Source organism: Geotrypetes seraphini, chromosome 9, assembly GCF_902459505.1.
Source record: "Geotrypetes seraphini chromosome 9, aGeoSer1.1, whole genome shotgun sequence".
Lineage (NCBI taxonomy): Eukaryota > Metazoa > Chordata > Amphibia > Gymnophiona > Dermophiidae > Geotrypetes > Geotrypetes seraphini.
This window is the reverse complement of record NC_047092.1, coordinates 122629251-123544473: the sequence shown is the minus strand read 5'-3', so window position 1 is coordinate 123544473 and position 915223 is coordinate 122629251. Positions and strand designations below refer to the sequence as shown.

General features: G+C 43.7%; 4 protein-coding genes across 7 annotated transcripts; 1 reads left to right on the top strand and 3 right to left on the bottom strand.

Moving 5' to 3' along the window:
• Positions 1 to 6851: 6851 nt before the first annotated feature.
• On the bottom strand, positions 6852 to 52240 carry SNORC (secondary ossification center associated regulator of chondrocyte maturation). The gene is made up of 3 exons (XM_033959386.1): positions 51970 to 52240; positions 13177 to 13347; positions 6852 to 7757 (listed from the first exon to the last, which is right to left on the bottom strand). The coding sequence occupies exons 1-3, from the start codon at positions 52040 to 52042 to the stop codon at positions 7648 to 7650; spliced, it is 354 nt and encodes a 117-aa protein (XP_033815277.1). The 5' UTR covers positions 52043 to 52240; the 3' UTR covers positions 6852 to 7647.
• A 26669-nt stretch (positions 52241 to 78909) lies between these two features.
• Positions 78910 to 753007, bottom strand: GIGYF2 (GRB10 interacting GYF protein 2). 4 transcript variants are annotated; one of them, XM_033959535.1, is made up of 29 exons: positions 752884 to 752953; positions 692713 to 692854; positions 674462 to 674540; positions 667790 to 667919; positions 638498 to 638593; positions 624927 to 625035; positions 575352 to 575460; positions 549184 to 549224; positions 397805 to 397987; positions 381472 to 381689; positions 362481 to 362640; positions 359330 to 359542; positions 359016 to 359221; positions 349102 to 349261; positions 345004 to 345170; positions 322580 to 322671; positions 321765 to 321872; positions 317096 to 317196; positions 290506 to 290606; positions 251844 to 252008; positions 238821 to 238979; positions 237024 to 237263; positions 184182 to 184304; positions 166261 to 166479; positions 163889 to 164094; positions 123883 to 124037; positions 104997 to 105154; positions 93531 to 93681; positions 78910 to 81088 (listed from the first exon to the last, which is right to left on the bottom strand). In XM_033959535.1, the coding sequence occupies exons 3-29, from the start codon at positions 674500 to 674502 to the stop codon at positions 81021 to 81023; spliced, it is 3879 nt and encodes a 1292-aa protein (XP_033815426.1). In that variant the 5' UTR covers positions 674503 to 674540; positions 692713 to 692854; positions 752884 to 752953; the 3' UTR covers positions 78910 to 81020. The 4 variants fall into 4 exon arrangements, with proteins under 4 accessions (XP_033815426.1, XP_033815425.1, XP_033815427.1 ...); XM_033959534.1 differs by lacking the exon at positions 692713 to 692854 and having other exon boundaries at positions 752884 to 753007; XM_033959536.1 differs by lacking the exon at positions 692713 to 692854 and having other exon boundaries at positions 362559 to 362640; positions 752884 to 753007.
• On the top strand, positions 504452 to 510391 carry KCNJ13 (potassium inwardly rectifying channel subfamily J member 13). Its single transcript, XM_033959538.1, has 3 exons — positions 504452 to 504679; positions 504902 to 505375; positions 508619 to 510391. The coding sequence occupies exons 1-3, from the start codon at positions 504607 to 504609 to the stop codon at positions 509239 to 509241; spliced, it is 1170 nt and encodes a 389-aa protein (XP_033815429.1). The 5' UTR covers positions 504452 to 504606; the 3' UTR covers positions 509242 to 510391.
• A 10393-nt stretch (positions 753008 to 763400) lies between the features above and the next one.
• On the bottom strand, positions 763401 to 869982 carry EFHD1 (EF-hand domain family member D1). The gene is made up of 4 exons (XM_033959248.1): positions 869005 to 869982; positions 799965 to 800112; positions 779177 to 779311; positions 763401 to 764304 (listed from the first exon to the last, which is right to left on the bottom strand). Exons 1-4 carry the CDS (start codon positions 869283 to 869285, stop codon positions 764170 to 764172), a joined length of 699 nt encoding a protein of 232 aa, XP_033815139.1. The 5' UTR covers positions 869286 to 869982; the 3' UTR covers positions 763401 to 764169.
• Between the last annotated feature and the right edge of the window lie 45241 nt (positions 869983 to 915223).

Genomic DNA, 915223 nt, shown 5'->3' with positions numbered 1-915223 from the left:
TTAGCAACCTACCAGTTGCGCCGATACCGGGGGAGCACCGGGGGGCCCTGCATTGCCATCGATGCCGGGGGGGGAGTGCACATTGCCCCCCCCCCCAAAAAAAAAAAAAAAAATTTGGAAAGCTGAGTCAGTGTGCCCTTCTTCAGTGGGCCCCCTGACAGTTTCAGGCCCTAGGCATGTGCCTACTGGGCCTATCCATTAATCCGGCCCTGGCTGTGGATTCAAAAAGTGTGCGGCACACTGCTGTAGTGTCACTACAGACATATAACTAAACTACTCTGGAAAGAGTTTAGGATTTGTGAAACCTGTAGAGATTTCTTTTTCGGCATAATTTCTAGAGGTTTCACAAAATAGTGTAGACCTTTTTGAAAGATGTTTGAGAAATGTTTAAAAGCAAACCATTGAATGGTTATGAGAGTACCTCTATGGCATATATGCTGTAATTGCTTTAGAAATTGTTTTAAAAGAAATAAAACCCAACATTTTTCAGACCCTACTGGTGTATCTTTTTCACTTTCATCCTTACCCTTCCTTTATTTATTTTACTTTCTGCTTTTCTAATCTTTGTATCTTTGACAGGTTCTCAACATCGGCCTAAGGGATAGTGAAACTGTGACTCTGTACTATACACTATAGAGTCTATCACTGTTGCTAGAGGTGCCAGGCTAATGCTGGCATTAGGTTGTGCACATGTTCATAGGGCATGAGCACAGGGAACAGCATGGGCACTGAAGATCAGTGCAAATAGTATGTAAATGTAGTCAAATGAGCTATTCCCTCCCAATGCCCAGAAATAGCAAGCTTACAGAAACTCTGCCCTTACCACAGGAAATCTAATGCCAGCTTGGAGCTTGCATTAGGATTGCCAAGCATTTGCCTGACCTTTGGCAAGCCACTTATGTTCTACACAGTGCTTTTGAGTTCCTCAAAATCATTTTCTACTTATTTCAACAATTTATTCTAGTCAATTGCAAAGCCCCAATCCTAACTCACCCCACATACCAGCATCGCCTGCTGTTCAATCATGTAGCAGGTGGTTTTGGCCAGCCTGGAGGGGAACAGGACCACCTGGGACTGCTGCTGGCAGATTATAAAACACTGGGCACCAAAAGGAGGCAGCCGTTGATAGTCCTGGGGATGTGAAGAGGGAGGGAAGAAGGCAGGCAGGGAATGGAGGCGATTTATGCCGCACACTTTTTTTTTTTCCATGTGGCTTTCCAGAGCCATCTGATAATGGCTGACCTCATCCCAACTCTCCAGTTTCACTGGGCACGCACACAAGAGCTTTACTTACTGCATAGATCTTGTGTGCATGAGCTAGGCAGGTTCTGAAAAATAACTTCCCGATGCTCAGCTCAAATAGTGTGCATATGATCTGCAAGTTAGTGCTGAACATTAGTAAGTTATTTTTCAGTGCTGTTCCCACAGCATTCTCCTGCTGTTCTATAGAGCACAGAACAGCACAGGAATTCTGAGCACACAGCATCCAATCCATTTTCTTCCATAAATATATGGCAGCCATGCTACCCCTTATTGACATATGATGCCACATTTTTGTTCATACATTCCCCCTGACACAAGCTAACTCACTCTCACTGGTATATTATTTTGGACACTCACTAATGTTAATTTGGCACATTCTCCAAAAGTGGTCCACAAACTGATTAAGGCACAAAGAGGTTCTAGTCAATCATAAGTATTATTTTCTGTAAGTGATAAAGAAGTGAATCGACTTACTTCTACCCTATAGAGCCTCTTCATGGAGAAAAGGTTTTCCCCCTGCAGGTCTCATAGTTTTAGTTCTCATTATGGCATTGATCTGAATGATCAGTATGGGAAGTAGGGGAGGAGTTGCTTTTGCTTAAGACTAATAACTGACTCCAGTGCCTGAGAGCCACACCAACCTCAGAATCAGTAAAAGAACATGCATGGGAACACAGGTGGGATTCAAACATGCATAGTCACCATGAGGACAATTACCCTTTTAGATGGTGAAGCAAAATCTGTAGGTAGAGTCATACACAACTTCCATCTTACTGGGCCTGTGATCTTGAAAGCTAGAAGCCTTTGAGATAGCAGGTTAGGAAGCTACAGATGCTTGTTGCTATGTAATAGTGCCTCAGACATTATCCTCATTATTTTAAGTGGGGAGGAGCAGGAGTAAGGAGCTGTGGTGTTCTGCTCTTTCCCCCTTTCCTAGTACCTGTTTTCTGTGGTCTAACTTTCACCATCTTTTCGGTCACTGTAATGAAAAACCACAGATAATTGATTTGGAGGAAGGGGCTTAACCTAGATAAGGCATTAGTAACAGATGAGAACTATAATTTTATATACCAGGCATTTCATTAAAAGTATTCAAAATGACCATTTACATCCTTGCAATGAACCATGGAACATATATTTTATGTTATTTACCAGGTCAGGTTTCTATGAAAAAGTTTTGCTGGTTTGTCTATGGAATTATCCAAACTTCATGGTCTTTCAAAAGGTGCATAAAAGTTTAAAAAAAAAAAATTGATCAATATTTAAATATCTTAATTTCTATACCTTCAAAGCTCTACCAGAAAGAACCCCTTTTGAAATTAAGCTAACAACCCTTCACCAGCTGGGGTTTCTATCTACCTAACAGCCTGCAGCAAGGGACCAGGGCTAGGCCTTGGAGAAGGAATAATAATAATAATAACAACAACAGTTTATATACCACAGGACTGTGAAGTTCTATGCGATTTACAATGATTAAAAGATGGTACAAATTGAGTGAGCTTAGCAGAGTTAAAAGCTAGTGTTTAACAGCTCTAGGGATCAGTTATTGTGGAAAAAGAATTGTAGGAATCATCCACAGAAAAAATGCAATCCCATAGACTGAAGCACAGAGTATTAATACAGGGTGGTTGAGGATCTCAGAAACCAGCTTGGCCCAAAGTAAATAAATCTCAAGGCCAAGACTTACAAGTTCCAAGTTTCAATCACTGATCCTTAAAACTTCCCCCTCCTTCTATGATTATAAATTCAATTCTTTATTTTTTCTCTCTTAAAAATGCTTCCAACAGTGGATACTTCTTATGTTCTATATAGATCATTATCCACCCAGCAAGGAAACATAACATCTTAAATAGATGCAAATGATCCAAAGCCTGACAGGACCCATTTCGCCCCTTTATAATAGGCTCTCTCAAGGTTTCAATCAATGACGCTGCATCTATTTTTAGCTGCGTCACTCCTGATAAAGGCTGGGTGCTCAATGGCTACAATCCTACTGCCTAACCTGCATGCGCTTGTGCTGGCTTTTTAAAGTGCATGTGCTTCCCTACATGAACAGCATATATTGATTCACCATTTTTGCAGTGTGTGTCTTTCATAATCAGATTGTAAGCTCTTTTGAGCAGGGACTGTCTCGTGCGTTTGATGTACAGCACTGCGTGCATCTGGTAGTGCTATAGAAATAATAAATAGTAGTAGTAGTCTATCTAGTATGAGCATCTGATGGGAACCAAAGATGCATTTGATAATCAGACGGAGAAAATCTATCTGACAATGGAAAAGTCAAAACCAACAGCTGAGGTGTTTTGCAAAGTGTCTTTGTAACTTAGAGCTTCTCACAAAAAGGAAGTTACAATAATCTATCTCCTTCGCTTGCTGAATAGCTAATAAAAAGGGTTCTAATACAATATCAAAAAGCAAAGGAGACTAACCCCTCTATGCAGACTAAAACACTCTGAGAAATATATAATATATATAATTAATATATAATCTAGCAAATTATTATTAATATATAATCTAGCAACAGGGGAGCTATACAATGCTTGAATCATTTGTATAAATCCTGACCCTATACCAAACCACTCCAATGCTTGATACATGATACCATTCCACTCGATCAAAGGCCTTCTCTGCATCCAAGGATACAGAAAAGGCCAGATCGTTTATGGATTTTGACAAATTTAACATATGTAAAGCCAACCTGGTGTTATTAGAAGAATGTCTCTGAGCAACAAATCCTGTTTGATGCATACCAATAATAGAGGGGAGAGCCTTAGCCAAGCGTATAGCCAAAGTTTTAGCTAAAAGTTTTCCATCTACATTAATTAAAGAAATAGGCCTGTAGTTTGAAACCAATGTGGGATCTTTATTTGGCTTTGGCAAAACTATAGTTAATGATTCTGCCATAGTACCTGTAATGAAATCTTTAGTAAGTTGAGTCTGATATAAATTTAACAAATATTGTAATAGGGTAATTTGAAAAGATTTATAAAACTCTACCATGAAACCATCTCCACCTGGAGTGGATCCAACTCTAAGGGACTTCAATGCTGTTTGCAATTATTTTAGTGATATTGGCTTTTCTAAACTTTCTTTTAAATGTTCAGGAATTTTTGGTCCCTTAATTAAATTTAAAAATTCTAATCCATCCTTTTCTTTATCTACATAAGGCTTAGAAGAATATAGAACTTTTTAAAACTTTAAAAATTGTTTTAGAATAGGACCAATTTGAGTATGAGTATTCCCTTTTTCATCGTTTACCGCCGCTATTTTTGTTTTTCATTTTTTTGCTTTTAGATAGTTTGCCAATAATCTTCCCTCCTTATTTGAATTTCCATAATACAATGCCTGTTGAGAAAATAAATCTTTTCCTATCAGCTTAGAAGAAATCTCATTATATTTCCCTTTAGCTTTTAAGAGGTCCTGTAGTGTAGAATATTCCCATTTATCAATCAGTTTTGATTGTAAAATCCTAATGTCTTGTTCCAAACTGGAAAATTGTTTTTAATTTGTTTTTTAATATATGCCGAAAAAGAAATAATTTGACTTAAATGAGGCTAAATTGTTGTTTTAATGTGATGTATATCATTGTAATAGATTAAGGCAGCAGAAGGTGCTATCAAATGTGGAACTACCAGTCCCAGCATGCACTAGACTATGGAACTCAGCGTTGAGTCACAGGGGCAGAACTCACAGAAGAAAGGTATTTCCACCCAGGCTGGGTTTATTCTAGAGAGGTCCCTGAGGAAGAAAGAGGAACTCTCAAGTTTTCCCTAGAGATAGGCGGAGGCAGGCCTTGGGAAAACAGGCTAGTGCCTATATGTGCTTGGCTGCGGTAAGCCAAATCCATTCTATTTTGTGTGAGGCAAATGATAACAAATAAAAATTCTCTTTATATGCAATTGTGTCTTGGCTGTATATGTGCTGACCTCCCTGGCCAGCCAGGCTAGCCAGCCAAATCAGAATAGTCTACCATAATCATTCAATGCACAAAGTTCAAAGAAGGATGCTACAATGGTGAAACAGGCCGGATGCTAAAGACTAGGATCAACTTACATAGATATCATATTAAAAATTGCAATATCAACCAGGATGTCAACTCTGTTGGACAACACTTTGGAAAGACTGACCACTGCAACAATGATTTTTATGGTGAGAATACTAGAAGGAAACTTTAAGACAATCCAAGAACGTAAGACCTTTGAAATTTAAATAATGAAATATTTTGACACCTTTGAAATTAAAATAATGAAATATTATGATACTGACCAGACAGGACTTAAAGATCTGGACTTCCTTTCCCACTACAAAGACACTTAAAACTGTTGTGTCATCTCTCCGTCTCCTGCTTACCCACCCCTCTCTTCCTATGAAACTATTACTGAAATGCTTTCATATATTCCTTATATATACTGATATTTGTCAACATTTGCTTATTTCCGATCTGAAGAACGGTGGTTACCTTGGAAGCTCATCATAAAATGCATTGAGTTAGTCCAATAAAAAAGATATTATCTTATTTCCTTTGTTTTGGGGAGTTATTTTGTTTTGTTTCTATATATTATCTCTCCTCCAAGTGTGATCTCTCACAACCTCTTAGATCAGGATCACAGTTTTGATACGAAGTCACAGAATTACAGCACAGCTACTAGAGAAGTTCCGAAGAGTGTTCACAGTGACTCCTGTTACTTCAATGTAGATACAAGGGTACAGAGTCACTGAGAGGCTACCATTGGGGAAAGAAAAAAGAGGAGGTTTGGGGAGCAAGATGTCAAAAAGTAAGCCTGAATGGGAAAGGTGGGGGAAAGAAAAATGAGAGATAAGCAATAGGAGGAAGGGACTCAGAGAAAGATGAAGGGAGAAACATACTCATAGTTAAGAAGCGAGGGAAAGGCAGAAGTGGTGGGAAGAGAAAGATTACAAAGGACAGGAAAAAAGAAGAGGTTGGGAAAGGACAAAAGGTTGCAGAAGATGGGTAGAGGAAAATTAAGTTGTACACAAGAATGATAGAGAAAAAGGCAAAGTGATTCTGGAATTATGGGAGGGTACTTGATCTAGGAAAAAAAAAGATGACACCAGCCTACATTGTAGTCATGTGAGCTGTGCTTTTGTTTGTAGCCTCTTAACTACTTGGATTTTTTTGTGACCTTTATGTTTTTATATCTAAGACAGCCAAGGACCCTATAAGACCTCCCGAGGAAGGTATTTTTATTTTGCTGAAAGACGGCCCATGTTGGGTCATTTTTATTGTATACATTATTTGGTTTCTATCCTGTATAAACCCTTTGTGGATTGTTTTTACGATTTATTTATTTTTAAAATTTGGACGCTTATTAAACTACAAACTGGTACATCCAATCTTCTGTTCCACAATCTTTTTGTTGTTTTGCTGCTTCATTTCCTTTGTGGAACCTTTTGGTGCTATTTGGATTTTGTTGTTTTGTCTAGGAAAAAAAAAAGAGACAGAGTAAAGGGGACAGATGAATCAGTAAAACAAAGAAAAACTGGCATTTCAAGATGAATAAGAATTTTTAAAAAGCAACAAAAAGAGGAGACAGAACATAGATGGAGAGGAAAAAACAACAAACAGAAAGGTTAGGAAAAATGTTTATTTACTTGTTCTCTCATTTTATATTTGCTATACAAATTTATTCTTCTATATCTTTGATCACTATACAGTTTTGCTATGACATATTCTCTGCAGTGCTTCTTAAGTTCTCCGTTCCAGCTCAACAATCGTTTCTTTCTCTTTTTTTCACATTGAATTCCTGATGTTTAGGGCTCCTTTTATTAAACTTCGCTAGCGGGGTTAACGCGCGTGACTTTTCATCATGCGCTAACTCCTGCGCTGGCCTAAAAACTACAGCCTGCTCAAGAGGAGGCGGTAGTGGCTAGTGCAGCTGGCGGTTTAGCGTGCGGTATTACGCCTGTTAAACCGCTAGCGCGCCTTTGTAAAAGGAGCCCTTAATGTCTAAGAAATTTCTAACCACTGTAGTTCTGTCAACTCCTCTAGTCCCTGGGTCTTAGACAGTGGAAGAATTAAACAAGGGATCAGGTCATTAAATTATTCCAAAGCAAGAGTGGAGGTTAAAGAAAACATCTATGCAAGGAACTGAACACATCAATAAAATAGCAGTTCCCCATTATTAGTACCTAAAAACATCAAAACATTTTCGACTAGTAGTTGCACAGGATGCACTTTGCAAGTTTGCGCCATTTGTCAAAGACCTCTGTTGTAGGACAGAATAAAATCCCTTTGTCCTTTCTAAAAACAGGTAGCAAAGAATCCCAAAGAGAGAAGTATGAAATTTAGTATATGAAAACACACATAAGAATACAAAGCCCCCAGCCAGGAGCAAATTTGGAAAAATTATTCTTTTATTGAGTTCAGGAAACAGAGAACTTTCGTAGAGTGATGACAATCAAGGCCACAATGACAGAGATGCCCAGAAGAGCAGCAATCACAATAGTAGCAATAGCTCCCGGACCCAGTGACCCTATGAAAAGAAAGTGGAAAGAGATCTGAAATCAGAAACTGTGGACAAGTAACAAAGTATCAAAATTATCTACACCCGTACAAAATATATCTAATGACATAGGACATATGCAGCAAAACCTTCAACATGCAAGACCTACCCTGCATATATCTGTCTTATATATGAACAGCTGCACAAAGTTTAGGGCTTAGCCCATATCCATAAAGAGAATATACAAAATAAATACAGAAAAGAATAATCTATTATGTATTGAGGCAAATATTCTAATAGGACCCCCAAGCAGACAAGGCACAGTTGTACACACTGTTCCTTGTGACCTGGGCAAGTCACTTAGGGATTCTTTTATCAAGGCGCGGTAGGGGTTTAACACACGGAATACCATAGAAACATAGAAGATGACGGCAGAAAAGGGCTACAGCCCATCAAGTCTGCCCACTCTGCTTACCCACCCCCTGTCTATGCCCTAATGACCCAATTTCCTTATCTTGACCCTCGTAGGGATCCCACATGGGTATCCCATTTATTCTTAAAGTCTGGCACGCTGTCTGCCTCGATCACCTGCACTGAAAGCTTGTTCCAATGATCAACCACTCTCTCTGTGAAGAAATACTTTCTGGTGTCGCCATGAAATTTTCCGCCCCTGAGTTTGAGCGGGTGCCCTCTTGTGGCCGAGGGTCCCTTGAGAAAGAAAATATCATCTTCCACTTCGACACGTCCCGTGAGGTACTTAAATGTTTCGATCATGTCTCCCCTCTCCCTACGTTCCTCGAGAGTGTAGAGCTGCAATTTGTTCAGTCTTTCTTCGTACGAGAGACCCTTGAGCCCCGAGATCATCCTGGTGGCCGTCCGTTGAACCGATTCAATTCGGCGCACATCTTTATTGTAATGTGGCCTCCAGAATTGCACACAGTACTCCAGATGAGGTCTCACCATGGCCCTGTACAATGGCATTATGACTTCAGGCTTTCGGCTGATGAAACTTCTATTGATACAACCCAATATCTGCCTTGCCTTAGATGAAGCCTTCTCCACTTGATTGGCAGTTTTCATGTCTGCACTGATGATTACTCCTAAATCTCGTTCTGCTGAAGTCCTAGTTAAAGTTTCTCCGTTCAAGAAGTACGTCCTGCATGGATTTCCGCTTCCGAGGTGCATGACCTTACATTTCTTAGCATTGAAGCCTAGCTGCCAGGTTGAGGACCAACTTTCAAATGTAAGCAGGTCCTGCGCCATATAATTCTGTAAACTGCATTCACTTACTATATTACATAGTTTTGCGTCATCGGCGAATAGTGTTATTTTACCTTGAAGCCTTTGAGTCAGATCCCCTATGAATATGTTGAAAAGGAGTGGACCCAGGACCGAGCCCTGCGGCACTCCACTGGTCACCTCCGATGTTTTAGAGAGGGTACCATTAACCACCACCCTCTGAAGTCTGCCACTCAGCCAATCATTGACCCATGCAGTTAGTGTCTCTCCTAACCCCATCGATTCCATCTTGCTTAGCAGCCTGCGGTGTGGGACACTGTCAAAAGCTTTACTGAAGTCCAGGTACACGACGTCCAAAGACTCTCCCAAGTCCAACTTTCTTGTTACCCAGTCAAAGAAGCTGATGAGATTGGATTGGCAGGACCTACCCTTGGTGAATCCATGCTGACTGGGATCCCGAAGATTCCCTTCATTCAAGATCGTGTCCAATTTGCTTTTAATTAGTGTTTCCATGAGTTTGCACACTATTGATGTGAGACTCACCGGTCTATAATTCGCAGCCTCTGCCCTGCAACCCTTTTTATGCAGAGGAACGACATTAGCTAATTTCCAGTCCAGGGGAACTTTCCCCTTACTTAGGGAGAGATTGAATAGCTCAGCCAACGGTTTCGCCAGGACATCGCTCAATTCTCTGAGCACTCTTGGGTGCAAATTGTCTGGTCCCATGGCTTTGTTCACCTGGAGTCTTGCCAGTTCACTGTAAACTTCACCTGGTGTGAACTCAAAATTCTGAAACGGGTCTTCTGTGCTTTGTGTTGCCTTCAACTGCGGACCGTGTCCCTGTGCCTCACAGGTGAAGACTGAGCAGAAGTATTCATTCAGTAGTTCGGCTTTATCGGAATCTGCTTCCACGTAACTTCCGTCGTGTTAAACTGCCTGCTGCGCTAGCCACTAACGCCTCCATTGACAAGGCGTTAGTATTTTGGCTTGCCGCAAGGGTTAGCGCGTGATGAAATGTCTGACGCGCTAACCCCCGTAGCACACCTTGATAAAAGGAGCCCTTAGGCCCAGATTCACCAAAAATAGTGACTCAATTGCTGTTGGCCAATTCTCTGGCCGATTTTCAAACAGCGATTGATTCACTATCAAGTTTGCATGTAAATGATTTGCACGGAGGTGTAAATCATTTGCATACAAACTCACCGACTCTATTGCTCAGTGAGTGATTGAGTTGGTGCAAAACCCTGACAGTAGTGACAGGAGAAGCATCCTCCTGTCACTGACAGGGCTTCTGCTGGGTTGTTTTTTTTATTTCCATTTTTCTTTAATGGCACAGATATTTTGCGTGTATTACACACATAAAATATCTGCCAAATAAATAAAAAAAAGAAAAAAGCCCCCCCCCCATGAAAAAAAGCCTCCTCCACCCAACAAAGCGCCCCCTCCCTCCCGGAACAAAAAAAATGGCAGGAGGGAGTGGGCATCCCTCCTGCCATATCAGTTTGGGGGAGGGCAATGGAAAGAGGGAATGAGCATTCCTCCTGCCATATTCGCACAGGGGGGGCATGCGATGGGAGGTGGGGGATTTTTTTTATGGAACAGGTATTTTTTTAAAAAAATCTTTATTGATTTTCTAGCAGCAACTGTGCAAAACAAATATAAATATATATATATATATATATAATAGTACAAGAAAAGCACATTGATCTTACAGATATAAATGAGCAATCATTTTAACCCTCCCACCCACCTAATAAATAATCAAGAAAAACAAATACATAGAATCTTTCAATAATTTTTCCCAATTTAAAAGAGTAGTTAAAAAAAAACCAAACAAACCTCCCCCCACCCGCCCTGGATGTGTATGATGAAAGGGCCAAAAATAAGATCAACTCAGTTATCATTCCTTACAGAATTTTGTCAATGGTTCCCAAACATCCAAAAACATCCCTGTTGTATGGCCAATCAAGACTTAGGGGTTTACAGAATATCTTATCCACAATCTTTTTTTGCTTTTCTCGTTGGATTTCATTCACTGTGATCTGTTGGGTCTCTCTTTTGTTTGTTTTTCACTGTGAAAGAATCATTAAAGATAATTCAAAAAGTAATTAAAGATAAGAACCCCCAAGTCCTAATGTGGACTTGATCATTGATAATGTGGACTTGATCACTGATAAACTATTGCCTTTGACTTTATTTGATGAGCATTTATATGCTATGTTTGAATTGGATATACTTGTGTTTTGTTATGTAAATATAAAAATAAATCAATAAAAAAAAGAACCCCCTCAAGTCTTGATTTCATAAGCCTTCACATCTTAGGTGCATCTCTCACAGCTGCTGTAACATAAGCTGATTTGAATACTTCCGAGTAGAGAATCAATGCATTTCTGTTGTATGAAATGAATTAAAAGCAAAGGTTTAAACACACTGAACACAGAGCTAGCAAAAGAACTCTGGGATAAAGTTACTCAAAAGTAAAGACTGGAGGAAAGCCATAAGAACATTTCAGTGCTTGAATATCCTTAGGGTATACTGCCAGGTCCCTCCAAAGTCAGCAGCTGTGGGTTAAGGAAGCTGCTGTGGATGGTCACTGTGAGGCCTGAGATTATTTTAGAACAGAGTTTCTCAACCTGCAGTATGCGGACAGCCTGTTGGGGGTACGTGGGCTGATTGCCACCTGCCTGCCACCGCTGCTCACCCACTGCACTTAATTACCCCCACTGCTGCTGCAACTCCAAAAGGGCCAGGCATGGGCAGCGATTGCACACCGCCAGCCCATAAGCCTTCCCCCCCCCCCCCACGTCAATTCTGACATCGGAGAGAAGGTCCGGGCCAGCCAAGCAGTGACCACTGGGGGAGTGTGTTGAGGGGTCATTACTTAATCCCTCCAGTGGTCATCTGGTCAGTTTGAGTCCCTTTTTGGCATTTAGACACTTCTATAACAGGTCTAGCTCAGAACGTCTAAATTCCATCCAGGACATCTTACAACAAGTTCAATTATCAATGCAAAACATTAAAGTCTAAGCTGACCCAAAGCCTGCCCAAAACACACCTCTAGCAAATGGAGCAGCGCTTATGTCTAGGATACCTAGTGATGCCTGTTTGCTTAGGTGCTGTTTGGTATGATATAATGGCACCTAGTGGTTAATTGACAACTGTACCATTTAAAGAAACCAGCCCATAAGGACTAGGGTTGTGCACTTTTCTATTCATGTCCACTCAAAGTGTTGTAGATTTCCAGTTGTCACCAATGATATGAAAACTGAGATTATGAATGAATCAAAATTAAGTGAATAAATTAAAATACAGTACCTGCACATTACAATTTGGAAACTCAGACTTGAGGCCTTGTAATAAAGAGATTAAGCTCACAGATTTGCATTCTCTGTCTAAATTGCTGATTCTAGATTTTAGCTATTGCTACGGAAGTTCAGAAGGTTGATTTTGTGACTCTTAAGACAGTACCATTCTTCATATACATCCATGGGGATAAGGTTTTCAGAGGAAAAGGAAACTTGGGTGTTTTACAGAGAGAATCTGTTCCTTGTAGGTTAGAACATACAATGCTAATTGGGAGGTCATATAGATGCCAGGATGTAGATGTCAAGACTAGGCTTTACTGGCTTTTTACTGACATGATTGATATTTGAAAAAGTCAGAGATCAAAAGTGATTTAGAAAGAAAAAGTGAAACACTGCCAACTGCTGGGTTTATAAACTTAACAGAATGGACTTTTAATGTTAACATTGATGTAAGGCATTTTTGGAAAGGAAGTCATGTGATCAACTGTGCCATTGTATTCTAAAGCATGATAATTATTGCAAATGATATCACATAGGGTATAAATCTGTTTGTCCTTGGTTTCTGTCTTTGAAGAGCACTGAAATTCTGATGGCTTGCTCTTCCCAGACAATGGGAGCACTAGTAATAAAACCTACTTGTTTATTACATGGCTTTTCCTCATCTGTTATTTGAATTCACAGAACGGAGTCTCTAGCCCAATCATGTGGGAGAGAGAATCCATTCTGGCAATTCTTGTGGCCTCGATGTTCAAGTCTTCCAGCCTGGCTTGAACAAAAGGTTTCTAGATCTTGAGTTCAAGGTTTTGCCTGGCTTGCTTTTGTTGTGGATTGGTACATGTCACAATGGAAAGAAGAAAGTACATTCAATGAGGTATACAAATAACTCAACATTCTATTGTACATACCGTCTCCACCGTCCAGATATAGTTGGGTGGTGTCTTCTGTTGTATAGGACGGAATGCCTGTGATATCTGAAAAGTGTGCTGCTGAAGTGGTGCTGTCTATGGGGCCTTCCCCTGATGGCAGCTCAGGAGGATCATTCCACAATGTTGGAGCCGGACCCACTGGATAGCCTCCTAAGACAGACATAATCCTTGTCAAATTTTTGGTTCATTCTCAGATCTAATTACTGCCCATCTATATAATCTATATAATCAGAAAATACAACCTCTGATTAGTGACACAGATTTCTCCATTTTTCAGCAGGGGCTTGGGGATGCTATGGTGAAAGAAAGGTCATTCTGGGCTTCATTCCAAAGAAGAATCAATCTAATTTTGGTGATTCCTGAACACAAAGTACAGTTTGGCGCCAAATCAGACCACTGGTCATCTGGGGCTAGTTCATAATTAGATAATGTAACACCAAGTGATCCCACATGGGATACACAAATCAGATTTTCAGCTTGGCTATGACCCTGAAGCCAGACATGATGGAACACCTGACTTCTGCCCTTAGGGTGGTAGCTGCTCTACACCATTAATTCCAGCTCTGTAAATAGCTAAAGTCTGATCTCTTAAGCACAAGAGTTATCACAGTGCTTGCTCATCCATATAAAGAATAGAAAGCTGGGATGTGATTTCAAGAAAAATTGCTGAAACTTTTAATCATGGACATCTTAGATCCTCAATTTTCAAATCACTGATCTCTTTGTCTTCATTTAGCATTTTAAGTAGAGGTAAAGTACCAGATTTTGCTATAAACAAAAGTGGGTGTAATGGTGCAGAATTTTTCATGGAGCTGGAAGTTAGAGAGGGATCCTGCAGGCAGGAAAAGTAATTGATCTTTTAAGATCGTATCAGCTGTTGGTTTACTACATTTCAGAATAACACATCAGGAAAAACAAAGTACGATTTGATATTTCTGTTTATGTTTTACTTTGTCCTTTCCAAAATACTCCACAGAGTCTGAGGCACCTTCTTGTTTGTGGCTGGATCCATGAGTAGATTCAATGCCCGATTGTGTGAGGGAGGCCAAGTCAAAGGCCCCAACACAAACTGCTTACATTCCACAAACCTTTGACAAACATCACGCCAGACTGAAAATGGCATAGGTCATACAAGGTCATAGAAAAGAAAAAACAGCTTTCTTAAATCGAGAATAAAATCCACTTACATGCTTCTAACTGAAAGCAGCACAATCATACTCATAACATATCACATGTATCCAGATTTGTCCTTGATTGTATTTGTGTGGCTTGGTTATCTTCTCTCTATTATTCCTTTCGGAAAACTAGCACAGAAAGTTAATGTGACTATCTCATGTTTAATTAGCAAATATGAAATATGTTTTTCATAGCTGGTGTAAAATTATGGAATTCTCTTCCAAGGACATTAAGGTTATGTACAGACCATTTGATCTGTAAGAGATGTTTGAAAACTCTATTATTGTGGATGCCTTCATGTGATATATGAAGTGAAATATTGTTATCAAACAGGCAATTTTGTTAAGAACTGTTAAGAATGAAAAGTGAATTGTAGTGATTTGGCACTATTATTTAGATAAGTTATGTTGTTTGTTTTAATATAAGAACATAAGAAGTTGCCTCCGCTGAGGCAGACCAGAGGTCCATCTCGCTCAGCAGTCCGCTCCCGCGGCAGCCCATCAGGCCCATTTCCTGAGCAGTGGTCCCTGACTAGCTCTATAACCTATCTCTACTCTTATTCCTATAACTTACCTCTACTCCTATCCCTATAACCAATATTCTGTGGGTTCTATTGTACACCGCTGAGATTTAAGCGATTTCTAAATTTTAAAACCAAATAAATAAATAATGTTTGTAGGCGGGTTAGACATGGACATCTTGCAGCGATAAACATTTTACAAGACATCCTGGGCAGGACTTATACGTTTGGAACTAGACCTGTTTTAGAAGGGACTATGTGCCACAAAGGTGCCCAAACTGACCAGATGACCCCCACATTCCCCCAGTGCTCACGGACCCCATCACACCCACAAAGATCAGAATACAAAGTACATACCTGCCTCCAGAACATCAGCATCTGGTATACGAAAGCCTAGTAGAGCTGCAAACATGTGTCTTAAGTAGCCTGGTGGATGAGCTAGTGCAGGGTTTCTCAACCTGCGATACGTGTACCCTAGGGGTTACACGAACTGCCTGTTGGGGGTACGTGGGCTGAGCACCGCCCACTCCCTGCCCACACCACTCCCTGCCCATTGCTCACTGCCCACTTGCTGCATTTAATTACCTCTCCGCTGCTGCCACAACTCCAAAAGGGCCAAGTGCGTGGAGCGATTACACGCCGAAAGCCCATAAGCCTCCCCCCCCCCATATCAATTCTGATGTCAGAGAGAAGGTCCAGACCAGCCAAGCAGCGATTTGCTGACCCGGACCTTCTCTCCGATGTCAGAATTGATGTCAAGGGGAAGGCTTATGGGCCTACGGCATGCAATCGATGCACCTGCCTGGCCCCTATGGCATTGCGGCAGCAGTGGGGTGGTAATATAATGCAGCGGGTGAGCGGCAGAGGTGGGTGGCGAGCAGCGGCAGCTTGGCGGGTGGGAGGAGGAGAAATCAGCGGCAGATTGGCTTGGAGGCAGGCAGGTTTTGGCGCGGCTTCGGGGAAGGGAGGGGGCACTAACTAGAGACATAGGAAGGAATGAGGGAGGGAGGGGCACTAACCTGGGACATAGGAAGGAGGGAGGGAGGGAAAAAAAGGGACAAAAAAGAAAGAAAAGAGAGATATTGAGAGAAAAAAGAAAGAAAGAAAGGATATTGGATGCACAGTCAGAAGGAAGTGCAACCAGAAACTCATGAAATCACCAGACAACAAAGGTAGGAAAAATTATTTTATTTTCAATTTAGTGCTCAAAATGTGTCAGTTTTGAGAATTGATATCTGCACTATATTTGTCTATATTTCTATAGTTGTTACTGAGGTGACATTGCATATTTTAAAGTCATCTGCCTTGACATCTTTGAAAACCCACCGAATATACATGATAATTAACATTTTCTCTGCATACAATGTGCTTTGTATTTTTTTAATTTTGTGGTTACCATTATGTATTAATAAGATTATATTGTGTGTATATGAAAAATAGATGGAAGAAATTGCATTACAATTAGTATTACTATTATGGGAGTGGAGTCTGTTGCAGAGTTTGGGCAGGTCTGGGGCGGAGTTTGGGCGGGGATACTCGGTTGGTCTTTGTTAGGCTTAGGGGGTACTTGGCTTGAAAAGGTTGAGAAACACTGGGCTAATGAATCATAGAGAGAAGTAGCAAGTCCCATAAGCCATTCTAACCACTACATTTATGGTGGAAAACTTGAGCTCACCAAAACACTACTCTACTGCCATATAGGAGCCACTTGCAGCCATAAGGGCTATTTGGGTTGTAGACAGGTGGATATAGTGGGTTTTGGGGGCGCTCACCATAACCTATTTGGGAGTGCTGGTGAGATGTTTATCTGGCACCCTTTATGTGAATTTCACAGCAGTGCCCTCTAAGGTGCTCCGCTGCTCTGTTGCCATGTCTGGGTGGCCAGTCCATTAAAGGACTGGCCCCTCCCATGTCCAAATGGTCTTATTCTGGGCATTTGAGATAGATGAAATTTTGTTCAAAAATGTGATCTACAGATAGACATTCTGGTGGTCTGGGTATCCCAATGGCCTGGACATCCAGATAGAAATTTTTTTCTTAATAATGGTTCATGAACTTTTCCTCTATGAATTTGTTCAAACCTTTTTAAAACCAACTACATTAACTGCTTTTACCATTTTCCCCAGCAAAGAGTTCCAGAGCTTAACTATATAGTACATGAGTGAAGAAATATTTTTTAATACCATATTTTTCCCTCCATAAGAAGCACCCCAGATTTAGAGAAGGAAAACAAGAAAAAAACCCATTCTGAACCAAATTATATACTAATATATACCTGACACCTTTAAATTCCATCCCAGCCCACCGGCACCTTTAAATTCTGCCCCAGCCCCCCCACCCCCAATCAATCATAACTTTTACATACCCTCTAGCGCCTTTAAATTCTATCCCAGCCCCCAGCCCCTTTAAATTCCATCCCAGCCCCCCCAATCAATCATCACTTTTACATACCCCCAGCACCTTTAAATTTTGTCCCAGCCCCCAGTACCTTTAAATTCTGTCCCAGCCACCCCCTCCCCCCAATAAATCATCACTTTTAAATACCCCAAGCACTTTTAAATTCCATCCTAGCCCCCCGGCAGTACCTTTAAATTTTGGAGGTCGGTGGACGGCTGCCTGCTGGTTGTCGGGGCCCGCAGCACACAAGCGCACTAATGCCTGGGCCCATGACACTTCCTAATTGTGCAGGTCACTGGTGCTTCGCTGGATGGCTGCCTGCTGATTACAGACATGTTGGGGCCAGGGGCGCACAAGCGCGCTGCTGCGTGGGTGCGCGCCACTTCTGAATGGCTGTCTCAGTTCTCATGAGGAGCTAGCAAGAACTGAGGAAACCATTCAGAAGTGGTGTGCGCCCATACAGCAGTGCGCTTATGCGTGGCCCCGATATGCTGGTAAACAGCAGGCAGCCATCCAGCAAAGCACCAGCAATTGGCACAATTAGGAAGCGTCATAGGCCCCAACAATCAGCAGGCATCCATCCACCGACCTCCACAATTTAAAGGTACCGCCCGGGGGGGGTGGGGGGGTGTATATTTGCTTCATAAGACTCACTCTTATTTCCACCCACTTTTTTGGGGGAAAAAAGTGTGTCTTATGAAGCAAAAAATACGGTATTTGTTTTAAAAGTGCCACTATGTAACTTCATGGAATGTCCTCTAGACCAGTGGTTCCCAACCCTGTCCTGGAGGACCACCAGGCCAATCGGGTTTTCAGGCTAGCCCCAATGAATATGCATGAAAAAGATTTGCATATAATGGACGTGACAGGCATGCAAATCTGCTCCATGCATATTCATTAAGGCTAGCCTGAAAACCCGATTGGCCTGGTGGTCCTCTAGGACAGGGTTGGGAATCACTGCTCTAGACTTTCTACTTTTTGAAAGTGTAAAAAAAATCTATTCATATTTGCTCATTCCACTCCATTTTACAGACCTCAATCATATCTCGCTTTGGTTATTTTTTCCCTAACCTCATTAGCCTTTGCTCATATGAGAGTTCTTCCAACCCCTTATTTCTCTGCACTTTTTCCAGATAAATTTCTCTGACTCCATATCTATATTGATGTATGGGAGAAACATTGACTGCATGATTGGCTAAGCGATAGACTTCAGAGAGTGGTGGTAAACGGTACCCCTTCCAAAACGTCAGAGGTGACCAGTGGAGTGCTGCAGGGTTCGGTCTTGGGCCAGATCCTTTTCAACATATTCGTAGGAGATCTGACTCAGGGACTTCAAGGTAAAATTACATCATTTGCCGATGACGCCAAACTATGCAACATAGTAAGTAAGAGCACTTTGCCCGACAGTATGACGCAGGACCTACTTCTATTGGAACAGTGGTCCTCGACTTGGCAGCTAAGCTTCAATGCTAAAAAATGTAAAGTCATGCACCTTGGCAGCAGAAATCCGTGCAAAACTAAATGGTGAAACCTTAGCCAGGACTAAGGCAGAACGTGATTTGGGGGTGATCATTAGCGAAGACATGAAAACTGCCAATCAAATTGAGAAGGCTTCATCGAAGGCAAGACAAATGATAGGTTATATCCGTAGAAGTTTTGTCAGCCGGAAGCCCGAAGTCATAATGTCGTTGTACAGATCCATGGTGAGACCTCATCTGGAATATTGTGTTCAATTCTGGAGACCACATTACCAAAAAGATGTGCAGAGAGTTGAGTCGGTACAACGAAAGGCCACCAGGATGGTCTCGGGACTCAAAGATCTCCTGTATGAGGAAAGGCTGAATAAATTGCAGCTATACTCGCTCGAGGAACGTAGAGAGAGAGAAGACATGATAGAGACATTTAAATATATCACGGGCCGTATCGAGGTGAAAGATGATATCTTCTGTCTTAAAGGGCCCTCGGCCACAAGAGGGCATCCGCTGAAAATCAAGGGTGGGAAATTTCATGACGACACCAGGAAGTATTTCTTCACCGAAAGGGTGGTTGATCATTGGAATGAACTTCCACTTCAGGTGATTGAGGCCAGCAGTGTGTCGGAGTTTAAAAAGAAATGTGATACACACGTTGGTTCTCTAAAGAGGTAAAATCAAGGGGGGGTGGGTCAATAGAGTGGGCAGACTTGTTGGGCTATGGCCCTTTTCTGCCGTCATCTTCTATGTTTCTATGTTTTTATCTTTAAACACTTTAAGCTAAATTCGGTTGATATAATTTTGGAAGTTTTTGTAATAGCGCTGTCTGTATACAGTACAGTCTCTTTTTCTGTAAACTGCACTGAACTATTTATGGTATTTTATGGTATTGTGGTATAGAAAAATTAAGTTATTAAGTTATTATTATTATTATTATCTTTTTTGAGATATGGCAACCAGAATTGCATTCAACGCTAAGGGGAAATTATATTAACGGAGCTTAAACTTAGGCTCCGGTGAGGGCCCTAATTGAAAAACACCATTTGAAACAGTGATTAACATTGAATTTAAAGCACCTACCAGCGCCTACATAAAAGTCACCTAGAGGCGCCTAATGCCACTATGGGCATGGCCAATGCCAGAAGAGGCGTTAGGTGCCAGTAGGCTCCTCCGGAGGCACAATTCATGGCAAAGATAAGCACCAGAAATGAAACATAGGCCTGGAAAACCCTGGCATACATTTCTGGCACCTATCTTTCACAGAGGCACGATTCTCTCCACGGTGCCATCACGTGAATGACACGCAATTGGCGGCTACTTTTTAGGTGGCTGCCAATATCGGCGCTGTATAGAGAATCCAGGCATAAAGGTGCCATCTCACAATGGAGTAATACAGAGACATTATGATATTTTAATTTATTCTCCATTGTTTTCCAAATAATTCCTAACATTCTATTTTATTTTTTTGGCAACCATCACAACACACTAAGCAGAAGATTTTAACATTTTGTCCATAGTGACCTTAAAACCTTTTTCCTTGGTAATGACTTCTAATATGGAACGTAGCATCACATAGCTCTAATTTGGGTTACTCTACCCAATGTGCATCACTTTGCATTTGTTCACATTAAATTTCATTTGCCATATGGATGCCCAATCTTCCAGTCTTCCAAGGTCCTCCTGAAATTTCACAGTGTTTGCATGTGATTTCACAACTTGGAAAAGTTTCATGTCATCTGTGAATCTGATCACCTCACTCATTGGTTCCCATTTCCAGATCATTTATAAATATGTTAAAAAGCACTGGTAACACCCAGCAAAAATTCATGTGGCACTCCACTATTCATATTCCTCCACTGCAAAAATTGGCCATTTAACCCTATCATTTGATTTCTGTTTTTTGACCAGTTTCCATTCCACAACAGAGTATTCCTGTTTAATTTACTCAGGAGTCTTTCTAAAAATCTAGATACATTACCTGGCTCCCCTTATCCACATGTTTCTTCATGCCTTCAAAAAATATTTTGCAAATTGGTGAATCTATGCTTCTTTTAGTTGAATCCATATTGACTCTGTCCCTTTAAACCATATTGTCCATGTGCTAGAAAGTTTTATATTTTTCAATAGTTTTTATCATCTTGCCCATTCCTGATATTAGGTTTACCAGTCTGTAGTTTTCCTTGATCACCATGGAATTCTTTTAAAAACTTAAGAACATAAGAATTGCCACTGCTGGGTCTGACCAGTGTTCCATCGTGCCCAGCAGTCTGCTCATGCAGCGGCCTTTAGGTCAAATACCAGTGCCTTAATTGAGTCTAGCCTTACCTGCGTATGTTCTGGTTCAGCAGGAACTTGTCTAACTTTGTCTTGAAATCCCTGGAGGGTGTTTTCCTCTACAACAGCCTCCGGAAGAGCGTTCCTGTTTTCTACCACACTCTGGGTGAAGAAGAACTTCCTTACGTTTGTACGGAATCTATCACCTTTTAACTTTAGAGAGTGCCCGCTCGTTCTCCCTACCTTGGAGAGGGTGAACAACCTGTCTTTATCTACTAAGTCTATTCCCTTCATTATCTTGAATGTTTCTATCATGTCCTCTCAGTTTCCTCTTTTCAAGGGAGAAGAGACCCAATTTCTCTAGCCTCTCACTGTACAGCAACTCCTCCAGCCCCTTAACCATTTTAGTCGCTCTTCTCTGGACCCTTCCAATCTTTAGGTACCATGAATGATTATTAATGACAGGTTACAGATTATCAATCAGAGATCTGCAAATTCATTTTTGAGCTCCTTCCAGATCCTGGGTATATACTATATGAAACAAAAAACGAGTGGGGAAGGGACACAATCAACCAAACTTAGGAGCAGTTTATTAAAAATACATGAATAAAATAATGCATTTACACAAAGGTTTGCAGGTCTAACATAAGAGTCTCTCAATCCTTATGGTACTATATGATCCAGGAGATGTGTTCTTTTCTTTAAATTTCAAATTTGGCGTATTGCATCTTTCAGGTTTATCAAAGTTTCTTTCAGTTCTTCCACCCATCGCCACCCTTAAATACCGTTCACTGGTGTATCTAAGGGGGGTGGGGTGGGGTGGGGTAGCCCGCCCTGAGTGCAGATCATAAAAGTGTGCTTTCGTGGTTGGCATTGTGGTCCCTTCCAGCTGTGGTAGACTTTACAACATGCTGCTCTGCTAGCATCAGGGTTTCCTCTCTGCTGGGTCCTGCCTTTGTGGATGCAGGAAGTAGGTGGAACCTGGCAGAGAAGAAGGCCCAACACTGACAAAGCAGCGAGTTGTGAAGGCTGACAACAATGTGTGTGTGAGAGAGATAGCCATCAAAAGGGGGGGGGAGAGAAGAAAACCATCCAATTGCAGGGAAGGGAGGGAGAGGGGAGGGGAGAGTGATGCCAGCCCATGGGGAAGAGAGGGAGGGAAAGGAAGGAAATGTCAGAGCATGGAGGGGGAGGATAGATATGCCAGGGTATGGGGGAACAGAAAGGAAAGAGACAGAGACCATCAGGAAGGGAAGAAAAGGAAGGAGATGCCAGAGCATGGAGGGTGAGGGAGAGATGAAAGGGGAAAGAGATGCCAGACCATGGGAAAGGGAGGGAGGGAGGGAAAAGGAGATGCCAGAGCATGGAGAGGGAGGGGGAGATGGAAGGAAAGAGAGATATGCCAGGGTATGAGGAAAGGGAAGGGAAGCAGACAAATGCCAGGACATGGGGTGGGATGGAGGTAAGGAAAGGAGAAGAGAGAGTGGAGGCAAAGAGAAAAATGGAGAGGGGAAGAAGCTGAAATTAATCATTTATAAAGGGAGAGAAGGAGCAAAGGACAGACAGTTTATGGCAGGGGCATAGAAAGAGGGAAGATGCCATTCAGAAGGGGGAGAGAATGGATAGTCAATGGAAGGACAGAAACAGAGGGCTGATAGAGGATGGAAAGGGCAGAGAAAGAGGATGGATACTGGATGGAAAGGAGAGTGAGAAGAATATGAGGAAAGCAGAAACCAGAGATGACAAAAGGTAGAAAAAAATATTTTTGTTGCTTCAGAATAAAGCAATATTGTAGCTGTATTGATAAACGTTTATAAATAGAAAATGGAATTAAGGTAATATTCCTATTGGACTAATTTTAATACATTTTTTTACTTTCAGAGATCAAAACCTACTTCCTCAGGTCAGGACAAGATACCGTAACAGCAGTATACTGTACTGATCTGAGGAAGAAGGTTTTGGTCCTGTAAGCTAATTGAAAAAAATTGATTAGTCTAATAAAATAGTATTTTCTTATTTTCTGTTTGTTTTATTTCTACAGTATTTGTTAATTTGTAAGGTGGCAATTGGTATTTTTCAGTGTTTTTTCAAATTTACATCTGCTATCTTTATATTTTGCACAGTATTAAGGAACATATCACTGTTTTTGTTTCTGTGGTGTTGCATTGCATGCAGAGTCTAGCTTCTTGGCGGTTTGGTTTAACTTCTATCTACATATTTCTATTTTTAGTTTGTGGTTACTTATTCCATATATCAGAAAACCATATCTTTTTCATACACACAGATATACATACACTGCATAGAAAGCTAAGCAGTTTTCATTCAGGTACTCAAGTATTTTTCCCATCTGTCCTGCTGGGCTCACAATCTGACTAATGTACTTGGGGCAATGGAGTGTTAAGTGACTTGCCCAGGGTCAAAGAAGCAATGCTGGGTTTGAACCTGCAACCTCAGGGTGCTGAGGTTTCAGTCCTGACCACTCGGTCACTCCTGCACTGCCTATGGTATGATGGTCCCACAATACAAAACATTAATGAAATTTAAAAAATCTTGTTATGATTTAGTTTTTCCTATAGATAGCTCGAGTGGGAGTTTTTATGTTTATATTTTATAAGGGCAACATAGGACACTTACTGTATGTGCCTTTATAGTGTGGCAGAGCCCCAATTTTCCTTTCTTGAAAGTGAGGAAAATTCTGGAGCCACTGCTCTTAAGAGTAATGTTTTAATGGAGCTTGAGGTACTGCATTTCCAATGTGTGGGCCAAAGTGATGTGCAATAAAAAAAATATAACATAAAACAAGCACAAAGGAACTCCAATAAAATATGAAATAAGGACATTCACTGATTCAACAAGAGTAATGGAATAATGTAATGGGATCAGACTTATGCAGTAGCATACCAAGATGGGGGGCAGTGCACCCTGGGTCCACAGCTGGCACACTGGTCTGGGACCTCCCATTCTAATCTGCTGCTGCTGCTTTCCCAAACCAGCAACAGTAAACTTTAAATTCAGCCATCGCGGGACATTCTTGCACTTCTCCATGGCTGACAGTCCCACCCCTTCGATGTTACTCCCTTGTTCCAGAGCAAAGCCGGCAGCTGCGGGGAGGTGCTGGGAGGTCCCATGATGGCTTCATTTATGTTTACAGCTACTGCTGCTGTTTCAAGATGCATACAGTAGCCGGGGGGGGGGGGGGAGTGAGAGGCCAAGATACTGAATGGCACTGGGGTGAAGGGAGAGAGAGAGAGACTGAAGGGGGAAGGATACTGGATGGAATTGGATTTGAGGGAGAGAGATGGGACAGATGCTGATGGAAGTGGGGGAAGGGAGAGAGAAGGGGCAGATGCTGATGAAGTGGGTTAGATGGAGAGAGAGAAGGGGCAGACATTGGATGCTAGTGGAGAGGGGGGAGGGGAGCAGATACTGAATGGAAGTGGGGATGGAAGAGAGAGAGGGGAATGTGCTGGATGGAAGTGGGAGAAAGAGAGAAAAAGGGGAGCAGACACTAGAAGTAGAGAGAGAGAGGGCAGATGCTGGATGGAAGTGGAGAGGATAGAGAAAGCAGCAGACGCTGGATGAAAGGGGTAAAGAAAGAGGGCACAAGAAGGAAGGAGGGGATAAATAAAAAAGGGTGCATGCTGGTTGGGGAAGAGGATAGAGTTAGTGAAATAGGTATATAATCGAAAAGGAAATATATCTAAAAACCCTCTTAAATCTGCTTTGGATGATCAAAAAGACAGGTAGCCCAAGTGCTGATAAACAAAATGGGTTTTAGACGTATCTAAAGCTTAGGCCTTTTCAGTGCTGCTGTACTCCCAGAGTGAAAGAGGCATTTTTGAAGGAGTGGTTAAGGCGGGATATGGGCTGACCTAAACTTAAGTCATCTTTTCCATGTCCTTAGTGCCCCTAGTGCCTCCTTTCCATGTCCTTAGTGCCCATTCCTATGTCCTTAGTGCCCTCAGTGCCTCCTTCCCATGTTCTTAGTGCCCCCAGTGCCTCCTTCCTTTGGCCTTAGTGCCCCAGTGCCTCCTTTCCATGTCCTTAGTGCCCCTTCCTATGTCCTTAGTGCCCCAGTGCCTCCTCCCCATGTCCTTAGTGCCCCTTCCTATGTCCTTAGTGCCCCAGTGCCTCCTTTCCATGCCTTAGTGCCCCTTCCTATGTCCTTAGTGCCCCCAGTGCTTCCTTTCCATGTCCTTAGTGCCCCTTTCTATGTCCTTAGTGCCCCAGTGCCTCCTTCCTATGTCCTTAGTGTCCCCAGTGCCTCCTTCCTATGTCTTTAGTGCCCCTTCCTATGTCCTTAGTGCCCCCAGTGCCTCCTTCCTATGTCCCCCTCACTGCCTTCAAGACTTTGTATCACCCCACCCCCGAAGCTTGCCTGCCTGCCTGCCTACCTACCTCCCTCCCTGCCACACACACACACACACAAAAAGCCTCCTTCCAGGCCCAATTTTAAAAACTCCTGGTCCACTGCTGTTGTCCTTACCTCCCTGTTGCTGCTGCTGCTAATCGCCGCCCAGGAGCCTTCTTCCCGACGTCAATTCTGATGTCGGAGAGGAAGTTCCAGGCCAGCCAATCGCTGTCTGGCTGGGCCAGAACATCCTCTCCAACATCAGAATTGACGTTGGGAAGAAGGCTTCTGGGCAGCGATTAGCAGCAGGGAGGTAAGGAGAGCAGCAGCGGCGGCGGACCTGGGGGGGAGTTAAATTAGGCCTGGAGGGAGGCTCTTTTTTTTTGCATGCGGCAGGGAGGGACAGGAAGCAATCGCCTGTACCGTTGTCCCTGCGCACAGCTTTGGCACGCTGTCCCTGAAAACAGGACATTTTGGCGTCCCAAAGCTGTGTGTGGGGACAACGGGACAGGGGATCCAAAAACGGGACTGTCCCATTCAAAACAGGACATGTGGTCACCTTACTTATGCACTTTGCCCTCCAAAGTCACAAGTTTAGGACTCGCAACTTCGGTTATTCGAGAGTTTCTAAACCTTGCCCCACCCCCGCCTCCCTTTCTCCTTATCCGGTGGTCTGGCGGTGAAGCAGGGCAGAAGCGATCTTCCTACGCTCCTGCTTTGTGCAGAGTTGTTAACAAAAATAAGAACATAAGAAGTCGCCTCTGCTGGGTCAGATCGGTGGTCCATCGCGCCCAGCAGTCCACATCCGCGGCGGCCCATCAGGTCCATGACCTGTATGTGATCCCTTAAATTTCGCCTTGATACCCTTTCTATATCCTATCTTTGCCCTTATCTGTATCCCTCGATTCCTTTATCTGTCAGGAATTTATCCAATCCTTCTTTAAAACCCCGTAGTGTGCTCTGTCCTATCACAACCTCCGGCAGCGCATTCCAGGTGTCCACCACCCTCTGAGTGAAAAAGAACTTCCTGGCATTGGTTCTAAACCGGTCCCCCTTCAGTTTCTCTGAGTGCCCCCTTGTTCTTGTGGTTCCCAATAGGTTGAAGAATCTGTCCCTCTCCACCTTCTCTATGCCCTTTATGATCTTGTAAGTCTCTATCATGTCTCCTCTGAGTCTCCGCCTCTCCAGTGAGAAGAGCCCCAGCCTCTCCAACCTGTCTGCGTATGAAATGTTTTCCATACCTTTTATCATTTTTGTTGCTCTTCTCTGGACCCTTTCAAGTATCGCCATGTCCTTTTTGAGATACGGTGACCAATACTGGACACAGTACTCCAGGTGCGGGCGCACCTTTGCACGATACAGCGGCACGATGACTTCCTTCATCCTGGTTGTAATGCCCTTTTTAATAATTCCCAACATTCTATTGGCTTTCTTGGAGGCTGCTGCGCATGGTGCCGTTGGCTTCATTGTTGTGTCCACCAGCACACCCAAGTCCTTTTCAAGATTACTGTCCCCCAGCACTGAACCCCCTATTTTGTAGCTGAACCTTGGGTTCTTTCTCCCAATATGCATGACCTTGCATTTCTCTATATTAAATTGCACTTGCCATTTATTTGCCCACTCTTCTAGTTTGCTTAGGTCCTTTTGTAGGTCTTCGCATTCCTCTGCGGTTCTAATCCTGCTGCAGAGTTTGATGTCATCTGCAAACTTTATAACTTCACACTTTGTCCCTGATTCTAGGTCATTTATAAATACATTAAACAGCAGCGGTCCATGCACCGACCCCTGTGGAACACCGCTCGTGACTCCCCGCCAGTCCGAGTATTGGCCCTTCACTGCAACCCTTTGTTTTCTGCCTGCCAACCAGTGCTTAATCCAACTGTATACATCCCCTTCCACCCCGTGGTTCCACAGTTTCCTAAGTAGCCGCTCATGGGGTACTTTGTCGAAGGTCTTTTGGAAGTCGAGGTAAATGATGTCTATGGGTTCCCCTTTGTCCATCTGGCTGGTTATTCCTTCAAAGAAGTGCAGTAGGTTCGTCAGGCACGATCTTCCCTTGCAGAAGCCATGCTGGCTCGCTTTCAGTTATCCGTTTGATTCTATGTGCTTATAGATGCTGTCCTTTATCAGTGCTTCCATCATCTTGCCCGGAACAGAAGTCAAGCTTACCGGCTGCTGTGAATTCCCATTGTCTCACGAGACTACAGCAGGAACTCATGGGACATTGGTATGGGCAGACTAGATGGGCCTTGGCCCTTTTCTGCCGTCAGTTTCTATGTTTCTATGTTTATTTTTGTAGTGGAGAGGTCCAGGGATCAAGAGGTAGGTGGGGTTGGGTCAGAATCAGCCCTAAAGTTATTCGCGGGCCGGCTCTGCCCCTAACCCCTGCAAATTTGGAGGGGGAAGTGTATGTTAATTCTGTTAGTCTCTCCTTTTGATTAAATAAACAATAACACTACTACCTATAAGAACATAAGAATTGCCGCTGCTGGGTCAGTCCACTGGGTCCATCCTGCCCAGCAGTCTGCTCACGTGGCGGTCCTCTGGTCAAAGACCAGCGCCCTAACTGAGACTAGCCTTACCAGCATACGTCTTTGTTCAGCAGGAACTTGTCTAACTTTGTCTTGAATCCCCTATGCAACACAACCAACCATTCAACCGCACAATCACCAAGCTCAAGGCACATTGGCAGCTGGCTGAGTGATGGCTCTGTATTTGTCACTAAGGGTCACAAGCTACTCTTTGTCGCACCCCTCTGTCACCCCATATTGTGAACTCCTGCTCTACGGACAGAAAAATACCTACTATACCTGCTTCAATAACTTTCAAGCTTGCAAGTGGTATATGAAAAATTAAAACAAATATTTTATGATACCTGAGCACCCAGGTGTTAAACGGATCATTATTCAGACCACGGTGGTCAGTGATTTGACTGCCACCAGCAGTATCCACAGATATTCAATGCCAGCCATGTCTGGGCGCCAGCATCGAATATCTGTTTTTATGGGATTTTGTCTTTCCATCTTGTTGGATGAATTTGAAGAAAGGTTTTAATAATGGGACTATTAATGTTTTATTTTGTTTGTTCTGTCGAAACATGTTTTAGTATTTTTAATATGTATGCATGTAATCTTGTAAACCGCATAGTATTTATGCGGTGTATAAATTTTTAAATAAATAAGTATAACTTATCCAGTAAGTGCGATATTCAAATCTTAACTGGATATTAAACTGGATAAAGACAGGAATGTGTTTTATGTGGTCCTATTTATCCAGCTAAGTGCCAAATATCAGTATTTAACCATAGAAGTGCCAACTTTGCCTGGGACCACTAAAAAAAAATAGCCATTTTGGCTTAGGCACTAACTGGGTAGTTACCCCCAGATAAGTGATAAGGAGCCTCTTCTGGCCATTTAAATCACTTTGAATATTGACACCCATAGAATATTAGCATGACAAAACCTTGTCCATGTTCTGCCATGTATAAGCTCCACCCCACTTTGCAGTTACCATGACACTTACTTCATTCCAGTGGAATAGCACTTACCCACTAAAATGTTCATTTTCTCTGCATTAATATATGCAAGGGGCACCCAACTGAGGTGCTTACTGAATTGCCATTTATTTTTCTGCAATTATACTCTAGGCAGGGCCTGTTTTAGAGGGGCAAACAGGGCCACTGCCCTGGGCCCCACAGCTCCAGGAGCCCCCATGGGCCAGGATGTAATTCTCTTCTCCCCACCTGGTTCCAAAGTCCTCCCTCACCTATAAAAATGCAAGGACGTTGCTGGCGCAGCAGCAATTATCTAACAGTGCCCAAAGCCTCCTAGGTGCTGTTCCTTTACTGCAGTCTTCCCCCCTGTGATGCAATTTCCTGTTTCTGCTTGGGCAGACTGCAGCAGAGGAATAATGCCAAGGAGGCTATGGGTAGCATTAGAGAATTGCTGCCGTGCCGACAACTTCCTTGCATTCTTTTACAAGTGACAGGGTGGGGAGAAGGGAAGAACATCCTGGCTTAAGGGGGCTCTCTGGAGCATCTAATTTTAAAATGCAGGGATGCTAGATGGGCGGTCATTTGGTGGATGGGAAAAATTGGGCGAGGGGCAGGGAGGAGAGGAATGTAGGGGCCCTCATTAATTTTTGCCCTGGGACACAGCTGACCTACAAGTGTGTTTATTCTGCTGCCCCTCAATATCTCTCCTCTCTTTTCTCTCCTTATACACCTCCTAGAGAGCTCCGTTCCTCAAATAAGCTGCTCTTAGCTGTACCCTTCTCCTCCACTGCCAATTCCAGACAAGTTTCTTTCATCTAGCTGCCCCCTATGTGTGGAATAAATTACCCGAGTTTATCCACCAGTCCCCTGACCTTTACCTTGTGTAAACACGGACTGAAAACCCACCTTTTTGATATAGCTTTCAATCCATAACCTTACTCCCCACTGCCCACCAACCTAGCCAGCAGATTAACCGTTCCCCCTTAACTCTATCCATGGCATACTGTTTGTCTGTCTTGTCTGTTTAGATTGTAAACTCCTTCGAGCAGGGACTGTCTCCTTCGTGACTGTACAGCGCTGCGTACATCTGGTAGCACTATAGAAATAATGTCTAACATATGCCCTGGCTCCAGGAAATTTTAGAACAACCTACCTTAGAAGGTAAAATATTGTTCCACATAAAATGACCCCTATGTGTGATGCCTGTATGGAGATTCTGAGAAGGTACACCACCAGCAGTATCCCCAATTTATTCAGGGTACAGTTACCTAACAGAAACTTTCAGAAACTATATATATGAACATCACTTCTAGAATTCACTAAAAGACAAAACAGTGCAGTTTAAGTTTATCTGCAAGTTAAACTAGTTTACCTTTTTTAGTTAACATGAATGGTTTTCATACTGAATGCCGGCTTTGGGTCACTGCATCAGCTTGGAATCGGTACTTTGCTATGAAAGAGATTAATAGAACAGGCCCAAGAGAAGTTGGTTGAACTCAGGGGCCAGCAGCAGACTGCCTGATTTCAGGTAGCCACAGCAGGCTTGCAGCCAAGGCCAAGAAGAAAGGACGCTTGTTACCTTGTCACAAAGTGTAGCCTGTCCCGCACTAAGATCTGCAGGCAGAGAGGAGCCCAGTGGTCATGCTGAAATGTTAAGTCAACATGTTTACAGACAGGCTGGGGCTGTGTATGTACACCTGGTCTGAGAGCAGGCTGCACCCCCTCCCTCCTTTAGTCTGGATGTGCGAGTCTCTGCCTGCACCAGAGGCAAAAGAGTTCTTATCCACATAATTAGAAGCTGAATCCTCTCAATTTGTCAGCCAGCATGGACTCCTTATAACCTTCTGCTCCTTACTTCTGCCTGTCTGAGTCTGTGTCTCTTCTCAACTAATTCTTGCCAAGGCACTAATTAATCTGTAAAAATGACAGCACTATCCCTGCTCGTTAAAGGCTTGGAAGTACTTCTTTGTTATGACTGTCGATCAGGAAGGGTGGAAAATAAAAATTACAGTTAGAAAATGTTTTAACCAGCTGCTTTTTCACTATAGCTCCTTTCTCCCACCCCTGTATCCTCAGAAGGGCAAATAGGTACACACCCTGGAGATATTTGTTTTTAAAACCTACTTTACAAAACCATGCTAGCCTTTTTAATACTGGCTGTGGTGGTAACAGCTCGGACGCTCATAAGAATTCTATGAGTGTCGGAGCTGTTACCGCGGTGGCTGGAGCTAAAAATGCTAGCACAGCTTTGCAAAGGAGGGGGTAATTTATGAGGAGGAAGTTCACTGATGCTGGGTAAGCTGAGAAACTGTTAGTGGTCACAGGGTCAGTTGTTGGAAAAATAATGGAAGTGTTGCTGAAAGAAAGGATAATGTACTTCCTTGAATCTAATGGGTTACAGGATCCGAAGCAACATGGCTTTACAAAAGGTAAATCGTGCCAAACGAACCTGATTGAATTTTTTGATTGGGTGACCAGAGAGCTGGATCGAGGACATATGCTAGATGTAATTTACTTGGATTTCAGCAAAGCCTTTGATACAGTTCCTCATAGGAGGCTGTTGAACAAACTTGAAGGGCTGAAGTTAGGACCCAAAGTGGTGAACTGGGTCAGAAACTGGCTGTCGGACAGACGCCAGAGGGTGGTGGTTAATGGAAGTCGCTCGAAGGAAGGAAAGGTGACTAGTGGAGTCCCTCAGGGTTCGGTGCTGGGGCCAATCCTGTTCAATATGTATGTGAAGGGTTAGAAGGAAAAGTGTGCCTTTTTGCAGATGATACCAAGATTTGTAACAGAGTAGACACCGAAGAGGGAGTGGAAAATATGAAAAAGGATCTGCAAAAGTTAGAGGAATGGTCTAATGCCTGGCAACTAAAATTCAATGCAAAGAAATGCAGAGTAATGCATTTGGGGATTAACAATAGGAAGGAACCGTATATGCTGGGAGGAAAGAAGCTGATATGCACGGACGGGGAGAGGGACCTTGGGGTGACCTTGGGGTGATAGTGTCCGAAGATCTAAAGGCGAAAAAACAGTGTGATAAGGCAGTGGCTGCTGCCAGAAGGATGCTGGGCAGTATAAAGAGAGGCGTAGTCAGTAGAAGGAAGAAGGTGTTGATGCCCCTATATAGGTCATTGGTGAGGCCCCACTTGGAGTATTGTGTTCAGTTTTGGAGACTGTATCTGGCGAAAGACGTAAGAAGACTTGAGGCGATCCAGAGGAGGGCGACGAAAATGATAGGAGGCTTGCGCCAGAAGACGTATGAGGAGAGACTGGAAGCCCTGAATATGTATATCCTAGAGGAAAGGAGAGACAGGGGAGATATGATTCAGACGTTCAAATACTTGAAGGGTATTAACTTAGAACAAAATCTTTTCCAGAGAAAGGAAAATGGTAAAACCAGAGGACATAATTTGAGGTTGAGGGGTGGTAGATTCAGGGGCAATGTTAGGAAATTCTACTTTACGGAGAGGGTGATGGATGCCTGGAATGCGCTCCCGAGAGAGGTGGTGGAGAGTAAAACTGTGCCTGAGTTCAAAGAAGCGTGGGATGAACACAGAAGATTTAGAATCAGAAAATAATATTAAATATTGAACTAGGCCAGTTACTGGGCAGACTTGCACGGTCTGTGTCGGTGTATGGCCATTTGGTGAAGGATGGGCAGGGGAGGGCTTCAATGGTTGGGAGGGTGTAGATGGGCTGGAGTAAGTCTTAACAGAGATTTTGGCAGTTGGAACCCAAGCACCCAAGTACCGGGTAAAGCTTTGGATTCTTGCCCAGAAATTGCTAAGAAGAAAAATTAAAAAAAATTAAAAAAATTTTTTAAATTGAATCAGGTTGGGCAGACTGGATGGACCATTCGGGTCTTTATCTGCCGTCATCTACTATGTTACTATGTTACTATGAAAAAAATTAATGATTCTGTTTAATTTGTGGAGGAGATTTTTTTTTCAGGGTTTTATTTATTTATTTTCATTATTGGGCTAGATCCCTAACTTTATTAAAAATATCTATTTCCGTTTCTAATTTTCACGTAACTGTAGCTATCCCGAAAATGGAATGAATGTAGATTGAATGGTTTGGGAGACAAAGCATAACATAAGAATTGCCGCTGCTGGGTCAGACCAGTGGTCCATCGTGCCCAGCAGTCCGCTCACGCGGCGGCCACTAGGTCAAAGACCAGCGCTCCAACTGAGACCAGCCCTACCTGTGTACGTTCCGGTTCAGCAGGAACCTGTCCAACTTTGTCTTGAAATCTCTGGAGAGTGTTCTCCCCTACAACAGACTCCGGAAGAGCGTTCCAGTTCTCTACCACTCTCTGGGTGAAGAAGAACTTCCTTACGTTTGTACGGAATCTATCACCTTTTAACTTTAGAGAGTGCTCTCTCGTTGTCCCTACCTTGGAGAGGGTGAACAACCTGTCTTTATCTACTAAGTCTATTCCCTTCATTATCTTGAATGTTTCAATCATGTCCCCTCTCAGTCTCCTCTTTTCAAGGGAGAAGAGGCCCAGTTTCTCTAATCTCTCACTGTACAGCAACTCCTCCATCCCCTTAACCATTTTAGTCGCTCTTTTCTGGACTTTTTCGAGTAGTACCGTATCCTTCTTCATGTACGGTGACCAGTGCTGGACGCAGTACTCCAGGTGAGGACGCACTATGGCCCGGTACAGCAGCATGTTAACCTTCTCCGATCTGTTCGTGATCTCCTTCTTAATCATTCCTAGCATTTTGTTCACCTTTTTCACCACCGATGCGCATTGCGCAGACGGCTTCATTGACTTGACAACCAGTACTCCCAAGTCTCTTTTCTGGGGGGTCTCTCCAAGTATCGCCCCAGACATCCTGTATTCGTGTATGAGATTTTTGTTACTGACATGCATCACCTTACACTTATCCACGTTGAACCTCATTTGCCATGTCATTGCCCATTTCTCAAGTATGCAAAAGCAGTTTTTTTTAAAGGCAAAAGGGTTAAAAATAGCTTGTTTCTTTGGTCTAAAGAAATGTGACAAGACTTTTTTTAGGTATACTATATAGTGAAAGGAGAAAGGATAGAAATTGAATTGTAAAACTGAAAGATATTATGAACCATTATGTGGACAGTGATGAGGAAAAAGCAGAAATGCAAGGTCATGCATTTGGGCTGCAAAAACCTGAGGGAACAGTACAGTTTGGTGGGTGAAGAACTTTTGTGCATGAAAGAGGATTAGGACTTGGGTGTGATTGTAAGTGATGATCTTAAGGTGGCTAAACAGGTTGAAAAGGTGATGGTGAAAGCTAGAAAGATGCTTGGGAAAAGATATACCAATAGGAAAAAGGAGGTGTTCATGCCCCTGTATAAAAGACTCTGGTGAGATCTCATTTAGAATATTGTGTACTCTTATGACATCTCTTATGCTATTCCTGTAAACTTTTATGTAATCTATGAAAACTTATATGTAATCCGCCTTGAACCGCAAGGTATTGGCGGAATAGAAATCACTAATGTAATGTAATATAATGTGTACAATTCTGGAGACCGCACCTTCAAAAAGACAAACAGGATGATGTCAATCCAGAGGAAGGTTGCTAAAATGGTCAGTGATCTTTGTCATAAGGTATATAAGGACAGACTTAAAGATTTCATATATACTTTGGGAGAGGGGAGATACGATAAGAGACATTTAAATACAGGCTTGCACGGTTTGTGTCCCTTATATGGCCATTTAGTTGAGGATAGGCTGGAGTGAGCTTTGACAGAGACTCCAGTAGATGGAACGTATGCACACTACTGGGTAGAGCTCTGGGTTTCTGACCCAGAAATATCTAAGAAAAAGAACAATTTAAATTAAATCATTAAATTATAGAGTATATATTTGGGCAGACTGGATGGACCATTTGGGTCTTTATCTGCCATCATTTACATGGCATCTTTATCTTTACTGAACATTTTATATACCGTATTTTGACACATATAACGCGCGCGTTATACACGATTTTACAAACCGAGCATAACCATGCGCGATATATGTGTGAGCGCGTTATACAATTTTTTTTTTCATTGCGATCCGGCATCCCACCTGCGAACCGGCATCCTCCCTCCCGCTCGCATCACCCCCCCTCCCCCGCAATCCTACATCCCCCCAGCACCACAAAGACATCGCTTACCCCGATTGGGCACCGGCACCAATGCACAGGACATGCCTGTGCCAGGGCCCGAAGATCCTCCCTCGCCTGGGCTGGGCTGGGCGGAGCGAGGGAGATCCTCCCTCTTCCCTGTGCTGGGCTGGACTGGGCTTTGAACATTTGCGCATGCTCAAAGCCTTCTGGTCTCGCTCTCTCCGAGATTCTCAGATTCAGAATCTCGGACAGAGTGAGACCAGAAGGCTTTGAGCATGTGCAAATGCTCAAAGCCCAGTCCAGCCCAGCACAGGGAAGAGGGAGGATCTCCCTCGCACCGCCCAGCCCAGCCCAGCCCAGGTGAGGGAGGATCTTCGGGCACTGGCACGTCCTGTGCATTGGTGCTGGTGCCGGTGCCCAATCGGGGGTAAGCGATGTCTTTGCGGTGCTGGGGGGGATGTAGGATCGTGGGGGGGAGGGGATGACGCAAACGGGGGGGAGGATGCCGGTTCGCAGGGCCAGAAGAGGGAGTAGGCGGGGGTGGCGGGAGGAGGTTTTAGCAGCATGCGCGATATACGCATGTGCGTGCTATATAGAATTTTTTTTACATAAATGCATTATTCCCGCGCACTATACACGTATGCTCATTATATGCGTGAAAATACAGTACTGCTTCTGGAAAAATCAATTTAAAGAGATTTACAATGAGCATTCAGAATTTTAGTTACAATACACACTGGACCCCTGTGTAACATATACTGCTGCATAAAAATTTATACCTTTATAGCGTTTCTTCTTCCAATGTACCTTCATAGTGGTTGGCTGCATTTTATCAGCCAATGTAGTCTGAGAAAAGAATAGTCTTTAGGTTTTTCTTGAATCTGCCAACATGTTTCCATTCTTAGTTCCTTTGGTAGGGCATTCCACCACACCAGAGCCATTACTGAGAATATTCTCAGTCTGATGCATTCATAAATGCACATGAGGCAAGTCTCTTTCTAATGAAAGGAGACTCCAGAATGAGAGGGCATAGGAAGAAGTTACAAGGAGATAGGCTCAGGAGCAATCTAAGGAAATACTTTTTTTTTAAATAGAAACGATGGTGAATGCGTAGAATAGGAGGAAGGAGTGGCCTAGTGGTTAGACCTGAGGTTGTGGGTTCAAATCCCACACTGCCCCTTGTGATCCTGGGCAAGACACTCAATCCTCCATTGCCCCAGGTACATTAGATAGATTGTGACCCCACCAGGACATTTAGGGAAAATGCTTGAGTACCTGATTGTAAACAGTTTAGCTAACCTTGATAGGTGGCATATACTGTAAATGCCTAAAATAAATAGTTTCCCAGTAGAGGTGATGGCGACAAAGACTATGTCTGAATTCAAGAAAGCCTGGGATAGGCACATGGGATCTCTTAGGGAGAGAAGGAAATAGTGAATGCTGCAGATATGCACCCTGGATGGGTCACTTGACCTTTATCTGCCTTCATGCTTCTATGGTTTCAGGAATGGAGAATTGTACCAAACAAATCTGATTGATTTTGTTGACTGGGTGACCAAAGAATTGGATAGTGGACATATGCTGGATGTAGTCTATTTGGATTTCAGTAAGACTTCTGAAACAGTTCTTCACAGGCAGCTCACAAACTGGACTGAGAACTGACTGATGGACAAACGGCAGAAGGTGGTAGTTAATGGAGTTTTCTCGCAGGATAGAAATGTAAGTAGCGGAGTGTCTCAGGGATATGTACTGGGGCTGATCTTATTCAACATATTTCTGAGCAACATTGTTAAAGGGTTGGAAGGAAAAGTTTGCATTTTGCGGATAACACCAAGATTTGCACAAAGTGGACTCCCTGGTGGATGTGAACAATATGAGAAAGGATCTACAAATATTAGAAGAATGGTCTAATATTTGCCAGTTAAAATTTAATGCAAAAAAAGTGCACTTGAGGTGCAGAAATCCAAGAGAGCAGTATATGCTAGGGGGTGAGAGACCGATGTGAATGGATCAAGATAGAGTCTTTGAGGTGATGGTGTCTGAATATGACAAGGTGGTGAAACAATATGACAAGGTGGTGGCTGCTGCCCAAAGAATGTTAGGCTGCATAGAGAGAGGCTTAAACAGCCGAAGAAAGGATATGTTGATGTCCCTGTACAAGTGGTTGGTGAGGCCCCACTCAGAGTACTATGTACAGTTTTAGACGCAGTTATCTCTACAGGGATATAAAAAGACTTGAATCGGTGCTGAGGAAAGTGATGAAAATGGTACAGGATTTGTGCCATAACACATACGAAAAGAGACTGGAGAACTTGAATATGTATATGCTGGAAATAAGAAGAGAGAGGTGATATGATAGACTTTTAAGTACTTGAAAGGTATTAATGTTCAAACAAACCTTTCAGAGACATATAACTAGAGAACATGAATGGAAGTTGCAGGAAGGTAGACTCAACAGTAATATCAGGAAATATTTTTCACAGAGAGGGTGTTGAATGTTTGGAATGCCCTTCTGAGAGAGATGGTAGAGTCAAAAACTGTGAACAAATTCAAAAATGTGTGAGATAGACACAGAGGATGCTTAAATAGGAAGAAGATCCTCCACTGCTAAAGGTATTAGAGTGTGAGCCCACCAGGACAGATAATAATAATAGCTTTATTTATATCCTGTCATACCTTTAAAGTTCAAGATGGTGTACAGAGGCAGATGGACACAATGAGATTACATTAGTTTAGAGTGGGAACATACAAGCAGTTGATTAGTGAGATACATGGGTCGTAGGATGAGGGAATGTGGAAGAGGTGGAGTTAGTCGGGGCTTGGAAGTTTAAACAAATTTGTTGAATAAGTGGATTTTTAGTGCTTTTCTGAATGTGTGGTATGACAGAGAATTCAGGAGAAGGTCACTTAAAGTATTGTTCCAGATTCCTGCTTGGAAGGATAATGTCCTGTCAAGGAATCTTTTGAATTGGCGTCCCTTGGGAGTCGGGAATGTAAATAGTGATGATCTGCGGGAGAGGCAGACTTTGTCCTGTAGGACACAGTGTCTCAGGAGGTAGGTAGTTGTGGTGCCGAAAAGTGTCTTGTAGCATAGGCAACCGAATTTGAAGATAATTCTGGCCTCGATCAGTAGCAAGTGTAGTTTCTTGAAATATGGTGTGTTTTGGATCATTCTCAGTCTCTTGATGTTTTTTTTGTGGGATCCTAGGTAAATTATGTTGCAGTAATCCAGCGAGCCTAGGATTAGAGATTGAACTAACAATCTAAATGATGCGAAGTCAAAGTAAGGTAGGGAAAAATGCTTGAGTACCTGAATGTAAACCACTTAGCCTATAAATGGTATATAAATACTACAATAAATAAATAAAAATAAGATGGAAATGTAACATGGCTGTTGAGATGTTACCTTGGGCAAGAATAGTGGGAGCCGAGGCTGATGCCGGACAGATTTGAATAGTCTGCCCTGCATATAGTCCCTTTTACTACTGTTATGCTGTTAAAAAAGTTGTAAGTTTTAAGTTGAATTATACCTGCTGTACACCGCCTGGGTGAATCTCTTCATAAAGACAGTTACAAAATCTCAATAAATGAATAAAAAAAGAAGAGTGGCCAAATCCAGCATGGGTAACATGACCATTTATTTTTTTTCATCAAAATGGGACATCTATTAATTTTCAGTCCTGCCCCCAATCCCGCCCCAAATTTCTTCCATTCATTTTTCATGTACACATAATATCTTATTAATTCATAATAGTACCCATAAAATTAAAAAACCCCACAAAGCACACTGTACACAAAGAAAATGTTAATTATCATTTATATTTGGGGGGTTTTCAAAGATGTCAAGGCAGATGACTTTAAAATATGCAATGTCACCTCAGTAACTATAGAAACATAGACAAATATAGTGCAAAATATAGACAGCAGATATAAATTCTCAAAACTGACACATTTTGATCACTAAATTGAAAATAAAATCATTTTTCCTACCTTTGTTTGGTGATTTCATGAGTCTCTAGTTGCACTTCCTTTTGACTGTGCAGCCAATATTTCTCTCTTTCTTTCTCATCCAACATTTCTTTCACAATCCAGCCCCATCCCCTTTGGGTCCAGGTCTCTCTCTCTTTTCCCTCTGTTATCCTCCCCAGATCCAGTGTCAGTTCTTTGTACCTTTGTTCCAGGTCTCCCTCTCTCTCCCTCCTCTGTTATGATCTTGCCTCTCTCTGCTCTTCCTCAGGGTCTCTCCCCCTTTGTCTGCACCTTGCATAGTCCTGCAGCTGCTTCCTGTCTTTCCCCTTTGGGTCAGACCTTTCTCTCTCTAGTCTTTCTTCTGCTTACAACCCCCCCCCCTTTCTCTGCTCTTTCTTTCACTTCCTTCCTCCCTCACTCCTTCCTATATCCCCTTCACTGCCTTCCAGCCTTTGTTCCACCCTCTCCCCCGAAGCCAGCCAGCCTACCTCCCACGCCAAAGCCAGCCTGCCTGTCTGCCTCCCTCCTTCCCTCCAGCACCGAAGCCTGGCCTACCACCGATTTAAAACACTCCTCCACCCCAGACCAGCCTTCGCTGCTGCTTCCTGCCTGCCGCCGCTGCAACTGAAGGAAAGGAAAGTCCAGGCACTGGCCCACAAGCCTTCTTCCCGACGTCAATTCTGACATCGGAGAGGAAGTTCCGGGCCAGCCAATTGCTGCCTGGGACCGTCCCGTTTTTAGATCCTCTGTCCCATTGTCCCCACGCACAGCTTCGGGACGCTATCTCTAAAAACGGGACATTTCAGCGCCCCAAAGCTGTGCATTGGGACAGGGATCTAAAAACAGGACGGTCCCATTCAAAATGGGATGTATGATCACATTAAGCATAGGGGAATGGAGCCTGATGCTGGATAGACTTGTACAATCTGTGTCCCGCATGTGGCAAGGGACAGGTGAAGATTCAGCAAATCCAGTGTGTTGATCATTTTGTAGTAATCAAAAATAGAGACAATCTCCCCACTCACAAGATAGAGATAATCTAAATACCAATCAGTGGTGAGAATAAATACATCCTTATTAAAAAGAATGAAAAAGCCTCAAAGATCCCAATCCATAGTTCATTTTCCCCCTCTTTACTAACGCGTAGCATGGGTTTTAGTGACAGCAGCGGCAGTAACTGCTCTGATGCTCATTGAATTCTTAAAACCCATGCTATGCTTTAGTAAAGGAGGGGGTTTGTTTGGCTCATGCACTACGTATGGACCAACTTTGATTCATTGGCAAAAAACCTGACAATTCAAAACAATGTACATATATTGCATTGATATTCACTTTGCAGACCGAATATATCTATATAATAAAACCGTAGGCGGCGCATGCGCAGTCTAATCCGCGTGCTTCCGTGATCCGTATGTCCGTGGCTGGCAAGAGTGCACATGCAAACTTACAACAGCTCGCACTCACGGTCTGGCTGGCTCTTTAAAGTTTTTTTCGGTGCCGGCTCATCTGCTCCGCCTTCCTCTTCCTGCCAGTCTCAGCCGGACTCAATCCTCCCCCCCTGGCAGCCCTGAACCTGTTCCTCCGTTCCCCGCCCGACGGGCCGGTGAATGCTGCGCCAGGGGCAATGAAGGTGGAGACTATCGGCGGCGGAGCCGGAGGGAAGGGGGGGTGGGAGGCACGCGAAGCTGCAAGTCGCCGACTCCACCCCCCCCCCTCTCTCGAACCGCACAAGGACTGCCGTTGACGAAATTTGCCCCACCGTTCCTTCCCTTCCTCCATCAGGTACAGTTCAGCTACGCCTATGTTAAAAGCAGCTGCTTTGAAATTGGCACGGCGGTTTCCCCAGATAGGGTAAGCCGAAAAAACTCAATCCCGCCTCATGGTCCTGCCGCCGCTCACGAATTCCCCCCCCCCAATCCTCCTGCAACAGCCGCTACCGCTCCTGTTCAAAGCGGCCTGCTGAGGTTCGCGGCCGCTGTAACGAACCTCGCAGGCCGCTCTCCACATGGTAGCACGTTCCCTCTGACGCAATCGCGTCAGAGGGAACATGCTACCGAGTTGGAGAGCGGCCTGCGAGGTTCGTTACAGCGGCCGCGAACCTCAGCAGGCCGCTTTGAACAGGAGCGGTTGCGGGAGGAGGAGGGGGGGGGAGTTTTAACAGGAGGAGTCGCCGAAAAAAACCTTCAGCCGCAGCAGGCCAGCACACGGGAAGGGAAGGGGGAGGGGCCGAACGGAGCAGGGCAGCTCAAGGTAAGAAGGGAATGGGGGGTGGGGGAAAATGTTTCTACTACTCAGCAGGGACCTGGAGGGGAAGGGAAAACCGCTGCTGCTTCTGCAAAGGAAAGTGGTGGTAGGGGAGAGAAGGGAATGGGGGGTGGGTGGGGGAAAATGCTGCTACTACTTCTCAGAGATCTGGAGGGGAAGGGAAATATCACAGCTGCTTCTGCAAAATAAAGTGGGGGGGGGAGAAGGGAATGGGGGGTGGGGGAAAATGCTGCTACTGCTTCAGCAAGGACCTGGAGGGAAAGAGAAATACCGCTGCTGCTTCTGCAAAGGAAAGTGGGGGGGGGGAGAGAAGGGAATGGGGGGTGGGTGGGGGGAAATGCTGCTACTACTTCACAGGGATCTGGAGGGGAAGGGAAATAGCACTGCTGCTTCTGCAAAGGAAAGTGGGGGGGGGGGGGGGGGGAGACACAGAAAGAAATACAGACAGACAAAGGAGGCTAGGGAGAGAGACAGACAGAAATAAAGACAGACAGGGGACCAGAGAGACACAGAAATAAAGACAGACAGGCAAAGGGTGCCAGGGAGAGAGAGAAAAAAATTGCAGGAGGGAGAAAGACAGAAAGAAAGGAAGAAAGAAACAGGAGCAGGGAGAGAGACATAAAGAAAGAAAGACAGACAGCCATATATTCTAGCACCCGTTAATGTAACGGGCTTAAACACTAGTGATTATATAAATAAATAAGCAAGCACTTATTTATCCCATTGAAGGCCCGTTTCACTAAGTGCTTTTTTAGGGGAATTATCGTGCTGCAACTGTGAAATGAAAAAACATGTGCTGTGATTTAAGCTCAGCTACGTAGACAGAATATGATTTGGTTTCCTTATCTATTATTATGTTTAACCACAATATACTTACAGCACAATAGTTGTTTTAACAGTACTTATAAGAAGTATTTGGTTACATAATAGAATGTGACTTTCATCTCTCAGCTGCGTTACTAAACCAAACACTGGCTGTTTTAAACCCACCACTAAGCCCTTGAAACACTGGCTCTTCCTGTGTGCAACGTCATGACGACATCATTGAACAAACTTTGTTAAACAAACAATTGTTGAACATTGTTGAATTGACTGCTGACAATAGAAGGTTAGACTGTCAGCAAGGGAGAGTGCTAAACAAATTGAATTGACCGCAGGGAGTGGTGTTTGGACCCGTGCTCTTCAACATATTTATAAACAACCTGGAAATTGGTACGACGAGCGAGGTGATTAAATTTGCAGATGATAGAACATTCAAGTTAACACAATATCTTGACCCCAATGAATTAAACGAATAGGTCATCAAATTGAAACTGTAAGCGTTTTTTAAAACCTTATTTTCTTTAAAAAAAAAAAGCTGTTAATATATAGACTATTCAATTAATCTAAATTCATTACAAATGATTAAAGCATCTCAATCAATTCATTCTATACTTCTTCTTAAATGATCCCATCCTTTGTATTCAAACCTTACATGTTTCTTTTTTTATAAATTGTATTTCTTCCCATTACCCATTTGTACCAGTTTGTACTAATTTGTAATAGAACAAAATGATTTGTATGTAATGTCTTATCTTATTTTATTTTGTCCACCCTGCTCTCTTTTATGTATTGGAAACATGTAATACGCATTGAAATATATGATATTGTGTAAAAATCAAAATCTATTAAACGTGAAACTTGAAACTACAAAGTTATTTAGAGTAGTGAGGATGCAGAAGGATTGCGAAGACCTGCAATGTGACATAAACATGCTCGAGAAGTGGGCTGCGACATGGCAAATAAGGTTTAAAGTGGATGTGTAAAGTGATGCATGTCAGTAGGAAAAATCTTATACACGAATACAGGATGTCTGGTGAGGAAACTTGGAGAGACCCCCCAGGAAAGAGACTTGGGAGTACTGGTCGACAAGTCAATGAAGCTGTCTGCGCAATGCGCGGCAGTGGCAAAAAGGGCCAACAGAATGCTAGGAATGATTAGGAAGGGGATCACAAATAGATCAGAGAAGGTTATCATGCCGTTGTACCGGGCCATGGTATGCCCCCACCTGGAATACTACGTCCAGCACTGGTCGCCGAACATGAAGAAGGACATGGTACTACTTGAGAGAGTCCAGAGAAGAGCAACTAAAATGGTTAAGGGACTGGAGGAGTTGCCATACAGTGAGAGATTAGAGAAACTGGGCCTCTTCTCCCTTGAAAAGAGGAGACTGAGAGGGGACATGATCGAAACATTCAAGATAATGAAGAGAATAGACTTAGTAGATAAAGAGAGAGAACAAGAGGGCACTCTCTAAAGTTAAAAGGGGATAGATTCCGTACAAACGTAAGGAAGTTCTTCTTCACCCAGAGAGTGGTAGATAACTGGAACGCTCTTCCAGAGTCTGTTATAATGGAAAACACCCTTCAGGGATTCAAGACAAAGTTAGACAAGTTTCTGCTGAACCAGAACGTACGCAGGTAAGGCTAGACTCAGGACACTGGTCTTTGACCTAAGGGCCGCCGTGTGAGCGGACTGCTGAGCATGATGGACCACTGGTCTGACCCAGCAGCGGCAATTCTTATGTTCTTATGACTGTTTTGAAACATTGCTGTTCAACAATTGTTTAACAAAGTTTGTTCAATGATGTCATCATGATGTTGCACACAGAAAGAGCCAGTGTTTCAACGGCTCAGCGGTGGATTTAAAACAGCCAGTGTTTGGTTTAGTAACGCAGCTGAGAGATGAAAGTCACACTCTATGTAACCAAATACTTCTTATAAGTACAATAGTTAGATTGTGAGCCTGTCAGGACAGAGAGGGAAATTCAATGTACCTGATTAGATTTTCAATTTAACTGTTTTGTAAACTGTTTCTAATTCCTTTGAATGATTTATAATAGTTTAATGCAATAATTAAAACCTATGAGAGGGCTGTTTTTTTTTTTTTCTGATATCATTGATTCTGGTTTTCCTTCACTAATTGTGAGTACTTAAAACCATTTATTCATATTGCATTTGTTTGCTCCAATATCTGTGTATGGTATTTTCTTTGATGCCAATTTTTTTCATTTTCCCTTTAGTTTATTGTTATCTCCTGTTTTATGTGGGAAAGAAAGGGGGATTCATGTTGCTAATAGGGTTAAGAGTAAGGGTCAGGGTCATTGATTTGCTATACCGCCTTTCTCTGGTACAACTAAAGCGGTTTACCTGTATATTTATTATATTCAGGTACTTTTTCTCTGTCCCTACTGGGCTCACAATCTAAATTTATACCTGGGGCAATGGAGGGTTAGTCAGAGATGGAAGGGTGAAGAGACGAGCACCACATATAAAAATGTTAATGTGACATAGGCATGCACACCTACACACCTTTCTATCATCAGCCCAAAGCTCATAGCACTAGGCATATTCCTGTGATCTCCAGATCAAACGTACTCAAATTGCTTGTCCAAAATAAAATGTGAGCAAAACCAACAGAGCTGATGAACACAAATGAATTAGCATTTAAATCTTTCACAAACTATCTATATAATAAAATGCTAAGCGCGCATGCACACTCTTACCGCGTGTTTCTCTGATCCTTGATCTGTCGGGCTGTATCAGGTAAGAGTATGCATGTGCGCGTCTAAGGACAGGTGGCAGGTAACTCGCCGCGACTCCCCCCCCCCCACCGCCGACCCTACCCAGCACACCATTAACACGCCGCGACTACCTCCCCCCTGCCGACCCTACCCGGCACACTAGAAACCCCCGTTGACCCTACCACCGCTAGATGGCCGACAAACCTCGCAGCTCCAGCAGCGTCCCAGGCACAGTAAACACGCTGTTTCACGGTCTTCTACTGGCCTAATTTCCTCTGCCATGTCTCTGATGATGTCAGGGTGGGATGGGAGGTTTAACGGGGGTTTCTGGTGTGCCAGATAGGGTCGGCGCGGGGGAGGGGGTTAAAAATATGCTGCTCAGGGGAATGGGAGGCAGGCAGGCAGGCTGACATCAAGGGGGAGGGAGGGTTTCAATGGAAACATGCTGCTCAGGAGGATGGGAGGCAGGCAGGCAGGCTGACATCGGGGGGGGGGGGGTTCAATGGAAACATGCTGCTCAGAGGGATGGGAGGCAGGTAGGCAGGCTGGCATGGGGGGTGAGGGGGTTTCAATGGAAACATGTTCTTCAGGGGGATGGGAGGCAGGCAGGCAGGCTGCCATCAGGGGTGGGGGGTGTCAATGGAAACATGCTGCTCAGGGGGATGGGAGGCAGGCTGGCATAGGGGGGTGGGGCGGTTTTATTGGAAACATGCTGCTCAGGGGGATGGGAGGCAGGCAGGCTGGCTGGCATCGGGGGTGGGGGTGGGACAAATTCTGGAAGATAATGATGGGGAGATAGGAAGGAGGCACTGGGGGCACTAAGGACATAGGAAGGAGGCACTAAGGACATAGGAGGAGGCACTGGGGGCAGTAAGGACACAGGAAGGAGGTACTGGGGGCACTAAGAACATAGGAAGGAGGCACTAGGGCACTAAGGACACAGTACGCAGGCACTGGGGCACTAAGAACACAGTACAGAGGCACTGGGGGCACTAAGGACATGGAAGGAGGCACTGGGGGCATTATGGACACAGGAAGGAGGTACTGGGGGCACTAAGGACGTAGGAAGGGGTACTAAGGACATGGGAAGGAGGCACTAGGGGCACTAAAGACATGGGAAGGGGCACTAAGGACATAGGAAGGAGGCACTGAGGGCACTAAGTCAGTTTTTTGGGATAGCCTTAATGAATGTGCCTGGGGCAGATCTGCATTCCTATCATCTTCATTACATGCAAATCTCTTTCATGCATATTCATTAGGGCTATCCTGAAAACCCGACTGGCTGGTGATCCTCCAGGACAGGGTTAGGAACCACTGCACTAGGACATAACAGTGAAAAATGCTTGAGTATCTGAATAAATTCATGTAAACCATTCTGACTTCCCCTGTGAGAACGGTATAGAAAATTGGCTGACAACTGGCTCAAATCTCTCTACTATTCTATGTGATCTTGGGCAAGTTACTTAACCCTCCATTACACTGTGAAATTCCTAGTGTATCTGAATGTAACTCACCTTGCACTACTACTGAAAAACTGTGAGCTAAATCCAAATAAATAATCTTATAGAAAACGAAGTTATGCATATATTTCCAGCACTTAGCCACCAATACAAGTATACGACCGGTTAAACTAGTATTCTGTAAAGTCGGTGCCTACTTGATCAGGTGCCCTATTATACCATCACCCTCTATATGTATGTCATTGACAATTCAGGAATAGAATGCTTGAACATTTACTCCCAGATTCTATATACAGTAGGTTACTTAAATTTGGGCAATAAGGGCACATGCATGCAGAAAAGGAATTATTTAATGAGTCATTAATGTTAATTCACACTAATTTGAACTTACTTTAGCATACGCTTATGTGTTATTCTATGAGGGACCTTCAAAAAGTTTCCTCACTTATTTTTTTTAACACTATTTATTATATATTTCAAGAATAAATTACATCACTACCTGCAAGGTGAGTCGGCTTGCCTGACTAGTCACATGACATTCTACGACATGCCCTCTTACATCGTCTCCTGCCCCAACCATTTCCCATGAAAATATGAAAGTGCTGAAACTTTTTGAAGAGCCCTCGTATAATGTTTGCGCCCAAAGTGTCTCAAGCGCAGCCCAAAAGGGAGCATGGCCATGGGAGGAACACAGCTGTTCCAACACCTTGATTGTACCCACAGAAAGGTGGTATATCAAGTACATGACCCTTGACCCCCTTCCAAAACTTTGGGTGCAGGGTTAACTTAAGAACAGCCTTACTGGGACAGACCAATGGTCCATCAAACCCAGTAGCCCGTTCTCAAGGTGGCCAATCCAGGTCACTAGGACCTGGCCAAAACCCAAGGTGTAGCAATATTCCATGCTACCAATACAGGGCAAACCAAAAAAACTCTGTGGAGTGACGATGTTCCTAAATGGACTTTATTTGAAAGTATCAAAGTTCCAAAGGTACACTAAAATCATCCACATAAAATAATTCCATCCACATAAAAGTAAATCATCCACATAAAAGCCTTAAAGGACCTAGTCCGCTAGGGATACAGGACCCAACACGGTCTGCGTTTCGACAAAAAGTCTTCTTCAGGGGTCCTATAAATAATGAGGGGTACATTAAGAATGCATGTAAGTTATGAATAGTAGTGGTAATAAAATGTGAAACTGTGAATGATATCTGGCATGCAAAGAGTATGAAAGATATGTGATAAAAGGACACAGTGATGTAAATGGCACTAATAAAAATGAGTTGGTGAAAAAGGTGATAAATGTCATAAAAATGTGAAAACAGAAAATATTTGGATCTATGCAAAATGCAGAGTGGAGTGAAAAACTTAATTGCATTATAAAGATGGTGGACGTGCGAAGATCATGCTCAAGAAATGATCAGTGAATACTTTTGTTTAAACTAGAAAGACACAAAGGGAACAGTATAGGACAAAAAAAGGAAGAGGAATACATACCCTGGGGGTCCTATAAAGGTATGTACGTGGGAAACTAAAATAATATTGAATTTAAAATTTCAGAAGTTAAAACCATATGTAAAACTCTATACTACTTTTTGCTATCATCTATCATCTGTATCTGTTTTAGGGTTTTAAAATATTCTACATAGCTTTGTTAAAAACATTCTATATGGCTTTGCTAATATGTTTAATCTTAAACTTGACAGTAGTATAGAGTTTTACATATGGTTTTAACTTCTGAAATTTTAAATTCAATATTATTTTAGTTTCCCACATACATACCTATATAGGACCCCCAGGGTATGTATTCCTCTTCCTTTATAATGCAATTAAGTTTTTCACTCCACTCTGCATTTTGCATAGATCCAAATATTTTCTGTTTTCACATTTTTATGACATTTATCACCTTTTTCACCAACTCATTTTTATTAGTGCCATTTACATCACTGTGTCCTTTTATCACATATCTTTCATACTCTTTGCATGCCAGATATCATTCACAGTTTCACATTTTATTACCACTACTATTCATAACTTACATGCATTCTTAATGTACCCCTCATTATTTATAGGACCCCTGAAGAAGACTTTTTGTCGAAACGCGGACCGTGTTGGGTCCTGTATCCCTAGCGGACTAGGTCCTTTAAGGCTTTTATGTGGATGATTTACTTTTATGTGGATGGAATTATTTTATGTGGATGATTTTAGTGTACCTTTGGAACTTTGATACTTTCAAATAAAGTCCATTTAGGAACATCGTCACTCCACAGAGTTTTTTTGGTTTTCTCTGGATTTTCTTCTTTGTGGATATTTTGGGGTCAATTCCTTTTGTTTTTTACCAATACAGGGCAAGCAGTGGCTTCCCCTTTGTCTTTCTCAATAACAGACGATGGACTTTCCTTCCAGGAACTTGTCCAAACCTTTCTTAAAACCAGCTACGCTATCCGCTTTTACCACATCCTCTGGCAACGTGTTCCAGAGCTTAACTATTTTCTGAGTGAAAAAAATTGCCTCCTATTGGTTTTAAAAGTATTTACATGTAACTTCATCGAGTGTCCCCCTAGTCTTTGTAATTTTTGACGGGTTATAGAATATCAGAGTTGCACACCCAGACATTGGCTTGAGAATCTACTCTAAAGTGCTCTTCTATAGAAGATGCTCAGCCCAGAGTGCACTTTATAGAACAGTGCTTGACATGGATTTTTCCCAGTGCCTAACTCTGAGTGCCATTAACTGAATCTGTCCTTAGTGGCTGCTGCTAAATGTGTAAATGCTTTGGAATATCTGGCTAGAAATCTTTCATCTAGGGATGAGCATTTGTGTGTATGGATTTGGATCATTAGCACACCTTCAAAATGTAGGTGTGTGTAAAAGCAACTTAACATGTGTTAAGTCAATTTGTGCAGGTTCAAAATTTCTAAAATATTTTTAAAATGCTTCATTAAAACAAATATGTAAAGCAAAAACAAAACAAACCCAAAATCCCAAAATAACCAAATACTGAATTAAAAATTTTTGCCCAATGCACATCACAGCAGTTTACATTTTGTTATTGAAAGTTTTGCCTTGTTCAGTGGCATATTACTAGACTACTTTTGCGGTATGCAGAGATTATCAAAGCATAGTGGCTCATTGAAGGCCCTTTTTACAAAGCTGCAGTAGCGATTCTGCTGCAGTAAATGCACCAAAGCCCATAGGAATTGAATGGACTTTGGTTTATTTACCATGACAGCATTGCTACTGCAGCTTTGTAAATCGGGCCCTGAGTGTGTTGCATACTGCCATGATCCCCCAAGTTGGTTGGTTTGACCCTAGCTTCCCTGCAAAAAAACACATCATGGCTAAAATTAGGGCTAACAAAGACAAAGAATTGCCGCTGCTGGGTCAGACAAGTGGTCCATCGTGCCCAGCAGTCCACTCTCGCAGCAGCCCCTAGGTCAAAGACCAGTGCCCTGAGACCAGCCCTACCTGCGTACGTTCCGGTTCAGCAGGAACTTGTCTAACTTTGTCTTGAATCCCTGAAGGGTGTTTTCCCCTATAACAGCCTCCGGAAGAGCGTTCCAGTTTTCTACCACTCTCTGGGTGAAGAAGAACTTCCTTACGTTTATATGGAATCTATCCCCTTTTAACTTTAGAGAGTGCCCTCTCGTTCTCTCTACCTTGGAGAGGGTGAACAACCTGTTTCTATCTACTAAGTCTCTTCATTATCTTGAATGTTTCGATCATGTCCCCTCTCAGTCTCCTCTTTTCAAGGGAGAAGAGGCCCAGTTTCTCTAATCTATCACTGTACGGCAACTCCTCCAGCCCCTTAAACATTTTAGTCGTTCTTCTCTGGACCCTTTTGAGTAGTACCATGTCCTTCTTCTAAAATGAGCTCTGAAGTATGACTACCACCAGTGGCGCACAGTGAGGGCTTTTAGTGAATCTCCAGCTCTATAGCCATGATTTTTTATTTTCTGTTTACTTGTTGCACTTTGATTTGTTGAGTAGGCAGCCTGCTCAACCAGTCAAACTGCATCAAACAAAATGTAAACAAATAAAAAAAGCAAGGCTCTTGACTAGGGCAGGGGTCCCCAAAATCCCTTTGGGGACCCTTGGACTAGGGATTCTTCAAACCCCCTGAAGGCCCTGACAGTACAGATCTGAATTTGATTGGCTGAGCAGCATCTGGATGTTGCCTGCTCAACCAATCAAATTCAGAGCAGTACCCTTTAGGGGGGTGGGGCAAATCCCCTGTAGGCCCTGACCTCATGCTACTGGCTAACACCCAAGTCACATCAATAATTAGACTACATATGTTGGAGGAGAGAAGAATATAAAATAGGTGGAAGTCCACAGCTGTTTAAAAATGATGGCTCAAGGCTCCAAGATCCCACCTTGTTTCCAATTTAGATTAAATTACAAATAGTTGGGAACTACCAGATCAAAAAGAAAAAAAAAAATCAAATTCTAATAAATCTTATGACACTAAAAATGTAAGCATTGATTCCATACCATTATTCAAATAGTGCAAGAGTATTGGGCACTTAGGCAAACCATTAGCCTTACTGCACCCCCCTCTCCCCCACACACACACGCAATTTTTCAGTTCCTAAACCATCAGTTTTCAAGCTGAGATTTTAATGATTAAACTCTACAACCATGATCACCCTACAATAATTATTATACAAACTCTTAATAGGTCATCATGTTTTTAAATAATAAAAACCTTGTTTTGAAAGTAAAAGCAAGTGCTGATGGTTCTTTTGGGTGGCTGTCAGGACATAGTGTTTTGCTTTGACTTCAATTGCTCTTTGCTGCCACCTATAACCTGCTGCTCTAGGCAACTACCTAGTCCTGCCTACTGGATGAGGCTGCTTTGTATCTATAGAGCATGTCTTGATTGGAAGAAAATAATTAAATGCACATACAACTCCATAAAATCTCCATAACCTCTAGCTCTTCAACTTCAATCCGGCCAGATAGAGTCCATTATCTTTCATCTCTCACAGATGACTTTCCAGTAGTCAGACGCAATCCTGTCCCTAATCCCAACCCCATAACACAAAAGAATGTGCCTTACGGAGTAGGTCCCACCACAGCTGTTTCTTCAGAATAGCAAGAATTGTCTATGTATAACCACCTCTCCTTCTTATTCTTCCCTTTCATCACATAAATGAAAAAAAAAATTTAAAGCAGTGCTGAAGGAAAAAAATACCTTTTTAATCCAAATAAACTGCCACTGCAAAATGTAGCCAGAAAAGTCCAGTTAATCTAAGCTACTCTCAGGGTGCATTATATGAGGTCTAACCAGAAGGGAGGATTATTAAGACTGAATAAATACAACAAAGTATGAAAAAAAGAGGCAGGTGGGAGGGGGACATATAGGAACAGATGGGAGTAAGATTTTCTGATTAATTAAATGAGATCCATTGTCTCTCTCTTCCCCTGGTGGTTAGAGCAGCAGGCTGAGAACCAGGGAAGCAAAATCCTATTGCTGCTCCTTGTGATTTTGGGTATGTCAGTTCTCCCTCCATTGTCTTGGATTGAGCTTAGACTGCAAGCTCTCAAGGGACAGGAAAATGCCTACTGTATCGGAATGTAATTTGCCTTGACCTGAGATGTGCACTGCGCTACAATCAAAATAAATCTGAGGTAAACTGTATTTCAGGCACGAAAGCAAGGGAGATAGGAAAGTTACTTTTAAAGGCTCCAATCTAGATGCTAAATAAAGTGGAAAAGTTAGTGGTTACCTGTCAGCACTGCAGAGACCAGGACCCCAAAAAGTGTCGGCAGAATCAGGCAAATAATACTCAAGTGAGACATGCTTCCTTAGGATAAGATAGGGTGTGAATGTGCAAAAAGCAGGGAAAGGGAACTTGTGGATGAAGGACTAGAGCATCAGAAGGCAAGCAAGAGAGTGAGAGATGCAGGGCCTCAGGAGCTTCTCACATACAAAGGAGACGTTGTCCAGTTTGCTGGAAATGTCTCTCGATGAGGCAGCCAGAACACACACACAGACTTCTTCTCCCTGACATAGCCCTTCTACAGCCAGGAACCTGCACCTCCTACCAAAATTCCTCCTACCCCCCCCTCCAAAAAACAAAAACAACACCCACCACAGTCACAAATACTTTTAAGTACACACATATAGAGGCTAACATTTTGGGTTAGTGAGGTCACAATATGGATACTGAGTCAATATACTGTTTTGCGAAAAGATGCAGGTTTCTCTTTAAAGTGGGTGTATTGTGCACAACAACCCAGCTCTTCATGTTTGTACACACAATTCCACTTTCCAGCAACTATTAAATTAGAAAGCATTACGAGTCTGATTTCATAACAAAATGCATATGGGCAGGGCAGGATTAACCAAAAGGCCAAGTAGGCACGTGCCTAGGGCCCGAAATGGTCAGGGGGGCCTGATGAAGGAGGGCGTCAACATTGTTTTTTCCAAACGGCGATGGGTCCCTCCAGCATCGATTGGCAACGTGCCCCCCCTCCGATCAGCAACATGGGTCCCACCCCAATCGGCAATGTGCCCTCCCCCCCCCATCAACGGAAAGTAAGACAAGCAAGCAATGTGGGTATGAAAGGCAACAGGAACTGTAATTGTGTAAGCGGTGCTGCTTGCCCAAAGCTTCCCTATGACACAGCTTCTTGTTTCCGCCTGGGCGCATGGTGGGGTGGGGTGGGGTGGGGCAGGGGCCCAGTGTACTTGTGTGCCTAGGGGTCCTCGACAAATTAATCCTGCCCTGCATATGGGAGAAGTCTGATAAGGTGCCTCTCGTAAGTCTAGAGGTAATGTCCATTGCGCTGGCATACTTTGATACTTTTATCAGTGCTCATTGACAGTTTGAGAAACAAATAGCCCCACACAACCATTAATACTTCTTTAGCTTGTTACTTTTGTTCACGAGTTGAGCCAGACTACCCTGTGAAGAAACATATGCCCATCAGGCACACTTCCCATAGATCTAGTTATCTCTTGTTGCCACTACTTGTTGCTACACTTAGCAACGTCCCTTTGAGAGAGAGATATTTTTTTTTAGAATCAATGTTACCCAGTGATTCCCATTTCTTCCAAGGCTCACCATGGTAACAATTGTTCTATAATGGCTTAAAGCAGTGGTTCCCAAACCTGTCCTGGGGAATCACCAGCTAGTCAGGTATTTCAGATAGCCCTAGAGAGATTTGCATATAATGGAGGTGACAGGTATGCAAATCTACCCTATGCATATTCATTAGGGCTATCCTGAAAACTTGACTGGCTGGTAGTCCTCCAGAACAGGGTTGAAAAACACTGGCTTAAGGGCACGTTTAAGCCACATTGGCATGCCAAAAAGGTAGGCACAGCTATTTACAAGAAGTCAATGGCTGGCCTAAGTGAACATACCTAAGTGTACCATGCAATGTGCACAACTGATAGTATTCTGTATTTGTTTGGAGACATGTTCATGTTTTTGCCCCCATATATGCTCCCCCGCCCCCTGAAAATTGCACACTGGGGCAAATTCTATAAAAGTCCATCAGCACCAATTTTTTTAGGTGGCATATATAAGAACATAAGAACATAAGAAGTTGCCTCCACTGGGTCAGACCAGAGGTCCATCGCGCACAGCGGTCTGCTCCCGCGGCGGCCCATCAGGCCTATGACCTGTGAAGTGGTCCCTGGCTATTCCTATAACCTACCTCTACTTCTATCTGTACCCCTCAATCCCCTTATCCTTTAAGAACCTATCTAAACCTTCCTTGAACCCCTGTAGCGTGCTCTGGCCTATAACAACCTCCGGAAGCGCGTTCCATGTATCCACCACCCTCTGGGTAAAAAAGAACTTCCTAGCGTTTGTTCTAAACCTGTCACCTTTCAATTTCTCCGAGTGCCACCTTGTACTTGTGGTTCCCCACAGTCTGAAGAATCTGTCCCTGTCTACCTTCTCTATGCCCTTCAGGATTTTGAAGGTTTCTATTATGTCTCCTCTAAGTCTCCGCTTTTCCAGGGAGAATAGCCCCCAGCTTTTCCAACCTGTCAGCATATGAAAAGTTTTCCATACCTTTTATCAGTTTAGTCGCTCTTCTCTGAACTCCCTCAAGTATTGCCATGTCCTTCTTGAGGTACGGCGACCAGTACTGGACACAGTACTTCAGATGTGGGCGCACCATTGCACGATACAGCGGCATGATGACTTCCTTCGTCCTGGTCGTGATACCCTTTTTAATGATACCCAACATTCTGTTCTCTTTCTTTGAGGCTGTCGCACACTGTGCTGATGCTTTCAATGTTGTGTCCACCATCACCCCCAGGTCTCTTTCAAGATTGCTTACCCCTAGCAATGATCCCCCCCCATTTTGTAGCTGAACATCGGGTTCTTTTTCCCTACATGCATGACCTTGCATTTCTCTATGTTAAAGCTCATTTGCCACTTTTTTGCCCACTCTTCCAGCCTCGTTAGGTCCCTTTGCAGGTCTTCGCAGTCTTCCGTGGTTCTAACCTTGTTGCAGAGTTTGGTGTCATCCGCAAATTTAATAACCTCACATTTTGTTCCCGCCTCCAGGTCGTTAATAAATATATTGAACAGGAGTGGTCCCAGCTCCGACTCCTGTGGAACTCCGCTCGTGACCCATTGCCAGTCTGAGTAATGGCCCTTTACTCCAACCCTCTGTTTCCTGCCTGCCAGCCAGTGTTTGATCCATCGGTAGACATCCCCTTGCACCCCGTGGTTCCACAGCTTCTTAAGCAGCCGTTCGTGGGGTACCTTGTCGAAGGCTTTTTGGAAGTCAAGGTAAATGATGTCTATGGATTCCCCTTTATCCATCTGGCTGTTTATTCCCTCAAAAAAGTACAGTAAGTTCGTGAGGCGTGACCTTCCCTTGCAGAAGCCATGCTGGCGCGCCTTCAGCTGTTCATTGTTTTCTATGTGTTCACAGATGCTGTCCTTAACCAGTGCTTCCATCATCTTTCCCGGAACCGAGGTCAAGATCACCGGCCTGTAGTTTCCCGGGTCACCCCTTGATCCCTTCTTAAAGATGGGCGTGACATTCGCTATTTTCCAGTCCTCCGGGATCTCCCCAGTTTTTAAGGATAGCTTACATATTTGGCGAAGTGTATCCGCTATTTCGTTTCTCAGTTCTTTTAGTACCCTTGGGTGGATGCCGTCCGGACCTGGTGATTTGTCGCTCTTCAGTCTGTCTATCTGTCGGAGGACATCCTCTTGGCTTACCTCTAGTTGGACCAGCTTTTCATCCTGATCCCCAGCTTTTCACCCTGATCTCCTCGGGTTCTGGAATATTGGATGTGTCCTCTCTTGTGAAGACTGACGAGAAGAACTTGTTCAACCTGTCAGCTATCTCTTTTTCCTCCTTTACCACTCCCTTCTTGTCTCCATCATCTAATGGTCCCACTTCCTCCCTGGCCGGTTGCTTCCCCTTCACGTACCTGAAGAATGGTTTGAAGTTTCTTGCTTCCCCCGCCAGTCTCTCTTCATATTCTCTTTTTGCTTTCCTAATCACTCGGTGACATTCCTTTTGGTGTCTTTTGTGCTCCTTCTGGTTGTCCTTGGTTTGGTCCTTTTTCCATTTTCTGAACGATGTTTTCTTATCCCTTATTGCCTTTTTCACTGCATTTGTTATCCACACCGGGTTTTTTGTTTGATTCTTTTTGCACCCTTTCCTAAACCTGGGGACGTACACGTTCTGTGCTTTGTGCACTGTGTCCTTGAGTAGAGACCAGGCTTTTCCTACGGTCTCCATCTTCCCTGAACTGCTGCTGAGTTTCTTTCCCACCATTTTCCTCATGGCCTCGTAATTCCCTTTTCTGAAATTGAGTGCTGTCGTTGTAGTTCTTTTCACCTTTGATGTTCCTATTACTAGCTTGCATTGGATCATGTTGTGATCGCTGTTTCCTAGTGGCGCTAGTACTACCACCTCCTTTGCGGGTCCCCCTAGCCCGTTGAGGATTAGGTCGAGAGTGGCATCTCCTCGTGTTGGTTCCGTGACCAGTTGTTCCATGAAACAGTCCCTCATAGCCTCCAGGAATTTTGTTTCCCTCGTGCAGTCGGAGTGTCCAATACTCTAGTCTATTCCAGGGTAGTTGAAATCCCCCATCACAAACACACTTCCGCTTTTGCATACCTGCCTCAATTCAGCTTCCAGGTCCTGGTCATTTGCTTCTGATTGTCCTGGTGGGCGATAGTACAGTCCCAATTTTATGTCTGCTCCATTTCCTCCTGGTAGCTTAACCCATAGTGATTCCAAGCCGTCCGCCCTTATTGTTGTTTCCATCCTGATTGAAGGAATGGAATTCTTTATATATAGCGCTATTCCTCCACCCTTCTTGTATGTCCTGTCTCTCCTATAGAGCTTGTACCCTGGTATGACCACATCCCAATTGTTGTCCTCGGACCACCATGCTTCTGTGACTCCAATTATGTCTAGGTCCTCCTTACTGGCTATGACTTCTAGCTCTCCCATTTTGGTTCTTAGGCTCCTTGCATTAGTGTATAGGCAATTTAAATCCCGGTTGTTTACCTTCCCTGTTGGTTTTCCTCGTTGTTTTGGTGCTCCTGCCAACCCCCTCATGGGCTGCCAGTCCCCAAGCCTCGTTTCGTTCATCCTCCTCCTGTGGTATGTCTGTTTCGTCCTCCTCCTCCTCCTGTGGTGTGTCTATCTCGTCCTCAGCCTGCTTCCCCATTTTTGGACGTCCCTCTGGCTCCTGCTGTTCTCTCTTCTTCCTGCTTTTTAGTTTCGTTTGTTCCTTGGGCCCCTGTATTGCATCTTTGGGTCCTTTTTCCAAAAATTCCCACTCAGTCTCGAGCCCTCTTTTACATGTTCCCGGCTCAGTATCCTTGTTTGATACTCTTGTCTGATGTGTCGATGTCAGATCGACTATCGGCTTTCCCCTTCTCCTCAGTTTAAAGCCCGGGAAATTCCATTTTAATTCATAATTTATCTTTTCCGTTGGGTCACAGCGTGAATTCTTTTATTGATTCCCGTTTTTGTTCTGTACAGTATGCTTTCTTTGATTGTGCATTGGACATGTTGCGGCGTCTGGGTCCTGGTGCGTTAATGGCAAAGGCAGATATTGAATTGGCGTTTCGTTTACTGCCGGTTCATCCTTCTTCCTTCCATTTATTAGGTTTTCAATTTGAACAGCATTATTACTTTGATAGATGTATGCCCATGGGCTGTTCAGTGTCCTGTGCCTATTTTGAGGCTTTCTCTACGTTTCTGCATTGAGCAACTGAGCAGAGTTCTGGGTTGACCGCTATAGTCCATTATTTGGACGATTTTTTGTTTGGAGGGAGTGTGGGGTCTGCTCAGTGTGGGGTATTGTTGGATACTTTTCGCTGCCTGATGCAGTTTTTTGGGGTTCCTTTAGCTGAAGAAAAATCGGAAGGGCCTTGTTCGGTTTTGGTTTTTTTGGGCATTGAGTTAGATTCTGTGCGCATGGAATCGCGTTTGCAAGCAGATAAAGTGCATGCCTTGCGCATGGAAATCGAGTGGTGAACGCCTGGAACTCTCTCCCAAAAGAGCTGGTGGAGGAAACCACCATTCTAGGATTTAAGGGAAAATTGGACGCACATCTTCTTGCAGGAGATATTGAAGGATACGGGTGACTAGTGCATTCGCTGAGCCTCCGCGTGTACGGATCACCGGACTGGATAGACCCCAGGTCTGATCCGGTGCAGGCATTTCTTATGTTCTTTTAAAGGCTTTAGAGATGACAGACTTTGGGTATCCTCGCTGTTCATATTTACTGTGTAACAAAGAAATTGAAGAAATTTAATAAAGAAATTGAAGGATTAAAAAATGAGGTGGATTTCCAACAACAGTTTCAGGATCTGCAGAAGAAAGTAGATAAGTTTAAAGAAGAATTAAGAATTAAAAAATACAAAAAATATCAAAGGGATGAAAAAGATTATACAGATGGTTTTGTATATAAATGGATGAGAAGCAATGATGATGGTAGTAAAATAAATAAAGGGATGACTACAACAGATTCTTCAGGAAGTAGTGAGGATCTTAATAAAGCCACAGGTCTGAAGCCTTTTTTAGGAAGAAGAGGCCAATTCAGGAGGGGCCATCGGAAACAGATACCGCAGGGAGGCCCTGTCACTCGGTCAGCCAAGATAGTACAGACGGAATAATAAATCTTTCTGCTAGACAGTTATCCTCACTGGGGGCACTAAAGACATGGGAAGGAGGCACTGGGGCACTAAAGACAGGAAGGGGCACTAAGGACATGGGAAGGAGGCACTGGGGGCACTAAGGACATGGGAAAGAGGCACTGGGGGCACTAAAGACAGGAAGGGGCACTAAGGACATGGGAAGGAGGCACTGGGAGCACTAAAGACATGGGAAGGAGGCAATGAGGGCACTAAAGACAGGAAGGGGCACTAAGGATATGGGAAGGAGGCACTGGGGGCACTAAAGATATATGAAGGAGGCACTGGGGGAACTAAAGACATGGGAAGGAGGCACTGGGGGCACTAAAGACATGGGAAGGAGGCACTGGGGCACTAAAGACAGGAAGGGGCACTAAGGACATGGGAAGGAGGCACTGGGGGCACTAAAGACAGGAAGGGGCATTAAGGACATGGGAAGGAGGCACTGGGAGCACTAAAGACATGGGAAAGAGGCACGGGGGGCACTAAGGACATGGGAAGGAGGCACTGGGGGCACTAAAGATATGGGAAGGAGGCACCGGGGGCACTAAGAACATAGGAAGGAGGCACTGGGGCACTAAAGACTGGAAGGGGCACTAAGGACATGGGAATGAGACACTGGGGGCACTAAAGACAGGAAGGGGCACTAAGGACATGGGAAGGAGGCACTGGGAGCATTAAAGACATGGGAAAGAGGCACTGGGGGCACTAAAGACATGGGAAGGAGGCACCGGGGGCACTAAGAACATAGGAAGGAGGCACTGGGGCACTAAAGACAGGAAGGGGCACTAAGGACATGGGAAGGAGGCACTGGGGGCACTAAAGACAGGAAGGGGCATTAAGGACATGGGAAGGAGACACTGGGAGCACTAAAGACATGGGAAAGAGGCACTGAGGGCACTAAGGACATGGGAAGGAGGCACTGGGGGCACTAAAGACATGGGAAGGAGGCACCGGGGGCACTAAGAACATAGGAAGGAGGCACTGGGGCACTAAAGACTGGAAGGGGCACTAAGGACATGGGAAGGAGGCACTGGGGGCACTAAAGACATGGGAAGGAGGCACCGGGGGCACTAAGCACATAGGAAGGAGGCACTGGGGCACTAAAGACTGGAAGGGGCACTAAGGACATGGGAAGGAGGCACTGGGGGCACTAAAGACAGGAAGGGGCACTAAGGACATGGGAAGGAGGCACTGGGAGCACTAAAGACATGGGAAAGAGGCACTGAACATAAGAACATAAGAAGTTGCCTCCGCTGGAGCAGACCAGAGGTCCATCTTGCCCAGTGGTCCGCTCTCGCGGCAGCCCATCAGGCCTAATTGCCTGAACAGTGCCCCTGACTAATTTTTGTAACTGCCTCTAATCCTATCCCTAATACCTACCTCTACTTCTATCTGTACCCCTCAATCCCTTTGTCCTCCAAGTACCTGTCCAGATCCTCTTTGAAGCCCTGTAGCATGCTCCTGCTTATCACATCCTCCGGTAGCGCGTTCCATGTATCTATCACCCTCTGAGTGAAGAAGAACTTCCTGGCGTTTGTTCTAAACCTTTCCCCTTTCAATTTCTCTGAGTGCCCCCTTGTACTTGTGGTTCCCCGTAATTTGAAAAATCTGTCCCTGTCTACTCTTTCTATGCCCTTCATGATCTTGAAAGTTTCTATCATGTCTCCTCTAAGTCTCCGCTTTTCCAGGGAGAAAAGCCCCAGCTTCTTCAGTCTGTCACTATATGAGAGGTCCTCCATACCCATTATTAGCTTAGTTGCTCTTCTCTGGACTCTCTCAAGTACCGCCATGTCCTTCTTGAGGTACGGCGACCAGTACTGGACACAGTACTCCAGGTGCGGGCGCACCATTGCACGATACAGTGGCAGGATGACTTCCTTCGTCCTGGTCGTGATACCCTTCTTAATGATGCCCAACATTCTGTTTGCCTTCCTTGAGGCTGTGGCACACTGCGCCGACGCCTTCAATGATGTGTCTACCATCACTCCCAGGTCTCTTTCAAGGTTACTCACCCCTAGCGGTGATCCCCCCATTTTGTAAGTGAACATTGGGTTCTTTTTCCCTACATGTATGACCTTGCATTTCCCTATGTTGAAGCTCATTTGCCACTTTTTGGCCCACTCTTCCATCGCTGTCAGATCTTTTTGGAGATTTTTGCAGTCCTCCTTGCTTTCAACCCTGCTGTATAATTTGGTGTCATCCGCAAATTTAATAACCTCACATTTTGTTCCTGTTTCCAGGTCGTTAATGAATATATTGAAGAGGAGCGGTCCCAGCACCGACGCCTGCGGAACTCCGCTCGTGACCCATTGCCAGTCTGAGTAATGGCCCTTTATTCCAACCCTCTGTTTCCTGTCCGCCAGCCAGTTTTTGATCCATCGGTGGACCTCCCCTTGCACCCCGTGGTTACATAGCTTCCTTAGTAGTCTTTCATGTGGTACTTTGTCGAAGGCTTTTTGGAAGTCAAGGTAAATGATGTCTATAGATTCCCCTTTATCCACCTGGCTGTTTACCCCCTCAAAGAAGTATAATAAGTTAGTGAGGCATGCCTGCCCTTGCAGAAGCCATGCTGGCTCGGCTTTAGCTGCCCAGTGTTTTCGATGTGCTCCCAGATGCAGTCTTTAATCAGCGCTTCCATCATCTTTCCCGGGACCGAGGTCAAACTCACCGGCCTGTAGTTTCCTGGGTCTCCCCTTGAGCCTTTCTTGAAGATGGGCATGACATTTGCTATTTTCCAGTCTTCTGGAATCTCTCCAGTTTTTAAGGATAGGTTGCATATTTATCTAAGTGGCTCAGCTATTTCATTCCTTAGTTCCTTGAGTACCCTTGAGTGAATGCCGTCCGGACCTGGCGATTTGTCGCTCTTTAGCCTGTCTATCTGCCTGAGGAAATCCACTTTGCTTACCTCTAATTGGACCAGATTTTCATCCTGATCTCCTTTTACGATCTCCTCGGGTTCCGGAATGTTGGTTGTGTCCTCCCTCGTGAAGACTGAAGTGAAGAACTCATTTAGCCTGTCAGCTATCTCCTTCTCCTCTTTTACTACTCCCTTTCTGTCTCCATCATCCAAGGGTCCCACTTCCTCCCTTGCTGGTTGCTTCCCCTTGATGTACCTGAAGAATGATTTGAAGTTTGTTGCTTCCCCCACCAGTCTTTCTTCATAATCTCTTTTTGCTTTCCTAACCACTCGGTGACACTCCTTTTGGTGCTTTTTGTGCTCCTTTTGGTTGTCCTCTGATTTGTCCTTTTTCCATTTTTTGAATGAGGCCTTCTTGTCCCTTATCGCCCTTTTCACTGCATTTGTTATCCACACTGGGCTTTTTGTTCTATTTTTTTTGCACCCTTTCCTGAACTTGGGGACGCACAGGTTTTGTGCTTCGTGCACCGTGCCCTTGAGTAAGGTCCAGGCTTTTTCTACGGACTCCATCTTCCTTGCGGTGTCGTTGAGTTTCTTTCCCACCATTTTCCTCATGGCATCATAATTCCCTTTTTTGAAGTTCAGTGCTGTCGTTGTAGTTCTTTTCACCTTTGATGATCCAATTTGTAGCCTGTACTGGATCGTGTTGTGATCGCTGTTTCCTAGTGGGGCTAGTACCAACACCTCTTTAGCGGGTCCCCCATGTCCGGTGAAGATTAGGTTAAGAGTGGCATCTCCCCACGTTGGTTCCGTGACGAGTTGTTCCATGAAACAGTCCCTCGTGACCTCCAGAAATTTGGTCTCCCTCATGCTGTTTGAGTGCCCTATACTCCAGTCTATTCCCGGGTAGTTGAAGTCCCCCATCACCACCACACTTCCACTTTTGCATACCTGCTTCAGTTCAGCCTCCAGATCCTGGTCGATTTCTTCCGTTTGTCCCGGTGGGCGATAGTACAGACCCAATTTTATGTCTGCTCCACTTCCTCCGGATAGCTTAACCCATAGTGATTCCAAGTCATCCGCCCTTGCTGTTGTTTCCATCCTGGTTGAATGTATGGAATCCTTCATATATAGCGCTATTCCTCCACCTTTTATGTGTAGCCTATCTCTCCTGTAGAGTTTGAACCCTGGTAAAGCCACATCCCATTTATTGTCCTCAGCCCACCACGTTTCTGTGACTCCGATTATGTCAAGGCCCTTTTTGTTGGCTAAGACTTCCAACTCTCCCATTTTAGCCCTTAGGCTCCTAGCATTTGTGTATAGGCAATGTAGGTCCCGGTTGTTTGCCTCTCTCGCTGGTTTTCCTCGTGGTTGGGCACCCATTTTTGGTTGTCCTTTTGGATTCCGTTGTTCTCTGTTAGTCCTGTTTGCCAATTTCATTTGTGCCCTGGACCCCTGCAAATTGTCCTTTGGTCCTTGTCCCAAAATTTCCCACTCAGTCCCGATCCCTTTTTTACAATGTCCTTGCTCAATGTCCTTGGCCCTGGGCCCCTATATTGCATCCTTAGGTCTTTTTTTCCAAAAATTCCCACTCAGTCCCAAATCCTTTTTCCAAAAATCCCCTCTCAGTCCCGAGTCCTCTTTTACAATGTCCTTGCTCAGTATCCAAAAATTCCCACTCAGTCCCGAATCCTTTTTCCAAAAATTCCCACTCCGTCCCGAGTCATCTTTTACAATGTCCTTGCTCAGTATCCAAAAATTCCCACTCAGTCCCTGGGGCACTAAGGACATGGGAAGGAGGCACTGGGGGCACTAAGAACATAGGAAGGAGGCACTGGGGCACTAAAGACAGGAAGGGGCACTAAGGACATGGGAAGGAGGCACTGGGGACACTAAAGACAGGAAGGGGCACTAAGGACATGGGAAGGAGGCACTGGGGGCACTAAAGACAGGAAGGGGCACTAAGGACATGGGAAGGAGGCACTGGGAGCACTAAAGACATGGGAAAGAGGCACTGGGGGCACTAAAGACATGGGAAGGAGGCACTGGGGCACTAAAGACAGGAAGGGGCACTAAGGACATGGGAAGGAGGCACTGGGGACACTAAAGATAGGAAAGGGCACTAAGGACATGGGAAGGAGGCACTGGGAGCACTAAAGACATGGGAAGGAGGCACAGGGGGCACTAAAGACATGGGAAGGAGGCACCGGGGGCACTAAGAACATAGGAAGGAGGCACCGAGGGCACTAAGGACACAGGAAGGAAAGAGGGAGGGAACAGAAAGAGATAATTCTTGGGCCTGAGTGCAGAAAGAAAGAAATGAAAGAAAGGATACACAGACAGAAGGAAACGCAACCAGAGACTCATGAAATCACCAGACAGCAAAGGTAGGAAAGATGATTTTATTTTCAGTTTAGTGAGCAAAACGTGTCAGTTTGAGAATTTACGTCTGTTGTCTATATTTTGCACTATATTTGTCTATTTTTCTATAAGAACATAAGAAGTTGCCTCCGCTGAGGCAGACCAGAGGTCCATCTCACTCAGCAGTCCGCTCCCGCGGCGGCCCATCAGGCCTATTGTCTGATCAGTGGTCCCTGACTATTCCTATAACTTGCCTCTTACTCTTATCCCTATAACCTATAGTTAATGAAGTGACCGAGCTCATGGAGATGGGGCGGAAACGGGGGGTTTTAAATTTTAGTCCTAGTAGTTTGCTGGTCCACAAAATAATTATTTTATTTCTGCCGGTCCACGGGTGTAAAAAGGTTGAAAAACACTGTAGACAGTGCAGTTCTGATGGTAACTCTAGATGTGAAATCGCTGTATACCTGTATTCCTCAATCAGAAGCACTTCAAGTAGTGAGGGATGTTTTAGATGCTCCGCCCCATCCACATCAAGTGCCTACGGAGGTTATAACCGCTTTAACAATGATTGCGATGTCCAAGAATTATTTTCTTTTTGATCATAAGTTTTTTCAGCAGAAAACAGGGGTGGCAATGGGGGCATCGTTTACCCCTTCCATAGCAAAGTTTGAACAAGACTGGATATATACATCGAGTTTTATGGTCCATATTAAAGTGTGGAGAAGGTATATAGATGCTATTTTTCTGCTATGGACCTCAACACAGGATCATCTTGAAAGTTTTTTCAATATTTAAACAGCTGCCACCCCACAATTAAATTTGAAATGAAATGTGACAGTGTAGAAATTATGTTTTTGGACGTGAAAATCATACAGGATAATGGTAGATTTGTAACATCTATCTTTACGAAACCTTCAGACAGGAATACCTTGTTGCAGTACAATAGTATGCACCCTATTACGCTGAAGAACAACTTGCCGGTGTCACAATTCTTCTGGTATAGAAGAATATGTCATTCTACTGAAGATTTTGTGAATAATGCACAATTGTTACACAGTAAATATGAACACCGAGGATACCCAAAGATCGAGGTTTGGTGCTCGGGAACAATTGTTACAATATAGACCAAAGAATGACAAGAGTGATTCTATAGCATGTGTTCTACGATATTCTGGCATATCACAGCGGCTTGGTAGAAAGATTAAATCTTTATGGCCCATGCTGCAAACTAAGCAAAACTGTCAGGATTTGGATTGTAAAATTGCATTCGCTCGGAATAGAAATTTGAAAGATTTGCTGTGCCCTGCAGATGTTTGGACGAAGAAGGAAGGAGGGAGGGTTGGACTTTTTTGGTGTAACCAGTGCACTGCTTGTTCTTTATTGAATGAGGGAGACCGAATTTGCATACCCGGCAGAAAATGCTTACGGATGATCCAGTTTGTTACTTGTGAAAGCATTGGAGTAGTTTATGCAATACTCTGCCCTTGTGATCTGTGCTACATAGGACATACTGCACGCAGTCTTAAAACAAAGCTGTTTGAACATCGTTCTAACATTTCACACAAAAGACAGGTAGATATACTTACACGACATTGTGTTGAAAAAAATCACTCTTTTGAGGAATTTAGGTGCTTTGTATTACATCATATTCCCCTTACAGCTCGTCGTGGGGATTTGAAAAGATTGTTATATCAAAGTGAACAGCAGTCTATTTTCTTTTTGAAAACTATCTGGCCTAATGGACTTAATCAGAAAGTAGAATGGTGTGCCTTCTACTGATGGTGAGATCGTTTGTTCCAGTAAATAAAGTTTTTTGACAGTGACCCCTATGAAACTGGAAGTATAAATTCCAGCACCATTCTGAGCCAGGTGTGGATGGAGCAAGAGAGAATGTGATTGCTCTGATGCCGTTGTTCGGCGAAAAAAGAGCCTTGCTGGTGACATTCAGTTCCTTGTCTTTTTTCAGCGTGAGAAGTGCTATAGCAGGAAGATCCACTCGCTGCTGTTGTTGCCATCGTGGAAGATAAGTGAACTGATTTGTTCTTTTTCTGGCTCTCTGTACACAGTGGTGGCTTTGGTCCCATTTTGAAAAGTTACATTTTGAAACGTGTGGAGTTTTTTTTGCCTATGATACAGAGTAGAACTGGCTTAAGAACTCATTGGGTTGCCGTCGTATATTGTTGATAAGTTGAGGCTTTTTCTCCACCTATTATAAATGTACTTTCATGGGGTATTTATACCACTAGGCTAATAACAACTTTTTTTGCTGATTGTATTTATATTTTTGTTATTGCGATTTGGATTCTTGAGAGATATTTAAATATCTATGTGGCATAAATGCGCATGAGGTGAGGCTCTTTCATTTGAATGGAAGCTCCAGTGAGAAGTTAAAAAGTGATAAGTTCAGGACTAATCTAAGGAAATACTTTTTTACAGAAAGGATGGTAGATGTGTGGAGATAAAGACTGTGTCTGAATTCACAAAAGCATGGGACAGGCACACTGGATCTCTTTGGGAGGAGGAGGAGATTGTGGATGATGCAGATTGGGGAGTATGTGGTGCAGTGGTTAGAGCAACAGCTTCAGCACTCTGAGGTTGTGGATTCAAACCCCTCACTGTTCCTTGTGACCCTGGGCAAGTCACGTAATCCCCCCATTGCCCCAGGTACTCTAGAGTTTGAGCCCACCGGGACATAAAGGGAAATATGATAAAGTACCTGAATGTAAAACCACTTAGCTCAGCCATTGGGGTTAGCACTTTGGAAGGCCATTTGACTGCCACTAGTTAAGAGGTTTCCCAGCTATGTAGTCCACGTTGCCTCGGCCAGCCAGCTAAGTGTGTCATCCTCTCAAAATTCACCAAGAAATGATCCAGATCATCCTGTGGTATCATTTGAGGTAATATGGGCATAGACACTGTTGTGACGTACCTGGATCCTTGTAATCTTGGGGATATCTGGCAAGAGCCCTGTGGCAGTTCCATCAGTTTTTGTAGAACCTGCTACTGCTGCTGCTTGAATGAACTGCTGCTGGGTCTATATAAATTGCTGCTACTCCTGTTGCCCTCCTGAGCTGGATCAGTTTCTCCATGTTTTACTAGCAACCCTAGAGCACCCCAAGTACAAAAAAAAAATATCATGTCTGTCCAGCACTGACTATACAGTTTCAGGTTCTTCTATCGAGGTGGAGCTAATCTCCTTAGCCCCCAAATATGGTGAAATATTAAATTCAGGCCCAGATCCTGAAGTTCATGGGGTCCACTTCTTCTGGTGGGTTTCAGCAGTATCTTACTCCTGACACAACATGTAACAGCATGAGTGGGGTTGGTTCTGGGCTAGTACACAAACAGCCAGACAAGAATAAAAGGTAAAGGAAAATTCTTTATTAATTCAAAGGAAAGGAAAATCCTGCACCCTGTTTCTTCACAGGGCCAGGCATACACGAACAGCCTCTTATTCAAAAAGTTCTGAGAGGGGCCTGTAGCTGACAGGACCCAAAGCTTGAACCATTTATTGTGGCTGCCATGCTCCAGTCTTTCAACAGTTATCCTCAGACAGGCAACAGGGTATAACCCTGGCCAGACCTTAAAAAAAACCTCACAATTGTTCAGCAACAAAAGAAAGATTGGCTTACTTTAGCCAAGTATCTAAAGGTTGTAGTCAAGGCGCATACAAGAATTACCTCTTCCTCCTTTCCCCTGGACCTCTTTGATAGTTTTGGCCCTACCTTTTATACTTTCTGATTCCTGTCTCCCTGACTCCTCCTTCCCATGTCACTTCTCCTTAAGGAAGAGCTACCTATATTAAGGTAGTTCTGACAATGTGAGGTAGTATCCAGCAGGAGGAGAGGTAGCATCTTATACACTCATTCACAGTATGGCAAATAAGACTAATATTATAAAGCCTCTGTATCACTCCATGGTGCATCCTCACCTTGAATATTGTGCAGTTTTGGTCACCGTATCTCAAAAATTATATGTCGGAATTAGAAAAGGTTCAAACAAAAGCAACCAAAATGATAAAGGATGGAACTCCTCCCATATGAGGAAAGACTATAGAGGGTGGGGCTCTTCAGCTTGGAAAAGAGACAGTTAATGGGAGATACGATTAAGGTCTACAAAATTCAAAGTGGTGTAGAACGGGTAGGAATTAATTGATTTTTTTACCTTTTCCAAAAGTACAAAAACCAGGGAACATTCAATGAAATTACATGTGAATACTTTTAAAACAAATAGGAGGAACATTTTTTTTACTCTAAGAACAGTTAAGCTCTGGAACGCGTTGCCAGAGGAGGTGGTTATAGTGGTTAATGTAGCTAGGAATAAGAAAGGTTTGAACAATTTCCAGGAGGAAAAGTCAATAGTCTATTGAGACAGACATTGGGAGCAGCAGCATAGAATGCTGCTATTATTTGGGTTTCAGCCAGGTACAGTGACCTGGTTTGGCCATTATTGGAAACAGGAGACTAGGCTAGATGGACCACTGATCTGACCTAGAATGACTATTCTCATGTTCAACTCTTTATACATATCTTTATCTTTCCTTGCTTCTCAATAAAATGAGTGCATGGTTTGTAGGGTATATTAGAAGCTAGCAGTGCTGAAGGAGTAACTAACAGGGCACTGAGTTATTAATTTGTCATTGTGAGGCCAGCTGACTCCATGTTTTGTTTCTTAAGTGTCTGTATTACTCGTGCCCTTTGCATAGAAAAAACAAGTCTCTTATAAATCTATTGTTAACTGTTTACACAGAATAGAGTTTTCATCACTATCTTTTTGCTTAGCAATAAAGTCTCTACATGTCTTGCACCATCAGAGATTTCCTTTTTTTTGTCTATTATATTTTAACATTGTTGGGCATCTTCAGATTTGGCATGGCATTCATATAACAGACCATCCTTTTTCAGAAAATGTGTGCATACTAGAACTTTTAACTCTCTGAAATAAAATGTTTCCATATCTGATTCTGCTTAGTTAGATCTCATGCTAGATGCAGAGTCTTATTTATTTTCTACAGATGCATAAACCATAGATGTAGAAATATATTCTTATGGTAAAGAGAAATTGGAAGGATAGGAAAGAAAGAATGCCTTATTTAATGGAGAGAAGCTTAATTAGGACATGCAGAGGAGAAATTAAATTTACTTGATGTACCGTAATTGCAGTATGGATATTTTATATCTTAACTATAATGTAATGTAATGTAATTTATTTCTTATATACCGCTACATCCGTTAGGTTCTAAGCGGTTTACAGAAAATATACATTAAGATTAGAAATAAGACACAGAAAATCAAAATAGGGTACAGTTTTCCCAAATAAAATCTTACCCTGTCTAAAATCAGAGCTTAAAAGATCTTCCTGAGTCTTTTCACATCAAAGAGTGTCACTCAGCCTACCACCACCTATCGGTATGTTAAAAAAATGTATCACTGGGGCTTTTTGATTATCTAAAATATCATCCAATCTATAATCACATTTGAAAATATTTTAATAAGATTTCTTGTAATATAATGGCACTCAATTTGTAATCAATTTTTTAAATGTTTTACAAATATTTTGATTATATGTCTTTCATATCTGTAATAATATATAAAGGTAGTAGGGAGATTGGATTATTAGATCTTGTAAGATGTAGGAGGTCAAAAATGAAGTAAGATATCAATACTGTAAGGAACTCCTGTAGAGAAAAGGAATTTAAATAAATTATATGTAAAAAATTTCTATGCTTTTTGTCACATACACTCAGAAATATGTAATTCAGCCAGAAGCCGAAGCTCCTATAGCCAAACCCACCACCCCATCACTTTGTATGGAAATATTAAATAAAGTGCTAGTGTGTGCTAATTCAATAATAAAAATTGTCTTTCAATGGCAAAAAAGAAATCTTCCACTTATCTCTTAAAAGTTCTCAACAGGTCCCGACATGGACAATGTTTCGCAGTTCTGTTTCAAGGAACGCAAAAAAAAAAAAAAGTATTGGCGGTTCAAGTGCCAAAGGGATCAGTGATAGTGCAATTATAACAATGATCGCATATTCTGTTGAAAAAGGAAAAGTTTTAAATATCACATCTTCTTAATTATATGAACAAGTAGCTAAATAGAATCATTATAAAGGCTACATAGGTTGTGGGTACTTGCCATATGTGCTTGATTGAAAAAGACTTCTCTGCTTCTATTTTCATATAACGGCTGTGGAACGCCGACTCAGGGAGTTATATACTGTATATAGTCCAGTGCCCATGTTTGTTACATTACATTGGACAGACATCACGTAGCATTAAGCTCAGAATTGCAGAATACCTGAGCAAAATTCGGACTAACAAACTGGAAGCTCCCTTAGTACAACACTGGATGGACAAAAAACATACTATTGATAATTTCCATTTTTCAGTTATAGAAGTACCCAGACTATCTAGAGGTGGTGACTTCTCCCGGGTCTTATGGATCAAAGAACAATGGTTGATTCTTAAATTACATATTTTACATCCTGAGGGCCTAAATAGTGAATTAGAATGGCAAGCGTTCTTATAGATAGATTCTTACAGATTTTTATAAGATTTTTTACCATCTCTAGGCTAGTCCTAGTATTAGCTTTATCTGACAGTCGGATAAAGACTCAGCTGGTCTTAATGTCACCCCGCACACCTTATTTTAAACCTAAGTCGGCGTTCCACAGCCATTATATTAAAATAGAAGCAGAGAAGTCTTTTTCAATCAAGCATAACCTATGTAGCCTTCATAATGATTCTATTTAGCTACTTGTTCATATAATTAAGATGTGATATTTAAAACTTTTCCTTTTTCAACAGAATATGCGATCATTGTTATAATTGCACTATCACTGATCCTTTTGGCACTTGAACCGCCAAGACTTTTTTTTTCAGTTTCCTTGAAACAGAACTTCGAAACATGGTCCATGTCGGGACCTGTTAAGAACTTTTAAGAGATAAGTGGAAGATTTCTTCTGTTTTGCCATTGAAAGACAATTTGTATTATTGAATTAGAACACACTAGCACTTTATTTAATATTTCCATACACAGTGATGGGGCGCTGAGTTTCACTATAGGAGCTTCGGCCTCTGGCTGAATTACAAATTTCTGAGTGTATGTGACAAAAAGCATAGAAATGTTTTACATATAATTTATTTAAATTCCTTTTTTTATATCTGTAAACCAAATCTTGATGCATATAATATAGATACAAAGATTGCTACTTACCCTACTAGAGATCGTCTGGAAAATCCAGGAATGAAGATATCCCAAATAATGCAATGATACTGGACAAAATGACTTATTTTTATAGATTTTCGGATACTAATCACAGAAATGACATAAAATGTTTTCTATTAACATATGGTTTTCCAGAAATTTGTTACATGTGCACCAACACATCACTAGTATGTGAATGTCATTCAATTTAAATCATTATGTCATTTAGCCCTATTTTTATATATTGCTTCTAGTTAAATATTGCACGATCTGATGGTTAATTAAACTGAAAATATAATGGAAATATATTAACAGTATAGATGTTTTCTGCTACATCTGTGGTGCGGTCTATCAATGTGCAAAGAAGAACCATGACTCCATGGGTGAAGATGGCCTATGAACTCTATTTTGGATGTAAAGCTGGTGATCAAGCCAAAAGCCAGGCTCCATATTTGTTGTGCATCATGCGCAGTTAATGAAATTTTGATGTCATTTCTGTGGTCAATATCCAAAAAAGTATAAGAAACACCCAATTTCATTAAAGAAACAAAAAATAATGTTATCCAGAGAGAGCTTGGATTAAAGGTTCAGGAGTGGAGAAGGGTTGTCTTCAGCTGGCCTGGGGTCACTTTCTAAAATGAAACAAAGACTCAAACAAAAATGCTGGTAAAATAAATTTTTATCTAAAAGAGTTTTGTACTTATCTGTATATTACAGAGAAACTGTGCATGTCTATGAATCTCTGATAGAAGGATGTGCAAGGATGTATATGCAAGTTCTACTGATTTTTTGATAAAATTGTTAGCTCTGGCAAAGCAAAATAAATATTTTCGCTATAGGGATCAATTTTCCCAACATTGCCAATCTTTTTATACAGAAATTTGAAGATTTGTGTATTAAACATGATTCTTTCTCTGCTTTTATTGGCATCTGGCTACACTATATTGATCACCATACAAAAGTGCATCTCATTCACTCTGCAAAATGACAGGGACACATTACAATTTATCAAAAGGGGCCTCAAAGTAAAATATAGTCAAAAGTCACGACTCTAAGTGCATAAAGTGCTGTATGGAGTACTCATTCAAACCATTGGCCCACCCCGAAAAAACAAATCAGAGAAAAAAAAAAGGAAGTCAGTCTCTGGCCAAAAAAACAGGGTCAAACAAACAGTGCAAAAATCTATCATTTAGCAGAGTAAGTAATAATCAGGTAAGTAAAAGGAAGTTCAAAAATCAAACAGTGAAAATCAAGCACTGATCTCATATTGCTCCCAGGCAATCCTTAGCTTGAATGTGTGCACACATCGATGAGTCTTAAACAAATTCCTTTACTCTCAAACGATGATTGTAATCCACAAAGGCTTTCACTGCACGGCAAGTTCAGTGTAGAGTTTTTTCTCTGGTTTGTTTTTACGAGGTGGGTCAATGATTTGAATGAGTACTCCCTACAGGCCCTTTATGCACCTGGAGTCATGACTGTAATTTGCTTTGAGGCCCCTTTGCAGAGTGAATATGAGATGCACTTTTGTATGGTGATTTAGTGATTTGATACTATTCATCTCTTCCAAGTTTCCAAGTGTTGACATCTTTATGATATAGATGGGTTCAGAAGATCAATTGATTTCTTTCCACCATTGGCTTAATTCCTGTCACTCTAACATTCAGTTTAGTATTTCTTACCATTCAGACAGGATTTCCTTTTTTGGATATGTTGATTATTAGAGATGGAGATAAATTTGCCACAACAATCTTTCAAAAATCCACCGACAGATTTTTCTGAAGTTCTCCAGTAATCACACCATGGTTTTTAAATGGAATCTTCCTATTTCCCAATTTTTTTTGATACAGGCATATTTGCTTGAATATAACAAAATATCACCATCAGAGCGGTCAGTTGTTTCACCACCTTGTTCAGAGGGGTTATCCCTTGGAAGTTCATCATTTAGCCTATAAACGGGCCAAGTTTTTGAATAGAAATTTATTTCTTGAGCATGATCGTTCTGCAGATGAAGTGATCACCTGTGTATTACAATATTCTTCAAGGATTAAAGATGTGGTTTGTATTTTGATACACCATTGGGACATCAACTTGCATTCAAGGGTTTTTTTCCCTGAGAATTGCATTTACATGACAATATAACTTGAAAGAACTTTTAAGTCCTTTTGATGTTAACATGACACTAACATGCACCATATATGTTACAACTGTCAAATTTGCAATATCACATTGGAATGTGAAGGATGGTTCATGGACTCTTGCACTGAGAAGAAGTTTTTCTTGTCACACAACACTTCATGTTCCTCCGCCTTTTTTGTATATGCAGTGATATGTCCATGTCCCAAAATATATGTGGGACAGACATCCTCATCCTTTTAAGATATATATTACACAGCACAAAAGCTGCTCGTTTAATTAAAAGCTCCTATGGTGTTACATTGCTTGGAATTCAATCAGTCTTTCTGATGTTTAGATGGTGCTCCTGACTGCTATATATATGGGAAAAGCTACATGCTGGTTAAGACCAAGATCATCAGATAAAAAAATAATAATAAATAAAAATTTTTTAAAAAGACAAAGATCATTAAGTAAATGTTGATTCGATCTTGGATGTGAGAGCACATCCACATGAGTATTAAAATCTCCCAATATAATAAGATTGAGGTATTTAATTGAGGCTTCTATTATAGATTGGTAAACTAAATCGCAATCCTGCATCCTCAATGATGGTAAACAATAAAAAATAAAATAATTTGATTTAGCTTTAATTTCTGCTAATAGTACCTCTGTATAGGGTAAACCATGTAAAGAAATTTCTCTACGTAGTAACAACACTTTAAAAATAACAGATAGTCCTCCTCCATGCCTACCTGCCCATGTTGAGGAGGTAGAGGAATAGTTCTGAGGAAGGCAATTAAATAAGTACGACACTTCTCCTGGGAGCAACCAAGTTTCTGTTAAACAGAGGAAATCAAGATGATGATCTGCAATCAGATCATAAATGAGATTTGTTTTTTGTTTCAAAGATCTACAATTAAGTAGTGCAAAAGAATATGTAGATGCAAGCATAGCTGTAACTGCAGTTGAATCCTGATTAAGATTTTTAATTTGAGTAAGAAATTATGGAAATTAACAGGTTGTTTATATGAATTAGAGGGAGGAGAAAGGCGATAGCCCTACCAAGTAGGAATAGGTAATCCTTGGATATCCATATGAATGTAAATGTTTGAAAGAGAAGACGATATAAATAATAAGTCTTTTAATATATTAATGAACTTAAATAAGTTACCTGTCAGACTCCATAATAAAATATATAAAATCATGATGAAAAATATTGGCTAAAATATTACATCCTTCATCACTTTCCCCAAGGAGTTTACCTAAGGAGTAAGACTTGCTTCTTAAGCTTGCTCCTCTCAGAGGACCCTCCAGTGCTTCCCAGTGGTCTGTGAATATTTCCACAATGTACAGATGGTCAGAATAGGAAGAAGACTGAGCTTTCATGCTACTCATGAGAGTGCAGTGTGCTGTTGAGAACTGGCTAGTCTCCCAAAATTTTAGCTCCTGAAGGGATTCTGAAATAATTCCTACCAATGCAGGTCTCCAAATGATGGGGTCCTCCCCAAGATCAGGAGCATCTCCCAGATCCAGATTCTGAAGATCCGTGACTGCAGCTAAATCCCCCAGTGTGAAAGTGCCTGCCTGAGTAGTCAAAGGCATGTTCACATCATCAGGATCAACCGAATAGTCTGTTGGCAGATCGGCCCTTGGCTAGATAAGCCTGAAAGGGCTTATTAATAAAGTCCAGGGGGAAACTCTGATCTTGAAGGATGGCTGCCTCCTGCGAGTCCTTCTTGGAGCTCTTGGAGGATCTGCGGGCTTTAGATGCAGAATTGTGGCTATGTTTTGCTAGGGATGCACTTGCACTTCTCCCCGGGTCCATTTTCATCATTTTGGCTGGCCTCAGATGGTCTGAGTGGCAGAACCCCCTGAATGGACAGAGAGGGCTAAAGCCGATGCCACTCTACCCCCCTCACATGTCGTGTGGCACATGGAACATGGATGCTTGTCTGTCAGCCATCCACCACAAACGAAGCATAAATCCAAAGTATTTTGCCCTGAGTCATTCTAATGTGTTTTCTTGCAAAAACAAAGCTTGTAGAGGCAGAAAAAAGCTTTAAATTCAGCTCTGGAAAATCCAAGATGGCCACTGTAGGAGCAATTTTACTAATAAAACTGCCTAGGAAAACTACGATGATCCTTAAAACACAACAATTTAAGGATTTTTGGGGTGGGGAGACCTTGGGCTAACTTCCAAACCACTTAAAATCCCAATTTAGAGATCCTTCCAAATGGATCTCACAGGCTGTCAGCCTGTTAATCACTGTGCCATGTTGTGTGCTGGGAGCTGTAAGATGGAAGCCGAAACAGGTTACATGGAGATTCTCTACCTCAACAAGTCTTGGAACCTGGACTGCCAGTCTTCTGACTGCCTCTAGGGCCCAATGCTCTGGCTGGAGACGTCCACCTCACAACAGATGGAGGAACACAGTTGGCCCCAATCCTGGATACACTGCCATGAAGCTATACAGCCTGCACTCAAACCCACTAGTGGATGAACCTAGGGTGAGCAACGCTCTCAAGGGAACGGTCCCTGAGACCCAATCTGTGAATACAGGCTATCCAAGTGCAAAAATCTGCAACATGGTAAGACACCCTGGAAGGTATAGCTAATATGGGAAATTATTCAACTGATTAACAGCAATGACATAAGACTAACCAACATCAAACTTGTGTTTCTGCCACCAAACACGACATCTTTGATTCAACTGATGGACCAGGGGATAATCATCATTACAGGTCGCCCGTCTTAAGATATGTGATAGCAGTGATTGATGCAAGCACGGAATCTAACCCATGAGCTGCTGAGCTTGTGAGAAAAATGACGGTGCTCAACTCTCTTCACATGGTACAGGAGGCATGGAGTCGAGTCTCATCATCGATTTCAAATTGCTATCAACGGGTGAGCTTCGTTCACTCATCTGATAAGACAAATGAAGCTGACACTTCGTCCATTGAACTTCCAGTTGGACTCTCGCCACAAGAGTTTGAGCTGTATGTTGCCGTTGACAACGATGTGCCCACATCATCTAACAGCACTAATTCTGATATCTGTATAGTCATAAAGGCCACTGCAGACAACCAAGAGTCTGATGAGGATGGAGATACTGCTGCGGTCATCACGACTAATGAAACACCTGCAGAGATTGTTTCCTTCTCGAATGCGCTGAAGTCTCTACACACGCTGTGTTGTTATCTGGAGATAAATGGATGTCACGACTATGGACAGTTTTACAGCATCAGTAGTCAGATACACAGCCTGAATCGTGCAATCTGCATGCAGAAAACAAAGACTAATTATTTCAGTAGAATGTTAGTTTAGAAAAGGTTTACAGTGTATTGCATTAGATGGAACAGTGCTGTTTCTAAAACTGAACCGTGTTAAATTGTGTGTTTTTTGCTGAATAAAAGTTTTATTGCATTTGACTACAGTACTGTGATTTTTCATGACTAAAAAGTGATACTCCGCTTAAGTGCACACTCCGTTTAAGCGCATGTTGCGGTCCGGTCCGGAGGGCTTGCACTTAAACAGAGTCGACTGTAGACAGAGGAGTAATCTTTCTTTAATGAAAGTGTGGGGGATGCATGGAGCAGCCTTTCAGATGAGGTGGAGGAGACAAAGACCATATCTACATTCAAAAAAGAATGGGATAAGCACAAATCTCTAAGCGAGAGAAAGGGATTGAGAGTAGTTGATATGGATGAGCAGACTGAATAGGTCATGCAGTCTTTATCTGCTATCATTTCTGTTTCTGATGAAATGGCACATCTTTTAATTATTTTGCTCAGACTATACTGAAAAATAAAATTAGCTAAAAGACTGCCAAGGATCCTGCTTCTCTCTAAAACCACAATTCTAATACTCACAATACATTTCCAACCTACAGGGGGAGAATGAAAAAAGGAATTTAGCAGAACCTTCAGTAAGATTCTATGTGGAGTACAGCTATTCTTGAATGACTCTGTCCAGACAGCAGTATGCCCTTACTGTCACCCTTTGGGTAGAGGGTGTAACCCAGTATCAGACTGGTAAAACCATATCCTTCCCTGGCTCTCCTAAGATCATGGAAAAAGGAAACAGCAGCAATAATATGACAAAAAGGCTTAAAGAGGCCTTATCAGTGAATGTGAAGTTATTTCACAGGTTAATTCCTAGGACTGTGAACCTACAATTTTTCCACATTCATAAGGAGTTCTTGTCTATATGAAGATTTTATAGAATTGAACCATTTTATAGAATCTCAAGGCTGAGTGTCTCTATTGGTTTTATGGTGAAAAGCCTTCTATTTTAAATCAGATGCATTTATTTTAAGTTACAATAAAAAAGTAAACAAATCCATGTTAAGGTAAACAATGACATTTCGTTTCAGGTTTTTCTCTGTTTGCTTGTTGTTTCTGACCAAGAACAAATTAGAAAAGCATGATCTATAGCTGCAGAAGGGATGGATGTAGGGTACCTGTTATGGCCCCAAAATCTTAGGCCAGGATGCACAAAACTTACCATATGCTTAACGATCATCGCTAAATCAGTTTTAAGTGATGAAGTATTGCATCTATTGATGCCCAAAATGGCAAATCATAGTTTTTTCTGTGGTCTGTAGCAGCCTCCAATAATCATATGTAAATGCGAGCTCAACAATATTAAAATGAGCACTCTAATCGATGCCCACATGATGCACAAAATGAAGCGTCAGTTTTTAACACTCCAAAATCTCTGACAGGTCTGGAGGTGCTGGTAGCGTTAAAAAAAAAGAAAAAAAAAAAGCGCTGAACAAGCACAATCTGTCGGCATTAAAAGCTTTTAAAAAAGTCTTGGTGCTCCCACCCCCCCCCCCCAAAAAAAATAAATTGGCAGGCCTCCCAGACCGCCACCATGAATATCAGCTGGAGGAATGCCCACTCTTTCTTGCCTCGGCAGCCACCTGGACCCCCCACACACTCCCAAACCTCTATTGTGAATATTGGCAGGAGGGATGCCCATTCCCTCCTGCCTCGACGGCCACCAGGACTCCCCCACACCCCGCCCCCCCATTAAAATCAGCAGGAGGGATATCCACTCCCTCCTGTCTCGGCCACCTCTACCTACCCCACCTCCTTGTACCTTATTCAGTTTCATAGTTTATTAAAATTTTGATTAAATGCTTATCATTGCATTTGAAGCATTGAAGATCGGCAGGAGGGATGCCCATTCCCTTCTGCCAGTAGGCCCGCCTCTTCAAAATGGTGGGCCTTCCCCTTCCTGGTGCATCCTGGGATGCACTGGGAGGGGCCTTAGGTGACTTGGCCAATCAGAGTCTTAGACCCCTCCCAGTGCATCCCTCCTGCTGATCTAAATAAGGTATGGGGGTGGGTCAGCAGCGTGGTGGGACCAGGTGGCTAAAGTAGGAGGGGGGTGGGCATCTCTCCAGCTGATATTCACTGGGGGGTGTTGTCCGTGAAGCAGAGAATGGGCATCCCTCCTGCCAATATTCATGGGGGAGGTGTGTATGGAGTGGGGATCTGGGTAGTCTGCCAATTTTTTTTTTTGTTTGGTAGCCATTGTTGGGAGGGAGCCAATGTCAGGGAGCGGCAAGATTTTTTTTTTTTTAATGAGGACAGATATTGTGCATGTGTAACACATGCACATCGGCGTCCATAAAAAAAAAGAAAAAATGAATGTCTTCCTGACCCGAACAACTGAGTGGCAGGAGGCTGCTATGGGACTTCCTTTGCCGCTCAGCTGTTAGGGCTTCCCCTGCTAGCTCTATGCACTTGTCAGTCGCTTTTCCAGTGAATGCATGGATGGGATTATGATGGATCTCTGTGAAACTCATTTGTATGCAAAATTGTTTCAACATCAATCACTGTTTTGAAATCGGACAATTTGCCAACATTAGAGTGACCCAACAGAATTTACTGGCGATATTAGAGAATCCGGCCCTTAGTGAGATAAACAACAATTTCATCAAAGCAAGCACCAAATTCACACTCTGATATAATACAACCAGGATTTATTGAAGATCTTATTTTTCCACACTGGCAAAGTTAAGTGGGAGTTTCAGGTTTTGTAAACAATAGAATTATTCTCTTCCTCTCTTCCCCTTTTAGAATTTACAAAGCAAAGAGGATAAGAAGACTGGATCTGTCAAGCTCCCAGACTCCTCCACGCAAACGGGTCCAAAAACTATATACAAGTTTGCAGCAGTCTCTGTATAGTTACTGTACATGACATGGAAGGAGTGGGTCAACCCTTCAACTCCTCCTCCCAAAAATATTTATTATATTTATATATTTATATATATATATTTATATATACTTTTTTTTTAAATCAAATAAAAGTAACCCAAAACCAAACTGTGCTCTTGAAGAGAAACAAACCATCCAATGCAGAAATTGAGGGGCAGAGACAGACAACTAAAGGAATAAGAATACATGGGGACAGGAGGGCAGGGGGAATCTAACACCTTCCACAATAAGTTGTTAGAATCAGAAACCAAGAAACAAACACATTGTTCACTCATGAAAGAGACGGATAATAACAGACTTATTCCGGGTTTCACACTGTACTGTTTATCATCCCAGGCACAATACAGCACTTTAGGACTGAAAGAGATAGTGGTAATTGGGAAGGGGTTTGAAAACTAAGTGCATTTGATTTTTTTTTTGGGGGGAGGGGGAATTAGAGAGAGATTGGAATAAGAGAAGGCAAAATGAAGATAAATAGATATGATGCATAAAAATATACATCTATAACTAGAACTGATGAGTAATAAGAGGTCAATTATATATTAGTCATCATCAACTCACCCCCCGTAAACGTATCACATCATTTTAATTCTGAAAACAGCAAAAACTACAGCTAAACCCCAATTCTACAAAAAGGAAAAAAAAATCACTGTTCAGCTGATAAAACAATGAAGAAAATAAGAAAGGAATTTAATACACTATATAACAATTCCTTCCATATTTTAAGGACTGAGGCCTGCTGTTGCAGCTTTTTTTATTTTCAAAATTGAAATGAGATTTCATACGAGGATGGTAAATGGAAAATGGCTGAGGAAAAAATTGTCACTCAGCTCTGAGTGAAAATAGTGAGAAGTAATCACACCTAAAAGGAACTTATCACTTGCTTTGTGAGAACCTTCTGAGAGATGTTTGGGAAGCTTGGCAACTCTAAAGCTGAGACACATTTTTTTCCTCATTCCATAATCAAGAGCTTGTCGTACTGTACAGTTATTTCAGTGAAAAATCTGGAAGGGTAGGCACAGTTTAAGATTTGGCCACTCAACTGAAACCAAAAATCAATTAAAGTGAAATATTTTGGTGCAAAAACAGTCCCAATTTTGAGACTCTGCAAAAAAAAAAAAAATAAAAATTCCAGAATGCTCTGCATGTGTTATGTGAAGCGCATCCCATCCAAATGGAAAGGAATGGTTTATCTTTTCCCAATATGCCTGGAAAAGTTGGAGTGTGCCTGGAAAAAGATGCCTTTTGACAACATTACAAAGAAAGACATATGGTTCCCCCCTCTGAGAAGAATGTGCTGGGAGATGAGATGGCTGAGAGGGGAATGCAATTTTAATTAAAAAAAATCCAGTCCCACCTCTGCCATAATTCCCATTCTGCATTAATGGGATGCCAGTCGTAAGGTTAGCTTATCCAATGCAACTTCTTGAGGCAATCAGTTGTCTCTAACCCCAGTCACAATCCTGCCTGGTCCATGTCCATTTGTCATTGCGTTCTTCTCAATGATTGCACTTGATGGATGCAAAGTAAAAAGTCAAGGTGTGTTGGAAGTAACAAGCAGTAGCTCACTGTTTTCCATCCTCAGTTGGCTTGGTATGCAACCCCACAGATTTCTCATCAGCAGAGCAGATATATATGGCTCACATAAAGAACCTTCATGATCTACAGGTACCCTATTTTCCTCCAGCCCTTAATCTCTTGTAGACTCATGGCCAGAGAAGGATTACCAAGGAGGAAGTTATCTTGGTGGCAGCTGGTTTGGTCACTTTCAGCACAGCACTGGGAAAGGGAGTTGCATCCGAAAAGTTAGGAAAATTCATGGTTAATAGACATGGGAAATGCTGGGAGGCTGTGTGCATACTCAGTAATCATCCAATGTCTCAATTTCTCCCATGTTAAGCCGTTCTGAGGATGCATTCACCGAAAATCCTGTCAAATCCAAAAGAAAATATATGTTATGTCGAGAATAAGAAGATGAAAGCTACTTCTGCTCCTAGTTTGCATTCTTTGAAAAGTGAAAAGAAAATGGTGCAATAGAAACTCATATACATAGAAGTCAATATTCAATACAATATAAGTGAACAGAAGAGGCTCGTGATAGTCAGCAACACCTAACTAGGCAGTGTCACTGATTATTGGCACTAACCAGCCATCTTAAATCCAGGCAGAGCTTGCATTTAACCAGACACTGGCAATATTAAAAGAACAATAGAACCCTTCCTTCCATCCCGACCTCCCCTGGTGGTTCAATGGGGTCTTCATGGCTCTTGCCCATGCCAGCTGCAGCTTCAAAATGCTTCTGTTACTTCAGTACCCCGAGACTACAATTATAGTTTATAGCAGCCACTTGAAGCCCAAAGTTGACATAGGCAGGAGTGACTAGTGATCACATCTTCCCTAAAGATCCCATTGAACTATCAGGAAATATTAAGTTTGGCTATAGGGGTGGGGGGAGCTTCAGGAGGGGGCCTACATCACGGGCCGCATTGAGGTGGAGGAAGAAATCTTTTATCCTACGGGTCCCACGGCGACAAGAGAGCACCCGCTAAAACTCGGGGGGCGGGGGGGGGGGGGGAGGGAGAGAAGATTTAATGGGGACACAAGGAAATATTTCTTCACCGAAAGGGTAATTGATCGATGGAATGGTCTTCCATGTCAGGTAGTTGAGGCCAGTACCACGCTCGACTTCAAGGGAAGATGGGATTGTCTGGTGGGGTCGCTCCAGAGGAATGCTTAAAAGATGGATTCTCGAGGAGGGAGGGTTCTTGAGTGGGCAGAATTGTTGGTCCATCAGCCCTTTTCTGCCGTCATACTCTATGTTTCTATGTTACTGCTCTTTGGTAGGGTTTAGAGCAGGGGTCTCAAAGTCCTTCATTGAGGGCCGCAATCCAGTCGGGTTTTCAGGATTTCCCCAATGAATATGCACGAGATCTATGTGCATGCACTGCTTTCAATGCATATTCATTGGGGAAATCCTGAAAACCCGACTGGATTGCGGCCCTCAAGGAGGGACTTTGAGATCCCTGGTTTAGAGGGAAGGAGGAGAAAGTGGAGATATCTGTATGCGGGAACAGCTGAATAAATGGAAGGATTAATATACCATATACTGTATACTCAAATATAAGCCAAGATTTTGGGGCCAAGAAAATGGCCCAAAAACGGGGTCTCGGCTTATATTTGGGTCAACACCTACCCGCCCCCCCTCCCTGACCTGTTGCAGGCCTCTGCTGGGCCTGCTGTAAGACCTGGTGGTCCAGTGGTGGGCTGGGACAGGAGGGATCTGCTGTCCCCGGCGACTCCCCTGCATACCTTTTGAATTCCCTGGTGGTTTTACAGTGGGCCAGGACAGGAGGGATCCCTCTTAGCTCCTGTCTCTGCCGACTGTAAACACTTTTACCTTCCCTGCATACCTTTGAATTCCCTGGTGGTCTCGGGGCTGACTGTGACAATTTCTCCCTTTTTCCCCCCTCCCTTTCAATGCCCTGGTGTTCAGTAGCAAACCAAGCAGAAGTGATCCTCCTGCTTGGCATAGAGCCTCTAGCTGAACGAGAGGGTACAGGGTAGGGAGGGAGGGGAGACAGGCTGCAGAGCCTGGCAGGGCAGGAAGAGAAGGGGTCTAGGAGCAGAGCCTAGCAGGGGGAGGGAGGAGGGCTGGGTGCAGAGGCTGGCAGGGCAGAGCTCTTGAATATTAACCCCCCAGCTTATATTCAAGTCAACCCTTTTTCCTTCTTTTTGGGGGGGGGGAAAGGGCTACCTTGGCTTGTATCTAGTCAATCAAATTTTCAATGTCAGTGTTTGGACATAGCTCTGCATTGCAAACCTGAGACTAATTAAGCCAGTAACTATCAGCACTTAAAAAAACGATATTGGTTGGATATATTTCAAGGGGCTGTCTTCTTAGCTACCTTGCTAAGAACTAGTTTTAGAAATGATCTTTATGCTTTTCATTAATGTTCATTTGATAAATTGAATGGGTAAGATTCATTCCACCCCTTATTTCAAATATAAACAGGATAAGGAAAGATTAGGGTACCTCGATAATCTTCTTTCTAGTAGACATACTCCATTCCTGAACCTTCAGGTAGTCAATCCCTTCTCACGAGAACTCTTGTAGGAAGCTTCATTTGCATACTATTTTGCTCCTCCTCCTCTTACTTATGGGCTGTCCTTCAGCTCCTCAGGGCGTATCAAAACAGACAGCCCTGTATAGGAGACAGAGGGAGAAGTACAGGGACTCTCCTCGAGAAACATTTCTGTTCTGCTCATAATCATAAAAAACAGCAAATACATAACAAATACTCAAATTCAAACATTCACAATACATAAACAAGGTAAAACAAAACAAACAAATCACTAACTTAAGTGCAACTTGCACAAAGAGCATGGCAGTGATGTATAGAACTTACCTGGATATGTCAACACGGTAGACAATGTCTCTTCTTTTTGAGGCTAGACCAAAGACCCAAGGTGTTCAAATTTTAGGTCTCACTGAGGCAGGAAGCAGATAAATTCTCCAATGAGAGGGTAGACTTCAGGAATGGAGTGCATGTCTACTAGAAAGAAGATTATTGACGTAAGAACCTAATCTTTCCTTCTAGTACAACAGACACTCCTGAGCCCAAAGCAGGAGAGCCCAGTGATCTGAACTTTCAGGAGCCAACAGCTAGGCCCTTTTCCAGACCTTCCTAGAGAAAAGCGAGTATCACCAAGATTTGAAGCTGAGCTCAGGTCTTCACTCTTCTGAGCACACCAAATCTGGAAACCACTCCATCTGAGTAGCCTTTGTGCACTAGTGCTGTGTGCTCAAGAGCCATGCCATAAGACCAAAGCGTTCAGATCCTGAAGGGCAACTGAATGAGTAGCTGGGGATGACAGAGAAGTTTGAGACTTTGATTCTGCTGCAGATGAACCAGGTCTGTATACCACAGATGTCTCGGCCAGTCTGGTGCCACTAGAATCGCTCTTCCTTGGTGCACTATGATCCTGCATAGAAGACAGCCTATCATGGGCCATGGAGGGAACACATAAAGAAGACATGCCTTTGGCCAGGGCTGAACCAAGGAATCCAGACCTTCGCTTCCCGATTTGCGTCTTCGACTGAAGAATCGATCTGCCTTCTTGTTTATAGCAGACACCATTAGGTCAAATGGTGTTTTCCTTTACATCAAGACATTACAAAAATGTTTATGGATCATTGAGAGGTTCCAGAGGGCCTCTTTGGGTGACCAAAGCTATGTCAAAACTCTATCCAATGGATGCACCATGAATGGTCACCCCCACCGATGCACTATGCAGGTGAAGGCTTCCCAGGACAAGCTCCACTTCTCGGGATACAGAGTCTTCCGGCTGAAGAAATCTGCTTGTACACTGTCTACTCCTAACACATATGCCAGAAGATGGGCCTCTGGCCATCGAAACAGCATTCGGGCTTCCAGTTGCCCCCTTGGTGATTGAGAGACTACCTCTGTTGCACTGTCTGAGAAAACTTGAACCTATTTGTTCTGTAAGATGCTCTCTTTCAAGAGCACCAGGTGGCTGGCCCGTAGTTTCAAGCGGTTGATTGACCACTTTCTCTGGGGGTGAAAATAGATAGAGAGATGATTCAACCATCAGACCAAGCTGTGACGGGCCTCCGTTATCCAAGAAAGCTGCTGGTGCAATGGATCCCTCTGTGTGCACCATCAGGAAAGGAGCGCCTCCTGGAGCGGGTATAAGTATGCCAGGGGATTACGTCCATGGTCACAACCATCAATCCTAGAACTTGCAAGTACTGCTAGGCCAGGGCTGCCCAATTCCGGTCCTTGAGATCTACTGGCATGCCAGGTTTTCAGGTTATCCATAATGAATATGCATGAGAGAGATTTGCCTGCACTGCTTTCTTGGTATGCAAATCTCTCTCATGCATGTTCATTGTGGATGTCCTGAAAACCTGGCCTGCCAGTAGATCTCGAGGACCGGAACTGGGCAGCCCTGTGCTAGGCTGTCAGAACGGGAATGCTCTGAAACTCCCATAACTAATACAAAAGTTTTTCCTTGCGGGCCTCTGTAAGGAACACTTGTTTCCTTCCGTTTTGAACTAAACTCCCAGGTATTTCTGCATGTCTTCACATTAGATTTTAACTGCTGGACTTTAAGCCATTCTTCTAATTTTTGAAGATCTCTTCTCATGTTTTCCACTCTCTTTGGGGTGCTACTCTTTGGTGATCTTCGTCTCATATGCAAAAAGGCAAATCTTTACTTCTAACTCTTTGGCAATGTCTCTCACAAATGTATTAAATAGAATGGCCTCAGTACCAATCCCAGAGGCATTCCATTACTCATCTTCCTTCCTTCCATGAATTCCATTTACCAACACCCTCTGTTGTCCGTCAGTCAACCAATTTCAAATCCAGTTCACAACTTTGTGTCCTAAGTTTAGCCTACTCATCTTATTCATAAGTCTCCTGTGAGGAATCTATCAAAGGCTTTGTGAAATCTAAGTAGATTATATTCAGTTCTTTGGTCACCCAACCAAAGAAATCAATCAGATTTGTTTGGCAAGATTTTCCTCTGGAAAAACCATGTTGCCTTGGATCCTGTAATCTGTTGGATTCAAGAAAGTTCACAATCCTTTCCTTCAGCAGCAGCTACATTATTTTTCCTACCACCAATGTGAGGTTTACTTGCCTGTAGTCTCCTACTTCTTCCCTGTCATTACTTTTGTGAAAAGGGACCACATTTGCTTGTCTTCAATCCCATGAAACCTCTGCCATCTCTCTATTAAATAAATCTTTAAGAGGCTCTGCTGGGATTTCTCTGAGCTCCCTCAGTATTCTGGGATGTATCCTAAACTGTACCATCAGTACATTAAGGGCCTTTTGAGAGGACTGCAAAATCATTCAGGATGGTATTGAACTAAATCTGTATGGAAATGGATGGTTGCCGCACCCCTCATGACTTAAAACACCAGTAACAAAAATTTAAATCAATGGTGATAAATAGCCAACCAATGAAGTATGTAGAAACTAGTAAAAAGGTATGCACCACATTTTGAACTGTAAGGCTGTAGCAGAGATCTTTGGCAATACATAACAGACAAAATCATAAGCCACATGGCTCATCCTCAGCATCCACTATCTCCTTCTCTCCCTAAGAGATCACACGTACCTGTCCCACGCTTTCCTCATAAGAATCTAAGATTATATCAAGTAAACATACCTCAGAATAAAGAGGAACAGTGAAATCTCCCCAAATTAAGTAGGCCAATAACTCTTTGAATTGTAATCTTGCGTGTTTAATGTACAGTGCTGCATGCATCTGGAAGCGCTATAGAAATAATAAAGGGTAGTAACCTTCACTCTGCTATGACTTTCTATGTTTTGCATGAGCAGAAAGCAACAAATAACTAATGTCACAAGATTAAATTAACTTGTTTGCTTGTCCTGTATCAGAGACATGATTCAGTGAATCCCATGGATGGGATGCAAACATACTGGGATATAATTTTTTTTGGAAAGATAGAGATGGTCAAAAAGGTGTAGGGATAGCTCTCTATGTAAAGATCGATATCCAAGCGACTGAAATGCAGGGGACCTGGAGCGAGGAAGAAGAGCTATTGATCGCTCCAAAAAGAGACGATGGAACTTCTATCTACATGGGTGTAGTCTACAGACCTCCAACTCAAAACGCAACAAATTGGTAAAGATCTGATTGCAGATATCTAAAAGTTTGGTAAAGATCTGATTGCAGATATCTAAAAGTTTGGAAAGAAAGAGGAGGTGCTGCTGTTGGACGATTTCCATCCACCAGATGCTGATTGGAAAGTTCCATCTGCGGAATCAGAATGAAGTAGGGAGATTGTGGATGCCTTTCAAGAGGCTCTGCTCAGACAAATGGTAACGGAACCCATGAGGGAAAAAGTGATACTGGATCTGGTACTCACAAATGGGAAGAGTATCTCTAATTTTCAAGTGGTGCCCACCTGGGAAGTAGCGATCATCATTTCGAGCTTCTGAACTGGCATCAATTTCTAACTCTGTTTAATAAATATACTAAATCAAACTGCCTGCTGGACGAATGTCCTTCCAAGATTTTGAAATCAGCAACACTCAATTTCAAAAGGGATTTATTCAACTGGTTAACAACTACTCTTATTGAAGGGACATACCATGAGGCCATGGGACACATACTGATTACACCTATCCCTAAAGATCAGAAGAACTCAATAGCCCTGAAGACCAACTATAGGCCAATAGCAAGTATCCTCTTATTCACCAAACTACTGGAAGGATTGGTCAACTTGGAACTAATGAACTATTTAGACAAATTTAACATTCTTAATGAACACCAATCAGGATTTAGAAAAGACTATAGCACTGAGACAGTTAAAGCTTCACTCCTCAATCACCTTTACGGTCTTTTTAGTAAAGGCACAAGTGCCCTTATCTTACAACTAGACTTCAGTAGTGCTTTTGACCTAGTTGATCACGAAATAATGTTACACTGCCTAGATGCAATGGGACTTACCGGAAAAGTAAAGAACTGGTTTCAGGGTTTCCTAACAAAAATATCATACCGTGTGGTTAGTGATGGGACATATTCTAACACCTGGAAAAATCCTTCGGGGGTACCCCAGGGTTCCCCACTATCACCCACATTATTCAACATTTACATCTCATCCATAGGACACTTACTACAAAAGTTAAATCTAAACTACTACATATATGCTGATGATATTCCTATTCTAATCCTAGTGAACAGTATAACAAACAAAACTATAGAATACATTTCTTATATTATGACTGAAATAGAACACTGAACAACCAACTTCAAACTAAAACTAAATACAGAAAAGACAAAAATTTCCCTAGCAAGCCCAATGGATAAAATTACTAGAACAACATTACATCTAGAAGATCACGAATACCCGATTTCCAAAACTATAAAAATATTAGGAGTCACATTAGACACACATTTGATAATGGTTGAACACACAAACATAGTGGTAAAGAAGTGCTTTTTTGCACTATGGAAATTAAAGAACATTAAAAAATACTTTGACCCCTTATCATTTAGACTACTGGTGCTATCTATACTAGACTACTGCAATATCGTCTACTTGGGAATACCTAAAAAAACAGTAAAGAAATTAAGAATTGTTCAGAACACGGCTGTCCACCTAATATTTGGACTCGAAAAAAGCGACCATGTTAGTACAGACTGCACTGCTACCAATGGAAGCACAAATAATGTATAAGTTTTCTTGCGTCTGTTTAAAACTGGTTTGGGGACTAGCTCCCCCCTATCTACTAACCCATTTCGTATTATATAGCCCTACAAGGACAATCAGAAATTGTAACCTATTTTCATACCAAGCATTTCTGTCTGTAAATACAAATCCTTTTTGGATAGGACTCTCATGTATCAAGCAAGCAAACAGCAATCCTGGTTAAGTAACTACATTAACGGAGCCAGACTGACCTACGACGCCTTCAGGAAAGAAATAAAAACTGCACCGTTTGATAGATTTATCTCCTAAACAGATGTTACATTAAAACTAATACTTCCTTCACGTCCTTTCTTATGTAATCTGTTCTATTTTCAATAATCTGCATATTGTAATTCACTGATTGTCCAGCTCTCTTCGGTGTGAACCGCCTAAAAGTCGTCTGATTGTGGCGGTATAGAAGAATAAAGTTATTATTATTATTAAACAGTTTGGTTCACTATAACACCTAAAGGGGAGAGTGGCCATACAAAACTCAAAGTCCTAGATTTCAAGCGTATGGACTTTAGTAAAATGGGAGAGTATCTGAAGGTAGAGCTGTTAGAAACGGAGGACATAAGAGAAGTGGAAAATCAGTGGTCTAAGCTGAGAGGAGCAATAAAAATGGCTATTGACCTTTATGTGAAGAAAATAAATAAAAACAAGAGAAAAAGGAACTGATATGGTTCTTTAAACTAGTGGCAGAGAAAATAAAGGCAAAAGAGTTGGCATTTGTGAAATATAAAAAAATCTCAAGAGGCGCACAGGACTACCAGGTGACACTGAAAGAAGCCAAGAGAGAGATACGACTGGCGAAAGCGCAAGCAGAAGAGCAAAAGGCTAAAAAGGGAGACAAAATTTTTTTCTGATATATTAGTGAAAAGAGGAAAATGAAAAATGGAATTGCGAGACTAAAAGATGCTATGAACTGATATGTGGAGAGTGATAAGGAAAAAGCAAACATGCTAAACAAATACAGTAGTACCTTGGTTTGCGAGCATAATTTGTTCCAGAAGCATGCTCATAAACCAAAGTACTCGTATATCAAAGTGAGTTTCCCCATAGAAAACAAGGGAAACTTGGATGATTCGTTCCACATCCAAAAAGACACCCCCCCACCCCCGAGGCCACTGGTGTTGCTCTCTCCCACCCCTGGAACCGACCTCACACCCTCCGCGACCCATCCCCAAACCCTTATCTCAAGCCACCCACAAGACATACACATGCTGGTGTTCAAAGAGCCTGCTGCTGATCTATGCTCGGCTGCTGCGGGGCCTTGAGCATCTGTGCATGCCCAAGGCCTTCTGGCTCCCACCCTCTCTGAGATTCTTGGAGAATCCGAGAATCTCATGAGAATCTCGGAAAGGGTGGGAGCCAGAAGGCCTTGAGCATGTGCAGATGCTCAAGGCCTTGCAGCAGCCCAGTATAGATCAGCCCTTATGAGATGGCGGGGATGTTACTAGTGAAAACTAGAAGAAGTCAGAAATTGCTTTGATAAATAATATATGAACTGACTTCGCATTCAACACAAACCTGTCTATGAAGTGTAATCAATATGTTTTAAGTTGCTCAGAAATGTGAAACTCAACAAGGGGGGAACGCACCTCCCTAGAATGGGAACAGAGTTTACCTCCCAGTCATTGCAACTGTTTCTGTAGAGATCACACTTAAAGCCAGGATGTTAGTTAATAAAAAATTGTTACAATCCTTGAAATGATATAAAGTATAGGATTTTCTCCTTTCTTCTTATGCTTGTTTTATACTTGTCAGAACATCACTTAAGCATGATTAATAGAATCATAACTTAGCTCAAATGAGGGGTTTGGGGTCCCGACGCGGCCCCGTTTCGTGTCCTTCGTCAGGAGACCCACTCATGAAACGGGGCCGCGTCGGGACCCCAAACCCCTCATTTGAGCTAAGTTATGATTCTATTAATCATGCTTAAGTGATGTTCTGACAAGTATAAAACAAGCATAAGAAGAAAGGAGAAAATCCTATACTTTATATCATTTCAAGGATTGTAACAATTTTTTATTAACTAACATCCTGGCTTGAAGTGTGATCTCTACAGAAACAGTTGCAATGACTGGGAGGTAAACTCTGTTCCCATTCTAGGGGGGTGCGTTCCCCCCTTGTTGAGTTTCACATTTCCGAGCAACTTAAAACATATTGATTACACTTCATAGACAGGTTTGTGTTGAATGCGAAGTCAGTTCAGTATAGATCAGCGGCAGGCTGTTTCGGCACCAGCATGCATATGTCCTTTGGGTTGGTGCGTGCCGGTGTCTGGTCGAGGTAAGAGTTTGGGGTGGGCTGTGGGGTGTGCAAAGCCAGTTCCCGGGGTGGGGGCTTGCATATCAAATCAACGCTCGGTTTGCGAGTCAAAGTTTGCAGGAGTGTTTTGTTCTTCTTGCAAAACACTTGCAAACCGCGTTACTCGCAAACCGAGGTTTGACTGTACTTCTATTCTGTGTTCACAGAAGAAAATCCTGGAGAAGGAACGAGATTGGCTGGCAAAGTTACATACGAGAATGGAGTAGATTCCGTACTGTTCACGGAAGAAAGTGTTTATGAACAACTTGAAAAATTGAAGGTGGACAAAGCAATGGGACCGGACGGGATCCATCCCAGAATATTGAGGGAGCTCAGAGAGGTTCTGGGAGGTCCTATTAAAGATTTGTTCCACAAGTCTCTGGAGACGGGGGTGGTTCCTGGGGAATGCAGAAATTCATAAAAGTGGTCATAGAGATGAAGCGGGAACTACAGACCGGTAAAGCCTCACTTCGGTTATTGGAAAAATAATGGAAGCATTGCTGAAAGAAAGGATAGCAAAATTCCTAGAATTTAATGGGTTACAGGATCTGAGGCAACATGGTTTTACTAAAGGTAAATCGTGCCAAATGAATCTGTTTGAATTTTTTGATTGGGCAACCAGAGAACTGGACCAAGGATATATGCTATATGTAATTTACTTAGATATCTGCAAAGTCTTTGACACGGTTCCTCATAGGAGGCTCTTGAACAAACTTGATGGGCTGAAGCTAGGACCCAAAGTGGTGAACTGGATTAGAAACTGGTTGACGGACAGATGCCAGAGGATGGTGGTTAATGGAATTCGCTCAGAGAAAGGAAAGGTGCCCTGCTCTGCCCCGACTCGCAAACCAGTGGTTTTGGGGTTTTTTTCCCTTTATTTATTATTTTGAAAATAAATGACAAGTAATACGCTTGTTTAAGTAATATGATAAGTAATAATACATAAAAAGGAAATTCAATTAAAGAAAATATCAATTTACAATCTTCTTTGACCCCTAAACATTTATGGGAGGAGAAGTCCTGAATATTGGGATTGGACAATTTTCTGAAGGAAAAGGGGATAGGAGGTATAGATAGAGGGTTACTATACAGGTCTTGGACCTGGTGGGCCGCCGCGTGAGCGGGCTGCTGGGTAGGATGGACCTCTGGTCTGACCCAGCAGAGGCACTTCTTATGTTTTTATAGAGAGACTTAATTTAAACATCAAGAAGAACAAAAAGGAAACGACTTAATGGGAACAACTCCTCAGTACATAATCACACTCTTTAAACACTGGAGATCTTCTTCATGTCCAGAAAACTCCTGGAACGAAGAATGTATATTTTGTCCCCAAATATTTAATGAGGCATTTACAAGGATATGCCAGTTGAAACATTGCACCTAAATCTTTCGTCTCTTGCCTCATTGTCAGAAATATTTTCCTCCTTTCTTGAGTTGTTTTATTAACGTCAGGGTATATCCAAATACGTTGACCAAGAAAAGGAGTATACGAATTATGAAATTAGAATTTTAAAACAGTGTTGAGGTCTTGTTAAAACACAAATGAAACGAGTAAGGTAGCGCTTTCTTCCAAAATGGTCATAGATGTTTCTAAAATAGCTGATATGTTTCCCAAATCAGGGGGTTGATTCTGAGGACCTTGAGGATTTTATTGAGTCTCACTCCCATTTTTCTTTACAAAACCAGGTAAATAGTAAATTTTATTCGAAGGAGGAATAGTCTCTGGAGTGAAACTTAAAATTTGTATTAAATATTTCCTAAACAATTCCACTGAGGAAATCTCTGAAGATCTAGGAAAATTCAATAGTCTCAGATTCAGTTTTCTATTATAATTCTCCAATTGCTCTATTTTCCTGTGTATCGTTAATTTATCTTTAGCGAGCCCGTGGGTTTAACCTGCGGGTTTAAAGCGGGTTAAAACCACGGGCTCGCGAAGTAAAAAAAAACAGTAAAGTAAGTAAAAAAGCTCTGCTGGGCACGAAAAGGGCCAGCACATGAGCAGACCATCTACAGCAGTGGTCTCAAACTCAAACCTTTTGCAGGGCCACATTTTGGATCTGTAGGTACTTGGAGGGCTTCAGAAAAAATAGCTAATGTCTTATTAAAGAAATGACAATTTTGCATGAGGTAAAATTCTTTATAGTTTATAAATCTTTCCTTTTGGCTAAGTCTTAATAATATTATTGTCATTTATAGCAAAAGAGACATATGATCAAGAAACTTGTCTTATTTTACTTTTGTGATTATGATAAACATACCAAGGGCCTCAAAATAATACCTGGTGGGCCGCATATGGCCCCGGGCTGTGAGTTTGAGACCATTGATTTATAGTCAAGGAAGATGGTCTGCGCATGCTCAAGGATCGCTCTCCAGCAATCCATGCGGTCGGTGGGGGGCGTTCCTCCGATTGCCCCCATTTGCATGCTGGCCCTTCATGAATTTGTCGGCCTGCCGCAGATTGATCACGGATCAGGCACGATCAGGCAGGTTAGTGAATCTAGCCCTAAGGCCAGTACTGGGCAGACTTGCACAGTCTGTGTCCCATATATGGCCATTCAGTTGAGGATAGACTGGGATGGTTTAGATAAGCTGGAGTGAGCTTTGACGGAGACTCCAGCAGATGGAACCTATGCACAGTACTGGGCAGAGCTTTGGGTTTCTGGCCCAGAAATATCTAAGAAAAAGAACAATTTAAATTAAATCATTAAATTATAAAGAGTGTATGTTTGGGCAGACTGGATGGACCATTCGGGTTTTTATCTGCCGTCATTTACTATGTTACTAAGCAACATTTAAAGTTAAGAACAAACCTACCTAATAAGCTGGGATCTGCCCGCACCATCTTCTGCTTCTTTTTCTTCTTGCTGACACTCTGTGCAGTTTCAAAGTTGGACTGCTGACTGTTGCTATGATTGTTCTGAAAGACTGACTGCAGTGCACTGTGGCTCATTCCCCACAAAGAATCCTGTAAGAGAAAAATTTACAATTATGGGTGTGATTCTAATAGCTACCTATGCTATGCAGTGCTCAGCAGTTCTTAAAACACAGGGCAAAAAATGTTGGATGTAATTCTGTAAGGAATTCAAGCATCAAGTACATATGTACCGTATTTTCACATAGATAACGCGCACCCGTGTAAAACGCGCACACGGGTATAGCGCGCAAAAAACACATATTTATGTACATAATTTTTTATATACCGCGCACACCCGTATACCGCGCATGCTGTCCGACTCTCCTTTCGCCCGCCCCGACTCTCCTCTGGAGACCCCGACTCTGTTTTCGCCCGCCCCGACTCTCATTTCCTCCTTGAAGTCCTGTCCCTACCCTGAAAGCCTGATGCCCCCCCCGACGTCCGATTCACCCCCCCCCCGCAGGACCGCTCGCACCCCCACCCCGAAGGACCGCTCGCACGCACCCGCACCCCCACCCTGAAGGACCGCTCGCACTCCCACCCCGAAGGACCGCTCGCACCCCCACAGCCTCCCCCCCCTCCCCCATGGAGAAGCTGTCTACCTTGTTTCCAGATGCCAGCGAGCCCAGCTGTTTTCTCTGCCAGTGGTCCCGCCCCTTCTCTGAGCCCTGCTGCGCTGCTTTTTCTTCCGGCGGTCCCACCCTTTCTCTGACATCAGAGAAAGGACAGGACCGCCTGAAGAGGAAGCAGCGCAGCACAGGGCTCTGAGAAGGGGCAGGACCACCGGCAGAGGAAGCAGCTGGGCTGGCATCCGGAAACAAGGTAGACAGCTTCTCCATGGGGGAGGGGGGGAGGCTGTGGGGGTGCGAACGGTCCTTCGGGTGGGGGTGTGAGCGGTCCTTCGGGGTGGGAGTTCGAGCGCTTCTTCCGGGTGATGAATCGGGCGTCGGGGGGGGGGGAACTATGTAAAAAATTTTTTGTACAACGCGCTCACGCGTATAACGCGAAGGGTTGCGCGATTTGTAAAAACCACGTATAACGCGCGCGTTATATGCGAGAAAATACGGTAAATGCTGGTATTCTAGTAATTTATAAATTTATATGAACACATCTGTGCAAAATAAGCAATTTCTACCTACACACTATTTAAATATGTGCATTATTTGATGATGCATATTTTGCAGATTGGCATTTACAATGGCAGAGCACAGAGGTATGCACATGAAGGGCAATTCTATGACTAGGCACCCATAGTGACATGCACCTTGCTGAGAAAAATGGCACTTATGTGCTTAGGTGTAGTACAATTGAAATTACCTTTGAATTCCTAGGATCTTATACCTGGATCAAGCTACCAACACGCTTGAGACAACCAACTATCTACTACCATTTCAGAAAGATGTTAAAGACATACCCTATATACTCGAATATGTTGATCCGAATATAAGTCGAGACCTCCATTTCCCCCCCCCCCCCAAAAAAGGAGGAAAAATGGTTGACTCGAATATAAGTTGGGCGGCTTAATATTCAAGTGCCCTGCCCTGTCAGACTCTGCACACAGCCCTCTTCCCTCCTTCCCCTGTCAGGCACTGCACCCAGCTTCCTTCCTGCCAGGCACTGCACCCAGCACCTTTCTCTCCCTCCCCTGTCAGGTACTGCCCCCGGAACACTTCCTTCCCTCCCTCCCTCCCCTGTCAGGCTCTGCACCCAGCATCCTTCCTTCCTTCCTTCCCCTCTCAGGCTCTGTTCCGAGCACCCTTCCTTCCTTCCCTCCCCTGTCAGGCTCTGTACCTAGCACCCTTCCTTCCTTCCCCTGTAAGACTCTGCACCATTCCTCCCAGACTCTGCCCTCTGTTCCCTCTCCCTGCCCTATCCTCATACATCTGCCGACCACTGGTAGAGGTGCAGCGGGCAGGAGCAAGCTTTCTGAACTCCTGCCCAGCTGCTAACCAGCTGCGCAGATCCAGTTTCTTCAGCTGAGCGGTACGAGCAGGAGCGCGATTTGGTGCTGCTGCTCGGCGCTGAGCGGCTTCCTTACTGGCTCCCGTGAATTCTCACGACAATTCGAGAGAGCCAGTAAAGAAGTCACTCAGCGCCGAGCAGCAACGCCAAATCGCACTCCTGCTTGTGCTGCTCAGCGGCAAAAGAAACTTGATCTGTGGAAGCCGGTTAGAAGCAGGGCAGGAGTTCAGAAAGCTTGCTCCTGCCTGCTGCACCTCCACCAGGGATCGGCAGAGGGCCCGCTGTACCTCCACCAGGGATCGGTAGAGGTATGATAGGGCAGGGAAGAGAGGGGCAGAGCCTGGTGGCGGCAGTCTGAAAAATTCTGGGAGGGGGCATTGGCTTGAATATAAACTGGGACCCCCATTTTTCCCGGTTTATATTCGAGTATACATGGTAACTCTTTTTTTAACTTTTTCCTCATGTCTTGTCAAATGCAGCATCTATTTTTGATCAGCATCCGCAACATTTCAGGAAATGTAGTGTAATTGTCTTATCTTGACCTAACTCTTATTGTAAGCTGCATAGATTCCTAGTAGAAATTTGTGGGATATAACAAACAATATGGTATGGTGTGATACATGCTATTCTATAAGGGCATGCATTAGTGCTGCCTGATTCAGGCAAAAATTTTTTATGCGATTCAGCCTGTTGAATCAATTTTTCGATTCGATTTTCCTGCCCAATTGCGTGGTGTTTTTTTTTTCTTTTTTAAAATATCCTGGTGGGTTTATTTTATAGCCTCTTCACCCACTCCACCCCATTTACCCTCTCTCACCCACAATGGTGCTGTGGTGTAAACAAAAAAAATAAACAAACAAAAAAGACTTTTCATCTCTCTGTTAAATCCTAGCTCATGTTCACGGTCTAATACCAGCTCTGGCAGGATACACATTTCAAATCTGACATATTGTAATCACGAAACAGAAAATAAAAATTTTTTTTTCTACCTTTTGTTGTCTCGTCATTATTCAAATCATTTTAGTCCCAGGCTCTGCGGCAAACGTCTTCTGATAACTTGCTTGACAGGGTCTCTTGCCCATTTGTCGTTTTCTTCTTTCTCCGTGCTAACCATCCATCTTCCATCTCTGTCCTCCCCTTCCGTTTCCCTCCCCTCCCCTGAAGGGCTGGCATCTTTACTTTTTTTTGTCTTTATTCCCTTAGCTGCAGCGATGAACCCCACCAACCCAAGATCCACCATCTCTCCTTTTCTCAACTACCCTTTCATCCAGTATCTCTCCCTCCTTATCCACCAGCTCTCCCTTTCTCTTTCTAGCTACCCTCCTATCCAGTATCTCTACCCCCCACATCATCCCTTATGTCCAACTTCTCTCCCTTTCTGTTCCTTCCCTCCCTAAATCCCATTGTCCACCATCTTTCTCCCTCTCCTGTTTTTAGATCCATTATTTCTTCTAACCCACCCATCTCCCCTGTCCATGATCTCCCCGAGTCCATCTCATCTCCCCTCTCCACCATCCATCCTCCCCCCTCCACCAAGATCATCTCTCCCATCCATCTTCTCCCCATCTTTCCTTCTCCAGTCCAACAACTCCCCAAAGTCCATCTCCCCTCTGCCCCATCTACCTTTATTTTGATGTTACAACATGTTGCCAGTGAAGGTAGTGATTTTGCGATCCACTCCTGCCGCCACTCCTTGCATCTTCTTTCCACTGTGGCTTGCCCATAGTGAAAACTTCCTGTTTCTGCTTGGAAGCTGAATGGAGAGAAGACGCCCGGAGTAGCAGCAGGGTAGTGAATCGCATTCGTTACCACCGCTTTTGCCTGGCCAGGGAGGAGAGGAGAAATACTTTCGGCCGGGGAGGAGAGAGCCTTGCTGCCGCCGATCTGCAGGCAGAGACCCGTTTGGGCTTTCCCTCTGCCACCGGAGTCCTTGCTTCTGATGTAACTTCCGGTTTCGTAAAACTGGAAGTTACATCAGAAGTAAGGATTCCGGAGGTAGAGGGAAAGCCCAAACAGGTCTCTAGCAAGGGGGCCAACGAATCGGTAAGTTCGATTTTTTTGCCAAAACAAATCGATTCACCCGAAGTGAATCAGTGAATCATTTGAATCGCGAATCAGGCAGCACTAGTATGCAAAAGTGATACAGCATACAAATACAAGGGGGCAAATATATGTTTTATTTTAAAAATTTAGTCTGACTCTGTACTATCTGAAATCCCAAGCAAATTCAATAAAACATACATAAAATAGTAAAAATACAAAATAAAATATATTTTTAGGGCTGTATCCAATATTCATATTCAAATTGGCTCCAAATAGTGCCCTGAATATATTATTCTTATTATACCTAATAGTAATTTAAATCAAATATGAATAATCTGGGCTCTACTGTGCTAAATCCTATTGAAATAAATATTTGATAACTGATTTCACACTGCTTCTTTTATTTATATTAAAACTCAATGTCCATTATTCATATTCAGTATTCATATTTGGCTGAATATTCTATTTTTCATTATTCATATTCACTCAAATGGTAAAATATGCTATTTGTTACAGCTCTAAAAATAGTTTTCAAATATAACACAACATAACATGATATGATGTTATTAAAAACATTAGGGACAAGATGGCGTCTGGAGCAGGACGCTGAGAGGAGCACTCCCATCTTGAAGGTGTTTTTTTCCTTTAAACTTTCCAAATAACTTGCTTCCATGCCTAAGAGAAGGGGGAAACAGAGGGGTGTCCCTCCACCTACCTCAGGATCCTCAACGCCCAGGCAGACTGTGATTACTGCATTCACAGTCCAACCTTCCATTTTGGGCGCTTCTGCTTCTGTGAGTCGGGAAACTCACAGCTTAGACGGTGAGATGTCGCTTTCGTTGAGCCCGCGAGGACCGCATACACCTCCCAAGCCCGGAGAATCATCGGCGGAGCAGAACATGCAGGAGGGCTCCCCCAGTGTTTGGAGTGAGGCGCGTTCTCTAGCCGCGATGGACCCAGAAGTGATTACAACTACGCTGACTCCGGAGTTGGAGATGCAGCGTTTGGGGAGTGTGGAACCTTCGGCTGCCAGCGGTGGTGAGGTTGCAGGAGCCCAGAGTTTGTCTCTTTTGTTAGAGGTCACAAAAAATCTGGCTGTTATCTCCTCCCTCAGCCCGTTGGTGAGACCCCAGGCAGTAACTCTGGATTTTATCTGTACTGCGATTGAGAATCTACATTTGGTATGCACTAACTTTGTTTCTATTACTTTGAATTCTACCTCCAGGATAAGTTCCTTAGAGACTTCTATTCAACAATATCAAGTGGACTTAAAAAATTTAGAGAAAGTAACAACTGAGACCAAGAATTTACTTACTAAACAAATGACAGACAAAATGATGATCTTCAGGAAGATTGAAAACTTTGAAAACCAACAGAAAAATTTGAATTTGAGGATTCTTAATTTTCCGGTTGCTAAGTTTATGCCACCTCAAGAACTGTTTAAGAACTTCATGTTGACTGTCTTAAATGTTCCAGAAGCAAGTCTCCCTTTTCAAAAGGCCTTTGACAAGGTGCCACATGAAAGGCTGTTTAGGAAGCTGTGTAACCACGGGGTGGGCGGGGATGTACACAGATGGATCAAGCACTGGCTGTCAGGTAGACTACAGAGGGTCGGAGTAAAGGGCCAATATTCTGACTGGCGGGGAGTCACGAGCGGTGTGCCGCAGGGATCGGTGCTGGGGCCGCTACTCTTCAACATATTTATCAATGACCTGGAAACGGAGGCAAAGTGTGAGGTTATAAAATTTGCAGACGATACCAAACTCTACGCCAGAGTTAGGACCAGGGAGGAGTGTGAGGAACTGCAAAGGGACCTCGATAAGCTGGAGGACTGGGCAAACAAATGGCAAATGCGCTTTAACGTAGATAAATGCAAGGTCATGCACATAGGGAAAAAGAACCCATTGTTCGAGTATAAAATGGGGGGGAGATTGCTGGAAGACACCGGACTTGAGAGAAACTTGGGTGTGCTAGTGGATCCATCCATGAAACCATCCGCACAGTGTGCAGCAGCCTCGAAGAAAGCCAACAGGATGCTGGGCATCATCAAGAGGGGCATATCAACCAGGACGCGGGAAGTCATCATGCCGCTGTATCGAGTGATGGTGCGCCCACATCTGGAATACTGCGTTCAATATTGGTCGCCGCACCTCAAGAAGGACATGGCAGTTCTTGAGAGTCCAAAGGAGGGCAACGAAACTGGTAAGAGGGCTGGAAAACTGCCCATATGCCGAGAGGCTAGATAAACTGGGGCTCTTCTCTCTGGAAAAGAGGAGGCTCAGGGGGGATATGATAGAGACCTTCAAAATACTTAGGGGCATAGAGAGGGTGGACAGGGACAGGTTCTTCAGACTAAAAGGGACGACAAGTACGAGGGGGCACTCAGAGAAACTGAAGGGAGATAGGTTCAAATCAAATGCAAGGAAGTTTTTCTTCACCCAAAGGGTCGTGGACAAATGGAATGCACTCCCGGAGGAAGTGATCCTGCAGAGTACAGTACAGGGATTCAAACAGGGATTGGACAGATTCCTGCGGGAAAAGGGGATCGTGCGGTACTGAGGGAGGTGCTGGGGTGTTGCATAAGTATAGACAGCTCACCAGGTCATGCAGGTGCAAGGCCGGAGGGTTAGGACATTGATGGGAAGATAGGACTTCGATGAGAAACCTAGGGGGCAAGGGGCCCCCTTCTGGTGATTAAGGCAGGTCAAGACCTGTTGGGCCGCTGCGGGGGCGGACTGCTGGGCGGGATGGACCTCTGGTCTGACCCGGCAGAGGCACTGCTTATGTTCTTATGTTCTCCCCCCGATACATAAAATTTATTATTTAAAGCAAATGCAAAAGGAAAAAGCTTTAGCAGCTGAAAATATACAGCTGGATGTTTCTGCTATTTTGCAATCTTCTGATATCGAAACTCAGGGGCGGGCAACATTATTGGTCTCATTGGTATTCTTACAAGATAAAGAAATGCTGTTGAAATTGTATTTTAATTTAAAACAGATCATCTATTTAGGTGAAAGGGTATATATATTTCCAGACGTCTCAAAGTGGACACAATCCAGGAGGAAAGAATTTTTGACTTATCAATCAAAGGTGATTGCTTTGGGGGCAGTGTTCCAGTTAAGATTTCCCTGTAAATGTTTTGTTTCCTATCATGGGAGTAAATATATTTTCTTTGAACCTGCCCAATTGGGTTTTTTCCTGGAGGGTAAAGGAATCTCTACACAGCCCGATTGAAACAGACTACTTATGCGGTGTTAATTTATTGGTAGGATAATATCATAATACTGCTCTATTTCCTAATTTTCTTTGGCATATGTACCCTTTCCCGAGGGGCTTTATGCGTTTTGTCTCTTCTCCTCAGATTGTGGACTGTATTAGATGGTTTTTTTATTTCTTTCATTGTTTATTTTTTGGTCCTTAGTTTTTTAACTAAGTGAGTTTATACTTTGTATTGCCTTTAACATCTTTGTAAATGGGATGTATTAAAATGATAAATAAATAAATAAAAAATTAAAAACACTAAATATTCTAATTAATTTCTTCTAATTTGTCAAGCCCAATGTATAAAGGTTCCATGCATAAAACACAGTTCTTACTGTTAACAAGGTGTTATCTGGGGACAGCAGGGAGATATTCTCACATGTGGGTGACATCATCCACAGAGCCTGGTACGAACAGTGTAAAAGTGTACTGTCACTTTAAGTTTTAGAAGCTTTAAGACTGCTCGCAGTGCGCGTGTGCCTTCTTGCCCAAAGCCGGCTTGAGAGGTTGTCAGTTCTATGCCCAAGTGAAGAAACCAACCAGAGGAGGTAGGTGGGATGTGAGAATATCTGCCTGCTGTTCCCGAATAACACATGTAACGATAACTGGGAACAAAAGCAGAGAAATTCCGTACTATGGGACGTTAGCACAGAACTGAAAAGAAAGACTATGTGATGAAGATTAAGCCATATATGAACAGTTCTGCCAGGAGCTGTGTGAGAGTTCTGGAATGAAAGAAAACAGAAGAGAAGCAGGTCTTCACACAATATATGCTAAAAAGAAAACAAAGGGGAACCAGTTGAGAAGGGACTGAATAAACAGTGAATGGGAGTTAGAAACCATTAAATGCTTCCATTGAAGCAGTAAGATTTGAAAATTAAGAGGGCAGAATATGTGCATTTTTGTTAAAAATCTGGCTACAGGCTGTACTGAAAGAAAGAGTACAAAGCTCAGATATCGGAATGTTAATGAAGAAAAATAGGACCTTTTCCCATTCAAAGAACTGGTAGAAAAGGTGCAATGAAGAGATCAACCAAGAATGTGGATGCAATCAGAAGAGGAGTAAAACCAGAAAGAAATGTAGTCCAATGGAAGCAAAGTCTGGAGTGACCTGATCGCTGGAAATGACAGTATATTGTATTACTGGATACTCCAACCTCAGTACCTTGGGTTGAGAATTTGAGCCCTGAGCTTCCCTTGTGACCAAGCACAAGTCATATAGGATTCCTTGTGCCTTCTTCCGTTTCTAAAACTTCACTCAGACATACAGTTCTGGTACTGAGACCAAACCTCCAAGGTTCAGTTTCAGGTCACTGTTGGAACATACATAATTTTCCTATTCCAAAGGCTATAACTTTTCTGTCAGATTATCTTCATAACAAGTTTTATGTGCTTGTGTGTTAGAGGTGCTTCGCAAATGGTTGAATAGAAGTGAGAGAGGAGCTTAAGATTAACAAAGAATGGAGGTGGCTATGAAGAATTTAGGTAGAAAAACCTGACAATGCTACTAGGAGTGGGACTCCTTCACTAGTATTTCTCAACGTACGCGAGCCACTTGTAGGGGGTATGTGGCACTGGCCGTCGAGAATATTGCCTGCCAAAGCTGCCGCCAGGGATCCCTCTTTCGTGCCTGCCACCCGCCCACCAAAGACGCTGCCAGGGATTCCTCCTTCCTGCCCTCTACCCGCTAGGCCAAAGCCGCCGGCGGGGATCCCTCCTTCCTGCCTTCACCTGTCCGCCGAAGCCACAGCCAGAGATCCCTCCTTCCTGCCCGCCCCCTGAAGCTGACCCAGAGGGTTTCCCTTCGATGTCAGAACTGACATCAGAGGAAAGCCTTCCGGGTCGGGAGGGGGGGATCCCCATTTATCTCGTTCAAGCCACACTGGCTCCTACTGCCTTCAGCGGCACTTGTTGCAGGCAGAAGTTCACATGCTGCATGTAGCTGACCTGGAAACCTTCTCTCCGATGTCAGAGCTGACGTCAGAGGGAAGACTTGTGGGTCAGCCACGTGCAGCGTGTGAACCACTACCTATGAGTGCCACTGAAGACAGAAGGAGCGAGTGCATGCTCGAATAAGTAAGGGGAAGGAGAATGGGAAGGAGTACGCTGGGACAAAAGCTGGAAGGGGGCACTTACTTGACACAGTAAAGGAAGGGAGGGGAATGCAGATGGGACACAGAAGGGAGGGAGGAAGTGGGCACTAACTTGGGACATAGGAGGGAAGGAATAGAAAGGAAGAATTGTTGGGCGTGAGTGAAAGGGAAAGAGATGGTGCACATGGGGAAAGGAAGAAAGAGGAAAATGACAGAGAGAGAGGTAGAGATGCATGGGAAGAGAAGGATGAGAGGGAGAAATATTAGATATGGCGGTAGAGAGGGAACAGAGGGACAGATTGAAGGGGATGCAAGGGGGAAGAATGTTGGGCATAGTGATGGAGGGAGAGATGTGGCATTGTGTTGGAGAGGGGTGATAGAAGGAGAAATGAGCATGGGGCTGGGGAGCAGTGGTGAAAAATGCTGCAAATGATCCAAGGGTTGAGAAAGGGAGAAATGCTGGATGTGGCAGTAGAGGGGGTGGAAGAGATGCCTGATTTCTCAAGACAGATGGACAGTGAGAGAGAGAGGGAGACATGTTGCTAATGGGGTTGGAGGAGAGAGGAAGAAAAGTTGGACTCATGGACGGACAGAGAGAGATGTTGGTTGGGGAAGGGAATGATGTCCGGAAGAGAGGAAGCATGCAGGAGGCAGAAAGAAATATTGGATGCACAGTCAGAAGGAAGTGCAACCAGAGATTCATAAAATCACCAGGCAACAAAGGTAGGAAAAATTATTTTATTTTTAATTTAGTGATCAAAATGTGTCAGTTTTGAGAATTTATATCTTCTGTCTTTATTTTGCACTCTATTTGTCTATTTTTCTATAGATTTACTGAGGTTACATTGCGTATTTTAAAGCCATCTGCCTTTACCTCTTTGAAAAATACCCGACTATAAATGAGAATTAAGATTTTCTCTGCATATAGTGTGTTTTGTTTTTTTAAAAATTTTGTAGTTACCATTATGTATTAATTAATAACATTATATTGTGTGTATATAAAAAATGAATAGAAGAAATTACATTACAATTAGTACATGTTGGTAAAGGAGGGGGTATATGTTGTACTCATTTTTGATTGCTTAAATATGAACGGAGACAGCCTAACCTACCTGAACAACCGATTCCTCCATATTATCTCAACCAGACACAGAAAAACAACCCCCCCCATTCACATACCCTCCAATCAAAGAAGTTAAATGGAAAAACTTTACGACAGCCTCCTAGCCACTCAAGCAGCAAAACTGAATAACCAAATCTCCAATCTTCTACTAACAATCATCAACTATAAGTTGTTTAGAAAAGAAATAAAAACCATACTCTTCAAAAAATCCCTGAAAAAGTCTTAACATCACGAATATCCTCCTTCTTCCTATCTTTTTCCTGACTCTCTGAGACTACCTGATCTATTCTTTACCTAATCTTTTGTAATCTGCCTTGAACCGCAAGGTAATGGCGGAATAGAAATCTCTAATGTAATGTACTATTATTATGGGGGTGGTGTAAGGGGCGGAGCCTGGGCAGGTCTAGGGCACAGCTTGGGTGGAGGTACTCGGTTGATATTTGTTAGACTTGGGGTGTACTTGGCTTGAAGAAGTTGAGAAACACTGCCCTAGATAAAGCTGGATATATCAGGATAACACAGTCTTATAATCATGGTATCCTGATTCTTTAGGAGGTATCTGTCAAACAAGAATGAAGCCATTGAGGAAAAATCAGACTGTCCATTACCTCCAACAGATTAAATCAATTAAGGGAAGCTGCTTCCTTGTGGGAACTCTGGAACATGTACACTGAAGGTCTTGTGAAAGTACTGAAATGAGGTTATTCAATTTAATGGTGTGATTCAATGAACATATAACATTTTACAAAAGAATAATCCTGAAATAGTACCAGCCATTACTAATACCTTTCCAGATTTTCACACATCCAAAGATTGTAATTAGACAATCTTTTATTTTTTGCATCTGTGCTACTCTGCAGGCCCTTTTCCCTGCTATCATTTACCTGCTGTCGCTGTTGGGTAGCTTTCTGTTTGGCACGACGCTCTAAGAACTGCTTGGCAAATTCCTTGGCTTCTGGGGTGTCTCCAAGGTATGCTCGGATATAGTCATGGACTTCGTAAGGTGATTCCACTTCCTTCAGAAAAGAGACAAACGTGGGAACTGCAACATGAAAAAGATGAATTGTGAAAGCAGACTGAATGTAATATATGGATTAATGTACAGGCTTGAAAGTGAGCAACAGTTCAACAAAATAGGAGTGCAGCATGAAGGAAATAGTTGATCTACAAAAAGTAATACATGTGAGAAACATGTGCCAATATATCAAACATGTATGTTTTTTTCTGGGAAAAAGTTAACTGAAGTAACCAGAAACAAAAAATGGAGGTTTTAATGAATTCTGTTAGAGCAAACAATTTATAATACAACAATCAAACCCCCATCCTTTTATGTGAAAAAAATCCAAGTTACAGAAGTTCAAATATAACTTCTTTCAGATTGCTTCTGGATCTATAAAATGAAAAAACAAAGGTGGTGTTTGAGGGCAGCAAGCCAAATATTCTCACAGCTGGGTGACATCATCCAACGAAACCTAGCATGGATACTTCCTAACAAGCTGTCGATAAAAGTTTCTAGCAGTATCATATCACACATGTGCAGGTGCCTTCCCGACAGACTGACAAGCACAAGGTAATCAGTCTCATATACAAGCTTAAATACAACTCCAAAATGATGTGGGAGGGTATGTGAGAAAATCTGGCCTGCTGACATCGGAAAACACCTGCTACAGGTGAGTAACTGCTTTTTCTTAGAAAGAGCGGCAAAGGTCAAAATTTTACATCAGCTGTGGATGAAATGTCCAGCTATCTCCCAATGTAATGTAACTTCCTGGAAATGCCCAGTTATCTTCCAATGTAATCCGCTTAGAACCGCAAGGTACAAGCGGAATAGAAATCTGTAATGTAATGTAATGTTATTCAAAAATAACATCCTGGAAGCCCAGATCAGATATATTTCATGTATTAAAAAAGGAGGAAGGGAGACCAAACAGCAGCTGATGGGTTTGACACATGTGAGGTGGAGGAAGCTATAACAGCAAAAAGAAAATCCTTCAGAAAGTGGAAGAAGGATTCGACTGAAAATAATAGGAAACAGCATGAGGAATGGCAAGTCAAATGCAAGATGTTGATAAGGAAGAGAGACCTTGAAAAGAAGATTGTGTTTGAGACAAACATGCATAGTAAAAATTATTTTATATATAAAAAGCAAGAAGCTGGCAAAAAAAAATAAAAAATCAGTAGGACCGTTAGATGACTGAGGGGTAAAAGGGGAGCTCAGGGAAGACAAGGCCATAGCGGACAGATTAAATGAATTATTTACTTTGGTCTTCACTGAAGAAGATATGTCCATAGTGCCCCCAGTGCCTCTGTCTTGTGTCCATAGTGCCCCCAGTGCCCCGTCCTGTGTCCTTAGTGCCCCCAATGCCTCCGTTCTGTGTCCATAGTGCCCCCAGTGCCTCTTTCCCTGTCCATAGTGCCCCCAGTACCTCGTTCCTGTGTCCATAGTGCCCTCAGTGCCTCCTTCCCGTGTCCATAGTGCCCCCAGTGCCTCCTTCCCGTGTCCATAGTGCCCCCAGTGCCTCCTTCCCGTGTCCATAGTGCCCCAGTGCCTCCTTCCTGTGTCTATAGTACCCCCATAGTGAGGTGCTGGTTATTATACTTGTTACTGTTCAATGTATATTTGATACTGTTCAATGTGTCAAATTCCCCCATTACATCCTCCAGTGTTAAGAGATTTGTTTCAGTTTCATCAGCATTGGATACCATTTCCAGCACCATTTTCCTTTAACAGTTAAAGGAAAGATTTATAAACTATAAAGAGTTTTACCTTATGTAAAATTGTCATTAAACTATTTTTTCTGCAGCCCTCCAAGTATTTTTTTGTCATTAACAATTAAAGGAAAGATTTATAAACTATAAAGAGTTTTACCTCATGCAAAGCTGTCATTTCTTTAATAAGACATTAACTATTTTTTTGCAGCCCTCCAAGTGTCTACAAATCCAAAATGTGGCCCCACTAAGGGTTTGAGATTGAGACCACTGTCCTAGAGCACTAATAGAATTGAAAAATTAGCTTGCAGAGCTATTGTTATTAATTTGTAATTTATCTTTAAAATCCAGCATGGTACCAGAAGAAAGACAGGAGGGTGGCTAACGTGATGCCAGTCTTTAAAAATGGTTCTAGAGGTGCTCTGGGAAATTATAGACCGGTGAGTGTGATGGTGCCAGGCAAAATGGTAGAGAACAAAATTACAGAGCTTATACATAAGCATTGATTAATGAGACAAAGTCATCGTGGATTTGGGTCAAGGGAAATCTTGCCTCATCAATCTACTACATTTTTTTTGAAGAGGTGAATGAACATGTAGATAAAAGTGAGCTGGTCGATAGTGTGTATTTGGATTTTCAAAAGATATTTGATAAAGTACCTCAGACTTCTGAGGAAATTAGAAAGACATGAGATAGAAGGTAAGGCTCTTACCTGCTCATTTTCTTTCTGTTAGCCTGAAGACAGGTATCTTTACGAATGGGTTATATACCTCACTGCTACCAGCAGATGAAGACTGAGAACAAACTTGTATATCAGGATAGCTTCCCCCCCTAGCAATCCAGTCTGCCAAATAGCCAAGCAGAACCTAGGAAAGACTTCAACTGAAAACAGTAAAACATACTCCGAACAGGAGTGTAAAAAACAACAAACACTTGTAAACAACTGTTGGAACATGTGTAGAACTAAACCCTGGTATAAAAAATATCCACACAGCTCACCAGCTAAGCCAGCTGAGCCATAGCCGCTGTTCTTAATTCTCCCAGGCCCTAGAAAATTTCTAGAACCTGCAGAAAAAACAAAATCTGCATGTGAGCAAAATAAAATCCCGCAATCACTGCACAAAGACAGATAGGGTGGGGGATTATACCGATCTACAGGCTAACAGAAAGAAAATTAGCAGGCAAGAACCTAATTTCTCCTTCTGTAGCTCCTGGTGGAACGGTATAGTCTTTACGAATGGGACGTACCAAAGCAGTAACCATCCAGGGTGGGATCCCCCAAGGGCTAGAAAGCCTCCAGGACCCCAAGAAAGTTGAGATCACTTTATCTGAATACCCCTTCTTACCTAGGTGATCCCTTTCAAGAGCCAAGCCGTAAGACAGAAGGGACCCAGATTGAACATTGGAATGAGACCCTGAGTCAGAAGGCCGTCCAAGAGAGGCAGAGGATCCGCCACTAGATGCCTCACCAGATCTGTGTACCACGGCCGCCTGGGCCAATCCGGAGCCACCAGAACCACAAGGCCGGGATGTCGAACTATGCGAAGAACTCTGCCCACTAATAGCCACGAAGGGAACACATACAACAGCCCCTCCGTTGGCCATGGTTGAAAAAGAGCATCCAAGCCCTCGGCCTGACTGTCTCTGCGACGACTGAAGAAGCGGGGCATTTTGGCATTGACACTTGTGGCCATCAGGTTCATGAGGGACTGACCACAAGACTGCAAGTTTCAAGTTTCAAGTTTAATTTTATTTGATGTATCGCTTATTACAAACTAAGCGATTAACAAAGTATAACAATCATCGTTAAATTATATAATATTGAACACTAAAGGGGTAAAATGACAGTATTATAATATTTCTTAACTAAGAGGAATTTGACACACAAAACAATATTGACAGACTATGACACATATGGAATGAACATGAGGATTTAAAGTTACAAAAATATTTTCCCTAAAAAGGGACTGCACTATCAACTGAAAGGCCACAGGGATTAGACACCACTTTCTGGGATCTAGCACGTGACGACTTAGGAAGTCCGCTTGAACATTCTCCACTCTGACTATGTGGGAGGCTGATATGTCCTGAAGATGAGACTCCACCCAGACCTGGAGCAGAGCCATCTCCTGTGCCACCAAAGTGCCCCTGGTGCCCCCCTGATGATTGACATAGGCCACTGCCATGGCATTGTCCGAAAGAACCCTGACTGACTTGCCCATCAGAAAGGACTGGAAGGCTAACAGTGCCAGATGGATGGCTCTGGTCTCTAAGACATTGATTGACCAAGAAACCTCCTCTGTGGACCAGGTGCCCTGAGCTGAGTGACTTAGACTCTGAGCTCCCCAACCGAAAAGACTGGCATCAGACTCGTCTCTTGAAAAAGATGGGAGGTCTGGAGCCCCCAATGAAGACAGCACCGAGCCAAGCCCGTAAGCGGAACAGGATGATCACCTCTGAGGTGACCACCTCTGAAGAAGAGCATACTGAAGAGGATGCATGCGGGCCCGAGACCACCTCACAACATCGAGGGAAGCCGCCATCGACCCCAAGACTTGGAGGAAATCCTGCGCCCGAGGACACCAGGATGCCATAAGCAGGTGAATCTGAGAATGCAATTTGCTTACTGGGCCTCCGGAAGGAAGACCTTCCCCAAGGAGGTGTCGAACAGCACTCAGATACTCCAGGCACTGAGATGGATACAACTGGCTCTTGGAAAGGTTGACTACCCATCCCAGCGACTGCAGAAACTCCACCACCCGAGCCGTGACCTGGATCCTCTCCTGGAACGACTTTGCATGAATCAACTAGTCGTCCAGGTAGGGATGAACTAGAATGCCCTCTTTTCGCAATGCCGCTGCGACGACCACCATCACCTTGGTGAACATCCGCAGAGCCTTGGCCAGGCCAAAGGGAAGTGCACAGAACTGATAGTGTTGCCCCAAGATCGCAAAGCGCAGGAAGTGATGTTGGGAGGCCCGAATAGGAATGTGCAAGTAGGCCTCCGTCAGTTCCAGCGAGGTTAGAAACTCCCCCGGCTGAACCGCCAGAATCACAGACTGCAGAGTTTCCATGCGGAAAGAAGGCACGTAAAGAGCCCTGTTGACCCCCTTCAAATCTAGGATGGGCCGAAAAATCCCATCTTTCTTTGGCACCACAAAGTAAATTGAGTACCAACCTGTGCTCCACTCCTGAGGGGGAACTGGAACCACCACGTAGAGATCCAACAGTCTTTGAAGGGTCTGGCGAAAGGCCTGCTGCTTCCACGCCATCTGTGAAGGAGAAGCGAGAAAATGATCTGGCAAGGAATGGGCAAACTCCAGAACATAGCCATCCCGAATCACCTCCAGCACCCACTGATCGGATGTGATGTCTGCCCATTTAAGATAAAATTCTCACAGCCGGGCGCCCATCGGAACCAAGATGGACAAGGAGTCATTGGGCAAGACAGGTGGCACCCCGACGGGCCCCATGAAAGGACTGCATGCGCTGGAAGAACCTTCATCTAGAGAGCCCATGAGACTGAAAAGAGGCAGCCCCTCGATCAGGGCGGAAGCGGCGGAAATCACGCCCATGTCCACGAGCACCACCACCTCGAGCTAGCGGCCTAGGCCTATCCTCAAGCAAACGAGACACTTTAGAATCAGTTAGTCTGAACCAACTTGTCCAAGTCCTCACCAAACAAGAACCCTTTAAAGGGAAACTTTGTCAACTTAGCTTTGGACGCCGTATATGCCGACCATGCACAAAGCCACAAGATACGGCGTGCTGCCACTCCAAAAGCCAACGACTTGGCAAAAGCTCACAAGAGGTCATACACGGAATCTGAAAGATAAGAAGCACCCAATCCAATCTTTGCCACTTCACGCTTTAGCAATTTCCAGTCCTCAGATTTACTGTCAAGCACATGCTCGGCCCTGTGAAATCACACCCAACCCACCAGCCCGCCACACATCGCCGCCTGGACCGCCAGAGCTGTCACATCAAAACTCTGTTTAAGGAGGGACTCCACCTTACACTCCCTCAGGGTCTTTCAAGGCCACACCACCCTCAACAGGCATGGTGTGCCGCTTAGAGATGGCCGAGACCACCGCGTATACCACAGGTGACTTCAGAGTGTCCCTATCCCCTTCAGGAATGGGATACAGGTGCGCAAAACGAAAGTGAGCTTCCGACACCTGCCATTGTGCAAGTATAATGTCCCGAATATCCTGATGCATAGGAAAAGAGCGGGAAGCAGAGTGGATTCCTTTAAGCAAGGGATCCACCGTACATGGGGGCTCCGACACGGTGTCTTCAAAGTGCAAAACTGAGGAGACCTGAAAAATTAGCTCATAAAGCTCTTCCCGCTGAAAAATGGGCACCACAGACGCATCTTCGCCAGCAGGGGGATGCTCGAACCCCTCGCTGGCAGAATCCAGCTACCCAAGAGGATACTGGAAATCTCCGCAAAGGTCTGGGTCCTCATCAATATCGTCTTGTTCCCCTGAGCAAAAATCCTCATCCCAAGAAACCCTCAGGGGCTTGGACGAGAGAGGAATAGAGGGGGGGGGGGCAAAACTGCCGCTGTATGGGGCCACATTGGGAAAGACATCGACAGCAACCCCCCCTCCCCCAAGAGGACACAGAACCTAGAGCCGACAGCACATAAGCTTTACATAGTGCCAACATAAACTCAGGGGGAAATCCCCCCGGCGGCCCCAAGGGACTCCCTGCTCCAGCAGAGGACCCAGCCATACCTTGCCCCTATATTTTCAGAACTGGTGGAAGGTCACAGAAATGAATGAAGAGGTTCCCGCTGAAATTGTTCCTGAAACCGCCAAAATCGGAGCTCTTGTGGCCTGCCGCATCTGAAAAGCCAAGGACTTTCCTGACGCTGAGGAACTGACCGACGCAAAAATCCTTTTCACCCTGACCGTCGGCGACTGGGGAACCTTGTGCGTGGGCGTCGGGGAAAGCCTGGGTTTCCCTGCGATCCGAAGCCCTGGCCATTGGAAACTGCTGCCGATGAGACTCCCCCACCGCTCTGGACTGAACAATGCTTGTACGGCTGCGAGTACCTCACATCTGGAGCACAATGGGCATTTTTTCCTATAAAAGTGCTCATTGTGCAGAAAACTGCCCTAGCTGTAAGAAAAGTTCTGGTTAGATGAGAAAAACAATAAAAACAGCAGTTTTAAAGGGAAATGAGCCCTTTAGACCGGCACACCTCAGGATTTTTTTTTCCCCTTATTCAGAACAGACTCCACGGCTCTCAAAGCTGGAAGCCTGACCAACCAGCAGGCCAGGCTGCCAGCTGAGGCACCTCTACAAAACTTTGGGGAGGTGGAGGAAGGTGGGGGGAGGGACCCAGCACGAGACTCGCCGAGTTTAATACCCCTGAGGTCAGACGGATCCCCAAACAGGACCCATCCAAGCTCCGTCCGGCACAAAAAGGGAACTCAGGAGTTGAAAACAAATTCCAATAGTACTAAGAGGGGAGCCAAATTAGTTTTACCACCTGCTGCTGGAGACTGAGGAAGACTAGATTGCTAGGGGGGAAGCTATCCTGATATACAAGTTTGTTCTCAGTCTCCACCTGCTGGTTACAGTGAGGTATATAATCCATTCGTAAAGACTATACCAGTCTACCAGGCGCTACAGAATATCCTGTTATGGATTCATAACGGGTTAAAAGATGGAAAACGAGAGTCGGGTTAAATGGTCAATATTCTCAACAGAGAAGGGTAAATAGTGAGGTTCAGTATTGTATATATGCAAGTAAACAAGGTCACTTTTATTCAAATATAATACACCCTTCCTTTTCTTTTTCTATTGTTATTTCACTCTCATTATAACATATACCATGATAATTGTTCATGCAAAGAGGAAAAAAAACCCTCAGATCCCCGTCCAAAGACAGAACAAATCTTGCTTTAGGACTAGAAAGTTTAAGAACCTCATAGGCTTCAAAACAACCTACCTACTTGTAAATTACTTTACATTTTTGTTGTCTTTCTTCTGTATTTATATATCTAAATGTGATTATCTTCAGTGTCTATCAGCCGTTTCTACTAAAATGATTATCAGAATCCACAAGCAAAAAAACTTATCTTTATGGTCCTCAGCACTCCTTCTTTGAGTCCTGTTGCCACACTATGTACCTTCTGAACCATGTAAGCGTTCTCCAATAACTTCCTCTGACGTTGGCCAGCCACCGTCTCGCTGTGAGCTGCGTCAGGGTGGATAAACGTGTTCCTTGCTTGTCGGCACACACTTTAGTACTCAGTACTATAGTGGCTGGCCAATGTCGGAGGAAGTTATCGGAAGAGGAGCCTTAAGTACCTGGGACAACTGGAATTGGGCAGGGCCTTAGACAATTGGGCCAACCAAGGATTTGGTGGGGGCGGGGTATTGGGGGGTCGGGGTAGTGGTGGGGGCATTCAAGGGTGTGGGGGTATGCCTTCAGCAGGAGGGCTTGGGATCCCTCCTGCTGGTTTGGGGGTCTGGGGGTGGGGGATGTTGTTGCCTTCCGGCAGGAGAGCTTGGGAGCCCTCCTGCCAGCGATCGTAGTTTTGTCCGGGGGTGGGGGGAGAGGGGTGCCGGCAGAAGGGCTTGGGATGCCTCCTGCCAGTGATCGCGGTTTCCTTGGGGGGGGGGGGGTGCACCAGCAGGAGGGCTTGGGATTCCTCCTGCTGGTGTTTGGGTCACTGGGGATGTTTGCCAGCAGGAGGGCTTGGGATTCCTCCTGTCAGGCATCGGGGGGTGGAGGAGGGCAGATCGTGACAGTTGCAGGGGGGGGGACGGACAATTACAAGATTCTATAACCTGCGTTGTTTTTTGACAGATGCCGGTTACAGAATCCTGCTTTTAGGCGAAGGACTGGCCCTTCCTTCACCTAAAAGGTCTGGGTTTGGGCGTTTGGGACTTGGGCAATTTTTTAGTCAGGAATGTGTTGTAGGGATAGACATAGTGGCAGTCTGGGTGAGTAGATTGCTGAACGTGGAGATAGGCCATTCTCAAACCCCCCCCCCCCCTCATTTTGGACTTTTTTTTGAGAATGGACATTTCCCTGCTGCCAACTTCAGCATCTAGTGACTTAGGCCAAAAGAGGATTAGATGTTTTTTTGATTATGCCCCTCTGTGCATTTAGTAGTTGCTTTTTTTTTTTTAACTTTATTTAGTTTTTAATGCCAATAAAAAGTGCAATACAATTTACATACAAATAATAATCACTTATAAACAATTAGAATCTATACAAAAGATAAAAATTCCCTCCCCCATCCATCATTACCATCAGGAATAATACCAAAACAAAAAATATACTCCCCTCCTGCTCCCCCCCCCCGGATGTGTGGGTGCAATAAAATGGAAAATAAAGATAAAGGGCAACTATAACAAATCTACAAAAGATGTCAATGGACCCCAAGCCAATTTGAATATCTTATTATGCCCCAGCAAGTCAGCATTCATTTTCTCATACTTATAAGTTAAGCATAAGCTCGCCCACCAGAAAGGAAAACTAAAGTGATCCCAATTCTTCCATTTAGTAGTTGCTGATTCAACTGTGACAGAATTATTTGAAATCTGTACCTCATTAAATTGATAAATTAGCCACATCTTATATTTAAGGATATAACTTCTTAGAGCAGGGGTGGGCAATCATGGTTCCTGAGTTGTTTTTTCAAGATTTTCACAATGAATATTTGTGAGATCAATTTGCATAAGGTGCAAGTGGAAATCATGGCATCTGCTACATATGAAATTACTTTTCGTGGTATACCGTGGATAAAACTGCTACTGTAGCCTTGGGGTTTACATAAATTCTAACAAACTTAAGACAGCAGGAGGGAGAACCTAGAACTGATGGGCTTGGAAAGACAGTGTGAGCCCACTGGGACAGATAGGAAAAACATTTGAGTACTTAGGCTATAAGTGGTATATAAATACTAACATAAATAAATAAATACTACTCAATATTCAAAAGTTATCTTAATAAGGAAATGAGTTCATTTTAGAAGGAAATGGAGCTTATGGGATACCTGTAGATAATTCCTCCTTGCTAGGGGAGGAGTAATTTGGAATGTACTGAAGATCTCTAGCATCGGATGGCACTGGATCTCTGTAACAAACAGCTCTGTGCATTTAGGATTAATCAGATCTAGCAAGCCCCCAAAGTAGTGCTGCCCGATTCAGGAAAAAATATTTCGATTCGATTCAGCCTATTGAATTGATTTTTCGATTCGATTTTCCTGCACAATTGGGTGTTTTTTCCAAACATCCTGGTGAGTTTATTTTATAGCCTCTTTACCTCCTTTGCCCTCTCCTACCCACACTGGTGCTGTGGTATAAACAAAATAAACAAACAAAAAAGACTTTTCCTCTCTCTGTTAAATCCTAGCTTAGCTCTGGCAGGATACAAATTTCAAATCTGACACATTATAATCAAAAAACAGAAAATAAAATTATTTTTTTTTACCTTTTGTTGTCTGGTCATTTTTCAAATCATGTTGGTCCCAGGCTCTGCAACAAACGTCTCCTGATAACTTGCTTGCCAGGGTCTCTTGCACAGATCCACCATCTCTCCTTTTCTCAACTACCCTGTCATCCAGAATTTTTCCCTCCTTCCCCACAAGCTCTCCCTTTCTCTTTCTAATAATAATAATAATAACTTTATTTTGTATACCGCCATACCCAGAGAGTTCTACGCGGTTCACAGCAATTAATATTACAAAAGAAGATAGCCATTGGGAATTAACATTTTTTGGAATGAACATGTCATTTAAGTTGACAAGAATTAACATTTTTTGGGGTGTACAGGTCAATGAAGTTGACAGAATATACAATGGAGTACAACAGGAATATACAAGAGTGTACAATAGGAGGGAAAAATACCGGTCAGTGAAGTTAGTTGGTTTGGAGGGTACATTAGGAGGGGACTACCTTCCTATCCAGTATCTCTATCCCCCCACCATCCCTTGTGTCCAACTTCCCTTCCTTTCTGTTCCTTCCCTCCCTAAATCCCATTGTCCACCGTCCACCATCTCTCTCCCTCTCCTGTTTTTAGATCCTTATTTCTTCTATCCTTCCCCCCATCTCCCCTCTCCACCATCCATCTTCCCCCCTCCACCAAGTTCATATCTCCCATCCATCTTCTCCCCATCTCTCCTCCAGTCCACCAACTCCCCATCTCCCTCCATCTACCCTTTTATTATTTTTTATGGTACACAAAATATTTATTGTGGTGTAGCACAATTATTAAAGATTTTAGCCAGAAAAGAAAAAGGCTTTATACTATCTCTCTAAGGCACATAAATGTGAGACACATTGGAGTGGCTGGGACAAAGACATTTCCTCGTTAAGATTAGTCAGTGTGCCACTCTCCTGTCACCACCCCAATGGAACTTCCCAATCCCCCCAAACTGTGATATCCCCTCTCCAGATCCCCCTACATCAGTAGACCTCCCCAAACCTGTAGACCCCCTGGCACTCCTAAGCCCCCCCACCACCACACCCCTGCACCTTTCCCAAAGAGAGTCCGGCAGGAGGGATGCATCTGGGAAGAGGTCTGCCGGTGGTGGTAGCGATCTACTCCTGCCACCACTCCTTGTGTCTTCTCTCCACTGCGGCCCGCCCTCAGTGAAAACTTCCTGTTTCTGCTTGGGTGGCCAAATGGAGAGAAGACGCCCAGAGTAGTGGCAGGGTTCAAGTTTCAAGTTTATTCGAAATTTTGATGAATTGCTGCTGCTTTTGTCTGGCCAGGGAGGAGAGGAGAGAGCCTTGCTGCCGCCGATCTGCAGCAGAGACCCATTCAGGATTTCCCTCAGCCACCGGAGTCCTTGCTTCCGGTCTTGCAAAACCGGAAGTTACATCAGAAGCAAGGACTCCGGTGGCAGAGAGAAAGCCCGAACGGGTCTCAAGCAAGGGGGCCAACGAATCGGTAAGTCTGATTTTCTTCAATAACAAACTGATTTGAATCGATTCACCCAAAGTATTTAGATTGTAAGCTCTTTCGAGCAGGGACCATTTTCTTGTTCTTTGTGACTCTGTGCAGTGCAGCGTATGTCTGGTAGCGCTATAGAAATATATAAATATTATATTAACATTACTAGTGTTTAAGCCCGTTAGATTAACGAGTGCTAGAATAGATGTGCAATCTTAATAGTTTATAAAATTTACTGAAAACATACCGTGAGAGCTTTAAAATGCTCTCCCCTCCCCAAGTAACAATGCATACAAACATGTAAGCATGTAGAGCAAAGTTTCAACTATCTAAAAACTCCGTCAACTGAACATAAGACATACTTCCCAGACAACATAATAAACCCTGAGTAACTCAAGAATATAAAGGAATGTTTTGTGGTTAGATACTCTCTTTTTGGTGGTAATAGTATATTGTGCATGTACAGGAATGGATTTTAAAAGTGTGTATGTGTATGTAAGGGTTTTATTGTTATTGTTAAGATAATTTTAAAAATTTGATTTTATTTAAAAATGTTGTATATCTACAAAATGTCCTTATCCTATATAATAAAAAGCTAGCCGCGCATGCGCACTCCTATTTGTGTGTTCCGTGCGCTGTAGGTCTGTGGCCGAAGGAGTGCGCATGCGCGCTTATACGTCACCAGCCGATCGCCTCCACAAGCCGGACCGCAGCCAGCCGCCGATCTCCATTCCTCCTGCACCATGGCACGCCAGGCATGTCCCTGCCTCCCCCGCCGCCAGCCTCGGGCTCCTGGGGGCTGGCGGCGCAAGCCGCCCGGCCGGTGCTGAGGCCCTGCCTCCCCGCTTCCGCCCTACACGGCGCCGCCAGACCCGGATAGCTTCCCACGAGGAAATAGCAAAACGGCCCTACATCACAGACCCGCGAGCAGGGTTGCCATGGAAACCCAGCCGGAATAACATGCAGTCGCAAGGGTCAGTGAGAGGAGATCAGGAGCTAAAGAGAGATTGAAAAAAACAAACAAACAACAGTGGACAAGGAGAGAGAGACACACAGACAGTCACAGAAGGACAGGGGCCTAAAGAGACAGATTTAAAAAATAACAAAACACAGAGGACAAGGAGAGAGAGACACAGGAAAAAAATGACAAACAGACAAACAGCAGCCAAGGAGACAGACAACAACAACAAAAAAATACAGACATACTTACATACAGCGTCCAAGTAGACAGACAGAGAGACAGTGGGCAAGGAGACAGCAAAAAAAAAAAAAAATACAAACAGCCAAGGAGACAAACAGAAAAAAATAACAAATACAATGCCCAAGGATAAATTCAGGAAAAAAAGACATACAAACATACAGTGGCTAAGGAGTTAGACTGCAAAAAAGACATACAGACATACAGCAGCCAATGAGACAGACAGACTGACAGCGACCAAGTAGACAATCAGCAAAAAAAAACACAAACACAGAAAGCAAAAAAAGAGAAACGTACAGCGGCCAAGGAGACAGGCATGCAACAAATAGGAAAAATATAAAAACTTTTAATAAATCAACCATACGTGAAGAAGGAATTAAAAAAAAAAAAGGAAGAGACACCTACAGGGAAACACAGGATCAAGAGCATACAGAGAAAACAGAAGTTTGCAGGAATCAGGAACATATAGAGAAAGGAGAGCAGAGACCCCTGCAAGAAGAGAAAAATAGCAAAGAGACTGGGGATGAGAAAGAGAGCAGAGATGCTTGCAGGGAGAAAAAGCTAAGCAGTAATGTTACAGCTTGAGAGTGCAGACTGAGGAAGAAAGCAGAGACAGCGCTACACAGGGAAATGGAGGGAGGAAAGAGACAGAAAGAAAAATACAGACAGACATAAATTCTAGCATCCGTTAATGTAACGAGCTTAACGACTCGTAAACAATATTATTTGTGAAGATTCTGTTTGAGTTTAGTAATAGTTTTCCTTGTTAAGGGCCATCTACAACTGTCATCAGAATGTCTGAAAAACTTCTAATTCTAGAAAAAGCTAAATATAAATGGCCATGGCTGAATACTGGTTCTTGTAAGTAAATGCCCACTTTTTCTAAAGTTTGGCCCTGAGATTTATTGATTGTCATGGCGAAGGCTAATGTGACTGGAAATTGTCGCCTTCGTAATGTAAAGGGCAAATCAGTGGATGTTGGAGCCAAATCAAGACGTGGAAAAAAAACTAATTCTCCTTCTGCTGAACCGGTTATTACTTGAGCAATGATGAGGTTGGTTTTTAAACCTTAAAAAAGGAGCAATCATTATGTTGCTGAGAAATCTAAATACTAAAAGAGGATTGTGCAATGGTACCCACCTCATTATTAATGACTGTCTGTCTGTATTTATTTATTTTGGTCTCTCTCATTGTCCGCTGTCTTTGTCTGTCTGTTTTTGGTGTTTGCCTCATTGGCTTCTGTATGTTTGTCTGTGTTTTTTTGCTTTCTGTCCCCTTGGTCGCTGTTTGTCTGTCTCATTGTCTGCTGTATGTCTGTGTCTTTTTTGTTGTATTTCTTATTGGCCACTGTCTGTCTCCTTAGCTGTTGTTTGATTGTCTGTATTTTTTAGCTGTTTGTCTCCTTGCCCACTGTCCATCTGTCTATCTCCTTGGTCGCTGTCTGTGCGCCTTTGTTTATTTTTCTATGTCTCTCTTTTTTTGCTGTCTGTCTCATTGGTCGCTATATGTCTGTCTCTCTCATTGGCTGCTGTCTGTCTGTCTTTTTTTCAGTATTTCTCCTTGTCCACTGTATGTCTGTTGGGTTTTTTTTTTTCCTGTCTGTCTCCTTGGCTGTCTGTATAGTTTTGCTCTATGTCTCCTTGCACACTGTCTGTCTGTCTATCTCCTTGGTTGCTGTCTGTGTGTGTTTTTGTATTTTGGTCTGTGTCCTTAGCCGCTGTATCCTGAGAAAATTGAGAATAGTACAGAACATGGCTGCCCGACTGATATTTGGGTTGAAGAAATAGCTAAGAAGAAAAATAGCTAAGAAGAAAAAATTTAAATTGAATCAGGTTGGTTAGACTGGATGGACCATTCGGGTTTTAATCTGCCATCATCTACTATGTTAGTCCCTACTATCGACTGTTACATTGGCTACCAGTAGAAGCACGAGTTATATTTAAATTTGCTTGTATTTGCTTTAAGCTGGTTTGGGGACTGGCCCCAACCTACCTTCTATCCCATTTCATGCTATAGAGCCCTACGAGGATAACTAGGAATTGCAATTTATTCGCCTATCCAAAAATTACTGGTTGCAGATATAGGTCTTTTATGGATAGGACTCTTGAATTTCAAGCAAGTAAGCAGCAGTCCTGGTTGGGTAGTTATATTAGTGGAACCATGCTGTCTTATGGCACATTTTGAAAAGAAATTAAGACTGTACTGTTTGATAAATTCATTTCTTAATTGAAACCTTATGGATAACAAAAATTTTACATTGTGTATACATAGGTAACATGTTGTATTTTTAACTATTTGTACTTTGCTGATTGTCTAGCTCTCTTCTGTGCAAACCACCTAGAAATCGTTTGATTGTGGCAGTATAGAAGAATAATGTTGTGTATGGAGACCTTTGATAATAGCTCATAGAAGCATAGAAACATGACAGCAGATAAAGAATGGCCCATTCAGACAGCCCATCCACAGCATCCACGATCTCTTCCTCGCTTTAAGATATCCCACGTGCCTGTCCCATGCTTTCTTGAATTCAGATAGCTTTGTCCCTACCATCTCTACCGGCACACTATTCCACACATTTACCACCCTTTCTGTAACAAAGTATTTCCACAGATTACTCTTGAGACTATCACCACTTAATTTTATCCTACGCCCTCTCATTCCGGAGCTTCCTTTCAAATGAAAGAGACTTGCCTCATGTGCATTTATGTCATCATAGTTATTTAAACATCTCGATATACCACTTACGAATAAAAACTTTCAGAAGTAGTTTACAATATTTAAATTTTTTTTTAAAAAATAGATGACCAGCTTGACGTCCAGAGTATATTTTTAGATTAGCGATTCTAACTTTATTGACACTTTTACCTATTCTCTCAATAGTTGAATCCACATGAGGGAAAATTACCCATGTCTTGACTTTGTCTTTAAGAAATAAGTTTAACCTGACCAGAATATTAGGGAAATGCCACTCTTGTCTGGGGAAAGCTCTTTTTGTTGTTAATATAAAACTTTTAATAGCTGGAGCTACCAGTATCATCTTTGTCACTTTTTTGTGCATAATTTCAGGATTATCCTCTTTCAATTTTCTGGTTTTCAGGTAAGGAATACAACCACCTCAGGAGCCACAACCTAGTTGGGTTTTCAAGATTTCACAATGAATATGAATGAGATTGATTTGCATACACTTCTTCCATTTGTTAAAATAGATCTCATATGTATTGTGGAAATCTTGAAAACCCGATCAGGTTGTGGCCCTCAAGAACCATGGCTGCCCATCCCTGGGCTAGGGCATGTTTATTGGTATTTTCTATACTGCTTTTCAGAATAGCACAAAGTGCTTTACAAAAATAAAAAATAATCAGAATGAGAAGGAACTCCAATCAAGTAATAGAGATAAGTTAAGTATACAAATTTATATATGCTGTGTCTTATGTTTTTCATTTGGCTGTATTTAAGTTATGTTATTTATTTATTTATTATTTGGCTAAATTAGATGTGTTTGTGTCTTTTCATTTTAATTTTACTAACATGAATTTTTATGTATTTATTTTAGTAGTCTTTTTGCTCCTAATGCAGTCCACTTGAGTGTAAAACATGGCCATGCCAGGTACTGATTTTTAAACCTCTATGTGTTGTAGTCAATAAAATAATTCATCTATAGACCATTTTTTTCTAGCATTACCCTTACAGAGGGGAGGGTGAGGACAGAAGAAGGCTGCGTAAGATGATTCACTGAACAGTTCCCAATTCCTTGGCAAGGATATAATCAAAATAGTTCCATAAACTGCTTAGCATTCTTTGGTTTGATTGAGCAACAGAGCTTCAATAGAGCTGCCATCTTATTTGTTTCAGATTTAGCACTTTTGTATATTGTCAGCTGACCCAGACTCGTGTCCCTTTCCAACAAAAGGGCAAGAAACTAAACCTCAATTGTTTTAATGCTCCATACTGGATATGATGTAAGAACTTGCAAATAATAACTAAAACAATAAGGGGCTCATAATCGAAAGAGAAAAACGTCCAAAAACCGGCCTAAGTCGGCACTTGGACGAACATTTCTCAAAAACGTCCAAGCGCCGAGAATAAAACCGGGTTTTGGATGTATTTAAAAACAACCTAGGCCTTCATAGTGCCACTCAACGTCCAAAGCTAAACGGGGCGTTTCGGGACACGTGTCGAGGGCGGGAGTTGGGCAGGATGTGGGCCGGCTTAGACTTAGTCGTACAGCATGTATAACCGAAAGTTTAACAACAGAGCCTAGACGGAACTTGGATGTTGTGACTTAGACCATGTAAAACATGGTCTAAGTCACAAAAACCCACCTAAACTCACCAGATAAGCACTGCAAACACATAACACACACTAAGTCTAAGCCGGCCCACATCCTGCCCAACTCCTGCCCTCGACACGCGTCCCGAAACGCCCCGTTTAGCTTTGGACGTTGAGTGGCACTACCCCAATGATCACCAACCCCCATAAAAATTTTATTCACAACTTTAAATTTCAGCCTCCAGACCATCATCACCTGGCTGCCTGGCATAGGAAAGCCTAGTCGTCCAGCCCAGAGGCAGCTGAAGTCGTCCTGGGGGTGAGTTAGGGATCCATAGAGAGGAGGACCCATGCCCATAAGCCCCTGTAATCACTGCATTGATACTGAAACATGTGCACTGCCCTATACACCCCCAAAACCCTTTTTTACTGGCATATAAGTGGCTCCTGCAGCCATACGGGCTATTGGGGTGGTAGATAAGTGGTTCTAGGGGATTCTGGAGGTGGTTTGGGGGGCTCGCAGTCACCTATAAGGGAGCTGTAGTGAGGAGAAGCCATGGCACCCTTTTTGTGAAATTCACAGCGGTAACCTGTAAGGTACCCCACTATTTAGGTAGCATATCTGGGTGTGCAGTCCATCACTTTGCAGACCCCCTCCCATGTCCAACAGGGCTTGTTCTAGGCGTTTTGGACTTGGACGGAATGTTGGACGGAAATGTGGTATAAAGATAGATGATTTAGCGGCTTGGACGATCAGATCGGCAGAACGTATAATTAGGTGATTTTTGAAAGTAAAAAAAAGTTGGACGTATCTTTTGAAAATGTGTCTTAGGCTCTTTTTAACTTTGGATGACTTGCGAGATGGACGTAAACGGACTTAGACGTCTCTTTCGATTATGCCCCTCCACGACTTTTAGAGCCAAAGGATCTTACTTATGATTGTGACATCCACAATGGTGCATCCAACTTTTTAAGATGAAACTCTGAGGTCAAATACATAAATCTGAAGGGGCAGTAAAGGGCCCTATATAGATTTCTCTTAGAGCCATACTGACAGTATTCATGTGTTCCACTAAATCAGTTCTTGGCAGCTGCAAACTGGCTAAGCAGCTTAACTGCTGCAGGTTAAAGCAGTAATTTCTACTGAAACCATTATCATATTCCTTTTCTGATGGAGCAGGCCTTCTCAATCCAGGGCATACCAAGTCCCATTGGGTTTTCTGGATATCCACCATGAATATACGTGAGATAGATTTGCATACCAAGGACGACATGCATGGCTATTTATTTATTTATTTTAGTTTTCTGTCCCATCCTCCCCAAAGAGCTCATGAAAACCTGATGGGATTTGGTTTGCCCCGAGGACTGGGTTGAGAAGCCTTGTACTAGAGAATAGCAGAATACTGGAGAAGGGCTGCAAAGCAGTAAATGGAAGGAACCTAACCTGGAGTTGCACGGTCTGAAGATTTTCAGGAGTTGCTGGTTATTACATTCTTTCAGTAGGAATATCAATACTGTGGAGGAGCATATGGTAATATAGGAACTATGCATTCTGAAACCATAGGAACTATGCCAGCACAGCAATGTGAAACCATCCACTGTCCCAAACAGCCTTTAATTCCAGCTTCTACCCAGCACTCCTCATTTCCCTTGTTTACATCCTGATCCTTACCATCCAAGTTGTTGGCTGTGTTTAGTGCATGCAACATCTGTTCACACCACTGAGTGAATCCATCCTGCGCCTTATTCACACCCTGGAACAGTTTCAGCACCTTTTCCTCCTCTTCTACCTTCTTATTTTGCCTGCTGCTGACACCTGTTGGCTTACTGAGAGAAAGAGAGAAATAATGTGATATAACATTCTCAAAACCATGACAGACTATGTAAAAGATCAAAGTGGTTTACTTGTAATAAATTCTCTCTGAAGACAATTCAACAGTCACAAGTGCACAGAACTTCATGTACTGTTTCCCATATTTATTCTCAGTTCTAACAATTCTGTTCAGAAGAACAACTCCAACTTAAAGTGAATGAAACTGGTGACCTGCCTTCAGAGTAGTGCTGTCCGATTCAGGGAAAAAAATCTCGATTCGATTCAGCCTACTGAATCAATTTTCCGGTTCGATTCGATTCAATTTTCCTGCCCAAGTGGATGTTTGTTTGTTTTTTTTTTTTTTTCAAACATCCTGGTGGGTTATTTTATACCCAAATATATGTTCAGGAATAATTAATTGCCCCAAGTGCACTAAACTGCAAACAGATATGAACTAATGTGCACACAGGTGATTATAACACACACTTTATAACACTTCTCAGTGCTCAGAGAATGTTTTTTAGCTTATGAGACTGTTGGGTAAGCTTACCCGCTTACTCAGCGGTCTCATAAGCTAAAAACGCTTCTCTGAGCACTGAGAAGTGTTATAAAGTGTGTTTTATAATCACCTGTGTGCACATTAGTTCATATCTGTTTGGGGTTTATTTTATAGCCTCTTCACCCCCTTTGCCTTCTCCTATCTGCACTGGTGCTGTGGTGTCCTCCAGGAATTTGTTCAAACCTTTCTTAAAACCAGCTACGCTATCCACTTTTACCACAACCTCTGGCAATGCATTCTGCTTTGTGAGGAGGGACCAAACCCTAGAGTTAGCTTGAGTAGACACTAAGGACAATATTCAAAGATTGTGATAAGGTTGTTCTATGTGAATTTTTCATTTTGCCCATGTGCTTTTTCTTCTCAAAGAGCACATATTTTTGGAGAGGTGTTATTTGGGGGTTTTGATGATAAGATTGGAATATACAGTACGTACCTCCTAAATATTTAATCCAAATACTGCTAAGACATATTTCAAGTGAGACTAAGAACACAGGAGAAAGATTTCAACTTTTTTTTTACCATTTTAAAGAAGTAGAAAAAGTAGGATTAAGTAAAATCTGATTACTATACAGGCCCCCTTTTATTAAACCGTGATAACGTTTTTTGGTGTCGGGAGCAGCGCGAGGCATTCAGCGAAGCTCCTGGCGCTAAAAAACGCTATCGCGGTTTAATAAAAAGGGGCCTTGGGATAAAATCTACTGCTACAGCTCCTTTCATTTTATCCTTGTTAGCAGGACCCAAAATCCCAATCAAATGGGAATATTTTTCTAGCAGTGGAACCACACATACCATTGCTCAGATACTCCCGCAATGCCCATAGCTGCAGATTCTCAAGCAACTGTGTAGCTGCCTCTCCTCTGACCATTTTCCCCCAAGCACTTGTAGGTGCCGTTAGAATCCATGCACCCAAAACATGCTAGCCCAAACCGATCAATCCGATCCTAGTGGGGAGGGGCATGCTTCCAGAAAGGTCACAGCCTCCTTCAAACTTGCCAATCCGACGCCTGTTGGGTGGGACATGAGGCTGAAAATGACGAGACCCCTTGAAACTAGCCAATCTGAGCCCATTCAGACGTGCATCCGGAAATGCCAATGTTCTTCCCTTCCAAAAGCTGCAGGCTTTGATTAAATGGGCGGCTTGAGTGGAAACCGGAGGATACTGCACTACTTCCTGACTGATGGGGAGGAGGGTTGGGCCCCGAATCAGCGAGGCCGATTTTTAAAAAAAATATGAATCAATTCAAATTGATTCACCTGAAGTGAATCAGTGAATTGATTCGAAACGTGAATCGGGCAACACTACTTCAGAGAATACTTCTTAAAAGTAAGAAATTTTGCTTTCTTGGAATGCAAATGGATTCACAGATACCCACAATATATTTTTAAAAAGGGCATGGTGGGGTGGAAAAGCATAGTTACTTACCATAACAGTTGTTATCCAGGGACAGCAGGCAGCTATTCTCAACATATGGGTGACATCATCCACACAGCCCGGATGCAGACAGCCTCGCAAGCAGACTTGCTTGTAGAAATGTAGAAGTTTCGAGTCAATCGCATCGCGCATGCGCGAGTGCCTTCCCGCCCAGTACAGGGCGAGTCTCCTCAGTTCAGATAGCTAGCAGAGAAGCCAACCAGGGGAGGTGGGTGGGTTGTGAGAATAGCTGCCTGCTGTCCCTGGATAACAACTGTTACGGTAAGTAACTGTGCTTTATCCCAGGAAAAGCAGGCAGCATATTTTTTACATGTGGGTGACCTCCAAGCTAACCAGAATGGGATGGTGGGAGTGTTGGCAACTTAGGAGAATAAATTATGTAATACTCTCTGGCCAAAATGGCCATCCCATCTGGAGAAAAATCCAGACAATAGTGAGAGGTGAAAGTATGAACCAAGGACCAGGAAGCAGCTTTGCAAATTTCCTCAATAGGAGTGGATCTGAGGAAAGCTACTGAAGCTGCCATGGCTCTGACTTTGTGGGCTGTGACTCGACTCTGTAGATGTAGTCCAGTCTGGGCATAGCAGAAAGAGATACAAGCAGCCATCCCATTGGAGATGGTATGCTTAGAGATTGGATGTCCCAACTTGTTTGGAGCAAAGGAGACAAAAAGTTGAGGAACAGTTCTGTGTGGTTTGGTGCGTTCCAAGCAGAAGGCCAAAGCACGCTTACAGTCCAGAGTATGAAGAACTGATTCTGCAGGATGAGAATGAGGTCTTGGAAAAAACACTGGAAGTACGAGAGATTGATTGAGATGAAATTCTGAATTTAGAATGAGTAAAGAGGACCACCTTGTCATGATGCAAGACTGTGAAAGGTGGATCAGCAACTAATGCTGCAGCTCACTGACTCTTCAAGCAGATGTGAGGGCAATGAGAAACACTACTTTCCAAGTGAGATATTTCAGATGAGCCGTAGACATTGGTTCAAATGGAGGCTTCATCAATTGAGCAAGAACAACATTGAGATCCCAAATGATTGGAGGTGGTTTGAGATGAGGTTTGACATTGAAAAGTCCTTTTATGAATCTGGAGACCACCGGATGAGCAGAGAGGGGTTTCCCTTCAATAGGCTGATGGAAAGCAGCAATTGCACTGAGATGGACTCAGATCGATGCAGACTTGAGGCCAGAGGTGGATAAATGCAAAAGATAATCTAGAACAGAAGATAAGGAGGAATCTTGAGGCTCCTTATCATGAGAGATGCACCATGTAGAAAATTTAGTCCATTTTTGGTGGTAGCATTGTCCAGTGGCAGGCTTTCTAGAAGCCTCTAAAATGTCTCTTACAGGTTGAGAAAACTGAAGAGGAGTTATGTTGAGAGGTACCAAGTTGTCAGGTGTAGAGACTGCAGGTTGGGATGAAGTAGAGATCCTTGACTCTGTATAAGTAGATACGGAAAAACTGGTAGAGGGTATGGCTCCCTACTGCTGAGTTAAAGTAGAAGGGAGTACCAAGGTTGTCTCGGCCACAGAGGAGCTATTAGAATCATGGTAGCATGATCGTTCTTCAACTCAACAAAAGTCTTGAGAATGAAAGGGAATGGAGGGAATACATAAAGAAAATGATTTGTCCATTCCAGTAGAAAAGCATCTGCCTCGAGGCGATGAGGAGAATATATCCTGGAGCAGGACTGAGGCAGGTTGTTGTTGTGGGAAGATGCAAAGAGATCTATCTGAGGCGAGGAATTGAATGTCCATTCGTGAGATTGTAGAAGACGACTCAATTTGCCAAACAGTTTTTTGCCCCTTGGATGTAGACAGCTTTCAAGAAGGCGTTGTGGAGGATTGCCCAGTCCCAATCCTTCAGAGCTTCTTGACAAAGGGAGGGAGATCCCGTCCACCCCTGTTTTTGACATAGTACACAGCGACTTGGTTGTCCGTTCGAATGAGGACTACCTGGTCAATAAGATGTTGAAAAGCTTTGAGAGCATTGAAGATCGCTCTGAGTTGCAACAGATCGATGCGACACTGACGATCCGTACTGATCCAGTGGCCTTGAGTACGGAGACCATCAAGATGAGTCCCCCAAGCGTAGGTCGAGGAATCTGTTGTAAGGACCTTCTGATGAGGGGGCACTGGAAACAGCAAGCCTCTGGAGAGATTGGAAGAGAGCATCCACCAGGGAGAGACTGTCTCAAGGAAGAAGTGACTGTAAGGTGTTGAGAGTGGGTCGCAAGCCTGCATCCACAGAGATGTCAGGGTCCACAGAGGAATTCTGAGGTGAAGTCTAGCAAAGAGTCACGTGTGAAGGCCATGCGACCTAGAAGTACCATCATGTGTCTCGGTGAGATTGAAGAGCGGGAAGACAGTGCACAAGACGATACGATATATTTTCAGTAGTAGCCCCTCAAACCTGGAATTCTCTCCCCCAATATATTAGAGACGAAAAAGATATTAGCCGTTTCAAAATTAATTTAAAAACCATTCTGTTTAAAGATGCGTTTACCTCCTATATGGAATAATTGCAGTGCAGCAGTCCTTTATAAAAAAAAAAAAATAAAATAATAATAAAAAAAAAAAACACCCTTCCTAATGTTTTTTCCTTTCATGTTTCTCTCTTTTTAAAATGATTAATATTGTAACCTGAATCCCTCTTCCCTTCCATCCAGTTGAGTCTGTTGGTCTGTAGGTCAAACCCCCTTTTTTATTATTATTATTACCTTGTATCTTAACATATGTTCAAATTTGGATTTTATAGTAATTCGCTTAATATTTTATTTGTTATGATTATTTTGTATTTTAACGTATGTTCAAATTTGGATTTTATAGTAATTCGCTTAATATTTTATTTGTTATTATTATTTTGTATTTTAACGTATGTTCAAATTTGGATTTTAATGTAAATCGCTTAGTATTTTATGTATAAGCGATTCATAAAATTTCGAATAAACTTGACAGAGTTGAGGAAGGAATGCTCTTAGTTGGATGGTGTCCAGAACAGCTCCGATGAACTGTAGATTCAGAGACGGCAGAAGTTGGGATTTGGGAAAGTTGATTTCAAATCACAAGCTTTGTAGGAACCACTTAGTCCGTTGGGTCGCTATAATAACCCCCTGTCATCTAGGTAGGAAAACACCTGGAGACCATGGTTCCTTAGAGCTGCTGCTACCACCACCAGGCACTTGGTGAACACTCTGGGAGATGAAGCCAGGCCAAAGGGTAGCACTCTGTATTGATAATGCAGATTACCCACCCGAAATATAAGGTACTGACGGGAGGTCAGAATAATGGAGATGTGAGTACAAGCCTCCTTGAGATCCAGAGAACATAACCAATCGTAATGATCTAGAAGGGGTAAAGGGACGCCAGGAACAACATGCAAAATTTTTCTGTGATGAAAAATTTGTTGAGAGCCCTGAGATCCAAAATGGGTTTGAGATCGCCTGTCTTCTCCGGAACTAGGAAGTAAAGGGAGTAAAACCCCATGTCTGCTGTTAAACTGAGTGAAATGAAGAGAGTATCCTTCTCTGAGTATTGACAGCACCCAGAGGTTGGATCCTATGGGGGGAAGGAAGGACAAAGGCAGAACGATGGAAGTTATGCTCTGTTTTAGACAAAAAGGCTGCAAAGCTTTAGGTGTAGCAGAGGTTAAGGTATCTGTTGCTACTGATTCTGCGGTTTCTTGGGAGGTGCTCGAGTGTAAGGAGCCGCCCTTGGAGTATAACGCCTCTGGAAAACCGGAGTAGGGCGTGAATGGTTTGCAGGAGCTGGCTTTGGCTTTGGTCTGACAATGAAAGGAAAAGATTTTTCATGTTCAAACAACTGCTTAGTGGCAGCCTCTATGGATTCATCAAAGAGGTCATTGCCCTGACAAGGAATGTTAGCTAGACAATCCTGAAGATTAGGATTCATGTCAATGGTGTGAAGCCAGGCCAAGTGGAGAGAAAGCAGTGGCCTTAGCCAACAGCTCAAAGGCATCATAAGAGGACTGGAGAAGATGCAATCTGAGTTGTGACAGAGTAGCAGTGACTTCTTGGAACTTGAAATGTCTATGTTGATCTAGGTTCTTGAGAAAACCTGGGAGAAGATCAATAAGGAACTTGAGATAAGACAAAATTGTAATTGAAGACTTTGGAGGACATCATAGTATTTTGATATAGACGGCATCCAAAGTTGTCCATAGGCTTACCCTCCCTTCCAGGAGGAACTGTAGCATAGACCCTGGAAGGATGGGTTCTTTTCAAAGAAGACTCCACAAGGAGGGATTGATGAGATAATTGTGAAGTCTCAAACCCTTACAATGCAGAGTTCTATACTTCGAGTCCAATTTGCCTGGAACAGCAAGTAGAGCAGAAGGAGTCTCCAGACAACGATTAAAAGCTTGTTAAAAGGAAGCTTAAGTGACTCTGCAGGAGGATGAGGTAGATGCATGACCTCGAGATACTCCTAAGAGTAGTTAGAACCAGCATCTAACTGAATTTTCAGGTCATCAGCCATTTGACAAAGAAAGGAAGAGAAAGACAGCTGATCTGCCAAGGCTCTGCCTCTTGAGGGACTCGATGACCTCGAGAACGAAGGTGAAGCCTCTCAGGAGAAGTGACAATCCAAAGAATATGGAAACTTGGAGGAGGCAATGGAAGCAGCTGATTCCTCAGGGTCCGGAAACGGTGACGTTGAGCGAGGAGTTGGAGGCCTCGAAGAACTGGAAGGTCTGGAATGAGGCCTAGACAAAGAAGGCTGCACTTTAGAAGAAGATCTGCGCCTCGATGGATGTCTCGATGAAGGCCTTGATCGGCAATGAGAGTGATGCCTAGGTCTCGAGGATCGAAGAGACTTCGCCCTATGTATGGAAACAGGCAATGCTGGTGATGAATGGATAGGGCTAGAAGTTGGAGATTGAAACACGGTGAATTGGATCGGGGAATCTCAAAGCACTCCCAAAGACTCTGCTCCTTGTATGGAATGTAAGGATTCCTATCGAGACACTCGCAAAGACTCTGCTCCTTGCGTAGAGTGTGAAACTTCAGCTCGAGGCACACGCTCGACCTCGCGTGAGACTGCTGATTGCCCAGGCTGGATGACAGGGGGCAGCGTCGAGGCAGAACCATATTTGCTCAGTAACTGAACAAATTACTGCTCCAACATGGTCTGGAGAGAAGCCTGCAAAGGTGGATCCACGTCTGAAAACGGACCACTTGCTGAGGCTAAAGGCTCTAAGGTGGCAGTGGAGATGTGCTTGGACTTGGAGGCCATGGAAAGCTTGAGAACCACCGCAGGAACCTTCTGCTTATGTATCTGACCTGAGGGGATCTCAGGGGAAGATAATGCAGGTGTACTAGAGGCTAAAGATGATTCAAATGAGGACGGTCTGATGAGGCTCGAGGTTGGAGTCGTGGAAGCAGGAGGACCTTCGCTGGAAGATGGGACCGAGGCAGCACTTGAGGTCGAGGGTGTCAGCGAAGAGTCCATGCTGAAGAGTGTTTCTACTAAAACTCGATAATGTGTAAGGGCTCAAGGTTGAAGAGTAGCACAGGGCTTGCACAGGGCTTCGGATTATGGTCAGGCCCAAGGCATTTGAGGTATCAGCGATGTGGGTCCATGAGAGAAATCGCACGCTGGCACTGGCTACACTGCTTAAAGCCCATGACTGGCCAAGTTCAACGCAGCGTGTCAAAGTACAGACTTCTCGGCTCTGCGGAAAACTGAGAACTGAGGAGACTCACCCTGTACTGGGCGGGAAGGCATTCGCGCATGCAGCTGACTCAAAACTTCTACGTTTCTACAGCATGTCTGCTTGCGAGGCTGTCCGCATCCGGGCTCTGTGGATGATGTCACCCATATGTTGAGAATAGGCTACCTGCTTGTCCTGGGATAACAATAAGACCACCAATGAGCAGTGTCACAAACCCGGATTGCAGTAAAGTGAATTAAGACAACTTTGATTGCATAACCTGCTTTTATTGTTCATGAGAGCTTAAAATTTTCATTTGGAGAGTATTGGATACATTTTATACTGTTTTGAATTAGTTTTAAATCATTCTTGGAAGTTATTTATGCAACTTTCAAGCTCTCATGAACAAAAAAAGCAAGTTGTGCAATCAAGGTTGTCTAATTCACTTTAGTGCAATCTGGGTTTGTGGTGTTGTTAACTACAGCCTTCAGATTACTTTTAAATAAGCTTTTTCTCAGGGACTTTTGGTCACTTTCATAATATTTATTGTGTTTTTGAACATTTTTTGATAGCAGATCTTACTAATTGGTCAAAATTGGACTTTAAGACCAATTGGGTGTTTTTATAATTTTTTATGTGGTTTGAATGCTTGATACTTATTTGTGACTTAAGTTTGTCCATGCCGTTTTAGGTTTTTTTCCCCCATGAAATTTTATTGAAAATTTTTTATCAAAATACAACAAGGGAACAGAAATGGAAAACATTCCAACAAAAGGATGGAGAAAGCTTGATACTATCAATTCAATAACTATAACAGAAGAAATAAATTATCCAAACTGTTCAATACAACTATTATACAATGACCATAAGAGAAAAAGGAAAATAAAAAAAAGTGAAAAAAAAGGGGGGGGGGAACAGAAAAGAGTAAATCCCCCAGAGGCCGAGGGAGAGAAAAAGAAGAAAGTAGTGCTGCAAAATATAACTAATAGGGCTATGATGGCATGTAAAAGTAAACTGAATTCAGAAAGGTTTCAAAAGTGGACCATATCTTAACTGTTTTGTTGTTCAGAGGCATGGTTGCAGAGATTAATAATTCACGTCTATGTTGAAGTAACACTGACTGCAACCAAAAATGAACATTAATCAAATCAAATGATTTCCAACTAGTCTTTAAGCCCGTTACATTAACGGGTGCTAGAATAGATGCGTGTGTCTATCTTTCTTTCTCTCTCTCTCTCCTTGGCCGCTGTTTGTCTGTCTTTCTTTCTGTCTCTCTCTTTCCTCGGCTGTCCACCATTACCCCTTGCCTGCTTCCCCTGTCCAGCAGTAGGCCTTCTCCTTTCCTTTTACCTCCCCACCTGTCCAGCAGCACCTCTTCCCTACTCCCCCTGTCCAACAGTAGGCCTTCTCCCTTCTTTTTACCTCCCCCCTGTCCAGCAGCACCTCTTCCCTGCTCCTCTGTCCAGCAGTAGGCCTCCCTTCCTGTTACCTCCCCCCCTGTCCAGCAGCACCTCCTCCCTGCTCCCCCTGTCCAGCTGAGGCGCTGGAAGCATGGAACAGGGGCTGCCGCTATTCCTCCTTGCCTGCCTTTGCGTCCCCTTGCTGCTGGGCAGCGGCAGCGCACTGGACCTGCACTTTTCAGGCCTCGAAGCCGAAGTGGCGCCCAACCTCTCGCTGGGGGCGGACTGGACATAATGAAATTCGCGGTCAACCCGATCTCCTCATCTGGCACAACCTGCACATGCGAGCCCCACTCTGCCTCCACGCAGGGGACTTGCTGCGGGGTGCCACCGACCTGGTCACTGCCCACTTCTTTCGGGGGGCTGCCGCAAGCCGCTCCAAATCAGTGCACGCGCCGCAAACTGTGTCCTTCCATGGCCGTATTCTATTTGCCAAATAGAATATGGCCATGGAAGGACACAGCTTGCTGCAGGGATCACAAAACCCTAAGTGCGCATGTGCGCTTAGTGTTTTATTATAGAAGGTTAGATAGAATTAGTCTCATAGCGATAATGAGAAGAATATTAAACAGAGCATGACTGGAATCTTAATAGAAGGAGCCTCTGACTTAAGTATGATTACACTAAAAGTTATATTGGTGTGTAAGTCAAAAATAGACCTCATCACAGACCAAACATCATTCCAATAGGTTTGTAAACAGGTACATTCAAATAGAATGTGCAAAAGGGTTCCTGAAAGTGACTTACAAATCCAACATTTGTTGGATGGAAGAAGTCTGGCTATATGAAGTTTTTGAGGCGTCCAGTTTGTTCTATGATGTAAAAGGAACATGGATTGCATTGAGTTAGCAGAAGGGATTGATCTAAGAGTTTTGGACCAAAAGTTAGATCAATTTTTTCCGGTATTCGACAATTAAGGTCCAATTTCCAAGAATTTTGTAGAGGAACAAGCGTATTGAATTGAGAATCTATAATAATAAAACGCTAAGTGCGCATGTGCACTCCTACCTGCATGATCCGTAGGTCCGTGGCTAGCAGGAGTGCGCATGCGCGCTTACAATGGTCCCACACTCGCAGACCCCAAGGTAATGTTGTGCGGTCTGGCCGGCTCCCTTACACTCCACGCCTGAAGTTTATTTTTTTAAGTTCAAAGCCGCCGCCGCGGCTTCTTTCACGAGCTGCACCTGCGTCTGAGAATGCTTCTGATGCAGGCGGGGATCATGAGAGGAGCCACCGCAGCACCTTTAAACTTAAAAATAACTCCGGCAAGAGACTAAGGGAGCCGGCTGGACCGTGGAAGGGAAGGGAACGGGGGGGGGGGGGGAAGAGGGGGAAATGCTGCTGCTGCACAGGGACGTCGAGGGGGAGGGAAATACCGCTGCTGCAAGTGGGGTAGGGGGAGGGAAATGCTGCTGTACAGGGAAATGGAGGGGGAGGGAATGCTGCTGCGGGTGCTGCACAGGGAAGTGGGGGGTGGGAGGGAAATGCTGCTGCTGCTGCTGCACAGGGAAGTGGGGTGGGGAGGGAAATGCTGCTGCACAGGGAAATGGGGGGAGGGAATGCTGCTGCAGCTGCTGCACAGGGAAGTGGGGGTAGGGAGGGAAATGCTGCTGCTGCATAGGGGGCAGGGAGAGAGACAGATAGAAAGAAAGACAGACAGACAACGGGAGGGAGGGAGAAAGAAAGGAAGAAAGACACAGGGAGAGACAGAAAGAAAGACAGCGGGAGGGAGAGAGACCAAAAGAAAGAGACAGGGGTAGGGAGAGAGACGGAAAGAAAGACAGACAGACATATATTCTAGCACTCGTTAATGTAACAGGTTTAAAGCCTAGTTAATGAATAATCTTATAAATATTTGATGCTACGTGTCCTTTAATCAACAATATGGAGAAAAGGGAAAACAATGAAGGGACATCTTTAGTGATAGTATATAAAATATTTGATTTTCTAAGCACTCTAGTGAGTTGAAGCCACTGATAAAATGCTGAGGCCAGGAGAGCAAATTTAGATTGTAAATCTGCAAAGGATAAAAGTTGTAAAAAGGAGCTGCAGATGTCTTTTATATACCAAATCCCAAGTTGAGCCCATTTGTGTTAATTAATGGTAGAGTTATCAATCAGAAGTTGTGAGTTATACCACAGAGATACAGTAGGTGCGCAGAATTACAGATAGAGGTCTCAAAAAGCTTATTTAGATCAAGGAGACATTGCACCGAGTGAGAGATTATAGAATTAGTTCATTTAAGAAAGACATCGGAAGTGAGTAGGGGCACAAGCAAGGTAGAGGAAATAAGAAACGAAAGCTCTAATTGCAACCAGAGGGGATGATACTCCAGAGGAGAAGAGAACCACTGACTAGCTTGCCGCAAAATAAAAGCTTTATGGTAAATATAAAAACCAGGCAGGAAAACACCTGTCCTAACTTTAGAAGCTTTAAGAGCTCCTTTTACAAAGGTTCGTAAAGCGTTTTTAGCGCACACACAAGATTAGTGTGCGCTGTAGCGTACGCTAGCCGAAAAACTACCGCCTGCTTAAAAGGAGGCGGTAGCGGCTAGCGCGCGGGGCATTTTAGCATTGTGCTAAAACTGCTAGCGCACCTTTGTAAAAGGAGCCCTAAGATTTTTAAGTGCAATTTTTGGAGGTTTGTGTTTCCAGATAAAAGCAGAAATATGTTTCTCCACAAATTTATCAAAAGGAGATGGAAATAAGTTCGGAATCATACTGAGTACAAAATTAATTTTAGGTGAGAGCACCATTTTCTTTGTTTCAATGCAACCCCACCAGGAAAGATATAGAGGATGCCATGATTGTAAAAGTGATTTTGTAGTATTTATGAGGTTCTCTCCATTATGTTTGATCGTGGCTGGAAGGGTAGTATATAAATCTATACCAATGTATCTTATATGAGAAGAAGACCATAGTAAATTAAATGGTTGGACCATATCCGAGTGAGAGTGGGCATTGAGAGGTAAAACCTCAGTTTTTTGTTGATTAATTTTGTGTCCAGAGAAGAGGGAATAGGTATTGATTAAATCAAAAAGAACTGGAAGCGAATGTTCCAGCTTAGCAACATATAAGAGCACATCATCTGCATAGGCCGTCAAGTTTGTAATCTATATTATTACACGAAATGCCGGATATTGTCTTGTGTGAAATGATGGCCAAAAGAAGGAGTTCGAGAGCTAAGTTGAAAAGATAAGGTGACAAGGGACAACCTTGCCGAGTGCCTCTTTGCAAGGTAAAAAAATGTGATAGATTATTATTCGCTATAATGGAAGCCTTAGGGTTCTTACAGAGTATCTTTACAAAATCTATAAACGTAGAATGGAAAGCAAACCAGCCCATGGTTTGAAAGAGGTGTGACCATTCTACTCTATCAAATGCTTTTTCAGTGTCTAACGATAGAGTGATACAAGGGTCCTTAGAAGTACGAGCAATGGAGGCCAAATGAAAGAAGAGACGAGAATTATCTGTTATAAGTCTGCCCAGCATAAAACACACTTGATGGGAAGAGATAAGTTTACCTATGACACTTTTAAGTCTATGAGAAAGAATAGTAGCATAAATTTTGTAACCAGTATTTAATAGCAAAATAGGTCTATAATTCTGGATCAATTGAGAATCTTTATTAGGTTTGGAAATGACCGTAAAGCACAGTTACTACCATAACAGGTGTTATCCAGGGACAGCAGACAGATATTCTCTATATGTGGGTGACGTCATCCACGGAGCCCCGTCACGGACAGCTTTTCAAGCAAACTTGATTGAAGATCTCAAAGTTTGCTAGTGCTGCATCACGCATGCGTGTGCCTTCCCGCTCCACTAGAGGGCGCGTCTCCTCCTCGTGGTCTTCAGTTCAGATAGCTAGCAAAGAAGCCAACCCGGGGAGGTGGGAGGATTGCGAAAATATCTGCCTGCTGTCCCTGGATAACACCTGTTACGGTAAGTAACTGTGCTTTATCCCAGGACAAGCAGGCAGCATATTCTTTACATGTGGGTGACCTCCAAGCTAACCAAAGGGGACGGAGGGAGAGTTGGCAATTTAGGAGAACAGATTACGTAAAACCGACTGGCCAAACTGGCCGTCGCGCCTGGAAAAAGCATCCAGACAGTAGTGAGAGGTGAAGGTATGAACCGAAGACCAAGTGGCGGCCTTGCAGATCTCCTCAATAGGCGTGGACCTGAGGAAAGCGACAGACGCTGCCATGCAGCGAGAGACCAGCCTGAGCGTAGCAGAAAGAAATACAAGCAGCCAATCAGTTTGACAAGGTGCGCTTGGAGACAGGACGTCCCAACCGATTAGGATGAAAGGACAAGAAAAGTTGAGCAACCTTCCGGTAAGGCTGGGTCCGTTGGATATAAAAAGCCAACGCCCTCTTACAGTCAAGGGTATGAAGCGCCACCTCTCCCGGATGAGAATGGGGCTTAGGAAAAAACACCGGAAGGACAATAGACTGATTAAGGTGGAAATCCGAAACCACCTTAGGCAAAAACTTAGGATGAGTAGGCAGGACCACCTTGTCATGATGAAAGACAGTAAAAGGCAGGTCCGCAATCAGAGCCTACAGCTCACTGACTCTACGAGCAGACGTGAGAGCAATCAGGAACACCACTTTCCAAGTAAGGAACTTCAGAAGAGCCTTATTAATGGGTTCAAAGGGAGGCTTCATCAGTTGAGCAAGAACCACATTCAAATCCCAAACCACAGGGGGAGGCTTGAGAGGAGGATGGACATTCAAGAGGCCCCTCATGAAGCGAGAAACCAGCAGGTGGGCCGAGAGCGATTTCCCATCAAGCTGCCGGTGAAAGGCAGCAATCGCACTGAGATGGACTTGAACAGAATTCATCTTGAGGCCAGACCGAGACAAATGAAGCAAATAATCCAGTACTGAGAACAAGGAGGCAGACAGAGGCTCCACGCGGTGGGAAGCACACCACATGGCGAATCTAGTCCACTTCTGGGAATAACACAGCCTAGTAGAAGCCTTCCGAGAAGCGTCCAGGACATCCCGCACCGACTGAGAAAACTCAAAGGAAGGAGTCAGGTGGAAAGGAACCACGCTGTCAAGTGCAGAGACTGCAGATTGGGATGCAGCAGCGAACCCCGACTCTGAGACAGCAGAGAAGGAAAAACAGGTAGAAGTAGAGGCTCCCTGACACTGAGCTGGAGGAGCAGGGAGAACCACGGCTGCCAGGGCCACCGAGGAGCTATCAAGATCATGGTGGCGCGAACCAACTTGAGGTGCACGAGAGTTTTCAAAATCAGAGGAAAGGGAGGAAACGCATAGAGGAACCTGCCCATCCAATTCAGAAGGAAAGCATCCGCCTCGAGACGATCTGGGGAGTAAATCCTGGAGCAGAAGCGAGGCAACTTGTGATTGAGGGGCGAAGCGAACAGATCTATCTGTGGAGTCCCCCAGCGAGCAAACACCTGACGCAGAGTCGAGGAATGGAGCGACCATTCGTGCAGCTGAAGAAGGCGACTCAACCTGTCCACCAGGCAATTCAGTTCGCCCTGGATGTAAACCGCCCGAAGGAAGATGTTGTGGCATAACGCCCACTCCGAAAGCCGAAGAGCTTCCCTGCAGAGAGACAGGGAACCTGTACCCCCTTGCTTGTTCACATAATACATCGCCACCTGGTTGTCTGTGCGCACCAGGACCACCTGATCCTGAAATAAATGACGAAAAGCCACCACCGGTCCCCCTCATCCATCAAAGGATACAAAGTGGGAAGAGAGAGCATACAGAACCTCTCCCTGACCAGGAACTTGTTCAACTTCCGGAGATCCAGGATAGGACGGATGTCCCCGGTCTTTTTGGGAACCAGGAAGTACCGGGAGTAAAACCCGGAGCCCTGCTGACAAGGGGAGACCTCCTCCACCGCCCGAAGGCAGAGGAGGGGCCTGAGCCTCCTGGAGAAGCAGGGGGAGCTGCACCCGGTTGGAAAGAGACTCTCTCGGGGGCCTGTCCGGGGGCAAGGTCCGGAAGTTCAGGGAATACCCCTCCCGGACGACGGAGAGGACTCAAGTGTCTGCAGTGATCAGCGCCCAGCGTTGAACAAAGGCGTGGAGACGGCCCCCAATAGGAAGAGGAGAAGGGCCGAGGGCGGAGGAGGCCAGCCCCCTCCCGCCGGGACAGTCAAAGGGACGGCGCTGGCTTGGCAGCTGCAGGGGTCTGAGGCTTAGGAGGCTAGGCCTCCTCCTCCTCTGCTGCTGCTGGCACCGAGGAGGAGGCCTAGAAAACGCCAGCATCAATTTCTGCGGGTAGTGCCAGGGAGGCAACCTGGCACTAGAAGAAATACAACTTTTTCTATTTTTGGACCTCAGCTCTGGAACAAACTTCCTATCTTTCTACGCGCTGAAATCTCTCTAGAAAAATTTAAAAAGAATTTAAAAAGTTACCTTTATAGAGATGCATTTGATTCTTAAATTAGATAATCTTTTCTTTTTTTTCCCTTTTCTTCCCCTATCCATACCTTTCCTGATGTTGTTCTTCCCTAAAAATGTTTTTTTTTTTTAAACAAATGTAATTTTATCCTAGTAATCCTTATGTATTTTTTATTGTCTGTGGATATGTCTTTATATCTATTGTTTAAATAATTTATTTCCCCAGATTTTAATTTTTGTAATACGCATTGAAAATATTTGATATTGCGTGTAAATCAAAATCTTAATAAACTTGAAACTTGAAACCTATAAGACTTGGGCGGATCGGGCTTCGCCTTGGCCCGGACCAAGGAGGCAAAGGAGCGCTCATGTTCAGAGAGGCGTTTGGTGGCGGCCTCAATGGAATCATTGAACAGCTCGTTACCCAAGCACGGAAGATTCGCCAACCAGTCTTGCAGGTTTGGATCCATATCTACTATGCGGAGCCACGCCAGGCGACGCATGGCCACTGCAAAGTTCAAAAGCATCATAAGAGGCCTGAAACATATAAAGCCGAATTTGCAAAAGAGTATCCACAAGCCGGTGAAACTCAGCACGGCGATGGACCGGCAAATCATCCTGGAAAGACGGCAGAGACTTAATGCACTGCTTCAAATAGGACGTGAAAGTAAAGTTATAATTCAAGACCCTGTTAGCCATCATGGAATTTTGGTACAGGCGTCTGCCAAACTTATCCATAGTTCAGCCTTCCCGGCCCGGCGGGACAGCCGCGTAGACCTTGGAAGGGTGAGACTTCTTGAGGGAAGACTCCACCACCAAAAGACTGGTGGGACAGCTGAGCCTTCTCAAACCCCTTACAGGGGACCATCCGGTACCGAGACTCCATTTTAGATGGAAAGGCCGGGATAGCATAAGGAGTCTCCAAGTTTCGAAAAAAAGTCTGCTGCAACACTGGATTCAGGGGGAGCCGCAAGGACTCTTTAGGAGGATGGGGAAGTTCCTTGGTATACCTGGAATCAGACTGGAGTCCAAATGCAACGCCTTCCCCATGTCCTGCACAAATCTGGTGAAGGAAGAAGGTCGGCTCTCAGACTGTCCCTCAAGGGGGGATGCCGAGCAGGACTTTAAGGCAGCAGAAAAGGAGGGGGAAGCCTCCCTGGAGTACTGTGCCAACAAGCATGGACGCCGAGGACGCCCCACTATAAGAACGGGGGGAGTCAACGACAGCTTGCGTTTAGAGGTCCCCGATGGAGAGGACCCAGGGGTCCGGGGCACCGAGGCCTGCTGAAGTCGCCCTGGAGAGCCCCGGGATGAAGACAAGCTTCGGGAAAAAGAGGCAGAACTCCCTGACACCGGGGCCTCACGGTGCGAAACCCGAGATTGCATGGGAGACTGCCACAGACTCGGGTCGGACAAAGTCAGGTCCGAGGGCTTGAGGGACCCTTTAGTGCGAGGGCCCGGCGACCTACCCCGCCGTGGGGAAGAATCCCTGGCTTTCTTCGCAGGCCTCCGGTACGAGGGAGACAGACGCCTCGACCGGTGCCGCAACTGAGGTTGGGCAGTGGGAGAAGCATGCCTCGAAGGAAGAGGAGAGGAATCAGTCGAGGACATGCGCCGAGACTGATGCACCTTGCCCCGAGAAACTTCGGAGCAACGCTCAGGCTGGTCCGCAACGAGCGAGGTCGAGGTCGGTGCAAGCTGGGCCAAAGCCGAGGAGAGCTGCGAGGAGATGATCACCTTCAGCATATCTTCAAACATGGGCACCGAGACTAAGTTGGAACCGACAGGTGCCGCAGTGCACTCCACCGAGGGTGACCTCGAGGAAGAGTATTCCCGTATGGTGGAGGCACGCTTAGAAGGCTTAGAAGGTGGTCTCGTTGAGGCTGGTGGGACTACACTCACCGCCTGGAGGGCCAGAGACACCAAGGGTGGCGTCTTCTGCAACTGAACTGAACCTGAAGGAGGAAGAGGAGACTTACACGAAGACGAGGTCTTCGAGGTTGGGGTCGCCGAGGCCTTCGAGGTCGAGGGAGACTTGCAGGGGACTGAGATCTTCGAGGCCGAGACTGGGGCCGAAGCGAGGTCAGCCTCCATGGCGAAGAGCTCCCCAATCCGGGCCTGATGCCGCCGAAGAGCCCGAGGCTGAAGGGTAGCGCAACGAGGGCAAGAGTCCGTGGGGTGGTCAGCACCCAGGCACAAGATATAACAGCGGTGTGGGTCTGTGATGGAAATTACCTGACTGCACTGCGTGCACTTTTTAAACCCGGTAAGAGGCTGGGACATAAGGTAAAAGAAAGGCCGCGGCCACGGCAAACCGGGATCGCTTAGTCACCAAAGTCGAAAAAGAAAAATTACATGAGTGGAGAAAAAAGAGTACAAAACACCGCACAGCGACTCACGAAGTGAAAATAAAGAAGCCTCGGTGCAAGAAAGGCACTTAGAACGCAGAGAAGAGAGACAGGGCTTGCTGGCTCCGCGGAAAACTAAGAACTTAAGACCATGAGGAGGAGATGCACCCTCTAGTGGACCGGGAAGGCACACGCATGCGTGGTGCAGCGCTAGCAAACTTTGAGATCTTCAATCAAGTTTGCTTGGAAAGCTGTCCGCGACGGGGCTCTGTGGATGATGTCACCCACATGTAGAGAATATGCTGCCTGCTTGTCCTGGGATAATAATAGCATCTAAAAAATGTCTTTTAGAAACAGTATGAGGTTGAAGAGAGTTGAATAAGGAGGTAAGTATAGGAGACATTTTACATTTAAAGAGTTTGTAGAACTCCACTGAAATACCATCAAATCCAGAAACTTTTCTAGAAGATAAATGTTGTATAGCTGATATAGAAACATAGAAACATAGAAATAGACGGCAGATAAGGGCCACGGCCCATCTAGTCTGCCCATCCCAATGACCCTACCCTACCTTTCTCTGTGAATAGATCCCACGTGTCTATCCCATTTGGCCTTAAAATCAGGCACGCTGCTGGCCTCAATAACCTGAAGTGGAAGACTATTCCAGCGATCAACCACCCTTTCAGTGAAAAATAATTTCCTGTTGTCACCGTGCAGTTTCCCGCCCATGATTTTCCACAGATGCCCCCTGGTCTTGGAGAATTCAAAGGGGTTCTGCAAAACAGCATTGTCGACATCAGAAAGTTTGGTGGAATGTAAAGAGGCAAAAAGTAATTGGAAATAGACATCGTATCAGACAGCTCAGACGAGTAGAACTGAGAATAGAATGTGTGGAAAACTTTAGAAATCTCACTAGGTGATAAGAAAAGTTGACCATTATGTTTATTAAGAACTTTATATACCGCATAACAGCCTAACAGGATCCAAGCGGTTTACAATACACAGTTCAAATTCATCAAGAAAAGAACTCCACCAAAAATAGAAAAGGAAAGATTAAGGGCTCCTTTTACCAAGGTGCACTAGCGTTTTTAGCGCATGCTACATTGCCACACGCGCTATAAGTTTTAATAGATGGAATTTGCACTTTAGTCCTTTTCTTCTTAAGATAATTCGCAAGCATTCGACTACTCTTAATCATTTCTACATAATATTTAGTATTAGTTTCAAAAATATCTTGCTGCGCATTTACACTAACAAGCTTGTTATAAGAATATTTTAGTTTATATATTTCAGGGAGCAGATGCTTATTATTAGTATCAAATAAATATTTTTCTAAAGACTTGATTTGTAAATCAAAGTTTTGTAACTCTGCATTGCACTGCTTAGTCTTATAGGCCTGAATAGATATAAGCTCACCTCATAAAGAAACTTAAAAGTTCCCAAATATACTGATTCATTCACTCTACTAAGGAATAACTCTACTCATGCCCTCTACCAAGGAATAACTCAGAAGAAAACTCGTCGCCTCCAACTAATGCAAAACACTGCTGTTAAACTTCTCTACCACGGCAAAAAATATGATCATGTTACTCCCCTTCTCCGCAAAGCTCATTTGTTGCCCATCTCTTATCGTTCTACCTATAAAATATTACTTCTTGCTTTTAAAACAAAAAACACGCATCAACCAGCCTTCATTAATAAACTTTTAATTCCTTATGCATCTTACAGAACTCTCCGATCTAGTAATCAAAACCTGCTCACTATTTCTCCAATAAGAGAACTCTTTTACGACACAACACACAAATCCATCTTCTCTGTCATAGCTCCCACACTGTGGAATGCTCATTCCACTGATTTTCATCTAGAAAATTCTTTAAATTCAAATCCAAACTTGAAACGTTCCTATTTAAAGTTGCCTTTACCTTGTAAATGCTATTCCCTTTGAAATTCGATTATTCTTTTCAGAAATTTTAAGACAACCAAAACGCTTTTTTTAGAAGCGATCTCCCTAGCCTAACTGTACCTCCCTTTCCCATTTCTCTCTTTTATTTTTATCTCGATGTATTTATTAATCTTTCCTTCCCATCCTTTCCTAATGTATCATGTATATTCATGCGCAAATGTCTCCCCCCCTTTTTTTTTCCTTTAGTTTAGATAAGCTTTATTCTTCTTTTAATTTTTACTACATATTATTGTTAACCGTTCAGATACCTGTATGATAAACGGTATATCAAAAATAAAGAAACGTGAAAGGATCTAACGAGTCAGAGTTATTAAACTGAAAACACTTGTCTATAAATTTATTAAGTCGTTCTTTGATGGACTTATCTGCTAGTAAGGAATTATTAAGTCTCCAAAGAGGGGGCCTGGATTGTACCGGTGCAGACCATTTCAGAGTAATAGAAATAGGAGCATGGTCCGAGTCTACAATAGTGTTTTTATTTGCGAAGATTCCAGATTAGGAACAAGATTAGAAGAAAGTAATCAATTCTAGAATAGCTACTGTATGGAGATGAAAAGTAAGTGTAAGCCCAGGATTATGTAGTCTCCGAGGCTCAGATAAGTTATAATGCCAAATAAGAGAATGCAGGGTAAGATTGGCTTTGGAAGGGGTAATGATGTTAGAGGAATGTCTATTGAGCCAGACATCCAAGGGCAAGTTAAAGTCTCCTGCCATTATAATAGGGAGAGGATCAAACTCAGAAATAGAATGAATGAGTTGAGTGAAGAATTCAGGCAAATCAACGTTAGATGCATATATGTTGATAAGAAGAACTTCTTCAGAGAAAATTTTAGCCATGTGCCTCAGGCCACGCCCCCAGGTGGGACCTAAGGCTCTAGGGCCTATTCTGATTGGCCCACGCGCCTTAGGCCCCACCAGTAGGCGGAGCTTTAGGATGGATGGGCCAATCCGGCCTCATTCCTTTGTTGGCTGCCTGCCGGACAGGTGGGTTTGGCTCCCGTCTGTCCGGCCAATTACCAAAGGTACGGGGAAGGGGGGTGGGGGGGTCATGGGGGTCGCCAGGGGGATCGCGGGTCGGCTGGGGGGGCGGTTGGAGGTTCTTGGGGGGGGCGGTCGTTGGGGGGGAGGGGGGTTTGCGTCGAGGGCAGGAGGGCCTGGGATCCCTCCTGCCCGTAATGTACTGCGGGGTGGGGTTAGGGGGTCGCCGTGGCCAGGAGGATTTGGGCTCCCTCCTGGCCCGATATTGTCGGGGAGTCGGCGGTCCTTCAGGGTGGGGGTGCGAGTGGTCCTGCCGAGGGGGGAGAAGAATCGGACGTCGAGGGGGGGCATCAGGCTTTCAGGATGGGGACAGACCTTCAAGGGGGGACAGGACTTCAAGGGGGGACAGGCAGACCTTCAAGGGGGACAGGCAGACCTTCAAGGGGGGACAGGACTTCAAGGGGGGACAGGACTTCAAGGGGGACAGGCAGACCGAAGGGAGTGAAAAAGCTATAAAATAAACCCACTAGCGTGTCAATGTGTTGAGAGGAAGAGGTGGTCTGGGAAATTCTGCTGAGAAAACTCCGGGTCGGGACAGCGCACGGAGAGGCGGGGCAGTGCACGGAAAGTCATGGCAGGTGAACGGAGAGTCGGGACAGCGCACGGAGAGGCGGGGCAGTGCACGGAAAGTCAGGGCGGGTGAACGGTGAGTCGGGGCAACCAGAGGAGAGTCGGGGAGGGCGAAAGGAGAGTCGGGGTGGCCAGAGGAGAGTCGGGGAGAGCGAAAGGAGAGTCGGGGTGGCCAGAGGAGAGTCGGGCAGCATGCGCGGTATACCCATGAGCGCTGTATACAAAAATTTCCGTACATACAAGTGTGGTTTCTGCGCGCTATACCCGTGTGCGCGTTTTACACGGGTGCGCGTTATATCCGCGAAAATACGGTAATAGTTTACTCATAAGCCTTGCGTGCGGAACCTTGTCAAACGCTTTTTGGAAGTGCAAGTAAATTATGTCCACTGGATCTCCACTATCTATTTGCTTGTTAACCTTCTCAAAAAATTGAAGTAAATTTGTCAAACATGACCTCCCTTTCCTGAAGCCGTGTTGACTAGCTTTCATTAGGTTGTGCTTATCCAAGTGTTGTACAATGCGGTCTTTAATCAGTGCTTCGATTATCTTCCCAGGAACCGATGTGAGACTCACCGGTCTGTAGTTTCCTGGTTCACCTCTTGATCTTTTTTTGAAAATTGGGATGACATTTGCAATCTTCCAGTCATCTGGTACTTGCCCGGTTCTAATTGACATGTTAGCTAAAGATTGTAGTAGTTCCCCAATTTCTATCTTAAGTTCCTTTAAAACTCTCGGGTGAATCCCGTCCGGTCCAGGGGATTTATCGCTTTTTAGTCTGTCAATCTGAAAGTAAATCTTGTCCAACTCCACATTTATTGTTGTTAGGCTCTCCTCTATGCCTCCGGTGAATACCCTCCCAGTGTCTGGCATTGTTGTAGTGTCCTCGTTTGTGAAGACAGAGGCAAAGAATGAATTTAACCTATCAGCAACCTGTTTGTCTTCTTTGATTGACCCTATCATTCCTTGGTCGTTGAGAGGGCCCACTGTTTCTCTTGCTGGTTTCTTCCCTTTTATATATCTATAAAAGGGCTTAAAGTTTTTGTTTTCTTGCGCTATCTTTACTTCATAGTCTTTTTTGGTTTGTATTACCACTTTATGACACTTTTTTTGGTCGATTTTGTGACAGTTCCAGGCCTCCGTCTTTTTTTCCCTTTTCCATTTTTTAAACGAGTTCCTCTTCTCCTTTACTGCAACCTTCACCTCTTTGGATAACCAAGCTGGTTCTCCTTTGTTCTTTTTCTGCCTTCCTTTGGATAACTTCGGTATGTAAAGATTCTGTGCTTCAATGATGGTGTTTTTCAGTAGAGACCATGCTTGTTCAACTGAATGGATTTCTGATTTGCCCTTCTTGAGCCGTTTTTTAACTATGGCTCTCATGCTGTCATAATTTCCTTTTTTGAAGTTAAAGGTTGAGGCTTTAGTCTTGATTGGTTTCCCTTTTCCGATGCCAATGGTAAAATTGATCATATTGTGATCACTTGTCCCCAGCGGGGCTGTAACTTCTACATCTGCTGTCTTTCCAGTAATGCCATTTATAACCAAGTCCAGGATTGCGTTTCCTCTTGTCGGTTCTCCCACCATTTGTTCAAGGAAACAATCTCCTATCATCTCTAGGAATTTGGTCTCTCTGCCGCAGTTTGACGTTCCCATTTTCCAGTCTAATCCCGGAAAGTTGAAGTCCCCCATGATTGTTACATTTCCTGATTTACATCCACTGTGAATTTCCTCCATCGTTTCTTTGTCTGTTTCTTCAGTCTGTCCCGGAGGTCGATAATAGAGGCCAATTTGTATATCTGCTTCTTTTTGTCCAGGAATCTTTATCCAGAGGGACTCTAGTTTACCATTTGATTCCGTCTCCCCCTCTCTAACAGACTCTATTTCTTCCTGGACGTACAGGGCAATGCCTCCCCCTTTTTGCCCAATCCTATCTCTTCTGTATAGTTTATATCCTTGCAATGCTGTGTCCCATACATTTTCTTCATTCTACCACGTTTCTGTTATTCCTATGATATCCAGTTGTTTATTTCTTGCTAGTTCTTCCAGTTCGCCCATTTTGTTTCTTAAGCTTCTAGCATTTGTATACATACATTTAAGATCCGTTCGTGCTAATTTCCTGAATTTAGTGGTTTTCCCACTGCTTTTTGTATCCATTTGCTCTTTTTCGTTTTCATCGCCTCCCGTAGTTTCATCTTGTTCTTCCCCTATATCTGTGTGGTTTTTTGAAGTTGCTACTTCAGGATATCCTGGTGTCCGGGCCATCGACTGGTTGTCGACTGTCGGCTCTCCCCTGATTTTTAGTTTAAAGCCTTCTCAATGAACCTCTTCATGTTCTCAGCTAGGACTCTAGCTCCCTGCTTGGTGAGGTGTAGACCGTCTTTTCTAAAGTACCTGCTTTTTCCCCAGAATGTTGTCCAGTTTCGCACGAAGTCGAAACCCTCTTCCTCACACCATCGCTTCATCCAGGCGTTTACTTCTCTAAGTTCCTCCTGTCGCATTGCGTCTGCTCTCGGTACCGGGAGGATTTCCGAGAAAGCCACCTTCACATCTCTGACCTTCAATTTCCTCCCGAGTGATCGGAGCTGGTCCTTCATTATTTCCCTATCGTATTTCCTTCCGCTAATATCGTTGGTTCCCACGTGAATAAGTACGGCGGTATCCTTTCCTCCTGCTCCGTCTATGATCTTGGTGATCCTGCTGGCCACGTCCCTCACTCTTGCACCAGGCAGGCAGGTAACCATTCTATCCTCTCTTCCTCCCGCAGTGTGGCTGTCCACACTTCTTATGATGGAATCTCCAACTATGATCCCAATCTTCTTTAGTTTGAAGTTCCTCTGGGGTCTTAAGTCCGTATCCATGGTGTAAATCATGTCTTCCGTCTTCTGTGGCTCATCCCCAGATGGTCTATCTTCTCTTCTGATTGGATTGGTGCCTCCTTCTGTATCAAATACTTCATCCTCCTGGGTTGTTTGGTTGCTGATCTCAAGCCCTGGGATTTCCACAATCTGTTGGTGGGCTTCTTCGATGTATCTCTCCAATTCCTCAATCACTTCGCTGGTACTGGACTCCACAATCAACCTCTCCTGTTTGTGCTTTTCCTCCTTATGACTGAGAAGTTCTTCGAGTTCCTTCACGGTGCCCTCTAGCAGCCAGACTTGCTGTTTCAGGCTTTCCAGCTCCCTGCACCTACTGCAAATGTATGCCGTAGTCCCTGAGGGGAGGTAGTCATACATACTGCAGCCGGTGCAGAAGACTGGAAAGTTCGTCTTATGGCTTCCGTGGGTGCTCTTAACCTGTTGCATCCTCCGAGTTGCCTGTGCTTTATATGTGAACCCCTTTTACCAAAAAGTTGTGTGCATCCTCCTGCCAATTTGTTGTCCTCCTTTCTGCTCCAAGCAACCGTCCGTGTATGGATAAGAGTTTACAACTTACGATTTGAGGTTACCAATTTATTGGCCTTACTTCCTGGCGCTTTCTTAAGGCGGCTTCGCAAAGGCGCTCTCGCTAAGGCGAGTGCCTTTGCAGCTCGCCTTCGCCGCGCGCCGAACGGCTGTGCGCCGTTGGCCCTCCCCCTTTTAAGGGGGAGGTGAGTCGCGCTGCTGGTGACGTGCAGGGGGGGCGGAGCTAACTCTCGCCTTCCCCACGCAGCTTGCAGTCCCCTTTAGCCTTCCCCTCCTCCTGAAGCTATGGCAAGTAAAATTAGTTAAAGGCAGCACTTACAGCTGAACTGCTGCCCGATGTAAACATAACTCAATCGTTAGAGCATTATTAAACCAGAAAGTGAGAACACACAGGAAACCAGGCAGTTTAAAAATAAAAAGCTGGTAACCATATCAAGGTAAGACCAAGGGACCGATCAGAGAATGGATCAAGATCCCATGCCCTGCGATTGGAGCTGATCCAGATGGGCTTGCAAAAGTTCAGGAGAGTCAAATACTTTAGTAGCATTGTTTAAGGTAATAACCATATGCACAGGGTACATGAGGCCAAAACGAGCGCCCATTGACTTTAGCCATGGCCTCATGGCTAAAAAAGATTTTCTTTTCCTGGCGGTTGTCTTGGCGAGATCAGGAACGATCAAAATTTTCCTGCTGTCGATTTGGAGTCCAGGGTGGTTTCTGGAAGCTGTAAGGAGTTGCAGAGCCTGCGAGAACAGGACGAGCTTAGCGACGATAGGGCGCGGGAAAGCCTGATTTTGCCACAGGTGTGAAGGCACTCGATGTGAACATTCAATGTCGATATCACAAGCCGGATCCCTCAATCCCTTCCTTCAACAAAACGATGATTCTCACATTGTTTCGTCTGCTCCAATTGGCTAAGTTCTCAATGTCTTGTTCTAACTTTTTCATATGTTTGTCTTACTGATCGTGATGTTGTGCGATTTCCAAGGCAGTAGCATCTGCTTCAGTTTCAAGTCTCAATTCTTAATTGAAAAGCCGATAGAGAGGAATTAATCTTGGCTAGGTCTTACTTTAGATCTTAACTTGTCTCGAAATGTTTAGCATTCAGCTCCCTTAGAGCATGAAATTGGTGGAAGTGGCAGCCTTTTTTTTCTGGCGCCATTTTTTCATGTGTTGGAGGGTCCGGTTTGGTCATTTTAAAGCCTGCAGCTTGACCAGCTGACACTTCCATTTTTGATGGTTTGGAAGCTGACATCTTCTGCTTGCCAAATAGTGATAAAAGATCCTGGCAGCGGGTAATGTCGTCGATGGAGGGAGAGAGCAAGGCTCAGGCATCCATCTTGTCTGCAGCTCTGGAAACGCCCTCCCCCTTTTCGGTTTTAATGTATTTAATGATAACCTTATTTATCATCTTACTAATAGTTTTTGTGTTTGCTTTTTTATTTAAATATGTAAGCATGCACTGTTATTTAGGGAATGAGAATTTTGCTTGATTATGATTATATGAATGTACTAACATTTTTATATGTATTGTGTATTTGCAGCATTTTATTATGACCCTGACATAGTCCTAGACGAAACATGACCATGTCAGGCACCTGCTTTTAAAACCTGGAGTGAGATAAATGAATAAAGATTTAGAAAGAGTATAGATAGAGACCAAGGGGGATTTACGGGTTCAGACAAAGATCATCGTACAGGTCATGGGCCTGGTGGGCCGCCGCAGGTGCGGACTGCTGGGTGCGATGGACCTCTGGTCTGACCCAGCAGAGGCAACTTCTTATGTTCTTTATCTTCTCATCGGCTTGATGTTTTTGCTGTTTCCATGTTGGATCTTGCTAACCAAATGCCTTGTTTTTTTCTGGATTAGGACAATAGGCTTGAACAATATTCTCTTACAAGGTGCTATTAATTGTTCACCCAAGGTGATGTTGTAGATCACCCTTTATACCTTGTAACTAAGGTGTATCAATCAATCTTTATGGCCCTCAGAGATGCCACCCAGGGATCAATATGATCATATCCCTAGGCTTTACACACCCTATCGTCATCGGGTCAATATCAAATGTGAAAATGATATAAACTTTTTTTCTTTTTTGCTTATTTTACTCGTATGTATTAAACTCTTTTTGCTAATTTTAAAACAATAAATATGGCTAATGAGTTTAAGGTAGATACTTAGCTTCACCGGGATGGTTAGTAGCTGTTGGTAAGGGATACATATGCCAACATGTTTCACCCCTAAGAAGGGGGTTTCTTCAGGGCTACTATCCCTGCAAACAAGAAACCTTGTTTAGGTGTGGAAAACGCTAAGCATAACATGTAAAAAATATCATTCACACCATACATATGTATTATCATACCTTATATGTTAATTATACACGGCTGGCCACCCGATCTAAGTTTCTTTAAGATGGCCGCGGCGTGCTTGAAAGTGACTTTAAATATCCCAAACCCCGGAAGTGAGGTGGGAAGGGGGAGGGACAGAACCCAACCTCTACACACACCCACATTTGGGGGAAGGGAAAGGTAAATAAAGTTATTCTATTTTGCTCTCCTATCCTCCCATCATATTGGTATTGGGGAAGACATTAATACTCCCAGCGAAAGATCATAAAAGGGATGACCACTCTAATTCTAGGTTTAACCCTTGGGGGATAACCGATTTCAAACGGTATATCCACTGCTGTTCCAAATAGTTTAGCCTGGCCTCCACATTCCCCTGTGTCCCCTCTGTCTTAAGAGTGTCAATGACACGCCATCTGATCTGATCTGTTTGATGTTGCTTCAACAGCCAGTGTTGAACTAAAGGTGCGGATAAGTTGCCCGTCACTATTCTGGATTTATGCTCATTGAGCCTTAAGTGAATCGCACGTTTGGTACGACCTACGTATACCAGAGGGCAGGGGCATACTATAACATATATAACCCAAGCTGATTTACATGTTGTATCTGTTCTAGCCTGGATGACTCTACCGGTACCTGGGTCCTTCCAAACATGACCCCCTATGGTCTTGTCACACCATTGGCAGTGAGAACAAGGAGCATGGAGGCCCAATGGTTCATGAACTGGTCTGCGGCGTTTCAATAGTTGGCCAATGGTAATACCCTTCGTGTATGTAATAAGGGGAGAATCAACCAAACCCCTGAGATTTTTTAGGATATGCCAATATTCCCTAATAGATCTCACCATAACATTAACCACTACCGAATATGGTAATACGCAGACCAGTTCAACCTCCTCCCGGACAGAACAAGATCCCCTGTCTGAGTCTTGGAGAAGGAGGTCCCGATGGGCAAAACGAGCCCTTACATATGCTTGATGAATGCAGTTCTCTGGATAGCCCCGAAAACGAAAACGTTGGCTAATGTCTTTAGCTATCCTCTGGAACTCATTTAGGTCTGAACATACTCTTCTGGCTCTTAGGAATTGGCTAATGGGGAGACTGGTTTTAAGTCTGTGGGGATGGAAGCTTCCAAAATGTAGCAGAGTATTTCTAGCCACTGGTTTTCTATACAGGGTGGTCTCAAAAGCAGTACCCACCCTATATATTGTGATATCCAAAAAATCAATTTGGGACCAATTATACGTAGCAGTAAACTTTAGGTTGGGGTCCACCGTATTGATCCATTGAATGAAATTAATCAATTCAATCTCCGATCCAGTCCAAAGGAAAAAAATATAAATATCGTCCAAGAACCTGAGCCACAGTTTTATATGAGCATTATAAAAACCAGATGGATAGATGTTAAGTTCTTCAAACCGGCCCACATACAAAGTAGCCACCGATGGGGCGAAAGTAGCCCCCATCGCGACCCCATGAATTTGTCTGTAGTGGGTCTGCTCATATACAAAATAATTATTTTCTATAACCCATTTGGCCAAACGCATAAGAAACTCCGTAGTGATACGTTGCGGTCCTTGTCTAGCATCCAGGGTCATTCAATGGATCAATACGGTGGACCCCAACCTAAAGTTTACTGCTACGTATAATTGGTCCCAAATTGATTTTTTGGATATCACAATATATAGGGTGGGTACTGCTTTTGAGACCACCCTGTATAGAAAACCAGTGGCTAGAAATACTCTGCTACATTTTGGAAGCTTCCATCCCCACAGACTTAAAACCAGTCTCCCCATTAGCCAATTCCTAAGAGCCAGAAGAGTATGTTCAGACCTAAATGAGTTCCAGAGGATAGCTAAAGACATTAGCCAACGTTTTCGTTTTCGGGGCTATCCAGAGAACTGCATTCATCAAGCATATGTAAGGGCTCGTTTTGCCCATCGGGACCTCCTTCTCCAAGACTCAGACAGGGGATCTTGTTCTGTCCGGGAGGAGGTTGAACTGGTCTGCGTATTACCATATTCGGTAGTGGTTAATGTTATGGTGAGATCTATTAGGGAACATTGGCATATCCTAAAAAATCTCAGGGGTTTGGTTGATTCTCCCCTTATTACATACACGAAGGGTATTACCATTGGCCAACTATTGAAACGCCGCAGACCAGTTCATGAACCATTGGGCCTCCATGCTCCTTGTTCTCACTGCCAATGGTGTGACAAGACCATAGGGGGTCATGTTTGGAAGGACCCAGGTACCGGTAGAGTCATCCAGGCTAGAACAGATACAACATGTAAATCAGCTTGGGTTATATATGTTATAGTATGCCCCTGCCCTCTGGTATACGTAGGTCGTACCAAACGTGCGATTCACTTAAGGCTCAATGAGCATAAATCCAGAATAGTGACGGGCAACTTATCCGCACCTTTAGTTCAACACTGGCTGTTGAAGCAACATCAAACAGATCAGATCAGATGGCGTGTCATTGACACTCTTAAGACAGAGGGGACACAGGGGAATGTGGAGGCCAGGCTAAACTATTTGGAACAGCAGTGGATATACCGTTTGAAATCGGTTATCCCCCCAAGGGTTAAACCTAGAATTAGAGTGGTCATCCCTTTTATGATCTTTCGCTGGGAGTATTAATGTCTTCCCCAATACCAATATGATGGGAGGATAGGAGAGCAAAATAGAATAACTTTATTTACCTTTCCCTTCCCCCAAATGTGGGTGTGTGTAGAGGTTGGGTTCTGTCCCTCCCCCTTCCCACCTCACTTCCGGGGTTTGGGATATTTAAAGTCACTTTCAAGCACGCCGCGGCCATCTTAAAGAAACTTAGATCGGGTGGCCAGCCGTGTATAATTAACATATAAGGTATGATAATACATATGTATGGTGTGAATGATATTTTTTACATGTTATGCTTAGCGTTTTCCACACCTAAACAAGGTTTCTTGTTTGCAGGGATAGTAGCCCTGAAGAAACCCCCTTCTTAGGGGTGAAACATGTTGGCATATGTATCCCTTACCAACAGCTACTAACCATCCCGGTGAAGCTAAGTATCTACCTTAAACTCATTAGCCATATTTATTGTTTTAAAATTAGCAAAAAGAGTTTAATACATACGAGTAAAATAAGCAAAAAGAAAAAAAGTTTATATCATTTTCACATTTGATATTGACCCGATGACGATAGGGTGTGTAAAGCCTAGGGATATGATCATATTGATCCCTGGGTGGCATCTCTGAGGGCCATAAAGATTGATTGATACACCTTAGTTACAAGGTATAAAGGGTGATCTACAACATCACCTTGGGTGAACAACTTGTTTTTTTCTGGGCCTCTTCTTCTTAGCCATGGCAAAAGCTATCCTCTTATGACTATTTTAACCCTTCCCAGGCTACCTGTGGGAAACATTATCTTGTCTCATTTAGCTCCATCCGTTTTTGTATAACTGTCTCAATCTCAACAATGCTCTACCACTCATCAGGCTGTCATTTAGAAGCCAATATGGGACTATCTGTTTTAGGAGCTAGCCACCTTAATTCTAACCATGATCTGACCAAATGATATATTTCTCTCCTACCAACTGTACTAATTCCTTCTTCAATTATATCATATCAACTGTTTCTATAAGTTATGACTAATCAGATCCTTAGCAAAAGTCTTAAACCAGAAGCCCTTAATATCCTTATTCATTCTTTAATTATCTTGTAGGGATGGAGATCTGATAAGTTCTGATCCAGGGCATCAGAACACAGGCAGGGTCAACACACAGGCGGTTCTGAACGCAGGCCGGGTTGGCACACCGACCTAGGCCCTGTGTGCGGATCGAGGCCTGTGTGTGGATCCAGGTCTGGGTTTGGTTCTGAGGCCCTGTTTCTCATTTCCTCTCCCTCTCCCTCCTGCCACGTATACATTCTAAGACTGAGTGTGTGTGTTTACTATGTAACATTCCTACATTATCTCTAGGCTAGATTACTGTAACACGTTGTATCAAGGAATAACACATAAAGAACTGAAAAGATTGCAAATTATACAAAACACAGCAATAAAAATTATCACCAATTCAAAAAAAATATGTCCACGTGACATCACTTCTGCAAAAAGCACATTGGCTACCAGTCTAGTACAGAATTACTTACAAAACTGCGTTATTAATTTTTAAATTCCAACAATCTAATGCCCCAATATTTCTAGACTGCCTTCTGATACCATACACCCCATTTAGGACACTCAGTCTCAGATCAACAGAACAGCATCTTCTGACCATCCCCTCCTTAAAAGTAATAGGCACTAGGAGATCTATTATTTTTTCGGTTATAGCTCCTCAGCTCTAGAATAATCTACCAAATTATTTCCGTGGTGAAACCACACTGGAAAAATTCAAAGGTTTTTAAAAAAGTTTCTTGTATAAGGATGCATTTGAGACATAGACAAGATAACCAGTTTACGGTTAAAATCTTGTATTTATATCCCAATACCAAGTTTTAATCAGTCCTCATTTATAGGACTCAAAAATAAAATTTTTTTTTTCTTCTTCTTTTTTTCTCTCCTTTATTCTCACTTTTTGCCCCCCCCTCAATGTGTTACTCATAAATGTTTCTCCATTTTATTTAACGATTGTAGTTCATCCCCCTCTCCTGTATCAGTACCAAATATGTACGTATATATATTATTTTGTAACAAACTGTCCTATGGTTTATCCATTTTTTTAACTTGTAATACATTTGAAATATTTGACATTGCGTGCACAATAAATTTTAATAAAACTTGAAACTTTATGTGACCATCTCTGGGAAAATGTGATTAAAGAAGAAGATCCAAAAATCAGAATTATCACTTGAAGGACCTCAAAAAACGTTTCATATTCTACAATCCCTTTCCACAATTATCTAGCGCTGAATTCATTGTCAAGTTAAAATGTCCTCCCATAATCGGTGGCTCCTCCTAAATTGCAACTTTCCCAATACCACATCAACCCCCCTTCTATGAGTTGGGGGCATATGATAGTTGCTACTGTAAACTTTCTCCCATTAATAGAAACATTTAAAAAACAAATACCATCCTTCCCAATTTCTATAAACCGGATGACTTTCCACCTGCAGAGGCCTAAACATAATCCCTATTCCTTCCCTCTTTTTACGTGCACCATTTACCGTGAAAAACAAAATGGTGGAAAACTGTCTACTCACTAAGCACTACTTATCCCGTTTAATAAGATGGGTTTCTTGAATCAAGAAAATGTCATCTTTCAAACATTGGCTTCCTTGATCAACAACTGCCTCTTATAGGGAAATTCGACTCCCATACAGTTAAGGTCAGCACTCTTAAGCATATGTTCTCCAAAACCCTTTGGCCCTCTGTAGCTCATTTTTTAAAGTCAAACACCCATCTAATGTCTTTATTGCACTCGCAAGCTGTGCTCGCTGCTCACCTTCCCCTTCTATCCCCTTCAAACTCCCCCTGTTCTCCTCTCCCCTGCTATCTTCTCCTTTTTTTAAAGGTTGCCTTTTTCTTCCTCATCTCAAATACTTCAGAAAAGACCTCCCTTCCAGAGACATATATACTCAATCATCAGTCCTTCCCTCATTCCTTCTTCATATTCCTCTCCTCTCTAGCCTGGTTTGTTTGTGTCTACTTCTTACCCTTACTGTCCCATGAAATCTCTGCTGCTTCTAGTCATTTGACCTCTCACAAGAAGCACTTCTTCTCAGTGCTTCATACTTGCAGGCCCCTCTTTGATCCCCACTTACCCCATAAACTTTTCTCCCTATCTTTCAAGTCTCATACATGCCAATAAACTTACATACCATCTCCCCTACCCTTACCATTTAATCCCATACAGTCCCACACTCCTGCCTTCAATGTATTCCCCTCTTCTCAGCCAATTCCCCAGTCTTTTAGACCCCACCTCTCCCATTCCCAATACTCAGGAAGAGTTCATTGGTGTCCCTTAGAACAGCAATTCTATCATGCTTCCCTATAGTGACATCCTTTAGTCGCTCAGCTGCTCAACACCTGAGTCCTGCCAGCTCTCTCTTCTGAACTCTAAATGCAGCATTGAATCATTGCGCTCTACTTGCTCAGGTGCTGCCCTGCTCCTCAATGCTTCCAGCTGTGTTCCACTTGGGTATTTTTTTAAACTTGTACCTACTACACCTGGTCATTTAAAGGCTCCCAATTTTTGCTCAGTATCCATATCCATAGCTTTTGCCTTTTCCATGTAATACAGACCTTTCTCCTCCAGCATTGCCAAGGCCTCACCCACTATGGTCACCTTCTTACTGGTTCATCTAACAATCAGTAAAAGTCCAAATGGGAATAACCATTTAGAGAACACATTTTCTTTCTTCAAAAGAATGGTGACTTTTCAAAATACGCTCCTGTTTTGTATGGGTTATTTACAAAAGATCATTAAATATTTCAATGTCTGGATTGTTCCACTTTATAGTGCCTAATATTTGGGCTTTAATTATTAGCTTTTCTTTCTCATGGAAATTATGCATGCAGGCCACAATATTTAGTGGAAAGTTTCTTTCTCATGGAAATTATGAATACAGGCCACTTATTTTCACCAATGATTTCACCAACTGATTTGAGTTTGTCTTTTGGACCACTAGGTCAGACACTAGATTGTCTTATTGCTGTTTGCACTTATTTTCACCAACATACTGGAATTAGTATTTTCCCTGCTCCCCATAAAGCTACAGTGGATTCTCCATACCACAGACTTTATCACTACATGAGGGGGTGCTGAAAAGTTCTCAGCCCAACCAAGAAGTGAATAACATGGAACCATGAAACTTACAAGTTAGTCCACATATTCACTCCTAAGTTCAACACACTTGGGACACTAGCCTGGATTCTGTATAGGACGCCCAGGAGGGGCATCCTATACAGAATCGGGCCTACACTAGCCCTGATTCTGTAACCGGCTTCCATGTTACAGATGCCGGTTACAGAATCGGGTTAGAGTAGACGCGGCCGCTACACTTATCGCGGCAAGGGATCTCCCTGCCGCGATAAGTATAGCGGCCGCCTGTCCGATTGCCAGCAGGAGGGTGCCCAACCCCTCCTGCTAGAAGATGCCCCCCCCCCGACACTACCAATCGCCGGCAGGAGGGTGCCCAACCCCTCCAGCCGGAAGATGCTCCCCCCTGACACTACCGATTACTGGCAGGAGGCTGCACTATCCCTCCTGCTGGAGGATGCCCCTCCCTCCGGACCCCCCCCCAGCGCTAACACCCGATGACCACCCCTAACCTCCCCCCAACTAACCTCCCCCCCAAACTAACCTCTAATTGTTGGCCGGCCGGCTGGGTCTTGCTACTGTCCAGCCGGCAGGCCCGCCTCATCAAAATGAGGCAGGCCCACCCCTTCCCGGCCCATCCCGCGAAGACTAAGGCCTGACTGGCCCAGGCTCTAGAAGCCTGGACCAATCAGGCCTTAGGAATAGCGGGTCTGCCCATCCCCACTAAGCATAAGGCCTGATTGGCCCATGCTCTTAGGCCCTGGGCCAATCAGGCCTTAGGCTTCGCGGGATGGGCCGGGAAGGGGCGGGCCTGCCAGCTGGACGGTAGCAAGACCTGGCCAGCCAACAATTAGAGGTTAGTTTGGGGGGAGGTTAGTTGGGGGTGGAGGTTAGGGGGTTGTCATCGGTGGGTGTTAGCGTGGGAGGGTCTGGAGGGGGGGACGTCCTTCGTTAGGAGGGATTGGCATCCTCCTGCCAGCGATCGGTAGTGTTGGGGGGCACCCTTCTGCCAGCGATCGGTTGTGTCGGGGGGGGGCGGCGTTCTGGCAGGAGGGGTTGGGCACCCTCCTGCCAGCGATCGGTAGTGTCGGGGGGGGGGGCATCTTCCTGAAGGAGGGATTGGGCAACCTCCTGCCGGCGATCGGTTGTGTCGTGGGGTGGCGGCGTTCCATCAACAATGAGAGTGTCTAATGGGAATAAGTCCATGTATTTTCAAGATCCTGCAAAACTTAAAGAGTTTCTATTACAAGAAGAACCAATGACTACATGAAGGAATATATGTTTTCAGGAAACAGAGAAAATAGGAAAGTCTCATCTGAAGAAAGAAGAAAGAAAAATGGAGATAAAATGAACAAGATGAAGATGGATAAGAAGAAAGAAGAGGACAAAGACTATTGATTGAACAGAATATTTTTAACACATTTGAATTTTTTTTGATTTCATTATTTTAATATATTGAATGCTATGACATTCTTAATTTATTAAGAAATCAAATTATTTATGGAAGTTATTACATTCATATATATTTATGCTATTATTAATTGAGATGAATGATAAGAATTTCTTAAATAAGGATATAAAGATAAGGAATTAGGTATTTGAATGGGGGATAATTAATAAAGAAGGAATTAATTTTAGACTTTTTATTAATTGATATGAAAATATCTACTTTATTCAAATACCTATTCATATTGAATTTATTGTGGATGATGATGTGTGAGAATCTTTAAAATTATTGTATTAATACTATTATCAATATAGATTAATTGTATGAAGGGGTATATCTAATTTAAACAATGAGTATTTAATATACATGGAAATATAGCTAAATTTGAACAATTTTAAAAGTATATTGAGGGGGTAATATATTACTTTAAAGAGAGGATATGTTTATAATTTTATGACTTAATTACATATAACTCTTATAATCATAAATTCACGTAGATATTAATTGATATGAATTACAAAATTGATTAAATAAAGGGTTAAGTCTAGAGAATTGGGATTTTTAAAGAAGGGATAATTAATTAATGAGCAGGTAAAGGAATATGGGATTTCTAAATGTTTCTTTGCACCTGCAGTGGGGAAAAAAGCTGGGGTTGCTGTCCAGATAAATAGGAAGTGCAATGCTGATTTCAAATTAATAAATTATGATCCTTTAGGAAGATGGGTGCATATCAAAATGGTTCTGGGAAATACAACCCTGGATTTATTTAATTTATATGCTCCTAATTCGAATCAAATGGAGTTTTTCAAACAAGTTCAACAATTACTGTTACCACTGGCTGCTTCTAATTTAGTCGTAGCAGGGGATTTCAATGCTGTAATGGATCCGATTTTGGATAAGAGACCAAGTAGAATTATGAAATCGTTAGGTTTAGATAATTTGGTTCAATCTTGTAATTTAGTTGATATATGGCGTATTCTTCATTTTAATGATCAGGAATTCTCTTTTTGTTCTCAGGCCCACAAATCTTTCTCACGAATTGATTATATATTCGTGTCTAATAATATAGCGCAGCGTATGATGAATGCAGTTATTGATCCCATTGTAATTTCAGACCATGCTGGTGTGTGGATTGACTTTCAGAATAATGATATAGTACATTTTAATCCAATTTGGAGATTTGATAATGTTTTACTTGCGGATTCGAACTTTATGGAAGATTTTAAATTAAAGATGAATGAATTTTTTCAAATTAATAATTCGGACAATATTAATGCTGAGATTTTGTGGGACGCATTTAAAGCAACAATAAGAGGAAATATTATTTCATATTCAGCATTTATTAAAAAACAACTTAAAAAACAATATGTTGATTTGGAAAAACAAATTAAAATATTAGAAAATAAATTAATTGAGAAATGGGAACATAATACCTTACAAAATTTATTAAAAATAAAAGCGAAATACAATGAGATTTCTTCTCAATTTGTGAGGAAAGATATCTTCTATAAGCAAGTTCAGTATTATGGTAATTCAAACAAAGCTGGAAGATTATTAGCAAATTTTCTTAAAGCAAAAAAAAGAAAATCTAAGATTATTGCAATTAAAGATACACAAGGCAATACACATACTAACACCAAAGATATTTTAATACAGTTTCTTGATTTTTATAAAGATTTATATTCTTCTGAATCTTATGAAAATAAAGAACAAGATGGGTTAAATTTCTTAAATTCATTTATTGGACCAAATGTTCCGGATCATATAAAACGAAGTTTAGAAGATCCTATATCTTTAAAAAAAATAGAATCAGCAATGAAGTCTCTTAGAGTTGGATCCGCTCCGGGTGGTGATGGTTATACTGTTGAATTTTATAAAACATTTCAAAATATTATCTTACCATACTTATTAAATTTGTATCAATACCAAATAAATAATGGGAATATATCAGGTACTATGGCTGATTCGGTAATTATTGTCTTACCAAAACCAAACAGGGATCCTACCTTGGTTTCAAATTACAGGCCTATCTCTTTATTAAATGTAGATGGTAAGTTGATTGCTAAAGTATTAGCAATAAGATTGGCAAAAGCTCTTCCTTTTATTATTGATGTACACCAAACAGGATTTATTGCTAAAAGACACTCATCAAATAATACTAGATTAGCATTTCACTCTTTAAATTTAGCGAAAAATATAAATGATCCAGTTTTTATGGTATCTTTAGATGCAGAAAAAGCATTTGATAGAGTGGAATGGAGTTATATGTATCAAGCTCTGGAATGGTTTGGAATAGACCCCGGTTTTATTAAAATGATTCAGACTTTGTATAGCTCTCCTGGTGCAAGATTATACATTAATAACAATTTATCAGATAGATTTAACTTGCGTAGGGGAGTTAGACAAGGATATCCTTTGTCCCCCTTACTTTTTGATGTTGTTTTAGAACCCTTATTAATTGCAATTAATCAAACTAAGGAGATAAAGGGAATCCCATTTTCTTACTGGGAATTTAAACTTTCTGCATATGCAGATGATATATTATTATATTTAAGAGAACCAGGGAATACTGTTCCAAGTTTACTTAATCTTCTAGAGAAATTTGGAAAATTTTCTGAGTATAAAATTAATTGGAGTAAATCGGAAATTCTTCCAATTAATGTTCACTGTACCAAAGGATTATTTGATTCATATTCATTTATTTAGAAAGAAGACGGGTTAAAATATTTAGGAATTATTATTAAAAATACAATTGAAGATACTGTCAAAGAAAATGAAAAACTTTTATTAAAAAAAATAACAGAAATGTGTGAGCAATGGAATCCTTTACATCTTTCTTGGTGGGGAAGAGTTCAAACAATTAAAATGATGATACTGCCTGTGGTTTGTTATCAAATGAGTATGATACCAATATTTTTTCAGGGGTCATTCTATAAAAAGTTAAACAATATTCTTACAAAATTTGTTTGGTTTGGGAAAAGACCCAGAATTGCTTTAGTATCTTTACAAAGACCAATTGTGGAGGGAGGGGTAAATTTTCCAAATTTTTATAGGTACCATCAAGCCTATATTCTAAGACAGGGTATGTATTGGATCCTCCCAGATCTCATGGAGAATGTACCAGATTGGCTATATCTAGAATGGCGGCTCCTGTTCCTATTACATTTAGAACATCTCATTAGTATAAAAATGCCTAGACGATATAAGGATAACAGAATTCTATTGGATACTTGGAAGACATTAAGATATATTAGTAATTATCACCAGAGCCAATTGCTAAATCATTAAATCAATCTATTTGGGTAAACTCCAGGATCAAGATTGGCGGATACAAAATTGTCTGGAAACAATGGATATTTGCAGGTATTCGAACATTGAATGATGTTATTTCAGAAGGATCAATGCTTAGTTTTTCACAATTGCAACATAAATTTGGATTAAATAAAACACAATATTTTAAATGGCTGCAATTGAAGCAAGCTATTCAGGAAGGGTTCTCTGAATGGAAAGATCTTAATACCCAATATAGTCTGCAGGTTCTGTGTTTCCAGGCGGATTTTTTGGGTCACCAAGCTGCAAAATGGTACAAATTGTTATATGGATTTTTAAATAAAAAAAAGAAAATTGGACTTAGGGATATTTGGAGTATTGAGATTGGTCAGACAATTTCTGAATCTCAATGGCCACGATTTTGGTCCTGGAGATTAAGATCTACAAAGTCAGCATCTATGAGTCAAACTTGGATGTTTTTGTTACATAGAGCTTTATGGACCCCTACGCGCTTACAAAAGATAGATAGTACTAGATCTAATAGATGCTGGCATTGCAGAGTAGAAGTTGGGACATTAGACCACTTAATTTTTTTTTGTCCCTGTGTAAATGCATTTTGGAAATTAATTTGGCCCCAAATTAATGAATTACTAGAAAATCATGTAGGACTCTCATATGATACTATACTATTTGGTACAGCAATGAGAACTCAGAGTCCGATTTCAGCAAATAATAACAAACTATTATTAATATTGACAGGAGTCGCCATGCAACAAATAACTCAAAATTGGAAGGGTTATACCAAATTAAATTATATATTTTGGTGGAATTCAGTCTGTCATACATACAAAATGGAAAAACAATAGCATTACAACAGGGAAATCTTCATAATTTTAGGAAAATTTGGGAACCATTGACTCGTTATTCTAATGATCAGATTTAATAGCACATTAGTAATAGTTATATTAGAATGGGGAGGGAAATGTATATTATATGGAATTAAGAAATGAAAAAAAGGGGAGGGATATATTTTATGTGATAAGATGATTTATTTGTAATCACAATTTTCATGTATTAATTGAAGATAATTTGTACAACTCATTTATTGTAAGAATGTAAAAATCATAAAAAAAAAAAAAAAAAAAATATATATATATATATATAATTGTACCATAATCTATGGCAATTAAGTTTGTGAGAGCATAAAGTTGTGAGCAAATCCTACCTGAGGTTGGCATTGTTCTTATTTTTGTTTGCAGAGTTTCGAGGACCCACATCTTTCACTGCATCATCCCAGAATCCCATGTTAGAATTCTTGCTGTCAACACTGCTCCATATGCTGCTGACAACATCTGGCGTCCACTGGCTTGTGTTACTAGCATTTATGGCTCCCCAAACTGAATTCCCAATGCTGCTGTGTAGGTTTGAGGGCTGTGAAGGATAAAGCAGAAAAGAAGTGTCTGAGAAACAATACAAGAGACTGAGAAAGATGGATGTTCAGGCAAGAGCCACTCTATTACTGGTAGATACATTTGATACAAAATTTTGTGGTTAAACATGGGAAGAGAGGGGAGCTAGATGTGAATTTAGTAGGGGATCTTGTGGACTCATCGGTTCAAGAAAAAGATAACAAAAATAATCCCAGATAAAGGGAATCTTACAGTCAAGCTTTATTGGCTAGTAGTAAAATATATCCTTGCAAAGTGGGCAGCTGGCAGGCTGGATGATCCTGGTGGTCTTTTTCTGTTATTATGTTTGTTTATTTTTATTTGGATTTATATTCCGTCCTCCCCAAAGAGCTCAGAACGGGTTAGTTTACATTCATAGTGTTACAACATAAGAGTTTACATACAGTGTGTTATAATATATCTACTTATAGGATTACTTACTGATGCTGGAGAGGTAAAGATTAAGTTTGCATTCAATAGTACAATAGATAAGGAGTTTTGATAAATATTGCATAGTTTCAGAAGAATACTGGGTAGAGTCACTTTAGACTCAGGAGAATGGTTGGGTAAGGAGAAGGAAGGGGATGCATGATACAATCTGCCCACTTTAGTTCAATGGTAGTCTTAGGGTCTAGTAGGGGTGTGGGAACTGAGACCTCATTGTTCAGAGCATGGATAAAGTTTATGCATAAGAGAACAGCATCTTCGAGTGTCAATCCCTAAGTCACAGTCCATAGAAAACATTGCTGAGCTCTAAGACATTGGCATCTTTGAGTGTCAATCCATAGAGAGCACTGCTGAGGCAACTCTGGTGGGGCAATGTGGACAGCGAAAGTTGGAGGAGTAGAGGGCTGCGGGAGTGACTAGGCAAAAACTACAGGAGTAATTTTATAAGAAACTTGAGAATGTAAAAACGGTGCTTTTTACACTCAAGCAGGTGCTTATAAATTTGCCCAAGAGAATACTGCATAAAAGTAGGTACTTATAAAACATACATAGTACAGTGGTACCTTGGATTACGAGCATAATCCGTTCCAGGAGCATGCTCGTAATCCAAAATGCTCGTATATCAAAGCAAGTTTCCCCATAGGAAGTAAGGGAAACTTGCTTTGATATGTTCCCACCCCCCACCTTCCCCCCCCCCCGAGGCCAGCAGCGCTGCTCCCCCCTCGCGATCCGGCACCCCCCCGCCGCCCTCAGGCACCCCCCCGCCGCGACCTGAGATCCCCCAACCCACCCGAACCCTCTTCTTACTTCCAGTGTAGCCTCCGCATCGGCATCGGCACAAGCATGTCCTGTGCCCGAAAATCTGCTTCCTGTGCCGGGCCTTGAGCATGCGTGCATGCTCAAGGCCTGAGAGTTCACGTTGAATGTTGAACGTGAACTCTCAGGCCTTGAGCATGCGCACATGCTCAAGGCCCGGCACAGGAAGCAGATTTTCGGGCACTGGACATGCTGGTGCCGATGCCGATGCTACACTGGAAGTAAGAAGAGGGTTCGGGTGGATTGGGGGATCTCAGGTTGCGGCGGGGGGGGGGGTACCCGATGGCGGCGGGGGGGGTGGGGGGGGCTGCGCTCGTAGAGCGAGGCAAGCTCGGTTTACAAGGCACCAAGTTTGCGAATGTTTTGCTCGTCTTGCAAAACACTCGCAAACCGGTGCACTCGTAAACCGAGGTACCACTGTATCTACTTTCATGTGATATACTGTATGTAGGTGTTCTGCAGGAAAGAGTAGGCAGAGCAGAGGTGGTATTGGCACTTATACCTGCATGTGCACTGATTTCTATGGACACATACATGCACAACAGCTATTTTTGCCACATAGCAGGTGGAAATTTGTGTAAGGGGCTTCTGGGTAGGCTACTTTCTACAGACAAATGGAGTGTGTGTGGCAGTGGTTAGATCTACAGCCTCAGCACCTTGAGGTTGTGGGTTCAAATCCCTCATTGCTCCTTGTGACCCTGGGCAAGTCATTTAATCCCCCATTGCCCCACGTACACTAGATAGAGTTTGAGCCCACTGGGACAGATAGGGAAATATGTTAAAATACTTGAATGTAAAACCACTTAGGATATAAGTGGTATATAAATAAACTGTCAAATTGTCTTAGTGTGAAATTACCTATTTCATTTGGATTGATATAACTTACCGTGGTGGTACAGGTAGTGACAGGAATGGTTGTGCCACGGGCTCGATTCTGCTGCTGGTGTTTTTGCATCTGCCTAGCCTCCTCTTGTTGGATCTCTAACAGGGATTTGGTAATACCTGCTGACTTGGACACATTCCCCCAGCTTGAAAGCTTTTGTTGTTGTTGCTGCTGCAGTTGCTGTTGGTGCAAAGCCTTCATCAATTCTCGTTGCTGTCGTCTCTGTTGTAAGAGACAGATATTTCAATCAGTTTTCTAGCACCAGTTATTCTATCATATAAACACACCCATTGTATGACAATACACTGGCATGTTGTTGAAAAACCCAACATGAGTCAGTCAGCTTGACTTATGTTAACAGTTTTTAAACCTGTCATTTGAAGCAACAGAACAATTTTCCTAATTGTTTCAGATTTATCTACTTCATTTGAAGCAACAGAACAATTTTCCTAATTGTTTCAGATTTATCTACTTCAGGAAATTTGGTACCAAATCCAAAATATAAAAATAATTTCTTTATCTCTAGGGACTTTTGGAACATAAGGGAAAATTTGTTCTTACTTGATTCCTTTCCTAGATTCCCTCTAGACAGTCAAGTTGTGCCTCCCAATTAGCAAAGGGAGGCAGAGAAATCTGACCTCTAGAAGTACCGTATTTTCACGCATATAACGCGTGCGTTATACACGATTTTTACAAACCGTGCATAACCTTGTGCGTTATACGCGTGAGCGCATTGTACAATTTTTTTTTTTCATTCCGAACCGGCATCCTTCCCCCCGTTCGCGTCACCTTTCCCCCCCCCCGCGATCCTACTTCCCCCCCAGCACCGCAAAACATCTCTTACCCGATTGGGCACCGGCACCAGCACCAATGCACAGGACGTGCCAGTGCCAGTGCCCGAAGATCCTCCCTCGTTGTTGCTGTGCTGGGCTGTGCTGGGCGGTGCGAGGGAGATCCTCCTTCTTCCTCGTGCCGGGCTGGACTGGGCTTTGAGCATTTGCGCATGCTCAAAGCCCAGTCCAGCCCGGCTCGAGGAAGAAGGAAGATCTCCCTCGTACCGCCCAGCACAGCCCAGCCCAGCAACAACGAGGGAGGATCTTCGGGCACTGGCACATCCTGTGCATTGGTGCTGGTGTCGGTGTCCAATCGGGTAAGAGATGTTTTGCAATGCTGGGGGGGGTTGTAGGATCGCGGGGGAGGGGGGTGACGAGAGCGGGGGGGAGAATGCCGGTTCGCAGGCCAGAAGAGTAAGCGGGAGTGGGAGGAGGTTATAGCAGCATGCGCGGTATACGCGCGTGAGTGCTATATAAAATTTTTTTTACTGAAATGCTTTGGACCCGCGTGCTATATGCGTATGCGCGTTATATGGGTGAAAATACGGTACATAAGAACAGTCATACTGGGTCAGAACAATGGTCCATCTAGCCCAGTATCCTGTTTCTACAGTGGCCAATCTAGATCACAAGTACCTGTCAAAAACCCAAATAGTAGCAACATTCTATGCTATCGATCCCAGGACAAGCAATAGATTCGCCTATGTCTGTCTCAATAGCAGAGCAGTGGAATCCTTTACATCTTTCTTGGTGGGGGAGAGTCCAAACTATTAAAATGATGATATTGCCTGTGGTTTGTTATCAAATGAGTATGTTACCAGTTTTTTTTAAGGGGTCCTTTTATAAAAAGTTAAACAGTATTCTTTCAAAATTTATTTGGTTGGGTAAAATTGCTAGAATGTCATTAGTATCTTTACAAAAGCCAATTACAGAGGGAGGGGTAAATTTTCCCAATTTTTATAGGTATCATCAATCCTATATCTTGCGCCAGGGTATGTATTGGGTCCTCCCAGAGCTCATTGAAAATATCCCAGATTGGTTGTGGTTGGAATGGCGACTCATGTTTCCCCTGTGATTATGTCAGGTTCTCAGTATCAAGATGCCTAGAGTATATAAAGAAAACAGAATTTTAATGGATACATGGAAAACCTTATGACATGTTAACAATTTAACACCTATCCCAATACATAAATCTACAAATCAGACTATATGTCTAAACTCCAAGATTCAAATTGGCGGGTTTAAAGTCATTTGGAAGCATTGGATCATAGCAGGAATACGTACTTTAAATGATGTTATTTCTAATGGTAAACTGCTTGAATTTTCATAGTTGCAACATAAATTTGGACTTAATAAATCACAAAGATTTAGATGGTTGCAATTGAAGCAGGCCATTCAGGTGGGGTTCCCTGAATGGAAAAATTTAAATAATCAGTATAGCTTGGAATTCATATGTTTTCAGGTGGACTTCCTGGGACACCAGGCCGCACAATGGTATAAACTGTTAGCTGAATTTGCAAATAAACCCCCAAAAACTGGTCTTAGAGATATTTGGAGTATTGAGATTAAGCACCAAATTTCTGCGTTTCAATGGTCAAGAATTTGGACTTGGAGGATGAGATGTACAATGTCAGCATCTATGAAACAAACATTTTTTTCTGTTACATAGAGCATTCTGGACCCCAATTTGTTTGTTTACAAAAGTTAGATAGCTCTAAGTCAAATAGATGTTGGCATTGTCATCTCGAAGCAGGGACTTTAGATCATTTATTCTTCTATTGTCCGTTTATTTTGGCATTTTGGAATTCAATATGGGGCCAAAATAATTTTCTGTTGGAAAATCCAGTGGCATTGTCCTATGATACGGTATTATTTGGCATGATCATGAGGGCTAAAAGCCAAATATCATCTTTTATTAATAATGACAGGAGTCGCCATACAACAAATTACAAGCAATTGGAAGAATTGGAAAAGGCTTAATTATAGTTTTTGGTAGAATTCACTGTCATATGTACAAAATGGAAAGGACATTGGCCATTCAGAAAGGGAATTTTAAGAGGTTTCACGAGATTTGGAGCCATTAGTAAAATATTGTAATGTTTAAATAGTGTTTTTCCCTTTAAATATGTACATCCGGGTGGGGGGAGGTGGGGGGATGGAATTTTGAATAACTGATATGGGGTGATTATAGATATTTTATATATGGATATTGTGATTGTTTAGGGGGAAAGGGGATATAATTCTGAAATGGATATTATAAGATTATTAAGTGTGAGATATGGATATAAATTGTTTGTATTTACTGTGACACTTATTGTAAAGAATTGGAAAAAAATATGACTCAGTGTGGTTAATTTTATGTTCTTTTTGACATTATGCTATAACTTGTGACAAGACCTTCTGGAGTCACCCTAACCTGGGCATAAGTGAAGGAAATCCAGGCTGCTAGCCAATTAGAAAATGTGCATTTGCTGAAAGCAGCACTCATCCTGTTTGAGCTATCTCTCTAATAAACTCAATTGCTACTTTGTTCCACTTTTGCTGTATTGCCTACCATTGAAAGCTTAACTAGCTTCAATAACTCAGGCAGCATATATGAAATTAAGTAAAAACAGGAGATTGCTAAGATTATTTTGGAGACCAAATTGGCCAACCAGTTTCAAAACCACAGCCAGGTGCCACCACTTTGGAGGCCATAGGTCTAGACCAGGAGTGGGCAACGAGGGTCGCAATACATTCGGGATTTTAGGATTTCCTCAATGAATATGCATGAGATCCATTTGCATATAATGGGAAGCAGTGCATGCAAATAGATCTCATGCATATTCATTGGGGAAAATCCTGAAAACCCAACTGGATTACGGCCGTCGTTGCCCACCCCTGGTCTAGACCCTATTCAGAACAAGTCATACAACATACCTGCCAAAAATGATGTAGGACTCTCTGGAGGCTGCTGGGCTCTTTAGAGGAGCACAAGGGTTATATAGCCTTTGCATATTGCCACTTGAACCCCCAGCGCTGTAGACATAAATGCTTGTTTCAGGAATACCTCCACTTTCCTGTCCTGTGAATCTAAAACTAAGCTTTCTTCTACCACAATGGTGCTCTTGCTTGTGTAAAGGACAATTGAAACAGCTGTTCTAAATCCTGCTGAGGAAGTATGGAGTATGGCTTCCCCATGTTTTCAGCATCACCTTAGGCAACTTCCACTCAGAAACAGCTATTTCCATGCACACTCTTAAGGTGAAAGAACTTGCTAAGTTTCCAAAAGGCCTCCAGAACAGGGTCACCTTCTGCCATTTATTTAATGGGTATCTGTCATCTGCAGTGAGAAGGCTTGGAAAATAAGAGGCCAACTTTTTATGACAAAAAAAAAATTATGAATAATAGAGAATTCATCTTCCTTTGAAGAAGAAAACTCTCCTTCTGGGGTGAGATTCTGCAGAAATAAAAGCCTTCCCTCATCCTCCCCAAAGTCTGTCTTTCTCCAAATCAGAGGGGGGAATGGTATCTGGGAATCTTCACTTACAAAGAATATTCTGGGATCTTTGGACACCCTAAACTTGATCAAATGGAACCCTCAGCTGCACAGGCTTCTGGAGGGAGGATTATTTTTAATGGCGAGATCCTAACAAGAACTGAAGCAGAACGAGACTTAGGGGTGATCATCAGTGAGAACATGAAGACTGCCAATCAAGTGGAGCAAGCTTCATTCAAGGCAAGGCAAATCATAGGTTGCATACGCAGGAGTTTCGTCAGCCGTAAGCCTGAAGTCATTATGCCATTGTATAGATCCATGGTGAGGCCCCACCTGGAATACTGTGTGCAATTCTGGAGGCCGCATTACCGTAAGGATGTGCAGAGACTGGAGTCGGTCCAGAGAATGGCCACCCGGATGGTCTCGGGACTCAAGGATCTCCCGTACGAGGAACGACTGGATAAGTTGCAGCTGTACTCACTCGAGGAACGCAGAGAGAGGGGTGACATGATCGAGACATTCAAGTATCTCACGGGCCGCATCGAGGTGGAAGAAGATATCTTCTTTTTCAAGGGTTCCGCGGCAACAAGGGGGCATTCGTGGAAAATCAGGGGTGGGAAACTGCACGGGGACACCAGGAAATTCTTTTTCACTAAAGGGTATTTGATTGCTGGAATAGTCTTCCACTTCAGGTTATTGAGGCCAGCAGCGTGCCTGATTTTAAGGCCAAATGGGATAGACACATGGGATCTATTCACAGAGAAAGGTAGGGGAGGGTCATTGGGGTGGGCAGACTAGATGGGCCGTGGCCCTTATCTGCCGTCTATTTCTATGTTTCTATGATCTCCATCAACCGGGGTCTCAGGACAGAAGACTGACCCAGTCTAAGGGGCCTTCCTGCATCTTTCAGCTCTCCATGTACTGCTGGCATCATCCTTTCTATCAAGCTAGGCCAGTGTATCTCAACACACGCTATGCGTATCTTTAGGGGTACATGAGCTGCTTGTTGGGGATACGTAGCACTGGCCACTGCTGAAGATATTGCCCGCCTGTCGAAGCCACTGCCGGGGATCCTTCCTTCCTGCCCTCCACTCTCCTGTTGAAGTGGCCGTTGGGGATCCCTCCTTTCTGCCCTCCTGTCAAGCCGCTGCTGGGGATCTCTCTTCCCGCCCGCCCTCCTCCACCAATCCAGAGGGCTTCCCTCTGATATCAAAGATGACATCAGATGAAAGCCTTCTGGGTCAGCGGTGGTGGGGGGTGTCTCAGTTATCTCCTTCTGCCTTCAGTGACTCTCGCTACAGGGACACGTAGGCAGCAGTTCAAACGCTGCACATAGTTGACCCGGAAATCTTCTCTCCGACGTCAGAGGGAAGGCTTGTGGGTCAGCAACGTGCAGCATGCGAATCACTGCCTGTGCGTCCCTGCAATGAGAACCGCTGAAGGCAGAAGGAGCAAGTGCGGCTTGAGCAAGTAAGGGAGAGAAGGGACATGATCTGGGACAAAGGGAGAAAGGAAGGAGTGGGTAAGAAGCGTGTTGGGACATGGGAGGAGCATGATTTTGGGACAAAGGTTGGAAGGTGGGGGGGGGGGGGCATGAACTCGGGACACAGAAGAAAGGGAGCGGGCATGAACATGGGAACACATTGATATACACTGAAGATGGTGAGTGAGACCAACTTGAAAAACTCCAAACTGACAAAAAAATCCCACTCTTCAAAACATAGGGTATAAACATGGGAGGAAAAGGATCTCAGAAACCTGCTTGGTGACAGGGAATAAACCTCAGCCAAGTCTGACAAGGTTCCACGTTTCATTCACTGATCCTGAAAAACCTCCTCCTTCCTATTTATTTATTTTTTACTTATAGTGATTTTTTTTCCCCCAAATCTTTATTCATTTTTCTATCTTACATCAAGCACACCATACTATATCAATTGAATCATATACATTACTTGAAAATTTTCCATCTATCATCATAAATACATAAAAATATCTCCCTACCCCACCCAACCTTTTCACATTATAATCAAAAATAACATACATGTATTGTATTCATAAATATTGAAAGAACCTATAATATAACTATAAACCACCCCCTTCCCATAATTATATTTATACTTTCAGTGTAAAAAGGCGTCTAATCATTACAATAAGTTATCAATGGCCCCCAAATCTTTTTAAAAGTATTATAATTCCCTTTTTGTATGTCAATTACTCTTTCCATTTTGTATATATGGCACAACGAATTCCACCAGAAGGTGTAGTTTAGTCCAGTGTAATTTTTCCAATTTCTAGTGATATGTTGAATGGCGACTCCAGTCATTATTAATAAAAGTTTATTATTGTTTGATTAAATTTGACTTTTTATTCTCATTGACATTCCAAATAGAATTGTATCATATGATAAAGCTACATGGTTTTCTAATAAACAGTTTTTTTAAAATTTTTATTTATAAAATTTTCATTCTTACGATAAATGAATAGCATAATATTTAATTTATAATAATTATAGTTGTATGTACAATATCATATCATATATATTGAATCCCTTTCCCCTGTTATTTGTTTTTTCATTTTTTCTCATATTAATTTCTATATTTCCCTCCCTAACCCTATATTATTATTCCCTCTGTTCCCTAAAGGTCGACATCTCTCTCCTTTCATATCTCTTTCCCTCCCCCTGTGGTTTTTAGCATCTCTCTATTCTCATTTCCTCCACTCAGATCTGATATCTCTGTCTCTTTCCCTGTTCTCTGGCATCTCTCTCTCATCTCTCTTCCCTTTCCTTTTCTTCTCTGGTCTTCCTTCTTTATTTTCTGCCTCTGTCTAAATTAAATTCTTTCTTATTATGCAGTCCTCAGTTTCCCTCTTTCCACTGTGTCTATCCACTCATGCCATCCCTTTCCTTCACTCCTCCACTATCTCACTAACTCTATCTTTCCCCCCCATCCAGCATATGCCCTTTTTCTTTATCCCTCCTTCCATCCAGTATGTGTTCTCTTTCTCCACTTCCATTCAGCATTTGCTCTCCCTTCTCCTCACTTCCATCATCTGCCCCCTTCTCTCCATCTCTCCATCCACCACAGGCCCATATCTCTCCCTTCCTCTCACCTTTCTTTCCAATTTTGGCAATGCCCCCCCCCCAAGATGATACTCAAGATTGGCAAAGGCCCCCCCCCCCGTGATGACACTCAAGATTGGCAACGCCCCCCCCCCCCCCCATGATGACACTCAAGATCGGCAACGGGCCCCTCCACGATGACACTCAAGATCAGCAACAGGCCCCACACTCAGTCCAAAGCTTCCCTCTGACTCAAACTGCCTGGGCAGAAACAGGAAGCTGTGTCAGAGGGGAAGCTTTGGGCTGAGCACTGCATTGTCGATATGAAGTGCTGTTGATGCTGGGGGGAGAAGGAGGCCCATTGCCAATCTTGAGTTGCGGGGGGGGGGGGGGAGGGGGGAGTCCCGATGCCGATATTTGCTGTTTGGAAAAAAAAAGGGGGCTCTCTCTTTGCCCTCCTTGAGCGGGTCCCCTAACAATTTCAGGACCTAGGCACATGCCTACTGGTCCTATCCTTTAATCCGGCCCTGAGTATATGGTAATGTCCCTAATAGCTTCCCCAGATTTACGAGGAGCCGCTGAAAAGTTCTCAGCCCAACCAACAAGAGAATGATGTGGAGCCATGAAACTTACAAGTTATTTCACACGTTTCTTGACACTTTTTGTTTCATTTGCAAAACTAAAAATATGGCTTTTTAAAGAAATCTCCACCAGGGGTCCAAAGAGTTTCAGATTAATAACACAACTCATCCAAAACAAAGACAATGCTAATGGTCAACTGCTATTTATGATATATTATCTCAGACTGTATGCATAATTTGATAACAATTTGATAACTTTGTTTAGCATGTAAAATTCCTTTTTTTTTTTTTTTTTAAATTTTTATTTATAAAATTTTCATTCTTACAATAAATGAATAGCATAATATTTAGTTTATAATAATTATAGTTGTATGTACAATATCATATCATATATATTGAATCCCTTTCCCCTGTTATTTGTTTTTTCATTTTTTCTCATATTAATTTCTATATTTCCCTCCCTAACCCTATATTATTATTATCAATGTGTTAAGATATCTGATCTTTAGAATATTTTGTCAATGGATCCCATATTTTCTTAAAAATTTTTATATTTCCTTGTTGTAATGCCAATATTTTCTCCATTTTGTAAATGTGACACACCGAGTTCCACCAGTATGTATAATTTAGCTTGGTATAATCCTTCCAATTTTGTGTGATTTGCTGCATGGCAACTCCTGTCAATATTAAAAGCAATTTGTTATTGTTTGCTGATATTGGACTTTGTGTTCTCATTGCAGTACCAAATAATATGGTATCATATGAGAGACCAATATGATTTTCTAGTAATATGTTAATTTGGGGCCAAATTAAATTCCAAAAGGCTTTTATGCAAGGACAAAAAAAAATTAAATGATCTAATGTCCCTACTTCTATTTTACAATGCCAGCATCTATTAGATCTAGTATTATCTATTTTTTGCAAGCGCGTCGGGGTCCATAACACTCTATGTAATAAAAATATCCATGTTTGACTCATAGATGCTGACTTTGTTAATCTTAATCTCCAGGACCAGAATCTTGGCCATTGAGATGCAGAAATTGTCTGTCCAATCTCAATGCTCCAAATATCCCTAAGTCCAGTTTTCTTTTTTTTATTTAGAAATCCATATATTAATTTATACCATTTTGCGGCTTGGTGTCCCAAGAAATCCGCCTGGAAACATAAAACTTGCAAACTATATTGGGTATTAAGATCTTTCCATTCAGGGAACCCTACCTGAATGGCTTGCTTCAATTGCATCCATTTAAAATATTGTGTTTTATTTAGTCCAAATTCATTTTGCAATTGTGAAAAACTAAGCAAGGAACCTTCTGATATGACATCATTCAATGTTCTTATTCCTGCATTTATCCATTGTTTCCAGACGATTTTAAATCCGCCAATTCTGATCCTGGAGTTTACCCATATTGATTGATTTAGAGATTTGGCTATTGGTTCTGGTGATAGGTTACTTATGTATCTCAATGTTTTCCAAGTATCTAAAAAGATTCTGTTATCTTTATATCTCCTAGGCATTGTTATGGTAATTAGATGTTCTGGATATAAAGGGAACAGGAGCTGCCATTCTAAATACAGCCAATCTGGTACATTTTCCATGAGATCTGGGAGGATCCAATACATACCCTGTCTTAAAATATAGGCTTGATGATACCTATAAAAATTTGGAAAATTTACCCCCCCTTCCACAATTGGTCTTTGTAATGATACTAAAGCGATTCTTGATCTTTTCCCAAACCAAACAAATTTTGTAAGAATATTGTTAAGTTTTTTATAAAATGACCCCTGAAAAAATATTGGTATCATACTCATTTGATAACAAACCACAGGCAATACCATCATTTTAATTGTTTGAATTCTTCCCCACCAAGAAAGATGTAATGGATTCCATTGCTCACACATTTCTGTTATTTTTTTCAATAAAAGTTTTTCATTCTCTTTGACTGTGTCTTCAATTGTATTTTTGATCATAATTCCTAAGTATTTTATTCCATCTTCTTTCCAAATAAATGAATATGGGTCAAATAGTCCTTTCGTACAATGAACATTAATTGGGAGGACTTCAGATTTGCTCCAATTAATTTTATATCCAGAAAAAGTGCCGAATTTCTCTAATAAATTAAGTATACATGGAATAGTAGTATCCGGTTCTCTTAAATATAATAAAATATCATCTGCATATGCAGAAAGTTTAAATTCCCAGTTGGAAAACGTGATTCCCTTTATCTCCTTAGTCTTATTTATTGCAATTAATAAAGGTTCTAGTACAATATCAAAAAGTAATGGAGACAAAGGGCATCCTTGTCTAACTCCCCTATGCAAATTAAATCTAGTTGATAAATTATTATTAATATATAATCTTGAACCAGGAGAGCTATACAATGTCTGAATCATTTTAATAAAACCGGAGCCTATACCAAACCATTGTAAAGCTTGATACATAAAATTCCATTCCACTCTATCAAAAGCTTTTTCTGCATCTAAAGATACTAGAAAAGCTGGATCATTTATATTTTTTGCTAAATTTAATGAGTGGAATGCTAGTCTAGTATTATTTGATGAATGTCTTTTAGCAATAAATCCTGTTTGATGTACATCTATAATGAAAGGAAGAGCTTTTGCCAATCTAAGTGCTAATACTTTAGCCATTAACTTATTATCCACATTTAATAACGAAATAGGCCTGTAATTTGAAACCAGAGTAGGATCTTTGTTTGGTTTTGGTAAGACTATAATTATCGATTCTGCCATAGTACCTGAAATATTTTCATTCTTTATTTGATATTGATATAAATTTAACAGATGTGGTAAAATGATATTTTGAAATGATTTATAAAATTCAATAGTATACCCATCTCCACCTGGAGCGGATCCAACTCTAAGAAACTTCAATGCTGTTTCTATTTCTTTTAAAGATATAGGATCTTCTAAACTTCCTTTTATATGATCCGGAATATTAGGTCCAAGAAAGGAATTTAAGAATGTTAATCCTTCTTGTTCTTTATTTTTATAAGAATTAGAAGTGTATAATTCTTTATAAAAATCAAGAAATTGTGTTATAATATCTTTTGTGCTGGTATGTGTGTTACCTTGTATATCTTTTATTGCAATAATCTTGGATTTTCTTTTCTTTGCTTTAAGAAAATTTGCTAATAATTTTCCCCGCTTTATTTGAATTGCCATAATATTGTACTTGTTTATTGAAAATGTCTTTTCTCACATATTGAGAAGAAATCTCATTATATTTAACTTTTACTTTTAACAACTCTTGTAATGTATTGTTTTCCCATTTTTTAATTAATTTATTTTCTAATAATTTAATTTGTTTTTCCATATCTTCATATTGTTTTTTAAGTTGTTTTTTAATAAAAGCTGAATAAGAAATAATATTTCCTCTCATTGTTGCTTTAAAAGCATCCCATAAAATTTCTATATTAATGTCATCTGAAGAATTAAGTTGAAAGAATTCTTGCATTTTTATTTTAAGATCTTCTAAGAATTTCGAATCTGCTAATAAATCATTATTAAATCTCCATATTGAATTAAATTGATCAATATTATAATTCTTAAGGTTAATCCACACACCAGCATGATCTGAAATTATAATTGGATCTATAACTGCTTTTGATACACGCTGCGCTATGTTATTAGTTACAAATATATAATCAATTCTTGAAAAAGATTTATGGACCTGAGAACAAAAAGAATATTCTCGATCATTAAAATGAAGGATACGCCATATATCTATTAAATTACAAGATTGTATTAAATTATCTAGTCCTAAAGATTTTATGATTTTACTTGGTTTCTTGTCCACAATTGGATCCATTACAGCATTGAAATCTCCAGCTACTACTAAGTTAGAAGTAGCCAGTGGTAGTAATATCTGTTGAATTTGATTAAAAAACTCCATTTGGTTCGAATTAGGAGCATAAAGATTAAATAAATCCAGGGTTGTATTTCCCAGATCCATTTTAATATGTATCCATCTTCCTGAAGAGTCAGAATTTATTAATTTAAAATCAGCTTTGCATTTCTTATTTATTATTATCGCTACCCCTGCTTTCTTCCCTATTACCGGTGAATAAAAACATTTTGATATCCATCTTTCTGTTAGCTTCCTAGATTCAGTGTCCGAAAGGTGTGTCTCTTGTAAGAAATAAATATCTGCGTTTTGCTTATGGAGAAAACCTAATAATTTTTTTCTTTTTATAGGATGATTTAAGCCATTGACATTAATTGAAAAAATTTTAATATCCATTTACTTTTGTAATTAAAATTTTACATGAAATTATATAATTATTATTTTCAGATATCCACACATTGTAATAATATATTTTCCCCATTCTCTTTCTTCCCCTCTTCCCTCCCTCCCCTCCCTTCCCCCCCAATATTAACTGTGTATGCTTGGCAACACGCATCTTAGGTCAGGTATCAAAACACTCCACAAAAGTCCATTTCCTGTTAAGATTCAGATATAAGTCACAAATATATCAAATATTACTAAATAACATTAACAATCCATATAATATTTAAACATTTTTCCTTTTTTTTTTTTCCAATGTTAAATTTAATCTTTTCAAATATTATTTTCTGTATCATTTTCATATTTTATAACTATTAGTATATCTTATTAATTCAAATAATATGAAAAATATTGTAAATTTCTTTTTTTTAAATTCATATATATCACCTTTATATTTTCTAATTCTATTTCTTTATAATGTTTTTAAGTAATATATAAGTTTATGATATGTGTGCTACTTGTACTATGTGATTTTTTCCCGTTCCAGAGCTTTCTTCCTTCATTATAGAGAGTCATACCTCATTCATATAACATACTTCCTAGTTTCATTTTTAAGATATATCAAAGTTAAAGATGTGTCATTCCATTATCTTTATTCATCCAAGTAAATATTATTTTTTTTTTCTTCCTTTCTTCTTCTTCGTATTTTTTATATCCAGAGTATTATTCATTTCTTTTCAATAGTTTGTTAGTTCCGAATAAGTTCCGGTTCTAGCGACGATCTAATTTTAGTTTATTTTGTGATCTTTCATCCGATGTAATCCTTTATCCTTTATTATCAAGTCTAGTAGTTTATTTATTCATATTTATTCATAGTTCATCCGGTTTTAAGAGTTATTCTTTACATGTATTTCCTTTTGCAAGGACTTCTGGGATTTGTAGTTCCATTGAACCCGAGAAAGGATTTTTAATAGGTTTATTCTTCCTGTATTGTCTTCTGAGAAGTGGGTTATATATACATACATCTTCATTCATTCTTACATACATTCCATAGGAAGAAAGCTCTGGACCATGATTCAATCACATAATAGTATTTAGGATCTGCTCATTACAGCATTTGTTATTATTAATATCAATAGTTAATTTATTTATTAACTTTCTAAAACCAATTAAGGGCTTATATCTCTTTTTTATATTTAAGTTCTTATTTATTATCTAATAAATATTATATTCTTCCTTGTTTAAAAACTATATTACTTTTATCTAAGATCTTGTATACTTATATGTTAATTTATCATTTGAAGAATCATTCCATTCTAGAATGTATAGTCTATCCATAATTCTAGTAAAAAGATCGTTGAAGGAATTTTTTGAACAGAGTCAAAAACATTCTATACTGTTTTTCATCTGCTAAATACTTATTATATTCAATCAATAATTTCAAAAAATACCAGGTGATATTAGCTCTTCTTAATACAATGAAAAACATATCATTTCCCCTACCTGTTTATATTATAAGACATTCAAACTTGACATTCAAATTATTTGAATTATAATAAAATAAAGAAAATTAAGATGACATTGGCATTTCCTGGTTTAGTATATATTTTTGTAGCTCTTCAGCATTATCAAAGGTTAAAGTTTTGTTTGCTATGGTTACTTTCATATTTGCTGGGTATACAAGACCAAATTTTGCTCCCAGTTCACGTAGTTGTGGTCTCAAATCCAGCAGTTTCTTTCTTTTAATTGCTGTGCTTTTTGCAAAATCCGGGACAAAGTGAATACGGGCATCTTGATATTGTAAACCTTTATTCTGTTTTGCAAGATGAAAAATTTCCATAACCTGTTGGTGGCGTAGTAGTTTAAATATCAGTGGCCTCGGTCCTTGATGCTTTTCTGACCTCTTTGTTGGCACTCTATGTGCTCTTTCAATCTCTATGGGATATTTAGTTTGTAGAGGAAGTAGTTTTGGTAATAAGTTTTCTATAAAGGTCACCGGATTCCCCTTTTCTGCTCCTTCCGGTAAACCTATCAGACGAACATTGCTTCTTCTCTCACGATTCGAGTAATCCTCCAGTTCTTTAGTAAGTGTTTCAATTTTCTTTTTTTCAGTTTTTGTGTTGAGAATTTCTTCTTCCACAGTTATCATTCTTTCTTCTAAATCGTTAGATTTTAATTCGATTAGATCCATCTTTTTATTTAATGTTGAAACATCATCTGTTAATTCTGTAACTTTTTTTGTGAGAATTGAAAGCATTTGTTTGATTTCTTTAAGTTCTTTCATTACTTCTGGATCTGCTGTTTTGGATCCTGTCTCTTGTTCGGGCTTTGCTCTCTTGCTGCTTCCAGAGACTGCGAAGTCGTTTTTATTTTGCTTTCCTGACGCCATTGAGTTTATTTTTATCATAAATTTAATCTTAATTCTTCAAATTTTTGCGACTTTTTTATTCTTTCAAGGACTTTTTATACGGAGCTCTTCTGTTAACCGACCTCCTTCATGCGTGTCCAAGCCACGCCCCCCAGGTTTTCTAATAAACAGTTAATTTGAGACCAAATTGATTTCCAAAAGGCCATGATACAGGGACAAAAGTAAATTAAATGATCTAGAGCACAGTTCTTCAACCGCCTTAGTTAGTTAGTTGCCCTAGTTGCACTCCCCTAAAACTATTCCTGTCATGTGTGACTGCATTATTCTGTTAGCATGATATTTCTGTGTAGCATTCTGTAATAATTTGGCTTGTTCAGTTTTCTTGATAGTAGAGGGGATATATGTGAAGGGGAGGGGAGACAGGGGTTTTGTTGATCCTTGCTCTGAATTATTTGTATTTATAAAATGACAATTGTACAGAATATTGATTCTTTTTATACTTTAATAAAATACATTCAATATAAAATCATAACTGAGGCTTGTGTGGATGGGATCAGATGATTTGTGGGGACCGAGCTCGCGGAGATGGGGCGGAAACGGGGTATTTAAATTTTAGTCCTAGTAGTTTGCCGGTCCACAAAATAATTCTTTTTTTTATGCCGGTCCACGGGTGTAAAAAGGTTGAAGAACACTGATCTAGAGTCCCTGCTTCCAGATTATAATGCCAGCATCTAGACTTAGAGCTATCCAACTTTTGAAATCTAACTGGGGTCCAAAATGATCTATGTAACAAAAACAACCAAGTTTGTCTCATAGATGCAGACACTGTACATCTCATTCTCCAAGACCAAATTCGTGGCCATTGAGATGCAGAAATTTGATGTTTAATCTCAATGCTCCAAATGTCTCTAAGACCAGTCTTTGGTTTTTTATTCATAAATCCAGATATTAATTTATACCACTGTGCGGCCTGGTGACCCAAGAAATCCATCTGAAAGCATAAAAATTCCAGACTATACTGACTGTTAAGATTTTTCCATTCAGGGAACCCCTCCTGAACAGCCTGTTTCAGTTGCAACCATTTAAAGCTTTGTGATTTGTTAACGACCATATATATGTTGCAACTGAAGATGGTGAGTAAGACCAACTGGAAAAACTCCAAACTGACAAAAAAATTCCACTCTACAAAACATAGGGTATAAACATGGGAGGAAAAGGATCTCAGAAACCTGCTTGGTGACAGGGAATAAACCTCAGGTTCCACATTTCATTCACTGATCCTGAAAAACCTCCTCCTTACTATTTATTTATTTTTTACTTATAGTGATTTTAATAATTTTATTAATGATTTATCTTAAAATCTTCTCCATTAAATCTTCATTAAAACTATATTCATGTGAATGGTATTCAATATATTTTCAAGGTACTTATCTTAAATGTTGCGGGCAGCCAGAGCCCGACGGGACCCATTTCACCACAATTACTGGCTTTCTCAAGGGTTCACGTAAGCTGCTGCATAATTATTCAGCGTTAGCATTCAGTCCTAAGATTCCCTGCCGAGTGGCAGTATGGCACTAAATCCCTGAAGCCTGTGTTATCAAGTGCTTTTACTCAATAATTGTGGCAAAATGGGTCCCGTTGGGTGTATTGTCATTTGTTTCTTCTCAGGGGATGAGTTTACATAATTAACTAGAGCAGTGTTTTTCAACCGCTGTTCCGCGGCACACTAGTGTGCCGCGAGATGTTGCCTGGTGTGCCGCAGGGCCGCCATCAGGGCAGTACTACCAGTCCTGCATTCAGGGGCCCGGAGCTGACAGGGGGCCCGAGGCAGGGGCGCCAGTAGCTCGCCAAGGCAAAGTGAGTCGATCACCCAGGACTCACTTTGTCTTGGCGATCTAATCTATCGAGCCGATAAGTCTTCTTCTCCCCGACGTCAATTCTGCAGTCGGAGAGGAAGTTCGGGCCAGCCAATCGCTGCCTGGCTGGGCGGAACTTCCTCTCCGATTGCAGAATTGACGTCAGGGAGAGCATGCGTCGGTGTCGGCTTTGGGGCCTGTTATCCATTGGTGGGTCCTGTTCCCCGATGGCAGCGGCAGTGGCAGTGGCTTGGGGAACAGCAGGGAGAAAGAAAGAAAGGGGGCAGGCAGGGAAACAGAAGGAAAGAAGAGAAACAGCAAAAAAGAAAGAAAGGTCAGGGAGAGAGGAAGAAAAAGTTGGGGGAGGGAATGAGGTGCGGAGGAGAGAAAGCATACAGGCTGATAGAAGGGAAGAAAGATTGGATGCACAGTCAGAAGAAGAAAGTGCAACCAGAAATCACCAGACAAGGTAGGAAAAATGATTTTATTTTAAATTTAGCAAAGTGGAGGCAGTATTACCACAGTTTTCAAAGGAATTTGCCCAAATAACTTAATAGTTAACTGGGTAAATTCCCAGAGATGAAAACTTCCCTTCACTTACTATGCACAGTTCTGAATTTATATCTGCTGTCTATATTTTACAATATGGTCACCTTTTACTAAACCGCAATAGTGTTTTTTAGCGCAGGGAGCCTATGAGCGTCAAGAGCAGCGCTGGGCTTTCAGCGCAGCTCCCTGCGCTAAAAACTGCTATTGTGGTTTAATAAAAAGGATGGAGGGTATATTTGTCTATTTTTGTATGCTATAAAAAAACCAAATACAGAGAGAGACTGAGAGCTGTTGACGAAGAGCTACGTGTGTGTCTTTCTTCGATTCCAGCCAGAATATCAGCTTTGTGTTCAGCCAAACAGGCCCAGGTTTCGCACTGAATAAAGTATTTTATAATTTTTCACTATTCTGTTTACTTAATATTTCATAATAAAGTAATTATAAAATACTTTCTTTGTGTTTATTTGATTCCTATTCAAGAGAATTACTTTATATATAGTCAATATAGGCACAGAGTTAAATTTTTTAACATTTTCTAATGGTGGTGTGCCTCGTGATTTTTTTCATGAAACAAGTGTGCCTTTGCCCAAAAAAGGTTGAAAAACACTGAACTAGAGAGATATGCAAATCCTGCTGTTCACTCACTTGTGAGCATACCTTGAATGTTAAAGCAAGTATATCCAAATAGCTTATCTTATTTTGTACCAAAATGGCTTCTCAATCAAATTTCTAACTACCAAATCATTTCATTTCTAGTTATTAATATTTCTGGTGACCTGCAAATTACACAGAAGCTTAGTCTGATGATCAAAAACTGAGCCAACTTCTTCACTGCAAGCTGTACATTAAATTCAGCTTAACTACCACTTTAACACATTACATCAATTTTAAGCAAAAGAGAATTTGATCCTATAAAAGGCATGAACCTCAAACTTATTCCTAACAGACATACCTCCTCCTGAAGCTGTTGCTCTCGTTCTTCCTCCAGCTTCTGTATTTCTGTCAGTGACAGTGTAGCTTGGGATGAACATCCTGCGGAGTTGGCCTGTTGTCCCCACGTTGATGATGAAGGAAGCTGATCAGAAATTTCAAAGAGATAAGCCATTATATAGAACTGGTGGGTTCTTGTCAGCTGCGCTGCACTTTACTACTACTATTATTTATCATTTCAACAGAGCAACTAGACGTATGTGGCACTGTACACTAAACACAAGATAGAGTCCCTGCTCAACAGAGCTTACAATCTAATCAAGACAAATAGGACAAATAAGTGATTATGGAATTATTTATGGTGGGAATGATTAAAACAGACACAGAAAACAGCTGAAAAACAAAGAGCTTCAAAAGTCTAACTGAAGGAGAGGTCAGCCACTGAATTATTCAGGTAAGATCAAAGTGATCTTCTTGGAAGAAAGGTAGGAACTAAATATTTGGTTTGCAAGATAACAGACTGACTAAATGCCTGACATAGAGCCAGTGGCACTGGTTGAATTCTGAAGTTTAAGAGCTGGTGTAGGACCAGTTGAGGTGCAAGATCAACTGCTGTCTGTTGCATTCAGTCATCATGTGTTTTGGATTAACATCAGCAGGAAATATCTGTTTGCAGAGAAGTTACTTTGCTATTAGGCCCTATGTTGCCTCGATCCAGTAACTTGTCAAAGATTTGTACCTGTGTTTCACCTGAGTGGGGTGACTGCTGATGTTCACTAGCATTACTTGTAATTGGGTACACAGGATGATGATGGTGGAAAAAAAGCCTTTAGGAAAGGAACCATTGCAGTTCTTGCTCAACATTCCTAAATAACTATTCAGTTGGTACTTAAACCTACATTGGTATGGAGCGTTCACTGGATTAAGGTCACAAAGTTGCTGTTTCAGGGGATGGAAAGTGAACAATTTGAAGTCTGTTTCAGAAGACTGTCTGATTTGCAATTTGTGTTTCTTGCAACAAAAATCTATACAAAAAAGGAGATTACCACTGAAAAATAGCTGGAAAGCGATGACCACAAATGCTTGCAGTCTAAGCAACAAAGTGGTGTCAGGTCAAAAGTGTGCCGGGACAAAGGCGCGCGCAGACAACTGAGCCATACCGGGGAGGTTCTAAGCGGCTTACAGCATGAGAAAAAAACAATACATATATACATTTTCAATGAAAATCTCAATAAAAAGCAATGCATACATTTCAATAAAAGTACAAACATTACAATAAAATTGAACACCATGCTTAAATAAGAAGCATGAAAATCAAATAGAAACATGGTTAAAATAAGAGAAAAAGTAAGATCATTATAATGTCGGCCTATTAAATAATTGAGTCTTTAGTAATTTCCTGAAGTCTAAGTAAGAAGAAGCTTCTAGCATCATTTTTCCAAGCCAAGTATCCATTTTAGAGGCCTGAAAAGAGAAAGTTTTCTCGAGGAATCTTGTAACGGCAAGATTTTATAGAAGGATAAGTAAACAACTGCACTCTGTGTATTTTTGTTATAATGACTCCAGGAAAAATGAGAAAGGAGATAACCTGGTGCCAGACCAAATGCTATTTTGTAACAAATGCAAGAAAATTTGAACAGTATTCTGGACTCCAGTGGTAGCCAGTGCAGTTTGTGATATGCTCCCATTTTTTTAAGCCAAAAATGAGGCGAACAGCAGTGTTCTGGACTACCCTTAATCTCTTAAGAATTTTCAAATAAGACCCTACATATATAATATTACAGTAGTCCAGTATACTTAAAATAGAAGATTGCACTAACAACTGAAAGGAGACTTCATCAAAATATTTCTTGATGGTACGAAGCTTCCAGAGTACCTAGTTTGTAGAGAGAAAAAATGAGGAGGAGGACTGGCCATCCTGGCCAAAAATACTCTAAATATAGCGCTACAGGACAAAACCTTCACCGCACATATGAATCTACTTGCCTGTCAATTGTCAGGCCCCACACTTAAAGGAACCCTAACCTGTCTACTTTGCTACATAACACCAGGAAAATGGAACATAGCAAAATCAGAATTCGAAGCATTTATATTTAGAAACTCCCTCACATCAACATACAACCTAATCCTAGGTGATCTTAACCTACACCTGGAAGACGAATCTTCCAACCAAACAGAAAACCTCCTCTCATTTATCAAAACCCTATCCTACAGAATCCTAGACCCACAAACCACACACGAGAAGGGCCACCAACTCAACATAGCAGCCTTCATGTCCCAACAACCCACCACACCAAAAATTCACACCACAAACGGAACATGGTCACGCACCCTCTGGTCAGACCACTACATGTACACCTTCAAAATCAACTGGACATAGGGCAAAACCAAACAAAATAACCAAAGCTTAACATACAAAGCACACAAAAAGATCAACCCACCCAAATTCTGGAATAAAGTAGACACCATGATACAAGAGGGAAACACCAAGGGCTTCATTAGTCACTGGGGCACCTTAAGCACATCCATCCTCGAAGACATGACACAACTGCAGAAAAAGAACAGAATCTGCAGATGCTCAGATAAATGGTTTGACAACGAACTACTGCAACTCAAACGACAATGCAGATGTCTTGAAAGAGAATGGAGAAAAAACAACCAAGAACACACAAAAGCAACCTGGAGAACACTGAACAAACAATACAAACAAAAGCTAAAAGAAAAAAGAAAGGCATACTACACCAATCAGATAGGCATAGAAATTCAAGACACTAACAAACTTTTCAAACTACTAAAGGAACTCACAGACACCAAACCCTACCTTGCCACCAAAACTGCCCCTCCCCCACAGCCAATCAACTGGCTGAATTTTTCAAAAACAAAATATCAACAGCCAGAAACACTGGGACCCCAAACCACCTCGACAAAATCTCGATACCACCAATAGAAAATGAGGCCTACGCAGCAGACAGAAACTAGTGCTCACTGCAGTGTTTAAGATGCTGCCTTTTCCTAGATGCACCCTCATTGTGTGACTCATGGATTATTACTAAAAATATATTTTTTTTTATATAGAGGAGGGGGTTGTTAAAATCGATTAGCACTGGCTGTCATATATACTAGGTACACCACTGGATTTAATGACCCTATTCTAACTTTACTGTTGATGTAGGTGTTGTCCCCCCCCAACACATAGACACATACATTATAAAGTATTAAATTAAAGTTGTATTATCATCAAGCAGCTTTCAAATGACATTATATCAAATAAAAATGAAATATTTTTAATACATTGCTAATTATTACCTGCATCTTTACCTATACTGTTTTGCCCTAGCTCTTACTTTGCACTATAGCAAAATAAAAGAGAAGCAGATAAAGATCAATCACACAGGTGTCCTTCAAGGCTCAGTAACACCTCTCCATAAATTATGTGGAAGAGGTCTGGAAGTGGAGATAGCATCTATTTCTTATCCTCAGTGAGACCTCAGGAAGGAACCTAGTGATCAAAACATTATTAGAGGTGTTGTACAGCCATTTCTTGTATGACTGGATGAGCTATATTTATCTTTTTTTTTTTAGTTGTTTAAATTCATGCAGAAATAAATGTTTAGATTGAACCTAATGACTTCATTAACGCATTTCCCTTTTTTAAACCTCTATACCAGTGTTTTTCAATCTTTTTACACCTATGGTCCGGTAGAAATAAAATAATTATTCTGTGGACCGGCATCGGTCCGTGGACTGGCGGTTGAAGAATACGGGGCTAAGTCAGACCCTGCCCATCTCTACCCAATCTCCACCCCAGACCCCACCCCCATGATAGTACTAATTGCACCTTGCACGTCCCGTGCTTCATCTGTAAGCCTTCCCTCTGATGTTGCAACGTCAGAGAGAAGGCTTCCGGTTCAGGCGCAGGATGCCCGTAGGAGCCACTGCCCTTGGCTTTGTGCACTGAATCAGTTAGGAAGAGGGAGCTGGCTCGAAGATAACGCCGCATCGATCACACCGTGGACCGGCGGTTGAAAAACACAGTTTTGGGCCTGATGAACGTGCTGGCCCTGTGGACCAGCAGGAAATTTCTGTGGACCGGCACTGGTCCATGGACCGGTGGTTGAAGTACACTGCTCTATACCATTTGAAAGAGGGTGAATATCTAATTATTCACTTCTAGAATTGGATACTTCTTAAATTTAGTAAAAATATTCTGGCACAAGTGTCAAACCTTAAAAAAGGAAGTCATATTGAGCTTTGGAAAATAATAATAATTAACTAATAAAAATAGTATACATTTAATTTTCCCCACTACCAATTTTCCCGCCCCACCCGGCTACTTTTTCATGCCACCCGGCTGTAAAAAATTTCTGGGCAGATCACTGAAACATAACAGGAGAAATCATCAGTGCAGACATGAAAACTGCCAATCAAGTGGAGAAGGCTTCATCTAAGGCAAGGCAGATATTGGGTTGTATAAATAGAAGTTTCGTCAGCCGAAAGCCTGAAGTCATAATGCTGTTGTACAGGGCCATGGTGAGACCTCATCTGGAGTACTGTGTGCAATTCTGGAGGCCACATTACAGTAAAGATGTGCGGAAAATTGAATCGGTTCAGCGGACAGCCACCAGGATGATCTCGGGGCTCAAGGGTCTCTCGTATGAAGAGAGACTGAACAAATTGCAGCTCTACACTCTTGAGGAACGTAGGGAAAGGGGAGACATGATCGAAACATTTAAGTACCTCACGGGACGTGTCAAAGTGGAAGATGATATTTTCTTTCTCAAGGGACTCTCGGACACAAGAGGGCACCCGCTCAAACTCAGGGGCGGAAAATTTAATGGCGACACCAGAAAGTATTTCTTCACAGAGTGGTTGATCATTGGAACAAGCTTCCAATGCAGGTGATCGAGGCAGACAGCGTGCTAGACTTTAAGAATAAATGGGATACCCATGTGGGATCCCTACGAGGGTCAAGATAAGAAAATTGGGTCATTAAGCCATAGACAGGGGGTGGGTAAGCAGAGTGGGCAGACTTGATGGGCTGTAGCCCTTTTCTGCCGTCATCTTCTATGTTTCTATGATATAATCTTTTTAGGCAGGACAGAGATGGTCAAAAAGGTGAAGGAGTAGCTCTCTATGTAAAGATCAATATCCAAGCGACCGAAATGCAAGGGACCTGGGGAGAGGAAGAAGCGATATGGATCGCTTTAAAAAGAGAAGATGGAACTTCTATCTACGTGGGTGTAGTCTACAGACCTCTGACTCAATCACAGCAAATTGCTAAGGATCTGATTGTGGATATCCAAAAATTTTGAAGGAAAGAGGAGGTGCTGCTTTTGGGAGATTTCAACCTGCCGGATGTGAACTGGAATGTTCCATCTGTGGAATTGGAAAGAAGTAGGGAGATTGTGGATGCCTTTCAAGAGGCTCTGCTCAGACAAATGGTAATGAAACCCACAAGGGAAAAAGAGATATTGGATCTGGTCCTCACAAATGGAGAGAATATCTTTAATGTTCGAGTAGGTGCTCACCTAGGAAGTAGCGATCATCAAACGGTTTGGTTTGATTTAACGGCTATAGTGGAGAGCGGCCGCACAATACTTAAAGTCTTAGATTTCAAATGTACGGACTTTAATGAAATGGGAGAGTACCTGAAGAGAGAGCTGTTAGGATGGGAGGACATAAGAGAAGTGGAAAGACAGTGGTCTAAGCTGAAAAAAGCGATAAAAATGGCTATGGACCTTTATGTGAAGAAAATAAATAAAAACAAGAGAAAAAGAAAGCCGATATGGTTCTCCAAACTAGTAGCGGAGAAAATAAAGGCAAAAGAGTTGGTGTTCGTGTAATATAAAAACCCCAAGAAGAGGAGTGCAGAAAGGACTACAGGGTGAAAATTAAAGAAGCCAAGAGAGAGATAAGTCTGGCAAAAGCACAGGCGGAAAAATAAATGGCTAAAAATGTAAAAAAGGGAGACAAAAGTTTTTTCATATATATTAGTGAAAGGAGGAAGATATAAAATGGAATTGCTAAACTACAAGGGCAGCATCTATGAGACAGACTTGGGTTTTTTTGTTGCACAGAGCTTTAAGGACCCCAGTTCGTTTACAGAAGTTGGATAGTTCAAGGTCCAATAGATGTTAGCATTGTGGTTTAGATCATTTGATATTTTTCTGTCCCTATATAAATGCCTTTTGGAAGTTAATTTGGCCCCATATTAATTCATTGTTAGAAAATCATGTTGGTCTTTCATATGATACTGTACTATTTGGTACATCAATGAGATTTAAAAGCCAAATTTCAGCAAATAATAATAAACTTCTATTAATATTAACAGGGGATTCCATTCAGCAGATTACAAGAAATTGGAAATATTATACTAAACTAAATTATATTTTCTGGTGGAATTCAGTATGCCATATTTATAAAATGGAAAGGGTGATTGCTATGCAACAAGGTAATTATAATAAGTTGAAAAAGATTTGGGGGCCATTGATTATTTATTCTAATGATCAGACATCTTAAACACCTCAGTATTGGTTAAGATAAAGGTGGGTGGGAATATGAATGACAATAATTGATAATTGTTAACTATTAATATATGGGTGGGAGGGATGGGATTCTTTTATATTTATATATTTGGAGGATTACAAATAAGATTGTCAAGTGATTAATTAATATATTTCTGAGTGATTATTGTACACTTGTTGTAATTTCTGAAAATGAATAAAGATTTTTTTTTAAAAAAGAAGAATTGCTAAACTAAAAGATGCTGGGAACCGATATGTGGAGAGTGATGAGGAAAAAGCAAATGTACTAAACTAATACTTCTGTTCTGTGTTCACAGAAGAAAATCCTGGAGAAGGACCGAGATTGTCTGGCAAAGTTACACAAGAAAATGGAGTAGATTCTGCGCCGTTCACAGAGGAGAGTGTTTATGAGAAACTTGAAAAACTGAAGGTGGACAAAGCAATGGGACCAGACGGGATCCATCCTAGCATACTGAGGGAGCTCAGAGAGGTTGTGGCGGGTCCTATTAAAGACTTGTTCAACAAATCTCTGGAGACGGGAGTGGTTCCCAGGGATTGGAGGAGAGCGGATGTGGTCCCTATTCACAAAAGTGGTCACAGGGATGAAGCGGGAAACTACAGGCCGGTGAGCCTCACTTCGATTGTTGGAAAAATAATGGAAGTGTTGCTGAAAGAAAGGATAGTGTACTTCCTTGAATCTAATGGGTTACAGGATCCGAAGCAACATGGCTTTACAAAAGGTAAATCATGCCAAACAAACCTGATTGAATTTTTTGATTGGGTGACCGGACAGCTGGATCGAGGACATATACTAGTTGTAATTTACTTAGATTTCAGCAAAGCCTTTGATAAGGCTGTTGAACAAACTTGATGGGCTGAAGTTAGGACCCAAAGTGGTGAACTGGGTTAGAAAATGGTTGTTGGACAGACGCCAGAGGGTGGTGGTTAATGGAAGTCACTCAGAGGAAGGAAAGGTGAGTAGTGGAGTCTCTCAGGGTTCGGTGCTGGGGGCTGATCCTGTTCAATATGTTTGTGAGTGACATTGCTGAAGGGTTAGAAGGAAAAGTATGCCTTTTTGCAGATGATACCAAGATTTGTAACAGAGTAGACACGGAAGAGGGAGTGGAAAATATGAAAAAGGATCTGCAAAAGTTAGAGGAATGGTCTAATGCAGTGTTCTTCAACCTTTTTACACCCGTGGACTGGCAGAAATAAAATAATTATTTTGTGGACTGGCAAACTACTAAGATTGAAATTTTAAAAAACCATTTCCGCCCCATCTCCACAAGTTCGGTCCCCGCAAACCATCTGATCCCATCCGCACAAGCCTCAGTTATGATTTTATATTGAACGCATTTTATTAAAGTATAAAAAGAAACAATATTCTGTAAAACTGTCATTTTATAAATACAAATATACAGAGCAAGAACAAAACACCTGTCTCCCCTCCCCTTCACATATATCCTCTCTACTATCAAGAAAACTGAACAAGCCAAGTTATTACAGAATGCTACACAGAAATATCATGCTAACAGAATACTGCAGTCACACTTGACAGGAATAGTGTTAGGGGAGTGCCCCCTGGTCAGAGAGAGCCCTAAGCCAGCTGGAAGCTAAAGAAGCACTGCCTGGGCTTTGCAGTCCCCAGTTATGTCTCTAGCAGGATATATATTTCAAATCTGATATTCTAATGACAAAATAGAAATCAAATTGTTTTTTTCTACCTTTTGTGGTCTCTGTTTCTGCTTTCATCTTCTTGTCACTCTTTTTTTCCCAGCGTCTGCCCTGTCTCCTCCACTGTCTGCCCTCTCCCCCTTCCATATGTATCTAACTTCTTTCTATGCCCCTCTCCCCTTTCCATCCAGCCTGTGCCTCCTCTCTCCTTTTTACATCATTCATTCACTGCTTTCTTCATTTTTTATCTCTCCTACACCAGACCTAGCTTCTTTATCCCTCTCTCATTTCTCTGCTGACCCCCTTTCCAGCATCAATCTCTCTCTACTTTCTCATTCCTGTCTCTTCCCTTTCCCTCATCTGATCTCTCCATTCCACCCTGACCCCCTTCCCCTCCTGTAATCTCCCTGCCAGCTGTTTCCTTCCTTTTTTCCTTCTCCCTTCCCTCCTTCCCCCTATCTAACATTAACTCTCTTCCTATCCCTTTCCCTCCTCCCCTCCCCTCCCAGAAGCATCTCTCCTTCTACCTCCCTCCAGGTCCAGTAGCAGCTCTCCCTTTATCCAGCAGCTTCCCAGCCTCCCAACAGTGGCTTCCTCTCCTTCCAGCAGCTCTCAGTACTTGCCTGCAGCAGTGATTTCCTTGGGTCCATTACCACCTCCGAGGAAAGGGGAAGTTGCCGGAGTGAATCACTGCCCTGGCAAGTACGAGAGCTGCTGGGAGGGGAGACAGCCACTGTCAAAGGCTCCCCATGATCTTGCTCCCGCGTGCCCTGCACATTCACGGCCCCCCCAAGCCGGCACGAACTACATTGCACCACAGGCCCTGCCGCTTAAGATGAGCCGGAGGCCCCTACCCGCCGCCCTGCTGTCGAGTCTCCAAGAGTGAGCGGCCCGCATACAGGAAAGCTCAGGGCCAGCACCGCACCACTTGCTCACCCGTGCACGCTGTCAACAACCCGGTGGCAGCCAGCAAACACAGCACAACCCCACAGCCGCATGGGCTCAACCCGCTGCACCTAGAGGCACCCTCTCAACCGCTGGGTGCATGCACGCATTCCGCATGTGGGCGGACTCTCAGCACAGATGCTGCTGATGGCCCCAATACATACGCTGACCCCCCCCTGCATGCTGATCATCTCCCTTCTATCTGCACCTGCAGCTCTCTCCCTTCCATCTGCACCTTCCCTGCTGCCCTCTTCAGCGACTCGGCAGGGGCAGTGATCAAGATAGGCTGCCAACGTCGGGACCTTCCCTCTCTGAGTCCCGCCTATTTTGTTTCAACTTCCTGTTTCCGCATAGGTGAGACTCATAGAGGGAATGCCCCGACGTCGGCAGCCTGTCTTGATCGCCCGAGGCTAGGTGGAACAGCAGATTTCCGCCAACACCACCAGGGCAGGAAATTTTAAAGTGTCAATCTCGCCGTCCCTGCGCGGACCGGCAGGAATTTTCTGCAGACTGACATCGGTCCGCGGACCGGCGGTTGAAGAACACTGGTCTAATGCCTGGCAACTAAAATTCAATGCAAAGAAATGCAGAGTAATGCATTTGGGGATTAATCGGAACCATATATGCTAGGAGGTGAGAAGCTGATATGCACGGACGGGGAGAGGGACCTTGGGGTGACAGTGTCCGTAGATCTAAAGGTGAAAAAACAGTGCGACAAGGCGGTGGCTGCTGCCAGAAGGATGCTGGGCTGTATAAAGAGAGGCATAGCCAGTAGAAGGAAGAAGGTGTTGATGCCCCTGTACAGGTCATTGGTGAGGCCCCACTAGGAGTATTGTGTTCAGCTTTGGAGACCGTATCTGGCGAAGGACGTAAGAAGACTCCAGAAGAGGGCAACGAAAATGATAGGAGGCTTGCGCCAGAAGACGTATGAGGAGAGACTGGAAGCCCTGAATATGTATACCCTAGAGGAAAGGAGGGACAGGGGGAATATGATTCACTACTCAAAAGCAATGGTATCAAGTTCCACCAATATAAAGAAAACCAAAAATGAACTTGTTGCACTTGACTGAAACAATCAGTGTATAGAGATATTTTTGAATATGAAACCCTCAGAGTCCTGCACTGCTCAATGAACACATTGAGACAGCTGGTGGCAGGTTTGCAGATTATCTTTCATTGGGTTTTCATATATTTTTTAACGAGTGATTTCTTAAACACTCTTCCAACACTTTTTTAACACCCACACAACAGTATGTGCAGAGAGAATGAAAAATATATATATAACCAGCGACACATCTTTTGTCTAGTAGCTTGGTGTTGAACATGAATGCATAGCCCATGAACAAATGGCCCATTTGAACGCATAGCCCATGAACAAATGGCCCTTTGTTTATGGGATATGATTCAGACGTTCAATACTTGAAGGATGCTAGGGTGCATAGAGAGAGGTATAGCCAATAGGAAAAAGGAGGTATTGATGATGCCCCTGTATAAGACTCTGGTGAGACCTCAATTAGAATTTTGTGTACAATTCTGGATGGAGTCAGTCCAGAGGCAGGCTACTAAAATGGTCGATGGTCTTCGTCAACATGTATAGTTTGGAGAAAATGCAGGAGAGGAGAGATACGATAGAGACATTTAAATACCTACATGGCATAAATGCGCAAGAGGCGAGTCTCTTTCATTTGAAAGGAAGCTCTGGAATTAGAGGACATAGGATGAAGTTAAGAATTGATAACCTCAGGAGCAGTCTAAGGAAATACTTTTTTACAGAAAGGGTGGTAGATATGTGGAATAGTCTCCTGGTAGAATTGGTGGAGACAGACTGTGTCTGAATTCAAGAAAGTGTGGGACAAGCATGTGGGATCTCTTAGGGCATGGGTGTCAAAGTCGGTCCTCAAGGGCCACAATCCAGTCAGGTTTTCAGGATTTCCCCAATGAATATGCATGAGATCTATTAGCATACAACGAAAGCATTTCATGCAAATATATCTCATGCATATTCATTGGGGAAATCCTGAAAACCTGACTGGATTGCGGCCCTTGAGGACCAACTTTGACACCCCTGTCTTAGGGAGAGGACGAGATAGTGGATGCTGTGGATGGGCAGATTGTATGGGCCATTTGGTTTTTATCTGCCATCATGTTTCTCTGTTATTCATCCCAGCCTCCAATCTTTATCACTATGCACATTCTTGATGCTTCTCAGTACTGTTCCATTATAATAAATTTTCTGTAGTTCCCTCAGTTTCATTCTTTTCAAGACAAATGCCTCTTATTCCAGGCAGATCTAGGTTTTCAAAGATGTAGCCCTGCTATTTTGTTTCCTCATGATCATTTTGAGATAAAAAGAAAGCACAGGGACCAAATAAACATCTTCAATAGAGGCTTGGCGCCAGATCAGCTTGCAACAAGACCCAAATACTAAAGGATCTATTTGAGGACTTCGACCCTGGATTCCTGTGCATCACAGGATCGAAAAAGACTATTTATTCACACAAAATGAACTCTGTTCCTATGGTTACCATGGCCTCTTCTCTCCCAGAATTAACCGGAAAGGAGGAGGCCTGGCACTCCTCGACAAATCATTTTTCAACGTTCAGCTCCTCGAAAAAGGTAGCCATACTTCACTAGAATATATGTTAGCTTCAGTCAATGACGAACTCCACCCCCACCCATTGGGTATCTTGTTACTATACCGGCCACCAACCCCCTGGAATAAATCCTCCGAACTCGTCCTTGAGACCATTACAGACGCTTTCCTAAAATTTCAGAGATTACTATCATTGGCGATTTTAATCTCCACCTAGATGACAACACCAGCAAGGATGCAACCGAAATCAACAACTTCCTCACTTTTCTAGATTTCCCCTCTCCTGCGTCCTCTCCAACCCACGAAAAGGGGCATACACTAGACATCATCAGCTTCCTCAACTTGACCGAGCACAAAACTTCTGCCGAAGATGCTCTTTGGGAACATGTCCCTTGGTCCGATCACTTTTTAGGTTCTTTCTGCCTCCCCATTTTCATGTCTCACCTTGGACCTCCACCACGTGCCACAAATTATATTACCTTCCGCAAAAAAATTATGAGCGAACTGTTCTGGACTAAATTTCTCAACCAGCTTCCCTCCTGTCCTAAGCCTGTTGACCCAGAATCCAACTGGCACAACTGGGTAAACCTCTCTGAGCCTACCTATTGTGCTCTTGCCCCTTTATCTACTAAATCTATCTCCTACTCCCATAAGGCCCTTTGGTATCTTCAGTACCACAGAGCACTGAAGCAGAAATGTCGAGCACTGGAGCGTAAATGGAAAAAAATCTAAATCCCCTTCAGACAGATAGTCCTGGAGGGACAATATTAAGTTCTATAACACAGTACTAAAAAAAGCAAGGAAGAACTTCTATGGTGATAAAATCTCCAGATCCAACAATCAGAGTTTTACACTGTTTAACATCTGGCGCACCCTAACCTCTAAAAACGATTCTACCATTCCCCCCTCCACCCCCATCAGCAGACGACTTAGCAAAATTCTTCAACGAAAAGATCACTACCATAAGGAGTTCCTTCCCACCAGCAGTCTCCTACAATTCTTTTGCTCCCAGTGACTCTAACCCTATCCCAGCAGACAGATCCTAGACTGCCTTTGAACTCGTATCCGAATCCCAGATCTCTAAACTCTGTCTCAAACTGAAATCCTGCAAATGTGCCCTGGATCCATTTCCTTCCTACCTATACAAGAATATTCCCACGCAGGCCATCTCATCCCTCACCAGACTTATAAACTCTGCTCTATTATCGGGCCTATTCTCCACAGAAATGGGCAGATCTCAAGTGTAGTACCGACAGTTGCTACTATAAAGATAAGTGCTGTTTTCAGTATACGCACTATCGCTGAATGTTTGATGTTTTTAACAAAAAAATCCTTAAAAATATTTAAATAACTTAAAATGATAATTTAAAAAGTATAAAAAAGAAAAAGAAATTAGTACTTTTATGTACATGCCATCAGCCAGTGATTGAGACTCTGACCTGACTGTGTATCCAGCAGCTCGCTGCTTGAATACTAGGTCTCTGAGGCTTGGCATTAAGCAGTTTGTGTACTATTACAGTGGTTGATTTTTGGAGGTGATTTTGTTGCTAACTATTTGTTATACACTTCCATAGTATTTGTTTTTTTTGGTTTCACCACATATTGCCTTGACCCCATTACTGAAAAAATCTGATCTTGACCCTTCCTCACCATCTAACTACCGTCCCATAGCAAATATCCCTCTCCTGACTAAAATGCTAGAGCAAAGAAAGGAAACCCTTTTAAATTGTATAGCCAATAGAAACTTAATCAAAATACTATAGGAATTGGCTAAGTCCCCTTGTGCCTGAGCCAGAAGTCCGTAAATGTAATAAACACTAGGAACACACCGGAATTAAGACCAAGGACATCAGTATGAGCCCGCCATAAATCGTGGGAACCTTTAGCTCAGGCTAAGTCTCAAAGGTGACTAGCACCAGACATGCGTCTAAATGAGAATTGCCTCATACATCATAAAGTCTATGATCATTTCCCGTGAAACAAACAATTTAGTTCCGAGTGACACAATACAGGCTTATGATTCAGGAAAAAGGGGAATATAAAGGCATGACACACAATTACCCCATAGAAGACTAAACCCATACAATAAATACAATAAATTGCGATAAATAAAGAAAATATGTGAATGGCAGTTGAAAATTTACACATGCATAATACTAAAGATTAACATTAAAATTAATAAATTAGTATATAACATCTAATACAATAATACCTATCCTAATAAATAGTACCTCCTAAATAAATATAGAATATCATTAAAAAAAATATTTTTATGTATATATATATATACTGTACATAAGAAATTTGTGCAAATTATGCAAGTTTGTGCAAATCTACCAGGACCCTGAGAAAAAAAAAAATAACTGAGATACAATAACTAATTGTATACTCGTGAAAAGTGCAAGTGCCAGAGTCACTCCAAAGATTCCTGTCTATAATAGCAGCAAAATCTAACTTTTGGGATAAAGTGCAATAGCTAAAGTGCAAGTAAATCACTAAGATACAAACACTATATATATCACTCATATAACCCAATTGTATTGGTTAATAGAACGTCGGCACTGTAACAAATAAATAACCAGAGTCCCAAACCATTATGAACCCCAAACACATACACACAAAACACCACTCAAACCGAATACATATCTCCATTCATCACCACTCGACAGAGCTCCGTTTCGTATCTTCGTCAGGAGCAGGATGCCAAATAAATTAATGGCCCAGTGGAAGACACCGACAACAATAATCTCAGTTGGCCGGTTGAAAAACAAAATTAAAAAAAAAAATAAATAAATAGCGTGTACAAATCAAACAACGCTGAAAATAAAAAGAACAGCATGGCGTCTGCAGGATTTAAGAACGCCTTGGAGAGCCAGCCGTGGCCACACCCAAAGATTGCGTGGTGACGCAGCATAACGGCACCCGCTGAGAGACAAACATAGTAAGGACCAAATATATCAAATAAAACAAATAAATAAATACATTAAACTCTTGTAAACTGTGCGGTGCTCTATAATTATGGAGAGGATGCAGTATATAAACTTAAGGTTTAGTTTAGTTTGGACATGTTACATAGTATATGACGGCAGATAAAGTCCTGAATGGTCCATCCAGTCTGGCCAACCTGATTCAATTTAAATTTTTAAAAAATTTCTTCTTAGCTATTTCTGGGCAAGAATCCAAAGCTGTACCCGGTACTGTGCTTGGGTTCCAGCTGCCCAAATCTCCGTTAAAACCTACTCCAGCCCATCTACACCCTCCCAGCCACTGAAGCCCTCTCCAGCCCATCCTACCCCAAATGGCCATATACAGACCATGCAAGTCTGCCTTAGTTCAATATTTAATATTATTTTCTGATTCTAGATCCTCTGTGTTCATCCTACGCTTCTTTGAACTCCGTCACCATTTTCTTCTCCACCACTTCTCTCGGGAGCGCATTCCAGGCATCCACCACCCTTTCCGTAAAGTAGAATTTCCTAACATTGCTCTTGAATCTACCACCCCTCAACCTCAAATTATGTCCTCTGGTTTTACCATTTTCCTTTCTCTGGAAAAGATTTTGTTCTACGTTAATACCCTTCAAGTATTTCCTTAGACTACTCCTGAGCTTATCAACTCTTAACTTCATCCTATGTCCTCTAATTCCAGAGCTTCCTTTCAAATGAAAGAGACTCGCCTCTTGTGCATCCTTTTTACATATTTTTTGAAGGTGCAGTCCCCAGAATTGTACATAAAATTCTAATTGAGGTCTCACCAGAGTCTTATACAGGGGCATCATCAATACCTCTTTTTTCCTATTGGCTATACCTCTCTCTATGAACCCTAGCATCCTTCAAGTATTTGAACGTCTGAATCATAGACCCCCTGTCCCTGTCCATATTCAGGGTTTCCAGTCTCTCCTCATACATCTTCTGGCGCAAACCTCCTATCATTTTCGTCGCTAGCATCCTTCTAGCTTTCGCCATCAACTTTTCAATCTGTTTGGCCACCTTAAGATCATCACAATATCACACTCAAACCCCACTCCTCTTTCATGCCCAAAATTCTTCATCCTCTAAATTATATCGTCCCTCTCGTGTTTTAGCAAGTCCTTGCATTAAATCTTAGCTGTCAAATTTCAGACCATTCTTCAAGCTTCACTAGGTCCCTCCTCATGTTATTCACACCATCAGGGGTGTCTACTCTATTGCAGATTTTGGTATTAACCACAAAGAGGCAAATCTTACTTGACAGCCCCTTTAGCAATATTGCTTACAAAAATGTTTAAAAGAAGCAGCCCAAGAATAGAACCTTGAATTACACCACTGGTAACGAAAGATTAGTTTCTTCCTTTTGCTAATCTTCTTTCTTGTAAATACATGTTCTAATCCTGGACAAGTGGAGTATGCATCCCATGTCGTGTCGTGAGACTGCTTGTAGGAACCCTCATTTACAAAATTTTTCTGACCCTCCCTCTTACCTCAGGACTGCCCTCTAGTTACCAGTTCATGTAAAATCAGACCATCACATCTATAGACGAAAGGGAGGGGGGTATAGGGAAACTCCCCGACAAATAAGTCTTATCTGCTCATAATATGAAAAGGCTTAACAGTCATAAACCAATGAAACAGGTTATTAAACAGTAGAAACCTGAAAGAAACTGTGCTATAAGGAGACACGGCCTGCACTAACAAAAGAGGGTGCAACAGCTAAGGACCCCCAAGGCAAAGTGCATAGCACATTCGGATGGCACTCTTAGAAAGGCTGCAGAAACCATAAGCCCAGCCTACCAATACTTATTAAGGCAGACAATCAGCAAATCATGAACTCCCAAGGTGTTTTCCAGGAATAAAGTGTGGATTTACAAGAAAGATTAGCAAAGGTAACCCGCTCTATTCCTGGATAAGTGAGATGTAACAGAGCAGTTCCATAGAGTTAGGGTGAGACTGATGAACCTGCTGCCAAAACAGAAGAACCAAAAGAAGCATCCTGCTTGGCCATTACATCGATCCTGTAAATCTCCTCCAAAGAGATGCCAATGACTGCCCAAGAGGAAGAAATGTCTCTAGTAGAATGAGTCCACACAACAAGAGGGGGCTTATGGCGGTGATGTAGGCAGATAAAATAGTCATATGGATCCATTTCGAAATGGTGGCTTTCAAAGCCAGCCTGCCATCATGGGCAGAACCCACCAGTATGAACAGGTGGTCAGATACCTGAAACTCATTCATGATCTCCAAATACTGCAACAAAAGTTTGCACACATCAAGCGACCTCATCCCTCAGTCCTGCTTTTCAATCCCGAGGGAATAAGTGTAGGCAGCCAGACCCTTTGGATGAAGTGGAAACTAGAGACCACCTGAGGAAGGAAGGAATGAGGGAACAGGCCGCAGAAACATGCAGTAATCTATAATCCAAAGAAAAGGATCTCTGCAGGATGAAGCCTAAAGCTCGGAAAGTCTGCGGGCTGAAGTTATGGCCACCAGGAAAAGCACAGTTACTTACCATAACAGGTGTTATCTGGGGACAGTAAGCAGATATTCTCACATGTGGGTGACATCAAGCACGAAGCCCGGTACAGACAGTGTTAAAATGTACTCTCACTTTAAGCTTTTGCGAAGCTTCGAGACTGCCCACACCGCGCACACACTAGTGCCTTCCTGCTCGACATTGGCTCACATTTCCTCAGTTCTGTAAGCAAGCTAAGAAACCAACCAGGGGAGGTGGTAGGGATGTGAGAATATCTGCCTGCTGTCCCCGGATAACATCTGTTACGGTAAGTAACTGTGCTTTATCCTAGGACAAGCAGGAAGCATATTCTCACATGTGGAACTCCTTAGCTTAGCGAAATGAGATGGAGGGAGAGCTGGCCATTAGGAAAAAAATTAATTCTGTAACACTTAGAGGAAACAATTATCTCGTAGTGAGATGTAAATGTGTGAATTGAGGACCAAGCAGCTGCTTTGCAAATATCTTCAATGGGTGTGGAACGCAAAAAAGCAGCTGATGCTGCCATAGCTCGGACCTTGTGTGCTGTAGCATGTCCCTCCAGCTGCAGCCCAGCCTGAGCATAGCAGAAGGAAATGCAGGATACCAACCAAGCAGAAATAGTTTGTTTGGTTACAAGCAGACCAAATCTGTTAGGGTCAAAAGAGATGAACAGTTGAAGTGAAGACCTGTGTGGCTTAGTCCTCTGTATGTAATAAGCCAAGGCACGCTTACAGTCCAATGTATGAAGAGCAGTTTCTCCAGGATGAAAATAAAGTTTTGGAAAGAAAACAGGAAGCACAATGGATTGATTAAGGTGAAATTCCATGACTACTTTCAGGAAGAATTTAGGATGAATTCTAAGAATCATTTTATCATGATAAAATACTGTAAATGGTGGGTCGCAAACTAACACTTGCAGTTCATTCACTCAATAAGCAGAAGTGACACCGATTAGGACAATGCATCGCAAACTGTGTTCCGTAGCACACTAGTGTGCCTCCTGAGAATTCAAGTATGCTGCAGCACACTGGGCAGGAAGAGAGGCTCCTGTGCCAGCATTTGCTAACTTGCAACTTCCTGCTGACGTCGCAAATGTATGCTGGGACTCCTGCCTTTGTGTATCTGCCGGGACTCCTGCCTTCATCTCGTCTTCGCATCCCCGGACCAGCAGCGGCAGCTCTATGTGCTTTTAACTTTGCCACACAGCTGCCGCTAGCAATAGTTTAGACACAGTTTCATGAGGCAACCTTGGGACCTTTGCTAGGCCAGCCCGCTTCGATGATGCAAGGCAGGCCAGCCTAGCAAAGGCCCTGAGGCTGCCTGATGAAACCGCAGCTAAACTAATGCTATCAGCAGCTATGTGGCGAAGTTTAAAGCACACAGATGCCACTAGGCTTGAGAGAGGAGATGTACTGCTGGAGAGGGGAGGAAGGACGGGTGAAGGGGTACTGCTGGACAGGGGAGGAGGAAAAAGGGAGGAGAGTTACTGTGGACAGGGTAAGGAGGGAAGGGAAAAAGGGAACTGCTGGACAGGGGAGGAGGGAAAAGGGAGGAGCGTTACTGTGGATAGGGTGAGGAGGAAAGGGAGAATATGAAGAGAATATGAAGAGAGACTGGCAGGGGAAGCAACAAACTTCAAATCATTCTACAGGTACGTCAAGGGGAAGCAACCAGCTAGGAAGGAAGTGGGACCCTTGGATGATGGAGATAGAAAGGGAGTGGTAAAAGAGGAAAAGGAGATAGCGGACAGGTTAAATGAGTTCTTCACGTCAGTTTTCACAAGGGAGGACACAACGAGGAGATCGTAAAAGGAGATCAGGATGAAAATTTGGTCCAACTAGAGGTGAGCAAGGTGGATGTCCTCAGGCAGATAGACAGGCTAAAGAGCGACAAATCGCCAGGTCCGGACGGCATTCACCCAAAGGTACTCAAGGAACTAAGGAACGAAATAGCTGAGCCACTTCGACAGATATGCAACCTATCCTTAAAAACTGGAGAGATTCCGGAGGACTGGAAAATAGCAAATGTCACGCCCATCTTTAAGAAAGGCTCAAGGGGAGACCCGGGAAACTACAGGCCGGTGAGCTTGACCTCGGTCCCGGGAAAGATGATGGAAGCGCTGATTAAAGACAGCATCTGGGAACACATCGAAAACAATGGGCAGCTAAAGTCGAGCCAGCATGGCTTCTGCAAGGGCAGGTCATGCCTCACGAACTTATTACACTTCTTTGAGGGGGTAAACAGCCAGGTGGATAAAGGGGAATCCATAGACATCATTTACCTTGACTTCCAAAAAGCCTTCGACAAGGTACCACACGAAAGACTGCTAAGGAAGCTATGGAACCACGGGGTGCAAGGGGTGGTCCACCAATGGATCAAAAACTGGCTGGCGAACAGGAAACAGAGGGTTGGAGTAAAGGGCCATTACTCAGATTGGAAATGGGTCACGAGCGGAGTTCCACAGGGGTTGGTGCTGGGACCGCTTCTGTTCAATATATTTATTAAACGACCTGGAGGCGGGAACAAAATGTGAGGTTATTAAATTTACGGATGACACTAAACTATACAGCAGGGTCAAAACCATGGAGGACTGCGAAGACCTCCAAAAAGATCTGACAACGCTGGAAGAGTGGGCCAAAAAATGGCAAATGAGCTTCAACATAGGGAAATGCAAGGTCATGCATGTTGGAAAAAAGAACCCGATGTTCACTTACAAGATGGGGGGATCACCGCTAGGGGTGAGCAACCTTGAAAGAGACCTGGGAGTGATGGTAGACACAACATTGAAGGCGTCAGCGCAGTGCGCCACAGCCTCAAGGAAAGCGAACAGAATGTTGGGTATCATTAAGAAAGGTATCACGACCAGGACGAAGGAAGTCATCCTGCCACTGTATCTTGCAATGGTGCGCCCGCACCTGGAGTATTGTGTCCAGTACTGGTCGCCGTACCTCAAGAAGGACATAGCGGTACTTGAGAGAGTCCAGAGAAGAGCAACTAAGCTAATAAAAGGTATGGGGGACCTCTCATATACTGACAGACTGAAAAAGCTGGGGCTTTTCTTGCTGGAAAAGCGGCGACTTAGAGGAGACATGATAGAAACCTTCAAGATCATGAAGGGCATAGAAAAAGTGGACAGGGACAGATATTTCAAACTATGGGGAACCACAAGTACAAGGGGGCACTCAGAGAAATTGAGAGGGGAAAGGTTTAGAACAAATGCCAGGAAGTTCTTTTTCACCCAGAGGGTGGTGGATACATGGAACGCGCTACCGGAGGATGTGATAAGCAGAAGCACGCTACAGGGCTTCAAAGAAGGTCTGGACAGGTACCTGGAGGACCAAAGATTGAGGGGTACAGATAAGAGTAGAGGTAAGGTTATAGGGATAGGATTAGAGGTAAATTGTAAAATTAGTCAGAGACCACTGTTCAGGCAGCGGGCCTGATGGGCCGCCGCGAGAGCGGACCGCTGGGCGAGATGGACCTCTGGTCTGCCTCAGCGGAGGCAACTTCTTATGTTCTTATGTTCTAGGGGAACTGCTAGACATAGGGAGATGTGCTGCTGGCACGAGGAGGGAAAGGGAAGGGAGAAGAGGTGCTGCTGGACCTGGCAGAAGGAGAGGGAAAAGAACGGTGGTACACATTGGAGAGGAGGGTGAGATGGTGTTTGGGGAGAGAGCATGTTGGGTTGGGGGGTGAGAAGGAGGGTTGACACTTGAGGGAAGAGGCAAGGACAGAGAGAGAGAAAGCGTGCAGGAGGCAGAAAGTGTTGGACTCATGGAGAGGGTGAGATGGATGGAGAGGAGTTGGGGTGAGGAGGGATGTTACTCGAGGGAAGAGGCAAGGACAGAAAGAGAAAGCGTGCAGGAGGCAGAAAGTGCTGGACTCATGGAGAGGACGAGATGGATGGGGAGGACAGAAAGGAGGGAAGGAGAAATGTCATACTCGGAGGAAGGGGGAGAGGGCAGAGAGTGAAAGAGAGAGAGATGTTGGTTAGGGGAGGGAAGGAGGACCAGAGGAGAAGCATGCCATGAGGAAGAGAGAAAGAAATGTTGGACTAGTGGAAAAGAGGGAGAAATGCTGGACTGGGAAAGGGGCCAGAAAGGAGGAAAAGAAGTGAAATGCACTGCAGAAAAGAGGAAAGGAGAGAGAAATATTACACTGGGGGGGGGGGGGAGAAAATTTACATCTGTTGTGTACATTGTGTGTATATGAAAAATGAAAGGAAAAAATTGCATTACAATTAGTAAGGGTGTGGGATCAGGGGCAGTGCTTGGGTAGGTTTAGGGCACAGCTTGGAAGGTCTGTGGTTGGGGGTACTTAGCTATTTGAGAAACACTGCTGTAGGCAATCAGCCGGCGCTAGCACCTCTTCTCTCCCACCCTCTTCCCTGCTGGCACCCCTTACTGGCATCTCAGGGCCCATTTGGAAGGTCTTTATGCATGCGTGTGATGCCATCATGGCAACATCCGTGCACTTCTGGGTGCCTCGAGTCGTGGCCACTACCTTTAGTGTGCCCCAGCTCGAGAAAGTTTGAGAGATGCTGGATTAGGAAGACCACTTTCCAAATGAGAAACTTAAGATGAGTGGTTGCCAGAGGTTCAAATGGAAGTTTCATCAGACTGGTGAGGACTACATTGAGATCCCAGATAACTGGAGGTAGGTTTAGTGGAGGTTTTGAGTTCAGGAGTCCTTTCATAAATCGGGAAACAAGCAGATGAGTGGCTAAAGATTTACTGTGGAAAGGAGCATGGTAAGCACTAATAGCACTGAGGTAAACTCTAACCGAAGTGGTTTTAAGTGGAGAAGAAATCCAATATCAAGGAATAGAAGAGTAAGTAGGTTTATGGGAAGATTTAGATGGTTGTGTCTTAGACTTAAACCCCGCTAAGGTAGCCCAGCTCTGATCATGTTGAGCAAGTCTTTGCGTGGCATCCTCGACTTTGTCTCCAAACAGCTTCACCTAGACAGGGAATATTTGCTAAACGATCTTGCACATTAATGTCAAGGTCAGAGACTCGAAGTCATGAATGATGTTTCATGGCAATAGACATAGCCAATGCTCTAGATATCACATCAAATGCATTGAAAGCTGATCTAGCCATAAATTTTCTGGTTTGAAGGAGGCTACAAGTAGTTTCCTGAAACTCTGGAAGTCATTCAGATGGCATATATTGTTCAAAATCAGCCAGTCTCTTTATGAGGTTTTTTTTATTTTTAAGACAGAATGATTTAAAGAAATTGTAACTGAGAACTCTGCTGATCAACAGAGTTCTGGAAAAGTCAGCACCCACACTTGGTGTGGCTTTTATGTCCTGGTGGCACAGTAGCATATACTCTTGTGCTGAAGGATTTTTTAAGAGTGGATTCCAACAACAAAGACCGGTGCTGCAACTGTGGCTTATCAAAGCCTTGACACAATTGAATTTTGTACTAAAAGAGTCTATTTTTCTTGGAGCTATGGGAAGGGTGCGAGGAGTTTCCCAATTGTTAAATATAGTTTTCTTAAGTAAAATATGAAGAGGCAATTTGAGAAGCTCTTTAGGAGGCTCATCAAAATCTAACACTTCATGGAGCTCTGCTTTTGGTTAAATGTCTATCCAGTTTAACAGGCAAAGCATTCCCTATCTGCCTAATAAATTTAGTGAAAGATAATCTTTCTGGAGGTGATCTGCATCTTGGCAGTGAAGAAGATGGATCTGATGGGATGCCATATGACTCTGGAGCAGATAATGTAGGTTAAAGATCAGGATCAGTATGGACAGAGAGATCTGAATCAACCCCCCCCCCCCCACTACACCAGGAGATTCCCTATAAGGAGGAGAAGATGGATGCTTCTTGGTTTGGGGAGTAAAATGAAGGCAAGAAGGTTGAGAGGAACTCCTGTGATATTAGATTAAGAGAAGCAAAAAAGAAAATGAGCCGAAAAGGTCAAAAAGGTTGACGGAAAGGCAACTTTGTATGGACAGAATCCAAATACAACTTCTTTGCTCTGCAGAAAATGAAGAACTAAGGAACTGTGAGCCAGTCTTGAAGCTTTGCAAAAGATTAAAGTGACAATACACTTTAGCATTGTCAGTATCGGGCTCCATAGATAACATCACCCAAATGTGAGACTATGCTGCCTCCTTGTCCTAGGATAGACTGTCTTAACAGTGAGCTCCATCAAGGACACCTGCTCCAGAGGCTTACATGGCAGACAAGACAGCGATCGGAGAACTAGTTTGAAATTCCAAGTCAGAGAGGGTAGCCACAGCAGGGGCCAAAGTCTCAATGTGCCCCTAAGAAACTGGACAACATCCGGATGAGTGACCAAAGAGAGACTGGCGATCGGAACCCTCAGAGAGGGCTAGGCCCTTTTCCAGTCCATTTTGAAGGAACGTGAGAATCAGAGGTACCGATGGTAAAGTCAGATCCTTGTGTTTCTGGATTCACTGCAATTGATAACATCTCCAAGCCTTCACATAGGTTGCTACAGTTGACTTCTTTTTGCTGCAAAGAGTAGCTATCATGCCCAAAGAATAGAATCTGCGGACTAAAGCTGTGAGCTCAATAGCCAGCCCATAAAACCAAAGTAGTCCAGATCCCAGAGTACAATCAGACCCTGTGTAAGGCAGCGAGGATGGAAGGGAAGCCTGTGCCCTTGATCTAACTGTAAACGAACCAGGTCGGCACACCACGGTCATTTCAGCCAGCTGGGCGCCACAAGAATTGCCCAACCTCCATGTGCCTTGATTCGTCTCAGCAGATGGCTTACTATAGGCCATGGAGGGAAGACATAAAAAAGGCCCTCCAGCGGCCAGGACTGTACCAGCTCGTCCAAGTCTTCACTTCCTGGCTTACGACGGCAGCTAAAGAATCGATCCACCTTCTTATTGGCTGCAGATGCCATGGGGTCAAGAGTTGGACGACCCCACCATTCCACTATGTAGCTGAAGGCTCTCTGAGACAGAGGACATTCTCCCGGATCCAAAATCTGATGACTGAAATAATCTGCCTGAACATTGTCCACTGTTGCTACGTGCGCTGCTGAAATTGCCATGAGGAGGTTTTATCGCACACTGAAAGAGAAGCTGGGTTTCCCTGCACAGAGCCACGCTCCTGGTGCCTCCCTGGCAATTGACATAGGCCACTGTCATGGCACTGTATGAGAAGACACGCATCGCCTGATTCCAGAGAAGACTCTCGAAATGCAGGCGGGCCAGCCAAATCACCCAAAGTTCCAGGTGATTGATCAACCACTTTCTCTCGGCTGGCCCTGGACTGGGCAGTCCGAGTAAAGAGCACCCCAGCTGAACAGGCTGGCATCTGTCGTCAGATCACCCATTCAGAGATCTGGAGGGGAAGACAGAGATGGAGGACTCAACCACCAGGCCAGACTGTTCCAAGCCTATGCCGTCCAAGGGAGCCAGTTATGAACAGATCCCTCTGTGGACTCCAATGGGAAATGAGTGCATCTTGAAGCGGGCACAGATGGACCCTTGCCCAGGGAACTATGTCTATGGTCACAACCATGGACCCCAGGACCTGCAGATACTGCCCGGATGTCAGGACTGGAGTCACCAGGAAGGCACATATTCATCTAATCCAGTGGTCTCAAACTCGCGGCCCGCCAGGTACTATTTTGAGGCCCTCAGTATGTTTATCATAATCACAAAACAGTTTCTTCATCATATGTCTTTTTAGCTATAAATTATAATATTATTATTAAGACTTAGCCAAAAGGAAAGATTTATAAACTATAAAGAGTTTTACCTCATGCAAAATTGTCATTTCTTTAATAAGACATTAATTATTTTTTCTGAGGCCCTCCAAGTACCTACAAATCCAAAATGTGGCCCTGCAAAGGGTTTGAGTTTGAGACCACTGATCTAATCTAAACCTTGGGTTTGTATACCCCATCATCTCTACATTTGTAAAACTCGACACGGTTAACAAGAGTTAGGGTAGAAAGGAACTCCAGTGGAGGGAAGAGGCAAAATGAAGAGAAAATTTAGAGGACTAGAATAACCAGAGAGGGAGGAAGAGTTACATTTTTGAGAATAACCAGGTTTTCAGATTCATTGGCAAAGCTTCAACTGGCATGAGTCAGGCAGAAACCACTTGTTCTATCTTGTGGCGCCCTCCCTTATTCAAAGTCTTACATCGGCACGAGGTGTTATAGGGGTGATTCCTGCTTCACTTAATGGTAGGCCTCAGACTCATGTCAAGCAAGTCATAACCATCTTTGCTGCCTGAAGCATTTTGGACATGTTTACAAGAACTGTGTGTTTGCAGTCAAGGACATGTGCCTATCCCAGTGTGTCCATCTCCTGTGTGAACCTGGAGGAAAGTTACTTTATGAACTACTAGTGTTTTAGCCTGTTACATTCGTTACAGTAACGGGTTTTAGAATAGTCTCACCTATACCATCACCCCACCCATGCCCCGCCTCTAATATGCCCAGACCCTGCCTCCCACTGATCCCAGTCCGACCACTTCATCTTTCACCATTTCCTTAGTCCTCTGTACCCTTTTGGTCCTCGTCGATCCTCCACTGCATTTATCACCCTTTCAGTCCCAGCTCAATTCCTATCTATTGCCTCCAAGGCAATTCTTCCTGCCCCTATATTCCACCCCCACCCAGCTTCTCTTCCTTTTTTACCCTCTCTCTTGTACCCCATCCCAGGACCAATTTCTGTCGTTTCTCCCCTACACCTTCCCATGGTACTGCAACTGTCCCCTTCCCCATTCCAACATCTGCCACTTTAACCCTCTTCACCCAACTGCACCCCAACACTACAGCCTGCATCAATTCAAACCCCACCCCCCAATGGTTTCCTCAGACCATTCTCTCCAGCTCCTGACTCCCCCACCTACCTCCTCCTCGGCCACTAGCACTGAATCTTTGGGCAGGCTTGCAGCGGCTTGCCCCAAAAGCTGCAAAAAAACCCCCAAAAAACAACAAAACCCTTGAATATTCCTAAATACAGTAGACTCTCAGTTATCCAGCATCCATGGGAATTGGTAGATACTGGATAACTGTAGTTTTTGGTTGCTTGAGTTACTATAAAAATATTTTTGTCTCCCTTCCCACCTCAATCTCTTCCTCTTCCTATCACCCCCACCCTATTTGTAGTTCCAGTATCTGTTCCTCCCTTCCCACTTTATCTCCCCCACTTCTCAACCCTCTCCCTCCACATCCATCCATCTCTCCTTCACCCTGATGGACCCTCCACACATACCTAGTCCACCACCCCCACAAGTCTGCCCTCCCTCCACGTGGGTCTGGCCTCCTGGACCCTCATTACTTACCCAAGGCGGCAGCAGCGGTCCTGACCTACCAACCCCTCCTCCCTCCCTCTGTGCCCCAAAGCAGTGGTCCTGATCTGCCAACCTTCTTCCCTCTCTCCAGTCCCAAAGCAGTAGCAGCGGCTGTGGCAGCGCTGTAAACAGGCTGTTCGCAGCCAGCCCCCACAGGGCCTTTCCTCTACCACATCCAAAGTGAAAGGCCCTGCCAGGGTTTGCCATGAGCAGCCTGTTTACAGCGCTGCCAATGCTGCTTTGGGTAAGGAAGGAGAAATTAGGTTCTTACCTGCTAATTTACTTTCTTTTAGCTTCTCCAGACCAGTAGAGGTTAATCTTTACAAATGGGTATATATCCAATCATGACCAGCAGGTGGAGACTGAAAACAAAACTTTGGGACAGTATATACTATACCCCCTTCTCTATTTCCCTCAGTCTGCCGAATAGCCAAGCAGAACCAAGAACTGGAAAACAGAAAGAAAACAATACTACGAACAGGAGTAACAAATAACATACCCAAATGCTGTTGGAAAATGCAGAGGAGAAATACCCGAAGGAAAATGTCCCCACAGCTCGCCAGCTAAGCCAGCCGAGCCACAGCCGCTGTTCTTTAATTCTCCCCGGCCCTAGAAAAATACTAGAACCCGCAGCAAAAAACAAAAACTGCCCGCGAAACAGCCCCAAGCACAACAACAATAGACAGGGTGGGGACCTCTACTGGTCTGGAGAAGCTAAAAGAAAGTAAATTAGCAGGTAAGAACCTAATTTCTCCTTCTTTAGCACTCTCCAGACCAGTAGAGGTTAATCTTTACAAATGGGACGTACCAAAGCAGTCCCTCACACGGGCGGGACCCCCGAAGGGCTGACACCAGAACACACACACCGAACACCGCGTCCTGACGCGCCAGAACATCTACCCGAAAGAGTCTGACAAAGGAATACAAGGAAGACCAAACCGCAGCCGTACAAATGTCCACTGGAGGCACGAGCGACGAATCAGCCCAAGAAGCCGCCTGACCCCGAGTAGAATGAGCTTTGAGAAACTCCAGAACGGGCTGCTGCCCCAGAAGAGAAGCGGAAGCAAAAGTCTCCTTGATCTAGCATGCAATAGTAGCCCTAGAAGCGCCAGCCCCCCAAAGAGGACCAGTCAGAAGGACAAAGAGATGATTTTATTTCCTGAGCTCCTGGGTCCGGTGCACATAAGAGCGAAGGACCCGACCAACATCCAACATGCTCAGCTGACTTTGCTCAGAAGAGCCCTCCCAACTACCCAAGACCGGGAGGACCACAGATTGATTGACATGAAAAGGAAAAACTACTATTGGCAGAAAAGGAAGGAACAGGCCTCAAGACAACCTGCTCCTTAGAAAACTCCAAGAAGGGAGCCCTACAAGAGAAAGCATGTAGCTCAGAAACACTCCTAGCGGAAGAAATGTCCACCAAAAGACCGTCTTCAGAGAAAGGTCCTTCAAAGAGCAGCCGCCCAACGGTTCGAAGGGCGGGTGCATCAGAATAGAGAGAACCAAACTGAGATTCCAAGAGGGAATAGAGGACCGCACGGGAGGCCTGAGCACCTTGGCCGCCCGCAAAAGCGAATCACATCAGGAATGTCTGACAAACGCTGACCCGTCACAAACCCCCGAAAGGCTGACAAGGCCACAAGCTGAACCCGGAGAGAAGCCAAAGCCAGGCCTCTATCCATGCCATCTTGCAAGAACTCTAAGAAGTTAGGCACAGAAACGTGAAGAGAGACCATTCCCCGCACCTGGCACCACCCCTCAAAGAAGTGCCAAATCCACACAGAAGCCTGAGAGGTAGAAAGCCTCCAGGACCCCAAGAGTGTAGAAATCACCCTATCTGAATACCCCTTCTTACCAAGGAGACCCCTTTCAAAAGCCAAGCCGTAAGACAGAAGGGAGCCGGGTCGAACATGGGAATGGGACCCTGCGTCAGAAGGTCGTCCAAGGGAGGCAGAGGAAAAGGATCCGCCACCAGAGTGTCACCAGATCTGCGTATCACGGATGTCGAGGCCAATCTGGAGCCACCAGAACCCCCAGACCCGGATGGCGAACAATGCGGAGAAGAACTCTGCCCACTAATGGCCACGGAGGGAACCTGCATAACAGCCCCTCTGTTGGCCATGGTTGAACCAGAGCATCCAGACCCTCGGCCAGTCCATCCCTGCGACGACTGAAGAAGCGGAACACCTTGGCCTTGCCACTCGAGGCCGACAGGTCCATCAGGGACTGACCCCAAGCCGGCATTATCAACTGAAGAGCCACAGGGCTGAGACACCACTCTCTGTGATCTAAGATGTGACTGAGGAAGTTCGCCTGAACAACCTCTACCCCGGCCATGTGAGAGGCCGAGAGGGCCAGAAGGCGTGACTCCGCCCCAAAGCATGAGCCGAGCCGCCTCCTCCGCCACTTGAGCGCTCTTGGTGCCTCAACGATTGACATAAGCCACCGCTGTGGCATTGTCCGACCGGACTCTGACCGACTTGCCCCTCAAGCGGGAGCGGAAGGCTAATAGCGCCAGAGGGACGGCTCTGGTCTCCAACATGTTGATTGACCAGGATGCCTCCTTCATGGACCAGGTGCCCCTAGACACTGAGCTCCCCCAACCGAGGAGATTGGCATTCGAGAGAAGCACCGTCCACTGCGATAGGTCCAGACTCATCCTCTGGACCAGATGAGAGGTCTGGAGCCACCAAAGAAGACTGCAGCGCGTCAAGCCACACAGAGGGACAGGGACCTCCAAACTGAGCCACTGGTGTGACCATCTACGGAGCCGAGCATACTGAAGAGACATGTGGGCCCACCACACAACATCCAGGAACGCTGCCATCGACCCCAAGACTTGGAGGAAATCCTGTGCCCGAGGACACCGGGACGCCAAAAGAAGGCGAATCTGAGATTGCAATTTGCTTACCCGGGCCCTGGAAGGAAGACCTTCCCCACGGAGGTGTCGCACAGAACTCCAAGGTACTTCCGATACTGAGCGGGGACTAACCGACTCTTGGAAAGGTTGACCACCCCGTCCAGCGACCGGAGAAACTCAACCACCCGAGCCGTAACTCGGGCGCTCTCCTGCAACGACTTCGCCCGAAACAACCAGTCATCCCAGAAGGGGTGCACCAGAATGCAGAGGGCATGCCACCGTGACGACCACCATCAACTTGGCGAACGTCCGGGGAGTCGTGGCCAGGCCCAAGGGAAGCACCCAGAACTGATAGTGCAGACCCAATATCGCCAAGCAAAGAAAGAGCTGAGGAGCGGCCCAAATGGAAACAGGCAAGTAGGCCTCCGCCAGAGTGAGAGAAGTCAGGAACTCTCCCGGCTGAACCGCCAGAAGGACAGACTGCAGTGTGTCCATGCGAATAAAAGGGAATTCTGAGAGTCCTGTTGACCTCAGGTTAAACCAAGGATGGGCCGAAAGGTCCCCTCCCTTCAGGGTCCCATAAAGGAAATGGTGTACCAGCCGATACCGCACTCCTGAGGGGACACTGGACAACTGCTTAGAGATCTAGCAAGCGCTGAAGGGTCTGGCGAAAGGCTAGCGTCTCCCATGCCACCTGACATGGAAAGGCTAGATATGATCCGGCAGAGAGCGGATAAAATTCAAGTACATAACCGTCCCGCACCACCACCAGGACCCACTGATCGGACGTGATCTTGGCCCACTTTGGAAACAAGTTGCGAAGCCGGACACCCCCGGGAACCAAAGGGGGCGCCGGCAAAGAGACATCGCGCAGGACGGGCAGCAGGGGAACCGGGGGTAAACTCCCAGCCCCCCCGACGGGCCCCCTGAAAAAGACTGCATGCGCTAAGCCAACCGACCCCGGGGAAAAACCGGAAGCCTGAAAAGAAGCAGTCCCATGCCCCAGGCGAAACTTGCGAAATTCCCGCAGACGCCCCCGGGCAATGCCAACCCGAGAAGCCGGGCGGGCACGGTCCTCAGGCAGACGGGGCACCTCCGGGCCGACAGAGTCTGAACCACCGGATCTAAGTCCTCTCTAAACAAAAAACAACCCCCGAAAGGGAAATTTTGGGAAGTTCAGTGTTGGACGCGGCAACCGCCGACCAAGCGCGAAGCCACAAGGTACAGCGTGCGGCCACCAAAAGACCCAGACTTAGCAGCACCAAGTCACAAAGAACAACCGAGAGGAACGAGGCAGTCATCTCAACCTTCACCACCTCCAGATCCACTAAGGACCAGTCCTCAGACTCACGATCCAGGACATGCTCAGACCACTGAAACACGGTGCGAGCCACCAGCCCCACACAAATAGCTGCCGGGACCCCCAAGGCAGAGACATCAAAATTATACTTAAGAAGTGTCTCAAACGTATGCTCCTCAGAGACCCTAAGCGCAGATCCGTCCATAACAGGCATGGTATGCCGCTTAGGAAGTGCCGAGACCACCGCGTCCCCCATTGGCGTAATTAAGGTAGCCCTATCCCCCTCCGGGATGGAATACCCATGAGCCAAGGCGCACACCAAACGAAACGGCGCCCCTAGGCCACTGCGCCAACACAAAATCCCGAAAATCCTGATGCACAGGAAAAGAGCGGTTAACAGGACAGACCCCCTGAAGCAGAGGGGCCCCCATACGCGGGGTCTCCGGTGGCGCAACTTCGAAAATGCAGCACCAAGGAGACCTGCTACATCAGGTCTAAAAGCTCATCCCTCTGAATAAAAAGCGCACCACGGACGCATCTGCTCTGGAAGACGGGAAAACCGCCGCCCCGCTGCCAGCGGGCGTCCCCTCTAGAGGATCCTGGAAGCCCGCCAAAGCAGCCAGGTCCTCAACCATGCCAACACGCTCCTCCGACCACCAATCCGCAATCCAAGCCCCCCCGCGGGCGCTTGGATGAGGGAGGAGGAAGAGGGGACGCCAAACGAAAAGAGGGAGGCAAGCCATAGGGGGTGCGGAGGGAAAACCACCCCCGAAACCCCCCAGGTGCACGTAGGACCCCCAAATGTCTGCACAAAGAAAGAAATTAAATTGGGGACAAAAAACCCCTAGGGGTCCCCAGGGACTCCCTGCCCCAGCAGGGGTCCCTGCTGAAACCTGCCCCTGTGTTTGTAATACAGGGGGAAGGTCACCTGAGGTTGCAGACAAAATGGAGGGGCCAGACAGAGAAAATGGCGAAGTTCCCGCCAAAAATGCTCCCTCCATGGCCTGTAGCGGCTGAGAAGGCTGAACAGTCCCAGCCGCTAAAACAGGCAAGTCGGCATCAGCTGTCAAAAAATCAGCTGAGAGGGAATCCTTCGGCGAATCCCTCCGTGGGCGGTTGGGGAAGACCGGGCTTCCCCACTGCTCCCAGCCGACTCGCGAGGCACCATCGGCGGGGAGCTCTGGGCGCCTGCAGCCGCTGCCGACGGAGCTCCACCACCTCACCGACCCAAACCGCCGAGTTCAGGCCGGCCGCGAGTGCCTCGCGGCTGGACCTAATTGTGTCCCACTCCCCCGGAGAAGGGCACAATTGCTCCATACGCGACCTAGCTAGAAAAAAGTGCCGGTTAGATGAAAAAATACAGTAAAATACAGTTTTCTTAAAGGGAAACAACCCTTCAGACCAGCACTACCTCAGGATTTTTTTTTTTTTACAGAACAGACTCCACAGGCTCTCGAAGCAATATGCCTTGCTTGATTTAGGGGGCAAGGCTTACTGCTGAGGCTCCTCTAAAAAAATGTGGGGAGGTGGAGGAAGTGGGGGGAGGGACCCCGCTCGAGACCCGCCGGGTTTGACACCCCCGAGGTCGGACGGACCCCCAAACAGGGTCCGCCCAAGCTCCGTCCGGCCAAAAACAGGGACTATAAACCCCCTAAACAAATTCCAACAGCCCTACCAAGGGAGATGGGTACAGATCACATCAACACCTGCTGGAGACTGAAAGAAGACTGAGGGAAATAGAGAAGGGGGTATAGTATATACTGTCCCAAAGTTTTGTTTTCAGTCTCTACCTGCTGGTCATGATTGATTATATACCCACTAGTGTTTAAGCCCGTTAGATTAACGGGTGCTAGATGTCTCCTGCTTTTGAACTTGGGCAGGGGCAGAGGCAGAGCCGGGGCGGGAGGGAGTGACGGTGGGAGAGCAATTTCAAAGCCTCAGCAGCGGCGGCTCCTTGACCAATCCGCGCTTACAACGTCCCCACACTTGCGGTCTGGCTGGCTCCCCCACCAAAGCCCTTCGCAGCGGCAGCCCCTCCCGCATCCGTCCCCACGTCCCAAGCCTCTCCGAAGACCGGCTCCCACGAAAATGGTACCCCTCTGTCCAAAGCCGTGGCAGCAGCCTCCCTCAAGACACATTTCAAATCTGACATATTGTAATCACAAAACAGAAAATAAAATTATTTTTCTTACCTTTTGTTGTCTGGTCATTATTCATATCATGTAGGGGTCCCAGGCTATGGTTGGCTTTTGATAACTCGCTTGCCAGGGCCCCTTCTTTCTTCTTCCCTCCATTCCGGCAGCTGAAGACAGGCACCTCCCCCCAGTGGTCTGAGACAGGAGGGAGCAGTTAGGAGAGGGTCTGAGGGCAAAGAGGGGCTCAACAGCGCACAACTACCTTTCCTTCCCTCCCTCCATCAAGTGCAGTGCAGCTCCACCAATGTTAAAAGGAGCCGCGTCGAAATCGGAGGCCTGCCACTGCCGTAGCACATTCCCCTCTGCCTTGGTCCCGCTCCTTCTCTGACATATGGGACCGCGGCAAAGGGAACGTGTTACGGTGGCGGCAGGGCTCCAATTTCAAAGCAGCTCCTTTTAACATAGGCGGAGTTGAACTGAAGGGAAGGAACGGTGGGGCCGGGTGAGGAAGGCCGCCTGCTAGGTAGGGGGACAACAATGGCGCTTATGCTCAAGCCCCCGCCGCAGCTCCTCTCTCGATCCTGGTGCGGTTCGAGAGAGGAGTCGTGTCGGCGGCTTGAACATAAGCGCGATTGTTGTCCCCCTACCTAGCCGCGAAGCTGCGGCGGGGTTTCCATGGCAACCCGATCGCGGATCTCAGTGTAGGGCCGGGTCTGGCGGCGCCGTGTATGGCGGAGGCGGGACCTCAGCACTGCACCGCCGGGCGGCTCACGCCGCCGGCCCCCAGGAGCTCGAGGCCGGTTGCGGACATGCCTGGCGTGGCATAGTGCAGGAGGAGTGATCGGTGGCGCGAGGTAGAGAGCAGGTGATGACAGTGATTGGTGGCGCAAGGTGGAGAGTAGGTGATGACGTAAAACGCGCGCATGCGCACTAAAAAAAACGGGACAGCTCAGGGAACACGTTTTTTTTAGTGCGCATGCGCGGCCTAGCATTTTATTATATTAGATTTGTAAAGATTAACCTCTACTGGTCTGGAGAGTGCTAAAGAAAGAGGGGTTGGCAGGTCAGGACTGCTGCTACTGTGCTGAGACAAACCCTGCTTGGTGGTGTACTGCGCATGTGTAGGCAGAGTTTATCGTAGTGCGCATGTGCTACTAAGGGTTTTTTTTAATTATTATTGATGCTTTGTGCTCTTATCATCTGGACACCTACCAAGGCCTCTGCACAAGAAGAAGACTATTCATTCTTGCTGTTCTGCTTTGATTGGCCATCTGACATGACATCTGACATGATCTAAGGATTTTGGGTGCTTTCTCAGAGTTAGATAATTTTGGATTTGAGTAAACTTGGATCTAAACTTGTGTTTCTCCTACTTTGCACTGTTTCACAATAAGAACTGATATAAAGATTTTCTCTTGTGACCAGCTCTCGGAGGAGAGTGAAGACGCAGAACTGTCTTTTGGACGTTAGATAGATAGTGAGCCCACAGGGACAGACAGGGAAAATGCTTGAGTACCTGATTGTAAAACTGCTTAGATAACCTTGATAGGCGGTATATAAAAACCTAATAAAAACTTGGAAAAAAAAAAACTTGAAACATATCTGAAAGTGCTCTGGTTTACATCACAAAAAGGAACTTTTGCAAATATATATTACAGCTGCACCAGTGATAAATGACCTTGTCTGACCAGATTAAGATCTACAACCTGCTAGAAGCTGAACAAAGAGAAATTCCATTCCCAAGATTTGCTGAGACCTGAATTATCTTTTATAGTCTTGCTGGGTTAGATAGAATCTTGGTTCTATGGATGGGAATGTTGGTCCCTTTGGTGATAAGCTCTAATAAATTTCTGCTAACTTATCAGGAATAAATATTGTAAGGAAGTATGCTTTGTGTGTACTTAGTAATTACTGTGTACTAATTGTGTGCTGACATTTATATATATGTATTCAGATATATTGTGAATAATTATTAGTTTGTTATTTACTGCTGACTATATGTGAATATATATTTCAGATATTTTGGGTCTCTGTCTTTCTCAAATAAGGAGGCATAAAGCATAACCTGGCTGCAGTGGTGTATCCTAGACATGAGGAGTTTATGTGAGAGATGTTTATCTGCACTAATTAGTATAGTACACCATAAATCTGCCTACAGTGTCTCTTTTGAAAGTTGAGCATCCAGCCTAGGTGTTGAAGTAGCTGAATGAACTAGTAAACCGCCTGACACACCTCTGCTTCCAACTGATGAGCCAGTCATCCAGGTACGGATGAACTTGAATTCTGAGTTTTCGCAGGTGGGCTGCCTCTACCACCATCACATTGGTGATGATCATGGGCATCATCACAAACTCGAGGGCAAGGCTGCAAACTGGAAATGCCACTGCAGAACAGGGAACCTCGGACATCTCCAGTCTTCTGGAAAAATAGGGTTATGAAGATAGCTTTCCTGAATTTGACAAAGGTCTAAGAATTCTCCTAGAGCCAATAAGGTGATCACAGACCCCACTGTTTCTATCCTGAAACAAGGGCCTTACTGACTGCGTTGAGGCCCAGGATTGGACTCCAGTCCTTGGAGCCTCTCTTTGGAATGATGAAGCATATTGAGCCATGAGGTTGTCTAAACTAGTGGTTCCCAAACCTATCCTGGGGGACATCCAGCCAGTCAGGTTTTCAGGATAGCACTAATGAATATGCATGGGGCAGACTTGCATGTCTGTCACCTCTATTATATGCAAATCTCTCTCATGCATATTCATTAGGGATATCCCAAAAAACCAACTGGTTGGTGGTCCTCCAGGACAGGGTTGGGAACCACTGGTCTAAACTGTTATCAAACAGTAATGTCCCTCTAAAAGGTAATTTACACAGGGTTGCCTTAGAGGACAAGTCACCGGCCCACTGTCAGATTCACAACATCCTAATGCACCAAAATAGAGTATGCTGAGAGCAACTTTCCCACTCTAAAGAAATCCAACAAGGTGTCTGCCACATAATCCATGCCTCAAATTTAAAAGGGGAGATCTTGGAGCACTACAGTGTCAAGGTCATGGTGAAGCTTTGAATGGTAAGCTCTGGCCACAAAAGGAGTGGCCATGGTCACTTTCAGCCTGGAGACTGCAGCATCAAAGAGCTGTTTGAGGACACAATCAATCCTATAGACCTGTGTGTCCTGTAGCACAACCCCTCCATCACTAGGGAGAGTAGTGTGCTTGGTGAGCTATGCCACCAGGGAATCTACTTTTGGGTACACAAAACACTGACATCGAGTAGAACTTGGACATGGGTCTAGCAATTCTCAGAGGACCCTCCAGCGCCTCCCAGTGATACATGAGCATCTTTGCTATGTCTGAATGATCAGGAAAGGACGAAGACTGCATCTTCCTGCATAAGAGAGCATTCCACAGCTGCTGGCTGCCCAACCTCTAATTTCAACTCTTGGAGGGATTCAGAAATTAGTCTGACCAAAGCTGAGGGCTTGAAGAATCTCTGAACTGTGGGGTCCTCACCTAGATCTGGAATCTGCATAGATCTGGATTTTGAAGATCTGTGAGTGCCGCTACATCCCCCGCAGTGGAAGTGCCTGCCTGCTTAAGCAATGGCATCATCAGGTCATCTCGGTCCTCCGTGTCATTGGCTGGTGAATCATCCCTGGACAATTCAGGTAATCAGGACCCATGACCTGGAAAGGGGGAACCTCCAAAGCCAGCAAGGAAGCCAGTAGATCCATGGTGAGGCCTCATCTGGAATATTGTGTACAATTCTGGAGGCCACATTACCAAAAAGATGTGCTGAGAGTTGAGTCGGTTCAAAGAATGGCCACCAGGATGGTCTCGGGACTCAAAGACCTCCCGTATGAAGAAAGGCTGAATAAATTGCAGCTATACTCACTCAAAGAACGTAGAGAGAGAGAGGAGACATGATAGAGACGTTTAAATATATCACCGGCCGTATTGAGGTGGAGGATGATATCTTCTTTTTTAAAGGTCCCTCGGCCACAAGAGGACATCCGCTGAAAATCAGGGGTGGGAAATTTCATGGCGACACCAGGAAGTTCTTCTTCACTGAAAGGGTGGTCGATCGTTGGAATGAACTTCCACTTCAGGTGATTCAGGCCAGCAGCGTGCCGGATTTTAAAAGGAAATGGAATACACATGTGGGGTCTCTAGGGGGGTAAAAATGTAGATGGGATACACATGTGGTATCTCTAGGGGGGTAAATTCAAGGGGATGGGGTTGTTAGAGTGGGCAGACTTGATGGGCTATGGCCCTTTTCTGCCATCATCTTCTAAGGATGTTTCTAAGGAGCCACAGATAGTGCCTTTCCTTGGCCAGAAAAGCCTGGAAGAGCATGTTAAAAGTTTCTGTGGGGAACCCCTCATCTGGGGCAGCAGTCGCCTCCTGGGAACTCTGTTTGACACTTTTGGAGAATTTCTTTGCCTTTGATGCCGAATAGTGGCTATGTCTCACCGGGGCCACAAGCACACTGCCTCTGGGGGCCAATTTTAATTTTTTGGACAAGCTTCGGCTGGAGTTAGCATCAGGACCCTCTAAAGGATTTAGAGGGACCCAGGGTCAACAAAATCTGTCTTCCTGCACCAAAGAACATGTGGAACATGGCTGCTTGCCAGACAGCCATCCACCGCAAACTCTTGAAAATCATAACAGAATTAACAATCTACGCTTAATAAACTTTCCTAAGATTTCTTCAATATCACCCAGAGAAATGATAAAATGAAATTTTCTTGAGATTCTGCAAATCCTTGAGGAATCTTTGCCCCCTCTTACACGGGCATATTATTTGCCAACATTGCAGCAAAATCAAGAGACAGAAGCAAATACACAAAGAGAGATATATCTACATTGTTGGAAGCTTCTGATAGAGAGTTAGTTACTCCGGCTACTCTTTTAATCACAATGGCACTATCTCCAGACAGAGACTGGCTGTTGAATGTTTCTTCAAGAATAGGAGGAAAGAATTCCTGGGACTGAATATTCAAGTTTTTTCCTGATGTTTCAAAGGAAACTCAAAAAAGACTTTGTTAGTTTCTTTTGTTAAAACCTAGGGTGATCCAGATCGGAGGAATTTTTTTCCTCCGTTATCCCTTTAAATGCATAGTTAGATATAAATCATTCAAATATGTTTTCCTTGATCTGAGCCATCTGACATCATTTTTATCTCAAAAGCGAGCAGAAAAGGAAGGTACTATAACAACAATCACTCATGAATAAATTTTGGGTTTCTGGCTTAGCAGCGGACATTTAATTTCTTATTATAATTTGTATTCCTGAATTGCGTTACTCAATAATTCTTGGATCTGATAATGGACTTGAGTGTGTTTAATTATTTGTAACCATACTAAACTTTTTAGTAGGTTATTCTTGCTGTTTATTAATTACTATACCTTAATTTATTTATTTATTTAACCACACTATCTGGACAAGATTTATATGCTTGGAAGTTTAATGAAAAATTGAATAAATATATAAATAAAAAAAAAATTAAGAGCTTGCTATGGCTGCTTCTTCTGATGAAGTATAGACTTTAAGCATACAGCAGCTGTGTAAGACTGACCTTTGATCTATAGAATAGCTCCCCTGACTTGAAGTGATTTGGAAGGACAGTGAACAATCAGGTTTAGTAGTGCATGCATTGTTAGGTGTGGCTACTGAATCTGATTTCCCAGTCCTTCAGGCATGATGCTGACTCTTTGATTATATAAGTTCAAAGTGGGATACCTAGCCTTTCAAGCCATTTAGTAAGAGGAATACATGAAATCTACTTGTCTGTTTGTGCACTCAGGTTCTCTGGTAAGATTAGTCTTGGTATTTCTGCACTCAGGTTGAAGCATCAGAATAAAGCTACACAAGGAAAGCAACCGCAAACAGCAAACTACCTTAGAGAATTGACAAAAATTTCATTACCCTAACCTATCCTAATAAATGAAAGTAAAGCCAAATACATCTTGAGAAAGTTAGAATTCAGGTATTCCATTTCTAAAAGAATGTATAAAGAAAGCCATTCAAGGTTTCTATGCAGATCATTGCATGCAATGAAGTTACAGGGAAATTAAACCTCCAGTGATGCTGCCCCTGGAGGGAACTTCAGAGAGCAGCAGAGGCCAAGATTAAGGCAGCAACAACCACTAAATCCCTCTGCCTGTCAGCCATTGATCCCAGGCAATTGCTGGTTCCTGTTGTGATTTATCGAGAATATGGTCCTTCTATTGCTGAAACCCTACTGTAATATCATTAACAGCTGCCTTGAGGAAGAGGGTCATTTAAGTGGGCAGGCTGCTTCCAGACAGGTCACTCCAGAAGTAGCAAACATAAAGTGGGTTCTTCTTTTGGAAGCTCCTTTGGGAATGACAGTTACTGGTAAAGCCTCATGGGGATTTAGTTGCACTGGTATGCAAGTTATCTAGCAATCTTGAAAATTAGTATTAATTGTAAAAGATTTTATTTGCAGTTTGTTGTATATCAGTCTATCTGATGGGCTCCTGATGTTGCAAGAATGAAACAGGTGAGACATGAAAGATTTTAGAATTTGTATCAAGATCATACCAATATGGAAGCGGCACCTTCCTTATGGTAGCAACACTTCAATAAAGGAACAGTAATCATCAACACAATGTGCATAACTTATATATAGCATGGGAAGAAAAAAGGACCGAGAAGATAAGTTCCCCATTCAGAACATTGAAAGATAAGTTTTTTGTTCTGATTATAACTTTTTCTTTTTCAAATTCTTATTCATTTTTTCATCTTACATCAAGTACACAATATTACATCATTTGAAACTTTTACAGATCACTTGAAATTCGTTCAATTGTCATTTTACATGCATAAATTTATTCCCTCTCCACCCACCCTTCCCACAAATATTTTAATTCAAAATATCATATAAATATTGTATTCTTATTTATTGATTATAACTTTTTCTATTTCTGTGATTTCAACATAATTTGTTTATAAGAAGTAGACTTTAAAAAGGGTTTTTTTTAGACTGATGATTTGTTCTTGTAAGGTAGTTCTAACTCATAGCAACTGTCATAGAATCTATCACAGAGGTCCTTTATTCCTCCTATGTGATACATAAGTTGCGCACATTGTGTTGATTATTCTTCTTTTATTGAAATGTTATAAGATATACTTTTTTTTAAATTCTTTATTCATTTTTCATTGTAAGATATACATTTTTATGAACAGTATCTCCATGTATTTGTGGAACCTTCCTTATGGTATACAGCAAAAATATCAAATAAAAAAGGTAAGGAGAAATTAGGTTCTTACCTGCTAATTTACTTTCTTTTAGCTTCTCCAGACCAGTAGAGGTTAATCTTTACAAATGGGTATATATCCAATCATGACCAGCAGGTGGAGACTGAAAACAAAACTGTGGGACAGTATATACTATCCTCCCTTCTCTATTTCCCTCAGTCTGCCGAATAGCCAAGCAGAACCAAGAACTGGAAAACAGAAAGAAAAAACAATACTCCGAACAGGAGTAACAACTAACATACCCAAGTGCTGTTGGAAAATGCAGAGGAGAAATACCCGAAGGAAAATGTCCCCACAGCTCACCAGCTAAGCCAGCCGAGCCACAGCCGCTGTTCTTCAATTCTCCCCGGCCCTAGAAAAATACTAGAACCCGCAGCAAAAAACAAAAACTGCCCGCGAAACAGCCCCAACAACAACAACAACAGACAGGGTGGGGACCTCTACTGGTCTGGAGAAGCTAAAAGAAAGTAAATTAGCAGGTAAGAACCTAATTTCTCCTCCTTTAGCACTCTCCAGACCAGTAGAGGTTAATCTTTACAAATGGGACGTACCAAAGCAGTCCCTCTCACGGGCGTCCCCGAAGGGCCGATACCAGAACGCGCTCACCGAACACCGCGTCCCGACGCGCCTGAACATCTACCCGATAATGTCTAACAAAGGAATGCAAGGAGGACCAAACTGCAGCCTTACAAATATCCACTGGAGGCACGAGCGACGACTCAGCCCAAGAAGCTGCCTGACCCCAAGTGGAATGAGCCTTGAGAAACTCCGGAACAGGCTTCTGTCTCAGAAGATAAGCGGAAGCAATCGTCTCCTTGATCCAGCGCGCAATAGTAGCCTTAGAAGCGCCAGCCCCCCGACGAGGACCCGCCAGAAGGACAAAGAGATGATCGGATTTCCGGAATTCCCGGGTCCGCTGCACATAAGAGTGGAGGACCCGACCGACATCCAACTTGCGCAGCTGCCGTTGCTCAGAAGAGCCCTCCCGACTACCCAAGACCGGGAGGACCACCGTTTGATTGACATGAAAAGGAGAAACTACTTTCGGCAGAAAGGAAGGAACAGGCCACAAGACAACCCGCTCCCTCGAAAATTCCAAGAAGGGAGCCCTACAAGAGAAAGCATGAAGCTCAGAAACTCGCCTAGCGGAAGTAATGGCCATCAAAAAGACCGCCTTCATAGTAAGGTCCTTCAGCGAACAGCCATCCAACGGCTCGAAAGGCGGGCGCACCAACACAGAGAGAACCAGATTGAGATCCCAAGAGGGAACAGAGGGCCGTAGGGGAGGCCTGAGCAACTTGGCCGCCCGCAAAAAGCGAATCACATCAGGAATGGCCGACAAACGCTGACCTGTCACCAACCCTCGAAAAGCCGACAGGGCCGCAAGTTGAACACGGAGAGAAGACCAAGCCAGGCCTCTATCCAGGCCATCCTGCAAGAACTCTAGAATGCTAGGCAGGGAAGCGCGAAAAGAGACCACTCCCTGCGCCCGGCACCATCCATCAAAGAGATGCCAAACCCGCACATAAGCCCGAGAGGTAGAAAGCCTCCGGGACCCCAAGAGTGTAGAGATCACCTTATCTGAATATCCCTTCTTACTAAGGCGACCCCTTTCAAGAGCCAAGCCATAAGACAGAAGGGAGACGGGTCGAACATGGGAATGGGACCCTGCGTCAAAAGATCGTCCAAGAGAGGGAGAGGAAGAGGATCCGCCACCAGATGCCTCACCAGATCCGCATACCACGGACGTCGAGGCCAATCCGGAGCCACCAGAACCACCAGACCCGGATGGTGAACAATGCGAAGAAGTACTCTGCCCACCAACGGCCAAGGAGGGAACACATACAACAGCCCCTCCGTTGGCCATGGTTGGACCAGAGCATCCAGACCCTCGGCCAGACCGTCCCTGCGACGACTGAAGAAGCGGGGCACTTTGGCGTTGCTACTCGTGGCCATCAGGTCCATCAGGGGCTGCCCCCAAGCCTGCACTATCAACTGAAACGCCACGGCGCCGAGACACCACTCTCCTGGATCCAGGAAGTGACGACTGAGGAAGTTCGCCTGAACATTTTCTATCCCGGCTATGTGAGAGGCCGAGAGGTCCAGAAGATGAGACTCCGCCCAAACCATGAGCCGAGCCGCCTCCTGCGCCACCTGAGCCGCCGAGGCATTGTCCGACAGGACTCTGACCGACTTGCCCAACAAAAGGGAGTGGAAAGCTAACAGCGCCAGATGGACCAATCTGGTCTCCAACACGTTGATCGACCAGGAGGCCTCCTCCGTGGACCAGGTGCCCTGAGCTGAGTGACCCAAACACTGAGCCCCCCAACCGAGGAGACTCGCATCTGTAAGGAGCATCGTCCACTGCGGAAGATCCAGACCCACCCCCTGAACCAGGTGAGGGGTCCGGAGCCACCAACGCAGACTGCAGCGCGCCAAGCCTCGCAGGGGAACCGGAACATCCAACCTGTGCCTCTGGGGAGACCACCTCCGGAGCAGAGCATACTGAAGAGGACGCATGTGGGCCCGCGCCCACCTCACCATGTCCAGGGACGCCGCCATCGACCCCAAGACTTGGAGGAAATCTTGCGCCCGAGGACACCGGGACGCCAAAAGCAGACGAATCTGAGATTGCAATTTGCTCACCCGGGTCTCTGGAAGGAAGACCTTCCCCAAGGAGGTGTCGAACAGAACCCCAAGGTACTCCAGACGCTGAGCCGGGACCACCCGACTCTTGGAAAGGTTGACCACCCAGCCCAGCGACCGGAGAAACTCCACCACCCGAGCCGTAACCCGGGAGCTCTCCTGCAACGACTTTGTCCGAATCAACCAGTCGTCCAGGTAGGGGTGTACCAGGATGCCCTCCGACCGCAAGGCTGCCGCGACGACCACCATCACCTTGGTGAACGTCCGGGGAGCCGTGGCCAGACCAAAGGGAAGCACACAGAACTGATAGTGCCGACCCAAGATCGCAAAGCGAAGGAAGCGCTGATGAGAGGCCCGAATGGGAACATGCAAGTAGGCCTCCGTCAGATCGAGAGAAGTGAGAAACTCCCTCGGCTGAACCGCCAGAATGACCGACCGCAGAGTTTCCATGCGGAAAGAGGGAATCTTGAGAGCCCTGTTGACCCCTTTCAAATCCAGGATGGGCCGAAAAGTCCCCTCCTTCTTGGGCACCCCAAAGTAAATGGAGTACCTGCCGGTGCCCCACTCCGGAGGGGGCACCGGAACAACTGCCTTGAGATCTAGCAAGCGCTGAAGGGTCTGGCGAAAAGCCTGCGTCTTCCAAGGAGTCTGACATGGAGAGGCGAGGAAAAGGTCCGGCAGAGAGCGGGCGAACTCCAGGGCATAACCGTCCCGCACCACCTCCAGGACCCACTGATCGGACGTGATCTCGGCCCATTTGGGGAAAAATTCGCGCATCCGGGCCCCCACCGGAACCAAAGGGGCGCCGGCAAGGAGTCATTGTGCAGGACGGGAAGCGGGGGAACGGCGGAGGGATTCCCAGCCCCCCGACGGGCCCCCCGAAAGGGCTGCATGCGCTGGAAGAACCGACCCCGGGAAAACCCTGGAGCCGGGAAAGAAGCAGCCCCACGCCCAGGGAGATACTTGCGAAACTCCCGCAAACGCCCCCGGGCAGCGCCACCCCGAGACGCAGGGCAGGCACGGTCCTCAGGCAGACGGGGCACCTTTGAGTCCGTCAGAGTCTGAATCAACTTATCCAATTCCTCCCCAAACAAAAAAGACCCCCGAAAGGGAAATTTTGTAAGCTTAGCTTTGGACGCAGCATCCGCCGACCAAGCGCGCAGCCACAAAATACGCCGCGCGGCCACGCCAAAGGCCATAGACTTAGCAGAGATCCGCACCAAGTCATAAAGTGCATCTGAGAGGAACGAGGCAGCCATCTCAATCTTCGCCACCTCCTGATCCACCAAAGACCAGTCATCAGACTCCCGATCCAGGACACGCTCAGCCCACCGAAACACGGCGCGAGCGACCAGCCCCCCACAAATAGCCGCCTGGACCCCAAAGGCAGAGACCTGAAAATCTTGCTTAAGGATGTTCTCCAACTTGCGCTCCTCAGATTCCCGCAAGGCAGAACCGCCCTCAACAGGCACGGTATGCCGCTTAGAAATCGCCGAGACCACCGCATCTACGACTGGTGATGCTAAAGTAGCCCGATCCCCCTCTGGGATGGGATACAAACGAGCCATGCTGCACACCAAACGAAACGGCGCCTCCGGTGTTTTCCACTGTTCCAGTATAATATCCCGAATATCCTGATGCATAGGAAAAGAGCGGGAAACGGAACGGATCCCCCGTAGCAGAGGGTCCCCCACACGCGGAGTCTCCGGCGGCGCATCCTCAAAACGCAACACCGAAGAAACCTGTTGAATCAGGTCCGGCAGCTCATCTCTCTGAAAAAGGCGCACGACGGACGCCTCTTCGCCGGAGGACGGGAAACCCGACAACCCGCCGCCAGCGGCCGTCCCCTCGAGAGGGTCCTGGAAATCCTCAGAAGGGTCCAGGTCCTCATCCAGACCGACACGTTCCTCCGACCATAAATCCTCGTTCCACGACACCCGCGGACGCTTGGACAAGGGAGGAGGAGGAGGGGACGCCACAACAGACGAGAGAGGCAAAGCCGCAGGGAGCGCGGAGGAAACCCCACTCCACGAAACCCCCTGGGCGCATCCGGGACCCCCAGCCGCCTGAAAATAGGCTCTGCACAAAGAAAAAAAGAAATCAGGAGAAAAACCCCCCGAGGGTCCCAAGGGAATCCCTGCCACAGCAGGGGACCCAGCAGAAACCTGCCCCTGTTTTTCCAATACAGGGGGAAGGTCACCTGAGGTGGAAGACAAAATGGAGGGGCCAGACTGAGAAGATGGCGACTTTCCCGCCAAAAAAGCTCCCTCCATAGCCTGTAGCGGCTGAGAAACCTGAACAGTCCCAGCCGCTAAAACAGGCAAGCTGGCATCAGCTGTGAAAACATCAGCTGAGAGGGAATCCCCAACAACCCGACCGTCGGCGGCTCGGGGAATCCCTCCGTGGGCGGTTGGGGAAGACTGGGCTTCCCCACTGCTCCCTGCCAACTCGCGAGGCACCACCGGCGGGGAGCTCTGGGCGCCTGCAGCCGCTGCCGACGGAGCTCCTCCACCGCACCGGCCTGAACACCGCTTGCACAGGCCGGCTGCGAGTGCCTCGCGCCTGGAGCACAATGAGCACTTTTTCCCTTTAGAAGTGCTCATTGCTCCATATGCGACCTAGCTATAAAAAAGTGCCGGTTAGATGAAAAAATACAGTAAAATACAGTTTTCTTAAAGGGAAACAACCCTCCAGACCAGCACTACCTCAGGATTTTTTTTTTTATAGAACAGACTCCACAGGCTCTCGAAGCAATATGCCTTGCTTGATTTAGGGGGCAAGGCATACTGCTGAGGCTCCTCTAAAAAAATGTGGGGAGGTGGAGGAAGTGGGGGGAGGGACCCCGCTCGAGACCCGCCGGGTTTGACACCCCCGAGGTCGGACGAACCCCCAAACAGGGCCCGCCCAAGCTCCGTCCGGCTAAAAACAGGGACAATAAACCCCCTAAACAAATTCCAACAGCCCTACCAAGGGAGATGGGTACAGATCACATCAACACCTGCTGGAGACTGAAAGAAGACTGAGGGAAATAGAGAAGGGAGGATAGTATATACTGTCCCACAGTTTTGTTTTCAGTCTCCACCTGCTGGTCATGATTGGATATATACCCATTTGTAAAGATTAACCTCTACTGGTCTGGAGAGTGCTAAAGAAAATCGTATTTTTTGATCCAGATCAGTTGACAAAATTTCCTAGTCATAAAACAAAATGAAAAGACAGTGCTTGAGATTTGACAATTTCCAGTCTGTTCATTTTTAAGATTTTTATTTGTGTGTAAATCTCCAAAAATGATTAGATTCTTACCTTGCTAATCTTCTTTCTTGTAAACAGGAATGGTAGTCTTGACCATCAGGTTAAACCCCCATCAGTCATGAAGGTTGTAGAGAGCCCACTGTTTTCATGTTCCACCTCCCATTACTCTGGGATGAGCTCCATTCCCTCAGTTGGTACCATAGCTGCTAAAAAGACCTAGAGTGCAACATAAGAGAAGGGTGCGGGGAAACTCTCCAAAACTATATGTATGTTCTGCTCTAAATGCAAACATTAAAGAAAAATGCTGATTAACCACAACTAAATGAAACAAACAAGGTGGTAATAAAAGGAACCACCTACCTGAGTGTCATCTGCACCAATAGTTCTGTGGCTCTTATGCATGAATTCTTCTTCATTCCTGACCCTACCAGGCAGATGATAGAAATAAGACATCTAAACAGGCATGTCTGAAACAGAAGGCAGGCATCAAGACTACCATTCTTGTTTAGAAGAAGATTAGCAAGGTAAGACCCTAATCTTTCCTTCTTGTGCAACAGGACTGGTAGTCTTGACCAGCAGGACATATCAGAGCAGATCCTGGTTCATAGGGTGAGACAGATGAGCCTGCTGTTCCAGGTACATTAGACAGACTGTGAGCCTACCGAGATATGGAAAATGCATGAGTACCTGATTTGTAATTTCTTTCTGAGCCCCTTTGGGAGAATGGGCTAAAATGTGAATAAATAAATAGTACTGAGGATCCAAAAGCAGTGTCCAGTCCAGCTGCCACATCCACCCTTTAAAATTTAGTGAACGTGTAAAGATTGGACCAAGTGGTTGCCCTGCAAATCTCTGCAAGTGAGGCTGCTGTAGACTCTGCTCAAGATAACATGTCACTGCGCCTTCAATGCCACTGGACACTGATTTCCACTTCCAATATAGGTGGAAGATATGGTCATCCTGATCCACCTGGTCATGGTTGCTTTAAATGCCCGTCTCCTCCTATATCCTGATGTTTCTAAATGGACTCAATTAAGAAGAAAATAATTTTTACGTTATCGTGATAAAGTGATTTCCTTGGGTGCCTCTTTTCAGTTAAGGTTTCCATGCAAGTGTTTTGTATTGTTTCAGATAAGTATATATTTTATGACCCTGATCAGCTGCGTTTCTTTTTAGAAGGGAAAGGGATTTCTTTTTCACCCCAGTGAATGAATGATAGAGTAACTCAAGTCTGTAATTAAAGCCGAAGTTAATCCGCTCTAATTTCCTTTAATAATACTGATAAGTTGTTTTCTTTCCTGGAAGAATTTCTTTCTTGTCTCTTTCCTCCTTTATTTGAGGACTATGTATTAAGGTAAATTGTTTCTTAAGCTAGCTTTGGCTTGAATTATAATTTCCAAATCCAATAATTAACTGGATGTAGTAATTTCTGTATATTTCCTGTTAAGCACAATTATGTACTTAAATGAAAATCAATAAATAAAAAAAATAAAATAAAATAAATGCCCGTCTCCCCCAACATGTCACATTTGCAAGCACGAAGAGGTGATCAGTCATATTGCGTGAAAACTGGACACAACCTTTGGTAGGAAGGAAGGGATCATTCAAATTGAAATGCTAGCCTCTGAGAAGTGAAGAAAGGGTTCCCTGCAAGACAGAGCCTGCAGCTCTGACACCCTTCTTGTTGACATCACAGACACTAAAAAAAACTGTCTTAACCATCAGAACTATCAGGGATGCCTCCTCCAAAGGCTCATAAGGGACCTTCACAAGTGCCCACAGGACCAGATTAAGGTTCCAAGATAGAAAAGGCTGTCGCACCGGAGGGTGAAGACTTAAGGCTCCCTTCAAAAATCTGGATACATCCAGACTTGCGCTCTAAAGCAGGAAAATCCGGCTTTCTGTACCTTGAGAGCGCCAACAGCCAGGCCCTTCTTCAGAAGTCGAGCACCACTGAAACTAGTATAATCACCAAGTCCAAGCAAGGGTCCCACGGCAACAAGGGGACATCCGTGGAAATTCAGGGGCGGGAAACTGCACGGTGACACTAGGAAATTCTTTTTCACTGAAAGGGTGGTTGATCGCTGGAATAGTCTTCCACTTCAGGTCATTGAGACCAGCAGCGTGCCTGATTTTAAGGCGAAATGGGATAGACATGTGGGATCTTTTCACAGTGACAGGTAGGGGAGGGTCATTGGGGTGGGCAGACTAGATGGGCCGTGGCCCTTATCTGCCGTCTATTTCTATGTTTCTAAGCACTGTCTTGAAACACTTCCAGGCTTTCATGTAGGCTGCTAATGTGGAATGCTAACGTGAAATGCTTCTTAGACCTCAGGAACATGGAAATAATTTCAGGTAAATAGCCTTTATGCCCTAAGGCTTCACGCTCAAGAGTCATGCTGTAAGACCTGAGAGTCTCATCCTTCTGCAGATGTACCAAGTCTGGCACTATTGCCGCCTCAGTCAATCTGGAGTTACCAGGATCAATCGACCTGGGTATGTTCTGACCTGATGAAGCATTCTACCTATAATCAGCCACAGGGGGGGGGGAACATGTACAGGAGCTTCTTTGCAGGCCAAGCTTGGACTAGAGTGTCTAGCCAGACACTTCTGGGCTTGTATATTCAGCTGAAGAAATGAGCCACCTTTTTGTTGGATGCTGAGGTCAAACGTCGGACACCCCAGCACCTGACTATGCAGTCAAAAGCCCTCCAAGAGAGACACTACTCCCTAGGATCCAAGGTCTGCTGACTTAGGAAGTCTGCCTGCACATTCTCTACCCTGGCTAAGTGAAAATGGCCAAGGGAAAATGCTTGAGTACCTGATTGTACAAACCACTTAGATAAAACCTTGATAAGCGGTATATAAAAACCTAATAAACTTGAAACTTGAAACCAGTGGTGAACTCCTGGTGCTTCCTTGCCTTTTTACATAGGCTACGATGGTCACATTGTCTGAGAAGATTCGGACTGCCCCTCCTTCTAGGGTGCTACATAGGGCTCACAGAGCTAACCATATCGCTCTCAGCTCCAAGCGGTTGATTGACCAATTTCTCTGAGATGGAGACCACCACTTTTGCAGTGGACATCCCTTGAAATGAGCTCCCCAGCTGAATAGACTGGCATCCATCGTCAGGACTGTCTACTTGGAGATGCGTAGCAGCATTCCTCTGTTCAAGGACTGTGGCTACAGCCATCAGTCCAGGCTACGCCATGCCTTACCTTACCACAGCAGCAGGAAGTCCAAGGTGTTCTTTTGTGGAGACCACCTTGAGAGGAGCAACTCCTGAAGTGGGCGCAAGTGCACTCTTGTCCAAGGAACCATATCTGTTGTGGCTACCAAGGATCCCAGCAGTTGAAGATATTGCCGAGGGGTCAGAAGGCTGTGAATCTCCCAAATTTGCCTCATGAGCTTCATTTTGCGTACTTCCTGGAGGAAGACCTTACTCTATATTGTCTCAAAATGGATTCCCAGGTATTCCAGGGACTGAGTCGGGATCAACTGATTCTTCCTGAAGTTGACTACCCAGCCCAACACTTGCTCTACAACTGTCACCTCCTCATCTCTCGAGAGCGCTCTTATGAGCCAATTGTCCAGGTAACGATACACCTACATTCCTGCCTTGCGGAAGTACGCTGCCACAACCATCATCATACTTTGGTAAAGGTTTTTTTATGCCGTTGCTAGGCCAAAGGGAAGAGCTTGTCCAGAATATGGAACCTCAATAACTTTCTGTGAGCTGGAAAGATAAGAATATGCAAGTATGCCTCTGTTAGATCCAGAGAGGCAAGTTATTCACCCAGTGTGACTGAGGCAATGACCGACTACATAGTTTCCATATAAAAGCAGGGAATCTTGAGATTTGCATTGACTGACTTTAGATCCAGAATCTGTCTCCGGTCTTCGGAGTCTTATTTGGGCATGATGAAGCATATGGAGTATCTGCCCAAGCCTCATTCTCCTAGAACAATGAGTGTCTGAACCATCACCTGAACCTGGGTCACCTTTTCCAGCCTCCCTGCTAGAGAGAGAGGTCCATAAGGGGCCACATTGCCATCTATTCTTGGGGGGAATGGCTGCTATTCTGGTGTCACTGCTGTTTCTTAGAAGCTGCAGAGGTATGACATCTGGACCCTTGGGATGCCTGGTGCTCCTGAACCTTTGTCTCAGGCCCTGGAATATCCTCTGATTGGAGGACACTCCCAAATACTAGTGAAAATGCCAGAAGAACATAAGAATAGCCTTACTGGGTCAGACCAATGGTCCATCAAGCCCAGTAGCCTGTTCTCATGGTGGCCAATCCAGGTCACAAGTACCTAGCCAAACCCAAAGAGTAGCAACATTCCATGTTACCGATCCAGGGCTAACAGAAGCTTCTCCCATGTCTTAATAACAGACTATGAACTTTTCCTCCAGAAATTTGTCCAAACCTTTCTTAAAACCAGCTACGTTATCCGCTTTTACCACAACCTCTGGCAATGCGTTGCAGAGCTTAACTATTCTGAGTGAAAAAATATTTCCTCCTATTGGTTTTAAAAGTATTTCTCTGCAGTTTCATCAAGTGTCACCTAGTCTTTGTAATTTTTGACGGAGTGAAAAATTGATCTACTTTTACCTGTTCTACTCCACTGAGGATTTTGTAGACTTCAATCATATTTCCCCTAAACCTTCTCTTTTCCAAGCTGAAGATCCCTAACCTTTTCAGTATTTCCTCATACAAGAGGAGTTCCATTCCCTTTAACATCTTGGTCGCTCTTCTTTGAACCTTTTCTAGTGCTGCTATATCTTTCTTAAGATAAGGAGACCAGAATTGAATGCAATATTCCAGGTGAGGTCACATCATGGAGCGATACAGAGGCATTATAATATCTTTAGTCTTGTTAAACATCCCTTTTTTAATAATTCCTAGCATCTTGTTTGCTTTTTTGGCCGCCGTCGCACATTGGGTGGAAGGTTTCATCATATTGTCTACAATGACACCCAGATCTCTTTCTTGGGCGCTAACCCCTAAGGTGGACTCTAGCATTCGGTAACAGTGATTTGGGTTATTCTTCCCAATATGCATCACTTTGCATTTGTCCACATTAAATTTTATCTGCCACTTGGATGCCCAGTCTTTCAATTAGCTACCCCTACGGGCCCCTCATGAAGATTGCAGTGATCTGTTAACATCTTAGTAATATCTGGATGTGAGGGAAAACAGGCATTCTGTTCTTTGGTGTTACTCATGAGTGAGCACCGAGCTGTGGAGGCTTGAAGCAAATCCAACTTTAGTTCCTGAAGTGCCCCCACAATCAAACTTTGCAGGCCAGAGGATCTGAATAACCTTCACACCCTTGGATCCTCTCTGAGATCCAGGGCTAACACCTGATTGTGGCTAGCCTCTCCCAGCTGGGATGCTGAATCTTCTAGAACTGAGGACCCTGAATGAGAAATTAAAGGCATGGACTCTGAACCTTCATCCTCTGAGTCCACCAGAGCTTGGGTCCCCATAAAATCTGCATGGTTCCTTGGAGTGGACTCTGCGCCTTTCGCTAAAAATCCTCCACTGATGCCCCAGCGGGATTAGGTCGGCTTTTGAAACCTAAAAAGGCTTCATACATCATATGTATGAATTTGGGAGTGAACCACAGCCCAGGTTGTCCAGAGGATCCTGGTAGATCTCCCGTATGTGCTTCACCAGGGAAGCAAAGTCCACTTTGTCAGGCTCCTGCAGGAATTTCTGGCCCAGAAAACACTCCAACTGAGCATCTAAGCTACCAGAAGCTCAAAGCTCCTGTCCCCCTTCATGCACTATGCTGAGAAAAAATGCAAATTCAAAAAATATAGGGAAGGAGATTTGAGAGATGGGGGACCTTCAAAAAGTCATTTAAGGATCTCCCTCCCCCCTTCGGTTTTTCCCACAGGCTGCAACAGCCTTACTCATTGTGCCATGCTGCTTTGCTGGAGCTGCATAGGGAAACCTCAGATCAGAGGTGAGAGAAGATTTCTGCCTCAGACAAGCCTGGAGTCCAACAGATGGCTTGTTTCTTTGAACTGCCATTCAGTCCCCCCCAACCAGAGCTGCACAACTTAGTGGGGGGAGGAACGAAGTCAGTCCTGAGCCTGGATAAACCACCACGGGATCCGCTCAGTCTGCGCTCAAGCCCACTGCGGACGAACCTGGGGCGAGATTGCTCCCAAGGGTATGGACCCTGAGCTCTACTGAGAACTACTGATGCAGACTGGCCACACAGGAATCATGCGAGGCATGTGCCTGTGGGTTATAGACCTCAGCCCTGAGAGTCTGTATTTTCTTGCAGCCAGAGATGCCCCAGGGTGACCAGGATCCTCTGCAGCATCAAAAGCCTCCGATCAGATAATAAAAATCCCAAAATAATAAAGATTAAACTCAAGCAGAACAGACAGGCTCTCTACTCATTAGTAGAGTAAGACTGAGGGATGGAGCTCATCTCAAAATGATGGAAGGTATGAAAACAAACAGCGGGCTCTCTACAACCCATGTGACTGATGGGGGGAGGGGGCTTAACCCGATGGTCAAGACTACCAGTCCTGTTGCAAAAGAACATTTATTATTGGAATGCTTAACTCAGATGTTGATATTTTGCTGATTTATATAGCCGATTTATATTAACTTCTGTATCTTTTTGATGAGTGTGAGTTTGTTTTTGCAAATTAATTTCTTTTTTTGTAGGACTGGCTGTGTTTACATTCGTGACAGCATGCAAAAGTATTACTGAAAATGTATAAATATCATTTTTTTATAATGTGGATTACACCAGAAAAAATGTGATTTTTGCCACAAAAATGAAGATTAAGTCTATGGGTAGATAAAGGAAACTGTGACGTAACTCTGTGATTTACCACAGACGTAAGGCATTACCTTCATCTGTGCAAGTTGTTGTTGTTGCTGCTGTTGTTGTAACCTCCTTAGTGCCTCTTGCTGCTGTTGTCTTTGTCTCAATAATTCCTTTTGTCGCTGCAGTTCCAGCTCTTTTCGCTTTCGGTCCTCCTCCTCCTGCCGCAATCTCGCTGTTTCCTCTTCAGTGCGTATCCTATTTTCTTCCATCAACCGTTGAGCTGCTTCCTCTTCCTCTCGGGCCCATTTAGCAGCTTCCTCTTCCTTTTCACAAGACAAAAGAAAGTTTAAGAGATTCAAGCTTTTCCAAAAATTTTTACTACTCAAAGAATGTTTCTAGCTAGAAGAAATTCGGTTGCTATGTTATATCAATCCCACCTTTAAGAGGTTCAATGATCAAGTGCAAAGTGATGATGCATGTTGGAAAGAGGAACCCAAACTATAGCTACATGATGCAATGTTCAATATTAGGAGTCATCACCCCGGAAAAGGGATCTAGGTGTCATAGTTGATGATATGTTGAAACCTTCTACTCAGTGTGTAGCAGTGGCTATGAAAGCAAATAGAATGTTAGGAAAGAAATGGAAAACAAAAATGAGAATGTTATAATGCGTTTGTATCACTCCATGGCATAACTGCACCTCGAATACTGTACAATTCTGGTCACCACATATAAAAAATATATATAATAGAATTAAGGCTGGGAAAAACCTCGAATTATGCAGCTGCTTAATGTTGATGCCAAGTTATGACGAAAGTCATGACCACTAGGCACAACAATACTGTAGGCAGCATAGTTCTTAGAGATCAAACTGGGTTTCATATCAGGAAGAAATGCATCACATAATTTCTGACCTACATTTAAGGTATCTGTCTTGTGCCTAAGGAGATGCTTAAGAATGTCCAAGGTCACTTCTGGTCCTTTTTCTTTGACCCTGTGGTCTGGCATGCTGGCAATCTTACCTCTTGATTCATTCCAAACACTGAGATCTTCGGGCTGCCAGTTGGACTGAAGTCAGACTTATCCTCACATGAAAAGAGGAGGGGGAAGGCAAAAATCACAGCCAGCACCCTGAAGAGCCATCCTGAGCCCCCCTGTGGATGCCTAATAGCCTGCACTCAAGCCCCTGCAATTTAGCAGATGAGCTAATCTACTAGAGATATAGAACCCGAGCTCCACATAGTTTTCTTCAGGCTGGTCAAACAGGCCTCCAAGGGATTAACCTGCTGGCTGCAGACCCAAGTCTACTTCCTTCTCCACACAGGCAGAGCTTTTCCTCACACCGGGGAGCTCTGGTGCACCAATAGTCACAAAAAACACAAAATAAGCCCACAAAATAATAAATAAATATACAGAGCAGATCAGAAAGACACCTTCCAGTTTGTGTGCCGAATGAAAAACTGAAGGGAGCAGCAGAGCCCTCGGCAGATAGAGGAAGAGTTGAAAACCTGGAATGGATTCCTTCTGCATAGCTCACAAGCATGGGAAGAATATCTTACTGTCCAGAATGACACACCTATTGCACTAGACTAGAAGGACAAATTAGAATGAAGGATGGAGTAGGCTTCCATAGTAACTCCAGTAGTAGGGAAGTAGATCAGTGCTGGGCAGACCTCTGTGTCCCAAAAATGGCAGGAAGAGGTATGCCAGTGTTTAATCATGAAAAAGTGGAACCTGTGCAGAGTGTCATATTCAACTCTAGCTACCTTGTTGGGCAGACTGGATGGACCTTTTATCTGTTGAATTTACTATGTTACTATCATATCAAGGAAAAGAAGGGAATCTGGCTTCTAGCTGGAAGAACAAAATCTCATTCTCACCTGTTTTCTAAGCAGCTCTTCTCGCTGATGTCTTTCCTCATCTTCTCTCCTCCTCTCCTCTAATCGCCTAAGTGCTTCTTCTTGCTGTTTCCGTTCCTCTTCCTCTCGTTGTAGTCGTAACGCAAGTTCTTGTTCTCTCTGGCGTCTTAGGGCTTCTTCCTGCACATAAGAACAAAAGAGCCAGTGCAGAAGTGTAAGCAGAATGCTTGAAAAGTGAAAAGTAACCCCAGAGAAAACTTTGTATGGTGGCGTCCTAATGACTACGTATCTAATGTTTTCAACCAGATACAAAGGGATATCTTAGAGAATGGTTGGGAAAAGCAAAGACTAAAGCACAAGTTGTTTTTTTCTATTAAAGCTCAACTTTCTGGTTGTTCACTTGGTTATAGCACTCTTATATAGTCATTTTAGAATAAGTGGGAGTCTGCAGTCTTAGGCAACTGCCTTTTTTTGCTCCGCATTCACATGACAACAATGAATGAAAGGGAGACCTGGTCTTGAGGTTATTACAAAATTGAATGTATGTAAACTAGCATATAACCAAGATCAATGTCCTTACCAAAGAGAACATTAACAATGATTACCAAATTCCAACATGAACATTTTATTAAAGTGTTATTTATAATTCCTAAATTTAAAAAAAAAAAAAAAAGGGTGCTCTCTCATTTTACAAGAGTTGTCTAAGTACATGCTGTCAGGGTGGCGGAAGGTAGTGACTTAACAATGGACCAAACTAGAGAAGCTATAAGAAAAGCAACAAATATTTATATTAAACACAGATAAGAGGAGTAAGGTAGCTAAAAAATAAAGAATAAAAAAAATATACATTCAAAACATACAAGGCATCCAAAAAAGAGGAATACATGAAGTATCTGGTAAATGAAAAGCAGAAGGTGGCAGTTAGGATGACAAAGGTATTAGTGGAAAAAAAAAAGAAATTACTAAAGAAATAAAGTTTAGAGACAATACTTTCAGATATGGAGTGAAAGGAGGAAGGGCAAAGGAGAGATTGTAAGAATAAACAGAATAGTATGTTACATAACAAAGTAAATACAAAAGAGTGGGGAAGGGACACAACACATCATACATATAACATAAGAATTGCCCAGCAGTCCGCTCCCGCGGTGGCCCTTAGGTCAAAGACCGGTGCCCTCACCTGCATAGGTTCTGGTTTAGCAGGAATTTGTCTAACTTTGTCTTGAATCCCTGGAGGGTGTTTTTCCCTATAACAGCCTCCGGAAGAGCATTCCAGTTTTCCACTACTCTCTGGGTGAAGAAGTATTTCCTTACATTTGTATGGAAACTATCTCCTTTTAACTTTAGAGAGTGCCCTCTCGTTCTCCCTACCTTGGAGAGGGTGAACAACCTGTCTTTATCTACTAAGTCTATTCTCTTCATTATCTTGAATGTTCCGATCATGTCCCCTCTCAGTCTCCTCTTTTCAAGGGAGAAGAGGCCCAGTTTCTCTAATCTCTCACTGTACGGAAACTCCTCCAGCCCCTTACCTATTTTAGTCGCTCTTCTCTGAACCCTTTCCAGTAATACTGTGTCCTTCTTCATGTATGGCGACCAGTGCTGGACGCAGTATTCCAGGTGAGGGCGTACCATGGCCTGGTATAGCGGCATTATAACCTTCTTTGATCTGTTTGTGATCCCCTTCTTAATCATTCCTAGCATTCTGTTCACCCTTTTTGCCGCCGCTGTGCATTGCGCAGACGGATTCATCGACTTGTCGACCAGTACTCCCAAGTCTCTTTCCTGGGGGTGGGTGGGGGGGGAGGGGTGTCTCCGAGTACTGCACCAGACATCCTGTATTCGTGTATAAGATTTTTGTTACCGACATGCATCATCTTACACTTATCCACGTTAAATCTCATTTGAAATATCATGGCCCATTTCTCGAGCGTATTTATGTCCCATTGCAGGTCTTCGCAATCCTTCTGTGTCTTTACTACTCTGAATAACTTTGTATCATCTGAAAATTTAATCACTTCGCTCGTTGTACCAATTTTCAGGTCGTTTATAAATATGTTGAAGAGCACGGGTCCAAGCACTGAACTCTGCGAAAACTCCACTCATGACGCTTTTCCAGTCCGAGTATTGTCCATTTACCCCCACTCTCTGTTTCCTATCCACCAACCAGTTTTTAATCCACGTGAGTATTTCATCCTTGATTCCATGGCTCGCAATTTTTCAAAATAGTCGTTGATGCGGGACCTTGTCAAACACTTTCTGATATACAATGTCGACCTGGTCACCCTTGTCTATTTGTCTGTTTACTCCCTCGAAGAAGTGCAAGTTCGTCAAGAAAGATCTTCTTTTGCTGAAGCTGTGCTGGCTGGTCCTCATCAGATTGTGTCTGTCTAGGTCAGTGGTCGGCAAACCGCGGCTCGCGAGCCACATGCGGCTCTTTAGCCACTTGAGTGCGGCTCGCGACTCTGCTAGCTAGAGCAGGGTTGCCCAACCTGCTTCCCTTCCCCGTAAAGAGAATGCTGAAGCGCCGGGCTGACCAACCTTCCCCACCCGACATCAATTCTGACGTAGGAGAGGAAGTTCCGGGCCAGCCAGAAGGGAAGTGGAGAGAGAGTGGACTGAGAACGTTGAAGGGAAATGGGCAAGAGAAGTGGAGAGTAGGGAGAAGATGCTGAAGGGAAATGGGGAAGAGAGTGGGGAGAAGACACTGATTTATAAATTGGAATTGTACAGAATATTGTTTCTTTTTATACTTTAATAAGTTCAGTATAAAACTATTCGAGGCTTGTGTGGATTGGATCAGATGGTTTGCGGGGACCGAGCTAACGGGGACAGGGACCAATTTTTTCCCCGTGTCATTCTCTAGGCTCTGCCACGAATCGATTTCAACTACGTGCGGGCGAGCGGGGTATCATTAAATGCGTGTTTTGTCATATTTTTATTTTAATGTAAAAAATGTTTTTTGTCAATAAATAAGATGATATTATCTTGGAGATCGATTTGGGGCCAAATAAATTGTTTGTTAGAAAATCCTGAGGCTCTATCCTATGATACTATTTTATTTGGAATGTCAATGAGGAAAAAAAGTCAAATTTCTGCAAATAATAATAAATTATTACTTATTATGACAGGAGTTGCCATTCAGCAGATTACATTTAATTGGAAAAACTGGAATAGATTAAATTATAGTTTTTGGTGGAATTCACTTTGTCATATGTATAAGATGGAAAGAATGTTAGCGTTACAGAAAGGAAATTTTAATAAATTTCAGGAGGTTTGGAGACCATTAATAGAGTATTGTAATGAATGAATAATCATTTTTTCCCAGCTGATATAATTGTACAGGGGTGGGGGGGGGGGAGGAAGTTTGATTATAGATTGATGGGTTGGATTTTTTTTTTTCCCCATTATTTTTTATTTTCAAATTTTACATAAAGTGTACAAAATATTAAAATACAATTGATAAATACATAGTATCACTTTTATATCTAATACATTATATATCTAAATTTGATTTTCCCCCTCTCCCTCCCCCCACCCTTTTATTACTTTAATATAATATTTTTAATTTTCAAATTTTACATAAAATGTACAAAATATTAAATTACAATTGATAAATACACAATATCATTTTTATATCTAATACATCATATTCTAAATATATTTATGTCCCCTCTCCCTCCCCCCACCCTTTTATTATTTTTCATTCATACATATTGTATAACATATTATAACATATTTTGTAAATATTATTTTCATTACCCCCCTCTATGTGCGTCATAAAAAAGATACTTAAAAGAAGAAAAGAAGAAGAGAAATCTTAATATTTATTCATTGATGGGTTGGATTAATAAAGAACAATATATATATGTAACCACATGTGTAAGAATAGGGTTGGGAGGGAGGGATTTATTTTTAATTGTGAAATTACTAAGAATAGATACTCAAGTGATATTGTATAAGTTTTACTGTCAATATGTTTATGTTTTATGTTTATGTTTATTTTATCTGTTGCACTTGTTGTTAGATGAAAAAATGAATAAAGAATATTAAATAAAAAATAAGAAATTTGGTTCTCAAAAGAAAACTTAATCGTTGTATTGCTGATCTTTGGCTCTTTTGACTAATGAGTTTGCTTACCACTGGCAAGGTCAAGGATCAATGATGTGGTCCTTTATCAGTGCCTCTACCATCTTTCCTGGTAAAGAGGTCTGACTCACCGGTCTGTAGTTTACTGGATCTCCCCTCGAACCTTTCTTGAATATCAGCGTAACATTCACCACTTTCCAGTCTTCTGGAATCCTTCCTGATTTGATTGACAGATTGACTATTAGTTGGAGTAGTTAAGTTATAGCCCCTTCCAGTTCCTTGATTACCATCAGATGGATGCCATCCGGTCCTGGGGATTTATCAAATCTACCTGCATACCTCTTTTAGACTGACTGTCAACCCTGTCAGTTTCCTGTCTTCGTTTCCTGAGTATAGCCTGTCCGCTTCCTGTATGTTATGTATATCCTCTTCGGTAAAAACAGACGCAAAAAATATGTTCAGTTTGTCGGTGATGACTTTGTCCTCCTTTAGCACTCCCTTTATTCCATGGTCATCCAACGGCCCCACCGCTTCCTTCGCGGGTTGTTTCCTCTTAATATATCAAAAGAAAGTTTTTTGCCTCCTTGGCTATTTTTTCCTCGTAGTCTCTTTTGGCCCCTCTTACTGCCTTATGGCACCTGCTTTGACAATTTATTAAAAGCATATAAATGGGTAAAACATATACAAAAAAATAATACAATAAATAAATCAACATGATTACTCAGTCCCCAAAAGCTAAGTGCAAAAGCATCTGCTAACGGCAGATTTGTAAGCTTTTATATACAAACTGAGAGCATTCCTTTTGGTCTTTATTTGTACATTGGGTTTCATAAGCACACCCCTGAGGAAGGCTTTCCTAGCCGAAAACGGACCATGTTGGGGTCCAGTACAAAAAGGATAAACGACTCTGATAGGCTTGCATTATTATTTATTAATTTTTTGTATAAGTTTTACCCATTTATATGCTTTTAATAAATTGACTGTCCTTGTGGCTGATGTGCTGTGTCTCTTTTGTGTCTTGCATTACTATACGTGGGGCAGTGTTTTCCTCTTTATTGTGTAATACAGAACAAAGTAAAAGCAGACTTGCTAAGTACATTTGTTTGGTATACACTGAAGAAAACTTTTTTTTTGTTTTGTTTAAATCTTTTATTAATTTTTCAAAGTTAACAAAAATGCAGTACAGTATTTACACAAACAGCATTATTCATATATGCATTTATAATCAATCAAAATCAATCAATCATAACCCTCCCCTACCCCACCCAACCAATATCTTGCAAGAGAATAAAACCATGACATAAATATCTCTCTCCTACCCTCCCTCCCCCTGGGTGTGTGTGCAATATACTGATGAGGCTCTTTTGAACTGGGAATGGCAGCCTATTAAAAATGGACAGCTATGTGGTGGAATGGGCAAGCATGAAAAATAAAATAGCAATTATATTTCCTTCCATTGCTCTGGATTTACTAGTTAGGCTTTGTTTATAAGATAAGGACCTATCCAAGGGCAAGGGAGGAGGGTTTAAATGGCTAGATAAAATTACAATTGGAGAAGGCAGAACACAAACCAGATAAAACAAACAGGGGATAATATATTGACCTAAATATGTGTTTTGTGCTGAGGTCACTGGAAACAGGAGTAGGCCTTCTCTCATGTCACTAGAATTAATATATAAGCTCTGTTGAAGACCAGAGAAGATACACACAGGCTGTAGCTTAGTTTTATGAAGTCCCATTGTTTCAATGTGTGCCCAGTCTCCAGAGACCTGCAGAACAGATAAGGTTTGGCTTTTGACCTAGTTGCTATAGAGATGGACTTTTCTTCTTACTACAGAGATTACATTCCAGGGAAGGGGGTTCCCTCTCCTTTTTTGCAGGGTAAAATTAGAAATGCTATTTGGATATACAAAATGCAAAATGATGAATTAAATTTTAGTAAACTAATAACATAGGGACTTTCATATTTAAGGGTTCAGATTGAAATATAATTACCTCTAACAATTGTACTGGAGGATGCATATAGGAAAATGTAGGATTTGTGGGAGTGGACTGGCCACTCCCCTTTTTCTTTCACTGAGACACGGGATTTTCAGTGCATGCTTTTAAATGACTCAGTAACATGGGAGCAGTAGTTTGACTCTTAAAGAGAAATGATTTAAAGATGTGTGAATGGATAATTTCCCTCTGTAAGTATATTATATTGTAATACTTTTTCCTGGTTTCTTCTGTACCTTTTCTTTATTAGATAAACTAGTATTAAAATGTAACTTTTAGGAATTCTTGTATGAGGGGGATGGACACTCCCCCAATATGCATACAAGCACCTTATATGGTATCAAGTATTCATGACCAATTAGATGCAGGCAGTAAAATGTCATCATGTATTAGGTATATTTAAGTGAACCTAGCAGAACAGAATTTTGAGGGCATTATGTCAGGGAAGTTGCATTTACACCCTCTGACTTGTAATATTCCTCCATTGTACAAATGAATGCCTTGAAACAGGACTGTCTGTTGAATTTTAATAAAACAAGATTTTATCTGAAATATTTGTACAATTCCCTAGGTTATATGATCCCGTAAGGAAGGCCTGTCTTGGCTGAAATGCTCTTGGAAAAGTAGAGCAGGCTGCTAAGCAAGATGGAATCGATGGGGTTAGGAGAGACACTAACTGCATGGGTCAATGATTGGCTGAGTGGCAGACTTCAGAGGGTGGTGGTTAATGGTACCCTCTCTAAAACATCGGAGGTGACCAGTGGAGTGCCGCAGGGCTCGGTCCTGGGTCCACTCCTTTTCAACATATTCATAGGGGATCTGACTCAAGGGCTTCAAGGTAAAATAACACTATTCACCGATGACGCCAAACTATGTAATATAGTAAGTGAATGCAGTTTACAGAATTATATGGCGCAGGACCTGCTTACATTGGAAAGTTGGTCCTCAACCTGGCAGCTAGGCTTCAATGCTAAGAAATGTAAGGTCATGCACCTCAGAAGCGGAAATCCATGCAGGACGTACTTCTTGAACAGAGAAACTTTAACTAGGACTTCAGCAGAATGAGATTTAGGAGTAATCATCAGTGCAGACATGAAAACTGCCAATCAAGTGGAGAAGGCTTCATCTAAGGCAAGGCAGATATTGGGTTGTATCAATAGAAGTTTCGTCAGCCGAAAGCCTGAAGTCATAATGCCATTGTACAGGGCCATGGTGAGACCTCATCTGGAGTACTGTGTGCAATTCTGGAGGCCACATTATAGTAAAGATGTGCGCAGAATTGAATCGGTTCAGCGGATGGCCACCAGGATGATCTCGGGGCTCAAGGGTCTCTCGTACGAAGAGAGACTGAACAAATTGCAGCTCTACACTCTCGAGGAACGTAGGGAGAGGGGAGACATGATCGATAAATTTAAGTACCTCACGGGACGTGTCGAAGTGGAAGATGATATTTTCTTTCTCAAGGGACCCTCGGCCACAAGAGGGCACCCGCTCAAACTCAGGGGTGGAAAATTTCATGGCGACACCAGAAAGTATTTCTTCACAGAGAGAGTGGTTGATCATTGGAACAAGCTTCCAGTGCAGGTGATCGAGGCAGACAGCGTGCCAGACTTTAAGAATAAATGGGATACCCATGTGGGATCCCTACGAGTGTCAAGATAAGGAAATTGGGTCATTAGGGTATAGACAGGGGGTGGGTAAGCAGAGTGGGCAGACTTGATGGGCTGTAGCTCTTTTCTGCCGTCATCTTCTATGTTTCTATATTTTGATTGACAAACAGCCATCTAGATAAGTGTTGCTGCGTCTTCCTATATATTTTCTTTTTCTTTGTTGAAGTTTGAAATTGTTTTTTGATATGCTAATAAAATTAGAATTCCAATCAGATATAAATAAAGTTTACATTTAAGGGTGGGATGGAGGTTTGACGTAAATGATTATGTGGCATATTACCAATTCAGGATAAGGACCTGAAATAACATATATGTTATAAGGGGTTCTATGTACTGAGCTTTCTGCCTCTATATGATTCTTCAACCTCCTAGTGAACCTATTACTTGGGAAAGTTTTCTAAAGTTAGGGTGCTGTATTAATGGCTTGAGCAGGATGTCATTTACATTGCATTAATATATATCTAAGCGTTACATTGGTGTGTATTTAAAGATTTTTTAAATACATTTTCTTAAGATCCAAAGAAACTCACTATTTGTGCTTTTGCCAGGTACTAGCGACCTGGATTGGTCACCATGAGGACGGGTTACTAGGATCGGTGGCAAGGAATGTTGTTAGTTACTAGTGACCTGGACTGGCCACTGTGAGGGTGGACTGCTGGGCTAGACGGACCACTGGTCTGACCTAGTAAGGCTATTCTTATGTTCTTTGGACAGAGGCTTATTATACCTGAATATTTATTACCATAGTACACTGCTTATATGATGAGTGGCAACAGAAAAATAAGTATTAATACAAAAGACTAAAAGGAAAGATTTTTTATAGAAAGGGATGAAGACGAATGAAATCCCTTTCAGCAGGTGCTGGGGGGCCAAATCTGTAACAGATTTCAGGAAGGCAAGTGTTAAGCACAGAGATTCTTAGTTGCAAAAATAGTGAGCCCACAGGCTACAGCAGGGGAGGTGGCCAGGTTGGTACTAGCAAACTATAACTCCTCAGAGACTAGCTATGTTGTAGCAATAAGTTGATGATAGTGAGGTAGTGATCACAAATGCTATAGGAACTTAAGAGACCAGATGAACGGCAACCACCTAGGGTGGATAAAAATCAGATTTTTAAAATTTTAAATCATATTAAAAAAAAAAAAAAATAATAATAATAATGCTTTTTTGAGGAAAAATCTATCTAAAAGGTAGTTTTCTATTTAAGATACATTATAGTCCAAAAGTTATTCACAATGAAATAAGGATTAGTTTTTAATTATGTAGCATGAGGTTGTATATTCATGGATGTTTACATTTTTTAATAAATGAATTAAATTAATCCATTCATAATGTCATGGTCAAATTTTCTATCTACAAGATATTATCACAGACGCTTGGCTTTGCATTTCTCAAAGCTGTGAATTTGTGTCTGCAAAGATAACATGCTTCTTCTTCACAACAAAAATGTTATACAATATACAGAGTTGAGAAACAGACCTTAGCTCCATTTTTCCTTTGCAAATTGATGTGCACAGCATCAACTTTTTACCTCTTGAGTGCTAAGTATATATAGCTGCAGAAAGAACTAAGTGCGAGGAGGGAGGAGCAAGCAGTAAAAAATGAAACTGAAACCTTTTGAGCAGAATATTCCACAAGTCTTGGAATCTGTGTGAGTATAGCCTGAGGTTTATCATAAAGGTGCATACATGAACATCAGATCCCTAGGCCCAAAAACTGAGATCATAAAGGACTGGATAGAAACAGAAAAACTAGGATGTCTCTTCCTCACAGAAACATGGCTAGCCTAACACTGACCCCAGAATAACGGAAGTTTGCCCACAAGGCTACAAAATACAAGTAATAATAATAATAATAATTTTATTTATATGCCGCCATACCGGGGAGGTTCTAAGCGGCTTACAGTATGAGAAAAAACAATACATACATACATTGTCAATGAAAATCACAATAAAATTCAATAAAAAGCAATGCATACATTTCAATAAAATTGATCGGAATAAAAGTACAAACATTACAATAAAATTGAACACCATGCAAATAAGAAGCATGAAAATCAAATAGAAACATGGTTAATATAAGAGAAAAAGTAAGTATCATTATAATGTCGGCCTATTAAATAATTGAGTCTTTAGTAATTTCCTGAAGTCTAAGTAAGAAGAAGCTTCTAGCATCATTTTTCCAAGCCAAGTATCCATTTTAGCGGCCTGAAAAGAGAAAGTTTTCTCGAGGAATCTTGTAACGGCAAGATTTTATAGAAGGATAAGTAAACAACTGCACTCTCTGTGTATTTTTGTTACAATAACTCCAGGAAAAATGAGAAAGGAGATAACCTGGTGCCAGACCAAATGCTATTTTGTAACAAATGTAAGAAAATTTGAACAGTATTCTGGACTCCAGTGGTAGCTAGTGCAGTTTGTGATAGAAGGGAGTGATATGCTCCAATTTTTTTAAGCCAACAATGAAGCGAACAGCAGTGTTCTGGACTACCCTTAATCTCTTAAGAATTTTCAAATAAGACCCTACATATATAATATTACAATAGTCCAGTATACTTAAAATAGAAGATTGCACTAACAACTGAAAGGAGACTTCATCAAAATATTTCTTGATGGTACGAAGCTTCCAGAGTAGTTTGTAGAGAGAAAAAATGAGGAGGAGGACTGGCCATCCTGGCCAAAAATACTCTAAATATAGCGCTACAGGACAAAACCTTCGCCCCACATATGAATCTACTTGCCTGTCAATTGTCAGGCCCCACACTTAAAGGAACCCTAACCTGCCTACTTTGCTACATAACACTAGGAAAATGGAACATAGCAAAATCAGAATTCGAAGCATTTATATTTAGAAACTCCCTCACATCAACATACAACCTAATCCTAGGCGATCTTAACCTACACCTGGAAGACGAATCTTCCAACCAAACAGAAAACCTCCTCTCATTTATCAAAACCCTATCCTACAGAATCCTAGACCCACAAACCACACACGAGAAGGGCCACCAACTCAACATAGCAGCCTTCATGTCCCACCAACCCACCACACCAAAAATTCACACCACAAACGGAACATGGTCACGCACCCTCTGGTCAGACCACTACATGTACACCTTCAAAATCAATTGGACATAGGGCAAAACCAAACAAAATAACCAAAGCTTAACATTTCAAGCACACAAAAAGATCAACCCACCCAAATTCTGGAACAAAGTAGACACCATGATACAAGAGGGAAACACCAAGGACTTCATTAGGCACTGGGGCACCTTAAGCACATCCATCCTCGAAGACATGACACAACTGCAGAAAAAGAACAGAATCTGCAGATGCTCAGATAAATGGTTTGACAACGAACTACTGCAACTCAAACAACAATGCAGATGTCTTGAAAGAGAATGGAGAAAAAACAACCAAGAACACACAAAAGCAACCTGGAGAACACTGAACAAACAATACAAACAAAAGCTAAAAGAAAAAAGAAAGGCATACTACACCAATCAGATAGGCATAGAAATTCAAGACACTAACAAACTTTTCAAACTACTAAAGGAACTCACAGACACCAAACCCTACCTTGCCACCAAAACTGCCCCTCCCCCACAGCCAATCAACTGGCTGAATTTTTCAAAAACAAAATATCAACAGCCAGAAACACTGGGACCCCAAACCACCTCGACAAAATCTCGATACCACCAATAGAAAATGAGGCCTACGCAGCAGACAGAAACTGGTCAGATTTCCCAGATACACAATGGCATGACCTAGACAAACTGTACAAAAAATACAATCAATCAGCCTGCGAACTCAACCACTGTCCCCCATACCTGTTAAAAGCCGCCAGCACTAGATTCCGCACCCACCTCATGTGGTGGATTAGTTACTTGCTCACAGAGGGTCAATTTCCACAAGAACTCGCCGAAATCATCATTCTGAAAGATCCATCCAATTATAGACCTATAGCCTCAATACTGCTATACATTAAACTAATGGAAGGACTCACAGCAAAACTTCTCACCGAATACTTAGAAACCCACAACATACTTCACCCCTCACAATCAGGCTTCAGAGGAAACTACAGTACAGAAACACTACTAGTCTCTCTCCTAGACACAGCTAAACAACACCTAAGCAAAGGCAAAAAAAATGCTACTCATACAACTCGATCTCACAGCGGCATTCGACCTAGTAGATCACGACGTCCTACTACAAACACTGGAGGCAACAGGAATCACAGGCAGTCTACAATTGGTTTGAAGGATTCCTCCGCTCAAGAAGATACAGAATAAAAGCAAACAATGAACAATCAGAATCCTGGAATAACCCTTGCAAAGTTCCCCAAGGCTCCCCATTATCATTAACACTCTTCAACCTTTACATAGCCACACTTGGCACATGCTTAGACAAACTAGGCATAATGTCATACAGCTATGCAGACGATATCACCATCTTCCTGCCTTTCGACCAAACAAGCTCCAACACAACAAACAAACTACACATTGCACTAGAAACAGTGTCAAAATGGATGAGAGATCACAAATTAAAACTGCATCAGAAGCCTTCTCTAATGCAGGTGCGGCTCGTGAGAGGAGCCGCGACGACGGCTTTGAACTTAAAAGCAAACTTCGGGTGTGGAGTGTAAGGGAGCCAGCCAGACCGCACAACATTACCTTGGGGTCCGCGAGCGTGGGGCCATTGTAAGCGCGCATGTGCACTCCTGCTGGCCACGGACCTACGGATCACAGATCACGCAGGTAGGAGTACACATGCGCGCTTAGTGTTTTATTATTATAGATGGGCATTACTGAACGACAGCGAATAGTGAGAAAACCATGATTTAAATCAAATCTTTCCGAATAGTGACTGAAATCAAATCCACCCTGAAACCACCACAATAGCACTGGTAACTAGATTATTATAACAATGAGTGTAGTGTTTCAATTGAATTTGAGTTGCTCATATACTCATGAAGGTTGAGAATAAAGAAATAAAATTGAGAAAATCTGTCTTGAGATGAGAAGTAATATCTTTCATGTTTCATGGTGGCAGCTGAGAGATATCCTTATTAGTATGAACAAGAATAACTAATCCAATCTGAATTTCTGTATCACACTTATCCAGTACAGGTTCAAGGTAATTTACAAAAAGCCCATAAGGTAGTATGGGGAATGTTAGTTGCATCTCATCAAGGAGTAACTGAGAAGACTGGATGAGTTAGTTACATTAGAGGATTAAAAGCATCACAGACTATTATCCTTGCTAATTGTGTTGATTCTCTCTTCCAGAGAACTAACCTGTTTCCGTCGTGCCAGTTCTTCTTCTTCATGACGCTTCCTCTCCTCCTCTTCCTGCTGTCGCCTTAGAAGCTCCTCTTGTTGTCTACGTAGCTCCTCCTGACGTTTCCGCTCCTCCTCCTCCCGCTTGACCCTCATTTCTACTTCTCTCCTCTCATGTTCCAACTAGAATTAAATTAGGTTGCAGTGAGGTCACAGATGTTCTTACATAATTCTTAATAGACTCCTATAAGGCAGCTGAAACTAAGAGAGGAATAAAACATGTCTCTGAAAATTATGTTCAATTTTATTTAACTGCCTTTGGTTTAATCACAGCAAAGCAGTTGCAAATAAAAACAAATTGGCAACCCAAAATCTGGCTCTAAAGAGACTCCTGCTTGAACAGGCTAGGACTAGGTCAGCTGCAAACTCCATTAGCAGTAATCCTTCCCTTTGTCAAACAATTATTCTTCCCTGAATTGAGCCTGTATTAGAGGATATACAAGCACCCTATCTTTCTTTATGATGACTCTTGCTGGGGAAGAAGGTTTTGCACCATTCAGTAAAGCACACTCAACTTGAGAAGACAATGCAAAGTTTCTTACCTGTAATGAGTGTTCTATGGAGGCAATTTAACTGGCATACAGAAGTGATGTCTTCCAATGGTCTGGACACAGAACATTTTTCCAGTGCTTTTCAATGCCTCAGTTCTGTAACTAAGCTAATGAGTTCAACTCCAGAACTGTAGAACAGAGGATGTAAGTGGGACCGGCGATTTGCAAAACTTAAATATCCATTACAGGTCAGCACCTTTATTTTCTCTAACAATCAGTTAATCTAGTCACACAGATGGGACTCTCTAGCTAAGAATTCTCTTCAACAAGAGATAGGAAGCAAAATAAAATAAAACTATGAGAGAAAATCAAAATGTAAAGACAAAATACATTTAACAGCTTTAACAGAAGTAACTAAGCAATTGAACATATCACTTTTCCACCTGGTCCCCATGCAAGATGACGCATGTTATATTGTTCAACTAGCTTCTAATTACTGCACAGAAGAAGTTTTTCGGCTGCTCCCAAAGCCAGGTGAGCACCACTTTCTTTACTTCATTATGCTTTGTCTTTTGCTCTCTGGGTGGCAGTGATACACCCATGTCTCGTTGTCAGTGACAACTCTCTCCAGAATACTTGAATTTTCTTCATACCGTCTCAGGAACTGGGTCACAACCTCTACATGCTATTGCTTGAGCAAATCAGTAAGCGGTTTGGGAACCCATTGTGTACAGACTTTCCTCTAATCCAAATCATCATGTATTATGGCAAATGCAGATCCATAGCTGATGTCTCAATTGGCTGAAAATTTGGATATCACTATCCATCAGTCTTCTTTAATCAAGGCATCTGCCCTGTCAATGTGCTCTTGTGTGTGCGATGTTGATTGGTGACCAGAATGACCTTCGTCAGTTATATCTATTCTTCCTGCTTTAAATGTTTTTATCCACTCGTAAGCCTTTTGTTGATTCATTGTGCTATGTCCAAACTGAGTCAATAACTGACAGTGAATTTCCATAGGTTTCACTCCCTCTGTCTAAAGAAAGCATACTACTGCATGTTGTTCTTTGATGGTGCAATCTTGCAATGGAGCGTCCATGTTTCTGACCTCATGGCTGCCACACGTCTAAAGGCCAAGCACTGCACTATGCATGGACAAACTATCCAACAGGCAATGCACAAGTATATATGTTGTATTTCACTAGCTCTGTTGTTTAACAATTGCCTTTAATTTTTGGTTTGCCCTCATATAACAGGATAGAACAGGGTACTCTGAAATGTTAACATGCAGAGATGTCTGATCTCTCTTATCTCTGCCTCGGTAGCATTTTACTGATTATCTTCTAAAAATTGTCAAAGTTCACAGCTATGTTTGGGGTAGGCTAACCTAAACAGTAGGCAAGACTACACAAGTGCTAAAGGCAGCCAAGAGCTGCAGTCAAAGCAAAGTAATAGGTACAGAGAAGGGCAACAAAAATGATAAAAGGTATGAAACGATTTTCCTATGAGGAGAGGCTAAAGCGGCTAAAACTCTTCAGCCTGAAGAGAGGGCTCAGGAGAGATATGACAGAGTTCTATAAAAACTGAGTGGAGTGAAATGGGTAGATGTGAATCTCTTGTTTATTCTTTCCAAATATACTAGGAGGCATGCAATGAAGCTACTAAGTAGTAGATTTAAAACAAAACAGAGAAAATATTTCTTCACTCAACATGTAATTAAACTCTGGAATTTGTTGCTAGAGAATGTGGTGAAATCAGTTAGCTTAGCAGGGTTTAAAAAAGGTTTTTCCTACAACAAAAGTCCATAAACCATTGTTGAGATGGCTTGGGGAAATCCACGGCTTATTTCTAGGATAAGCAGTATAAAATCTGTTTTACTCCTTGGGATTGTGGCAAGTACTTGTGACCTGGATTGGCCATTGTTGGAAACAGGATACTGGGCTTGATGGACCTTCGCTCTGTCTCAGTATGGCAATTCTTATGTTCTTATTTCTCGACAAATGAGTAGGACATCAACACGGAAACTATAAGTGTTTTTTTTAATTTTAATCCTCTTTTTTTTCCCTTCATTCAAAAAGATTATTAAAACTAATCTGGATCCTTATTTATTCTTTATACTAAAATTTCTACTTTTAAATAGATTAATTATTCCTAACATTACCTCCCTTCATGAAACATTTTAAAATAACCAAAGCTCTTTCTATCAATTAATTTCCTTCAGCTCTTTCTATTAATTAATTTCCTTCACAATTTTTCTCTTTTTTCTAAATTGACCCTACCCTTATGTACAAACCTTAAATGTTTTTTTATTTTTTATTTTTTTTATTCATTTTTAATTAATTTTATAAATTGTATAAATTGTATTTCTCCCTTTTACCTACTTGTTTCAGTTTGTATTAATAGAACATAATGATTAGTCTGTATAATAGTTCTATTTGTATTTGTCATCCCTGGCTTTTACAATTATGTAATACGCATTGAAATATTGGATATTGCGTAAAATCAAAATTTAATAAACTTGAAACTTGACAAACACACAACTCAAAAGAAATATCATCCTCTACTTTTACACACAGGGAGAGTGGGAATTGTCAAATACAAGGGCTGTTCAAAAAGTATCAGACCTTTATTCATAAAAAATATTCAGATTCAGATACAACAATTTTATACTAATCTCTTTCAAAGTAGTCCTCTTGGGCTGCCACACACTTCTTCTGGAAACAGTGCTGGAACGCCTCTTTTGAGATTGCTTGCAACTGGTCATAGAAACATAGAAATAGACGGCAGATAAGGGCCACGGCCCATCTAGTCTGCCCACCCTAATGACCCTCCCCTACCTTTGCTTAGTGAATAGAACCCAAGTGTCGATCCCATTTGGCCTTAAAATCAGGCACGCTGCTGGCCTCAATCACCTGCAGTGGAAGACTATTCCAACGATCAACCACCCTTTCAGTGAAAAAGAATTTCCTGGTGTCACCTCGTAGTTTCACGCCTCTGATTTTCCACGGATGCCCTCTTGTTGCCGTGGGTCCCTTGAAAAAGAAGATATCTTCTTCCGCTTCGATGCGGCCCGTGAGATACTTGAACGTCTCGATCATGTCCCCCCTCTCTCTGCGCTCCTCGAGCGAGTATAGCTGCAGTTTGTCTAACCATTCTTCGTACGGGAGATCTTTGAGTCCCGAGACCATCCGGGTGGCCATTCTCTGAACCGACTCCAATCTCAGCACATCTTTGCGATAATGTGGCCTCCAGAATTGCACACAGTATTCCAGGTGGGGCCTCACCATGGATCTATACAATGGCATGACGACTTCCGGCTTACGGCTGACGAAACCCCTGCGTATGCAACCTGGGATCTGTCTTGCCTTGGATGAGGCCTGCTCCACCTGACTGGCAGCCTTCATGTACTCAATGACGATCACCCCCAAGTCTCGTTCTGCTACCATTCTTGTTAGGATCTCACCATTAAGGGTATAAGTCTTGTATGGATTATGGTTGCCTAGGTGCATGACTTTGCATTTTTTGGCATTGAAGCTAAGTTGCCAGGTCTTAGACCAGCGCTCCAGTAGGAGTAGGTTGTGCATCATGTTGTCGGGCATTGAATCTTCGTCCGTTGTGCATTTGCCCACTACATTACTTAGTTTGGCGTCATCAGCGAATAATGCTATTTTACCTCGAAGCCCTTCTGCCAAGTCTCTTATAAAGATGTTGAATAGGGTCCCAAGTGGAGTGCCCAAGACCGAGCCCTGTAGCACTCCACTGATCACCTCCGTCATTTCTGAGGGGGTGCCGTTCTCCACTACCCTTTGAAGCCTACCACCAAGCCAGTTCCTAACCCATTTCGTCAAAGTGTCACCTAATCCTATAGAACCCATCTTGCTCAGCAACCTGCGGTGAGGTACGCTATCGAATGCTTTGCTAAAGTCCAGGTACACGATGTCCAGGGACTCCCCAACATCCAGCTTCTCCGTCACCTAGTCAAAGAAGCTGATCAGGTTGGATTGGCATGATCTCCCCTTAGTAAATCCATATTGACGGGGGTCCCGTAGATTTTCCTCATCCAGGATCTTATCCAATTGGTGTTTGATTAGAGTTTCCATTAGTTTGCTCACTATTGATGTTAGACTCACTGGTCTGTAGTTTGCTGTCTCCATCTTTGAGTCCTTGTTGTGGAATGGAATGACGTTAGCCGTCCTCCAGTCCAGCGGGACGCAGCCTGTACTAAGGGAGAGGTTGAAGAGCGCTGACAGTGGCTCCGCCAAAACATCACTCAACTCCCTAAGCACCCTGGGGTGTAAGTTGTCAGGCCCCATTGCCTTGTTAATCTTGAGTTTTGACAGCTCATCGTAGACATTGCTGGGCGTAAACTCGAAGTTACTAAACGGGTCAACTGAGTCAGCCCTTGTCTGTAGCTGAGGGCCAATCCCTGGTGCTTCACGGGTGAAGACTGAGCTGAAGTATTCATTTAATAGTTGGGCTTTTTCGGAATCCTTTTCCACATAGTCTCCGTCTGGTTTCTTAAGACGTACAATCCCGCCTGAGTTTTTACTTCTGTCACTGATATACCTGAAGAAGGATTTATCTCTCTTCTGGATGTTCTTTGCCAGAGACTCCTCCATGTGGAATTTAGCCTCCCTGACTGCTGTTTTGACTGCTTTTGACTTGGTCAGGTAGTCTGCTCTAGAGTCCTGTTTCCCCGATTGTTTGTAAGAAATGAATGCTTTTTTCTTCTCCTTGATGAGGTCTGAGATCTCTGCAGTGAACCATTGCGGCTTGTTGTTTCTTTGCCGTTTACTTACTAATTTAACATAGTCGCTTCTTGTATGGTGGCTTTCAAAGTCGACCACATTTCTTCCACGCTATCGGTTTTTGTTTGGCTTTGTAGCGCCTGGTGAACAAAGGAACCCATGTCTTGGAAGTTTGTGTCCTTGAATTTGAGGACCTTGGTCAGCGTGGTAGATTTAGTGAAACCTTTCCTAAGATTGAACCATACCATGTTGTGGTCACTGGAGGCCAATGTGTCGCCCACCGAGACCTCTGTGACACTTTCTCCATTGGTAAGTAATAGGTCCAGTATTGCCTGATCCCTTGTTGGGTCTAACACCAGTTGCTTCAGACCAGCTCCCTTCATAGAGTTTAATAGCCTCCTGTTTCTGCCGGAATCAGAGGTTAGTATATCCCAATCCACATCAGGCATGTTGAAGTCACCTAACAATACTGTGTCCCCATGTAAGGTGATATTTTCTATATCCCCGATTATTTCCATATCCAGGTCATCCTGTTGTCTTGGGGGTCTGTAAATTACACCAAGATACAAGCATTTGTCCTTCCCTCTGGCCAAATTAACTCAAGGGGATTCCCCAGTGTATTGGACATCTGAGATTCTTGTGACCTTAATGTCATCTTTAGTATATAATGCTACACCTCCTCCCAATCTGCCTTCTCTGTCCCGGCGAAGCAAGTTGTAACCCGGTATGACCATGTCCCACCCGTGGGAGTCTGTGAGCCAGGTCTCAGACGGTCTGTCGCATTCTGCATGATGTCTTCTCTTGATTGAAATCTGGTCCCTTTCAGGGACATTTTCAGCTTGGGGAAAAGCCAGAAGTCACACACAGCCATGTTGGGAGTGTAGGGAGCCTGAGGAATTACAGGTATGTTGTTGTGTTTGATCAGAAAACTCTGTATCAAATGTGAAGAATGGGCAGGTGCATTATCGTGATGGAACTGCCAATTGCCGGCTGCCCACAGGTCTGACCGTTTGCATCTCGCAGCATTACGAAGGTGACGTAGAACCTCTTGGTAGTACCCCTTGGTGATGGTTGTGCATGTGGTGCATACTCGTGATGAACCAAACTATTGGAGTGAAAGAAGACGGTTACATGATATTGCTATTGCTGCAGACCTGCCTTGCTTTTTTTGGCCTTGGGGATGTTGAATGCTTCCCTTGTGATGACATCAACTTGGTTTCTGGGTCATACCCATAAACCCAGAACTCATCGCCAGTGATCACTGTGCTGAGAAAGTTGGGATCACTATCCACAGTCTCCAGCATGTCCTGTGCGATCTCTAAATGGAGTTGATTCTGCTCGATCGTTAGCAGCTTTGGCACGAACTTTGCTGAAATTCTCCTGAAGCCCAAGTCCTCAGTTAAAATGGATGAACGGATCCAACGCTGATGCTCATCTCGCCTACAAGTTCTCTGATTGTGATTCAAAGATCCTGCATCACTAGGGACCTAACTTGATCAATGACAATCTCATTTCTGGATGTTGAGGGCCTACCTAGGTAAGTCAGGGGAGGGTACCCATTCACATATTAGTGCAGAAAGGAATTATCCTGATGAGGTGAGTCGAAACTTCGCTTCCATGTCCAAGATAAGTACCCACATTGCAAACAGTTCTTTAGGAGTCACACCGACTCGGGTAGGATACGCCTCACAGAGACTTAGCAAACACAAGATATGGAGGGCCATGTATGTCAATGCACACAGTTTAGGTTACAAAATTCTAGAATTGGAGGCTGAAATAAGGAATGCCGACCTAGATGTGGTGGCAATATCTGAAACTTGGTTCACGGACTCACATGGGTGGGATATGGCTATACCGGGCTACAATCTACTTCGTCAGGACAGAGAGGGCAGGTTAGGAGGGGGGGTAGCTCTATACATTAAAGAGGACATCAAAACCACCAGGATCACAGATGTCAAGTACACCGGGGAGTCCCTCTGGGTAAACCTGGCATGAGGCAGAGAAAAATGCCTGTATCTAGGTGTGGTATACAGACCCCCAAGACAACTGGAAGACATGGACGCAGAATTAATTGAAGACATAGAGAATATCACTCTACGAGGAGAAACTGTACTGGTAGGGGACTTCAATATGCCTGATGCAGACTGGAACTCATTTTCAGCTACAACTAGCGGTAGCAGGAGGCTCTTAACCTCCATAAAGGGAGCACGTCTCAAACAAATGGTAACGGAGCCCACTAGGGTCCAGGCGATCCTCGACCTGGTACTCACCAACGGGGAAAGCGTCTCAGGGGTCTCAGTAGGAGATTCGCTAGCCTCCAGCGACCACAACATAGTATGGTTCAACCTTAGGAAAGGCTTCCCTAGATCAAACACGAAAACAAAGGTACTCAATTTCCGGGGCACAGACTTCGCACGCATGGGAGATTTCGTCCATCGGACGCTGCAGGACCAAGCGGAGACCGATGATGTAGAAGCTAAGTGGTTAACACTGAAATCAACCATACATGAAGCAACTAGCCGCTTCATAAAATCAGTAAATAAACGACAAAGAAACAATAAACCCCAATGGTTCACCGCGGAGATCTCGCACCTCATTAAGGAGAAAAAAAAAGTGTTTCTCTCCTACAAGCGCACGGAGAAAAGAGAGGCAAAGGTAGAATATAGGACCAGGTCTAAAGCGGTCAAAATGGCAGATAGGGAGGCAAAACTTCGAGTGGAAGAAATTCTGGCAAAAAACATTAAAAAGGGGGACAAATCCTTCTTCAGGTATATTAGTGACAGAAAAAGGAACACAGGCGGGATAGTACGCCTTAGAAGACCGGATGGAAGTTACGTGGAAGCAGATTCTGATAAAGCCGAACTACTGAATGAATACTTCTGCTCAGTCTTCACCTGTGAGGCACCGGGACACGGTCCGCAGTTGAAGGCAACACAAAGCACAGAAGACCCGTTTCAGAATTTTGAGTTCACACCAGGTGAAGTTTACAGTGAACTGGCAAGACTCAAGGTGAACAAAGCCATGGGACCAGACAATTTGCACCCAAGAGTGCTCAGAGAATTGAGCGATGTCCTGGCGAAACCGTTGGCTGAGCTATTCAATCTCTCCCTAAGTAAGGGGAAAGTTCCCCTGGACTGGAAATTATCTAATGTTGTTCCTCTGCATAAAAAGGGTTGCAGGGCAGAGGCTGCAAATTATAGACTGGTGAGTCTCACATCAATAGTGTGCAAACTCATGGAAACAATAATTAAAAGCAAATTGGACACGATCTTGAATGAAGGGAATCTTCGGGATCCCAATCAGCATGGATTCACCAAGGGTAGGTCTTGCCAATCCAATCTCATCAGCTTCTTTGACTGGGTAACAAGAAAGTTGGACTTGGGAGAATCTTTGGACGTCGTGTACCTGGACTTCAGTAAAGCTTTTGACAGTGTCCCACACCGCAGGCTGCTAAGCAAGATGGAATCGATGGGGTTAGGAGAGACACTAACTGCATGGGTCAATGATTGGCTGAGTGGCAGACTTCAGAGGGTGGTGGTTAATGGTACCCTCTCTAAAACATCGGAGGTGACCAGTGGAGTGCCGCAGGGCTCGGTCCTGGGTCTACTCCTTTTCAACATATTCATAGGGGATCTGACTCAAGGGCTTCAAGGTAAAATAACACTATTCGCCGATGACGCCAAACTATGTAATATAGTAAGTGAATGCAGTTTACTGAATTATATGGCGCAGGACCTGCTTACATTGGAAAGTTGGTCTTCAACCTGGCAGCTAGGCTTCAATGCTAAGAAATGTAAGGTCATGCACCTCGGAAGCGGAAATCCATGCAGGACGTACTTCTTGAACGGAGAAACTTTAACTAGGACTTCAGCAGAACGAGATTTAGGAGTAATCATCAGTGCAGACATGAAAACTGCCAATCAAGTGGAGAAGGCTTCATCTAAGGCAAGGCAGATATTGGGTTGTATCAATAGAAGTTTCGTCAGCCGAAAGCCTGAAGTCATAATGCCGTTGTACAGGGCCATGGTGAGACCTCATCTGGAGTACTGTGTGCAATTCTGGAGGCCACATTACAGTAAAGATGTGCGCAGAATTGAATCGGTTCAGCGGAAGGCCACCAGGATGATCTCGGGGTTCAAGGGTCTCTCGTACGATGAGAGACTGAACAAATTACAGCTCTACACTCTCGAGTAACGTAGGGAGAGGGGAGACATGATCGATAAATTTAAGTACCTCATGGGACGTGTCGAAGTGGAAGATGATATTTTCTTTCTCAAGGGACCCTCGGCCACAAGAGGGCACCCGCTCAAACTCAGGGGTGGAAAATTTCATGGCGACACCAGAAAGTATTTCTTCATAGAGAGAGTGGTTGATCATTGGAACAAGCTTCCAGTGCAGGTGATCGAGGCAGACAGCGTGTCAGACTTTAAGAATAAATGGGATACCCATGTGGGATCCCTACAAGGGTCAAGATAAGGAAATTGGGTCATTAGGGCATAGACAGGGGGGGGGTAAGCAGAGTGGGCAGACTTGATGGGCTGTAGCCCTTTTCTGCCATCATCTTCTATGTTTCTATGTTATCAGAACGTGCTTCATTCTCCACTGATGTGCAGCCATTTCTGAAGCAGTTGTACCACTCCTTTATCTGTGTGGTGCCCATTGCTTCGTCCTCAAAGGCCTGTTGAATCTTGCAGATCGTTTCCACTTGGGAATCGCCAAGCATTACACAAAATTTAATGCAGTAGCGTTGTTCAACTTTTTCTGTTATTTTGTCAATAATGAAAATCCGACGTCGCTCACTTACACTTCCCTCGCTCATTGGCAGTCTGCCGGCGACTGACAGCTTCAGTAGGCGGAAAAAAATGTAAGCATTCGCATTAGGGTTGCCTGCATGTGTGCACCAAGCCATGCCTCCCCTAGCTTTATTTGTTTACGCAAGAAAAATTAAGGCCTGATACTGTTTGAACAGCCCTCGTAGTCCATTTATCCAGGTAAAGTTTATAAACTGCTCTAATTAGGTATATAAATACATTAAAAGTTAATATTTTAATGTATAATATTTATTTATGCATTTTACAAGATGGCATAGTACTGAAGTGATGATTGTTGAATTTATTGACTCTTGAGAGGGGGAACCTAGAATTTAAATCAGTGGTTCCCAAACCTGTCCTGGGGGACACCCAGCCAGTCAGGTTTTCAAGATATCCCTAATGAATATGCATGAGAGAGATTTGAATATAATGGAAGTGACAGATATGCAAATCTCTCTCATGCATATTCATTAGGGATATCTTGAAAACCTGACTGGCTGGGGGTCCCCCAGGACAGGTTTGGGAACCACTGATTTAAATGATGGAAAGGCTGGGCTGAAGATATGCCTAGGGCACTCACCCTAGCTTGGGGCAAATACATGGCCATCTCTTCTCCCTCATCTTCACAGTGGCAGTCTGTTGGGATTACAAGTTAATCAGCTAAAGCATTAGGAAGGGATGTTCCTGCTCCATGCGCTGAGATCTTACAAATGCTCAAACATTATCCACTCTGCTTCTAAGAGTTTATACTGTGGTGTTCAAAGAGTTCCAAGAAAGACGTATTCTCCTATGAATAACAGCTTAGAAACATCACATCTGTGAGAAGTGCTCTGCCCTCTTGCTAAAATTGCTTTCCCTCGATCAGTGGCAGCCCAACAGTTTCCAACCCAGTGGTTCTGGTGGTTTGAACAAAAAGGTTGTCTGTTTTCTAGTGCGAATGAAGAAGAACAAGCAGTTAAATAGTCTCTTCTCCTTCAGAATTTCAAATGAACCATTTCTTTTTTTTTTTTAAGGGGCTGATGATGTTAGAGCGGCTTTGTGAATTCCACAAAGAGGAGAGGAACTATATTGAAACAACTGGATAAGCCAACAGTGTGCAATGGCACACTGGTGTGCTTTCTACATCCTGCAACAAAAAGAGACATAACAGTGGCTCTAAAAAGTACAGAACTCCATTTTGTAATAGACATCTCTCTCCTTCCTAGACTCAGAATGGGCCCTGGTATGTAGGAACTAACAAATGGCATGTAGGGTATGAATATCTGGGCCCAGTACTATGCAGCATACACACTGCACCCAGAATCGTTTCCTTGTCCCCCTTCTGGACCAATGCTTTTCCAGCCTCTGTAGTTTTCAATGCTTTCCTAGCTTTCCCTAGCCATATGAATCCTCTCCCATGTCTACACTACCTATTTCATGTTTGCTACATAATATTTTTTTGAAGATATAGATATATCTTGGGCTTAAAAAACTGGGGGGATCAGGGGAGAAGCCTTACTAAGATGGCGTCCTGAAGGAGCTCAGCAGAATGCCATTGTGCCTCTTACTCTATTCCAATGATAAAAAGGAAATCTAAGACCCGGGTTTTTCCTTTGGAACTCAGTTCAGCAATACAGTTACCAGGTCCGATGGATGTTATCATTGAGCAAGGGCCCAGAGAAGCTCCGGATGAGAAGTCCTCGGCTGGAGATGGGAGTCAAACGGGGAACTCTCGAAATTCCCTCGAGGCTGTTAGTCTCTCCGGAGGAGTGTAGATCGCTGGAACAGCCGCTTCCCCAATTGGTATCGGATGATACAGCAAGCGACGCAGCAATGTCTGAATGCTGCAAGGAAGGAGAAGATCTCGCAGCACAATGGATTTCCGTTGTTTCAGCTTTACATGAAGCCTTGGAGTCAGCGGGGGAACTGCAGAACTCACCTCTTGTCAATTTACTGTCAGGTACTGTGAAAACTAAGGATTTCCCAATACCTACTTTGAACCCCCCCCCCCCCAGTTATTGACCTGATTTCGATATGGGAAACTATTTCAACATTACAAACCTCTCTGGGGACCCAGATACAAACTTTAACTGCTCATTGTACTGGAATACTTTTGGAGGCTTCAAAATTACAAGAAATATTGGGAAAATTCAAATGTAAACCTTTGGAGCAAGAAAATAAATTAGAAGTACTGGGAGCACAAAAATAGCTCCTAATAAAAGGTAATGGGAACATTCATTTCAAATTAGAGATATTAGAAAATGCAACAAGACCATGTAATGTGTTTAGTTTATTTTTATGATATGTTTGATTGTATTCATTGAGGAAGGATGGGTGGGACGGGTTATAATTGTTATGTTATTATGATTACAATAGAAAGAATTTCAAGTGTTATATTGTTGTTATTAATGATATATTCCTGTACACTTGCTGGAAGATTTTAAAATGAATAAAGAATTTTAAAAAAAAAGAAAGAAAATGCAACAAGACAACAAAATCTCAAATTAATTAATTTTCCTAAGTTGATTACTATTTCGGCCCTTGATTTGTTCAAGAGATAACCTCTCTGAGATTTGAAAGTGTCGGAAACTTCTTATCCACCAATTTCAAAGATCTTCTATCTCCCTTAGGGAAAGAAGAAATTAGCAGAAGATCAACAAGGTCTTGCAGTAGACACTTTGGATTTGACAAACATATTAGAAAGATCAGATGTGGAACCGGTCCTAGCTGCTATGTTGTTTGTACAATTAGCATTGGGACCTCAACAAACTAGGGGAGTGGGCGACGAGATGGCAGATGAAGTTCTTTTTGTTTTATAATCTTTATTCATTTTCTTTTGTTACAACAAGTGTTTCATATAAACTTATTAGAAACTTAAATATACACACTTGATAGACACACCTATCATCATCAAGTTTAACATTTTTTAGAAAATTAATTTTATACAAAAATTATAATATTATGCAGTAAATCTAATTCTATATAATTTCTTTTGAAAGCAATAATCCCCCCTCCCTCCCTCCCTTTCAATCAATAATATTTAAAAACAACTTTATTTGTAAATTCATTCAATATTGACATAGTGTGTAAAAATCAAAAACGAAATCCCTCCCCATTCCCCTCCAATCAATATTTTTTTTTTTTTCATGGGAAAAGTTAATCATTCATTACAAAAATCTGTTAATGGTCTCCATATTTTTTGAAATTTATTAATGTATCCTTTTTGTGTTGCTATGGTAAGTTCCATTTTATATATATGACAAACAGAATTCCACCAGAAAGTGTAATTTAACCTGTCATGTCTTTTCCAATTGAATGTGATTTGTTGTATTGCTATTCCAGTTAAAATAAATAAAAGTTTGTTATTACTTGATGATATTTGACTTTTTTTTCTCATTGTTGTTCCAAATAATATAGTATCATATGTCAAGGCTACCGGGTTTTCTAACATCCTATTAATTTGAGGCCAAATTGATTTCCAGAATGTTAAGATGAATGGACAAAAGAATAAAAGATGGTCTAATGTCCCAATTTCCACATGACAGTGCCAGCATCTATTAGATTTAGTACTATCAATTCTATGTAAACGTGTAGGGGTCCATAAAGCTCTATGTAAAAGAAAAAACCAAGTTTGTCTCATAGATGCTGACACCGTACATTTTAACCTCCAAGACCAAAGTCGTGGCCATTGAGATGCACTAATTTGGTGTTTTATCTCAATGCTCCAAATGTCTCTAAGACCATTTTTTGGTTTTTTATTTATATATCCAGATATTATTTTATACCACTGTGCAGCTTCATGACCTGTTGAATTAATCTGGAAACACAGGAATTCCAAACTGTGATAATTAGTAAGATTTTTCCATTCAGGGAACCCTACCTGAATGGATTGCTTCAATTGCAACCATCTAAAATATTGTGTTTTATTAAGATCAAATTTATGTTGCAATTGTGAAAACTCCAGCATTTTACCATTTTTTATTATGTCATCTAGAATACGAATACCTGCTATCATCCAGTTTTTCCAGATTATTTTGAAACCGCCTATTTTGATCTTGGGGTTTAACCAAATCGTTTGAGTTGTTGATTTATTAATTGGAATAGGAGTTAGATTACTTATATATCTTAAAGTTTTCCATGTATCCATGAATATTTTATGTTCTTTGTATAGCCTTGGCATCTTGATACTAATTACATGACTAAGACGTAATGGAAACATAAGTCTCCATTCTAGCCAATACCAATCTGGAATATTTATTGTGGGCTCTGGGAGGATCCAATACATACCTTGACGTAAAATATAGGCTTGATGATACCTATAAAAGTTGGGAAAATTTACCCCTCCCTCCGCAATTGATCTTTGCAATGACACTAATGCAATTCTTGGGTTTTTTCCAAGCCAAATAAATTTTGTTAATATCTTATTTAATTTTTTATAAAAAGAATTTTGGAAGAAAACTGGTATCATTCCCATTTGGTAACAGACTATAGGTAATATCATCATTTTAACAGTTTGTATTCTTCCCCACCAAGATAAGTGTAAAGGGTTCCATTGCTCACACATCTCTGTCACTTTTTGTAATAAATTTTTTTCATTAATTTTCATTGTATCTTCTATATTTTTTGTAATCCAAATTCCAAGATATTTAATAGCATCTTCCTTCCAAACAAAAGAGAATGAATTAAATAAACTTTTTGTACAATGTATATTTAATGGAAGTATTTCTGATTTATTCCAGTTTATTTTATATCCTGAAAATTTTCCGAATTTTTCTATTAGTTCAAGTAAATATGGAATGGTAGATTCTGGATTCCTCAAATATAATAGTAAATCATCAGCATAAGCTGATATTTTGTATTCTTTATCTGAATGAGTTATACCTTGTATCTCCTTTACTTGTTGGATTGCTAATATTAAGGGTTCTAAAACTATATCAAACAGTAAAGGAGACAAAGGACAACCTTGTCTAACTCCTCTTTGTAGATTAAATTTTTCTGAAAACGTATTATTAATGTATAATCTAGCAGAAGGGGAGCTATATAATGTTTGTATCATTTGTGTGAATCCAGGACCTATACCAAACCATTCCATTGTTTGATACATAAATGTCCATTCTATTCTATCAAAAGCCTTTTCTGCATCTAACAGATGAAGTTCAATGTAGAGAAATGTAAGGTCTTGCATTGGGAAATAGAAACCCGAAGTACAGCTACACGATGGGAAGGCTGTTATTGAGTGAGAGCACCCAAGAAAGGGACTTGAGGATATTAGTGGACAAGACAATGAAGCCTTCAGCAAAGTGCGCAGCGGCCGCTAAGAAAGCAAATAGAATGCTAGGTATAATCAAGAAGGGTATTACAACCAGAACGAAAGAAGTTATCCTGCCGTTGTATCAGGTGATGGTGCGCCTGCATCTGGAGTACTGCGTCCAATATTGGTTGCCGTACCTGAAGAAGGATATGGCGATACTCAAGAGGGTTCAGAAGAGAGCGACACGTTTGATAAAAGGTATGGAAAACCTTTCATACACTGAAAGACTGGAGAAACTGGAGCTCTTTTCCCTGGAGAAGCGAAGACTTAGAGGGGATATGATTGAGACTTATAAGATCATGAAGGGCATAGAGAATGTGGAACGGGACAGATTCTTCAAACTTTCGAAAACTACAAGAACGAGAGGGCATTCGGAAAAATTGAGAGGGGACAGATTCAGAACCAATGCTAGGAAACTCTTCTTCACCCAACGGGTGGTAGACACCTGGAATGCACTTCCAGAGAGTGTGATAGGACAGGATACAGTATTGGCGTTCAAGAAGGGATTGGACAGCTTTCTGAAGGAAAAGAGGATAGAAGGGTATAGATAGAGGGTTAGGTAACAGGTCTGGACCTGATGGGCCGCCGCATGAGTGGACTGCTGGGCATGATGGACCCCTGGTCTGACCCAGCAGAGGCACTGCTTATGTTCTTATGATTCTAATAGATACTAGTTATTAAAAATGTTCTTTAAACATAAACTTGTTTATGAGTCACAAAATTAGAATGTATCAGGATGTATCCAGAATAACCAAGAAGAGGAGGAAATAATTTTTACTTTTGTGACCTCAGGTCTTAAAACTGGGAACTACATTTGTCCTTAGATTTTCCCTGCAAATGCTTGGTTAATTTCACAAGTCAACACATCATTTTCATCAGAGTTAATGTTGGGTGGGTTTTATAGTATTTTTCATGCTGATTTCAAATCTGTGTTTAGTTTTCACTAGCACATCACATTTTTGTAATGAGGCTAATTATATATAATTATAAATGTTAATTGGGCGATATATCATGCGTTTATAGGATAAACCTATAAGGAGGGTCAAGAACAGTTGTCTGTTTTTTTATGCTACAGATATTATTTACAGTGATTAATATCAGTCTTTATCATGCCAAAACATTGTACTAATCATCCAGATATTTTCAGTTACGTCTGTGGTTCATTCATGACGAAAGCACATCACCCAATTACCGTAGATCTGAAGAAGGCATACAAATTGTACTTTGGCTGTCACTGGGTGACCAAGATAAGTCTTGGGCTCCACATATCATCTGTACCAGTTGTTCCAACGGACTTCGTGACTGGCTCAATTGATGAAAGACAGCGATGTCATTTGCAATCCCAATGATATGGTGGGAACCGCGAGACCATATTAAAGATTGCTACTTTTGCCTTGTGAACACAAGTGGATTCTCAGCTAAAATTAAGCACAAAATCACATATCCTACTCTGGATTCTACTATTAGGCCTGTTCCTAATGATGACTCACTGCTTGTCCCTCCACAAGATGGACTTGCTTCTGTGGAACATGATGAGGAATGTGATGATGATGCAGCAGTTGGTCACAATCCAGAATTATCTGATCCTTATGATGTGAATGATGAAGATTCAGAACCAGAGACCTTTACACAAGCAGAGCTCAATGATCTTATTTGTGATCTAAATCTTTCAAAAGAAAAAGCAGAACTTCTTGTTTCAAGGCTTAAGTAAAAGCACTTGTTTGCAAAAGATGCTAATATAACTCATTACAGAAAAAGGAATCATAACTTAACAACATTCTTCACTGTAAATGGCTCATTGTGCTTTTGTCATGACATCAATAGGCTCTTCAACAGTTTGTCACAAGTGCATTGTCCAGATGAATGGCGTCTCTTCATTGATTTTTCCACAGAGAAGCTTGAAGGCAGTGTTACTACACAACGGAAATTCCAAACCAAGTATACCAATTGCCCATTTTGCTCATCTAAAGGAGTCTTATGAGAATATGAAGAATATACTAGAAGCAATCAGTTATAAAACAAACCAGTGGAACATCTGTGGTGATCTGAAGATCATTGGCATGCTAATGGGAATGCAAGGAGAATTCTATAAATACTGATGTTTCCTGTGCTTGTGGGATAGCAAATCTACAGCTGAACATTATGTTAAGCTTGTCTGGCAGCTGAGGGATACCTATAACCCAGGGACAAGTAGTGTGAAATTTATGCCATTGGTGGATCCTCATAAAATATTTCTTCTATCTCTTCATATCAAGCTGGGGTTGATGAAGAACCTGGTAAAGGACATGGGCAAAGTAAACTTGCCAGGTTTTCAATATCTTGTTAAGAAATTTCCAAAAACCAGCACTGCAAAACTGAAGGAAGGGATATTTATAGGCCCACAGATCAAGTCTGTAATGCAGGATGAAGATTTTAAGCAATCACTCTCAGCAGCTGAGCCTGAAGCTTGGGAGGCATTCAAGTGGTTAGTGGAAACCTTTCTGGGCAACCATAAATCTCCTTCATACAAGGAAGGAGTTCAGAATCTCCTTATATCATCTCCTTAACTCATATCTCATAACTCATATCTTGACTTTTTTTCAGAAAATCTTTGTATGGTGAGTGACAAGCAAGGAGAACGTTTTCACTAGGACATTCAGTTAATGGAGTGTTGCTACCAAGGTTTCTGGAATGAGAGTATGATGGCCGACTAAATCATACTCTAAGCATTTTTGAAGAAATACTGATTGCTAAGTGACACAGTCCAGTATAATTATGCTATGCTGTGTGCTTATTTGACTTTGGACCGAAGATACTGCAACATTTATTTAAGTTTATACTGCTATTCTTAAAACCATATATGCTAAAACACTATAAACTAACATTAGTCATAACTTTAAAAGTTTACATGACTGAAAAAAAACTAACAACATATCTGAAATCAGCGTGAAAAACTGATTTAGAAAAATGTGCTGTGTTGTCAGATAATTCTGAAAAACTTTTGGGTGCCTTGTGTTTTCAAGCAGCTAGATACGTTTTCTTTGAATCTTCACAGTTGTCTAGATTTATTTTGGATAAAGAGGTAATGTCTGCTAGCATCCCTGTTAACATACAAGTATAATAATCACAGTTAAATGACTAGGTTCTACACAGGTTGGCCTATCTTTTTTCCTGTAATATGATGTAATTATTATTTAATCTCCATTGTATATTTCCATAATATGATGTAATTATTATTTAATCTCCATTGTATATTTCCATAATTGTGGACTAGCTAACAGTTCAAAGAAAAACTTTAATTTCCTTATTTTATCATTTTTCATTTGATTTTTTTTGTTATGTCGATACTTTTTTTTTAATGATTGATGTGATCATGAGAAATTGAAATTTCAATTAAAAAAAAAAATAATATAAAAAGATTGGGAGACAATTTTTTAATACAAGAATTGCGGAGCCAGATATTATAGACAGATGTTAGATTTGGGTAACTTTTATTCTTATGCTATTCTTAGATAACTGCTCAGCATTTTATAATTCTTATCATAGTATTTTAGTAAGGTGTCCTGTATAGCTTGACATGAGAGAAACACAAAGAAGACAGAAAAGGTGACCTGTGGTGCTCAATATCTTTATTCCAAGTTTATTAAAATTTGATAAAACGCCAATCATAAATTCTAAGCATTTTACAGTAAAAATGGGAGAAACATTCAAGAGACAGATCAAGACTCATATTCAATGTGTTAAAACTGATTCTGATTTTTTTCCTGATAGTAGTTACAGAGTCAGACTTGTCATCTGCTCTTTTTAATATTTATTTGCAACCTCTTAGTTAAATTTTGTTACATTACTATATGTATTATCTGGTTAGTACAGTGGAATGTGATCCTGGGATCTGGGTTCAATTCCCACTGCAGTTCCTTGAGATCCTTGGCAAGTCATTAACCCTCCATTGTGAGCCTACTAGGGACAGAGAAAGTACCTACATATAATGTGTACAGCATTGTGAAAGTCTAGAGGAGAAGAGAGACAGGGAGATGATATAGACGTTTAAATAATTGAGAGGTATTAATCTAGAAACAAATCTTTTCCAGAGAAGGAAAACTAGTAAACTAGAGGTTGCAGGGTGGTAGGCTTAGGAGTAATGTTAAGAACATAAGAAATGCCTCCGCTGGGTCAGACCTGAGGTCCATGGTGTCCAGCAGTCCGCTCACACGGTGGCCCAACAGTCCCAGGACCTGCAGGAATTTCCAGCAGGAAATTGTCCAATCCTTTCTTGAACCCCAGTACCGAACTCTGCCCTATTACGCCCTCTGGAAGCGCATTCCAGGTGTCCACCACACGTTGGGTAAAGAAGAACTTCCTAGTATTCGTTTTGAATCTGTCCCCTTTCAACTTTTCCGAATGCCCTCTTGTTCTTTTATTATTTGAAAGTTTGAAGAATCTGTCCCTCTCTACTCTCTCTATGCCCTTCATGATCTTGTAAGTCTATATCATATCCCCTCTAAGTCTCCTCTTCTCCAGGGAAAAGAGTCCCAGTTTCTCCAATCTCTCAGCATATGAAAGGTTTTCCATCCCTTTTATTAGATGTGTCGCTCTCCTCTGAACCCTCTCAAGTAATGCCATAGCCTTCTAAAGGTACGGCGACCAATATTGGACGCAGTACTCCAGATGCGGACGCACCATCACCCGATACAACGGCAGGATAACTTCTTTCGTTCTGGTAGTAATAACCTTCTTGATTATACCTAGCATTCTATTCGCTCTCTTAGCAGCTGTTGCACACTGTGCCGTCGGCTTCATTGTCATGTCCACCATTACCCCCAAGTCCCTTTCTTGGGTACTCTCATTTAATAAGGAAATTATTTTTCATGGAGAGGCTGGTGGATGCCTGGAATGCTCTCCCAATGGAGGTGGTGGAGATGAAGACGGTGATGGAAATCAAAAAAGCGTGGGATGAATACAGAGGATCTCTAATTACAAATGAATGGTATAAAATGAACTAAGGCCAATACTGGGCAGATTTAAATGGTCTGTGTCCTGTATATGGCAATTTGGTTTAGGATGGGCTAGGGAGGGCTTTGATGGAAACTCCAGTAGTTAGGAACATGAGGATAGTGCTGTACAGGCTTTTATGGTCTGTATCTCGCAATTCATAAGAAAGTTTGGATAGGCTGGAGTGATCCTCAAAGACAACTCCAGTAGTGGGAACCTAAGGACAGTACCGTGGACTTCTACGGTCTATGGCCCAGAATTATCAAAGAAGAAAATACACTTTAATCATGAATTTATAAAATGTGTGACTATTGGGGAGACCGGATGAACAGATCAGGTCTTTATTTACTTTCATTTACTATGTTAGTAGCACTACAGAAATGATTAGTAGTAGAGGAGTATCATTTTAAAGCAGATGACATACAGTTATTCTACCCCTAAACATTAAACAGATTTTATACTTAAAAACTAATTGTACAGGAGGAATTATGCCTTGGCTGAAAGTGGAATGTTGTTGAAGACTAGTACGACTTGAATTTGAATGATGTACTGAGACCAATAGATAGGCCAGTCTTTGCAGAGAGGTAATTAGGTAATATCCACTGGTAAGGAATCATGAAATTTGAGTATATTAGTTGATTCCAAATTGGCCATAAGAGCCACATTAAATTTGGACTATGCAAAATCTGTTACAAAGATGACCATTTCTGAAGCTGTGGTTGTTAGGAAGATTAAACCACAGCTTCAGAAATGGTCATCTTTGTAACAGATTTTGCATAGTCCAGCTTCTACATATTCCTCCCCCTTCACCTTTGAGTCTTATAATGCCACTTTTGCATTCTTCCTATCACTAATACATCTAAAAAATGTCTTGTCTCCCCGTTTTACCGTGTCAGCTATTTTTTCTTGCATTTGCATCTTTGCTTTCCTGACTACATGACCAGCCTCTCTTAACTTTTCCAGATATTTTTGCCTATCTTCCTCTTTCTGCGATCTTTTGTAGTTTATGAAAGCTAAACTCTTAATCCTTATCTTATCAGCTACTACTTTTGAGAACCAAAGCGGTCTTCTTTTCCTCTTACTTTTACTTACTTGCCTAACAAAAAGGTTTGTCACCCTTACAATATCTCCTTTCAGTTTTGCCCACCACATTTCCACTCCTTCTAGACGTTCCCACCCAGACAACAATTCCTTGATGTAAACCCCCATCCGAACAAAGTTAGTTTTTTTTAAGTCTAGAACTTTTGCTTTAGAATGAGCCCTCTCTATACCCATCTTAATATTAAACCATACCATGCAGTGATCACTGGATGCCAGATGATCATCCACTAACATCAGAAACACTTTCCCCGTTCATAAGCACTAAGTCCAGTACGACCCCATCCCGCGTGGGGTCCATTACCAACTGCTGGAACAGTTCTCCTTGTAGAGAATCCAGGATCTCCCTACTTCTAGAAGACCCCGCAATAGGGATACCCCAATCAACATCCGGCATGTTAAAATCACCCATTAGTAAGACTTCTCCTTTTTTAGAGATATTCTGAATGTCAACTATTAAATCTCTATCTACTTCTTCCATCTGTGAAGGAGGCCTGTATATCACACCAATGTAAATATATTCACCATTCCCTCTTTCCAAATTGATTCACAGTGCCTCTTTGCTCTGCAGATTCTGCAATTGTGTGGCTTTAATATGATCGTTAACATATAACGCGTATCATTTACACACTTGAATACAGATTCACCAAATTAAATAGGGAAATTAATCCCTAACATTATAAAAAATAAGAATGAAAACTATCATTATTTAGTCCACAAATATTTTTCATCAAGAACTAGAAATAAAGAAGAAGAAATAAAGAGAAAACAATCTCATTACATGGGAGCATTACAAAGAGGGCACTGTCAGCATTTTCTAGTGTTCCTAATATGACCATGGTTGTCGGACAGAGGAACAGCTTCCATCCTTCATTTATCACCTTCTTTCTACTATTCTGTCAAACATTGTAGTTCTTTTCATCATTTTTGATATTTATATTAGATTTGTAAAATGCTTTGATTCACATTCAGAAAGGTGGTATACCAAGTGCAGAACAAGCAAGCATTTAAGTGGCTTAATGCTAAAATTGTGAGTTTGAAATTTTAGATGAATAAGACTGTTTTGGAGATACCCTATCTTGACATTTTGATCAAGAATAAAAAGTGTGGTTTGAGGCAACAATCTAAAGGAAATCAACAGATAGGAACCAACTGTAGCATTATCAGAGACACCATACACAAGTTTTAAAGAATGGACTTCCGGTTAGTTCCTTATACTCAAAAGACACTGTTCACATGCAGATGAAGAATAGCCTTACATAAGAATAGCCTTACTGGGTCAGATCAATGGTCAATCTAGCTGTTTATCGTCTTCACGGAGGCCAATCCAAGTCACAAGAACCTGGCAAAAACCCAAATAGTAGCAGCATTCCATGCCACTGATCCATGGCAAGCAGTGGTTCTCCCATGTCTGTCTGAACAGCAGTTTATGGACATTTCCTCCAGAAACTTGTCCAAATCTTTTTTAAAACCAGCTACATTAACCACTCTTACCACATCCTCTGGCAACACATTCCAGAGCTTAACTATTTTCTGAGTGAAAATATTTCCTCCTATTGATTTTTTTTTTTATTTATAATTTTTATTCATTTTTAAATTTTTACATGAAGTGTACAAAATAATGAAATACAATTAATGAATACACAATATCACTTTTATATCTAATACATAATATTCTGAATATATTTTTATCCCCTCTCCCTCCCCCCACCCTTCTAGTACTTTCCAATCATTCATTACATATTGTATATCATATTATATCATATTATGTAAAAATTATTTTCACTACCCTCCCTTTTATGTGTGTCACAAAGAAGATATTGAAAAGAAGAAAAGAAGAAGAGAAATTCTACTATTTATTCATTATAATATTTTGTCAATGGCCTCCTATTGATTTTTAAAGTATTACTCTGTAACTTAATCGAGTGTCCTCTAGTCTTTGTAAATCTTGATGAAGTAAAAAAAAAAAATCGATCCACTTGAACCCATTCTACACCACTCAGGATTTTGTAGACTTCAATCATATCTCCCCTCAGCCATTTCTTTTCCAAGCTGAAGAGCTCTAACCTCTTTAGTCTTTCCTCATAAGTCTTTCCTCATATGAGAGTTGTTCCATCCCCTTTATCATCTTGGTTGCTCTTCTTTGAGCTTTTTCTAGTGCCACTATATCTTTTTTGAGACAAGGAGACCAGAACTGAATGGAATACTCAAGGTGAGGTCGCACTATTGAGCGATACAGAGGCATTATAACATTCTTAGTCTTGTTTACCATCCATTTTCTAATAATTCCTAGCATCTTGTTTGCTTTTTTGGCCGTCACCACACATTGGGCTGAAGGTTTCAGTGTATTGTCTATGATGACACCCAGATCTTTTTATCAAGCACTGATCCCCAAAGTACCTAGTATCCGGTAACTATGATCCATCCATCTCTCCTCCCCTGCTTGACCCTCCCTGTCTGCCCTCCTGGACCCCCCTCAATTACTGAAGCAGCAGCGGCAGCCGGTCAGCAAAGACAGAGCTAGCTGCAAAGCAGGCTGCTTGCAGCCAGCCAGTTTGATAGACATTACATTGACAAGAAAAGCACAGTTACTTACCGTAACAGGTGTTATTCAGGGACAGCAGGCAGCTGTTCTCACATATGGGTGACGTCATCGATGGAGCCCAGATGCGGACGCCTAACAAGCAGACTTGCTTGAAGAAACTTGAAGTTTTGAGTCGCCCGCACCGCGCATGCGCGAGTGCCTTCCCGCCCAGCACAGGGCACGTCTCCTCAGTTCAGATAGCTAGCAGAGAAGCCAACCAGGGGAGGTGGGTGGGTTGTGAGAATAGCTGCCTGCTGTCCCTGGATAACACCTGTTTCGGTAAGTAACTGTGCTTTATCCCAGGACAAGCAGGCAGGTATTCTCACATATGGGTGACCTCCAAGCTAACCAGAATGGGATGGTCGGTGTGTTGGCAATTTAGGAGAATAAATTTTGTAATACTGTTTGGCCAAACTGTCCATCCCGTCTGGAGAAAGTATCCAGACAATAGTGAGAAGTGAAGGTATGAACCGAGGACCAAGTAGCAGCTCTACAAATTTCCTCAATAGGTGTAGATCTGAGGAAAGCTACTGAAGCTGCCATTGCTCTGACTTTATGGGCTGTGACTTTACTGTGAAGAGGTAATCTAGTCTGGGCATAGCAGAAAGAGATACAAGTCGCCATCAAGTTGGAGATGGTACACTTAGAAATAGGATGGCCCAACTTATTTGGATCGAAGGAAACAAAAAGTTGAGGAGCAGTTTTGTGTGGTTTGGTGCGTTCCAAATAGAAGGCCAAAGCATGTTTACAGTCCAGAGTATGAAGAGCTGATTCTCCAGGGTGAGAATGAGGTTTTGGAAAAAACACTGGAAGTACGATGGATTGGTTGAGATGAAATTCCGAGACCACTTTAGGTAGGAATTTCAGATGAGTACGAAGAACAACTTTGTCATGATGGAACACTGTGAATGGTGGGTCAGCAACTAAAGCTTGCAGCTCACTGACTCGTCGAGCAGAAGTGAGGGCAATGAGAAACACCACTTTCCAAGTGAGATACTTCAGATGAGCCTTATCAATTGGTTCAAATGGAGGCTTCATGAGATGAGTAAGGACAACATTGAGGTCCCAAACCACAGGAGGCAGTTTGAGAGGAGGTTTGACATTGAAAAGTCCTTTCATGAATCTGGAAACCACCGGATAAGCAGAGAGGGCTTTCCCTTCAATAGGCTGATGGAAAGCCGTAATTGCACTGAGATGGACTCGTATAGATGTAGACTTGAGGCCAGAATTAGATAAGTGCAAAAGATAGATCAAATCAGAAGATAAGGAGGAATGCTGAGGCTCCTTATGAGAAAAACACCATGTAGAAAATCTAGTCCATTTTTGGTGACAGCATTGTCTAGTTGTAAGCTTTCCAGAAGCTTCTAAAACGTCTCTTACAGATTGAGAAAACTGAAGAGGGGTTATGTTGAGAGGTACCAGGCTGTCAGGTATAGAGACTGCAGGTTGGGATGAAGCAGAGATCCTTGACTCTGTGTAAGCAGAGATGGAAAAACTGGTAGAAGGTATGGCTCCCTTCTGTTGAGTTGAAGTAGAAGGGAGTACCAAGGTTGTCTCAGCCACCGGAGCGATTAGAATTATGGTGGCATGATCGTTGTTCAACTTGACCAGAGTTTTGAGAATGAGAGGGAATGGAGGAAATGCTTAAAGGAAAAGATTTGTCCATTCCAGAAGAAAAGCATCTGCCTCGAGGTAGTGAGGAGTGTATATCCTGGAGCAGAACTGAGGCAGTTTATAGTTGTGGGGAGCTGCAAAGAGGTCTACCTGTGGCGTTCCCCACTGTGAAAAAATGTGGGGAAGAAGCGAAGAATGGAGAGTCCATTCGTGAGGTTGCAGTAGACGACTCAAGTTGTCCGCCAAGCAATTCTTTGCCCCTTGAATATAGACAGATTTGAGGAAGGTGTTGTGGCAGATTGCCCAGTCCCAAACCTCCAGAGCTTCTTGACAAAGGGAGGCAGACCCTGTCCCTCCTTGTTTGTTGACATAATACATGGCAACTTGGCTATCCGTTCGAACGAGGACTACTGTATCATGAAGCAGATGTTGAAAAGCATGGAGAGCTTTGAGGATCGCTCTGAGTTCCAACTGATTGATATGAGACTGATGATCCGTACTGGTCCAGAGGCCTTGAGTACGGAGACCATCGAGATGAGCGCCCCAAACGTAGATCGAAGAGTCTGTCGTGAGGACCTTCTGATGAGGGGGCATTTGAAAAAGCAAGCCTCTGGAAAGATTGGAAGAGAGCATCCACCAATGGAGAAACTTCTTTAAGAAAGGAGTGACTGATATGTGTCGAGAAGGAGGGTCACAAACTTGCGTCCATTGAGATGCCAGGGTCCACTGAGGAATTCTGAGGTGAAGTCTGCAAAAGGAGCCACGTGTACTGTGGAGGCCATGTGACCCAGAAGTACCATCATGTGTCTCGCTAAGATAGAAGAGCGGGAAGACACTGTGTGACAGAGTTGAAGAAGAGCTTCCAGACGTTGTTGTGGAAGGAATGCTCTCAGTTGGACAGTGTCCAGAACAGCTCCAATGAATTGTAGATTCTGAGGGCTGAAGTTGAGATTTGGGAAAGTTGATTTCGAATCCCAAACTTTGTAGGAACCAGGTAGTCCGTTGGGTCGCTACAATAACCCCTTGGGATGTGGAATCTTTGATGAGCCAGTCATTGAGGTAGGGAAATACCTGAAGACCATGATTCCTTAGAGCTGCTGCTACCACTACCAGGCACTTGGTGAACACTCAGGGAAACGAGGCCAGGCTGAAGGGTAGTACTCTTTATTGATAGTGCAGATTCTCCACCCAAAATCTGAGGTATTGACGGGAGGCTGGAGGAATGGGGATATGAGTGTAGGCCTCCTTGAGATCCAGAGAGCATAACCAGTCATTCTGCTCGAGAAGGGGATAAAGGGATGCCAGGGACAACATTTGAAACTTTTACTTTTCTTTGACTAGAAATTTGTTGAGAGCCCTGAGATCCAGAATGGGTCGCAGATCGCCTGTCTTCTTCGGAATAAGGAAATAACGGGAGTAAAAACCCCTGTTCTGCTGTTCCAAGGGAACTGGTTCGATGGCATGGAGACGAAGCAGAGCTTGAGCTTCCTGAAGAAGAAGGGTGGTCGGGCCGAGTCGGGGAGGCAGCAGGCACCAGGAGAGAGCGTGGAGGAGGCTTAGGAGAGAGCGAGGAGGACACGAGGGAGGAACAGCAGGCGAAGGTAGGCAGAGTGGGGTAGCGGCGAGAGAAAGCTCCGCCCACCCCCCACGAGTCACCAGTAGCGTCGGAGCGCCCGGACTCCTCCTTAAAAGGAGGAGAACCGCGGCGCCAGGGCACTTGCTTCGGGCCGAGTCGGGGAGGCAGCAGGCACCAGGAGAGAGCGTGGAGGAGGCTTAGGAGAGAGCGAGGAGGACACGAGGGAGGAACAGCAGGCGAAGGCAGGCAGAGTGGGGTAGCGGCGAGAGAAAGCTCTGCCCACCCCCCACGAGTCACCAGTAGCGTCGGAGCGCCCGGACTCCCCCTTAAAAGGGGGAGAGCCAACGGCGCGCAGCCATTCGGCGCGCAGCGAAGGCGAGCAGCAAAGGCGCTCGCCTTAGCGAGAGCGCCTTTGCGAAGGAGCCTTGTGAAGGAGCCAGGCGCCCAGCAGCTACATCTAAACCACAAACTGTAGGTATTTTCTTCTCTTACTCATTCTCTTTCTCTTCCTTTTCAGGTAGCTGCACGCCAGGCACCACTTTTACACCTCACACACACTGAGAGACTAAAGAAAGGAGAAGAAGAAATGGAGGCAGCAGGCACCCAGCGGAGCTTCCCAGTCTACTGCACAGAGTGTCATATGTACGACTACCTCCCCTCCGGGAGGCAGGCGTACATATGCGGTCGGTGTCAGGAACTGGAAAGCCTGAAGAATGAGGTCGGGAGACTGCAGGTCAAGGTCCAGGAGCTGGAGGGGCTCCGTGCTTTAGAAGAACCGTGCTGGGCAACTGAGGACCCCACCAGAGACAGCCACATTGAGGAGCAAGTTAGGGAGCTCGAGAAATTCATCGAGGAGGCCTGCAGGATGGTGGGGGTACAGGATCACCAGCAAGTCAGACAGGACCCAACTGATGAAAGACAGAATCCACCAGATGGAGGACGGAATCCACCAGACGCCGGGGGAGAAGGACTTTGTGGAATACCCGAGCAGAGAGAGGAGGCCAAGACCCACCAGAACTCAGAGGGAGAAGTAGAGGACCACACCAAAGATACAGACTTAAGACCAAAAAGGAAACTGAAGAAGGGGAAATCTGCAGTCATAGTGGGTGACTCAATCCTGAGAGAAGTTGACAGTCACGTAGCAGGAGGGAGAGAGGACCGGCTAGTGACATGTCTCCCAGGGGCAAGAACGAAGGACATCACCGACAGAATCGAGAGGATCCTGGATGGAGCGGAGACAGAGGAGACAGCGGTGATAATCCACGTTGGAACAAACGACGTCAGCAGAAGAAATTACAGCAGGACTACACTAACCGAGCAGTTCCAGACCCTGGGAAGGAAGTTGAAGCTGAGGACACGGAAGATAGCTTTCTCAGAGATCCTGCCAGTACCGAGGGCAGATGTAAGGAGGCAGACCGAGTTGCAAGCCATAAACGCATGGCTGAGGAGATGGTGCGAAGAGGAAGGCTTCCACTTTGTAAGGAACTGGTCAACTTTTTGGGGTAAAAACAAGCTCTACAGGAGGGACGGACTGCACCTGAGCACGACAGGAACAAGAATGCTGGCAAATAACGTCAAGAGCACAATAGACAAGGCTTTAAACTGAGGAGAGGGGGAAAGCTGACAGTCGATCTGGTGTCGACGCTTCGGGAAGGAATATCAAAGGAAGATATTGAAAGGGAAAAATGCAAAGTAGGCCTCCAAGGCAAGCGGGAAAATTGCGAAAAAGGACTCAAAGACGAACTACAGGAGTTCAAGGAACAAGTGAAATTAGACAGCGAAAAGAAGGAAAAACAGCAGGAACTAAAAGGACATGCAGAAATGAGGAAGACAGCTGAGGACAAAGAAATCACACCATGGGAAGGGGAAGAACAAAATGGGACTCAGGGGCTGGCACCCCAAGAAGGGGACGACAAGAGAATCAACCCACAAGAAAGAACAACAGGGAAAGTAAAAAACCAAAACTTAAATTGCTTGTACGCCAATGCAAGGAGTCTATGGACCAAAATGGGAGAGCTGGAAGTCATGGCCAACAAAGAGGACCTAGACATAATTGGAATCACAGAAACATGGTGGTCTGAGGACAACAAATGGGACGTAGTACTACCAGGTTATAAACTCTATAGGAAAGACAGGACATGTAAGAAGGGAGGAGGAATAGCGCTATACATATAGGACTCCATTCACTCAACCAGGATGGATACGGCAACAAGGGCAGAAGGTTTGGAATCGCTATGGGTTAAGTTACCAGGAAGAAAGGGAGCCGACACAAAATTGGGACTTTATTATCGCCCACCTGGACAGCCAGAAACAAGTGACAATGACCTAGAAGCAGAATTGAGGCAGGAATGCAAAAGCAGAAGGGTGACGGTTATGGGAGACTTCAACCACCCTGGGATAGACTGGAGCATTGGACACTCCAGCAGCGCGAGGGAAACAAAGTTCCTGGAGGCTGTGAGGGATTGCTTCTTGGAGCAGCTGGTCCAGGAACCGACACGAGGAGATACCACTCTTGACCTAATCCTCAACGGTCTAGGGGGACCCGCAAAGGAGGTGGTAGTAGTAGGGCCACTAGGAAACAGTGATCATAACATGATCCAGTACAAACTAGAAATGGGAACATCAAAAGTGAAGAGAACCACAGCGATGGCACTCAACTTCAGAAAAGGGAACTACGAAGCTATGAGGAAAATGGTGAGACATAAGCTCAGAAACAGCTCACGGAAGATGGAGACCGTAGAGAAAGCCTGGTCCCTACTCAGGAACACGGTGCAAAAAGCACAAAACATGTACATCCCCAGGTTTAGGAAAGGGTGCAAACAGAATCAAACAAAAAACAAGGTGTGGATAACAAAGGAAGTGAAGAAGGCGATAAGCGACAAGAAATCATCATTCAGAAAATGGAAAAAGGACCAAACTGAGGAAAACCGGAAGGAACACAAAAAACACCAGAAAGCGTGCCACCGAGTGGTTAGGGAAGCAAAAAGAGAATACGAAGAGAAGCTGGCTGGGGAGGCGAGAAACTTCAAACCGTTCTTTAGGTACGTGAAGGGGAGGCAACCGGCAAGGGAGGAAGTGGGACCGTTGGATGATGAAACCAGAAAGGGAGTGGTAAGAGAGGAAAAAGAGGTAGCAGACAGGTTAAACAAGTTTTTCTCGTCGGTCTTCACGAGCGAGGACACATCCAATGTACCAGAACCTGAGGAGATTATAAGTGGGGATCTAGATGAAAAGCTGGAGCGAATAGAAGTAAGCCATGAGGACGTTCTACGACAGATAGATAGATTAAAAAGCGACAAATCACCGGGCCCGGATGGAATCCACCCAAGGGTACTAAAAGAACTGAGAAAGGAAATAGCGGAAACACTCCAGTAAATATGTAATCTATCATTGAAAACTGGGGAGATCCCGGAGGACTGGAAAATAGCAAATGTCACGCCTATCTTTAAGAAAGGATCAAGAGGAGACCCGGGAAACTACAGGCCGGTGAGCTTGACTTCGGTTCCGGGTAAGATGATGGAAGCACTTATTAAGGACAGCATCTGCGAGCACATGGAAAAAAATGGGCAGCTGAGGGAGAGCCAACATGGCTTCTGCAAGGGAAGGTCTTGCCTCACAAACTTACTACATTTCTTTGAGGGAATAAACAGCCAGATAGACAAAGGGGAACCCATAGACATAATTTACCTCGACTTCCAAAAAGCTTTCGACAAGGTACCCCACGAACGGCTGCTTAAGAAGCTGTGGAACCACGGAGTGGAGGGGGATGTATACTGATGGATTAAACACTGGTTGGCGGGCAGAAAACAGAGGGTTGGAGTGAAGGGCAAATACTCAGACTGGCAACGGGTCACGAGCGGAGTTCCGCAGGGGTCGGTGTTGGGACCGCTTCTGTTCAATATATTTATAGACGATCTGGAGACAGGGACGAAATGTGAGGTTATCAAATTTGCAGATGACACCAAACTCTGCAGCAGGGTTAGAACCATGGAAGACTGTGAAAACCTGCAAAGGGACCTAACGAAGCTGGAAGAGTGGGCCAAAAAGTGGCAGATGCGTTTTAATATAGAGAAATGCAAGGTCATGCATGTTGGGAAAAAGAACCCGATGTTCAGCTATACAATGGGGGGAACATTGCTAGATGTAAGTACCCTTGAAAGAGACCTGGGTGTGCTGGTGGATACAACAATGAAAGCATCAGCACAATGCGCGACAGCCTCAAAGAAAGCAAACAGAATGCTGGGTATCATCAAGAAGGGTATCACGACCAGGACAAAAGAAGTCATCATGCCACTGTACCGTGCAATGGTGCGCCCGCATCTGGAGTACTGTGTCCAGTATTGGTCGCCGTACCTCAAGAAGGACATAGCATTGCTTGAGGGGGTCCAGAGAAGAGCGACGAAAATGGTAAGAGGTATGGAAAACCTTTCGTATGCCGACAGACTAGAACAGCTGGGGCTGTTCTCCCTGGAAAAGAGGAGACTTAGAAGAGACATGATACAAACTTTCAAGATCCTGAAAGGCATAGATAAGGTAGACAGGGACAGATTCTTCAGACTGTGGGGAACAACAAGTACAAGGGGGCACTCGGAGAAACTGAAAGGGGATAGGTTTAGAACCAATGCCAGGAAGTTCTTCTTCACCCAGAGAGTGGTGGACACATGGAACGCACTCCCGGAGGTTGTGGTGGGGCAGAAGACACTACAGGGATTCAAAGAAGGTTTGGATAAATTCCTGAAGGAAAAGGGGATTGAGGGATACAGATAGAAGTAAGGATAGGTTTTTTAGGGCAGGGAACACTTGACAGGTCATGGACCTGATGGGCCACCGCGGGTGCGGACCGCTGGGCACGATGGACCTCTGATCTGATCCCGATGGAGGCAACTTCTTATGTTCTTATGGTCTGGGATGGACTGGAAGGATACTCTCTTGGAGGAAGCTCCGGTGGAACCTGAGTGAAATGAAGAGAGTATCCTTTCCTGATGATGGTAAGCACCCAGAGGTCGGATGTAATTATCATCCATTGGTTGTAAAAATGATGGAGACGACCTCCTATAGAGGGAAAAAGAGACAGAGACTGAACGGTGGAGGTTATGCTCTGTTGTAAACAGTCAAAAAGGCTGAGAAGCCTTAGGTGCAGCAGAAGGTTGGGGTTTCTGTTGCTTCTGAGGTTGTTGTTTTTTCAGAGGAGGGCGAGTATAAGGAGCCGGCTTTGGAGCCTTTGATAGGTTTGGCAGGAGCTGGCTTTGGTTTAGGTCTGACTACAGAAGCAAATGATTTTTCATGGTCAGATAATTTCTCTGTGGCTTCCTCGATGGATTCATCAAAGAGGTCGTTGCCTTGACAAGGAATGTTAGCTAAGCGGTCTTGAAGGTTAGGATCCATGTCAATGGTACGAAGCCAGGCAAGACGACGCACAGCCACAGAGCAAGCAGCCGCTTGGGCAGATAACTCGAAGGCATCATAAAATGATTGGAGGAGATGCAGACATAATTGAGAGAAAGCAGCAATGACTTCTTGAAACTCAAAATGCATTTGGTTATCCAAATAAGCCAAAAACTTTGGTAGAAGAGAAAGAAGAAATTCAAAATAAGTGATGAAATAAAAATTATAATTGAGGACTTTAGAGAACATCATAGCATTCTGGTAGATGCGACGTCCAAATTTGTCCATAGTTTTCCCCTCCTTACCAGGAGGAACTGTGGCATAGACCTTGGAAGGATGGGATCTCTTCAAGGAGGATTCAATAAGCAGGGATTGATGAGATAATTGTGAGTTGTTAAACCCTTTGCGATGCACAGTTTTATACCTAGAGTCCAGTTTTCCTGGAACAGCTGGTATGGAAAAAGGTGTCTCCATGCATCGAGCAAAAGTCTGATTCATAAGCTTATGAAGTGGAAGCTTAAGACACTCTGCCGGAGGTTGAGGAAGATGCATGACTTCTAGATACTCCTTAGAATATTTGGAGCCAGTATCCAATTGAACATCCAAGTCTACAGCCATCTGTCGCAGGAAAGACGAGAAAGATAGCTAATCTGCCAATGCTTTGCCTCGAGAAATACTCAAGGACGTTGAGGCAGCCTGTGTTGAAGAAGAAGCTTTGGCATGGAAAAAGGCATCAAAGGAACCTGGTGACTTGGACAAGGCAATCGAGACCGGAACATCCTCAAGATCCGGCATCGGAGACCTTGAATGAGGAGTCGGTGGTCTGGTCAAGGTTGGAGTAGATCGAGGCTTCGAGGTGGATGGTTTGTCCTGAGAAGAAGAACGATGCCTGGAAGGATGCCTCGATGAAGGCCTCGAATGGTGGTGAGAACTGTGTCTGGAACCAGATTTCGAGGATCGAGGAGATTTCGCCTCGGAGACGTAAGCAACCGATGCCGATATATGAATAGGGATAGAGGCTGTAGATCGAAGCTCCAGAGCCTTAGTGGAGGAAACTCGATGCACTCTCAAAGACTCTGCTCCTTGTTTAGTGTGAGGATTCTCTTCGAGGCACTCGCAAAGAATCTGCTCCTTGCTTTTCTTGCTTGGATGGCAGACCAGACATTCGCAGAGACTCTGCTCCCTGCAAAGAGTGTGGAAGCTCAGACTGGGGCAAAGGAAGCGGCTCGACCTCGCGGGAGTCTGCTGAATGCCCAGGCTGGATAAGAGGAAGCAGTCTAGGTCCCATGTTAGTAAGGAACTGAATAAACTGCTTCTCTAACATGGTCTGGAAAGAAGCCAGCAAGGATGGATCCGCGTCTGAAACCGGACCACCTGCTTTGGCTGGAGGTTCCTTTGAGGTAGTGTGAGTGTGTTTCGACTTAGAAATCTTGGACACTTTAATCACCACCGGTGGAACCGACTGCTGAGCTATCTGACCTGAGGAAACAGGGGAAGATACAGCAGATGACATCAAAGCAAGAGCCGCTGCAAACGATGAGGGTCTGATGTGGCTCGAGGTGGAAGCAGTAGGCACAGACGGAGCCTCAATGGAAGTCGAGGCCAAAGACACTTTTCGAAGTCGAGGGATCAGTAGGAGACTCCATCTCGAAAAGCTTGTCCACCAGAATGCAATGATGCTTGAAAGCACGAGGCTGAAGTGTTTGGCAAGGTAGGCATGACCTAGGATGATGTTTCGGCCCAAGGTACTTGAGGCAGCGTCTGTGAGGGTCCGTGAGAGAGTTCGCGCGCTGACACTTTCTACACCTCTTAAAGCCTGTAGCAGGCCGGGACATAGACGGAAAAATAGCCGCCACAAAGTCGAAGCCCTCGGGCTGCGGCCAAGCGGCCTGTCCCGGAAAACGAATGGAAGAAGAAAAATGGTTTGTTTTTTTTGACTAAAATAAAAGAAATAAAAAAACCCAGCGATTCGTGAAGAAAAAAACAAAACAAAACACAAACCGCGGATGAGAGAAGGCACAAAGTGAACAAAGTTAAATGCAGAGAGTCAAAGACGGACTTCTTGGCTCCACGGAAAACTGAGAACTGAGGAAACGCGCCCTGTGCTGGGCGGGAAGGCACTCGCGCATGCGCGGTGCAGGCGACTCGAAACTTCGAGTTTCTTCAAGCAAGTCTGCTTGTGAGGTGTCCGCATCTGGGCTCCGTCGATGACGTCAACCATATGTGAGAATACCTGCCTGCTTGTCCTGGGATAAAGAAGACTATGAACAAGGAGACATCCTGATATTTGTATAGCAGTGTCTTTCAAACTTTCTCGAGCCGGGGCACACTAAAGGTAGTGGCCATGGCTCGAGGCATCCAGAAGTGTGCAGACGTCACCGTGATGACATCACATCGACATTCTCGCATGTGCAGAGGCCCTCCAGATGGGCCCTGAGACGCCAGTAGCGGGTGCCAGTAGGGAAGAGGGCCGGAGAGGAGAGGCACTGGAGCTGGCTGATTGCCTACAGCAGTGTTTCTCAACTACTTCAAGCTAAGTACCCCCTAAGTCTAACAAATATCAACGGAGCACCCCAACCACAGACCTCCCAAGCTCCGTCTTAGGCCCACCCAAGCTGTCCCAGATCCCACCCCCTTTACTGATTGTAATGCAATTTTTACCATTCATTTTTCACATACACACAATATACACAACAGATATAAATTCTCAAAACTGACACATTTCAATCACTATATTGAAAATAAAATAATTTTCCCTACTTTTGTTGTCTGGTGACTTTATTTTTCTGTGCATTTAACTATATTTTCAGTGCCTTCTTATCCACTGACTGTTTTTCTCTCCTTCATGTTTTGCCTTGCATCCATCTTTGGCATTAACTTAACATTCAATTTTTCCATTTTTTTGCTTTCTTCTCAAAATCTACTTATCCATGTCTTCTCTTCCCTTCCAATCTCTCTCTCCTTCCCCCTCCACCCCTCGCTTCCACCCTCACATTTCCATGGTCTGACATCTCTCTCCTTCCCCCTCAGTAGTCCAACATCTCTCTCCTTTCCTCCCAGTAGTCCGACATCTCTCTCCTTCCTTCCCCCCCTTCTTAGTCTGGCATCTCTCTCCTCTCCTTCCCATAATCTGGCATCTCTCTCTACTACTACTACTACTACTATTATTTCTATAGCGCTACCAGACTCCCCTCCTTCCCTTCCATTCCCTGGTCTGGTATCTCTCCCTTCCTTTAATCATCTCTCCTCCCCCCCAGTGTAACATTTCTCTCTCCCTTCCTCCTTTCTGCCCCCTGCAGTCCATCTCCCTTCCCTTCTCCTCCGGACCTCATTCCCTCCCCCAATGCCGCTCATAACTAATATGATCTCTCCCCATGCAACATTTCACTCTCCCCTCCAGTGTGCAGTACCTTTCCTTTCTGCCAGGTCCAGCAACACCTTTTCTCCCTTACTTTTCCCTCCCCCCTGTCCAGCAGCACCTCTCCCTCTCCCCCTGTCCAGCAGTACCCCTCTTCCCTTCCCCTCCTCCCCTGTCCAGCAGTACCCCTTCTCTTTCCCTCCTCCCCTGTCCAGCGGTACATCTCCTCTCTCTAGCAATAGCTCACTGTGCTTTTAACTTCGCCACACAGCTGCTGTTAGCATTAGTTTAGATACAGTTCCATCAGGCAGCCTCGGGGCTTTTGCTAGGCCGGCCCACCTCTGTTGCTGGAGAATGTGGTGAAATCAGTTAGTTTAGCGGGGTTTGAGATGACTTGGGGAAATCCACTGTTTATTCCTAGGATAAGCAGCATAAAATCTGTATTGCCACTTGGGATCTAGCTAGGTACTTAGGACCTGGATTGGCCACTGTTGGAAACAGGATACTGTGCTTGATGGACCTTTAGTCTGTCCCAGTATGGCAATTCTTACGTTCTTATGTGCCCCAATCTAGTCTCACTCTCTCCACTGTCCTGCCCCCAGTCCAGCACCACTTTTACTTCTTCCACTATAAATCTAGCAGCCCCGAGTCCAGGAGCACTCTCCTTCTACATTTTCTGCTCTCAGTACCTTAGCACCTTTTTCTCCCTTTTTTCCCCAATGGAAGGAGTACCTCTCCCTCTCACCCTGCCTTCAGCCCAGCAGCACCTCTCCTTCTCCCTCCTCTGCCCCAACACAGTAGCACCTCACCCTACTACTCATGTCTAGCAGCACCTCTCCTTCTTTCTTTTCTACCACCAGTCCAGCAGCATCTCTCCCTCCCACCATCCAGGTCCAGCAGCACTTCTCCCTTTGCCTCTCCCCGACTAGCAGCAGCATCTCTCTCTTTCCCTTCCCCTGACTAGCAGCAGCACCCCCCCATGACTAGAAGCAGCACTCCCCTTTCCCCTCCCCTCAACTAGCAGCAGAATTCCCCTCTCCTGAAAAGCAGCAGCTATTTTTTATTGTAACTTGCCTGTACAGCCAGAGTCAGCACAGCGATTTTCTCTGGCAGTCTCGGGGCCTTTTCTAGGCCAGCCTGTCTCTGAGGAAAGAGGAAGTTGCATCAATGAAGGTGGACCCAGCCTAGCAAAGGCCCCGAGACAGCCAGAGAGAATTGCTGTGCCGATGCTGGCTGTTCAGGCAAGTTACAACAAAGACACAGCTGCTGCTGCCAAACAGCTGCAGCAGCTACAGACATTCTGTGCTGCGTACCCTCTGGGTTAACATGTACCATGTTGCTGGGAACCTCTGCCCTAGACCTTGTCCTCACCAAGTGTGATTCTCTTATCATTTCTGAGGGGTCTGCCCAGCCAGAATTGTGGTCTGCCCACTCTTGTTTCTCTTGACCTATTAAACATCCCATCCCTTCAATCCTTCACCATCTTTCTTACAGCATGTTAGGCGTCTCAACCTTACAGAGCTATTGTTAGTAATATGTAATTTATCTTTAAAATTAAGCATTCTGGTGATCGCATATCAAAAAAGATAGCAGAATTAGAAAAGGTACAGAGAAGGGTTACAAAAATGATAAAGCAGATGGAACAACCTCCCTATGAAGAAAGGCTAAAAAAGCTAGAGCTTTTCAGCTTTGAGAAAAGACGGCTGAAAGGAACTATGATAGAAGTTTATACTGAGTGGAGTGGAACTAGGTAGACATGAATTGTTTGTTTACTCTTTCCAAAAATACAAGGACTAGGGGCAAATGATGAAGCTACTAAGTAGTAAATTTAAAACAAATAAAAAATTTCATCACTCAATGTATAATTAAATTCTGAAATTTGTTGTCAGTTAGCTTAGCAGGGTTTAAAAAGGGTTTGGATAACTTCCTAAAAGACAAGTCCATAAGCCATTATTAAGATGGACTTGGTGAAATCCACTGTCCTAAGATAAGCAATATAAAATCTGTTTTACTCTTATCTTGCCAGGTACTTGTCACCTGCACTATTAGAAACAGGATACTTGCCTTGATAGACCTTTGGTCTATCCCAGTATGGCAACTCTTATGTTCTTACATTCTATGGCACTTATCTCAAATTGGAAACGTAGCACACAGAAAAATTTGCACCCATAACATAGAGAAACCAAAATTGAAAGCAATGTCATCTCTCCCAATGTGCCTATAATAATTACATACTAAAAGCCCTGCAACAAGAAGCAGTGTTTGTATGGAGCCGCTCTATGATCCCAATAATCTAGCAATCTATACCACTATCTACAGTGTCATTTACTAGGAGATTTTAATATCCCCAGACTTAGGATGAGAAAGTTTCAGTGCCAGAAATGCTACCAGAGGTAGGACATAGTCTCAGCACTTTGAGTTTAATGCTGAGACTATGTCTTCCTTCTGGTAGCATTTCTATTTCACTCACTATGTAAATCCAGGTGAAAGACAAGACAATTATGAGCTCAAATTTTCCATTTCAATAAACATTCATGATGGTAAGAGAGTTGAGATATACATTCCTACCCTAGAAAAGAAAGAAATGAGTACAATATTCACTCCAAATTGCAGACATACTTTGAATTGCTCTAAATGGTTATTTGTCAGTGGTCTATTTAGTGCCCTTATGCAGCATGTTCTCAAGGTGCTTACCTTTGCTGCCTTGGCCTTTTCAAGCTGCTGAAGCTGGCCAAGAGCTGAACTCTGAGAAGCAGTATCAACAGGAAGATCCCAAACACTGCTGCCTTCCCACACTGAAAAAACAAACAAACCAGATATTATTACAATATGCATCAAAAAGTATGTAGAGACAAGACTTGCAAAGAAATCCCATGTATATCTATTCAGCTCTGTGTCCTGAAGGAATGTCTGATCTTTTTACTTTATCAGGCAACAATAGCCAGCTACATGCATCTCAGTAAGACTAATGGTTAATAGGAAATTATTAGTTTGCCCTATATTCTTACTAGATAATTCCAAGTTTATTAATTATTTATATGCCGCCTATCAACGGCGGTTGTCTAAGCGGTTTTGCATTCAGGTACTCAAGCATTTTTCCTTATCTGTCCTTGTGAGCTCACAATCTACCTAGTGTACCTTGGGCAATGGAGGATTAAGTGACTTGCCCAGGATCACAAATAACAGCACTGGGCTTCAACCAACAACCTGAGGGTGCTTAACTACTAGGCCACACCTTCCTCTTTGTATAGGTTGTACATGTTTTCAGAACCTAAAACTTATTTTTCTTAACTAAGAAACCCTGAGGAATTTGTCTACTGCTAAAGTAAAGTAGCCTAGTAATTACAACAGAGGGCTGAAACCAGGGATGTTAGGGTTCTAATTCCACTGATGCTCCTTGACCTTGGGCATGTCACTTCATCTTCTACTGCCTCACAAACCAACTCAAGGATTGATTTACTATCATGCATTAGCATGTTAGTACACATTAAACACACATTACAGAAAATATTTTTCTTACCTTATAATTTTCTTTTCTTTAGTCCCAAAGGATTAGTTTATACTTGTGAGTTGTGCCCATCTAACATCGGGCAGAGATGCAGAGTAAATTAGAACATTGCCACATAAGGTTGCTGTGAACTAGTTCCTTTCAGTATTTAGATAGCCAAGCAGTAAGAAGTAGAAATCCTGTCTCTTTAAAATTTGTTGTTTTTTTTAAACTCTGAAGAGCACACACTAGCCTTGTGCCTAAGAAACAAGAAAATCAACAAATAATCCTAACAAAACAGGAGAAGGGTGGGATCTGGACTAATCCTTTGGGACTAAAGGAAAGAAAATTATCAGGTAAGAACTAATTTTTCTTTCCTTTGCGACTCCACATGATTAATCCATACTTGAGTAATATATAAAAACAGTCCTCAAGTTAGGAGGGCACGCAATAACCTTTCTGCAAGAACAGAAGCTCTAAAGAAGCTTCTGCCCTAGCTGTCACATCTAGATACTTATAAAATATATATGTGGACTATGTGGTGGCCCTACAAATTTCCTTTTCAAAAACAGCATGGGCTTCCTCAAAGAAAGTAGGATTATACCCTTATAAGTTGAGTTTTAAGATGGAAGGTAGTTATTTTCCCTGCTAAAAAATAGGCTGGAGAGATAGTATACTTTAATTGATGAGCTATAGTTGCTTAAGAAGCACACAAACCCTTTCTTCGAAGACAAGCAGGGGATATGCAGGCATACTTCTTGGTAAAGTCTCAGACTGAGTGTCAGTGCCCTTCCCTAGCTATAATAAGCTTTAAGCTTACTGAGCATGTGCAGAAGCCCTAGTCCTCGAGCTCCCTTCCCCTACTCCTGTCAGTTTTTTTCTCAGCCACTCCTGTACGATCGCAGCTCTCCCCTCTCTTCACTATGAAAAAAATAAAAAATAATAGTAATAGACAGAGAAAGCCAAAAGGCTTTCTTCATTCTTTTTTTTTTTTAAATTCTTTATTCATTTTACATCTTACAAGTATATCAGAAAATAACGTTCAAATTTATACAATATCACTTGATTATCTATCATTTTTAACTTAAATTATAATATTTAAACTCTCCCTCCCAACCCTACTAATTCATATGTAGTTACATATATCATATAATATATTATATAGTCTATCCTATTAATCTAAACATTTAATATCAAATCAGAAATTCCTCCCCCCCACACTTTGCAATTATACTTATTAGGGAAAAATGATATTCTAATCATTACTCATTACAATATTCTATTAATGGCCTCCAAACCTCCTGAAAGTTATTAAAATTTCCTTTCTGCAAGGCTAACATTCTTTTCATTTTGTACATATGACATAGTGAATTGCACCAAAAACTGTAATTTAATCTATTCCAATTTTTCCAATTAGTCTGCTGAATGGCGACTCCTGTCATAATAAGTAATAGCCTATTATTCTTTGCAGAAATTTGACTTTTCTTCCTCATTAACATTCCAAATAATATAGTATCATAGGATAAAGCCACAGGATTTTCCAACAAACAATTTATTTGGCCCCAAATCGATTTCCAAAAAGCCAAAATGAATGGACAACAGAACAATAAATGATTGGGGGCGTGGCTTAACGCGAGCACGAATGGAAGTGTGATCGCGACGCTCCTCATCACTAGGCAACTATTAATGAAAATTAACCCCATATTACAGAATTTTATCAAAAAAAAAATAAATTCCTACGATCCTGAAGTTATGATGGACTAATGTTGACTTTCTTCGCTGAGACGGAAGAGACGCCTGGGAGGTGAAAAACCAAGAAGCAAAGGTGCCGTTTTTTGTGTCTTGAGCAGTGCTGTGCGGAAGGCTGGAGACCGACGGGGATTGAAACTGGCGGTGAACTGCCTAGCGACAAGGAGAGAATTTTCCTCTTTATAAATAATTTATATGGTGGGCTGGTTCCTGTCAGTCAGCGGTTTTGAAGTGGCCCTCCTCTGCCGGTGATGAGGCGAGGTCTGGTATGTGTGTGAAATAAAATTGACAACGGTTTTTGAAACTTTTCCCTTGCTGCTAATCTTTAAAAAACAAGAATTGTGAATGATTAGTATTAATATTGATCTCCTCTGCTGAAATTGAGACGGATTCTGATATAGGAGAATCAAGGGTGGGATTGCCGGTTTTTTGTTCAGCGCTAGAGCAGTGCGGCTTCGGGGCAACTGACAAAAAAGACCTGAAGGGAAAAGAAAGAAAAACTGCTGGTTTTCATTGTTTTTAATATCGGCTTCATTTTTCTGTTGATGTGGCACGGTAATAAGAAAAGATGTTGAAGTTTTAAACTGTCTAAAAGATTGATAAATAGAGGAAAACATCGATCTCATTATGAGGCAATTGTCAGTTTGACTTCTAAATGCTATGACAGTTTGAAATAGCTCTCTCCTGACGGTACTGAGTTGGAGTCCTGAGAGAGATCAATTAATCCTCAGATTGAAGCAGTTTCTTGAGACATAAAATCAAGACACTTTAAAGGGAAGAACATTGAATATTACATTTAATTAATAAACAGAAAAGTTTTCACTTCAGACTGATTGGGATAGAGGGCTGCCTGTCAAAGATAAAAATATGACAGTTTGATATAGCCCTCTCCTGTTTAATGTCAAAGCAAAGCCTGAGGAAAAAAAATTATTTCTTCTATGCTGAATAACATAGTGTTGAATTTCTGCTGTTTGAAGTCAGAATCAAATTCTGAGAGAGAAAGACTTAAGAAAAAGGGGAAAAGGATCTCTTTTGTTGATTATTATCAAAGAAATTTTTATTCTGACCAGCTATATTGAAACCAAAAAAAAAGGAAAAAGATTATTCTTTGATAAAAAAGGGGATTAATAAAAAAAAAAAAAAAAAATTGAGAGAGAGGAATACATGCATTTTCTCTCAATAATTAAGTGCCGAAGCGCTGAAGACAAATAAATATCAGCTTATTAAAATAAATACTGAATTGAATATTACTTTCCTCTGACAAAGCTGCGATTGGGCTTGTGAGAGAGGAGACAGAGAAAAGGTTCAACGGAACTTTAAAAAACTGAAACAGCAAGACATTGAGAAATTGAGAGACGCTGAGAAAAAACAGAAGAAAATTGCTTAAAATTGGTCAAAATAGGAAAAATAACTCTTAAAAAGTGTTGCTCTCCTCAATCAGGGCTGCGATTGGGCTTGTGAGAGGAGAAAAAAAAAAAAAAAAAAAAAAAGAAAAAGTTCCCCTACTTCATTGAAAAAGTGAAATTGAGAAAAGAATTTTCAAACTGACATAGGTAAAGGAAAAAGAAAAGAGCTTAAAAAGAAAAATTTTTACTTCAAAAGATAGAACAAAATCTTGGAAGAAAAGAGATTAAAAACCTAAGAATACCAAATCTAAAAGACTAAATACAAGAAATAATAATAACCAAGAAAAATAAAACAATAACATGGCAAGTACCAGACAAAACAAAAATGAGGCTGGTACATCTGCAAAAAGACAGAAACAAGAACAAATAACACCAAGCAAGATACCACTTCCTATCGAAGAATCAGACACATTAAGCAAAACAGAAGTTATGGAAGAACTAAAACAAATCAAACAAATGCTCAAGGAAACTATAACTAATATGTCGGAAATGAAAGAAGAAATTTTAAATATACATAGACAAATGGAAGTTAACAACAAAAGAACAACTGAACTAGAATCAAAAATGGAAAATATAGAATGTGAATCAAAAAGATGTAAAAACGACAGCCTGGAATTAAATAAATTAAAAGATCAACTGGAGGATTACGAGAATAGAGGAAGAAGAAAGAACATCAAACTCTTTGGAATACAAGAAAATTTAGAGGGAAAAAATACTATCCTTTTCCTTGAAAATTTAATTCCAAAAATTCTACAGTTAGACTTGAAACAACCAATTGAAATTGAAAGGGCGCATAGAATCCCAATTAAAAATTTAGAAAATAAAAACAGACCAAGACCAATCATTTTCAAAATGTTGAGATACCAACAAGCAATAGAGATACTAAATGCTGCAAAAAAAGATAAAAACTTAAATTATAAAGGATCAAGATTATGGTTTTTACCAGACTTCGCCAAAAACACAGCAACTAAAAGAAAAAGACTACTAGACATGAGACCTCTACTCAAAGAAAAAGGATTTAAATATGGTCTATACTACCCGGCGAAAATGAGAGTGTCATCTGGAGACAAGTCCTTATATTTTGAGGATCCTGAAAAACTAAAAGATTTTCTCTCTAAACCAGAACCTATGATATATTAACATAATATATTAAGATGGTTTTGAAGACTCTATGAAAAATTAGAAAATATAACATATCGAAATATTTGAAGAAATGGAGGAAAACAATACAAAGAAAAGACAATAATAATTATATGAAAGAAAGAACAGAATATAGGAAAATTATTAAATAATACACTGCATATATGTTTAAAATAATTATATGTTGAAATCATAATACTAAGGAAATACAAATTAACATATTGTTAAATGGAAAATGATACATTAATAAAATGTTATGGAAAATGATTAAATAAATATAAAAGATCAATATAGATAGATAGAAGGGAAATTTGTTTAAACAATTGAATATTGATTGCCTGGAATGGGGAGAATGTTAGGATTACAGTTCCAATGTGTATCCTTAAGCAGCCAATGTATTGGGTGGGAAAGGGAGGGATAAGGAGAATATTTATTAGAATAATTAAGGGAGATACATTAGGGTTAAATATGTGTGTCATGAAGAAAATTTTTTGGATATTAAATATGAAAGAGGAGAGGAAGAATAAGATAATGAAAAGTATTAAAATATATAATGTCTTTTAAAATATATTCTATTAATGTCAATGGCCTGAATCACGTAATTAAAAGGAAAAAAATATTAACATTTTTAAAAAAACAAAATGCAGATATTTACTGTCTGCAAGAGACCCATCTTAATATGAAGGAATCACAGAAATTATCAGGTGGATGGATAAAAGAATGTTTTTTTGCTCCAGCAGTGGGTAAAAAAGCAGGGGTTGCAATCCTTATAAATAAAAAATGTATGGCCAATATAAAGGTAAAAAATTCAGATCCACATGGAAGATGGATACATATCGATATAGGTATGGGAAATGATACCCTGACGTTATTTAATATATATGCCCCTAATTCGAATCAATCAGAATTTTTCAAAAAGCTACAAAATATGTTATTACCACTGGCTGCCTCTAATTTAGTGGTGGCTGGAGATTTTAATGCTGTAATGGATCCATTATTGGATAAAAAACCAGGTAAAAATATTAAATCTTTAGGTCTAGATAATTTAGTTCGATCATGTGATTTGAAAGATATATGGCGTATTCTTCATTTTAATGATCAGGAGTATTCATTTTGTTCACAGGTTCATAAATCATTTTCAAGAATAGATTATATTTTTGTTTCAACAAATAAAGTGCAACAAGTGATTAAAGCCTCCATTGATCCTATTATCATTTCGGATCATGCGGGAATATGGATAGAATTACAATTAGATCAATTAGAAAATAATAGACCTCTTTGGAGATTTGATAATGCATTGCTTGTGGATGACAAATTTTTGGAAAATTTTAAAACACAAATTAATGAATTTTTTCAAATAAATTTAGTGGAAGATACATCTATAGAGAATGTATGGGATGCATTTAAAGCAACTATGAGGGGTAATATCATATCATATTCAGCTTTTATTAGGAAACAAATTAAAAAACAATATATGGAATTAGAAAAAGAAATAAAAATATTAGAAGCTAAATTGATAAGTAAATGGGAATATGAAGTATTGCAAACTCTTTTGAAAGTAAAAGGTAAATATAATGAATTAACTTCAAAAATGATAAGAAAAGATTTGTTTTCCAAACAAACGGTGTATTATGGAAATTCTAATAAGGCGGGAAAATTATTAGCAAATTATCTTAAGGCAAAAAAAAGGAGAACTAATATTAATGGAATAAAAGATGATAATGGTATAATAACAAATCAAACAAATATAATATTAAAACAATTTTTAAATTTTTATAAGGATCTATATTCTTCCGAACCTTATTTGGAGAAACAAAAAGATGGAAAAAAATTTTTAGATTTAATAAATGGACCTAAGATTCCTGATCATATAAAACGAAGTTTAGAAGAACCTATATCATTAAAAGAATTAGAAACAGCATTGAGATCTCTTAGAGTTGGATCCGCTCCAGGTGGTGATGGTTACACAGTAGAATTTTATAAAACATTTCAAAATATCCTCTCCCCACATTTATTAAAATTATATCAGACACAACTTATAAAAGGTAATATAAAAGGTACTATGGCTGAATCAATAATAATTGTTTTGCCTAAGCCAAATAAAGATCCTACTTTGGTTTCAAACTACAGGCCTATATCTTTGATAAACGTTGATAATAAACTTTTGGCGAAAATTTTGGCTTTGAGATTAGCCAAAGCTCTCCCACATATTATAGATATGCATCAAACGGGTTTCGTTGCTAAAAGACATTCCTCCAATAACTCTAGACTATTATTTCACATGCTAAACTTATCAAAAAAAATGGATGAACCGGCTTTTACAGTTTCATTAGATGCTGAGAAAGCATTTGATAGGGTAGAATGGAATTTTATGTATCAGGCTTTAGAATGGTTTGGTATAGGTTCTGGATTTATACAAATGGTAAAAACATTGTATAGCTTCCCGATTGCAAGATTAAATATTAATAATAAGATATCTGATGGTTTTCAATTGCAGAGGGGAGTTAGACAAGGTTGTCCTTTATCTCCTTTGTTATTTGATGTTGTATTAGAACCCTTATTGTTAGCAATACAGCAAACGAGGGAGATACAAGGAATTCCATATTCAGATATGGAATATAAAATTTCGGCTTATGCTGATGATATTTTGCTTTATTTGAGAAATCCAGAGTCTACCTTATCTTCTTTATTGGAATTAATTGATAAGTTTGGCAAATTTTCAGGTTATAAAATTAATTGGAATAAATCTGAAATTATACCCTTGAATGTTTACTGTGTAAAAGGATTATTTGATATTTTTCCATTCATATGGAAAGAAGAAGGATTTAAATATCTAGGCATTCAAGTTAAAAAAACAATTGAAGATACTGTAAAAGAAAATGAAAAATATGTATTAAAAAAAGTAATGGAGTTATGTGAACAATGGAACCCATTACATATATCTTGGTGGGGCAGAGTTCAAACTATTAAAATGATGATGTTGCCTGTGGTTTGCTACCAAATGAGTATGATACCTATTTATTTTCAGGGGTCCTTTTATAAGAAGCTTAATAGAATTTTAACAAAATTTCTTTGGCTTGGTAAAACACCTAGAATAGCTTTAGTAACCTTACAAAAATCAATTAAGGAGGGAGGGGTAAATTTTCCAAATTTCTATAGGTACCATCAAGCCTATATTCTACGTCAGGGTATGTATTGGATCCTCCCAGAACTTATAGATAATGCACCAGATTGGTTATATTTGGAATGGCGCCTTATGTTTCCCCTAAATTTAGTTCATTTACCAAGTATTAATATACCTAAAAGATACAGAGAAAATAAAATAATAATGGATACTTGGAAAACATTGAGATTTATTGATAAATTAACACCCATCCCAATATATAAATCAACTAATCAATCCATATGGATAAACTCCAAGATCAAAATTGGCGGAGCTCAAATCCTTTGGAAGAACTGGATTATTGCAGGAATTAGATCTCTAGATGATATTATTTCAGAAGGTAAACTGCTGGATTTTTCACAATTGCAACATAGATTTGGTCTTAATAAAACACAAAGTTTTAAATGGTTGCAATTGAAGCAGGCCATTCAGGTTGGGTTCCCTGAATGGAAATCATTAAACAATCAATATAGTTTAAAGTTCTTATGCTTTAAAGCAGACTTCCTAGGACATCAAGCCGCATTGTGGTATAAATTAATATCTGGATATTTGAATAAAAAACCAAAAAATGGTCTAAGAGACATTTGGAGCATTGAGATTGGACATCAAATTAATGCATCTCAATGGCCACTAATTTGGTCTTGGAGAATGGGATGTACAGTGTCAGCGTCTATGAGACAAACATGGTTCTTTTTATTACATAGAGCTTTTTGGACCCCTACTCGTTTACAAAAACTAGACAGTTCTAAGTCTAATAGATGCTGGCACTGTAATCTAGAACCAGGGACATTAGATCATTTATTATATCATTGTCCTTATATTAAAATTTTTTGGAATTCAATTTGGCCACAAATTAATAAATTAATGGAAAATCATATTGCAATATCATATGATACAATTTTATTTGGAACAATGATGAGAAAAAAAAGTCAAATTTCACCAGAAAATAATAAGCTTTTATTAATTATGACAGGGGTTGCCATTCAACATATAACTAACAATTGGAAAAATTACAACAACCTAAATTACACATTTTGGTGGAATACAATATGCCATATTTTTAAAATGGAAAGAACAATAGCAATACAAAAGGGGACATATAATAAATTTATAAAAATATGGGGGCCATTGACAAAATACTGTAATGAATAAATAATAAAATACTTTTTCTTCTTTTCTTCTTTTAGAGATTTTTTTTTTTTATGACACACATATAGGGGGGGTAAGGAAAACAATTTATATATAATATATTATAATATATGATACAAAATGTAACATATGATTAAAAAATAATAGAAGGGTGGGGGGAGGGAAAATGAATAAAATTTATCCAGAATATATTGTATTAGATATAAATATGTTATTGAATAATTATCAATTGTATTCTAATATGTTGTATACTTTTATAAAATTTGAAAATTAAAAATATTAAATTAAAGCAATAAAAGGGTGGGGGGAGGGTGAAGGGGAAAATCAAATTCAGACATACATTGTGTTAGATATAAAAGTGATACCATGCATTTATCAACTGTATTTTATTATTATGTACACTTTTTGTAAAATTTGAAAATAAAAATATAATGGAAAAAAAAAAAAAAAAAAAAGAACAATAAATGATCTAAAGTCCCTGCTTCGAGATGACAATGCCAACACCTATTAAACTTAGAGCTATCTAATTTTTGTAAACGAACAGGGGTCCAGAAAGCTCAGTGCAACAGAAAAAACCAAGTTTGTCTCATAGATCCCGACATTGTACAACTCATCCTCCAAGACCAAATTCGTGGCCATTGAGATGCAATAATTTGATGCTTAATCTCAATGCTTCAAATATCTCTAAGACCAGTTTTTGGTTTTTTATTCATAAATCCAGATTACAATTTATACCACTGTGCAGCCTGGAGTCCCAGGAAGTCCACCTGAAAGCACAAGAACTCTAGACTATATTGGTTGTTGACTCCTCAATAAACATATTTAAAAAAAAAAAAAAAAAATTTTTTCCATTCAGGGAACCCTGCATGAATGGCCTGCTTCAGTTGCAACCATCTAAAAAAAGAGAGAGAGAAATCCACATCAACAGATAAAAAACTGGAATCTGTCAGGAAGTCTGTCAAAAAATTAAAAGAAAAGAAAGAAGAAAAGAAACTTTAGCCGCTTCTAATGATTTTAAACTGCCAGCTTCTTTTATTTTGTGTTTAAATCCGGTGGTCTTTAGGACCGTGAAGAAATTTTTTTCTGCCCGGCGGCAGCCATGGATAACAGCACACCCTCAATCCCTCTTTGTGCCACTCCATCGAAGAAAAGCTTGAAGCCAGCAAAGCTTGCTCCCTCCCCCCAAGGGCCCTAATCGGTACCGTCGGAGGAGGGAAGTGCATTACCGCCACTGCAATTAATAATTTAAAAACTGGCACCAGCGGTGCCCCAAAAGAAACAGAAGCTTGCAGGGTTACAAAGAAATAACACCCCCTCTCCACCGGCATCTGCTTCAATGGCGCATTCCTGCCTGAAAGATTCAGGGATTACTTCGTTCGCTGTTAAGCACCTCAGAGGGAGCTCCCGTGGGCCCACTTTTGGCTTCGCGGTCCTCTCTTCTCATTAGCCTGCAGGATATGCTGTCAACATCAGGGGCTTCAAATAAACAGGCAAAAACCCAGGCAAAGACCAAACAGGTTGCCTCTCCAGTATCATTGAACCCTGAACAGGTACCACCTAAACACTCCTTTTTATTCTTCAGATTCTAATCAACCCCTCTCAAATTTTTTCTACTTTTTACAAAGGTTTATGCAGGATAATATTGCCCTGCTTCAACCTTCTGCCACTGCTGTTCTTATTGCTAACCTAGAATCCCAGCAGTGCCCTAGTTGTGTGGAACAGCTCCCTACTGACCGCTTAGTGAATATTCCACAGGACGTAGCTTGGGAGCTGTGTACCCCCATATGTTCCTCTCCAGTTCAAGGTCCTTCATCTCCCAAGGAGTGGTCAGAACAAGAGGATATCCTTCAGGTAGACTTGGACCAACCTACGCTACCTCTTACACAGCCAGCTATCACTGAAGAACATCCCTACCCAAAATTTTTACAGAAGATATCTTCTCTATTAAGTCTCAGTAATGATGCTACACCCACAGGTAGTAAGGATTTTCAATCTATTCTTCAATCCTTTAAGACTCCTGTGAGAGAAATTATCTCCTTACCAGTACATCAGGTCCTGCAGGATCTAAGCCCCTCTCAGTCTCCACAGCTTCTAAACTTCTGGAGCTAAAATACAAAGTAGAAAAGGTGCCTGGTCACAACCTCCTTTAACTTCCTTACCATTCTATGGTCTCAGAGTCAGCCATCAAGAAGTCCAAGACATCTAAAACTCCTTCTAATGCTCCTCCAGGTAAGGACTGCCATTTTTTAGATTCTACCAGCCATAAAGTATACCAAGGGTCCATGCTTTCATAAAAAATTATGGCCAATCAGCTTCAAATCTTACATGTCCAACATTAAATTTTACAGCAACTGGAGTTTGCTCCACCTGAGGTCATTCCCAATGTTCATGTAGCTCTATAGGAGTCCACTTGTCACTTAATCAAAACCATTTATGACACTTATGATATGATGACTAGGATGGCGGCAGTGGCTATCGCTGCCCGATGCGGCTGCGAGCAACAGACCTCAGAGAGACTGGCAGATGCTCCTTGTTTAGGAGACAGCCTGTTTGGGGCAAAGGTACAGGCCACTGTGTCACAATTAAAGGAGGATTCCTCAGCCAGTCATGAGCTTTCAGCACATCCTTCTGATCAATCTCAACACTTTTGTCGTCCTTCCTCTACTTTCTTTTCATAGAGCATACCAGGAACAGTTTTTTCAGCAATACTATCCGTGATGATGTTTTGCTCCTTACAGCAGGACAACCTTACAAAGATCTCAACCTCCTCAATATGGGCCAAGTCAACGGCCTAGAGACTGTAAGCAACCTGCTGTCACTCAACAACCTCGCTCAAACCTGCACTTAGTTTTTGAGGCTAACTCAATTCTTCTCAGCTTGGGAACAAATCACGACAGATCAGTGGGTCCTCAGCATTGTGTCTCAGGGATATCTATTAAATTTCCTATCCCCTGTCCCACCTTCTCATATCTCACTACCATCAACAGTTCCTCCTCAACACGTATCTCAATTTGCATCAGTTATCATTTCTTCTGCAGAACAGTCCCACAGAAGAGGTACCATCTCTGCAGATCAATCAGGGATTTTACTCAAAGTTTTTTCTTATCCCCAACCTCAGACCTCTCAATATTTAGCTAAAAAGAGAAAAGTTCAGAATGATATCTCTTCCTATGATTCTTCCCTTCCTCAGGTAGCATGATTGGTTAGCCATCCTAAACCTCAAGGATGCATACACCCATATTCCCATTCATCCATCCCACTGACGCTTCCTACACATTAAATTCCTCAACAGGCATTTCAAATACAAGGTTCTTGTCTTTTGGCCTATCGTCATTTCCCCGGATGTTCACAAATTGCCTGGTGGTGGTTGTGGCACATTTGAGAAAACAGCATCATATAGTGTTTCCTAACCTCGATGACTGGCTACTAGTGGCCCATTCCAAGGACCGTCTCCTTCTCACCATTCAAACCACAGTGCACACCTTGCAAGCCCTAGGCTTCATCATCAATTTCCAGAAGTTCAAGCTAACTCCAGTTCATACCCTCACATTCACTGGAGCACTCTTAGACACCACCTCTGCAAGGGCCTATCTTCAGGAAGGCATCAAGCCATAACCAACTTAGTAAGCCTAGCGAGACAATCAGCTTTTCAACCAGCTCGAATGATTTTACGCCTATTAGGCTACATGGCAGCCTCACTTTCATTAGTACCACATGTCAGGCTCTACATGCGACCATTACAGTGGCACCTGAAGTTTCACTGGAATCAACATCTCCATTTGCTGTTAATGCTGATTCTTTTGCTTTGAAACAAAGGATTCCCTCCTGTGGTGGATTAATTCTACCTTCCTGCATGCAGGATGTCCGTTCCAGCTTCCGCCACCTTGCCTTACCACAACCACTGATGCTTCCAATCAAGGCTGGGGGGCACATCTCAACAGCCGCAAGACTCAGGGTCAGTGGTCAACAAACAAAAATTACCTGCATATCAATCATTTAGAGCTCCGAGCAGTTTCTTATGCTCTTCAAAACTTCTGTCTTTAGATTTCCCAAAGAAAGATTCTCATTCAGACAGACAATCAAGTGGCCATGTTTTACATAAACAAGAAGGGGGGCTTGGGATCCCTCAAACTCTGCAGGGAAGCCTGCCGTCTTTGGAACTATGCCCTGTTGCTTCAAGTAGATCTTCATGCAGTCTATATTCCAAGAGAACACAATAGCCTGGAAGATTCCCTCAGCAGGAAACCTGACCTTCACGAGTGGACCCTAAATCCTGCTATCCTAACAAACATTTTCCAGCAAAGGGGAACTCCTCAGGTAGATCTATTCACTTCTCAAATCAATGCACAATGCCATCTCTTTTGCCCGCTACGTCCAGCTCCACGAGCACTGACAAGGGATGCTTTTTCCATTCCATGGGAGCACAATCTTCTCTATGCTTTCCCACCATTTCCTCTCATTTCCAGGGTGCTTCAGAAAGTTATCACGAACAAGTCACAACTCATTCTCATTGCAGCCAAGTGGCCCAGACAAATATGATATCCACTGCTCCTGGATCTTCTAGATGCTCCTCCAATTCCCTTAGGGGATCATCATTCTCTTCTTTCTTAGCACAATGCCCTACTACTGCATCCCAATCTCCGCAGTCTCACGGCCTGGAAATTGAGAGTTCCCTTCTAACCAACCTTCCTCTCTCTCAATCAGTGAAGACAGTTCTGCTTGCAGCAAGACGTCCTTCTACAAGAAAATTCTACTTGGCAAAGTGGAAATGTTTTTCTCTCTGGGCACAATCTCAAGAACCTCTTAATTGCCCATTGGACCATATCTTTACCTATCTCTTGCATTTGTCTGATTCAGGACTCAAAACAAATTCTGTGCGACTTCATTTGTCAGCCATCTCAGCGTACCACGCATTGGTGCAAAGTAAACCAATTTCGCAACATCCTCTCATTTCTCATTTTGTAAGAGATCTTATTAATCTTAGACCTCTGCTCAGAGATCCTACTCCATTCTGGGACTTCAACGTAGTCTTGGAACAATTGATGAAGGACCCTTTTGAACTGCTAGGGTCTGCATCTCTCACTTTCCTTTCCTGGAAAACAGCTTTTCTTATAGCGCTCACATCAGCTAGAAGAGTTAGTGAGCTTCAAGCCTTAGTCACCTATTGTCTTTATTTACAGTTTTTTACAAATAAGGTGCAGTTACAAACTCACCCTAAATTTCTTCCCAAAGTAGTTTCAGACTTCCACAACCAATCACTTTACCATCGTTTTTTTCATCTCCACACACCTCTGAGGCACAGGAACGTCTTCATTCCTTAGATTGCAAAGAAGGCACTTCTTTTTTACCTCAGGTCAACTTCTCATCTCCGCAAATCGAGTCAAATATTCATTTCCTACAACCCAGCTACCTGTAGTCAACCAGTGACAAAAAGAGCCATATCCTCATGGATTACACACTACATCCATTTTTGCTACACAAGAGTTCATATGCAGCCCCCTGGTTCAATTGGGGCACATAAGACTGTGAGCTACAGTGACTTCAATAGCAAACTTAAAGTCCATCCCAATCCAGGATATTTGTAAATCAGCTTCCTGGTCTTCTATACATACTTTCACCAAGCTCTACTGCTTAGAAAGTTTAGCTCAAGATGTTCGCGTTGGTCAATCAGTTTTACATAGCCTCTTTGCATTATAGACTGTTTCTACTTCCTGTATGCTTTTTCAGCTTGGGACTCACCAACAAGTTTGCCTGCATATCCCCTGCTTGTCTCCGGAAAAAGCAAAGTTGCTTACCTGTAATGGGTGTTCTCCATAGACAGCAGGGGAATGCAGCCATACTTGCTGCCCACCATCCCCTCATCTCTATTGCTAGAGATAAAATTGACAGGAGGAGGGGAGGGGGCTCAAGGACTAGGGCTCCTGCACATGCTCAGTAAGCTTAAAGCTTACTATAGCTAGGGGAGGGCACTAACACACCAGGCTCAGTCAGAGACTTCACCAACAAGTATAGCTGCATTCCCCTGCAGTATACGGAAAACACCCATTAATAATAATTTTATTTTTATATACTGTCAAAGCCAAAGTAGTTCAAGGCAGTTTACAATAAGAAGAGATGGACAGTCAGTGAAAAAAATAACAATGAAGTCTTTGAATACATGAATATTTGTGGGGAGTAGAGAGATAGAGTAAGAGTCGCATGTAAGTACAATACCGGGGGACATGCAAGTAGAATACTGGGGTAAGGCTTTAAGAATTCTTGGTTACAAATCAGTTAAACAGGTTGGTTTTGACTAGTTTTCTGAAGTTAGGTAGGATGAGGAGTGCTTGATGATGTTACCTAGCCAGCCGTTCTGTTGACTTGCTTGGAAAGCAAGAGTTCTGTTAAGGAATCTTTTGAATCGGCAGGTTTTTGTTATTGGGTGGCTAAACATACACATTCTGCGTGTAGGCCTGGTTCAACAGTCCAATTTAAAATGGGAGACCAGGTATAGGGGGGCCAAACCAAGAATTAATTTGAAACAAAGGCAGGGAAATTTGAACAGTACTCTTGCTTCTAGGGGCAGCCAATGGAGTTTTTGATAGTAGGGGGTTATGTGATCCCATTTTTTTATACCGAAAATCAGTCGCACTGCTGAATTTTATATGATTCGGAGTCTTTGAATGGTTTTCTTGAGAGACCCCAGATAAATGATGTTACAATAGGCAAGCAGGCTTAAAATGGAGGATTACACCAATAAGCGGAATGATGCTGCATCGAAGAACCTTCTGGTGGTTCTTAGCTTCCACAGTGTCGAGAAGCCTTGTTCTGTGTGAATATCTAGAGTGAGATAACGGTCCAGCGTCACTCCCAGGATTTTTATGGTGTCGACTATAGGGAAGTTATGTCCATTCAGGGAAATTGTAGTGTCTTTGATTTTGTCATTCGGGCTTGCCAGAAAGAATTTGTTTTTTTCAGAGTTGAGTTTAAGTTTGAACTCAGTCATCCATGATTCAATTTGATTTAAAGTTAATGCTAGATGATTCCTCGTCTCAGGGGTCAGGTTTGTTAGGCGAAGGACTATGGTGATGTCATCGGTGTAGATGTAAAATTAGATTTTTAGTTTTTGCAGTAGATTCGCCAATGAGGCTAGGTAAATGTTGAACAGAGTGGGGGATAGGGGGGAACCCTGTGGGACTCCGCATGGGTTTACCCAGCTGGACGATTGATTATTATTGCTATGGACTCGGTACGATCATTTAGTCAAGAAACCTTGGAACCATTTTAATACATTACCGGTGAGTCCAATTGTCTCCAAGCAGTCAATTAGGATGGCATGATCGACTAAATCGAAGGCACTACTCAAGTCTAACTGAAGGATTAGTGCACTAGAACCTTGGCTGAATAAGTTCAGGAGGGAATCCAGCAATGAAGCTATAACTGTTTCCGTGCTGAACCCGGAACAAAAACCTGATTGGTTGCCATGAAGTATGCTGAATTTATCCAGGTACGATACTAAATCCTGGTTTACCAAGCCTTCCATCAGCTTCACAAAAAAGAGAATGTTTGCAATGGGTCTGTAATTCGATGTCAACTTGATAGATTCCTTGGGATTTTTTACAATTGGTGTGATTAGTATCTGACCTAGCTCCTCGGGAAATGTACCAGACAGTAATAGAGAGGAGAGCCAATAGTGTAACTTGGCTTTGAAGGTGATTGGAGCGGCTTTAATGACGTTTGGTGGGCAACTGTCTAATCTGCAGTACGAATCGGCATATTTTGAGTTGAGTTTGCAGAATTGATTGTAGGTGGGGATAGAAAAATTATTCCAGTACATGTCTACCCTGGGTTCGTCAATGTGTTGGGCGACTGGGTAGTTCAAATGGTTGGATCTTAGGTGATTTATTTTATTTTTTTTAAATTCTTTATTCATTTTACATCTTACAACAAGTGTATTATAAAATAACATTTAAACTTATACAATATCACTTGATTCTCTATTAATTTAACTTAAATCATAATATTTAAACCCTCCCTCCCAACCCTAATAATTCATATGCAGTACATATATCATGTAATATATTATATATTCTGTCCTATTAATCTAATCATTTAATATCAAATCATAAATCCCACCCCCCCATACTTTGCAATTATACCTATTAGGGAAAAATGATAATCCAATAATTACTCATTACAATATTTTATTAATGGCCTCCAAACCTCCTGAAAGTTATTAAAATTACCTTTCTGCAAGGCTAACATTCTTTCCATCTTGTACATATGACATAATGAATTCCACCAAAAACTATAATTTAATCTATTTCAATTTTTCCAATTAAATGTAATCTGCTGAATGGCAACTCCTGTCATAAAAAGTAATAGCTTATTATTCTTTGCAGAAATTTGACTTTTCTTCCTCATTAACATTCCAAATAATATAGTATCTTAGGTTATTGATTTTGTGGTAAAAATTCAGCCAGAGCATCGGCTGATGGTGGGGAGTCTGTAATGGGGCAGGAAAAGGCCTGTATATTGTAAAGATTGTTAACTAGTTTAAATAGATTCTTGGTGTTGGTGGTCTATTTTTTTGCGTAAAAATTTGTGCGTTTTGTAGTTATAAGTTTTTTGTATTCTTTTAATTTTTGTCTCCAATTTGTTCTTTCTTTGTTATCTCCTGATTTCAGCCATTGTCTTTCCAGCTTTCATAATTCTCTTTTTGCTGTTCCTAGCTCAGCTTCAAACCAGCTGTCCAGGTTTTTATTTCTCGTTTTTCTTAATTTGATGGAGGCCATCTTGTTTAGAATCTGTGTGCTTATATGGTCCAAGAGTCTACAAAGAGGGAGTCTGAGTCTGACGAGATATCATAGTGTGACCAGAATTCCACTGGGTTTACCAAGCCTCTGGTGGCTGTCATTTTCCTAGTCCTTTTTGTCTCCTTGGGTTTGGTTGGGGAGCGTTTGGCTTGCCAGTTGAATTGGAAATTGCATAGGCAGTGGTTTGACCATTGAGTATCGGTCCAAGTGATTTGCTGCCAGAGCATTTTGGGACGGACTAGGTCTTTGGAAGAAAAGGTAACTAGACCTAGTTGATGTCCTTTTTGATGGGTTCTTTCTGGGGGTGGTACAAGGAAGTCTAGAGAAGCAATAAAGGATAGTAATTCTTTGGCATCGCCTTGCTCTATATGCTCTAGGTAGATGTTCAGGTCACCAGTCAGTAGGTTGTAGGGACCAGCAGTTGAGTTCGTAAGGAGGAATTCAAAGAAGGTATTCTTGGCAGTGGACCATTTCTTGGGAGGAATATAGAATAGTGTGATGATTAAGGCCTCTTTTAATTGGGCTGACCAGAGTTTACAAGAAAGGATTTCGATGTCAACTGAGGATTTCGAAGCTAAGATGGTGGATTCAAATGAGTCTTTAACAATGATGGCTAATCCTCCCCCTCTTCCCCTGCTTCTGAGCAGAGAAATGATTTTGAACCCAGGTGGGAGACACTCGCGTATGATGATGTCATTATTAGACATCATCCATGTTTTAGTTAAAAGGACAAAGTCAGGGTTTGTCTCCTCGAGCCAGTCTTTGACCAATTGTGACTTATTCCTAATAGATCTAATATTTAGGTAAAAACCTTGGACATTTTGAAGGTGGGGGGAGTCGGTTGTTTCTGAGAAGGAGATTTTCTTCAGTCTCCGCTGGTATTTATGAAGAGGTCTGTTTGGTTTATGTAAGGAGGGTACGACCGGGATTTGAAAAGGGCCCCATTCGGAACAGTCATGTATGAATCGATGGACAGGTCTCTGGGGTTCTAAGTTGGTGTAGTGGGGTCTTGTGAGGATTGAGATAGGTGTGGAGTATAGGGCATCAGCTGACCTGTTTTTGTAACAGGACCAGTAAAACATGAGAAACAATATTAAATGCTGATTTACAGAAGCCATTTTGTTGTGAGATTGTAATTGGCTAAACCTGCAAATTCTTATCAATTTTTCCAGTCAGTTAGCTAAACGTGCAAATTGGCTAAACATGCAATATTTATCAAATATTACAGGTAAACAACTTTGCTTTCTGGGCTCCAAGAGAAGAATGAAAAAAAGAACCACGTGTCTAAAATAACTAGCGACCTCCAAATAGTACAAAAGAACTCTTAACATTAAGGAGATGCCAGGAGGAAAATTCTTATCCACAATCTTCATTTTCAAAAAGCATTTGACAAGGTACCTCATGAAAGACTTGAGGAAATTAGAAAGTCATGGGATAGGAGGTTATGACACCTAGATCCTTTTCCTGGATAGTGACTCCTAACATAGAACCCAACACCACGTAGCTATAGGTCGGATTCCTCTTTCCCACATGCATCACTTTGCACTTGCTCACATTAAACATCTACAACAACTGGTGAAGGAACAAACAGTACTTTAAATACCTTTTTAAGCTTCAGTGGCGCTCAGAATTCCTTTGACCAGGAAAAGAAATTCCTCTGAACCAGGACACATTTTAAGCAGCGGTTCACTAGCAAGTTAGCGGGTTCTCTGAAGCAGCCAGGGTTGGTGAAACGCGTCAGAACCTCGCCGGGTCAACGCTAATTGAACATTCAAGATAAGTTCTTTATGAACTCACGTTTTTTGAATTCATTCACATATTGAAGAGTTATTTCACTAAATGGACATAACAATTTAAGAATGTTTTTTAACAAGCACTTTCATTACCTTTTCACTTTTAATGGTGCAATGATAGATTCTACAAAAAACGCTCTCTAGGGGTTTTGTACTCCACATTGAGGTTTTTTACTCCATCTTGGATTCTGAGTGCCACTGAAGCTTAAAAAGGTATTTAAAGTACTGTTTGTTCCTTCACCAGTTGTTGTAGTATCCATGAATTTTGGGAACAAACCCTGAGTTTGAATTTTCACCCAGTTGTGTGTATTGCACATTAAACATCTGCCATTTTGACACTCAGTCTACCAGTCTTACAAGGTTCTCTTGCAATTTTTCACAATCCTCTTGTGATCCAACAACTTTGAACATCTTTGTGTCATCAAAAAATTTAATTATCTCACTAGTTGTTCCCATCTCTAGATCATTGATAAATATGTTAAAAAGCAGTGGCCCCACCATAGTGGTCCCACCACAGACCCCTGGAGAACCCCACTATTTACCCTTCTCCATTTATAATATTGACCATTTAAACCTACTCTTTGTTTTCAGTTCTTAATCCATAATAGGACATTGTTGAGGATAAATTGAAACCCTCAGCTCAATGTGTGGCGGCGGTTTGATTCTGACTTATCAGTCTTTTAGAAGATCGGTAAAACTTATTTGTTTGATAAATGTGCATAATTAGGTATGTCATCTATACAGCAATGTCAATTCTTATCTGTCATATAAATTTGCTCTGTTTTACAGCTTCTTCTTATTGTGAACCGCTCTTAACCATGATGTATTATGGTATATAAACAAAGTTATTATTATTAGACTGTTAAGAATTATCAGGAAAAGAAAGGAAAACAAAAGATGAAAATGTTATAATGCCCTTGTATCCCTCTATGGCAGTGGTCTCAAACTAGTAGCCCAGGGGCCACATGCGGCCCGCCAAGTACTATTTTGCTGCCCGCTCTTTGCAGCATCCTCCGGCTTCCCCCCTGGCCTCCCGCTCTTACCTTCAGATAATTACCGCAGCCTGCAGAGAGAATTGCCGGTACTGTAGCGATCCTCGCAGGTTGCTGTTGTCCTCAGCAGCACATTCCCTCTGCCGCGATCCTGCCCCTGATGTCAGAGGAGGGGCGGGAACGTGTTGTGGAGGCCAATGGTGATCCTCTCTGCAGGCTGCGGTAACTAGCTGAAACTAAGACAAGGAGGCCAGGGGGGAAGCTGGAGGACGCTGTAAAGAAAGTGGGAACATGCAGGCATTCAGGGGGTGGGGTTAAGATTTATATACTATAAAGAGTTTTACCTCATGCAAAATTGTCATTTTTTTAATAAGACATTAACTATTTTTTTCTGCAGCTCTCCAAGTACCTACAAATCCAAAATGTGGCCCTGCAAAGGGTTTGAGTTTGAGACCACTGCTCTATGGTATGCCCACACCTCGAATATTGTGTGCAGTTCTGGTTGCCGTATCTCAAAAAAGATTTAGCGGAATTAGAAAGGGTACAGAAAAGGGCGACAAATTATAAAAGAGATGGATGACTTCCCTATGAGGAAAGGCTAAAGTGGATAGGTCTCTTTAGCTTGGAGAACAGACAGCTCAGGGGAGATATGATAGAGGTCTATAAAATAATGAGTTGAGTGGAAAGGGCAGATGTGAATCACTTGTTCACTCTTTCCAAAAATACTAGGACTAGGAAGCATGCGATGAAGCCTCTAAGTAGTAAAATTAAAACAAACTGGAGAAAATATTGCTTCACAACGTGTAATTAAACTCTGGGATTTGTTGAAGAGAATGTGGTTTGGATAATTTCCTAAAAGAGAAAGTCCATAGGCCATTTTTGAGGTGGCTTGGGGAAATCCATTGCTTATTCCTAGGATAAGCAGCATAAAATCTGTTTTGTTACTTGGGATCTAGCTAGGTACTTGGGACCTGGGTTGGTCACTGTTGAAAACAGGATACTGGGCTTGATGGACCTTCGGTCTGTCCCAGTATGGAATTCTTATATTGTAGATATAGTGTAAATATAGAGTTTAACATGAAAAGCAGAAATCTCCTTAGATAAAAGGAAGAGACCATATAAGACAAGACAACGCAGCTTCAGTAAAATGCAGAAAGGAGTCTCTACAAAATAAGACTTGAAGCTCTAAGATCTTTCTGGTCAAAAACATAGCTGTTAAGAAAACCATTTTTCACTTAAGATCCTAAGAGTAGCTTTGTATAGAGGTTCAAAAAGTTTTTTTGGGGGGTGAGGGAGGGAGTTGCAGAAGGCTTCTGTATTTGAGTAAAGACTCCGGAGAGGCAATCTTCAACCACATTAGACATTTTGGCCAATCCAAAGCTACAAGGATCATTTTACCTCAATGATGAGCAATGCAATGAAGATGTCTGCTTAACACTGACCACGGAGGAAAAACATATAGGTGGTCTATTTGTCACTGTTGTAGAAGAACATTTAAACCCATCACATAAGTGTCCTTCCAATGGATGAAGAATCTGCGGACTTGAACATTCCTCCCAGTTGCCATCAGATCTAGCCCCGGGACTCCTCGATTTAATCAGATGGAATGCTTTAGTCAATAACTGCCACTTCCCCAGATCCAGAGAAAGTTGGCTGAGAAAATGAACTGAGTATTCCGTTCCAACAACATGAATTGCTGAAATTAGAGGAATCTGGGCCTTGACACAGCAGAAAAGAATCTGTTTTTCTGGCTAGATGGAACAAGTTTGTCTCCCCACCACCTAATGACATAGGAAACTGTCATGTTGTCAGAGAATTGTCACTGGCTACCATCAAATATGAAGAGCAAAACATACTACATAACTAATCTACTATATTTCTTCAAAGGGGTGAATCATCTTAAAACAGAGTATTAGGCAGGTTACAATCTGGTTGATATTGTGTATCTGGATTTTCAAAAGGCATTTGACAAAGTACTTGAACTAAGGCAAGTATTGGGCAGACTTGCAAGAAAGTTATTTGGAGTAGAGGAGTAACCTCTAATGATCAGAGCAGCGAGCTGAGACCCAGGGAAGCCAGGGTTCAAATCCCATTGATGATCCTCGTGACTTTGGGCAAGTCATTAAGGAACTAAAGACAGTACTGGGCAGATTTGCACGGCCTGTGTCCTATATATGGCCATTCAGTTGAGCACGGGATGGAGAGAGCTTCAATGGATGGGATGGTTTAGATGGGCTGGAGTGAGCTTTAACTGAGACTCCAGTAGATAGAACCTAAGCACACTATCGGGCAGAGCTCTGAGTTTCTGGCCCTGAAATATCTAATAAAAGGACCATTTAAATTAAATTATTAATTTATAGAACGTTTATTGCTGGGCAGACTGGATGAACCATTCGGGTCTTTATCTGCTGTCATTTACTATGTTATCTCATGAAAGACTTCTGAGAAAGTTGTAGGATAGGAGGTAGTGCCCTATTATGGATTAACAACTGTTAAAAAAAAATAAAAATCTTTATTCATTTTAAATCCAGCATAAAGTGCAACATATTATCAATCAATTAACTCAATAGACAGCACTCAATTCCTTCTAATGATACAATAAATACATAACCACCTCCCCATTCCCACCCATCCTTCCTAAAAGATGGAAAGCAGACAGTAGGGATAAATAGTCAATATTCTTAATGGAGAAGGTTAAATGGTGGGGTTCCCCATGGGTCTGCTGGGACCACTGCATTTTTTTTTTTTACATATTTCTCAATGATATAGAGATGGGAATAACTAGTGATATAATTAAATTTGCCAATGACACAAAGTTGTTAAATCTTAAAAGGATTGCAAAAAATTGCAAAATGGAAAAAAAAACATTTAATGTGAGCAAATGCAAAGTGATGCATGTGGGAAAAAAGAATCCAAAAATAGCTATATGATGCAGGGTTCCACATTAGGAGTCATTGCCCAGGAAAAGGATATTTGTCATCATTGAGGACACGTTGAAACCCTCAGCTCAGTGTGCGGTGCCAGTTAAGAAAGCAAATAGAATGTTAGGAATTATCAGGAAAGGAATGAAAAGCAAAATGAGAATGTTATAATGCCTATGTATTGCTCCATAGTAAAGCCAAATCTTTAATACTATGTGCAATTCTGGTAACCACATCTCAAAAAAGATATAGTAGAATTAGGAATAGTACAGAGAGGGTGACAAAAATGATTAAAGGGACAACTTGGCAAAAAGCAGCTAAGGCTCTTCAGCCTAGAGAAGAGATGGCTCAGGTAAGATATGATAGAGGTCTATAGAATACTCAGTGGAGTGGAATGGGTAGACGTGAATCACTCATTTACTCTTTCCAAAAATACTGCCAAATCTCTGCCTGGACGCTTCTTTTCTCTCCCTTTCCATAAGTAGATAATACTTCTGAAAAAGCTACAGTCTTTACAAAAGGTTTTAAGCCCTCTCCCAGCTCCTGAAAGGCTTTCTGCACTGCAAGTGGGGAGTTGCTGGCCAGGTCATTTGTTCCCAGGCAGATAACATCATCAGTGTTAGCATTCTTAGTTTCTTCTCTAATTATAGTTAGTATTTGCCTGGTACTCCTGGTGGCTGAGGATCCATGAAGTCATTTCACTATTTTGGGTTTCTTGACCTGTATTTCAAGGTTAATGCCTTTGATGATGGAATCCCCTAGCAGCTGGCGGATAGGAAACAGAGAGAGTGTGTGTGTGTGTGGGGGAGTAAATGGACAATACTCGGACTAGAAAAAAGTTGCCAGCGGGGTGCCGCAGGGCTTGGTGCTTGGACCCGTGCTCTTCAACATATTCATAAATGATCTGGAAACTGGTACGAGTGAGGTGATTACATTTGCAGACAATACAAAGTTATTCAGAGTAGTGAAGACACAGGGGGATTGTGAAAATCTGCAACGCGACATAACCACGCTCGAGAAATGGGCAGCGACGAGGTTTAACGTGGATAAATGTAAGGTGATGCATGTCGGTAACAAAAATTTCACACACAAAAACAAGATGTCCGGGGCGGTACTTGGAGACACCCCCCAGGAAAGAGACTTGGGAGTACTAGTCGACAAGTTAATGAAGCCATCTGCGCAATGCGCAGCAGCGGTGAAAAGGGCAAACAGAATGCTAGGAATGATTAAGAAGGGGATCACAAACAGATTGGAGAGGGTTATCATGCCGCTGTACCGGGCCAGGGTACGCCCTCACCTGGAATACTGCATCCAGCACTGGTCGCCGTACATGAAGAAAGACACAGTATCACTCAAAAGGGTCCAGAGAAGAGCGACTAAAATGGTTAAGGGACTGGAGGAGTTGCTGTACAATGAGAGATTAGAGAAACTGGGCCTCTTCTCCCTTGAAAAGAGGAGACTGGGAGGGGACATGATCGAAACATTCAAGATAATGAAGGGAAAAGACTTAGTAGATAAAGACAGGTTGTTCACCCTCTCCAAGGTAGGGAGAACGAGAGGGTACTCTCTAAAGTTAAAAGGGGATAGATTCCGTACAAATGTAAGGAAGTTCTTCTTCACCCAGAGAGTGGTAGAAAACCGGAACGCTCTTCCAGTGTCTGTTATAATGGAAAACACCCTTCAGGGATTCAAGACAAAGTTAGACAAGTTCCTGCTGAACCAGAACGTATGCTGGTAAGGCTAGACTCGTCCTGAGTCTTTGACCTAAGGGCCGCCGCGTGAGTGGACTGTTGGGCGCGATGGACCACTGGTCTGACCCAGCAGCGGCAATTCTTATGTTCTGTTTTTGGCCTTTTTATTTGTGCTTTGGGTGTGTTTTCCATCTCGAGTTACCTTAACTGGTTCTAGTTCTACCTCAATTCTTTTTTCTTGAACATTGCAACAGTTTAATGCAGCAAAGGAATTCTGTAGGAGTAATAATTGTGATGGTGAATGTTTCTGTGTCACACGTCGCAGTCTACCAGACCTATTTACTCCTGGGTTGTTTTATTCCTTGAGGCAGTGGTGGTAAATTGGTATGATTCTGTGGAGTAATAGAAGCTACTTTGCCTCCAATTTCTGCTTCAGTTTCCAGAGCTCCTCTTTAATACTAGCAATCTTAAGACAGATGGGGCAAGCCTTCAGCTTCCCAATGGTGTGTCTTGGAACTAAAGCACCACAATGATTGCACAGAATAAAAGTCATCTTGATTGGCTGGAATGGAAATTGACTGAGTATTCTTGATTATTTGGTTACCTACATATGAGTAGGAAATCCTGGGATGGGTAGGTGTATAAGTCTTATCCAGAGAACACAGATCCAAACTATACCAATACAGTGAAGGAACAGAGGATTTAAAAAAAATATATATTTTGCAAAATGCAGTATAGGAAAGAAGGAAGAAGTTGTTGTTTTTTTTTGTTTTGTAAAATGCAGAATAGGAATGATGGAGAAGATTTGGATCTAGACATGTATAAAATACTACAATTAGATTAAGACCAGAAAAATGAGATTAAGACCAGAAATATGAAATTCTAAATATTTTAGCTTTTAGAAGTGTTCTTTCTCTCAGAGCTGGGTCTCAGGAGAGGTGCTTGGATCCTGTATAACAAACAGGAATAGGAGCTTAGCTGTATAAAAGAGGTTTTACCTGCAGGTTGGGAGGTTGTTGTCTGAAGCTCCCATATTGAGCCAGTGTCCGGCACTGACATAGACCTCGTTACAGGTGGAACAGTGTTCTGTTCAGATATTCTGCAATACAATTTAGTATAGTTACTCTCTCTCTCTCTCTCTCTGATGTTCACTGCATGAGAACAAATTGTTTGTACACTAATTCACCAGCTATCTTTGAAGTTCTTCCACTGCAGTCCCAAATATATAGAACTAGTCTTTAAGCCTGTTACATTAACGGGTGCTAGAATAGATGTGCCTGTCTGTCTGTGTTTCTTTCTCTCTCTCTCTCCTTGGCCACTGCCTGTGTCCTTCTATCTTCCCCCCCCTCCCCAAGCAAAACTGTCTGCCCCCAGCACACCCCTCCACCCAAAGCAGCCCCCTTTCCCTCTCCCTGACTGTCTATCCGTGGCCCCCTTCTGTATTCACCCCAGAGCAAAGCTGTTTGCCCCCAGCACAGACCTCCCCCCAAAGCAGCCCCCTTTCCCTCTCACTGTCTCTCCATGACCCCTTCTGTCTTCCCTTAGTGCCCCCAGTGCCGCCTTCCATGTCCTTAATGTCCCATTCAATGTCCTTAGTGCCCTCAGTGCCTTCTTCCTATATCCTTAGTGCCCTCAGTGCCTCCTTCCCGTGTCCTTAGTGCCCTTTCCTATGTCCTTAGTGCCCCCAGTGCCTCCTTCCAATGCCCCCCTCAATGCCTTTTAGACTTTGTTCCACCCACACCCTCTCACCGAAGCCAGCCTGCCTGCCTCCCATCCCCCTGTGCAGTAGAACCTTTAATTTCTACCCCCCCTCCATTCTCCCATACAGTAGAATTCGCCATTTACAGCATGTTTATATCTACCCCCCGCCCCCCCCCCCCACGCCAGTACCGCTGCCATGCAGTCGACCCCACTGACCCTGCCATCGTGAGACGAACACAAACCTCCGGCCTGCAGCAGCTCCACAGCACTCTACACTTTCCTTGGCGGTGAAAATCAAGACAGTAGAAGGCTGGAAGCAGAATGTTTACAGTGCTGTGGAGCAGGCCAGAGGTTTGTGTTCATCTGGCGGTGGGAGGGTTGGATGGTAGGCTCAACCCGTCGGGCCGAATGGTACCGTGTAGACACCTCCTTAGGCAGCAAGTTTCGGACGCGCACCGCCACGCATTTTCGTCGACCCGGGGCTTCGGCGCCATCGATGGAGCGAGCCTCTTCATCTTGTTTCTTCGGAAGCCACCCCCTCCCCCGGAGCGACTCCGACCTGTACCGGGCCCTCCAGTAGGTCACACTCGCACATCCGAGCTCTCTCAGCAGGGAATTTTGAAAGCTGCGGCGGCGCGAGGTGGAAAGCAGGTGACGTAAAACCCGCGCATACGCACTCGTGTTTCCGCGACGGGATCAGGGAACACGATTTTTTAGTGCGCATGCGCGGCCTATCATTTTATTATATTAGATGCCAAGCATCTTATCATATCAAATTTCTTGGCACTATGAATTTGAGATTCTACAGTTGGTCTGCCACTAGTGGACAGCCTCCATCCCAGAGTTTTCCTATTACTATCAACTGTGGCATATGCAGAATTTACTATTTACCCTATAAGAAGATAAAACTAGCATGCACAGTTAAACCCTAAATTTCCTGGCCAACTTAACTAATAATGAACCCTATTTACTAAGTATGTCTCCAACAGTCACAAAATGGCTAATATTCAAAGTGATTTAACTTGACAGATATGACTCTTAACCAGTTAAATTGCTTGTTTGGAGCTAGCCACTGAATATCATCACAGACCAGTAAACTCAAAGCTGGTTATTTGTGAAAGGAGCTGAGGCTGAATCAGAACTTATGCAGTTAAGTGCCAATATTCAGAAAACCTGCTTATGTTTAGCAGTTAAATCAGATCACATAAAAGTCAGTACTATTTTTATATGGTGTCACTTGGGTGGCTGAGTGCTGAATATCAAACTTAACAATGCAAGAGATATCTAGCCACGTAAAACTAGATATTCAATGCTGGTGCACTGGCATTAAAAACAAGCTCACTATTTCCAGCTGAATGTCTACCCCTTGGTAAATGGGTCTCAGAGTGGAAGATTAAGTTCTTACCTTTTTTTTTTGTTATAAGACATAGGATTCTGTACCATAGCTATTGCTTCCCACTGGTTGCGAATCTGCAGAAGGGTGTCACTCAAAACTTCGAACTCCTCCCCTTCTGCAGTGGAGAATAACTCCCTCTTCAATTAGTACCAAAGTAATAGAACTCCATTGAAACAGAAGAAAAGAGAAAGAGGAGCAGGGGAGAATCAGAGAATCAGTTGAAGAAGTATTAACGAAACGGATCCGTCAGAGTCAGTTATTGGGGCCACTAAGATAAATGGTTTTTCTATGAATTTTTGATAAGTCTTATGAAATTTTGCAACAGCATTGATTTCATCCTTCTAGATTAATGGTCTTTCTATGAGTTTTTACGAGTCCCACAAACAGAGTTAGTTTCAGTGACCACTTGAATTCTGAAAATTTCATTCATTTATGATAAAACTGCTATTTTGCACAGAATTTTTACAAGACCTTATATAACTTCATTATGAACTTTTGACAACCATATCAACTTCATTTATCATAAAATCACAAAATTCATTGATTATAAAAATGAATTTATATTAATTATTGCACTTAATGAATTATTGCACTTATATCAAAGGGATGGAGGTGGACCAATGATTGAAACCATAATGCAGTGGAACCTTGGTTTACGAGCATAATTCGTTCCAGAAGCGTGCTGCTCCCCCCCCCTGCTCGCAAAGGCCCCCCCCCCCCCCGAGAACAGGCACCTCCGCCCGACCAACTTTAACTCACCCCCCCCGGTCTGGCACCGGCACGCAGCCCACAGGACGTGCCGGTGCCGCTTGAAGATCTTCTTCCTGCCTCTTCCGGCTTTGAGCATGCATCTGCACATGCTCAAGCCCTTCTAATTCTCCCTCTTGCAGTCAACTCCGTACTCACTGTGTCATGCTGTGCTGAGAGCTGCAGTAAAGGAAGTTGAAACAGTTTATCATGAGAAGGGTATCACGACCAGAAAGAAGGAAGTCATCCTGCCACTGTATCGTGCTATGGTGCGCCCGCACCTGGAGTACTGTGTTCAATTCTGGTCGCCGTACCTCAAGAAAGACATGGAGGTACTTGAGAGAGTTCAAAGAAGAGCAACTAAGCTAATAAAGGGTATGGAGGACCTCTCATATACTGACAGACTGAAAAGGCTAGGGCTTTTCTCCCTGGAAAAGCGGAGACTTAGAGAAGACATGATAGAAACCTTCAAGATCATGAAGGGCATACAAAAAATAGACAGGGACAGATTTTTCAAATTAAGGGGATCAACAAGTACAAGGGGGCACTCAGAGAAATTGAAAGGGGAGAAGTTTAGAACAAACGCTAGGAAGTTCTTTTTCACACAGAGGGTGGTGGATACATGGAACGCGCTACCGGAGGATGTGATAAACAGGAGCACGCTACAGGGGTTCAAAGAAGCTTTGGATAGGTACTTGGAAGACAAAGGGATTGAGGGGTACAGATAAGAGTAGAGGTAGATTATAGGGATGGGATTAGAGGTAAGTTATAAAATTAATCAGGGATCACTGTTCAGGCACTAGGCCTGATGGGCCGCCGCGGGAATGGACCGCTGAGCAAGATGGACCTCTGGTCTGACTCAGCGGGGGCAACTTCTTATGTTCTTAGATCCTCTGCCTCAACGAGCCTTGTAACTGGACTGCTGATCTTCTGACTGCCCCTCTGGCATGACTCCACCAGATGGGGACCTCCACTACCCATGAACACATCATGCATGTAACCTGGTAGAGGGACGCAGTTAGCTCCGATCCAAGACACACCTCTACAAAGCCACACAATCTGCACTCAAACCCACTAGTGGACAAACTTGGTGTGAGCCAACTCCCAAGGGAACAGTCCCTGAAGGTGCAGGCTGTCCAGGAGGTGCACTTCAAAGCAGCCAACCCCCTGGGAACCTATGCAACACAAAGATGTAAAATGCATAAAAATACTGAGTAGAAGAAAAAATTAAATACAAGCAGAAAAGACTATCACTACAATCTCACTTGTAGGAAAGCAATTAGAAACCAGAGGGTAGTCCTGAGGTAAGAAGGGAGAGTCTGGAAAAAGATTATATAAATGAGGCTTCTTACAAGCAGTCGCACAACAAGGGATGCATAACCCACTTGTCCAGGAATACAGCAGGACTGTACGACAACACACCTTCTGAGTTCGCTTGCAAAAGGAAAAACTGAAGAAGGAGCTCTTCTCTACTGCAGAAGGGAAGGAGTTCAGAGTTTTGAGTGATACCCTTCTGCAAAATCCTATATCTATGGTACAAAGTCCTATGTCTTTGCTATAGAATAAGCTAATCCACAGCACTGCACTAATAGTGCCATTAAGAGCTCAGTAACCAAAGCTTCATCATAGCAATGCCAGCAAGATTCCAGAAGATATTGTGGCACTAAAGGAAAGGAATTGTGCATACTGAATTTTGGGCTCTATCATTTTAAGAACTCCATTAATCAAGAATATTGTGTCTATACACTGTCACCACTATCATGATAAAAACTGAGACTTTGTATCAGGTCAAATTGCTGTGTAAAAGTAAAATGCATGTTTACCTCATTTTCAAAGTCTGGAATTGCTGGAGGAGGAGTGCTAGCTGCTGTTGCTCCTGGGAGGAGAGCACTGATTTCTGCTGCTGGGCCAGGACCTGGGCATACTGCTGTCTTCAAATTAGGAAACAGAATCTTAGTACTCATTAAGCATCAAAGTCAGAGCACCTTAACATAAATACCACTGATTCTTTCATGCTTCATAAGTTAACCACCAACATCGCAACAAATGAATATCAAAGTTAATTGAAAAAAAACAAACATACTGAAAATACAATTAATCAGGCCTGTGCTCCTGCATTCTTTATATGTTTCAGGTCTTATCATTAGAGATACCAACAGTAATTCACAGTATGTAACACATCTGTTGAACTATCTCATTAGGGCTTTCATTCATAATCCTGATCTCTGCCCTATATTCTAGGTCAGGGATCTTCAACTCAGTCCTCAGGACATAACTAGCTAGTGAGATTTTCAGGATACCAACAATGAATATGAATGAGAAATCTACATACTATGGAGATAGGGAATACAAATCTTTCTCATGCATATTCATTCTAATTATCCTGAAAACCTGACTGGCTAGGTGTATCCTGAGAACTGGGTTTAGAACCCCTTCTCTAGGTTAATCCTATGGAACTGGAAGGCTCTGAACTCCCATCACTGAATTAAATTAATTTAATCCAAATCTTGATTTAAGGCAGCAAAGCACTAAGGAGAGCATCAATGACCTGCATTATCACCTCAAAACAATCACAATCCATTTCTGAGAACTCCTCTGTTACAGCTTGGCTGAGCAAAAATGCCTGCCTTTCTCTTACTGTATCAAAAACTGTTGGTACTGGAGATGCTGCAGTTGGTACAAGGCTGTTATTTTCTGCTGGCGGCTGAGGCGTTCTTGATCCAGATCACCCTGTAAATACAAACACACTGGAGTCACCTATACTTTAAAAAACAACAACAAACAAGCCATAATTCTTTTTTTTTTTTTTTTTTGCGTTTAAGTTTTTTATTGAATTTTTTTTCCATTTAACAACAAGTGTCTTAAATTTTCATACAATTATCTTAACAATACACTTGATATTTTTATAATATATTTTATATATAACATTTCTTGTCTTATTTTTCTTATGGTTTTATATATCATATAATCCAAAACAGTAAAAATTTTGGGTGAGATATAGGATAGTGCATTAAGTTTCAAGCAACAAATTAATGCCGTTCTTTGCTCATCATTTTCTGTGCTTCAACAAATCAGATCGGTTAAACCATTTATATTGCAAATCACTTCTTCGTCCACTAATCCATGCACTAGTTATTTCATTGATTGATTATTGTAACTCCTTGTATGCAGATCTTCCTTTGACCTCTCTCAAAAAACAAACTTATCTACTCTGACCACTGCTTTGACAATGTAACTCCCTTACTCAAACAAGAACACTGTCTACCTCTATCGGAACAGATCACATTTAAATTGCTTACTCTTGTTTATAAATATCGTTTTACTTCTTTCCCTCTGTTATCTTAGCAGATTGATCATCCCTTACCAATCCCTTCATATATTAAGTTCTGTGGATAACACTGGTCAACATTTTGCTACTGGAGTTCTGTCACCTGTACCTTAAAAAGGGCCACATGCTGACTCTAAATCTGAAACAATTTTCATCTATCACATCCTGTTTTTATGTTATGTGTCAGTTTGTGTTTATATCATTTTCGTCAATAACGCTACCGTGAAGCGTCGGTATTTTACTGTTTCTGTAATACAATATTGCATTTTAGGACATTTCATCGATCACATATACCAGTAATTTAAAATACTAAAAAGTGATTCTGTTGCTTTTTCTACCTGTGAATTTTTATATTTTGTTTGTTTTTGTCTAAGATATTATAATTATTATGAATAGGTGAGGTTGTGTTAACCATCCTGATAATTTATATTATGTCTGCAGACAATTTACTGCACACGATCAGCAAAAGAATCTGTCCAGCAAACTTCAAAGTGTATACAAACATTATTTTGGCAGATACAATGTGAAGCACCTGCCATTAGTACATCGTGAAAAAATCTATCTTCCAGCACTATTCCAGCACTTCACATAAAAATGGGTCTGCTGAAAAATTTTGTCAAGGCAATGGTGATGCATTTCAGCACCTAAGAAGTACGTTTGGTTTCGAGAAAAGTGAAGCCAAAATCAAAGAGTGTGTTTGTGTTGGACCTGAAATCCATGATGATGCGTTAAAACAGAAGCTGAACCCAGCTGAATTAGCAGCATGGGAAGCATTCATGCTGGTTGTTCAGAATTTTCTTGGTAATCACAGATCAGAGAATTATGCTGAGCTTGTGGAGAACATGCTGACATGCTACGGGATACCAGAATGTCACTTAAAATGCATTCTTACATTCTCACCTCAACTTCTTCCCAATCTTGGTGATGTCAGCAATGAGCATGGGGAAACATTTCATCACGATATCAAGGTGATTGAAAGTAGATATCAGGGAAAGTTCAATCCCAGCATTATAGGAGACTATTGTTGGTTCTTGCAAAGAGAGACAAATGTATAGGACAAGCGTAAAAGCAAGTGTGTCAAACATTGCTGAACATGCTGACATCACTTTTGTTTGAGTTAAGAGAGGCATAAATGTATGTACACGAATGCCAGAAGCTTAAGAAATAAAATGGGCGAACTGGAAGAGCTAGCAAAAAGAAAACAACTGGATATCATAGGAATAACAGAAACATGGTGGAATGAAGAGAATGAATGGGACACGGCATTGAAAGGATATAAACTATACAGAAGAGATAGGATTGGGCAAAAAGGGGGAGGTATTGCCCTGTACGTCCAAGAAGAAATAGAATCTATTAGAGAAGGGGAGACGGAAGCAAATGGTAAACTAGAGTCCCTCTGCATAAAGATTCCCGGACAAAAAGAAGCAGACATAAAAATTGGCCTCTATTATCGACCCCCGGGACAGATTGAGGAAACAGACAAAGAAATGATGGAGGAAATCAACCGTGGATGTAAATCAGGAAATGTAACGATCATGGGGGACTTCAACTTTCCGGGGATAAACTGGAAACTGGCAACGTCAATCTGCGGCAGGGAGATAAAATTCCTGGAAACGACAGGAGATTGCTTCCTTGAACAAATGGTGGGAGAACCGACAAGAGGAAACGTAATCCTGGACTTGGTCATGAATGGCATTACTGGAAGGACAACAGATGTAGAAGTTGCGGCCCCTCCGGGGACAAGTGATCACAATATGATTAATTTTTCCATTGGCATCGGAAAAGGGAAACCAATCAAAACTAAAGCCACAACCTTTAACTTCAAAAAAGGGAATTATGATAGCATGAGAATCATGGTTAGAAAACGGCTCAAAAAGGGGAAGGCACAAATCCAAACAGTTGATCAAGCATGGTCTCTTCTGAAAAACACCATCATAGAAGCACAGAATCTTTACATACCGAAGATATCCAAAGGAAGGCGAAAAAAGGTCAAAGGAGAACCAGCTTGGTTATCCAAAGAGGTGAAAGATGCAGTGCGGGAAAAGAGGAAATCATTTAAAAGATGGAAACGAGAAAAAACGACGGAGGCCTGGAACTGTCACAAGATCGACCAGAAAAAGTGTCATATAGTGGTAAGAGACGCCAAAAAAGTCTATGAAGAGAAGATAGCGAAAGAAGCCAAAAACTTTAAGCCCTTTTTTAGATATATAAAAGGAAAGAAACCAGCAAGAGAGGCAGTGGGCCCTCTCGACGACCAAAGAAGGAAAGGGTCAATTAAAGAAGACAAACAGGTTGCCAATAGGTTAAATTCATTTTTTGCCTCTGTCTTCACAAATGAGGACACTGCAACAATGCCAGAAACAGGGAGGATATTCACCGGAGGCATAGAGGAAAGCCTCGCAACAGTAAATGTGGAGTTGGACATGATATACTTTCAGATTGACAAACTAAAGAATGAAAAATCCCCTGGACCGGATGGAATTCACCCAAGAGTATTAAAGGAACTTAAGGTGGAAATTGGGGAACTATTACAATCCTTAGCTAACATGTCAATTAGAACCGGGCAAATACCAGATGACTGGAGGATAGCAAATGTCATCCCAATTTTCAAGAAAGGATCAAGAGGTGAACCGGGAAACTACAGACCTGTGAGTCTCACATCGGTCCCTGGGAAGATAATTGAATCAATAATTAAAGATAACATTGTACAACATCTGGATGATCACAACCTAATAAGAGCTAATCAACACGGCTTCAGGAAAGGGAAGTCATGTTTAACAAATTTACTTCAATTCTTTGAGAAGGTGAACAAACACATGGATAGTGGACATCCAGTGGACATAATTTACTTGGACTTCCAGAAAGCATTTGACAAGGTCCCGCACGCAAGGCTTATGAGTAAATTACTAAGTCATGGAATAGGAGGAGAAGTGCACAGATGGATCGGAAAATGGTTAGAGAACAGAAGGCAGAGAGTAAGCATAAATGGGAAATTCTCGGACTGGGAGAAGGTGACTAGCGGCGTGCCCCAGGGCTCTGTTTTTGGGCCCATCTTATTCAATATTTTTATAAATGACCTGAAAGAGGAGACAACATGCAATATAATCAAGTTTGTAGATGATACAAAACTATGTCGGGTGGTTGGCTCTCAAAGGGACTGCGAGGATCTTCAGAAGGATCTGAACCAGCTGGAAAAGTGGGCGATAAAGTGGCAGATGAATTTTAACGCTGACAAATGCAAGGTAATGCATCTGGGAAAGAAAAACAAAGAACATGAATATAGGATATTGGGTGTGACATTAGCCAAATGCGAACAAGAAAGGGATTTGGGGGTACTGATAGATAGAACCCTAAAACCATTGGCTCAATGTGCGGCGGCGGCGAGGAAAGCAAACAGGATGTTGGGCATGATTAAGAAGGGGATCACGAGTAGATCGGAAGACGTCATAATGCCACTTTACAGAGCAATGGTCAGACCACACTTAGAATACTGTGTCCAACACTGGTCCCCATACCTTAAGAAGGATATAACTCTGCTGAAGAATGTGCAGAGGCGAGCCACGAAACTTGTCAGAGGTATGGAGAATTTGAGCTACAAAGAACGCCTCAGAAAACTGGGACTGTTCACCCTCGAAAAGAGAAGACTGCGAGGAGATTTGAAAGAAACTTTTAAAATATTAAAAGGATTTGATAAAATTGACCAGGAAGCAGCTTTACTGACATTTTCAGATGTGACACGGACAAGAGGTCATAGGCTGAAACTGAGCGGCAGCAGGTTCAGGACAAATGTAGGAAAGTTCTGTTTCACACAACGAGTGGTGGGTGCTTGGAATGCTCTCCCGGAGGAGGTTGTGGCAGAGACTACTGTTCTGGGTTTCAAGCGCAAGTTGGATTCACACCTTCTTGCAAATCACGTCGGGGGATATGGGAAATCCGGGTCTTCAATAAGGAGCACCTAACTGGGCCTCTGCGTGTGCAGATCGCCGGACTAGATGGACCTAGGTCTGATCCGGCGAAGGCGTTTCTTATGTACCCTTATGTAACCAGCAGCCTCAGGGCAAGGTGTCTTGGGCCACCGGTACAAGAAAAACCTCTTGTGAGCCGCTGCGGGCAGCACAAGGAAAAGTAATAAAGCGTTTAGTTACACCACCGCACCAGGTAAGTTCTTTTTCAAAATAAACTTGAGCTTTATTCCTCAAAGTAAAAAATAAACGTAAAGCTTTGTCAGGATGTTTCTGCTTATAACTGAGACTCAATGTCCATATGGCAAAAACTAAATAAGTTGCTAAAGTCCACATTAATTTATAGTCCATCAGCATGTATCCCAAGAGAAAAGAAAAAAAAAAACCTCAAAAACTCAAAACACACAAGCTTCAGAGCTGTATCAATTCGATACAAGTCAGTGCAATTACACTGGCTTCTTCAGCAGCAGAGTGCTGGCCAGACAGTGTGCTTCGTGTGGTGTTAATCTGCCAAAAAATTGGCCCTCTATCCCACCACTATGAACACGGGGCTAACCCCACTGTCTGGGACTGGAAACAGTTCACTTTCCTCCACCAGAGAAAGAATCATAAACTTCCAAAAAGGAAAAACAAGTTCCAAAAATACAGTTCTTTGCAAAGTTCAAAAGACAACTTCTTTTGTTCTTCAGCTGGCTTAAAAATAGCCAGCACAGGCAAGCAATTAGCAAAACAAACTTTCAAAAATCATTCAATAGTCAGTCACTTGCCTCTCACACAGCATATTTCCATGGGCTGGGCTCCACTAGGCAATTCAGTAATTGTCTCAGCATTGGCTTCCAGCTCCATATCCTGTGGCTCCTCCAACAGACCAAGAGACATGTCCTCACCAGCCTCTATTAGCTCCATAGACTCTGGAGTTTGGCTGACATTCAGAGCTCTCAGCCCTGAGCGCTGTGACCTGTCCTCTCCCAGTTTCTGCTGCTTCTGACCCTCAAGGAACTGGGTTCTCAGATTCAGGAGTCTGCAGCCCCGCCCCAAACCCTCAGGAGGAAGTGATTTCCTGTTAATCACTCTAGGCTTCCGTGGGGGATGGGAATCCTGCAGTTCTGCTCTCCCACTCCCTCTACAGGACACAGAAGGAAACTCATTCAATGACTGAAATTGTGCTTTAAAAGGGGGTAATTGTGTGGAGCCTGAACTTGACTTGTGCACTGCTCTTAAAACATTCCTAGCAGGCATAGTCTGCATACCACAATATATACTGTAACATGTCTCCTTATTGTCTTTGTGTTTGTTTTCAGAGTAAACTCCTTAACACAAGTTTGGTGGGACACAGTTCATACTCACAATATTATGCCGATATGGCAAACTGTTAAAAAAATCAGTAACGTGTATCTCAGAAACCTGACATGTTATCTGAATTTCAATTACAGATCTGAAATCACCGTTATTAAATTAACTAAGAACACTTCTTAAGTTCTCAGTAGCAAAGAAAAACTTTTTTTTGTTAACCAATGTAATAATCTCCTGTCCTTGCCTCTAATCTCAGATATATTCTCTCTTCCTTGAAGTTCTCAGCATTCTGCAATGTGGGACCAAACTTTGGAATGACTCCCCTTCAATTTAGAAATTTTGCAACCTTGGAAGAATTTTAAAAAATGATTAAGACATCTCTTTCTGAAACCTTTTAGCTCTTAAAATACATACCCCAATATTTTTTATCCATTTTGATAAACTTAGATGTAACATTTTCCTTTTAATTTGTGTTTATATTTTTTATATTTTTGTAAATTAATTAATAGTGATGTTATATGTACTTTTTCTTTTTGTAAATAACTTTGGATGCCCTATTGCAAATTAGCGGTATATCAAGTGTCAATAAAGATTAAAGTTATGGCTATTTTTGCTGCTGTTATTTTATATGATTGAAAACAAAATAAAAACAGGGTCTTTCTACAACTGGACCAAAACTATGCTTAAAGTGGAAAAAAAAAGACGAGATATAACAGCTTGCTCCTCATATATCGATATTCCAAAGACAGGGACTAAAACACCATCATTTGTCAAAAAAACTCCACTACATCTATTTCTAGTTGTAGAAAATAAACCCTGGCAGGAATATATAAGTGAAAAAAAACAACAAAAGGTAATTATCCACTTAGCTTTAATGCCATTCTTCAGACAGCATATTGTAATCAGATGTCCACTTATCAAATACCCTGACAGGAAAATCTCTGTTTCGCTTCTGCTGCGTCAGGGAGAAACCTCCTGCAACTTTACGTTAGCTCTGCTCTGGAGAAAATGGCGCTCAGGATACAGAGATGCCAACCTTCTTAAGTTCACACAAAGCCACACTTCCTTCTTGGTCAGCCAATCAGACGCTGCATTAATTTCTTTGGCTCTAACTTTCAAAATGTCTAAAAAAATGTTGACCATTCAATACACACGTTTAGCCCGGTTGTTCCACTGTCTGCAAAAGAAAGATCCATTCTGTTCCCACTGTCTCGAAAGCTTCTTTAAGTCTCCCTGATGTTTTGAGAAACAGACATTTCAGAACTGTGCACCGAAGGGATTCAAATGTGTGCAACTGCTGAAGGCAATGAGTTACCTTAAGAGCTTCAACCTTATCATTCTTTAAACACAAATGATGTTCGATTAATTTTATTCTGAGAATGCGAGGTCTGCCCAACATAATTTACATGGGCATTGAATTAAATTACTCTTCTTGATTCACATTAAGACACACACTTCATCAGATATGTTTTACTTGTCACATCAGATGTAAAGGTTGCTCCTTCTAGCATAATCAAACATAGTGAACACTTCAAACACTTTTTATGGCCAGCAGTTCCTATCGTTTCTTTCTTAGTCCAAACGTCAGCACTACTTATTTATCTCTTAAATTCCAATTCTTTTGAAAAGAAAACAGCACCCTAGTATTCTATAATTCCTTGTGCACATTCAACACTGGATGGTGTTTTTTAATTATCGAGCACTGTATGATATTGAAAATTTTTCAAGTGATGTTGTATTATATTTGGTTGATATTTACTGTACACTTGATGTAAGTTTAAAAATGAATAAAGAAATTATTTAAAAAAAAAATTTATCGAGCACATCTGCTCTGATTGCATATTAAATTTCTGAACAAAAGATATCACTTCTTCTCTTTCTTCCTTCTGATACTGCAATAATTCTAAAGAATTAAATAATGCCCTACAGGGTGCTTGTTTTATTGTCTTCTCTTTCAACAAATTTATGATACAGTTCTTCAGCTTCCCTTTTGCATTTAGTATCCATACTGCAGATGAGCCTATGCCTTAAAAACAGTGCATATGGGATATTAGTTTTCATATGCATAGGATGTATGCTGAAAAATGTAAAGATAGAATTTCTGTTTGTACTTTTATCTTCCACATTCTTAACTGTCACATCAAAAAATGAAATCTCTTCTCCATTGTGTTCTTCTTCAAACTTTATCTTAGGATGACACTGATTAAGGTATACGAAAAAGGAATTAAGGTCAGATACTGAACCCCACCATAAAAAAACAAAATATTGTCAATGTAGCGTATCCAGCAGGAGATATTTTGCCAAAAGATCGAACAATAAACATATTCCTCCTCGAACTGGGCCATGAACAAATTGGTTATAGTGGGGGCAAATGATGACCCCATAAGAACATAAGAATAGCCTTATTGGGTCAGACCAATTGTCCATCAAGCCAGTAGCCCGTTCTCATGGTGGCCAACCCAGGTCATTAGTACCTGGCCAAAACCCAAGGAGTAGCAATATTCCATGCTACCAATCCAGGGCAAGCAGTGACTTACCCCATGTCTTTCTCAATAACAGACTATGGACTTTTCCTCCAGGAACTTGTCCAAACCTTTCTTAAAACCAGGTACGCTATCTGCTCTTACAACTCTGGCAATGCGTTCCAGAGCTTAACTATTCTCTGAGTGAAAAAATATTTCCTACTATTGGTTTTAAAAGTATTTCCCTGTAACTTTGAGTGTCCCCTAGTCTTTGTAATTTTTAAGAGTGAAAAATTGATCCACTTGTACCCATTCTACTCCACTCAGGATTTTGTAGACTTCAATCTTATCTCCCCTCAGCTGTCTCTTTTCCAGGCTGAAGAGCCCTAACTATTTTAGTCCTCATATGAAAGGAGTTCCATCCCCTTTATCATCTTGGTTGCTCTTCTTTGAACCTTTTCAAGTGCCACTATATCTTTCTTGAGATAAGGAGACCAGAATTGAACGCAATACTCCAGATGAGGTTGCACCATGGAGTTAGTCTTGTTAACCATCTTTTTTTAAATAATTCCTAGAATCCTGTTTGCTTTTTTGGCCGCCGCCACACATTGGGCAGAAGGTTTCATCATATTGTCTATGATGATACCCAGATCCTTTTCTTGGGTGCTAATCCACAAGGTCCTAACATCCGGTAACTGTGATTCAGCTACCACAGATCATTGCTGGTAAAATGGCTCATCAAAAATAAATTAATTTTGCTTCATTGCTTTATTAGAGAAATGGCAAGAGCTCCCATCAGGTGAAAACTAAGTATCAGCTTATTTGAAACACAGTTTATATTTTGAAAAGTAAATAATACAGTCTGGGTGGGAATTTTGAACAATCATGATATTCATTACTCCAGTAAAAACACCAGTGTACTGCGGGTTTTTGAGGTTCATCCCCCCCAGCGGCAGTAAGAGGCTACTTGCCTCCATGCAAGGAGCACACCTCAAGCAGATGGTATTGGAACCCACCAGGGTCTAGGCAATCTTGGATCTGCTGCTCACCAATGGTGACAGTGTCATAGAGGTATCTGTGGGAGACACCTTGGCATCCAGCGACCACAACATGGTTTGGTTCCACCTCAAGAAAGGAACCACTAGACCAAACACATCGACTAAGGTCCTAAATTTTAAGGGAACTAACTTTCAGGACATGGGGGACTACGTTTACAAAGTGCTGAAAAACCAAAGCACAACAGACAAGGTAGAGAAACTTTAGTCGACTCTAAAATCTACCCTGCAAGGAGCAACCAACATATACATCAAAACCGAGAGCAAACGACGCAGAAAAAATAGACCACAGTGGTTCTCCGCGGAGATCTCAGAATTAGTAAGGCAAAAGAAAAAAGCTTTTGTAAACTACAAACAATCATAATGACTGGAAGCTAAAGAAACCTATCTGGTTCAAGCCAGAAAAGTTAAAATGACAGTCAGAGAGGCCAAATTACAGATGGAAGAAAACATAGCTAGGCAAGTAAAGGAAGGGGAGAAATCCTTTTTTAAATATGTTAGCGATAGGAAGAAGAACACAAGCAGTATTGGGCACCTAAAGAAATCTGATGGCAACTTTACAGACTCAGATGCAGACAAGGCAGAAATACTCAACAACTACTTCTGTTCAGTCTTCACCTGCGAAGCACCAGAATCCGGTCCTCAGCTACAGAAAAAGGGGAATTTGGAGGACCCATTCCGGGACATGAAGTTTACTGAGAGCGAAGTCTACCAAGAATTATCGAAATTAATAGTAAACAAAGCTATGGGCCTGGACGATCTACACCCTAGAGTACTTCGAGAACTGAGGGATGTCCTGGCAGAGCCGTTAACTGTGCTCTTCAATCTTTCCCTGAGTGAGGGAAAAGTTCCCCTGGACTGGAAAACTGCCAATGTTATCCCACTCCACAAAAAGGGATGCAGGTCAGAAGCTGAAAATTATAGACCGGTGAGTATCACATCAATAGTGAGTAAACTCATGGAGAAGTTGATCAAGAACAGATTGGACACATTTCTAGATGATGAAATGATTAAGGGATCTCCACAAGCATGGCTTTACAAAGGGAAGGTCTTGTCAATCCAACCTGATAAGCTTCTTTGACTGGGTAACGAAAAAACTGGATGAGGGTGAGTCTCTGGATATCGTGTATTTAGACTTTAGCAAGGCTTTTGATAGTGTTCCACACCGTAGGTTATTGAACAAGATGTACTCGTTAGGAGTAGGAAAAACACTGACAGCATGGGTACAAGACTGGCTTAGCGGCAGACTTCAAAGAGTAATGGTGAATGGTATCCCCTCAAAAACGTCAAAGATGACCAGCGGAGTGCCACAGGGCTCGGTCTTGGGCCCGATGCTATTTAATATCTTTATTAGAGATCTAACTCAGGGACTTTGAGGCAAAATGACATTATTTGCTGATGATGCAAAACTATGCAACATTGTGGGCGGAGCAACTGGGCCCAGCACTATGGAAAAGGACCTGCTTTTTTTGGAACAATGGTCCAGTACTTGGCAACTAAACTTTAATGCCAAAAATGTAAAGTAATGCACCTTGGGAGCGGAAACCCATGCAGAACATACACCTTGAATGGTGAAAACTTAGCGAGAACCACTGCAGAAAGGGACTTGGGAGTTCTCATCCGAGAAGATATGAAAGCTGCCAATCAGGTGGAGAAAGCTTCAGCAAAGGCTAGACAAATGCTGGGTTGCATCAGAAGGAGCTTTATCAGCCGAAAGCCTGAAGTCATACTACCGTTATACAGATCCATGGTGAGACCTCACCTGGAGTACTGTGTCCAGTTTTGGAGGCCACATTATCAAAAAGATGTGAAGAGAATGGAGTCGATCCAGAGAATGGCCACTAGGATGATCTCAGGACTTAAAGACATTACATATGAAGAACATCTGACCAGACTGCGCCTATATTCTCTCGAGGAGCGCAGAGAAAGAGGGGACATGATAGAAACATTCAAATACATCACGGGTCGCATTGAAGTGGAGGAAGAATTATTTTTTCTTACGGGTCCCACGGCAACAAGAGGGCATCAGCTAAAACTTAAGGGGGGGGGAAGATTTCATGGTGACACCAGGAAATACTTCTTCACCGAACGGGTGATTGATCGATGGAATAAACTTCCATGCCAGGTGGTCGAGGCTAGTAGCGTACTCAACTTCAAAAGTCGATGGGACAAACAGGTGGGGGTGCTACAGAGTTATGCATAGAAGATGGGTACATCTGGGAGGGAGGGTTCTTGTTGGGACTTGTTGGGCCGCCGGCCCTCTTCTGCTGTCATATTCTATGTTTCTAATTTAAATTCAGTCATCCAGAGTTAAATCTGGCTTAAGATAAGCATAAATGATTTTTTATCTCAGGAGTCAGGTTAGTAAGGGGAACAACTATAGTGATGTCATCTGCATAGATATAGAATTTCACTTTTAAACTTTGCAATAAATTCCCCAATGATGCAAGATAAATGTTGAACAATGTCAGAGATAGTGGAGAATCCTGTGCTAAAAACTGCTATCACGGTTTAGTAAAAGGGGGCCATAGTGCAAAATATAGACAGCAGATATAAATTTGGACACATTTTGATCACTAAATTTACAATAAAAATTTTCCAACCTTTGCTGTCTGGTGATTTCATGAGTCTCTGGTTGCACTTCCTTCTTCTGACTGTAAATCCAATATTTATTTATTTATTTCTGCCTCTTGCATGCTTCCTCTCCTCCAGACCTCATTCCATTCCCCAACCAACATCTCTCTCTGTCCTTCCATGAGTGCAACTTTTTCTTTCTCTCTCCCTGCCCCCCCTTACTTTCTTTCTTTTTCTCTCCCTGCCCCTTCTTTCTTTTTTTTTTCTCTCTCCCTGCCCCCTTTCTTTCTGTCTTTCTCTCTCCCTGTCCTCCTTCTTTTCTGTCTTTCTCTCTCCCTGCCCTCCTTCTTTTCTGTCTTTCTTTCTCTCTCCCTGCCCCCCTCCCCTTTATTTCTTTTTAAAATTATTTTTATTTTAACAAGTTTTATTGAATTTTCACAATGGCAAATACACCAAATAGCCAAATCCACACCCCAAAACATAAACAGTCATACTGGTATTCTTCAATATAAGGCAATACTATCCAACCCCAAATTTGCCCCCTACCTCTCTTTCTTTCTTTTTCTCCCTACCCCCCTTTCTTTCTTTCTCTCTCCCTGCCTCCCCTTTCTTTCCTTCTGTCTCTCTCTCTCCCTGCCCCCCCAGCCACCGCCACCGATTTCTCCCTGCTTCCCCAACGCCAGGCCAGGTTCACAGTAGAGGTCTGCACGGGAACGGGGATCACGGGAATCCCGCGGGTACCGCGGGGGTCCCATGGGAATCCCCCCATAACCCACGGAACTCCCACGGGGACCCCCCTCTAGCCAACGGGACTTCCACGGGGATGGAAGGCTTTGGAAGAAGGGTTCATCCATATAATATAATGGACACGTCAGCCTTAGTAAAAGAGGGGGTTTATAAGTTAATTACCTGAACAGAAAACAAAAAAAAGGGTTCCACCAAAGAGATTCCACAAGGAAAACAGCAAAAGAAACTGTGGAATTGATGATCCTGTCAGAAGTAATTGCTGCTTTTTATGGCGATGGGCGGGGATGGAGGTAATTCCTTGCGGGGATGGGTGGGGACGGAGAGGATCCTGATGAGGATGGGCGGGGATGGGTGGGATTTCTGTCCCCGCACAACTCTCTAGTTCACAGCCTTCCCACCAGACATCAATTCTGACGTCAGACAGGATGTTCCAGGCCAGCCAGGCAGCGATTGGCTGGCCTGGAACTTTCTCTCCGATGTCAGAATTGATGTCGGGGGGGGGGGGGGGGGGGAATGGAAAGGCTGTGGGCCTGGCGCTTATAGGGAGAACAGAACGCAAAGGCAACACGATTGACTCGAGAGTTAATGTAGCTCATTAATGAAACTTCCAAGGTAGACTCTATGGCAGTTGTTCTCAGGGAATGCCTAGCCAGCTACTTTTTCAGGATATCCTCAATGAATATGCATGAAATATATTTGCCTATGTTTCTATGTTCAAAGACAGTACATGCAAATATATCTGAAGAATATTCACTGTAGATATTCTGAAAATCAGACTGGCCAACTGCCCCCCACTCCAAGGACCAGACTGAAACCTATGCTCCAGTTAATCTATCATGTGTAACATACTGCATTAACTAGGAGCTTAGGTACCACTGAGTGAGCATGGAAAATGACTTGGGCTGACATTAACAAGGGTCACCTACTGTCTAACCGATCTTCTCCAATGTCAGAGGGAATGTTTCTGGATGAGGCTTCAAAATGTTTCAGGTTTCAAAACCTTCAAGCCCTCGATCCTTCCTCATTCTCAACCACTGTTTCACCTCTCTCCTTGCCTCCACTATGTTATCCAAGTCTGTCCACAAGGCTGTCTCGTTGTACAACTCTATTTTGTCCTCTGCTCTGGACACCCTTGCTCCCCCTGTTCCTTGCTCTGTAAGGTGTATCAACCCTCAACTGTTCCTGCTGCCTTCAAACATTTAGTGGTTAAGCCACTTCTCAAAAAACCCTCGCTGGACCCCTACCTGCTCGTCCAACTATCGCCCCATCTCCCTTCTTCCGTTCCTATCCAAGCTACTCAAGCATGCTGTTGTCTATCACTGCCTGGGACTTCCTTTCAACTCGACAGATTCTCAATCATCTACAATCTGGCTTTTGCCCCCAACACTCCACAGAGACTGTCCTCACTAAGGTTTGCAGTGACTTATTCATGGCCAGATCTAAGGGCCTTTACTCAATCCTCAACCTTCTTGACCTGTCTACCTTTGATACTGCTAATAATAGCTTACTCCATTAATCTGTCCTCTCCTGGTTTGTCTTGTATCTCTCTCAACACACTTTTAGTGTATGTATTGGTGGGTCCTCTTCTTCTGCTACCCCATTAGTGGTTGGCATACCCCAGGGTTCTATCTTAGGACCTCTTCTTCCTCTACACCTCTTCCCTCGGTGCCCTGATCTCTTCCCATGGCTTCCAGTATCACCAATATGCTGATGACTCCCAGATCTACCTCTCTCTTTTATTTTATTTATAAATTTTATTAATTGTTACATCATAACAAACTCAAGCAAATATACAAAATATAAAGAAAATAATTCAAATTAAAATATAAACATTAACAAGTCCACATTATTGAGGGTTGACTAATCCTGTCGCCGATTTTAAATTCCAAAAAAGTAAAGTAAAGAACTAAACATCAATATTCTAATAAACTCTAACATCAGGCAATAATATTCTTCATATTTCATTCCTTCTCAGCTTCTGCACTAGTAACAGGTAATATATCCAATTTAGGTTTGTCTGAAAGAAAATTTTCTAAATGAACTGGGTCTAAAAATATATATTTAGTATTCTGAAAAGTCACCAAGCATTTACAGGGGTACTTAAGAAAGAATGATGCACCCACACCCAAGGTTCTAGCCTTCAGTTGCAGGAATTGCTTCCTCCTGTATTGTGTTTGTCTGGAGACATCTGGAAAGATGTTTATCTGTTGACCACAAAACAGGGCATTTTTGTTCAAGAAATACAATTTAAGTATATCTTGTTTCTCTATTTCAGTCATAAAAGTGACTAATAATGTTGCTCTCTTGGCTATATAATCTTTTGATGACTCAAGAAATTGGGAAATGTTTAAACTATCAGGTGAAACTAGTTGGTCTTCCCCCTCTTCTTCTGATATCTTTTTAATGCCGCTAGGCAAATAATAAAGATTATCTGGAATAAACTTTTCTAAACCAGTATAAGAAAGTACATCTTTTAAATACATTTTTAGTAGTTCCAAAGGAGAGAGAAAATGGGATATAGGAAAATTCAAAAACCTGAGGTTCCTAGATCTCATAACATTTTCCATTTTTTTCAACTGAAGGTGTAATATAGTATTATCCTTAACATGAGATACAACACGATTGCATTGCAACAACAGATGTTTCTACTTTATCCAATTTCTTTCCTATAATTGCCAATTGAGAATCATGCTCAGCCACTTTATTTGTTATTTCTGAGGAAAATTGACAAAGTTGAACTACTGTGCTCTGTAATGAGTTCTCAATTCTATTTACTACAGTCCAGACATCTTGCAAAGTGATTAGTTTATTGCCTATCTCAGGCCTAGAAATAGGACCAGTAGGCATTGAAACAGGAGATACCATAAAAGATTGTTCCCCCTTAGATATAGTTTTAGAATCCAGTTCTGAAAGTAATGGAGAGGCTGAATCTGAACCTAACATGGAAACAGAGTCTGCCTTCTCCTTTAATACTGTAAGAGGCTGAGGTGGAGGCATGCGTTCGCCAGAAGAGATAGAAGCAGAGTGGGATCGAATTTCAAGCCTACCTTCTGTAGGTGTTACAGTTGAAACGGAAAGATGACGATCCATTGGTCCAGTCACATTCAGGGAAGAAGATATAATCTTAGCTTTCCGTTTTCCCATGATAATTCCCCTTAGTGCTCCTCGCTCCTCCTGGCTCCGAAGGGGCTTCAAAGGGGCAGGTCTTGCCCCTTTGGCTACACCCCTTTGGACACGCGACCTCGGGCACGCGTCCGCGGGCCGCGTTCTGCGGCTCACACAGCTCTTATGCAGGGAGAAATGACCTCCTCTCCAAATCGGCAGATGCCGGGTGGTGGCTGCAGGGGTGCCTGACTGGAAGAAAAATCACCGGCAGCCTCAGTCAGCCCTCTTTTCTCCGCGGCTCACACAGCTCTTATGCAGGGAGAGAGGACCTCCTCTCCGAATCGGCAGGTGCCGGGTGGTGGCTGCAGGGGTGCCTGACTGGAAGAAAAATCACCGGTAGGCTTAGTCAGCCCTCCAGATCTACCTCTCTACATGTGAAATTTCATCTAAAGTTGAAGGAAAAGTCTCTGCCTGTTTGGCTGACATTGCTGCCTGGATGTCCTGCTGTCATCTGAAACTAAATATGTCCAAGACTGAGCTGCTTCTCTTTCCTCCTAAAACCTCTGCTCCTCTTCCTCCATCTTGGTAAATAATACTGTCATTGTTCCAGTCTCCTCTACTCGCAACCTTGGAGTCGTCTTCAATTCCGACCTCATTTCCTACGCACATCCAAGCTGCTAAGGCCTGTCACTTCTATCTCTTCAGTATCACCAAAATTCGCCCCTTCCTCTCTGAGCACACTACCCAGACACTGGTCCATGCTCTTGTAACCTCATGCTTAGATTACTGCAATCTACTTCTAACTGGTCTCCCGCAGTGTCGACTCTCTCCCTTGCAATCTGTGCAAAACTCTGCTGCACGACATCTTCTACCAACCTCACTATGCTCATGTCACCCCCCTCCTTAAGTCACTTCACTGGCTCCCTATCTGCCACTGCATACAGTTCAAGCTCCTATTGCTGACCTACAAGTGTGTTCATTCTGTTGCCTCTCAATATCTCTCTTCGCTCTCCTTATACATCTCCCAGAGAACTGTTCCTCAGATAAGCCGCACTTAGCATTACCCTTCTCCAATGCCAATTCCAGACTTCGTTCCTTTCATCTAGCTGCCTCTATGCCTGGAATAACTTATCTGAGTTTTTCTGCCAAGCCCCTTCCCTTGTTTAAAAGCAGACTGAAAACCCACCTTTTTGATATAGCCTACTCCTCTGCCCTCTAACCTGGGCCCGCTGATTAACCATTCCCTTTAACTGTATCCATGACATCCTGTTTGTCTATCTTGGCTGTTTAGATTGCAAGCTCTTTCGAGCAGGGACTATTTTCTTTTTCTTTTTTTTTAATTCTTTATTCATTTTATAATTCACAAGTGTGCAGTAAATATCAAACAATTAGAATACAATACCACTTGAAAATCTACCATATCATACAACAAAAAGATATAACCCCCAACCCCTCCCTCCATATACAACAAAAAATATACCACACGAATATAATATCTTATCATTCATACATATTATTAATAGAAATCCAACCCCAACCCCAACCCCCCCCCCCCCGATCCACATGTAAGAATTAAAGTTGGGAAAAGTGTAAATTATTCATTAGAATAATTTAAAAATGGCCCCAACACATCCTTAAATTTATTATAGTAACCTTTTTGAACTGCCAACGCTCTTTCCATTTTAAACACATCACATACTGAATTCCACCAGAAACAATAATTCAACCTTATACAATCTTTCCAGTTATATGTTATTTGTTGAAGGGCAACTCCTGTCAATATCATCAAAAGCTTATTATTATTAGCAGATATTTGAGGCTTAGCTCTCATCAGCATGCCAAATAAAATTGTGTCGTATGATAATGCTACAGGGACTATTTTCTTTTTCTTTGTGACTCTGTACAGCACTGCATATGTCTGGTAGTGCTATAGAAATAATTAATAGTAGTAGTAAACGAGCGGTGCTCAACTGGAGAGAAACCATCAACAGAAGTGGAGAAAAAGCCTCAATACATAGATCAGCTCTCACATTAATAGTGCACACATGCTGCAACTTATCATCGTTAGAAAAAAACCTCCACATATTGACCAAACTTTGTCTCAAAGTAAAGCAAACAGTCATTGTGCATGCAGTACTTATCTCTTCCCATGTAGGACCTGTTCAGACGTTCTTTAAATCCCAGATCACTTCACTAACAGTTTGTCAACAAGACAAAGTCCAAAAATTTAGGCCACTACAAAACAAACCCAACAAGGCTCCTTGCTTTGCCAGCCATAGCCAGCTGCTTCAGGAAATAATTACAAAAACAAACCAACATGCACAAATGCTCAGGCAAACAAGCTGGAATAAATGGCTCTCTACTGGAAGTGATTGCCTGAGTGTTTGTGCTTGTTGGTTTGTTTTTGTAATTATCCCCTGAAGCAGCCGGCCAAGGCTGGCGAAACAAGGAACCTTGTCAGATTTATTTTGTAGTGGCCTGACCTTTTGGACTTTGTCTTGTTGGCAAGCTGTTGGCGAAGTGATTTAGGATAAATAGAATGTCTGAACAGGACCTAAATGGGAAGAGATAAATACTGCATGCACAACGATGGTTTGCTTTACTTTCAGACAAAGTTTGGTCAACATGTGGAGTTTTTTTATGCCGATAATGTTAAGTTGCAGCATGTATGCACTATTAAGGTGAGAATTGCTCTATGTATTGAGGTGTTTTCCTCTACTTCTGTTGATGGTTCGTCTCTGTAGTCGAGCGCCCTCATTTAGATGTGTTGCTAAACTCTATGCTTCCCCATTCTGGGGTTCATCTGCTCCCTGCAGCTGATGCCCAAGCAATCAGGTTACTACATATCACACTCAGGTTAGCTATCTTGACATCTAACTTCATCAATGATTCCAAATTGCAATTCTGAGGGTCCTTTAGCATGACACCCTCTACTGGAGATAGGGCCTTGCAAATGACTGCTGTGATCAAGGTGTCATCATAGAAAGTTTCAGTAGGCTATTCAAGATATCTCTTGCGAGAGCAAAGAGTTTAGCCATTAAAAGAGCTACCTTAAAACTCGTATTTGAAGTCTTCATTTCTGCAGACATGATCTACTTAAGATCTTCTGGAGACAGATACTCAGGGAAACTGTGGAATCAGGGGCGTAACCTCTTTCCAGAAGATCCTCTCTACCAAGGACAATCTTACCCTTTTCAACCTTTAAAGTTTTCCAAAAAGACTATACCTACCTCCAGAGATGTTTCCTGGCTCACTAAATCTGGACAGGGCTCACTAAATCTGGACAGGCTTCCAGAAAGAGCTTTTTCTCTCCTTGCCTCTCCTACTTTGGCACTCTCCTACCTTATTCCTCACACAGCAACACAGGAATATAGGTCCTTCTATCATGTTTCCCCGAAAATAAGACAGTGTCTTATATTAATTTGAGGTCCAAAAAAACACATTAGGGCTTATTTTCAGAGGATGTCTTATTCTTTTTCATGTACAACAATTATCTCTCCCTTTCTCTCCTCCACCCCAATTCTTCCTCTTTCCCTTCTCCCTCCCCCCCATGTGCAGTATCTTTCCTCCCCTGCCATCCATCCCCTCGTGCAGCATCTTTCTATCCCTCCCTCCCATCCCCCTGTGCAGCAAAACCCAACTGACCCTCCCACCATGAGACTGACATACCTCTGCTCCGAGGCCTCCAAAAACAGCAACGGCAGCTGTTTTGGGAGGACGCAGAGCAGAGGTATGTCAAGTCTCACCGGGGTGGGGATCACCGAATTGACGAGTCCGATTTTTTTTGGCAAATCAGGCAGCACTAGTGTCAGGGATGGAGTCGGGGATGGGGCTTGATCTTAACTAGGGTTTGAGCCTGTATAGGTATGTTGCGACTCCCAAATGGAAGATTAGATTAGATTAAATTTTTGGGGTAGGGCTTATATTAGGAGCATCTTTAAAAAATCATGCTAGGTCTTATTTTCAGGGTAACAGGGTATATACCGTATTTTCGCGGATATAACGCGCGCGTTATACGCGTTTTTACCTACCGCGCATACCCCCCGCGCGTTATATGCCTGAGCGCGGTATACAAAAGTTTTTAAACATAGTTCCCACCCCGCCCGACGCCCGATTCACCCCCCCAGCAGGACCGCTCGCACCCCCACCCCGAACGACCGCTCACACGCGCTCCCACCCGCACCCGCATCCACGATCGGAGCAAGAGGGAGCCCAAGCCCTCTTGCCCGGCCGACTCCCCGACGTCCGATACATCCCCCCCCGGCAGGACCACTCGCACCCCCACCCCGAAGGACCGCCGACTTCCCGACAATATCGGGCCAGAAGGGAGCCCAAACCCTCCTGGCCACGGCGACCCCCTAACCCCACCCCGCACTACATTACGGGCAGGAGGGATCCCAGGCCCTCCTGCCCTCGACGCAAACCCCCCTCCCCCCCCAACGACCGCCCCCCCCAAGACCCTCCGACCGTCCCCCCAGCCGACCCGCGACCCCCCTGGCCGACCCCCACGACCCCCCCACCCCCCTTCCCCGTAACTTTGGTAGTTGGCCGGACAGACGGGAGCCAAACCCGCCTGTCCGGCAGGCAGCCAACGAAGGAATGAGGCCGGATTGGCCCATCCGTCCTAAAGCTCCGCCTACTGGTGGGGCCTAAGGCGTGTGGGCCAATCAGAATAGGCCCTGGAGCCTTAGGTCCCACCTGGGGGCGCGGCCTGAGGCACATGGGCCCAACCCGACCATGTGCCTCAGGCCGCGCCCCCAGGTGGGACCTAAGGCTCCAGGGCCTATTCTGATTGGCCCACGCGCCTTAGGCCCCACCAGTAGGCGGAGCTTTAGGACGGATGGGCCAATCCGGCCTCATTCCTTCGTTGGCTGCCTGCCGGACAGGCGGGTTTGGCTCCCGTCTGTCCGGCCAACTACCAAAGGTACGGGGAAGGGGGGTGGGGGGTCGTGGGGGTCGGCCAGGGGGGTCGCGGGTCGGCTGGGGGGGCGGTCGGAGGTTCTTGGGGGGGGGCGGTCATTGGGGGGGGAGGGGGGTTTGCGTCGAGGGCAGGAGGGCCTGGGATCCCTCCTGCCCGTAATGTAGTGCGGGGTGGGGTTAGGGGGTCGCCGTGGCCAGGAGGGTTTGGGCTCCCTTCTGGCCCAACTACACAAAGGTACGGGGAAGGCGGGTGGGGGTGTCGTGGGGGTCGGCCAGGGGGGTCGCGGGTCAGCTGGGGGACGGGCGGAGGTTCTTGGGGGGGGGGCGGTCGTTGGGGGGAGGGGGTTTGCGTCGAGGGCAGGAGGGCCTGGGATCCCTCCTGCCCGTAATGTAGTGCGGGGTGGGGTTAGGGGGTCGCCGTGGCCAGGAGGGTTTGGGCTCCCTCCTGGCCCGATATTGTTGGGGAGTCGGCGGTCCTTCGGGGTGGGGGTGCGAGTGGTCCTGCCAGGGGGGGGAATGTATCGGACGTCGGGGGGGGCATCAGGCTTTCAGGATGGGGACAGACCTTCAAGGGGGGACAGGACTTCAAGGGGGGACAGGACTTCAAGGGGGGACAGTGCACGGAAAGTCAGGGGGGTGAACGGAGAGTCGGGACAGCGCACGGAAAGTCAGGGCGGGCGAAAGGAGCGTCGGGCATCATGCGCGGTATACCCGTGAGCGCGGTATACAAAAGTTTTTGTACATATCATCGTGATTTCTGCGCGCTATACCCGGGTGCGCGTTTTACACGGGTGCGCGTTATATCCGCGAAAATACGGTAATTATCTGACCCTCTAAGATCCATAAACTGAACTTATTTTCTGAGAGCCAGTAATGCTTTGAATCAGCTGCACATTTACGATTAGTATGAAAGACCAGATAGTGTCCATCTCACTGCTTACTTTCATCCAAATCTTTTCTGGGTTTAAGAGTTATTAAAGCGAGAAGGGAATGCTTAAGTTTAAGGTCTTAAAATGTTTTATTTTTGTTTACTCTGTCAAAGCACTACAAATTATTAAAATTATATTTCAAGTTAATTTTGCACTTATTAATGTAAAAGAGCTATGAGGGAGGGTGGGGAGAGGGTTACATTTCTATGTTTAGATTATAATGATAAGATATGAAAGTGCTCTGATTAATTATGTTTATTATGATTGTTGTACACTTGATGAAAGTTTTAAAAATGAATAAAGAATTAAAAAAAAAAAAAAAAGTAAAACAATTGACACCTATTAGGCAATTTGTTTTCTTTCATTTTCTGTCCCTTAAGAGTAGAAGCCTAAGATTTTGGACAGAGGTAAATGGGAGTTGAATCAAGTTGGTCTGAAAAATAAACACTGAATTATTATCAAGAACTCTTGCACTTTCATCACTTATGGTTTTAAAGCTCTCCTTCACTCTAAGAAGAAAATAAAATATATTTAAAGCACTTTATATTGTAAGATGCAAAAATTTCTTGTAAACAGTAGGACTATAACCACCATAAATTATGGTGCATTTAACCTTGCCTGACCTGCCATATTATCTGTCTAATCCATGCCAACTTAAAGCATCTGTTGCTTTTGTGTACTACTTACTAAGAGAGGTGGCGGTGCTGGGCCCGGTGTAAAGGGCATTCTTCCCCACATCTTTATGATATCTCCCAGGGGCTGAAAGCTCTCATCACAGGCTCTCTTCACTAGCAAGGACATAGTAAAGTACCCAGCTTGAAACCACTCTGTCATCTCCTGGTTATTGAAGGGACCTGCAAAACCACACAATCAGTGGGAAGAAAAAACTAAAGAATTTCCTTCTATTTTTCATTTCAATGTGGATTCACCTTAAAGTGTACACGGTGAACAATGTGCTGTTTTTTATGTTCCCTCTATCCTACAGAGATTTTATCTCTAGAACCTGTCTGTATGACAAAAAAAATCCAAGAGCAATAGTTTGCTCAGTAAACAATATCAGAGATACCCTTGGCTTCTTATCAAGTTGAGAAGACTAAGGTCCCATTATGCTAAAGTCTCCTTGAATTCATTGTAATGTAATGTAATTTATTTCTTGTATACCGCTACATCCGTTAGGTTCTAAGCGGTTTTAAGAAAATATACATTTAAAATTGAAAATAAAAAGTAAGAAAGGTGCTTAATAAATTCCCTTACTGTCCCGAAGGCTCACAATCTAACTAAAGCAAGTGGCAGTGGCACTAAACTGTCTGATTTGAAAATGGCAAGCAATACTGAAAGAACTTCACATGCAAATGAGGTTCGGGGAAGCCCACAAAAATTCCTTCTGTCATTGGAGAAAGCAACGGACACATGTGCAGAATAGTCCACAGAGAGAGGCATAAATGTGTGCCAGGTCAATTACAGAAGTGCATCATAGGTGCACATTATAAGGGGAGGGTAGAGCAGCGGGTATACTATCAGCAAAAGCAGCAAATTTGAAAACGCAATATATATCCTTTTAACTGATTTCATGGGACAAGTGCTCCCCTCTAAGTGAGTGGGGCCTAGAAGCACTAAAGTCAATGATCGTCGATAAACCAGTTTTGATTGCTTTACCGACGATCGCATTTGCCGATCCGATGCACAAACGGCTCACCACATGTTTTTTCCCTCGATCGGCCATTTTTAAAACCCCATCAAACTACCCGAGTGATTGATGTACTAACATTGCTTGGCGATGCACAAAAAAAGCGATAAAAAAGGTGACTGCTCAAGACCAGACACTTACCTTTCTTACCAGCACTTTTTTTAATCCACAATATCTGCCCTATTAATTAAAAAAAACAAAAAACAACAAGAAAAAAGCACCCCCTCCCCTGCCGATGACAGTCCTCCCCGATGTTCTGGACTGACACCCCACCGCCCCCATGGCAGAGAAAATCAGCAGGAGGGATGCCTACTTCCCTCCTGCTATGCTGACCCCACCCCTCACACGAAAGAAGATTGTCAGAGAGGATGCCCACTCCCTCCTGCCAACGGAGGCCCTCCCCCGAACTAATCCCCTAACCTCCCCTTTCCACCCCACTCTAAAAAAAAAAAAAAAGCAGGATGCCCACTGCCTCCTGCCACCGGACGCTCCCTCAACCTCCTCCACCCACCCCCCAGTAACTTTTTCAGAAGTTGGAAGCAGGCATGGTCCCTCCAGCTCCAAGGCCTGTCAATCTAAAATGGAGGGCCTTCTTTCTCAGTGCAACATGTGATGCATGAGGAGGGGGTCCAAGGCCCTGACTGGATCAGACACCTTAGGCATCTGAACCAATCAGGGCCTTGGGCTCACTCCCTCTGTATCCCATGTGATGTATGGGGAGGGGCCTAAGGAGTATAAGCCAATCAGGGCCTTAGGCCCTCTCAGCGCATCAAGTGATTCACAAAAGAGGGAAGGTCCACCATTTTGGATCAGCAGGTCTTGGAGCTGGAGGGACAGTGCTTCCCTCCTGCTTCAAACTTCTGAAAAAGGTACACGGGAAGGGGGGCGGGTGTCTGTGGGAGCCTCCAGTGGCAGGATGGAGTGGGCATCCATCCTGCCTTTTTTTGAGGGGGTGGAAGGTGGGGGGGGGGCTCTGTTGGCAGGAGGGAGTGGGCATCATCCTTCCTGTCAATTTTTTCCACGCGGGGGGACGGGTTTGGCAAGGCAGGAAGGAATGGGCATTCCCCCTGCCAATTTTATTCTCACTCGGGGGAGGGGGGGAGAGTGGCATCCATCCTGCTGATTTCACTAGTGCGGAGGGGGGGAATTGTCGATCCTGGGAGCTGGTTCATCGGCGATTGTCAGTGAGGGTTGTCATCGGTGTTGGGAGGGGGTGTCTTTTTTATGGGGAAGATATTGTGCATCTGTAACACATACACAGAATCTGTGCCCATTAAAAAAAAGAAAAAAATTGTTTTCTGCTCCAAACAGCTAAATGGCAGGAGCCTGCTTTGGGGCTTCCCCTGCCGGCTCTGAGCATGTGTGAGAGTCACTCTCACAGTGATCAATCAGACAGGGAGATGGGGATTACAACGAACCTCCACCCAAATTATTTGCATGCAAAATTTTTAGTGCATCAATAACTATTTTAGAATTGGCCAAAAATCAGATTGGAGAGGGCCTACACAGTCTTACCGATCCTGTTTATTGCATCTAGCCCTAGATGCAGGAGCTATAGTGACAGCAGGTTGAGAGGTGTTTTGCTAAGGCAAAACATAAAATCTATATCAAAACTAAATCCCCGGCCATTCATCTAATTTAAAAACAGATGAGTATTTGAATACTAAGTTTAAAACAATTTTAAATCTATTTAATGCAAACGATAAATGTTTAAGTGACCGATGACAATTTTGATACATTAGTCTGCATATACTGGATAAGTTAGATTTATGCAGCAGCACTGGCTGAGGTCTGAAGATATATAACTCAGAGTTTGTGTGTCTGAATCCTCATGCAAATGGTATGGCAGCTCTCCACATGCCCCCCCTCAAATATGAATGTAGTTTTTGTAACTTCTGTTTCGCATGCAATGGGCAGCCTCTGACGCACCCACACGAGATGTGCCTTAGCCGCATTTTTAACACAATACTGGCACTTTCTGACCTGCCATTAATTAAAGGTCTTTTTTAGAATTTTTTACCAATTTTTTACCCGACCCTCAGTGGCACCACTCAGGACTCAAACTTCTCATTGTCCTGAGCTTTACGTGTCTGCTCGTCATCGGGACATTTTTCATAGAGCTTTCCGCTATTTATATTTATATTTATGTTTTTCTTATAAAGATACTTTCTTATAAAGATAAATACTTAGCTTAAAATATGGCTAAGTCTTCTTGGTTAGAGATGTCAGCACTAATAAGGGATATCAAAGCCGACATGTTTCGCCTCGCTTGCTTTTTCAAGGTTGATATCCCTTATTAGTGCTGACATCTCTAACCAAGAAGACTTAGCCATATTTTAAGCTAAGTATTTATCTTTATAAGAAAGTATCTTTATAAGAAAAGCATAAATATAAATATAAATAGCGGAAAGCTCTATGAAAAATGTTCCGATGACGAGCAGACACGTAAAGCTCAGGACAATAAGAAGTTTGAGTCCTGAGTGGTGCCACTGAGGGTCGGGTAAAAAATTGGTAAAAAATTCTAAAAAATATTTTTGAAAATCATACACAAGGTGGCTTCATAGCCTTAAATAAGTTTATATTTTGGCTATATTTATAAATTGAATGTTTGGGCACCTTGATAATAATTTCAAAATTTGTGCGTGGATTTGATTAATTAAAGGTCAGCATTTCAGTTTGTGCACCACCAGGTAATGTCTGGGCATCGCCCGGAGACCTCGTTTTAATATTAATGACCTTGTTGTACTACATTTAAAAAGCATACTCGAAGGCTGCTACAAAGCACAGAAAAGACCGCGGTAAGCCAATAAGTGCCATGGTAGATAAAATACTTTGATGCTAAATTAGTAAGATCTGGTTTAGCATTGATCATTAAAGGCACGGTGACTTTAGAGCATCAGGGCCTAAGAGTACATTACTGAGCTACCACACACGAATATAACAGATATTACCCCTGTCTGGCTCTTTCTTTTTGGACCTGTGGGGAGTTCAGTGCATTCTTTAAGGGGAATATCATTCTTTAAATGTTTTCTTTCAAAAACATACACCATTTTTTCTGAAAACAGGAAAATTTAAATCAATATCTAAGAGTGACTCACCTTGAATTTCACCTTGGGGATCCTTGTAGAACCATTTCTGCAATATTTCATGCGACAGAGGCATAGAGACTACTTTTGCTCTGTGCTCTCGGATTTTTGCTGCCAGTCTTTCATCATCTAGTGCACTGTCCTGCAGATATGCTACCATTTTTTCAGCTTGCTGCAATGGAAAAGAATTCAGCTCAAAAATGCAGGGTTAGACCCTAGCATCATTCACAGCACACAGCAAAGTTTGCAAAGAACTAGGGCAATAGCCAGGCAACTCACAGTAAACAAAAATGCAGACTACAATGAACAAAAAAAAAAAAAAAAAACAAAAAAAAAAGAGCTTGAGAGAAACTACTATATTTTTTGGGGGGGTGGGGTGGGGGGTTGGCTCAAGCCTTTTTTTCAGTTGTAGTTCAAAGTAAGTCAAATTTCAGCAAAAAATAACAAACTTTTGTTTATAATGACAGGAATTAACATGCTCAAAAACACTGCACTTTTTCTTTATAAAGTAGTGCTAGACATTCATTCATACATAGTCAAATAACTACCTTGTTCCACTAAGAACTCAGTAGAGTGAATGTCAGCTAGATCCTCAGATGCACCACTCCACGTTCAAACTGCTTTCATAACGTTAAACTTGATGTGCAAAATCTTCACCGGATCACTATAATGCCTGTTCTAAATTATTTAAATTCTTCTATCTTTTAACTAGTATTTTCAACCTTTCAGAGATAATCAGTAATAAATATTTAGTTTCAAACTTATCTTTTTACGTTTGTGGTCTCATTTTTCTAGGGACTTTCTGTAGCCAACATGTTTTGCTGGAGAAAGCTTTTTCAAGGCTGGGTCCCTATATAAAAGCAACCATGTTTTAGGACAAATACACATCACCTAAAAGGCCTTATACTTTAAATCAGACAAAGCTACATTAGTGAAAAATTAAAGATAATTTACCTAATCGTTGTACGCCATCATCTCGACCACTGCTTCTATGTGAATAAAGATAGTGGCGGCGTGCTTACACTCCCCCTATTTATATTACTTCCAGAGCGGGACAGCTGAGTGAGACGCGATCAAAACGCAGTGACGTCACCACTGCCGAGCCGCACAGGGAAAGCACAGTTACTTACCGTAACAGGTGTTATCCAGAGACAGCAGGCAGATATTCTTGACTGATGGGTGACGGCACCGACGGAGCCCCGGTACGGACAATTTTAGAGTGATTGCACTCTAAGAACTTAGAAAGTTCTAGTTAGGCCGCACCGCGCGTGCGCGAGTGCCTTCCCGCCCGACGAAGGTGCGCGGTCCCCAGTTAGGATAAGCCAGCTAAGAAGCCAACCCGGGAAGGTGGGAGGGACGCAAGAATATCTGCCTGCTGTCCCTGGATAACACCTGTTACGGTAAGTAACTGTGCTTTATCCCAGGACAAGCAGGCAGCATATTCTTGACTGATGGGTGACCTCCAAGCTAACAAAAAGAGGGATGGAGGGAAGGTTGGCCATTAGGAAAACAAATGTTATAAAACAGATTGGCTGAAGTGTCCATCCCGTCTGGAGAATGCATCCAGACAATAGTGAGATGTAAAAGTATGAACTGAGGACCAAGTAGCAGCCTTGCAGATTTCCTCAATGGAAGTGGAACGGAGGAAAGCTACAGACGTTGCCATAGCTCTAACCTTGTGGCCCGTGACAGAGCCTTCCAGTGTCAGGCCCGACTGAGCATAACAGAATGAAACGCAAGCAGCAAGCCAATTGGATAGGGTGCGTTTAGATACAGGATGACCCAACTTGTTAGGATCAAAGGACAAAAACAGTTGAGGAGATGATCTGTGAGGTTTGGTGCGTTCAAGATAGTAAGCCAGAGCACGTTTACAGTCCAAGGTATGCAAAGCTTGTTCACCTGGATGAGTATGAGGCTTTGGAAAAAATACAGGTAGGACAATGGACTGATTAAGATGAAAGTCAGACACAACCTTAGGGAGAAACTTTGGATGTGTACGGAGGACCACCTTATCATGGTGAAAAACAGTGAAAGGTGGATCGGCCACTAGTGCATGCAGCTCACTGACCCTCCTGGCAGAAGTGAGAGCTATAAGGAAGACCACTTTCCAAGTAAGAAATTTGAAATGCGCTGTGGCCAAAGGTTCAAAAGGAGGCTTCATTAAAGCAGAAAGAACCACATTGAGATCCCAGACTACAGGAGGGGGCTTAAGAGGTGGTTTCACATTGAAAAGGCCCCTCATGAACCTAGAAACCAAAGGATGAGCCGAGAGGGGTTTTCCATGAATTGGCTCATGAAAGGCAGAAATGGCACTAAGATGAACTCTGATGGAAGTAGATTTGAGACCAGAGTCAGACAAGGAAAGAAGATAGTCCAACACCATTTCCACTGCCAGAGACAAGGGATTATGGTGATGGCAGAGGCACCAGGAGGAAAACCGAGACCACTTCTGTTGATAACACTGAAGCGTGGTCAGTTTCCTGGAAGCATCAATGATAGAACGGACAGGTTGGGAAAGGAGTGAGTGAGCCGAAGTCAGCCCGAGAGATACCAAGCTGTCAGGTGCAGAGACTGTAAGTTGGGATGCAGTAGTGTCTGCTGATGCTGAGTAAGCAGAGAAGGAAACAGTGGAAGAAGTATGGGTTCCCTGGAACTGAGTTGAAGTAGAATGGAGAACCAATGCTGCCTGGGCCACTGTGGAGCGATGAGAATCATTGTGGCTCGTTCCCTCCTGAGCTTGAACAATGTCCGCAGCATGAGCGGTAGAGGAGGAAATGCATATAGGAAGAGATTGGTCCAATCTAGGAGAAATGCATCCGCTGCCAGACGGTGAGGAGAGTAGAGTCTGGAGCAAAACAGGGGCAGCTGATGATTGCAAGGAGCTGCAAAAAGGTCCACTTGAGGAGTGCCCCATTGAGCGAAAATGGACTGGAGAGTCAAAGGGTCGAGAGTCCATTCGTGAGGTTGGAGAATTCTGCTGAGATTGTCTGCTAAGGAATTCTTTTTTCCTTGAATGTAGACAGCCTTCAGGAATAAGTGACGAGCTGTTGCCCAAGACCAGATCCTTTGGGCTTCCTGACACAACAGGCGAGAGCCCGTCCCTCCCTGTTTGTTGATGTAGTACATTGCAACTTGATTGTCTGTGCAAATGAGAAGTATTTGAGGAGAGAGAAGATGTTGAAAAGCCTTGAGGGCATAAAACATCGCTCGTAGTTCCAGGAAATTGATGTGGTGTTTCTTTTCCTGGGCAGTCCAAAACCCCTGAGTTTGGAATTCGTTCAGGTGAGCTCCCCAGGTATAAGGGGATGCGTCTGTGGTGATGACAAAATGATGAGGAGGTAGATGGAACAGTAGACCTCTGGAAAGATTTGAAGATGTCAACCACCAAAGAAGCGACTGTCGAAGAGACGAGGTCACAGATATGTGCTGTGAACAAGGATCTGTCGCTTGTGACCACTGAGTCGCTAGGGTCCATTGAGGAGTACGCAGGTGGAGACGTGCGAAGGGGGTGACATGTACTGTGGAGGCCATGTGCCCCAAGAGCACCATCATGTGATTTGCAGAGATGGTAGTCTGCTGAAACACCTGCTGACAGAGATGAAGGATGGTTTGAAGGCGGTTTGATGGAAGAAACGCCCTCATCAGAACAGTGTCCAGAATGGCTCCAATGAACTGCAGTCGCTGAGTTGGAATGAGGTGCGACTTGGGCAGATTGATTTCGAACCCCAACAGGCGAAGGAAGTGAATGGTCTGATTGGTGGCAAGCAGAACAGCCTGAGGTGTATGAGCTTTGATCAGCCAGTCGTCCAGATAAGGGAAGACTTGAAAGTTGTGAGAGCGAAGATAGGCCGCTACCACAATTAGGCATTTGGTGAACACCCTGGGAGAGGAGGCCAGACCGAAGGGTAACACCTTGTACTGATAATGATGTTGGTTGATAAGAAATCGTAGGAATTGCCTGGACATCAGATGGATAGGAATGTGTGTGTGAGCCTCTTTGAGATCGAGGGAGCATAGCCAGTCGTCCTGAGAGAGAAGAGGGTGGCAAGAGAGAGCATTTTGAACTTCTCCTTGACCAAACATTTGTTGAGATCTCTGAGATCTAAGATAGGTCGGAGGTCTCCGGTCTTTTGGGGAACTAGAAAGTACCTGGAGTAAAATCCCTGACCTCTCTGGAGGAACTTCTTCGATGGCATTGAGAAGAAGGAGGGATTGAACCTCTTGAGCCAGAAGGAGGGACTGAGACTTATTGGAAGCAGACTCTTTTGGCAGGCCTAACGGTGGAGGAGTCTGAAAATTGAGGGAGTAGCCGTGGGCTATGATCGAGAGCACCCACTGGTCGGTGGTGATTACTTCCCATCGAGAGTGAAAAATGTTTAGTCGACCTCCTATGGGCTGCGGAAGAGGACGGAAGGGAGGAAGACTGGCAATGCCCTGGAGAAGGGAGTCAAAAGGGCTGAGTCGGCTTAGTCTGAGTGACAGGCTTGATAGCAGGCTGCTGTTGCTGACGAGCCTGTTGATGTTGTTGCCGTTGCCTCCGAGGTTGAGGAGGATGAGGCTGAACCGGCCGAGCAGAAAACCGCCTCTGATATGAAGGTTGTTGTCTAAAAGGACGAGGAGGAGGAGGCTTCTTTTTATTTTTCAACAAGGTATCCCACCTCGTCTCATGGGCAGAGAGTTTTTGAGTGGTGGTATCCATAGACTCTCCAAACAGTTCGTCACCCAGGCAGGGGGCATTGGCAAGGCGGTCCTGGTGGTTCACATCAAGGTCTGAGACTCGTAGCCATGCTAATCGTCTCATCGCCACAGACATAGCCGTGGCACGGGATGTAAGTTCAAAAGTATCATAGATGGAACGGACCATAAACTTCCTGAGTTGCAGAAGACTGGAAGTGCATTGCTGAAATGCAGGAAGTTTACGGTCAGGAAGATACTTTTGAAAAGAGGCCACTTATTGAATCAGATGTTTCAGGTAAAAAGAGAAGTGAAACGCATAATTACCTGAACGGTTGGCCAACATTGCATTTTGGTAAAGCCTTTTTCCAAATTTATCCATGGCCTTGCCCTCTCTACCAGGAGGGACAGAGGCGTACACACTAGAGCCTGCCGATTTTTTGAGGGTTGACTCCACCAGCTGGGGAGCATGGGGCAGCTGGGGTTTGTCAAACCCTGGTATGGGAATCACTTTATAAAGAGATTCCAGCTTCCTAGGGTCAAAAATTCTTTAGGAGGCTGGTCGAAATCCAAAGCATCAAGAAATGTCTTGGATTTTTTAGAGTCAGACTCTAGAGGGATGGAAAGGGTGTCTGACATTTCCTTAAGAAATTTGGTGAAGGACGAGTGCTCTGGCTTGTTAGCAGGATCCTGCACCGATGGATCATCCTCATCTGAAGAATAATCTGCCTCGGTACCGAGAGGGTCGTCAAAATCATCCCACAAATCAGGGTCCCGTACCGATGAAAGACGGCCTTGAGAAAGGGGAGTAGAAGGCTCGGTATGCTTGGTCTTGCGCACCAATTTACCTGATCGCATGGACACCGTACCGGGTGACTGTACAGCGGTACGGGTGTCAGAGAACAGCACCGGCTCAGAAGTTGAGTAAGCGGTGCGTCGAAGAGACTTTGGTTCTGCCGAGAGAATCGGCATAGAGACAGATTTTTGCGGTGCCGATAACGTCGATGCCGACAGAATAGGCTGTTCGACCATCGGCACCGAAGGCTCAGTAGGTACCGACACTGGAAGGTGTGGAGCTAAGAGAGCTGGGAGCAAGTGTTGTAATTGCTCCTTAAGTTGGGTCTGAAGGATGGATGCTATTCTCTCATCCAAAGACGGGCCCGATGGCACCGGTACCGGTTTTTTCTTGCTCGATACCTGCGGTGCAGCTCGACGCTCAGGCGAAGTCGATGCCGATGAAGAGGCAGTGACTTCAATGGGAGCGGAGCGTTTGCGGGGCCGGCGCGCAGTCTGCAGGACTTGACTCACTGCTTGTTCGACTGGCGGGCCAAGGACAATAGGGGATGGCTTCTTAGCCGGCTTACCTACAGGGTGCGACACCGAGGATGGATCTTGCGGTGTCGAAGTCACCGGTGCCGATTTGGAGGAAGTTGTCGGTGTCGATGTCGAGGGAACTTCCATGGCGGCCCCGAAAAGAATCCGCTGTTGAATTTGGCGGTTCTTTAGAGTTCTCTTTTGGAGAGAACTGCAGCGGGTGCACGTTTCAGCCCTATGGTCCGGACCCAGACACTGAAGGCACCACTTGTGTGGGTCGGAAAGGGAAATAGGACGTGCACACCGCTGACACTTCTTAAAACCCGGTGAAGGGGGCATGAAGGGAAAAACGGCCGTAGCAAAATCGAAGCCCGAGGCTTCGATGGTGCCAACAGGCCCCGCCGGGGCCGACCGGAAAAAAATCGGAAAAAATTATATACTGTATATATATATTTTTTTTTAAGAAAAGAAAGAAAACAAGAACGTGAACACTTCACGACAAGAAAAAATGCGCGAGCGGGAAGGCGAGAAAAAATTTTCCAACAGCCGTTGGAAACACGCGTCTTCTTAGCTCCGCGGAAACTAAGAAACTGGGGATCGCGCGCCTTCGTCGGGCGGGAAGGCACTCGCGCATGCGCGGTGCGGCCTAACTAGAACTTTCTAAGTTCTTAGAGTGCAATCACTCTAAAATTGTCCGTACCGGGGCTCCGTCGGTGCCGTCACCCATCAGTCAAGAATATGCTGCCTGCTTGTCCTGGGATAAACGTAATATACCTACTAATCCTGCCCTACTAGACTAAGAAGACTCCACTCATACTGAAAGATTTCAATTCTCTTAGCCAGTATATCACAATTACGCTTTTAACACAAGTTTATTCGTAAATACCAGTTAGAACAAAGAGCCCCATTCTAATTCTTCATTTAACCCATCCGGAGCCACTGTTTTCAAATGGTAGATCCACCTCTGTTCTTTAAAATTCAATAGTTCTACTATGTTCCCTCCTTCCCTACCCTGTATGTTGTCAATAATCCTCCATCTAATATCCCTGATGTTGTGTTTCTTAAGCAGCCAATGCTGCACTAGAGGGGCTTTAATATTCTCATTGATGAGTCTCAATTTGTGCTCATTTAAATCTCACTTGTATCGGGTGTTTAGTACATCCGACATAGACTTTATTACACGGACAGATAATAATATAGATGACTCCTGCTGTCTTACATGTAGTATTCTCTCTAGCCTTAATAATGATCTTAGTATGGATATCCAACCATTCTTCTCCTTCAATTGTATATTGGCACCATTGGCAATTACCACATTTCATATGTGAACCTGTGCCTATCGGTTCATATCTCTGTTGTTTATGTTGGGTCAAGAGTTGTCCTAAAGACCTACCCCTAGTGAAAGTAAATCTAGGTATTTCGTCAAAACCACTATGGAATCAATTGTTTCGCTGCTTCCGAGTATGGTAAAACACAGGTCATTCTCCCATCATCTTTTTGTATAGTGGATTCTTTCAGAAGAAGTTGTCTTTGTGCAAATTTTGACCTTAGATATGCTTGTTTAACTGCTTTGATCGGGTATTCACGGTTCAAAAATCTTCGTGTCAGATCATTAGCTGCTACTTGAAATTTCTCCTTTGTAGAACATATTCTCCGCAACCTCAAAAACTGACTAATGGGTAGGTTAAATTTCAGTTTGTAAGGATGGTAATTTGAAAAATGAAGAAAATTGTTACGAGCAACCGGTTTCCTATAGAGGTCAGTTATTAAATGGTTACCTTCTCTCTGGATATGAATGTCTAAAAAATCTATGGAATTTTTACTATATGTAATAGTAAACTTTAAGTTAGGATCCCGATCATTGAGCCAAATCAGAAAATCTTTGAGCTCTTCTTCCGTACCCAACCAGATGAAGAAGAGATCGTCAAGGAAGCGCTTCTATATCTTGATTTTTTGATAATATATGGAACCATACAGTTCTTTAGCCTCAAATCTACCCACATACAGAGTAGCTCCCATAGCTATACCTTGAGTTTGTCTATAAAATTTTTTGTCAAATTGAAAATAAAAGTTGTAAATCACCCATTATGCTAATTTGGTCAAAAAAGATGTAGTTATCCGTTGGTGACCCTCTCTGAAAACAGTGGCTCCGGATGGGTTAAATGAAGAATTAGAATGGGGCTCTTTGATCTAACTGGTATTTATGAATAAACTTGTGTTAAAAGCGTAATTGTGATATACTGGCTAAGAGAATTGAAATCTTTCAGTATGAGTGGAGTCTTCTTAGTCTAGTAGGGCGGGATTAGTAGGTATATTATGTTTCCCTGTGCGGCTCGGCAGTGGTGACGTCACTGCGTTTTGATCGCGTCTCACTCAGCTGTCCCGCTCTGGAAGTAATATAAATAGGGGGAGTGTAAGCACGCCGCCACTATCTTTATTCACATAGAAGCAGTGGTCGAGATGATGGCGTACAACGATTAGGTAAATTATCTTTAATTTTTCACTAATGTAGCTTTGTCTGATTTAAAGTATAAGGCCTTTTAGGTGATGTGTATTTGTCCTAAAACACGGTTGCTTTTATAAAGGGACCCAGCCTTGAAAAAGCTTTCTCCAGCAAAACATGTTGGCTATAGAAAGTCCCTAGAAAAATGAGACCACAAACGTAAAAAGATAAGTTTGAAACTAAATATTTATTACTGATTATCTCTGAAAGGTTGAAAATACTAGTAAAAAGATAGAAAAATTTAAATAATTTAGAACAGGCATTATAGTGATCCGGTGAAGATTTTGCACATCAAGCTTAACGTTATGAAAGCAGTTTGAACGTGGAGTGGTGCATCTGAGGATCTAGCTGTGAATTAACATGCAGCATATTTTAAAGAATTGGAAAAATTGGGATACATTAAATTATTCATTCTGGTGGGAATCCCTAAGTTATATCTTTAAAATGGAAAAGTTTATGGCCATTGAGAAGGGTTATTATAACAAATTTATGGAAGTTTGGGAACCATTAACTAAATATTATAAAGATTGGTTTATTTGTATAAACTGAGGGAAACATGCACATCCGGGGAGGGGGGAGGGAGATATGTTTTGGCATTTGTTAAGAAATATAGAAGAGTTGATTACAAGCATTTTTATGAGGTGTTTGTAAATTGGAAAGTGGGTGGGAGAAAATAAGTCTTGTTTTTTTTTCTGTTAAGTATATTGTGCTGTAATGCATGTAAATACATCTTCTTTTGTACACAATTGATGTTCTAAAATTGAATAAAGAATTTTAAAAAAACCAAAGTAAGTTACATTCAAGTATATAGTAAGTCCAAGTATGGTGGGTCCAAGGGTTAAATTGCCCAGTGTCACAAGGAGCATCAATGGAGTTTATGCTGTACATGAACTTTTAACTCTTAATAGGGCTCCTCATGATAAGATAAACAAACATCTGGCTGTTGAGGTCAATTTTCATAAATTACAAGTATTTATCCAGATAAATACTGATCAACCCATTTAAAGGGGATATCTGAAAATGGCCTACTCTTTATCAGGATAAAAGTAGACACATCATTACATATTATGTATACTTGTAACCATATTATGTGGCAATACACCTGCGTGTATGTAAGGGGATGGATGAAATGTACGTACTAAAAGAAGGTGCAAAATATCTGCAGATACTTTATCCCTAGGATCATAAATTGCTCTGGAATCTGCTGCAAAGATGGCACGTAAAAACTATCCAATACTGCAACAATTCAGTTTGAAAACTATTCCCCTAATGTCTCAAAAGCTTACAATATAAATATTTAAATAATTCTTATTTCACTTGTTCAAAGGTTGTATTGTCCTGCTCTCTCAAGAAGCGTGCAGCTGGTTCTACAAATTATAGAGCCTTCACCCTCTAATGTGCCACTAGAAGAATAATCTGCTTATAAAATCCTTGCCTGCTCCAGGTGCTTTAGTCCCTCATCATCATCAAGCTCAATGGGAATGTTCCCCATTCCAGGAGCCGCAGTAACTGGTGTTGGTAATAACTGGGGGCTAGGGTCATGAGTGAAAATAGGAGAAGAGCAAGGAGGAAGTGGAGTAGAAGCAGCAGTTGCATCTGGTGGTCTCTGTGACATGAGTGAAGAAGCAGCAGGTATCACTTCTGTAAGAGGGACAAAGAGAAATAAATATTCCCATGATACAGCATAACCAAGTATTCAAGCACCAATAGTATTTAATATCAGCATAAGGTATAGATGTGCCTACATACCTTCCACCTTGCTAGGCGCTTTGGGTGGTAGCGTATTCTCTAATGCATTCTCTTTCTGTACCTCTGGTTTTTCTGTTGGTTCTGGAGATCTCTGTTCTCTCTCATTAGATGGGCTGCACAGGGCCAGCTCTTGTAGCTGGGGTTCTGGAGGACTGCCTGAGCAATGGGCTGGTGATGAAGTCCTGACTTCTTCTATTACAGACAACGTTTGCTCTGTAAATTGCCATGGGTTATTTGAATGAGTGATGAGGCTGTGAATTTCTGGGTGCACAATGCATTCTGTATAAGCCCTTCCTTACCATTACATGCTGTTTCTTTCTCACTCTCATTAATAATACCAGAATAAGCAAGGATCAGCCAAAACATTAGGTAAGACTAGGCAGTCAGCAAGGGTAGCAGCAGAACCTCCCCACTTTACTTCATACTCTTTGCGCTGCCGTTGGGGGGGTGTCATTATAGAGAAAACTGAACTTTTTCCTAAAAAATTGGGAAAAAGTTAAGTTTACTCTATAATGGAGGGTTCCAACCCCACAACTCCCCCCAATGGCAGCGCAAACAGTATGAAGTAAACTGGGGGGGGGAGGGGTCCCCACTCACACCCCACGTCGGAGCTTTTTAAAAGTAACTTTTTAGATGGCGTGTTGGAGTCTTGTGCTGATTTGTCTGCGCTAAAATGTCGGCGCGCTGAAGTCCTGCGCACAAATGACTATGAACCGTTGCGACTTTGCCCCCCCTCCAAAAAAAAAAAAAGATTCTGCAGTGGGAGGGTTATAACTGGTGTTATTTAATAGAGCAGGGACTGGATGCTTGAAGAATGTGATAATTTTTAACTGCCCAATGTGAGCCGTAAACAGTATATAGGCGATATGAGGTTTTAAGGCATTATGGTCTTAGATATGCTGATTTGTTGGAGGCAAGGGATGGCAAAATGTTTTTGTGCTTAGTTTTATAGTTTATCTGTAGCAGGTTGGTACAGCATGGACAAGGATGCCTGGCGTAGACAAGTGCATTAGATTATGACATCTGTGTTTTGAATGGTATACAAAGTTGTAACATGGAAGGATGGGCTGTTGAGGGAGATAGAGGAAAAACTGTAAAAAACCTGAGCCTGTTTTTTGAAGGATGTGTTTTGTTGGGGTTTTTTCTGAGTACCATGAATAGAACTAGTGTGCATCTTTCTGCTCTGCTGCACCTGAATGAACATGTTTTCTCCTTAGTATCCTTTGACTTATTCAAGGAAGGTATTGTTTTCCTAGTACGGTAGTCCTGGGGTTATTGATGCATTGCAGTGCTGTAGAGAAATACTTTTCTAGATTATACATCTTATTGTTTGGGGGTGTATTGGGGGAGGCTTATCCTTGCTTTTAAAGTTGGACTTATAAATGTATTCTGCATTATTATTATTTTTGTATTAATAGGATTTTTATAATTTTGACATTGAGGAGGAGTATTTTAATGGTTGCACAGTAGGGTTGTGTGTACATGAAAAATGAATGGAAGAAATTGCATTACAATGAGTACTAGTATAATGGGAGTGGGGTCAGGGACGGAGCTTGGACTGAGGTACTCAGTTGGTATTTCTTAGACTTAGGGGGTACTTGGCTTGAAGAAGTTGAGAAACATTGGTCTCTAGGTGACTAGTATGGAGTTCACTAAGTAAGGGTCCCTTTTACAAAGCCACAGTAGCAATTCTCCCATGGCAAATGCACCAAAGTCCATTCAATTCCTATGGGCTTCAGTGCATTTGCTGTGGCAGAATTGCTATCGCAGCTTTGTATAAGGAGCCCTAAGGCAGGAACTACTGTCTCTGTGCTGTGTCTTAAAACACAGATTGCTGGGGATGCAAAACATTAACTGATTCAACATGAGTTTGAAGTTGGTTGAATACAGTAGTTTTGAAAGAAATGGAAGATTTGATACTGGCCAGCAGTTATTCGGAATAAGAGGATCTGCATTACTTTTTTTCAAGGGTGGCTTAAATGCTACTGGTACACTGCCTAAGTGTTAAACCTTAAAAAAGAAAGTCATATTGAGCACTGGAAAATAATTTATAACAATTAACTAATAAAAATAGTGCACATTTAGTGATCTTTTTACTAAGGCGTGCTAGCTGTTTTAGCGCACACTGAATGCTAACGCATCCATAAACTATAATGGACATGTTAGCGTTTAACTTGTGTTCAAATGGCTAGCAAGCCTTAGTAAAAGGACCTTTTCATTTTCTCCACCACCAAATTTCCCCATCCCGCCCCATCCGGCTACTTTTTCATGCCACCCGGCTGGAAAAAATTTCTGGGGAGAACACTGCAGAACAATTCACTATTACACAGAAAAGCAATTTTACATAAACACACTGCAAAAATTGCAACCCCAGATCCAGGAGAATAAATTATTTAAAGAACAGTTAATAGTGTACAGTTCCAGTAGTGCAATTCTTTATATCTCAAAAAGTTAATGAAAGCACAGGGCTCAAAGATAATACACAAAAACTGAAGACGTAATGAATTCTTCAAAAACAGAAAACCAAAGTACTTATCAATTCAGTTGATGCTTCCATCCAGCAATTACAGTTGTCACAAACTCCCTACGGGGCTCTCGTTCCATGAAACGGGAGCCCCATTGGGAGTTTGTGAGCAGCTGTAATTCTGCAGTGTGTTTATGTAAAATTGCTTTTGTGTATGTAAAATTTAAGCTGTGCATATGATAGTGGCCAGGAATGTTATATAGTCAAGTGTTGGCTGGCATTTTTTCAGCCGATGATTGAAGGTGAGCTACCCTATTTTGTGTTCTCCTTTCAGGAGTTCTATAGGGTGTGCTCTTTAAACCTGAGGCTTTTTTTCCACCAGGGATGTGCTGTGATAGTGAATGGTTCTGTATTGATTGGAGTGTATGCTGGTATTCTGCGAGTTTATATCGAATCTCCTCTAGGTGTGAAGTGTTAGTTTTCTAATAACTCATTTAACCAGATTATTCTGGTTTTGGAGTGATCATGACTAGTGATGGTGGTGCTGGGAGTACAGGTAAAGGGCGCAAGATTGAAGGTTTGTCAAAAATGTCTAATATCCTTGTACCAGTCCTAGAACTAACACTGACATTTTGGCCATTTTAGTTTATTGCTAACATCTACCACAGGAAAATCCATCCTTTGTACCTGCAGTAGCCCATTCTGTCCTCTCAGCTTCCTTCTTTACTAACTTATCAGGTTCTTTGGCTTCTTCATTGTGGCTACCTTCTGAATCTGAGTGCTCTTCTTCTTCTGAAGGCCGAAAATCTAGTTCCTGTTCCTCAGGGATTGGCTCCTTCTGTACTTTCTGCAAAAAAAAAATCAACAAGATGTGAACAAAATTCTCAAGTTCTGGGATAGGCCCAGAATCTGCAACTTCCTGACCATAATTACCTTTTTTCTCAGAAAACTGACTGTAGGCCCTCATATCCCATTATCTTATTCACAGGAACTGAAACTATGAGGTTACAATAATGTGAAAAAAACACACACCCCTCCCCATTATTGCATGTATGTCAAACTGAATGGTTTCTGATCTTTAAACAAAAAACACAAGTTTTTAAATTAATTTCATTTAAGGAATAAAGTTATCCATTTATCATCCATAGTTAAAAGTAACTGCCCCCTAAACTTAAACAGTTGCACCATCTTAAGCAGCAATAATTTCAACCAAATGCTTACTATAATTTGATATCATTCTTTCATATTGCTATTGAGTAATCTTAGCCCACCCTTTTTTGCAGAACTGCTTTAAATCAGACATATTTGTATATTTTTATTCATGAACTGCTCATTTCAGGTGCAGCCAAAGCATCTCTATGGACTTAAACTAAGTCAACTGAAACTTATCTTGATAATATCTTTTCCAGTAGTTAGGGATGGTATGCTGAATCATAGGAGTTATATTCATCTGTGCTCGTGAACATACTGCAGAAGATGCCATGCACAGCTTTTCAACTCCTCTTCCCTCTCCACAGGCCTCTGTTGTCCCACTCAGTTCATACCAAAGCTAACAACAGCCCTTAAGAAGAAGAGAGGAGGAGAGATATGGGGAATTCCCTGAAACCAAGTGTCTGACCTGCTCAGTTGAAGTTAAATCACTGAAGAAACAGTAATATAGTTAAAACATTAACAAGCCTCTGAGAAGAACAATGAATCTAAGAAAATACAAATTAATCAATAAACAAACAGCCTGAACATTTATGGAGCTCAACCGTTCCTCCCTTGTAATCCTATATACAGTCTCTTCTGACTCCAATAGTCAGACAGTGAAATCTTAGCTATGGAGCTGGCCATTATGCGTGAATAAGAAATCAGACGCCTTAGATAAATTGCTGGGCAAGGGGTTCAGCATAAAATCCCTATCTACTAGAAAAGATTATGAGACTGGATGGGTCATTTGGCCTTTATCTGCCATCATGTTTCTATGCAAGATAAGATTTGAATCTCTTTTTTCCAGTACAATAGGGATGGTATGCTGAACCTCAGAAACATACCTTAGCAGTCTCCAAACCTTAGGATGGAATAGATGAGCCTGCTCGGAGTACTAAGGAACTGATAGTGGCATCCTCCTGTGTTGCTATGTCCACCCTGTAGAACTTGGTGAAAGTATGACGGGAGGACCAGGTTGCTGATCTACAGATCTCAGGTGGAATGGCTTGTGCTTCCGCCCAAAAGGCGGCCACACCTTTTGTCGAATGCGCCTTCAACGAGATAGGTGGCAGTTTGCTGAAACTGATGTATACTTAGGATATCATCCTACGAATCCATCTAGAGATGGTGGCCTTGGAAGCAGGTCTGTCTCATCTTGCCTAATTGGTTAACATGAAAATATGATCTAAGAGACAAAACTCATTAGTCACCTCCAAGTAACACAATAGGACTTTCCTGATGTTGAAAACCTTTAAGGCCTTGTCTTTCTTATCGGACCCTGTAGGATGAAATGCAAGCAACCAAACCTTAGTTGGCATGAAATGTCAATCAACCTTCAGTAAGAAGGAGGGAACCATGCGCAAGGTCACTCTTGCTTCCATGGGAAACGGCTTTCTGTATGACAAACAAACCCTAAGATGCAGTACAACCCCAAAGAAAGAGAAACAAATGCATTTCTTCCTGAAGTGCAAAATACAGACAGGAGATGCAAATTCTCAAAATTGACACAATTCAATCACTAAATTCAAAAATAAAATCATTCCCCCTACCTTTGATATCTCCCTCCCTCCATGCTATACTTTATCTTCTGGCCTGCTCCCATCTGGCCATTTTATGCTGTCCCTGGTGTTATCTTCGGGCCAACTACCTCTTCCTCACTGATGCAGTGCATAAAGCTGCAGGCAGCACCTGCGCCTCATCTGGAAGCCTTCCCTCTGATGTTGCAATGTCAGAGAGAAGGCTTCCGGTTCAGGCATAGGACGTGCATAGGAGCCGCTGCAATTCAGCAGTGAGGAAGAGGGAGCCGGCCTGAAGATAACGCCGCATTGACAGTTTCGGGCCTGATGCACATGCCGGCCCTGTGGACCAGCAGGAAATTTCTGCGGACCGGATTCAGACCATGGACCGGCAGTTGAAGAACACTGATCTAGAGTATTTGGAAGCAAGATTCAACACAAAGTTATAGATGGCCTTTCTTCCGAAACAAGAGTGTTTTGTCTCTTCAGAGTTAAAAAGCTCCAAAAGCATGGGAATATAATTCCTATGATTCATGGTGGCAGCCACAGATCTAGTCCTATGGGTTTAGAAAAGTGATGAAATATTCTCCGACAATGGCATCTTACATTAACAGAGAGACACCAAAGGTGTGAATGCGACCCAGTAGGTAAACCTGTCGATAGCTTGGGCAGAACAGCCCTTATTGACTCTGTTAGCAGTGCATATTGCCAGAATACATAATACCTAAGCAGAGACTTTCGCAGCAGATACTCTCTCGATCCTGGAGAGTTGGAAACATCTCTCGTGGCTTTCACACTCATAACAAGCCAATGGGGCAGACGTTTACAGGATCTACCAAGGTTCTAAACTTTTACAACTAATATCAAGGTTCTGCACTTCAGCTGCTAGAAAGTGGATCTATGGGTCTGAATGTATTATTACAACTTTGACCGCTGAAGGATCTGATATATGTGTTCCCACTGCTTCCAAGATAGGCTGAGTGCTTCAAAAGAATCTCATCCCACCCCGGGCAACTGGAGCTGATAACTCAGGACTGGCCCAGGAAACCTGAGCCTGCAGATCTAATATGCCTCAAGACAGATTGGCTGCTGCAACTATCACATAAAGAGAAGCCTACTTTAGAAATCAGTAATCACGGAAGATCTTGCTCCTTTTTGTTTTATGTATGGCTCTTGAAAAGGTCACATTTGAGATACAGAGAATATTCAGAAGAGGTGACTTCTCTAGCTTCATGCTAGGAGAAATCTACTTCCACAGCATATGCAAAAAACTGGCAAGTATTTGAACCTTATCATGCTGACAGAGCAATTTCTCCCTTATGGTATCAAAAGTGAACATTTTAGATTTGAATCTACCTGAATCTTCACCAAGGTTTAGCCCTGGGATTTTTTTTTTTTTTACTAGTGTAAATCTTTATTCATTTTCATATCTTACAAGTGTATAATAATCAATCAGAAAATTTTTAAACAAATCACTTGATAATCTTACTTATAATCATTAAAGTATAAAATAATCCCTTCCCACCCACCCCATCTATTAATAATAATTCAATTAGCAATTATCATATTTCCCAATCCCACCTCACCTATATCTTATATAAAACAAGGTGTTTAAGGTGTCTGATCATTATAATATGTAATCAATGGCCCCCAAATCTTTTTAAAATTGTGATAATTTCCTTGCTGTATAGCAAGCACCCTCTCCATTTTATAAATATGGCATACTGAATTCTACCAAAAGGTATAATTAAGTTTAGTATAATCTTTCCAGTTTCCAGTAATATGTTGAATGGCAAACCAGTGTTCCCGCTAAGCTGCGCTGGCGTGCGCTGGCGCACAAAATATTACTTCGCAGCGCACAAGTTTCTCGTCACAGCGCACACACAGTCAATCAGCTCTTCTCTCCAGCTCTGGTCTGAAATGTACCTGGGGCAATGGGGGGGATTCAGTGACTTGCGTTATGTGTTTGCAGCCACTGAATTCCCCCCAGCAGCTGAGGGGAAGCAAAAGGTGCAGCTTCGGCATTAGCTTTTTCAGCCCAAGGAAAAGATATTGAGAATTATGCCCAATCTTCCAGACTCACCAGCAGCCGCTCAGCACAGCGCCATCTGCTGGCTAAGTCTGTTCGAAAATCGACTTCTCTTAATGAGGCCAAAGCTAACAGCCTCAAGGCCTTACTTCTAAGTAAGTAGAGCACAAAGGCTATTAAAATTTACCCCGCGAAGGACGTGGACCTTTTTCCTTTCTTCCAGTCCTTGCCTTCGAACCCCGGGCCGCCAGCAGCATCAGTCGGTTGGACACGCTGCCTTCTGCAGTCCCAGAAGTTTCCCCTCTGCTTCAGCTTCCTGTCTCGGCAGAGGCTGGACGCCTGCAGAGGGAAAGCTTCCGGTCCACCCAAGACAGCATGTGCAACTGACGCTGCTGATGGTCAAAAGTCTACAGACTGGCGCTGAAATATGGGGAAGGAAGGGCTGGGACTGAGAGCACCCCGCTATGCCACTGCCTTATGCATTCCTGAATCAACTCCCAGATAGAGCAATTTTAGGGCAGTGCCACTATCTTAATTTTTTTTAACTGCTGTATCACCGTTCTTTTAGGCTAGAAGGAGATGAACAGAAAGATTTTCTTTTTAAAATCCATTTTAATTAATTAACAACTCAGCAGCTAAGCTAGTCATTAACATCACATTAGAAACTTTAAAAATGACAGAAGACTTATAGATTAACCAGTTCATTGAGACATGGATTTTCAAGGACATGAGTTATCTTGTCAGGAGCTTAATTGCACTTCTTTAACAAATGAACTAACCTAAGCTGGGAGTGAGCTAATGGATGTACCCGGACATTATGTAAACGGGATTTTTCTATACAGAAATCTGAATCACTAGAAATATGACTTTTGGTGTCAGGAATTATTTTAAAAAAAAAATAATAGGTTCCATGTCAGATGTTAGGAGAAGGGCACACTGCCTCTTCTTACTGTCTGTCAGGTCAAAAAGCTTTCAGGTCAGTGACCATGCAGAAACTCTTCTTTGTGTCACATGCAAGGAGATAGAAAATTTGAATATAACAGGTTAAGAGACTTGCTCAAGGTCACATAAAGAGGGTGATAAAGAAAACATTCCAAGTTCCATAACTCTGTCATTTTATTATCTGTCCAACTGTTCTATAAAAATTATTTTATAAGCTTTACAGCTCTTTTTAGCATCCAGAGTAACAATTTGGAACATTGGTCACAACTGTGATATTAATCGGAGGCACTATAGTATGAACATAAAAATTCTATACGTAAGATGAGTACTCAGTTAAACAAAAGGAGGAGAATTGTATTAATATCTGCAATTAAGATAATTTAGAGAAATCAGAAATCATCAATGACCACAGAGAAAAGATGATAGTGAAATCTCGAAGAGATGATAGCAAAAATCCCAGAACACAAATTTTGTATCATGCAGTTTAACTAAACATTTACAGGGGAATTTTAAGTAAAAAAGATGCCTCCAGAGCAATCACTCTAAGTTTTCATTTCAAAAATTCTTTTCTTTATAATTGGGTGGCTCTGGAGACATCCGGGTGGACAGATTTAATAGTAGACATTTATTAAGATATCATTTCATCCCTACAATTTCTGTAGACTGTTTTAAAATAAATTTGAGTTTTTCTGGTAAAAAAAAAAAAAATAAAGAATTTTGTACTTTCAAGAATTAATGCGTTGTTTTGTGTTCTTAAAAATATTATTTAACGTTATTTAATTTAGCGTGTAGGCCTAAAATTCCTTTGAATACCTCGTCCTCATGTATCAGCAACTTTGACAACATATTTATTTGGCTCATAACTTGCTGGCGCCCGATATTTTTAGCTCACAGTGAAAAAAGTTTGCTCACAACACTCGCCCGCTTAGAGGGAACACTGATTGGCAACCCCGATCAATATTAATAAAAGTTTATTATTATTTGCTGAAATTGGGCTCTTAAATCTCATAGATGTACCAAATAATATAGTATCATATGAAAGGGCAACATGATTCTCTAACAATGAATTAGTTTGGCCCCAAATTAACTTCCAAAAGGCATTTATATAGGGACAGAAAAAAATTAAATGATCAAAAGTCCCAGCTTCTAAACTACAATGCCAGCATCTATTGGATCTAGAGCTATCCAACTTCTGTAAATAAACCGGGGTCCAAAAAGCTCTGGGATTCTTGAACAACAACTAGATTTATAATCCGCTCACACCTCACAGTTCAGAGTGGCTCACAGTATATCTAAAAACTGGACATATCTAGGAAATACAATAGTATTCAAAGAAAAGATTAGGAGTCGCCATTCAGCATATCACAAGTAATTAGAAAAATTACAGTAGACTCAATTATAATTTCTGGTGGAACTCATTATGTCACATCTACAAAATGGAAAGAACAATAGCTATACAACAAGGGAATTATAAGAATTTTAATAAAATTTGGGAGCCATTAACTTCTTATTGTAATGAGTAAATACCATTTTCTATTGAAATATACACCGTCTAATGTTAGGAAGGGGGAGGTTTTATATACTAATATTTATATGGGAAAATAATAGAGGGAATGATGGGAGAAAAGGGTGGTAATTTTATGTATTATAAGATAAAATAGAAAGATTGTCAGGTGATATGTGTAATTGTACTGTTTTAATGTTTGTACACTTGATGTAAGATTGAAAATGAATAAAGAATTATAAAAAAAACAAAGAAAGATTAGGTTCTTATTTAATTCATTTTCTATCCCGTTCTCCCCAATGAGCTCAGAATACAGTTAATATATTTACAAACAATATGTTCATCTGAATTCCAACATACATTTCTTCTTGATTGTACTTGAGTACTATACATTTTTCTTCATTAGTCAAGGGATTAGGTGAAGAGATAAGGCTTTTTTTTTTTTTTGCTTTCCTAAAGTTCAGGAGTCCTTCAATGGATCTGATCTGTGGGGGTAGTTGATTCCAATAGTTTGGTAAAAATTAGGAGTAGGATCGTCTTCCTGGTGTTTTGTAGGAGGGCACGACCAGACATATGAAGGAGTATTTCCTCCAGAGAGTGGAGTGGCCTTTTTGGCACATATTGAGGTAGTTTAGTTGATATTCAGTCTGGTGCCATGTTGTGCAAGGATTTGTACGCTAGTAGCAAGCCTTTACAGATGCAGTATTTAGTTATGGGTAGCTAGTGAGCAGATGCGAGAGCCTGAGAGACAGGGTCGTGAGTGTGAAGATTCTTCAGGAGTCTGATTGCTGGATTTTTTACAAGTTGGAGACGCTGTATATTCTTTGCTGTGAGGCCATTAAACAACGCGTCACAGTAGTCCACTTGGGATGGAATGAAGGCATATAGAAGTTGGGTGAAGTCCGATTCAGAGAAATAATTCCTTATTTTTCATAGTTATCTTAGGTAGTAGAATGAAGAGGAGACCACCTGAGAGATGTGGTTGGAAAGTGATAAGTTGGAGTCGAGGAGTATCCCTAAGCTGCGTACTTGGTCCTTTGCAGTTATAATAGTTGAATCCCAGAGTAGAATGGGCCGAGTGTGGGTGCATTGTTCTTTGTGGATGCAAAGGAGTTCAGGTTTTTGAGGCATTCAGTTGCAATTTATTGGAGGACATCCAGTTCATGAGTTTCATGATTTGGGAGTCGCGGGTTTCTTCCAGGGGTAGATAGTTGGATGTCATCAGTGAAGGAGTGAGTCTAGATATGGTGTTTATGGGCTATGTCCAGGACTGGTCTAATGTAGAGATTAAATAATAGAGGGGATAGTAGAGCCCCTTGGGGAACACCATATTTGACTGATTTAGGTTTTGATAAGATCCTGTTGAGTAGTACACTTTTGGGTTCTATTACTTAGGAAGGAGATGAACCAACATGGTGCTATGTCTTGGATGCCAATTTCAGAGAGCTCTCATATGATATCTAGCACCCATTGTCTGAACAGATCTTTGCCCATACCTCCTTGTACTCCGAAAGTCTTACTCCTATTTGGGGAAGCTTGGTTTCTGGCCTGGCATCACTGGAACTTCTTGATATTAGCTGCTGAGCGAGGGGTGGACGCCTGAGGTCCTCTGAACACCCCCCCCCCCCCCCGAATCTGTCAAGATCTCTGAGCAGAGGAGCCCATTGCTACATGGCGAGATTGCCTATAACCATGAAAGGAACTATGATTAATCCCTCCTGGGGCAGGTGGTCTACTGTCTAGCAATGACTTAGGACTATGACTCGCCACATTGACCGTAAGATCATCCAGCCCCTTGCCAAAGAATTTTTGTCCTTTTGAAAGGGAGCCTGCTTGAAGTAGCTTTAAAAGCAAAGTCTCCTGCCCATTGTCTGATCCAGAACATTCTTCAGGCATAGATAGCATAAGCAGGCTCCATGCTTATGACCCTAAAAATGTTATCTAGGATGTCTGCTACATAATTCGTCCCCAACAGTAACACCTTGGGGTACGCACTCTCCTCCACGGATGGAATTCAGCACAGAATCTTATGTCCAGCGCACCCCATGAAGGAAGCCGCAGCTGCCACTTTCAGACCCAGAGCTAAAGCCTCAAACTGTCTTTTGTAGTCTAAGTTCACTCTGTGTTCCTGTGCATCCTTTAAGATCACTCCTCCCTAATTAGGCAGCAAAGTCCACTTAAGTTACATGCACTATTAACAACTCCATCTTAGGTGGGGTAAAAAGCTGCTGGAACCAGAAGCTATCGAGTACCATTTTGTCATACCCTTGGTAAATCTTAGAGGACCCTCTGGTACCTACCAGTGCTCTGTCAGCAACATGGTTGTCTCTGGATGTGAAGGAAAATATGTGGATTCAATCATGGAGCTGCTCCTTAGCAAAATAGAGCAATGAAAGTCTGCATGAGCTCCAAATTTAATTCCCACAAAGTTAATGCAATGACTTCTATCAAATCCACAGGATTGAGAAATCTGCACAAAGTCGAGTCCTCTCCCTGGTCTAGGGCTGCTATAGACCCTTGGCTGCTATTATCCACCTGAGACCCGGAATCCTCTAAGCCTGAGCATTCACGCTGAAGGAGAAAAGGCAGTGATCCTGATCCCCAGTCTTTATCTGATTGGATTTCTGGACCATGTTGCAAAGCTGTCCGCTGGGGAACTGTGCACTATAAACATATCCCACCACTGTGCACAGGGAACAGAAAAAAGAACCTAGGGAAAGGTTTCACTTATTTTCACAGCTGCTAGCAATGCCAGGATCGCGATCCAACACAGTAATCTTCCTGCATGCTCGGCATTTAGAATGAAGGAGGGAACTCCCTGAAGAAACCACTTGCTGGTGAAACAAGAGCCTTGTTGGACCTGGACACTGATTTACTACCTTCATTCTAAATGCTGAGCATGCAGGAAGAGCTGTGAAGATAAGTGAAACCTTTCCCTAGGTTCTTTTTCCTGTTCCCTGTGCACAGTGGTGGGATATGTCCCCATTTTGAAAGATTACATTTTGGAAAATAGTGGAGTTGTTTGCCCATGATACAGAATAAGAAAGGCTGAAAAACTCATTGGGTTGCAGTCTGCATATAAAATAAGTTGATGCTTTTTCTCCACTTTAAATGAAATGGTTTTTCAGTGAGCATTTCCACCATTCGGCTAATAACATTTTTTTGATTGATAGTTGATTTGTTCACCGTTATTATTATTAGTTTCTAGAGAGACATTTAAATATCTATGTGGTGCAAATGTGCATGAGTTGAGTCCCTTTCATTTGAAAGGAAGCTCTGGAATGAGAGGACACAGGATGATGTTAAGATGTGACAGGCTCAGGAGTAATTTAAGGAAATACATTTTTACAGAAAGGGTGGTAGAAGAGTCTTCCGGAAGAGGTGGTGGAGGCAGAGACTGTGTCTGAATTCAAGAAAGTGTGGGATAGGCACGTGGGATCTCTTAGAGAAAGGAAGAGATAATGGTTACTGTGGATGGGTCATTTGGCTTTTATCTGCCATCATGTTTCTATTTAAAATGCAGATAGAGCAGCTTTTAAATAGAAACTGGGGGAAGGCTGACAGTCACTCAAAAGTATGTGGTTCGGAACCAAGGTATCTTTAAAAGGTATCACCAAAACAGGGAAGAGAGGTCATTCCATTAGAAAGATTACAATAGAGACTATAGTTGACCAGATGTCCTTAAATACAGAGCAGATAGATTGTAAAGATTGCAAATTATCCATGTCATCTACTGAGCAGGTTGTAAATAGGAATGAAAAACATTGTTTGAAATGTCTATATGTAAATGCTAGAAGCCTAAGGAGAGTTAGAATATATTGGACAAGTGAAAGGAGAGATATAATAGGCATCTCTGAGACCTGGTAGAAGGAAGATAACCAGTGGGAGGAGTGTACTAGTGGTTAGAGCAGTCAAATCAGCACCTTAAGGTTGAGTTTGATTCCCACTGCAGCTCCCTGTAACTCTGGGTGAGTACTTGTCTAAAACATGTAAACTGCTTTGATTGTGTACAAATTATATTACAATGAAAGAGCAGATCAAATTGGAGGGAGTTGCACTATATGTTAAAGAGGGAATTGAATCAAACAAGATAAATATTTGGATAGGGATATATATGTAGGACTGTACTACTGTCCCATGGAACAGAATGAGCAAAAAAATAAAGGCATGTTTACAGAGATTAGGGAAGCTGGTAAATTGTGCAACAGTATAATAATGGGTGACTTCAATTATCAATCACTTTGGGGAGGATATAAAACTAACTAACTAAATAAATAAATAACAGTTTCTGTGAAAAGTTCTTTAAAGGGACTTGATAGAAATATCATATAAATGCTAGTAAACCATGTCTTTCAAGTTCAAAGCCTAATGAAATTTAAAAAAAAGAGAGAAAAGTTAAACAATATCGGTGACAGAGAAGAACCCTGAGACGGCCCCCACCCCCAAAGACTACTCCAACTTAATGAAAAATCTGTATCTATTTTAACCTGCTATGAGCTAGACAGGTTCCTTTATGGTTGCTCTGACAGTAGCAGACAGCTCATCAGAGGGTCTGCATCCTCTCCCAGACAGAGCCGCCCCAGGACCATTGAGGACCTCTTGAGATATGCAAGACTCAAAATTGGATTTTAAAAAATCCAAAATAATAAATTATCAGAGCAGACCAGAAAGACACCTTCCAGCTTGCTTGTTGAAGGAAAATCTAAAGAGAAGTTGCACAGTCCACTGATGAAAGAAGCGGGGACAAAGAAAAAGTATTTGATTCGTTCTGCAACAGCTCGCAATTTGGGGGACTTAACCCACTTGTCAGAACTCGTATGCTTTTGTGTAACACAATTCCAATTTCTTCAAAAATTGCTAATAAGAGGGTGTGATCCACTAAATCAAATGTGCAAGAAAGATCAAATTGAAGGAGAAGAGCTTGTTTACCCTCAAAGAATAAGGATCAGCTTTATCGATTAGGAAGTGTTTAGAGAAGTTCTCCTTGTGCCTCAACTGGATTTTTGATTTCTCAAGTGTTTATTGCATATCCAATCCCCTCTTTACAACTCCTTTCCTGAAATTAGTGCTCAAAAGCATTTGGAGCTACAACCTTTTGAACCTCTTGACAATAAAAGATCTCACCCTTATGATAGTATTCTTGCTACCTCTCTCATACATTCATAGAATTTCTGAATTATAAGCTATTTTGTGCAAAGATTCCTTACCCATTAGCTTTACTAAGACATTTTTTAAAATTTTATTTTAAAGAACAGTTCCATCCTTATTCTAACTAGTATCTTCCTTCTATGCAAATCAAGTTCTTGTACTTCCTTACTTCTGCAGAGATGAATGTGGAGTGCAGTTTAAGTTACTGCATTTGCTAAATGTACGTCATGTGCTTCTCAAGTATCTTGAACTAAGAAAGATTAGGCTCTTATCTCAGCAATCATCTTTCTTGTAGATGTGTCTAGTGATCCTGAACGCTAGGGTCTTGTATCTGAACCAGCAAGTTGCTTGCAGACAACTGTCAATCATGTTTCCCAACTCCACCTCCTTCCCAGCCCCTTCAATTTGTAAAAAAACAATCAAGTAGCTCTGTAATAAAAGACATAACAGAAAGGAAGGAAACAGAGAAAATTCCCGACACCAGATTTCTGTTCTGCTCTGTAACAAAACATTATAACATCCAAGCTTGTGGAACCAGCACTAATTATGTACAGAGCTTCTGGCTACTCGCATGACCTGCTAACAAGCAGAGACTTAAACCAGACTAAGAGATAAAAAAGACTTCAAATCCTAAGGTAGAGGGCAGGCAAAGCCCATACCCAGTTAGCTTAGTAGGGTTTAAAAAAAAGAAGTCCATAGGCCATTATTCAGATGGCTTGGGAAAATCCACTGCTGTTTTACTAAGGATTTAGCTAGGTACTTGGGACCTGGGTTGGCCACTGTTGAAAACAGGATACTGGGCTTGATGGACCTTCAGTCTGTCCCAGTATGGCTATTCTTATATTCTTAGACACATCTACAAGAAAGAAAATTACCAAGGTAAGAACCTAATCTTTCTTTCTAATGCAATGTGTCTAGTGATCCTGAATGCCAGGGATGTACCACAGCAGCCCCCAGAGTCTAGAGCGAGCCCACTGAGCCTGCCTTCAAAATGGAGGACCTGAAAGCTGCATTTTCCTGGCTGCTACATCCATCCTATAGATCCTGGTAAAGGTATGAAGGGTAGACCATGTAGCCGCTATACAAATCTCCTCAGGTGATAGCCCTAGTCCGCCCAAGAGGCAGCAACCCCTCTACTGGAGTGTGCTTTCTATGCGATCAGATATGCAGAGGAAATTTAATCTATCTGGAAATCGAAGCTTTAGATGCTGACCTCCTTTTCTTGGCATGACTCCGCTTCTGTCCAAGCTTCACTGGATTCCGATAATCGCCAGAATCCACTTTAAATGCGCCTGTCTAGCTTTCAAAATCCTACACGGCATCCTCCCTCCCTGTATCCCTCTTTCTTGGAACTCCTCAAACCCTAATACCACCAGATCCACCCACAAATTAAAACTATCCTTCTCCTCATTAAGAGGCATTTTCCATACAAGAAAACTAGGGACCTCCCTCCCCTTCAGAATCACCAAGCTCTGGAACAACCTTTCCTCCCCTCTTCGGAACCTGAGCTCTCTCCAACTTTTCCGCAAACATCTGAAGACCTGGCTATTCTCAAAAATCTGATACTTACTCCATCTCTGGCATTCTAAGCCCTCTAAAAACTCTTCATACTTGGACCTCTAACCCTTCATTGTAGTTCCTTTCTATCCCATCTCCTGTAAACCGTTCCGAGCTCTACGAATGTGGAGATGATGCGGTATACAAACCTAAGGTTTAGTTTAGTTTAGAACAAAAAGGTAGTCTGATAGGTGAAACTCACTGGTAACATCAAAGTACTAAAGAAGCACTCGCTTTACATCCATCAAATGCAATATTCTATATTTTTTATTCAACCTCGTAGGGCAAAAAGCAGGCAAACAAACTTCCAAGATTGATGTGGAAGGCCAGAACTGGGCATAGGGAAAGCCCAGCTTCCATAATCCTAAGGAATGGCTCCCTTTAGGAAAGAGCTGGTAAATCAGAAACCCGTCTCGCCTACATAATCGCCACCAGGAACAACGACTTGACTGTAAGATCCAAAAAGATAGCCTCATGCAATGGCTCATATGGAACAGTAACAAGCCCTTGCAACCGGATGTTAAGGTTCCAGGAAGGGAAAAAGAAAATAACTGGAGGGTGCAAGTCAAGGAACCTCTTTCCTTGAGCTTAAAAACAGGAAAGGTCTGATACCTGCACTTTCAGAGAACCTACCAACAACCCCTTCTGAAGTACCTCCTGTAAAAAATCCAGGACTACCGAAATCTGAGTTCACCAGGGCTCTACACCAATTACCACACACCATCACCGAAAAGGACTTAAGGCCTAAGCACAGGCTGCCACTGTGTGCGGCTTCCTAGCTCTGAACAACGTGTTAACGACCATGTCTGAATAACCCTTGCTTAGAACATGCCTTACTGGGTCAGACCAATGGTCCTTCAAGCCCAGTAGCCCGTTCTCACAGTGGCCAATCCAGGTTCCTAGTACCTGGCCAAAACACAAGGAGTAGCAACATTCCATGTTACTGATCCAGGGCAAGCAGTGGCTTCCTCCATGTCTTTCTCAATAACAGACTATGGACTTTTCCTACAGGAAATTGTCCAAACCTTTCTTAAAACCAGCTACACTATCCGCTTTCATCACAACCTCTGGCAATGCATTCCAGAGTTTAACTATTCACTGAGTGAAAAAAATATTTCCCTGTAACTTAATCGAGTGTCCCCTAGTCCCCTAATTTTTGACTCAAGAGCCATGCTGTAAGCTCAAATTGTTCCAGATTCTAGATAGGAATCTGTCTCTGAACAAGAAGATCTGCTTGGACTGAAAGTCTGAGGTCTTCGGCCCTATGGAGAAGGCTAGTTTCGCATACCATTGTCTGTGAGGCCAATCAGGCACCTCTAGGACTACCAAGCTGGGATGGATCACAATCCTGCGGGAGAAATACGTATAAGAGTTTATTCTCCAGCCACAGTTGGACTAAAGCATCCAACTCCTCTCTTCCAAGCTCAAATCTTCAACTGTAAAAACGAGGCATCTTGATGTTAACCGCCAAAGTCATCAGATCCATTTTTAGAGGCCCCCATCAACAAACTATGGCACTGAATGCCTGTGGAGACAGTGACCATTCTTTCTCAGTCTTGCCACCTCCTCTCTCAGTTCCTTTACTTCCTTCATGAGAGATTCAAGCTGAAGGCAGCTTGCTCTACCTGGATAACATTTTTGTCTGCACAGAGACAGAAGTTGTAACCTGAGCAGCAGCTTTGATGATACAATGTTTCCCAGCTAGACTGTGGTACAGAAGCACTTACTAGTGCTGCCCGATTCAGGAAAAAAAAAATTTTGATTTGATTCAGCCTATTGAATCGATTTTTCAATTCGATTTTCCTGCCCAATTGGGTGTTTTTTACAAACATCCTGGTTGGTTTATTTTAGTCTCTTCACGCCTTTTATAGCCTCTTCAACCCCTTTGTCTTCTCCTAACCACACTGGCGCTGTGGTGTAAACAAAATAAACAAACAAAAAAGACTTTTCCTCTTTCTGTTAAATCCTAGTTTACGTTCAAAGTCTAACACCAGCTCTGGCAGGATACACGTTTCAAATCAGACATATTGTAATCACAAAACAGAAAATACAATTATTTTCCCTACCTTTTGTTGTCTGGTCATTATTCAAATCTTGTTGATCCCAGGTTCTGGTTGTCTTCTGATAACTTGCTTGCCAGGGTCTCCTTCTTTTTCCGTGCTAATCATCCATCTTCTATCTCTGTCCTCCCCTTCATTTCCCTTCCCTCCCCCGGAGGTCTTTTTTCATCTCCATCCACAGATCGACCTTTTCTCAACTACCCTTTCATCCAGCATCTCTCCCTCCTTCCCCACCATCCCTTGTGTCAAACTTCTCTCCCTTTCTGTTCCCTCCCTCCCAAAATCTCATAGTCCACCATCTCTCTCCCTCTCCTCTGTTTTTAGACCCATTATTTCTCCCCCCCAAAGTCCGGCAAAAGCACGTCTCTTTGAGCCCCCCCTTCCCTCCCTCTCTCCCTCCATGTACTCCTAAACCAGGGCCCCCTTCCCCTGAAGGCCTGCAAACCCCCCCAAAGGCCTGTCCCCCCTGAAGGCCTGCACCCCACCCCTGAAGGCCTGCCTGTTCTCCCTGAAGGCCTGTTACATCATCCCTGAAGGCCTGTGCCACCACCCTTGAAGGCCTGTCCCTCCCTGAAGGACGGCACCCTACCCCTGAAGACCTGCCTGTCCCCTTGAAGGCCTGCACTTCCACCCCTGAAGGCCTGCCTGTCCCCCCTTGAAGGCCTGTACCCCCCGGAAGGCCTGCGTATTTCCCCTGGCCTCCCGTGCATCCATTTACCTAATATCAGCAGCCTGCAGAGAAGATCGCCGGTGCTAGCAAAGACCTATGGCAGCTTGCAAAGATCGCTAGCACCGGCGATCTTCTCTGCAGGCTGCTGATATTAGGTAAATGGATGTGCGTGAGGCCAGGGGGAAGCCGGACACCAGCAGGAGGCCAGTGGGGAAGCCGGACACCAGCACTTCCCAACTGACCCTCCCCCCTTCGCCCTCTAAAGCAGGTGCAGCAGCAGCTGGCTAGCAAGAGGCAGTGCTGCCAATCCTGCTTTAGGGGGTGAGGGGGAAGGGTCAGTTACCAAATCGGGAGGCCAATTTTTTTTTGGTTTTAAATCGATTCACCCGAAGTGAATCGGTGAATCGATTTGAATCGTTAATCGGGCAGCACTAGTACTTACACCTGGAAGAATAAAGGGCAGAAAAATCCTATCAAAGTAATGCCTTGTTCCTGGTTAGCTGAAGAGTCTATAAATAAAAAAACTCTGCCTTGGGGTGGGCAAGAGGGAATTAAATTAACACCAGAGCCTTTCCTCAACAGCTATTTGTGCCCTAATCTATTATACCCTGAAATTCAACCTACAACACTAACCTAGGCTAAAACACTGTTTTGTATTAAACCCTAACAGAGACTAAAACATTTTTTGTATTAAACCCTGACAGAGACTAAAACATTGTTTTGTATTAAACCCTGAAGGGGGAAAAAAAATCACAGGGAAAGGGGTTTAGGAGGAGGGAACTTGGGCTCTGGGATCTGAAACCTCAAAATCAACTTTTAGAAACCCCCCCCCACCCCAAATTTTCTCATAGGCTTCAACAGCTTTATTCACTGTGCCATGTAGTGCTTGCATGCTTCAGCATAAGATTTCAGTTGGAATCAAAGGGAAAAGACATCTGCCATACAGATTCACTGGTTAAACATGGTCTTCTGGCTGCCAGTTGGACCAGGGTTGGACTAAACCTGAATCCCCAGAAAAGTGGACTGTAACAGGGGAATGACCATGTACTGTTAGTCCCGGCCGAGCCAGGAAAGAGCCCACACAGTCTGAGCTCAAGCTCCTGACTGAATCAGGGATGCAAGCAGCTGAGTTCTAAAAAACACCAGCAGGCTGGCTAGCTAAGTGTACCCAAGGGACTGATCCAGCTAGCAGCAGACTTCAGCTGTGCGAGTCTGCATCTTCTCCCAGGCAGAGGTCCCACCAAGAGGGAACCTCCGGGCACTGAGCCTCCAAACGCTCACTGAGAAAAAATATCCCAAAATAATAAAACGGCAGAGCAGATCAAAAACATTTCTGAGCAATTGCTTGCAGAAAACAAACTGAGGGGGCAGGAGCACCTCCTTGGGAAGGAGATGGAGTTGGAAAATATGATCGACAGTTTTCTGCAAGCAACTTGCTGGTTCAGATAGAAAACCCTAGCATTCAGGACCACTAGACACATTGCAGTAGAAATGAAATTCAAAGATTGTAGAGATTATTTGTTCTTTTAGGAGATGCAAAGAAAATGGAATCAGCTTCTAAAGCTATGATTGCTAGTTGGTACACTGAGATGATCTCTCAGCCTATATTCTAAAAGGGAAGCATCCTCCTCACAGAGTGACAGCACATTCTACCGGAGATGCGACAGCTTCTTTGGTGGAGATGGATGTGGTAATACCAGTGCATATATCTGCAAAGTAGCAACATGGTCATCACTTCATATGTTTGAAAGGTACTATAGCTCAACGTGGGTGTGTGAATGGAGGCTATGCTTGGGCCCAAAGTTATACAAGCAGGAATATCAGAGTCTCTCACCTTCCTTAATGGCCGTTTTGCTATATCCCACTTGTTCTGCACTGTTCGTTAAGAAGGCTAAGGAAGGAGAAATTAAGCTTACCTGTTACTTTTCTTTGCTTCAGACTAGAGAATGACACAGTGACAAAATTCATCACCGTTCCCGTCCCCGTAGATAACCGCGGGAAACCATCTTCATGTCATTCTTTAAGGAGAGAGGGAAGACTCAGAGTATGAATGGCCACAACCACTGACCCACAAGCTTTGCTTTGAAGAATGCTGGTGTAGAAGGATTGAGATTGAAATAGACACTAGAAAATTACATGGGATTATTTTTCGCGGTTATCCGTGGGGACGGGAACGGTGATGAATTTTGTCACCGTGTCATTCTCTACTTCAGACCTACCAGACCAGTTCAGAAACCCTCCCAAAGAGGTTTTCCCTCATGTTTTCAAAGTTCAATGTAAATAGGTCTACATATATTTTATTAATTCTTCAGTTCAGATGGAAGGGAAATGCCTGATCTCCATTGCTCTGTAATTCAAAATATTGAAAACCCAAGGCTGCAAGTTACCCTTTTAGGGAAGAACCCACAAGTCTTTATCCATTTACATCTGAACTAAAGGAAAAAAAAATTAACAAGTATGACTAATTTCTTCCTTGCACACACAGGCAACCCACAAAATGGAAAATTCTCATTTGCATTCATTATGATCATCCAGAAAATCTAATTGGTTAGTTGAATTTCCACAATTATGCTGGAAAACACTGTACTAAAGCAATTCTAGTTCTGTGAAGACTAACAAATGCTTGCTACTAAGCCACAGAATTCCCTGAATATTAAAGAAATGCTTAAGTGAAAACTTCTCTTTTTTCCATTATAATGTGGGCACAGTCAGAGAGAAAGTTATTTTAACTGTTGGGAATTCTCTCTGTAGGATGTCAAAGAATGTTTTTATTGGTTTTATTTTGAATTGCATTGAGGTGTCATATTTATTTGTAAATCACTAACACTGGGCAATATATCAGATTTATAAATAAAATATATGTAGTGCTATTACCCTTTCCTTAAATACTCAAGTACCTAGAACAACAAACTTTGGAAAGAAAAACTCTCTCCCTCACTGCTTACTTCACAATCACTTACTTTGAGATTATAAACTTGGTCAACCTGCTTTTGCTGTATGCCATTTAAATTTAAGGTTGATTATATATTTAAAATGATGTACTGTATGTGATGAACTCACTTTAGAGGGAAGGAAAGCCCCGGAGGAATCAAACGTTCCCATCTCTTCTTCTGCGTCCTCCAAGCACCATTCAGGAAGGATGTCTTTATCTTCCTCCGCACTGTTACTGCCTGACCTGACTCTCCGATATCCCCTTTCATCATCTCGTTCTCGAAAGTCAAAATCAAACCGTCTTCGCCGTTCTGCATGCTCCCGCCAACCTGGTGCACGAAGCCCATCTGATTTATAAAAAAAAAAAAAAAAGAGGAAAGAAAAAAAACCTATTATCTCAGCATTAAAACTAGATCGATTTAACCATTAACTATAAAAATTTAGAAAATCCTAGCTACCACATAACTTTTCACGTATGTTTCATCCTACTTAACTATTTAGCATGCAAGTAATGTTAGTTATACAAATCATCTGGTACTAATCAATGGTTTCATCATGCATTTCAGTGAATACAGTTAACTAAATTGTTGCTAGTTGGTGTTAAGTATAATGGGAGTGTCAAATATGTTTAACTTTTACTATTTTGATGCTACACTTAAATTTGCCTTATTTATCAGTTCCTCTTCATAGATTCATGAATTTTCAGGACCAAGAACAGCAGAGTATAAAGGATGCTAGCGCTGCAAATATGTAGCAGTTATTTCAACTGAAACCCGCCCACACACTATATCCATAGTAATTCATAGCTCATTAACACTAGTTATAGGGTAACATTTATTTATTTATTACATTTATAACGGACCTATTATCTAGGCGGGGAACAATAAAACACACATAATTAAAAAATCACTCATGAACACACTATGCATATACACTCAAATATCATAGTGTCTTATACGACTTCTACACTTTTCATTTCTGTCATCTAATATTCAAAATAAAGTGGACAGTTGGTTTTTATTGATCTATACAACATACTCTACAGTTGCAAAACAGACAGAACAATTACAGAAATATTTAGAAAACAAGTGGGAATAAGAAACCAAAGCATCTTGATTGAAAAAGTCTTTATAACTTGATTCAATACTTATTGCTGCAAAAAGGGGTTTACAATAACAGCCATAAATCATGTAGGATGAGAGTCTACCAGTTCTGAATAGCGGGATGGTGCATTTTATACCAATTCTTCTTGGTAACAGATCAAGTTTTTTTTTCAAGATGGCTATGTTTGTGGACTGCAGTTTTCTACTGGATTCAGGTCTGGGTTTTGAATGGATCACTCAAGGACATTTATTTTCTTCTTGCTGAGACACTTTATTATTGCTTTTGCTTTGTGCATGGGACCACTGTCCTGATAAAGGTGAATATTCTTCCCACTCCAAAGTCTACACAGAACATACATGTTCACAGAATCCCTCACCTTGATTACACATGGAAAATATATTCAGTCCATCAGCTAGTTAAGAATTTGAGACTACAAATTAGCAATAATTATACAGACAAAAAATGAAATAGAAAACCCAAGAAACCAGATTAAGTCATGCAACACTGAAGGGAGAGAAATGGAGAAGCAATTCCTCCAGTATTAAACAAAATGGTTTTTACCTGGATAATCTTATGTTACTCTACTATGGATTCCATATGTTTGGTTCAGTCTGAAAACTGGACTTGCAGAAGTAAGAATAATTACCAGCTTTGAGCACCTCTCACATGGAGGCAAAGCCCAGTGCATAAGAACATAAGAACATAAGAAGTTGCCTCCGCTGAGGCAGACCAGAGGTCCATCTCGCCCAGCGGTCCGCTCCCGCGGCGGCCCATCAGGCACATTGCCTGAGCAATGGTCCCAGACTATCCCTATAACCTACCGCTACTCTTATCTGTACCCTTCAATTCCTTTATCCTCTAGGAACCTATCCAAACCTTCTTTGAAGCCTTGTAACGTGCTCCGGCCTATCACAGCCTCCGGGAGCGCGTTCCATGTGTCCACCACCCTCTGGGTGAAAAAGAACTTTCTGGCATTTGTTTTAAACCTGTCTCCTTTTAATTTTTCCGAGTGCCCCCTTGTACTTGTGGTTCCCCGTAATCTGAAAAATCTGTCCCTGTCTACTTTTTCTATACCCTTCAGGATCTTGAAGGTTTCTATCATGTCTCCTCTAAGTCTCCGCTTTTCCAGGGAGAACAGCCCCAGCTTTTTCAGTCTGTCAGTATATGAGAGGTTTTCCATACCTCCAGTTATGTCCCAAATCAATCAAGCTTCACTGGAACAGAAGACAAAGAAGGAAGGGAAAGGGGAATCTCCCCGCATACAATAAAACATTCTGTTCTGTGTGCAACTGGCACTAACATCAAGGGTGCCAGAGGCTGAGCAATACACTTACTCATACCGGATTTCTTGGTGTTTAGCCATCTGGCTGACAGGGGAACTCCAGACCTGGAACACAGAAATATTCAAGGAAGAGAGAGCAGGTGATGCAGAATATACAGAGGGCAGGCTGTACGGAATCCGTAGTAAAATAACAGAAAGAAGATTTATCCAGGTTAGAACCTAATCTTTCATTCTGTTACATCTACTCCAGATTCCATACGTGTGGTAATGCACCAAAGCAGTGGCTGCCATCTAGAAAGGGACAGAAGAGTCTGCCCACAATACTGAGACTGGTGGCTGCTTCCAGCAGGCAATGTACACCAAAGAGATGGCCAAGCAAATCCCTCTAGCAATAGAGACCTTAGACGCCGGCTTGCCAAGCCGGGAGTGGCTAGTAAGCACGAACAGATGGTCAGAAAGGCAAAAGTCATTTGTCCTTTCCGAGTTCTGGAGCAAATCCTGCGGACGTCTAGCTTCTTTATAACTCTATCCTGTTTGTCAGACCCTGTGGAATGAAAAGCAGGAAGATGAACCTCCTGGTTGACATGGAAATCTGACACCACCTTTGGAAGAAAGGAGGGCACAGCATGGAGAGACACACCTTTATATGTGATTCTGGGGAAAGGCTCTCTACAGGAAAGTACTTGCAGCTCCGAGATTTGCTGTGCCAAAACAATCACCAACAGAAACAGTTTTAACTGTAAGGTCCAAAAGGGGCTCATAGTGAGACCTTTCAGAACAACATTAAGGTTCCAGGTCAGAAAGGGACAGTGGAGACCTCTAATGGAGAGCTCTCTGGAGGAATGTGGTCACATCAGGGTGAAACATCAGCGAAGACCTGCAATCTTGTGTCAGGAAGCAAGAATGACCGGCCACCTGTAACTTGAAGGAAGCCATAGCCAGGCCTTTTTCCAGCCTGGCCTGAAGAAAACCCAGGATGACCGGAATAAGAGCCCGAATAAGACCGGAATAAGAGCCCACTCCTCTGTGACCAGGGCAGTAATGTCTGGATGTGCCAGAAAGAAAGAGGTCTGGGCGTTAAAACTACTCATGACCATGAAATGGAGGACTGGGCATCCAGCTTCAATTCTGTAACCAGAACAAAAATAAAATGGTGGACAGAGACTGACCCGAAAAGGCGGCAGATATGAGGATCAACCCCCTGGTCGTGAACCAGTGAGGCCTCTAGGCTGCTGAACCCAAACAGGAAACCAGAGTCATCCAGGACTGAGTCAGAACACTGGGACAAAAGTGGCATGAAATTTGACATTCCATCTGACCCTTCGTGATCGGAAAGGTCACTGGAGCAAGGGGCTAGCTTGCTTACTTGAGGAGAAGATGCTCGACAGCTGAGAGCCCTTAGGCTGCGCCATCTTTCTTGGTCACATCAGAAAGATTCTCCACATGAGATTAACAAATTCCATGGAGAGGTCTGGTGCAAGGGAAGCAAATGAAACCTATACGTCCTCTAGCTGGACTCCTACTGGGTACTCAGATGCCATGCACCTCCACTTTGCAATCTTGCAAGAAAAGAACACTGGGCAGTACTTTCTACCCATTTCACGGACCCATAGCAGTTCTCCAGCTCTAGAGGATGAGGATGAGCTAAGCCCAAGGCTCCCACCCCTCCCTGGCATGTGTATATGGATGCCCTAGTAGCAGCACAAATTTTACATGAATTTATGTCCTCACCCCTTGAGGAGTCAATCCCAGCTGATTGGGAGCAAAATCGAGGGGTTTTGAGGAAGACAGAGGCTGTTGAAAAAAAAAAGATCATCTGAAATCCAAAGATGGCCACTGTCAGTAAAATCACACCAAAAACAGGCCATGGAGACTTTTTGAAAAGTTCAAAAACACAGAAAAAGGGGGTTTGAAGGTGGGATAACTGAACCCTAACCCCAGAAACCATCAAAATTTGGATTTTCTGGCCCACCCCGATTCTCCTATAGGAATGAGACTATACTCACAGTTCTTTGCTGTTGCCTGCCTACAGCTTTTTTCAATCCAACTGAAAAGGTGGAAAGGACTTTTTGCCTCAGATACTTCCAGTGACTCTCCAAACCAAGGAATATTAAGGCTGCCAGCAGGACCAACGCTGACCTCCACCCCCAGGGAACCTCAAAGAACGATAGGGGTGGATAAATATGCAGCCAGCGCCGATACCCCAAGGGTTCTTACACTGGGTAGCCTTCACTCAAGCTACTGAGAAACTCAGAAGGCAAGCCAGTTCCCAGGTGAACAGACCCTGAGCACAGAAGGCTGTCTCTCCAGGTCCACCCAAAGGCTTGCCCTGCAAGCTGGCTCTCCAAGTCCACCCAAAGGCTTGCCCTGCAGAGCTGCAGTCCAGCTCAGTGGAACCTGAATCATTTCCCAGGCAGATAATCCTCAAGAATGGGGTCTCAGAGCACTGAAGACTCAGAAAAATAAATTTTGGATGCAAGAAAAAAAAAACAAGCAGAGCAGATTTCTGCACGGTTCTTTTGTAGAAGAAAAACTGGAGGGTGTGCTGGGCTCCACCTCCATGTGGGAGTTGCTCAAAGGTATAGTATTCTCACTTCTGCAAATCCAGTTCGTGGGAATGGATTGATCATCACACATATGGAATCCAGAGCAGATGTAACTGAATAAAAGATACACATTTTCAAAGCTAACATATTTCATTGTCTAAAAATAAAAAATTTATCTTTGATGTATTTTTTCCAGAATGACTGTCTTGTTCTCTTCCCTGATTCATTGGCTTGTTCTCTCATAACTGCTTTTCTCAGGTCGCACATCCATTTTCTGTGTGTTCTTTCTCCCTATCTTTTTATCTTCCACCAACATTGAATCTTGTTTCATTTTTTTTCTTCATTTCACTCAGCTGCCTTTTTATCTATTTTATTCCTGTATTCTCCCTCCAGTGTTGTCTTCCTTTATTTTTCATCTTTTGCCTACTTAATAGCTTTTCACTTCTCTAGTCCAGTGTTTCTCAAATTCTTCAAGCCAAGTACCCCCTAAGTCTAACAAATACCAACCGAGTACACCGCCCAAGTTCTGCCCCAGACCCCACCCCCATAATAGTACTAATTGTAACACAATTTCTTCCATCCATTTTTCATATACACACAATATAGTCTTATTAATACACTAGTCTTTAAGCCCATTACATTAAAGGGTGCTAGAATATGTCTGTCTGTCTTTCTTTCTGTCTCTCTCCCTACCCCTGTCTCTCTCCCGCTGTCTATCTTTCTTTCTTTCTCCCTCTCTCCCGCTGTCTGTCCGTCTTTCTTTCTATCTTTCTCTCTCCCTGCCCCCTATGCAGCAGCTTTTCCCTCCCCCCTCTTCCTTGTGCAGCAGCCGCAGCAGCATTCCCAGGTAGGCAAACAGGGAAAGATTCCCAGCAGTGGCAGCTTCAGTGGGGGGCAGTCACAGATTCCCGGCAGTAGCCAGGCTGCGTACCCCCAAAGGTATGCATACCACGTGTTGAGAAACACTGCTCTAGTCCACCCATTCTCATTTCTCTTTCATTCCTCTATCAGCTCTCATTTTTCCCATATTTTAGTCAATTTCAATTTCTTCTCCCATCATTTCCCTTCTCTGTATCTTGGTCCTCCTCAGTCTCACCAGGATTTGTGGGGGGTCAAAGTTTCCTGCTTTTAACTCATCTGACTGACTCACCTGTTTTAGAGCAGTAGTTCTTAAACATGCCATTTCCAGCCCTCTTATTTTTGTATAAGAGTTTTAATTCCTGGGGAAGGATTTGAATTAATGAGACATTTGTCTGTTTTCAGGTTAGTACATATACTGGGTTTTTGGAAAAAGGGTTATTAATGGCAAATTTATAATGTTGGTGATTTTTCAGCAAATCAGTCAAGTGCATCTGATGGAGGCAAAAATATATGCCCAAAAATCTAGATGTTGGGTATATCTGGAAGTCCTTTCAGCATGGATAACAAGTGAGGTGAAGGAAGCTATTACAGCTAAAAGAAATTCTTTCAGAAAATGGAAGAAGGATCCAACTGAAAATGATAGGAAACAGCATAAGGAATGGCAGGTCAAATGCAAGGCACTGATAAGGAATTTATAAAGACCATGAAAAGAAGATTACGTTGCAGGGAAAAACATGTAGGCAGTAAAAACCTTTTTAGGTATATTAAAAGAAAGAAGCCAAGAAAAGAATCATATGGTCCGCTAGATAACTGAGAGATAAAAGTAGCGTTCAGCAGGGCAGGATTAATTCGTCGAGGGCCCCTAGGCACACAAGTACACTGGGCCCCCTGCCCCGCCCTACTCCACCATGTACCCAGGCGGAAAACAGGAAGCTGCGTCAGAGGGAAGCTTTGGGCAAGCAGCACCGCTTGCACAATTACAGTTCCCATTGCCTTTCTTACCCGCATTGCTTGCTTGTCTTACTTTCCGTCGATATAGGGGGGGGGGGCGCATTGCCGATCGGGGTGGGGCCCACGTTGCCGATTGATGCTGGAGGGGCCCATCGCCGTTTGGAAAAAACAATCTTGATGCCCTCCTTCATCAGGCCCCCCTGACCATTTCGGACCCTAGGCACGTGCCTACTTGGCCTATTGGTTAATCCTGCCCTGGCGTTCAGGGAAGACAAGGCTATAGCAGAGAGATTAAATTAATTCTTTGCTTTGGTCTCCACAGACGATGTGGGGAAGATACTAGTGCCAAAAATATTATTCAGTGCTAATAAGTCAGAGAAAATTAAATAAAACTCTAACACTGGAAGATGTAATGGGGCAATTTAAGAACATACAAGAGCCTTACTGGGTCAGACCAATGGTCCATCTAGCCAAATATCCCATCTTTGCGGAGGTCAATTCAGGTCACAAGTACCTGGCAAAAACACAAATAGTAGCAACATTCCTTGCTACCGATCCAGGACAAGTAGTGGTTTCCATCACATCTGTCTCAATAGTGGACTATGGACTTTTCCTCCAGGAACTTGACCAAACCTTTTTTAAAACCAGCTATGTTAACTGCTCTTTCCACATCCTTTGGCAATGTATTCCAGAGTTTAACTATTCTCTGAATGAAAAAATATTTCCTCCTATTGGTTTTAAAAGTATTTCCCTGTAACTTCATCAAGTGTCCCCTAATTATTATAATTTTTGTAGGAGTAAAAAAAAAAAATCAATCCAGGATCACTCAGGATTTTGTATACTTCACTCATATCTTTCCTCAGCCGTCTCTTATCTAAACTGAAAAGCCCTAACCTCTTTAGTCTTTCTGCATACAAGAGAAGTTCCATTCCCTTTATCATCTTCGTTGCTCTTCTTTGAACCTTTTCTACTTCTACTATATCTTTGTTAAGAACATAAGAATTACCACTGCTGAGTCTGACCTGTAGTCCATCATGCCCAGCAATCCGCTCACACGGCGGCCCTCTGGTCTAAGACCAGCACCCTAACTGAGACTAGCCCTACCAGCGCACATTCTTGTTCAGCAGAAACTTGTCTAACTTTGTCTTGAATCCTTGAAGGATGTTTTCCCCTATAACAGCCTCTGGAAGAGTGTTCCAGCTTTCTACCACTCTCTGGGTGAAGAAGAACTTCCTTACGTTTGTACGGAATCTATCCCCTTTCAACTTTAGAGAGTGCTCTCTTGTTCTCCCTACCTTGGAGAGGGTGAACAACCTGTCCTTATCTACTAAGTCTATCCCCTTCAGTACCTTGAATGTTTCGATCATGTCCCCTCTCAATCTCCTCTGTTCGAGGGAGAAGAGGCCCAGTTTCTCTAATCTTTCACTGTACAGCAGCTCCTCCAGCCCCTTAACCATGGAGCAATACAGAGGCATTACAATATTCTTAATCTTGTTTACCATCCCTTTTCTAATAATTCCTAGCATCTTGCTTGCTTTTTAGGCCGCTGCCACATATTGGGCGGAAGGTTTCAAAGTATTGTCTACAATGATACCCAGCTTTTTTTCTTGGGTAGTGAAGCGTAGCAAAAGGCATGGACAGGATGGTATACATCTCAGAGCACTGATAGGATTGAAAAATGAACTTGTGCAGCTATTAATAGTGATTTGTAATTTATCTTTAAAATCCAGTGTAGCTCCAGAAGACTGAAGGGTAGACAACATAATATCAGTTTTTAAAAGCGGTTTCAGAGGTAATCTGGGAAATTATAAACAAGCGAGTCTGATGTCAGTGTTGGGCAAAAAGGTAGAGACTATTAAAAAGAGCAAAATTACAGAGCATATACAAGAGCATGAATTAATGACACAAAGCCAACATGGATTTAGTCAAGGGAAGTCTTGTCTCATCAATCTACTATATTTCTTCAAAGGGATAAATAAACATATGGATAAAGGTGAGCCAGTTGATTTTTTTGTATCAGATTCTCAAAAGGTATTTGACAGAATACCTCAAGAAAGACACCAAAGGAAATTAGAAAGTTGTGGGATAGGAGGTAATGTCTTATTACGGATTAAGAACTGGTTAAAAGATAAAAAACAGAGTAGGATTAAATGGTCAATGGTAAATAAGAGTGGTTCCCCAGGGATCAGTGCTGGGACTAATACTTTTCAACAATGATATAGAGATGGGATTAGTTACTAAGATAATTCAATTTTCTGATGACACAAAGGTGTTCAAAGTTTTTAAATCACAAGAGGATTGTGAAAACTGCAGGAGGATCTTGCAAGACTGGGCATCAAAATGGCAGATGTTTAATGTGAGCAAATTCAAAGAACATAAGAATATAAGCAATGCCTCTGCTGGGTCAGACCTGAGGTCCATCGTGCCCAGCAGTCCGCTCACGTGGCAGCCCAACAGGTCCAGGACCTGTGCAGTAATCCTCTATCTATACCTCTCATATTAAACATTTCAATGCCAACAAGGATATCAATTCTTATCAGACAACAATTCCAGAAACTAGAACACTGCATCAATGATTTTATGGTGAGAATACTAAAAGGAAGTTTTAAGGGCATAGAAAAAGTAGACAGGGACAGATTTTTCAAATTATGGGGAACCACAAGTACAAGGGGGCACTCGGAGAAATTGAAAGGGGACAGGTTTAGAACAAATGCTAGGATACATGGAACGCGCTCCCGGAGGCTGTGATAGGCAGGAGCACGTTACAGGGCTTCAAAGAAGGTTTGGATAGGTTCCTAGAGGAGAAAGGGATTGAGGGGTACAGAAAAGAATAGACGTGGGTTACAGGGATAGGAGTAGAGATAGGTTATAGAAATAGTCAGGGACCACTGCTCAGGCAATGGGCCTGATGGGCCGCCGTGGGAGCGGACCGCTGGGCGAGATGGACCTCTGGTCTGCCTCAGCGGAGGCAACTTCTTATGTTCTAAAGACAAGACCTTTGAAATCAAAACAATAAAATATTTTGCCACCAACCAGACAGAATTCAACAAAGATCTTGGTTTTCTATTGTATTACAAACCATAAAATTACATTGCTTTGTCGCCTTCTTAAAATCCATCCATATCTCCCTGTCACTCATCCACATCTTCCTGTTTTCTTACCTCATCCCTCTTTTTGTTAGACTGCCATTGGAATGCTTTCATGTTTCACTTATATATTCTGATATGTCAACATTTGTTTATTTGTGATCTAAAGGGATATCTTTGAAAGCTAATCAAACAACTGCATAAGTTAGTCCAAAAAGCTATCACCTTATTTCATTTATATTTTATTTCTATATATTTCCTTTAAAGTTGACTGACATGGCTAACCACATGATTTTATTCAAGACGAACAACTTATGACAGAGCAGGGCACGGTGCTCAGGAAAGGATTTACACAAACACACATCACACTGTGTAATGTTCAGAACAAAAAAGAACTCTTTATTAAACAGCGGGGAAGAGCCTGTTTCTTCACAAGTTTCCCTTAACGGTTTGAAACAGCTATGCTTTTCAAGTTTCCCACTACTTCCAGTTTATATTCTCAGGGGGAAGATTCTCAAAACTGAAATGTGATTTAATGTGCACACTAAACTGGTTCCAGCCTGTTTAGTGTGCATATATATTAGTGGTGGATTATGAAAACGGTTTACCATGGTCTTTTCCAAATTTCCTATACTGCCATGCAAATGTAGCACAATGATGTCATTAATATTTAAATGAACACTGTGAATGATTCTCTAACCTTGTTGTGTCACATTTGCAGCCAAAATTTGCTGTCAGGCCTGAGTTGTCGTAGCCTTATTTTCTGATCAGTTCCTGAGCGCTAATTGGCTCAGGCACTGACAGGAAAGTAAGGTTTGACAGCTCAGACCCCAACCCTCATGCAAATTTAAAAAACTCAACAAACCCCAAAACAAAGATCAGCAGGAGACAGGACCACTCTCTCCCGCCATGTCGCACAATCCCCTGACACTACTACCCACCCCTATCCCACAGCAAGAGAGATGTCCACTCTCTCCAACCACGTCGCATAATCCCCCACTACTCACTCACCCCCACCCTGCAACAGGAAAAATGCCCACTCCCTCCCGCCGCACAATCCCCCAACACTACTAACTCCCCACCTGAAGCGGGAAAGATGTCCACTCCATCCCCTGTTGCCCAACCCCCCAACTCCTCCCATACACCCGATGACCCCTTCCCCTGCCCATGAAGTCTGGCAGGAAGGACACCTACACACTACCTCTTATAAAATGGTGGGCCTTCCCATTCGCGGTGCATCAAAGGATGCAATAGGGAGGGACCTAAGGCTCTGATTAGCCAATGCACTTAAGGCCCTTCCTAGGAAGGGCCTTAAGCACCTGGGCCAATCAGAGCCTTAGGTCCCTCTCCGACGCATCCCAGAATGCATCAGGAAGGCCCGCCATTGGGGGCAGTTGGGTGATGGCAGAAGGGTGTGGGCATCTCTCTTGCTGTTGGGTGGGTAGTAGTGTTAGAGGATTGTGCAATGCGGTGAGAGTGGGCATCTCTCCTGCTCCCACTGATAGGGATGGGTGTCTGGAGTTTGTGCGAGCGCAGCAGGACAGAGTGGGCATCTCTCCTCCGATCTTTGTTTTGGTGGGTTTGGTTGGGTTTAAAAAAATATGCGGGTATATTCTGCAAATGTACTGATCGCTACCACCAGCGACTCATCTCAAGTTAATTTTTGGCGAGCCTATGTGAACATCTACGAACCTCATTTGCATGCGGTGTCTTTTGAGAAAGCACAGTCGGGAGATCCAAGTTTATTATTTTCTTGATATACCATCCATCAAGCTTTCTGCTACTCTAGCTCCCATAAACCCATTCTAGTCTTTCCAGTAAACTGGAGCACTGACTTTACTGACTAAATCCACACCAGGATTTCCAGCAAATCCTGTTTTATTTTTTCCTCTTTATAGAGCGCCCTGGTAGTTATCTCCAGGGTTGCTGGCTGAGCAGGTGTCCACAGTGGCATGATTAAGACTTTCAGCACTTTCCTTCTTCTGCCTTGATTAAAGCAGCACTCAAATAAAGCAAATAACCCAAATAAAATCCTGCTTATCCAGCACTATATACATATTGTAATGTCCCTCACTATCCTTGCCTCAGGAGCTGATATCTGTTGGCAGTTCCAACAAAATGAAAAAACTTTTTATACTGAGGACCCCAGACTCTAATTGTATTTGGGCCAGTCTCTGTGTCAGAGACTGCAATTCCCCATACATGTCACCATGTGTGTGACAGAGCAGGGCACGGTGCTCAGGAAAGAATTTACACAAAACACGTGTAGTGTTAAGAACAAAAATAATAATTTATTAAACAGCCTGTTTCTTCACAAGTTTCAGTTTCCCTTAATGGTTTCTTTTCCTAAGAAACAGCTATGCTTTTCAAGTTTCCTACTACTTCCAATTTATATTCTCAGTAGGGCTTGCCATGCCCCAAACATAGTTAGCTAGCGATGCCACGGATTTTTCTTGGGCTTGTCCTCCTCTTTGGCTATGTGCGGTGATAGTGTGTGAAAATTTTGTTGAAACTGGCTCCTGAGGAAGGGAACTATCTTGAAACTGGGCTCAGTTGAGCCATCATCCAACCTGCATGAATACGCGCCAGGAATATCCATTGAAGACACTCTACTATCTGGAAATATCAATAACAATGGAGGAGCCCCTGAGATAAGTTCTTAGAAATCGCTAGTTTGAGCACTTTTTTGATATGATGGATTGTATTTTTGAATAATGTATTTACTTAACACTTGCACTTTTTGGTGATTTATATTAATGCACACGATGTATATCTATGATGGTGCTAAGGAGGCATAAGAAGTAGCCCCTTTACACATTGTTTAAGCCTGAGCACTCGGGTTTCCGAGGCCTATACCTTTGACCACTGTACTGAGATTACATCAATAATATTTAACATTTAATACTTATATGGGCACTTGCTCATTTTATTAATCATTCTTACAACCCACCATTTCAGAAAAGGAAGAGAGGGAGCGTTATTGGTATTATATATTAACCCTCTGGGACATTTAATATTGGTGCCAAACAGTTTGGGGCATGGCATGCCCCAGAAACACTTTGGGGTTTGCCATGTCCATGCCAGTTTAGGACTTGCCATGTCCCAGAAACAGTTTTATGCAGCATTCAATCATCGCTCTTGTCAGGCATTAGAATTAAGGCAGAGTTTTTTCACATAGGAGAATCTTACCTCCAGCAGATTCTATCAGCAAAACAGGTCAGCTCTTCGATTTAGCTTCCCCTAACTCCCATGTTCTCTCTGGGCTTCCATAGGCAATAAAGCTGCTCGACACATACATCCCAGATACCCTCAGCTAAGCTCTCAGTAACTGTTTCACCTTGTACAGTCTTTTTCTCTCAGCTGAAGTGGAGTTAGCTTGCCCAGAGCTTCTGCCTCAGCCACATCTAGGGGAAAGCTAGCGAGTTACTTTCTCTTTCAGGGACCTCCTTGAATGAATCAAACTGGAAAAGATATACTCATCTCTGCTTGGGTCCTGCCCCTGTGACTCAGCAGCTCTTCCATCTCTTCTCAGGTAGCTTAGCACTAAGCTGCTGAGCCCAGTGCATCCTAGGGGTTGTAGTTGCTTCTCTCTCACACCAATATAGAAAATCTCATTTACAAGGACACTACAGTCTGGTTCTACCCTGTGTTACAATGTCCATTCCACTAGTGACACTGACCATATCATCTTATAATTACATCCATGACTTGAAACTGTGAGAGGGACCCGGGAAGGGAAATTTGTCTGGATAGAAAAAAAATTCATGCTTAAAGGTTAACCAAGCTTAATATATCACCCTGCTTATTTTTATGGGATAGTATGGTGTTTTAAAATTCAGTGCAGAACTGTTCCAGGTTATCTACAATTTTCCTATTATTATGTTTACAGAAAACCTAAAGGTTTCTGCAGTATAGTAGTTCCATTGAAGAGACTAGCAATGAGGGATCCTTGGTTAAATTTGCAAAACTACTTGCACAGTTGTTTCCTTGTTAAATTTATCACTGTGTACAGAGACAGATTTATCCCAAGACATTTTAGTACCCTGGGTCACAAGGTTGAGTCTCAGATCAGTCCCTGGAGATTCCTCTGTCTTTACCTTGAAAATCAGAGCTAAAATAGCAGATAAATTCATTCTGTTGATTTTGTGTGCTATTTATTTCTTGAGATAACTAATCATGACAAACAGAGACTGTGTTCGCCTGAGGTAGAGCTGAGCTGAGCAGTTGGACTTTCTTAGATGCCCTTGACATGTTTCTATGGCAGATAAGGAATGAATAAATATTTGGTACAAGGAAGTATTGCATAAATGGGAGTCCAGGTTAGTAAAGAGCTGTAGCAGTAAATAATCATATCATATCCTATAGTGATAAAGTATTTCTATGGATGGAAGTTTGTGGAATATTTCCCCATAATCTCTAGGGATAAACTGTACCTCTGATGTCTTGCCTACTGTCTATCAGCATAACATCCAAGTTGCTGCTGGATCTTAATTTAAAAAAAAAAAAAATACACTTTGTACTTAAACCCCTCCCCCCAAAAAAAAACTCAAAACAAATTTTAGCCTTAACTATGCCTGCTATTACTTAATATTTAAGGCCAACTAAAGTTGATCACTTAGTTGAACTGAAGAACCATCCATGCTATCTTCTCCCCTTTCAGTGCCAATTTTTGCATTCTAAAAAAGTGTTTATTACAATCGTTTAAATAGGCAGAAACATATAAGCTAAGCATTATTTTAATACTGCATTCCCACTGTCCCAGTGAGAATCTGATTTCTAAGATTTAATGAGTTCATAAAACTTCTACAGTGATACCACAATTAAACTACAGAGATTTTATACTTTAAAGTAATATTTTGAAGTCCAGGTTTCATTACTATTGTACCACCAACTGCCCCAATTTTTCTAATATGCCATTTCCAAAATCACAGTAGCAAGCGACATCAATTTTTATTTAATTTAAACTTAATGTACAAAAACCCTCCTCTAGTGCATGCCTCTCTCCTTTAACCAAAGTTTATTATGGGGGTCTATGCATTAATTTGCTATAAAGATTTTCATCTAATGTTTACTGCCTAACAAATTTAGGGTGCAAAACCTATAAGTTAACTGTTAGAAACATTAAGTTTTATTCTTTTTATCAACTGGCTGTTATCTTTATTTACTAATCTTGCTCCAGGTTGTTAAAAACAGATGCTCAACTTAGCCATATTCTGCTTGTTTCAGGAGCATATAAAATTCCAATTAGTGCTAAAATCCAAGTTTGACCAACTTGGGTTGGAGACACTGATTTTACCAGTTGGCCATGTCGGGGATGTTTTTAAAAAAACAGAGAAAGATTAGTGAATAAAGATTCTTCTCAACAGCTTGCTGTTATCATTGTTTCCACGCTGGATCTTGTTAGTAGATTGCCTTGTTTTATGGGACTCTTTGTTAACAGAAGCACTCCCAGCATTTTGAAGAAGGCAGTTGTGCAGCTAAAGCAGAGGAATGATGACTACTGCATGTTAACAGTATGACCAATAATTCATAATGTAGTTTGCTATATCTTTGGAAGCTAACTGCACCACATTATCTGTCACATTGGCAGTTAATATGGAGCTTGTAACTGAATGTTAACTGCAAGGTACAGTCTCTACCCATATACCCTCAATAAGAATTTCTATCCCAGCTCACGTTAATTAAAACATTAGATATGTAACAGTTAACATGAAGCATTGTGCTTTTAACATAAACTAATGCAGCTTAGTAAACAGTACCCAATATATTTTGTGTATTTCAGATAGGCTAAAGAAGATTTTCCTGCCTTATCTCCAGTCCAGTGCTCTATGCAACAACTATAGACGCCCTAGAAGAAGCTCCTGAAGAACAAAATGGTCAAATGATAAAAATTAAGGCAGGCTGTGCAAACTCAGCAAAATCCCAACATCTTTGCTGATGGAAATCTTGACTTTGATTCCAAAGGGCTGAAGCAGTTTATCATATCTGATTATTATAGGAAAGTGCTTGGCCTTCTCTGGTAAAATTTCTTTGTTTCCTGTTAAAGAATATTGTCTATTTAAACTGGTAGTATTAACCATTAAGATGTTTAGAAATCTAAAGCCTGTTTGACTGAGATATCAGATAAAACATTACATATCAAGGAAAGTCTGCTGTCATTATAAAAAAATTTATATGTAATGCCAAATGTGGCTGAAATCCAGACAATGAATTGGAGATCAAAGACATTTAGAGTAGCAGGGCAAGAGAACCAGAATAAACTATCAGAGGATTTAAGAAAAGCTTTAATGGGGACAATACGATATGAGGGTAGACTTTTCTGTTTTCTTTTTTAGATGCCTTGATTTTCTTGGATTTTATCTTTGGTAATTGTTCTTTGAATACTATGTAAGCCATTGTGAATGACTATAAAGATGATATTTAAAAATTTTATAAATAAATCTGTAACAAGGCAGCGGTATCAAAAAGTAATAAAATGATCTGTAAAACACTACAAAGGATAATTTTCCTCTCCGTTAGCCCAAATAAGTTTTCAAATACTAAAAACGTCACGGCTACTAGTTTTATCGGTTCATTCCTTTAGGTTGTATTCCTTCACTTTCCCTGTTGATCTCATTCTTCTGTTCTCTCACCTGGACTATGAGGACGCCATCTCTCACCATCCCGTCGAGATCCAGCTAGCCGCCATACACCTCCCTCTTCGTCTTCCCCATTCAGCTCTTCTCTCAGGATTCGCCAGTTCTCACTCTCAGAGCGTGTGAACTCATGTTTCCTCCCTGTAATCGCTGTCCCACCTTCTTCAAAGGTTGGTCTCACTAGAAAGAAAGCAAGCGCATTGTTGTATGCACAACCCAGTCTTATAAAGGGGAATGAATACTCTCTCTCCAAAGCTGTCTACCCACCTGGTACCCACTATCAAACAACTAGGTTCCTTAAATCAGGTGTCCTAGACCATGTTCACTTGTTATGGGATATATTTGCTGTTTCATAGCATGCCAGATCCGACATTACCAAGAAGAAACAATTTTGTCAAGACATGGATATTATTTTAAAATGAGACTGTGTGTTCCATTAAGGAAGAGAGTCAAAGTCAGTGAAGGAGGACCCTGAGAAAAGACTACAAGGACCTTATATTCAGTCATCAACCTAAATGAACATGTCTACAAAGCACAAGTCATTCCAATGAGCTTAGAAGAGCAAGGAATAACTTCCTCATAAAAAAGACAGATTAAGATAAACCTAACATGCATTTCATTGCAGAAAATGCATATTTAATGTAACACATTTTAGAAATTTACTCCAACTCAGGCTAAATATGTAGATATAATGCATTATATATTAACAAAAGACATAAGTCATGTGTATGCGCTCTGCTCTCTGCTGTATGTATTATTTTTATATGTTTAGCCATTGACTAGAGAGGAAAAAGCTTTAGCTTTATTCATTTACCGTATATACTCGATTATATACAGAGATTTTTGTGCTAAAAAAAGGGCCCAAAAATGGGGGGGTCTTGGTTTATATTTGAGTCTACTACCATAGTTTAAGAAAATATCCAAATATAAGCCTACCAGGCGGTGGGGAAAGGAGTCGTGGGGCAGGGGCAGGCCTGAAATGCGAGGCAGGCAGCTGATTCCTCCCGCCAGCGGCCGTCCTCCATGCTGTTTGCTGGCTGCTGGGAGGTAGGGGGGAAGGGGAGTGAGGAGTCAGCGGCGCATCTGAATTGTGAGAAGTTCTACCTTTGATCCTGTCCCAGTCCTGCTAAACCGGCTGGCAATAACAAAGCCAAGCACCACAGGGGCCTTCCCTCTTGCCAAATTTCTAAAGGCTCTGCCAGTGTTAGAGGGGGTAACATCGAGACCAGCAGATCCTATAGCGATTTGGCAAGAGGGAAGACCCCCCATGGCATCTGGCTTTTTTATTGCCAGCCGGTTTAGCGGACTGATTCCTCACTCCCCCCTTCACACAAAGGCCGGCAAACAGCATGGAGGCCAGCGTTGGGAAGAATCAGCTGCCTGCCTCGCATGTAGGGCCTGCCCCTACACTGCAACTCTGCTGGAAGAAGCAAAGGGTAAAAGGGAGAGATCTTGGGTGCAGGTGGAGGAAGAGAGAGATAGATAGATGAGGCATTGGAGGAAAGAGGGGAGAGGATATGTTGGATGGAGGGGACAAGACAGTACATACTGGCTAGAAGAGTGAAAATAAAGGGGGAAAGAAAGAAAAAGAAGATGCTGGAAAGGGGGAAAGAGGGAAGAGTTAGCAAAAAAAAAAAAAAAAAAAAACCCTGGAGAAATAGAAGCAGATAGAGATGCAGAAAAATAAATAGTCCAAAACTGAAAGGAAAAGGTTAAAGTCAGATATGGGTGTAGGAGAGGACAGAAATGAGATAAGAGGCAGATAGACTGCAGACCCTGGAAAGAAAATTAAGAAAAGACAGAAGAAAGCAGAAACTGGGATAAACATGAATAAAATGGCCAGACAACAAAGGTAGAAAAAAATAATTTTATTTTTAATGTCATGAATAAAAAATGCAGTTTTACTGTAAATTTATACTGCTTTCTTTTTATTTTCCAAAGTGTAGAGTGTTGTTTCTCTTTCTATGGTATTGGCGCATATGGCTTCTTGAGGTTTAAGTTTGATTTTTGTTTGCATTTATTTAAGTTTGTGGTCACTTGTACTTGCATTTTCCTATGTAGGGGCCTTGTTGTGAATATGTTAGCTTTGGGATATATTGATCACAGATATTTGTATTATGTTTAGTGACTTACGAGGTAGCTGATGAAGAGAAAAGGTGAACAGTCTTTTTAGATTGGTTTACCTTGATAACTCAAATTTCTAACCTCGGTTTACTAACCTCAGTTTATTACCTTGGTAACCCAAATTTCTAACCTCGGTTTATATTCAAGTCAACCCTTTTTCCCCCTTTCTGGAGGGAAAAAAGGATATCTCGGTTTACTGTATATTCAAGCATACAGTGCTCCCTGCGAATTTGCAGTCCGCGGTCCCAGTCATTCACGTATTTTCCAACCTCGAAAGGGAGGCAGGAGAGGGCAGCTGGAGTGCCAGCGAGTGAAGGAAATCACTCGCTGTATGCTCCAACCGTCTCTTCCTGTACTAAAGTCAGGCCTCACCAATCAGGAGCTGCTTTGACACGCAGCTCCTGATTGGTGAGGCCGGACTTTAGTACAGGAAAAGGCTGTCGGAGTATACAGCGAGTGATTTCCTTCACTCACCGGCACTCCGGTTGCCCTATCCTGCCTCTCCAGCTGCCCTCTCCTGTCTCCCCTGCCTAAAAACCGTATTCACGGTTTCTCAACATTTGAGGGGGGTTCCTCGATTGGACCCTCCGCAAATATCGGGGAGTACTGTATATGGTAATAGCTTTCTTTTGGGCCAGTAAATTTATACCACTAATTTACTGTCTCCAGACCATCTTTTTTGAGGTTCCTTTCATATGCAAAAGTTTACCCATATAAAATATTTTCAGAAAATCATTGTATTTCGTATATACTCGAATATAAACTGAGATACCATTTGTCCCCCCCCTCCACTTTTAGGGGAAAAATGGTAACTCAAATATAAACCTCCTGGTAATCTCCCTCCCCCCCCCCCCCGTCTGCCACTGCAAACCCCCATCACCCCTCCCCCCCGAATTGGCAAACTTCAGAGCATATCCTCGTCCCTACCCCCACCAGCCAGCATTCCCTTCCTCCCTTCCAAGCAAAAATGGAAAAAAACCAAACCCAAGCCTACTGTGATTGCCTAGTGGTCTAGCAGCGCGTTGGAGCAGGAGAGATTCCCATTCGCTCCTGCCCATTCTTTCTCTGCGGTAAAAATGGCTGTCGAGACTTCCAGTGAGAATTGCTCATGCTCCAACGTGCTGCAAGGCCATCAGGAAATCACACTACGCCTGGGGGGTTTACTCTTGTTTGGGAGTAAACACAAACTGTTGGCTGGTGAGCTTGCGGGTAGAGATGCACTTACACACTGAAGTCTGCTAGTTTCAAAGGGGGGGGGGGTGGCTTGAGGCAGCGGAGGGGGGAAGATTTGAATATAAACCAAGACCCCCATTTTTGGCCCATTTTATTTGGCCCAAAAATCTCAGTTTACATTCGAGTATATACAGTATATATCTCACACACCCAGGCATAGATAAATTTAGAATTAGATTACTGTGAGAATTATTTTCAAATATTTTCAGCACATAATTGTGAACCAGAAAAGATGCATAATCCATTATTTAGAGAACATGTGTCAAACACAAAGCCCGCGGGTCAAATCTGGCCCGCCTGGCCATTTTATGTGGCCCGCAGTGATTGTGCGCCTGACACTACACTGTAGTGAAACCCTCTCTAGGAACCTCCTTGAATTCTGACTCCCCCACCTTCCAGATGCTGAAATTTAAAATCTTTGATAAGCTGATGTAAAGCCAGTCTCCCACCGTCGGCCTATCCTGGAAGTACTTCCTCTTTCCTATCTGCAGTACTTCCTCTTTCCGCGTAGGCAGGACGCTGCAGAAAGAACATTTCTGGGGCAGGCCGATAGTGGGAGTCTGGCTTTGCATTGGCTGCCCGAAGATTTTAAATTTCAGCAGCGGGATGTGGTAGGTGGGGGGAGTCAGGAATAAGGGACAGGTCGTACCGTAGGATCCAGCTGAGAGGGGAGAGCTGGGATTGGGAATGAGGGAAGGATATTCTGCATGAGCTGTGGGGGGAGCGAGGTTGGGAAAGCAAGAAGGACAGATGCTGCATGGGGCAGGGAGGAGGTTGGGAAGGACAGAGGCTGCACAGGCTGGGGGTTAGGGAGGGAAGGAAAGAGATGCTGCCGGTGGGTGAGGGAAGAGAAAAAGAAAATCCTTGGACATAGGTGTATGGAGCGGGAGGGAAAGATGGACAATTGTTGGACATGATAGTGGTGGAGTGGAGAGGAGGAGAAATGTTACACTGGGAGGGAGGAAAGTTGACTCAAAGAAGGGAGAGATGTCAGATTCCGGAGAAGGGTGATATATATGAGAGAGAGAGATGCCAGACTGCAGGAATGAGAGATGCCAGACAGCAGAAAGGAGAGAGATGTTAGACCTCGGGGGGAGGGAGGGAAGGAGAGAGAGAGATGACGGACCATAGGAGAAGAGAAAGAATCCAGGCTATGGGAAGGAGAGAAGAAAGATGCCAGATCATATGAGGGGGGAAAGGGTGAAGACAGAGTTTTCTGACCAAGGGAGAGAGATGAGATAGTGCACAGAGATGGAAGGTAAGGGGAGACAGAGGGAGGAGATGGTGCATAGCAATGGGTGCGGCAGGGAAGAGAAGAAGAAATGCTTCTTATCGATAGATGGAAATAGTGGAGAAGAAAAAGGGAGGCAATGGTACACATAGATAGTTGGGAAGGGAAGACATGGAAAAGTAGATAGATTTTGAGAAGAAAGCAGAAAAATGGAAGAAAGTTAATGCTAAAGATGGATGTATGATCCAAACAGACAGGGGAGTTTAAATTACAGTCCACTTGAGGGGAGCAATACTTTCAAAATAGAACAAAACACAAAAAAACCCTCTCATCAATACTGGGCAAGTTTCTCAAATAGTATCTTCATATAACATTTAAAGGCTTTTAAATATTTAAATGTGCTCATAAGCTCTTCAGCAAGGCGCCAAAGCAGCGGTACAATGTCGCTAGAAAGGTGCTTGAATTTTAATCATAACACATTGGATGGAGCAAGGATACTTGCTTCCACTGGAGTGGCAAATGTTATGGCTCTATAAAAGTTGTTTAACAGTAAACCACTTATCTGAAAAGGTCAGTATGCTACATCAGGAAGCCGGAAGGATGAGATTTTTATATTGATTTTATTTGCAGTGTGCAGTGCCTGAGTCCTTTGGTCTACACACTTGATGTTGAAAAATGACTGAGACAACCCTCAGAGTGGGGAAGGACCAGCTGAATCGCCCACAGCTCCAGGCGATTGATCGACCAGTAGCTCTCTGATGGTGCCCATTGGCCCTGAACCGGGACAGTCATGCACACTGCTCCCCAGCTTTTTGGACTTGCATCCAACAGTATCCCCCAATCTGAGATACTGAGCAGAAGGCCCCTGGACAGCGAGAAGGGATGTAAATGCCATGCTAGACCTTTGCACACCACCGCCGACTAGGGAAGGGATGCATGTAGCCTGCTGTGGATTCCAGCGCGAAAATAGAGCCTCCTGCAGCAGACACAGATGGACTCTGGTCCTTGGGACCACATTGATCATTGTCATCTTGGCCCCCAGAACCAGGAGATACTGCCACGCCATCAGGAATGGAGTAGCCACAAGACCTCTGACAACCTGTTGTAGCTCCTCCTGATGGGACATGGGTAGAAACACAGCTTTCTGACCCATGTGAAATTGAATTCCCAGGTACTCTAAGTTCTAGGCGGGTTCAAGATGACGTTTCCTGAACTTGATCACCCAGCATAGACATTTAAGTAATTGCACCACCTGCTGGACAACCAGATACCTCTCAAACAGATAAGGAGCTCTGGATAACCAGTTGTCCAGGGATGGGCGAACCAGGACAATTAGGGTGTGAAAATGGGCCACCACAACTACCACCATCACTTTAGTGAAGGTCCAGGGTGCCATCACCAATCCAAAGGGCAGTGTCGCAAGCTGAAAATGTTGCCCCACAACATGGAACCGCAGATACTTCTATTCGTCCGGGAAAATGCCTCCGGCAGATCCAGGGAGGCTAGAAACTCCCTTGGCACCGACGACACGATCACTGCTCGCACCATCTCCATGCGGAATCGAGGAACCTTCAGGGCTGCATTGACCCCCTTGAGGTACAGAACTGGTCTCCCATCATCAGATCCTGTCTTTGGAATAATGAAGTATTATCAAGTATCTCCCAGAGCCTAAGTCTTGCTCAGGCTGCCGCAAGATCCAAAAAATCTGCGGGCTGTGGCCTGCACCTGAACCACATTCTCAGGGCGGCCTGCAAGGGGGAACCAGAAAACACTCAGTCAGAGGACAGAGAAACTCCAATTTGTAGCCATCTTTGAGAACCTCTAGAACCCAGCGGTCAGAGGTGATGGCTTCCCATTCCACAAGAAAGGCTGACGACTGCCTCCCCACACGCAGAGGTGATATCAGCCTGGCATCAGAAATGTTTCTAAGCAGAAGCCGCCGGCTGATTTGTTGTGGACTGATGCCAGGGCCTACTGAAGCGTGGTCTGGCAGACGAAGACAACTGTTGACCTGTGCAAGGCCTGAGTACGGATGAAAACACCAGAAGGGATGAAAATTAGAACACCCAAAACTTCTAACAGGGCAGGACCTGTTCCCAGGCAATGCCTTGGGTTTACAATCTTGAACACTGGCTACAAGGTCATCCATACCCTGGCCAAACAGGAGTTGACCATTAAAGGGCAATCTGTTCAATGTAGCCTTAGAAGAGGAATCCCCAGACCATTGCTAAATCCAAAACATTCTGTGAGCTGAAACAGAATAGGCACCCCGCCTGGCGAAAAATTTCAAGATGCCATACAAGGCATCAGACATGCAATCCACTCCAGAGATGAGAAAATCCAAATCCCGAAACAACAGTTTCAGGATTATGGCACAGCTTGGAATGGCCGCTTTAACACTAGCCGTGACCAAAGCAGATAGACGCTTAAGGATGAAATCCACATGTCAGTTATGGATATCTTTCATGACAACCCCTCTTTCCCCCCCATCGCTGGAGAGAGATGTGCACTTGGTGATCAGCACCATCGAAGGATCCACCTTTGGGGAAATAAAACACTTGTTAAAGCCATCTGCAATGGGATAAAGCAGTGGTCTCAAACTCAAACCCTTTGCAGGGCCACATTTTGGATTTGTAGGTATTTGGAGGGCCTCAGAAAAAATAGTTAATGTCTTATTAAAGAAATGACAATTTTACATGAAGTAAAACTCTTTATAGTTTATAAATCTTTCATTTTAGCTAAGTCTTAATAATAATATTGTAATGTATAGCTAAAGAGACATTTGACAAAAAAGCTGTTTTATTTTACTTTTGTGATTATGATAAACATACCAAGGGCCTCAAAATAGTACCAGGTGGGCCGCGAGTTTGGGACCACTGGGATAAAGCCATGCCATGGCTCAAGCACATTTGAAGGGACCCAATGGATTATCCCAGATATCAGTAAGAATCCAAACAACGTCAGGAGTATCCAAAAGAGAGGTAAATTGTGGCCTCTGGATATTTATGAGGGAACATTCAGCAGTGACCAGCTGTTCCGTCTGCTGTTCTGTCTGGTCACAGCTCCCAAGGAAAAGGTCCCGGAGCCCCAATCAGATGTGCAGGCTGTCCAGGGGGATTACTGCTGAGCAGGAAACCCCCCAAAAGTAGGCATTCTTCAACAGTCTGCGATCTCCCACAGACAAGGATGTCCCTGCAGGAAACCGCCACAGCACAAGGGCGAAACCACGAACGAAAATTATTGAAATTACTGTAAAATCACAAAAGGAAACATAAGCAGAAAAGATAAGCTCCTATAGCCTGACCTATAGGAATTAAGACTGAAGAACATAGGAGCATGCTCAGTGGTAAGGTATGAGGGAGAGGGGATAAAAGCTTCAAAGGTTTTGAGGCTTCCTACAGATCCCTGGCAGGAGGAGGGAAATAACCCACTAGTTCCAGAATAAAGTGGGATTGTACAAGAATTAACTATAACAACTCACTATAAAATATTATATATAAGTGAGATCACAATAAAACAAAACTTCCTTTTTTATGGCTGGAGAGGACAATGCAGTAAGCTGTGCTATCCTTTAATAAAGCAGTTTACGCTTATTCTTGCACATTACACGTACTTCTGATGTAGTAAAAAATTTTATCATGGAAAAATCTAAGTAAAAACCACTGCAATGAATGATAAGAGTAGGCATTCAAAAGGCTGAATCTTTAATTACTTGAAGTTACAGAATGGACTGATATAATACCAAAAAGCAAGAAATCAAGTTGAAGAGCTACAAGAGTCTAGGCCCAGATGGAGTGACCAATTTTTAGACTAAATTATTAATATGACTTCAAGTTCTTGCAGAATGCAAAAATCAATTGGCCAGAAAGCCAGACTTAACACCACAATGGCTAAAAACAGGAAGAACATGTCTTCCAAAGGGAGATCTGAGTAAAGTTCCCAAAAGTTACAGATCCATAACTTGTCTACCTATAACCCATAAAAGCACAGTTACTTACCGAAACAGGTGTTATCCAGGGACAGCAAGCAGATATTCTCACATGCAGGTGACATCCACGGAGCCTCAATACCGACAGCTTTAAAAGTGCATCGCCACTTTAAGAACTTAAGTTTGCGAACTGCCCGCACTGCGCATGTGCGAGTGCCTTCCCACCCGATGCAGGCTTGCGGTACCTCAGTTTTGTAAGCAAGCTAAGAAGCCAACCAGGGGAGGTGGGTGGGTTGTGAGAATATGTGCCTGCTGTCCCTGGATAACACCCATTACGGTAAGTAACTGTGCTTTATCCCAGGACAAGCAAGCAGCATATTCTCACAAGTGGGACTCCCTAGCTTACTACAATGGAATGGAGGGAGAGTTGGCCATTAAGAGAATAATTTTTGCAAAACTGCTTGGACGAAGTGATCATCCTGTCTGGAATAAGATTCCAGACAGTAGTGAGATGGGAATGTATTAATTGAGGACCAAGTAGCAGCTTTACAGATTTCATCAATAGGAGTGGAACATAAAAAAGCAACTGAAGCTGCCATAGCTCAGACTTTGTGGGCTGTGACATGACTCCCCAGTTGCAGCCCAACCTGAGCATAACAGAAGGTGATGTAAGCCGCCAACCAGGTAGTGATAATTCTTTTGGATATAGGACGTCCCAACTTATTAGAATTGAGATGAAATGAGATGAAGAGTTGAGGAGATGTCCTATGAGGCTGAATACACTGTAAGAGGTAGGCCAAAGCTTGTTTACAGTCCAAAGTATGAAGAGCCGTTTCTCCAGGATGAGAATGAGGCTTGGGAAAAAACACTGGATGCACAATGGATTGAGATGGAATTCAGTGACTACCTTTGGAAGAAACTTTGGATGAGTGCGAAGTACCACTATGTCATGATGAAATACTGTGAACGGTGGATCCACCACCAGTGCCTGAAGTTCACTTACTTTTCGAGCAGATGTAAGAGTTGAGAAAAGCCACTTTCCAAATGAGATAATTAAGATGAGCCGAGGACATTGGTTCAAAAGGAGGCTTCATTAGTCTAGCAAGAACCACATTAATATTCCAAACTACTGGAGGTGGTTTAAGAGGAGGTCTGAAATTGAAAAGTCCTTTCATAAATCTGGATACAACAGGATGAGCAGTGAGAGGTTTTTCATTAACTGGTCTATGAAAAGTGTTGATAGCAACTGAAATGAACTCTAATTGATGTGGTCTTGAGACCTGAATTGGGTAAATGTAGTAGGTAATCCAATACGGAAGATACAGAAGTGGATTAAGCATCATGATGATGAAGAGTACACTACATGGAAAACTGCTTCCATTTTTGTTGATAACACTGCTGCATAGACAGTTTTCTTGATGCTTCCAAAATGAGTCTGACAGGTTGAAAAAGATAAAGGTCGGCCAACATCAGGCCAAGAGGTACTAAGCTGTCAGGTGCAATGACTGAAGATGGGATGCAGAAGAGATCCATGACTCAGAAAAGATGAAAAAATCTGAAGAGGGATTGTTTCCTTGATACTGAATTGAAGCAGAAGGGAAAACCTAGGTTGTCTGGGCTACCAAGGAGCTACGAGAATCATGGTGGCCTTCTCCCTTCTGAGCTTGACAAGAATCTTGAGGATAAGAGGGATTAGAGGAAACACATAGAGAAACTTGTGCATCCAATCAAGTAGAAAAGCATTCGCTTCTAGTCGTTGGGGACAGTACTGCCTGGAGCAAAATTGAGGCAGCTTGTGGTTGAGGAGGGATGCAAACAAATCTATGTGAGGAGTCCCCCACTGAGAGAAGATGTGATGCAGAACTGCAGAGTTGAGTGTCCACTCATGTGGCTGAAGAAACCTGCTGAGTTTGTCTGCAAGAGAATTCTTTTCTCCTTGAATGATTATTGCTTTCAGGAATATGTTGTGAGCAATCGCCCAGGTCCAGATTTTTTAGGCCTCTTGATAAACACGAAGTGAGCCACCTTGCTTGTTTATATAATACATTGTGACTGATTGTCCATGCGGATAAGAAGGATGTGGTTGGTAACAACGTGCTAAAAAGCTTTGAGAGCATTGTAAACTAAACTAAAACTTAGTTTTATAGACCGAGTCATCAACCAAGAGGAGCTCGACTCGGTTTACAATAAGGTAAAACATAGTACATATATTTGACAAGAAAAAGTAGGCTGAAATAGTTAATTTTCAAAATGTTTAGCAAACAAAAAAGTTTAAAAGCAAAAGAACCTAAACTTCTTAATGTAAGCGGTAAAGCATTCCAGAATTTGGTTAATTTAAAAGCAAAAGAATAATTAAATCTCTTAAAGGTTCTGTTTTTACCACTGAGAGAGGGAAATGTAATTTTAATTTTTGAGAACTGCTGGCAAGATGAGATCTATGAACATTTCAGTCTAAAGGAGTCAAAGTGGCAAAAATGCCAAATAGGATCTTAAATGCAATACAAATGCACTTAAATTGAATTCTGAGATACAATGGAAGCCAATGTAATTCTTTGAGCAGAGGGGTTACGTGATCAAATTTACTCTTACCAAAGATAAGTTTAGCTGCAATGTTCTGTATTAATTGAAGTATCTGCAGACTGACCTTTGAAAGACCAAAATATACCGTATTTTCGCGGATATAACGCGCGCGTTATACGCGTTTTTACGTACCGCGCATACCCTTCGCGCGTTATATGCCTGAGCGCGGTATACAAATTTTTTTTTACATATTTCACACCCCGCCCGACGCCCGATTCATCATCCGGAAGGACGCTCGCACTCCCACCGCTCGCACCCCCACCCCGAAGGACCGCCGACTCCCCGACAATATCGGGCCAGGAGGGAGCCCAAACCCTCCTGGCCACGGCGACCCCCTACCCCCACCTCGCACTACATTACGGGCAGGAGGGATCCTAGGCCTTCCTGCCCTCGATGCAAACCCCCCTCCCCCCCAATGACCGCCCCCCCCCAAGAACCTCCGACCGCCCCCCCAGCCGACCCGCAATCCCCCTAGCGACCCCCACGACCCCCCCACCCCCCTTCCCCGTACCTTTGGTAGTTGACCGGACAGACGGGAGCCAAACCCGCCTGTCCGGCAGGCAGCCAATGAAGGAATGAGGCCGGATTGGCCCATCCATCCTAAAGCTCCGCCTACTGGTGGGGCCTAAGGCGCGTGGGCCAATCAGAATAGGCCCTGGAGCCTTAGGTCCCACCTGGGGGCGCGGCCTGAGGCACATGGGCCCAACCCGAGGGTTTGCGTCGAGGGCAGGAGGGCCTGGGATCCCTCCTGCCCGTAATGTAGTGCGGGGTGGGGTTAGGGGGTCGCCGTGGCCAGGAGGATTTGGGCTCCCTCCTGGCCCGATATTGTGGGGGAGTCGGCGGTCCTTCGGGGTGGGGGTGCGAGTGGTCCTGCCGAGGGGGGAGAAGAATCGGACGTCGAGGGGGGGCATCAGGCTTTCAGGATGGGGACAGGACTTCAAGGGGGGACAGGCAGACCTTCAAGGGGGACAGGCAGACCTTCAAGGGGGACAGGCAGACCTTCAAGGGGGGACAGGACTTCAAGGGGGACAGGCAGACCTTCAAGGGGGACAGGCAGACCTTAAAGGGGGACAGGCAGACCTTCAAGGGGGGACAGGACTTCAAGGGGGGACAGGCAGACCGAAGGGAGTGAAAAAGCTATAAAATAAACCCACTAGCGTGTCAATGTGTTGAGAGGAAGAGGTGGTCTGGGAAATTCTGCTGAGAAAACTCCGGGTCGGGACAGCGCACGGAGAGGCGGGGCAGTGCACGGAAAGTCAGGGCGGGTGAACGGTGAGTCGGGGCAACCAGAGGAGAGTCAGGGAGGGCGAAAGGAGAGTCGGGGAGGGCGAAAGGAGAGTCGGGGAGAGCGAAAGGAGAGTCGGGGTGGCCAGAGGAGAGTCGGGCAGCATGCGCGGTATACCCATGAGCGCTGTATACAAAAGTTTCCGTACATACAAGTGTGGTTTCTGCGCGCTATACCCGTGTGCGCGTTTTACACGGGTGCGCGTTATATCCGTGAAAATACGGTACTGAATTGCAGTAATCCAGCCTTGACAAAATGATTGATTGAACCAATTCAGAGAAGTGTTGTTGGTGAAAAAGTGCTTTCACTCTTCTCAGAGCACGGAGGCTGAAAAACACTTTTTAATAAGCAAATTTAGTTGGTCCTTAAATGTAAGTGAATAATCGATAACAATACCTAGTATTAAAGAGGAAAACTCAATTTTCAAAGATTCTCCTGAATCTAAGATCACAGCAGAAGGGTGAGAATCTAACTTTGGGCCAAGCCAAAAAAGCTTAGTCTTTGCAGCATTTCATTTCATCTATACCATTGTCGCCCAGAACTGAAGTTTAGTAATACAATGGTTAATATTGGGTATCAAATTATCGAGATGTGGATCAACCTCAAGTAATATGAAGATATCATTAGCATATATTAGTAAAGTTTCTCGGGTATTCAAATGGTAATGTTTCGATGAACTCTTGTAGATGTTAAATAAGATTGGAGACAATGGAGAGCCCTGGGGGACACCACAGAGTGCTCTCCACGATTTTGAATTGTAGCCTTTCATATTGATTGAATAAGAGCGAGAAGATAAAAATTTGTCAAACCAGTCTAGAACAATTTGATCAAGGCCAATTTCTGAAAGCAAGTAATACAGAATACTGTGATTAACTACATCAAAAGCTGCAGAGAGATCGAACTGAAGTAAGATAGCTTCTTATTAGACTGTAGCTGTTGAATCTTAGAAAGAAGTGAAACCAGAAGAGTTTCTGTACTGAAATTTGGGCGGAACCCATGCTGAAAAGACAAAAGAGTAGAAAATTTCTCCAGATAACTTGAGAGTTGGGTGGCAACAATTGATTCCATAAGTTTAGTTAAGAGAGGTATATTAGCAATCGGCCTATAGTGGGAGGTAACAGTTGGATCGAGATCTGATTTTTTCAGAAGAGGAGTAAGATTTATTATACCCATATCATGCAAAAAAAATCCAGGTTCAAAGCATAATTGTAGATTGCTCAGAGCTCCAACAGATTGATATAGCAAAGACAGTCCTGGGCAGACCAGTGACCTTATGTGCGAAAACCATCCAGATGAATTCCCCAAGTTAGGTGGATAAGTCAGTTTTCAGAATCTTCTGATGTGGAGGTGTGTGTAACAACAACCCTCTGGAAATATTCGAATAGTTCATCCACCACTGCAGAGATTGTCGAAGTGAAGGAGCGACTGTAATGTGTTGAGACAGTGGGTTGAGAGCTTGAGACCACTGAGATGTGAGAGTCCATTGAAGAGTCCTGAGATGAAGTCTTGCAAATGGAGTAACATGCACCATGGAAGCCATATGGCCCAGTAGTACCATCATTTTCCTGGATTTAGAATGATGACAGGTGAGAAGTCTGAGTGCAAAGCTGAACTAAATTTTTTAGTCTTTGCTAAGGGAGAAATGCTCTGAATTAATGGTGGCTAGCAGAGCTCTAATGAATTGCAGATTCTGAGAGGGTTGAAATTGGGATTTGGGAAAACTGATTTTGAACCCCAACTGTTGAAGTGAGTCACCGTAATCACCCCTTGAGAGGTTGGATTTTTGATCAGCCAATTGTCCAGATAGGGGACACCTAGAGACCCTGAGTCCTCAATGTCCCTGCCACTACCACCAGGCTCTTGATGAATACTCTGGGAGAGGATGCAAGGCCAAAGGGCAGAAACTTGTATTGATAATAGCGCTGCGCCACCTGAAATCTAAGGAATTTCATGGAGGTCGGATTCACTGGAATATGAGTATAAGCCTCTAAGATCTAGAGAGCATAGTCAGTTGTTGCAATCTAAGAGGGGATATAAAGTTGTCAGGGACAACATCTGAAACTTTTCCTTCACTAGAAATCTGTTGAGGCCTCTGAGGTCTAAGTCTAAGATTGGATGCTGACCTCCCATCTTCTTTGGGGATGTGAAAAAACCAGTTCCTCTGCACAGGTGGAACCTCCTCTATAGCATTGAGAAGACAGAGGGATTCTATCTCACGAAGAAGGGACGTCTACTGAGGGTTGAAAGAAGACTCTTTTGGCGGATGATCTGGAGGTACAGTGATGAAGTGAAGAGAGTATCCCTGTTGAATGACTTTTAGCCCCAAGAGGTCTGTGGTTACCAGTTCCCAACAAGGATAATACAGCTGGAGCCGACCTCTGATTGGTTGAGGAAGAGGCTGAGAAAGAGAAACAGCGGCTATGCTCTCCAGAAGTCCGTCAAAAAGACTGAGCAGGCTTTTCAGGAACTGCTGATTGAGATTTTTGAGGGCACTGCTGTTTTTATTTTTTCTGCTGCGGTCTAGGAGGAGCAGCTGGTTTTGAAGAAAAATGCCTTCGATATGAAAAAGGCTTAAAAGATTTAGAGATTGAAGGCTTAGATTTGGATTTGGCCAAAGCATCCAATGTTTCTCATGATCAGTGAGCTTTAGTGTGGCATTTTCAATAGAGTCACCAAACAATTCCTCCCCCAAGCAGGGAATGTTGGCTAATCTGTCCTGAAGATTAATATCCATATCTGAGACTCTTAGACATGCGAGACATCTCATTGCTACTGACATAGCTGAGGCTCTGGAAAATAATTCAAGTGCATCATAAGCTGATCTTGCCATATATCTTCTAGTTGGGGCAAGGGTATGAGATATATGATGAAATTCCTGTAGATGTTGTGGAGGAATGTATCTATCAAAAGAAGATAATTTCTTAAGAAGATGCTTTACATAGCAGGAAATATAGAAATTGTAATTTAGAACTCTATTCGCCAACATGGAATTTTGGTACAGGTGACATCCAAATTTGTCAAAAGTAGGCCCTTCATGCCCTGGTGGCACTGAGTCATAGACTCTCGATGGAGTAGATTTTTTCAAAATCAACTCCACCACTAGTGACTGAAGCTTTAGTTTGTCAAAACCCGGAGAAGAAATTATTTTATACAGAGTCCAATCTTCTGGGAGCCACTGTAATAATTAGGGGCGTTTTCCAGTTTTTGTGAAGAGTCTCTTTGAAAATACCCTGCAAAGGTAGCCTGAGAAGTTCTTTAGGAGGCTCATTGTAATCAAAAGCCTCCAAGTATTCAGCACTGTCTTCTTAACTGGGAGCTCTTTGCCCAACTGCCGAATAAATTTTATAAAAGAAAGTCTTTCAGTAGGAGATTTAGCCCTTGGTGGATACTTTTGTACAGACTTTTCCGAGGTAGTGTTATAAGCCTCTGCTGTAGTCTCAGGTAAATCCTCAGCTGAGTCAGACTGTAAATCACTCACAAAAGGGCTTTGGCGAAGAGCGTCGAGAGGATCGATGCTGACGTCAAGTTCGGTGTCGATTCGATGAGGAGGAGGAGGAGGAGGATGAACGACATGACACTCTTTTTTACTTGGAAGACTGGGAAGGAGAGCGATGTTTTCTTTTGGAAGCTCCTGAAGAGGAACAATGTTTACTGGATTTGAAGCAACAAGATGAGGAGAAAGAATGATGATGCCTCGATGAATGGAGCGGGGCTTCGATGGAGAACTGGACCTACAATGATGTGGTCTACACTTAAGCATGGAACATCGATGCCGCTCTGGAGAGCCAGTGTCGGTACCGCAGGACCTGGTGGCCTTATGCTCAGGCTGAACCGGTACTGAGGGAGTCAATGTCAGAGGAGTTTAAATATATCACTCATTTGGAAAAGCGCATCGAGCTTTTTGCGGAATGAAAGCATTGGTACTATCGGTGCCGCATCCTGCCTTGGAGAGGGTGACCTGGAAGAGGATGCACACCACGATGTAGGGGAGGCAAGATGCAAGAGAGGTCGTCGCTTGGTCGGCATTGAGGGACTCGATGCAAGAATGACCTGTGAGACCTATTGGGAAGCTGGCGGCTTCTTAGCTGACTTACCAGACGGAGCAATGTTTCCTGATGCCGGTGTCAATGTTGAAGACTACAATGTCTTCTCAGTGTCCATGCCGGTGCCTAACAATTTTTCTTGTTCAAATCTCTGGCTCTTGATGGAATGTTTCTGTAGGGTAGAACACCGAGCACAAGAATCTACATGGTGTCCTGGGCCAAGGCACTGCAAGCACCTACGGTGAGGGTAAGAGATGGAAACTGGTCTCTGGCACCTGCTGCACTTTTTAAAACCCATCAACGACCGGGACATTGATGGAAAAAGCGCCTCAGCCAAATCAAATTCAATGACTGAGGAAAACGAAAGGGCCTCGCTGGTCGAAGCCCACAAGGAGAAAAAGGAAAAAAAGTTCCCCCGCTTCTTTTTTTTAGAAAACAATTCTAAAAACAGATGAAATAAGGTACGAGTGGGAAGGCAATGCAAAATTTTTTGAATGGCGTTCAAAAATACGACTTCTTAGCTCCATGGAAAACTAAGAACTGAGGTACCGCGAGCCTGCTTCGGGTGGAAAGGCACTCGCGCATGCGCGGTGTGGGCAGTTCGCAAACTTTCTTAAGTTCTTAAAGTAGCAACACACTTTTAAAGCTGTCTGTACCGGGGCTTCGTGGATGACATCAACCATATGTGAGAATATGCTGCCTGCTTGTCCTGGAACAAACTATCTACCACAAAAGAGAATATATACCATATTGACTAATAAAATCAAGTTTCAAGTTTTAGTAATTTTAATATACTGACCATTGACGTGCATCTAGCCAATTTACAATGCTAAAAAAATTAAAAGTTAAAAAAAATTAAAAAAATATATAACTAGTGTTTAAGCCCTTTCTCTGCTCCCCCTGTCCAGCAGTAGCCCTTCTCCCTTGCTTTTACCTCCCCCCCTGTCCAGTAGTACCCTTTCCCTGCTCCCCCTGTCCAGAAGTAGCCCTTCTCCCTTGCTTTTACCTCCCCCCCTGTTCAGTAGTACCCTTTCCCTGCTCCTCCTGTCCAGCAGTAGCCCTTCTCCCTTGCTTTTACCTAACCATATTCAAGATCCCATTTCCCCTTTACCTTATCTATTTCCGTCTGGCGCTATTGGGATTTGGGCTCCGGGGGAGCTGGCTTCTGCATCGTTTGCCGACGCACTCTGGGCGGGGCCTCTGCTGGGCCACGGAGAAACGCCTCCGCTTTATGCGTGAGATAGGTGCTATTTTTGAATCTTTGAACCCACCGCATGAGTGTTTTCCATCTACTATCGTTGGTTCCCTGAGGCCTATTATCTTTGCAAGGCGTTATTTCTATTTTGCTACAATTTTCAAACCGATTTTGACCCCAGAAAGAAAGAAGCAGTAATACAAATTGACTTCCTAAAACAACTTCTCACCCCGATGGTCCGAGTTTTGCAGTCAAAAATTCTGTTTTGCCTTTGTAGTTCCGCATTTCTCTTTCTCTCTAAAAATGCAGCTTCTTTTCGATCTAGGGGAAGATCCAGTTTATACATTTTTGGAAGAAGAATAGATTGTTTTCACACCGCTACTGCAGCTTCTTAAATAGGCAGTGTCTGCTAAAACTTTCTTGCTCGCCAAACCCCTCCCCACTGCCCGCCAGTCTGTTAAAAGGTATTGCGTCAGCGTTGGGGGGAGAGGGGGTTGAAATCCATCTTTTAAAAACTTAGCTGTTTTATTTTAAAATGCCGTCCGGGTTCGGCTGCCGCGGCCTGCAGCCGCCACAGCCGACATCTGCCTCGGGGGGGGAGGGAGAGAGAGAGCTTCGGGCAGCCAAGTATATTTTTCAGTTGAAAGACGCGGCGGCGCGGGCTCCTCTCAAGATCCCCGACTGCATCGGACTTCAGGCAAGGAGCACGGCCAACAGCCGCCGTGTCCAACATCCGCCTAGCGGGAGGAGAGAGTGTTTCACGCGCATGCGCACTCCTATCTGCAGTACCCTACAGCGCACGGAAAACGGAACACGCGATGGGAGTGCGCATGCGCGGCTTAGACTTTTATTATATTAGATTATAAGTGAGGGAAGAGTGAACATGGCAACAGAACAGAATAAGGGAACATATGGAACCAAGGACCAATTAATGCTGTATAAGGTCATTATGGCTAGCAATTGAAAAATAAAAAAGGCAGAGATCTCAATATAAAATGGTCCGACTATAACAAAGACTTTTACAGCATCCCACATTCCAAGATAACATTGCCTTGAAGTGTACAAAATAAACCCTGGTGTGGTACTATTTGAGAGCATTTGAAGCCACAGTCTTTATCACATAGTAAAAAAAAACCCCACCACAAAGGCAAAAGATTTAGTAATGTAATCATAAAGACATCTGTCTTCCTAACGGGCTTTTTCCAGCTCACAGTTGACCATCAAAAAGGGGGTCTGGCCTCCTGCTAGCTGAACAAATAAATATAACAATATACAAACTAACTCTGGCAAGTTACAACCTTTATCTTGCCCTTACTTGCAGCAGAAAACAGCAGCAAACCTTTTTAGGTCTTCTGCAGTTCTTTCTCTGGAAAGGCACAAACTTAGTTTTCTACCTTGCAGGCAACCAGCTACAAATTTCTCACCAAGTCTTTGCAATCCTGGGGTCAATCCTGGAGGCTCTCTCTAGTTCCTCTAGGCCTTCTCTCCAGTGGCTGTACAACTCTTTTCCTGCTGTGCATCCTAGGGAAAGGCCTCTAAGATGCCCTGGTAAGGAAAGGCACTTAAGGGGCACTAGCAGTCCTCCATATTTTCTATCAATCCAGATGTGATGCAGTACGTATTAAAAAAAAAGTCACTAGTACTAAAGAGGATGGGAAGGGATGGGTCAAAAGTGAATGGTAACAGATTAGAAGAGAATGGGAATAAGAAAGAATGGGGACAATATTATGTTGCCATGAACACCTTAACTCAGAAACTTGACACAAAAAGACCTGACCTGCCTGTGGCTCTCGAGGACTGGAATTGCCTACCCATGTTCTAAACTTATGCAAAAGAAGTATTTTTCTCTCACCAAACACTCTGAGCGTTGACCCCTCTCTCGCCAGATCCTCCCCGGACCAAGATGGCATCAGTGTGAAGCACTGAGAAGAAATGGGCCATACGGTGGAACAAATTCAGAGGAGAGTTATTGATCATATTGTGGATGGGGGTAAAGTGGAAACAGAATTTCTCAACTGGAGGGAAAAAAATGGATTTATGTGCTGAAAACAGTGGCTCTGTTGGGACTGAATATAGAAATTGAATGAGCCATCCTTTTCTGGTCTAGGAAGGTTTGATTTGGTGGGGCTGTTAAGAGGGGATGAGTATAATGAATGCTTTAGATTTCATTCTGTAACCTTGGTCCGGGGAGGAGCTGGTGAGAGAGGGGACAATGCTCAGAGTGTTTGGTGAGAGAAAAATACTTCTTTTGCATAAGTTTAGATCATGGGTAGGCAATTCTGTTCCTCGAGAGCCACAGGCAGGTCAGGTCTTCAGGATATCCAAAATAAATATGCATGAGAGAGATCTCAAGGAAGAAGTGCATTTAAATTCATCTCATAAATATTCATTGTTGATATCCTGAAAACCTGACCTGCCTGTGGCTCTCGAGGACCAAAACTGCCTACCCCTGGTTTAGAAAATAGGGATATGGAGAGTTAAAAAAGTAATTTATTATATCTCTTTTTAGGGGTATCCTTGAAACAGCGACTAGCAAAACATGTCAGATTAATTAACCCCAGACCGAGTGATTCAAGTTAAAAAAGCTAAGTGTTTGCTTATTATAAATATGGTATGTTATAAAACTGAAAGTTTAAAAGTAAGCTGGTATTGGTAGAAGCAACCTAAAACCAAGCAAATACTAAACTTAAAAATGGGTTTAGGAATAATAATGGACTAATGATGATTGGATACTTAAAGATCTAGGGCTGGGGTGCCCACACTTTTTTGGCTTGCGAGCTATTTTTAAAATGACCAAGTCAAAATTATCTACCAACAATAAAATAAAAAACAAACAAACACAAAGCACACTGTACGAAGAAAATGTTAATTATCATTTATATTTGGGTTTTTTTTCAAAGAGGTCAAGGCAGATGACTTTAAAATATGCAATGTCACCTCAGTAACAACTATACAAAAATAGACAAATATACCCCCTCCCCTTTTACTAAACCGTGATAATGGTTTTTAGCACAGGTAGCTGCACTGAATGCCCTTTGCTGCTCCCGAAGCTCATAGGCTCCCTGCGCTAAAAATTGCTATCGTGGTTTAGTAAAAGGGAGTCATAGAGCAAAATATAGACAGCTGATATAAATTCTCAAAACAGACACATTTTGATCACTAAATTTAAAATAAAATCATTTTCCTTAACTTTGCTGTCTGGTGATTTCATGAGTCTCTGGTTGAACTTCCTTCTTCTGACTGTAAATCCAATATTTCTTTCTTTCTGCCTCCTACATGCTTCCTCTCCTCCAGACCTCATTCCATTCCATTCCATTAGTGACTTCAATTCCGCCAGTACCTTGCAGTTCTAGGCGGATTACAAAAGAAGTTAACTGGACATTTCCAGGAAAATTACAATTTAGGGTGCTGTTTACTTGGTTGAGTCTTTGAAGTGGAAGTTAGGGTGCTGTTTACATGATTGAATCTTTGGAGTGAAAATTACAAGAGTTGTAGAGACTTTGGAGGGAAATTTACAAGAAAGGGGAAGGACAAGGGGATGAGAATTGATATCTAGATACATTTTTTGAATAGCAGGGTTTTGATTTCTTTTCGAAATGATTTTAAGTCGTTCGTTGTTGTCAGCATGATGGAGATGGAGTGGTCAAGTTTCGCTGCTTGCATCGCTAGTAGGTTGTCATACATCTTCTTGCGCTGAGTACCATTGAGTGTCCCTCCATAAGTCCAACTTTTTCTTCCTCTCTCCTGCCTCCTCCCCTTTCTTTCTTTCTTACTCTCTCTCCTTGCCCCCCTTTCTTTCTTTCTTCCCTGCCCCCCTTTCTTTCTGTCTTTCTCGCTCTCTCTCTGCTCCCCACCAAAGCCACTGCCGCCTATTTCACCTTCTTTCCCCGACGCCAGGCCAGGCATGTACAAGTCCCGGGCCCACAAGCCTGACGTCGGAGAGGAAGTTCTGGGACAGCCAATCGCTTGTACACGCCTGGCCTGGTATCAGGGAAGCAAGGAGAACAGAACGCAAAGGCAACACGAGACATGGGTTCCGCGATAAACTCGCGTTGCCTTTGTGATCTACTGGTCGATCGCGATCGACATTTTGGGTACCCCTACTCTAGGGCTATAAGAGTAATCGAGCCCTGAGTGGTATCACTGAGATCCTGGGAATTTGGATTTGTGAGCTCCTATATTATTTGAAAGAGTAGCTAATATGGAAGCAGCATTTCGAGATGAGATTTGGATAGTTGCACAGATCATAATCTCAATCTCTTATGGCCTTCAGCTATCAAAAACTGAATTTGATCCAAATGACCTCCCCAGTAAAGAAAGTAATCTTATAACATTGTGCAAGGAGGTGGTTACACTCACTAAGCGAGCAAAGTCATCTTTTCACTGAAGAAAACACTCAAGTAGTATGTGTCAACTCAGTGGAACAACATTCCACTGACACTGAAATCTGTGGCAAAAAATATGGAGGAGCTGCATGAAATTGCCATGGAATCAGGTGCAGACAAGCAGTTCTTAATCAAACTATAAGTAATTGACTCCTTGCTGATAGAAGCTACATAGTATGGTGTTGGAACCATTTGACAGGACTACAAAATAACTATCAACAGATACTAAGCCTTCACAACATTCAAAGGCCAAAGAGTTAATCCATCAAGTGATCTCAACAAAATATCGGCTGAAATGGCATTTGACAATTGCAAGCTCAGATAGCCATGTGATAGCATCCTTTAAAAAACTGCCTTGGAAATCATGTTGATCGTTATTTTACAGATGCAGAGACTCACTTGACAGCAACATTGCTAGATTCAAGGCTGAAGGGTCATTTAGGCCTGATGACAGTTGACACAAACAGAAAAGTGAAACCAATTGTGAGTCACCAACAAAATATCTAAACCCAAAAGAATCAGAGGCAGGGTTTTATTTTTTTTAGACTTATTCAACAGCCAGGAAATAGCTTCAGTGACCAATGAAGTTACATTACATTAGTGATTTCTATTCCGCTTGTGCCTTGCGGTTCTAAGCGGATTACAAGTTAGAAGACTGGACATTTCCAGTAGCATTGCAGTACATGTAATCAAGAATGCGTTAAGTTACAATTGTTATTCTGGACTTTTCCAGGAGAAATTGGTAGCAGATAGTAGATAGTGATAGGTTGTTTAGACGAATAGAGATAATATTGTCCGGATTCTGTTGTTTAGACGAATAGAGATAATACTGTCCGGATTCAAGGTGTTGCTAGTGGTGGTGTTAGGGTAGTCATGAGAGCATTTTCTAATACTTTTGTGAGGTTATGATGATGGGAAGTGTTTTTTGAAGAGATGAGTTTTGATTTCTTTTCGGAATACTTTAGTGTCTATTGATTTGGTCAGTAGATTGGTGATGGTAGTATCGATCTTTACTGCCTGTGTCGCTAAAAGGCTGTCATATAGTTTCTTTCGTCGTGTTCCTTTGAGAGGGGGGTGAGTGAATAGGCTCTGAGTTCTCCTTAATCTGTGTGAGAGGTTACGGTGTAGTCTGTTGTTTAGGTAGCTGGGTGCTGTTCCATGTATTACTTTGTATAGTAGACAGTAGAATTTGAACTGGGATCTTGCTTTTATTGGTAGCCAGTGTGAGTCTAGGTATGCTTTGGTGATGTGGTCATATTTGCCTAGTGAGTAGATGATTCTGAGGGCTGTGTTCTGAACTGTCTGTAATTGTTTTATCATGTAGTTTGGGCATGATAGGTATAGACTGTTACAGTAATCTACAATACTCAGTACTAGGGATTGTACTAATATCTTGTATTGATCTTTGTTGAAGAATTTTCTTATTTTTCTTAGGTTACATATTGTGAAGAATGCTCTTTGGATGATTTTGTGGATTTGAGACTGCATTGTGCAGTTTCTGTCTAGTAGAATTCCCAGGATCTTGAGTGTGCTTTGCATTGGGTACTTGATTGTATTTACTTCTAGTTCTGTGAGAGATGGTTTTTTTTCCCTTTCCAGTAGTAGGAATTTAGTTTTTTCCGAGTTCAGTTTTAGTTTATGACTTGACATCCATTTTTCTACCGTTTCCATTATCATTTTCAGGTGGTTTGTGGATAAGGGGTCTTGAATATTAAAGGGGAGGAGGATAGTTATATCATCTGCGTAGCTGAATGATACTGTGTTTAGGGCGTCTAGGGTTATGCCTAGGGATGCTATGAAGAGGTTAAATAATATGGGTGACAATGGTGATCCTTGTGGTACTCCACATGGGTTTGACCATGGGTCGGATATGTGCTCTTTTGATTTGACTTTGTATGTTCGCGTTTTGAGGAAGCTTTGGAACCATTTGTGAACATTACCTGAGATTCCTATTGCGTCTAATATCTGGAGTAGTGTGTGATGGTCAACTAGGTCGAATGCCGCAGAAAGATCGAGTTGAATGAGAAGCAGCTTGTTTCCTTTGCTGAGGTGTTGTCGGGCAATGTCTAATAGTGATACCAGTAGAGTTTCTGTGCTATGGTTGGATCTGAATCCAGATTGTGATGGATGTAGTATGTGATGGTCTTCAAGGTAGTTGGAGAGGTGTTGTGCGACAAGGCCTTCTGTTATTTTAATGTATAGTGGGATTGAAGCGATTGGTCTATAGTTTGCAGAATTATCTATAGGACCTTTGGGATCTTTTAGGATAGGTGTAATTATGATTTCTCCTAATTCCGGTGGGAAATGACCTTCACTTAGTGTTATTTGAAGCCATAGTGTGAGGCTAGCTTTAAATTTGGTGGAAGCTGTTGCTAGTAAGTATGAGGGACAGTTGTTCAAGTCACATGAGGATTTGCTGTATTTTTTGTAAAGCCTGTTCAAGTCTGACCATTGTATCTTTGGGAAGTTTGTCCATATCCTGTCTGCTGGGATTGCTTCATCTGTTTTGGGATTGATTCGCATTTCTTCTATGTTGATTCTTGAATTGTTGAATGTGGATCTGGTTGTGATGATTTTGTGTTTGAAGTGATCCGCTAATTGGGTGGCTGTGGGAGTTTGGTTTCCTTGGGTGGCGAGAAATGGTTTGGTATCAGTGAGATTTCTTACGATATCAAAAAGTATTCTTGTGTCTGGTTTTTCGGTGCTGATGAGTTTGGAGTAGTAGTTTTTTCGTTTTTCCTTCAGTTTGGTATTGTATTGTTTGATTAGGATTTTCCATTCATCTTTGATGTGATTGTGTTTTTGTTTTTTCCATGTCCTTTCTAATTGTCTGCATTTTCTTTTTAGTTGTAGAAGTTCGTCGTCGAACCATTTATTAGATGGTCTGTCTATTTTGTTTTTGTTTTTTATTGGAGCTAGTTCGTTTAGTGTAGATTCACTGAGGGTCCGCCAACTGTTTATGAATTCTTTGGGGTTGTTGGGGTCGATTTCGGGGTCGACTGTGTTCCAGAATGTGTGAGGTTCGATTTTCGGTCTGAATTTGATGAGTGTTTTCTTTGGGATGGGTTTGTTGTTATTTTGAGCCCAATTGATGGTGAATGAATATTTGAAATGGTCTGACCATAGAGTAGGGTGCCAGGACCCGTTTGAGATGTAGATGTTTTGTGTGTTTTGATTTGGAGATGAATAAGCTGCTATATCGAGTTGATGACCTTTTTCGTGTGTGGGTTCTGGGTTGAGAATTTGATAGGATAAAGTGTTGAGGTATGAGAGTATATATATACAGTACTGAGCCCATACAAGGAATTCAGCTCATCTCTTACTACCTACTGACAACAGAGGTCCCATGTATGTCTGAAACCAACATGAGTTACTTGCTACCTGCTTTATATTCCTGCCACCAGCACATAAACTGCTATTGAGACAGAATGGGAGAAGACTGCTTGTCCTGGATCAGTGGCATGGAATGCTGCTACTATTTTTTTGCCAGGTACTTGTGACATGGATTGGCTTTCGTGAAGATGGAATACTGGGCTAGATGGACCATTGGTCTGATCTAGTAAGGCTATTCTTATATTCTTGTTATTCTCAGTTGCAGAACAATCGAGCAACGTAAAACAGAATTGAGCTCTAGCTCTGTAAATGGATTATTTTTATACTGTTTGAATATTCATAAATGTTTTATTTTAAATCTATTTTATTAAGCAATAGTAAATACAAAAGCAATGACAACCAAGATATGCATTTTCTTCAAACACCCGCGGAGGTCTGGACTCTTATGCCCTCCCCGGACCCACCTCACCCCACCCCACTGCAAAGAATCCTCAACCCCCCGCCCTCCCCTCCCCATCCCCCCCAGATACAAACAACAAATGCATAAGCAGGGAACAGCGAAGAAACAATAAAGCATTGAATCAGAGGTGAAGTCTATTCAAAACACGACTACGACTCTCAGGAGTCAAAATGTTCAAATACGGAGTCCACGTGTGAACAAAGTCTCTGCTCCGGCGTCGAGAAGAACATGCCAAGCGGGCCTCCCAACCCAGAAGTTCATGAAGGCGATTCCTCCAATACCAGAAGGAAGGTGGTTCAGAGGAAAGCCAGCAACACAAGATACATTTCTTCCCCAAAATAAAGCATTTACTAAGAAATAGTTTTTCATAAGACGTGTACATATTCAAGAAAGAGAAATGGGCAAACAGCATAGACTGCACTGAGACTGGCACAGGGGTCTGCAACAAGCCCTGTAAAAAGGAGGCCAGCTCCGTCCAGAATAACTGAATCCTCTCATAACTCCAAATGCCATGAAAGTAGGAATTTACCTCCACTGAACAGCGGATGCATAATTGAGTATCAATACAACCCATATGGTAAGCCTGACTCTGGGAAGCATAGGCCCTCAGAACAGTGCGAAAATGACATTCACGTAATTCAGCACTGTATACCAAGCCCGTAGTGCGTCTCAGGACAGTTAACAAAAACATTTTCCCCAAATCCCTACCCAAGTCCCGTTGCCAGGCCTCCAAAATACCAGGGAAAACCCTCGGCGGGCAAAGATCCAGGATCCGGCTGTGTAAAACAGAGATAGAGACCCTGGAATCAGGATCTGCAGTCAAAAAAGTACAGAGCCGGGTCCCAAAATCCCCCCGCAAAGAAGTCCCCTGGAGGGAAGCCACATAGTGACTGAGTTGACAATAAGCAAAAGGAAGTCCAGTCTCAGGAACCCCCCTCCCCACTAATTCCGCACAAGTTAAGAGAGACCCATCATCCCGCAGAACATGTCGCAACTGTTCCACCCCCCGAGCCCTCCAGCGACCAAACACGGAAGGTCCAACCCCCGGAGGGAAAGCTAAGTTCCCCACCAACGGGAGAAGTACGCTAGTATGGGAGTCCTGATTCCACAACCGAAGGACTTGATGCCACACCGACCACAAGGACCGAAACAAGATACTACGCCTACAGAGACGCGGCAGTTTAGACAACGGGGCATGGAGGAGATACAGGAGATGAAGGGGATAGAAGTGATCCCGCTCCAGGGCAAGATCCGTATAAAAAGAGGTACCCAACACCCAATCACTAATATGACGAAGCAAACAGGCCTGGTTATAAACCCTGATGTCAGGCACCCCCAAACCACCCCCGTAGGCAGGCCCCACTAACAGAGACCATTTCAATTTAGGTCGTCGTCCACCCCAACAAAACCTTATCAAGAGGGAGGTGAGGGAGCGAATATCCTTCTGCAACAAAGAAAGGGGAAGAGTCTGAAGAACGTATAGCCATCTCGGGAAGACAACCATACGAAATAAATGAATTCGTCCCAACAAAGACAGCGGCAATGCCTGCCATTTAGCTAGCAACCGTTTAGTATCCGCAAGGAGTTTATCCAAGTTAAGACGATACAGTTGGGCCACATCCATAGTCAGTATGATCCCCAGATATCTAAAAGAGGAGTCGGCCCAGCGCAACGGGAAGCCATCCCCCCAACACCGCCGGAGATGATCCGAGGAAGCCAACGCCTCGGATTTCGCAAAATTCAAGGCGAAGCCAGAGAAATCTCCATATTCCCGAAGACTTTCTAACAATACGGGCAAGGAACGCTGCGGGTCCGTTAGGAAGACCAATAGGTCATCCGCAAACGCCGCCAGTTTAAAATGGGAATCTCCCAAAACCAATCCCCGAATATCCGTATTTACCTGGAGCTCCCGGAGGAGAGGGTCTAAAGAAAGCACAAACAGGAGCGGCGACAAGGGACAGCCCTGGCGAGTCCCTTGGCAAATAGGAAAAAAACCAGAGCAAGTCCCACCAACCGAAATCCTCACCTCTGGATCACTATACAGCGCCTGGATAGCACCAAAAAAGAAGGGGCCCAATCCGTACGTCCACAGCACCGCAAAAAGGTAACCCCACCGCACCTTATCGAACGCCTTCTCGGCATCGAAACTGATGAGCATGGAGGGGCTACCGTCCTGTCCCACCCTTTCCAATGCTAACAAAATACGCCTGATATTCTTAGCCACTGGCCTATCCCGCACAAACCCCACCTGAGAGTCAGAGATCACCGATGGCAAAACGCGCGCCAGGCGGGTAGCCAAAAGTTTAGCCAAAAGCTTTAACTGCGAAACATCCCCGGGCTCTCTCCACATAATAAGTGAATAAACAAAGTGCAACAATAAAGTGCAATAAAAAACACACCATTAAGTTAAGTTGAAATTTGTCTCTGTCCCCCAATCATGGGGCCAAAAAGGAAATGAGTGTCCAAATCTAACCAAGCTGAACACAAACTAGAAGAACTTAGCTTCTCCGTGTGTAGGCAGTCAGCAAGGATGGCTTCGTCCTATGGGACTCCGTTTCGGGGGTGCACACCCCCTTCTTCAGGAACTCGACTGCGCTGGGTCTCTCAGTTTCTCCGACACAGCTTGGAAAGCGAGGTAGAAAATGGCACTCAACTGGAGAGGACGCCTCCAATTTAAACTGCAGACACAAATGTAATTGGTTAGAGAAGTCAGCTGACTGAACAGCTGACATATCAAATCTGTAACTATTGAATGAGTAAGAAAATACTGAGCTAAAAAATGGTAACAATAATAACTGGCATCTGACAGGATGTGCGGACAAAAATTAAGATCTTTATGAACTGGTACTAGTAAGTATATTGCCATTCGATGTAATCATTAAGTCCACATGGAGACAAAGTTTGAAGTTCAAAGATCCAGTATTGTTCTCTACGTTGCAGCCAAGTTAGTTTGTACCCCTGGTGGTCTTCAAACCTGCTGATAAGGGCGGATCTATAGTCATACTGAACAATCATCAATATGTTACAGAAATCAACAGACATTTATCTGATACACATTTCTACTCTCTCCTGTCAGGGGATCCTACTGATTCCCTTGTGTCCACCATAGCTACTATTGTAGACAGAGCACATGAAGAAGGCCAACTAACGAGAGCTGAGACTAAATTTCTCAAGTTATCTTCTCCCAGGCGTCCGACATTTCATGTAGTCCCTAAGGTCCACAAGCAGGTCATGCCCCCACCTGGTAGACCCATTGTATCCCTCAGAGGCACGGTACTGGAGCCCTTATCCAAATTCATTGACTGGTTTCTTAAACCTCAGGTGACCAGTGCTAGGTCTTATCTTAAGGACACTACTAATTTTCTGACTTGCATTGCTAACATTACTGATGTTCAAGACACTCACATACTAGTTACAATGGACCTTGAATCTCTTTATTCTAATATTCCCCAATCAGCTGCTCTAGAATTGATTTCCAGAATTTTCATGCAAGACATACACCACGACCGGATCAGAGCAGATTTTCTTATTCAATTGGCTCAATTGGTATTAAATCACAATTATTTTCAGTTTGATCAACAATTTTATTTACAGACACATGGCGTCGCCATGGGCACGGCTGCAGCTCCAAGCATCGCCAATTTATATGTTTCCAGCTTTGAAGAACGTCATTTATATTCTTCAGCTTGGTACCCTTACATCAAAATATGGCGCAGATTCATCGATGACGTTTTCTGCATCTGGACGGGACTGGCAGAATTGTTATCACACTTCCTGGACTGGCTCAATTCTTTGGACTCCAATTTGAGATTCACTATGGAGTCAAATTCTAACCAAATATCTTTCTTGGATGTGTGGGTTATCAAATCTGATCACACCTTAACCACTACACTATACAGAAAGTCAGTTGAGGTTAACAACTATTTAAATTACACGAGCTGTCATCCGACCAAACTGAAACAATCACTACCTATAAGCCAGTTTCTTCGTATCCGCAGGTTATGCTCTGACATCAATGAGTTCCGAAACCAAGCCCGCAAGCTGTTCACCAGGTTCAAAGATAAGGGTTATCCACATCGTGTTCTTCAATACGCCTACAACCGGGCTTTGTATGCCAACAGGGATTTGTTGCTTTCTACCACTCCAGCCCAAGAGGATTCTGGTGTTACTTGCGTTTTAGCGTTTTCTGATCACGCTAGGAGGGTTGCTCAGAGTGTGCGGAAGCATTGGCACATTCTTCAGTTGCACCCAGTTTTCCAAGATCTTCCCCGTATCGCATATTCACGTGCAAAAAATTTATCAGATTATCTGGTCCATTCTAATTATTCCAGCTGTAAGGGGATTTCCAATCGTGAGGGTCAACACTCTAAATGCAACGACACATGTGACATCTGCAAAACCACTATCGAAGGGAAGAGATGGCAACATCCCAGGACCAACAAATCCTATGCTTTCAAATCAGTTACCACCTGTAAATCTAAGTGGGCTGTATACGTTATTATATGCCCCTGCAGCATGATATATGTGGGCCGGACACAGAGGATTGTTAGGACCCGCTTGATTGAACATCGTTCACGGATTAATACCCAATCCACGAGTGCCCCCATGGTTCCTCACTGTATACAGTTTAACCATGCTTTTCAAGATCTTCGCTGGTTTATTATGGAACAAGTGTTTGAAGACCACCAGGGGGACAAACTAACTTGGTTGCAACGTAGAGAACAATACTGGATCTTTGAACTTCAAACTTTGTCTCCATGTGGACTTAATGATTACATCGAATGGCAATATACTTACTAGTACCAGTTCATAAAGATCTTAATTTTTGTCCGCACATCCTGTCAGATGCCAGTTATTATTGTTACCATTTTTTAGCTCAGTATTTTCTTACTCATTCAATAGTTACAGATTTGATATATCAGCTGTTCAGTCAGCTGACTTCTCTAACCAATTACATTTGTGTCTGCAGTTTAAATTGGAGGCGTCCTCTCCAGTTGAGTGCCATTTTCTACCTCGCTTTCCAAGCTGTGTCGGAGAAACTGAGAGACCCAGCGCAGTCGAGTTCCTGAAGAAGGGGGTGTGCACCCCAGAAACGGAGTCCCGTAGGACGAAGCCATCCTTGCTGACTGCCTACACACGGAGAAGCTAAGTTCTTCTAGTTTGTGTTCAGCTTGGTTAGATTTGGACACTCATTTCCTTTTTGGCCCCATGATTGGGGGACAGAGACAAATTTCAACTTAACTTAATGGTGTGTTTTTTATTCAATTATTTTTTCACACATATTGCACTTTATTGTTGCACTTTGTTTATTCACTTATTATGTGGAGAGAGCCCGGGGATGTTTCGCAGTTAACACTCTTCTGGGTGTAATTCGCGTCAGCTTTTCCCTGGGGTTTCCCAGTGGTGGCTGTGTGACTGAGGGCTCTCCCGCTTAAGCATTCATTAATTTCTAATATCAGTTGATTGAGTGTTTAGTTGGTCTTTGTCTCTTTCCCCGAGTCATTTTCCTCTCTTGGGGTTTGGGAGGTTTTTTCTAGTTCAGTACTCTGTATTGGTAGCATGGAATACAGGTCCTCGTCGACTTAAGACCGCAATTGGTTCCAACTGACAGGTCGCAAGTTGATCTAGACGTAAGTCGGCCTATGTTAATACAGTATGTGTATCCCGCACAAAAATAAGGTACTGTTTTCTTTTTCTCAAACTAACTTAGTATTATGCAAGATTGGTGGAGTTAAATAAATAATTTATAAAACTAACTATACTAACTATTTTTTATCCCTCCCCGTGTACCTTTTCCCTGGTGGTCCAGCGGTGTATCCTGCACTGAGACTCTCCTGCTGATGTCAGCGGTCAGAAGCCAGCAGTGCACCCGGGATAGCACACGCAGAACCAAGCTTTTGAAGCTCCTGCACGGCCTTAAGCAGCTTTCTGAATGGCTGCCGTGAGAATCGCAAGTCCCGTGAGAACTGGCGGCAGTGTTTCAGTGAGCGGCACAGAGCGGGAGTTCCAAAAGCTCACTCCTGCGCGTGTCAGCCCGTGTGCGCTGTTGGCTTCTGACCGCTGACATCGGCAGGAGGGGCTTAGTGCGGGATACACTGCTGGACCACCAGGGAAAAGGTACGCGGGGAGGGGTAAAAAAATATAGTTAGTATGGGCTAGAATGGGAGATGGGGGAAACCCATTGTAAAGTCGAACCGTCGTAAGTTACATAGGTTGTAAGTTGACGAAGACCTGCACTACTCCTTGGCTTTTGGCCAGGTACTAGTGACCTGGATTGGCCACCGTGAGAATGGGCTACTGGGCTTGATGGACCATTGGTTTGACCCAGTAAGGCTATTCTTACGTTCTTATATATAAACTTACCATTTGGTCACATTTACTATTATTGGTTACTGGAAATGAAGAGTTTCAGGTCATTTATCTGGAGCTTTGCAGTTTCAGTGGTCAACAATTAGTGGAACAATTGTGAGTAGAAAAAAAGCTTCTCAGATGATATCAAGATGACTTTTGACCTGGATAAAAACTAAAGGCTATTAGATAAAGGAACTCGAAAAGGATCCTGTATGTACCATATTTTTCGCTATATAAGACGCACTTTCCCCCCCCAAAAAAGTGGGTGGAAATAAGAGTACGTCTTATGGAGCAAATAGTGCCCCCCCCCCCCTCCCCAGGTATCATTTTGTAATCCAGTGCTTCCACCGGCAGCCTTTCACACTCTCACAGTGCTAAGCACATAGGAGGATCACCCCCCATTCTGATCGGTTGCTCAGAGATTAGCGGAACTGCGATTGAGCCAGATCGCTAGCTTTTCATTCGGAACAGCTCCTGTCTCAGAAGCCAGTTCCACCAGCCCACCCGCGGAGCCATTTCCACTTTAAGCTCCTTGGCCTCAGACACCTGCACAAATCTCAGCTCTTCACCCAGGCCTTTCTCTTCTCGAGGCCCCCGCCATGCATTCCTCATCTGCTGCCTCCCCTGCGCATGCATGACTGACAATGCTGGCTCTAAGGCATTGGCAAATGACGGCAGTAACTGAGTGAGACCCGAGCGGAAGTGGCGTACGGCCGCCCTGGGATTTCGCCTAGCATGCGCTGCTCAGAGAGGACGGCTGGATGACAAGGGCGGCGGGCATGATGTGGAACAGTGCATGGGCTGCTGGACTGCGGCTCCCCCGAGCCCGCTCCTTCCTTCCATGCTGGATAGAAGAGAAGGGGAACGATGCTGGAGACCCGGGAGAGAGTCATACTGAATTATGAGGGAGTTGAGGGGTGGGAAGCAACAGTGTGATATACTAATCCCGGGGGGTGCAGGAGGAAGAAGGGGAGGGACAGGGAGACATAACAGGTGATGGGCATGGAAGAAGAAGGGATAGAGATACAAAGAGGCAATGCTGATCATATGGGGACAGGGAGAAAGAGGATGAAATGCAGGACAGGACAAGACACACACAGAAGGAAAATACTGAATATGAGAGGGCAGATGTAGAAACAGGAGGAAGAAAAGAAACAGGAGGAAGAAAAGGAACAGGATATAGAAGGGATATGTTTGGTACACAGGATAGATAAGACTGCAGGAGAAAGATGGTGGACATGGAGAGAGAGGAAATGTGAGATGGACAGAAGTTACTAAAAAGTCAAGAAAAAATAGCACTTAGGCAGCTGCTTTCATGGAGTATCTGTTGTGTTTATTTATGGTCATTTACCCTAAATCAGTTGTTACATTGTAATCACAGGGCCCACAATATCTGACTGAATGTGTATCCCCCTATATTGCGCTCCAGAAGCTGGCTGTACCATCGAGTAAAGTTAAGGCTGCAAACTGTGAGGGTGGGGGTAGGGTTACCAGACATGTCCTCCTTTTGGAGGACATGGCCTGGCATCCGGACAGCTTTTCAAAACCTAGCATTTTGTCCGGGTTTTGAAAAGCTTCCAACTAGGAGTGATGTCGATACAGCGCTGGACCTGCCACTAGGTCTGCCTACCCTGTTCCCTGTCCCAGCCTACCACTAGACCACCAGAGGGGGGACAGGGTACAGAGCCTGGCAGGGAAGGGGGACAGGTACAGAGCCTGCCAAGGAGTGTGGGATTGGGTGCAGAGCCTAGCAGGGAGAATTTGGTTCAGAATGTTTTGCTTGTTTTCCTCCTCTAAATCTAGGGTGTGTCTTATGGTCAGGTGCATCTTATGGAGCAAATAAATATGGGAAATATCTAGGAGTAGAGGAAGGGGAAACAATCAAGCTAAATCACCGATTTGATTTAAATACTTGATATACCGCAAAAACAGAAATGTTAAGAGTGGTTTACAATACTAAAAAAATATCATACAACACAATAATTATCATTGCAATAAGAGGAGACTTACTAAAATACAACTCATCCCACAGGTATAACAATACTATCCCCATATAATAGTCATTCAGTTGCAATTGTCATCAAATCCACTCATTGACAATTAAAAATCTCAATAAAAACTAAATTACCATAGTCAAATTCACATAATTTCTCATAAAATATAATTTATATAATTTGCTTCACAATACAATGCTCTCATTAAAAAGTCACATTTACAATAAATTTCAAAAACTCAAATAGCTTTGCAGGTATTGCAGTTCAATTGGCAATTTATTCCACAAGCTAGCTCTTCAAAGAAAAGGCCAGTAAAGATATTTGTAAACATTTGGAAGGGTAACCATGACAAAGGGCTCCTTTTATCAAGCTGCGCTAGCGAGGTTAATGCGCGTGACTTTTCATCACGCGCTAACCCCCGCGCTAGCTAAAAACTACTGCCTGCTCAAGAGGAGGCGGTAGCAGCTAGCGCAGCCGGCGGTTTAACGCACGCTATTACGCACGTTAAACCGCTAGCACGGCTTGATAAAAGGAGCCCAAAATGAAGAAAACAGCTAAAAACAAAAAAACAAAACAAGAAAAGCTAAAAGAAGCAGCAGCAAAAGGTTAGGACTTTAAATCAGGCATGCTCATTGTTTAAACACACCATCTTGGAAGCCCAGAACAAATGTATGCCACATATTTAAAAAGATGGAAAGCAGCAAATGATAGCAAGCATGGTTAAAAGCTGACGTATGAGACTATTAAAGGCAAAAGAATGTATTTCAAAAAATTGAACAAATATCTTAAGGAAGCAAACAAAAAGCAAAATGAACACTGTCAAGTTAGATGCAAAACATTGATAAAGGTAGCTAAAAGAGAATTTGAAGAGAAATTTGCCAAACAGGCAAAAACTCATAGCAATAACTTTTGTATTTGAAGTAGAAAACATATGAGGGAAATCAGTGGGACCATTAGATCAAAAGGAGTAAAAGGGGCACTCAGGAAGGAAAAGGTCATAATGGAGAGACTAAATGAATTCTTTGGCTTGGTCTTTACTGAGGAGGAAGTAAAATATCTACCTACACCAAAAATGATTTTCAAAGGTAACAATACAGAGGAACTGAAACAAATCTCAGTGAACCTTTATGGTGTATTGAGCCAAATCAACAATTTAAAGAGTAGTAAACCGCCTGGATGAATGGTATACACCCCAGGGTACTAAAATAACTTAAACATTAAATTACTGCTTTACAAATAGATACAGTGGTACCTTGGTTTATGAGCATGATCCGTTCCAGGAGCATGCTCGTAATCCAAAACGCTTGTTTATCAAAGCAAAGTTCCCCATAGGATATAATGGAGACTCAGACAATTCGTTGCTACTGCTGCCAGCAACCGACAAACGTAACAGAACTGGGGCTCTGGGGCACTTTCCACAGCCGAACCAACCTCACTGGGGCCTTGCAGCTTTAACTTCTTTTTCGTTCATTTTGTGCCGTGGGTGCCTATATTCATGCCGGCTTTCTCCTCTTTCTTGCCACAGTGCTCATTTAAAGCCACAGGCAGCAGTTTCTACGTGCCCGCTGCAGGCGACCTGGAAGCAATCCCTGTGCCGCGGTGCCTACCTTCATGCTGGCTTTCTCCTCCTTCTTGCCGCAGTGCTCGTTCAAAGCCGCGGGCAGCAGTTCCCACTTGCCCCCTGCGGCCAACCCTGAAGCCCTCCCTCTGATGTTGCAATTTTAGAGGGAACGTCTCCGGGCCAGCCGCAGGAGGCATGCAGGAGCTGCCGCCCGCGGCCCCGAGCGAATACAGCAAGGAGGAGGGAGCCGGCAAGAAGGCAATCATCCAGGGGCGGCAGAGGGAACAAACGCATTGCCCTCGAGCGGGCCGCAAAGGGCAGCGGGTTGGACACCCTAAAAGGCAAAACTGTAGTGGAAGAGAATCAGAAAGAAAATCTGCAGTTGGTGTGCGTGCATTGCAAGGTATGGAGAGGGGGATGCGGGATGTTTTACTTTGGGACACGCTCGTATAGCGAGTCAAGCTCGGTTTATGAGTCACAGATTTTACAAATGTTTTGCTCGTCTTGCAAAACACTCATAAACCGTGGTACTCGTAAACCGAGGTTTGACTGTATATGTAACCTGTCAAAGTCATCCATGGTACCAAAAGATTGGAGGATGTCAATTTTTTTTTTTTTTTTGTAATTTTTTATTTAAACACTGCGCCCAGACAAGTAACAAAATGCATCTCTGGGGTAGGTTTCTGGAGGTTGTGGGTAGAGTATAGCTGGGATCATAGACTGCTCTAGGATGTCAATTTTTAAAAAGAGGTTGTAGCAGCAGGAGTGAGGCTGGGCCTAGAACTTTGAAAACCACAGAACTTTGAAAACACAGAGTTTAAATGGGAAATAAAAATCACTGTAGGGAAGATTCTCAAAACCTACTGTGCCTTTAACAATAGTCACTATAGGAGGGACCTTAAGCGCCTGGGCCAATCAGAGCCCTAGGCCCTTCCCCGGTGCATCCTAGGATGCATTGGGAAGGGGAAGGCCCACCATTTTGAAGAGGCAGCCAGGGGAGATCCGGAAAATTACAGACCGGTAAGTCTCACTTCAGTGCCGGGCAAAATGGTAGATACAATTATAAAAAATAAAATTTTGAAAAACGTAGACAAACATGATTTAATGAGATGGAGCCAGCATGGGTTCAGCTGAAGGAGATCTTCTTGCCCCACCAATTTGCTTGACTTCCTTGAAGGTGTGAATAAACATGTTGATAAAGAAGAGCCGGTTGATATAGTGTATCTAGATTTTCAGAATGCTTTGATAAAGTTCCTCATGAGAGGCTCCTAAGAAAATTAAAGTGTCATGGGATAGGTGGCAAAATTCAGTTGTAGATTAGGAATTGGTTATTGGATTGAAAACAGAAGGTAGAGTTAAATGGTCATTTTTCTCAATGGAGGAGAGTAAACAGTGGAGTGCCGCTAGGGTCTGTACTAGGACCGGTGCTATAAATGATCTGGAAATTGGAACAAAGAATGAGGTGATTAAATTTGCAGATGACACTAAACTGTTCAAAGTTGTTAAAATGCATGTGGATTGTGAAAAATTGGAGGCAGATCTTGTGAGGATATTGGAAGACTGGGCGTCCAAATAGCAAATGAAATTTAATGTGGACAAATGCAAAGTGATGCACATTGGGAAGAATAACCTGAATCACAGTTACCGGATGGTTTACTGAGCCTTGATTGTTTTTTTTTATTAGACTTGCTATTAGAATTATTATTATGGAGATGTTTATTGCTTAGTATTTTAGAGAAATTTTTTTTTTTTTTAAACTTTTGCTTTTACTCATTTCCATCCTTTTTTAAATAGAGTTCCTTTCTTGATGAATGTGTATTATATATTGTACACTGCTTGGATCCTTTTTTAGGCTGTTATGCGGTATAGAAAGTTTTTTTTGTTTTTTTTTTTAAATTTCTTTATTCTTTTTCAAACTTACATCAAGTTCACAAAAAGAACAACATGAAATACTATCATATAACACTTGAACATCATACATTATATTCTTAATATGTAAATGAATTAAAAACCCTCCCCCCTCTCATCTTTCTATACAATCATTAAAACTATCATATTCCTTCAAAATTTCAATTTCGCTACATCTTATCTTCCAATCCCCCCACCCCCCTATGTATATTATCAAAGAAAAATGATGCCTATTCACTACAAAAATCAACCATCGGTCTCCATATCTTTAAAAAAAATTTATAACTTCCTTTCTGTATTGCAATTGCTCTTTCCATCTTGTAAATATGACACAGGGAATTCCACCAAAACGTATAATTGAGATTACTATAATTTTTCCAGTTGTTAGTAATATGTTGCATTATCATCAAAAGCTTATTGTTATGTGCTGATAATTGACTTTTTTTTCCTCATAGACATTCCGAACAGAACAGTATCATATGATATTTCCACATGATTTTCCAATAAGCAATTTATTTGAAACCAAATTGAATTCCAAAAATTCCTAATGCAGGGGCAATAAAAAATTAGATGATCCAATGTCCCCACTTCTAGATTACAGTGCCAGCATCTATTAGATTTAGAGCTATCCAACTTTTGTAAACGAACTGGGGTCCAAAAAGCTCTATGTATAGAAAGTTTTAAATAAACATAAACATGCTAGGGTCCACTTTGGGGATTAGCGCCCAAGAAAAGGATCTGGGTATCATTGTAGACAATACAATGAAAACTTCTGCCCAATGTGCGGTGGTGGCCAAAAAAGCAAATATGATGCTAGGAATTATTTAAAAAGGGATGGTTAACAAGACTAAGAATGTTATAATGCCCCTGTATCGCTCCATGGTGCAATCTCATCTGGAGTATTGCGTTCAATTCTGGTCTCCTTATCTCAAGAAAGATATAGTGGCGCTAGAAAAGGTTCAAAGAAGAGCGACCAAGATGGTAAAGGGGTTGGAACTCCTCTTGTATGAGGAAAGACTAAAATGGTTAGAGCTCTTCAGCTTGGAAAAGAGACAGCTGAGGGGGAGACATGACTGAAGTCTATAAAATCCTGAGTGCAGTAGAATGGGTACAAGTGGATTGATTTTTCACTCCGTCAAAAATTACAAAGACTTGGGGACACTTAAAGTTATAGGGAAATACCTTTAACACCAATAGGAGGAAATTTTTTTTCACTTAGCGAATAGTTAAGCTCTGGAACGCATTGCTTGAGGATGTGGTAAGAGCGGATAGCGTAGCTGGTTTTAAGAAAGGTTTGGACAAGTTCCTGAAGAAGTCCATAGTCTGTTATTGAGAAAGACATGAGGGAAGCTACTGCTTGCCCTGTATCAGTAGCATGGAATATTGCTACTCCTTGAGTTTTGGCCAGGTACTAGTGACCTGGATTGGCCACTGTGAGAACGGGCTACTAGGCTTGATGGACCTTTGGTCTGACCCAGTAAGGCTATTCTTTTTTTATATTTAAATCTTTTATTATTTTTCAATTTAAAATCCAAGTATTACACTTGTACAGAAAGCAAGAATAGAATAGATATCGAATACAATACAAATGTATATCCTAAATTAACAAATATACTATTTATGCTCAAGTTCTCAAATTAAGATCCAAGAATTAAAGAAAATTGGCGAAATAATAAAGAAAAATAATAATACTACTTAAGAAACTGAGAGCTATAGCAGTGAGATGAGGTAATCAATATCCAAATTATAGGGCTCAAAGATTATTTGCATTCAGACGAGACATTGCCACGAAATTTGTCAATTGTGATGGTTCAAAAAACACATATTTGAGAGTACGGTAACACACAATACATTTACACGGGTGTCTCAAATAAAAAGTTGCCCCCAAAGATAAAACCCCAGGTTTCAAAAGAAGAAATTCACGGCGGCGCCTTTGTGTCTCCCGTGCCAAATCTGGAAACATTTGTATTTTGTGACCAAGAAAACTTTTTTGTCTATTTTTAAAGTAAAGTTTTAACAACCATGTTTTATCAATTGGCAAAGCTAAAGTAATAATCATAGTGGCTGGTGATGCTAAATCCTTCTCATATCTAATCTAATCTAATCTAAACCTTAAGTTTATATACTGCATCATCTCCATGAGATGTCTCTAAAATCTGTGAGATGTTTAAGGGTTCTTGATCTGAAGATTTTACTTTTTGTTGTTGATTTTGTTCTTTATCAGGCAACTAATAAACCCGTGAAAATGGTGGTAATGATTCTTCAGGTATCTCCAAATTTTCCACTAGATATCTCTTAAGCATATCTGTTACCAACTCAAGTCTTGGAAAGTTAATTAACCTTAAATTGTTACTACGTGAATTGTTCTCAAGCATTTCAATCTTCTTCCTTAGGTTAATATTGTCTTTAACTAAAGTCTCTTGCATTTGTTTCGATGTTATAATTTCTTTTTCTATTTTTTGAATGGATGAGTTAGAAGTGTTCATTTCTTTTCTTAAATCTTTCAGTTCTTTATTATGTTCCTTAATTTTTCCTTCAATTTGTTGAAAAGTAGGAGTAATATTTTTAACAAAACCAGCCATTCAGTCCCAAATGGAATCTAAAGTCACTTCTGCAGGTTTAATCAGTACAATTGGAGTTTGTGTAAATGTGAAGTGCTCACCGTTCTGAAGTCCTTCGGGGGTTGTCTTCTGTCCTTCCCCCTCATACTGAGATGGTATTCCCCCAGATATCTCCATGGGGGCCCTTGAAAGGTGGGCCCCAACCTCCAAACTCTCCAATAGATCCTTCCTTGCCTCTGGAGAGGAGAAAACCTCTGAATCCGGGGTTTCCCCGCCCCTGGGAGAGCTGGTTGTCTGAGGCTGCGGGGGCGGTGCCCTAACATCGGGGCTTAGTGTAGTATCGGGCCCAGGAGTATCCACCACGGGTTCGCCTCCCTGTGTCCTCGGCAGGCCGCCATCCAACGTTGCAGTGACCTCCTGCATGCGCCACAGAAGATCTTGTATGTTTCTGAGACCCGGAGCTTCAGGACGCCGCGAGGCAGAAGCGGCACTCCGGCCCCGTCTCTTAGGCATCGCGGTAAGTGAATACCGCTAGAAATTATTCCCAACGAACGCAATTCTGGGACAGGCAGCTCAGCGCGTCCTGCTCTCAAATCGCCATCTTGGATCCAAACAAGCAGTAAGGCTATTCTTATGTTCTTAAGGTTGTGTATCTAGATTTTCAAAAAGCTTTTAACAAAGTCCATCATGAGAGATTCCTAAGAAAATTAAAAAGCTGTAGGATAGGATGCAATGTTCTGTTGTGGACTGGGAACTAATTAAAAAGATAGAAAGAGAGTTAAATGTTCATTTCCCTCAGTAGAGAGATATGAACAATAGAATGCCCCAGGGATCTGTACTGGGACTATTTAACATATTTATAAATTATCTAGAATAGGTACCAACGAGTGGAGTGATTAAATTTCCAGATGAGACAAAGCTATTCAAACTTGTTAAATCGCATGTAAACTGTAAGAAATTGCAGGACCACTTTTTTTTTCTTCAAATTCTTTATTCATTTTTAAACTTACAATAAGTGATATAAAAATACAATCATATACACATATACAGGACCACCTTAAGAAATTGAAAAATTAAGCATAAATGGCAAATGAAATTTAAAGACGACAAATGCAAAGTGACACAAACACTGGGAATAATAATCCAAAAGTAAAGCAAAACAGAAAAATCGGGATTCTCCACAAACACCACCAGAAAATAGAGTAGATGATAAAGGCAGGCATGGATTTGAAGCAAATCAAACTATGGGAACCACAGTGTTGTCAAAGCTGAATTACTTGACACAAGTTGCAGACTGGCCAGCATTAGGAGTCAAATTTTGTCTTGTCTTTCCTTGCTAATGGCAATGTATGTGAAACTAGTTAAAAACATCCACTGAGATTAAAAAATGGCATGATCATCATTGCAACAACTCAATTGTGTGGAAAATGGCAGCAGCAACATCACTAAGCCACTGATGCCAACACACCACACCACACATGCATACTTGTCAGTGGCTCAAGGATGCTGTCGCCCACTGCAAACTTTGGTAGATCAGGCCATCTTTTGGAGGAGGTCCTAAGCTGGGAATGCTTGGGCTCCCCATCAGCTATACAAGAATCAGGACTGGTATCAGACATGCTAGGGCCCTGGTCAGAAAATAAAGGAGAGCTCCTCTCCCCGATCTCCTTTCCTCCCTGCTTCCCCTCCGATATCTCCACCTGCCATTATCATCACACTGAGAGACCCTCACCAGTGACAGAACGGATCATAAATTACGTAGAAATAGAAAATACACAAAAATGAACTGGGAACCCCAAGAAGTTAAACTTAGCATATACTGAAAGACTGGAGTAATAAAAACAGAAAGGCATTTCCTTACTGAACACAATACAGGCATTTGCTATGCACATTTCCCAAAGATAACATATTTCATTTAAAACATTAAAAATAAAATGCTTTTTATACCTTTGCTGTCTGGACATTTTAGGTTTCCATTATGTTGGTTCTAGCTTATCTTTTCTGCCTGTTAATTATCCTCCTGATTATTCCCTCACTACACCTGCCTCTGACATTGATTGCTCCTTTTCAGCTCTTTCCTATCTTTTTTTCAAACTCTCTCAACCTTATTTTTAAAACTTCAGCTACCTATCAAGTTTCCATTTTCTTCTATCGCCCAGTTGTTATCCCATTCTCCTATCTCACACCTTCCCCAGCCCTTTATTCTATTACATCTTTAATCAAAGTAACAAAGTAAATGATAGCAGATAAAGACCTGATCGGTCCATCCAGTCTGCCCAGTCACACTCATTAAACATTCATGTTTAAATTGTCTTTTCCTTAATATTTCTGGGCAACAGACCATAGAAGTCTGCCCAATACTATATTTAGGTTCCCACTGCCAGAGTTGCCATCAAAGCCCACTCCAGCCTATCCTAACCATCCTATCACTAGAGCTTCTATCAAAGCCCTCCCCAGCTCATCCTAAACCAAATCACCATATACAGAATGCCCATTACAGGCCTTAGTTTGTTTTATACATTTAGGCCTAGATTCATTTTCTAATTAGAGATCCTCAGTTTTCATCCCATGCTTTTCTCCACCACTTCCCTTGGGAGGGCATTCCAGGCATCCAACATGTTCTTGGTAAAAAATAATTTCCTAACATTACTCCTAAGTTTCCTACCCCACAACCTCAATTCAAGCCCTCTAGTTTTACTATTTTCCTTTCTCTGGAAAAGATTTGTTTCTATATTAATACCTTTCAAGTATTTAAACATCTGTATCATATATCTCCTGTCCCTCTTCTCCTGTAGAATATACATATTCAGGTTTTCCAATCTATTCTTCTATGTCTTTTGCTGCAAACCCCATACCATTTTTGTCACTTTTCTCTGAACCACTTCAAGTCTTTTTTACATCCTTAGCCAGATACGGCTTCCAAAACTGAACACAGTACTCCAGGTGGGGCCTCATCAATGACCTATATAGGGCATCAACACCTCCTTTCTTCTGCTGGTTATGTCTCTTTCTACACAGCCCTGTATCTTTCTGCTACAGCCACCACTTTGTTGCACCGTTTAGTTGCCTTCAGATCCTCATACACCATCACCCCAAGGTCCCTCTCTCCATCTGTGCATATCAACCTCTCACCTTTCAGCACATACAGTTCTCTCAGATTTCTACTCCCCAAGTGAATCACTCTGCACTTCTTGGCATTGAATTTTAGTTGCCAAACATTAGACCACTCTTCTAACTTTTGCAGATCCTTTTTCATGTTTTCCACTCTCTCCAGAGTGACCACTCTTACAAATCTTGGTATCATCCGCAAAAATGCAAACCTTACCTTCTAACCTTTCAACAATGACGCTCACAAATATATTGAACAGAATTGGACCCAACATCCATCCTTATGGCACTCCACTACTCACCCTTCCTTCCTCCAAGTGAATTCCATTACCCCCCCCCCCCACTGGCCTCTGTCCATCAGCCAGTTTCTAATCCAGTTTACCACTTTGGTCTTAAATTCTGCCCATCAAGTTTATTCTAGAGTCTCCTTTAAGGAACTGTGTCAAAGGCTTTGTTAAAATCTAAGTAAATTAATCTGTTCCCCATTATCATATTTCTACCCTCTGTAATCACTAACTTCTCATTCATATCCTTTCCACCCCTCCTCTCTCTCTCTTGGTCTCTCTCATTCCACTGTACTCACACTTCTCACTTTAATGGGTCCCCAGCAGTGACAGATTCCCAAACACTGACTGCCACTGGCCCAGAAGCCTCTCCTCTGCCACATCTCACACACATACCTATCTGTTGCAACTTCCTGTTTCTCTGCCTGGGCAGAACACAGCAAAGGGGAGGCTTCTGAGTCAAAAGCAGGCAGCGTGTAGGAATCACTGCCTCTGCTGGGAACCTATTGAAAAGATTCAAGGCTTTGAGTCTCTTCTCATACATCCTTTCTTCTGCTGGTTATGTCTTTAGATATGCAACCTAGCATCCTTATTGCTTTGGCCATTGACTTGTTACAACTGTTTTGCTACCTTGAGGTATTCGGACACTTACCCCAAAATCTCTCATCTGAACCGTGCATATCAGTCTCCTTCTCCCTTTCACATATAAATCCTTTTCCACTCCCCAAGTTCATTATTTTGCCCTTTCTATGCACTGAATTTAAACAGCCAGATATTAGACCATGCTAATCATTTTTTCTGATCACTCCTCATGTTTACTACTTTCTCCAGGGTGTTTACTCTGTTCCAAATCTTGGTTTTCTGCCAGGTACTTGCAACCTGGATTGGCCACTATTGGAAACAGGATACTGGCTAGATGAACCATTGATCTGACTCAGTATGTATATTCTTTTGCTCTTATGTCATCCACAAAAAAGGCAAACTTTTCCTTCTAAGCCTTCAGCAATATCCCTCAAGAATATATTGAATAGAATTGACCCCAATACTAAACCCTGATGCACTCTGCTATTCACCTTTCTTTCCTCGGGGTAAATTCCATATACCACCATCTCTGCCATGTATCAGTCAACCAATCTCTGATCCAATTGACCACCTCAGGTTACATTCCCAGGGCCACTCATGTATATTTATGAGTCTCATAAGAGAAACATTATCAAAGCTTTGCTGAAAATCTCATCTGCATACACTAAATCCAGTACACGATCCAGTTCTCTAGCCATCCAAAGAAATCAGATTCATTTTACAAGATTTACCTTTGATAAAGCCAAGTTGCCTCTTTGTAATTCATTGGATTGTAGAACGAGAATGCTGGAGGTGAGTCATGGCTAGGTGCTGTGTTTTAGAGTAAGAGAAAGAAATAGGGTGAGTCCAAAAACAAAGTACAGCATTGTAGGAAGAACCTTCCTCCTTAAAGAAACTACCAGGTTGGTACAGAGATGACATGAAGCAGGAATGGAAAGGGAACAAGAGTCAGTAGTGTGAAGGCTCCCTTTGGTGTGTGTTTATTGGATGAAACTGAGGAGGAATAACAGTGATTTAGGGTGAGTGGGGACTAATTCAAGGCCACTGCCATGCTCCTAAAAAAAAGTGGTAAATAATAACTAATGCAAGTAGCTTTGAAGCATAAACATCACAAGGTCAACTGCAAGTCTCCAAGGTTAAAGAAAGGGAAAGATGTTTCAAGGAAGTCATGAGTTAAAAGTTAGTGAGGAAGAAGGGAGGGAGGAACTTGTTAGGGGGGCCTATAGATAACAGCTACATGGAGAGATGATAGGATAAACAAGACAGCGATAGTAACTTACAAGAAGAAATGTAAGTACAGTTGAGGAAGAAGTTAGTTAAACATTACGATGAAAAAAGGAGAAGTAGCCCAACAACATCATTACAATCTAGTCAGCAAATTATGTACAGGAAACCAAACACTTCATAACAGATAGCAGCAATTGAAGTAGAGTCTTTAGGGGGAAAATAGTCTCAACTAAAGCAGAAAAAGGTCAAAGATGTAACTATGCTATTGGAAACATATTGGGAATTCCAAGGAAAAAGGGAAGAAAGAGGAAGGGTGGAGAAGATAAGATAAATAAAAGAATTAAAGTTTGAGGTGTATTAAAGGCTATATATTCACTAAGCAAACCGATCATGTACCAATCGGTTTACAACCCCTTTGCGACCCGATTCCCCTCTGACCCGATTCACTAACCTCTATCCCGATCATCTTCCGATCCACGCAAGCAAATGAGGGGGAACAGCATTCAAATGATGGAAGGCAGCGATTCACTAACAAAAAACCTGCAACACCGACCCACAAACAAGCGACTGCTGGGGACCAGTCGTTCACTGCTTTCCGACTGCCATCTCCTGCTCTCTGCCTGCTGTCTACCTCGACTTTCCAGCTCTCTGCCCCTGACTCTCCTGCTCTCTGCCCCATCTCTCTGCCTTCTTCTCCTGCCCTGCTCTGCCCCGAATCTCCTGAGTGGCGCTCTGCCCTGACTCTTCTGCACTCTGCCCCAAGCGCTGTCCTGGCCTTCCCCCGCAGTGCGAACTCGTGGTTTTAACCCGTGGGTTTAAAGCGGGTTAAAACCACAGGCTTGCTTTTTTTTAAAAAGTCGCTGCTCTTCAACACATGCGCAGACCATCGACAGATGGTCTGTGCATGTGTCGGGATCGCTACAGAGTGATCCCGGCAATTGGTAGGGTGCGTGATTCCAATCGCCCTCATTTGCATGAGGGCGATTCGTGAATCAGCTCCCTGGACACAGATCAGATCCGTGCCCCTAGTGAATCTAGGCCTAAATGGCAGAGTTACCCTGAAGGGCCACAACTGACAATGAGAAAACAAGAAAAAAACCAAACCAAAAATAAAAAAAAAGAATTTGGATAATGATAATCAAAATGATATGTTCATCAAAATGATATGTTCTTTAAAGTATGGTGATAATTGGCTGAAGGAAAGAAAATTCCAAAGTTTTATATCATACACACATATTTTAATAGTTTTTTTAAATGACCAAGAACACTACTAGGCAATGAGGCTCATCTGGGCATCAAAAAATTATTCATGCAAAGTTTCAGTTATCACTATGGAAATAAATGTTTTGTCAGCTTCACAGGGAAAACTGAAAAATCAAAACAAAACTGAGACAACCCTATTGCAGTAAGCTTCTAGAAAATTTCAGTATGGAGGGAAGCTTTATTCCCCATATAGGTTCCATCAAATGATATCACTCATGAAAATGTGTCCAGCTTGACCTTCAAGAAACATACATTTTAAAAAATTATATTGCTAAGAATAAATAAGTGATATTCCTCTGTTCAGCACTTTCTCACACATTAAAAATATATATTCCTAATGGACATGTGCACCATGGGGTACAGAGAGACAAATGGCATTCCAATCTCTCCTAGCCATGGGTTCTTGAAAGGCTCACATCTAGCCATTACTGTATATGTTCTGGCCTCCAACTTCCTGAACTGTTATAAAATCCATGCCTTGTATATACAGATGCAGGCTTGTCACTTGGGATTCTCTTTTAAATCACATTCATGTTTTCCTAAGGAAAGGCATGGATAATCACAGTATGGAGCCAAAATTGCTGGCCATGAAACAAACAAACAAACAAAAAGGTTATAGCAGGTAGTATACATGGTTACCATAGTATTCTCTAAAAGAACTTATCCAAGTTAGACTGCACCTTTGCCCTGTTTCATCTGAAATGCTCTCCTTCCAGGTCATTCTCTTCCACAGCTAACAGGTAAAAGATCTGGGGGGAGGTTTGTCCTGAACTACACAAAACATTCAGCTCTCAGTCAATGATTCGGTCTACATTTAATAGTGCTAAGTTTCCTGATGAGATGGAGCAGCTAAAGGGCACCTATGAGCATGTCTGACTCAAAGCCAGTCACAATGTCTACGGAAAAATCTTCATTAAAAGCAGAGAAGGCATCCATCCAACAAAACTTAAGGTTATGTAATTTGCAGTCTCAAAGTGACCAGTCTCCCCAAGTGAGAAAAGAATGCTAGGGCACAGACCTTTGTTAACTTGTTTATATTAAGGATTTGCTACAGCAACGGAAAATAATTTTGACTTTTTTTTTTTTGAAGCTGTCAATGTTTTTCACCTTCCCTCATCCAACTGAACAAGGTTCAAGAACAGCATTACAATTACCACTCACAAGTCAGAACTGAATTAAATTCACTCATCAATGCTGTGAAATCTTTTCTGTTGCTGAGTAGATGAAGAAAATGTTCCTTTGGTATAAAGAATGGCTTAGTTTTATAACTGTTTATTGATTTTATAAAACAGCTTATACAAAGTGCAACACTGAACATAGCAGAAAATCAACCAACAGCACTTACATACTATTCTTAATTCACAAAACAATAACCCTCCCTCTGAACTCTCTCCCTCCCCCCCCCTTTCCTGGATGTGTATGAAGAGGAAAAAAGAAAAAATGAATCTGGTAGATATCCATCAAAGAAATCATCTAAATTTAAAAATGTTTGACAAAGGAATCTAATGGGCTCCAAATCTCTTTGAATTTTCGGGATTCACCTTTTTGTTCTGCCAACATTCTTTCATATCGATAATATAGAGAAAGTGTCTCCCATCAGAATGAAAAATTTAAACAATCCAAATTTTTCCAATTTCTTGTAATTAGTTGTAATGCAACTCCGGACATTATAAGAAGAAGACTATCTTTATGATCATCAAGTGGACTTTTAGGCATCAATGATGTAACAAATACATTTATCCCGTAAGATAATTGTATAGGAACCCCAAGGATTAAAGTAATTTATCTCCAAATATATCTCCAGAAAGCCAGTATCAGTGGACAATGATACAAAAGATGATCTAATGTTCCTGGATCAAGTTGACAATGCCAGCATCTATTAGAGTGTGTGCTATCTAGCCTTCGTAATCTCACTGGGGTCCAGAATATTCTGTATAGTAGGAAATATAAAGTTTGTCTCATTGCAGCTGAAGCCGTACATTTCACTCTATAATTCCATAATCTAGGTCATTGATTTGGAGAGATATTATATTGTATTTCCAGACTGCAAATATCACAGACTTATTTTTGGCTTTTTAGGTAGATATTCATATATTAATTTATACCATTTAAAGGCCTGATGCCCTTGAAAGTCCACCTGAAAACACAAGAGTATGCCACTCAGGAATCCCCTTTTGGACAGCTTGCTTTAATTGCACCCATTAAAAACTTTGAGTTTTTGATAAGCCAAACGACTGTTGTAATTGAAGCAAAGATGCCATTTTATCTTGAGAAATTACATCATCTAACGTTCAAATTCTAGCCTGTAACCAATATTTCCATAACATTTTTGAATTCCCCACTATAATTTTTTAAATTTAACCATAAGGACTGATATTTTGTTTTCTTAGTGGGGACTGGCAATAAGAGATCCAAAAACCTCAAAGTTTTTCAAGTACAGTGAAAGATCTTATTTTTATAAATTCTTGGAAGTTCAATGCTCAATAAAGAATGGCTTAGTAGAATTGTGAGATTTGAATAAAACACATTCTGAGCTTCATATTTAATTTTCATTGTGTGGTTTAAGTGGGCACTACTAAATGTAAGAGATAATTCCTTAAATTATTATTATTAGTTATTGATTTGGTATTACATTACATTAGAGATTTCTATTCAACCATTGTGGTTCAAAGTGGATTACAAAAGAATTACAAAAAAACGTATTACATGAAGAAGATATATCACAGTTACTTACCGTAACAGGTGTTATCCAGGGACAGCAGACAGATATTCTTTACGCATGGGTGACGTCACCGACGGAGCACCGGTACGGACCTTTTTAACTAGAAAGTTCTAGTTGGCCGCACCGCGCGTGCGCAAGTGCCTTCCCTCCCGACGGAGGAGTGCGTGGTCCCCAGTTAGGATAAGCCAGCTAAGAAGCCAACCCGGGGAGGAGGGTGGGACGTAAGAATATCTGCCTGCTGTCCCTGGATAACACCTGTTACGGTAAGTAACTGTGCTTTATCCCAGGACAAGCAGGCAGCATATTCTTTACGCATGGGTGACCTCCAAGCTAACAGAGAGGGAGGAGGGTTGGTTGGCCATTAGGAAAATAAATTTTGTAACACAGATTGGCCGAAGTGTCCATCCCGTCTGGAGAAGGCATCCAGACAGTAGTGAGTAGTGAACTTGTGAACTGAGGACCAAGTGGCAGCCTTGCAGATTTCCTCGATGGGCGTGGAACGGAGGAAAGCCACAGAAGCAGCCATAGCTCTAACCCTGTGGGCCGTGACAGCACCTTCCAGTGATAGACCGGCCCGAGCATAACAGAACGCAATACAGGCAGCCAGCCAGTTGGAAAGCGTCTGTTTTGAGACAGGACGACCCAGACGGTTAGGATCGAAGGTCAGAAAGAGCTGAGGGGACGAGCGGTGAGCCCTGGTACGGTCAAGGTAGTATACAAGGGCACGCTTGCAGTCCAGCGTGTGCAACGCCTGTTCCCCAGGATGAGAATGGGGCTTAGGGAAAAAGACAGGCAACACAATGGACTGGTTGAGGTGAAAAGCCGAGACCACCTTGGGAAGGAATTTAGGATGGGTACGCAGAACCACCTTATCATGGTGAAAAACAGTGAACGGTGGATCGGCGACCAGTGCATGCAGCTCACTAACCCTCCTGGCAGAGGTGATGGCAATGAGGAAAAGCACCTTCCATGTTAGAAGTTTGAGCGAAGTTGTGGCAAGAGGCTCAAAAGGAGGTTTCATGAGGGCTGATAAAACCACATTCAGGTCCCAGACGACAGGAGGAGGCTTCAGAGGTGGTTTGACATTGAAGAGGCCTCTCATGAACCGGGAAACCAGTGGATGAGCCGTCAGAGGTTTTCCGAGGATAGGCAGATGAAACGCAGTAATGGCACTGAGGTGGACTCTGATCGAGGTAGACTTGAGGCCAGCATCGGATAGCGAGAGCAAATAGTCCAGTACAGTTTCCACCGCCAATGAGGTGGGATCGTGATGATGCCGTCGACACCAAGAGGAGAACCGGGTCCACTTCTGATGGTAACATTGGAGGGTGGTCGGTTTCCTGGAGGCGTCCAAAATGCGACGGACAGGCTGAGATAGATTTTCTGGAGAGGTCAGCCCGAGTAAACCAAGCTGTCAGGTGGAGCGAAGACAGATTGGGATGCAGTAGAGACTGACGTTGCTGCGTAAGTAGAGTAGGAAATATAGGAAGAGGAATGGGCTCCTTGGAGCTGAGCTGAAGAAGGAGGGAGAACCAGTGTTGGCGAGGCCACCGAGGAGCGATGAGAATCATGGTGGCCCTGTCCCTGCGGAGTTTGGACAACGTGCGCAACATCAGAGGTAGTGGAGGAAAGGCATAGAGGAAGCGATCCGTCCAGTCAAGCAGGAATGCGTCTGGGGTCAGACGATGAGGAGAGAAGAGTCTGGAACAGAACTGGGGCAGCTGATGGTTGTGAGGAGCTGCAAAGAGGTCCACCTGCGGAGTGCCCCAGCGAGCAAAGATGGAGTGGAGTGTTGAAGGGTCCAGAGTCCACTCGTGAGGTTGAAGGATGCGGCTGAGATTGTCGGCCAGGGAGTTCTGTTCGCCCTGGATATAGACAGCCTTGAGGAAGAGATTGCGGGCCGTGGCCCAGGTCCAGATGCGGAGAGCCTCCTGACAAAGGAGGCGAGATCCGGTGCCGCCTTGCTTGTTTATGTAGTACATGGCGACTTGATTGTCTGTGCACAGGAGAAAAACCTGAGGGCAGAGAAGGTGCTGGAAGGCCTTGAGAGCATAGAACATGGCTCTGAGTTCCAGGAAATTGATGTGATGTTGACGCTCCTGAGGGGTCCAGAGTCCCTGGGTGCGTAGATCTCCGAGGTGAGCTCCCCACGCATAGGGGGAGGCATCCGTGGTGATGATCATGGAGTGAGGGGGCAGATGAAAGAGTAGACCCCTGGAAATATTTGAGGAGTTCAACCACCATTGAAGAGATCGCTGAAGAGACGATGTCACAGATATGGGATGAGAAAGAAGATCCGTGGTCTGTGACCATTGGTTGGCAAGAGTCCATTGGGGTGTCCTGAGGTGGAGTCGTGCCAGGGGAAGCACATGTACCGTCGAGGCCATGTGGCCCAGGAGGACCATCATCTGTCGGGTAGGAATGGAGTGATGAAGGAGCACCTGACGACAGAGGTGGAGCAGGTTCCGTTGACGATCGGAGGGGAGAAACGCCCTCATTAGTGTGGTGTCGAGAACTGCTCCAATGAACTGAAGTCGCTGCGTAGGAAGTAGATGCGACTTGGGGTAGTTGATCTCGAACCCCAGGAGATGGAGGAGAGAGATGGTGTGATGAGTGGCTTGAAGCACAAGTGGTGATGTAGGTGCTTTCACCAACCAATCGTCCAAGTAGGGGAACACCTGGAGGTTGTGAGACCTGAGGAAGGTCGCCACCACAATAAGGCACTTGGTGAACACCCTGGGCGATGAAGCGAGGCCAAAAGGTAGCACTTTGTATTGATAGTGACGGTGCTGTATCTGAAAACGGAGGTAGCGACGTGAAGTCGGATTGATTGGGATGTGAGTGTAGGCCTCTTTGAGGTCCAGGGAACATAGCCAGTCGTGTTGAGAGAGAAGAGGGTACAGCGTGGCAAGGGAGAGCATTCTGAACTTCTCCTTGACCAGACACTTGTTGAGGTCCCTGAGATCGAGGATGGGACGAAGGTCTCCTGTATTCTTGGGAACCAGGAAGTAGCGGGAGTATAAACCCTGACCCCTTTGGGCCGGAGGCACTTCTTCGATGGCATTGAGGAGAAGGAGGGATTGGACCTCCCTCAGGAGGAGGGGGGTTTGGGAGGAGTGAGAAGCAGACTCTACGGGAGGATTGTTCGGTGGAAGAGACTGGAAGTTGAGAGAGTAGCCGTGGCGAATGATGTTGAGGACCCACTGGTCCGATGTGATGACCTCCCAACGGCTGAGAAAGATGTGGAGACGGCCTCCGATTGGTTGAGGAAGAGGCAATGAAGGCGGGAGACTGGCTATGCCCTGGAGAGAAGAGTCAAAAGGGCTGAGAGGGCTTGGAAGGTGGAAGAGGTTTGGCAGGTTGGTTGGACTGAGACCGAGCCTGGGCGTGGTGTTGTTGCTGACGGGGCCGCCTAGGTTGTTGTGAAGACGGATTGAGCGGCCTGGCTGAGAACCTGCGTTGGTATGAGGACTGTGGCCTGTAAGGTCGAGCAGATGGAGCCTTTTTCTTGGGTTTAACCAGGGTGTCCCATCTGGTCTCATGGGCGGAGAGTTTCTGGGTGGTTGAATCCAGGGACTCCCCAAAAAGTTCATCCTCAAGACAGGGAGCGTTGGCTAGACGGTCTTGGTGGTTGATGTCCAAATCAGATACTCTTAGCCAAGCCAGGCGGCGCATGGCAACAGCAATGGCAGAGGCACGAGAGGTCAGCTCAAAAGAATCGTAGATAGAGCGTACCATAAATTTCCTCAGTTGAAGGAGACTGGAAATTTGTTGCTGGAAAAGTGGAATCTTTCTCTCTGGAATATATTTTTGAAGGGCGGACAGCTGTTGGACCAGGTGTTTCATGTAAAATGAAAAGTGGAAGGTATAATTGTTCGCCCTGTTGGCCAGCATGGCATTCTGGTAGAGCCTTTTGCCAAACTTGTCCATAGTTTTGCCCTCTCTGCCAGGAGGGGTGGAGGCATAAACACTGGCGCCCTGAGTCTTCTTCAAGGTGGACTCAACGAGGAGAGACTCATGGGGCAATTGAGGTTTGTCAAACCCCGGGATAGGGATAACCCGGTAAAGGCTATCTAACTTACGGGGGGCCCCGAGGACTGTGAGGGGATTCTCCCAGTTTTTATAAAAGGTTTCCCGTAGTATGTCATGCACGGGAAACTTGAGGAACTCCTTAGGCGGTTGTTCAAAATCCAGGGCCTCCAGAAAGGCTTGGGATTTTTTAGAGTCTGACTCTAGAGGGAGCGACAAAGCCGCTGACATCTCCCTGAGGAACTTGGAGAATGAGGATTGCTCAGGTTTGGAAGTGGTATCGGGCGCTGAGGGTTCCTCGTCCGATGAGGAGACATCCTCCTCGGTACCGGGAGGGGATTCTTCCCATAAGTCCGGGTCCCGGACCTCCGGTTGCACATGCCGAGAAACCGGGGTGGAAGGCTCGGTATGGTGGGTCTTAGATAGAGACTTGCCCGAGCGCACCGAAATGGTACCGGGAGAGGAAGATCGGTGTCGGTCCCGGTCTCGGGAAGAACGGTGCCCTGCCCGGTCCCGAGGTGGATCTGTAGTGGTATGTGAGGGAACTACAGGATGGGCACGGAGCTGTTCAGCCGAGAGAATCGGCATGGATGTATTAAGTGGCACCGATGGGGTGGATACCGGTTGTTCGGTGCGGGGCTTGGGCCGGTCTGGTACCGAAAGGAGCGGTGCCAGGATAGTGGGTAACAGGTGCTGGAGTTGATGCTGCAGCTGTTCCTGTAATTGCTTCTGGAGGATGGCCGCGATGCGGTCATCCAGGGGTGGCACCGGAACCGCTTTCTTTTGTTTCGGTTCCATAGGTGCCGCTCCACACCCCGGCGATGAGGAGGCCGATGACGAGGCACTCACCGAGATCGGGGCGGAGCGTTTCCGGGGTCGGCGTGAAGCCGGTAAGGTCGGTGCCGCCACTGTAGCTGGGGGGCGCTCGAGGGAAGAGGAAGGCTTCTTAACCGGCTTACCTGGCGCCAGCGGCGCCGATGTCGGATCGGGCGTCGTCGAAGTGGTGGGAGTCGATTTTGGTGGTACCGCCGCCGACGCCGTGGATTCCATCGCAGACCCGGTGCCGAATAGGATGTTCTGCTGGATCTGGCGATTTTTAAGTGTTCGTTTTTTAAGAGTGGCACAGCGGGTGCAGGAGTCCGCCCGATGCTCAGGACCCAAACACTGCAAGCACCAATTGTGTGGGTCAGTGAGGGAGATCGGGCGTGCACACCGCTGGCACTTCTTAAAACCTGGCTGCGGGGGCATGAATGGAAATACGGCCTCCGCAAAATCAAACCCGGAGGCCTGTATAGTGGCAATAGGCCCCGCCGGGGCTGGTTCGAAAAAGAAGAAAAAGAAAGTAATTTTTTTTTTTTGCAAATGAAAAGAAAAAAGGAACCCGAAGGTAAGAAAGTAAAATAACAGGAAAAATTTGCGAGCGGGAAGGCAAAAGGGAAGATTTCAACGGCCGTTGAAAAAACACGCGTCTTCTTCGCTCCGCGGAAACGAAGAAACTGGGGACCACGCACTCCTCCGTCGGGCGGGAAGGCACTCGCGCACGCGCGGTGCGGCCAACTAGAACTTTCTAGTTAAAAAGGTCCGTACCAGGGCTCCGTCGGTGACGTCACCCATGCGTAAAGAATATGCTGCCTGCTTGTCCTGGGATAACTGATAATTTCTAGAGAAGATAAAGAGTAGATGAGGTTGCTTTGGAGAATCGGTTATTGGGAAGTGGGAAGGAGCTAGTGGTATAGCATTAATCAATTAAGTGGCCAAAAACTGAATGTTACAGAATACATGGGAATTTCTACAATTACAAGTACTCCCAGGTCTCTTTCCTGGGGGTCTCTCCCAAGATGTCCGGGGCGGTACTTGGAGAGACCCCCCAGGAAAGAGACCTGGAAGTACTTGTAGTCCAGAGCAGCATAGACTTGGCTTTAAACTGAGGAGAAGGGGAAAGCCGACAGTCGACCTGACCTCGACACATCGGACCAAAGTATCAAACAAGGATACTGAACCAGAAATTTGTAAAAGAGGGCTCGGGACTGAGAGGGAACTTTTGGGAAAAGGACACAAAGACGCAATGCAGGGAGCCAATGCACAAACGAACCTAGCAAGCAGAATTAAGAGAGAGCAACAGGAGCCAGAGGGTCATCCAAACATGGGGGAGCAGGCTGAGGACAACATAGACACACCGCAGGATGGGGATGAACACAACAAAGCTCCGGGGCTGGCAACCCATGAGGAGGTTGGCAGGGGCGCCAAACCACGAGGAAAACCAGCGGAAAAGGCAAACAACCAGGACTTAAATTGCCTATACACTAATGCTAGGAGCCTAAGAGCCAAAATGGGAGAACTAGAAGTCATAGCCAGTACAAAGGACCTGGACATAATAGGAGTCACAGAAACGTGGTGGACTGACGACAACAAATGGGATGTGGCCATACCAGGGTACAAACTCTACAGGAGGGACAGGACACACAAGAAGGGTGGAGGAATAGCGCTTTATATAAAGGACTCCATACTTTCAACCAGGATAGAAACAACAGTAAGGGCGGTCGACTTGGAATCACTATGGATTAAGCTACCTGGAGGAGCTGGAGCAGACATAAAATTGGGCCTGTACTATCGCCCACCTGGACAAACGGAAGCACTCGACCAGGACCTGGAGGCTGAGCTGAGGCAGCAGATATGCAAAAGCGGAAGCGTGATGGTGATGGGAGACTTCAACTACCCTGGGATAGACTGGAGTATTGGACACTCAAACTGCACAAGGGAGACCAAATTCCTGGAAACCACGAGGGACTGTTTCATGGAACAGCTGGTCACGGAACCAACACGGGGGGATGCAACTCTCGACCTAATCCTCAATGGGCTAGGGGGACCTGCAAAGGAGGTGGCGGTGCTAGAACCCCTAGGAAACAGCGATCACAACATGATCCAGTGCAAGCTGGAAATTGGACCATCAAAGGTGAAAAGATCCACAGCGACAGCACTCAACTTCAAAAAAGGGAATTATGATGGCATGAGGAAACTGGTGGGAAAGAAACTCAATGGTAGCGAAAGGAAGATGGAGTCTGTAGAAAAAGCCTGGTCCCTACTCAAGGGCACGGTGCAAGAGGCACAGAACCTGTACATCCCCAGATTCAGGAAGGGGTGCAAAAAAAACCGAACAAAAAACCCAGCGTGGATAACAACTGCAGCGAAAAAGGCGATAAGTGACAAGAAAGCATCGTTCAAAAAATGGAAAAAGGACCAAACAAAGGACAACCAAAAGGAACACAAAGAACACCAAAGGAAGTGTCACCGTGTGGTTAAAAAAGCTAAAAGGGAATATGAGGAGAGACTGGCGGGGGAAGCAACAAACTTCAAATCGTTCTTCAGATATGTGAAGGGGAAGCAACCGGCAAGGGAAGAAGTGGGGCCATTGGATGATGGAGACAAAAAAGGAGTGGTAAAAGAGGAAAAAGAGATAGCAGACAGGTTAAATAAGTTCTTCACGTCAGTCTTCACGAGGGAGGATACATCCAATATTCCGGAACCGGAGGACATCGTAAATGGGGATCGGGATGAAAAGCTGGTCCAACTAGAGGTAAGCCAAGAGGATGTCCTCAGGCAGATAGACAGACTAAAGAGCGACAAATCGCCAGGTCCGGACGGCATTCACCCAAGGGTACTCAAGGAACTAAGGAACGTAATAGCAGAGCCACTTCGTCAAATATGTAACCTATCCTTAAAAACTGGAGAGATCCCGGAGGATTGGAAAATTGCAAATGTCACACCCATCTTCAAGAAGGGTTCAAGGGGGGACCCGGGGAACTACAGGCTGGTGAGCTTGACCTCGGTCCCGGGAAAAATGATGGAAGCACTGATTAAGGACAGTATCTGTGAACACATAGAAAACAATGGATAGCTAAAGTCGAGCCAGCACGGCTTCTGCAAGGGTAGGTCATGCCTCACAAACTTATTGTACTTCTTTGAGGGGGTAAACAGACAGGTGGATAAAGGGGAATCCATTGACATCATTTACCTTGACTTTCAAAAAGCCTTTGACAAGGTACCGCACGAAAGACTGCTTAAAAAGCTGTGGAGACACGGGGTGCAAGGGGAGGTCCACCGATGGATCAAAAACTGGCTGGCAGACAGGAAACAGAGGGTTGGAGTGAAGGGCCATTACTCAGACTGGCATGGGGTCACGAGCGGAGTTCCGCAGGGGTCGGTGCTGGGACCGCTCCTGTTCAATATATTTATTAATGACCTGGAGGCGGGAACAAATTGCGAAGTTATTAAATTTGCGGATGACACCAAACTCTACCGCAGGGTTGAAACCATGGAATACTGCGAAGATCTGCAAAGGGACTTAACGACGCTAGAAGAATGGGCCAAAAAATGGCAAATGAACTTTAATGTAGGGAAATGCAAGGTCATGCATGTAGGGAAAAAGAACCCGATGTTCAGCTACAAAATGGGAGGATCACTGCTAGGGGTAAGTAACCTTGAAAGAGACCTGGGAGTGATGGTGGACACGTCTTTAAAGGCGTCGGCACAGTGCGCCACAGCCTCAAGAAAAGCAAACAAAATGTTGGGTATCATTAAGAAGGGTATCACGACCAGGACAAAGGAGGTCATCCTGCCACTGTATCGTGCAATGGTGCGACCGCATCTGGAGTACTGTGTCCAATATTGGTCGCCGTACCTCAAAAAGGACATGGCGGTACTTGAGGGAGTCCAGAGAAGAGCAACTAAACTGATAAGAGGTATGGAAAACCTCTCATATACTGACAGACTGAAAAAGCTGGGGCTGTTCTCCCTGGAAAAGCGGAGACTTAGAGGAGACATGATAGAAACCTTCAAGATCCTGAAGGGTATAGAAAAAGTAGACAGGGACAGATTTTTCAGATTACGGGGAACCACAAGTACAAGGGGGCACTCGGAAAAATTAAAAGGAGACAGGTTTAAAACAAATGCCAGAAAGTTCTTTTTCACCCAGAGGGTGGTGGACACATGGAACGCGCTTCCGGAGGCAGTGATAGGCCGGAGCACGTTACAAGGCTTCAAAGAAGGTTTGGATAGGTTCCTAGAGGATAAAGGAATTGAAGGGTACAGATAAGAGTAGCGGTAGGTTATAGGGATAGTCTGGGACCATTGCTCAGGCAATGGGCCTGATGGGCCGCCGCGGGAGCGGACCGCTGGGCGAGATGGACCTCTGGTCTGCCTCAGCGGAGGCAACTTCTTATGTTCTTACTGGTCGACAAGTCAATGAAGCCGTCTGTGCAATGTGCGGCGGCGGCAAAAAGGGCAAACAGAATGCTAGGAATGATCAAGAAGGGGATCACAAACAGATCGGAGAAGGTTATCATGCCGCTGTACCAGGCTATGATACGCCCTTCACCTGGAATACTGCGTCCAGCACTGGTCGTCATACATGAAGAAGGATACGGTACTACTCGAAAGGGTCCAGAGAAGAGCGACTAAAATGGTTAAGGGGTTGGTGGAGTTACCATACTGTGAGAGATTAGGGAAGCTGGGCCTGTTCTCCCTTGAAAAGAGGAGAGTGAGAGGGGACATGATCGAAACATTCAAGATAATGAAGGGAATAGACTTAGTATGTAAAGACAGGTTGTTCACCCTCTCCAAGGTAGAGAGAACGAGAGGGCACTCTCTGAAGTTAAAAGGGGATAGATTCCGTACGTACGAACGTAAGGAAGTTCTTCTTCACCCAGAGAGTGGTGGAGAACTGGAATGCTTTTCCGGAGTCTGTTACAAGGGAAAACACGCTCCAGGGATTCAAGACAAGGTTGGACAAGTTCCTGCTGAACCAGAACCAACGCAGGTAGGGCTAGTCTCAGTTAGGGTACAAGTCTTTGACCTGCTAGGCCCGATGGACCACTGGTCTGACCCAGCAGCGGCAATTCTTATGTTCTTATAAGCACAAAGAATGTATTGTTTACAATTGACCAATTTTCACTTAAAATATTAAAGCATCAGATAAAAAAGCACAGTTACTTACCGTAACAGGTGTTATCCAGGGACAGCAGGCATATATTCTCACATGTGGGTGACGTCATCTACGGAGCCCCGGCGCGGACAGCTTTTCAAGCAAACTTGATTGAAGTTTCAAGTTTGCACACTGCACCACGCATGTGCATGCCTTCTCGCCCACTAGAGGGCGCATCCCACCTCGTGGTCCTCAGTTCCATAACTAGCAAGGAAGCCATCCCCGGGGAGGCGGGCGGGTTGTGAGAATATATGCCTGCTGTCCCTGGATAACACCTGTTACGGTAAGTAACTGTGCTTTATCCCAGGACAAGCAGGCATGATATTCTCACATGTGGGTGACCTCCAAGCTAACCAAAACAGGGCAGGTGGGAGGATGGCAATTTAGGAAAACAGATTTTGCAATACTGACTGGCCAAACCGGCCGTCACTCCTGGATAGAGTGTCCAGACAGTAGTGAGAGGTGAATGTATGAACCGAAGACCAAGTGGCAGCCTTACATATGTCCTCCATCGGAGTGGATCGGAGAAAAGCTATCGAAGCTGCCATTGCTCGGACCTTGTGACCCGTGACCCGACCCGGGGGAGGAAGGCCAGCCTGAGCGTAGCAAAAGGAAATGCAAGCGGCCAACCAGTTAGACAGAGTGCGCTTGGAAACTGGATGCCCTAATCGATTGGGATCGAAGGACAAAAACAATTGAGGGACCTTCCGATGAGACCTGGTGCGTTGAAGATAGTATGCCAACGCCCTCTTACAGTCAAGCGTGTGAAGCGCCGTCTCGCCAGGATGGGAGTGGGGCTTCGGGAAGAACACAGGAAGGACAATGGACTGATTGAGGTGGAAGTCCGAAACAACTTTAGGTAAAAACTTAGGATGGGTGCGGAGAACCACCTTGTCGTGATGAAAGACCGTGAAAGGAGGGTCCGCAACCAAGGCTTGCAACTCCCCAATCCGCCTGGCGGAGGTGAGGGCAATTAGAAACACCGCCTTCCAAGTCAGAAATTTCAAGAGGGACTTGTTGAGTGGCTCAAAAGGGGGTTTCATCAGTTGAGCCAGAACTACATTCAAATTCCACACGACAGACGGAGGCTTAAGAGGGGGGCAAACCCTGAGTAGCCCTTTCATGAAGCGTGTCACCAAGGGATGGAGTGACAGAGGGCGTCCCTCCAGAGGTTGGTGGAAAGCAGAAATCGCACTGAGATGAACCCGCACCGAAGTGGTTTTCAAGCCGGAGCGCGACAAATGAAATAAATATTCTAAAACCGAGGATACCGGAACTGATACCGGATCCAGGTGAAAAGACGAGCACCAGGTGGAAAACCTGGTCCATTTCTGCGCATAGCAAAGCCTCGTCGAGATCTTGCGGGAGGCTTCCAACACCTCCTTCACCGATTGAGACAGGTCCGGAGGAGTCAGGGAACAAGAAACCAGGCTGTCAGGTGCAATGACTGCAGATTGGGATGTAACATGGATCCTTGACTCTGAGACAGCAGAGAAGGAGAGACAGGCAGGGGAAGAGGCTCTCTGGCACTGAGCTGGAGCAGCAGGGAGAACCAGTGCTGACGCGGCCACCGAGGTGCTATGAGAATCATCGTGGCCGTGGACGATTTTAGGTGTACCAACGTTCGCATGATCAGAGGGAACGGAGGGAATGCATACAGGAACCTCCCTTCCCAGTCGAGTAGGAAGGCATCCGCTTCCAGACGGTCCTGCGAGTACATCCGAGAACAATATAGTGGTAGTTTGTGTGTCTCCGGAGAGGCAAACAGATCCACCTGTGGCGTTCCCCAGCGAGCGAAAACCTCGCGTAGAACTGCTGAGTGTAGAGTCCACTCGTGCGGTTGCAGAAGTCGACTCAGTTTGTCCGCCAGGCAATTCCGTTCTCCTTGGATGTAGACCGCCCGGAGGAAGATGTTCCGGGAGGCCGCCCACTCCCAGAGGCGAAGAGCTTCGGAGCAGAGGGGCCATGATCCCGTTCCTCCCTGCTTGTTCACATAATACATTGCCACCTGATTGTCCGTGCGGACGAGGACCACCTGGTCCTGCAATATGTGAACGAAGGCTCGAAGTGCTAGGAAGATGGCTCGCAGCTCTAGCACGTTGATATGACACTGACGGTCTTCTGTCGACCACAGGCCCTGCGTGCGAAGACCGTCGAGATGGGCTCCCCACGCGTACTCCGAGGAGTCCGTGGTCAGGACCTTGCGAAAAGGCGGAGTGCGGAACAATAGCCCCATGGACAGATTTGAAGAGTCTGTCCACCAACGCAGCGATTTCCGCAAGGGCGGAGTTACCGAAATGAGGCGAGACACCGGGTCGCACTCCTGACGCCACTGGGACGCGAGGGTCCACTGAGGGATCCTCAGATGTAGCCTCGCAAACGGCGTGACATGTACCGTCGAGGCCATATGGCCCAGCAGCATCATCATGCGCTTGGCCGACACCCTCGATAGTTGAGAGACCTGGCGGCTCATCCGTACCAAGGTTTCCAACCGCTGGGTCGGCAGGTAGGAGCGTAGGCGCACCGTGTCCAGCACCGCACCTATGAATTGAAGAGACTGCGACGGCCTCAACTGAGACTTTGGAAAGTTTATCTCGAACCCGAGAGTTTGCAGGAAGGCAATAGACTGTCGGGTCGCTGAGATAACCCCCTCCCTGGTCGGGGCTTTGATGAGCCAATCGTCCAGGTAAGGGAACACATGGAGTCCACGTGACCTGAGGGCTGCTGCAACCACCACCATGCACTTCGTGAATACTCGTGGGGACGCGGCCAGGCCGAAGGGCAGTACCCTGTACTGGAGGTGGAGGTCCCCCACCTGGAAACGTAAGAATCTTCGACAGGCGGGGTGCACCGGAACATGGGTGTATGCTTCCTTCAGGTCGAGGGAGCACATCCAGTCCCCTTCCCCCAAGAGGGGGTACAAAACCGGGAGAGATAGCATTCGAAACTTCTCCCGGGCCAGGAATTTGTTGAGCTTCCTGAGGTCCAGTATGGGGCGCAGGTCCCCGGTCTTTTTTGGGACCAAAAAGTAGCGGGAGTAAAACCCCGTACCCCACTGGTCCTTGGGGACCGGCTCGACCGCCCGAAGCTTCAAGAGGGCTTTGGCTTCGGTTATAAGGGTCGGTAGCTGCGAACGGTTGCAGGGGACTAAACTTGGGGGACTGTCCGGCGGCGAGGACACAAAGTTGAGCGAGTAGCCCTCGGAGACGATCCGGAGCACCCAAGCGTCTGAGGTAATCCCGGTCCATGCCTCCCGGAAGGACCGAAGACGGCCCCCGATAGGAAGGGGTTCCTGTGAAAGTGCGGAGGGGAACCCGCCCCGTCCGCTCAGCCCGTCAAAAGGAAGGCGCGGGCTTAGAAGGGCCCTGCGCCTGGGCTTGGGTTTGTCCCCCTCTGCCTCGCTGAGACGGACGTCTCGGAGGCGGTCTCGAGAAAGCCGGGGTCGACTTCTGAGGGTATCGGCGCGGCGGAGGCCGAAAGGGTTTCTGCGGCGGGGGCCTAGGTTTGGGGCGGACCAGGGATGCTAGAGAGCGCTCCTGTTCCGACAAGCGTTTGGTCGCCGCATCCAATGACTCGTCGAATAACTCGGACCCCACACAAGGCAAGTCTGCCAGGCGTTCCTGCAGGTTTGGATCCATGTCGAGGGTGCGAAGCCAGGCCAAGCGGCGCATGGCCACCGCGAGGGCCGACACCCTCGAAACCAGCTCAAAGGCGTCGTACACTGCGTGGAATAGGTACAACCGCAATTGAGACAGGTTGGACATAAACTTATCGAATCCTGCTCTTTGGGAGTCCGGTAACGAGTTTCGATATTGAGGAAGGTCCTTCACCATACCACGCAAATAGGAGGAAAAGGTGAAGGCGTAATTTAGAACCCTGGTGGCCATCAGGGAATTTGAATAGAGGCGACGGCCAAACTTGTCCAGGGTCCGCCCCTCCCTGCCTGGTGGAACCGCCGCAGAAACCCGTGAGGGCTGTGATTTTTTAAGAGCAGACTCCACCAGAAGAGACTGGTGTGAGAGCTGCGCCTTATCGAACCCTTTAGGGGGAATCGTCCTATACTTCGATTCCATTTTTGAAGGCACAGACGTGACTGTAAGAGGGTTTGACAAGTTCTTCAGCCAGGTTTGCAGAAGGACACTGTTGAGAGGGAGTCTAGGCACCTCCCTAGGAAGAGTGGGGAGGTCCTGTTCCTCCAAAAATTCTTTGGAATACCGAGAGCCTACCATCAGGTCAATCCCCAGGGCTTGGGCCATGTCCTGAACGAAGGATGAAAATGAGGACGGCCTAGCCTGGGGAGACGGGGTTCTCGACCGCCCCACCGAGGAGAGGGGGGAGGCCTCATGGGAATAATGAGGGTCCCTAACCGATCCCGAATCCCAGGATCCCCTCTCGAGGGCCCTCGAGGGGGAAGGGGAAATTATCCTCCTCGCAGAGCCCTTGGGTGAGGACCCAGGGGTTCGTGGGACACTCTCCCGTTTCCTCGGCGAGGCGGCCCGGGAAGACTTCCCATGAGGTGAGCGGAGGAGCCTCGGGTTGTCGAGGCGCAACTCCGACACCTGCAGCGCCTCGCCCCCGAACGACGAGGAGCGGTCGCGCCGAGGCGAGCCTCGGGGTCGCTTAGACTTCCTCGATCGACGCCCCGTCCGAGGTCGCGTCGAGGGCGAGGCGTGTCTGGAAGACCCGGAGGAAGAGGAGGAAAGACGGCGCACTCTGCGCAACTTTTCCTTGGGCCTTACACTCCGCTCAGGGGGTTCCCCCGAGGTCGAGGTCCGGGGCGGGGCCGAGACCGAGGTGACCGGGGCCACCGTACCCGAGACCGAGGTCGCCGAGGTCGGGGCTCCCGAGGGAGCCGAGGCCGGGGCCTCCGAGACCGAAGGCGCCCCGGCCGAGGTCGAGGCCGCCGGAACCGCAGCACGCTGCAACACTTCCAGGGCTCCCGACAGCTCCGATGAGATCAGAGCTCGGAGGAGATCCTGGAAGGCCGGAATCCCCACGAAGGTGGGGAGTTCCGAGTCCGGGGCACACTCCCTGGAGGGCGACCTCGGTCTCGAGTATTCCCTCGGGGTGTGCGGAGTCGAGGTCCGATGCGGGGCCGGGGTCGACCCACCCGCCTTGGCCTGACTCGAGGATGGCTTCTTTGCTGAAGGGGATGGAACAGAGGACTTACCCGAAGCTTGCTTCACTGACGACGCCTTCGAGGAAGAGGGCCGAGGTGAGGCCGAGGCCCCCGAGGACGCCAAGGCCGAGGCCAAGGCCGGGGCCGAAGCCGAGGCCGACGTCGAGGCCTTAGGTGCGTCGACGGCGAACAATTCGGCCATTCTTGCCTTACGGCGACGGAGGGCCCTGTTTTGGAAGGTAGCACAGCGATCACACGAGTCTGTCGGATGTTCGGGCCCAAGACAGACAATGCACCACCGGTGAGGGTCGGTGATGGAAAGCAACCTTTCACACCGGCTGCACTTTTTGAATCCCGTAACAGGACGGGACATCCACGAAGAAAAAGAAGAAGGCCGGGAACGTACCGACGTCCCGCGGCCACGGATTCCGGGAGCCCCCGGCCGAAAAGAAAAACAGCACCGCGAACTAATTCGAAGGGAAAACAAACTAAACGCGGCAGCTAGAAGGCAAAAACACTGGAGCTCAGATCCACAGGGCTTTCTTGCTCCGCGGAAAAATTTGAACTGAGGACCACGAGGTGGGATGCGCCCTCTAGTGGGCGAGAAGGCATGCACATGCGTGGTGCAGTGTGCAAACTTGAAACTTCAATCAAGTTTGCTTGAAAAGCTGTCCGCGCCGGGGCTCCGTAGATGACGTCACCCACATGTGAGAATATCATGCCTGCTTGTCCTGGGATAATAAGGTAAATGAAATGTTAAACAAGTTTACTTAATTTGTCACCTTAAAGTGGGAGGAAGGGTGTCATGAGATGAGATGGCTACCTATACTAAATGCTTCTTACCCCTTTGTTACCATCCAAATTTTATTTATTCTTATTTATTTATTTATTTATTCAATTTTCTATACCGTTCTCCCAGGGGAGCTCAGAACGGTTTTACATGCATTTATTCAGGTACTCAAGCAGTTTTCCCTCTCTGTCCCAGTGGGCTCACAATCTATCTAACGTACCTGGGGCAATGGGGGGATTGAGTGACTTGCCCAGGGTCACAAGGAGCAGCGTGGGTTTGAACCCACAACCTCAGGGTGCTGAGGTCGGAGCTTTAACCACTGCGCCACACTCTTCACCATCTAGTGGCATACCAAGGGGGGGGGGGGGCAGTCCACCCTGAGTACAGACCATAAGGGGGTACTCTTGGGGCCTGTGTTATTTTTTTTTTTTTATTTAGCAGTGCCTCTGCTGGGTCAGACCAGAGGTCCATCGTGCCCAGCAGTCCGCTCTCGCGGCGGCCCAACAGGTCCAGTACCTGTGCAGTAATCCTCTATCTATACCCCTCTATCCCCTTTTCCAGTAGGTAATTGTCTAATCCTTTCTTAAACCCCATTACTGTACTCTGCCCTATCACGTCCTCTGGAAGCGCATTCCATGTGTCCACCACACGTTGGGTAAAGAAGAACTTCCTAGCATTCGTTTTGAATCTGTCCCCTTCTATCTTTTCCAAGTGCCCTCTTGTTCTTTTATTTTTTGAAAGTTTGAAGAATCTGTCTCTCTCTACTTTCTCTATGCCCTTTATGATCTTGTAAGTTTCTATCAAATCCCCCCTAAGTCTCCTCTTCTCCAGAGAAAAGAGACCCAATTTCTCCAATCTCTCAGCGTATGAAAGGTTTTCCATACCTTTTATCAGACACGCTCTCCTCTGGACCCTCTCGAGTAACGCCATATCCTTCTTAAGGTATGGTGACCAAAATTGGACGCAGTACTCCAGATGCGGGTGCACCATCGCCCGATACAACGGCAGAATAACTTCTTTCGTTCTGGTCGCAATACCCTTCTTGATTATACCAAGCATTCTATTCGCTTTCTTAGCGGCCGCTGCACACTGTGCCATCGGCTTCATTGTTGTGTCCACCATTACCCCCAAGTCCCTTTCCTGTATACTCTCCTTCAATAATAACCCTCCCATCGTATAGTTGTACCTCAAGTTTCTGCTTCCCATATGTAATACCTTACATTTCTCAACGTTGAACTTCATCTGCCACCTCGTCGCCCATTCCCCTAGCTTGTTCAAGTCCCTTTGCATTTCTTCGCAGTCTTCTATAGTCCGAGCACCACTAAAAAGTTTGGTGTCGTCTGCAAATTTTATTATCTCACACTTTGTCCCTGTTTCTAGATCATTTATGAATATATTAAATAGCAGTGGCCCGAGCACCGAGCCCTGCGGTACACCACTCGTGACCCTCCTCCAGTCAGAGTAGTGGCCTTTCACTCCTACCCTTTGCTTTCTACCTTCCAACCAGTTTCTGATCCATCTATGTACATCTCCTTCCACCCCATGGTTCTTCAGCTTCTGGAGTAGACGTTCATGGGGCACCTTGTCAAAGGCTTTTTGGAAATCTAGATATATGATGTCTATGGGGTCTCCTCTGTCCATTTGTTTGTTAACTCCCTCGAAGAAGTGCAGTAAGTTCGTTAGGCACGATCTACCCTTGCAGAAACCATGTTGACTGGTTATCAGTAGTTCGTTCCTTTCGAAATGTTCATCGATGTTTTCTTTTATCAGAGCTTCTGCCATTTTTCCCGGAACCGAGGTCAGACTCACTGGTCTGTAATTTCCAGGGTCTCCTCTTGATCCCTTTTTAAAGATGGGCGTAACGTTGGCTATCTTCCAATCCTCCGGGATCACGCCTGTTTTTAGGGACAGGTTGCAAATTTGCTGTAGTAGTTCCGCTATCTCCTCCTTTAATTCTTTCAGAACCCTTGGATGTATTCCGTCCGGACCCGGGGATTTGTCAGGTTTTAGTTTTCCTATCTGCCTGCGTACGTCTTCAAGGCTCACTTCTATGGATGTTAATTTTTCTGTTTGACTTCCATGAAAGAATTGCTCAGGTTCCGGTATGTTTGAAGTGTCCTCATTTGTAAATACAGACGAAAAAAACATGTTTAGCCTTTCTGCCACTTCTTTCTCCTCTTTCACAGCTCCCTTCCTGTCTTCGTCATCCAGCGGTCCTACCTCCTCCCTAGCCGGCTCCTTCCCTTTAACATATTTAAAGAATGGTTTGAAGTTTCGTGCTTCCTTAGCTAGCCTCTCTTCGTACTCTCTTTTGGCTTTTCGAACCACACGGTGACATTCTTTTTGATTTTTCCTGTGCTCTTTCCAATTCTCCTCAGTTATGGTCTGGGAACTTCCCCTTCTAGTGGCGGCAGCAGCCTGAGCCTTTGCTGGTGTTGGGCCTTCCTTTCTACTGGGTCCTGCCTTCGGGAACCGGCAGAGAGGAAGACCTGACGCCGTCAGAGCAGCGAGTTGTGAAGGCTACCAACAATAAGAGAATGATGCCAAACCATAGGGAAGCAAGGAGGGAAAGGGAAAAGAGGAAATGCCATAGCATGGAGGGAGAGATGGCAGAGAAGGCAAGGAGAGAGATGTCAGGGCATAGGGGAAGGGAAGGAGACAGAGATGCATGGAGGGGGAGGGATAAATGGAAGGGAAGGAGACATATGCCAGGGCATGGGGGGGAAGGGAAGGAGACTGAGAAGTCAGACCATCGGGAATGAAGGGAGGGAGGGAAAGAAAGGAAAGGAGGTGCCAGAGCATGGAGGGAGAGGGATAAATGGAATGAGAAGAGAGGAGAGAGAAGGGGGAAGGGAAGTAGATGCCAGACCATGGGGTGAGTTGGAGTGGGAAAGAAGGAAGGAAAGGAGAAACGAGAGATGCCAGAGCATGGGAGAGGGAGTTGAAACAAAGAGAAAAAAGAAAGGGACAGATAAAGAGGGTGGACACTGGATGGAATGGAGAGTGAAGAGAAGATGAGGAAAGCTGAAACCAGGGATGACAAAAGGTAAAAAAAAGATTTGTTATTGTTTAGAATAAAGTAGTATTGTAACTGTGTAGATAAACATTTATAAATAGAAAATGGAAATAAGGTAATCTTTTTTATTGGACTAATTTTAATACATTTTTTTATTAACCTTTGGAGACCAAAATCCCCTTCTTCAGGCAATGGCATAAGAAAGAGGAGGCATGGGGGTTACTAAAAATATTTTATTATATGGGGGGGGGTGTTAAAAAAATGATCAGCCCTGGGTGTCACATACCCTAGGTATGCCACTGTCACCATCACACCCTATAACAGCTTTAAATTTACCTCTGCTTATAGTAGACACAAAACTGAATCTGGTGCAATATTTACCTGAAAGAAACCAGTTTACTTAACTAAACCCTCCAACACACTTGCAATTTCAAGCACCATGAGATCAGAAATGGCAGCTGAGTCACGGATGGTGGAATCAGATGTAACATCTGAATCTGGAGCGGAACCTGCACTGGTAGTGTCAAGACCTTATGTGTGAGGAGAAATAATGGCTTCAAGAGATAAATACTGATATTAAAGCCCTCCGTGCAGACTTAATATCCCTTGGGGCAGACCTTAGAGGGAAAATTGTCAAATTAGGCCATAGAATCAAGATGATGGAGGTGAGGCTCAATGAACAGGAAGAAGCTGTGACTGGCCTAAAGAAACACATTTTGGAGTTGAAAAGCATGGTGGCTGATGTGGGTGATAAGATCAAGGACCTCGAGATCCGTAACCGCTGATGCAATTTGCTCTGTAGAAGGATTCCAGATCTTCTAGACTATGCAAATTGTGAATGAAGAGATCATGCAAAAAAAGAAAAAATCTTAGCATCCTTCTCTCTGAGTCTGGAAACATCATAGCTTCTGGGTATGCACATCGAGCTGTGTGGTAAGCGGTCTAATGTGCCCCATGATAGGATAGTGTGTTTTCAAAATTTTAAAATAAAAGAACAGATTTTAAAGAAAGGAAAGGGAAGTCCAACTGTTACCTGAGACACATATGACATCACAGTATTTCAGGTCTTTGCAGCAGCGACCATGATTAAAAGGCAGGGAAAGCTTAAAAGGTTCATAAACACATCTAAAAACCCGCCTAAAAGACAGGTCATCCAAGTCCCAATAATCAAACCGAATTTCTGGACATATCAAGGAACTTTTTAGACTTCCGAATGCTGCTGTGCGCCCAGAGCTGAAAGGGGTGTATCTGGAGGAGTGGTTAGGGCGGTATTTGGGTGGAACGCGGCCGACCTAGACTTAGTCATCCTGAAGGGACAATCAAATGTTTTGCTAGACTTCCTGGACAAAACTTATACGTTGTGAGTTAGACGATGTAATAAGTGCCAAAAAGATATCCAAAGTCACCAGATAGCCACTGCAGAGACAAAGTAAAGACCCCCTGCATACTCCCCCAAAAAGATCACAATAAAACCGTACATACCTGTCTCTAGAACATCAGCACCTAGTATAGGAAAGCCTAGTAGATCTGCATACAGGTATCTTAAGTAGTCTTGGGGGGGGGGGGGCTAGTGAACTATAGAGAGGAGGACCCAGGCCCACAACTACATTCATGGTAGAAAATGTGAGGCCACCAAAACCCCTCTCTAATGATATATAGATGCCATCTGCAGCTATAAGGGTTATTGGGGTTGTAGATAGGTGGGTATAGTGAGTTTTGGGGGCTCACCATAACCTATAAGGGAGTTCTGGTGAGATGTTTATCTGGTACCCTTTTTCTGAAGTTCACAGCAGTGCCCTGTAAGGTGCACCATTGCTCTATTGCCATGTCTGGGAGGGGCTAGTCCATCACAATGCTGTCCAAATGGTCTTATTCTGGACATTTGGAATTTGGACAAATTTTTGGTTGAAAATGTGGTATAAAGATAGACATACTGGCGGTCTGGACGATCAACCGCCTGGACGTCCAGATAGACAATTTTAGAAAAAAAAATATATATATATATTTTTTTTTTTTTTTTTTTTTTTGAACGTATAGTGGTTTGCCTTTTGAGAATGAACATTTTCCCACTTTCGACTTTGGGCGTTTAGCGTCATACGTCCGAATCAGACGTAGACATACGTTTTGATTTATGCCCCTCCCAATGTTTAACAGCGTGGCTCCAGGAAGAATGAATCCGATACAGGTGGCAATTTCCCTTTGACATTTAACATTTAACAAAGATGAGTGATTGCATTGCATACCAAGTAAAGAAGAGGCAGCTCAGCTCCTATTGGTAGAGAAAAATGTCAAATGTAACCTATGAATTGACATTTGCAATCTTTAGTTTTGAAAGAAACCCAGATGGCAATGGGTCACTAATGGTCGCAGCAGACTGCATCGCTAAACCTCAGATGTCAGCAATCTAGAAAGTGTCAAGTGCTGATGGTGCTGGATGTGGATAGATGAGATCTTACTATCGGTGCAAAATGAGAATTTTGAATTGCTCAATCCTATTGTTTTCTGTGGCTTCTTTCTCTCTCTTAAATCTATGCTGTGAAAGGGTTTAATTATTTCAACGCAACCTAAAGCCTTTATATTCTTGATCTTTGTAATATGCATTGGAGGTGGCTGGGGGAGAATCACTTTCCCCCGAGGAGCAGCCTGTGCTAGGAGATTATGGCAGTCATTGAGGGACAGGGCATTGAGATTATGGCAGGGTATTGAGGGTTAAGGGACCAGCAAGTGTTTTGGGAGATTGTGGGCAGGAGGGCATATGAAGGAAATAAGCTTTGAGGAGGGAGTGTTTTGAGTATGTGAGATGATGTCTTGTCTCTATGTATCCTGCCAGCAATACATTTTTTGTTTTTTTACATTTCCAACTATTGTTTCTCTGAAATTTGTGACCATCAATGCTGAGGGTTAAACTCCCCATTTAAGAGAAAATGTCTTTAAAAAGAAGCAGCAAAACTAGTTTATTCAGGAAATGCATCTTCTAACAGGCAGAAGAGGATAATATGTGTGCAATAACAACATGTATTTTTTGTCTCTTTGGCTGCACAGAAGAGGCAGGGAGTAGGCATTCTCGTTGCAACTCTTTTGCAATGTGTGATTTATGAAAAGCAGGTGGACCCACTGGCCTGTTATCTTGGGCACTATTTACAACCTAGTCTCCATCTATTTTATTTATTTGAATATAAACTGATCCAAATATAAACTGAGGTAACCTTTTTTTCCTCCCAAAGGGGGGGGGGGAAGAAAGGTTGACTCAAATATAAACCGAGGGTTTATGTTCAAGCATAGGTAATCCTCTCTGTCCTTCCTCTGTCTGAGGTAGTAAGTTATATTTTGTTCTATCATCCACCTGGTTGCTGGAAGATTTTATAGATTTTATTTCTAATTCATGCATTAGTAATACAAATATGATTTTATTAGGGGAAGTTAATTTACATTTAGAGAAGTTTACTAATATAAAATATGTAGTGCATTTATGATTTTTAAATATGTTGGGTCCTGAATTGGCATTTATGGGTCCCACTCTTATAGAGAGACATCAGTTATATATGTAAGTTTTTAAATTTTCATCAAGGGAGGGTTACGTGATGTGCTGAGCGAGGAGAGACGTGCTCTGCTCAAGCTCCGGGGCCCCGAGATTCCTCCTACCCTGCCTAGCCTCCTGCGGCGTCTTCCCCATCGGAACTGCCTTCAGTGGGGTACATGGACAAATTTGTGCATTCCTGCAGCCCGGTCATGAGCGGTAAAACGACGCGCAGCACGAAAGATAGAGAGCTGCAAGTTTCCCAGCCTGACTCCAAGATGGTGGTGGTGTGCTTCCCCTATCAGAGGCGCATATTGAAATGCTGTCCACATCCGTGGTGCGACCTTGGATGCCCACTTTGAGCAACTGTCGGGCCAACTAACCTTACTGGAGATGCTGTTAACTGAAACCACCAGGCGCACCGGAGAATTGGAGACTCGAGTAGCGTTAGTCGAGGACGTGCATACTGTATCAGTGGCAGACCTCGCATCACTTAAAGAACAGCTCCAGTGTCAGAACGACAAGATTGAGGACCTGGAAAACCGCTCTAGACGGGAAAATCTGCACCTGGTAGACTTCCCTGAAGTGGTCCCCGACTTTCGCCTGTTATCTACCCTGGAGTCATGGCTCCAGGCTGATTCCCACTGCCGGCTGGTATGGGCCTCTACGCCTTGATCGGGCGCATCGGCTGGGCAGATGCGCGGAGGATCATACACGCACCCAAGTCACCATTCTTAAGATCCACAATTCTGCTCACACGGAGGAATTAATGTGGCACTACAAATTGAAATGCAACACTCTCACCTTTGAAAGCGCTCCAGTTCACCTTTTTCAAGACTACTCCCCTGCGTTACAGGAGCGTCTGAGGCGTTTTTCCCGAGTGTTCTCCGCGCTCTTCGATCATAAGCAACACTTCATGCTGCTCTACCCGGCGAATTTGAAGATTTGGACGGCTGCCGGGAGGAAGCATTATGCCACAGCAGAGGCGGCACAGGCCTATTTGGATGCTCTCCCTGGGGAGTCTGGACCCTCATCGGCTCCTTGATTTTCCTTGACCTGCAATGAGCATTGAGAGGGAGGTAGGTGGCTGGGTGCAGAGACAGGAAGATCAGGATAGGATGGTGTCGGTGGCTTTCTAGTGCCTCTTTCCTGGTGACTGGTTGCTGGCCCCTTCCTTGCTGGTGGTGCATCCTTTTGTATCGTCCGGGACTTATTCCTGAGAGCCCCTGAAATTCTCTGTTTCCTCTGTATGCAGGGGCTTTTTGTGGGTCTGGGGGATTGTCGGCCTGGGCGCTGGCTTCTACAGGTTTGATTCTGTGACGGGGTGCAGGTCCTTGATTGGGCCTGGGCTCTCTTCCTAGCATGCACCTAGGTTTTCTGGGCACTCTCAGTTTGTTACTATTACTTTTGGAATGTTTGGGGCCTTGGAGTGAGATTGTATGGTTGGGTACTCCTGAGGATTGATGTTAGGGAGGGGTGTATGACTGTGTGTGTGTGTGGGGGGGGGGGAGAAATGGATCCCCTGTTGGGTGACTGGTAGACATTGTAGCCCCTTGGTGGCTTGTCATTGGCTTGGGGTCCTTGCTTTCCCCCTCTCTTGGGCTGGAGTGCGTGGAACTGTATATGAGTGTAAGCGTGAAGTGGTTGGATGGGGCTTGGATGGATCATATCACATTGGGTTTGGCGGTGGTTTCATGGAGGGAGGTGGGGGGTAGTCTGGGGGCCTAGATCTCATCATTCGTGACTCCGTCGCTCCAGCCTGCTTGGCAGGATGGGGTGACAGTTGATCTTGGGATTTGTGGGGGGGGGGGGGGATTGGGATTTGGGGGGAGGGGGAGTTGGGGATGGAGAGTGTTGGGTTTGAGGGAGAGCGTGGGTTTCAGTTGGGGGGTGGGACTGTCCTCCTTCGAATTTTCTTTTTGAGTGTACTTTTCTGGGGTCTTTTCTTTTCTCCTTGTATGTTGCAACTGAGTGTACTATTTGGTACTTGTGGCCCTGGTGGAGGCTGGGCTCTTTTCCTTGTTTTGTGCTATTCTCCTTACTTACCATGTAGATGTGTACCCCTTTTCAGCTCTTTTCCTTGTTTTATGCTATTCTCCTTACTTACCATGTAGATGTGTACCCCTTTTAGGCTAACTTCCTGGAATGTAGAAGGTATAACTTCCCTGATTAAGCGCTCCAAAATCTTGACTGCTTTACCACTTCTCTTTTTACCTGAAACATCTTATCCAACAGATGGCCACTTTTCAAAAATATATTCCTGACCGCAAGCTTTCTGCTTTTCAGCAATGCACTGCCAGTCTCTTGCAGCTCAGGAAGTTTATGGTCCGCTCCATCTATGACACTTTTGAACTGACATCCCGAGCTACTGCTATGTCTGTAGCGACGAGACGATTGGCATGGCTTCGCGTCTCAGACCTTGATGTGAACCACCAGGACCGCCTTGCCAATGCTCCCTGCCTGGGTGATGAGCTGTTTGGAGAATCTCTGGATACCACAGAGATTGGTATCACGTTATCACTCTGACATCGCTTGTTTGCAAGAAACTCGTCTGACGGATGTTGAACATCTCAAGTTGCATAGATCCTGGGTGGGGGAGGTTTATTTTGCGTCCTCATCGGGGCGCCATGGGGGTGTTGCAGTGTTGGTTCGTAAGTCCTCACCGCTTGGAGTACAAGTATTGGATAAGTCCCTAGATGGTCGCTACCTTTTTCTACGCCTTACATTGGGAGACCAGAGATATTTGTTATTGGTAGTCTATGGCCCAAATTCGTCGGAATCTTCCTTTTTACGGCAGTTGGTGCAACTCCATTCGCGCAACTCGGGAGATCCTCTCTTGTTGATGTGAGATTTCAATCTGGTTTGTGACCCGGATTGTGATAAGTCTGGCCCAGGTGTAACACCATTAGGAACTAAAGGTCGCCTACTTTCTGATTTTTGTGATACTATGTCCGTGGTAGGTCCGTGATGCCTTCTACACCCAGAGATGTGGGACTTTACTCATCTTTCCCGCGCTCATAACACCTGGTCTAGGATCGACTACATTTTTGTGTCTTCGGTTCTGTTTTCTTTGGTTGTGCTAGCGGAGATTGGACCACTTAGCATTTCTGACCATACCCCGATCTGGCTTGATATCCACTTGGATACTGAGTACATTCGCTCTCCTTCGTGGTGTTTCCCCTTTTATATTGAGCACGATGTTGAGTTTCGCCGATTTCTTCAGACTCAATGGGATGACTATGTGACTAATAATATACATCAGAAAGACCCTGTCTTGTTTTGGGAAGCTGCCAAGACGGTGCTTCGGGGCCAAGTGATATCTTTTCTTTGTGCTCGAAATAAACATATTCATCATGGCATTCTTACCTTGGAGAGGGTCTTATAAGCTGCTAAGAAGGCTGCCCCTTTGGAGTCTACGAAGGAACGCTACCTCTCTACTCAGGGAGCCCTCAACTCTCTGCTTCATTCTCGCTATCAGCGATGGGCAGCTTACCATAAACATCGCCTTCAAAGATTTGGAGGTAAGCCTGGCTGCTTGCTGGCGCGCCTGGTTGATACCAAGATGTCTAGGCAACTGATATTGACTCTTCGGACTCCAGGAGGGGGCAGGGTGTCTCGTACTGCAGAAGTGTCTACGGTGCTTTTTGATTTCTTTGAATGCTTGTATGCTGCTCTAGATGATGTCCCGTCCCCCCCCCCCCCAGAGCTCTTGACGGATTATCTTCATTCATCTGGGATGCCACACCTCTCTGAGGAAGCGGTGACTACGCTTGATCGTCCGTTCCAGGCGAGTGAATTGCAGTCTGCCATCAAGACCTTACACTCTGGCAGAGCCCCGGGACCGGATAGCTTCTCTGGCGAGTTCTATAAACTTCTCTCACCTCACCTGTGTGGTCCTTTTTTGGCTTATTTTAATACTGCTGTTGATCATGGATCCTTTCCCCGTTTTGCGAACGAGGCGCTTATCACCTTGCTGTTGAAACAAGGTAAAGAGGCAGATGATCCTGGGTCCTATCATCCGATCTCCCTGATTAACGTCAATCTTAACCTTCTATCTCGTATGCTGGCTGACCGTTTGGCCCCTCATCTTCCTACCATAATCCATAATACCAAGTGAGTTTTGTTCGTGGCCGCCAATCGGTTTGCAATGGTCCTATTTGCGCTTGCCCATTGTTAACATCACCAGATCCCTGCCTTATTTGTTAGTTTAGATGCTTCTAAAGCATTTGATAGTGTGCATTGGTCCTTCCTATTTCATACTCTTGAGTTTGTCGGGCTTCCGGGGTTTTTCCTTAGGGCCGTTCGTTCCTTGTATTCTAATCCTCGGGCGTCTCTGTTGGTTAATGGCACCCGTACGGACTCTTTTCCCATCCTTAGGGGCACCAGACAAGGTTGCCCTCTTTCTCCTTTACTTTTTCTCCTTTCTTTGGAACTTTTGCTTTGCACCTTACGTCTTTTCGAGGAGGTACGGGGCCTCAGTGTAGCAGGTAGGGACTTGAAGACCTTGGCTTTTCTTGATGATATATTTCTCATTCTTACTCACTCAGAGGTCACTTTATCTGCTGTGTTAGATTTATTTTCTGAATATGGGTTTTACTCTGGTCTTTGCTCAATTTAGACAAGTCAATGGCCCTCCCTTCTTGTCCTGAAATTTGTACGCTGTGGAGGGGTCCGTTTCCTCTTTGGTGGGCGGAGACTGGGGTGAAATACTTGGGGTTTTTTATTCTACTTGACCTCTCTCGTTTATACTCTGAACGTGGAGCCATTGTTTCAAGCCCTTATCCCTCATCGACAGTTATGGCAAGGATTTCCGTTATCGTTTCTGGGCAGAGTGGATTTATATAATATGTTTGTTGTTCCCTGCTGGTTGCATGTTTTTCAGGTTCTCCCGCTTTATTTGACTTCTAAGGATGAAAAGCGATTGGCGCGTCTGGTTCAGCGATTTCTTTGGGTGGGTAAGCGTGCTCGCTTGCCCTATCACCTGGCAGCTACCCCCTGGTATAAGGGGGGTTTGGGCTTACTGAATCTTCATCATCTGACTATTGCAGTATGCATCATATCAATAATCTCTTTAGGGGTACTGCCCACTTTACTAATACTTCTTTGGAGCTCTTTTGTTTTACTAAAACCCACTTTAGTGCCTATCTTCATTCTGTGCCTTTGGTCCCATCTGAGTCTCTTCCCTTTCCTCTCACGGTCTTGCACTACCCTTTGCGGAAGGTTTGGCAATGGGTTTGTAAATTTCATTCTTTTAGTTCTACTGTCTCTCTCTTTTTGCCTTTATGTTTTAATGGGAATTTTTTGCCTGGGGTGGACGGGGTTAGTTTTGTCCGCTGGGAAGCAGGGGGGATTCATTATTTGTTTCAATTGGTAGATGATGAGGGGAAGATTAAGTCTTTTGACACGTTATGTCTTGAATTTAATATTCCTTGTACTGATGGCTTTGCTTATTTACAAATCTGTCATTATATTGCTTCTTTGCCATCCTGTCATTTGACGGCCTCTTGTCAAGAGCTACTGTCCACGGCTTTTACCCTTGGATCTCAGCTCAATGTTCCCCTTAAATTTCATCATAGACATTTGAAGGAAGAATCTCCCATGCTTGACCATATTAAACTCAGAGACGCTTGGGCTCGTGATCTTTTGGTAGTATTGCCTGATGATGTTATTCTTTGCGCTATACGCAAACTGTCTGCCTTTTGCAAATATACTACCTTTTGGGAACCACAAAGTGGTTTTACGCTTATACATCTCTCCTAAAAGGGCTCACCTTTCGGGGTTCCAAATCTCTGCTGCTTGTTCCCGTTGTGACGCTCCTGAAGCAGGTTTGGGACATATGTTCTGGACTTGTCCAGTTATCCAGTCTTTTTGGGAAGCTGTTTTTCTTTTTGTGGAAAATATTTGGAATGTTGCTATCCGACGTTCCCCATTGCTTATTTTTACCTCGATGACCAGGGACTGCTGCATTTCTTTGGTGGACTGTGGTGATAGCCCTCAAGAGTATTCTGCTCACGTGGCTGGAGAGGAAAGGACCTGATTATTCCCTTTGGCAATGTCACCTGATCAACCTGTTGATGTGGGAACGTAGAGATATACAGGACTTTTCTTCACTCTTGGGACGTACTTTTCAACGTACCTGGGAGCCATTTTGGAACACTATTGACTCCAGTGGCACGTAGCTTCCTCTTGAATTGCTGATTTATTAGTTTAATCGACTTCCCGAACCTGTTGATTATTTTAGCAGGTTTGGGACATATGTTCTGGACTTGTCCAGTTATCCAGTCTTTTTGGGAAGCTGTTTTTCTTTTTGTGGAAAATATTTGGAATGTTGCTATCCGACGTTCCCCATTGCTTATTTTTACCTCGATGACCAGGGACTGCTGCATTTCTTTGGTGGACTGTGGTGATAGCCCTCAAGAGTATTCTGCTCACGTGGCTGGAGAGGAAAGGACCTGATTATTCCCTTTGGCAATGTCACCTGATCAACCTGTTGATGTGGGAACGTAGAGATATACAGGACTTTTCTTCACTCTTGGGACGTACTTTTCAACGTACCTGGGAGCCATTTTGGAACACTATTGACTCCAGTGGCACGTAGCTTCCTCTTGAATTGCTGATTTATTAGTTTAATCGACTTCCCGAACCTGTTGATTATTTTAGCTATATTTGTTTTCTGCTCTTGCTTGGATATTTTGGGTTTGTCTAGAAGGAGGACTGGGAAGGGGGGTGGGGTGGGTGTTTTGGGAGGGGAATGTACTTTGATTGTATCTTGAGCTGCATTTGTTGTATGCTAATCTTGTTGCTGTTATTGGTATGTCTTATTTTCTATCCTCGTTGATGATACTGGGGGGTACATGGGGTTTTGTATGTAGGGGTGGTTCTTTAGTACTGTTTCTTGTAACCTAAAAGCGAGCTTGTTTTCTCTGTTTTTTGTTGTTCTTGTGCCTTCCCATGTTGAGCTCAATAAAATATATTTGACAATAAATTTTCATCAAGGGATGATATACTATTACAGGATGAAAATTGGGGAAAGGTTACCAAGTCAGATGGTTATGGTTTATTAATCTTGTTATACCGCTCGTTCATTTTACTGGTCCAAGCAGTTTACAAAATACAATCAAATTAAAACAAATTAAAAGAACTCCATTGTTAAACAGAATAGGCCTAACCCACACAAACAACAAGCATACAGGATAACATTCACTCCTAAACAAAACAATAATATCATATTAAGATTTCACAGGACTGCTAACTGAAGACCAAAATTCATTTTAAAAAACATGGGTTAGTTCAGATTGGATTGAATCTTGTCCAAATGCGTCTTAAAAAAAATGTTTTTAACAGTTTTAAAAGATTTGAATTTTTCCTCTAATCTTAACTCTAGAGGCAAATGAATCCATAGGTTTGGAGCTGCAAAGTAGAATGCTTTATTTCATGTAGACTCCCACCTAGCTTTATTCACAGAAGCTATCTTGAATTAATCTCAAAGTTCTTGATGGTGAATAAGGAATTAGAAAAGAATGCAAATAGTCAGGCTGTAAAGAATAAAACACTTGATGCTCAAGGATTAAAGCTTTAAATCATAGCAAATTTGAGTTTTATACTAAATTGGAAAGAATCTGGGAACAAGTGACCTCAGGCAATAATATTTACCACAGCTCAAGAGGAAGAGTAAATAACTCTAGGTTCAAAGTGTTAGCTGAGGGTGATGACCTACTACCACTACTAATTATTATTATTTCTATAGCGCTACCAGACACATGCAGCGCTGCACAGAGTCACAAAGAGTAAGAAAACAGTCCCTGCTCAAAAGAGCTTACAATCTAAACAACTGACCATTTGTTAAGTTCATTAGATTCATTATGCAAATGGGATAATGCGATGGGACCCAAAATGGTCCGTGTTTCAGCAGATACAGTATATGGCTTTCTCAAGATAAAACCAAACTAGGTTGGAAAGATATAGGTGTTGGGTCCCATCGACAGACTCGCCTGTCTGAATTTCTTCATTTGCAACCTTTGGATTTGATCTTTTGACAACACTGGACTTTGTTAATCTCGCCTAGGCTTGGGCTGCACCCCCAGTAGTCCTACAGAGAGGAAGATGTTTTTGTATATTTTAGTTTGTTCTAATATTGGGTGAGGACGTTCCTCACTTTTTATATACTGTATTTACATTTTTAATAAACTTTTTTTATTAATCCAGAAACCATAGTTCCACTCTTTTTGTCTTCTTTTGAACCTCCATTTACTCATTTATGTACTATTTACAAAAATATTCGCCAGCATCTTGCTAGCTGGACGAGTGCCTTAGCTAACTTATAAAAGAGGTTCTACCTCACCTTAAGGCAATATATGGTTCAAAAATTAACAATGGGTTTGTTTCTAAAAGAAAAGGGAAGAATTTTGCTTACCCCCAATTCCAAAAACTTCCAATGCTTCTAAAAATGATGTGATTAATTACACAGGCCAACAAAAAAAAACAATTTTTTCTTGGTGCCTTGGGGTTTTGACCAGTTCCTGGGGTTATTTGGGGCGCTGATTCGGAAAATTGCATTGGATAGACCGCAATAGCTCTAGTTTCTTAGATATGGTTATGGGATAGTAGAGTCAAATATGAACACTAGTAAAAAAAGATTGGCCTCCGAGGGACTATGTAGTGGTTGGAGGACAAAATGTAATCAATGAACCTTTGGCAGCACAAGATAAACTCATACTACCATTACTACATATAAAGTTAGGCTTGATGAAACAATTTGTAAAGGCTTTGAATAAAGATGATTTGGGCATGTGAAACTGAACTTACCATGGAAAAACTGAAGGCAGGAATTTTCGATGGTCCACAGATCAGACAACTTATAAATGACCCACATTTCATAGCATCAATGAATGAATTTGAATCATGTGTCTGGTCTTCATTTGTTCTTGTTGTGAAAAACTTTCTTGGCAACAAGGTGGCAGACAACAACTAACTATACACAATTAGTAGAGGATATGCTTGTTCATTTTAACAGGCCTGGCTGTAACATGAATGTTAAAGTCTATTATCTGCACAGTCACTTAGATCGCTTTCCAGAGAACCTTGGTGACTTAAGCTTCAGACATCACTCGACAGAGCACTCATTAATGACAACAGTCATTCACTACCATTTGGATCATCACAATTCTGTCCTCTTAATATCACTTGATCTTTCGTCTGCATTTGACACTATAGATCATGAACTTCTCCTTGGATGACTTGAGGTAATCGGGATTACAGATCAATTGTTGGCATGGTTCCGCTCGTACTTCACTGACCGTTCTTCCACAGTCTCATATAATAATTCTATCTCAGAAACTCTCCTTACTAATTTCAGCATTCCCCAATGTTCGATTCTTTCACTTCTCTTATTTAATATCTTCCTTGCCCCTCTGATGACCCTCTATCAATCCATAGGTTTCAGTGTGTTTGCCTATGCAGACGACATACAACTTCTTTATCCTCTCGATCCCAATAACCCCGAAGAAATCCATTCTATTAACGAAAAACTCGGTCAAATTCATCATTGGCTTGACACTAATAGGTTGTCACTCAATGTCAAGAAAACTAACATAATGCTTTTTCCTTGGAAAGATGGAATTAATCTCATCGATCCTATTACTTTAGTTGGTACCACTCTTTAAACTGTTACCTCCATCAAGATACTGGGGGTCATTTTTGATCTTTTCACGAACACATTAGCAGTGTAATTAAATCCACATTTTTCAAACGGAGACAAATTTGATCAGTATCTAAATGATTGGAACCCAAATCCCTTAATATATTAATTCACTCGCTGGTCATGTCAAGAATTGATTACTGCAATGCCTTGCTCATAGGAATCCCCCTGAAAGAGATCAGACGGTTACAACTCATTCAAAACACCTCAATTAAACTCTTATGGAAAGCAAAGAAATTTGATTGCATTACTCCACTTCTCGAGAAATCTCACTGGCTCTCAATAGCTCATCGAATAACCTACAAGATCTGTCTATTAACCTTCAAATCAATTCTCCATAAAACCCGGCCTTTATTGAATGAGTTTTAATACCTTATCTGATAACTCACACTTACTGGCAATCCCTTCTTTGAAATCCATTAATACCCATAGGCAATACATTTTCTCTGTCGTTGCTCCACAACTGTAGAATTCCCTCCCCATATATATAAGGGAAGAATGTCTTATAGACAGATTCAAAAGCAAATTGAAATGCTTTCTTTTTAAAGATGCTTTTAATTGGTAATTTTTCTTTCGTAATTTTATTACTATTTTAATTTTTACATGACCTACACGTGGTCTTTTCCCTCCTATCGTTTTACCCCTGATTGGTCTCCTTTACTGTCAAATATTGTAGTTCCTCCCCCACTTTCCTTTTGGATCTGTTTTGTTTCATTGTCTGACTTATGTTAATAATGTCGTCTCCACATACTGAGAAATGTACCACATGTTTTTAGATTTGTTCATTGCTTTGTATTACAATTAAGCGATCCATCAAATTTTATTAAAACTTGAAACTTGATTTCACCAAGACATAAAAATAATGGAAGACAGATACCAAGGAGGATGGGATGCACACATGATGGCAGACTATTGTTGGAATGTGGGATTGTCTTGGCAGATCTCACTCTCAGAAGTCTTACAAAAGAATTTTCTTTAAACTTTTGCTTTTGGTATGAAATATGTAGATTTTCATGTACACTTTTCTTTTAATTTTTGTTTCCTTCATGCTTAAAAGATATTAAATTTAAACACTAGATTAAAATATCCTGATTTTTTAATGGGCGAGTAGAGTGAAGAGTGGTATATGGCACATGCTCTGTATCTCAAAAACTAGAGCTGATAGGAGAAAATTGGTGCCATTTTTGAATCAGCAGCTCAAATATACCCAGAAACAGGTTTAACATTTGAGGCACCAAAATGAGTTTTGGCCAGTGCCATCGACCCCACTGTTGACTGAAGTTATAGTAGAACACCAGTTAATGGAATTCTTACTTAAACCTTCCATTTTGCTTAAATCTTAGAGTTTAGACCAAATACATTAGTATTGGGGAAAAAAGGTTATTTTTCTTCCAATTGAGTACCAGAGTATGATGAACCCCAGGGTTCACTAATTTCAACAATTTCACTTAACATCTTAATGGCTCCACAGGGGAAAAAATTGGAAGAACTTGGTCTAAACAAACAACAGAGACAGTCAACTCTGCACAAACAGCAACAAGCCCAATAGAAAAGAGCAGAGAGGGCCCTCGTCTTCAAACGAATCACACTTTATAGCAACCAATAGCATGCATAAAATCATCTGGCACCTTATAGAGGTGACATGGGCCATGTTTCAGCTAAAATGCCTGCATCAGGAGTCCTTGTGAATAACAAACCAGATAATGAACAATACTCATAAAGGAATGCTAGTGTGATTCGTTTGAAGACCAGACTCTCTGCTCTTTTCTATAGAACTTGGCCTGAATCCATTTATATGTGCTGATGACATCAATATTTTTATATCCTTTGGTAATGATATTCAAAATATATTAGAGAACATAGAGTAAATAGAGTGTTGAAAACCCTGGAACAATGGGCTGCATCTTTTAGAATGAAACTTAATAGGGAAAAAACTAGATTTTTACATTACATTAGTGTTTTCTATCCTGCCAATACCTTTCAGTTCTAGGCAGTTTACAAAAAAAATTGGCCTGGGCATTCCCAGGGAGATTACAGAGGTGTTAAATAAGAATGAGCTTATACGAATTGAAGACTAGCATGAGTGATGGGATCTGGGGGAGGGTTTATAAGGTTTTTATTAGCTCATTTGACAAGTATTTTTGAAAAGTATCATTTTCAATTTTTTCCTGAATGTTTTTAGTGGTCAATAATTCCTTTACGACTAATCAAACAATCTTATTATTAACACTGCAAGAGGAACAAAAAAAGATTAGTGTTTATAAATTACGAGAGGTCACAGAAAGTGGGAGACAAGCAACAATATCTGGTGTTATCGACATGGATGTCTCTTGACCTCTGCTCAATGTACCGCATCGGGGTCCCTTGGCATTGATGAGAGAACAAATACGAATCTTTCTTCAAATTGAGTAGGATCAGAGAATTTATTTTGATTTATTATCTACCTTTATGAAGAGATTCACCCAAGGTAGTGTACCGCAAGTACAATTCAACATAAAACATACAATTTTGTTTAACAGTAGTAAAAAGATCAAATATAAACAAATACAATGAGCGAGGTAAACTTAAAATTAGCAAATTGAAACTTAAGAGGATCATCATGAAAGTTTCAAAATACACTTATAACAGCACTGAAATTCATATAAAATACAATGTCAGCAAAATACTAATGAAACTAATAAGTACACCTTGGAACATAAAAACATAAAGCACAATTACTTACCTTAACAGGTGTTATACAGGGACAGCAGGCAGATATTCTCAACATGTAGGTGACATCATCTACGGAGCCCCCTAGCAGACGTTCTCGCAAGCAGACTTGCTTGAAGATCTTCAAGCTTGCAAGTGTACCGCGCATGCGCGAGTGCCCCTCACGCCCGACCTAGGGTATGTGTCTCCTCAGCGTGGCCTCAGTTCAGATAGCTAGCAAAGAAGCCAACCCGGGGAGGTGGGTGGGTTGCGAGAATATCTGCCTGCTGTCCCTGGATAACACCTGTTACGTTAAGTAACTGTGCTTTATCCCAGGACAAGCAGGCAGCATATTCTGAACATGAAAGGGAAGGTGGGAGAGTTTGCAATTCAGCAGAACAGAATTTGCAAAACCGACTAGCCAAAATGACCATCACGCCTGGAGAAAGCATCCAGACAGTAGTGAGAGGTGAACATATGAACCGAGGACCAAGTGGCAGCCTTGCAGATTTCCTCAATCGGAGTCGAGCGGAGGAAAACAGACGCCGCCATCGCTCTGACCTTTTGGCCAGTGACTCGACCTGGCAGGGAGAGACCAGCCTGAGCGTAACAGAAAGAGATACAAGCGGCCAACCAGTTAGAAATGGTCCGCTTAGAAACAGAGCGCCTCATGCGATTAGGATCAAAAGAGATGAACAGCTGGGGAGCAGTACGATGAGCAGCATCGCGCTTCAAGTAGAAGGCCAGCACACACTTACAGTCAAGGGAATGCAGAGTCACTTCTCCAGGATGAGAATGGGGCTTTGGAAAAAACACAGGAAGAACAATGGATTGGTTGATGTGAAAATCCGAAACAACCTTAAGCAAGGACTTAGGATGGGTACGGAGAACCACCTTATCATGATGGAAGACAGTGAAAGGCGGGTCCGCCACCAAGGCCTGAAGCTCACTGACCCAACGGGCAGAAGTGAGGGCAATAAGAAAACAGGCAGCAGAAGAGGCTCCCTGGAACTGAGCCGCAACAGAAGGGAGAACCCGGGCTGTCGGGGCCACCGAGGAGCTATCAGAATCATGGTGGCGTGCGTGGACTTGAGCATAACGAGAGTCTTCAGAATCAGAGGGAATGGAGAAAACGCATACAGAAACAGGTTTGTCCAATCCAGAAGCGGGGCAACTTGTAATTGAGGGGGGACGCGAACAGACGGACATCCGGCGTCCCCCAACAAGCAAACACCTGACGCAGGGTCGAGGAATGGAGAGACCATTCGTGAGGCTGCAGCAGACAACTCAACCTGTCCACCAGGCAATTCTGCTGGCCCTGAATGTAGATAGCTCGAAGGAAAATGTTGCGGCGGATGGCCCAATACCAGAGCCGCATCGCCTCCTGGTACAGGGACAGGGACCCCGTGCCCCCTTGTTTGTTGATATAATACATGGCGACCTGGTTGTCCGTGCGAACTAGCACCACACGGTCGCAAAGCAGGTGACAAAAAGTTTTCAGGGCGGAGGCGAACCATGTCCAGGACCGCTCCAATAAACTCGAGGGACTGAGACGGACAGATGTGGGACTTGGGAAGTTCACCTCGAATCCTAGCCTCTGAAGGAGCAAAATAGTCTGATTCGTCGCCCGCAGAACCTTCAGGCGAGAGGAAGCTTTGATCAACCAATTGTCGAGGTAGGGAAACACCTGCAGCCCTCAGAGACGCAGGGCCGCGGCCACCACTACCAGGCATTTCGTGAAAACCCTCGATGAGGCCGCCAGGCCGAAGGGAAGAACACGATATTGGAGGTGGAGATCCCCCACCCGAATCTCAGATACCGGCGAAAGGCCGGATTAATCTAAATGTGCGTGTAAGCCTCCTTGAGGTCCAACGAGCACAGCCAATCCTCCTCGTCCATCAGGGGATACAGGGTAGGAAAGGTAAGCATTTTGAACTTTTCCTTGACCAGAAATTTGTTCAGAGCCCTGGATCGGACATAGATCTCCTGTCTTCTTGGGAACCAGAAAATACCAGGAATAAAACCCTGTGTTCCACTGCTCCGGAGGAACCTCCTCGACCGCCCGGAGGCGAAGGAGGGCCTGAGCTTCCTGCAGAAGAGGTAGTTGAGGCCTGGTAAAAGGAAACTCTCTTGGTGGAAGGTCCAGGGGCACGCGACTGAAGTGAAGAGAGTACCCCTCCCAGACAATGGAAAGCACCCAACTGTCGGTGGTAAGACTTTCCCACTAGGGATAAAAATGATGGAGACGACCCCCGTTGGGAAGGGGGGGAAGACTCCAGAAGGAAGTGAGTCGGCAGGCTCAGACAGGAATTGTCAAAAAGACAGCCCAGGCTTCGCCAGAGCCAGCACCTGAGTCTTAGCAGGACGCTACTGCTGTTGCTGCTGTCGCTTCGGAGGCGGCGAGGGAACGCAGGAGTAGATTCTGCGGGTACCGCTGAAGAGGAATTTTGTACGGCTGAGCCGGAGGAGTCTTCGGCTTAAGCCTCACCAGAGAGGCGAAAGACCGTTCATGCTCCGAGAAGCGCTTGGTGGCAACCTCAATGGAGTCATCAAAGAGTTCATGCCCCACACAAGGGAGATTGGCCAGACGATCCTGGAGGTTGGGGTCCATATCCACAATCCAGAGCCAGGAGAGGCAACGCATGGCAATCGCAAAAGCCGTGACTCTCGAGGACAACTCAAAGGCGTCGTAAGCCACCTGAAACAAACAGAGGCGGAGCTGGGAGAGCATTTCTTCGAGAAGACGGAACTCCTGGCGCTGAGAAGTCGGCACGTCCGCCTGAAATGAGTGGAGGGCGTCAACACAGTACCTGAGATAGGACGTAAAGATAAAATTATAGTTAAGGACACGGTTCGCCATCATTGAATTTTGGTAAATACGGCAACCAAACTTGTCCATCGTACGCCCCTCCCGGTCCGGAGAGACCGCAGCGTATACCTTGGAGGGATTGGACTTTTTCAGAGAAGAATCCACCACCAAGGATTTGTGGGAAAGCTGAGCACTCTCAAACCCCTTGACCGGGACCGTCCGGTAATGGGACTCCATTTTGGAGGGAATGGCAGTAACAGCATAAGGCGTCTCCAGGTTTCGGAGAAATGTCTGCCAGAGAACCTGATGCAGCGGCAAACGCAGCGCCTCGCGGGGCGGATGGGAACACCCATCTCTGCCAAATATTCCTGGGTATAGCGGGACTCAGACTGGAGATCCAGTTGCAGGGCCTTACCCATATCGGAAATAAAACGAGTAAAAGAGGAGTGTCGAGAAGAAGACTCGTCCTTCGGAGGCGACCCAGAGCGAGATCTGGGAGCAGCAGAGAAAGAGGGGGAAACCTCCCTCAAATAATAAGCAGGAGCCTCAGAGTCTCGAGAACGAGAGACCGAGGAGGCTCGACTGAACTGCCTCAGGGGCGATGAACAATGGCCCCATGGAAGGTGAATCGGGGAGGACCCTGGTATCCGAGGCACCAGCTTGTGAAGCCTCGGCGAGGATGGAGTAAACGAAAACTCCCTTGCAGGCCTTGAGGAAAGCACCCGGGAGGTAGCCATCCGCCTACCCGGGGAAAGCGGCGAGGACGGGGTCAAGTGAGGACCAGCCTCCAACTCCGAGGCCACCACCGGCCCCGCAGTCCTCGTGGTCGGAGACCTGCCCCGGAGGGGCGGGGAAGACCGCAGCTTCTTAGAAGGGGCAAGTCTCAACGAGGGAGAGGGCGAAGATCGGGCCCCCTTCCTGGACCTCTGAAAGGCCACATGTCGGAGGAGGAAGAATCACTCGAGGGCAACCTGAGAGTCTTGCGAGTATGGCCTTGAGGCACGATGGAAGCACGCCCAGGCTGGTCAGACCGAGGCTGTATCGAGGCCGAGACTAGTTGGCTCGAGGTCAGGACCAGTTGGCTCACAACTGAGGAAATCTGTGTGGTAAGGATAGCCTTAAGCATGTCCTCGAACATAGGCACTGAGACCAGAGGATGTTGGGTCAGAGGTGCAGCAGTGCGCTCCTTCGGGGGCGACCTCGAGGAAGAGTATTCCCTATGTGAGGAGGCATGCTTAGAATGAGGTCTCGAAGAGGCTGAGGAGGCAACACTCACATGAGACTCCGAGGTAGGCTTCTTTCCCGGCACACCTGAGGAAGAAAGAGAAGACTTACCCGGGGCCGGTGTAGCAAAAGGGGGTTGAAGCCGGAGCCTTCGAGGCCAAGGGAAACTTTGAGGCTGAGGACTTCGAGGCACCCAATGACGGGGCCGAGGCCGAGCTCGAGGCCTATCCCGCAGGTTCTTGGCCATCCTCCAATGAAGAGCCCGTGGTTGTAAGGTCGCACAATGTGGGCAAGACTCAGCACGGTGATCTGCACCCAGGCACTCCACACACCAACGATGGGGGTCGGTGATGGAGATCGCCCGGTTGCACTTGGTGCAGTTTTTAAACCCAGTACGAGGCCGGGACATAAGAAAAAATACAGCCGCGGACCCGCAAAGCCAGGCGGCCTAACCAAGACTGGTAACCCGGTCAAAAAGACACAAATGAAGAAAAAAAGGATGCGAGCACAGTGACTCACCAAAAATGAAAAAGCAAGCCGCGGTACAAAGAGGCACAGTGAATACGCGCGAAGCAAGGGAGCAGGGCTTCTGGCTCCGTGGAAAACTTAGAACTGAGGCCACGCTGAGGAGACGCATGCCCTAGGTAGGGCGGGAGGGGCACTCGCGCATGCGCGGTACACTCGCAAGCTTGAAGATCTTCAAGCAAGTCTGCTTGCGAGAACGTCCGCTAGGGGGGCTCCGTAGATGACCTCACCCACATGTTGAGAATATGGTGCCTGCTTGTCCTGTGATAATATAAGAATTGCCACTGCTGGGGCAGACCAGTGGTCCATCGCGCCCAGCAGCCCGCTCCCATGGTAACCTCCAAGTCGGCCCCCAGGTCAAAGACCAGAGCCCTAACTGAGATAACAGATATGATGAATGATGCTACTACTATTTATCATTTCTATAGTGCTGAAAAGCCTATGTAGCACTGTACATGCAACATCTACATAACACCAATGCTTTTCTACAATACAGCTTATCCTATAGCCGAGGGGCCAAGTTCAGTTATCAGATGAGGACCAAGATGGGATGTACAAAATCCGTTGGGATAAACAGATGGGAGGCTAAACTCAGGCAAGTTGATTATGCAGTTAAACAAGGAACTGATTTAGTTACAATGTGTGTAGCAAGCTAGTCCTGGGGCAGAATGAGTGCATAGTCAATCACCCTATGTATTAAAGGTAATCTGGTATGTATTAGAGGTAGTCTCAAATAAGATGTAGCCCTTCTAGTATACATCTATCAAAGAAGGGAAGAAGTGTCTTCGACGGCAGGCTGACTAATCTACTGAAGAAGGCTTTAAACTAGAAGTGTTGGAGCAGGGTGATCAAAGCCCCCAGGTGAGTAAAAGCCCTCAGGTAAGTAAATTACAGAATTGTAGTCTGGATGGGAACATCTGGAAGGAGTAGAAATGCAGTGGGCAAAACTGAAAGGAGTTATTGTTAAGGGGAACAAATTTTTTATTAGGCATGTAAGTAAGAGGAAGAGGAAAGGAAGGCCGCTTGGTTCTCAAAAGTAGAAGCTGAGAAGATAAGGAACAAGAGGTTAGCTTTCATAAACTACAAAAGATTGCAGAAAGAGGAAGACAGGCAAAAATATTTGGAAAAGTTAAGAGAGGCTGGTCGAGTAGTCAAGAAAGCAAAGATACAAATGGAAGAAAAAATAGCTGACATGGTAAAACGGGGAGACAAAACATTTTTTAGATATATCAGTGATAGGAAGAAGTGCAAAAGTGGCATTATGAGACTCAAAAGTGAAGGGGAGAAATATGTAGAATCTGATAAAGAAAAGGCTGAATTGCTTAATAAATATTTCTGTTCTGTGTTCACGGCTGAAGATCCAGGAGCAAGACTGCAGAAGACAAATGTGAATAGGGATGGTGGAGTGGTACACCCTGATCAATTTTCAGAGGGCTGTGTTCATGAGGAGCTAGCTAAAGTAAAGGTATATAAAGCAATGGAGTCGGATGGTGTACATCCGAGGGTACTGAAAGAACTTACGGAAGTTTTGGTGACTCCGCTGACTGACCTTTCTAATGCTTCTCTAGAGTCGGGAGTGGTACCAGAGGACTGGAGAAGGGCAGATGTAGCCCCTCTACACAAAAGTAGAAATAGGGAATTAGAGGCCAGTAAGTCTGACTTCTGTGGTAAGCAAATTAATGGAAACGCTTTTAAAACACAGAACGGTGAAGTTACTGAAATCCAGTGGATTACAGAACCAGAGGCAACATAGAATCACTAGAGGTAGATCTTGTCAGACAAATCTGATCAATTTCTTTGATTGGGTGACCAGAAAATTGGGTAGAAGGAGTGCGGTAGATGTGGTGTATTTAGATTTTAGCAAAGCCTTTTACAGTGTTCCACACAAGATGTCAAAATGAGTGCTCTTGGGATGGGTCCCAAAGTGACAAGCTGGGTTAGTAACTGGTTAAATGGAAGATGGCAGAGAGTAGTGGTTAATGGCGATCAATCTGAGAAAAGGGATGTTACCAGTGGTGTGCCTTAAGGTTCTGTTCTTGGGTCTGTTAAACGAGATATTGCTGCAGGGCCGTCAGGTAAGACTTGTCTCTTTGCAGATGACACCAAAATCTGCAATAAAGTAGACACCCAGGATGGTGTGAATAACATGAAGAAAGACCCAGCGAAGCTTGAAGAATGGTCTGAAATTTGGCAGCTAAATTTTAATGCTAAGAAATGCAAGGTCATGCATTAGGGCTGCAAAAATCCGAGGGAATGGTACAGTTTAGGGTGAAGAGCTTATGTGCACAATGGAAGAGTGGGACTTGGGTGTGATTGTATGTGATGATCTTAAGGAGGCTAAATAGGTTGAAAAGGTGACGGCGAAAGCTAGGTTGCATAGGGAGAGGTATGGCCTATAGGAAAAAGGAGGTATTGATGCCTCTGCATAAGACTCTGGTTAGACCTCATTGAGTCGGTCCAGAGGAACACTACTAAAATGGTGTGTGGTCTTCATGATAAGGTGTATGGAGACAGATTTAAAGATCTAAATCTTTGGAGGAAAGGCGGGAGAGAAGGGATATGATAGAGATGTTTAAATAACTATGTGATGTAAATGTACATGAGTCGAGTCTCTTTCATTTGAAAGGAAGCTCTGGATTGAGAGGGCATAGGATGAAATTAAGAGGTGATAGGTTTAGGAGTAATCTAAGGAAATACTTTTTTACACAAAGGGTCTTAGATGCGTGAAGTCTCCTGGAAGAAGTGGTGGAGCCAGAGACTGTGTCTGAATTCAAGAAAGCGCAAGATAGGCACATGGGATAGGAAGAGAGAGAGAGAGGGAGGAAGAGATAATGGTTACTGCAGATGGGCAGACTAGATGGGCCATTTGGCCTTTATTTGCCATCATGTTTCTGTTTCAGTCAAGGCTAAAGGTAGAGAATATGGACCCACGTGGCACCTCACAGTTTTCCATTTTAACTATGGAAATTTAATCTGTAAATTGTACATTATATATGTATATATATATGTATTAGATCCCTAGTGTGTATCAAGTTATTACTCTACTTGTACTGAAAAAAAACTTACACTATACTAATAACTATGACAACTGTATACTAAGTATATTGGTATTAGAACCCTAGTATGTATCGAGTTAGGATAAAACTAGTATCGTAAACTGTACTGTAATTATGGGAAGTTAACCTGTTAACTGTCTTTTATGTATGTTCAACTTTTAACCCGTTCTGAGCTCTTTGGGGAACAACGGGCTAGAAAAGGAATTAAATAAATAAATAAAGGTAATGGTGTGCTATTGCTGAGCAGAACTGATTGTTGCTGTCTGACAAATAGGATTTTAATATTTTAAGTACTGTGCCACAGACACCTATTTCTGCCAGTCTTGTAAGAATGATATTATGATCCATGGTGTTGAATGCTGCTGAGAAATCCAGTAACACTAATATTGAGGCAAATTCCCTATCACGGTTTCTGTGCAGATCATCAAGAAGGGACACAAGAACCGTCTTTGTTCCATTCTCAGGTCTGAAGCCAGATTGACATGTCTAGTAAATTACTTTCATGTAGCCAGTCACTGAATTGAATGCAGACTGTCCATTCTATAAGTTTTGCCAAGAAAGTAATGTTGGAAACTGGTTGGTAGTTTTCAAACTTGTCCTCATCAAGGGAGTTCTTTCAGTAGGGGGCACATCACAGTTCTTTTTAGTGTTGTTGGCAGCTACCCTTCCACAAGCTACAAGTTAAAAATTTTAATGGCCCCTTCAGTGAGGCCTCTGGTTGTTTGTTGTACTCTCTGCTGGACAGAGGTCAAGAGGGTATGTTGTAGGCCTTAGGCCTTTCAGGATTTTTTCAAGAGATTTCTCTGTGACCTGGTTGTCTGAGTCCCAGATGGCTGTGCATGGTGGGGGAGAGAGTGTTCTCTTCATTAGCTGGCGAGAGCTTTAATGGGACCTTTAATTTTGCTTGGTAAAATATGTGGCAAAATCATTGCAAGTTAGTTGCAACTGGGAGGGCTGGTTCTGTTATAGGGTTTGCAATAGGTTGTTTACTATTTTAAAAGTTGTTTGGTTAAATTTGCAGCTTGTTCAATGTTTTTAGAAAAACACTGTTTTTTTTTTGCTCCTGTTAATGCCTGGCAGTATCTTGTCTTGTGTTTCTTAAAGTTAAGCTTGTCTTCTTCTATCCCAATGAGCGTTATTGGTGCTTGATGCGGAAGCAGAGACCACCTCAATGTGTATTTCGGCAATCGGCTATATACATTGTTTTTAGGCAAAATGTTCATACAATAGTTTTCCCACCTATGCTATATAGCAGATAACAAATTTTCATGACAAAATCTCCCATTTCATACTTTGTATTTTACAGTATCAGACACTCATTTTCTACTGATTTCTACTCGTCTATTCTTTACAATTCAATAATGGGTGAACACCTGTTTTTAGGGCACACAGTCTACTACCAAATTACCAAACCAGGGCTTTTATGATCTTGGCATACTAACATTCTGCCTGAACTTGAATCAAAATGTTCTTGTGGTTAAAAAAGAGGGGAGGGGAATTTGTTCCTGAAAAAAGGGAAAAGCAGCAGAGAGGATTTAGTGATTAAAGCAGCATTATATTGGTCAAAATTAATATTATTCACAGTAGGGCTTCAACAGTTTTCATTTGAAAACAATCAGGGTACTTGTTTCCCAGATCCTCTTATGTGCAACGTGCGATCAAACTTTTTGCACTCATAACTAAGTAAAACAGCTAAACTAATCCATCCTCATAGCTCCTTTTCAAACTGCTATCTCTAGCAATATATACTAGCAAAAGTTTAATATAGTTGGTGTCCATACACTAAAGTTTTTCACATTTTGCATCTACAGCAAAAATGTTTACTACATGGGACTTGTGTACACAACGGCAGTAAAACTCACCCCAACAGTACAGTTTTATGCAGTATACTGTAAAAAGCCAAGTTGCAATATAACAAAGCTGTATGGAAATGGGATAGGATGAGCATGTCCCATGCCTATCCAATAAGATCAGGATTATTTGGCTTCTCTAGTACAGGGTCTTATTGCTTCCCTCTGTGTTGAGCTAGCATAATACTAAAGGGAGGAGAGGTGGGGACAAGAAATGAAGATCCTCTGGGTATAGGCATGACAACAAAGCAGGTAAACATTTCTTAAGAACATTCACAATTTTCAAACAAATCCATTTTTAATTCGGAGGGCAAATGAGGATATAAAAAAACTCATACGCTTAAGCTGCTACATCAAACAAGTCTGAAATAGGAGAAGGGAAGAAGTTCTTAAAGGAAATTTATTTCTTTCACCCTGAAAAATAAAGCTTTTAAGCTAGAATAATGAATAAGAAAAAAAAAAGGTGTCTACTTCTCTACCTTTTACATGGTACTGCTTGGTAAAGAAAGCCTTTTAGGAAACCAGCAATCTTTTACACATCTTATCTAATTGATCTCTCGTCTTGTTCATAAATGTCCAATCACATCAGCTGCACAAAAGGACCATCCCATTTACATTATAAGCACAGGAAAACTCAAGCAGTAAATCCACTTCCACAAGACATTTCTCTCACCAACTGGTCTGATAAAGGAGCAGGTTTACTGGACTGAGATTAGTGTAAAGAAATAACGAAGGAGATCAGCTTGCCTTCCCTATCTTGCTTGGATCTCCATTTTTGACCTTTCCATCCTATATAAACCTGGCATACAGACAAAGTATTCTAACATTTTGGTAAGTAAATTCTGGGATTTTTGTTTTGTGATCATTTAGAACAGTGTACAATATAGCAAAAATGTAAGCTACTAAAAAGAATATTCTTATTAATGAAAAGACAGTCATATAAGCACCACAAAAGAAAGTTTTTAAAAAAACTTTATAACATCAGCCTGTATTTTATTACTCAAACATTACTACACAACACAATCTTTATTTCTTCTCAAAACCAAGAAAAAAAAAACTTACTAAATACATTTTTAAATTGTATAAGATTTCCTTTTCTAGGCTATGAGTATTGTCACATGCTGGAGCTCTAATTGAAATCACTAGTCTGACCTGATGAGAGCTCTAGAAGCATGATATAGTATAACCATGGTTTAGATCCAATATCATACAATATATTTCTAGAAAAAAATGCCTGGGGCAATATGAATCTGTTCAGTACTGCTGAGTTAGTGTTAACTAAAACTCTCTACTATTTTATCTTAATTAGTTAAGTAAAGCCACACAAGCGTTTGAAAAGCAGCTGGTAGTCTCTGAGACTGCACAGGGACTATACTAAATATTTATTGCACAGTGGAATTCTTTATATGTGAAATAGCAACAATGGCAAAAGAATTGCAGTAGGAATATCTATACCTCTAAATTAATCACCACTAAAGGGCCCTGAAAACTCAAGTCATATTTCTTATAGAACAGGGGTTCTTAACTAGTGGTGCATGTACCCAAAGAAGACAAATGAGGTACAGAGAATGGGCCTGAAATCTGAGGCAATTTACTGAAACTTCCTTGGCAGAATGAAGATAGTTATAAATACAGATTTCAAAGGAATCTGCCCAGGTAACATATGTACAATTTATGTATCATTATAATTTTAACTATGACATCTTGACATATGTAGTCATCAATAGTCACTATAGTGGACACATGGTTTAGGAAGGGGGTGTAAGGGTTCCATTGATCAATTAAAGGGGTGTGGGATCCAACAATTTAAGAACCCTTGCTCTAGAATGTAAGCATTATTCTCATGCTCTTAAAAAACCCTCTTTTTTACCATAAGCTTCTGAGACAGTAAAATAAATCACCAGAATACCTCATTCCCAATTAGCTACAGCTCAGTGCATATTTTACAATCAGCAAAATTTTCATCTTATCTCTATTTAAACCATACATAGTTGATGAAATCCTGCAAACTGTTCTTTCTATTCTATGCTTCTCTTCCTACTCTTATCTAGATTCAGTGCTTACGGGTCATGTAAGCCCTCATCTGCACTGTCCAACAGTGTCCTCACAACAGACTTTATAAGCATAAAGGTCGTTTACCTTTAACAACACTGTGCACTTTCAGTACCAAAACCTAACATCCAAATGCATTTTCCTCACAGAAGTACTCTTTCAGTGTACAGGCAATTAATATTTTTCACTGCTATGCCCATCCCTGGGGACTCTCTCCCCTTAAGTAGTATCTTCATGTATACGATACAAATGCAGCATCATTCATAATACAAACAAAAATAATAATAATAAAAATAAAAAATGCTGACCTACCAAAAATTAAAATTGCTTCAAAGGTAACAGGTACATTTCTGGGGCTTTTTAAACTTCTTCATCATTTCTTCAAGCAGCATTCTAAAATTACCAGACAAGTATCCGATAACTTCAAAAAGTATAAGGGTTTTTTTTCTCATTTTCACTACTAAAAACTTTCTTGAAGTGCTTCAACAGCTCCAGCATCTTTACTGTCCGATAACTGTACTTCCAAGTACTAGAATCCATGAAAGATTCAGTATAAGTAAAAGTATCCTTCCAAGAACATAAGAGATTCTACACACAAACAACTTCCTTTCTGAAGTTCCTCAGTAAAGCTCTGTTTACAAAAGAAAGGCCTTTTACAAAGTCTTTCTGGGTCAGACAGAAGGCACATGCTGCCCATGTGATTGAAGATTAAAAGAAAAAAATGAGGTACTGCCTAAAAACTAGATTCCAAACATACTTCAAGAATTGTGCCTGATTCTCCATTCTCCCTCTGTCCGTTTCCATCTTCCATAAAAAAACTATATTGTTCATATAACCTGTTCTTGACAGTATACTTTGCTATCAAAGTAATGCCATCACTACATACAACTTTTATTGCAGGAAAACAATTACTGGTACAACAAGGTGCCAGGTCCCTTGAAATTAACAGAAACACTATTAAGTTGCACTTAGAACTAAAGGAAACAAAGTATGCATGCACAGGAGGCCCAATATTCCCCTATCCAGAGCATTTGAAATGAATAGGCCACTGACTGAAAAGTTAATGGCAGGGAGAGGGGAGAGGAGGGATAGACACACCCATGTTGTTCTCAAAAGACTTCCTTTTCCTTCAGAAAATGGGCTAAGTATCTATGGTAAATTAGTGAAGAGCTTCCTAAAAATGTAGTATTCTTTTCATGCAAACATGAGAAAAAACAAATTGTACCGATGAGACTCCAAAACTAATATATAACAAATATGGTTCTTTAACAAACGCAGGAGATTCAAAAGAAAGCATGAAAAGTTGAGTATAATACCCTGACAGTTATGGAAAAATTGCCTGTTTTGGGCTACATGTGAAGCATACTGGTAAATGGGAATCCCTTCACAAAAGCTGCAACCACATCAAACGTTGGGTTCATGAGCAAAAATGTTAAATCACAGGATCTGTACCCAACCCTCTATTCCTGGCTATTTTCCTGCATCACTTGATGAACTTGGGCTGTCACAATGGACTGTTCATGAGGTATGAAATCTACACTGGCTCCCAATCTACCAATGGAAGCCCCCAGCACCATACTCTTCATAGCAGTTCTTCTTTAAACCAAATCTGTCCCCAATCTGGTTAAGCATTATTTCAAATTGGAAAGAAGGAAAAACATTTTGTTAAGACACATTTGTTTATGTTTCGCTGGCTGTTAAACTTCTTTCATATTTAAATACCATAGGTCCATCATGCCCAGCAGTCCGCTCCCGCGGCGGCCCCCCAGGTCAATGACCTGTAGTGATCTATTACTCAAGAGCATTTTGTCTTGTATAGTAACCCTCTAATTGTACCCCTGGATTCCCTTACCCTTTAGGAACTCGTCCAATCCCTTTTTGAAACCCAAAACCGTACTCTGCTCAACTACCCCTTCTGGAAGCGCATTCCAGGTGTCCACCACCCTCTGGGTGAAGAAGAACTTCCTAGCATTTGTTGGAACTTCCTAGCATCCTTCACATTTCAAAACAAACAGAACTAAAGATTTAGATTAACATGTTCCTTAGCAATATAGATTAACCTGTTCTGTAGCAGCAGACACACTGAAGGAAGAGAGCTTGGATTTAGAAGGTCTTACTTGGAATACTTGTTAACCTTATAGGATTCTGTACAATAGCTGTTGCTTCCCAGTAGCCATGAATTTTGCAGAAGGGTGTCACTCAAAACTCTGAACTCCTCCCCTTGTACAGTGGAGAACAGCTCCCTCTTCAGTTAGTGCCAACGCAATTGAACTCCACTGAAATAGAAGAAAAGAGAAGGAAATGCATAGGGAACACTCTCCAGCAACAAACCATATTCTGCTCTACTCTGTAACTTATGAGAAAAGAACAATGATTAATAACAATTAGCAATTACCACTGAACAAGTTACGCACATGAGTAGCTAGGAACCAACCTGTTAAGTGCAACTAGTAGAAGCCATTAAACCCCCCCCCCAAAAAAAAGAGAGAAAGGGAATAGGAGCCCTCAAGTTCCTGTAGTTTTGTCTCTGCTAAATCACAGAAACAGAAGAAGAGATCCCGAGAAGGACACCAGTAATGTCCAAGGCAGAAATCAGGTGAATCAAAGGTTTGTACAGAGCGGGCCATATAGAATCCTATGTCTTATAACAGAAAAGATTAAGAACCTAAACTTCCATTCTATAGCAAAGACATAGGATTATATACCATAGCTGACGTACCAAAGCAGTGCAGATGTCTAGGGAGGGGCAAGTGAGCCTGCCTGCAGTATTGAGGATCCAAAAGAGGCATCCTCTTGAGCTGCCACATCAACTCTGTAAAACTTCATAAAGCTGCTCTACAGACATCAGGAGAAACAGCCTGGTACTCCACCCAGGAAGCAACCTCACCTCTAATTGAATGAGATGCGATGAAGATAGGAGGCTGATTTCTACAGGCAATATAGGAAGAAATTGTCATATGAATCCATCTAGCAATCAAAACCTTGGAAGCTGGCTTGCCCCATCTCAACTGGCTAGTCAGTACAAAAAGGTGGTCGGAGAGGCAAGAGTCATTAGTCATCTCCAGATAGTGGAGTAAGGCTTTCCACACATCCAACCTCCATTACATTCTGTCCTGCTTTGCAAACCCATAGGATGAAACACAGGTAAGCAAATTTCTTGACCAACGTGGAAGGCAGAGACCACTTTCAGCAGAAATGAAGGGACCGATTGGAGAGAAACACCGGTCTTTGTAAACCTGATGAATGGTTCTCTACAGGAAAGATCCGTCTCGCTAAGACTATGTCAACCAAAAACATGGTCTTGATCATAACATCCAAGACACGTCTGGCAGGAGCTCACACAAAGTCCAAAAGATACCCTTCAGAACAATGTTAAGGTTCCAGGACAGAAACAGCCTACGCAGGGGGATGAAATCTGAGTGCACTCCTCAAAAACCAAGTGACATCTGGGTGAGAACCCAGCGACTGAATATCACTCCGAGCCCAGAAGCACAAGAGGCCAGCTACTTGTACCTTGAGAGATGAAACCATTTTCTAGTCCAGCTTGCAGGAATGCTAGAATTACCGGGATGGGAGCCCTCTCCAGTTCCACCTGCTCTTCCAGTCTTCCAGGTATTTGTATAAGCTACAAACTTAGCAGGCTTCTTTGCTATAAGGAGAGTTGCAACAACTACCCCCAAGTAACCTTTAAGAGTTAGAGCCGTGTGCTCAAGAGCCAAGTCGAAAAACCAAAGCGCTCTAGATTCTAAATAGGAACTGGACCCTAGCTGAATAGGCCAGGATGAACCAGCAGCCTGAGAGATCTGTCTCTTTGGAGGCATATCAGATCTGCATACCAAGGCCAAAGGGGCCAGTCCAGAAGTACCAGGATCACCAGCCCCTGGTAGCTCACTAGTCTGCGGATGAACAGGCCAGGGAAAACACATTAAGCAGGAACTTGATGAGCAGGTTGAACAAGGGCATCAAGCCCTGCATTGTCTGGCTCGGCTCTTCGACTGTAAAAGTGAACTGCCTTCACACTTTTGGCTGTGGCCAAGAGATCCATGTCCAGTCTTCCCCAGTGCTGCACAATGAGGGTGGATGCCTTCTAGGACAGAGACCACTCCCCCGGATCTAGAGTATGCCTGCTGAGAAAACTGGCCTGCATGCTCTCTACTCCTGTCATTTGGGCAGCTGAAAAGAACTATAAGTGAACTTCTGCTCACTGGAACAACATCTGTGCCTCCAGGAGTAGGGGAGCGCTTGTTGTGCCTCCTTGTCTTTTTACATAAACTACCACAGTGGTATTGTCTGAAAACACCCAGGCTGCCTTCCTTGTCAGGAAAGATTGTAACTCCTTCAGCACCAAATGAATGGCTCTCAATACCAGCTGGTCTATTGACCACTTGCTCTCTGACTGAGGCTGGCATCTGTCATGAGGGTCACTCATGAAGTGAATCTGAGGCCCCTTGATAAGGCATCCCCTTGCAGCCACCAACATAAGCTGAATTTTGCACCCCGAAGACCAGGGGAGCTGCATCTGTAGAGAGTGCCGCTGCGGTGACCACCTGGAAAGAAGAGAGTCCTAGAGTAGCCACATATGCGTTCTTGCCCAGGGGACAACTTTCAGGGAGAATGACATCAATCCAGGCACCTGACGGTAATGCCAGGCTATGGGGCTCGGTAGGGACAAGATCTCTCTAAGACCTGTTTCCTGAGCTTCTGTTTGTGTGGCTCAGAAAGAAAGTCACAGCCCTGTGTCATGTCGAAGCAGATTCACAGATATTCCAAGCACTGAGTCAGCTGTAGCTGACTTTTTAGGAAGCTGACTATCCAGCCAAGCTTCTGAAGAAGATCCACCACCTGCTGTACAGCATGCTCAACTTCCTGTTTTGATGGGGTTCTGATTAGTCAATCGTCCAGGTAAGGATGCACCTATATGTTCAGCTCAGCTTATTTGATATATTGCAAATATTAACAATAGAAGTTAAATCTAAGCGGTTTACAATATAAAAAGCAAGAAAGGGGACATTTCAAAAAACAGTGGACATGTAAAAAAATAAAACCTAAAACAGCAGACATGCAACAAAATAAAACCTAAAACAGCGGACAAGAGGGAAAGAGGTAGGGGAGGATTTACAAAATATTATAGGTAAAAAGATTGTTCTGGTCTAAGTAAAATTGAGATTTTGAGGATGTTGGCTCAAAAGGCATTGTAAAAAAATAGGTTTTCAATTGTGATGAAGTTTTTGAATGATGTTTCAACCCATCTTCCATGGTAAGCCACTACAACTACCAACACCTTGTTAAAGGTACAAGGCGGGGTAGCCAAACCACTATTGCGGTTTAGTAAAAGGAGGCCATAGTGCAAAATATAGACAGCAGATATAAATTCTTAAAACGGACACATTTTGATCACTAAATTGAAAATAAAATAATTTTTCCTACCTTTGTTGTCTGGTGATTTCATGAGTCGCTGGTTGCACTTTCTTCTTCTGACTGTGCATCCAATATTTCTTCCCTTCTTTCAGCCTCCTGTATGCTTCCTCTTCTCTAGATCTCATTCCCTCCCCAACTTTTTCTTCCTCTCTCCTTTCTTTCTTTCTCCCTGCCCTCCTTCTTTGTCTGTCTTTCTGTCTCTTTCTCTCTCTATGCCCCCTTTCTTTCTGTCTTTCTCTCTCCATGCCCCCTTTCTTTGTCTGTCTTTCTCTCTCCATGCCCCCTTTCTTTGTCTGTCTTTCTCTCTCCATGCCCCCTTTCTTTCTGTCTTTCTCTTTCCATGCCCCCTTTCTTTCTGCCTGTCTTTCTCTCTCCATGCCCCCTTTCTGTCTATCTTTCTCTCTCCATACCCCCTTTCTTTCTGTCCCTCCTTTCTTTCTGCTTTCCTTTTTTTTTCTGTCTCCCTCCCCCCTTTCTTTGTGTCTCCCTAATTGCCCCCTTTCTTTGTCTTTCTTTCTCCCTGCCCTCCCTCCCAAAGCCACCACCACCGCCATCAGGAGCAGGCCCCAAGCCACCGCCACCGAGTTCTGCTCTCCTTGATTCCCAACGCCGTAAAGAGGACGAAGGAGCGCTGGGCCAGCCAGGCAGCAATTGGTTGGCCAGGAACTTCCTCTCCGATGTCAGAATTGACATCGGGTGGAGAAGGCTGCTCAGCCCGGTGCTTCTGCGTCCTCTTTATGGCGTCAGGAAGCAGGCAGAACGCGAAGGCAACGCGAGTCTATCACAGAGCCCAGGATGAGCTCCGCGATCGACTCGTGTTGCCTTCGCGATCTACTGGTCGATCGCGATTGACCTTTTGGGCACCCCTGGTCTAAACCTATGCCAAAAAGTCTGTCCCTTAAAGGGACATTTGCTGAGAGTGGCCTTGGATGCAGACTCACCCACCGTCTGATCCAGAGCATTCAGCAGACAGAAAAACAGTAAGCCAAAAACTTGCTCATGACTAATGTCTTAAATTCCCAAAAATAAGAAAAGAAAGCAGAGCAGAGTAGAACACAGAAGGAAAAACTGAAGAGGGAGCTGTTCTCCACTGCACAAGGGGGAGAGTTGAGAGTTTTAAGTGACACCCTTCTGCAAAGTTTGTGACTACTGGAAAGCAACAGCTATGATATAGAATCCCGTCTTTGCAACAGAAACACTGCCTATGCAAAAGAGGATAAACCAAGGAGTCATGTTTGACAGGCAAAAGTCACCTCCTCTCATAAACCTGTTAATGAGGTGCCACATACTGAGCCAGACTGAGAATGAAACAGGCAAAGAACAAGCTAACAAGTAGCAGCTGCGTTCAGAAAGAAAAAATTATGGTTAAAGCAAGTTCAAAATTTGTTACACTGACAAGATGTTTATTTATTGGGATATATTAACTGCCTATATGAGAAGACTCACCCAAGGCAGTTTTATATCTGATTGTTTCCACAATGTACAAGTATATCTCAAAGATTCCAAACAAAGTTAAGGGTACAGTTATTAACGTGGACTACTGTTAAGATGTGTTATTTTAGAACTAACTTGTGCTTCCCCCTCTCCCCCACAGCTTCATTTTGTGCAATGAGACAGTTACTAATTGAAGTTAACAGTAAAATAAGATGCCTTAACAGTAGCTCACATTATCTAATATTTGAGACAGTTTATCTGCTCATATAAACATAAGAGTTGCCATACTGGGATAGACCAAAGGTCCATCAAGCCCAGTATTCTGTTTCCAACAGTGGCCAACTCAGGTCACAAGTACCTGGCAAGATTTAAAGGAGTAAAACAAATTTGATGTCCCTTATCCTAGGAATAAGCAGAATCTGCTAAACTAACTACTTTCATCACATTCTCCAGCAATGAATTCCAGACTTTAATTCTAGAGTAATTCCACATTGTAACATAGTAAATGACGGCAGATTAAGACCTGAATGTCAAAGGTCCATCCAGTCTGCTCAAACATACATGCTCCATAAATTAATTTAATTTACATGGTCCTTTTTCTTAGATATTTCTGGGCCAGAAACCCAGAGCCCTGCCGGGTAGTGTGCCTGGTAATGTGCTTAGGTTCTATCTACTGGAGTCTCTATCAAAGCTCACTACAGCCCATCTTAATCATCCCAGCCCATCCTCAACTGAATGTCCATATACTCAAGTCCATATGCAAGTCTGCCAAGTACTGGCCTTAGTTCCTTCAATGTATACCCATTATTTTCTGATTAGAGATCCTCTGTGTTCATCTTAAGCTTGTTTGAATTGTCACCGTTTTCTTCTCCATCACCTCCCTCGGGAGCGCATTCCAGGCATCACCACACTCTGAGTAAGAAGAATTTCCTAACATTACTCTTGACTTTACCACCCCTCAACCTCAAATTATGCCCTCTGGTTTTACCATTTTCCTTTCTCTAGAATAGATTTTGCTCTATGTTAATACCTTTCAAGTATCTGAATCATATCTCCCTGTCTCTCCTTTCCTCTAGGGCAGGGATGTCAAAGTCTCTCCTCGAGGGCCACAATCCAGTCAATTTTTCAGGATTTCCCCAATGAATATGCATGAGATCTATTAGCATACAATGAAAGCAATGCATGCAAACAGATCTCATGCATATTCATTGGGGAAATCCTGAAAACCCGACTGGATTGCGTCCCTCAAGGAGGGACTTTGACACCCCTGCTCTAGGGTATTCATACCCAGTCTCTCCTCATTCTTCTGGCGCAAATCTCCTACCATTTTTGTCATCTTCCTCTGGACCACTTCAAAATTTTTTATGTCCTTTGCCAGATAAGGTCTCCAAAATTGAACACAATACTCCAAGTGGAGCCTCACCATCGACCTGAACAGGGGCATCAACACTTTCTTTCTTCTACTGGTCACGACTCTCTCTATACAGCCTAGTATCCTTCTGGGAACAGCCACCACCTTGTCACACTGTTTCTTCTCTGGTTTGTTTTAAATCTATTACTTAGTAGCTTCATCACATGCTCCTAGTCTTAATATTTTTGGAAGAGTAAACAAGCGATTCACATCTACCCTTTCCATTGCACTCAGTATTTTATTGATTTTCATCATCTCCCCTGAGCTGTCTCTTCTCCAAACTGAACAGCCCTAGCTTTCCTCACAGGGAAGTCACTCCATCCTTTTTATAATTTTTGTCACCCTTCTCTGTACCATCTGCTATCTCATTCCATAACAAATCATTGTTTTTCAGAGGTATTGCAAAACTTGGGGCCCCTTTTACAAAGTCAGAGTAGCAGTAAATGCATTAAGTCCATAGGAATTGAATGGGCTTCGGTGCATTTATCACGGCAGCATTGCTACTATGGCTTTGTAAAAGGGGCCCTTAAATTACTATAGAATACTAGGTGCTGAAGACAAAATGCCCTGTCTTGAAAATCATCTTTTCAGCTGTCCTTTGCCTCAGAGGGAGAATCTCAGCACCCTCTTGCTTGCATAGAGAACAGTCCTAATCTCCAAAATAGGGATCACCAAAGAAACAAACATTCTTCGCTGTTCTTGTAACATCTGGATAAACCCAAATTTTTTGCCCCCTCCCTTCTGCTTGTTTTATTGGGTCTTACTCTTTAGTAATAAAGAGCAAAGATGTTTGCATTTGCAAGAAACCTATCTTTGAGACAGGAGACCATTAATATAAGAGCAACTTTTCTGCTGACATATCCATGTAAATGCCTGGTTAGCTTTGCGGGGTTTGAATATATCTTTCATTCCCCTAAACTACTGAAGGATTTTCTTGATTTAAAAAAAAATTATATGAGAGCTGTGTTGAGTCTAGAAATAGTATTAGTATGAATGGTGTCACATTAGGCTTTTTCCATATTTGTAGCAGTCTCCTTACTTTTCCTTTGGACCATGCCCCATTATTAGTGGTCTAATGAAGGGTTAAAATTGATACTTCTTGGGTATAAGTCACCTTTTTTCTATATATTTTTTTATCTCTGTGTTTCTTGTAACAAGAGTGTTGTCTTGTGAACTAAGTCTGAAATGACAATAAGGTTAAAAAAAAAAGGACAAGCAGGAAGTAAAACAAAATTAGGAGTCTAGAAAGATAAGATATTCTTGCTGTCAAAGGTACTAACGGCAAATCACTGTCTTAATATAACCACAAATAGTAGTATAGAAAGTCTCCTTACAACATATGGGGTAACCTGCTTCTGCTTAGAAAAAAATGTGTACAGAAAAAAACCATTCATTTGATTTCTGGCTCATTTTATGGCTTTTCCCATTATTTTTTTGTTTTACATTTTTATAAATAAAATTTCTTTAGTGTGTATTAACACAATTTAAAGCACCAAAATTGATGGCATGCATTGGTAATTCATACGTTTATGTATGTTGAGATAAATTTTACATACACTGAGACATGCTATCAAATGCATTTCCCTGACTAACCTGACAGCTCAGGAGTCTTAGTGAATTTTTATGAGCTTTGCTCTAATTTCCACCTCTGCTGCACATATTCCTAATGCGTCATGCAAACATACAAGAGTGATTTGAAAAGTTTGGTAAACAAAAAAAAAACACAAGATAAACTAATATTTTTAAAAACTTATATTTCTTAAAGGTCTTCATCGCAGCCTGTACACTTAGTCTAGCAAATGTCCAGTTTTTCCATCCCATAAGAAAAATAGGTTTTGTCAAATTTAAAAAAATGTTTAACTTGTTTTTTAACCAAACTTTTCAAAACCTCTATGTATGAAAAAATATGATGCCCTCCTAGCCACACAAGCAGCAAAACTCAACAACCAAATCGCCAATCTACTAATTATGACCCCAGACTACAAAACATTCAGAAAATAAATAAAAACTCTACTCTTCAAGAAATTCCTGCAAACGACTTAATACCCTAGCTCCTGCCCACTTCCCAATACCTTCCCGATTTCCCAAAGCAACCTCATCTACTCCTTATCTCCACTAGAAATTACCAGATATCTTTTTCATGTAATATGTTTTTTGCAATTCTTTTGTAATCCGCCTTGAACTGCAAGGCAATGGCGAAATAGAAATCTCTAATATAATGTAATGTAAATGGCCAGAATTTTCTTTTATCTTTAAAACCACTTCTTTGAAAGATCCCAGATCTGATTTCAAGTTTAGCAAACTGTATGACCTTCCTGTTACCACCCATTGTCTTCCAAGTGACATTAAAGGCTCTAATCATGAGTAGATTTTTCTGCTGCAAATATGAAGGCCTTGTATCCTTTCAAGTTATATTCTTTAGGCTTTTAAAGAAGTTTGAACCATAGAACAAGACTAAGCAGAAATCCCAAAAGCCAGGTCACCAGAGTCAAAACCATCCCTCACTGCAGCTGCTGCTCAAATGACAAAAGCAAGCAGCGAAATCATGCTGTCACTTCCACACAAGTACAAACAGTACAGCAGGAGGAAGAGATAGCAAAACAAAACACACACAAAAATGTTCTGTGCTGACTCAACCTCCTCACATCTATTCAAGAATCCTATCTTCTCTTACAACTGAAAGGACTGCTGTGCTATAACATCTAACAACCAGAACACTACAGAGCTCGTTCCCTATCAGAATCTGCAAAGGAGCGGAAAAAAACCCAAACAACTAAGCAGAAAGTGGCATCAAGCGACACCGAGGATAAAAAGAAATAGCTACGTATGCTACTGCAGATGGTGCTGGCCGAACTTGCTACACAGAAATTTATTTTGTTTCATGTTACATTCCTGGCTGGTAATTTATTTCTGCGTGATATATCCCAGGTTGGGAGCAGATAGGGGAAGGGGGAGGACCATGGGAAGGTATAAACATATTGCCTTCTACTTCTAGCAGTAATGAAGATAAATTCTAGTTAAAAAAAGTTTCATCTACTGGGGAAAATATATAGGCTTATGTACACAATCTACAGAAAGGATCTACACATAAGCAATTGTAATGGTTGAATTTCTTTTCCAGCATACAGAATGGATGGCACTAGCAACAAAGCCACTGCCTTCCCTCTCTTGTCTACAAGGCGCAAGAGACTGGTCACCAAGGATGGTCACAGTACACTTCGTATGACCAACACCCAAAGCAAGGGTTTACTATGTCTGCGAGATATCTGGGGTGTTTTATTAGACATACGCTGGCGATGGATGATGCTCATCTTCTCTGCTGCCTTCCTTACACACTGGCTATTCTTTGCTGTCCTCTGGTACTTGTTAGCAGAGATAAATGGGGATTTGGAGCTGGATCACGATGCCCCACCAGACAACCATACCATATGTGTGAAGTACATAAACAGTTTCACAGCTGCTTTCTCCTTCTCACTGGAGACACAACTCACTATTGGCTATGGTACCATGTTTCCCAGTGCCGACTGTCCCACTGCCATCGCCCTTCTTGCTGTGCACATGCTCGTGGGATTAATGTTGGAGGCTTTCATTACAGGTAAGAACATGAACTATTATTCCCTTGGTGTGGATGAGGAGCTCAAATCAGATGTAGCATTTAAACCTAAGGCTGGGGGAAGGGGGGGGGCTTGATAAAATTTTACTTATATTTATTTTTTTACAAGCTTACCATCACCTTTAGTGGGTCGTATTTTAAACCTTTGGTTATCCAATGGTGAGTTCACTGTGCTCTGCCCACTCTCCCTCTCAGCCCTCCCCCCCAAAGTGTTTCCTATTCCACCCACCCTCCCAAAAATATATAGATCTCCTGCTCCCAGACTCTCTCTTAAGTTCCTCACCACTAACCAGCAGAACCATAGCTGAATATGAAGGTGGTGGGGGGGTGTATCAGAAGTCTACACTCCCCTCATCCCCCTCAGTGTATGACCAGCTGAAGAGATTGCCCACCAGCATTCTCTCAAGTACTCTTGCCTCATGCTATGTGAAAACTGGTGGATAATCTCTGAAGAGAGTGCAGTGTCTTGGATCATCCAATTTTTCACTTATCTGACAATAGATCGGTCCTGTTATGTCAGATTATCAAGACTACATCATTTATAGTTACCGTATTTTTTGCTCCATAAGATGCACTTTTTACACCCCAAAAAAGGGGGCTTGCTTGCCTGGGGGGGGCTGCCAGGGAGGTGGGAGGCCTGCCTGCCTACCTGGGGGGGCTGCCAGGGAGGGGGAGGCTTGCCTGCCTGGGTGTGGGGGAAAGTCTGCCTTCTTGGCTGCCTGGGAGGGGGGAAGCCTGCCTGCCTGGGGGGGCTGCCTGGGAGGGGGGAGGCCTGCCTGCCTGGGAGGGCTGTCTGGGAGGGGGGAGGCCTGCCTTATTGCCTGCCTGGGGGTGAGATACTGGGAGGGGAGGCCTGCCTGCGTGCCTGGGAGGGGGGAGGACTGCCTGCCTGCCTGCCTGGGGGTGAGATACTGGGAGGGGAGGCCTGCCTGCGTGCCCTGTCCCTACCTGCCTGCCCCTATCTGCCCTGTGTCCTGGCCTACCACTAGACCACCAGAGGGGGGACAGGGTACAGAGCCTGGCAGGGAGGGGGGGACAGGATACAGAGCTTGGCAAGGAGTGTGGGGTTGGGTGCAGAGCCTGGAAGGTAGAATTTGGTTCACAATGTTTTTTTTCTTGTTCTCCTCCTCTAAATCTAGGGTGTGTCTTATGGTCAGGTGCGTCTTATGGAGCAAAAAATACGGTATATAGCAATATATCCATTTTAAATAAAAGTAGAAGTCACAGTTCACTCTGCAGATTTTAAGTAATTTTCTGGATACGGGAAGAAACAGATCTTCACTTTAGTGCAATACTGGTATATTACAGTGCTAGGATTCCATTCATCATTAGGTTCAGAACCCTTTAGCAGTGTGAATGCTTCAGATATTCATAACAGCATACTAGTTATAATTATTCCACACAGGACCATCCATTATAAAGTTATGAAGATTAATGTTTCTTAATAACCTACAGATTCTAATAGGATGCAGCTGCCTGTCTTCAGACATGATGCACCTCACTAAATTCCTCATCTTACCAGTAATTATAAGGGCTATCAATTTTCCTGCTGCATCTCTTATTGTGTAACACTATATACATTTTTGATGTTTTAGTTGTATTCCTGATACTATCTGAATCTATGGTTCATAGACAGTGGCGCGCAAGACACCAGCGCTGACAATTCAGCGCAAGAAAGAAGTGCGCCGCCGAAAACCACCAAAAAACATTATTTATAAAGAGCTCCGACGGGGGGTGGGGGGGAATCCCCTCATTTTAATGCATAGTGTTCGCGCTGCCGTGGGGGGGGGGGGGTGCAACCCTCCACATTGTAGAGAAAACGGAACTTTTCCGATTTTTTTCAGGAAAAGTTCCATCTTCTCTATAATGTGGGGGGTTGCACCCCCCACACACCCCCAATGGCAGAACGAACACTATGCATTAAAGTGGGGGGATTCCCCACCCGTCGGAGCTCTTTATAAATAATGTTTTTTGGCGGCTCTCGGCGGCGCGCTTCTTTCTTGTGCTGAATTGTCAGCGGTGGATTGTCGGCGCGCTGGTGTCTGGCGCACGATTATCCCGTCACCGAATCTATACATGAAAGATTTATTTGATAGATATCTGGTTCACCATGGTATTTATGTATGCACACAGGCCTGGAATCTGTAACTGGTGCAGTTGTAGGGGCCACCTTAAAAGTGGCCGCCGATCGCGAGTCAAACACGCGACGGTGCTAGGTACAGAATTGTGCCTCTGGCAAAGGTAGGTGGCAGATATATAGGCGGCAATTTATATAGATAATAAATTGCCAGTGACTACCTATGATATGAATCATGCCTCCATAGGCGCTTTAGGCTGCCTAAAGCCACTTCCGGCATTAGCCATGCCCACAGTGGCAATAGGTGGCCTAAAATGCCTACAGAGGCATGATTCCGGCGCCAATATTTTAGGTGCTGGTAGGCGCCTTGAAACTTAGTTAAAAACATTTCAACAGCTTTTTTTTTTTTTTTTTTTACTGAGTTTGGGCACCTAAAAAATCAGCACCAGTTACAGAATCCAGGCCACAATGTTTATTTCTTCATACATAAGAACTAGTAAAGTGTTAATTCTTAAATGTAAGTGCTTCAATAAAATAAATTTAATTACCAATGCTACACCAGCCCTCGAGTAGTAATTTAACTATAAGGATAGCGTAGTAGAAATTATTTTTCTACTTATCAGTATAATATAAAGTGGGATGACAAGCTGCAGTTAGTAAAAATTGCCACTTAAAACACTCAAGTGCCCTAAGGATATGTATAAGTGGTACAATGGAAAGTGCAAGGCAGCATACATGTAGGTGGAGTGTGGTGAGACATGGGTGTGGTTTCCAGTTATATGCGCCCTTTTGGCATGTATACACCCAGTTATGCTAGCTCTATGGCTGGTGTTAACTGCGAACGTGTAAATTTTAGGTGAGCTGATGCTGACTTACAGTATTCTATGTCAAAATCTGAGAACCTAGTTGCTGTTACAAAATTAGCACTTCCTGACTTCAGCACATCTAAAGGAGGCGACCACTTATAGAACTGGCCCAAATTTTTTATGCCCTCTTTTCAGAATGTTCTCAGCCTTATCCCTGATTAAAATTTTTGCATGCCATACAACAGCTTCACCTATGATTTCCAGATAAGCAATTGCCATGACATTTTCTTTCTGTAAATCAGACCAATCATTTAACTCAATTCCCCCATTCCTATCTCCTAGGTGTCTTTGTGGCAAAGATTTCTCGTCCAAAGAACCGAGCCTACTCCATCCGTTTCACAGACACAGCAGTTGTTGCACATAAAGAAAGCAAACCATGTCTCATGTTCCAGGTTGCTAATACTCGTACCAGTCCTCTAACAGGGGTCAAAGTCACAGCAATACTTTATGAGGAGCAAGACAATGACCAGCTTCATCATACCAGTGTTGACTTCCAGTTAGACAACATCATCTCAGGGGAATGTCCTTTCTTCACATTCCCTTTGACCTACTACCATGTTATTACCCAGTCTAGTCCCTTGGTTCCTCTACTTCAGCCAGAAGAACTCTCATATTTTGAGCTTGTGATCTTCCTCTCAGCAACGCAGGAGGGTTCAGGGGAAACTTGTCAACGGAGGACATCCTACCTACCAACTGAGATTGTATCAAATCACCGTTTCACATCTACACTTGTCCAAAACACCAAAGGAGAATATGAACTCAGAATGGAGAACTTTGATAAAACCATACCAGAGCTTCCAGCTGCAGCAGGCAACAAAATTCAAAACATGGCCGAGTTGGAAGTTTGTGCCAATGGACAGCGCATTGACAGCTTCCAAATATGTGAGGCAGTCCTAGCAGAATAGCAATTTATATTTGGTTTCTTTTCTCTATTATGCTTAATATTCTTTTCATCTCATTGCTATTACTCCCCTCTCACTGTTTCCTCTTCCCCTAAGTTCCATTCAATAACAGAGGTTCATATTATAGACAGCAGAATGGAGTGAGACATTGGGGCAATATCCTGACCAATATTTTTCACAATACAACATCAACAACTAAACAGTTTGGTACAGAGATGGAGTTTGTTATGTTTGGCCACTTCAATTAAAAAGTAGTTCTTTTGCCCATGGTCCATAATATACCTTTTTGTACAGAATATTAAACAAGGCTGGATTAGGTTCTCTGAGCTGAGAAGAACACACACAGCATATGTCCTAGGAAAGCACAAGGATACTGGCTGAAATCACTAGACCAAGGGGAAAAAACTGGTTTTGATTCTTAAAGGAGGGTAGATGAACACCTACCAAGTCCCAGTTCTGCAAGTTGAAGCAATCTGATGAACCTTGAAAACCAAAACAAAGTACGAGTAAGAAGGCCAAATGCAGCTGAAAACCACCACCATGAAAGTTATTTGATTCTCTGGTGACAAAAGTTGCTGCTGCTGCTGCTATCTCTTGGGGACATTAATAAACTCTTGCTATGCCAGAGGGATGTACGCATAGATAGCTTCTGGCGACTGTGGGAAAGCATTATGACAGCAAGCATCACAAGTCCCAACTGGACAGATGTTCTGTTAAAATACATATGAGAAGAAAAGGAATTCACAAAGTACTAGAACATTTCTTCTGATAACATGAAAGCACTTATAATTACAAAGAAGATCTTGAACAATTAATATTGAGTAATGATACACTTAACCACATAAAAAAAAAAAAAAAACAACCCCTTAACATCTAGATTATATTTTATCCTATATAAACCTTTTTTGTTGTTGTTGTTGAGCCTAAGAGGCAAATACAGGTAATGATTTTCCAGCAATGGATGGTCTGGCATCTCCTTTAATCCAGTGTCAAGTAACATCTGCAACCTGCAGCTCACATCGACCTCAGCTCTCCCTCTGATGTGACTTCCTGGTCCTGGGACCAGGAACTGCCGTTACAAGGACAGCCGAGACCAACGCGAACAGCAGGTTGCAGATGCTGCTTGCTGCCAGCAAAGATTTAAAAAGGCATGGGGGGAGGGGGAAACAAGGACAGGTGCCGGGATTAGAGCATGTTCTAAAGGTGAACACCATTATTTCAGTTAAGATTTGGAACTTTGGGAGGGGGGAAGGGGTCAGAATATCAGTGGTGTACCTGTACAGGAAGTCCTCAGGTTAAGAACAAGTTCTGTGTTTAAAACTGTTCTTAAGTCGGATTTGTATGTAACTCGGATCATGTGAAAATCTGTGTGTATTTATATTTTCTACATTATACAGTGATCTCTTCTACAGTATACAGTCTGTAAAAACATTACAGAACCAGTCCCTAAAATAGTTTAAATAAAAGTAAACCTCCTTATCTTTTCTTTTGTTCATCGTCGATTTGCATACTGGAAGAGCCGTGCATGACGTAACATTAGTTGGATGATGATGAAGATGGAGAGATGGCTTCAGATACAGTACATTTAGACAATCTAAAATATTTATGGGCCACAAATCTAGTTAGAGACCTCCTGATGCAGTAAGCATGCAAACACCCATAATGTCTAAAAACAAAAACCATAAATATAAAATATTAGCTATAAAGCTTCTACAGGAAAAAAAATCTGAAAAAACCAATAGTCCAGGCATACCTGTGACATCTCCATTACAAAGAGGAGAGGTCTCCCATGTCCTTTACAAGCAATGGAGGTGCAGATCAGCCCTTGGTGTACAGTACTGAACATTCTGATGTCCTCTATACCTATAGATCACTTTGGTCATACAAACTTTTACAACTTTCCAAATGCCCACCCAAGAGAGAATACAGGTCATCCACCTTTTTTCCAACAGGCTAACTCAAATGCCGGTGTAAGGCTCGGCCCAGTCTTCCTTCTCCTCCACCAACTCCATGTGCCTCTGTCTCTGCTGGCCGTCTGTGTGCCAGACCCAGTCCAGCCTTCCTTGGGTTTTGGCCAGGTACTAGTGACCTAGATTGGCCACCATGAGAACAGGCTTCTGGGCTTGATGGATCATTGATCTGACCAGATAAGGCTATTCTAATGTTCCTTCTTCTCTACCAGTGTCGCGTGCCTCTATGCCCTCTGCTTGCCTGTGTGCCAGACCCTGCCTTCCTTCTCCTTTACTGCCGCCTTCTTTCTCCATTACTGCTGCTCGCACTGCCCGCCACTCTCCTCTGAAGTGCATAAAAAATGATGTCAAATAGAGCCACAACTGCGTTTGGGTGAACGAGTCTTACGTATGTCGGACGTTCATAACCTGGGGATTTCCCTGCTATGACCTGTCAGATCTTAACATAAGAACAAAAGAGTTGCCCAGTATTGTGTTTCCAAAAGTGGCCCAGCCAGGTTACAAGTCCCAGAGTCCCAAAAGTAGCAAGATTCCATGCTACTTAATCCCAAGGTTAAGAAGCAGCAACTCCCATATGTAGTACCAGTATTTATTCAAACTTGTATATACCCAGCTACATTAACTGCTCTTATTACTTGTTCCAGCAATGAATCCCAAAGCTTAACTATATGTTGAGCGAAAAGACATTTTCTCCTATTTGTTTAAAATGTGCTACTATGTTACTTCATGAAGTGTCCCCTAGTCTTCATACTTCATACTTACCTGATCTACTCCATTCAGGATTTTATAGATCTCCGTCATATCTTTCCCTCAGCTCTTTTCTTCTCCAAGTCCTAATTTCGTTAGCCTATCCTCATGTGAAAGTCCTTCCATCCTCTTAACCATTTTGATCAACATTCTCTGTACCATTTACAATACCAGTATATCTTTTTGATGATCAGAATTGACTACAATACTCAAGATACAGCCTCACCATGGAACAATACAGAAGAGACATTATGATATTCTTCGAATTACTCTCTATTGCTTTCCCAATTCCTAAATTATTTGCTTTTTTGGGGCATCACCACATACTGAGCATTAAATTTTCACAAATTGTACAGAATATTAAACAAGGCTGGATTAGGTGCGCTGAGCTAAAAAGAACACACACGAGTCAGATTGTGAGCCCATCAGGGCCTAGATGCAATGAGAGAATATTGGTAAGACTGTGTGGGTCTGAACCGATCTGATTTTTTTGTCCAATTCAGAAAGAGCTATTGATGCACTAAAAAGTTTGCAAGCGAATGATTCACGCAGATGTTCCCCGTAATCCCTGACTCTCCAATCTGATGGATCGCTGTAAGAGCAACTTTCACACATGCACAGAGCCAGCAGGGAAAGCCCGAACAGCATGGCAGGAAACCTTTTTCTTTTCCCATTTCTTTTTTTTTTTTTAATAGGCGCTAGCGAAAATTGCCCTCCTCCCCTCCCAAGACAAAAATGACAGGAAGGATACCCACCCCCCTCCGGCAGTGAAATGGCAGGAGGGATGCCCATTCCCTCCTGTCACCAAAGGCCCACCAAGCCAGACACCCCCCAAACATCCCCCACTCTCCCTCTCTGAAAAAAAGGCACAAGGGATGCCCACTCCCTCCTGCCACCGAAGGTCCCCCTAAACTCCTCTCCCACATATACCTTTTCAGTGTTCTCCCCAGAAATTTTTTCCAGCCGGGTGGCATGAAAAAGTGGCCGGGTGGGGTGGGATGGGGAAATTTGGTGGTGGGGAAAATTAAATTATTTTCCAACCTTTTTAAGGTTCAACACTTGTGCCAGAATATTTTTATTAAATTTAAAAAGTATCCAATTCAGGATCCTGCAATCCTAACAAAAATTTTAAATAATAATTGTTATGACATAAACCAAGCATCACAAGTATTGTCGCTGTCAGGAAGAAAAGTGAAAACAATGAAAAAAAAATATGGGAAACCTAATGAAGAAAAAGAAAAAAATATTCCTCGACATCAACAGCTGATGAATCCAGAAACTAGTAGGATTACATCCATCAAGTTTCAGCTTTGGAGGTACACCTGGGCCCTCCCAGCATCCCTACCTCACCCTCTTCAAGGTAACACCTGGAAATCTCCCAGGTCCCTTACTCTACTAGATGTGGTGCCTTCTGGATTACAGGGGTTCCTCACAGCTCCTGGATTCTACAGTGGATTTCGAAATATATTTCTGTGGCTTAGGCCTCAGAGGAGAGATGCTCCTGTGGCTTTAGGCCTCAGTGGAGAAGAAATGTTCCTGTGGCTTTAGGCCTCAGTGGAGGAGAAATGTTCCTGTGGCTTTAGGCCTCAGTGGAGAAGAAATGTTCCTGTGGCTTTAGGCCTCAGTGGAGGAGAAATGTTCCTGTGGCTTTAGGCCTCAGTGGAGGAGAAATGTTCCCGTGGCTTTAGGCCTCAGTGGAGGAGAAATGTTCCCGTGGCTTTAGGCCTCAGTGGAGGAGAAATGTTCCCGTGTCTTTAGGTCTCAGTGGAGGAGAAATGTTCCCGTGTCTTTAGGCCACAGAAGAAAAATATTCCTGTGGCTTAGGCCTCAGTGGAGGAGAAATGTTCCTGTGTTTTTAGGCCTCAGTGGAGGAGAAATGTTCCTGTGGCTTTAGGACTCAGTGGGGGAGAAAGGTTCCTGCGGCTTTAGGCCTCAGGGGAGAAAGGTTCCTGCGGCTCAGGCCTCAGTTGAGCTGCGGGATGGGGGCTGTACAGTGCCATTTTGAGGGGGCAACACCTGGGCTCTCAGGTCCCTTCCCCCCTCCCCCTTGAAGACCTGGCTACCTAAATTCCATAAGCTCACTCATTCTGTGGGCGCGGGGCTACAGAAGTCTCCATTCTCTTTGGAGAGGCGCCGGTGGGAAGAGTTTGTTACTACTTTGTCACGTAGGACAACCGAGGCTGCTTCAGCCATAGTCGCGCGCGGGCAGCAACAGGCCCTTAGGGCAGTCGGCCAAGGCCCTTCCCTCCCGCCATGAAAGACGGGGTGTCACTGCAGTTGCCGGTGTCACCATGGTCAGTCTTTCTCCTCTTGGAGGAGGGATACCACCTCCGGCAGTGATTCCTTTGCCCTCACTATTCAGCAGGCCCTAGCTGAGGTTGGCCTTGGATGGGGCGCCATTTCACTGGCAGCCTAGTGTACCTTGATTAATTCCGGCCGGCTGACAGCTGGGGCTAGGCTAGTTGTGGGCTAGCTGCAGCTCTTTCTCTCTGGATCAGAGTTTTTTTCTTTCCACTCCTTCTGGGTCATTTATGTGGAGGAGTGGGCTAAAAGTTTGATCAGATATCTCAGTGTCTGATGTTGTTGCTGTATCTATTTGGGGGCTCTGGGAAAGGCACTTGTCACTTTGGGGCCCAGGTACAGTTTTGTTGTATTGTCTCTCCTCTGGCATTCTTCTTGACTTTGGTCAACAATTTGCTTCCTGAGGGAGTCCTATAGATTTATGTTTCAGAGGCCTTCAGTTAGAAGAGGAGGCTTTCCTTGTCCCGTTTCCAGGCTTGATGCCCTAGACCCTTGCGAGGAAAAGGTCTGGTCTGCGGTGGTGTTCATGGGCTTTGACATCAGCTAAGGACCATTGTCAGGCATGATGGTTCCATTCCACAGGAGGATATTTGGGGCCTGTCGGTTATGATGGGAGGCTGCTTTGCACTCATTCTATTCGTGGGATGTAGCTGTGTTTTCCACAGCATGGTGCTCTCAGGCAAGGATGGCTCCTGCTCACATAAGCTAGGGAGGATAGTCTCTGTATGATAGTAGGTAGCATACTCTCTGGAATGTAGAATCTCCTTGGACGCGTGCTACAGGGTAGGATTTGGGGGCGAGGGATTTCCCGTTCGCTTCTTTATTTCCCTTCCTACGTTTCGACTGCTTTGATACATCACACTAGTCTCTGGATTCATCTGCTGTGACTAAAGGAAAGAAAATTATCAGGTAAGGACATAATTTTACCTTCAAAGCCAACTTGCATATGCAGAAGGTGTCTTCAGTTAAATATTTATTCTTTTTTTCCTAGAGGCCCAGTTGTCTGCAGCTTTCCAATAATCAAAGTCCTCAGGATCTGGGCCCTCCAAGGAGATCAGCATGAGATTATTTAGTGTGCTTTGATTCATACGATTTCTCAAACATGACTTGATCCTTTTAAGGGCAGAAAACCTCCTTTCACATTCAGCTGTGCTCACTGGGATCACTAGCCCAATATGAGCTAATTTGGCTAAATTTGGAAATGACTCTTTGAGCTCTGATGTCGTTGCCATTTTTAGTAAAATTTGTTTTGGACTGAAGACTTTGTATGATTGACTTCTGATCATTTTTGATGCAACTGTCCATTCTTGCCTGCTACTTTCATATTTTAAAATTGGAGGGCTACCATTTTTGGAGTAATGAGCAAAAAGAATTTCAGCAGACTCACTTTAATCGTGAGTTTCTGCATTGAAAACTTTTGAAAAGCTGGAAATAACTGGCATGTCAGGGAATCTTGCATCTAGATGCTTGACAACTGTCTCTAGGTATTTATCATATATTGCAATTTTGAATGCCATTACATTACTCTGTGTATAGACAATGCAGAGATCTGACCATTCTTCTGCCAGACAAAGATGAAGGCTTTGAAAATATCTCCCAGGAGTGTCTTTCAACTGCATGATGGACAATTTTGTGGCGAGCAAAATTGGTTCAATTTTGGTAAGATTGACATCTTGCCTTTGCCAAGCCTTAGATATGTTAGACAACAAAGGTAATACATCTGAAAGCATCATCAGAGAGGAAACAAAATTGTACGTTTTAATACATCTGCTTAATCCTTCAGCTGTGATGTCATTTCATTCAGTGGCCTCTCTTTCCAGCACAGCTATGACACTCATCATGCACTGTTGTAGTGACTGTACTGCAGAGGCATGAGACAGCCATCTAGTGTCACTGGCCATTTTCAGCTTAATCTGGGGAATGTTCAGAATATTTTGCATTTCTGTTAAATCAGCCATCCTAACTGAAGAATTTTGGAAGAAATAGAACAGCTGCCTTAAGATGTCATTCAGTTTTGTTAAATAAGGTATGGCAGCTGCTGCTTGGGCACTTGCAAGGGCCAATCGATGGTTTACAGTGGCAGTTGACCAAGAGTCCAGATGTTTTATCTTTAAGCAGTTTTGCCACACCTTACTGTTTCCCAATCATAACAGCAGCTCCATTTGACCCTAGTCCAACTAGATTAGCAGTTTTCAAGCCTAGTATGTCCATAGTCTCACTCAGTGTGTTGGTTATAGTCTCCGCTTTGCCATCACTCATATTGCGGGTTGATACAAAACTAATTTTGACCTGTTTAGTGACTTGGCAAACATATTTAATGTAAATAATTAATTGTTTTACAACTGAGATGTCTGTGGTTTTATCACACAGAATACTGAAAAAATTTTCAGCGTGCATACTTTTCAGTATGTTAGACTTTATTTCTGATGCTAAGACATCCAGCAGCTCTTGCATTATTCTTTCTGAGGTGTAATGTGCATTTTTACCAACATTGAGATGTTGTAAAAAAGAACAACCCATTTCTTTACAGTATTCCAACAGCTTTTCAAACAACGTTGTATGTTTTGCCAACCAATACATGGATTTTAAAGCTCCCACAAAGTCATCTCTCTGTAAGTTATTTAACATAGATACAGATCTTTCAATTTGACCGATTCCAGTTTGCTCTAGTACACGCTTTCCTAAAAGGTCAGAAGAAGACTCAATGTGTGTTTTACTTTTTTCATGGTCCAGCAAGCTTTCTTTTTGAATTCTTGTGCATGGCACATTTACCCAAGGTAACTCCCTCCTTGGGAGGTGTTTGTTTGAATATTTCATGCACAATGAGCACCACATACCATTTTATTTGACCATTAGCCAATCAAAATATTTAAACCATTGATGTTTATGCCGGATAAGCGGTGCTTAGATTTATCAATTGTCAGAGTGTGTGCTGAAAAGATTTCCCCTGATGGAACAGCCTCTGCAATGTCTTTGTCCGAAATTGCCACATCAGCAGTTGACAATGCACCTTCATTGGTTTGTGGCGTCTCTTTTCTGAAATAACTGAGCACTGTTGTTTTCTGAACACTTTTTTTTACTCATGTCGGTAAATGAAAAGTACCTATGAATAAGACTTTTGAGTGGTAATGTGGGAGCATATTGGATATTCACTGCACACTTACACTAGGGCAGGGCAAGATATGAACAAAAAAAGGAATGGCAGATGGGTCACTTTAACAAGTACCAGTGAGTGCTACAAGGATTTTTATTTTTTGCTCTTCTGGGCTTAACCTTCCCCAAACACTCTGTGATGAACATAAGAACATAAGCAGTGCCTCTGCCGGGTCAGACCAGAGGTCCATCCCGCCCAGCAGTCTGCCCCCGCGGCGGCCCAACAGGTCATGACCTGCCTTAATCACCAGAAGGGGCCCCCTTGCCCCCTAGGTTTCTCATCGAAGTTCATCTTCCCATCAATGTCCTAACCCTCCGGCCTTGCACCTGCACGACCTGGTGAGCTGTCTATACTTATGCAACACCCCAGCACCTCCCTCAGTACCCCACGATCCCCTTTTCCCTCAGGAATCTGTCCAATCCCTGTTTGAATCCCTGTACTGTACTCTGCCGGATCACTTCCTCCGGGAGCGCAGTCCATTTGTCCTTTGGGTGAAGAAAAACTTCCTTGCATTTGATTTGAACCTATCTCCCTTCAGTTTCTCTGAGTGCCCCCTCGTACCTGTCATCCCTTTTAGTCTGAAGAACCTGTCCCTGTCCACCCTCTCTATGCCCCTAAGTATTTTGAAGGTCTCTATCATATCCCCCCTGAGCCTCCTCTTTTCCAGAGAGAAGAGCCCCAGTTTATCCAGCCTCTCGGCATATGGGCAGTTTTCCAGCCCTCTTACCAGTTTCGTTGCCCTCCTTTGGACTCTCTCAAGAACTGCCATGTCCTTCTTGAGGTGCGGCGACCAATATTGAACGCAGTACTCCAGACGTGGGCGCACCATCGCTCGATACAGCGGCATGATGACTTTCCGCGTCCTGGTTTATATGCCCCTCTTGATGATGCCCAGCATCCTGTTGGCTTTCTTCGAGGCTGCTGCACACTGTGCGGATGGTTTCATGGATGGATCCACTAGCACACCCAAGTCTCTCTCAAGTCCGGTGTCTTCCAGCAATCTCCCCCCCCCCCCATTTTATACTCGAACAACGGGTTCTTTTTCCCTATGTGCATGACCTTGCATTTATCCACGTTAAAGCGCATTTGCCATTTGTTTGCCCAGTCCTCCAGCTTATCAAGGTCCCTTTGCAGTTCCTCACACTCCTCCCTGGTCCTAACTCTGGCGCAGAGTTTGGTATCGTCTGCAAATTTCATAACCTCACACTTTGCCTCCGTTTCCAGGTCATTGATAAATATGTTGAAGAGTAGCGGCCCCAGCACCGATCCCTGTGGCACACCGCTCGTGACTCCCCGCCAGTCAGAATATTGGCCCTTTACTCCGACCCTCTGTAGTCTACCCGACAGCCAGTGCTTGATCCATCTGTGTACATCCCCGCCCACCCCGTGGTTCCACAGCTTCCTAAGCAGCCTTTCATGTGGCACCTTGTCAAAGGCCTTTTGAAAATCGACGTAAATGATGTCTATGGGTTCCCCTTTGTCCACCTGACTGCTTATTCCCTCAAAGAAGTACAGAAGGTTTGTCAGGCACGACCTTCCCTTACAGAATCCGTGCTGGCTTGTTCGCAGTAGGCCATTTTTCTCGATATGCTCGCAAATGCTGTCCTTGATCATTGCTTCCACCATCTTCCCTATAACTGAAGTCAGGCTCACCGGCCTGTAGTTCCCGGGGTCACCTCTCGATCCCTTCTTAAAGATAGGTGTGACATTCGCCAGTTTCCAGTCCTCTGGTACCTGTCCAGTTTTCAAGGATAGGTTGCAAACATGCTGGATTGCGCCCGCTATTTCCTGACTTAGTTCCTTTAGAACCCTTGGGTGGATCCCATCCGGTCCCGGTGATTTGCCGCTTTTCAGTCTGTCAGTCTGCTTGAGGACATCCTCCCGACTTACCTCTATATGCCCCAATCGTTTGGCCTGCTCCCCACTCATGAGCTCCTCTGAGTCCAGTATATTGGACGTGTCCTCGCTCGTGAAGACCGACGAGAAGAACGTGTTCAACCTCTCAGCTACCTCTTTATCCTCCTTAATCACTCCCTTCCTATCCCCATCGTCCAATGGCCCTACCTCCTCTCTCACTGGTTGCTTCCCCTTTACGTAACTGAAGAATGCCTTGAAGTTTTTCGCCTCCCTGGCCAGCCCCTCCTCGTATTTCCCTTTTGCTTTTCTAACCTCTCGGTGGCATTCCTTTTGGCATTTCCTGTGCTCCTGGTGATTTTCCTCCGTTGGATCCCTCTTCCATTTCCGGAAGGACACTTTCTTGTCACTGATTGCCCTCTTTACTTCAGGTGTCATCCAAACCGGGTCTTTTGACCGCTTGTTCTTGCGGCCTTTCCTGAAACTGGGGATGTACAGTTTTTGCGCTTCCTGCAGTGTGTCCCTGAGAAGGGTCCAGGCGCTCCCTACAGTCTCCATCCTAAAGCCGTTCCTGAGCTTCCTCCCCACCATTTTCCTCATAGCAACATAGTTCCCTTTCCTGAAGTTGAGCGCAGTCGTTGCGGTCCTCCCCACTATGGGTGACCCCCTTTCTAATGTGAATCTGATCACGTTGTGATCACTGTTGCCTAGTGTTCCTCCCACTTCTATCCCTCTTGCAGGCCCCCCTAATCCGTTAAGGATGAGGTCAAGAGTAGCATCCCCTCGCGTCGGTTCCTTGACTAGTTGCTCCATGAAGCAGTCCCTCACAGCTTCTACGAATCCTGCTTCCCTCGTGGAGTTGGAGTGTCCCGTACTCCAGTCTATCCCCGGGTAGTTGAAGTCCCCCATCACTGTTACACTTCCAGTCCTGCATTCCTGTCTCAGTTCTGCTTCCAAGTCTTGTCCTATTGTTTCTGACGCACCAGGCGGGCGATAATACAGCCCCAGCTTTATGTCTGCACTCTTCTTTCCCGGCAATTTGACCCATAGCGATTCTAGCTCCTCTGCCTTTGTTGCTGTATCGATCCCAATCGAGTAGATATAGTCCTTTATATACAGCGCTATGCCTCCCCCGTTCTTGTGGGTCCTGTCCCTCCTGTAGAGCTTGTACCCTGGCAGCGCCACATCCCATTGATTTTCCTCTGTCCACCAGGTTTCTGTAATTCCTATTATATCCAGGTCCTCCCCCTTGGCCATGACTTCCAGTTCACCCATCTTAGCCATGAGGCTTCTTGCATTTGCGTATAAGCACTGTAGGTCCCGGTGTTTGTCCTCCACCTCTGCCTTTACCTGGGTCGCCTTCCCTTGGGTCTCGGGCCATTTTCCCGCTCCCGCTTCCTCTGCTGTGCCATCCGCCTTTACCCTCGCAACTCTCTTCCTCCCCATGTCCCCTCCACCCCACCTCCCTGCTTTTCCCCGGGGAGTACCAGCCCCCTCCCATGCTATCGTCCCCTGGGCCTTGGTTTGTTCCCCCTTGCCTTGTGTCTCCCCTTTGCCCTGTGGCTCCACCTTATTGCCTTCTGTTTGCACCCTGGTGCCATCTTGTCCTCCTGAATCCCCTGTTTTCCCCTTCCCCTTAGGCTTCTCCCAGCAAGTTGCTGTTACCTGGTGTTTCCCTCGCTGTCCATCGGACCCCCGTCCTCCTCCCTGCAGTCAGCCCGTTCAGCATCTTTTCTTGATACTGCTGTCCGAAGCGTCATCAGGTCAGCTGTCGGCTTTCCCCCTCTCTGTAGTTTAAAGCCCTCTCGATCTCCTTCTTTACGTTGGCTGCTAGTATTCTTGTTCCCGCCGTGCTCAGGTGCAGGCCATCCCGCCTGTAGAGCTTGCTCTTTCCCCAGAAGGACGACCAGTTCCTCACAAAGAAGAGGGAAAGGCACAGCCAAGTCTGGCCCTAGACTTTTTTTTTCCTCTTCTGGACAACCTATTGCTATTAAATATTTCTATAGCGCTCTCAGATGCAGCAGCTGTGCACAGAGTCCCAAAGAGGGAAAAGCACAGCCAAGTCTGGCCCTGGACTTTTTTTTCCCCTTTCTGGAGGACCTACTGCTATTAAATATTTCTATAGCGCACTCAGATACAGCAGCGTTGCACAGAGTCACAAAGAGGGAAAAGCACAGCCAAGTCTGGCCCTGGACTCTTTTTTTCCCCCCTTTCTGGAGGACCTATTACTATTAAATATTTCTATAGGTGTACCAGACAACGCAGGCTGCACAGAGTTAAAAGTAAGAAAATAGTCTCTGCTCGAAAGAGCTTACAACTTTTTTCTCTCCAAAAATACCCTGCTGAAAGCACAGAAGGAAGTTAGAACCATAAACCTAACCCACCCAAAACTTTCTGCCTTGTCCGTCAGCACAGCAGGAAACAAAAGTTCCAACGTTGAAGGAGCGGATCTTTGGAGCGTGGGTGAAAATGTTTTAATAGGTCGATGTTACAAACACTATGCAAATTACCCTTCCCTGCTCACGGTGAAGGAGTAGGGGCAGGGAAGGGGTAATTTACATAGCGCGCCAAGGCTTTGGACCAATCGAAATACAACCCCTTGGTGCGCTATGCAAATTACCCCTTCCCCGCCCCTACCCACTGTGAGCAGTGGCGTGATTCACGGAAAATACTTGTAGCAGCGCTGTAGCACTTAATTCAGCAGGCTTGCTTTGGTCGCTAATGCTGGTTCTTCTGCTCATGCTCAGTTAGACCTAATCTGAGCATGTGCGGAAGAACAGGCATTATCCGAAGTTTGCGTGCTGAATTAAGTGCTGCTGAAGATGTGGTTCAGGCAGGAAAGGTCTGTTCACCTTCAAGTACGGGGTGCAGGCAAACCGGAAGAAGCAGGCGCTTGACAATTCATGCACGAACCACCGCCGAGTCGCGAGTCCGATGTCAGATCCCGAAACCGGTCCGGCGCGGTCTCTGCAGCTGCAAAATGACAGCCGGGCGCTCACTTAAAGTAGCTGGGCAGTGTGCCCGGCTAAAACACTCTAGGGAGAACACTGCTTTTTAGAGAAGTTGGAGTGAGAGGGAAGCTCAGTCTCTCCTGCTTGTAGGCCTGCCAATTCAAAATGATGGGCCTTTCCCTCCACAGTGCATCATGTGATGCACAGGGAGGGGGGTCTAAGGTTCTCTGAACCAATCAGGGCCCTAGGCTCCTCCCTCTATATTCCAGGAAACGAGGAGGAGAAGTCTAAGGCCCTGATTGACCTGACTGAGCCAATCAGGGCCTTTGACTCCTCCCTCTTAATCCTGTATCACACGATGCACCGGGGAGATAAAGGCTCGCCAATCTGAGCTGGCTGGCCTACGAGCGGGATGGACTGAGCTTCCCTTCCACTCTAACTTCTCTAAAAAGGTATTTGGAGTGGAGGAGAGTTCAAAGGGTGTGTGGTTGGGAATTGGGGTACCTCCGGTGGCAGGAGGAAGTAGTCATACCTCCTGCCTTTTTTTCTGGGAGAAAGGGGGAAGGGTAGGGGATGTTTGAGGGGGCATCTGCCACAGGAGTGGACCTTCAGTGGCAGAAGGGAGTGGGCATCACTCTTGCAGTTTTTTTGCGGGGGGGGGTGGTCATCGCCATTCCTTCTGCCATTTTATCTCACGTGGGGGAGATGGGGTCCTCATGGCAGGAGGAAGTGGGCATTCCTCTTGCTGTTTTCTCTGGTGCTGAGGGGGGTTGTCGGTTCCCAGTGTAATATGCACAGTATCCATTCACAGTGTATGTGTAATAAGCAGAGCATCTGTGCCCATTAAAAAAAAAAAAAAAGAAAGGTAAGGGACTGCTCTTGAACAGTTTGTTTTGGGGGTTTTTTTGGCTCACTAAAAGTGATCACTTTTTTTAGTGCATCGGGAAGCCATGTTAGAGCATTAATCGCTCTACTAGTTTACATGGCATTTTAATATTAATCAGCTTATTTGCATAGTCGGATCGGGGAATGAGCGATTGTGCAGAAAACCAGGCCGCGAGCCATTTTCTGCATCAGGTCAGCAAATGCGATCACCACTAAAGCTTTTTAAACAGGTTTAGCGACAATTATTGGCTTTAGTGTATCAGGGCTCAGGACAGATAGGGAGAAATACCAGAGTACCTGAATGTAAGGGGGAAAATCAAATTTAGATATATAATGTATTAGATATAAAAGTGATAATATGCATTTATCAATTGTATTTTATTATTATGTACACTTCATGTAAAATTAGAAAATAAAAAATAATGGGAAAAAAAAAATAATCATGCCTACTCAAAAAGGTCCAGAGAAGAGCGACAAAAATGATTAAGGGACAGGAGGAGTTGCCGTACAATGAGAGGTTAGAGAAACTGGGCCTCTTCTCCCTTGAAAAGAGGAGACAAGAGGGGATATAATCGAAACTTCCTTAGCAACAGCAGCAAATGAATCAGAGACCAATGGGATAGCACACATCTACCAGCAGGCGGAGATAGAGAAACTGATTAACTGGTGGTCCTATTGGCTGGCACTCCTCCTGTATCTTCAGTATGCTCTATCTCCCAGCAGGTGATGGTCGCTATTCAACTAGCTCCTGAATTATGGCTGTGACTGGAAAATTATTTTCTCCTGTTGAGGTTTCTCTTCAGTGAGACTGCCATTCTATTTCTCCTGTTCAGGTTTCTCTTCAGTGAGACAGGGGTGTCCGGCTGAACGGTGCTGGCTTTAGGGGTTACACCTGGGCCCCCCCAGGTCCCTGCCTCACCCTCCCTCCATTGCTAGAGGTTCTGACTGGGTCTCGATTTTTTTCTTCTTTCCCTTCTTTGTTAAAAAAAAAAAAAAAAAAAAAGGAGATCACAGTTGCTACATTCTGCCCTATTAGTGCTGCACAACCAGCTCTTACTGGCTTCAACCGGCCCTAACAATAAGCTTGTGAGTATGTATGTGGGTTTTTGTTGTTTTTGGGGTTTTTTACTGTTGTTTGAACTTCAGGTTCTGTTTGAGAGTCTTAGTACTGTGGGTTCGGTCAACGTATGTTTAAGGAATGGATATTTTATTGAGGCTAAGTTTTATGACTAGAAATCCGTTGAGGGAGCCGGGACTTTCCCACTCTTTGCATGCACGTGCTTGGTTTCCTTGTTGGTTACAGTGCAGCAGTAGCAATGCGATTTCATGCTCAAACTTGTTCTCCTCGTTGGGTTTCAGTGCAGCAGCAGTAGTAGTCCTGTTTATTCCAAGGCTCTTTTTTGTCGGTGTCTGTCGCGGCCATGTGCAGCAGATTGAGCAGGTGCCGGTTTATAGCAGCGCGGATGAGATGGGACATGTTTTTTCCGGCGCTGTGGGAAGCACCGCACCATTCTTCTAGTTATTCCCCGAGTCTGATTTTCTTTCTATGCAGGCCGCAGCAGGGTAAATTTTGTGGGGCTTGAATCCGACTATGTTTCTAGGAGCGTTGATGCAGTGGCCACGTGCTGGCGAGAATCAGGCACGCGCTTGGGTCTCCAGTGATGGCGGGAGAGCTGCAGCGTTCCGGTAGTTTATTTCCAGCTGACTTTGTTCAGGGTATGTTGCGGCTTCTCTCCTTTCCGGTTCAGACAAGTTGTTCATGTTTCACCAGCTTTGGGACAAGCTTGGGCAGATTTATATGTCTATTTCTGTGTTCCTGCTGTATTCACTTGAAGGAAGCTGCTAGTTTAATCAGACTCTGGGGTTAGCCCTCAAGGGGATTACCAGAGAGACTCTGACCTGTGCTAGGTCACCCGTCTCGGTTTGTCTCCGGACTGGGTCAACATATGGCAAATCATGGCACAGTGAGATCAGCTGTAAGAGGATGCCCTGTATTTCACATGGGTATCTCATTGTCTCTCTTGGGGTCCCTGCAGATTGAGCCTTTGTCTGTGGTAACTGTCCTTCTTATTTATAGGTATATCGGGGAGATGTTTTTATTCATATAGGAGAGAAACGTGTTTCTTCCCAGAGACTAGGGCGATGGGTCACAGTCTCAGATTTGCATTCTTCTTCGATCACCATGACCAAGAGTATGGGATTCTGTACAGGTTCTAGGATCAATGGTGCTGACTCTACTGGGAACTTCGGCTTGCTTTCCCATTATAATGTTACAGCAGTCGCTTTGTTCCGGTTGTTCCCGGTATCTCAGGGCTCCAATTATTTGGTGGGCTCCTCAAGCATCGCTCTGTATGATTTGGTGGCTCAGCGAGATTTCTCTTTTCAAAGGTATGCCTCAGTCTTTGCTGGACTAGCTCATGGTCACCAAACATCATGGGCTGTCGGGTTGGGGGGCTCGGTGCCTTCCATCCTCAGCTCCAGGAGTCTGGTTTTAAGAGGCGACTCAGTAAGAACATAAGAACATAAGCAATGCCTCTGCCGGGTCAGACCTGAGGTCCATCGTGCCCAGCAGTCCGCTCACGCGGCGGCCCAACAGGTTCAGGACCTGTGCAGTAATCCTCTATCTATACCCCTCTATCCCCTTTTCCAACAGGAAATTGTCCAATCCTTTCTTAAACCCCAGTACCGTACTCTGCCCTATTACATCCTCTGGAAGCGCATTCCAGGTATCCACCACCCGCTGAGTAAAGAAAAACTTCCTAGCATTTGTTTTGAATCTATCCCCTTCCAATTTTTCTGAATGCCCTCTTGTTCTTTTATGTTTTGAAAATTTGAAGAATCTATCTCTCTCTACTTTCTCTATGCCCTTCATGATCTTGTAGGTTTCTATCATGTCTCCTCTGAGTCTCCGCTTTTCCAGGGAGAAGAGCTCCAGCCTCTCCAATCTTTCAGTGTATGAAAGGTTTTCCATGTCCTTAATCATTCGTGTCGCTCTCCTCTGGACCCTCTCAAGTATTGCCATATCCTTCTTAAGGTACGGTGACCAATACTGAACACAGTACTCCAGGTGCGGGCGCACCATTGCCCGATACAATGGCAGGATGACTTCTTTTGTTCTGGTCGTAATACCATTTTTAATTATACCCAACATTCTGTTTGCCTTCTTCGCGGCTGCTGCGCATTGCGCCGTTGACTTCATTGTTGTATCCACCAGTACACCCAAATCTCTTTCAAGGTTACTTCCCTCTAATACTAATCCCCCCATTTGGTAGCTGAACATCGGGTTCTTTCTCCCTATATGCATGACCTTGCATTTCCCTACATTGAATTTCATCTGCCATTTATTCGCCCACTCCTCCAGTTTGTTTAGGTCCCTTTGTAGGTCCTCACACTCTTCCGTAGTTCTAACCCTTCTACAGAGTTTAGTGTCGTCCGCAAATTTTATAACTTCACATTTCGTACTTGTTCATTCTTCTACTCTGGAGCATGGTCAGGCTACCGTTTCTGGAGCTTCAGATCATTCTTCCAGAATGATACTGAAGGTCTTTTCAGTTAGTATTATGATGGGGGTATTTCTCTACAGCCTGGGCAGTAGGTGATGTACTCAGTTGGCAGGTAAAGTTGTGGTTCTACTTCAATGGGTGGACCTTCATCTTCCTCTTCTGTTGGCAGATCATTTTATGGGTCAGAAAAAGAGTTTGGATAGACTTTCTCTCCGCAAAACCTGAGCATGTCCCATTTGTTGTATGTTACTGTGTACGCTGTAGAAAGTGTAAATGTTAGTAATAGTGAAATCTTCTACATCCTGGATATTGAGAATTTTGGGTCAGGAGTTCCAGCTCTTTTTATGAAAGTGAAATCTCCTGGAATTAGTCCTCATGGCCTCATCTCGAAATTCTAAGCTTCCTAGCTTCTTCGGCGGGCACAGGGAATAGGAGTCAGAGGGGTTAGCAGCGTGGCTTCTCTCTCGCTTCTGGTTTCTCTTTTTTCAGTGTTTTCCCCTGGTTCATGATGGCTTGGATTTTCCATCTCAAGCTCGCTTTCAGGGCACAGTATTTGTAGAATCTCTGGATTGGCTGCGCCATCCTTGCTATGCGAATCTGATGAGTCTTTCGACAGCCGGACTGTTGAGTTTCCTGATATCTCCAGATTTGCTCATCTAGGGTCCGATCAACATGGATATTCGTACTACTTTGGTATTACGACCAAGTTTTGAAAAGTCATGGATGACGTGTAAGGGTTATGCGAAGCAGGTTGTTTCTTCTCTTATCCAGGTGATACAGACTTCTTCACCTGTGGCTTCTGCTTCCTTTTGGAGGTTTTTCCTTTCTTGGGTACTTCTCAACATTTGCATCCTTCCAGAGTTCTTTTTTGGCACAAGTGTATTGCCAAGGGCTTAGCATTCAATTCCCTTCAGCTTCAAGTGCCATTCTTAGCTTGTTACAAGGGCTAGGTATATTGCTCTTCACTTACTTCTCAGCTTCATGTAGTTCAGTTCCTAAACGGAGTACAGAAATTCGTACACCACTTAGAAAGCCCTGTCCAGAGTACAGTCTTAAGGTAGTTCTTTGCAGTTTACCGAAGGCTTCATTTCATCCTTGTCGTTTGAGACTCTAAAGGGCTGTGCCATTGAACACGGGGTTTCTTATGGCCATGGCTTCAGCTCGGTGGTTTTCTGAGTTGCAGGCCTTGCTTGGCAGGGATTCCTATTTCTGATTTACAAAATCTGGGGTGTCAGTTCGGACGGTACCACAATTTCTTTTTAAGGAGGTGTCATCCTTTCTTTTATAACACTCTCACTTTTCCTTCCTTCTTGCTAGGAGGAGAAATGGGGAGACGTGATTTTATTCATTGCATTTTTTGAAAGTGCGTAGCATTCTCCGCGAACTAGGTTTCTAATGACTTTTAGTTGTTTAGATCACCTTTTTGTATTCTTCAAGGGACGCCTCAAACGTATGGCGGCGTCTAAAGCCTCCATTGCTCGATGGGTCCAGGAGGACATTCTTTACGCTTGCTTGATGGCAGGGAAGCGGTTGGCGAAAGAACTTCATGACTATTCCGCCAGAGCAATGACTACTTCTTGGACTTGGTCCAGAGGTTTTTTCCTTGGAGGAGTTTTGTCTCGCGGCTACTTGGTCTTCCGAGAGTGTTTTATCTCAGGATTACTGGTTGGATGTGGGGGCACATGCGGTGGATGCGTTTAGTGTTTCAGTTGTTGCTGAGGCGGTGTTTACTTCCCACCCAGATTGAGGATTGCTTTGCTACATCCCATTGGTCTCTGGATTCATCTGCTGCTGTTGTTAAGGAAGGAAAAATTGTGTTCTTACCTGTTAATTTTCTTTCTTTTAGACACAGCAGATGAAACCAGAGCCCCACCCTTTCTGGATATTGTCTGTCGGATTTTTCTTTTGCAACTTTCAAAGTTTGTTATTATTGATGGTTGTATTCTGTATTATTGCCTTTTGAGATTTGTTATGGGAAAGATGTTTTTTACATGCTATGCCTACTGATGGATACAGGAGGAGTGCCAGCCAATAGGACCACCTGTTAATCAGTTTTTCTATCTCTGCCTGCTGGTAGATGTATGCTATCCCATTGGTCTCTGGATTCATCTGCTGCGTCTAAAGGAAAGAAAATTAACAGGTAAGAAAATAATTTTTCCATTCAAGATATTGAAGGGAATTGACTTAGTAGAGAAAGAGAGATTATTCACCCTCTCCAAGGTGGGCACTCGCTAAGGTTAAAAGGGAATAGATTCCGTACAAACGTAAGGAAGTTCTTCTTCACCCAGACAGTAGTAGAAATTTGGAACGCTCTTCCAGAGGCTGTTATAGGGGAAAGCACCCTTCAGGGATTCAATAAAAGGTTAGATAAGTTCCTGCTGGAACAGAACATACGCAGGTAAGGCTAGACTCAAATAGGGCATTGGGCTTTGACCTAAGGGCCACCGCGTGAGCGGACTCCTGGTAACGATGGATCACTGGTCTGATCCAGCAGCGGCAAATCTTATGTTCTTATTAAACCATATGTGTCTGTGTATTCAATAATGTTGTTCTTTATAATAGTTTTCACCATTTTGCCCAGGACCAATGTCAGACTTACCAGCTTGTATTTTCTGATCATCCCTGGAACCCTTTTAAAAACTGGCATTACATTGGTCACATTCCAATCACTGGGTACCATGGACAATTTTAATGAGAAGTTACAGATTAAATTTGAAACTGAAGATCTCCTATTGGTGAGCTCTTTTAGTACCTGGGGTATATACCATCCAATCCAGGTGATTTGTTGTTTCAATTTGGCTTACTACATATTCCAGTTCACCAAGATTTCTTTCAGTTCTTTCATATTCCCTTAAATACCATTTCTGGAACAGGTTAGCTTCTTTACATCTCCTCAGTAAAGACCAAGCAAATAATTAATTTAGTCTCAGCGCTTTGGCTGTCGTCCTCCCTGAGCTTTCATTTTATTCCTTGATGATCTAACTGTCCAACTAACTCTCACAAGCATTCTGCTTCTAATGTACTTTGAAAAGTTTTTTGCAAGCTTCTTTTCAATTTCTCTTTAGCTATCCTTATCATTTTTTTACATTTAACTTGCCAGTGCTTGTACTTCTATTTGAAATATGTTCTTTTTTTGTCTCCAATAACCTCCTTTACCAGGCTAGCAGTCATTTGATCATCTTTCAACCTTTCATCTCCCACATGCAATTTTCCTCATTTTATCATACTTGCCCTTTCATAGAAACATGACGGTAGATAAAAGCCAAATGGCCTATCTAGTCTGCCCATCAGCAGTAACCATTATCTCTTTCTCTTTATGAGAGATCCCACGTGCCTATCCCAGGCCTTTTTCAATTCAGACACGGTCTCTGTTTCCACCACCTCTTCCGGGAGACCGTTCCACGCATCTACCACCCTTTCTATAAAAAAGTATTCCTCACATTATTCCGGAGCCTATCACTTCTTAACTTCATTCTATGCCCTCTCATTGCAGAGTTTCCATTCAAATGAAAGAGTCTCAACTCATGCACATTTATATTACGTAGGTATTTAAACATCTCTATCATATCCCTCCTCTCCTGCCTTTCCTCCAAAGATTGAGATCTTTAAATCTGTCCCCATAAGCCTCATCACGAAGACCACACACCATTTTAGTAGTGTTCCTCTGGACCGACTCCATCCTTTTTATAATTTTTTGAAGGACCGGCCTCCAGAATTGTACACAATATTTTAAATGAGGTCTAATTAGAGTCTTATACAGAGACATCAATACCACTTTCTTCCTAATGGCCATACCTCTCCCTATGCAACCTAGCATCCTTCTAGCTTTCACCGTCACTTTTTCAACCTGTTTGGCCTCCTTAAGATCACATAGAATCACACCCAAGTCCCGCTCTTCTGTCATGCACATAAGCTCTTCACCCTTAAACTGTACCATTCCCTTGGGTTTTTGCTGCCCAAATGCAGGACCTTGTATTTCTTAGCATTAAATTTTAGCTGCCAAATATCAGATCATTCTTCAAGCTTCGAAAGGTCTTTCTTCATGTTATTCACACCATCCTGGGTGTCTACTCTATTGCAGATTTTGGCATCATCCGCAAAGAGGCAAATCTTATCAGACAATCCTTCAGCAATATCCTCTACAATAAAACCCTAAGCGCATGCTAACCCTAAGCCGTGATCCCTGACTCCGTGTTGTTTGACTCCGTAGTAGTGTTCAATTTGCGTCGCGTATGGCATTTAGCGTGCGTCATCTTGCAGCGCATATGGCAGCTTGAGCGGCGCCGAGAGCAACGGTAGGAGGGTGTCCTATGGCCTGGATGAAGCGGACAGGGTGCGAGTGCTGCGAGGCATCCAGCTGCTACTGCTGCACAGGGAAATGGAGGGGGAGAGGGAAAGGGGGCTGCTTTTGGGGGGGAGGGGTGTGCTGAGGGGCAGGCAGCAATCTTGGTTTGCTCGGGGGGGTAAGACAGAAGGGGGCCACAGAGAGACAGGCAGGCATGGCGCAATAGAGAGAGTTAGGCAGGCAGGGGGCCAGGGAGAGAGACAGACAGAAAGAAAGACAGACAGGGAAGTGGAGAGGGAAAGGGGGCTGATTTGGGGGGAGGGGTGTGCTGGGGAAGGCAGCAATCTTGGTTTGCTTAGGGGGTGGGGAGACAGAAGGGGGCCATGGAGACAGGCAGGCATGGCACAACAGAGAGAGAGAGAGGGGGAGGGTGCATATGCGTTCTTGCCCAGGGAACTACCTCCAAGGTAGCCAGGCAGGCAGGAGGCCAGGAAGAGAGACAGAAAGAAAGACAGACAGACAAGGGGCCAGGGAGAGACACAGACAAAAAGAATGACAAACAGACATGGGGCCAGAGAGACAGACAGACAGACAGCGGCCAGAGAGAGAGACAAAGAAAAAAAGACAGACATCAGCCAAGGAGAGAGAGAAAGACAGACAGAAAGGGGGCCAGGGAGAGAGACAGACAGAAAAGACAGGCAGTGGCCAAAGAGAGAGAGACAAAGAAAAATAGACAGACAGATAGCAGCCAAGGAGAGAGACAGAAAGAAAGACAGACAGAAAGCGGCCAAGGAGAAAGAGACAGAACGACAAACAGAAAGCGGCCAAGAAGAGAGAGAGAAAGAAAGACAGACACATCTAGCACCTGTTAATGTAACAGGCTTAAAGACTAGTCATTTATAAAAATGTTATAAAGAACAGCCCAAGAACAGAACCATGAGGCACACCATTGGTAACATCCTTTTCCTCAGAGTGATCTCCATTGATCACTGTTGCCTTCCACTCAACCAGTTCCTGACCCAGCCCATCACTTTGGGACCCATCCCAAGGGCACTCATTTATTTATCAGACGTCTGTGTGGAACACTGTCAAAGGCTTTGCTAAAATCTAAATACACCACATCTAGTTCACATCCTCTATCCAATTCTCTGGACACCCAGTCAAAGAAATTGATCAGATTTGTCTGACCAGACCTACCTCTAGTGAATCCATGTTGCCTCCAGTCCTGTAATCCACAGGATTCCAGAAACTTGACCATTCTCTGTTTTAAAAGCATTTCCATTAATTTGCTTACCACAGAAGTCAGACTTACTGGCCTGTAATTCCCTACTTCATCCTTACGTCCACTTTAGTGGAGAGGGATCACATCCGCTCTTCTCCAGTCCTCCGGTACCACTCCCGACTCTACAGACTCATTGAAAAGGTTAGTCAGCGGAGCTACCAGAACTTTTCTAAGTTCCTTCAGCACCCTCGGATGTACCCCATCTGGCCCCATCGCTTTGTCTATCTTTATTTTAGCTAGCTCCTCACGAACACAACCCTCTGAAAATCGATCAGGGTCTATTACTCCTCCATCCCAATTCCCGTTTGTCTTCTGCATTCCCGCTTCTGGCACTTCAGCCGTGAACACAAAACAAAAATATCTGCTAAGCAATTCGGCCTTTTCTTTATCAACTTCTACATATTCCTCCCCTTCACCTTTGAGTATCACAATGCCACTTTTGCACTTCTTCCTATCACTAATATCTAAAAAAAAATGTCTTGTCTCCCCATTTTTCCGTGTCAGCTATTTTTTTTCTTCCATTTGCATCTTTGCTTTCCTGACTACAAAACCAGCCTCTCTTAACTTTTCCAAATATTTTGCCTGTCTTCCTCTTTCTACAATCTTTTGTAGTTTATGAAAGCTAACGTCTTATTCCTTATCTTCTCAACTACTATTTTTGAGAACAAAGTAGCCTTCTTTTCTTATTACTTTTACTTACTTGCCTCACAAAAATGTTTGTCGGCCTTACAATTACACTTCTCCCTCCGTATCCACAGGGGTTAGGGGCAGAGCCAGCCCGCAAATATTAAAAAACCGCGAATAATATTTGGGCCGGATCTGACCCACCTCCTACTTCCTCCGGCATCTCTTAAGCCTTACCTGGTGGTCTAGCGGATTTTCGGGGCAGACACAGCCTTCAGTAGCAAAGATGGTACAGTGCACAGAGAAATCCCAGCCTTTGAGAACCTTAGAATGGGCTCTCTGCAGAAGAGCCTGCAGGTCAGAGAGCGATCTCATGGAGACAGCTGCTACCAGGAATACTGTCTCTTCACTGTGAGGTCCAGAAGACACACTTCTTGGAGAGACCATACAGAGGCTTGGACAGATATAAGATTAAAGGATAGAAAAGGCCAGCATATGGGAGGCTGCAACCTGAGCGCTCCCTTCAAGAACTTGGTTACATCAGGGTGAGATGCCAGGAATTGCTTTCCCCCTTGAGTTTGGAAGCACAAGATGCCCGCCACCTGGACCTTGAGAGATACCACCACTAGGCCCTTTTGTAATTCGGCTTGAAGGAATGCCAGGATCACAAGAATTGGTGCCGTGAGAGGCTCAACCTGACCTCTGGCGCATCAGAGCTGGACAGCCTTCCAGGTCTTAGCGTAGGCCGCAAATGTTGATGGCTTCTTAGCTTGAAGAGTAGCAATGACTTTTTTACTTTTTTATCATTCTACTAATTGTTGTTTTTTCCCAAGGTACTTTAGTTAGATTGTGAGCCTTCGGGACAGTAAGGGAATTTCTAAGTACCTATCTTATTTATAATTTTATTAGACCTAATGTATTTTATGTAAACCGCTTCGAACCTAACAGATTAGCGGTATATAAGAAATAAATTACATTACATTACATTACTTCTGAATAGCCCTTGCGGTTCAAGACTGTGCACTCAATAGGACTGCCATAAGACCAAGACACACCAGATTTGCATACCAAAGCCAGTCTGGAGCAACCAAGATCACTAGTCCCGGGTGATACATGATTCTGCGGATGACTTGGCCCACCATGGGCCACAGGAGAAACACATGGTTAAACCAACTTATCCAATCCTGTGTTTCCCAGTTCACCTCTTCAGCTGTAATAACGTTTCACTTTTCAGTTTGTGGCCATCTCTAGCCTTCCCCAGCATTGCACAATGCGGCTGAATGCTCTTTGGGAGAGGGACCACTCCCCTGGGTCTAGAGCCTGCTGGCTGAAAAAGTCAGCCTGCATATTGTCTACTCCTGCTACATGGGTTGCTGAGTGTGCCTGAAGATGAGCTTCCACCCACTAAACTAAAATAAACCTTAAGTTTATATACCGCATCATCTCCACTAGAACAACATCTGAGCCTCCAAATGTAAGGGAGCACTTCTGGTGCCCCCGTCTGTTCCCGTAAGCTACTGTGGTGGCATTGTTGGAGAACACACTGTCTTTCCTTCTAGGAAATGCTTCAACACCCTCTTTAGCCATTTGCTAGGCAAATGGCTAAAGAGTTCCAGGCGATTTATAGACTACTTTCTCTGCGGAAGAGACCATTGGCCCAGTACCGGATAACTGCTGCAATGAGCTCCCCAGCCGAACAGTCTGGCATCAGTCATTAGGGTCTTTCACTTTTAATGACCAGATAAATTCCTTAGCAAAGAAATGTTTCTTCTTCTTTCGAACTTGTTTCCGAATCCCTGGTCTATAATCTCTGCCTCAAATTGAAATCCTGAAACTGTACCTTGGATCCTTTCCCCTCCTACTTCTACGAGAGCACTCCCCCTCAGGCCATCTCATCTCTTACCATTCTCATAAACTCCGCCCTCCATTCGAGTCTCTTCTCCCCAGAAATGGGCCATATTTCCTTAACCCCACTACTGAAAAAACCTGAGCTTGACCCCTCTACCATCCAGCTACCATCCAATAGCTAACATTCCCCTTCTTACCAAGATGCTAGAGTCCATCATATCCACTCAACTATCTTCCTACCTTGAGAAATTCACCATTCTTCAACCCTACCAATACGGCTTCTGTCCCAATTTCAGCACCGAATCCCTTCTGACCTCCTTAATCTCAAAAGTTCAATATCTCCATTCTCGCAACAAGTTCGCCGTCCTTCTTCAATTCGACCTCTCTGTAGCTTTTGATGTCGTCCATCATGATATTCTAATTTACCAACTCACCGAGATAGGCATAAACTCCACAGTCCTTGACTGGTTCTCGAAGTTCTTACGCTCCCGCTCCTACATAGTCAACATGAAGGGCACTTCTTCCTCCCCCTGGAATCCGATCTGTGGAGTCCTGCAAGGCTCACCTCTCTCTCCTATCCTCTTCAACATTTATATGTCCTCCCTTAAACTCCTCCATCTCTCCCCCCTTGAAACACTCTACACTTACGCAGACATCTTTGTCCTCCTCGAGACCGACCGGAACGTCACCAACCTCTCGGCAAACATATCCTCATGTATATCGAACCTTCAATCCTGGGCCCACACTGTGCAGATGAAACTGAACGAATCTAAAACAAAACTTCTCTGGCTCGGCCCAAAATTGGACCAACTGCCCACCTCCATCCCACTGTCCTCTGGCCCCACTCTGCATCTTGAATATTCAAGTAAAGTTCTGGGAGTCGTCATTGACTCTACACTTTCATTCAACGACCAGTAAAAAAATGTTTCTTCAGCCTTCACATGCTGAGAAAAGTGAGATCCTGTTTCCATCAAAAACACTTTGCCGTCCTTGTCCAATCCACCATCCTTTCCAGACTATAATACTGCAACTCTATCTACCTTAGCCTAACAAAGAAAAACCTTCAAAGACTCCAGCGGATTCAGAATACCGCTGCTAAGCTTATCTTCGCAAAAAGCAAATTCGACCAAGTCTCACCGCTTTTATCCAAGCTCCACTGGCTTCCGATTATCTCCAGAGTCCACTTCAAATGTGCCTGCCTCACTTTCAAGATCCTATACGGTATCCTCCCTCCCTTCATTCCTCTTTCTTGGAACTCCTCTAACCTCAATTCTGCCAGATCCACCCAAAAACTGAAACTTTCCTTTCCCTCTCTAAAAGGCGTTTCACTTGTAGGAAAACTAGATTCTTCCCTCCCTTTCAGAATCACTCAGCTCTGGAACAACCTTACCTCCCCACTTAGGAATCTGAGCTCCCTCCAACTCTTCCGTAAACATCTGAAAACCTGGTTATTCTCAAAAATGTAACTCCTCCTCCCTCTCTGGTTATTCTAGTCCTCTAAATTTTCTCTTCATTTTGCCTCTTCCCTCCACTGGAGTTCCTTTCTACCCTAACTCTTGTTAACCGTGTCGAGCTTTACGAATGTAGAGATGATGCGGTATACAAACCTAAGGTTTAGATTAGATTAGATTAGTTTGCGCATGCTGAGGAAAGCCAGAGCACTATTTTATCAAGAACATTATTTATTACTGGTACAATCCACTGTGTTGGCCCAGTTGGACTACTGTAATTTTATTTATTTGAGTATTAAACAGGGCAGTTTAGATCGTCTCCAATTAATACAGAATACATTGGCCAAACTTATTTTTGGAAAGAGAAAGTACGATTCTCTAAGACTGGTAAATCAATTATTTCAATTTTGAAAAAGTTTAAAAACCTGGTTGTTTTCACAATAGTTAATTTGATTTTAGCTGTCGTATAGTAATTTTAAGCTATTCAACATACTTTTTTCTAACTTTTTTCATCCATCTAATCTAACCAATTTCTATTTTTATCCCACAGCTTTTACTTGTTATGTTTCATTTTTTTAACGAACTGTAAACCGAGTCGAGCTCCTTAGGGAATAGATTCAGTATATAAAATGAAGATTAGATTAGGGTCACCCATGAGCAGATTCAGAAAGGTATGCCTTTTGAGAAGGTGTCCCTTTGGAGTCACCAACACAAGCTTTTCCTCACCTTCTCTGTCTATGGAAGCTGCTGTTGTAGGGAATGCAGGGACCACCTGGAGAGCAGAGCATCCTGGAGAGGGTGCATATGCGTTCTTGCCCAAGGAACTACCTCCAAGGTAGCCAACAGCGAGCCCAGCACCAGAAGGTAATGCCGGGATTTGGCATCACTAAGAGATTTGAAATCTGCTTCCAGAGCTTCTTCTTGCTTGACTTGGGAAGAAAGACGCAACCTTTCGTTGTGTCAAAGCATACCCCAATACTCCAAGCATTGGGTCGGCTCTAGATGATTGCTTGAAGTTGACAATCCAGCCCAGATCCTGTCTGAGAGGCACAACTAGTTGCACTGCCTGTTCACCCTCTAGCCTTGATAGCGCTTTAATCAGCCAATCATCCAGTTATGGGTGCACCTGTATTTCCATCCTGCGGAGGTGAGCTGCAACCACCATCACACCTTAGTGAAAGTGCGTCGGACCATTGCCAAACCAAAGGTTAGGGCTGCAAACCGAAATTGCTGTTGAAGGACATGAAATCTCAAGTATTTTCTGTGGCCAGGAAATTGTTAATATGAAGGTACACCTTCATCAGACTGAACCATCTCCATGTGGAAGTGTTGTACCCTCAGTATCTCATTTACGGACTTTAGATCCAGGATGGGTATCCAGTCTTTGGTGCCTTTTTTCGGCACTATATATGGAGTATCTGCCAGAGCCCAATTCATAAGAACAGCCTTATTGGGTCAGATCAATGGTACATCAAGCCCAGTAGTCCGTTCTCACGGTGGCCAATTCAGGTCACTGGTACTTGGCCAAAACCCAAGGAGTAGCAATATTCCATGCTACCTAACCAAGGCAAGCAGTGGTTTCCCCCACTTCTTCTTTGGGAACTGGTTCTATGGCTTGTAAATACGATATAAAGGAACTCTATCTTGTGACCTGGAACCAAGCAATCTGAGGGAATTTGCTCCCACTCCCTACAGAATGTTGACAGACCCCCACCTATTTATGGGAACACGGCAGCTGACCTGGCATCATTGTGATTTCTTAGAGATTGTGCTGGCATCTAGAATTGTCAAACCATTGTCTGGACCCCTGATAAGCTCTATTAGTGAAGGAACCTGCATAAAATTGGAGGGAACATTGTGTGGAATGAAAATTGACTATCTCCCCCAGTGAGTCGGCGAGGTCTGCTATTGGGCAGAGATTTGGGGTGGTGATCTGCCACTCTGGCCATAAGGTCGGAGAGGCCCATACCAAATAGAATCTGCCCTTTTAAAGGCAGTCTGCTGAAGGTGGCTTTGGAAGCTGAATCACCCGCCCATTGTCTGATCCAGAGCAGGCGGCAGTCAGCAACAGCTTATGCTTGTTCATGACTTTAATGATGTCATATAGAGCAGTGGTTCCCAACCCTGTCCTGGAGGACCACCAGGCCAATTGAGTTTTCAGGATAGCCCTAATGAATATGCATTGAGCAGATTTGCATGCCTGTCACTTCCATTATATGAAAAACTCTCTCTTGCATATTCATTAGGGCTAGCCTGAAAACCCGATTGGCCTGGTGGTCCTCCAGGACAGGTTTGGGAACCACAGATATAGAGCATCTGCCACATAATGCACCCCCTTCAGCACTAGCTGAAGACAGATCTCCCCCTCGGCCAGATTTTGCCATAACCTGTTGTGGCAAGCATGTGCCACAAACAAGGTTCCCATTGTAGCTTTGAGCCCTAAAGCTAAAGCTTCAAATTGCCTTTTAAGCATTACGTCCACCTTGCAATCTTGCGTATCCTTTAACATCACTCCTCCCTCACTATGGATGGAAGTACACTTAGTTATTTGAGCCACAGTGGAATCCACTTAATTAGGGAGCCATAGGATAAAGTTTGGACATCGTTTTTGCCACTTTCAGGGAGCCTTCTGGAGTCTCCCACTGCTCTGGATGCGAAGGATAAAAAGGTACCCTGTGTATTTGTGCCTCTCATGACTATGCACCATGAGAAGGAAGGATGCAGAGGCTCCAACTTCAACTCTAAGCACATACGCTAGGATATGTGGGACAGTAGCAGACTTGACAATCGCTGCACCGATAGATTGTCTCCCTGGTCGAAAGCAGTGATCATCTCTCGACTCTCGGTCCCTAACAGGGAAGCAGAACCCTCCAGAAAGGAAGCTGAGCACTAGGACAATAAAGGCATGGAGCCTGACCTCCAATCCTCCCAGTCCTGCTCCACTAGGTCACACAGGCTGGGAGCTGGCTTCCTCCATGGTGGGGAGACCTCCTGAGGCAGCATCTCTCCCCGGTCTGATACCAGGATGTCCCCAGGCAGCGCAATGCATCCTGGGCCTATCAATTAAGCTTTCCATAGAAGATTCACAAATTCTGGAGTAAATCCTTTAACAGGAGGCCTCAAGGACCCCTGAAGGATTCTCAGACTGGCTTCTCCTAGGCTGCATATTTCCATTTCCTGCCTTCACTATTTGTACACTCCGGGAGGGATTTTCTCCCTACTACTCGACCCTCCATGCAGTTCCCCAGCCCCAGAGGATTTAGAGGAAGGTAAACCTAAAGCTACCACTCCTCCCTTATGTGCGCCACGGTACACTGACCACCTCTGCTGACCATCCAGCTCAAAACTGGCATGATATAGGGGCAGAACAGCCTTAGGAGTCCATTCTAACCAATTTTGAACCAAACAGAGGGTGTTTGAGGCAGATGGAGGCTTTAGAAAAAAGATCGTTTAAAATCCAAAAAGGTCACTGCCCAAAAATCACACCAAAAACAGCCCATGGGGGCTACCTTGAAATATAAAAACTCAGGGAAAAGGGTTTTTAGAGGTGGGAGACCCCTGATTTTCCCCATAGGGAATAATGGGCTGTACTCATTTTGCTACTGCTGCTAACTGCCTATGTCATCTTTGCTAGAGCCTGACTGAAGTGGAGAAAACTTTCTGCCTTGAAACCTTGTGGAACAGTTCAGACCTGGAAATCTTCAGGCTGTCAGTCAGCCTGGAACTGACTGAAGGTTCAACCCCCACAAATCCTCGCAGCACGATGAGGGTAGAATAAAATGTGGCCGACTCCCTGAAACCCAAAGGGATTTACAAAGGGACACCAAGCCGGTGCTCAAGCCTCTAATGAATCAGAAGGTGAGCAGACAAAAAGACCCTGAGCCTCAAAATAACACAAAGCAGGCTGGCTCATCAGGTACACCTGGGGGTTGACCTGCAAGCTGCAGTCCACCCATGAGGAGTCTGTGTTCTCTCACAGGCAGAGTAATCCTAAATAAGGGGTCATTTGGCACTAAAGCCTCCCAAAAAGAGTAAAAAGACCTGAAAATAATAAAAACTAAACAGAGCAGATCAGAATACCTGAAGGAGGAGGAGCTGAAAGATGTGACTGACACCCTTCTTGAAATGGTTCGTAAGTATGGATTGATCACCTAATGTATTGACTCCTGTGTCTATATAACAGAACATCTTTTATGTAAAACTACTTGTAGCAGAGACTTTAAATGCTAGAGTATTCCCTAAACAAAGGCTCCTATTTAACCTTGAGTCTACATTTCCCAAGTATGAATGCAATTTCCCAGAATCAGTACACACAATTGAAGTTTTCTTGTCCCTCAGTAGATCATCTCACAGCACCTCTTCAGGACTGAAGAGTAATGCCATGGTAAACTGCTATGAGTTTCAAACTTACATTGCAGTGACAAAATCGCAGTACCAGAGTTTCTCTGTTCTATGTAGATTTAAGGGCATTATACTCCACATGTTAATGCCTTGCATTCCGCAAAGATATGAAAACAATTCTGTAGAATTTCAGTTCCAAGATATTTTTTTTTAATTATGTTTAAGTCCAATGTACGTTCTATATTTTTTTGATAAAGGATTTTTTTTATTGTTATATAGAAGAACACTTTGCCATCTATTACAATCTCCACCACAGTGCCAAAGCACATTGAGAACGGGATAATTTTCCTATTGTATAATTTATGTTAACACCTTCTGCCATACAGGCTCGATAAAAGAGATCATTCTCCTTCTCCAATACAGCAACCTACCATGATTGATTGTAACATGTACTAGAACATCATACTAATTTTAACTCCTTATTTACATTTCTAATAAAAGCAAATGTAATGGCTTGTTGCTTCGCCTTGCAATTTATAGTGCATATTTTTCTGACATCCAGCAAGACACAATATACAGTTTTCTCTAAAATACTGTACATAATTCTAATGGATTCTCCAACAGAAAATAATTCAAGATTGAAAGATTAGGTTCTTACCTTTGCTAATCTTCTTTCTTGTAAATCCACTCTTTATTTTGGGACCAGTGGGTTATTTCTGTCTACTCGCCAGGACTTTGTAGTAGAGAATGACACCGGGACAAATTTTTCCCCATCCCCGTGAGTTTTGTCGCTGTCCCTGTCCCATTCCTGTAAGCTCTGACTTAACCACACAAGCCTCGAACACTTATGATTTTAAAGTATTTGAGGCTTGTGCAGATGAAGACAGAGCTTGCAGGAATGGGACATGAACAGGAAAATAATTTTCTGAGACGGGACAGAAATCCAGCTTATCAATACTTGGAAAGGCAAACAAATTGGCAAATCAGCAAGGTACAGGGTGGGTTCCCGGAATAGAATATGGATTTACAAGAAAGAAATTAAAAGTAAGTAATCTTTCATTCTTGTACAATCCCACTTTTATTCTGGGACCAGTAGGACATAACAGAGCACTCCCGGAAAATCAAGGAGGCACCAAAAGTAGCATCCTGCTTGGTCGCCACATCGATCCTATAAAACTTGGTGAAAGTATGCAAGGAGGACCAGGTAGCAGCGCTACAAATCTTGTCCAGAGAAACAATCGACGACTCTGCCCAAGAGGATAAACACCTCTGGTAGAACGAGCCGCAAAGTGGGAGGGGGGCTTCTTTCTGGCTGCCACGTAAGCCACAGAAATGGTCTTATGGATCCACCTGGAAATGGTAGCCTTAGAAGCTGGCCTACCCTTGCAAGCAGGGCCCACCAGAATGAACAGATGGTTAGAGAGGCGAAACTCATTGGTGACCTCCAGGTACTGCAGCAAGAGCTTGCACACGTCCAAGGACTGCAACACCAGGTCCTGCTCCCTAGATCTGGAGGGAGCAAAAGTAGGAAGCTGAACTTCCTTTTAAAAATATATATATAATCTTTAATGGTGGTTGAATACATACAAAAAAGATAAGACCACAAGGAAAAACCATGAATGCAAAAGATAAAAAAAAGTACAGAACTCAACAGAAGCATTAATGTGCAATAAAAGAAGTATATATAAGCCAAGCCGGATACAGCTGAACATATCAAGCAACATACGTCCAACCAGGACATAATGCTCAAAAACAAGCCAGAAAAAAAGAACACTACTCACCCACCTTTTTCTGTAAATCTCCAACTACTCACACAAAAACTCAACCATGCCGATCATACGCAGATTCTCCAAACTACACACCAAGCACTTCCCCATCCCACCCACACAAAAAACAAACAACCACACCTCTCAATCACACCCACCCTAACCCCCCCTCCTCCCACAAAAGAGACAGAAAAGCAGGAAAGAGAAAAAAAGCAGAGAAAATGGTGCACAAAGAGCCAGAGAAGGAGAATGACAGGAGGCTAATTAAGTTATGGAGAAAGGTCAGAAACAGCCAGAAGTGCCAGCAGGGTTTCCCATAGCGCAACATAAGACTTCTTATCAGGGTGGGCAGAAGTTTGATACCAGTGCTTCTCAAACGCAGCCAACTCCTGCAGTCTAGAGCGCCACAGCAAGGGTAGGGGAAAGTCCGCCGACACCCAATGAGACAAAATTAGCTTCTTTACCAAGAGAATAATATTATAGATAAACTGACGCTGAGATACGGAGAATCCCTGAACCATAAGAGAATTCTGTAGGCCCAGCAACAAGATCCCATAATCCCAGTCCACCAAATGCCCTAAAGCATTCTCCAGGAGAGGAAGCGCCTCTCTCCAGATAGCCAACCTGGAACACTCCAAAAAAGAGTGAACATAAATGTCAATGTTTGCCTGGAACCTAACACAGAGATCACGGGGGATCCAAGATGGCCGAATGCTAGTAGGTCTGAGCACACTCTCCCCAAGCTCATCTCATTTCACTTTATTTTCCTTGGTAAAACTTTACCTTTTCAGCCATGCCGAAGAGGAGAGGACGGAGAGCTGGTGGAGCCTCACAGCACTCTAGAACAGTTGTCTTTGGCAACATCGAGGAGCTTGTTAGGAGAATGCAGCAAACGCCAACAACACTATCGGGGAGTTCCCTGCAGGAGGCGCGCAGCAGCGGCGAGTCTGCGTTGTTCTCCACGGGGCTGGAGACATCGCTAAGCCCCGACGTGAGAGCACCTCCCCCACGCCCTCAGTCCACCAGTTCACCGCGAGCGGAGGTACTCCCGGAAGTTGGAGTTCACCTCCTCCCGGAGGCTCAGGAGATCAGAGGGGGAACTGTGTTGCCGGGGTCCTTGCTGCTGCAGGGAAGCCCAAATGCGGAGACTGAGGAGGAAGAGGAGGGGGAAGCAGGAACCGAACAGGACGTTGGAAGAGACAGTTTGCCAGAGGGTGAGCTAAATAAATCTAAATTACACTTTCTTCAAATAGAGAAGCCCCAGGAGGTAACATTGGACTCTTTGTGGGATTTAGTGGTTAACTTGGCAAAGTCTATAAGTCCACAGTTACAACAATTTGAAAATAAAATTAACAAATATGAGACTGATATTAAAGTCTTGAAAAGTGAAATTGAGGACTCTAAGACCTCAATACAGAATGTACTTCAAGAAATAAAGGTTTCTAAACAAATTACTGAGACACTAATTAAAGACAATACTGATTTAAGAAGGAAAATGGAGGTAATGGAAAATTTTTCTCGGAATAACAATCTTAGACTGATTAATTTTCCTAGGGTGTCTATGGTAGCCCCTAGAGAAATGCTTAAGCGTTACATGATTGAAATATTGGAGCTTTCTGAAGAAACATTACCACAATTTACAAAAGTTTATTATCTTCCAAATAAGAAATTGCAACAGCAACAACAACAACAGAATATGGGACAGGACTCTATGAATTTATCTAATATTCTGGAAACATCTGATAAAGAATTGGCGGAACCAGCAACTTTACTTATAACAGTAGCGCTCACGCCAGATAAAAATTGGTTGTTGAGACTTTTCTTTAAGAATAAACAAAAAGAATTTTTAGGTTGTAAAATACAGATGTTCCCAGATTTGGCCAAGGAGACCCAGCGAAGGAGACGTGAATTTTTGTTAAGGAAACCTGGTGTTATGGCTCTAGGGGCTACATTTTATTTGCGACACCCATGTAAATGTGTAATTAATTATCGTTCACATAAATTTGTCTTCAAGAGCCATTTCAACTGACAACCTTTCTATCAACTTCATGCTTGGAGAAAGACGAAACATGAGTGCTTAGTTTAAGAAAATGTGTATTTTCAGTCTACTAGTAATATTTACTTAATTTAATTTTTCTTATTATTACTTGCCCATCATCCACTTTGGATCCTATTTGTGGACTTGAGTAGAGATTAAGCTTATATTTGATACTTGATTGATGTATTATGTTTAATTACTAATTCTTTTGCTGGATTTCCTTTCTGTACAAGTTATGCTTGATTATATTGAAAAAATTCAATAAATATATATATAACATTAAAAAAACACAGAGATCACTGTCCCATAAGCCCAAGCAAGCTCCCCGCTGTCTAGTAAGGTAATACCTATGTAAGATTTTATACTGGGTCTCGCGATAATCAGCCAACTTAGAGAGCCCCAATAATGTGGCAAAACACCCCTGGAATTGCAGTTTCACAAATCCGCTTGCCAATGCTCCTGCAGCTTATCAATCCCGCTTATAGGACAGGAGACCTTCAAGAGCCTGTACCAGTAAGACAGTGTATTGAGGTCCAGAGTCATAGAAAACAGAACATCCAACTTCCCCATAGTCCAAGCCCCCCTTATGCTGTACCTGTCTCCCAATAATGGCAGAGCTGGAGATAGGCAAAAAATGCTGCTTCAGCAAATCCCATTCCGCATGCAACTGCTGAAATGAGGGAAAAGAATCCAGATATAAATGCAGCAGCTATTCCATAGTGATGCAGCCTTGCGCTGCCCATACGTGGAAAACCGAAGGTCCTCAACCAGGAAGATAATTGGAGTTACCTATAAACTGCAGAAATGGCAACACCACCGCACAAAGACCATGTATACGCCTCCACCAGCACCAGGCGTGCCACAAAGGAAGGACATACTGCAAATGAGCCCGATGAGCAGGGTCTCGGTCCGTCTGAGCATGCAGCAAATTGATGAGCTGGTAGGGGGTTACTCCAACCTGCAGCCCAGCCCAGAGGAAATAACACTCCGTGCCCAAGTACCCTTCATGGATTCAGCACATTAAGACCACCACATTATACAATCTAATGTCTGGTAAATCGAGTCCCCCCAAGACTAATTTGGCCATGCTTATTCTGGGGGCCTTAGATCTCCAGATGAATTTAGAGATGATTGATCTAAATTTAAGTTCTTCTCTGCAGTGTAGCCAAAGCGGTATAGTCTGAAGCTTGGGCAGCATAGTCATTTCCACAAGAGCCACCCTACCCAAAAGGCCCAAAGGAAGATCCTGCCACGCCTGGCACAGTTTATAAATAGCCTCCAGTGAACGAATTACATTAACCGTATACAGAGTAGAAAAATCAGTACTCAAATATATGCCCAGATAACACATTGGCTTAGTCGAGTGCAGAAGGGCAATAAGGCATGCTCGTGCTCCCCCCCCCTTCTGCCAGTAACAACAACTCAGACTTACTGCAGTTAACCTGAGAGATATGATAAAGACATTCACATACCTACGTGATATAAATGCGCATGAGTTGAGTCTCTTTCATTTGAAAGGAAGCTCTGGAATGAGAGGGCATAAGATGAAGTTAAGAGGTGATAGGCTCAGGAGTAATTTAAGGAAATACTTTTATACAGAAAGGGTGGTAAATATGTGGAACAGTCTCCTGGTGATGGAGACAAAGACTGCCTGAATTTAAGAAAGCCTGGAATAGGCACATGGGATCTCTAGAGAGAGGAAGAGAAAATGGTTACTGCGGACGGGAAGATTGGATGGGGCATTTGGCCTTTATCTGCCATCTTTGAATCTTTATCTGCCATTCTATGAATCACCAGACCACTGCCAGATCCAGAACATCCTGCGAGCCGAAACAGAATAGGTGGAAAGCTTAGCAAAGACTTTCAAGATGTCAAACAAGGTATCAGCCTTATAATGCATTCCTGAGATTATGAAATCTAAGTCACAAAACACCACAGTGTCAGGATCATGGCGCAGCTTGGAATAGCATGCCCGGGCCATGACAGAAGAGGTTGAAGCTGCTCTAACACCAGCAGCTGCTGAATCAAATGTACGCTTAAGGACAAAATCCACATGTTGGTCTTGAACATCCTTCAGGACCACTCCCCTGTCACTGGGGAGAGAAGTGTGCTTGGTGACCTGCACCACCAAGGAATCCACCTTCAGGGAAGCCAAGTGCTTGTTAAAGGCATCTGCCATGGGATACAGCCACATCATGGCGCGAGCACATTTCAAGGGACTCTCAGGAGTCTCCGAAGTGTCCAAAAGAATCCAAATGAGGTCAAGATGAACATGAAAAGAAGCAGATTGTGGCCACTGATCCCTCATGAGGGAACATTCTGCAGCGATAGGCTGCTCAGACTGTAGCTTTAATTCCTGGAAAGTTCAGAGTTCAAATCCACAAGATAAGTGTGCTTGAAAAAAATCTGCGCACAGAGGGATCCTCTCCCAAATAAGGGGCTCCGCACTGATCCTGTAGATTCGCCACATCTGCAGCTGCTACATTGCCCCCTACAAAAGCAGAGGTATGGAAAGCATATCTGGCGCAATTGCAGGCACTACTGGCTTACCTGCCGGCACGCCCAAGGGGAGGCAAGAGAAAAGACCCTGGTCCACAGAGAAGCAGGGGGTCCCTGCGACTGGCACCAAGGCTGGCAGAAGGGAAACAGGAAGAGACTTTTTAATCAAGTATGTCTGATAAAGAATATTAACAAAATCTGGGGAAAATCCACCCTTGCAGCAGGAGCTGACTCCTATGTACCAGTTTTGGACTGTTTGGAGGATTTACAAGGTTGATATCCTGAGACACACTTGTGTTTTGCCAGAGCTTTGCCTGCACACTGCCCAGGGCTCTACTATGCTATTTTTACAGGAATCAGGGCAAGCCTCACATCCCTCATGGGATGTGGATGGCATGTGGAACACTGCTGCACATCTGCAGCCATTCCCGCAAATGAGGCATGAATCCATGACATCCTGCCCTGGGAAGGTCATATATGTGGTTTTCTTTCAAAAACGAAGCTGGCAAGTATAAAAAATAACTTTAAAATCTAAGATGGCCACTGAGGGTGCCATATTTGACTAAAAGTAGCCCGGGAAAACTAGAGACTCCTCAAAAACGGCAACTTTAGGATTTTATTGGGAGGGGGTGGTTAGGGCTTGCAAGGAAACCACCCCAAAAAACCTTTTTAAGACCCCCCCTTCCCCCAAATTGCTGATTTGGGCTGTCAGCCTAAACTCACGGAACTATGTGCTGACTGGAAAATACTGCAGATAGAGCTGAAACAGGTCACAGGGAGATCCTCTGCTTCAAATAGCTGGAAAGCTGGATTCCGAGTTTTATGACTGCCCCACCGGCTGGACCTCCATGGCCAGGTACCTCCACCACCCTCAGACATTCCGCACAGACATCTGGCAGAAGAATGCAGTCTAGCTCTGATCTCGGGCGCACCCTCATGGATCCATGCAGCCTGCACTCAACCCACTAGCGGATGAACCAGGGGTGAGCAAGCTCCCAAGGGAATTGTCCCTGAGCCCCGATCTGATGTGCAGGCTGTCCAGGGGGTTTATTGACAAGCAGGAAACCCCCCAGGAGCAGACTTTTCCAAAGTCTGCAATCTCCCACGGTCAAAGCTCTTCCCTACAGGGAACCTCCGCAGCTCGAGGGCAAAAACCACAAACAGAAAGACTGAAATTACATGAAATAAAACACAAGCTCCTTCAACCTGGTTGTAAGAAGGAAAACTGAAGCTTACAAGGACAGTGATGAAGTAAGAAGAGGAGGGGGTTTAAGTCTCTGAAGTTTGAGGCTTCCTACAAAGTCCTGGTGGTTAGACGGAATTAACCTATTGGTCCTGGGATAAAGTGGGATTGTACAAGAATTATTATGCACAAATTTATACCAGCAAAATCATTTTCTTTGATAACACTACTACCACCACATCCTACATAAAACGTTCTGGTATTTTGCATTGAATATTTTAAATTCTAAACTATGGACCATTTACATCAATCTTACTGAGCATTTTGCTACTCCAAATCTCCTTCAAATTGCAAACCATTACAACTAATTTATCTTTTTAAGTAGCAGCATGTCCCTAGATTCTGAAACAAGGTGGTCCAAGTTGGAGATGAAGAAACAAATGACAGATCAATAACAAATTCCACAGATAACACTGGGATAGAGAAGCAGTAGTCTCACACAAAAAAGGGCTGCCAAATCAAGTCAATGCAAGAATCACTTGTGTATTATTTGATTTAAAATTGTGGAGGCTTTGGTAAAAGAGCATATTAGCTCCTCACTTGATTTTATGTACATAAGTGACAGACTTGACAGAGGACTCAACAAGCCATTCACATAGTTGAGACTAACTGTCAGCTTCAGAATCAGCCTACTTACAAGACTGTTTCAAACAATCATCACTAGAATGCATGGCCTAAAATTCTGAGACTACTTGGAACCATGTTCGAGCTTAGTATTGCTACAGAAATAAGAAATCTAAAATGGTATTTTCAAAAAGAAATATTGTAACAGAGTGGGCACCATGTTGGTAAAGAACAATAGACAGTGGTGGTGGTTTTGTAGAGGGAGAAGACAAAGAACCATTCCCTCAGCCTGATCACTGGGATCTGCTATGATCCTTTCACAGGATAATTAAACCTGCCTTTTTTCATTTTTTCAGTCTATAATAGGTTTATGCCATTTTCTTTAACCTGTTAGTTTCCTCCTGCTCCTTTGTATATCCAGCCTAATAGTAACCAGGACTAGAATCTGGCTTTGCTTTCATTCACAACTAGGAAAGGGAAGTACAACTTGTGATGTCTCTCAATTACATTCCCTCTTATTAAGTACAAAGGTTTCCTCATGAGTATAAGATGCCAAGACAACTAAGGGCCCTGTGTGATAAATCAGCAATGACTTCATACCAAAGGATGGAGGACATCACACCGCAGTTATGGCCTTACCTGGTTCTTTTCGCCCTGGTTTTTCAAACCGTCTATCTCCCCTGGCAAGACAGAAAGACGACTTCAGATTGGGCACTTAATTCAATGTTCCACTATCTATACTTAAATTTCAATATAAACCTCCAGCAACCAAGGGTGCAAGACTTTCTGCAATAGTACTTGATCCAGCTTGCTCCTCAGCTTATGTTTTGATATCTCATAACACATTCTGAATGCAGGGCCACTTTTTATTTTATTTTTTATAAAAAGGGTAATTTTATGACTAGGTGTTTAGTTTAAAGCAGCTGAAATGCATTTATTTCATAAAGAAAAGCAAGCCTTTTACTTTTAAAATGCTAGCGTAAATAATTGAAAATATGTCTTATAATATACAATCACTTATAATAGCCCTAGAAATTAACAAACTAAGTTTTGCAAATGTGCACGTAAATTATGGCATTTTGCAATCAATGTGCATACACTCTGCCCAAACTCTACCATGTGTATGTCCCCCCAGTACACGAATGCATCACGTTAACAATGTATGCAAGTTAAAGTTGGTTGGTATTTAAGAGACCATTTATGTGTGTAAATGATTAAAATACCACCAATAACACTTGCTCCTGATGCCTAAAACTAGGTTGTTCCTTTAAAAATTATCTGCAACATATTTTAAATGAACTCACCAGTCTGAATCTGTTAAAGTCAGTCTCTACTACTTGTTTGCTATAAAGATTACCGTATTTTCACGCAGATAACGCGCACCCGTGTAAAACGCGCACACGGGTATAGCGCGCAGAAAACACGATTTTATGTACAAAAACTTTTGTATACCGCGCTCACGGGTATACCGCGCATGCTGCCCGACTGTCCTTTCGCCCGCCCCGACTCTCCTCTGGCCACCCCGACTCTCCTTTCGCCCTCCCCGACTCTCCGTGCGCAGAATTTCCCAGACCACCTCTTCCTCTCAACACATTGACACGCTAGTGGGTTTATTTTATAGCTTTTTCACTCCCTTCGGTCTGCCTGTCCCCCTTGAAGGTCTGCCTGTCCCCCTTGAAGGTCTGTCCCCATCCTGAAAGCCTGATGCCCCCCTCCGACGTCCGATACATCCCCCCCCCCAGCAGGACCACTCGCACCCCCACCCCGAAGGACCGCCGACTCCCCGACAATATCGGGCCAGAAGGGAGCCCAAACCCTCCTGGCCACGGCGACCCCCACCCCGCACTACATTATGGGCAGGAGGGATCCCAGGCCCTCCTGCCCTCGACGCAAACCCCCCTCCCTCCAACGACCGCCCCCCCCCCCAAGAACCTCCGACCGCCCCCCCAGCCGACCCGCGACCCCCCTGGCCGACCCCCACGACACCCCCACCCACCTTCCCCATACCTTTGTGTAGTTGGGACAGACGGGAGCCAAACCCGCCTGTCCGGCAGGCAGCCAACGACGGAATGAGGCCGGATTGGCCCATCCGTCCCAAAGCTCCGCCTACTGGTGGGGCCTAAGGCGCGTGGGCCAATCAGAATAGGCCCTGGAGCCTTAGGTCCCACCTGGGGGCGCGGCCTGAGGCACATGGTCAGGTTGGGCGGGGTGGGAACTATGTAAAAAAAATTTTGTATACCGCGCTCACGCGTATAACGCGCGAGGGGTATGCGCGGTAGGTAAAAACGCGTATAACGTGCGCGTTATATGCGTGAAAATACGGTAAATCAAGAAGCTAATAGGTCTTTTTCCTTTATATGTAGATTGTTTTGATCTACCTCTACAAAACCAAACAAGGATTTTCTTACTTATTTTATGAAACTAATCATACTACTGTTACTAGTAAGGTGACAATATAATGAACATTTCTTTACAACTGGCCACATCTGAATGACTTACCTATCTGCAAAGGATTTGAGAAAAGGAGAATTAAGTATGTCAGTTTTCTGACAGCAGTATACTAAAAGTACCAGTGACAGCTCTAATATGATCTTTCACTGCAGAGTTCTATTGCCCCTGATGCACAGTGAAAAACTTTGGTACTGCAGAACTTCATTATAGAAGTGCAATCTGTGTCAAGACTTCAGCGGTATCAGCTTGTTCACAGCAGTTATGACAGCACTGTAAGCAACTAAAAAGTACTAAATGGCAAGGATATTGTTCATCAAGCTTCTTTTTTTAAACACTGTGTAAGTGCTGAGCTGATGGCTCTGCAGTGGTGCATGTACTTCTACACAAAGAATCCAAAGTCAAGTCCCAGGGAGACTGTGAAAGCAGTGTACACAAACCCTGGAGAATGAGTCTGGATGTAGCTCCTTAGTGGCAAGCATGGGTACACTTCAAGTGGACTTTTAAGGAAGCCATAGTCAGTACCTCTTAGTCAAAGCCATCACAAGCAATGGTCAGATCCGCAGTTGGGAGACCATGCTTTACATGGGTTACTTACTGCTGAGGGGAGGGGGAATCCCTAAATCTGAGAATTATGGCTCATAGCAATTACTGTAAGAAGGATAGCAAAGGTTGAAGGCCTTACGGTTAGTACAGCAGCCCAAACCAGGGAAACCAAGATTGATTCCCACTGTAGTTCCTTATGTCTGAGCAAGTCACTTAACCCTCTGCTGTCTCAGATTAAAAATAAGTACAGTACCCCCTCCGAATCCACGGATTCAGTTATTCGCAATTTTTTTTTTTTTTTTTTTTTTTAGAAACGCTGCATCCCAGACCTTACCTAGTGGTCTAGAGATCTTTCTACGCTCCTGCCCCATGCAAAGCCATCATCAAAATGGCTGCCGTGAGTTTTCGTTGTAGTCATTTTGATGATGGCTCTGCACGGGGCAGGAGCATAGGAAGATCGCTCCTGCCTCGCGTCGCTACTAGACAACCAGGTAAGGTCTAGGGAAGGTCCGGGATACGGGGGTTGGTCAGAACCAGTGTTCCCTCTAAGCTGCGCTGGCATGCGCTGGCGCACAAAATATTGCCTCGCAGCGCACAATGTCACGTCACAGCGCACGGCGTACGGAGATGGCAGGCCGCGGCGAGAGGAGAATCGGGCGAGTTGGTGCTGGCGCCCGATATTTTTAGCGCACGGGGAAAAAATTTTGCTCACACCACCCGCCCGCTTAGAGGGAGCACTGGGCAGAACTGGCCCTGAAAGTTATCCACGATATTTCAATATTTGCGGGCTGGCTCTGCCCCTAACCCCCGTGAATATTGATGGTCTGCTGCATCTGTATATAATATATAAATCACTTTGTCACCTTGAAAAGGCACAGTTACTGACCGTAACAGGTGCTATCCGGGGACAGCAGGCATGTAGTAAGATTTATGGTTGTACTAATTAGTTACATAAACAAGCTACGTGTTTCTTAGTTTTCTAGGGAATACCATTAACTCCATCCAGGTTCAACAAGCTTTGCCTACTTACACGACACAGAGACCCAGACGTTATGAAATACTTTTATTATGAAAATAGAAAAATATAGTTCATAAGCCAGCAGCAATAATTAATTATTGTTCACAAAATATCCGAATACATATATGAAACTCAGTACATAATTATCACACCACACTTGCTAGATAAATGAGTAAAACTAATTTCTTACAATCTAAATAATTCCTTATAATAATAATAATTCCTGATTAGCAGCAACTAAAAATATAGCTTATCACCACAGGTACTTCATGTCCTTGTCTCAAAGACAATAGAATTCTCTCTCTAACCCAGCTGAAAAGACAATAGAATCCCTTATTCTAACCACATAGATCAGGTCTCAGCAAAATCAGGGAGAAGGAATCGGTGTCTTTCCTCCACTTAGCAGATATAGAAATTCTTCTTATTAGGAACAGTCCGTCAGCCACTGGAAAAGCTGTAAATTGAATTGGCAGCAAAGGTTTCCTTTATGTGATGGAATCCAGATGTATAAAAGTCCGGTTCTCTCTCTCAGGCAGAGAGTCATAAGAGGCAACTTTTCAGGTCTTAATTATTATAGAAGAGATGCAGAGAATCCAATGTTAAGATGCAAGCTCCTTCACATCTCAAGAATAATTAACAATTAGGCACATTTCACTTGGATCTCGTCAGATGATCTCTCCGGACCAATCCCGAAACATAACTTAGATAAATAGCTTTTCTGTATAGAACCTCGCACAGGCTGTGAAACAGAGGCGCCTTCGTCGATAAGAACAACATAAGAGCCATGCCTTCCCCAAGATTCATATAGGCTGTGCATGTAGGAATAGCTGGATGTCCTTGACTAGAATATAGTTCTGGTACATACCCAGAATGCATCAGGCATAAACAGCAAAGATGTTTTCTTCTTTCTCTTCTTGCATACATGGTTCATGCTGGAAAGATTTCTTGCAGACAATGGATCAGGCTTTATAACTTCAGAGGGCTTAACCTTCAGGTGTGAATAAGGAAACACCCCTACAGGCAGATATTCTTCCAAGCGAGTGACATCATCCATGGAACCTGGTACAGTGTAAAAGTGTAGAAGCTTTAAGACTGCCCGCACCGCACATGCGCCTTCCCGCCCGACACTAGCTCACAAAGTCATCAGTTCTATGCCCAAGTGAAGAAGCCAACCAGGGAAGGTGGGTGGGATGTGAGAATATCTGCCTGCTGTCCCTGGATAACAACACCTGTTATGGTAAGTAGCTGTGCTTTGTCTCAGGACAAGCCAGCAGCATATTCTCATATGTAGGACTCCCAAGCTTACAAAATGGGATGGAGGGAGTGTCTCTGCTCAAAAGGCATCCATATATTGTCCTATTGAAGCAGGCGGAGCAGGGGAAGAAAAAGAAACTAGAATAATAAGAAGCATACAACCCATCTTCCAAGAGAGGAAAGGGTATGAAAGTAAGAATAGCACCAAGTAGGAAGGCTCCAACAAGAAGAGACAACTTCAGAATGGCAGCGAGTCCAAGCTTGAAGAGGAAGACGACAGAAGGACTGAAGGAGAAAATTAGAAAGGGTAAGAGAAAAAATGGCGCACATAGAAGTGCCAAATGAGAAATTCCCAGAAAGCCATTCCTTTCCTCTTGAGAAGATAGGAAATAAGAGGGAAAAACCAAAAATTGGAAAAAGAAAGAAAGGATGGTTCCCAATAGATAGAATAATGTTGTAGTCTCGTGAGACCACAGAAATTCATAGCACGGCTTTGCATGGGGCAGGAGTGTAGGAAGATCGCTCCTGCCCTGCTTCACCGCTAGACCACAGGTAAGGTTTGGGAGTGGGTCAGAGCCAGCCCAAAAGTTATTCATGAATTTTTACTATTCGTGGGCCGGCTATGCCCCTAACCCCCGTGAATAGGGAGGGAGAAGTGTATACTAGTGCTACCCGATTCACTTCAGGTGAATCGATTCGAATCGATTTAAAACAACAAAAAAAAAATCAGCCTCCCGATTTGTGACTGACCCTCCCCCTTCGCCTCCTAAAACAGAAGCGGCAGCCCTGTCTCTTGCTGGCCAGCCACTGCCGCTCCTGCTTTAGAGGGTGATGGGGGAGGGTCAGTCGGGAAGTGCTGGTGTCCGGCTTCCAACAAATTAATTTACCTTTTCATTAGCGGAGCAGGTTGCAGAGAGGATCGCTGGTGCTAGCAATATTTGCAAGCTGCCATAAGCCTTCGGAGCTGTCTTCCCTCTGCCGCGGTCCAGCCTCTTCTCTGATGTCAAGAGGCAGGATCGCGGCAGAGGAAACAGCTCTGAAGGCCTATGGCAGCTTGCAAAGATCGCTAGCACCAGCGATCCTCTCTGCAGGATGCTCCACTTATGAAATTAGATAAATGGATGCGCAGGTCAAGGGGAGGGGTGTGTGTACAGTCCATTGGGAGGGGGGTGCAGGCCTTAGGGGTGGTGGCACAGGCCTTCAGGGGTGGTGGGACAGGCAGGCCTTCAGGGGGGACAGAACTTCAGGGGAGGGGGCCCTAGTGTAGAAGTACATAGTAACATAGTAGATGATGGCAGATAAAGACCAGAATGGTCCATCCAGTCTGCCCAACCTGATTCAATTTAAATTTTTTAATTTTTTTCTTCTTAGCTATTTCTGGGCAAGAATCCAAAGCTCTACCTGGTACTGTGCTTGGGTTCCAACTGCCGAAATCTCCGTTAAAACCTACTCCTGCCCATCTACACCCTCCCAGCCATTGAAGCCCTCTCCAGCCCATTCTCCCCCAAACGGTTATATACAGACATAGACCGTGCAAGTCTGCCCAGTACTGGCCTTAGTTTAATATTTAATATTATTTTCTGATTCTAGATTCTCTGTGTTCATCCCATGCTTCCTTGAACTCAGTCACCGTTTTCCTCCCCACCATCTCTCTTGGAAGCACATTCCAGGCATCCACCACCCTCTCCGTAAAATAGAATTTTCTAACATTGCTCTTGAATCTACCACCCCTCAATCTCAAATTATGTCCTCTGGTTTACCATTTTCCTTTTTCTGGAAAATATTTTACTCTACGTTAATACCCTTCAAGTATTTGAACGTCTGAATCATATCTCCCCTGTCCCTCCTTTCCTCTAGGGTATACATATTCAGGGCTTCCAGTCTCTCCTCATATGTCTTCTGGAGCAAGCCTCCTATCATTTTTATTGCCCTCCTCTGGACCGCTTCAAGTCTTCTTACGTCTTTCGCCAGATACGGTATCCAAAACTGAACACAATACTCCAAGTGGAACCTCACCAATGACCTGTACAGGGGCATCAACACCTTCTTCCTTCTACTGGCTATGCCTCTCTTTATAAGCCCAGCATCCTTCTGGCAGCAGCCACCGCCTTATCACACTGTTTTTTCACCTTTAGATCTTCGGACACTATCACCCCAAGGTCCCTCTCCTCGTCCATGCATATCAGCTTCTCACCTCTCAGCATATACGGTTCCTTCCGATTATTAATCCACAAATGCATTACTCTACATTTCTTTGCATTGAATTTTAGTTGCCAGGCATTAGACCATTCCTCTAACTTTTGCAGATCCTTTTTCATATTTTCCACTCCCTAGGACCTGCACATAGTCCCAGACCTTCAGCCAGGCCTGAATGTATAGATCTCAAATCTGCTGAACCAACTTTTGGTGCCTGAAATCCATGAGGAAGATCCTCTTTGCCTTTATGTCAAAGATCACTCCCAGGTACTCGATCTTCTGCAAAGGGGTCAAGGGGCACTTGTCCATGTTGATCATTCAACCAAAGGACTGAAGCAGCTGCACCACCTTGGAAGTAGCTAAGATGCAGTCCTGATACGAGGAGGCCCAGATCAGCTGATCATCCAGGTACAGGTGCACTCTTATGCCTTGGCACCACAGAAAAGCCACTACTACTACCATGATCTTGGTAAATGTTCTCGGTGCCCTGGCAAGATCGAATGGCATAGCTTAGAATTGAAAATGCTGACTTAACACTGCAAAGTGCAGGAACTGCTGATGTGGAGCCCAAATGGGAATATGGAGGTACGCCTCTTTCAGGTCTAGAGTGGCAAGATACTCCCCTGCTTGTACTGAAGCTATGATGGACTGAAATTTCTCCATGCAAAAGTGTGAGACAAGGAGACACTGATTGAGGCCTTTGAGGTCCAAGGTGTACGTACTCTCCTTTTTGGGTACTATTAAATAAATGGCGTACCTGTCTCAACCCAGCTCCTCTGGAGGTACAGGCATGATGGCCTAAAGAGCCATCAAGGAATCGAGAGTTGATTGAATCTGAGCTGCCTTGACCCTGCTGTGATAGGGTGACTGTAAGAAGAGTGGAACAACTGGGTGGACAACCATCTTGCAGAATATCTAGGACCCACTGGTCCATTGTAATGATGGTCCATGCCTCAGAAATCCTTGTAGCTAACCTATCACTAGGGAGGAGAGGACCAGCCTGACATCATTGTGAGGCCCTGGAAGGCACTGCTGCCTTTGCTGTCTGCAAGGCGGGCTTCCTGTCCCACCAAAAGGGCTGACATGACTGGAAGCAAAACCTTTGCCCAAACTGCTGCCAGCCTGGCCTTTAACAGTGACTGTTCTGAAACCTGGATGCGATGCCTCAAACGAATGTCCAGAGGACTTAGGCTTATCTTCTGGGACCAGTTCTTCAACCAAATATCTCACTCAGATCTTCCCTGACTAGCCACTGGCCCTTGAATGGCAACTTAACGAACTGAACATTGGATGCTGCATCCGCAGCCCAGTTCAATCAAAGTTGCTGCAGGCCGCTACTGCCAAGGACATGCTTTTGGCCATGACCTGAAGCATGTCATATACCGCATCTGCTATAAGTTTGGCATGGGCAGATCAGCAGCGCTCCCTACTCTGTCCATTGGGCTCAGTCTCTTGTTTCCAACAGTGACCAGTCTAGGTTACAAGTGTCTGGCAGACACCTATTTGACAAATTCATCTCCTAAACAGAAGTCTCACCACTTACAAAGTTATATTTTCTCCCTGTCAATTTCTGTGTAATATGTTGTTCTCGCACTTGTTGCAACTTATTCTTTGAGTTGCACCCATGAGACCTAAATTACATACTTAAGATTCATTTTTCCTTTCAACTAATTCTTGTAAATAAGTTGTACCCTCACTACTTGCATCCTGTAATTTACGAACTGTCCAGTTTTATTCTATAATTCGCTTATCCAGTAATTCGCTTTATTCTGTAATCCACATTATTCTGTAACTCGCTTTACTCTGCAATTCGCCTTATTGTCCAGCTGTATCCTAAAAATTCACAGATTGTCCAATTTTATTCCTTGGGTTGCATACATGAGATCTATACTACATACTTAAGATTAATATTTTCTTTTTATCTATTTCTTATGTAATAAGTTGTACCCTTAATTCTTGCATTCTGTAATTCGCTGATTGTCCAGCCTTCTTTGATGTGAACTGCCTAGAAGTCATTCGACTGTGGCGGTATAGAAGAATAAAGTTATTATTATTATTATAAAAGCAAACCCGGAATCCAGATGTGTAGATTTGTCCTGGGTACCAGATTGCTGACACCATTGGAGACAGGTCTGGGCTACAAAGGAACTGTAAACCGAAGCCTGCAGCCTCATAGCAGTCACCTTAAAAGCCTGCTTTCAGTCTCCTATCCTGAAGGTCTTTGAGCACAATTCCCCCTTCTAATGGAAGGGCTGTCTTATTAATGATTGATACCACCAATGAATCAATTTCAGGAAACCACAATGCATCAGCAGATACAGGCAAGACATCACTCTGCCTACTTTCAGCTCTGTGTCCAGAGCGACCCATTCTGCCAAAATGAAGTCCTGGATAACTAAATGCATAGGAAAAGCCTTTGAGGGGCAATCTAATGCCCCTCAAAGAAGTGGTATGGTCCCCTGATACCACAGATTTAGGTTCCTCAATAGATAGGGCTGCAAGGGGCTCTATAATGAAAGCCCCAAGTTCTTCTTTGTGAACCAACTGGAGGACCTTCAGGTCATAGAAACATAGAAACATAGAAGATGACGGCAGAAAAGGGCTGTAGCGCATCAAGTCTGCCCACCCTACTGACCCATCCTCTTAAGTCTATACCTAGCGACCGATATTCCAGTTCGACCCTCGTAAGGATCCCACATAGGTATCCCATTTATTCTTAAAGTCCAGCACGCTGCTGGCCTTGATCACCTGCGCTGGAAGCTCATTCCAACGGTCAACCACTCTTTCTGTGAAGAAATACTTCCTGATGTCGCCATGAAATTTCCCGCCTCTGAGTTTGAGCGGATGCCCTCTAGTGGTAGAGGGTCCCCTGAGAAAGAAGATATCATCTTCCACCTCGATACATCCTGTGATGTATTTAAATGTCTCAATCATGTCTCCCCTCTCCCTACGTTCTTCTAGAGTGTAGAGCTGTAGTTTGTTTAGTCTCTCCTCGTACGAGAGACCTTTGAGCCCCGAGATCCTCCTGGTGGCCATCCGTTGAACCGACTCGATTCTAAGTACATCTTTACGGTAATGTGGCCTCCAGAATTGTACACAGTATTCCAGATGAGGTCTCACCATGGTTCTGTACAATGGCATTATGACTTCAGGCTTCTTGCTGACAAAGCTTCTACTGATACATCCCATCATCTGCCTTGCTTTAGATGAAGCCTTCTCCACTTGATTGGCAGTTTTCATGTCTGCACTGATGATTACTCCTAGGTCTCGTTCTGCCGAAGTACTAGTTAAAGTTTCTTCATTCAAGGTGTAATTTCTGCATGGATTACCACTACCGAGGTGCATAACCTTACATTTCCCAGCGTTAAAGCCCAGCTGCCAGGTCGAGGACCTTCTTTCCAATGTAAGCAGGTCATCTCCATTCTCTGGAGGAAGCTCTCCTTCTTCCAACATTTCCCTCAAAGATGGCCCCTCAGAGCAGCCCGAGGCCTCCTCGGAACATTGAGAATAATGGCTCAGACTTCATCCCCATCTTCCTGAGCCTCTGCCCAAGGCTGCTTAGGAGACAGGGGAACAGGGAGAGAAGATGTCAACAACTGACTTTGCAACAGCAAATAGGCTTGATATAGTAACAGAATGAATTTTGGGAAAAACATGGTCCCCCTCCCCCCCAATGGCCTGCATCTCTCCCAGCTGCGGTAAAATGGTGCCTGCTGACCATTCAGGAAGCACAGTATTAGACTCCCACAGCTGACCAGAAAATATGGCTGCCATTCCTGCGGATTCCCGAGGTTCCACCGGCCCCACAGAAATACTGCCAATTTGGTTAAGTGAATTGCTGGTGCATTTACTCCCTCCCGTGGCACTCTCTGCATGCAGTTACAACACTTATATGATGACGGCCAGCAGGCTCTACAGCAGGAATGAAGATTAGGTTCTTACCTGGATAATCTTCTTTCTGATAATACACATAGGAGTCTTCAAGCTCTTTCATGCAGAGACCCTTTCTCCTTATTACAGACAATGGAGTTGTTCTCCGTACTGTACTTTCCTTTCTACCAACGGTAGTTTCTGCTTCCTGCATTTCATTCCAGAGGCTCGGAGTGAAAGGATCAGATCTTATGCAAATTGGACATCGAGAGATTTTTGCTCCACTATTGGAGAGGACTAATGCTTTTCAGCTATCTGATCTCCTCTTTGTCCTGACTTCTCCACCTTGGTGAAGGTCAGCCAGTATCTATGACCTCAATCTCCCAATGGATTCATATGGCCATTTATGTCACCCACGGTAAGCTGCCACCGGATTCTCTTCAGGCCCACTCCACTAGAAGTGTTGCTACTTCATGGGCAGAGCCTTGCGAATTTTCTCCAGATGAAATTTGCAAGGCGGCTTCTTGGTCCGCTCTTCCTATCTTTACCTGTTTTTTTTTCTGGATAGATGTTGCAGCTCACTCTGATGCCGCTTTTGGGACCTCGGTATTCTGTCCCTCAGCCTGTGCCCTGAAATCCGGAGGGAAATTTTACTCAGGACACATACAGCCTGCGCTTAAACCCATTCTGAAAGAGCCAGAGGGTAAGCAAACTCCCAGGGTAATGGACTCTGAGTATGAGAAGGCTGGCTCCACAGATCCACCGAAGCTTCTATGTGAAGCAGCAGTCCAGCTCCCTGGACTGCATCTTTTCCTCCAGCAGAGGACACAACATGGGGTCTCAAAGAAGTTAAGCCACTGAAAAAAAAGAACTTTAAGCAAAAAAGTAAGAAAAAGATGCAGCGCATGTCCAAAAGACTTCTGCACTGATTGCTTGCAGAAAATGAAAACTACAGGGGGCTCTAACTTCTAAGGTGGGAGGAGCATGTGATCAGAAAAGTGTTTGGATTTCTGCAACTCCCAGATTGAGGGAAGGGATTGAACACCTAGCGTACTGAATCCTGAAGGGACATAACAAAATGAGATTTGAGAGAAATAGACGGCTTTTTGCCACAGACAAAATTTTCGGTGAAACAGCGCCTGCATCAGGGGCAGCAGCTATTTGAAGCTTATTTCTTGACATTTTATTTGTAAATATCTTTATTCAGTTTTCCCTTAGAACAACAAATGAAAATACAACAGCCACATCATCTGTTGGGCAACTGAACAGACACCTTAAACAGAACAATCTTATCCAGATGCCTCTCCCCCATCTCCCAACCAAAACTACAACCCCTCCCACCAACCTTAGGAACCCTTATTTCTGCTTACACTCATCGGGTTCATGAAGACAAGATAACATAGGCAAGTCTGAGTCAATTATGAGGGCATCATCACTAGGTTTCCAAACCGTTCAGTACTATAGATCTGAGATGCATCAGTAAGGTATCTATAAAAGGCAACCAGACCTGTAAAAACTTTCTCTGTTCCCTTCTGGCTCTTAACAAATCTTGAGTTTTTTTCCATATGCAATAATTCATGCATATGGTTTTTCCATGTAGGATGTATGCACTGCTGCATGATACAGCATTTAGCCATTAAGGTGGGTTTTACGGAGAAAAAGGCCAATCCGTTGGGTGCCATATTGGATTTCCCATGTCTCATGCAACAAACAAATTGAATGAGTAGGGGGATCCAATGTTCATTATACAACATATTCAAATAAGACCACACCTCTGTTCACAAGAGAACTGAACAAATTAGCAGAGTCGGCGGCGAGATGGCAGATGAAATTTAATGTAGAGAAATGTAAAGTCTTGCATGTGGGAAAGAGAAACCCAAAGTACAGCTATACGATGGGAGGGCTGGAATTGGGTGAAAGTACTCTAGGAAAGGACTTAGGGGTAATGGTGGACAAGTCAATGAAGCCGTCGGCACAGTGCGCAGCGGCCTCAAAGAAGGCGAATAGAATGCTGGGTATTATCAAGAAAGGTATTACAGCCAGAACAAAAGAGGTTATCCTGCCATTGTATCAGGTGATGGTGCGCCCGCATCTGGAGTACTGCGTCCAATATTGGTCGCCGTTCCTAAAAAAGGATATGGCGTTACTCGAGAGGGTCCAGAAAAGAGTGAAGCGATTGATAAAAGGTATGGAAAACCTTTCATATGCTGAAAGACTAGAGAAACTGGGGCTCTTTTCACTGGAAAAGCGGAGATTTAGAGGGGACATGACAGAGACTTACAAGATCATGAAGATCATAGAGAAAGTGGAGAGGGACAGATTCTTCAAACTTTCAAAAACTACAAGAACAAGAGGGCACTCGGAAAAATTAAAAGGGGACTGATTCAGAACAAACGCTAGGAAGTTCTTCTTCACCCAAAGGGTGGTGGACACCTGGAATGAGCTTCCAGATGGTGTGATAGGACAGAGCACGATATGGGGGTTCAAGAAAGGATTAGATAAATTCCTGAAGGAAAAAGGGATGGAAGGGTATAGATAGAAGAATACTATACAGGTCCTGAACCTGATGGGCCGCCGCGTGAGCGGACTGCTGGGCATGATGGACCTCTGGTCTGACCCAGCAAAGGCGATGCTTATGTTCTTACAAGTGTTGTATATCTAAACAGTCCCATACATAGTGTTTAAAAGGCACATCTTTCTCTGCATTTTAGATAGGTCCCATCTGAAGGCAAACCCATCTTCGCTCTGGATGAATATACATAAATAAGTAACAAATTTATAATGGAGTTCCTACAATAATACACTTTCAACCAGTCTGGATACCTTAGACAAACTGTCCAAGAATTTCTCAATATCATGATATCCAAAATATTTAATCCATAAAGACAGTACTTTCCATAATGGATGAAGGCCTTGTGGTTCCAGCATATCCTTATAAAACTGGCCCACCAAACCCTTATGTAAAGACAATATTGGCAAGTTATCATTAAAATCATAATAATAATATAATAATAATTTATTCTTATATACCACCAGACCACAAATGGTTCTAGGCGGTTCACAACAGATAAGGCTGAACATCCAGCAAATATACAGTTCAAAACGATACATCAATTTCTAGAATGTACACAATACATGTTATATTTAAAAAGCAATTAGGAATGAAGTCATGCCTATTGCACTGAAGAAGAGAAAAACCAATGGTGTGATTGGAGGTAGGCATACCAATCCTGAGGATTCATAGTATAAGTATTCTGCAAAGTCTCAAAAGATATCAAAGTGACCTCATGCAATATTATAAGCCTTAAGATCTGGCAAACCCATGTCCCCCTCCTGTCTAGAAAGTTGTAATTGCTATAAAGAAGCCATTGGTTTATTACTGCCTCACAAACATTTCCTGATAATATTATTCCAAGTGTTCAGGTCCAGGGAACAGATGATCACTGGGAGATGTTGCAACATATAAATCAATTTTGGCAACAAATGAATACATCCCCAAAGCGAAAGCGGAAGAGGGCACCAATGCTCACACTTACTCTGAGTCACCCGTAGCAAAAAAAAGGACATTGTGTTTATAGAGAGCAGAAAGGGATCTTGTTATTGAAAACCCTACATAGGACAGTGCAGAATCTACCCAGTGAACAGGAAACACCCCCCTCCCAACCCCATCCCAGGTGGTCTATAAGTTTTCAGAGAGGGTCAACGATTTCTTGACTTTTTAAATTAACAATTGGATTTTTTATGATGCCCTGAGTATGTAGATTTAAGATTCAGTGTTTTCCTGTATTTGAATGTATTAATAGTTGGTATTTTTAGCCTGTTTTAATTCAGCATGTCATGTATGAGCAATGCTTTAAAGCCCCTATTTCAAATAAAATCTTGTTGCCTTAGTTTTTGGTTTTTTTTTAAATCTACAGAGCCTGGGGGTATTTGTAAGTCTTTTGTGTGAATTCTTTGGGTTTTATTTCAGAACATTCTCTGACATTGCTGTTATATTGCAGAGCTGTAAAAGGCCCTCCGTACTCTGAGAAGTGGTACAATTTGAAAGAAAAATTTACTAACTTTATTTCTCCCCTTTGGGCTGTTTTTGTTTTTATACTGTCTCGTTTTATGTTCTGTTTGTCTTTTATAGGTTTAAGAGCAGTGATTCCCAACCCTGTTCTGGAGGACCACCAGCCAATCAGATTTTTTGGATAGTCCTAATGAATATGCACAAATTACCCTTAGTATAAACCAGTTTGCTTTTCCATTTATGAATGGTCGGCCAATTTGTAGATACAGTCAAACCTCGGTTTGCGAGTAACGTGGTTTGCGAGTGTTTTGCAAGACGAGCAAAACACTAGAGCAAATCGTGCCTTGCAAATCAAGCATTGACTCGATTTGGGAGCCACCACACCCCCCCCCCCCTCGAACCAGCATCCCCGCCCACCCAAACACAAGCCCTTACCCCGATCTGGCACCGGCACGCAGCACCAACCCATAGGACATGCTGGTGCCTGAAGATCCTGCCTCTTGCCTGGGCTGGGCCTTGAGCATCTGCGCATGCTCAAGGCCTTCTGGCTCCCGCTTTCTCGGCTTCTAAAGCAAGACAGGCCTGCCATCTGCACCTTAACGGGCACCACTGTTAATCCCTTGTCCAGGCCCTTTTGAAGGAAGGCCAGTGTTGATGATACTGGGGCTTTCTTGGGCTCCAGATTCTCCTTATTGCACAAGCGCTGAAAAGTATCCCATGCCTTGGCATATGATGAAAGAGTGGATGGTTTCTTGGCCTTCAGTAATGACCACTTCTGAATATCCTTTCTTTGCTAGTGCCACATACTCAGGAGACATGCCATAACACCAAAGTGATCCAGATCTTCTAAAGCAATCGGCCCCTGTGTGAGTAAGTCCAGATATACCTGGAGCCAGAGACATTTGTCCACTTACAGGTGTACTAGATTTGCATATCAAGGACGTCTTGGCTAATCTGGGGCCACGAGGATCACCTACCTTGGGTGAGATGCTATATGACGGACCACCCAGCCTATCAGGGGCCATGGAGGAAACACATATAGCAGTCTGGACATCAGCTATGGTTGCACCAGGAAGTCTAGCCTTGCACTTCCAGTCTCATATCTTCGGCTTAAAAACTAAGGTGTTTCTTGGTATGTACTGTTGCCATCAAAGAGAACGTTGAGCGCCCCCAAATGACCAACAATGTCTTGGAACGCCCACTCTACCAGGTCCAATGTCTGTCTGCTGAGGTAGTCCGTTTGCACATTATCCACTCCAGCTACGTGTGCCAGCATGATGGCCAGCAAGTGCTTTTCCGCCCAAGCAAACATTAGTTTTGCCTCTAGTTGGAGCGATGTGTTTATGGTGCCTCCCTGCCAGTTGACATAAGCCACTACTGTGGGATTGTCTGAGAATACTCTTACAGCTCTGTCTTCCAGCAACAACTGTAAGTTTTATAGAGTCAGGCAGACTGCTCTCAATTCTAGTCTGTTTAATCGACCACTTCTGCTGAAATAGTATCCATTTCCCTTGCGCCAGGCAACCACTGCAATGCGCCCCCCAGCTGAACAAGCTGGCATCCATTGTCAGTGTGATCCAGGAATCAGTCTGAAGTGGAATCCCTTTTGCTAGAGTCTATGAGTAGAGCCACCAGCTTATACTGTTGCAGGCTGCCTCCATCCCTGGTAGATGGGCCTGTAGGAAGTCTCTCTGGGGAGACCAAAGAGACAACAGCGCTTCCTGAAGTAGATGCACATGAGCCCTTGCCCAGAGAACTACTTCTACAGCAGCCGCCATCGAGCCCAGAGCCTGTAGGTAGTGCCACACTGTAGGCACTGTGACAGGAGGTTTGTAATTTGTCCCTAAAGCTTCTATATGCATGTCTGTGGTAGGAAAAATGGCCTTCCGCCATGTTGAAGAGAACTTCCAGGTATTCCAAAAACTGAGTGGGATTAATTGGCTCATTCGAAAGTTTGCAATCCAGCCCAGACTCTGCAAAGTTTAAACAACTGCTACTACTCTTTCTCCCTCTTCTTGAGAGGGGGCTCTGAAAAGCTAGATAAGGATGAATCAGCCAGCCTGCCTTACAGATATGAACTTCTACAACTCCATCACCTTGGTGAACATCTGAGGTGCATTGTCAGCCCAGATGGTGGCTGATTCTCTAACATGTGAAATATCAGGAACTTTGTGTGCCAGGAAAAATTGAAATTGTGGAAATAAGCCTCCATCAAATCCAGGACAGCCCGAAACTCTCCCGGCTAGGCCGCAGCAATGAGAGATTTCACCATCTCCATCCAGAAACATGAAACCCTCAGGGACGCATTGATATGTTTGAGATCCAGAATGGGTCTCCAGTCATTGGAATCTTCCTTGGGCAAAACGTATATCAAGCATCTGCCCGAGCGTTCATCTAGAACTGGTTCTATGGCTTGAATATCCAGCAATTTGTTTAATGTTGCCCGGACTTGGACTGCCCAATCAGGTCAGCCTGTTGGAGAATCCATGAACTAATCAGACAGAGGGTATGCAAACTATCTTATAACCTTCTCAGACAATATCCAAGACCCAAAGATCTGTCGTTATGCTTTCCCAGGCTTCCAGAAGTCTAAGATCCGAACTCCAATTTTCTGAAGGGTGGCTGGAGGTCTGGCAATGTAGCTTCTTGTCTGCCGTTGTGGCCTAGGAACCTGTATTTTGGATTTTCCAGCTTCTGGAATATCTCTGACTGGAGCCTCGATAGGTTCTCTGAGACAAGCCTCCCGAGGTGAACTGGCAAAAACTTTGGAATCCCCAAAAGGAGCTCCAGTTCTGGCTTCTAGCCACTCGAGGCCTGTTGTCCGGGTAGGATTTCGGACAACGATCTTGCACACTGGCCACAAGATCATCCAGGCCTTTGCCAAAAAGCATCTGTCCCTTTAAGGGGTACCCGTTAAGTGTAGCCTTGGCGGATGAATCGCTCGCCCATTATCTTTTCCACAGCGTGTGTAAGGCATAGATGGAATTAAGAAACTGAAGATTCAAAGTCACTCGGAAAATCAGTTGTAGTAGTACAGATGCACACTGCACGACTGATTTTCCGAGTGACTTTGAATCTTCAGTTTCTTAATTATATGAGAAATTGTGATCGTGAGTTATAAAGGCTCCTGAAGCAGGCAGTAGAGGCCGAAACACATACGTGCCGAGCTACCGCACAAGATTATGATTTGTTGAATAAAATTGCACACCATTGTTCTCGAACCTCCACTGTTGTTTATTGGTTCTGATTGTGTGTGTCGAGGTTTTTCTCCTGGTTTCTACTTAGACCTTTGGTATAGCAAACATTTGCTGGAACTCTTGATCAATAAGATACAGTTTAGTCATGGCTTTCGTCCCTTTGAGAGAACCCTCCGGGACCTCACAGGGTTCTGTAACCAAGAATTTCATGGCTGGGTGCCACGCAAAGGATGGGGGCTGAGATCAGACCCCACTCAAAAGAGTACATGGAGATGACTGGGGCTGAAGCGGATCAATTTTGAGCTCACAAAGACTCAGTAATAATGTCTGGCATGGCCAAAGACTTGAACAGCTGTCATATGGAGGGATCCTCTCCCAGGTCCATGGCCGAGACTCAATATTGATCCTAAACATAGGCGGCCACATCTCCCATCAGGGAGGACTTGCATTGAGACAATAAGGGGATCAAGATTGAACTTTCGTCTCCTGAATCCCTGTCTGACTGACAATCAGAGTCAGGGAGGAGCTCCGCTCTCATTGAAGAAGCACTCTGAAAATTCATAGAGGTATGCACAGAGGATCATTCTTTAACAGACCTAAATTGCTTATTTTGGTTATGTGCATATGCTTACCAGAACAGATTAATGAGCTTTGGGATAAAAGCCTTAGTAGGCAACTCTCCTTCCCCTTTAACAAGGAGGAGACGCCTATTCTTTGGCTGTGGAGCCTTTGCGCCAGTTTGGCATGTCGTGCCGCTGTTCCGAGGCTCCTGGGAAAATTTTTGCTCCCAAAAAAATCTCAAAGATCATGTGCCATGTCACAGAGGCCACATTGGAGCTAAACCTGAAGTTCCCACCTCCCTCAACACGGCACATGGTGCAAGGGCACTCTTCCACTGCCCATCCTTCGCAAACAAGGCATGATATGGGGTATTAAGAGTCAGAAAACTCCATCCCTGGCACTTTGGAAGCAAAACAAGGTGTTTTAGAGAAGTCTGAGTACTATGGGGGGAGGAAGTCAGGAAAATCCAATATGGCTGCCATTGGTGAATTTTAATGCTTAAAAAAACAGCTTACAATCACCTCAAGGCAGACCAAAAGCCTAAAAAAACAACAACAGGATTTATAGGGAAGGGGACCAAAGTCATAGATGTAGAAACAGTTAAAAACAGCTTTTGAATACCCCTTTCCCCTTTTTCTCACAGGCTGTCACAACCATACTCACAGACCACGGCACTCCATTAATCTTCAGCAGGATGACTGAAACAGGTTCCCAAAGGTTACACCTGCCAGCTGCAGATTTAAAATCTGCTCCGCTCCACTCAGGCAGAGTAGACCCTTATCAAAATGGATCTCCGATTTCATGAAAAAGGCAGCGACTAGAAGGAAAACCCACAAAACTCTCGCAAAATAAAAAAAGAAATAAACCGAGCAGATCAGAAGTTACCTTTCATGCTCGCCTGCAAAAAAAGAAACTGAAGGGCCAGCAGACTCCTGGGAGAAGAGGTTTCAAAAACTATGATTGACATCTTTTTGCAATATGCTCGCAAAAATGGACTGATAACATAAGAACATAAGAACATAAGAAGCGCCATCTCCGGATCAGACCTTCGGTCCATCAAGTCCGGCGATCCGCACACGCGGAGGCCCTGCTAGGTATACACCTGGCTTATTTTATAGCCAACCATATCTTTATATGCCTCTCTCAAGGAGATATGCATCTAGTTTGCTTTTGAAGCCTAGGACTGTCGATTCCGCAATAATCTCCCCTGGGAGAGTATTCCAGATGTCAACCACTCTCTGTGTGAAGCAGAACTTCCTGATATTAGTCCTGAACTTGCCCCCCCTTAGCTTCATTTCATGTCCTCTTGTCCGTGTCAAATTGGACAATGTAAATAGTTTTTTCTGCTCTATTTTGTCGATACCCTAAGGTTCAGCATACTATTCCTATTGCACTGGAATAGTTATTTAGCTTCCAACCAATATTAAGCAACAGTTTCAACCACATTGTTATGAATAGCCAATTGCATTATGTGGACATTGTAGTACCATGAGCGACCTCTAAATTTGTCCCAAACTACTTCAAATTATAACCATATTTTCTCTTTATAAGGTAGAACATTTTCAGGACCAGATGCACTAAAGCCAGCAATCATCGCTAAACCTGTTTAAAAACTTTAGCGATGATTGCATTTGCCAATCCGATGCAGAAAATGGCGTACCACCTGGTTTTCTGCACGATCACTCATTCCCCGATCCGACCATGCAAATAAGCTTATTAATATTAAAATGTCATGCAAACTAGTATAGCGATTGATGCTCTAACATGGCTTCCTGATGCACTAAAAAAAGTGATCGCTTTTAATGATCCAAAAAAAGCAACTGGTCAAGACTAGTTGCTTACCTGTCTAACCTTTTTTTTTAATGGGTATAGATGCTGTACATGTTACACATGCACAATATCTGCTCCATTAGAAAAAAGAGCACCCCCTATCCCCCCGACAATGATGGCCCTCCCCGATGAAGTGGCACCAGGAACCAACACACACACACACACCTGCACCAGCAAAAACGGCAGGAGGAAGGCCCACTTCATCATGCCATGCTGACTCCACCTCCCATACGCAAAAAAAATGGCAGAATCGATACCCATTTCCTCCTGCCACAGAAGGCTCACTCTTGTACCAGGCACCCTCCCAAACATCCACTATCCTCCCCCCCTTCTCCCCCCCCTCCATGAAAAGCATGAGGAATGCACACTCTCTCCTGCCACCAGATGTCTACCGAAACCCACCCCACCCTCCCCCCGGTACCTTTTCAGAGAAGTTAGAGTAGGACGGTAGCTCAGGTTGCCCCGCTCGTAGGCCCAACAGATCAAAATTGCAGGCCTTTCTCATCTCTTGCATCCCAGGATATAGAGGGAGGAGCTAATCAGGACAGACACCTCCCCCTTGTATCCTGGGATACAAAGGCCAAGGGGAGGGGCCTTAGACATCTGAACCAATCAGGGCTTTAGACCCCTCCTAGTGCATTACATAATGCACCAGGGAGGGAAAGGCCCGCTTTCAAGCGGGTCGGACTGAGCTTCCCTCCTGTTCCAACTTTTCTGAAAAGGTACCCGGGAAGGGGGTGGGGGTTTTTGGGGGACCTCTGGTAGGAAAGAGTGGGCATCCCTTATGCCTATTTTTGGGGGGAGGGGAGGCTAGGAGAAGTTTGGGGGGTACCTGGTGTGGGCCTTTGTCACGTGGGGGGGAGGGGAATGGCAGGAAGGAATGACCATCCCTCTTGCTGATTTTCGCTACCACGGGGAAGGGGGGATTCCAGGTGCTGGGGTCGTTGGAGAGGGCAGTCATCGGTGAGGGGGTAGGGGTGGGCTTTTTTTTTTAATAAACGGGACAGATATTGTGCATGTATATCACACACAGCATCTGTGCCCCTTTTAAAAAAAAGAAAGAAAAAAAAGGTTTCCTGCCCCAAATAGCTGAGTGACAGGAGGTTTACCCCTGCCTCTCAGCTGTTCAGGCTTCCCCTGCCGGCTCTGCACATGTATGAGAGTCGCTCTCACAGCCATCAATCGTATGGCAGAGTTGGGGATTATGACAAACATCTGCATGAATCATTTGTAAGCAATCTTTTTAGTGCATCAATAGCTCTTTTTGAATCAGCCAAAAAATCATATCAGAGCAGATTCACACGGTCTTACCGATCCTCTTAGTGCATCTTGTCAAGGTATGTTCTGATAAGGTTGATAGATCACAGTGTTCTCCCTAGGGCCTTTCAGCTGGGCGGTCCGCCCGGGTAATTTAGATGACCGCCCAGCTAAATTCTGCTGCCTCCGCTGCTGCTCAACATAAAAAAAAAAAAGCCGGCTTGAAGATTTCACCTTAGCCCGTAGCGAACTTATGCTCCGGGGCTTTAACGTGTGTGTGCCGGCTTCCCTTCTCTTCCCTCCGAAACCGGAAGTTATGTCCCGGGGGGGGGGAGGGAAAAGAAGGGAAGCCGGCACGCACATGTTAGATCCCCGAAGCATAAATTCGCTACGGGCTAAGGCGGGAGACAGGTCAGTGAAGTTTTCCATTTGCTTTTCTTGCTGCCGGGTCCTGCCTACTTTCAGTTTCCGTGAAGGCAGGACCCGGCAGCATTTCCCTCAATAGATTGTGATCTTAGGTCCGATCAGCCTTCTTCTCCGACGGCAGAATTGACATCGGGGAGAGGAATGCTGGTCGGCCCGAAGTAGGGAGAGGTTGGTGGGGGCGGCGGCCAGCGGCTTTGGGGCCTGTTCCCCGATGGCAGTGACATTGGCAGTGGCTTGGGGGAGGGCAAGGAGAAAGAAAGTAAGAGGGCAGGAAGAGAGAAAGAAAGAAAGGGCAGGAAGAAAGGAAGAAAAAGTTGGGGGGAGGGGAATGAGGTCAGGAGGAGAGGAAGCATACAGGCTGAAAGAAAGGAAGAAAGATTGGATGCACAGTCAGAAGAAGAAAGTGTAACCAGAGACTCATGAAATCACCAGACAATAAGGTAGGAAAAATGAGTTTATTTTAAATTTACTGATCAAAATGTGTCTGAATTTATATCTGCTGTCTATATTTTACACTATGGTCCCCTTTTACTAAGCCGCAATAGCGTTTTTTAGCGCAGGGAGCCTATGAGCGTCAAGAGCAGCGCTGGGCATTCAGCGCAGCAAACTACTATTGTGGTTTATTAAAAAGGGAGGGGATATATTTGTCTATTTTTGTATGGTTGTTAGTGAGGTGACAGTGCATAGAGTCATCTGCTTTGACCTGTTTGAGAAAACCCCGGAATAAGAATGATTATTAACATTTTCTCTGCGTACAGTGTGCTTTGTGGTTTTTTAAAACATTTTTTATTGTTAGTAGATCATTTTGACTTGGTCATTTTAAAAGTAGCTCGCAAGCCCAAAAAATAGCCAATGGTAAACTTCAGAGGCTGGTGGTTAACGGTACCCTCTCTAAAACGTCAGAAGTGACAAGTGGAGTACCACTCCTTTTCAACTTATTCATAGGGGACCTGACTCAGGGGCTTCAAGGTAAAATAACACTATTCGACGACGACGCCAAACTATGTAACATAGTGAGCGGCTCCGATTTACACGATAGTATGACGCAGGACCTGTTTTTGTTGGAATGTTGGTCATCTACCTGACAGCTGGGCTTCAACGTCAAGAAATGCAAGGTATCCATATTCAAGTTTCATCACGGTGCTCTGGTTTTGGCTCCAGTATTTGTCACTTCCGTTCACCAGGTCTGGTTATCTGTTACCGTCTCATAGTTTAAACACTCATTCATTATAATTAGTGGTGATTCACACGTCTCTTCGTAATGGACATGTCCGATTTTAGCATTTGGATCTTAGTACTATGGGTTTGGTCTTTTCTGGTTTCCTTTCTACAGTATGCTTTTCGTCTGGAGTCTTTTGAGTTTAGAATTACATTTTATGACATATTTTTGTGGTTATAATTGTATGACATGTCTAAATTGGTCAAGTTATCCATTCTTTCTATTATTTTTTGTCCCCTCATACAGTGGCAGACCGCCCCGGGTGCCAGCCCTAGTGGGGTACACAGCCGGCTGGATCCAGAACCTTCCAAGCTGCTCTAAATGGCACCTGCACCTCAGCACGGCTGCCGTACTAATTCTGAAGCAGAGTCAGCAGCCGCACTGAAGTGCAGGAAGATCCCACGATGACTGCATTTGCCGCCTCTGCCTCCGGAATTGTGGAACCTTGCTACAATTCCCTGTGTTTGCTGGCCCACCCCCTCCAACGTCACTTACATCTTCCAGAGGCAGAGGCAACAGAAGCAGTCATCATGGGACCTTGCTGGTTTGGAGGGAGAGAGGAGTATAGAAGGGTGGTGGAGGGAGAAAAAGGAGGTCAGGGTGGTAAGGAAGGGTGGTGGAGGGAGAGATAGGGGGCAGATGCTGATGGAATTGGTATGCAGGGAAAGGAGAGAGAGAGACATAAGGGGGAAGGATACTGGATGGAATTGGGTTGGAGGGAAAGAAAGGGGGTAGATACTGATGGAAGTGGGGGGAAGGGAGAGAAGAGAGTGAAATACCAGACCATGGGGGTGTGGGAGAGGGAAGGGAAGAAGAGGAGAGAGATGCCAGACCATTGAAGGAGGGAAGGGAAGAAGATGGATGCCAGAATAATAGGGGTGTAGGGAGAGATGGAAGGGGAATACAAGGAGAGAAGATGCCATATAGAAGGGGCAGAGAGAGGGTAGACAGTGGATGAAAGGAAGAGAGTGTCAAGACTATGAGGAAAGCAGAAACTAGAGAAGACAATGTAGAAAAAAATTATATTTATTTATTTTTTTGCTTTAGGGGAGATGCATCGCTGTTTCTGTGGTGTTGCATTGTATACAGAGTACAGCTTCTTGGTAGTTCAATTTAACCTTTGTCTACGTTTTTCTATTTTATCCCCCCTTTTACAAAACTGTAGAGCGTTTTTTTTAGCACTGGCCATGGTAGTAATTGCTCAGAATTCTATGAGAATCTGAACTGTTACCACCATAGCTAAAAACCACATTAAAGTTTTGTAAAAGGGAGAGGAGTTAGTTTGTGATTACATATTCCATACTAGGCGAAAGTGTGTTCGAAAGACATGGTTTTCAGTTAGGATTGACTGTGTAGGATTGATCTGTACTAGTTTGGCTTGTTTAGTTTTACAATGGGTGTATTGATGTACTGCTCACTGCAATATGTAAGATGCTGCCTTTTCCTAGGCACACTCTTGTGTGATGTGTGGATTGTTACTAAAAATCATGTTTTTCATACAGATGGGGGGGTGTCATAAAATGATGGGCCTCGAGTGTCACATATGCTAGTTATGCCACTTCCTTCATAGTTTATATCTAATCCACAAGACTGCTTTTAGGACCTATGTATCCCTCTGATTCATGACAATTTCACTTCTCATGTTATCTTATCCATTCTATTTATTATATAACTGCCCAGATAAGCATCATTCTTTGATGTGATTGGACCTTGAAAATAAGGGCATCAGTGTTCTCCCCAGAAATTTTTTCCAGCCATGAAAAAACATTTGCTGCATTTAGTGTGCCACAAAAAACATTTGCTCCGTTTAGTGTGCCGGAGTTAAAAAAGTTTGAGAGACGCTGCTCTATACCATTTGAAAGAGGGTAAATATCTAATTATTCTAGAATTGGATACTTCATAAATTTAATATATATATTATGGAACAAGTGTCAAACCTTAAGAAAGGCAGTCATATTGAGCATTGGAAAATAACTAATAATAATTAACTAATACAAATAGTACACATTAAGGGCTCCTTTTACTAAGCTGCGATAGCGGTTTTACCACGCGCTTAGCTCGTGTAGAACTGCCGCACATGCTAGACGGTTAATTCTAGCCGTGTAGCGTGGCAATTCTGAAGGCGCTAAAAACGCTATTGCAGCTTAGTAAAAGAAGCCCTTAATTTTCCCCACCACCAAATTTCCCTGTCCCGCCCCACCCGGCTACTTTTTCATGCCACCCGGCTGGAAAAAATTTCTGGGGAGAACACTGGATCACCTTACTGTGCACTGGTATCATATTGTCTGGTCTGACTTGTTGACTTCTGGGGCAGATTCCTCCATGTAGAAATGCAAATATGAATCAAGTCCAACTAATAAAACTACTTTTTAACCTTGAGTTGGTCTTACCCTACTTTTTTAGGTTTATGTTTTGTTTCATAGGGTTTCTCTTTGCCTCTTTTATGTTGCATCTAAAGCATTTCTTAAAGCCACTAGGAGTCTCTTGTGATACTGAGGGAAAAACAAGAAAAAGAAATGTACCACAAAGAAAGGCACTCTAAAAATATAAGATGCGCTGAGGACAGCTCAGCAAATGCAATCTCTCTGCTCTGCAGACAGAAAAAAAGAAAACTGAAAGCTTATTAAAGCTACAGAATGCTAGGTAGCATCCATACCAGGTACCATCAGATAATAGTTTATAGTTTATTCATTTGTATCATACTTTATACAAAGCGGGTCATAACAAATACATACGTAATAATAAAAATGACAATACACACACAATACAATAGTGACAAACAGTAAAGAAAACAAATAAGCGGCCAGCACTCAAATATACAACAGGATGTCATGCATACATGAGAAATAAGGTCCTGATAGAACTATCTCTTTAGTAATGCAGCAGGAAAGCTAATTGGAAGGCAAGATGGGTGATGATCTTAAACTGCAGTTACATTTCATGTGTTTCTATAAGCACCATATGCTCTCTCACCTTTCTTCCCAGCTCTGTGATCTGTGCATTTCTCGGGTCCCACGGCCAAAACCACCATCTACCTCATCAAAACTTCTTTGGTAGAAACTGCCTTCTCCTCGGCCTCGACCTTCAAAGTAAAGGGAAACAAAAGCTGTAAACAATAAGAGGGTATACCAACACATAAAAATACTAACGGCCTCTTTTACAAAGCCGCACTAGTGGCTGTGCTGCGCTAATGGCCCCAAAGCCCATAGAGATTTAAAGGGCTTCAGGGCCGTTGCCGCGCGGCTTTGTAAAAGAGGCAGTAAGTTGTCTTAGAGAGGGAGAACTCGAAATAATAGAACTGTGTAATTTTAAAAAAAAAACAACACCCATCAATGGAGGGGTGGGGGAGAGGAAACAATGAAGAGAACTGCAAAAAGAGGCACTGGGGATGTCGCAGCCAATTAATGAATATCACAGTCTATTCTGGCCTAAAATAATGTATAGAAAAATATTTATTCTAAGTGGAGCCGTAAAATAGCTACAATAAATAGTTGCCACGCTCACTATCAAAATCAAAAATATTTTCATTCAATTTATCCAATTATTCGTACTTTAAAAAAAAAAAAAAAATTAAATAAATATTATAGTGCATCCTATATAATAAAACCCTAAGCGCGCATGCGCACTTAGGGTTTCGTGATCCCTGCGGCCGTGTTTTCTGATCCATGGCCAGATTCTATTTTAGAACGCAGCGGCAGGGATCACTCTGGCCACTCCCCTCCTCCCGCCCTCACTCACCAACAGCTGAAGGAAGCGCAGGCAAGCTCTCTCCCTGCCCGCGTCCTCGGCAAGGAACACACTGGAGCTTCCCCCCTCCCGCCCTCACTCACCAACTGCCGCCGCCGCCGCTGATCCTCCTCTTCAAAGCAGCCTGTGATCGTGGCCGGCTTTAGCGAAGCGTGCAGGCCGCTCTCCAACCTCAGTAGCACATTCCCTCTGACACACGGGATTACCGAGTTGGAGAGCGGCCTGCAAGGTTCGCTAAAGCCGGCCACGATCGCAGGCTGCTTTGAAGAGGAACAGGCCAGAAGATGCCGGGATGGAGGGAGGGTAAGAATGGGAACAATATAGAGGGAGAGGGAAAGGGGGCTGCTTTGGGGCTTGGGTGTGCTGGGGACATACAGCTTTGCTCTGGGGGGGAAGACAGAAGGGGCCATGGAGAGACAGTTAGGGAGAGGGAAAGGGGGCTGCTTTGGGGGGAGGTGTGTGCTGGGGGGCAGACAGCTTTGCTCTGGGGGGAATACAAAAGGGGGGCCACGGAGAGAGAAACAGTCAGGGAGAAAGAAAGGAAGCTGCTTTGGAGGGAGGGGTGTGCTGGGGACAGACAGCTTTGCTCTGGGGGGGGAAGACAGAAGGGGCCATGGAGAGACAGTTAGGGAGAGGAAAAGGAGGCTGCTTTGGGGGGAAGGGTGTGCTGGGGGCAGACAGTTTTGCTCGGGGTGGGGAGGAGGGAAGCAGAAGGACACAGACAGCGGCCAAGGAGAGAGAGAGAAAGAAACACAGACAGACAGACACATCTATTCTAGCACCCGTTAATGTAACAGGCTTAAAGAATAGTAATTTATAATGACCTCAGCGGCTACACTCAAGCATCACATTTCATGTAAAGCTTGAGTCAGACCATAGCCAGCCTACCCATCGGTCATAATATCTATTTTTATATATAATGAACTTATTTTATTTATGAAATTTTAAAGCCCCAAATGACTTTTCTTAATAATGAAAGGGTGCTTTGGGCTCCTTATTAAAAGCTATCAAACTTAACTACAAGAGTTTGAAAAGTCAGCTCGAGAGAGCTTCTCACCATTTAAGCCATCACACCACTATCTCCGTGTTGGTCTAAATATGGCGGTGAGGTCTTTTTTTGCTTCCTTTAAACACATTCACTATGAAATCAACCAATCACCAAACATACTGCACAAACCACTCCCACATTCATACAAGCGTCATCCATTCGAGTTCAGCATTCAACCCACACGGGCTAACGGAGTTTAATTCATTGATCCATTTTTGTTCTCTATAATTTAAAAGTTTATTAAGATCACCTCTCTCCCACCCAACTCTAATTTGATCTATAATCCACCATCTTAGCTCAGTAACTGTATGTTGTTTCTCTAGCCAATGGGAGCATCAAGCACTTTTTCATTATTAAGGTATGACTCAAGCTTTACATGAAATATGATGCTTGAGTGTAGCCACTGAGGTCATTATAAATTATGCACTATAATATTTATTTATTTTTTTGAAGTACGAATAACTTAATAATTGGATGAATTGAATGAAGATATTTTTGATTTTGATAGTGAGTGTGGCAACTATTTACTGCAGCCAACTAATGGTCACAAGTCTTATTTGAAAATAAGCCACTGAAATATGTAAAAACAAAGTCCTGACTAGGATCCAAGATTTGGCAACAGCATCAAACTAAAAAGTACAAAAAAGAATATACATATGAATTAATACATATTATAAACAAACAATACTTTGCATTTAATGAAATATATGTATTATTGCTAGAGAAATGTAATAAGGACCAATGTGCTTTTTTGATCAATATGATCTGCTTATTGTGATAAAAAGCTTGCCAACCAATTACAGAAAACAGAATATTAGTCCGATGAATAAAATGCCAATGAATATTAAGAGGACACAATGAAATACTGTAAAGCTCACTTAAGGAAGCATAAGGATTATGGAAAGTTAAAGATAGAGTAGTTTGGGGGAAAGGGGGCATCTCTGGCAACATTTTTAAAACCACCACTTTAAATAACAGCTGGGCAAGATATCAAAGATTTGGAGAGTTGTGAGAAATAATGCAAACTCTTTCAGCCTTAGACTCCACTCCAGCACCCCAAGACATGTTTTTAAATAATAAACTCTGGTGGGTATGGTTGCATGGGATGGATCTTTGAGTTTGTGATTGTGAGGCTGCCAGGATCTATTGTTTTAACTGCAGCTTTTCTTTGCTGTTCTCCAAAAGCTGCTACTCGAGGTGATCACGTATAGCAATCTTGTCTAAACACTTTTCCCTCCGAATCCAGGGTTCAGTATCTGTGGATTTGGTTATTCGCAATTTTTTTTTTTTAATCAATTTTAATTTTTTGGACTATTTTTAAGCCCTCAGACTACGTCGGGAGCTCACAGCACCCATTTCCTATGAGTGATCTGCACGGGGCAGGAGTGTAGGAAGATCGCTCCTACCCCGAAAGCCCGCTAGACCACCAGGTACAGTTCCGGGGGGTCTCAGAGGGCTTACGGTAAGGTCCGGGATTCAGGGGAAGGCGGGGGAATGGGTCAGAAATGGCCCGAAAATTATTGGCGTTTTTTTAGTATTTGCGGGCCAGCTCTGCCCGTAACACCTGCGAATATTGAGGGAGAAGTGTAGTGTAGCCAGACCTCAATTTCTGGGTGGGCTGGTGAGGAACCCCAAGCCCCACCAGCTACAGAAACCTCTCAAGAAGCCCCCCCCCCCCACCTCCAAGTTGTTTTTTTTAACCTCCTGGGCAATTGACGGCATGTTTCCAGTTACAAATGCTAGCAGTCCCTCACATATATATCGCTAACTGCCCTAGGGGTTGAGACAGCTCAGGGGGTAGAGGAGAGTACTTGAAAGAGGACTTTTCAGCTGGCAGGGCTTAGGGATATTCACCAAGTACACTAATAATGTACACAGACATCAGGCAAATCTGAACCAAAAATGTGAGGACCACTGCCCACCTGGGGCTGTGCTGCTTGTCTAATTTATTTAAATATTTATTACCTACATTATCAAATGATTCTAAAGGTGGAGCCAGCACTGGTTTCCTAGCTACTAGCTAAAGTGCTTTAACATTTCTCTCTTGTAGGGATATATGGAATGTGACAAAATTCATTATCTCCAAATCTCTGGAGATACATGCATAGCATGGCTCATGGAATCCTTTCTAAATGCATGTGGGGGGAGAACATGTGTGTATACTTTGTGTCTGATCAGGGGAGGAGATGACAGGGGAAGGCAATTTGAAAGGAGCTATTCCTTAATCACAGTATTACAGTTAATCAGTGTGCATATATGGCAGCAATTAGAATTGCTTTTACCACAGAAAGAGACTGGCACTTTTTTCAAGGGGTGTGGAGGAAAAGAGGAGTTAATTTTATTCATTCATTCAATTTTCTATACCATTCTCCCAGGTGAGCTCAGAACAGTTTACATTAATTTATTCAGGTACTCACACACTTTTTCTCTGTTTGTCCCGGTGGACTCACAATCTATCTAATGTACCTGAAGCAATGGAGGATTAAGTGATTTGTCCAGGGTCACAAGGAGCAGCATGGGTTTGAACCCACAACCTCAGAGTTCTGAAGCTGTAGCTTTAACACTGCACCACACTCTGCCTCCCATCAGAACCCTGCCTCTCTTCCTATGAGACTAGTGATGTCTTCCAGACTCACCACCACCATCTTCCCCATCTGCGGGATCCTATCTACATTCTCTGATGCTAGGTACAATAAACACAGGCAAGGCAGGCAGGCTCAGGCTCGTTTAGGGGTAGGAGACAGAAGCAGAGAATTGCACATTGAGGTTTCAACCCAAAAAATGACCGCACATCATCATTCTGGCTTCTGGACATTAATGCAAAATTATGTTAACTTCTGGCACAACATGATGAAGGAATTACATTAGCAGGGTAGAGCTGATTTCCCCTTGGAACAGAAGAAGTGCATAAGAGAGCTTCCAGAGAAAGAGATCATCACAGATAAGAATCTGCTGGAAACTGTTTTTAAACTTGGAGGAAAATAGACTTAGTTAATTAAGTAAGCTCAGTAACTTTATTTTAAGTACTCAGCTTAAGAGTTTAAGGGATAGTTTTTTTTTCTTAGCCTATAAAGTATCTTACAGTTCACTGACTAGCATTTAAGGGGGCTATTTTAAAATTACTATATTATTGGTATAAAGCACAGCTAATAGGCACAGGAAGCCTCAGTTTAGACTTTAATTCCCTCCCACATCAACTTCAATCCCACCCTTAGCCTGATCTCTGATTTATAGGCCTTTGAAGCAATTTGATAGCTACAAGTGTGCAATTGGGACATTTCTATTAGCTGTTAGAAATACAATCTATTTAGATCCACAGAGGGAAATCTACTAATCTAATATAATAAAACGGTAAGCCGCGCATGCACACTTCCTATGCGTGCGTCCATTTTCCATTTTTAGCTGTAGCTAGGAAGTGCGCATGCGCGGCTTACGGTCTGGCCTCACGCGAGGCAAGACAAGTGCGCACATGCGCGACCTTCCCTGCTCTCCACCTGCGGAGCGGCGGCTGCCGGCCACTAGCACCCCCTGCCCTCTCCGTTGCCTCCCGGCTCCAGCAGCGTAGGCAGCACTATAAACATGCTGCTTCGCACCCTTTTCTGCCGATTTCCTCTGCCGCATCTCTGATGACATCATCGGAGACAGACACGGCAGAGGAAATCGCCAGTAGAAGGCTGCGAAGCAGCATGTTTAAAGTGCTGCCTACGCGGCTGGAGCCCCGAGGTTTGTCGGCGGTGGGAAGGTCAGGTGGGCAGGCCTGAGAGTGAGCGTGCGTGCACAGGGAGGAGACGGGGAGAGACGCGCTGGACTGGCAGGGGGTTGGAGAAGCGGAAGAGGAGAGACCGGTCTCCGAATGCGTGTGAAGAGAGGGGGGCTCTTGGAGTGTGAGGCCAGCGAAAGACATGTGACATTCCCCCTGTGTTTCCCTCCCCCTTCATCCCCGCAGAACAACTTCCGAGGGAAAACACAGTGCGACTCATTGAGTTCAGTAGATTTAACCTGCTGGACTTGGCTGATGCAGCATAAACACCAACCTCACCTTCTCCTCAAAATGACAGGGCTCATTCACTACCCAAATACCTCCCTTCACACTCATCCAGTATGCTTCCGACCCAGACTCCTCCCCTCCTCCCACTACACATTTATTACTCGCCAATGTCTTAGCAAACTCACTAATCATTTCTTACTGCCTCTCCCACTAATTAATGTTCCCACTAACCCAATTCCGTTCCTTTCTCCATCTGATTCACACTCTCCCAATCCCTCCATCCACACTTATTTTCCAACCACTACTCCTGATCAGACACTCTCTCTCAGTCTGACCCAGATTCTCTACTGCCCTGGCTCCATGTGACACACACACTTAAAAACTGTTTCCCATCCTCGACTGCTGTGACATTTACTCAATTGCTCTTTCCTTCCACTGCTCTGACAGACACCAAAACTATCTTCCTCCTCCCATCCAATTCATTTGTTTCCCAACTTCTCCCTCAGTGACCACTTTCAAAACTCTACCCTCACCCATAAGCATCCTTTTTTTTACTGTATCTCCCCAACTGCCCTGCTCCCATTCCACCCCCAATCTGGCACACTTACTCACCCGACTGCCACCTTTCCTACGATTCAGCACACTAAATTCCAAGCCACTTCACTCCTCCTCATGGATCTGACACAACTGCACAGGGAAATGGAGGGGTAGGGAATGTGGCTACTGCACAGGGAAGTGGAGGGGGGAGAGAAATGCTGCTGCATAGGGGGCAGGGAGAGAGACAGATAGAAAGAAAGGCAGATAGTGGGAGGAAAGGAGACAGAAAGAAAAGAATAAAGAGACAGGGGCAGGGAGAGACACAGAAAGAAAGAAAGACAGTGGGAAAGAGAGACAGAAAGAAAGACAGACAGATAAATATTCTAGCAGGGGGGAGATAAAACAAAGGGAGAAGGGCTGCTGCTGGATAAGGGGAGCAGTGAAGGGGTGGTAAAAGGAAGGCAGAATGGACAGGGGGAGCAGGCAAGGCATGGTGGTGGACAGCCAAGGAAAAAGAAAGAAAGAAATACAGAAAGCGGCTAAGGAGAAAGAGAGAGAGAAAGAAATAAAGACAGACACACACACATATATTCTAGCACTCGTTAATGTAACGGGCTACAAGACTAGTATTAAAACAAAAAATTAGCATTACCTAACATGACTAGCAATCTTAGGGGACTCAACCTACATATTCCCACTCTCTTAGCAACTTAATAAAGAGAACACCTATTATAAATGCAGGCAGAAGTACAGCTGAATGATAATAGAACCCGAAAAAAATTTGGGAGAAGAAAATACACTAGGAAAAAGCAAATCTCCCAGAACCCCAAGAAATGGAACTAGATAAGGGGGAGAGACAACCCCAAAATGTATGCACTGCTATCACTCAAGCAACTTAATAAAGGAATTTAGAAGAATTAAGACAGCCCTCAGTCACACAGCCTCCCTCCGGGCAACCCCAGAAGTATTGGCTGTCACTGGCTTACACCCAGAAAGGGTGCTAACTGTGAAACATTCCCGGGCTCTCTCTGAGCAATTCTTCTAAATTCCTTTATTAAGTTGCTTGAGTGATAGCAGTGCATACATTTTTGGGTTGTCTCTCCCCCTTATCTAGTTCCATTTCTTGGGGTTCTGGGAGATTTGCTTTTTCCTGGCAGAAGTACAGCAGCAGGATGGGGGCTATCCAGTCTTTTGCACCAAGTGTCATATATTTGATTATCTCCCAGTTGGTAAGAAATCATGTGTGTAATCAGTGCAAAGAGCTACTAGTGCACAGGAAATAGGTTTACCCAAAAATAAGACACTGTCTTATATTAATTTTGGGCCCAAAAAAGGCACTAGATCTTATTTTCGTATAGGTCTTATTTTTTTTCATGTAAAATGATTTTCTCTCCTTTCCTCTCCTCCACCCCAATTCTTCCTATTTCCTTTCTCTCTCCCACATGTGCATCTTTCCTCCCCTCTAACCCTTCCCCTTGTGCAGTATCTTTCTATCCCTCCCTCCCATCCCCCTGTGCAACAGAACCCTTGCATCTTCTATCCCTCCAATCCCTCCCTCCCATCCCCTGTGCAGCAGAACCTTTTGCAGCAACCTTTTGACTGTGGGTTGTGGCATGCGACACATTAATGATTTTTTTAGGGGTACCTCAGTGTTCACTAACACTTCTTTAGAACTTTTTTGTTTTCGCTCTACTCACTTTAGTGCTTATTTTCATTCTCTTCCTTCTCTTGCGCCTGAGCCTCTCACTGCGAAAGTGCTCCACCGTCCCTTGCGGAAGGTTTGGCACTGGGTCTGTAAATTTCATTCTATTTCTGCTTCTGTGACTCCCTTTTTGCCTATTCCATGGAGAGGCACTGCAAGGATTACAGGGACCAGACGGGTTACACCTGACCAGAAGAGGGAAGAACGTCCTTGGACACCGCTTAGCCCGCCTACTTCATAAGGCTTTAAACTAGGTAAGTTGGGGGAGAGTACTGGCACAAACAACCTACTTGACGAGCTAAGCTACCAATTTCTTCTTGAGACTAAAGTAAGGGAGACTAAAGTAAGTAAACACTATAATTCAGGGTCACATTATAATTCTGGGTCACATTGTTATGCTGGGGCTAAGGGGAGTACACATTGTAATTCTGGGTCTAAGGGGAGTTCACATTGTAATTCTGGATCTAGGAGGGGTGCACATTGTGATTCTGGGACTAGGAGAAGTACACATTGTAATTCTGGGTCCAGCGACAGAATACACACTGCAAACTGTATTATAGGAAGTCAAGTTGCTCAAGAGGGAATACCCCCCACAGGGTACACACAATTCTGAGTCTGGGTTAGGCATAAACTGTAGTTCTGGGTATGGGGAGTCCGGGAAAGGTGCACGTTGCAGCTCTGGGTCTAGGAAGAGTACGAGACATGCAAATAATGCTAAAGGTGGCCTAGTTGCTATAGCAGGAATGTCCCCACTGAGACGTAACAAACATACAACATGGAGGGCTATGTACGTCAACGCCCACAGTCTGGGAAACAAGATCCTGGAACTGGAAACAGAAATGACAAATGCCGACTTGGATGTGGTGGCGATATCTGAGACCTGGCTCACAGACTCCCACGGGTGGGACATGGTCATACCGGGTTACAACTTGCTTCGCCGGGACAGGGAGGGCAAAATGGGAGGAGGTGTAGCATTATATACTAAAGATGACATTAAAGTCACCAGAATCACAGATGTACAGTACACTGGGGAATCCCTTTGGGTAAATTTGGCCAGAGGGAAGGACAAATGCCTGTATCTTGGCATAGTATACAGACCCCCAAGACAACAGGATGACCAAGATATGGAATTAATCGGAGATATAGAGAATATCACCTTGCGTGGGGACACAGTATTGTTAGGTGACTTCAACATGCCTGATGTGGATTGGGTCACGCTTTCCTCTGCTTCAGGCAGCAGCAGGAGGCTATTAAACTCCTTGAAGGGAGCAAGACTAAGGCAACTGGTGTTGGAACCAACAAGGGATCAGGCAATCCTAGACCTGATACTTACCAATGGAGAAAGTGTCACAGAGGTCTCGGTGGGCGACACATTGGCCTCCAGCGACCACAACATGGTATGGTTCAATCTCAGGAAAGGTTTCACTAAATCTACCACACTGACCAAGGTCCTTAAATTCAAGGACACAAACTTCAAAGACATGGAGAACTTCGTTCACCAGGCGCTACAAAGCCAAGCAGAAACCGATAACGTGGAAGAAATGTGGTCAACTATGAAAGCCACCATACAGGAAGCAACAAACCGCTATGTTAAATCGGTAAGTAAACGGAGTAGGAACAATAAGCCACAGTGGTTCTCTGCGGAGATCTCGGACCTCATCAAGGAGAAGAAAAAAGCATTCATCTCTTACAAACAATCAGGGAAACAGGACTCCAGGGAAATCTGTCTGGCCAAGTCAAAAGCAGTCAAAACAGCAGTTAGGGAGGTCAAATTCCGCATGGAGTCAAGGAACATAAAGAAAGGAGATAAATCCTTTTTCAGGTATATCAGTGACAGGAACAAGAACTCAGGTGGGATAGTACGCCTCAGGAAACCAGAGGGAGACTATGCAGAAACGGACTCGGAAAAAGCCCAACTGTTAAATGAATACTTCTGCTCAGTCTTCACCCGCGAGGCACCGGGACTTGGTCCTCAGCTGCAAACAAGGGTTGACTCAGCTGATTCGTTTAGTAATTTCGAGTTTACGCCCAGCAGTGTCTACTGCGAGCTGTCAAAGCTCAAGGTTAACAAGGCAATGAGGCCTGACAACCTACACCCCAGGGTGCTCAGGGAGTTGTGTGATGTCTTGGCGGAACCGCTATCCGCGCTCTTCAATCTCTCCCTTAGTACAGGTAACGTCCCGTTGGACTGGAAAATTGCTAACGTCATTCCACTTAATAAGAAAGGCTCCAAGATGGAGACAGCAAACTACAGACCGGTGAGTCTCACATCAATAGTGAGCAAACTAATGGAAACTCTAATCAAACGCCAATTGGATACGATCATGAACGAGGAGAATCTACGGGATCCCCGTCAACATGGATTTACTAAGGGGAGATCCTGCCAATCCAACCTGATCGGCTTCTTTGACTGGGTGACGAGAAAGCTGGATGTTGGGGAGTCCCTGGACATCGTATACCTGGACTTCAGCAAAGCATTCGATAGCGTACCACACCGCAGGTTGCTGAGCAAGATGAGTTCTATAGGATTGGGCGACACATTGATGAAATGGATTGGGAACTGGCTTGAGGGTAGGCTTCAGAGGGTAGTGGTGAATGCCACCCCCTTCGAAACGACGGAGGTGATCAGTGGAGTGCCACAGGGCTCTGTCCTGGGCCCGATCCTGTTCAACATCTACATAAGAGACTTGGCAGAAGGGCTCCGAGGTAAAATAACATTATTCGCTGATGACGTCAAACTAAGCAATGTAGTGGCCAAGAGTACAACAGACAAAAATTCAATGCCCGACAACATGATGCACGACCTACTACTACTGGAGCGCTGGTCTAGGTCCTGGCAACTCAGCTTCAATGCCAAAAAATGCAAAGTCATGCACCTGGGCAGCCAAAATCCATGCAAGACTTACACCCTAAATGGCGAGATCCTAACAAGAACTGAAGCAGAACATGACCTAGGGGTGATCGTCAGTGAGGACATGAAGGCTGCCATTCAAGTGGAGCAAGCTTCCTCCAAAGCAAGGCAAATCATAGGTTGCATACGCAGGAGTTTCGTCAGCCGTAAGCCTGAAGTCATTATGCCATTGTATAGATCCATAGTGAGACCACACCTGGAGTACTGTGTGCAATTTTGGAGGCCGCATTACCGAAAAGATGTGCTGAGACTAGAGTCGGTCCAGAGAATGGCCACCCGGATGATCGCGGGTCTCAAGGATCTCCCGTACGAGGAAAGGCTGGATAAGTTACAGCTCTACTCACTCGAGGAACGCAGAGAGAGGGGAGACATGATCGAGACGTTCAAGTATCTCACGGGTCGCATCGAAGTGGAAGAGGTTATCTTCCTTCTCAAGGGTCCCACGGCAACCAGGGGGCACCCGTGGAAAATCAGGGGAGGGAAACTGCACAGTGACACCAGGAAATTCTTTTTCACTGAAAGAGTGGTTGACCGCTGGAATAATCTTCCACTTCAGGTCACTGAGGCCAGTAGCGTGCCTGATTTTAAGGCCAAATGGGATAGACACGTGGGATCTATTCACTGAGTTAGGTGGGGAAGGGTCATTGCGGTGGGCAGACTAGATGGGCCGTGGTCCTTACCTGCCTTCTATTTCTATGTTTCTATGTTTCTATTCGTTTTAATAGCTCCTTCTTGCCGGGGATAGATAGTCCGAGTTTTGCTCAGTGGGAGACGAGGGGGATTCAATATATTTTTCAATTGGTTGATGATGATGGAAAAATCAAATCTTTTGCGCAGTTGCAAGAGGAGTTTGGTCTCTCCTCCACTGATTATTTTGCTTATATGCAAATTCATCACTATATTTTTTCTTTGCCCTCTAGTTCTTTGACTGCCTCCTGTCAAGAACTGCTTTCTACAGCTTTTACCATTGGTTCTCAACTTCCAGTTCCCCTTAAATTTCATCATCGCCATTTGAGGGATGAGTCCCCCTTGTTTGATCATTCCCATTTATGGGAGGCCTGGGTTCGTGATCTTGCTGTAAATTTGCCGGAAGATGTACTCTTACAGGCTGTCCGTCGATTGTCAGCCTTTCGGAAATATACTACTTTTTGGGAACAACACTATAAGTTAGTTTTCCAATTGTATATTTCTCCGAAGAGGGCATATTTATCTCGCTTTCGTGAAAATGCAACCTGTTTGAAATGCCGGGCTCCTGAAGCGAGTTTGGGGCATATGTTTTGGACTTGCCCTGCTATTCAAGTTTTTTGGAATGCTGTTTTTGTCTTTGTGGAGCGCATTTGGAAAATATCCATTCGTCGTTCTCCTTTGCTATTATTTGGGACTGTTCCTCATTTTTTTCCTCGACTGAGGGGCGCTACTGCTTTTCTGAAATGGACTGTCTTGGTGGCCCTGAAATGTATTTTGATTCATTGGCTTGAAGATACAGCTCCCGATTATTCTTTTTGGCGATGTCGGATGATTACCCTTTTGATGTGGGAAAGGAGAGATGTCGGACTTTTCTTCTCTTTCAGGCCGGATTTTTCAACGGACTTGGGAACCCTTCTGGACAACAATGACTCTGATGGCCCGAAGCCGCTTACTAAACTGTTGAATTTCTTTATTTTATTTTCCTTTGTTTCACTTGGTTACCTGGTTAAATTTTTCTGGGTTGAAGTGTACTTAGAAGGAGGACCCTGGGAGGGAGGGGGGTTATTTATTTTGGGGTGTGGGTTGTGTTGGGATATTTATAGGTATAGATTTTGTTATTCAAAATACTGAGCTTGCTTGTTTTGCTTATTACTTAGCATTGTTGAGCTCAATAAATATATTTGAATATACCCTACTTAATCCTAATCTTCAACTATTTCAGTGCTACCTCCAACAAATTTCAGCTTGGTTATTCAATCAGCTGGTCTTAGACCCCCAAAAAACAGTTACCTGCTGGCTATCTGGTCATTTACCCCATCCTGAAGACTCCATTTTTCTCCATACACAACCATTCTTCCAGTTAACACATTTAGTTATTTAGGCATTCTTTTTGATTTTCAGTTTTCATTTGCTGCTCAGATCTCTGCTCTGAGCAAATCCTGCTTTTACACCCTTTGACAAATTCGTACAATCAGAAGTCTATTAGACACAAAAAAACTCTCTCCACACTTACCCTTGCACTCTACAAATAAACTAGATTATTGTAATATAGTCCATGCAGATAACACACAAAGATTTTTGCTTAAGCTCTACATTGTTTTTTTTTCCTATTATGAGAAATTTGTAACTTTATTTCCCTCTTTCCTCCACTTCCTGTTTGTTACTAAACTACATGTACCGAGAAATCTTTAAATTTCTAGAGTTTGTTCTTTTTTCTTGCTTTATACATGCTGTTAATAATTTATGTGTTTTGTTTTTAATCTGTCCCAAGATTGTTTGTTTCCCCATATTTTGTTTTTAAATTGTACATCGCTTAGAATGTTTTATATAGGCGATTTATCAAATAAACGTGAACTTGAACTTGACATTGTATAATTGTGCTAGTTGGCTTCTTTATTATGTTAACAGATATACCCATGTTGACGCCACTTCTTAAAGACATTGTCTCCCTACTGAATATTAGCATAAATATAAAATTCTATTCCTTACTTTTAAAAGGCATTTAGACTATGGCATCCTGATTATCTTAATTCCCTAACTTTACCAAATACTCCATTTCAAGTCCTCTGTTCAATTAACAATCATCAGCTAGCTCACTCTCATCCTCATCTTGCACATTTAGAATCTACCTGACAATCTGCTTGTTTATCTAGAGCTCCAGCCCTATGGAACTCCATGCCTTTAACAGGCCATAGTGAATCTCAGCTTAAAAACTTCAAAATTACAATGGCTTTTTAACCAGGCCTTTCACGAACCTCAGGAAAATTGATCACGGTTTTTCTCAGGAGCACCTGGTGTGTTTTGTTTTTTTTAGACTTCTTATTATTGCATTCTGCTTTTGTACCACGGTGCTTTTCTTATACGAAAATTGTAGTTCCTTTTTCTTTTAATGTAAAAAGATTGTAAACTGCAATTCTATGTTATTTACATTTAAATAGCAGTTAAGTGCAGAAAGAATAAATAGTGAAATTAGAAAAGAGTGACCAAAATAATAAAGGGGGTGGAACTCCTCTCATATGAGAAAAGGTTTAAAGATGTTATGGCTCTTCAGCTTAGAAAAGAGACCATTGAGGGGAGATATGATTGAGTTCTACAAAATCCTGAGTGGTGTAGAATGGATAAAAGTGAATCAATTTTTTATTCTTTCAAAGTTTACAAAGACTAGAAGATATTCAATGAAGTTACATGGAAATACATTTAAAACAAATATTTTTTCACTCAATGAATAGTTAAGCTCCAGAACTCATTGCCAGAGGATGTGTTAACAGTGGTTAGTATAGCTGGGTTTAAAAAAGGTTTGGACAAGTTCCTGAAGGAAAATTCCATAGTCTACTATTGCGACAGACATGGGGGAAACCACTGCTTGCCCTGGGATAGTTAGAATAGAATGGTGCTGCTATTGACTTTCTGCCACGTACTTGTGATTTGGATTGGCCACTGTGGAAACAGAACACTGTGCTAGATGGATCATTGGTCTGACCCAGTATAGCTATCTTTATGCTATTACTTAGCGCCTTTGCGAAGGGCCTCAAGAAGGGCAGAGTCACTACATCCAAGGACACCAAGGAAGGGCAATCAAGGTAAGGAAGCCAACAAACAACCAAATAAGTGCACATACATACATACATACATAATAACAGCAGGACACACTCAAACTGCTATCCTAAGTTTAGGAACACCAACTAACACAGCACTCCTCAACACTAGCCGACACTAGACAAACATTAGGAGTGGATACAGGGAAAAACATATAACTAGGGAATAAGGAAAAACATATAACTAGGGAATAAGGAAGTAGCAAGCAGCAGGCACAGAAGAGAACACACACACTCACACAAGCAAAAAAGGAACCAGTAAAAGAAAAGAGAGTACTCCAAAAAGGCGGACAGCAGTGGAAGCAGAGGGAATCCAGAAGATGAGCTTTCCAGTGTCCTGCACAGTCTGTCATATGTATGACTACCTCCCCTTGGGGAGGCAGTCATATGTATGCAGTCAGTGTCAGGAGCTGAAAAGTTTGAAGAGGTAAGTCAGGCAACTGAAGGACAGGATTCATGAACTGGAAGGGCTCTACATCACAGAAGACCCACTCAGGACAGTGGAGGACTTCATGAGAGGGTGACATATTGAGGAACATAAGAACATAAGCAATGTCTCCGCTGGGTCAGACCTGAAGTCCATCGCGCCCAGCAGTCCGCTCATGCGGCGGCCCAACAGGTCCAGGACCTGTGCAGTAAACCTCTATCTATACCCCTCTATCCCCTTTTCCAGCAGGAAATTGTCCAATCCTTTCTTAAACCCCAGTACCGTACTCTACCCTATAACGTCCTCTGGAAGCGCATTCCAGAAGTCAGAGAACTCGAGGAATTCATTGAGGAGGCCTACAGGAGTAGGGTGGAAGAACATGAATATCAGAAGGAAGATGAAAACAAGTGGAAGATGACTCCAAGGAAGATACCCACAGAGGAAACCCGCAGGAAGGGGAGGAATGGTTTAGTCGATGCCCAGAAAAAGAAGCAGTGAAGCACTCCGAGGACATAGACCTGCAACCAGAGCGAAAACTGAAGAAGGGAAAGTCCACGATCCTAGTGGGAGACTCAATCTTCAGGCAAGTGGACAGCCACATAGCAGGTGGGAGAGAGGGTCGACTGGTGACCTGCCTCCCAGGAGCGAGAACAGAGGACATCATGGACAAAATTGGAAAGATCCTAGAAGGAGCAGAGACGGAAGAGACTGCAGTAATGATCCACATCGGGACAAATGATGTTAGCAGGAGGGACTACAGCAGAAGTGCACTGGTAGAACAGTTCAAGATTCTGGGAAGGAAGTTGAAAATGAGGACTCAGAGGATAGTGTTTTCAGAGATCCTACCAGTACCGAGGGCAGATGTGAAGAGGCAGACGGAACTACAATCAATAAATGCATGGATGAGGAGATGATGTGAAGAAGAGGGGTTCCACTTCATGAGGAACTGGACAACGTTTTGGGGCAAGAGCAAGCTCTTCAGGAGAGATGGACTGCACCTGAGCACGGCGGGAATTAGACTTCTGGCAAACAACATCAGGAGAGGAATAGAACAGCCTTTAAACTAAGAAGAAGGGGAAAGCAGACAGTCAACCAAGTGTCGACGATTCGGGAAAAAGTATCCTGTGAAGATACTACGTGGGAAAAATGCTGGGAAGAAACAATGGGCAAAACACAGGAGCGGATTGAGCCAGAAGAGGAGGATAAGAGCAGAAGAAAATAAAGATCGAAGCACAGGGAAAGGAAATGAAGACAAAAAATTACCAGGACTTAAATTGCATATATACTAATGCAAGGAGCCTAAAGAACAAAATGGGGGAACTAGAAGTCATGGCCAAAACTGAGAACCTAGACATCATTGGGGTCTCCTAAACATGGTGGAATGAAGAAAACAAATGGGCATAGCACTGCCGGGGTACAAACTCTATCGCGAGGACAGGTAAGGGCAGAAAGGAGGAGGAATAGCTCTATACATAAAAGAAAGCATACACTCAACAAGAGTGGACACAGCAGCGACGACCAACAAATTAGAATCGCTATGGGTTAAAATACCGGGAAGGAAAGGGCTCGAAATAAAGATGAGCCTGTACTATTGTCCATCTGGGCAAAACAAAACTACCGACGAAGAAATGTAAGCCAAGATGAAACGGGAATGCAAAAATGGTAGCACGATCATTATGGGAAACTTCAACTATCCCGGGATAGACTGAAGTGTTGGAAACTCAAAATGCGCTAGGGAGACTGGATTCCTGGAGGCTATACAGGACTGCTTCATGGATCAGCTGGTCAGAGAACCGACGAGAGGAAATGCCAATCTGGATCTAATCCTTAATGGGCTAAGAGGACCTGCAAAGGAAGTGGAAGTAATGGGACAGTTGGGAAACAGCGATCATAACATGATCAAGTTCAAAGTTGAAGTAGGAATACCGAAGGGAAAGAGAACCACAGCGACAACTTTTAAATTCAAGAAAGAAAACTATGAAGCAATGAGGGTAATGGTAAGGAAGAAACTTAGGAACAGCACAAAGAAATGACAGGCTGTAGAGCAAGCCTGGTCTCTATTCAAGGACACGGTGAGTGAGGCGCAAAATCGGTATATCCCCAGATTCAGAAATGGGTGCAAAAAGAGCCGAACAAAAGACCTGGCGTGGATAACTAAAGAAGTGAAGAAAGCGATAGGTAGTAAGAAGAATTCATTCAAGAAATGGAAAAACCGCAAAACCGAGGAGAACTGGAAAGAACACAGGAAATATCAAAAAGAATGTCACCTCGTGGTTAGAAAAGCCAAAACAGAATATAAAGAGAGGCTAGCCAGGGAAGCACGAAATTTCAAACCGTTCTTCAGATATGTTAAAGGGAAGCAGCGGGCTAGGGAGGAGATGGGACCGCTGGATGACGGAGATAGGAAGGGGGTGGTGAAGGAGGAGAAAGAAGTGGCGGAAAGACTAAACATGTTCTTTTTGTCAGTATTTACAAAAGAAAAGACATCCAACATACCGGAACCTGAACAAATCTTCAAAGGAGACCAAGCAGAAAAATTAACATCCATGGAAGTAAGCCTTGAGGACGTACACAGGCAGATAGAAAAATTAAAAACTGACAAATCGCCGGGCCCGGACGAAATCCACCCTAGAGTATTGAAGGAACTAAAGGAGGAAATAGCAGAACTACTACAGCAGGTTTGTAATCTATCCCTGAAAACAGGCGTGATTCCGGAGGATTGGAAGATAGCCAATGTTACATTTTAAATTACAGAACAATGTCCCTACGCAAGACTTCCCTACAAACAACCCGACCCCACCCCCAAATAGATCCCGCCAATCACCACCTCCCCTCCCCCCACCAGGGTCCTCCTTCCAAGTACAACAATCGCAAAGAAAAAACAGAAAAGGAAACAGGCATACCAAGTGCAACATAGGGGGGACAAAGACTACAGGTATTCAGCAGTTAAGCAAACGGCTGCGAGCCAAAGGAGTCATGGTAGTCCAACATGGTTCCCAAGTGCGTTGAAAGATGCGACCTGGGAGAGAGGAAAAGTCCAGCACATCTCTCCTCTCCCACATCAGTAAAGTAATCATTCGACAGCGCCAAAGGGAGCAATCGTTACACCCATCTTTAAAAAGGGATCAAGAGGTGACCCGGGGAACTACAGACCGGTAAGTCTGACCTCGGTTCCGGGGAAAATGATGGAAGCGCTGATAAAAGATAGCATCGAGGAGCATCTAGAGAGGCATAAACTTATGATAACAGGTCAACATGGCTTCTGCAAGCGAAGATCGTGCCTGATGAACTTATTGCACTTCTTCGAAGGAATTAACAAATGGATGGACAAAGGGCACCCCATAGACATTGTACACTTAGACTTCCAAAAAGCCTCTGACAAGGTACCCCATGAACGCCTACTTCGGAAACTAATGAACCATAGGGTGGAAGGAGACGTACACAGATGGATCAGGAATTGGTTGGCAGGCAGGAAGCAGAGGGTAGGAGTGAAGGGCCACTACTTGGACTGGAGGAAGGTCACGAGTGGTGTTCCGCAGGAGTCGGTGCTTGGACCGCTGCTATTCAATGTATTTATAAATGATTTAGAAACAGGGACGAAGAGCGAAGCAATAAAATTTGCAGATGACACCAAGCTATTTAATGGGGCTAGGACTAAAGAGGACTGCGAAGATTTACAAAGGGACCTGAACAAACTAAGTGAGTGGGCAACGAGATGGCAGATGAAGTTCAATGTGGAGAAATGTAAAGTCCTACACGTAGGAAACAGAAACCCGAAGTACAGCTACACGATGTGAGAGTACCCAAGAAAGGGGCTTGGGGGTAATAGTTGACATGACAATGAAGCCATCGGCACAATGCACAGCGGCCACGGCCACTAAGAAAGCGAATAGAATGCTAGGAATAATCAAGAAGGGTATTACAAGCAGAACAAAAGACGTTATCCTGCCGTTGTATCGGGCGATGGTGCGCCCGCATCTGGAGTACTGCGTCCAATATTGGTCGCCATACCTAAAGAAAGATACGGCGATACTCGAGAGGGTTCAGAAGAGAGCGACGCGTTTGATAAAAGGTATGGAAAACCTTTCATACGCTGAAAGATTAGAGAGACTTGGGCTTTTTTCGCTGGAGAAGCGGAGACTTAGAGGGGATATGATAGAGACTTACAAGATCACAAAGGGCATAGAGAAAGTGGAGAGGGACAGATTCTTCAAACTTTCAACAACTACAAGAACGAGAGGGCATTTGGAAAAATTAAAAGGGGACAGATTCAGAACCAATGCTAGGAAGTTCTTCTTCACCCAACGGGTGGTGGACACCTGGAACGCGCTTCCAGAGGGCGTAATAGGGCAGAGTACGGTATTGAAGTTCAAGAAGGAATTGGACAATTTTCTGAAGGAATAGGGGATAGAGGGCTACTATACAGGTCTTGGACTTGATGGGCTGCCGTGGGAGCGGACTGCTGGGCATGATGGACCTCTGGTCTGACCCAGCAGAGGCACGGCTTATGTTCTTAAATCTTAGATATTTAAAATAGGATCAATAAATGATAATGGAACCCTTGAAATATAGACTTAAAATGCTTGCTTGTCTCGCATGTCTGTCAGGGTTGCTGAGATCCTTTTCCTCTCTTCAGAATAATGATGTTCTTTGAGACCTTTTTGTTTTTGATTAAAACATTAGGAACTCTTGTCCTATTTTTGTGGTTTATAGTATCATTCAGGGAAGTCCTGGAGTGAAAGGAGGCTTCCATAGCTAGAGGCTGATACAAGCCTTGAGAAAGACTATCCAGGAGAAGTCCCTGAGAGGGAGAAGACACAAGTTGATACAGAGCTCTGGAAACAGTCTAATACTTATGAAGGACCAGTGAAACAGAGTGGCTGAGGTAAGCCCAATTTGTTGTACCAATATATTCATGCATATGGAGAAGGGCTGTTTATTTTGAATGAAGAAACTGCTTTTCCTTAGCCTGTGAATGAACAGGTTCAGCAGAGTAAAAGAAACAAAAGTTTTCCTTATACTTTTCACACGTGTTGATGCTGTGTGTGTGTGAAGGTGAACAAGGAGGTTCCTGGAAAACCCAGCCAGGATCTCCCACACATCTCTTAACCTCATTCTATGCCCTCACACTCACAGACATGGATTTCTGAGTTGGAATTTTGAGGGAATAGGGAGCTTTTCCATCCTCTTTTGAGAAAAATCTGGATATTTTCTTTTCAGCATTAAGGGACTCTTGATTTGTGTGCATGTGGTAGTTCTAAGTTTTGGAATTTTATCAGACATCCTCGAGTGCTGCAGCTCAAAATATCCATTTAAAGTTTGTTTATTCAGTAACTTGCTATTCCACTCTTTGGTCATTTCACAGAAAAAATGTTAATAAAGGCACCAGGACAGACACACAATGAAAGACTTAGAAAATGAAAGAAAAAGGCCAGACAATACTAAGACATGAACAAGATAATAATAATAATAATTTTATTTCTTATATACCGCTAAAGCCGTAGTAGTTCGAAGCGGTTTACAATAAAGAAGGGCTGGACAATCAGCGAATGGGTACAATCAGCAGATACAGATACAGATACAATTAATATATGTAAGCATGGAACAAGTACAATATAAAGGATCAAATGTAAGGTGAGCGGGAAGGAAGGCAAGAAAAAAGAGATCTTAGGGGGCAAGGATCAGGTAAGGGGTCTTAGGCTACAAATTGGTTAAATAGATTAGTTTTTAATAATTTTCTGAAGTTTAGGTAAGATGAGAAACGCGAGATAATGTTGCTCAGCCAATTGTTTAGATGACTTGCTTGGAAGGCTAGAGTTCTGTTCAGGTATCTTTTGTAACGGCAGGCCTTTAGAGTTGGATGGCTGAAGAGATCAGCTCTGCGAGTGGGTCTGGATGGACAATCTAAGGTAAAATGGGGAACCAAGTATAAGGGGGCCGAACCAAGAATGGACTTGAAGCAGAGACTGGCAAACTTGAACAGCACTTTTGCTTCCAGGGGCAGCCAGTGGAGTTTTTGGTAGTAGGGAGTTATGTGTTCCCATTTTTTTAGTCCAAAGATCAGTCGAATTGTCGAATTTTGGATGATACATAGTCTTTGGATGGTTTTTTTGATGGATCCCAGGTAGATAATGTTGCAGTAGTCGATTAAGCTCAGGATGGAGTATTGCACCAGTAAGCGGAATGAGGATGCATTGAAGTATTTTCTGATGGTTCTTAGTTTCCATAAGGTGGAGAAGCATTTTCTGACTAGTAAGTCGGTGTGAGTTTCAAAGGTGAGGTTGCGGTCTAGATGACCATACAAACATGTATACAACTCACAATCTCGTCCTAACAATCCAGGGGACAAGGGCAAAGTTTATGCCTGGATTGAAATATTTGGTGGTAAATGCTGGAAAAGATAAGCAAGTAGATTTTACTGACACATCATTGGGAAATTCATCAAATATAAGTCACTCGTGATAATTTTTTAGCAACCCGTCAAAGAAATCATCAGTGAAACAGAAGTGGGAAATCCAATCAGGAGAGGAGACAAATGTATCAACAATCCCAAACTCGAAGGAAGACGACACAATAGTAGTAAATTTCTCATCAAGACTACTGTCCCCATTTGAATTTAAATTGTCATCTAGAGGTTTATCTTTTGTACCATTTAAACATTTTGATGATTTTCAATTTTGCATAGACCTGCAATTTTGTTACGATCTTTGTAGTTAAAAATCTATTTTATTGAGACATGAACAAACTGGAAATGAAAGATTAAAAGTCTTCATGGCTGCTACTGGCCCCATCATTGTTAGTGGTAAAAATCTGGTATTACATGAAGTAGCCAATTTAAATTTTAAACATAACATTAATAATTTATCTAGAGAGGAGAAAAAGATGCTAGACACTTTGAGAAATTATGATAGTATAGTAATCATAAAAGCAGATAAAAGGGGAGCAGTGGTAATCCTTGACACTAAGGGCTCCTTTTACAAAGGTGCGCTAGCGTTTTTAGCGCATGCACCGGATTAGCGCGTGCTAGCCGAAAAACTACCGCCTGCTCAAGAGAAGGCAGTAGCGGCTATTGCGCACGGCATTTTAGAGCGCGCTATTCTGCGTGTTAAGGACCCAACACACCTTTGTAAATAGAGCCCTAAGACTTATGTTTTAGAAGTTCAATGCCAGTTAAATGACAACACCACATATAAGAGAATATCTTTGGATCCCATGCATAGATAAAATCACAGATTAATAAAATTACCAAGAAGGGTATCTGAAGGTTTTCTTAAAAAAAAAACCACAAGAATATAAATTTTTGAATACATCCTACTATTCCAGTTTTTTATGCGCTACAAAAAATATGCAAAGACCTCGTCAATCCTACTGGGAGACTTATCGTCTCTTCACGTGGATCTCTGTTAGAACCTCTTTCAATATATGTGGATGGGTCTTTGAGACCCTTTGTTAAGTCACATAAGACATACATTAAGGACACTACCAGTTTCTTGGATATTCTAAGAATGACATAATTTGGCACGTCACAGCACTATATATTTTGATCCCACAAGAAGAAACACTAGAAGTGTTACATTTATTCTTGGAGAAAAGACCAAGATCTCATGAAATACCCACTGATTTTATCGTCCATCTTGCCAGATTAGTGATGAAAGAGAACTTTTTTCTTTTTGACAAACAATTTTTTCTGCAGATGAGAGGGATAACGATGGGGTCCACTTTTGCCCTATCAGTGGCAGGTCTATTTATGAACAATTTTGAGGATGAATGGGTATTTAAATCTCCTTTCCTTGAAAAAATACATTCATGGCTCAGATACATAGATGATGATTTTGTTCTATGGACAGGAAATATTGATGAACTGAATAAGTGTGTCATTTGGTTAAACTCTTGTAATACATTTATTCAATTTGCACACACATATTTTTATGACATTTCCATTTTTGGATGTCACTATTAGTCAATTTGACTATTTTTCATACGACAGTGTTTAAATAGAAAACAGCTAAAAATACAATTTTTAAGAAAAGAAAGCTGTCATCCTAAACATCTGGTCGAGAATTTACTTTATTCTCAACAATTGGATTTGTAATGATATCAAAGATTTCAAACATCAGACTAAACATAATGAAAAATCTGAACAAAAGGTGATATAATAAGAGACTACTGAATAGAGCGTACAAGAGACCACTATACAATGACTGTGAATGGCTATTGAGACAACAGAACACAAGGAAGGATTTATTAAAGAAATATACAGCAGTTTTACAGTACAGTACTCCCCAAAGATTCAGTGGGATTCTGTTCCAGGAACCCCCGCAAATCTCGAAAAACCACAAATTCGTTTTTTCATGGGGGAGCCTTAAGAGGGCAGCAAGAGGAGCAGCTTTGACAATCAGCTCCTAATTGGATAAGGCCCGACTTAGTGCACGAAGAGGCGGTCGGAGCGTACCGCGAGTGATTTCCTGCACTCGCGGCTCTCCGGCTGCTCTCTCCTGCCCTCTCCTTATCGGCGGTTCACAGTCAGAAAATACCACAAATGACTGGGATCGCGAACCGCATACTGCGAACCACCAGGTGAACACTGTATACCGTATTTTTCGCTCCATAAGATGCACTTCTTCCACCCCAAAAAAGGCCTGGACCTTATCTTCGATGTCAGAATTGATGGCGGAGGAAGGCTCGTGGGCCCGATTGCACGCCGCTGGTCTTTCCCATTGTGGAGTTGCTGCAGCAGGAGTCAGCCACTTTGCCGTGTCGGCAGCGGAGTCTGATGTGCACAGTGAGTGCGCTCTGGTCCAGGAGTGCACATTGAGTGCGCTCTGGTCCAGGAGTGCAGGAACCTCATTTTGGTAGGAGGAGCCAACTGTTTGGACTTCCGTTGAGGGATTTTCGGGCTCCTGGGACATCGGCAGTGCTCCAGTTCCTGTGGTGTGGCCTTGATGATCTTCACAGCCCGTCCTGGATTAAAAACTGGCTGGAGAATAGGAAACAGAGAGTGGGGGGTAAATGGACAATATGCAGACTGGAAGAGCGTCACCACTGGGGTGCCGCAGGGCTCGGTACTTGGACCCATGCTTTTCAACATCTTAATAAACGATCTGGACATTGGTACGATGAGTAAGTTGATTAAATTTGTGGACGATACGAAGTTATTCAGAGTAGTGAAGACATAGGGGGACTGCGAAGATCTGTAACGTGACATAATCAAGCTTAAGAAATGGGCATCGACATGGCAAATGAGGTTCAACGTGGATAAGTGTAAGGTGATGCATGTTGGTAACAAAAATCTCATGCATGAGTACAGGATGTCAAGGGTGGTACTTGGAGAGACCTCCCAGGAAAGAGACTTGGGAGTTCTGATCGACAAGTCAATGAAGCCGTCCACACAATGCGCGGCGGCAGCAAAAAGGGTGAACAGAATGTTAGGAATGATAAAGAAGGAGATCACGAACAGATCGGTAAAGGTTATCATGCCACTGTACCGGGCCATGGTGCGCCCTCACCTGGAGTACTGCGTACAGCACTGGTCGCCATACATGAAGGAGGACACGGTACTACTCGAAAGGGTCCAGAGAAGAGCGACTAAAATGGTTAAGGGGCTGGAGGAGTTGCCGTACAGTGAGAGATTGGAAAAACTGGGCCTCTTCTCCCTTGAAAAGAGGAGACTGAGAGGGGACATGATCGAAACATTCAAAATACTGAAAGGAATAGACTTAGCAGATAAAGACAGATTGTTCACCCTTTCCAAGGTAGGGAGAACGAGAGGGCACTCTCTAAAGTTGAAAGGGGATAGATTCCATACAAACGTAAGGAAGTTCTTCTTCACCCAGAGTGGTAGAAAACTGGAACTCTCTTCCAGAGTCTGTTATAGGGGAAAACACCCTCCAGGGATTCAAGACAAAGTTGGACAAGTTCCTGCTAAACTGGAACATATGCAGGTGAGGCTGGACTCATTTAGAGCACTGGTCTTTGACCTGGGGGCTGCCGTGTGAGCGGTCTGCTGGACATGATGGACCACTGGTCTGACCCAGCAACGGCAATTCTTATGTTCTTATGTACAAATAAAGACCTTTACTAATCTGGTCGACAAGACGTATAAGTTGAAACATTATTTTAATTGTAACAGTGATTATATTGTGCATGTCATAAATGTCTCTGCAATAAAATCTGTGTCGGTAAGACTAACAGGCCCTTTAAAATACAATTAAATGAGCATAGATCTTGTTTGAATAAGGGTCGTATGGAAGCACCATTAGTTGAACACTGCCAAGAACAGCAACACAGTTTTGAGAGCCTATGGTGTTTCATTATTGACATTATCATCAAAAATATAATGGGAGGAGATTGTGACAGGATATTATTGCAGAGGGAACAAAAATGGATCCACATGTTACAATCCTTGTAGCCAATAGGTTTAAATAGTCATATAGAGTGGAGAGCATAACATAGTAACATAGTCCATCCAGTCTGCCCATTAGTTATACCCATTAAAAATACATGATTAAATTAACTTGTCTCTTCTTTGATATTTCTGGGTCATAGACTGTAAAGTCCATCTGGTATTGTCTTAGGTTCCAAATGCTGAAGTTGCCATCCAAACTCACGCCAGCCTATCCAACCATCCTGTTTGCAGGATATCTACCATAAAGTCTGGCCAGTAACATCCTCATGTTGCAAGTTAGTGGAGTTCCCATTAATGTTCCCAGCCCAATCCTACACCAAATCATCACATATTGGACACAAACCATGCAAGTCTGTCCAGCCTTAGCTCTTTAATTTACATTCTTCATTTTCTAATTAGAGATCCTCTATGTTTATCCTATGCTTTTTTTAAATTCCATCACCGTTTTCCTCTCCACCACTTCCTTTGGGAGGGCTTTCCAGGCATCTACTACCCCCTCCGTGAAAAAGAATTTCCTAACATTGCTCCTGAATCTTCCTTCCCGCAACCTCAAATAGTTTTACCATTTTCTCTTCTCTGAAAAAGATTTGGTTCTATAGTAATACCTTTCAAGTATTTAAATGTCTATATCATATCTCCCCTGTCCCTCCTCTCCTCTAGAGTATACATATTTAGGTCTTCCAGTCTCTTCTCATATTTCTTTTGGTTCACAGAAAGTCTGAGCAGCACAAGCAGCACATCCAAGTAAAGCTTGCTCACCTGCTGATGTGTTTTTAGTGGAATTCTTAAGAGTTGCCAGAGAAAAGGTCACAAAGCTTATTATTTTGCAATTATAAAACAAGAAAGGTTTTTATGTTTAAATCTTTGTATTAGCATCACATGAACATAACTCATTTACACAGTATCAGTAATACATTTACTCCAGCTTAGTTCCTTCTTATGGGAAAACTCACTTTAAATATTTATTTTCTGCCCCCAACCCCCATAATTAGGCAAAGCAGCTTAAAGCAGTGTTCCTCTAAATTCCAAACATTTTCACAAGCCTTGTTCAAGAACAGTCTATTGATACACTTTTTTGGTTAAAAGCTAAATAGCACCCCACGAGACCTTTAAACCCTAATTTAAATGGTTAAAGAAGTCCTTTAACCTTACCAATTTGCTAAAAATTCTGGGGTCAATTCCAGAAAGGTTGCCTATAGTTAGGCACTAAACTGTGTGGGCTAAGCAAAAATTCTAACACAGCAATTAAGCATGTAATTGTTGTTACAGCATTTTTGTGAAATGTCCAAGTTTTCAGTGGCACAGTGGGTTATTTTAATAGTTTTAAGATTATGCTTTGTGATGTTTATTCCTGTTTTTATGTTCGTACTCTGTAAACTACCTAGTTGTAGTCAGTATATAAATTTTTTAAATAAATAAATAAATTCTAGCATAAGCTGGCATTTAAAAGCCAACATTTATGTGCAACTGCTCACACTATGTCAATAGCAGGTATGTGTGTGCCTAAATGTGGCACCTTATGCATGCATCTGATAGTATTCTATCAAATACGTCCTAGAATAATTAGAACACTTATGACCCAACCATGCCCCTCCCATGTGAATGCCCTTGACAGAATAGGACACTTGCACTTTACAGAATAGGGCATAATAATTCATGGATATAACTGCAAATTTGTGCTAGTTAAAACCAATTATGGCCAATCAAGGGCCAAGGAATGAAATAACAAAGTGGTACAATTCTATAACTACTGCATACAACTGTGCACACTAGTTATAGAACTGGGTGATCTCTGTATAAGCTTGATCTTAAAAATCTAAGGTGGGCTGACTGCCAGCCCTTAAAATGGAGGACCCAAAGGCATAATCTTCTCGTGCCACAACATCCACTCTATAAAATTTTGCAAATATGCAAAGTGGACCAAGCTGCCACCCTACCAATCTCCTCCAGAGAGACTGCCTTAGCTTTGGCCATCGACGAAGCTACACTCCTGGTCGAATGCACCTTGAATGAAACAGGAGACTGTTTTCCTGAAACAATGCAGGCAACGAAATGGCTTGATGGTTCCATCTGGGAATTGTGGCCTTGGAAGCAGGAGCGCCTTGCTTAATTGAATGAATCAGAACAAACAGATGGTCAGAGTCTAAACTCCAAGTGACCTCCAAGTACCGAAGAAGTACACATCTAACATCCAACTTTTCAAAATGTGGTCCTTTTTCTTAGAACCTGAGGACTTGAATGCAGGTAAATGGATCTTTTGATTGATATGAAAAAGACACTACTGTACTTTCAAAAGAAAGTAAGGGACAGTACGCAAAGAATCTTCAGTGTCTGAGATCTACAAGAAAGAGCCTGAAGCTCTGAGGCCTATCTCGCAGATGTCACAGCCACTAGAAAAACAGTCTTGGATCGTCAGATCCAACAGCAATGCCTCTTCAAGTGGCTCAAATGGAGCTTTGGAGAGCCCTCACAGAACCACCTTCAGATCCCAAGAAGGGAACGGGGTCTTGATCGGTGGTCTAATGCAGTGTTTTTCAACCTTTTTTGGGCAAAGGCACACTTGTTTCATGAAAAAAATCACGAGGCACACCACCATTAGAAAATGTTAAAAAATTTAACTCTGTGCCTATATTGACTATATATAAAGTAATTCTCTTGAATAGGAATCAAATAAACACAAAGAAAGTATTTTATAATTACTTTATTATGAAATATTAAGTAAACAGAATAGTGAAAAATTATAAAATATTTTATTCAGTGCGAAACCTGGGCCTGTTTGGCTGAACACAAAGCTGATATTCTGGCTGGAATCGAAGAAAGACACACACGTAGCTCTTCGTCAACAGCTCTCAGTCTCTCTCTGTATTTGGTTTTATGCTTCGCTCCCATCTCCTCACACAAAGCTGCAAATATGCGACTTTTCATGGGTCGTGACTTTACAAAGTTTACCATGCACACAACATCATCCAACACATGAACTAGAACTGCTGGTAAAGTCTTGGCTACGAGGGCCTCGCGGTGTAAAAAACAATGCGTAACAATCACATCTGGATTTCTTTCCTTCACTCTGCTTACAAAGCCTTTGGTGCGCCCGACCATGGCTGCAGCTCCATCGGTGCAGACACTTGTGCAGTTTTCCCACTTAAGTCCTCCTTGTTCAAGGTATTCTGATGTGACCCGAAAAATTTCTTCTCCTATTGTTTTTTCTGGCAATGCCTTGCAAAAAAAGAAGTTTTCTCTAATTGCATCACCATCAACAAAACGCACATTGGCCAAGAGTTGAGCATGTCCACTGATATCAGTAGACTCGTCAAGTTGCAATGCAAATTTCTCACTGATATGGATCTTTTCCAAAACCACACTTTCGATGTCTGCAGACATGTCATTAATACGTCTGGAAATTGTGTTGTCTGAGAGAGGGACTTTGGCTATTTCCTTAGCTGCTTCAGGTCCGAGCATCTCCTCTACAATAGCTTTGCAGGCAGGAAGTATTAATGTCTCTGCCACAGTGTGCGACTTTTTTGACTTGGCTATAAGTTCAGCAACTTGATAGCTAGCTTTAAGAACTCTTTCATTTACCTTTGTGGTTTTTCTCATGAAAGTTGCCTGTTTCTCCGTGTTGTCACGCAGGCGAACAAAATAGTCCGCATTCTTGTTTTGAAGCGAAGGGTGTTTCGTTTGGAGATGGCGTTTAAGTTTGCTTGGGACCATAGCACTGTTAGCTAGCTTTTCACCACACACCATGCACAGTGGAGTTGGTTTGTTTGCATCTCCAGTGAAAGTAAATCCAACTGAAATATAGCTTTCGCTATATTGCCTTGCGCCAGAGAATTTGCTTGCGCTAACCATCTTTGCTTTCTTTTGACCCCCACTCATACTTGGGCTCTCATCTGGCTCCAAATTTTGTTCAGAGTCTAGTTCTTTCCTTTTCAAAAACTTGTCCATCACTGCAGTATCTCACTGTCACTCAGGACTTACTGCGCTTGTCTCCTCCAGATAGCCGCTGTCCGTCACACTCAGCACTCTTCTGATCGATCCCCGATGAGCCGGCGGATGACAGCTCCAGATGACAGCTCTGTAAAACTAAACAAGCCAGACCAGCACAGATCAATCCTACACCGTCAATCCTAACAGAAAACCATGTCTTTCAAACACACAGAACACAGAAAACATCTTCGCCTAGTATGGAATATGTCATCACAAACTAACCCCTCACCCTTTTACAAAACTGTAGTGTGGATTTTAGCCACAGTGGTAACAGCCCTGACACTCATAGAATTCTGAGCATCAGAGCTGCTACCACCACGGCTGGCGCTAAAAAACGCTCCAGTTTTGTAAAAGGGGGAATAAAATAGAAATACACAGTTTCAACGCTGTAGCTCAGAGGTGCCCAAACTTTTTGAGCTTGTGAGCTACTTTAAAATGACCAAGTCAAAATGATCTACCAATAATAAAATTAAAAAACACAAAGCACACTATACGCTGAGAAAATGTTAATTATAATTCCTATTCTGGGTTTTTTTCAAAGAGGTCAAGGCAGATGACTCTATGCATTGTCACCTCAGTAACAACCATACAAAAATAGACAAATATACCCTCCATCCTTTTTATTAAACCACAATAGCAGTTTTTAGCGCAGGGAGCTGCGCTGAATGCCCAGCGCTGCTCTTGACGCTCATAGGCTCCCTGCGCTAAAAACCACTATTGCGGTTTAGTAAAAGGTGACCATATTGTAAAATATAGACAGCAGATATAAATTCAGAACTGTGCATAGTAAGTGAAGGGAAGTTTTCATCTCTGGGAATTTACCCAGTTAACTATTAAGTTATTTGGGCAAATTCCTTTGAAAACTGTGGTAATACTGCCTCCACTTTGCTAAATTTAAAATAAAATCATTTTTCCTACCTTGTCTGGTGATTTCTGGTTGCACTTTCTTCTTCTGACTGTGCATCCAATCTTTCTTCCCTTCTATCAGCTTGTATGCTTTCTCTCCTCCACACCTCATTCCCTCCCCCAACTTTTTCTTCCTCTCTCCCTGACCTTTCTTTCTTTTTTTCTGTTTCTCTTCTTTCCTTCTGTTTCCCTGCCTGCCCCCTTTCTTTCTTTCTCCCTGCCGTTCCCCAAGCCACTGCCACTGCCGCTGCCATCGGGGAACAGGACCCACCAATGGATAACAAGCCCCAAAGCCGACGCCGACGCATGCTCTCCCTGACGTCAATTCTGCAATCGGAGAGGAAGTTCCGCCCAGCCAGGCAGCGATTGGCTGGCCCGAACTTCCTCTCCGACTGCAGAATTGACGTCGGGGAGAAGACTTATCGGCTCGATAGATTAGATCGCCAAGACAAAGTGAGTCCTGGGTGATCGACTCACTTTGCCTTGGCGAGCTACTGGCGCCCCTGCCTTAGAACACTGCCTAGGACCCTGGGGGAGCCCGGGCCCCCTGTCAGCTCCGGGCCCCTGAATGCAGGACTGGTAGTACTGCCCTGATGGCGGCCCTGCGGCACACCAGGCAACATCTCGCGGCACACTAGTGTGCCGCGGAACAGCGGTTGAAAAACACTGGTCTAATGCATCATGCACCTTTTAGAAATCTGGCTATGTCAAGATGAGATGCTAGAATAGATCTGCGGTCTCACACCTTGAAACAAGAGAGCCCTGCAACTTGAACCCGAAGGGAAGCCACTGTAAGTCTCTTGTCAAGGCCAGCTTGGAGGAAAGCTAACACTACTGAGACTGGAGCCAAAATCAGCCACACTCTGCTGAGAGCACCAGTGTTGGAAAGTCTTCCATGCCTTAGCATAGGCGGAGACTGTAGTCAACTTCTTAGATTTGAGAAGGGTGTTAATGACTAGGCTGGAATACCCTCTATGCTCTAACTGCTTTGCGCTCAAGAGCCATGTCATAAGAGCAAAGTGTTCCAGAACCTCCATGCAAACTGAACCCTGCAAAAGGAGGTCTGGTTGCAATGATAACCGGAGGCCGTGGCCTGTGCAAAGATGCATCAGATCTATGCACTACAGCCTGTGAGGCCAATATGAAGCCACTAGAATGACCCTTCTCTAATGAATTGCAATCCATTGAAAGATTCAGCCTATCATGGGCCACGGCTGGACTAGAGCATCTAGATCAGGGGTGTCCAACCTTTTGGATTCCCTGGGCCACATTGGCCGAAAAAAATTATTCTGGGGCCGCGCAAATGCTTCCGCAAGACAGAGGAGGGAGCCGGCATGACGGTAAACACCCGGGGGCAGCAGAGGAAAACACTGCATCGCCCTAGACCGGGGCCGAACAAAATACTTCACGGGGCCGCAGGTTGGACACCCCTGATCTAGACCCTCACTTCCGGGCTCAAATCTTCAACTGATGAACCTGTTTTCTTGTTCCTCGCCACTGCCATAAGGTCAAAGTGTGGACTACCTCAGTGCTGAATAATGGCCTGAAACACTGCCATCGACAGCATCCACTCGCCTGGATCCAAGGTCTAACTATTGAGGAAGTGAGCTTGAACACTGTCCACTCCTGTGACATGTGCTGTCGAAGGTGCCTGGAAATGATGCTCCACCCAGTGGAAGAGCATGCAGGCTTCCAGACATAGAAAAGCACTCTTGGTGTTTCTCTGGCAATTGACACTGCTATAGCTATTGACACTGGCAATTGACACTGCTATAGACTGACTGCATGACCTTTCAGAGTCTCCCCTTGAAGTTCAGTAGGTAGCAAAGCCAGGAGTATCTAATACAAACAGGAAACATAAGAAAAAGAGAGGGGGGTGCGGGACTCCCCGATATAAATCAATGCTGCTCATGATAACCAAATACATAATCAACAACCGCCAATAAAAGACAAGTTAGGATAATAAGAAATTGAAACATTTCACACCTGCAAAACTGAAGAACAGGTCACTAAAGAAGACCCAGCCTAAAGAGCAGAAGGGGCACCACCCCAGGACCCTTAAAACCCCATAAGCTTAAATAAAAGGACACTCGGGGAAATGTTAGCAAGGCTGGTCAAAGAGAGAAAGCCAACTTGCCAGTTACTGGCAGGCAACCTGTGAATTGGACAAAACAGATGGGCGGGAATTCAGGCTCCAGATGAGATATACAAGAAGGAAGATTAGCAGAGGTAAGAAATCTAATCTTTCATTCTTGTACAATCCCTCTGGAGCCTGAATTAGCGGGACGTATCAAAGCAATCCCAAATCTCAGGGGGGGGCCCAATGAGCCTGCCGCCAGAACAGAAGGGCCAAAGGCCACAACACCCATAGCTGCCACATCAAGCTGGTAAAACCCGGCAAAAAAATATGAAGGGAAACCCAAGTGGCCACCTGACAAATTTCTTCAGGCGAGACCACATGAGTCAGCCCACGAGGAAGCCCTTCCTCCGGTAGAGTGAGCCCTCCTGCCAAGGGGAGGCTGCTTTCCCGCCACCACATGGGCCACGGAAATGCCCGCATGTAACCAACGCGAGAAGGTAGCCTTGGAAGCAGGCTTACTCCGGCATGCCCGCCAGAACAAACAGATAGTATGACAGACAGAAGTCATTAGTAGCCTCAAGACATCTCAAAAGAAGATGCAGCACCTCCAGAGACCGCAAAACATGGGTCTTAGACTTGGAACCCAACAGAACAAAAGTGGGCTTCCTGGGTGACATGGACTGCTGACCCCAAGTGCAGAAGAAAAGAAGACACAGTCCTCAAAACAACCAAAGACTCCGTGATGCGGAAAAAAGGATCCCTGAATGACATAGCCAGAAGCTCCGACAGACCCTGAGCAGACGCGACCATAACGAGGAAATCAGTCTTGACGGCAACATCTCTCAGAGAAATCCCATCCAAGAGTTCATAGATCAGACGAGCCAGGGAGTGGAGAACCAGACTCAGATCCCTTGGAGAACCTGGCAGTCGCAAGGAAGGCCGCAACCTCCCCGCCCCCCCCCCCCCCCAAGAAGCCTACAACATCTTGGGGAGACACCAGAGAACCCCCCCTCCCCGAGAGAAGAGGAACCCGAACACAACAGTCCCGCAATGGGGACCTGGAAGAAGAAATCACCAGACCCTTCCTGAGGCCAGCCCACAGGAAGGTCAGAACAGGCGACACTGATGGGGCCAAAGGATCCATGTGAATTGCTGCACACCAGGCCGAAAAGCACCTCTAGGCCTTCATGGAGGCTGATCCCATCGAATTCCTGTTGCCATGAAGAAACGTGGCAATGACAGCAGAAGAGAAGCCCCTAGCCCTCAAGGCCGCGCATACAGCACCAGGTCGCAAGACCAACCCGTCTGAACTGGAAGGGCTATCAGCCCTGCATGAGCAATCTCCCTCAACCACACCAGGTCTGCGTACCAAGGACAGCCGGGCCAGTTCGGGGTCACTAGAACACCAGACCTGCGTGAGATGCCACCCGGCTCAGAACGCACCCTATCATAGGCCACGGGGAAAAGCCATACAGAAGTTCTCCATCAGTCCATGGTTGAACCAGAGCGCTGAGCCCTGCTTTGCCGATCTCCCATCGGCGGCTGAAGAACCTGTCCGCTTTCTGATTCCCCGAGGACGCTATCAGATCAAAGGCGGGGTGACCCCTCTGAAGAAACATGGCTTTGAACGCTAGCCCGGACAGGGTCCATTCTCCCAGGTCCAGAATCTGACAACTGAGGAAGACTAACGGCACATCGTCCACCCCTGCCACATGAGTGGAGGACAAGGCCATCAGATGCTTCTCCACCTAGGCAACAAGCATCCGAGCCTCTAGGCTCAGCAGGGGACTCCTCATGCCCCTCTGACATAGGCAACCACTGGCGCAATGTCTGAGAATATGCAGAGAATCCCTTGAAATTGCAGCAGGCCAGACAGACCATACTCATCTCCAGCTGCTCTCCAACGCAATCCACCAACAGTAGACAAACGGCTCCCCAACCAGAGAGACTCGCATCCGTCACAAGGGGCACCCAGTCCAAGACGTGCAGAGGGAGCCCTCTGTACAGAATAACCAGGATCAACCACAACGCCATACAGCTGCGAGTCGTTGCCATACATGGCAACTTCACCCCAGCACATCCCGCTGAGGATTTCACCGGGACAGAAGGGACAACTGAAGAGGACAGATATGAGCCCTTGCCCACGGATCACAACTACCAAGAGACCCAATACCTGCAGATACTGCCAGGCTGTTGGGGCTGGAGCCACTAACATGTCCCGACTGCACTCCGAAGCTTGATCGTCCCAGAGACCATCAGAAACACTTGGTTCCTTCCCACGTCCTCCAAGTCCTGTGGCAGCTCGAAGCGACACATCGTGAGATGGATCACCCAGCCGAGACTGACCAGCAGTCACCGCTTGGTGAACCTCCAAGGGCCTTCCACCAAAGAAAGAGCTCTGATCAGCCAGTTGTTAAGGTACTGATGGACTTACACCCCCCAATGAGCGCAGATGGACAGCCACCACCACCATGACTGCAGTGAATGATCTGGGTGCTGACACCAACCTGACGGGCAGCGCCACGACCTAGAAGTGCCTCCCAAGAACATGCAACCTCAGGAACCAACGATGATCTGGAAAAAAACAAAACAAAAAAATCGAGATGTGGAGGTATACTTTTGAGAAGTCCAAGGAAGCCAAAAACTCCCCGGGCACCACTGCTGCCACCACTGAATGCACCATTTCCAGCCGGAAACGTGGCACTCATAGGACAGCGTTCACTGCCTTCAGGTCCAGAATTGGTCAGCAATCTTCAGAGTCCTTCATTGGCAGTAAAGTAACAAATTATGCTGGCATCCAAAAGTGGAACAGATTGTTGTACTGGAGTCGGAGTGGGAGAAACAGGCAAAGCCCCTTTTACTTCTGGTTTGTTTTTTTTACAGTCAGATACCTCAGAGCCCCCCAATCTGGGGAAAAACAGTCACCGGCGGCCAGAACCGTTCTGTGCATTTCAGATCTCACAGGATTAGCAAACTGAGGAGACTTTTTTTCGAAATTGTGCTTGCGTTTCACAAAAACGCCATCCGCACCCAGTTTAGGTACCCCAGAGGCAGCAATCACGACTCCGGTGGAATTAAAGGGCATTAGGGTCTCTCAGGAGGAAGGGAGCGCAGGATCTGCTCACATCTCACCCCCCCCATGGCCCGCAGTGCATGGGATAAACGGCCGCAAATCCAGCCGCCATCCGCCGCATATAAGGCATGAATCCATGGCTGCAGAATCAAACTGAACTTCAAGGGGAGTGGCCGCACAAGTGACCTTGCAGAGGGGGTTGGTGTTATTTTTAAGTTCTGCAGCCAAGGCTGGAATGGATGCATTACCCGCTAGTTCAGGCTCCAGAGGGACTGTACAAGAATATACATAAAGATTACAGAAGTAACAATCTTATCCTCCATAGTTCATCCAATAATGTATCCATCATCTCTATCCTGTATCTGTTTATGTAGGTGGAAAGGCAGACACTTCTGGACTAAAATTGCCATTACATCTTCCACTAAATGCAGAGAAGTAAACCTCCCCCACCCATTGCCTCCTCAATTTCACATGGTCTATTTGGGAGTTTCCTATATCAGCCTGAGCTTTCTTAAGATTGGTCAATATTTTTGTACGTTTAATTGGAGATCTAATACCATCAACATTAAGTGTGATCAAGTGCAAATCAGCCATTCCAATATAAAAACACACAAATCACTCTTCCAATAAGTACAGTCAAGTGCTGGTTCAGAGCCCCACAGCCAGGCTCCCCAGCCAGAAAATCTATGCCACACACTCCAGTCAACAAGTCAAGCACCCCCTAAGCATACATGAAAGTAAAACCTATCCTAATGAAAAACTTACTGAAACAATGCTTCATTTAAATGGTCAGAACTACCCCATAGTTCCTACTTTAAAAATTATTAGATCGTTCATTATCATTCAAAGTTCATACTGATTTATTAATCAAGAAATGCTTTATTATCCTTTGGAAGTTGCATACCATTAGGAAATATTTTGACTTTATGTCTTTTAAAATTTTGGTACAATCGTCTATTCTTTCAGTATTAGATTATTGTAATATCATCTACTTGGGTTCCTATAAAAAACCAATTAGTCGATTGAAAATAATACAAACACAGCAGTTCGTTTGATTTTTAACCTTAAAAAACATGATCATATTAGCTTATATTATCAAAAGCTTCATTGGCTGCCATTTGAGGCCAGAGTGTTATTTAAATTCTGCTGTATTTGTTTTAATATTTTATTTGGTCTAGCACCATCTTATTGAACCGCTAGAAGTTGCACGATTATGGCGGTATAGAAGAATAAAGTTATTATTATTTTAGATTTTATACTATTAAAAAAAAACATTTGAAGACCAGGTTGGTTCTCTCTTCCGTCACTAAAAGCATGCCGTTATAAAAATTTTTTAGACAAGACCTTGGTATTTCAGGCTGGAGTAATGAATTCATGTTTGAATGTTCTTATTTCTTCATCCCTTTCCTATTATCAATTTCGGAAAAATCTTAAAACTTATTTATTCAAAAAACATGAAACACAAAATTGATTTTAATTTTTAACTTTTATTAATTTAGTTAAGCTTTTTATCGACTATTTGTTGAATTTGTACTACCAACCGTATTCCATTTTTTACAAGTTTTAGGATGCTATAAGTTTCTTGCTTAGTGTTGTATTATTTAGATTTGTGTTATTTCCATTTTTTCAACATTGCTGTTTAATTTAGTATGAACCGCCATGAACTGATGGTTTGGCGGTATATAAAAATAAACTATTATTATTATTATCCTGTCCCACTTCCATAAACAATCATAATACCATCTACACCCACACATACAACCCCTCCTACCCACCCCATCATCCCCCTTTCCAAATAACATAACAATCAACTTATATACCACAGGACCCTGAAGTTCTATGCGGTTAACAAAAGTTTATAATAGTGTATACAATTGAATAAATTGAAAATTATGTAAGTTAAAGACTCACAGAATAGATTACTAAAGTATAACGTCCATAAACATAGAAATTAATTACCCAAATATTTAAGAAACAAGTATGTCTTTAAATTTCACATAAGAACTCGAAGACATGATTAGATTTTCCAAATCCTTGCCCCATAATGCTTCCTGATATGACAAAATATAATGATGATGTTTTTTAAATTTGTAATCTTTAACAGGCGGGAAGACAAAGTTCAAGTGTGAATTTCTCCTATGTTTCTTATTTGCAAAAGTAAAGAGGTCAATCATGTATTTTGGAGAAAGTCCAAACAGAGCTTTGAAACAAAAACAACCAAATTTAAACTTCACATGCGCCTCCACTAGCAACCAGTATAATTTCTGGTAAAATGGCATGTTTTTTTTAATTCTTTGAACATCAACATCTTTATTGATTATGAACAGCACACAGAGAATGCATGGCTTGAGAGAGAGGCTTGCTGGTTAGCTGAGCATGATGTCAGACATTATAAAACAAGGGCAGTTCACTCTGAAGCCATCTTTGCAGTGGTGAGCTTGTGAATCATAGAGCCGCAGTAAGTTTGAATGTTATTTAGAGAAATGTTAAGTGTGCTATGTACAGCTTCTCCTGCCATTGCTCTCTCTCTTTTAGACATTATACTGGTCCACAACCCTGACGCAGCCTGAGGGCGAAACGGACAGCTAGTTTAACATTGGCGAAGGGACTAGCAGGAAAGATTGATTAACAACAACTTTCACTGCCTATTTTCAACAAACACTGCCCGGGATCTAAAAGTTAAGTCCCAGTCTTAAGAACTATAAGTTTAAGAATTATAAGTGTTTTTGATTAACAGGGCAGGAGGGGAGCATGAGCCAGTGAGGTTAATTCCCTTTCTAGTGTGATTGTAAAACACATACAACACACGGGGATCTGAGGCTCAGCCCCTTTGATAGTAACTAAAAAGGATTTAAGTTCAGGAGCTATTCATAGTGGATTTACACCCTTGGATAACTTGGACTAAGAAAATTGAAATGACATTTGAGAAGGGTATTTTTTGAAATGAATATATGTTCTTTCTCATCCTGTATATAATTTTGGGGATTAAGTGACTTGCCTAGGGTTACAAGGAGCAGCATAGGATTTGAATCCACAACTTCAGGGTGCTGAGGCTGTAGCTCTAATCACTGTGCCACACACTCCAGAGAGCTTGACTTCCAGTAGACCTGAAGAATCTCCTCCATTTCCCGCCAAGTACAATAGTGGTCTATTGTTGTTCTAGGCCGATGTTCTCCTGTTTGGGGCCCATGTGATCAGCCCTCTCGCAGCCATATTTGGATGCATCTTGTTTTAGTCCCAGCATGTCATGCAGCCATTGGATGAAAATTCGATAAAGATCCTCTTTAACCTGTTCTGGCCGACTGATCAAGCGCAAGTTATTGCACCTGCTTTTATTCTCTTGTTCTTCGACCTTTTCCTGAAGGTCTACCATTTCCTTCTGAAGTGCAGCAATTTGAGCCGCCATGTTCACACTAATCCTCCTGTACAGAGATTATCTGCTTCACTTCCGTTAGTCTGTGGCCCTGGGAGTCAAATGTCTTGTTCAGCTCATCTCCTGCCGATTGAAGTTTATTGAGATTATCCACCAGCACTGCCGTGACTGATTTAATGATTTCTTGTATCCTGTAACCAACTGGTACTGTGAAGGAAACAAGTTCCGCTGCCATCTTTGACAAGGGCGATCTTAGCTTGTCAGAGGCTTTACTGGCATGCCGGGGAAGCGCAGCTTAGGAGATCTCTGGGGTACGCCTACCACTCACCGCTCCACTCTGGACACAGAAAAGGTCAGGATAGGCAAATTTAAAATAGCTGATTTCTGCAAGGGAGAGCGGTGCTCTACAAACACACGTCCTACTAGGTAGACTGCCATCATATGACCCCCCTAAAACTAGCTATATTAACCACTCTTACCACATCCTCTGTCAAAGCGTTCCAGGCCTTAACTATTCTCTGAATGTAAAAATATTTCCTCCTATTGGTTTTAAAAGTATTACTTTGTAACATCGAGTGTCCCCTAGTCTCTGTAAATTTTATCTCCCCGTCTCTTTTCCAAGCTGTAGAGCCCTAACCTCTTTAGTCTTTCCTCATATGAGAGGAGTTCCATCCCCTTTATCATCTTAGTCGCTCTTCTATGAACATTTTCTAGTGCCACTAAATCTTTTTTTAGACGTTTTCCATTTCTTTGTGACTCTGTGCAGCTCTGCGTGCATCTGGTAGCGCTATAGAAATAATTAATAGTAGTAGTAGTAGTAGTAATAAATAAACTGAGTGCCATCAGTATGGGTCCCAAAATGATAGGCTGCATCAGGAACTGGTCGAGTGAAAGGTGACAAGAGGGCAGTGGTCAACTGAGATCACTTTGAGGAAAGGGATGTTACCAGTGGTGTTCCTCAAGGTTCAGTTCTTGAGCCTGATATTTTTTTAACATTTTTCTAAGCAATATTGATGAAGGACTAACTAGTAAGATTTGCCTCTTTGTGGATGATACCAAATCTTCAATAGAGTGGACACCCCTGATGGTGTGGATAACATGAGGAAGGATCTAGCAAAGCTTGAAGAATGGTCTGAAATGTGGCAGCTAAATTTAATGCTAAGAAATGCAAGGTCATGCATCTTGTCTGCAAAAATCTGAAGGAACGGGATACTTTATGGGGTGAAGAACTTTTGCACACAAAAGAGAAGCAGGACTTGGATGTGATAGTATGTGATGATCTCAAGGTGACCAAACAGGTTGAAAAGGTGACAGTGAAAGTTAGAAGGATAGTTGAGTGAATAGAGAGAGGTACGGTCCGTAGAAAAAAGCAGGTATTGATGCTGTTGTGTAAGACTCTGGCGAGACATCATGAAGACTGAACCTGCAAACAGATATAACCTTACCTACTCTAACTGTAATCTATCTGTCTATATCACACAGTCCTGCAATGTCAATTTACTATCCAACTCGTACGTTCCCCTCGGAATCTACCCAGCTATTTCTCCGCTATTATAATAAAAAAATATATATATATTGTATCTTCACTGGAAAATGTCCAGTCAAATCTTTTGTAATCCGTCTTGAACTGCAAGGTATAGGCGGAAAAGAAATCTGTAATGTAAATGTAAATATAAGCAGGATAGAGTCGGTCCAGAGGAAGGCTACTAAAATGGTCGGTGGTCTTCATTATAAGGCAGGAGATAATGGATACTGTGGTTGGCCAGAATGGATGGGCCATTTGGATATTATCTGCCATCATGTTTCTATGCGACTTCTTCCTTTGTTTTTTTGTTTTTTTTTTCTTGAAACCTGCCTTAACAGGCCTAGGCTCTATCAGAGCAGTCATAAGAACATAATAGTCTTACTGAGTCAGACCAATGGTCCATCAAGACCAGTCTCCCATCTTCACGATGGCCAATCCAGGTCACAAGTACCTGGCAAAAACCTAAATAGTAGCAACATTCCATGCTACCAATCCAGGGCAAGCAGTGACTAACCCCATGTCTGTCTCAATACCAGACTATGAGCTTTGCTTCCAGGAACTTGTCCAAACCCTTTTTAAAACCAACAACATTAACCACTCTTACCACATCTTTTGGCAACGTGTTCCAGAGTTTAACTATTCTAAGAGTGAAAATATATTTCCTCCTATTGGTTTTAAAAGTATTTCCCTGTAACTTCAAGTGTCCCTTAGTCTTTCTAATTTTTGATGGAGTAAAAAAATTGATCCACTTGTACCCGCTCTGCGCCATTCAGGATTTTGTAGACTTCAATCATATCTCCCCTCAGCTGTCTCTTTTCCAAGCTGAAGTCTCTTTAGTCTTTCCTCATATTGGTCGCTTTCTTTGAATCTTTTCTAGTTCAGCTAAATATTTTTTGAGATAAGGCAAACAGAATTAAACGCAATACACAAGATGAGGTCGCACCATGGAGCGATATAGAGGCATTATAACATCCTTAGTCTGTTTTTTTACCATATCTTTTCTAATAATTCCTAGCATCTTGTTTGCTTTTTTGGCCACCACTACACATTGGGCAGAAGGTTGTAGCATATTATCTACAATGACACCCAGCATCTGGTAACTATGATTTGCATTATTCTTCCTAATATGCATCACTTTGCATTTGCCCACATTAAATTTAATTTGCCATTTGGATGCTCAGTCTTCCAATTTCCTAAGGTCTGCTTGCAATTTTTCACAGTCTGCATGTGTTTTAACAACTTTGAACAGTTTATTGTCATCTGCAAACTTAATCACCATATTCGTCTTTCTACTTTCCAGATCATTTATAAATAAGTTAAACAGCACCAGTCCCAGCACAGATCTCTGTGGCACTCTACTATTTAAAAACATAAGACGTTGCCTCCACTGGGTCAGACCAGAGGTCCATTGCGCCCAGCAGTCCGCATCCGCGGCGGCCCATCAGGTCCACGACCTGTCAGGTTTTCTTGATTTAGCCTTATGTCCCCTTATTTTTCTATCTATATTCCTTCTATACCCTATCTACCCCTATCTGTACCCCTCAATCCCCCTATCCTTCAGGAATCTATCCAATCCCTCTTTGAATCCCCGTAGTGTACTCTGCCCGATCACATCCTCTGGGAGTGTGTTCCATGTGTTCACAACCCGCTGAGTGAAGAAGAACCTCCTAGCGTTAGTTCTAAACCTGTCCCCTTTCAGTTTCTCCGAGTGCCCCCTTGTACTTGTGGTTCCCTGTAGTCTGAAGAATCTTTCCTTGTCTATCTTCTCTATGCCTTTCATGATCTTGAAAGTTTCTATCTGGTCTCCTCTAAGTCTCCACTTCTCCAGGGATAAGAGCCCCAGCTTGTCCAGCCTGTCAGCGTATGAACAGCCTTCCATACCCTTTATCATTTTCGTCGCTCTTCTCTGGACCCGCTCAAGTATCGCCATGTCCTTCTTGAGGTACGGCGACCAATACTGGACACAGTATTCCAGATGCAGGCGCACCATCGCTCGATACAGTGGCATGATGACTTCCTTTGTCCTGGTTGTGATACCCTTCTTAATGATGCACAGCATTCTGTTTGCTTTCTTTGAGGCCGCTGCACATTGCGCCAATGATTTCATATCTACCAGTACACCCAAGTCTCTTTCACGCTTACTCTCTCCCAGTAACGCTCCCCCCATTTTGTAGCTGAACATCGGGTTTCTTTTCCCTATATGCATGACCTTGCATTTCTCTATGTTAAAGCGCATTTGCCATTTATTTGCCCACTCTTCCAGTTTGCTTAGATCCCTTTGCAGGTCTTCGCACTCCTCCGTGGTTCTAACCCTGCTGCAGAGTTTGGTGTCATCCGCAAATTTTATAACTTCACACTTCGTTCCCGTTTCCAGGTCGTTTAGAAATATATTGAACATCAGCGGTCCCAGCACCAACCCCTGCAGGACACCGCTCGTGACCCTCTGCCAGTCGGAGTATTGGCCCTTCACTCCAACCCTTTGTTTTCTGCCTGCCAACCAGTGTCTGATCCATCTGTGTATATCCCCTCCCACCCCGTGGTGCCACAGCTTCTTAAGTAGCCTCTCATGGGGTACCTTGTCGAAGGCTTTTTGGAAGTCGAGGTAAATGATATCTATGGATTCCCCATTGTCCATCTGGCTGTTTATCCCTTCAAAGAAGTGCAGTAAGTTTGTTTGGCACGATCTTCCCTTACAGAAGCCATGTTGGCTCGTTTTCAGTTGTCCATTTCTTTCTATGTGTTCGCAGATTCTGTCCTTTATCAGTGCTTCCATCATCTTACCCGGAACTGAAGTCAAGCTCACCGGTCTATAGTTCCCCGGGTCACCCCTCGATCCCTTTTTAAAGATAGGCATGACATTTGCTAGTTTCCAGTCCTCCGGTATCTCCCCAGTCCTCAAGGATAGGTTACAAATTTGTCGAAGTGTATCAGCTATTTCATTCCTCAGTTCTTGGGTGGATTCCGTCCTGGCCCGGTGATTTGTCGCTTTTCAGTCTATCTATGTGTTGGAGGACGTCCTCATGGCTTACCTCTAGTTGTTCCAGTTTTTCATCTTCATCCCCACTTATGATCTCCTCGGGTTCTGGTACATTGGATGTGTCCTCACTCGTGAAAACCGAGAGAAGAACCTGTTTAACCTATCTGCTACTTCTTTTTCCTCCTTTACCACTCCCTTCCTGTCGCTATCATCCAACGGTCCCACCTCCTCCCTCGCTGGTTGCTTACCCTTCACGTAGCTGAAGAACGCTTTGAAGTTTCTTGCTTCCCCATCTAGCCTCTCTTCGTATTCTCTTTTTGCTTTTCTAACCACTCTGTAACATTCCTTCTGGTGTTTTTTGTGTTCATTCCAGTTTTCCTCAGTTTGGTCCTTTTTCCATTTTCGGAACAACATTTTCTTGTCACTTATCGTCTTCTTCACTTCACTCGTTATCCACACTGGGTCTTTTGTTCGATTTTTTTTGCACCCTTTCCTAAACCTGAACAGGTTTTGTGCTTCTTGCACCGTGTCCCTGAGTAGGGACCAGGCTTCCTCTACGGTCTCCATCCTTCTTGAGCTGTTTTTGCTTTTGTTTCCTTCTCACCATTTTTCTCATAGCATCATAATTCCCTTTCCTGAAGTTGAGCGCTGTCGTTGTGGTTCTCTTTACCTTTGGTGTCCCTACTTCTAATTTGTACCGGATCATGTTGTGATCGCTGTTGCCTAGTGGCCCTACTACTTCCACTTCCTTTGCAGGTCCTCCTAGTCTGTTGAAGATTAGGTCAAGAGTGGCATCCCCTCGTGTTGGTTCCCTGACCAGCTGTTCCATGAAGCAGTCTCTCACAGCCTCTAGGAATTCCACTTCCCTTGCGCAGTTGGAGTGTCCAGTGCTCCAGTCTATCCCAGGGTAGTTGAAGTCTCCTACCACCATCACACTCCCGCTTTTGCATTCCCGTCTCAATTCTGTTTCCAGGTCATGGTTGCTTGCTTCTGGTGTTTCAGGTGGGCGATAGTACAGTCCCAATTTTATGTAAGTTCCATTTCTCCCTGTCAATCTGACCCATAGTGATTCCAATCCTTCCGCCTTTTTTGCCGTATCCATCCTGGTCGAATGGATGGAGTCCTTTACATATAGCGCTATCCCTCCACCCTTCTTGTAAGTTTTGTCTCTCCTATAGAGTTTGTACCCTGGTAGTACCACATCCCATTTGTTGTCCTCTGTCTACCATGTTTCTGTGATTCCAATTATGTCTAGGTCCTCTCTTTTGGCCATGACTTCCAGTTCTCCCATTTTGGTCCTGAGACTCCTTGCATTTGCGTATAAGCAATTTAAGTCCCGTTTTTTTTCTCTCTCTGCTGTTTTTTCTCATGATTTGTTTCTCTTGCCGTCCCTTTCATGGGCTGCCAGCCCCTGAATTCCACTTTGTTCCTCCTCTCCCTGTGGTGCGTCTTCTTTGTCCTCAGCCTGTACCCTCGTATCCTCCTGTGTCTCTAGTCCCCACCGTTTCCTCTTCTTTTTGGTCTCTAGTTTCACTAGATACTTGGATCCCTGTAGTTCGCCTTTTGATTCTGCCCAGCATTTTTCCTGCTCCTGCTGCATCCTCTTCTTTTTGGTCTCCAGTTTCACTTGGTCCTTGGACCCCTGTGGTTCGCCTTTATCCTCTTCCCCGCTGTTTTCCTGCTCAGTATCTGCATTTGATACTCTTGTCCGAAGCGTCAATGTCAGGTCAGCTTTCCCCTTCTCCTCAGTTTAAAGCCTTCTCTATTTCTCTCTCGACGTTATTTGCCTGCAGTCTCGGTCCTGCCGTGCTCAGGTGTAGTCCGTCCCTTCTGTAGAGCTTGCTCTTTCCCCAAAATGTTGTCCAGTTCCTCACGAAGTGGAAACCTTTCTCCTCGCACCATCCTCCTCCATTGAGAAAAATGGTCATTTAACCCTACCCTCTGTTTTCTGTCTGATAACCAACTCCTAGTCCACAACTGAACATTGCCTCCAATCCTATGATCAATTTTCTCAGGAGCCTAGCTATGAATCCTAAGTACTGGTCCTACTTATAGCCTAGTGAGAAAACCACATCTCCTTGTGTGGCTCCCATTTACTGTCAGTATCCAGGTCCTTCTCTGTTTATACATGCAATGGAGGGGAAAATGTTTTCTTTCTGTGTCTCCTTGTCACCTAAAGGTATCTGGCAAAGCCCCCACACAACTCTCCTTCCCCAACTCAAAAGCACACCATGAGAAATAGGAGAAGACAGGGAGAGAGAGAGGAGGAACAAAGAAAACACCACCAGTACTTAACTTCTTCCCCCTATCCCTACCCTTCAAACCAAGGCTTGGGGCATCAGGATACTCTTGCTGGCTATAGCCATAGCCCTGCAGGACCTCCATCAGGCAATTCCTCAGCAAATTAAGGCTCATAGGCCATGGCTTGGACCTCTCAGGGGAAATAACCTCCCACTAGCTCAATCAGGGCACAGGACAACAGAGACATCATTCAGCAAGAATCTCAACCAGGGATTAAACAATAAAACTCACATATCCCAATGCATCAGACTTTCTGCACCTTCTGCTGAGGCAGAAAAATGCTGGCATATTCCAGGGCTACACCACTTCCTCTACTAGTGATAACATCCCTGAAAGCTCAGTGTTTTTCTGCAGTCATCTGATTGTTAGGGAGCATAGCCAGCTCATCTGGACTGGTCTAACAGGATGATATAGGAATTATTTTTCTGACCTCTACTGCACACCAAGCTATTTCAACATACGGTCTCAATGATTCTTTTTCCTGAGTGGTAGCTCTTAATATAAAATCCAGGATCATGTAGTTATAGTTAAGACTGCTGCACATGTCCATATGAAATATTTTCCATTTAGATGCCTTGTGCAGTGCCTTGCAGTCTACTTTGAATGCTATCTGCAAATTTTATCAATTTGCTTACCCTTTTCCAGTTTGCTAGTGAATAAAAGTAAAACAAAACTGGCCCTAATACAGATCATCAAGAAATTATACAGACAGCTTTCTGGCCATGGCATAAATACTTCTGTGCCACGGTCTTAAAAATCAACAATGCTAAATCAAAGGAAGAAGTAATCTTTTTTTGGAAATGCTAGCCTAAAGTTAAACAAAAAGGTCCCACAACTGGAAGGATCCAACAAACCATGGGGGAGTGGAGCCTGCTGACAGAACAATGAAAACGAAAGCAAACTCAAACATCAAAAGCTTTATTATATTAAGGGAAAGAAAAAATACTAAGTTACACCACTGCTAGATAGGAGTTACTAGAAAAAACACACTGTAGAAAACAGTAATTATAGTGGGCAAAAAGCCTGTAATCAGTGGCTGTGACAGAAACAAACAAGCAAACTACATGGCTGTGGGAGCATCTATGCATGGTCTTCAAGGTTTTAATGGAAAACTCTGGAGGTCATTCAGTGAACATCACTATGGTGAAAAGGAGGTAATGCTGTCCTTGTATATATTTCTTATAAGACCCCACCATGAGTGCTATGTTCAATTTTAGAGGCTATGACCTTGTAAAGACATTCATAGGATATTTAAAAATGGTACAGAGCTTGAAACAAAAATCCTACAAAAAAAGACTTAAGGCACAAAAATGTGCTCTGTAGAGGAAAGGAAGACGTGTTTCAGTAAAATACCAAATGATACACTCCTTCCATTTTCATCTGTATGACTCCTTGTCCTTGAATCTTTTTCTACAAAAGTGTATCTAAGAGGAAAGTGTGGAAATTCTTAGATGCCTCGAATAACCTATCACTAGAGGGGGTGAAAACAAATATTGATACAGATGGGTCAGATACAGAAAGCAGTGGTATAAAAAACAAAAACAGGGTTGAGAGGCTGACTAAAAGAAAAAAGGGGCCTGAACTCTACTTTAAGTGCAGAAACACATGTTCATCTACCAAAAAGAATACAAGATCAAAGAGAACACGCAACAAAACCCACTGTGATAAGGAATAACGACCACCAGTAGATATATGGGATATATCTGTAGAATCAACCAGGCAGAATGAGTGGGTCAAAAAGACACCATCTACCAACATTCACCATGAAACAGATTAACAGCTCTTGATTAGTTAGCTAACCTATCATACATATAAATTACAGAGATGAGCCAAAGGCACGTTATCAGGAAACAGAGAAAACATATGCACATCATCTTTATCGTGCTCTACATACCCTGGTTTAGGAGTAAAATTTGTTCATGTCATGGTATGCACAAAACTAAGCAGTAAAGAAAATCGCATTCTAGATCCACACAATTAGCATACCATTTTAAGTGTTGTCTTCTCTAAAGCAAGCCGAAGAAATTCATTAATTATTCCACAGGAAAAACTAGAGAAACCAAAAAAAAGGACGAAAACTGTGGACTCTTTCTTGGTGCAAATGTATCTTTTAAAAATGATGCAAGTCCAAAAACTTTATAATAAAGAGTAATGCTGGTCAGACAATAAATCCACATAATACACAATAAAGGCATTGTGGCGTGGACCTGACACAGTCTGTGTTTCAGTCATAAAGACCTTCTTCTGGAGTCCAATCAGATACTGCCACAGGATAGAGTATGCTCATGAGCATTCAAAATACTTTGTGTGCGAAAGCAGAGTTCTTTCTGCACAAGGATTACTTGCAGAGTAAGCGGTCTTTTGGACCACATACTGTTCAAGTAATCCTTGCGCAGGTAGAACTCTGCTTTCATATACACAGTATTTTGAATGCTCATCAGCATACTCAATAGAGCGTTTTGGACCCCAGTTAGAATACAAAAGTTAAATAGTTCAAAGTCTAATAGATGCTGGCACTGTAATCTTGAAGTAAGGACTTTTAGATCATCTTTTGTTTTATTGTCCCTTTATCTTAGCCTTTCGGAACTCAATTTGGGATCAAATAAATTGTTTATTGGAAAAGCATGTGGCATTATGTTATGATACAGTACTATTTGGTATGTCAATGAAGAAAAAGAGCCAAATATTATCAAATAACACATTCAGCATATCACATGTAATTGGAAAAACTGCAGTAGATTCAATTATAACTTCTGGTGGAACTCATGTCACATATATAAAATGGAAAGAACAATAGCTATACAGGGAACTATAAGAATTTTAATAAAATTTGGGAGCCATTAACTTCTTATTGTAAAGAGTAAATAACATTTTCAATTGAAATATACACCGTCTAATGTTAGGAAGGGGGGGGCTTTATATTTTATTATTCATATTGGGAAAATAATAGAGGGAATGATGGGAGGAGAGGGTGGTAATTTTATGTATTATAAGACAAATAGAAAGATTGCCAAGTGATGTGTTTAATTGTATTGTTTCAATGTTTGTACACTTGATGTAAGATTGAAAATGAATAAAGAATTTAAAAAAAAAAAATCCTGTGGCAGTATCTGATTGAACTGCAGAAGATGGTCTTTATGGCCGAAACATGGATCCTGTCAGGTCCACGCCACAATACCATTACTGTGTATTATATGGATTTATTGTCTGACCAGCATCACTCTTTATTATAAAGATTTTTGGATCTATTTATTGACTTGCATCATTTTTAAACAAACATTTGCACCAAGATCAACTCCACAGTTTTCGTCCTTTATCTTCTCTAAAGCAGCATTAGCACACATAAGGGCCTGAATTTAATTTTCTCAACTGTTTCCTTTCAGTTTTATTTATTAAAATTTAAATAAAAATTGAATAGATAACTCTGGCATATTCTTTATGAAGTAACAGATAGTGTTTTGGTTTACATTGCTAAAGTACACCAGATGTGTGCAGTTATATTTTTTTTAATCATTCCTTAAGTAGATCTGCTTCTAAGAGACAGAATTATGTAGCCATAAGGGAACTATTGTCCCAGCCACAAAAAATTAGATTGTGTGCCCACTAGAAACAAAGTGCCTGAATATAATATATATAAACCACTTTGGTTGTACCTCAGGAAGATGGTATATCAAATCCATGACCCTTTACCCTCTCTTTTCAGTAGCAAGCAGTAACAATGAAAACTACCTCATAACTGTATGCTACATCACCCACAGCCCAGTTAGAAATCTGCATACCTCGACCTCTAGAGGAACTTCGACCTCGAGGAGCCCCCACCACCGTTCCTCCTCCTCGTCCTGTTAATCGCAGGACAGCGGCACTGTTTACAGACATCGAGAAATTTCTCTGTCAAAAAGAGGACAAAAGTAAGTCCAAAGCCTGGAAAAGCACAATTGCCCAACTTTTCTATCACACTGAACCACCCTCTTCTTAATATACTGTGTCAAAGTTTCCAAACTGGAGAAGGAAATACTCTGAGTAGAGATGGTGGAAAGGCAAAAGGAACAATGAATAACATGCAAAGAGGCAGTATTCAGAGAAGCTTTATGGAGGTTTCAATGCTACCCCACATGTATGCAATCCTCTGGGTCAAATTGATAATTTAACATGTTTATAGCTTAACTATTTAAGTTGAAAGAATAACACAAGGACAAAGTCAACTGATAGTCCTCTGGCCAGTGGTATTAAATGGAGGACAGGTATTTTGCTGAAGACTCAGGAAGAACTTCTGCAGACTGCATGCTCTCCTTGTCAGCAACACGTCTAATGAAGAAACAGGCAAGACAGCAACCACAGCAGTTACAATATATCAGGCATTATTGTAAAAAGCTCACTGGTTGCCAGTTACATATAGGATTACATATAAAATAGCTCTTCTAGTCTTCAAGACTATACAAACCAACGCCCCGGCATTTATAGATAGGCTTTTGATCCCACAGAACTCATCGAGAGTTCTTAGATCTACTTCACAGTTTACCCTTAATGTACCTTCCTTGAAAATTATCGGAACACGCCGTGCTTCTATTTTTTCTGTAACTGCTCCAATGACTTGGAATTCTCTTCCCTTATATCTAAGACTCGAATGAGATTTGCAGAAATTTAAAAGCAGTTTAAAGAGCCTTCTTTTTAAAGAAGCTTTAACTGAAAATACAATGTCCAACCAAGATGTAATACTTTACGATTTCAGCCATCTCCAAATTAAGATTTTTAATAGTTTTCTTATTCGACCCCATCTCCGCCAGCAATCCTCTTCTTCCTACCCTCCTTATGTACTTAGCCTTTTATGTACTTTTTCTTTAAAATTGTATTTCCTCCCCTCTTTCCTATTGTTTCCCATGGCTTTAAAAAGCAAATACCCAAGTAGGTCTGGTAACAAACTATGTATATGTGATTTTTCTAAAATCATATTTTTACCTTTTGTACAACGCTTTGTATTTTGGTAAAGCGTTCAATCAAATAATATGAATAAACTTGGAAACTTGGAAATTATGAAGATACTCAAAGGAAATTTTAAAAAATTGATAAGAGGACTCCATACTGAGTAGTAATCAGTAACCTCATGTAGTCTTATACTTAATACTTCCTTTCGCTGCACATATCCAAAGCAGAGTAAAATCACATCACTTCTTAACATCTCCCAAATCCATCCCTTCCTCCTCTAGTACAACATCAGATTCCCTCATCTACTCCTTCATCCACTTATCCTCAGTTTGCTCAAGACTCCCATATCATTACTGTCATATTTATCTGTTGTGCAGTTTACTTTCTTTCATTTTCATAACCATATAACCAACCCTTTTTCAAGTCCCCATCTGCTTCCACTTCTAGTTCAAGCTTCTTGCACACAAACATTTTATAGCTCTTCATCATCTCATCAACTCTTTTCCCTGAAATCTGCTCCTCATATACTGTATGTATCATTGTTCTCCACTGCCTAATGCCAGTTCTGTGATTTCAACCTTGCTACAACAAATACCTAGAATAATCTTTCTGCATTAGTCTTTCCACCCTCCATGATCACATTCAAATCTCAGAGAAAAATCCATCTCTTTGGCACTGTTTTCATTTCCTAACCTGCCTTATGTCTATTACTCCCTTCTTACTCATTTGATTTCCAGGCTGCTACAGTTCACACATCTTGGCCAAATTGTGGGATCCACGAAGCAAGAGTACCTCCTATGTAAAGCCTGTGCTGAGGTGATGGTAACAGTATTAGCAAGCTAATTACAGGTTTTCTTTATTTCCCTCTGTAATCAAAGATCCTATTTCAGATTCTACTATGACCTAGATACAGACAAATAAAAAGGTAAAGTGAAAGAAGAAAGAGTAAAAAAGACAATGTTGAATGTATGGTTGTGAGGATGGTTGTCAATGTGAGTGCCTTGGTTTCTTAGACCATGGAATGATTTTCTAAGACCTGCTCAGCAGAGATGGTGTCCATCTATCAAAGAAGGGACAATGTCTTTAGTAACAGATTGGCTAATGTACTGAAGAGGGCTTAAAACTAAATTTACTGGGGGATGGGTGTAAAATACCCTAAGGTAATTAATACCTCTCAGGAATATAAGGCATCAAATACCATTAATGAAATCAGACAAAACAGCGAAAGCTGGAAAGCTTTGGATACTAATGCCAGAGGATGGGAAACAAAATTCCAGATCTAGAGGCTGTAATAGTAGAAGCTGAATTGGATTCAGTGGCAGTCACAGAGATGTGGTTCACAGAAAACCATGACTGGGATGTAGTTATACCTGGCTTTAATCTATTCATTTGGGATAGGGTAGGTAAAAAGGATAGAATGGCATTACAGTATATGTTAAAAATAGTATTAAAGTGACAGGATTGCAAGACTAGGGGGTAAAGAAGAAGCCCTATGGGTTAATCTGGAAAGAGCGAATGGAAAATGCACATGCTGGTGTAATATACAGATCTCCTTCACAGTCGAAAGAAATGGACAAAGATTTAATTGAAGATGTTCACAACATAGCTAGGAAAGGGGAAGTACTACTGATAGGTGATTTTAATATGCTGGATGTGATTGTACCGTTCTAGCTGCAGGGTCATGTAGAAGCAAGATATCTTGGATTTGCTACAGGAAGAATTGTTCTGGCAATTAGTAACAAACTATATAAAAAATCTTTTTTAAAAAACGTGCTGTTGGTAAGTATTGGAGGGAACACCATTCATCCAAACAAAACTGAGACGTGTGCTACTAATGGTGCAGACATTTCTTTAATATTGAGACAACCTTAAGTCTTACAGTAAAAGTTCTAGATGTTTGCCCTACGTAGTCTAAATTGCAGGGGGCATTTCACAATGTATACCACATTTTTAGATTGACATGTAGTTTCATGTCTGTTTATATTCCTTACCATTGTTGTAACCAACAAAGCTAGTAAAGGTAGCCATAACACTGCAGTTTGAGCATCAATCACATGGGTGGTGTCCCCCACTAACAGGAGGGCATCCATCATCAAAACTCTCTCTTGATTTGTGGCACAACATATCACCTAGAATTCTATTTCTTGATTGTGCAAAAATGTCTGCACCATTAGTACACACTGTGTAGAACAACAACATTGTTTTGCTAATTTTGAGTGCTGGGTCATTGATATGATCCTGGTATATTTAAGACGAGGAGATGTCAAGAAACAATTATAGTAAAAACAACAGTAGTGGATCCATCGTTTAAACACAGTACATCCCCATGGATTAAATACTGCGTCAGAATGGCAACCCTTTTTTGTTGTTGTTAAAATGATAATGGGGATCACTAATGATTATATAACTTCACAATTCTTTGAGGGTCACCTTGGTTTTTTGGAGTTGTTTTTGTACTAACGCACATGGGAGACACTAAGGGCCAGATTCTGTAACTGGCACCCAAGTCGGTGGCCACCTTAAAAGTGGCCGCCAATCATCTATCAATCATTCCAGGACACCAGTTACAGAATCGCTCCAAGATAGGTGGCTGAAATGTTGGCCCGGAAAACCCAGGCCTACATTTCAGCCACTTATCTTGGCTGCTAGAATGCAGCAGCCGAGAGCAGCAGGGGAATTCACCCCCTCCCCCCCCCCAGCCGCGATTCTATAACTAAATTGCAGCTTTGGGAAGTCCCTACCACTCAGCTGATTGGGGGGGGGAATTCCCTGCCACAATCGGCTGAGAGCAGCCACAGCAGGGAACCCCACCGCAAGTCAGCCGGCAGGAGAGATTCACATTCCCTCTTGCCAGCACTAATCCCCCCTACCCAACATCCCCCCTGGCAAGAAGGATGCCCAATCACATGCAGTTAAGGCCCAAGCCCAATGCACTTAAAGCCCCTCCCATAGGAGGAACTTTAGGCACCTGGACCAATTGGAGTCTTAGGCCTCCTCCTCAATGCATGTTGAAAAGCTTTGAGAGCATTGAAGATCGCTCTGAGTTCCAACAGATTGATATGACACTGATTATCTGTGCTGAACCAATGACCTTGTGTCCGTAGACTGTCGAGATGAGCCCCCCAAGCGTAGGTCGAGGAATCTGTCATGAGGACCTTCTGATGAGGGGGCGTCTGAAACAGTAAACCTCTGGAGAGATTGGAAGAGAGCATCCACCAGCGGAGAGACTGTCTCAATGAAGGAATGACTATAATGTGTCGAGAGAGTGGTTCGCAAGCCTACGTCCACTGAGATTCCAGGGTCCATTGAGGAATTCTGATGTGAAGTCTGGCAAAAGGAGTCACGTGAACTGTCGAGGCCATGTGACCTAGTAGTACCATCATGTGTCTTGCTGAGAGTGAAGAGCAGGAAGACACTTTGTTACAGAGTTGAAGAAGAGCATCCAGACATTGTTGAGGAAGGAATACTCTGAGTTGGATAGTGTCCAGAACAGCTCCAATGAACTGTAGATTCTGAGAGGGCTGAAGTTGGGATTTGGGAAAGTTGATTTTGAATCCCAAGTTTTGTAAGAACCACGTAGTCTGTTGGGTCGCTACAATAACCCCCTGAGATGTAGGGAACCACCTGAAGACCATGGTTCCGTAGAGCTGCTGCTACCACTACGAGGCACTTGGTGAACACTCTTGGAGATGATGCCAGGCCAAACGGTAGCACTCTGTTTTGAAAATGCAGATTCCCTACCCAAAATCTGAGGTACTGACGGGAGGCCGGATGAATGGTGTTGTGAGTGTAAGCCTCCTTGAGATCTAGAGAACATAACCAATTGTTCTGATCTAGAAGGGAATAAAGGGATGCCAGGGACAGCATACAAAATTTTTCGATGGAGGTTATGCTCTGTTTGAGACAGTTAAAAAGGCTGAGCAGCCTTAGGTGCAGCAGAAGGCTGAGGTTTCTGTTGCTGCTGATGTTTCTTGGCAGGTGCTCGAGTGTAAGGAGCTGCCCTTAAAGGATAACGCCTCTGGAAAGTTGGAAGAGGGTGTGAAGGCTTTGCAGGACCTGGCTTAGGCTTTGATCTGACAATTGAAGCAAAAGATTTTTCATGCTCAGACAACTTCTTGGTGGTGGCCTCTATGGATTCATCAAAGAAGTCATTGCCCTCACAAGGGATATTAGCCAGACGATCCTGAAGATTAGGGTCCATATCAATGGTGCGAAGTCAGGCCAGGCGACGCATTGCTACTGAGAAAGCAGTGACCCTGCAAGAAAGTTCAAAAGCATCATAAGATGACTGGAGAAGATGTAGACGGAGTTGTGCCAAGGTAGCACTGAGCTCCAGAAACTCCACATATCTATGTTCATCCAAGTTCTTCATAAAACTTGGAAGATAGTCAATCAAAAACTTCAAATAAGTCATGAAGGTAAAATTATGGTCATACCTGTTAATTTTCTTTCCTTTAGAAGCAGCAGATGAATCCAGACTAGTGGGTATAGCTCACATCGACCAGCAGGTGGAGATAGAGAACTGATTAACAGTTGGCCTTAAAGCCTGGTGTTCTTTCTGTTGATTCAGTTATGCACTTTGCCCAAGCATCCCGAAGGAGAATGAGCAGCCACAAACTCCATTCCAGTAACAACCGTGCCCTTCTCATTTGAATCCCATAGATATTTACTCGATTTTCGCATCTTGCGTTTTTTATTTATTTATTTTTTTTTTTTTTTTTTCAGTCATGAAATCATACACTTACCAACCATAGCCCCGGCTAACCTAACGCCCTAAATTCCCTACACACCGTCCGTGCCCATGGGGAGGGGCTCTGGATTCATCTGCTGCTTCTAAAGGAAAGAAAATTAACAGGTATGACCATAATTTTACCTTCCATAGCAAAGCAGCAGATGAATCCAGACTAGTGGGATGTAGCAAAGCAAACTCAAACTGGGTGGGACGCCAATGCCGCCTCTGCCAGCACTGCCGCGCCAAAACTCGCCTCTGAACGGGCTGCTACATCTAACCGATAATGCTTTGAAAAAGTATTCCCTGACGACCAAGTGGCCGCCCGGCAAATCTCCTCTAATGACATCCCCCCGGACTCCGCCCAAGATGTAGCTAAAGCCCGAGTGGAATGAGCCTGCAGGTGCTCCGGTACCTTCTTCCCTGATAACACATAAGCCGAAGCAATAGCTTCCTTGACCCAACGCGCAATGGACGCTTTAGATGCCGCCATCCCTTTGTTTTTACCCGCGAACGCGACAAAGAGATGGTCCGACCGGCGAAAAGCATTCGTCACCTCCAAATAATGGAGAAGCATACGGCGGACATCCAGAAGCCGTACCGACAAAAAACGCTTCCCCCAATCCTCCTTCCTGAAGGATGGCAGAAACAGACTCTGGTTCACATGAAAGGACGAAATAACCTTAGGCAGGAAGGACGGCACCGTACGCACCGTCACCCCAGTCTCCGAGAAACGCAAAAAGGGTTCCCTGCACGAAAGCGCTTGCAACTCCGAGACTCGCCTTGCTGAAGCCATTGCCACCAAAAAAACTGTTTTCAGTGTGACATCTTTCAACGTGGCCGCTGATAGGGGCTCAAAAGGTGCCCCCTGCAACTTCCCAAGGACAAGTTTCAGATCCCACGCTGGACAAATACGCTTTACCGGCGGGCGGATATGGTTCACCCCCTTGAGGAAACGGACCACGTCCGGCTGCGACGCGAGAGCCGAGCGATCCACCCGGCCCCTGTAACAGGCAATGGCCGCCACCTGAACCTTTAAAGAGTTGTAGGCTAACCCTTTCTCCACGCCTTCCTGCAGGAAAGCAAGAATAGCCGGCAGAGAAGTCTTAAAGGGCGCCACTCCCTGGTGACCGCACCATGCCTCAAAAATCTTCCAGACTCTCGCATAGGAGGCTGACGTCGAAAGTTTCTTGGCTTTAAGCAGAGTGGCGATCACCCTCTCTGAATAGCCCTTCTTTTTTAGCCTCGACCGCTCAATAGCCAGGCCGTAAGACCAAAGCGGGCCGGATCTTCTATCCATATGGGCCCCTGAGACAGTAAGTCCGGCGTTACCTGGAACGTCACCCGCTCGCCTACCGCAAGCTGAATCAGATCTGCGTACCACGGCCGACGTGGCCAATCCGGAGCCACCAGGATGACTCTGCCGCGGAAGCGAGAGATGCGTTGTAACACTCGCCCTATCATGGGCCACGGCGGGAATACATACAGAAGGGAATTCGGAGGCCATGGGAGAGCTAACGCGTCTACCCCTTCCGAACCCTCTGTCTTGCGTCTGCTGAAGAACCGAGGCACCTTCGCATTGCGGGACGAGGCCATGAGATCCATCTCCGGCAAGCCCCACCGACGGACTAGCTGGCTGAACGCTCGAGGAGACAACTCCCACTCTCCCGGATCCAGAAGATTTCTGCTGAGAAAGTCCGCTTGCACGTTTTCGCGACCTGCAATGTAAGCCGCCGACAGAAGCGGCACATGCCTCTCCGCCCAACGAAACAACTCTCTTGCTTCTTCTGCTAACTGCGGACTCCGGGTGCCCCCTTGGCGATTGACATAGGCGACCGCCGTGACACTGTCCGAAAAGACTCTGGTCGGCTTGTCCTGAAGTAGTGACTGAAAAGCTAGCAGCGCCAGCCTGACCGCCCTTAACTCCAACAAATTGATGGGCCACTGGGCCTCCTGGACGGACCACCTCCCCTGCACTGACGCCTGCAGGCATTGGGCCCCCCAACCCTGCAGACTGGCATCCGTGGTGACCACTATCCAGTCCGGCGTGGCCAACGGCATGCCCTTCCACAGATGCAACTCGTGGAGCCACCACTGCATGCTGTGAGCTGCTCGACGACTCCATGGGAGACGCACATTGTAGTTCAGAGAAGCTGGAGACCAGCGGGAGAGCAGAGACTGTTGCAAGGGCCTCATGTGGTGCCGCGCCCAGGGGACCACCTCCAGAGTCGCCACCATGGAACCCAGCACCTGTACATAATCCCACGCTCGCGGTCTGGCCGTCCCGAGAAGTAGGCGAATTTGAGCCTGTAATTTCTCCCCCCGGTCTCGGGGTAGAAACACCTTCCCCAGAGCCGTGTCGAACTGCACCCCCAGATGCACCAACGACTGCGATGGGGACAGAAAACTTTTGGGAAAGTTGACAATCCACCCCAACGACTGTAGGAGAGAAATCACTCGCTGAGTAACCGCCGCACTCTCCTGTCTGGACGAGGCGCGGATTAACCAGTCGTCTAGGTAAGGGTGTACCCGAATCCCTTCCCTGCGGAGGAAGGCGGCTACCACCACCATGACCTTGGAAAAGGTGCGGGGTGCCGTTGCCAAGCCAAAGGGCATTGCCCGAAACTGATAATGCTGGCCCAGAATCGCAAACCGCAGATACCGCTGATGCGGAGGCCAGATTGGAATGTGGAGGTATGCCTCCTTGAGGTCGAGGGACGTGAGGAACTCTCCCGGTCGCACAGCCGCAATAACCGAGCGCACTGTCTCCATCCGGAAATGGCGAACACTGAGAAATCTGTTGACTCTTTTGAGATCCAGCACCGGCCTGAAGGACCCCCCCTTCTTTGGCACAATGAAGTAAAGGGAATATATACCGGTGCCCACCTCTTCCGGGGGCACCGGTATCACTGCCCCTAACTCGAGCAGCCCCTGAAGAGTCAATCTGACCGCGTCTCCCTTGGCCGCCCCATTGCACGGGGACACCAAGAAAGAATCTACGACGGGAGAGGCAAACTCTAACTTGTACCCTTCTTGTATAATGTCCAACACCCACTGATCTGACGTGATCGTGGCCCACTCCGCCCGGAACTCCGAAAGCCGGCCCCCTAAGGGCAAGGCGGAGGGAGCCAAGCCCCCGTCATTGTGGAGTGCGAGTGGCTGGGGTACGTGTTGACTGTCCCGAAGAGGGTCTCGTCGTACGAAAGGACCCCCTCTGCTGAAACCTTGGTCTCGAAGCAGAGGACGCACCAGATGCTGATCTGAAGAAAGGCTTACCCGCCCTGGATCTCCGAACATCCCTGAAGCGTGGTCTAGACGATGAGGGCCTCACCGGGGGCCTAGCCCTATCCTCCGGTAAACGTTGAGTTTTGGTATCCCCAAAATCCTTCACCAGCTTATTTAAATCTTCTCCAAACAATAAACCCCCTTTAAAAGGGAGTCTCACCAGCCGAAGCTTAGAAGCTGCATCGGCCGCCCAATGCCGTAGCCATAAGGATCTGCGAGATACCACTGACAGAGACATCTGCTTAGCAGATGCCCTAATAATATCATACAAGGAGTCGGCTAAATAAGCCAAGCCCGACTCCAAATCTGCCAGCTCCGAGGGAACAGAACCCCCAGACTCCATTAACGTATCTGACATGACCTGCGACCACTGCAGACATGCTCGCGCCGCATAAGAGCTGCAGATTGCGGCCTGCAAGGTAACTGCCGCTACTTCAAAGGACATTTTTAAGGAAGATTCAATCTTCCTATCCTGCGCATCCTTCAATGTCACACCCCCTTCCACCGGTAAGGTAGTCTTTTTAGTTACGGCTGCCACCAAAGCATCCACCCTGGGTAATCTAAACTTATCTAGTTCAGTCGGGTCAACCGGATACAAGAGCCGCATGGCTTTTGTTACTCGTAAACTGGCCTCTGGCGTATCCCATTGCGCCGAGATCAGCTCATGCATGGCTTCATGCACCGGAAAAGACTTGGGGGGTCTCCGTGTACCGGCCATCAGGGGATTACCTGATACCGCAGTATCTGCCTGAGAAATATTCAGCCCCTGTAAAGCTTTCGAAATCAAGGAAGAAAGTTCTTCTCTATGAAACAAACGTAGAGCGGACGGGTCATCCACATCTTGACCCGGGGGATCCCCTGTATCCCAGTCCAGGACCTCCCCCTCCTCCAAGGATTCCGGAAGAGAAAAAGGGGATCTAGGCAGAATCTCCTCTGCTTCCGCGGTCGCAATCCTGCGCTTCTTTGGTAGCAGCGACTGCCCCGGCGAGCCCACCGTGCCCTCAGCCGGCCTGCCTGTCCCACCAGGCACCACCGCCGACGTCGAGGGCACTGGAAGGGACACATCGACCCCCGGCCCCGGCGGGACGGGCTGCGCACCCTGCAACAAAAATGCCCGGTGTAGCAGCATAACAAATTCTGGAGAAAATGAACCAAACGGAAGCGCCGCTGACTCGCCCTGAGCCGCACCGGGGAGCGGGGCCGCGACTGCCGCTGGTGCTCCCGACTCCCCCGCCGCCGCTGGACTCCCCACTGCCACGGAAGCGCCCCGCAGCTCCGACTCACCCTCGTGCTCCGGGGACATCTCCCTTGCCTCACCGACCCGGGCAATAGCAAGCTCGCAAGCCTGCATAAAGGCATCTTCTGCCGGTGGAGCCTCACACTCGGCCGAACACAGGCCTGACCGTGTTCTGCGCGCCCCACAGCGCGAACACCGGCGACCTGCCTCCTTAGACATCCTGCGTTCCAGCACGGCGTTTTTTTTTTTTTTTTTTTTTTTTTTACACGCGGCGAACGCCGCCGACTGCCGACTCCGCCCCCCAACCACTCCTACACGCCGGCACGCGAAACCCAAGCAACGAGGCAGGGAAACACTCACCACTTCGCTCCCACGATCTTAGACGCCAGGACACGGCTGGTAAGTGTACTGAAGGCAAAAAATGCAAAGATTGCAAACGCTCAGCACTACACAGGAAGTCGACTGGGTTTTTTTTTTTTTTTTTTTTTTACTGGAATGAAGACCTACGACCCCTGCAGGACCAATCAACCCCTCAATCACTCGGAGGGGAGGGTGGAGCAGGGACCTGGGAGGGCCCAGGTGTAACTCCTAAAGCCGGCACCAATCAGCCAGGCACCCCTGTCCTACTGAAGAGACTGAGTCTCAACAGAGGCAGTCCAATCGAACACCAAAATCTCCGATAGCAGCTAGAATCCAAGAGCTAGTGGGCTAGCTCAGTCCCTGCTGGGAGATAGAGCAAAACTGAATCAACAGAAAGAACACCAGGCTTTAAGGCCAACTGTTAATCAGTTCTCTATCTCCACCTGCTGGTCGATGTGAGCTATACCCACTAGTCTGGATTCATCTGCTGCTTTGCTATGGAAGATGAAATTGTAATTGAGGACTCTAGAGACCATAATGAAATTCTGGTAAAGGCGACGGCCAAACTTGTCCATGGTCTTGCCCTCTCTTCCAGGAGGTACTGTGGCATAGACCCTGGAAGGGTGGGTTCTCTTCAAGGAAGATTCCACAAGAAGGGATTGATGAGATAGCTGTGAATTCTCAAATCCCTTGCAATGTAGTGTTCTATACCTTGATTCCAATTTGCCTAGAACAGCAGGTATAGCATAAGGAGTCTCCAATTTCGTTTGAAAGTTTGAGACAAAAGTTTATTAAGAGGAAGTTTGAGTGACTCTGCAGGAGGTTGAGGCAGATGCATTTCCTCAAAATATTCCTTAGAATATTTAGAACCAGCATCCAATTTAATTTCCAAGTCGTCAACCATTTCACGAAGGAAGGAGAACATAAGAAGTGCCATCTCCGGAACAGACCCTGGGTCCATCAAGTCCGGAGATCAGCACACACGGAGCCCCGCCGGGTGTACTCTGGCATAGTATTAGTCCCCATACTCTAAGCTTCTCATAAGAGATATGCATCTAGCTTGACCTTACCTATGTTACCTTAAGCCACTCATAAGGAGATGTACATCTAACTTACCCTTAAACCCTGGAACGGTGGATTCCGCAATTATCTCCTCCGGAAGAGCATTCCAGGTGTCCACCACTCGTTGCGTGAAGCAGAACTTCCTGATATCTGTCCTGAACCTGTCCCCCCTTAGCTTCAGTCCATGTCCTCTTGTCCGTATCACATTAGACATTGTAAATAAATTTTTATTGTGCTCTATTTGGTCGATTCCTTTCAGTATCTTGAAAGTCTCAATCATATCCCCTCGCAGTCTCCTCTTCTCAAGGGAGAACAATCCCAGTCTCTTAAGTCGTTCCTCATATTCCAAGTTCTCCATGCCCTTTATTAGCTTCGCTGCTCGTCTCTGCACCCTCTCAAGTACTTTTAAATCCTTTTTTAGGTATGGAGACCAGTGCTGGATGCAGTATTCCAAGTGTGGTCTGACCATCGCTCTATATAGCGGTAGTATTACTTTCTCCGATCTATTTGTGATTCCCTTCTTTATCATGCCTAGCATTCTATTTGCCTTATTCGCTGCCGCCACGCATTACGCCGAAGGCTTCAGGGTCCTATCGATTAATACGCCAAGGTCCCTTTCCTGTTCAGTTTTTCCTAGAGTTGCACCCGACATACTGTACTTGTGTTCCTTATTTTTTCTGCCTAAGTGCATGACTTTGCATTTTTCCACATTAAACTTCATCTGCCATTTATCTGGCAGATGAAGTTTAATGTGGAAAAATGCAAAGTCATGCACTTAGGCAGAAAAAGATAATTGGTCTGCCAAAGCCCGGCCTCGAGGAGGACTCAATGACCTCAAGGCGCCTCGAGTGGTGATGGAAGGCGAAGCCTCTCTAGAGTACTAGTAACCCAAAGAGCAAGCAAACCTGGAGGAGGCATTGGAATCAACTGAGTCCTTGAGTTCTGGAAGTGGAGACCTCAATCGAGGTGTTGGATGCCTCACAGAGCTGGTATCTCTCTCTCCCTCCCTTTCCAGGAGCCCACGGTTATACGGGTGCTGACAGCTAGTCGGTAAAAAACTAGCCATCTACTCCACAACTCCATACTGTGCTTTACACTCCAAATTAATACAGTCATTTGTCCCTCTACCCTGCGTGAGACCTACGATGTTGCCCGGCTTCATCAATACCTGTGGCGGTACTGCACACAAGTATCTCCTCTCTAGACAGTAATTTCTGCTCTAACATGGTCTGGCAGATTACAACATTGATCAAAACAGTAACATTAATCAATGTAGCAGTAACAGTAAATCAAAACACAAAGATCAAACAATCTGTGAAACAGGTATAAGTGTACACTTAGGGGGATCAGGTTTGTTGTTAGAATATATTACTGATGTGGTAAATTGGTGTGGGGGGTGTTACTAGTAAAAATAAGATCTTGTTGTTCTTATATTCTGTTTCATAAACTTTTGAAGTCATATTTGTTTTCTAAATTTTTTGTTGTTACTGCTTTTTCTTGTAGATATTGTTTTATTGCCTTCTATAGTTCTTAAATTGTTAAACTCACTCTGAACCTACATTTAGGTAGAGTAATGGGCTATAAGTAAGTATTCATTATCATTATCACATTGGTGCATCTTTATGGAAGATGGCAGAGTTTACATATTACTTTTGAAGTACTCAAAGTCCTCCCTCATACAACAGCAGTGCAAGATAAACTCTGCACCCATAACCAGATAAGATTTATTCCCTATTCATAATGCTTTTACAAACCTGTTCTTCCTCTGTAAAAGGTACAAGTGCCAGTGGTAGCAGGGGCTCCTCTTGTAAAATAGGTAGAAACTCCTTATCCTGAAGATCAGAAGGAATCTGCAAACAGAAAATAAGAATATGCTGAACTGTTAATTTTCCCAAGATCAAAAGCAAGATTTAAGAGCTTTTACTTGCAAAATGGCACGATCAGATATTCAACCATAGAAACATGATGACAGATAAAGGCCAAATGGCACATCCAGTCCACCCATCCGCAGTAACCATTATCTCTTCCTCTCTCTAAGAGATCTCAAGTGCCTATCCCAGGCTTTCTTGAAATCAGACACAGTGTGTCTCCACCACTTCTTTAGGGAGACTGTTCCAGGCATCTACCACCCTTTCTGTATAAAAGTATTTCCTTAGAACACTTCTGAGTCTATCACCTGTTAACTTCATCCTATGCCCTCTCATTCCAGAGCTTCCTTTCAAATGAAAGAGACTCAACTCAGACACATTCATGCCACGTAGGTATTTAAACATATCTATCATATCTCCCCTCTCCCGCTTTCCTCCAAAGTATAAAGATTGAGATCTTTAAGTCTGTGCCCATATGCCTTATGACGAAGACCATGCACCATTTTAATATCCTTCCCCGGGACTGACTCCTTCCTTTTTATATGTTTTTGAAGGTGTGGCCTCCAGAATTATATACAGAATTGATGAGTAGTGAAATTTAATATTACTAACGAATTAAGTCACATTAAAAGTCATGAAGGTTTTTTGATCGATGAAAGAAAACCACACCACAATTCCTTATGCGGATTATATTACTATGATCCTCTGGAGTGGCAATTCTGAGATCTTTTCCTTCATTTTGACTTTATTATATATGTCATCTATTTAGATGGTTTTTGCTTTTTTGATTAACCTTTTGGTGGATCTAGTTATTTGGTGGTTAATCCTTTCTCACTTTTTTGTACCACCTTAAGATCATCACATACAATCACACCAAAGTCCCGCTCTTCCATCGTGCACATAAGTTCTTCACCCCCTAAACTGTACTGTTCCCTTGGGTTTGTGCAGCACAAATGCATGACCTTGCACTTCTTAGCATTAAATTTTAGCTGCCAAATTTAAGACCATTCTTCAAGCTTCACGAGGTCTTTTTTCATATTATTCACACCATCCTGGGTATGTACTGTATTGCAGATTTTGGTATCATCCGCAAAGAGACAAATCTTATCCAACAGCCCTGCAGCAATATCGTTATCGTTTATAAAAATGTAAAAAGAACAGGTCAAAGAACAGAACCTTGAGGCACACCACTACCATCTAAAGAAACAGTATACACTTCTCCCTCGGTATTCGTGGGAGTTAGGTGCAGAGCCGGAACGCAAAGTGTGAAAAATCATGAATAAGTTTTCAGCCGGCTCTGACCCACCCCCGCCTCATTCTGGACCTTCCCACCTCTCCCACCTCTCTCCTGGCATTCCAGACCTTATCTGTTGGTCTAGCGGGCTTTCGGGGCAGGAGCGATCTTCCTACGCTCCTGCCCCGTGCGGTTCACTCATAGCAAATGGCTGCCGTGAGTTCTCATCGTAGTCTCAAGAGACTACGGGAACTCACGGCAGCCATTTGCTATGAGTGATCTGCACGGGGCAGGAGCGTAGAAGATCGCTCCTGCCCCGAAAGCCCACTAGGCCACCAGGTAAGATCTGGGATGCCGGGAGGGAGGTGGGGAAGGTTCAGAATTAGCTTCTTTTAAAAAAATAAAAATAAAATTTGCGAATAACCGAATCCTCGGATACTAGAATTGCAGATTCGGAGGGAGAAGTGTATACAGTACTCCCCAAAAATTCAGGGAGGTTCCGTTATAGGAATTCCCGCAAATTTTGAAACAGGAGGCATGAGAGGACAGCTGGAGCGCTGGCGGGTGAAAAAAATCACTTACGGTCTGCTCCAAACCCTCTTTCTGTAATAAAGTTAGGCTACACCAATCAGAAGCTGCTTTGACACACAGCTCCTGATAAGTGTAGCCCGACTTTACTACAGGAAGAGGCGGCCGGAGCAGACCGCGAATGAGCATTTCCGCGATTAGCGAACCACGAATTCACGGGGGAACACTGTACATACTTTTCATCATTCTTTCAGGACACACAGCACACACCTGTTAATTCTGGTATTGCCAGAAGTTGTGGTAAGAGCAGATAGCAAAGCTGGTTTTAAGAAAGGTTTGGACAATTTCCTGGAGGAAAAGTCCATAGGCTGTTATTGAGAAAGACATGGGGGAAGCCACTGCTTGCCCTGGATTGGTAAAATGGAATATTGCTACTACTTGGGTTTTGGCCAGGTACTAGTGACCTTGATTGGCCACCGTGAGAACAGGCTACTGAGCTTGATGGACCATCAGTCTGACCCAGTAAGGCTATACTTATGTTCTTATCACTAGTAGTACTACTACAAACAACTCCCTTCTACTAAATAACACACTACAAAGAAAAAGAGGAAGAAGTGGAAATAGATAATAAGCTCCCTGTCAATGCGAGGGCTTCACAAACATCTTAGCCAAACCAATGTGAAGGACTGTAAAGGAAAAAAACTCAGAGCCCCCCACCCCAAACACCTTATTGAATGAAACAAATATAGGGAAATTTCTCCAGGGGTAAATCTCGTCATTGGCATAAAAAACCTTACACATTGGGAGATGTTATAAGCCTTAAGCAATGCAGGGAAAACACAAATTGAATACTCAAAGCACTCTCAGCTGCTTATCAACTTAATTTAATCGTGAAGAAGAAAGATTGCATATGCTAATCCCACATGAAGATAGGTATGTAAAGCAAGTGTCACATTGACGCGGTGCCCAGCGTTTTGCCGGAAACGACTGCTTCAGGATGTGCAGGCTCCTATGAACAGTGCAAAAGCCCAGCTCAAAAACTGTAACAGCAAAGAAATTAAGCTAAAACAAACAAAAATAAAAAATAAAAAAAAATAAAAACTTTCCTGCTGGCTTACCCAATCACTTGTAACTCCTCTGCTTCTAAGTGGCCTCCCAAACATGGCCGCAGGAAACCACACCTAATAAATCACTGACACCAGCGAGAACCAGCCAATGGCAGTGAAGGTCAAATAAAGTCCCACCCTGATGAAAAAAGGAGCGAAATACAAAAATGCTCTGCCAAAGATGAAAAAACTGTTTCATTCAGAATTAGGGCATTTGATTCCAATCCATCCGGACATTAAGGCCCATAGGTCTTATCACTAGTAGCAACATCAAAAAGATGGATGAAACGTTCTTTGAAGGCTTCTTGATTCACCAAATCACATTTGAATCTGTGCCAGTTCTTTTAAGCTTCTCATATTCCATATTCATCATAAAGTTTCATCAATATGTGAATCCCTGAATTTATTCACTTATGTGGTATTCTTGAACGCTGCCAAATTTCCAATACCTTGAACATGGCCAGATAATCTGCCTCTTTCAAAGCAGCCTTTTCTCAGTGTATAAGTACATCATCAATCGAAGAACATCCCCACTGGCTGGGAAATGGGAACTGGACAGTTCATCAATGCCCTTCTCTAGCAGCCATACTTCAGCATGGCTTCTAGTCTTTTAGGCACATATACCAAAAAATATCTCTCTATATTCAGAGATATGAAGTTCTGTAAGGAATAATCCCCATATCGGAGCTTACCATCCAGTCATTGCATATGGTAACGTCTAATTTTAATTTATGTACCTTTGTGCTAGTTTAGCTTATTATTACTTTTGCTGAAATTCACTTGTAGTTTAAACATGGCAAAAAGACAAGCCACACAACTTGAAATGGATAAGCTTCTTAACTGTATGTTCAGGGTCCCGACGTGGCCGCGTTTTAGTAACTTCCTCAGGAGACCCAAAATGAAATTCAAATACTGCAGGCTTAAGCTGTGAACTGCACTACAAAGGGCTTCTGAATGACTTGCTCTGTGGCGTGGCTATGATTGCATTACCTCCCAAAATTTAAACGTTGATCAGTGCTTTCAATGGTGTTGTCTCATTGTAACTGGCTTCTAGTCTTTGGCATTCTTATTTCTTAGTTTTTATCCTAAAATGTGAAATTAACTCAGTTTTCAACTGCCTATTTATTACTAAACTAACTTTCTGCTTCAGGCAACTGCAGGGCCTTTGCTAGGCTGGCCCACTTCGATGATGCGAGGAGGGCCAGACTAGCAAAAGCCTCAAGGCTGCCTGATGAAACCGCAGCTAAACTAATCCTAGCAGCAGCTGTGTAGCTAAGTTAAAACCACACAGTGAACTGCCGCTAGCCTAGAGAGAGGAGAGGTATGCTGGACAGGGAAGGAAGAAAGGGAGAAGTGGTACTGCTGGACAGGGGGGGAGGGAAGAAGGAAGAGAGAAGTGGTACTGCTGGACAGGGGGGAGGAGGGAAGGGAGAAGGGATACTGCTGGACAGTGGGAAGGAGAAAGGGTACTGCTGGACATGGGGGGAGGTAAAAGGAAGGGAGAAGAGGTGCTGCTAGACCTGGCAGAAAGGGAGGGAAAGGAAAGGTGCTACACACTGGAGGGGAGGGTGAGATGGTGCTTGGGGAGAGAGAATGTTGGGTTGGGGGTGGGAAGGGGGGATGCCACTTGAAGGAAGAGGCAAGGACAGAGAGAGAAAGCGTGCAGGAGGCAGAAAGTGTTTGACTCATGGGAGGGCGAGATGGATGGGGAGGACAGAAAGGAGGGGAGGAGAAATGTTACACTCTGGGGAAGGGAGAGAGGGCAGAGAGTGAAAAGTTGGACTCATGGAGGGAGTTAAGTTAAGGCCAAAGATGGATGCAAGGCAGAAAGTGAAGATGGAGAGAAAAATAGTCAATGGATAAGAAGGCCATGGAAACATAGTTAAAAGCACAGAAAAATAAGGTCACCAGAAAACAAAGGTAGGGAAAATTATTTTATTTTCAATATAGTAATTGAAATGTGTCAGTTTTGAAAATTTATATCTGCTGTGTATATGAAAAATGAATGGAAAAAATTGCACTACAATTTGTAAAGGGGGTGGGATCTGTGGAAGAGCCTGGGTGTGTCTAAGGTGGAGTTTGGGAGGTCTGTGGTTGGGGGTACTCAGTTGATATTTGTTAGACTTCCCCGCTGGCACGCCCTACTGTCTTTTCAGGGCCTGTCTGGAGGGCCTCTGTGCATGCATGGATGTCAGCCTGATGATATCACGTGCGCCCCAGCCTTGGCCACTACCTTTAATGTGCCCTGGCTCGAGAAAGTTTGAGAGACACTGCTTTAGACCAAGTATGTCAACATAAGGCCCATCTGGCCGTTTTATGCGGCCCGCGATGACTGTGCACCTGAAACTACACTCTCCCTTCCTAATCCCCAGTCCTTGCAGCCTCTGTCCTTCCCAACCCCCTCGCAGACCATGAGCATCTGTCCTTGATTTCTCAACCTCCTCCCACCGCAGCCCATGCAGCATGACCTTCCCTCATTCCCAACCCCAGCCCTCCCCTCTCAGCTGAATCCTACAGTACGACAGTCCCCAGTTCCCAACTCCCCCATCTACCACCTCCCCACCACTGAAATGTTAAATCTTTGGGCAGCTGCCGCAAAGCCAGCCTCCAGCCGTCGGCCGTCAGCGCAGAAAGAACACTTCCAGGGCAGGCTGACTGCGGGAGGCTGGCACAGCAATGGGTGTGGCAAGGAAGAGATAAGAAGAAACGCTTCTTCTTTTTTTTTTAATTCTTTATTCATTTTACATCTTACAACAAGTGTATCATAAAATAACATTTGAACTTACACAATATCACTTGATTCTCTATCAATTTAACTTAAATCATGATATTTAAACCCTCCCTCCCAAACCTAATAATTCATATGTAGTACATATATCATATAATATATTATATATTCTGTCCTATTAATCTAATCATTTAATATCAAATCTGAAATCACCCCCCCATACTTTGCAATTATACCTATTAGGGAAAAATGATAATCCAATAATTACTCATTACAATATTCTATTAATAGCTTCCAAACCTCCTGAAAGTTATTAAAATTACCTTTCTGCAAGGCTAACATTATTTCCATCTTGTGTATATATGACATAATGAATTCCACCAAAAACTATAATTTAATCTATTCCAATTTTTCCAATTAAATGTAATCTGCTGAATGGCAACTCCTGTCATAATAAGTAATAGCTTATTTTTCTTTGCAGAAATTTGACTTTTCTTCCTCATTGACATTCCAAATAGGATAGAGCCACAGGATTTTCCAATAAACAATTTATTTGGCCCCAAATTGATTTCCAAAAAGCCAAAATGAATGGTCAATAGAACAATAAATGATCTAAAGTCCCCGCTTCGAGATGACAATGCCAACATCTATTAGACTTAGAGCTATCTAATTTTTGTAAATGAACAGGGGTCCAGAAAGCTCAGTGCAATAGAAAAAAACAAGTTTGTCTCATAGATGCCGACATTGTACAACTCATCCTCCAAGACCAAATTCGTGGCCATTGAGATGCAGTAATTTGATGCTTAATCTCAATACTCCAAATGTCTCTAAGACCAGTTTTTGGTTTTTTATTCATAAATCCAGATATCAATTTATACCACTGTGCGGCCTGGTGTCCCAGGAAGTCCACCTGAAAACACAAGAACTCTAGACTATATTGATTATTAAGATTTTTCCATTCAGGGAACCCTGCCTGAATGGCCTGCTTCAGTTGCAACCATCTATAACTTTGTGATTTATTAAGACCAAATTTATGCTGCAACTGTGAAAAATCAAGCAGTTTACCATTAGAAATAACATCGTCCAAAGTTCTTATACTTGCCATAATCCAATACTTCCAGATGACCTTAAATCCGCTTATTTGAATTTTGGAGTTAAGCCATATAGATTGATTTGTTGATTTATGTATAGGAACAGGTGTTAAATTATTCACAAATCTCAAAGTTTTCCATGTATCAACTAACACTCTGTTTTCTTTATATATCCTAGGCATTTTGATACAAAGAACATGGTTTAATCGCAGAGGAAAAATGAGTCGCCATTCCAACCACAACCAGTCTGGAATATTATCAATGGGCTCTGGGAGGACATATCTTGGCACAAAATATAGGCTTGATAATACCTTTAAAAATTGGGAAAATTTACCCCCCTTCCCTAATTGACTTTTGCAAAGACACTAAAGCAATTCTAGCAATTTTACCATTTTACGCTTCTTATGGGGAGAAGAAAGTGGAGGAGATGGTACACATGGATAGATGAGAAACGAAGAAATGGAAAAGTAGATAGATTTTGAGAAGAAAGCAGAAAAATGGAAGAAAGTTGAATGCTAAAAAGTTAATGTTAAAGATGGATGTATGGCAGAAAGTGAAGGAGAGAAAAACAGCAAATGAATAAGGTGGCCCTGGATACACAGTTAAGAGCACAGAAAGAGTGAAGTGCAGCCACAGACTTGGAAAAGATGATTTGAAAACCAAAATCACCAGACAACAAAGGTAGGGGGAAATGATTTTATTTTCAATTTAGTGATTAAATTGTGTCAGCTTTGAGAATTTACATCTGCTGTCTATATTTTGCACTGTTCGCAGAGGCCCCGTCAGGTGTACCCTGGCATAGTTTTAGTCCCCATATCACTGTATGCTTCTCAAGGGAGATGTGCATCTAATTTACCCTTACCCGTATCACTCTGTGCCACTCTTAAGGAGATGTGCATGCATCTAGTTTACCCTTAAATCCTAGAACGGTGTATTCTGCAATTACTTCCTCTGGGAGAGCATTCCAGGTGTCTACCACTCACTGCATGAAACAGAACTTCCTGATATTCGTCCTCGACCTGTCCCCCCTCAGCTTCAGTCTATGTCTTCTTGTCCGTGTCACATTGGACATTGTAAATAACTGCTTTCCCTGCTCCATTTTGTCGAATCCTTTCAGTATTTTGAAAGTCTCGATCAGATCCCCTCGCAGTCTCCTCTTCTCAAGGGAGAACAACCCCAGTCTCCTAAGTCGTTCCTCATAGTTCAGGTTCTCCATATCTTTCACTAGCTTCGTTGGAGATGGCAATTCTTATGTTCTTATGTTTCTATTTTTCTGGGGTTGTACTGCATGCAGAGTTTTGCATCTTAGAGTTTCATTTGTATATTAGTAATTTTAGTTTGTGGTCCTGTATTTGCATAGGGGTTATCTGTGTTCTGGTAGGAATGAATGTTGAGAAGCATACAGTGTGCTTTGTGTAGTTTTAATTTTATGGTTAACCATTATGTGTTGTTAGTAAGATTATATTATATGTATATATGAAAAATGAATGGAAAAATGGTATTACAATTAGTACTATTATGAGGGAGGGATCCAGGGCGGACTTTGCCCCCCCCCCAACAAAAAGTGTTCCGCTGCCTATGTCTACAATGACTATTTGAATAAAGTTGGGATTAAGTATGGTAGCATCTATGAGGGGAAAATAACCAGGTGACTCGCTGGAATGGTGTCTCAGGGTGAGGAAGGATCTATACTTCTACTAAGATTAAGTATCTTAATAAAAAATTTGGCTCCTGTGTTTTAGATTTCAGCTCCTTATGTGATTGAGTTTGACACCCCTGCTTTAGACTATTACTCCCCCTCACCACTGCTCAGCCAATCTCCTCAGGAGTGACCATCCTGGTTTATGCCAAGGAAGCAACCTGAACTCCTAAAATGAGCTTAGAGCTCCACTAGTATTGTCTTGCTATTCAGAACATAGTAGATATACAAGGTAGGGGTGAGACACTGATAAGCCAAGGTCAGGAGAGAGACCCTGAAGTGATAGAGTCTGAGGATCTCACGGTGAAATAATATAAGGCAGTGGTCATGACCAGAAGAATGTTAGGCTGAGTATAGAGAGGTATAACCAGCAACAATGGCAACTTATGCTTATTATTATTTCTATAGCGCTACCAGAAGCACACAGCACTGCACATTAAACATGCAAGAGATAGTCCCTGCCCGATAGAACTTACAATCAAATTATGTCAGACACACAGGACAAAAAAGTGAATCTATATACGCTGTTCAAGTAGGGAATGATGAGGTGGATAGGGTGGGGAACTATAGAGGGAATATACAGCAGAAATAAGTGCTTTACAAGCTGGTTAGGACCTAAATGCAGTTTCAAATAAGTTGGCTTTCAGAATTGTTTTGAATACTGCCAGAGACAGAGCCTGATGCATTGAGCCAGGCAGATTGTTCCAGGCATACAGTGCAGCAAGGTAGAAGGTTTGGAGTTGGGAGTTGGCTGTAGAGGAGAAGGGTACTGCCAAGAGAGACTTGACCAATGAATGGAGTTCTCAGGGCGGACTGTTGAGGAGAGATACTGAGGAGCTGCAGAGTGAATACATTTGTAAGTTACTAATAGGGAGTTTGACCTGTATGCAGAAATGGACAGGGAGCTAGTGAAGCAACTCGAGGAGAGGGGTAACATGAGCACAATGGCACTGGCGGCAGCAGAATTTTGTAGACTGAACGGGAAAGAGATGACTTCGTGGAAGATCGGTGAGAATCAAGTTGCAGTAGGCTAGGCAAGAGGGGATGAGAGCATGGATCAGTGTCTTGGCACATTGTCAGAGAGAGAACTGATTTTAGTGATGTTGCAGAGCTTTAGAAACAAAGCAACAAGAAGAGGGAACCAATAACACACCAAACAGTGGACTCAAAACAGCACCAGGGGCCTTGTAGACTGGGATAGTAAAGTTCACTTTATTGAATGACCTGATACGGGCTGGGTTGCAGCAAACAATGTCTGCATCAGGGATCCATATAACTTCAGTCAGTTGATCAATTTGCCAAATTATGTGAACTCACAGAGAACAATCCACTTCCAATCTAAGAGGCCCCTATTACTGTAGAGAAATATTTGTTGGATATGCAGAAAGGAGGAAAGAAACAAGTCAAAGATGACAGAGGTTGCGAGACAACGAGACAAGGAGGATGAGAGCATTATCCACTGATATAGAGAACGGAGGAAGGAGGGTTTAGGAGGAAAGATGAGGAGTTCAGTCTTGGTCATGTTTAATTTTAGATGTCGGCGAGACATCCAGGTAGCAATTTCAGATAAGTAGGCCGAGACTCAGGCCTAGACCGTAGAAATATCAGGTGTAGAGAAGTAGATTTGCGAGTCATCAGCATAGAGGTGATACTGGAAGCCAAGATCAGAGCACCAAGGAAAGAAGTGTAGATGGAGAAAAGAGGTTCCAGGACCGAGTCTTGAGGTACACCGACTGATAGCTGAATGGCTGCAAAGAAGGATCCTCCACAGATTATGCTAAAAGTGCGACAGGAAAGGTATGAAGAAAACCATGAGATAACAGAGCCTTGAAATCCCAGTGAGGACAGCGTATCAGTGATCTACAATATCAAATGCTGTAGATAGATCAAGAAGGTTTGAGTAGAGGCCTCTGGACTTGGTCAGGAGCAGGTCTTTGGAGATTCTAGTAAGGGCAATTTTTTTTAAAATGAAGAGGGCAAAATCCAAATTGAAGCGGGTCAAGGATAGCTTGAGACAAAAGAAAATCAAGACAGCGGCAGTGATCAGCACATTCAAGTAGCTTGGATAAAAAGGGGCGGAGGGAGATGGGGCAGAAGAAAAGTGTTAATGTCTTCTGTACAAGCAGTTGGTGAAAGCTGGTAAGTCTGACGTCTGTGTTAACTAAATTAATGAGAATGCTTTCAAAACAGAGAATAGTGAAATTTCTGGAATTCAATAGATTACATGACCCACGTAACATGGTTTCACTAGAGGCAGGTCTTGTCAGACAAATCTGGCCAATTTCTTTGGCTGGATGACCATAGAGTTGGACAGAGGGAAAGCACTAGATGTGGTGTATTTAGATTTTAGCAAAGCCTTTGAAACAGTTCCACACTGGTGTCTTAAATAAACTGATTGCCCTCGTCACAGACTAGGTTAGGAATTGCTCGAGTGGAAAGTGACAGAAGGTAGTGGTAAATGGAGCTCACTCTGAAAAAAGGGATTTGGGATGTTATCAGTAGTGTGCCGCAAGGTTCGTTTTTTGGGCCTGTTCTTTATTTTTAACATTTTTGTAAGTGATAATGCTGAAGGGCTGTCTGGTAAGATTAGCCTCTTTGCAGATGAAACAAATCTGTAGTAGGGCAGACACCCCTGAAGGTGTGGCTAACATGAGGAAAAACTTAGCAAAGCTTGAAGAATAGTCTGAAGCTAGCAACTACAATTTAATGCCAAGAAATGTAGGGTCTGCATTTGGGCTGCAAAACTCAAAGAAGAATGTGTGCACGGTGTGTGACGGGTATGATCATATGTGATGATCTTAAGGTGGCCAAACAGGTAAAAAAAAAATAGCGATAGCAAAAGCTAGAAGGATGCTTGTGTGCATAGGGAGAAGAATGGCCAGTAGGAAAAGGAGGTAATGATGCCCCTGTATAAGACTCTGGTAAGACCTCATTTAAAATATTATGTACAATTCTGAAGACCACACCTTCAAAAAAATATAAACAAAATGAAGTTGGTTCAGTGGGTGGCTACTAAAATGGTCAGAGCTCATCAAAAAGTGTATAGAGACAAAGATCTCAATATGTATACTTTGGAAGAAATGCAGGAGAGAGGAGATATGATAGAAATCTTTAAATACCGTATTTTCGCGGATATAACGCGCGCGTTATACGCGTTTTTACGTACCGCGCATACCCCTCGCGCGTTATATGCGTGAGCGCGGTATACAACTTTTTTTTTTCAATCCGATCGGCATCCCTCCTACGAACCGGTATCCTCCCCCCCCCCGCTCACCCCTCCCCCGCGATCCTACATCCTCCCCCAGCACCGCAAAACATGCCTTACCCGATTGGGCACCGGCACCAGCACCAATGCACAGGATGTGCCAGTGCCCGAAGATCCTCCCTCGTTGGTTTGGGTTGGTTTGGGCTGGGCTGAGCTGGGCGGTGCGGTGCAGGAGAGATTCTCCTTCTTCCTGCGCCGGGCTGGACTAGGCTTTGAGCATTTGCGCATGCTCAAAGCCTTCTGGTCTCGCTCTCTCCGAGATTTCGAGAGAGCGAGACCAGAAGGCTTTGAGCATGCGCAAATGCTCAAAGCCTAGTCCAGCCCGGCGCAGGAAGAAGGAGGATCTCTCCTGCGCCGCACCGCCCAGCTCAGCCCAAACCACTCACGTCACACACCCCTCCCCCGCGATCCTACATCCCCCCCCCCAGCACCGCAAAACATGTCTTACCCGATTGGGCACCGGCACCAGCACCAATGCACAGGATGTGCCAGTGCCAGTGCCCGAAGATCCTCCCTCGTTGGTTTGGGTTGGTTTGGGCTGAGCTGGGCGGTGCGGCGCAGGAGAGATCCTCCTTCTTCCTGCGCCGGGCTGGACTAGGCTTTGAGCATTTGCGCATGCTCAAAGCCTTCTGGTCTCGCTCTCTCCGAGATTTCGAGAGAGCGAGACCAGAAGGCTTTGAGCATGCGCAAATGCTCAAAGCCTAGTCCAGCCCGGCGCAGGAAGAAGGAGGATCTCTCCTGCGCCGCACCGCCCAGCTCAGCCCAAACCAACCCAAACCAACGAGGGAGGATCTTCGGGCACTGGCACTGGCACATCCTGTGCATTGGTGCTGGTGCCGGTGCCCAATCGGGTAAGACATGTTTTGCGGTGCTGGGGGGGGGGGATGTAGGATCGCGGGGGAGGGGTGTGTGACGTGAGCGGGGGGGGGAGGATGCCGGTTCGTAGGGGGATGCCGGATCGGATTGGAAAAAAAAAGTTGTAAAACGCGGGTAAGCTAGCGGGGGGGAGGATGTCGGTTCGGAGTAGGCGGGAGAGGTTTTAGCATGCGCGGTATACGCATGTGCGCGCTATATTAAATTTTTTTAACATAGATTTGTGTTCCCCGCGCGCTATACCCGTGTGCGCGTTTTACACGGGTGCGCGTTATATCCGCGAAAATACGGTATATCCATGGCATAAATGCGCAGGAGATTCTCTTTCAACTGAAGGAAGCTCTGGTTTGATGAGGCATAGGATGAAGGTGAAAGGGGACAAGACTCAGAAGTAACCCAAGAAATGTTTCTTTAGGAAAGAGTGGTGAATTCGTAGGAATGGCCTGCTGGTGGAGGTGGTAGAGACAAAAACTATTTGAATTCAAGAAAGTTTGGGACAAGTTCATAGGATCTCTAGGAAACTGAAAGAGAGTATTTGACATGGACGGGAAGGACTGGACCATATGGGCTTTTATCTGCCTTCATTTTTTCTATGACGATATCCATTCTCTTCTTGATGCCACCTTTTCCATCTTGTCCCTCAAAAAGTTACTGTCTCAACAAAAGACATCCGTCAGCTTTTCCTGAACCACTAGTTCAAGGTCTAAGATATGCAGCCATGAGATTCCACGCATACCAATATCAACAGTGGAAAGCCAAAGTCAGAAGTGTCAAAAGGTAGCCCATGCCAAATGCTTCCTGCACTTTCTCTGCTTAGCAGCTACCTGGTGAACTCGTGCAGCTTGCTCCAGTGGGAGTATAACTGCAATCTCAAGCAATGCCCACCAATGATAAGAATGTAAGAAGCGCCATTTCCGGATCAGACCCTCGGTCCATCAAGTCCGGCGATCTGCATACGCAGAGGTCCCGCCAGGTGTACACTTGGCGTAATTTTTAGACACCCATATCCTTCTATGCCTCTCGTAGGAAATGTGCATCTAGTTTGCTTTTGAAACCTAGGACGGTCAATTCCGCAATAGCCTCCTCTGGGAAAGCATTCCAGGTGTCAACCACTCTCTTAGCTTCATTCCATGTCCTCTTGCTCGTATAGAGTTGGGTAGGACTGAATGTGGTTGATGAGCATTAGGCCCTAAAAGCTTTCCTCCCAAAAGACTCCAGTGTATGAGAATCTCTGCCCAGGGGAGCTGAGGCTTGGGCCCTCAAGTTTCTGGCTCTTTTGAGGACAGATCTGACCACCATGGAGTGATGCAGCAACTGTGGCTTCTCAAATCCAGAAACCTTCTGGACTCTACACTTGGCCTACACAAAGAAGGGTCATAGCTTCCTTAGGAGGATAGTCATAATTGAGGATAGTTAACCTCTCCCCTTTGGGCTTGTCCTCTACTTTAAACCAAAGAAAATGGCCTCCACTATTTCCCTAACAAAACAAAACAAAAAAAAACAACACAACAAAGAAGAGTTCCTCTGGAGGGGATTTTCTTCTTTCCTGCAGGGGGGAGGGAATTAAAGGAAAGCTAAGAAACCTCTCCTCCGAGAAATCCTCTGGCTCCCTCTCAGATGCCCAGGAATGGCCTGACTTAGATTTGGCAAAGTATTCTTCATCAGAAATCTGAGTCTGTGCCTGCCTCAACGGACTAGAAAGGTGCCCAGAATCAGAGGACCCTGTAGTGCAGATTCTCTCTGGGATTGCTTCCTCCATGGGCTGGAGAGGGTCACCATATTTGTCAGTGGTAGCTCTGATGCCCGGTGAAGCATCTGAATTGACAACCGCCTGACAGGCAGGGCATTAGTCTCCTAAGGGGCTGGAGCAAATCTACAGTTGACACAAGTACCCTCAATGCTTCCATGTCATGCCACCCTAAGATGTACCCCGGATCAACAACGCGGGCATAATTAAAGACAGGGCTGGTACGGAGGCAGCCTGAGATGTTGGTACCGACTCACAAGCAGGGTTTCAGCTTCGAGAAGACTGGCACATAACACAATTGAAAAGCCTCTCTAGCTTTCTTTGTTCTCTTCTGCTTTTGAGCACAAAGAGAACAATTAGAGGTCATCTTATGATCAGAGCCCAGATAGGCGAGAAGGCACTCGCCTGTGTGCACAGCGGGTTTACCAAAAACTTCTTGAATTCTAGGACATCAACTAGAGTTTGAAATGGGGTTTCGTCGAGGGATGTTACCCATTTGTAAGATCCTATGTCCTGCTTATCTTGGGAAAAAATACATATTTTTTTTAAACCATTAATCCAAGAGTATGGCACTAAAAAGCATTCAAGTTTTTGTGCTATCAGAGCATCACTTAAGGAAAAATTGTGTCTTACCTAATAATTTTATTTCCTTTAGTCACAGCAGATGAAACCAAAGACTATGACCATCTAACAGCAGGAGATAGAGAGCATTAAACTGTCACACAAGGCGGCATGCTTCTTGGTCAGCCAGCATTTCTCATAACAAAGCAGGATGACAATTAGTAAAAATGATACAAGTAGAACTCCTTCCTCACTGCCTCTAGATATGAATCTGACAATACTGTAATCAGAACTTGATGACACCAGAAGGCTGAACACCTAAGTAAGAAAAAGAAATATGAAAGGGAGGGACTTAGGATTCATCTGTTGTGAGTAAAGGAAAGATCATCATCAGGTAAGACAATTTTTCTTTCCTTGTCATCAGCAGCAGTGAATTCAGATTCTTCAACATCGACCGCTGTCCAAAGTAATAAGAACATAAGCAATGCCTCCGCTAGGTCAGACCTGAGGTCCATCGTGCCCAGCAGTCCGCTCACGCGGCGGCCCAACAGGTCCAGAACCTGTGCAGTGATCCTCTATCTATACCCCTCTATTTCCTTTTCCAGCAGGAAATTGTCCAATCCTTTCTTAAACCCCAATACCGTACTCCAGCGTATTCCAGGTGTCCACCACACGCTTGCTTAACAGTCTATCAGGCAATTAGAAAAAGAAATAGCCTCCTTGAGAACACAAAATAGTGCTATGCCTGCTCCAAAAATTGAGAGAAAAGTAATGCCTACTGTGTAGGGTTACCAAATTTTCTGTTCAGAAAATCTGGACCCTTAAACCCGCCCCCAGGCCTGCCCCCTGCTGCCTGCTCTGGTCGGGCAGGAGAGCATGCGCGCATGTGACACGATGACGTCACGCGTGTGCGCATGATGTCATTGTGTTGCCCTCCTGCCCAACGGCGATTTAGAGGGAGAGTTTTGGAAAAGCCGTCCGGAACCCCTAGATTAATGATTTAGATTGCATTTCAGGACGTATCATCAGATTTGGGCACAAATAGTTGTTGAGGAAAGGCTCTGGTGTTAATTTAATTCCCTCCCAGCCTCCCACCCGTCCCAAAGCAGAGCTTTTTGATTTATAGGCTCTCCAGCCAACCAGGAACAGGGAATTACTTTGGTAGGATTGTTCTGCCCTTTCCTTTTTTTCCTTCCAGGTGTAAGTACTTCTTTCTGCACCACAGTATAGCTGGGAAACATGGTATTACCAAAGCTGCTGCTCAGGTTACAACTTTTGTCTCTGTGCAGACAGAAAATGTTACCCAGGCAGAGAGAATAGTTCCATGTACAAGCTGTCTTCAACTTGAATCCCTCATGTAGGAAATAAAAGAACTGAGAGAGGAGGTGGCAAGACTAAGAAGAATCCATGAGAATGAGAGGTACTTATTGAAAGGTTAGGTGAATAAATTATCTGGTATCCAATGATTATCTTTTGCAGTAATTGTATGGGTTATTCATATTTATAAGTATAAATGTAATATGATATTGTGAATGGTTTAAGATTTTAAAAGAAGGGGCTTTTTAATAATATCCCTAGTACTCTCAATCTATGACCAAGTGCAATCCTGTTAAACGTTCCAAAGTACATGGATCAGGCAGAGCCAAATAGTACAAAACACAGCAGCAAGAGTCCTGCTGGGTAAATCGAAGCAGAAGAGTGCCACCCGCTACACTGGCTCTCGATCGAAGCAGGATGATATTCAAAATCATGCACATCTTGGAGCCGCAATAGGATCATTCCACGTGAAGTGTCCCACTTCACCATCAAGGATTTTGAAGAAACTTTGTATGCTGAATTTTACATGACCCAAACCAACTCTGGTAAAGTTTAAGATCTGCCAGTGGAATACTTGTGGAGATATAGCTCTTTGTTTGATACCATACCATGACCATGTACAGTATCCCTGCACAATTTTGACAAATTTGAGTCAAAATATTTCCTTGATCTTTTAAGCTAAACAAAAAAAACTTGGCAATCTTATACAACTTTTTACGATCTATCGAATGGAACTAATGCAGATTTTCAATGTTTGAAACTGATGTACATAAAAAGCCTCAAACTGGGCCGAAAAAATGGACAGTGTTAAAAAATTTTAAAGTTTAGCCTTCTGTGGTTCCTGTAATAAGCTATCCCTGTAAAAGTTTGTCTTGTTATTTTGTGACATGACCTTGTTCTCAAATATACAATTTCAATTTATGAGCTAATCTCATTACTTTATAATTTCAATTTAAAGTTTGTGGTTTTTCAAAAAATGTAAAAAATTGGACATTTTTTTTAACCAGATTTTACAAAACAAGAATATTAAAGAAATATTTTCAAACTAACTCTTTTAAAGCATGTTTCAGACCCCTTGAAAATTTTTTTGCTTTTCAACGCAAGCAGTGCCCGATACTATAGGTCAAAGGTCATGGAAGTTTCCAAAGTAATGGCAAACATTAACATTGAAATATGGTCAGCTCTTCCAAGTTATACACTGTTTTGCATTTATTATGAGGAAAATACTTGCGTTGATCCATGTTGGCACTGCTACTACTAGTTCAAGAAATTTGAACCAGCAACCTCATCACCATAGAGGTCACACCCAACAGCAGTGCAATACCAGCCATAGGTAGGACTCTTAGGTTCAGGTTCCCAAGCCTATAGTTTTGGTTCCAAAGCCTTTAGTGGGCATCTTTCTAGTTCCCAAGCCAATGACTGAGCAGCTTAACCTAGGTTTCCAAGCCTAAGGTGATATCTTCTACATATTTACAAATACAGTTCGCCAGATTAACAAGATCTGACCTCAGGATCCACAATCAGGAAATTATAAAGGGAGAGATTCTAGGGCAGTGGTTCTCAACCCTGTCCTGGGGACCCCCCAGCCAGTCAGGTTTTCAAGATATCCCTAATGGATATGCATGAGAGAGATTTGCATGCCTGTCACTTCCATTATATGCAGATCTCTCTCATGCATATTCATTAGGGATATCTTGAAAACCAGACTGGCTGGGGGGTCCCCAGGACAGGGTTGAGAACCACTGTTCTAGGGGAAGCACTTAATGTGAGCTGCCTTTTATTTTTATTACTAATATTAGCTCTGGGATTTAACTACCGTATTTTTCGCTCCATTAGATGCACTTTTTTTCCCAAAAAAGTGGGTGGAAATTAGGGTGCATCTTATGAAGCGAATACCCAAAGCGCCACGCGCGCCCCCCTCCCCCCAGTTACCTATTTTTAATACGACCGCCCTCCCTCACCGGATGCAGCGCCCTCAGCTGGCTGGCAGGTGACAGGCAGGCCCTGGCCCTCTTCCTCCTCACTGCCACACCCCCCACGAGCACCTTTTTATTTATTTATTTTTTTTACTTCTGTTCGCGGCCAAAGCTGGCTGGCTGCCTGGTTCACGCCACTTCCTCCCAGAACTGCCGGCTGACGTGGCTGCCTCCTGTTCTCTCACAGCATAGCGGCGTACCAGGTTGCCTGCCTGGTCCCGCGCCGCTTCCCGCGAGAAGTCAGGCAGGCAACCTGGTGCTCTGCTATGCCACGAGAGAACGGAAAAGGAGGCAGCCGCGTCAGCCAGCAGTTCTGGGAGGAAGCGGCGTGAACCAGACAGCCAGCCAGCCTTGGCCTCAAACAAGTTAAAAAAAAAAAAGGTATGCGCGGAGGACGGCGGGGAGGAGGAAGAGGGCCAGGGCCTGCCTGTCGCCTGCCTGGGGGTGAGGAGGAAGAGGCCGGGGTCTGCCCGCTGCCTGCCTGGGGGTAGGGAGGGAGGAGGGAGAGGCCAGGGCCTGCCTGTTTGCTCTGCCCAATTAAAAATAGGGAGGGAGGAGGGAGAGGCCAGGGCCTGCCTGCTGCCTGCCTGGGGGGTAGGGAGAGAGGAGGGAGAGGAGAGAGAGGCTGGGGCCGGCCTGCCTGTCCTCCATGCCAAATTAAAAATAGGGAAGAGGCCAGGGCTTTCCTGTTGCCTGCCTGGGGGGGAGGCCTGCCTGCCTGCCTGGGAGGGGGGAGCTCTGTCTGCCTGCCTGCCTACCTACCTACCCACCCTATCCCATCCCTACCTGCCTGCCAGCCACTAGGCCTGCCTGCCCTGTCCTTGCTTGCCCTGTCCCAGCCTAAAGGGGGAACAGGGTATAGAGCTTGGCAAGGAGTATGGGGTTGGATGCAGAGCCTGGCAGGGAGAATTTGGTTCAGAATGTTTTTTTTCTTGTTTTCCTCCTCTAAATTTAGGGTGCGTCTTATGGTCAGGTGCATCTAATGGCGCAAAAAATATGGTATTTCAAATTTGATACAATTCTACTGCAGTAGCAGAAATGACACTCAAAAATCACTCATATTTTCCACCACAGTTCAAACAGAAAGCAAATTTGCTTTTAAAACTCACTGTGACCAAATTGATCACTCTCCCAAATTTCTCAATTAAACACCCCTATTAGTGGGTTTCATTATTATTATAAAGGTCCAGAGTTACAGTCAAGCAGCATAATTAAATGCAAAAACATCAGCTGAGAAATGTCAAGGGGAATCACAGAATGCCCCTTCAAAAAGTACTGGAAAGGGGTAGCAAAAGTTCAGGCTGAAGAGCACAGTCCAGGTGTCTCTTTGAAGGAGGGGACCTTAAAAGATAAACCCTGACAGCCCAAGGGCAGAAGTGTACAAGTAAAAATAAGCTTGAGCCAAGAAAATAAACTCAGGAGAGGAGCAGTAATGTTAGCCACAGGAGAAAGGATGTTTTTGAGAACTCTATACAAACTTCAGTAGAGGAGATTCTTTTTATTCCGGTTGAGGGAATGTCCTATTAAATAAATTTGTGCTAAGTATTTATTTGAGTAACAAATTTTGTCAGAGCATATTGCTTTTTCCCAATAGTTTTTTGCATTACTGCTCTTTTTTTCTGGTAATATAAGCCAACGATGGCTTCTGAACTCCTTGAAAGCATAGTGGTTTGCAGCCTTGGGCCAGTGTCTAGGCTTGTTGAGGCTTTTGTTGTAAGAGTTTTTGGTATATTGGTAGATCTTCCCTCTGCAGGATAAAATCTTGTCCTAACAAATATTTTTTTGTATTTTATGACCAAAAAACATGTCATTCTATGTAACAGAGCTCTTTTAATGCTATCTCCACCTGCTGGTAGATGGTCATAACCCACAAGTCTCTGGATTCAACTGCTGCTGATGAGGAGGAAGGGAAGATCTGTTATCCCTTAAGCTCATGTGAGAACCAGCAGCTTTAGATGTGGAAAAGACGACTTCCTATCTCCAAACCTTAAAAGATTGAGAATTTGCTCTAGAGCAGTGGTTCTCAGTCAGCATATCGGGACACACTGGTCTCACCAACAGCTGGGAGATGTGCCATCTAAAGTTTGACAGACAACATGTTTTTTCCTTTCCCAAAAAATTCCGTGCTGCAGGTTGAATAAAGAACCAGGAAGTCAGGTAGTTCTCCATAACTGGTCCCTACTTCTGTCACCAGCCCCAGATGAAAATGTTGTAGAACGCCTCTCTAGTCCACCCTGACAGACATTACACTTGCATCTGTTTTTCCTTACATCATTGTTAGCAACAATTAGAAAGAGATTAGGTCCTTACCTTACTAATATCTTTTTTAATAGATAGGCGTGTCATTCTGAACAAGCACATAATTTCCCTGTAGCCGAGTGCCTTGCAGAAGGAATCCACTCTGGATTTTGTGTGTCCTTCCTACTTCACAGAAGACTCTGCTGCCCCCTACATTTAGTTCCCAAGCAGGCAAGTGCCCATTCAAAAATCTAAGTGAAGTAGGGATACGAGAAAACTTCCCAACTAACAAGACAATACTGCTCTGAAGTAAAACAGATGAACATCAAGAATTAAACAGAGCAACAAACATGCTAATCTAAGCCATAATGGAGCTCAAGCAGTACCCTAAAGTATACCAGTAATAGATTAGATCCTTCATGCCCTTACAGCCCAACTAACATCCAACTTACAGTCTTGGATAAGATCATTCTGAGTGAGACAGTAGGCAGGTGCAGGAAATAAATGACAGGGAGGGTGTCCAGAATGACACACCTATCTACTAGAAAAGATATTAGCAAGGTATGAACCTAATCTCTTTTTCTAGTTCAATAAGTGTGTCATTCTGGACAAGTGGGACATACAAAAGCAGTCCCAGAAATCTAGGGCAGGATGACTGCGCCGGCTGGTAGCACAGAGGATTCAAAGGCAGAGTCCTCCCTTGCCGCCACAACCACTCTGTAAAACTTGTCAAATGTATGTAGAGTGGAGCAATTCACTGCCCTATAAATCTCCTTGGGGAAGACTGCCCTAGCTTTGGCCCACGACAAAGCCAAACCTCTAGTCAAATATTTATTTATTCAATTTTATATACCGTCAATGGTTGGATGAGACACCAGCATAGCTCTGCAGTCTCAAGCACTAAAACAAGGGACAGCTGTCATCTGCAGACTTCTGGAAGACAGACACAGCTGTCCACCATATGGAACAAGATGCCCAAGTATTCCAAGAATCTTGTCGGCGACAAATGGCTCATGCGGTAACTCACAGGCTAACCCAGGCTCTCCAGGACCCGAAGCACAAGGGGCCCTGATCAACCAGTCAGCCAGAAACAGATGCACTTGCAAGCCCATCTTTAGCAGGTGAGCTGTCACTGCCACCACCATTTTAGTGAATGTGCGAGGAGTGGTCACCAGTCCAAAGGAAGGGACAAAAACTGGTAGTAGTTTACCAGAACATGAAAGTGCAGAACCTTCCTGTGGACCAGTTTAAGTAGGCCTCCGTCAGCTCTAGAGAGACTAGGAATTGTTAAGGAGCCACTGCCACTATGAAAGAGAGAACTGTCTCCATATAGAAACATGAAACCTTGAGTGCTGCCTCAACTTCAGTAAGGTCTAAAATGAGCCTTAAATCATCTGAGGTTTGTTTTGGCATGATGAAGAATATGGAGCATCTGCTTGGGTCCAAGTCTCCGGGTGGTACAAGCTCCATGGCCTGAATGTCCAGCAACCTGCACAAGTGGCCACCGCTCTGTTCACTTTGGGCGCCCTGCAGAGGCGTCTGTAAACCAAACCAATAGAGACCAGGCGAATTCCAGATTTAAACCGTTCTGGATGAAGTCTAGAATCCAGTGGACTGAAGAAATCTGGGCCCAGGTCAGCAGCAAATCCCCTACCTTGAGAGGGGCAGCTCCAGACCTGGCATCATTGTGTCTTCTTAGAGGAAGATGCAGCATGGGAACTAGAAGCCTGGTATGGGAACTAAAAGCCTGGTTGTGTCTGGATCCAACAAACCTATGTCTGCAACTTTGGGACGTGGCTCCTGAATACTGCCAAGGCCACCTGGAGCCATGAGAATTAGAGCACCCTGAACCTCTAGAGGTTAAGGGTCCACTATTAGATCAAGATTTCAAGTGACGATCCCTAAAGATCACTCAGACCCTTTCTAAAAACAATTGCCTTTTGAAAGGGAGCCTGCTGAGGGAAGCTTTGGACATGGAATCGCCAGCCCATTGTCTGATGCAGAGCATTCTGCAGGCTGAGATTGAACAAGCTGTAAACTTGCACAAGACCCTAAAGATGTCGCAAGGAGCACCAGCCACAAAATTCACTGCTGACAGAAAAAGCTAAAGCACAGGCTCATTGCTCTCTTGAGGAAACTTCATTGGCTCCCATTCCGATTGAGATTTCAATTTAAATGTGTCGGTATGGCTTTCAAAATCTTACATGGGCTTATTGTGCCTTTAATCTCTTTTTCTCTAAGTACCTTAAGATCTTCAGGTTCAAGAACCTTTCATATGTATAAGCTTTCTTTTCCATTTTTGAATGAAATAAAATCTGCTAATAAAATTTCTCGTTCCTTTCCATAGTTCGAGGGGAGATCCGGGGAACTACAGACCGGTGAGTCTGACCTCTGTACTGGGAAAGATGGTAGAATCACTGATAAAGGACAGCATCATTGATCACCTTGACGGAAACGGGCTGATGAGGACCAGTCAGCACAGTTTTAGCAAAGGCAGATCATGTTTGACGAACTTGCTGCACTTCTTTGAGGGAGTAAACAGACAGACAGACAAGGGCGAAACAGTTGACATTGTATATCTGGATTTTCAGAAGGCATTCGACAAGGTTCCGCATGAACGACTACTTCGGAAAATTGCAAGCCATGGAATTGAGGGTGAAATACTCACGTGGATTAAAATCTGGCTGAAGCATAGGAAACAGAGAGTGGGGGTAAATGGACAATACTCGGACTGGAAGAGCGTCACCAGTGGGGTGCCGCAGGGCTCGGTGCTTGGACCCGTGCTCTTTAACATCTTTATAAATGATCTGGACATAGGTAGGACGAGCGAAGTGATTAAATTTGCGGATGATACGAAGTTATTCAGAGTAGTAAAGACGCAGGGGGATTGCGAAGATCTGCAACGTGACATATCAAGCTCGAGGAATGGACATCGACATGGCAGATGAGGTTCAACGTGGATAAGTGTAAAGTGATGCATGTCGGTAACAAAAATCTCATGCACGAATACAGGATGTCGGGGGCGGTACTTGGAGAGACCTCCCAGGAAAGGGACTTGGGAGTTCTGATCGACAAGTCGATGAAGCCATCCACACAATGTGCGGCGGCAGCAAAAAGGGCAAACAGAATGCTAGGAATGATAAAGAAGGGGATCATGAACAGATCAGAGAAGGTTATCATGCCGCTGTACCGGGCCATGGTACGCCCTCACCTGAGTACTGCATCCAGCACTGGTCGCCGTACCTGAAGAAGGACACGGTACTACTCGAAAGGGTCCAGAGAAGAGAGACTAAGATGGTTAAGGGGCTGGAGGAGCTGCCGTACAGCGAAAGATTAGAGAAACTGGGCCTCTTCTCTCTAAAACAGAGGAGATTGAAAGGGGACATGATCGAAACATTCAAGGTACTGAAGGAGATAGACTTAGTAGATAAGGACAGGTTGTTCACCCTCTCCAAGGTAGGGAGAACAAGAGGGCACTCTCTAAAGTTGAAAGGGGATAGATTCCATACAAACGTAAGGAAGTTCTTCTTCACCCAGAGAGTGGTAGAAAGCTGGAACACTCTTCCAGAGGCTGTTATAGGGGAAAACACCCTCCAAGGATTCAAGACAAAGTTAGACAAGTTTCTGTTGAACAAGAACGTGCACTGGTAGGGCTAGTCTCAGTTAGGGTGCTGGTCTTAGACCAGAGGGCCGCCGCGTGAGCGGACTGCTGGGCATGATGGACCACTGGTCTGACTCAGCAGTGGCAATTCTTATGTTCTTAGTTATTTATTACTATCTTATATAAAAACCTGTTTTTCCCTTCAGATTTTCCATAAAGCTTTGAAAACTGATTTAAATGTCTTTTAGGTAACAAATCTAATTAATCTTTTTACAATTTAATTATAGTTGAACTACTATTTCTAGGAGATGATTCGGTATTGTATATAAGTCTAAGATTTAGATTAGATTGCTGTCGCGCTCAAGAGGCCACAGCCTGGAATGGCATTGCAGAGGTCAGAAGGGATGCCGCAGTGGCTACTTTGACTCCCAAAGCCAAAGCCCAGAAAGCCTCTTGAGAAACACATCCACTCAGTGATCCTGTCTATCCTGTAACGCCACTCCACCCTTGCACAGAAGGGAGATGCAATTAATATCTTGTGCTACGCACACAACTGGTGATACTCCAATGCTAGAGGATGCAGCCAAGCAATAGTACTTGCCACTGTAAGGAACCCCCCTCTGGAGCATAATAATGCTCCAGAACTAAAATGTAAATGTCAGGTTGCCAGGGGAACTTAGAAGACTGAGTTCTCTCTCTATCATGAGAGAGGAGGAATCAGAAGGGACCTGCTGGGATGTCAAGTTTAACTCCCAAAGTGAATCAGAGATGAGGGCCAAGAGAGCTGAGGATTTAATAAGAGCAGAATCGGGATCATCCCTGGGATCAAGAGTCAACATAGGCTCCAAAGTGTCTGCTGTGACCCTGTATCCCTTGACAGGAGGGTGCATCCTGAGACCACAATGGTATAGGAAGACATCCATTACCATCCAAACTTCATCTGAAAAGTCCCCTAAACCTTGGCTAGATGCAGACAGTTAGGAAATGCACACTGGGAGCCCCAGTCCCCTCATGCAGTGTCTGAAGTGGTGCCAGACTATTCTATGGAAGGATGGCTCTCCAGAAAGGCTTTCCACCTGAAATTAACAAATTCTGGGGAAAAAAAGCCATACTAGGCAGCACTAAGTCTCCAGTTGATAACTCTAGCTTGTGTCTCCTGGGCTCTGCGGCTTCCGCACTCCTCCGCGCAGGGCAACTGCTGTTCCTGGGACCAGAATGCAGCAGCAATGAGAACCTGTAACTCAGCCCTAGAGCACAAAGGGGAGGCTAAGCAGGACACTTCCACTCCCTTTCATATACTGCGTGACACATGGCACAATGTCGCTTCTTGAGTGTGCAACTGGCGCAATCCTGGTTTGAATTAAGGACAAAGGAGCCTGAGGACACCATCCCTGTCAGTTTCGAGGCAAAATGAGATGTTTTAAAGCTCCTTGAGAACTTTGAAAAAAAGATCAGGAAAAATCCAAGATGGCCACTGGCAGAGTTTTGGTGCCAAAAAAATGCTTAAAAACAAAGGCAAAAATAAAAAAACAGCGATTTTAGAGGTGGGGAAATACATGGGCATATGCAGAAACCAAGAAAATTAACATTTTCAGACAAACACCTCCCCCCCCCACCACCCAATTCTTATCATAGGCTGTAACAGATTTGTTGTTAATGACAATAATGCTGCAGCCCATTTTTTTGCCACTATATGAGAGTTGGTGTCTTTTATTTGGACAATCTAAGCGATGTGCGAATTCCAGTGTTAAGTGACTTGCAGATTAATCAGCAAGCTTATAATGCTGGATGAGCCAGTGAAGACTGGACAGGGGGGGAAAGAAAGGGTTAATTAAATATTAGCAGGTAGGTAGGAGAATGGGTAATGGGTTGTTAGGCAAGTTAAGTAAGGGGAGGGGGAGTGGAAGCAAGAGGTAGGGATAGGTGTAGGAAATAGTGAATTAATATTGGCTGGGGAACAGTCTATGCGATTGGAGAAAGTTTTGTGAGGAGAATCGGCGGGCAGTGGAGCATTAGGGGTTTGGAGGGAGTGTGGGAAGGTTAAGATTGGTGGGGAAAATTGTCTCGCCCTTCCCTTCCCTATTTTTGGGGTCAGCTCATTGGAAGGTGACTTGTGCTGGCAATGTGCTGCAGCCTGCCTCGGCTCCAAAGGTAGCTGGACCAGGGAGAAGAAATCATTGCCTCAGAGAAACGTCCTTCCAGTGCTGAATCTTCGGGCTGCCAATCTGACCGGTGTCTGATTAAGTCTTCACCCCCATGGGCATGCAAAAACCAAGGGGGGACGATTAAACTCAACCGGCACCGAGTCTCCTACGTTTGACAAACAGCCTGCGTTCTAACCCCTGCAAGCAGTAGGTGATCAAGCTACAAAGGGACGGCCCCCAGCTTCAAAAATGCTTCTGCAGGCTGGATTGCAGATACCACAAAGGACTGGCCTGTCAGCTGCAGACCGCTGTCTGCTTCTTCTCCACACAAGCAGAGCTTAGCCTTTGAGCAGGGAAGCTCTTAGCACCGAAAACTGAAGAAAACATCCAAAAAAGAGACTAAAATATATAAATGAGCAGAGCAAAACAAACGCTCCTTCAGCCGTGCATGCACAAGGAAAAAAACTGTAGGGGGCAGCAGAGCTCTCTGTGAAGTAGTAGGGACACAAAAAAATCCAGAGTGGACCTGTTTTGCAAGGAACTTGGCTACAGGGAAATTACCCACTTGTCCAGAATAACACACCTAATGCACTAGAATAGAAGCGTGGAGGGGCATAATAAAAAAAAATGTCTAAGTCCCCTTTTGGCCTAAGGCCTTAAACGTTGAAAGTAGAAGCAGGGGAAATGTCCATTATCAAAAAAAAGTCCGAGGTTTTTTTTTTATAATGGCCTGCCTCTACATTCAGCTGTTTAAATGCCCAGACCACCACTACATCTAAACTTATACCATTTAATCAACCTAAAAAAAAGCCTAAGCCCCAAACGTCCAAAACAAGGGCTTTTATGCGAAGGAGGAGCCAATCCTTCGCCTAAAAGCTGGATTCTGCAACCAACACCGGTTACAGAAACAACACCCCCCTCCCCCCGATGATATCGGGGCAAGAGGGAGCCCAAGCCCTCCTGCCCCGGGCACCCCCGAACCCCCGATGAAGATCGAGGCAGGAGGGAGCCCAAGCCCTCCTGCTCCGGGCACCCCCGAACTCCCTGACAGGATCGGGGCAAGAGGGAGTCCAAGCAGGGTTGGGCCCATATGCCTAAGGCCCTGCCGACAGGAGGGGCCTAAGCCTACTGGGCCTATTCCGGTTGGCCCAGGCGTCTCAAACCCCACCTGTGGGCAGGATTTGAGCCGCCTGGGCCAATCAGGTCCTAAGGCCAGCCATTCAACGGATGGCTGGACGGACGGGCTTGGCACCCGTCCGTCCGACCAACATTATTGAAGGTACGGGGAGGGGGTTGGGAGGGTCATGGGTTCGGGGGGGGTCGCGGGTCGGCAGGGGGGGCGATCGGGGTTCAGGGGGGGCCCTTGCGTCAAGGGCAGGAGGGCTTGGGCTCCCTCCTGCCCGATCCTGTCGGGGAGTTCGGGGGTGCCCAGGGCAGGAGGGCTTAAGCTCCCTCCTGTCCCGATCCTATTGGGGAGTTCGGGGGTGCCCGGGGCAGGAGGGCTTGGTCTCCCTCCTGCCACGATCTTCATCAGGGGTTCAGGGCTGCCGCGGGGCAGGAGGGCTTGGGCTCCCTCCTGCCCTGATCATTGTCGGGGGGGGGAAGGGTGGATCGTGGCAGGGGAGATGAGCCCTCTCTCCTGCCGCGATCATTGCTGTAGGGTTTAGGCAAGTTGCTGGGGCCGCTGAGCTGATCGCAGCAGCCACGATCAGCTCAGCGGCCCCTTTTCGGCACTTATACCTGTTTTGACTTGGTCTAAGTCAAAACGTATAAGTGCCGACTAGGCAACCTGCCTAAAGTTTTGGTTATACCTGCTGCATGCCTAGGTCTAGGTCAGCCCACCTCCCGCCCTTTCCCCTCCTCTAAAAATGCCTCTTTTCTCTCTGTGCATTTAGAGGCAGGGGAAAGGCCTAAGCTGGTTTTAGATACGTCTAAAACCAGTTTTGATTATGGGTACTTGGACGATCAGGCTTTTTGATCGTCCAAGTACCCATTTAGGCCACTTTTTAGACTTTTTTTTTTATTATGAGCTCCATAGGGTTATATTTCCCTCGGTGTTGCTGAAAATTGTAGTGCTTAATGTGTCACAACAGAAGAAAGGTTGAGAACCACTGTTCTAGAGCAGTGTTTCTTAACTCAGTCCTAGAGTACCCCTGTGCCAGTCAGGTTTTCAGAATATCCACAATGAATATGCATGAAATAAATTTGCATATAATAGAGGCAGTGGCATAGTAAAGGGGGGTGGTCCAATCCGGGCACATCATGGTGGGGACGCCGGCACCCCTCCTCCTCTCTGACCCTCCCTCTTCTCACACCTCCCCCTACCACACACGGGCCCCTTCTTCCCCCGTACCGCTAGTTGTTCACCACTGTAACAACTTCAAAATGTTCCTCGCAACCGTGTCAGCTCCTACTAACGTCACTTCTGGGTGCCAAGCATAGGAAGTGATGTCAAGAGGGAGAGGACACGGTCTTGAGGAGCACATTGAAGTTGTTGGTCACAGCGGTAAACAACTAGAGATACGGGAGAAGGGGGAGCGCGCGCATGGCAGGTGAGATGGGGAAGGAGCGAGGGACGGAGACGAGGGGCACCAGTACCCTGAGTGCTGCCTCTTACCCTTGCTATGACACTGAATGGAGGCAGTGTATGCAAATCAAGTTTATGTATATTCATTGTGGATATCCTGAAAACCCGACTGGCAAGGGGGTACTCCAGGACCAAGTTGAGAAACATTGTTCTAGAGGACGCTCACATCAGTTTTAAAACATTTTGGATTAACTGATTTTAGTCAATAAAGCAGAAAGAAGATCTATCCATCAGTAACACTGGGTCCTTCATGAAGGGACAGATTCTTTTTATTTGAGGAAAATGTGCAGCAACTTCTTTAAACAGAAGCCAACAGCACAAAGATGTGGCTTGTCAAACTCTGTCTCCTCCTAGTGGAGTAAAAAGATAAATCACAAAGTGAAGAATGATATATTCAGAGGAAACAGATAGCCATTGAACTCTAATTTACCTTTATTATTCTTAGACAGAACCAAGTCCAAACCATCTGCATCTCCTGCTTACCTTATTATCCTTTAGATAAAGTGCTAACATTTCTTCTCTCCCATAACGATAATCGGCTAGTTTATACTTTGGCAAAGCTGGTGAGGGAGGTGGTGACATCACACTCCCACCACTAGATAAAGCTCGCAGCCTGAAAATAGAGAAGTTAGAAAAGAACAGAAAAATAATGGCAATCGCACAATCACAGTAAAAATTAACACTTTATTTTAAAACATTTACTATATATACTCGAATATAAGCTGAAATTTTTGGGCCCAAAAATGGGGATCTTGGCTTATATTCAGGTCAGCACCCACCTGACCCCCCCCCCCCCCACACACACACACACACACACACACCTTCCTGGACCTGTTGCAGGCCTCCGCCAGGCCTGCCATCAGACCTGGTGGACTGGGACAGGATGGATCCTTCCCGCCTCCTGTCCCAGCCGACTCAAAAATCTTTTACCCAGCCTCCCAGCTCTCCTGCATAGCTTTAAAATCCCTGGTGGTCAAGTGGTGGGCAGGGACAGGAAGGATTTCTCCCACCTGTTGTCCTGGCCAACTATGCCTTCCTTTACCTCCCTTCCCACCTTCTCCACGTACCTTTTACAATCCCCCATGGTCCAGTGGTGAACCAGAGCAGGAGCGACTTTCCCGTGCTCCTGCCCCATGGAGAGACACTAGTGATTGGCTGCTGCAAGAATTCACAGCAGTTAATCACTAGCGGCTCTCCATGGGCAGGAGCGCGGGAAGGCCACTCCTGCTCCAGTTCACCATTGGACAACTTGGGATTGTAAAAGGTATGTGAGGAGACGAGAGAGAAGTAAAGGAAGGCACAGTCAGCCAGGACAGGAGGCGGGAGGGATCCCTCCTGTCCCAGCTCACTGCTGGCCTACCAGGTCTTACAACAGGCCCAGCAGAGGCCTGCAAGGCATCAGAAGGGAGACAGCACAGGGCACAGGGCATGGAGGGAGAAGGGCTGGGTGCAGAGCCTGGCAGGACAGGGTACTTGAATATTAAACACTCCCCCCTCCCCCCCAGTTTATATTTGAGTCAACCTTTTTTTCCTCCTTTTAGGGGGCTATCAGTTTATATTAATGTTGGCTTATATTCAAGTATATACAGTATTTAAAAATACAAAATAAGCCATCCACAGCTTTAATAGGAGATAAATGGACTCACTCTTTGACAAGTTTCATGCAGACACACTGCTATGTTATTTCCACACATTAATGGTAAACAGAAACACATGTATGGGGTGGTAGTCCATTAAAAAAATTATTTCACCTTATATTTTTGTTGACCTGAATATTTATGTAAATTAAAAATAAAGAGACACATGTGAACAGATACATATAGTATATATGTATGGGCATATTATAAATTAGAACACATCTGTTTACATCTTCTAATTTATAACACAGCCCATACATATATACAGCACAGAGAATTATGTGCTCCTGTCTTCAGAGATTGGGGTGGGACATATTAAGTCTAACTGGGGGAAAAGCCTTTGGGCGGTTAAGGGCAAAATTATGTGAATTAGGTGTGCCACAATGACTGGGCTGAAAAAGCAAAGTTACTCACCTGTAGTAGGTGTTATCCAAGGACAGGCCCAGTATTCTCACATGTGAGTGATGTCATCTGATGGTGCCCGCTGCAGATGCTGCCTAGCATGTACAGCTTTAAGAAAGTTCTGGCGGCGTCACACCACACATGCACAGGTGCTATCCTGCCCAACACACAAGCACGGGTACCTTAGATGGATGAAGAAGCTGAAAAAGACAACTCTAAGGGGAGAAGGGAGGGTATGTGAAATTACTTGGCCTGCTGTCCTCAGAAAATACTTTCTATAGGCAAGTAACTTTGCTTTCTCCAAGGACAAGCAGGCCATTAGTATTCTCACATCTGGAAATCCCTAGCCACTGGCTCATCAAAAACAACAATGCTACAATAACAGAGATTGAAACGTTTAGGCCTTGAAGTCAAACTGAAATGACATACAAACTGGTTGTGAAGGTGCGGCCTGGAGCAGAACAAAATCGGGCCTAGGAGGGTGGAGCTGGATTCTAGACACCAGAAAAATTCTGCAAGACTATCTGATTGAACCAGCTGCCACAATTGGATTCTTGCTCAAGGAAGTAGTGAGATGTGACTGTGTGGACTGAAGGCAGTAGTAAGATGTGAATGTGTGGATTGAAGACCACATTGCATCTTTGCAAATCTCCTCAATGGAGGCTATCTCAAGTGGGCTCTGACATTATGAGCTGTGACATGACTCTTTTAAGAGTCAGCCCAGCCTGGGCATAAGTGAAGGAGATGTAATCTGTGAGACAACTAAAAAGAGTGCATTTAACAACATATACTCCCATCTTGTTTGGGTCAAAAGAAACAAAAAAACTAGGAAGGCTATCCATAGGTTTTAGTCCTCTCCATATAGAAGGCTAAGGTTTGTTTGCAGTCCAAGGTATAGAGTGCAATATTGCCAGGATGAGAAGGAAGTTTTGGGAAAAATGTTGGCAGGAACTGACTGGTTAAGATGGAAATCATAAAGGATTAGGGAAAACGTACTGTGTGTTAGTTTACCAGAAAACCCCACTCACACTCACTCGTCAATCAACAGACAGAAAATCAAAATAATAATAATAATAATAATAAATATAAAAAATCGGAGGAAAAATGGGCCTCATCCACGAGTGACCAGGACTCAACAGTACCCTAAGCCACTTGTATCATCACTGGTCCGAAAAAAACTCCATACATATATATTATAGCAATCAGTCTATCATTTCATAAATTGCTTCTCAAAAGTTCTTCTTCTTCTGTCAAATTTATCAAATACGTGTGAATAGTTAATTCTGTGTAAAACAAGTTGTAATGCCTACAGTTGGAGGCAGAACATTAGTTCAAAATCAAAAATGTATAAAACAAGTGAAGGATTTAGCAAAATTTATCTCAGGGAGCACTTCTCTTAGCGCAGATGTTCTTTTCATCCAATAACTTAAACTGCTGGAATTTGTTCCCCAATGTTCCCGACAGAACAGAAAGCACTTCTGTTTCGCCCTAACAGGGCTACTTCAGGGGAGACAAATCTAATAAATTTAGCTCAGCATTGCTCTCTTCAAAACTTTTTACAGCGTTAGCCAGCGACAATAGCAATCTTCAAAATGGCCGTGGCGTTTGCAGAGTGTGCCATTGCAGTGACCACCTGGAGAGAAGAGAATTCTGGAGTGGCCTCTTATGCACTCTCGACCAGGGGACAGCTTCCAGGGAGGCCGCCATCTAGCCCAGCACCTGAAGGTAATGCCACGCCTTGAGGCTGGGTAAGGCCAGGATCTCTAAGATCTGCTTCCTGATCTGCTTGCGTGGCTCGAGAAGACAGACACGGCCCTGTGCTGTGTTGAAGTAGACTCCCAGATATTCCAAGCATTGAGTCGGATGTAGCTGTCTTTTTTGAAAGTTGACTATCTAGCCAAGCCTCTGGAGGAGATCCACTACCTACTGTACAGTGTGCTCGCCTTCCCAATGTAAGGGAGCTCTGATTAGCCAGGTAAGGATGTACCTGGATGCCCATCCTACATAGGTGAGTCGCTACAACCACCATCACCTTGGTAAAGGTGCGTGGAACTGTGGTTAAACCGAAAGAGTGTCGGTGGAAGACATGAAATGTGAGATTTTCCGTTATCTGGAAAGATGGGAATGTGAAGATATGCCTCCATCAAATCCAGAGAGTCTAGGAATTCCCCCAGAGTCACAGCCGCTATGACTGAACAGACTGTTTCCATGAGAAAGCGAGGCACTTTTAGTGCCTCTTTTACTGACTAAGTCCAGGATAGGTCTCCAATTTTCTGTGTTGTTCTTGGTTACTATGAAGTATATGGAGCCTGATTATGAAGTATATGGAACCTGAGCCTGATTCTTCTTCAAGAACTGGTTCTATGGCATGAATGTCCAAGAGACGTTGCATGGTCACTTGGACTCCTTTTCTGGACATCCAAGTGGGGAATCAAGAAACAGATCTGGAGGGGGCTCAGAAACTCGATCTTGTGCCCCTCACGAATAATGTCCAGAACCCAGTGGTCTGACAAAATCTCTTCCCATGCCTTCCAGAAAGCAGAAAACTGCCCATCAATATGAGATTGGGGGGGGGGGCAACCATCAACTTGGAGACATTGTGGCTTCTTGTTGGCTGAACCGCCACATGAACCCAAGGAATGCTAGTGACTGTAACTGCCAAATCTCTGCCTGGACTCCTGGAAGGGCCTCTGGGAAGAGTAACCAGAGGAAAACTGGTGGGATCTCCTAGAAGTATGAAAAATTGCCTCTGCCACCCCCAGCGGGACAACGACCTCTGCTGTCCAGGAGGGATTTAGGATAGCAATCCACCATGCTGGCCATAATGACATCTAAACCTTTGCCAAAATGCATCTGCCCCTTAAAGTGTAATCTGCTGAGAGTGGCCTTGGAAGCAGAGTCGCTCGCCCACTGTCTGATCCAGAGCATTCAGTAGGCAGAAACAGAGTAATCCGAAACCTCGCTCATGACTCTGATAATATCATAAAGAGCATCAGCCACATAAACCACTCCCTCCATAAGCATGTGGGGACAGGTGTCTCCCAGCTTCGAGTGACTAGACTGCAATCTGATATTACAGGCCTGTGCCACAAAGGAGGCAGTTGCTGCAGCTTTGATAGCCAAAGCCAGAACTTCAAACTGTCTTTTAAGGACCACATCCATCTTACAGTCCTGTGTGTCCTTCAGGATCACTCCTCCTTCACTAGTGCGCTTGGTCACTTGCATGACTGTGGAATCCACTTTCAGCTGAGAAAACAGCTGATGGAAGTCCAGAGCCATAAGATAGAGCAGTGGTCTCAAACTCATGACCCGGGAGCCACATGCGGCCTGCCAGGTACTATTTTGAGGCCCTCGGTATGTTTATCATAATCACAAAAGTAAAATAAAAGTTTCTTGATCATATGTCTCATTAGCCATAAATTATAATATTATTATTAAGACTTAGCCATAAGGAAAGATTTATAAACTATAAAGAGTTTTACCTCATGCAGAATTGCCATTTCATTAAAAAGACAATTGGCTAAGGCTGGGGAGCTGGGTCAGAGGAGTCAGTCTAGTAAGGGAAGTGGAAGTCTGACTGCCCATAAGTCTGGCTTATCAGCACCTCTACTGAAGGATAGTGAGCCTCCCAATGATGATGCTTCTTGGAGACTCCAATGACCAAGGGCTCCCAGCACCATGCTTCAATGAGGAACAATACTAATGCTTCTTAAGTTTCCCTTGATGCACTGCATCAGAATCCCTCAGTGACGAAGAGGACGATGTTGAACCCAAACTCATTCTTGGTGTCAGGGCAGATGCTGATCGATCCTGGGGTCTGCTACATGCATCCAATATCAAGAAAGATGGAGACCTCCAATGCTGGTGCACTCCCAGTGGAAAAGTAGTCTGGGCAACCTTCAAGGTTATAATTCTGTTGCCAACATTAATAGATTGGCCTTCAAGGAGTCAAATGTTTCTCCTATTGGATCTGACTTACCCACAGTTGCACTTGTAAAAAAACAATCAGGCTGGTGGTCAAGCTGGAAACACCACACCTGGTGCACCAATTGTGCAGGTCCATGGCAAAAATCACCCAACAACATTGGGTACACCTTTTAAAGACAGTAGGGGCCTTCTTAGTCATCAAGAAAAGAATAGAAGCAAAATTAAATTATTGAATTTTGAAGGTTAGAAAAAGAGCACAAGACCGAAACTGAAACCAGCACACCAGCAACTTGGATGGCTGAAAAACTAAGAAAATAATTAGGAGAATAAAACAAGGCAAATAAGCTCTAAACTTGCACAGGAAGGCACTTGAAAGGGGAAGAACTATGTGCTGAAGGGGGACAGAAAAAATGCATCTTCTCAGCTTCATGGTAAACAAAAGACTTAGGTACTCATGCATCAGGCGGGAAGGCATGAGCAGTGGGATGCTACCAGAACTTTCTTATAGCTATGCACACTAGGCAGCATCCAAACCAGGCTCTGACGTCACTCACATGTGAGAAATACATTGAGCCGTTTGTCCTTGGAGAACCACTGGACTACACACCCAAGAATTTTATATCTCTGTTTATCAATTAATAGATTTAAGTCCACACAGTTGAATCCATGTTATTAAACTAACCAATATCCTTTCACAGTTTAGTGTAACAAAGAAGAGAGTATAACATAGAATAAATGAAACACGTCATGAGTCAGAAAAGGAAAGAAGGTGTTTCAGTCTGATAGAATTCCAAAAGAAAGGGTGAAACAAAAGCAGTTCAAAGATCCCATAAGTATACAACATATAAAAACAGCTTTAGCAGACCCCACATACTAAACAGACTTCTGACGTAAGAGGGCAAGAAGTCTAGACTTCTCGATTATTGCTTGAAAGCTAGGGAGAGCAGTCCTTCACAGACTTCTGATGTAAGAGGGCAAGATGTCTAGATTTCTCAATTATTGCTTGAAAGCTAGGGAGAGCAGTCCTTCACAATCTGAGTGACAAATGTCAACCTAAGAATAGAATTTTAGAGGTCAGCATCAGACACCCCATGCCTTTCATCCCTTGGCACAATACAGATAATCAAATAGCAGAACTGGTGGCAGAGAGGATAAAGAAACTAAAATGTTATTTTTCTACAGAACTCACCATTCAGGCCCAAAGTTAAGAGTTTGAGTTTCGGCTGCCATTTCCTCCGTTTATCCTTTATTTTTGAATTAATGTAAATCTGAAAAAAATGAAAAAAAAAATCTGTCATTCACATTACTTTCTTCCACCACACCTTCAAACTTATTGTACCAAATAGCTGGAATAGCCTTCTGAGCATATATGCCTTGCATCCTCTAGCCAGATTCAAATCCAGCCTGAAACGCATCCCTCTGAAGCCACTTTTATAAACAAACTTTTTCATACTACATCAGGGATGTCAAACTGTTCCTTCCCTCTCTCTCCAACCCAGCTTCCCAGTCCCATCTTCAAAGCAGCCTGCAGAGGATGGCCAGAAGGCTGTAGCGAACCTAGCAGGCTGCCATTGACCTACACAGCACGTTCCCTCTACCGCGATCACGTACATCAGAGGAGGGGCGGGACCGCGGCAGAGGGTAGTTGAGAAAAGGAGAGATGGTGGACCCTGGGGTGGTGAGGAACGAGGGAAAGATGCTGGATGAAAGGGTAGTTCAGAAAAGGAGATATGGTGGATCTGGGGATGGTAGGGTCCATCGCTGCAGCTGCAGGGATGGAGACAAAAAAAGGAAAGATGCCAGACCTCGGGGGGAGGGAAGGGAAATGGAAGAGGAGGACAGAGATGGATGGTTAGCAAGGAGAAAGAAGAAAACGGCAAATGGGAAGGAGACCCTGGCAAGCGAGTTATCAGAAGACAACCAGAGCCTGGGACCAACATAATTTACTTGGACTTCCAGAAAGCATTTGACAAGGTCCCTCATGCAAAGCTTATGAGAAAACTATTAAACCATGGAATAGGAGGTGAAGTCCACAGATGGATCGGTAAATGGCTAGAGAACAGAATGCAGAGGGTTAACATAAATGGGAAATTCTCGGAATGGGAGAGAGTAACTAGCGGCGTACCGCAGGGCTCGGTTCTCGGGCCTATCTTGTTCAACATTTTCATAAATGACCTAGAAGAGGAAATAACATGCGATATAATAAAGTTTGCAGATGATACAAAAATATGTTGGGCGGTTGGCTCTCTAAGTGACTGCGAGGATCTTCAGAAGGATTTGAATCAGCTGGAAATGTGGGCGACAAAGTGGCAGATGAATTTTAACATAGACAAATGCAAGGTGATGCATCTAGGAGGAAAAATAAAGAACATGAGTATAGGATGTTGGGAGTGACATTAGCTAAATGCGAACAGGAAAGGGATTTGGGGGTACTGATTGACAGAACCCTAAAGCCTTCGGCTCAATGCGCAGCGGCGGCGAAAAAAGCAAACAGGATGTTAGGCATGATTAAGAAGGGGATCACGAGTAGATCGGGAGAGGTCATAATGCCACTTTACAGAGCAATGGTCAGACCGCATTTGGAATACTGTGTACAACACTGGTCTGTACCTTAAGAAGGATATAACTCTGCTGGAGAGGGTGCAGAGGCGAGCCACGAAACTAGTCAAAGGTATGGAAAATTTGTGCTAAAAAGAACGCCTCCGAAAGCTGGGGCTGTTCACCCTCGAGAAGAGAAGACTGAGAGGGGATTTGATTGAGACTTTTAAAATATTAAAAGGATTTGATAAAATAGACCAGGAAGCAGCATTACTAACATTTTTGGATGTGAAACGGACAAGAGGTCATAGCCTGAAACTGAGTGGCAGCAGGTTCAGGACAAGTGTCGGGAAGTTCTGTTTCGCACAGCGAGTGGTGGGCGCTTGGAATGCTCTTCCGGAGGAGGTTGTGGCGGAGACTACTGTTCTGGGTTTCAAGCGCAAGTTGGATGCATACCTTCTTGCAAATCATACTGAGGGATACGGGAAATTCGGGTCTCCAAAAAGGAGTATCTAAATGGGCCATCGCGTGTGCGGATCACCGGACTAGATGGACCTCGGTCTGATCCGGTGAGGGCGTTTCTTATGTTCTTATGATTTGAATGACCAGACAACAAAAGGTAGGAAAAGCACAGTTACTTACCGTAACAGGTGTTATCCAGGGACAGCAGGCATATATTCTCACATGTGGGTGACGTCATCTACGGAGCCCCGGCGCGGACAGCTTTTCAAGCAAACTTGATTGAAGTTTCAAGTTTGCACACTGCACCACGCATGTGCATGCCTTCTCGCCCACTAGAGGGCGCATCCCACCTCGTGGTCCTCAGTTCCATAACTAGCAAGGAAGCCATCCCCGGGGAGGCGGGCGGGTTGTGAGAATATATGCCTGCTGTCCCTGGATAACACCTGTTACGGTAAGTAACTGTGCTTTATCCCAGGAAAAGCAGGCATGATATTCTCACATGTGGGTGACCTCCAAGCTAACCAAAAAAGGGCAGGTGGGAGGATGGCAATTTAGGAAAACAGATTTTGCAAAACTGACTGGCCAAACCGGCCGTCACTCCTGGATAAAGTGTCCAGACAGTAATGAGAGGTGAATGTATGAACCGAAGACCAAGTGGCAGCCTTACATATGTCCTCCATCGGAGTGGATCGGAGGAAAGCTATCGAAGCTGCCATCGCTCGGACCTTGTGCCCCGTGACTCGACCCGGGGGAGGAAGGCCAGCCTGAGCGTAGCAAAAGGAAATGCAAGCGGCCAACCAGTTAGACAGAGTGCGCTTGGAAACTGGATGCCCTAATCGATTGGGATCGAAGGACAAAAACAATTGAGGAACCTTCCGATGAGACCTGGTGCATTGAAGATAATATGCCAACGCCCTCTTACAGTCAAGCGTGTGAAGCGCCGTCTCGCCAGGATGGGAGTGGGGCTTCGGGAAGAACACAGGAAGGACAATGAACTGATTGAGGTGGAAGTCAGAAACAACTTTAGGTAAAAACTTAGGATGGGTGCGGAGAACCACCTTGTCGTGATGAAAGACAGTGAAAGGAGGGTCCGCAACCAAGGCTTGCAACTCCCCAATCCGCCTGGCGGAGGTGAGGGCAATTAGAAACACCGCCTTCCAAGTCAGAAATTTCAAGAGGGACTTGTTGAGTGGCTCAAACGGGGGTTTCATCAGTTGAGCCAGAACCACATTCAAATTCCACACGACAGACGGAGGCTTAAGAGGGGGACAAACCCTGAGTAACCCTTTCATGAAGCGTGTCACCAAGGGATGGAGTGACAGAGGGCGTCCCTCCAGAGGTTGGTGGAAAGCGGAAATCGCACTGAGATGAACCCGCACCGAAGTGGTTTTCAAGCCGGAGCGCGACAAATGAAATAAATATTCTAAAACCGAGGATACCGGGACTGATACCGGATCCAGGTGAAAAGACGAGCACCAGGTGGAAAACCTGGTCCATTTCTGCGCATAGCAAAGCCTCGTCGAGATCTTGCGGGAGGCTTCCAACACCTCCTTCACCGATTGAGACAGGTCCGGAGGAGTCAGGGAACAAGAAACCAGGCTGTCAGGTGCAATGACTGCAGATTGGGATGTAACATGGATCCTTGACTCTGAGACAGCAGAGAAGGAGAGACAGGCAGGGGAAGAGGCTCCCTGGCACTGAGCTGGAGCAGCAGGGAGAACCAGTGCTGACGCGGCCACCGAGGTGCTATGAGAATCATCGTGGCCGTGGACGATTTTAGGTGTACCAACGTTCGCATGATCAGAGGGAACGGAGGGAATGCATACAGGAACCTCCCTTCCCAGTCGAGTAGGAAGGCATCCGCTTCCAGACGGTCCTGCGAGTACATCCGAGAACAATATAGTGGTAGTTTGTGTGTCTCCGGAGAGGCAAACAGATCCACCTGTGGCGTTCCCCAGCGAGCGAAAACCTCGCGTAGAACTGCTGAGTGTAGAGTCCACTCGTGCGGTTGCAGAAGTCGACTCAATTTGTCCGCCAGGCAATTCCGTTCTCCTTGGATGTAGACCGCCCGGAGGAAGATGTTCCGGGAGGCCGCCCACTCCCAGAGGCGAAGAGCTTCGGAGCAGAGGGGCCATGACCCCGTTCCTCCCTGCTTGTTCACATAATACATTGCCACCTGATTGTCCGTGCGGACGAGGACCACCTGGTCCTGCAATATGTGAACGAAGGCTCGAAGTGCTAGGAAGATGGCTCGCAGCTCTAGCACGTTGATATGATACTGACGGTCTTCTGTCGACCACAGGCCCTGCGTGCGAAGACCGTCGAGATGGGCTCCCCACGCGTACTCCGAGGAGTCCGTGGTCAGGACCTTGCGAAAAGGCGGAGTGCGGAACAATAGTCCCATGGACAGATTTGAAGAGTCTGTCCACCAACGCAGCGATTTCCGCAAGGGCGGAGTTACCGAAATGAGGCGAGACACCGGGTCGCACTCCTGACGCCACTGGGACGCGAGGGTCCACTGAGGGATCCTCAGATGTAGCCTCGCAAACGGCGTGACATGTACCGTCGAGGCCATATGGCCCAGCAGCATCATCATGCGCTTGGCCGACACCCTCGATAGTTGAGAGACCTGGCGGCTCATCCGTACCAAGGCTTCCAACCGCTGGGTCGGCAGGTAGGAGCGTAGGCGCACCGTGTCCAGCACCGCACCTATGAATTGAAGAGACTGCGACGGCCTCAACTGAGACTTTGGAAAGTTTATCTCGAACCCGAGAGTTTGCAGGAAGGCAATAGACTGTCGGGTCGCTGAGATAACCCCCTCCCTGGTCGGGGCTTTGATGAGCCAATCGTCCAGGTAAGGGAACACATGGAGTCCACGTGACCTGAGGGCTGCCGCAACCACCACCATGCACTTCGTGAATACTCGTGGGGACGCGGCCAGGCCGAAGGGCAGTACCCTGTACTGGAGGTGGAGGTCCCCCACCTGGAATCGTAAGAATCTTCGACAGGCGGGGTGCACCGGAACATGGGTGTATGCTTCCTTCAGGTCGAGGGAGCACATCCAGTCCCCTTCCTCCAAGAGGGGGTACAAAACCGGGAGAGATAGCATTCGAAACTTCTCCCGGGCCAGGAATTTGTTGAGCTTCCTGAGGTCCAGTATGGGGCGCAGGTCCCCGGTCTTTTTTGGGACCAAAAAGTAGCGGGAGTAAAACCCCGTACCCCACTGGTCCTTGGGGACCGGCTCGACCGCCCGAAGCTTCAAGAGGGCTTTGGCTTCGGTTATAAGGGTCGGTAGCTGCGAACGGTTGCAGGGGACTAAACTTGGGGGACTGTCCGGCGGCGAGGACACAAAGTTGAGCGAGTAGCCCTCGGAGACGATCCGGAGCACCCAAGCGTCTGAGGTAATCCCGGTCCATGCCTCCCGGAAGGACCGGAGACGGCCCCCGATAGGAAGGGATTCCTGTGAAAGTGCGGAGGGGAACCCGCCCCGTCCGCTCAGCCCGTCAAAAGGAAGGCGCGGGCTTAGGAGGGCCCTGCGCCTGGGCTTGGGTTTGTCCCCCTCTGCCTCGCTGAGACGGACGTCTCGGAGGCGGTCTCGAGAAAGCCGGGGTCGACTTCTGAGGGTATCGGCGCGGCGGAGGCCGAAAGGGTTTCTGCGGCGGGGGCCTAGGTTTGGGGCGGACCAGGGATGCTAGAGAGCGCTCCTGTTCCGACAAGCGTTTGGTCGCCGCATCCAATGACTCGTCGAATAACTCGGACCCCACACAAGGCAAGTCTGCCAGGCGTTCCTGCAGGTTTGGGTCCATGTCGAGGGTGCGAAGCCAGGCCAAGCGGCGCATGGCCACCGCGAGGGCCGACACCCTCGAAACCAGCTCAAAGGCGTCGTACACTGCGTGGAATAGGTACAACCGCAATTGAGACAGGTTGGACATAAACTTATCGAATCCTGCTCTTTGGGAGTCCGGTAACGAGTTCCGATATTGAGGAAGGTCCTTCACCATACCACGCAAATAGGAGGAGAAGGTGAAGGCGTAATTTAGAACCCTGGTGGCCATCAGGGAATTTGAATAGAGGCGACGGCCAAACTTGTCCAGGGTCCGCCCCTCCCTGCCTGGTGGAACCGCCGCAGAAACCCGTGAGGGCTGTGATTTTTTAAGAGCAGACTCCACCAGAAGAGACTGGTGTGAGAGCTGCGCCTTATCGAACCCTTTAGGGGGAATCGTCCTATACTTCGATTCCATTTTTGAAGGCACAGACGTGACTGTAAGAGGGTTTGACAAGTTCTTCAGCCAGGTTTGCAGAAGGACACTGTTGAGAGGGAGTCTAGGCACCTCCCTAGGAAGAGTGGGGAGGTCCTGTTCCTCCAAAAATTCTTTGGAATACCGAGAGCCTACCATCAGGTCAATCCCCAGGGCTTGGGCCATGTCCTGAACGAAGGATGAAAATGAGGACGGCCTAGCCTGGGGAGACGGGGTTCTCGACCGCCCCACCGAGGAGAGGGGGGAGGCCTCATGGGAATAATGAGGATCCCTAACCGATCCCGAATCCCAGGATCCCCTCTCGAGGGCCCTCGAGGGGGAAGGGGAAGTTATCCTCCTCGCAGAGCCCTTGGGTGAGGACCCAGGGGTTCGTGGGACACTCTCCCGTTTCCTCGGCGAGGCGGCCCGGGAAGACTTCCCATGAGGTGAGCGGAGGAGCCTCGGGTTGTCGAGGCGCAACTCCGACACCTGCAGCGCCTCGCCCCCGAACGACGAGGAGCGGTCGCGCCGAGGCGAGCCTCGGGGTCGCTTAGACTTCCTCGATCGACGTCCCGTCCGAGGTCGCGTCGAGGGCGAGGCGTGTCTGGAAGACCCGGAGGAAGAGGAGGAAAGACGGCGCACTCTGCGCAACTTTTCCTTGGGCCTTACACTCCGCTCAGGGGGTTCCCCCGAGGTCGAGGTCCGGGGCGGGGCCGAGACCGAGGTGAACGGGGCCACCGTACCCGAGACCGAGGTCGCCGAGGTCGGGGCTCCCGAGGGAGCCGAGGCCGGGGCCTCCGAGACCGAAGGCGCCCCGGCCGAGGTCGAGGCCGCCGGAACCGCAGCACGCTGCAACACTTCCAGGGCTCCCGACAGCTCCGATGAGATCAGAGCTCGGAGGAGATCCTGGAAGGCCGGAATCCCCACGAAGGTGGGGAGTTCCGAGTCCGGGGCACACTCCCTGGAGGGCGACCTCGGTCTCGAGTATTCCCTCGGGGTGTGCGGAGTCGAGGTCCGATGCGGGGCCGGGGTCGACCCACCCGCCTTGGCCTGACTCGAGGATGGCTTCTTTGCTGAAGGGGATGGAACAGAGGACTTACCCGAAGCTTGCTTCACTGACGACGCCTTCGAGGAAGAGGGCCGAGGCGAGGCCGAGGCCCCCGAGGACGCCAAGGCCGAGGTCAAGGCCGGGGCCGAAGCCGAGGCCGACGTCGAGGCCTTAGGTGCGTCGACGGCGAACAATTCGGCCATTCTTGCCTTACGGCGACGGAGGGCCCTGTTTTGGAAGGTAGCACAGCGATCACACGAGTCTGTCGGATGTTCGGGCCCAAGACAGACAATGCACCACCGGTGAGGGTCGGTGATGGAAAGCAACCTTTCACACCGGCTGCACTTTTTGAATCCCGTAACAGGACGGGACATCCACGAAGAAAAAGAAGAAGGCCGGGAACGTACCGACGTCCCGCGGCCACGGATTCCGGGAGCCCCCGGAGTCCGAGGAAAAACGAAAGACTTTTTTTTTTTTTTTTTTTTTTTGAAAGGAACCGAAAAGAAAAACAGCACCGCGAACTAATTCGAAGGGAAAGCAAACTAAAATGCGGCAGCTAGAAGGCAAAAACACTGGAGCTCAGATCCACAGGGCTTTCTTGCTCCGCGGAAAAATTTGAACTGAGGACCACGAGGTGGGATGCGCCCTCTAGTGGGCGAGAAGGCATGCACATGCGTGGTGCAGTGTGCAAACTTGAAACTTCAATCAAGTTTGCTTGAAAAGCTGTCCGCGCCGGGGCTCCGTAGATGACGTCACCCACATGTGAGAATATCATGCCTGCTTGTCCTGGGATAAAATAATTTTATTTTCTGTTTTACATTACATTACATTAGTGATTTCTATTTCGCTTGTACCTTGCGGTTTAAAGCGGATTTCATTGGAAGAGAGCTGGACATTTCCAGGAGGTTGCATTGCATTGGAAAATTGCTGGTATAGGTTACAAATTGAGGGTTCAGATTACATTACATTGGAAAATATTTCAGGTTACGTTACATTGGAAAATTGCTGGTACAGGTTACAAATTGAGGATTCGGATAACGTTACATTGGAAAATATTTCAGGTTACGTTACATTGGAAAATTGCTGGTACAGGTTACAAATTGAGGATTCGGATAACATTACATTGGAAAATATTTCAGGTTATGTTACATTGGAAAATTGCTGGTACAGGTTACAAATTGAGAATTCGGATAACATTACATTGGAAAATATTTCAGGTTACGTTACATAGAAAAATATCCGGCTTCCTTACATTGGTAGATAGCTGGTTTCAGGTAGGAGATTTTAGGATTCTGGTTGATTACTTGTGTTTCCGGTACTTTTTGGGACGTTAAAGATGTGGGCTATACATGGGAAAAATAGGTCTACAATAAGGTCTACAATTGGTTCCAATGATTCCTCAAATCAAGAACCTACAGGGTAAAGTCCAATAATATCAAATCAGAACCATGGTCCAACCCATGCGGAGTTCCACAAGGATCACCTCTATCACCTACGCTCTTCAACCTCTTTATTTCCTTTCTTGGAGCCACTTTAGATAACTTAAATGTTACATCCTTCAGCTACGCAGACGACATCACCATACTCCTCCCCTTCGACCCATCAGAGCCCACCACTACAGCAAAACTGGAAATAATCCTAGATGCAGTGGAAAAATGGATGGTAGACCACAAACTGAAACTAAACTCAGATAAAACAAAATTACTTCTGCTCGAAAAGGCCAAAACTCCCACCATTACAGAACTGAAAATTAAAAACACCAAATACCCAATACAGCCCAAACTCAAACTCCTAGGAGTAACGATAGACAGATGCTGCACAATGCAGTCCCAAATCAATAAAACATCCCAGAAAGCTTTTTTAATTATGAGAAATCTACATAAAATAAGAAAATTCTTCGACCCAGCACAATTCAGGCTAATTGTCCAATCCCTAGTCTTAGGTCTACTGGACTATTGCAACTCCCTCTATCTACCTTGTCCTGCCAACATGATAAAACAACTTCAGACTATACAAAACACTGCCCTCAGACTGATCTACTCCCTGAGAAAATATGATCATATTACAACTGCCTTCTTAGACTCTCACTGGCTACCTATGCAAGCACGAATTCAATTCAAATTCTACTGTCTATTATCCAAAGCATTAAACGGCTCCGCTCCCCCTATCTAAACAACTGCCTAAACTAGATCCTCACCTCAAGACAAAGAAGAACTCCGAACCCTTTTGCCTTTCCTCCACTCAAGGGCACTCAGCGCAAAAAGATGTTTGATAACCTTCTGGCGACGCAAGCAGCAAAACTTAACCACTCCATCTCCAACCTGTTGACGGCAATGGGCGACTTCAAAACTTTTCAAAAAGAAATCAAAACCCTACTTTTCAAAAAATTTATCCAGATATCTTAACCCAACCCTTCCCCCTCCTCCTAGATAAATTCTCCTCCAAAACCTCCACTTAAATAATCTCTTCCTCCTCAAAACACCAACCAAGTATTCAGATCCCTGAAATGTAACTTAATCTTATTTGTACTCTAACTGTAATCTATTTGTTATATTGCACAGTAACGTACAGTTAATTTAATATCCAATTTGCAAGTTCTTCCAGAATTAATCCAGGTACCTCTCCTCCCTTGTAACAAAAAAAAAACAACCCCAAAACTGTTTTAACTTCACTGGAAATGTCCAGTTAGCTCTTTTGTAATCCGCCTTGAACTGCAAGGTATAGGCGGAATAGAAGTCCCTAATGTAATGTAATGTAATGTAAAAATATAGCGGGGATAGGAAGAGGGGCAGATTAAGTTGATTGAATATACTTTTTGAATAGAAGTGTTTTGATTTCTTTTCGGAAAGCTTTGAGGTCAGATGTTGTGGTCAACAGTTTGGAGATGGAGGGTTCAAGTTTTGCTGCTTGTGTTGCTAGGAGGTTATCATATAGCTTTTTGCGATGAGTGCCTTTGAGTGGTGGGTAGGAGAATGGGGTCTGAGTTCTTCTTTAGGTGATTGTTTAGATAGGAAGGTGCAGTACCGTGAATTACTTTGAAGAGTAGAATGTATAGTTTGAATTGAATTCTAGCTCGGATCGGTAGCCAATGCGAGTCTAGGTAGGCATTGGTGATGTGGTCAAATTTTCTGAGAGAATAGATTAGTCTGAGACCTGTGTTCTGAACGGTCTGTAGTTGTTTGATCATGTTTGTGGGGCATGGTAGGTAAGAGGAAATTGCAGTAATCTACAAGTCCTAGTACAAGGGATTGAACTATGATCCTATATTGTTCTTCGTCAAAAAATTTTCTTATTTTTCTTAGATTGCGCATTGTGAAAAATGCTTGTTGGGTGGTTTTATTGATTTGAGTCTGCATTGTGCAGCATCTGTCTATCAGAACTCCCAGGATTTTGAGTGAGGTCTGTATTGGGTATTTGGTTGCTTTAATTTCCAGATCTGTTGTGGATGGATTTTTGTCCGTTTCTAGCATTAGGAATTTAGTTTTGTCCGAGTTCAGCTTCAGTTTGTGATTAGTCATCCATTTTTCTACTTGCTCCAATATTATTTCCAGGTGTCCTGATGAGGTGAGGTCTTAGGTATCGTAGGGGAGGAGAATGGTTATGTCGTCTGCGTAGCTGAAAGATGTTACGTTTAGGTTGTCTAAGGTGGTACCGAGGGAGGACATGAATAGATTAAATAGGATGGGTGATAGTGGAGACCCCTGTGGCACTCCGCAGGGGTTTGACCATGGGTCTGATTTAGTATCTTTTAGCTTAACTCTATAAGTTCTTGTTTTTTGAGGAATCCTTGGAACCAGTTGTAAACCCCACCAGAGATCCCTATAGCGTCTAGTATCTGGAGTAGTATGGTGTGATCTACTAGATCGAAAGCAGCGGAAAGATCTAGTTGGATAATTAGGATCCTGCGTACTGAGGTATTGTCGGGCTATGTCCAGCAGTGTTGCTAGTAGTGTCTCCGTGCTGTGGTTTGTTCTGAATCCTGATTGAGAGGAATGAAGTAGGTTATGGTCATCTAGGTAGTTGGTGAGGTATTGTGCCATAAGTCCTTCTATCAGTTTGACATACAATGGGATTGAGGCGATGGGTCTACAGTTGGTGGGAGTGTCTATAGGACCTTTTTGATCTTTCAGTAGAGGAGTGATTATAATCTCGCGTAATTCTTGTGGGAATTGACCTTCCTTGAGTGTTGTTTGTATCCATTGCATGAGGCTGGTTTTGAATTTAGGGGAGGCATTTGTAAACAGATATGATGGGCAGTTATTCAGGTCGCATGAGGTATGGCTATGTTTTTTGTAGAGTCAGTTCAGGTCGGACCATTGTAGAGCTGGGAAGGTGGTCCAGGTTCTGTCTGCAGTTATGGCTTCTTCCATTGTGGGGGTTATTAGTATCTTGTCGAGGTTGGTGGACGAGTTGTTGAAGGTAGTTCTAATTGTGGTAATCTTGTGTTTGAAGTGGTCTGCTAGTTGGGAAGCTGTTGGTGGTTTGTTACCTCGAGTGGCTAGGAATGGGTTAGTATCCGTAAGTTTTTTTAATAGGTTGAAGAGTATTTTTGTGTCAGGGGTATTGGTGCCAATTAGTTTAGAGTAGTATGCTTTATGTTTTTCCTTAAGTTTGATGTTATATTGTTTAATTTGGTTTCTCCAAGCAGTTTTGGTTTGATCTTGTTTCTTTTTTCTCCAGGCTCTTTCAAGTTGTCTGCAATGCCTTTTTAGTAGGAGAAGTTCAGAGTTGAACCATTTGTCGGCGGGTCTGCAGGTTCTGTGTTTGGTTTTTTCTGGGGCTAGCTCATTCAAGGTTGTTTCACTTAGGGTACACCAGTGGTTTACAAAATTTGTAGGGTCATTGGAGTCAATTGCAGGGACCACTTTATCCCAGAATGTAGCAGGTTCAATTTTCTGTCTAGATTTGAAGGATGTTTTCTGGGGCTCGGATTTTATGTTATTTTGAGGCCAGTTGATGGTGAAGTATATTTGTAATGGTCTGACCAGAGAGAGGGATGCCAGGTACCATTGGCGATGTGGATATTTGGCGTGTGAGGGTTATGAGACGTGAATGCAGCAATATCAAGTCGGTGGCCTTTTTCTTGCGTGGGTTCAGGATTGAGAATCTGGTAGGACAGGGCATCGAGGTATGTGAGTATACCCTCTACTTGATTGGAAGTGTGGTCCTCGAGGTAGAGATTTATGTTTCCAAAGAGCAAATGATGTGTGGAGGTTAGAGAGTTTTGGAAGATGAATTCTTCGAGTTCAAATTTTGAGGCATTCCATTTTCCTAGCGTGATGTAGCATAACAGGCAATTCAAGGTGCCTTTGAGTGTTTCGTCAGAGAGTTGACAAGCTAGAAGGTCCAAATGAGGGGTTGAGTGTTTGTGTAGGACTTTTAGATTGAGGTTGTTTTTTACTAGAATAGCTAGTCCTTCCCCTCGTTTGTTTTCTCGACAAACCAGCTCTAGTTTGTATCCTTTGGTGCAAAATTCGGTTATGCATGGGTCTGAGTGTGATGTTAGCCAGGTTTCGGCTAAGAAGAGGCAGCTTAGTTGTTCTTTAATCAACCAATCCTTGATTAGATCTGCTTTTGGGCTAATTGATCTTATGTTCATATAAGCACATGCTAACGAGGTATATTTTGTGTTGGAATTAGGGTTGCAATTTGGGTAGAGAACATAAGAACATAAGAAGCGCCATCTCCGGATCAGACCTTCGGTCCATCAAGTCCGGCGATCCGCACACGCGGAGGCCCTGCCAGGTATACACCTGGCTTATTTTATAGCCAACCATATCTTTATATGCCTCTCTCAAGGAGATATGCATCTAGTTTGCTTTTGAAGCCTAGGACTGTCGATTCCGCAATAATCTCCCCTGGGAGAGTATTCCAGATGTCAACCACTCTCTGTGTGAAGCAGAACTTCCTGATATTAGTCCTGAACTTGTCCCCCCTTAGCTTCATTTCATGTCCTCTTGTCCGTGTCAAATTGGACAATGTAAATAATCTTCTCTGCTCTATTTTGTCGATTCCTTTCAGTATTTTGAAGGTCTCGATCATATCCCCACGCAGTCTCCTTTTCTCAAGGAAGAACAATCCCAGTGTTTTAAGTCGATCCTCATATTCCAGTTTCTCCATACCCTTCACTAGTTTAGTTGCTCGTCTCTGCACCCTCTCCAGCAGTTTTATATCCTTCTTTAGGTAGGGAGACCAATGTTGGACGCAGTATTCCAAGTGGGGTCTGACCATTGCCCTATAAAGCGGCATTATAACTTTCTCCGATCTACTCGAGATTCCTTTCTTTATCATGCCCAACATTCTATTTGCCTTATTTGCCGCGGCCGCGCATTGTGCCGACGGCTTCAGGGTCCTATCTATCAGTACACCCAGATCCCTTTCTTGTTCACTTTTTTCCAGAGTTGCACCTGACATTCTGTACTCGTATTCCTTATTTTTACTGCCTAAATGCATTACCTTGCATTTCTCCACGTTGAACTTCATCTGCCATTTCTCCGCCCATTTTTCTAACCGACACAAATCGCTCTGGAGTTCCTCACTGTCCTCCTGCGATCTGATTGCCCGGCAGAGTTTTGTGTCGTCTGCAAACTTGATGATCTCACTGGATGTTCCGTTTTCCAGGTCATTGATATAAATATTAAAAAGGATCGGCCCAAGTACCGAGCCCTGGGGTACACCACTAATCACTTTCTCCCAGTCGGAGAACTTCCCATTAATGCCCACTCTCTGCTTCCTGTTATCCAGCCATTTGCCTATCCATCTTTGTATATCTCCCTCTATGCCATGGCTTTGTAGTTTCCTGAGAAGTCTTTCGTGTGGAACTTTGTCAAATGCTTTCTGGAAGTCCAAGTATATTATGTCCACCGGCTTTCCACTATCAATTTGCTTGTTCACGGTCTCAAAGAATTGGAGTAAATTCGTCAAACACGATTTCCCTTTCCTGAATCCATGTTGACTGGGTTTCATCAAGTCGTGTGTGTCCAAGTGCTGAACTATGCTATCCTTGATCAGTGATTCAATCATCTTGCCGGGGACAGACGTAAGACTCACAGGTCTATAGTTGCCCGGTTCTCCTCTCGATCCTTTTTTGAAAATTGGCGCGACGTTCGCTTTCCTCCAGTCGTCTGGTATCTGACCAGTTCTGATTGACAGGTTTGCAAGTTTTTGCAATAACTCTCCGATTTCAACCTTCAATTCCTTCAAGACTCTCGGGTGAATTTCATCCGGTCCAGGGGATTTGTCACTTTTAAGTTTGTCGATCTGGTAGTATATCTGATCTAAGTTCACTTCAACTGTGGTGAGGCTGTCCTCTATTTCTCCTGTAAACAGTTTCTCCGCTTCAGGTATTGTTGAGGTGTCCTCCTTCGTAAAGACGGACGCAAAGAAGGAATTTAGTTTGTCTGCGATTTGTTTATCTTCCTCGATGTACCCTTTTCTTCCCTTGTCGTCCAGGGGTCCCACTGCCTCTTTTGCAGGTTTTTTCCCTTTCACGTATCTAAAGAAGGGCTTGAAGTTTTTGGCCTCCCGGGCTATTTTTCCCTCATAGTCATGTTTTGCATCCCTCACCGCCTTGTGACATTTCTTCTGTTCATCTTTATGTTTGTTCCAGGCTTCGGTTGTCTTCGTGCATTTCCATTTTTTGAAAGAGTCCTTCTTTTCTTTTATGGCTTCCTTCACCTGTATGGTAAGCCATGCCGGTTCTCCTTTGCCTTTAGTTCTCCGATCTTTGGAAATCCTCGGAATGTAGAGATCTTGTGCTTCTGCAATAGTATTTTTCAATAGGCACCATGCTTGATCTACTGTTTCAAGTTTGTCCACCATCTTCTCGAGTCGTTTTGTTACCATGGCTCTCATGCAATCGTATTTACCCTTTTTAAAGTTTAAGGTGGTGGTTAAGGTTTTGGCATGTTTCCCTTTCCCGATGTCAAGTTTAAAGTTGATTACATTGTGATCACTCGTTCCCAGTGGAACCATGACTTCTACTTCTGTTATCGGTCCGGTGAGACCATTTAGGACCAAGTCCAAGGTGGCATCGCCTCTTGTCGGCTCTTTTACCATTTGCTCCAGGAAGCAATCCCCTAGCACCTCCAGGAACTTGGCCTCCTTGCCGCAGTTGGAGGCTCCTAGTTTCCAGTCTATTCCTGGGAAATTGAAGTCTCCCAATATAACTACATTGCCTGTCTTGCATACTTGTCTGATTTCCTCCATCATTTCTGAGTCAGTGACCTCCGCCTGTCCTGGGGGACGATAGTAAAGGCCAATTTTTGTATCTGCGCCATTGTGACCAGGAATTTTGATCCAGAGGGACTCCAGCTTCTCTTTCCTGTCTGTTGTAATCATTCCAACAGAATCTATTCCTTCCTTAACATATAGGGCAATACCTCCACCTTTCTGCCCTTCTCGATCCCTTCTATATAGTTTGTATCCCTGTAGTACTGTGTCCCATTTGTTTTCTTCATTCCACCATGTTTCTGTTATGCCAATGATATCCATGTTCTCATGTCTTGCTATCGTCTCTAGTTCTCCCATTTTGTTTCCTAGACTTCTAGCATTTGTATACATACATCTAAGTTCCCTTCGTGCTATCTTTTTGGACCGTCTACTCTTGGCTGTCCTTACAGTTTCATTTACGGTATCCTTTACTGCTCCTGTGTTATCTCCCATGTTTGCTGTGTGGTCATCCCCTCCTGTGTCTGAGTTGTCCCTTCCTGCTTGTTCTCCTTTGTTGGCTGTGAGGTCGACCTCTCTTGTGTATGAGTAGTAGTCCTTTGTTCCTACGTCGGGGCATCCTGTTGTCCGTGCCATCGACCGGCGGTCGACTGTCGGCTTTCCCCTGTCCTTCAGTTTAAAGCCTTCTCTATTGCTTTCTTCATGTTGCCTGCCAAAACTCTTGCTCCTTCCTTGTTGAGGTGTAGTCCATCCCTTCTGTAGTACTTGCTTTTTCCCCAGAACGCCGTCCAGTTGGGCACGAAGTCGAAGCCTTCATCTTCGCACCATCGTCTCATCCAGGCGTTGATCACTTGCAATTCCCCTTGTCTCTTTCCATCTGCTCTTGGTACAGGGAGGATTTCAGAGAAGGCCACCTTCACCTCCCTGATCTTCAGTTGTCTTCCGAGTGAGCGGAGCTGGCCCTTCATCTCTTCCCTGTCATACTTCCGCCCGCTCACATCATTTGTTCCCACGTGGATAAGCACAGCGGTGTCCACTCCTCGTGCGCCATCTATGATCCTGGAGATCCTGTTGGTCACATCCTTTACTCTTGCTCCAGGCAGACAGGTGACGACTCTGTCCTCTCTTCCTCCTGCGGTGTGGCTGTCCACGTGTCGTATAATGGAGTCGCCTACGATGATCCCCATCTTCTTTATTCAAGAGTTCCTTGGGGGGCGTAGGTCCACGTCCTTGGTGTAGGGCCAGTCATCTTCCTCCAATGATACTCTTGAAATTGTTTCCTGTTCTTTGGGTGGGGGGACATCTTCCTGTGCTCTCACTATTCCTCCTGGTGTGCGGTTGTCTCCTACCTCGTCTTCGTTTTCTTCTGTGTTTGCATGGGTGTCTTCTCTCCTCACATGGGTTTCCTGAGTACAGTTTTCCAGCCCTGGGATCTCTACGTGGTGCTGATGGGCTTCCTCTATGAATATTTCTAGATCCTTGACCTCGTCGTTTGGGCTGTACTCCACTAGAATCTTCTCCTGTGCTCGGATTCTGTCTTCGAGTTCCATCACTGTTCCCTCCAATAGTCTTACCTGACATTTCAAGCTATCCATCTCCATGCATCGATCGCAAATGTATGCCTGGATCCCCGAAGGGAGGTAGTCATACATATTGCAGTCGATACAGAAGACAGGAAAGCTCATCTTCTGACTTCCTTGGGCTTCCATTTCGTGCTTCACTCGTGGGTTGTCTGAGTGATTTGTTGTGACCTACTGCTGCTCTTTTTCCTACTGATCCTACCTCCCCCTTACCTTCTGACTTCCTGACTGCAGGCTTCCTATTTGAGTGAGTCTGTTTGTGTTACAGTGCCTGTGCCTTTGTGTGCTTGTGTCCCTTGCCTGCTGCTTCCTTGTGTTGCTTGCCTTGTTGTCTCTCTCGTGTGTGCTGTCTCTGCTCTACCTCACCTTGATTGTATGTGCGGGTTGGTTTCTTTTGTGTCTGTCTCTTCCTTATCTTCTGTGCTTGTCGGTTCCTTACCGGTCTGTTCTCCTCTGGTGTTCTTGAGAGTAGCGCTCGTCCCTTGCAAGGCACTTCGCAAAGGCGCTCTCGCTAAGGCGAGCACCTTTACCACGCGCCTTCGCCGCACGCCGAACTGCTGGGCGCCGTTGGCTCCTCCCCTTTTCAAGGGGGAGTCCGGCGCTGCCTCTGACGTGTAGGGGGTGGGCGGAGCGTACTCTCGCCGCTTCCCCGAGTCTTCGGCTCTCCTGCCTCTTGTCAAAGCTTCCCCGACTTCTCCTCTAGCTCTGACCGCCTGTGCACGCTGCTCCTTTCCTTCCTGAACTCGGCACCAGGAAATTTTTTGGTGGTGTTTGTGGTTTTTGAGTAGTAGTCTTGAGCTTTGGTGGAGGTCTTTTTCCCCAGATGGTGGGAATGTGTTCTTGGCTGGTCAATGGGCAGGATGTTAGTGTTCTGGAGGTGTGAAATTTCCTGGATGGATGTGGTTGTCTGTAGGTTGCTGTCAGAATTGGGATAGGTGATATATGCAATCCTGTAGTTTTCCAGTTGGAAGTGAAAAGGGAGAGTAGCAGGAGGGCAAGTATGAGTTTATATGTGCGGTTTGCCATTTTGTTTGTGGAGTGGAAGATTCTTTGTTACTGGTCTCTTTGATTTGTGCTGTGGCAATGGGGTGTTGGAGATTTTGTGAGGTGTTTGCGTGAGTGTCTGTGGCAACGGACTGTGGCTGTGTTTGTGCTCTCTGGAGGGTTCTGAGTATGTCGGAACGTGGTTGCTGGAGCTGTGCTGTGGCTGTATCTATGCTCTCTTGGGTTATCTATTAGAGTCTAAAGTTGATTTCTTGGCCTTCACTTAGTTTTTGTGCTCAGTGTTGACTGTCCCTAGGCTATGGCCTTAGCTCTTGTGCTGGGCGGTTATGTGCCATTTTGAGCAGGTTTTTAAAGTATTTTTCCTGTCTCGGAGGGAAGGAGCGTGTCTCAATACACTCACCTCTCTGGCTCCTGCGATCCGCCGGTGAGGGGGCCTGAGGCAAATGGCTGCGCGCTTTTGCCGCTGTAGTTTTTAAGAGCTATCAGATTTGAAATGTGTATCCTGCCAGAGCTGGTGTTAAACAGCAAGCGTGAACTAGGACCTAAAAGAGAGAGGAAAAGTCTCTTTTATTTATTTTGTTTACATTGGTTCTACATCTGTCCCCTCTTAATTTTTCCGAATGCCCTCTCGTTCTTGTAGTTTTCGAAAGTTTGAAGAATCTGTCCCTCTCCACTTTCTCTATGCCCTTCATGATCTTGTAAGTCTCTATTATGTCCCCTCTAAGTCTCTGCTTCTCAAGGGAAAAGAGCCCCAATTTCTCCAATCTTTCAGCATATGAAAGGTTTCTCTACCTTTTATCAATCGTGTCGCTCTTTTCTGGACCCTCTCGAGTATCGCCATATCCTTCTTAAGGTACGGCAACCAATATTGGATGCAGTACTCCAGGTGCGGGCTTACCATCGCCCGATACAATGGCAGGATAACTTCTTTCATTCTGGTTGTAATACCTTTCTTGATAATACCTAGCATTCTATTCGCCTTCTTAGAGTTCACTGCGCACTGCGCACTGCACTGATGGCTTCATTGTCTTGTCCACTATTACCCCAAAGTCCTTTTCTAGGGTACTTTCACCCATTACCAGCCCTCCCATCATGTAGCTGTACTTCGGGTTACTGTTTCCTACATGCAAGACTTTACATTTCTCTACATTAAACTTCATCTGCCATCTCGTTGCCCACTCTTCTAATTTGTTCAGGTCCCTTTGTAAATCCTCACAGTCCTCTTTAGTCCCACCTCCACTAAATTGTTTGGTGTTGTCTGTGAATTTATTACTTCGCACTTCGTCCCTATTTCTAGATCATTTATAAATACATTGAACAGCAGCGGTCCGAGTACCGACCCCTGCGGAACACCACTCGTGACCCTCCTCCTGTCCGAGTAGTGGCACTTCACTTCTACCCTTTGCTTTCTACCCGCCAACCAATTTTTGATCCATCCATGGTACTTCTCCTTCCACCCCATGGTTCTTCAGTTTCCGTAGTAGGCATTCATGGGGTACCTTGTCGAAGGCTTTTTGGAAATCTAAGTATACGATGTCTATGGGGTCCCCTATGTCCATCTGTTTGTTTATTCCTTCGAAGAAATGCAGTAAGTTCGTTAGGCACGATCTTCCCTTGCAGAAGCCATGTTGACTTGTTTTCATCACTTTATTCCTTTCTAGATGCTCATCGATACTGTCTTTTATCAGCGCTTCCACCATCTTCCCTGAAACCGGTCAAACTTACCGGTCTGTAGTTCCCCGGGTCACCTCTCGATACTTTCTTAAAGATGGGCGTAACATTAGCTATCCTCCAATCCTCCGGGATCATGCCTGTTTTCAGGGATAGATTACAAAACTGCTGTAGTAGTTCCGCTATTTCCTCCTTTAGTTCTTTCAATATCCTAGGGTGGATTCTGTCCGGGCCCGGAGATTTGTCAGTTTTTAATCTATCTATCTGCTTGTGTACGTCTTTAAGGCTTACCTCCATGGATGTTAATTTTTCTTCTTGATCCTTTGAATAATTTTTCACGTTGGAAGCTGAAGATATGACCATCCAAAAAATATTTGAATCTGAAAAACAGTGAAAATTTGCATAAATGCATAAAGTCATATTTTTTGGATGGTCTAGAGCAGACTACCTGACCAAGTCAAAAGCCGTCAAAACAGCAGTCAGGGAGGCTAAATTCCACATGGAGAAGTCTCTAGCAAAGAACATCCAGAAGGGAGATAAATCCTTCTTCAGGTATATCAGTGACAGAAATAAAAACTCAGGCGGGATAGTACGTCTCAGGAATCCACTAGGAGACTATGTGGAAAAGGATTCGGAAAAAGCCCAACTATTAAATGAATACTTCTGCTCAGTATTCACTCGAGAAGCGCCGGGACTTAGCCCTCAGCTAAGAAAAAAGGGTTGGCTCAGTTGACCCGTTTAGAAACTTTGAGTTTACGCCCAGCAGTGTCTATGATGAGCTGTCAAGGCTTAAGGTTAACAAAGCAATGGGGCCTGACACCCAGGGTGCTTAGGGAGCTGAGTGATGTCTTGGCAGAGCCACTGTCCGAGCTCTTCAACCTCTCCCTTAGTACAGGCACCGTCCCGTTAGACTGGAGGACGGCTAACGTCATTCTACTCCACAAGAAAGGCTCAAAGCTGGAGACAGCAAACTACAGACCAGTGAGTCTAACATCGATAGTGAGCAAACTAATGGAAACCCTATTCAAACGCCAATTGGATAAGATCCTGGATGAGGAGAATCTACGGGATCCCCGTCAACATGGATTTACTAAGGGGAGATCATGCCAATCCAACCTGATCAGCTTCTTTGACTGGGTGACGGGGATATGATAGAGATTTACAAGATCATGAATGGAATAGAGAAAGTGGAGAGGGAGATTCCTCAAACTTTCAAAAACTACAAGAACGAGAGGGCATTCGGAAAAATTAAAGAGAGACAGATTCAGAGCCAACGCTAGGAAGTTCTTCTTCACCCAACGGGTGGTAGACACCTGGAATGCGCTTCCATAGGGCGTGATAGGACAGGGTACAGTATTGGAGTTCAAGAAGGGATTGGACAATTTTCTGAAGGAAAAGGGGATAGAGGATTACTATACAGGTCCAGGACCTGATGGGCCGCCGCGTCAGCGGACTGCTGTGCATGATGGACCTCTGGTCTGACCCAGCAGAGGCACTGCTTATGTTCTTATGTTCATTGCCGCCCCTGGTGTTATCTTCTGGCCAGTTTCCTCCACCTCACTGTTGCAGTGTGCACAAAGCCGCGGATGGCGACTCCTCGCGCATCCCACACCTCATCTAGAAGCATTCCCTCTGACGTTGCGATGTCAGAGAGAAGACTTCTGGTTAAGGCGCAGGACGCGCATAGGAGCCTCAGCTGCCACCCACGGTTTTGTGCACACTGCGGCAGTGAGGAGGAGGGAGCCGGCCAGAAGATAACACCAGAGGCAGCCATTAAAATGCTGCATCGCACAGCAGGCCACATAAAACAGCCAGGTGGGCCAGATTTGGACCGCGGGCCTTAAGTTTGACACCTGTGCAATAGACAGTCCTTGCTCAGAAGAGCTAACAATCTAATTTGACAGACAGGACATCTCAGGGTTGGGGAGATACACCTGTTAGTAATAATCGACAATAAACTGCTTTACCACAAACATATTTCGCTCACTGTCAAAAATTGTTTTTTTAAACTACGTTTGATCCGGTCAATTGCCAAATTTCTGACTCCAAACTCTATTAAGATACTAATTCACTCTTTAATCATAGCAAGACTCGACTATTGTAATGCACTTTTCCTTAACATCACACAGAAAGAAAAAAGGCGACTTCAGCTGATACAAAACACTGCTATTAAACTAATATATAACGCCAGGAAATACGACCATGTTTCACCATTACTAATAGACACCCACTGGCTTCCAATTGGTCATAGAATCACCTTCAAAATAATGCTACTTATCTTTAATACTTTAGCCTTTAACGAACCGCAATTTATATCCAAACTATTAATACCTTACAATTCTCAACGCTCACTCCGCTCAACCGGCCATAATCTTCTTACAGTCCCCTCTTTAAAAATTATTGGAACAAGAAGATCTGACTTATTCTCCGTGATGGGACCACAATGGTGGAATGCCCTACCGCAATATATTAGAAATGAAAAAGACGTCATAATTTTTAAAAAACTTTTAAAATCTCATCTATTCAAAGATGCTTTTAACATTTAATTCTCAGTGAGATTTTAATCATGCTGTGGTTTAATTACTCCTACCCTATTGTTTTTTTCCACTTTCCACCATAAATTGAAAATTGTAATTTTTATTCCTTCCCTCCCGATTCATGTCTGTTTTATATGAAATTGTATTGTTAAATTCTTTGTTTCTTTTTACTATATTATATTTTGACTATGTACATCGCTTAGTAATTCAAATAAGCGATTTATCAAATTTATTAATAAACTTGGAAACTATACAAATCATTAGAATACCATGTTCTCCCCCAAAGTTTTGTCTGCTAGGAGACACGAAGTAGCTGGGTGGTCAGTAAAATCAGACAGGTAGCATATCCATTTAAAAGGTCCCGAGGAGAATACAGGAATAATTAGAAAAAGGCATAATTGTTTTTGCAATGAGATGCTTCAGGATTCAGACACCCAAACGCCATGAACAAAAAACCTGCTCAGATGGGTGACCAATGCATGGAATAAGTGTCAAACTTCTCAGATTAGCCCTGTTTTCAAATTTTCACTGCAGGTTAGAAGCGTTTATAGGAAAATGGCAAATATACTAATTAGATCTCAACTCTGCCCATCTCCAGGACAAGACACCTCTTCTGGATCCCAGGCTCATTGTTATTCTCAAGTAATATTGTACCACGCATTTCATAAGGTCCATCCACCATCCAGAGTTAAAACAGCCCTTTCTCCTCAAAGCCTAATATAGCTGCATGAACATTTTTTTCCAGTTCTAATATTTAAAAATGGGGCTACTTACAGGTCATGTGAAAAAATTAGGACACCCCATGAAATATTCAGTTCTTTCTTAAGAAATGTTCACATATCGATGTCAAATCTTTATTTTTTTTTTATCACTGGAAAAGAAAGTGATGTAATTGCAGATAAACAACAAATATTTTCCTTGATTTACTCATGAAACAAGATATATCCACAAAAATGTGTATTCTGAGGAATAAATTAGGATACCCTACACCCTAATAGCTAGTGTTACCCCCTTTGGCTGAAATAACTGCATTGAGATGCTTCTTGTAGCCATCTACCAGCCTGAGGAAAGTCTGACCCATTCCTCAATGCAGAATTCTTTCAGCTTTGAGATGTTTGAGGGGTTTCTTGCTTGTACAGCTCGTTTCAAATCACCCCACAGATTCTTGATGGGATTAAGATTAGGGCTTTGACTTGGTCACTCCAGGACTCTCCATTTCTTAGTTTTCAGCCAGTCCTTGGTGGATTTACTGGTATGTTTTGGGTCACTGTTATGTTGCAGGGTCCAGTTCAGCTTCAGCTTTAGCTTTAATTTTCTTACAGATAGTCTCACATGTTCCTCAAGCACCCTCTGATACATGGTAGAATTCATGGTGGATTCCTTGATGGTGAGCTTAACAGGTTCTGCAGCATTCCCAAACCATGACATTTCCACCTCCATGCATCACAGTTGGTATGAGGTTCTTTTCCTGGAATTCTGTATTTGGTGTACGTCAAACATGTCATCTTTTCTCGTGTTCAAATAATTCAATTTTAGCCTCATCTGTCCATAAAACACTATTCCAGAAATCCTGGTGTTTGTCTATATTTTTTCTGGCAAACTTCAGTCTGGCCTTGATGTTTCTCTTAAAGAGCAAAGGTTTCCTCCTTGCACACCTCTATTGCAAGTTAAATTTGTGCAGTCTCTTTCTTATTGTAGAGGCATGCACTTTCACAAGAGCCTGCTGTAGGTCCCATGATGACATTTTAGGATTTTTGGAGACTTCTTTTAGCATCATGCTTGCTTGGACAGCCAGACCTGGGCATGTTGGCAGTTGTTTGGAAAGTCCTCCACTTCAACACTATTTTACGGACCGTGGCATGGCTAATGTCAAATTCTTTCAAGATCTTTTTAAATCCCTTACCAGACTTATAAGCTGTTACAATCTTCTTTCTGAAGGCTTCGGACAGCTCTTTTGATCTCACCGCAGCAGTCATGAGCACACCAAACTAAATGTCTGAGGTTTAAGTAGAGCAAACTTCCTTCAACATGCTGAATACCAATGTTCTAATCATGCACACCTGATGCGATACACCTGTGTGGAACTGAGCAGTCATTCAGAAGTGGCACCCCCCCCCCCACACACAGCGCACTTGTGTGTCACTGGCCCCGACGTGCCGGTAATTAGCAGGCAACAGCCCTGCGAAGCACTAGCGACTGGCCCAATTAGGGAAGTATCCGGGCCCAGGCATTAGCGCGTTTGTGCGCCGAAGGCCCCGACAAGCAGCAGGCAGCCATCCACCGACCTCCAACATTTAAAGGTACCGCCGGGGGGGAGGGGCGGCTTGAATGGAATTTAACGGTGCTGGGAGGCTGGGATTGAACTTAACAGTGCTGGGGGGTATGCGGGTGCTGGGTCAGAATAGCACAGTTACTTACCGTAACAGGTGTTATCCAGGGACAGCAGGCATATATTCTCACACATGGGTGACGTCATCTACGGAGCCCCAGCGCGGACAGCTTTTCAAGCAAACTTGCTAGAAGTTTCAAGTTTGCACACTGCACCACGCATGTGCTAGCCTTCTCGCCACTAGAGGGCGCATCTCCACCTCGTGGTCCTCAGTTCCATATTCAGCAAAGAAAAGCCATCCCCGGGGAGGTGGGCGGGTTGTGAGAATATATGCCTGCTGTCCCTGGATAACACCTGTTACGGTAAGTAACTGTGCTTTATCCCAGGACAAGCAGGCATGATATTCTCACACATGGGTGACCTCCGAGCAACCAGAAAAAGGGTAGGAGGGAGGATGGCAATTTAGGAAAACAGGTTACGTAACACCGACTGGCCAAACCGGCCGTCACTCCTGGACAAAGAGTCCAGACAGTAGTGGGAGGTGAACGTGTGAACCGAAGACCAGGTGGCAGCTTTACATATGTCCTCCATAGGAGTAGAACGGAGGAAAGCAACCGAAGCTGCCATCGCCCGGACCTTGTGCCCCGTAACTCGACCCGAGAGCGGGAGACCAGCCCGAGCGTAGCAAAAAGAGATACAAGCAGCTAACCAATTGGATAAGGTACGCTTGGAAACCGGATGTCCTACCCGATTAGGATCAAAGGACAAAAACAATTGAGGAACCTTCCGATGAGACTTAGTACGTTGGAGATAAAAAGCCAACGCCCTCTTACAGTCAAGCGTGTGAAGCGCCGTTTCACCAGGATGAGAATGGGGCTTCGGAAAAAATACCGGAAGAACAATGGACTGATTTAGGTGGAAATCAAACACGACCTTAGGCAAAAATTTGGGATGGGTGCGAAGAACCACCTTGTCATGATGAAACACGGTGAAAGGAGGGTCCGCAACCAAAGCCTGTAGCTCACTAATCCGACGAGCGGACGTGAGCGCAATCAAAAAGACTACTTTCCAAGTAAGAAACTTAAGAAGAGCTTTATCGATCGGCTCAAAAGGTGGTTTCATCAGTTGAGCCAAGACCACATTAAGATCCCATACTACAGGAGGAGGCTTGAGAGGAGGATGAACATTCACAAGACCCCTCATGAAACGAGAAACTAGAGGATGCAGAGAGAGGGAACGACCCTCAAGATGTTGATGGAATGCAGCAATGGCACTAAGATGCACTCGAATGGAAGTCGTCTTCAGACCAGAATTCGACAGATGCAACAGATATTCCAGCACCGAAGACACAGGAACTGAACCCGGGTCAAGGTGGTTCGCGGAGCACCAGGATGAAAATCTGGTCCACTTCTGGGAATAACAAAGTCTAGTCGAGACCTTGCGAGAGGCCTCCAAAATTTCCCATACTGACTGAGAAACAGGAATCGAAGTCAAGGGGAAAGGAACCAAGCCGTCAGATGTAACGACTGAAGATTGGGATGTAACAGCGAACCCCGACTCTGAGACAGCAGAGAGGGAAAGACAGGCAGAAGCAGAGGCTCCCTGACACTGAGTTGAAGAAGCAGGGAGAACCAGTGTTGTCTTGGCCAACGAGGGGCAATGAGAATCATAGTCGCTTTGGTCGATTTTAGATGCACCAGCGTTCTCAAAATCATAGGAAAAGGAGGGAACGCATACAGGAACCTCCCCTCCCAGTCGAGAAGGAAAGCATCGGCCTCGAGACGGTCCCGGGAGTATATCCGAGAACAGTAGAGGGGTAGTTTGTGAGTCTCGGGAGAAGCAAACAGATCCACCTGAGGAGTCCCCCAGCGGTCGAAGACTTCGCGCAGAACCCGGGAGTTCAGCGACCACTCGTGCGGCTGGAGAAGACAACTGAGTTTGTCTGCCAGAGAATTCAGCTCCCCCTGAATGTAAACTGCCCGCAAGAAGATGTTCTGAGAGACGGCCCACGTCCAAAGTCGTAGGGCTTCCTGACATAGAGGCCAAGAGCCCGTCCCCCCCTGCTTGTTGACGTAATACATGGCCACCTGGTTGTCTGTCCGAACAAGAACCACTTGGTCGTGCAGGAGGTGACCGAAGGCCCGAGCAGCCAGAAAAATGGCACGAAGCTCCAACACGTTGATGTGACACCGACGATCCGTGGCCGACCATAGGCCTTGCGTTCGTAAACCGTCGAGATGAGCCCCCCACGCATACTCCGAAGAGTCCGTGGTCAGGACCTTGGAATGCTGAGGGACGCGAAAGAGCAAACCCCCGGACAGATTGGTAGAGTTGGTCCACCAACGGAGCGAGCGTCTGAAAGACGGAGTCACAGTCAAACGTCGAGATACTGGGTCGCGGTCCTGACGCCATTGCGAGGCCAAGGTCCACTGAGGAATCCTCAGATGCAACCGAGCAAATGGGGTCACTTGGACCGTCGATGCCATGTGCCCCAAAAGCACCATCATACGTTGAGCCGACACCACCTGCAGTTGCGAAACCTGCCGGCCCAAGCGAAGCAGGGCCTCCAGCCGTGGAGAAGGGAGAAATGCACGGAGGAGAACCGTGTCCAGCACGGCCCCTATAAACTGGAGGGATTGAGTCGGCTGCAAGTGAGACTTTGGAAAGTTCACCTCGAACCCTAGACCCTGAAGAAGCGTGATAGTCTGATGGGTCGCTGAAATAACTCCTTCCCTTGTCGAGGCCTTGATCAGCCAATCGTCCAGATAGGGAAAGACCTGTAACCCCCGGGAACGCAGAGCAGCCGCGACCACCACCATGCATTTCGTGAATACCTAAGGGGACGAAGCCAGGCCGAAGGGTAGTACACGGTATTGTAGGTGCAAGTCCCCGACTTGAAATCTTAAAAACTTTCGAAAGTCGGGATGCACCGGAACATGGGTGTATGCTTCCTTCAAATCGAGGGAGCACATCCAGTCCCCCTTGTCCAACAGAGGATAAAGAATCGGAAGCGATAACATACGGAACTTCTCCCTGACCAGGAACTTGTTGAGCTTCCGGAGGTCCAAAATGGGGCGCAAGTCCCCGGTCTTCTTCGGGACCAAAAAGTAACGGGAATAAAATCCCCGGCCTCGCTGATCGAGAGGCACCCTTTCGACCGCCCGAAGGCTCAACAAGGCCCTGGCTTCCTCTCGGAGAAGGGTCAACTGGCTTCGATTGGACGGGCACGCCCCGGGGGGCATGTCTGTAGGCTGTCTGGAGAAGTTTAACGAATAGCCCTCTGAGACGGTCCGGAGCACCCATGCGTCTGACGTAATCCCAGACCAAGCCCCGGCAAAAGCCGTGAGCCGACCCCCGATGGGGAGGGGGTTGAGCGACCTCGCGGCGGGGGCCAGCCCCCGGCCGCTCATCCCGTCAAAAAGACGGCGCCGGCTTGGATGCTCCCTGCGTAGCGGCTTTGGCGGGCCCCCCTCTACCCTGTTGGGTAGGGCGACGGGGTGGAGGCCTCGAAAAGGCCGGTGTAGATTTTTGAGGATACCTCCTAGGCGGCTGTTTAAAAGGCCTCTGAGCCGGCGGCTTAGGCTTTGGACGAACCAGAGACGCCAGAGAGCGTTCTTGCTCCGAAAGCTTCTTGGTAGCCGCATCCAGGGAGTCGTCAAATAACTCCGACCCGACGCAGGGTAGATTGGCCAATCGCTCCTGCAGGTTGGGGTCCATCTCTAGGGTCCGTAGCCACGCCAGCCGGCGCATGGCTACCGCACAAGCCGAGACCCTCGAGGCAAGCTCAAAGGCGTCATAGACCGCGTGAAACAGATAAAATCTGAGCTGGGATAGGTTTGAAACGAAAGTGGCAAATTTATCCCTGTGAGACTCCGGGATCACCCCCTGAAAATCCGGCAGATCCTTGACCATGGACCTGAGGTAGGAAGAGTAGGCGAAAGCATAGTTGAGGACCCTTGTGGCCATCTGGGAATTCGCGTACAGGCGACGGCCGAATTTATCCAGGGTCCGACCCTCTCTCCCCGGGGGGACAGCAGCCGAGACTCTAGCAGGCTGCGAGCGCTTAAGAGCCGACTCCACCAAGAGCGACTGATGGGAGAGTTGCCCTTTGTCAAACTCCTTAGGTGGAAGAGTCCGGTATTTCGATTCCATCTTGGTGGGTACTACCGCGACTGTAAGAGGGGTCTCAAGGTTCCGCAGCAAGGTTTGAAGGAGGACCTTGTTAAGCGGGAGGCGGGGGGATTCCCGCTGAGGGGCAGGAGAATCCTGTTCCTCCAAAAATTCTTTGGTATAGTGAGACCCCGCCGACAGGTCCACCCCCAAGGCCTTCGCCATGTCATGGACAAACTTTGAAAAAGAAGATGTCCGTGCAGGCGGGGAGGGCGACCGAGACTTCTCAACCGAGCCGAAAGGAGAGGCCTGGCGAGAATACCCGACCTGTCCCCCGGACCCCGAACCCCAAGAGGCACGATCCCGTGACCTCGAGGGAGTCGGGGACACCGTCCGCCGAAGAGACCCCCGTGGGGAACCCCCCGGGGTACGGGGTATGGAGGCCCGTCCCTTCCGCCTCGGTGAGGAGGCACGGGAACTCTCCCTGATCGGGGACCGTAGAAGGTCTGGGTTGTCGAGGCGGAGTTCCTCGACACGCAAAGCCCCGGTCTCGGGCGGGGTCGAGCGACAACTCCGCAGAGACGAGGTTCGAGCCCGCTTAGCCTTTTTAAGGCAGTGCTTCGGCCGAGGCTTGTGCGAGGGCGAGGAACCCCGGGAAGACCTCGGGGACGAGGACGAGGAGATCCGGCGTACCCGGCGCTGCTTGTCCCGGGACCGCACACTGACCTCGGGCTGTCTCACCGGGGTCGGATCCGAGGGGAGCATCGAGGCCGAGGCCGAGGGAGCTTCGGCCGCTGAAAGGCCGGTGCCCGAGGCCGAGGTCGCCAACTGCAGGGCCCCCGAGACCGAAGGCGAGGCCGAAGCCTGCTGCAAGGTCTCAATGGCCCCGGAAAGCTCCGAGGAGATTAAAGCACGAAGCAACTCCTGGAACGCCGGGATAGTGAGACCCGGAGGCAACACCTGGGGGCGCTCCGCAGAGGGCGACCTCGGTTTCGAGTATTCCCTCGGGGCTAACCCCTTCGACACCTTGGGCTGGGTCGAGGTCGACGGTCCCGCCGACGAAGAGCCCGAGGATGGCTTCCTGTTAGATGAAACTGAGGAAGGAAGTGGAGACTTACCCGGGGCTTGCTTCTGAGAGGCAACCGGCTTCGCGGGAGCCGAGGGTTCCGATGTCGAGGCCGAGGTCGAGGCCGGGGCCGAAGCCGAGGCCGAGCTCGAGGCCTTCCCCGTCGGGGCATCGACGGTAAAAAGATCAGCCATGCGGGCCTTGCGACGAGTAAGGGCCCGTTTCTGGAAGGTGGCACACTTCGGGCACGATGCTGTAGGGTGATGGGGCCCCAAACACCGTATACAGCACCTGTGAGGGTCAGTGATGGACAAAAGCCTATCACACTTGCCACACTTTTTAAAACCCGTTACGGGCCGGGACATGGGCCCAAAACAAGGCCGGGAACAAGCGAGGTTCCTCGGCCACGGCTACCGGGAGCCCCCGGAGCGAAAACGAAAATCGAACTTTTTTTTTTTTTTTTTTTTTGAGAGATCAAGAAAACAAAGAAAGAAAAGAAACGTAGCGCAGCGACCGCGCCAAAAATCCGAACACAGCCGCGGCGACAGAAGGCAATAATTAGCACAAATTTATCCACAGGGCTTCTGGCTCCGCGGATGAAAATGAACTGAGGACCACGAGGTGGAGATGCGCCCTCTAGTGGCGAGAAGGCTAGCACATGCGTGGTGCAGTGTGCAAACTTGAAACTTCTAGCAAGTTTGCTTGAAAAGCTGTCCGCGCTGGGGCTCCGTAGATGACGTCACCCATGTGTGAGAATATCATGCCTGCTTGTCCTGGGATAATTAAAGATGCTGGAAGGCTGGGATTGAATTTAAATGTTCTGGGGGTATGTAAAAATGATGATTGACTGGGGGGTTGAGAGAGATTATTAAACATATAGGCCTTCACTTGTTTTCTACTTGGGCTATGTTACTGAATGTTGTGGTTTTGTTTTTTGTTCAAAAATTTCTAAATAAAAAATGTTTAAAAATAACAAACAAAAACATATAGGGCTAGAATTTCAAAAAACTGCGTAAAAACTGAAGGGCTGCTGTCACAGCCGTTATAGTAGCGATCATAAAAAAGCGAGTCATTCTCCAAAAAACGCTCATGCAAATGAGGTTGGCAGAGAGTAGCGAAGACTCATTAAATTTACAAGTGCCCATCGCTGATTATAGTGATGGGCACATGCACAGAATAAACGGGGGGGGGGGGAGAAAAACCCACAACAGAGGGAGACTTGCCCAATCTCTGCTACCCAACCGACAGATATTGCAAGTGGTGCAAATAATATTTACAAAAGTGTGTGAAGATGTGCGAGTTCAAGCTCTGACCTTTTTCAAATTACGTCCGGACAGACTTCAGTAAACTGAGCATGCTTGGGTATCATAATGTTTCTTCTGCCAAGATAGGTAGCCTTAAGATTCATCCTTCATTAGCAAGAGACAGTAGGTAGTAATGTAATATTTAATTACCTCAATCAGTATGATATGCATGCATTAGCAAGCTATATATTTATTATCCTGAGTAGTGCTTATTAAGGAAAAATTATGTCTTACCTGTTAATGCACTGCTTTTAACAGTTTTCAACACTGATATATATCTATGCCAGCAATTCTCCAATCCCATCCCTTATGTGTTTTCCATCTATGTACCTTTTTTCTTAAAAAAAAATTGTAGTTCTTCCCCTCTTTCCTATTGTTTCTCATGGCTAATAAAGTAGTCACCCAAGTATGTCTTATTAAGAATTATGTATGTTTAATTTTTTTTTTTTATGTAATGTCCTTGTTATTTTTTTAAATCTTTGTACAACGCTTAGTACCTCTAGATAAGCGTTTAATCAAAAACATGAATAAACTTGAATAAAACTTGAATTTTCTTTCCTTTAGACACAGCAGATGAGTCCACAGACCAGTGGGATACCATACATCTACCAGCAGGTGCTCCTCTTGGATAGGATCTCTCCTGGCCATTTAATATTGCTCTTTGCCCAAGCATTAGGAAACACACAACTGCATATAGAAAAAAAAGTCTTTCCCAGAACCAAGGCCAATCAAGAGCAATAATCAACCATCACAAACAACATGACAAAACCTCCCAAAAGGGAAACAACCACAGCAAAAAAACAAAATGAGCGGGGCTCTGGATTCATCTGCTGAGTCTAAAGGAAAGAAAATTAACAGGTAAGGCATAATTTTTCCTTCCTTAGCAACAGCAGCAGATGAATCCAGAGACTAGTGGAATGTAGCAAGCAATCCTCAAACAAGGTGGGAAGCCAAAGCAGCCTCCGCAAGAACCGACGGCCAAAGGAAGCCTTCCCCCACGTGCCCACACCCAATTGTTAATGTCCAGAAACCGTATTCAAGGAGGACCACATCGCAGCACCACAAATTTCCTCCATGGAAAAGCCCCTGGACACCGCCCAGAAGTAGCAACCGCTCTAGTGGAGTGAGTATGCAGCTCTATCGGAACTGGCTTCTCCTCCAGCAAACAAACAGAAGAAACAGCCTCCCTGACTCAATGAGCCACTGAAGCACAAAAGGGCACTGAAGCTACTCTACCCTTCTTTGGGCCTGAGAATAAGACAGAGAGGCGATCTGACCGCCAAAAGTCATTAGGAACCTGAAGATAGTGCAGGAGCATCCTTTGCATGCCAAGAAGTCACAAGAAATGGAAGTGCAACCCATAATCCTCCTCCCAGAAAGAGGAAAGAAATAAAGACCGATTGACATGGAAAGACGAAACTACCTTAAGAAGAAATTAAGGAATCGTCCACACAGACACCCCGGCAGCCGAGAAATGCAGAAAGATACCTGCAGGACGTAGCCTGTAACTGCGACAACCTATGCGCAGACGCTATAGCCACCAGAAAGACCAACTACAGGGTGACATCCTTGAGAGAAGCCGCGCTCAAGGGTTCAAATGGAGCCCCCTGCAAGCCACCAAGTACCAGGCGAAGACTACAATCTGGATAGGGTTTCCTCAAAGGAGGGCGAATGCGCTGCACCCCCTTTAAGAAGCGTACCACATCAGACAGAGAAGCCAATGAAGAGCGCAACACTCAGCCCTGAACAGGTGATGACCGCCAGCTGAACTTTGAGGGAAATGTATGCTAACCCTGTAGCTACTCCGTCCTGTAGAAAGTCAAGAATTTGTGACAGAAAAGCCTGAAAAAGGGAAAGGACCAGCAAGGCCAGTCTGATCGCTCTTAAATTCCAGAAAATTGATGGACCACTGAGCCTCCTCCTGAGGCCACACTCCCTGTGCCGAAGACCGCAAGCACTGAGCCCCCCAACCCATCCTGCTGATATCCGTCGTGACCACCAGGCTTTCCAGGGATGCAAGAGGCATCCCCTTGAATAGATTGGCAAAGTCTTTCCACCAATCCATGCTTCACAAGGCCTGGGGCATCCATTGGAGGCGACGTTTGTAAATCTGAGGCACTGGTGACCATCGGGACAGAAGAGACTGCTGAAGGGGCCTCATGTGAAAACGGACCAAGGCTCAGGTGGCTGACAAAAGCCCACTGGACAAAATCCCACACCAGGGACATGGCTCCTGGGTCAACAGCCAAACCTGTGACTGCAACTTCTCGTCCCTGTTCTCAGGCAGAAAGACTCTCCCCTGGGCCATGTCAAATCGTACTCCCAGATGTACCAACAATTGAGAAGGGACGAGGGAAATTTTTGGAAAGTGGACTACCAAGCCCAACGACTGAAGCAGAGAAATCACCCTCTGCATTACCCACAAACTTTCTTGACAGGAAGAAGCCTGGATCAACCAATCATCCAATTAGGGGTGAACCCAGATTCCCTCCTTTCAAAGAAAGACCGCCACCATCAGCATCACCTTGGAAAAAGGGTGTGCGGCGCTGTGGCCAAGCCGAAGGGCAGCACCCGAAACAGATAATGCTGACCTAGAATCGCTGCTGCAGGGGCAAAGATGGGGATATGCAAGTATGCCTCCTGGAGATCGAGAGCTGTAAGGAAAGTCACCCAGCTAAACCACAGCAATCACTGAGCTCGCCATCTCCATTCTGAAGTGTTTGACATGGAGAAACCGATTGACCCACTTGAAATCCAGAACCGGCCTGACAGCCCCCCCCCCCCCCTTCTCTGAACCACTGCCCCCATGTCCAGGAGTACCAGGAGGGTGCTTTGAACTGATGCCACTTTGGCAGTGCTCAAACACAGGGACACCAAGCAAGAATCTGCAAAAGGAGAAGAATTTGAACTTGTAACCGTCTCAAATAATGTCCAAGACCCACTGGTCGGATGTGATCTTGGTCCACTCCTCCAGAAAGAAGGACAGTCATCCCCCTATCACCTCAACAGAGGGGACCGAGACTCCATCATGAGAAAGCCTGGGAGGCCTGAAGATGGAAAGACAGAGTTGAGGGCTTTGGGAGGATGAAAGGATACTTCAGCTTCGAAGGGAATGATGGAACGAAAGACGGCTTACCAGGCCTATAATGCTTAGTATCTCTAAAATGTGGATGGGATTTAGGATCCCCAAAATCCTTAACCAATTTCTCCAAGAATTCATCAAACAACAGACAACCTTTAATTGGGAGACAAACCAGCCACAACTTGGACGTAGCATCCGCCGCCCAATGATGGCACCATAAGGACCAACGTGACACTACTGACTGGGCCATCTGCTTAGCCAAAGCGTGAACAATATCATAGAAGGCATCTGCCAGAGATGCAAACCTGTCTCTAAACTGCACACCGAACCTGGAGAGTCAGAGCCTCCACGTCAAATGACAATGTAACTGAAGCCACGAGTTTCCTTCCCCGACTCTCCTTCAATGCCACCCTCCCCCCCCCCCCCCCACTGGATGGGTGGTCTTCTTGGTAACCACCGTCACGAGAGCATCCCATTTAGGCAACTGCAACTTCTCCACCTCATCCAGCACCATGGGGTACAATTGGTGCATCACTTTCGCTACATGCAGTCCCACCTCCAGAGAAGGCCACTGAATCTCAATAAATTCCTCCATGGCTTCATGAACCGGAAAGGACTTGGAGGGCTTCTAAGTGTTGGCCATGAGAGGGTTAGGTGGCACAGATGATTGTGGCACTTTCCAAGAGATCTATAGCCCCTGGAGTGCCATAGTAAAAAACACAGACACCTCCTCTCTATGGAAAGCCCATAGGGCCATGGGGTCATCCCCTCCCCTCCCCTCCCCCCCACAGGACAGAGATTCTCCTACTTCTAAATCATGCAGAACCTGCAAATCCCCATCCATCACGGAGCTCGTGAGAAGAGAAGACATCAGGGCTCAGAGCAAGGTCTACCGCCACTTTGGTTTTCATCCTGTGCCTTTTCACACTCTGAGCCCTACCCCCATCCATCCCTGAAAGCTGTTCTGTTAAAAGGCAAACATTCTGAGAACCAACCCCGGCCTGAGCTGATGAGGATCCACATAAAAGAAAAGCCTGATGCAACAGCAAGAAACTCGGGAGAAAACAACATTACCAAAGACCCCTTCCACATCAGCGTCGGAACCAGAGTGCTCAGACCTGTGAATAATATGGCGCCAGTGTCCGTGGCTGCCACTAAATCCGGTCCATGTCCCGATGTCCTCATTACCAGGAGGCCTTTCGAAGCAGGCGACAGAAGCGAAGATGCATCAGCAGCGCGGGAAACCACACTGCCCCCGCCACAATATTGGAATCCACAAAGGTGCTGTCCAAGCAGCCCACTGCACAGAGGCCCAACAGCAACTACCGTTTACCACAGTGTGAGCACCATTTAACATCCTCTGCGGCCATGATCCATGCCCAGTAAAAGCGCCAATGAAAAACACACACCAAAGACGCCACACACACGTGCCGATCATACATGCACAAAAAAAATATTTACAATTTTCACTGAATTTGGCAGGGACAGTAGTTACAGTGTGTCAGCGAAAGATAGTGCAAAACACTTCTCCCTCTAAACAGTCTTTTTTTTTTTTAAACCAACTGTGAAAGAAGAAAAAAATGCAGAGACCCACAGCAAACCCTCAATCATGAGTTAGGGTGGGGAAGGGCCGGGGGGGTCCAGGTGTAACCCCCAAAGCTCGCACCACTTAGCCAGACACCCTTGCACTAACTGAAGCCGTAGTAACAGTGAATTTGACTGATTTTCAGTCAGTGAAGCCAGGAGCTCGAGGAATGGCATCCATCCACCTACTGGAGATAAGAGTATACTAAATGGTCAGGAGATCCCATCCAAGAGGAACACCTCCAATTCAGCTCTCTATCTCCACCTGCTGGTAGAAGTGCGGTATCCTAATAGTTTCTGGATTCATCTGCTGCTGGCACTATAAAAACAAAGCACAAAGCTTTGTCTCTCAGTGTTGATAAAGCACAGTTACTTACCGTAACAGGTGTTATCCAGGGACAGCAGGCATATATTCTCACATGTGGGTGACGTCATCTACGGAGCCCCAGCGCGGACAGCTTTTCAAGCAAACTTGCTAGAAGTTTCAAGTTTGCACACTGCACCACGCATGTGTCTGCTTCCTCGCCCACTAGAGGGCGCGTTCCACCTCGTGGTCCTCAGTTCCATCACTAGCAAAGAAGCCATCCCCGGGGAGGCGGGTGGGTTGTGAGAATATATGCCTGCTGTCCCTGGATAACACCTGTTACGGTAAGTAACTGTGCTTTATCCCAGGACAAGCAGGCATGATATTCTCACATGTGGGTGACCTCCAAGCCAACCAAAAAAGGGCAGGTGGGAGGATGGCAATTTATGAAAACAGATTACGCAACACCGACTGGCCAAACCGGCCATCGCTTCTGGACAAAGTGTCCAGGCAATAATGGGAGGTGAACGTATGAACCGAAGACCAAGTGGCAGCTTTACAAATGTCCTCCATAGGAGTAGATCGGAGGAAAGCAACCGAAGCTGCCATCGCTCTGACCCTATGCCCCGTGACACGCCCCGAGAGCGGGAGACCAGCCTGAGCGTAGCAAAAAGAAATGCAAGCAGCCACCCAGTTGGACAAGGTGCGCTTGGAAACCGGATGTCCCAGACGATTAGGATCAAAGGACAAAAACAATTGAGGAACCTTCCGATGAGACTTAGTACGTTGGAGATAAAATGCCAACGCCCTCTTACAGTCAAGAGAATGGAGCGCCGTCTCGCCAGGATGGGAGTGGGGCTTAGGAAAAAAGACAGGAAGGACAATGGACTGGTTCAAGTGGAAATCCGATACAATCTTTGGCAAAAATTTCGGATTCGTGCGCAAAACCACCTTGTCATGATGAAAGACCGTGAAAGGTGGATCCGCAACCAAAGCTTGCAACTCACTAACTCTCCGAGCCGATGTGAGAGCAATCAGAAAAACCACCTTCCAAGTAAGGAATTTGAGAAGAGACATGTCCATAGGCTCAAAGGGAGGTTTCATCAGTTGAGCCAAGACAACATTCAAATCCCAAACAACAGGAGGAGGCTTCAGAGGGGGACAAACATTGATTAGCCCCTTCATGAACCGTTGCACCATAGGGTGAAGCGAAAGAGCACGACCATCCAAGTGCCGGTGAAAAGCTGAAATGGCAATGAGATGTACCCTGACAGATGTCGTCTTCAGGCCTGAATTAGACAAATGTAACAAGTAGTCTAAAACCGAAGACAGCGGGACCGAATCAGGATTCAGATGACGCGAGGAACACCAAGATGAAAATCTGGTCCACTTCTGGGAATAACAAAGCCTGGTCGAAACCTTGCGCGAGGCTTCCAAAACATCCCTCACCGGCTGAGAAACCTGGATCGAAGTTAAGGGGAAAGGAACCAAGCCGTCAGGTGCAAGGACTGAAGATTGGGATGCAACAGCGAACCCCGACTCTGAGATAGCAGAGAGGGAAACACAGGCAGAAGCAGAGGTTCCCTGACACTGAGTTGAAGAAGCAGGGAAAACCAATGCTGACGAGGCCACCGAGGCGCAATGAGAATCATCGTGGCCGTGGATGACTTGAGACGCACCAACGTTCTCATGATCAAGGGAAAAGGAGGAAACGCATACAGGAACCTCCCCCCCCAGTCCAGAAGGAAGGCATCCGCCTCCAGACGGTCCGGGGAGTACATCCTTGAACAATATAGGGGTAGTTTGCGAGTCTCCGAGGAGGCAAACAGGTCCACTTGCGGAGTCCCCCAGTGGTCGAAGACCTCGCGCAGGACTCTGGAGTGGAGAGACCACTCGTGCGGCTGAAGAAGCCGACTGAGCTTGTCTGCCAAGCAGTTTTGATCTCCCTGTATATAGACCGCCTGTAGGAAGATGTTTCGGGAGATTACCCACTCCCAAAGGCGAAGTGCCTCCCTGCAGAGGGGCCAAGAGCCCGTCCCACCTTGCTTGTTGACATAGTACATCGCTACCTGGTTGTCCTTGCGAACTAGGACTACCTGATCGCGAAGGAGGTGGTCGAACGCACGAACCGCCATGTAAATGGCTCGAAGTTCCAGCACATTGATGTGACATCGACGGTCCTCCGACGACCACAGACCCTGGGTCCGTAGCCCGTCTAGATGGGCCCCCCACGCATACTCCGAAGAGTCCGTGGTCAGGACCTTACGAAAGGGAGGGGCCAGAAACAGCAACCCCCCGGAAAGATTGGAACAGTCGGTCCACCAACGGAGCGATCGTTTCAAAGAAGGAGTGACCGAGATGAGACGGGACACCGGATCGCAATCCTGACGCCACTGGGAGGCCAGGGTCCACTGAGAGATTCTCAGGTGCAGTCTGGCAAACGGGGTGACGTGGACCGTCGATGCCATGTGGCCCAGAAGCATCATCATGCGCTGGGCCGATACCACCTGCAGCTGCGAGACCAACCGTCCCAGCCCAACCAAGGCCGTCAAGCGAGGGCGCGGGAGGTACGCCCGCCGGCGCACAGTGTCCAGCACTGCGCCTATAAATTGAAGGGACTGGGCCGGCTGCAACTGCGACTTGGGAAAATTCACCTCGAATCCCAGTCGTTGAAGGAAGGCGATAGACTGTCGGGTCGCTGAGATAACCCCCTCCCTGGTCGTGCTTTTGATCAGCCAATCGTCCAGGTAGGGGAAAACCTGAAGGCCCCGATTTCTCAGGGCCGCCGCGACCACGACCATGCACTTCGTGAAGACTCGAGGGGACGAAGCTAGGCCAAAGGGCAGGACCCTGTACTGAAGGTGCAAGTCCCCCACCTGGAACCTCAAAAACTTCCGGAAGGCAGGATGCACCGGCACATGAGTATAAGCCTCCTTCAGGTCGAGGGAGCACATCCAGTCCCCTTCCTCCAAGAGAGGGTATAGAACCGGGAGAGACAGCATTCGAAACTTCTCCCGGACCAGGAATTTGTTGAGCTTCCTGAGGTCCAGTATAGGGCGTAGGTCCCCGGTCTTTTTCGGGACCAGAAAGTAGCGGGAGTAAAACCCGGTCCCCCGCTGATCTGCGGGAACCGGTTCGACCGCCCGAAGCTTCAACAGGGCCCGGGCCTCGGCCAGCAGGATGGGAAGCTGGCTCCGATTGCAAGTGGAAGGTCCCGGAGGCATATCCGGTGGCACAGACAAGAAATTGAGAGAGTAGCCCTCGGAAACGGTCCGGAGCACCCAGGCGTCTGATGTAATTTCGGTCCAGGCTGGGTAAAAGGACCGAAGGCGCCCCCCTATAGGCAAGGATTCCTGAGCGGTCGCGGAGGGGAACCAGCCCCATCCGCTCAGCCCGTCAAAAAGAAGGCGCGGGCTTGGAAGGGCCCTGCGCCGGGGCTTGCGTTTGTCCCCCTCTGCCCCTCTGAGCCTGGCGTCTAGGTGGCGGTCTGGAAAAGGCGGGAGTAGATTTTTGGGGGTACCGCCTCGGGGGAGGGCGGAAGGGTTTCTGCGGCGGGGGTCTAGGCTTGGGCCGGACCAAGGAGGCCAACGAGCGCTCCTGCTCAGACAACCTCTTGGTCGCCGCCTCTAATGACTCGTCAAACAATTCGGACCCCACACAAGGCAAATCTGCAAGGCGTTCCTGCAGGTTTGGGTCCATGTCGAGGGTGCGAAGCCAGGCCAGACGGCGCATGGCCACCGCGAAGGCCGACACCCTCGAAACCAGCTCAAATGCGTCGTACAAGGCGTGAAACAGGTACAACCGCAGTTGAGACAGGTTGGACATGAATGTATCAAAACCTGCCTTCTGGGAGTCCGGTAGGGAGTCACGAAACTGAGGGAGGTCCTTCACCATACCCCGAAGATAGGAGGAAAAAGTGAAGGCATAATTTAACACCCTGGTGGCCATCAGGGAATTGGAATAAAGGCGACGGCCAAACTTGTCCAGGGTCCGGCCCTCCCTACCAGGTGGAACCGCCGCAGAAACCCGGGAAGGCTGTGACTTCTTAAGGGCAGATTCCACCAGCAAAGACTGGTGGGAGAGCTGCGCCTTGTCGAACCCTTTAGCCGGCACCGTCCTGTATTTGCCCTCCATTTTGGACGGGACTGACGTGACTGTAAGAGGGTTTGACAAATTTTTTAACCAAGTCTGCAGGAGGACCTTATTGTATGGGAGCCGAGGAGCCTCCCTAGGCGGAGTTGGAAGGTCCTGCTCCTCAAGGAACTCCTTAGAATATTGGGACCCCACCGAGAGGTCCAACCCGAGAGCCTTGGCCATGTCCTGCACAAAAACCGAAAATGAGGACGGTCTAGCAGGCGGGGAAGGAGATCTCGACTTTCTCGCCGAGGAAACAGGAGAGGCCTCGTGCGAATAATACAAGGGATCTCTCCCTGACCCCGAGCCCCATGATGTCTTCTCCACAGGCCTCGAGGGGGTAGGAGAATGTGTCCGCCTCGACGAGGCCCGGGGCGAGGACCCCGGGGTCCGGGGGACGAGAGCCCCCTCCCGTTTCCTCGGCGAGGAAGAACGGGACACCCCACGCGCCGGGGAGCGGAGAAGCTTCGGATTGTCAATGCGCAACTCCGACACCCGCAACGCCTCGCCCCCGATCGGGGAAGACCGACCGCGCCCTCGAGGCGAACCCCGTGAGCGCTTCGGCTTCCTCGGCCGGCGCCTCGACCGAGTCCGAGTCGAGGGCGAAGACCCCCGGGAGGACCTCGAGGACGACGACGAGGAAATGCGGCGGACCCGACGCATCTTGTCCCGGGGCCGCACGCTACGCTCCGGCTGATCCCCCGAGGTCGATGGTAAGACCGAAGCCGAGGCCGAGGCGGGCGGAGCCTCGACCGCCGAGACCGAGGTCGAAGGAGCCCCGGTCCCCGAGGTCGAGGGAGCCCCGGCACCCGAGGCCGAGGCCGCCGAGGCCGATGCCACCGAGGGAACAGCCGCCGGGGTCGAAGCCCGTTGCAGCTGTTCCAGGGCCCCCGACAGCTCCGATGATATGAGCGCTCTGAGGAGGTCCTGGAAAGCCGGGATCCCGACGAAAGTCGGGAGGTCCGAATCCGGGGCATGCTCCCTGGAGGGCGACCTCGGTCTCGAGTGTTCCCTCGGGGCTTGCACGGGCGGGGCCCGAGGCGGGGCCGAGGACGACCCACCCGCCTTGGTCGAAGCAGAGGACGGCTTCTTTGCAGACCCTGTAGGGGATGGAAAGGAGGACTTACCCGAGGCAGTCTTCGTTCCCGAGGTCGACTTGGAAGTCGAAGGGCGAGGAGAGGCCGAGGGCCCCGAGGTCGTCGAGGCCGAGGTCGAGGCCGGGGCCGAAGCCGAGGCCGACGTCGAGGCCTTCACCACGGGGTCCGCCGCAAATAACTCTGCCATTCTGGCCCTCCTGCGACGGAGAGCCCTGGGCTGAAAGGTGGAACAGCGATCGCACGAGGTGGTAGGGTGTTCCGGGCCCAGACAAATGATGCACCACCGGTGGGGGTCTGTAATAGAGAGCAGCCTCTCGCACCGGCTGCACTTTTTGAAACCCGTTACAGGACGGGACATCAACGACGAAACTGGCCGGGAACGATCGACGTCCCGCGGCCACGGCTTCCGGGAGCCCCCGGAGCCCAACGAGAAGAAAAAAAATTTTTTTTTTTTTTTTTGAAAAGAAAAGAATAGAATAAAAACGACACAAAAAATCGATAAGCACAGCGACCGAAGAAATCAGACGCGGTGTCAGGAAGCAGCGACAAAAAAGATTTTGGAGCTCACAATCCACAGGGCTTACTGGCTCCGCGGAAAAAAATGAACTGAGGACCACGAGGTGGAACGCGCCCTCTAGTGGGCGAGGAAGCAGACACATGCGTGGTGCAGTGTGCAAACTTGAAACTTCTAGCAAGTTTGCTTGAAAAGCTGTCCGCGCTGGGGCTCCGTAGATGACGTCACCCACATGTGAGAATATCATGCCTGCTTGTCCTGGGATAATACAAAACACTTTCATACAAAGCTATGAAAATTGGTTATTGGTGGATAGGAATCTAGAAACCTTGAACTAGACTGCTTCAGGTTGCCCAGAAATACTTGGTTACCGCTTGATGCCTGGTAAGAAATTTATTCTTACTTCAGTGCTGTGTTCGGTTGGGTTGTTCTGTTTGGTCCTTATAATGCCTTTGAATCTCATTTTATTTTTCCTCCTGTTAGTGCAAAGCCAATCTGGCATTATGGAAACTTTGAAAGTAATTTATTTAACTGAATCATTTGGTCAAATGCTTCTGCTTGTAATTTTGTTCTATTTCACAGCTGGGAATATTTCTGTTTTAATATCAGTGTTTAACTCAGTTGGTTTTAGGGATAATCTTTCTTTTTGGATGATCCTTGTGCTCCCTTCTGGGTGACATCCCTCTTTCCTGGTTGAGAGGTTTTCAGGCTTCAGTGTCAGGTCCTTTCCTAGAGAGGGCAGGACCCACCAGAGAAAAGGTTCTAGCAGAGCCGGTTGGAAGCTAGCTTTTGTCAATTCTACCGGTGCCAGGTTGGAGGATTGTGGAGAGGGGGACAAAAAGTTAGAGAAAGATGCCAGACTCGTGAGCAAACTGGGGGAAAAGAAAGAGAAAGGGAAAAAAAGAAAGCTGGGAAGAAGCAGAGAGAAAAAATTGAACCAAGAGGGAGAGAGGCATCAAGAGAGAGAGAGGAAGATGTGCTGGTCTAGGAGTAATGGGCACAGGAGGAAAAGAATAAAGGACGGAGAGGGCTGGGGACACAGAGAGGAGGATAGTAAAAACAGATGAAAGATACTGAACATGGAGGGATATGCTAGACAGGACAGATGGACAGGATGGTGGACAGTGGTGATTTTTTTTGTTTTTTTAATTTATATACCATCTAAAACCAGTGGTCTCAAACATGCAGCCCGGGGGTCACATGTGGCCCGCCAGATACTATTTTGAGGCCCTCAGTATGTTTATCATAATCACAAAAGTAAAATAAAACAGTTTCTTGATCATATGTCTCTTTAGCTATAAATTACAATATTATTATTAATTCTTAGCTAAAAGGAAAGATTTATAAAGAGTTTTACCTCATGCAAAATTGTCATTTCTTTAATAAGACATTAACTATTTTTTCTGAGGCCCTCCAAGTACCTACAAATCCAAAATGTGGCTCTGCAAAGGGTTTGAGTTTGAGACCACTGGTCTAAAACTAAACTGTGTTTACATGGCTTACATACTCAGTGTTAAAATGACAACAGAATAAAAACAAATAAATAATAAGATACTCATCTAATAAAAGTACCGTTACATACAATCCTCAAGAAAATAGCATAAAGTGGATAGCAGGGCTCAGGGATAATTCATCAATTTTAGCTAAGTTAACTTAAAAAGGGCATCTACGAAAAGCTGCGTCTTTAGTAATTTTCTGAACCTACACTTTTCACAGAAGTTTCATATTTGGCCCACTAAGGAGTTCCAGAACTAACTGCATATTTTATTTTGGGGCAGGTGGAGGGGTAGAGGTCAACCAAATTTCGGTCCGATTTAGGACAAAAATCTATGGCCAGTTTCAGTTTTGGAAAAAACTGACCATGTGTGTTTTGGTGGAAGCCAAAAAGTTTTGCCTTTTCCTGTTCATCTTCTTCCCTTCCCCTCCGCTCAAAGCAGGAGTCCCCTTCCCCCTGCCCCCCTTGGGTCTTACAATCCCTTGTGGTCTAAATGCTTTAGATACAAAGGTTTAGCAATAATTTAATTTTATAAATGTTGGACTGTAAGTTCCTTAGGAATTAGCCTCTCTATGGAGATACAATATCAGCTTCCACTCCAAATGTGGCACAAAGTCAGACACTGCAAAAGCACTGTGGCTTTTACTTTCAGTTCTCATCATGTGGAGTTATTTTTCTTGAAGGTACAATATAGTATGATTTCAGTTTTTTCACTAAAGGAAATTTAAAACAATCAAAAATGGTATATAGCAGAAACTTTGAGAGCATGTAAAAAGTATAAATCATGGGTCATAAATGGGCAGTCTTTATCTATGGCATAAATCTGCATGAAATTGAATGAGTAGTAGAAAAGTTATTTTGGGGAAGGGGTGGTCTGACCCATATGATAATCATAAATGGTCAGCTTACCTATAGCACACTAAGCTAAAATTGGTTCATATTCAAAATAAAATTCTAAAACCATCAGTCAAAAACAGTCCTCTTCCATCCTAGTAAGAAAACACAGCTGTTGCTGGATTATTTAATCTTTTTTTTTTAAAAAAAAGCTACACAGTATAACTTACACTTTATCTTTAAAAAAATTATTTCAGCAGGTTCCCACCCAATTCAGTGGCTTCCAAGAGCAGACAAATTACTTCAAACTCCATATCCCTCTAGCCTATTGCCCCACCAAGGCCACAGATTGTTTGACCCAATCAGATCCTATTCTAGGTAAGGTTATTTATGAAAGTTCCAAAGTTTTCTGGGGAATTGTATGGAAGCAGCTTAAATTTGAGACATTAGAACAAGTAGACTGTTTTGGACAATAATTACTGCTTGCTGTTATGTTTGTGAAATCAAATTGTATCATACGTTGAGTGGGGCTTTCTACTTCTGTGCCTGTTCTGCAGACCACACACTACACATCATACAGGCAAAGTGGATGATTAAAAATGTATTTGGAACAAAAAGCTGGAAAAAAATAATAGCAGACCATCTTTCCAGTTTATACCATTCCACATGAACTCAAACAGCCAGTCACCTACTTACCTGTCAGAGCCAAAAGACAAGGAGCAGCACACAGGAAAGATTTAAAAAAGGAATGCAAATGATTCACTTTGTGTGCATTTGAAATAGGAAGTGCTATATTCCACATTCTAAATTCTTAACTGGCACACAATTCCACTGCCAGGCCTTACTTTTCTCATTTTTCAGCAATCAACACACCTCACAAAACCACCACCAGGACTTATCAAGTGGCTTAACTTCTTAGCCCATCCCGAGAGCACCACACTCACAGATATGCATATCACAGAAATTTTTTATAAAAAGGTGACATGGTTGCTTTTGCTCTGTTTAGTGCAAAAGTGTGAACGTGTTTTATGCATTTACTCACATTTTATAAAACATATGCTTACATCTTTCAGGGATGTCTACAAGCAGATCACCTAAAAATAGGCATTTAAAAAAAACTTTCCATACCGAAAAGGCTTTATAAAAATTACCACGGAAACATGCATGATTAAAGAAAGCTTCTCTCCTATCGCAAGTACACCTTTGTAAAAGGAGCCCCTAGTTTACATAGAAACAAAGAAAATATGATGGCAGATAAAGGCCAAATGGCCCGTCTGGTCTGCTCATCCACAGTAACCATTATAGTAACATAACATAGCAACATAGTAAAAGACTACAGATAAAGTCCCGGATGGTCCATCCAGTCTGCCCAAACATAAATGCTCCATAAATTAATTATTTAGTTTAAATGGTGCTTTTACTTAGATATTTCTGGCCAGAAACCCAGAGCCCTGCCCAGTAGTGTGCTTAGATTTCATCTACTGGAGTCTCCATCAAAGCTCACTCTAGCCCAGCGGTCTCAAACACGCGGCCCGCAGGCCACATGCGGCACCCCAGGGACTATTTTGCGGCCCACGATCTGTCCTCACCTAAAGCAGGGGTCCCCAATCTGCTTCCCTTCCCACTGCCTTCCCCCAAGCCACCGCAAATCGGGGAAAAGGCCGCCACCGCCGCAATCTGGGAACAGACTGCCGCCGCCACAATCGGGGAACAAGCCAGCGCCGAGGTCTTAACTCTTCCTGCTTATCTTCCCCAGCGCGGAGCCGACCAATTCTCGCCACTCGACATCAATTCTAATGTCGGGGAGAAAGTTCCGGGCCAGCCAATCGCTGCCTGGCTGGCCCGGAAGTTCCTCCCCGACGTTAGAATTGTCGTCGGGTGGCGTGAATTGGTCGGCCCCGCGCTGGGGAATATAAGCAGGGAGAGTTAAGACCTCGGGCTGGCCTGTTCCCCGATTGTGGTGGCGGCAGCCTGTTCCCCGATTGCGGCGGTGGTGGCCTGTTCCCCAATGGTGGTGGCTTGGGGGAGGGCAGGGAGAAGTAAAGAAAGAAAGGGGGGACAGGGAGATAGAAAGAAAGAAGGGAAACGGGACACAGACAGAAAGAAAGAAAGAAATTGTATGGAGAAAGAAAGGGGGCACGGAGAGAGAGAGAAAGACAGACATATAGAAAGAATGGGGGCATGGATAGAGAGAGAAAGAAAGAAGGGGGCAGGGTGAAAGAAATAAAAAGCTGGGGAAGGGATGGAGACAGATGCCAGACCAGGGGACAGGAAGGAAGGAGGGAGGGAGAGAAAGGAAAGAAAGAGATTTCAGACCATGGAAATAGGGACAGAAGAAGAGAGAGATAGAAGGGAAGGTAAGACATGGAAACGTAGATTTTGAAAAGAAAGCAGAAAAATTGAATATTAAGTTAATGCCAAAGGTGGATGCAAGGCAGAAAGTGAAGACGGAGAGAAAACCCATCAAAGGACAAGAAGACCCTGGAAACATAGTTAAATGCACAGAAAAATAAAGTCACCAGCCAACAAAGGTAGGGAAAATGATTTTATTTTCAATATAGTGATTGAAATTGTCAGTTTTGAGAAAGGAAAGATATTAAACTTTAAATGTGAGAGCCGCAGAAAAAATAGTTAATGACAATTTTGCATAAGGTAAAATTCTTTATAGTTTATAAATCTTTCCTTTAACTGTTAAAGGAAAGATTTATAAACTATAAAGAGTTTTACCTCATGCAAAGTTGTCATTTCTTTAATAAGACATTAACTATTTTTTCTGAGGCACTCCAAGTACCTACAAATCCAAAATGTGGCCCCACTAAGGGTTTGAGTTTGAGACCACTGCTCTAGCCCATCTTAACCATACTAGCCATCACTATCCCATCCTCAACTGAATGTTCATATACAGGACACAGGCCTTGCAAGCCTGCCCAGTACTGGCCTTAGTTCCTTCAATGTATACCCATTATTTTCTGATTAGAGATCCTCTTTGTTCATCCCACGCTTGTTTGAACTCTATCAACGTTTTCTTCTCCACCACATCCCTTGAGAGTGCATTCCACGCATCAATCACCCTCTCCATAAAGAAGAATTTCCTAACATTATTCTTGAATCTACCACCCCTCAACCTCAAATTATGCCCTCTGGTTTTATCATTTTCCTTTCTCTGGAATAGATTTTGTTCTACGTTAATACCTTTCAAACTAAACTAAAGTTTAACTTTATATACCAGGTCGTCAACCTAAGGAAGCTCGACTCGGTTTAAAAAAATTAGATAAAAACTAAAGAAAGTAATAGCAAAAGTATTTGAACGTCTGAATCATATCACCCCTGTCTGAATCATATCGCCCCTGTCCCTCCTTTTCTCTAGGGTATACATATTCAGGGCTACCAGTCTCTCCTCATACGTTTTCTGGCGCAAACCTCCTACCATTTTTGTCGCCATCCTCCAGACTGCTTAAAGTCTTTTTATGTCCTTCGCCAGATACGGTGTTCAAAATTAAACAAAATACTCCAAGTATTATCTCTTTCTCTCTCCAAGAGATCTCATGTGCCTATCCCAGGCCTTTTTGAATTCAGACACAGTCTCTGTCTCCATCACCTCTTCTGGGAGACTGTTCCATGCATCTACCACCCTGTCTGTAAAAAAGTATTTCCTTAGATTACACTTAACTTCATACTATGCCCTCTCATTCTAGAGTTTCCTTTCAAATGAAAGAGACTCGACTAATGCACATTTACATTACATAGGTATTTAAACGTCTCTATCATATCTCCCCTCTCCCGCCTTTTCTCCAAAGTATACAGATTGAGATCTTTTAAGTCTGTCCCCATACACCTTATGATGAAGACCACATACCATTTTAGTAGCCTTCCTCTGAACCGACTCCATCTTTTTTATATCTTCTTGAAGGTGCGGCCTCCAGAATTGTACACACTGTATTCTAAATGAGGTTTCACCAAAGTCTTATAAAGGGGCACCAATATCTCTTTTTTCCTACTGGCCATACCTCTCCCTATGCAACCTAGCATCCTTCTAGATTTCGCCAACAACTTTTCAACCTGTTTGGCCACCTTAAGATCATCACACCCAAGTTCCACTCTTCTAATCTAATCTAGTATTTGTGGGTCGCGCAAACCTATACAAGCTCTAGGCAACTTGAGGAAAGAAAGGGAAGGGTCGGGGTAGAAGGAAGGAGAGGAGGGACGAAGAAGGGACAGCAAACTTAAAACTTAGGCGAGTTAAATAGGGTCAGATGCTTAAAACGATATTAGGGGGATTAATTGTCAGAAAGTGAAGTTGTCAGTTTCTTTCGGAATTGGGTATGGTTGGTTTCCGTTCATAGTCTTCTGTCGTGCATATAAAGTTTTTCACTCCCTAAACTGTACTGTTCCCTCGGGTTCTTATAGCCCAAATTCACGACCTTGCATTTCTTAGGATTTAATTTTAGCTGCCAAATTTCAGACAATTCTTCAAGCATAGTGAGGAGTGTGTGGCGCAGTGGTTGGATCTACAGCTTCAGCACCCTGGGGTTGTGGGTTCAAACCCCGCGCTGCTCCTTGTGACCCTGGGCAAGTCACTCAGTCCTCCATAGCCTCAGGTACGTTAGATAGATTGTGAGCCCACCGGGACAGAGAGGGAAAATGCTTGAGTACCTGATTGTAAAAACCGCTTAGATAACCTTGATAGGCGGTATATAAAAATCCTAATAAACTTGAAACTTCACCAGGTCTTTCTTCATGTTATTCACACCATCCAGCATGTTTACTCTATTGCAGATTTTGGTATCATCCACCAAGAGGCAAATCTTACCCAACAACCTTTCAGCAATATCATTTACAAAAATGTTAAAAAGAATAGGCACAAGAACAGAACCTTCAGGCACACAACTGATAACATCCCTTTCTTCAGAGCAATCTCCATTGATCACTACTCTCTGTCGCCTTCCACTCAACCAGTTCCTGATCCAGCCCATCAGTTTTGGACCCATCCCGAGGGCACTGTCACAAGCTTTGCTAAAATCTAAATACACCACATCTAGCGCACATCTTCTATCCAATTCTTTGTCACCCAGTCAAAGAAATTGATCAGATTTGTCTGTCAAGGCCTACCTCTAGTTGCCTCTGGTCCTGTAATCCACAGGATTCTTGAAACTTGACCATTCTCTGTTTTAAAAGCGTTTCCATTAATTTGTTTACCACAGAAGTCAGACTTACCAGCATGTAATTCTCACATCCGCCCTTCTCCAGTCCTCCGGTACCACTCCTGACTCTAGAGACTCATTGAAAAGGTCAATCATCAGAGCTACCAGAATTTCTCTAAGTTCCTTCAGCACCCTTGACTGTACACCATCTGGCCCCATCTCTTTGTCTACCTTTATTTTAGCTAACACCTCACAAACACAACCCTCTGAAAATCTATCAGGGTCTATTACTCTTCCATCCTTGCTCATGACTGCTACAGTGAGAGTAAACACCTTGGTGAGATCAAAAGAGCTGGCTGAGGCCTTCAAAAAGAAGATTGTAGCAGCTTATAAGTCTGGTAAGGGATTTAAAAAGATCTCGAAAGAATTTATTCCACGGTCTGGAAAATAGTGTACAAATGGAGGACTTTCCAAACAACTGCCAACATGTCTAGGTCTGGCTGTCAAAGCAAGATGACCCCCCCAGAGCAGACTGCAAGATGCTAAAAGAAGTCTCCAAAAACTCTAAAATGTCATCAAGGGACCTACAGCAGGCTCTTGCTACTGTTGATGTGAAAGTGCATGCCTCGACAATCAGAAAGACACTGCACAAATTTCATTAGAGATGTGCAAGGAGGAACCTTTTCTCTCTAAGAGAAACATCAAGGCCAGACTGAAGTTTGCCAGAGAGAATGTAGACAAACACCAAGACTTCTGGAATAGTGTTTTACAGACAGATGAGTCTAAAATCGAATTATTTGGACACAAGAAAAGAGGAAGTTTGGCGTACACCAAATACAGCATTCCAGGAAAAGAACTTCATACCAACTGTGACGCATGGAGATGAAAGTGTCATAGTTTGGGAATGCTTTGCCAGCTCAGCTCACCATCATAGAGGGTTGGAGGAGCTGCCGTACAGCGAAAGATTAAAGAAACTGGGCCTCTTCTCCCTCGAACAGAGGAGATTGAGAGGGGACATTAAAGGTACTGAAGAGGATAGACTTAGTAGATAAGGACAGGTTGTTCACCCTCTCCAAGGTAAGGAGAACGAGAGGGCACTCTCTAAAGTTGAAAGGGGATAGATTCTGTACAAACGTAAGGAAGTTCTTCTTCATCCAGAGAGTGGTAGAAAGCTTGAATACTCTTCCGGAGGTTATTATAGGGGAAAACACCCTCCAGGGATTCAAGACAAAGTTAGACAAGTTCCTGCTGAACAAGAACGTGCGCTGTTAGGGCTAGTCTCGGTTAGGGTGCTGGTCTTTGACCAGAGGGCCGCCGCATGAGCGGACTGCTGGTGGGCATGATGGGCCACTGGTCTGACCCAGCAGCAGAAATTCTTATGTTCACCATAAATTCTACTGTGTATCAGAGGGTGCTTGAGGAACATGTGACACCATCTGTAAGAAAATTAAAGCTAAAGCTGAACTGGACCCTGCAACATGACAATGACCCAAAACATACCAATAAATCCACCAAGGACTGGCTGAAAACTAAGAAATGGAGAGCCCTGGAGTGGCCAAGTCAAAGCTCTGATCTTAATCCCACTGAGATACTGTGGGGTGATTTGAAATGAGCTGTACATGCAAGAAACCCCTCAAACATCTCACAGCTGAAAGAATTCTGCATTGAGGAGTGGGCCAAGCTTTCCTCTGACCTATGTCAGAGATTTGTAGATGGCTACAAGAAGCATCTCACTGCAGTTATTTCAGCCACAGGGAGTAACACTAGCTATTAGGGTGTCCTAATTTATTCCTCAGTTAGAATACACATTTTTGTGGATATCTTTGTTTCATGAGTAAATCAAGGAAAATTTCATAAACTTCATTTCCAAAAGGTTAAGAAAATAAAAAGAAACCCTATTCACAATGGCTGTGGTTCAGAGCAAGTGGACATGTCTGATGCAAAATCTTGGAAAACAACAGAAGAGCAGAACCTCACCTTGAAAATAGACAGTCACAAAAAAAAGGCAAGGAGGATGTCAATTTAACCAATGATAAATCCTTTATTCATACAATGGTCTCAACAAGGATCCTAGTTTCAGTGTTGTCAAAACTCCTTCCTCAGGAGACATAAGAACATCTACTATAATAAAACGCTAAGCGTGCATGCATACTCCTACCTGCGTGATCCGTGATCTGTAGGTCTGTGGCCGGTAGGAATGCACATGCGCATTTAGCTGTTCTAGTGGCCAGCAGAGAAATTGTAAAGCACAGGCCTCCCTGCTCTCCATCTCCTCCAGGCATCGAAGCGGCAGTCCTCCATCCAGTCCACCGAAACGGCTCTTCTGTCTGCCCTCCTCTTCAAAAAAGCCTGCTGAGGATCGCAGCTGGCTGTAGCAAACCTCACAGGCCGTTCTGCACCTCGGTAGCATGTTCCCTCTGACACACAGGATCGCGTCAGAGGGAATATGCTACCAAGGTGCATAGCGCCTGCGAGGTTCGCTACAGCTGGCCGCGATCCTCAGCAGGTTTTTTTGAAGAGGAGGGCAGACACAAACGACCAGGAAGCCAGATGCTGGACAGGGGGAGCAGGTAAGGGGTGCTGCTGGACAGGGGGAGCAGGGAAGAGGTGCTGTTGGACAGGGGGGGCAGGTAAACGGAAGGGAGAAGGCCTACTGCTGGGCAGGGGGAACAGGAAAGAGGTGCTGTTGGACAGGGGGGCAGGTAAACGGAAGGGAGAAGGACTACTGCTGGACAGGGGGAACAGGGAAGAGGTGCTGTTGGACAGGGGGGGAGGTAAACGGAAGGGAGAAGGCCTACTGCTGGACAGGGGGAACAGGGAAGAGGTGCTGTTGGACAGGGGGGAGGTAAATGGAAGGGAGAAGGCCTACTGCTGGACAGGGGGAACAGGGAAGAGGTGCTGTTGGACAGGGGGGAGGTAAACGGAAGGGAGAAGGCCTACTGCTGGACAGGGGGAACAGGGAAGAGGTGCTGTTGGACAGGGGGGGAGGTAAACGGAAGGGAGAAGGTCTACTGCTGGACAGGGGGAACAGGGAAGAGGTGCTGTTGGACAGGGGGGGAGGTAAACGGAAGGGAGAAGGCCTACTGCTGGACAAGGGGAACAGGGAAGAGGTGCTGTTGGACAGGGGGTGAGATAAACAGAAGGGAGAAGGCCTACTGCTGGACAGGGGGAATAGGGAAGAGGTGCTGTTGGACAGGGGGGAGGTAAACGGAAGGGAGAAGGCCTACTGCTGGACAGGGGGCAAAGGGAAGAGGTGCTGTTGGACAGGGGGGAGGTAAACGGAAGGGAGAAGGCCTACTGCTGGACAGGGGGAACAGGGAAGAGGTGCTGTTGGACAGGGGGTGTGATAAACAGAAGGGAGAAGGCCTACTGCTGGACAGGGGGAACGGGGAAGAGGTGCTGTTAGACAGGGGGGAGGTAAAAGGAAGGGAGAAGGCCTACTGCTGGACAGGGGGAACAGGGAAGAGGTGCTGTTAGACGGGGGAGGTAAAAGGAAGGGAGAAGGCCTACTGCTAGACAGGGAGAACAGAGAAGAGGTGCTGTTAGACAGGGGGGGTAAAAGGAAGGGAGAAGGCCTACTGCTGGACAGGGGGAACAGGGAAGAGGTGCTGTTAGACAGGGGGGGAGGTAAATCGAAAGGAGAAGGGCTGCTGCTGGACAGGGGGAGCAGGGAAAGGGGACATGGGGGAGGTAAAAGGAAGGGAGAAGGGCTACTGCTGGACAGCCAAAGAAAGAGCTGGTGGACAGCCGAGGAATAAGAGAGACAGGAAGAAAGAAAGACAGACAGACAGAAACCGGCCAAGGAGAAAGAGAAAGAAAGACAGACACATATCTATTCTAGCACCCCTTAATGTAACAGGCTTAAAGACTAGTAGAAAATAAGAATTGCCACTGCTGGGTCAGACCAGTGGTCCATCGTGCCTTGCAATCCACTTCCGCGGCGGCATTTAGGTCAAAGACCAGTGCCTTAATTGAGTCTAGCCTTACCTGCCTACGTTCTGGTTCAGCAGGAACCTGCCTAACTTTGTCTTGAATCCCTGGAGGATGTTTTCCTCTACAACAGCCTCCAGTAGAGCATTCCAGAATTTTACCACTCTCTGGATGAAGAAGAACTTCCTTACATTTGTACAGAATCTATCCCCTTTTAACTTTAGAGAATGCCCTCTTGTTCTCTCTGCGCTGGAGAGGGGAAACAGCCTGTCTTTATCTACTAAGTCTATTACCTTCATTATCTTGAATGTTTCGATCCTGTCCCCTCTCAGTCTCCTCTTTTCAAGGGAGAAGAGGCCCAGTTTCTCTAGCCTCTCACTGTACGGCAACTCCTCCAGCCCCTTAACCATTTCAGTTGCTCTTCTCTGGAAGATTTTGAGTAGTACTATGTCCTTCTTCATGCACAGCGACCAGTGCTGTATGCAGTATTCCAGGTGGGGGCATACCATGGCCCGGTACAGCGGCATGATAACCTTCTCCGATCTGTTTGTGATCTCCTTCTTAATCATTCCTAGCATTCTGTTTGCCTTTTTTGCCGCTGTTGCACATTGCACGGACAGCTTCATTGACTTGTCTACCAGTACTCCAAAGTCTCTTTCCTGGGGGGGGGGGTGTCTCTCCAAGTACTGTACCGGACATCCTGTATTCATGTATAAGATTTTGTTACCGACATGCATCACCTTGCACTTATCCACGCTGAACCTCATTTGCCATTTCGCGGCCCATTCCTTGAGCGTATTTATGTCTCTTTGTAGGTCTTTGCAATCCTTCTGTGTCCTCACAACTCTGAATAACTGAGTTTGCTTGCAGAAGGAAAAACTGAGGATGGAGCTATTCTCCACTGCAGAACAAAACTTGGATAAATTCAAGAGAAGTTTAAAATGTTTTCTTTTTAAAGATGCCTACGATTGAGTTATCCATTATTTTATTCCTGAAACCAATTGTTTTTATCCTTTTGTGTTTTCTTTACTTATAAATTGTAGTTCTCCCTTTTTCCTCGTTTACAATGCCCTTTCCCAATCAAGTTTGTCTGTTGAATAATGATTTTGTCTATTATCTGTTGTTTGTCCCCCCCATCTATATTTATAACATTTTATTGTACGCTTTGAATGTAATGATAAGTGCTTAATCAAAATTTTAATAAACTATGACCTTCTTAAAGTAACACCGTTCAACAATTTTGCGAGAAGTGGGAATCAATAGCTCAAGTTCGGATAGACTCCTGTGTATCCGCAACAGAATCTCTGGTCGCCCAGTCAAAGAATTCAAACAGATTTGTTTGGCACAACTTAACTAAATACTAAGATAACAGGTATAAAATGGACTTCTTAGCATTTAGCTTGCATTAAGGCCATAACACAGTTTGATGAAGTCACCCCTTAGTATGAGCATTTTTTTATAGCTTCCATCAAGCAACCCAGCAGCCATCGTGTTATTATGCTATTTAACACAAACAAAAACCAGTTCAGTCCAAACAATCAGAAGTTCAATTTATTAATATCAATAACCCATGGCCACATTTCACAGACAGGTAGTGTCAGGAACAGGAGTAGTCACTGCAGGGGAAAGTAACAAGAAATAAACCCCTGCTAAGCAGCACTTCTGTTAACACACAGCAAATCAAAACTTCTTGTTTAAAATGGCAGTCGTTGTTCCTCAAAGGTAAATAAAATCACATGTAAACAATAAGCTCACTCACTATCACCAAGATTTCACTAAAGAAGCAATGTTTTCCATCAAAGACTCACCACCAGGGTGGATAAAAATCAATGATTTAAAAAAAGAACACACCAGATTTTATTTTAAATCAGTTTTTAAAATAAATTTTTAAGGAAAAAAATCTCTCTAAAGATACTTTTCTATTTAAAACACATAGTCCAAAAGAATCATGAAATAAGGATATGTTTTTAATTATGTAGCATGAGGCTGCATATTCAATCAAAATTTAAATTTCTTAGTAAATTAATTTCATTAATCCATTCATAATGTCACAGGCAATTTTTCTATCTAGAAGATATTATCACAAATGTTTGGGTTTTGCATTTCTCAGAACCATGAATTTGTGTCTGCAGAGATAACATGCTGCTTCTTTACAGCAAAAATGTTATAAAATACAGAGTTGAGAAAGACCTTAGTCCCACTGTTCCTTTGCAAATTGATGTATACCGAATCAACTCATTACCTCTTAAGCGCTAAGGGCTCCTTTTACAAAGCCGCGCTAGCGGTTTTAGTGCATGCACTGGATTAGCGCGCGATATAGCATACAATAGCTGAAAATCTACCGCCTGCTCAAAAGGAGGCGGTAGCGACTAGCACACGCGCTATTCTGCGCATTAAGGCCCTAACACGGCTTTGTAAAAGGAGCCCCAAGTTTATGTATCTGCACAAGGAGCTAAGTGTGAAAGTGAAACCTTTTGAGCAAAATACTCCACAAGTCTTAAGATTTTTGTCTGTATAGTCTGAGGTTTATCATATTATTCTCTCTTTGGAGGAGATAATCTATAGCAACAGCACTGGCCGTAAAAGAGACCGAGTGTGGGAATATTTTATTGAAGTTCATCTATGGGTAAGGAAGGCATGTGTGCAAAATGCAAATACAGTCAAATCTCGGTTTGTGAGTAACCCTGTTTGCGAGTGTTTTGCAAGACGAGCAAAACACTCAGCAAACTTTTGACTCGCAAACCGAGTGTTGACTCGATTTGCGAGCACACCTCCCCCCCCCCCCGGATAACCGGCATCGCTTCCCCCCCGCTCGCAAAGGCCCCCTCACTCCAACCGGCACCCCACCACCACCACACGAACCGGCCCCCCCGACAGTACAACTTAAATTTACCCACCTCCCCGTCTAGCACCAGCACCGGCACGCAGGCACAGTTCGTGTGCCTAGAAAATCTTCTGGCTTCGGTTCATAGACAAAGCGCGAGAGGGAGAATAGAAGTCCTTGAGCATGCGCAGATGCATGCTCAAGGCAGGCAGAAGCCGGAGGTGTCAGGTCAAAAGTGTGCCGGGACAAAGGCGCGCTTTGTCTATGAACCGAAGCCGGAAGATCTTCTAGGCACACGAGCTGTGCCTGCGTGCCGGTGCTAGACGGGGAGGTGGGTAAATTTAAGTTGTACTGGCGGGGGGGGGGGCGGTTCGCACAGTGGGGTTGTGCCGGTTGGAGCGAGGGGGCCTTTGCAAGCGGGGGGGAGCCGGTTATCGGGGGTGGGGAGGGAACATATCAAAGCGAGTTTCCATTATTTCCTATGGGAAAACTCGCTTTGATAAACGAGCATTTTGGATTACGAGCATGCTCCTGCAACGGATTATGCTCGTAATCCAAGCTACCACTGTACTGTAAAAAGAACTGCAAGGCCTGGTGTCTCAAATGAAATATAATCATGAGAAGTACTTTGATGAAGATGAAAAAAGGAACATGTTTGAACAGTCAGGATCTTCAAGTTGGTAAATGTTTTGATTTTATTAAATCTCTTAAAAACAGCCTTGAAGAACTGTCTTATTTGAGCAAAATTATATTTATTAATACTACATTTTACCAGTATTTTGATAAGAGTTGTTATGAAGAAATTAAGAGTTGAAACGAGCAAATATTCCTTTTTTGGGCTGTACTGAGTGGCAGTGAATACACTCGTTAATGCAGTAAGAGAAAAGGCGACACCTTGGGTTTTTTTATCCTGCTCAATTTTATGAGAACTTTGGCTGTTTGTAAACCGACTATAAATTCAGCATTGGCTTTTACTTTGTAGCACCATTCGCTGAATCTGTTGTTTCCTTCTGTTTTATTGGAAACATAAGTTAATGTGAAAGAGCTATTTTAAAAAGGGGGGAGGTGCTTCTTTAGATTTTTAATCCTGCTTGTTTTTGTGAGTACTTTAACTATTTTTAACCGATTATAAAATTTGTGCTAGTTTTTTTATTTACTGAGGCATAGATGCACTAAACAGGGTCGGTAAGACCATGTGGGTCCACTGCAGTTCGATTTTTGGCAGATTCCAAAAGAGCAACCGATGCTCAAACAAGTTTGCATGCAAATGATTTAAGCGGAGATTCATCATAATCCCCGTCTGATCCTGCAAATTAATCTCTGCGAGAATTCACATATGTGCAGAGCCAGCAGACCCCCCTCACACCCTACACGAAGATCCTCCCTCCCCCCATCCCACCAAGAACCCAAAAGTTAGCCTTGATGATCTGGTGGGGTTAGCTCAGAAGCCCTCAGTCCCTACTCCATACCTCAGTGTAGAAGCTGACAAGAGGGATGCCAACTCCCTTTTACCAGCAGGCCCGCTTCTTCAAAATGTCGGGTCTTCTACTTCCCAAAGGAGCCTAAAGCCCTGATTGGCCCGGATACCTAAGGCCCCTCCCATTTCAAAAAGGCAGGCCTGCTGTGCATCCCTCTTGCCAGCTTCTACAATGAGGTATGAGGAGGGGGGGGTCAAGGTGGCCCAGATGCACAACCAAGCTGCTGAGGCAGGAGGGAGTGGGCATTGCTCCTGTCTCTCTGCGTGATCGCTGTTGCAGGGGCGGCCGGCATCGTCTGTGGATTCAGAGACCCGCGGTTGTCGATGGGCAGATGCAACAGCTTTTCATCAGGGGGATGGCTCGGCTCACTTTTTTTAAAACGGGGCAGATAAAACATGTACTCATACAAGAGGCTATATCCCACTAAATGCGAGAAATACAAACAAAAATTATTTATTAATCCAGGAAAAGGCCTCAGAATTGGAGCCTACGCAAAGTCCTATCATGGACTAGACCAGTGATGGCTAACCTTTTTGAGCCCGAGTGCCCAAACTGCCGCACAAAACCAAAGAATTTCCTCAAAGTGCCAGCACGTCAATTAAACCTTAATAACAAGATTTTAGTATCTAAAAACTCTTTATAAAGTTGCCTGAACTATGTAACATCATTTTTAAAGGTTGGAATCTTTGTATTGTCAGAGAATCAATTTGATTCATAGTCATTTCAATTTATTGGCAATTTATAATGTTTTAATGATTTCATTCATGGGCCGAATACACACATACTTTTCTCTGTCGCCGCACTCTTTGACCAAAAGATTTGTAAGCCTGCAACCACGTCAAGGTAGACTCTTTCAGCAGCTCCCCTCCCTCCCCCTTACCTTAGTGGCCAAGTCAAAATGATCTACCAACAATAAAATTTTAAAAACACAAAGCACGCTATACGCAGAGAAAATGTTAATTATCATTTATATTCCGCGGGTTTTCAAAGAGGTCAAGGCAGATGACTTTATGCAATGTCACCTCAGTAAAAACTATACAAAAATAGACAAATATTCCCCCTCCCTTTTTACTAAACCGCAATAGCGGTTTTTAGCGCAGGGACCTGCACTGAATGCCCCACGCTGCTCTTGATGCTCATAGGCTCCCTGAGCAAAAAACCACTTGCAGTAATAAAAGGGGGCCATAGTACAAAATATAGACAGCAGATATAAATTCTCAAAACGGACACATTTTGATCACTAAATTGAAAATAAAATCATTTTCCTACCTTTGGTAATTTCATCAGTCTCTGGTTGCACTTTATTCTTCTGACTGTGCATCCAATATTTCTTCCCTTTTTTCAGCCTCCTGTATGCTTTCTCTCCTCCAGACCTCATTCCCTCCCTAAACTTTTTCTTTGTTTCACCCTGCCCCCTTCTTTCTTTTTCTCTCTCTCAATACCCCCTTTCATTCTGTATGTCTGTCTTTCTCTCTCTCTCCGTGCCCCATTTTTCTTTGTTTCACCCAGCCCTCTTTCTTTTTTTTTTTTTTTTTGCTCCCTGTCCCCCCTTTTTCTTTCTCCTTGCCCTCCCCTATGCCACCACCATTGGGAAAATGCTGCCACCGCCACTGGGGAATAGGCTGCCACTGCCGCTATCGGGAACAAGCCGGCGCCGAGTTCGCCCTGCTTCTCTTCCCCACGGGGCCAACCAACTCTCGCCACTCGACGTCAATTCTAACATCGGAGAGGACGTTCTGGGCCAGCCAGGCAGCGATTGGTTGGCCCAGAACGTCCTCTCCGACATCAGAATTGATGCGGGTGGCGAGAGTTGGTCGGCCCCACAGGGAAAAGCAGGGAGAACTTGGCACCGGCCTGTTCCCAATGGCGGCGGTGGCACTCAAGTGGCTAAAGAGACGCAGTTTGCCAGCCTAGGGAGAACACTGGAGGGTGGCCAGCTGTGCACCCCCTTGGGGCGTAAAACCGGGGCAGACCGCCCCCACCCCCACCTTGGTATGCCACTGTCTGTACCTCACTCCCTCCCTATGACCAAAAATTCTCCTTTCTTCTATTCTCCGGGTACACAACCATCTCTTTCCCTCCCTTCCTCTCTCCCAAGTCCTTGCCTTCTGTGTCCAAAAACACATTCCCTTCCCCACCTCAGCATCTCTTTCCCTCCCTTCCTCTCTCCCAAGTCCATGCCTTGTGTCCAAAAACCCATTCCCTCCCCCACCTCTGCATCTCTTTCTCTCCCTTCCTCTCTCCCAAGTTCATGCCTTGTGTCCAAAAACCCATTCCCTCCCCCACCTCAGCATCTCTTTCCCTCCCTTCCTCTCTCCCAAGTCCATGCATTTTGTGTGCAAAAACCCATTCCCTCCCCCACCTCAGCATCTCTTTCCCTCCTTTCCTCTCTCCCGTTCATGCTTTCTGTGTCCAAAAACCCATTCCATCCCCCACCTCAGCATCTCTTTCCCTCCCTTCCTCTCCCAAGTTCATGCCTTCTGTGTCCAAAAACCCATTCCCTCCCCCACCTCAGCATCTCTTTCCCTCCCTTCCTCTCTCTCAAGTCCATGCCATCTGTGTGCAAAAACCCATTCCCTCCCCCACATCAGCATCTCTTTCCCTCCTTTCCTCTCTCCCAAGTTCATGCCTTCTGTGTCCAAAAACCCATTCCATCCCCCACCTCAGCATCTCTTTCCCTCCCTTTCTCTCTCCCAAGTCCATGCCTTGTGTCCAAAAACCCATTCCCTCCCCCACCTCAGCATCTCTTTCCCTCCCTTCCTTTCTCCCAAGTTCATGCCTTGTGTCCAAAACGCACTCCCTCCCCCTTTTGTGTTCCCCGTTTGTCTCCCAGCCCATCTTAGCAATTTTCTCAGCAAAATGTAGCTCGAGCCGCGTAGGCTTATCTTCTATTTCCTGCCTGTCCCGCCGCGCACACATAGCCGATCGGAAATCTTCCCTGACGTCAGCGCTGACGTCGGAGGGCGGGCTTTGCTTAAGCCCTCCCTCCGACGTCAGCGCTGACGTCGGGGAAGATTTCCGATCGGCTGTGTGAGCGGCAGGACAGTGGGAGTAGAAGACGAGCCTCGCGGCTCGAGTTATATTTAACCCCGCGGGTCCCCCATCGTCCCCGTTCAGCTCTCTCTCCTGTGCACCCCCTGGTAGTACTGCCCTGATGGCGGCCCTGCGCGTACCACAGTTGGCACGCGTGCCATAGGTTCACCATCGCTGGACTAGACTGTCAGCGTAGTATTACCACTCCATGCTCCAATCATAGGCCAGAAAAACCTGGAACTTGTAGAATCTCTTAATTTATTATTCTTTTTAATTTATTTTTTAATATTTTTAATTTTATAATATAGGTTTAAACCTTAAAGTCTATACTTAAAACTTCATTTTAAATTCTATTGTGGTTGATCTTAAAATTATTTTTCATAAATAGACCCTAAGGAAAATAATCTACTGTTACAACCCTGCTGTGACTAAATATTGTTTAACATTGCTATACTCGCAAAGGTAGAGAAGTTAAAGGTAACTGAATTACTTATCTTAAGCAGTTTTCATTATAGCTTGAAAGTCCTATAATGACTGTGCAATGGCTATGCCGCCGTGATGCCTGTACAATGTTTTAAGTATAGACTTTAAGGTTTAAACCTATATTATAATATTAAAAAATCCAGGAGACTGTGAACAACTATGATGGTCTCCTATACAGCTGCTCCGTGATTTTTCACTGGGACCTCAGCTGTGGGTCTGAGTGTTCACTTAACCACATCAGCTATGTGTTGAATTAAGTATTAGTATTTGATATAAAGAAAAAAGGTGATCAGTGAAGATGTTATAAATATACACACATGATTGAGGGAACATACTTCAACCTAGCAATTATATAAAGCAACTAATGTGCATTTTATTCTTTTCCTTTCCTGCTGAGGGTGTGACATATATTTATAATATAGAAAAACAGCCTCAAAAGACTCATCAAGTATAGAGAGCAGGACAACTGTCCAAATGAACTACAGTAAATCCTCGATTATCCAGACCTCGGATTGGACCGCACCCCGGCGACTACAACTCCCAGATTGCAATGAATCACCCTCTTCAGCGACGCTCTTCAACTGATGCCAGTGCAATGTTCGGGGCTGAGCAGCAACTTCCCAAAGGAAATGAAGGGCTTTTCTTGGCATAACCACCACCCCCCACCGGGAGTTATTCACAGAGGGAGAGATATTCAGATTTTACAGACAATCGCGTTTAACACGACACCCCACCCCCACCCCCTGAGCAGTCCATTAAATCTAGGGTTTACTGTATACTTTTCTGGAGCACAGAAAACTATCACTGGCTGGTGATTTTTTTTTTAAAATGAGCACTCCATTTTTTTCCTATAAGAAAGTAGGTTTTTAGCTGTGCTCTATTTTTCTAACAACACCAGCCAGTGATAGTTATATGTGCTCCAGAAAAGCATAGTTAATTTGGGTAGTTGTCCTGCTCTCTATGCTTGTTGAGACTTTGAGTTTTTCTATATTGTTATAAATATGTCACACCCTCAGCAGGAAAGGGAAAGAACAAAATACACACTAGTTGCATTATATAATTACTATGTTACAAATATATTAATTTAAGGGCTGAACTATGGTTAGGACAGGTAAGTGACTGGTCTTGACTAGTCACTTTTTTTCGGATTGTTAAAGCAATCACTTTTTTTTATGCATCAGGAAGCCATGTTAGAGCATCAGTCACTCCGCTAGTTTACATAGCATTTCAATATTAATGACCTTATTTGCATAGCCAGATCGGAGAATGAGCAAGCCATTTTGTGCATCAGGTTGGCAAATCCGATCGTCACTAAATCAGTCAAAACTGGTTTAGCGACTATCACTGACTTTAGTGCATCTGGGCCTGAATATGCTGTCTCAATCTGTTTTTTGGGAGACATAGGTGAATGTGCGAGTAATTCACCTCAAAAGAAGGGGGGAAGTGATTTATTTTTTCTCCTTCTAGGGAAGGCTCTGAATAATTTGTAATACAAGCACTTCTAAAGCATAATGAACACCTTTAGTTAGTTCTATTAGGTATGATATCACACCAGGATCACAACTGAGACATAGATTTTGTCAAAAGTACACTGGACAAACACACTTTTATGTTCTATTTGTGCATGTTCCTTCATTTATTTTAAATATTACTTATTGTTAGTTATTGAATTTTATAAATTACACATTAATGTTTATATATTTTATTTTTAATTGAATCACGCAGCTTGAAGGCGAAACGTGGCCACATCGGGTTTGGTTTATCCTATAAACTGCAGTCTTCTTGATATCACTGGTCTGCTCTATGTTTCTAAGAGGAGCCTCAAAGTACATCGAAGGGTAGCTCAGTACCAACTGGGGGTCTGGCTGTGGGGAATAGAGCTATGGATAAGGGGCAGGCTCAACATCTGAGGCAGGCAGCCAATTCCTCTCAGCGGCCGCCGCAGCAGTCGTTCATGCTGTTTGCTGGCCAGAGAGTGAGAAGTTTTGATCCCACCCCTCTCTGAAGTTACTTCATGATTTTGAGGGACAGGATTGAGCCAGGCAGATCTTATAGTGACTTGGAAGAGGGAACATCTCCACAGCATCTGGCTTCATCATTGCCAGCAGGTTTAGCAGGACCATACCAAAGACAGGACTGATCGCAATCCAGAATCGATGCTGACACCTCACTCCCCCCTCTCTTCCTGGTAGCCGGCCACCACAGCCACTGCCAGGAGGAATCAGTTGCCTGCCCCAGAACTGCGACTCCATTCCCCACAGCCAGAGCCCCTGGTAGATAGTGTTGGAAGTGGCAAAGGGAAAGGATGATGGGGAGAAATCTTGGATGAGGTGGAGGGGGAGAAAGAGATGAGGTGTTGGAGGAAAGAGTGGGATAGGATATGCTGGATGGAGGGGACAAGACAGTAGACACTAGATAGAAGAGTGAAAATAAAGCGGGAAAGAGAAAGAAGATGCTGGGGGGGGAGAGGGAAGAGCTAGCTAAAAAACAAAAACTAGAGAATAAAAGGATGGAGATGGAAAGCTGTAAATAGAAACAGATAGAGATGGAGGAAAACTGAAAGGAAAAGGTTAAAGTCAAACATGGATATAGAAACGGAAGTGAAGGAGAGAAGAGGCAGATAGACTGAAGACACTGGAAAGAAAATTAAGAAAAAAGACAGAAGAAAGCAGAAACTGGGATAAACATGAATAAAATGGACAGATAATAAAAGTAGAAAAAAATTATACCTTTAATTTCATGAACAGAAAATGCAGTCTTACTTTAAAATTACACTGCCTTCTTTATATTTTTTAAAGTACTGTAATAACAACTTTATTTTTCTATACCGCCATAATCTTGCGACTTCTAGGCGGTTCACAGTGAAGAGAGCTGTACTGTCAGCAAATTACAGCGTACAAATAGTGAAGGTGTCACTGAGCAGTCAGTGATTATAGAGTACAAATTAGCAAGGAAAAGATATTAATGGTTTACAGTATAGAATGCTGTTTCTCTTTCACTGGTGTTGAACTGCATATGACTTCTTGAGGTTTAAATTTGGGTTTTATCTACACTCTTCACTCGCCGGCACTCCAGCTGCCCAGTCATTTGCGGTCGAAACATCCACAAATGACCAGGACCGATGGGAGGGAGGGTACTGGGGGAAAGCTGCCTAGAAAAAGACTTGGGGGTATTGATGGATAAAACAATGAAGCCGGCGGCGCAATGTGCAGCAGCCTCAAAGAAAGCGAACAGAATGTTGGGCATAATCAAAAAGGGTATCACTACCAGAACAAAGGAGGTTATTCTACCACTGTATCAAGCGATGGTGCGCCCGCATCTGGAGTATTGTGTCCAATAATGGTCGCCCTACCTAAAGAAGGATATGGCGATACTCGAGAGGGTCCAGAGAAGAGCGACAAGGATGATTAAGGGCATGGAAAACCTTTCATATGCTGAAAGGTTGGAGAAGCTGGGACTCTTTACCCTGGAAAAGTGGAAACTTAGAGGGGACATGATAGAGACTTATAAAATCATGAAAAGCATAGAAAAGGTGGAGAAGGACAGATTCTTCAGACTAACTGGGCCAACAAAAACAAGAGGGCACTCAGAAAAATTGAAAGGAGACAGATTCAAAACGAATACTAGGAAGGTCTTCACTCAGAGGGTGGTAGATACCTGGGAATGCGCTCCCAGTGGAGGTGATAGGGCAGAGTACAATATAGGGTTTGGATGACTTCCTGAAGGAGAAGGGGATTGAAGGGTACAGATAGAAGGTAACTATCCAGGTACTAAATGAATAGGGAATAAAGAATTTAGGTTAAGGACCACTTACAAGTCACGGACCTGGGGGGCCGCCACGTGAGCGGACTGCTGGGCACGATAGACCACTGGTCTGACCCAGCAGTGGCAATTCTTATGTTCTTAAGTTTGTGGTCACTTGTAATTGTGTTTTCCTATGTAGAAGCCTTGTTGTGAATATGTTAGCTTTGGGATATATGCATCACAGATATTTGCATTACATTTAGTGACTTATGAGATAGCTGATGGGGAGGAAGTGTGAGCAGTCTTTATTAAATGGCTCACCCTGATAACCAAATAAAAAAGGCAAGGGAGGTGTCTCTTTATTGAAGAACTATTACTTGTTCAATAAAGACTTCACTACTGTTTGAAAAGACACCTCCCTTGCCTTTTTTGTTTGACTGTCTTTACTCGAAGGTGATGTGTTCTTCTGCTTGCTTGCTCATCCTGATAACCCAAAATTTCTTACCTTGGTTTATAATCAAGTCAACCTTTCTCCATCCCCACCCCTTTTTGGATGGAAAAAGGATACCCCAGTTTATATTGGATCGGTTTATATTAGAGTATATACGGTATAGCACAGTTACTTACCGTAACAGGTGTTATCCAGGGACAGCAGGCAGATATTCCCACACATGGGTGACGTCAGCAACGGAGCCCCGCAGCGGACAGCATCGAAAGCAAACTTGCTTGAAGATCTCGAACTTTCGAGTGCTGCATCGCGCATGCGCACGTGCCTTCCCGCCCGAACTAGGGGGCGCATCTCCTGTGAGGATCCTCAGTTCAGATACCAAGCCAAGAAGCCAACCAGGGGAGGTGGGCGGGTTGTGGGAATATCTGCCTGCTGTCCCTGGATAACACCTGTTACGGTAAGTAACTGTGCTTTATCCCAGGACAAGCAGGCAGCATATTCCCACACATGGGTGACCTCCAAGCTAAGTAAAAAAGGGAGGAGGGAAGTTGGCAATTACGAAAAAAAGATTTTGCAAAACAGAGTGGCCAAAATGGCCATCCCTCCTGGATAAAGTATCCAGACAGTAATGAAAGGTGAAAGTGTGAACCGAGGACCAGTGGCAGCTTTGCAAATTTCCTCAATAGGAGTTGATCTGAGGAAAGCCACAGAAGCCGCCATAGCTCTAACTTTGTGGCCCGTCACTCGACCTTGTAGAGGAAGACCAGCCTGAGCATAGCAGAAAGAAATGCAAGCAGCCATCCAGTTGGAGATGGTACGTTTCGAGACAGGACGTCCCAACCTATTTGGATCAAAAGAAAGGAAAAGTTGAGGAGATGTCCTGTGAGGTTGAGTACGTTGAAGATAAAATGCCAACGCACGCTTACAATCTAAAGTATGTAGAGACGCCTCACCAGGGTGAGAATGCGGTGTAGGAAAAAATACTGGTAGCACAATAGATTGATTGATATGAAAATCAGACACTACTTTAGGTAAGAATTTTGGATGTGTACGAAGAACCACCTTATCATGGTGAAAAACCGTGAAAGGCGGGTCCGAAACTAAAGCTTGCAACTCACTGACTCGACGAGCCGAAGTGAGAGCAATCAAGAAAACAACTTTCCAAGTAAGATATTTAAAATGAGCTGAATCAATAGGCTCAAAAGGAGATTTCATCAGTTGAGCCAGAACAACATTAAGATCCCAAACCACAGGAGGCGGTTTAACCGGTGGATGAAGATTAAAAAGTCCTTTCATAAAGCGAGCAACCAGGGGATGTGCCGAGAGAGGTTTCCCGTCCAAAGGTTGATGAAAAGCAGCAATGGCACTAAGATGAACTCTAATAGAGGTGGATTGGAGATCAGACCGAGATAAATGAAGCAAATAATCCAGAACTGAAGTCAAAGGGTTGGTTGAAGACTATGATTGGAACACCAAGTCGAGAACCTGGTCCACTTTTGACCATAACATTGACGAGTGGACGGCTTTCTGGACGCCAGAAAGACATCCTGAACCGACTGAGAGAATTGAGAAGGATCAGTCAAGTGGAAAGGAACCAAGCCGTCAAGTGGAGAGACTGCAGGTTGGGATGAAGTAAAGACCCCTGACTCTGAGTGAGCAGCGAAGGAAAAACTGGTAGAAGAAGAGGTTCCCTGATGCTGAGTTGAAGAAGAAGAGAGAACCAAGGTTGACGGGGCCACCAGGGTGCTATGAGAATCATCGTGGCATGGTCCGACTTCAATTTGACCAGAGTTTTGAGAATGAGAGGGAATGGAGGGAATGCATAAAGAAACTGACCCCTCCAGTCCAGAAGGAAAGCATCCGCCTCCAGACGAAGGGGCGAGAAAATGCGGGAACAAAACAGAGGTAGTTTGAAGTTGTTGGGTGACGTAAAGAGATCCACCCAAGGAGTTCCCCATCGAGCAAATACTTGACGAAGTGTAGGGGAGTTGAGCATCCATTCGTGAGGTAGAAGCAGGCGACTCAATTTGTCTGCAAGGCAATTCTGTTGACCCTGAATGTAGACAGCCCGAAGAAGGATGTTGTGAGAAATCGCCCAATGCCACAACCTCAGAGCTTCCTGACAAAGGGAGTGGGAACCCGTCCCGCCCTGTTTGTTGACATAATACATCGCTACTTGATTGTCCGTCCGAACAAGGACTACTTGGTCGTGAAGGAGGTGAAGAAAAGCTTTGAGAGCAAGAAATATCCAACAGATTTTTGTGACATCGATTTTTGTGACATCTGAGTTCCAACAGATTGATGTGACATCGACAATCTGTGGCGGTCCACAACCCTTGCGTACAGAGACCATCTATGTGGGCTCCCCATGCGTATTCAGACGAATTTGTTGCGAGTACTTTCTGATGAGGGAGATGTCGAAACTGCAAACCTCTGGAAAGATTGGAAGAGAGCATCCACCAGCGGAGAGACTTTTTAATAAAGGCGTCACCGCAATACGACGAGAAGGCGGATCCAGGGCCTGTTGCCACTGAGACGCCAGGGTCCACTGAGGAATGCGAAGGTGGAGTCTTGCAAAGGGAGTCACATGCACTGTTGATGCCATATGCCCGAGAAGGACCATCATTTGGCGAGCCGTGAGAGTCGACATTGAAACTACGCAATGACAAAAGCGTAGAAGAGTGTCTTGACGATTGAGGAAGAAAAGCCCTCATGTGAACAGAGTCCAATACGGCGCCAATGAATTGGATCGATTGAGTGGGAACCAACTGCGATTTTGGAAAATTGATTTGAAACCCCAGGCTCTGAAGGAAAGAAATAGTCTGAAGGGTCGCTTGAGTAACCCCTGGAAGAGAAGGAGCTTTGATAAGCCAATCGTCAAGGTAAGGAAAAACCTGAAGGCCTCGAGCACGGAGGGCTGCAGCTACCACAACTAGACACTTGGTAAAGACCCTGGGAGAGGTCGCCAAGCCAAACGGAAGAACCCTGTATTGAAGATGAAGGTTCCCCCACCTTGAACCGGAGATACTTGCGAAAATTCAGATGGACAGGAATGCGAGTATAAGCCTCTTTGAGGTCCAGTGAGCACATCCAATCTCCCTGATCCATGAGAGAATATAAAACTGGAAGAGAGAGCATGCGAAACTTCTCTTTGACTAGAAATTTGTTGAGAGCACGGAGATCCAGAATGGGTCGCAAATCCCCCGTCTTTTTGGGAACTAGGAAGTATTTGGAATAAAACCCCAGATTGTGTTCGGAAGGAGGAATCTCCTCCACCGCTCAAAGGCGAAGAAGTGCCTGAGCCTCCTGAAGAAGAAGGGGGAGTTGCGAGAGACTGGAAGACACTCTCCTGGAGGATGATCTGGAGGGACCTGAAGCAGACGTAGAGAGTATCCCTCACAGATGACCTTGAGGACCCAGAGGTCCGATGTAATGGTTTCCCAGACAGATATAAAAAGGGAAACGCGGCCTCCGATGGGCAGGGAGGAGTTCGGATGCAAGGCGGTTGGAATGCTCACCACTGGACCGTCAAAAAGACGGAGCGGGTTTGGTTGTAGCAGGCGTCTGGGACTTCTGAGGACGCTGTTGTTGAGGCCTTCTAGGTGGAGGCCTAGAGAAAGCTGGCGTGGACTTCATAGGGTATCTACGAGCTGGAGGCTTGTAAGCCCTAGATGTAGAAGGTTTTGGTTTAGGGCGAATAAGAGAGGCGAAGGAGCATTCATGCTCCGAGAGCCGTTTAGTAGCCACCTCAATCGTGTCATCAAAAAGCTCAGAGCCCTGGCACGGTAGGTTTGCTAACCGATCTTGTAAGTTGGGATCCATGTCCACTATTCTGAGCCAGGCCAGACGTCGCATGGCCACTGCGAACACCGATACCCGAGAAGAAAGCTCAAATGCATCATAAGATGCCTGCAACATGAAGCGACACAATTGTGAGAGAGCTTGAATAATTTGTTTATACTCAGCAAGGCGTTCTCTGGGACAGTCTGGGCAAAAAGATGACAACTGCTTCAAAAAATAATTAAAATATGAAGTGAAGACATAGTTATAATTTAGAATTCGGTTAGTCATCATCGAATTTTGATAAAGTCTTCGCACAAATTTATCCATAGTGTGACCTTCACGCCCTGGTGGAACTGTAGCAGACACTTTAGAAGGATGAGCTTTCTTCAGGGATGATTCCACTACTAAAGATTGGTGAGAAAGTTGTGATTTCTCAAACCCCTTGCAAGGCACAGTACGATATCGAGACTCCAACTTAGATGGGATCGCTGTCACAGAGTAAGGAGTCTCCATATTCCGCAGGAAAGTCTGCTTCAGCACAGGTGTCATGGGCAGACGCAAAGTTTCCTTGGGAGGATGGGAAAGTTCCATATCCGCCAAATACTCAGGTGTGTACTTCGAATCTGAATGCAAGTCGATGTTAAGAGCCTGGCCCATGTCGAAGACAAACTTTGCAAAGGAAGAAGACTTCGACGTAGAGGCTTCCTGAGGAGAGGCAGAGCGAGAGCGAGGCACCACTGAAAAGATGGGGAGGCCTCGCGTGAATACTGGGAAACTGGCTCCGAACCGAGACGTAAGGTAACAGAGGATGCTGCACTACCAGTTAGAGGCGGTGTGGTGGAATGTTTCCGCTTAAGACTCCGAGACGGAGAAGTGCGCGGAGTACGAGGTTTCGCTAAAGGAGACAGCTCCCGAGGCAAAAGTCTCGAAGGTGGGGTCCTTGACCTAGAATGCCTCGATAAAACAGAGGAGGCAACAGTACTTTGAGAGCGAGGCACGTGCTTTGAAGAATCTGAAGGCCTCAAGCTCCTCGAAGAAAAGACCTTCGAAGACTTAGAGCGGTGTTTCGATCGAGGTAAAGACCGCTTAGAGGCTCGATCAGGCGAAGAGTCCGAGGAAGAGACTCGAGATCGAGACCTGCGGCGAGGTGACCGCCGACGAGGCAGAGACTGCTGCTCAGGCTGGACCTGTGAAAACAAGGTCGAGGTCGGGACCAATTGTGCCACGATTGAGGAAATTTGCGTGGTCAAAATTGACTTGAGCATGTCCTCAAACATAGGTACAGAGACCAAGGGACTCGGAGGCACGGGAGGCCTCGTGCGTTCCATTGAGGGCGACCTCGGAGGAGAGTATTCCCTCGATTTGGAAGCACGTTTGGAGGACGGTCTAGATGACGGAGCCGAACCTGGAGCCCCAGGTTGCGAGGTACTAGACTCCGTTGGCTTCTTAGGAATGGTACCTGAAAAGGAAGCAGGAGACTTACCCCCTAGTCCAGGCTTCGAGGACACCGAGGAGGCCTTCGAGGCCAAGGCCTGCAGAGTAGGCGAAGTCGAAATCTTTGTACTCGAGGCTTGTCCCGAAGTGGAGGGTTTCACAGATGCCTCGGCCGAGGCCACAGCTTTTTCGGGCTCCATTCGAGGGAAAAGCTCGAAGAACCTGTCGCAGCGGCGTTTAAAGGCACGAGGTTGAAGAGTGAGGCAGCGAAGGCAGTCTTCGGGATGATGAGTCGTCCCCAAGCAGAGCATACACCGACTATGGGGGTCAGTTATGGAAATAGTCCTGCCACACTGATAACACCGTTTGAACCCGGTAACAGGCCGGGACATAGAAAGGACAAAGTCCGTGTCGAGAACGAGGGAGAGAGGCCTAGGCCTCAATCTCCCAACCCGACGCAAAAAAACAAAAACTAAAAGTTTTACTTTTGTTTTGTTTTTGTTTTTTTCCAATTAGAAATAAAGCAAAAAACACAGCGACCGAATAGAAATAAACTACTCAGCCGCGGTGAAGAGAAGGCACAACGCTACGGGAACTAAGTCGACAAGTCTTCTCAGCTCCGCGGAAAACGTTGAACTGAGGATCCTCACAGGAGATGCGCCCCCTAGTTCGGGCGGGAAGGCACGCGCGCATGCGCGATGCAGCACTCGAAAGTTCGAGATCTTCAAGCACGTTTGCTTTCGAGGCTGTCCGCTGCAGGGCTCCGTTGCTGACGTCACCCATGTGTGGGAATATGCTGCCTGTTTGTCCTGGGATAATTACATTTAGGAGTCCTTTTACCAAAGTGCGCTAGTCGTTTTAGCATGCGCTAAACGCTAACGTGTCCACTATAATCTATAGACGTGTTAGCATTTAGCGCACACTAAAATGGCTAGCGCGTCTTAGTAAAAGGACCCCTTAGTGAAGAGTAACTGAAAAAGATTACTAGTTACATGGGATAAAAAGTAACTACAGTACTCCCCCGATATTTGCGGGGGTTCCGTTCCAGGAACCCCCGCGAATGCTGAAAAACTGCGAATACGTTTTTTATCGGGGGAAATAGGAGAAGACAGCCGGAGTACCAGCAAGTGAAGGAAATCACTCGCGGTATGCTCTGACCACCTCTTCCTGCCCTAAAGTCGGGCCTCACCAATCAGAAGCTGCATTGACATGCAGCTCCTGATTGGTGAGGCCCGACTTTAGTGCAGGAAGAGACAGTTGGAGCATACCGCGAATAATTTCTTTCACTCGCCGGCGCTCCGGCTGCCCAGTCATTTGCGGTTGGAACATCCACAAATGACCAGGACCGCAAACAGCGAACGATCAGGGGAACACTTTACTGGTTTTCCCCAAAAATAAGACTGTCTTATATTATTTTTTTGCCCCAAAAACGCACCAAGTCTTATTTTCGGGGAAACAATGCCCAATCACAAACCCATAGCATCTTTCTATCACTCTTGCCATGTAGCCAAATCCCTGCCAACCCTTCCAGCTCTCCCTCCCCACGCCTACTTCCAAACAGCAGCTGCACAACAGCAATCTAAATGGGCTGCTTCGGGCCTTCTCACATCGGGGCATTCCTCTGCCATGTTGCTGATAACATAATCTGTGATGTGGCAGAGTAACGCCCCAACATGAGAAAGCCCAAAGCAGCCCATTTAGATTGTTGCCGCTTGGAAGTAGATAATGGTATGTCGGTCTCGCGGTCAGCATGGGGAGGGAGAGATGGAAGGGTCTGCTGCGGCATTTAAGAAGATCCCAGTACAAGAAGTGGACTTTTATTTTGCTTTCCCCTACCCCAAAAATAAACACTTAAACTAGGGCTTATATTAAGACCTACCCCAAAAATCATGCTAGGGCTTATTTTCGGGAAAACGCTTTTTTACAGTGTTGGCTCTGCACCAAATGTAGAACCTTGTGATCAGTTCAGAACAATTCTTGAAACATGTCTACTGTATCTCAAGTGTTCCTTTGTAAAGTCAAAGATTAAAGAAAGTTTATAAAGCCTAACTTCCTCCTTCTTGTCCATTTGCATCTTGACCCTGGGAAGCATATTGCTCTTCCAATGTTGCCTCTGGCTTCTTGTTTGCCTCCCTGATCATGTTCTTCATTGTTCAGTTATCCAGTCTGGAGGAACACCTGATCTAAACAAGGTCTTAGTGGTGCCATACATTCATTGCTTTGCAATTTTTGATACCTATTCTCTGATCTCTGCCTCTCCACAAAATTACCTCAGAGTTCTTTTTCATTTCCTTTGTGATCAAGATTGGGTCTTGCACTACCCAGCAGAGGGAATAAACAAGCACCACTGAATTTTAACAATACTGATTCACAAGATGACAGGATGAAGCCAATATACTAGAGCTTAAAATAATTAGGATTGCTATAGGAATACAAGCAGGATAGACATTTATTTAACCAAGCTAGTCCATTTAACCAAGCTAGTCCATGTTTTTTCTACTTCGTAATAAAAGAATTTCTGGAATATATTTTTCACTTGGCTGTAGTGGGACAGGGCTTCTAGATACATGAACAGTTTAATAAAAACTGCCTCCCACATTTTACTTCCCTCTGACCGACATTAGCTATTCAGAGCTTGTTTTTGGGATGTAGAAAAAATTGTCCAAGTTTACATTACTTCCTATGGGGAAATTTGCTTTGATATGCGAGCGCTTTGGATTATGAGCATGCTTCTGGAATGAATTATGCTCACAAACCAAGGTACCACTGTAATTTTAAAACATGTTTTCACACAAAGAATAGTTAAGCTCTAGAACTCATTGTCAGAAGATGCAGTAACAGTGGTTAGTATATCTGGGTTTTTAAAAAAAATGGTTTGGACAAATTCCTGAAGGAAAAAGTCCATAGTATGTTATAGAGATAGACATGGGGGTGCTACTGCTTGTCCTGGGATTGGTAGCATGGAAGGTGGCTAATATTTGAGTTTCTAGCAGACGTTTATGACCTGGCCACTGTTGGAAGCAGGATACTGGGATAGATGTCATTATGCCATTGTATAGATCCATGGTGAGGCCCCACCTGGAGTACTGTGTGCAATTTTGGAGGCCGCATTATCGCAAGGACGTGCTGAGGATGGAGTCGGTCCAGAGAATGGCCACTCGGATGGTCTCGGGACTCAAGGATCTCCCGTACGAGGAACGGCTGGAAAAATTGCAGCTATACTCACTCGAGGAGCGCAGAGAGAGGGGAGACATGATCGAGACGTTCAAATATCTCACAGGCAGAGTCAAGACAGAGGAAGATATCTTCTTTTTCAGGGGTCCCACGGCAACAAGAGGTCATCCGTGGAAAATCAGAGGCGGGAAACTGCGAGGTGACACCAGGAAGTTCTTTTTTACTGAAAGGGTGGTTGATCGCTGGAATAGTCTTCCACTTCAGGTGATTGAGGCCAGCTGCGTGCCTGATTTTAAGGCCAAATGGGATCGACACGTGGGATCTATTCACAAGGTAAAGGTAGGGGAGGGTCATTAGGGTGGGCAGACTGGATGGGCCGTGGCCCTTATCTGCCGTCAATTTCTATGTTTCTATGTTTCTATTGCTCTGACCCAGTATGGCTATTCTTATACAACACTGAAAAAATTGTAATTCTAAGGACTTAACCACATCTTGACTATATGAGCTCCCTTTTGTTCAACAGCGGAGTCCTTCATTCACTGCTGGATCATCATGTCAAGCCATTCATACTGAGATATTATATACCCCTCATTTTTTCTTCCATATTTAATTCCCAAATCTCATGAGCAGAGTAAAAGAACCAGAAAACTACTTTCAGACCACATTTTCCAAGTTTTTATATGTAGAGTTTACTAGGTAAATCAGAATTCCATTTAGTATAGGATTAACAAATGAATTCAATTCCATGTCCCAGTGCTTAACTTCTCATACACAGTAAATAGTTGATCAAGCAAGGGTCTACCAAAGATCCTCTCATGAGAATCTTTTCTTGCTGAGCTTCTTGCCTTTACTACCTTTGTGGAACACACTGTAAAATATTCAGGTTTGCAGCTAGAAAATAATTTTGAAGATATTCCCAGAATATCCTTAGTGGCTAGTTCTTTGAGACCAATAAATATATAGAAATTCGGTTGCAAGAGAGGAATCTACAAGCCTTTAATTTTTCCTGTGAAAAATGCACTGTGGAATGTGTTTATTCATTGATTCATTAAGTTCTTGAACACAAATTAGGTAATTTTATAACAATTATTTTCCATCTGAATCTGAACACAAGAATATAAGTAAATGTGGATCACAATTTTGAGAATATTTTGCCCTTTCAAAGTTGGTTAGTTATGCAATGACATACCCCATTTATGCCAGTTAAAAGTATGAACATTTCAGAAAACCGTCTTCATAAGAGCATGAAAAGAATCCAGCTTTAAACTGTGTCTCTATTTAACAAAACAAAACGTTACTGGATAAATATACCATAAGTTACATTTTGCAAACCTTGGCTGCTTCTATACCAAACGCAAAGTGTTAAAAGTCAATTTACTATTACATTGTTTCATTCTAAAAATAACAATGCTCCCAAATTAAAAACAGTGTATTTTCCATGAACACATACAAATACAGCCTTATGCTCCCTTTTAAATTGTCTGGTTCATAAATACAGTGGTACCTCGGTTTACGAGTGCACCGGTTTGCGAGTGTTTTGCAAGACGAACAAAACATTTGCAAAATCAGTGCCTTGGAAACCGAGCATGGCTCGATTTACGAGCACCTCCCCCCGCAGTAATCCGGCACCCCCCCTGCCTCGAACCGGCACCCCCCACGATCCGACCCCCCTGACACGATCCGAAACCCCCCCCCCGACACGATTGGGCACCCCCCCCCCGACACAATTGGGCACCCCCCCCTGCTTCTTACCCTCATCTGGACACTCTTGAAGCTTGGCCTCCTCGTCTGCTGGGCCTTGAGCATCTGAGCATGCTCAAGGCCTGCGAGTTCACGTGAACTCGCAGGCCTTGAGCATGCTCAGATGCTCAAGGCCCAGCAGACGAGGAGGCCGAGCTTCAAGAGTGTCCAGATGAGGGTAAAAAGCGGCGGGGGGGGTGCCCAATTGTGTCGGGGGGGATGTCGGATCGTGGCGGGGGGTGCCCAATCGTGTCGGGGGGGGGTGCCCAATCATGTCGGGTGGGGGTTGGATCGTGGCGGGGAGGGGTGCCGGTTCGAGGCGGGGGGGGTGCCGGATCGCAGTGGGGGGGCCTTCGAGGGGAGCAATGCCAGTTCTCGGGGGGGGAGGGGGGAACGCATCAAAGCGAGTTTCCATTATTTTCTATGGGGAAACTCGCTTTGATAAACGAGCATTTTGGATTACGAGCATGCTCCTGGAACGGATTATACTCGTAATCCAAGGTACTACTGTATAGGATATCTGATAACTAGGTGGAACAACTGATTGCCAACCTCTATGGGGCTCATAATCAAAAAATAAAGAATCCAAAAACTATCATAAGTCGGCACCTGGACGTCCTAATTGTTGGGACATCCAAGTGCCAATTTGCAAATCCAACTTTCTGGACAACTACTGAGGCATTTAGCCCACTGCACATCCAGAGTTCCAGAGGATGTGTTTGGAGGCATGTTATGGGCAGATTAGATTTTGATGTCTTGTGGTGATAACTGAACCTTTCCCAAGATGTCCTAGATCAGTGGTCTCAAACTCAAACCCTTTGCAGGGCCACATTTTGAATTTGCAGGTAATTGGAGGGCCTCAGAAAAAAATAATGTCTTATTAAAGAAATGACAATTTTGCATTAAGTAAAACTCTTTATAGTTTATAAATCTTTCCTTTTGGCTAAGTCTTAATAATAATATTGTAATTTATAGCTATAGAGACATATGATCAAGAAACTGTTTTATTTTACTTTTGTGATTATAATAAACATACCGAGGGCCTCAAAATAGTACCTTGCAGGCCGTTGATTTGAGACCACTGTCCTAGATGAAATTTAAACATTTTGAGTTAGACCTGTTTCAGAAGCGTCTAAATGCCACAAAGGTACCCAAACTTACTAGATACCACTGGAGGAATTAAGTAATGATCCACTCCCATTCCCTCAATCGTCACTAATGCCCTTCAACTACACAAAGATCTCAATGAAACAGTACATCTCTAGAACAGCAGCACCTGGTATGGGAAAGTCTAGTAAAGCATCACACAGGTTTCTTAAGTAACCTGGATGTGTGGGCTAATGAACCATAGAGAGGACAAGCCCAGACTTATAAGTCACTCTAACCACTACATTTATGGAGGAAAGTGTGAGCCCACCAAAACCCTACTCTACTGCCACATAATCTAATCTAATATTTGCAAGTCGCTCTATGCCTAAAATAGGTTCAAGGCGACATACAATTCGGGTGTTAAACAAAAAAAGGAAAAAGGGGACCTTAAGCAGGAGGAGGAGAGGGAGGGGTGAAGCAAAGAGGAGATATTTGAAGTTTGGTTTACATTGGATAAGCATTGAGGAGATTTTAGAAATACAGTTTACATTGGAGTGAGGAAGAAATCTTTGAGTTTGAACAAGCTATTGTCACCTATAGCCATAAGGGCTATTGGAGTGGTAGATAGGTGGATATAGTAGGTTTTGGGGGTGCTCACCAAGGAGGTTATGGCAAGATTTACATCTGGCACCCTTTATGTTAAATTCACAACACTGCCCTAAGGTGTCCCTTTGCTCTGTTGGTATGTCTATGTAGCCAGTCAATTACAAAGCTGTTCCCTTCCATGTCCAAATGCTCTGGGTTTGGACTTGAACGTTTCTGTGGTCAAAAATGGGGTATAAAGTTAGGTGTCCTTTGGACATCCTGTCGGCCAAGATGTCCAAGTAGGCGATTTTCAAAATATATGTACCTCCGAATTTGGACGTCTTGTGGGAAAAGTCAAAATTGGACTTGGACATCCTTTTCAAAAATGGCCCTCCACTTTTATAATCTAGGTACTTACTAAACATGGTTTTTGTGTTTATTTTTTTAAGAACTGTCAGTTTCCATTTAAGATGAGCTCCCACTCAACCTCTTTCACTCTCTCATATTAAAATAATTTAAATAAATACATACTGACCCAAACCTAAATGACATTAGTAGTACTCACCATTTGTGAGAATAAAAGTTAAAAGTATACAATATACAATCTGATAAAACCAAAGCAAATGGTGGGCCTGAAGTTCTCTAACCACTTCAACCAGCTGATAACCATTACTTCTGCCTGGTTTGGTTTATTTGCATTTAGCAAAGCACTATTTAGCCTATGCTCCAACAATCACTAATAAGTTTAGCTTTTTCTTAATCATTACAATGTTCTGACAGTCACAAAACTAAATGCTTTACAGTTCTGAAAACCTATGTCAAATTGTGGGAAAAAAAACCAAAACACACAGGACCGTACAGATTTATATCCACCAGTGAAAGTTTATGAGATTCAAGTGTGGTTTGTGTGTCTAATGAACACTTCAACCACCTATAGTGGTCATCCTCTTTCCAAAAAGCCATCAATCATTTTCATTCAAAGTCACTGCTCCTTCACAATTCTCAATATCCTCTTGTACTTAATGTCAAATCAGACTCTAGAGCACCTTATTTCTGCCTCCACTTCCTGGTAATGTTTAAATTTTTGTAATGTAATCACGATTCTAGCTTCCTCCTCCATTCCCGAATCCGAATTTCACGTTTGTAGTAGCTCAGCTTTTCCTACCCCAACTGGCAACCACCAAGTCCACAAGGAACAGAGACGAAGAACCTCCGGCCACAGAGACAATAATCCTGGGAAGAAATAGCCACTGACCAGCTGTACATCCAATACGGGACTCCTCTCCCCAGAAACAGAGAAGCTGCCCTGGGAAGAAAGGTGCTGTTCAAAATCAAAACCCTAATAAGCCAGCAGTACAGAAAGAGTGCCTCCAGGATCTTGAACTATAAATGAAAGGGTTATCCGAGAGCCCAAGGTTGCGGCCAATAGCGACAGATAGCTAGGAGGAAGCGGTACGAGAGGTCGAGGCTGCGTTCGCGGCCTGTGTGTCCATGCGGCCAGGCGTGTCACTTGGATCAGGGACAACATGGAAATGAGCAGCTAGGGTGTCGTTTCGGTACTTCAAGAGAACCAGCAGCCAAAGTTAATAGAGAAAGGCTCTAAAGCCCAAACAGGATCTGTTACCTGTAGTCCCGGTACGACAGTCTTCTGGATTCCGAAGAGATCCCACAGTCCCAACAACACAAGATGGCTGCCGCTCCGTTACGTGCAGTCACGTGATGCGAGCGTCAAGAGCACTGACAGCTGGTCTCGGACGAAAATGGGTGGAGTTAGAGGTAATATCTCGTCATCACAACGCGAGGCTGGCAGTGAGGTTTTTACGGAGTGGTCTACACGTGGACTTGTGCAGACTATACAGATATTGCGATAGTTCTTATAAGATTGTAACTAAGAACGACCAAGTATTGTTTTGTGACAGTATATTAAAAAAAAAAAAAAGGCCCTTGGTAAAAGCCATAAAGAATAAGTAGAATCAGTGGTGTACCTAGCATATGTGACACCCAGGGAAGCCACCTCACACATGAGTACCTAGGAAAAGGCAGCATCTTACATACTGCAGTGAGCAGTACAACATCAATACACCCACTGTAAAACTAACCAAGACTAGTACAGATCAATCCTACACCGTCAATACTAACAGAAAACAATGTCTTTCGAACACACAGAACACAGAAAACACCTTCGCCTAGTATGGAATATGTCATCACTAAACTTTTACAAAACTATAGTGTGGATTTTAGCCACGGTGGTAACAGCTCTGATGCTCATAGAATTCTGAGCATCAGAGCTGCTACCACGGCTGGCGCTAAAAAATGCTCCACAGTTTTGTAAAAGGGGGGATCAAATAGAAATACATAGACAAAGGTTAAAATGAACTAGCAATAAGCTTGACTCTGCATACAATGCAACACCACAGAAACAGTGACACATGTCTCCTAAAGCAATAAATAGAAAATTTTTATTCTACCTTTGTCTTCTCTGGTTTCTGCTTTCCTCATCTTCTTGTTACTCTCCTCCTTCCATCCACTGTCTCTCTTCTCTCTGCATCTTCCATTTGCTCCGTTACTGTGCCTCTCCCTTTCTCCCTCCTTCCAAATTGGTCTGGCACCCATCTTCTTCCCTCCGCTCCTCCCATAGTCTGGCATCTCTGTCTTCTTCCTGCCAGCGTCTTCTCCCAACTCTCTCTTCTCCATTTCCCTTCAGCGTCTTCTCCACTCTCTCTCTTCCCCATTTCCCTTCAGCGTCTTCTCCTCACTCTCTCTTCCCCATTTTCCTGCAGCATCTTCTCCCCACTCTCTGTTCCCCATTTCCATTCAGCATCTTCTTCCCACTCTGTCTTCCCCATGTGCTTTCAGCGTCCTTCTCCCCCCTCTGTCTTCCCCATGTGCTTTCAGCGTCCTTTTCCCCCCTCTGTTTTACCCTGTTTTCCTCTCCACCCCACCTTTTCTCCCTTTCTCCCTCCCTGCCACTTACCTTCGTGGCGCTTCCCCCCCCCCCAGGCCCGGACAACAGGCCCGGTCCGACAAACCTCCCTGTCCTGTGGCCGGCGATGTCTAAACTGCCTTCTTACAGCAGCCGGAGCGTTATAGTTGCATATGGCTGCCGTAAAGGTCGTCTCTGATGCAACTTCCGGTTGCGTCAGAGATGACCTTTACGGCAGAAACACGCAGCTTCAACACTCTAGCTCAGGGATGCCCACACTTTTTGGGCTTGCGAGCTACTTTTAAAATGACCAAGTCAAAATGATCTATCAACAATAAAATAAAAAAAACCACAAAGCACACTATACGCTGAGAAAATGTTAATTATCATTCCTATTCTGGTTTATTTTCAAAGAGGTCAAGGTAGATGACTCTATGCACTGTCACCTCAGTAACAACCATACAAAAATAGACAAACACCCCCCTCCCCTTTTACTAAAGCACAACAGCAGTTTTTAGCGCAGGGAGCTGCGCTGAATGCCCAGGGCTGCTCTCGACGCTCATAGGCTCCCTGGTTTAGTAAAAGGGGGGCCATAGTGCAAAATATAAACAGCAGATATAAATTCAGACACATTTTGATCACTAAATTGAAAATAAAATCATTTTTTCTACCTTGTTGTCTGGTGATTTTATGAGTCTCTGGTTGCACTTCCTTCTTCTGACTGTGCATCAAATCTTTCTTCCCTTCTTTCAGCCTGTATGCTTCCTCTGCTCCACATCTCATTCCCTCCCCCAACTTTTTCTTCCTCTCTCCCTGCCCTTTCTTTCTCCAGCGATTGGTTGGCCCGAACTTCCTCTCCGACAGCAGAACTGACGTCGGGGAGAGGCTGGCTGATTGGCCCTGTAGAATTTTCCGGACCCGGCCAGCTCTGCATCCCCCTAAGGCTGCACCAGGGGCGGACTTCCCCCCCCCCCGGCCCCCTCCTTGGTACGCCACTGAGTAGAATATTTAAAGGCAAAGCCTTCTTTTCCTGACAGCAGCAGCTGTAATGCAGCAGTAAATAGTTGCTCTGAGTATCTATAGCAGGGGTGCCCAACACGTCGATCGTGATCAACCGGTAGCTCAGGAAGGCAACGTGAGTCGATCGCAGAGCCCATCCCGGGCTCCGTGATAGACTCGTGTTGCCGTCCCGATCTACTGGGCCTATCAGCCTTCCTCTCCCCGATGTCAAAGACGCCGACGCCGGGCATCCACTTTAGGCTGTTTTTGTCATTTTGGGGGGGAGGGGAGCGTGGCAGCGGCAGCAGCAGCCTGAAAAAGAAATCATCATGGCCGGGGTCGGTGTCATGCTCCGGAGCTTCTACAGCCTTCCTATCTCCCTCTCCCTTCTACCTGCTTCCGGCCACATCCCCTGCTCCGCGGCTCTCTTCGGCAACTCAGCTGCAGCGATCGACACAAGCTTCTGACGTCGGGTCCTACCCTCTGCGAGTCCCGCTTGTTTCAACTTCCTTTTTCCACAAAGGCGGGACTCGTAGAGGGAAGGCCTCGATGTCAGCAGCTTGTCTTGATCACCGCTGCTGACGAGTTGCTGAAGAGAGCCGCGGAGCAGGGGGGTGTTGCCAGGTGCAGGTAGAAGGGATAGGGCCAGATGCAGGACTCGTGGGTGAGGGAGGAGAAGAGAGAGAGAAAGAGAGAGGGGAGGGAAGCAAAAGGAAATATTTCATACTGGGCTGGGCCGGAGTGGAGAGAGGGTGGAAAGATTCTGGCTACAGGGTGCAGTAACAAAGGAAAAGGGGGGAAAGCTGAAAATGGAGATAGTGGCACAAAGAAGAGAAAGGGTAAGCAGGACCTACTAAATAAGGATAGAGATACAGAGAGGACATGAAGAGGAGGTGAAATAGAGACATAGAAGTAATGCTGAAAAAGTGTGTGTAGGGTGGGAGATAAAGACATTGAAAGGGCAAATGGTGAACATGGGGTAAAGACAAGGACAGAGACAAATGAAGATTCTGAAAAAGTGGTGAGATAGGGATATAGGTGAGATGGACACAAAGAAGGGTGATGCTGAAAAATAGGTGGAATGGTAATTCTGACAGACACAGAAGGGAAATGCTGGATCAAGGAGAGATGGGGCTCAGGCTGGATGGAATGAGGAGAAATGCCTTGTTGGCCCGGAACTTCCTCTCCTACATCAGAACTGACGTCAGGGAGCGGAATGCTGGTCAGCGCGACGCTTCAGCAGGGAAAGCTTGGGACGGCGGTGGCTTGGGGGCTGGTCCCCGATGGCGGTGGCAGCAAACCGAGTGGCTTGGGGGAGGGCACGGAGAAAGAAAGAAAGGGGGTAGACAGGGAGACAGAAAGAAGGGGGAATAGGGAGACAGAAAGAAAAAGTTGGGGGAGAGAATGAGGTCTGGAGGAGAGAAAACATTCAGGAGGCTGAAAGAAAGGAAGAAAGATTGGATGCACATTCAGAAGAAGAAAGTGCAACCAGAGACTCATGAAATCACCAAACAGCAAAGGTAGGAAAAATGATTTTATTTTCAATTTAGTGATCAAAATGTGTCGGTTTTGAGAATTTATATCTGCTGTCTATATTTTGCACTATGGTTCCCTTTTACTAAACCACAATAACGTTTTTTAGCGCAGGGAGCCTATGAGCATTGAGAGCAGCGTGAGGCATTCAGCGTAACTCCCGGTGCTAAAACCTACTATTGTGGTTTAGTAAAAAGGGAGGGGGTGTATTTGTCTATTTTTGTATTTTGTTACTGAGGTGACATTGCAAAGAGTCATCTGCCGTGACCTCTTTGAAAAAACCCGGAATATGAATAATTAACATTTTCTCTGCCTTTCAGTGTGCTTTGTGGTTTTTTTTAATTTTATTGTTGGTAGATCATTTTGACTTAGTCATTATAAAAGTAGCTCGCAAGCCCATAAAGTGTGGGCACCCCTGATCTATAGCTTTTCTCTGTGTTGGTCAAACTACTTAAGTAAGAAATTCTTAGGTAAATGTACAGTGATGAACACATTAAAAAATGTACTTAAAGTATAAAAAAAAAGTTATTGCCTAATATAGAGGTCCTGGACAGCCTTTGAGTATATAGCTGAGGCCCGGGTCTCAAACCGGTGTCATAAATTAAGATCCTGCAAATGTGCTCTGGACCCATTCCCTTCATATTTATATGAGAAAATTCCTACTGGAGCCATTTCATCTTATACCAAACTTACTAATTCTGCCTTATCATCAGGTCTTTTTTCTGCAGAGATGGGGTCACATTGTCCTGTCCTCATTATTGAAGAAAGCTGACTTAGATCCATCTTCACCATCTAGCTATCGACCTATAGCGAATATTACCCTACTGACTAAAATGTTAGAGTCCATTATATCTGCTCAGCTTTCATCATATTTGGAGAGATTTTCCATTCTTTTATCCTGCCAATATGGATTCAGACCTAATCTCAGTACCGAATCTCTATAGATCTCATTAATCTCTAAGGTTCAGCAATTGCAATCGCATAATAAGTTTGCAATTTTGCTACAATTTGATCTATCGGCTTCCTTTGACGTCATTCACTACAATATTTTGATTTACCAACTTTCTGAAATAGGTATTGATTCCACAGTCTTAGAATGGTTTTCAAAATTCTTACGATCTCGTTCATATACTGTTAATATGAATGGCACTATGTCATCCTCTTGGAAGCCATTATGCGGAGTCCTGCAGGGATCACCTTTATCACCTGTTCTTTTCAACATCTACATGACTACTTTGAAGCTTTTCCGTTTATCCCCCTGCAAAACACTATATACATATACAGATGACATTTTTGTTCTCCTTGAGATAGACTCAAATCTCATTAACTTTGTTGGGAACGTAATAAAATATAACACGAAACTTCAGTCTTGGGCCCTTACTGTACAAATGAAACTGAACAAGTCCAAAACAAAACTACTTTGGCTTGGCCCAAAATTAGAGCAGCTACCTTCGTCCATTCTGTTGCCTTCAGGATCCTCACTACAGATTGAATTCTCAAGTAAAGTTTTGGGTGTTATTATAGATTCAATACTTTTATTCAACAACCACCTTAACTCTCTGGTAAAAAAAAATGTTTCTTTAGTCTCCATATGTTGAGGAAAGTGAGATCCTGTTTCCATCAACAACATTTTGCTGTCCTTGTTCAATCAATCATTCGAAGCTGGATTATTGTAATTCGTTCTATTTAAGCTTGACCAAGAAAAGCTTTCAAAGACTTCAACTGATCCAGAATACTGCAAATGGAGAAAGTGGAAATGGAGCAGCTGCAATATAAAAAGGATCACAGGGTTCTTCAGAATATGGAAAAACGGATGGTAGATTTTGAAAATCATTCTAGAAGAAGCAATACTGGGATTAAAAGAAGGGATGGAGGGAAAGAATGCTATAACTTTCCTGGAAGAAATCATACTAAAAATACTCCCCCCTTAATTTAAAAGTGCCACTAGAAATTGAAAGTGCACATAGGAATCCAGGAAGGAGATGGTCAGGACCTAGATGATTAATATTTTGCCTGTTTCGTTTCCAGCATGATATAGAAATTTTAAGAGTGGCAAAGGAGACCAAAAATCTGACTTACAAAGATTCAAAGATTACATTTGTTCCGGATTTTACGAGAGCAACAGTGAATTTATGCAAATAATTTTTACAATTGAGACAACAATTAAAGGAGATCGGTACAAAATATGGGTTTTATTATCCTGCATTCATGAGGATTACTTATAAAGATAAATTTTACCAGTTTGAAGACCCTGAGAAGTTGAAGGAGTTTTTGTCTCAACAAGAAACACCGATGAACTGAGTGGATAATCCTGTCAGCTGTAATCAAACCTTTGTTTATTGTTTTTCTTTTGGTTTTTGGGAATGCAAGGCTGAATTTCAGTATTTTTAACTATTTATTTCTACATTTTAACTTTCCTTGATTTTCCAACTGTCATAGAACCACAAGGACAGTATATTTTTTTCATTCAAGTGAGCCTCGTGATAGGAGAGAATTCGATCTCTCTTACACTTTCAGCGAATGACAGGCTAGTAAGAAGGAAGCTCCTTCCCACTATGTTAATAGAGGTTTCAATCAGGAAGCATATTAATACTTTACGGAAGAGGAATTCAGTGATGGTAGGAGGAAGTGGGTGGTGTGGACGAAGCATATATGCAACTGAGCCGCTTGATCAAGGAATACTTGGGCTGACAGAGCAAATGGATTCTGGGGCTAGCAGAGCTGCTTCGGGAGACAGGGCCTACCCAGGCTTGCAAGATTCAACAAAAACATTGGATTCATCACCAAGTACAGCTGGCAGATTTGGCCCAATAGCTGCCACCAGTGAATTCCTTGATTCTGCTGCTAGAAAATATTCTGCTAGAAGGTCGGAAAAACTATTAGTACAAAAAAGCCCAATGGAAGAAGCCTCATGGCAGAGAAGGCAGCAGGCTGCATGTCAAGCTTTGATGGGCAAGCCCCCAAGTGCATACATCCACCTGTTTGAAAGGAGTATAGTAATTCTCCCAGCAACACTAGACCCAGCATCGCGTTCCTCTATGCTGCCAAGTGGAAGTAACGTCACCCAGGACCCCAGTCTGCTCGGTGCTAGTCCTGAAACCAGCTCCCAAGAATCTGGCAGCACTTCTGGTTTATCAATGCTGTCCTCAGCAGGTATGTTTTCTGCCGAGGGCTCAGCTACTTTCTGTACTCTGACCATCAACATTCATGGCCCAGAGGAAGATCAGGTCGAGCCGGTGATCCTGGCAGCTAAACCTGAATTGGAAGGGGATCAAGTTGGTTGTATTGGTTCGGAGGTTGCTGTTCCGTCTCGTATGGAATCCACAATCAGCCGCCCACCCAAGACTGGGAAGTCTTCCAGAGCTCGAGAACCTACAACCAGCCGCCCTGGCTCCAACAACAAACCCATTCTTCCATCAATCCCATCTGGCCGGAAGATGGCCAAGGCATAAAGGCCGAGACTGATTGGAAAATATCCAACATTGAGCCCAGATTCTCAATTTGAAACAGAAATTCTGTTAAATGTTGGGGTTTGTTTATCCTCCTGAGCAGTGTCTTTGCCCCTTGTTCTAAATCTGTATAATTTATGCTTTTCCCATGACACCTAATGTTTCCTTTAGATCAGGGGTAGGGAACTCAGGTCCTCGAGAGCCGTATTCCAATCGGGTTTTCAGGATTTCCCCAATGAATATGCATGAGATGTATTTGCATGCACTGCTTTCAATGCATATTCATTGGTGAAATCCTGAAAACCCGACTGGAATACTGCTCTCAAGGACCGGAGTTCCCTCCCCCTGCTTTAGATTGTTGAGATTGGACATTATAAAGGGCCACTTCCATATTACACTACCTACGTGGAACAGGCTGGTATTTGCACAGTGTAAACAACTCCATGCTTATGTAGTTCAGTTCAGGGAACAAGTGTTCCATTCGTCACAAAGTGGATTGATTTGTGGCAATAATTAAATATAGGTGTTTAAGTAATCTCATTAAGTTAATGAATTTCCATATATATAGGGAATGTACTTTATTTTATTATTCTATTCTATTAGTTATTTGTTCACTTTTTATGAATATTTAACTATGAAAATATTTTAGTCTATAGGGGTTGATTAATTTTAAGTTTATAAGGGGAAGTAATTAATTATGTTGCCTGGGGGAGGTTTCTGGCTGCTAGTCTAAATATATGTCTTCAAGTAATCGTATGATAAGGGGGATAAGGAATTGGGGGGAGAATAGAGGATTTTTATTAGGGGGTTTAGGACGTGTATTGAGCAAAGGGTGTTTTGGGGGATAAAAAAGGATTTTTGGTATACTATTATGGGTTTTCTTCTTTGAAATTTTGCAATGAATTTTAAAATGTTTTCTTTAAATGTCAATGGCCTCAATCATCCTGTTAAGAGGAATAAAATGTTCAATTTTTTAAAACAGCAAGATGCGGATATACATATGATACAGGAAACTCATTTGTCTGCTGGGGAATCGATGAAGTTGGAAGGGGGTGGGTCAAGCAGTGTTTCTTTGCGCCGGCTGTGGGAAAGAAAGCAGGGCTGGCTATTTTAGTGCATAGCTGTATTTTATTTTATTTCTGCAGATCTTTCAGGAAGATGGGTTCAGGTGAATATGACCTTGGGCAAACATGCTCTGACGCTGTTTAATATCTATGCACCTAATTCAAATTAAGCAGAATTTTTCAAAGCTCTTCAGCAGGAACTTCTGCCTCTAGCTGCCTCTAATCTAGTGGTAGCTGGGGACTTTAATGCTGTTATGGATCCACTGATGGATAAACAACCTAGTAAGCTTTTGAAATAATTGGGATTGGATAATTTAGTTCAATCCTGTGGATTAAAAGATATCTGGCAGATTTTCTATTTTAATGCTCAGGAGTTTTCCTTTTGCTCCCATGTTTATAAATCATTTTCAAGAATAGATTATATATTTGTATCAGATCAATTAGTTCAATAGGTAACCAAAGCTGGCATAGACCCAATTGTTTTATTAGATCATGCTGGAGTTTGGATTGAATTAAAATTTGAGGAACAAGATTCTAATAAACTTGTTTGGAGATTCAATAATACATTGCTTGCAGATTCAAACTTTACTGAGAATTTTCAATTAAAAATGAATGATTATTTTCAAATCAATGCCTCAGAAGAAATATCTTTAGAAACATTGTGGGATGTTTTCAAAGCTACCATGAAAGGGCAAATAATTTCATATTTGGCGTATGTTAGGAAACAACTTAAAATAGAATATGCTAATTTAGAACAAAATATTAAGATTTTGGAGTCTCAATTGGCATTGAAATGGGAACAAACCACTTTACAGGCCCTCTTAAAAGCTAAATATATATACAATGAGATTTCCTCTCAAATGGCTAGGAAAGAGTTGTTTTCTCAACAGGCTCTGTATTATGGAAACTCGAATAAAGCGGGAAGAGTATTAGCTAATTACCTAAAAGCTAAAAAAAAGAAAAGTTAAGATAGTGGCTATTAAAGATGAGAAGGGGGAAACTCATTCTCAAATTGGAAATATCTTACAACAATTTTTGAAATATTATAAAGCTTTATAGTCTGAGCTTTATTAAAATAAAGAACTTGAGAGTTTAGAGTTCTTGAAGTTAATTAAGGGGCCTAAAATTCCCGAGCATATAAAACGAACTCTTGACGCGCCTATATCAATGAAAGAATTACAAGCAGTGTTGAAGTTCCTTAGAGTTGGATCCTCTCCAGGTGGTGATGGTTTCACTGTAGAGTTTTATAAATCATTTCAAAATTACCCTATTACCTCATCTATTAAATTTATATCAAGCTCAATTGACTAAAGGTTACATTATAGTAGGGATCTCAAAGTCCCTCCTTGAGGGCCACAATCCAGTCGAGTTTTCAGGATTTCCCCAATGAATATGCATTGAAAGCAGGGCAATCACTCCTACGAAGGAACAAAGTTTAGTTGGTCCCTCTATGGCTCTTCTCTATAAATGTTTCTGCCACTGACATGGTCCTCAGATACACCACCTCGGGCTCCTAATGATTCATAGCCCCAGGCTTTATGTGTGGCCTCCTCATCGGACCCACCTAGTAGTATGTTGAACACCATACCTGTGTAAAGTCTCTGTAGCAAATACAAGTATGAGAATTTTAGGTCCTGCAGTTAAAATACTTCCAACTCTTCCCCCCAGCAGAGAATCTCATTTTTACTGAGTGAGTTAAGTCAGTACTCAGTATTAAATAGCTCTCATGCCCAGTGAGTGCCTCGGAGAGAGGTTACATAAAGCAGTGGCTCTCAACCCAAGTCTTTGGGAGCACATCCAGGCAGTCAGGTTTTCAAATCTAACAAGAATATGCATTAAATAGATCTGCATACCAAGGAGACAGTGTATACAACTCTCTCATGCATATTCATTGTGGATATCCTAAAATTTCAACTGGCTGGGTGTGCCTCAAGGACTGGGTGCAGTACCACCAATTTAAAGGATTATATTAGAGTTTCCTATAGAAAAAGTCCTGCACTGACTGATTTGATGTATTTATGTATATATCTCCTTCTTTTCTCACACCCATGATACAAATGAGAAACATGGCAACCAATGGTATCTCTACCATCAAAAATGAGTTCAGAAGTATCTATTTTTGACATTGATTGCAATAGAAAATATATAAAACAAATACAAGCCAAAATCAAAATTAGTGGAAGAGATATAGAATCAACTTTATTGAAAAGAAATAAAATCAAAACTTAAGTATAAAAACAATTTGTTATAAATACTTTACTACAAAAGTGTGATTTTTTACAAGAATTAAATATTATAATCTGTGTAAATTTATATACAGTATTAGTATTTGCATTTTCTCACTGCTGTTAAAGACGTTGCTAAAAACACAATTAAGCGGTTTAGTTTTTCCACTTTCAGTTTAAGGCACAAGCGGTGAAGAAAGAAGCAATCTCTAGATCAGGGAGCTGGCAAGTGTTGGCCACAAATCTTCCTGGAGGGAGAGGAACAGAAAAGATGCACAAATAGACTATTCTTGTTGCCTTAGTGGTGATGGGTCAAGACATGGTCACAACCACCAAAAGAGATTTTTCAATTTGTTTTTCCACTCTTGAGGTTTATTAAGATCAAGTTATGTGATCCAATAAACCCCTTCCCATGAGAAAATCCATAGATGAAAAACCAGGTTCATCTTTATGATGGCAGAATGTCATCTCAATTGGCAATCCACTGCATTCTGTAGAGTTTCCATAGCTCTTTTGATGAGATGGATAGACAAGGAGTAGCTGTGAATAAAATGAGCTGTGTGCAGGCACCAAGTCTATTTTGCCACAGTAGATGAGCAACAAATAATAAAAGATTCAGGAATACCACATAACTTATTGAATTAACACAATGTATATATAGGCAAGGAATGATCACATGATTTGTGTGACTTCTTTTGTGGCATAGTGAGTGAAGAGTTATTGTGCAAATGCTGATTTCAGTTCCTTGAATGCTGCTCTGCGGTTTCTCTTTTCCTCCTCCTGCCTTTTTCGTTCATCTTGCTCTGCTTTGAGCTCTGCTTCAAACTTGCTGCCAAAGGACAGGGCTTGAACCTGATTGTACAATAGGTAAAAGATATCTGGTGAGATTATTAATGAAAAGAAAGACTTTTCTCTACAGAATTGTTCTTAAATTAGGTCTGCAGACTGGGGGGGGGGTTCTAAACAAAAGTGATTCTATGCAAATCTACTTTAGTTAAATGCGTGGATATATTCAGGAATGTTCATTGTGAGAATCTTGGAATTCAGAACTATTTAGGGTCCTCAAACTACTGCCTAAATATGAATCAGTCATAGGAGTTATCCAGTTATAGAAGTTGTCTTAAGGTTTCAACCCAGAGCATTGATGGCCAGAGCTAGAGCACAGGAAGGGGTAAGGACAATGTTCATCCTACTAACCTTTAAAAGTATTTCATTTCATTTATGAAACCTTTAACTCACCTATCTAATAATTCTAAGTGGCTTACAATAATATTTAATATACAGACAGTATAAAATATATTCTGCATTAAATATATTTTAAAAAATGACTTAAAAACATACAATATAAATTGAAAATGATATGAATTTTACGAATGATTAATAAACACCCTGTTGAATAATGCCTTCAATTTTTTTGCAAAAAGTCATAAAAATCTCATACTTCATGCAATTGTAGTAGAAACAGATTCTACCGTCTTGGGCTTATAACCATGAAAACATATGGTCACATTCATCTTCTGAATTTTTGGGACACAGTAAATCTTGATGGCTAGAACCCAAAACATGTGAAGGTTCACAGGATTGAATATGTTCTATTCTGTACTACATATACCACAGCTAATAACAGAATTGTAGGATATACAGGTTGGGCATGGAACAGCTACAGATATTTACATATACCTCATTCACAACATAGCTATGATTCCAATATGCTAGATGTTGCTTAAGACTTCCCTGTTGCACTGTTGTCTAGAAATAGGGAGGTCCTGGTCTGGATTCTCAACGGGGAGAATCTGTTCCAGTACCTGGTAATGGAATCCCTCCCCAACGTTCTCTGTCAGGCTCTTCACCCACGGCATTGGGTTTTTCAACGAGCACTGCCCCAGCCCCCAATCCCTGTCAGACTTTGTCTTCACTTGTGGAAAAGCATTTCTTCTGCCGCTGAGCTGCAAAACTCAGGAGAATTCACAGGAACCAATCAAGAAGCTCAGTTCTGAGCAGGCACGCCAAAGTGCGCTCCTGCTTTTTGCAGGTCAGCGGTAAAAGAAATGCTTTCATTGAGTGAAGACAGAGCCTGACAGGGGTTGGGAGGGAAGAGAGCTGGGGCAGTACTCGTTGAAAAACCCGATTCCATGGATGAAAAGCCTGATAGGGCAGCATAAAAACTAGGATGGGGGAACACATCAGCAGAATTCGGTCCAGTATTCAGGAAGCCCCACTGGTCTCCCACTGGCTTGAGCAGAAACACGATTTAACCGCTCTGAAATATTCTGTTTTAGACACAGTTGTAACCACTAAAGGAGGCAATACAGCACATATTCTATGGAAAAAAGAACAGAAGTGGATTTATACACTCAATACACTGCATCCGCATGGACTCAATAACGAAATTGAGTGGTTGGCGTCAGGGCAGGATTAATTCTTTAAGGGCCCCTAGGCACCCAAGTACGCTGGGCCACCCGATCCCACACATGCCTTGCCCCTACCCGCCCATGCCCTGCCCCGCCCCATTTATCTGTTTTCTTATTTACTTCTTTATTTCCACTTGTATTTCTTTTTTTTATTAAAAACAAACAAAGACTAGCATACCAGTGCACAGTTTTTCTTCTATGCAACCCCCAAACATCTCTGAACAAATCCCCCTTCTTTCCCTTCCCACCTACTTACCCAGGACTTTAACTCTGAACCCTTTCCATGCATATATAAAAGTGTTCAAATATTTGTAAAGCAGTAATACTATCCAAAATATGTCTATACTAATAACCAAGTTTACAACGCCTCTCAACTGCCTCACCCTACATCAACCAACTGTAACCCATATGTTCAAAGAAGCATGTAACCCATATGTTCAAAGAAGCATGGGATGAACACAGAGGATCTAGAATCAGAAAATAATATTAAATATTGAACTAATGCCAGTACTGGGCAGACTTGCACGGTCTGTATATGGCAGTTTGGGGGAGGATGGGCTGGAGAGGGCTTCAATGGCTGGGAGGGTGTAGATGGGCTGTAGTAGGTTTTGACGGAGATTTCAGCAGTTGGAACCCAAGCACAGTACCGGGTAGAGCTTTGGATTCTTGCCCAGAAATAGCTGAAAAGAAAAAATTTTAAAAAATTTAAATTGAATCAGGTTGGTCAGACTGGATGGACCATTCGGGTCTTTATCTGCCATCATCTACTATGTTACTATGTATAAACAACCAAATCTGTAACTCCTCTAGTACGTTTCACTCCATGTATGTTAACTACAAGGTAAGCAGTCCACCAAAGAATCCAACATGAAACAAAAGAAGATTGGCAGAAAAATAAGGAGATTCAAATCAGGTTAATTCAAGGTGCCTGATGCATTTTGCCAAACAAGGCTGGTCAACGCTAACAAAAAAAACCCATGTCTTTCATACAAACAGAACACAGAAAACACCTTTGCCTAGTATGGAATCACAAACTAACCTCTCCCCCTTTTACAAAACTGTAGTATGGTTTTTAGCCACGGCCATTGCTAAAAAATGCTCTACAGTTTTGTAAAAGGGGGGATAAAATATAAATACATAGACAAAGGTTAAATAAAACCACCAAGAAGCTGGACTCTGCATACAATGCAACACCACAGAAACAGCGATGTCCCCTAAAGCAAAAAAATTAATAGAAATTTTTTTCTACCTTTGTATTCTCTGGTTTCTGCTCTCCTCATCTTCTTGTCACTCTCTTCTTTTCATCTTCTGTCCTTCTGTGTCTCTTCCAGAAATTATCTGCCTCTCCCTTCCATCTTTTCTTCCCCCTTCCCCTCATTGGTGTGGCATCCATCTTCTTCTCTTCCCTCCTCCAATGGTCTGGCATCTCTCTCCTCTCCTTCCCTCTCCCACATCCCCATGGTCGGGCATTTCACTCTCTTCTCTCCCTTCCTCCCACTTCCATCAGCATCTGCCCCCTTCCTGTCCCTTCAACCCAATTCCATCCAGTATCCTTCCCCTTATATCTCTCCTCTTCCCCTGCACACCAATTCCATCAGCCCCTTTATCTCCTTCCACCACCTTTCCATACTATCCTGCCCCCTTTCTCTTCCTTCACCACCCTTCCATCCTCCTTTCTATCTCCCCCACAGCAACTCCTCTCCCCCGCAGCAAAAGTAACGCCTCCCCAACAACGGCAAACCCCCCCCTGCACTAATGGCAATGGGCCCCCGCCCGCCCGCAGCAACACCAACGCGGCCGAATGTGTTACAGGAAAGTCCCGCGATGACTGCTTCTGCCGGTCCAGCCCCCTCCGACGTCACTTCTTCCAGAGCAAGTAAGTGACATCGGAGGGGGCTGGACCGGCAGAAGCAGTCATCGCAGGACCTTCCAGTAACACATCCGGCCACATTGCCATTGCTGTGGGTGGGCGGTCCGTTGCCGTTACTGCGTGGGGGGGCCCGTTGCCATTACTGCTTGGGGGGGGCCGTTGCCGTAGAAAAGTAGCAAGGTGAGTCATCCTCCTTCAGTGGGCCCCCCTCAGTTTCGGGCCCTAGGCACATACCTACTTGGCCTAGTGATTAATCCAGCCCTGGTTGGCGTTCCTCTGATCTACTCATCATTTTTTCTCCTACACACTTTTTTTACAATATCATTTACATTATAGCTTTCGCTTGGCAATATATGTTGGCTATGTTTCTCCCAGCTTCACGTTTTACACCCCAAGTCATCACGTTATGACGTGTATGTGGAGTCTCCTCCCATGTCTTTTAAAAACTGCATTAGTAGACAGCGTTCTTCTGTCAGTTGGAATCTTCAGATCTTGCTTCGATATCCAGCAGCGGTATGTATCGTTATTATGCATTTGCCTTCTCATTTTTGGCCTTATGTATAAGTATAACATGGCATTTATAGTGTGAACATGAAGGTCTTTAGTTCATACTTAATATGAAACATTTTTTCTATTTTTAGACGCGACTGCATATCACAAAGTTAATAGAGTTTCTACAATTCACTGCACTAAGAACTTTCACCATTTAAAATTGGGTCTCCAGAGGCAGAGTTCGAAACAGGGCCACATTGGGATCCCTCAAAGCACATTCAAAAACTAAGTGAATAGTGTATTACATCTAACTAACTCAGTGATTGTTGCACATGAAGAGAAGATATTTTTCTCAGTATTTTTGAATGACTACAAACCATATGACCAAAATAATCTAACATCAAGTCTCTGAGAGTGATCAACGATATAAGAAGTTGCAATGATTGGAAGGTGAACTCCTTTTGCAGGGTGGATTTTCATCCTTCCCTTTGGAGTTCCATATCTCTGAGCACTTTATATACACAATTGATCACTCTCCCCAGACAGTTTTCAACAGAAGTCAGTTCATCTTGTTGTACACAAACATCTTTCTGACTTCCATTTTTATATTTATTATCCCTGATTTTTCTAAAGGAAAAGATGGATGTAAGGCAGAAAGTGAAGAAGAGAAAAATAGCAAATCGATAAGGGCCCACAGTTAAGTTAACACAGTTAAGAGCACAGACAGAAGGAAGTACAGCCAGAGACTGGGAAAAGATGGTTTGAAAAACAAAATCACCAGACAACAAAGGTAGAGGAAATTATTTTATTTTCAATTTAGTGATTGAATTGTGTTAGTTTTGAGAATTTACATCTGCTGTCTATTTTGCATTGTTCAGGAAGAAATGTATTTGTTTCTATTTCTCTGGGGGTTGTATTGTATGCAGAGTCTTGCATCTTAGGGTTTTATTCGACTTGGTGGATCACAAAAAATTACTACAATGCTTAGACGCAATCGGCATCGGAGGCGAGGTGCTGGACTGGTTTCGAGGATTCCTTACGACCCGCACCTATCAAGTGCGCTTCAATTGTAACCTCTCCAAAATATGGAGAAACCCATCAGGCGTACCACAGGGGTCCCCACTATCCCCACTCCTCTTCAACGTCTACATAGCTTCACTGGGTACGCAGCTGACACAGCGAGGCGTAAAAGTATTTAGTTATGCAGACGACTTCACAATCATTATCCCGTTTACCACCTCGCCCTCCGAAGTCACCCCCACAGCAACTGAAGCGCTAAACATGATGGAACAATGGACCACAGATTTCAAACTAAAGCTCAATGCAGAGAAAACTAAATTCTTTATAGCCTCGCCACACGTACATAACACGACTAAATCACTACACATTAACAATCTTAACTACCCTATTCAACCAACGATGAAGATTCTAGGAGTAATACTAGACCAAGAACTAACCATGAAAGACCATATAGACTCCCTAATCAAAAGAGGGTTTTTCACTCTCTGGAAACTTAGGTCCATTAAGGCGTACTTCCACACTTCAGCCTTCAGAATTCTAGTACAATCCCTAATACTAAGCCACCTAGATTATTGCAACATCACCCATCTGACAATCCCCCAGAAGCAAATGCAAAGACTACAACTGATACAAAACGCAGCAGTCAGGATGATTCTCGGGTTGAAGAAGTCCGACCATATAACCCCTTCCTACAGACTCCTACACTGGCTGCCGATGAAGGCACGCACGAAGTTCAAGCTAGGATGTCTCTGCTTCAAGGTATTAAACGGTCTAGCCCCTAAATATATTACAGACCTCTTCTCATTCCCAACCAACAGACATAAAAGAAAAACACACCTGAAATTTGTCTCCCCTCCGGCTAGAGGGTGTAAATATAAGAGATACCGTCAACAACTGCTATCGTACCAGGCAGCCACATGGGGTAAAGACTTAGAAAAACTAATTGCTCACACAAACAACTATGGCGAATTCAGGAAACACCTAAAAACCTACCTGTTCTTGAAATACCTAGGTAACGAACCAGAACACCAGCCCCCCTCATAATACCACCACATACCCGACCCTGTAAATTGTAAACCCCAACCCTAATCACTAACCATGAACACACCATTCAATTTATGGAATATTTCTAATTTTTGTGTTAGCAGCATGGCACTTCCTGGTCTTGCAGCACACAAACTGTTGTTAATATTATTAATGTTGGAATTACCTGATGTACAATGCTATACCCTTTAATTCGCTGTATGTACAGTTTCTCTTTATTGTATTTACAGTTTCTCTTTATTGTAAACCACTTCTCTTTATTGTAAACCGCCTAGAAGTCGCAAGATTGTTGGCGGTATATAAGAATAAAGTTATTATTATTATTATTATTTATATATATTAGTACTTTTAGTTTGTGGTCCTGTATTTGTATAGGGGTTATCTGTGTTCTGCATGTGTGACCAAGGCCAGGTGTTCTGGTAGGAATGAATGTTGAGAAACATACAGTGTGCTTTGCGTAGTTTAATTTTGTGGTTAACCATTATGTATTGTTAATAACATTATATTGTGTGTATATATGAAAAATGAATGGAAAAAATGGTATTATAATTAGTACTATTATGGGGTGGGGTCTGGAGCGGGGATTAGGCGGGGTCTGGAGCGGAGCTTGCGGGCCCCCCAAAAAAACAAAAGTGTTCCGCTGCCTATGCATTGTTGTATCGTTTTCTGGCAATTTTTAAATGTTTTTATCAATGATTTTGAGAGGGCACACTGTAAGCCAGGGCTGCCCAAGTCCGGTCCTCGAGAAGGCAGTGCAGGCAAATCTCTCTCGTGCATATTCAATGTGGATATCCTGAAAACCTGGCCTGCCAGTAGATCTCGGGACTGGACTTGGGCAGCCCTGCTGTAAGCTATTGATACTGACCTTTTATTTGTAGGTTGGTCTTGCAAATGGTCCACTGGGAATAAAAACGGGACATTTTTGAGGTTTTTACTCTTTTTCTAATCATTTTATCAATTAGAGGTTGTTTGCAGTCCTGGTCATGTGTTTTTGAAATCAAAATTGATAATTTAAACCTCTTTTAGAATGAACCTCTGACCCCCTACCAACCATATTAACCTCTTGCCTAAGAAGGTTGGTGAATTTGCTGGAGATCCTTGTGGAGCACTGCAGCAGGACTGAATATTTGTTATTTCATTCAGCCTGTTTTTTTGGAAGATGGTTTGGCAAATGATTATGCTGTCATTTGACATAATGGACTTTTTCAGACTGATACTGATCTGTTCTCTAAAGCAGTGTTCTTCAACCGCTGGTCCATGGACTGGTGCCAGTCCGCAGAAATTTTCTGCCGGTCCACAGGGCCAGCATGTCCATCGGGCAGAAGACAGTGTTCTTCAGCCACCGATCCATGGTGCGATCAATGCGGCGTCTTAAGGGCAGCTTCCTGAGTGCTGCAGTGCACAAAGCTGTGGGAAAAGGCTCCTACGCACGTCCTGCGCTTGAATAGGAAGCCTTCTCTCTGATGTCGCAACATCAGAGGGAAGGCTTCACGATGAGGTGCAGGATTGGCGTGAGGAGCTGCGTTGATTGCACCATGGACCGGCCCGAAGATAACACCGAGGGGCAGGCCAGAGGGAGGCATGAAGGGAGAGAGACAACAACGGTAGGAATGCTTTTATTTTTTTATTTAATGATTGATTTACATCTGCTGTCTACTCAGGAAGAAAGGCATTTGTTTCTTTTCCTCTGGGGTTGTACTGCTTGCAAAGTCTTGCATCTTAGGGTTTGTTTGTAAGTATTAGTACTTTTAGTTTTTGGTCCTGCATTTGCATGGGGTTATCTATTTTCTGGTAAGAATGAATGTTGAAAAGCATACAGTGTGCTTTGTGTATTTTAATTTTGTGGTTAACCATTATGTGTTGTTAATACGATTATATTGTATGTGTGTATATATGAAAAATGGATGGAAAAAATGGTGTTACAATTAGTTCTGGGGTCTGGGGCGGAGATTGGGTGGAGATGGCATGACTTAGCCTAGTGTTCTTTAACTGCCAGTCCACAAAATAATTATTTTATTTCCGCTGGTCCATAGGTATCAAAAGGTTGAAGAACACTGCTCTAAAGCATGTATCTCTAGGTAAGAGATTTTATTCTACCTGTTTTTATACAAGCTATCTGGAAGATATTCATGCTACTAATTAATGTGCTGGACTTTTTACAGACCACTACCGATTTAATATAGACAAAAGATTGTTTTGTATTTGACCTTTCTAGTTATATCATCTATGGGAGTTTTGATCAATTTTAGTTCTGTCTGTACTCATTTTTTGATTGCTATTAAAGATTAGTTTGATCAGACCATTATTTATGCTGATTTACTCAAAATTGTAGATCATTTCACATAAACTCAAGTCCTAAAGAAAAGTCAATTAGGACTCAAGGGAAGATCAATGTTCAGTTGTTTTGGAAAAGGATGGGATCTTCTCTACAGACAATTCCAATCTTGACCTAAATTGTATAGAGTGGATGAAATCCATGGACACCACACTAGACTCTATGGTTCCACTAGTTGAGAAAAAAGTGCCTAGAAGTGATAAAAGGCCATGGTTTTCTGCAGAACTGAGGAGTTTGAAAAGAGAATGTCGCAAATTAGAAAAGGGCTTGGAGGAGGTCAGGGGATCTATTGATTAGAGATAACTAGAGGAAATTATTTTCACACTACAACTGTCAAATTAAATATCACAAACACATATATTTTTCTGATTTGATGGGGGAGGACAAATCAGATTTAGGAAACTCTTTAAAATTCTGACAAAAATGACTGCTCTTCTGTGAATTCTTCAAATGTAGATTCCACTACATCTAACACATTAACACTATATTTTTCAAATAAAATTGAGGCTATATTTAAGTTATTTGGAAGTGCTGCTGATAATCTATAACATGATGCAAGGCCCACGGGCCAATGGTGGCCCTCGGAGACCTCTGTTGTGGCCCGTGTAGCCTATAAAGATTATCATTCCCTCATTGGTATCTGGCACGTGTTTTTACAGTGCTGCAGTCCTGCACTTTTTAGGCTGCGGGAAGTGTCAATGAAGTAAGCACATTGCCTTTGAGAGCCCAGGAAACTTTCCCTTTGCTACAGCTTACTACCATGGAGACAGGAAGATGTAACAGAGGGAAAACTTCAAGGGCCGACAAAGGCAGCATGTTTACTTCATTCACACTGCCCCTACCCGAAGAATGCAGGAGCGCAGTACTGGAAACAAAAAGTGTAGGATCCTAACCGAGGAGGGAGGGAAAGGGGAAGAAGATGCCAGACCTATGTGGCAAGATAGATGGAGAGGAAAGGGGTAAGGCAGAGAGAGGGAGAAGGGGAAGACATGGAAAAGTAGACAGATTGGGCCCGATTCTCTAACCGTGCGACCTGATTTTAGGCGGCGATAGGTGACCTACCACTATCTGGCAGCCAATTGGGATGCACGTTTTTAGAATATTGTAGGCATCTGTCACGAGTCTAAAGAAATGTGTAGGGACACTTAAGCATGCCCAAGGCTTGGCGTGGTTTCGCCTGGAAGTGGCCCTAGGCAAGTTTAAGTGTCCCTATGTGTCTCGCTAGAGCCACGACAGATGCCTAAAATGTAGGCCTGCAAAATGCTGGCCTACATTTCAATTGTAAAAGTAGATTCCACAACCGGCTGAGCTTATCATGGCACAGGAATTCCCATGCAGTTTCGTGGAGTCCTACCGGCTGATCAGACCGCCATACATGAAGAAGGACACGGTACTACTCGAAAGGGTCCAGAGAAGAGTGACAAAAATGGTTAAGGGACTAGAGGAGTTGCCGTACAGTGAGAGACTAGAGAAACTGGGTCTCTTCTCCCTTTTAAAGAGAAGACTGAGAGGGGACATGATCGAAACATGCAAGATAATGAAGGGAATAGACTTAGTAGAGAAAGAGAGATTGTTCACTCTCTCCAATGTGGAGAGAACTAGAGGACACTCTCTAAAGTTAAAAGGGGATGGATTCCGTACAAACGTAAGGAAGTTCTTCTTCACCCAGAGAGTGGTAGAAATTTGGAACGCTCTTCCAGAGGCTGTTATAGGGGAAAGCACCCTCCAGGGATTCAAGACAAGGTTAGACAATTTCCTGCTGAACAAGAGCGTACGAAGGTATGGATAGACTCAAATAGGGCACTGGTCTTTGACCTAAGGGCTGCCGCGTGAGCGGACTGCTGGGCACGATGGACCACTGGTCTGACCCAGCATGGGCAATTCTTATGTTCTTAAGTACCTTTAACCAATGAGCCATAGGAGCTTCCTTTTAGGCAGGGGTTCATGCCATGTGAGATGATACCTTAGGAGATCATAGCCATCTCAGAGTAAAAATAAGTTTCCCTCTTTACCCTGGAAATGACAAAGTCCTTTTGATACCTGTCCACAACCCATACTCTTTTATGAGACCAAAAAGAAGCTGTTAAGGTACCGGGGTGGGGTGGGGGTGGATTTGAACCCACAACCTTTGGAAGATGGAAGAAGTGTCTTTAACCACCAAGCCACAGGAGCTTCCTTTTAGGCAGGAGTTCCCATTATTTGTTAGTGACATTCTGCCATCTAGGTGCATATTGATGATGTCGCAATAATGTCAAGATTGTGCATCAGACATGTCCACTTACTTTGAACCACAGCCATTGTGAGTAGGGTTTCTCTTCTTATTTTCTTAACCTTTTAGGAATGAGGGTTAGTATGCAATATATTTTATCATGTGCTTTGCTGAGTAATACAAAATGAAATATCTTCTTACTTTACTATCAAACGGGAGTACACCCCAAAAATCAAAACCCCTACCACTATAACTGGACGCCACCAGCATGCCTAACCTGCAGCTAGCTAGCACCCAGCTCACGCCCAGATGTAGATATGGTTTTGCAATTCCTACATTTTAGGCAAGAATATAGATATTTTAGAATGCTTAAGAATGCTGAGTGTCAAGCGATTCTGTAAATGGACGTCCATATTAAAACCATGCCCAACACCTTAGGCGCAGCTTTTTCCGATGATGAAATTCTGGATACTTATTCTGTGAATCACGCACATCCTTTGGATGTCTAACTTTAAATTATTACTTGTTAAAGGCCCTTCCTGTGTCCTTCCTTCCTTCTCCCCTGATTCAGTAGGGGATAACGGTGAGCACAAGTAGACGCTGGGGCCGCACCAAAAATATCGGCTGGCAGCAGAAGCAGCGGCGGGGACTTATGAGCACAGCTCCGCCCCTCCCCCGATCCAGCAGGGGCTAACGGTTAAGCATGAGGAGACGCTGGGGCCGTACCGAAACCAGCGACAGGCAGCAGAATCAGCAGCAGGGACTTAAGAGCACAGCTCCGCCCCTCCCCCGATCCAGCAGGGGATAACGGTGAGCACAAGGAAAGCCTGGGCCGCACCAAAACCAACGGCTGGCAGCAGAAGCAGTGGCGGGGACTTAAGAGCACAATTCCGCCCCTCCCCCGATCCAGCAGGGGCTAATCGGTTGAGCACGAAGAGACATCGGGGCCGTATCGAAACCAGCGGCAGGCAGCAGAATCAGCAGTAGGGACTAAAGAGCACAGTTTCGCCCCTCCCCCGATCCAGCAGGGGATAACGATGAGCATAAGGAGACGCTGGGGCCACACCGAAAAGAGCAGCAGGCAGCAGAAGCAGTGGCGGGGATTTAAGAGCATAGCTCTGCCCCTCCCCTGATCCAGCAGGGGCTAACGGTTAAGCACGAGGAGATGCTGGCAGACAGCAGAATCAGCAGCAGGGACTTAATGAGCACAGCTCCGCTCCTCCCCCGATCCAGCAGGGGATAACAGTGAGCACAAGGAGACGCCGGGGCCACACCGAAACCAGCGGCAGGCAGCAGAAGCAGTGGCAGAAACTTAAGAGCACAGCTCCGCCCCTCCCCCGATCCAGCAGGGTTCTATACCATACTAGATATCGGATCTGAGAATGGTGGCAGTTGACCGTTTAATGCAGCTGATGCACCGAGATGATAGTGGCGGTTGTCTGGCTGTTACAGAGGTCATCTGATCCAAATGACATGCCTGCATTTTAGCATTGCATTGACTCTGATCTAAATGACTAGCCTGTATTTTGGCACTCATTACTACTTCCTGGGAAACCTCATGGCTGAAATATTATGTGTTGGCTTGGCTGCATACGTCAGGGCTCAAGGAGCATACCAGCTTTCGCTCCTTGGCATATTGTCTTTATGAACTTCTAACATCAGATCCTATTGTCTGACTGGAATTTACTTTATTTTATTTTATTTATTTTATTTTTATTTATTGTTTTCTTAGGTACTTTAGCTAGATTGTGAGCCTTCGGGACAGCTAGGGAAATCCAAAGTACAATTTTTATTTATTTTATTTTAATGTATCTTTAATCTATCTTCATTGTAAACCGCTTTGAACCTCACGGTATAGCGGTATATAAGAAATCAAATCAAATCAAATCAAATTAATTGTGCTTATTATTCAATCTATTTGGACACCTAAGATGCTGGACATTCACATTGTGAACACCTAACTTTAGGTGTCCTTTATAGAATTTGCCCCTAATTGCTTATTGTTATTGTGCAATACTGTACAATAATTATTTTCCAGCACAGTTCTGTGCAGTTTTTTTCTTTATGAATGTTATTTCTATAAACAGTACTGCAAACAACAAAGTATGTTTGTAACATTTTGAATGTTCTATATGGTTTTTGTCAAGTGCTGTTCTATGCGGGAACCTAACCCTGATTTTCTTATAGGATCCATTATTCACTTTCTGCGGTTTTAGGGAATTATATATATCATGATTTGATAGAATGATTTTATTGACTTCTATGTGCTTATTTTTAATTTTTTGGGAATGTATATTATATTTGGATTTTATTGTTCTGCCTACAGTTCTTGCCTCTGATGTAGCCTTCATGCGAAACGTGACCATGTCAGGCATGAGTTTTGTTGAAATCAAACTATTCTGCTTCATATGTTTGTTTGATCTGCTGTTAGAACAAACCCACAATACATTAAAATGGTGAGGGTGGGGGAAGGGAAGGAAAGAGATACTTTTTTTTTTATATAAGATATGTTAGTAAAGGGGAGAAATACTTAGAAGCTGCTGAAAATAAAGCGGAATTGTTTAACAAATATGTCTGTTTGTGTTTTCACTCATAAGGGGCTGGAAGAACTACAAAACACAAATACAAATAGGAATGGACATAAAGTAGATATTAAAGGGTTTTCAAGAAGACTGCATTTGTGAAAATCTAAACTAAAAGTGATGAGGCTGGATAGAATTTATCCAAGGGTATGGAAGAAACTTTGGGAAGGTTCGGGAGCTCCACTGTCTGACCTTTTCAATGCTTCTGGAACTAGATGTGGACCTGGAGGACTGGAGCAGCATGAACTGGCACTTCTTCACATAAACGGAATTAAGGAGGATGTTGGGAACAACAGGCAACTTCATCTGACCTCTGTAGTCAATAAAAACAGAGGATAATACAGTTTCTGGAATTAAAAAGAACTGCAGGACCCAAGACAACATAGTTTCACTAGAAATAGGCCTCATCAGGCAAATTCAATTAATGTCTTTGGCTGGATGACTAAAGAGTAGGATGGAGGGAGAGTGATAGATATGGTGTAGTTAGATTTCAGCATAGCCTCTGACACAGCTCCATATAGGTAGCTTATAAATACACTGTGTCCTCAGTTTTGGTCCTAAAGTGACCAACTGGGTTAGAAACTGGTTAAGTATGGAAGGCAACAAAAGGGAATAGTAAACAGAATTCTCAGAAAGAGGAAGATAGCTTTAATGGATATTATAGCCTATGAGAAGCTGGTAAAGTAGTCAGGAAAGCAATGCTGCAAATGGAAGAAAAAAAATGGCCCATAAGGTTAAATGGGGGACAAAACAATTTTAGTTATATTAGTGACAGGAACAAGTGTAAAAAAGTGGTATTTTGAGGCTCAAGGGTAAAGGAGAGCAATATGTAGAAACAGATAAGGATAAAAGCAGAATAACTTAAATACTTCTGTTCTGTAGTCACAAACGAAGGACCAGGAGTAGAACCATAGAAGACAAATGCTAATAGGAACAGATATGCAGTAGACACCAATTTTCAGATAATTGTGTTTATGAAGAATTAGCTAAACAAGTTATGAGGTCAGATGAGATATACAATATCTAAGGGTTCTGAAATACTTAGGGAAGTTCTGGTGGCTTCACTTTTTAATGGGTTTTTAATGGCATGGTCAATTACCACACCAATTAAACCAATTAAAAACACTTAAGTTGTATGTGGAATTCAGTTTGGTGGTGTTATTTATACTGTATTTCCCTGAAAATAAGACCTACCCTGAAAATAAGCCCTAGCATGATTTTCAGGGTAGGTCTTAATATAAGCCCTACCCCAAAAATAAGCTCTAGTTGAAGCACTGGATTCGCAGGCAGCACCCTCCTCCTGCTGACTCTTCCAGTTCTCTCATAGTTATTGACTTTACACTGTTTTGATATGTTATAAATTGTGGCACAGTTAAAATCAGCAATAAACAAGCATTAACAATATGGTCTTTATCTGTCATTATCCTGTATGTAATCTTAAAATTTCAGGCTTGGGGCTAACAGTGCTTTATTCTGATCTAAAGATAGACACAATCAGTTTCAAGAAGTACCTATCTCATAAGTGTATGTTCTTATTGTGCTCTCATTGTCAGCCTCTAGGAAGAAGAATGGCGAGGAGTTGCAGCACAGGCCCAAACAACCAATTCTCTCAAGATAGCAGGGCTAGAGGATCCCTGCCAGCCATACCGCTCCATGTGGCTGGCTCTACTTGTCATTTTACATGATATATAAATGTCTGCAGTTTCAACTGCCCTTGTAGTAGTTTGACCCTGGAAGCATATTATCCAAGCAGATTATTACCTTGGCTTCAAAGAAGTTCTTGGCTCCTTTTACACCCTCCAATGAGACATCTATTTCCGATCGTTTTGCGAGCGCCATCAATCCACTGTCTTCCTCCAATTCACCAGCTGCTGCTTTGTGGAAAATCAACAGGAACTAGCAAAAGAGAAAAAATAATATCAAATGAATTATCAATATGAAGTGAACAGAGGAGATATGGAAAGCCCCATCAGAAGAGGACTGGAGACCTTTTCTTTCTGACAAAAAGGGTGTTTTAGCTGTTACATGAGAAAGGACTATTAAAAGGCAAGGGCCCTGAACTAAGGAATCATTAAAATTGAAGAGACAGTATGAAATTATAGTCCATCTAAAAATGCTATAAAGGCCTATCTCTATTCCACATTCTATGCTATAAAAGGCCTCTCTGTTAGTAAACTCAAGTATTCCATTAGTCCATGGCATTTTTATCTCCTGGTCACAAGGCTTTTATTCAAACACCCTTAACCAATCCATCACTACCCTTATGGAGGGTAGTTTTATAACAGGTTGTCTCAGTTACCGGTAATTGTGCAAGAAGGCACCAACATATCTTTACAAAATACTAATACAACACAGAAATTGTGCCTACATTGAGGGCACACATTTATGCCTTTTTAAGCATACATTTAGACATGACCTAATTTTATAAAAGGCCTTTGATATAAGTAAATTGTTGGTTTACATCTGAAAAAGGCTTATATATTTACTTCCACAGTAGAGGTATAAAACTGCAATGCAACAAGGATCACAATCCAAAGGAGCATGGTGAGGTCTCTTCTATAAAAGCTTCTAGACACTGAAATGCTATTATAGAATACTATCACACCTGGCATCGGCACGCATAACATGTATGTATATGTGGCTGAAGTTATTGACTTTACACCATTTTGATATGTTATGAATTGTGGCATAATCAAAATCAGCAACAAACAAGCATTAGCAATATAGGGCTCCTTTTACGAAGGTGCGTTAGGGCCTTAACGTGTGGAATAGTGCGTGCTAGCTGCTACTGCCTCCTCTTGAGCAGGCGGTAGTTTTTTGGCTTGCGCGCACTAATCCGGTGCGTGCGCTAAAAACGAAAGTGCACCTTCGTAAAAGGAGCCCATAGTTTTATCTGTCATTATCTTCTACATAATCTTAAAATATCAGGCTTAAGGCCAACAGTGCTCTTTGCTGATCTCAAGATAGGCAAAATCATCATCAAGATGCACCATTACAGCAGGCAGGCAAATTTGGTAAAAAAGTACATAACTTATAACATTCTATAAGTTACTCACATAACTGGGAGTCCTGCCCATGCTCCTCCCATGTGCACAGTGCTATGTATGTCTGGTAGCGCTCTAGAAATAATAGTAGTCGTAGTATATGCTTCCTTGCATTTACATTCTATAGTGCTTATGTGTACCCTTATAAAGCAGTGCTTGGGGCACCAAAGTACATGAAATGCTATTTTGGGGCATTTGTATATGAAAGGGGTGCATAGCCGCAGTTGCCTATAGAATTGCCCTCCACATGGATAGAATATACAGTACATTTAAGTTCAGATGGCAGTCAGCATCACTACACATAGATTCAGTGGCACTGAGTGTACATATTTATTGCCAAGTATGTATATTAAACACCCACATCCAAGCTTCCTGCCTCTTGAGAATATAACTCAAAGCAGTTTACAAGAACATTTTATTTCCAAAATTATAATCACAGGAAGTACTAATATAATCCTGGCTCAACTAAGTAATTTAATATTTTTTTATTTAGATATTTATATAGTACAAGTTGAGTTTTTTTTGTAATCTTTATTGATTTTCTAAACCAACAACAGTGCCATCAACAATTAAAAGTACATATAATGAATCAAGAAAAAGCACATTCATCTTTTAAAAAACCCATGAACAATCCCTTTTACCCCCTCCCCCCTAATGACTAAACAGGAATATATATATATATATATAAATATATATATATTCTTTCATTAACCTTTCCCAATCTAACTTCTGTAAAAATCTTAGATATCCCCAGCCCTCCCCCTACCCCTTGGATGTGTATGTTATAACCAGAAATGTATTAATAACTCATTCAATTATTATTAATAAAATTAGTCAACGGACTCCATATTAGTTTAAATACCTTAGTATTACTCCATTGATCATTTATCATTTTTTCCATCCTATAACAAAGACATAATGAGTGCCACCAGAAACTAAATTTCAAGCGATCAAAGTTTTTCCAATTTCTTGTGTCCATTTGGATGGCTATCCCAGTCATAATCTCAAACAGTCTGTTTTTATGTCTATCTATTAGTGGCTTAGGGGATAATAACATCCCACAAATTATGTTTCATAAGATAACGGAATCACAGTCTCTAAAATCAAATTAATATGTCCCCAAATAAATCTCCAGAAGGTAAGTATCAAGGGACGATAGAATAATAGGTGATCCAGTGTCCCTGTGCCCAAATGACAGTGCCAGCATCATCTATTTGACTTAGAACTATCTAATTTCTGCAACCGAACAGTGGTCCAAAAACTTCTATGCAACAAGAAAAAACAAGTTTGTCTCATAGATGCCGACGCTGTACATAGTACAAGTTAATGATTACAGTACAAAGGAATTCAAGGAACAAAACACAAGTAATAAATCATGAACATATCCTGCTAGTCCACATCAAGGGCGAAGATAGTAATAGTTAAAAAAAAATTTCGAAATCAGAAATCCAGATTGAACAGATAAGATCTATTATGCATCCAAAGTATATTATTAAATATACCCCTTTTCTTGACACTTTCCCCTCATGACCTTGAAGAAATTATTCCAACTGCAGAGAATCCCAGAAAATATAATCCTTATTCTGAAAGTAATCAAGCATTTGCAATGATACTTAAGGAAAAAAAGCAGCTCCTAAAGCCAACACTTAAGTCCTAAGAGCCAAAAAGCTTTTACAACTAAGTTGTGGCTCAAGCTACATCTGGAAACAAGAAAGCTTCTGCACTACAATACTGTATATATCTTTCTTAAAGTATTGTTTCAAGACCATATTTTTATTTCTTTCATTAACAAAAGTCACCAACAGAGTAGTTCTAGAGCAGGGGTGCCCAAATAGTCAATCGTGATCGACCAGTAGATCACAAAGGCAATGCGAGTCGATCACGTTGCCTTTGTAATCTTTTTCTCCCTACTGCTTCCCCAAGCCAAGCCTGGCGCGTACAAGCGCCAGATTCACAAGACTTCACCTATGATGTCAATTCTGACATCAGAGAGGAAGTTCTGGGCCAGCCAATCGCTGCCTGGCAGGCCTGGAATTTCCTCCCCAACGTTAGATTGACGTCAGAGGTGAAGTCTTGTGGGCCCAGCACTTGTATGTGCCAGGCCTGGCTCGGGTAATCAGCAGGGAGAAATCTGCATGGTGGCTTGGGGGTGGGGGTAGGAAAATAATCAGGGAAGTGGAGAAATAGGCACGATTGCTTTAGGGGAGCAGGGGGAGAGAGAAAGAAAGGCAGCAATAAAAAGGGGAGGGGGCCAGGGGGAGAGAGAAAGAAAGGCAGAAAGAAAGAGGTGGGGCAGGGGTAGAGAGAAAGAAAGACAGGCAGGCAGGGGTAGAGAGAAAGAAAGGCAGAAAAATAAATATTGGCTTTACAGAAGAAGGAAGTGCAACCAGAGACTCATGAAATCACCAGACAAAAAGGTAGGAAAAATGATTTTATTTTCAATTTAGTGATGAAAATGTGTCCGTTTTGAGAATTTATATCTGCTGTCTATATTTTGCACTATGGCCCCCCTTTTTCTAAACCGCAATAGTGTTTTTTAGCGCCGGGAGCCTATGAGCATCGAGAGCAGCGCAGGACATTCAGCACAGCTTCCTGCGCTAAAATCCGCTATCGCAGTTTAATAAAAGGGGAGGGGATATATTTGTCTATTTTTGTATAGTTGTTACTGAGGTGACATTGTATATTTTAAAGTCATCTGCCTTGACCTCTGAAAAAAACCAAATACAAATGATAATTAACATTTTCTCTGCGTACAGTGTGCTTTTGTGTTTTTACAAATTTTATTGTTGGTAAATCATTTTGACTTGGTCATTTTAAAAATAGCTCGCAAGCCAAAAAACTGTGGGCACCCCTGCTCTAGAGTTTATAATATCTTTAACGTCCTCAAGAAAAGCAGATAAGTCAACATTTGTGAATAATAATTGGCCCATTCTTTGTTGATTTGTCTGGAGCTTTCTCTTTATCTGGCAAATATTAGCAAATAGGAATTACAGAAGATAATCCTGGAACCTCTAAGCAGTGGCGTACCTAGCATATGTGACACCGGGGGCCCATCATTTTTGGGCACCCCCCCCCCCCCCCATCTGTACGAAAAACATGATTTTTAGTAACAAGCCACACGTCACACATGAGTACCTAGGAAAAGACAGCATCTTACATATTGCAGTGAGAAGTACATCAATACACCCATTGTAAATCTAAACAAGCCAGACCAGTACAGATCAATCCTACACCGTCAATCTTAACAGAAAACCATGTCTTTAGAACACACAGAACACAGAAAACACCTTCGCCTAGTATGGAATATGTCATCACAAATTAACCCCTCCCCCTTTTACAAAACTGTAGTGTGGATTTTAGCCACGGTGGTAACAGCTCTGACAGGATTCTGAGCATCAGACCTGCTACCACCATGGCTGGTGCTAAAAAACGTTCCACAGTTTTGTAAAAGGGGGGATAAAATAGAAATACATAGACAAAGGTTAAACTGAACCAGCAAGAATTTGGACTCTGCATAAAATGCAACAGCACAGAAACAGTAACATATGTCTCCTAAAGCAATAAATAAATAGAAAATTTTTGTTCTACCTTTGTCTTCTCTGGTTTCTGCTTTCCTCATCTGCTTGTTACTGTCTTCTTTCCATCCACTGTCTGCCATCTTTCTGCCCCTCCCTATATGGCATCTTCTCTCCTTCTATGCCCCTTCCAGAAACTCTATGCCTCCCCCTTCCATCTCTCCTCTAGAACCCCCCCTTTGGTCTGGCATCCATCATCTTCCCTCTGTTCCCTCATGGTCTGGCATCTTTCTTCTTTCATCTCTCTTTCCCTCCCCCCTGTATTTTTTAGCATCTCTCTCTTCTCATTTCCTCTGCTCAGGTCTGATATCTCTGTTTCCTTCCCCGTTCTCTGGCATTTCTCTCTCCTCTATCTCTTCCCTTTCCTTCTCTGGTCTTTCTTCTTTATTTTCTGCCTCCGTTTAAATTAAATTCTTTCTTACTATGCAGTCCTCAGTTTCCCTCTTTTCACTATGTCTACCCACAGCATGCCACCCCTTTGCTTCACCCCTCCACTATCTCACTAACTTTATCTTCTTCCCCCATCCAGCATATGTCCTTTTTCTTTATCCCTCCTTCCATCCAGTATGTGTTCTCTTTCTCCACTTCCATTCAGCATTTGCTCTCCCTTCTCCTCACTTCCATCATCTGACCTCTTCTCTCTCCCCTTTCTACCCACTTCCATCATCTGCCCCCTTCTCTCAATCTCTCCATCCACCACAGGCCCATCAACAAGATCTGCAACACCCCCCCCCCCCCCCCGAACAACAGGCCGGGTCCGACAAACCTCCCTGCACTGTGGCCGGCGATGTCTAACCTGCCTTCTTACAGCAGCCAGAGCGTTGTAGTTGCATATGGCTGCCGTAAAGGTCGTCTCTGATGCAATTTCCGGTTGTATCAGAGATGACCTTTATGGCAGCCACACGCAGCTTCAACGTTCTTGCTCAGGGCTGCCCACACTTTTTGGGCTTGCGAGCTACTTTTAAAATGACCAAGTCAAAATGATCTACCAACAATAAAAAATTTTTAAAAACACAAAGCACACTGTACGCTGAGAAAATGTTAATTATCATTCCTATTCTGGTTTTTTTTCAAAGAGGTCAAGGCAGATGACTCTATGCACTGTCACCTCAGTAACAACCATACAAAAATAGACAAATATACCCCCTCTCTTTTTACTAAACCACAATAGCAGTTTTTAGCGCAGGGAGCTGCGCTGAATGCCCAGGGCTGCTCTCAACGCTCAGAGGCTCCCTGCGCTAAAAACCGCTATTGCGGTTTAGTAAAAGGGGGCCATAGTGCAAAATATAGACAGTAGATATAAATTCAGACACATTTTGATCACTAAATTGAAAATAAAATCATTTTTCCTACCTTGTCTGGTGATTTCATGAGTCTCTGGTTGCACTTTCTTCTTCTGACTGTGCATCCAATCTTTCTTCCCTTCTTTCAGCCTGTATGCTTCCTCTCCTCCAGACCTCATTCCCTCCAACTTTTTCTTCCTCTCTCCCTGCCCTTTCTTTTTTTCTATTTCCTTTCTGTCTCCCTGCCTGCCCCCTTTCTTTTTTTCTCCCTGCCCTCCACCAAGCCACTGCTGCCACCATCGGGGAACAGGCCCCAAAGCCGCCGCCACAGCTGCCCCAAGCTCTCTCTGCTTTCTTGCGTCGGGCCGACCAGCATTCCTCTCCCCGACGTCAATTCTGCCGTCGGTGAGGAAGTTCTGCCCAGCCAGGCAGCGATTGGCTGGCCCGAACTTCTTCTCCGACGGCAGCCTTAAGGGGGATGCACAGCCGGCCAGGTCCAGAAAATGGTCGATCGCCAAGGCAAAGTGAGTCTATCACGGAGCCCGGGATGGGCTCCGCGATCAACTCACTGTGCCTTGGCGATCAACCATTTTCTGGATCTGGCCGGTTGTGCACCCCCCCTAAGGCTGCACACGGGGCGGACCGCCCTCCCCCCTTGGTACGCCACTGCCTCCAAGATATTTCCTCAAGCTGATTTGAGGAGACAAATATATACAGGGAAAAATTAAGTAAATGTAAGTTTCTAGTTCTGCAGGTGTTTTTCCTCATTTCTAATTAGGAGTATAATACTGTGACAGAGACAGAAGCAGCCTGTAGAGGAGTCACATGGGTTTCATCAGCAGTCAAATGTTTCTAATACTGAAATTTTACTATCAATAATGGTAATTTTCTCTACAACATCTTGAGAAAGAGGTATTTTAGGCAAGAACTGCTTTGAGCAACCCCTCCATAGGAAAGTTTAATTTCCATATATCTTTTAAGTGACACTTCTTGCAAGTCTCTCACAGTTCCACTCTGTTGTTGAGCCTCTAAAAGTTGCAAAACTGTAGTTAATTTTGTGAAAGAAATAGAAGAACAAATTCTCACAGCATTCAGTTCTATGGGTGAAGAAGTGCCCAGTTGGGAAACAGGAGGAGGGGGAAGAAAATAAGAAGTTGTCTCCATTGGGTCAGACCAGAGGTCGATCACGCCCAGCAGTGACACCCGCGGCGGCCCATCGGGTCCATGACCTGTCAAAGTGGTCCCTGGAGTATGGGGGAGTATGCTCAGAAGAGCTTAGAGAAGTCCCAGTAGAAGAAATTTCCTTTATTTATTTTAGGTATTTATATTCCACCTATCAAAGTTATGTAAGTGGTTTACAATTAGGTACTCAAACATTTTCCCTACCTGTCCCGATGGACTCACAATCTATCTAATGTACCTGGGGTAATGGAGGATTGAGTGCCAAAGAAGGATGTAGTGCAAAAAGTGAAGGAGAGAAAAGAAACAGCAAATGCATTAAGGAGGCCTTGGAAACAGAGTTAAGAACACAGATGGAACAAGATGACCATAAAAACAAAATCACCAGATAACAAAAGGTAGAAAAATGGTTATTTTCAATTTAGTGACTGAAATATGTCAACTTTGAAAATTTATATCTGTTGGTTTTATATTTTGGACTGTTCAGGAAGAAATACATTTCTTTCTATTTCTCTTGTGGTGTACTGTGTGCAGAGTATGGAATATTAGGGTTTAGTTTATGTACAACAGTACTTTCAGTTTGCGGGTTTGTATTTGAAAAGGGTTTTTTTTTCTGTTTTCTGCATGTGTGACTGAGGCCAGGTATTCTGGTGGGGATAACAAATGACACTCACCGGAACGGAATAGGAGGGAATTCCCTGAAGCAGCCATTCGTTGGTGAAACAAGTGCCTTGTTGGATCTAGACATCGGTTCCTTGTCTTCACTTCAATGCCGGAAATGTGACTGCAGTAAGATCGTTGCGTCTTTGGATCGAGATCCTGACTTACATCAACAGCTGTGAAGATAAGTGTTACCTTCCTGAAGGCTCTTTTTCCTGTTCCCTGTGCACAGTGGTGAAATATTTTCCTATTTTGAAAGATTTCATTTAGAGAAATAGTGGAGTTTTTTTTGCCTATGATATAGAGTAAGAATGGCTAAAAAACTCATTGGGTTGCTGTCTGCATATAAAATTAGTTGAGGCTTTTTTTCTCCACTTTACTTAAATGTTTTTTCAAAGGATAGTTCCACCACTTGGCTTATAACATTTTTGCAACAATTTTTTTGCTGCAGTAATTTATTTAAGATTATTATTGTTAGTATTTTTCTAGAGAGACATTGAAATACCTACGTGGCGTAAATGCGCATGAGTCGAGTCTCTTACATTTGAAAGAAAGCTCTGGAATGAGAGGACATAGGATGAAGTTAACAGGTGGCTCAGAAGTAATCTAAGGAAATACCTTTTTACAGAAAGGGTGGTAGATGCATGGAACAGTCTCCCGGAAGAGGTGATGGAGTCAAAGACGGTGTCTGAATTTAAGAAAGTGTAGGACAGACATATGGGATCAGGGAGAGGAGAAGATAGTTGATGCTGCAAATAGGCAGATTGGATGGGCCATTTTGCCTTTCTTTGCCATCGTGTTTCTATGTAAAAAGCATCATTGAAGAAAACTCCAAAATCTGTGACTGTTTCTATCTAAACCTAATTTCTGCTCCCCCCATTCTTTCACTTCCCCATCACTTCTACTTCCTATTTTCTTATCAGGATCCTACTGCTACAACAGCTTGCTGAGTAAAGCATTATTCACTCTAATCCAGTGAGAGGTTTATGTGCCTAATCATGGAATACCTAGTTTCAGATTTAAAAAAGAAACACTGCTTGACCCAAGTCATGTAGAGCTTAGATTCTGGAGACAAGGTACCTGACTTTCACCCTAAATCATACAGTGGCTGAATAACATAGTGCTTCTTAACCCAATCCTCGGGACACATCTCACCAGTTGGGTTTTCAGGTTTTTAGACGTATCTAGAGGCATCTTAGACCTTTTGACTGCCGCTCTATGACCAAAGCAAAAAGGGGCATTTTTCGAAGAGTGGTTAAGGTGGGAGGTTGAAGGGCCTTCAGTTTGTGTTTTGAAAGACAATGGTATAAGATCTTGCACAGAGGTAAGCCAATTTGTTGTAATTGATCCAGAAGACTATGATGATTTACGAGATCAAGAGTGGCAGAGAGGTCAAGTGATAACATTAAAATAGAAGAGATACTGCGGGAACGGAGTCAGATGGGGGACAGACTTGTAAGGTCTGTGTCCCGCATGTGGCAACTATAGTGTGTTGATCATTTTATTGTCACATACTGTGAGTGAGGGAACTGTGCAGCTTAGGAGGGAGGGAAAGGCATCTTGACTGGTAACTTGAATACTCTCAGATAATCACCACATATCATTCCTATCATGTTTGGCTGCCTATATTGGCATAGTGGTGACTTCACAACCAGCATTTAAACATGGGTGACCTGGGCCTACATGGAGTGGTGGGTGAGTCTCTGTTCACCTTGTTGGGCTGACTGGATGGACTATGAGGGTCTTTTTCTGCCGTCATTTTCTGTGTTACTGTGTGCATTTATCACATAATATTTTATAGCTCTACCATATGCTTATTTGTGAGCCAAGTAGTATTATTGTACACTCAGCTGTTATTTTGAAACAGTGTATAGTGTATAAAGAAAAGTAGCAGGTGATATATCTGCCTAAATGCCAGAAATATGTGCATTAACTTACAGCATTCTATAAAACTTTTGTGCACAACCGAGTAACTCCCAGACTCCACTTAAATGAACTCTATGCCTACCACTAAAATATATTTGGGTGAATTCTTTGGCATTTACCCATTATTTTAACCATTTAGGAATGTAAATGGCTCAAAAATGTTTGTGCCTGTTTTATAGAATTACAGTGGTACCTTGGATTACAAGCATAATCCGTTCCAGGAGCATGCTTGTAATCCAAAATGCTCGTTTATCAAAGCAAAATTCCCCTTAGAAAATAGTGGCAACACCGACGATTCGTTCCAGAACCCGGGGTCTGTACCTGTCGGGTGCCGGGTGCTGCAGTGCCGTCTCCTCCGTTCGCCTCCTCCATCCATCATCTGAAGAAGAACCCCACTGTGCCATTTCGGGGGGGGATGCCTCTAATGTCCGCCAGCCGCCGGAGAACCCCGCAGTGCTGCTTCAGAGGGATGCCTCCTCCATCCGCTGGCCAGCCTCCAAGTCGGATGCCCCCCGCATGCTGGAGAGTTCCCACCCGAGCCCACGCAGCCGAGTGCCACCCCACCCGCACACCGTGCACGACACGCACAATGCCGATGATTGACGCTGTGCGCATCACATGCTACGTGCAGGCGGGACAGCACCCGGCCACGCAGGCACAGACAGAGGTCCTCCAACCTGCGGAAGGCACCCGACGTGGAAGGCTGGCCAGAAGATGGAAGAGGAATCCCCCGAAGCGGCGCTTCCTGGGCTGTAAGTGCTCGTTTATCGGGGCAGTGCTCGGTTTGCGAGTCAAAAGTTTGCTGAGTGTTTTGCTCATCTTGCAAAACACTCACAAATTGAGGTTCCACTGTACTCCCTATTAGAGTGATCCTTACCAAGTATTTTTTCTCTATGCCTCAAGAACCCTGATTTTAAAAAAGGTATTTATCTTAGTCAGGCAGTCTATATCAACAAATTATATTCTTTTAAATACATTTTTTTCTCTAAGTTCTCTGATACTGAATGAACTGTAATTTACAAATCAATGACAATTAAGGGCAGATCATAGGCTGGATTATCTAGGGACAAGGCAAAATTTAATAGTGAGCCCCAAAGCCTACCAGTAGGTGGTATCTTCTTCAGCATCAAGTAGGGGAGCCCCCTTCAGCATGGGACCCAGGGCAATTATCCTGTCTAAACCCCAAGCCCTTCCTGCAAACATTATTTTTCTTCCAAAATGTGGAGGCAGCCTCTAGTCTAAACATTGCAGAAGTCAGTGCAGCTGCAGTTTAACTAGGAACACCCAACAGAGAGTGATCACAAGTGTATGTGTCATTCTTAGGAATCAGACTACATTCTTCCTCTAGCCAAATAGGGCTTACAGATAGGGAGAGAATGAAGGTCTGTTATAGCTTTCTGCTCATGAAGGATATATGTTAACCAACTTGAGTGACTCATGGTATGATACTCAAAACATAACACCAGCACTAAAGGTGAGTAATACTGGTATTGGAATGCCACCCAATGCTCTAATGCTTTCAGCATGGGATCAAAATCATTAGCTCAGACTGCATTTTAAACATGGTCATTTAGTACCCCACACAAATTCTTTAAAAAGCTCTCAGGTGCCTTTAGAACTGGAAAAAAGAAGGCCAGGTCTGGGGCAGCATTAGGAGTGTCTAATGATACCCCTTCTCTCCTGCTAATTTGACAACCTTGCCCCAAATGAGCTTCCCCAACAATGCAGCTGTGCCATGTCGCAACCCCCAAGCACTGACCTGACCCTTCCCTGTTAATAAAAACTGGCTCTGGCCCAGTCAAACAAACATCGCACCTCCCTCAACATCCCCCCTTCACCACCAAACATTGTGTCAATTCCCCCAGACTTTAAAAAAAAAAAAAAAATCCATAAGTGGTTTGGTGAACCTCTCCTAAACCCATCCCAAAAGACCCCAATCCCCATCCTCCAAAAACCAGGCCAGTCCAAGGCTCCACCTGCCAAAGTCCACCCTGGTGGCCTAGCAGTGTCCCCCCTCCCCCTCAAATCCCTTCATACTCTGCGGGAAGCAGGAGGGAAGGATATCTACTCCCTCCTGCCCTGGGTGGTTTCATCAAAATTGTGTTACCCCCATCTGGCGCATCCTGGGATACACTGGGTGGGGTCTAACTACCATGTAACAGAGTTTTTCCTTATATGGTATAGGTCTCACCCAATGCATCCCAGGATGTGCAGGGTGCCACCATTTTGATGACATTGTCCTAAGAGGTAGGAAGGGGTTGGGAGGGGGTCACTGCTAGGCCATCAGGATGGACTTCGGGGAATGGGGGACCCAGGGGTCCCACTGGATGGACTACCAGGGACTTTTCTGAGTTTTATTTTTGTAGGGGGGGGGGGGTTAGGGGATCACCAGGGCCTTTTGTGAGGGTTCCATCAGACCACCAGGGCCTTTTCTTTAAAGTTTAGGGGGCTGGGGATATAATGCTAGGGCTTTTTACTTATTAATAGAGAAAGTTGGTATAAGGGAATGGCATGCTTTTAGGAAAGCAGGCATGCTTTTAGGAAAATTAGCAAAGATTAAAAATGTGATATTTAATTGGCTGCTTACTAATGTTCCATTAATTTGCATGTTCATTATTCTGAGCATGCCTCAGTAATTTTGCTTTGCTAAGTTTGCAGTAGAATTTGATTCTATCATGAATCTTGAGCATCAGATGTGGCGAGATGAGGAAGGAGTCTGAAGACCAATTTGTTCTGGAATAAAGAAGGCATGTAATTCATAGCATGAGACTGAGGTAGAAAATTAGCCGAAAAAAGAGAATTCAGTAAGATATTTGAAAAACTTGTATCAAACATAACTGACAGGGCACAGAAACAACCATCTCAGCGAAAAATCAAAAAGTGATTTAAAAAACAAATGCCTTTCCCTTAAACGGGAGGTGCTAACTATAGCATTATACTCCATAATAAAGGCATTACCGGTAGTTTACATTTTTCTCCTTCACTTCTTTTATTTCTGGGATTCTCTCTCTTGCTTTTTAACACTTCAGTATACATGGCTTATGGGTATGAAGCACAGCCCATGTCACTGTTACAACAGTAACAGACTTTTACTTTTTCATAGTATGCCATTACAGACAAAAACCTTTACTCATAAACCATCGTTTCTCACTTGTAACAGAAGTTTTCCACAGACAGAAAGATTGTCATGCATATAACTAGGTGTCATCTAATTGCATTAGGACAGAATAGCTCTCCAGAATATAGAACCAATGTCAAGTTCTGAGCATGTGCAGCCCTCTCATGCAGTGGTCTCCTCAGTGTCTCACTTAGCTGCACAGCTTAAGGAGGAATGTAATGCTTAGGGAGATGGGAGGGATTGTGTGCTTAATGGTAAATTATTTGTTACAAGTGAGAAGAAAATGCTTTTTCCCTTGACAAGCAGGATTGAGTCAGGCACACAAGTGAGTGAATCCAAAACTCATAGCTGCACATATCTATCAACTTCATTATCCAGCGGCAGCCCTGTCATAAAGAAAGATGCAAGAGTTACAAATGTTCCAAAGACAGGCTGGGCAGCATAACTTGGCAGAATGCAGCATCTTCGACTGGTCCAAGAGAAAGTATTAAATGAAAGTGTAAAGTGAAGACCAAGTCATCACTTTGCATATGGTGTCCAGTGAAGTACTCTTTAGAATAGCCAAAATAGCTGCAGTGTCTCTGATTTAACAAGGTTTCACTTTACAAGTGCCAGTTTCACTTTAGAGAAGTACCAGTTCATAACAGAAATGGATGCAAGACGCTAGGCAAATTTGCTAAAGTTTGTTTGGCTACTGGAATACTAAAAGAGATAAACAGCTATACAGATATATTGAGAAAGTAAGCAGAGCCCCTTTGCAGTCCAGTGTGGAGGGATTTTTGCATGGAGAGGTTCAGGCAAAAATGTAGAAAGCAATATTTTCCTCTCTGAGGTTACAAGGTGTTACAACTTTTGATCAAAATAACTACCTTGTTGTGATGGAACTGGATATATGAAAGGCCACTGAAAAGTTCTCAGCCCAACCAACACAATTGGGGCAGTCTCCATCAAGTGCTATATGATTTTCCACTTTTTTGATCCATATTTTTCCAAAAGAACAAAAAAAGTAGAAAAAAATTGCTGGACTAAGTATATATATATATATATATATAGCACTTGATGGAAATTGCCCTAACTGTGCTGCTCTTGAAACCCAGACCGAGGAAGATGCAGTGTATTAAGAGGCTTGGTTGGGCTGAGAACTTTTCAGCGGCCCCTCATATGGTTCATAAGCAATTATTATTTGGTTTACTTGTTCTTCTAGCCAAGATGACCTCTATGAGAAAAAGTACATTCAGGATGGCATCTTAGAGTGAATATACTCCATAGTTCAAAGTGCATCCCATGAGAGATTGAGAGGTCCCACACCACCAGAAATTTCTGTACTGGCAGTTTGACATGAAGAATCCCCTTCATGAATCAAGAAATAATGGATATTGTGAAGCTAGGAGCCTATTGATGAGGACATGTTAGGCTGACAGATTGCCGAGATATATTCTGATGGAAGAGGTCTGTAGGCCCAGTCAATACAGATGGCAAAGGTGGTGCAGCATAGTATCAGGAAGACATATAATGGGGCTGTGGCCATTTGTGAAACATCAGATGGAGATCCTATTCCATTAAAAGCTGTAGGTATGCCTGGTTGATGATTTTCTTGCAGAAATCAATATATGTTGTGTAGACACTGAAAGCCTAGCATTTTTCAGTTTCCAGGCTGTCAGGGTTAGCAATCTGAGACCAGATGAACAAGGGAGCTCTTATTCAGTGTGATGATGAGAAATGAAAACATTTGAAGCCTGCACGTAGGAAGAACTGTGACAAGGGAAGCAATTCTGACAAGTCAATAGGGTATAATGAGAATCACTGTGACAGGCTCTGCTGGAATTTATGCAGGGACTTTGCTGTGAGAGAGATAGGGGAATAAACATAGAGAAAGAGCGAAGACCAGTTTATGGTTAAAGAATCTCTTGCCAGCCAATTCAGAGATGAGTATATGTAACAATAGAATGGGAGTTTTACATTTTTGTTGTTGGCAAGCAGGTCTGTTTGGGGGTCTCCCCAGGCATCCTCTGAAAGATGTACCGTAGACTCTTCTGGTCCAGCAACCATGCATAAGGTTGAAGGACTATGCTAAGTCAGTGAGCTATCTGGTGTTGAACAGTGAGGTAGTAAGTGGTTTGAATATGAATGTTACAGCTGATCACAAAATCACAATCTTTGCTGCTTCTCGGCATAAGTGGAGGGCTCCGGTTTCCCCCTGTCTGTTAACATAAGCCATAGCAACTTGATTATCCTGAAGGAGCATCAAGTGATTTTTCCTTCGTCCTTTAATGCTATCCACATGTTGCCTTGATAAGGTGATAAACTCTATGGTGTCTATCTCTTCTTGGCCCATTCCTTCTGTATAGGTCAATAATTCTTCCTGGGCCTTAGTTTGTCTACTCATAATAATACTTTATTCTAAGCTGAAATTTACTATATGTTCCTACTTACTGGAAACATGTTCTTATTCATCCTATTAAATAAAGACTGTTCTTGACTCTTCTTTTTTTTTTTTTTAATTTCTTTATTGATATTTTGAACTTGACAATGTAGTTATTGTCCACTCTCAAGCATCCCAATCTTTTCTGAGGTTTTAGAAAAAGTGATATTGTTTCAACTTCAAAATAGTCTTGAAACACTTTGGGGCTCATTTTCAAAGCACTTAGACACATGGAGTACCATATGTTACTATGATATACAAAGTGCTTTGAAAATAAGCCTCTTAATACACTGCATCTTCCTCGGTCTGGGTTTCAAGAGCAGCACAGTACAGAAACTTGCCTTGTGTCTTGAGTATAACCAGTGAATTCCTGGACTTGGTCAGATCAGTTATCATTGTTTCTCTAAAATTACATAAGTTGTTTTATCGGCTATCTGATTTTGGGTTCCAGGATACTGTTCTCACTTGGATTGAACGTACAATCAACAAAAGTCCAACAGGACAAGAACCCACAGGTTCAAAATCACACAAAAAACAGTGGGAATGGACAGTGAACACTCCACAAAAAAAAAAAAAAAAAAAAAAAATCAAGAATGTAAAAACAGACTCGTTTATTCCAAAACAAAGGGACAAACATCAATTGTGTGTGGGTCCACAGTTGATGTTTGTCCCTTTTTTTTTGGAATAAACAAGTGGAGAGTTCATTGTCTGTGCCCACTGCTCACTTGGATTGAGTCATAAGAACATAAGATTTGCCGCTGCTAGGTTAGACTAGTGGTCCATCGTGCCCAGCAGTCCGCTCATGCAGCGGCTCTTAGGTCAAAGAGCAGAGCACAATTTGAGTCTGCCTTACTTGCATATGTTCTGATCCAGTAGAACTTATCCAACCCTGTCTTGAATCCCTGAAGGGTGCTTTCTCCTATAACAACCTCCGGAAGAGCGTTCCAGGTTTCTACCACTCTCTGAGTGAAGAAGAACTTCCTTACGTTTGTACAGAATCTTTTCCCTTCTAACTTTAGCGAGTGCCCTCTCGTTCTCTTCACCTTGGAAAGGGTAAACAATCTCTCTTTCCCTACTAAGTCAATTCCCTTCATTTTCTTGAATGTTTCGATCATGTCCCCACTCAGTCTTCTCTTTCCAAGGGAGAAGAGGCCCAGTTTCTCTAGCCTCTCGTTGTATGGCAACTCTCCCAGTCCCTTAACCATTTTTGTCGCATTTCTCTGGACCCTTTCGAGTAGTACTATGTCCTTTTTCACGTACGGCGACCAGTGTTGGATGCAGTATTCCAGGTGGGGGCATACCATGGCCCAGTATAACGGCATGATAACTTTTCAGATCTGTTTGTGATCCCCTTCTTAATCATTCTGTTTGCCCTATTCGCTGCCACTGTGCATTGCATGGACAGTTTCAGTGACTTGTCTACAAGTTGTGGCGTTGCCGGTGCCCGTGTATATGATTGGCTCCAGTCAGCGCTCAGAACAGCTTGCGTCCTACGTGCTTCCAGAGAAGGCTGAAAGTCCTGCTGGTTCCTCAGTGCAATAAAGAAGCACAAAACAGGTCAAAACAGTCAGTTTTAAGTGAAAATAAAGCCCCACTTTATTGTGGTTATCAATCCTGAACAGGGTTCAGTCCATTCTTTTCATAAACACAAGAAAACTTGGAAAAATAAAACTGAGTTGTAAAAACAAACAACTCATACCTTTCTTGCAGGTATCACAGGTAAGTATAAGAGTTCAGTCCCAATAGTTCTGCCATTGGCAAACAGGCAGTAACAAGCTATAACACTTCCTTTAAATAAAGACAGTGCTGTGCCCAAGCCTAGATAGAAGCAGGCTTGGTCCCAACCAACTTAACAGTAGTTGGTGGGGGAGGGGAGTAGCCGAATCCACTAATTAAACTCTGTGTAAAACAGAATTCCACAAATGGCCCCATATTCCCAACCAAGGATATTATGTGGATTCTTCCCCAAAACTACCATCCCAGGCACACAGTCAAAATTGCAGCTTTTCTTACTTTCAAAAAAAACAAAAACATAAACCAAACAGTCCAGCAAAAATAAACCTGGAAAAAAGGTTTTCCAGTTCCAGGCACCTTGCAGTGAGCTCTGCACTGCTCACTTGCTTCTCACAGGTGCAAACAGGTTCCACTGAAAGAAGCCCAAAAGATTGCAAGCTTAAGCACAACAAAAACCCAGTAATGTTACTTAGCTTTCTTCCATGGAGTAAGCTTCTGTATTCATAACAGTTTCCAGGCAGTCCATGGGCTCTGGTTCAGCTGGCTGGTTGGCTTCAGAGACAGGGGCTGCATCCACCATCTCAACATCCTGCAAGTGGTGAGGTTCAGGAGAGCAGTCCTGTAAACCTCCTTCCTGGGCTGACCCAGGGCAGACTGACTGCTTCCTCCTCAGTGCAGCCTCAAGAGCATTGAGGCGACCACGCCCTGTTCTAAAAGGGGGCAGGGCAGACTGCAGCTTCTGTTTAGTTCTCATAGGACTTCTAATCAAGTCCTGCAGCTGGGAGTTAGCTGAGTCAGAGAAATTGTTCTGGGGCTGATCTATGCTGTTCCACTCATAGTCCTCACATCCCCAGGGTTTTGTAAGCTGAGTTTTAAGAGGCAACTCAGAGCCTACCTTTCTATTGTAGTTTGCTCTGTCACACTGGTTGGCTCTTTTTACAGCCAGGCTAGGTTTAGGCATTGCCTTTCCTGGCACAAGCCGAGCTTTAGGGCTAGGATTGTGACAAAGTACTCCCAAGTCTCTTTCCTGGGGGCTCTCTCCAAGTATAGCACTGGACATCCTGTATTCGTGCATATGATTTTTGTTACCAACATGCATCACCTTGCACTTATCCACGTTGAACCTTATTTGCCATTTCGCGGCTCATTCCTCGAGTCATATTTGTCTGTTAGAACTTGCCATATAAACTCGCTCTTTTAACCTTCAAAATCAGATCATCTAAATTACCTGTCTTTCTCGATAAACTGCTTATATCATACTGCTCACTAAGGGCTCTTAGATCAAATGAGCAAACCTTCTCTTCATTTCATTGTTGAAGATGATCAACAAGAGACACACTACGATTTTCTCATTTACAGTCCCCCAATTATGGAACTCCCTGCCTATTTATATCAGGGAGGAGACCACTCTAAATAGATTTAAAGGCTCCCTCAAATGTTTTCTTTTCAAGGATGCATTTGAAAACTATGATTAGAGTACTGTATTAGCAAACTCAGTTTACTTACCATTAGGGCTCCTTAGTTTTTATTTTTTTCCTTGTTTTTTACTCAACCCTCATTTTGTTCATCCCTTAAATGTCTCCTTTACTATAAAATTGTAGTTCTTCCCTATTTTCCAACTTGTTTCTAGTCAGTCTAGTTTTGGTGAATGTACATTTTTTACTTGCCTCTCATTTTAATCGATGTATATCGCTTATAATTTTTTATAAGCGTTTAATCAAATTTTAAATAAAACTTGAAAAACTTGAAACTTATTTATCTACACTACCCTTTGAATATTGAGTGTCACAGGGCTTGGACTTGGCTATTATTTAACATTTTAAGTCCACTTGCTCCATCCTCTTATCCTGGCTAAGGATTGCTTTCTTTTTCACAAATGACATCCAGCCATTATTTTCTACAGACACTAGTTTACTAGGCAGTGTATGCAAATTGATTTCATGAATATTCATTGCAGATATCCTGAAAACCTGACTGTCTGGGCTTCCAACAGGACAGGTTTGAGAACCAGTGTTCTAAGGGCATCCATTTTGTTGCAGTTGTAACTGAACTGAGATGTCAAATGATTTACAAATAATACATACAGAAAAATAAGTGTCAAACAAAACATAAGGTAATATTAAATTAATTCATTTCTTGACTGGCTTTTAGGACTTACCTCCTTCCATCAGGTCAAAAACAACTATTACCTGTTGTTATAACTATTACCTGTTATTTTTCTTTCTGGTTCAACCTGATGGAGTGAAACACCCAAACAATAAAACTTAGTCAGGGAATGGATTATTAAAATAATAAAAAAGTGACACTACTTTATTCATGTTGTGTTTGTTGATATTTATTCCCACATTTTCAAATGGACTAATATAGCAACTACAGTACAGTAGGCACTGAATGGAACAATGCTCCTTCAGTGACCTCAGGGATTGTAGCATATGATAGTTTCAAATACTCAGAGTCAAACTGCCTTATTCTACAGAATCATGGACCCCTGAGAAACGTTAATTTCTCTGAATTACAATGGGACAGAATGCTTACTCAAAACAGCTGTTGCTAGCCTGCTGTTCTCTATTTTCAGCCTATCCCACAGCATTTGTCATTTACCACAATTAGCCCAAGCTCAGCTGCTTTAGAAGCTCCACCCTCAGAGCAACTGCTCAGGGAGTATTGTGGTGGGGAGATTCCAGTGTGGATATGCTGGAAGTCTGGTAGCAGAAGAGGGAAATGCCCCTTTTAGAAAGATGAGCGATCTCTAGCATCTTGTGTTCACCAGGCAGGCCTCTCTTAGTGTAACCACTTATTGGAGGGAAAAAAAAAAGATATGAAAATAATATGCCAAACTTTACATATGAGAAAAGAGAATGTTAGACTGTGACACTAAGGATCAAGAGAGCAAATCCAGTGGTCCTCTAAGCCGAACACTTAAGCAACTGCTCACACATTCTAGGAGCATTGCTCATAGATTTTACATGGTCACTCATAAAAATATTTGCAAATCTGTTTTTTAGAAATTGTTGCCCATACAGAAAAAAGTTTTTAGAACTTGTCGTTCACACACACACACAATATTTGCACACATCTGGCCAATCCTTAAGGAAGCACTGCCACCAAGAATGCAAAGCTGACAGGTGGACTTCTCTGAGAAACAAAATTCTGAAGAAGTGATTAGAAATAGGGGAGCCCAGTAAATTTTTAACAGTTCTGGAGAAATCCAAAACCATTACCAACACCTTTGCTCTGTACCAACATAAGAAATCCACAGACATCTAGAGACAGCAAAATCTGGTTTTGAACACTTCAATACTGAGTAAAAACAGCTAGTATGTTATACTATTATCTGCATGACACAGGTGTATAATCAGAATTAGAGAAGAATTATAGAAGGATCCTATAGGATCAAGGGCTCTTTCATTTTCCCTTGTTTTCTCTGCTGGTATTCAAAGATACTTTTTCTCTTGAGGATAGGCACCTTGAGAACATGTGAATCTTGGATCAATAAGTTCCTCTTTTCTTCTATATCCAACATCCACATTTTTGTCATCTGTGCTTAAGTAAGTAGATACTGCACAAATGACAAGGAGACAGAACAATACTATATCTTGCTAACTCACCTCACGGAAACTCAGTTTATTATCAAAGTCCTCATCCACCTCCTTGATCATGTTCTTCAGTCCCAAGTGGGTCTGAGGGGCTCCCAACTTTTCCATCATAAGCTTCAGTTCCATCAGATCAATATAGCCATCTTTTCCAGTGTCATACCTGTAAGTGACAAGGTCAATATAGTCACTTTTACTGCATCTCACAGAAAGTTATTTTTGTGCATGCTGCTCCCTGCCATACAGGGTGTGTTAGAATAGGGTGGAAAAACTTGGTTCTTGAGGACGACAACCTAGTTGGGTATGCAAAATTCCTACAATGAATATGCATGCGATATATTAGCATGTACTATCTCCACTGAAGCAAATATATCTTATGCATATTAATTATAGAAATCCAGAATAGAGAATGACAGGGGGACAAATTTTTCCCCTTCCCTACAGAAACTCTTTTTCCCATCCCAGCGAGTTCTTTTTCTGCCTCATTTCTGCAAGCTCTGTCCTCATCTGCACAAAGTCAAACACTTTAAAATCATAAATGTTTTAGGTTTGTGCAGTTAAGACAGAGCTTACAGGAATGGGGCAGGGACAGCGACAAAACCCATGGAGATGGGACAGGGAAATTGAGTTCCTGCGGAGACAGGGAAAAATTTGGCCCTGTGTCATTCCCTAATCCTGACCATTCAACTGTTGTGACCCTTGAGAACAGAGTTTACCCACCTCCAATTTAGAAGGCAGAAGTCTTAAGTGACACTTTTATAAGTATAGGACAGACTTTTGTCTGATGACAAAAGTAAAATTTGACTATTCTTTACTTGGGAATTTCATGTACCCCTCTGCTTTTCATTCTGTTTCACTGTATATTTGAAAACTGCTATATTTATTATGGTCAATAGGGGAGATTTATTGGCTCTTACTAACCACTAAGCGGTCAAGGCCAGTCACTTCATCATAAATCATCTAAAGAGTGGAGGAAAAAATTTTAAATAAACGAAGAACTGACATCATTAAGAAATCCAGAATGATACCTCCACTTTTATGATGATATTATGGTAAGCTATCTAGAAAGTCAGATAATAAAAGTCAATGGAGTCATCCTTCACAGAAGCATGCTTTCAGTATGAAGGGTTTGGGTTACTATGCTAAATTCACTCCAATATGGCACTTCAAGATCAGAGGACATGAATTGCCTCTAGGACTACAGAGATACTTCCCTGAGTCCCTTGCATCTGATTTTCTCAAACCCTATCATATATCCTATTGAGTTTCAACATTCCCATGTAAAACAGATGCTACAGGGGATCAGAAGGGAAAGATGGAGGAAATGAAAGAGAGCTGAACAGGGAGAAAAACAGAGCACACACTGGGAGGGGTTATGCAGGGCACAATAGATCACTCTGAACATTTTGGAGATTTTCTTTTTCTGGAAAATTAACTCACAGCTCCTGAAGTCATTTCCTGAAATTGCAAACTGGTTATGCTTATAATCAGCTAAAAAGAATATTGTAAAGAGCTAAGAGAGACCCACCCTGCTGAAAGAATGCCACTGCATATCATGCTGCCACATAGCCCCAGCTATATATCATATACAACCTCACAGATATATACAAAGCAACATGTTTTGTACACTCAGCCATTACTGTACCTATAGCAAAGCACCAATTTACATACACATACCTCAACACTTCCTTCAGTTATTATTTTATTTAAAACTTACTATACTACCTTTACAAAGGTTAAAGTGGTGTATAGACTAATATGTAACAAGAAAATAACTCCCAATTTGTAAACAACCATTACACAAAGAAAACAAAAAAAATGTTAAATTATAAAAATATCATTAGTTTCCAAAAGAAGTGTTCTCAAGAAATCAGCCGTAAGACTTAGAAGAAAAAAAAAAAAAGTGTGTGTTTTAATAGCTCTCTAAGTGGATTGTGGTAAATTATTCCAAAGCCTAGGACACACAAAAAAAAGCTGAATGTCTGGTGGATTCGTAATAGACTTCTGACTGGGGGAGGGAGGGAGGGAAATACAAACCGATGTGCGTCTATGGAACTAAGTGACCTATATAAAGTGTAAGAGGATATGAAACTTGAAAGATAAGAAAGATCCCTAAATTAAGTGCTTTATGAGTAAAGCAAAGTAGATTAAACTGCATACGGGGGCTGTTCAAAAAGAATCAGACCTTAATTTTTCTTGCGTAAACAAATAAAGCTAGGGAGGCATGGTTTGGTGCATGTGTGTAGCCAATCCTAATGCGCATGCTTGAATTTTTTAACGCCTACAGAAGTAGTCAGTCGCCGGCAGACCGCTGATGAGTGAGGAAGTAAGTAAGTGAGCGCCATCCGATTTTAATTTTTGACAAAATGACAGAAAAAGTTGAACAATGCTACTGCATTAAATTTTGTGTAAAGTTTGGCAATTCCCAAGTGGAAACAATTCGCAAGATTCAACAGGCCTTCGGGGATGAAGCAATAGGCACCACACAGATAAAGGAGTGGTATAACCTCTTCAGAGATGGCCGCACATCAGTGGAGAGTGAAGCACGTTCTGTCAGGTAGAGAGCTGCACGGGGACGACGGGGATCCCGTGGGTTCCCCCTTCAGGTCACGGGGATCCCGTGGGGACGCCTCCGAGGGTCGCGGGGTTCTTGCGGGGCTGGATGTATTCAGCCGCGAGGCTCGTCTCCCTATCTGCCCTGCCGCACACAGCCAAATGGAAGTCTTCCTGATGTCAGCGCTGACGTCGGAGGGAGGGCTTAAGCAAAGCCCTCCCTCCCTCTGACGTCAGCGCTGACATCGTGAAGACTTCCATTCGGCTGTGTGCTGCAGCAGGGCAGGCAGGGAAAAGGCAGTGGTACAAGGCGGGGGGCGGTCCGCCCCGGGTACAGCATAGCCATCCAGGTCCCCTGACCGACCGACAACAGGCCCGGTCCATCAAACCTCCCTGCCCAGTAGCCGCGAATTTAAATTACTTTCTTACTGCAGCTTCAATACTCCAGCTGCTGTAAGAAGGTAATTTAGATTCGAGGCTACAGGGCAGGGAGGTTTGTTGGACCGGGCTTGTTCTGTTGTCAGTCGGGTGGTTAAGCGCCACAAAGGTAAGGGGCAGGGAGGGAGAAAGGGAGGAAAGGTGGAGTGGAGAGGAAAAGGTGCTTAAGGTAAAACTGAGGGGGGAGAAGGACTCTGAAAGGACATGGGGAAGACAAAGGGGTGGAGAAGAACGCTGAAAGCACATGGGGAAGACAAAGGGGTGGAGAAGAACGCTGAAAGGACATGGGGAAGACGGGGGGAGAAGGATGCTAAAAGGACATGGGGAAGATGGGGGGGAGAAGGATGCTGAAAGGACATGGGGAAGACGGAGGGGGGAGAAGGACGCTGAAAGGACATGGGGAAGACAGAGGGGGGAGAAGGACACTGAAAGCACATGGGGAAGACAGAGGGGGGAGAAGGACACTGAAAGCACATGGGGAAGACAGAGGGGGGAGAAGGACACTGAAAGCACATGGGGAAGACAGAGGGGGGAGAAGGATGCTGACAGGACATGGGGAAGATGGGGTGGAGAAGAACGCTGAAAGGAAATGGGGAAGAGAGAGTGGGGAGAAGACGCTGGCAGGGAAGAAGACAGAGATGCCAGACTATGGGGGGAGCGGAGGGAAGAAGATGGGTGCCAGACCAATTTGGAAGGGGGGAGAAAGGGAGGCACAGTAACAGAGCAAATGGAAAACACAGAGAGAAGAGAGACAGTGGATGGAAGGAATTGAATGAGAATATGAGGAAAGCAGAAACCAGGCAACAAAGGTAAGAAAAAAAATTCTATTCTATTTCTTTATTTTTTTTTTTTTTGCTTTAGGATAAAGTAGTATATTAGTTGTGTTAATAAAAATTTATAAACATTAGAGGCTCTGGTAGAAACCCGTTTACAAAGTATGTATTCTTCCCAATTAATATTTCCAAATTAATAAAGTCTTTTTGCTTATTTGTAAATGGGTTTCTACCAGAGCCTTTAATTCAGTAGCATAATTAAATGAAATAACTATTTCTGTAGTTTATAGGGACGGGTGGGGACGGAGGTGATTCCTCGCGGGGATGGGTGGGGACGGAGGGGATTTCTCGCGGGTGCGGGGTGGGGACGGGTGGGATTCCTCATGGGGATGGGTGGGATTTCTGTCCCCGCGCAACTCTCTACTGTCAGACTCTTGAGATTGACCAAGTGAGGACCTGGTGATGCAGGATCGTTGAATCATGATCAGAGAACTTGCAGACGAGGCGAGCATCAGCCGTTCATTCCATTTTGACTGAGGATTTGGGCTTCAGGAGAATTTCAGCGAAGTTCGTGCCACAGCTGTTAACGAACCTGCCCATTCTTCACATTTGATACGGAGTTTTCTGGCTAAACACAACACACCTGTGATTCCTTAGGCTCCCTACTCTCCCGACATAACTCCATATGACTTCTGGCTTTTCCACAAGCTGAAAATGCCCCAGATTTCAGTCAAGAGAAGACATCATGCAGAATGTGACGGACCAATCTCAAAAGAGGCAGTCCAGTGCTGCTTCCGACAGTGGCAGAACTGTTGGAAGAAGTGGGTGGCAGCCCAAGGGGACTTCTTTGAAGGAGATTAGTATAAGATTGTTGTATCTGAATATGAGTATTTTTTATGAATAAAGGTCTGATACTTTTTGAACAGCCCTCATATGAAAGGAGATTGGAAGCCAATGGAGGGATTTAAGCAGAGGAGTAAAAAGATCATTCAACCTGCTCTGCAGAGAAACCTTGCAGCTGTATTGTGTAAAGTTTATACATAAGAGCATAATAATAGCCTTTCTGGGTCTGACCCATGGTCCATGAAGCTTAGTATCCTGTTTTCACAGTGGTCAATCCAGCTCACAAGTAATTGGCAAAAACCCAAATAGTAGCAACATTCCATACTATCAATCTAGGGCAAACAGTGGCTTCCCCCATGTCTGTCTCAATAGCAGACAATGGATTTTCCTCCAGGAACTTGTCCAAACCTTTTTTTAAAACCAGCTATGTTAACCATGCTTACATCCTCTGAAAATGTGTTCTAGAGCAGTGTTTCCCAACCCTGTCCTGGAGGACCACCAGCCAGTCAGGTTTTTGGGATAACCCTAATGAATATGCATGAGAGAGATTTGCATATAATGGAGGTGCCAGGCATGCAAATCTGCTCCATGCATATTCATTAGGACTATCCTGAAAACCTGACTGGCTGGTGGTCCTCCGGGACAGGGTTGGGAACCACTGTTCTAGAGCTTAACTCTTTTCCGAGTGAAAAAATATTTCCTCCTACTGTTTTTTAAAGTATCTCCCTGTTACTTCATCAAATGTCCCCTAGTCTTTGTAATTTTTGAAGGAGTAAAAATCAATCCTCTTGTACCTGTTCTACAACTCAGGATTTTATAGACTTTGTGTCTTTTCCAGCTGAAGACTCTTAACCTTTAGTCTTTTCTTATATGAGATTTTCTTATATGAGCGGAGTTCCATCCTTTTTATCATCTTGGTTGCTCTTTGAATCTTTTCTAGTTCTTTTTTATTATTATTATTATTTTTATGATAGCATCTGGGTGAACACATACATGGAAAAAGGAATCACATTACAAATCTGTAGTAAACTGTTGATCACAGGTGGAATACCCAGCAGAAATATAAACAGAATCAAACATTAACATTACATTACATTAGTGACTTCTATTCCACCAATACCTTGCAGTTCTAGGTTTAACAAACACAGTTAGGTGCGTAAGTACCCACATGCCCTCATTTTGCCTAGATTAGACATGTAATCACACGTTAGCCCTGCGTAGGGACAACCCAATCCCTACGTGAGCATGACAACACACTCACACTCCTCCCCTATCCATCTAGTATTGCTCATGAACCCCCGTCCCCCCTCCTCAATCATATCGCTAAAGGGGCATAATACCACCTTCCTTCAGCCCACTAGTTCTACTTATATCTTTTTTGAGATAAGGCAACCAGAACTGAACACAATTCTCAAGGCGAAATCACACCATGGAACGATACAGAAGCATTATAAAACATTCTTAGTCTTGTTTACCATCCCTTTTCTAATGATTCCAAGCATCTTGTTTGCACTTTGGACCGCTGCTGCACATTGGGCAGAAGGTTTCAGCATATTGTTTACAATGATACCCAGATATTTTTCTTGAGTGCTGACTCCCCCAACGTGGATCCTAGCATCTGGTAACTAAGATTTGGGTTATTCTTCCCTATGTACATCACTTTGCATTTGTCCACATTAAATTTCATCTGCAACTTGGACGCCCAGTCCTCCAATTTTCTAAGATCTGCCTGTAACTTTTCACAATCTGCATGCGTTTTAACAACTTTGAACAGTCTAGTGTCATCTTTAAATTTAATCACCTCACTCATCATTCCAATTTCTAGATCATTTATAAATAAGTTAAATAGCACCAGTTCCAGAACAGATCCCTGCAGCACTCTACTATTTACCCTCCTGCATTGAGGAAATTGGCCATTTAACCCTAACCTCTGTTTTCTGACTGATAACCAATTCCTAATCCACAACCGAACATTGCTTCCCATCCCATGACTCTTCAATTTTCTCAGGAGTCTCTCATGAGGAACTTTGTCAAAAGCATTTTGAAAATCTAGATAAACTACATCAACTGGCTCACTTTATCCACATGTTTATTCACACCTTTAAAAGAAGTCAAGCATATTGGTAAGGCAAGATCTCCCTTGGCTGAACCCATGCAGACTCTTGTCTCAATAAATCATGTTTGTCTACGTGTTCTGCAATTTTAGTTTTTATAATAGTTTCCACTATTTTGCCTGGCACCGAAGTCTATGTTACTGGTCTGTAATTTCACAGATCTCCCCTGGAACCCTTTTTAAAAATTGGTGTTAACATCGGTCACCCTTCAATTTTCAGGTGGTACAGATCAGTGTTTTTCAACCTTTTTATATCTATGGACCGGCAAAAATAAAAGAATTATTCCGTGGACCGGCATCGGTCCGTGGACCGGCAGTTGAAGAACATTGGGCTAAGTCGTGGGCCAGACCCCGCCCTTCTCTACCCAATCTCCACCCCAGACCCTGCCCCCACAACAGTACTAATTGCACCTTGCACGTCCCGTGCCTCATCTGGAAGCCTTCCCTCTGACGTTGAAACATCAGAGAGAAGGCTTCCGTTTCAGTCGAAGGATGCCCGTAGGAGCCACTGCCCGTGGCTTTGTGCACTGATTCAGTTAGGAAGAGGGAGCTGGCTCGAAGATAACACCACATTGATCGCACTGTGGACCGGCGGTTGAAGAACACTGTTTGGGGCCTGATGCACATGCTGGCCCTGTGGACCGGCAGGAAATTTCTGTGGATCGACACTGGTCCATGGACCGGTGGTTGAAGAACACTGCTACAGATGATTTTTACAGATCACCAACAGCAGATCAGCAATTTTATGTTTTGAGTTCTTTCAGTACCCTGGGATGTATACCATCTGGTCCAGGTGAGTTATTACTCTTTAACTTTATGAATTTGGCTTAGTACAGTGGTCTCAAACTCATAGCCCGGGGGCCACATGCAGCCCACCAGGTACTATTTTGAGGCCCTCGGTTTGTTCATCATAATCGCAAAAGTAAAATAAAACAATTTCTTGATCATATGTCTCATTAGCTATAAATGACAAGATTATTATTAAAACTGATGTCTGATTCCACTGTGATGCCAGGGTCCACTGGGGGATCCTGAGGTGGAGTCTGGCAAAGGGTGTCACGTGTACTGTGGAGGCCATATGGCCCAGGAGCACCATCAGTTGTCTCGCCGGTAGGGTTTGGCGAGTAGCCACCGACTGGCAGAGATGAAGAAGAGACTCCATGCGTTGCCGGGGCAGGAATGCTCGGAGTCGGGTGGTGTCCAGGACCGCTCCGATGAAGGGGAGGGACTGGGTGGGTTGTAGATGAGACTTGGAGAAGTTGATCTCGAAGCCCAAATTCTGGAGGAAGTAGGTTGTAGCCAAGGCCGCCGAAGTGACCTCTGGGGCTGACGGGGCCTTGATGAGCCAGTCGTCGAGGTATGGAAACACCTGTAGACCCCTGTCCCGGAGTGCTGCGGCCACTACCACCAGGCACTTTGTGAAGACTCTGGGGGACGAAGATAGGCCGAATGGTAGCACTCGATACTGTAGGTGCAGATTTCCCACTCGAAATCTGAGGAACTTTCGGGAGGCCGGGTGAATGGGGATGTGAGTGTAGGCCTCCTTGAGATCCAGGGAGCATAACCAGTTGTTCTGCTCGAGGAGGGGGTATAGAGAAGCCAAAGTCAACATGCGAAACTTCTCTTTGACCAGGAACTTGTTGAGGGCCCGAAGGTCTAAAATGGGTCGCAGATCGCCCGTTTTCTTCGGGACGAGGAAGTACCGGGAGTAAAACCCTCGGTTCAATTGGTCTGACGGGACCGGCTCGACCGCCCGAAGCTGAAGTAAGGTTTGGACTTCCTGAAGAAGAAGGGCGGTCTGCGTCGAGCTTGAAGGATACTCTCTTGGAGGATGGTCCGGGGGGACCCGGTGGAATTGAAGAGAGTATCCTTCTCTTATGATGGAGAGGACCCATAGGTCCGTGGTTATGGCCTCCCATCGGTGGTAAAAAAGATGGAGGCGGCCCCCTATGGGAGAGGCCGAGGTTATGCTCCCGGGAGGGGCGTCAAAAGGGCTGGGGAGCCTTAGGTACAGCCGGTGGCTGGAGTTTTTGCTGAGACTTCTGGGGAGGTTGTCTCTTCGCAGGCTGTCTCGCAGCAGGCGTTTGTCTGGGCATGTAACGCCGCTGGTAAATCAGGGGTGGCCTGGAAGGTCGAGACTGTTGAGGTTTGGGTTTGGGCCGTAGGATGGATTGAAAGGATTTTTCATGATCCGACAGCTTTTTGGTAACAGTTTCGATAGACTCATCGAACAGGTCAGCTCCAGCACATGGTACGTTGGCGAGTCTGTCCTGTAGGTTGGGATCCATATCGATAGTACGGAGCCATGCCAGGCGACGCATAGCTACCGCGCTTGCGGCGGCGCGTGCCGAGAGTTCGAATGCATCGAAGGAGGATTGCATCAGCTGGAGGCGTAATTGGGAGAGGGAGGCTACCACTTCCTCGAACTCGAATCGAGCTTGGTTGTCTATGAACGGAGTGAACTTGCGGAGTACCGGCAAGAAGAACTCCAGATAGGAAGAGAAAAAGAAGTTGTAGTTTAGCACCCGTGACGCCATCATGGAGTTTTGGTAGAATTTTCTACCAAATTTGTCCATCGTTCTCCCCTCTCGGCCCGGCGGTACAGAGGCGTAGACCTGGGAGGGATGAGAGCGTTTAAGGGAGGACTCGACCAGTAGGGATTGGTGGGAGAGTTGGGGGCCCTCGAACCCTTTATGGTGCACGATGCGGTATCGAGCATCGAGTTTGCTGGGGATCGCCAGTATGGAGTACGGCGTTTCGAAGCACTGCATGAAGGTCTGGTCCAGTAATTTGTGCAGGGGGAGCCGAAGCGACTCCGTTGGAGGGTTAGGTAAATGCATGGTGTCCAGATACTCTTTGGAGTATCTGGAGCCCGTGTCAAGGGTCACATCCAGATCATCCGCCATTTGTCGGAGGAATGATGAGAAGGACAATTGTTCCACCAGCGTCGGTCTGTGGGACGGGCTGGAGGATGATGAGGCCTCCAGGTCCGTGGACATCGGGGAGTGACAAGGAGAATCGGGCACCGGTGTCTCCTCGTACTCCGGGTCCCTCGGAGGGGACACCTCTGATGAGGAGTATCCCCTACGTTGCAGTTTTTTCTGCGGTGACACCTCCGAATGGCGTGAGGAGTGCCAGGATGAGTGTCTCGATCGGTGCCCGTCTCGGTGTCGGGACGGGGATCGGGATCGTATGTGCATCGCATGGTCTCCCGAGGCCCCCAAGTGGATAGGGCTGGAAGCGGTGGATCGTAACTGGGTTTGCGATGCGGGTTCTTGCGATGCTACCCAAGTCTGGTAAGGAGTACGGAGGAACTCTTCCTGACTATGCCCAGGGCTTCGAGTATCGATCGGAGGTCTGGTCCCATGTTGGCGCGGAGGCGTGATGGGTTCTAATGGCGGCATATCGGTAAGCGAGGCTTGCCGCATGGGCATCGCCGCCCTCCCCCGTTCGTCCTCGTCGGTTGTCGAGGTCGAACGGTATGGGGGAGGGGGCGGACCGCCCCTTTGGATCGGTACCGGGAGGTCACCCTGTATGGCAGCGAAGAGCCCGGGTCCGATGGTCTGCATGAGCTCAACGAATTGAGCTTCCAGCACGGACCGTAGCGAAGCCGATAAGGAGGGATCCGCACCGAAAGGGGGTCCTCCTGCACGGGCATCGCGCTCCTTCGAGGCCGAGTGCTTCTGCTTAGTAGCTTTCGGCACTTTGATGACCATTGGTGGCACTGTGGAAGGAAGAGGTACCTGAACCGAGGAGACCGGGGCAGGCACCGACGTCGAGCTCGTGGATGGTGTCGGGGCGAGCGATGCCGGTTTCACCACGCTCGATGCAGGAGGGGTCGATGCCGGTTTTGTCCGAACCGGGGAGGTATCGGATGAAGTGGAGGCAGAGGGATCCTTAGCTGTGTCCATCTTGAACATCGATTCCCACAATAGGCAACGCCGCTTGAATGAGCGTGCCGTAAGGGTAGAGCAAGGCCTGCACGATTTCGGGATGTGGTCAGGGCCCAAACACTGCAAACAGCACCAGTGAGGGTCCGTGAGTGAAATCGCGCGTTGGCACTTGCTGCACTTTTTAAACCCGGTGATTGGCCGGGACATAGGCCGGAAAATCTCCGCCGCGAGGTCGAAGCCAGTGGGCCTGAGCCACGTGCGGCCCGTTCGACCCGCCGGAGGAAATAATCTTCTTTTTTTACGAAAATAAAAGAACTGTTAACTGTAATTAAAAGAAAGCGAAAACGCGGACAAGGAAGGCAAATTTAACTGAATTCAGCTAGCGCATGATGAAGTTGAACTTCTCAGCTCCGCGGAAAAGAAAGAACTGAGGAGACACGCCCGGATCTCCGGGTAGGAAGGCACCGGCGCATGCGCGGTGCGGGCATCTAGAAACTTTAAGTTTCTACAAGCAACACGTGCTTGTGAGACGTCCGTACCGGGGCTCTGTCTGATGACATCACCCACTAGTGAGAATACCTGCCTGCTTGTCCTGGGATAATAAAAGAATTATTCCGTGGACCGGCATCGGTCCGTGGACCGGCAGTTGAAGAACATTGGGCTAAGTCGTGGGCCAGACCCCGCCCTTCTCTACCCAATCTCCACCCCAGACCCTGCCCCCACAACAGTACTAATTGCACCTTGCACGTCCCGTGCCTCATCTGGAAGCCTTCCCTCTGACGTTGAAACATCAGAGAGAAGGCTTCCGTTTCAGTCGAAGGATGCCCGTAGGAGCCACTGCCCGTGGCTTTGTGCACTGATTCAGTTAGGAAGAGGGAGCTGGCTCGAAGATAACACCACATTGATCGCACTGTGGACCGGCGGTTGAAGAACACTGTTTGGGGCCTGATGCACATGCTGGCCCTGTGGACCGGCAGGAAATTTCTGTGGATCGACACTGGTCCATGGACCGGTGGTTGAAGAACACTGCTACAGATGATTTTTACAGATCACCAACAGCAGATCAGCAATTTTATGTTTTGAGTTCTTTCAGTACCCTGGGATGTATACCATCTGGTCCAGGTGAGTTATTACTCTTTAACTTTATGAATTTGGCTTAGTACAGTGGTCTCAAACTCATAGCCCGGGGGCCACATGCAGCCCACCAGGTACTATTTTGAGGCCCTCGGTTTGTTCATCATAATCGCAAAAGTAAAATAAAACAATTTCTTGATCATATGTCTCATTAGCTATAAATGACAAGATTATTATTAAAACTTAGCCAAAAGGAAAGATTTATAAACTATAAAGAGTTTTACCTCATGCAAAATTGTCATTTCTTTAATAAGACATTAACTATTTTTTTCTGAGGCCCTCCAAGTACCTACAAATCCAAAATGTGGCCCTGCAAAGGGTTTGTGTTTGAGACCACTGGCTTAGTACATCTTCCAGGTTCACCGAGATTTTTCAATTCCTCTGCATCATCACCTTTGAAACCCATTCCGGTTCAGGTAGATCTGTTACATCTTCTTCCATAAAGATTGCAGCAAAGAATTTATTCAGTCTCTCCGCTATGGCTTTATCCTCCTTGAGACCCCTTTTGCTCCTTGATCATCCAAAAGCCCCACAAATTTCCTCACAGGTTTTCTTCTTCTTCTGTAGCTAAAAAAAATTGTTGCTATAAGTTTTTGCCTCTTTAGCAAGTTTCTCTTCATATTCTTTTTAGCTCTCTTTATCAATGCTTTGTATCTAACTTGCCAGTGCTTATGCCTCTTTTTAAGCTCTAATAGTCTCTTTCACTTATTAATACATGGAATACATCTGGTCTGGGCTTCCACAAAGGTATTTTTAAATAATGTTCACACCTAGATTACAGTCCTAACCTTTGCTACCGATCCTTTTAGCTTCTTTTAAACCATTTTCCTCATTTTATCGTAGTCACCCTTTTGAAAATTAAGTGCCACTACAACAGAATTCTTTAGCAACGTCACTCCAGGTATCAGCTCAAATTTGATCATGCTATGACCACTGTTTCCTAGCAGACCCAACACAGTTACCTCCCATTCTATGCCCTGCATTCCACTAAGGACCAAATCTAAAATAGCTCCCCCTCTTGCTGGTTCTTGGACCAGTTGTTCCAAGAAGCAGTTATTTATGATGTCTAGGAATTTTACCTCCCTAGCACTCCCTGATGTAACATTTATCCAGTCAATGCTGGGGTAATTGAAATCACCCATTACATGTTGCCCAATTTGCCAGCTTTCCTAATCTCTTTTTAATTCTGCCTGAGGTATTCCTGCATAAACCACATTACAGTAATTTAAATGCGAGTTCACAAACTCATGGATAAGTGTTTTAATGGTTGAGAACTCGAGATATCTAACAGATGTTTTAAAGGTCTTAAAATGACAAAACACAAGAAATTTTTTTTTAAATTTATCCAGTGTTTCACTCTTCTCCTGACTTCTCAAAATTACAATCTTTTACTCAGGCAATATCTATATGGTTTCAACAACATAGACTGGTTTTGTACCAGGAAAAAACAGTACTTGCTCACAGGATGTTCCATCCACCCCTCTGCTACTCTGTCTTAGTTTGACTTGCCAGTATCAGTGATAGAATCTTTTAAATATCTTGCTATAATATTTGATAGAGCACTTAGGGGCAAATTCTATAAACGGCGTCCCGATTGTAGGCAGCGGTAGGCATCCTACTACTGTCTAACCAGCCAATCGGGAGGTACGTTAAAAAAAAACCACACCCCGAGGGCGTTTTTGCTAGCCTAGGGAGGCACGTAGGGCCGCCTAAGCTCGCCCAAGGCTAGGCATGGGTATGATTTCACCCAGAAGTGGCCTTAGGTGAGCGTAGATGACCCTAGGCATCTCCCTAGGACCGCGATAGGAGGCTGAAATGTAGGCCAGCAAAATGCTGGTCTACATTTCAAACAGATGTGGCTGCTGAGCCGATTGCAACAAGGGAATCTCCCTACTGTGATCATTTTAGTAGCCACAGCAGGGAACCTGTCTCCACCGCGTAGACGACCAGCAGGAGGGATGCCCAGTTCCTCATACCAGAACCCCCGAAGCCGACCCCCATGCCCCCAAATGTCCGTGACAGGAAGAGTGTCCAATTCCTCCTGCCATCACTTCCCCCGAGATATCCCCTGTCAGGAGGGATGCCCAGTCCCTCCTATTGGAACCCCCCCCCCCACGATCGACAGAAGGGATGCCCACTCCCTCAACCCCCACTAAGCCCACATGGACCTCACCGGTACCTTTTTTTCATTGGCTGGATGGAGGGATGCTTACTCTCTCCAGTCGGCAGGGGCATGAAGGCAGGTACGATTCCATATTGGATGCCCGTGTGCAGTTCTCAAAAGCCACTTATGCGGATTCTAAGACCAGGTGTCCTATATAGAATCCAGCCCTTACTTTCCATGATCAAGTTTCATGAGTTTTAAAATTAGGGATCGTATAACACGATATCCAAAATTCTTGTATTAAAGTAAGCGATGGACTAATTAAAATGTTAAAAAGTAATGTTGAAAGCAGGTACTCCTGAGGATCACCACAATACAGAGGTTGCGTTTTAGATGTTGAACCCTGTGTATGATCAGTAAAGGTCCTATTGCTGATATGTCTATGGAAGTTAGAAGTTCCACTTTACCCATGTCAATTATTGAGTAGACTTTACTTAAGAGTAGACTTTACTTAAGAATGCTATAACCCTTCTTAAAACTTGACTGTCTCTTGTGGAGTACATGAGTGTCATTGACAAACCTAGTTAACTGCTAGTTTTCATTAAAAACACATCTGAAACTGGTCTATAATTCTTTTGATAGAGAAGAATCACTGGAAGCTTGTTTAAGATCTGTTTTACAATTGCTTTTTTCCATTAAATGGGAACAATCCCCAAAGAAAGACTAATTGTGACCATATTTAGGGCCAACAGTTAGAGACTATGGGGTAAATTCTCTATTAGTACGTCTAACATAGGCGTGCTTTAGACGTCCGGCTAACGCAAGTGTCAATCAAACGGTACTTAGGCGTGCGGTAGACGTCCCTACAACCTCTTTGCGCAAAATAGACGCAGGTTTCTGAAACGTCATTAAGATGTCTCCAATGGACCCGTGATAGACGTGGGTACGGTTTTTTATTTTTTTTTTTTTTAGATTATACTTTATTTATACTCTTTTATTATCACTCATTCAGCATTGTAAGTATAGGATGATGAAAAAGATAACTAAAACACAGTATACCATTTTGTAAACTATATATTAGTTGATCTAGCAATATCAGTGAGGTAGGGAATGGCAGACAGAGAACATTGCTGTGTTGTATCTTTTTCCTCTAGGATATCAGAATTGTACAGTTTACCATAAATACAAGGAAAAAAAATATGTTATGTTTCAAAGGAGAACTAGAAGATGAAACGTACCGAGTGGGTGTTGAACTTACATTATCAGTATGGAAGGTGGGAACCGGTAGATGTATGCTACACAGAAAGCTGTACAGAAATGTCATACTCACCTCCTATTAGAAGTGGAAAGGATAGGACTTTGAACACCATATAAACTTTGTTTAAGTTCCACAAAGACTGGCAGGAAAGGCACCCTAAGTCATCCAATAAGCTTTCTCTCGATTTCCCAGAGACATTATTTCAGAGAGGATAGTTTAGAAGTGATATCTTGCTCGAAAGAACACTCTCCTGGTCTTAAAACATTGCAACAATCAGCTCATTCTTCAGAACAAAGGTAAATCCCATAACTTACACTGGCCCAACTTAGAAACAGAATCAAAACACAGATTAGACCTGAATGTGGCTTCTAGTTCACAAGAAGAGGAAGTATCAAGCAGCACAATGCTGATCTCATTGTGACATCATCAAGGTGCACCTGGAAGGTAGATATGCCACAAATAAAAGACAAGCCGGGAGTTGAACTCACAACCTACAGATGATCGATATAGTGCTTTTACTCACTGACCTACACCTGTGTCTCTGGTTCCCCTGTCATAGCATACCTTAGTGATGTGCTAAAGTATACTCTACTTAGCTATCATATCACAGTCAGTTGAGGCAAAAGACTGGTAGCTCAATGGTGTAAAGCACCGTTGTCACGGATGCAACACCCATATTCTTAAGTATGGTTCAATAAATGTAATACAGAGTCAAAATTATGCTGTTTATTTTATCAAACCCAAGCTCAACTTTGTAATGTATTGTGTATAGTCTCGCTAATGTGTTTGTGATGAAAATGAGATGCGATAGGTGTATATCCTATATAATAAAACCCTAGCCGCGCATGCGCACATACCTGCGTGCTTCTGTGATCTCTGCTCTGTGATCAGTAGGTCTGTGGCCAGCAGGAGTGCAGATGCAGCAGCCAGGTGACTCCCCCCTCCCACCCTCACTCACCACCAAAACCGCCAAAGCCTCCTCCTTCTGCCCAGCCAGGAGGAGGGCTCCGAGTCGCTGAAGACTGTCCCAGATCAGCTTACACAGTCCCTCAAAAATTAACCTTTTCATCTGAGGCGCGAGGCTGCGGTGACCTTCCTCCCCCGGCTCACTAAGGTTTCATCTTAAGAAATTCAAATGCATTGTTGAAAATGCAAGTGACTATTCTCTGTCATCCTAGACACCCCTGCAACACCCCAACAACACACTCCTGCAGCATAATCAAGTAAAAGTTATAATCAAGTAAAAGACAAGCCGGGAGTTGAACTCACAACCTATGGATGATTGGTACAGCGCGTTTACTCACTGAGCTACCGAGCTACTTAACTGTAGCCCTAACCCTAACCATAAAGTAGCATCTGACGTCATAGAAGCCATTAGAATTTTGAAATCTGTTTGCACGTTCATTGGGTGTGCATAGATCAAATACACCTGTAGATACTTGCAATGATTACCCCTTGTCAAAGCTTGTACCTAAAGCCATTTCTGGAGACTCCCATTCCCAAATCCCCAACATAGCTCAGTGCTTAAAAGCACTGCATGTATCTTCCAAAGGTCAGGGGTTCAAGTCCTGATTAAGGTTACCAAAAACATAATATTCTTTTTATTTTCCACCCACCCAAACATGCATAGCTAAGCTAAAATATGTGAACCTCCTACTTCCCAATCTTCATTTATTTCATTTATAATTTGTCATTGTGTTTGGGGGAGGTGAAGTTTCATTAGGTTTACATGGTAAGCTTCTAAGCGTTCTGCTGTACTTTTTTGTATAACAGCGATATCGGCGTGGTTTATGATGTAATCAACAGTGATGATGTAGGCCGGAGCGACCGCTGCAAGCACGTCCAAGCGGCACAAACACGTCATCGCGTTTTTTTGCGTTGTGATGTCATAGAATCGCCCGTTCTTTATACGCAGTTATTTCTCCTAAAATGGCTGCCAGGAAACAGCCAAACTTTTCCACTCAGGACTCCAGGCTGCTGGCCAGGCTGTTTCTCTCCCGGGAGCACCACTATTTTGTAGTGCCTGGCCATCGCAGGTCATACCTGCAATTCAGGGACTCATGGACCCGCCTGACCTGGCGGTACAATCGTAGAGCCTCCTGTCCCAGGGAAGTAAGTATTCCAAGTCAGGCCCTCACAATTAATCATGTAAAAAGTAATTATGATGGAAACCTGTCTCGATCAAAATCGGTCATGTTTTTTGTGATTCCTTTTTAAAACTACAATTGTGCATAATAAATCTTTTACATTGAATACTGAAATTAAAGCACATCCCAAAGGAGCAGTAGTAGGATTTCAAATGACAAATTCAGCTCCTAGAAGGCATCTATTCCATTCACAACATGCACACAACTAATTTTTGGGTCACAAGCTTCGCATTTGTAATAGAAACATCTTGAAATCAACTTTGCCAAAGGAAAACAAATATATTAAAGTGCTGCTGTGTCATTTCAAATACCTTCAACTTTCCTGTATCAATCTGCTGGTCTAGGGAGATAGTGGCATGACGTTTAAAGTGACAGCGTCAGTACCCTGACGTCAGGGGTTTCAAGCCACGCTGCTCCTTCTGACCAAACTATTTTATTGCCCCTGCTGCATGATTGTAAGCTCACTAGGACATGCTGTAATGTGGGGCAGTGCTGATAGGCTACAGCCTCAGCACCCTGGGGTTGTGAGTTCAATCCCACACTCCTCCTTGTGATGCTGGCCATGTCACCTCACACCCCCCCCCCCCCCCACTGTCCCAGGTACAGTAGAGAGATAGCGATGCCTCCAGCACAGAAAGGGGAAAATGCTGGAGTACGTGAATACATTCATGTAAAACATGTGGCAGAAGGGGGTGGAGGCAGGCAGCAAAGCGGATAGGAGCTCTTGGAGGGCAGCGTACTCCATTTTTATGTGCTTATAGAGGTCAATACTTAAGTAAACATGTTATGCCACAGTGCTAGATGGCACTCATCATATCCCTCCCTCTCTGTTCTTTCTCTCTCTCTCTATTATCCAGGTTGAGGATCTCAGGAAAAGGGGGCGGCTGCTGAGGCGCCAGGAGCGGGCCTTCCTTGAGGGGGTGAGGGAGGAATTGCGCGCTGAAGCCGGTGAGTAATGAGTCCAGCGTGTGTTTCTTTGTGATCAGCCTACCAGAATAAATAGATGAAAATGCTTGAGTAGCTGTAAACCATTCTTAATCATAAAATCTGCAGTAAAGCTGCTATTGTGATATCATGTCACAATGGCGTTATGGTGTTCTACTTGCCTCACTTACTTACGCTACATTTTGATGTTTACAGTGGAGTAGGTGCTTTGCATCCTGTTATTAGCATTTGAAGAAAATAACGTAGTAAAGAATGTCATGTTCAAAAGTGTTGTGGACATATCTGACTGTATCCTATTTCTCTCTTGTCAAGCAGCAGCGCAGGCACCCCCTCAGGAGGCCCCGCAACTAATGGAGGGAGCTCCACCCTGGTCCTCGGCGGAGGAAGAGGAGGAAGAGGAGATGGAAGAGGAGGAGGAGGAAGAGGAGGAGGAGGAGGCCTGGCAGCCCTCAGGACCACCCACACCGCCTGCCCCACCACTGCCTCCTGGACCTCCACCACTGCCCCCTGGACCTCCACCGCCTGCCCCACCACTGCCCCCTGGACTGCCTGTCCCACCACTGCCCCCTGGACCCCCACCGCCTGCCCCACCACTACCTCCAGGACCACCACCACCATCCCCTGTTGGACCTTCCCCTTCCCCCACCCATAGCCCTTCCCCCATCCATAGCCCTTCCTATTCCCATCCCACCCCCTTTCCTTGCTGTTCCCCCCCAGGAGCAGCCCGACCAGCCTCAGGAGGGGGTGGTCAGGGAGATAGAGCCCTACTCTGCCCTCTTGGAAGAGGTGCAGGTATTGAGAGGGTGAGTTGAGAGGATGGAACATGCCCTCCTGCGGCTGGTAGCCGAAAGAGGGCATGGTGCCAGCAGCCATACACCCTCTCAATAACTGCACCTCTTCCGCCCCCCTCGCCTGAGGTAGCTCAAGCTGCTCTTGGGGGGCACCCACCCTCTTTCCCTGCGTTATGTGATATGTAAATAGTTATTTTGTTCAAAAGTTTAAATTTTAAAAAAAGTTTTATATTTGAATAAAAAATTTTTTTATACTTTAAACTTTCCTGTGTGGTTTTAACCTTGTAGCATCAGCAGTTTAGTGGACAGAGTCCAAGGTAGATAGGGGTTCAGGAGGGACTGCTGAATGAGTCCTTTTCAATATAACAACAAGGTGACATATAGAAAGTTTGACAATCTTTATTGGGGTCTGTCATTCATTCTATTACCTGCTAGCCACTCTGATGTCAAATCATTGCAGAATCTAGGAAAGAAGCAAGTGAATGCAAGGGTATATGCAACTGTAGGTAGATGACGACATCTCAGCTATGATGTGCAAAGTAAGCCAGTCCCTGTTCCAAAGTAAATGGCTACATAAGGAAGAGAATATAAGTCACTGTGGTAGATTTGTTGTTGAGGAATAGGGTTACTGCTAGTAAGAGTTGGCTCCACACCAGGAGAATCCAAATGAGACATGTGGGTTTTTCTTCCTTTCACGGAAGGTGATGGAAGTAAAGGCCACATACCTCAATCTATCCTCCTGGTTCTTGAGCTGCACTATTTTGGTTAAGCAGGTGTGGAAACCACAAAGATGCTCACAGCTGCACTGCTCTCAGTAATACAAAACTCCATCTGACAATACTGCAGTTGCCTGTCTAAGACATCTGAAAACAGAAAAGAGGAGAAGCTGGTTTACACAAGGTTCACAAACAGGGGGTTCAACCCCCAAGGTCCATATCTGTCCTCCCTTCCCTGAAGCAAAGTGTTAACCTCATTTATGTTGAGCTGCTTAGATGTCAATGTGGTATAGTTGTTAAAGCAATAGCCTTAACTCGCTGATGGTGTGGGTTAATATCACCTGTAATCCTCCACTGCTACTGTTTAGAACTCATGTGAGGGAATAGACTAACTGAAAACAAAAAGTTTGTGTGCATATAACAGCAGGAATACGTGCCATGGTGTTCTATGAGGCCAACATTATCAATTTACTATTGTTCCTGAAAGTCATCAAGGATACCTGTGTGAAGAGAACAATAGAAGTGTGAAACATGTTAGCTTTGTGAACATTTATTTCACTCATCAGAAGAGTGACTCAAGTGAAGAATAGTAGAGTAAGCAAATAAAGGTTACCATATATTATTTTCACCTACAACTGTTTGGCTAGGTGCAAGCTGGTGTGCTGAGCTGCTCGTCTGGTCTCTCTCTCTCTGGCAAACACATAGGTGATGAGCAGAGTTAACCTGAAATGAAGAATAGAGAGAAACTGTTAACAAAGACCTATGTCTCCAAAATTAAACACTGAAGTTTTGGCAGAACACACACCTAGAAGTAACAGAGGTGCTAACATAGCTTTAGACTCCTTATTAAAAATGGCAGCCATTAGGCACTCATTAGGAGTTTTCCACCTGAACCATGTACACTGATTGGATGTCCACTGAATGGCAGTGTTTCCCCTCCCCCCAACACACCCGACCTATTCTTATCAATGAGTTAGTACACAGAACCATTCCTCACCTGATTTTAACTTGCCTGTAATTTGATTCTACAAAGAATTAACTTTAACTCTATGAGTAAACCCTCTCAGATGTATGAACACATCCATTTTACTTACATATCCATTTTTCTACCAGCAAAATATCTACCAGCATGGTCTTTATCAGTCTTCTCAGTCATTTTTGTCAGCCCTGTGGAATGGAGAGTAGGAGATATCAGAAATAAAATAACTATTATAAACAATAGCACACAATGAAAGCCCATAAAGAGAAGTCAGTTTTTGCTGGTTGGTTTCTTTAGTTCTATGATAAGGACACCTAAGTAGCTTACAAAATATCATTCTCACCTGGACTTACTATCTGAGCTGCTTCTAGAAAAGATAAAACAACATATTAGAATATTGTTAATGGCTCTGTGGAATAGAGAGAAATGGGAGGCAGAGATAGGAAAAAAAATGTAAAAGACAGAGTAAAGTCTCAAACATCTGCATAAGCAATAGGACAGAATAGAAAGGAAACGCTGCTCACCTGGACCTTCTTATACCCATGCACGCCTATGTAGCGTCTGACGTCAGCATGGCGGGAAAACTTTCTCTATGCCTATTGGGCGCCGTTCGGGTGCGGTTCCTTCCTAACCACGCCCATCACACCTCATTGGGTGTTGTATGGGGGGGTGTTTTAACGTGTTCTACAAGTAGCCTGAAAAGATGGCTACACCTTGCAACATGGCTCCAAAGCGAAAATCGAATTTCTTGCATGGAGAGTTGCAGATCCTTGTGGCCCAAGTCGGGGCCAACTATGATTCCCTCTTTGGGAGGGAAGCTGATAGGATTGGGATAGAAGGCCAGCATGCTATCTGGAGAAGAATCTGCAGTGACATAGATGCCGTACACCATCAGGGCCGTGATATAGAGGCTCTGAAAAAACGGTGGCGTGCCCTGCGGAGAGAGGTGCGGCGGAAGCAGGAACGGATTAATGCGCAGGGTCCTTGCGGCAACCTCCAACTGACTGTCCTGGAGAGTGAGGTGATGGACATAGTGGGTCCTGGAATAGGTCCTGTTGTGGGAGCCATTGATACTTCCCTGGGGCACCAAGGTAAAATCACTTTACATAGAAGCCATTGACTTGTTGGTGTTTTAACTCATATTTTATATCTTTCTAAACTACAACAGTACTATACAACCAATGCAATTCATAGTAATATAATAAAAGCCATTGCCTGTTTTGATACTCTTGGAAGCCTAACATGTGGAATAAGTTGCTAATGTTCCATATGTTAGCCTGCATAATACCTTGTAAATGACCAGATGTAAAGTATTGTGACCTGTGATGCAATTCAAATGATGTTCTCAGATGTTACCGCTTTCAACTAATACCAATGTGTATTTTCTTGTCTTTTTGCAGAGGCGTCCCATCCTCCTTCTGCTGCTGATAGGGATGAAGGGGATGAGGAGGAGGAGGAGGAGGAAGAAGCAGTGGCTGGCACATCATACGCCACCCCTCCTCCTCAGAACAGTGATACACAAGCTGCACCGGCGCCCCCCCTTCATCCCCACGATGACAACAGGGCAGTAGAGGAGGGGGAAGAGTTGGAGGGGGAAGAAGAGGTGGATGAGGTCGGAGCCCTGGGGGAGGAAGATTTCCATCAGGGTGATGAGCTGGAGGCCCCCCCTGATGAGCTCCACTGTCAATTGGTGGAGGTGGGTGACCACATCCACCAGAGGCAAACTTTGGAGGTGGCTGAGATAAAAGAAATCAAAAAGAATAAAGATTAACTAGTAATCATAAGATCCACAAAAAAGTTAATCTGGAGAGCAATTATAAAGTTGATATTAGTCAAATCATTAATCTAGTTATTAATTAAGTGAAGGAAAAGATCTCAGAGTTGCCATTCCTAGGATCATAATAATATCATCCAATATGGAATAGTGGCTTGGATATCTTTCATAGATCATAAAAACCTTCACTATTGTTATATAATGGTTTGACTAATTACATCAACGTGACAATTAAAGCTAAAATTCTCTACATGTTATTTACTAAAAAAGTACTTGAATAAAACTGTAGATAAAGTGACAAGCGCAATCCACTAATTAAAGTGACTGATGCATTGGTTAAATGTATAAACTTTAAAGTGGCTGGTGCTATGACTGGCCTATTAAAGTGACTAATGCTATAAAAAAGCCTAAAAAGTGTCTAATGCTTTGTGCTGCAAACTGTGCAAAAAAAGAAGTAATGTTGGCTAAATACTTTCCTAAATAGAAACTCTACAGTTGAAAAAGTGACTAGTGCAAAAAGCTAACATAGCCATACTGATAGACAATGCAGTAAGCTCGATGGGTATATGAATAAACACTTCAAAACACACACTAACTAAAAGTTAGGTAGTTGTTTAGACTGCCCAAACTTATATAAACAGATGTAAATTGAGCTATTGCAGATGGCAAAAAATAAGGCTGCTAAGATAGCTAACCAAAACTATAGAGAAAGCTGATATGATAGTCAGCCAAACAGTATAAGCCAACTTATCTTATCCAAACTATAAAGAAAGCTGATATGATAGTCAGCCTAACAGTATAAGCCAAAAAATGGCACTTATCTTATAAAGCTAGAAAAACGGCAAAAAGATTTAAATGCCGGTATAACACTGTGCATCTTATCTTATCCATGGTGGACTTTGCCATTTGTAAGGTGCACATTTCCCTTTCCAGGCAAACCTATTTTCAACTTACCATGGCTCAGACATCCTAAGCAGTGATGAGAGGAAACCTTTCCTCTGACAGCAAGATGACATTTGTGGATCGCCTGGTTAATGTGCTCTCATCACTGCTTAGGATGTCCGAGCCATGGTAAGTTGAAAATAGGTTTGCCTGGAAAGGGAAATGTGCACCTTACAAATGGCAAAGTCCACCATGTAGACCCTGTTATAAGAGCTAATAGGAAAAAACTAGGACCTTATTAAAATGAGCAAAAGTGGGAGTCAAACCGGGGAGTTTCAGAGGTCAGAGCTCGGAACAGGAGCATTACCGTGTTGAGCTAGAAATGCTTTCTTGTGCTTATAGCAGTTTGGATTTGCTTATACCGCTTCTTATAGGCCGTTAATTCTGCTAAGAGACAAAACACTGCAGTTGTATATTATTGTTTCTTCACCATTTCAGAAATGTATACTTTACCATGATAAAAACTAACAAAGTATGCCATGTTTAAAAGGAGAAATATAAGATGAGTTGAACTCAAATTCTTAGCATGGAAGGGGGAAAAGTTTATTTTTCTGCTACACAGCAAAGTTGTACAGTAATGTTATATTCAACTCCTATAAGAAGTGGAAAGCATCATCAAAGTGCACCTGGAAGGTAGATATGCCACAAGTAAAATACAGGCTGGGATTTGAACCCTCAAAGCCCGGAAGATTGGTAGAGAATGCTTTTCCTCACTGAGCTACAGCAACTTTTGCTCCAATGTCTCTTGGCTCCCTTGTCATATCATATCTTAGTGAAGTACTAAGGGAAAAGGAGTTTAGCTATAATGTCATAGTAGGCTGAGACAAAAGAGTGGTAGCTCAATGGTTAAAAGCGCTGCTTTCACTGAGCCCCAAACCCATATTCCCAAGTGTGCTTGAATGCATGTGAGGTGAAACTCCATTTTTCTCACACGCTAATCTTCATTCTAAGCACTGTACTAATGGATATATGACTGTAAGTAATCTGTTCCGTTTAGGCGTCATACCGGAAAAGTGGTGTTTTTTTTGCCCTTACCGATCAGCGTCATTTGTGCTGCAATTCTTTAATACATATTTGATATTTGTTTTCTACTTGAAAGCCTTCCAAATCTTTAGGCATTCCTTTGCTTAAACTTATTTGAGTTCATCCTGATATGATAGCTAATGAGCATAGACAGCTCAGTCAAGTATGATATGAAAGGGTGGTGAGATGGACCTAAGTAGAAGCAGCTGTAGCTCTATGTGTTAGGAGCCAGCCTGTGCTCCTAACATCCAGAGGTTGCGAGTTCTACACCCAGCACATCTTTTAATTGTGGCATACTACTTTGAAGGTGTAGATTGATGAGGTCACAATGAGGTCAGTTTTGTGCAACTGAAGACCTCCATTTTGCAATAAGGGAAGCTGAATGTTAAGGTGTGTATCTGTTTATTCTCTTTTTAAGTGCTGATAATGTGTGCTGTTTTTTCTTTGCTTTCAAAAGAGAGCCGATTGCAGTGCTGTTTGTTGAGAAAAAAAAGGGGGTTGTAAAAGCCATGTGTAAATTATATTATTGTTCGGGCAGAAATGTGGTTTGTTATCCATGCAATATAATGTGTTCCATTGACATTATATTTATTAGGACAGAGAAAAGATGAAAATTACCTATTCAAACTCACTATTGGAATTATTGATGAAAAACACAGCGAACGTCTGCCTCGCGTCTAACAAAGAGCCGCAATTACGAAAGTTGAAACGGCATTGAAATCCAAGTTAGACCAGGGTTTCTTACGTCTACATAATACACGATATTTAGACGCAGGCGTTTGCTCAGGTAGCGCCTATCTAGCGTCCCCATTTGGCATGCCCACGGAACGCCCACGTCCAGAGCTGCAGACGGGACTATGCTTTCTGTAGACGTCAGTCCGTCAACTACCTCTTAGGGACGTCTATGTGTCGTTTATTTCCCAATTAACATTAATTAAGACCCTTAACTCTGTAATTATTCACTTGCATCGGACGTCCAAAGCACGCCTAAGTTAAACGCAGTAATAGAGAATTTACTCTTATGTGTCTCAATTTTATCCAAGAAGGAACTAAACAACAAGTTGTGCAATAGAAATATCCTTACATAACTGTTCTAAAGTTTGCAATGTAAAAACTGATCATTTTGAAGTTGGTAATGATGGTAGAAAGAATGAGGAAATAGTGACCAATGTGTTAGAATTAACAATGAAAGGTTAATTGTTTTATTTTAACATTACTAGTTATTTGTATCTATTTTTATTGTAAACCGCTTGGTTGAATAAACTTAAAACTTGTCTAATGTTCATAACATCAGATAGATAAAGGCATTTTTAGGCTTCAAAATGACCTAACTCTTGAAAATCTTTGATTCACTTCTCTAAATTACATGATAACTTTTCATTGCATGTTAAAGACCATTACAAATGGCTTCAATTGTATCACTGCCTCAATCATAAAAATCTTTTACAAATTTATCATACTATTTTCCTTCTATTTTGACTCAAGCAAGCATCTTATTACAGAATAGTCATACTGCTTCAAATTTATATGTTATAACCTACAGGTAATTCCTCCATAAAAAGCCTGCAATGTATCTGGGAAAAAGATTGTGCTTCTCCCTTGGGAGAGCAGGAATGGTTCCACAATACGAAGAAACCTTCACTTATAGGGTTGAATCATCAGTCTGTATAATTCTTGATTAGTCTGTTAAAGAATTCTTCATCAGATACACAAACTGACCAACACTGGTGTAAGTTAATTACTTATCCTTTATTGTAGTAAAGTTGTATGCCCCAATACTTATTTGCCCGACGGGACCCTAACCAGGCTTTTTCAAGGGTTCCAGCAGGGAGCACTATATAATACAAATATAAAGACCAATTTAATCTCATTTTTGGAAAAAAATAGCAAGACCTTTGGCTTCAGCCAATATGTCCCAATCCATGTATTTCCTATATCACAAATCCCTGTGGACTCCACACAAGTTCTCACTAGCTGGCCTCCTTCCGCCTAATAATTATTGGAGCTGTGGTCAAGGTGTTGGCTCATTACTTCATATGATATTTGATTGTCCTCATGTATTACAATACTGGAAAGAAGTTTGGGGTATTATAATAAAAATCCTCAATATCCGAGTCGACATCTCCCTTTCCATTGTAATATTTAAGTCTCATGCTCCAGACCTGGTTCTATGTAAAAATCATACTAAACTCCTTGACATTCTTATCTCCATAGTATTTAAGCTAATTCTTTCCAATTTGAAGTCAGCCAACTCTCTCTCCTCACATCATTGGTGGCAATCAGTCTTACAGTACCATAAATATGAACTGGCCATTGCCAAAAAATTTGGAACCACACTCTTTTTTAATAAACACTGGTCTCCTTTGCAGGTATATTTGCAATCACTTCCCAGCAGTGTTTAATGTTACTGTGTCACTTTATATTAATTCTCTCTGTTCTCTTTGCCTTGATTGTAAACATATAAGCAAATATTGTACCTTTATGCTCTGTATCGATTCCTGCATTGATGTACTATGAATTTCATTGATGTTTAAGTTTTATATTCTCTTGTATTTTCAAAAACTCAATAAACTTTCGTGGGGAAAAAAATTCTGAACATCAGAAATGGCAACATGCACATTCAGACAATACACATTTGAATACAGCCCAACATGAAAGATAGGAAAGCGCAACCACGTACAACCCGGCATTTTCACCCAAGTAGAATGTAGCAGTTGGACATTTTACATGATATCTTCAAAAGAAAATTAAAAATACATTTGCTTGTAAAAACTTTCTTAATGGTGTAATGAGGCAGTAGAAGTTTAAGATAATTTGTGCAACAATCTTTGCTCTCTCCGTATATGGCGTTATATTATTTTTGTTGTATTGTTTTTATTACTGTGTATATTTCATCTTTGTGAGCTGCTTAGTTGTAAGTGGGCTAAATTAATAAAATAAATAATCAATCTTGGTAGAAAAAAAAAAAGATTTATCTTTGGTGACAATGGGATAAAAAAACCAAAATAAAATAAATATAATATAATGTTACAGGATTACTGCATACTGTCCTAACTGTGAACATGCAATAATTAGAACAAAGAAGCCTAGTCAGGGCTCTCCTACTGCAATGGACGGTTGAAAACACCAAAAGGTCAGGAAAGTGCAGAGTGAATTTTTCCTGCTCTAAAACAAATAAAAGTTCCAAATGAAGTCCAACTGACCAAATATAGAATTGGTGACTGCTAACTGGAAATAGATGCTGGCAGGCAGAGTCGGCTGGGAGGCCAGAGGGAGTACAGAGTCTGATTGGGACAGTGAAAGAAGGAATATATTAACAAATTACACCACAGGGCTGGATGGGGAAGATACTCACAGAGCTGAAGGAATGGCTCCCAATTTTACATCTAGCAGTCACCAGTAAATCATATAAAACTTGACAAAATATTTGATAATTTGAACACACTTTTCAATTTGCATATTTAGAAACTGGTCATCACTTTTGTCTGTTTTAAATGGGAGATCTAATCTCACCTTCACCACAGTCCAAATGACTGCCTGTCCCTATTGAGGGTCATGTAAAAAGTTCATAATTTCAGTTTACAGGCCAAAAGACCATCCTCACAACATGGCTCAGATCCTAAGTTTGATATTAGCTAAACCCAAACAGATTTATTCCCGAGGGTAACCCGCATTTTCTTTCATATTAGGAAAGATGGTGACATCAGAAATTATGCAGAGTTTAAAAGGCTGCAACAGCAGAAACGGAATGTGGTAACATGAGTGAGGTTGGTCATGGGAAATGGATAAGACAAGCATCACACACTTGGCACATAACAGTAAAAACAAATTAAAAGGTAAGGGCTCCTAATGAAAGCAATATTAAAAGCTAATTTTATAAGCACAACAGCATCCTTGGGGTCTTTGACCTGGGGACTGCCATGGGAGCGGACTGCTGGGCACGATGGACCACTGGTCTGACCCAGCAGTGGCAATTCTTATGTTCTTATGGTGGCCTGCTCCTGCAGGGCCACTGCATACATGAATGTCTTTCTCTGGCTTGATCCCTGGATCCACAAATACCAGCACAGTCTCTAGCAGGCACACGAGTCAGTAGTCAGCCAGGTCAAATACACAAACTCTAAAGTTCCAAGCTGAACTTGGTCTACCTGAACATAGGGCTCCTTTTACTAAGGTGCGCTAGGGCTTTAATGCAGGGATTTACAGCAGTCACGATCCATATTTCTTTGTATCTAAAGATAATACCATAACACATGTCCAAGTAGAATGCTACATGTCTGAGAAACAATCCTAACTAAGCTGAGAAGGAGTTAAAATTAAGCTTGAAGAGTTCCAGATAAAATAAAGACCATTGCAATCTTATCTGAACCAAAACCTTTTTTCCCCCATTCCTGGCTTATTACATTATCCGTCAGTTATTCATAAAGTGGAGATCTTTTTATTTTATATGCATTTTTATTTTATTTGTCTTACCTTTATTTGGGTTATCTAAAAAGATTATATTAAGACTTCGGTTGGTGCAAAATGCTGCAGTTCGCCTGATTTTTAATCTTAAAAAGTATGATCATGTTAGCCCTTTTTATACCAAGTTGCATTGGTTGCCTTTTGGGGCCAGAGTGCTTTTTAAGTTTGGATACATTTGTTATAAGGTGCTTTTTGGATTATCTCCCTCATATTTGTCCCCTATCTATCTGAAACTTTCTTATTCAACAAAAGGAACTAGAAATTCTGGAAAGTTCATCTTCCCTACTCCAAAGGCCTATCGTTTTAAGACCTTTTTAGACAGGACTTTGAAGTATCAAGCTGGGAAGATGAACTCCTAGCTAAGTCCAATGATTGTTCAATCTAATTCTTACTTCACATTTAGGAAATCATTAAAAAACTATTTATTTGACAAATAAGAATATTAATTTTGATATATTTAAAGCTATGCCGGGCAATCAGATCGCAGAGGGACAGTGAAGAACTCCAGAGCGACTTAAATCAATTGGAGAAGTGGGCAGACAAATGGCAGATGAAGTTTAATGTGGAAAAATGCAAAGTGATGCATCTGGGCAGAAAAAATAAAGATCACAAGTATAGTATGTCAGGTGTAACTCTGGAAAAGACTGAACAGGAAAGGGACCTGGGTGTACTGATAGATAGGACCCTGAAGCCGTTGGCGCAATGTGCGGCGGCAGCAAAGAAAGCAAATAGAATGCTAGGCATGATAAAGAAGGGTATCACGAGTAGATCAGAGAAAGTTATAGTACCGTTCTACAGAGCCATGGTCAGACCGCACCTGGAATACTGTGTCCAGCATTGGTCCCCATACCTAAAGGATTTAAAATTGCTAGAGGGTGCAGAGATGAACAACGAAGCTAGTGAATGGTATGGAGAACCTGAGCTACGAGAAACAACTTAGGAGACTGGGATTGTTCTCCCTCGAGGGGGGATCTGATCAAGACTTTCAAAATAATGAAAGGATTCGACAAAATGGAGCAGGGAAAGCAGTTATTTACTGAGGGGGGACAGGTCCAGGACGAATATCAGGAAGTTCTGTTTCACACAGCGAGTGGTGGACGCCTGGAATGCTCTCCCGGAGGAAGTAATTGCAGAATCCACCGTCCCAGGATTTAAGCGTAAACTAGATGCACATCTCCTTAGGAGTGGCATAGAGTGACACGGGTAAGGGTATATTAGGTGCACATCTCCCTTGGGAAGCAAACAGTGACATGGGGACTTAATCCATGCCAGGGCACACCTGGCGGGGCCTCCGCGTGTGCGGATCACCGGACTTGATGGACCCAGGGTCTGATCCGGAGATGGCGATTATTATTTTCTAGGTCTTTTGTTTCTATTCTTATTGTCATAGTATGCTTTAATTTTTTAATAAATTTTAACATTGTATTTGAATGTTTTTAACAATTGTATTATTTTTATTATATAAATTTTAGATTGTACATAGATCGTGTGTTCTATGAAACATGTACCATATGCTGAAATGTCTCAGTATTCTCCTGTTGTGAACCGCCCAGAACTACTGGTTGGGCGGTATACAAGAAAATAAATTATTATTATTATTAATAATAAACACCTTGAAAAGATCATTGCATTCCACAGTTTTGTTTTGTTTTTTTATATCTGGACTTCCAGTAAATGTTTTGTAAATATACAAGGGGTTAGCTACACCTTCATGGATTCTGATCATCTTGAGAAGTTTCTGATAGAGCACTTTTGGCGACTTTCCTAATGTTTTGAGTTGGAAGGTAGAATGTAGGCTTAAATATATGTTAGATAGTAATATTAGGTAATTTTCTACATTTTTTGGACTAGTTATGTATGTTAGTTTAGCTCTCTTTTCCCCTCTTGATGTGGGCATAGAACTATAGCTCGATGAACATCATCAAGTTTTTGTGGCAGAATACAGAAGTAGATTGCCGGGCCTTTCTTCTGCGCAGTATAAATTTGATGTTGTTGCATCAAATGCAATCCTCTACCTCTAACTCTGCCTATCTGCTACTGCCCAGAAGGGTGGTATATTATTAGTGTGATATCTCCACTGAAACTCTGTCCACCTTGGGAGGCCCTGCTGGTAGTGAAACTACCAACGGCATATCTTTTAGCTTCTCAGATGCACACAAGCCCCAGTGACACGAAAAGCCCATGTACTATGACTATAGCTGCTTTATTACATTTTCTTGTTCAGTTTAAAACTATACGAATTATCTCGTGTACATTTTGTGCATTTAAATAAAATCTAAAATTGGAAAAAAAAAAAAAAAAAAAAAAAGGTACCACTGTCTTTGCATGTGACCAGTGAAAATAACTGACTACAGAGCTCTGGAAACAAGAACTACAGACTGCTGAAAGCAGCTGTGAATAGTTCCTTTTAAAACGCAAGATTCCCACAAGGACCCCAGTTTCCAAGACCGGAATTCATAGTTGATCATTTTCTCTGCCCCTCAAGTTCAAGTCTCTCAGTGTCATGGAAATAAGAACACAAAAGGATACAATGAGCCTAAGCTCTTGATAAAGGGGGTGGGGAGGCCTTGTATTCTTCAGCATAGCACTTACGATGAGCATCAATATTGGAGCACCAAATCAAATGCATGTAACAGGCTGCCCAAATTTCCACTTTGAAGCCTGCATAAGAGAAAATGACAGCTTGGTGACCTGGGCTACAGTCTGAGACTGTTCCTGCATCACTGCTGCTGCGCCAAAGTAGGATAGAAAGGGGAGGAATGATGGGAATGTAATTAAAATAATCTAAAAGTATAGAAAGACAAACTACTTCAAAAATGAAATCTGAATAAAACTCTGCTACACAACTTATCTTTTGCCAACCTCACTACACTCAGCTCACCTTAGAGGTCTGTCTGTACGGGAACATAAGAATTGCCACTGCTGGGTCAGACCAGTGGTCCATTGTGCCAGGCAGTCCGCTCCCATGGCAGCCCCCAAGTTTGATATACTGAAATTCCATTGATAAATGGAAAAATTTCTCATGCAACAGCTGTACAAGGAAATAGGAAGCCGTTTCCAAAATGAGAATGTCTTTTACCTGCTTTTTTTTTTCTAATCATTTATCAAGTGCTACTCTTGCTCCAGTATATTGATACACCACTAAAATACAATAAGAAAGAAAAAAACTTGGTCTAACATTACACTAGAGAGTTTTACACAGACAGAAATCAAACTTGACGCTGCTGTAATTAAACCCAACCCCGCTGGATTCAAACCCATCCCCGCCTGTCCCCACTAAGATCAATTACATCCTCGCATGTTCTTGCAAGCAAGTATGTCCCCATAAACTTCAATAGTTATTTCATTTAATTATGCTACTGAAGTACATTAGAGACTCTAGTAGAGACTCCTCTACAAATAAGCAAAGACACTTTATTAATTTGAAAATATTAATTGAGAAGAATACATACTTTGTAAAGGGGTCTCTGCCAGAGCCACTAATGTAAATATAATATACTAGTCTTATAGCCCATTACATTAACAGGTGCTAGAATGTATGTGTGTGTGTCTGTCTTTTTTATTTTTTCTCTCTCCTTAGCCGCTTTCTGTATTTCTGTCTGTCTTTTTTTTTTTTCTTTGGCTGTCCACTACCACTCCTTGCCTGCTCCCCCTGTCCATTCTCCCTTCCTTTTACCTCCCGTGTCCTCCACCACCCCATCACTGCTCACCTTATCCAGCAGAAGCCCTTCTCCCTTTGTTTTACCTCCCCCTGTCCATCATCTGTCCAGCAATAGGCCTGTCTTCATTTTTCTGCCCCCCTCCCTGTTCATCAGCACCTCTTCCCCTGTCCATCAACCCCTTTTCTGCCCCTCCATTTCCGTGTGTTGCAGCATTTCCCTCCCACCCCACTTCCCTATGCAGTATTTTCCTCCCCCCCATACCTTCCTCCTGAACTCCATGCCCTACATATGTCGACATCCGCCTCGGGGGGGGGGGGAGGAAGAGAGAGAGAGAGCTTCGGGCGGCCAGCAGCCGCCACGGCCGACATCCGACTCGGGCCGCCGCGGTCAACATCCGCCTCGGGGGGGAGGAAGAGAGAGAGCAAGCTTCGGGCGGCCAGCAGCCGCCGCGGCCGACATCCACCTCGGTGGGGGGGAGGGGGGAGGAAGAAGACCGTAAGCCGCGCATGCGCACTTCCTAGCTACAGCTCACGGAAAACGGACGCACACAGAGGAACTGCGCATGCGCGGCTTACCGTTTTATTATATTAGATAAATACTCTAGCTCTCTACAGGCAACATGATTAATCAGCCATACAAATGGGGTGCCAGAGTGCTGGGACAGAATAGCTGTATCAGAGTTCAGAACTCATGTAGAGTTCCGAGCACGCATGGCCCCTCCTGTATGCAGCAGTTTCCTCAGCCCTGTTAGTGCCACAGCTCAAAAAGAACATCTGTTGGGAGTTGGGAAGAGATTACATACTTAATCAATCCTGCTATCTAATCAAGAACACCTACTACAGGTAAGCAGCCTTACTTTCTACATCTAAAAGCAGGACTAAGATCAAGCACAAACGTGAGTTACCACCAAGTGCAGGAGTGCTCCAGTTTGCAGATGACTTTAGAGGTGCTGATGATATCCAAACAGATTGCAATATTGCATGGGTCAAGCATTAGAGATTGTGTTTTCAGTCAAATAATGCAAGGATTCCCCCCCACCCAGGTATATGGGACTCCCACAGGGATGGAACCGGGATTCCCGAGGCCTGAAAAGAGAATTAGTAGAAGATAGACAAAAGCAGAAACTGGGACCAAGATGATGGAAAAACAAAATGTCCCACCAGCTATAGCAAGGGAGATGTTCATTTTGAGGGGGGATAAGCTCAAAGTGGGAGCCCAGTCCCCTCTCTCTCATGGTTATGCCACCAATTGTGTTTAGTACAAAATGAAGTACTTGCTGAGTTTGTTTTGGGGTTTCCAGTTCAGTTTTGGCACATTTTTCTTATGCAACCATTGTCCTGAAAAGTGCCTCTCTCAATTCTGCTTTAAATGATTTTGATGCTGTATTGTTTGATTTTTTACTCACTGCTGCATTAAAAACCATTTGTGGATCTTGGAAGGACTTCTCACAAGTTACCTATACCAGATGGTAGAACCAGATTTGTTGGCTCTAAAGACATCAGCTTTATATTGCAAAAAAAATCAAACTCTTTTATTTCTTTTAACAAGAAATGGTCGACCCTACAGTCAACATGACCTAATGTTTATTCTTTTTCTTTAAATCATGTTTATTGAGGTCAACCAGAGTAACACAGGGCATACAAAGAATACAAAGGCAAACAAAGGCGGCTGTGAACAATGCAAAACAATACAATCATCATCACTAGCAGAGAACACAGTAATCCGGTGATGTATGCATCTCTTATTTCTATTCACTGTTATTTGTTTATATTGTATTTTTATTGTTGGTTTAAATAAACTAAGACTCAAAAAAAAAATCAAAACTGTCAGAATTGCTGTATTTTTTGCTCCATAAGATGCACTTTCCTCCCCCCCCAAAAAAAAGTGGGTGGAAATAAGGGTGCATCTTATGGAGCGAATACCCAACCCCCCCCCCCCTCAGGTTACCTTATTTTAATTCTGGCACCCTCCCTCACTGGATGCGGCTGCCTCTCTAGTGGCAGAACGGTGCATAAAGCTGCCTGCCTGGTCGGCTGACTCCTCTTCTCTTCTCCAACGGCAGAGCGGTGCACAAGGCTGTCTGCCTGATCCTGCGAGAACTCTCGTGGGAAGCGGCGCTGGACCAGGCAGGTAGCCTTGTGCGCCGCTCTGCTGCTGAAGAAGAGGAGTCAGCTGACTAGGCTGGTAGGCAGGCTTGTGTGCCGCTCTGCCTCTGGAGAAGAGAAGAGGAGGTGGGGGAATAGGCTTGGGAAAAGCCAAGCCCACTCTCGTCGGCTTTCAAGTTATTGAAATTAGGCATTAAAAATCAGAGTAATCTCCTTAAAGGGAGGCCCCTCCAATGAACTGCTTCCTTGTAAGCCTACTGTCACTAGAGAATCTTTTCAGTGGGATGCCAAATGTCCGCATGCCTTGTCCCCTGTCCCTACCTGGGGAAAAGGCTTGGGGGGGCTGCCTGCCCTCTCTGTACCCTGTCCCTACCTGGGAGGAGGCCTGGGAGGGCCTGCCTGCCTTGTCCCTACCTGGTGGGAGGCTTGGGGAGGCTGCCTGCCTTGTCTCCTATCCCTACCTGCCTGCCAGCCCCTAGGCCTGCCTGCCTTGTCCCTACCTGGGGGGGGGGGCTGTCTCCCTGCCTGCCTTGTCTCCTATCTTTACCTGCCTGCCAGCCACTAGGCCTGCCTGCCATGTCCCTGCCTGCCAGCCACTAGACCACCAAAGGGGGGACAGGGTACAGAGCTAGGCAGGTAGGGGGAACAGGGTGCAGAGCTTGGCAAGGAGTGTGGGGTTAGGTGCAGAGCCTGTCAGGGAGAATTTGGTTCAGAATGTTTTTTTTCTTGTTTTCTGCCTCTAAATCTAGGGTGCTTCTTATGATCAGGTGAGTCTTATGGAGTGCAAAATACAGTAATTGCTGCTTTTTATGGGGACAGGTAACTTTTATGGGGAGACTGGCAGGGACAGAAGAGATTCCTCATGGGGATGGGCGGGGACAGAAGGGATTCTGGTGGGGATGGAGGGGATTCTGGCAGGGATTGGTGGGGACAGATAGGATACTTGTGGGGACGGGTGGGATTTCTGTCCCTGCGCAACTCTCTAGCTCACCCCTCTGCTCAAATCACTTCACTGGCTTTCTATCGACATATTGGCTATTAGTTAGAGCAGTTCAGCTATAATCCCCTTCAGTTCCTTGATTACCCTCGGGTGGATGCAGTCCGGTCCCAGGGATTTATAATTTTTAAGCTTATCAAACTGTCTGCATACCTCTTCTAGACTGACTGTTATCCCTGTCAGTTTCTCAGCTTCATTTCCTGTGTATAGCCCGTCAGCTTCCAGTATATTGGATATATCTTCTTTTGTACATACAGACTCAAAAAAATGTGTTCAGTTTGTCAGCGATGGCTTTGTCCTCCTTTAGTACTCCCTTTATTCCCTGGTCATCTAACAGCCCCACTGCTTCGTTCGTGGGTCGTTTCCCCTTAATATATCGAAGAACAGTTTAAAGTTTTTGGCCTCCTTGGCTACTTTTTCTGTATAGCTTGCTCTTCCCCAGAACGCTGTCCAGTTGTGCATGAAGTAGAATCCTTCTTCCTCACACCAGCGTCTCATCCATGCGTTGATTGCTTGCAGTTCCATTTGCCTCTTCCCATCGGCCCTGGGTACCGGCAAGATCTCCGAGAACCCCACCATCGGCATTCTAATCTTCAGCTTCCTTCCTAGCATCCAGAACTGGTCTTTCAGTGTTTCCCTGCTGTAGTTCTTGTTGCTCACGTCGTTTGTCATAATGTGGATCACCACTGCCGTTATCTCCTCCTTCCGTACTGTCAAGTTTCATTAAAATTTTGATGTATCGCAATATCATTAATTCAAAGTGATTTACAATTAAAACAAGGTCTTAATTATTAACTAAAACCTACACAGACGGACATGACGTACCAATACATAAAGGAAGTAGGGAGAACTGCAATAAGTATAGTAAAGGATACATACAAGGAAAATACAAATGGAGGGTAAGAAACTTTGAAAGTATTGATAAAAGTATAATAGAAAATTAAGAACTTAAAAAAAAAAAAAATTCAATTTCTCAGAGCCTAAGACAGAGGACAAGTGAGTTTAAGCAATGAATGGAATCAATAGAGACTCCGATAATTAGGTCTCAAAAGCATCCTTGTACAACCAGCATTTTAACAGTCCTTTAAATTTACTTAGTGATTTTTCTTCCTTAATAAAAGATGGTAAGGAATTCCATATTCTGGGCGCTGTAACTACAAAGATCGTATCTTGTCTTGTATTTATTATAGTAAGTGGTGGAATTACTAGAAGGTTTTTGTCCTCTGATCTCAAACTTCTAGTAGGAATATAAGGGATAATGTACCTGTCGATGATCCTGTCAATGCGGCTCACTATATCCTCCAACTTGGCTCTTGGTAGGCAGGTTACCAATTGATCCTGTCTTCCTCCTGCTATGTGGCTGTCGACTTGTCGGATGATGGAGTCTCCCACGATGATTGCTGTCTTCTCTACCTTCTCTTGCTTCTGTAGCCACAGGTCCGTGTCCTTGGTGCGCTTCCATCTTTCCTCCTCCTGGCATTGGCCTGCATTGGACTCATCTTCCTGTGGGTTCCCCCGACTGTTTCCAGGTCTTGCTGCTGTGTCATCTAGTCCTTTCTTGTGATTGTCCTCCAGGTGGTCCTCACTCTCTGTGGATGTATCTTGGCAGGTCCTCTGTTGTTCCATGGCCTCTCTGTATGCCTCCTTGATGAACTTCTCTAACTCTCTGACTTCTTCTTTGATGTTCCTCTTTTCTACGATGTTCTCCGCCTCCCTGACTTCTTCTTCAGTGTTCCTCTTTTTCATGAAGTTATCAGCCTCTCCGATTTCCTCCTCAACTGCTCGAAGTGTTTCTAGTTCTAGTACTCTGCCCTCCAGTAGCTTGACTTGCTTCTTCGGCCCTCCAATTCCTCGCATCGAGTGCATACATAAGACTGCCTCCCAGAGGGGAGGTAGTCATACATATGACAAACAGTGCATAAGACTGGGTAGCTCATCATCCTGCTTCTATCTGCACCTTCCATTTCTGTCCACTTGGAAGTCTGTTGTCTGAAGTGGCTTCTCCTTGTTTCCCGGGTCTTATGTGCTTCTTGTTATTCCCTATATGCTTTCTCCCGCTGTGTGTAGCGTACTTGGTGCTGTTACTGTGTAGTCCCTCTCCTAATTATATACCTAGTACCCCTACTTCTGTTGTGTATGTCCTCTGCGACTGCTGTGTTTATTTATTTATCTGCTGTTCATATCTTGTCTTGTTGCCCTTTGTAGTACTTGCCTGTGAAGGTGGCCTTCCCTGGTGTTTCTTCAGTGCAGTGACTTGTCCCTTCTTAAGGCCCTTTTTAACCCTTTCAGGACCATAAGGATCGTAGGCCAATTTTTGTGGTTTTGACGACATTTTTATGGTAAAAAGGGCTTGCAGATGCCAAAAAATTGATTTTTTTTTTGTGAAATATCATTTTTTTAAAAAAAAAATCAAACTTCTGGCTTATGGACAGTGTGGCAAGTGAATCTTCTCGTCAATCTGGCAACGACGCTAATGAATGAATGTCGGAACCAGTTTGTTTAGATAAAGGCAGTATCATATGGAATCCGTACATATCAAATTTAGAACTGTAGACTATCCCAATCAAAATTTATAGGATTTTAAAGTTATGGGACAAATATGTCCCTTGGTCCTGAAAGGGTTAAGGCGCTCTTGCTAAGGTGAGAGCCTTTAACGCTTGCCTTTGACACGTGCCGAACGGCTGAGCGCCATTGGCCTCTCCCCTTTTAAGGTGGAGCTCTGGGGATGACGTTGGGGGTGGGCAGAGCTATCTCTGTCTCTTGTTTTCTCCTGCCTATTCCTATTCCTTCTTCCTCTCTTCTCTCCTTTCCTATTCGCCTTCTCCTTTTCTCTCCTCTTTTGCTGACCTGCCCAAGTCTCTAGCTGAGTGGCATTGGCCCCTCCCCTTTTAAGGGGGAGCTCCTTCTTCCTTTCTTCTCTCCTCTCCTGCCTCCTGCTCACCTGCCCAAGTCTCTAGCTGAGCGCAGTTGTCCCCTCCCCTTTTAAGGAGGGGCTCCGGTGGATGACATCAGGGGGTGGGTGGAGCTATCTCTCGCTGCTGCCCCTTGCTCTCTCCTGCCTTCTCCTACTCCTTCCCCTCTTCTCTCCTGTTTGCCTTCTCCATCTCTCTCCTCTCCTGCTCACCTGCATAAGTCTCTGTTACAATTAGCACTATTAAGGGGGGTGGGGTCTGGGACGGATATTGGGCGGAGATGGGCAGGGTCTGACCCGCGACTTAGCCTTTGTTTTGGATTTTGGCTCCTTAATGTGATTGAGTTTAACACCCCTGGCCTAGAGTGAGAAAAAGTACTTACAGTAGAGCAGAAATTCAAAACCTGTCTGCTAGTGAAGGAGCATATGGGATGCAGGAGACCAGAGGAGAGAGCACATCTCAGATAAGACTAAAGACTGTAAATATCTTTAATGTATTGGATACCTTACTTTGTTTTTATGGACTGTCTGCCTCCATTATTTTCATCCCCTTATTATTGTACATATTTGTGCACTTGAGGAGAATCAAATACAGAGAAGATTTTATTTTAAAACATATCAGCCTCTCTCAATGAACTCCTCAAAGTAATATTATGATAGCAGCCTCAGTTTTAAAACCATTCATCTGTGTGCTCAGGGAAAGGTTTCTTTAGATTACAACAGTATATCACAAACTGTGTGCCACAGCACAATAGCGTACCTCCTGAAATTTTAAGTGTGCTGCAGCATACAGAGCAGGAAGAGAGGCGCCAGCGTCAGCTAACTTGCAACTTCCTGCCTTCTATTGCCGATGCAAAGAGGAAAGCAGGAGTATTGGCAGCAGAAGGCAGGAAGTTGCAAGTTAGCTGATGCTGGCGACTCTCTTCCTGCCCTATATGCTGCAGCAAACTTAAAATCAGAGAAAAGGAAAGCAGGAGTCCCGGCAGCTTCTCTCCCCACCCCTGGGCCAGCAGCGGCAGCTCAGTGTGATTTTAACTTAGCCACAGAACTGCTGCTAGCATTAGTTTAGACTCAGTTTCATCAGGCAGCCACGGGACCTTTGCTAGGCCGGCCCACTTCGATGATGCAAGGCGGACCGGTCTAGCAAAAGCCCCGAGGCTGCCTAATAAAACCACGGCTAAACTAAAGCTAGCGGCATCTCTGTGGCTAAGTTAAAAAAACACATAGCGAGCTGCCGCTAGGCTAGTGAGCAGAGTTACTGTTGGCAAGGGGAGTAGAAGGGAGAAGGGAAACTGCTGGACATGGGGCACAGGGAAGGGAGAAGGGGTACTGCTGGATGGGGAGGAAGGGAGAAGTGGTACTGCTGGACAGGGGGAGAAGGGACGGGGTACTGCTGGACAGGGGGAGAAGGGACGGGGTACTGCTGGACACGGGGGAGGTAAAAGGAAAAGAGAAGAGGTGCTGCTGGACCTGGCAGAAAGGGAGAGAAAGGAAAGGTGCTACACAATGGAGGGGAGAGTGAGATGGTACTAGGGGAGAAAGTATGTTGGATTGGGGAGGGGTGGAAAGGAGGAATGCCACTCAAGGGAAGAGGCAAGGACAGAGAGAGAAAGCATGCAGGTGGCTGAAAGTGTTGGACTCATGAAGGGAGAGAGAGATGTTGGTTGGGGGAGGGAAGGAGGACCAGAGGAGAAGCATGCAGGAGGAAAAGACAAAAAAATGTTGGACTGGTGGAAAGGAGGGAGGAATGTTAGACTGGGAGGGGGGCCAGAAAGGAGGAAGGGAAGGGAGATGGTCTGCAGGGGGCAGAGGGCAGAAAGGATGAAGGGAAAGAGAAATGTTACACTGGTTTGGGGGGGGGGGGGGAGCGGGAGAGGAGAGAAAGGAGAGATATCAGACCATAGAATGGAAGGGAAGGAGAGGAGTCTGGTAGTGCTATAGAAATAGTAATAGTAGAAAAGAGAGATGCCAGACTGGGAAGGGGGGAAAGGAAGGAGAGAGATGTCAGATCATAGGAGGGAAGGAGGGAGGAGAGAGATGTCAGACCATAGTAATAGGGAGGGAAGTAAAGAACGATAGGAAGGGAAGACATGGAAAAGTAGATTTTGAGAAGAAAGCAGAAAAATTGAAAAATTGAATGTTAAGTTAATGCCAAAGATGGATGCAAACTTAAGTCAAAAAAGATTTTGGGTCAAGGTATAAAGATACCTCAAAAAGGAACAGGCAGTGAAAGACTTTGTGTATTATAATATCAGAGCACTACCCAGAAAATGTGCCCAAATAAAGCTTAAATCATGCTTTACATATGTATAGCATGATTTAAGCTTTATTTAGGCACATTTTCTGGGTAGTGCTCTGATATTATAATAAAGATGGATGCAAGGCAGAAATTGAAGACGGAGAAAAAAACAGTCAGTGGATAAGAAGGCTCTGGAAACATAATTAAAAGCACAGAAAAATAAAGTCACCAGACAACAAAGGTAGGGAAAATGATTTTATTTTCAATATAGAGATTGAAATGTGTCAGTTTTGAGAATTTATATCTGCTGTGTATATTTTTGTGCACAGTATATGAAAAATGAATGGAAAAAAACTGAATTACAATTAGTAAAGGGGGCAGGGATCTGGGGAAGAGCTTGGGTGGATCTAGGTTGGAGCTTGAAAGGTCTGTGGTTGGGGGTGCTCAGTTGATATTTATTAGATTTCCCTGCTGGCACGCCCTACTGGCATTTCAGGGCCCGTCTTGGAGGGCCTCTGCGTATGCGTGGATGTCAACATGATGTTGTCACGCATGTGTGTGATGTCATCACGCCGACATCCGCGTGCCTCGAACCGTGGCCACTACCTTTAGTGTGCTCCGGCTCAAGAAAGTTTGAGAGACACTGGATTAGAAGATTGCACAGTTTAGCCACAGACTTCTGAATTGTTGTATAGCCATCCTGGGTCCCTCTAAGACCCCACATTGGGGACTGGTTTTACAGCTAAACTTTATTCCAGACCAGATTTCTGAGAGAAGGCATTCTTCTCTGCCACTGCTTCTATTTTTACTTCATCACTTCTATAAACCTATCTCCACTGATTGGAATAAAATCAGCATAAGCATCACTTTTTGTTTTGAATGACAAAGACTGATCCATTTGGGCACAGAAGCAAATTGCTTTCCCTCATCATAAGAGTGACAGGAATTGTAGTAGGTTTGATGGTGTATACTTATCTACTGGACACCTGTGATAAGGTGTTACACAGGTGACCTACAGAAGGGAGAACAGGAGAGGGAAGCTGGTGAAGGAAGGGTATGAGAAACAAAGGAGAACTGAGGAGTAAACACCGAACATGAAATGGAAAGAAGAGAAATAGCAAGCCTCAGCACCCTGAGGTTGTGGCTTCAAACCCACGCTACTCGTGACCCTGGGCAAGTCACTTAATCCCCCATTGCCCCAGGTACATTAGATAGATGGTGAGCCTACCGGGACAGGCAGGGAAAAATGCTCGAGTGCCTGAATAAATTCATGTAAAACCATTCTGAGCTCCCTTAGAAAACAGTATAGAAAACTGAAAAAGTAAAAGTAAGAGGTAGAGAACGACACGGGGAAAAAATTTGCCCCGTCTCCGCGAGCTCGGTCCCCGTCCCGTCCGCACGAGCTTGGTCCTCATCTCCGCCCCAACCCCGCAAACCATCCGCACAAGCCTCAAATAATTTTATACTGAACTTATTTTATTAAAGTATAAAAAGAAATAATATTCTGTACAATTGCTATTTTATAAGTTCTTGCTGCCAAACTAGAGGGAGAGATCTGCAGCTGGCAGGGCTTTGTTTATAAATGTTTATCTAAGTCAAAAACACAAATGGAGGAAAAATATATATACTCCTTCTAGTGAGGAAGCGTGAAATAATCAAATCAAAATAACAAACATACTAACATCAAAAAATGAAAATATTTTTAACTTTAAAGCCTGTTCTGTAAAGCTCTTGTGAGACTTGTCTTATTAATCTTTTCCGTTTGGCTTCCTGCTGAAGATTTGAAACGTGGCATGTCGAGGCCAAAGAATAATAATAATAATAATAATTTTTTTCAACTTTATTTCATTACAGTATACTGAAAAATACCATCTGTTATGAATTGGAAAGTACTGCAATCATTGGCTGGTGAGGTTTTGGGGGGGAATTCATTCCCCTTTTCCCTCCATGTCTCTGAGCACTACCTTCCTTTGTAAAAAATTAAGTACAGGTAGTCGTCGACTTACGACTGCAATCGGTTCCGACTGATAGGTCGTAAATTGATTCGGTCGTAAGTCGGCCTATGTTAATACAGTACTGTATGCAATACTGTACTATTTTTTACCCCTCCCCGCCTACCTTTTCCCTGGTGGTCCAGCGGTGTATCCTGCCTGAGCTCCTCCTGCCGATGTCAGAAGCCAGCAGCACACCCGGGCCGGCACACACAAGAGTGAGCTTTTAGAACTCCCGCCCCACTGACTGAAACACTGCCGTAAGTTCTCACGGGACTTGTAGTTCTTGTGGCACCGCAAGACGGGGAGGGGTAAAAACTGTAATTAGTATGGGCTGTGGAAACGTGTCGTAAAGTTGAACAGTCGTATGTCGCATAGGTCGTAAGTCAACGACAACCTGTATATTAGTTTAAAATATTTTCATTTTTTGATGTTAGCGTGTTGTTTATCAACACAAGTATACTACTTTATCCTAAAGCAAAAAAAAGAAAAGAAATAGAAATTTTTTTCTACCAATGTTGGCTGGTTTCTGCTTTCCTCATCTTCTCGTCATTCTATTCTTTCTATCCACTGTTTGTCTTCTCTTTGCCTCTCCATATGGCATCTGCTCTGTTTTTATGGGCGACGGGACAATCGTGCGCCAGACACCAGCGCGCCGACAATGGAGCGCTGACAATTTGGCATAAGACACAAGCGTGCCGCGGGAAAACTTAGTTGGTTTTTTTTTATATATAATTTTCAAAATTATTACAATATACCAAGTAAAGGAATGGAAATTTAAACAGAAATAAAATTACTATAATATACATTGTTTTAAAAGAAAAAAAAAAAAAATCAGTAATACCATTTAGCCCACATTTAGAGAGGTCAGCATCTTTCACCAAAGTATTAATAATCAATTTTTAAAGAACTTCCAAGTAATAATAAAAATAATTATATTCCTCCAAGAAATCAATTAACTTTCTCGTTATCATTTGTGCTGGTGTTTCCAATTAACTCCAAATGAAAATCAGTAGTTTCCGGTTTATGATCTATGAGATTCTTGAACTAATAGAAATTGTTCAAGTTGTAAAGGATCCCAAAAAATATAATCTTTATCCTGAAGTTTAATTAAACATTTACAGGGAAACTTTAAGAAAAAAGATGCTTCAATTGCCAATACTCGAGGTTTTAATACCAAAAAAGCTTTCCTTTTAAACTGAGTTGCCTTGGCCACATCGGGAAATACTAGAACATTGTCTCCACAGAACTTCTTATTTTTATTCTGAAAATACGCTTTTAAAATCAATGTTTTATCTGACTCATTTAAACATTTTATCAATAATGTTGCTCTAGTCAAAATAGTGTCTTGAGAGTCTTCCAAGAAGCCAGTAAGATCAAATTCTGTGGGGCAAGTTCTTCTAATCCTGCTTCAGTGGAAATTTTCTTTTTTTGTGGAATATAATAACATGTTGATAATAAATCTGTGTTAGCCAAGCCGAGGATTTCCTTAAAAAATTTTCTTAATAAGATTTCAGGTGTTAATAAGTGAGTCCTTGGAAAATTAAATAAACGCAGATTTTTAACTCTTAGGAAATTTTCATACATTTCAAATCTTGAGTGTATTACATGGGAATCCTTAACAGCTGAAACGGAAAATGTTTGCAAAGATGTTATCTGAGATTCAGTTGTTACAAGACGTTATCTAACATCTTTACATTGGAATCATTATTTTCTAACTTCTGAATAACTTCCTGTGAAAAACTTAAGTTCTGAATAGCTACTGATTTCAACAATCCCTCAGCTCGTACATTAATCAACCAAAGATCTTTTAAGGATATTTCTTGAGGAGCCTCGTGAGTCTCACGCAGGCTAAGTGTCTCCTCTTGAAAGGAGATAACTTTAGGCATCGCTCCAAAAATCAGAGCCGATGTCGTCACCTGCTAAGACTACCCAATGGGTTGACCTCAGAAAAAGTTACCGGAGGGAGTGGAGGAGTTCTATCCAAGGAACTGAGAGATGCCCCTGATGTTGACGCAGTGTTAATCATTGTAGGATTAACATTAGCCGGTAATAAGTGGCGGTCAATTGGGCCCATTAAGATTGGGGTCGAATTTTTAAGTTTTGCTTTCCTTTTTCCCATATTTAAACAAAGAGAAAAGAAGAAAAATATATAATTCAAAATTAATTAAATAGGGAACCAGGAACAATATTTACCACAATTACAGTCTCTTCAATTTAATTCCATTTGGCTCCACGCGGTTCCAAAGGGGCTCCTAAGGGGCCCCTTGTGGCATGCCCCTTTGGCCACGCCCTGTGGCTGCACCACAGCCACAGCGTCTCTTAAGGAAAAAGGCAAGGACCCTGATGACGTGGTCCTGACGTCCCCGCAGGTGCCTGTTCGGGAGACGACTCCACAATTCACCAGTAGGCAATTCAGGTTCCAGATACACTGGGTCCCCGAAGGGTAAGAAACAGTCCCTCAATAGTTCCAGCAGCTTGTAGGTAACCTCCGATGGGGAAAGCAGCCACAGCGTCTCTTAAGGAAAAAGGCAAGGACCCTGATGACACAGTCCTGACGTCCCCACAGGTGCCTGTTCGGGAGATGGCTCCACAATTCACCAGTAGGCAATTCAGGTTCCAGATAGGCTGGGTCCCCGAAGGGTAAAAAACAGTCCCTCAATAGTTCCAGCAGCTTGTAGGTAACCTCCCAAACTTAGTTTTAAAGAGCTCCAACGGGGTGTTTGGGGGGAAACCCCCCACTTTACTGCATACTGTTCGCACTGCTATTGGGGGTGTGTGTGGGGGATGCAACCCCCCACCTTATAGAGAAACAGAACTTTTCCCCCAAAAAAATCAGAACAGCAGCGCGAACACTATGCAGTAAAGTGGGAGGATTCCCCACTCACACCCCACTTCGGAGCTCTTTAAAACTAAGTTTTCCCCCGGTGCGCTGGTGTCTTGCGCTGAATTGTCAGCGCTCCATTGTTGGTGTGCGACTATGAATCGTTTCTATGCCTCTATCAGAAACTGTCCGCTTCTCTCTTCCATCTTTCCCTCCACCCCACACCCCCCCCCACCATCACCACCACCATTGGTCTGGTCTTCTTCCCTCTACTCCCCCATAGTTTGGCATCTATGTCTTCTTCCCTTCCCTCCTCCAGATGATTTTTAGCATCTCTCTCCTCCTTTCCTCCCCTCAGATCTGGTATCTGTCTCCCCAATCCAGTAGTTGCTCTTTTTTCTTTATCGCCTCCTTCCATCCAGTATGTGCTTCCCTCTCTCCTCCACAGTTCCCTTCAGGATCTGTTCCACTCTCTCCCCTTCCCAGTTTCTTTCAATCTTCTTCCCTCTCTCTCCTACCCACTAACATACATTTACTCCTCCCTCCCCTCCCCCTCTCTCTCCACTTCCTTCCAGCGCGTTCCCTTCTCTCCTCCCCATTTCCCTTCAGCGTCTGTTCCTCTCTCCCCTCCCCCTCTCACTCTACTTCCCTTCAGCGTCCTTCATGTGGTCCAGCAGTCCCCTTTCTCCTGATCACCATGGTCCGGGCATCTCCCTCCCTCCTTCCCCTCACCTTCGCTGGTGATTTTCATTGTTCTGTCTCCGAGTGGCCCAAGCCTTTTCTTGTCACGTGTGGCTGTTCTGAAACTTCTCCTGTGACGCAACTTCCTGTTTCCGGTTGCATCAGAAGAGAAGTTTCAGGCAGCCGCACACAACTTATGAAAATACTCGTGCCACTCGGAAATAGAACAATAAAAATTGCCAGCAAAGGTGAGGGGAAGGAAGGAAGGGAGATGTCCGGACTACGGCAATCAGGAGGTGAGGGGGAGGGGGCTTTTGCACCGCACAATCATAAGGAATAATGCGCACAAAATACTTAACTATGGCGACAAGGCTATTCACCGGTGAATGGCCTTGTCCCTATACCTGCGGCCACCAGTTTTTTTTCTCCTCCCCATTTCGGCAGGTTACCTGTGGCTAGCAGTCACCATGTCATTCTCTAGTAAGAGGCAAGACTGTGAATGATGGATGAAGATATGAGGAGAGTGATAAAAACTGTGTGATCAAGGGAACTAATTCTATACCATTTTCTCACTAAACCATCAAATGTATGGTCCAATCCTTTACCACTGTGCTGCAGCCCATGATCTAATCTCCCCTCTCTCCATTCCCCATACTAAGCTTGCTGATCGCAGTTGTCTCTCATTTAAGAGTGTTGCCGTCATCTTGTGTAACACATACAGTGTCTCCCTCCTTCTTCTAGACTCTAAATTTCTAATTAACATAACTTTCTCTCAACTTGCTGAAACAAGCTCATTCCCCAGCCCACATCCCAGAAGCAGCAGCAGTAAGAGGGTTGAGTAGTGGTTCCATCAGGCACAGCCTTGCAGGACCTGTCAATCCAGCTGGCAGCACAAAGCTGGGATTGTGTTAACAGTGGGCTGATGGCAGAGCACTGCTGCACAAGCAGCATAATAGGTCCACAGTGTGAAGAGCTGGGCACAGCCCCCAGAGAGCAAACTCTGTGCACTTCTGGCCTAGCTCTGTTCTCAGTCTGTTATTACACATATGCAGCAATACAAGAACATGCAAGAAGGTTACAGGGAGTACTGGCATATAGGCTTCAACAAGAACTAATCAGACTTATAACTAGGGTTACCAGAAATGCCCTCTTTTTTACTCGGACATGTCCTCTTTTTAAAGGTCCAGGCATCCAGACAGCTTTTAAAGGACCAGACATCCAGACAGCACGTTGTCCATGTTTTGAAAAGCGTTGAGATCAGAGCTGCATCTGGAGGGCATCTGTGCATGCATGGATGCAATATAGTGATGTCACACATATGCTTGTATGCATGTGACATCATTGTGTCACATCTGCACTTGTGTAGATGCCCTCCAGATGCAGCCCTGAAGAGACAATGTTTGTGTGGAACCACAGGTTGGTTGGTTTTGTTTTTTGTTTGTTTTTTTTTGAGGGGAGGGGGGGGCGGAACGAGGCAGGGCCATGCGTCCTCTTTTTTCAACCAAAAATCTGGTAACCCTAATATCTGTCGTACAGGAATGTAACAAAAGAGCATGTCTCCCAGTCTATCGCTACAACAATCAATATGTGCAGCACACATTCTATTGACATAGATCCCTTCAGGAGTAAGTAGCAGGAATCCATTAAGAGGCTCAAGGCAAGGCCTCCTACAATGATTGTTATCTGGGGGATTAAACAGCAATTTGTCAATATAAAAAAACAGGGGTGCTTAGGATACTAACCGCAATGAACACCAGTTATGGCAGCAGACATTTAGCAAACCATTCATTTAAACTTCCAGAACTGTAGTCAGAGTTGCATTCTTCTATAGCACCACTAGATTAGAATACAATGAAGTATAACACAAAACAGACCTCAGAATCTATCTTTATGCGTCTTCTGTTCAATAATTTTGTGAGCGAAATCAGCACATGAAAGTCATGAGGCAACAGGGCCAATGCTGAAAACCTAACACATTAGAGACAATTTAACACCAGACTAGCAAGCACATTAATGAGTGCAGTATGTTCAGAGGGCTCCAGTGCAGGAAAACATGCACATCAAAGATGGCCACAAATTGTATTTAAATTGTATTCCCGCCTAATGCTCAGAGAATGGCGTAGAAGCAAATGTTGCCTGTAATGCTGGAAACTTACCACCAGCTCAGGGGTGGCATTGAAAATTTTCAAGAGAGAATTTCTTTGGAATTTCTCACTTTTTTTTTTAAGGAAGCCCTTGCAGCCTATAAACGCCAATTGTGAGAAACAAAGGTGTGCAAGTCCAAGGAAAACGGAAAGTGCAAGCATGAACTTAGATAAGTTCAAAGGGGTGTTGAAAAGTTCTCTTTTCAAAGATGCCTTTGACCTATAAGCCAATTCAGACTCTTGCCTCCCATTCTCTTTGCTCATGGTTCACGTTGGAACACCAGGATACCTAACTCTTACCCCCTTCTCTCGTTTCTACCACTTTCATATTAACTTTTCTAAATTTATTGTAGTTCAACCTTTCCCCTTCTTGTTTCCCATAGATCTGTTTATTGTTTATGTTGGTCGTATTTAAGTCAGTCTTAAAGATTAAGGGCCTGTTTTACAAAGCCGCGCTAGCGGCTGCAGCGCGGTAACGGCCCCGAAGCCCATAGAGATTTAAAGGGCTTCGGGGCTGTTGCCGCGTGGCTTTGTAAAACAGGCCCTAAATGTACTCCCTGTTTTTAAATGTGCATCGCCTAGAAACGGTGATACACGATTACGGTAATCAAAATCTTAATAAACTTGAAACTTGCATCTACACCATTGTTCTATGCTTAAATACGAGTCTTTCAAATGAAAAGTTTTTGAACCTCTTATATTTAAAGGCACAGAATAACAGTGCTAATATGTGCTTGCTGTTCCAGTCTTGCTTGGGCATGCACACAAAAGCTGCGTTTACTATGAAACACTTGTGCACCAGGCACGTTCCTCTTCTTTGCTTTTGGTTTCAAAGTGTGCATGTAAATTTGAATATTGGAGAGCTAAGTTTCTGTTCTTGTGCTATTTATTTATTCAATTTTATACTGTTCTCCCAGGAGAGCTCAGAACAGTTTATATGAATTTATTCAGGTACTCAAGCATTTTTCCCCTATCTATCCCAGTGGACTCACAATCTATCAAATGTACCTGGGGCAATGGGAGTCCAAGTGGCCCACTCAGGGTTACAGGGGACAATGTGGGCCTGAACTCACAACCACAGGGTGCCAAGGCTGTAGTTATAATCCCTGCACCACACTCTCAAACATTGTATGGTATAAAATAGCAAGGCAACCATTGTCTGATGGAGATGGCAAACATAATGAACAAAGAATGGTAATATATAAAATGACAAAACGTGGTATAGCGAGCGTAGAATGGCAGAGCATGGCTTGGCTGACAAAGTGAGACATGACTTTGGCAAAAATGGTAAGGCAAGTCTGCGTAGCATGGAAGACATGGTACAGTAAACATTGAGTAGCAAACATGGTATATGAGATTGTAGCATGGCAAACATAGTAGGGTAAATATAGTGTATAGAAAAGTATAGTCACTATTGGCTTTAATGTCAGAACTCTGAGCAATCTGTGATCATTTCTAATAAAGTGATGAACCAGTGCCACTCAGGTCTTCCATTCCCCAGGTTAGCCAGAGTTTGGGATGCTGCAGAGACAATGTTTACAGCAGGAGGAGGATGGAGGACAAGGGAAGGAATCATAGCCATTACATGATAGAGAAACCTAGGGGCTAAATTTAGAGCTCATGATTACAGGATTCTGGAAAAAGCCCTAGTGAATGGAATCCAGCTGAGAACTGTCACTGAAGTGAATGGACTAGCTGCCCCATATGCTTGAAATAAACTACCTGAGTTTGTCTGTCATGCCCCTTCCCTTGTTTAAAAGAATGAAAATCCATCTTTTGGATATAGCCTTCAATCCATTGCCCTACTTCCCACTGCTCACCATCCTAGCCAGCAGATTAACCATCCCCAATAACTGTATCCCCCACCCTGGCATTCTGTCCGTCTTGTCTATTTCAATTGTAAGCTCTTTCAAACAGACTGTCTCCTTCGTGGCCCTGTACATTCAGAGGTGATAGAAAATAATTTTAAAAAAAGATTAGTTTATTGAAAGAATTTTCCAAAAAGTAATGCCGCCATCTTAATGCTTTTGGATCCAGGTGCAACATTTGAAACCATAGATCAGTTTTTTATTGCAAGGCCCTGGGGAAAGAGGTGACCCCACTGACCCTAACTGTGGCTCCTTAACTCTCTTCTTTCAATACATAGACCCTCCCCCTTCCCCGCACACACACTCTGTCCAGCAGCTTACAGCTAGCACTGTCTCCAGAACAATGGCTCCGTTTTCCTTCAGAATCTTGTGGCTCTCAAGGAGTTTGAGTTATACAAATACATACTCCCACGTTATTCATGCAAGACTGTGCAAACAGTGAAAAAGTTTAGACACCACATGGATCAATCTTACCAAGAGCCACACAGTTGCTGAAAGAAAACAGTACTGTCCCAGAGGCAGTACTTGTAGCAAGGCTGGCAAAAGCAGCTTGGAGGGAGGATGATGACAGCTAATTGGGAGGAAAGGCTGGTAGGAGTTCCAACTTATTGAGATAAGGTTGGAGAGTGTGTATAGAGGAAAAAGAGAATGTTGGGAGAAATCTGGTTTGGAGGAGACAAGATAGGCCGAGAGAGAAAGAGTCTGGAGAACCAAACTTCATCCGATTTACTCATATCGCTTTGAGTGTGCCTGAGCAGCTACATCACTGGAGAGGGGCTCCCCTCTCCTGCCTTATCACTTAGTGCTCTGGGCATCATCTACTTTATCCAACACTGGCCCTAGTTTTCATACTGAAGTTTTCTTGCCAACATGGCCCTCACTTCAAAAATAGTGACAATTATTGCCATAATCAAAGCTTGTTGCAAGTCCTGGCTGCAAAGGATGTGGTAAGGACAGCTGGATTATTTCCTTTTAAACTGTTGTCATTATGCGATCTAGCTCCATAGCCCGATATCCTACTACTACTATTTTTAGAGAACAACCAGACGTACACAGTGATGTATAGGGCCACGAAGGAGACAGTCTGCTCGAAAGAGCTTACAATTGAAATAGACAAGACAGACAACCAGAATGCCAGGGTGGGGGATACATTTATTAGGGATAATAATAATAATAATAATAATAATAACAGCTTATATACCGCAATACCGTGAAGTTCTATGCGGTTTACAAAAGACTAAGCAAAGGTACAAATTGACTGACTTCAAGAGGGTAAGAAGAAAGAGAAGTAATTAGACAGGAAATTCATTGTTGAGGAGAAAAGTGATCAAAAGGACAGTAGGTCGCTATTGAGAGGAAAGAGATAAGTGGATCAGTTGTCAAGATGTTTTAGGAACAGGTGTGTTTTTAGACGTTTCCTAAATACCTCATAAGTAGAGGGCAAAAGTAATTGTTCTAGGTCTTTTCCCCATGATACTGCTTGGTGTGAGAGAAGGAATTCATGGTGTTTTTTCAGTTTGCAACCTCTCACTGGGGGGGGAAACGAAGTTGGAATGTGAACTTCTCTTGTGTCTGTTGGTTGAGAAGGAGAAAAGGTCAGTAATGTATTTGGGGGCAAGTCCGTGTAATGCTTTAAAGCAGAAACAGGCAAATTTGAACTTTACGCGTGCCTTCATCGGCAGCCAATGTAGCTGCCGGTAGTAGGGTGTCACGTGGTCAAATTTTTTTAGTCCAAAGATTAGTCTGACTGCCGCATTCTGCAACAGTTGTAGGCGTCGCATATTTTTTGGGGAAATTGCCAAATAGGCGATGTTACAGTAGTCAAGCAGGCTTAGTACGAGGGATTGGACTAGGGATTGGAATAGGTTAATCTGCTGGCTAGGATGGTGAGCAGTGGGAAGTAGGGCTATGGCTTGAAGGCTATATCCAAAAGATGGATTTTCAGTCTTTTAAACAAGGGAAGGGAAGGGGCTTGACAGACAAACTCAGGTAGTTTATTTCAAGCATATGGGGCAGCTAGATGAAAGGAATGAAGTCTGGAATTTGAAATGGAGGAGAAGGGTTAAGATAAAGCAGCTTATCTGAGGAAGGAGTTCTCTGGGAGAGGTGTATAAAGAGAGAGGAGAGATGCTGAGGGGCTGCAGCATGAACACACTTGTAGGTTAGTAATAGGAGTTTGAACTGTATGCTGAGGTGGATAGGGAGCCAGTGAAGTGCTTATGCAGAAGGCACAATTTGCAGTGTCCGCATGCAATTTTATGATCAAATGTTGCTGAAAAGTATTTCATGCAGAGTAAACGCTAAATGAATTAACAAATAAGACACCAGTACACAGCATATTATAATGAATGGTAATGAGGCCATTAGCTATTTAGCCCCAATGCAGAAAAGCATTCATAAGATTAACCCCCTCTTCTATTAAACTGCGCTAGCAGTTTTTAGTGCGGTGAGCCACGCTGAATGGCCCGCTGAATGGAGGCAGGGTGGGTGCAATGATGGGTACACTGCTTATTATATGCCTTTGCCGGTATAAAGTGGTGTTTTTTTTTACTGAGCACTATTATTATTTTACTAGTGTTTAAGCCCGTTAGATTAACGGGTGCTAGATGACCGCCTCTCCTGCTTTTGAACCTGGGCAGGGGCAGAGGCAGAGCCGGGACGGGAGGGAGTGACGGTGGGAGAGCAATTTCAAAGCCTCGGCAACGGCGGCTCCTTGACCAATCTGCGCTTACAACGGCCACACACTCGCGGTCTGGCTGGCTCCCCACCAAAGCCCTTCGCAGCGGCAGCCCTTCCTGCATCCGTCCCCGTGTCCCAAGCCTCTCCGAAGGCCAGCTCCCACGAAAATGGTACCCCTCTGTCCAAAGCCGTGGCGGCAGCCTCCCTCAAGACACATTTCAAATCTGACATATTGTAATCACAAAACAGAAAATAAAATTATTTTTCTTACCTTTTGTTGTCTGGTCATTATTCATACCATGTAGGGGTCCCAGGCTATGGTTGGCTTTTGATAACTCGCTTGCCAGGGCCCCTTCTTTCTTCTTCCCTCCCTGCATCCCTGCAGCTGAAGACAGGCATCTCCCCCCAGTGGTCTGAGACAGGAGGGAGCAGTTAGGAGAGGGTCTGAGGGCAAAGAGGGGCTCAACAGCGCACAGCCACCTTTCCTTCCCTCCCTCCATCAGGTGCAGTGAATCCACCAATGTTAAAAGGAGCCGCGTCGAAATTGGAGGCCTGCCACTGCCGTAGCACGTTCCCCTCTGCCTTGGTCCCGCCCCTTCTCTGACATATGGGACCGCGGCAGAGGGAACGTGTTACGGTTGCGGCAGGGCTCCAATTTCAAAGCAGCTCCTTTTAGCGGAGCTGAACTGTACCTGATGGAGGAAGGGAAGGAACGGTGGGGCAAATTTCGGCAACGGCAGAAATTGTTTGGCGGGCCAAGCACCGTGAAACTTTTTTTCTTTAGGCAGCCCTGGGGGGGGGGGAGGGGGGAAGTCGTCGACGTGCAGGCCGCTGTGAACAGGAGCGGCGGCAGGACCATGAGGCGGGAGTGAGCAGTTCGGCTTCCCCTATCTGGGGAAACCGCCGTGCCAAACTCAGCTGCGCGTCGGGAGTGAGTTGTTCGACTTCCCCTATCCGGGGAAACCGCCGTGCTGAACTCAGCTGCGCGTGGGGCCGTAGTAAGCGCGGGGCATGCTGCACTCTTGGCGGCCACGGACATACGGATCATGGAAGCACGCCGATAAGACTGCGCATGCGCCGCCTACGGTTTTATTATATAGATATATATATTTTTATTGATGCTTAAGGTAGGGATTTCTTTTTTGTTTATATTTATAATTATGTTTTATTCTTCATTGTGATGTTTATATGCATATGTACTTATACTATGTTTTATTACTTCAGATTTATTCTCTTACCCGTATTTCACTTGGTACTTTTACTAATGAGTAGCACATTTTTGATGTATGAGAAATATGATGGCAGATAAAGGCCAAATGGCCCATCTAGTCTGCCCATCCGCAGTAACCATTATGTCTTTCTCTCTCTGAGAGATCCCATGTGCCTATCCCAGGCCCTCTTGCATTCAGACACAGTCTCTGTTTCCACCACTTCTTACGGAGTTTGTTCCACGCATTCTACCACCCTTACCGTAAAAAAGTATTTCCTCAGATTACTCCGGAGCCTAACACCTCTTAACTTCATCCTTTGCCCTCTCATTGCAGAGTTTCGTTTCAAATGAAAGAGACTCGACTCATGCATATTTACATTATGTAGGTATTTAAACGTTGTAGAAGGTGTATGGCATGTAATGTCATGCAGGAAGACATTGTGGCATAGAATTCCTATGAGTGTCGGGAGTAGCGTGGGCCATTCCGCATGGCTCTCCGAGCTAAAAACTGCTAGCGCAGTTTAATAGATGAGGGGTAAGAAACCCAGTGCAAGAAACTTGATTCCAGGCTTCAGGAAGCATAGAAAGGTTCATTCATTTTTCTGCAGTAGAGCAGGCTTACTCCAATTAGTGTATAATTCTGCATGCTTCAAGTTTGCATATGATTTGCTTACACCGTAGAATATTTTCTGATTACACTCATGTTAGAAAACGTGCACTGTCATCCTCCCATGGCTCTAAGGTGCAGCGTTCTACATCCACCCCAGAGTTCTCCCAGGCTTATTTAATATTTATCCTTAGCTAGAGAATGACATGAGGGCACAATTTTTTTTCCCATGCGTTAATGCTATTTTTACAGCAAATAGCAATTTAAAAATATTACTGGATTCTCTAAAATATTACTGGATTCTCTAAAAGGCACCGTTTGTTATCAGCAGCCGTCGATTGTATGTCAATCATGCCACAGCGCCGTTTTAGAGAATTGCACCTCTGGCAAAAGTAGGTGCCAGAAATATAAGCCAGAGTTTTTAAGGCCTACATTTCCGGAACCTACCTATGACGTGAATTGAGCCTCTGGAGGCACCTACTATTGTCTAACTCCACTTCCGGCGATAGCCACAACTACAGTGGTGTTAGGCACTGGTAGGCGCCTCCAGAGGTGCAATTCTGGTTCCATTTATTTAGGCGCCTTGAAATCTCTTTTAAGTTCTATATTAAATGGTGTTTTGAACTTAACTTCTTTTTTTTTTTTTTTTTTAATTTCTATACTGTTTTTACCCAAAACAGTTTACAAAAAAAGTTACATACATAAAATATCATTAAAAAAAATAAATCAGAACTTAGGCACCTCTAGGGTGTCTACTGGAGCCTAAGTTAAGGCTTCATTTAGAGAATACATTATGTAGATGGTAAGGGCTCAAGAAGTAATCCTATATCAACCAGTTAGCACATGGTAATACAGCTGCATTAATTAGCAGAGGCCCACCGTCTGACATGCTCCCTTCCCCTCCCAAAAATAGAAAATGTTTCTGGTGCATAGATTAGTGTGTGCTAAATGGTTCATGATTGAGCATGTCTCATGGTATGCCAACTTGAGCTGTGTTTAGTGTACTTTAACACCTAATGTAGCTTAGTAAAATGATCCCTAAATGATTTGACAAAATTAAGAAATGAATGTGTGCTAAATTAAAAGTTAATCTTTGGGCATAAATATTTAACTATTTCTCTATGTACCCCTCCCTGTCATGGTATGGCATTGTTATTCCATCCAAAAATAAAAGTACAGAATTTAAGTACGAGGGGCCACTGAAAAGTTCTCAGCCCAACCAAAAAGCGAATGATGTGGAGCCATGAAACGTACAAGTTATTCCACACTTTTCGCGACACTTTTCATTTTATATCATTGCAACATAAAGGGCTCCTTTTACTAAGCATTTTTAACACACGCACCGTCTGCTTACAAGGAGGTGGTAGTGGCTAGTGTGCATGGCATTTTAGCGTGCGCTAAGCGCACGCTAAACCGCTAGCGCGCCTTTGTAAAATGCGCCCAAAGTGTCAAGAAAAGTGTGGAATAAAGTTTCATGGCTCCACATCATTCGCTTGGTTGGGCCAAGAACTTGTTAGGGAGCAGCCCCTCATATTGAGAGATTCTGTGTGGACATTAGAATCACAATTCTGTAGTTTATTTTAGTTTCATTTATCAATCGGCTTTTCACAATAAAACAACAAAGTGAAATACAAGGTAAACAAACATGAATAATAAAAGGACAGATTCAAACACAAAGCCAAATACAAAAACCAAAACCCAGCAGTAAATCACCACCCAACCCCTGTCTCAGACACACAACAGAACAGCTATACACCCATATTTCTGTCAGCATAGATGAAACACACACTCAACAGCAGCCAAAACACAAATAACTCTTTATTATTGATGTTAATTACAAGTGATCTGTCCGTTTTCCTCAGCAGGTTTCTGCTCACTTGATTCAGGCAGTTGTACTGTAGTGTCACATTTTGATCATGTGATACCTTGTCCTGGGGACCATCAGTAAGTGCTTCTAATTGGCACACTATATGGGAAAGTGTGTGGCTCATATTTTGATAAAGGATCATTGGTTATCTGATGTCACAGGATGAAGATTAAGGTTTTGATCTTAATATTTAAAGTTCAGCACGTGATGTGCCTGGCTTATTTCAAGCAATGCTTGACTCAGTATCTGCTAATTCCTAACTTGCACTGCCAGGGTACAAGTCTTTTAAAAATTGCATTTTTAATTATTAAACTTTCTATAATGTGAATACGAACTCTTTCATTTGCCCCTCCCTTTATTATTTTTTTTAACTGGTGGAAATCAAGTACCATTATAATTATGCTGACTAATGATTTGATAACCTTTAGGCGTTCCCTAAAAAAACACATTTATTTGTTACTGCCTACTGTGTAATTACCTCAAGGAATTCCTTGTTGGTTGTGAAATGTTGACTTCACTGTTTCACAAATGGGCAGATGGCACTATTATCAGCTCATTAAGGTGTGAACTTTTAGAGGACAAGAGTTCAGCTGGTCAGATGTTTCTTCTATTTGTTATGCTTGTTTGGTGTTTATTTTATATTTTGTTTTAAATATGTATCCTATATTAGCAATTATATTAATGTTTTGGCTGTAAATCATTCTGAGTGGTAGCACGGAGATGATTATAAATTATAAAACAGTTTATAACCTGCATCTTAGGTTAAAAGAAAACAACAAAAACATACCGGAGGAAGTGATCAAGCAGAGTACGGTACAGGGATTCAAACAGAGACTGGATGGATTCCTGAGGGATAAGGGGATCGTGGGATACTGAGAAAGCTAATCAGAAAATATATGCAGAAACCCAACCTGGTCGTGCAGGCAAGACCGGAGGGCTAGGACTTTGATAGGAAGATAGGACTCAATTAGGAAACCAAGGAGGCATGGGGGCCCCTTCTGGTGATTTAGACAGGTCGTGAACTGTTTGGGCCGCCGCGAGAGCGGACTGCTGGGCAGGATGGACCTATGGTCTGACCCGGCGGAGGCACTGCTTATGTTCTTATACCTTAAGTCACAAACATACTTCAGAAATAAAGAAAAATATTATATTAAAGCCACAACTTACTGAACCTCAAACCTCATTGAGATTCTAGATGGCCGACACCACGGCATACTGAGCAGGCATTCGGGTAGACTCTTGACGATGAATTCAGGAGTTTCCTCGTTGCTATGCCAAAATGCCATGGAAGAGTTAGGTTGCCTCCATCTACCTCAACCCCAGGCAGTCAAGCTTCAGGACAGCATTCCACATGTGAATTTGCCAACGTTACTCAGTATATTTGGGGCAGACCTGCTAAGGAGGGTGGATCAGAGAGCACTGTCTGGTAATTCCAATATTGTGATGAAGCATTCCCTCAGTGAAAATAGTGCCCAAGGAATTACCAGACAACGGACTAGCTAATTGAACAACTATAGAACCTATTGTGACAATCAAGCCTACATAACAGGTCCAGCCCCGGAATCATGAGGACGCCAAAATAAGTGCTCCCTGAAGGAACCCTTGAAAAAGCCTGTTGAGGCGAAACGGGTTCGTCGGGCACACAAGTATTGGGACAAGCAACTATTACTACAATAAATGATAAGTGACTAATGTGCACCAGTGTTGGTCTGTTTTTTTGAAGAAATCACTAACAGACTGAGTAAGAATTACACAGATTGAAGATTCAACCCTATGAGTGAAGGCTTTTTCATATTGAGGGGACAATCAAGCCTACCCTGAATCAAGATAAGTAAAATTTCTTTCCCATCTTTGATTGATTTTGAAAACTTTAGTATTTATGGAGGCAGGGTGGGTGCAATAATGGGTACACTGTTTATTATATGCCGTTGCTGGTATAAAGTGGTGTTTTTTTTACTGAGCACTATTATTATTTTATATATATATATTTTTGTTTATATTTATAATTATGTTTTATTCTTCATTGTGCTGTTTATATGCATATGTACTTATACTATGTTTTATTACTTCAGAGTTTATTCTCTTACCCGTATTTCACTTCATAATTTTACTCATGAGTAGCACATTTTTGATGCATTAGAAACATGACGACAGATAAAGGCTAAATGGCCCATCTAGTCTGCCCATCCGCAGTAACCATTATGTCTTTCTCTCTCTGAGAGATCCCATGTGCCTATCCCAGGCCCTCTTGAATTCAGACACAGTCTCTGTTTCCACCACCTCTTCCCAGAGTCTGTTCCACGCAAATACACCCTTTCCATGAAAAAGTATTTCCTCAGATTACTCCGGAACCTAACACCTCTTAACTTCATCCTATGCCCTCTCATTTGCAGAGTTTCCTTTCAAATGAAAGAGACTCGACTCATGCACATTTACATTATCTAAGTATTTAAACATTGTGGAAGGTGTATGGTATGTAATGTTATGCAGGAAGACATTGTGGCACTGGTTCCAGGCAGGAAATCTGTTAGATTACGCTCCCTGACATCTTGTAAAACTAGGGGAGTGGTGTATGGGATGACATGCCCCTGCGGATTATCTTACATTGGCCATAAGTCTAGATGCTTGAAAATGAGGCTGTTTGAACATTGGTCCATCATAACCCATAAAAAAGAAATTAACATTTTAACCCGCCATTGTGTTAAAGAGCAGCACAATTTTAATGAATTTGTATGTTTTGTATTAGAACACATCCCTACAACATTGCAGAGCGGAGATGTGAAGCGGACATTGTACCAGCATGAACACTGAATATTTTTTCTTGATACCCTTTGGCCTAAAGGGTTGAATCAGCGGGTGGTATGGGTAGCATTCTATGGATGATTGACAGCTGAGGTGACGTCATGACCGGGATAGGCTTCTTTTTAAGCAGTGCATCAGTTTTGTGCCGGTATGCATGGGAGGGCGGTGGAGTTTTCGGCAAATTTCAATCCCTGAAGCAGCTTTACTCAAGCGAAACAAGGCACTTGTTGGATTTAGACATGTTTTTGGACTGAGCATCTGGTAGACGCCGCATTTTTCATCAGTTTGGCCATTGAGGACTCAACGGCTGTGACGGCGACTTTCTGGACTATGTTTTTAAGCTAAGTAAAAGTTCTTTTTTTCTTTCCCTATGCACAGTGACGGGTATAGTGCCCAAGTGATAATTACATTTTGGTGGTGGTGTTTTTTGCCAATGAAAAGAATATAGGCAGCTTTGAATCTTTAATGATTGCTGACAATTTATGCAATTTGAGGATTTTTCTCCACCTTTTTGCATTAAATGGTTATCATGTGAACACAAGTACAATTTTCTTTGATATGAATATGTTTTTATATATTATGTTTTTAGTGTTCCCTGATGAAGGCAAAGCCTTATGCCGAAACATGGATCCTTGTTGGGACGCAACGTTTTTAAACAATAAATTGTAATTTGATCATTAGGACATCTCTCTTGCCTTTTTTGTTGTTGATCATAAGATCTGGCCCCATAAAGAAATTTAATAGCAAGAAGAGAATTACAGTAACTGAGATAATGGTAAGGATCTCAAGTGTCTGATTCATTAAGTTCCTCAAGTAAGTTCCTTTCTGACTGGATTTTCTGCAGTATAAAAACATGAAACATAAAAAATGGAAGAAATCCTTTTTTTTTTTTTTAAATCAAAAGTTAGAAAAGAATGCAAGTGTGCCCCAAAGCATGAAGAGCTAAAGGAGCATGATATATTTCTGGAAAGCAGGAGGTCAAAAGTTATTCCTATAAAACCATATGGCCTCAGACACATTGGGATTCCATTTTTAAAATGTTCTTACAACTAGCGAAACTGCCCAGATTCAAGGCAGGAACTAAGAGGAGAGATATCAGTGGAGAAAAGATCATTGCTAGTCAGCAGCTGAATATAATCTGCATTAGGAAAAAATGGAAACACCAAAACTCTGAATTATAAAGGGGGGGGAGGGGGAATAAATAAGTTAAAGAGAGGAAGGGCCAAAATAGATCCTTAAGGCAAATCACAAAGAATCACTGGCCAGATGATTCAGAAATCCAAAATCATCTGCAAGGGGGGGGGGGGGGGGGAAAGGTCTGAGAGAGGGGACCAGAGCAAAGCAAAAATTGTACCTAAGGTACCCAAGCAGGATCAGCTTAAGCACAAACTAAAGGCAAGAACTTGTCTCACCAATACAGCATATTAACCACCTGTTCCCCACTCCACCCCTGCACACACAGTTGTCTTTTGCCCCCCCTACAACACCCCCCCTGCTTACCCTCCTCCCTTTCTCTCTCCCCTTCCTGTAATTTTCAATAGAAAGCAAACAAAAAATTAGAAGAGTGACTGCATGTCAAGCTGTCCTCATCTGCTATACAATTTGAATATGGAGCTCTAATTCTACTGAAAAGCACAAGAGAGGGAGCAGAGATGATATACTGGGGAATGTCCGAGTGGAGTGGAACAGGTGGACAAGAATCATTTGTTTACTCTTTCCAAAAACACAAGGATTAGGGGCAAGCAATGAAGCAATTAAGTAATAAAGGTAAAACAAAATTGGATAAAACATTTCTTCGCTCAACATGTAATTAAACTCTGGACATTGTCGCCAGAGAATGTGGTAAAAGCAGTTAGCTTTTCCTAAAAGAAAAAGTCTAAAAGCTGTATTATTAAGATAGTCTTGAGAAAATCCACTATTTATCTCTAGGATAAGCAGCATAAAATCCATTTTACTATTTTGGGATTCTGCTTAGTATTTGTGACCTGGATTGGCTAATGTTGGAAACAAGATACTGGGTTTGATGGACCTTTGATTTGTTACAGCATGGCGACGCTTATGTTCTTATGTGTGTGCACGATGGGTTTACCATAAGTGGGAAGTGGAAGAAATCTGCATGCCTATGTCCATGTCTTTACCACAGAGGGAAGGAGAAAAGAAGAAAACAAGTGGGGGAAGGGGGAAGAGCTGGAAGGGATGCAAGCAGGCTGGGGGTAGGAGGGTGGGTTGAAAGCTGGCTGGATAGGAGTTTATGTGGATGGGCAGGGAGGGACCAATATGCTTAGAGGGGCACCAAAGCAAAAGATTCAGGGTATCACAACCTCTTGGACCTGCCTTGATACCCATTTCAGATATTAATGATCAATAAAATCGAATGCAGCACTTAGGTCTAAAAGGACTGCAATGGGGTCCTTACCTGCCTCTGAATTCAGCCTTATCCTATTTATCATGGCCGCTAAAGATCTTTCCATATTGTATTTGGCTCTGAAGCCTATCGATGGGTATGCTGTGCATATGTTTTCGCTAAGAAATTGTTAAGTTGTGAAAGCATCACCTTAGTAACTTCTCAGATACTGCTCCTTGTCTGCACCATCTGTACAAGAAGCTGTTACATGCATCCTAGATTGAGGCATGGACAGCAGAGGCAACAGCCTCTAGTGCCAAATTTTGAGAGCCACTGGAGTATTGCAGCTATGCCCCCAATCCAGGCTTGCTCTTTCTTTTCTTGTGGCTGCAACAATAGCAACGACCTCAAGAAGAAAAAATTGAGAGCGGGTCTGCTTGCCTGCCTTTGCCATCTGACAGGCTCTGTGGCTCCCTGCCTCTTGCATGGGTTTACACAGCAAACTGCTTTGTTGTATTTGTTGAAAAGACAGTATATCAAATGATAATTTACTTATTTCTAAAATTTGTATCCTGCTTATTAACTAAGTGAGTAACAAAGTACATACACAAAGTAAATCTGCCTCATATACATAAAAAAACAGAATAAGCCTCTCCCCTCTCTCCCCTTCTTAGGATCCTCCCTTCAATATGTGATTTAGACCTAACGCCTTTAACTGTATTCCTCTTCCTGAAAACGTCCAGCTATCGTTTAGATGTATTAGGCCCTACGTCGTTAATTGTATTCCTATTCCTGGAAATGTCCAGTTATCTTTTTGTTGTAATCCGCTTAGAACTGCAAGGTACAGGCGGAATAGAAGTCATTAATGTAATGTAATGTAATGTAATGTAATAAATACATGCATTCTTCATACCACAATCGTTATAAAAGTAAACAGCAAGAGACTATACAAAGACACACATACAATCTTTTGTGATCTTAATAAAGCCCCAATATTGCACTGCTCTATTAGGATTTTGCAGCCCAAATGAACGGACCTGAACATTTTTGGCATGAAATCTTAATTGCCAAACTCTAGACAATTTCTCAAGCTTTGCTAGATCCATTCCAACACCTTTCAGGGACTAACTACATAAAGCAGAAAGACAAATCATTCTCACACAAACGGTTCTGCAATATCACTTAGAATGTTGAAGAAACCTGGACCAAGGCCAGATCCCACTGTCAAAGTTCTGGTAACACCCCTTTCCTTGAAGGGAACTCCGTTTACCATTCGTTGCCTCCCAGTCAACCAATTTCTATCCCAAACTATTTAAACCCTAACTTGACAGCAAGTGTTCTCAGTTTGTGTCGTATATGTGGAACCCTGTTAAAGGTCTTCCTGAAATCAAGATACACTTCATTTAGCACGCTCCCCTGTTCCAGATAATGTAATACAATTACAATGAGTGGGATGAAGGATAGGGAGAGTGGAAAGAAGATTTAAAAAATGCAACCTGTCCTTTGAGTAGAAGACACATTTTGACACTCAGCTTGACTGTAGAATGCTAGGAATTAGGAAAGGAATGAAGAATAAAAACAGAGACCATCGTAACACCTCTGTTGTTCCATGGTGCAACAACATTTAAATATTGTGTGCAATTTTGGTCATCTAAAAAAACAAACAAACAAACAAAAAAAAACTATAGCAGAATAAGATAAGGTACGCAAAAGGGTAACAAAAATGATAAGAGCATGGAATAACCCCTATGAGGAACAGATAAAGACGCTAAGGGCTCCTTTTACGAAGCCGCATTAGCGGCTTTATTGCACACACCTTTTTAGCGTGCACTAACCCCCACGCTAGCCGAAAAACTACCGCCTGCTCAAGAGGAGGCAGTAGCAGCTAGCACAGCCGGAAAATTATCACGCGCTATTATGCGCATTAAACTGCTAATGCGGATTTGTAAATTGAGCCATAAATATCTCCACTTGGAGAAAAGACATGATGGAAGTTTTTAAAATAATGAGTGGAGTAGAATGGGTAGAAGTGAATCACTTGTTTACTTTTTTTTTTATTATTATTTATTTATTGCTTTTAAAATTTTTTTCCAAGAAACCTCTTGTACAGAATATTGAAAACTAGTCTTTAAGCCCGTTACATTAACGGGTGCTAGAGTAGATGTCTGTCTGTCTGGGTATTTTTTTTCTTTGTCTCTCTCTCCTTGCACGCTGCCTGTCTTCTGTCTGTGTCTCTCCCTATGTCCTTAATGCCCTCAGTGCCTCCTTCCTATGTCCTTAGTGCCCCTTCCTATGTCCATAGTGCCCCCAGTGCCTCCTTCCTATGTCCCCATAATTATCTTCCAAACTTTGTCCCACCCCCACCCCGATGCCAGCCTGCCTGCCTGACTCCCATCCCCCTGAGCAGCATGTTTCCATTGAAACCCCCCACCTCCCCTCCGATGCCAGCCTGCCTGTCTGCCTCCCATCCCCCTTCCATTGAACCGCCCCCGATGCCAACCTGCCTCCCATCCCACTGAGCAGCATGTTTCCATGGAAACCCCCCACCTCCCCTCCGATGCCAGCCTGCCTGTCTGCCTCCCATCCCCCTTCCATTGAACCCCCCCCCGATGCCAACCTGCCTCCCATCCCCCTGAGCAGCATGTTTCCATGGAAACCCCCCACCCCCACCCCGATGCCAGCCTGCCTGCCTTCCATTGAAACCCCCCACCCCCCTCCAATGCCAGCCTGCCTGCCTGCCTCCCATCCCTCTGAGCAGCATGTTTCCATAGAAACCACCCCCCGATGCCAGCCTGCCTGCCTTCCATTGAAACCCCCACCCCCCTCCGATGCCAGTCTGCCTGCCTGCCTCCTATCCCCCTGAGCAGCATGTTTTTAAACCCCCGTTGACCCTCCCAGCTGACCCTCCTACCGCTAGACGGCCGACAAACCTCGCATCTCCAGCAGCGTCCCTGGCACAGTAAACACCGCTGCTTCGCGGTCTTCTACTGGCCTAATTTCCTCTGCCGCGTCCCTGATAATGTCATCAAGGATGCGGCAGAGAAAATTAGGCCAGTAGAAGACCGTGAAGCAGCGGTGTTTACTGTGCCTGGGACACTGCTGGAGCTGCGAGGTTTGTCGGCCATCTAGCGGTGGGAGGGTCAGCTGAGAGAGGGCTTCTGGTGTGCCGGATAAGGTCAGCGGGGGTGGGGGGGGGGGGTTGTCGCGGCGTGTTAGTGGTGTGTTGGGTAGGGTCGGCGGCGGGGGAGGGGGGGGAGAGGGGAGTCGTGGCGTGTTACCTGGCTGTCCTTAAGACATGTGCACGCGCACTCTTGTGGCCACATTCCGACAGATCAGGACTCAGGGAACACGGGGTAAGAGTGCGCATGCGTGCTTAGCATTTTATTATTATAGATAAGAGAAATAACATATTTTAAACAAGACAAAATCTCAATTAGGCAATACCATTCTTAATCAATACTATTAATCCCATAATATGGATCCCAAAATTCCAGCGAGTGCTAGTGAAATTAAATCATATTATTAACAAGAAAAGAAAAACATCTGACTGCAGTAGTAGGAGTCTACCTAATTACTTTACTATTGCGTGGATGAGGAGATGGTGCGAAGAGGAGGGTTTTCACTTAGTGAGGAACTGGACAACGTTCTGGGGCAAAAACAAGCTCTTCAGGAGAGATGGACTACACCTGAGCATGGCGGGAACTAGACTACTAGCAAACAACGTCAGGAAAGGAATAGAACAAGCTTTAAACTAAGAAGAAGGGGAAAGCCGACAGTCGAAGAGAGTTACATTCCGAACCTGCATGAACTTGAAATACAACAAATCTCCATGGTCATTCTTAGATTCCTATGTACGCTCATCTTCTTAGACACTCCTGTTATCCTTTTCTTCTCCTCTCTTCTCTCTTTCATTTTTCTTTCCTTTTTCTTTACTGCTCTCTCTTATCTTTATCTTATATATCCCTTACATACATTTTTAATAATTGGAGCCTTTGCTCCTATACAGTTAAACATAGATTTATATATTTTATATACAGAAAGCTTTATTTTGTTTCTATGTACTTTAAATGATTCTTGTATCCTTTAAAATACTTAATAAAAATTATTGAACTTAAAAAAAAAAAAAAAAAGGAAGACAGTATCCCGAAAGGATACTGGGTGGGGGAAGTGCTGGGAAGACACCGAAGACACAAAACAGGTAATGAAATACCAACAGAACCTGACGAATCAAGAGTCTGCTACAAGGGGAGGACGAAAAGTAACAAGAGGAAGGGAAGGAACAAATGGAGGAAAATAAGAACGTATCACAAGGGGATAGCATAAGAGTCGAAGTAGAAATCATGGCCAAAAATGAGAACCTAGACGTCATAGCGATCACGAAAACGTGGTGGAACGAAGAAAACAAATGGGACATAGTACTGCCGGGGTACAAGCTCTACCGAAGAGACAAGGCGCATCAGAAAGAGGGAGGAGTAGCACTTTATATAAAGGATACCATTCACTCAACCGGAGTGGACGCAGCAGCGACAAATGACCAACCGGAATCAATATGGGTTAAAATACCAGGAAGAAAGGGAACCGAGATAAAGATGGGACTGTACTACCGCCCACCTGAACAAACAGAAGCAATGGATGAAGAACTGAGGGCCGAACTGAGACGAGAATGCGAAAACGCAAACACCATAATTATCCCAGGATAGTTGTATCCTGGGATAGACTGGAGACATGGAGCTTCAAAATGTTCAAAGGAAATGGAGTTCCTGGGACTGCTTCTTGGAACAGCTTGTCAAGGAACCAAAGAGAGGGACAGCTATTCTGGATTTAATCCTCAGCGGGCTGAAAGGACCAACCCAAGAAGTGGATGTATTAGGACCATTAGGAAAGCTCTCACTCATACACTCTCTGAGCTCCTTTTCTCACTCAGGAGCCAATAGAGAAAGAAATGGGGTGGGGTGAGGGGCTTAACTATGGGGTTACCGTGAGTTGATCAAGGGTTGTACATGTCCAGAGATGCAGAGTAGAATTATACATATGTGTTAGCTTGTGCAGGCAACACCCCGAGAAACTCCCTATTCCCCTACTTGTCCTGTTGTCTGTTAATTTAGATTGTAAGCACTAATGAGCAGAGACCATCTCTTAAATGCGTTGATGTACAGCATTGCATATGTCTATCGGCGCTATAGAAATGTTAAATTCCGTGTTTCCCTAAAAATAAGACCTGCCCCGAAAATAAGCCCTAGCCCTCCCCATTCCTCTGCTGCATCACTGATGATTTCATCAGTAACGCAGCACAGGAAAGGCCACGAAGCAGCCTGTTCAATGCTGCTGCCGCCGCCACTGTTTGGAACAGAGGTATGTCAGCCTCGCGGCAGGAGGGTCGTTGGGGTTCTGCTGCACGTGGGGAAAGGCTTCGTATTATCTGCTCCCCAAAGATCTCAATACTTTTTTTTATTTCAGAAATGTTATGACATCTGAAATTCAGTTTGTTTAAGGATGATCTGCAATTTGTTAACTATTTAAAGCTCTATTTTATAGGGAAGATGTGGCATACAAGAACAATGCTTAGATTAAATTAGTTTAAGGCAACACAATGAAATTGCTTTTGGGGTTCTGCTGCATGGGGGGAGGATGGGAGGGATAGAAAGATGCTGCACAAGGGGATGGGTGAGAGATGATCATTGTACACACAAAAAATAAGACATCCCCCAAAAATAAGCCCTAGTGTGATTTTTGAAACCAAAATTAATATAAGATAGTGTCTTATTTTCAGGGAAACACGGTAGTAGGTTGTATCAGAATATATGCTAACAAGCTAATGAATGTATTCTATGCAATTCTGAAGAGCAAACAACATGAGAAATTTTTTTTTGCCTGGTCTGGGGCTGTGTGGATTATGGAAAGGATTTCTTGAAAATCTTTCACATTTTAAGTGCTGCTTTTGTCTTGGTTTGCAAGTGGAAGGAAGCCCAAGCAACTTTTAAATGCAGATGGTGAGCAGCATGTGCATGTTCCTGTTCTTTCCTACCTAATTTGTCACCGTCCCTTTCCCCATGGATAACCGCGGGTAACCATCCCATGTCTATCTCTACCTCAGTCCTTTTACACCAGCATTCTTCAATGCGAGGCTTGACAGTCAGTGGTTGTGACCATTCATTCTCTCTCTATGAACCTTTCAAAAATGTCAAGTGTGAGCAAAAATTTTAAAAGGCTCATTATTTAGGTGCCTAAGAACAGGTGCCAGTGTGTGCCAATAATTTTGGTTTTACTTCAGAAAAGCGCAGCTTACCACAAAACCTTGTGCACATGTGTCCGGCATTCTCTTCCCCCATTTGCCACAGAATTTCTGCACATAAGGTTTGCCTATAATTTTAGGCATCAGGCTTGCAATAGAAGCCATGTGCTCAGACATCTGTGCAAAGCTCTACCAAGAACCTTGCCACATCAGCCTTTTCTGGGCCACCAGGTTGATACCGATCACTACTATTTTCATGAGGGGAAAAACAAGTAGGAGACTTAAGCATGCCTTGCTGCATACTGTCTCCTACTGCCACTGCTCTTATCCCAGTGCCTACCCCTGTAAATAATTATGCACATATTTTCAGCCATTGAATGGAGAGCAATTTTTATAGCCCAGGGAACTTTTCTATATTGCTTCTACTTTGTTTCTTTTTCAGAGGTTCTCAGTTTCATAATTTGCAAAGCAATGCTACATTTAAGTCTTTCTAAATTTATACCCCCAACAAAACATCTAAGAAATACATGGCTTTCTAAATTTATACCCCGGTCACAACATCTAGGAAATCTCAGTGGTCTTCAGTCTCATTTTGGACCTGAGATTTGTCGGGCCTCATCAATAACATTGTGCAGCAACACCAAAAAGGCCTGGTGGCGAGGTAAAAGTAGGAAAGGAGACGAGGCTGGTCCCGTAAGTGCAGAATATTGACATGAAAAAGAATAGTTGAGGAAAGGTGGAGGATGATATAAGAGAGTTGTAGGGATGAAAGGGGAACTCAGATCCCTGTTGGGAGGACTGCTGTAGATTTTCCATGAATATTTGCTACAGACTCGACTATCCAGACTGATTTCTAAAGATCTAAATACATCAGAGACACCAGCTAAACGTAGCAGCGGACAATATAACAATAATGATAATTTTTTTTTTTTTTAAAGCAGAAGGCTTATATTTTGGAAGCGGGAGGAAAGTCGTAAAAATAGTTCCAGCAGTGTCACTCACAGCTTGAACATCTTCTCCATGTCCTTGATCTGCTTGCGGGTGAACTCCACGTACGGGTTGAAGCCACTGGCCTGGCGGGGCTGCGCCGTCCCGTCGTTGATATCCAGCCTCCGGGACAGCTTGGCAGTCAGCTCCGAATCGGCGCCGGCACTGATCGGCTTCTCGCAGTCCTCCTGCTGCCTCTCGGGGCTGCCAGCGTCCCCGCTGCCTTCTACCTGCCGCTCCATTTCCTCCAGCTCCAGCCTGCGATGCAGTTTCTGGGACAATTCCTCCGAGGCCATGTTGGAGACTGTTGAGGGCACTTCGGGCTACCCTGCAGGTGGAAGTGCCTCTGGCTCAGATCGGTTCCCAGCAAGTTGCCTGCTGCTCTTCTGTTCTCTACTCTCCAACTTAGAGAAGGGAGGGGGGGGGGGGAGGCGTGGGGGAAGGGACAGACTGCGATTTAAGGAGGAACTTGGGAGTTAGCCCTCTTCCTGGAACAGACATGAGGCAACACTGCTAGCAGGAGGGTGCAATAATAATGAAAAAATAGGGTGGGGAACGGAAATCCAACTTTTTCTTACGCAGCCAAAGTGGCCTCTCATACACAGTAAACGCGTTTAAAAAGAAGTCGAAACGAGGAGTCCTAGGGTGCCTTTCTGCCAACGCTGCACAGCCTCACACCCTACTGCTCCAAACTACACGTTCCCGAGCAAAGAATTTCCCATGCAGTCTGTGCGGGTTGACTATTCTGTTCCTGCGGAGCAAGAGCTCTTTCTGATGTGACTATATTAATATATCTATGGAAATGATACGATTATTCAGCTTAGTCGCTGGTGCAGTGATACTAGCGGCCTTCATTTTCGCTTTTTTAAAGTCAGCAAAGAACCTTGCTGGCTGCTGATCTGCATGTATAGGTGAGGTGATCCCATAGCTGACGAGTTCTGGAAGATACTTTAAGGACGGACTTTTTTCTTTTAAGGACCTCTCCAAAGCAGCGTGAAAGTTGTAGTCTTCGCTTCTGCCCACTGAAATCAGTGCTGCTGATCCTCACAGGGTTGTCAGAAATCCAAGACTGACCAAAAATGTTCCTACTGGAACGGGATAATTTGGCGGCCATGTTTAGTTTTTCAATGCCTGGTTCTGTATTTTTGGGACATTAGATGCTGAAAAAGGCACTGAAATAAATAGGATTGCCTCACCTGTTCCTAAAACGGGAACCCCCCCCCCCCCCCCCCAGATATTTTCAGGTGGTTTTTGTTTTGTTGGGTGTTTTTTGTTTTTTTGCAGAACTCTAGTTACCTGGTTCTAAGAGAGACATTTGAGCCTCTCCTAGATTTCAAGCAATTCTATATTGGTGCATTATGGGATCTGCAGTACTGATTTCACTATGTACAATCAGGGACTTAAATACCACTCTGCTTGGGATGTATGCTTAAAAACAAGTCTAGTCAAAAAGTCTTCCTCCTGAAACTGGGTTAATTGTCAAACTTTTCACTTTTTGCATAATTCAGACATTAGCAATAGAAACTACTTATATAAGATGTCATGTAAATTAGGGCCTTGTTTTCTGGGAAAAGAGGCCTCCTGTTGTAATCAGTAGGTTCCTTGCCTCTGCCCATATCTTGAGTTCAAATCCTACAGTGGGATTTCTGCCAGTTAGCTGGCCTCTGGCCAATTCAGTCAATGACTTGTAAAGGAGATAGCAGGCCAAACCACTAATAGTCTGTCAAAAAAACATCACTCAAGCTTTAACTTTTGGGATACTAGAAATCTGCAAAACTTGAGAAAAAAAGTTGTGGATAATTTCACAACTTTTTTGAAAACTTTGGAGCTTCTATGCTTGAAAATTTCTGAATCTCTTGTGTGAATATGTCTTTGTCTCATTCAGAAGCCTCATACCTGTCTTGGAGTTACATTTTGCCAGTCAGGTTTTCAGAATCACCTCAATCAATACATAGGAGACATGTTTGCATATACTGGCAGAAATACAAAACTACTCAGTTCAAGGTTGAAGGCGGTGCTGGTAACTTGATATCTCTGCATTGGGTCTCTGCTGTATGCTTATATTTCTCAGGCATATTCATTCTAGTAATGTACGGTAATTGTGTCAAATTGTAAGCTGTTAACTATATAATAGGTATGATTAACCTTTAACCCATTCTGAGCTCTTTGGGGCAATAGGATAGAAAATGACTTAAATAATCTTGAAAACCAGACTGGCTGTGTGCCTCCAAGAAGAAGACTGAGAAGCATTACTCTTGAATACTCACTAGCCAGTCTGGCTTTCAGAATATGCACAATGAGTATACATGAAACAGATCTGCATGCACTGCTTCCATTGCATACAAATTTCTCTGTTACACATTCATTATGGCGCTGTTCTGTCTGAGTTCTTCTCTCAACTAAATTTAGTTTCAGGGGGCAACAGACCAGCAATCTGATCTAATACACTGCCCAACAAACAAAATCCAGCTAAGAAAGAATAAAGTAAGAAAAACACAGATTTAAACTTATTTGTTTATTTAGAGGTGTTGATTTCCATGTCCTTATGACCTGCTGGTAAATGGTTCCCAGAGCCAACATAACCAGTAGGTAGATTAGGCAGTAACCTAAGGCAGCAACTCCTGGGGGGTTTGCTAAAAGTAGCTGTAGTCCTAAAATTACCCCCTTATGTAATTCAGGAGAGGTGGTGTTAGGGGTGAATGTGGTTATTGAGTTTAATTATCAAAATCTCAGGGAAATGCATGGGACCAGAAAGTTAATTGGGGAGGGAGGGAGGATGGATGGGGACACAAAGCTGAACGGTTATCTATGGCATTCAGTATACTTGTACCAGCTATACCCCATTGCCAAATTAGTGGCATAGCCAGAAGTTAATTTCTAGAGATTTCCAATAGTGGTCTAACTCTAAGGGGCCCCGATATTCTCTCTCACTCCTCCCCACCAGCAGACATGGTTGTTTGCCACTGCAATAAAAAATATCACCTTTTCTAGCAGGAATGCCAAGCCCTGCCAGCCAAAGACATCTGCTGCATGAGTCCCGTCTGCAGCAGCATATAATTCAGTAGCCACTAATGACATTACATTAGTGATTTCTATTCCGCCAATACCTTGCAGTTCAAGGCGGATTACAAAAGAAGTTATCTGGCCATTTCCAGAGGAATTGAAGAGTAGAGAAAGTTGCTTCAGAGAATTGGGATGAGTCTAGTGGTGTTAGTTTGTTTTCAGGGATTTCTTGAATAGCATGTTCTCTATTTCTTTTCTGAACGATTTGTAGGCTGGAGTTGTTATCACTAAATTGGAGAGTTGGTAGTCTAGTTTTGCTGCTTGTGTGGCTAGAAGGCCATCATATAGTTTTTTTCGGTGTCAGGTCAAAAGCGTGCCGGGACAAAGGCGCGCCCAGACAATTGAGCGCAGTGCAGAGGCGCGCGCCGCTCTAAATTACTGTTTTTAGGGCTCCGACGGTGGGTGTGGGGGGGAACCCCCCCACTTTACTTAATAGAGATCGCGCCGCATTGTGGGGGCATTGTGAGAGGTTGTAACCCCCCACATTTTACTGAAAACTTCGCTTTTTCCCACAGTCCCAAACTTCGCTTTGGCCACAGTTCAAAAAACGTTTCTTTTCTTGTTTTGCACCTTTGTTTGAAACGTGTCACTGGAGCATTGTTACAATCTCACTTATCCTTTTTCCTCATAAGATAAGTGAGATTGTAACAATGCTCCAGTGACACATGTTTCAAATAGATATAAACCAGCGTTTACCATTTCTCAGAGAGTGATTTATCAAATATGCAATGACTGGATGGTAAACTCTTGTCCCAAGAGGGGGTTGTCTCTCTCTTCAGAGTTTCACTTCTCTGAGCGTACTTCAAAGTAATTTCACTCTCTTGGAATTGGTGTTCATTATAGTCAGTTTGTTTCTATCATTATCAAAGATGGATGCAAGGCAGAAAGTGAAGACAGAGAGAAAAATAGTCAATGGATAAGAAGGCACTGGAAACAGTTAAAAAGCACAGAAAAATAGTCACCAGACAACAAAGGTAGGGAAAATGATTTTATTTTCAATTGAAATGTATCAGTTTTGAGAATTTATATCTGCTGTGTATATTGTGTGTATATGAAAAATGAATGGAAAATTTGCATTACAATTAGTAAAGGGGTGGGATCATGGGAAGAGCTTAGGTGGGTCTAGGGTGGAGCTTGGGAGGTCTGTGGTTGGGGGTACTCAGTTGATATTTGTTAGACTTCCCTGCTGGCATGCCCTACTCGAATTTCATGGCTTTCTGGAGGGCCTCTATGCATGCGTGGATGTCAATGTGATGTCACGCATGCGCGTGATGTCATCACAGTGACGTTGTGCACTTCTGGGTGCCTCGAGCTGTGGCCACTACCTTTAGTGTGCCCCCGGCTTGAGAAAGTTTTGAGACACTGGTATAGCTTATGCACTGACCTTGTTCCGCCCACACGTATGACCCAGCCCCACACAGATTACCCCAGGATATCTTTCTTAACCTGTAATCTTATTCTGATTCAAATACACCCAATGTATCCAAGTCCTAGCCTCACTTCTCTCCCCCTCACTATCAAGCAAGACAGTGCAGGACACTTCTCTCAGCTCCAAATCGATACAACTAATCATTTTATTCTGCTACAGTGTCTGGTGAATCTTGGAACCAGACTGGTGGAGCAAAAGGTGGAGCTGCTTTAAAACTGGTACTTGGAGGAAAGCTGGCAATCACTCAGGAGTACATCATTTGGAGCAAGATATCTTCAAGAGGTGCTGGCAAATATGGAAGTTAGAATATCCAGACAATTTATGATAAATGCTGAAGTATTTATGTAAAGAACAGAATGAGCTAAATTATTCCAAATTACCTAGTCAACTGCTGCACAGGTTGTAAATCCAATAATAACTTAAAAAAGAGGTGCGCCAGTTGATGAAGTGAATTTAGATTTTCTGGAAGCTTTTGGCAAAGTCCCTTTTGAGAAACTTCTGAGGAAATGAAAAAGCCATGACAGATAAAGTAATGTTCTATTGTAGACTGGGAACTGGTTCCAAGATTTAAAAAACCAAACAGAGTAGGGTTAAGGGGGGAATTTTTTTTTTTTTTTTTTAAATAGTGCAGAAAAGTTGGCACTGGAAAAAATTGGCACAGAGCTCTGTTCTACATAGGACCCTGGTATAAGAGGCTTGAAGAGGCTTACCTCAACTGTAACTTTCCATAGTTCCCTTCTCTGCCGCTGCCAAAGATGCAGAGCCCATCATCTTTCCAGGTTGGTGGCAGCTGTAAAAGCAATCTCGAGATGCACGGGACCAGTTTTCTCAGTCATGTCCCTTGATGTAAGCCTTATGCATTGGAAAGGTGTAGCTGACAGAGCAGTGGCAGCGAGCACAGGCTGGTCTTGCACATCTTCAGATTGCTTTTGCCAGTATCTGCTTTTGGCCTGCCTTGAATAAGGAAGACTGTAAGAGGAGAAGGGAAGGGAGAGAAAGCCAATGGTGCCGGAGTGGAGTTGGGGGGGGAGGGGGGCGCAGAGAGAAAGAGAGAATGGAGTAACATAACAAATGACGGCAGATAAAGACCTGAACGGTCCAGCCAGTCTGCCCAACCATATATGCTCCATAATTGAATTTAAATGGTCCTTTTTCTTAGTTCTTGCGATATTTTATATATTAGATTTTCAAACTACAATTGTGCAACAAGTAATTACTTGTTGCACAATTGTAGTTTGAAAATCTAATATATATATATATTAGATTTTCAAACTACAATTAGCAGTGTTTTACCAATTGTCTTCCTAATAACTGTCATAGACCCCATTACCCCATACACTCTTTTTCCCCATCCATTACCCTGTTCTTTCTCGCTCTGATGCTTCTTGCCATCCAGTATTACCCCATTTTCTCTGTCTCTCTCTGTGCCTCTTCGCCATGCAACATTCTGTTCTCTCTGTATATGTCCTATATATGCACATTCAGTCATTCAGTTGAGGACGGGATAGGGAGGGCTTCGATGGCTTGAATGGTTAAGACGGGCTGGAGTGAGCTTTGATTGAGACTCCAGTAGATGGAACCTAAGCATACTACTGGCCCAGAACTATCTTTATATATATATATATATATATATATATATCTATCTATCTTGATTTATATAAAAAGATAGTTCCCCGCAGTGACTTTGGCTCTGCAACCAGCCTGCTCCTTCCCTTCCCCTCCCCTCCTGGTCTCCCTGCAAACCTACTTTAGGTCCCTGGTGGTTCAGCAATGAAGCAAGGTAGGAGCAATACTTCTACGCTCCTGCCTGACAGTTGCCATAGTATTTAAAAAAATGGCTGCCGCAAGTTCCTTCAGGGTTCAAAAGAGGTTTAAATAAGTTCTTGGAGGAAAAGTTCATAAAAACATTAATAGCAAGGTAGACCTGTATAGGACCTGTGGGATTTTGGCACAAACATTGTACACTGGAAAAATTCCTTAGGTTCCATCAGTAGTAATTATTATAGAGAGTTTAATGACATCACTGGCTTTCAAGTACTGTAATTGTTTGTTCTGGTGATCTCAGAAATCCTGACCATCCATGGGAAATGGGAGTGTCTAAATGATAGATACAATTAAGCAAGGAGGGGTCTAATTTCTGGAATGAAGTTTTAGAAAAATAAAAAAGAGAGCAGATATTTATTTATTTATTTCATTTTCTATCCTGTTCTCCCCAAAGAGCTCAGAATGGGTTACAGGTTAGCATATATAATATATCAAGTTATATAGGGAAAAGCACCTACTTTAATTATATCACCTAACTAGTAAATATACCTTGTTCTTTGTTTGTGCAAGGTGGCCGCTGAGAAAATTCTCAAATTAAACAACGAGCCTCAAAGTCTTGCAGACAATTACTCCAGGAAGACAGCCGCCTATAGGGAGTTCATTGCTAATCATTGGCTCCACTCCACCTGGAATAATTGTCTGTAAGACTTTGAGGCTTGTTGTTTAATTTGAGAATTTTCTCAGCGGCCACCTTGTACAAACAAAGAACAAGGTACATTTAGGTAGGTAACATACATAATATACAGTTTATAGGTTACAATTTGCCATAATTATAGTACCTGAGACACATGGTCGGGTTGGGCCCATGTGCCTCAGGCCCCACCCCCAGGAGGGACCTAAGGCTCCCGGGCCTATTCTGATTGGCCGAGGCGCCTTAGGCCCCACCAGTAGGCGGAGCTTTGGGACGGATGGGCCAATCCGGCCTCATTCCGTCGTTGGCTGCCTGCCGGACAGGCGGGTTTGGCTCCTGTCTGTCCGGCCAACTACAGAAAGGTACGGGGAAGGGGGGTGGGGGTGTCGTGTGGGTCGGCCAGGGGGGTCACGGGTCGGCTGGGGGGCGGTCGGAGGTTCTTGGGTGGGGCGGTCGTTGGGGGAAGGGGGGTTTGCGTCGAGGGCAGGAGGGCCTGGGATCCCTCCTCGTAATGTAGTGCGGGGTGGGGGTAGGGGGTCGCCGTGGCCAGGAGGGTTTGGGCTCCCTCCTGGCCCAAACAACTAGCGGGGGGGGGGGGTCGCCAGGGCCAGGAGGACTTGGGCTCCCTCCTGGCCCGATATTGTCGGGGAGTTGGGGAATCGGCGGGGCAAGAGGGCTTGGGCTCCTTTTTGCCCCGATCGTGTCGGGGAGTCGGAGGGGCAAGAGGGCTTGAGCTCCCTCTTGCCTCGATCGTGTTGGGGGTGCCGCGGTTGGCTAGGGCAAGAGGGCTTGAGCTCCCTCTTGCCCCGATCGTGTCGGGGAGTCGGGGAGTTGGTGGTCCTTCGGGGTGGGGGTGCGGGTGCGTGCGAGCGGTCCTGCGGGGGGTGAATCGGACGTCGGGGGGGAACTATGTAAAAAAAAATTTGTACAACGTGCTCACGCGTATACCGCGCAAGGGTATGCACGGTTTGTAAAAACACGTATAACGCGCGCGTTATATGCATGAAAATACGGTACTTAATGGGTACTGAGCTGCATGCTGTGCCAGATAGCAAGGATGCTCCAGTTTACTTGCATTGGGTGGGACCAGTTTGCTATATAAGGGAAAAATGTTGGGAATGACAGCACCAAAGGCAAGAGCTAGTGGGCATCGCTCCTACCTTAGAAAGAAATCTGAGGTCTGGATCAGTGCTGCCCAATTTGCTGATTCAAACTGATTCACCGATTCACTTTGGTTAATCGATTGAGATCAATTTTTTTTCAAAAAAAAATCGGGCTCGCCAATTTGGTGACCAGTTCTCCTCCCCATACCTTTGGGCCTCCTAAAGCATGAGCAGTAGCGCTTTGGCAGTGAACAGCCTGTCCTAAGTGCTGCCTCTTGCTAGCCGTCCATTGCCACTGCTGCTCCTGCTTTAGGGGACGGGGGGCGGTGAGGGTGGATTTTTGAGGTGGGAAGTGCTGGGTACCCTTGGCTCCACAGATTTAGGGGGCCCCCCAGACGGCATGTTTCCTCCTTCTCTCTAGCATCATCCGGCTTCCCTCCTGGCCTCCCAGGCTCATCTTCTAAACTAATTATGACCAGCAGAAGCGATTCTAGCAGGCTGTTGTCAACCTCCACAGCACATTCCATCTGCCACAATCCCGCCCCTCCTCTGATGTCATATCCCAGACCAAAAGGAGGGGTGGGACCGCAGCCGAGGGAACGTGCTGCAGAGGCCAACAGTAGCCTACTATGATTGCTTCTAAACTGGCGATCCTCTGCAGGCTGTAATTAGTTTTGAAGGTGAGACTGGGAGGCCAGGGGGGAAGTCGGAGGATGTGGGAGAGAAGAAGGAAACATGCTGGCATTTGGTGGACTCCCTGGTGTCAAAGTTCATGGAGGGGGGAGGGAAGGGGGGTCCAAAGAGATGGGCATATGCTGGATTGAGGGTGGGGGAGAGGAGAGGGGAAGAAATAATGGGTCTAAAAATAAGAGAGGGAGTGAGATGGTGGACAATGGGATGGAGGGAGGGAAAGAATAGAAAGGGAGAGAAGTTGGATCCAAGGGATGGTGTGTGTGTGGGAAGGGGTGGATGGAGAAAAGCTGGATGAAAGGGTATTTGAGAAAAGGAGATATGGTTGATCTGGGGATGGTGGGATCCATCACTGCAGCTGATCTTTCATTCTTCGGGCCGTGGGAAACGTGAGTGAAGTAAACATGTTGCCTTCCACAGCTGGAAGCTTTCTCTCTGCTACTGCTTCCTGGTCCTGCTTAGGCATGAAGCAGTAGCAGAGGGAAAACGTTATCACGCTGCTGGTGGCCCAGAGAGTGCAAGTGTACTGCCTTATCATATCCCGTGGCGGAGAGGAACGGGGGGGTGGGTGTCATTAGAGAAATGCTGTACTGTGTCGTTGGAGATGAAAAAAAGGAAAGATGCCAGACTTCTGGAGGAGGTAAGAGAAACGGGAGGACAGAAATGGAAGATGGATGGTTAGCTTGGAGAAAGAAGAAAATGATAAATGGGCAGAAGACCCTGGAAAGCGAGTTATCAGAAGACAAACAGAAACCAGAGCCTGGGACCAACATGATTTGAATAATGACCAGACAACAAAAGGTAGAAAAAATAATTTTATTTTCTGTTTTGTGATTACAATATGTCAGATTTGAAATGTTTATCCTGCCAGAGTTGGTGTTAGACCGCGAACATGAGCTAGGACTTCAGAGAGGAAAAGTCATTTTGTTTACACCACAGCACCAGTGTGGGTAGGACAGGGCAAAGGAGGTGGGGTGGATGAAGAGGCTATAAAATAAACCTACCAGGATATTTGAAAAAAAACAACCCCAAAACCCAACAACCCAATGAGGCAAGAAAATCGAATTGAATCAAACTGAAAGATCAATTCAATAGGCTGAATTGAATCAATCTGGATGGGCATAGATGAGGGTCAGGTGGGGGAGGGGTTGCCACTAGACACTAGGAACTTTTTTTTCCCCAAATTTACAGACAAGTCAGATGGGTTGGGGTAGGGCAAGAGGGAAGTGTGCCATTAGACACCAGGGAAATTTGTGTTTTTTTAGTTGGGGATGGAGGGTGTTCCCCAAAAACCAGTTTACCCATAAGAACATATGAATTGCCGCCCATAAGAACATAAGAAATGCAGTGTCCATCATGCCCAGTAGTCCGCTCCTGCATCGGCCCTTAGGTTAAAGACCAGTGCCCTAACTGAGTTTAGCCTTACCTGCGTACGTTCTGGTTTAGCAGGAACTTGTCTAACTTTGTCTTGAATCCCTGAAGGGTGTTTTCCCCTATTACAGCCTCCAGAAGAGTGTTCCAGTTTTCCACCATTCTCTGGGTGAAGAACTTCCTTACGTTTGTACAGAATCTATCCCTTTTAACTTTAGAGAGTGCCCTCTCATTCTCCCTACCTTGGAAAGGGTGAACAACCTGTCTTTATCTATTAACTATATGCCTTCATTATCTTGAATGTTTCGATCTTGTCCCCTCTCAGTCTCCTCTTTTCAAGGGAGAAAAGGCCCAGTTTCTCTAACCTCTCATTGTACGGCATCTCCTCCAGCCCCTTATCCATTTTAGTCACTCTTCTCTGGACCCTTTCGAGTAGTACTATGTCCTTCTTCATGCTGGACACATTATTCCAGGTGGGGACATACCATGGCCCGGTACAGCGGCATGATAAACTTCTCTGATCTGTTCATGATCCCCTTCTTAATCATTCCTAGTATTCTGTTCTCCCTTTTCGCCGCTGCTGCGCATTGCACAGACGGCTTCATCGACTTGTCGACCAGTACTCCCAAGTCTCTTTCTTGGGGGTCTCTCTGAGAACCACACCGGACATCCTGTATTTGTGAATAAGATTTTTGTAACCAACATGCATCACTTTACACTTATGCACATTAAATCTCATTTGCCATGTCGCAGCCCACTTCTCAAGCGTGTTTATGTCACATTGCAGGTCTTCGCAATCCTTCTGTGTCTTCACTACTCTGAATAACTTCATATTGTTTGCAAATGTTATCACCTCGCTCGTCGTACCAGTTTCCAGGTCATTTATAAATATGTTGAAGAGCATGGGTCCAAGCACCGAACCCTGCAGCATTAATGGCTCATTAATGACTCTATATGCTAAAACAATTTCTGCGCTTCCACAGTAAACATCAATGCACAGCATATTAAAATGCATGCTAAAGAGCTGATATGCTAACCTGCAGCATGTAGGACTGGGCGCCGATATCTACTGGGGGAGGGAATCTACTGAGGGGGAGGAAATCTACTGCCAGGTCTGAGGCTGATATAGAGCCTCCACAGTCTGCCTTTCCCTTCTGCTTCACTGCAGCCCTGTCCCATCCTACAAAATCACCCAACCTGATTCCCTCTCATCCCCCTTCACATGAGAAAAAAAAGATTTCCCCATGTAGCACTCTTGATATGATCAGATCAGATTCCTCCCTCCATCCCAACAAAATTGTTTTCCTGGTGTCTAACTTCCCTCTCATTCCCTGATGGGACTGGAGACCAGGATAGATCAGCCTTTCTCCCATCCACCCCCATGACCAGTTTCCTCATTTCCTCCTGACAAAACGCCCTCGTGTCTATTGATACCTCCCCACTTGACCCTCACTCAGGTCTCCCAATTCTCAAAATAAAGGCTCTTGCCCCACGAGGTTCATCCTGTGGATGCACTGGGTGGGGCCAGTTTGCCATATAAGGGAAATATGTTGAGAATGATGGTGTCAGAGGCAGGAGCTTACGGGCATCACTCCTGCCTTATTAAGAAATATGGGATCTGGAAGGGCCTGGGGTGGGAGGGAAGTGTGCCATTAGACACCAGAGATTTTATTTTAGTTGGAGGATGGAAAGGGTTCCCTAGACACAGGAGGGCGAGCTGGGTGCCATGTTGTTCAGGAATCAGGATAGGACAGGAAAAATGCTGTGGCATGCTTGCCTGTAGTTTTTTGTTTTTAATGTCACTCTTCTTTGTCAGTGCCTGAGCCAATCAATGCTCAGGTACAGACTGGAAAGGTGACAATGTATCAATGAGCTGTGTAATACTACCATGATTTTAACATGGCAGTAATTTTAACATGGCAGTAACATGCATGCTCATTGATTTATAACATGTCATGACTGGTGTAAGTTTTGGTTTTTTTTGCAGTAGAGCTATGGCTCTACAGAAAGGCTTGGAGCAATGAAGGGTTAAATAACTTGCCCTAGGTCACAAGGAACTGCAGTGAAAGTTGAACTGTGCTTCACTGGTTATCACTCTGGTGTTGTAATCTCTAGGATATTTCTTCACTCCACGTTAGTAAATTTAGGGCAGGATTCTCGAAAGTTACCAAGCCGATTTAGCATGCCAGTAATTTTATCAGCCAATTATCAGAATGGCCTTTTCTGAGTTTCCTAGCAGTCTCCGACTCTGCCATGCAAATGTAGGTCATTAATATAAAAATGGTATTTAAAGGAGCATTTGGAAGATTCTCTATCATAACCGGGTGATTTCTTAACTTCATTGTGCCACTTTTGCATCCACAATTTGAGCTGTTGTAGCCTTACTTTCTGGTCAGTGCCTGAGTGCTGATTGACTCAGGCACTCACAGGAAAGTGCAAATTTAAAAAAAAGACTCTCAAATTGAAGGACAGCAGGAAGAATGCCCACTCCTTCCCACCGCTAGTGATTCCCACCTCCGACACCTCCGGCAGGAGGGATGCTCATTTCCTCCTGCCATGGGAGGTCACCCCCCATAGTTTTCTGATGACAGCAGGATGGAGGGATGTCTACTCCCTCTGGCTGGCAGGCCCACCTCTTCAAAATAGTGGGTCTTCCCCTTTCTCAGGTACTTAAAGCCCCTCCCTATGGTGCTTAGGTCCCTCCCTGGCACATCCCAGGATGCACCAGGAAAGGCCTGCCATTTTGAAGAAGTAGGCCTGCCGGCCGGAGGAAGTAGGCATCCCTCTGGCCGGCCATCATTGGAAAGGTACAAGGGGGTGTCAGGGTGTAGGAAACTCTGGCAGCGGGAGGAAGTAGGCATATCTCCTGGTGTGGATCTCAGGGAGTGGGAATCACTGGCAGCAGGATGGAACAAGCATCCCTCCTGCTGAGAGTGTCATGGGGGGCTGTCAGGGGGTTGGGGTGGTGGTGGGGGCAGCTGCAGGGGACCCTAGTGTCGGCAGCAGGGGGCATCCCTCCTTTGATCTTGGTCAGTGTGTTGGAGGGTCCAGGCAGCGGAAGGTGAGAGGGTGTCAGTGGGAGGGGGGAATCTCTGCTGCTCTTCCTGCCGGTTAATCAGCTGAGCCAGCAGGACTTGGGGAGACTTGTGGCTCAGTTGATTGGAGCAGGAAAAGCAGCTTTGACAGGAGGGATGAGCTGTGCTTAGCGATTGCTCTTTACCGGCAATTCTCCGTACCAATAGCATGCATATAATTTGCATGTTATTATGCTGAGAACCACCTGTAAAAGTTGCTCCCACTATGGGCACTACATTGACTCGCTGGATTGTACCGATGAGTTTTGAGAATCTTCCTCTTAGTCCTTTGAGTGAAACTTACACTTTGACTCTCTGACAATCTCTGCGACTTACATATTGTCTCTCTTAGTTTGAGCACACTTTCTCTTTGTCTCTGGGAAACATATACTCTACATTTACTCTCTCTCTGAGAGACAAATATACTCTCTGTGCCTCAAACCCCCCTCCCCCCCCACACACAGTCTCTCTCTGACATCTAATCAATATAGCTCAAGGACAGTCACTTAAGGTTAATAAGTATTAAGCAAGGGACGCCTTGCTTTTCTCAAGTTTGACTTTATACAGTGTCCCAACTCTAAAAGAATATCTCAGTGCTTTTCAATAAAAAATCTAACCTAATGTATCTTTACAAAGTTTTTTGACTTTAACCTTTATATATTGGATTTCACTAGCAATGTCAGGTAACTTAGCTGATCTACAAACAGATGAGTGAATCTAGACCCCCCCCTAAAAAAAAACACCCCAACAACAAAAACAAACAAGCATCTTTTACTGAGTAGACAATCTCTCTTGGCGACTGGCATTTTGCCATCTTCAAACTGCATTTGTTCTTCCTTTTGCATCAAGAGTTTGTAATTTGGGATTTATTTTTGGCATCACATTACTCTTTGATGAATATATTTTTGAGCTTTCTAAAAATGCCTCTGCTACTTAGCGTTTGGGGCACCAATTTAAAACATTTTTAAAGATGTCTGGTTTTAGAACTGCAGTGCAGGGCAGGCCTTGGTATCTCAAGAGTGGATTACGAGTACTGTAGTAGCTTATTTATAGAATTCATATTATGCACTGCTCAAGCGGCATAGAGTATTGCAGCCTGGGAATTACAAGAATCAAACATAGAAATCATGTGACTCAAGCTCTTTATGATCTTCACTGGTCACCTGTTACATGATGCCTTACTTTTAAGATTTTAGTTCTAACATGTCACTTCGTGGGTTAGGACCTTCATACCATAAAGAACATCTTCCTTGGTATGTTCCTTCTTGAAACATATGGTTCATGCAGGCAGAAGTTTCTTGAAGGAATGCCTTTCAGTTGAAAATTGACAAAGAACCTCCTCATGTTTATTATTATTAATCTTTTGTACACCGCAACAACCTTAAAGTTCAGAGCAGTTTACAACAAAAAGAAACCCGACAAGACTGGGATATACAATAGTAGTAAATCATCAAATACTCATGACATTATACGCACTATAAATTAATCAAACATCACCTAAAAACAAAATAAGAACTAGGATATAATAGAAAGCTAATTCATCCCAAAGCTGCACTGTCTGAAAGATAAGCGGACAGCATAGTTGGTTTTAAGAAAGTTTTTGACAATTTCCAGGAGGAAAAGTCCATAGTCTGTTTTTGAGAAAGACATGGGGGAAGCCACTGCTTACCCTTGATCGGTAGCATGGAATATTACTACTCCTTGGGTTTTGGCCAGGTACTAGTGACCTGGATTGGCTACCGTGAGAATGGGCTACTGGGCTCGATGGACCATTGGTCTGACCTAGTAAGGCTATTCTTATGCTCTTATGTTCTTATCCATATGTTCTGTTGAAAGGGCGCTAAGCCATTAACTTAGAGTTAATACACAATATTTTATACAGTTGCCTATTCTCATTTACTAGTTTCCCTGTTCTTGTGTGCTAGCTAAATCATATACAGGGGCATCAACACCTTCTTTCTTTTACTGGTCATGCCTCTCTTTATACAGCCCAGCATCCTTTTTGCAATAGACACCGCCTTGTCACACTGTTTTTTCGCCTTTAGATCTTCGAACACTATCACCCCAAAGTCCCTCTCCCATCCGTGCATATCAGCCTCCCAGCACATACAGCTCCTTCTGATTACTAATCCCCAGATGCATTACTCTGCATTTTTTTGAATTGAATTTTAGTTGCCAGATATTAGACCATCCCTCTAATTTTTGCAGATCCTTTTTCATGTTTTTCACTCCCTTCTCAGTGTCTTCTCTGTTACAATCTTGGTATCATCCGCAAAAAGACAAACTTTTCATTCTAACCCTTTGGCAATGTCACTCACAAACATATTGAACAGGATCAGCCCCAGCACCGAACCCTGAGGGACTCCGCTACTCACCTTTTCTTCCTCCGAGCAACTTCCATTAACCACCACCCTCTGGTTTCTGTCTGACAACCAGTTTCTAATCCAGTTCACCACTTTGGGTCCTATCTTAACCCATCAAGTTTGTTCAAGAGCCTCCTATGAGGAACCATATCAAAGGCTTTGCTGAAATCTAAGTAAATTACATCTAGCATATATCCTCAATCCAGTTCTCTGGTCACCCAATCAAAAAATTCAATCAGGTTCGTTTGGCGCAATTTACCTTCAGTAATATCTGAAACTTGGTTCACAGACTCACATGGGTGGGATATGGCTATACCGGGCTAAAATCTACTTCGTCAGGACAGAGAGGGCAGGTTAGGAGGGGGGGGGGTAGCTCTATACATTAAAGAGTACATCAAAACCACCAGGATCACAGATGTCAAGTACACCGGGGAGTCCCTCTGGGTAAACCTGGCAAGAGGCAGAGAAAAATGCCTGTATCTAGGTGTGGTATACAGACCCCCAAGACAATTGGAAGACATGGACGCAGAATTAATTGAAGACATAGAGAATATCACTATGAGGAGAAGCTGTACTGCTAGGGGACTTCAATATGCCTGATGCAGACTGGAACTCATTTTCAGCGACAACCAGAGGTAGCAGGAGGCTCTTAACCTCCATAAAGGGAGCACTTCTCAAACAAATGGTAACGGAGCTCACTAGGGCCCAGGCGATCCTCGACCTGGTACTCACCAACGGGGGAAGCGTCTCAGGGGTCTCAGTAGGAGATACGCTAGCCTCCAGTGACCACAACATAGTATGGTTCAACCTTAGGAAAGGCTTCCCTAGATCAAACACGAAAAAAAGGTACTCAATTTCCGGGGCACAGACTTCGCACGCATGGGAGATTTCGTCCATCGGACGCTGCAGGACCAAGCGGAGACCGATGATGTAGAAGCTAAATGGTTAACACTGAAATCAACCATACATGAAGCAACTAGCCGCTTCATAAAATCAGTAAATAAACAACAAAGAAACAATAAACCCCAATGGTTCACCGCGGAGATCTCGCACCTCATTAAGGAGAAGAAAAAAGCGTTTCTCTCCTACAAGCACATGGAGAAAAGAGAGGCAAAGGTAGAATATAGGACCAGGTCTACAGCGGTCAAAATGGCAGTTAGGGAGGCAAAACTTCGAGTGGAAGAAATTCTGGCAAAAAACATTAAAAAGGGGGACAAATCCTTCTTCAGGTATATTAGTGACAGAAAAAAGAACATAGGCTGGATAGTACGCCTTAGAAGACCGGACAGAAGTTACGTGGAAGCAGATTCCGATAAAGCCAAACTACTGAATGAATACTTCTGCTCAGTCTTCACCTGTGAGGCACCGGGACACGGTCCACAGTTGAAGGCAACACAAAGCACAGAAGACCCGTTTCAGAATTTTGAGTTCACACCAGGTGAAGTTTACAGTGAACTGGCAAGACTCAAGGTGGACAAAGCCATGGGACCAGACAATTTGCACCCAAGAGTGCTCAGAGAATTGAGCGATGTCCTGGCAAAACTGTTGGCTGAGCTATTCAATCTCTCCCTAAGTAAGGGGAAAGTTCCCCTGGACTGGAAATTAGCTAATGTCGTTCCTCTGCATAAAAAGGGTTGCAGGGTAGAGGCTGCGAATTATAGACCGGTGAGTCTCACATCAATAGTGTGCAAACTCATGGAAACACTAATTAAAAGCAAATTGGACACGATCTTGAATGAAGGGAATCTTCGGGATCCCAGTCAGCATGGATTCACCAAGGTTAGGTCCTGCCAATTCAATCTCATCAGCTTCTTTGACTGGGTAACAAGAAAATTGGACTTGGGAGAGTCTTTGGACGTCGTGTACCTGGACTTCAGTAAAGCTTTTGACAGTGTCCCACACCACAGGCTGCTAAGCAAGATGGAATCGATGGGGTTAGGAGAGACACTAACTGCATGAGTCAATGATTGGCTGAGTGGCAGACTTCAGAGGGTGGTGGTTAATGGTACCCTCTCTAAAACATCGGAGGTGACCAGTGGAGTGCCGCAGGGCTCGGTCCTGGGTCCACTCCTTTTCAACATATTCATAGGGGATCTGACTCAAGGGCTTCAAGGTAAAATAACACTATTCGCCGATGACGCCAAACTATGTAATATAGTAAGTGAATGCAGTTTACAGAATTATATGGTGCAGGACCTGCTTACATTTGAAAGTTGGTCCTCAACCTGGCAGATAGGCTTCAATGCTAAGAAATGTAAGGTCATGCACCTCGGAAGCGGAAATCCATGCAGGACGTACTTCCTGAATGGAGAAACTTTAACTAGGACTTCAGCAGAACGAGATTTAGGAGTAATCATCAGTGCAGACATGAAAACTGCCAATAAAGTGGAGAAGGCTTCATCTAAGGCAAAGCAGATATTGGGTTGTATCAATAGAAGTTTCATCAGCCGAAAGCCTGAAGTCATAATGCCGTTGTATAGGGCCATGGTGAGACCTCATCTGGAGTACTGTGTGCAATTCTGGAGGCCACATTACAGTAAACAAGTGCACAGAATTGAATCGGTTCAGTGGACGGCCACCAGGATGATCTCAGGGCTCAAGGGTCTCTCGTATGAAGAGAGACTAAACAAATTGCAGCTCTACACTCTCGAGGAACGTAGGGAGAGGGGAGACATGATCGAAACATTTAAGTACCTCACGGGACGTGTCAAAGTGGAAGATGATATTTTCTTTCTCAAGGGACCCTCGGCCACAAGAGGGCACCCGCTCAAACTCAGGGGCGGAAAATTTCATGGCGACACCAGGAAGTATTTCTTCACAGAGAGAGTGGTTGATCATTGGAACAAGCTTCCAGTGCAGGTGATCGAGGCAGACAGCGTGCCAGACTTTAAGAATAAATGGGATACCCATGTGGGATCCCTATGAGGGTCAAGATAAGAAAATTGGGTCATTAAGCCATAGACAGGGGGTGGGTAAGCAGAGTGGGCAGACTTGATGGGCTGTAGCCCTTTTCTGCCGTCTTCTTCTATGTTTCTAAAGTCATGTTGCCTTGGATCCTGTGACCCATTAGATTCTAGGAAGTTCACTATCCTTTCTTTCAGCAACACTTCCATTATTTTTCCAACAACTGAAGTGAGGCTTACCGGCCTATAGTTTCTTGCTTCATCTCTGTGACCACTTTTGTATATAGGGACCACATCTGCTCTTCTCCAATCCCCAGGAACCAGTCCCGTCTCCAGAGATTTGTTGAACAAGTCTTTAATAGGACCTGCCAGAACCTCTCTAAGCTCCCTTAGCAGTGGCATACCAAAGGGAGGGGGGGGGGGGGGCGGTCCGCCCCAGGTGCATGGCTTGGGGGGGTGCACAGCCGACCAGGTCCGGGTCCTCCTGCCATTCCTTTCCCCTGGTCCGCACCTGCAATTTTACCTCCCCGCTGCTGCTGCTAATCGCCGACAAGAATTCTTCTTTCCGACGTCAATTCTGACGTCAGAGAGGATGTTCCGGGCCAGCCAGACAGTGATTGGCTGGGCCGGAACGTCCTCTCCGATGTCAGAATTGACATCGGAAAGAAGACTTCTTATCGGCGATTAGCAGCAGCAGTGAGCAGGTAAGATTGCAAGCACGGACCGGGGGAAAGGAAGGAGAGACCCACTTTTTTTTTTCCGCAGCAGGAAGGGAAGGATGTAGGCAGGCAAGCTGGCTGGCTTTAGCGTGGCAGGGAGGGAGGGAGATAGGTAGGCAGTCAGGCAGGCTGGCTTTGGGGGTAGACAAAATCTGGAATGTAGTGGGGGGACATAAGAAGGAGGCACTGGGGGCACTAAGGACACAGGAAGGGGGCACTGGGGGCATTATGGACACAGGACAGAGGCACTGGGGGCACTAAGGACACAAGATGGAGGCACTAAGGACACGGGAAGGAGGCACTAAGGACATGGGAAGGAAGAAGGGAGGGAATAGAAAGGGACAATTGTTGGACCTTAGTGCAGAAAGAAAGAAATGAAAGAAAGGATACACAGTCAATTAATAGATGTCCCCTTTTGATGAAAAAAATAAATGGTCACATTACCTCTGACTTACTGTCTCTACAGCAGAGTCGGCAGCAGCGCTCAGGTGCAGGAAGGTCCCGCGATGACTCGTCTGCTGGCTCTGCTCCGGAAGAAGTAATTTACGTCGGAGGGGGTGGACCCGGCAGAACTGTGTCTGCCGGGACCACCCCCCTCCGATGTAACTTACTTCTTCCGGAGCAGAGCCAGCAGACGAGTCATCGTGGGACCTTCCAGCATGTGGCTGCCGAGTCCTCTCCAGAGCAAGTACGTCGGAGTGGGGTGAACCGGCAGCTACAGTCATCGCGGGACCCTGCATGAAGAGAGAGAAAGGAGCAGGACTGCTGGAATGGAAGAGTGGTGGAGGGAAAGAAAGGGGGCAGCGTGGTATGGAAGGGTGGTGCTGATAGAACTGATGTACAGAGAAAGGGGAGAGACATAAGGAGGAAGGATATTGGAGGGAAAGAAAGGGGGCAGATGCTGATTGAAGAGGGGTGGATGGCGAGAGAAAGGGCAGACATTGGATGGTAGTGGGGAGCCTATGCTGGATGGAAGTGCAGATGGGAGAGATAAAGGAGCAAATGCAGGAGGAAATGGGAGGAGAGAGAGAGAGGGGAGCAGATGCTGGATGTAAGTGGACAGAGAGAGGAGAAGGTACTAGATGGAAGGGCTGGAGAAAGAGGGTACATGATGGAAGGAGGGGATAAATAAAAGGAGGGCACATGATGGGGAGAAAAGGATTGAGTTAGGGAAACACTGGAGGGGTGAGGGAAAGAGGTGGCAAGCTTTAGGTAGACAGTAAAAAAGGACATTGATGAGAGGGTGGTAAGAACGTAATCTAGACAGATGCAGAAAATAAATTGAAAAGGAAAATGAGGGAAAAAAGGGAAAGGGATTGCAGAGGAGAGGTGTGGGAGAGGGAAGGAGAAGAGAAAGATGCCAGACCAATGGGGTGAAAGGAGAGATGGGAGACATACAGTTTCTGGAAGGGGCATAGAAGGAGAGAAGATGCCATATAGGGGAAGAGAGACGGCAGACAGTGGATGGAAGGAAGAGAGTTACAAGAAGATGAGGAAAGCAGAAACCACTGAAGACAAAGGTAGAAAAAAAATTCTATTTATTGCTTTAGGAGACATGTGTCACTGTTTCTGTGGTGCACTGTATGCAGAGTCCAGCATCTTACTGGTTCACTTTAACCTTTATCTATGTATTTCTATTTTATCCCCCCTTTTAAAAAACTGTGAAGTGTTTTTTAGCACCAGCCGTGGTAGCAGCTCTGATGCTCAGAATTCTATGAGCATCAGAGCTGTTACCACCGTGGCTAAAATCCACATTACAGTTTTGTAAAAGAGGGAGGGGTTAGTTTATGATTACATATTCCATACTAGGCAAAGGTGTTTTTCTGTGTTCTGTGTGTTTGAAAGACATGGTTTTTTGTTAGGATTGATCTGTACTAGTCTGAGTTGTTTAGTTTTATAATAGGTGTATTGATGTACTGCTCACTGCAGTATGTAAGATGCTGCCTTTTCCTAGGTACTCATGTGTGACGTGTGGCTTGTTACTAAAAATCATGTTTTTCGTACAGATGGGGGGGGGGGGGGATGTCAAAAAATGATGGGCCCCGGGTGTCACATATGCTAGGTACGCCACTGTCCCTTAGTATCCTGGGATGGATCCCGTCTGGTCCCATCACTTTGTCCACCTTCAGTTTTTCAAGTTGTTCATAAATACTCCATGAAATGTGCAGAATCTACTCCATTTTTTTGTGTAATTTTGCCAGATAATCTCGGTCCTTTTCCAGGATTTTCCATGAACACAGAAGTATTTGTTTAGCATGTTTGCTTTTTCCTCATCATTCTCCACATATCGGTTCCTAGCATCTTTTAGTTTCGTAATTCCATTTTTCATCTTCCTAAACAGAGGGTACTATAGACTAGATGCACTAAAGATACCAACTCGATCGCTGTTGGCTGATTCTCTGGCTAATTCTCCAGCAGTGATCAATGCGCTATCAAGTTTGCATGCAAATGATTTGTATAGAGGTACAAATCATTTGTGTGCAAATACAACCGATCAAATACAACCGATCAATCAGGCGCAGAGCCCTAACAGAGGAAGCCAATGTGATATCCCCCTAAAATCCAAAAACAATTGAAAAGTTTTGGGGGATATCACATTGGGGCATTTGAACTACACCACCTCTACATTTGATGGACCTATGGAACATTAATATCTAACATCAACCTCTGACGCCTATCGCAACAGCTTTGTCAGCTCCCAGATAAGTGGTTTTTCATTGCTATTGCTATTATTATTGGAGAGATACATTGTTTTGACAAGTATTGCTAAATAGAACTTCAACATCAATCTTTTATCACTTTTGGGTTTATGAAGAACAGAGTGTAGCTATGATGGTTCTCTGTCCCATTGGTCTTTTGTTCAAATGACCGTTGTGTGTGTGTGTGTGTGTGTGTGTGGGGGGGGGGGGGTGTTACTGAGCACATTCAACACATTATATTTTACTAAATCACAGTAATTTATCTCATTTGTTTTGTTTTTTATTACATAAATGAGTTAAGCACTTACTTTGAGGAGTGGAGGAGGGAAACCATTTTAATAATAATAATTTATTTTTATATACCACCATACCCAAAAGTTCTAGGCGGTTCACAACAATCAAGCACAGTACATACAATGCAATACATACATCAGACTAAAATCTTCTGAAGATTCAGCAAAATAAAATGCTAACTATATAAAGAAATGCAAACAATTTAAAATACGATAAAAAGTTAGGTTAAAAGAATAGACAACATTAAAATTCTAGCCTGTTAAATAGTTGTGCAAGAGGAAGCTTCTAACACCATTTTGGCAAGCCATATATTCAATTTGGCTGCCTGAAAGGAAAAGGTTCTCTCAAGGAACCTTTTGTAATGACAGTTTTATTGAAGGATATGCAAACAGATGTACTCTTCGGGAGTTCTTATTAGAATAACTCAAGGTAAAATGAGGGATGAGATAACCTGGAAGCATGCCATAAACTGCTTTAAAGCAGATACATGAGAACTTGAATAATACTCTGGATTCTAATGGCAACCAATGGAGCTTTCGATAGAAGGAAGTGATATGTTCCCATTTTTTTAGACCAAAAATGAGGTGAACAGCTATATTCTGAAGGACTCTCAATATATTGAGAGTTTTCTTGTAAGCACCCAAATATATGATGTTACAGTAGTCCAGAATATTTAAAATAGATGATTGGACTAACAAACGAAAAGAAGCTTCTCGAAGTACTTCTTGATGGTACGGAGCTTCCAGAGCACCGAGATACCTTTCTTAAATATTAAATCGGAATGTTTTTCCAATGATGTCTATCTTTTTTTTTTTTTTTTTTTTAACATTACATTACATTGATGTCTTCTATCCTGCCAATACCTTTAGGTTCTAGGCGGTTTACAACAAGAAATTAGCCTGGGCACTCCCAGCGAGATTACAAGGTTGATAGCTATATTATGCGTTGGGATCTGGGAAGGGTCGATATGGTTTGGTTAGATCATTTGACAAATTTCTTGAATAGTATGGTTTTCAGTTCTTTTCTGAATATTTTGTAGTTGGGCGTCGTGGTCAGCAGATTTGAGAGGTGGTGGTCTATTTTTGCTGCTCTGGTGGCTAGTAAACGTCATATATTTCCCCCCCCACCCCCGAAAATGGCTCTGCTAGATGTTTTGTACAGCTAGATATCTAATTTCTTTTGTCATTATTGAAAAAAAGTCAAAATTAAGTGTCCAAAACAAGTCATTTGCATGTAGAAGGGGCTATTATTTTTAATAGACTGGCCACACAGATATGTCAGCAGAGCAGTGGGGCACTCTATGGGGCACTGCTGTGAATTTCACATTAAAGGTGCCAGTAGGGTTACCATATTTCAAACGGTAAAATCCCGGATGCATAGCCACATCCCGGATGCATAGTCTCAAAACCTGTCCTGCTCCGCTTCAAAGCCTGCTCTCTTCCACCCCAGCCATCACAACCTTGTCTCTTCTTTCGTGCTAGGTTTGGAGAGCCTACGAGCATATGCGGATGTGTATGACACCTTCCATATATCCTCAGAGGCCCTCCAGACACGATGGGGCTTTCCAAACCTCAGACAAACTGCTGGGTTTTGGAAAGTTTATTCGGGTACCCAGACAATCCTCTAAAAAGAGGATATGTCCAAGTTTTCCCGGACATCTGGTAACCCTAAGTGCCAGGTACACATCTCACCATAACTATGTACATTGTATGGTGAGCTTTCCAAAACTCCCCTAAGACCTACTGTAACCATCTGTTTACCACCCCATTAGCCCTTATGCCTGCAGGTGTCACCTATATGGCAGTACCCAGGTGCTGCTCACCCTTACACCACTGGTTGGTTCATTCTGTCACGCAGTGGGCTTGAATATTAGACTAGAACAAGACAAGAAGTACCTTGATCTTGTCTTGATCCAGTCTAGTATTCAAGCCTCAGGAGTCCCTGCTATAGGTACTCTATGAAAGGGTGAAACAAATAAAGTGAAAGTACTGAAAGACTGAATTGAACCCAACATTAGGGTTACCAGATGTCCAGGAAAACCCAGACACATCCTCTTTTTTGAGGACTATCAGGGTGCCTGGAGGGCGTCTGCTGCATGTGCGTAATATCGCATCGACCCCTATACATGCGCAGATGCCCTCCAGATGCAGTCCCAATCTTAGGAAGGTTTGTGTGGGGACGGGGTGGGGGTGGAAAGGGGCAAAGCTGAAAGTGGAACAGGGCAGGACCAGGTGTCCTCTATTTTAATAGAAGAAATTTGGCAACTCTACCCAGCACTCATATCCTTCCCTCTACATGATCTGAACAATCTTTGCCTCCCCTCATCTTGTTTACTCCCCTTGGTCTTGCACCTCTGTTCCCTGGAATCTCATGTCTCTTTGTCCTCCTGCAATACTTACTTTGCCTGCACTGCCACTGATAACCACCTGGGTGTCACAGGGGGATGCTCATGAGAGTTTCTCATTAGGCACCAACAGACACCGCTATGGCCCATAAGGAATTGTCATTAGAAAGCTTATATCGGTAAAACAATTGATTCACACTCACTGTACTTCTTCCATTCCACTTACAAATTTATAGATCTCTGGGTCATAGTGCAGAAGATCCCTAGCTTCTTTAGCCTTTCCTTGTGAGAATTGTTCTATCACTTTTACCATTTTGATTTATTTTCTCTTATGACTAAGATTTTGTTATATTGTTTTAAAATGTGGCAATCAGCATTGCACACAATGTACAGTTGCAACATGGAATGACACAGATGCATGATATTCCTATTTATGCACTATGGGGATGATATTGAGACTGTGGGAGGGAGGCCAGCTATCTCCCATGGCTGGTGTTGACTACCAATATTCAATGCTGGGCCTTTTCTGGTGACCAGCATTGAATATCCAGCATTATCTTTGGCCTGCTCAAACTTAGCCGGCCACTGCTTAAAATTGACATAGCCGGCTAAGTTATTTATTTATTAGTGACCAAAGATAGACCTACTTTTTGTGGGGACCAATTTGGCCACTAAACTTAGCCAGCAAGTGCTAAAATTGGCAGTTATCTTGCGGTATAACCAAGTTTAAGCTGCTAACCGCTCATATTCAGCAGAGCTAGCCAGCTATCTCCTACCGAATAACTGCAGTTAGCCAGCTAAATAGCATTTATTTTATTTTTATTAACACTTGATATACCGCCATAATGCCTACAAAGCACCCAGCTTCTTCCCTCTGCTCCCCCCATAGTTTGGAATCTCTTTCTTCCCCATTTCCCTTCGGCGTCTGTTCCTCTCCACCCCACCTTCCCCAGTTCCCTATAGCGTTTGTTCCTCCCCACCCCACCTTCCCCAGTTCCCTTCGGCATCTGTTCTTATCCACCCAACCTTTCCTCCCTTTCTCCCTCCCTGCCCCTTACCTTCGTGGTAGGCAATTTATAATTGTGCTTCCTACCAGCAGCCGGAGCGTTGAAATTGCATGTGGCTGCAGGAAAGGTAATCTCTGTTGCAACTTCTGGTTGCGTCATAGATGACCTTTACGGCAGTCACAAGCGATTTCAACACTCCGGTTGCTCGTAGGAAGCACATTTAGAGAAATTGCCTGCCGAGAAGGTAAGTGGCAGGGAGGGAGATGCTTGGGTGGCAGTGGCGATCGGGTGGCGGCAGCAGTGGCTATCAGTGGCTATCAGCAAGGAGGGAGGGAGCGTGATAGGTGACCACGTACGTTCCCTCCCTTAACTGTGGAGTCAAGGCCATTTACTGCTCCATGGGGCAGTGAATGGCCTTGCCCCTGTAGCCGTGGTAAACACAGTTTTCCCCCACCGTTTCGGTGGGTTATCCGCAGTCACCCGCGGCTTACCACAGGTAACAGTCACCGTATCATTCTCTAATTCAAACCACACCCTATAATGATCACTGCTGCCCAAGTAGGCATCCACCCCAAAATTTTGTTATCTACCCTAGATTTCTTGAAAACTGTATTCTAAATTAATGAATAAATGTATATATGAAATTTGAAATATTATTTACTGATTTCCTTTTATATCTTAGATGTTTTTAAACTTTAAACATTTCAAATATATGCTCTTGCTATGATTAGTTACCTGCTAAGGTTTCATCTAGTGAACACTATGGTCTAGATTCACAAAGCGATCAAATTTCCTTCCGGCCCGATTCACTTACCTCTCTGCCGACCATCCTCCAATCTGTGCATGCAAATGAGGTGAAATACATGCAAAGTAGGCAGGGACGCGATTCACAACACAAAATTTCACATCCGACTGGGCTGGCCGATCAACTGAAGAAGCGACTGCTGGGGACCAATCGAAAACATCTATCCGACCTTGCTCTGTGCCCTGCTCTGCAGTCTCTCCTGCCTGCTTGCTCCAAATGCCACCCTGCTCTGCCCCGTATCTCCTGCCTGCTTGCCCCTAATGCCGCCCTGCTCTGGTCTGGAGCGGGAAGGTCTTTTGCCTGTGGCTGCAAAATTAAAGGGTGAAAATGTATTATTTTTCATGAAAAAGTGACCGAATGCTGCCCTGCTCTACCCTACACTGTGAGTCTGTGGCTTTAACCCGCGGGCTTTAAGCGAGTTAAAACCACGGGCTCAATTAAAAAAATTTTAAAATGGCAAAGCGAGCCGAGGCTCGTGAGATCATGGGTAGCGCAGAGCAGCAGGTCCGTGCAGGGAGGGGGGGAGGGGGGAGTTGCTGACAGGGAGGCTGAATAAAAAAACCACCCAGACACAAAACGCATGCGCAGACCATCTGCAGGGAAAGCAGATGGTCTGCGCATGTGCGGGGATTGCACACCAGCAATCCAGGCAGGCAGATGGGAACGTTCCTCCGATCGCCCCCATCTGCATATTTAACTTTGCAGAATTCATTGGACCTGCTCGGATTGGCCCCGGACGGGCAGTTTAGTGAATTTGAGCCTTACTTTCTGATTAGCTTCCAAAGGGAAGAGAGAAAGAACAATGTTATCAGCACCTAATTAAACTTGGGCAAACTGAGATAGACAGAGATAAAGTGACTGATTCAGGGTCATCAGAGATAGACAGAGATAAAGTGACTGATTCAGGGTCATCATACCCGTCAGACTCTTCAAGGGATTTAAGACACTAGTAAGAGGCTAAGGCCATGAGCTTTACCATGCCTTTAATGATTGATGCTAAACCAGATCTAACTGGTTTAGCGTTGAAGTATTTCATCTACCAATGCCTAAAATGATTAATTGCGGTCTTTTCTGTGCTTTGTAGCAGCCTCTGATAATCATATGGAAATATATTACAACGAGCACATCAGTATTAAAATGAGCAGACATTCTGCTGTGCAGAATGAAGTGCCATCCTTTAACGCTCCAAATGTAATGGCCAGTCAGGAGGTACCGGTAGTGCTAAAAAAGAGTGGTATGGTAAAAGGGGTGGGGGGGTGGGGATGGTTTGCCCTGGGTGCCATGTTGGTGGGGGTGCTGGTACTCCTCCTGCTCCCTGAGCATTGGGAGCAGTGCGGAGCATTCACTGCGGCTCTCTGCACTAATAACCACTATCACAGTTTAGTAAGGGGAGGGGGGTAAGTTGGCATGTTTCCTATTGGGGAGACTGGTGTGTGTGTGTTGGGGGGGATTTCATAGGTAGGCTTTTGTTCAAAAGGTGGGATTGAATGGTAAAATCATGCTAGGAGCCTCATCTTATTACTTTTTTAGACACAACTATTCGATAAATTTGTAACTTATGCTTATGCTTTTTATTATTGTTATGTATTGTTTATATTTTCTATGAAACTGATGTATTTCTTATGAATTGTTTATCTCAGTGGTTCCCAACCCTGTCCTGGAGGACCGCCAAGCCAATCAGGTTTTCAGGCTAGCCCTAATGAATATGCATGGAGCAGATTTGCATGCCTGTCACTTCCATTATATGCACATCTCTCTCATGCATATTCATTAGGGCTAGCCTGAAAACCCGATTGGCCTGGTGGTCCTCCAGGTCAGGGTTGGGAACCACTGGTTTATCTACTGAATGTTGAGCATTATTTGTTGTGAACCGCCTTGAACCATTCGTGGTCTGGCGGTATATAAGAATTAATTATTATTATTATTATGAGCATGTTCCCATCCCTATCTCTGCCAGCCCAGCAGTTTCCTTGGACTTTAACAAAGCAGCCTCAGTCCTTTTAACCAGCCCTGTAACTTGGCCACTGGCTGGTAAGGGCAGTATTTGGAGAGCCAACAAGCATGAGTGTATTGAAATTACTAAGCTTATTTTATTTTATTATTTATTTATTTATTTTTTTAATTCTTTATTCCTTTTTAATCATTCAACAAGTGTACAATAAAAAGTAATACATAGGCTCAAAAACAATCTTGATAAATCCATCAAGATAATAACAATTGTATATATATATATATATATATATAAACCCATCACCCACCCTCCCTTTCAACACTATTCTTCTTAATTCATTTTACCTTTTTCTTCAATTGTACAATCCCCCCCTCCCCTCCCTTTCTTTTGAAGATAAATTATTATTTTATTATTTAAAAAAATAATTTCTGAAATTAGTTTTTCAATGTTATTAGTATCTGATTGCACATTAAGGGAACGGGTAGATATCATTGTGGACTATTGTTTAAGATGGGTTATTTTAGCACAGGGTTTCATTGCATAAAATAGGACCTATGTTATAATAGCATGAGTTATGGTAACATAACTCATCTTTACGGTAGCTCACATACTCCCCCTTTTACTAAAGCGCGATAGTGGTTATTAGTGCAGGGAGCCGCGCTGAATGCTCCACACTGCTCCCAATGCTTTTGAGCATCGAGATCTGTGCAGGGCATTCAGTGCAGCTCCCTGCGCTAATAATCGTATCACATTTTAGTAAAGGGGGGATAATGCCATATTGATAACTCCCCCCCCTTCCCAAATTACATATTCCAAAACAACTCTTGATCACAGACAAAAGGTACATCCCAACCAAAGGGAAAACATGGTAAATAAAATCTGGGTGTCTTATTTTATGATTTTCCTTGTTTGATATTCTACCCCATGCTACTACAGTCCACACAACAAGGGGCAATAGCCAGGACCTAAATAAGGAGAATATAAGATCAATAATATAATAAAAGGCCAAAGAATACTGTTTCAAAGGGGACTGCAGTAATATTGGGACAGTTTATTCCTCCTATCCTGAAGTCACCTCAAGTAATGAAATAGAAGCAGCTGGGGATTTATCACTAAGGAAAAGAATCAGCTGTGAGGAATCAAAGAAAACAAACGTCACATTTTTTACATCTCACAATTTACAAGGATAATTGAAGAGAAAAAAACAAAACATGGCACCAATTTTCAGTACCTGCAAATAGTATATGTAAAATCACTTAAATTTTACCCACAGAAAGGTGGTATATCAAATCCATGACCCTTTTATCCCTTTACCCTAGGGCAGGGGTAGGGAACTCCGGTCCTCGAGAGCTATATTCCAGTCGGGATTTCAGGATTTCCCCTATGAATATGCATGATATCTATTTGCATGCACTGCTTTCAATGCATATTCATTGGGGAAATCCTGAAAACCCGACTGGAATACGGCTCTCGAGGACCGGAGTTCCCTACCCCTGCCCTAGGGTGCAGTAGTAAAACTGCTCTCTCTTTTTTGAAGTAATGTTGTAATGCCTGCAAATCTTAAGTCTATAAAAGAGCACATCTCTTTGCTTAAGAAATAATCTCAAAATCTAATCTTTGGTGGATCAAATACCAATGCAACTAACATATTAGCAGGGATGATATGAAATTCCATAGCAACTTCTAAAAAAAGTAGTGAGGCCCATATCCATCTCCTGTTCCCACTGCATTAAACAGGTAGATAAAAAACACTTGAAACTGGCAGAATAAGAATAATTTTCTCTGGTATCAACTCACCTTGAGTTTTGTGTTCAATTCTGGTCACCTTATCTCAAGAAAGATATAGCGGAACTAGAAAAGTTTCAAAGAAGAGCAACCAAGATGATAAAGGGGATGGAACTCCTCTTGTATGAGGAAAGATTAAAAAGGTTAAGCTCTGAAACACATTGCCAGAGGTTGTAGTAAGAATGGTTAACGTAGCTGGTTTTAAGAAAAGTTTGCACAATTTCCTGGAGGAAAAGTCCATAGTCTATTATTGAGACAGACATGGGGGAAGCCACTGCTTACCCTGGATCAGTAGCATGGAATGCTGCTACTATTAAGGTTTTTGCCAAGTACTAGTGATCTGGATTGGCCACCGTGAAGACAGGCTACTGGGCTAGATGGACCATTGGTCTGACCCAGTAAGGCTATTTTTATGTTCTTAAAATTGAACTGGGTAAGTGAACCCACAAGCAATTTACCCAGCCCTCTAATTGTTGCTTGAATAATATCAAAGCAAATTACTTCTGGATGCTGCCACTTGTTCACCACTTTTTCCTAAACTCCAGATGTCAGATTCTATGAACTAGGATCTTAAAGAATAGTATACTGTCCCACTGAAGCCATTAAATACAACACTGCACCTCCAACTTCCCAAATGCCTCTATACTGGGACCTCTCAGCTGGGGTACTGGAAGCTGTTCCTATGACAGTTATATGGATGCGGTCATTCTTCTAAACTCAAAGAGATCTCTGGTGCTCAGCTAGCCAACTAGCACTCCCAGCTGCCTTTCTTTGGGAGTATTGATGAATCTCTGTTGCATGCTGTACAGATACAGTAGATTGTGAGTTAAAACCCTGGTTCCTTCTCTTCCTCTATTGCAGGAAATTCAGCACAGTGTAGATTGGAGTCCTATGGATGCAAAAGTTGGACAGAGAAAAAGCAAAACAGGAAGAAAATTGATGCCTTTGAATTATGGTGTTGGAGAAGAATATTGTGCATACCAAGGATTGCCAAAAGAACAAATGAATCAGTATTGGAGAAGATCACACTTAAGCTTTCCTTGGCAACAAAAATGATAAGACTTCAATTTTTATATTTCAGACATAATATATGAAAAGAAAGATCATTGGAGAAAGAAATCATGCTTAACCAGGTTGAAAGTCAATACAAATGAGGAAGACCATCAATGAGATGGACTGATACAATAAGAAGAGCTATGGAAGCCCCTTATCAACAATTACTTGACTGGAAACTGAACATAACTCAGGATGACTGTCCATGAGGTTGCCATGAGTCAGAAACCTTATGGACAAACAGGCTTCCAAAATCACCACACTAATGCATAGATCCCAAATAAGTGTTTCACATGATCAGCTTTACATGTACATAGAATGGCATCTGGACTATATATGTATGTATTTATGCTGATTCATTTATCGTGTCATGTTTTGCACCTAGATTTTCAGAATGTTACTTCTGTAAGGAACAGCTATGATTTAAAGAAATCAGAAATTCTAAAGTAACCCATAAAGTTTTCATATTAATTATGCCCCCATTTTTGAGGGTATATTAAGCAGATTTCACTTGCAGGCTCCAGATCTATTTGATTACTGAACTTTTATTTCCTGACCCCCCCTCTTTTACAAAACCGTGCGGCAGCGGCCCCAAAACCCTTTAAATTCATATGGGCTTCAGAGACGTTATCGCAGTGGCCCACACTAAACAGTTTCATAAAAAGAGGCCCTTTGTTTGCTCAGTTACAGATAAGCATCTCACTGTTTGTTCCGTCTTACCTGTTCCACAGCTTTCTGGTCATCCCTGAAAAAATGGAATAGATCAAACCAGGTGTCATAAGAACATAAGAAATGCCTCTGCTGGGTCAGACCCGAGGTCCATCGTGCCCAGCAGTCCGCTCACGCGGTGGCCCAACAGGTCCAGGACCTGTGCAGTAATCTTCTATCTATACCCCTCTATCCCCTTTTCCAGTAGGAATTTGTCCAATCCTTTCTTGAACCCCAGTACCGTACTCTGCCCTATTACATCCTCTGGAAGCGCATTCCAGGTGTCCTGGTAAAGGTTTTATTAAATAACCGACTAGGATTTAGAAAGGATTTTATCACAACACTATGGGGCAATCCTATAACAGGGTACCTCCAGTTAGGTGCCTCAGTACTGTATGGTGTATACGTAGTCTGTTATAGAATGGTAGCATAAATCCACATTGGTGCAACTAAATTTTGGTGTGACCATTTATGCCAGGTCAATGGCAGCCATAAATGGTCATGCCTAACTGCGCCATGCAACGCACTTTACATACAATATTCTATAAGTTGTACATGCTGGAGATATGCCCATACTCCATCCATGCTTCACCCACACACATACCCTTGTAGTTATGTGCTGTGCCACTTATATGCTCCCTTATAGAATACCATGTAGTGTATTACATACATAAGTGCCACTTTTCTTTGCACTTATACATGAAGATATGCGTAATTGCACACACCTAGTTAGAGTGGTCTTTTATGCCCCTCCTCTATTCCAAAATATTTTTAACATGTCCAGTGCCCTCAGAAAATAATAAGACACAAACTAGATCAATGATCATATCACCATAAACAGGTTCTCTTAAGCTACATGGGGTTTATTTACTGAAGCCTGTTGCGACTGGGTAAAAGCTTGATCTGGTTTGGGTTTGTTTTTTTTACCTGTTTCCAGCCATGTTTACATTTAGCACAACATAATGCTAAAGGCTACAGTTCTTCGTTATCAAAGTCATTTTTCAAAGATAGAGCTGGATTATCTGTATGTTGTAGTGCCTGTGATTGCACCAAGAATTCTAGAAAAATATTGTACTTGCACTTTGTAGAACACAGCTTACTTCTTGCTGGAAGGACAAGAAGTGAAAAAGAGCAATGGTGACCTCTATTGGAGAGCATCAATAACAACAGACCGATGTACTTACTAGAAGGAACAGAATCATAATGCCTTTCATTCTACATTATCACATTTCTTAGAAAAGCAGGATTGTGAACTGATTTCTTTGCCATTTTATATTTCATTATATGATATTGATCAATTTAATAGGAACAATCCACATATTGCACAACAAGAGTGTACCTAGGAAAAGGCAGCATCTTAAACACTGCAGTGAGCACTAGAACACCAACACATACATTGTAAAACTAAACAAGCCAGATCCCGCACAGTCAATTGATCCTGTAGTCAATGCCAACTGAAAACTATGTTCTTTTCATACACACAAAACAGTGATACACCCTCGCCCAATATGGAATAATCACAAACTAAAAATAGAAATAAGTAGACAAAAGTTAAACTGAACCGCCAAGAAACCAGACCCTGGACACAATGCAACATCACAAAAACAGTAACACATGTCCTCTAATACAGTGCAAAATATAAAGACAGTAGATGTAAATTTGAAAAAACTGATACGTAACAATCACCACTTTACAAATTAACAAATAAAAATAAAACAAATAATGAGAAATAAAAAAATACCATTTTATTGGACTAATCCCCATAATCTCAGTCCCCATCCCCGCAAACCGCCTGATTCCATCCACACAAGCCTTGAATTGTTTATATTAAAGTATAAAAAGAAACAATATTCTGTACAATTTATAAATCAGTGTCTTCTCCCCACTCTCTCTTCCCCATTTTCCTTCAGCGTCCTCAGCCCACTCTCTCCACTTTCCTTCAGCGCACGCACATAAAAACAAGCAAGTAATTTTATATCATTTTCATTCTATTCATTCATAGAAATTAAAGTCTAAATAATGCCAGTCACATAACAAAACATGATTTTACAAAAATAATTCCCTGCACAGTCAAGCCTGCAAGGATTACTAGATGTCTTTCAGCAGCTCCCCTCCCTCCCTCCCCCTTACCTTTGTGGCCAAGTCAAAATGATCTACCAACAATAAAATTTTAAAAACACAAAGCACGCTGTACGCAGAGAAAATGTTAATTATCATTTATATTCCATGGGTTTTCAAAGAGGTCAAGGCAGATGACTTTATGCAATGTCACCTCAGTAACAACTATACAAAAATAGACAAATATTCCTCCTCCCTTTTTACTAAACCGCGATAGCTGCGCTGAATGCCCCATGCTGCTCTCGACGCTCATAGGCTCCCTGCACTAAAAAACGCTATTGCGGTTTAGTAAAAGGGGGCCATAGTGCAAAATATAGACAGCATATATAAATTTTCAAAACGGACACATTTTGATCACTAAATTGAAAATAAAATCATTTTTCCTACCTTTGGTAATTTCATCAGTCTCTGGTTGCACTTTATTCTTCTGACTGTGCATCCAATATTTCTTCCCTTCTTTCAGCCTCCTGTATGCTTCCTCTCCTCCAGGCCTCTTTCCCTCCCCAAACTTTTTCTTTGTTTCACCCTGCCCCTTCTTTCTTTTTCTCTCTCTCCATACCCCCTTTCATTCTGTATGTCTGTCTTTCTCTCTCTCTCCGTGCCCCATTTTTCTTTGTTTCACCCAGCCCCCTTTCTTTCTTTCTGGCTCCCTGTCCCCCCCTTTCTTTCTTTTTCCCTGCCCTCCCCTATGCCACCACCATTGGGAAAATGCTGCCACCGCCACTGAGGAATAGGCTGCCACTGCCGCTATCGGGAACAAGCCAGCGCCGAGTTCGCCCTGCTTCTCTTCCCCACGGGGCCAACCAACTCTCGCCATCCGACATCAATTCTAACATTGGAGAGGACGTTCTGGACCAGCCAGGCAGCGATTGACTGGCCCAGAATGTCCTCTCCGACGTCAGAATTGACGCGGGTGGTGAGAGTTGGTCGGCCCCACAGGGAAAAGCAGGGAGAACTCAGCGCCGGCCTGTTCCCGATGGTGGCGGTCGCACTCAAGTAGGTAAAGAGACGCAGTTTGCCGGCCTAGGGAGAACACTGGAGAGTGGCCAGCTGTGCACCCCCTTGGGGCGTAAACCCGGGGCAGACTGCCCCCACCCCCACCTTGGTATGCCACTGTCTGTACCTCACTCCCTATGACAAAAAATTATTCTTTCTTCTATTCCCCATGTACACAACCATCTCTTTCCCTCCCTCTCTCCCAAGTCCATGCCTTCTGTGTCCAAAAACGCATTCCCTCCCCCACCTCAGTATCTCTTTCCCTCCCTTCCTCTCTCCCAAGTCCATGCCTTCTGTGTCCAAAAACGCATTCCCTCCTCCACCTCAGCATTTCTTTCCCTCCCTTCCTCTCTCCCAAGTTCATGCCTTGTGTCCAAAACGCACTCCCTCCCCCCTTTTGTGTTCCGCGTGTGCCCCCCAGCCCATCTTAGCAACTTTCTCAGCAAAATAGAGCTCGAGCCGCGAGGCTTGTCTTCTATTTCCTGCCTGTCCTGCCGCGCACACATAGCCGACCGGAAGTCTTCCCCGATGTCAGCGCTGACGTCGGAGGGCGGGCTTTGCTTAAGCCCTCCCTCCGACGTCAGCGCTGATGTCGGGGAAGACTTCAGATCGGCTATATGTGAGTGGCAGGGCAGTCGGAGCAGAAGACGAGCCTCGCGGCTCGAGTTATATTTAACCCCGTGGGTCCCCCATCATCCCCGTTCAGCTCTCTCTCCTGTGCATCCCCTTGGGGCGTGCACCCGGGACGGTTCTCCCCCCCTCCCTCCCCTAGGTACACTACTGACAATACATAATCATTCATACATACATAATTCCTTTTAAGCCCTTTTCTACACTGATACTTATGTCTCAAGGGATTAGTTCCCCCATGGACACGTACCAGATTAAACTATTCAACTTACTAATGTCTTCAGCAATTCAAAATATATTGTATAATTGGAAAGACCTATCCAGAGTTGAATTTCTCGCATGGTGGAACAATATATGTTTCACTGGCAAATATGAAAAAGTTCTGGCAGAGCAAAATAACACTCTTACCATACATTCCCTTGTCTGGTCACCCCTATTCAAATATTGTGACTCTGAGAATAAGCCCATTTCACTGTATTTCTAATGTCATAAACACTTACCCACTCACCTAATATCGTGTTATATATCACAAATACATGATATTTACCCAGATATATGCTATTGTGAATTATCACAGGTTTTCTTGTCTACAGCGTACTTTGTGTAATGTATATTTGTTGTTATTGTACTTATCTATATACTAATAAAAATTTTGGGAGGGGGTTGGAGGGTGGGGATTAAATATTAGAGGTGACATTTGGGTAACTTATTTTATTTTCATTTACATTATATAATATGTTATGTTATTATTAAATGTAGAGAATCTGGAAAATCTTGAATGATATATATGTTACCTGTATAGCTAATAGTGCATTGTATGTAATAATTATTGTTCTTTTATTTGTATGGCACTGTCTTCGATTAAAAATCAATAAAGATATACAGTGAAACCTTGGTTTACGAGCATAATTCGTTCCAGAAGCATGCTTGTAAACCAAAAAACTCGTATATCAAAGCGAGTTTCCCCATAGGAAATAATGGAAACTTGTTTGATACGTTACCACCACCCCCTCCCGAGGCCAGTGGTGCTGCTCCCCCCCCCCCCCGTTCACAAAGGCCCCCCCGCACGAACCAGCATCCCACACCTGAACAACTTGAAACTTACCCCCCGTCTGGCACCAGCACGCAGTCTACAGGACGTGCCGGTGCCGCATGAAGAACGTCCTGCCTCTGCTGGGCCTTGAGCATGCATCTGTGCATGCTCAAGGCCTTCTAATTCTCCCTCTCGCCGAGATTCTTGGTGAGAGGGAGAATTAGAAGGCCTTGAGCATGCGCAGATGCATGCTCAAGGCCCGGCAGAGGCAGGAAGTTCTTCAAGCGGCACCAACACGTCCTGTGGGCTGCGTGCCGGTGCCAGATGGGGGATAAGTTTCAAGTTGTTCAGGCGGGGGGTGCCGGTTTGAGCGGGGGGGAGGGGGTGATCGCAAATCGAGTCAACACTCGGTTTGCGAGACAAGTTTTGCTCGTCTTGTAAAACACTCGCAAACTGGATTACTCACAAACCCAGGGTTGACTGTATATATATAAAAAGAAAAAAAAAAAGAAAAAGAAATGTATTCTCTGTTTGAAACCAAGTCTTCCTCTTCTACAGAGTGGCATACGCATCATATGAAACATTGTCAAAGTATTCCAGATGTGTCTGTTGTGGCAGGCAGGGTGGGGCTCCCTTACATTTTTTGATTGTCATTGGCAGCTTCTCCTCAGGATCCCAATCTCTCCTGTAGAGTTTGGCAGAGGTGAGGGACTGTTAGAAGAAATGGTTAAGGTTATTGTGAGGATGTGGAGATAATAATGGGTCACCAGACAAGGTTAGAATAGTTTGAACAGGCTTTATTTATTTTCTTGTGATTTTTACATGAATAGGAAGAAGAGAACCAATTCTTCAAAAACAGGAATAAAATGCAAAGAATTAATTCTCAAACTAATTCTATTTTTCAAACCCCAAGCTATGATTTGAGTCCCTCGCTCTCAAACTCGATAGCGAGTACCTGTGTGGCAAATGTGAGGCAGCACATTCAATTCTTATGGGCTGCGACGCATTTGCCCCTTTGGTACTTGCTACTGCAGCTTTGTAAAAGGGTTCTTCAGTGTTAAAATTCTCCCTATCTTGTTATTGTCTTTTTCTGAATTGAAGCCCCCCCCCAGTCAAATGTGCATCCCTAATGAATAAATAATTGAGATTTGTTTACATCAGTGTCGCACTAAACTCGAGGCCACGTCTACAGGGCCTCTGAGCATGCACAGACATAAACCGGTTACATCACGTGAATGTGCATGACATTATCACGTTGAAGTCCTTGCATTGCTCAGAGGCCCAGAAGATATGGCCCTGAGCTCAAGGGCCTTCCAAAATCCAGACAAACTGCTAGGTTTTGGAAATCCCTCCATCGCTTGTGTGTGTGTGTGTGTGCGTGTGTGGTGGTGGTGGGGGGGGTCGGCACTGGAAGTGACAGAGTAGTCTCTTTTGCGACAGACCCAGAATCTCACCATGGCACACAGTTTGTGATACAGTGGTTTACATCTAGGTCTGGCCAGCTATGTGATAATGTAGGTAGGCTTAGATCTTGGTAGTGAGCGTGACATGGTCTATTTTGCAGGGTGGAGGTCCTTGTAGGATGGACTTCTCAGGATCTCATTATCCACAGTATCCCCCTCACTGTGGCTGAAAACACCTCTTGTTCCTCAGTGCATTCCACTGTCAAAAAAACGTTACTGCCCTTAAATGCATTTAGACTAGATTATTATTATTATATTTTTTTTAAACCTTAGAGAGAATACAAACAGAGCTAAAGTTTCTTTTATGTAGGGCTTTAATCAATGGGCTTATAGTGCTGGTGGTCACAGTTCTTCTGTGTCCCAGGCTTTCGAACGAGGTTACCAGATTTTTGGTTTGCAAATCTGGGAGATCTGGGTGGAGCAAAATCGGAGAGGGCCTCCCTCAGGGCAACTTTCCATGCCTTTATATTTTCAAAGTACATTATTTCAGTTGCTTTTTTATTATTTTTTTTTTTTTATAATCTTTATTCATTTTTAAAACACACAATAAGTGTAACACAAAATACAGTCATTTTATACTTTAACATCACTTAATATATCATCAAATTATAGCTCTCATCAAATATCCCCCCTCCCTTATACCCAACAATTAATCATAAGCAAATGAAATCATAAAATATTCCCACCCCACCATGGACGTGTATGAACAAAAGAGAAAAAATTAATATTTATTCTATGCATTAATTTCAATCTTTACAGTATCTTGTTAATGGCTCCCAAATAACCTGAAATTTCTTTAAAATTCCTTGCTACACGGCAATTATCCTTTCCATTTTGAATATGTGACACAAACGGCTCCTTTTACAAAGTTGCGTTAGCAGCTTTAGCGCGTGCGACTTTTAATCACGCGCTGCCCCTGCACTAGCTGAAAAACTACTGCCTGCGGTTTAGCATGCGTTAAACCGCTAATGCGGCTTCGTAAAAGGAGCCCAAAGAGTTCCACCAAAAGCTATAATTCAGCCTATCCCAATTTTTCCAATTATTCGTAATCTATTGTGTGGCAACCCCTGTCATATTGAGTAGAAGCTTATTATTATTAGAGGATATTTGACTTTTAGCCCTCATTGACATGCCAAACAATACGGTGTCATAGGTTAATGCCACCGGATTATCTAACAAACTATTTATTTGACCCCCATACTGATTTCCAAAAGGCTAGTATCAATGGACAATAGAATAATAAATGATCTAATGTCTCATCTTCAAGATGAGAGTGCCAGCATATATTAGATTTAGATCTATCTAACTTCTGTAAATGAACTGGGGATATCTGGGTGGAGTAGAATTGGAGATGGCCTCCCTCAAGGCAACTTTCGATGCCTTTATATTTTCAAAGTGCATTATTTCAGTTGCTTAGCACAAACTAATTAGGGTCCAGTATAAAAATCTTAGGCTTGTTAATATGTTTCACATAGAAGAGATTTAATTGTGCAATGAAAAAGCCAGATCAGCAGGGAGCTAGAGAACCTACAGCGTTTTTGGTTCCAGAGGTGTTGCTGCAGGAAGTTTGGCTGTCAAGTTGATAGGGGAGGAGGAGAAAGAGTCCTGTATAGGTATACAGGTGAAGATCTCAAGTCCTTTATGTAACTAAAGGTGAAGACCCCCTGAAATCCCCTAACATAATAGGCCACACTATCAGGCCTTAGATGGCTGAAAATGCTCTGACTATAGCTGTCAGCTTTTGCACAATCAATGCTGAGAACAGCAAGCCAAGCAAAATTTATGCTAAGATAAGCAAGTCAAGCGAAACTTATTCTTCCACATAGTAACTGGTACCACATCTGCTATGGTGTCATAAAAGGATTAGGATATGTCCTGATCAAGAATACAAACTTACATTAATTGTAAGAAATATTGTGTACTGGGCGGAGCTTTACTGGACCCTTGGCTTAGAATTGCTGACCTGATGTTAAAATGATATTTGACGGGAATAGGTAGTGATTTTGGTAAACAGGACACGCGTATGGTATGACATAGATATTATAAACCAATTAATAAACTGATAAATTTAATGATGTTTGTAAATGACCAATAAAAACTAACATGATATGTACCAATGTGGGCTCAGGCCATCAAGACTTATATAAAAGACAGCTTTTTGATTGTGTAGGCAGGACAGACTCAAGATCTCAGGCCTGATGATCATATGCTCTGTTACTCTATATGCTGAAAGATTTATTCCTGTAAGCTGTTACTGATTTACTAATAAATACTTATTATTTGGAACAGTATATCGAGCGCCGTAAGGTCTCATTATTGCAGGCCCCAAAACAGCAAGGACTCAACAAAATACTGACAAAATTCTATCTAGTAACTTGCTGAACCTTTATATCATTGTTGTTGCTTCAGTGTGTGACACAGTGAAGCTCTGGGAAGATCAGCGAGGAAAGAGCATGAGGAATCTTCATTTTTTTGAAATTTCCCTGTTTGTCCGTTGGCACCTGAGATCTTGCTAAGAAAATAATTTAAAAAGATGTTTTGGGTTTGGTAAATGCAAACCATTTGCTTATTTATAAATTTTGAAATTAACATAATACACATATTAGTGTCAAGAAATCTAGTCCACATCATGGGAGAAAAAGAGAATACAAATAAACTAAAAAAAATCAACATTCCAAACAGAAATTAAGACATAGACCTGGATTCTCTAAGGGGTCCTTTTATCAAGCTGCGGTAGGGGTTTAACCGCACATTAAACTGCCTGCCACGCTAGCCACTAACGCCTGCATTGAGCAGGCATTAGTTTTTTAGCCGGCCGTGGGGGTTAGTGTCTGACGCGCTAACCCAGCTAGCGTGGCTTGATAAAAGGACCCCTAAATGGCACTGTTGTCTGCAGCCACCTTAAAAGCAACTGCTGATTGCGCGTCAGTCACGCAATAGTGCCGTTTAGATAATTGTACCTCTGACAGAGATAGGCGCCAGAGATGTAGGCCAGGGTTTTCAAGGCCTACACTTCTGGTGTCTACCTTTGATGTGAATTGAGCCTACATAGGCAATATACGGCACAATGCCACTTTCAGCATTAGCCACACCTAGAGGCATTAGGCGCCATAAAACACCTATATAGGCAATTCTGGCGCCATTTTTTTTAGGCACTGGTAGGCACCTGAAAATTCATTTTAAAACATTTTTTAAACAGCATTTTTCACTTAACTTAGGTGCTGGTAGGATGCCTAACGGCACCTAAGTTAAGGCACCATTTATAGAATATAGGCCATAGTCAATACTCCAGGTATCTATTAGGCGAGCTCATCATTAGCGAAGACATGAAGACTGCCAATCAAGTGGAGAAAGCTTCATCCAGGGCTAGACAAATCATGGGCTGTATCCGTAGAAGTTTCGTCAGCCATAAGCCCGAGGTCATAATGCCGTTGTACAGATCCATGGTGAGACCCCAACTGGAATACTGTGTACAATTCTGGAGGCCGCATTATCAAAAACATGTACGGAGAGTTGAGTCGGTTCAGTGAATGGCCACCAGGATGGTCTCAGGTCTCAAGGATCTCCCATATGAGGAACGACTGGGTAAATTGCAGCTGTACTCACTCGAGGAACGCAGAGAGAGGGGAGACATGATCGAGATGTTCAAATATGTCACAGGCCATATCGAGGTGGTAGAGAATCTCTTTTTCCTTAAAGGACCCACGGCAACAAGAGGGCATCCATTGAAAATCAGGGGTGGGAAATTTCATGGCGACACCAGAAAATATTTCTTCACCGAAAGGGTGGTTGATTGCTGGAATAATCTTCCACAACAGGTAATTGAGGCCAGCAGCATGCCAGATTTTAAGAAAAGATGGGATTGGCATGTGGGATCTTGGAGGTAGTTAGGGGGTAGGCCATTAGTGTGGGCAGACTAGATGGGCCGTGGCCCTTTTCTACCGTCGTGTTCTTATATTTCTATGTTTCTATCTACTAATCCCTATCTGTTCACGTTCTTATGCTTCCTTCTTTAATAACAGCTTTTCTAACTGATCTTGTTCAAAAAACACATCACTTCTATCAGGAAAATTAAACAAACATTTAGATGGCAATTTGAGAAAAAAAGTTGCATCAATGGCTAACCAACCTTAAATTGCAAAAATTGTTTTCATCCACGTTATGTAGCTTTTGAAAAATCTGGAAATAACTGAAGCTTCCCACCACAAAACATGAGTGCTGGCTCATGCCTAACCCCCAGTAAGCCGAAAGCTAACCTGATAAGCCAGAGCATGGGCAAAGGATGCTCAGAAACCAAATTGGCCAGAGCATAGCCAAGTGCATTCTAATCTTACTAATGTGACCAGCGCATGGCCAAGGATCCTCAAACTTACCTTATGTGACCTGAGTGAATGGAAGTGTCCTGAATGACAGAAAAGGATCACATCATCTGGATGCGATTCCCCAGAAGTCTGCCCATCCACAATGGGCTTCTATCCCACAAATGCACCCTTTGTTTTTCAAAGTGTTCACCTATGCTTTCTCTGGCAGCACCTTCTTCCATAAGTCTTCTATATTCTCCTAAGGCAGGTGCAGCAGCTCTATATGCTTGTCACTCTTTTTTTTTCTTCTTCTTATTGCTTCTCTATTCTTCCAAAAATGGTTCACTGTCACGCCTCCTAATCCGGTTAAGAGAGAGGGGGGGGGGATACTCCTCTGACATCAGCAAATTCAGCCCCTGCTCCCTGTGTTCACTTTCTCTTTCTAACAGCCATTAGGTTGGGAGTGGGAGCCTTTAGTCTCCAGCCTCCGATTCCTAAATGGCTCTCCACTGCAAACTTTGTTCTGATGCTGTAGCTGCATGGGAGAGAAGTCCTACTACTCTCTTTGTGCTGGAGTTTGTGGCCTTTTTAAGGGACCTATGTGACCACCTGTCTCTCCTGCTGGTGCAGCTGTTAGAACTGTGGCAGTTTTAGCCACCTCTATGTGCTCCTCTTCTTCCCCTCCCAGTAACAGTCAGCTAACCTCTGAGTTTGCCTGCTCTGAAGGATCTTCTAGTGCCTCCTTCAAGGTAAATACATAGTGAGCCGCATCAACAGGATCCTCAACAGTGTGGAAGAAGAAGATTTGTCGGTGGTGATCCATGTGGGGACGAACAACGTGAGCACTAGGAACTACAACAGGGAAGTACTGAAGGATCAGTTCCGGATGCTAGGAAGGAAGCTGAAGACCAGAATGCAGAGGATAGCATTCTCGGAGATCCTGCCGGTACCCAGGGCAGATGAGAAGAGGCAGATGGAGCTGCAAGCAGTCAACGCGTGGATGCGGCGCTGGTGTGACGAAGAAGGATTCCACTTCATGCGCAATTGGACAACGTTCTGGGGGAAGAGCAAGCTCTACAGGAAGGATGGACTCCACCTCAGCAGAGACAGAACGAGGCTACTTGCAAGCAACATCAAGAGAGAAGTGGACAAGTTTTTAAACTAGGAATAAGGGGGAAGCCGACAGTCGACAGAGAGAGAGAGTCGATGGTTCGGAAACCGGTATACCCAGAGGATACCGTGCAAGAAGATAGAGGGAAAGACTCACTGGATTACAGGCAAGAGAGATCGAAAAGGACACAAGAGGGAAGGGAATGCAAGAAAGGAAAAAGCTGCAAACTCAAGTGTATGTACACAAATGCAAGGAGCCTTACAAATAAGATGGGTGAATTAGAAGCCATAGCACAAAAAGATAACATTGACATCATAGGCATCACGGAAACATGGTGGACTGAGGAAAACGTCTGGGACACTGTGCTACCGGGATACAAACTATACCGCAGAGACAGAGTGGCTCAAAAAGGTGGCAGGCGTTGCCATATACGTCAAAGAGGAAATTGAATCTGCTGGAGAGAACACGCCACAACTGATGGATAAGTTAGAGTTTCTATGGGTCAAAATTCCAGGAACAAATGGCCTGGAAACGAAGATCGGCATCTACTACCGACCCCCAGGGCAGTCCAAAAAAATTGATGGAGAAATGACAGACGAGATTAAGCGCAACTGCAAGGGAGGCAACACAGTTATCATGGGTGACTTAAACTATCCGGGAATAGACTGGAATCTAGGCATCTCCGGCTGCATTAGAGAGACCAAGTTCTTGGATGCTGTAGGCGATTGCTTCCTGGAACAACTTGTCAAGGAAAATACTAGAGGAAATGCAATTCTGGACTTAATTCTAAATGGCCTGCGAGGACCAGCACAAGTTGTAGAAGTAGAAGGGACGCTGGGAAGCAGTGATCACAATATGATCCGCTTTGATCTGGATGCAGGGGAGAAACATCGGTCCAAAACGACAGCCACGGCACTGAACTTCCGAAAAGGGAATTACGAAGGGATGAGACTCATGGTAGGGAAGAAGATTAAGAAGAGGATAAGCACTGTAAAAACGCTAGAGCAAGCTTGGTCCCTTTTTAAAGGACACAGTCACCGAGGCACAAAATATATATATACACCGCGTATCAACAAGGGATCCAAGAGGAAAAAGAACAAAGAACCGGCGTGGCTCACTGTAGAGGTGAAGGAAGCAATCAGAGACAAGAAAACTTCATTTAAGGAATGGAAAAGGTCAAAAACGGATGAAAACTGGAACAAGCACAAACAACATCAACGCAGGTGCCATAAGGCGGTAAAAGGGGCCAAAAGAGACTACGAGGAAAAAATAGCCAAGTAGGCGAAGAACTTCAAACCGTTCTTTCGATATATTAAGGGGAAATGATCCGCAAAGGAAGTGGTGGGACCGTTGGATGACCATGGAATAAAGGGAGCACTAAAGGAGGACAAAGCAATCACTGACAAACTTAACACATTTTTTGCATCTGTATTTACCGAAGAAGATGTACACAGCATACCGGAACCCATCAGGCTATATGCTGGAAATGAAGACGGAAAGCTGACAGGATTGACGGTCAGTCTAGAGGAGGTATGTAGGCAGATTGATAGGCTTAAGAGCGATAAATCCCCGAGACTGAATGGCATCCATCTGAGGGTCATCAAGGAACTGAAAGGGACCATAGCTGAACTGCTTCAACTAATAGCCAATCTGTCGATCAAATCGGGAAAGATTCCGGAAGACTGGAAGATAGCGAATGTTGCACCGATCTTCAAGAAAGGTTCGAGGGGAGATCCGGGGAACTACAGACCGGCGAGTCTGATCTCTGTACTGGGAAAGATGGTAGAGTCACTGATAAAGGACAGCATCATTGACCACCTTGATGGAAACGGGCTGATGAGGACCAGTCAGCATGGTTTTAGCAAAGGCAGATCATGTTTGATGAACTTGCTGCACTTCTTTGAGGGAGTAAACAGACAGATAGACAAGGGCAATCCAGTCGACATTGTATATTTTGATTTTCAGAAGGCGTTCAACAAGGTTCCGCATGAACGACTACTTCGGAAAATTGCAAGCCATGGAATTGAGGGTGAAATACTCACGTGGATTAAAAACTGGCCGGAGCATAGGAAACGGAGAGTGGAGATAAATGGACAATACTCGGACTGGAAGAGCGTCACCAGTGGGGTGCCGCAGGGCTCGGTTCTTGGACCCGTGCTCTTTAACATCTTTATAAATGATCTGGACATAGGTACGATGAGCGAGGTGATTAAATTTGCGGATGATACGAAGTTATTCAGAGTAGTAAAGACGCAGGGGGATTGCAAAGATCTGCAACGTGACATAATCAAGCTCGAGGAATGGGCATCGACATGGCAGATGAGATTCAACGTGGATAAGTGTAAAGTGATGCATGTCGGTAACAAAAATCTCATGCACGAATAAGGATGTCCGGGGCGGTACTTGGAGAGACCTCCCAGGAAAGGGACTTGGGAGTTCTGATCGACAAGTCGATGAAGCCGTCCACACAATGTGTGGCGGCAGCAAAAAGGGCAAACAGAATGCTAGGAATGATAAAGAAGGGGATCATGAACAGATCAGAGAAGGTTATCATGCCACTGTACCGGGCCATGGTACGCCCTCACCTGGAGTACTGCGTCCAGCACTGGTCGCCGTACCTGAAGAAGGACATGGTAGTACTCGAAAGGATCCAGAGAAGAGCGACTAAGATGGTTAAGGGGTTGGAGGAGCTGCCGTATAGCGAAAGATTAGAGAAACTGGGCCTCTTCTCTCTCGAACAGAGGAGATTGAAAGGGGACATGATCG

Bases quoted from the DNA above. Each gene is read 5' to 3' on its own strand.
- SNORC (XM_033959386.1), bottom strand. From the start codon at position 52,042: ATGTCTCACTTGAGTATTATTTGCCTGATTCTGCCGACACTTTTTGGG. The intron at 13,348-51,969 runs GTAACCACTAAC...TGTCTGTCTTAG, and splicing joins GGTCTCTGCAGTGCTGACAG to GAGGCTATCCAGTGGGTCCG. The intron at 7,758-13,176 runs GTATGTACAATA...TTCTTTTCATAG, and splicing joins ATATCTGGACGGTGGAGACG to GGTCACTGGGTCCGGGAGCT.
- KCNJ13 (XM_033959538.1), top strand. From the start codon at position 504,607: ATGCTACTGCAGATGGTGCTGGCCGAACTTGCTACACAGAAATTTATT. The intron at 504,680-504,901 runs GTAATTTATTTC...TTTCTTTTCCAG, and splicing joins TCATGTTACATTCCTGGCTG to CATACAGAATGGATGGCACT. The intron at 505,376-508,618 runs GTAAGAACATGA...CCTATCTCCTAG, and splicing joins GTTGGAGGCTTTCATTACAG to GTGTCTTTGTGGCAAAGATT.
- GIGYF2 (XM_033959534.1), bottom strand. From the start codon at position 674,502: ATGGCAGCCGAAACTCAAACTCTTAACTTTGGGCCTGAATG. The intron at 667,920-674,461 runs GTGAGTTCTGTA...CTCTATTTTCAG, and splicing joins CTTAACTTTGGGCCTGAATG to GCTGCGAGCTTTATCTAGTG. The intron at 290,607-317,095 runs GTAAAACCTCTT...TTGTTTTTTCAG, and splicing joins AACAACCTCCCAACCTGCAG to TGTGGGAAGGCAGCAGTGTT.
- EFHD1 (XM_033959248.1), bottom strand. From the start codon at position 869,285: ATGGCCTCGGAGGAATTGTCCCAGAAACTGCATCGCAGGCTGGAGCTG. The intron at 800,113-869,004 runs GTGAGTGACACT...TGTCACTTACAG, and splicing joins ATGGAGAAGATGTTCAAGCT to GTATGACACTGGAAAAGATG. The intron at 779,312-799,964 runs GTGAGTTAGCAA...CTCTTTTGCTAG, and splicing joins ATAAACTGAGTTTCCGTGAG to TTCCTGTTGATTTTCCACAA.